We start from the raw sequence: 1,153,433 nt of genomic DNA on the forward strand, positions 1-1,153,433 counted from the left end.
TTGTATAAAAACTAGAGAGAATCATTCTCAGAAACCACTTTGTGATGTGTGTTTTCCACTCACAGAGTTTAACCTTTCTTTCAATAGAGCAGTTTGGAAACACTCTGTTTGTAAGGTCTGCAAGTGGATATTTGGACCTCTTTGAGGATTTCGATGGAAACGGGATTTTTTCATCTAATGCTAGACAGAAGAATTCTCAGTAACTTTTTGGGTTGCGTGTGTTCAACTCACAGAGTTGAACCTTCCTTTAGACAGAGCAGATTTGAAACCCTCTTTTTGTGGAATTTGCAAGTGGAGATTTCAAGCGCTTTGGGTTCCACGGTAGAAAAGGAAATATCTTCGTATAAAAACTAGAGTGAATCATTCTCAGAAACCACTTTGTAATGCGTGCGTTCCACTCACAGAGTTTAAGCTTTCTTTTCATAGAGCGGTTTGGAAACACTCTGTTTTTAAAGTCTGCAAGTGGATGTTTGGACCTCTTTGAGGATTTCGTTGGAAACGGAATTTCTTCATCTAATGCTAGAGAGAAGAATTCTCAGTAACTTCTTTGGGTTGCGTTTGTTCAACTCACAGAGTTGAACCTTCCTTTAGGCAGAGCAGATTTGAAACCCTCTTTTTGTTGAATTTGCAAGTGGAGATTTCAAGCACTTTGGGGCCCACGGTAGAAAAGGAAATATCTTCGTATAAAAACTAGAGAGAATCATTCTCAGAAACCACTTTGTAATGCGTGCGTTCCACTCACAGAGTTTAAGCTTTCTTTTCATAGAGCAGTTTGGAAACACACTGTTTGTAAAGTCTGCAAGTGGATATTTGGACCTCTTTGAGGTTTTCGTTGGAAACGGGATTTCTTCATCTAATGCTAGACAGAAGAATTCTCAGTAACTTCTTTGGGATGTGTGTGTTCAACTCACAGAATTGAACCTTCCTTTAGACAGAGCAGATTTGAAACCCTCTTTTTGTTGAATTTGCAAATTGAGATTTCAAGCGCTTTGGGGCCTACGGTAGAAAAGGAAATATCTTTGTATAAAAACTAGAGAGAATCATTCTCAGAAACCACTTTGTGTTGTGTGCGTTCCACTCACAGAGTTTAACCTTTCTTTTCATAGAACAGTTTGGAAACACTCTGTTTGTAAAGTCTGCAAGTGGATATTTGGACCTCTTTGAGGATTTCGTTGGAAACGGGATTTTTTCATCTAATGCTAGACAGAAGAATTCCCAGTAACTTCTTTGGGTTGCGTGTGTTCAAGTCACAGAGTTGAACCTTCCTTTAGGCAGAGCAGATTTGAAACCCTCTTTTTGTGGAATTTGCAAGTGGAGATTTCAAGCGCTTTGGGGCCCACGGTAGAAAAGGAAATATCTTCGTATAAAAACTAGAGAGAATCATTCTCAGAAACCACTTTGTAATGCGTGCGTTCCACTCACAGAGTTTAAGCTTTCTTTTCATAGAGCAGTTTGGAAACACACTGTTTGTAAAGTCTGCAAGTGGATATTTGGACCTCTTTGAGGTTTTTGTTGGAAACGGGATTTTTTCATCTAATGCTAGACAGAAGAATTCTCAGTAACTTCTTTGGGCTGCGTGTGTTCAACTCACAGAGTTGAACCTTCCTTTAGACAGAGCAGATTTGAAACCCTCTTTTTGTGGAATTTGCAAGTGGAGATTTCAAGCGATTTCGGTTCCACGGTAGAAAAGGAAATATCTTCGTATAAAAACTAGAGAGAATCATTCTCAGAAATCACTTTGTGTTGTGTGCATTCCCCTCACAGAGTTTAACCTTTCTTTTCATAGAGCAGTTTGGAAACACTCTGTTTGTAAGGTCTGCAAGTGGATATTTGGACCTCTTTGAGGATTTCGATGGAAACGGGATTTTTTCATCTAATGCTAGACAGAAGAATTCTCAGTAACTTCTTTGGGTTGCGTGTGTTCAACTCACAGAGTTGAACCTTCCTTTAGACAGAGCAGATTTGAAACCCTCTTTTTGTGGAATTTGCAAGTGGAGATTTCAAGCACTTTGGGGCCTACGGTAGAAAAGGAAATATCTTCGTATAAAAACTAGAGTGAATCATTCTCAGAAACCACTTTGTGATGTGTGCGTTCCACTCACAGAGTTTAACCTTTCTTTCAATAGAGCAGTTTGGAAACACTCTGTTTGTAAGGTCTCCAAGTGGATATTTGGACCTCTTTGAGGATTTCGATGGAAACGGGATTTTTTCATCTAATGCTAGACAGAAGAATTCTCAGTAACTTCTTTGGGTTGCGTGTGTTCAACTCACAGAGTTGAACCTTCCTTTAGACAGAGCAGATTTGAAACCCTCTTTTTGTGGAATTTGCAAGTGGAGATTTCAAGCGCTTTGGGTTCCACGGTCGAAAAGGAAATATCTTCGTATAAAAACTAGAGAGAATCATTCTCAGAAACCACTTTGTAATGCGTGCGTTCCACTCACAGAGTTTAAGCTTTCTTTTCATAGAGCGGTTTGGAAACACTCTGTTTTTAAAGTCTGCAAGTGGATGTTTGGACCTCTTTGAGGATTTCGTTGGAAACGGGATTTTTTCATCTAATGCTAGACAGAAGAATTCTCAGTAAGTTCTTTGGGTTGCATGTGTTCAAGTCACAGAGTTGAACCTTCCTTTAGGCAGAGCAGATTTGAAACCCTCTTTTTGTGGAATTTGCAAGTGGAGATTTCAAGCGCTTTGGGGCCCACGGTAGAAAAGGAAATATCTTTGTATAAAAACTAGAGAGAATCATTCTCAGAAACCACTTTGTAATGCGTGCGTTCCACTCACAGAGTTTAAGCTTTCTTTTCATAGAGCAGTTTGGAAACACACTGTTTGTAAAGTCTGCAAGTGGATATTTGGACCTCTTTGAGGTTTTCGTTGGAAACGGGATTTCTTCATCTAATGCTAGACAGAAGAATTCTCAGTAACTTCTTTGGGATGTGTGTGTTCAACTCACAGAATTGAACCTTCCTTTAGACAGAGCAGATTTGAAACCCTCTTTTTGTTGAATTTGCAAATTGAGATTTCAAGCGCTTTGGGGCCTACGGTAGAAAAGGAAATATCTTTGTATAAAAACTAGAGAGAATCATTCTCAGAAACCACTTTGTGTTGTGTGTGTTCCACTCACAGAGTTTAACCTTTCTTTCAATAGAACAGTTTGGAAACACTCTGTTTGTAAAGTCTGCAAGTGGATATTTGGACCTCTTTGAGGATTTCGTTGGAAACGGGATTTTTTCATCTAATGCTAGACAGAAGAATTCTCAGTAACTTCTTTGGGCTGCGTGTGTTCAACTCACAGAGTTGAACCTTTCTTTAGACAGAGCAGATTTGAAACCCTCTTTTTGTGGAATTTGCAAGTGGAGATTTCAAGCGCTTTCGGTTCCACGGTAGAAAAGGAAATATCTTCGTATAAAAACTAGAGAGAATCATTCTCAGAAATCACTTTGTGTTGTGTGCATTCCCCTCACAGAGTTTAACCTTTCTTTTCATAGAGCAGTTTGGAAACACTCTGTTTGTAAGGTCAGCAAGTGTATATTTAGACCTCTTTGAGGATTTCGTTGGAAACGGGATTTTTTCATCTAATGATAGACAGAAGAATTCTCAGTAACTTCTTTGGGTTGCGTGTGTTCAACTCACAGAGTTGATCCTTCCTTTAGACAGAAGAGATTTGAAACCCTCTTTCTGTGGAATTTGCAAGTGGAGATTTCAAGCGCTCTGTGGCCAACGGTAGAAAAGGAAATATCTTTGTATAAAAACCAGAGAGAATCATTCTCAGAAACCACTTTGTGATGTGTGCGTTCCACTCACAGAGTTTAACCTTTCTTTCAATAGAGCAGTTTGGAAACACTCTGTTTGTAAGGTCTGCAAGTGGATATTTGGACCTATTTGAGGATTTCGATGGAAACGGGATTTTTTCATCTAATGCTAGACAGAAGAATTCTCAGTAACTTCTTTGGGTTGTGTGTGTTCAACTCACAGAGTTGAACCTTCCTTTAGGCAGAGCAGATTTGAAACCCTCTTTTTGTGGAATTTGCAAGTGGAGATTTCAAGCGCTTTGGGGCCTACGGTAGAAAAGGAAATATCTTCGTATAAAAACTAGAGAGAATCATTCTCAGAAACCACTTTGTAATGCGTGCGTTCCACTCACAGAGTTTAAGCTTTCTTTTCATAGAGCAGTTTTGAAACACACTGTTTGTAAAGTCTGCAAGTGGATATTTGGACCTCTTTGAGGTTTCCGTTGGAAACGGGATTTCTTCATCTAATGCTAGACAGAAGAATTCTCAGTAACTTCTTTGGGATGTGTGTGTTCAACTCACAGAATTGAACCTTCCTTTAGACAGAGCAGATTTGAAACCCTCTTTTTGTTGAATTTGCAAATTGAGATTTCAAGCGCTTTGGGGCCTACGGTAGAAAAGGAAATATCTTCGTATAAAAACTAGAGTGAATCATTCTCAGAAACCAATTTGTAATGCGTGCGTTCCACTCACAGAGTTTAAGCTTTCTTTTCATAGAGCGGTTTGGAAACACTCTGTTTTTAAAGTCTGCAAGTGGATGTTTGGACCTCTTTGAGGATTTCGTTGGAAACGGGATTTTTTCATCTAATGCTAGACAGAAGAATTCTCAGTAACTTATTTGGGTTGCGTGTGTTCAAGACACAGAGTTGAACCTTCCTTTAGGCAGAGCAGATTTGAAACCCTCTTTTTGTGGAATTTGCAAGTGGAGATTTCAAGCGCTTTGGGGCCCACGGTAGAAAAGGAAATATCTTTGTATAAAAACTAGAGAGAATCATTCTCAGAAACCACTTTGTGATGTGTGCGTTCCACTCACAGAGTTTAACCTTTCTTTCAATAGAGCAGTTTGGAAACACTCTGTTTGTAAGGTCTGCAAGTGGATATTTGGACCTCTTTGAGGATTTCGATGGAAACGGGATTTTTTCATCTAATGCTAGACAGAAGAATTCTCAGTAACTTCTTTGGGTTGCGTGTGTTCAACTCACAGAGTTGAACCTTCCTTTAGACCGATCAGATTTGAAACCCTCTTTTTGTGGAATTTGCAAGTGGAGATTTCAAGCGCTTTGGGGCCCACGGTAGAAAAGGAAATATCTTCGTATAAAAACTAGAGAGAATCATTCTCAGAAACCACTTTGTAATGCGTGCGTTCCACTCACAGAGTTTAAGCTTTCTTTTCATAGAGCAGTTTGGAAACACACTGTTTGTAAAGTCTGCAAGTGGATATTTGGACCTCTTTGAGGTTTTCGTTGGAAACGGGATTTCTTCATCTAATGCTAGACAGAAGAATTCTCAGTAACTTCTTTGGGATGTGTGTGTTCAACTCACAGAATTGATCCTTCCTTTAGACAGAGCAGATTTGAAATCCTCTTTTTGTTGAATTTGCAAATTGAGATTTCAAGCGCTTTGGGGCCTACGGTAGAAAAGGAAATATCTTTGTATAAAAACTAGAGAGAATCATTCTCAGAAACCACTTTGTGTTGTGTGCGTTCCACTCACATAGTTTAACCTTTCTTTTCATAGAACAGTTTGGAAACACTCTGTTTGTAAAGTCTGCAAGCGGATATTTGGACCTCTTTGAGGATTTCGTTGGAAACGGGATTTTTTCATCTAATTCTAGACAGAAGAATTCTCAGTAACTTCTTTGCGTTGCGTGCATTCAACTCACAGAGTTGAACCTTCCTTTAGACAGTGCAGGTTTGAAACCCTCTTTTTGTGGAATTTGCAAGTGGAGATTTCAAGCGCTTTCGGTTCCACGGTAGAAAAGGAAATATCTTCGTATAAAAACTAGAGTGAATCATTCTCAGAAACCAATTTGTAATGCGTGCGTTCCACTCACAGAGTTTAAGCTTTCTTTTCATAGAGCGGTTTGGAAACACTCTGTTTTTAAAGTCTGCAAGTGGATGTTTGGACCTCTTTGAGGATTTCGTTGGAAACGGGATTTTTTCATCTAATGCTAGACAGAAGAATTCTCTGTAACTTCTTTGGGTTGCGTGTGTTCAAGTCACAGAGTTGAACCTTCCTTTAGGCAGAGCAGATTTGAAACCCTCTTTTTGTGGAATTTGCAAGTGGAGATTTCAAGCGCTTTGGGGCCCACGGTAGAAAAGGAAATATCTTCGTATAAAAACTAGAGAGAATCATTCTCAGAAACCACTTTGTAATGCGTGCGTTCCACTCACAGAGTTTAAGCTTTCTTTTCATAGAGCAGTTTGGAAACACACTGTTTGTAAAGTCTGCAAGTGGATATTTGGACCTCTTTGAGGTTTTCGTTGGAAACGTGATTTCTTCATCTAATGCTAGACAGAAGAATTCTCAGTAACTTCTTTGGGATGTGTGTGTTCAACTCACAGAATTGAACCTTCCTTTAGACAGAGCAGATTTGAAACCCTCTTTTTGTTGAATTTGCAAATTGAGATTTCAAGCGCTTTGGGGCCTACGGTAGAAAAGGAAATATCTTTGTATAAAAACTAGAGAGAATCATTCTCAGAAACCACTTTGTGATGTGTGCGTTCCACTCACAGAGTTTAACCTTTCTTTTCATAGAACAGTTTGGAAACACTCTGTTTGTAAAGTCTGCAAGTGGATATTTGGACCTCTTTGAGGATTTCGTTGGAAACGGGATTTCTTCATCTAATGCTAGACAGAAGAATTCTCAGTAACTTCTTTGGGTTGCGTGTGTTCAACTCACAGAGTTGAACCTTCCTTTAGACAGAGCAGATGTGAAACCCTCTTTTTGTGGAATTTGCAAATTGAGATTTCAAGCGCTTTGGGGCCTACGGTAGAAAATGAAATATCTTGGTATAAAAACTAGAGAGAATCATTCTCAGAAACCACTTTGTGTTGTGTGCGTTCCACTCACAGAGTTTAACCTTTCTTTTCATAGAGCGGTATGGAAACACTCTGTTTGTAAAGTCTGCAAGTGGATCTTTGGACCTCTTTGAGGATTTCATTGGAAACGCGATTTCTTGATCTAATGCTAGACAGAAGAATTCTCAGTAACTTTTTTGGGTTGCGTGCGTTCAACACACAGAGTTGAACCTTCCTTTAGACAGAGCAGATTTGAAACCCTCTTTTTGTGGAATTTGCAAGTGGAGATTTCAAGCGCTTGGGGCCAACGGTAGAAAAGGAAATATCTTCTTATTAAAACTAGAGAGAATCATTCTCAGAAACCACTTTGTCATGTGTGTGTTCCACTCACAGAGTTTAACCTTTATTTTCGTAGAGCAGTTTGGAAACACTCTGTTTGTAAATTCTGCAAGTGGACATTTGGACCTCTTTGAGGATTGCGTTGGAAACAGGATTACTTCATCTAATGCTAGACAGAAGAATACTCAGTAACTTCTTTGGGTTACGTGTGTTCAACTCACAGAGTTGAACCTTCCTTTAGACAGAGCGGATGTGAAACCCTCTTTTTGTGGAATTTGCAAATTGAGATTTCAAGCGCTTTGGGGCCTACGGTAGAAAAGGAAATATCTTGGTATAAAAACTAGAGAGAATCATTCTCAGAAACCACTTTGTGTTGTGTGCGTTCCACTCACAGAGTTTAACCTTTCTTTTCATAGAGCAGTTTGGAAACACTCTGTTTGTAAATTCTGCAAGTGGACATTTGGACCTCTTTCAGGATTTCGTTGGAAACGGGATTTCTTCATCTAATGCTAGACAGAAGAATTCTCAGCAACTTGTTTGGGTTGCGTGTGTTCAACTCACAGAGCTGAACCTTCCTTTAGACTGAGCAGATTTGAAACCCTCAATTTGTGGAATTTGCAAGTGGAGATTTCACGCGTTTGGGGCCAACGGTAGAAAAGGAAATATCTTCATATAAAAACTAGAGAGAATCATTCTCAGAAACCACTTTGTCATGTGTGCATTCCACCCACAGAGTTCAACCTTTCTTTCAATAGAGCAGTTTGGAAACACTCTGTTTGTAAAGTCTGCAAGTGGATATTTGGACCTCTTTGAGGATTTCGTTGGAAACGGGATTTCTTCATCTAATGCTAGACCGAAGAATTCTCAGTAACTTCTTTGTGTTGCGTGTGTTCAACTCACAGAGTTGAACCTTCCTTTAGACTGAGCAGATTTGAAACCGTCTTTTTGTGGAATTTGCAAGTGGAGATTTCAAGCGCTTGGGGCCAACGGTAGAAAAGGAAATATCTTCATATAAAAACTAGAGAGAATCATTCTCAGAAACCACTTTGTCATGTGTGCGTTCCACTCACAGAGTTTAACCTTTCTTTTCATAGAGATGTTTGGAAACACTCTCTATGTAAAGTCTGCAAGTGGATATTTGGACCTCTTTGAGGATTGCGTTGGAAACGGGATTTCTTCATCTAATGCTAGACAGAAGAATTCTCAGTAACTTCTTTGGGTTGCGTGTGTTCAACTCACAGAGTTGAACCTTCCTTTAGACAGAGCAGATGTGAAACCCTCTTTTTGTGGAATTTGCAAATTGAGATTTCAAGCGCTTTGGGGCCTACGGTAGAAAATGAAATATCTTGGTATAAAAACTAGAGAGAATCATTCTCAGAAACCACTTTGTGCTGTGTGCGTTCCACTCACAGAGTTTAACCTTTCTTTTCATAGAGCAGTTTGGAAACACTCTGTTTGTAAAGTCTGCAAGTGGATATTTGGACCTCTTTGAGGATTTCGTTGGAAACGTGATTTCTTCATCTAATGCTAGACAGAAGAATTCTCAGTAACTACTTTGGGTTGTGTGTGTTCAACTCACAGAGTTCAACCTTCCTTTAGACTGAGCGGATTTGAAACCCTCTTTTTGTGGAATTTGCAAGTGGAGATTTCAAGTGCTTTTGGGCCAATGGTAGAAAAGGAAATATCTTCGTATAAAAACTAGAGAGAATCATTCTCAGAAACCACTTTGTCATGTGTGCGTTCCACTCACAGAGTTTAACCTTTCTTTTCATAGAGCAGTTTGGAAACACTCTGTTTGTAAAGTCTGCAAGTGGATATGTGGACCTCTTTGAGGATTTCGTTGGAAACGGGATTTCTTCATCTAATACTAGACAGAAGAATTCTCAGTAACTTCTTTGGGTTGCGTGTGTTCAACTCACAGAGTTGAACCTTCCTTTAGACTGAGCAGATTTGAAACCCTCATTTTGTGGAATTTTCAAGTGGAGATTTCAAGCGCTTTTGTGCCAACGGTTGAAAAGGAAATATCTTCGTATAAAAACTAGAGAGAATCATTCTCAGAAACCACTTTGTCATGTGTGCGTTCTACTCACAGAGTTTAACCTTTCTTTCAATAGAGCAGTTTGGAAACACTCTGTTTGTATAGTCTGCAAGGGATATTCGGACCTCTTTGAGGATTTCCTTGGAAAAGAGATTTCTTCATCTAATGCTAGACAGAAGAATTGTCAGTAACTTCTTTGGGTTGCGTGTGTTCAACTCACAGAGTTGAACCTTCCTTTAGACAGAGCAGATTTAAAACCCTCTTTTTGTGGAATTTGCAAGTGGAGATTTCAAGCGCTTTGGGGCCAACGGTAGAAAAGGAAATATATTCGTATAAAAACTAGAGAGAATCATTCTCAGAAACCACTTTGTGATGTGTGCGTTCCACTCACGGAATTTAAACTTTCTTTCAATAGAGCAGTTTGGAAACACTCTGTTTGTAAAGTCTGCAAGTGGATATTTGGACCTCTTTGAAGATTTCGTTGGAATCGGGATTTCTTCATCTAATGCTAGACAGAAGAATTCTCAGTAACTTCTTTGGATTGCGTGTGTTCAACTCACGGAGTTGAACCTTCCTTTAGACTGAGCAGATTTGAAACCCTCTTTTTGTGGAATTTGCAAGTGGAGATTTCAAGCGCTTGGGGCCTACGGTAGAAAAGGAAATATCTTCATATAAAAACTAGAGAGAATCATTCTCAGAAACCACTTTGTCATGTGTGCGTTCCACTCACAGAGTTTAACCTTTCTTTTCATAGAGAAGTTTGGAAACACTCTCTATGGAAAGTCTGCAAGTGGATATTTGGACCTGTTTGAGGATTGCGTTGGAAACGGGGTTTCTTCATCTAATGCTAGACAGAAGAATTCTCAGTAACTTCTTTAGGTTGCGCGTGTTCAACTCACAGAGTTGAACCTTCCTTTAGACAGAGCAGATGTGAAACCCTCTTTTTGTGGAATTTGCAAATTGAGATTTCAAGCGCTTAGGGGCCTACGGTAGAAAAGGAAATATCTTGGTATAAAAACTAGAGAGAATCATTCTCAGAAACCACTTCGTCATGTGTGCGTTCCACTCACAGAATTTAACCTTTCTTTCAATAGAGCAGCTTGGAAACACTCTGTTTGTAAACTCTGCAAGTGGATCTTTGGACCTCTTTGAGGACTTCGTTGGAAACGTTATTTCTTCATCTAATGCTAGACAGAAGAATTCTCAGTAACTTCTTTTGGTTGCGTGTGTTCAACTCACAGAGTTGAACCTTCCTTTAGACAGAGCAGATATTAAACACTCTTTTTGTGAAACTTGCAAGTGGACATTTCAAGCGCTTTGGGGCCAACGGTAGAAAAGGAAATATCTTCGTATAAAAACTAGAGAGAATCATTCTCAGAAACCACTTTGTGATGTGTGCGTTCCACTCACAGAATTTAACCTTTCTTTCAATAGAGCAGTTTGGAAACACTCTGTTTGTAAAGTCTGCAAGTGGATATTTGGACCTCTTTGAGGATTTCGTTGGAAACGGGATTTCTTCATCTAATGCTAGACCGAAGAATTCTCAGTAACTTCTTTGGGTTGCGTGTGTTCAACTCACAGAGTTGAACCTTCCTTCACACTGAGCAGATTTGAAACCCTCTTTTTGTGGAATTTGCAAGTGGAGATTTCAAGCGCTTGGGGCCAACGGTAGAAAAGGAAATATCTTCGTATAAAAACAAGAGAGAATCATTCTCAGAAACCACTTTGTCATGTGTGCGTTCCACTCACTTAGTTTAACCTTTCTTTCAATAGAGCGGTTTGGAAACACTCTGTTTGTATAGTCTGCAAGTGGATATTCGGATCTCTTTGAGGATTTCGTTGGAAACGGTATTTCTTCATCTAATGCTAGACAGAAGAATTCTCAGTAACTTCTTTGGGTTGTGTGTGTTCAACTCACAGAGTTGAACCTTCCTTTAGACTGAGCAGATTTGAAACCCTCTTTTTGTGGAATTTGCAAGTGGAGATTTCAAGCGCTTTGGGGCCAACGGTTGAAAAGGAAATATCTTCGTATAAAAACTAGAGAGAATCATTCTCAGAAACCACTTTGTCATGTGTGCGTTCCACTCACAGAGTTTAACCTTTCTTTTCATAGAGCAGTTTGGAAACACTCTGTTTGTAAAGTCTGCAAGTGGATATGTGGACCTCTTTGAGGATTTCGTTGGAAACGGGATTTCTTCATCTAATACTAGACAGAAGAATTCTCAGTAACTTCTTTGGGTTGCGTGTGTTCAACTCACAGAGTTGAACCTTCCTTTAGACTGAGCAGATTTGAAACCCTCATTTTGTGGAATTTTCAAGTGGAGATTTCAAGCGCTTTGGTGCCAACGGTTGAAAAGGAAATATCTTCGTATAAAAACTAGAGAGAATCATTCTCAGAAACCACTTTGTCATGTGTGCGTTCTACTCACAGAGTTTAACCTTTCTTTCAATAGAGCAGTTTGGAAACACTCTCTTTGTATAGTCTGCAAGGGATATTCGGACCTCTTTGAGGATTTCCTTGGAAAAGAGATTTCTTCATCTAATGCTAGACAGAAGAATTGTCAGTAACTTCTTTGGGTTGCGTGTGTTCAACTCACAGAGTTGAACCTTCCTTTAGACAGAGCAGATTTAAAACCCTCTTTTTGTGGAATTTGCAAGTGGAGATTTCAAGCGCTTTGGGGCCAACTGTAGAAAAGGAAATATATTCGTATAAAAACTAGAGAGAATCATTCTCAGAAACCACTTTGTGATGTGTGCGTTCCACTCACGGAATTTAAACTTTCTTTCAATAGAGCAGTTTGGAAACACTCTGTTTGTAAAGTCTGCAAGTGGATATTTGGACCTCTTTGAAGATTTCGTTGGAATCGGAATTTCTTCATCTAATGCTAGACAGAAGAATTCTCAGTAACTTCTTTGGGTTGCGTGTGTTCAACTCACGGAGTTGAACCTTCCTTTAGACTGAGCAGATTTGAAACCCTCTTTTTGTGGAATTTGCAAGTGGAGATTTCAAGCGCTTGGGGCCTACGGTAGAAAAGGAAATATCTTCATATAAAAACTAGAGAGAATCATTCTCAGAAACCACTTTGTCATGTGTGCGTTCCACTCACAGAGTTTAACCTTTCTTTTCATAGAGACGTTTGGAAACACTCTCTATGGAAAGTCTGCAAGTGGATATTTGGACCTCTTTGAGGATTGCGTTGGAAACGGGGTTTCTTCATCTAATGCTAGACAGAAGAATTCTCAGTAACTTCTTTAGGTTGCGCGTGTTCAACTCACAGAGTTGAACCTTCCTTTAGACAGAGCAGATGTGAAACCCTCTTTTTGTGGAATTTGCAAATTGAGATTTCAAGCGCTTAGGGGCCTACGGTAGAAAAGGAAATATCTTGGTATAAAAACTAGAGAGAATCATTCTCAGAAACCACTTCGTCATGTGTGCGTTCCACTCACAGAATTTAACCTTTCTTTCAATAGAGCAGCTTGGAAACACTCTGTTTGTAAACTCTGCAAGTGGATCTTTGGACCTCTTTGAGGACTTCGTTGGAAACGTTATTTCTTCATCTAATGCTAGACAGAAGAATTCTCAGTAACTTCTTTTGGTTGCGTGTGTTCAACTCACAGAGTTGAACCTTCCTTTAGACAGAGCAGATATTAAACACTCTTTTTGTGAAACTTGCAAGTGGACATTTCAAGCGCTTTGGGGCCAACGGTAGAAAAGGAAATATCTTCGTATAAAAACTAGAGAGAATCATTCTCAGAAACCACTTTGTGATGTGTGCGTTCCACTCACAGAATTTAACCTTTCTTTCAATAGAGCAGTTTGGAAACACTCTGTTTGTAAAGTCTGCAAGTGGATATTTGGACCTCTTTGAGGATTTCGTTGGAAACGGAATTTCTTCATCTAATGCTAGACCGAAGAATTCTCAGTAACTTCTTTGGGTTGCGTGTGTTCAACTCACAGAGTTGAACCTTCCTTTACACTGAGCAGATTTGAAACCCTCTTTTTGTGGAATTTGCAAGTGGAGATTTCAAGCGCTTGGGGCCAACGGTAGAAAAGGAAATATCTTCGTATAAAAACAAGAGAGAATCATTCTCAGAAACCACTTTGTCATGTGTGCGTTCCACTCACTTAGTTTAACCTTTCTTTCAATAGAGCGGTTTGGAAACACTCTGTTTGTATAGTCTGCAAGTGGATATTCGGATCTCTTTGAGGATTTCGTTGGAAACGGTATTTCTTCATCTAATGCTAGACAGAAGAATTCTCAGTAACTTCTTTGGGTTGTGTGTATTCAACTCACAGAGTTGAACCTTCCTTTAGACTGAGCAGATTTGAAACCCTCTTTTTGTGGAATTTGCAAGTGGAGATTTCAAGCGCTTTGGGGCCAACGGTTGAAAAGGAAATATCTTCGTATAAAAACTAGAGAGAATCATTCTCAGAAACCACTTTGTCATGTGTGCGTTCCACTCACAGAGTTTAACCTTTCTTTTCATAGAGCAGTTTGGAAACACTCTGTTTGTAAAGTCTGCAAGTGGATATGTGGACCTCTTTGAGGATTTCGTTGGAAACGGGATTTCTTCATCTAATACTAGACAGAAGAATTCTCAGTAACTTCTTTGGGTTGCGTGTGTTCAACTCACAGAGTTGAACCTTCCTTTAGACTGAGCAGATTTGAAACCCTCATTTTGTGGAATTTTCAAGTGGAGATTTCAAGCGCTTTGGTGCCAACGGTTGAAAAGGAAATATCTTCGTATAAAAACTAGAGAGAATCATTCTCAGAAACCACTTTGTCATGTGTGCGTTCCACTCACAGAGTTTAACCTTTCTTTCAATAGAGCAGTTTGGAAACCCTCTGTTTGTATAGTCTGCAAGGGATATTCGGACCTCTTTGAGGATTTCCTTGGAAAAGAGATTTCTTCATCTAATGCTAGACAGAAGAATTGTCAGTAACTTCTTTGGGTTGCGTGTGTTCAACTCACAGAGTTGAACCTTCCTTTAGACTGAGCAGATTTGAAACCCTCTTTTTGTGGAATTTGCAAGTGGAGATTTCAAGCGCTTTGGGGCCAATGGTAGAAAAGGAAATATATTCGAATAAAAACTAGAGGGAATCATTCTCAGAAACCACTTTGTGATGTGTGCGTTCCACTCACGGAATTTAACCTTTCTTTCAATAGAGCAGTTTGGAAACACTCTGTTTGTAAAGTCTGCAAGTGGATATTTGGACCTCTTTGAGGATTTCGTTGGAAACGGGATTTCTTCATCTAATGCTAGACCGAAGACTTCTCAGTAACTTCTTTGGGTTGCGTGTGTTCAACTCACAGAGTTGAACCTTCCTTTAGACTGAGCAGATTTGAAACCCTCTTTTTGTGGAATTTGCAAGTGGAGATTTCAAGCGCTTGGGGCCTACGGTAGAAAAGCAAATATCTTCATATAAAAACTAGAGAGAATCATTCTCAGAAACCACTTTGTCATGTGTGCGTTCCACTCACAGAGTTTAACCTTTCTTTTCATAGAGAAGTTTGGAAACACTCTCTATGGAAAGTCTGCAAGTGGATATTTGGACCTCTTTGAGGATTGCGTTGGAAACGGGATTTCTTCATCTAATGCTAGACAGAAGAATTCTCAGTAACTTCTTTAGGTTGCGCGTGTTCAACTCACAGAGTTGAACCTTCCTTTAGACAGAGCAGATGTGAAACCCTCTTTTTGTGGAATTTGCAAATTGAGATTTCAAGCGCTTAGGGGCCTACGGTAGAAAAGGAAATATCTTGGTATAAAAACTAGAGAGAATCATTCTCAGCAACCACTTCGTCATGTGTGCGTTCCACTCACAGAATTTAATCTTTCTTTCAATAGAGCAGCTTGGAAACACTCTCTTTGTAAACTCTGCAAGTGGATCTTTGGACCTCTTTGAGGACTTCGTTGGAAACGTTATTTCTTCATCTAATGCTAGACAGAAGAATTCTCAGTAACTTCTTTTGGTTGCGTGTGTTCAACTCAGAGAGTTGAACCTTCCTTTAGACAGAGCAGATTTTAAACACTCTTTTTGTGAAACTTGCAAGTGGACATTTCAAGCGCTTTGGGGCCAACGGTAGAAAAGGAAATATCTTCGTATAAAAACTAGAGAGAATCATTCTCAGAAACCACTTTGTGATGTGTGCGTTCCACTCACAGAATTTAACCTTTCTTTCAATAGAGCAGTTTGGAAACACTCTGTTTGTAAAGTCTGCAAGTGGATATTTGGACCTCTTTGAGGATTTCGTTGGAAACGGGATTTCTTCATCTAATGCTAGACCGAAGAATTCTCAGTAACTTCTTTGGGTTGCGTGTGTTCAACTCACAGAGTTGAACCTTCCTTTACACTGAGCAGATTTGAAACCCTCTTTTTGTGGAATTTGCAAGTGGAGATTTCAAGCGCTTGGGGACTACGGTAGAAAAGGAAATATCTTCATATAAAAACTAGAGAGAATCATTCTCAGAAACCACTTTGTCATGTGTGCGTTCCACTCACAGAGTTTAACCTTTCTTTTCATAGAGAAGTATGGAAACACTCTCTATGGAAAGTCTGCAAGTGGATATTTGGACCTCTTTGAGGATTGCGTTGGAAACGGGATTTCTTCATCTAATGCTAGACAGAAGAATTCTCAGTAACTTCTTTAGGTTGCGCGTGTTCAACTCACAGAGTTGAACCTTCCTTTAGACAGAGCAGATTTGACACCCTCTTTTTGTGGAATTTGCAAATTGAGATTTCAAGCGCTTAGGGGCCTACGGTAGAAAAGGAAATATCTTGGTTTAAAAACTAGAGAGAATCATTCTCAGAAACCACTTCGTCATGTGTGCGTTCCACTCACAGAATTTAACCTTTCTTTCAATAGAGCAGCTTGGAAGCACTCTGTTTGTAAAGTCTGCAAGTGGATCTTTGGACCTCTTTGAGGATTTCGTTGGAAACGTAATTTCTTCATCTAATGCTAGACAGAAGAATTCTCAGTAACTTCTTTTGGTTGCGTGTGTTCAACTCACAGAGTTGAACCTTCCTTTAGACAGAGCAGATTTTAAACACTCTTTTTGTGAAACTTGCAAGTGGACATTTCAAGCGCTTTGGGGCCAAAGGTAGAAAAGGAAATATCTTCGTATAAAAACTAGAGAGAATCATTCTCAGAAACCACTTTGTGATGAGTGCGTTCCACTCACAGAATTTAACCTTTCTTTCAATTGAGCAGTTTGGAAACACTCTGTTTGTAAAGTCTGCAAGTGGATATTTGGACCTCTTTGAGGATTTCGTTGGAAACGGGATTTCTTCATCTAACGCTAGACCGAAGAATTCTCAGTAACTTCTTTGGGTTGCGTGTGTTCAACTCACAGAGTTGAACCTTCCTTTAGACTGAGCAGATTTGAAACCCTCTTTTTGTGGAATTTGCAAGTGGAGATTTCAAGCGCTTGGGGCCAACGGTAGAAAAGGAAATATCTTCATATAAAAACTAGAGAGAATCATTCTCAGAAACCACTTTGTCATGTGTGCGTTCCACTCACAGAGTTTAACCTTTCTTTTCATAGAGAAGTTTGGAAACACTCTCTATGTAAAGTCTGCAAGTGGATATTTGGACCTCTTTGAGGATTTCGTTGGAAAGGGGATTTCTTCATGTAATGCTAGACAGAAGAATTCTCAGTAACTTCTTTGGGTTGCGTGTGTTCAACTCACGGAGTTGAACCTTCCATTAGACAGAGCAGATTTGAAACCCTCTTTTTGTGGAATTTGCAACTGCAGATTTCAAGCGCTTTGGGGCCAACGGTAGAAAAGGAAATATCTTCATATAAAAACTAGAGAGAATCATTCTCAGAAACCACTTTGTGTTGTGTGCGTTCCACTCACAGAGTTTAACCTCTCTTTTCATAAAGCAGTTTGGACACACTGTTTGAAAAGTCCGCAAGTGGATTTCGGACCTCTTTGAGGATTGCGTAGGAAACGGGATTTCTTCATCTAATGGTAGACCGAAGAATTCTCAGTAACTTCTTTGGGTTGCGTGTGTTCAACTCACAGAGTTGAACCTTCCTTTAGACTGAGCAGATTTGAAACCCTCTTTTTGTGGAATTTGCAAGTGGAGATTTCAAGTGCTTTGGGGCCAACGGTAGAAAAGGAGATATCTTCATATAAAAACTAGAGAGAATCATTCTCAGAAACCACTTTGTCATGTGTGCGTTCCACTCACAGAGTTTAACCTTTCTTTCATAGAACAGTTTGGAAGCACTCTGTTTGTGAAGTCTGCAAGTGGATATTTGGACGTCTTTGACGATTTCGTTGGAAAAGGGATATCTTCATCTAATGCTAGACAGAAGAATTCTCAGTAACTTCTTTGGGTTGCGTGTGTTCAACTCACAGAGTTGAACCTTCCTTTAGACTGGGCAGATTTGAAACCCTCTTTTTGTGGTATTTGCAAGTGGAGATTTCAAGCGCTTTGGGGCCAACGGTTGAAAAGGAAATATCTTCGTATAAAAACTAGAGAGAATCATTCTCAGAAACCACTTTGTCATGTGTGCGTTCCACTCACAGAGTTTAACCTTCCTCTCAATAGAGCAGTTTGGAAACACCCTGTTTGTAAAGTCTGCAAGGGGATATATGGACCTCTTTGAGGATTTTGTTGGAAACGGGATTTCTTCATCTAATGCAAGACAGAAGAATTCTCAGTAACTACTTTGGGTTGCGTGTGTTCAACTCACAGAGTTGAACCTTCCTTTAGACTGAGCAGATTTGAAACCCTGTTTTTGTGGAATTTGCAAGTGGAGATTTCAAGCGCTTAGTGGCCAACGGTAGAAAAGGAAATTTCTTCGTATAAAATCTTGAGAGAATCATTCTCAGAAGCCACTTTGTCATGTGTCCGTTCCACTCACAGAGTTTAACCTTTCTTTTCATAGAGCAGTTTGGAAACACTCTGTCTGTAAGATCTGCAAGTGGATATTTGGACCTCTTTGGGGATTTCGTTGGAAACGGGATTTCTTCATCTAGTGCTAGACATGAGAACTCTCAGTAACTTCTTTGGGTTGCGTGTGTTCAACTCACAGAGTTGAACCTTCCTTTAGACAGAGCAGATTTGAAACCCACTTTTTGTGGAATTTGCAAGTGAAGATTTCAAGCGCTTTGCGGCCAACAGTAGAAAAGGAAATATCTTCGTATAAAAACTGGAGAGAATCATTCTCAGAAACCACTTTGTGTTGTGTGCATTCCACTCACAGAGTTTAACCTTTCTTTTCATAGAGCAGTTTGGAAACACTCTGTTGGTAAAGTCTGCAAGTGGATATTTGGACCTCTTTGAGGATTTCGTTGGAAACGGGATTTTTTCATCTAATGCTTGACAGAAGAATTCTCAGTAACTTCTTCGGGTTGCGTGAGTTCAACTCAGAGAGTTCAACCTTCCTTTAGACAGAGCAGATTTAAAACCCTCTTTTTGTGGAATTTGCAAGTGGAGATTTCAAGCGCTTTGGGGACAACGGTAGAAATGGAAATAATTTCGTATAAAAACTAGAGAGAATCATTCTCAGAAACCACTTTGTGTTGTGTGCATTCCACTCACAGAGTTTAACCTTTCTTTTCATAGAGCAGTTTGGAAACACTCTGTTTGTAAAGTCTGCAAGTGGATATTTGGAACTCTTTGAGGATTTCGTTGTAAACGGGATTTCTTCATCTAATGCTAGACAGAAGAATTCTCAGTAACTTCTTTGGGTTGCGTGTGTTCAACTCACAGAGTTGAGCCTTCCTTTAGACAGAGCAGATTTGAAACCCTGTTTTTGTGCAATTTGCAAGTGGAGATTTCAAGCCCTTTGGGGCCAACGGTAGACAAGGAAATATCATCGTATAAAAACTAGAGAGAATCACTCTCAGAAACCACTTAGTGTTGTGTGCGTTCCACTCACAGAGTTTAACATTTGTTTTCATAGAATAGTTTGGTATCACTCTGTATGTAAAGTCTGCAAGTGGATATTTGGACCTCTTTGAGGATTTCGTTGGAATCGTGATTTCTTCATCTAATGCTAGACAGAAGAATTCTCAGTAATTTCTTTGGGTTGCGTGTGTTCAACTCACAGAGTTGAACCTTCCTTTAGACTGAGTAGATTTGAGACCCTCTTTTTGTGGAATTTGCAAGTGGAGGTTTCAAGAGCTTTGGGGCCAACGGTAGAAAAGGAAATATCTTCTTATAAAACCTAGAGATTATCATTCTCAGAAACCACTTTGTCAAGTGTGCGTTCCACTCACAGAGTTTAACCTTTCTTTCAATAGAGCAGTTTGGAAACACTCTGTTTGTATAGTCTGCAAGTGGATATTCGGACCTCTCTGAGGATTTCGTTGGAAACGGGATTTCTTCATCTAATACTAGACAGAAGAATTCTCAGTAACTTCTTTGGGTTGCGTGTGTTCAACTCACAGAGTTGAACCTTCCTTTAGACTGAGCAGATTTGAAACTCTCTTTTTGTGGAATTTGCAAGTGGAGATTTCATGCGCTTGGGGTCAACGGTAGAAAAGGAAATATCTTCGTATAAAAACTAGAGAGAATCTTTCTCAGAAACCACTTTGCATTGTGTGCATTCCACTCTCAGAGTTTAACGTTTCCTAACATAGAGCAGTTTGGAAACTCTCTGTTTGTAAAGTCTGCAAGTGGATATTTGGACCTCTTTGAGGATTTCGTTGGAAACGGGATTTCTTCATCTAATGCTAGACAGAAGAATTCTCAGTAAGTTCTTTCGGTTGCGTGTGTTCAACTCACAGAGTTGAACCTTCCTTTAGACTGAACAGATTTAAAACCCTCATTTTGTGGAATTTGCAAGTGGAGATTTCAAGAGCTTTGGGGCCAACGGTAGACAAGGAAATATCTTCGTATAAAAACTAGAGTGAATCATTCTCAGAAACCACTTTGTGTTGTGTGCTTTCCACTCACAGAGTTTAACCTTTCTTTTCATAGAGCAGTTTGGAAACCCTCTGTTTGTAAAGTCTGCAAGTGGATCTTTGTACCTCTTTGAGGATTTCGTTGGAAACGGTATTTCTTCATCTAATGCTAGACAGAAGATTTCTCAGTAACTTCTTTGGGTTGCGTGTGTTCATCTCACAGAGTTGAACCTTCCTTTAGACTGAGCAGATTTGAAACCCTCTTTTTGTGGAATTTGCAAGTGGAGATTTCACGCCCTTTGGGGCCAACGGTAGACAAGGAAATATCTTCGTATAAAAACTAGAGAGAATCACTCTCAGAAACCACTTTGTGTTGTGTGCGTTCCACTCACAGAGTTTAAACTTTCTATTCATAGAGTAGTTTGGAAACACTCTGTATGTAAATTCTGCAAGTGGATATTTGGACCTCTTTGAGGATTTCGTTGGAAACGTGATTTCTTCATCTAATGCTAGACAGAAGAATTCTCAGTAACTTCTTTGGGTTGCGTGTGTTCAACTCACAGAGTTGAAACTTCCTTTAGACTGAGTAGATTTGAAACCCTCTTTTTGTGGAATTTGCAAGTGGAGGTTTCAAGCTCTTTGGGGCCAAAGGTAGAAAAGGAAATATCTTCGTATAAAAACTAGACAGAATCATTCTCAGAAACCACTTTGTCAAGTGTGCGTTCCACTCACAGAGTTTAACCCTTCTTTCAATAGAGCAGTTTGGAAACACTCTGTTTGTATAGTCTGCAAGTGGATATTCGGACCTCTTTGAGGATTTCGTTGGAAACGGGATTTCTTCATCTAATACTAGACAGAAGAATTCTCAGTAACTTCTTTGGGTTGCGTGTGTTCAACTCACAGAGTTGAACCTTCCGTTAGACAGAGCAGATTTGAAACCCTCTTTTTGTGGAATTTGCAAGTGGAGATTTCAAGCGCTTTGGGGACAACGGTAGAAAAGGAAATATCTTCGTATGAAAACTAGAGAGAATCATTCTCAGTAACCACTTTGTGTTGTGTGCGTTCCACTCACAGAGTTTAACCTTTCCTTTCATAGAGCGGTATGGAAACACTCTGTTTGTAAAGTCTGCAAGTGGATATTTGGACCTCCTTCAGGATTTCATTGGAAACGGGATTTCTTCATCTAATGCTAGACAGAAGAATTCTCAATAACTTCTTTCGGTTGCGTGTGTTCAACTCACAGAGTTGAACCTTCCTTTAGACTGAACAGATTTAAAACCCTCATTTTGTGGAATTTGCAAGTGGAGATTTCAAGCGCTTTGGGGCCAACAGTAGACAAGGAAATATCTTCGTATAAAAACTAGAGAGAATCATTCTCAGAAACCAGTTTGTGTTGTGTGCGTTCCACTCACAGGGTTTAACCTTTCTTTTCATAGAGCAGTTTGGAAACCCTCTGTTTGTAAAGTCTGCAAGTGGATATTTGGACCTCTTTGAGGATTTCATTGGAAACTGGATTTCTTCATCTAATGCTAGACAGAAGAATTCTCAATAACTTCTTTGGGTTGCGTGTGTTCAACTCACAGAGGTGAACCTTCCTTTAGACAGAGCAGATTTGAAACCCTCTTTTTGTGGGATTTGCAAGTGGAGATTTCAAGTGCTTTGGGGACAACTGTAGAAAAGGAAATATCTTCGTATAAAAACTAGAGAGAATCATTCTCAGAAACCACTTTTTGATGCGTTCGTTCCACTCACAGAGTTTAACCTTTCTTTTCATAGGGCAGTTTGGAAACACTCTTTTTGTAAAGTCTGCAAGTGGATATTGGGACCTCTTTGAGGATTTCGTTGGAAACGGGATTTCTTCATCTAATGCTAGACAGAAGAATTCTCAGTAACTTCTTTGGGTTGCATGTGTTCACCTCACAGAGTTGAACCTTCCTTTAGGCAGAGCAGATATGAAACCCTGTTTTTGTGGAATTTGCAAGTGGAGATTTCATGCGCTTTGGGGCCAACGGTGGAAAAGGAAATATCTTCGTATAAAAACTAGAGAGAATCATTCTCAGAAACCACTTTGTGTTGTGTGCATTCCACTCACAGAGTTTAAACTTTCTTTCAATAGAGCAGTTTCGAAAGACTCTGTTTGTATAGTCTGCAATTGGATATTTGGACCGCTTTGAGGATTTCGTTGGAAACGGGATTTCTTCATCTAATTCTAGGCAGAAGAACTCTAAGTAACTTCTTTGGGTTATGTGTGTTCAACTCACAGAGTTGAGCCTTCCTTTAGACAGAGCAGATTTGAAACCCTCTTTTGGGGAATTTGCAAATTGAGATTTCAAGCGCTTTGGGGACTATGGTAGAAAAGGAAATATCTTCGTATAAAAACTAGAGAGAATCATTCTCAGAAACCACTTTGTGTTGTGTGCATTCCACTCACACAGTTTAACCTTTCTTTCAATAGAGCAGTTTGGAAACACTCTGTTTGTGAAGTCTGCAAGTGGATATTTGGACCTCTTTGAGGATTTCGTTGGAAACGGGATTTCTTCATCTAATGCTAGACAGAAGAATTCTCAGTAACTTCTTGGGGTTGCGTGTGTTCAACTCAGAGAGTTGAACCTTCCTTAAACTGAGCAGATTTGAAACCCTCTTTTTGTGGAATTTGCAAGTGGAGATTTCAAGAGCTTTGGGGCCAACGGTAGAAAAGGAAATATCTTCGTATAAAAACTAGAGAGAATCTTTCTCAGAAACCACTTTGTGTTGCGTGCGTTCCACTCACAGAGTTTAACCTTTCTTTACATAGAGCAGTTTGGAAACACTCTATTTGTAAAGTTTGCAAGTGGATATTTGGACCACTTTGAGGGTTTCGTTGGAAACGGGATTTCTTCATCTAATGCTAGACAGAAGAATTCTCAGTAACTTCTTTGGGTTGCGTGTGTTCAACTCACGGAGTTGAACCTTCCTTTAGACTGAGTAGATTTGAAACCCTCTTTTTGTGGAATTTGCAATTGGAGGTTTCAAGCGCTTTGTGGCCAACGGTAGAAAAGGAAATATCTTGGTATAAAAACTAGAGAGAATCATTCTCAGAAACCACTTTGTCAAGTGTGCGTTCCACTCACAGAGTTTAACCTCTCTTTCAATAGAGCGGTATGGAAACACTCTGTTTGTAAAGTCTGCAAGTGGATATTTGGACCTCCTTCAGGATTTCGTTGGAAACGGGATTTCTTCATCTAATGCTAGACAGAAGAATTCTCAGTAACTTCTTTGGGTTGTGTGTGTTCAACTCACAGGGTTGAACCTTCCTTTAGGCAGAGCAGATTTGAAACCCTCTTTTTGTGGAATTTGCAAGTGGAGATTTCATGCGCTTGCTGCCAACGGTAGAAAAGGAGATATCTTCGTATAAAAACTAGAGAGAATCTTTCTCAGAAACCACTTTGTGTTGTGTGCGTTCCACTCACAGAGTTTAACCTTTCTTTACATAGAGAAGTTTGGAAACACTCTGTTTGTAAAGTCCGCAAGTGGATATTTGGACCTCTTTGAGGATTTCGTTGGAAACGGGATTTCTTCATCTAATGCTAGGCAGAAGAATTCTCAGTAACTTCTTTCGGTTGCGTGTGTTCAACTCACAGAGTTGAACCTTCCTGTAGCCTGAACAGATTTAAAACCGTCATTTTGTGGAATTTGCAAGTGGAGATTTCAAGCGCTTTGGGGCCAACCGTATACAAGGAAATATCTTCGTATAAAAACTAGAGAGAATCATTCTCAGAAACCACTTTGTGTTGTGTGCGTTCCACTCATAGAGTTTAACCTTTCTTTTCATAGAGCAGTTTGGAAACCCTCTGTTTGTAAATCTGCAAGTGGATCTTTGGACCTCTTAGAGGATTTCTTTGGAAACGGGATTTCTTCATCTAATGCTAGACAGAAGACTTGTCAGTAACTTCTTTGGGTTGCGTGTGTTCAACTCACAGAGTTGAACCTTCCTTTAGACTGAGTAGATTTGAAACCCTCTTTTTGTGGAATTTGCAAGTGGAGGTTTCAAGCGTTTTCTGGCCAACGGTGGAAAAGGAAATATCTTCGTATAAAAACTAGAGAGAATCATTCTCAGAAACCACTTTGCCAAGTGTGCGTTCCACTCACAGAGTTTAACCTTTCTTTCAATAGAGCAGTTTGGAAACACTCTGTTTGTATAGTCTGCAAGTGGATATTCGGACCTCTTTGAGGATTTCGTTGGAAACGGGATTTCTTCATCTAATACTAGACACAAGAATTCTCAGTAACTACTTTGGGTTGCGTGTGTTCAACTCACAGAGTTGAACCTTCCGTTAGACAGAGCAGATTTGAAACCCTCTTTTTGTGGAATTTGCAAGTGGAGATTTCAAGCGCTTTGGGGACAACGGTAGAAAAGGAAATATCTTTGTATGAAAACTAGAGAGAATCATTCTCAGAAACCACTTTGTGTTGTGTGCGTTCCACTCACAGAGTTTAACCTTTCTTTTCATAGAGCGGTATGGAAGCACACTGTTTGTAAAGTCTGCAAGTGGATATTTGGACCTCCTTCAGGATTTCGTTGGAAACGGGATTTCTTCATCTAATGCTAGACAGAAGAACTCTCAGTAACTACTTTGGGTTGCGTGTGTTCAACTCACAGAGTTGAACCTTCCTTTAGACTGAGCAGATTTGAAACCTTCTTTTTGTGGAATTTGCAAGTGGAGATTTCATGCGCTTGGGGCCAACGGTAGAAAAGAAAATATCTTCGTACAAAAACTAGAGAGAATCTTTCTCAGAAACCACTTTGTGTTGTGTGCGTTCCACTCACAGAGTTTAACCTTTCTTTACATAAAGCAGTTTGGAAACACTCTGTTTGTAAAGTCTGCAAGTGGATATTTGGACCTCTTTGAGGATTTCGTTGGAAACGGGATTTCTTCATCTAATACTAGACAGAAGAATTCTCAGTAACTTCTTTCGGTAGCGTGTGTTCAACTCACAGAGTTGAACCTTCCTTTAGACTGAACAGATTTGAAACCCTCTTTTTGTGGAATTTGCAAGTGGAGATTTCAAGCGACTTGGGGCCAATGGTAGAAAAGGAAATATCTTCGTATAAAAACTAGAGAGAATCATTCTCAGAAACCACTTTGGGTTGTGTGCATTCCACTCACAGAGTTTAACCTTTCTTTTCATAGAGCAGTTTGGAAACACTCCTTGTGAAGTCTGCAAGTGGATATTTGGACCTCTTTGAGGATTTCGTTGGAATCGGGATTTCTTCATCTAATGCTAGGCAGAAGAATTCTCAGTAACTTCTTTGGGTTGCGTGTGTTCAACTCACAGAGTTGAACCTTCCTTTAGACTGGGCAGATTTGAAACCCTCTTTTTGTGGAATTTGCAGGTGGAGATTTCAAGCGCTTTGTGGCCAATGGTAGAAAAGGAAATATATTCGTATAAAAACTAGAGAGAATCATTCTCAGAAACCACTTTTTGATGCGTTCATTCAACTCACAGAGTTTAACCTTTCTTTTCATAGAGCAGTTTGGAAACACTCTGTTTGTAAAGTCTGCAAGTGGATATTTGGACCTCTTTGAGGATTTCGTTGGAAACGGGATATTTTCATCTAATGCTAGACAGAAGAATTCTCAGTAACTTCTTTGGGTTGCGTGTGTTCAACTCACATATATGAACCTTCCTGTAGGCAGTGCTGATTTAAAACCCTCTTTTTGTGGAATTTGCAAGTGGAGATTTCAAGCGCTTTGGGGCCAACGGAAGAAAAGGAAATATCTTCGTATAAAAATTAGAGAGAATCATTCTCAGAAACCACTTTTTTATTCGTTCGTTCCACTCACAGAGTTTAACCTTCTTTTCATAGAGCAGTTTGGAAACACTCTGTTTTTAAAGTCTGCAAGAGGATATTTGGACCTCTTTGTAAATTTAGTTGGAAACGGGATTTCTTCATCTAATGCTAGACAGAAGAATTTTCAGTAACTTCTTTGGGTTGCGTGTGTTCAACTCACAGAGTTGAACCTTCCTTTAGACAGAGCAGATTTGAAACCCTCTTTTTGTGGAATTTGCAAGTGGAGATTTCAAGCGCTTTGGGGACAACGGCAGAAAAGGAAATATCTTCGTATAAAAACTAGAGAGAATCATTCTCAGAAACCACTTTATGTTGTGTGCATTCCACTCACAGAGTTTAACCTTTCTTTTCATAGAGCAGTTTGGAAACACTCTGTTTGTAAAGTCTGCAAGTGGATATTTGGACCTCTTTGAGGATTTCGTTGTAAACGGGATTTCTTCATCTAATGCTAGACAGAAGACTTCTCAGTAACTTCTTTGAGTTGCGTGTGTTCAACTCACAGGGTTGAACCTTCCTTTAGACAGAGCAGATTTGAAAACCTCTTTTTGTGCAATTTGCAAGTGGACATTTTAAGCCCTTTGGGGCCAACGGAAGACAAGGAAATATCTTCGTATAAAAACTAGAGAGAATCATTCTCAGAAACCACTTTGTGTTGTGTGCATTCCACTCACAGAGTTTAACCTTTCTTTTCATAGAGTAGTTTGGAAACACTCTGTATGTAAATTCTGCAAGTGGATATTTGGACCTCTTTGAGGATTTCGTTGGAAACGTGATTTCTTCATCTAATGCTAGACAGAAGAATTCTCAGTAACTAATTTGGGTTGCGTGTGTTCAACTCACATAGTTGAACTTTCCGTTAGACAGAGCAGATTTGAAACCCTGTTTTTGTGGAATTTGCAAGTGGAGATTTCAAGCGCTTTGGGGACAACGGTAGAAAAGGAAATATCTTCGTATAAAAAGTAGAGGGAATCATTCTCAGAAACCACTTTGTGTTGTGTGCGTTCCAATCACAGAGTTTAACCTTTCTTTTCATTGAGCGGTATGGAAACACTCTGTTTGTGAAGTCTGCAAGTGGATATTTGGACCTCCTTCAGGATTTCGTTGGAAACGGGATTTCTTCATCTAATGCTAGACAGAAGAATTCTCAGTAACTTCTTTGGGTTGCGTGTGTTCAACTCACAGAGTTGAACCTTCCGTTAGACAGAGCAGATTTGAAACCCTCTTTTTGTGGAATTTGCAAGTGGAGATTTCAAGCGCTTGAGGCCAGCGGTAGACAAGGAAATATCTTCGTATAAAAACTAGAGAGAATCATTCTCAGAAACCACTTTGTGTTGTGTGCGTTCCACTCACAGAGTTTAAACTTTCTTTTCATAGAGCAGTTTGGAAACCCTCTGTTTGTAAAGTCTGCAAGTGGATATTTGGACCTCTTTGAGGATTTCGTTGGAAACGTGATTTTTTCGGAAACGTGATTTCTTCATCTAATGCTAGACAGAAGAATTCTCAGTAACTTCTTTGGGTTGCGTGTGTTCAACTCACAGAGTTGAACCTTCCTTTAGACTGAGTAGATTTGAAACCCTCTTTTTGTGGAATTTGCAAGTGGAGGTTTCAAGCGCTTTGTGGCCAACGGTAGAAAAGGAAATATCTTCGTATAAAAACTAGAGAGAATCATTCTCAGAAACAACTTTGTCAAGTGTGCATTCCAATCACAGAGTTTAACCTTTCTTTCAATAGAGCAGTTTGGAAACACTCTGTTTGTATAGTCTGCAAGTGGATATTCGGACCTCTTTGAGGATTTTGTTGGAAACGGGTTTTCTTCATCTAATGCTAGACAGAAGAATTCTCAGTAACTTCTTTGGGTTGCGTGTGTTCAACTCACAGAGTTGAACCTTCCTTTAGACAGAGCAGATTTGAAACCCTCTTTTTCTGCAATTTGCAAGTGGAGTTTTCAAGCCGTTTGGGGCAAACGGTAGACAAGGAAATACCTTCGTATAAAAACTAGAGAGAATGACTCTCAGAAACCACTTTGTGTTGTGTGCGTTCCACTCACAGAGTTTAACCTTTCTTTTCATAGAGTAGTTTTGAAACACTCTGTATGTAAAGTCTGCAAGTGGATATTTGGACCTCTTTGAGGATTTCGTTGGAAACGTGATTTCTTCATCTAATGCTAGACAGAAGAATTCTCAGTAACTTCTTTCGGTTGTGTGTGTTCAACTCACAGAGTTGAACCTTCCTTTAGACAGAGCAGATGTGAAACCCTCTTTTTGTGGAATTTGCAAATTGAGATTTCAAGTGCTTTGGGGCCTACGGTAGAAAAGGAAATATCTTGGTATAAAAATTAGAGAGAATCATTCTCAGAAACAAGTATGTGTTGTGTGCGTTCCACTCACAGAGTTTAACCTTTCTTTTCATAGAGCAGTTTGGAAACACTCTGTTTGTAAAGTCTGCAAGTGGACATTTGGACCTCTTTGAGGATTTCGTTGGAAACGGTATTTCTTCATCTAATGCTAGACAGAAGAATTCTCAGTAACTTCTTTGGGTTGCGTGTGTTCAACTCACAGAGTTGAACCTTCCTTTAGACTGAGCAGATTTGAAACCCTCATTTTGTGGAATATGCAAGTGGAGATTTCAAGTGCTTTGGGGCCAACGGTAGACAAGGAAATATCTTCGTATAAAAACTAGAGAGAATCATTCTCAGAAACCACTTTGTGTTGTGTGCGTTCCACTCACAGAGTTTAACCTTTCTTTTCATAGAGCAGTTTGGAAACCCTCTGTTTGTAAAGTCTGCAAGTGGATATCTGGACCTGTTTGAAGATTTCGTTGGAAACGGGATTTCTTCATGTAATGCTAGACAGAAGAATTCTCAGTAGCTTCTTTGGGTTGCGTGTGTTCAACTCACAGAGTTGAACCTTCCTTTAGACAGAGCAGATTTGAAACCCTCTTTTGTGGAATTTGCAAGTGGAGATTTCAAGCGCTTTGGGGCCAGTGATAGAAAATGAAATATCTTCATATAAAAAGTAGAGAGAATCATTCTCAGAAAACACTTTGTGATATGTGAGTTCCTCTCACAGAGTTAAACCTTTCTTTCAATAGAGCAGTTTGGAAACTCTCTGTGTGTATAGTCTGCAAGTGGATATCTGGACCTCTTTGAGGATTTCGTTGGAAACGGGATTTCTTCATCTAATGCTAGACAGAAGAACTCTAAGTAACTTCTTTGGGTTACGTGTGTTCAACTCACAGAGTTGAACCTTCCTTTAGACAGAGCAGATTTGAAACCCTCTTTTTGTGGAATTTGCAAGTGCAGATTTCAAGTGCTTTGGGGCCAACGGTAGAAAAGGAAATATCTTCGTATAAAAACTAGAGAGAATCATTCTCAGAAACCACTTTTTGATGCGTTCGTTCCACTCACAGAATTTAACCTTTCTTCTCAGAGAGCAGTTTGGAAATACTCTGTTGGTAAAGTCTGCAAGTGGATATTTGGAACTCTTTGAGGATTTCGTTGGAAACGGGATTTTTTCATCTAATGCTAGACAGAAGAATTCTCAGTAACTTCTTTGGGTTGCGTGTGTTCAACCCACAGAGTTGAACCTTCCTTTAGGCAGCGCAGATTTGAAACCCTCCTTTTGTGGAATTTGCAAGTGGAGATTTCAAGATCTTTGGGGCCAACGGTAGAAAAGGAAATATCTTCGTATGAAAACTAGAGAGAATCATTCTCAGAAACCACTTTTTGATGCGTTCGTTCCACTCACAGAGTTTAACCTTTCTTTTCATAGAGCAGTTTGGAAACACTCTATTTGTAAAGTCTGCAAGTGGATATTTGGACCTCTTTTAGGATTTCGTTGGAAACGGGATTTCTTCATCTAATGCTAGACAGAAGAATTTTCAGTAACTTCTTTGGGTTGCGTGTGTTCAACTCACAGAGTTGAACCTTCCTTTAGACAGAGCAGATTGGAAACCCTCTTTTTGTGGAATATGGAAGTGGAGATTTCAAGCACTTTGGGGCCAATGATAGAAAAGGAAATATCTTCGTATAAAAACTAGAGAGAATCATTCTCAGAAAACACTTTGTAATGTGTGCGTTCCTCTCAGAGAGTTAAACCTTTCTTTCAATAGAGGAGTTTAGAAACACCCTGTTTGTACAGTCTGCAAGTGGATATTTGGACCTCTTTGAGGATTTCGTTGGAAACGGGATTGATTCATCTAATGCTAGAGAGAAGAACCCTAAGTAACTTCTTTGGGTTACTTGTGTACAACTAACAGAGGTGAACCTTCCTTTAGACAGAGCAGATTTGAAACCCTCTTTTTGTGGAATTTGCAAGTGGAGATTTCAAGCGTTTTGGGGCCAACGGTAGAAAAGGAAATATCTTCGTATAAAAACTAGAGAGAATCATTCTCAGAAACCACTTTGTGTTGTGTGCGTTCCACTCACAGAGTTTAACCTTTCTTTTCATAGAGCAGTTTGGAAACACTCTGTTGGTAAATTCTGCAAGTGGATATTATGAGCTCTTTGAGGATTTCGTTGGAAACGGGATTTTTTCATCTAATGCTAGACAGAAGAATTCTCAGTAACTTTTTGGGTTGTGTGTGTTCCACTCACAGAGTTGAACCTTCCTTTAGACTGAGCAGATGTGAAACCCTCTTTTTGTGGAATTTGCAAGTGGAGGTTTCAAGCGCTTTGTGCCAACGGTAGAAAAGGAAATATCTACGTATAAAAACTAGAGAGAATCATTCTCAGAAACCACTTTGTGTTGTGTGTGTTCCAATCACAGAGTTTAACCTATCTTTTCATAGAGTGGTATGGAAACACTCTGTTTGTAAAGTCCGCAAGTGGATCTTTGGACCTGTTTGAGGATTTCGTTGGAAACGCGATTTCTTGATCTAATGCTAGACAGAAGAATTCTCAGTAACTTCTTTGGGTTGCGTGTGTTCAACACACAGAGTTGAATCTTCCTTTAGACAGAGCAGATTTGAAACTCTCTTTTTGTGGAATTTGCAAGTGGAGATTTCAAGCGCTTGAGGCCAACGGTAGAAAAGGAAATATCTTCATATAAAAACTAGAGAGAATCATTCTCAGAAACCACTTTGTCATGTGTGCGTTCCACTCACAGAGTTTAACCTTTATTTTCATAGAGCAGTTTGGAAACACTCTGTTTGTAAAGTCTGCATGTGGATATTTGGACCTCTTGGAGGATTGCGTTGGAAACGGGATTACTTCATCTAATGCTAGACAGAAGAATACTCAGTAACTTCTTTGGGTTGCGTGTGTTCAACTCACAGAGTTGAACCTTCCTTTAGACAGAGCGGATGTGAAACCCTCTTTTTGTGGAATTTGCAAATGGAGATTTCAAGATCTTTGGGGCCTACGGTAGAAAAGGAAATATCTTGGTATAAAAACTAGACAGAATCATTCTCAGAAACCGCTTTGTGATCTGTGCGTTCCACTCACAGAATTTAACCTTTCTTTCAATAGAGCAGCTTGGAAACACTCTGTTTGTAAACTCTGCATGTGGATATTTGGACCTCTTTGAGGATTTTGTTGTAAACGGGATTTCTTCATTTAATGCTAGACAGAAGAATTCTCAGTAACTTCTTTGGGTTGCGTGTGTTCAACTCACAGGGTTGAACCTTCCTTTAGACAGAGCAGATTTGAAACCCTGATTTTGTGCAATTTGCAAGTGGAGATTTCAAGCCCTTTGGGGCCAACGGTAGACAAGGAAATACCTTCGTATAAAAACTAGAGAGAATGACTCTCAGAAACCACTTTGTGTTGTGTGCGTTCCACTCACAGAGTTTAACCTTTCTTTTCATAGAGTAGTTTGGAAACACTCTGTATGTAAAGTCTGCAAGTGGATATTTGGACCTCTTTGAGGATTTCGTTGGAAACGTGATTTCTTCATCTAATGTTAGACAGAAGAATTCTCAGTAACTTCTTTGGGTTGCATGTGTTCAAATCACAGAGTTGAACCTTCCTTTAGATTGAGTAGATTTGAAACCCTCTTTTTGTGGAATTTGCAAGTGGAGGTTTCAAGCGCTTTGGGGCCAACAGTAGAAAAGGAAATATCTTCGTATAAAAACTAGAGAGAATCATTCTCAGAAACCACTTTGTGAAGTGTGCATTCCACTCCCAGAGTTCAACCTTTCTTTCAATAGAGCAGATTGGAAACACCCTTTTTGTATAGTCTGCAAGTGGATATTTGGACCTCTTTGAGGATTTCGTTGGAAACGGGATTTCTTGATCTAATACCAGACAGAAGAATTCTCAGTAACTTCTTTGGGTTGTGTGTGTTCAACTCACAGAGTTGAACCTTCCTTTAGACAGAGCAGATTTGAAACCCTGTTTTTGTGGAATTTGCAAGTGGAGATTTCAAGCGCTTTGGCGACAAAGGTAGAAAAGGAAATATCTTCGTATAAAAACTAGAGAGAATCATTCTCAGAAACCACTTTGTGTTGTGTGCGTTCCACTCACAGAGTTTAACCTTTCTTTACATAGAGCAGTTTGGAAACACTCTGTTTGTAAGGTCAGCAAGTGTATATTTAGACCTCTTTGAGGATTTCGTTGGAAAAGGGATTTTTTCATCTAATGCTAGACAGAAGAATTTTCAGTAACTTCTTTGGCTTGCGTGTGTTCAACTCACAGAGTTGATCCTTCCTTTAGACAGAACAGATTTGAAACCCTCTTTCTGTGGAATTTGCAAGTGGAGATTTCAAGCGCTTTGTTGCCAACGGTAGAAAAGGAAATATCTTTGTATAAAAACTAGAGAGAATCATTCTCAGAAACCACTTTGTGATGTGTGCGTTCCACTCACAGAGTTTAACGTTTCTTTCAATAGAGCAGTTTGGAAATACTCTGTTTGTAAGGTCTGCAAGTGGATATTTGGACCTCTTTGAGGATTTCGATGGAAACGGGATTTTTTCATCTAATGCTAGACAGAAGAATACTCAGTAACTTCTTTGGTTTGCGTGTGTTCAACTCACAGAGTTGAATCTTCCTTTAGACAGAGCAGATTTGAAACCCTCTTTTTGTGGAATTTGCAAGTGGAGATTTCAAGCGCTTTGGGTTCCACGGTAGAAAAGGAAATATCTTCGTATAAAAACTAGAGTGAATCATTCTCAGAAACCACTTTGTAATGCGTGCGTTCCACTCACAGAGTTTAAGCTTTCTTTTCATAGAGCGGTTTGGAAACACTCTGTTTTTAAAGTCTGCAAGTGGATGTTTGGACCTCTTTGAGGATTTCGTTGGAAACGGAATTTCTTCATCTAATGCCAGACAGAAGAATTCTCAGTAACTTCTTTGGGTTGCGTTTGTTCAACTCACAGAGTTGAACCTTCCTTTAGGCAGAGCAGATTTGAAACCCTCTTTTTGTTGAATTTACAAGTGGAGATTTCATGCGCTTTGGGGCCCACGGTGGAAAAGGAAATATCTTCGTATAAAAACTAGAGAGAATCATTCTCAGAAACCACTTTGTAATGCGTGCGTTCCACTCACAGAGTTTAAGCTTTCTTTTCATAGAGCAGTTTGGAAACACACTGTTTGTAAAGTCTGCAAGTGGATATTTGGACCTCTTTGAGGTTTTCGTTGGAAACGGGATTTCTTCATCTAATGCTAGACAGAAGAATTCTCAGTAACTTCTTTGGGATGTGTGTGTTCAACTCACAGAATTGAACCTTCCTTTAGACAGAGCAGATTTGAAACCCTCTTTTTGTTGAATTTGCAAATTGAGATTTCAAGCGCTTTGGGGCCTACGGTAGAAAAGGAAATATCTTTGTATAAAAACTAGAGAGAATCATTCTCAGAAACCACTTTGTGTTGTGTGCGTTCCACTCACAGAGTTTAACCTTTCTTTTCATAGAACAGTTTGGAAACACTCTGTTTGTAAAGTCTGCAAGTGGATATTTGGACCTCTTTGAGGATTTCGTTGGAAACGGAATTTTTTCATCTAATGCTAGACAGAAGAATTCTCAGTAACTTCTTTGCGTTGCGTGCGTTCAACTCACAGAGTTGAACCTTCCTTTAGACAGTGCAGATTTGAAACCCTCTTTTTGTGGAATTTGCAAGTGGAGATTTGAAGCGCTTTGGGTTCCACAGTAGAAAAGGAAATATCTTCGTATAAAAACTAGAGTGAATCATTCTCAGAAACCAACTTGTAATGCGTGCGTTCCACTCACAGAGTTTAAGCTTTCTTTTCATAGAGCGGTTTGGAAACACTCTGTTTTTAAAGTCTGCAAGTGGATGTTTGGACCTCTTTGAGGATTTCGTTGGAAACGGGATTTTTTCATCTAATGCTAGACAGAAGAATTCTCAGTAACTTCTTTGGGTTGCGTGTGTTCAACTCACAGAGTTGAACCTTCCTTTAGGCAGAGCAGATTTGAAACCCTCTTTTTGTGGAATTTGCAAGTGGAGATTTCAAGCGATTTGGGGCCCACGGTAGAAAAGGAAATATCTTCGTATAAAAACTAGAGTGAATAATTCTCAGAAACCACTTTGTGATGTGTGCGTTCCACTCACAGAGTTTAACCTTTCTTTCAATAGAACAGTTTGGAAACACTCTGTTTGTAAAGTCTGCAAGTGGATATTTGGACCTCTTTGAGGTTTTCGTTGGAAACGGGATTTCTTCATCTAATGCTAGACAGAAGAATTCTCAGTAACTTCTTTGGGCTGCGTGTGTTCAACTCACAGAGCTGAACCTTCCTTTAGACAGAGCAGATTTGAAACCCTCTTTTTGTGGAATTTGCATGTGGAGATTTCAAGCGCTTTCGGTTCCACGGTAGAAAAGGAAATATCTTCGTATAAAAACTAGAGAGAATCATTCTCAGAAATCACTTTGTGTTGTGTGCATTCCCCTCACAGAGTTTAACCTTTCTTTTCATAGAGCAGTTTGGAAACACTCTGTTTGTAAGGTCAGCAAGTGTATATTTAGACCTCTTTGAGGATTTCGTAGGAAACGGGATTTTTTCATCTAATGCTAGACAGAAGAATTCTCAGTAACTTCTTTGGCTTGCGTGTGTTCAACTCACAGAGTTGATCCTTCCTTTAGACAGAACAGATTTGAAACCCTCTTTCTGTGGAATTTGCAAGTGGAGATTTGATGCGCTTTGTGGCCAACGGTAGAAAAGGAAATATCTTTGTATAAAAACTAGAGAGAATCATTCTCAGAAACCACTTTGTGTTGTGTGCGTTCCACTCACAGTGTTTAACCTTTCTTTCAATAGAGCAGTTTGGAAACACTCTGTTTGTAAGGTCTGCAAGTGGATATTTGGACCTCTTTGAGGATTTCGATGGAAACGGGATTTTTTCATCTAATGCTAGACAGAAGAATTCTCAGTAACTTCTTTGGGTTGTGTGTGTTCAACTCACAGAGTTGAACCTTCCTTTAGGCAGAGCAGATTTGAAACCCTCTTTTTGTGGAATTTGCATGTGGAGATTTCAAGCGCTTTCGGTTCCACGGTAGAAAAGGAAATATCTTCGTATAAAAACTAGAGAGAATCATTCTCAGAAATCACTTTGTGTTGTGTGCATTCCCCTCACAGAGTTTAACCTTTCTTTTCATAGAGCAGTTTGGAAACACTCTGTTTGTAAGGTCAGCAAGTGTATATTTAGACCTCTTTGAGGATTTCGTTGGAAACGGGATTTTTTCATCTAATGCTAGACAGAAGAATTCTCAGTAACTTCTTTGGCTTGCGTGTGTTCAACTCACAGAGTTGATCCTTCCTTTAGACAGAACAGATTTGAAACCCTCTTTCTGTGGAATTTGCAAGTGGAGATTTCAAGCGCTTTGTGGCCAACGGTAGAAAAGGAAATATCTTTGTATAAAAACTAGAGAGAATCATTCTCAGAAACCACTTTGTGATGTGTGCGTTCCACTCACAGAGTTTAACCTTTCTTTCAATAGAGCAGTTTGGAAACACTCTGTTTGTAAGGTCTGCAAGTGGATATTTGGACCTCTTTGAGGATTTCGATGGAAACGGGATTTTTCCATCTAATGCTAGACAGAAGAATTCTCAGTAACTTCTTTGGGTTGCGTGTGTTCAACTCACAGAGTTGAACCTTCCTTTAGGCAGAGCAGTTTTGAAACCCTCTTTTTGTGGAATTTGCAAGTGGAGATTTCAAGCACTTTGTGGCCAACGGTAGAAAAGGAAATATCTTCGTATAAAAACTAGAGAGAATCATTCTCAGAAATCACTTTGTGTTGTGTGCATTCCCCTCACAGAGTTTAACCTTTCTTTTCATAGAGCAGTTTGGAAACACTCTGTTTGTAAGGTCAGCAAGTGTATATTTAGATCTCTTTGAGGATTTCGTTGGAAACGGGATTTTTTCATCTAATGCTAGACAGAAGAATTCTCAGTAACTTCTTTGGGTTGCGTGTGTTCAACTCACAGAGTTGATCCTTCCTTTAGACAGAACAGATTTGAAACCCTCTTTTTGTGGAATTTGCAAGTGGAGATTTCAAGCGCTTTGTGGAAAACGGTAGAAAAGGAAATATCTTTGTATAAAAACTAGAGAGAATCATTCTCAGAAACCACTTTGTGTTGTGTGCGTTCCACTCACAGAGTTTAACCTTTCTTTCAATAGGACAGTTTGGAAACACTCTGTTTGTAAAGTCTGCAAGTGGATATTTGGACCTCTTTGAGGATTTCGTTGGAAACGGGATTTTTTCATCTAATGCTAGACAGAAGAATTCTGAGTAACTTCTTTGGGCTGCGTGTATTCAACTCACAGAGTTGAACCTTCCTTTAGACAGAGGAGATTTGAAACCCTCTTTTTGTGGAATTTGCATGTGGAGATTTCAAGCGCTTTCGGTTCCACGGTAGAAAAGGAAATATCTTCGTATAAAAACTAGAGAGAATCATTCTCAGAAATCACTTTGTGTTGTGTGCATTCCCCTCACAGAGTTTAACCTTTCTTTTCATAGAGCAGTTTGGAAACACTCTGTTTGTAAGGTCAGCAAGTGTATATTTAGACCTCTTTGAGGATTTCGTTGGAAACGGGATTTTTTCATCTAATGCTAGACAGAAGAATTCTCAGTAACTTCTTTGGCTTGCGTGTGTTCAACTCACAGAGTTGATCCTTCCTTTAGACAGAACAGATTTGAAACCCTCTTTCTGTGGAATTTGCAAGTGGAGATTTCAAGCGCTTTGTGGCCAACGGTAGAAAAGGAAATATCTTTGTATAAAAACTAGAGAGAATCATTCTCAGAAACCACTTTGTGATGTGTGCGTTCCACTCACAGAGTTTAACCTTTCTTTCAATAGAGCAGTTTGGAAACACTCTCTTTGTAAGGTCTGCAAGTGGATATTTGGACCTCTTTGAGGATTTCGATGGAAACGGGATTTTTTCATCTAATGTTAGACAGAAGAATTCTCAGTAACTTCTTTGGGTTGCGTGTGTTCAACTCACAGAGTTGAACCTTCCTTTAGACAGAGCAGATTTGAAACCCTCTTTTTGTGGAATTTGCAAGTGGAGATTTCAAGCGCTTTGGGTTCCACGGTAGAAAAGGAAATATCTTCGTATAAAAACTAGAGAGAATCATTCTCAGAAACCACTTTGTAATGCGTGCGTTCCACTCACAGAGTTTAAGCTTTCTTTTCATAGAGCAGTTTGGAAACACACTGTTTGTAAAGTCTGCAAGTGGATATTTGGACCTCTTTGAGGTTTTCGTTGGAAACGGGATTTCTTCATCTAATGCTAGACAGAAGAATTCTCAGTAACTTCTTTGGGATGTGTGTGTTCAACTCACAGAATTGAACCTTCCTTTAGACAGAGCAGATTTGAAACCCTCTTTTTGTTGAATTTGCAAATTGAGATTTCGAGCGCTTTGGGGCCTACAGTAGAAAAGGAAATATCTTTGTATAAAAACTAGAGAGAATCATTCTCAGAAACCACTTTGTGTTGTGTTCGTTCCGCTCACAGAGTTTAACCTTTCTTTTCATAGAACAGTTTGGAAACACTCTGTTTGTAAAGTCTGCAAGTGGATATTTGGACCTCTTTGAGGATTTCGTTGGAAACGGGATTTTTTCATCTAATGCTAGACAGAAGAATTCTCAGTAACTTCTTTGCGTTGCGTGCGTTCAACTCACAGAGTTGAACCTTCCTTTAGAGAGTGCAGATTTGAAACCCTCTTTTTGTGGAATTTGCAATTGGAGATTTCAAGCGCTTTGGGATCCACGGTAGAAAAGGAAATATCTTCGTATAAAAACTAGAGTGAATCATTCTCAGAAACCACTTTGTAATGCGTGCGTTCCACTCACAGAGTTTAAGCTTTCCTTTCATAGAGCGGTTTGGAAACACTCTGTTTTTAAAGTCTGCAAGTGGATGTTTGGACCTCTTTGAGGATTTCGTTGGAAACGGGATTTTTTCATCTAATGCTAGACAGAAGAATTCTCAGTAACTTCTTTGGGTTGCGTGTGTTCAAGTCACAGAGTTGAACCTTCCTTTAGGCAGAGCAGATTTGAAACCCTCTTTTTGTGGAATTTGCAAGTGGAGATTTCAAGCGCTTTGGGGCCCACGGTAGAAAAGGAAATATCTTCGTATAAAAACTAGAGAGAATCATTCTCAGAAACCACTTTGTAATGCGTGCGTTCCACTCACAGAGTTTAAGCTTTCTTTACATAGATCAGTTTGGAAACACACTGTTTGTAAAGTCTGCAAGTGGATATTTGGACCCCTTGAAGTTTTCGTTGGAAACGGGATTTCTTCATCTAATGCTAGACAGAAGAATTCTCAGTAACTTCTTTGGGATGTGTGTGTTCATCTCACAGAATTGAACCTTCCTTTAGACAGAGCAGATTTCAAACCCTCTTTTTGTGGAATTTGCAAGTGGAGATTTCAAGCGCTTTCGGTTCCACGGTAGAAAAGGAAATATCTTCGTATAAAAACTAGAGAGAATCATTCTCAGAAATCACTTTGTGTTGTGTGCATTCCCCTCACAGAGTTTAACCTTTCTTTTCATAGAGCCGTTTGGAAACACTCTGTTTGTAAGGTCAGCAAGTGTATATTTAGACCTCTTTGAGGATTTCGTTGGAAACGGGATTTTTTCATCTAATGCTAGACAGAAGAATCCTCAGTAACTTCTTTGGCTTGCGTGTGTTCAACTCACAGAGTTGATCCTTCCTTTAGACAGAACAGATTTGAAACCCTCTTTCTGTGGAATTTGCAAGTGGAGATTTCAAGCGCTTTGTGGCCAACGGTAGAAAAGGAAATATCTTTGTATAAAAACTAGAGAGAATCATTCTCAGAAACCACTTTGTGATGTGTGCGTTCCACTCACAGAGTTTAACCTTTCTTTCAATAGAGCAGTTTGGAAACACTCTGTTTGTAAGGTCTGCAAGTGGATATTTGGACCTCTTTGAGGATTTCGATGGAAACGGGATTTTTCCATCTAATGCTAGACAGAAGAATTCTCAGTAACTTCTTTGGGTTGCGTGTGTTCAACTCACAGAGTTGAACCTTCCTTTAGGCAGAGCAGATTTGAAACCCTCTTTTTGTGGAATTTGCAAGTGGAGATTTCAAGCACTTTGTGGCCAACGGTAGAAAAGGAAATATCTTCGTATAAAAACTAGAGAGAATCATTCTCAGAAATCACTTTGTGTTGTGTGCATTCCCCTCACAGAGTTTAACCTTTCTTTTCATAGAGCAGTTTGGAAACACTCTGTTTGTAAGGTCAGCAAATGTATATTTAGACCTCTTTGAGGATTTCGTTGGAAATGGGATTTTTTCATCTAATGCTAGACAGAAGAATTCTCAGTAACTTCTTTGGGTTGCGTGTGTTCAACTCACAGAGTTGATCCTTCCTTTAGACAGAACAGATTTGAAACCCTCTTTTTGTGGAATTTGCAAGTGGAGATTTCAAGCGCTTTGTGGCCAAAGTTAGAAAAGGAAATATCTTTGTATAAAAACTAGACAGAATCATTCTCAGAAACCACTTTGTGATGTGTGCGTTCCTCTCACAGAGTTTAACCTTTCTTTCAATAGAGCAGTTTGGAAACACTCTGTTTGTAAGGTCTGCAAGTGGATATTTGGACCTCTTTGAGGATTTCGATGGAAACGGGATTTTTTCATCTAATGTTAGACAGAAGAATTCTCAGTAACTTCTTTGGGTTGCGTGTGTTCAACTCACAGAGTTGAACCTTCCTTTAGACAGAGCAGATTTGAAACCCTCTTTTTGTGGAATTTGCAAGTGGAGATTTCAAGAGCTTTGGGTTCCACGGTAGAAAAGGAAATATCTTCGTATAAAAACTAGAGAGAATCATTCTCAGAAACCACTTTGTAATTCGTGCGTTCCACTCACAGAGTTTAAGCTTTCTTTTCATAGAGCAGTTTGGAAACACACTGTTTGTAAAGTCTGCAAGTGGATATTTAGACCTCTTTGAGGATTTCGTTGGAAACGGGATTTTTTCATCTAATGCTAGACAGAAGAATTCTCAGTAACTTCTTTGGCTTGCGTGTGTTCAACTCACAGAGTTGATCCTTCCTTTAGACAGAACAGATTTGAAACCCTCTTTCTGTGGAATTTGCAAGTGGAGATTTCAAGCGCTTTGTGGCCAACGGTAGAAAAGGAAATATCTTTGTATAAAAACTAGAGAGAATCATTCTCAGAAACCACTTTGTGATGTGTGCGTTCCACTCACAGAGTTTAACCTTTCTTTCAATAGAGCAGTTTGGAAACACTCTGTTTGTAAGGTCTGCAAGTGGATATTTGGACCTCTTTGAGGATTTCGATGGAAACGGGATTTTTCCATCTAATGCTAGACAGAAGAATTCTCAGTAACTTCTTTGGGTTGCGTGTGTTCAACTCACAGAGTTGAACCTTCCTTTAGGCAGAGCAGATTTGAAACCCTCTTTTGGTGGAATTTGCAAGTGGAGATTTCAAGCACTTTGTGGCCAACGGTAGAAAAGGAAATATCTTCGTATAAAAACTAGAGAGAATCATTCTCAGAAATCACTTTGTGTTGTGTGCATTCCCCTCACAGAGTTTAACCTTTCTTTTCATAGAGCAGTTTGGAAACACTCTGTTTGTAAGGTCAGCAAATGTATATTTAGACCTCTTTGAGGATTTCGTTGGAAATGGGATTTTTTCATCTAATGCTAGACAGAAGAATTCTCAGTAACTTCTTTGGGTTGCGTGTGTTCAACTCACAGAGTTGATCCTTCCTTTAGACAGAACAGATTTGAAACCCTCTTTTTGTGGAATTTGCAAGTGGAGATTTCAAGCGCTTTGTGGCCAAAGTTAGAAAAGGAAATATCTTTGTATAAAAACTAGACAGAATCATTCTCAGAAACCACTTTGTGATGTGTGCGTTCCTCTCACAGAGTTTAACCTTTCTTTCAACAGAGCAGTTTGGAAACACTCTGTTTGTAAGGTCTGCAAGTGGATATTTGGACCTCTTTGAGGATTTCGATGGAAACGGGATTTTTTCATCTAATGTTAGACAGAAGAATTCTCAGTAACTTCTTTGGGTTGCGTGTGTTCAACTCACAGAGTTGAACCTTCCTTTAGACAGAGCAGATTTGAAACCCTCTTTTTGTGGAATTTGCAAGTGGAGATTTCAAGAGCTTTGGGTTCCACGGTAGAAAAGGAAATATCTTCGTATAAAAACTAGAGAGAATCATTCTCAGAAACCACTTTGTAATGCGTGCGTTCCACTCACAGAGTTTAAGCTTTCTTTTCATAGAGCAGTTTGGAAACACACTGTTTGTAAAGTCTGCAAGTGGATATTTGGACCTCTTTGAGGTTTTCGTTGGAAACGGGATTTCTTCATCTAATGCTAGACAGAAGAATTCTCAGTAACTTCTTTGGGATGTGTGTGTTCAACTCACAGAATTGAACCTTCCTTTAGACAGAGCAGATTTGAAACCCTCATTTTGTTGAATTTGCAAATTGAGATTTCGAGCGCTTTGGGGCCTACGGTAGAAAAGGAAATATCTTTGTATAAAAACTAGAGAGAATCATTCTCAGAAACCACTTTGTGTTGTGTGCGTTCCACTCACAGAGTTTAACCTTTCTTTTCGTAGAGCAGTTTGGAAACACTCTGTTTGCAAAGTCTGCAAGTGGATATTTGGACCTCTTTGAGGATTTCGTTGGAAACGGGATTTTTTCTTCTAATGCTAGACAGAAGAATTCTCAGTAACTTCTTTGGCTTGCGTGTGTCCAAGTCACAGAGTTGAACCTTCCTTTAGAGAGTGCAGATTTGAAACCCTCTTTTTGTGGAATTTGCAAGTGGAGATTTCAAGCGCTTTGGGATCCACGGTAGAAAAGGAAATATCTTCGTATAAAAACTAGAGTGAATCATTCTCAGAAACCAATTTGTAATGCGTGCGTTCCACTCACAGAGTTTAAGCTTTCTTTTCATAGAGCGGTTTGGAAACACTCTGTTTTTAAAGTCTGCAAGTGGATGTTTGGACCTCTTTGAGGATTTCGTTGGAAACGGGATTTTTTCATCTAATGCTAGACAGAAGAATTCTCAGTAACTTCTTTGGGTTGCGTGTGTTCAACTCACAGAATTGAACCTTCCTTTAGACAGAACAGATTTGAAACCCTCTTTTTGTGGAATTTGCAAATTGAGATTTCAAGCGCTTTTGGGCCTACGGTAGAAATGGAAATATCTTTGTATAAAAACTAGAGAGAATCATTCTCAGAAACCACTTTGTGTTGTGTGAGTTCCACTCACAGAGTTTAACCTTTCTTTCAATAGAACAGTTTGGAAACACTCTGTTTGTAAAGTCTGCAAGTGGATATTTCGACCTCTTTGAGGATTTCGTTGGAAACGGGATTTTTTCATCTAATGCTAGACAGAAGAATTCTCAGTAACTTCTTTGGGCTGCGTGTGTTCAACTCACAGAGTTGAACCTTCCTTTAGACAGAGCAGATTTGAAACCCTCTTTTTGTGGAATTTGCAAGTGGAGATTTCAAGCGCTTTGGGTTCCACGGTAGAAAAGGAAATATCTTCGTATAAAAACTAGAGAGAATCATTCTCAGAAATCACTTTGTGTTGTGTGCATTCCCCTCACAGAGTTTAACCTTTCTTTTCATAGAGCAGTTTGGAAACACTCTGTTTGTAAGGTCAGTAAGCGTATATTTAGACCTCTTTGAGGATTTCGTTGGAAACGGGATTTTTTCATCTAATGCTAGACAGAAGAATTCTCTGTAACTTCTTTGGTATGTGTGTGTTCAACTCACAGAATTGAACTTTCCTTTAGACAGAGCAGATTTGAAACCCTCTTTTTGTTGAATTTGCAAATTGAGATTTCAAGTGCTTTGGGGCCAACGGTAGAAAAGGAAATATCTTTGCATAAAAACTAGAGAGAATCATTCTCAGAAACCACTTTGTGTTGTGTGCGTTCCACTCACAGAGTTTAACCTTTCTTTTCATAGAACAGTTTGGAAACACTCTGTTTGTAAAGTCTGCAAGTGGATATTTGGAACTCTTTGAGGATTTCGTTGGAAACGGGATTTTTTCATCTAATGCTAGACAGAAGAATTCTCAGTAACTTCTTTGCGTTGCGTGCGTTCAACTCACCGAGTTGAACCTTCCTTTAGACAGTGCAGATTTGAAACCCTCTTTTTGTGGAATTTGCAAGTGGAGATTTCAAGCGCTTTGGGTTCCACTGTAGAAAAGGAAATATCTTCGTATAAAAACTAGAGTGAATCATTCTCAGAAACCAATTTGTAATGCGTGCATTCCACTCACAGAGTTTAAGCTTTCTTTTCATAGAGCGGTTTGGAAACACTCTGTTTTTAAAGTCTGCAAGTGGATGTTTGGACCTCTTTTAGGTTTTCGTTGTAAACGGGATTTTTTCATCTAATGCTAGACAGAAGAATTCTAAGTAACTTCTTTGGCTTGCGTGTGTCCAACTCACAGAGTTGAACCTTCCTTTAGGGAGTGCAGATTTGAAACCCTCTTTTTGTGGAATTTGCAAGTGGAGATTTCAAGCGCTTTGGGATCCACGGTAGAAAAGGAAATATCTTCGTATAAAAACTAGAGTGAATCATTCTCAGAAACCAATTTGTAATGCGTGCGTTCCACTCACAGAGTTTAAGCTTTCTTTTCATAGAGCGGTTTGGAAACACTCTGTTTTAAAAGTCTGCAAGTGGATGTTTGGACCTCTTTGAGGATTTCGTTGGAAACGGGATTTTTTCATCTAATGCTAGACAGAAGAATTCTCAGTAACTTCTTTGGGTTGGGTGTGTTCAAGTCACAGAGTTGAACCTCCCTTAAGGCAGAGCAGATTTGAAACCCTCTTTTTGTGGAATTTGCAAGTGGAGATTTCAAGCGCTTTGGGGCCCACGGTAGAAAACGAAATATCTTCGTATAAAAACTAGAGTGAATCATTCTCAGAAACCAATTTGTAATGCGTGCGTTCCACTCACAGAGTTTAAGCTTTCTTTACATAGATCAGTTTGGAAACACTCTGTTTGTAAAGTCTGCAAGTGGATATTTCGACCTCTTTGAGGATTTCGTTGGAAACGGGATTTTTTCATCTAATGCTAGACAGAAGAATTCTCAGTAACTTCTTTGGGCTGCGTGTGTTCAACTCACAGAGTTGAACCTTCCTTTAGACAGAGCAGATTTGAAACCCTCTTTTTGTGGAATTTGCAAGTGGAGATTTCAAGCGCTTTGGGTTCCACGGTAGAAAAGGAAATATCTTCGTATAAAAACTAGAGAGAATCATTCTCAGAAATCACTTTGTGTTGTGTGCATTCCCCTCACAGAGTTTAACCTTTCTTTTCATAGAGCAGTTTGGAAACACTCTGTTTGTAAGGTCAGCAAGTGTATATTTAGACCTCTTTGAGGATTTCGTTAGAAACGGGATTTTTTCATCTAATGCTAGACAGAAGAATTCTCAGTAACTTCTTTGGGATGTGTGTGTTCAACTCACAGAATTGAACTTTCCTTTAGACAGAGCAGATTTGAAACCCTCTTTTTGTGGAATTTGCAAATTGAGATTTCAAGCGCTTTGGGGCCTACGGTAGAAACGGAAATATCTTCGTATAAAAACTAGAGAGAATCATTCTCAGAAACCACTTTGTAATGCGTGCATTCCACTCAGAGAGTTTAAGCTTTCTTTTCATAGAGCAGTTTGGAAACACACTGTTTGTAAAGTCTGCAAGTGGATATTTGGACCTCTTTGAGGTTTTCGTTGGAAACGGGATTTCTTCATCTAATGCTAGACAGAAGAATTCTCAGTAACTTCTTTGGGATGTGTGTGTTCAACTCACAGAATTGAACCTTCCTTTAGACAGAGCAGATTTGAAACCCTCTTTTTGTTGAATTTGCAAATTGAGATTTCAAGCGCTTTGGGGCCTACAGTAGAAAAGGAAATATCTTTGTATAAAAACTAGAGAGAATCATTCTCAGAAACCACTTTGTGTTGTGCGCGTTCCACTCACAGAGTTTAACCTTTCTTTTCATAGAACAGTTTGGAAACACTCTGTTTGTAAAGTCTGCAAGTGGATATTTGGACCTCTTTGAGGATTTCGTTGGAAACGGGATTTTTTCATCTAATGCTAGACAGAAGAATTCTCAGTAACTTCTTTGGGTTGCGTGTGTTCAACTCACAGAGTTGAACCTTCCTTTAGACAGTGCAGATTTGAAACCCTCTTTTTGTGGAATTTGCAAGTGGAGATTTCAAGCGCTTTGGGTTCCACGGTAGAAAAGGAAATATCTTCGTATAAAAACTAGAGTGAATCATTCTCAGAAACCAATTTGTAATGCGTGCGTTCCACTCACAGAGTTTAACCTTTCTTTTCATAGAGCGGTTTGGAAACACTCTGTTTGTAAAGTCTGCAAGTGGATATTTGGACCTCTTTGAGGATTTCGTTGGAAACGGGATTTTTTCATCTAATGCTAGACAGAAGAATTCTCAGTAACTTCTTTGGGTTGCGTGTGTTCAACTCACAGAATTGAACCTTCCTTTAGACAGTGCAGATTTGAAACCCTCTTTTTGTGGAATTTGCAAGTGGAGATTTCAAGCGCTTTTGGTTCCACGGTAGAAAAGGAAATATCTTCGTATAAAAACTAGAGAGAATCATTCTCAGAAATCACTTTGTGTTGTGTGCATTCCCCTCACAGAGTTTAACCTTTCTTTTCATAGAGCAGTTTGGAAACCCTCTGTTTGTAAGGTCAGCAAGTGTATATTTTGACCTCTTTGAGGATTTCGTTGGAAACGGGTTTTTTTCATCTAATGCTAGACAGAAGAATTCTCAGTAACTTCTTAGGGTTGCATGTGTTCAACTCACAGAGTTGATCCTTCCTTTAGACAGAACAGATTTGAAACCCTCTTTTTGTGGAATTTGCAAGTGGAGATTTCAAGCGCTTTGTGGCCAACGGTAGAAAAGGAAATATCTTTGTATAAAAACTAGAGAGAATCATTCTCAGAAACCACTTTGTGATGTGTGCGTTCCACTCACAGAGTTTAACGTTTCTTTCAATAGAGCAGTTTGGAAACACTCTGTTTGTAAGGTCTGCAAGTGGATATTTGGACCTCTTTGAGGATTTAGATGGAAACGGGATTTTTTCATCTAATGCTAGACAGAAGAATTCTCAGTAACTTCTTTGGGTTGGGTGTGTTCAACTCACAGAGTTGAACCTTCCTTTAGACAGAGCAGATATGAAACCCTCTTTTTGTGGAATTTGCAAGTGGAGATTTCAAGCGCTTTGGGTTCCACGGTTGAAAAGGAAATATCTTCGTATAAAAACTAGAGTGAATCATTCTCAGAAACCACTTTGTAATGCGTGCGTTCCACTCACAGAGTTTAAGCTTTCTTTTCATAGAGCGGTTTGGAAACACTCTGTTTTTAAAGTCTGCAAGTGGATGTTTGGACCTCTTTGAGGATTTCGTTGGAAACGGAATTTCTTCATCTAATGCTAGACAGAAGAATTCTCAGTAACTTCTTTGGCTTGCATGTGTCCAACTCACAGAGTTGATCCTTCCTTTAGAGAGAACAGATTTGAAACCCTCTTTCTGTGGAATTTGCAAGTGGAGATTTCAAGCGCTTTGGGGCCAACGGTAGAAAAGGAAATATCTTTGTATAAAAACTAGAGAGAATCATTCTCAGAAACCACTTTGTGATGCGTGCGTTCCACTCACAGAGTTTAAGCTTTCTTTTCATAGAGCAGTTTGGAAACACACTGTTTGTAAAGTCTGCAAGTGGATATTTGGACCTCTTTGAGGTTTTCGTTGGAAACGGGATTTCTTCATCTAATGCTAGACAGAAGAATTCTCAGTAACTTCTTTGGGATGTGTGTGTTCAACTCACAGAATTGAACCTTCCTTTAGACAGAGCAGATTTGAAACCCTCTTTTTGTTGAATTTGCAAATTGAGATTTCAAGCGCTTTGGGGCCTACAGTAGAAAAGGAAATATCTTTGTATAAAAACTAGAGAGAATCATTCTCAGAAACCACTTTGTGTTGTGCGCGTTCCACTCACAGAGTTTAACCTTTCTTTTCATAGAACAGTTTGGAAACACTCTGTTTGTAAAGTCTGCAAGTGGATATTTGGACCTCTTTGAGGATTTCGTTGGAAACGGGATTTTTTCATCTAATGCTAGACAGAAGAATTCTCAGTAACTTCTTTGGGTTGCGTGTGTTCAACTCACAGAGTTGAACCTTCCTTTAGACAGTGCAGATTTGAAACCCTCTTTTTGTGGAATTTGCAAGTGGAGATTTCAAGCGCTTTGGGTTCCACGGTAGAAAAGGAAATATCTTCGTATAAAAACTAGAGTGAATCATTCTCAGAAACCGATTTGTAATGCGTGCGTTCCACTCACAGAGTTTAACCTTTCTTTTCATAGAGCGGTTTGGAAACACTCTGTTTGTAAAGTCTGCAAGTGGATATTTGGACCTCTTTGAGGATTTCGTTGGAAACGGGATTTTTTCATCTAATGCTAGACAGAAGAATTCTCAGTAACTTCTTTGGGTTGCGTGTGTTCAACTCACAGAATTGAACCTTCCTTTAGACAGTGCAGATTTGAAACCCTCTTTTTGTGGAATTTGCAAGTGGAGATTTCAAGCGCTTTTGGTTCCACGGTAGAAAAGGAAATATCTTCGTATAAAAACTAGAGAGAATCATTCTCAGAAATCACTTTGTGTTGTGTGCATTCCCCTCACAGAGTTTAACCTTTCTTTTCATAGAGCAGTTTGGAAACCCTCTGTTTGTAAGGTCAGCAAGTGTATATTTTGACCTCTTTGAGGATTTCGTTGGAAACGGGTTTTTTTCATCTAATGCTAGACAGAAGAATTCTCAGTAACTTCTTAGGGTTGCATGTGTTCAACTCACAGAGTTGATCCTTCCTTTAGACAGAAGAGATTTGAAACCCTCTTTTTGTGGAATTTGCAAGTGGAGATTTCAAGCGCTTTGTGGCCAACGGTAGAAAAGGAAATATCTTTGTATAAAAACTAGAGAGAATCATTCTCAGAAACCACTTTGTGATGTGTGCGTTCCACTCACAGAGTTTAACGTTTCTTTCAATAGAGCAGTTTGGAAACACTCTGTTTGTAAGGTCTGCAAGTGGATATTTGGACCTCTTTGAGGATTTAGATGGAAACGGAATTTCTTCATCTAATGCTAGACAGAAGAATTCTCAGTAACTTCTTTGGCTTGCATGTGTCCAACTCACAGAGTTGATCCTTCCTTTAGAGAGAACAGATTTGAAACCCTCTTTCTGTGGAATTTGCAAGTGGAGATTTCAAGCGCTTTGGGGCCAACGGTAGAAAAGGAAATATCTTTGTATAAAAACTAGAGAGAATCATTCTCAGAAACCACTTTGTGATGCGTGCGTTCCACTCACAGAGTTTAAGCTTTCTTTTCATAGAGCAGTTTGGAAACACACTGTTTGTAAAGTCTGCAAGTGGATATTTGGACCTCTTTGAGGTTTTCGTTGGAAACGGGATTTCTTCATCTAATGCAAGACAGAAAAATTATCAGTAACTTCTTTGGGTTGCGTGTGTTCAACTCACAGAGTTGAACCTTCCTTTAGACAGATCAGATTTGAAACCCTCTTTTTGTTGAATTTGCAAATTGAGATTTCAAGCGCTTTGGGGCCTACTGTAGAAAAGGAAATATCTTTGTATAAAAACTAGAGAGAATCATTCTCAGAAACCACTTTGTGTTGTGTGCATTCCACTCACAGAGTTTAAGCTTTCTTTTCATAGAGCGGTTTGGAAACACTCTGTTTTTAAAGTCTGCAAGTGGATGTTTGGACCTCTTTGAGGATTTCGTTGGAAACGGAATTTCTTCATCTAATGCTAGACAGAAGAATTCTCAATAACTTCCTTGGGTTGCGTTTGTTCAACTCACAGAGTTGAACCTTCCTTTAGGCAGAGCAGATTTGAAAACCTCTTTTTGTGGAATTTGTAAGTGGAGATTTCAAGCGCTTTGGGGCCCACGGTAGAAAAGGAAATATCTTCGTATAAAAACTAGAGAGAATCATTCTCAGAAACCACTTTGTAATGCGTGCGTTCCACTCACAGAGTTTAAGCTTTCTTTTCATAGAGCAGTTTGGAAACACACTGTTTGTAAAGTCTGCAAGTGGATATTTGGACCTCTTTGCGGTTTTCGTTGGAAACGGGATTTCTTCATCTAATGCTAGATAGAAGAATTCTCAGTAACTTCTTTGGGATGTGTGTGTTCAACTCACAGAATTGAACCTTCCTTTAGGCCGAGCAGATTTGAAACCCTCTTTTTGTTGAATTTGCAAATTGAGATTTCAAGCGCTTTGGGGCCTACGGTAGAAAAGGAAATATCTTTGTATAAAAACTAGAGAGAATCATTCTCAGAAACCACTTTGTGTTGTGTGCGTTCCACTCACAGAGTTTAACCTTTCTTTTCATAGAACAGTTTTGAAACACTCTGTTTGTAAAGTCTGCAAGTGGATATTTGGACCTCTTTGAGGATTTCGTTGGAAACGGGATTTTTTCATCTAATGCTAGACAGAAGAATTCTCAGTAACTTCTTTGTGTTGCGTGCATTCAACTCACAGAGTTGAACCTTCCTTTAGACAGTGCAGATTTGAAACCCTCTTTTTGTGGAATTTGCAAGTGGAGATTTCAAGCGCTTTGGGTTCCACGGTAGAAAAGGAAATATCTTCGTATAAAAATTAGAGTGAATCATTCTCAGAAACCAATTTGTAATGCGTGCGTTCCACTCACAGAGTTTAAGCTTTCTTTTCATAGAGCGGTTTGGAAACACTCTGTTTTTAAAGTCTGCAAGTGGATGTTTGGACCTCTTTGAGGATTTCGTTGGAAACGGGATTTTTTCATCTAATGCTAGACAGAAGAATTCTCAGTAACTTCTTTGGGTTGCGTGTGTTCAAGTCACAGAGTTGAACCTTCCTTTAGGCAGAGCAGATTTGAAACCCTCTTTTTGTGGAATTTGCAAGTGGAGATTTCAAGCGCTTTGGGGCCCACGGTAGAAAAGGAAATATCTTCGTATAAAAACTAGAGTGAATCATTCTCAGAAACCACTTTGTAATGCGTGCGTTCCACTCACAGAGTTTAAGCTTTCTTTTCATAGAGCAGTTTGGAAACACTCTGTTTGTAAAGTCTGCAAGTGGATATTTGGACCTCTTTGAGGTTTTCATTGGAAACGGGATTTCTTCATCTAATGCTAGACAGAAGAATTCTCAGTAACTTCTAAGGGATGTGTGTGTTCAATTCACAGAATTGAACCTTCCTTTAGACAGAGCAGATTTGAAACCCTCTTTTTGTTGAATTTGCAAATTGAGATTTCAAGCGCTTTGGGGCCTACGGTAGAAAAGGAAATATCTTTGAATAAAAACTAGAGAGAATCATTCTCAGAAACCACTTTGTGTTGTGTGCGTTCCACTCACAGAGTTTAACCTTTCTTTTCATAGAACAGTTTGGAAACACTCTGTTTGTAACGTCTGCAAGTGGATATTTGGACCTCTTTGAGGATTTCGTTGGAAACGGGATTTTTTCATCTAATGCTAGACAGAAGAATTCTCAGTAACTTCTTTGAGTTGCGTGCGTTCAACTCACAGAGGTGAACCTTCCTTTTGGACAGTGCAGATTTGAAACCCTCTTTTTGTGGAATTTGCAAGTGGAGATTTCAAGCGCTTTGGGTTCCACGGTAGAAAAGGAAATATCTTCGTATAAAAACTAGAGAGAATCATTCTCAGAAACCACTTTGTGATGTGTGCGTTCCACTCACAGAGTTTAACCTTTCTTTCAATAGAGCAGTTTGGAAACACTCTGTTTGTAAGGTCTGCAAGTGGATATTTGGACCTCTTTGAGGATTTCGATGGAAACGGGATTTTTCCATCTAATGCTAGACAGAAGAATTCTCAGTAACTTCTTTGGGTTGCGTGTGTTCAACTCACAGAGTTGAACCTTCCTTTAGGCAGAGCAGATTTGAAACCCTCTTTTTGTGGAATTTGCAAGTGGAGATTTCAAGCACTTTGTGGCCAACGGTAGAAAAGGAAATATCTTCGTATAAAAACTAGAGAGAATCATTCTCAGAAATCACTTTGTGTTGTGTGCATTCCCCTCACAGAGTTTAACCTTTCTTTTCATAGAGCAGTTTGGAAACACTCTGTTTGTAAGGTCAGCAAGTGTATATTTAGACCTCTTTGAGGATTTCGTTGGAAACGGGATTTTTTCATCTAATGCTAGACAGAAGAATTCTCAGTAACTTGTTTGGGATGTGTGTGTTCAACTCACAGAATTGAACCTTCCTTTAGACAGAGCAGATTTGAAACCCTCTTTTTGCTGAATTTGCAAATTGAGATTTCAAGCGCTTTGGGGCCTACAGTAGAAAAGGAAATATCTTTGTATAAAAACTAGAGAGAATCATTCTCAGAAACCACTTTGTGATGTGTGCATTCCACTCACAGAGTTTAACCTTTCTTTCAATAGAACAGTTTGGAAACACTCTGTTTGTAAAGTCTGCAAGTGGATATTTGGACCTCTTTGAGGATTTCGTTGGAAAAGGGATTTTTTCATCTAATGCTAGACAGACGAATTCTGAGTAACTTCTTTGGGCTGCGTGTGTTCAACTCACAGAGTTGAACCTTCCTTTAGACAGAGCAGATTTGAAACCCTCTTTTTGTGGAATTTGCAAGTGGAGATTTCAAGCGCTTTCGGTTCCACGGTAGAAAAGGAAATATCTTCGTATAAAAACTAGAGAGAATCATTCTCAGAAATCACTTTGTGTTGTGTGCATTCCCCTCACAGAGTTTAACCTTTCTTTTCATAGAGCAGTTTGGAAACACTCTGTTTGTAAGGTCAGCAAGTGTATATTTAGACATCTTTGAGGATTTCGTTGGAAACGGGATTTTTTCATCTAATGCTAGACAGAAGAATTGTCAGTAACTTCTTTGGGTTGCGTGTGTTCAACTCACAGAGTTGATCCTTCCTTTAGACAGAACAGATTTGAAACCCTCTTTTTGTGGAATTTGCAAGTGGAGATTTCAAGCGCTTTGTGGCCAACGGTAGAAAAGGAAATATCTTTGTATAAAAACTAGAGAGAATCATTCTCAGAAACCACTTTGTGTTGTGTGCGTTCCACTCACAGAGTTTAACCTTTCTTTCAATAGGACAGTTTGGAAACACTCTGTTTGTAAAGTCTACAAGTGGATATTTGGACCTCTTTGAGGATTTCGTTGGAAACGGGATTTTTTCACCTAATGCTAGACAGAAGAATTCTCAGTAACTTCTTTGGGCTGCGTGTGTTCAACTCACAGAGTTGAACCTTCCTTTAGACAGAAGAGATTTGAAACCCTCTTTTTGTGGAATTTGCATGTGGAGATTTCAAGCGCTTTCGGTTTCACGGTAGAAAAGGAAATATCTTCGTATAAAAACTAGAGAGAATCATTCTCAGAAATCACTTTGTGTTGTGTGCATTCCCCTCACAGAGTTTAACCTTTCTTTTCATAGAGCAGTTTGGAAACACTCTGTTTGTTAGGTCAGCAAGTGTATATTTAGACATCTTTGAGGATTTCGTTGGAAACGGGATTTTTTCATCTAATGCTAGACAGAAGAATTCTCAGTAACTTCTTTGGCTTGCGTGTGTTCAACTCACAGAGTTGATCCTTCCTTTAGACAGAACAGATTTTAAACCCTCTTTCTGTGGAATTTGCAAGTGGAGATTTCAAGCGCTTTGTGGCCTACGGTAGAAAAGGAAATATCTTTGTATAAAAACTAGAGAGAATCATTCTCAGAAACCACTTTGTGTTGTGTGCGTTCCACTCACAGAGTTTAACCTTTCTTTTCATAGAACAGTTTGGAAACACTCTGTTTGTAAAGTCTGCAAGTGGATATTTGGACCTCTTTGAGGATTTCGTTGGAAACGGGATTTTTTCATCTAATGCTAGACAGAAGAATTCTCAGTAACTTCTTTGGGTTGCGTGTGTTCAAGTCACAGAGTTGAACCTTCCTTTAGGCAGAGCAGATTTGAAACCCTCTTTTTGTGGAATTTGCAAATTGAGATTTCAAGCGCTTTGGGGCCAACGGTAGAAAAGGAAATATCTTTGTATAAAAACTAGAGAGAATCATTCTCAGAAACCACTTTGTGTTGTGTGCGTTCCACTCACAGAGTTTAACCTTTCTTTTCGTAGAACAGTTTGGAAACACTCTGTTTGTAAAGTCTGCAAGTGGATATTTGGACCTCTTTGAGGATTTCGTTGGAAACGGGATTTTTTCATCTAATGCTAGACAGAAGAATTCTCAGTAACTTCTTTGGGTTGCGTGTGTTCAACTCACAGAGTTGAACCTTCCTTTAGACAGTGCAGATTTGAAACCCTCTTTTTGTGGAATTTGCAAGTGGAGATTTCAAGCGCTTTGTGGCCAACGGTAGAAAAGGAAATATCTTTGTATAAAAACTAGAGAGAATCATTCTCAGAAACCACTTTGTGTTGTGTGCGTTCCACTCACAGAGTTTAACCTTTCTTTCAATAGGACAGTTTGGAAACACTCTGTTTGTAAAGTCTACAAGTGGATATTTGGACCTCTTTGAGGATTTCGTTGGAAACGGGATTTTTTCATCTAATGCTAGACAGAAGAATTCTCAGTAACTTCTTTGGGCTGCGTGTGTTCAACTCACAGAGTTGAACCTTCCTTTAGACAGAAGAGATTTGAAACCCTCTTTTTGTGGAATTTGCATGTGGAGATTTCAAGCGCTTTCGGTTTCACGGTAGAAAAGGAAATATCTTCGTATAAAAACTAGAGAGAATCATTCTCAGAAATCACTTTGTGTTGTGTGCATTCCCCTCACAGAGTTTAACCTTTCTTTTCATAGAGCAGTTTGGAAACACTCTGTTTGTTAGGTCAGCAAGTGTATATTTAGACATCTTTGAGGATTTCGTTGGAAACGGGATTTTTTCATCTAATGCTAGACAGAAGAATTCTCAGTAACTTCTTTGGCTTGCTTGTGTTCAACTCACAGAGTTGATCCTTCCTTTAGACAGAACAGATTTGAAACCCTCTTTCTGTGGAATTTGCAAGTGGAGATTTCAAGCGCTTTGTGGCCAACGGTAGAAAAGGAAATATCTTTGTATAAAAACTAGAGAGAATCATTCTCAGAAACCACTTTGTGATGTGTGCGTTCCACTCACAGAGTTTAACCTTTCTTTCAATAGAGCAGTTTGGAAACACTCTGTTTGTAAGGTCTGCAAGTGGATATTTGGACCTCTTTGAGGATTTCGATGGAAACGGGATTTTTTCATCTAATGCTAGACAGAAGAATTCTCAGTAACTTCTTTGGGTTGCGTGTGTTCAACTCACAGAGTTGAACCTTCCTTTAGACAGAGCAGATTTGAAACCCTCTTTTTGTGGAATTTGCAAGTGGAGATTTCAAGCGCTTTGGGTTCCACGTTAGAAAAGGAAATATCTTCGTATAAAAACTAGAGAGAATCATTCTCAGAAACCACTTTGTACTGCATGCGTTCCACTCACAGAGTTTAAGCTTTCTTTTCATAGAGCAGTTTGGAAACACACTGTTTGTAAAGTCTGCAAGTGGATGTTTGGACCTCTTTGAGGTTTTCGTTGGAAAAGGGATTTCTTCATCTAATGCTAGACAGAAGAATTCTCAGTAACTTCTTTGGGATGTGTGTGTTCAACTCACAGAATTGAACCTTCCTTTAGACAGAGCAGATTTGAAACCCTCTTTTTGTTGAATTTGCAAATTGAGATTTCGAGCGCTTTGGGGCCTACGGTAGAAAAGGAAATATCTTTGTATAAAAACTAGAGAGAATCATTCTCAGAAACCACTTTGTGTTGTGTGCGTTCCACTCACAGAGTTTAACCTTTCTTTTCATAGAACAGTTTGGAAACACTCTGTTTGTAAAGTCTGCAAGTGGATATTTGGACCTCTTTGAGGATTTCGTTGGAAACGGGATTTTTTCATCTAATGCTAGACAGAAGAATTCTCAGTAACTTCTTTTGGTTGCGTGTGTTCAAGTCACAGAGTTGAACCTTCCTTTAGGCAGAGCAGATTTGAAACCCTCTTTTTGTGGAATTTGCAAGTGGAGATTTCAAGCGCTTTGGGGCCCACGGTAGAAAAGGAAATATCTTCGTATAAAAACTAGAGAGAATCATTCTCAGAAACCACTTTGTAATGCGTGCGTTCCACTCACAGAGTTTAAGCTTTCTTTCCATAGAGAAGTTTGGGAACACACTGTTTGTAAAGTCTGCAAGTGGATATTTGGACCTCTTTGAGGTTTTCGTTGGAAACGGGATTTCTTCATCTAATGCTAGACAGAAGAATTCTCAGTAACTTCTTTGGGATGTGTGTGTTCAACTCACAGAATTGAACCTTCCTTTAGTCAGAGCAGATTTCAAACCCTCTTTTTGTGGAATTTGCAAGTGGAGATTTCAAGCGCTTTCGGTTCCACGGTAGAAAAGGAAATATCTTCGTATAAAAACTAGAGAGAATCATTCTCAGAAATCACTTTGTGTTGTGTGCATTCCCCTCACAGAGTTTAACCTTTCTTTTCATAGAGCAGTTTGGAAACACTCTGTTTGTAAGGTCAGCAAGTGTATATTTAGACCTCTTTGAGGATTTCGTTGGAAACGGGATTTTTTCATCTAATGCTAGACAGAAGAATTCTCAGTAACTTCTTTGGGTTGCGTGTGTTCAACTCACAGAGTTGATCCTTCCTTTAGACAGAACAGATTTGAAACCCTCTTTTTGTGGAATTTGCAAGTGGAGATTTCAAGCGCTTTGTGGCCAACGGTAGAAAAGGAAATATCTTTGTATAAAAACTATAGAGAATCATTCTCAGAACCCACTTTGTGGTGTGTGCGTTCCACTCACAGAGTTTAACCTTTCTTTCAATAGAACAGTTTGGAAACACTGTGTTTGTAAAGTCTGCAAGTGGATATTTGGACCTCTTTGAGGATTTCGTTGGAAACGGGATTTTTTCATCTAATGCTGACAGAAGAATTCTCAGTAACTTCTTTGGGATGCGTGTGTTCAACTCACAGAGTTGAACCTTCCTTTAGACAGAGCAGATTTGAAACCCTCTTTTTGTGGAATTTGCAAGTGGAGATTTCAAGCGCTTTCGGTTCCACGGTAGAAAAGGAAATATCTTCGTATAAAAACAAGAGAGAATCATTCTCAGAAATCACTTTGTGTTGTGTGCATTCCCCTCACAGAGTTTAACCTTTCTTTTCATAGAGCAGTTTGGAAACACTCTGTTTGCAAAGTCTGCAAGTGGATATTTGGACCTCTTTGAGGATTTCGTTGGAAACGGGATTTTTTCATCTAATGCTAGACAGAAGAATTCTCAGTAACTTCTTTGGGATGTGTGTGTTCAACTCACAGAATTGAACTTTCCTTTAGACAGAGCAGATTTGAAACCCTCTTTTTGTTGAATTTGCAAATTGAGATTTCAAGCGCTTTGGGGCCAACCGTAGAAAAGGAAATATCTTTGTATAAAAACTAGAGAGAATCATTCTCAGAAACCACTTTGTGTTGTGTGCGTTCCACTCACAGAGTTTAACCTTTCTTTTCGTAGAACAGTTTGGAAACACTCTGTTTGTAAAGTCTGCAAGTGGATATTTGGACCTCTTTGAGGATTTCGTTGGAAACGGGATTTTTTCATCTAATGCTAGACAGAAGAATTCTCAGTAACTTCTTTGGGCTGCGTGCGTTCAACTCACAGGGTTGAACCTTCCTTTAGACAGTGCAGATTTGAAACCCTCTTTTTGTGGAATTTGCAAGTGGAGATTTCAAGCGCTTTGGGTTCCACTGTAGAAAAGGAAATATCTTCGTATAAAAACTAGAGTGAATCATTCTCAGAAACCAATTTGTAATGCGTGCGTTCCACTCACAGAGTTTAAGCTTTCTTTTCATAGAGCGGTTTGGAAACACTCTGTTTTTAAAGTCTGCAAGTGGATGTTTGGACCTCTCTGAGGATTTCGTTGGAAACGGGATTTTTTCATCTAATGCTAGACAGAAGAATTCTCAGTAACTTCTTTGGGTTGCGTGTGTTCAAGTCACAGAGTTGAACCTTCCTTTAGGCAGAGCAGATTTGAAACCCTCTTTTTGTGGAATTTGCAAGTGGAGATTTCAAGCGCTTTGGGGCCCACGGTAGAAAAGGAAATATCTTGGTATAAAAACTAGAGAGAATCATTCTCAGAAACCACTTTGTAATGCGTGCGTTCCACTCAGAGAGTTTAAGCTTTCTTTTCATAGAGCAGTTTGGAAACACACTGTTTGTAAAGTCTGCAAGTGGATATTTGGACCTCTTTGAGGTTTTCGTTGGAAACGGGATTTCTTCATCTAATGCTAGACAGAAGAATTCTCAGTAACTTCTTTGGGATGTGTGTGTTCAACTCACAGAATTGAACCTTCCTTTAGACAGAGCAGATTTGAAACCCTCTTTTTGTTGAATTTGCAAATTGAGATTTCAAGCGCTTTGGGGCCTACGGTAGAAAAGGAAATATCTTTGTATAAAAACTAGAGAGAATCATTCTCAGAAACCACTTTGTGTTGTGTGCGTTCCACTCACAGAGTTTAACCTTTCTTTTCATAGAACAGTTTGGAAACACTCTGTTTGTAAAGTCTGCAAGTGGATATTTAGACCTCTTTGAGGATTTCGTTCGAAACGGGATTTTTTCATCTAATGCTAGACAGAAGAATTCTCAGTAACTTCTTTGGGTTGCGTGTGTTCAACTCACAGAGTTGAACCTTCCTTTAGACAGTGCAGATTTGAAACCCTCTTTTTGTGGAATTTGCAAGTGGAGATTTCAAGCGCTTTGGGTTCCACGGTAGAAAAGGAAATATCTTCGTATAAAAACTATTGTGAATCATTCTCAGCAACCAATTTGTAATGCGTGCGTTCCACTCACAGAGTTTAAGCTTTCTTTTCATAGAGCGGTTTGGAAACACTCTGTTTGTAAAGTCTGCAAGTGGATATTTGGACCTCTTTGAGGATTTCGTTGGAAACGGGATTTTTTCATCTAATGCTAGACAGAAGAATTCTCAGTAACATCTTTGGGCTGCGTGTGTTCAACTCACAGAGTTGAACCCTCCTTTAGACAGAGCAGATTTGAAACCCTCTTTTTGTGGAATTTGCAAGTGGAGATTTCAAGCGCTTTCGGTTCCACGGTAGAAAAGGAAATATCTTCGTATAAAAACTAGAGAGAATCATTCTCAGAAATCACTTTGTGTTGTGTGCATTCCCCTCACAGAGCTTAACCTTTCTTTTCATAGAGCAGTTTGGAAAAACTCTGTTTGTAAGTTCAGCAAGTGTATATTTAGACCTCTTTGAGGATTTCTTTGGAAACGGGATTTTTTCATCTAATGCTAGACAGAAGAATTCTCAGTAACTTCTTTGGGTTGCGTGTGTTCAAATCACAGAGTTGATCCTTTAGACAGAAGAGATTTGAAACCCTCTTTTTGTGGAATTTGCAAGTGGAGATTTCAAGCGCTTTGTGGCCAACGGTAGAAAAGGAAATATCTTCGTATATAAACTAGAGAGAATCATTCTCAGAAACCACTTTGTGTTGTGTGCGTTCCACTCACAGAGTTTAACCTTTCTTTCAATAGAACAGTTTGGAAACACTCTGTTTGTAAAGTCTGCAAGTGGATATTTGGAACTCTTTGAGGATTTCGTTGGAAACGGGATTTTTTCATCTAATGCTAGACAGAAGAATTCTCAGTAACTTCTTTGAGCTGCGTGTGTTCAACTCACAGAGTTGAACCTTCCTTTAGACAGAGCAGATTTGAAACCCTCTTTTTGTGGAATTTGCAAGTGGAGATTTCAAGCGCTTTCGGTTCCACGGTAGAAAAGGAAATATCTTCGTATAAAAACTAGAGAGAATCATTCTCAGAAATCACTTTGTGTTGTGTGCATTCCCCTCACAGAGTTTAACCTTTCTTTTCATAGAGCAGTTTGGAAACACTCTGTTTGTAAGGTCAGCAAGTGTATATTTAGACCTCTTTGAGGATTTCGTTGGAAACGGGATTTTTTCATCTAATGCTAGACAGAAGAATTCTCAGTAACTTCTTCGGGTTGCATGTGTTCAACTCACAGAGTTGATCCTTCCTTTAGACAGAACAGATTTGAAACCCTCTTTTTGTGGAATTTGCAAGTGGAGATTTCAAGCGCTTTGTAGCCAACGGTAGAAAAGGAAATATCTTTGTATAAAAACTAGAGAGAATCATTCTCAGAAACCACTTTGTGATGTGTGCGTTCCACTCACAGAGTTTAACCTTTCTTTCAATAGAGCAGTTTGGAAACACTCTGTTTGTAAGGTCTGCAAGTGGATATTTGGACCTCTTTGAGGATTTCAATGGAAACGGGATTTTTTCATCTAATGCTAGACAGAAGAATTCTCAGTAACTTCTTTGGGTTGCGTGTGTTCAACTCACAGAGTTGAACCTTCCTTTAGACAGAGCAGATTTGAAACCCTCTTTTTGTGGAATTTGCAAGTGGAGATTTCAAGCGCTTTGTGGCCAACGGTAGAAAATGAAATATCTTCGTATATAAACTAGAGAGAATCATTCTCAGAAACCACTTTGTGTTGTGTGCGTTCCACTCACAGAGTTTAACCTTTCTTTCAATAGAACAGTTTGGAAACACTCTGTTTGTAAAGTCTGCAAGTGGATATTTGGAACTCTTTGAGGATTTCGTTGGAAACGGGATTTTTTCATCTAATGCTAGACAGAAGAATTCTCAGTAACTTCTTTGAGCTGCGTGTGTTCAACTCACAGAGTTGAACCTTCCTTTAGACAGAGCAGATTTGAAACCCTCTTTTTGTGGAATTTGCAAGTGGAGATTTCAAGCGCTTTCGGTTCCACGGTAGAAAAGGAAATATCTTCGTATAAAAACTAGAGAGAATCATTCTCAGAAATCACTTTGTGTTGTGTGCATTCCCCTCACAGAGTTTAACCTTTCTTTTCATAGAGCAGTTTGGAAACACTCTGTTTGTAAGGTCAGCAAGTGTATATTTAGACCTCTTTGAGGATTTCGTTGGAAACGGGATTTTTTCATCTAATGCTAGACAGAAGAATTCTCAGTAACTTCTTCGGGTTGCATGTGTTCAACTCACAGAGTTGATCCTTCCTTTAGACAGAACAGATTTGAAACCCTCTTTTTGTGGAATTTGCAAGTGGAGATTTCAAGCGCTTTGTAGCCAACGGTAGAAAAGGAAATATCTTTGTATAAAAACTAGAGAGAATCATTCTCAGAAACCACTTTGTGATGTGTGCGTTCCACTCACAGAGTTTAACCTTTCTTTCAATAGAGCAGTTTGGAAACACTCTGTTTGTAAGGTCTGCAAGTGGATATTTGGACCTCTTTGAGGATTTCAATGGAAACGGGATTTTTTCATCTAATGCTAGACAGAAGAATTCTCAGTAACTTCTTTGGGTTGCGTGTGTTCAACTCACAGAGTTGAACCTTCCTTTAGACAGAGCAGATTTGAAACCCTCTTTTTGTGGAATTTGCAAGTGGAGATTTCAAGCGCTTTGGGTTCCACGGTAGAAAAAGAAATATCTTCGTATAAAAACTAGAGTGAATCATTCTCAGAAACCACTTTGTAATGCGTGCGTTCCACTCACAGAGTTTAAGCTTTCTTTTCATAGAGCGGTTTGGAAACACTCTGTTTTTAAAGTCTGCAAGTGGATGTTTGGACCTCTTTGAGGATTTCGTTGGAAACGGAATTTCTTCATCTAATGCTAGACAGAAGAATTCTCAGTAACTTCTTTGGGTTGCGTTTGTTCAACTCACAGAGTTGAACCTTCCTTTAGGCAGAGCAGATTTGAAACCCTCTTTTTGTGGAATTTGCAAATTGAGATTTCAAGCGCTTTGGGGCCTACGGTAGAAAAGGAAATATCTTTGTATAAAAACTAGAGAGAATCATTCTCAGAAACCACTTTGTGATGCGTGCGTTCCACTCACAAAGTTTAAGCTTTCTTTTCATAGAGCAGTTTGGAAACACACTGTTTGTAAAGTCTGCAAGTGGATATTTGGACCTCTTTGAGGTTTTCGTTGGAAACGGGATTTCTTCATCTAATGCAAGACAGAAAAATTCTCAGTAACTTCTTTGGGTTGCGTGTGTTCAACTCACAGAGTTGAACCTTCCTTTAGACAGAGCAGATTTGAAACCCTCTTTTTGTTGAATTAGCAAATTGAGATTTCAAGCGCTTTGGGGCCTACGGTAGAAAAGGAAATATCTTTGTATAAAAACTAGAGAGAATCATTCTCAGAAACCAGTTTGTGTTGTGTGCGTTCCACTCACAGAGTTTAAGCTTTCTTTTCATAGAGCGGTTTGGAAACACTCTGTTTTTAAAGTCTGCAAGTGGATGTTTGGACCTCTTTGAGGATTTCGTTGGAAACGGAATTTCTTCATCTAATGCTAGACAGAAGAATTCTCAGTAACTTCTTTTGGTTGCGTTTGTTCAACTCACAGAGTTGAACCTTCCTTTAGGCAGAGCAGATTTGAAACCCTCTTTTTGTGGAATTTGCAAGTGGAGATTTCAAGCGCTTTGGGTTCCACGGTAGAAAAGGAAATATCTTCGTATAAAAACTAGAGTGAATCATTCTCAGAAACCAATTTGTAATGCGTGCGTTCCACTCACAGAGTTTAAGCTTTCTTTTCATAGAGCGGTTTGGAAACACTCTGTTTTTAAAGTTTGCAAGTGGATGTTTGGACCTCTTTGAGGATTTCGTTGGAAACGGGATTTTTTCATCTAATGCTAGACAGAAGAATTCTCAGTAACTTCTTTGGGTTGCGTGTGTTCAAGTCACAGAGTTGAACCTTCCTTCAGGCAGAGCAGATTTGAAACCCTCTTTTTGTGGAATTTGCAAGTGGAGATTTCAAGCTCTTTGGGGCCCACGGTAGAAAAGGAAATATCTTCGTATAAAAACTAGAGTGAATCATTCTCAGAAACCACTTTGTAATGCGTGCGTTCCACTCACAGAGTTTAAGCTTTCTTTTCATAGAGCAGTTTGGAAACACACTGTTTGTAAAGTCTGCAAGTGTATATTTGGACCTCTTTGAGGTTTTCGTTGGAAACGGGATTTCTTCATCTAATGCTGGACAGAAGAATTCTCAGTAACTTCTTTGGGATGTGTGTGTTCAATTCACAGAATTGAACCTTCCTTTAGACAGAGCAGATTTGAAACCCTCTTTTTGTTGAATTTGCAAATTGAGATTTCAAGCGCTTTGGGGCCTACGGTAGAAAAGGAAATATCTTTGAATAAAAACTAGAGAGAATCATTCTCAGAAACCACTTTGTGTTGTGTGCGTTCCACTCACAGAGTTTAACCTTTGTTTTCATAGAACAGTTTGGAAACACTCTGTTTGGAAAGTCTGCAAGTGGATATTTGGACCTCTTTGAGGATTTCGTTGGAAACGGGATTTTTTCATCTAATGCTAGACAGAAGAATTCTCAGTAACTTCTTTGAGTTGCGTGCGTTCAACTCACAGAGTTGAACCTTCCTTTAGACAGTGCAGATTTGAAACCCTCTTTTTGTGGAATTTGCAAGTGGAGATTTCAAGCGCTTTGGGTTCCACGGTAGAAAAGGAAATATCTTCGTATAAAAACTAGAGTGAATCATTCTCAGAAACCAATTTGTAATGCGTGCGTTCCACTCACAGAGTTTAAGCTTTCTTTTCATAGAGCGGTTTGAAAACACTCTGTTTGTAAAGTCTGCAAGTGGATATTTGGACCTCTTTGTGGATTTCGTTGGAAACGGGATTTTTCCATCTAATGCTAGACAGAAGAATTCTCAGTAACTTCTTTGGGCTGCGTGTGTTCAACTCACAGAGTTGAACCTTCCATTAGGCAGAGCAGATTTGAAACCCTCTTTTTGTGGAATTTGCAACTGGAGATTTCATGCGCTTTCGGTTCCACGGTAGAAAAGGAAATATCTTCGTATAAAAACTAGAGAGAATCATTCTCAGAAATCACTTTGTGTTGTGTGCATTCCCCTCACAGAGTTTAACCTTTCTTTTCATAGAGCAGTTTGGAAACACTCTGTTTGTAAGGTCAGCAAGTGTATATTTAGACCTCTTTGAGGATTTCGTTGGAAACGGGATTTTTTCATCTAATGCTAGACAGAAGAATTCTCAGTAACTTCTTTGGGTTGCGTGTGTTCAACTCACAGAGTTGATCCTTCCTTTAGACAGAACAGATTTGAAATCCTCTTTTTGTGGAATTTGCAAGTGGAGATTTCCAGCGCTTTGTGGCCAACGGTTGAAAAGGAATTATCTTTGTATAAAAACTAGAGAGAATCATTCTCAGAAACCACTTTGTGTTGTGTGCGTTCCACTCACAGAGTTTAACCTTTCTTTCAATAGAAAATTTCGGAAACACTCTGTTTGTAAAGTCTGCAAGTGGATATTTGGACCTCTTTGACGATTTCGTTGGACACGGGATTTTTTCATCTAATGCTAGACAGAAGAATTCTCAGTAACTTCTTTGGGCTGCGTGTGTTCAACTCACAGAGTTGAACCTTCCTTTAGACAGAGCAGATTTGAAACCCTCCTTTTGTGGAATTTGCAAGTGGAGATTTCAAGCGCTTTCGGTTCCACGGTAGAAAAGGAAATATCTTCGTATAAAAACTAGAGAGAACCATTCTCAGAAATCACTTTGTGTTTTGTGCATTCCCCTCACAGAGTTTAACCTTTCTTTTCATAGAGCAGTTTGGAAACACTCTGTTTGTAAGGTCAGCAAGTGTATATTTAGACCTCTTTGAGGATTTCGTTGGAAACGGGATTTTTTCATCTAATGCTAGACAGAAGAATTCTCAGTAACTTCTTTGGGTTGCGTGTGTTTAACTCACAGAGTTGATCCTTCCTTTAGACAGAACAGATTTGAAACCCTCTTTTTGTGGAATTTGCAAGTGGAGATTTCAAGCGCTTTGTGGCCAACGGTAGAAAAGGAAATATCTTTGTATAAAAACTAGAGAGAATCATTCTCAGAAACCACTTTGTGATGTGTGCGTTCCACTCACAGAGTTTAACCTTTCTTTCAATAGAGCAGTTTGGAAACACTCTGTTTGTAAGGTCTGCAAGTGGATATTTCAACCTCTTTGAGGATTTCGATGGAAACGGGATTTTTTCATCTAATGCTAGACAGAAGAATTCTCAGTAACTTCTTTGGGTTGCGTGTGTTCAACTCACAGAGTTGAACCTTCCTTTAGACAGAGCAGATTTGAAACCCTCTTTTTGTGGAATTTGCAAGTGGAGATTTCAAGCGCTTTGGGTTCCACGGTAGAAAAGGAAATATCTTCGTATAAAAACTAGAGTGAATCATTCTCAGAAACCACTTTGTAATGCGTGCGTTCCACTCACAGAGTTTAAGCTTTCTTTTCATAGAGCGGTTTGGAAACACTCTGTTTTTAAAGTCTGCAAGTGGATGTTTGGACCTCTTTGAGGATTTCGTTGGAAACGGAATTTCTTCATCTAATGCTAGACAGAAGAATTCTCAGTAACTTCTTTGGGTTGCGTTTGTTCAACTCACAGAGTTGAACCTTCCTTTAGGCAGAGCAGATTTGAAACCCTCTTTTTGTGGAATTTGCAAGTGGAGATTTCAAGCGCTTTGGGGCCCACGGTAGAAAAGGAAATATCTTCGTATAAAAACTAGAGAGAATCATTCTCAGAACCCACTTTGTGATGCGTGCGTTCCACTCACAGAGTTTAAGCTTTCTTTTCATAGAGCAGTTTGGAAACACACTGTTTGTAAAGTCTGCAAGTGGATATTTGGACCTCTTTGAGGTTTTCGTTGGAAACGGGATTTCTTCATCTAATGCAAGACAGAAAAATTCTCAGTAACTTCTTTGGGTTGCGTGTGTTCAACTCACAGAATTGAACCTTCCTTTAGACAGAGCAGATTTGAAACCCTCTTTTTGTTGAATTAGCAAATTGAGATTTCAAGCGCTTTGGGGCCTACGGTAGAAAAGGAAATATCTTTGTATAAAAACTAGAGAGAATCATTCTCAGAAACCACTTTGTGATGTGTGCGTTCCACTCACAGAGTTTAAGCTTTCTTTTCATAGAGCGGTTTGGAAACACTCTGTTTTTAAAGTCTGCAAGTGGATGTTTGGACCTCTTTGAGGATTTCGTTGGAAACGGAATTTCTTCATCTAATGCTAGACAGAAGAATTCTCAGTAACTTCTTTTGGTTGCGTTTGTTCAACTCACAGAGTTGAACCTTCCTTTAGGCAGAGCAGATTTGAAACCCTCTTTTTGTGGAATTTGCAAGTGGAGATTTCAAGCGCTTTGGGTTCCACGGTAGAAAAGGAAATATCTTCGTATAAAAACTAGAGTGAATCATTCTCAGAAACCAATTTGTAATGCGTGCGTTCCACTCACAGAGTTTAAGCTTTCTTTTCATAGAGCGGTTTGGAAACACTCTGTTTTTAAAGTCTGCAAGTGGATGTTTGGACCTCTTTGAGGATTTCGTTTGAAGCGGGATTTTTTCATCTAATGCTAGACAGAAGAATTCTCAGTAACTTCTTTGGGTTGCGTGTGTTCAAGTCACAGAGTTGAACCTTCCTTCAGGCAGAGCAGATTTGAAACCCTCTTTTTGTGGAATTTGCAAGTGGAGATTTCAAGCTCTTTGGGGCCCACGGTAGAAAAGGAAATATCTTCGTATAAAAACTAGAGTGAATCATTCTCAGAAACCACTTTGTAATGCGTGCGTTCCACTCACAGAGTTTAAGCTTTCTTTTCATAGAGCAGTTTGGAAACACACTGTTTGTAAAGTCTGCAAGTGGATATTTGGACCTCTTTGAGGTTTTCGTTGGAAACGGGATTTCTTCATCTAATGCTGGACAGAAGAATTCTCAGTAACTTCTTTGGGATGTGTGTGTTCAATTCACAGAATTGAACCTTCCTTTAGACAGAGCAGATTTGAAACCCTCTTTTTGTGGAATTTGCAAATGGAGATTTCAAGCGCTTTGGGGCATACAGTGGAAAAGTATATATATTCGTATAAAAATTAGAGAGAATCGTTCTCAGAAACCACTTTGTGTTGTGTGCGTTCCACTCACAGAGTTTAACCTTTCTTTTCATAGAGCAGTTTGGAAACACCGTTTGTAAAGTCTGCAAGTGGATGTTTGGACCTCTTTGAGGATTTCGTTGGAAACGGGATTTTTTCTTCTAATGCTAGACAGAAGAATTCTCTGTAACTTCTTTTGGTTGCGTTTGTTCAACTCACAGAGTTTAACCTTCCTTTAGGCAGAGCAGATTTGAAACCCTCTTTTTGTGGAATTTCCAAGTGGAGATTTCAAGCGCTTTGGGTTCCACGGTACAAAAGGAAATATCTTCGTATAAAAACTGGAGAGAATCATTCTCAGAAACCACTTTGTAATGCGTGCGTTCCACTCACAGAGTTTAAGCTTTCTTTTCATAGAGCAGTTTGGAAACACACTGTTTGTAAAGTCTGCAAGTGGATATTTGGACCTCTTTGAGGATTTCGCTGGAAACGGGATTTCTTCATCTAATGCTAGACAGAAGAATTCTCAGTAACTTCTTTGGGCTGCGTGTGTTCAACTCACAGAGTTGAACCTTCCATTAGGCAGAGCAGATTTGATACCCTCTTTTTGTGGAATTTGCAAGTGGAGATTTCAAGCGCTTTGTGGCCAACGGTAGAAAAGGAAATATCTTCGTATAAAAACTAGAGAGAATCATTCTCAGAAATCACTTTGTGTTGTGTGCATTCCCCTCACAGAGTTTAACCTTTCTTTTCATAGAGCAGTTTGGAAACACTCTGTTTGTAAAGTCTGGAAGTGGATATTTGGACCTCTTTGAGGATTTCGTTGGAAACGGGATTTTTTCATCTAATGCTAGACAGAAGAATTCTCAGTAACTTCTTTGGGTTGCGTGTGTTCAACTCACAGAGTTGATCCTTCCTTTAGACAGAACAGATTTGAAATCCTCTTTTTGTGGAATTTGCAAGTGGAGATTTCAAGCGCTTTGTGGCCAACGGTAGAAAAGGAAATATCTTTGTATAAAAACTAGAGAGAATCATTCTCAGAAACCACTTTGTGTTGTGTGCGTTCCACTCACAGAGTTTAACCTTTCTTTCAATAGAACAGTTTGGAAACACTCTGTTTGTAAAGTCTGCAAGTGGATATTTGGACCTCTTTGAGGATTTCGTTGGACACGGGATTTTTTCATCTAATGCTAGACAGAAGAATTCTCAGTAACTTCTTTGGGCTGCGTGTGTTCAACTCACAGAGTTGAACCTTCCTTTAGACAGAGCAGATTTGAAACCCTCCTTTTGTGGAATTTGCAAGTGGAGATTTCAAGCGCTTTCGGTTCCACGGTAGAAAAGGAAATATCTTCGTATAAAAACTAGAGAGAACCATTCTCAGAAATCACTTTGTGTTGTGTGCATTCCCATCACAGAGTTTAACCTTTCTTTTCATAGAGCAGTTTGGAAACACTCTGTTTGTAAGGTCAGCAAGTGTATATTTAGACCTCTTTGAGGATTTCGTTGGAAACGGGATTTTTTCATCTAATGCTAGACAGAAGAATTCTCAGTAACTTCTTTGGGTTGCGTGTGTTTAACTCACAGAGTTGATCCTTCCGTTAGACAGAACAGATTTGAAACCCTCTTTTTGTGGAATTTGCAAGTGGAGATTTCAAGCGCTTTCTGGCCAACGGTAGAAAAGGAAATATCTTTGTATAAAAACTAGAGAGAATCATTCTCAGAAACCACTTTGTGATGTGTGCGTTCCACTCACAGAGTTTAACCTTTCTTTCAATAGAGCAGTTTGGAAACACTCTGTTTGTAAGGTCTGCAAGTGGATATTTCAACCTCTTTGAGGATTTCGATGGAAACGGGATTTTTTCATCTAATGCTAGACAGAAGAATTCTCAGTAACTTCTTTGGGTTGCGTGTGTTCAACTCACAGAGTTGAACCTTCCTTTAGACAGTGCAGCTTTGAAACCCTCTTTTTGTGGAATTTGCAAGTGGAGATTTCAAGCGCTTTGGGTTCCACGGTAGAAAAGGAAATATCTTCGTATAAAAACTAGAGTGAATCATTCTCAGAAACCACTTTGTAATGCGTGCGTTCCACTCACAGAGTTTAAGCTTTCTTTTCATAGAGCGGTTTGGAAACACTCTCTTTTTAAAGTCTGCAAGTGGATGTTTGGACCTCTTTGAGGATTTCGTTGGAAACGGAATTTCTTCATCTAATGCTAGACAGAAGAATTCTCAGTAACTTCTTTGGGTTGCGTTTGTTCAACTCACAGAGTTGAACCTTCCTTTAGGCAGAGCAGATTTGAAACCCTCTTTTTGTGGAATTTGCAAGTGGAGATTTCAAGCGCTTTGGGGCCCACGGTAGAAAAGGAAATATCTTCGTATAAAAACTAGAGAGAATCATTCTCAGAACCCACTTCGTAATGCGAGCGTTCCACTCACAGAGTTTAAGCTTTCTTTTCATAGAGCAGTTTGGAAACACACTGTTTGTAAAGTCTGCAAGTGGATATTTGGACCTCTTTGAGGTTTTCGTTGGAAACGGGATTTCTTCATCTAATGCTAGACAGAAGAATTCTCAGTAACTTCTTTGGGATGTGTGTGTTCAACTCACAGAATTGAACCTTCCTTTAGACAGAGCAGATTTGAAACCCTCTTTTTGTTGAAATTGCAAATTGTGATTTCAAGCGCTTTGGGGCCTACGGTAGAAAAGGAAATATCTTTGTATAAAAACTAGAGAGAATCATTCTCAGAAACCACTTTGTGATGTGTGCGTTCCACTCACAGAGTTTAAGCTTTCTTTCAATAGAGCAGTTTGGAAACACTCTGTTTGTAAGGTCTGCAAGTGGATATTTGGACCTCTTTGAGGATTTCGATGGAAACGGGATTTTTTCATCTAATGCTAGACAGAAGAATTCTCTGTAACTTCTTTGGGTTGCGTGTGTTCAACTCACAGAGTTGAACCTTCCTTTAGACAGAGCAGATTTGAAACCCCCTTTTTGTGGAATTTGCAAGTGGAGATTTCAAGCGCTTTGGGTTCCACGGTAGAAAAGGAAGTATCTTCGTATAAAAACTAGAGTGAATCATTCTCAGAAACCACTTTGTAATGCGTGCGTTCCACTCACAGAGTTTAAGCTTTCTTTTCATAGAGCGGTTTGGAAACACTCTGTTTTTAAAGTCTGCAAGTGGATATTTGGACCTCTTTGAGGATTTCGTTGGAAACGGAATTTCTTCATCTAATGCTAGACAGAAGAATTCTCAGTAACTTGTTTGGGTTGCGTGTGTTCAACTCACAGAGTTGAACCTTCCTTTAGGCAGAGCAGATTTGAAACCCTCTTTTTGTGGAATTTGCAAGTGGAGATTTCAAGCGCTTTGGGGCCCACGGTAGAAAAGGAAATATCTTCGTATAAAAACTGGAGAGAATCATTCTGAGAAACCAATTTGTAATGCGTGCGTTCCACTCACAGAGTTTAAGCTTACTTTTCATAGAGCGGTTTGGAAACACTCTGTTTTTAAAGTCTGCAAGTGGATGTTTGGACCTCTTTGAGGATTTCGTTGGAAACGGGATTTCTTCATCTAATGCTAGACAGAAGAATTCTCAGTAACTTCTTTGGGTTGCGTGTGTTCAAGTCACAGAGTTGAACTTTCCTTTAGGCAGAGCAGATTTGAAACCCTCTTTTTGTGGAATTTGCAAATGGAGGTTTCAAGCGCTTTGGGGCATACAGTAGAAAAGTATATATATTCGTATAAAAACTAGAGAGAATCGTTCTCAGAAACCACTTTGTGTTGTGTGCGTTCCACTCACAGAGTTTAACCTTTCTTTTCATAGAGCAGTTTGGAAACACCGTTTGTAAAGTCTGCAAGTGGATGTTTGGACCTCTTTGAGGATTTCGTTGGAAACGGGATTTTTTCTTCTAATGCTAGACAGAAGAATTCTCTGTAACTTCTTTTGGTTGCGTTTGTTCAACTCACAGAGTTTAACCTTCCTTTAGGCAGAGCAGATTTGAAACCCTCTTTTTGTGGAATTTCCAAGTGGAGATTTCAAGCGCTTTGGGTTCCACGGTACAAAAGGAAATATCTTCGTATAAAAACTGGAGAGAATCATTCTCAGAAACCACTTTGTAATGCGTGCGTTCCACTCACAGAGTTTAAGCTTTCTTTTCATAGAGCAGTTTGGAAACACACTGTTTGTAAAGTCTGCAAGTGGATATTTGGACCTCTTTGAGGATTTCGCTGGAAACGGGATTTTTTCATCTAATGCTAGACAGAAGAATTCTCAGTAACTTCTTTGGGTTGTGTGTGTTCAACTCACAGAGTTGAACCTTCCTTTAGAAAGAGCAGATTTGATACCCTCTTTTTGTGGAATTTGCAAGTGGAGATTTCAAGCGCTTTGTGGCCAACGGTAGAAAAGGAAATATCTTCGTATAGAAACTAGAGAGAATCATTCCCAGAAACCACTTTGGGATGTGTGCTTTCCACTCACAGAGTTTAACCTTTCTTTTCATGGAGCAGTTTGGAAACACTCTGTTTGTAAAGTCTGGAAGTGGATATTTGGACCTCTTTGAGGATTTCGTTGGAAACGGGATTTTTTCATCTAATGCTAGACAGAAGAATTCTCAGTAACTTCTTTGGGTTGCGTGTGTTCAACTCACAGAGTTGATCCTTCCTTTAGACAGAACAGATTTGAAACCCTCTTTCTGTGGAATTTGCAAGTGGAGATTTCAAGCGCTTTGTGGCCAACGGTAGAAAAGGAAATATCTTTGTATAAAAACTAGAGAGAATCATTCTCAGAAACCACTTTGTGTTGTGTGCGTTCCACTCACAGAGTTTAACCTTTCTTTCAATAGAACAGTTTGGAAACACTCTGTTTGTAAAGTCTGAAAGTGGATATTTGGACCTCTTTGCTGATTTCGTTGGAAACGGGATTTTTTCATCTAATGCTAGACAGAAGAATTCTCAGTAACTTCTTTGGGCTGCGTGTGTTCAACTCACAGAGTTGAACCTTCCTTTAGACAGAGCAGATTTGAAACCCTCTTTTTGTGGAATTTGCATGTGGAGATTTCAAGCGCTTTCGGTTCCACTGTAGAAAAGGTAATATCTTCGTATAAAAACTAGAGAGAATCATTCTCAGAAATCACTTTGTGTTGTGTGCATTCCCCTCACAGAGTTTAACCTTTCTTTTCATAGAGCAGTTTGGAAACACTCTGTTTGTAAGGTCAGCAAGTGTATATTTAGACCTCTTTGAGGATTTCGTTGGAAACGGGATTTTTTCATCTAATGCTAGACAGAAGAATTCTCAGTAACTTCTTTGGCTTGCGTGTGTTCAACTCACAGAGTTGATCATTCCGTTAGACAGAACAGATTTGAAACCCTCTTTCTGTGGAATTTGCAAGTGGAGATTTCAAGCGCTTTGTGGCCAACGGTAGAAAAGGAAATATCTTTGTATAAAAACTAGAGAGAATCATTCTCAGAAACCACTTTGTGATGTGTGCGTTCCACTCACAGACTTTAACCTTTCTTTCAATAGAGCAGTTTGGAAACACTCTGTTTGTAAGGTCTGCAAGTGGATATTTGGACCTCTTTGAGGATTTCGATGGAAACGGGATTTTTTCATCTAATGCTAGACAGAATAATTCTCAGTAACTTCTTTGGGTTGCGTGTGCTCAACTCACAGAGTTGAACCTTCCTTTAGACAGAGCAGATTTGAAACCCTCTTTTTGTGGAATTTGCAAGTGGAGATTTCAAGCGCTTTGGGTTCCACGGTAGAAAAGGAAATATCTTCGTATAAAAACTAGAGTGAATCATTCTCAGAAACCACTTTGTAATGCGTGCGTTCCACTCACAGAGTTTAAGCTTTCTTTTCATAGAGCGGTTTGGAAACACTCTGTGTTTAAAGTCTGCAAGTGGATGTTTGGACCTCTTTGAGGATTTCGTTGGAAACGGAATTTCTTCATCTAATGCTAGACAGAAGAATTCTCAGTAACTTCTTTGGGTTGCGTGCGTTCAACTCACAGAGTTGAACCTTCCTTTAGAGAGTGCAGATTAGAAACCCTCTTTTTGTGGAATTTGCAATTTGAGATTTCAAGCGCTTTGGGGCCTACGGTAGAAAAGGAAATATCTTTGTATAAAAACTAGAGAGAATCATTCTCAGAAACCACTTTGTGTTGTGTGCGTTCCACTCACAGAGTTTAACCTTTCTTTCAATAGAACAGTTTGGAAACACTCTGTTTGTAAAGTCTGCAAGTGGATATTTGGACCCCTTTGAGGATTTCGTTGGAAACGGGATTTTTTCATCTAATGCTAGACAGAAGAATTCTCAGTAACTTCTTTGGGCTCCGTGTGTTCAACTCACAGAGTTGAACCTTCCTTTAGACAGAGCAGATTTGAAACACTCTTTTTGTGGAATTTGCAAGTGGAGATTTCAAGCGCTTTCGGTTCCACGGTAGAAAAGGAAATATCTTCGTATAAAAACTAGAGAGAATCTTTCTCAGAAATCACTTTGTGTTGTGTGCATTCCCCTCACAGAGTTTAACCTTTCTTTCCATAGAGCAGTTTGGAAACACTCTGTTTGTAAGGTCAGCAAGTGTATATTTAGACCTCTTTGAGGATTTCGTTGGAAACGGGATTTTTTCATCTAATGCTAGACAGAAGAATTCTCAGTAACTTCTTTGCCTTGCGTGTGTTCAACTCACAGAGTTGATCCTTCCTTTAGACTGAACAGATTTGAAACCCTCTTTCTGTGGAATTTGCAAGTGGAGATTTCAAGCGCTTTGTGGCCAACGGTAGAAAAGGAAATATCTTTGTATAAAAACTAGAGAGAATCATTCTCAGAAACCACTTTGTGATGTGTGCGTTCCACTCACAGAGTTTAACCTTTCTTTCAATAGAGCAGTTTGGAAACACTCTGTTTGTAAGGTCTGCAAGTGGATATTTGGACCTCTTTGAGGATATCGATGGAAACGGGATTTTTTCATCTAATGCTAGACAGAAGAATTCTCAGTAACTTCTTTGGGTTGCGTGCGTTCAACTCACAGAGTTGAACCTTCCTTTAGACAGAGCAGTTTTGAAACCCTCTTTTTGTGGAATTTGCAAGTGGAGATTTCAAGCGCTTTGGGTTCCACGGTAGAAAAGGAAATATCTTCGTATAAAAACTAGAGTGAATCATTCTCAGAAACCACTTTGTAATGCGTGCGTTCCACTCACAGAGTTTAAGCTTTCTTTTCATAGAGCGGTTTGGAAACACTCTGTTTTTAAAGTCTGCAAGTGGATGTTTGGACCTCTTTGAGGATTTCGTTGGAAACGGAATTTCTTCATCTAATGCTAGACAGAAGAATTCTCAGTAACTTCTTTGGGTTGCGTTTGTTCAACTCACAGAGTTGAACCTTCCTTTAGGCAGAGCAGATTTGAAACCCTCTTTTTGTGGAATTTGCAAGTGGAGATTTCAAGCGCTTTGGGGCCCACGGTAGAAAAGGAAATATCTTCGTATAAAAACTAGAGAGAATCATTCTCAGAAACCACTTTGTAATGCGTGCGTTCCACTCACAGAGTTTAAGCTTTCTTTTCATAGAGCAGTTTGGAAACACACTGTTTGTAAAGTCTGCAAGTGGATATTTGGACCTCTTTGAGGTTTTCGTTGGAAACGGGATTTCTTCATCTAATGCTAGACAGAAGAATTCTCAGTAACTTCTTTGGGATGTGTGTGTTCAACTCACAGAATTGAACCTTCCTTTAGACAGAGCAGATTTGAAACCCTTTTTTTGTGGAATTTGCAAGTGGAGATTTCAAGCGCTTTCGGTTCCACGGTAGAAAAGGAAATATCTTCGTATAAAAACTAGAGAGAATCATTCTCAGAAATCACTTTGTGTTGTGTGCATTCCCCTCACAGAGTTTAACCTTTCTTTTCATAGAGCAGTTTGGAAACACTCTGTTTGTAAGGTCAGCAAGTGTATATTTAGACCTCTTTGAGGATTTCGTTGGAAACGGGATTTTTTCATCTAATGCTAGACAGAAGAATTCTCAGTAACTTCTTTGGCTTGCGTGTGTTCAACTCACAGAGTTGATCCTTCCTTTAGACAGAACAGATTTGAAACCCTCTTTCTGTGGAATTTGCAAGTGGAGATTTCAAGCGCTTTGTGGCCCACGGTAGAAAAGGAAATATCTTTGTATAAAAACTAGAGAGAATCATTCTCAGAAACCACTTTGTGATGTGTGCGTTCCACTCACAGAGTTTAACCTTTCTTTCAATAGAGCAGTTTGGAAACACTCTGTTTGTAAGGTCTGCAAGTGGATATTTGGACCTCTTTGAGGATTTCGATGGAAACGGGATTTTTTCATCTAATGCTAGACAGAAGAATTCTCAGTAACTTCTTTGGGTTGCGTGTGTTCAACTCACAGAGTTGAACCTTCCTTTAGGCAGAGCAGATTTGAAACCCTCTTTTTGTGGAATTTGCAAGTGGAGATTTCAAGCGCTTTGGGGCCTACGGTAGAAAAGGAAATATCTTTGTATAAAAACTAGAGAGAATCATTCTCAGAAACCACTTTGTGTTGTGTGCGTTCCACTCACAGAGTTTAACCTTTCTTTTCATAGAACAGTTTGGAAACACTCTGTTTGTAAAGTCTGCAAGTGGATATTTGGACCTCTTTGAGGATTTCGTTGGAAACGGGATTTTTTCATCTAATGCTAGACAGAAGAATTCTCAGTAACTTCTTTGCGTTGCGTGCGTTCAACTCACAGAGTTGAACCTTCCTTTAGACAGTGCAGATTTGAAACCCTCTTTTTGTGTAATTTGCAAGTGGAGATTTCAAGCGCTTTGGGTTCCACGGTAGAAAAGGAAATATCTTCGTATAAAAACTAGAGTGAATCATTCTCAGAAACCAATTTGTAATGCGTGCGTTCCACTCACAGAATTTAAGCTTTCTTTTCATAGAGCGGTTTGGAAACACTCTGTTTTTAAAGTCTGCAAGTGGATGTTTGGACCTCTTTGAGGATTTCGTTGGAAACGGGATTTTTTCATCTAATGCTAGACAGAAGAATTCTCAGTAACTTCTTTGGGTTGCGTGTGTTCAAGTCACAGAGTTGAACCTTCCTTTAGGCAGAGCAGATTTGAAACCCTCTTTTTGTGGAATTTGCAAGTGGAGATTTCAAGCGCTTTGGGGCCCACGGTAGAAAAGGAAATATCTTCGTATAAAAACTAGAGAGAATCATTCTCAGAAACCACTTTGGGATGAGTGCGTTCCACTCACAGAGTTTAAGCTTTCTTTTCATAGAGCGGTTTGGAAACACTCTGTTTTTAAAGTCTGCAAGTGGATGTTTGGACCTCTTTGAGGATTTCGTTGGAAACGGAATTTCTTCATCTAATGCTAGACAGAAGAATTCTCAGTAACTTCTTTGGGTTGCGTATGTTCAACTCACAGAGTTGAACCTTCCTTTAGGCAGAGCAGATTTGAAACCCTCTTTTTGTGGAATTTGCAAGTGGAGATTTCAAGCGCTTTGGGGCCCACGGTAGAAAAGGAAATATCTTCGTATAAAAACTAGAGAGAATCGTTCTCAGAAACCACTTTGTGTTCTGTGCGTTCCACTCACAGAGTTTAACCTTTCTTTTCATAGAACAGTTTGGAAACACTCTGTTTGTAAAGTCTGCAAGTGGATATTTGGACCTCTTTGAGGATTTCGTTGGAAACGGGATTTTTTCATCTAATGCTAGACAGAAGAATTCTCAGTAACTTCTTTGGGATGTGTGTGTTCAACTCACAGAGTTGAACCTTCCTTTAGACAGTGCAGATTTGAAACCCTCTTTTTGTGTAATTTGCAAGTGGAGATTTCAAGCACTTTGGGGCCTACGGTAGAAAAGGAAATATCTTCGTATAAAAACTAGAGTGAATCATTCTCAGAAACCAATTTGTAATGCGTGCGTTCCACTCACAGAATTTAAGCTTTCTTTTCATAGAGCGGTTTGGAAACACTCTGTTTTTAAAGTCTGCAAGTGGATGTTTGGACCTCTTTGAGGGTTTCGTTGGAAACGGGATTTCTTCATCTAATGCTAGACAGAAGAATTCTCAGTAACTTCTTTGGGTTGCGTGTGTTCAAGTCACAGAGTTGAACCTTCCTTTAGGCAGAGCAGATTTGAAACCCTCTTTTTGTGGAATTTGCAAGTGGAGATTTCAAGCGCTCTGGGGCCCACGGTAGAAAAGGAAATATTTTCGTATAAAAACTAGAGAGAATCATTCTCAGAAACCACTTTGGGATGAGTGTGTTCCACTCACAGAGTTTAAGCTTTCTTTTCATAGAGCGGTTTGGAAACACTCTGTTTTTAAAGTCTGCAAGTGGATGTTTGGACCTCTTTGAGGATTTCGTTGGAAACGGGATTTTTTCATCTAATGCTAGACAGAAGAATTCTCAGTAACTTCTTTTGGATGTGTGTGTTCAACTCACAGAATTGAACCTTCCTTTAGACAGAGCAGATTTGAAACCCTCTTTTTGTGGAATTTGCAAATTTAGATTTCAAGCGCTTTGGGGCCTACGGTAGAAAAGGAAATATCTTCGTATAAAAACTAGAGAGAATCATTCCCAGAAACCACTTTGGGATGAGTGCGTTCCACTCACAGAGTTTAAGCTTTCTTTTCATAGAGCGGTTTGGAAACACTCTGTTTTTAAAATCTGCAAGTGGATGTTTGGACCTCTTTGAGGATTTCGTTGGAAACGGGATTTTTTCATCTAATTCTAGACAGAAGAATTCTCAGTAACTTCTTTGGTTTGCGTGTGTTCATCTCACAGAGTTGAACCTTCCTTTAGGCAGAGCAGATTTGAAACCCTCTTTTTGTGGAATTTGCAAGTGGAGATTTCAAGCGCTTTGGGGCCCACGGTATAAAAGGAAATATCTTCGTATAAAAACTAGAGAGAATCATTCTCAGAAACCACTTTGTAATGCGTGCGTTCCACTCACAGAGTTTAAGCTTTCTTTTCATAGAGCAGTTTGGAAACACACTGTTTGTAAAGTCTGCAAGTGGATATTTGGACCTCTTTGAGGTTTTCGTTGGAAACGGGATTTCTTCATCTAATGCTAGACAGAAGAATTCTCAGTAACTTCTTTGGGATGTGTGTGTTCAACTCACAGAATTGAACCTTCCTTTAGACAGAGCAGATTTGAAACCCTCTTTTTGTTGAATTTGCAAATTGAGATTTCAAGCGCTTTGGGGCCTACGGTAGAAAAGGAAATATCTTTGTATAAAAACTAGAGAGAATCATTCTCAGAAACCACTTTGTGTTGTGTGCGTTCCACTCACAGAGTTTAACCTTTCTTTTCATAGAACAGTTTGGAAACACTCTGTTTGTAAAGTCTGCAAGTGGATATTTGGACCTCTTTGAGGATTTCGTTGGAAACGGGATTTTTTCATCTAATGCTAGACAGAAGAATTCTCAGTAACTTCTTTGCGTTGCGTGTGTTCAACTCACAGAGTTGAACCTTCCTTTAGACAGTGCAGCTTTGAAACCCTCTTTTTGTGGAATTTGCAAGTGGAGATTTCAAGCGCTTTGGGTTCCACGGTAGAAAAGGAAATATCTTCGTGTAAAAACCAGAGTGAATCATTCTCAGAAACCAATTTGTAATGCGTGCGTTCCACTCACAGTGTTTAAGCTTTCTTTTCATAGAGCGGTTTAGAAACACTCTGGTTTTAAAGTCTGCAAGTGGATGTTTGGACCTCTTTGAGGATTTCGTTGGAAACGGGATTTTTTCATCTAATGCTAGACAGAAGAATTCTCAGTAACTTCTTTGGTCTGCGTGTGTTCAACTCACAGAGTTGAACCTTCCTTTAGACAGAGCAGATTTGAAACCCTCTTTTTGTGGAATTTGCAAGTGGAGATTTCATGCGCTTTCGGTTCCACGGTAGAAAAGGAAATATCTTCGTATAAAAACTGGAGAGAATCATTCTCAGAAATCACTTTGTGTTGTGTGCATTCCCCTCACAGAGTTTAACCTTTCTTTTCATAGAGCAGTTTGGAAACACTCTGTTTGTAAGGTAAGCAAGTGTATATTTAGACCTCTTTGAGGATTTCGTTGGAAACGGGATTTTTTCATCTAATGCTAGACAGAAGAATTCTCAGTAACTTCTTTGGCTTGCGTGTGTTCAACTCACAGAGTTGATCCTTCCTTTAGACAGAACAGATTTGAAACCCTCTTTCTGTGGAATTTGCAAGTGGAGATTTCAAGCGCTTTGTGGCCAATGGTGGAAAAGGAAATATCTTTGTATAAAAACTAGAGAGAATCATTCTCAGAAACCACTTTGTGATGTGTGCGTTCCACTCACAGAGTTTAACCTTTCTTTCAATAGAGCAGTTTGGAAACACTGTGTTTGTAAAGTCTGCAAGTGGATATTTGGACCTCTTTGAGGATTTCGATGGAAACGGGATTTTTTCATCTAATGCTAGACAGAAGAATTCTCAGTAACTTCTTTGGGTTGCGTGCGTTCAACTCACAGAGTTGAACCTTCCTTTAGGCAGAGCAGATTTGAAACCCTCTTTCTGTGGAATTTGCAAGTGGAGATTTCAAGCGCTTTGTGGCCAACGGTAGAAAAGGAAATATCTTTGTATAAAAACTAGAGAGAATCATTCTCAGAAACCACTTTGTGATGTGTGCGTTCCACTCACAGAGTTTAACCTTTCTTTCAATAGAACAGTTTGGAAACACTCTGTTTGTAAAGTCTGCAAGTGGATATTTGGACCTCTTTGAGGATTTCGTTGGAAACGGCATTTTTTCATCTAATGCTAGACAGAAGAATTCTCAGTAACTTCTTTGGCTTGCGTGTGTTCAACTCACAGAGTTGATCCTTCCTTTAGACAGAACAGATTTGAAACCCTCTTTCTGTGGAATTTGCAAGTGGAGATTTCAAGCGCTTTGTGGCCAACGGTAGAAAAGGAAATATCTTTGTATAAAAACTAGAGAGAATCATTCTCAGAAACCACTTTGTGTTGTGTGCGTTCCACTCACAGAGTTTAACCTTTCTTTCAATAGAACAGTTTGGAAACACTCTGTTTGTAAAGTCTGCAAGTGGATATTTGGACCTCTTTGAGGATTTCGTTGGAAACGGGATTTTTTCATCTAATGCTAGACAGAAGAATTCTCAGTAACTTCTTTGGGCTGCGTGTGTTCAACTCACAGAGTTGAACCTTCCTTTAGACAGAGCAGATTTGAAACCCTCTTTTTGTGGAATTTGCAAGTGGAGATTTCATGCGCTTTCGGTTCCACGGTAGAAAAGGAAATATCTTCGTATAAAAACTGGAGAGAATCATTCTCAGAAATCACTTTGTGTTGTGTGCATTCCCCTCACAGAGTTTAACCTTTCTTTTCATAGAGCAGTTTGGAAACACTCTGTTTGTAAGGTCAGCAAGTGTATATTTAGACCTCTTTGAGGATTTCGTTGGAAACGGGATTTTTTCATCTAATGCTAGACAGAAGAATTCTCAGTAACTTCTTTGGCTTGCGTGTGTTCAACTCACAGAGCTGATCCTTCCTTTAGACAGAACAGATTTGAAACCCTCTTTCTGTGGAATTTGCAAGTGGAGATTTCAAGCGCTTTGTGGCCAATGGTGGAAAAGGAAATATCTTTGTATAAAAACTAGAGAGAATCATTCTCAGAAACCACTTTGTGATGTGTGCGTTCCACTCACAGAGTTTAACCTTTCTTTCAATAGAGCAGTTTGGAAACACTGTGTTTGTAAAGTCTGCAAGTGGATATTTGGACCTCTTTGAGGATTTCGATGGAAACGGGATTTTTTCATCTAATGCTAGACAGAAGAATTCTCAGTAACTTCTTTGGGTTGCGTGCGTTCAACTCACAGAGTTGAACCTTCCTTTAGACAGAGCAGATTTGAAACCCTCTTTTTGTGGAATTTGCAAGTGGAGATTTCAAGCGCTTTGGGTTCCACGGTAGAAAAGGAAATATCTTCGTATAAAAACTAGAGTGAATCATTCTCAGAAACCACTTTGTAATGCGTGCATTCCACTCACAGAGTTTAAGCTTACTTTTCATAGAGCGGTTTGGAAACACTCTGTTTTTAAAGTCTGCAAGTGGATGTTTGGACCTCTTTGAGGATTTCGTTGGAAACGGAATTTCTTCATCTAATGCTAGACAGAAGAATTCTCAGTAACTTCTTTGGGTTGCGTTTGTTCAACTCACAGAGTTGAACCTTCCTTTAGGCAGAGCAGATTTGAAACCCTCTTTTTGTGGAATTTGCAAGTGGAGATTTCAAGCGCTTTGGGGCCCACGGTAGAAAAGGAAATATCTTCGTATAAAAACTAGAGAGAATCATTCTCAGAAACCACTTTGTAATGCGTGCGTTCCACTCACAGAGTTTAAGATTTCTTTTCATAGAGCAGTTTGGAAACACACTGTTTGTAAAGTCTGCAAGTGGATATTTGGACGTCTTTGAGGTTTTCGTTGGAAACGGGAAATCTTCATCTAGTGCTAGACAGAAGAATTCTCAGTAACTTCTTTGGGATGTGTGTGTTCAACTCACAGAATTGAACCTTCCTTTAGACAGAGCAGATTTGAAACCCTCTTTTTGTTGAATTTGCAAATTGAGATTTCAAGCGCTTTGGGGCCTACGGTAGAAAAGGAAATATCTTTGTATAAAAACTAGAGAGAATCATTCTCAGAAACCACTTTGTGTTGTGTGCGTTCCACTCATAGAGTTTAACCTTTCTTTTCATAGAGCAGTTTGGAAACACTCTGTTTGTAAGGTCAGCAAGTGTATATTTAGACCTCTTTGAGGATTTCGTTGGAAACGGGATTTTTTCATCTAATGCTAGGCAGAAGAATTCTCAGTAACTTCTTTGGCTTGCGTGTGTTCAACTCACAGAGTTGATCCTTCCTTTAGACAGAAGAGATTTGAAACCCTCTTTTTGTGGAATTTGCAAGTGGAGATTTCAAGCGCTTTGTGGCCAACGGTAGAAAAGGAAATATCTTTGTATAAAAACTAGAGAGAATCATTCTCAGAAACCACTTTGTGATGTGTGCGTTCCACTCACAGAGTTTAACCTTTCTTTCAATAGAACAGTTTGGAAACACTCTGTTTGTAAAGTCTGCAAGTGGATATTTGGACCTCTTTGAGGATTTCGTTGGAAACGGGATTTCTTCATCTAATGCTAGATAGAAGAATTCTCAGTAACTTCTTTGGCTTGCGTGTGTTCAACTCACAGAGTTGATCCTTCCTTTAGACAGAACAGATTTGAAACCCTCTTTCTGTGGAATTTGCAAGTGGAGATTTCAAGCGCTTTGTGGCCAACGGTAGAAAAGGAAATATCTTTGTATAAAAACTAGAGAGAATCATTCTCAGAAACCACTTTGTGTTGTGTGCGTTCCACTCACAGAGTTTAACCTTTCTTTCAATAGAACAGTTTGGAAACACTCTGTTTGTAAAGTCTGCAAGTGGATATTTGGACCTCTTTGAGGATTTTGTTGGAAACGGGATTTTTTCATCTAATGCTAGACAGAAGAATTCTCAGTAACTTCTTTGGGCTGCGTGTGTTCAACTCACAGAGTTGAACCTTCCTTTAGACAGAGCAGATTTGAAACCCTCTTTTTGTGGAATTTGCAAGTTGAGATTTCATGCGCTTTCGGTTCCACGGTAGAAAAGGAAATATCTTCGTATAAAAACTGGACAGAATCATTCTCAGAAATCACTTTGTGTTGTGTGCATTCCCCTCACAGAGTTTAACCTTTCTTTTCATAGAGCAGTTTGGAAACACTCTGTTTGTAAGGTCAGCAAGTGTATATTTATACCTCTTTGAGGATTTCTTTTTAAACGGGATTTTTACATCTAATGCTAGACAGAAGAATTCTCAGTAACTTCTTTGGCTTGCGTGTGTTCAACTCACAGAGTTGATCCTTCCTTTAGACAGAACAGATTTGAAACCCTCTTTCTGTGGAATTTGCAAGTGGAGATTTCAAGCGCTTTGTGGCCAATGGTGGAAAAGGAAATATCTTTGTATAAAAACTAGAGAGAATCATTCTCAGAAACCACTTTGTGATGTGTGCGTTCCACTCACAGAGTTTAACCTTTCTTTCAATAGAGCAGTTTGGAAACACTGTGTTTGTAAAGTCTGCAAGTGGATATTTGGACCTCTTTGAGGATTTCGATGGAAACGGGATTTTTTCATCTAATGCTAGACAGAAGAATTCTCAGTAACTTCTTTGGGTAGCGTGTGTTCAACTCACAGAGTTGAACCTTCCTTTAGACAGAGCAGATTTGAAACCCTCTTTTTGTGGAATTTGCAAGTGGAGATTTCAAGCGCTTTGGGTTCCACGGTAGAAAAGGAAATATCTTCGTATAAAAACTAGAGTGAATCATTCTCAGAAACCACTTTGTAATGCGTGCGTTCCACTCACAGAGTTTAAGCTTTCTTTTCATAGAGCGGTTTGGAAACACTCTGTTTTTAAAGTCTGCAAGTGGATGTTTGGACCTCTTTGAGGATTTCGTTGGAAACGGAATTTCTTCATCTAATGCTAGACAGAAGAATTCTCAGTAACTTCTTTGGGTTGCGTTTGTTCAACTCACAGAGTTGAACATTCCTTTAGGCAGAGCAGATTTGAAAGCCTCTTTTTGTGGAATTTGCAAGTGGAGATTTCAAGGGCTTTGGGGCCCACGGTAGAAAAGGAAATATCTTCGTATAAAAACTAGAGAGAATCATTCTCAGAAACCACTTTGTAATGCGTGCGTTCCACTCACAGAGTTTAAGATTTCTTTTCATAGAGCAGTTTGGAAACACACTGTTTGTAAAGTCTGCAAGTGGATATTTGGACCTCTTTGAGGTTTTCGTTGGAAACGGGATTTCTTCATCTAATGCTAGACAGAAGAATTCTCAGTAACTTCTTTGGGATGTGTGTGTTCAACTCACAGAATTGAACCTTCCTTTAGACAGAGCAGATTTGAAACCCTCTTTTTGTGGAATTTGCAAATTGAGATTTCAAGCGTTTTGGGGCCTACGGTAGAAAAGGAAATATCTTCGTATAAAAACTAGAGTGAATCATTCTCAGAAACCAATTTGTAATGCGGGCGTTCCACTCAGAGAGTTTAAGCTTTCTTTTCATAGAGCAGTTTGGAAACACACTGTTTGTAAAGTCTGCAAGTGGATATTTAGACCTCTTTGAGGATTTCGTTGGAAACGGGATTTTTTCATCTAATGCTAGACAGAAGAATTCTCAGTAACTTCTTTGGCTTGCGTGTGTCCAACTCACAGAGTTGATCCTTCCTTTAGACAGAACAGATTTGAAACCCTCTTTCTGTGGAATTTGCAAGTGGAGATTTCAAGCGCTTTGTGGCCAACGGTAGAAAAGGAAATATCTTTGTATAAAAACTAGAGAGAATCATTCTCAGAAACCACATTGTGATGTGTGCGTTCCACTCACAGAGTTTAACCTTTCTTTCAATAGAGCAGTTTGGAAACACTCTGTTTGTAAGGTCTGCAAGTGGATATTTGGACCTCTTTGAGGATTTCGATGGAAACGGGATTTTTTCATCTAATGCTAGACAGAAGAATTCTCAGTAACTTCTTTGGGTTGCGTGTGTTCAACTCACAGAGTTGAACCTTCCTTTAGACAGAGCAGATTTGAAACCCTCTTTTTGTGGAATTTGCAAGTGGAGATTTCAAGCGCTTTGGGGCCCACGGTAGAAAAGGAAATATCTTCGTATAAAAACTAGAGAGAATCATTCTCAGAAACCACTTTGTAATGCGTGCGTTCCACTCACAGAGTTTAAGCTTTCTTTTCATAGAGCAGTTTGGAAACACACTGTTTGTAAAGTCTGCAAGTGGATATTTGGACCTCTTTGAGGTTTTCGTTGGAAACGGGATTTCTTCATCTAATGCTAGACAGAAGAATTCTCAGTAACTTCTTTGGGATGTGTGTGTTCAACTCACAGAATTGAACCTTCCTTTAGACAGAGCAGATTTGAAACCCTCTTTTTGTTGAATTTGCAGTTTGAGATTTCAAGCGCTTTGGGGCCTACGGTAGAAAAGGAAATATCTTTGTATAAAAACTAGAGAGAATCATTCTCTGAAACCACTTTGTGTTGTGTGCGTTCCACTCACAGAGTTTAACCTTTCTTTTCATAGAACAGTTTGGAAACACTCTGTTTGTAAAGTCTGCAAGTGGATATTTGGACCTCTTTGAGGATTTCGTTGGAAACGGGATTTTTTCATCTAATGCTAGACAGAAGAATTCTCAGTAACTTCTTTGCACTGCGTGCGTTCAACTCACAGAGTTGAACCTTCCTTTAGACAGTGCAGATTTGAAACCCTCTTTTTGTGGAATTTGCAAGTGGAGATTTCAAGCGCTTTGTGTTCCACGGTAGAAAAGGAAATATCTTCGTATAAAAACTAGAGTGAATCATTCTCAGAAACCAATTTGTAATGCGTGCGTTCCACTCACAGAATTTAAGCTTTCTTTTCATAGAGCAGTTTGGAAACACACTGTTTGTAAAGTCTGCAAGTGGATATTTGGACCTCTTTGAGGTTTTCGTTGGAAACGGGATTTCTTCATCTAATGCTAGACAGAAGAATTCTCAGTAACTTCTTTGGGATGTGTGTGTTCAACTCACAGAATTGAACCTTCCTTTAGACAGAGCAGATTTGAAACCCTCTTTTTGTGGAATTTGCAAGTGGAGATTTCAAGCGCTTTCGGTTCCACGGTAGAAAAGGAAATATCTTTGTATAAAAACTAGAGAGAATCATTCTCAGAAATCACTTTGTGTTGTGTGCATTCCCCTCACAGAGTTTAACCTTTCTTTTCATAGAGCAGTTTGGAAACACTCTGTTTGTAAGGTCAGCAAGTGTATATTTAGACCTCTTTGAGGATTTCGTTGGAAACGGGATTTTTTCATCTAATGCTAGACAGAAGAATTCTCAGTAACTTCTTTGGGTTGCGTGTGTTCAACTCACAGAGTTGATCCTTCCTTTAGACAGAACAGATTTGAAACCCTCTTTTTGTGGAATTTGCAAGTGGAGATTTCAAGCCCTTTCGGTTCCACGGTAGAAAAGGAAATATCTTCGTATAAAAACTAGAGAGAATCATTCTCAGAAATCACTTTGAATTGTGTGCATTCCCCTCACAGATTTTAACCTTTCTTTTCATAGAGCAGTTTGGAAACACTCTGTTTGTAACGTCAGCAAGTGTATATTTAGACCTCTTTGAGGATTTCGTTGGAAACGGGATTTTTTCATGTAATGCTAGACAGAAGAATTTTCAGTAGCATCTTTGGCTTGCGTGTGTTCAACTCACAGAGTTGATCCTTCCTTTAGGCAGAACAGATTTGAAACCCTCTTTCTGTGGAATTTGCAAGTGGAGATTTCAAGCGCTTTGTGGCCAACGGTTGAAAAGGAAATATCTTTGTATAAAAACTAGAGAGAATCATTCTCAGAAACCACTTTGTGATGTGTGCGTTCCACTCACAGAGTTTAACCTTTCTTTCAATAGAGCAGTTTGGAAACACTCTGTTTCTAAGGTCTGCAAGTGGATATATGGACCTCTTTGAGGATTTCGATGGAAACGGGATTTTTTCATCTAATGCTAGACAGAAGAATTCTCAGTAACTTCTTTGGGTTGCGTGTGTTCAACTCACAGAGTTGAACCTTCCTTTAGACAGAGCAGATTTGAAACCCTCTTTTTGTGGAATTTGCAAGTGGAGATTTCAAGCGCTTTGGGTTCCATGGTAGAAAAGGAAATATCTTCGTATAAAAACTAGAGTGAATCATTCTCAGAAACCACTTTGTAATGCGTGCGTTCCACTCACAGAGTTTAAGCTTTCTTTTCATAGAGCGGTTTGGAAACACTCTGTTTTTAAAGTCTGCAAGTGGATGTTTGGACCTCTTTGAGGATTTCGTTGGAAACGGAATTTCTTCATCTAATGCTGGACAGAAGAATTCTCAGTAACTTCTTTGGGTTGCATTTGTTCAACTCACAGAGTTGAACCTTCCTTTAGGCAGAGCAGATTTGAAACCCTCTTTTTGTGGAATTTGCAAGTGGAGATTTCAAGCGCTTTGGGGCCTACGGTAGAAAAGGAAATATCTTTGTATAAAAACTAGAGAGAATCGTTCTCAGAAACCACTTTGTTTTGTGTGCGTTCCACTCACAGAGTTTAACCTTTCTTTTCATAGAACAGTTTGGAAACACTCTGTTTGTAAAGTCTGCAAGTGGATATTTGGACCTCTTTGAGGATTTCGTTGGAAACGGGATTTTTTCATCTAATGCTAGACAGAAGAATTCTCAGTAACTTCTTTGTGTTGCGTGCGTTCAACTCACAGAGTTGAACCTTCCTTTAGACAGTGCAGATTTGAAACCCTCTTTTTGTGGAATTTGCAAGTGGAGATTTCAAGCGCTTTGGGTTCCACGGTAGAAAAGCGAATATCTTCGTATAAAAACTAGAGTGAATCATTCTCAGAAACCAATTTGTAATGCGTGCGTTCCACTCACAGAGTTTAAGCTTTCTTTTCATAGAGCGGTTTGGAAACACTCTGTTTGTAAGGTCAGCAAGTGTATATTTAGACCTCTTTGAGGATTTCGTTGCAAACGGGATTTTTTCATCTAATGCTAGACAGAAGAATTCTCAGTAACTTTTTGGCTTGCGTGTGTTCAACTCACAGAGTTGATCCTTCCTTTAGACAGAACAGAGTTGAAACCCTCTTTCTGTGGAATTTGCAAGTGGAGATTTCAAGCGCTTTGTGGCCAACGGTAGAAAAGGAAATATCTTTGTATAAAAACTAGAGAGAATCATTCTCAGAAACCACTTGTGATGTGTGCGTTCCACTCACAGAGTTTAACCTTTCTTTCAATAGAGCATTTTGGAAACACTCTGTTTGTAAGGTCTGCAAGTGGATATTTGGAACTCTTTGAGGATTTCGATGGAAACGGGATTTTTTCATCTAATGCTAGACAGAAGAATTCTCAGTAACTTCTTTGCGTTGCGTGCGTTCAACTCACAGAGTTGAACCTTCCTTTAGACAGAGCAGATTTGAAACCCTCTTTTTGTGGAATTTGCAAGTGGAGATTTCAAGCGCTTTGGGTTCCACGGTAGAAAAGGAAATATCTTCGTATAAAAACTAGAGTGAATCATTCTCAGAAACCACTTTGAAATGCGTGCGTTCCACTCACAGAGTTTAAGCTTTCTTTTCGTAGAGCGGTTTGGAAACACTCTGTTTTTAAAGTCTGCAAGTGGATGTTTGGACCTCATTGAGGATTTCGTTGGAAACGGAATTTCTTCATCTAATGCTAAACAGAAGAATTCTCAGTAACTTCTTTGGGTTGCGTTTGTTCAACTCACAGAGTTGAACCTTCCTTTAGGCAGAGCAGATTTGAAACCCTCTTTTTGTGGAATTTGCAAGTGGAGATTTCAAGCGCTTTGGGGCCCACGGTAGAAAAGGAAATATCTTCGTATAAAAACTAGAGAGAATCATTCTCAGAAAACACTTTGTAATGCGTGCGTTCCACTCACAGAGTTTAAGATTTCTTTTCATAGAGCAGTTTGGAAACACACTGTTTGTAAAGTCTGCAAGTGGATATTTGGACCTCTTTGAGGTTTTCGTTGGAAACGGGATTTCTTCATCTAATGCTAGACAGAAGAATTCTCAGTAACTTCTTTGGGATGTGTGTGTTCTACTCACAGAATTGAACCTTCCTTTAGACAGAGCAGATTTGAAACCCTCTTTTTGTTGAATTTGCAAATTGAGATTTCAAGCGCTTTGCGGCCTACGGTAGAAAAGGAAATATCTTTGTATAAAAACTAGAGAGAATCATTCTCAGAAATCACTTAGTGTTGTGTGCATTCCCCTCACAGAGTTTAACCTTTCTTTTCATAGAGCAGTTTGGAAACACTCTGTTTGTAAGGTCAGCAAGTGTATATTTAGACCTCTTTGAGGATTTCGTTGGAAACGGGATTTTTTCATCTAATGCTGGACAGAAGAATTCTCAGTAACTTCTTTGGGTTGCGTGTGTTCAACTCACAGAGTTGATCCTTCCTTTAGACAGAACAGATTTGAAACCCTCTTTTTGTGGAATTTGCAAGTGGAGATTTCAAGCGCTTTCGGTTCCACGGTAGAAAAGGAAATATCTTCGTATAAAAACTAGAGAGAATCATTCTCAGAAATCACTTTGAATTGTGTGCATTCCCCTCACAGATTTTAACCTTTCTTTTCATAGAGCAGTTTGGAAACACTCTGTTTGTAACGTCGGCAAGTGTATATTTAGACCTCTTTGAGGATTTCGTTGGAAACGGGAATTTTTCATCTAATGCTAGACAGAAGAATTTTCAGTAACGTCTTTGGCTTGCGTGTGTTCAACTCACAGAGTTGATCCTTCCTTTAGACAGAACAGATTTGAAACCCTCTTTCTGTGGAATTTGCAAGTGGAGATTTCAAGCGCTTTGTGGCCAATGGTGGAAAAGGAAATATCTTTGTATAAAAACTAGAGAGAATCATTCTCAGAAACCACTTTGTGATGTGTGCGTTCCACTCACAGAGTTTAACCTTTCTTTCAATAGAGCAGTTTGGAAACACTGTGTTTGTAAAGTCTGCAAGTGGATATTTGGACCTCTTTGAGGATTTCGATGGAAACGGGATTTTTTCATCTAATGCTAGACAGAAGAATTCTCAGTAACTTCTTTGGGTTGCGTGCGTTCAACTCACAGAGTTGAACCTTCCTTTAGACAGAGCAGATTTGAAACCCTCTTTTTGTGGAATTTGCAAATTGAGATTTCAAGCGCTTTGGGGCCTACGGTAGAAAAGGAAATATCTTTGTATAAAAACTAGAGAGAATCATTCTCAGAAACCACTTTGTGTTGTGTGCGTTCCACTCACAGAGTTTAACCTTTCTTTCAATAGAACAGTTTGGAAACACTCTGTTTGTAAAGTCTGCAAGTGGATATTTGGACCTCTTTGAGGATTTCGTTGGAAACGGGATTTCTTCATCTAATGCTAGACAGAAGAATTCTCAGTAACTTCTTTGGCTTGCGTGTGTTCAACTCACAGAGTTGATCCTTCCTTTAGACAGAACAGATTTGAAACCCTCTTTCTGTGGAATTTGCAAGTGGAGATTTCAAGCGCTTTGTGGCCAACGGTAGAAAAGGAAATATCTTTGTATAAAAACTAGAGAGAATCATTCTCAGAAACCACTTTGTGTTGTGTGCGTTCCACTCACAGAGTTTAACCTTTCTTTCAATAGAACAGTTTGGAAACACTCTGTTTGTAAAGTCTGCAAGTGGATATTTGGACCTCTTTGAGGATTTCGTTGGAAACGGGATTTTTTCATCTAATGCTAGACAGAAGAATTCTCAGTAACTTCTTTGGGCTGCGTGTGTTCAACTCACAGAGTTGAACCTTCCTTTAGACAGAGCAGATTTGAAACCCTCTTTTTGTGGAATTTGCAAGTGGAGATTTCATGCGCTTTCGGTTCCACGGTAGAAAAGGAAATATCTTCGTATAAAAACTGGAGAGAATCATTCTCAGAAATCACTTTGTGTTGTGTGCATTCCCCTCACAGAGTTTAACCTTTCTTTTCATAGAGCAGTATGGAAACACTCTGTTTGTAAAGTCAGCAAGTGTATATTTAGACCTCTTTGAGGATTTCATTGGAAACGGGATTTTTTCATCTAATGCTAGACAGAAGAATTCTCAGTAACTTCTTTGGCTTGCGTGTGTTCAACTCACCGAGTTGATCCTTCCTTTAGACAGAACAGATTTGAAACCCTCTTTCTGTGGAATTTGCAAGTGGAGATTTCAAGCGCTTTGTGGCCAATGGTGGAAAAGGAAATATCCTTGTATAAAAACTAGAGAGAATCATTCTCAGAAACCACTTTGTGATGTGTGCGTTCCACTCACAGAGTTTAACCTTTCTTTCAATAGAGCAGTTTGGAAACACTGTGTTTGTAAAGTCTGCAAGTGGATATTTGGACCTCTTTGAGGATTTCGATGGAAACGGGATTTCTTCATCTAATGCTAGACAGAAGAATTCTCAGTAACTTCTTTGGGTTGCGTGTGTTCAACTCACAGAGTTGAACCTTCCTTTAGGCAGAGCAGATTTGAAACCCTCTTTTTGTGGAATTTGCAAGTGGAGATTTCAAGGGCTTTGGGGCCCACGGTAGAAAAGGAAATATCTTCGTATAAAAACTAGAGAGAATCATTCTCAGAAACCACTTTGTAATGCGTGCGTTCCACTCACAGAGTTTAAGATTTCTTTTCATAGAGCAGTTTGGAAACACACTGTTTGTAAAGTCTGCAAGCGGATATTTGGACCTCTTTGAGGTTTTCGTTGGAAACGGGATTTCTTCATCTAATGCTAGACAGAAGAATTCTCAGTAACTTCTTTGGGATGTGTGTGTTCAACTCACAGAATTGAACCTTCCTTTAGACAGAGCAGATTTGAAACCCTCTTTTTGTTGAATTTGCAAATTGAGATTTCAAGCGCATTGGGGCCTACGGTAGAAAAGGAAATATCTTCGTATAAAAACTAGAGTGAATCATTCTCAGAAACCAATTTGCAATGCGTGCGTTCCACTCACAGAGTTTAAGCTTTCTTTTCATAGAGCAGTTTGGAAACACACTGTTTGTAAAGTCTGCAAGTGGATATTTAGACCTCTTTGAGGATTTCGTTGGAAACGGGATTTTTTCATCTAATGCTAGACAGAAGAATTCTCAGTAACTTCTTTGGCTTGCGTGTGTCCAACTCACAGAGTTGATCCTTCCTTTAGACAGAACAGATTTGAAACCCTCTTTCTGTGGAATTTGCAAGTGGAGATTTCAAGCGCTTTGTGGCCAACGGTAGAAAAGGAAATATCTTTGTATAAAAACTAGAGAGAATCATTCTCAGAAACCACTTTGTGATGTGTGCGTTCCACTCACAGAGTTTAACCTTTCTTTCAATAGAGCAGTTTGGAAACACTCTCTTTGTAAGGTCTGCAAGTGGATATTTGGACCTCTTTGAGGATTTCGATGGAAACGGGATTTCTTCATCTAATGCTAGACAGAAGAATTCTCAGTAACTTCTTTGCGTTGCGTGTGTTCAACTCACAGAGTTGAACCTTCCTTTAGACAGAGCAGATTTGAAACCCTCTTTTTGTGGAATTTGCAAGTGGAGATTTCAAGCGCTTTGGGGCCCACGGTAGAAAAGGAAATATCTTCGTATAAAAACTAGAGAGAATCATTCTCAGAAACCACTTTGTAATGCGTGCGTTCCACTCACAGAGTTTAAGCTTTCTTTTCATAGAGCAGTTTGGAAACACACAGTTTGTAAAGTCTGCAAGTGGATATTTGGACCTCTTTGAGGTTTTCGTTGGAAACGGGATTTCTCCATCTAATGCTAGACAGAAGAATTCTCAGTAACTTCTTTGGGATGTGTGTGTTCAACTCACAGAATTGAACCTTCCTTTAGACAGAGCAGATTTGAAACCCTCTTTTTGTTGAATTTGCAATTTGAGATTTCAAGCGCTTTGGGGCCTACTGTAGAAAAGGAAATATCTTTGTATAAAAACTAGAGAGAATCATTCTCTGAAACCACTTTGTGTTGTGTGCGTTCCACTCACAGAGTTTAACCTTTCTTTTCATAGAACAGTTTGGAAACACTCTGTTTGTAAAGTCTGCAAGTGGATATTTGGACCTCTTTGAGGATTTCGTTGGAAACGGGATTTTTTCATCTAATGCTAGACAGAAGAATTCTCAGTAACTTCTTTGCACTGCGTGCGTTCAACTCACAGAGTTGAACCTTCCTTTAGACAGTGCACATTTGAAACCCTCTTTCTGTGGAATTTGCAAGTGGAGATTTCAAGCGCTTTGGGTTCCACGGTAGAAAAGGAAATATCTTCGTATAAAAACTAGAGTGAATCATTCTCAGAAACCAATTTGTAATGCGTGCGTTCCACTCACAGAATTTAAGCTTTCTTTTCATAGAGCAGTTTGGAAACACACTGTTTGTAAAGTCTGCAAGTGGATATTTGGACCTCTTTGAGGTTTTCGTTGGAAACGGGATTTCTTCATCTAATGCTAGACAGAAGAATTCTCAGTAACTTCTTTGGGATGTGTGTGTTCAACTCACAGAATTGAACCTTCCTTTAGACAGAGCAGATTTGAAACCCTCTTTTTGTGGAATTTGCAAGTGGAGATTTCAAGCGCTTTCGGTTCCACGGTAGAAAAGGAAATATCTTTGTATAAAAACTAGAGAGAATCATTCTCAGAAATCACTTTGTGTTGTCTGCATTCCCCTCACAGAGTTTAACCTTTCTTTTCATAGAGCAGTTTGGAAACACTCTGTTTGTAAGGTCAGCAAGTGTATATTTAGACCTCTTTGAGGATTTCGTTGGAAACGGGATTTTTTCATCTAATGCTAGACAGAAGAATTCTCAGTAACTTCTTTGGGTTGCGTGTGTTCAACTCACAGAGTTGATCCTTCCTTTAGACAGAACAGATTTGAAACCCTCTTTTTGTGGAATTTGCAAGTGGAGATTTCAAGCGCTTTCGGTTCCACGGTAGAAAAGGAAATATCTTCGTATAAAAACTAGAGAGAATCATTCTCAGAAATCACTTTGAATTGTGTGCATTCCCCTCACAGATTTTAACCTTTCTTTTCATAGAGCAGTTTGGAAACACTCTGTTTGTAAGGTCAGCAAGTGTATATTTAGACCTCTTTGAGGATTTCGTTGGAAACGGGATTTTTTCATCTAATGCTAGACAGAAGAATTTTCAGTAACTTCTTTGGCTTGCGTGTGTTCAACTCACAGAGTTGATCCTTCCTTTAGACAGAACAGATTTGAAACCCTCTTTCTGTGGAATTTGCAAGTGGAGATTTCAAGCGCTTTGTGGCCAACGGTTGAAAAGGAAATATCTTTGTATAAAAACTAGAGAGAATCATTCTCAGAAACCACTTTGTGATGTGTGCGTTCCACTCACAGAGTTTAACCTTTCTTTCAATAGAGCAGTTTGGAAACACTCTGTTTCTAAGGTCTGCAAGTGGATATTTGGACCTCTTTGAGGATTTCGATGGAAACGGGATTTTTTCATCTAATGCTAGACAGAGGAATTCTCAGTAACTTCTTTGGGTTGCGTGTGTTCAACTCACAGAGTTGAACCTTCCTTTAGACAGAGCAGATTTGAAACCCTCTTTTTGTGGAATTTGCAAGTGGAGATTTCAAGCGCTTTGGGTTCCATGGTAGAAAAGGAAATATCTTCGTATAAAAACTAGAGTGAATCATTCTCAGAAACCACATTGTAATGCGTGCGTTCCACTCACAGAGTTTAAGCTTTCTTTTCATAGAGCGGTTTGGAAACACTCTGTTTTCAAAGTCTGCAAGTGGATATTTGGACCTCTTTGAGGATTTCGTTGGAAACGGAATTTCTTCATCTAATGCTAGACAGAAGAATACTCAGTAACTTCTTTGGGTTGCATTTGTTCAACTCACAGAGTTGAACCTTCCTTTAGGCAGAGCAGATTTGAAACCCTCTTTTTGTGGAATTTGCAAGTGGAGATTTCAAGCGCTTTGGGGCCTACGGTAGAAAAGGAAATATCTTTGTATAAAAACTAGAGAGAATCGTTCTCAGAAACCACTTTGTTTTGTGTGCGTTCCACTCACAGAGTTTAACCTTTCTTTTCATAGAACAGTTTGGAAACACTCTGTTTGTAAAGTCTGCAAGTGGATATTTGGACCTCTTTGAGGATTTCATTGGAAACGGGATTTTTTCATCTAATGCTAGACAGAAGAATTCTCAGTAACTTCTTTGTGTTGCGTGCGTTCAACTCACAGAGTTGAACCTTCCTTTAGACAGTGCAGATTTGAAACCCTCTTTTTGTGGAATTTGCAAGTGGAGATTTCAAGCGCTTTGGGTTCCACGGTAGAAAAGCGAATATCTTCGTATAAAAACTAGAGTGAATCATTCTCAGAAACCAATTTGTAATGCGTGCGTTCCACTCACAGAGTTTAAGCTTTCTTTTCATAGAGCGGTTTGGAAACACTCTGTTTGTAAGGTCAGCAAGTGTATATTTAGACCTCTTTGAGGATTTCGTTGGAAACGGGATTTTTTCATCTAATGCTAGACAGAAGAATTCTCAGTAACTTCTTTGGCTTGCGTGTGTTCAACTCACAGAGTTGATCCTTCCTTTAGACAGAACAGATTTGAAACCCTCTTTCTGTGGAATTTGCAAGTGGAGATTTCAAGCGCTTTGTGGCCAACGGTAGAAAAGGAAATATCTTTGTATAAAAACTAGAGAGAATCATTCTCAGAAACCACTTGTGATGTGTGCGTTCCACTCACAGAGTTTAACCTTTCTTTCAATAGAGCATTTTGGAAACACTCTGTTTGTAAGGTCTGCAAGTGGATATTTGGACCTCTTTGAGGATTTCGATGGAAACGGGATTTTTTCATCTAATGCTAGACAGAAGAATTCTCAGTAACTTCTTTGCGTTGCGTGTGTTCAACTCACAGAGTTGAACCTTCCTTTAGACAGAGCAGATTTGAAACCCTCTTTTTGTGGAATTTGCAAGTGGAGATTTCAAGCGCTTTGGGTTCCACGGTAGAAAAGGAAATATCTTCGTATAAAAACTAGAGTGAATCATTCTCAGAAACCACTTTGTAATGCGTGCGTTCCACTCACAGAGTTTAAGCTTTCTTTTCATAGAGCGGTTTGGAAACACTCTGTTTTTAAAGTCTGCAAGTGGATGTTTGGACCTCTTTGAGGATTTCGTTGGAAACGGAATTTCTTCATCTAATGCTAGACAGAAGAATTCTCAGTAACTTCTTTGGGTTGCGTTTGTTCAACTCACAGAGTTGAACCTTCCTTTAGGCAGAGCAGATTTGAAACCCTCTTTTTGTGGAATTTGCAAGTGGAGATTTCAAGGGGTTTGGGGCCCACGGTAGAAAAGGAAATATCTTCGTATAAAAACTAGAGAGAATCATTCTCAGAAACCACTTTGTAATGCGTGCGTTCCACTCACAGAGTTTAAGATTTCTTTTCATAGAGCAGTTTGGAAACACACTGTTTGTAAAGTCTGCAAGCGGATATTTGGACCTCTTTGAGGTTTTCGTTGGAAACGGGATTTCTTCATCTAATGCTAGACAGAAGAATTCTCAGTAACTTCTTTGGGATGGGTGTGTTCAACTCACAGAATTGAACCTTCCTTTAGACAGAGCAGATTTGAAACCCTCTTTTTGTTGAATTTGCAAATTGAGATTTCAAGCGCTTTGGGGCCTACGGTAGAAAAGGAAATATCTTCGTATAAAAACTAGAGTGAATCATTCTCAGAAACCAATTTGTAATGCGTGCGTTCCACTCACAGAGTTTAAGCTTTCTTTTCATAGAGCAGTTTGGAAACACACTGTTTGTAAAGTCTGCAAGTGGATATTTAGACCTCTTTGAGGATTTCGTTGGAAACGGGATTTTTTCATCTAATGCTAGACAGAAGAATTCTCAGTAACTTCTTTGGCTTGCGTGTGTCCAACTCACAGAGTTGATCCTTCCTTTAGACAGAACAGATTTGAAACCCTCTTTCTGTGGAATTTGCAAGTGGAGATTTCAAGCGCTTTGTGGCCAACGGTAGAAAAGGAAATATCTTTGTATAAAAACTAGAGAGAATCATTCTCAGAAACCACTTTGTGATGTGTGCGTTCCACTCACAGAGTTTAACCTTTCTTTCAATAGAGCAGTTTGGAAACACTCTCTTTGTAAGGTCTGCAAGTGGATATTTGGACCTCTTTGAGGATTTCGATGGAAACGGGATTTTTTCATCTAATGCTAGACAGAAGAATTCTCAGTACCTTCTTTGGGTTGCGTGTGTTCAACTCACAGAGTTGAACCTTCCTTTAGACAGAGCAGATTTGAAACCCTCTTTTTGTGGAATTTGCAAGTGGAGATTTCAAGCGCTTTCGGTTCCACGGTAGAAAAGGAAATATCTTCGTATAAAAACTAGAGAGAATCATTCTCAGAAATCACTTTGAATTGTGTGCATTCCCCTCACAGATTTTAACCTTTCTTTTCATAGAGCAGTTTGGAAACACTCTGTTTGTAAGGTCAGCAAGTGTATATTTAGACCTCTTTGAGGATTTCGTTGGAAACGGGATTTTTTCATCTAATGCTAGACAGAAGAATTTTCAGTAACTTCTTTGGCTTGCGTGTGTTCAACTCACAGAGTTGATCCTTCCTTTAGACAGAACAGATTTGAAACCCTCTTTCTGTGGAATTTGCAAGTGGAGATTTCAAGCGCTTTGTGGCCAACGGTTGAAAAGGAAATATCTTTGTATAAAAACTAGAGAGAATCATTCTCAGAAACCACTTTGTGATGTGTGCGTTCCACTCACAGAGTTTAACCTTTCTTTCAATAGAGCAGTTTGGAAACACTCTGTTTCTAAGGTCTGCAAGTGGATATTTGGACCTCTTTGAGGATTTCGATGGAAACGGGATTTTTTCATCTAATGCTAGACAGAGGAATTCTCAGTAACTTCTTTGGGTTGCGTGTGTTCAACTCACAGAGTTGAACCTTCCTTTAGACAGAGCAGATTTGAAACCCTCTTTTTGTGGAATTTGCAAGTGGAGATTTCAAGCGCTTTGGGTTCCATGGTAGAAAAGGAAATATCTTCGTATAAAAACTAGAGTGAATCATTCTCAGAAACCACATTGTAATGCGTGCGTTCCACTCACAGAGTTTAAGCTTTCTTTTCATAGAGCGGTTTGGAAACACTCTGTTTTCAAAGTCTGCAAGTGGATATTTGGACCTCTTTGAGGATTTCGTTGGAAACGGAATTTCTTCATCTAATGCTAGACAGAAGAATACTCAGTAACTTCTTTGGGTTGCATTTGTTCAACTCACAGAGTTGAACCTTCCTTTAGGCAGAGCAGATTTGAAACCCTCTTTTTGTGGAATTTGCAAGTGGAGATTTCAAGCGCTTTGGGGCCTACGGTAGAAAAGGAAATATCTTTGTATAAAAACTAGAGAGAATCGTTCTCAGAAACCACTTTGTTTTGTGTGCGTTCCACTCACAGAGTTTAACCTTTCTTTTCATAGAACAGTTTGGAAACACTCTGTTTGTAAAGTCTGCAAGTGGATATTTGGACCTCTTTGAGGATTTCATTGGAAACGGGATTTTTTCATCTAATGCTAGACAGAAGAATTCTCAGTAACTTCTTTGTGTTGCGTGCGTTCAACTCACAGAGTTGAACCTTCCTTTAGACAGTGCAGATTTGAAACCCTCTTTTTGTGGAATTTGCAAGTGGAGATTTCAAGCGCTTTGGGTTCCACGGTAGAAAAGCGAATATCTTCGTATAAAAACTAGAGTGAATCATTCTCAGAAACCAATTTGTAATGCGTGCGTTCCACTCACAGAGTTTAAGCTTTCTTTTCATAGAGCGGTTTGGAAACACTCTGTTTGTAAGGTCAGCAAGTGTATATTTAGACCTCTTTGAGGATTTCGTTGGAAACGGGATTTTTTCATCTAATGCTAGACAGAAGAATTCTCAGTAACTTCTTTGGCTTGCGTGTGTTCAACTCACAGAGTTGATCCTTCCTTTAGACAGAACAGATTTGAAACCCTCTTTTTGTGGAATTTGCAAGTGGAGATTTCAAGCGCTTTCGGTTCCACGGTAGAAAAGGAAATATCATCGTATAAAAACTAGAGAGAATCATTCTCAGAAATCACTTTGAATTGTGTGCATTCCCCTCACAGATTTTAACCTTTCTTTTCATAGAGCAGTTTGGAAACACTCTGTTTGTAAGGTCAGCAAGTGTATACTTAGACCTCTTTGAGGATTTCGTTGGAAACGGGATTTTTTCATCTAATGCTAGACAGAAGAATTTTCAGTAACTTCTTTGGCTTGCGTGTGTTCAACTCACAGAGTTGATCCTTCCTTTAGACAGAACAGATTTGAAACCCTCTTTCTGTGGAATTTGCAAGTGGAGATTTCAAGCGCTTTGTGGCCAACGGTTGAAAAGGAAATATCTTTGTATAAAAACTAGAGAGAATCATTCTCAGAAACCACTTTGTGATGTGTGCGTTCCACTCACAGAGTTTAACCTTTCTTTCAATAGAGCAGTTTGGAAACACTCTGTTTCTAAGGTCTGCAAGTGGATATTTGGACCTCTTTGAGGATTTCGATGGAAACGGGATTTTTTCATCTAATGCTAGACAGAGGAATTCTCAGTAACTTCTTTGGGTTGCGTGTGTTCAACTCACAGAGTTGAACCTTCCTTTAGACAGAGCAGATTTGAAACCCTCTTTTTGTGGAATTTGCAAGTGGAGATTTCAAGCGCTTTGGGTTCCATGGTAGAAAAGGAAATATCTTCGTATAAAAACTAGAGTGAATCATTCTCAGAAACCACATTGTAATGCGTGCGTTCCACTCACAGAGTTTAAGCTTTCTTTTCATAGAGCGGTTTGGAAACACTCTGTTTTCAAAGTCTGCAAGTGGATATTTGGACCTCTTTGAGGATTTCGTTGGAAACGGAATTTCTTCATCTAATGCTAGACAGAAGAATACTCAGTAACTTCTTTGGGTTGCATTTGTTCAACTCACAGAGTTGAACCTTCCTTTAGGCAGAGCAGATTTGAAACCCTCTTTTTGTGGAATTTGCAAGTGGAGATTTCAAGCGCTTTGGGGCCTACGGTAGAAAAGGAAATATCTTTGTATAAAAACTAGAGAGAATCGTTCTCAGAAACCACTTTGTTTTGTGTGCGTTCCACTCACAGAGTTTAACCTTTCTTTTCATAGAACAGTTTGGAAACACTCTGTTTGTAAAGTCTGCAAGTGGATATTTGGACCTCTTTGAGGATTTCATTGGAAACGGGATTTTTTCATCTAATGCTAGACAGAAGAATTCTCAGTAACTTCTTTGTGTTGCGTGCGTTCAACTCACAGAGTTGAACCTTCCTTTAGACAGTGCAGATTTGAAACCCTCTTTTTGTGGAATTTGCAAGTGGAGATTTCAAGCGCTTTGGGTTCCACGGTAGAAAAGCGAATATCTTCGTATAAAAACTAGAGTGAATCATTCTCAGAAACCAATTTGTAATGCGTGCGTTCCACTCACAGAGTTTAAGCTTTCTTTTCATAGAGCGGTTTGGAAACACTCTGTTTGTAAGGTCAGCAAGTGTATATTTAGACCTCTTTGAGGATTTCGTTGGAAACGGGATTTTTTCATCTAATGCTAGACAGAAGAATTCTCAGTAACTTCTTTGGCTTGCGTGTGTTCAACTCACAGAGTTGATCCTTCCTTTAGACAGAACAGATTTGAAACCCTCTTTCTGTGGAATTTGCAAGTGGAGATTTCAAGCGCTTTGTGGCCAACGGTAGAAAAGGAAATATCTTTGTATAAAAACTAGAGAGAATCATTCTCAGAAACCACTTGTGATGTGTGCGTTCCACTCACAGAGTTTAACCTTTCTTTCAATAGAGCATTTTGGAAACACTCTGTTTGTAAGGTCTGCAAGTGGATATTTGGACCTCTTTGAGGATTTCGATGGAAACGGGATTTTTTCATCTAATGCTAGACAGAAGAATTCTCAGTAACTTCTTTGCGTTGCGTGTGTTCAACTCACAGAGTTGAACCTTCCTTTAGACAGAGCAGATTTGAAACCCTCTTTTTGTGGAATTTGCAAGTGGAGATTTCAAGCGCTTTGGGTTCCACGGTAGAAAAGGAAATATCTTCGTATAAAAACTAGAGTGAATCATTCTCAGAAACCACTTTGAAATGCGTGCGTTCCACTCACAGAGTTTAAGCTTTCTTTTCGTAGAGCGGTTTGGAAACACTCTGTTTTTAAAGTCTGCAAGTGGATGTTTGGACCTCTTTGAGGATTTCATTGGAAACGGAATTTCTTCATCTAATGCTAAACAGAAGAATTCTCAGTAACTTCTTTGGGTTGCGTTTGTTCAACTCACAGAGTTGAACCTTCCTTTAGGCAGAGCAGATTTGAAACCCTCTTTTTGTGGAATTTGCAAGTGGAGATTTCAAGCGCTTTGGGGCCCACGGTAGAAAAGGAAATATCTTCGTATAAAAACTAGAGAGAATCATTCTCAGAAAACACTTTGTAATGCGTGCGTTCCACTCACAGAGTTTAAGCTTTCTTTTCATAGAGCAGTTTGGAAACACACTGTTTGTAAAGTCTGCAAGTGGATATTTGGACCTCTTTGAGGTTTTCGTTGGAAACGGGATTTCTTCATCTAATGCTAGACAGAAGAATTCTCAGTAACTTCTTTGGGATGTGTGTGTTCTACTCACAGAATTGAACCTTCCTTTAGACAGAGCAGATTTGAAACCCTCTTTTTGTTGAATTTGCAAGTGGAGATTTCAACCGCTTTCGGTTCCACGGTAGAAAAGGAAATATCTTTGTATAAAAACTAGAGAGAATAATTCTCAGAAATCACTTTGTGTTGTGTGCATTCCCCTCACAGAGTTTAACCTTTCTTTTCATAGAGCAGTTTGGAAACACTCTGTTTGTAAGGTCAGCAAGTGTATATTTAGACCTCTTTGAGGATTTCGTTGGAAACGGGATTTTTTCATCTAATGCTAGACAGAAGAATTCTCAGTAACTTCTTTGGGTTGCGTGTGTTCAACTCACAGAGTTGATCCTTCCTTTAGACAGAACAGATTTGAAACCCTCTTTTTGTGAAATTTGCAAGTGGAGATTTCAAGCGCTTTCGGTTCCACGGTAGAAAAGGAAATATCTTCGTATAAAAACTAGAGAGAATCATTCTCAGAAATCACTTTGAATTGTGTGCATTCCCCTCACAGATTTTAACCTTTCTTTTCATAGAGCAGTTTGGAAACACTCTGTTTGTAACGTCAGCAAGTGTATATTTAGACCTCTTTGAGGATTTCGTTGGAAACGGGATTTTTTCATCTAATGCTAGACAGAAGAACTTTCGGTAACTTCTTTGGCTTGCGTGTGTTCAACTCACAGAGTTGATCCTTCCTTTAGACAGAGCAGATTTGAAACCCTCTTTCTGTGGAATTTGCAAGTGGAGATTTCAAGCGCTTTGTGGCCAACGGTTGAAAAGGAAATATCTTTGTATAAAAACTAGAGAGAATCATTCTCAGAAACCACTTTGTGATGTGTGCGTTCCACTCACAGAGTTTAACCTTTCTTTCAATAGAACAGTTTGGAAACACTCTGTTTGTAAATTCTGCAAGTGGATATTTGGACCTCTTTGAGGATTTCGTTGGAAACGGGATTTTTTCATCTAATGCTAGACAGAATAATTCTCAGTAACTTCTTTGGGCTGCGTGTGTTCAACTCACAGAGTTGAACCTTCCTTTAGACAGAGCAGATTTGAAACCCTCTTTTTGTGGAATTTGCAAGTGGAGATTTCAAGCGCTTTCGGTTCCACGGTAGAAAAGGAAATATCTTCGTATAAAAACTAGAGAGAATCATTCTCAGAAATCACTTTGTGTTGTGTGCATTCCCCTCACAGAGTTTAACCTTTCTTTTCATAGAGCAGTTTGGAAACACTCTGTTTGTAAGGTCAGCAAGTGTATATTTAGACCTCTTTGAGGATTTCGTTGGAAACGGGATTTTTTCATCTAATGCTAGACAGAAGAATTCTCAGTAACTTCTTTGGCTTGCGTGTGTTCAACTCACAGAGTTGATCCTTCCTTTAGACAGAAGAGATTTGAAACCCTCTTTTTGTGGAATTTGCAAGTAGAGATTTCTAGCGCTTTGTGGCCAACGGTAGAAAAGGAAATATCTTTGTATAAAAACTAGAGAGAATCATTCTCAGAAACCACTTTGTGATGTGTGCGTTCCACTCACAGAGTTTAACCTTTCTTTCAATAGAACAGTTTGGAAACACTCTGTTTGTAAAGTCTGCAAGTGGATATTTGGACCTCTTTGAGGATTTCGTTGGAAACGGGATTTTTTCATCTAATGCTAGACAGAAGAATTCTCAGTAACTTCTTTGGGTTGCGTGTGTTCAACTCACAGAGTTGAAACTTCCTTTAGACAGAGCAGATTTGATACCCTCTTTTTGTGGAATTTGCAAGTGGAGATTTCAAGCGCTTTGGGTTCCATGGTAGAAAAGGAAATATCTTCGTTTAAAAACTAGAGTGAATCATTCTCAGAAACCACTTTGTAATGCGTGCGTTCCACTCACAGAGTTTAAGCTTTCTTTTCATAGAGCGGTTTGGAAACACTCTGTTTTTAAAGTCTGCAAGTGGATATTTGGACCTCTTTGAGGATTTCGTTGGAAACGGAATTTCTTCATCTAATGCTAGACAGAAGAATTCTCAGTAACTTCTTTGTTTTGCATTTGTTCAACTCACAGAGTTGAACCTTCCTTTAGGCAGAGCAGATTTGAAACCCTCTTTTTGTGGAATTTGCAAGTGGAGATTTCAAGCGCTTTGGGGCCCACTGTAGAAAAGGAAATATCTTCGTATAAAAACTAGAGAGAATCATTCTCAGAAACCACTTTGTAATGCGTGCGTTCCACTCACAGAGTTTAAGCTTTCTTTTCATAGAGCAGTTTGGAAACACACTGTTTGTAAAGTCTGCAAGTGGATATTTGGACCTCTTTGAGGTTTTCGTTGGAAACGGGATTTCTTCATCTAATGCTAGACAGAAGAATTCTCAGTAACTTCTTTGGGATGTGTGTGTACAACTCACAGAATTGATCCTTCCTTTAGACAGAGCAGATTTGAAACCCTCTTTTTGTTGAATTTGCAAATTGAGATTGCAAGCGCTTTGGGGCCTACGGTAGAAAAGGAAATATCTTTGTATAAAAACTAGAGAGAACCATTCTCAGAAACCACTTTGTGTTGTGTGCGTTTTACTCATAGAGTTTAACCTTTCTTTCAATAGAACAGTTTGGAAACACTCTGTTTGTAAAGTCTGCAAGTGGATATTTGGACCTCTTTGAGGATTTCGTTGGAAACGGGATTTTTTCATCTAATGCTAGACAGAAGAATTCTCAGTAACTTCTTTGCATTGCGTGCGTTCAACTCACAGAGTTGAACCTTCCTTTAGACAGTGCAGATTTGAAACCCTCTTTTTGTGGAATTTGCAAGTGGAGATTTCAAGCGCTTTGGGTTCCACGGTAGAAAAGGAAATATCTTCGTATAAAAACTAGAGTGAATCATTCTCAGAAACCAATTTGTAATGCGGGCGTTCCACTCACAGAGTTTAAGCTTTCTTTTCATAGAGCAGTTTGGAAACACACTGTTTGTAAAGTCTGCAAGTGGATATTTAGACCTCTTTGAGGATTTCGATGGAAACGGGATTTTTTCATCTAATGCTAGACAGAAGAATTCTCAGTAACTTCTTTGGGTTGCGTGCGTTCAACTCACAGAGTTGAACCTTCCTTTAGACAGAGCAGATTTGAAACCCTCTTTTTGTGGAATTTGCAAATTGAGATTTCAAGCGCTTTGGGGCCTACGGTAGAAAAGGAAATATCTTTGTATAAAAACTAGAGAGAATCATTCTCAGAAACCACTTTGTGTTGTGTGCGTTCCACTCACAGAGTTTAACCTTTCTTTCAATAGAACAGTTTGGAAACACTCTGTTTGTAAAGTCTGCAAGTGGATATTTGGACCTCTTTGAGGATTTCGTTGGAAACGGGATTTCTTCATCTAATGCTAGACAGAAGAATTCTCAGTAACTTCTTTGGCTTGCGTGTTTTCAACTCACAGAGTTGATCCTTCCTTTAGACAGAACAGATTTGAAACCCTCTTTCTGTGGAATTTGCAAGTGGAGATTTCAAGCGCTTTGTGGCCAACGGTAGAAAAGGAAATATCTTTGTATAAAAACTAGAGAGAATCATTCTCAGAAACCACTTTGTGTTGTGTGCGTTCCACTCACAGAGTTTAACCTTTCTTTCAATAGAACAGTTTGGAAACACTCTGTTTGTAAAGTCTGCAAGTGGATATTTGGACCTCTTTGAGGATTTCGTTGGAAACGGGATTTTTTCATCTAATGCTAGACAGAAGAATTCTCAGTAACTTCTTTGGGCTGCGTGTGTTCAACTCACAGAGTTGAACCTTCCTTTAGACAGAGCAGATTTGAAACCCTCTTTTTGTGGAATTTGCAAGTGGAGATTTCATGCGCTTTCGGTTCCACGGTAGAAAAGGAAATATCTTCGTATAAAAACTGGAGAGAATCATTCTCAGAAATCACTTTGTGTTGTGTGCATTCCCCTCACAGAGTTTAACCTTTCTTTTCATAGAGCAGTATGGAAACACTCTGTTTGTAAGGTCAGCAAGTGTATATTTAGACCTCTTTGAGGATTTCGTTGGAAACGGGATTTTTTCATCTAATGCTAGACAGAAGAATTCTCAGTAACTTCTTTGGGTTGCGTGTGTTCAACTCACAGAGTTGATCCTTCCTTTAGACAGAAGAGATTTGAAACCCTCTTTTTGTGGAATTTGCAAGTAGAGATTTCAAGCGCTTTGTGGCCAACGGTAGAAAAGGAAATATCTTTGTATAAAAACTAGAGAGAATCATTCTCAGAAACCACTTTGTGATGTGTGCGTTCCACTCACAGAGTTTAACCTTTCTTTCAATAGAACAGTTTGGAAACACTCTGTTTGTAAAGTCTGCAAGTGGATATTTGGACCTCTTTGAGGATTTCGTTGGAAACGGGATTTTTTCATCTAATGCTAGACAGAAGAATTCTCAGTAACTTCTTTGGGTTGCGTGTGTTCAACTCACAGAGTTGAAACTTCCTTTAGACAGAGCAGATTTGATACCCTCTTTTTGTGGAATTTGCAAGTGGAGATTTCAAGCGCTTTGGGTTCCATGGTAGAAAAGGAAATATCTTCGTATAAAAACTAGAGTGAATCATTCTCAGAAACCACTTTGTAATGCGTGCGTTCCACTCACAGAGTTTAAGCTTTCTTTTCATAGAGCGGTTTGGAAACACTCTGTTTTTAAAGTCTGCAAGTGGATATTTGGACCTCTTTGAGGATTTCGTTGGAATCGGAATTTCTTCATCTAATGCTAGACAGAAGAATTCTCAGTAACTTCTTTGATTTGCATTTGTTCAACTCACAGAGTTGAACCTTCCTTTAGGCAGAGCAGATTTGAAACCCTCTTTTTGTGGAATTTGCAAGTGGAGATTTCAAGCGCTTTGGGGCCCACTGTAGAAAAGGAAATATCTTCGTATAAAAACTAGAGAGAATCATTCTCAGAAACCACTTTGTAATGCGTGCGTTCCACTCACAGAGTTTAAGCTTTCTTTTCATAGAGCAGTTTGGAAACACACTGTTTGTAAAGTCTGCAAGTGGATATTTGGACCTCTTTGAGGTTTTCGTTGGAAACGGGATTTCTTCATCTAATGCTAGACAGAAGAATTCTCAGTAACTTCTTTGGGATGTGTGTGTTCAACTCACAGAATTGATCCTTCCTTTAGACAGAGCAGATTTGAAACCCTCTTTTTGTTGAATTTGCAAATTGAGATTGCAAGCGCTTTGGGGCCTACGGTAGAAAAGGAAATATCTTTGTATAAAAACTAGAGAGAACCATTCTCAGAAACCACTTTGTGTTGTGTGCGTTTTACTCATAGAGTTTAACCTTTCTTTCAATAGAACAGTTTGGAAACACTCTGTTTGTAAAGTCTGCAAGTGGATATTTGGACCTCTTTGAGGATTTCGTTGGAAACGGGATTTCTTCATCTAATGCTAGACAGAAGAATTCTCAGTAACTTCTTTGGCTTGCGTGTTTTCAACTCACAGAGTTGATCCTTCCTTTAGACAGAACAGATTTGAAACCCTCTTTCTGTGGAATTTGCAAGTGGAGATTTCAAGCGCTTTGTGGCCAACGGTAGAAAAGGAAATATCTTTGTATAAAAACTAGAGAGAATCATTCTCAGAAACCACTTTGTGTTGTGTGCGTTCCACTCACAGAGTTTAACCTTTCTTTCAATAGAACAGTTTGGAAACACTCTGTTTGTAAAGTCTGCAAGTGGATATTTGGACCTCTTTGAGGATTTCGTTGGAAACGGGATTTTTTCATCTAATGCTAGACAGAAGAATTCTCAGTAACTTCTTTGGGATGTGTGTGTTCAACTCACAGAATTGATCCTTCCTTTAGACAGAGCAGATTTGAAACCCTCTTTTTGTTGAATTTGCAAATTGAGATTGCAAGCGCTTTGGGGCCTACGGTAGAAAAGGAAATATCTTTGTATAAAAACTAGAGAGAACCATTCTCAGAAACCACTTTGTGTTGTGTGCGTTTTACTCATAGAGTTTAACCTTTCTTTCAATAGAACAGTTTGGAAACACTCTGTTTGTAAAGTCTGCAAGTGGATATTTGGACCTCTTTGAGGATTTCGTTGGAAACGGGATTTTTTCATCTAATGCTAGACAGAAGAATTCTCAGTAACTTCTTTGCATTGCGTGCGTTCAACTCACAGAGTTGAACCTTCCTTTAGACAGTGCAGATTTGAAACCCTCTTTTTGTGGAATTTGCAAGTGGAGATTTCAAGCGCTTTGGGTTCCACGGTAGAAAAGGAAATATCTTCGTATAAAAACTAGAGTGAATCATTCTCAGAAACCAATTTGTAATGCGGGCGTTCCACTCACAGAGTTTAAGCTTTCTTTTCATAGAGCAGATTGGAAACACACTGTTTGTAAAGTCTGCAAGTGGATATTTAGACCTCTTTGAGGATTTCGATGGAAACGGGATTTTTTCATCTAATGCTAGACAGAAGAATTCTCAGTAACTTCTTTGGGTTGCGTGCGTTCAACTCACAGAGTTGAACCTTCCTTTAGACAGAGCAGATTTGAAACCCTCTTTTTGTGGAATTTGCAAATTGAGATTTCAAGCGCTTTGGGGCCTACAGTAGAAAAGGAAATATCTTTGTATAAAAACTAGAGAGAATCATTCTCAGAAACCACTTTGTGTTGTGTGCGTTCCACTCACAGAGTTTAACCTTTCTTTCAATAGAACAGTTTGGAAACACTCTGTTTGTAAAGTCTGCAAGTGGATATTTGGATCTCTTTGAGGATTTCGTTGGAAACGGGATTTCTTCATCTAATGCTAGACAGAAGAATTCTCAGTAACTTCTTTGGCTTGCGTGTTTTCAACTCACAGAGTTGATCCTTCCTTTAGACAGAACAGATTTGAAACCCTCTTTCTGTGGAATTTGCAAGTGGAGATTTCAAGCGCTTTGTGGCCAACGGTAGAAAAGGAAATATCTTTGTATAAAAACTAGAGAGAATCATTCTCAGAAACCACTTTGTGTTGTGTGCGTTCCACTCACAGAGTTTAACCTTTCTTTCAATAGAACAGTTTGGAAACACTCTGTTTGTAAAGTCTGCAAGTGGATATTTGGACCTCTTTGAGGATTTCGTTGGAAACGGGATTTTTTCATCTAATGCTAGACAGAAGAATTCTCAGTAACTTCTTTGGGCTGCGTGTGTTCAACTCACAGAGTTGAACCTTCCTTTAGACAGAGCAGATTTGAAACCCTCTTTTTGTGGAATTTGCAAGTGGAGATTTCATGCGCTTTCGGTTCCACGGTAGAAAAGGAAATATCTTCGTATAAAAACTGGAGAGAATCATTCTCAGAAATCACTTTGTGTTGTGTGCATTCCCCTCACAGAGTTTAACCTTTCTTTTCATAGAGCAGTATGGAAACACTCTGTTTGTAAGGTCAGCAAGTGTATATTTAGACCTCTTTGAGGATTTCATTGGAAACGGGATTTTTTCATCTAATGCTAGACAGAAGAATTCTCAGTAACTTCTTTGGCTTGCGTGTGTTCAACTCACCGAGTTGATCCTTCCTTTAGACAGAACAGATTTGAAACCCTCTTTCTGTGGAATTTGCAAGTGGAGAATTCAAGCGCTTTGTGGCCAATGGTGGAAAAGGAAATATCCTTGTATAAAAACTAGAGAGAATCATTCTCAGAAACCACTTTGTGATGTGTGCGTTCCACTCACAGAGTTTAACCTTTCTTTCAATAGAGCAGTTTGGAAACACTGTGTTTGTAAAGTCTGCAAGTGGATATTTGGACCTCTTTGAGGATTTCGATGGAAACGGGATTTTTTCATCTAATGCTAGACAGAAGAATTCTCAGTAACTTCTTTGGGTTGCGTGTGTTCAACTCACAGAGTTGAACCTTCCTTTAGACAGAGCAGATTTGAAACCCTCTTTTTGTGGAATTTGCAAGTGGAGATTTCAAGCGCTTTGGGTTCCACGGTAGAAAAGGAAATATCTTCGTATAAAAACTAGAGTGAATCATTCTCAGAAACCACTTTGTAATGCGTGCGTTCCACTCACAGAGTTTAAGCTTTCTTTTCATAGAGCGGTTTGGAAACACTCTGTTTTTAAAGTCTGCAAGTGGATGTTTGGACCTCTTTGAGGATTTCGTTGGAAACGGAATTTCTTCATCTAATGCTAGACAGAAGAATTCTCAGTAAATTCTTTGGGTTGCGTTTGTTCAACTCACAGAGTTGAACCTTCCTTTAGGCAGAGCAGATTTGAAACCCTCTTTTTGTGGAATTTGCAAGTGGAGATTTCAAGGGCTTTGGGGCCCACGGTAGAAAAGGAAATATCTTCGTATAAAAACTAGAGAGAATCATTCTCAGAAACCACTTTGTAATGCGTGCGTTCCACTCACAGAGTTTAAGATTTCTTTTCATAGAGCAGTTTGGAAACACACTGTTTGTAAAGTCTGCAAGCGGATATTTGGACCTCTTTGAGGTTTTCGTTGGAAACGGGATTTCTTCATCTAATGCTAGACAGAAGAATTCTCAGTAACTTCTTTGGGATGTGTGTGTTCAACTCACAGAATTGAACCTTCCTTTAGACAGAGCAGATTTGAAACCCTCTTTTTGTTGAATTTGCAAATTGAGATTTCAAGCGCTTTGGGGCCTACGGTAGAAAAGGAAATATCTTCGTATAAAAACTAGAGTGAATCATTCTCAGAAACCAATTTGTAATGCGTGCGTTCCACTCACAGAGTTTAAGCTTTCTTTTCATAGAGCAGTTTGGAAACACACTGTTTGTAAAGTCTGCAAGTGGATATTTAGACCTCTTTGAGGATTTCGTTGGAAACGGGATTTTTTCATCTAATGCTAGACAGAAGAATTCTCAGTAACTTCTTTGGCTTGCGTGTGTCCAACTCACAGAGTTGATCCTTCCTTTAGACAGAACAGATTTGAAACCCTCTTTCTGTGGAATTTGCAAGTGGAGATTTCAAGCGCTTTGTGGCCAACGGTAGAAAAGGAAATATCTTTGTATAAAAACTAGAGAGAATCATTCTCAGAAACCACTTTGTGATGTGTGCGTTCCACTCACAGAGTTTAACCTTTCTTTCAATAGAGCAGTTTGGAAACACTCTCTTTGTAAGGTCTGCAAGTGGATATTTGGACCTCTTTGAGGATTTCGATGGAAACGGGATTTTTTCATCTAATGCTAGACAGAAGAATTCTCAGTAACTTCTTTGGGTTGCGTGTGTTCAACTCACAGAGTTGAACCTTCCTTTAGACAGAGCAGATTTGAAACCCTCTTTTTGTGGAATTTGCAAGTGGAGATTTGAAGCGCTTTGGGGCCCACGGTAGAAAAGGAAATATCTTCGTATAAAAACTAGAGAGAATCATTCTCAGAAACCACTTTGTAATGCGTGCGTTCCACTCACAGAGTTTAAGCTTTCTTTTCATAGAGCAGTTTGGAAACACACAGTTTGTAAAGTCTGCAAGTGGATATTTGGACCTCTTTGAGGTTTTCGTTGGAAACGGGATTTCTTCATCTAATGCTAGACAGAAGAATTCTCAGTAACTTCTTTGGGATGTGTGTGTTCAACTCACAGAATTGAACCTTCCTTTAGACAGAGCAGATTTGAAACCCTCTTTTTGTTGAATTTGCAATTTGAGATTTCAAGCGCTTTGGGGCCTACTGTAGAAAAGGAAATATCTTTGTATAAAAACTAGAGAGAATCATTCTCTGAAACCACTTTGTGTTGTGTGCGTTCCACTCACAGAGTTTAACCTTTCTTTTCATAGAACAGTTTGGAAACACTCTGTTTGTAAAGTCTGCAAGTGGATATTTGGACCTCTTTGAGGATTTCGTTGGAAACGGGATTTTTTCATCTAATGCTAGACAGAAGAATTCTCAGTAACTTCTTTGCACTGCGTGCGTTCAACTCACAGAGTTGAACCTTCCTTTAGACAGTGCAGATTTGAAACCCTCTTTCTGTGGAATTTGCAAGTGGAGATTTCAAGCGCTTTGGGTTCCACGGTAGAAAAGGAAATATCTTCGTATAAAAACTAGAGTGAATCATTCTCAGAAACCAATTTGTAATGCGTGCGTTCCACTCACAGAATTTAAGCTTTCTTTTCATAGAGCAGTTTGGAAACACACTGTTTGTAAAGTCTGCAAGTGGATATTTGGACCTCTTTGAGGTTTTCGTTGGAAACGGGATTTCTTCATCTAATGCTAGACAGAAGAATTCTCAGTAACTTCTTTGGGATGTGTGTGTTCAACTCACAGAATTGAACCTTCCTTTAGACAGAGCAGATTTGAAACCCTCTTTTTGTGGAATTTGCAAGTGGAGATTTCAAGCGCTTTCGGTTCCACGGTAGAAAAGGAAATATCTTTGTATAAAAACTAGAGAGAATCATTCTCAGAAATCACTTTGTGTTGTCTGCATTCCCCTCACAGAGTTTAACCTTTCTTTTCATAGAGCAGTTTGGAAACACTCTGTTTGTAAGGTCAGCAAGTGTATATTTAGACCTCTTTGAGGATTTCGTTGGAAACGGGATTTTTTCATCTAATGCTAGACAGAAGAATTCTCAGTAACTTCTTTGGGTTGCGTGTGTTCAACTCACAGAGTTGATCCTTCCTTTAGACAGAACAGATTTGAAACCCTCTTTTTGTGGAATTTGCAAGTGGAGATTTCAAGCGCTTTCGGTTCCACGGTAGAAAAGGAAATATCTTCGTATAAAAACTAGAGAGAATCATTCTCAGAAATCACTTTGAATTGTGTGCATTCCCCTCACAGATTTTAACCTTTCTTTTCATAGAGCAGTTTGGAAACACTCTGTTTGTAAGGTCAGCAAGTGTATATTTAGACCTCTTTGAGGATTTCGTTGGAAACGGGATTTTTTCATCTAATGCTAGACAGAAGAATTTTCAGTAACTTCTTTGGCTTGCGTGTGTTCAACTCACAGAGTTGATCCTTCCTTTAGACAGAACAGATTTGAAACCCTCTTTCTGTGGAATTTGCAAGTGGAGATTTCAAGCGCTTTGTGGCCAACGGTTGAAAAGGAAATATCTTTGTATAAAAACTAGAGAGAATCATTCTCAGAAACCACTTTGTGATGTGTGCGTTCCACTCACAGAGTTTAACCTTTCTTTCAATAGAGCAGTTTGGAAACACTCTGTTTCTAAGGTCTGCAAGTGGATATTTGGACCTCTTTGAGGATTTCGATGGAAACGGGATTTTTTCATCTAATGCTAGACAGAGGAATTCTCAGTAACTTCTTTGGGTTGCGTGTGTTCAACTCACAGAGTTGAACCTTCCTTTAGACAGAGCAGATTTGAAACCCTCTTTTTGTGGAATTTGCAAGTGGAGATTTCAAGCGCTTTGGGTTCCATGGTAGAAAAGGAAATATCTTCGTATAAAAACTAGAGTGAATCATTCTCAGAAATCACATTGTAATGCGTGCGTTCCACTCACAGAGTTTAAGCTTTCTTTTCATAGAGCGGTTTGGAAACACTCTGTTTTCAAAGTCTGCAAGTGGATATTTGGACCTCTTTGAGGATTTCGTTGGAAACGGAATTTCTTCATCTAATGCTAGACAGAAGAATTCTCAGTAACTTCTTTGGCTTGCGTGTGTTCAACTCACAGAGTTGATCCTTCCTTTAGACAGAACAGATTTGAAACCCTCTTTCTGTGGAATTTGCAAGTGGAGATTTCAAGCGCTTTGTGGCCAACGGTAGAAAAGGAAATATCTTTGTATAAAAACTAGAGAGAATCATTCTCAGAAACCACTTGTGATGTGTGCGTTCCACTCACAGAGTTTAACCTTTCTTTCAATAGAGCATTTTGGAAACACTCTGTTTGTAAGGTCTGCAAGTGGATATTTGGACCTCTTTGAGGATTTCGATGGAAACGGGATTTTTTCATCTAATGCTAGACAGAAGAATTCTCAGTAACTTCTTTGCGTTGCGTGTGTTCAACTCACAGAGTTGAACCTTCCTTTAGACAGAGCAGATTTGAAACCCTCTTTTTGTGGAATTTGCAAGTGGAGATTTCAAGCGCTTTGGGTTCCACGGTAGAAAAGGAAATATCTTCGTATAAAAACTAGAGTGAATCATTCTCAGAAACCACTTTGTAATGCGTGCGTTCCACTGACAGAGTTTAAGCTTTCTTTTCATAGAGCGGTTTGGAAACACTCTGTTTTTAAAGTCTGCAAGTGGATGTTTGGACCTCTTTGAGGATTTCGTTGGAAACGGAATTTCTTCATCTAATGCTAGACAGAAGAATTCTCAGTAACTTCTTTGGGTTGCGGTTGTTCAACTCACAGAGTTGAACCTTCCTTTAGGCAGAGCAGATTTGAAACCCTCTTTTTGTGGAATTTGCAAGTGGAGATTTCAAGGGCTTTGGGGCCCACGGTAGAAAAGGAAATATCTTCGTATAAAAACTAGAGAGAATCATTCTCAGAAACCACTTTGTAACGCGTGCGTTCCACTCACAGAGTTTAAGATTTCTTTTCATAGAGCAGTTTGGAAACACACTGTTTGTAAAGTCTGCAAGCGGATATTTGGACCTCTTTGAGGTTTTCGTTGGAAACGGGATTTCTTCATCTAATGCTAGACAGAAGAATTCTCAGTAACTTCTTTGGGATGGGTGTGTTCAACTCACAGAATTGAACCTTCCTTTAGACAGAGCAGATTTGAAACCCTCTTTTTGTTGAATTTGCAAATTGAGATTTCAAGCGCTTTGGGGCCTACGGTAGAAAAGGAAATATCTTCGTATAAAAACTAGAGTGAATCATTCTCAGAAACCAATTTGTAATGCGTGCGTTCCACTCACAGAGTTTAAGCTTTCTTTTCATAGAGCAGTTTGGAAACACACTGTTTGTAAAGTCTGCAAGTGGATATTTAGACCTCTTTGAGGATTTCGTTGGAAACGGGATTTTTTCATCTAATGCTAGACAGAAGAATTCTCAGTAACTTCTTTGGCTTGCGTGTGTCCAACTCACAGAGTTGATCCTTCCTTTAGACAGAACAGATTTGAAACCCTCTTTCTGTGGAATTTGCAAGTGGAGATTTCAAGCGCTTTGTGGCCAACGGTAGAAAAGGAAATATCTTTGTATAAAAACTAGAGAGAATCATTCTCAGAAACCACTTTGTGATGTGTGCGTTCCACTCACAGAGTTTAACCTTTCTTTCAATAGAGCAGTTTGGAAACACTCTCTTTGTAAGGTCTGCAAGTGGATATTTGGACCTCTTTGAGGATTTCGATGGAAACGGGATTTTTTCATCTAATGCTAGACAGAAGAATTCTCAGTAACTTCTTTGGGTTGCGTGTGTTCAACTCACAGAGTTGAACCTTCCTTTAGACAGAGCAGATTTGAAACCCTCTTTTTGTGGAATTTGCAAGTGGAGATTTCAAGCGCTTTGGGGCCCACGGTAGAAAAGGAAATATCTTCGTATAAAAACTAGAGAGAATCATTCTCAGAAACCACTTTGTAATGCGTGCGTTCCACTCACAGAGTTTAAGCTTTCTTTTCATAGAGCAGTTTGGAAACACACAGTTTGTAAAGTCTGCAAGTGGATATTTGGACCTCTTTGAGGTTTTCGTTGGAAACGGGATTTCTTCATCTAATGCTAGACAGAAGAATTCTCAGTAACTTCTTTGGGATGTGTGTGTTCAACTCACAGAATTGAACCTTCCTTTAGACAGAGCAGATTTGAAACCCTCTTTTTGTTGAATTTGCAATTTGAGATTTCAAGCGCTTTGGGGCCTACTGTAGAAAAGGAAATATCTTTGTATAAAAACTAGAGAGAATCATTCTCTGAAACCACTTTGTGTTGTGTGCGTTCCACTCACAGAGTTTAACCTTTCTTTTCATAGAACAGTTTGGAAACACTCTGTTTGTAAAGTCTGCAAGTGGATATTTGGACCTCTTTGAGGATTTCGTTGGAAACGGGATTTTTTCATCTAATGCTAGACAGAAGAATTCTCAGTAACTTCTTTGCACTGCGTGCGTTCAACTCACAGAGTTGAACCTTCCTTTAGACAGTGCACATTTGAAACCCTCTTTCTGTGGAATTTGCAAGTGGAGATTTCAAGCGCTTTGGGTTCCACGGTAGAAAAGGAAATATCTTCGTATAAAAACTAGAGTGAATCATTCTCAGAAACCAATTTGTAATGCGTGCGTTCCACTCACAGAATTTAAGCTTTCTTTTCATAGAGCAGTTTGGAAACACACTGTTTGTAAAGTCTGCAAGTGGATATTTGGACCTCTTTGAGGTTTTCGTTGGAAACGGGATTTCTTCATCTAATGCTAGACAGAAGAATTCTCAGTAACTTCTTTGGGATGTGTGTGTTCAACTCACAGAATTGAACCTTCCTTTAGACAGAGCAGATTTGAAACCCTCTTTTTGTGGAATTTGCAAGTGGAGATTTCAAGCGCTTTCGGTTCCACGGTAGAAAAGGAAATATCTTTGTATAAAAACTAGAGAGAATCATTCTCAGAAATCACTTTGTGTTGTCTGCATTCCCCTCACAGAGTTTAACCTTTCTTTTCATAGAGCAGTTTGGAAACACTCTGTTTGTAAGGTCAGCAAGTGTATATTTAGACCTCTTCGAGGATTTCGTTGGAAACGGGATTTTTTCATCTAATGCTAGACAGAAGAATTCTCAGTAACTTCTTTGGGTTGCGTGTGTTCAACTCACAGAGTTGATCCTTCCTTTAGACAGAACAGATTTGAAACCCTCTTTTTGTGGAATTTGCAAGTGGAGATTTCAAGCGCTTTCGGTTCCACGGTAGAAAAGGAAATATCTTCGTATAAAAACTAGAGAGAATCATTCTCAGAAATCACTTTGAATTGTGTGCATTCCCCTCACAGATTTTAACCTTTCTTTTCATAGAGCAGTTTGGAAACACTCTGTTTGTAAGGTCAGCAAGTGTATACTTAGACCTCTTCGAGGATTTCGTTGGAAACGGGATTTTTTCATCTAATGCTAGACAGAAGAATTTTCAGTAACTTCTTTGGCTTGCGTGTGTTCAACTCACAGAGTTGATCCTTCCTTTAGACAGAACAGATTTGAAACCCTCTTTCTGTGGAATTTGCAAGTGGAGATTTCAAGCGCTTTGTGGCCAACGGTTGAAAAGGAAATATCTTTGTATAAAAACTAGAGAGAATCATTCTCAGAAACCACTTTGTGATGTGTGCGTTCCACTCACAGAGTTTAACCTTTCTTTCAATAGAGCAGTTTGGAAACACTCTGTTTCTAAGGTCTGCAAGTGGATATTTGGACCTCTTTGAGGATTTCGATGGAAACGGGATTTTTTCATCTAATGCTAGACAGAGGAATTCTCAGTAACTTCTTTGGGTTGCGTGTGTTCAACTCACAGAGTTGAACCTTCCTTTAGACAGAGCAGATTTGAAACCCTCTTTTTGTGGAATTTGCAAGTGGAGATTTCAAGCGCTTTGGGTTCCATGGTAGAAAAGGAAATATCTTCGTATAAAAACTAGAGTGAATCATTCTCAGAAACCACATTGTAATGCGTGCGTTCCACTCACAGAGTTTAAGCTTTCTTTTCATAGAGCGGTTTGGAAACACTCTGTTTTCAAAGTCTGCAAGTGGATATTTGGACCTCTTTGAGGATTTCGTTGGAAACGGAATTTCTTCATCTAATGCTAGACAGAAGAATACTCAGTAACTTCTTTGGGTTGCATTTGTTCAACTCACAGAGTTGAACCTTCCTTTAGGCAGAGCAGATTTGAAACCCTCTTTTTGTGGAATTTGCAAGTGGAGATTTCAAGCGCTTTGGGGCCTACGGTAGAAAAGGAAATATCTTTGTATAAAAACTAGAGAGAATCGTTCTCAGAAACCACTTGGTTTTGTGTGCGTTCCACTCACAGAGTTTAACCTTTCTTTTCATAGAACAGTTTGGAAACACTCTGTTTGTAAAGTCTGCAAGTGGATATTTGGACCTCTTTGAGGATTTCATTGGAAACGGGATTTTTTCATCTAATGCTAGACAGAAGAATTCTCAGTAACTTCTTTGGCTTGCGTGTGTTCAACTCACCGAGTTGATCCTTCCTTTAGACAGAACAGATTTGAAACCCTCTTTCTGTGGAATTTGCAAGTGGAGAATTCAAGCGCTTTGGGTTCCACGGTAGAAAAGGAAATATCTTCGTATAAAAACTAGAGTGAATCATTCTCAGAAACCACTTTGTAATGCGTGCGTTCCACTCACAGAGTTTAAGCTTTCTTTTCATAGAGCGGTTTGGAAACACTCTGTTTTTAAAGTCTGCAAGTGGATGTTTGGACCTCTTTGAGGATTTCGTTGGAAACGGAATTTCTTCATCTAATGCTAGACAGAAGAATTCTCAGTAACTTCTTTGGGTTGCGTTTGCTCAACTCACAGAGTTGAACCTTCCTTTAGGCAGAGCAGATTTGAAACCCTCTTTTTGTGGAATTTGCAAGTGGAGATTTCAAGGGCTTTGGGGCCCACGGTAGAAAAGGAAATATCTTCGTATAAAAACTAGAGAGAATCATTCTCAGAAACCACTTTGTAACGCGTGCGTTCCACTCACAGAGTTTAAGATTTCTTTTCATAGAGCAGTTTGGAAACACACTGTTTGTAAAGTCTGCAAGCGGATATTTGGACCTCTTTGAGGTTTTCGTTGGAAACGGGATTTCTTCATCTAATGCTAGACAGAAGAATTCTCAGTAACTTCTTTGGGATGTGTGTGTTCAACTCACAGAATTGAACCTTCCTTTAGACAGAGCAGATTTGAAACCCTCTTTTTGTTGAATTTGCAAATTGAGATTTCAAGCGCTTTGGGTTCCATGGTAGAAAAGGAAATATCTTCGTATAAAAACTAGAGTGAATCATTCTCAGAAACCACATTGTAATGCGTGCGTTCCACTCACAGAGTTTAAGCTTTCTTTTCATAGAGCGGTTTGGAAACACTCTGTTTTCAAAGTCTGCAAGTGGATATTTGGACCTCTTTGAGGATTTCGTTGGAAACGGAATTTCTTCATCTAATGATAGACAGAAGAATTCTCAGTAACTTCTTTGGCTTGCGTGTGTTCAACTCACAGAGTTGATCTTTCCTTTAGACAGAACAGATTTGAAACCCTCTTTCTGTGGAATTTGCAAGTGGAGATTTCAAGCGCTTTGTGGCCAACGGTAGAAAAGGAAATATCTTTGTATAAAAACTAGAGAGAATCATTCTCAGAAACCACTTGTGATGTGTGCGTTCCACTCACAGAGTTTAACCTTTCTTTCAATAGAGCATTTTGGAAACACTCTGTTTGTAAGGTCTGCAAGTGGATATTTGGACCTCTTTGAGGATTTCGATGGAAACGGGATTTTTTCATCTAATGCTAGACAGAAGAATTCTCAGTAACTTCTTTGCGTTGCGTGTGTTCAACTCACAGAGTTGAACCTTCCTTTAGACAGAGCAGATTTGAAACCCTCTTTTTGTGGAATTTGCAAGTGGAGATTTCAATCGCTTTGGGTTCCACGGTAGAAAAGGAAATATCTTCGTATAAAAACTAGAGTGAATCATTCTCAGAAGCCACTTTGTAATGCGTGCGTTCCACTGACAGAGTTTAAGCTTTCTTTTCATAGAGCGGTTTGGAAACACTCTGTTTTTAAAGTCTGCAAGTGGATGTTTGGACCTCTTTGAGGATTTCGTTGGAAACGGAATTTCTTCATCTAATGCTAGACAGAAGAATTCTCAGTAACTTCTTTGGGTTGCGTTTGTTCAACTCACAGAGTTGAACCTTCCTTTAGGCAGAGCAGATTTGAAACCCTCTTTTTGTGGAATTTGCAAGTGGAGATTTCAAGGGCTTTGGGGCCCACGGTAGAAAAGGAAATATCTTCGTATAAAAACTAGAGAGAATCATTCTCAGAAACCACTTTGTAACGCGTGCGTTCCACTCACAGAGTTTAAGATTTCTTTTCATAGAGCAGTTTGGAAACACACTGTTTGTAAAGTCTGCAAGCGGATATTTGGACCTCTTTGAGGTTTTCGTTGGAAACGGGATTTCTTCATCTAATGCTAGACAGAAGAATTCTCAGTAACTTCTTTGGGATGGGTGTGTTCAACTCACAGAATTGAACCTTCCTTTAGACAGAGCAGATTTGAAACCCTCTTTTTGTTGAATTTGCAAATTGAGATTTCAAGCGCTTTGGGGCCTACGGTAGAAAAGGAAATATCTTCGTATAAAAACTAGAGTGAATCATTCTCAGAAACCAATTTGTAATGCGTGCGTTCCACTCACAGAGTTTAAGCTTTCTTTTCATAGAGCAGTTTGGAAACACACTGTTTGTAAAGTCTGCAAGTGGATATTTAGACCTCTTTGAGGATTTCGTTGGAAACGGGATTTTTTCATCTAATGCTAGACAGAAGAATTCTCAGTAACTTCTTTGGCTTGCGTGTGTCCAACTCACAGAGTTGATCCTTCCTTTAGACAGAACAGATTTGAAACCCTCTTTCTGTGGAATTTGCAAGTGGAGATTTCAAGCGCTTTGTGGCCAACGGTAGAAAAGGAAATATCTTTGTATAAAAACTAGAGAGAATCATTCTCAGAAACCACTTTGTGATGTGTGCGTTCCACTCACAGAGTTTAACCTTTCTTTCAATAGAGCAGTTTGGAAACACTCTGTTTGTAAGGTCTCCAAGTGGATATTTGGACCTCTTTGAGGATTTCGATGGAAACGGGATTTTTTCATCTAATGCTAGACAGAAGAATTCTCAGTAACTTCTTTGGGTTGCGTGTGTTCAACTCACAGAGTTGAACCTTCCTTTAGACAGAGCAGATTTGAAACCCTCTTTTTGTGGAATTTGCAAGTGGAGATTTGAAGCGCTTTGGGGCCCACGGTAGAAAAGGAAATATCTTCGTATAAAAACTAGAGAGAATCATTCTCAGAAACCACTTTGTAATGCGTGCGTTCCACTCACAGAGTTTAAGCTTTCTTTTCATAGAGCAGTTTGGAAACACACAGTTTGTAAAGTCTGCAAGTGGATATTTGGACCTCTTTGAGGTTTTCGTTGGAAACGGGATTTCTTCATCTAATGCTAGACAGAAGAATTCTCAGTAACTTCTTTGGGATGTGTGTGTTCAACTCACAGAATTGAACCTTCCTTTAGACAGAGCAGATTTGAAACCCTCTTTTTGTTGAATTTGCAATTTGAGATTTCAAGCGCTTTGGGGCCTACTGTAGAAAAGGAAATATCTTTGTATAAAAACTAGAGAGAATCATTCTCTGAAACCACTTTGTGTTGTGTGCGTTCCACTCACAGAGTTTAACCTTTCTTTTCATAGAACAGTTTGGAAACACTCTGTTTGTAAAGTCTGCAAGTGGATATTTGGACCTCTTTGAGGATTTCGTTGGAAACGGGATTTTTTCATCTAATGCTAGACAGAAGAATTCTCAGTAACTTCTTTGCACTGCGTGCGTTCAACTCACAGAGTTGAACCTTCCTTTAGACAGTGCAGATTTGAAACCCTCTTTCTGTGGAATTTGCAAGTGGAGATTTCAAGCGCTTTGGGTTCCACGGTAGAAAAGGAAATATCTTCGTATAAAAACTAGAGTGAATCATTCTCAGAAACCAATTTGTAATGCGTGCGTTCCACTCACAGAATTTAAGCTTTCTTTTCATAGAGCAGTTTGGAAACACACTGTTTGTAAAGTCTGCAAGTGGATATTTGGACCTCTTTGAGGTTTTCGTTGGAAACGGGATTTCTTCATCTAATGCTAGACAGAAGAATTCTCAGTAACTTCTTTGGGATGTGTGTGTTCAACTCACAGAATTGAACCTTCCTTTAGACAGAGCAGATTTGAAACCCTCTTTTTGTGGAATTTGCAAGTGGAGATTTCAAGCGCTTTCGGTTCCACGGTAGAAAAGGAAATATCTTTGTATAAAAACTAGAGAGAATCATTCTCAGAAATCACTTTGTGTTGTCTGCATTCCCCTCACAGAGTTTAACCTTTCTTTTCATAGAGCAGTTTGGAAACACTCTGTTTGTAAGGTCAGCAAGTGTATATTTAGACCTCTTTGAGGATTTCGTTGGAAACGGGATTTTTTCATCTAATGCTAGACAGAAGAATTCTCAGTAACTTCTTTGGGTTGCGTGTGTTCAACTCACAGAGTTGATCCTTCCTTTAGACAGAACAGATTTGAAACCCTCTTTTTGTGGAATTTGCAAGTGGAGATTTCAAGCGCTTTCGGTTCCACGGTAGAAAAGGAAATATCTTCGTATAAAAACTAGAGAGAATCATTCTCAGAAATCACTTTGAATTGTGTGCATTCCCCTCACAGATTTTAACCTTTCTTTTCATAGAGCAGTTTGGAAACACTCTGTTTGTAAGGTCAGCAAGTGTATACTTAGACCTCTTTGAGGATTTCGTTGGAAACGGGATTTTTTCATCTAATGCTAGACAGAAGAATTTTCAGTAACTTCTTTGGCTTGCGTGTGTTCAACTCACAGAGTTGATCCTTCCTTTAGACAGAACAAATTTGAAACCCTCTTTCTGTGGAATTTGCAAGTGGAGATTTCAAGCGCTTTGTGGCCAACGGTTGAAAAGGAAATATCTTTGTATAAAAACTAGAGAGAATCATTCTCAGAAACCACTTTGTGATGTGTGCGTTCCACTCACAGAGTTTAACCTTTCTTTCAATAGAGCAGTTTGGAAACACTCTGTTTCTAAGGTCTGCAAGTGGATATTTGGACCTCTTTGAGGATTTCGATGGAAACGGGATTTTTTCATCTAATGCTAGACAGAGGAATTCTCAGTAACTTCTTTGGGTTGCGTGTGTTCAACTCACAGAGTTGAACCTTCCTTTAGACAGAGCAGATTTGAAACCCTCTTTTTGTGGAATTTGCAAGTGGAGATTTCAAGCGCTTTGGGTTCCATGGTAGAAAAGGAAATATCTTCGTATAAAAACTAGAGAGAATCATTCTCAGAAACCACTTTGTGATGTGTGCGTTCCACTCACAGAGTTTAACCTTTCTTTCAATAGAGCAGTTTGGAAACACTCTGTTTCTAAGGTCTGCAAGTGGATATTTGGACCTCTTTGAGGATTTCGATGGAAACGGGATTTTTTCATCTAATGCTAGACAGAGGAATTCTCAGTAACTTCTTTGGGTTGCATTTGTTCAACTCACAGAGTTGAACCTTCCTTTAGGCAGAGCAGATTTGAAACCCTCTTTTTGTGGAATTTGCAAGTGGAGATTTCAAGCGCTTTGGGGCCTACGGTAGAAAAGGAAATATCTTTGTATAAAAACTAGAGAGAATCGTTCTCAGAAACCACTTTGTTTTGTGTGCGTTCCACTCACAGAGTTTAACCTTTCTTTTCATAGAACAGTTTCGAAACACTCTGTTTGTAAATTCTGCAAGTGGATATTTGGACCTCTTTGAGGATTTCATTGGAAACGGGATTTTTTCATCTAATGCTAGACAGAAGAATTCTCAGTAACTTCTTTGGCTTGCGTGTGTTCAACTCACCGAGTTGATCCTTCCTTTAGACAGAACAGATTTGAAACCCTCTTTCTGTGGAATTTGCAAGTGGAGAATTCGAGCGCTTTGGGTTCCACGGTAGAAAAGGAAATATCTTCGTATAAAAACTAGAGTGAATCATTCTCAGAAACCACTTTGTAATGCGTGCGTTCCACTCACAGAGTTTAAGCTTTCTTTTCATAGAGCGGTTTGGAAACACTCTGTTTTTAAAGTCTGCAAGTGGATGTTTGGACCTCTTTGAGGATTTCGTTGGAAACGGAATTTCTTCATCTAATGCTAGACAGAAGAATTCTCAGTAACTTCTTTGGGTTGCGTTTGTTCAACTCACAGAGTTGAACCTTCCTTTAGGCAGAGCAGATTTGAAACCCTCTTTTTGTGGAATTTGCAAGTGGAGATTTCAAGGGCTTTGGGGCCCACGGTAGAAAAGGAAATATCTTCGTATAAAAACTAGAGAGAATCATTCTCAGAAACCACTTTGTAATGCGTGCGTTCCACTCACAGAGTTTAAGATTTCTTTTCATAGAGCAGTTTGGAAACACACTGTTTGTAAAGTCTGCAAGCGGATATTTGGACCTCTTTGAGGTTTTCGTTGGAAACGGGATTTCTTCATCTAATGCTAGACAGAAGAATTCTCAGTAACTTCTTTGGGATGTGTGTGTTCAACTCACAGAATTGAACCTTCCTTTAGACAGAGCAGATTTGAAACCCTCTTTTTGTTGAATTTGCAAATTGAGATTTCAAGCGCTTTGGGGCCTACGGTAGAAAAGGAAATATCTTCGTATAAAAACTAGAGTGAATCATTCTCAGAAACCAATTTGTAATGCGTGCGTTCCACTCACAGAGTTTAAGCTTTCTTTTCATAGAGCAGTTTGGAAACACACTGTTTGTAAAGTCTGCAAGTGGATATTTAGACCTCTTTGAGGATTTCGTTGGAAACGGGATTTTTTCATCTAATGCTAGACAGAAGAATTCTCAGTAACTTCTTTGGCTTGCGTGTGTCCAACTCACAGAGTTGATCCTTCCTTTAGACAGAACAGATTTGAAACCCTCTTTCTGTGGAATTTGCAAGTGGAGATTTCAAGCGCTTTGTGGCCAACGGTAGAAAAGGAAATATCTTTGTATAAAAACTAGAGAGAATCATTCTCAGAAACCACTTTGTGATGTGTGCGTTCCACTCACAGAGTTTAACCTTTCTTTCAATAGAGCAGTTTGGAAACACTCTCTTTGTAAGGTCTGCAAGTGGATATTTGGACCTCTTTGAGGATTTCGATGGAAACGGGATTTTTTCATCTAATGCTAGACAGAAGAATTCTCAGTAACTTCTTTGGGTTGCGTGTGTTCAACTCACAGAGTTGAACCTTCCTTTAGACAGAGCAGATTTGAAACCCTCTTTTTGTGGAATTTGCAAGTGGAGATTTGAAGCGCTTTGGGGCCCACGGTAGAAAAGGAAATATCTTCGTATAAAAACTAGAGAGAATCATTCTCAGAAACCACTTTGTAATGCGTGCGTTCCACTCACAGAGTTTAAGCTTTCTTTTCATAGAGCAGTTTGGAAACACACAGTTTGTAAAGTCTGCAAGTGGATATTTGGACCTCTTTGAGGTTTTCGTTGGAAACGGGATTTCTTCATCTAATGCTAGACAGAAGAATTCTCAGTAACTTCTTTGGGATGTGTGTGTTCAACTCACAGAATTGAACCTTCCTTTAGACAGAGCAGATTTGAAACCCTCTTTTTGTTGAATTTGCAATTTGAGATTTCAAGCGCTTTGGGGCCTACTGTAGAAAAGGAAATATCTTTGTATAAAAACTAGAGAGAATCATTCTCTGAAACCACTTTGTGTTGTGTGCGTTCCACTCACAGAGTTTAACCTTTCTTTTCATAGAACAGTTTGGAAACACTCTGTTTGTAAAGTCTGCAAGTGGATATTTGGACCTCTTTGAGGATTTCGTTGGAAACGGGATTTTTTCATCTAATGCTAGACAGAAGAATTCTCAGTAACTTCTTTGCACTGCGTGCGTTCAACTCACAGAGTTGAACCTTCCTTTAGACAGTGCAGATTTGAAACCCTCTTTCTGTGGAATTTGCAAGTGGAGATTTCAAGCGCTTTGGGTTCCACGGTAGAAAAGGAAATATCTTCGTATAAAAACTAGAGTGAATCATTCTCAGAAACCAATTTGTAATGCGTGCGTTCCACTCACAGAATTTAAGCTTTCTTTTCATAGAGCAGTTTGGAAACACACTGTTTGTAAAGTCTGCAAGTGGATATTTGGACCTCTTTGAGGTTTTCGTTGGAAACGGGATTTCTTCATCTAATGCTAGACAGAAGAATTCTCAGTAACTTCTTTGGGATGTGTGTGTTCAACTCACAGAATTGAACCTTCCTTTAGACAGAGCAGATTTGAAACCCTCTTTTTGTGGAATTTGCAAGTGGAGATTTCAAGCGCTTTCGGTTCCACGGTAGAAAAGGAAATATCTTTGTATAAAAACTAGAGAGAATCATTCTCAGAAATCACTTTGTGTTGTCTGCATTCCCCTCACAGAGTTTAACCTTTCTTTTCATAGAGCAGTTTGGAAACACTCTGTTTGTAAGGTCAGCAAGTGTATATTTAGACCTCTTTGAGGATTTCGTTGGAAACGGGATTTTTTCATCTAATGCTAGACAGAAGAATTCTCAGTAACTTCTTTGGGTTGCGTGTGTTCAACTCACAGAGTTGATCCTTCCTTTAGACAGAACAGATTTGAAACCCTCTTTTTGTGGAATTTGCAAGTGGAGATTTCAAGCGCTTTCGGTTCCACGGTAGAAAAGGAAATATCTTCGTATAAAAACTAGAGAGAATCATTCTCAGAAATCACTTTGAATTGTGTGCATTCCCCTCACAGATTTTAACCTTTCTTTTCATAGAGCAGTTTGGAAACACTCTGTTTGTAAGGTCAGCAAGTGTATATTTAGACCTCTTTGAGGATTTCGTTGGAAACGGGATTTTTTCATCTAATGCTAGACAGAAGAATTTTCAGTAACTTCTTTGGCTTGCGTGTGTTCAACTCACAGAGTTGATCCTTCCTTTAGACAGAACAGATTTGAAACCCTCTTTCTGTGGAATTTGCAAGTGGAGATTTCAAGCGCTTTGTGGCCAACGGTTGAAAAGGAAATATCTTTGTATAAAAACTAGAGAGAATCATTCTCAGAAACCACTTTGTGATGTGTGCGTTCCACTCACAGAGTTTAACCTTTCTTTCAATAGAGCAGTTTGGAAACACTCTGTTTCTAAGGTCTGCAAGTGGATATTTGGACCTCTTTGAGGATTTCGATGGAAACGGGATTTTTTCATCTAATGCTAGACAGAGGAATTCTCAGTAACTTCTTTGGGTTGCGTGTGTTCAACTCACAGAGTTGAACCTTCCTTTAGACAGAGCAGATTTGAAACCCTCTTTTTGTGGAATTTGCAAGTGGAGATTTCAAGCGCTTTGGGTTCCATGGTAGAAAAGGAAATATCTTCGTATAAAAACTAGAGTGAATCATTCTCAGAAACCACATTGTAATGCGTGCGTTCCACTCACAGAGTTTAAGCTTTCTTTTCATAGAGCGGTTTGGAAACACTCTGTTTTCAAAGTCTGCAAGTGGATATTTGGACCTCTTTGAGGATTTCGTTGGAAACGGAATTTCTTCATCTAATGCTAGACAGAAGAATTCTCAGTAACTTCTTTGGCTTGCGTGTGTTCAACTCACAGAGTTGATCCTTCCTTTAGACAGAACAGATTTGAAACCCTCTTTCTGTGGAATTTGCAAGTGGAGATTTCAAGCGCTTTGTGGCCAACGGTAGAAAAGGAAATATCTTTGTATAAAAACTAGAGAGAATCATTCTCAGAAACCACTTGTGATGTGTGCGTTCCACTCACAGAGTTTAACCTTTCTTTCAATAGAGCATTTTGGAAACACTCTGTTTGTAAGGTCTGCAAGTGGATATTTGGACCTCTTTGAGGATTTCGATGGAAACGGGATTTTTTCATCTAATGCTAGACAGAAGAATTCTCAGTAACTTCTTTGCGTTGCGTGTGTTCAACTCACAGAGTTGAACCTTCCTTTAGACAGAGCAGATTTGAAACCCTCTTTTTGTGGAATTTGCAAGTGGAGATTTCAAGCGCTTTGGGTTCCACGGTAGAAAAGGAAATATCTTCGTATAAAAACTAGAGTGAATCATTCTCAGAAACCACTTTGAAATGCGTGCGTTCCACTAACAGAGTTTAAGCTTTCTTTTCGTAGAGCGGTTTGGAAACACTCTGTTTTTAAAGTCTGCAAGTGGATGTTTGGACCTCTTTGAGGATTTCGTTGGAAACGGAATTTCTTCATCTAATGCTAAACAGAAGAATTCTCAGTAACTTCTTTGGGTTGCGTTTGTTCAACTCACAGAGTTGAACCTTCCTTTAGGCAGAGCAGATTTGAAACCCTCTTTTTGTGGAATTTGCAAGTGGAGATTTCAAGCGCTTTGGGGCCTACGGTAGAAAAGGAAATATCTTCGTATAAAAACTAGAGAGAATCATTCTCAGAAAACACTTTGTAATGCGTGCGTTCCACTCACAGAGTTTAAGCTTTCTTTTCATAGAGCAGTTTGGAAACACACTGTTTGTAAAGTCTGCAAGTGGATATTTGGACCTCTTTGAGGATTTCGTTGGAAACGGGATTTTTTCATCTAATGCTAGACAGAAGAATTCTCAGTAACTTCTTTGGCTTGCGTGTGTCCAACTCACAGAGTTGATCCTTCCTTTAGACAGAACAGATTTGAAACCCTCTTTCTGTGGAATTTGCAAGTGGAGATTTCAAGCGCTTTGTGCCCAACGGTAGAAAAGGAAATATCTTTGTATAAAAACTAGAGAGAATCATTCTCAGAAACCACTTTGTGATGTGTGCGTTCCACTCACAGAGTTTAACCTTTCTTTTCATAGAGCAGTTTGGAAACACTCTGTTTGTAAGGTCAGCAAGTGTATATTTAGACCTCTTTGAGGATTTCGTTGGAAACGGGATTTTTTCATCTAATGCTAGACAGAAGAATTCTCAGTAACTTCTTTGCACTGCGTGCGTTCAACTCACAGAGTTGAACCTTCCTTTAGACAGTGCAGATTTGAAACCCTCTTTTTGTGGAATTTGCAAGTGGAGATTTCAAGCGCTTTGGGTTCCACGGTAGAAAAGGAAATATCTTCGTATAAAAACTAGAGTGAATCATTCTCAGAAACCAATTTGTAATGCGTGCGTTCCACTCACACAATTTAAGCTTTCTTTTCATAGAGCAGTTTGGAAACACACTGTTTGTAAAGTCTGCAAGTGGATATTTGGACCTCTTTGAGGTTTTCGTTGGAAACGGGATTTCTTCATCTAATGCTAGACAGAAGAATTCTCAGTAACTTCTTTGGGATGTGTGTGTTCAACTCACAAAATTGAACCTTCCTTTAGACAGAGCAGATTTGAAACCCTCTTTTTGTGTAATTTGCAAGTGAAGATTTCAAGCGCTTTCGGTTCCACGGTAGAAAAGGAAATATCTTTGTATAAAAACTAGAGAGAATCATTCTCAGAAATCACTTTGTGTTGTGTGCATACCCCTCACAGAGTTTAACCTTTCTTTTCATAGAGCAGTTTGGAAACACTCTGTTTGTAAGTTCAGCAAGTGTATATTTAGACCTCTTTGAGGATTTCGTTGGAAACGGGATTTTTTCATCTAATGCTAGACAGAAGAATTCTCAGTAACTTCTTTGGGTTGCGTGTGTTCAACTCACAGAGTTGATCCTTCCTTTAGACAGAACAGATTTGAAACCCTCTTTTTGTGGAATTTGCAAGTGGAGATTTCAAGCGCTTTGGGTTCCACGGTAGAAAAGGAAATATCTTCGTATAAAAACTAGAGAGAATCATTCTCAGAAATCACTTTGAATTGTGTGCATTCCCCTCACAGATTTTAACCTTTCTTTTCATAGAGCAGTTTGGAAACACTCTGTTTGTAACGTCAGCAAGTGTATATTTAGACCTCTTTGAGGATTTCGTTGGAAACGGGATTTTTTCATCTAATGCTAGACAGAAGAATTTTCGGTAACTTCTTTGGCTTGCGTGTGTTCAACTCACAGAGTTGATCCTTCCTTTAGACAGAACAGATTTGAAACCCTCTTTCTGTGGAATTTGCAAGTGGAGATTTCAAGCGCTTTGTGGCCAATGGTTGAAAAGGAAATATCTTTGTATAAAAACTAGAGAGAATCATTCTCAGAAACCACTTTGTGATGTGTGCGTTCCACTCACAGAGTTTAACCTTTCCTTCAATAGAACAGTTTGGAAACACTCTGTTTGTAAATTCTGCAAGTGGATATTTGGACCTCTTTGAGGATTTCGTTGGAAACGGGATTTTTTCATCTAATGCTAGACAGAAGAATTCTCAGTAACTTCTTTGGGCTGCGTGTGTTCAACTCACAGAGTTGAACCTTCCTTTAGACAGAGCAGATTTGAAACCCTCTTTTTGTGGAATTTGCAAGTGGAGATTTCAAGCGCTTTCGGTTCCACGGTAGAAAAGGAAATATCTTCGTATAAAAACTAGAGAGAATCATTCTCAGAAATCACTTTGTGTTGTGTGCATTCCCCTCACAGAGTTTAACCTTTCTTTTCATAGAGCAGTTTGGAAACACTCTGTTTGTAAGGTCAGCAAGTGTATATTTAGACCTCTTTGGGGATTTCGTTGGAAACGGGATTTTTTCATCTAATGCTAGACAGAAGAATTCTCAGTAACTTCTTTGGCTTGCGTGTGTTCAACTCACAGAGTTGATCCTTCCTTTAGACAGAAGAGATTTGAAACCCTCTTTTTGTGGAATTTGCAAGTAGAGATTTCAAGCGCTTTGTGGCCAACGGTAGAAAAGGAAATATCTTTGTATAAAAACTAGAGAGAATCATTCTCAGAAACCACTTTGTGATGTGTGCGTTCCACTCACAGAGTTTAACCTTTCTTTCAATAGAACAGTTTGGAAACACTCTGTTTGTAAAGTCTGCAAGTGGATATTTGGACCTCTTTGAGGATTTCGTTGGAAACGGGATTTTTTCATCTAATGCTAGACAGAAGAATTCTCAGTAACTTCTTTGGGTTGCGTGTGTTCAACTCACAGAGTTGAAACTTCCTTTAGACAGAGCAGATTTGATACCCTCTTTTTGTGGAATTTGCAAGTGGAGATTTCAAGCGCTTTGGGTTGCATGGTAGAAAAGGAAATATCTTCGTATAAAAACTAGAGTGAATCATTCTCAGAAACCACTTTGTAATGCGTGCGTTCCACTCACAGAGTTTAAGCTTTCTTTTCATAGAGCGGTTTGGAAACACTCTGTTTTTAAAGTCTGCAAGTGGATATTTGGACCTCTTTGAGGATTTCGTTGGAAACGGAATTTCTTCATCTAATGCTAGACAGAAGAATTCTCAGTAACTTCTTTGTTTTGCGTTTGTTCAACTCACAGAGTTGAACCTTCCTTTAGGCAGAGCAGATTTGAAACCCTCTTTTTGTGGAATTTGCAAGTGGAGATTTCAAGCGCTTTGGGGCCCACTGTAGAAAAGGAAATATCTTCGTATAAAAACTAGAGAGAATCATTCTCAGAAACCACTTTGTAATGCGTGCGTTCCACTCACAGAGTTTAAGCTTTCTTTTCATAGAGCAGTTTGGAAACACACTGTTTGTAAAGTCTGCAAGTGGATATTTGGACCTCTTTGAGGTTTTCGTTGGAAACGGGATTTCTTCATCTAATGCTAGACAGAAGAATTCTCAGTAACTTCTTTGGGATGTGTGTGTTCAACTCACAGAATTGATCCTTCCTTTAGACAGAGCAGATCTGAAACCCTCTTTTTGTTGAATTTGCAAATTGAGATTTCAAGCGCTTTGGGGCCTACGGTACAAAAGGAAATATCTTTGTATAAAAACTAGAGAGAACCATTCTCAGAAACCACTTTGTGTTGTGTGCGTTTTACTCATAGAGTTTAACCTTTCTTTCAATAGAACAGTTTGGAAACACTCTGTTTGTAAAGTCTGCAAGTGGATATTTGGACCTCTTTGAGGATTTCGTTGGAAACGGGATTTTTTCATCTAATGCTAGACAGAAGAATTCTCAGTAACTTCTTTGCATTGCGTGCGTTCAACTCACAGAGTTGAACCTTCCTTTAGACAGTGCAGATTTGAAACCCTCTTTTTGTGGAATTTGCAAGTGGAGATTTCAAGCGCTTTGGGTTCCACGGTAGAAAAGGAAATATCTTCGTATAAAAACTACAGTGAATCATTCTCAGAAACCAATTTGTAATGCGGGCGTTCCACTCACAGAGTTTAAGCTTTCTTTTCATAGAGCAGTTTGGAAACACACTGTTTGTAAAGTCTGCAAGTGGATATTTAGACCTCTTTGAGGATTTCGTTGGAAACGGGATTTTTTCATCTAATGCTAGACAGAAGAATTCTCAGTAACTTCTTTGGGTTGCGTGTGTTAAACTCACAGAGTTGATCCTTCCTTTAGACAGAACAGATTTGAAACCCTCTTTCTGTGCAATTTGCAAGGGGAGATTTCAAGCTCTTTGTGGCCAACGGTAGAAAAGGAAATATCTTTGTATAAAAACTAGAGAGAATCATTCTCAGAAACCACTTTGTGATGTGTGCGTTCCACTCACAGAGTTTAACCTTTCTTTCAATAGAGCAGTTTGGAAACACTCTGTTTGTAAGGTCTGCAAGTGGATATTTGGACCTCTTTGAGGATTTCGATGGAAACGGGATTTTTTCATCTAATGCTAGACAGAAGAATTCTCAGTAACTTCTTTGGGTTGCGTGTGTTCAACTCACAGAGTTGAACCTTCCTTTAGACAGAGCAGATTTGAAACCCTCTTTTTGTGGAATTTGCAAGTGGAGATTTGAAGCGCTTTGGGTTCCACTGTAGAAAAGGAAATATCTTCGTATAAAAACTAGAGTGAATCATTCTCAGAAACCACTTTGTAATGCGTGCGTTCCACTCCCAGAGTTTAAGCTTTCTTTTCATAGAGCGGTTTGGAAACACTCTGTTTTTAAAGTCTGCAAGTGGATATTTGGACCTCTTTGAGGATTTCGTTGGAAACGGAATTTCTTCATCTAATGCTATACAGAAGAATTCTCAGTAACTTCTTTGGGTTGCGTTTGTTCAACTCACAGAGTTGAACCTTCCTTTAGGCAGAGCAGATTTGAAACCCTCTTTTTGTGGAATTTGCAAGTGGAGATTTCAAGCGCTTTGGGGCCCAAGGAAGAAAAGGAAATATCTTCGTATAAAAACTGGAGAGAATCATTCTCAGAAACCACTTTGTAATGCGTGCGTTCCACTCACAGAGTTTAAGCTTTCTTTTCGTAGAGCAGTTTGGAAACACACTGTTTGTAAAGTCTGCAAGTGGATATTTGGACCTCTTTGAGGTTTTCGTTGGAAACGGGATTTCTTCATCTAATGCTAGACAGAAGAATTCTCAGTAACTTCTTTGGGATGTGTGTGTTCAACTCACAGAATTGAACCTTCCTTTAGACAGAGCAGATTTGAAACCCTCTTTTTGTTGAATTTGCAATTTGAGATTTCAAGCGCTTTGGGGCCTACGGTAGAAAAGGAAATATCTTTGTATAAAAACTAGAGAGAATCATTCTCTGAAACCACTTTGTGTTCTGTGCGTTCCACTCACAGAGTTTAACCTTTCTTTTCATAGAACAGTTTGGAAACACTCTGTTTGTAAAGTCTGCAAGTGGATATTTGGACCTCTTTGAGGATTTCGTTGGAAACGGGATTTTTTCATCTAATGCTAGACAGAAGAATTCTCAGTAACTTCTTTGGGCTGCGTGTGTTCAACTCACAGAGTTGAACCTTCCTTTAGACAGAGCAGATTTGAAACCCTCTTTTTGTGGAATTTGCAAGTGGAGATTTCAACCGCTTTCGGTTCCACGGTAGAAAAGGAAATATCTTCGTATAAAAACTAGAGAGAATCATTCTCAGAAATCACTTTGTGTTGTGTACATTCCCCTCACAGAGTTTAACCTTTCTTTTCATAGAGCAGTTTGGAAACACTCTGTTTGTAAGGTCAGCAAGTGTATATTTAGACCTATTTGAGGATTTCGTTGGAAACGGGATTTTTTCATCTAATGTTAGACAGAAGAATTCTCAGTAACTTCTTTGGGTTGCGTGTGTTCAACTCACAGAGTTGATCCTTCCTTTAGACAGAACAGATTTGAAACCTTCTTTTTGTGGAATTTGCAAGTGGAGATTTCAAGCGCTTTGTGGCCAACGGTAGAAAAGGAAATATCTTTGTATAAAAACTAGAGAGAATCATTCTCAGAAACCACTTTGTGTTGTGTGGGTTTCACTCACAGAGTTTAACCTTTCTTTCAATAGAACAGTTTGGAAACACTCTGTTTGTAAAGTCTGCAAGTGGATATTTGGACCTCTTTGAGGATTTTGTTGGAAACGGGATTTTTTCATCTAATGCTAGACAGAAGAATTCTCAGTAACTTCTTTGGCTTGCGTGTGTTCAACTCACAGAGTTGATCCTTCCTTTAGACAGAACAGATTTGAAACCCTCTTTCTGTGGAATTTGCAAGTGGAGATTTCAAGCGCTTTGGGTTCCACGGTAGAAAAGGAAATATCTTCGTATAAAAACTAGAGTGAATCATTCTCAGAAACCACTTTGTAATGCGTGCGTTCCACTCACAGAGTTTAAGCTTTCTTTTCATAGAGCGGTTTGGAAACACTCTGTTTTTAAAGTCTGCAAGTGGATGTTTGGACCTCTTTGAGGATTTCGTTGGAAATGGAATTTCTTCATCTAATGCTAGACAGAAGAATTCTCAGTAACTTCTTTGGGTTGCGTTTGTTCAACTCACAGAGTTGAACCTTCCTTTAGGCAGAGCAGATTTGAAACCCTCTTTTTGTGGAATTTGCAAGTGGAGATTTCAAGCGCTTTGGGGCCCACGGTAGAAAAGGAAATATCTTCGTATAAAAACTAGAGAGAATCATTCTCAGAAACCACTTTGTAATGCGTGCGTTCCACTCCCAGAGTTTAAGCTTTCTTTTCATAGAGCAGTTTGGAAACACACTGTTTGTAAAGTCTGCAAGTGAATATTTGGACCTCTTTGAGGTTTTCGTTGGAAACTGGATTTCTTCATCTAATGCTAGACAGAAGAATTCTCAGTAACTTCTTTTGGATGTGTGTGTTCTACTCACAGAATTGAACCTTCCTTTAGACAGAGCAGATTTGAAACCCTCTTTTTGTGGAATTTGCAAGTGGAGATTTCAAGCGCTTTCGGTTGCACGGTAGAGAAGGAAATATCTTCGTATAAAAACTAGAGAGAATCATTCTCAGAAATCACTTTGTGTTGTGTGCATTCCCCCCACAGAGTTTATCCTTTCTTTTCATAGAGCAGTTTGGAAACACTCTGTTTGTAAGGTCAGCAAGTGTATATTTAGACCTCTTTGAGGATTTCTTTGGAAACGGGATTTTTTCATCTAATGCTAGACAGAAGAATTCTCAGTAACTTCTTTGGGTTGCGTGTGTTCAAATCACAGAGTTGATCCTTCCTTTAGACAGAACAGATTTCAAACCCTCTTTTTGTTGAATTTGCAAATTGAGATTTCAAGCGCTTTGGGGCCTACGGTAGAAAAGGAAATATCTTTGTATAAAAACTAGAGAGAATCATTCTCAGAAACCACTTTGTGTTGTGTGCATTCCACTCACAGAGTTTAACCTTTCTTTTCATAGAACAGTTTGGAAACACTCTGTTTGTAAAGTCTGCAAGTGGATATTTGGACCTCTTTGAGGATTTCGTTGGAAACGGGATTTTTTCATCTAATGCTAGACAGAAGAATTTTCAGTAACTTCTTTGCATTGCGTGCGTTCAACTCACCGAGTTGAACCTTCCTTTAGACAGTGCAGATTTGAAACCCTCTTTTTGTGGAATTTGCAAGTGGAGATTTCAAGCGCTTTGGGTTCCACGGTAGAAAAGGAAATATCTTCGTATAAAAACTAGAGTGAATCATTCTCAGAAACCAATTTGTAACGCATGCGTTCCACTCACAGAGTTTAAGCTTTCTTTTCATAGAGCGGTTTGGAAACACTCTGTTTTTAAAGTCTGCAAGTGGATGTTTGGACCTCTTTGAGGATTTCGTTGGAAACGGGATTTTTTCATCTAATGCTAGACAGAAGAATTCTCAGTAACTTCTTTGGGTTGCGTGTGTTCAAGTCACAGAGTTGAACCTTCCTTTAGGCAGAGCAGATTTGAAACCCTCTTTTTGTGGAATTTGCAAGTGGAGATTTCAAGCGCTTTGGGTTCCACGGTAGAAAAGGAAATATCTTCGTATAAAAACTAGAGAGAATCATTCTCAGAAACCACTTTGTAATGCGTGCGTTCCACTCACAGAGTTTAAGCTTTCTTTTCATAGAGCAGTTTGGAAACACACTGTTTGCAAAGTCTGCAAGTGGATATTTGGACCTCTTTGAGGTTTTCGTTGGAAACGGGATTTCTTCATCTAATGCTAGACAGAAGAATTCTCAGTAACTTCTTTGGGATGTGTGTGTTCAACTCACAGAATTGAACCTTCCTTTAGACAGAGCAGATTTGAAACCCTCTTTTTGTTGAATTTGCAAATTGAGATTTCAAGCGCTTTGGGGCCTACGGTAGAAAAGGAAATATCTTTGTATAAAAACTAGAGAGAATCATTCTCAGAAACCACTTTGTGTTGTGTGCGTTCCACTCACAGAGTTTAACCTTTCTTTCAATAGAACAGTTTGGAAACACTCTGTTTGTATAGTCTGCAAGTGGATATTTGGACCTCTTTGAGGATTTCGTTGGAAAAGGGATTTTTTCATCTAATGCTAGACAGAAGAATTCTCAGTAACTTCTTTGGGCTGCGTGTGTTCAACTCACAGAGTTGAACCTTCCTTTAGTCAGAGCAGATTTGAAACCCTCTTTTTGTGGAATTTGCAAGTGGAGATTTCAACCGCTTTCGGTTCCACGGTAGAAAAGGAAATATCTTCGTATAAAAACTAGAGAGAATCATTCTCAGAAATCACTTTGTGTTGTGTGCATTCCCCTCACAGAGTTTAACCTTTCTTTTCATAGAGCAGTTTGGAAACACTCTGTTTGTAAGGTCAGCAAGTGTATATTTAGACCTCTTTGAGGATTTCGTTGGAAACGGGATTTTTTCATCTAATGCTAGACAGAAGAATTCTCAGTAACTTCTTTGGGTTGCGTGTGTTCAACTCACAGAGTTGATCCTTCCTTTAGACAGAACAGATTTGAAACCTTCTTTTTGTGGAATTTGCAAGTGGAGATTTCAAGCGCTTTGTGGCCAACGGTAGAAAAGGAAATATCTTTGTATAAAAACTAGAGAGAATCATTCTCAGAAACCACTTTGTGTTGTGTGGGTTTCACTCACAGAGTTTAAACTTTCTTTCAATAGAACAGTTTGGAAACACTCTGTTTGTAAAGTCTGCAAGTGGATATTTGGACCTATTTGAGGATTTTGTTGGAAACGGGATTTTTTCATCTAATGCTAGACAGAAGAATTCTCAGTAACTTCTTTGGCTTGCGTGTGTTCAACTCACAGAGTTGATCCTTCCTTTAGACAGAACAGATTTGAAACCCTCTTTCTGTGGAATTTGCAAGTGGAGATTTCAAGCGCTTTGGGTTCCACGGTAGAAAAGGAAATATCTTCGTATAAAAACTAGAGTGAATCATTCTCAGAAACCACTTTGTAATGCGTGCGTTCCACTCACAGAGTTTAAGCTTTCTTTTCATAGAGCGGTTTGGAAACACTCTGTTTTTAAAGTCTGCAAGTGGATGTTTGGACCTCTTTGAGGATTTCGTTGGAAATGGAATTTCTTCATCTAATGCTAGACAGAAGAATTCTCAGTAACTTCTTTGGGTTGCGTTTGTTCAACTCACAGAGTTGAACCTTCCTTTAGGCAGAGCAGATTTGAAACCCTCTTTTTGTGGAATTTGCAAGTGGAGATTTCAAGCGCTTTGGGGCCCACGGTAGAAAAGGAAATATCTTCGTATAAAAACTAGAGAGAATCATTCTCAGAAACCACTTTGTAATGCGTGCGTTCCACTCACAGAGTTTAAGCTTTCTTTTCATAGAGCAGTTTGGAAACACACTGTTTGTAAAGTCTGCAAGTGAATATTTGGACCTCTTTGAGGTTTTCGTTGGAAACTGGATTTCTTCATCTAATGCTAGACAGAAGAATTCTCAGTAACTTCTTTTGGATGTGTGTGTTCTACTCACAGAATTGAACCTTCCTTTAGACAGAGCAGATTTGAAACCCTCTTTTTGTGGAATTTGCAAGTGGAGATTTCAAGCGCTTTGGGTTCCACGGTAGAAAAGGAAATATCTTCGTATAAAAACTAGAGAGAATCATTCTCAGAAATCACTTTGTGTTGTGTGCATTCCCCTCACAGAGTTTAACCTTTCCTTTCATAGAGCAGTTTGGAAACACTCTGTTTGTAAGGTCAGCAAGTGTATATTTAGACCTCTTTGAGGATTTCGTTGGAAACGGGATTTTTTCATCTAATGCTAGACAGAAGAATTCTCAGTAACTTCTTTGGCTTGCGTGTGTTCAACTCACAGAGTTGATCCTTCCTTTAGACAGAACAGATTTGAAACCCTCTTTTTGTGGAATTTGCAAGTGGATATTTCAAGCGCTTTGGGGCCCACGGTAGAAAAGGAAATAACTTCGTATAAAAACTAGAGAGAATCATTCTCAGAAACCACTTTGTAATGCGTGCGTTCCACTCACAGAGTTTAAGCTTTCTTTTCATAGAGCAGTTTGAAAACACACTGTTTGTAAAGTCTGCAAGTGGATATTTGGACCTCTTTGAGGATTTCGTTGGAAACGGGATTTCTTCATCTAATGCTAGACAGAAGAATTCTCAGTAACTTCTTTGGGTTGCGTGTGTTCAAGTCACAGAGTTGAACCTTCCTTTCGGCAGAGCAGATTTGAAACCCTCTTTTTGTGGAATTTGCAAGTGGAGATTTCAAGTGTTTTGGGGCCCACGGTAGAAAAGGAAATATCTTCATATAAAAACTAGAGAGAATCATTCTCAGAAACCACTTTGTAATGCGTGCGTTCCACTCACAGAGTTTAAGCTTTCTCTTCATAGAGCAGTTTGGAAACACACTGTTTGTAAAGTCTGCAAGTGGATATTTGGACCTCTTTGAGGATTTCGTTGGAAACGGGATTTTTTCATCTAATGCTAGACAGAAGAATTCTCAGTAACTTCTTTGCGTTGCGTGCGTTCAACTCACAGAGTTGAACCTTCCTTTAGACAGAACAGACTTGAAACCCTCTTTCTGTGGAATTTGCAAGTGGAGATTTCAAGCGCTTTGTGGCCAACGGTAGAAAAGGAAATATCTTTGTATAAAAACTAGAGAGAATCATTCTCAGAAACCACTTTGTGATGTGTGCGTTCCACTCACAGAGTTTAACCTTTCCTTCAATAGAGCAGTTTGGAAACACTCTGTTTGTAAGGTCTGCAAGTGGATATTTGGACCTCTTTGAGGATTTTGATGGAAACGGGATTTTTTCATCTAATGCTAGACAGAAGAATTCTCAGTAACTTCTTTGGGTTGTGTGTGTTCAACTCACAGAGTTGAACCTTCCTTTAGACAGAGCAGATTTGAAAACCTCTTTTTGTGGAATTTGCAAGTGGAGATTTCAAGCTCTTTGGGTTCCACGGTAGAAAAGGAAATATCTTCGTATAAAAACTAGAGTGAATCATTCTCAGAAACCACTTTGTAATGCGTGCGTTCCACTCACAGAGTTTAAGCTTTCTTTTCATAGAGCGGTTTGGAAACACTCTGTTTTTAAAGTCTGCAAGTGGATGTTTGGACCTCTTTGAGGATTTCGTTGGAAACGGAATTTCTTCATCTAATGCTAGACAGAAGAATTCTCAGTAACTTCTTTGGGTTGCGTTTGTTCAACTCACAGAGTTGAACCTTCCTTTAGGCAGAGCAGGTTTGAAACCCTCTTTTTGTGGAATTTGCAAGTGGAGATTTCAAGCGCTTTGGGGCCTACGGTAGAAAAGGAAATATCTTTGTATAAAAACTAGAGAGAATCTTTCTCAGAAATCACTTTGTGTTGTGTGCATTCCCCTCACAGAGTTTAACCTTTCTTTTCATAGAGCAGTTTGGAAACACTCTGTTTGTAAGGTCAGCAAGTGTATATTTAGACCTCTTTGAGGATTTCGTTGGAAACGGGATTTTTTCATCTAATGCTAGACAGAAGAATTCTCAGTAACTTCTTTGGCTTGCGTGTGTTCAACTCACAGATTTGATCCTTCCTTTAGACAGAACAGATTTGAAACCCTCTTTCTGTGGAATTTGCAAGTGGAGATTTCAAGCGCTCTGTGGCCAACTGTAGAAAAGGAAGTATCTTTGTATAAAAACTAGAGAGAATCATTCTCAGAAACCACTTTGTGATGTGTGCGTTCCACTCACAGAGTTTAACCTTTCTTTCAATAGAGCAGTTTGGAAACACTCTGTTTGTAAGGTCTGCAAGTGGATATTTGGACCTCTTTGAGGATTTCGATGGAAACGGGATTTTTTCATCTAATGCTAGACAGAAGAATTCTCAGTAACTTCTTTGGGTTGCGTGTGTTCAACTCACAGAGTTGAACCTTCCTTTAGACAGAGCAGATTTGAAACCCTCTTTTTGTGGAATTTGCAAGTGGAGATTTCAAGCGCTTTGGGTTCCACGGTAGAAAAGGAAATATCTTCGTATAAAAACTAGAGTGAGTCATTCTCAGAAACCACTTTGTAATGCGTGCATTCCACTCACAGAGTTTAAGCTTTCTTTTCATAGAGCGGTTTGGAAACACTCTGTTTTTAAAGTCTGCAAGTGGATGTTTGGACCTCTTTGAGGATTTCGTTGGAAAGGGAATTTCTTCATCTAATGCTAGACAGAAGAATTCTCAGTAACTTCTTTGGGTTGCGTTTGTTCAACTCACAGAGTTGAACCTTCCTTTAGGCAGAGCAGATTTGAAACCCTCTTTTTGTGGAATTTGCAAGTGGACATTTCAAGCGCTTTGGGGCCCACGGTAGAAAAGGAAATATCTTCGTATAAAAACTAGAGAGAATCATTCTCAGAAACCACTTTGTAATGCGTGCGTTCCACTCACAGAGTTTAAGCTTTCTTTTCATAAAGCAGTTTGGAAACACACTGTTTGTAAAGTCTGCAAGTGGATATTTGGACCTCTTTGAGGTTTTCGTTGGAAACGGGATTTCTTCATCTAATGCTAGACAGAAGAATTCTCAGTTACTTCTTTGGGATGTGTGTGTTCAACTCACAGAATTGAACCTTCCTTTAGACAGAGCAGATTTGAAACCCTCTTTTTGTGGAATTTGCAAATTGAGATTTCAAGCGCTTTGGGGCCTACGGTAGAAAAGGAAATATCTTTGTATAAAAACTACAGAGAATCATTCTCAGAAACCACTTTGTGTTGTGTGCATTCCACTCACAGAGTTTAACCTTTCTTTCAAAAGAACAGTTTGGAAACACTCTGTTTGTAAAGTCTGCAAGTGGATATTTGGACCTCTTTGAGGATTTCTTTGGAAACGGGATTTTTTCATCTAATGCTAGACAGAAGAATTCTCAGTAACTTCTTTGGGCTGCGTGTGTTCAACTCACAGAGTTGAACCTTCCTTTAGAAAGAGCAGATTTGAAACCCTCTTTTTGTGGAATTTGCAAGTGGAGATTTCAAGCGCTTTCGGTTCCATGGTAGAAAAGGAAATATCTTCGTATAAAAACAAGAGAGAATCATTCTCAGAAATCACTTTGTGTTGTGTGCATTCCCCTCACACAGTTTAACCTTTCTTTTCATAGAGCAGTTTGGAAACACTCTGTTTGTAAGGTCAGCAAGTGTATATTTAGACCTCTTTGAGGATTTCGTTGGAAACGGGATTTTTTCATCTAATGCTAGACAGAAGAATTCTCAGTAACTTCTTTGGCTTGCGTGTGTTCAACTCACAGAGTTGATCCTTCCTTCAGATAGAACAGATTTGAAACCCTCTTTCTGTGGAATTTGCAAGTGGAGATTTCAAGCGCTTTGCGGCCAACGGTACAAAAGGAAATATCTTTGTATAAAAACTAGAGAGAATCATTCTCAGAAACCACTTTGTGATGTGTGCGTTCCACTCACAGAGTTTAACCTTTCTTTCAATAGAGCAGTTTGGAAACACTCTGTTTGTAAGGTCTGCAAGTGGATATTTGGACCTCTTTGAGGATTTCGATGGAAACGGGATTTTTTCATCTAATGCTAGACAGAAGAATTCTCAGTAACTTCTTTGGGTTGCGTGTGTTCAACTCACAGAGTTGAACCTTCCTTTAGACAGAGCAGATTTGAAACCCTCTTTTTGTGGAATTTGCAAGTGGAGATTTCAAGCGCTTTGGGTTCCACGGTAGAAAAGGAAATATCTTCGTATAAAAACTAGAGTGAATCATTCTCAGAAACCACTTTGTAATGCGTGCGTTCCACTCACGGAGTTTAAGCTTTCTTTTCATAGAGCGGTTTGGAAACACTCTGTTTTTAAAGTCTGCAAGTGGATGTTTGGACCTCTTTGAGGATTTCGTTGGAAACGGAATTTCTTCATCTAATGCTAGACAGAAGAATTCTCAGTAACTTCTTTGGGTTGCGTTTGTTCAACTCACAGAGTTGAACCTTCCTTTAGACAGAGCAGATTTGAAACCCTCTTTTTGTGGAATTTGCAAGTGGAGATTTCAAGCGCTTTGGGTTCCACAGTAGAAAAGGAAATATCTTCGTATAAAAAATAGAGTGAATCATTCTCAGAAACCAATTTGTAATGCGTGCGTTCCACTCACAGAGTTTAAGCTTTCTTTTCATAGAGCGGTTTGGAAACACTCTGTTTTTAAAGTCTGCAAGTGGAAGTTTGGACCTCTTTGAGGATTTCGTTGGAAACGGGATTTTTTCATCTAATGCTAGACAGAAGAATTCTCAGTAACTTCTTTGGGTTGCGTGTGTTCAAGTCACAGAGATGAACCTTCCTTTAGGCAGAGCAGATTTGAAACCCTCTTTTTGTGGAATTTGCAAGTGGAGATTTCAAGCGCTTTGGGGCCCACGGTAGAAAAGGAAATATCTTCGTATAAAAACTAGAGAGAATCATTCTCAGAAACCACTTTGTAATGCGTGCGTTCCACTCACAGAGTTTGAGCTTTCTTTTCATAGAGCAGTTTGGAAACACACTGTTTGTAAAGTCTGCAAGTGGATACTTGGACCTCTTTGAGGTTTTCGTTGGAAACGGGATTTCTTCATCTAATGCTAGACAGAAGAATTCTCAGTAACTTCTTTGGGATGTGTGTGTTCAACTCACAGAATTGAACCTTCCTTTAGACAGAGCAGATTTGAAACCCTCTTTTTGTTGAATTTGCAAATTGAGATTTCAAGCGCTTTGGGGCCTACGGAAGAAAAGGAAATATCTTTGTATAAAAACTAGAGAGAATCATTCTCAGAAACCACTTTGTGTTGTGTGCGTTCCACTCACAGAGTTTAACCTTTCTTTCAATAGAACAGTTTGGAAACACTCTGTTTGTAAAGTCTGCAAGTGGATATTTGGACCTCTTTGAGGATTTCGTTGGAAACGGGATTTTTTCATCTAATGCTAGACAGAAGAATTCTCAGTAACTTCTTTGGGCTGCGTGTGTTCAACTCACAGGGTTGAACCTTCCTTTAGACAGAGCAGATTTGAAACCCTCTTTTTGTGGAATTTGCAAGTGGAGATTTCAAGCGCTTTCGATTCCACGGTAGAAAAGGAAATATCTTCGTATAAAAACTAGAGAGAATCATTCTCAGAAATCACTTTGTGTTGTGTGCATTCCCCTCACAGAGTTTAACCTTTCTTTTCATAGAGCAGTTTGGAAACACTCTGTTTGTAAGGTCAGCAAGTGTATATTTAGACCTCTTTTAGGATTTCGTTGGAAACGGGATTTTTTCATCTAATGCTAGACAGAAGAATTCTCAGTAACTTCTTCGGGTTGCCTGTGTTCAACTCACAGAGTTGATCCTTCCTTTAGACAGAACAGATTTGAAACCCTCTTTCTGTGGAATTTGCAAGTGGAGATTTCAAGCGCTCTGTGGCCAACGGTAGAAAAGGAAATATCTTTGTATAAAAACTAGAGAGAATCATTCTCAGAAACCACTTTGTGATGTGTGCGTTCCACTCACAGAGTTTAACCTTTCTTTCAATAGAGCAGTTTGGAAACACTCTGTTTGTAAGGTCTGCAAGTGGATATTTGGACCTCTTTGAGGATTTCGTTGGGAACGGAATTTCTTCATCTAATGCTAGAAAGAAGAATTCTCAGTAACTTCTTTGGGTTGCGTTTGTTCAACTCACAGAGTTGAACCTTCCTTTAGGCAGAGCAGATTTGAATCCCTCTTTTTGTGGAATTTGCAAGTGGAGATTTCAAGCGCTTTGGGGCCCACGGTAGAAAAGGAAATATCTTCGTATAAAAACTAGAGAGAATCATTCTCAGAAACCACTTTGTAATGCGTGCGTTCCACTCACAGAGTTTAAGCTTTCTTTTCATAGAGCAGTTTGGAAACACACTGTTTGTAAAGTCTGCAAGTGGATATTTGGACCTCTTTGAGGTTTTCGTTGGAAACGGGATTTCTTCATCTAATGCTAGACAGAAGAATTCTCAGTAACTTCTTTGGGATGTGTGTGTTCAACTCACAGAATTGAACCTTCCTTTAGACAGAGCAGATTTGAAACCCTCTTTTTGTGGAATTTGCAAGTGTAGATTTCAAGCGCTTTCGGTTCCACGGTAGAAAAGGAAATATCTTCGTATAAAAACTAGAGAGAATCATTCTCAGAAATCACTTTGTGTTGTGTGCATTCCCCTCACAGAGTTTAACCTTTCTTTTCATAGAGCAGTTTGGAAACACTCTGTTTGTAAGGTCAGCAAGTGTATATTTAGACCTCTTTGAGGATTTCGTTGGAAACGGGATTTTTTCACCTAATGCTAGACAGAAGAATTCTCAGTAACTTCTTTGGGTTGCGTGTGTTCAAATCACAGAGTTGATCCTTCCTTTAGACAGAACAGATTTGAAACCCTCTTTTTGTGGAATTTGCAAGTGGAGATTTCAAGCGCTTTGTGGCCAACGGTACAAAAGGAAATATCTTCGTATAAAAACTAGAGTGAATCATTCTCAGAAACCACTTTGTGTTGTGTGCGTTCCACTCACAGAGTTTAACCTTTCTTTCAATAGAACAGTTTGGAAACACTCTGTTTGTAAAGTCTGCAAGTGGATATTTGGACCTCTTTGAGGATTTCGTTGGAAACGGGATTTTTTCATCTAATGCTAGACAGAAGAATTCTCAGTAACTTCTCTGGGCTGCGTGTGTTCAACTCACAGAGTTGAACCTTCCTTTAGACAGAGCAGATTTGAAACCCTCTTTTTGTGGAATTTGCATGTGGAGATTTCAAGCGCTTTAGGTTCCACGGTAGAAAAGGAAATATCTTGGTATAAAAACTAGAGAGAATCATTATCAGAAATCACTTTGTGTTGTGTGCATTCCCCTCACAGAGTTTAACCTTTCTTTTCATAGAGCAGTTTGGAAACCCTCTGTTTGTAAGGTCAGCAAGTGTATATTTAGACCTCTTTGATGATTTCGTTTGAAACGGGATTTTTTCATCTAATGCTAGACAGAAGAATTCTCAGTAACTTCTTTGGCTTGCGTGTGTTCAACTCACAGAGTTGATCCTTCCTTTAGACAGAACAGATTTGAAACCCTCTTTTTGTGGAATTTGCAAGTGGAGATTTCAAGCGCTTTGTGGCCAGCGGTAGAAAAGGAAATATCTTTGTATAAAAACTAGAGAGAATCATTCTCAGAAACCACTTTGTGATGTGTGCGTTCCACTCACAGAGTTTAACCTTTCTTTCAATAGAGCAGTTTGGAAACACTCTGTTTGTAAGGTCTGCAAGTGGATATTTGGACCTCTTTGAGGATTTCGATGGAAACGGGATTTTTTCATCTAATGCTAGACAGAAGAATTCTCAGTAACTTCTTTGGGTTGCGTGTGTTCAACTCACAGAGTTGAACCTTCCTTTAGACAGAGCAGATTTGAAACCCTCTTTTTGTGGAATTTGCAAGTGGAGATTTCAAGCGCTTTGGGTTCCACGGTAGAAAAGGAAATATCTTCGTATAAAAACTAGAGTGAATCATTCTCAGAAACCACTTTGTAATGCGTGCGTTCCACTCACAGAGTTTAACCTTTCTTTTCATAGAGCGGTTTAGAAACACTCTGTTTGTAAGGTCAGCAAGTGGATGTTTGGACCTCTTTGAGGATTTCATTGGAAACAGAATTTCTTCATCTAATGCTAGACAGAAGAATTCTCAGTAACTTCTTTGGGTTGCGTTTGTTCAACTCACAGAGTTGAACCTTCCTTTAGGCAGAGCAGATTTGAAACCCTCTTTTTGTGGAATTTGCAAGTGGAGATTTCAAGCGCTTTGGGACCCACGGTAGAAAAGGAAATATCTTCGTATAAAAACTAGAGAGAATCATTCTCAGAAACCACTTTGTGTTGTGTGCGTTCCACTCACAGAGTTTAAGCTTTCTTTTCATAGAGCAGTTTGGAAACACACTGTTTGTAAAGTCTGTAAGTGGATATTTGGACCTCTTTGAGGTTTTCGTTGGAAACGGGATTTCTTCATCTAATGCTAGACAGAAGAATTCTCAGTAACTTCTTTGGGATGTGTGTGTTCAACTCACCGAATTGAACCTTCCTTTAGACAGAGCAGATTTGAAACCCTCTTTTTGTTGAATTTGCAAATTGAGATTTCAAGCGCTTTGGGGCCTACGGTAGAAAAGGAAATATCTTTGTATAAAAACTAGAGAGAATCATTCTCAGAAACCACTTTGTGATGTGTGCGTTCCACTCACAGAGTTTAACCTTTCTTTCAATAGAGCAGTTTGGAAACACTCTGTTTGTAAGGTCTGCAAGTGGATATTTGGACCTCTTTGAGGATTTCGATGGAAACGGAATTTTTTCATCTAATGCTAGACAGAAGAATTCTCAGTAACTTCTTTGGGTTGCGTGTGTTCAACTCACAGAGTTGAACCTTCCTTTAGACAGAGCGGATCTGAAACCCTCTTTTTGTGGAATTTGCAAGTGGAGATTTCAAGCGCTTTGGGTTCCACGGTAGAAAAGGAAATATCTTCGTATAAAAACTAGAGTGAATCATTCTCAGAAACCACTTTGTAATGCGTGCGTTCCACTCACAGAGTTTAAGCTTTCTTTTCATAGAGCGGTTTGGAAACACTCTGTTTTTAAAGTCTGCAAGTGGATGTTTGGACCTCTTTGAGGATTTCGTTCGAAACGGAATTTCTTCATCTAATGCTAGACAGAAGAATTCTCAGTAACTTCTTTGGGTTGCGTTTGTTCAACTCACAGAGTTGAACCTTCCTTTAGGCAGAGCAGATTTGAATCCCTCTTTTTGTGGAATTTGCAAGTGGAGATTTCAAGCGCTTTGGGGCCCACGGTAGAAAAGGAAATATCTTCGTATAAAAACTAGAGAGAATCATTCTCAGAAACCACTTTGTAATGCGTGCGTTCCACTCACAGAGTTTAAGCTTTCTTTTCATAGAGCAGTTTGGAAACACACTGTTTGTAAAGTCTGCAAGTGGATATTTGGACCTCTTTGAGGTTTTCGTTGGAAACGGGATTTCTTCATCTAATGCTAGACAGAAGAATTCTCAGTAACTTCTTTGGGATGTGTGTGTTCAACTCACAGAATTGAACCTTCCTTTAGACAGAGCAGATTTGAAACCCTCTTTTTGTAGAATTTGCAAATTGAGATTTCAAGCGCTTTGGGGCCTACGGTAGAAAAGGAAATATCTTTGTATAAAAGCTAGAGAGAATCATTCTCAGAAACCACTTTGTGTTGTGTGCGTTCCACTCACAGAGTTTAAACTTTCTTTTCATAGAACAGTTTGGAAACACTCTGTTTGTAAAGTCTGCAAGTGGATATTTGGACCTCTTTGAGGATTTCGTTGGAAACGGGATTTTTTCATCTAATGCTAGACAGGACAATTCTCAGTAACTTCTTTGCGTTGCGTGCGTTCAACTCACAGAGTTGAACCTTCCTTTAGACAGTGCAGATTTGAAACCCTCTTTTTGTGGAATTTGCAAATTGAGATTTCAAGCGCTTTGGGGCCTACGGTAGAAAAGGAAATATCTTTGTATAAAAACTAGAGAGAATCATTCTCAGAAACCACTTTGTGTTGTGTGCGTTCCACTCACAGAGTTTAACCTTTCTTTCAATAGAACAGTTTGGAAACACTCTGTTTGTAAAGTCTGCAAGTGGATATTTGGACCTCTTTGAGGATTTCGTTGGAAACGGGATTTTTTCATCTAATGCTAGACAGAAGAATTCTCAGTAACTTCTTTGGGCTGCGTGTGTTCAACTCACAGGGTTGAACCTTCCTTTAGACAGAGCAGATTTGAAACCCTCTTTTTGTGGAATTTGCAAGTGGAGATTTCAAGCGCTTTCGATTCCACGGTAGAAAAGGAAATATCTTCGTATAAAAACTAGAGAGAATCATTCTCAGAAATCACTTTGTGTTGTGTGCATTCCCCTCACAGAGTTTAACCTTTCTTTTCATAGAGCAGTTTGGAAACACTCTGTTTGTAAGGTCAGCAAGTGTATATTTAGACCTCTTTTAGGATTTCGTTGGAAACGGGATTTTTTCATCTAATGCTAGACAGAAGAATTCTCAGTAACTTCTTCGGGTTGCCTGTGTTCAACTCACAGAGTTGATCCTTCCTTTAGACAGAACAGATTTGAAACCCTCTTTCTGTGGAATTTGCAAGTGGAGATTTCAAGCGCTCTGTGGCCAACGGTAGAAAAGGAAATATCTTTGTATAAAAACTAGAGAGAATCATTCTCAGAAACCACTTTGTGATGTGTGCGTTCCACTCACAGAGTTTAACCTTTCTTTCAATAGAGCAGTTTGGAAACACTCTGTTTGTAAGGTCTGCAAGTGGATATTTGGACCTCTTTGAGGATTTCGTTGGGAACGGAATTTCTTCATCTAATGCTAGAAAGAAGAATTCTCAGTAACTTCTTTGGGTTGCGTTTGTTCAACTCACAGAGTTGAACCTTCCTTTAGGCAGAGCAGATTTGAATCCCTCTTTTTGTGGAATTTGCAAGTGGAGATTTCAAGCGCTTTGGGGCCCACGGTAGAAAAGGAAATATCTTCGTATAAAAACTAGAGAGAATCATTCTCAGAAACCACTTTGTAATGCGTGCGTTCCACTCACAGAGTTTAAGCTTTCTTTTCATAGAGCAGTTTGGAAACACACTGTTTGTAAAGTCTGCAAGTGGATATTTGGACCTCTTTGAGGTTTTCGTTGGAAACGGGATTTCTTCATCTAATGCTAGACAGAAGAATTCTCAGTAACTTCTTTGGGATGTGTGTGTTCAACTCACAGAATTGAACCTTCCTTTAGACAGAGCAGATTTGAAACCCTCTTTTTGTGGAATTTGCAAGTGTAGATTTCAAGCGCTTTCGGTTCCACGGTAGAAAAGGAAATATCTTCGTATAAAAACTAGAGAGAATCATTCTCAGAAATCACTTTGTGTTGTGTGCATTCCCCTCACAGAGTTTAACCTTTCTTTTCATAGAGCAGTTTGGAAACACTCTGTTTGTAAGGTCAGCAAGTGTATATTTAGACCTCTTTGAGGATTTCGTTGGAAACGGGATTTTTTCACCTAATGCTAGACAGAAGAATTCTCAGTAACTTCTTTGGGTTGCGTGTGTTCAAATCACAGAGTTGATCCTTCCTTTAGACAGAACAGATTTGAAACCCTCTTTTTGTGGAATTTGCAAGTGGAGATTTCAAGCGCTTTGTGGCCAACGGTAGAAAAGGAAATATCTTCGTATAAAAACTAGAGTGAATCATTCTCAGAAACCACTTTGTGTTGTGTGCGTTCCACTCACAGAGTTTAACCTTTCTTTCAATAGAACAGTTTGGAAACACTCTGTTTGTAAAGTCTGCAAGTGGATATTTGGACCTCTTTGAGGATTTCGTTGGAAACGGGATTTTTTCATCTAATGCTAGACAGAAGAATTCTCAGTAACTTCTCTGGGCTGCGTGTGTTCAACTCACAGAGTTGAACCTTCCTTTAGACAGAGCAGATTTGAAACCCTCTTTTTGTGGAATTTGCATGTGGAGATTTCAAGCGCTTTAGGTTCCACGGTAGAAAAGGAAATATCTTGGTATAAAAACTAGAGAGAATCATTATCAGAAATCACTTTGTGTTGTGTGCATTCCCCTCACAGAGTTTAACCTTTCTTTTCATAGAGCAGTTTGGAAACCCTCTGTTTGTAAGGTCAGCAAGTGTATATTTAGACCTCTTTGATGATTTCGTTTGAAACGGGATTTTTTCATCTAATGCTAGACAGAAGAATTCTCAGTAACTTCTTTGGCTTGCGTGTGTTCAACTCACAGAGTTGATCCTTCCTTTAGACAGAACAGATTTGAAACCCTCTTTTTGTGGAATTTGCAAGTGGAGATTTCAAGCGCTTTGTGGCCAACGGTAGAAAAGGAAATATCTTTGTATAAAAACTAGAGAGAATCATTCTCAGAAACCACTTTGTGATGTGTGCGTTCCACTCACAGAGTTTAACCTTTCTTTCAATAGAGCAGTTTGGAAACACTCTGTTTGTAAGGTCTGCAAGTGGATATTTGGACCTCTTTGAGGATTTCGATGGAAACGGGATTTTTTCATCTAATGCTAGACAGAAGAATTCTCAGTAACTTCTTTGGGTTGCGTGTGTTCAACTCACAGAGTTGAACCTTCCTTTAGACAGAGCAGATTTGAAACCCTCTTTTTGTGGAATTTGCAAGTGGAGATTTCAAGCGCTTTGGGTTCCACGGTAGAAAAGGAAATATCTTCGTATAAAAACTAGAGTGAATCATTCTCAGAAACCACTTTGTAATGCGTGCGTTCCACTCACAGAGTTTAACCTTTCTTTTCATAGAGCGGTTTAGAAACACTCTGTTTGTAAGGTCAGCAAGTGGATGTTTGGACCTCTTTGAGGATTTCGTTGGAAACAGAATTTCTTCATCTAATGCTAGACAGAAGAATTCTCAGTAACTTCTTTGGGTTGCGTTTGTTCAACTCACAGAGTTGAACCTTCCTTTAGGCAGAGCAGATTTGAAACCCTCTTTTTGTGGAATTTGCAAGTGGAGATTTCAAGCGCTTTGGGACCCACGGTAGAAAAGGAAATATCTTCGTATAAAAACTAGAGAGAATCATTCTCAGAAACCACTTTGTGTTGTGTGCGTTCCACTCACAGAGTTTAAGCTTTCTTTTCATAGAGCAGTTTGGAAACACACTGTTTGTAAAGTCTGTAAGTGGATATTTGGACCTCTTTGAGGTTTTCGTTGGAAACGGGATTTCTTCATCTAATGCTAGACAGAAGAATTCTCAGTAACTTCTTTGGGATGTGTGTGTTCAACTCACCGAATTGAACCTTCCTTTAGACAGAGCAGATTTGAAACCCTCTTTTTGTTGAATTTGCAAATTGAGATTTCAAGCGCTTTGGGGCCTACGGTAGAAAAGGAAATATCTTTGTATAAAAACTAGAGAGAATCATTCTCAGAAACCACTTTGTGATGTGTGCGTTCCACTCACAGAGTTTAACCTTTCTTTCAATAGAGCAGTTTGGAAACACTCTGTTTGTAAGGTCTGCAAGTGGATATTTGGACCTCTTTGAGGATTTCGATGGAAACGGAATTTTTTCATCTAATGCTAGACAGAAGAATTCTCAGTAACTTCTTTGGGTTGCGTGTGTTCAACTCACAGAGTTGAACCTTCCTTTAGACAGAGCGGATCTGAAACCCTCTTTTTGTGGAATTTGCAAGTGGAGATTTCAAGCGCTTTGGGTTCCACGGTAGAAAAGGAAATATCTTCGTATAAAAACTAGAGTGAATCATTCTCAGAAACCACTTTGTAATGCGTGCGTTCCACTCACAGAGTTTAAGCTTTCTTTTCATAGAGCGGTTTGGAAACACTCTGTTTTTAAAGTCTGCAAGTGGATGTTTGGACCTCTTTGAGGATTTCGTTCGAAACGGAATTTCTTCATCTAATGCTAGACAGAAGAATTCTCAGTAACTTCTTTGGGTTGCGTTTGTTCAACTCACAGAGTTGAACCTTCCTTTAGGCAGAGCAGATTTGAATCCCTCTTTTTGTGGAATTTGCAAGTGGAGATTTCAAGCGCTTTGGGGCCCACGGTAGAAAAGGAAATATCTTCGTATAAAAACTAGAGAGAATCATTCTCAGAAACCACTTTGTAATGCGTGCGTTCCACTCACAGAGTTTAAGCTTTCTTTTCATAGAGCAGTTTGGAAACACACTGTTTGTAAAGTCTGCAAGTGGATATTTGGACCTCTTTGAGGTTTTCGTTGGAAACGGGATTTCTTCATCTAATGCTAGACAGAAGAATTCTCAGTAACTTCTTTGGGATGTGTGTGTTCAACTCACAGAATTGAACCTTCCTTTAGACAGAGCAGATTTGAAACCCTCTTTTTGTAGAATTTGCAAATTGAGATTTCAAGCGCTTTGGGGCCTACGGTAGAAAAGGAAATATCTTTGTATAAAAGCTAGAGAGAATCATTCTCAGAAACCACTTTGTGTTGTGTGCGTTCCACTCACAGAGTTTAAACTTTCTTTTCATAGAACAGTTTGGAAACACTCTGTTTGTAAAGTCTGCAAGTGGATATTTGGACCTCTTTGAGGATTTCGTTGGAAACGGGATTTTTTCATCTAATGCTAGACAGGACAATTCTCAGTAACTTCTTTGCGTTGCGTGCGTTCAACTCACAGAGTTGAACCTTCCTTTAGACAGTGCAGATTTGAAACCCTCTTTTTGTGGAATTTGCAAATTGAGATTTCAAGCGCTTTGGGGCCTACGGTAGAAAAGGAAATATCTTTGTATAAAAACTAGAGAGAATCATTCTCAGAAACCACTTTGTGTTGTGTGCGTTCCACTCACAGAGTTTAACCTTTCTTTCAATAGAACAGTTTGGAAACACTCTGTTTGTAAAGTCTGCAAGTGGATATTTGGACCTCTTTGAGGATTTCGTTGGAAACGGGATTTTTTCATCTAATGCTAGACAGAAGAATTCTCAGTAACTTCTTTGGGCTGCGTGTGTTCAACTCACAGAGTTGAACCTTCCTTTAGAAAGAGCAGATTTGAAACCCTCTTTTTGTGGAATTTGCAAGTGGAGATTTCAAGCGCTTTCGATTCCACGGTAGAAAAGGAAATATCTTCGTATAAAAACTAGAGAGAATCATTCTCAGAAATCACTTTGTGTTGTGTGCATTCCCCTCACAGAGTTTAACCTTTCTTTTCATAGAGCAGTTTGGAAACACTCTGTTTGTAAGGTCAGCAAGTGTATATTTAGACCTCTTTTAGGATTTCGTTGGAAACGGGATTTTTTCATCTAATGCTAGACAGAAGAATTCTCAGTAACTTCTTCGGGTTGCCTGTGTTCAACTCACAGAGTTGATCCTTCCTTTAGACAGAACAGATTTGAAACCCTCTTTCTGTGGAATTTGCAAGTTGAGATTTCAAGCGCTCTGTGGCCATCGGTAGAAAAGGAAATATCTTTGTATAAAAACCAGAGAGAATCATTCTCAGAAACCACTTTGTGATGTGTGCGTTCCACTCACAGAGTTTAACCTTTCTTTCAATAGAGCAGTTTGGAAACACTCTGTTTGTAAGGTCTGCAAGTGGATATTTGGACCTCTTTGAGGATTTCGTTGGGAACGGAATTTCTTCATCTAATGCTAGAAAGAAGAATTCTCAGTAACTTCTTTGGGTTGCGTTTGTTCAACTCACAGAGTTGAACCTTCCTTTAGGCAGAGTAGATTTGAAACCCTCTTTTTGTGGAATTTGCAAGTGGAGATTTCAAGCGCTTTGGGGCCCACGGTAGAAAAGGAAATATCTTCGTATAAAAACTAGAGAGAATCATTCTCAGAAACCACTTTGTAATGCGTGCGTTCCACTCACAGAGTTTAAGCTTTCTTTTCGTAGAGCAGTTTGGAAACACACTGTTTGTAAAGTCTGCAAGTGGATATTTGGACCTCTTTGAGGTTTTCGTTGGAAACGGGATTTCTTCATCTAATGCTAGACAGAAGAATTCTCAGTAACTTCTTTGGGATGTGTGTGTTCAACTCACAGAATTGAACCTTCCTTTAGACAGAGCAGATTTGAAACCCTCTTTTTGTGGAATTTGCAAGTGGAGATTTCAAGCGCTTTCGGTTCCACGGTAGAAAAGGAAATATCTTCGTATAAAAACTAGAGAGAATCATTCTCAGAAATCACTTTGTGTTGTGTGCATTCCCCTCACAGAGTTTAACCTTTCTTTTCATAGAGCAGTTTGGAAACACTCTGTTTGTAAGGTCAGCAAGTGTATATTTAGACCTCTTTGAGGATTTCGTTGGAAACGGGATTTTTTCACCTAATGCTAGACAGAAGAATTCTCAGTAACTTCTTTGGGTTGCGTGTGTTCAAATCACAGAGTTGATCCTTCCTTTAGACAGAACAGATTTGAAACCCTCTTTTTGTGGAATTTGCAAGTGGAGATTTCAAGCGCTCTGTGGCCAACGGTAGAAAAGGAAATATCTTCGTATAAAAACTAGAGTGAATCATTCTCAGAAACCACTTTGTGTTGTGTGCGTTCCACTCACAGAGTTTAACCTTTCTTTCAATAGAACAGTTTGGAAACACTCTGTTTGTAAAGTCTGCAAGTGGATATTTGGACCTCTTTGAGGATTTCGTTGGAAACGGGATTTTTTCATCTAATGCTAGACAGAAGAATTCTCAGTAACTTCTCTGGGCTGCGTGTGTTCAACTCACAGAGTTGAACCTTCCTTTAGACAGAGCAGATTTGAAACCCTCTTTTTGTGGAATTTGCATGTGGAGATTTCAAGCGCTTTAGGTTCCACGGTAGAAAAGGAAATATCTTGGTATAAAAACTAGAGAGAATCATTATCAGAAATCACTTTGTGTTGTGTGCATTCCCCTCACAGAGTTTAACCTTTCTTTTCATAGAGCAGTTTGGAAACACTCTGTTTGTAAGGTCAGCAAGTGTATATTTAGACCTCTTTGAGGATTTCGTTGGAAACGGGATTTCTTCATCTAATGCTAGACAGAAGAATTCTCAGTAACTTCTTTGGGTTGCGTTTGTTCAACTAACAGAGTTGAACCTTCCTTTAGGCAGAGCAGATTTGAAACCCTCTTTTTGTGGAATTTGCAAGTGGAGATTTCAAGCGCTTTGGGGCCCACGGTAGAAAAGGAAATATCTTCGTATAAAAACTAGAGAGAATCATTCTCAGAAACCACTTTGTGTTGTGTGCGTTCCACTCACAGAGTTTAAACTTTCTTTTCATAGAACAGTTTGGAAACACTCTGTTTGTAAAGTCTGCAAGTGGATATTTGGACCTCTTTGAGGATTTCGTTGGAAACGGGATTTTTTCATCTAATGCTAGACAGGAGAATTCTCAGTAACTTCTTTGCGTTGCGTGCGTTCAACTCACAGAGTTGAACCTTCCTTTAGACAGTGCAGATTTGAAACCCTCTTTTTGTGGAATTTGCAAATTGAGATTTCAAGCGCTTTGGGATCCACGGTAGAAAAGGAAATATCTTTGTATAAAAACTAGAGAGAATCATTCTCAGAAACCACTTTGTGTTGTGTGCATTCCACTCACAGAGTTTAACCTTTCTTTCAATAGAACAGTTTGGAAACACTCTGTTTGTAAAGTCTGCAAGTGGATATTTGGACCTCTTTGAGGATTTCGTTGGAAACGGGATTTTTTCATCTAATGCTAGACAGAAGAATTCTCAGTAACTTCTTTGGGCTGCGTGTGTTCAACTCACAGAGTTGAACCTTCCTTTAGAAAGAGCAGATTTGAAACCCTCTTTTTGTGGAATTTGCAAGTGGAGATTTCAAGCGCTTTCGGTTCCACGGTAGAAAAGGAAATATCTTCGTATAAAAACTAGAGAGAATCATTCTCAGAAATCACTTTGTGTTGTGTGCATTCCCCTCACAGAGTTTAACCTTTCTTTTCATAGAGCAGTTTGGAAACACTCTGTTTGTAAGGTCAGCAAGTGTATATTTAGACCTCTTTGAGGATTTCGTTGGAAACGGCATTTTTTCATCTAATGCTAGACAGAAGAATTCTCAGTAACTTCTTTGGGTTGCGTGTGTTCAACTCACAGAGTTGAACCTTCCTTTAGACAGAGCAGATTTGAAACCCTCTTTTTGTGGAATTTGCAAGTGGAGATTTCAACCGCTTTGGGTTCCACGGTAGAAAAGGAAATATCTTCGTATAAAAACTAGAGTGAATCATTCTCAGAAACCACTTTGTAATGTGTGCGTTCCACTCACAGAGTTTAAGCTTTCTTTTCATAGAGCGGTTTGGAAACACTCTGTTTTTAAAGTCTGCAAGTGGATGTTTGGAACTCTTTGAGGATTTCGTTGGAAACGGAATTTCTTCATCTAATGCTAGACAGAAGAATTCTCAGTAACTTCTTTGGGTTGCGTTTGTTCAACTCACAGAGTTGAACCTTCCTTTAGGCAGAGCAGATTTGAAACCCACTTTTTGTGGAATTTGCAAGTGGAGATTTCAAGCGCTTTGTTTTCCACAGTTGAAAAGGAAATATCTTCGTATAAAAACTAGAGTGAATCATTCTCAGAAACCAATTTGTAATGCGTGCGTTCCACTCACAGAGTTTAAGCTTTCTTTTCATAGAGCGGTTTGGAAACACTCTGTTTTTAAAGTCTGCAAGTGGATGTTTGGACCTCTTTGAGGATTTCGTTGGAAACGGGATTTTTTCATCTAATGCTAGACAGAAGAATTCTCAGTAACTTCTTTGGGTTGCGTGTGTTCAAGTCACAGAGTTGAACCTTCCTTTAGGCAGAGCAGATTTGAAACCCTCTTTTTGTGGAATTTGCAAGTGGAGATTTCAAGCGCGTTGGGGACCACGGTAGAAAAGGAAATATCTTTGTATAAAAACTAGAGAGAATCATTCTCAGAAACCACTTTGTAATGCGTGCGTTCCACTCACAGAGTTTAAGCTTTCTTTTCATAGAGCAGTTTGGAAACACACTGTTTGTAAAGTCTGCAAGTGGATATTTGGACCTCTTTGAGGTTTTCGTTGGAAACGGGATTTCTTCATCTAATGCTAGACAGAAGAATTCTCAGTAACTTCTTTGAGATGTGTGTGTTCAACTCACAGAATTGATCCTTCCTTTAGACAGAGCAGATTTGAAACCCTCTTTTTGTTGAATTTGCAAATTGAGATTTCAAGCGCTTTGGGGCCTACGGTAGAAAAGGAATTATCTTTGTATAAAAACTAGAGAGAATCATTCTCAGAAACCACTTTGTGTTGTGTGTGTTCCACTCACAGAGTTTAACCTTTCTTTCAATAGAACAGTTTGGAAACACTCTGTTTGTAAAGTCTGCAAGTGGATATTTGGACCTCTTTGAGGATTTCGTTGGAAACGGGATTTTTTCATCTAATGCTAGACAGAAGAATTCTCAGTAACTTCTTTGGGCTGCGTGTGTTCAACTCACAGAGTTGAACCTTCCTTTAGACAGAGCAGATTTGAAACCCTCTTTTTGTGGAATTTGCAAGTGGAGATTTCAAGCGCTTTCGGTTCCACGGTAGAAAAGGAAATATCTTCGTATAAAAACTAGAGAGAATTATTCTCAGAAATCACTTTGTGTTGTGTGCATTCCCCTCACAGAGTTTAACCTTTCTTTTCATAGAGCAGTTTGGAAACACTCTGTTTGTAAGGTCAGCAAGTGTATATTTAGACCTCTTTGAGGATTTCGTTGGAAACGGGATTTTTTCATCTAATGCTAGACAGAAGAATTCTCAGTAACTTCTTTGGGTTGCGTGTGTTCAACTCACAGAGTTGATCATTCCTTTAGACAGAACAGATTTGAAACCCTCTTTCTGTGGAATTTGCAAGTGGAGATTTCAAGCGCTCTGTGGCCAACGGTAGAAAAGGAAATATCTTTGTATAAAAACCAGAGAGAATCATTCTCAGAAACCACTTTGTGATGTGTGCGTTCCACTCACAGAGTTTAACCTTTCTTTCAATAGAGCAGTTTGGAAACACTCTGTTTGTAAGATCTGCAAGTGGATATTTGGACCTCTTTGAGGATTTCGATGGAAACGGGATTTTTTCATCTAATGCTAGACAGAAGAATTCTCAGTAACTTCTTTGGGTTGCGTGTGTTCAACTCACAGAGTTGAACCTTCCTTTAGACAGAGCAGATTTGAAACCCTCTTTTTGTGGAATTTGCAAGTGGAGATTTCAAGCGCTTTGTGTTCCACGGTAGAAAAGGAAATATCTTCGTATAAAAACTAGAGTGAATCATTCTCAGAAACCACTTTGTAATGCGTGCGTTCCACTCACAGAGTTTAAGCTTTCTTTTCATAGAGCGGTTTGGAAACACTCTGTTTTTAAAGTCTGCAAGTGGATGTTTGGACCTCTTTGAGGATTTCGTTGGAAACGGAATTTCTTCATCTAATGCTAGACAGAAGAATTCTCAGTAACTTCTTTGGGTTGCGTTTGTTCAACTCACAGAGTTGAACCTTCCTTTAGGCAGAGCAGATTTGAAACCCTCTTTTTGTGGAATTTGCAAGTGGAGATTTCAAGCGCTTTGGGGCCCACGGTAGAAAAGGAAATATCTTCGTATAAAAACTAGAGAGAATCATTCTCAGAAACCACTTTGTAATGCGTGCGTTCCACTCACAGAGTTTAAGCTTTCTTTTCATAGAGCAGTTTGGAAACACACTGTTTGTAAAGTCTGCAAGTGGATATTTGGACCTCTTTGAGGTTTTCGTTGGAAACGGGATTTCTTCATCTAATGCTAGACAGAAGAATTCTCAGTAACTTCTTTGGGATGTGTGTGTTCAACTCACAGAATTGAACCTTCCTTTAGACAGAGCAGATTTGAAACCCTCTTTTTGTTGAATTTGCAAATTGAGATTTCAAGCGCTTTGGGGCCTACGGTAGAAAAGGAAATATCTTTGTATAAAAACTAGAGAGAATCATTCTCAGAAACCACTTTGTGTTGTGTGCGTTCCACTCACAGAGTTTAACCTTTCTTTTCATAGAACAGTTTGGAAACACTCTGTTTGTAAAGTCTGCAAGTGGATATTTGGACCTCTTTGAGGTTTTCGTTGGAAACGGGATTTCTTCATCTAATGCTAGACAGAAGAATTCTCAGTAACTTCTTTGCGTTGCGTGCGTTCAACTCACAGAGTTGATCCTTCCTTTAGACAGAACAGATTTGAAACCCTCTTTCTGTGGAATTTGCAAGTGGAGATTTCAAGCGCTCTGTGGCCAACGGTACAAAAGGAAATATCTTTGTATAAAAACTAGAGAGAATCATTCTCAGAAACCACTTTGTGATGTGTGCGTTCCACTCACAGAGTTTAACCTTTCTTTCAATAGAGCAGTTTGGAAACACTCTGTTTGTAAGGTCTTCAAGTGGATATTTGGACCTCTTTGAGGATTTCGATGGAAACGGGATTTTTTCATCTAATGCTAGACAGAAGAATTCTCAGTAACTTCTTTGGGTTGCGTGTGTTCAACTCACAGAGTTGAACCTTCCTTTAGACAGAGCAGATTTGAAACCCTCTTTTTGTGGAATTTGCAAGTGGAGATTTCAAGCGCTTTGGGTTCCACGGTAGAAAAGGAAATATCTTCGTATAAAAACTAGAGTGAATCATTCTCAGAAACCACTTTGTAATGCGTGCGTTCCACTCACAGAGTTTAAGCTTTCTTTTCATAGAGCGGTTTGGAAACACTCTGTTTTTAAAGTCTGCAAGTGGATGTTTGGACCTCTTTGAGGATTTCGTTGGAAACGGAATTTCTTCATCTAATGCTAGACAGAAGAATTCTCAGTAACTTCTTTGGGTTGCGTTTGTTCAACTCACAGAGTTGAACCTTCCTTTAGGCAGAGCAGATTTGAAACCCTCTTTTTGTGGAATTTGCAAGTGGAGATTTCAAGCGCTTTGTTTTCCACAGTAGAAAAGGAAATATCTTCGTATAAAAACTAGAGTGAATCATTCTCAGAAACCAATTTGTAATGCTTGCGTTCCACTCACAGAGTTTAAGCTTTCTTTTCATAGAGCGGTTTGGAAACACTCTTTTTTTAAAGTCTGCAAGTGGATGTTTGGACCTCTTTGAGGATTTCGTTGGAAACGGGATTTTTTCATCTAATGCTAGACAGAAGAATTCTCAGTAACTTCTTTGGGTTGCGTGTGTTCAACTCACAGAGTTGAACCTTCCTTTAGGCAGAGCAGATTTGAAACCCTCTTTTTGTGGAATTTGCAAGTGGAGATTTCAAGCGCTTTGGGGCCTACAGTAGAAAAGGAAATATCTTTGTATAAAAACTAGAGAGAATCATTCTCAGAAACCACTTTGTAATGCGTACGTTCCACTCACAGAGTTTAAGCTTTCTTTTCATAGAGCAGTTTGGAAACACACTGTTTGTAAAGTCTGCAAGTGGATATTTGGACCTCTTTGAGGTTTTCGTTGGAAACGGGATTTTTTCATCTAATGCTAGACAGAAGAATTCTCAGTAACTTCTTTGGGATGTGTGTGTTCAACTCACAGAATTGAACCTTCCTTTAGACAGAGCAGATTTGAAACCCTCTTTTTGTTGAATTTGCAAATTGAGATTTCAAGCACTTTGGGGCCTACGGTAGAAAAGGAAATATCTTTGTATAAAAACTAGAGAGAATCATTCTCAGAAACCACTTTGTGTTGTGTGTGTTCCACTCACAGAGTTTAACCTTTCTTTCAATAGAACAGTTTGGAAACACTCTGTTTGTAAAGTCTGCAAGTGGATATTTGGACCTCTTTGAGGATTTCGTTGGAAACGGGATTTTTCCATCTAATGCTAGACAGAAGAATTCTCAGTAACTTCTTTGGGCTGCGTGTGTTCAACTCACAGAGTTGAACCTTCCTTTAGACAGAGCAGATTTGAAACCCTCTTTTTGTGGAATTTGCAAGTGGAGATTTCAAGCGCTTTAGGTTCCACGGTAGAAAAGGAAATATCTTCGTATAAAAATTAGAGAGAATCATTCTCAGAAATCACTTTGTGTTGTGTGCATTCCCCTCACAGAGTTTAACCTTTCTTTTCATAGAGCAGTTTGGAAACACTCTGTTTGTAAGGTCAGTAAGTGTATATTTAGACCTCTTTGAGGATTTCGTTGGAAACGGGATTTTTTCATCTAATGCTAGACAGAAGAATTCTCAGTAACTTCTTTGGGTTGCGTGTGTTCAACTCACAGAGTTGATCCTTCCTTTAGACAGAACAGATTTGAAACCCTCTTTCTGTGGAATTTGCAAGTGGAGATTTCAAGCGCTCTGTGGCTAACGGTAGAAAAGGAAATATCTTTGTATAAAAACCAGAGAGAATCATTCTCAGAAACCACTTTGTGATGTGTGCGTTCCACTCACAGAGTTTAACCTTTCTTTCAATAGAGCAGTTTGGAAACACTCTGTTTGTAAGGTCTGCAAGTGGATATTTGGACCTCTTTGAGGTTTTCGTTGGAAACGGGATTTCTTCATCTAATGCTAGACAGAAGAATTCTCAGTAACTTCTTTGGGATGTGTGTGTTCAACTCACAGAGTTGAACCTTCCTTTAGACAGAGCAGATTTGAAACCCTCTTTTTGTGGAATTTGCAAGTGGAGATTTCAAGCGCTTTGGGGCCCACGGTAGAAAAGGAAATATCTTCGTATAAAAACTAGAGAGAATCATTCTCAGAAATCACTTTGTGTTGTGTGCATTCCCCTCACAGAGTTTAACCTTTCTTTTCATAGAGCAGTTTGGAAACACTCTGTTTGTAAGGTCAGCAAGTGGATATTTAGACCTCTTTGAGGATTTCGTTGGAAACGGGATTTTTTCATCTAATGCTAGACAGAAGAATTCTCAGTAACTCCTTTGGGTTGCGTGTGTTCAACTCACAGAGTTGATCCTTCCTTTAGACAGAACAGATTTGAAACCCTCTTTTTGTGGAATTTGCAAGTGGAGATTTCAAGCGTTTTGTGGCCAACGGTAGAAAAGGAAATATCTTTGTATAAAAACTAGAGAGAATCATTCTCAGAAACCACTTTGTGTTGTGTGCGTTCCACTCACAGTTTAACCTTTCTTTCAATAGAAGAGTTTGGAAACACTCTGTTTGTAAAGTCTGCAAGTGGATATTTGGATCTCTTTGAGGATTTCGTTGGAAACGGGATTTTTTCATCTAATGCTAGACAGAAGAATTCTCAGTAACTTCTTTGGGCTGCGTGTGTTCAACTCACAGAGTTGAACCTTCCTTTAGACAGAGCAGATTTGAAACCCTCTTTTTGTGGAATTTGCAAGTGGAGATTTCAAGAGCTTTGGGTTCCACGGTAGAAAAGGAAATATCTTCGTATAAAAACTAGAGAGAATCATTCTCAGAAACCACTTTGTCATGTGTGAGTTCCACTCACAGAGTTTAACCTTTCTTTTCATAGAGCGGTTTGGAAACACTCTGTTTTTAAAGTCTGCAAGTGGATGTTTGGACCTCTTTGAGGATTTCGTTGGAAACGGAATTTCTTCATCTAATGCTAGACAGAAGAATTCTCAGTAACTTCTTTGGGTTGCGTTTGTTCAACTCACAGAGTTGAACCTTCCTTTACGCAGAGCAGATTTGAAACCCTCTTTTTGTGGAATTTGCAAGTGGAGATTTCAAGCGCTTTGGGGCCCACGGTTGAAAAGGAAATATCTTCGTATAAAAACTAGAGAGAATCATTCTCAGAAACCACTTTGTAATGCGTGCGTTCCACTCACAGAGTTTAAGCTTTCTTTTCATAGAGCAGTTTGGAAACACACTGTTTGTAAAGTCTGCAAGTGGATATTTGGACCTCTTTGAGGTTTTCGTTGGAAACGGGATTTCTTCATCTAATGCTAGACAGAAGAATTCTCAGTAACTTCTTTGGGATGTGTGTGTTCAACTCACAGAATTGAACCTTCCTTTAGACAGAGCAGATTTGAACCCATCTTTTTGTTGAATTTGCAAATTGAGATTTCAAGCGCTTTGGGGCCTACGGTAGAAAAGGAAATATCTTTGTATAAAAACTAGAGAGAATCATTCTCAGAAACCACTTTGTGTTGTGTGCGTTCCACTCACAGAGTTTAACCTTTCTTTTCATAGAACAGTTTGGAAACACTCTGTTTGTAAAGTCTGCAAGTGGATATTTGGACCTCTTTGAGGATTTCGTTGGAAACGGGATTTTTTCATCTAATGCTAGACAGAAGAATTCTCAGTAACTTCTTTGCATTGCGTGCGTTCAACTCACAGAGTTGAACCTTCGTTTAGACAGTGCAGGTTTGAAACCCTCTTTTTGTGGAATTTGCAAGTGGAGATTTCAAGCGCTTTGGGTTCCACGGTAGAAAAGGAAATATCTTCGTATAAAAACTAGAGTGAATCATTCTCAGAAAGCAATTTGTAATGCGTGCGTTCCACTCACAGAGTTTAAGCTTTCTTTTCATAGAGCGGTTTGGAAACACTCTGTTTTTATAGTCTGCAAGAGAATGTTTGGACCTCTTTGAGGATTTCGTTGGAAACGGGATTTTTTCATCTAATGCTAGACAGAAGAATTCTCAGTAACTTATTTGGGTTGCGTGTGTTCAAGTCACAGAGTTGAACCTTCCTTTAGGCAGAGCAGATTTGAAACCCTCTTTTTGTGGAATTTGCAAGTGGAGATTTCAAGCGCTCTGTGGCCCACGGTAGAAAAGGAAATATCTTCGTATAAAAACTAGAGAGAATCATTCTCAGAAACCACTTTGTAATGCGTGCGTTCCACTCACAGAGTTTAAGCTTTCTTTTCATAGAGCAGTTTGGAAACACACTGTTTGTAAAGTCTACAAGTGGATATTTGGACCTCTTTGAGGTTTTCGTTGGAAACGGGATTTCTTCATCTAATGCTAGACAGAAGAATTCTCAGTAACTTCTTTGGGATGTGTGTGTTCAACTCACAGAATTGAACCTTCCTTTAGACAGAGCAGATTTGAAACCCTCTTTTTGTGGAATTTGCAAGTGGAGATTTCAAGCGCTTTCGGTTCCACGGTAGAAAAGGAAATATCTTCGTATAAAAACTAGAGAGAATCATTCTCAGAAATCACTTTGTGTTGTGTGCATTCCCCTCACAGAGTTTAACCTTTCTTTTCATAGAGCAGTTTGGAAACACTCTGTTTGTAAGGTCAGCAAGTGTATATTTAGACCTCTTTGAGGATTTCGTTGGAAACGGGATTTTTTCATCTAATGCTAGACAGAAGAATTCTCAGTAACTTCTTTGGGTTGCGTGTGTTCAACTCACAGAGTTGATCCTTCCTTTAGACAGAAAAGATTTGAAACCCTCTTTTTGTGGAATTTGCAAGTGGAGATTTCAAGCGCTTTGTGGCCAACGGTAGAAAAGGAAATATCTTTGTATAAAAACTAGAGAGAATCATTCTCAGAAACCACTTTGTGTTGTGTGCGTTCCACTCACAGTTTAACCTTTCTTTCAATAGAAGAGTTTGGAAACACTCTGTTTGTAAAGTCTGCAAGTGGATATTTGGACCTCTTTGAGGATTTCGTTGGAAACGGGATTTTTTCATCTAATGCTAGACAGAAGAATTCTCAGTAACTTCTTTGGGCTGCGTGTGTTCAACTCACAGAGTTGAACCTTCCTTTAGACAGAGCAGATTTGAAACCCTCTTTTTGTGGAATTTGCAAGTGGAGATTTCAAGCGCTTTGGGTTCCACGGTAGAAAAGGAAATATCTTCGCATAAAAACTAGAGTGAATCATTCTCAGAAACCACTTTGTAATGCGTGCGTTCCACTCACAGAGTTTAAGCTTTCTTTTCATAGAGCGGTTTGGAAACACTCTGTTTTTAAAGTCTGCAAGTGGATGTTTGGACCTCTTTGAGGATTTCGTTGGAAACGGAATTTCTTCATCTAATGCTAGACAGAAGAATTCTCAGTAACTTCTTTGGGTTGCGTTTGTTCAACTCACAGAGTTGTACCTTCCTTTAGGCAGAGCAGATTTGAAACCCTCTTTTTGTGGAATTTGCAAGTGGAGATTTCAAGCGCTTTGGGGCCCACGGTAGAAAAGGAAATATCTTCGTATAAAAACTAGAGAGAATCATTCTCAGAAACCACTTTGTAATGCGTGCGTTCCACTCACAGAGTTTAAGCTTTCTTTTCATAGAGCAGTTTGGAAACTCACTGTTTGTAAAGTCTGCAAGTGGATATTTGGACCTCTTTGAGGTTTTCGTTGGAAACGGGATTTCTTCATCTAATGCTAGACAGAAGAATTCTCAGTAACTTCTTTGGGATGTGTGTGTTCAACTCACAGAATTGAACCTTCCTTTAGACAGAGCAGATTTGAAACCATCTTTTTGTTGAATTTGCAAATTGAGATTTCAAGCGCTTTGGGGCCTACGGTAGAAAAGGAAATATCTTTGTATAAAAACTAGAGAGAATCATTCTCAGAAATCACTTTGTGTTGTGTGCATTCCCCTCACAGAGTTTAACCTTTCTTTTCATAGAGCAGTTTGGAAACACTCTGTTTGTAAGGTCAGCAAGTGTATATTTAGACCTCTTTGAGGATTTCGTTGGAAACGGGATTTTTTCATCTAATGCTAGACAGAAGAATTCTCAGTAACTTCTTTGGGTTGGGTGTGTTCAACTCACAGAGTTGATCCTTCCTTTAGACAGAACAGATTTGAAACCCTCTTTTTGTGGAATTTGCAAGTGGAGATTTCAAGCGCTTTGTGGCCAACGGTAGAAAAGGAAATATCTTTGTATAAAAACTAGAGAGAATAATTCTCAGAAACCACTTTGTGTTGTGTGCGTTCCACTCACAGTTTAACCTTTCTTTCAATAGAACAGTTTGGAAACACTCTGTTTGTAAAGTCTGCAAGTGGATATTTGGACCTCTTTGAAGATTTCGTTGGAAACGGGATTTTTTCATCTAATGCTAGACAGAAGAATTCTCAGTAACTTCTTTGGGCTGCGTGTGTTCAACTCACAGAGTTGAACCTTCCTTTAGACAGAGCAGATTTGAAACCCTCTTTTTGTTGAATTTGCAAGTGGAGATTTCAAGCGCTTTGGGTTCCACTGTAGAAAAGGAAATATCTTCGTATAAAAACTAGAGTGAATCATTCTCAGAAACCACTTTGTAATGCGTGCGTTCCACTCACAGAGTTTAAGCTTTCTTTTCATAGAGCGGTTTGGAAACACTCTGTTTTTAAAGTCTGCAAGTGGATGTTTGGACCTCTTTGAGGATTTCGTTGGAAACGGAATTTCTTCATCTAATGCTAGACAGAAGAATTCTCAGTAACTTCTTTGGGTTGCGTTTGTTCAACTCACAGAGTTGAACCTTCCTTTAGGCAGAGCAGATTTGAAACCCTCTTTTTGTGGAATTTGCAAGTGGAGATTTCAAGCGCTTTGGGGCCCACGGTAGAAAAGGAAATATCTTCGTATAAAAACTAGAGAGAATCATTCTCAGAAACCACTTTGTAATGCGTGCGTTCCACTCACAGAGTTTAAGCTTTCTTTTCATAGAGCAGTTTGGAAACACACTGTTTGTAAAGTCTGCAAGTGGATATTTGGACCTCTTTGAGGTTTTCGTTGGAAACGGGATTTCTTCATCTAATGCTAGACAGAAGAATTCTCAGTAACTTCTTTGGGATGTGTGTGTTCAACTCACAGAATTGAACCTTCCTTTAGACAGAGCAGATTTGAAACCATCTTTTTGTTGAATTTGCAAATTGAGATTTCATGCGCTTTGGGGCCTACTGTAGAAAAGGAAATATCTTTGTATAAAAACTAGAGAGAATCATTCTCAGAAACCACTTTGTGTTGTGTGCGTTCCACTCACAGAGTTTAACCTTTCTTTTCATAGAACAGTTTGGAAACACTCTGTTTGTAAAGTCTGCAAGTGGATATTTGGACCTCTTTGAGGATTTCGTTGGAAACGGGATTTTTTCATCTAATGCTAGACAGAAGAATTCTCAGTAACTTCTTTGGGCTGCGTGCGTTCAACTCACAGAGTTGAACCTTCGTTTAGACAGTGCAGGTTTGAAACCCTCTTTTTGTGGAATTTGCAAGTGGAGATTTCAAGCGCTTTGGGTTCCACGGTAGAAAAGGAAATATCTTCGTATAAAAACTAGAGTGAATCATTCTCAGAAACCAATTTGTAATGCGTGCGTTCCACTCACAGAGTTTAAGCTTTCTTTTCATAGAGCGGTTTGGAAACACTCTGTTTTTATAGTCTGCAAGAGAATGTTTGGACCTCTTTGAGGATTTCGTTGGAAACGGGATTTTTTCATCTAATGCTAGACAGAAGAATTCTCAGTAACTTATTTGGGTTGCGTGTGTTCAAGTCACAGAGTTGAACCTTCCTTTAGGCAGAGCAGATTTGAAACCCTCTTTTTGTGGAATTTGCAAGTGGAGATTTCAAGCGCTCTGTGGCCCACGGTAGAAAAGGAAATATCTTCGTATAAAAACTAGAGAGAATCATTCTCAGAAACCACTTTGTAATGCGTGCGTTCCACTCACAGAGTTTAAGCTTTCTTTTCATAGAGCAGTTTGGAAACACACTGTTTGTAAAGTCTACAAGTGGATATTTGGACCTCTTTGAGGTTTTCGTTGGAAACGGGATTTCTTCATCTAATGCTAGACAGAAGAATTCTCAGTAACTTCTTTGGGATGTGTGTGTTCAACTCACAGAATTGAACCTTCCTTTAGACAGAGCAGATTTGAAACCCTCTTTTTGTGGAATTTGCAAGTGGAGATTTCAAGCGCTTTCGGTTCCACGGTAGAAAAGGAAATATCTTCGTATAAAAACTAGAGAGAATCATTCTCAGAAATCACTTTGTGTTGTGTGCATTCCCCTCACAGAGTTTAACCTTTCTTTTCATAGAGCAGTTTGGAAACACTCTGTTTGTAAGGTCAGCAAGTGTATATTTAGACCTCTTTGAGGATTTCGTTGGAAACGGGATTTTTTCATCTAATGCTAGACAGAAGAATTCTCAGTAACTTCTTTGGGTTGCGTGTGTTCAACTCACAGAGTTGATCCTTCCTTTAGACAGAAAAGATTTGAAACCCTCTTTTTGTGGAATTTGCAAGTGGAGATTTCAAGCGCTTTGTGGCCAACGGTAGAAAAGGAAATATCTTTGTATAAAAACTAGAGAGAATCATTCTCAGAAACCACTTTGTGTTGTGTGCGTTCCACTCACAGTTTAACCTTTCTTTCAATAGAAGAGTTTGGAAACACTCTGTTTGTAAAGTCTGCAAGTGGATATTTGGACCTCTTTGAGGATTTCGTTGGAAACGGGATTTTTTCATCTAATGCTAGACAGAAGAATTCTCAGTAACTTCTTTGGGCTGCGTGTGTTCAACTCACAGAGTTGAACCTTCCTTTAGACAGAGCAGATTTGAAACCCTCTTTTTGTGGAATTTGCAAGTGGAGATTTCAAGCGCTTTGGGTTCCACGGTAGAAAAGGAAATATCTTCGCATAAAAACTAGAGTGAATCATTCTCAGAAACCACTTTGTAATGCGTGCGTTCCACTCACAGAGTTTAAGCTTTCTTTTCATAGAGCGGTTTGGAAACACTCTGTTTTTAAAGTCTGCAAGTGGATGTTTGGACCTCTTTGAGGATTTCGTTGGAAACGGAATTTCTTCATCTAATGCTAGACAGAAGAATTCTCAGTAACTTCTTTGGGTTGCGTTTGTTCAACTCACAGAGTTGAACCTTCCTTTAGGCAGAGCAGATTTGAAACCCTCTTTTTGTGGAATTTGCAAGTGGAGATTTCAAGCGCTTTGGGGCCCACGGTAGAAAAGGAAATATCTTCGTATAAAAACTAGAGAGAATCATTCTCAGAAACCACTTTGTAATGCGTGCGTTCCACTCACAGAGTTTAAGCTTTCTTTTCATAGAGCAGTTTGGAAACACACTGTTTGTAAAGTCTGCAAGTGGATATTTGGACCTCTTTGAGGTTTTCGTTGGAAACGTGATTTCTTCATCTAATGCTAGACAGAAGAATTCTCAGTAACTTCTTTGGGATGTGTGTGTTCAACTCACAGAATTGAACCTTCCTTTAGACAGAGCAGATTTGAAACCATCTTTTTGTTGAATTTGCAAATTGAGATTTCAAGCGCTTTGGGGCCTACGGTAGAAAAGGAAATATCTTTGTATAAAAACTAGAGAGAATCATTCTCAGAAATCACTTTGTGTTGTGTGCATTCCCCTCACAGAGTTTAACCTTTCTTTTCATAGAGCAGTTTGGAAACACTCTGTTTGTAAGGTCAGCAAGTGTATATTTAGACCTCTTTGAGGATTTCGTTGGAAACGGGATTTTTTCATCTAATGCTAGACAGAAGAATTCTCAGTAACTTCTTTGGGTTGGGTGTGTTCAACTCACAGAGTTGATCCTTCCTTTAGACAGAACAGATTTGAAACCCTCTTTTTGTGGAATTTGCAAGTGGAGATTTCAAGCGCTTTGTGGCCAACGGTAGAAAAGGAAATATCTTTGTATAAAAACTAGAGAGAATAATTCTCAGAAACCACTTTGTGTTGTGTGCGTTCCACTCACAGTTTAACCTTTCTTTCAATAGAACAGTTTGGAAACACTCTGTTTGTAAAGTCTGCAAGTGGATATTTGGACCTCTTTGAAGATTTCGTTGGAAACGGGATTTTTTCATCTAATGCTAGACAGAAGAATTCTCAGTAACTTCTTTGGGCTGCGTGTGTTCAACTCACAGAGTTGAACCTTCCTTTAGACAGAGCAGATTTGAAACCCTCTTTTTGTTGAATTTGCAAGTGGAGATTTCAAGCGCTTTGGGTTCCACTGTAGAAAAGGAAATATCTTCGTATAAAAACTAGAGTGAATCATTCTCAGAAACCACTTTGTAATGCGTGCGTTCCACTCACAGAGTTTAAGCTTTCTTTTCATAGAGCGGTTTGGAAACACTCTGTTTTTAAAGTCTGCAAGTGGATGTTTGGACCTCTTTGAGGATTTCGTTGGAAACGGAATTTCTTCATCTAATGCTAGACAGAAGAATTCTCAGTAACTTCTTTGGGTTGCGTTTGTTCAACTCACAGAGTTGAACCTTCCTTTAGGCAGAGCAGATTTGAAACCCTCTTTTTGTGGAATTTGCAAGTGGAGATTTCAAGCGCTTTGGGGCCCACGGTAGAAAAGGAAATATCTTCGTATAAAAACTAGAGAGAATCATTCTCAGAAACCACTTTGTAATGCGTGCGTTCCACTCACAGAGTTTAAGCTTTCTTTTCATAGAGCAGTTTGGAAACACACTGTTTGTAAAGTCTGCAAGTGGATATTTGGACCTCTTTGAGGTTTTCGTTGGAAACGGGATTTCTTCATCTAATGCTAGACAGAAGAATTCTCAGTAACTTCTTTGGGATGTGTGTGTTCAACTCACAGAATTGAACCTTCCTTTAGACAGAGCAGATTTGAAACCATCTTTTTGTTGAATTTGCAAATTGAGATTTCAAGCGCTTTGGGGCCTACTGTAGAAAAGGAAATATCTTTGTATAAAAACTAGAGAGAATCATTCTCAGAAACCACTTTGTGTTGTGTGCGTTCCACTCACAGAGTTTAACCTTTCTTTTCATAGAACAGTTTGGAAACACTCTGTTTGTAAAGTCTGCAAGTGGATATTTGGACCTCTTTGAGGATTTCGTTGGAAACGGGATTTTTTCATCTAATGCTAGACAGAAGAATTCTCAGTAACTTCTTTGGGCTGCGTGCGTTCAACTCACAGAGTTGAACCTTCGTTTAGACAGTGCAGGTTTGAAACCCTCTTTTTGTGGAATTTGCAAGTGGAGATTTCAAGCGCTTTGGGTTCCACGGTAGAAAAGGAAATATCTTCGTATAAAAACTAGAGTGAATCATTCTCAGAAACCAATTTGTAATGCGTGCGTTCCACTCACAGAGTTTAAGCTTTCTTTTCATAGAGCAGTTTGGAAACACACTGTTTGTAAAGTCTGCAAGTGGATATTTGGACCTCTTTGAGGTTTTCGTTGGAAACGGGATTTCTTCATCTAATGCTAGACAGAAGAATTCTCAGTAACTTCTTTGGGATGTGTGTGTTCAACTCACAGAATTGAACCTTCCTTTAGACAGAGCAGATTTGAAACCCTCTTTTTGTTGAATTTGCAAATTGAGATTTCAAGCGCTTTGGGGCCTACGGTAGAAAAGGAAATATCTTTGTATAAAAACTAGAGAGAATCATTCTCAGAAACCAATTTTTTGTTGTGTGCGCTCCACTCACAGAGTTTAACCTTTCTTTTCATAGAACAGTTTGGAAACACTCTGTTTGTAAAGTCTGCAAGAGGATATTTGGACCTCTTTGAGGATTTCGTTGGAAACGGGATTTTTTCATCTAATGCTAGACAGAAGAATTCTCAGTAACTTCTTTGGGCTGCGTGTGTTCAACTCACAGAGTTGAACCTTCCTTTAGACAGAGCAGATTTGAAACCCTCTTTTTGTGGAATTTGCAAGTGGAGATTTCAAGCGCTTTCGGTTCCACGGTAGAAAAGGAAATATCTTCGTATAAAAACTAGAGAGAATCATTCTCAGAAATCACTTTGTGTTGTGTGCATTCCCCTCACAGAGTTTAACCTTTCTTTTCATAGAGCAGTTTGGAAACACTCTGTTTGTAAGGTCAGCAAGTGTATATTTAGACCTCTTTGAGGATTTCGTTGGAAACGGGATTTTTTCATCTAATGCTAGACAAGAATTCTCAGTAACTTCTTTGGGTTGCGTGTGTTCAACTCACAGAGTTGATCCTTCCTTTAGACAGAACAGATTTGAAACCCTCTTTCTGTGGAATTTGCAAGTGGAGATTTCAAGCGCTCTGTGGCCAATGGTAGAAAAGGAAATATCTTTGTATAAAAACTAGAGAGAATCATTCTCAGAAACCACTTTGTGATGTGCGCGTTCCACTCACAGAGTTTAACCTTTCTTTCAATAGAGCAGTTTGGAAACACTCTGTTTGTAAGGTCTGCAAGTGGATATTTGGACCTCTTTGAGGATTTCGATGGAAACGGGATTTTTTCATCTAATGCTAGACAGAAGAATTCTCAGTAACTTCTTTGGGTTGCGTGTGTTCAACTCACAGAGTTGAACCTTCCTTTAGACAGAGCAGATTTGAAACCCTCTTTTTGTGGAATTTGCAAGTGGAGATTTCAAGCGCTTTGGGTTCCACGGTAGAAAAGGAAATATCTTCGTATAAAAACTAGAGTGAATCATTCTCAGAAACCACTTTGTAATGCGTGCGTTCCACTCACAGAGTTTAAGCATTCTTTTCATAGAGCGGTTTGGAAACACTCTGTTTTTAAAGTCTGCAAGTGGATGTTTGGACCTCTTTGAGGATTTCGTTGGAAACGGAATTTCTACAACTAATGCTAGACAGAAGAATTCTCAGTAACTTCTTTGGGTTGCGTTTGTTCAACTCACAGAGTTGAACCTTCCTTTAGGCAGAGCAGATTTGAAACCCTCTTTTTGTGGAATTTGCAAGTGGAGATTTCAAGCGCTTTGGGGCCCACGGTAGAAAAGGAAATATCTTCGTATAAAAACTAGAGAGAATCATTCTCAGAAACCACTTTGTAATGCGTGCGTTCCACTCACAGAGTTTAAGCTTTCTTTTCATAGAGCAGTTTGGAAACACACTGTTTGTAAAGTCTGCAAGTGGATATTTGGACCTCTTTGAGGTTTTCGTTGGAAACGGGATTTCTTCATCTAATGCTAGACAGAAGAATTCTCAGTAACTTCTTTGGGATGTGTGCGTTCAACTCACCGAATTGAACCTTCCTTTAGACAGAGCAGATTTGAAGCCCTCTTTTTGTTGAATTTGCAAATTGAGATTTCAAGCGCTTTGGGGCCTACGGTAGAAAAGGAAATATCTTTGTATAAAAACTAGAGAGAATCATTCTCAGAAACCACTTTGTGTTGTGTGCGTTCCACTCACAGAGTTTAACCTTTCTTTTCATAGAACAGTTTGGAAACACTCTGTTTGTAAAGTCTGCAAGTGGATATTTGGACCTCTTTGAGGATTTCGTTGGAAACGGGATTTTTTCATCTAATGCTAGACAGAAGAATTCTCAGTAACTTCTTTGCGTTGCGTGGGTTCAACTCACAGAGTTGAACCTTCCTTTAGACAGTGCAGGTTTGAAACCCTCTTTTTGTGGAATTTGCAAGTGGAGATTTCAAGCGCTTTGGGTTCCACGGTAGAAAAGGAAATATCTTCGTATAAAAACTAGAGTGAATCATTCTCAGAAACCACTTTGTAATGCGTGCGTTCCACTCACAGAGTTTAAGCTTTCTTTTCATAGAGCGGTTTGGAAACACTCTGTTTTTAAAGTCTGCAAGTGGATGTTTGGACCTCTTTGAGGTTTTCGTTGGAAACGGGATTTCTTCATCTAATGCTAGACAGAAGAATTCTCAGTAACTTCTTTGGGATTTGTGTGTTCAACTCACAGAATTGAACCTTCCTTTAGACAGAGCAGATTTGAAACCCTCTTTTTGTTGAATTTGCAAATTGATATTTCAAGCGCTTTGGGGCCTACGGTAGAAAAGGAAATATCTTTGTATAAAAACTAGAGAGAATCATTCTCAGAAAACACTTTGTGTTGTGTGCGTTCCACTCACAGAGTTTAACCTTTCTTTTCATAGAACAGTTTGGAAACACTCTGTTTGTAAAGTCTGCAAGTGGATATTTGGACCTCTTTGAGGATTTCGTTGGAAACGGGATTTTTTCATCTAATGCTAGACAGAAGAATTCTCAGTAACTTCTTTGGGTTGCGTGTGTTCAACTCACAGAGTTGATCCTTCCTTTAGACAGAACAGATATGAAACCCTCTTTCTGTGGAATTTGCAAGTGGAGATTTCAAGCGCTCTGTGGCCAACGGTAGAAAAGGAAATATCTTTGTATAAAAACTAGAGAGAATCATTCTCAGAAACCACTTTGTGATGTGTGCGTTCCACTCACAGAGTTTAACCTTTCTTTCAATAGAGCAGTTTGGAAACACTCTGTTTGTAAGGTCTGCAAGTGGATATTTGGACCTCTTTGAGGATTTCGATGGAAACGGGATTTTTTCATCTAATGCTAGACAGAAGAATTCTCAGTAACTTCTTTGGGTTGCGTGTGTTCAACTCACAGAGTTGAACCTTCCTTTAGACAGAGCAGATTTGAAACCCTCTTTTTGTGGAATTTGCAAGTGGAGATTTCAAGCGCTTTGGGTTCCACGGTAGAAAAGGAAATATCTTCGTATAAAAACTAGAGTGAATCATTCTCAGAAACCACTTTGTAATGCGTGCGTTCCACTCACAGAGTTTAAGCTTTCTTTTCATAGAGCGGTTTGTAAACACTCTGTTTGTAAAGTCTGCAAGTGGATATTTGGACCTCTTTGAGGTTTTCGTTGGAAACGGGATTTCTTCATCTAATGCTAGACAGAAGAATTCTCAGTAACTTCTTTGGTATGTGTGTGTTCAACTCACAGAATTGAACCTTCCTTTAGACAGAGCAGATTTGAAGCCCTCTTTTTGTTGAATTTGCAAATTGAGATTTCAAGCGCTTTGGGGCCTGCGGTAGAAAAGGAAATATCTTTGTACAAAAACTAGAGAGAATCATTCTCAGAAACCACTTTGTAATGCGTCCGTTCCACTCACAGAGTTTAAGCTTTGTTTTCATAGAGCAGTTTGGAAACACACTGTTTGTAAAGTCTGCAAGTGGATATTTGGACCTCTTTGAGGTTTTCGTTGGAAACGGGATTTCTTCATCTAATGCTAGACAGAAGAATTCTCAGTAACTTCTTTGGGATGTGTGTGTTCAACTCACAGAATTGAACCTTCCTTTAGACAGAGCAGATTTGAAGCCCTCTTTTTGTTGAATTTGCAAATTGAGATTTCAAGCGCTTTGGGGCCTGCGGTAGAAAAGGAAATATCTTTGTATAAAAACTAGAGAGAATCATTCTCAGAAACCACTTTGTGTTGTGTGCGTTCCACTCACAGAGTTTAACCTTTCTTTTCATAGAACAGTTTGGAAACACTCTGTTTGTAAAGTCTGCAAGTGGATATTTGGACCTCTTTGAGGATTTCGTTGGAAACGGGATTTTTCATCTAATGCTAGACAGAAGAATTCTCAGTAACTTCTTTGCGTTGCGTGCGTTCAACTCACAGAGTTGAACCTTCCTTTAGACAGTGCAGATTTGAAACCCTCTTTTTGTGGAATTTGCAAGTGGAGATTTCAAGCGCTTTGGGGCCCACGGTAGAAAAGGAAATATCTTCGTATAAAAACTAGAGAGAATCATTCTCAGAAACCACTTTGTAATGCGTGCGTTCCACTCACAGAGTTTAAGCTTTCTTTTCATAGAGCAGTTTGGAAACACACTGTTTGTAAAGTCTGTAAGTGGATATTTGGACCTCTTTGAGGTTTTCGTTGGAAACGGGATTTCTTCATCTAATGCTAGACAGAAGAATTCTCAGTAACTTCTTTGGGATGTGTGTGTTCAACTCACAGAATTGATCCTTCCTTTAGACAGAGCAGATTTGAAACCCTCTTTTTGTTGAATTTGCAAATTGAGATTTCAAGCGCTTTGGGGCCTACGGTAGAAAAGGAAATATCTTTGTATAAAAACTAGAGAGAATCATTCTGAGAAACCACTTTGTGTTGTGTGCATTCCACTCACAGAGTTTAACCTTTCTTTTCATAGAACAGTTTGGAAACACTCTGTTTGTAAAGTCTGCAAGTGGATATTTGGACCTCTTTGAGGATTTCGTTGGAAACGGGATTTTTTCATCTAATGCTAGACAGAAGAATTCTCAGTAACTTCTTTGCGTTGCGTGCATTCAACTCACAGAGTTGAACCTTCCTTTAGACAGTGCAGGTTTGAAACCCTCTTTTTGTGGAATTTGCAAGTGGATATTTCAAGCGCTTTGGGTTCCACGGTAGAAAAGGAAATATCTTCGTATAAAAACTAGAGAGAATCATTCTCAGAAATCACTTTGTGTTGTGTGCATTCCCCTCACAGAGTTTAACCTTTCTTTTCATAGAGCAGTTTGGAAACACTCTGTTTGTAAGGTCAGCAAGTGTATATTTAGACCTCTTTGAGGATTTCGTTGGAAACGGGATTTTATCATCTAATGCTAGACAGAAGAATTCTCAGTAACTTCTTTGGGTTGCGTGTGTTCAACTCACAGAGTTGATCCTTCCTTTAGACAGAACAGATATGAAACCCTCTTTCTGTGGAATTTGCAAGTGGAGATTTCAAGCGCTCTGTGGCCAACGGTAGAAAAGGAAATATCTTTGTATAAAAACTAGAGAAAATCATTCTCAGAAACCACTTTGTGATGTGTGCGTTCCACTCACAGAGTTTAACCTTTCTTTCAATAGAGCAGTTTGGAAACACTCTGTTTGTAAGGTCTGCAAGTGGATATTTGGACCTCTTTGAGGATTTCGATGGAAACGGGATTTTTTCATCTAATGCTAGACAGAAGAATTCTCAGTAACTTCTTTGGGATGTGTGTGTTCAACTCACAGAATTGATCCATCCTTTAGACAGAGCAGATTTGAAGCCCTCTTTTTGTTGAATTTGCAAATTGAGATTTCAAGCGCTTTGGGGCCTACGGTAGAAAAGGAAATATCTTTGTATAAAAACTAGAGAGAATCATTCTCAGAAACAACTTTGTGTTGTGTGCGTTCCACTCACAGAGTTTAACCTTTCTTTTCATAGAACAGTTTGGAAACACTCTGTTTGTAAAGTCTGCAAGTGGATATTTGGACCTCTTTGAGGATTTCGTTGGAAACGGGATTTTTTCATCTAATGCTAGACAGAAGAATTCTCAGTAACTTCTTTGGGCTGCGTGCGTTCAACTCACAGAGTTGAACCTTCCTTTAGACAGTGCAGGTTTGAAACACTCTTTTTGTGGAATTTGCAAGTGGAGATTTCAAGCGCTTTGGGTTCCACGGTAGAAAGGGAAATATCTTCGTATAAAAACTAGAGTGAATCATTCTCAGAAACCAATTTGTAATGCGTGCGTTCCACTCACAGAGTTTAAGCTTTCTTTTCATAGAGCGGTTTGGAAACACTCTGTTTTTAAAGTCTGCAAGTGGATGTTTGGACCTCTTTGAGGATTTCGTTGGAAACGGGATTTTTTCATCTAATGCTAGACAGAAGAATTCTCAGTAACTTCTTTGGGTTGCGTGTGTTCAACTCACAGAGTTGATCCTTCCTTTAGGCAGAGCAGATTTGAAACCCTCTTTTTGTGGAATTTGCAAGTGGAGATTTCAAGCGCTTTGGGGCCCACGGTAGAAAAGGAAATATCTTCGTATAAAAACTAGAGAGAATCATTCTCAGAAACCACTTTGTAATTCGTGCGTTCCACTCACAGAGTTTAAGCTTTCTTTTCATAGAGCAGTTTGGAAACACACTGTTTGTAAAGTCTGCAAGTGGATATTTGGACCTCTTTGAGGTTTTCGTTGGAAACGGGATTTCTTCATCTAATGCTAGACAGAAGAATTCTCAGTAACTTCTTTGGGATGTGTGTGTTCAACTCACAGAATTGAACCTTCCTTTAGACAGAGCAGATTTGAAACCCTCTTTTTGTTGAATTTGCAAATTGAGATTTCAAGCGCTTTGGGGCCTACGGTAGAAAAGGAAATATCTTTGTATAAAAACTAGAGAGAATCATTCTCAGAAACCACTTTGTGTTGTGTGCGTTCCACTCACAGAGTTTAACCTTTCTTTCAATAGAACAGTTTGGAAACACTCTGTTTGTAAACTCTGCAAGTGGATATTTGGACTTCTTTGAGGATTTCGTTGGAAACGGGATTTTTTCATCTAATGCTAGACAGAAGAATTCTCAGTAACTTCTTTGGGCTGCGTGTGTTCAACTCACAGAGTTGAACCTTCCTTTAGACAGAGCAGATTTGAAACCCCCTTTTTGTGTAATTTGCAAGTGGAGATTTCAAGCGCTTTTGGTTCCACGGTAGAAAAGGAAATATCTTCGTATAAAAACTAGAGAGAATCATTCTCAGAAATCACTTTGTGTTGTGTGCATTCCCCTCACAGAGTTTAACCTTTCTTTTCATAGAGCAGTTTGGAAACACTCTGTTTGTAAGGTCAGCAAGTGTATATTTAGACCTCTTTGAGGATTTCGTTGGAAACGGGATTTTTTCATCTAATGCTAGACAGAAGAATTCTCAGTAACCTCTTTGGGTTGCGTGTGTTCAACTCACAGAGTTGATCCTTCCTTTAGACAGAACAGATTTGAAACCCTCTTTCTGTGGAATTTGCAAGTGGAGATTTCAAGCGCTCTGTGACCAACGGTAGAAAAGGAAATATCTTTGTATAAAAACTAGAGAGAATCATTCTCAGAAACCACTTTGTGATGTGTGCGTTCCACTCACAGAGTTTAACCTTTCTTTCAATAGAGCAGTTTGGAAACACTCTCTTTGTAAGGTCTGCAAGTGGATATTTGGACCTCTTTGAGGATTTCGATGGAAACGGGATTTTTTCATCTAATGCTAGACAGAAGAATTCTCAGTAACTTCTTTGGGTTGCGTGTGTTCAACTCACAGAGTTGAACCTTCCTTTAGACAGAGCAGATTTGAACCCCTCTTTTTGTGGAATTTGCAAGTGGAGATTTCAAGCGCTTTGGGGCCCACGGTAGAAAAGGAAATATCTTCGTATAAAAACTAGAGAGAATCATTCTCAGAAACCAATTTGTAATGCGTGCGTTCCACTCACAGAGTTTAAGCTTTCTTTTCATAGAGCAGTTTGGAAACACACTGTTTGTAAAGTCTGTAAGTGGATATTTGGACCTCTTTGAGGTTTTCGTTGGAAACGGGATTTCTTCATCTAATGCTAGACAGAAGAATTCTCAGTAACTTCTTTGGGATGTGTGTGTTCAACTCACAGAATTGATCCTTCCTTTAGACAGAGCAGATTTGAAACCCTCTTTTTGTTGAATTTGCAAATTGAGATTTCAAGCGCTTTGGGGCCTACGGTAGAAAAGGAAATATCTTTGTATAAAAACTAGAGAGAATCATTCTGAGAAACCACTTTGTGTTGTGTGCGTTCCACTCACAGAGTTTAACCTTTCTTTTCATAGAACAGTTTGGAAACACTCTGTTTGTAAAGTCTGCAAGTGGATATTTGGACCTCTTTGAGGATTTCGTTGGAAACGGGATTTTTTCATCTAATGCTAGACAGAAGAATTCTCAGTAACTTCTTTGCGTTGCGTGCATTCAACTCACAGAGTTGAACCTTCCTTTAGACAGTGCAGGTTTGAAACCCTCTTTTTGTGGAATTTGCAAGTGGAGATTTCAAGCGCTTTGGGTTCCACGGTAGAAAAGGAAATATCTTCGTATAAAAACTAGAGAGAATCATTCTCAGAAATCACTTTGTGTTGTGTGCATTCCCCTCACAGAGTTTAACCTTTCTTTTCATAGAGCAGTTTGGAAACACTCTGTTTGTAAGGTCAGCAAGTGTATATTTAGACCTCTTTGAGGATTTCGTTGGAAACGGGATTTTATCATCTAATGCTAGACAGAAGAATTCTCAGTAACTTCTTTGGGTTGCGTGTGTTCAACTCACAGAGTTGATCCTTCCTTTAGACAGAACAGATATGAAACCCTCTTTCTGTGGAATTTGCAAGTGGAGATTTCAAGCGCTCTGTGGCCAACGGTAGAAAAGGAAATATCTTTGTATAAAAACTAGAGAGAATCATTCTCAGAAACCACTTTGTGATGTGTGCGTTCCACTCACAGAGTTTAACCTTTCTTTCAATAGAGCAGTTTGGAAACACTCTGTTTGTAAGGTCTGCAAGTGGATATTTGGACCTCTTTGAGGATTTCGATGGAAACGGGATTTTTTCATCTAATGCTAGACAGAAGAATTCTCAGTAACTTCTTTGGGATGTGTGTGTTCAACTCACAGAATTGATCCTTCCTTTAGACAGAGCAGATTTGAAGCCCTCTTTTTGTTGAATTTGCAAATTGAGATTTCAAGCGCTTTGGGGCCTACGGTAGAAAAGGAAATATCTTTGTATAAAAACTAGAGAGAATCATTCTCAGAAACAACTTTGTGTTGTGTGCGTTCCACTCACAGAGTTTAACCTTTCTTTTCATAGAACAGTTTGGAAACACTCTGTAAAGTCTGCAGGTGGATATTTGGACCTCTTTGAGGATTTCGTTGGAAACGGGATTTTTTCATCTAATGCTAGACAGAAGAATTCTCAGTAACTTCTTTGGGCTGCGTGTGTTCAACTCACAGAGTTGAACCTTCCTTTAGACAGTGCAGGTTTGAAACCCTCTTTTTGTGGAATTTGCAAGTGGAGATTTCAAGCGCTTTGGGTTCCACGGTAGAAAGGGAAATATCTTCGTATAAAAACTAGAGTGAATCATTCTCAGAAACCAATTTGTAATGCGTGCGTTCCACTCACAGAGTTTAAGCTTTCTTTTCATAGAGCGGTTTGGAAACACTCTGTTTTTAAAGTCTGCAAGTGGATGTTTGGACCTCTTTGAGGATTTCGTTGGAAACGGGATTTTTTCATCTAATGCTAGACAGAAGAATTCTCAGTAACTTATTTGGGTTGCGTGTGTTCAAGTCACAGAGTTGAACCTTCCTTTAGGCAGAGCAGATTTGAAACCCTCTTTTTGTGGAATTTGCAAGTGGAGATTTCAAGCGCTTTGGGGCCCACGGTAGAAAAGGAAATATCTTCGTATAAAAACTAGAGAGAATCATTCTCAGAAACCACTTTGTAATGCGTGCGTTCCACTCACAGAGTTTAAGCTTTCTTTTCATAGAGCAGTTTGGAAACACACTGTTTGTAAAGTCTGCAAGTGGATATTTGGACCTCTTTGAGGTTTTCGTTGGAAACGGGATTTCTTCATCTAATGCTAGACAGAAGAATTCTCAGTAACTTCTTTGGGATGTGTGTGTTCAACTCACAGAATTGAACCTTCCTTTAGACAGAGCAGATTTGAAACCCTCTTTTTGTTGAATTTGCAAGTTGAGATTTCAAGCGCTTTGGGGCCTACGGTAGAAAAGGAAATATCTTTGTATAAAAACTAGAGAGAATCATTCTCAGAAACCACTTTGTGTTGTGTGCGTTCCACTCACAGAGTTTAACCTTTCTTTCAATAGAACAGTTTGGAAACACTCTGTTTGTAAAGTCTGCAAGTGGATATTTGGACTTCTTTGAGGATTTCGTTGGAAACGGGATTTTTTCATCTAATGCTAGACAGAAGAATTCTCAGTAACTTCTTTGGGCTGCGTGTGTTCAACTCACAGAGTTGAACCTTCCTTTAGACAGAGCAGATTTGAAACCCTCTTTTTGTGGAATTTGCAAGTGGAGATTTCAAGCGCTTTTGGTTCCACGGTAGAAAAGGAAATATCTTCGTATAAAAACTAGAGAGAATCATTCTCAGAAATCACTTTGTGTTGTGTGCATTCCCCTCACAGAGTTTAACCTTTCTTTTCATAGAGCAGTTTGGAAACACTCTGTTTGTAAGGTCAGCAAGTGTATATTTAGACCTCTTTGAGGATTTCGTTGGAAACGGGATTTTTTCATCTAATGCTAGACAGAAGAATTCTCAGTAACTTCTTTGGGTTGCGTGTGTTCAACTCACAGAGTTGATCCTTCCTTTAGACAGAACAGATTTGAAACCCTCTTTCTGTGGAATTTGCAAGTGGAGATTTCAAGCGCTCTGTGGCCAACGGTAGAAAAGGAAATATCTTTGTATAAAAACTAGAGAGAATCATTCTCAGAAACCACTTTGTGATGTGTGCGTTCCACTCACAGAGTTTAACCTTTCTTTCAATAGAGCAGTTTGGAAACACTCTGTTTGTAAGGTCTGCAAGTGGATATTTGGACCTCTTTGAGGATTTCGATGGAAACGGGATTTTTTCATCTAATGCTAGACAGAAGAATTCTCAGTAACTTCTTTGGGTTGCGTGTGTTCAACTCACAGAGTTGAACTTTCCTTTAGACAGAGCAGATTTGAAACCCTCTTTTTGTGGAATTTGCAAGTGGAGATTTCAAGCGCTTTGGGGCCCACTTTAGAAAAGGAAATATCTTCGTATAAAAACTAGAGAGAATCATTCTCAGAAACCACTTTGTAATGCGTGCGTTCCACTCACAGAGTTTAAGCTTTCTTTTCATAGAGCAGTTTGGAAACACACTGTTTGTAAAGTCTGTAAGTGGATATTTGGACCTCTTTGAGGTTTTCGTTGGAAACGGGATTTCTTCATCTAATGCTAGACAGAAGAATTCTCAGTAACTTCTTTGGGATGTGTGTGTTCAACTCACAGAATTGATCCTTCCTTTAGACAGAGCAGATTTGAAACCCTCTTTTTGTTGAATTTGCAAATTGAGATTTCAAGCGCTTTGGTGCCTACTTTAGAAAAGGAAATATCTTTGTATAAAAACTAGAGAGAATCATTCTCAGAAACCACTTTGTGTTGTGTGCGTTCCACTCACAGAGTTTAACCTTTCTTTTCATAGAACAGTTTGGAAACACTCTGTTTGTAAAGTCTGCAAGTGGATATTTGGACCTCTTTGAGGATTTCGTTGGAAACGGGATTTTTTCATCTAATGCTAGACAGAAGAATTCTCAGTAACTTCTTTGCGTTGCGTGCATTCAACTCACAGAGTTGAACCTTCCTTTAGACAGTGCAGGTTTGAAACCCTCTTTTTGTGGAATTTGCAAGTGGAGATTTCAAGCGCTTTGGGTTCCACGGTAGAAAAGGAAATATCTTCGTATAAAAACTAGAGAGAATCATTCTCAGAAATCACTTTGTGTTGTGTGCATTCCCCTCACAGAGTTTAACCTTTCTTTTCATAGAGCAGTTTGGAAACACTCTGTTTGTAAGGTCAGCAAGTGTATATTTAGACCTCTTTGAGGATTTCGTTGGAAACGGGATTTTTTCATCTAATGCTAGACAGAAGAATTCTCAGTAACCTCTTTGGGTTGCGTGTGTTCAACTCACAGAGTTGATCCTTCCTTTAGACAGAACAGATTTGAACCCCTCTTTCTGTGGAATTTGCAAGTGGAGATTTCAAGCGCTCTGTGGCCAACGGTAGAAAAGGAAATATCTTTGTATAAAAACTAGAGAGAATCATTCTCAGAAACCACTTTGTGATGTGTGCGTTCCACTCACAGAGTTTAACCTTTCTTTCAATAGAGCAGTTTGGAAACACTCTGTTTGTAAGGTCTGCAAGTGGATATTTGGACCTCTTTGAGGATTTCGATGGAAACGGGATTTTTTCATCTAATGCTAGACAGAAGAATTCTCAGTAACTTCTTTGGGTTGCGTGTGTTCAACTCACAGAGTTGAACCTTCCTTTAGACAGAGGAGATTTGAAACCCTCTTTTTGTGGAATTTGCAAGTGGAGATTTCAAGCGCTTTGGGGCCCACGGTAGAAAAGGAAATATCTTCGTACAAAAACTAGAGAGAATCATTCTCAGAAACCACTTTGTAATGCGTGCGTTCCACTCACAGAGTTTAAGCTTTCTTTTCATAGAGCAGTTTGGAAACACACTGTTTGTAAAGTCTGTAAGTGGATATTTGGACCTCTTTGAGGTTTTCGTTGGAAACGGGATTTCTTCATCTAATGCTAGACAGAAGAATTCTCAGTAACTTCTTTGGGATGTGTGTGTTCAACTCACAGAATTGATCCTTCCTTTAGACAGAGCAGATTTGAAACCCTCTTTTTGTTGAATTTGCAAATTGAGATTTCAAGCGCTTTGGGGCCTACGGTAGAAAAGGAAATATCTTTGTATAAAAACTAGAGAGAATCATTCTGAGAAACCACTTTGCGTTGTGTGCGTTCCACTCACAGAGTTTAACCTTTCTTTTCATAGAACAGTTTGGAAACACTCTGTTTGTAAAGTCTGCAAGTGGATATTTGGACCTCTTTGAGGATTTCGTTGGAAACGGGATTTTTTCATCTAATGCTAGACAGAAGAATTCTCAGTAACTTCTTTGCGTTGCGTGCATTCAACTCACAGAGTTGAACCTTCCTTTAGACAGTGCAGGTTTGAAACCCTCTTTTTGTGGAATTTGCAAGTGGAGATTTCAAGCGCTTTGGGTTCCACGGTAGAAAAGGAAATATCTTCATATAAAAACTAGAGAGAATCATTCTCAGAAACCACTTTGTAATGCGTGCGTTCCACTCACAGAGTTTAAGCTTTCTTTTCATAGAGCAGTTTGGAAACGCACTGTTTGTAAAGTCTGCAAGTGGATATTTGGATCACTTTGAGGTTTTCGTTGGAAACGGGATTTCTTCATCTAATGCTAGACAGAAGAATTCTCAGTAACTTCTTTGGGATGTGTGTGTTCAACTCACAGAATTGAACCTTCCTTTAGACAGAGCAGATTTGAAACCCTCTTTTTGTTGAATTTGCAAATTGAGATTTCAAGCGCTTTGGGGCCTACGGTAGAAAAGGAAATATCTTTGTATAAAAACTAGAGAGAATCATTCTCAGAAACCACTTTGTGATGTGTGCGTTCCACTCACAGAGTTTAACCTTTCTTTCAATAGAGCAGTTTGGAAACACTCTGTTTGTAAGGTCTGCAAGTGGATATTTGGACCTCTTTGAGGATTTCGATGGAAACGGGATTTTTTCATCTAATGCTAGACAGAAGAATTCTCAGTAACTTCTTTGGGATGTGTGTGTTCAACTCACAGAATTGATCCTTCCTTTAGACAGAGCAGATTTGAAGCCCTCTTTTTGTTGAATTTGCAAATTGAGATTTCAAGCGCTTTGGGGCCAACGGTAGAAAAGGAAATATCTTTGTATAAAAACTAGAGAGAATCATTCTCAGAAACAACTTTGTGTTGTGTGCGTTCCACTCACAGAGTTTAACCTTTCTTTTCATAGAACAGTTTGGAAACACTCTGTTTGTAAAGTCTGCAAGTGGATATTTGGACCTCTTTGAGGATTTCGTTGGAAACGGGATTTTTTCATCTAATGCTAGACAGAAGAATTCTCAGTAACTTCTTTGGGCTGCGTGCGTTCAACTCACAGAGTTGAACCTTCCTTTAGACAGTGCAGGTTTGAAACCCTCTTTTTGTGGAATTTGCAAGTGGAGATTTCAAGCGCTTTGGGTTCCACGGTAGAAAGGGAAATATCTTCGTATAAAAACTAGAGTGAATCATTCTCAGAAACCAATTTGTAATGCGTGCGTTCCACTCACAGAGTTTAAGCTTTCTTTTCATAGAGCGGTTTGGAAACACTCTGTTTTTAAAGTCTGCAAGTGGATGTTTGGACCTCTTTGAGGATTTCGTTGGAAACGGGATTTTTTCATCTAATGCTAGACAGAAGAATTCTCTGTAACTTCTTTGGGTTGCATGTGTTCAACTCACAGAGTTGATCCTTCCTTTAGGCAGAGCAGATTTGAAACCCTCTTTTTGTGGAATTTGCAAGTGGAGATTTCAAGCGCTTTGGGGCCCACGGTAGAAAAGGAAATATCTTCGTATAAAAACTAGAGAGAATCATTCTCAGAAACCACTTTGTAATGCGTGCGTTCCACTCACAGAGTTTAAGCTTTCTTTTCATAGAGCAGTTTGGAAACACACTGTTTGTAAAGTCTGCATGTGGATATTTGGACCTCTTTGAGGTTTTCGTTGGAAACGGGATTTCTTCATCTAATGCTAGACAGAAGAATTCTCAGTAACTTCTTTGGGATGTGTGTGTTCAACTCACAGAATTGAACCTTCCTTAAGACAGAGCAGATTTGAAAACCTCTTTTTGTTGAATTTGCAAATTGAGATTTCAAGCGCTTTGGGGCCTATGGTAGAAAAGGAAATATCTTTGTATAAAAACTAGAGAGAATCATTCTCAGAAACCACTTTGTGTTGTGTGCGTTCCACTCACAGAGTTTAACCTTTCTTTCAATAGAACAGTTTGGAAACACTCTGTTTGTAAAGTCTGCAAGTGGATATTTGGACTTCTTTGAGGATTTCGTTGGAAACGGGATTTTTTCATCTAATGCTAGACAGAAGAATTCTCAGTAACTTCTTTGGGCTGCGTGCGTTCAACTCACAGAGTTGAACCTTCCTTTAGACAGTGCAGGTTTGAAACCCTCTTTTTGTGGAATTTGCAAGTGGAGATTTCAAGCGTTTGGGGCCCGCGGTAGAAAAGGAAATATCTTTGTATAAAAACTAGAGAGAATCATTCTCAGAAACCACTTTGTGTTGTGTGCGTTCCACTCACAGAGTTTAACCTTTCTTTTCATAGAACAGTTTGGAAACACTCTGTTTGTAAAGTCTGCAAGTGGATATTTGGACCTCTTTGAGGATTTCGTTGGAAACGGGATTTTTTCATCTAATGCTAGACAGAAGAATTCTCAGTAACTTCTTTGGGCTGCGTTTGTTCAACTCACAGAGTTGAACCTTCCTTTAGGCAGAGCAGATTTGAAACCCTCTTTTTGTGGAATTTGCAAGTGGAGATTTCAAGCGCTTTGGGGCCCACGGTAGAAAAGGAAATATCTTCATATAAAAACTAGAGAGAATCATTCTCAGAAACCACTTTGTAATGCGTGCGTTCCACTCACAGAGTTTAAGCTTTCTTTTCATAGAGCAGTTTGGAAACGCACTGTTTGTAAAGTCTGCAAGTGGATATTTGGATCACTTTGAGGTTTTCGTTGGAAACGGGATTTCTTCATCTAATGCTAGACAGAAGAATTCTCAGTAACTTCTTTGGGATGTGTGTGTTCAACTCACAGAATTGAACCTTCCTTTAGACAGAGCAGATTTGAAACCCTCTTTTTGTTGAATTTGCAAATTGAGATTTCAAGCGCTTTGGGGCCTACGGTAGAAAAGGAAATATCTTTGTATAAAAACTAGAGAGAATCATTCTCAGAAACCACTTTGTGATGTGTGCGTTCCACTCACAGAGTTTAACCTTTCTTTTCATAGAACAGTTTGGAAACACTCTGTTTGTAAAGTCTGCAAGTGGATATTTGGACCTCTTTGAGGATTTCGTTGGAAACGGGATTTTTTCATCTAATGCTAGACAGAAGAATTCTCAGTAACTTCTTTGCGTTGCGTGCGTTCAACTCACAGAGTTGAACCTTCCTTTAGGCAGAGCAGATTTGAAACCCTCTTTTTGTGGAATTTGCAAGTGGAGATTTCAAGCGCTTTGGGGCCCACGGTAGAAAAGGAAATATCTTCGTATAAAAACTAGAGAGAATCATTCTCAGAAACCACTTTGTAATGCGTGCGTTCCACTCACAGAGTTTAAGCTTTCTTTTCATAGAGCAGTTTGGAAACACACTGTTTGTAAAGTCTGCAAGTGGATATTTGGACCTCTTTGAGGTTTTCGTTGGAAACGGGATTTCTTCATCTAATGCTAGACAGAAGAATTCTCAGTAACTTCTTTGGGATGTGTGTGTTCAACTCACAGAATTGATCCTTCCTTTAGACAGAGCAGATTTGAAACCCTCTTTTTGTTGAATTTGCAAATTGAGATTTCAAGCGCTTTGGGGCCTACGGTAGAAAAGGAAATATCTTTGTATAAAAACTAGAGAGAATCATTCTCAGAAACCACTTTGTGTTGTGTGCGTTCCACTCACAGAGTTTAACCTTTCTTTTCATAGAACAGTTTGGAAACACTCTGTTTGTAAAGTCTGCAAGTGGATATTTGGACCTCTTTGAGGATTTCGTTGGAAACGGGATTTTTTCATCTAATGCAAGACAGAAGAATTCTCAGTAACTTCTTTGCGTTGCGTGCGTTCAACTCACAGAGTTGAACCTTCCTTTAGACAGTGCAGGTTTGAAACCCTCTTTTTGTGGAATTTGCAAGTGGAGATTTCAAGCGCTTTGGGTTCCACGGTAGAAAAGGAAATATCTTCGTATAAAAACTAGAGTGAATCATTCTCAGAAATCACTTTGTGTTGTGTGCATTCCCCTCACAGAGTTTAACCTTTCTTTTCATAGAGCAGTTTGGAAACACTCTGTTTGTAAGGTCAGCAAGTGTATATTTAGAACTCTTTGAGGATTTCGTTGGAAACGGGATTTTTTCATCTAATGCTAGACAGAAGAATTCTCAGTAACTTCTTTGGGTTGCGTGTGTTCAACTCACAGAGTTGATCCTTCCTTTAGACAGAACAGATTTGAAACCCTCTTTCTGTGGAATTTGCAAGTGGAGATTTCAAGCGCTCTGTGGCCAACGGTAGAAAAGGAAATATCTTTGTATAAAAACTAGAGAGAATCATTCTCAGAAACCACTTTGTGATGTGTGTGTTGCACTCACAGAGTTTAACCTTTCTTTCAATAGAGCAGTTTGGAAACACTCTGTTTGTAAGGTCTGCCAGTGGATATTTGGACCTCTTTGAGGATTTCGATGGAAACGGGATTTTTTCATCTAATGCTAGACAGAAGAATTCTCAGTAACTACTTTGGGTTGCGTGTGTTCAACTCACAGAGTTGAACCTTCCTTTAGACAGAGCAGATTTGAAACCCTCTTTTTGTTGAATTTGCAAATTGAGATTTCAAGCGCTTTGGGGCCTACGGTAGAAAAGGAAATATCTTTGTATAAAAACTAGAGAGAATCATTCTCAGAAACCACTTTGTGATGTGTGCGTTCCACTCACAGAGTTTAACCTTTCTTTTCATAGAACAGTTTGGAAACACTCTGTTTGTAAAGTCTGCAAGTGGATATTTGGACCTCTTTGAGGATTTTGTTGGAAACGGGATTTTTTCATCTAATGCTAGACAGAAGAATTCTCAGTAACTTCTTTGCGTTGCGTGCGTTCAACTCACAGAGTTGAACCTTCCTTAAGGCAGAGCAGATTTGAAACCCTCTTTTTGTGGAATTTGCAAGTGGAGATTTCAAGCGCTTTGGGGCCCACGGTAGAAAAGGAAATATCTTCGTATAAAAACTAGAGAGAATCATTCTCAGAAACCACTTTGTAATGCGTGCGTTCCACTCACAGAGTTTAAGCTTTCTTTTCATAGAGCAGTTTGGAAACACACTGTTTGTAAAGTCTGCAAGTGGATATTTGGACCTCTTTGAGGTTTTCGTTGGAAACGGGATTTCTTCATCTAATGCTAGACAGAAGAATTCTCAGTAACTTCTTTGGGATGTGTGTGTTCAACTCACAGAATTGATCCTTCCTTTAGACAGAGCAGATTTGAAACCCTCTTTTTGTTGAATTTGCAAATTGAGATTTCAAGCGCTTTGGGGCCTACGGTAGAAAAGGAAATATCTTTGTATAAAAACTAGACAGAATCATTCTCAGAAACCACTTTGTGTTGTGTGCGTTCCACTCACAGAGTTTAACCTTTCTTTTCATAGAACAGTTTGGAAACACTCTGTTTGTAAAGTCTGCAAGTGGATATTTGGACCTCTTTGAGGATTTCGTTGGAAACGGGATTTTTTCATCTAATGCAAGACAGAAGAATTCTCAGTAACTTCTTTGCGTTGCGTGCGTTCAACTCACAGAGTTGAACCTTCCTTTAGACAGTGCAGGTTTGAAACCCTCTTTTTGTGGAATTTGCAAGTGGAGATTTCAAGCGCTTTGGGTTCCACGGTAGAAAAGGAAATATCTTCGTATAAAAACTAGAGTGAATCATTCTCAGAAATCACTTTGTGTTGTGTGCATTCCCCTCACAGAGTTTAACCTTTCTTTTCATAGAGCAGTTTGGAAACACTCTGTTTGTAAGGTCAGCAAGTGTATATTTAGAACTCTTTGAGGATTTCGTTGGAAACGGGATTTTTTCATCTAATGCTAGACAGAACAATTCTCAGTAACTTCTTTGGGTTGCGTGTGTTCAACTCACAGAGTTGATCCTTCCTTTAGACAGAACAGATTTGAAACCCTCTTTCTGTGGAATTTGCAAGTGGAGATTTCAAGCGCTCTGTGGCCAACGGTAGAAAAGGAAATATCTTTGTATAAAAAGTAGAGAGAATCATTCTCAGAAACCACTTTGTGATGTGTGTGTTGCACTCACAGAGTTTAACCTTTCTTTCAATAGAGCAGTTTGGAAACACTCTGTTTGTAAGGTCTGCCAGTGGATATTTGGACCTCTTTGAGGATTTCGATGGAAACGGGATTTTTTCATCTAATGCTAGACAGAAGAATTCTCAGTAACTTCTTTGGGTTGCGTGTGTTCAACTCACAGAGTTGAACCTTCCTTTAGACAGAGCAGATTTGAAACCCTCTTTTTGTGGAATTTGCAAGTGGAGATTTCAAGCGCTTTGGGTTCCACGGTAGAAAAGGAAATATCTTCGTATAAAAACTAGAGTGAATCATTCTCAGAAACCACTTTGTAATGCGTGCGTTAAACTCACAGAGTTTAAGCTTTCTTTTCATAGAGCGGTTTGGAAACACTCTGTTTTGAAAGTCTGCAAGTGGATGTTTGGACCTCTTTGAGGATTTCGTTGGAAACGGAATTTCTTCATCTAATGCTAGACAGAAGAATTCTCAGTAACTTCTTTGGGATGTGTGTGTTCAACTCACAGAATTGATCCTTCCTTTAGACAGAGCAGATTTGAAACCCTCTTTTTGTTGAATTTGCAAATTGAGATTTCAAGCGCTTTGGGGCCTACGGTAGAAAAGGAAATATCTTTGTATAAAAACTAGAGAGAATCATTCTCAGAAACCACTTTGTGTTGTGTGCGTTCCACTCACAGAGTTTAACCTTTCTTTTCATAGAACAGTTTGGAAACACTCTGTTTGTAAAGTCTGCAAGTGGATATTTGGACCTCTTTGAGGATTTCGTTGGAAACGGGATTTTTTCATCTAATGCTAGACAGAAGAATTCTCAGTAACTTCTTTGGGCTGCGTGCGTTCAACTCACAGAGTTGAACCTTCCTTTAGACAGTGCAGGTTTGAAACCCTCTTTTTGTGGAATTTGCAAGTGGAGATTTCAAGCGCTTTGGGTTCCACGGTAGAAAAGGAAATATCTTCGTATAAAAACTAGAGAGAATCATTCTCAGAAATCACTTTGTGTTGTGTGCATTCCCCTCACAGAGTTTAACCTTTCTTTTCATAGAGCAGTTTGGAAACACTCTGTTTGTAAGGTCAGCAAGTGTATATTTAGACCTCTTTGAGGATTTCGTTGGAAACGGGATTTTTTCATCTAATGCTAGACAGAAGAATTCTCAGTAACTTCTTTGGGTTGCGTGTGTTCAACTCACAGAGTTGATCCTTCCTTTAGACAGAACAGATATGAAACCCTCTTTCTGTGGAATTTGCAAGTGGAGATTTCAAGCGCTCTGTGGCCAACGGTAGAAAAGGAAATATCTTTGTATAAAAACTAGAGAGAATCATTCTCAGAAACCACTTTGTGATGTGTGCGTTCCACTCACAGAGTTTAACCTTTCTTTCAATAGAGCAGTTTGGAAACACTCTGTTTGTAAGGTCTGCAAGTGGATATTTGGACCTCTTTGAGGATTTCGATGGAAACGGGATTTTTTCATCTAATGCTAGACAGAAGAATTCTCAGTAACTTCTTTGCGTTGCGTGCGTTCAACTCACAGAGTTGAACCTTCCTTTAGACAGTGCAGATTTGAAACCCTCTTTTTGTGGAATTTGCGAGTGGAGATTTCAAGCGCTTTGGGTTCCAAGGTAGAAAAGGAAATATCTTCGTATAAAAACTAGAGTGAATCATTCTCAGAAACCAATTTGTAATGCGTGCGTTCCACTCACAGAGTTTAAGCTTTCTTTTCATAGAGCGGTTTGGAAACACTCTGTTTTTAAAGTCTGGAAGTGGATGTTTGGACCTCTTTGAGGATTTCGTTGGAAATGGGATTTCTTCATCTAATGCTAGACAAAAGAATTCTCAGTAACTTCTTTGGGATGTGTTTGTTCAACTCACAGAATTGATCCTTCCTTTAGACAGAGCAGATTTGAAACCCTCTTTTTGTTGAATTTGCAAATTGAGATTTCAAGCGCTTTGGGGCCTACGGTAGAAAATGAAATATCTTTGTATAAAAACTAGAGAGAATCATTCTCAGAAACCACTTTGTGTTGTGTGCGTTCCACTCACAGAGTTTAACCTTTCTTTTCATAGAACAGTTTGGAAACACTCTGTTTGTAAAGTCTGCAAGTGGATATTTGGACCTCTTTGAGGATTTCGTTGGAAACGGGATTTTTTCATCTAATGCTAGACAGAAGAATTCTCAGTAACTTCTTTGCGTTGCGTGCGTTCAACTCACAGAGTTGAACCTTCCTTTAGACAGTGCAGGTTTGAAACCCTCTTTTTGTGGAATTTGCAAGTGGAGATTTCAAGCGCTTTGGGGCCCACGGTAGAAAAGAAAATATCTTCGTATAAAAACTAGAGAGAATCATTCTCAGAAACCACTTTGTAATGCGTGCGTTCCACTCACAGAGTTTAAGCTTTCTTTTCATAGAGCAGTTTGGAAACACACTGTTTGTAAAGTCTGCAAGTGGATATTTGGACCTCTTTGAGATTTTCGTTGGAAACGGGATTTCTTCATCTAATGCTAGACAGAAGAATTCTCAGTAACTTCTTTGGGATGTGTGTGTTCAACTCACAGAATTGAACCTTCCTTTAGACAGACCAGATTTGAAACCCTCTTTTTGTGGAATTTGCAAGTGGAGATTTCAAGCGCTTTCGGTTCCACGGTAGAAAAGGAAATATCTTCGTATAAAAACTAGAGAGAATCATTCTCAGAAATCACTTTGTGTTGTGTGCATTCCCCTCACAGAGTTTAACCTTTCTTTTCATAGAGCAGTTTGGAAACACTCTGTTTGTAAGGTCAGCAAGTGTATATTTAGACCTCTTTGAGGATTTCGTTGGAAACGGGATTTTTTCATCTAATGCTAGACAGAAGAATTCTCAGTAACCTCTTTGGGTTGCGTGTGTTCAACTCACAGAGTTGATCCTTCCTTTAGACAGAACAGATTTGAAACCCTCTTTCTGTGGAATTTGCAAGTGGAGATTTCAAGAGCTCTGTGGCCAACGGTAGAAAAGGAAATATCTTTGTATAAAAACTAGAGAGAATCATTCTCAGAAACCACTTTGTGATGTGTGTGTTCCACTCACAGAGTTTAACCTTTCTTTCAATAGAGCAGTTTGGAAACACTCTGTTTGTAATGTCTGCAAGTGGATATTTGGACCTCTTTGAGGATTTCGATGGAAACGGGATTTTTTCATCTAATGCTAGACAGAAGAATTCTCAGTAACTTCTTTGCATTGCGTGCGTTCAACTCACAGAGTTGAACCTTCCTTTAGACAGTGCAGATTTGAAACCCTCTTTTTGTGGAATTTGCGAGTGGAGATTTCAAGCGCTTTGGGTTCCAAGGTAGAAAAGGAAATATCTTCGTATAAAAACTAGAGTGAATCATTCTCAGAAACCAATTTGTAATGCGTGCGTTCCACTCACAGAGTTTAAGCTTTCTTTTCATAGAGCGGTTTGGAAACACTCTGTTTTTAAAGTCTGGAAGTGGATGTTTGGACCTCTTTGAGGATTTCGTTGGAAACGGGATTTCTTCATCTAATGCTAGACAGAAGAATTCTCAGTAACTTCTTTGGGATGTGTGTGTTCAACTCACAGAATTGATCCTTCCTTTAGACAGAGCAGATTTGAAACCCTCTTTTTGTTGAATTTGCAAATTGAGATTTGAAACGCTTTGGGGCCTACGGTAGAAAAGGAAATATCTTTGTATAAAAACTAGAGAGAATCATTCTCAGAAACCACTTTGTGTTGTGTGCGTTCCACTCACAGAGTTTAACCTTTCTTTTCATAGAACAGTTTGGAAACACTCTGTTTGTAAAGTCTGCAAGTGGATATTTGGACCTCTTTGAGGATTTCGTTGGAAACGGGATTTTTTCATCTAATGCTAGACAGAAGAATTCTCAGTAACTTCTTTGGGTTGCGTGTGTTCAAGTCACAGAGTTGAACCTTCCTTTAGGCAGAGCAGATTTGAAACCCTCTTTTTGTGGAATTTGCAAGTGGAGATTTCAAGCGCTTTGGGGCCCACGGTAGAAAAGAAAATATCTTCGTATAAAAACTAGAGAGAATCATTCTCAGAAACCACTTTGTAATGCGTGCGTTCCACTCACAGAGTTTAAGCTTTCTTTTCATAGAGCAGTTTGGAAACACACTGTTTGTAAAGTCTGCAAGTGGATATTTGGACCTCTTTGAGGTTTTCGTTGGAAACGGGATTTCTTCATCTAATGCTAGACAGAAGAATTCTCAGTAACTTCTTTGGGATGTGTGTGTTCAACTCACAGAATTGAACCTTCCTTTAGACAGACCAGATTTGAAACCCTCTTTTTGTTGAATTTGCAAATTGAGATTTCAAGCGCTTTGGGGCCTATGGCAGAAAAGGAAATATCTTTGTATAAAAACTAGAGAGAATCATTCTCAGAAACCACTTTTTGTTGTGTGCGTTCCACTCACAGAGTTTAACCTTTCTTTCAATAGAACAGTTTGGAAACACTCTGTTTGTAAAGTCTGCAAGTGGATATTTGGACTTCTTTGAGGATTTCGTTGGAAACGGGATTTTTTCATCTAATGCTAGACAGAAGAGTTCTCAGTAACTTCTTTGGGCTGCGTGCGTTCAACTCACAGAGTTGAACCTTCCTTTAGACAGAGCAGATTTGAAACCCTCTTTTTGTGGAATTTGCAATTGGAGATTTCAAGCGCTTTCGGTTCCACGGTAGAAAAGGAAATATCTTCGTATAAAAACTAGAGAGAATCATTCTCAGAAATCACTTTGTGTTGTGTGCATTCCCCTCACAGAGTTTAACCTTTCTTTTCATAGAGCAGTTTGGAAACACTCTGTTTGTAAGGTCAGCAAGTGTATATTTAGACCTCTTTGAGGATTTCGTTGGAAACGGGATTTTTTCATCTAATGCTAGACAGAAGAATTCTCAGTAACCTCTTTGGGTTGCGTGTGTTCAACTCACAGAGTTGATCCTTCCTTTAGACAGAACAGATTTGAAACCCTCTTTCTGTGGAATTTGCAAGTGGAGATTTCAAGCGCTCTGTGGCCAACGGTAGAAAAGGAAATATCTTTGTATAAAAACTAGAGAGAATCATTCTCAGAAACCACTTTGTGATGTGTGTGTTCCACTCACAGAGTTTAACCTTTCTTTCAATAGAGCAGTTTGGAAACACTCTGTTTGTAATGTCTGCAAGTGGATATTTGGACCTCTTTGAGGATTTCGATGGAAACGGGATTTTTTCATCTAATGCTAGACAGAAGAATTCTCAGTAACTTCTTTGGGCTGCGTGCGTTCAACTCACAGAGTTGAAACTTCCTTTAGGCAGAGCAGATTTGAAACCCTCTTTTTGTGGAATTTGCAAGTGGAGATTTCAAGCGCTTTGGGGCCCACGGTAGAAAAGGAAATCTCTTCGTATAAAAACTAGAGAGAATCATTCTCAGAAACCACTTTGTAATGCGTGCGTTCCACTCACAGAGTTTAAGCTTTCTTTTCATAGAACAGTTTGGAAACACACTGTTTGTAAAGTCTGCAAGTGGATATTTGGACCTCTTTGAGGTTTCGTTGGAAACGGGATTTCTTCATCTAATGCTAGACAGAAGAATTCTCAGTAACTTCTTTGGGATGTGTGTGTTCAACTCACAGAATTGATCCTTCCTTTAGACAGAGCAGATTTGAAACCCTCTTTTTGTTGAATTTGCAAATTGAGATTTGAAGCGCTTTGGGGCCTACGGTAGAAAAGGAAATATCTTTGTATAAAAACTAGAGAGAATCATTCTCAGAAACCACTTTGTGTTGTGTGCGTTCCACTCACAGAGTTTAACCTTTCTTTTCATAGAACAGTTTGGAAACACTCTGTTTGTAAAGTCTGCAAGTGGATATTTTGACCTCTTTGAGGATTTCGTTGGAAACGGGATTTTTTCATCTAATGCTAGACAGAAGAATTCTCAGTAACTTCTTTGCGTTGCGTGCGTTCAACTCACGGAGTTGAACCTTCCTTTAGACAGTGCAGGTTTGAAACCCTCTTTTTGTGTAATTTGCAAGTGGAGATTTCAAGCGCTTTGGGTTCCACGGTAGAAAAGGAAATATCTTCGTATAAAAACTAGAGTGAATCATTCTCAGAAACCAATTTGTAATGCGTGCGTTCCACTCACAGAGTTTAAGCTTTCTTTTCATAGAGCGGTTTGGAAATACTCTGTTTTTAAAGTCTGCAAGTGGATGTTTGGACCTCTTTGAGGATTTCGTTGGAAACGGGATTTTTTCATCTAATTCTAGACAGAAGAATTCTCAGTAACTTCTTTGGGTTGCGTGTGTTCAAGTCACAGAGTTGAACCTTCCTTTAGGCAGAGCAGATTTGAAACCCTCTTTTTGTGGAATTTGCAAGTGGAGATTTCAAGCGCTTTGGGGCCCACGGTAGAAAAGGAAATATCTTCGTATAAAAACTAGAGAGAATCATTCTCAGAAACCACTTTGTAATGCGTGCGTTCCACTCACAGTGTTTAAGCTTTCTTTTCATAGAGCAGTTTGGAAACACACTGTTTGTAAAGTCTGCAAGTGGATATTTGGACCTCTTTGAGGTTTTCGTTGGAAACGGGATTTCTTCATCTAATGCTAGACAGAAGAATTCTCAGTAACTTCTTTGGGTTGCGTGTGTTCAACTCACAGAGTTGATCCTTCCTTTAGACAGAACAGATTTGAAACCCTCTTTCTGTGGAATTTGCAAGTGGAGATTTCAAGCGCTCTCTGGCCAACTGTAGAAAAGGAAATATCTTTGTATAAAAACTAGAGAGAATCATTCTCAGAAACCACTTTGTGATGTGTGCGTTCCACTCACAGAGTTTAACCTTTCTTTCAATAGAGCAGTTTGGAAACACTCTGTTTGTAAGGTCTGCAAGTGGATATTTGGACCTCTTTGAGGATTTCGATGGAAACGGGATTTTTTCATCTAATGCTAGACAGAAGAATTCTCAGTAACTTCTTTGGGTTGCGTGTGTTCAACTCACAGAGTTGAACCTTCCTTTAGACAGAGCAGATTTGAAACCCTCTTTTTGTGGAATTTGCAAGTGGAGATTTCAAGCGCTTTGGGTTCCACGGTAGAAAAGGAAATATCTTCGTATAAAAACTAGAGTGAATCATTCTCAGAAACCACTTTGTAATGCGTGCGTTCCACTCACAGAGTTTAAGCTTTCTTTTCATAGAGCGGTTTGGAAACACTCTGTTTTTAAAGTCTGCAAGTGGATGTTTGGACCTCTTTGAGGATTTCGTTGGAAACGGAATTTCTTCATCTAATGCTAGACAGAAGAATTCTCAGTAACTTCTTTGGGATGTGTGTGTTCAACTCACAGAATTGATCCTTCCTTTAGACAGAGCAGATTTGAAACCCTCTTTTTGTTGAATTTGCAAATTGAGATTTCAAGCGCTTTGGGGCCTACGGTAGAAAAGGAAATATCTTTGTATAAAAACAAGAGAGAATCATTCTCAGAAACCACTTTGTGTTGTGTGCGTTCCACTCACAGAGTTTAACCTTTCTTTTCATAGAACAGTTTGGAAACACTCTGTTTGTAAAGTCTGCAAGTGGATATTTGGACCTCTTTGAGGATTTCGTTGGAAACGGGATTTTTTCATCTAATGCTAGACAGAAGAATTCTCAGTAACTTCTTTGGGTTGCGTTTGTTCAACTCACAGAGTTGAACCTTCCTTTAGGCAGAGCAGATTTGAAACCCTCTTTTTGTGGAATTTGCAAGTGGAGATTTCAAGCGCTTTGGGGCCCACGGTAGAAAAGGAAATATCTTCGTATAAAAACTAGAGAGAATCATTCTCAGAAACCACTTTGTAATGCGTGCGTTCCACTCACAGAGTTTAAGCTTTCTTTTCATAGATCAGTTTGGAAACACACTGTTTGTAAAGTCTGCAAGTGGATATTTGGACCTCTTTGAGGTTTTCGTTGGAAACGGGATTTCTTCATCTAATGCTAGACAGAAGAATTCTCAGTAACTTCTTTGGGATGTGTGTGTTCAACTCACAGAATTGAACCTTCCTTTAGACAGAGCACATTTGAAGCCCTCTTTTTGTTGAATTTGCATATTGAGATTTCAAGCGCTTTGGGTTCCAAGGTAGAAAAGGAAATATCTTCGTATAAAAACTAGAGTGAATCATTCTCAGAAACCAATTTGTAATGCGTGCGTTCCACTCACAGAGTTTAAGCTTTCTTTTCATAGAGCAGTTTGGAAACACTCTGTTTGTAAGGTCAGCAAGTGTATATTTAGACCTCTTTGAGGATTTCGTTGGAAACGGGATTTTTTCATCTAATGCTAGACAGAAGAATTCTCAGTAACTTCTTTGGGTTGCGTGTGTTCAACTCACAGAGTTGATCCTTCCTTTAGACAGAACAGATTTGAAACCCTCTTTCTGTGGAATTTGCAAGTGGAGATTTCAAGCGCTCTCTGGCCAACTGTAGAAAAGGAAATATCTTTGTATAAAAACTAGAGAGAATCATTCTCAGAAACCACTTTGTGATGTGTGCATTCCACTCACAGAGTTTAACCTTTCTTTCAATAGAGCAGTTTGGAAACACTCTGTTTGTAAGGTCTGCAAGTGGATATTTGGACCTCTTTGAGGATTTCGATTGAAACGGGATTTTTTCATCTAATGCTAGACAGAAGAATTCTCAGTAACTTCTTTGGGTTGCGTGTGTTCAACTCACAGAGTTGAACCTTCCTTTAGACAGAGCAGATTTGAAACCCTCTTTTTGTGGAATTTGCAAGTGGAGATTTCAAGCGCTTTGGGTTCCACGGTAGAAAAGGAAATATCTTCGTATAAAAACTAGAGTGAATCATTCTCAGAAACCACTTTGTAATGCGTGCGTTCCACTCACAGAGTTTAAGCTTTCTTTTCATAGAGCGGTTTGGAAACACTCTGTTTTTAAAGTCTGCAAGTGGATGTTTGGACCTCTTTGAGGATTTCGTTGGAAACGGAATTTCTTCATCTAATGCTAGACAGAAGAATTCTCAGTAACTTCTTTGGGTTGCGTGTGTTCAACTCACAGAGTTGAACCTTCCTTTAGGCAGAGCAGATTTGAAACCCTCTTTTTGTGGAATTTGCAAGTGGAGATTTCAAGCGCTTTGGGGCCCACGGTAGAAAAGGAAATATCTTCGTATAAAAACTAGAGAGAATCATTCTCAGAAACCACTTTGTAATGCGTGCGTTCCACTCACAGAGTTTAAGCTTTCTTTTCATAGAGCAGTTTGGAAACACACTGTTTGTAAAGTCTGCAAGTGGATATTTGTACCTCTTTGAGGTTTTCGTTGGAAACGGGATTTCTTCATCTAATGCTAGACAGAAGAATACTCAGTAACTTCTTTGGGATGTGTGTGTTCAACTCACAGAATTGAACCTTCCTTTAGACAGAGCAGATTTGAAACCCTCTTTTTGTTGAATTTGCAAATTGAGATTTCAAGCGCTTTTGGGCCTACGGTAGAAAAGGAAATTTCTTTGTATAAAAACTAGAGAGAATCATTCTCAGAAACCACTTTGTGTTGTGTGCGTTCCACTCACAGAGTTTAACCTTTCTTTTCATAGAACAGTTTGGAAACACTATATTTGTAAAGTCTGCAAGTGGATATTTGGACCTCTTTGAGGATTTCGTTGGAAACGGGATTTTTTCATCTAATGCTAGACAGAAGAATTCTCAGTAACTTCTTTGCGTTGCGTGCGTTCAACTCACAGAGTTGAACCTTCCTTTAGACAGTGCAGATTTGAAACCCTCTTTTTGTGGAATTTGCAAGTGGAGATTTCAAGCGCTTTGGGGCCCACCGTAGAAAAGGAAATATCTTCGTATAAAAACTAGAGAGAATCATTCTCAGAAACCACTTTGTAATGCGTGCCTTCCACTCACAGAGTTTAAGCTTTCTTTTCATAAAGCAGTTTGGAAACACACTGTTTGTAAAGTCTGCAAGTGGATATTGGGACCTCTTTGAGGATTTGGTTGGAAACGGGATTTTTTCATCTAATGCTAGACAGAAGAATTCTCAGTAACTTCTTTGATTTGCGTGTGTTCAACTCACAGAGTTGAACCTTCCTTTAGGCAGAGCAGATTTGAAACCCTCTTTTTGTGGAATTTGCAAGTGGAGATTTCAAGCGCTTTGGGGCCCACGGTAGAAAAGGAAATATCTTCGTATAAAAACTAGAGAGAATCATTCTCAGAAACCACTTTGTAATGCGTGCGTTCCACTCACAGAGTTTAAGCTTTCTTTTCATAGAGCAGTTTGGAAACACACTGTTTGTAAAGTCTGCAAGTGGATATTTGTACCTCTTTGAGGTTTTCGTTGGAAACGGGATTTCTTCATCTAATGCTAGACAGAAGAATACTCAGTAACTTCTTTGGGATGTGTGTGTTCAACTCACAGAATTGAACCTTCCTTTAGACAGAGCAGATTTGAAACCCTCTTTTTGTTGAATTTGCAAATTGAGATTTCAAGCGCTTTTTGGCCTACGGTAGAAAAGGAAATTTCTTTGTATAAAAACTAGAGAGAATCATTCTCAGAAACCACTTTGTGTTGTGTGCGTTCCACTCACAGAGTTTAACCTTTCTTTTCATAGAACAGTTTGGAAACACTATATTTGTAAAGTCTGCAAGTGGATATTTGGACCTCTTTGAGGATTTCGTTGGAAACGGGATTTTTTCATCTAATGCTAGACAGAAGAATTCTCAGTAACTTCTTTGCGTTGCGTGCGTTCAACTCACAGAGTTGAACCTTCCTTTAGACAGTGCAGATTTGAAACCCTCTTTTTGTGGAATTTGCAAGTGGAGATTTCAAGCGCTTTGGGGCCCACCGTAGAAAAGGAAATATCTTCGTATAAAAACTAGAGAGAATCATTCTCAGAAACCACTTTGTAATGCGTGCCTTCCACTCACAGAGTTTAAGCTTTCTTTTCATAAAGCAGTTTGGAAACACACTGTTTGTAAAGTCTGCAAGTGGATATTTGGACCTCTTTGAGGATTTCGTTGGAAACGGGATTTTTTCATCTAATGCTAGACAGAAGAATTCTCAGTAACTTCTTTGGGATGTGTGTGTTCAACTCACAGAATTGAACCTTCCTTTAGACAGAGCAGATTTGAAACCCTCTTTTTGTGGAATTTGCAAGTGGAGATTTCAAACGCTTTCGGTTCCACGGTAGAAAAGGAAATATCTTCGTATAAAAACTAGAGAGAATCATTCTCAGAAATCACTTTGTGTTGTGTGCATTCCCCTCACAGAGTTTAACCTTTTTTTTCATAGAGCAGTTTGGAAACACTCTGTTTGTAAGGTCAGCAAGTGTATATTTAGACCTCTTTGAGGATTTCGTTGGAAACGGGATTTTTTCATCTAATGCTAGACAGAAGAATTCTCAGTAACTTCTTTGGGTTGCGTGTGTTCAACTCACAGAGTTGATCCTTCCTTTAGACAGAACAGATTTGAAACCCTCTTTTTGTGGAATTTGCAAGTGGAGATTTCAAGCGCTTTGTGGCCAACGGTAGAAAAGGAAATATCGTTGTATAAAAACTAGAGAGAATCATTCTCAGAAACCACTTTGTGTTGTGTGCGTTCCACTCACAGTTTAACCTTTCTTTCAATAGAACAGTTTGGAAACACTCTGTTTGTAAAGTCTGCAAGTGGATATTTGGACGTCTTTGAGGATTTCGTTGGAAACGGGATTTTTTTAACTAATGCTAGACAGAAGAATTCTCAGTAACTTCTTTGGGCTGCGTGTGTTCAACTCACAGAGTTGAACCTTCCTTTAGACAGAGCAGATTTGAAACCCTCTTTTTGTGGAATTTGCAAGTGGAGATTTCAAGCGCTTTCGGTTCCACGGTAGAAAAGGAAATATCTTCGTATAAAAACTATAGTGAATCATTCTCAGAAACCACTTTGTAATGCGTGCGTTCCACTCACAGAGTTTAAGCTTTCTTTTCATAGAGCGGTTTGGAAACACTCTGTTTTTAAAGTCTGCAAGTGGATGTTTGGACCTCTTTGAGGATTTCGTTGGAAACGGAATTTCTTCGACTAATGCTAGACAGAAGAATTCTCAGTAACTTCTTTGGGTTGCGTTTGTTCAACTCACAGATTTGAACCTTCCTTTAGGCAGACCAGATTTGAAACCCTCTTTTTGTGGAATTTGCAAGTGGAGATTTCAAGCGCTCTGGGGCCCACGGTAGAAAAGGAAATATCTTCGTATAAAAACTAGAGAGAATCATTCTCAGAAACCACTTTGTAATGCGTGCGTTCCACTCACAGAGTTTAAGCTTTCTTTTCATAGAGCAGTTTGGAAACACACTGTTTGTAAATTCTGCAAGTGGATATTTGGACCTCTTTGAGGATTTCGTTGGAAACGGGATTTTTTCATCTAATGCTAGACAGAAGAATTCTCAGTAACTTCTTTGGGATGTGTGTGTTCAACTCACAGAATTGAACCTTCCTTTAGACAGAGCAGATTTGAAACCCTCTTTTTGTGGAATTTGCAAGTGGAGATTTCAAACGCTTTCGGTTCCACGGTAGAAAAGGAAATATCTTCGTATAAAAACTAGAGAGAATCATTCTCAGAAATCACTTTGTGTTGTGTGCATTCCCCTCACAGAGTTTAACCTTTCTTTTCATAGAGCAGTTTGGAAACACTCTGTTTGTAAGGTCAGCAAGTGTATATTTAGACCTCTTTGAGGATTCCGTTGGAAACGGGATTTTTTCATCTAAAGCTAGACAGAAGAATTCTCAGTAACTTCTTTGGGTTGCGTGTGTTCAACTCACAGAGTTGATCCTTCCTTTAGACAGAACAGATTTGAAACCCTCTTTTTATGGAATTTGCAAGTGGAGATTTCAAGCGCTTTGTGGCCAACGGTAGAAAAGGAAATATATTTGTATAAAGACTAGAGAGAATCATTCTCAGAAACCAATTTGTAATGCGTGCGTTCCACTCACAGAGTTTAAGCTTTCTTTTCATAGAGCGGTTTGGAAACACACTGTTTGTAAAGTCTGCAAGTGGATATTTGGACCTCTTTGAGGATTTCGATGGAAACGGGATTTCTTCATCTAATGCTAGACAGAAGAATTCTCAGTAACTTCTTTGGGATGTGTGTGTTCAACTCACAGAATTGATCCTTCCTTTAGACAGAGCAGATTTGAAACCCTCTTTTTGTTGAATTTGCAAATTGAGATTTCAAGCGCTTTGGGGCCTACAGTAGAAAAGGAAATATCTTTGTATAAAAACTAGAGAGAATCATTCTCAGAAACCACTTTGTGTTGTGTGCGTTCCACTCACAGAGTTTAACCTTTCTTTTCATAGAACAGTTTGGAAACACTCTGTTTGTAAAGTCTGCAAGTGGATATTTGGACCTCTTTGAGGATTTCGTTGGAAACGGGATTTTTTCATCTAATGCTAGACAGAAGAATTCTCAGTAACTTCTTTGCGTTGCGTGCGTTCAACTCACAGAGTTGAACCTTCCTTTAGACAGTGCAGGTTTGAAACCCTCTTTTTGTGGAATTTGCAAGTGGAGATTTCAAGCGCTTTGGGTTCCACGGTAGAAAAGGAAATATCTTTGTATAGAAACTAGAGAGAATCATTCTCAGAAATCACTTTGTGTTGTGTGCATTCCCCTCACAGAGTTTAACCTTTCTTTTCATAGAGCAGTTAGGAAACACTCTGTTTGTAAGGTCAGCAAGTGTATATTTAGACCTCTTTGAGGATTTCGTTGGAAAAGGGATTTTTTCATCTAATACTAGACAGAAGAATTCTCAGTAACTTCTTTGGGTTGCGTGTGTTCAAGTCACAGAGTTGAACCTTCCTTTAGGCAGAGCAGATTTGAAACCCTCTTTTTGTGGAATTTGCAAGTGGAGATTTCAAGCGCTTTGGGGCCCACGGTAGAAAAGGAAATATCTTCGTATAAAAACTAGAGAGAATCATTCTCAGAAACCACTTTGTGATGCGTGCGTTCCACTCACAGAGTTTAAGCTTTCTTTTCATAGAGCAGTTTGGAAACACACTGTTTGTAAAGTCTGCAAGTGGATATTTGGACCTCTTTGAGATTCTCGTTGGAAACGGGATTTCTTCATCTAATGCTAGACAGAAGAATTCTCAGTAACTTCTTTGGGATGTGTGTGTTCAACTCACAGAATTGAACCTTCCTTTAGACAGAGCAGATTTGAAACCCTCTTTTTGTGGAATTTGCAAGTGGAGATTTCAAGCGCTTTGGGTTCCACGGTAGAAAAGGAAATATCTTCGTATAAAAACTAGAGTGAATCATTCTCAGAAACCACTTTGTAATGTGTGCGTTCCACTCACAGAGTTTAAGCTTTCTTTTCATAGAGCGGTTTGGAAACACTCTGTTTTTAAAGTCTGCAAGTGGATGTTTGGACCTCTTTGAGGATTTCGTTGGAAACGGAATTTCTTCATCTAATGCTAGACAGAAGAATTCTCAGTAACTTCTTTGGGTTGCGTTTGTTCAACTCACAGAGTTGAACCTTCCTTTAGGCAGAGCAGATTTGAAACCCTCTTTTTGTGGAATTTTCAAGTGGAGATTTCAAGCGCTTTGGGGCCCACGGTAGAAAAGGAAATATCTTCGTATAAAAACTAGAGAGAATCATTCTCAGAAACCACTTTGTAATGCCTGCGTTCCACTCACAGAGTTTAAGCTTTCTTTTCATAGAGCAGTTTTGAAACACACTGTTTGTAAAGTCTGCAAGTGGATATCTGGACCTCTTTGAGGTTTTCGTTGGAAACGGGATTTCTTCATCTAATGCTAGACAGAAGAATTCTCAGTAACTTCTTTGGGATGTGTGTGTTCAACTCACAGAATTGAACCTTCCTTTAGACAGAGCAGATTTGAAACCCTCTTTTTGTTGAATTTGCAAATTGAGATTTCAAGCGCTTTGGGGCCTACGGTAGAAAAGGAAATATCTTTGTATAAAAACTAGAGAGAATCATTCTCAGAAACCACTTTGTGTTGTGTGTGTTCCACTCACAGAGTTTAACCTTTCTTTTCATAGAACAGTTTGGAAACACTCTGTTTGTAAATCTGCAAGTGGATATTTGGACCTCTTTGAGGATTTCGTTGGAAACGGGATTTTTTCATCTAATGCTAGACAGAAGAATTCTCAGTAACTTCTTTGCATTGCGTGCGTTCAACTCACAGAGTTGAACCTTCCTTTAGACAGTGCAGGTTTGAAACCCTCTTTTTGTGGAATTTGCAAGTGGAGATTTCAAGCGCTTTGGGTTCCACGGTAGAAAAGGAAATATCGTCGTATAAAAACTAGAGTGAATCAATCTCAGAAACCAATTTGTAATGCGTGCATTCCACTCACAGAGTTTAAGCTTTCTTTTCATAGAGCGGTTAGGAAACACACTGTTTGTAAAGTCTGCAAGTGGATATTTGGACCTCTTTGAGGTTTTCGTTGGAAACGGGATTTCTTCATCTAATGCTAGACAGAAGAATTCTCAGTAACTTCTTTGGGATGTGTGTGTTCAACTCACAGAATTGATCCTTCCTTTAGACAGAGCAGATTTGAAACCCTCTTTTTGTTGAATTTGCAAATTGAGATTTCAAGCGCTTTGGGGCCTACAGTAGAAAAGGAAATATCTTTGTATAAAAACTAGAGAGAGTCATTCTCAGAAACCACTTTGTGTTGTGTGCGTTCCACTCACAGAGTTTAACCTTTCTTTTCATAGAACAGTTTGGAAACACTCTGTTTGTAAAGTCTGCAAGTGGATATTTGGACCTCTTTGAGGATTTCGTTGGAAACGGGATTTTTTCATCTAATGCTAGACAGAACAATTCTCAGTAACTTCTTTGCGTTGCGTGCGTTCAACTCACAGAGTTGAACCTTCCTTTAGACAGTGCAGGTTTGAAACCCTCTTTTTGTGGAATTTGCAAGTGGAGATTTCAAGCGCTTTGGGTTCCACGGTAGAAAAGGAAATATCTTCGTATAAAAACTAGAGAGAATCATTCTCAGAAATCACTTTGTGTTGTGTGCATTCCCCTCACAGAGTTTAACCATTCTTTTCATAGAGCAGTTTGGAAACACTCTGTTTGTAAGGTCAGCAAGTGTATATTTAGACCTCTTTGAGGATTTCGTTGGAAACGGGATTTTTTCATCTAATGCTAGACAGAAGAATTCTCAGTAACTTCTTTGGGTTGCGTGTGTTCAACTCACAGAGTTGATCCTTCCTTTAGACAGAACAGATTTGAAACCTTCTTTCTGTGGAATTTGCAAGTGGAGATTTCAAGCGCTCTGTGGACAACGGTAGAAAAGGAAATATCTTTGTATAAAAACTAGAGAGAATCATTCTCAGAAACCACTTTGTGATGTGTGCATTCCACTCACAGAGTTTAACCTTTCTTTCAATAGAGCAGTTTGGAAACACTCTGTTTGTAAGGTCTGCAAGTGGATATTTGGACCTCTTTGAGGATTTCGATGGAAACGGGATTTTTTCATCTAATGCTAGACAGAAGAATTCTCAGTAACTTCTTTGGGTTGCGTGTGTTCAACTCACAGAGTTGAACCTTCCTTTAGAGAGCAGATTTGAAACCCTCTTTTTGTGGAATTTGCAAGTGGAGATTTCAAGCGCTTTGGGTTCCACGGTAGAAAAGGAAATATCTTCGTATAAAAACTAGAGTGAATCATTCTCAGAAACCACTTTGTAATGCGTGCGTTCCACTCACAGAGTTTAAGCTTTCTTTTCATAGAGCGGTTTGGAAACACTCTGTTTTTAAAGTCTGCAAGTGGATGTTTGGACCTCTTTGAGGATTTCGTTGGAAATGGAATTTCTTCATCTAATGCTAGACAGAAGAATTCTCAGTAACTTCTTTGGGTTGCGTTTGTTCAACTCACAGAGTTGAACCTTCCTTTAGGCAGAGCAGATTTGAAACCCTCTTTTTGTGGAATTTGCAAGTGGAGATTTCAAGCGATTTGGGGCCCACGGTAGAAAAGGAAATATCTTCGTATAAAAACTAGAGAGAATCACTCTCAGAAACCACTTTGTAATGCGTGCGTTCCACTCACAGAGTTTAAGCTTTCTTTTCATAGAGCAGTTTGGAAACACACTGTTTGTAAAGTCTGCAAGTGGATATTTGGACCTCTTTGAGGTTTTCGTTGGAAATGGGATTTCTTCATCTAATGCTAGACAGAAGAATTCTCAGTAACTTCTTTGGGATGTGTGTGTTCAACTCACAGAATTGAACCTTCCTTTAGACAGAGCAGATTTGAAACCCTCTTTTTGTTGAATTTGCAAATTGAGATTTCAAGCGCTTTGGGGCCTACGGCAGAAAAGGAAATATCTTTGTATAAAAACTAGAGAGAATCATTCTCAGAAACCACTTTGTGTTGTGTGCGTTCCACTCACAGAGTTTAACCCTTCTTTTCATAGAACAGTTTGGAAACACTCTGTTTGTAAAGGCTGCAAGTGGATATTTGGACCTCTTTGAGGATTTCGTTGGAAACGGGATTTTTTCATCTAATGCTAGACAGAAGAATTCTCAGTAACTTCTTTGCGTTGCGTGCGTTCAACTCACAGAGTTGAACCTTCCTTTAGACAGTGCAGGTTTGAAACCCTCTTTTTGTGGAATTTGCAAGTGGAGATTTCAAGCGCTTTGGGTTCCACGGTAGAAAAGGAAATATCTTCGTATAAAAACTAGAGTGAATCATTCTCAGAAACCAATTTGTAATGCGTGCGTTCCACTCACAGAGTTTAAGCTTTCTTTTCATAGAGCGGTTTGGAAACACACTGTTTGTAAAGTCTGCAAGTGGATATTTGGACCTCTTTGAGGTTTTCATTGGAAACGGGATTTCTTCATCTAATGCTAGACAGAAGAATTCTCAGTAACTTCTTTGGGATGTGTGTGTTCAACTCACAGAATTGATCCTTCCTTTAGACAGAGCAGATTTGAAACCCTCTTTTTGTTGAATTTGCAAATTGAGATTTCAAGCGCTTTGGGGCCTACAGTAGAAAAGGAAATATCTTTGTATAAAAACTAGAGAGAATCATTCTCAGAAACCACTTTGTGTTGTGTGCCTTCCACTCACAGAGTTTAACCTTTCGTTTCATAGAACAGTTTGGAAACACTCTGTTTGTAAAGTCTGCAAGTGGATATTTGGACCTCTTTGAGGATTTCGTTGGAAACGGGATTTTTTCATCTAATGCTAGACAGAAGAATTCTCAGTAACTTCTTTGCGTTGCGTGCATTCAACTCACAGAGTTGAACCTTCCTTTAGACAGTGCAGGTTTGAAACCCTCTTTTTGTGGAATTTGCAAGTGGAGATTTCAAGCGCTTTCGGTTCCACGGTAGAAAAGGAAATATCTTTGTATAGAAACTAGAGAGAATCATTCTCAGAAATCACTTTGTGTTGTGTGCATTCCCCTCACAGAGTTTAAGCTTTCTTTTCATAGAGCAGTTTGGAAACACTCTGTTTGTAAGGTCAGCAAGTGTATATTTAGACCTCTTTGAGGATTTCGTTGGAAATGGGATTTTTTCATCTAATGCTAGACAGAAGAATTCTCAGTAACTTCTTTGCGTTGCGTGCGTTCAACTCACAGAGTTGAACCTTCCTTTAGACAGTGCAGATTTGAAACCCTCTTTTTGTGGAATTTGCGAGTGGAGATTTCAAGTGCTTTGGGTTCCAAGGTAGAAAAGGAAATATCTTCGTATAAAAACTAGAGTGAATCATTCTCAGAAACCAATTTGTGATGCGTGCGTTCCACTCACAGAGTTTAAGCTTTCTTTTCATAGAGCGGTTTGGAAACACTCTGTTTTTAAAGTCTGGAAGTGGATGTTTGGACCTCTTTGAGGATTTCGTTGGAAACGGGATTTTTTCATCTAATGCTAGACAGAAGAATTCTCAGTAACTTCTTTGGGTTGCGTGTGTTCAAGTCACAGAGTTGAACCTTCCTTTAGGCAGAGCAGATTTGAAACCCTCTTTTTGTGGAATTTGCAAGTGGAGATTTCAAGCGCTTTGGGTTCCACGGTAGAAAAGGAATTATCTTCGTATAAAAACTAGAGTGAATCATTCTCAGAAACCACTTTGTAATGCGTGCGTTCCACTCACAGAGTTTAAGCTTTCTTTTCATAGAGCGGTTTGGAAACACTCTGTTTTTAAAGTCTGCAAGTGGATGTTTGGACCTCTTTGAGGATTTCGTTGGAAACGGAATTTCTTCATCTAATGCTAGACAGAAGAATTCTCAGTAACTTCTTTGGGTTGCGTTTGTTCAACTCACAGAGTTGAACCTTCCTTTAGGCAGAGCAGATTTGAAACCCTCTTTTTGTGGAATTTGCAAGTGGAGATTTCAAGGGCTTTGGGGCCCACGGTAGAAAAGGAAATATCTTCGTATAAAAACTAGAGAGAATCATTCTCAGAAACCACTTTGTAATGCGTGCGTTCCACTCACAGAGTTTAAGCTTTCTTTTCATAGAGCAGTTTGGAAACACACTGTTTGTAAAGTCTGCAAGTGGATATTTGGACCTCTTTGAGGTTTTCGTTGGAAACGGGATTTCTTCATCTAATGCTAGACAGAAGAATTCTCAGTAACTTCTTTGGGATGTGTGTGTTCAACTCACAGAATTGAACCTTCCTTTAGACAGAGCAGATATGAAACCCTCTTTTTGTTGAATTTGCAAATTGAGATTTCAAGCGCTTTTGGGCCTACGGTAGAAAAGGAAATATCTTTGTATAAAAACTAGAGAGAATCATTCTCAGAAACCACTTTGTGTTGTGTGCGTTCCACTCACAGAGTTTAACCTTTCTTTTCATAGAACAGTTTGGAAACACTCTGTTTGTAAAGTCTGCAAGTGGATATTTGGACCTCTTTGAGGATTTCGTTGGAAACGGGATTTTTTCATCTAATGCTAGACAGAAGAATTCTCAGTAACTTCTTTGCGTTGCGTGCGTTCAACTCACAGAGTTGAACCTTCCTTTAGACACTGCAGATTTGAAACCCTCTTTTTGTGGAATTTGCGAGTGGAGATTTCAAGTGCTTTGGGTTCCAAGGTAGAAAAGGAAATATCTTCGTATAAAAACTAGAGTGAATCATTCTCAGAAACCAATTTGTGATGCGTGCGTTCCACTCACAGAGTTTAAGCTTTCTTTTCATAGAGCGGTTTGGAAACACTCTGTTTTTAAAGTCTGGAAGTGGATGTTTGGACCTCTTTGAGGATTTCGTTGGAAACGGGATTTTTTCATCTAATGCTAGACAGAAGAATTCTCAGTAACTTCTTTGGGTTGCGTGTGTTCAAGTCACAGAGTTGAACCTTCCTTTAGGCAGAGCAGATTTGAAACCCTCTTTTTGTGGAATTTGCAAGTGGAGATTTCAAGCGCTTTGGGTTCCACGGTAGAAAAGGAATTATCTTCGTATAAAAACTAGAGTGAATCATTCTCAGAAACCACTTTGTAATGCGTGCGTTCCACTCACAGAGTTTAAGCTTTCTTTTCATAGGGCGGTTTGGAAACACTCTGTTTTTAAAGTCTGCAAGTGGATGTTTGGACCTCTTTGAGGATTTCGTTGGAAACGGAATTTCTTCATCTAATGCTAGACAGAAGAATTCTCAGTAACTTCTTTGGGTTGCGTGTGTTCAACTCACAGAGTTGAACCTTCCTTTAGGCAGAGCAGATTTGAAACCCTCTTTTTGTGGAATTTGCAAGTGGAGATTTCAAGCGCTTTGGGGCCCACGGTAGAAAAGGAAATATCTTCGTATAAAAACTAGAGAGAATCATTCTCAGAAACCACTTTGTAATGCGTGCGTTCCACTCACAGAGTTTAAGCTTTCTTTTCATAGAGCAGTTTGGAAACACACTGTTTGTAAAGTCTGCAAGTGGATATTTGGACCTCTTTGAGGTTTTCGTTGGAAACGGGATTTCTTCATCTAATGCTAGACAGAAGAATTCTCAGTAACTTCTTTGGGATGTGTGTGTTCAACTCACAGAATTGAACCTTCCTTTAGACAGAGCAGATATGAAACCCTCTTTTTGTTGAATTTGCAAATTGAGATTTCAAGCGCTTTGGGGCCTACGGTAGAAAAGGAAATATCTTTGTATAAAAACTAGAGAGAATCATTCTCAGAAACCACTTTGTGTTGTGTGCGTTCCACTCACAGAGTTTAACCTTTCTTTTCATAGAACAGTTTGGAAACACTCTGTTTGTAAAGTCTGCAAGTGGATATTTGGACCTCTTTGAGGATTTCGTTGGAAACGGGATTTTTTCATCTAATGCTAGACAGAAGAATTCTCAGTAACTTCTTTGCGTTGCGTGCGTTCAACTCACAGAGTTGAACCTTCCTTTAGACAGTGCAGATTTGAAACCCTCTTTTTGTGGAATTTGCGAGTGGAGATTTCAAGCGCTTTGGGTTCCAAGGTAGAAAAGGAAATATCTTCGTATAAAAACTAGAGTGAATCATTCTCAGAAACCAATTTGTGATGCGTGCGTTCCACTCACAGTGTTTAAGCTTTCTTTTCATAGAGCGGTTTGGAAACACTCTGTTTTTAAAGTCTGGAAGTGGATGTTTGGACCTCTTTGAGGATTTCGTTGGAAACGGGATTTTTTCATCTAATGCTAGACAGAAGAATTCTCAGTAACTTCTTTGGGTTGCGTGTGTTCAAGTCACAGAGTTGAACCTTCCTTTTGGCAGAGCAGATTTGAAACCCTCTTTTTGTGGAATTTGCAAGGGAGATTTCAAGCGCTTTGGGTTCCACGGTAGAAAAGGAAATATCTTCGTATAAAAACTAGAGTGAATCATTCTCAGAAACCACTTTGTAATGCGTGCGTTCCACTCACAGAGTTTAAGCTTTCTTCTCATAGAGCGGTTTGGAAACACTCTGTTTTTAAAGTCTGCAAGTGGATGTTTGGACCTCTTTGAGGATTTCGTTGGAAACGGAATTTCTTCATCTAATGCTAGACAGAAGAATTCTCAGTAACTTCTTTGGGTTGCGTGTGTTCAACTCACAGAGTTGAACCTTCCTTTAGGCAGAGCAGATTTGAAACCCTCTTTTTGTGGAATTTCAAGTGGAGATTTCAAGCGCTTTGGGGCCCACGGTAGAAAAGGAAATATCTTCGTATAAAAACTAGGGAGAATCATTCTCAGAAACCACTTTGTAATGCGTGCGTTCCACTCACAGAGTTTAAGCGTTTTTTTCATAGAGCAGTTTGGAAACACACTGTTTGTAAAGTCTGCAACTGGATATTTGGACCTCTTTGAGGTTTTCGTTGGAAACGGGATTTCTTCATCTAATGCTAGACAGAAGAATTCTCAGTAACTTCTTTGGGATGTGTGTGTTCAACTCACAGAATTGAACCTTCCTTTAGACAGAGCAGATTTGAAACCCTCTTTTTGTTGAATTTGCAAATTGAGATTTCAAGCGCTTTGGGGCCTACGGTAGAAAAGGAAATATCTTTGTATAAAAACTAGAGAGAATCATTCACAGAAACCACTTTGTGTTGTGTGCGTTCCACTCACAGAGTTTAACCTTTCTTTCAATAGAGCAGTTTGGAAACACTCTGTTTGTAAGGTCTGCAAGTGGATATTTGGACCTCTTTGAGGATTTTGATGGAAACGGGATTTTTTCATCTAATGTTAGACAGAAGAATTCTCAGTAACTTCTTTGGGTTGCGTGTGTTCAACTCACAGAGTTGAACCTTCCTTTAGACAGAGCAGATTTGAAACCCTCTTTTTGTGGAATTTGCAAGTGGAGATTTCAAGCGCTTTGGGTTCCACGGTAGAAAAGGAAATATCTTCGTATAAAAACTAGAGTGAATCATTCTCAGAAACCACTTTGTAATGCGTGCGTTCCACTCACAGAGTTTAAGCTTTCTTTTCATAGAGCAGTTTGGAAACACACTGTTTGTAAAGTCTGCAAGTGGATATTTGGACCTCTTTGAGGTTTTCGTTGGAAACGGGATTTCTTCATCTAATGCTAGACAGAAGAATTCTCAGTAACTTCTTTGGGATGTGTGTGTTCAACTCACAGAATTGAACCTTCCTTTAGACAGAGCAGATATGAAACCCTCTTTTTGTTGAATTTGCAAATTGAGATTTCAAGCGCTTTGGGGCCTACGGTAGAAAAGGAAATATCTTTGTATAAAAACTAGAGAGAATCATTCTCAGAAACCACTTTGTGTTGTGTGCGTTCCACTCACAGAGTTTAACCTTTCTTTTCATAGAACAGTTTGGAAACACTCTGTTTGTAAAGTCTGCAAGTGGATATTTGGACCTCTTTGAGGATTTCGTTGGAAACGGGATTTTTTCATCTAATGCTAGACAGAAGAATTCTCAGTAACTTCTTTGCGTTGCGTGCGTTCAACTCACAGAGTTGAACCTTCCTTTAGACAGTGCAGATTTGAAACCCTCTTTTTGTGGAATTTGCGAGTGGAGATTTCAAGCGCTTTGGGTTCCAAGGTAGAAAAGGAAATATCTTCGTATAAAAACTAGAGTGAATCATTCTCAGAAACCAATTTGTGATGCGTGCGTTCCACTCACAGTGTTTAAGCTTTCTTTTCATAGAGCGGTTTGGAAACACTCTGTTTTTAAAGTCTGGAAGTGGATGTTTGGACCTCTTTGAGGATTTCGTTGGAAACGGGATTTTTTCATCTAATGCTAGACAGAAGAATTCTCAGTAACTTCTTTGGGTTGCGTGTGTTCAAGTCACAGAGTTGAACCTTCCTTTAGGCAGAGCAGATTTGAAACCCTCTTTTTGTGGAATTTGCAAGGGAGATTTCAAGCGCTTTGGGTTCCACGGTAGAAAAGGAAATATCTTCGTATAAAAACTAGAGTGAATCATTCTCAGAAACCACTTTGTAATGCGTGCGTTCCACTCACAGAGTTTAAGCTTTCTTCTCATAGAGCGGTTTGGAAACACTCTGTTTTTAAAGTCTGCAAGTGGATGTTTGGACCTCTTTGAGGATTTCGTTGGAAACGGAATTTCTTCATCTAATGCTAGACAGAAGAATTCTCAGTAACTTCTTTGGGTTGCGTGTGTTCAACTCACAGAGTTGAACCTTCCTTTAGGCAGAGCAGATTTGAAACCCTCTTTTTGTGGAATTTCAAGTGGAGATTTCAAGCGCTTTGGGGCCCACGGTAGAAAAGGAAATATCTTCGTATAAAAACTAGGGAGAATCATTCTCAGAAACCACTTTGTAATGCGTGCGTTCCACTCACAGAGTTTAAGCGTTTTTTTCATAGAGCAGTTTGGAAACACACTGTTTGTAAAGTCTGCAACTGGATATTTGGACCTCTTTGAGGTTTTCGTTGGAAACGGGATTTCTTCATCTAATGCTAGACAGAAGAATTCTCAGTAACTTCTTTGGGATGTGTGTGTTCAACTCACAGAATTGAACCTTCCTTTAGACAGAGCAGATTTGAAACCCTCTTTTTGTTGAATTTGCAAATTGAGATTTCAAGCGCTTTGGGGCCTACGGTAGAAAAGGAAATATCTTTGTATAAAAACTAGAGAGAATCATTCACAGAAACCACTTTGTGTTGTGTGCGTTCCACTCACAGAGTTTAACCTTTCTTTCAATAGAGCAGTTTGGAAACACTCTGTTTGTAAGGTCTGCAAGTGGATATTTGGACCTCTTTGAGGATTTTGATGGAAACGGGATTTTTTCATCTAATGTTAGACAGAAGAATTCTCAGTAACTTCTTTGGGTTGCGTGTGTTCAACTCACAGAGTTGAACCTTCCTTTAGACAGAGCAGATTTGAAACCCTCTTTTTGTGGAATTTGCAAGTGGAGATTTCAAGCGCTTTGGGTTCCACGGTAGAAAAGGAAATATCTTCGTATAAAAACTAGAGTGAATCATTCTCAGAAACCACTTTGTAATGCGTGCGTTCCACTCACAGAGTTTAAGCTTTCTTTTCATAGAGCGGTTTGGATACACTCTGTTTTTAAAGTCTGCAAGTGGATGTTTGGACCTCTATGAGGATTTCGTTGGAAACGGAATTTCTTCATCTAATGCTAGACAGAAGAATTCTCAGTAACTTCTTTGGGTTGCGTGTGTTCAACTCACAGAGTTGAACCTTCCTTTAGGCAGAGCAGATTTGAAACCCTCTTTTTGTGGAATTTGCAAGTGGAGATTTCAAGCGCTTTGGGGCCCACGGTAGAAAGGGAAATATCTTCGTATAAAAACTAGAGAGAATCATTCTCAGAAACCACTATGTAATGCGTGCGTTCCACTCACAGAGTTTAAGCTTTCTTTTCATAGAGCAGTTTGGAAACACACTGTTTGTAAAGTCTGCAAGTGGATATTTGGACCTCTTTGAGGTTTTCGTTGGAAACGGGATTTCTTCATCTAGTGCTAGACAGAAGAATTCTCAGTAACTTCTTTGGGATGTGTGTGTTCAACTCACAGAATTGAACCTTCCTTTAGACAGAGCAGATTTGAAACCCTCTTTTTGTTGAATTTGCAAATTGAGATTTCAAGCGCTGTGGGGCCTACGGTAGAAAAGGAAATATCTTTGTATAAAAACTAGAGAGAATCATTCTCAGAAACCACTTTGTGTTGTGTGCGTTCCACTCACAGAGTTTAACCTTTCTTTTCATAGAACAGTTTGGAAACACTCTGTTTGTAAAGTCTGCAAGAGGATATTTGGACCTCTTTGAGGATTTCGTTGGAAACGGGATTTTTTCATCTAATGCTAGACAGAAGAATTCTCAGTAACTTCTTTGCGTTGCGTGCGTTCAACTCACAGAGTTGAACCTTCCTTTAGACAGTGCAGATTTGAAACCCTCTTTTTGTGGAATTTGCGAGTGGAGATTTCAAGCGCTTTGGGTTCCAAGGTAGAAAAGGAAATATCTTCGTATAAAAACTAGAGTGAATCATTCTCAGAAACCAATTTGTAATGCGTGCGTTCCACTCACAGAGTTTAAGCTTTCTTTTCATAGAGCAGTTTGGAAACACTCTGTTTGTAAGGTCATCAAGTGTATATTTAGACCTCTTTGAGGATTTCGTTGGAAACGGGATTTTTTCATCTAATGCTAGACAGAAGAATTCTCAGTAACTTCTTTGGGTTGCGTGTGTTCAACGCACAGAGTTGATCCTTCCTTTAGACAGAACAGATTTGAAACCCTCTTTCTGTGGAATTTGCAAGTGGAGATTTCAAGCGCTCTCTGGCCAACTGTAGAAAAGGAAATATCTTTGTATAAAAACTAGAGAGAATCATTCTCAGAAACCACTTTGTGATGTGTGCGTTCCACTCATAGAGTTTAACCTTTCTTTCAATAGAGCAGTTTGGAAACACTCTGTTTGTAAGGTCTGCAAGTGGATATTTGGACCTCTTTGAGGATTTCGATGGAAACGGCATTTTTTCATCTAATGCTAGACAGAAGAATTCTCAGTAACTTCTTTGGGTTGCGTGTGTTCAACTCACAGAGTTGAACCTTCCTTTAGACAGAGCAGATTTGAAACCCTCTTTTTGTGGAATTTGCAAGTGGAGATTTCAAGCGCTCTGGGTTCCACGGTAGAAAAGGAAATATCTTCGTATAAAAACTAGAGTGAATCATTCTCAGAAACCACTTTGTAATGCGTGTGTTCCACTCACAGAGTTTAAGCTTTCTTTTCATAGAGCGGTTTGGAAACACTCTGTTTTTAAAGTCTGCAAGTGGATGTTTGGACCTCTTTGAGGATTTCGTTGGAAACGGAATTTCTTCATCTAATGCTAGACAGAAGAATTCTCAGTAACTTCTTTGGGTTGCGTGTGTTCAACTCACAGAGTTGATCCTTCCTTTAGACAGAACAGATTTGAAACCCTCTTTTTGTGGAATTTGCAAGTGGAGATTTCAAGAGCTTTGTGGCCAACGGTAGAAAAGGAAATATCTTTGTATAAAAACTAGAGAGAATCATTCTCAGAAACCACTTTGTGTTGTGTGCATTCCACTCACAGTTTAACCTTTCTTTCAATAGAACAGTTTGGAAACACTCTGTTTGTAAAGTCTGCAAGTGGATATTTGGACCTCTTTGAGGATTTCGTTGGAAACGGGATTTTTTCATCTAATGCTAGACAGAAGAATTCTCAGTAACTTCTTTGGGCTGCGTGTGTTCAACTCACAGAGTTGAACCTTCCTTTAGACAGAGCAGATTTGAAACCCTCTTTTTGTGGAATTTGCAAGTGGAGATTTCAAGCGCTTTCGGTTCCACGGTAGAAAAGGAAATATCTTCGTATAAAAACTAGAGAGAATCATTCTCAGAAATCACTTTGTGTTCTGTGCATTCCCCTCACAGAGTTTAACCTTTCTTTTCATAGAGCAGTTTGGAAACACTCTGTTTGTAAGGTCAGCAAGTGTATATTTAGACCTCTTTGAGGATTTCGTTGGAAACGGGATTTTTTCATCTAATGCTAGACAGAAGAATTCTCAGTAACTTCTTTGGGTTGCGTGTGTTCAACTCACAGAGTTAATCCTTCCTTTAGACAGAACAGATTTGAAACCCTCTTTCTGTGGAATTTGCAAGTGGAGATTTCAAGCGCTCTGTGGCCAACGGTAGAAAAGGAAATATCTTTGTATAAAAACTAGAGAGAATCATTCTCAGAAACCACTTTGTGATGTGTGCATTCCACTCACAGAGTTTAACCTTTCTTTCAATAGAGCAGTTTGGAAACACTCTGTTTGTAAGGTCTGCAAGTGGATATTTGGACCTCTTTGAGAATTTCGATGGAAACGGGATTTTTTCATCTAATGCTAGACAGAAGAATTCTCAGTAACTTCTTTGGGTTGCGTGTGTTCAACTCACAGAGTTGAACCTTCCTTTAGACAGAGCAGATTTGAAACCCTCTTTTTGTGGAATTTGCAAGTGGAGATTTCAAGCGCTTTGGGTTCCACGGTAGAAAAGGAAATATCTTCGTATAAAAACTAGAGTGAATCATTCGCAGAAACCACTTTGTAGTGCGTGCGTTCCACTCACAGAGTTTAAGCTTTCTTTTCATAGAGCGGTTTGGAAACACTCTGTTTTTAAAGTCTGCAAGTGGATGTTTGGACCTCTTTGAGGATTTCGTTGGAAACGGAATTTCTTCATCTAATGCTAGACAGAAGAATTCTCAGTAACTTCTTTGGGTTGCATTTGTTCAACTCACAGAGTTGAACCTTCCTTTAGGCAGAGCAGATTTGAAACCCTCTTTTCGTGCAATTTGCAAGTGGAGATTTCAAGCGCTTTGGGGCCCACGGTAGAAAAGGAAATATCTTTGTATAAAAACTAGAGAGAATCATTCTCAGAAACCACTTTGTGTTGTGTGCGTTCCACTCACAGAGTTTAACGTTTCTTTTCATAGAACAGTTTGGAAACACTCTGTTTGTAAAGTCTGCAAGTGGATATTTGGACCTCCTTGAGGATTTCGTTGGAAACGGGATTTTTTCATCTAATGCTTGACAGAAGAATTCTCAGTAACTTCTTTGCGTTGCGTGCGTTCAACTCACAGAGTTGAACCTTCCTTTAGACAGTGCAGATTTGAAACCCTCTTTTTGTGGAATTTGCAAGTGGAGATTTCAAGCGCTTTGGGTTATACGGTAGAAAAGGAAATATCTTCGTATAAAAACTAGAGTGAATCATTCTCAGAAACCAATTTGTAATGCGTACGTTCCACTCACAGAGTTTAAGCTTTCTTTTCATAGAGCAGTTTGGAAACACTCTGTTTTTAAAGTCTGCAAGTGGATGTTTGGACCTCTTTGAGGATTTCGTTGGAAACGGAATTTCTTCATCTAGTGCTAGACAGAAGAATTCTCAGTAACTTCTTTGGGTTGCGTGTGTTCAAGTCACAGAGTTGAACCTTCCTTTAGGCAGAGCAGATTTGAAACCCTCTTTTTGTGGAATTTGCAAGTGGAGATTTCAAGCGCTTTGGGGCCCACGGTAGAAAAGGAAATATCTTCGTATAAAAACTAGAGAGAATCATTCTCAGAAACCACTTTGTAATGCGTGCGTTCCACTCACAGAGTTTAAGCTTTCTTTTCATAGAGCAGTTTGGAAACACACTGTTTGTAAAGTCTGCAAGTGGATATTTGGACCTCTTTGAGGTTTTCGTTGGAAACGGGATTTCTTCATCTAATGCTAGACAGAAGAATTCTCAGTAACTTCTTTGGGATGTGTGTGTTCAACTCACAGAATTGAACCTTGCTTTAGACAGAGCATATTTGAAACCCTCTTTTCGTGGAATTTGCAAGTGGAGATTTCAAGCGCATTCGGTTCCACGGTAGAAAAGGAAATATCTTCGTATAAAAACTAGAGAGAATTATTCTCAGAAATCACTTTCTGTTGTGTGCATTCCCCTCACAGAGTTTAAACTTTCTTTTCATAGAGCAGTTTGGAAACACTCTGTTTGTAAGGTCAGCAAGTGTATATTTAGACCTCTTTGAGGATTTCGTTGGAAACGGGATTTTTTCATCTAATGCTAGACAGAAGAATTCTCAGTAACTTCTTTGGGTTGCGTGTGTTCAACTCACAGAGTTGATCCTTCCTTTAGACAGAACAGATTTGAAACCCTCTTTTTGTGGAATTTGCAAGTGGAGATTTCAAGCGCTTTTTGGCCAACGGTAGAAAAGGAAATAACTTTGTATAAAAACTAGAGAGAATCATTCTCAGAAACCACTTTGTGTTGTGCGCGTTCCACTCACAGTTTAACCTTTCTTTCAATAGAACAGTTTGGAAACACTCTGTTTGTAAAGTCTGCAAGTGCATATTTGGATCTCTTTGAGGATTTCGTTGGAAACGGGATTTTTTCATCTAATGCTAGACAGAAGAATTCTCAGTAACTTCTTTGGGCTGCGTGTGTTCAACTCACAGAGTTGAACCTTCCTTTAGACAGAGCAGATTTGAAACCCTCTTTTCGTGGAATTTGCAAGTGGAGATTTCAAGCGCTTTCGGTTCCACGGTAGAAAAGGAAATATCTTCGTATAAAAACTAGACAGAATCATTCTCAGAAACCACTTTGTGTTGTGTGCATTCCCCTCACAGAGTTTAACCTTTCTTTTCATAGAGCAGTTTGGAAACACTCTGTTTGTAAATCAGCAAGTGTATATTTAGACCTCTTTGAGGATTTCGTTGGAAACGGGATTTTTTCATCTAATGCTAGACAGAAGAATTCTCAGTAACTTGTTTGGCTTGCGTGTGTTCAACTCACAGAGTTGATCCTTCCTTTAGACAGAACAGATTTGAAACCCTCTTTCTGTGGAATTTGCAAGTGGAGATTTCTAGCGCTCTGTGGCCAACGGTAGAAAAGGAAATATCTTTGTATAAAAACTAGAGAGAATCATTCTCAGAAACCACTTTGTGATGTGTGCGTTCCACTCACAGAGTTTAACCTTTCTTTCAATAGAGCAGTTTGGAAACACTCTGTTTGTAAGGTCTGCAAGTGGATATTTGGACCTCTTTGAGGATTTCGATGGAAACGGGATTTTTCATCTAATGCTAGACAGAAGAATTCTCAGTAACTTCTTTGGGTTGCGTGTGTTCAACTCACAGAGTTGAACCTTCCTTTAGACAGAGCAGATTTGAAACCCTCTTTTTGTGGAATTTGCAAGTGGAGATTTCAAGCGCTTTTGGTTCCACGGTAGAAAAGGAAATATCTTCGTATAAAAACTAGAGAGAATCATTCTCAGAAATCACTTTGTGTTGTGTGCATTCCCCTCACAGAGTTTAACCTTTCTTTTCATAGAGCAGTTTGGAAACACTCTGTTTGTAAGGTCAGCAAGTGTATATTTAGACCTCTTTGAGGATTTCGTTGGAAACGGGATTTTTTCATCTAATGCTAGACAGAAGAATTCTCAGTAACTTCTTTGGGTTGCGTGTGTTCAACTCACAGAGTTAATCCTTCCTTTAGACAGAACAGATTTGAAACCCTCTTTCTGTGGAATTTGCAATTGGAGATTTCAAGCGCTTTGTGGCCAACGGTAGAAAAGGAAATAACTTTGTATAAAAACTAGAGAGAATCATTCTCAGAAACCACTTTGTGTTGTGCGCCTTCCAATCACAGTTTAACCTTTCTTTCAATAGAACAGTTTGGAAACACTCTGTTTGTAAAGTCTGCAAGTGCATATTTGGATCTCTTTGAGGATTTCGTTGGAAACGGAATTTTTTCATCTAATGCTAGACAGAAGAATTCTCAGTAACTTCTTTGGGCTGCGTGTGTTCAACTCACAGAGTTGAACCTTCCTTTAGACAGAGCAGATTTGAAACCCTCTTTTTGTGGAATTTGCAAGTGGAGATTTCAAGCGCTTTCGGTTCCACGGTAGAAAAGGAAATATCTTCGTATAAAAACTAGAGAGAATCATTCTCAGAAACCACTTTGTGTTGTGTGCATTCCCCTCACAGAGTTTAACCTTTCTTTTCATAGAGCAGTTTGGAAACACTCTGTTTGTAAATCAGCAAGTGTATATTTAGACCTCTTTGAGGATTTCGTTGGAAACGGGATTTTTCATCTAATGCTAGACAGAAGAATTCTCAGTAACTTGTTTGGCTTGCGTGTGTTCAACTCACAGAGTTGATCCTTCCTTTAGACAGAACAGATTTGAAACCCTCTTTCTGTGGAATTTGTAAGTGGAGATTTCAAGCGCTCTGTGGCCAACGGTAGAAAAGGAAATATCTTTGTATAAAAACTAGAGAGAATCATTCTCAGAAACCACTTTGTGATGTGTGCGTTCCACTCACAGAGTTTAACCTTTCTTTCAATAGAGCAGTTTGGAAACACTCTGTTTGTAAGGTCTGCAAGTGGATATTTGGACCTCTTTGAGGATTTCGATGGAAACGGGATTTTCTCATCTAATGATAGACAGAAGAATTCTCAGTAACTTCTTTGGGTTGCGTGTGTTCAACTCACAGAGTTGAACCTTCCTTTAGACAGAGCAGATTTGAAACCCTCTTTTTGTGGAATTTGCAAGTGGAGATTTCAAGCGCTTTGGGTTCCACGGTAGAAAAGAAAATATCTTCGTATAAAAACTAGAGTGAATCATTCTCAGAAACCACTTTGTAATGCGTGCGTTCCACTCACAGAGTTTAAGCTTTCTTTTCACAGAGCGGTTTGGAAACACTCTGTTTTTAAAGTCTGCAAGTGGATGTTTGGACCTCTTTGAGGATTTCGTTGGAAACGGAATTTCTACAACTAATGCTAGACAGAAGAATTCTCAGTAACTTCTTTGGGTTGCGTTTGTTCAACTCACAGAGTTGAACCTCCCTTTAGACAGTGCAGGTTTGAAACCCTCTTTTTGTGGAATTTGCAAGTGGAGATTTCAAGCGATTTCGGTTCCACGGTAGAAAAGGAAATATCTTCGTATAAAAACTAGAGTGAATCATTCTCAGAAACCACTTTGTAATGTGTGCGTTCCACTCACAGAGTTTAAGCTTTCTTTTCATAGAGCGGTTTGGAAACACTCTGTTTTTAAAGTCTGCAAGTGGATGTTTGGACCTCTTTGAGGTTTTCGTTGGAAACGGGATTTCTTCATCTAATGCTAGACAGAAGAATTCTCAGTAACTTCTTTGGGCTGCGTGTGTTCAACTCACAGAGTTGAACCTTCCTTTAGACAGAGCAGATTTGAAACCCTCTTTTTGTGGAATTTGCAAGTGGAGATTTCAAGCGCTTTCGGTTCCACGGTAGAAAAGGAAATATCTTCGTATAAAAACTAGAGAGAATCATTCTCAGAAATCACTTTGTGTTGTGTGCATTCCCCTCACAGAGTTTAACCTTTCTTTTCATAGAGCAGTTTGGAAACACTCTGTTTGTAAGGTCAGCAAGTGTATACTTAGACCTCTTTGAGGATTTCGTTGGAAACGGGATTTTTTCATCTAATGCTAGACAGAAGAATTCTCAGTAACCTCTTTGGGTTGCGTGTGTTCAACTCACAGAGTTGATCCTTCCTTTAGACAGAACAGATTTGAAACCCTCTTTCTGTGGAATTTGCAAGTGGAGATTTCAAGCGCTCTGTGGCCAACAGTAGAAAAGGAAATATCTTTGTATAAAAACTAGAGAGAATCATTCTCAGAAACCACTTTGTGATGTGTGCGTTCCACTCACAGAGTTTAACCTTTCTTTCAATAGAGCAGTTTGCAAACACTCTGTTTGTAAGGTCTGCAAGTGGATATTTGGACCTCTTTGAGGATTTCGATGGAAACGGGATTTTTTCATCTAATGCTAGACAGAAGAATTCTCAGTAACTTCTTTGGGTTGCGTGTGTTCAACTCACAGAGTTGAACCTTCCTTTAGACAGAGCAGATTTGAAACCCTCTTTTTGTGGAATTTGCAAGTGGAGATTTCAAGCGCTTTGGGTTCCACGGTAGAAAAGGAAATATCTTCGTATAAAAACTAGAGTGAATCATTCTCAGAAACCACTTTGCAATGCGTGCGTTCCACTCACAGAGTTTAAGCTTTCTTTTCATAGAGCGGTTTGGAAACACTCTGTTTCTAAAGTCTGCAAGTGGATGTTTGGACCTCTTTGAGGATTTCGTTGGAAACGGGATTTCTTCATCTAATGCTAGACAGAAGAATTCTCAGTAACTTCTTTGGGTTGCGTGTGTTCAACTCACAGTGTTGAACCTTCCTTTAGGCAGAGCAGATTTGAAACCCTCTTTTTGTTGAATTTGCAAATTGAGATTTCAAGCGCTTTGGGGCCTACGGTAGAAAGGGAAATATCTTTGTATAAAAACTAGAGAGAATCATTCTCAGAAACCACTTTGTGATGTGTGCGTTCCACTCACAGAGTTTAACCTTTCTTTTCATAGAACAGTTTAGAAACACTCTGTTTGTAAAGTCTGCAAGTGGATATTTGGACCTCTTTGAGGATTTCGTTGGAAACGGGATTTTTTCATCTAATGCTAGACAGAAGAATTCTCACTAACTTCTTTGCGTTGCGTGCGTTCAACTCACAGAGTTGAACCTTCCTTTAGACAGTGCAGGTTTGAAACCCTCTTTTTGTGGAATTTGCAAGTGGAGATTTCAAGCGCTTTGGGTTCCACGGTAGAAAAGGAAATATCTTCGTATAAAAACTAGAGTGAATCATTCTCAGAAACCAATTTGTAATGCGTGCGTTCCACTCACAGAGTTTAAGCTTTCTTTTCATAGAGCGGTTTGGAAACACTCTGTTTTTAAAGTCTGCAAGTGGATGTTTGGACCTCTTTGAGGATTTCGTTGGAAACGGGATTTTTTCATCTAATTCTAGACAGAAGAATTCTCATTAACTTCTTTGGGTTGCGTGTGTTCAAGTCACAGAGTTGAACCTTCCTTTAGGCAGAGCAGATTTGAAACCCTCTTTTTGTGGAATTTGCAAGTGGAGATTTCAAGCGCTTTGAGGCCCACGGTAGAAAAGGAAATATCTTCGTATAAAAACTAGAGAGAATCATTCTCAGAAACCACTTTGTAATGCATGCGTTCCACTCACAGTGTTTAAGCTTTCTTTTCATAGAGCGGTTTGGAAACACTCTGTTTTTAAAGTCTGCAAGTGGATGTTTGGACCTCTTTGAGGATTTCGTTGGAAACGGAATTTCTTCTTCTAATGCTAGACAGAAGAATTCTCAGTAACTTCTTTGCGTTGCGTGTGTTCAACTCACAGAGTTGAACCTTCCTTTAGACAGTGCAGGTTTGAAACCCTCTTTTTGTGGAATTTGCAATGGAGATTTCAAGCGCTTTGGGTTCCACGGTAGAAAAGGAAATATCTTCGTATAAAAACTAGAGAGAATCATTCTCAGAAATCACTTTGTGTTGTGTGCATTCCCCTCACAGAGTTTAAGCTTTCTTTTCATAGAGCAGTTTGGAAACACTCTGTTTGTAAGGTCAGCAAGTGTATATTTAGACCTCTTTGAGGATTTCGTTGGAAACGGGATTTTTTCATCTAATGCTAGACAGAAGAATTCTCAGTAACTTCTTTGGGTTGCGTGTGTTCAACTCACAGAGTTGATCCTTCCTTTAGACAGAACAGATATGAAACCCTCTTTCTGTGGAATTTGCAAGTGGAGATTTCAAGCGCTCTGTGGCCAACGGTAGAAAAGGAAATATCTTTGTATAAAAACTAGAGAGAATCATTCTCAGAAACCACTTTCTGATGTGTGCGTTCCACTCACAGAGTTTAACCTTTCTTTCAATAGAGCAGTTTGGAAACACTCTGTTTGTAAGGCCTGCAAGTGGATATTTGGACCTCTTTAAGGATTTCGATGGAAACGGGATTTTTTCATCTAATGCTAGACAGAAGAATTCTCAGTAACTTCTTTGGGTTGCGTGTGTTCAACTCACAGAGTTGAACCTTCCTTTAGACAGAGCAGATTTGAAACCCTCTTTGTGTGGAATTTGCAAGTGGAGATTTCAAGCGCTTTGGGTTCCACGGTAGAAAAGGAAATATCTTCGTATAAAAACTAGAGTGAATCATTCTCAGAAACCACTTTGTAATGCGTGCGTTCCACTCACAGAGATTAAGCTTTCTTTTCATAGAGCGGTTTGGAAACACTCTGTTTTTACAGTCTGCAAGTGGATGTTTGGACCTCTTTGAGGATTTCGTTGGAAACGGAATTTCTACAACTAATGCTTGTCAGAAGAATTCTCATTAACTTCTTTGGGTTGCGTGTGTTCAAGTCACAGAGTTGAACCTTCCTTTAGGCAGAGCAGATTTGAAACCCTCTTTTTGTGGAATTTGCAAGTGGAGATTTCAAGCGCTTTGGGGCCCACGGTAGAAAAGGAAATGTCTTCGTATAAAAACTAGAGAGAATCATTCTCAGAAACCACTTTGTAATGCGTGCGTTCCACTCACAGTGTTTTAGCTTTCTTTTCATAGAGCAGTTTGGAAACACACTGTTTGTAAATTCTGCAAGTGGATATTTGGACCTCTTTGAGGTTTTCGTTGGAAACGGGATTTCTTCATCTAATGCTAGACAGAAGAATTCTCAGTAACTTCTTTGCGATGTGTGTGTTCAACTCACAGAATTGAACCTTCCTTTAGACAGAGCAGATTTGAAACCCTCTTTTTGTAGAATTTGCAAATTGAGATTTCAAGCGCTTCGGGGCCTACGGTAGAAAAGGAAATATCTTTGTATAAAAACTAGAGAGAATCATTCTCAGAAACCAATTTGTGTTGTGTGCGTTCCACTCACAGAGTTTAACCTTTCTTTCAATAGAACAGTTTGGAAACACTCTGTTTGTAAAGTCTGCAAGTGGATATTTGGACCTCTTTGAGGATTTCGTTGGAAACGGGATTTTTTCATCTAATGCTAGACAGAAGAATTCTCAGTAACTTCTTTGGGCTGCGTGTGTTCAACTCACAGAGTTGAACCTTCCTTTAGACAGAGCATATTTGAAACCCTCTTTTTGTGGAATTTGCAAGTGGAGATTTCAAGCGCTTTCGGTTCCACGGTAGAAAAGGAAATGTCTTCGTATAAAAACTAGAGAGAATCATTCTCAGAAATCACTTTGTGTTGTGTGCATTCCCCTCACAGAGTTTAACCTTTCTTTTCATAGAGCAGTTTGGAAACACTCTGTTTGTAAGGTCAGCAAGTACATATTTAGACCTCTTTGAGGATTTCGTTGGAAACGGGATTTTTTCATCTAATGCTAGACAGAAGAATTCTCAGTAACTTCTTTGGGTTGCGTGTGTTCAACTCACAGAGTTGATCCTTCCTTTAGACAGAACAGATTTGAAACCCTCTTTCTGTGGAATTTGCAAGTGGAGATTTCAAGCGCTCTGTGGCCAACGGTAGAAAAGCAAATATCTTCGTATAAAAACTAGAGAGAATCATTCTCAGAAACCACTTTGTGATGTGTGCGTTCCACTCACAGAGTTTAACCTTTCTTTCAATAGAGCAGTTTGGAAACACTCTGTTTGTAAGGTCTGCAAGTGGATATTTGGACCTCTTTGAGGATATCGATGGAAACGGGATTTTTTCATCTAATGCTAGACAGAAGAATTCTCAGTAACTTCTTTGGGTTGCGTGTGTTCAACTCACAGAGTTGAACCTTCCATTAGACAGAGCAGATTTGAAACCCTCTTTTTGTGGAATTTGCAAGTGGAGATTTCAAGCGCTTTGGGTTCCACGGTAGAAAAGGAAATATCTTCGTATAAAAACTAGAGTGAATCATTCTCAGAAACCACTTTGTAATGCGTGCGTTCCACTCACAGAGTTTAAGCTTTCTTTTCATAGAGCGGTTTGGAAACACTCTGTTTTTAAAGTCTGCAAGTGGATGTTTGGACCTCTTTGAGGATTTCGTTGGAAACGGAATTTCTACATCTAATGCTAGACAGAAGAATTCTCAGTAACTTCTTTGCGTTGCGTGCGTTCAACTCACAGAGTTGAACCTTCCTTTAGACAGTGCAGGTTTGAAACCCTCTTTTTGTGGAATTTGCAAGTGGAGATTTCAAGCGCTTTGGGTTCCACGGTAGAAAAGGAAATATCTTCGTATAAAAACTAGAGTGAATCATTCTCAGAAACCAATTTGTAATGCGTGCGTTCCACTCACAGAGTTTAAGCTTTCTTTTCATAGAGCGGTTTGGAAACACTCTGTTTTTAAAGTCTGCAAGTGGATGTTTGGACCTCTTTGAGGATTTCGTTGGAAACGGGATTTTTTCATCTAATTCTAGACAGAAGAATTCTCATTAACTTCTTTGGGTTGCGTGTGTTCAAGTCACACAGTTGAACCTTCCTTTAGGCAGAGCAGATTTGAAACCCTCTTTTTGTGGAATTTGCAAGTGGAGATTTCAAGCGCTTTGGGGCCCACGGTAGAAAAGGAAATGTCTTCGTATAAAAACTAGAGAGAATCATTCTCAGAAACCACTTTGTAATGCGTGCGTTCCACTCACAGTGTTTAAGCTTTCTTTTCATAGAGCAGTTTGGAAACACACTGTTTGTAAAGTCTGCAAGTGGATATTTGGACCTCTTTGAGGTTTTCGTTGGAAACGGGATTTCTTCATCTAATGCTAGACAGAAGAATTCTCAGTAACTTCTTTGCGATGTGTGTGTTCAACTCACAGAATTGAACCTTCCTTTAGACAGAGCAGATTTGAAACCCTCTTTTTGTTGAATTTGCAAATTGAGATTTCAAGCGCTTTGGGGCCTACGGTAGAAAAGGAAATATCTTTGTATAAAAACTAGAGAGAATTATTCTCAGAAACCACTTTGTGTTGTGTGCGTTCCACTCACAGAGTTTAACCTTTCTTTCAATAGAACAGTTTGGAAACACTCTGTTTGTAAAGTCTGCAAGTGGATATTTGGACCTCTTTGAGGATTTCGTTGGAAATGGGATTTTTTCATCTAATGCTAGACAGAAGAATTCTCAGTAACTTCTTTGGGCTGCGTGTGTTCAACTCACAGAGTTGAACCTTCCTTTATACAGAGCAGATTTGAAACCCTCTTTTTGTGGAATTTGCAAGTGGAGATTTCAAGCGCCTTCGGTTCCACGGTAGAAAAAGATATGTCTTCGTATAAAAACTAGAGAGAATCATTCTCAGAAATCACTTTGTGTTGTGTGCATTCCCCTCACAGAGTTTAACCTTTCTTTTCATAGAGCAGTTTGGAAACACTCTGTTTGTAAGGTCAGCAAGTGCATATTTAGACCTCTTTGAGGATTTCGTTGGAAACGGGATTTTTTCATCTAATGCTAGACAGAAGAATTCTCAGTAACTTCTTTGGGTTGCGTGTGTTCAACTCACAGAGTTTAACCTTCCTTTAGACAGAACAGATTTGAAACCCTCTTTCTGTGGAATTTGCAAGTGGAGATTTCAAGCGCTTTGTGGCCAACGGTAGAAAAGGAAATATCTTCGTATAAAAACTAGAAAGAATCATTCTCAGAAACCACTTTGTGATGTGTGCGTTCCACTCACAGAGTTTAACCTTTCTTTCAATAGAGCAGTTTGGAAACACTCTGTTTGTAAGGTCTGCAAGTGGATATTTGGACCTCTTTGAGGATTTCGATGGAAACGGGATTTTTTCATCTAATGCTAGACAGAAGAATTCTCAGTAACTTCTTTGGGTTGCGTGTGTTCAACTCACAGAGTTGAACCTTCCATTAGACAGAGCAGATTTGAAACCCTCTTTTTGTGGAATTTGCAAGTGGAGATTTCAAGCGCTTTGGGTTCCACGGTAGAAAAGGAAATATCTTCGTATAAAAACTAGAGTGAATCATTCTCAGAAACCACTTTGTAATGCGTGCGTTCCACTCACAGAGTTTAAGCTTTCTTTTCATAGAGCGGTTTGGAAACACTCTGTTTTTAAAGTCTGCAAGTGGATGTTTGGACCTCTTTGAGGATTTCGTTGGAAATGGAAATTCTTCATCTAATGCTAGACAGAAGAATTCTCAGTAACTTCTTTGGGTTGCGTGTGTTCAACTCACAGAGTTGAACCTTCCTTTAGGCAGAGCAGATTTGAAACCCTCTTTTTGTGGAATTTGCAAGTGGAGATTTCAAGCGCTTTGGGGCCCACGGTAGAAAAGGAAATGTCTTCGTATAAAAACTAGAGAGAATCATTCTCAGAAACCACTTTGTAATGCGTGCGTTCCACTCACAGTGTTTTAGCTTTCTTTTCATAGAGCAGTTTGGAAACACACTGTTTGTAAATTCTGCAAGTGGATATTTGGACCTCTTTGAGGTTTTCGTTGGAAACGGGATTTCTTCATCTAATGCTAGACAGAAGAATTCTCAGTAACTTCTTTGCGATGTGTGTGTTCAACTCACAGAATTGAACCTTCCTTTAGACAGAGCAGATTTGAAACCCTCTTTTTGTAGAATTTGCAAATTGAGATTTCAAGCGCTTCGGGGCCTACGGTAGAAAAGGAAATATCTTTGTATAAAAACTAGAGAGAATCATTCTCAGAAACCAATTTGTGTTGTGTGCGTTCCACTCACAGAGTTTAACCTTTCTTTCAATAGAACAGTTTGGAAACACTCTGTTTGTAAAGTCTGCAAGTGGATATTTGGACCTCTTTGAGGATTTCGTTGGAAACGGGATTTTTTCATCTAATGCTAGACAGAAGAATTCTCAGTAACTTCTTTGGGCTGCGTGTGTTCAACTCACAGAGTTGAACCTTCCTTTAGACAGAGCATATTTGAAACCCTCTTTTTGTGGAATTTGCAAGTGGAGATTTCAAGCGCTTTCGGTTCCACGGTAGAAAAGGAAATGTCTTCGTATAAAAACTAGACAGAATCATTCTCAGAAATCACTTTGTGTTGTGTGCATTCCCCTCACAGAGTTTAACCTTTCTTTTCATAGAGCAGTTTGGAAACACTCTGTTTGTAAGGTCAGCAAGTACATATTTAGACCTCTTTGAGGATTTCGTTGGAAACGGGATTTTTTCATCTAATGCTAGACAGAAGAATTCTCAGTAACTTCTTTGGGTTGCGTGTGTTCAACTCACAGAGTTGATCCTTCCTTTAGACAGAACAGATTTGAAACCCTCTTTCTGTGGAATTTGCAAGTGGAGATTTCAAGCGCTCTGTGGCCAACGGTAGAAAAGGAAATATCTTCGTATAAAAACTAGAGAGAATCATTCTCAGAAACCACTTTGTGATGTGTGCGTTCCACTCACAGAGTTTAACCTTTCTTTCAATAGAGCAGTTTGGAAACACTCTGTTTGTAAGGTCTGCAAGTGGATATTTGGACCTCTTTGAGGATATCGATGGAAACGGGATTTTTTCATCTAATGCTAGACAGAAGAATTCTCAGTAACTTCTTTGGGTTGCGTGTGTTCAACTCACAGAGTTGAACCTTCCATTAGACAGAGCAGATTTGAAACCCTCTTTTTGTGGAATTTGCAAGTGGAGATTTCAAGCGCTTTGGGTTCCACGGTAGAAAAGGAAATATCTTCGTATAAAAACTAGAGTGAATCATTCTCAGAAACCACTTTGTAATGCGTGCGTTCCACTCACAGAGTTTAAGCTTTCTTTTCATAGAGCGGTTTGGAAACACTCTGTTTTTAAAGTCTGCAAGTGGATGTTTGGACCTCTTTGAGGATTTCGTTGGAAACGGAATTTCTACATCTAATGCTAGACAGAAGAATTCTCAGTAACTTCTTTGCGTTGCGTGCGTTCAACTCACAGAGTTGAACCTTCCTTTAGACAGTGCAGGTTTGAAACCCTCTTTTTGTGGAATTTGCAAGTGGAGATTTCAAGCGCTTTGGGTTCCACGGTAGAAAAGGAAATATCTTCGTATAAAAACTAGAGTGAATCATTCTCAGAAACCAATTTGTAATGCGTGCGTTCCACTCACAGAGTTTAAGCTTTCTTTTCATAGAGCGGTTTGGAAACACTCTGTTTTTAAAGTCTGCAAGTGGATGTTTGGACCTCTTTGAGGATTTCGTTGGAAACGGGATTTTTTCATCTAATTCTAGACAGAAGAATTCTCATTAACTTCTTTGGGTTGCGTGTGTTCAAGTCACACAGTTGAACCTTCCTTTAGGCAGAGCAGATTTGAAACCCTCTTTTTGTGGAATTTGCAAGTGGAGATTTCAAGCGCTTTGGGGCCCACGGTAGAAAAGGAAATGTCTTCGTATAAAAACTAGAGAGAATCATTCTCAGAAACCACTTTGTAATGCGTGCGTTCCACTCACAGTGTTTAAGCTTTCTTTTCATAGAGCAGTTTGGAAACACACTGTTTGTAAAGTCTGCAAGTGGATATTTGGACCTCTTTGAGGTTTTCGTTGGAAACGGGATTTCTTCATCTAATGCTAGACAGAAGAATTCTCAGTAACTTCTTTGCGATGTGTGTGTTCAACTCACAGAATTGAACCTTCCTTTAGACAGAGCAGATTTGAAACCCTCTTTTTGTTGAATTTGCAAATTGAGATTTCAAGCGCTTTGGGGCCTACGGTAGAAAAGGAAATATCTTTGTATAAAAACTAGAGAGAATTATTCTCAGAAACCACTTTGTGTTGTGTGCGTTCCACTCACAGAGTTTAACCTTTCTTTCAATAGAACAGTTTGGAAACACTCTGTTTGTAAAGTCTGCAAGTGGATATTTGGACCTCTTTGAGGATTTCGTTGGAAACGGGATTTTTTCATCTAATGCTAGACAGAAGAATTCTCAGTAACTTCTTTGGGCTGCGTGAGTTCAACTCACAGAGTTGAACCTTCCTTTAGACAGAGCAGATTTGAAACCCTCTTTTTGTGGAATTTGCAAGTGGAGATTTCAAGCGCTTTCGGTTCCACGGTAGAAAAAGATATGTCTTCGTATAAAAACTAGAGAGAATCATTCTCAGAAATCACTTTGTGTTGTGTGCATTCCCCTCACAGAGTTTAACCTTTCCTTTCATAGAGCAGTTTGGAAACACTCTGTTTGTAAGGTCAGCAAGTGCATATTTAGACCTCTTTGAGGATTTCGTTGGAAACGGGATTTTTTCATCTAATGCTAGACAGAAGAATTCTCAGTAACTTCTTTGGGTTGCGTGTGTTCAACTCACAGAGTTTAACCTTCCTTTAGACAGAACAGATTTGAAACCCTCTTTCTGTGGAATTTGCAAGTGGAGATTTCAAGCGCTTTGTGGCCAACGGTAGAAAAGGAAATATCTTCGTATAAAAACTAGAAAGAATCATTCTCAGAAACCACTTTGTGATGTGTGCGTTCCACTCACAGAGTTTAACCATTCTTTCAATAGAGCAGTTTGGAAACACTCTGTTTGTAAGGTCTGCAAGTGGATATTTGGACCTCTTTGAGGATTTCGATGGAAACGGGATTTTTTCATCTAATGCTAGACAGAAGAATTCTCAGTAACTTCTTTGGGTTGCGTGTGTTCAACTCACAGAGTTGAACCTTCCATTAGACAGAGCAGATTTGAAACCCTCTTTTTGTGGAATTTGCAAGTGGAGATTTCAAGCGCTTTGGGTTCCACGGTAGAAAAGGAAATATCTTCGTATAAAAACTAGAGTGAATCATTCTCAGAAACCACTTTGTAATGCGTGCGTTCCACTCACAGAGTTTAAGCTTTCTTTTCATAGAGCGGTTTGGAAACACTCTGTTTTTAAAGTCTGCAAGTGGATGTTTGGACCTCTTTGAGGATTTCGTTGGAAATGGAAATTCTTCATCTAATGCTAGACAGAAGAATTCTCAGTAACTTCTTTGGGTTGCGTGTGTTCAACTCACAGAGTTGAACCTTCCTTTAGGCAGAGCAGATTTGAAACCCTCTTTTTGTGGAATTTGCAAGTGGAGATTTCAAGCGCTTTGGGGCCCACGGTAGAAAAGGAAATGTCTTCGTATAAAAACTAGAGAGAATCATTCTCAGAAACCACTTTGTAATGTGTGCGTTCCACTCACAGTGTTTAAGCTTTCTTTTCATAGAGCAGTTTGGAAACACACTGTTTGTAAAGTCTGCAAGTGGATATTTGGACCTCTTTGAAGTTTTCGTTGGAAACGGGATTTCTTCATCTAATGCTAGACAGAAGAATTCTCAGTAACTTCTTTGCGATGTGTGTGTTCAACTCACAGAATTGAACCTTCCTTTAGACAGAGCAGATTTGAAACCCTCTTTTTGTTGAATTTGCAAATTGAGATTTCAAGCGCTTTGGGGCCTACGGTAGAAAAGGAAATATCTTTGTATAAAAACTAGAGAGAATCATTCTCAGAAACCACTTTGTGTTGTGTGCGTTCCACTCACAGAGTTTAACCTTTCTTTCAATAGAACAGTTTGGAAACACTCTGTTTGTAAAGTCTGCAAGTGGATATTTGGACCTCTTTGAGGATTTCGTTGGAAACGGGATTTTTTCATCTAATGCTAGACAGAAGAATTCTCAGTAACTTCTTTGGGCTGCATGTGTTCAACTCACAGAGTTGAACCTTCCTTTAGACAGAGCAGATTTGAAACCCTCTTTTTGTGGAATTTGCAAGTGGAGATTTCAAGCGCTTTCGGTTCCACGGTAGAAAAGGAAATGTCTTCGTATAAAAACTAGAGTGAATCATTCTCAGAAACCACTTTGTAATGCGTGCGTTCCACTCACAGAGTTTAAGCTTTCTTTTCATAGAGCGGTTTGGAAACACTCTGTTTTTAAAGTCTGCAAGTGGATGTTTGGACCTCTTTGAGGATTTCGTTGGAAATGGAATTTCTTCATCTAATGCTAGACAGAAGAATTCTCAGTAAATTCTTTGGGTTGCGTGTGTTCAACTCACAGAGTTGAACCTTCCTTTAGGCAGAGCAGATTTGAAACCCTCTTTTTGTGGAATTTGCAAGTGGAGATTTCAAGCGCTTTGGGGCCCACGGTAGAAAAGGAAATATCTTCGTATAAAAACTAGAGAGAATCATTCTCAGAAACCACTTTGTAATGCGGGCGTTCCACTCACAGAGTTTAAGCTTTCTTTTCATAGAGCAGTTTGGAAACACACTGTTTGTAAAGTCTGCAAGTGGATATTTGGACCTCTTTGAGGTTTTCGTTGGAAGCGGGATTTCTTCATCTAATGCTAGACAGAAGAATTCTCAGTAACTTCTTTGGGATGTGTGTGTTCAACTCACAGAATTGAACCTTCCTTTAGACAGAGCAGATTTGAAACCCTCTTTTTGTTAAATTTGCAAATTGAGATTTCAAGCGCTTTGGGGCCTACGGTAGAAAAGGAAATATCTTTGTATAAAAACTAGAGAGAATCATTCTCAGAAACCACTTTGTGTTGTGTGCGTTCCACTCACAGAGTTTAACCTTTCTTTTCATAGAACAGTTTGGAAACACTCTGTTTGTAAAGTCTGCAAGTGGATATTTGGACCTCTTTGAGGATTTCGCTGGAAACGGGATTTTTTCATCTAATGCAAGACAGAAGAATTCTCAGTAACTTCTTTGCGTTGCGTGCGTTCAACTCACAGAGTTGAACCTTCCTTTAGACAGTGCAGGTTTGAAACCCTCTTTTTGTGGAATTTGCAAGTGGAGATTTCAAGCGCTTTGGGTTCCACGGTAGAAAAGGAAATATCTTCGTATAAAAACTAGAGAGAATCATTCTCAGAAATCACTTTGTGTTGTTTGCATTCCCCTCACGGAGTTTAACCTTTCTTTTCATAGAGCAGTTTGGAAACACTCTGTTTGTAAGGTCAGCAAGTGTATATTTAGACCTCTTTGAGGATTTCGTTGGAAACGGGATTTTTTCATCTAATGCTAGACAGAAGAATTCTCAGTAACTTCTTTGGGTTGCGTCTGTTCAACTCACAGAGTTGATCCTTCCTTTAGACAGAACAGATTTGAAAACCTCTTTCTGTGGAATTTGCAAGTGGAGATTTCAAGCGCTCTGTGGCCAACAGTTGAAAAGGAAATATCTTTGTATAAAAACTAGAGAGAATCATTCTCAGAAACCACTTTGTGATGTGTGCGTTCCACTCACAGAGTTTAACCTTTCTTTCAATAGAGCAGTTTGGAAACACTCTGTTTGTAAGGTCTGCAAGTGGATATTTGGACCTCTTTGAGGATTTCGATGGAAACGGGATTTTTTCATCTAATGCTAGACAGAAGAATTCTCAGTAACTTCTTTGGGTTGCGTGTGTTCAACTCACAGAGGTGAACCTTCCTTTAGACAGAGCAGATTTGAAACCATCTTTTTGTGGAATTTGCAAGTGGAGATTTCAAGCCCTTTGGGTTCCACGGTAGAAAAGGAAATATCTTCGTATAAAAACTAGAGTGAATCATTCTCAGAAACCACTTTGTAATGCGTGCGTTCCACTCACAGAGTTTAAGCTTTCTTTTCATAGAGCAGTTTGGAAACACTCTGTTTTTAAAGTCTGCAAGTGGATGTTTGTACCTCTTTGAGGATTTCGTTGGAAACGGAATTTCTTCATCTAATGCTAGACAGAAGAATTCTCAGTAACTTCTTTGGGTTGCGTTTGTTCAACTCACAGAGTTGAACCTTCCTTTAGGCAGAGCAGATTTGAAACCCTCTTTTTGTGGAATTTGCAAGTGGAGATTTCAAGCGATTTGGGGCCCACCGTAGAAAAGGAAATATCTTCGTATAAAAACTAGAGAGAATCATTCTCAGAAACCACTTTGTAATGCGTGCGTTCCACGCACAGAGTTTAAGCTTTCTTTTCATAGAGCAGTTTGGAAACACACTGTTTGTAAAGTCTGCAAGTGGATATTTGGACCTCTTTGAGGTTTTCGTTGGAAACGGGATTTCTTCATCTAATGCTAGACAGAAGAATTCTCAGTAACTTCTTTGGGATGTGTGTGTTCAACTCACAGAATTGAACCTTCCTTTAGACAGAGCAGATTTGAAACCCTCTTTTTGTTGAATTTGCAAATTGAGATTTCAAGCGCTTTGGGGCCTACGGTAGAAAAGGAAATATCTTTGTATAAAAATTAGAGAGAATCATTCTCAGAAACCACTTTGTATTGTGTGCGTTCCACTCACAGTTTAACCTTTCTTTCAATAGAACAGTTTGGAAACACACTGTTTGTAAAGTCTGCAAGTGGATATTTGGACCTCTTTGAGGATTTCGTTGGAAACGGGATTTTTTCATCTAATGCTAGACAGAAGAATACTCAGTAACTTCTTTGGGCTGCGTGTGTTCAACTCACAGAGTTGAACCTTCCTTTAGACAGAGCAGATTTGAAACCCTCTTTTTGTGGAATTTGCAAGTGGAGATTTCAAGCGCTTTCGGATCCACGGTAGAAAAGGAAATATCTTCGTATAAAAACTAGAGAGAATCATTCTCAGAAATCACTTTGTAATGCGTGCGTTCCACTCACAGAGTTTAAGCTTTCTTTTCATAGAGCAGTTTGGAAACACACAGTTTGTAAAGTCTGCAAGTGGATATTTGGACCTCTTTGAGGATTTCGATGGAAACGGGATTTCTTCATCTAATGCTAGACAGAAGAATTCTCAGTAACTTCTTTGGGATGTGTGTGTTCAACTCACAGAATTGAACCTTCCTTTAGACAGAGCAGATTTGAAACCCTCTTTTTGTTGAATTTGCAAATTGAGATTTCAAGTGCTTTGGGGCCTACGGTAGAAAAGGAAATATCTTTGTATAAAAACTAGAGAGAATCATTCTCAGAAACCACTTTGCGTTGTGTGCGTTCCACTCACAGAGTTTAACCTTTCTTTCAATAGAACAGTTTGGAAACACTCTGTTTGTAAAGTCTGCAAGTGGATATTTGGACCTCTTTGAGGATTTCGTTGGAAACGGGATTTTTTCATCTAATGCTAGACAGAAGAATTCTCAGTAACTTCTTTGGGCTGCGTGCGTTCAACTCACAGAGTTGAACCTTCCTTTAGACAGAGCAGATTTGAAACCCTCTTTTTGTGGAAATTGCAAGTGGAGATTTCAAGCGCTTTCGGTTCCACGGTAGAAAAGGAAATATCTTCGTATAAAAACTAGAGAGAATCATTCTCAGAAATCACTTTGTGTTGTGTGCATTCCCCTCACAGAGTTTAACCTTTTTTTTCATAGAGCAGTTTGGAAACACTCTGTTTGTAAGGTCAGCAAGTGTATATTTAGACCTCTTTGAGGATTTCGTTGGAAACGGGATTTTTTCATCTAATGCTAGACAGAAGAATTCTCAGTAACTTCTTTGGGTTGCGTGTGTTCAACTCACAGAGTTGATCCTTCCTTTAGACAGAACACATTTGAATCCCTCTTTTTGTGGAATTTGCAAGTGGAGATTTCAAGCGCTTTGTGGCCAACGGTAGAAAAGGAAATATCTTTGTATAAAAACTAGAGAGAATCATTCTCAGAAACCACTTTGTGTTGTGTGCGTTCCACTCACAGTTTAACCTTTCTTTCAATAGAACAGTTTGGAAACACTCTGTTTGTAAAGTCTGCAAGTGGATATTTGTACCTCTTTGAGGATTTCATTGGAAACGGGATTTTTTTAACTAATTCTAGACAGAAGAATTCTCAGTAACTTCTTTGGGCTGCGTGTGTTCAACTCACAGAGTTGAACCTTCCTTTAGACAGAGCAGATTTGAAACCCTCTTTTTGTGGAATTTGCAAGTGGAGATTTCAAGCGCTTTCGGTTCCACGGTAGAAAAGGAAATATCTTCGTATAAAAACTAGAGTGAATCATTCTCAGAAACCACTTGGTAATGCGTGCGTTCCTCTCACAGAGTTTCAGCTTTCTTTTCATAGAGCGGTTTGGAAACACTCTGTTTTTAAAGTCTGCAAGTGGATGTTTGGACCTCTTTGAGGATTTCATTGGAAACGGAATTTCTTCATCTAATGCTAGACAGAAGAATTCTCAGTAACTTCTTTGGGTTGCGTTTGTTAAACTCACAGAGTTGAACCTTCCTTTAGGCAGACCAGATTTGAAACCCTCTTTTTGTGGAATTTGCAAGTGGAGATTTCAAGCGCTTTGGGGCCCACGGTAGAAAAGGCAATATCTTCGTATAAAAACTAGAGAGAATCATTCTCAGAAACCACTTTGTAATGCGTGCCTTCCACTCACAGAGTTTAACCTTTCTTTTCATAGAACAGTTTGGAAACACTCTGTTTGTAAAGTCTGCAAGTGGATATTTGGACCTCTTTGAGGATTTCGTTGGAAACGGGATTTTTTCATCTAATGCTAGACAGAAGAATTCTCAGGAACTTCTTTGCATTGCGTGCGTTCAACTCACAGAGTTGAACCTTCCTTTAGACAGTGCAGATTTGAAACCCACTTTTTGTGGAATTTGCAAGTGGAGATTTCAAGCGCTTTGGGTTCCACGGTAGAAAAGGAAATATCTTCGTATAAAAACTAGAGTGAATCATTCTCAGAAACCAATTTGTAATGCGTGCGTTCCACTCACAGAGTTCAAGCTTTCTTTTCATAGAGCGGTTTGGAAACACTCTGTTTGTAAAGTCTGCAAGTGGATATTTGGACCTCTTTGAGGATTTCGTTGGAAACGGGATTTTTTCATCTAATGCTAGACAGAAGAATTCTCAGTAACTTCTTTGGGCTGCGTGTGTTCAACTCACAGAGTTGGACCTTCCTTTAGACAGAGCAGATTTGAAACCCTCTTTTTGTGGAATTTGCAAGTGGAGATTTCAAGCGCTTTGGGGCCAACGGTAGAAAAGGAAATATCTTCGTATAAAAACTAGAGAGAATCATTCTCAGAAACCACTTTGTAATGCGTGCGTTCCACTCACAGAGTTTAAGCTTTCTTTTCATAGAGCAGTTTGGAAACACACTGTTTGTAAAGTCTGCAAGTGGATATTTGGACCTCTTTGAGGTTTTCGTTGGAAACGGGATTTCTTCATCTAATGCTAGACAGAAGAATTCTCAGTAACTTCTTTGGGATGTGTGTGTTCAACTCACAGAATTGAACCATCCTTTAGACAGAGCATATTTGAAACCCTCTTTTTGTGGAATTTGCAAGTGGAGATTTCAAGCGCTTTCGGTTCCACGGTAGAAAAGGAAATATCTTCGTATAAAAACTAGACAGAATCATTCTCAGAAATCACTTTCTGTTGTGTGCATTCCCCTCACAGAGTTTAGCCTTTCTTTTCATAGAGCGGTTTGGAAACACTCTGTTTTTAAAGTCTGCAAGTGGATGTTTGGACCTCTTTGAGGATTTCGTTGGAAATGGAAATTCTTCATCTAATGCTAGACAGAAGAATTCTCAGTAACTTCTTTGGGTTGCGTGTGTTCAACTCACAGAGTTGAACCTTCCTTTAGGCAGAGCAGATTTGAAACCCTCTTTTTGTGGAATTTGCAAGTGGAGATTTCAAGCGCTTTGGGGCCCACGGTAGAAAAGGAAATGTCTTCGTATAAAAACTAGAGAGAATCATTCTCAGAAACCACTTTGTAATGCGTGCGTTCCACTCACAGTGTTTAAGCTTTCTTTTCATAGAGCAGTTTGGAAACACACTGTTTGTAAAGTCTGCAAGTGGATATTTGGACCTCTTTGAAGTTTTCGTTGGAAACGGGATTTCTTCATCTAATGCTAGACAGAAGAATTCTCAGTAACTTCTTTGCGATGTGTGTGTTCAACTCACAGAATTGAACCTTCCTTTAGACAGAGCAGATTTGAAACCCTCTTTTTGTTGAATTTACAAATTGAGATTTCAAGCGCTTTGGGGCCTACGGTAGAAAAGGAAATATCTTTGTATAAAAACTAGAGAGAATCATTCTCAGAAACCACTTTGTGTTGTGTGCGTTCCACTCACAGAGTTTAACCTTTCTTTCAATAGAACAGTTTGGAAACACTCTGTTTGTAAAGTCTGCAAGTGGATATTTGGACCTCTTTGAGGATTTCGTTGGAAACGGGATTTTTTCATCTAATGCTAGACAGAAGAATTCTCAGTAACTTCTTTGGGCTGCATGTGTTCAACTCACAGAGTTGAACCTTCCTTTAGACAGAGGAGATTTGAAACCCTCTTTTTGTGGAATTTGCAAGTGGAGATTTCAAGCGATTTCGGTTCCACGGTAGAAAAGAAAATGTCTTCGTATAAAAACTAGAGTGAATCATTCTCAGAAACAACTTTGTAATGCGTGCGTTCCACTCACAGAGTTTAAGCTTTCTTTTCATAGAGCGGTTTGAAACACTCTGTTTTTAAAGTCTGCAAGTGGATGTTTGGACCTCTTTGAGGATTTCGTTGGAAATGGAATTTCTTCATCTAATGCTAGACAGAAGAATTCTCAGTAACTTCTTTGGGTTGCGTGTGTTCAACTCACAGAGTTGAACCTTCCTTTAGGCAGAGCAGATTTGAAACCCTCTTTTTGTGGAATTTGCAAGTGGAGATTTCAAGCGCTTTGGGGCCCACGGTAGAAAAGGAAATATCTTCGTATAAAAACTAGAGAGAATCATTCTCAGAAACCACTTTGTAATGCGTGCGTTCCACTCACAGAGTTTAAGCTTTCTTTTCATAGAGCAGTTTGGAAACACACTGTTTGTAAAGTCTGCAAGTGGATATTTGGACCTCTTTGAGGTTTTCGTTGGAAGCGGGATTTCTTCATCTAATGCTAGACAGAAGAATTCTCAGTAACTTCTTTGGGATGTGTGTGTTCAACTCACAGAATTGAACCTTCCTTTAGACAGAGCAGATTTGAAACCCTCTTTTTGTTGAATTTGCAAATTGAGATTTCAAGCGCTTTGGGGCCTACGGAAGAAAAGGAAATATCTTTGTATAAAAACTAGAGAGAATCATTCTCAGAAACCACTTTGTGTTGTGTGCGTTCCACTCACAGAGTTTAAGCTTTCTTTTCATAGAACAGTTTGGAAACACTCTGTTTGTAAAGTCTGCAAGTGGATATTTGGACCTCTTTGAGGATTTCGCTGGAAACGGGATTTTTTCATCTAATGCTAGACAGAAGAATTCTCAGTAACTTCTTTGCGTTGCATGCGTTCAACTCACAGAGTTGAACCTTCCTTTAGACAGTGCAGGTTTGAAACCCTCTTTTTGTGGAATTTGCAAGTGGAGATTTCAAGCGCTTTGGGTTCCACGGTAGAAAAGGAAATATCTTCGTATAAAAACTAGAGAGAATCATTCTCAGAAATCACTTTGTGTTGTTTGCATTCCCCTCACGGAGTTTAACCTTTCTTTTCATAGAGCAGTTTGGAAACACTCTGTTTGTAAGTCAGCAAGTGTATATTTAGACCTCTTTGAGGATTTCGTTGGAAACGGGATTTTTTCATCTAATGCTAGACAGAAGAATTCTCAGTAACTTCTTTGGGGTGCGTGTGTTAAACTCACAGAGTTGATCCTTCCTTTAGACAGAACAGATTTGAAAACCTCTTTCTGTGGAATTTGCAAGTGGAGATTTCTAGCGCTCTGTGGCCAACAGTTGAAAAGGAAATATCTTTGTATAAAAACTAGAGAGAATCATTCTCAGAAACCACTTTGTGATGTGTGCGTTCCACTCACAGAGTTTAACCTTTCTTTCAATAGAGCAGTTTGGAAACACTCTGTTTGTAAGGTCTGCAAGTGGATATTTGGACCTCTTTGAGGATTTCGATGGAAACGGGATTTTTTCATCTAATGCTAGACAGAAGAATTCTCAGTAACTTCTTTGGGTTGCGTGTGTTCAACTCACAGAGTTGAACCTTCCTTTAGGCAGAGCAGATTTGAAACCATCTTTTTGTGGAATTTGCAAGTGGACATTTCAAGCGCTTTGGGTTCCACGGTAGAAAAGGAAATATCTTCGTATAAAAACTAGAGTGAATCATTCTCAGAAACCACTTTGCAATGCGTGCGTTCCACTCACAGAGTTTAAGCTTTCTTTTCATAGAGCAGTTTGGAAACACTCTGTTTTTAAAGTCTGCAAGTGGATGTTTGGACCTCTTTGAGGATTTCGTTGGAAACGGAATTTCTTCATCTAATGCTAGACAGAAGAATTCTCAGTAACTTCTTTGGGTTGCGTTTGTTCAACTCACAGAGTTGAACCTTCCTTTAGGCAGAGCAGATTTGAAACCCTCTTTTTGTGGAATTTGCAAGTGGAGATTTCAAGCGATTTGGGGCCCACCGAAGAAAAGGAAATATCTTCGTATAAAAACTAGAGAGAATCATTCTCAGAAACCACTTTGTAATGCGTGCATTCCACGCACAGAGTTTAAGCTTTCTTTTCATAGAGCAGTTTGGAAACACACTGTTTGTAAAGTCTGCAAGTGGATATTTGGACCTCTTTGAGGTTTTCGTTGGAAACGGGATTTCTTCATCTAATGCTAGACAGAAGAATTCTCAGTAACTTCTTTGGGATGTGTGTGTTCAACTCACAGAATTGAACCTTCCTTTAGACAGAGCAGATTTGAAACCCTCTTTTTGTTGAATTTGCAAATTGAGATTTCAAGCGCTTTGGGGCCTACGGTAGAAAAGGAAATATCTTTGTATAAAAATTAGAGAGAATCATTCTCAGAAACCACTTTGTGTTGTGTGCGTTCCACTCACAGTTTAACCTTTCTTTCAATAGAGCAGTTTGGAAACACTCTGTTTGTAAGGTCTGCAAGTGGATATTTGGACCTCTTTGAGGATTTCGATGGAAACGGGATTTTTTCATCTAATGCTAGACAGAAGAATTCTCAGTAACTTCTTTGGGTTGCGTGTGTTCAACTCACAGAGTTGAACCTTCCTTTAGGCAGAGCAGATTTGAAACCATCTTTTTGTGGAATTTGCAAGTGGACATTTCAAGCGCTTTGGGTTCCACGGTAGAAAAGGAAATATCTTCGTATAAAAACTAGAGTGAATCATTCTCAGAAACCACTTTGCAATGCGTGCGTTCCACTCACAGAGTTTAAGCTTTCTTTTCATAGAGCAGTTTGGAAACACTCTGTTTTTAAAGTCTGCAAGTGGATGTTTGGACCTCTTTGAGGATTTCGTTGGAAACGGAATTTCTTCATCTAATGCTAGACAGAAGAATTCTCAGTAACTTCTTTGGGTTGCGTTTGTTCAACTCACAGAGTTGAACCTTCCTTTAGGCAGAGCAGATTTGAAACCCTCTTTTTGTGGAATTTGCAAGTGGAGATTTCAAGCGATTTGGGGCCCACCGAAGAAAAGGAAATATCTTCGTATAAAAACTAGAGAGAATCATTCTCAGAAACCACTTTGTAATGCGTGCATTCCACGCACAGAGTTTAAGCTTTCTTTTCATAGAGCAGTTTGGAAACACACTGTTTGTAAAGTCTGCAAGTGGATATTTGGACCTCTTTGAGGTTTTCGTTGGAAACGGGATTTCTTCATCTAATGCTAGACAGAAGAATTCTCAGTAACTTCTTTGGGATGTGTGTGTTCAACTCACAGAATTGAACCTTCCTTTAGACAGAGCAGATTTGAAACCCTCTTTTTGTTGAATTTGCAAATTGAGATTTCAAGCGCTTTGGGGCCTACGGTAGAAAAGGAAATATCTTTGTATAAAAATTAGAGAGAATCATTCTCAGAAACCACTTTGTGTTGTGTGCGTTCCACTCACAGTTTAACCTTTCTTTCAATAGAACAGTTTGGAAACACTCTGTTTGTAAAGTCTGCAAGTGGATATTTGGACCTCTTTGAGGATTTCGTTGGAAACGGGATTTTTTCATCTAATGCTAGACACAAGATTTCTCAGTAACTTCTTTGGGCTGCGTGTGTTCAACTCACAGAGTTGAACCTTCCTTTAGACAGAGCAGATTTGAAACCCTCTTTTTGTGGAATTTGCAAGTGGAGATTTCAAGCGCTTTCGGTTCCACGGTAGAAAAGGAAATATCTTCGTATAAAAACTAGAGAGAATCATTCTCAGAAATCACTTTGTAATGCGTGCGTTCCACTCACAGAGTTTAAGCTTTCTTTTCATAGAGCAGTTTGGAAACACACTGTTTGTAAAGTCTGCAAGTGGATATTTGGACCTCTTTGAGGTTTTCGTTGGAAACGGGGTTTCTTCATCTAATGCTAGACAGAAGAATTCTCAGTAACTTCTTTGGGATGTGTGTGTTCAACTCACAGAATTGAACCTTCCTTTAGACAGAGCAGATTTGAAACCCTCTTTTTGTTGAATTTGCAAATTGAGATTTCAAGTGCTTTGGGGCCTACGGTAGAAAAGGAAATATCTTTGTATAAAAACTAGAGAGAATCATTCTCAGAAACCACTTTGCGTTGTGTGCGTTCCACTCACAGAGTTTAACCTTTCTTTCAATAGAACAGTTTGGAAACACTCTGTTTGTAAAGTCTGCAAGTGGATATTTGGACCTCTTTGAGGATTTCGTTGGAAACGGGATTTTTTCATCTAATGCTAGACAGAAGAATTCTCAGTAACTTCTTTGGGCTGCGTGCGTTCAACTCACAGAGTTGAACCTTCCTTTAGACAGAGCAGATTTGAAACCCTCTTTTTGTAGAATTTGCAAGTGGAGATTTCAAGCGCTTTCGGTTCCACGGTAGAAAAGGAAATATCTTCGTATAAAAACTAGAGAGAATCATTCTCAGAAATCACTTTGTGTTGTGTGCATTCCCCTCACAGAGTTTAACCTTTTTTTTCATAGAGCAGTTTGGAAACACTCTGTTTGTAAGGTCAGCAAGTGTATATTTAGACCTCTTTGAGGATTTCGTTGGAAACGGGATTTTTTCATCTAATGCTAGACAGAAGAATTCTCAGTAACTTCTTTGGGTTGCGTGTGTTCAACTCACAGAGTTGATCCTTCCTTTAGACAGAACACATTTGAAACCCTCTTTTTGTGGAATTTGCAAGTGGAGATTTCAAGCGCTTTGTGGCCAACGGTAGAAAAGGAAATATCTTTGTATAAAAACTAGAGAGAATCATTCTCAGAAACCACTTTGTGTTGTGTGCGTTCCACTCACAGTTTAACCTTTCTTTCAATAGAACAGTTTGGAAACACTCTGTTTGTAAAGTCTGCAAGTGGATATTTGGATCTCTTTGAGGATTTCATTGGAAACGGGATTTTTTTAACTAATTCTAGACAGAAGAATTCTCAGTAACTTCTTTGGGCTGCGTGTGTTCAACTCGCAGAGTTGAACCTTCCTTTAGGCAGAGCAGATTTGAAACCCTCTTTTTGTGGAATTTGCAAGTGGAGATTTCAAGCGCTTTCGGTTCCACGGTAGAAAAGGAAATATCTTCGTATAAAAACTAGAGTGAATCATTCTCAGAAACCACTTGGTAATGCGTGCGTTCCTCTCACAGAGTTTAAGCTTTCTTTTCATAGAGCGGTTTGGAAACACTCTGTTTTTAAAGTCTGCAAGTGGATGTTTGGACCTCTTTGAGGATTTCGTTGGAAACGGAATTTCTTCATCTAATGCTAGACAGAAGAATTCTCAGTAACTTCTTTGGGTTGCGTTTGTTAAACTCACAGAGTTGAACCTTCCTTTAGGCAGACCAGATTTGAAACCCTCTTTTTGTGGAATTTGCAAGTGGAGATTTCAAGCGCTTTGGGGCCCACGGTAGAAAAGGCAATATCTTCGTATAAAAACTAGAGAGAATCATTCTCAGAAACCACTTTGTAATGCGTGCGTTCCACTCACAGAGTTTAAGCTTTCTTTTCATAGAGCAGTTTGGAAACACACTGTTTGTAAAGTCTGCAAGTGGATATTTGGACCTCTTTGAGGATTTCGTTGGAAACGGGATTTTTTCATCTAATGCTAGACAGAAGAATTCTCAGTAACTTCTTTGGGATGTGTGTGTTCAACTCACAGAATTGAACCTTCCTTTAGACAGAGCAGATTTGAAACCCTCTTTTTGTGGAATTTGCAAGTGGAGATTTCAAACGCTTTCGGTTCCACGGTAGAAAAGGAAATATCTTCGTATAAAAACTAGAGAGAATCATTCTCAGAAATCACTTTGTGTTGTGTGCATTCCCCTCACAGAGTTTAACCTTTCTTTTCATAGAGCAGTTTGGAAACACTCTGTTTGTAAGGTCAACAAGTGTATATTTAGACCTCTTTGAGGATTTCGTTGGAAACGGGATTTTTTCATCTAATGCTAGACAGAAGAATTCTCAGTAACTTCTTTGGGTTGCGTGTGTTCAACTCACAGAGTTGATCCTTCCTTTAGACAGAACAGATTTGAAACCCTCTTTTTGTGGAATTTGCAAGTGGAGATTTCAAGCGCTTTGGGGCCCACGGTAGAAAAGGAAATATCTTCGTATAAAAACTAGAGTGAATCATTCTCAGAAACCAATTTGTAATGCGTGCGTTCCACTCACAGAGTTTAAGCTTTCTTTTCATAGAGCGGTTTGGAAACACTCTGTTTTTGAAGTCTGCAAGTGGATGTTTGGACCTCTTTGAGGATTTCGTTGGAAACGGGATTTTTTCATCTAATGCTAGACAGAAGAATTCTCAGTAACTTCTTTGGGTTGCGTGTGTTCAACTCACAGAGTTGATCCTTCATTTAGACAGAACAGATTTCAAACCCTCTTTCTGTGGAATTTGCAAGTGGAGATTTCAAGTGCTCTGTGACCAACGGTAGAAAAGGAAATATCTTTGTATAAAAACTAGAGAGAATCATTCTCAGAAACCACTTTGTGATGTGTGCGTTCCACTCACAGAGTTTAACCTTTCTTTCAATAGAGCAGTTTGGAAACACTCTGTTTGTAATGTCTGCAAGTGGATATTTGGACCTCTTTGAGGATTTCGATGGAAACGGGATTTTTTCATCTAATGCTAGACAGAAGAATTCTCAGTAACTTCTTTGGGTTGCGTGTGTTCAACTCACAGAGTTGAACCTTCCTTTAGACAGAGCAGATTTGAAACCCTCTTTTTGTGGAATTTGCAAGTGGAGATTTCAAGCGCTTTGGGTTCCACGGTAGAAAAGGAAATATCTTCGTATAAAAACTAGAGTGAATCATTCTCAGAAACCACTTTGTAATGCGTGCGTTCCACTCACAGAGTTTAAGCTTTCTTTTCATAGAGCGGTTTGGAAACACTCTGTTTTCAAACTCTGCAAGTGGATGTTTGGACCTCTTTGAGGATTTCGTTGGAAACGGGATTTTTTCATCTAATGCTAGACAGAAGAATTCTCAGTAACTTCTTTGGGCTGCGTGCGTTCAACTCACAGAGTTGAACCTTCCTTTAGGCAGAGCAGATTTGACACCCTCTTTTTGTGGAATTTGCAAGTGGAGATTTCAAGCGCTTTGGGGCCCACGGTTGAAAAGGAAATATCTTCGTATAAAAACTAGAGAGAATCATTCTCAGAAACCACTTTGTAATGCGTGCGTTCCACTCACAGAGTTTAAGCTTTCTTTTCATAGAGCAGTTTGGAAACACACTGTTTGTAAAGTCTGCAAGTGGATATTTGGACCTCTTTGAGGTTTTCGTTGGAAACGGGATTTCTTCATCTAATGCTAGACAGAAGAATTCTCAGTAACTTCTTTGGGATGTGTGTGTTCAACTCACAGAATTGAACCTTCCTTTAGACAGAGCAGATTTGAAACCCTCTTTTTGTTGAATTTGCAAATTGAGATTTCAAGCGCTTTGGGGCCTACGGTAGAAAAGGAAATATCTTTGTATAAAAACTAGAGAGAATCATTCTCAGAAACCACTTTGTGTTGTGTGCGTTCCACTCACGGAGTTTAACCTTTCTTTCAATAGAACAGTTTGGAAACACTCTGTTTGTAAAGTCTGCAAGTGGATATTTGGACCTCTTTGAGGATTTCGTTGGAAACGGGATTTTTTCATCTAATGCTAGACAGAAGAATTCTCAGTAACTTCTTTGGGCTGCGTGTGTTCAACTCACAGAGTTGAACCTTCCTTTAGACAGAGCAGATTTGAAACCCTCTTTTTGTGGAATTTGCAAGTGGAGATTTCAAGCGCTTTCGGTTCCACGGTAGAAAAGGAAATATCTTCGTATAAAAACTAGAGAGAATCATTCTCAGAAATCACTTTGTGTTGTGTGCATTCTCCTCACAGAGTTTAACCTTTCTTTTCATAGAGCAGTTTGGAAACACTCTGTTTGTAAGGTCAGCAAGTGTATATTTAGACCTCTTTGAGGATTTCGTTGGAAACGGGATTTTTTCATCTAATGCTAGACTGAAGAATTCTCAGTAACTTCTTTGGCTTGCGTGTGTTCAACTCACAGAGTTGATCCTTCCTTTAGAAAGAGCAGATTTGAAACCCTCTTTTTGTGGAATTTGCAAGTGGAGATTTCAAGCGCTTTGGGGCCCACGGTAGAAAAGGAAATATCTTTGTATAAAAACTAGAGAGAATCATTCTCAGAAACCACTTTGTAATGCGTGCGTTCCACTCACAGAGTTTAAGCTTTCTTTTCATAGAGCAGTTAGGAAACACACTGTTTGTAAAGTCTGCAAGTGGATATTTGGACCTCTTTGAGGTTTTCGTTGGAAACGGGATTTCTTCATCTAATGCTAGACAGAAGAATTCTCAGTAACTTCTTTGGGATGTGTGTGTTCAACTCACAGAATTGAACCATCCTTTAGACAGAGCATATTTGAAACCCTCTTTTTGTGGAATTTGCAAGTGGAGATTTCAAGCGCTTTCGGTTCCACGGTAGAAAAGGAAATATCTTCGTATAAAAACTAGACAGAATCATTCTCAGAAATCAGTTTCTGTTGTGTGCATTCCCCTCACAGAGTTTAGCCTTTCTTTTCATAGAGCAGTTTGGAAACACTCGGTTTGTAAGGTCAGCAAGTGTATATTTAGACCTCTTTGAGGATTTCGTTGGAAACGGGATTTTTTCATCTAATGCTAGACAGAAGAATTCTCAGTAACTTCTTTGGGTTGCGTGTGTTCAACTCACAGAGTTGATCCTTCCTTTAGACAGAACAGATTTGAAACCCTCTTTTTGTGGAATTTGCAAGTGGAGATTTCAAGCGCTTTGTGGCCAACGGTAGAAAAGGAAATATCTTTGTATAAAAACTAGAGAGAATCATTCTCAGAAACCACTTTGTGTTGTGTGCGTTCCACTCACAGTTTAACCTTTCTTTCAATAGAACAGTTTGGAAACACTCTGTTTGTAAAGTCTGCAAGTGGATATTTGGACCTCTTTGAGGATTTCGTTGGAAACGGGATTTTTTCATCTAATGCTAGACAGAAGAATTCTCAGTAACTTCTTTGGGCTGCGTGTGTTCAACTCACAGAGTTGAACCTTCCTTTAGACAGAGCAGATTTGAAACCCTCTTTTTGTGGAATTTGCAAGTGGAGATTTCAAGCGCTTTCGGTTCCACGGTAGAAAAGGAAATATCTTCGTATAAAAACTAGAGAGAATCATTCTCAGAAATCACTTTGTGTTGTGTGCATTCCCCTCACAGAGTTTAACCTTTCTTTTCATAGAGCAGTTTGGAAACACTCTGTTTGTAAGGTCAGCAAGTGTATATTTAGACCTCTTTGAGGATTTCGTTGGAAACGGGATTTCTTCATCTAATGCTAGACAGAAGAATTCTCAGTAACTACTTTGGGATGTGTGTGTTCAACTCACAGAATTGAACCTTCCTTTAGACAGAGCAGATTTGAAACCCTCTTTTTGTTGAATTTGCAAATTGAGATTTCAAGCGCTTTGGGGCCTACGGTAGAAAAGGAAATATCTTTGTATAAAAACTAGAGAGAATCATTCTCAGAAACCACTTTGTGTTGTGTGCGTTCCACTCACGGAGTTTAACCTTTCTTTCAATAGAACAGTTTGGAAACACTCTGTTTGTAAAGTCTGCAAGTGGATATTTGGACCTCTTTGAGGATTTCGTTGGAAACGGGATTTTTTCATCTAATACTAGACAGAAGAATTCTCAGTAACTTCTTTGGGCTGCGTGTGTTCAACTCACAGAGTTGAACCTTCCTTTAGACAGAGCAGATTTGAAACCCTCTTTTTGTGGAATTTGCAAGTGGAGATTTCAAGCGCTTTCGGTTCCACGTTAGAAAAGGAAATATCTTCGTATAAAAACTAGAGAGAATCATTCTCAGAAATCACTTTGTGTTGTGTGCATTCTCCTCACAGAGTTTAACCTTTCTTTTCATAGAGCAGTTTGGAAACACTCTGTTTGTAAGGTCAGCAAGTGTATATTTAGATCTCTTTGAGGATTTCGTTGGAAACGGGATTTTTTCATCTAATGCTAGACAGAAGAATTCTCAGTAACTTCTTTGGGTTGCGGGTGTTCAACTCACAGAGTTGATCCTTCCTTTATACAGAACAGATTTGAAACCCTCTTTCTGTGGAATTTTCAAGTGGAGATTTCAAGCGCTCTGTGGCCAACGGTAGAAAAGGAAATTTCTTTCTATAAAAACTAGAGAGAATCATTCTCAGAAACCACTTTGTGATGTGTGCGTTCCACTCACAGAGTTTAACCTTTCTTTCAATAGAGCAGTTTGGAAACAATCTGTCTGTAAGTCTGCAAGTGGATATTTGGACCTCTTTGAGGATTTCGATGGAAACGGGATTTTTTCATCTAATGCTAGACAGAAGAATTCTCAGTAACTTCTTTGGGTTGCGTGTGTTCAACTCACAGAGTTGAACCTTCCTTTAGACAGAGCAGATTTGAAACCCTCTTTTTGTGGAATTTGCAAGTGGAGATTTCAAGCGCTTTGGGTTCCACGGTAGAAAAGGAAATATCTTCGTGTAAAAACTAGAGTGAATCATTCTCAGAAACCACTTTGTAATGCGTGCATTCCCCTCACAGAGTTTAACCTTTCTTTTCATAGAGCAGTTTGGAAACACTCTGTTTGTAAGGTCAGCAAGTGTATATTTAGACCTCTTTGAGGATTTCGTTGGAAACGGAATTTCCTCATCTAATGCTAGACAGAAGAATTCTCAGTAACTTCTTTGGGTTGCGTTTGTTCAACTCACAGAGTTGAACCTTCCTTTAGGCAGAGCAGATTTGAAACCCTCTTTTTGTGGAATTTGCAAGTGGAGATTTCAAGCGCGTTGGGGCCCACGGTAGAAAAGGAAATATCTTCGTATAAAAACTAGAGAGAATCATTCTCAGAAACCACTTTGTAATGCGTGCGTTCCACTCACAGAGTTTAAGCTTTCTTTTCATAGAGCAGTTTGGGAACACACTGTTTGTAAAGTCTGCAAGTGGATATTTGGACCTCTTTGAGGTTTTCGTTGGAAATGGGATTTCTTCATCTAATGCTAGACAGAAGAATTCTCAGTAACTTCTTTGGGATGTGTGTGTTCAACTCACAGAATTGAACCTTCCTTTAGACAGAGCAGATTTGAAACCCTCTTTTTGTTGAATTTGCAAATTGAGATTTCAAGCGCTTTGGGGCCTACGGTAGAAAAGGAAATATCTTTGTATAAAAACTAGAGAGAATCATTCTCAGAAACCACTTTGTGTTGTGTGCATTCCACTCACAGAGTTTAACCTTTCTTTTCATAGAACAGTTTGGAAACACTCTGTTTGTAAAGTCTGCAAGTGGATATTTGGACCTCTTTGAGGATTTCTTTGGAAACGGGATTTTTTCATCTAATGCTAGACAGAAGAATTCTCAGTAACTTCTTTGCGTTGCGTGCGTTCAACTCACAGAGTTGAACCTTCCTTTAGACAGTGCAGTTTTGAAACCCTCTTTTTGTGGAATTTGCAAGTGGAGATTTCAAGCGGTTTGGGTTCCACGGTAGAAAAGGAAATATCTTCGTATAAAAACTAGAGTGAATCATTCTCAGAAACCACTTTTAATGCGTGCGTTCCACTCACAGAGTTTAAGCTTTCTTTTCATAGAGCGGTTTGGAAACACTCTGTTTTTAAAGTCTGCAAGTGGATGTTTGGACCTCTTTGAGGATTTCGTTGGAAACGGGATTTTTTCATCTAATTCTAGACAGAAGAATTCTCAGTAACTTCTTTGGGTTGCGTGTGTTCAAGTCACAGGGTTGAACCTTCCTTTAGGCAGAGCAGATTTGAAACCCTCTTTTTGTGGAATTTGCAAGTGGAGATTTCAAGCGTTTTGGGGCCCACGGTAGAAAAGGAAATATCTTCGTATAAAAACTAGAGAGAATCATTCTCAGAAACCACTTTGTAATGCGTGCGTTCCACTCACAGAGTTTAAGCTTTCTTTTCATAGAGCAGTTTGGAAACACACTGTTTGTAAAGTCTGCAAGTGGATATTTGGACCTCTTTGAGGTTTTCGTTGGAAACGGTATTTCTTCATCTAATGCTAGACAGAAGAATTCTCAGTAACTTCTTTGGGATGTGTGTGTTCAACTCACAGAATTGAACCTTCCTTTAGACAGAGCAGATTTGAAACCCTCTTTTTGTTGAATTTGCAAATTGAGATTTCAAGAGCTTTGGGGCCTACGGTAGAAAAGGAAATATCTTTGTATAAAAACTAGAGAGAATCATTCTCAGAAACCACTTTGTGTTGTGTGCGTTCCACTCACAGAGTTTAACCTTTCTTTTCATAGAACAGTTTGGAAACACTCTGTTTGTAAAGTCTGCAAGTGGATATTTGGACCTCTTTGAGGATTTCGTGGGAAACGGGATTTTTTCATCTTATGCTAGACAGAAGAATTCTCAGTAACTACTTTCCGTTGCGTGCGTTCAACTCACAGAGTTGAAACTTCCTTTAGACAGTGCAGGTTTGAAACCCTCTTTTTGTGGAATTTGCAAGTGGAGATTTCAAGCGCTTTGGGTTCCACGGTAGAAAAGGAAATATCTTCGTATAAAAACTAGAGTGAATCATTCTCAGAAACCAATTTGTAATGCGTGCGTTCCACTCACAGAGTTTAAGCTTTCTTTTCATAGAACGGTTTGGAAACACTCTGTTTGTAAAGTCTGCAAGTGGATGTTTGGACCTCTTTGAGGATTTCGTTGGAAACGGGATTTTTTCATCAAATGCTAGACAGAAGAATTCTCAGTAACTTCTTTGGGTTGCGTGTGTTCAAGTCACAGAGTTGAACCTTCCTTTAGGCAGAGCAGATTTGAAACCCTCTTTTTGTGGAATTTGCAAGTGGAGATTTCAAGCGCTTTGGGGCCCACGGTAGAAAAGGAAATATCTTCGTATAAAAACTAGAGAGAATCATTCTCAGAAACCACTTTGTAATGCGTGCGTTCCACTCACAGAGTTTAAGCTTTCTATTCATAGAGCAGTTTGGAAACACACTGTTTGTAAAGTCTGCAAGTGGATATTTGGACCTCTTTGAGGATTTCGTTGGAAACGGGATTTTTTCATCTAATTCTAGACAGAAGAATTCTCAGTAACTTCTTTGGGTTGCGTGTGTTCAAGTCACAGAGTTGAACCTTCCTTTAGGCAGAGCAGATTTGAAACCCTCTTTTTGTGGAATTTGCAAGTGGAGATGTCAAGCGTTTTGGGGCCCACGGTAGAAAAGGAAATATCTTCGTATAAAAACTAGAGAGAATCATTCTCAGAAACCACTTTGTAATGCGTGCGTTCCACTCACAGAGTTTAAGCTTTCTTTTCATAGAGCAGTTTGGAAACACACTGTTTGTAAAGTCTGCAAGTGGATATTTGGACCTCTTTGAGGTTTTCGTTGGAAACGGTATTTCTTCATCTAATGCTAGACAGAAGAATTCTCAGTAACTTCTTTGGGATGTGTGTGTTCAACTCACAGAATTGAACCTTCCTTTAGACAGAGCAGATTTGAAACCCTCTTTTTGTTGAATTTGCAAATTGAGATTTCAAGCGCTTTGGGGCCTACGGTAGAAAAGGAAATATCTTTGTATAAAAACTAGAGAGAATCATTCTCAGAAACCACTTTGTGTTGTGTGCGTTCCACTCACAGAGTTTAACCTTTCTTTTCATAGAACAGTTTGGAAACACTCTGTTTGTAAAGTCTGCAAGTGGATATTTGGACCTCTTTGAGGATTTCGTTGGAAACGGGATTTTTTCATCTAATGCTAGACAGAAGAATTCTCAGTAACTTCTTTGGGTTGCGTGCGTTCACCTCACAGAGTTGAACCTTCCTTTAGACAGTGCAGGTTTGAAACCCTCTTTTTGTGGAATTTGCAAGTGGAGATTTCAAGCGGTTTGGGTTCCACGGTAGAAAAGGAAATATCTTCGTATAAAAACTAGAGTGAATCATTCTCAGAAACCACTTTTAATGCGTGCGTTCCACTCACAGAGTTTAAGCTTTCTTTTCATAGAGCGGTTTGGAAACACTCTGTTTTTAAAGTCTGCAAGTGGATGTTTGGACCTCTTTGAGGATTTCGTTGGAAACGGGATTTTTTCATCTAATTCTAGACAGAAGAATTCTCAGTAACTTCTTTGGGTTGCGTGTGTTCAAGTCACAGAGTTGAACCTTCCTTTAGGCAGAGCAGATTTGAAACCCTCTTTTTGTGGAATTTGCAAGTGGAGATTTCAAGCGTTTTGTGGCCCACGGTAGAAAAGGAAATATCTTCGTATAAAAACTAGAGAGAATCATTCTCAGAAACCACTTTGTAATGCGTGCGTTCCACTCACAGAGTTTAAGCTTTCTTTTCATAGAGCAGTTTGGAAACACACTGTTTGTAAAGTCTGCAAGTGGATATTTGGACCTCTTTGAGGTTTTCGTTGGAAACGGTATTTCTTCATCTAATGCTAGACAGAAGAATTCTCAGTAACTTCTTTGGGATGTGTGTGTTCAACTCACTGAATTGAACCTTCCTTTAGACAGAGCAGATTTGAAACCCTCTTTTTGTTGAATTTGCAAATTGAGATTTCAAGCGCTTTGGGGCCTACGGTAGAAAAGGAAATATCTTTGTATAAAAACTAGAGAGAATCATTCTCAGAAACCACTTTGTGTTGTGTGCGTTCCACTCACAGAGTTTAACCTTTCTTTTCATAGAACAGTTTGGAAACACTCTGTTTGTAAAGTCTGCAAGTGGATATTTGGACCTCTTTGAGGATTTCGTTGGAAACGGGATTTTTTCATCTTATGCTAGACAGAAGAATTCTCAGTAACTACTTTGCGTTGCGTGCGTTCAACTCACAGAGTTGAACCTTCCTTTAGACTGTGCAGGTTTGAAACCCTCTTTTTGTGGAATTTGCAAGTGGAGATTTCAAGCGTTTTGGGGCCCACGGTAGAAAAGGAAATATCTTCGTATAAAAACTAGAGAGAATCATTCTCAGAAACCACTTTGTAATGCGTGCGTTCCACTCACAGAGTTTAAGCTTTCTTTTCATAGAGCAGTTTGGAAACACACTGTTTGTAAAGTCTGCAAGTGGATATTTGGACCTCTTTGAGGTTTTCGTTGGAAACGGGATTTCTTCATCTAATGCTAGACAGAAGAATTCTCAGTAACTTCTTTGGGATGTGTGTGTTCAACTCACAGAATTGAACCTTCCTTTAGACAGAGCAGATTTGAAACCCTCTTTTTGTTGAATTTGCAAATTGAGATTTCAAGCGCTTTGGGGCCTACGGTAGAAAAGGAAATATCTTTGTATAAAAACTAGAGAGAATCATTCTCAGAAACCACTTTGTGTTGTGTGCGTTCCACTCACAGAGTTTAACCTTTCTTTTCATAGAACAGTTTGGAAACACTCTGTTTGTAAAGTCTGCAAGTGGATATTTGGACCTCTTTGAGGATTTCGTTGGAAACGGGATTTTTTCATCTAATGCTAGACAGAAGAATTCTCAGTAACTTCTTTGGGTTGCGTGCGTTCAACTCACAGAGTTGAACCTTCCTTTAGACAGTGCAGGTTTGAAACCCTCTTTTTGTGGAATTTGCAAGTGGAGATTTCAAGCGCTTTGGGTTCCACGGTAGAAAAGGAAATATCTTCGTATAAAAACTAGAGTGAATCATTCTCAGAAACCAATTTGTAATGCGTGCGTTCCACTCGCAGAGTTTAAGCTTTCTTTTCATAGAACGGTTTGGAAACACTCTGGTTTTGAAGTCTGCAAGTGGATGTTTGGACCTCTTTGAGGATTTCGTTGGAAACGGGATTTTTTCATCTAATGCTAGACAGAAGAATTCTCAGTAACTTCTTTGGGTTGCGTGTGTTCAAGTCACAGAGTTGAACCTTCCTTTAGGCAGAGCAGATTTGAAACCCTCTTTTTGTGGAATTTGCAAGTGGAGATTTCAAGCGCTTTTGGGCCCACGGTAGAAAAGGAAATATCTTCGTATAAAAACTAGAGAGAATCATTCTCAGAAACCACTTTGTAATGCGTGCGTTCCACTCACAGAGTTTAAGCTTTCTATTCATAGAGCTGTTTGGAAACACACTGTTTGTAAAGTCTGCAAGTGGATATTTGGACCTCTTTGAGGTTTTCGTTGGAAACGGGATTTCTTCATCTAATGCTAGACAGAAGAATTCTCAGTAACTTCTTTGGGATGTGTGTGTTCAACTCACAGAATTGAACCTTCCTTTAGACAGAGCAGATTTGAAACCCTCTTTTTGTTGAATTTGCAAATTGAGATTTCAAGCGCTTTGGGGCCTACGGTAGAAAAGGAAATATCTTTGTATAAAAACTAGAGAGAATCATTCTCAGAAACCACTTTGTGTTGTGTGCGTTCCACTCACAGAGTTTTACCTTTCTTTCAATAGAACAGTTTGGAAACACTCTGTTTTTAAAGTCTGCAAGTGGATATTTGGACCTCTTTGAGGATTTCGTTGGAAACGGGATTTTTTCATCTAATGCTTGACAGAAGAATTCTCAGTAACTTCTTTGGGCTGCGTGTGTTCAACTCACAGAGTTGAACCTTCCTTTAGACAGAGCAGATTTGAAACCCTCTTTTTGTGGAATTTGCAAGTGGAGATTTCAAGCGCTTTCGGTTCCACGGTAGAAAAGGAAATATCTTCGTATAAAAACTAGAGAGAATCATTCTCAGAAATCACTTTGTGTTGTGTGCATTCCCCTCACAGAGTTTAACCTTTCTTTTCATAGAGCAGTTTGGGAACACTCTGTTTGTAACGTCAGCAAGTGTATATTTAGACCTCTTTGAGGATTTCGTTGGAAACGGGATTTTTTCATCTAATGCTAGACAGAAGAATTCTCAGTAACTTCTTCGGGTTGCGTGTGTTCAACTCACAGAGTTGGTCCTTCCTTTAGACAGAACAGATTTGAAACCCTCTTTCTGTGGAATTTGCAAGTGGAGATTTCAAGCGCTCTGTGGCCAACGGTAGAAAAGGAAATATCTTTGTATAAAAACTAGAGAGAATCATTCTCAGAAACCACTTTGTGATGTGTGCGTTCCACTCACAGAGTTTAACCTTTCTTTCAATAGAGCAGTTTGGAAACACTCTGTTTGTAAGGTCTGCAAGTGGATATTTGGACCTCTTTGAGGATTTCGATGAAAACGGGATTTTTTCATCTAATGCTAGACAGAAGAATTCTCAGTAACTTCTTTGGGGTGCGTGTGTTCAACTCACAGAGTTGAAGCTTCCTTTAGACAGAGCAGATTTGAAACCCTCTTTTTGTGGAATTTGCAAGTGGAGATTTCAAGCGCTTTGGGTTCCACGGTAGAAAAGGAAATATCTTCGTATAAAAACTAGAGTGAATCATTCTCAGAAACCACTTTGTAATGCGTGCGTTCCACTCACAGAGTTTAAGCTTTCTTTTCATAGAGCGGTTTGGAAACACTCTGTTTTAAAGTCTGCAAGTGGATGTTTGGACCACTTTGAGGATTTCGTTGGAAACGGAATTTCTTCATCTAATGCTAGACAGAAGAATTCTCAGTAACTTCTTTGGGTTGCGTTTGTTCAACTCACAGAGTTGAACCTTCCTTTAGGCAGAGCAGATTTGAAACCCTCTTTTTGTGGAATTTGCAAGTGCAGATTTCAAGCGCTTTGGGGCCCACGGTAGAAAAGGAAATATCTTCGTATAAAAACTAGAGAGAATCATTCTCAGAAACCACTTTGTAATGCGTGTGTTCCACTCACAGAGTTTAAGCTTTCTTTTCATAGAGCAGTTTGGGAACACACTGTTTGTAAAGTCTGCAAGTGGATATTTGGACCTCTTTGAGGTTTTCGTTGGAAATGGGATTTCTTCATCTAATGCTAGACAGAAGAATTCTCAGTAACTTCTTTGGGATGTGTGTGTTCAACTCACAGAATTGAACCTTCCTTTAGACAGAGCAGATTTGAAACCCTCTTTTTGTTGAATTTGCAAATTGAGATTTCAAGCGCTTTGGGGCCTACGGTAGAAAAGGAAATATCTTTGTATAAAAACTAGAGAGAATCATTCTCAGAAACCACTTTGTGTTGTGTGCATTCCACTCACGGAGTTTAACCTTTCTTTTCATAGAACAGTTTGGAAACACTCTGTTTGTAAAGTCTGCAAGTGGATATTTGGACCTCTTTGAGGATTTCGTTGGAAACGGGATTTTTTCATCTAATGCTAGACAGAAGAATTCTCAGTAACTTCTTTGCGTTGCGTGCGTTCAACTCACGGAGTTGAACCTTCCTTTAGACAGTGCAGGTTTGAAACCCTCTTTTTGTGGAATTTGCAAGTGGAGATTTCAAGCGCTTTGGGTTCCACGGTAGAAAAGGAAATATCTTCGTATAAAAACTAGAGTGAATCATTCTCAGAAACCACTTTGTAATGCGTGCGTTCCACTCACAGAGTTTAAGCTTTCTTTTCATAGAGCGGTTTGGAAACACTCTGTTTTTAAAGTCTGCAAGTGGATGTTTGGACCTCTTTGAGGATTTCGTTGGAAACGGGATTTTTTCATCTAATTCTAGACAGAAGAATTCTCAGTAACTTCTTTGGGTTGCGTGTGTTCAAGTCACAGAGTTGAACCTTCCTTTAGGCAGAGCAGATTTGAAACCCTCTTTTTGTGGAATTTGCAAGTGGAGATTTCAAGCGTTTTGGGGCCCACGGTAGAAAAGGAAATATCTTCGTATAAAAACTAGAGAGAATCATTCTCAGAAACCACTTTGTAATGCGTGCGTTCCACTCACAGAGTTTAAGCTTTCTTTTCATAGAGCAGTTTAGAAACACACTGTTTGTAAAGTCTGCAAGTGGATATTTGGACCTCTTTGAGGTTTTCGTTGGAAACGGGATTTCTTCATCTAATGCTAGACAGAAGAATTCTCAGTAACTTCTTTGTGATGTGTGTGTTCAACTCACAGAATTGAACCTTCCTTTAGACAGAGCAGATTTGAAACCCTCTTTTTGTTGAATTTGCAAATTGAGATTTCAAGCGCTTTGGGGCCTACGGTAGAAAAGGAAATATCTTTGTATAAAAACTAGAGAGAATCATTCTCAGAAACCACTTTGTGTTGTGTGCGTTCCACTCACAGAGTTTAACCTTTCTTTTCATAGAACAGTTTGGAAACACTCTGTTTGTAAAGTCTGCAAGTGGATATTTGGACCTCTTTGAGGATTTCGTTGGAAACGGGATTTTTTCATCTAATGCTAGACAGAAGAATTCTCAGTAACTTCTTTGCGTTGCGTGCGTTCAACTCACAGAGTTGAACCTTCCTTTAGACAGTGCAGGTTTGAAACCCACTTTTTGTGGAATTTGCAAGTGGAGATTTCAAGCGCTTTGGGTTCCACGGTAGAAAAGGAAATATCTTCGTATAAAAACTAGAGTGAATCATTCTCAGAAACCAATTTGTAATGCGTGCGTTCCACTCACAGAGTTTAAGCTTTCTTTTGGTAGAGCGGTTTGGAAACACCCTGGTTTTGAAGTCTGCAAGTGGATGTTTGGACCTCTTTGAGGATTTCGTTGGAAACGGGATTTTTTCATCTAATGCTAGACAGAAGAATTCTCAGTAACTTCTTTGGGTTGCGTGTGTTCAAGTCACAGAGTTGAACCTTCCTTTAGGCAGAGCAGATTTGAAACCCTCTTTTTGTGGAATTTGCAAGTGGAGATTTCAAGCGCTTTGGGGCCCACGGTAGAAAAGGAAATATCTTTGTATAAAAACTAGATAGAATCATTCTCAGAAACCACTTTGTAATGCGTGCGTTCCACTCACAGAGTTTAAGCTTTCTTTTCATAGAGCAGATTGGAAACACACTGTTTGTAAAGTCTGCAAGTGGATATTTGGACCTCTTTGAGGTTTTCGTTGGAAACGGGATTTTTTCATCTAATGCTAGACAGAAGAATTCTCAGTAACTTCTTTGGGTTGCGTGCGTTCAACTCACAGAGTTGAACCTTCCTTTACACAGAGCAGATTTGAAACCCTCTTTTTGTTGAATTTGCAAATTGAGATTTCAAGCGCTTTGGGGCCTACGGTAAAAAAGGAAATATCTTTGTATAAAAACTAGAGAGAATCATTCTCAGAAACCACTTTGTGTTGTGTGCGTTCCACTCACAGAGTTTAACCTTTCTTTTCATAGAACAGTTTGGAAACACTCTGTTTGTAAAGTCTGCAAGTGGATATTTGGACCTCTTTGAGGATTTCGTTGGAAACGGGATTTTTTCTTCTAATGCTAGACAGAAGAATTCTCAGTAACTTCTTTGCGTTGCGTGCGTTCAACTCACAGAGTTGAACCTTCCTTTAGACAGAACAGATTGGAAACCCTCTTTCTGTGGAATTTGCAAGTGGAGATTTCAAGCGCTCTGTGGCCAACGGTAGAAAAGGAAATATCTTTGTATAAAAACTAGAGAGAATCATTCTCAGAAACCACTTTGTGATGTGTGCGTTCCACTCACAGAGTTTAACCTTTCTTTCAATAGAGCAGTTTGGAAACACTCTGTTTGTAAGGTCTGCAAGTGGATATTTGGACCTCTTTGAGGATTTCGTTGGAAACGGGATTTTTTCTTCTAATGCTAGACAGAAGAATTCTCAGTAACTTCTTTGCGTTGCGTGCGTTCAACTCACAGAGTTGAACCTTCGTTTAGACAGTGCAGGTTTGAAACCCTCTTTTTGTGGAATTTGCAAGTGGAGATTTCAAGCGCTTTGGGTTCCACGGAAGAAAAGGAAATATCTTCGTATAAAAACTAGAGTGAATCATTCTCAGAAACCAATTTGTAATGCGTGCGTTCCACTCACAGAGTTTAAGCTTTCTTTTCATAGAGCGGTTTGGAAACACTCTGTTTTTAAAGTCTGCAAGTGGATGTTTGGACCTCTTTGAGGATTTCGTTGGAAACGGGATTTTTTCATCTAATGCTAGACAGAAGAATTCTCAGTAACTTCTTTGGGCTGCGTGTGTTCAAGTCACAGAGTTGAACCTTCCTTTAGACAGAGCAGATTAGAAACCCTCTTTTTGTGGAATTTGCAAGTGGAGATTTCAAGCGCTTTCGGTTCCACGGTAGAAAAGGAAATATCTTCGTATAAAAACTAGAGAGAATCATTCTCAGAAATCACTTTGTGTTGTGTGCATTCCCCTCACAGAGTTTAACCTTTCTTTTCATAGAGCAGTTTGGAAACACTCTGTTTGTAAGGTCAGCAAGTGTATATTTAGACCTCTTTGAGGATTTCGTTGGAAACGGGATTTTTTCATCTAATGCTAGACAGAAGAATTCTCAGTAACTTCTTTGGGTTGCGTGTGTTCAACTCACAGAGTTGATCCTTCCTTTAGACAGAACAGATTTGAAACCCTCTTTCTGTGGTATTTGCAAGTGGAGATTTCAAGCGCTCTGTGGCCAACGGTAGAAAAGGAAATATCTTTGTATAAAAACTAGAGAGAATCATTCTCAGAAACCACTTTGTGATGTGTGCGTTCCACTCACAGAGTTTAACCTTTCTTTCAATAGAGCAGTTTGGAAACACTCTGTTTGTAAGGTCTGCAAGTGGATATTTGGACCTCTTTGAGGATTTCGATGGAAACGGGATTTTTTCATCTAATGCTAGACAGAAGAATTCTCAGTAACTTCTTTGGGTTGCGTGTGTTCAACTCACAGAGTTGAACCTTCCTTTAGACAGAGCAGATTTGAAACCCTCTTTTTGTGGAATTTGCAAGTGGAGATTTCAAGCGCTTTTGGGCCCACGGTAGAAAAGGAAATATCTTCGTTTAAAAACTAGAGAGAATCATTCTCAGAAACCACTTTGTAATGCGTGCGTTCCACTCACAGAGTTTAAGCTTTCTTTTCATAGAGCAGTTTGGAAACACACTGTTTGTAAAGTCTGCAAGTGGATATTTGGACCTCTTTGAGGTTTTCGTTGGAAACGGGATTTCTTCATCTAATGCTAGACAGAAGAATTCTCAGTAACTTCTTTGGGATGTGTGTGTTCAACTCACAGAATTGAACCTTCCTTTAGACAGAGCAGATTTGAAACCCTCTTTTTGTTGAATTTGCAAATTGAGATTTCAAGCGCTTTGGGGCCTACGGTAGAAAAGGAAATATCTTTGTATAAAAACTAGAGAGAATCATTCTCAGAAACCACTTTGTGTTGTGTGCGTTCCACTCACAGAGTTTAACCTTTCTTTTCATAGAACAGTTTGGAAACACTCTGTTTGTAAAGTCTGCAAGTGGATATTTGGACCTCTTTGAGGATTTCGTTGGAAACGGGATTTTTTCATCTAATGCTAGACAGAAGAATTCTCAGTAACTTCTTTGCGTTGCGTGCATTCAACTCACAGAGTTGAACCTTCCTTTAGACAGTGCAGGTTTGAAACTCTCTTTTTGTGGAATTTGCAAGTGGAGATTTCAAGCGCTTTGGGTTCCACGGTAGAAAAGGAAATATCTTCGTATAAATCTAGAGTGAATCATTCTCAGAAACCAATTTGTAATGCGTGCGTTCCACTCACAGAGTTTAAGCTTTCTTTTCATAGAGCGGTTTGGAAACACTCTGTTTTTAAAGTCTGCAAGTAGATGTTTGGACCTCTTTGAGGATTTCGATGGAAACGGGATTTTTTCATCTAATGCTAGACAGAAGAATTCTCAGTAACTTCTTTGGGTTGCGTGTGTTCAAGTCACAGAGTTGAACCTTCCTTTAGGCAGAGCAGATTTGAAACCCTCTTTTTGTGGAATTTGCAAGTGGAGATTTCAAGCGCTTTGGGGCCCACGGTAGAAAAGGAAATATCTTCGTAGAAAAACTAGAGAGAATCATTCTCAGAAACCACTTTGTAATGCGTGCGTTCCACTCACAGAGTTTAAGCTTTCTTTTCATAGAGCAGTTTGGAAACACACTGTTTGTAAAGTCTGCAAGTGGATATTTGGACCTCTTTGAGGTTTTCGTTGGAAACGGCATTTCTTCATCTAATGCTAGACAGAAGAATTCTCAGTAACTTCTTTGGGATGTGTGTGTTCAACTCACAGTATTGAACCTTCCTTTAGACCGAGCAGATTTGAAACCCTCTTTTTGATGAATTTGCAAATTGAGATTTCAAGCGCTTTGGGGCCTACGGTAGAAAAGGAAATATCTTTGTATAAAAACTAGAGAGAATCATTCTCAGAAACCACTTTGTGTTGTGTGCGTTCCACTCACAGAGTTTAACCTTTCTTTCAATAGAATAGTTTGGAAACACTCTGTTTGTAAAGTCTGCAAGTGGATATTTGGACCTCTTTGAGGATTTCGTTGGAAACGGGATTTCTTCATCTAATGCTAGACAGAAGAATTCTCAGTAACTTCTTTGGGCTGCGTGTGTTCAACTCACAGAGTTGAACCTTCCTTTAGACAGAGCAGATTTGAAACCCTCTTTTTGTGGAATTTGCAAGTGGAGATTTCAAGCGCTTTCGGTTCCACGGTAGAAAAGGAAATATCTTCGTATAAAAACTAGAGAGAATCATTCTCAGAAATCACTTTGTGTTGTGTGCATTCCCCTCACAGAGTTTAACCTTTCCTTTCATAGAGCAGTTTGGAAACACTCTGTTTGTAAGGTCAGCAAGTGTATATTTAGACCTCTTTGAGCATTTCGTTGGAAACAGGATTTTTTTATCTAATGCTAGACAGAAGAATTCTCAGTAACTTCTTTGGGTTGCGTGTGTTCAACTCACAGAGTTGATCCTTCCTTTAGACAGAACAGATTTGAAACCCTCTTTCTGTGGAATTTGCAAGTGGAGATTTCAAGCGCTCTGTGGCCAACGGTAGAAAAGGAAATATCTTTGTATAAAAACTAGAGAGAATCATTCTCAGAAACCACTTTGTGATGTGTGCGTTCCACTCACAGAGTTTAACCTTTCTCTCAATAGAGCAGTTTGGAAACACTCTGTTTGTAAGGTCTGCAAGTGGATGTTTGGACCTCTTTGAGGATTTCGATGGAAACGGGATTTTTTCATCTAATGCTAGACAGAAGAATTCACAGTAACTTCTTTGCGTTGTGTGCGTTCAACTCACAGAGTTGAACCTTCGTTTAGACAGAGCAGATTTGAAACCCTCTTTTTGTGGAATTTGCAAGTGGAGATTTCAAGCGCTTTGGGTTCCACGGTAGAAAAGGAAATATCTTCGTATAAAAACTAGAGTGAATCATTCTCAGAAACCAATTTGTAATGCGTGCGTTCCACTCACAGAGTTTAAGCTTTCTTTTCATAGAGCGGTTTGGAAAAACTCTGTTTTTAAAGTCTGCAAGTGGATGTTTGGACCTCTTTGAGGATTTCGTTGGAAACGGGATTTTTTCATCTAATGCTAGACAGAAGAATACTCAGTAACTTCTTTGGGTTGCGTGTGTTCAAGTCACAGAGTTGAACCTTCCTTTAGGCAGAGCAGATTTGAAACCCTCTTTTTGTGGAATTTGCAAGTGGAGATTTCAAGCGCTTTGGGGCCCACGGTAGAAAAGGAAATATCTTCGTATAAAAACTAGAGAGAATCATTCTCAGAAACCACTTTGTAATGCGTGCGTTCCACTCACAGAGTTTAAGCTTTCTTTTCATAGAGCAGTTTGGAAACACACTGTTTGTAAAGTCTGCAAGTGGATATTTGGACCTCTTTGAGGTTTTCGTTGGAAACGGGATTTCTTCATCTAATGCTAGACAGAAGAATTCTCAGTAACTTCTTTGGGATGTGTGTGTTCAACTCACAGAATTGAACATTCCTTTAGACAGAGCAGATTTGAAACCCTCTTTTTGTTGAATTTGCAAATTGAGATTTCAAGCGCTTTGGGGCCTACGGTAGAAAAGGAAATATCTTTGTATAAAGACTAGAGAGAATCATTCTCAGAAACCACTTTGTGTTGTGTGCGTTCCACTCACAGAGTTTAACCTTTCTTTTCATAGAACAGTTTGGAAACACTCTGTTTGTAAAGTCTGCAAGTGGATATTTGGACCTCTTTGAGGATTTCGTTGGAAACGGGATTTTTTCATCTAATGCTAGACAGAAGAATTCTCAGTAACTTCTTTGCGTTGCGTGCATTCAACTCACAGAGTTGAACCTTCCTTTAGACAGTGCAGGTTTGAAACCCTCTTTTTGTGGAATTTGCAAGTGGAGATTTCAAGCGCTTTGGGTTCCACGGTAGAAAAGGAAATATCTTCGTATAAAAACTAGAGTGAATCATTCTCAGAAACCAATTTGTAATGCGTGCGTTCCACTCACAGAGTTTAAGCTTTCTTTTCATAGAGCGGTTTGGAGACACTCTGTTTTTAAAGTCTGCAAGTGGATGTTTGGACCTCTTTTAGGATTTCGTTGGAAACGGGATTTTTTCATCTAATGCTAGACAGAAGAATTCTCAGTAACTTCTTTGGGTTGTGTGTGTTCAAGTCACAGAGTTGAACCTTCCTTTAGGCAGAGCAGATTTGAAACCCTCTTTTTGTGGAATTTGCAAGTGGAGATTTCAAGCGCTTTGGGGCCCACGGTAGAAGAGGAAATATCTTCGTATAAAAACTAGAGAGAATCATTCTCAGAAACCACTTTGTAATGCGTGCGTTCCACTCACAGAGTTTAAGCTTTCTTTTCATAGAGCAGTTTGGAAACACACTGTTTGTAAAGTCTGCAAGTGGATATTTGGACCTCTTTGAGGTTTTCGTTGGAAACGGGATTTCTTCATCTAATGCTAGACAGAAGAATTCTCAGTAACTTCTTTGGGATGTGTGTGTTCAACTCACAGAATTGAACCTTCCTTTAGACCGAGCAGATTTGAAACCCTCTTTTTGTGGAATTTGCAAGTGGAGATTTCAAGAGCTTTCGGTTCCACGGTAGAAAAGGAAATATCTTCGTATAAAAACTAGAGAGAATCATTCTCAGAAATCACTTTGTGTTGTGTGCATTCCCCTCACAGAGTTTAACCTTTCATTTCATAGAGCAGTTTGGAAACACTCTGTTTGTAAGGTCAGCAAGTGTATATTTAGAACTCTTTGAGGATTTCGTTGGAAACGGGATTTTTTCATCTAATGCTAGACAGAAGAATTCTCAGTAACTTCTTTGGGTTGCGTGTGTTCAACTCACAGAGTTGATCCTTCCTTTAGACAGAACAGATTTGAAACCCTCTTTCTGTGGAATTTGCAAGTGGAGATTTCAAGCGCTCTGTGGCCAACGGTAGAAAAGGAAATATCTTTGTATAAAAACTAGAGAGAATCATTCTCAGAAACCACTTTGTGATGTGTGCGTTCCACTCACAGAGTTTAACCTTTCTTTCAATAGAGCAGTTTGGAAACACTCTGTTTGTAAGGTCTGCAAGTGGATATTTGGACCTCTTTGAGGATTTCGATGGAAACGGGATTTTTTCATCTAATGCTAGACAGAAGAATTCTCAGTAACTTCTTCGGGTTGCGTGTGTTCAACTCACAGAGTTGAACCTTCCTTTAGACAGAGCAGATTTGAAACCCTCTTTTTGTGGAATTTGCAAGTGGAGATTTCAAGCGCTTTCGATTCCACGGTAGAAAAGGAAATATCTTCGTATAAAAACTAGAGAGAATCATTCTCAGAAATCACTTTGTGTTGTGTGCATTCCCCTCACAGAGTTTAACCTTTCTTTTCATAGAGCAGTTTGGAAACCCTCTGTTTGTAAGGTCATCAAGTGTATATTTAGACCTCTTTGAGGATTTCGTTGGAAACGGGATTTTTTCATCTAATGCTAGACAGAAGAATTCTCAGTAACTTCTTTGTGTTGCGTGTGTTCAAGTCACAGAGTTGAACCTTCCTTTAGGCAGAGCAGATTTGAAACCCTCTTTTTGTGGAATTTGCAAGTGGAGATTTCAAGCGCTTTGGGGCCCACGGTAGAAAAGGAAATATCTTCGTATAAAAACTAGAGAGAATCATTCTCAGAAACCACTTTGTAATGCGTGCGTTCCACTCACAGAGTTTAAGCTTTCTTTTCATAGAGTAGTTTGGAAACACACTGTTTGTAAAGTCTGCAAGTGGATATTTGGACCTCTTTGAGGTTTTCTTTGGAAACGGGATTTCTTCATCTAATGCTAGACAGAAGAATTCTCAGTAACTTCTTTGGGATGTGTGTGTTCAACTCACAGAATTGAACCTTCCTTTAGACAGAGCAGATTTGAAACCCTCTTTTTGTAGAATTTGCAAATTGAGATTTCAAGCGCTTCGGGGCCTAAGGTAGAAAAGGAAATATCTTTGTATAAAAACTAGAGAGAATCATTCTCAGAAACCACTTTGTGTTGTGTGCGTTCCACTCACAGAGTTTAACCTTTCTTTCAATAGAACAGTTTGGAAACACTCTGTTTGTAAAGTCTGCAAGTGGATATTTGGACCACTTTGAGGATTTTGTTGGAAACGGGATTTTTTCATCTAATGCTAGACAGAAGAATTCTCAGTAACTTCTTTGGGCTGTGTGTGTTCAACTCACAGAGTTGAACCTTCCTTTAGACAGAGCAGATTTGAAACCCTCTTTTTGTGGAATTTGCAAGTGGAGCTTTCAAGCGCTTTCGGTTCCACGGTAGAAAAGGAAATATCTTTGTATAAAAACTAGAGAGAATCATTCTCAGAAATCACTTTGTGTTGTGTGCATTCCCCTCACATAGTTTAACCTTTCATTTCATAGAGCAGTTTGGAAACACTCTGTTTGTAAGGTCAGCAAGTGTATATTTAGACCTCTTTGAGGATTTCGTTGGAAACGGGATTTTTTCATCTAATGCTAGACAGAAGAATTCTCAGTAACTTCTTTGGGTTGCGTGTGTTCAACTCACAGAGTTGATCCTTCCTTTAGACAGAACAGATTTGAAACCCTCTTTCTGTGGAATTTGCAAGTGGAGATTTCAAGAGCTTTGGGGCCCACCGTAGAAAAGGAAATATCTTCGTATAAAAACTAGAGAGAATCATTCTCAGAAACCACTTTGTAATGCGTGCGTTCCACTCACAGAGTTTAAGCTTTCTTTTCATTGAGCAGTTTGGAAACACACTGTTTGTAAAGTCTGCAAGTGGATATTTGGACCTCTTTGAGGATTTCGTTGGAAACGGGATTTTTTCATCTAATGCTAGACAGAAGAATTCTCAGTAACTTCTTTGCGTTGCGTGCGTTCAACTCACGGAGTTGAACCTTCCTTTAGACAGTGCAGGTTTGAAACCCTCTTTTTGTGGAATTTGCAAGTGGAGATTTCAAGCGCTTTGGGTTCCACGGTAGAAAAGGAAATATCTTCGTATAAAAACTAGAGTGAATCATTCTCAGAAACCACTTTGTAATGCGTGCGTTCCACTCACAGAGTTTAAGCTTTCTTTTCATAGAGCGGTTTGGAAACACTCTGTTTTTAAAGTCTGCAAGTGGATGTTTGGACCTCTTTGAGGATTTCGTTGGAAACGGGATTTTTTCATCTAATTCTAGACAGAAGAATTCTCAGTAACTTCTTTGGGTTGCGTGTGTTCAAGTCACAGAGTTGAACCTTCCTTTAGGCAGAGCAGATTTGAAACCCTCTTTTTGTGGAATTTGCAAGTGGAGATTTCAAGCGTTTTGGGGCCCACGGTAGAAAAGGAAATATCTTCGTATAAAAACTAGAGAGAATCATTCTCAGAAACCACTTTGTAATGCGTGCGTTCCACTCACAGAGTTTAAGCTTTCTTTTCATAGAGCAGTTTAGAAACACACTGTTTGTAAAGTCTGCAAGTGGATATTTGGACCTCTTTGAGGTTTTCGTTGGAAACGGGATGTCTTCATCTAATGCTAGACAGAAGAATTCTCAGTAACTTCTTTGTGATGTGTGTGTTCAACTCACAGAATTGAACCTTCCTTTAGACAGAGCAGATTTGAAACCCTCCTTTTGTTGAATTTGCAAATTGAGATTTCAAGCGCTTTGGGGCCTACGGTAGAAAAGGAAATATCTTTGTATAAAAACTAGAGAGAATCATTCTCAGAAACCACTTTGTGTTGTGTGCGTTCCACTCACAGAGTTCAACCTTTCTTTTCATAGAACAGTTTGGAAACACTCTGTTTGTAAAGTCTGCAAGTGGATATTTGGACCTCTTTGAGGATTTCGTTGGAAACGGGATTTTTTCATCTAATGCTAGACAGAAGAATTCTCAGTAACTTCTTTGCGTTGCGTGCGTTCAACTCACAGAGTTGAACCTTCCTTTAGACAGTGCAGGTTTGAAACCCTCTTTTTGTGGAATTTGCAAGTGGAGATTTCAAGCGCTTTGGGTTCCACGGTAGAAAAGGAAATATCTTCGTATAAAAACTAGAGTGAATCATTCTCAGAAACCAATGTGTAATGCGTGCGTTCCACTCACAGAGTTTAAGCTTTCTTTTCGTAGAGCGGTTTGGAAACACTCTGGTTTTGAAGTCTGCAAGTGGATGTTTGGACCTCTTTGAGGATTTCGTTGGAAACGGGATTTTTTCATCTAATGCTAGACAGAAGAATTCTCAGTAACTTCTTTGGGCTGCGTGTGTTCAAGTCACAGAGTTGAACATTCCTTTAGACAGAGCAGATTAGAAACCCTCTTTTTGTGGAATTTGCAAGTGGAGATTTCAAGCGCTTTCGGTTCCACGGTAGAAAAGGAAATATCTTCGTATAAAAACTAGAGAGAATCATTCTCAGAAATCACTTTGTGTTGTGTGCATTCCCCTCACAGAGTTTAACCTTTCTTTTCATAGAGCAGTTTGGAAACACTCTGTTTGTAAGGTCAGCAAGTGTATATTTAGACCTCTTTGAGGATTTCGTTGGAAACGGGATTTTTTCATCTAATGCTAGACAGAAGAATTCTCAGTAACTTCTTTGGGTTGCGTGTGTTCAACTCACAGAGTTGATCCTTCCTTTAGACAGAACAGATTTGAAACCCTCTTTCTGTGGTATTTGCAAGTGGAGATTTCAAGCGCTCTGTGGCCAACGGTAGAAAAGGAAATATCTTTGTATAAAAACTAGAGAGAATCATTCTCAGAAACCACTTTGTGATGTGTGCGTTCCACTCACAGAGTTTAACCTTTCTTTCAATAGAGCAGTTTGGAAACACTCTGTTTGTAAGGTCTGCAAGTGGATATTTGGACCTCTTTGAGGATTTCGATGGAAACGGGATTTTTTCATCTAATGCTAGACAGAAGAATTCTCAGTAACTTCTTTGGGTTGCGTGTGTTCAACTCACAGAGTTGAACCTTCCTTTAGACAGAGCAGATTTGAAACCCTCTTTTTGTGGAATTTGCAAGTGGAGATTTCAAGCGCTTTGGGGCCCACGGTAGAAAAGGAAATATCTTCGTTTAAAAACTAGAGAGAATCATTCTCAGAAACCACTTTGTAATGCGTGCGTTCCACTCACAGAGTTTAAGCTTTCTTTTCATAGAGCAGTTTGGAAACACACTGTTTGTAAAGTCTGCAAGTGGATATTTGGACCTCTTTGAGGTTTTCGTTGGAAACGGGATTTCTTCATCTAATGCTAGACAGAAGAATTCTCAGTAACTTCTTTGGGATGTGTGTGTTCAACTCACAGAATTGAACCTTCCTTTAGACAGAGCAGATTTGAAACCCTCTTTTTGTTGAATTTGCAAATTGAGATTTCAAGCGCTTTGGGGCCTACGGTAGAAAAGGAAATATCTTTGTATAAAAACTAGAGAGAATCATTCTCAGAAACCACTTTGTGTTGTGTGCGTTCCACTCACAGAGTTTAACCTTTCTTTTCATAGAACAGTTTGGAAACACTCTGTTTGTAAAGTCTGCAAGTGGATATTTGGACCTCTTTGAGGATTTCGTTGGAAACGGGATTTTTTCATCTAATGCTAGACAGAAGAATTCTCAGTAACTTCTTTGCGTTGCGTGCATTCAACTCACAGAGTTGAACCTTCCTTTAGACAGTGCAGGTTTGAAACTCTCTTTTTGTGGAATTTGCAAGTGGAGATTTCAAGCGCTTTGGGTTCCACGGTAGAAAAGGAAATATCTTCGTATAAAAACTAGAGTGAATCATTCTCAGAAACCAATTTGTAATGCGTGCGTTCCACTCAAGGAGTTTAAGCTTTCTTTTCATAGAGCGGTTTGGAAACACTCTGTTTTTAAAGTCTGCAAGTGGATGTTTGGACCTCTTTGAGGATTTCGATGGAAACGGGATTTTTTCATCTAATGCTAGACAGAAGAATTCTCAGTAACTTCTTTGGGTTGCGTGTGTTCAAGTCACAGAGTTGAACCTTCCTTTAGGCAGAGCAGATTTGAAACCCTCTTTTTGTGGAATTTGCAAGTGGAGATTTCAAGCGCTTTGGGGCCCACGGTAGAAAAGGAAATATCTTCGTAGAAAAACTAGAGAGAATCATTCTCAGAAACCACTTTGTAATGCGTGCGTTCCACTCACAGAGTTTAAGCTTTCTTTTCATAGAGCAGTTTGGAAACACACTGTTTGTAAAGTCTGCAAGTGGATATTTGGACCTCTTTGAGGTTTTCGTTGGAAACGGCATTTCTTCATCTAATGCTAGACAGAAGAATTCTCAGTAACTTCTTTGGGATGTGTGTGTTCAACTCACAGTATTGAACCTTCCTTTAGACCGAGCAGATTTGAAACCCTCTTTTTGATGAATTTGCAAATTGAGATTTCAAGCGCTTTGGGGCCTACGGTAGAAAAGGAAATATCTTTGTATAAAAACTAGAGAGAATCATTCTCAGAAACCACTTTGTGTTGTGTGCGTTCCACTCACAGAGTTTAACCTTTCTTTCAATAGAATAGTTTGGAAACACTCTGTTTGTAAAGTCTGCAAGTGGATATTTGGACCTCTTTGAGGATTTCGTTGGAAACGGGATTTCTTCATCTAATGCTAGACAGAAGAATTCTCAGTAACTTCTTTGGGCTGCGTGTGTTCAACTCACAGAGTTGAACCTTCCTTTAGACAGAGCAGATTTGAAACCCTCTTTTTGTGGAATTTGCAAGTGGAGATTTCAAGCGCTTTCGGTTCCACGGTAGAAAAGGAAATATCTTCGTATAAAAACTAGAGAGAATCATTCTCAGAAATCACTTTGTGTTGTGTGCATTCCCCTCACAGAGTTTAACCTTTCCTTTCATAGAGCAGTTTGGAAACACTCTGTTTGTAAGGTCAGCAAGTGTATATTTAGACCTCTTTGAGGATTTCGTTGGAAACAGGATTTTTTTATCTAATGCTAGACAGAAGAATTCTCAGTAACTTCTTTGGCTTGCGTGTGTTCAACTCACAGAGTTGATCCTTCCTTTAGACAGAACAGATTTGAAACCCTCTTTCTGTGGAATTTGCAAGTGGAGATTTCAAGCGCTCTGTGGCCAACGGTAGAAAAGGAAATATCTTTGTATAAAAACTAGAGAGAATCATTCTCAGAAACCACTTTGTGATGTGTGCATTCCACTCACAGAGTTTAACCTTTCTTTCAATAGAGCAGTTTGGAAACACTCTGTTTGTAAGGTCTGCAAGTGGATGTTTGGACCTCTTTGAGGATTTCGATGGAAACGGGATTTTTTCATCTAATGCTAGACAGAAGAATTCACAGTAACTTCTTTGCGTTGTGTGCGTTCAACTCACTGAGTTGAACCTTCGTTTAGACAGAGCAGATTTGAAACCCTCTTTTTGTGGAATTTGCAAGTGGAGATTTCAAGCGCTTTCGGTTCCACGGTAGAAAAGGAAATATCTTCGTATAAAAACTAGAGTGAATCATTCTCAGAAACCAATTTGTAATGCGTGCGTTCCACTCACAGAGTTTAAGCTTTCTTTTCATAGAGCGGTTTGGAAAAACTCTGTTTTTAAAGTCTGCAAGTGGATGTTTGGACCTCTTTGAGGATTTCGTTGGAAACGGGATTTTTTCATCTAATGCTAGACAGAAGAATTCTCAGTAACTTCTTTGGGTTGCGTGTGTTCAAGTCACAGAGTTGAACCTTCCTTTAGGCAGAGCAGATTTGAAACCCTCTTTTTGTGGAATTTGCAAGTGGAGATTTCAAGCGCTTTGGGGCCCACGGTAGAAAAGGAAATATCTTCGTATAAAAACTAGAGAGAATCATTCTCAGAAACCACTTTGTAATGCGTGCGTTCCACTCACAGAGTTTAAGCTTTCTTTTCATAGAGCAGTTTGGAAACACACTGTTTGTAAAGTCTGCAAGTGGATATTTGGACCTCTTTGAGGTTTTCGTTGGAAACGGGATTTCTTCATCTAATGCTAGACAGAAGAATTCTCAGTAACTTCTTTGGGATGTGTGTGTTCAACTCACAGAATTGAACCTTCCTTTAGACAGAGCAGATTTGAAACCCTCTTTTTGTTGAATTTGCAAATTGAGATTTCAAGCGCTTTGGGGCCTACGGTAGAAAAGGAAATATCTTTGTATAAAAACTAGAGAGAATCATTCTCAGAAACCACTTTGTGTTGTGTGCGTTCCACTCACAGAGTTTAACCTTTCTTTTCATAGAACAGTTTGGAAACACTCTGTTTGTAAAGTCTGCAAGTGGATATTTGGACCTCTTTGAGGATTTCGTTGGAAACGGGATTTTTTCATCTAATGCTAGACAGAAGAATTCTCAGTAACTTGTTTGCGTTGCGTGCATTCAACTCACAGAGTTGAACCTTCCTTTAGACAGTGCAGGTTTGAAACCCTCTTTTTGTGGAATTTGCAAGTGGAGATTTCAAGCGCTTTGGGTTCCACGGTAGAAAAGGAAATATCTTCGTATAAAAACTAGAGTGAATCATTCTCAGAAACCAATTTGTAATGCGTGCGTTCCACTCACAGAGTTTAAGCTTTCTTTTCATAGAGCGGTTTGGAAACACTCTGTTTTTAAAGTCTGCAAGTGGATGTTTGGACCTCTTTTAGGATTTCGTTGGAAACGGGATTTTTTCATCTAATGCTAGACAGAAGAATTCTCAGTAACTTCTTTGGGTTGCGTGTGTTCAAGTCACAGAGTTGAACCTTCCTTTAGGCAGAGCAGATTTGAAACCCTCTTTTTGTGGAATTTGCAAGTGGAGATTTCAAGCGCTTTGGGGCCCACGGTAGAAAAGGAAATATCTTCGTATAAAAACTAGAGAGAATCATTCTCAGAAACCACTTTGTGATGTGTGCGTTCCACTCACAGAGTTTAACCTTTCTTTCAATAGAGCAGTTTGGAAACACTCTGTTTGTAAGGTCTGCAAGTGGATATTTGGACCTCTTTGAGGATTTCGATGGAAACGGGATTTTTTCATCTAATGCTAGACAGAAGAATTCTCAGTAACTTCTTTGGGTTGCGTGTGTTCAACTCACTGAGTTGAACCTTCCTTTAGACAGAGCAGATTTGAAACCCTCTTTTTGTGGAATTTGCAAGTGGAGATTTCAAGCGCTTTGGGTTCCACGGTAGAAAAGGAAATATCTTCGTATAAAAACTAGAGTGAATCATTCTCAGAAACCACTTTGTAATGCGCGCGTTCCACTCACAGAGTTTAAGCTTTCTTTTCATAGAGCGGTTTGGAAACACTCTGTTTTTAAAGTCTGCAAGTGGATGTTTGGACCTCTTTGAGGATTTCGTTGGAAACGGAATTTCTTCATCTAATGCTAGACAGAAGAATTCTCAGTAACTTCTTTCGGTTGCGTGTGTTCAACTCACAGAGTTGAACCTTCCTTTAGGCAGAGCAGATTTGAAACCCTCTTTTTGTGGAATTTGCAAGTGGAGATTTCAAGCGCTTTGGGGCCCACGGTAGAAAAGGAAATATCTTCGTATAAAAACTAGAGAGAATCATTCTCAGAAACCACTTTGTAATGCGTGCGTTCCACTCACAGAGTTTAAGCTTTCTTTTCATAGAGCAGTTTGGAAACACACTGTTTGTAAAGTCTGCAAGTGGATATTTGGACCTCTTTGAGGTTTTCGTTGGAAACGGGATTTCTTCATCTAATGCTAGACAGAAGAATTCTCAGTAACTTCTTTGGGATGTGTGTGTTCAACTCACAGAATTGAACCTTCCTTTAGACAGAGCAGATTTGAAACCCTCTTTTTGTTGAATTTGCAAATTGAGATTTCAAGCGCTTTGGGGCCTACGGTAGAAAAGGAAATATCTTCGTATAAAAACTAGAGAGAATCATTCTCAGAAACCACTTTGTGTTGTGTGCGTTCCAATCACAGAGTTTAACCTTTCTTTTCATAGAACAGTTTGGAAACACTCTGTTTGTAAAGTCTGCAAGTGGATATTTGGACCTCTTTGAGGATTTCGTTGGAAACGGGATTTTTTCATCTAATGTTAGACAGAAGAATTCTCAGTAACTTCTTTGCGTTGCGTGCGTTCAACTCACAGAGTTGAACCTTCCTTTAGACAGTGCAGGTTTGAAACCCTCTTTTTGTGGAATTTGCAAGTGGAGATTTCAAGCGCACTGTGTCCAACGGTAGAAAAGGAAATATCTTCGTATAAAAACTAGAGTGAATCATTCTCAGAAACCAATTTGTAATGAGTGCGTTCCACTCACAGAGTTTAAGCTTTCTTTTCATAGAGCGGTTTGGAAACACTCTGTTTTTAAAGTCTGCAAGTGGATGTTTGGACCTCTTTGAGGATTTCGTTGGAAACGGGATTTTTTCATCTAATGCTAGACAGAAGAATTCTCAGTAACTTCTTTGGGTTGCGTGTGTTCAAGTCACAGAGTTGAACCTTCCTTTAGGCAGAGCAGATTTGAAACCCTCTTTTTGTGGAATTTGCAAGTGGAGATTTCAAGCGCTTTGGGGCCCACGGTAGAAAAGGAAATATCTTCGTATAAAAACTAGAGAGAATCATTCTCAGAAACCACTTTGTAATGCGTGCGTTCCACTCACAGAGTTTCAGCTTTCTTTTCATAGAGCAGTTTGGAAACACACTGTTTGTAAAGTCTGCAAGTGGATATTTGGACCTCTTTGAGGTTTTCGTTGGAAACGGGATTTCTTCATATAATGCTAGACAGAAGAATTCTCAGTAACTTCTTTGGGTTGCGTGTGTTCAACTCACAGAGTTGATCCTTCCTTTAGACAGAACAGATTTGAAACCCTCTTTCTGTGGAATTTGCAAGTGGAGATTTCAAGCGCTTTGGGGCCCACGGTAGAAAAGGAAAAATCTTCATATAAAAACTAGAGAGAATCATTCTCAGAAACCACTTTGTCATGCGTGCGTTCCACTCACAGAGTTTAAGCTTTCTTTTCATAGAGCAGTTTGGAAACACACTGTTTGTAAAGTCTGCAAGTGGATATTAGGACCTCTTTGAGGTTTTCGTTGGAAACGGGATTTCTTCATCTAATGCTAGACAGAAGAATTCTCAGTAACTTCTTTGGGATGTGTGTGTTCAACTCACAGAATTGAACCTTCCTTTAGACAGAGCAGATTTGAAACCCTCTTTTTGTTGAATTTGCAAATTGAGATTTCAAGAGCTTTGGGGCCTACCGTAGAAAAGGAAATATCTTTGTATAAAAACTAGAGAGAATCATTCTCAGAAACCACTTTGTGTTGTGTGCGTTCCACTCACAGAGTTTAAGCTTTCTTTCAATAGAACAGTTTGGAAACACTCTGTTTGTAAAGTCTGCAAGTGGATATTTGGACCTCTTTGAGGATTTCGTTGGAAACGGGATTTCTTCATCTAATGCTAGACAGAAGAATTCTGAGTAACTTCTTTGGACTGCTTGTGTTCAACTCACAGAGTTGAACCTTCCTTTAGACAGAGCAGATTTGAAACCCTCTTTTTGTGGAATTTGCAAGTGGAGATTTCAAGCGCTTTGGGTTCCACGGTAGAAAAGGAAATATCTTCGTATAAAAACTAGAGATAATCATTCTCAGAAATCACTTTGTGTTGTGTGCATTCCCCTCACAGAGTTTAACCTTTCTTTTCATAGAGCAGTTTGGAAACACTCTGTTTGTAAGGTCAGCAAGTGTATATTTAGACCTCTTTGAGGATTTCGTTGGAAACGGGATTTTTTCATCTAATGCTAGACAGAAGAATTCTCAGTAACTTCTTTGGGTTGCGTGTGTTCAACTCACAGAGTTGATCCTTCCTTTAGACAGAACAGATTTGAAACCCTCTTTCTGTGGAATTTGCAAGTGGAGATTTCAAGCGCTCTGTGGCCAACGGTAGAAAAGGAAATATCTTTGTATAAAAACTAGAGAGAATCATTCTGAGAAACCACTTTGTGATGTGTGCGTTCCACTCACAGAGTTTAACCTTTCTTTCAATAGAGCAGTTTGGAAACACTCTGTTTGTAAGGTCTGCAAGTGGATATTTGGACCTCTTTGAGGATTTCGATGGAAACGGGATTTTTTCATCTAATGCTAGACAGAAGAATTCTCAGTAACTTCTTTGGGTTGCGTGTGTTCAACTCACAGAGTTGAACCTTCCTTTAGACAGAGCAGATTTGAAACCCTCTTTTTGTGGAATTTGCAAGTGGAGATTTCAAGCGCTTTGGGGCCCACGGTAGAAAAGGAAATATCTTCGTATAAAAACTAGAGAGAATCATTCTCAGAAACCACTTTGTAATGCGTGCGTTCCACTCACAGAGTTTAAGCTTTCTTTTCATAGAGCAGTTTGGAAACACACTGTTTGTAAAGTCTGCAAGTGGATATTTGGACCTCTTTGAGGTTTTCGTTGGAAACGGGATTTCTTCATCTAATGCTAGACAGAAGAATTCTCAGTAACTTCTTTGGGATGTGTGTGTTCAACTCACAGAATTGAACCTTCCTTTAGACAGAGCAGATTTGAAACCCTCTTTTTGTTGAATTTGCAAATTGAGATTTCAAGCGCTTTGGGGCCTACGGTAGAAAAGGAAATATCTTTGTATAAAAACTAGAGAGAATCATTCTCAGAAACCACTTTGTGTTGTGTGCGTTCCACTCACAGAGTTTAACCTTTCTTTTCATAGAACAGTTTGGAAACACTCTGTTTGTAAAGTCTGCAAGTGGATATTTGGACCTCTTTGAGGATTTCGTTGGAAACGGGATTTTTTCATCTAATGCTAGACAGAAGAATTCTCAGTAACTTCTTTGCGTTGCGTGCGTTCAACTCACAGAGTTGAACCTTCCTTTAGACAGTGCAGGTTTGAAACCCTCTTTTTGTGGAATTTGCAAGTGGAGATTTCAAGCGCTTTGGGTTCCACGGTAGAAAAGGAATTATCTTCGTATAAAAACTAGAGTGAATCATTCTCAGAAACCAATTTGTAATGCGTGCGTTCCACTCACAGAGTTTAAGCTTTCTTTTCATAGAGCGGTTTGGAAACACTCTGTTTTTAAAGTCTGCAAGTGGATGTTTGGACCTCTTTGAGGATTTCGTTGGAAACGGGATTTTTTCATCTAATGCTAGACAGAAGAATTCAGTAACTTCTTTGGGTTGCGTGTGTTCAAGTCACAGAGTTGAACCTTCCTTTAGGCAGAGCAGATTTGAAACCCTCTTTTTGTGGAATTTGCAAGTGGAGATTTCAAGCGCTTTGGGGCCCACGGTAGAAAAGGAAATATCTTCGTATAAAAACTAGAGAGAATCATTCTCAGAAACCACTTTGTAATGCGTGCGTTCCACTCACAGAGTTTAAGCTTTCTTTTCATAGAGCAGTTTGGAAACACACTGTTTGTAAAGTCTGCAAGTGGATATTTGGACCTCTTTGAGGTTTTCGTTGGAAACGGGATTTCTTCATCTAATGCTAGACAGAAGAATTCTCAGTAACTTCTTTGGGATGTGTGTGTTCAACTCACAGAATTGAACCTTCCTTTAGACAGAGCAGATTTGAAACCCTCTTTTTGTTGAATTTGCAAATTGAGATTTCAAGCGCTTTGGGGCCTACGGTAGAAAAGGAAATATCTTTGTATAAAAACTAGAGAGAATCATTCTCAGAAACCACTTCGTTTTGTGTGCTTTCCACTCACAGAGTTTAACCTTTCTTTTCATAGAACAGTTTGGAAACACTCTGTTTGTAAAGTCTGCAAGTGGATATTTGGACCTCTTTGAGGATTTCGTTGGAAACGGGATTTTTTCATCTAATGCTAGACAGAAGAATTCTCAGTAACTTCTTTGGGCTGCGTGCGTTCAACTCACAGAGTTGAACCTTCCTTTAGACAGAGCAGATTTGAAACCCTCTTTTTGTGGAATTTGCAAGTGGAGATTTCAAGCGCTTTGGGTTCCACGGTAGAAAAGGAAATATCTTCGTATAAAAACTAGAGTGAATCATTCTCAGAAACCAATTTGTAATGCGTGCGTTCCACTCACAGAGTTTAAGCTTTCTTTTCATAGAGCGGTTTGGAAACACTCTGTTTTTAAAGTCTGCAAGTGGATGTTTGGACCTCTTTGAGGATTTCGTTGGAAACGGGATTTTTTCATCTAATGCTAGACAGAAGAATTCTCAGTAACTTCTTTGGGTTGCGTGTGTTCAAGTCACAGAGTTGAACCTTCCTTTAGGCAGAGCAGATTTGAAACCCTCTTTTTGTGGAATTTGCAAGTGGAGATTTCAAGCGCTTTGGGGCCCACGGTAGAAAAGGAAATATCTTCGTATAAAAACTAGAGAGAATCATTCTCAGAAACCACTTTGTAATGCGGGCGTTCCACTCACAGAGTTTAAGCTTTCTTTTCATAGAGCAGTTTGGAAACACACTGTTTGTAAAGTCTGCAAGTGGATATTTGGACCTCTTTGAGGTTTTCGTTGGAAACGGGATTTCTTCATCTAATGCTAGACAGAAGAATTCTCAGTAACTTCTTTGGGATGTGTGTGTTCAACTCACAGAATTGAACCTTCATTTAGACAGAGCAGATTTGAAACCCTCTTTTTGTTGAATTTGCAAATTGAGATTTCAAGCGCTTTGGGGCCTACGGTAGAAAAGGAAATATCTTTGTATAAAAACTAGAGAGAATCATTCTCAGAAACCACTTTGTGTTGTGTGCGTTCCACTCACAGAGTTTAACCTTTCTTTTCATAGAACAGTTTGGAAACACTCTCTTTGTAAAGTCTGCAAGTGGATATTTGGACCTCTTTGAGGATTTCGTTGGAAACGGGATTTTTTCATCTAATGCTAGACAGAAGAATTCTCAGTAACTTCTTTGGGGTGCGTGCGTTCAACTCACTGAGTTGAACCTTCCTTTAGACAGTGCAGGTTTGAAACCCTCTTTTTGTGGAATTTGCAAGTGGAGATTTCAAGCGCTTTCGGTTCCACGGTAGAAAAGGAAATATCTTCGTATGAAAACTAGAGTGAATCATTCTCAGAAACCAATTTGTAATGCGTGCGTTCCACTCACAGAGTTTAAGCTTTCTTTTCATAGAGCGGTTTGGAAACACTCTGTTTTTAAAGTCTGCAAGTGGATGTTTGGACCTCTTTGAGGATTTCGTTGGAAACGGGATTTTTTCATCTAATGCTAGACAGAAGAATTCTCAGTAACTTCTTTGGGTTGCGTGTGTTCAACTCACAGAGTTGAACCTTCCTTTAGGCAGAGCAGATTTGAAACCCTCTTTTTGTGGAATTTGCAAGTGGAGATTTCAAGCGCTTTGGGGCCCACGGTAGAAAAGGAAATATCTTCGTATAAAAACTAGAGAGAATCATTCTCAGAAACCACTTTGTAATGCGTGCGTTCCACTCACAGAGTTTAAGCTTTCTTTTCATAGAGCAGTTTGGAAACACACTGTTTGTAAAGTGTGCAAGTGGATATTTGGACCTCTTTGAGGTTTTCGTTGGAAACGGGATTTCTTCATCTAATGCTAGACAGAAGAATTCTCAGTAACTTCTTTGGGATGTGTGTGTTCAACTCACAGAATTGAACCTTCCTTTAGACAGAGCAGATTTGTAACCCTCTTTTTGTTGAATTTGCAAATTGAGATTTCAAGCGCTTTGGGGCCTACGGTAGAAAAGGAAATATCTTTGTATAAAAACTAGAGAGAATCATTCTCAGAAACCACTTTGTGTTGTGTGCTTTCCACTCACAGAGTTTAACCTTTCTTTTCATAGAACAGTTTGGAAACACTCTGTTTGTAAAGTCTGCAAGTGGATATTTGGACCTCTTTGAGGATTTCGTTGGAAACGGGATTTTTTCATCTAATGCTAGACAGAAGAATTCTCAGTAACTTCTTTGGGCTGCGTGCGTTCAACTCACAGAGTTGAACCTTCCTTTAGACAGTGCAGGTTTGAAACCCTCTTTTTCTGGAATTTGCAAGTGGAGATTTCAAGCGCTTTATGTTCCACGGTAGAAAAGGAAATATCTTCGTATAAAAACTAGAGTGAATCATTCTCAGAAACCAATTTGTAATGCGTGCGTTCCACTCACAGGGTTTAAGCTTTCTTTTCATAGAGCAGTTTGGAAACACACTGTTTGTAAAGTCTGCAAGTGGATATTTGGACCTCTTTGAGGTTTTCGTTGGAAACGGGATTTCTTCATCTAATGCTAGACAGAAGAATTCTCAGTAACTTCTTTGGGATGTGTGTGTTCAACTCACAGAATTGAACCTTCCTTTAGACAGAGCAGATTTGAAACCCTCTTTTTGTTGAATTTGCAAATTGAGATTTCAAGCGCTTTGGGGCCTATGGTAGAAAAGGAAATATCTTTGTATAAAAACTAGAGAGAATCATTCTCAGAAACCACTTTGTGTTGTGTGCGTTCCACTCACAGAGTTTAACCTTTCTTTTCATAGAACAGTTTGGAAACACTCTGTTTGTAAAGTCTGCAAGTGGATATTTGGACCTCTTTGAGGATTTCGTTGGAAACGGGATTTTTTCATCTAATGCTAGACAGAAGAATTCTCAGTAACTTCTTTGGGCTGCGTGCGTTCAACTCACAGAGTTGAACCTTCCTTTAGACAGTGCAGGTTTGAAACCCTCTTTTTGTGGAATTTGCAAGTGGAGATTTCAAGCGCTTTTGGTTCCACGGTAGAAAAGGAAATATCTTCGTTTAAAAACTAGAGTGAATCATTCTCAGAAACCAATTTTAATGCGTGCGTTCCACTCACAGAGTTTAAGCTTTCTTTTCATAGAGCGGTTTGGAAACACTCTGTTTTTAAAGTCTGCAAGTGGATGTTTGGACCTCTTTGAGGATTTCGTTGGAAACGGGATTTTTTCATCTAATGCTAGACAGAAGAATTCTCAGTAACTTCTTTGGGTTGCGTGTGTTCAACTCACAGAGTTGAACCTTCCTTTAGGCAGAGCAGATTTGAAACCCTCTTTTTGTGGAATTTGCAAGTGGAGATTTCAAGCGCTTTGGGGCCCACGGTAGAAAAGGAAATATCTTCGTATAAAAACTAGAGAGAATCATTCTCAGAAACCACTTTGTAATGCGTGCGTTCCACTCACAGAGTTTAAGCTTTCTTTTCATAGAGCAGTTTGGAAACACACTGTTTGTAAATCTGCAAGTGGATATTTGGACCTCATTGAGGTTTTCGTTGGAAACGGGATTTCTTCATCTAATGCTAGACAGAAGAATTCTCAGTAACTTCTTTGGGATGTGTGTGTTCAACTCACAGAATTGAACCTTCCTTTAGACAGAGCAGATTTGAAACCCTCTTTTTGTTGAATTTGCAAATTGAGATTTCAAGCGCTTTGGGGCCTACGGTAGAAAAGGAAATATCTTTGTATAAAAACTAGAGAGAATCATTCTCAGAAACCACTTTCTGTTGTGTGCGTTCCACTCACAGAGTTTAACCTTTCTTTTCATAGAACAGTTTGGAAATACTCTGTTTGTAAAGTCTGCAAGTGGATATTTGGACCTCTTTGAGGATTTCGTTGGAAACGGGATTTTTTCATCTAATGCTAGACAGAAGAATTCTCAGTAACTTCTTTGGGCTGCGTGCGTTCAACTCACAGAGTTGAACCTTCCTTTAGACAGTGCAGGTTTGAAACCCTCTTTTTCTGGAATTTGCAAGTGGAGATTTCAAGCGCTTTGGGATCCACGGTAGAAAAGGAAATATCTTCGTATAAAAACTAGAGTGAATCATTCTCAGAAACCAATTTGTAATGCGTGCGTTCCACTCACAGAGTTTAAGCTTTCTTTTCATAGAGCGGTTTGGAAACACTCTGTTTTTAAAGTCTGCAAGTGGATGTTTGGACCTCTTTGAGGATTTCGTTGGAAACGGGATTTTTTCATCTAATGCTAGACAGAAGAATTCTCAGTAACTTCTTTGGGTTGCGTGTGTTCAAGTCACAGAGTTGAACCTTCCTTTAGGCAGAGCAGATTTGAAACCCTCTTTTTGTGGAATTTGCAAGTGGAGATTTCAAGCGCTTTGGGGCCCACGGTAGAAAAGGAAATATCTTCGTATAAAAACTAGAGAGAATCATTCTCAGAAACCACTTTGTAATGCGTGCGTTCCACTCACAGAGTTTAAGCTTTCTTTTCATAGAGCAGTTTGGAAACACACTGTTTGTAAAGTCTGCTAGTGGATATTTGGACCTCTTTGAGGTTTTCGTTGGAAACGGGATTTCTTCATCTAATGCTAGACAGAAGAATTCTCAGTAACTTCTTTGGGATGTGTGTGTTCAACTCACAGAATTGAACCTTCCTTTAGACAGAGCAGATTTGAAACCCTCTTTTTGATGAATTTGCAAATTGAGATTTCAAGCGCTTTGGGGCCTACGGTAGAAAAGGAAATATCTTTGTATAAAAACTAGAGAGAATCATTCTCAGAAACCACTTTGTGTTGTGTGCGTTCCACTCACAGAGTTTAACCTTTCTTTTCATAGAACAGTTTGGAAACACTCTGTTTGTAAAGTCTGCAAGTGGATATTTGGACCTCTTTGAGGATTTCGTTGGAAACGGGATTTCTTCATCTACTGCTAGACAGAAGAATTCTCAGTAACTTCTTTGGGCTGCGTGTGTTCAACTCACAGAGTTGAACCTTCCTTTAGACAGAGCAGATTTGAAACCCTCTTTTTGTGGAATTTGCAAGTGGAGATTTCAAGCGCTTTCGGTTCCACGGTAGAAAAGGAAATATCTTCGTATAAAAACTAGAGAGAATCATTCTCAGAAATCACTTTGTGTTGTGTGCATTCCCCTCACAGAGTTTAACCTTTCTTTTCATTGAGCAGTTTGGAAACACTCTGTTTGTAAGGTCAGCAAGTGTATATTTAGACCTCTTTGAGGATTTCGTTGGAAACGGGATTTTTTCATCTAATGCTAGACAGAAGAATTCTCAGTAACTTCTTTGGGTTGCGTGTGTTCAAGTCACAGAGTTGAACTTTCCTTTAGGCAGAGCAGATTTGAAACCCTCTTTTTGTGGAATTTGCAAGTGGAGATTTCAAGCGCTTTGGGGCCCACGGTAGAAAAGGAAATATCTTTGTATAAAAACTAGAGAGAATCATTCTCAGAAACCACTTTGTAATGCGTGTGTTCCACTCACAGAGTTTAAGCTTTCTTTTCATAGAGCCGTTTGGAAACACACTGTTTGTAAAGTCTGCAAGTGGATATTTGGACCTCTTTGAGGTTTTCGTTGGAAACGGGATTTCTTCATCTAATGCTAGACAGAAGAATTCTCAGTAACTTCTTTGGGATGTGTGTGTTCAACTCACAGAATTGAACCTTCCTTTAGACACAGCAGATTTGAAACCCTCTTTTTGTTGAATTTGCAAATTGAGATTTCAAGCGCTTTGGGGCCTACGGTAGAAAAGGAAATATCTTTGTATAAAAACTAGAGAGAATCATTCTCAGAAACCACTTTGTGTTGTGTGCGTTCCACTCACAGAGTTTAACCTTTCTTTCAATAGAACAGTTTGGAAACACTCTGTTTGTAAGGTCTGCAAGTGGATATTTGGACCTCTTTGAGGATTTCGATGGAAACGGGATTTTTTCATCTAATGCTAGACAGAAGAATTCTCAGTAACTTCTTTGGGTTGCGTGTGTTCAACTCACAGAGTTGAACCTTCCTTTAGACAAAGCAGATTTGAAACCCTCTTTTTGTGGAATTTGCAAGTGGAGATTTCAAGCGCTTTGGGTTCCACGGTAGAAAAGGAAATATCTTCGTATAAAAACTAGAGTGAATCATTCTCAGAAACCACTTTGTAATGCGTGCGTTCCACTCACAGAGTTTAAGCTTTCTTTTCATAGAGCGGTTTGGAAACACTCTGTTTTTAAAGTCTGCAACTGGATGTTTGGACCTCTTTGAGGATTTCGTTGGAAACGGAATTTCTTCATCTAATGCTAGACAGAAGAATTCTCAGTAACTTCTTTGGGTTGCGTGTGTTCAACTCACAGAGTTGAACCTTCCTTTAGGCAGAGCAGATTTGAAACCCTCTTTTTGTGGAATTTGCAAGTGGAGATTTCAAGCCCTTTGGGGCCCACGGTAGAAAAGGAAATACCTTCGTATAAAAACTAGAGAGAATCATTCTCAGAAACCACTTTGTAATGCGTGCGTTCCACTCACAGAGTTTAAGCTTTCTTTTCATAGAGCAGTTTGGAAACACACTGTTTGTAAAGTCTGCAAGTGGATATTTGGACCTCTTTGAGGTTTTCGTTGGAAACGGGATTTCTTCATCTAATGCTAGACAGAAGAATTCTCAGTAACTTCTTTGGGATGTGTGTGTTCAACTCACAGAATTGAACCTTCCTTTAGACAGAGCAGATTTGAAACCCTCTTTTTGTGGAATTTGCAAGTGGAGATTTCAAGCGCTTTTGGTTCCACGGTAGAAAAGGAAATATCTTCGTATAAAAACTAGAGTGAATCATTCTCAGAAACCACTTTGTAATGCGTGCGTTCCACTCACAGAGTTTAAGCTTTCTTTTCATAGAGCGGTTTGGAAACACTCTGTTTTTAAAGTCTGCAAGTGGATGTTTGGACCTCTTTGAGGATTTCGTTGGAAACGGAATTTCTTCATCTAATGCTAGACAGAAGAATTCTCAGTAACTTCTTTGGGCTGCGTGTGTTCAACTCAAAGAGTTGAACCTTCCTTTAGACAGAGCAGATTTGAAACCCTCTTTTTGTGGAATTTGCAAGTGGAGATTTCAAGCGATTTCGGTTCCAAGGTAGAAAAGGAAATATCTTCGTATAAAAACTAGAGAGAATCATTCTCAGAAATCACTTTGTGTTGTGTGCGTTCCCCTCACAGAGTTTAACCTTTCTTTTCATAGAGCAGTTTGGAAACACTCTGTTTGTAAGGTCAGCAAGTGTATATTTAGAACTCTATGAGGATTTCGTTGGAAAAGGGATTTTTTCATCTAATGCTAGACAGAAGAATTCTCGGTAACTTCTTTGGCTTGCGTGTGTTCAACTCACAGAGTTGATCCTTCCTTTAGACAGAACAGATTTGAAACCCTCTTTCTGTGGAATTTGCAAGTGGAGATTTCAAGCGCTTTGTGGCCAACGGTAGAAAAGGAAATATCTTTGTATAAAAACTAGAGAGAATCATTCTCAGAAACCACTTTGTGATGTGTGCGTTCCACTCACAGAGTTTAACCTTTCTTTCAATAGAGCAGTTTGGAAACACTCTGTTTGTAAGGTCTGCAAGTGGATATTTGGACCTCTTTGAGGATTTCGATGGAAACGGGATTTTTTCATCTAATGCTAGACAGAAGAATTCTCAGTAACTTCTTTGGTTTGCGTGTGTTCAACTCACAGAGTTGAACCTTCCTTTAGACAGAGCAGATTTGAAACCCTCTTTTTGTGGAATTTGCAAATGGAGATTTCAAGCGCTTTGGGTTCCACGGTAGAAAAGGAAATATCTTCGTATAAAAACTAGAGTGAATCATTCTCAGAAACCACTTTGTAATGCGTGCGTTCCACTGACAGAGTTTAAGCTTTCTTTTCATAGAGCGGTTTGGAAACACTCTGTTTTTAAAGTCTGCAAGTGGATGTTTGGACCTCTTTGAGGATTTCGTTGGAAACGGAATTTCTTCATCTAATGCTAGACAGAAGAATTCTCAGTAACTTCTTTGGGTTGCGTTTGTTCAACTCACAGAGTTGAACCTTCCTTTAGGCAGAGCAGATTTGAAACCCTCTTTTTGTGGAATTTACAAGTGGAGATTTCATGCGCTTTGGGGCCCACGGTAGAAAAGGAAATATCTTCGTATAAAAACTAGAGAGAATCATTCTCAGAAACCACTTTGTAATGCGTGCGTTCCACTCACAGAGTTTAAGCTTTCTTTTCATAGAGCCGTTTGGAAACACACTGTTTGTAAAGTCTGCAAGTGGATATTTGGACCTCTTTGAGGTTTTCGTTGGAAACGGGATTTCTTCATCTAATGCTAGACAGAAGAATTCTCAGTAACTTCTTTGGGATGTGTGTGTTCAACTCACAGAATTGAACCTTCCTTTAGACAGAGCAGATTTGAAACCCTCTTTTTGTTGAATTTGCAAATTGAGATTTCAAGCGCTTTGGGGCCTACGGTAGAAAAGGAAATATCTTTGTATAAAAACTAGAGAGAATCATTCTCAGAAACCACTTTGTGTTGTGTGCATTCCACTCACAGAGTTTAACCTTTCTTTCAATAGAACAGTTTGGAAACACTCTGTTTGTAAGGTCTGCAAGTGGATATTTGGACCTCTTAGAGGATTTCGATGGAAACGGGATTTTTTCATCTAATGCTAGACAGAAGAATTCTCAGTAACTTCTTTGGGTTGCGTGTGTTCAACTCACAGAGTTGAACCTTCCTTTAGACAGAGCAGATTTGAAACCCTCTTTTTGTGGAATTTGCAAGTGGAGATTTCAAGCGCTTTGGGTTCCATGGTAGAAAAGGAAATATCTTTGTATAAAAACTAGAGAGAATCATTCTCAGAAACCACTTTGTGTTGTGTGCGTTCCACTCACAGAGTTTAACCTTTCTTTTCATAGAACAGTTTGGAAACACTCTGTTTGTAAAGTCTGCAAGTGGATATTTGGACCTCTTTGAGGATTTCGTTGGAAACGGGATTTTTTCATCTAATGCTAGACAGAAGAATTCTCAGTAACTTCTTTGCGTTGCGTGCGTTCAACTCACAGAGTTGAAACTTCCTTTAGACAGTACAGGTTTGAAAGCCGCTTTTTGTGGAATTTGCAAGTGGAGATTTCAAGCGCTTTGGGTTCCACGGTAGAAAAGGAAATATCTTCGTATAAAAACTAGAGTGAATCATTCTCAGAAACCAATTTGTAATGCGTGCGTTCCACTCACAGAGTTTAAGCTTTCTTTTCATAGAGCAGTTTGGAAACACACTGTTTGTAAAGTCTGCAAGTGGATATTTGGACCTCTTTGTGGTTTTCGTTGGAAACGGGATTTCTTCATCTAATGCTAGACAGAAGAATTCTCAGTAACTTCTTTGGGATGTGTGTGTTCAACTCACAGAATTGAACCATCCTTTAGACAGAGCAGATTTGAAACCCTCTTTTTGTTGAATTTGCAAATTGAGATTTCAAGAGCTTTGGGGCCTACGGTAGAAAAGGAAATATCTTTGTATAAAAACTAGAGAGAATCATTCTCAGAAACCACTTTGTGTTGTGTGCGTTCCACTCACAGAGTTTAACCTTTCTTTTCATAGAACAGTTTGGAAACACTCTGTTTGTAAAGTCTGCAAGTGGATATTTGGACCTCTTTGAGGATTTCGTTGGAAACGGGATTTTTTCATCTAATGCTAGACAGAAGAATTCTCAGTAACTTCTTTGCGTTGCGTGCGTTCCACTCACAGAGTTGAACCTTCCTTTAGACAGTGCAGGTTTGAAACCCTCTTTTTGTGGAATTTGCAAGTGGAGATTTCAAGCGCTTTGGGTTCCACGGTATAAAAGGAAATATCTTCGTATAAAAACTAGAGTGAATCATTCTCAGAAACCAATTTGTAATGCGTGCGTTCCACTCACAGAGTTTAAGCTTTCTTTTCATAGAGCGGTTTGGAAACACTCTGTTTTTAAAGTCTGCAAGTGGATGTTTGGACCTCTTTGAGGATTTCGTTGGAAACGGGATTTTTTCATCTAATGCTAGACAGAAGAATTCTCAGTAACTTCTTTGGGTTGCGTGTGTTCAAGTCACAGAGTTGAACCTTCCTTTAGGCAGAGCAGATTTGAAACCCTCTTTTTGTGGAATTTTCAAGTGGAGATTTCAAGCGCTTTGGGGCCCATGGTAGAAAAGGAAATATCTTCATATAAAAACTAGAGAGAATCATTCTCAGAAACCACTTTGTAAAGCGTGCGTTCCACTCACAGAGTTTAAGCTTTCTTTTCATAGAGCAGTTTGGAAACACACTGTTTGTAAAGTCTGCAAGTGGATATTTGGACCTCTTTGAGGTTTTCGTTGGAAACGGGATTTCTTCATCTAATGCTAGACAGAAGAATTCTCAGTAACTTCTTTGGGATGTGTGTGTTCAACTCACAGAATTGAACCTTCCTTTAGACACAGCAGATTTGAAACCCTCTTTTTGTTGAATTTGCAAATTGAGATTTCAAGCGCTTTGGGGCCTACGGTAGAAAAGGAGATATCTTTGTATAAAAACTAGAGAGAATCATTCTCAGAAACCACTTTGTGTTGTGTGCGTTCCACTCACAGAGTTTAACCTTTCTTTTCATAGAACAGTTTGGAAACACTCTTTTTGTAAAGTCTGCAAGTGGATATTTGGACCTCTTTGAGGATTTCGTTGGAAACGGGATTTTTTCATCTAATGCTAGACAGAAGAATTCTCAGTAACTTCTTTGCGTTGCGTGCGTTCAACTCACAGAGTTGAACCTTCCTTTAGACAGTGCAGGTTTGAAACCCTCTTTTTGTGGAATTTGCAAGTGGAGATTTCAAGCGCTTTGGGGCCCACGGTAGAAAAGGAAATATCTTTGTATAAAAACTAGAGAGAATCATTCTCAGAAACCACTTTGTAATGCGTGCGTTCCACTCACAGAGTTTAAGCTTTCTTTTCATAGAGCAGTTTGGAAACACACTGTTTGTAAAGTCTGCAAGTGGATATTTGGACCTCTTTGAGGTTTTCGTTGGAAATGGGATTTCTTCATCTAATGCTAGACAGAAGAATTCTCAGTAACTTCTTTGGGATGTGTGTGTTCAACTCACAGAATTGAACCTTCCTTTAGACAGAGCAGATTTGAAACCCTCTTTTTGTTGAATTTGCAAATTGAGATTTCAAGCGCTTTGGGGCCTACGGTAGAAAAGGAAATATCTTTGTATAAAAACTAGAGAGAATCATTCTCAGAAACCACTTTGTGTTGTGTGCGTTCCACTCACAGAGTTTAACCTTTCTTTTCATAGAACAGTTTGGAAACACTCTGTTTGTAAAGTCTGCAAGTGGATATTTGGACCTCTTTGAGGATTTCATTGGAAACGGGATTTTTTCATCTAATGCTAGACAGAAGAATTCTCAGTAACTTCTTTGCGTTGCGTGCGTCCAACTCACAGAGTTGAACCTTCCTTTAGACAGTGCAGGTTTGAAACCCTCTTTTTGTGGAATTTGCAAGTGGAGATTTCAAGCGCTTTGGGTTCCACGTTAGAAAAGGAAATATCTTCGTATAAAAACTAGAGTGAAACATTCTCAGAAACCAATTTGTAATGCGTGTGTTCCACTCACAGAGTTTAAGCTTTCTTTTCATAGAGCGGTTTGGAAACACTCTGTTTTTAAAGTCTGCAAGTGGATGTTTAGACCTCTTTGAGGATTTCGTTGGAAACGGGATTTTTTCATCTAATGCTAGACAGAAGAATTCTCAGTAACTTCTTTGGGTTGCGTGTGTTCAACTCACAGAGTTGATCCTTCCTTTTGACAGAACAGATTTGAAACCCTCTTTCTGTGGAATTTACAAGTGGAGATTTCCAGCGCTCTGTGGCCAACGGTAGAAAAGGAAATATCTTTGTATAAAAACTAGAGAGAATCATTCTCAGAAACCACTTTGTGATGTGTGCGTTCCACTCACAGAATTTAACCTTTCTTTCAATAGAGCAGTTTGGAAACACTCTGTTTGTAAGGTCTGCAAGTGGATATTTGGACCTCTTTGAGGATTTCGATGGAAACGGGATTTTTTCATCTAATGCTAGACAGAAGAATTCTCAGTAACTTCTTTGGCTTGCGTGTGTTCAACTCACAGAGTTGAACCTTCCTTTAGACAGAGCAGATTTGAAACCCTCTTTTTGTGGAATTTGCAAGTGGAGATTTCAAGCGCTTTGGGTTCCACGGTAGAAAAGGAAATATCTTCGTATAAAAACTAGAGTGAATCATTCTCAGAAACCACTTTGTAATGCGTGCGTTCCACTCACAGAGTTTAAGCTTTCTTTTCATAGAGCGGTTTGGAAACACTCTGTTTTTAAAGTCTGCAAGTGGATGTTTGGACCTCTTTGAGGATTTCGTTGGAAACGGAATTTCTTCATCTAATGCTAGACAGAAGAATTCTCAGTAACTTCTTTGGGTTGCGTTTGTTCAACTCACAGAGTTGAACCTTCCTTTAGGCAGAGCAGATTTGAAACCCTCTTTTTGTGGAATTTGCAAGTGGAGATTTCAAGCGCTTTGGGGCCCATGGTAGAAAAGGAAATATCTTCATATAAAAACTAGAGAGAATCATTCTCAGAAACCACTTTGTAATGCGTGCGTTCCACTCACAGAGTTTAAGCTTTCTTTTCATAGAGCAGTTTGGAAACACACTGTTTGTAAAGTCTGCAAGTGGATATTTGGACCTCTTTGAGGTTTTCGTTGGAAACGGGATTTCTTCATCTAATGCTAGAGAGAAGAATTCTCAGTAACTTCTTTGGATGTGTGTGTTCAACTCACAGAATTGAACCTTCCTTTAGACAGAGGAGATTTGAAACCCTCTTTTTGTTGAATTTGCATATTGAGATTTCAAGCGCTTTGGGGCCTACGGTAGAAAAGGAAATATCTTTGTATAAAAACTAGAGAGAATCATTCTCAGAAACCACTTTGTGTTGTGTGCGTTCCACTAACAGAGTTTAACCTTTCTTTTCATAGAACAGTTTGGAAACACTCTGTTTGTAAAGTCTGCAAGTGGATATTTGGACCTCTTTGAGGATTTCTTTGGAAACGGGATTTTTTCATCTAATGCTAGACAGAAGAATTCTCAGTAACTTCTTTGCATTGCGTGCGTTCAACTCACAGAGTTGAACCTTCCTTTAGACAGTGCAGGTTTGAAACCCTCTTTTTGTGGAATTTGCAAGTGGAGATTTCAAGCGCTTTGGGGCCCACGGTAGAAAAGGAAATATCTTCGTATAAAAACTAGAGAGAATCATTCTCAGAAACCACTTTGTAATGCGTGCGTTCCACTCACAGAGTTTAAGCTTTCTTTTCATAGAGCAGTTTGGAAACACACTGTTTGTAAAGTCTGCAAGTGGATATTTGGACCTCTTTGAGGTTTTCGTTGGAAACGGGATTTCTTCATCTAATGCTAGACAGAAGAATTCTCAGTAAATTCTTTGGGATATGTGTGTTCAACTCACAGAATTGAACCTTCCTTTAGACAGAGCAGATTTGAAACCCTCTTTTTGTTGAATTTGCAAATTGAGATTTCAAGCGCTTTGGGGCCTACGGTAGAAAAGGAAATATCTTTGTATAAAAACTAGAGAGAATCATTCTCAGAAACCACTTTGTGTTGTGTGCGTTCCACTCACAGAGTTTAACCTTTCTTTCAATAGAACAGTTTGGAAACACTCTGTTTGTAAAGTCTGCAAGTGGATATTTGGACCTCTTTGAGGATTTCGTTGGAAACGGAATTTTTTCATCTAATGCTAGACAGAAGAATTCTCAGTAACTTCTTTGGGATGTGTGTGTTCAACTCACAGAGTTGAACCTTCCTTTAGACAGAGCAGATTTGAAACCCTCTTTTTGTGGAATTTGCAAGTGGAGATTTCAAGCGCTTTCGGGCCCACGGTAGAAAAGGAAATATCTTCCTATAAAAACTAGAGAGAATCATTCTCAGAAACCACTTTGTAATGCCTGCGTTCCACTCACAGAGTTTAAGCTTTCTTTTCATAGAGCAGTTTGGAAACACACTGTTTGTAAAGTCTGCAAGTGGATATTTGGACCTCTTTGAGGTTTTCGTTGGAAACGGGATTTCTTCATCTAATGCTAGACAGAAGAATTCTCAGTAACTTCTTTGGGATGTGTGTGTTCAACTCACAGAATTGAACCTTCCTTTAGACAGAGCAGATTTGAAACCCTCTTTTTGTTGAATTTGCAAATTGAGATTTCAAGCGCTTTGGGGCCTACGGTAGAAAAGGAAATATCTTTGTATAAAAACTAGAGAGAATCATTCTCAGAAACCACTTTGTGTTGTGTGCGTTCCACTCACAGAGTTTAACCTTTGTTTTCATAGAACAGTTTGGAAACACTCTGTTTGTAAAGTCTGCAAGTGGATATTTGGACCTCTTTGAGGATTTCGTTGGAAACGGGATTTTTTCATCTAATGCTAGACAGAAGAATTCTCAGTAACTTCTTTGCGTTGCGTGCGTTCAACTCACAGAGTTGAACCTTCCTTTAGACAGTGCAGGTTTGAAACCCTCTTTTTGTGGAATTTGCAAGTGGAGATTTCAAGCGCTTTGGGGCCCACGGTAGAAAAGGAAATATCTTCGTATAAAAACTAGAGAGAATCATTCTCAGAAACCACTTTGTAATGCGTGCGTTCCACTCACAGAGTTTAAGCTTTCTTTTCATAGAGCAGTTTGGAAACACACTGTTTGTAAAGTCTGCAAGTGGATATTTGGACCTCTTTGAGGTTTTCGTTGGAAATGGGATTTCTTCATCTAATGCTAGACAGAAGAATTCTCAGTAACTTCTTTGGGATGTGTGTGTTCAACTCACAGAATTGAACCTTCCTTTAGACAGAGCAGATTTGAAACCCTCTTTTTGTTGAATTTGCAAATTGAGATTTCAAGCGCTTTGGGGCCTACGGTAGAAAAGGAAATATCTTTGTATAAAAACTAGAGAGAATCATTCTCAGAAACCACTTTGTGTTGTGTGCGTTCCACTCACAGAGTTTAACCTTTCTTTTCATAGAACAGTTTGGAAACACTCTGTTTGTAAAGTCTGCAAGTGGATATTTGGACCTCTTTGAGGATTTCGTTGGAAACGGGATTTTTTCATCTAATGCTAGACAGAAGAATTCTCAGTAACTTCTTTGCGTTGCGTGCGTCCAACTCACAGAGTTGAACCTTCCTTTAGACAGTGCAGGTTTGAAACCCTCTTTTTGTGGAATTTGCAAGTGGAGATTTCAAGCGCTTTGGGTTCCACGTTAGAAAAGGAAATATCTTCGTATAAAAACTAGAGTGAAACATTCTCAGAAACCAATTTGTAATGCGTGTGTTCCACTCACAGAGATTAAGCTTTCTTTTCATAGAGCGGTTTGGAAACACTCTGTTTTTAAAGTCTGCAAGTGGATGTTTAGACCTCTTTGAGGATTTCGTTGGAAACGGGATTTTTTCATCTAATGCTAGACAGAAGAATTCTCAGTAACTTCTTTGGGTTGCGTGTGTTCAACTCACAGAGTTGATCCTTCCTTTTGACAGAACAGATTTGAAACCCTCTTTCTGTGGAATTTGCAAGTGGAGATTTCCAGCGCTCTGTGGCCAACGGTAGAAAAGGAAATATCTTTGTATAAAAACTAGAGAGAATCATTCTCAGAAACCACTTTGTGATGTGTGCGTTCCACTCACAGAGTTTAACCTTTCTTTCAATAGAGCAGTTTGGAAACACTCTGTTTGTAAGGTCTGCAAGTGGATATTTGGACCTCTTTGAGGATTTCGATGGAAACGGGATTTTTTCATCTAATGCTAGACAGAAGAATTCTCAGTAACTTCTTTGGCTTGCGTGTGTTCAACTCACAGAGTTGAACCTTCCTTTAGACAGAGCAGATTTGAAACCCTCTTTTTGTGGAATTTGCAAGTGGAGATTTCAAGCGCTTTGGGTTCCACGGTAGAAAAGGAAATATCTTCGTATAAAAACTAGAGTGAATCATTCTCAGAAACCACTTTGTAAAGCGTGCGTTCCACTCACAGAGTTTAAGCTTTCTTTTCATAGAGCGGTTTGGAAACACTCTGTTTTTAAAGTCTGCAAGTGGATGTTTGGACCTCTTTGAGGATTTCGTTGGAAACGGAATTTCTTCATCTAATGCTAGACAGAAGAATTCTCAGTAACTTCTTTGGGTTGCGTTTGTTCAACTCACAGAGTTGAACCTTCCTTTAGGCAGAGCAGATTTGAAACCCTCTTTTTGTGGAATTTGCAAGTGGAGATTTCAAGGGCTTTGGGGCCCATGGTAGAAAAGGAAATATCTTCCTATAAAAACTAGAGAGAATCATTCTCAGAAACCACTTTGTAATGCGTGCGTTCCACTCACAGAGTTTAAGCTTTCTTTTCATAGAGCAGTTTGGAAACACACTGTTTGTAAAGTCTGCAAGTGGATATTTGGACCTCTTTGAGGTTTTCGTTGGAAACGGGATTTCTTCATCTAATGCTAGACAGAAGAATTCTCAGTAACTTCTTTGGATGTGTGTGTTCAACTCACAGAATTGAACCTTCCTTTAGACAGAGGAGATTTGAAACCCTCTTTTTGTTGAATTTGCATATTGAGATTTCAAGCGCTTTGGGGCCTACGGTAGAAAAGGAAATATCTTTGTATAAAAACTAGAGAGAATCATTCTCAGAAACCACTTTGTGTTGTGTGCGTTCCACTCACAGAGTTTAACCTTTCTTTTCATAGAACAGTTTGGAAACACTCTGTTTGTAAAGTCTGCAAGTGGATATTTGGACCTCTTTGAGGATTTCGTTGGAAACGGGATTTTTTCATCTAATGCTAGACAGAAGAATTCTCAGTAACTTCTTTGCATTGCGTGCGTTCAACTCACAGAGTTGAACCTTCCTTTAGACAGTGCAGGTTTGAAACCCTCTTTTTGTGGAATTTGCAAGTGGAGATTTCAAGCGCTTTGGGGCCCACGGTAGAAAAGGAAATATCTTCGTATAAAAACTAGAGAGAATCATTCTCAGAAACCACTTTGTAATGCGTGCGTTCCACTCACAGAGTTTAAGCTTTCTTTTCATAGAGCAGTTTGGAAACACACTGTTTGTAAAGTCTGCAAGTGGATATTTGGACCTCTTTGAGGTTTTCGTTGGAAACGGGATTTCTTCATCTAATGCTAGACAGAAGAATTCTCAGTAACTTCTTTGGGATGTGTGTGTTCAACTCACAGAATTGAACCTTCCTTTAGACAGAGCAGATTTGAAACCCTCTTTTTGTTGAATTTGCAAATTGAGATTTCAAGCGCTTTGGGGCCTACGGTAGAAAAGGAAATATCTTTGTATATAAACTAGAGAGAATCATTCTCAGAAACCACTTTGTGTTGTGTGCGTTCCACTCACAGAGTTTAACCTTTCTTTCAATAGAGCAGTTTGGAAACACTCTGTTTGTAAGGTCTGCAAGTGGATATTTGGACCTCTTTGAGGATTTCGATGGAAACGGGATTTTTTCATCTAATGCTAGACAGAAGAATTCTCAGTAACTTCTTTGGGTTGCGTGTGTTCAACTCACAGAGTTGAACCTTCCTTTAGACAGAGCAGATTTGAAACCCTCTTTTTGTGGAATTTGCAAGTGGAGATTTCAAGCGCTTTGGGTTCCAAGGTAGAAAAGGAAATATCTTCGTATAAAAACTAGAGTGAATCATTCTCAGAAACCACTTTGTAATGCGTGCGTTCCACTCACAGAGTTTAAGCTTTCTTTTCATAGAGCGGTTTGGAAACACTCTGTTTTTAAAGTCTGCAAGTGGGTGTTTGGACCTCTTTGAGGATTTCGTTGGAAACGGGATTTTTTCATCTAATGCTAGACAGAAGAATTCTCAGTAACTTCTCTGGGTTGCGTGTGTTCAAGTAACAGAGTTGAACCTTCCTTTAGGCATAGCAGATTTGAAACCCTCTTTTTGTGGAATTTGCAAGTGGAGATTTCAATCGCTTTGGGGCCCACGGTAGAAAAGGAAATATCTTCGTATAAAAACTAGAGAGAATCATTCTCAGAAACCACTTTGTAATGCGTGCGTTCCACTCACAGAGTTTAAGCTTTCTCTTCATAGAGCAGTTTGGAAACACACTGTTTGTAAAGTCTGCAAGTGGATATTTGGTCCTCTTTCAGGTTTTCGTTGGAAACGGGATTTCTTCATCTAATGCTAGACAGAAGAATTCTCAGTAACTTCTTTGGGATGTGTGTGTTCAACTCACAGAATTGAACCTTCCTTTAGACAGAGCAGATTTGAAACCCTCTTTTTGTTGAATTTGCAAATTGAGATTTCAAGCGCCTTGGGGCCTACGGTAGAAAAGGAAATATCTTTGTATAAAAACTAGAGAGAATCATTCTCAGAAACCGCTTTGTGTTGTGTGCGTTCCACTCACAGAGTTTAACCTTTCTTTTCATAGAACAGTTTGGAAACACTCTGTTTGTAAAGTCTGCAAGTGGATATTTGGACCTCCTTGAGGATTTCGTTGGAAACGGGATTTTTTCATCTAATGCTAGACAGAAGAATTCTCAGTAACTTCTTTGGGTTGCGTGTGTTCAAGTCACAGAGTTGAACCTTCTTTTAGGCAGAGCAGATTTGAAACCCTCTTTTTGTGGAATTTGCAAGTGGAGATTTCAAGCGCTTTGGGGCCCACGGTAGAAAAGGAAATATCTTCGTATAAAAACTAGAGAGAATCATTCTCAGAAACCACTTTGTAATGCGTGCGTTCCACTCACAGAGTTTAAGCTTTCTTTTCATAGAGCAGTTTGGAAACACACTGTTTGTAAAGTCTGCAAGTGGATATTTGGACCTCTTTGAGGTTTTCGTTGGAAACGGGATTTCTTCATCTAATGCTAGACAGAAGAATTCTCAGTAACTTCTTTGGGATGTGTGTGTTCAACTCACAGAATTGAACCTTCCTTTAGACAGAGCAGATTTGAAACCCTCTTTTTGTTGAATTTGCCAATTGAGATTTCAAACGCTTTGGGGCCTACGGTAGAAAAGGAAATATCTTTGTATAAAAACTAGAGAGAATCATTCTCAGAAACCACTTCGTGTTGTGTGCGTTCCACTCACAGAGTTTAACCTTTCTTTCAATAGAACAGTTTGGAAACACTCTGTTTGTAAAGTCTGCAAGTGGATATTTGGACCTCTTTGAGGATTTCGTTGGAAACGGGATTTTTTCATCTAATGCTAGACAGAAGAATTCTCAGTAACTTCTTTGGGCTGCGTGTGCTCAACTCACAGAGTTGAACCTTCCTTTAGACAGAGCAGATTTGAAACCCTCTTTTTGTGGAATTTGCAAGTGGAGATTTCAAGCGCTTTCGGTTCCACGGAAGAAAAGGAAATATCTTCGTATAAAAACTAGAGAGAATCATTCTCAGAAATCACTTTGTGTTGTGTGCATTCCCCTCACAGAGTTTAACCTTTCTTTTCATAGAGCAGTTTGGAAACACTCTGTTTGTAAGGTCAGCAAGTGTATATTTAGACCTCTTTGAGGATTTCGTTGGAAACGGGATTTTTACATCTAATGCTAGACAGAAGAATTCTCAGTAACTTCTTTGGCTTGCGTGTGTTCAACTCACAGAGTTGATCCTTCCTTTAGACAGAACAGATTTGAAACCCTCTTTCTGTGGAATTTGCAAGTGGAGATTTCAAGCGCTCTGTGGCCAACGGTAGAAAAGGAAATATCTTTGTATAAAAACTAGAGAGAATCATTCTCAGAAACCACTTTGTGATGTGTGCGTTCCACTCACAGAGTTTAACCTTTCTTTCAATAGAGCAGTTTGGAAACACTCTGTTTGTATAGACTGCAAGTGGATATTTGGACCTCTTTGAGGATTTCGATGGAAACGGGATTTTTTCATCTAATGCTAGACAGAAGAATTCTCAGTAACTTCTTTGGGTTGCGTGTGTTCAACTCACAGAGTTGAACCTTCCTTTAGACAGAGCAGATTTGAAACCCTCTTTTTGTGGAATTTGCAAGTGGAGATTTCAAGCGCTTTGGCTTCCACGGTAGAAAAGGAAATATCTTCGTATAAAAACTAGAGTGAATCATTCTCAGAAACCACTTTGTAATGCGTGCGTTCCACTCACAGAGTTTAAGCTTTCTTTTCATAGAGCGGTTTGGAAACACTCTGTTTTTAAAGTCTGCAAGTGGATGTTTGGACCTCTTTGAGGATTTCGTTGGAAACGGAATTTCTTCATCTAATGCTAGACAGAAGAATTCTCAGTAACTTCTTTGGGTTGCGTGTGTTCAACTCACAGAGTTGAACCTTCCTTTAGGCAGAGCAGATTTGAAACCCTCTTTTTGTGGAATTTGCAAGTGGAGATTTGAAGCGCTTTGGGGCCCACGGTAGAAAAAGAAATATCTTCGTATAAAAACTAGAGAGAATCATTCTCAGAAACCACTTTGTAATGCGTGCGTTCCACTCACAGAGTTTAAGCTTTCTTTTCATAGAGCAGTTTGGAAACACACTGTTTGTAAAGTCTGCAAGTGGATATTTGGACCTCTTTGAGGTTTTCGTTGGAAACGGGATTTCTTCATCTAATGCTAGACAGAAGAATTCTCAGTAACTTCTTTGGGATGTGTGTGTTCAACTCACAGAATTGAACCTTCCTTTAGACAGAGCAGATTTGAAACCCTCTTTTTGTTGAATTTGCAAATTGAGATTTCAAGCGCTTTGGGGCCTACGGTAGAAAAGGAAATATCTTTGTATAAAAACTAGAGAGAATCATTCTCAGAAACCACTTTGTGTTGTGTGCGTTCCACTCACAGAGTTTAACCTTTCTTTTCATAGAACAGTTTGGAAACACTCTGTTTGTAAAGTCTGCAAGTGGATATTTGGACCTCTTTGAGGATTTCGTTGGAAACGGGATTTTTTCATCTAATGCTAGACAGAAGAATTCTCAGTAACTTCTTTGCGTTGTGTGCGTTCAACTCACAGAGTTGAACCTTCCTTTAGACAGTGCAGGTTTGAAACCCTCTTTTTGTGGTATTTGCAAGTGGAGATTTCAAGCGCTTTGGGTTCCACGGTAGAAAAGGAAATACCTTCGTATAAAAACTAGAGTGAATCATTCTCAGAAACCAATTTGTAATGCGTGCGTTCCACTCACAGAGTTTAAGCTTTCTTTTCATAGAGCGGTTTGGAAACACTCTGTTTTTAAAGTCTGCAAGTGGATGTTTGGACCTCTTTGAGGATTTCGTTGGAAACGGGATTTTTTCATCTAATGCTAGACAGAAGAATTCTCAGTAACTTCTTTGGGTTGCGTGTGTTCAAGTCACAGAGTTGAACCTTCCTTTAGGCAGAGCAGATGTGAAACCCTCTTTTTGTGGAATTTGCAAGTGGAGATTTCAAGCGCTTTGGGGCCCACGGTAGAAAAGGAAATATCTTCGTATAAAAACTAGAGAGAATCATTCTCAGAAAACACTTTGTAATGCGTGCGTTCCACTCACAGAGTTTAAGCTTTCTTTTCATAGAGCAGTTTGGAAACACACTGTTTGTAAAGTCTGCAAGTGGATATTTGGACCTCTTTGAGGTTTTCGTTGGAAACGGGATTTCTTCATCTAATGCTAGACAGAAGAATTCTCAGTAACTTCTTTGGGATGTGTGTGTTCAACTCACAGAATTGAACCTTCCTTCTGACAGAGCAGATTTGAAACCCTCTTTTTGTTGAATTTGCAAATTGAGATTTCAAGCGCTTTGGGGCCTACGGTAGAAAAGGAAATATCTTTGTATAAAAACTAGAGAGAATCATTCTCAGAAACCACTTTGTGTTGTGTGCGTTCCACTCACAGAGTTTAACCTTTCTTTTCATAGAACAGTTTGGAAACACTCTGTTTTTAAAGGCTGCAAGTGGATGTTTGGACCTCTTTGAGGATTTCGTTGGAAACGGGATTTTTTCATCTAATGCTAGACAGAAGAATTCTCAGTAACTTCTTTGGGTTGCGTGTGTTCAGGTCACAGAGTTGAACCTTCCTTTAGGCAGAGCAGATGTGAAACCCTCTTTTTGTGGAATTTGCAAGTGGAGATTTCAAGCGCTTCGGGGCCCACGGTAGAAAAGGAAATATCTTCGTATAAAAACTAGAGAGAATCATTCTCAGCAACCACTTTGTAATGCGTGCGTTCCACTGACAGAGTTTAAGCTTTCTTTCAATAGAACAGTTTGGAAACACTCTGTTTGTAAGGTCTGCAAGTGGATATTTGGACCTCTTTGAGGATTTCGATGGAAACGGGATTTTTTCATCTAATGCTAGACAGAAGAATTCTCAGTAACTTCTTTGGGTTGAGTGTGTTCAACTCACAGAGTTGAACCTTCCTTTAGACAGAGCAGATTTGAAACCCTCTTTTTGTGGAATTTGCAAGTGGAGATTTCAAGCGCTTTTGGTTCCACGGTAGAAAAGGAAATATCTTCGTATAAAAACTAGAGTGAATCATTCTCAGAAACCACTTTGTAATGCGTGCGTTCCACTCACAGAGTTTAAGCTTTCTTTTCATAGAGCGGTTTGGAAACACTCTGTTTTTAAAGTCTGCAAGTGGATGTTTGGACCTCTTTGAGGATTTTGTAGGAAACGGAATTTCTTCATCTAATGCTAGACAGAAGAATTCTCAGTAACTTCTTTGGGTTGCGTGTGTTCAACTCACAGAGTTGAACCTTCCTTTAGGCAGAGCAGATTTGAAACCCTCTTTTTGTGGAATTTGCAAGTGGAGATTTGAAGCGCTTTGGGGCCCACGGTAGAAAAGGAAATATCTTCGTATAAAAACTAGAGAGAATCATTCTCAGAAACCACTTTGTGTTGTGTGCGTTCCACTCACAGAGTTTAACCTTTCTTTTCATAGAACAGTTTGGAAACACTCTTTTTGTAAAGTCTGCAAGTGGATATTTGGACCTCTTTGAGGATTTCGTTGGAAACGGGATTTTTTCATCTAATGCTAGACAGAAGAATTCTCAGTAACTTCTTTGCGTTGTGTGCGTTCAACTCACAGAGTTGAACCTTCCTTTAGACAGTGCAGGTTTGAAACCCTCTTTTTGTGGAATTTGCAAGTGGAGATTTCAAGCGCTTTGGGTTCCACGGTAGAAAAGGAAATATCTTCGTATAAAAACTAGAGTGAATCATTCTCAGAAACCGCTTTGTAATGCGTGCGTTCCACTCACAGAGTTTAAGCTTTCTTTTCATAGAGCGGTTTGGAAACACTCTGTTTTGAAAGTCTGCAAGTGGATGTTTGGACCTCTTTGAGGATTTTGTTGGAAACGGAATTTCTTCATCTAATGCTAGACAGAAGAATTCTCAGTAACTTCTTTGGGTTGCGTTTGTTCAACTCACAGAGTTGAACCTTCCTTTACGCAGAGCAGATTTGAAACCCTCTTTTTGTGGAATTTGCAAGTGGAGATTTCAAGCTCTTTCGGTTCCACGGTAGAAAAGGAAATATCTTCGTATAAAAACTAGAGAGAATCATTCTCAGAAATCACTTTGTGTTGTGTGCATTCCCCTCACAGAGTTTAACCTTTCTTTTCATAGAGCAGTTTGGAAACACTCTGTTTGTAAGGTCAGCAAGTGTATATTTAGACCTCTTTGAGGATTTCGTTGGAAACGGGATTTTTTCATCTAATGCTAGACAGAAGAATTCTCAGTAACTTCTTTGGGTTGCGTGTGTTCAACTCACAGAGTTGATCCTTCCTTTAGACAGAACAGATTTGAAACCCTCTTTCTGTGGAATTTGCAAGTGGAGATTTCAAGCGCTCTGTGGCCAACGGTAGAAAAGGAAATATCTTTGTATAAAAACTAGAGAGAATCATTCTCAGAAACCACTTTGTGATGTGTGCATTCCACTCACAGAGTTTAACCTTTCTTTCAATAGAGCAGTTTGGAAACACTCTGTTTGTAAGGTCTGCAAGTGGATATTTGGACCTCTTTGAGGATTTCGATGGAAACGAGATTTTTTCATCTAATGCTAGACAGAAGAATTCTCAGTAACTTCTTTGGGTTGGGTGTGTTCAACTCACAGAGTTGAACCTTCCTTTAGACAGAGCAGATTTGAAACCCTCTTTTTGTGGAATTTGCAAGTGGAGATTTGAAGCGCTTTGGGGCCCACGGTAGAAAAGGAAATATCTTCATATAAAAACTAGAGAGAATCATTCTCAGAAACCACTTTGTAATGCGTGCGTTCCACTCACAGAGTTTAAGCTTTCTTTTCATAGAGCAGTTTGGAAACACACTGTTTGTAAAGTCTGCAAGTGGATATTTGGACCTCTTTGAGGTTTTCGTTGGAAACGGGATTTCTTCATCTAATGCTAGACAGAAGAATTCTCAGTAACTTCTTTGGGATGTGTGTGTTCAACTCACAGAATTGAACCTTCCTTTAGACAGAGCAGATTTGAAACCCTCTTTTTGTTGAATTTGCAAATTGAGATTTCAAGCGCTTTGGGGCCTACGGTAGAAAAGGAAATATCTTTGTATAAAAACTAGAGAGAATCATTCTCAGAAACCTCTTTGTGTTGTGTGCGTTCCACTCACAGGGTTTAACCTTTCTTTCAATAGAACAGTTTGGAAACACTCTGTTTGTAAAGTCTGCAAGTGGATATTTGGACCTCTTTGAGGATTTCGTTGGAAACGGGATTTTTTCATCTAATGCTAGACAGAAGAATTCTCAGTAACTTCTTTTGGCTGCGTGTGTTCAACTCACAGAGTTGAACCTTCCTTTTGACAGAGCAGATTTGAAACCCTCTTTTTGTGGAATTTGCAAGTGGAGATTTCAAGCGCTTTCGGTTCCACGGTAGAAAAGGAAATATCTTCGTATAAAAACTAGAGAGAATCATTCTCAGAAATCACTTTGTGTTGTGTGCATTCCCCTCACAGAGTTTAACCTTTCTTTTCATAGAGCAGTTTGGAAACACTCTGTTTGTAAGGTCAGCAAGTGTATATTTAGACCTCTTTGAGGATTTCGTTGGAAACGGGATTTTTTCATCTAATGCTAGACAGAAGAATTCTCAGTAACTTCTTTGGGTTGCGTCTGTTCAACTCACAGAGTTGATCCTTCCTTTAGACAGAACAGATTTGAAACCCTCTTTCTGTGGAATTTGCAAGTGGAGATTTCAAGAGCTCTGTGGCCAACGGTAGAAAAGGAAATATCTTTGTATAAAAACTAGAGAGAATCATTCTCAGAAACCACTTTGTGATGTGTGCGTTCCACTCACAGAGTTTAACCTTTCTTTCAATAGAGCAGTTTGGAAACACTCTGTTTGTAAGGTCTGCAAGTGGATATTTGGACCTCTTTGAGGATTTCGATGGAAACGGGATTTTTTCATCTAATGCTAGACAGAAGAATTCTCAGTAACTTCTTTGGGTTGCGTGTGTTCAACTCACAGAGTTGAACCTTCCTTTAGACAGAGCAGATTTGAAACCCTCTTTTTGTGGAATTTGCAAGTGGAGATTTCAAGCGCTTTGGGGCCCAAGGTAGAAAAGGAAATATCTTCGTATAAAAACTAGAGTGAATCATTCTCAGAAACCACTTTGTAATGCGTGCGTTCCACTCACAGAGTTTAAGCTTTCTTTTCATAGAGCGGTTTGGAAACACTCTGTTTTTAAAGTCTGCAAGTGGATGTTTGGACCTCTTTGAGGATTTTGTTGGAAACGGGATTTCTTCATCTAATGCTAGACAGAAGAATTCTCAGTAACTTCTTTGGGATGTGTGTGCTCAACTCACAGAATTGAACCTTCCTTTAGACAAAGCAGATTTGAAACCCTCTTTTTGTGGAATTTGCAAGTGGAGATTTCAAGCGCTTTGGGGCCCACGGTAGAAAAGGAAATATCTTCGTATAAAAACTAGAGAGAATCATTCTCAGAAATCACTTTGTGTTGTGTGCATTCCCCTCACAGAGTTTAACCTTTCTTTTCATAGAGCAGTTTGGAAACACTCTGTTTGTAAGGTCAGCAAGTGTATATTTAGACCTCTTTGAGGATTTCGTTGGAAACGGGATTTTTTCATCTAATGCTAGACAGAAGAATTCTCAGTAACTTCTTTGGGTTGCGTGTGTTCAACTCACAGAGTTGATCCTTCCTTTAGACAGAACAGATTTGAAACCCTCTTTCTGTGGAATTTGCAAGTGGAGATTTCAAGAGCTCTGTGGCCAACGGTAGAAAAGGAAATATCTTTGTATAAAAACTAGAGAGAATCATTCTCAGAAACCACTTTGTGATGTGTGCATTCCACTCACAGAGTTTAACCTTTCTTTCAATAGAGCAGTTTGGAAACACTCTGTTTGTAAGGTCTGCAAGTGGATATTTGGACCTCTTTGAGGATTTCGATGGAAACGGGATTTTTTCATCTAATGCTAGACAGAAGAATTCTCAGTAACTTCTTTGGGTTGCGTGTGTTCAACTCACAGAGTTGAACCTTCCTTTAGACAGAGCAGATTTGAAACCCTCTTTTTGTGGAATTTGCAAGTGGAGATTTCAAGCGCTTTGGGTTCCACGGTAGAAAAGGAAATATCTTCGTATAAAAACTAGAGTGAATGATTCTCAGAAACCACTTTGTAATGCGTGCGTTCCACTCACAGAGTTTAAGCTTTCTTTTCATAGAGCGGTTTGGAAACACACTGTTTTTAATGTCTGCAAGTGGATGTTTGGACCTCTTTGAGGATTTTGTTGGAAACGGGATTTCTTCATCTAATGCTAGACAGAAGAATTCTCAGTAACTTCTTTGGGATGTGTGTGTTCAACTCACAGAATTGAACCTTCCTTTAGACAGAGCAGATTTGAAACCCTCTTTTTGTGGAATTTGCAAGTGGAGATTTCAAGCGCTTTGGGGCCCACGGTAGAAAAGGAAATATCTTCGTATAAAAACTAGAGAGAATCATTCTCAGAAACCACTTTGTAATGCGTGCGTTCCACTCACAGAGTTTAAGCTTTCTTTTCATAGAGCAGTTTGGAGACACACTGTTTGTAAAGTCTGCAAGTGGATATTTGGACCTCTTTGAGGTTTTCTTTGGAAACGGGATTTCTTCATCTAATGCTAGACAGAAGAATTCTCAGTAACTTCTTTGGGATGTGTGTGTTCAACTCACAGAATTGAACCTTCCTTTAGACAGAGCAGATTTGAAACCCTCTTTTTGTTGAATTTGCAAATTGAGATTTCATGCGCTTTGGGGCCTACGGTAGAAAAGGAAATATCTTTGTATAAAAACTAGAGAGAATCATTCTCAGAAACCACTTTGTGTTGTGTGCGTTCCACTCACAGAGTTTAACCTTTCTTTTCATAGAACAGTTTGGAAACACTCTGTTTGTAAAGTCTGCAAGTGGATATTTGGACCTCTTTGAGGATTTCGTTGGAAACGGGATTTTTTCATCTAATGCTAGACAGAAGAATTCTCAGTAACTTCTTTGCGTTGCGTGCGTTCAACTCACAGAGTTGAACCTTCCTTTAGACAGTGCAGGTTTGAAACCCTCTTTTTGTGGAATTTGCAAGTGGAGATTTCAAGCGCTTTGGGTTCCACGGTAGAAAAGGAAATATCTTCGTATAAAAACTAGAGAGAATCATTCTCAGAAACCACTTTGTAATGCGTGCGTTCCACTCACAGAGTTTAAGCTTTCTTTTCATAGAGCAGTTTGGAAACACACTGTTTGTAAAGTCTGCAAGTGGATATTTGGACCTCTTTGAGGATTTTGTTGGAAACGGGATTTCTTCATCTAATGCTAGACAGAAGAATTCTCAGTAACTTCTTTGGGATGTGTGTGTTCAACTCACGGAATTGAACCTTCCTTTAGACAGAGCAGATTTGAAACCCTCTTTTTGTGGAATTTGCAAGTGGAGATTTCAAGCGCTTTCAGTTCCACGGTAGAAAAGGAAATATCTTCGTATAAAAACTAGAGAGAATCATTCTCAGAAATCACTTTGTGTTGTGTGCATTCCCCTCACAGAGTTTAACCTTTCTTTTCATAGAGCAGTTTGGAAACACTCTGTTTGTAAGGTCAGCAAGTGTATATTAAGACCTCTTTGAGGATTTCGTTGGAAACGGGATTTTTTCATCTAATGCTAGACAGAAGAATTCTCAGTAACTTCTTTGGGTTGCGTGTGTTCAACTCACAGAGTTGATCCTTCCTTTAGACAGAACAGATTTGAAACCCTCTTTCTGTGGAATTTGCAAGTGGAGATTTCAAGCGCTCTGTGGCCAACGGTAGAAAAGGAAATATCTTTGTATAAAAACTAGAGAGAATCATTCTCAGAAACCACTTTGTGATGTGTGCATTCCACTCACAGAGTTTAACCTTTCTTTCAATAGAGCAGTATGGAAACACTCTGTTTGTAAGGTCTGCAAGTGGATATTTGGACCTCTTTGAGGATTTCGATGGAAACGAGATTTTTTCATCTAATGCTAGACAGAAGAATTCTCAGTAACTTCTTTGGGTTGCGTGTGTTCAACTCACAGAGTTGAACCTTCCTTTAGACAGAGCAGATTTGAAACCCTCTTTTTGTGGAATTTGCAAGTGGAGATTTCAAGCGCTTTGGGGCCCACGGTAGAAAAGGAAATATCTTCGTATAAAAACTAGAGAGAATCATTCTCAGAAACCACTTTGTAATGCGAGCGTTCCACTCACAGAGTTTAAGCTTTCTTTTCATAGAGCAGTTTGGAAACACACTGTTTGTAAAGTCTGCAAGTGGATATTTGGACCTCTTTGAGGTTTTCGTTGGAAACGGGATTTCTTCATCTAATGCTAGACAGAAGAATTCTCAGTAACTTCTTTGGGATGTGTGTGTTCAACTCACAGAATTGAACCTTCCTTTAGACAGAGCAGATTTGAAACCCTCTTTTTGTTGAATTTGCAAATTGAGATTTCAAGCGCTTTGGGGCCTACGGTAGAAAAGGAAATATCTTTGTATAAAAACTAGAGAGAATCATTCTCAGAAACCACTTTGTGTTGTGTGCGTTCCACTCACAGAGTTTAACCTTTCTTTTCATAGAACAGTTTGGAAACACTCTGTTTGTAAAGTCTGCAAGTGGATATTTGGACCTCTTTGAGGATTTCGTTGGAAACGGGATTTTTTCATCTAATGCTAGAGAGAAGAATTCTCAGTAACTTCTTTGCGTTGCGTGCGTTCAACTCACACAGTTGAACCTTCCTTTAGACAGTGCAGGTTTGAAACCCTCTTTTTGTGGAATTTGCAAGTGGAGATTTCAAGCGCTTTCGGTTCCACGGTAGAAAAGGAAATATCTTCGTATAAAAACTAGAGTGAATCATTCTCAGAAACCACTTTGTAATGCGTGCGTTCCACTCACAGAGTTTAACCTTTCTTTTCATAGAACAGTTTGGAAACACTGTGTTTGTAAAGTCTGCAAGTGGATGTTTGGGCCTCTTTGAGGATTTCGTTGGAAACGGAATTTCTTCATCTAATGCTAGACAGAAGAATTCTCAGTAACTTCTTTGGGTTGCGTTTGTTCAACTCACAGAGTTGAACCTTCCTTTAGGCAGAGCAGATTTGAAACCCTCTTTTTGTGGAATTTGCAAGTGGATATTTCAAGCGCTTTGGGGCCCACGGTAGAAAAGGAAATATCTTCGTTTAAAAACTAGAGTGAATCATTCTCAGAAACCACTTTGTAATGCGTGCGTTCCACTCACAGAGTTTAACCTTTCTTTTCATAGAACAGTTTGGAAACACTCTGTTGGTAAAGTCTGCAAGTGGATATTTGGACCTCTTTGAGGATTTCGTTGGAAACGGGATTTTTTCATCTAATGCTATACAGAAGAACTCTGAGTAACTTCTTTGCGTTGCGTGCGTTCAACTCACAGAGTTGAACCTTACTTTAGACAGTGCAGAGTTGAAACCCTCTTTTTGTGGAATTTGCAAGTGGAGATTTCAAGCGCTTTGGGTTCCACGGTAGAAAAGGTAATATCTTCGTATAAAAGCTAGAGTGAATCATTCTCAGAAACAAATTTGTAATGCGTGCGTTCCACTCACAGAGTTTAAGCTTTCTTTTCATAGAGCGGTTTGGAAACACTCTGTTTTTAAAGTCTGCAAGTGGATATTTGGACCTCTTTGAGGTTTTTGTTGGAAACGGGATTTCTTCATCTAATGCTAGAGCGAAGAATTCTCAGTAACTTCTTTGGGATGTGTGTGTTCAACTCACAGAATTGAACCTTCCTTTGGACAGAGCAGATTTGAAACCCTCTTTTTGTTGAATTTGCAAATTGAAATTTCAAGCGCTTTGGGGCCTACGTTAGAAAAGGAAATATCATTGTATAAAAACTAGAGAGAATCATTCTCAGAAACCACTTTGTGTTGTGTGCGTTCCACTCACAGAGTTTAACCTTTCTTTCAATAGAACAGTTTGGAAACACTCTGTTTGTAAAGTCTGCAAGTGGATATTTGGACCTCTTTGAGCATTTCGTTGAAAACGGGATTTTTTCATCTAATGCTAGACAGAAGAATTCTCAGTAACTTCTTTGGGCTGCGTGTGTTCAAGTCACAGAGTTGAACCTTCCTTTAGGCAGAGCAGATTTGAAACCCTCTTTTTGTGGAATTTGCAAGTGGAGATTTCAAGCGCTTTGGGGCCCACGGTAGAAAAGGAAATATCTTCGTATAAAAACTAGAGAGAATCATTCTCAGAAATCACTTTGTGTTGTGTGCATTCCCTCACAGAGTTTAACCTTTCTTTTCATAGAGCAGTTTGGAAACACTCTGTTTGTAAGGTCAGCAAGTGTATATTTAGACCTCTTTGAGGATTTCGTTGGAAACGGGATTTTTTCATCTAATGCTAGACAGAAGAATTCTCAGTAACTTCTTTGGGTTGCGTGTGTTCAACTCACAGAGTTGATCCTTCCTTGAGGCAGAGCAGATTTGAAACCCTCTTTTTGTGGAATTTGCAAGTGGAGATTTCAAGCGCTTTGGGGCCCACGGTAGAAAAGGAAATATCTTCGTATAAAAACTAGAGAGAATCATTCTCAGAAACCACTTTGTAATGCGTGCGTTCCACTCACAGAGTTTAAGCTTTCTTTTCATAGAGCAGTTTGGAAACACACTGTTTGTAAAGTCTGCAAGTGGATATTTGGACCTCTTTGAGGTTTTCGTTGGAAACGGGATTTCTTCATCTAATGCTAGACAGAAGAATTCTCAGTAACTTCTTTGGGATGTGTGTGTGCAACTCACAGAATTGAACCTTCCTTTAGACAGAGCAGATTTGAAACCCTCTTTTTGTTGAATTTGCAAATTGAGATTTCAAGCGCTATGGGGCATACGGTAGAAAAGGAAATATCATTGTATAAAAACTAGAGAGAATCATTCTCAGAAACCACTTTGTGTTGTGTGCGTTCCACTCACAGAGTTTAACCTTTCTTTCAATAGAACAGTTTGGAAACACTCTATTTGTAAAGTCTGCAAGTGGATATTTGGACCTCTTTGAGCATTTCGTTGAAAACGGGATTTTTTCATCTAATGCTAGACAGAAGAATTCTCAGTAACTTCTTTGGGCTGCGTGTGTTCAAGTCACAGAGTTGAACCTTCCTTTAGGCAGAGCAGATTTGAAACCCTCTTTTTGTGGAATTTGCAAGTGGAGATTTCAAGCGCTTTGGGGCCCACGGTAGAAAAGGAAATATCTTCGTATAAAAACTAGAGAGAATCATTCTCAGAAATCACTTTGTGTTGTGTGCATTCCCTCACAGAGTTTAACCTTTCTTTTCATAGAGCAGTTTGGAAACACTCTGTTTGTAAGGTCAGCAAGTGTATATTTAGACCTCTTTGAGGATTTCGTTGGAAACGGGATTTTTTCATCTAATGCTAGACAGAAGAATTCTCAGTAACTTCTTTGGGTTGCGTGTGTTCAAGTCACAGAGTTGATCCTTCCTTGAGGCAGAGCAGATTTGAAACCCTCTTTTTGTGGAATTTGCAAGTGGAGATTTCAAGCGCTTTGGGGCCCACGGTAGAAAAGGAAATATCTTCGTATAAAAACTAGAGAGAATCATTCTCAGAAACCACTTTGTAATGCGTGCGTTCCACTCACAGAGTTTAAGCTTTCTTTTCATAGAGCAGTTTGGAAACACACTGTTTGTAAAGTCTGCAAGTGGATATTTGGACCTCTTTGAGGTTTTCGTTGGAAACGGGATTTCTTCATCTAATGCTAGACAGAAGAATTCTCAGTAACTTCTTTGGGATGTGTGTGTGCAACTCACAGAATTGAACCTTCCTTTAGACAGAGCAGATTTGAAACCCTCTTTTTGTTGAATTTGCAAATTGAGATTTCAAGCGCTATGGGGCATACGGTAGAAAAGGAAATATCTTTGTATAAAAACTAGAGAGAATCATTCTCAGAAACCACTTTGTGTTGTGTGAGTTCCACTCACAGAGTTTAACCTTTCTTTCAATAGAACAGTTTGGAAACACTCTGTTTGTAAAGTCTGCAAGTGGATATTTGGACCTCTTTGAGGATTTCGTTGGAAACGGGATTTTTTCATCTAATGCTAGACAGAAGAATTCTCAGTAACTTCTTTGGGCTGCGTGTGTTCAACTCACAGAGATGAACCTTCCTTTAGACAGAGCAGATTTGAAACCCTCTTTTTGTGGAATATGCAAGTGGAGATTTCAAGCGCTTTCGGTTCCACGGTAGAAAAGGAAATGTCTTCGTATAAAAACTAGAGAGAATCATTCTCAGAAATCACTTTGTGTTGTGTGCATTCCCCTCACAGAGTTTAACCTTTCTTTTCATAGAGCAGATTGGAAACACTCTGTGTGTAAGGTCAGCAAGTGTATATTTAGACCTCTTTGAGGATTTCGTTGGAAACGGGATTTTTTCATCTAATGCTAGACAGAAGAATTCTCAGTAACTTCTTTGGGTTGCGTGTGTTCAACTCACAGAGTTGATCCTTCCTTTAGACAGAACAGATTTGAAACCCTCTTTCTGTGGAATTTGCAAGTGGAGATTTCAAGCGCTTTGTGGCCAACGGTAGAAAAGGAAATATCTTTGTATAAAAACTAGAGAGAATCATTCTCAGAAACGACTTTGTGATGTGTGCATTCCACTCACAGAGTTTAACCTTTCTTTCAATAGAGCAGTTTGGAAACACTCTGTTTGTAAGGTCTGCAAGTGGATATTTGGACCTCTTTGAAGATTTCGATGGAAACGGGATTTTTTCATCTAATGCTAGACAGAAGAATTCTCAGTAACATCTTTGGGTTGCGTGTGTTCAACTCACAGAGTTGAACCTTCCTTTAGACAGAGCAGATTTGAAACCCTCTTTTTGTGGAATTTGCAAGTGGAGATTTCAAGCGCTTTGGATTCCACGGTAGAAAAGGAAATATCTTCGTATAAAAACTAGAGTGAATCATTCTCAGAAACCACTTTGTAATGCGTGCGTTCCACTCACAGAGTTTAAGCTTTCTTTTCATAGAGCGGTTTGGAAACACTCTGTTTTTAAAGTCTGCAAGTGGATGTTTGGACCTCTTTGAGGATTTCGTTGGAAACGGAATTTCTTCATCTAATGCTTGACAGAAGAATTCTCAGTAACTTCTTTGGGTTGCGTTTGTTCAACTCACAGAGTTGAACCTTCCTTTAGGCAGAGCAGATTTGAAACCCTCTTTTTGTGGAATTTGCAAGTGGATATTTCAAGCGCTTTGGGGCCCACCGTAGAAAAGGAAATATCTTCGTATGAAAACTAGAGTGAATCATTCTCAGAAACCACTTTGTAATGCGTGCGTTCCACTCACAGAGTTTAAGCTTTCTTTTCATAGAACAGTTTGGAAACACTCTGTTTTTAAAGTCTGCAAGTGGATATTTGGACCTCTTTGAGGTTTTCGTTGGAAACGGGATTTCTTCATCTAATGCTAGACAGAAGAATTCTCAGTAACTTCTTTGGGATGTGTGTGTTCAACTCACAGAATTGAACCTTCCTTTAGACAGAGCAGATTTGAAACCCTCTTTTTGTGGAATTTGCAAGTGGAGATTTCAAGCGCTTTCGGTTACACGGTAGAAAAGGAAATATCTTCGTATAAAAACTAGAGAGAATCATTCTCAGAAATCACTTTGTGTTGTGTGCATTCCCCTCACAGAGTTTAACCTTTCTTTTCATAGAGCAGTTTGGAAACACTCTGTTTGTAAGGTCAGCAATTGTATATTTAGACCTCTTTGAGGATTTCGTTGGAAATGGGATTTTTTCATCTAATGCTAGACAGAAGAATTCTCAGTAACTTCTTTGGGTTGCGTGTGTTCAACTCACAGAGTTGATCCTTCCTTTAGACAGAACAGATTTGAAACCCTCTTTTTGTGGAATTTGCAAGTGGAGATTTCAAGCGCTTTGTGGCCAACGGTAGAAAAGGAAATATCTTTGTATAAAAACTAGAGAGAATCATTCTCAGAAACCACTTTGTGTTGTGTGCGTTCCACTCACAGAGTTTAACCTTTCTTTCAATAGAACAGTTTGGAAACACTCTGTTTGTAAAGTCTGCAAGTGGATATTTGGACCTCTTTGAGGATTTCTTTTGCAGCGGGATTTCTGCATATAAGGCTAGACAGAAGAATTCTCTGTAATTCTTTGGTTTGCGTGTGTTCAACCCACAGAGTTGAACCTTCCTTTAGACAGAGCAGATTTGAAACCCTCTTTTTGTGGAATTTGCAAGTGGAGGTTTCAAGCGCTTTGGGTTCCACGGTAGAAAAGGAAATATCTTCGTATAAAAACTAGAGTGAATCATTCTCAGAAACCACTTTGTAATGCGTGCGTTCCACTCACAGAGTTTAACCTTTCTTTTCATAGAACAGTTTGGAAACACTGTGTTTGTAAAGTCTGCAAGTGGATGTTTGGGCCTCTTTGAGGATTTCGTTGGAAACGGAATTTCTTCATCTAATGCTAGAGAGAAGAATTCTCAGTAACTTCTTTGGGATGTGTGTGTTCAACTCACAGAATTGAACCTTCCTTTAGACAGAGCAGATTTGAAACCCTCTTTTTGTTGAATTTGCAAATTGAAATTTCAAGCGCTTTGGGGCCTACGGTAGAAAAGGAAATATCTTTGTATAAAAACTAGAGAGAATCATTCTCAGAAACCACTTTGTGTTGTGTGCGTTCCACTCACAGAGTTTAACCTTTCTTTCAATAGAACAGTTTGGAAACACTCTGTTTGTAAAGTCTGCAAGTGGATATTTGGACCTCTTTGAGGATTTCGTTGGAAACGGGATTTTTTCATCTAATGCTAGACAGAAGAATTCTCAGTAACTTCTTTGGGCTGCGTGTGTTCAAGTCACAGAGTTGAACCTTCCTTTAGGCAGAGCAGATTTGAAACCCTCTTTTTGTGGAATTTGCAAGTGGAGATTTCAAGCGCTTTGGGGCCCACGGTAGAAAAGGAAATATCTTCGTATAAAAACTAGAGAGAATCATTCTCAGAAATCACTTTGTGTTGTGTGCATTCCCTCACAGAGTTTAACCTTTCTTTTCATAGAGCAGTTTGGAAACACTCTGTTTGTAAGGTCAGCAAGTGTATATTTAGACCTCTTTGAGGATTTCGTTGGAAACGGGATTTTTTCATCTAATGCTAGACAGAAGAATTCTCAGTAACTTCTTTGGGTTGCGTGTGTTCAACTCACAGAGTTGATCCTTCCTTTAGACAGAACAGATTTGAAACACTCTTTTTGTGGAATTTGCAAGTGGAGATTTCAAGCGCTTTGTGGCCAACGGTAGAAAAGGAAATATCTTTGTATAAAAACTAGAGAGAATCATTCTCAGAAACCACTTTGTGTTGTGTGCGTTCCACTCACAGAGTTTAACCTTTCTTTAAATAGAACAGTTTGGAAACACTCTGTTTGTAAAGTCTGCAAGTGGATATTTGGACCTCTTTGAGGATTTCGTTGGAAACGGGATTTTTTCATCTAATGCTAGACAGAAGAATTCTCAGTAACTTCTTTGGGCTGCGTGCGTTCAACTCACAGAGTTGAACCTTCCTTTAGACAGTGCAGATTTGAAACCCTCTTTTTGTGGAATTTGCAAGTGGAGATTTCAAGCGCTTTGGGTTCCACGGTAGAAAAGGAAATATCTTCGTATAAAAACTAGAGTGAATCATTCTCAGAAACCAATTTGTAATTCGTGCGTTCCACTCACAGAGTTTAAGCTTTCTTTTCATAGAGCGGTTTGGAAACACTCTGTTTTTAAAGTCTGCAAGTGGATGTTTGGACCTCTTTGAGGATTTCGTTGGAAACGGGATTTTTTCATCTAATGCTAGACAGAAGAATTCTCAGTAACTTCTTTGGGTTGCGTGTGTTCAAGTCACAGAGTTGAACCTTCCTTTAGGCAGAGCAGATTTGAAACCCTCTTTTTGTGGAATTTGCAAGTGGAGATTTCAAGCGCTTTGGGGCCCACGGTAGAAAAGGAAATATCTTCGTATAAAAACTAGAGACAATCATTCTCAGAAACCACTTTGTAACGCGTGCGTTCCACTCACAGAGTTTAAGCTTTCTTTTCATAGAGCAGTTTGGAAACACACTGTTTGTAAAGTCTGCAAGTGGATATTTGGACCTCTTTGAGGTTTTCGTTGGAAACGGGATTTCTTCATCTAATGCTACACAGAAGAATTCTCAGTAACTTCTTTGGGATGTGTGTGTGCAACTCACAGAATTGAACCTTCCTTTAGACAGAGCAGATTTGAAACCCTCTTTTTGTTGAATTTGCAAATTGAGATTTCAAGCGCTTTGGGGCCTACGGTAGAAAAGGAAATATCTTTGTATAAAAACTAGAGAGAATCATTCTCAGAAACCACTTTGTGTTGTGTGCGTTCCACTCACAGAGTTTAACCTTTCTTTCAATAGAACAGTTTGGAAACACTCTGTTTGTAAAGTGTGCAAGTGGATATTTGGACCTCTTTGAGGATTTCGTTGGAAACGGGATTTTTTCATCTAATGCTAGACAGAAGAATTCTCAGTAACTTCTTTGGGTTGCGTTTGTTCAACTCACAGAGTTGAACCTTCCTTTAGGCAGAGCAGATTTGAAACCCTCTTTTTGTGGAATTTGCAAGTGGAGATTTCAAGCGCTTTGGGGCCCACGGTAGAAAAGGAAATATCTTCGTATAAAAACTAGAGACAATCATTCTCAGAAACCACTTTGTAATGCGTGCGTTCCACTCACAGAGTTTAAGCTTTCTTTTCATAGAGCAGTTTGGAAACACACTGTTTGTAAAGTCTGCAAGTGGATATTTGGACCTCTTTGAGGTTTTCGTTGGAAACGGGATTTCTTCATCTAATGCTACACAGAAGAATTCTCAGTAACTTCTTTGGGATGTGTGTGTGCAACTCACAGAATTGAACCTTCCTTTAGACAGAGCAGGTTTGAAACCCTCTTTTTGTTGAATTTGCAAATTGAGATTTCAAGCGCTTTGGGGCCTACGGTAGAAAAGGAAATATCTTTGTATAAAAACTAGAGAGAATCATTCTCAGAAACCACTTTGTGTTGTGTGCGTTCCACTCACAGAGTTTAACCTTTCTTTCAATAGAACAGTTTGGAAACACTCTGTTTGTAAAGTCTGCAAGTGGATATTTGGACCTCTTTGAGGATTTCGTTGGAAACGGGATTTTTTCATCTAATGCTAGACAGAAGAATTCTCAGTAACTTCTTTGGGCTGCGTGTGTTCAACTCACAGAGATGAACCTTCCTTTAGACAGAGCAGATTTGATCCCTCTTTTTGTGGAATTTGCAAGTGGAGATTTCAAGCGCTTTCGGTTCCACGGTAGAAAAGGAAATGTCTTCGTATAAAAACTAGAGAGAATCATTCTCAGAAATCACTTTGTGTTGTGTACATTCCCCTCACAGAGTTTAACCTTTCTTTTCATAGAGCAGATTGGAAACACTCTGTGTGTAAGGTCAGCAAGTGTATATTTAGACCTCTTTGAGGATTTCGTTGGAAACGGGATTTTTTCATCTAATGCTAGACAGAAGAATTCTCAGTAACTTCTTTGGGTTGCGTGTGTTCAACTCACAGAGTTGATCCTTCCTTTAGACAGAACAGATTTGAAACCCTCTTTCTGTGGAATTTGCAAGTGGAGATTTCAAGCGCTTTGTGGCCAACGGTAGAAAAGGAAATATCTTTGTATAAAAACTAGAGAGAATCATTCTCAGAAACCACTTTGTGATGTGTGCGTTCCACTCACAGAGTTTAACCTTTCTTTCAATAGATCAGTTTGGAAACACTCTGTTTGTAAGGTCTGCAAGTGGATATTTGGACCTCTTTGAGGATTTCGATGGAAACGGGATTTTTTCATCTAATGCTAGACAGAAGAATTCTCAGTAACTTCTTTGGGTTGCGTGTGTTCAACTCACAGAGTTGAACCTTCCTTTAGACAGAGCAGATTTGAAACCCTCTTTTTGTGGAATTTGCAAGTGGAGATTTCAAGCGCTTTGGGTTCCACGGTAGAAAAGGAAATATCTTCGTATAAAAACTAGAGTGAATCATTCTCAGAAACCACTTTGTAATGCGTGCGTTCCACTCACAGAGTTTAAGCTTTCTTTTCATAGAGCGGTTTGGAAACACTCTGTTTTTAAAGTCTGCAAGTGGATGTTTGGACCTCTTTGAGGATTTCGTTGGAAACGGGATTTTTTCATCTAATGCTAGACAGAAGAATTCTCAGTAACTTCTTTGGGTTGCGTGTGTTCAAGTCACAGAGTTGAACCTTCCTTGAGGCAGAGCAGATTTGAAACCCTCTTTTTGTGGAATTTGCAAGTGGAGATTTCAAGCGCTTTGGGGCCCACGGTAGAAAAGGAAATATCTTCGTATAAAAACTAGAGAGAATCATTCTCAGAAACCACTTTGTAACGCGTGCGTTCCACTCACAGAGTTTAAGCTTTCTTTTCATAGAGCAGTTTGGAAACACTCTGTTTGTAAAGTCTGCAAGTGGATATTTGGACCTCTTTGAGGTTTTCGTTGGAAACGGGATTTATTCATCTAATGCTAGACAGAAGAATTCTCAGTAACTTCTTTTGGATGTGTGTGTGCAACTCACAGAATTGAACCTTCCTTTAGACAGAGCAGATTTGAAACCCTCTTTTTGTTGAATTTGCAAATTGAGATTTCAAGCGCTTTGGGGCCTACGGTAGAAAAGGTAATATCTTTGTATAAAAACTAGAGAGAATCATTCTCAGAAACCACTTTGTGTTGTGTGCGTTCCACTCACAGAGTTTAACCTTTCTTTCAATAGAACAGTTTGGAAACACTCTGTTTCTAAAGTCTGCAAGTGGATATTTGGACCTCTTTGAGGATTTCGTTGGAAACGGGATTTTTTCATCTAATGCTAGACAGAAGAATTCTCAGTAACTTCTTTGGGCTGCGTGTGTTCAAGTCACAGAGTTGAACCTTCCTTTAGGCAGAGTAGATTTGAAACCCTCTTTTTGTGGAATTTGCAAGTGGAGATTTCAAGCGCTTTGGGGCCCACGGTAGAAAAGGAAATATCTTCGTATAAAAACTAGAGAGAATCATTCTCAGAAATCACTTTGTGTTGTGTGCATTCCCCTCACAGAGTTTAACCTTTCTTTTCATAGAGCAGTTTGGAAACACTCTGTGTGTAAGGTCAGCAAGTGTATATTTAGACCTCTTTGAGGATTTCGTTGGAAACGGGATTTTTTCATCTAATGCTAGACAGAAGAATTCTCAGTAACTTCTTTGGGTTGTGTGTGTTCAACTCACAGAGTTGATCCTTCCTTTAGACAGAACAGATTTGAAACCCTCTTTCTGTGGAATTTGAAAGTGGAGATTTCAAGCGCTTTGTGGCCAACGGTAGAAAAGGAAATATCTTTGTATAAAAACTAGAGAGAATCATTCTCAGAAACCACTTTGTGTTGTGTGCGTTCCACTCACAGAGTTTAACCTTTCTTTCAATAGAACAGTTTGGAAACACTCTGTTTGTAAAGTCTGCAAGTGGATATTTGGACCTCTTTGAGGATTTCGTTGGAAACGGGATTTTTTCATCTAATGCTAGACAGAAGAATTCTCAGTAACTTCTTTGGGCTGCGTGTGTTCAACTCACAGAGTTGAACCTTCCTTTAGACAGAGCAGATTTGAAACCCTCTTTTTGTGGAATTTGCAAGTGGAGATTTCAAGCGCTTTCGGTTCCAAGGTAGAAAAGGAAATATCTTCGTATAAAAACTAGAGTGAATCATTCTCAGAAACCACTTTGTAATGCGTGCGTTCCACTCACAGAGTTTAACCTTTCTTTTCATAGAACAGTTTGGAAACACTCTGTTTGTAAAGTCTGCAAGTGGATGTTTGGACCTCTTTGAGGATTTCGTTGGAAACGGAATTTCTTCATCTAATGCTAGACAGAAGAATTCTCAGTAACTTCTTTGGGTTGCGTTTGTTCAACTCACAGAGTTGAACCTTCCTTTAGGCAGAGCAGATTTGAAACCCTCTTTTTGTGGAATTTGCAAGTGGAGATTTCAAGCGCTTTGGGGCCCACGGTAGAAAAGGAAATATCTTCGTATAAAAACTAGAGAGAATCATTCTCAGAAACCACTTTGTAATGCGTGCGTTCCACTCACAGAGTTTAAGCTTTCTTTTCATAGAGCAGTTTGGAAACACACTGTTTGTAAAGTCTGCAAGTGGATATTTGGACCTCTTTGAGGTTTTCGTTGGAAACGGGATTTCTTCGTCTAATGCTAGACAGAAGAATTCTCAGTAACTTCTTTGGGTTGCGTGTGTTCAACTCACAGAGTTGATCCTTCCTTTAGACAGAACTGATTTGAAACCCTCTTTTTGTGGAATTTGCAAGTGGAGATTTCAAGCGCTTTGTGGCCAACGGTAGAAAAGGAAATATCTTTGTATAAAAACTAGAGAGAATCATTCTCAGAAACCACTTTGTGTTGTGTGCGTTCCACTCACAGAGTTTAACCTTTCCTTCAACAGAACAGTTTGGAAACACTCTGTTTGTAAAGTCTGCAAGTGGATATTTGGACCTCTTTGAGGATTTCGTTGGAAACGGGATTTTTTCATCTAATGCTAGACAGAAGAATTCTCAGTAACTTCTTTGGGCTGCGTGTATTCAACTCACAGAGATGAACCTTCCTTTAGACAGAGCAGATTTGAAACCCTCTTTTTGTGGAATTTGCAAGTGGAGATTTCAAGCGCTTTCGGTTCCACGGTAGAAAAGGAAATGTCTTCGTATAAAAACTAGAGAGAATCATTCTCAGAAATCACTTTGTGTTGTGTGCATTCCCCTCACAGAGTTTAACCTTTCTTTTAATAGAGCAGTTTGGAAACACTCTGTGTGTAAGGTCAGCAAGTGTATATTTAGACCTCTTTGAGGATTTCGTTGGAAACGAGATTTTTTCATCTAATGCTAGACAGAAGAATTCTCAGTAACTTCTTTGGGTTGCGTGTGTTCAACTCACAGAGTTGATCCTTCCTTTAGACAGAACAGATTTGAAACCCTCTTTCTGTGGAATTTGCAAGTGGAGATTTCAAGCGCTTTGTGGCCAACGGTAGAAAAGGAAATATCTTTGTATAAAAACTAGAGAGAATCATTCTCAGAAACCACTTTGTGATGTGTGCGTTCCACTCACAGAGTTTAACCTTTCTTTCAATAGAGCAGTTTGGAAACACTCTGTTTGTAAGGTCTGCAAGTGGATATTTGGACCTCTTTGAGGTTTTCGTTGGAAACGGGATTTCTTCATCTAATGCTAGACAGAAGAATTCTCAGTAACTTCTTTGGGATGTGTGTGTTCAACTCACAGAATTGAACCTTCCTTTAGACAGAGCAGATTTGAAACCCTCTTTTTGTGGAATTTGCAAGTGGAGATTTCAAGCGCTTTGGGGCCCACGGTAGAAAAGGAAATATCTTCGTATAAAAACTAGAGAGAATCATTCTCAGAAATCACTTTGTGTTGTGTGCATTCCCCTCACAGAGTTTAACCTTTCTTTTCATAGAGCAGTTTGGAAACACTCTGTTTGTAAGGTCAGCAATTGTATATTTAGACCTCTTTGAGGATTTCGTTGGAAATGGGATTTTTTCATCTAATGCTAGACAGAAGAATTCTCAGTAACTTCTTTGGGTTACGTGTGTTCAACTCACAGAGTTGATCCTTCCTTTAGACAGAACAGATTTGAAACCCTCTTTTTGTGGAATTTGCAAGTGGAGATTTCAAGCGCTTTGTGGCCAACGGTAGAAAAGGAAATATCTTTGTATAAAAACTAGAGAGAATCATTCTCAGAAACCACTTTGTGTTGTGTGCGTTCCACTCACAGAGTTTAACCTTTCTTTCAATAGAACAGTTTGGAAACACTCTGTTTGTAAAGTCTGCAAGTGGATATTTGGACCTCTTTGAGGATTTCTTTTGAAGCGGGCTTTCTGCATATAAGGCTAGACAGAAGAATTCTCTGTAATTCTTTGGTTTGCGTGTGTTCAACTCACAGAGTTGAACCTTCCTTTAGACAGAGCAGATTTGAAACCCTCTTTTTGTGGAATTTGCAAGTGGAGGTTTCAAGCGCTTTGGGTTCCACGGTAGAAAAGGAAATATCTTCGTATAAAAACTAGAGTGAATCATTCTCAGAAACCACTTTGTAATGCGTGCGTTCCACTCACAGAGTTTAACCTTTCTTTTCATAGAACAGTTTGGAAACACTCTGTTTGTAAAGTCTGCAAGTGGATGTTTGGACCTCTTTGAGGATTTCGTTGGAAACGGAATTTCTTCATCTAATGCTAGACAGAAGAATTCTCAGTAACTTCTTTGGGTTGCGTTTGTTCAACTCACAGAGTTGAACCTTCCTTTACGCAGAGCAGATTTGAAACCCTCTTTTTGTGGAATTTGCAAGTGGATATTTCAAGCGCTTTGGGGCCCACGGTAGAAAAGGAAATATCTTCGTATAAAAACTAGAGAGAATCATTCTCAGAAACCACTTTGTGTTGTGTGCGTTCCACTCACAGAGTTTAACCTTTCTTTCAATAGAACAGTTTGGAAACACTCTGTTTGTAAAGTCTGCAAGTGGATATTTGGACCTCTTTGAGGATTTCGTTGGAAACGGGATTTTTTCATCTAATGCTAGACAGAAGAATTCTCCGTAACTTCTTTGGGCTGCGTGTGTTCAACTCACAGAGATGAACCTTCCTTTAGACAGAGCAGATTTGAAACCCTCTTTTTGTGGAATTTGCAAGTGGAGATTTCAAGCGCTTTGGGTTCCACGGTAGAAAAGGTAATATCTTCGTATAAAAGCTAGAGTGAATCATTCTCAGAAACAAATTTGTAATGCGTGCGTTCCACTCACAGAGTTTAAGCTTTCTTTTCATAGAGCGGTTTGGAAACACTCTGTTTTTAAAGTCTGCAAGTGGATATTTGGACCTCTTTGAGGTTTTCGTTAGAAACGGGATTTCTTCATCTAATGCTAGAGAGAAGAATTCTCAGTAACTTCTTTGGGATGTGTGTGTTCAACTCACAGAATTGAACCTTCCTTTAGACAGAGCAGATTTGAAACCCTCTTTTTGTTGAATTTGCAAATTGAAATTTCAAGCGCTTTGGGGCCTACGGTAGAAAAGGAAATATCTTTGTATAAAAACTAGAGAGAATCATTCTCAGAAACCACTTTGTGTTGTGTGCGTTCCACTCACAGAGTTTAACCTTTCTTTCAATAGAACAGTTTGGAAACACTCTGTTTGTAAAGTCTGCAAGTGGATATTTGGACCTCTTTGAGGATTTCGTTGGAAACGGGATTTTTTCATCTAATGCTAGACAGAAGAATTCTCAGTAACTTCTTTGGGTTGCGTGTGTTCAACTCACAGAGTTGATCCTTCCTTTAGACAGAACAGATTTGAAACACTCTTTTTGTGGAATTTGCAAGTGGAGATTTCAAGCGCTTTGTGGCCAACGGTAGAAAAGGAAATATCTTTGTATAAAAACTAGAGAGAATCATTCTCAGAAACCACTTTGTGTTGTGTGCGTTCCACTCACAGAGTTTAACCTTTCTTTCAATAGAACAGTTTGGAAACACTCTGTTTATAAAGTCTGCAAGTGGATATTTGGACCTCTTTGAGGATTTCGTTGGAAACGGGATTTTTTCATCTAATGCTAGACAGAAGAATTCTCAGTAACTTCTTTGGGCTGCGTGTGTTCAACTCACAGAGTTGAACCTTCCTTTAGACAGTGCAGATTTGAAACCCTCTTTTTGTGGAATTTGCAAGTGGATATTTCAAGCGCTTTGGGTTCCACGGTAGAAAAGGAAATATCTTCGTATAAAAGCTAGAGTGAATCATTCTCAGAAACAAATTTGTAATGCGTGCGTTCCACTCACAGAGTTTATGCTTTCTTTTCATAGAACGGTTTGGAAACACTCTGTTTTTAAAGTCTGCAAGTGGATATTTGGACCTCTTTGAGGTTTTCGTTGGAAACGGGATTTCTTCATCTAATGCTAGAGAGAAGAATTCTCAGTAACTTCTTTGGGATGTGTGTGTTCAACTCACAGAATTGAACCTTCCTTTAGACAGAGCAGATTTGAAACCCTCTTTTTGTTGAATTTGCAAATTGAAATTTCAAGCGCTTTGGGGCCTACGGTAGAAAAGGAAATATCTTTGTATAAAAACTAGAGAGAATCATTCTCAGAAACCACTTTGTGTTGTGTGCGTTCCACTCACAGAGTTTAACCTTTCTTTCAATAGAACAGTTTGGAAACACTCTGTTTGTAAAGTCTGCAAGTGGATATTTGGACCTCTTTGAGGATTTCGTTGGAAACGGGATTTTTTCATCTAATGCTAGACAGAAGAATTCTCAGTAACTTCTTTGGGCTGCGTGTGTTCAAGTCACAGAGTTGAACCTTCCTTTAGGCAGAGCAGATTTGAATCCCTCTTTTTGTGGAATTTGCAAGTGGAGATTTCAAGCGCTTTCGGTTCCACGGTTGAAAAGGAAATATCTTTGTATAAAAACTAGAGAGAATCATTCTCAGAAACCACTTTGTGATGTGTGCGTTCCACTCACAGAGTTTAACCTTTCTTTCAATAGAGCAGTTTGGAAACACTCTGTTTGTAAGGTCTGCAAGTGTATATTTGGACCTCTTTGAGGATTTCGATGGAAACGGGATTTTTTCATCTAATGCTAGACAGAAGAATTCTCAGTAACTTCTTTGGGTTGCGTGTGTTCAAGTCACAGAGTTGAACCTTCCTTTAGGCAGAGCAGATTTGAAACCCTCTTTTTGTGGAATTTGCAAGTGGAGATTTCAAGCGCTTTGGGGCCCACGGTAGAAAAGGAAATATCTTCGTATAAAAACTAGAGAGAATCATTCTCAGAAACCACTTTGTAATGCGTGCGTTCCACTCACAGAGTTTAAGCTTTCTTTTCATAGAGCAGTTTGGAAACACTCTGTTTGTAAAGTCTGCAAGTGGATATTTGGACCTCTTTGAGGTTTTCGTTGGAAAAGGGATTTCTTCATCTAATGCTAGACAGAAGAATTCTCAGTAACTTCTTTTGGATGTGTGTGTGCAACTCACAGAATTGAACCTTCCTTTAGACAGAGCAGATTTGAAACCCTCTTTTTGTTGAATTTGCAAATTGAGATTTCAAGCGCTTTGGGGCCTACGGTAGAAAAGGAAATATCTTTGTATAAAAACTAGAGAGAATCATTCTCAGAAACCACTTTGTGATGTGTGCGTTCCACTCACAGAGTTTAACCTTTCTTTTCATAGAACAGTTTGGAAACACTCTGTTTGTAAAGTCTGCAAGTGGATATTTGGACCTCTTTTAGGATTTCGTTGGAAACGGGATTTTTTCATCTAATGCTAGACAGAAGAATTCTCAGTAACTTCTTTGGGCTGCGTGTGTTCAAGTCATGGAGTTGAACCTTCCTTTAGGCAGAGTAGATTTGAAACCCTCTTTTTGTGGAATTTGCAAGTGGAGATTTCAAGCGCTTTGGGGCCCACGGTAGAAAAGGAAATATCTTCGTATAAAAACTAGAGAGAATCATTCTCAGAAATCACTTTGTGTTGTGTGCATTCCCCTCACAGAGTTTAACCTTTCTTTTCATAGAGCAGTTTGGAAACACTCTGTGTGTAAGGTCAGCAAGTGTATATTTAGACCTCTTTGAGGATTTCGTTGGAAACGGGATTTTTTCATCTAATGCTAGACAGAAGAATTCTCAGTAACTTCTTTTGGTTGCGTGTGTTCAACTCACAGAGTTGATCCTTCCTTTAGACAGAACAGATTTGAAACCCTCTTTCTGCGGAATTTGCAAGTGGAGATTTCAAGCGCTTTGTGGCCAACGGTAGAAAAGGAAATATCTTTGTATAAAAACTAGAGAGAATCATTCTCAGAAACCACTTTGTGATGTGTGCGTTCCACTCACAGAGTTTAACCTTTCTTTCAATAGAGCAGTTTGGAAACACTCTGTTTGTAAGGTCTGCAAGTGGATATTTGGACCTCTTTGAGGTTTTCGTTGGAAACGGGATTTCTTCATCTAATGCTAGACAGAAGAATTCTCAGTAACTTCTTTGGGATGTGTGTGTTCAACTCACAGAATTGAACCTTCCTTTAGACAGAGCAGATTTGAAACCCTCTTTTTGTGGAATTTGCAAGTGGAGATTTCAAGCGCTTTGGGGCCCACGGTAGAAAAGGAAATATCTTCGTATAAAAACTAGAGAGAATCATTCTCAGAAATCACTTTGTGTTGTGTGCATTCCCCTCACAGAGTTTAACCTTTCTTTTCATAGAGCAGTTTGGAAACACTCTGTTTGTAAGGTCAGCAATTGTATATTTATACCTCTTTGAGGATTTCGTTGGAAATGGGATTTTTTCATCTAATGCTAGACAGAAGAATTCTCAGTAACTTCTTTGGGTTACGTGTGTTCAACTCACAGAGTTGATCCTTCCTTTAGACGGAACAGATTTGAAACCCTCTTTTTGTGGAATTTGCAAGTGGAGATTTCAAGCGCTTTGTGGCCAACGGTAGAAAAGGAAATATCTTTGTATAAAAACTAGAGAGAATCATTCTCAGAAACCACTTTGTGTTGTGTGCGTTCCACTCACAGAGTTTAACCTTTCTTTCAATAGAACAGTTTGGAAACACTCTGTTTGTAAAGTCTGCAAGTGGATATTTGGACCTCTTTGAGGATTTCTTTTGAAGCGGGCTTTCTGCATATAAGGCTAGACAGAAGAATTCTCTGTAATTCTTTGGTTTGCGTGTGTTCAACTCACAGAGTTGAACCTTCCTTTAGACAGAGCAGATTTGAAACCCTCTTTTTGTGGAATTTGCAAGTGGAGGTTTCAAGCGCTTTGGGTTCCACGGTAGAAAAGGAAATATCTTCGTATAAAAACTAGAGTGAATCATTCTCAGAAACCACTTTGTAATGCGTGCGTTCCACTCACAGAGTTTAACCTTTCTTTTCATAGAACAGTTTGGAAACACTCTGTTTGTAAAGTCTGCAAGTGGATGTTTGGACCTCTTTGAGGATTTCGTTGGAAACGGAATTTCTTCATCTAATGCTAGACAGAAGAATTCTCAGTAACTTCTTTGGGTTGCGTTTGTTCAACTCACAGAGTTGAACCTTCCTTTAGGCAGAGCAGATTTGAAACCCTCTTTTTGTGGAATTTGCAAGTGGATATTTCAAGCGCTTTGGGGCACACGGTAGAAAAGGAAATATCTTCGTATAAAAACTAGAGAGAATCATTCTCAGAAACCACTTTGTGTTGTGTGCGTTCCACTCACAGAGTTTAACCTTTCTTTCAATAGAACAGTTTGGAAACACTCTGTTTGTAAAGTCTGCAAGTGGATATTTGGACCTCTTTGAGGATTTCGTTGGAAACGGGATTTTTTCATCTAATGCTAGACAGAAGAATTCTCCGTAACTTCTTTGGGCTGCGTGTGTTCAACTCACAGAGATGAACCTTCCTTTAGACAGAGCAGATTTGAAACCCTCTTTTTGTGGAATTTGCAAGTGGAGATTTCAAGCGCTTTGGGTTCCACGGTAGAAAAGGTAATATCTTCGTATAAAAGCTAGAGTGAATCATTCTCAGAAACAAATTTGTAATGCGTGCGTTCCACTCACAGAGTTTAAGCTTTCTTTTCATAGAGCGGTTTGGAAACACTCTGTTTTTAAAGTCTGCAAGTGGATATTTGGACCTCTTTGAGGTTTTCGTTAGAAACGGGATTTCTTCATCTAATGCTAGAGAGAAGAATTCTCAGTAACTTCTTTGGGATGTGTGTGTTCAACTCACAGAATTGAACCTTCCTTTAGACAGAGCAGATTTGAAACCCTCTTTTTGTTGAATTTGCAAATTGAAATTTCAAGCGCTTTGGGGCCTACGGTAGAAAAGGAAATATCTTTGTATAAAAACTAGAGAGAATCATTCTCAGAAACCACTTTGTGTTGTGTGCGTTCCACTCACAGAGTTTAACCTTTCTTTCAATAGAACAGTTTGGAAACACTCTGTTTGTAAAGTCTGCAAGTGGATATTTGGACCTCTTTGAGGATTTCGTTGGAAACGGGATTTTTTCATCTAATGCTAGACAGAAGAATTCTCAGTAACTTCTTTGGGTTGCGTGTGTTCAACTCACAGAGTTGATCCTTCCTTTAGACAGAACAGATTTGAAACACTCTTTTTGTGGAATTTGCAAGTGGAGATTTCAAGCGCTTTGTGGCCAACGGTAAAAAAGGAAATATCTTTGTATAAAAACTAGAGAGAATCATTCTCAGAAACCACTTTGTGTTGTGTGCGTTCCACTCACAGAGTTTAACCTTTCTTTCAATAGAACAGTTTGGAAACACTCTGTTTATAAAGTCTGCAAGTGGATATTTGGACCTCTTTGAGGATTTCGTTGGAAACGGGATTTTTTCATCTAATGCTAGACAGAAGAATTCTCAGTAACTTCTTTGGGCTGCGTGTGTTCAACTCACAGAGTTGAACCTTCCTTTAGACAGTGCAGATTTGAAACCCTCTTTTTGTGGAATTTGCAAGTGGATATTTCAATCGCTTTGGGTTCCACGGTAGAAAAGGAAATATCTTCGTATAAAAGCTAGAGTGAATCATTCTCAGAAACAAATTTGTAATGCGTGCGTTCCACTCACAGAGTTTATGCATTCTTTTCATAGAACGGTTTGGAAACACTCTGTTTTTAAAGTCTGCAAGTGGATATTTGGACCTCTTTGAGGTTTTCGTTGGAAACGGGATTTCTTCATCTAATGCTAGAGAGAAGAATTCTCAGTAACTTCTTTGGGATGTGTGTGTTCAACTCACAGAATTGAACCTTCCTTTAGACAGAGCAGATTTGAAACCCTCTTTTTGTTGAATTTGCAAATTGAAATTTCAAGCGCTTTGGGGCCTACGGTAGAAAAGGAAATATCTTTGTATAAAAACTAGAGAGAATCATTCTCAGAAACCACTTTGTGTAGTGTGCGTTCCACTCACAGAGTTTAACCTTTCTTTCAATAGAACAGTTTGGAAACACTCTGTTTGTAAAGTCTGCAAGTGGATATTTGGACCTCTTTGAGGATTTCGTTGGAAACGGGATTTTTTCATCTAATGCTAGACAGAAGAATTCTCAGTAACTTCTTTGGGCTGCGTGTGTTCAAGTCACAGAGTTGAACCTTCCTTTAGGCAGAGCAGATTTGAATCCCTCTTTTTGTGGAATTTGCAAGTGGAGATTTCAAGCGCTTTCGGTTCCACGGTAGAAAAGGAAATATCTTTGTATAAAAACTAGAGAGAATCATTCTCAGAAACCACTTTGTGATGTGTGCGTTCCACTCACAGAGTTTAACCTTTCTTTCAATAGAGCAGTTTGGAAACACTCTGTTTGTAAGGTCTGCAAGTGTATATTTGGACCTCTTTGAGGATTTCGATGGAAACGGGATTTTTTCATCTAATGCTAGACAGAAGAATTCTCAGTAACTTCTTTGGGTTGCGTGTGTTCAACTCACAGAGTTGAACCTTCCTTTAGGCAGAGCAGATTTGAAACCCTCTTTTTGTGGAATTTGCAAGTGGAGATTTCAAGCGCTTTGGGGCCCACGGTAGAAAAGGAAATATCTTCGTATAAAAACTAGAGAGAATCATTCTCAGAAACCACTTTGTAATGCGTGCGTTCCACTCACAGAGTTTAAGCTTTCTTTTCATAGAGCAGTTTGGAAACACTCTGTTTGTAAAGTCTGCAAGTGGATATTTGGACCTCTTTGAGGTTTTCGTTGGAAACGGGATTTCTTCATCTAATGCTAGACAGAAGAATTCTCAGTAACTTCTTTTGGATGTGTGTGTGCAACTCACAGAATTGAACCTTCCTTTAGACAGAGCAGATTTGAAACCCTCTTTTTGTTGAATTTGCAAATTGAGATTTCAAGCGCTTTGGGGCCTACGGTAGAAAAGGAAATATCTTTGTATAAAAACTAGAGAGAATCATTCTCAGAAACCACTTTGTGATGTGTGCGTTCCACTCACAGAGTTTAACCTTTCTTTTCATAGAACAGTTTGGAAACACTCTGTTTGTAAAGTCTGCAAGTGGATATTTGGACCTCTTTTAGGATTTCGTTGGAAACGGGATTTTTTCATCTAATGCTAGACAGAAGAATTCTCAGTAACTTCTTTGGGCTGCGTGTGTTCAAGTCATGGAGTTGAACCTTCCTTTAGGCAGAGTAGATTTGAAACCCTCTTTTTGTGGAATTTGCAAGTGGAGATTTCAAGCGCTTTGGGGCCCACGGTAGAAAAGGAAATATCTTCGTATAAAAACTAGAGAGAATCATTCTCAGAAATCACTTTGTGTTGTGTGCATTCCCCTCACAGAGTTTAACCTTTCTTTTCATAGAGCAGTTTGGAAACACTCTGTGTGTAAGGTCAGCAAGTGTATATTTAGACCTCTTTGAGGATTTCGTTGGAAACGGGATTTTTTCATCTAATGCTAGACAGAAGAATTCTCAGTAACTTCTTTTGGTTGCGTGTGTTCAACTCACAGAGTTGATCCTTCCTTTAGACAGAACAGATTTGAAACCCTCTTTCTGTGGAATTTGCAAGTGGAGATTTCAAGCGCTTTGTGGCCAACGGTAGAAAAGGAAATATCTTTGTATAAAAACTAGAGAGAATCATTCTCAGAAACCACTTTGTGTTGTGTGCGTTCCACTCACAGAGTTTAACCTTTCTTTCAATAGAACAGTTTGGAAACACTCTGTTTGTAAAGTCTGCAAGTGGATATTTGGACCTCTTTGAGGATTTCTTTTGAAGCGGGATTTCTGCATATAAGGCTAGACAGAAGAATTCTCTGTAATTCTTTGGTTTGCGTGTGTTCAACTCACAGAGTTGAACCTTCCTTTAGACAGAGCAGATTTGAAACCCTCTTTTTGTGGAATTTGCAAGTGGAGGTTTCAAGCGCTTTGGGTTCCACGGTAGAAAAGGAAATATCTTCGTATAAAAACTAGAGTGAATCATTCTCAGAAACCACTTTGTAATGCGTGCGTTCCACTCACAGAGTTTAACCTTTCTTTTCATAGAACAGTTTGGAAACACTCTGTTTGTAAAGTCTGCAAGTGGATGTTTGGACCTCTTTGAGGATTTCGTTGGAAACGGAATTTCTTCATCTAATGCTAGACAGAAGAATTCTCAGTAACTTCTTTGGGTTGCGTTTGTTCAACTCACAGAGTTGAACCTTCCTTTAGGCAGAGCAGATTTGAAACCCTCTTTTTGTGGAATTTGCAAGTGGATATTTCAAGCGCTTTGGGGCCCACGGTAGAAAAGGAAATATCTTCGTATAAAAACTAGAGTGAATCATTCTCAGAAACCACTTTGTAATGCGTGCGTTCCACTCACAGAGTTTAACCTTTCTTTTCATAGAACAGTTTGGAAACACTCTGTTTGTAAAGTCTGCAAGTGGATATTTGGACCTCTTTGAGGATTTCGTTGGAAACGGGATTTTTTCATCTAATGCTAGACAGAAGAATTCTGAGTAACTTCTTTGGGTTGCGTTTGTTCAACTCACAGAGTTGAACCTTCCTTTAGACAGTGCAGATTTGAAACCCTCTTTTTGTGGAATTTGCAAGTGGAGATTTCAAGCGCTTTGGGTTCCACGGTAGAAAAGGAAATATCTTCGTATAAAAGCTAGAGTGAATCATTCTCAGAAACAATTTTGTAATGCGTGCGTTCCACTCACAGAGTTTAAGCTTTCTTTTCATAGAGCGGTTTGGAAACACTCTGTTTTTAAAGTCTGCAAGTGGATATTTGGACCTCTTTGAGGTTTTCGTTGGAAACGGGATTTCTTCATCTAATGCTAGACAGAAGAATTCTCAGTAACTTCTTTGGGATGTGTGTGTTCAACTCACAGAATTGAACCTTCCTTTAGACAGAGCAGATTTGAAACCCTCTTTTTGTTGAATTTGCAAATTGAGATTTCAAGCGCTTTGGGGCCTACGGTAGAAAAGGAAATATCTTTGTATAAAAACTAGAGAGAATCATTCTCAGAAACCACTTTGTGTTGTGTGCGTTCCACTCACAGAGTTTAACCTTTCTTTCAATAGAACAGTTTGGAAACAATCTGTTTGTAAAGTCTGCAAGTGGATATTTGGACCTCTTTGAGGATTTCGTTGGAAACGGGATTTTTTCATCTAATGCTAGACAGAAGAATTCTCAGTAACTTCTTTGGGCTGCGTGTGTTCAAGTCACAGAGTTGAACCTTCCTTTAGGCAGAGCAGATTTGAAACCCTCTTTTTGTGGAATTTGCAAGTGGAGATTTCAAGCGCTTTGGGGCCCACGGTAGAAAAGGAAATATCTTCGTATAAAAACTAGAGAGAATCATTCTCAGAAATCACTTTGTGTTGTGTGCATTCCCCTCACAGAGTTTAACCTTTCTTTTCATAGAGCAGTTTGGAAACACTCTGTTTCTAAGGTCAGCAATTGTATATTTAGACCTCTTTGAGGATTTCGTTGGAAATGGGATTTTTTCATCTAATGCTAGACAGAAGAATTCTCAGTAACTTCTTTGGGTTGCGTGTGTTCAACTCACAGAGTTGATCCTTCCTTTAGACAGAACAGATTTGAAACCCTCTTTTTGTGGAATTTGCAAGTGGAGATTTCAAGCGCTTTGTGGCCAACGGTAGAAAAGGAAATATCTTCGTATAAAAACTAGAGAGAATCATTCTCAGAAACCACTTTGTGTTGTGTGCGTTCCACTCACAGAGTTTAACCTTTCTTTCAATAGAACAGTTTGGAAACACTCTGTTTGTAAAGTCTGCAAGTGGATATTTGGACCTCTTTGAGGATTTCTTTTGAAGCGGGATTTCTGCATATAAGGCTAGACAGAAGAATTCTCTGTAATTCTTTGGTTTGCGTGTGTTCAACTCACAGAGTTGAACCTTCCTTTAGACAGAGCAGATTTGAAACCCTCTTTTTGTGGAATTTGCAAGTGGAGGTTTCAAGCGCTTTGGGTTCCACGGTAGAAAAGGAAATATCTTCGTATAAAAACTAGAGTGAATCATTCTCAGAAACCACTTTGTAATGCGTGCGTTCCACTCACAGAGTTTAACCTTTCTTTTCATAGAACAGTTTGGAAACACTCTGTTTGTAAAGTCTGCAAGTGGATGTTTGGACCTCTTTGAGGATTTCGTTGGAAACGGAATTTCTTCATCTAATGCTAGACAGAAGAATTCCCAGTAACTTCTTTGGGTTGCGTTTGTTCAACTCACAGAGTTGAACCTTCCTTTAGGCAGAGCAGATTTGAAACCCTCTTTTTGTGGAATTTGCAAGTGGATATTTCAAGCGCTTTGGGGCCCACGGTAGAAAAGGAAATATCTTCGTATAAAAACTAGAGAGAATCATTCTCAGAAACCACTTTGTGTTGTGTGCGTTCCACTCACAGAGTTTAACCTTTCTTTCAATAGAACAGTTTGGAAACACTCTGTTTGTAAAGTCTGCAAGTGGATATTTGGACCTCTTTGAGGATTTCGTTGGAAACGGGATTTTTTCATCTAATGCTAGACAGAAGAATTCTCAGTAACTTCTTTGGGCTGCGTGTGTTCAACTCACAGAGATGAACCTTCCTTTAGACAGAGCAGATTTGAAACCCTCTTTTTGTGGAATTTGCAAGTGGAGATTTCAAGCGCTTTCGGTTCCACGGTAGAAAAGGAAATGTCTTCGTATAAAAACTAGAGAGAATCATTCTCAGAAATCACTTTGTGTTGTGTGCATTCCCCTCACAGAGTTTAACCTTTCTTTTCATAGAGCAGTTTGGAAACGCTCTGTGTGTAAGGTCAGCAAGTGTATATTTAGACCTCTTTGAGGATTTCGTTGGAAACGAGATTTTTTTCATCTAATGCTAGACAGAAGAATTCTCAGTAACTTCTTTGGGTTGCGTGTGTTCAACTCACAGAGTTGATCCTTTCTTTAGACAGAACAGATTTGAAACCCTCTTTCTGTGGAATTTGCAAGTGGAGATTTCAAGCGCTTTGTGGCCAACGGTAGAAAAGGAAATATCTTTGTATAAAAACTAGAGAGAATCATTCTCAGAAACCACTTTGTGATGTGTGCGTTCCACTCACAGAGTTTAACCTTTCTTTCAATAGAGCAGTTTGGAAACACTCTGTTTGTAAGGTCTGCAAGTGGATATTTGGACCTCTTTGAGGTTTTCGTTGGAAACGGGATTTCTGCATATAAGGCTAGACAGAAGAATTCTCAGTAACTTCTTTGGGATGTGTGTGTTCAACTCACAGAATTGAACCTTCCTTTAGACAGAGCAGATTTGAAACCCTCTTTTTGTGGAATTTGCAAGTGGAGATTTCAAGCGCTTTGGGGCCCACGGTAGAAAAGGAGATATCTTCGTATAAAAACTAGAGAGAATCATTCTCAGAAATCACTTTGGGTTGTGTGCATTCCCCTCACAGAGTTTAACCTTTCTTTTCATAGAGCAGTTTGGAAACACTCTGTTTGTAAGGTCAGCAATTGTATATTTAGACCTCTTTGAGGATTTCGTTGGAAATGGGATTTTTTCATCTAATGCTAGACAGAAGAATTCTCAGTAACTTCTTTGGGTTACGTGTGTTCAACTCACAGAGTTGATCCTTCCTTTAGACAGAACAGATTTGAAACCCTCTTTTTGTGGAATTTGCAAGTGGAGATTTCAAGCGCTTTGTGGCCAACGGTAGAAAAGGAAATATCTTTGTATAAAAACTAGAGAGAAACATTCTCAGAAACCACTTTGTGTTGTGTGCGTTCCACTCACAGAGTTTAACCTTTCTTTCAATAGAACAGTTTGGAAACACTCTGTTTGTAAAGTCTGCAAGTGGATATTTGGACCTCTTTGAGGATTTCTTTTGAAGCGGGATTTCTGCACATAAGGCTAGACAGAAGAATTCTCTGTAATTCTTTGGTTTGCGTGTGTTCAACTCACAGAGTTGAACCTTCCTTTAGACAGAGCAGATTTGAAACCCTCTTTTTGTGGAATTTGCAAGTGGAGGTTTCAAGCGCTTTGGGTTCCACGGTAGAAAAGGAAATATCTTCGTATAAAAACTAGAGTGAATCATTCTCAGAAACCACTTTGTAATGCGTGCGTTCCACTCACAGAGTTTAACCTTTCTTTTCATAGAACAGTTTGGAAACACTCTGTTTGTAAAGTCTGCAAGTGGATGTTTGGACCTCTTTGAGGATTTCGTTGGAAACGGAATTTCTTCATCTAATGCTAGACAGAAGAATTCTCAGTAACTTCTTTGGGTTGCGTTTGTTCAACTCACAGAGTTGAACCTTCCTTTAGGCAGAGCAGATTTGAAACCCTCTTTTTGTGGAATTTCTAAGTGGATATTTCAAGCGCTTTGGGGCCCACGGTAGAAAAGGAAATATCTTCGTATAAAAACTAGAGTGAATCATTCTCAGAAACCACTTTGTAATGCGTGCGTTCCACTCACAGAGTTTAACCTTTCTTTTCATAGAACAGTTTGGAAACACTCTGTTTGTAAAGTCTGCAAGTGGATATTTGGACCTCTTTGAGGATTTCGTTGGAAACGGGATTTTTTCATCTAATGCTAGACAGAAGAATTCTCAGTAACTTCTTTGGGCTGCGTGTGTTCAACTCACAGAGATGAACCTTCCTTTAGACAGAGCAGATTTGAAACCCTCTTTTTGTGGAATTTGCAAGTGGAGATTTCAAGCGCTTTCGGTTCCACGGTAGAAAAGGAAATGTCTTCGTATAAAAACTAGAGAGAATCATTCTCAGAAATCACTTTGTGTTGTGTGCATTCCCCTCACAGAGTTTAACCTTTCTTTTCATAGAGCAGTTTGGAAACGCTCTGTGTGTAAGGTCAGCAAGTGTATTTTTAGACCTCTTTGAGGATTTCGTTGGAAACGAGATTTTTTCATCTAATGCTAGACAGAAGAATTCTCAGTAACTTCTTTGGGTTGCGTGTGTTCAACTCACAGAGTTGATCCTTCCTTTAGACAGAACAGATTTGAAACCCTCTTTCTGTGGAATTTGCAAGTGGAGATTTCAAGCGCTTTGTGGCCAACGGTAGAAAAGGAAATATCTTTGTATAAAAACTAGAGAGAATCATTCTTAGAAACCACTTTGTGATGTGTGCGTTCCACTCACAGAGTTTAACCTTTCTTTCAATAGAGCAGTTTGGAAACACTCTGTTTGTAAGGTCTGCAAGTGGATATTTGGACCTCTTTGAGGTTTTCGTTGAAAACGGGATTTCTGCATATAAGGCTAGACAGAAGAATTCTCAGTAACTTCTTTGGGATGTGTGTGTTCAACTCACAGAATTGAACCTTCCTTTAGACAGAGCAGATTTGAAACCCTCTTTTTGTGGAATTTGCAAGTGGAGATTTCAAGCGCTTTGGGGCCCACGGTAGAAAAGGAGATATCTTCGTATAAAAACTAGAGAGAATCATTCTCAGAAATCACTTTGGGTTGTGTGCATTCCCCTCACAGAGTTTAACCTTTCTTTTCATAGAGCAGTTTGGAAACACTCTGTTTCTAAGGTCAGCAATTGTATATTTAGACCTCTTTGAGGATTTCGTTGGAAATGGGATTTTTTCATCTAATGCTAGACAGAAGAATTCTCAGTAACTTCTTTGGGTTACGTGTGTTCAACTCACAGAGTTGATCCTTCCTTTAGACAGAACAGATTTGAAACCCTCTTTTTGTGGAATTTGCAAGTGGAGATTTCAAGTGCTTTGTGGCCAACGGTAGAAAAGGAAATATCTTTGTATAAAAACTAGAGAGAAACATTCTCAGAAACCACTTTGTGTTGTGTGCGTTCCACTCACAGAGTTTAACCTTTCTTTCAATAGAACAGTTTGGAAACACTCTGTTTGTAAAGTCTGCAAGTGGATATTTGGACCTCTTTGAGGATTTCTTTTGAAGCGGGATTTCTGCATATAAGGCTAGACAGAAGAATTCTCTGTAATTCTTTGGTTTGCGTGTGTTCAACTCACAGAGTTGAACCTTCCTTTAGACAGAGCAGATTTGAAACCCTCTTTTTGTGGAATTTGCAAGTGGAGGTTTCAAGCGCTTTGGGTTCCACGGTAGAAAAGGAAATATCTTCGTATAAAAACTAGAGTGAATCATTCTCAGAAACCACTTTGTAATGCGTGCGTTCCACTCACAGAGTTTAACCTTTCTTTTCATAGAACAGTTTGGAAACACTCTGTTTGTAAAGTCTGCAAGTGGATGTTTGGACCTCTTTGAGGATTTCGTTGGAAACGGAATTTCTTCATCTAATGCTAGACAGAAGAATTCTCAGTAACTTCTTTGGGTTGCGTTTGTTCAACTCACAGAGTTGAACCTTCCTTTAGGCAGAGCAGATTTGAAACCCTCTTTTTGTGGAATTTGCAAGTGGATATTTCAAGCGCTTTGGGGCCCACGGTAGAAAAGGAAATATCTTCGTATAAAAACTAGAGTGAATCATTCTCAGAAACCACTTTGTAATGCGTGCGTTCCACTCACAGAGTTTAACCTTTCTTTTCATAGAACAGTTTGGAAACACTCTGTTTGTAAAGTCTGCAAGTGGATATTTGGACCTCTTTGAGGATTTCGTTGGAAACGGGATTTTTTCATCTAATGCTAGACAGAAGAATTCTCAGTAACTTCTTTGGGCTGCGTGTGTTCAACTCACAGAGATGAACCTTCCTTTAGACAGAGCAGATTTGAAACCCTCTTTTTGTGGAATTTGCAAGTGGAGATTTCAAGCGCTTTCGGTTCCACGGTAGAAAAGGAAATGTCTTCGTATAAAAACTAGAGAGAATCATTCTCAGAAATCACTTTGTGTTGTGTGCATTCCCCTCACAGAGTTTAACCTTTCTTTTCATAGAGCAGTTTGGAAACGCTCTGTGTGTAAGGTCAGCAAGTGTATATTTAGACCTCTTTGAGGATTTCGTTGGAAACGAGATTTTTTCATCTAATGCTAGACAGAAGAATTCTCAGTAACTTCTTTGGGTTGTGTGTGTTCAACTCACAGAGTTGATCCTTCCTTTAGACAGAACAGATTTGAAACCCTCTTTCTGTGGAATTTGCAAGTGGAGATTTCAAGCGCTTTGTGGCCAACGGTAGAAAAGGAAATATCTTTGTATAAAAACTAGAGAGAATCATTCTCAGAAACCACTTTGTGATGTGTGCGTTCCACTCACAGAGTTTAACCTTTCTTTCAATAGAGCAGTTTGGAAACACTCTGTTTGTAAGGTCTGCAAGTGGATATTTGGACCTCTTTGAGGTTTTCGTTGGAAACGGGATTTCTTCATCTAATGCTAGACAGAAGAATTCTCAGTAACTTCTTTGGGATGTGTGTGTTCAACTCACAGAATTGAACCTTCCTTTAGACAGAGCAGATTTGAAACCCTCTTTTTGTGGAATTTGCAAGTGGAGATTTGAAGCGCTTTGGGGCCCACGGTAGAAAAGGAAATATCTTCGTATAAAAACTAGAGAGAATCATTCTCAGAAATCACTTTGTGTTGTGTGCATTCCCCTCACAGAGTTTAACCTTTCTTTTCATAGAGCAGTTTGGAAACACTCTGTTTGTAAGGTCAGCAATTGTATATTTAGACCTCTTTGAGGATTTCGTTGGAAATGGGATTTTTTCATCTAATGCTAGACAGAAGAATTCTCAGTAACTTCTTTGGGTTACGTGTGTTCAACTCACAGAGTTGATCCTTCCTTTAGACAGAACAGATTTGAAACCCTCTTTTTGTGGAATTTGCAAGTGGAGATTTCAAGCGCTTTGTGGCCAACGGTAGAAAAGGAAATATCTTTGTATAAAAACTAGAGAGAAACATTCTCAGAAACCACTTTGTGTTGTGTGCGTTCCACTCACAGATTTTAACCTTTCTTTCAATAGAACAGTTTGGAAACACTCTGTTTGTAAAGTCTGCAAGTGGATATTTGGACCTCTTTGAGGATTTCTTTTGAAGCGGGATTTCTGCATATAAGGCTAGACAGAAGAATTCTCTGTAATTCTTTGGTTTGCGTGTGTTCAACTCACAGAGTTGAACCTTCCTTTAGACAGAGCAGATTTGAAACCCTCTTTTTGTGGAATTTGCAAGTGGAGGTTTCAAGCGCTTTGGGTTCCACGGTAGAAAAGGAAATATCTTCGTATAAAAACTAGAGTGAATCATTCTCAGAAACCACTTTGTAATGCGTGCGTTCCACTCACAGAGTTTAACCTTTCTTTTCATAGAACAGTTTGGAAACACTCTGTTTGTAAAGTCTGCAAGTGGATGTTTGGACCTCTTTGAGGATTTCGTTGGAAACGGAATTTCTTCATCTAATGCTAGACAGAAGAATTCTCAGTAACTTCTTTGGGTTGCGTTTGTTCAACTCACAGAGTTGAACCTTCCTTTAGGCAGAGCAGATTTGAAACCCTCTTTTTGTGGAATTTGCAAGTGGATATTTCAAGCGCTTTGGGGCCCACGGTAGAAAAGGAAATATCTTCGTATAAAAACTAGAGTGAATCATTCTCAGAAACCACTTTGTAATGCGTGCGTTCCACTCACAGAGTTTAACCTTTCTTTTCATAGAACAGTTTGGAAACACTCTGTTTGTAAAGTCTGCAAGTGGATATTTGGACCTCTTTGAGGATTTCGTTGGAAACGGGATTTTTTCATCTAATGCTAGACAGAAGAATTCTGAGTAACTCCTTTGCGTTGCGTGCGTTCAACTCACAGAGTTGAACCTTCCTTTAGACAGTGCAGATTTGAAACCCTCTTTTTGTGGAATTTGCAAGTGGAGATTTCAAGCGCTTTGGGTTCCACGGTAGAAAAGGAAATATCTTCGTATAAAAGCTAGAGTGAATCATTCTCAGAAACAATTTTGTAATGCGTGCGTTCCACTCACAGAGTTTAAGCTTTCTTTTCATAGAGCGGTTTGGAAACACTCTGTTTTTAAAGTCTGCAAGTGGATATTTGGACCTCTTTGAGGTTTTCGTTGGAAACGGGATTTCTTCATCTAATGCTAGACCGAAGAATTCTCAGTAACTTCTTTGGGATGTGTGTGTTCAACTCACAGAATTGAACCTTCCTTTAGACAGAGCAGATTTGAAACCCTCTTTTTGTTGAATTTGCAAATTGAGATTTCAAGCGCTTTGGGGCCTACGGTAGAAAAGGAAATATCTTTGTATAAAAACTAGAGAGAATCATTCTCAGAAACCACTTTGTGTTGTGTGCGTTCCACTCACAGAGTTTAACCTTTCTTTCAATAGAACAGTTTGGAAACACTCTGTTTGTAAAGTCTGCAAGTGGATATTTGGACCTCTTTGAGGATTTCGTTGGAAACGGGATTTCTTCATCTAATGCTAGACAGAAGAATTCTCAGTAACTTCTTTGGGCTGCGTGTGTTCAAGTCACAGAGTTGAACCTTCCTTTAGGCAGGGCAGATTTGAAACCCTCTTTTTGTGGAATTTGCAAGTGGAGATTTGAAGCGCTTTGGGGCCCACGGTAGAAAAGGAAATATCTTCGTATAAAAACTATAGAGAATCATTCTCAGAAATCACTTTGTGTTGTGTGCATTCCCCTCACAGAGTTTAACCTTTCTTTTCATAGAGCAGTTTGGAAACACTCTGTTTGTAAGGTCAGCAATTGTATATTTAGACCTCTTTGAGGATTTCGTTGGAAATGGGATTTTTTCATCTAATGCTAGACAGAAGAATTCTCAGTAACTTCTTTGGGTTGCGTGTGTTCAACTCACAGAGTTGATCCTTCCTTTAGACAGAACAGATTTGAAACCCTCTTTTTGTGGAATTTGCAAGTGGAGATTTCAAGCGCTTTGTGGCCATCGGTAGAAAAGGAAATATCTTTGTATAAAAACTAGAGAGAATCATTCTCAGAAACCACTTTGTGTTGTGTGCGTTCCACTCACAGAGTTTAACCTTTCTTTCAATAGAACAGTTTGGAAACACTCTGTTTGTAAAGTCTGCAAGTGGATATTTGGACCTCTTTGAGGATTTCTTTTGAAGCGGGATTTCTGCATATAAGGCTAGACAGAAGAATTCTCTGTAATTCTTTGGTTTGCGTGTGTTCAACTCACAGAGTTGAACCTTCCTTTAGACAGAGCAGATTTGAAACCCTCTTTTTGTGGAATTTGCAAGTGGAGGTTTCAAGCGCTTTGGGTTCCACGGTAGAAAAGGAAATATCTTCGTATAAAAACTAGAGTGAATCATTCTCAGAAACCACTTTGTAATGCGTGCGTTCCACTCACAGAGTTTAACCTTTCTTTTCATAGAACAGTTTGGAAACACTCTGTTTGTAAAGTCTGCAAGTGCATATTTGGATCTCTTTGAGGATTTCGTTGGAAACGGGATTTTTTCATCTAATGCTAGACAGAAGAATTCTGAGTAACTTCTTTGCATTGCGTGCGTTCAACTCACAGAGTTGAACTTTCCTTTAGACAGTGCAGATTTGAAACCCTCTTTTTGTGGAATTTGCAAGTGGAGATTTCAAGCGCTTTGGGTTCCACGGTAGAAAAGGAAATATCTTCGTATAAAAGCAAGAGTTAATCATTCTCAGAAACAATTTTGTAATGCGTGCGTTCCACTCACAGAGTTTAAGCTTTCTTTTCATAGAGCGGTTTGGAAACACTCTGTTTTTAAAGTCTGCAAGTGGATATTTGGACCTCTTTGAGGTTTTCGTTGGAAACGGGATTTCTTCATCTAATGCTAGACAGAAGAATTCTCAGTAACTTCTTTGGGATGTGTGTGTTCAACTCACAGAATTGAACCTTCCTTTAGACAGAGCAGATTTGAAACCCTCTTTTTGTTGAATTTGCAAATTGAGATTTCAAGCGCTTTGGGGCCTACGGTAGAAAAGGAAATATCTTTGTATAAAAACTAGAGAGAATCATTCTCAGAAACCACTTTGTGTTGTGTGCGTTCCACTCACAGAGTTTAACCTTTCTTTCAATAGAACAGTTTGGAAACACTCTGTTTGTAAAGTCTGCAAGTGGATATTTGGACCTCTTTGAGGATTTCGTTGGAAACGGGATTTTTTCATCTAATGCTAGACAGAAGAATTCTCAGTAACTTCTTTGGGCTGCGTGTGTTCAAGTCACAGAGTTGAACCTTCCTTTAGGCAGAGCAGATTTGAAACCCTCTTTTTGTGGAATTTGCAAGTGGAGATTTCAAGCGCTTTGGGGCCCACGGTAGAAAAGGAAATATCTTCGTATAAAAACTAGAGAGAATCATTCTCAGAAATCACTTTGTGTTGTGTGCATTCCCCTCACAGAGTTTAACCTTTCTTTTCATAGAGCAGTTTGGAAACACTCTGTTTGTAAGGTCAGCAATTGTATATTTAGACCTCTTTGAGGATTTCGTTGGAAATGGGATTTTTTCATCTAATGCTAGACAGAAGAATTCTCAGTAACTTCTTTGGGTTGCGTGTGTTCAACTCACAGAGTTGATCCTTCCTTTAGACAGAACAGATTTGAAACCCTCTTTTTGTGGAATTTGCAAGTGGAGATTTCAAGCGCTTTGTGGCCAACGGTAGAAAAGGAAATATCTTTGTATAAAAACTAGAGAGAATCATTCTCAGAAACCACTTTGTGTTGTGTGCGTTCCACTCACAGAGTTTAACCTTTCTTTCAATAGAACAGTTTGGAAACACTCTGTTTGTAAAGTCTGCAAGTGGATATTTGGACCTCTTTGAGGATTTCTTTTGAAGCGGGATTTCTGCATATAAGGCTAGACAGAAGAATTCTCTGTAATTCTTTGGTTTGCGTGTGTTCAACTCACAGAGTTGAACCTTCCTTTAGACAGAGCAGATTTGAAACCCTCTTTTTGTGGAATTTGCAAGTGGAGGTTTCAAGCGCTTTGGGTTCCACGGTAGAAAAGGAAATATCTTCGTATAAAAACTAGAGTGAATCATTCTCAGAAACCACTTTGTAATGCGTGCGTTCCACTCACAGAGTTTAACCTTTCTTTTCATAGAACAGTTTGGAAACACTCTGTTTGTAAAGTCTGCAAGTGGATGTTTGGACCTCTTTGAGGATTTCGTTGGAAACGGAATTTCTTCATCTAATGCTAGACAGAAGAATTCTCAGTAACTTCTTTGGGTTGCGTTTGTTCAACTCACAGAGTTGAACCTTCCTTTAGGCAGAGCAGATTTGAAACCCTCTTTTTGTGGAATTTGCAAGTGGATATTTCAAGCGCTTTGGGGCCCACGGTAGAAAAGGAAATATCTTCGTATAAAAACTAGAGTGAATCATTCTCAGAAACCACTTTGTAATGCGTGCGTTCCACTCACAGAGTTTAACCTTTCTTTTCATAGAACAGTTTGGAAACACTCTGTTTGTAAAGTCTGCAACTGGATATTTGGACCTCTTTGAGGATTTCGTTGGAAACGGGATTTTTTCATCTAATGCTAGACAGAAGAATTCTGAGTAACTTCTTTGCGTTGCGTGCGTTCAACTCACAGAGTTGAACCTTCCTTTAGACAGTGCAGATTTGAAACCCTCTTTTTGTGGAATTTGCAAGTGGAGATTTCAAGCGCTTTGGGTTCCACGGTAGAAAAGGAAATATCTTCGTATAAAAGCTAGAGTGAATCATTCTCAGAAACAATTTTGTAATGCGTGCGTTCCACTCACAGAGTTTAAGCTTTCTTTTCATAGAGCGGTTTGGAAACACTCTGTTTTTAAAGTGTGCAAGTGGATATTTGGACCTCTTTGAGGTTTTCGTTGGAAACGGGATTTCTTCATCTAATGCTAGACAGAAGAATTCTCAGTAACTTCCTTGGGATGTGTGTGTTCAACTCACAGAATTGAACCTTCCTTTAGACAGAGCAGATTTGAAACCCTCTTTTTGTTGAATTTGCAAATTGAGATTTCAAGCGCTTTGGGGCCTACGGTAGAAAAGGAAATATCTTTGTATAAAAACTAGAGAGAATCATTCTCAGAAACCACTTTGTGTTGTGTGCGTTCCACTCACAGAGTTTAACCTTTCTTTTCATAGAGCAGTTTGGAAACACTCTGTTTGTAAGGTCAGCAAGTGTATATTTAGACCTCTTTGAGGATTTCGTTGGAAACGGGATTTTTTCATCTAATGCTAGACAGAAGAATTCTCAGTAACTTCTTTGGGTTGCGTGTGTTCAACTCACAGAGTTGATCCTTCCTTTAGACAGAACAGATTTGAAACCCTCTTTTTGTGGAATTTGCCAGTGGAGATTTCAAGCGCTTTGTGGCCAACGGTAGAAAAGGAAATATCTTTGTATAAAAACTAGAGAGAATCATTCTCAGAAACCACTTTGTGTTGTGTGCGTTCCACTCACAGAGTTTAACCTTTCTTTCAATAGAACAGTTTGGAAACACTCTGTTTGTAAAGTCTGCAAGTGGATATTTGGACCTCTTTGAGGATTTCGTTGGAAACGGGATTTTTTCATCTAATGCTAGACAGAAGAATTCTCAGTAACTTCTTTGGGCTGCGTGCGTTCAACTCACAGAGTTGAACCTTCCTTTAGACAGTGCAGATTTGAAACCCTCTTTTTGTGGAATTTGCAAGTGGAGATTTCAAGCGCTTTGGGTTCCACGGTAGAAAAGGAAATATCTTCGTATAAAAACTAGAGTGAATCATTCTCAGAAACCAATTTGTAATGCGTGCGTTCCACTCACAGAGTTTAAGCTTTCTTTTCATAGAGCGGTTTGGAAACACTCTGTTTTTAAGTCTGCAAGTGGATGTTTGGACCTCTTTGAGGATTTCGTTGGAAACGGGATTTTTTCATCTAATGCTAGACAGAAGAATTCTCAGTAACTTCTTTGGGTTGCGTGTGTTCAAGTCACAGAGCTGAACCTTCCTTTAGGCAGAGCAGATTTGAAACCCTCTTTTTGTGGAATTTGCAAGTGGAGATTTCAAGCGCTTTGGGGCCCACGGTAGAAAAGGAAATATCTTCGTATAAAAACTAGAGAGAATCATTCTCAGAAACCACTTTGTAATGCGTGCGTTCCACTCACAGAGTTTAAGCTTTCTTTTCATAGAGCAGTTTGGAAACACTCTGTTTGTAAAGTCTGCAAGTGGATATTTGGACCTCTTTGAGGTTTTCGTTGGAAACGGGATTTCTTCATCTAATGCTAGACAGAAGAATTCTCAGTAACTTCTTTTGGATGTGTGTGTGCAACTCACAGAATTGAACCTTCCTTTAGACAGAGCAGATTTGAAACCCTCTTTTTGTTGAATTTGCAAATTGAGATTTCAAGCGCTTTGGGGCCTACGGTAGAAAAGGAAATATCTTTGTATAAAAACTAGAGAGAATCATTCTCAGAAACCACTTTGTGTTGTGTGCGTTCCACTCACAGAGTTTAACCTTTCTTTCAATAGAACAGTTTGGAAACACTCTGTTTGTAAAGTCTGCAAGTGGATATTTGGACCTCTTTGAGGATTTCGTTGGAAACGGGATTTTTTCATCTAATGCTAGACAGAAGAATTCTCAGTAACTTCTTTGGGCTGCGTGTGTTCAAGTCACAGAGTTGAACCTTCCTTTAGGCAGAGCAGATTTGAAACCCTCTTTTTGTGGAATTTGCAATTGGAGATTTCAAGCGCTTTGGGGCCCACGGTAGAAAAGGAAATATCTTCGTATAAAAACTAGAGAGAATCATTCTCAGAAATCACTTTGTGTTGTGTGCATTCCCCTCACAGAGTTTAACCTTTCTTTTCATAGAGCAGTTTGGAAACACTCTGTGTGTAAGGTCAGCAAGTGTATATTTAGACCTCTTTGAGGATTTCGTTGGAAACGGGATTTTTTCATCTAATGCTAGACAGAAGAATTCTCAGTAACTTCTTTGGGTTGCGTGTGTTCAACTCACAGAGTTGATCCTTCCTTTAGACAGAACAGATTTGAAACCCTCTTTCTGTGGAATTTGCAAGTGGAGATTTCAAGCGCTTTGTGGCCAACGGTAGAAAAGGAAATATCTTTGTATAAAAACTAGAGAGAATCATTCTCAGAAACCACTTTGTGTTGTGTGCGTTCCACTCACAGAGTTTAACCTTTCTTTCAATAGAACAGTTTGGAAACACTCTGTTTGTAAAGTCTGCAAGTGGATATTTGGACCTCTTTGAGGATTTCTTTTGAAGCGGGATTTCTGCATATAAAGCTAGACAGAAGAATTCTCTGTAATTCTTTGGTTTGCGTGTGTTCAACTCACAGAGTTGAACCTTCCTTTAGACAGAGCAGATTTGAAACCCTATTTTTGTGGAATTTGCAAGTGGAGGTTTCAAGCGCTTTGGGTTCCACGGTAGAAAAGGAAATATCTTCGTATAAAAACTAGAGTGAATCATTCTCAGAAACCACTTTGTAATGCGTGCGTTCCACTCACAGAGTTTAACCTTTCTTTTCATAGAACAGTTTGGAAACACTCTGTTTGTAAAGTCTGCAAGTGGATGTTTGGACCTCTTTGAGGATTTCGTTGGAAACGGAATTTCTTCATCTAATGCTAGACAGAAGAATTCTCAGTAACTTCTTTGGGTTGCGTTTGTTCAACTCACGGAGTTGAACCTTCCTTTAGGCAGAGCAGATTTGAAACCCTCTTTTTGTGGAATTTGCAAGTGGATATTTCAAGCGCTTTGGGGCCCACGGTAGAAAAGGATATATCTTCGTATAAAAACTAGAGTGAATCATTCTCAGAAACCACTTTGTAATGCGTGTGTTCCACTCACAGAGTTTAACCTTTCTTTTCATAGAACAGTTTGGAAACACTCTGTTTGTAAAGTCTGCAAGTGGATATTTGGACCTCTTTGAGGATTTCGTTGGAAACGGGATTTTTTCATCTAATGCTAGACAGAAGAATTCTGAGTAACTTCTTTGCGTTGCGTGCGTTCAACTCACAGAGTTGAACCTTCCTTTAGACAGTGCAGATTTGAAACCCTCTTTTTGTGGAATTTGCAAGTGGAGATTTCAAGCGCTTTGGGTTCCACGGTAGAAAAGGAAATATCTTCGTATAAAAGCTAGAGTGAATCATTCTCAGAAACAAATTTGTAATGCGTGCGTTCCACTCACAGAGTTTAAGCTTTCTTTTCATAGAGCGGTTTGGAAACACTCTGTTTTTAAAGTCTGCAAGTGGATATTTGGACCTCTTTGAGGTTTTCGTTGGAAACGGGATTTCTTCATCTAATGCTAGACAGAAGAATTCTCAGTAACTTCTTTGGGATGTGTGTGTTCAACTCACAGAATTGAACCTTCCTTTAGACAGAGCAGATTTGAAACCCTCTTTTTGTTGAATTTGCAAATTGAGATTTCAAGCGCTTTGGGGCCTACGGTAGAAAAGGAAATATCTTTGTATAAAAACTAGAGAGAATCATCCTCAGAAACCACTTTGTGTTGTGTGCGTTCCACTCACAGAGTTTAACCTTTCTTTTCATAGAGCAGTTTGGAAACACTCTGTTTGTAAGGTCAGCAAGTGTATATTTAGACCTCTTTGAGGATTTCGTTGGAAACGGGATTTTTTCATCTAATGCTAGACAGAAGAATTCTCAGTAACTTCTTTGGGTTGCGTGTGTTCAACTCACAGAGTTGATCCTTCCTTTAGACAGAACAGATTTGAAACCCTCTTTTTGTGGAATTTGCAAGTGGAGATTTCAAGCGCTTTGTGGCCAACGGTAGAAAAGGAAATATCTTTGTATAAAAACTAGAGAGAATCATTCTCAGAAACCACTTTGTGTTGTGTGCGTTCCACTCACAGAGTTTAACCTTTCTTTCAATAGAACAGTTTGGAAACACTCTGTTTGTAAAGTCTGCAAGTGGATATTTGGACCTCTTTGAGGATTTCTTTTGAAGCGGGATTTCTGCATATAAGGCTAGACAGAAGAATTCTCTGTAATTCTTTGGTTTGCGTGTGTTCAACTCACAGAGTTGAACCTTCCTTTAGACAGAGCAGATTTGAAACCCTCTTTTTGTGGAATTTGCAAGTGGAGGTTTCAAGCGCTTTGGGTTCCACGGTAGAAAAGGAAATATCTTCGTATAAAAACTAGAGTGAATCATTCTCAGAAACCACTTTGTAATGCGTGCGTTCCACTCACAGAGTTTAACCTTTCTTTTCATAGAACAGTTTGGAAACACTCTGTTTGTAAAGTCTGCAAGTGGATGTTTGGACCTCTTTGAGGATTTCGTTGGAAACGGAATTTCTTCATCTAATGCTAGACAGAAGAATTCTCAGTAACTTCTTTGGGTTGCGTTTGTTCAACTCACAGAGTTGAACCTTCCTTTAGGCAGAGCAGATTTGAAACCCTCTTTTTTTGGAATTTGCAAGTGGATATTTCAAGCGCTTTGGGGCCCACGGTAGAAAAGGAAATATCTTCGTATAAAAACTAGAGTGAATCATTCTCAGAAACCACTTTGTAATGCGTGCGTTCCACTCACAGAGTTTAACCTTTCTTTTCATAGAACAGTTTGGAAACACTCTGTTTGTAAAGTCTGCAAGTGGATATTTGGACCTCTTTGAGGATTTCGTTGGAAACGGGATTTTTTCATCTAATGCTAGACAGAAGAATTCTGAGTAACTTCTTTGCGTTGCGTGCGTTCAACTCACAGAGTTGAACCTTCCTTTAGACAGTGCAGATTTGAAACCCTCTTTTTGTGGAATTTGCAAGTGGAGATTTCAAGCGCTTTGGGTTCCACGGTAGAAAAGGAAATATCTTCGTATAAAAGCTAGAGTGAATCATTCTCAGAAACAATTTTGTAATGCGTGCGTTCCACTCACAGAGTTTAAGCTTTCTTTTCATAGAGCGGTTTGGAAACACTCTGTTTTTAAAGTGTGCAAGTGGATATTTGGACCTCTTTGAGGTTTTCGTTGGAAACGGGATTTCTTCATCTAATGCTAGACAGAAGAATTCTCAGTAACTTCCTTGGGATGTGTGTGTTCAACTCACAGAATTGAACCTTCCTTTAGACAGAGCAGATTTGAAACCCTCTTTTTGTTGAATTTGCAAATTGAGATTTCAAGCGCTTTGGGGCCTACGGTAGAAAAGGAAATATCTTTGTATAAAAACTAGAGAGAATCATTCTCAGAAACCACTTTGTGTTGTGTGCGTTCCACTCACAGAGTTTAACCTTTCTTTTCATAGAGCAGTTTGGAAACACTCTGTTTGTAAGGTCAGCAAGTGTATATTTAGACCTCTTTGAGGATTTCGTTGGAAACGGGATTTTTTCATCTAATGCTAGACAGAAGAATTCTCAGTAACTTCTTTGGGTTGCGTGTGTTCAACTCACAGAGTTGATCCTTCCTTTAGACAGAACAGATTTGAAACCCTCTTTTTGTGGAATTTGCCAGTGGAGATTTCAAGCGCTTTGTGGCCAACGGTAGAAAAGGAAATATCTTTGTATAAAAACTAGAGAGAATCATTCTCAGAAACCACTTTGTGTTGTGTGCGTTCCACTCACAGAGTTTAACCTTTCTTTCAATAGAACAGTTTGGAAACACTCTGTTTGTAAAGTCTGCAAGTGGATATTTGGACCTCTTTGAGGATTTCGTTGGAAACGGGATTTTTTCATCTAATGCTAGACAGAAGAATTCTCAGTAACTTCTTTGGGCTGCGTGCGTTCAACTCACAGAGTTGAACCTTCCTTTAGACAGTGCAGATTTGAAACCCTCTTTTTGTGGAATTTGCAAGTGGAGATTTCAAGCGCTTTGGGTTCCACGGTAGAAAAGGAAATATCTTCGTATAAAAACTAGAGTGAATCATTCTCAGAAACCAATTTGTAATGCGTGCGTTCCACTCACAGAGTTTAAGCTTTCTTTTCATAGAGCGGTTTGGAAACACTCTGTTTTTAAGTCTGCAAGTGGATGTTTGGACCTCTTTGAGGATTTCGTTGGAAACGGGATTTTTTCATCTAATGCTAGACAGAAGAATTCTCAGTAACTTCTTTGGGTTGCGTGTGTTCAAGTCACAGAGCTGAACCTTCCTTTAGGCAGAGCAGATTTGAAACCCTCTTTTTGTGGAATTTGCAAGTGGAGATTTCAAGCGCTTTGGGGCCCACGGTAGAAAAGGAAATATCTTCGTATAAAAACTAGAGAGAATCATTCTCAGAAACCACTTTGTAATGCGTGCGTTCCACTCACAGAGTTTAAGCTTTCTTTTAATAGAGCAGTTTGGAAACACTCTGTTTGTAAAGTCTGCAAGTGGATATTTGGACCTCTTTGAGGTTTTCGTTGGAAACGGGATTTCTTCATCTAATGCTAGACAGAAGAATTCTCAGTAACTTCTTTTGGATGTGTGTGTGCAACTCACAGAATTGAACCTTCCTTTAGACAGAGCAGATTTGAAACCCTCTTTTTGTTGAATTTGCAAATTGAGATTTCAAGCGCTTTGGGGCCTACGGTAGAAAAGGAAATATCTTTGTATAAAAACTAGAGAGAATCATTCTCAGAAACCACTTTGTGTTGTGTGCGTTCCACTCACAGAGTTTAACCTTTCTTTCAATAGAACAGTTTGGAAACACTCTGTTTGTAAAGTCTGCAAGTGGATATTTGGACCTCTTTGAGGATTTCGTTGGAAACGGGATTTTTTCATCTAATGCTAGACAGAAGAATTCTCAGTAACTTCTTTGGGCTGCGTGTGTTCAAGTCACAGAGTTGAACCTTCCTTTAGGCAGAGCAGATTTGAAACCCTCTTTTTGTGGAATTTGCAATTGGAGATTTCAAGCGCTTTGGGGCCCACGGTAGAAAAGGAAATATCTTTGTATAAAAACTAGAGAGAATCATTCTCAGAAATCACTTTGTGTTGTGTGCGTTCCACTCACAGAGTTTAACCTTTCTTTCAATAGAGCAGTTAGGAAACACTCTGTTTGTAAGTCTGCAAGTGGATATTTGGACCTCTTTGAGGATTTCGATGGAAACAGGATTTTTTCATCTAATGCTAGACAGAAGAATTCTCAGTAACTTCTTTGGTTTGCGTGTGTTCAACTCACAGAGTTGAACCTTCCTTTAGACAGAGCAGATTTGAAACCCTCTTTTTGTGGAATTTGCAAGTGGAGATTTCAAGCGCTTTCGGTTCCACGGTAGAAAAGGAAATATCTTCGTATAAAAACTAGAGTGAATCATTCTCAGAAACCACTTTGTCATGCGGCGTTCCACTCACAGAGTTTAACCTTTCTTTTCATAGAACAGTTTGGAAACACTCTGTTTGTAAAGTCTGCAAGTGGATATTTGGGCCTCTTTGAGGATTTCGTTGGAAACGGGATTTTTTCATCTAATGCTAGACAGAAGAATTCTCAGTAACTTCTTTGGGTTGCGTGTGTTCAACTCACAGAGTTGATCCTTCCTTTAGACAGAACAGATTTGAAACCCTCTTTTTGTGGAATTTGCAAGTGGAGATTTCAAGCGCTTTGTGGCCAACGGTAGAAAAGGAAATATCTTTGTATAAAAACTAGAGAGAATCATTCTCAGAAACCACTTTGTGTTGTGTGCGTTCCACTCACAGAGTTTAACCTTTCTTTCAATAGAACAGTTTGGAAACACTCTGTTTGTAAAGTCTGCAAGTGGATATTTGGACCTCTTTGAGGTTTTCGTTGGAAAAGGATTTTTTCATCTAATGCTAGACAGAAGAATTCTCAGTAACTTCTTTGGGCTGCGTGTGTTCAACTCACAGAGATGAACCTTCCTTTAGACAGAGCAGATTTGAAACCCTCTTTTTGTGGAATTTGCAAGTGGAGATTTCAAGCGCTTTCGGTTCCACGGTAGAAAAGGAAATGTCTTCGTATAAAAACTAGAGAGAATCATTCTCAGAAATCACTTTGTGTTGTGTGCATTCCCCTCACAGGGTTTAACCTTCCTTTTCATAGAGCAGTTTGGAAACACTCTGTGTGTAAGGTCAGCAAGTGTATATTTAGAGCTCTTTGAGTATTTCGTTGGAAACGGGATTTTTTCATCTAATGCTAGACAGAAGAATTCTCAGTAACTTCTTTGGGTTGCGTGTGTTCAACTCACAGAGTTGATCCTTCCTTTAGACAGAACAGATTTGAAACCCTCTTTCTGTGGAATTTGCAAGTGGAGATTTCAAGCGCTTTGTGGCCAATGGTAGAAAAGGAAATATCTTTGTATAAAAACTAGAGAGAATCATTCTCAGAAACCACTTTGTGATGTGTGCGTTCCACTCACAGAGTTTAACCTTTCTTTCAATAGAGCAGTTTGGAAACACTCTGTTTGTAAGGTCTGCAAGTGGATATTTGGACCTCTTTGAGGATTTCGATGGAAACGGGATTTTTTCATCTAATGCTAGACAGAAGAATTCTCAGTAACTTCTTTGGTTTGCGTGTGTTCAACTCACAGAGTTGAACCTTCCTTTAGACAGAGCAGATTTGAAACCCTCTTTTTGTGGAATTTGCAAGTGGAGATTTCAAGCGCTTTGGGTTCCACGGTAGAAAAGGAAATATCTTCGTATAAAAACTAGAGTGAATCATTCTCAGAAACCACTTTGTAATGCGTGCGTTCCACTCACAGAGTTTAACCTTTCTTTTCATAGAACAGTTTGGAAACACTCTGTTTGTAAAGTCTGCAAGTGGATGTTTGGACCTCTTTGAGGATTTCATTGGAAACGGAATTTCTTCATCTAATGCTAGACAGAAGAATTCTCAGTAACTTCTTTGGGTTGCGTGTGTTCAACTCACAGAGTTGATCCTTCCTTTAGACAGAACGGATTGGAAACCCTCTTTTTGTGGAATTTGCCAGTGGAGATTTCAAGCGCTTTGTGGCCAACGGTAGAAAAGGAAATATCTTTGTATAAAAACTAGAGAGAATCATTCTCAGAAACCACTTTGTGTTGTGTGCGTTCCACTCACAGAGTTTAACCTTTCTTTCAATAGAACAGTTTGGAAACACTCTGTTTGTAAAGTCTGCAAGTGGATATTTGGACCTTTTTGAGGATTTCGTTGGAAACGGGATTTTTTCATCTAATGCTAGACAGAAGAATTCTCAGTAACTTCTTTGGGCTGCGTGTGTTCAACTCACACAGATGAACCTTCCTTTAGACAGAGCAGATTTGAAACCCTCTTTTTGTGGAATTTGCAAGTGGAGATTTCAAGCGCTTTCGGTTCCACGGTAGAAAAGGAAATGTCTTCGTATAAAAACTAGAGAGAATCATTCTCAGAAATCACTTTGTGTTGTGTGCATTCCCCTCACAGAGTTTAACCTTTCTTTTCATAGAGCAGTTTGGAAACACTCTGTGTGTAAGGTCAGCAAGTGTATATTTAGACCTCTTTGAGGATTTCGTTGGAAACGGGATTTTATCATCTAATGCTAGACAGAAGAATTCTCAGTAACTTCTTTGGGTTGCGTGTGTTCAACTCACAGAGTTGATCCTTCCTTTAGACAGAACAGATTTGAAACCCTCTTTCTGTGGAATTTGCAAGTGGAGATTTCAAGCGCTTTGTGGCCAACGGTAGAAAAGGAAATATCTTTGTATAAAAACTAGAGAGAATCATTCTCAGAAACCACTTTGTGATGTGTGCGTTCCACTCACAGAGTTTAACCTTTCTTTCAATAGAGCAGTTTGGAAACACTCTGTTTGTAAGGTCTGCAAGTGGATATTTGGACCTCTTTGAGGATTTCGATGGAAACGGGATTTTTTCATCTAATGCTAGACAGAAGAATTCTCAGTAACTTCTTTGGTTTGCGTGTGTTCAACTCACAGAGTTGAACCTTCCTTTAGACAGAGCAGATTTGAAACCCTCTTTTTGTGGAATTTGCAAGTGGAGATTTCAAGCGCTTTGGGTTCCACGGTAGAAAAGGAAATATCTTCGTATAAAAACTAGAGTGAATCATTCTCAGAAACCACTTTGTAATGCGTGCGTTCCACTCACAGAGTTTAACCTTTCTTTTCATAGAACAGTTTGGAAACACTCTGTTTGTAAAGTCTGCAAGTGGATGTTTGGACCTCTTTGAGGATTTCGTTGGAAACGGAATTTCTTCATCTAATGCTAGACAGAAGAATTCTCAGTAACTTCTTTGGGTTGCGTTTGTTCAACTCACAGAGTTGAACCTTCCTTTAGGCAGAGCAGATTTGAAACCCTCTTTTTGTGGAATTTGCAAGTGGAGATTTCAAGCGCTTTGGGGCCCACGGTAGAAAAGGAAATATCTTCGTATAAAAACTAGAGAGAATCATTCTCAGAAACCACTTTGTAATGCGTGCGTTCCACTCACAGAGTTTAAGCTTTCTTTTCATAGAGCAGTTTGGAAACACACTGTTTGTAAAGTCTGCAAGTGGATATTTGGACCTCTTTGAGGTTTTCGTTGGAAACGGGATTTCTTCATCTAATGCTAGACAGAAGAATTCTCAGTAACTTCTTTGGGTTGCGTGTGTTCAACTCACAGAGTTGATCCTTCCTTTAGACAGAACTGATTTGAAACCCTCTTTTTGTGGAATTTGCAAGTGGAGATTTCAAGCGCTTTGTGGCCAACGGTAGAAAAGGAAATATCTTTGTATAAAAACTAGAGAGAATCATTCTCAGAAACCACTTTGTGTTGTGTGCGTTCCACTCACAGAGTTTAACCTTTCTTTCAATAGAACAGTTTGGAAACACTCTGTTTGTAAAGTCTGCAAGTGGATATTTGGACCTCTTTGAGGATTTCGTTGGAAACGGGATTTTTTCATCTAATGCTAGACAGAAGAATTCTCAGTAACTTCTTTGGGCTGCGTGTGTTCAACTCACAGAGATGAACCTTCCTTTAGACAGAGCAGATTTGAAACCCTCTTTTTGTGGAATTTGCAAGTGGAGATTTCAAGCGCTTTCGGTTCCACGGTAGAAAAGGAAATGTCTTCGTATAAAAACTAGAGAGAATCATTCTCAGAAATCACTTTGTGTTGTGTGCATTCCCCTCACAGAGTTTAACCTTTCTTTTCATAGAGCGGTTTGGAAACACTCTGTGTGTAAGGTCAGCAAGTGTATATTTAGACCTCTTTGAGGATTTCGTTGGAAACGGGATTTTTTCATCTAATGCTAGACAGAAGAATTCTCAGTCACTTCTTTGGGTTGCGTGTGTTCAACTCACAGGGTTGATCCTTCCTTTAGACAGAACAGATTTGAAACCCTCTTTCTGTGGAATTTGCAAGTGGAGATTTCAAGCGCTTTGTGGCCAACGGTAGAAAAGGAAATATCTTTGTATAAAAACTAGAGAGAATCATTCTCAGAAACCACTTTGTGTTGTGTGCGTTCCACTCACAGAGTTTAACCTTTCTTTCAATAGAGCAGTTAGGAAACACTCTGTTTGTAAGGTCTGCAAGTGGATATTTGGACCTCTTTGAGGATTTCGATGGAAACGGGATTTTTTCATCTAATGCTAGACAGAAGAATTCTCAGTAACTTCTTTGGTTTGCGTGTGTTCAACTCACAGAGTTGAACCTTCCTTTAGACAGAGCAGATTTGAAACCCTCTTTTTGTGGAATTTGCAAGTGGAGATTTCAAGCGCTTTCGGTTCCACGGTAGAAAAGGAAATATCTTCGTAGAAAAACTAGAGAGAATCATTCTCAGAAATCACTTTGTGTTGTGTGCATTCCCCTCACAGAGTTTAACCTTTCTTTTCATAGAGCAGTTTGGAAACACTCTGTGTGTAAGGTCAGCAAGTGTATATTTAGACCTCTTTGAGGATTTCGTTGGAAACGGGATTTTTTCATCTAATGCTAGACAGAAGAATTCTCAGTAACTTCTTTGTGTTGCGTGTGTTCAAGTCACAGAGTTGAACCTTCCTTTAGGCAGAGCAGATTTGAAACCCTCTTTTTGTGGAATTTGCAAGTGGAGATTTCAAGCGCTTTGGGTTCCACGGTAGAAAAGGAAATATCTTCGTATAAAAACTAGAGTGAATCATTCTCAGAAACCACTTTGTCATAAGGCGTTCCACTCACAGAGTTTAACCTTTCTTTTCATAGAACAGTTTGGAAACACTCTGTTTGTAAAGTCTGCAAGTGGATATTTGGGCCTCTTTGAGGATTTCGTTGGAAACGGGATTTTTTCATCTAATGCTAGACAGAAGAATTCTCAGTAACTTCTTTGGGTTGCGTGTGTTCAACTCACAGAGTTGATCCTTCCTTTAGACAGAACAGATTTGAAACCCTCTTTTTGTGGAATTTGCAAGTGGAGATTTCAAGCGCTTTGTGGCCAACGGTAGAAAAGGAAATATCTTTGTATAAAAACTAGAGAGAATCATTCTCAGAAACCACTTTGTGTTGTGTGCGTTCCACTCACAGAGTTTAACCTTTCTTTCAATAGAACAGTTTGGAAACACTCTGTTTGTAAAGTCTGCAAGTGGATATTTGGACCTCTTTGAGGTTTTCGTTGGAAAAGGGATTTTTTCATCTAATGCTAGACAGAAGAATTCTCAGTAACTTCTTTGGGCTGCGTGTGTTCAACTCACAGAGATGAACCTTCCTTTAGACAGAGCAGATTTGAAACCCTCTTTTTGTGGAATTTGCAAGTGGAGATTTCAAGCGCTTTCGGTTCCACGGTAGAAAAGGAAATGTCTTCGTATAAAAACTAGAGAGAATCATTCTCAGAAATCACTTTGTGTTGTGTGCATTCCCCTCACAGAGTTTAACCTTTCTTTTCATAGAGCAGTTTGGAAACACTCTGTGTGTAAGGTCAGCAAGTGTATATTTAGACCTCTTTGAGTATTTCGTTGGAAACGGGATTTTTTCATCTAATGCTAGACAGAAGAATTCTCAGTAACTTCTTTGGGTTGCGTGTGTTCAACTCACAGAGTTGATCCTTCCTTTAGACAGAACAGATTTGAAACCCTCTTTCTGTGGAATTTGCAAGTGGAGATTTCAAGCGCTTTGTGGCCAACGGTAGAAAAGGAATTATCTTTGTATAAAAACTAGAGAGAATCATTCTCAGAAACCACTTTGTGATGTGTGCGTTCCACTCACAGAGTTTAACCTTTCTTTCAATAGAGCAGTTTGGAAACACTCTGTTTGTAAGGTCTGCAAGTGGATATTTGGACCTCTTTGAGGATTTCGATGGAAACGGGATTTTTTCATCTAATGCTAGACAGAAGAATTCTCAGTAACTTCTTTGGTTTGCATGTGTTCAACTCACAGAGTTGAACCTTCCTTTAGACAGAGCAGATTTGAAACCCTCTTTTTGTGGAATTTGCAAGTGGAGATTTCAAGCGCTTTGGGTTCCACGGTAGAAAAGGAAATATCTTCGTATAAAAACTAGAGTGAATCATTCTCAGAAACCACTTTGTAATGCGTGCGTTCCACTCACAGAGTTTAACCTTTCTTTTCATAGAACAGTTTGGAAACACTCTGTTTGTAAAGTCTGCAAGTGGATGTTTGGACCTCTTTGAGGATTTCGTTGGAAACGGAATTTCTTCATCTAATGCTAGACAGAAGAATTCTCAGTAACTTCTTTGGGTTGCGTGTGTTCAACCCACAGAGTTGATCCTTCCTTTAGACAGAACTGATTTGAAACCCTCTTTTTGTGGAATTTGCCAGTGGAGATTTCAAGCGCTTTGTGGCCAACGGTAGAAAAGGAAATATCTTTGTATAAAAACTAGAGAGAATCATTCTCAGAAACCACTTTGTGTTGTGTGCGTTCCACTCACAGAGTTTAACCTTTCTTTCAATAGAACAGTTTGGAAACACTCTGTTTGTAAAGTCTGCAAGTGGATATTTGGACCTCTTTGAGGATTTCGTTGGAAACGGGATTTTTTCATCTAATGCTAGACAGAAGAATTCTCAGTAACTTCTTTGGGCTGCGTGTGTTCAACTCACAGAGATGAACCTTCCTTTAGACAGAGCAGATTTGAAACCCTCTTTTTGTGGAATTTGCAAGTGGAGATTTCAAGCGCTTTCGGTTCCACGGTAGAAAAGGAAATGTCTTCGTATAAAAACTAGAGAGAATCATTCTCAGAAATCACTTTGTGTTGTGTGCATTCCCCTCACAGAGTTTAACCTTTCTTTTCATAGAGCAGTTTGGAAACACTCTGTGTGTAAGGTCAGCAAGTGTATATTTAGACCTCTTTGAGGATTTCGTTGGAAACGGGATTTTATCATCTAATGCTAGACAGAAGAATTCTCAGTAACTTCTTTGGGTTGCGTGTGTTCAACTCACAGAGTTGATCCTTCCTTTAGACAGAACAGATTTGAAACCCTCTTTCTGTGGAATTTGCAAGTGGAGATTTCAAGCGCTTTGTGGCCAACGGTAGAAAAGGAAATATCTTTGTATAAAAACTAGAGAGAATCATTCTCAGAAACCACTTTGTGATGTGTGCGTTCCACTCACAGAGTTTAACCTTTCTTTCAATAGAGCAGTTTGGAAACACTCTGTTTGTAAGGTCTGCAAGTGGATATTTGGACCTCTTTGAGGATTTCGATGGAAACGGGATTTTTTCATCTAATGCTAGACAGAAGAATTCTCAGTAACTTCTTTGGTTTGCGTGTGTTCAACTCACAGAGTTGAACCTTCCTTTAGACAGAGCAGATTTGAAACCCTCTTTTTGTGGAATTTGCAAGTGGAGATTTCAAGCGCTTTGGGTTCCACGGTAGAAAAGGAAATATCTTCGTATAAAAACTAGAGTGAATCATTCTCAGAAACCACTTTGTAATGCGTGCGTTCCACTCACAGAGTTTAACCTTTCTTTTCATAGAGCAGTTTGGAAACACACTGTTTGTAAAGTCTGCAAGTGGATATTTGGACCTCTTTGAGGTTTTCGTTGGAAACGGGATTTCTTCATCTAATGCTAGACAGAAGAATTCTCAGTAACTTCTTTGGGCTGCGTGTGTTCAACTCACAGAGTTTAACCTTCCTTTAGACAGAGCAGATTTGAAACCCTCTTTTTGTGGAATTTGCAAGTGGAGATTTCAAGCGCTTTGGGTTCCACGGTAGAAAAGGAAATATCTTCGTATAAAAACTAGAGTGAATCATTCTCAGAAACCACTTTGTCATGCGGCGTTCCACTCACAGAGTTTAACTTTTCTTTTCATAGAACAGTTTGGAAACACTCTGTTTGTAAAGTCTGCAAGTGGATATTTGGGCCTCTTTGAGGATTTCGTTGGAAACGGGATTTTTTCATCTAATGCTAGACAGAAGAATTCTCAGTAACTTCTTTGGGTTGCGTGTGTTCAACTCACAGAGTTGATCCTTCCTTTAGACAGAACTGATTTGAAACCCTCTTTTTGTGGAATTTGCAAGTGGAGATTTCAAGCGCTTTGTGGCCAACGGTAGAAAAGGAAATATCTTTGTATAAAAACTAGAGAGAATCATTCTCAGAAACCACTTTGTGTTGTGTGCGTTCCACTCACAGAGTTTAACCTTTCTTTCAATAGAACAGTTTGGAAACACTCTGTTTGTAAAGTCTGCAAGTGGATATTTGGACCTCTTTGAGGTTTTCGTTGAAAAAGCGATTTTTTCATCTAATGCTTGACAGAAGAATTCTCAGTAACTTCTTTGGGCTGCGTGTGTTCAACTCACAGAGATGAACCTTCCTTTAGACAGAGCAGATTTGAAACCCTCTTTTTGTGGAATTTGCAAGTGGAGATTTCAAGCGCTTTCGGTTCCACGGTAGAAAAGGAAATGTCTTCGTATAAAAACTAGAGAGAATCATTCTCAGAAATCACTTTGTGTTGTGTGCATTCCCCTCACAGAGTTTAACCTTTCTTTTCATAGAGCAGTTTGGAAACACTCTGTGTGTAAGGTCAGCAAGTGTATATTTATACCTCTTTGAGGATTTCGTTGGAAACGGGATTTTTTCATCTAATGCTAGACAGAAGAATTCTCAGTAACTTCTTTGGGTTGTGTGTGTTCAACTCACAGAGTTGATCCTTCCTTTAGACAGAACAGATTTGAAACCCTCTTTCTGTGGAATTTGCAAGTGGAGATTTCAAGCGCTTTGTGGCCAACGGTAGAAAAGGAAATATCTTTGTATAAAAACTAGAGAGAATCATTCTCAGAAACCACTTTGTGATGTGTGCGTTCCACTCACAGAGTTTAACCTTTCTTTCAATAGAGCAGTTTGGAAACACTCTGTTTGTAAGGTCTGCAAGTGGATATTTGGACCTCTTTGAGGATTTCGATGGAAACGGGATTTTTTCATCTAATGCTAGACAGAAGAATTCTCAGTAACTTCTTTGGTTTGCGTGTGTTCAACTCACAGAGTTGAACCTTCCTTTAGACAGAGCAGATTTGAAACCCTCTTTTTGTGGAATTTGCAAGTGGAGATTTCAAGCGCTTTGGGTTCCACGGTAGAAAAGGAAATATCTTCGTATAAAAACTAGAGTGAATCATTCTCAGAAACCACTTTGTAATGCGTGCGTTCCACTCACAGAGTTTAACCTTTCTTTTCATAGAACAGTTTGGAAACACTCTGTTTGTAAAGTCTGCAAGTGGATGTTTGGACCTCTTTGAGGATTTCGTTGGAAACGGAATTTCTTCATCTAATGCTAGACAGAAGAATTCTCAGTAACTTCTTTGGGTTGCGTGTGTTCAACTCACAGAGTTGATCCTTCCTTTAGACAGAACTGATTTGAAACCCTCCTTTTGTGGAATTTGCCAGTGGAGATTTCAAGCGCTTTGTGGCCAACGGTAGAAAAGGAAATATCTTTGTATAAAAACTAGAGAGAATCATTCTCAGAAACCACTTTGTGTTGTGTGCGTTCCACTCACAGAGTTTAACCTTTCTTTCAATAGAACAGTTTGGAAACACTCTGTTTGTAAAGTCTGCAAGTGGATATTTGGACCTCTTTGAGGATTTCGTTGGAAACGGGATTTTTTCATCTAATGCTAGACAGAAGAATTCTCAGTAACTTCTTTGGGCTGCGTGTGTTCAACTCACACAGATGAACCTTCCTTTAGACAGAGCAGATTTGAAACCCTCTTTTTGTGGAATTTGCAAGTGGAGATTTCAAGCGCTTTCGGTTCCACAGTAGAAAAGGAAATGTCTTCGTATAAAAACTAGAGAGAATCATTCTCAGAAATCACTTTGTGTTGTGTGCATTCCCCTCACAGAGTTTAACCTTTCTTTTCATAGAGCAGTTTGGAAACACTCTGTGTGTAAGGTCAGCAAGTGTATATTTAGACCTCTTTGAGGATTTCGTTGGAAACGGGATTTTATCATCTAATGCTAGACAGAAGAATTCTCAGTAACTTCTTTGGGTTGCGTGTGTTCAACTCACAGAGTTGATCCTTCCTTTAGACAGAACAGATTTGAAACCCTCTTTCTGTGGAATTTGCAAGTGGAGATTTCAAGCGCTTTGTGGCCAACGGTAGAAAAGGAAATATCTTTGTATAAAAACTAGAGAGAATCATTCTGAGAAACCACTTTGTGATGTGTGCGTTCCACTCACAGAGTTTAACCTTTCTTTCAATAGAGCAGTTTGGAAACACTCTGTTTGTAAGGTCTGCAAGTGGATATTTGGACCTCTTTGAGGATTTCGATGGAAACGGGATTTTTTCATCTAATGCTAGACAGAAGAATTCTCAGTAACTTCTTTGGTTTGCGTGTGTTCAACTCACAGAGTTGAACCTTCCTTTAGACAGAGCAGATTTGAAACCCTCTTTTTGTGGAATTTGCAAGTGGAGATTTCAAGCGCTTTGGGTTCCACGGTAGAAAAGGAAATATCTTCGTATAAAAACTAGAGTGAATCATTCTCAGAAACCACTTTGTAATGCGTGCGTTCCACTCACAGAGTTTAACCTTTCTTTTCATAGAACAGTTTGGAAACACTCTGTTTGTAAAGTCTGCAAGTGGATGTTTGGACCTCTTTGAGGATTTCGTTGGAAACGGAATTTCTTCATCTAATGCTAGACAGAAGAATTCTCAGTAACTTCTTTGGGTTGCGTTTGTTCAACTCACAGAGTTGAACCTTCCTTTAGGCAGAGCAGATTTGAAACCCTCTTTTTGTGGAATTTGCAAGTGGAGATTTCAAGCACTTTGGGGCCCACGGTAGAAAAGGAAATATCTTCGTATAAAAACTAGAGAGAATCATTCTCAGAAACCACTTTGTAATGCGTGCGTTCCACTCACAGAGTTTAAGCTTTCTTTTCATAGAGCAGTTTGGAAACACTCTGTTTGTAAAGTCTGCAAGTGGATATTTGGACCTCTTTGAGGTTTTCGTTGGAAACGGGATTTCTTCATCTAATGCTAGACAGAAGAATTCTCAGTAACTTCTTTGGGTTGCGTGTGTTCAACTCACAGAGTTGATCCTTCCTTTAGACAGAACTGATTTGAAACCCTCTTTTTGTGGAATTTGCAAGTGGAGATTTCAAGCGCTTTGTGGCCAACGGTAGAAAAGGAAATATCTTTGTATAAAAACTAGAGAGAATCATTCTCAGAAACCACTTTGTGTTGTGTGCGTTCCACTCACAGAGTTTAACCTTTCTTTCAATAGAACAGTTTGGAAACACTCTGTTTGTAAAGTCTGCAAGTGGATATTTGGACCTCTTTGAGGATTTCGTCAGAAACGGGATTTTTTCATCTAATGCTAGACAGAAGAATTCTCAGTAACTTCTTTGGGCTGCGTGTGTTCAACTCACAGAGATGAACCTTCCTTTAGACAGAGCAGATTTGAAACCCTCTTTTTGTGGAATTTGCAAGTGGAGATTTCAAGCGCTTTCGGTTCCACGGTAGAAAAGGAAATGTCTTCGTATAAAAACTAGAGAGAATCATTCTCAGAAATCACTTTGTGTTGTGTGCATTCCCCTCACAGAGTTTAACCTTTCTTTTCATAGAGCAGTTTGGAAACACTCTGTGTGTAAGGTCAGCAAGTGTATATTTAGACCTCTTTGAGGATTTCGTTGGAAACGGGATTTTATCATCTAATGCTAGACAGAAGAATTCTCAGTAACTTCTTTGGGTTGCGTGTGTTCAACTCACAGAGTTGATCCTTCCTTTAGACAGAACAGATTTGAAACCCTCTTTCTGTGGAATTTGCAAGTGGAGATTTCAAGCGCTTTGTGGCCAACGGTAGAAAAGGAAATATCTTTGTATAAAAACTAGAGAGAATCATTCTCAGAAACCACTTTGTGATGTGTGCGTTCCACTCACAGAGTTTAACCTTTCTTTCAATAGAGCAGTTTGGAAACACTCTGTTTGTAAGGTCTGCAAGTGGATATTTGGACCTCTTTGAGGATTTCGATGGAAACGGGATTTTTTCATCTAATGCTAGACAGAAGAATTCTCAGTAACTTCTTTGGTTTGCGTGTGTTCAACTCACAGAGTTGAACCTTCCTTTAGACAGAGCAGATTTGAAACCCTCTTTTTGTGGAATTTGCAAGTGGAGATTTCAAGCGCTTTGGGTTCCACGGTAGAAAAGGAAATATCTTCGTATAAAAACTAGAGAGAATCATTCTCAGAAACCACTTTGTAATGCGTGCATTCCACTCACAGAGTTTAAGCTTTCTTTTCATAGAGCAGTTTGGAAACACACTGTTTGTAAAGTCTGCAAGTGGATATTTGGACCTCTTTGAGGTTTTCGTTGGAAACGGGATTTCTTCATCTAATGCTAGACAGAAGAATTCTCAGTAACTTCTTTGGGTTGCGTGTGTTCAACTCACAGAGTTGATCCTTCCTTTAGACAGAACTGATTTGAAACCCTCTTTTTGTGGAATTTGCAAGTGGAGATTTCAAGCGCTTTGTGGCCAACGGTAGAAAAGGAAATATCTTTGTATAAAAACTAGAGAGAATCATTCTCAGAAACCACTTTGTGATGTGTGCGTTCCACTCACGGAGTTTAACCTTTCTTTCAATAGAGCAGTTTGGAAACACTCTGTTTGTAAGGTCTGCAAGTGGATATTTGGACCTCTTTGAGGATTTCGTTGGAAACGGGATTTTTTCATCTAATGCTAGACAGAAGAATTCTCAGTAACTTCTTTGGGCTGCGTGTGTTCAACTCACAGAGTTTAACCTTCCCTTAGACAGAGCAGATTTGAAACCCTCTTTTTGTGGAATTTGCAAGTGGAGATTTCAAGCGCTTTGGGTTCCACAGTAGAAAAGGAAATATCTTCGTATAAAAACTAGAGTGAATCATTCTCAGAAACCACTTTGTCATGCGGCGTTCCACTCACAGAGTTTAACCTTTCTTTTCATAGAACAGTTTGGAAACACTCTGTTTGTAAAGTCTGCAAGTGGATATTTGGGCCTCTTTGAGGATTTCGTTGGAAACGGGATTTTTTCATCTAATGCTAGACAGAAGAATTCTCAGTAACTTCTTTGGGTTGCGTGTGTTCAACTCACAGAGTTGATCCTTCCTTTAGACAGAACAGATTTGAAACCCTCTTTTTGTGGAATTTGCAAGTGGAGATTTCAAGCGCTTTGTGGCTAACGGTAGAAAAGGAAATATCTTTGTATAAAAACTAGAGAGAATCATTCTCAGAAACCACTTTGTGTTGTGTGCGTTCCACTCACAGAGTTTAACCTTTCTTTCAATAGAACAGTTTGGAAACACTCTGTTTGTAAAGTCTGCAAGTGGATATTTGGACCTCTTTGAGGTTTTCGTTGGAAAAGGGATTTTTTCATCTAATGCTTGACAGAAGAATTCTCAGTAACTTCTTTGGGCTGCGTGTGTTCAACTCACAGAGATGAACCTTCCTTTAGACAGAGCAGATTTGAAACCCTCTTTTTGTGGAATTTGCAAGTGGAGATTTCAAGCGCTTTCGGTTCCACGGTAGAAAAGGAAATGTCTTCGTATAAAAACTAGAGAGAATCATTCTCAGAAATCACTTTGTGTTGTGTGCATTCCCCTCACAGAGTTTAACCTTTCTTTTCATAGAGCAGTTTGGAAACACTCTGTGTGTAAGGTCAGCAAGTGTATATTTAGACCTCTTTGAGTATTTCGTTGGAAACGGGATTTTTTCATCTAATGCTAGACAGAAGAATTCTCAGTAACTTCTTTGGGTTGTGTGTGTTCAACTCACAGAGTTGATCCTTCCTTTAGACAGAACAGATTTGAAACCCTCTTTCTGTGGAATTTGCAAGTGGAGATTTCAAGCGCTTTGTGGCCAACGGTAGAAAAGGAAATATCTTTGTATAAAAACTAGAGAGAATCATTCTCAGAAACCACTTTGTGATGTGTGCGTTCCACTCACAGAGTTTAACCTTTCTTTCAATAGAGCAGTTTGGAAACACTCTGTTTGTAAGGTCTGCAAGTGGATATTTGGACCTCTTTGAGGATTTCGATGGAAACGGGATTTTTTCATCTAATGCTAGACAGAAGAATTCTCAGTAACATCTTTGGTTTGCGTGTGTTCAACTCACAGAGTTGAACCTTCCTTTAGACAGAGCAGATTTGAAACCCTCTTTTTGTGGAATTTGCAAGTGGAGATTTCAAGCGCTTTGGGTTCCACGGTAGAAAAGGAAATATCTTCGTATAAAAACTAGAGTGAATCATTCTCAGAAACCACTTTGTAATGCGTGCGTTCCACTCACAGAGTTTAACCTTTCTTTTCATGGAACAGTTTGGAAACACTCTGTTTGTAAAGTCTGCAAGTGGATGTTTGGACCTCTTTGAGGATTTCGTTGGAAACGGAATTTCTTCATCTAATGCTAGACAGAAGAATTCTCAGTAACTTCTTTGGGTTGCGTGTGTTCAACTCACAGAGTTGATCCTTCCTTTAGACAGAACTGATTTGAAACCCTCTTTTTGTGGAATTTGCCAGTGGAGATTTCAAGCGCTTTGTGGCCAACGGTAGAAAAGGAAATATCTTTGTATAAAAACTAGAGAGAATCATTCTCAGAAACCACTTTGTGTTGTGTGCGTTCCACTCACAGAGTTTAACCTTTCTTTCAATAGAACAGTTTGGAAACACTCTCTTTGTAAAGTCTGCAAGTGGATATTTGGACCTCTTTGAGGATTTCGTTGGAAACGGGATTTTTTCATCTAATGCTAGACAGAAGAATTCTCAGTAACTTCTTTGGGCTGCGTGTGTTCAACTCACAGAGATGAACCTTCCTTTAGACAGAGCAGATTTGAAACCCTCTTTTTGTGGAATTTGCAAGTGGAGATTTCAAGCGCTTTCGGTTCCACGGTAGAAAAGGAAATGTCTTCGTATAAAAACTAGAGAGAATCATTCTCAGAAATCACTTTGTGTTGTGTGCATTCCCCTCACAGAGTTTAACCTTTCTTTTCATAGAGCAGTTTGGAAACACTCTGTGTGTAAGGTCAGCAAGTGTATATTTAGACCTCTTTGAGGATTTCGTTGGAAACGGGATTTTATCATCTAATGCTAGACAGAAGAATTCTCAGTAACTTCTTTGGGTTGCGTGTGTTCAACTCACAGAGTTGATCCTTCCTTTAGACAGAACAGATTTGAAACCCTCTTTCTGTGGAATTTGCAAGTGGAGATTTCAAGCGCTTTGTGGCCAACGGTAGAAAAGGAAATATCTTTGTATAAAAACTAGAGAGAATCATTCTCAGAAACCACTTTGTGATGTGTGCGTTCCACTCACAGAGTTTAACCTTTCTTTCAATAGAGCAGTTTGGAAACACTCTGTTTGTAAGGTCTGCAAGTGGATATTTGGACCTCTTTGAGGATTTCGATGGAAACGGGATTTTTTCATCTAATGCTAGACAGAAGAATTCTCAGTAACTTCTTTGGTTTGCGTGTGTTCAACTCACAGAGTTGAACCTTCCTTTAGACAGAGCAGATTTGAAACCCTCTTTTTGTGGAATTTGCAAGTGGAGATTTCAAGCGCTTTGGGTTCCACGGTAGAAAAGGAAATATCTTCGTATAAAAACTAGAGTGAATCATTCTCAGAAACCACTTTGTAATGCGTGCGTTCCACTCACAGAGTTTAACCTTTCTTTTCATAGAACAGTTTGGAAACACTCTGTTTGTAAAGTCTGCAAGTGGATGTTTGGACCTCTTTGAGGATTTCGTTGGAAACGGAATTTCTTCATCTAATGCTAGACAGAAGAATTCTCAGTAACTTCTTTGGGTTGCGTTTGTTCAACTCACAGAGTTGAACCTTCCTTTAGGCAGAGCAGATTTGAAACCCTCTTTTTGTGGAATTTGCAAGTGGAGATTTCAAGCGCTTTGGGGCCCACGGTAGAAAAGGAAATATCTTCGTATAAAAACTAGAGAGAATCATTCTCAGAAACCACTTTGTAATGCGTGCGTTCCACTCACAGAGTTTAAGCTTTCTTTTCATAGAGCAGTTTGGAAACACACTGTTTGTAAAGTCTGCAAGTGGATATTTGGACCTCTTTGAGGTTTTCGTTGGAAACGGGATTTCTTCATCTAATGCTAGACAGAAGAATTCTCAGTAACTTCTTTGGGTTGCGTGTGTTCAACTCACAGAGTTGATCCTTCCTTTAGACAGAACTGATTTGAAACCCTCTTTTTGTGGAATTTGCAAGTGGAGATTTCAAGCGCTTTGTGGCCAACGGTAGAAAAGGAAATATCTTTGTATAAAAACTAGAGAGAATCATTCTCAGAAACCACTTTGTGTTGTGTGCGTTCCACTCACAGAGTTTAACCTTTCTTTCAATAGAACAGTTTGGAAACACTCTGTTTGTAAAGTCTGCAAGTGGATATTTGGACCTCTTTGAGGATTTCGTCGGAAACGGGATTTTTTCATCTAATGCTAGACAGAAGAATTCTCAGTAACTTCTTTGGGCTGCGTGTGTTCAACTCACAGAGTTGAACCTTCCTTTAGACAGAGCAGATTTGAAACCCTCTTTTTGTGGAATTTGCAAGTGGAGATTTCAAGCGCTTTCGGTTCCACGGTAGAAAAGCAAATATCTTCGTAGAAAAACTAGAGAGAATCATTCTCAGAAATCACTTTGTGTTGTGTGCATTCCCCTCACAGAGTTTAACCTTTCTTTTCATAGAGCAGTTAGGAAACACTCTGTGTGTAAGGTCAGCAAGTGTATATTTAGACCTCTTTGAGGATTTCGTTGGAAACGGGATTTTTTCATCTAATGCTAGACAGAAGAATTCTCAGTAACTTCTTTGGGTTGCGTGTGTTCAACTCACAGAGTTGATCCTTCCTTTAGACAGAACAGATTTGAAAACCTCTTTCTGTGGAATTTGCAAGTGGAGATTTCAAGCGCTTTGTGGCCAACGGTAGAAAAGGAAATATCTTTGTATAAAAACTAGAGAGAATCATTCTCAGAAACCACTTTGTGATGTGTGCGTTCCACTCACGGAGTTTAACCTTTCTTTCAATAGAGCAGTTTGGAAACACTCTGTTTGTAAGGTCTGCAAGTGGATATTTGGACCTCTTTGAGGATTTCGTTGGAAACGGGATTTTTTCATCTAATGCTAGACAGAAGAATTCTCAGTAACTTCTTTGGGCTGCGTGTGTTCAACTCACAGAGTTTAACCTTCCTTTAGACAGAGCAGATTTGAAACCCTCTTTTTGTGGAATTTGCAAGTGGAGATTTCAAGCGCTTTGGGTTCCACGGTAGAAAAGGAAATATCTTCGTATAAAAACTAGAGTGAATCATTCTCAGAAACCACTTTGTCATGCGGCGTTCCACTCACAGAGTTTAACCTTTCTTTTCATAGAACAGTTTGGAAACACTCTGTTTGTAAAGTCTGCAAGTGGATATTTGGGCCTCTTTGAGGATTTCGTTGGAAATGGGATTTTTTCATCTAATGCTAGACAGAAGAATTCTCAGTAACTTCTTTGGGTTGCGTGTGTTCAACTCACAGAGTTGATCCTTCCTTTAGACAGAACAGATTTGAAACCCTCTTTTTGTGGAATTTGCAAGTGGAGATTTCAAGCGCTTTGTGGCCAACGGTAGAAAAGGAAATATCTTTGTATAAAAACTAGAGAGAATCATTCTCAGAAACCACTTTGTGTTGTGTGCGTTCCACTCACAGAGTTTAACCTTTCTTTCAATAGAACAGTTTGGAAACACTCTGTTTGTAAAGTCTGCAAGTGGATATTTGGACCTCTTTGAGGTTTTCGTTGGAAAAGGGATTTTTTCATCTAATGCTAGACAGAAGAATTCTCAGTAACTTCTTAGGGCTGCGTGTGTTCAACTCACAGAGATGAACCTTCCTTTAGACAGAGCAGATTTGAAACCCTCTTTTTGTGGAATTTGCAAGTGGAGATTTCAAGCGCTTTGTGGCCAACGGCAGAAAAGGAAATATCTTCGTATAAAAACCAGAGTGAATCATTCTCAGAAACCACTTTGTAATGCGTGCGTTCCACTCACAGAGTTTAACCTTTCTTTTCATAGAACAGTTTGGAAACACTCTGTTTGTAAAGTCTGCAAGTGGATGTTTGGACCTCTTTGAGGATTTCGTTGGAAACGGAATTTCTTCATCTAATGCTAGACAGAAGAATTCTCAGTAACTTCTTTGGGTTGCGTTTGTTCAACTCACAGAGTTGAACCTTCCTTTAGGCAGAGCAGATTTGAAACCCTCTTTATGTGGAATTTGCAAGTGGAGATTTCAAGCGCTTTGGGGCCCACGGTAGAAAAGGAAATATCTTCGTATAAAAACTAGAGAGTATCATTCTCAGAAACCACTTTGTAATGCGTGCGTTCCACTCACAGAGTTTAAGCTTTCTTTTCATAGAGCAGTTTGGAAACACACTGTTTGTAAAGTCTGCAAGTGGATATTTGGACCTCTTTGAGGTTTTCGTTGGAAACGGGATTTCTTCATCTTATGCTAGACAGAAGAATTCTCAGTAACTTCTTTGGGTTGCGTGTGTTCAACTCACAGAGTTGATCCTTCCTTTAGACAGAACTGATTTGAAACCCTCTTTTTGTGGAATTTGCAAGTGGAGATTTCAAGCGCTTTGTGGCCAACGGTAGAAAAGGAAATATCTTTGTATAAAAACTAGAGAGAATCATTCTCAGAAACCACTTTGTGTTGTGTGCGTTCCACTCACAGAGTTTAACCTTTCTTTCAATAGAACAGTTTGGAAACACTCTGTTTGTAAAGTCTGCAAGTGGATATTTGGACCTCTTTGAGGTTTTCGTTGGAAAAGGGATTTTTTCATCTAATGCTAGACAGAAGAATTCTCAGTAACTTCTTTGGGCTGCGTGTGTTCAACTCACAGAGATGAACCTTCCTTTAGACAGAGCAGATTTGAAACCCTCTTTTTGTGGAATTTGCAAGTGGAGATTTCAAGCGCTTTGTGGCCAACGGCAGAAAAGGAAATATCTTCGTATAAAAACTAGAGTGAATCATTCTCAGAAACCACTTTGTAATGCGTGCGTTCCACTCACAGAGTTTAACCTTTCTTTTCATAGAACAGTTTGGAAACACTCTGTTTGTAAAGTCTGCAAGTGGATGTTTGGACCTCTTTGAGGATTTCGTTGGAAACGGAATTTTTTCATCTAATGCTAGACAGAAGAATTCTCAGTAACTTCTTTGGGTTGCGTTTGTTCAACTCACAGAGTTGAACCTTCCTTTAGGCAGAGCAGATTTGAAACCCTCTTTTTGTGGAATTTGCAAGTGGAGATTTCAAGCGCTTTGGGGCCCACGGTAGAAAAGGAAATATCTTCGTATAAAAACTAGAGAGTATCATTCTCAGAAACCACTTTGTAATGCGTGCGTTCCACTCACAGAGTTTAAGCTTTCTTTTCATAGAGCAGTTTGGAAACACACTGTTTGTAAAGTCTGCAAGTGGATATTTGGACCTCTTTGAGGTTTTCGTTGGAAACGGGATTTCTTCATCTTATGCTAGACAGAAGAATTCTCAGTAACTTCTTTGGGTTGCGTGTGTTCAACTCACAGCGTTGATCCTTCCTTTAGACAGAACTGATTTGAAACCCTCTTTTTGTGGAATTTGCAAGTGGAGATTTCAAGCGCTTTGTGGCCAACGGTAGAAAAGGAAATATCTTTGTATAAAAACTAGAGAGAATCATTCTCAGAAACCACTTTGTGTTGTGTGCGTTCCACTCACAGAGTTTAACCTTTTTTTCAATAGAACAGTTTGGAAACACTCTGTTTGTAAAGTCTGCAAGTGGATATTTGGACCTCTTTGAGGATTTCGTTGGAAACGGGATTTTTTCATCTAATGCTAGACAGAAGAATTCTCAGTAACTTCTTTGGGCTGCGTGTGTTCAACTCACAGAGTTGAACCTTCCTTTAGACAGAGCAGATTTGAAACCCTCTTTTTGTGGAATTTGCAAGTGGAGATTTCAAGCGCTTTCGGTTCCATGGTAGAAAAGGAAGTATCTTCGTATAAAAACTAGAGAGAATCATTCTCAGAAATCACTTTGTGTTGTGTGCATTCCCCTCACAGAGTTTAACCTTTCTTTTCATAGAGCAGTTTGGAAACACTCTGTGTGTAAGGTCAGCAAGTGTATATTTAGACCTCTTTGAGTATTTCGTTGGAAACGGGATTTTTTCATCTAATGCTAGACAGAAGAATTCTCAGTAACTTCTTTGGGTTGTGTGTGTTCAACTCACAGAGTTGATCCTTCCTTTAGACAGAACAGATTTGAAACCCTCTTTCTGTGGAATTTGCAAGTGGAGATTTCAAGCGCTTTGTGGCCAACGGTAGAAAAGGAAATATCTTTGTATAAAAACTAGAGAGAATCATTCTCAGAAACCACTTTGTGATGTGTGCGTTCCACTCACAGAGTTTAACCTTTCTTTCAATAGAGCAGTTTGGAAACACTCTGTTTGTGAGGTCTGCAAGTGGATATTTGGACCTCTTTGAGGATTTCGATGGAAACGGGATTTTTTCATCTAATGCTAGACAGAAGAATTCTCAGTAACTTCTTTGGTTTGCGTGTGTTCAACTCACAGAGTTGAACCTTCCTTTAGACAGAGCAGATTTGAAACCCTCTTTTTGTGGAATTTGCAAGTGGAGATTTCAAGCGCTTTGGGTTCCACGGTAGAAAAGGAAATATCTTCGTATAAAAACTAGAGTGAATCATTCTCAGAAACCACTTTGTAATGCGTGCGTTCCACTCACAGAGTTTAACCTTTCTTTTCATAGAACAGTTTGGAAACACTCTGTTTGTAAAGTCTGCAAGTGGATGTTTGGACCTCTTTGAGGATTTCGTTGGAAACGGAATTTCTTCATCTAATGCTAGACAGAAGAATTCTCAGTAACTTCTTTGGGTTGCGTGTGTTCAACTCACAGAGTTGATCCTTCCTTTAGACAGAACTGATTTGAAACCCTCTTTTTGTGGAATTTGCCAGTGGAGATTTCAAGCGCTTTGTGGCCAACGGTAGAAAAGGAAATATCTTTGTATAAAAACTAGAGAGAATCATTCTCAGAAACCACTTTGTGTTGTGTGCGTTCCACTCACAGAGTTTAACCTTTCTTTCAATAGAACAGTTTGGAAACACTCTGTTTGTAAAGTCTGCAAGTGGATATTTGGACCTCTTTGAGGATTTCGTTGGAAACGGGATTTTTTCATCTAATGCTAGACAGAAGAATTCTCAGTAACTTCTTTGGGCTGCGTGTGTTCAACTCACACAGATGAACCTTCCTTTAGACAGAGCAGATTTGAAACCCTCTTTTTGTGGAATTTGCAAGTGGAGATTTCAAGCGCTTTCGGTTCCACGGTAGAAAAGGAAATGTCTTCGTATAAAAACTAGAGAGAATCATTCTCAGAAATCACTTTGTGTTGTGTGCATTCCCCTCACAGAGTTTAACCTTTCTTTTCATAGAGCAGTTTGGAAACACTCTGTGTGTAAGGTCAGCAAGTGTATATTTAGACCTCTTTGAGGATTTCGTTGGAAACGGGATTTTATCATCTAATGCTAGACAGAAGAATTCTCAGTAACTTCTTTGGGTTGCGTGTGTTCAACTCACAGAGTTGATCCTTCCTTTAGACAGAACAGATTTGAAACCCTCTTTCTGTGGAATTTGCAAGTGGAGATTTCAAGCGCTTTGTGGCCAACGGTAGAAAAGGAAATATCTTTGTATAAAAACTAGAGAGAATCATTCTCAGAAACCACTTTGTGATGTGTGCGTTCCACTCACAGAGTTTAACCTTTCTTTCAATAGAGCAGTTTGGAAACACTCTGTTTGTAAGGTCTGCAAGTGGATATTTGGACCTCTTTGAGGATTTCGATGGAAACGGGATTTTTTCATCTAATGCTAGACAGAAGAATTCTCAGTAACTTCTTTGGTTTGCGTGTGTTCAACTCACAGAGTTGAACCTTCCTTTAGACAGAGCAGATTTGAAACCCTCTTTTTGTGGAATTTGCAAGTGGAGATTTCAAGCGCTTTGGGTTCCACGGTAGAAAAGGAAATATCTTCGTATAAAAACTAGAGTGAATCATTCTCAGAAACCACTTTGTAATGCGTGCGTTCCACTCACAGAGTTTAACCTTTCTTTTCATAGAACAGTTTGGAAACACTCTGTTTGTAAAGTCTGCAAGTGGATGTTTGGACCTCTTTGAGGATTTCGTTGGAAACGGAATTTCTTCATCTAATGCTAGACAGAAGAATTCTCAGTAACTTCTTTGGGTTGCGTTTGTTCAACTCACAGAGTTGAACCTTCCTTTAGGCAGAGCAGATTTGAAACCCTCTTTTTGTGGAATTTGCAAGTGGAGATTTCAAGCGCTTTGGGGCCCACGGTAGAAAAGGAAATATCTTCGTATAAAAACTAGAGAGAATCATTCTCAGAAACCACTTTGTAATGCGTGCGTTCCACTCACAGAGTTTAAGCTTTCTTTTCATAGAGCAGTTTGGAAACACACTGTTTGTAAAGTCTGCAAGTGGATATTTGGACCTCTTTGAGGTTTTCGTTGGAAACGGGATTTCTTCATCTAATGCTAGACAGAAGAATTCTCAGTAACTTCTTTGGGTTGCGTGTGTTCAACTCACAGAGTTGATCCTTCCTTTAGACAGAACTGATTTGAAACCCTCTTTTTGTGGAATTTGCAAGTGGAGATTTCAAGCGCTTTGTGGCCAACGGTAGAAAAGGAAATATCTTTGTATAAAAACTAGAGAGAATCATTCTCAGAAACCACTTTGTGTTGTGTGCGTTCCACTCACAGAGTTTAACCTTTCTTTCAATAGAACAGTTTGGAAACACTCTGTTTGTAAAGTCTGCAAGTGGATATTTGGACCTCTTTGAGGATTTCGTCGGAAACGGGATTTTTTCATCTAATGCTAGACAGAAGAATTCTCAGTAACTTCTTTGGGCTGCGTGTGTTCAACTCACAGAGATGAACCTTCCTTTAGACAGAGCAGATTTGAAACCCTCTTTTTGTGGAATTTGCAAGTGGAGATTTCAAGCGCTTTCGGTTCCACGGTAGAAAAGGAAATGTCTTCGTATAAAAACTAGAGAGAATCATTCTCAGAAATCACTTTGTGTTGTGTGCATTCCCCTCACAGAGTTTAACCTTTCTTTTCATAGAGCAGTTTGGAAACACTCTGTGTGTAAGGTCAGCAAGTGTATATTTAGACCTCTTTGAGGATTTCGTTGGAAACGGGATTTTTTCATCTAATGCTAGACAGAAGAATTCTCAGTCACTTCTTTGGGTTGCGTGTGTTCAACTCACAGGGTTGATCCTTCCTTTAGACAGAACAGATTTGAAACCCTCTTTCTGTGGAACTTGCAAGTGGAGATTTCAAGCGCTTTGTGGCCAACGGTAGAAAAGGAAATATCTTTGTATAAAAACTAGAGAGAATCATTCTCAGAAACCACTTTGTGTTGTGTGCGTTCCACTCACAGAGTTTAACCTTTCTTTCAATAGAGCAGTTAGGAAACACTCTGTTTGTAAGGTCTGCAAGTGGATATTTGGACCTCTTTGAGGATTTCGATGGAAACGGGATTTTTTCATCTAATGCTAGACAGAAGAATTCTCAGTAACTTCTTTGGTTTGCGTGTGTTCAACTCACAGAGTTGAACCTTCCTTTAGACAGAGCAGATTTGAAACCCTCTTTTTGTGGAATTTGCAAGTGGAGATTTCAAGCGCTTTCGGTTCCACGGTAGAAAAGGAAATATCTTCGTAGAAAAACTAGAGAGAATCATTCTCAGAAATCACTTTGTGTTGTGTGCATTCCCCTCACAGAGTTTAACCTTTCTTTTCATAGAGCAGTTAGGAAACACTCTGTGTGTAAGGTCAGCAAGTGTATATTTAGACCTCTTTGAGGATTTCGTTGGAAACGGGATTTTTTCATCTAATGCTAGACAGAAGAATTCTCAGTAACTTCTTTGGGTTGCGTGTGTTCAACTCACAGAGTTGATCCTTCCTTTAGACAGAACAGATTTGAAACCCTCTTTCTGTGGAATTTGCAAGTGGAGATTTCAAGCGCTTTGTGGCCAACGGTAGAAAAGGAAATATCTTTGTATAAAAACTAGAGAGAATCATTCTCAGAAACCACATTGTGATGTGTGCGTTCCACTCACGGAGTTTAACCTTTCTTTCAATAGAGCAGTTTGGAAACACTCTGTTTGTAAGGTCTGCAAGTGGATATTTGGACCTCTTTGAGGATTTCGTTGGAAACGGGATTTTTTCATCTAATGCTAGACAGAAGAATTCTCAGTAACTTCTTTGGGCTGCGTGTGTTCAACTCACAGAGTTTAACCTTCCTTTAGACAGAGCAGATTTGAAACCCTCTTTTTGTGGAATTTGCAAGTGGAGATTTCAAGCGCTTTGGGTTCCACGGTAGAAAAGGAAATATCTTCGTATAAAAACTAGAGTGAATCATTCTCAGAAACCACTTTGTCATGCGGCGTTCCACTCACAGAGTTTAACCTTTCTTTTCATAGAACAGTTTGGAAACACTCTGTTTGTAAAGTCTGCAAGTGGATATTTGGGCCTCTTTGAGGATTTCGTTGGAAACGGGATTTTTTCATCTAATGCTAGACAGAAGAATTCTCAGTAACTTCTTTGGGTTGCGTGTGTTCAACTCACAGAGTTGATCCTTCCTTTAGACAGAACAGATTTGAAACCCTCTTTTTGTGGAATTTGCAAGTGGAGATTTCAAGCGCTTTGTGGCCAACGGTAGAAAAGGAAATATCTTTGTATAAAAACTAGAGAGAATCATTCTCAGAAACCACTTTGTGTTGTGTGCGTTCCACTCACAGAGTTTAACCTTTCTTTCAATAGAACAGTTTGGAAACACTCTGTTTGTAAAGTCTGCAAGTGGATATTTGGACCTCTTTGAGGATTTCTTTTGAAGCGGGATTTCTGCATATAAGGCTAGACAGAAGAATTCTCAGTAATTTCTTAGGGCTGCGTGTGTTCAACTCACAGAGATGAACCTTCCTTTAGACAGAGCAGATTTGAAACCCTCTTTTTGTGGAATTTGCAAGTGGAGATTTCAAGCGCTTTGTGGCCAACGGCAGAAAAGGAAATATCTTCGTATAAAAACTAGAGTGAATCATTCTCAGAAACCACTTTGTAATGCGTGCGTTCCACTCACAGAGTTTAACCTTTCTTTTCATAGAACAGTTTGGAAACACTCTGTTTGTAAAGTCTGCAAGTGGATGTTTGGACCTCTTTGAGGATTTCGTTGGAAACGGAATTTTTTCATCTAATGCTAGACAGAAGAATTCTCAGTAACTTCTTTGGGTTGCGTTTGTTCAACTCACAGAGTTGAACCTTCCTTTAGGCAGAGCAGATTTGAAACCCTCTTTTTGTGGAATTTGCAAGTGGAGATTTCAAGCGCTTTGGGGCCCACGGTAGAAAAGGAAATATCTTCGTATAAAAACTAGAGAGTATCATTCTCAGAAACCACTTTGTAATGCGTGCGTTCCACTCACAGAGTTTAAGCTTTCTTTTCATAGAGCAGTTTGGAAACACACTGTTTGTAAAGTCTGCAAGTGGATATTTGGACCTCTTTGAGGTTTTCGTTGGAAACGGGATTTCTTCATCTTATGCTAGACAGAAGAATTCTCAGTAACTTCTTTGGGTTGCGTGTGTTCAACTCACAGAGTTGATCCTTCCTTTAGACAGAACTGATTTGAAACCCTCTTTTTGTGGAATTTGCAAGTGGAGATTTCAAGCGCTTTGTGGCCAACGGTAGAAAAGGAAATATCTTTGTATAAAAACTAGAGAGAATCATTCTCAGAAACCACTTTGTGTTGTGTGCGTTCCACTCACAGAGTTTAACCTTTCTTTCAATAGAACAGTTTGGAAACACTCTGTTTGTAAAGTCTGCAAGTGGATATTTGGACCTCTTTGAGGTTTTCGTTGGAAAAGGGATTTTTTCATCTAATGCTAGACAGAAGAATTCTCAGTAACTTCTTTGGGCTGCGTGTGTTCAACTCACAGAGATGAACCTTCCTTTAGACAGAGCAGATTTGAAACCCTCTTTTTGTGGAATTTGCAAGTGGAGATTTCAAGCGCTTTGTGGCCAACGGCAGAAAAGGAAATATCTTCGTATAAAAACTAGAGTGAATCATTCTCAGAAACCACTTTGTAATGCGTGCGTTCCACTCACAGAGTTTAACCTTTCTTTTCATAGAACAGTTTGGAAACACTCTGTTTGTAAAGTCTGCAAGTGGATGTTTGGACCTCTTTGAGGATTTCGTTGGAAACGGAATTTTTTCATCTAATGCTAGACAGAAGAATTCTCAGTAACTTCTTTGGGTTGCGTTTGTTCAACTCACAGAGTTGAACCTTCCTTTAGGCAGAGCAGATTTGAAACCCTCTTTTTGTGGAATTTGCAAGTGGAGATTTCAAGCGCTTTGGGGCCCACGGTAGAAAAGGAAATATCTTCGTATAAAAACTAGAGAGTATCATTCTCAGAAACCACTTTGTAATGCGTGCGTTCCACTCACAGAGTTTAAGCTTTCTTTTCATAGAGCAGTTTGGAAACACACTGTTTGTAAAGTCTGCAAGTGGATATTTGGACCTCTTTGAGGTTTTCGTTGGAAACGGGATTTCTTCATCTTATGCTAGACAGAAGAATTCTCAGTAACTTCTTTGGGTTGCGTGTGTTCAACTCACAGCGTTGATCCTTCCTTTAGACAGAACTGATTTGAAACCCTCTTTTTGTGGAATTTGCAAGTGGAGATTTCAAGCGCTTTGTGGCCAACGGTAGAAAAGGAAATATCTTTGTATAAAAACTAGAGAGAATCATTCTCAGAAACCACTTTGTGTTGTGTGCGTTCCACTCACAGAGTTTAACCTTTTTTTCAATAGAACAGTTTGGAAACACTCTGTTTGTAAAGTCTGCAAGTGGATATTTGGACCTCTTTGAGGATTTCGTTGGAAACGGGATTTTTTCATCTAATGCTAGACAGAAGAATTCTCAGTAACTTCTTTGGGCTGCGTGTGTTCAACTCACAGAGTTGAACCTTCCTTTAGACAGAGCAGATTTGAAACCCTCTTTTTGTGGAATTTGCAAGTGGAGATTTCAAGCGCTTTCGGTTCCATGGTAGAAAAGGAAGTATCTTCGTATAAAAACTAGAGAGAATCATTCTCAGAAATCACTTTGTGTTGTGTGCATTCCCCTCACAGAGTTTAACCTTTCTTTTCATAGAGCAGTTTGGAAACACTCTGTGTGTAAGGTCAGCAAGTGTATATTTAGACCTCTTTGAGGATTTCGTTGGAAACGGGATTTTATCATCTAATGCTAGACAGAAGAATTCTCAGTAACTTCTTTGGGTTGCGTGTGTTCAACTCACAGAGTTGATCCTTCCTTTAGACAGAACAGATTTGAAACCCTCTTTCTGTGGAATTTGCAAGTGGAGATTTCAAGCGCTTTGTGGCCAACGGTAGAAAAGGAAATATCTTTGTATAAAAACTAGAGAGAATCATTCTCAGAAACCACTTTCTGATGTGTGCGTTCCACTCACAGAGTTTAACCTTTCTTTCAATAGAGCAGTTTGGAAACACTCTGTTTGTAAGGTCTGCAGGTGGATATTTGGACCTCTTTGAGGATTTCGATGGAAACGGGATTTTTTCATCTAATGCTAGACAGAAGAATTCTCAGTAACTTCTTTGGTTTGCGTGTGTTCAACTCACAGAGTTGAACCTTCCTTTAGACAGAGCAGATTTGAAACCCTCTTTTTGTGGAATTTGCAAGTGGAGATTTCAAGCGCTTTGGGTTCCACGGTAGAAAAGGAAATATCTTCGTATAAAAACTAGAGAGAATCATTCTCAGAAATCACTTTGTGTTGTGTGCATTCCCCTCACAGAGTTTAACCTTTCTTTTCATAGAGCAGTTTGGAAACACTCTGTGTGTAAGGTCAGCAAGTGTATATTTAGACCTCTTTGAGGATTTCGTTGGAAACGGGATTTTTTCATCTAATGCTAGACAGAAGAATTCTCAGTAACTTCTTTGGGTTGCGTGTGTTCAACTCACAGAGTTGATCCTTCCTTTAGACAGAACAGATTTGAAACCCTCTTTCTGTGGAATTTGCAAGTGGAGATTTCAAGCGCTTTGTGGCCAACGGTAGAAAAGGAAATATCTTTGTATAAAAACTAGAGAGAATCATTCTCAGAAACCACTTTGTGATGTGTGCGTTCCACTCACGGAGTTTAACCTTTCTTTCAATAGAGCAGTTTGGAAACACTCTGTTTGTAAGGTCTGCAAGTGGATATTTGGACCTCTTTGAGGATTTCGTTGGAAATGGGATTTTTTCATCTAATGCTAGACAGAAGAATTCGCAGTAACTTCTTTGGGCTGCGTGTGTTCAACTCACAGAGTTGAACCTTCCTTTAGACAGAGCAGATTTGAAACCCTCTTTTTGTGGAATTTGCAAGTGGAGATTTCAAGCGCTTTGGGTTCCACGGTAGAAAAGGAAATATCTTCGTATAAAAACTAGGGTGAATCATTCTCAGAAACCAACTTGTAATGCGTGCGTTCCACTCACAGAGTTTAAGCTTTCTTTTCATAGAGCGGTTTGGAAACACTCTGTTGTTAAAGTCTGCAAGTGGAGGTTTGGACCTCTTTGAGGATTTCGTTGGAAACGGGATTTTTTCATCTAATGCTAGACAGAAGAATTCTCAGTAACTTCTTTGGGTTGCGTGCGTTCAACTCACAGAGTTGAACCTTCCTTTAGACAGTGCAGATTTGAAACCCTCTTTTTGTGGAATTTGCAAGTGGAGATTTCAAGCGCTTTGGGTTCCACGGTAGAAAAGGAAATATCTTCGTATAAAAGCTAGAGTGAATCATTCTCAGAAACAAATTTGTAATGCGTGCGTTCCACTCACAGAGTTTAAGCTTTCTTTTCATAGAGCGGTTTGGAAACACTCTGTTTTTAAAGTCTGCAAGTGGATATTTGGACCTCTTTGAGGTTTTCGTTGGAAACGGGATTTCTTCATCTAATGCTAGACAGAAGAATTCTCAGTAACTTCTTTGGGATGTGTGTGTTCAACTCACAGAATTGAACCTTCCTTTAGACAGAGCAGATTTGAAACCCTCTTTTTGTTGAATTTGCAAATTGAGATTTCAAGCGCTTTGGGGCCTACGGTAGAAAAGGAAATATCTTTGTATAAAAACTAGAGAGAATCATTCTCAGAAACCACTTTGTGTTGTGTGCGTTCCACTCACAGAGTTTAACCTTTCTTTCAATAGAACAGTTTGGAAACACTCTGTTTGTAAAGTCTGCAAGTGGATATTTGGACCTCTTTGAGGATTTCGTTGGAAACGGGATTTTTTCATCTAATGCTAGACAGAAGAATTCTCAGTAACTTCTTTGGGCTGCGTGTGTTCAAGTCACAGAGTTGAACCTTCCTTTAGGCAGAGCAGATTTGAAACCCTCTTTTTGTGGAATTTGCAATTGGAGATTTCAAGCGCTTTGGGGCCCACGGTAGAAAAGGAAATATCTTCGTATAAAAACTAGAGAGAATCATTCTCAGAAATCACTTTGTGTTGTGTGCATTCCCCTCACAGAGTTTAACCTTTCTTTTCATAGAGCAGTTTGGAAACACTCTGTTTGTAAGGTCAGCATGTGTATATTTAGACCTCTTTGAGGATTTCGTTGGAAACGGGATTTTTTCATCTAATGCTAGACAGAAGAATTCTCAGTAACTTCTTTGGGTTGCGTGTGTTCAACTCACAGAGTTGATCCTTCCTTTAGACAGAACAGATTTGAAACCCTCTTTTTGTGGAATTTGCAAGTGGAGATTTCAAGCGCTTTGTGGCCAACGGTAGAAAAGGAAATATCTTTGTATAAAAACTAGAGAGAATCATTCTCAGAAACCACTTTGTGTTGTGTGCGTTCCACTCACAGAGTTTAACCTTTCTTTCAATAGAACAGTTTGGAAACACTCTGTTTGTAAAGTCTGCAAGTGGATATTTGGACCTCTTTGAGGATTTCGTTGGAAACGGGATTTTTTCATCTAATGCTAGACAGAAGAATTCTCAGTAACTTCTTTGGGCTGCGTGCGTTCAACTCACAGAGTTGAACCTTCCTTTAGACAGTGCAGATTTGAAACCCTCTTTTTGTGGAATTTGCAAGTGGAGATTTCAAACGCTTTGGGTTCCACGGTAGAAAAGGAAATATCTTCGTATAAAAACTAGAGTGAATCATTCTCAGAAACCAATTTGTAATGCGTGCGTTCCACTCACAGAGTTTAAGCTTTCTTTTCATAGAGCGGTTTGGAAACACTCTGTTTTTAAAGTCTGCAAGTGGATGTTTGGACCTCTTTGAGGATTTCGTTGGAAACGGGATTTTTTCATCTAATGCTAGACAGAAGAATTCTCAGTAACTTCTTTGGGCTGCGTGTGTTCAACTCACAGAGTTGAACCTTCCTTTAGACAGAGCAGATTTGAAACCCTCTTTTTGTGGAATTTGCAAGTGGAGATTTCAAGCGCTTTCGGTTCCATGGTAGAAAAGGAAGTATCTTCGTATAAAAACTAGAGAGAATCATTCTCAGAAATCACTTTGTGTTGTGTGCATTCCCCTCACAGAGTTTAACCTTTCTTTTCATAGAGCAGTTTGGAAACACTCTGTGTGTAAGGTCAGCAAGTGTATATTTAGACCTCTTTGAGGATTTCGTTGGAAACGGGATTTTATCATCTAATGCTAGACAGAAGAATTCTCAGTAACTTCTTTGGGTTGCGTGTGTTCAACTCACAGAGTTGATCCTTCCTTTAGACAGAACAGATTTGAAACCCTCTTTCTGTGGAATTTGCAAGTGGAGATTTCAAGCGCTTTGTGGCCAACGGTAGAAAAGGAAATATCTTTGTATAAAAACTAGAGAGAATCATTCTCAGAAACCACTTTGTGATGTGTGCGTTCCACTCACGGAGTTTAACCTTTCTTTCAATAGAGCAGTTTGGAAACACTCTGTTTGTAAGGTCTGCAAGTGGATATTTGGACCTCTTTGAGGATTTCGTTGGAAATGGGATTTTTTCATCTAATGCTAGACAGAAGAATTCTCAGTAACTTCTTTGGGCTGCGTGTGTTCAACTCACAGAGTTGAACCTTCCTTTAGACAGAGCAGATTTGAAACCCTCTTTTTGTGGAATTTGCAAGTGGAGATTTCAAGCGCTTTGGGTTCCACGGTAGAAAAGGAAATATCTTCGTATAAAAACTAGAGTGAATCATTCTCAGAAACCACTTTGTCATGCGGCCTTCCACTCACAGAGTTTAACCTTTCTTTTCATAGAACAGTTTGGAAACACTCTGTTTGTAAAGTCTGCAAGTGGATATTTTGGCCTCTTTGTGGATTTCGTTGGAAACGGGATTTTTTCATCTAATGCTAGACAGAAGAATTCTCAGTAACTTCTTTCGGTTGCGTGTGTTCAACTCACAGAGTTGATCCTTCCTTTAGACAGAACAGATTTGAAACCCTCTTTTTGTGGAATTTGCAAGTGGAGATTTCAAGCGCTTTGTGGCCAACGGTAGAAAAGGAAATATCTTTGTATAAAAACTAGAGAGAATCATTCTCAGAAACCACTTTGTGTTGTGTGCGTTCCACTCACAGAGTTTAACCTTTCTTTTCATAGAACAGTTTGGAAACACTCTGTTTGTAAAGTCTGCAAGTGGATATTTGGACCTCTTTGAGGATTTCGTTGGAAACGGGTTTTTTTCATCTAATGCTAGACAGAAGAATTCTCAGTAACTTCTTTGCGTTGCGTGCGTTCAACTCACAGAGTTGAACCTTCCTTTAGACAGTGCAGATTTGAAACCCTCTTTTTGTGGAATTTGCAAGTGGAGATTTCAAGCGCTTTGGGTTCCACGGTAGAAAAGGAAATATCTTCGTATAAAAACTAGGGTGAATCATTCTCAGAAACCAACTTGTAATGCGTGCGTTCCACTCACAGAGTTTAAGCTTTCTTTTCATAGAGCGGTTTGGAAACACTCTGTTGTTAAAGTCTGCAAGTGGAGGTTTGGACCTCTTTGAGGATTTCGTTGGAAACGGGATTTTTTCATCTAATGCTAGACAGAAGAATTCTCAGTAACTTCTTTGGGTTGCGTGCGTTCAACTCACAGAGTTGAACCTTCCTTTAGACAGTGCAGATTTGAAACCCTCTTTTTGTGGAATTTGCAAGTGGAGATTTCAAGCGCTTTGGGTTCCACGGTAGAAAAGGAAATATCTTCGTATAAAAGCTAGAGTGAATCATTCTCAGAAACAAATTTGTAATGCGTGCGTTCCACTCACAGAGTTTAAGCTTTCTTTTCATAGAGCGGTTTGGAAACACTCTGTTTTTAAAGTCTGCAAGTGGATATTTGGACCTCTTTGAGGTTTTCGTTGGAAACGGGATTTCTTCATCTAATGCTAGACAGAAGAATTCTCAGTAACTTCTTTGGGATGTGTGTGTTCAACTCACAGAATTGAACCTTCCTTTAGACAGAGCAGATTTGAAACCCTCTTTTTGTTGAATTTGCAAATTGAGATTTCAAGCGCTTTGGGGCCTACGGTAGAAAAGGAAATATCTTTGTATAAAAACTAGAGAGAATCATTCTCAGAAACCACTTTGTGTTGTGTGCGTTCCACTCACAGAGTTTAACCTTTCTTTCAATAGAACAGTTTGGAAACACTCTGTTTGTAAAGTCTGCAAGTGGATATTTGGACCTCTTTGAGGATTTCGTTGGAAACGGGATTTTTTCATCTAATGCTAGACAGAAGAATTCTCAGTAACTTCTTTGGGCTGCGTGTGTTCAAGTCACAGAGTTGAACCTTCCTTTAGGCAGAGCAGATTTGAAACCCTCTTTTTGTGGAATTTGCAATTGGAGATTTCAAGCGCTTTGGGGCCCACGGTAGAAAAGGAAATATCTTCGTATAAAAACTAGAGAGAATCATTCTCAGAAATCACTTTGTGTTGTGTGCATTCCCCTCACAGAGTTTAACCTTTCTTTTCATAGAGCAGTTTGGAAACACTCTGTTTGTAAGGTCAGCATGTGTATATTTAGACCTCTTTGAGGATTTCGTTGGAAACGGGATTTTTTCATCTAATGCTAGACAGAAGAATTCTCAGTAACTTCTTTGGGTTGCGTGTGTTCAACTCACAGAGTTGATCCTTCCTTTAGACAGAACAGATTTGAAACCCTCTTTTTGTGGAATTTGCAAGTGGAGATTTCAAGCGCTTTGTGGCCAACGGTAGAAAAGGAAATATCTTTGTATAAAAACTAGAGAGAATCATTCTCAGAAACCACTTTGTGTTGTGTGCGTTCCACTCACAGAGTTTAACCTTTCTTTCAATAGAACAGTTTGGAAACACTCTGTTTGTAAAGTCTGCAAGTGGATATTTGGACCTCTTTGAGGATTTCGTTGGAAACGGGATTTTTTCATCTAATGCTAGACAGAAGAATTCTCAGTAACTTCTTTGGGCTGCGTGCGTTCAACTCACAGAGTTGAACCTTCCTTTAGACAGTGCAGATTTGAAACCCTCTTTTTGTGGAATTTGCAAGTGGAGATTTCAAACGCTTTGGGTTCCACGGTAGAAAAGGAAATATCTTCGTATAAAAACTAGAGTGAATCATTCTCAGAAACCAATTTGTAATGCGTGCGTTCCACTCACAGAGTTTAAGCTTTCTTTTCATAGAGCGGTTTGGAAACACTCTGTTTTTAAAGTCTGCAAGTGGATGTTTGGACCTCTTTGAGGATTTCGTTGGAAACGGGATTTTTTCATCTAATGCTAGACAGAAGAATTCTCAGTAACTTCTTTGGGCTGCGTGTGTTCAACTCACAGAGTTTAACCTTCCTTTAGACAGAGCAGATTTGAAACCCTCTTTTTGTGGAATTTGCAAGTGGAGATTTCAAGCGCTTTGGGTTCCACGGTAGAAAAGGAAATATCTTCGTATAAAAACTAGAGTGAATCATTCTCATAAACAACTTTGTCATGCGGCGTTCCACTCACAGAGTTTAACCTTTCTTTTCATAGAACAGTTTGGAAACACTCTGTTTGTAAAGTCTGCAAGTAGATATTTGGGCCTCTTTGAGGATTACGTTGGAAACGGGATTTTTTCATCTAATGCTAGACAGAAGAATTCTCAGTAACTTCTTTGGGTTGCGTGTGTTCAACTCACAGAGTTGATCCTTCCTTTAGACAGAACTGATTTGAAACCCTCTTTTTGTGGAATTTGCAAGTGGAGATTTCAAGCGCTTTGTGGCCAACGGTAGAAAAGGAAATATCTTTGTATAAAAACTAGAGAGAATCATTCTCAGAAACCACTTTGTGTTGTGTGCGTTCCACTCACAGAGTTTAACCTTTCTTTCAATAGAACAGGTTGGAAACACTCTGTTTGTAAAGTCTGCAAGTGGATATTTGGACCTCTTTGAGGTTTTCGTTGGAAACGGGATTTTTTCATCTAATGCTAGACAGAAGAATTCTCAGTAACTTCTTTGGGCTGCGTGTGTTCAACTCACAGAGATGAACCTTCCTTTAGACAGAGCAGATTTGAAACCCTCTTTTTGTGGAATTTGCAAGTGGAGATTTCAAGCGCTTTCGGTTCCACGGTAGAAAAGGAAATATCTTCGTATAAAAACTAGAGAGAATCATTCTCAGAAATCACTTTGTGTTGTGTGCATTCCCCTCACAGAGTTTAACCTTTCTTTTCATAGAGCAGTTTGCAAACACTCTGTGTGTAAGGTCAGCAAGTGTATATTTAGAACTCTTTGAGGATTTCGTTGGAAACGGGATTTTTTCATCTAATGCTAGACAGAAGAATTCTCAGTAACTTCTTTGGGTTGCGTGTGTTCAACTCACAGAGTTGATCCTTCCTTTAGACAGAACAGATTTGAAACCCTCTTTCTGTGGAATTTGCAAGTGGAGATTTCAAGCGCTTTGTGGCCAACGGTAGAAAAGGAAATATCTTTGTATAAAAACTAGAGAGAATCATTCTCAGAAACCACTTTGTGATGTGTGCGTTCCACTCACAGAGTTTAACCTTTCTTTCAATAGAGCTGTTTGGAAACACTCTGTTTGTAAGGTCTGCAAGTGGATATTTGGACCTCTTTGAGGATTTCGATGGAAACGGGATTTTTTCATCTAATGCTAGACAGAAGAATTCTCAGTAACTTCTTTGGGTTGCGTGTGTTCAACTCACAGAGTTGAACCTTCCTTTAGACAGAGCAGATTTGAAACCCTCTTTTTGTGGAATTTGCAAGTGGAGATTTCAAGCGCTTTGGGTTCCACGGTAGAAAAGGAAATATCTTCGTATAAAAACTAGAGTGAATCATTCTCAGAAACCACTTTGTAATGCGTGCGTTCCACTCACAGAGTTTAACCTTTCTTTTCATAGAACAGTTTGGAAACACTCTGTTTGTAAAGTCTGCAAGTGGATGTTTGGACCTCTTTGAGGATTTCGTTGGAAACGGAATTTCTTCATCTAATGCTAGACAGACGAATTCTCACTAACTTCTTTGGGTTGCGTTTGTTCAACTCACAGAGTTGAACCTTCCTTTAGGCAGAGCAGATTTGAAACCCTCTTTTTGTGGAATTTGCAAGTGGAGATTTCAAGCGCTTTGGGGCCCACGGTAGAAAAGGAAATATCTTCGTATAAAAACTAGAGAGAATCATTCTCAGAAACCACTTTGTAATGCGTGCGTTCCACTCACAGAGTTTAAGCTTTCTTTTCATAGAGCAGTTTGGAAACACACTGTTTGTAAAGTCTGCAAGTGGATATTTGGACCTCTTTGAGGTTTTCGTTGGAAACGGGATTTCTTCATCTAATGCTAGACAGAAGAATTCTCAGTAACTTCTTTGGGATGTGTGTGTTCAACTCACAGAATTGAACCTTCCTTTAGACAGAGCAGATTTGAAACCCTCTTTTTGTTGAATTTGCAAATTGAGATTTCAAGCGCTTTGGGGCCTACAGTAGAAAAGGAAATATCTTTGTATAAAAACTAGAGAGAATCATTCTCAGAAACCACTTTGTGTTGTGTGCGTTCCACTCACAGAGTTTAACCTTTCTTTTCATAGAACAGTTTGGAAACACTCTGTTTGTAAAGTCTGCAAGTGGATATTTGGACCTCTTTGAGGATTTCGATGGAAACGGGTTTTTTTCATCTAATGCTAGACAGAAGAATTCTCAGTAACTTCTTTGCGTTGCGTGCGTTCAACTCACAGAGTTGAACCTTCCTTTAGACAGTGCAGATTTGAAACCCTCTTTTTGTGGAATTTGCAAGTGGAGATTTCAAGCGCTTTGGGTTCCACGGTAGAAAAGGAAATATCTTCGTATAAAAACTAGGGTGAATCATTCTCAGAAACCAACTTGTAATGCGTGCGTTCCACTCACAGAGTTTAAGCTTTCTTTTCATAGAGCGGTTTGGAAACACTCTGTTGTTAAAGTCTGCAAGTGGAGGTTTGGACCTCTTTGAGGATTTCGTTGGAAACGGGATTTTTTCATCTAATGCTAGACAGAAGAATTCTCAGTAACTTCTTTGGGTTGCGTGTGTTCAAGTCACAGAGTTGAACCTTCCTTTAGGCAGAGCAGATTTGAAACCCTCTTTTTGAGGAATTTGCAAGTGGAGATTTCAAGCGCTTTGGGTTCCACGGTAGAAAAGGAAATATCTTCGTATAAAAACTAGAGTGAATCATTCTCATAAACAACTTTGTCATGCGGCGTTCCACTCACAGAGTTTAACCTTTCTTTTCATAGAACAGTTTGGAAACACTCTGTTTGTAAAGTCTGCAAGTGGATATTTGGGCCTCTTTGAGGATTACGTTGGAAACGGGATTTTTTCATCTAATGCTAGACAGAAGAATTCTCAGTAACTTCTTTGGGTTGCGTGTGTTCAACTCACAGAGTTGATCCTTCCTTTAGACAGAACTGATTTGAAACCCTCTTTTTGTGGAATTTGCAAGTGGAGATTTCAAGCGCTTTGTGGCCAACGGTAGAAAAGGAAATATCTTTGTATAAAAACTAGAGAGAATCATTCTCAGAAACCACTTTGTGTTGTGTGCGTTCCACTCACAGAGTTTAACCTTTCTTTCAATAGAACAGGTTGGAAACACTCTGTTTGTAAAGTCTGCAAGTGGATATTTGGACCTCTTTGAGGTTTTCGTTGGAAACGGGATTTTTTCATCTAATGCTAGACAGAAGAATTCTCAGTAACTTCTTTGGGCTGCGTGTGTTCAACTCACAGAGATGAACCTTCCTTTAGACAGAGCAGATTTGTAACCCTCTTTTTGTGGAATTTGCAAGTGGAGATTTCAAGCGCTTTCGGTTCCACGGTAGAAAAGGAAATATCTTCGTATAAAAACTAGAGAGAATCATTCTCAGAAATCACTTTGTGTTGTGTGCATTCCCCTCACAGAGTTTAACCTTTCTTTTCATAGAGCAGTTTGCAAACACTCTGTGTGTAAGGTCAGCAAGTGTATATTTAGACCTCTTTGAGGATTTCGTTGGAAACGGGATTTTTTCATCTAATGCTAGACAGAAGAATTCTCAGTAACTTCTTTGGGTTGCGTGTGTTCAACTCACAGAGTTGATCCTTCCTTTAGACAGAACAGATTTGAAACCCTCTTTCTATGGAATTTGCAAGTGGAGATTTCAAGCGCTTTGTGGCCAACGGTAGAAAAGGAAATATCTTTGTATAAAAACTAGAGAGAATCATTCTCAGAAACCACTTTGTGATGTGTGCATTCCACTCACAGAGTTTAACCTTTCTTTCAATAGAGCTGTTTGGAAACACTCTGTTTGTAAGGTCTGCAAGTGGATATTTGGACCTCTTTGAGGATTTCGATGGAAACGGGATTTTTTCATCTAATGCTAGACAGAAGAATTCTCAGTAACTTCTTTGGGTTGCGTGTGTTCAACTCACAGAGTTGAACCTTCCTTTAGACAGAGCAGATTTGAAACCCTCTTTTTGTGGAATTTGCAAGTGGAGATTTCAAGCGCTTTGGGTTCCACGGTAGAAAAGGAAATATCTTCGTATAAAAACTAGAGTGAATCATTCTCAGAAACCACTTTGTAATGCGTGCGTTCCACTCACAGAGTTTAAGCTTTCTTTTCATAGAGCAGTTTGGAAACACACTGTTTGTAAAGTCTGCAAGTGGATATTTGGACCTCTTTGAGGTTTTCGTTGGAAACGGGATTTCTTCATCTAATGCTAGACAGAAGAATTCTCAGTAACTTCTTTGGGATGTGTGTGTTCAACTCACAGAATTGAACCTTCCTTTAGACAGAGCAGATTTGAAACCCTCTTTTTGTTGAATTTGCAAATTGAGATTTCAAGCGCTTTGGGGCCTACGGTAGAAAAGGAAATATCTTTGTATAAAAACTAGAGAGAATCATTCTCAGAAACCACTTTGTGTTGTGTGCGTTCCACTCACAGAGTTTAACCTTTCTTTTCATAGAACAGTTTGGAAACACTCTGTTTGTAAAGTCTGCAAGTGGATATTTGGACCTCTTTGAGGATTTCGTTGGAAACGGGTTTTTTTCATCTAATGCTAGACAGAAGAATTCTCAGTAACTTCTTTGCGTTGCGTGCGTTCAACTCACAGAGTTGAACCTTCCTTTAGACAGTGCAGATTTGAAACCCTCTTTTTGTGGAATTTGCAAGTGGAGATTTCAAGCGCTTTGGGTTCCACGGTAGAAAAGGAAATATCTTCGTATAAAAACTAGGGTGAATCATTCTCAGAAACCAACTTGTAATGCGTGCGTTCCACTCACAGAGTTTAAGCTTTCTTTTCATAGAGCGGTTTGGAAACACTCTGTTGTTAAAGTCTGCAAGTGGAGGTTTGGACCTCTTTGAGGATTTCGTTGGAAACGGGATTTTTTCATCTAATGCTAGACAGAAGAATTCTCAGTAACTTCTTTGGGTTGCGTGCGTTCAACTCACAGAGTTGAACCTTCCTTTAGACAGTGCAGATTTGAAACCCTCTTTTTGTGGAATTTGCAAGTGGAGATTTCAAGCGCTTTGGGTTCCACGGTAGAAAAGGAAATATCTTCGTATAAAAGCTAGAGTGAATCATTCTCAGAAGCAAATTTGTAATGCGTGCGTTCCACTCACAGAGTTTAAGCTTTCTTTTCATAGAGCGGTTTGGAAACACTCTGTTTTTAAAGTCTGCAAGTGGATATTTGGACCTCTTTGAGGTTTACGTTGGAAACGGGATTTCTTCATCTAATGCTAGACAGAAGAATTCTCAGTAACTTCTTTGGGATGTGTGTGTTCAACTCACAGAATTGAACCTTCCTTTAGACAGAGCAGATTTGAAACCCTCTTTTTGTTGAATTTGCAAATTGAGATTTCAAGCGCTTTGGGGCCTACGGTAGAAAAGGAAATATCTTTGTATAAAAACTAGAGAGAATCATTCTCAGAAACCACTTTGTGTTGTGTGCGTTCCACTCACAGAGTTTAACCTTTCTTTCAATAGAACTGTTTGGAAACACTCTGTTTGTAAAGTCTGCAAGTGGATATTTGGACCTCTTTGAGGATTTCGTTGGAAACGGGATTTTTTCATCTAATGCTAGACAGAAGAATTCTCAGTAACTTCTTTGGGCTGCGTGGGTTCAAGTCACAGAGTTGAACCTTCCTTTAGGCAGAGCAGATTTGAAACCCTCTTTTTGTGGAATTTGCAAGTGGAGATTTCAAGCGCTTTGGGGCCCACGGTAGAAAAGGAAATATCTTCATATAAAAACTAGAGAGAATCATTCTCAGAAATCACTTTGTGTTGTGTGCATTCCCCTCACAGAGTTTAACCTTTCTTTTCATAGAGCAGTTTGGAAACACTCTGTTTGTAAGGTCAGCAAGTGTATATTTAGACCTCTTTGAGGATTTCGTTGGAAACGGGATTTTTTCATCTAATGCTAGACAGAAGAATTCTCAGTAACTTCTTTGGGTTGCGTGTGTTCAACTCACAGAGTTGATCCTTCCTTTAGACAGAACAGATTTGAAACCCTCTTTTTGTGGAATTTGCAAGTGGAGATTTCAAGCGCTTTGTGGCCAACGGTAGAAAAGGAAATATCTTTGTATAAAAACTAGAGAGAATCATTCTCAGAAACCACTTTGTGTTGTGTGCGTTCCACTCACAGAGTTTAACCTTTCTTTCAATAGAACTGTTTGGAAACACTCTGTTTGTAAAGTCTGCAAGTGGATATTTGGACATCTTTGAGGATTTCGTTGGAAACGGGATTTTTTCATCTAATGCTAGACAGAAGAATTCTCAGTAACTTCTTTGGGCTGCGTGCGTTCAACTCACAGAGTTGAACCTTCCTTTAGACAGTGCAGATTTGAAACCCTCTTTTTGTGGAATTTGCAAGTGGAGATTTCAAGCGCTTTTGGTTCCACGGTAGAAAAGGAAATATCTTCGTATATAAACTAGAGTGAATCATTCTCAGAAACCAATTTGTAATGCGTGCGTTCCACTCACAGAGTTTAAGCTTTCTTTTCATAGAGCGGTTTGGAAACACTCTGTTTTTAAAGTCTGCAAGTGGATGTTTGGACCTCTTTGAGGATTTCGTTGGAAACGGGATTTTTTCATCTAATGCTAGACAGAAGAATTCTCAGTAACTTCTTTGGGTTGCGTGTGTTCAAGTCACAGAGTTGAACCTTCCTTTAGGCAGAGCAGATTTGAAACCCTCTTTTTGTGGAATTTGCAAGTGGAGATTTCAAGCGCTTTGGGGCCCACGGTAGAAAAGGAAATATCTTCGTATAAAAACTAGAGAGAATCATTCTCAGAAACCACTTTGTAATGCGTGCATTCCACTCACAGAGTTTAAGCTTTCTTTTCATAGAGCAGTTTGGAAACACTCTGTTTGTAAAGTCTGCAGGTGGATATTTGGACCTCTTTGAGGTTTTCGTTGGAAACGGGATTTCTTCATCTAATGCTAGACAGAAGAATTCTCAGTAACTTCTTTGGGATGTGTGTGTGCAACTCACAGAATTGAACCTTCCTTTAGACAGAGCAGATTTGAAACCCTCTTTTTGTTGAATTTGCAAATTGAGATTTCATGCGCTTTCGGGCCTACGGTAGAAAATGAAATATCTTTGTATAAAAACTAGAGAGAATCATTCTCAGAAACCACTTTGTGTTGTGTGCGTTCCACTCACAGAGTTTAACCTTTCTTTCAATAGAACAGTTTGGAAACACTCTGTTTGTAAAGTCTGCAAGTGGATATTTGGACCTCTTTGAGGATTTCGTTGGAAACGGGATTTTTTCATCTAATGCTAGACAGAAGAATTCTCAGTAACTTCTTTGGGCTGCGTGTGTTCAAGTCACAGAGTTGAACCTTCCTTAGGCAGAGCAGATTTGAAACCCTCTTTTTGTGGAATTTGCAAGTGGAGATTTCAAGCGCTTTGGGGCCCACGGTAGAAAAGGAAATATCTTCGTATAAAAACTAGAGAGAATCATTCTCAGAAATCACTTTGTGTTGTGTGCATTCCCCTCACAGAGTTTAACCTTTCTTTTCATAGAGCAGTTTGGAAACACTCTGTGTGTAAGGTCAGCAAGTGTATATTTAGACCTCTTTGAGGATTTCGTTGGAAACGGGATTTTTTCATCTAATGCTAGACAGAAGAATTCTCAGTAACTTCTTTGGGTTGCGTGTGTTCAACTCACAGAGTTGATCCTTCCTTTAGACAGAACAGATTTGAAACCCTCTTTCTGTGGAATTTGCAAGTGGAGATTTCAAGCGCTCTGTGGCCAACGGTAGAAAAGGAAATATCTTTGTATAAAAACTAGAGAGAATCATTCTCAGAAACCACTTTGTGATGTGTGCGTTCCACTCACAGAGTTTAACCTTTCTTTCAATAGAGCAGTTTGGAAACACTCTGTTTGTAAGGTCTGCAAGTGGATATTTGGACCTCTTTGAGGATTTCGATGGAAACGGGATTTTTTCATCTAATGCTAGACAGAAGAATTCTCAGTAACTTCTTTGGTTTGCGTGTGTTCAACTCACAGAGTTGAACCTTCCTTTAGACAGAGCAGATTTGAAACCCTCTTTTTGTGGAATTTGCAAGTGGAGATTTCAAGCGCTTTGGGTTCCACGGTAGAAAAGGAAATATCTTCGTATAAAAACTAGAGTGAATCATTCTCAGAAACCACTTTGTAATGCGTGCGTTCCACTCACAGAGTTTAACCTTTCTTTTCATAGAACAGTTTGGAAACACTCTGTTTGTAAAGTCTGCAAGTGGATGTTTGGACCTCTTTGAGGATTTCGTTGGAAACGGAATTTCTTCATCTAATGCTAGACAGAAGAATTCTCAGTAACTTCTTTGGGTTGCGTTTGTTCAACTCACAGAGTTGAACCTTCCTTTAGGCAGAGCAGATTTGAAACCCTCTTTTTGTGGAATTTGCAAGTGGAGATTTCAAGCGCTTTGGGGCCCACGGTAGAAAAGGAAATATCTTCGTATAAAAACTAGAGAGAATCATTCTCAGAAACCACTTTGTAATGCGTGCGTTCCACTCACAGAGTTTAAGCTTTCTTTTCATAGAGCAGTTTGGAAACACACTGTTTGTAAAGTCTGCAAGTGGATATTTGGACCTCTTTGAGGTTTTCGTTGGAAACGGGATTTCTTCATCTAATGCTAGACAGAAGAATTCTCAGTAACTTCTTTGGGATGTGTGTGTTCAACTCACAGAATTGAACCTTCCTTTAGACAGAGCAGATTTGAAACCCTCTTTTTGTTGAATTTGCAAATTGAGATTTCAAGCGCTTTGGGGCCTACGGTAGAAAAGGAAATATCTTTGTATAAAAACTAGAGAGAATCATTCTCAGAAACCACTTTGTGTTGTGTGCATTCCCCTCACAGAGTTTAACCTTTCTTTTCATAGAGCAGTTTGGAAACACTCTGTTTGTAAGGTCAGCAATTGTATATTTAGACCTCTTTGAGGATTTCGTTGGAAACGGGATTTTTTCATCTAATGCTAGACAGAAGAATTCTCAGTAACTTCTTTGGGTTGCGTGTGTTCAACTCACAGAGTTGATCCTTCCTTTAGACAGAACAGATTTGAAACCCTCTTTTTGTGGAATTTGCAAGTGGAGATTTCAAGCGCTTTGTGGCCAATGGTAGAAAAGGAAATATCTTTGTATAAAAACTAGAGAGAATCATTCTCAGAAACCACTTTGTGTTGTGTGCGTTCCACTCACAGAGTTTAACCTTTCTTTCAATAGAACAGTTTGGAAACACTCTGTTTGTAAAGTCTGCAAGTGGATATTTGGACCTCTTTGAGGATTTCTTTTGAAGCGGGATTTCTGCATATAAGGCTAGACAGAAGAATTCTCTGTAATTCTTTGGTTTGCGTGTGTTCAACTCATAGAGTTGAACCTTCCTTTAGACAGAGCAGATTTGAAACCCTCTTTTTGTGGAATTTGCAAGTGGAGATTTCAAGCGCTTTGGGTTCCACGGTAGAAAAGGAAATATCTTCGTATAAAAACTAGAGTGAATCATTCTCAGAAACCACTTTGTAATGCGTGCGTTCCACTCACAGAGTTTAACCTTTCTTTTCATAGAACAGTTTGGAAACACTCTGTTTGTAAAGTCTGCAAGTGGATGTTTGGACCTCTTTGAGGATTTCGTTGGAAACGGAATTTCTTCATCTAATGCTAGACAGAAGAATTCTCAGTAACTTCTTTGTGTTGCTTTTGTTCAACTCACAGAGTTGAACCTTCCTTTAGGCAGAGCAGATTTGAAACCCTCTTTTTGTGGAATTTGCAAGTGGAGATTTCAAGCGCTTTGGGGCCCACGGTAGAAAAGGAAATATCTTCGTATAAAAACTAGAGTGAATCATTCTCAGAAACCACTTTGTAATGCGTGCGTTCCACTCACAGAGTTTAACCTTTCTTTTCATAGAACAGTTTGGAAACACTCTGTTTGTAAAGTCTGCAAGTGGATATTTGGACCTCTTTGAGGATTTCGTTGGAAACGGGATTTTTTCATCTAATGCTAGACAGAAGAATTCTCAGTAACTTCTTTGCATTGCGTGCGTTCAACTCACAGTGTTGAACCTTCCTTTAGACAGTGCAGATTTGAAACCCTCTTTTTGTGGAATTTGCAAGTGGAGATTTCAAGGGCTTTGGGTTCCACGGCAGAAAAGGAAATATCTTCGTATAAAAGCTACAGTGAATCATTCTCAGAAACCAATTTGTAATGCGTGCGTTCCACTCACAGAGTTTAAGCTTTCTTTTCATAGAGCGGTTTGGAAACACTCTGTTTTTAAAGTCTGCAAGTGGATATTTGGACCTCATTGAGGATTTCGTTGGAAACGGGATTTCTTCATCTAATGCTAGACAGAAGAATTGTCAGTAACTTCTTTGGGATGTGTGTGTTCAACTCACAGAATTGAACCTTCCTTTAGACAGAGCAGATTTGAAACCCTCTTTTTGTTGAATTTGCAAATTGAGATTTCAAGCGCTTTGGGGCCTACGGTAGAAAAGGAAATATCTTTGTATAAAAACTACAGAGAATCATTCTCAGAAACCACTTTGTGTTGTGTGCGTTCCACTCACAGAGTTTAACCTTTCTTTTCATAGAACAGTTTGGAAACACTCTGTTTGTAAAGTCTGCAAGTGGATATTTGGACCTCTTTGAGGATTTCGTTGGAAACGGGATTTTTTCATCTAATGCTAGACAGAAGAATTCTCAGTAACTTCTTTGGGCTGCGTGTGTTCAAGTCACAGAGTTGAACCTTCCTTTAGGCAGAGCAGATTTGAAACCCTCTTTTTGTGGAATTTGCAAGTGGAGATTTCAAGCGCTTTGGGGCCCACGGTAGAAAAGGAAATATCTTCGTATAAAAACTAGAGAGAATCATTCTCAGAAACCACTTTGTAATGCGTGCGTTCCACTCACAGAGTTTAAGCTTTCTTTTCATAGAGCAGTTTGGAAACACACTGTTTGTAAAGTCTGCAAGTGGATATTTGGACCTCTTTGAGGTTTTCGTTGGAAACGGGATTTCTTCATCTAATGCTAGACAGAAGAATTCTCAGTAACTTCTTTGGGATGTGTGTGTTCAACTCACAGAATTGAACCTTCCTTTAGACAGAGCAGATTTGAAACCCTCTTTTTGTTGAATTTGCAAATTGAGATTTCAAGCGCTTTGGGGCCTACGGTAGAAAAGGAAATATCTTTGTATAAAAACTAGAGAGAATCATTCTCAGAAACCACTTTGTGTTGTGCGCGTTCCACTCACAGAGTTTAACCTTTCTTTCAATAGAACAGTTTGGAAACACTCTGTTTGTAAAGTCTGCAAGTGGATATTTGGACCTCATTGAGGATTTCGTTGGAAACGGGATTTTTTCATCTAATGCTAGACAGAAGAATTCTCAGTAACTTCTTTGGGCAGCGTGTGTTCAACTCACAGAGTTGAACCTTCCTTTAGACAGAGCAGATTTGAAACCCTCTTTTTGTGGAATTTGCAAGTGGAGATTTCAAGCGCTTTTGGTTCCACGGTTGAAAAGGAAATACCTTCGTATAAAAACTAGAGAGAATCATTCTCAGAAATCACTTTGTGTTGTGTGCATTCCCCTCACAGAGTTTAACCTTTCTTTTCATAGAGCAGTGTGGAAACACTCTGTTTGTAAGGTCAGCAAGTGTATATTTAGACCTCTTTGAGGATTTCGTTGGAAACGGGATTTTTTCATCTAATGCTAGACAGAAGAATTGTCAGTAACTTCTTTGGCATGCTTGAGTTCAACTCACAGAGTTGATCCTTCCTTTAGACAGAACAGATTTGAAACCCTCTTTCTGTGGAATTTGCAAGTGGAGATTTCAAGCGCTTTGTGGCCAACGGTAGAAAAGGAAATATCTTTGTATAAAAACTAGAGAGAATAATTCTCAGAAACCACTTTGTGATGTCTGCGTTCCACTCACAGATTTTAACCTTTCTTTCAATAGAGCAGTTTGGAAACACTCTGTTTGTAAGGTCTGCAAGTGGATATTTGGACCTCTTTGAGGATTTCGATGGAAACGGGATTTTTTCATCTAATGCTAGACAGAAGAATTCTCAGTAACTTCTTTGGGTTGCGTGTGTTCAACTCACAGAGTTGAACCTTCCTTTAGACAGAGGAGATTTGAAACCCTCTTTTTGTGGAATTTGCAAGTGGAGATTTCAAGCGCTTTGGGTTCCACGGTATAAAAGGAAATATCTTCGTATAAAAACTAGAGTGAATCATTCTCAGAAACCACTTTGTAATGCGTGCGTTCCACTCACAGAGTTTAAGCCTTCTTTTCTTAGAGCGGTTTGGAAACACTCTGTTTTTTAAGTCTGCAAGTGGATGTTTGGACCTCTTTGAGGATTTCGTTGGAAACGGAATTTCTTCATCTAATGCTAGACAGAAGAATTCTCAGTAACTTCTTTGGGTTGCGTTTGTTCAACTCACAGAGTTGAACCTTCCTTTAGGCAGAGCAGATTTGAAACCCTCTTTTTGTGGAATTTGCAAGTGGAGATTTCAAGCGCTTTGGGGCCCACGGTAGAAAAGGAAATATCTTCGTATAAAAACTAGAGAGAATCATTCTCAGAAATCACTTTGTGTTGTGTGCATTCCCCTCACAGAGTTTAACCTTTCTTTTCATAGAGCAGTTTGGAAACACTCTGTTTGTAAGGTCAGCAAGTGTATATTTAGACCTCTTTGAGGATTTCGTTGGAAACGGGATTTTTTCATCTAATGCTAGACAGAAGAATTCTCAGTAACTTCTTTGGGTTGCGTGTGTTCAACTCACAGAGTTGATCCTTCCTTTAGACAGAACAGATTTGAAACCCTCTTTTTGTGGAATTTGCAAGTGGAGATTTCAAGCGCTTTGTGGCCAACGGTAGAAAAGGAAATATCTTTGTATAAAAACTAGAGAGAATCATTCTCAGAAACCACTTTGTGTTGTGTGCGTTCCACTCACAGAGTTTAACCTTTCTTTCAATAGAACAGTTTGGAAACACTCTGTTTGTAAAGTCTGCAAGTGGATATTTGGACCTCTTTGATGATTTCGTTGGAAACGGGATTTTTTCATCTAATGCTAGACAGAAGAATTCTCAGTAACTTCTTTGGGCTGCGTGCGTTCAACTCACGGAGTTGAACCTTCCTTTAGGCAGAGCAGATTTGAAACCCTCTTTTTGTGGAATTTGCAATTGGAGATTTCAAGCGCTTTGGGGCCCACGGTAGAAAAGGAAATATCTTCGTATAAAAACTAGAGAGAATCATTCTCAGAAACCACTTTGTGTTGTGTGCATTCCCCTCACAGAGTTTAACCTTTCTTTTCATAGAGCAGTTTGGAAACACTCTGTTTGTAAGGTCAGCAATTGTATATTTAGACCTCTTTGAGGATTTCGTTGGAAATGGGATTTTTTCATCTAATGCTAGACAGAAGAATTCTCAGTAACTTCTTTGGGTTGCGTGTGTTCAACTCACAGAGTTGATCCTTCCTTTAGACAGAACAGATTTGAAACCCTCTTTTTGTGGAATTTGCAAGTGGAGATTTCAAGCGCTTTGTGGCCAACGGTAGAAAAGGAAATATCTTTGTATAAAAACTAGAGAGAATCATTCTCAGAAACCACTTTGTGTTGTGTGCATTCCACTCACAGAGTTTAACCTTTCTTTCAATAGAACAGTTTGGAAACACTCTGTTTGTAAAGTCTGCAAGTGGATATTTGGACCTCTTTGAGGATTTCTTTTGAAGCGGGATTTCTGCATATAAGGCTAGACAGAAGAATTCTCTGTAATTCTTTGGTTTGCGTGTGTTCAACTCACAGAGTTGAACCTTCCTTTAGACAGAGCAGATTTGAAACCCTGTTTTTGTGGAATTTGCAAGTGGAGGTTTCAAGCGCTTTGGGTTCCACGGTAGAAAAGGAAATATCTTCGTATAAAAACTAGAGTGAATCATTCTCAGAAACCACTTTGTAATGCGTGCGTTCCACTCACAGAGTTTAACCTTTCTTTTCATAGAACAGATTGGAAACACTCTGTTTGTAAAGTCTGCAAGTGGATGTTTGGACCTCTTTGAGGATTTCGTTGGAAACGGGATTTCTTCATCTAATGCTAGACAGAAGAATTCTCAGTAACTTCTTTGGGATGTGTGTGTTCAACTCACAGAATTGAACCTTCCTTTAGACAGAGCAGATTTGAAACCCTCTTTTTGTTGAATTTGCAAATTGAGATTTCAAGCGCTTTGGGGCCTACGGTAGAAAAGGAAATATCTTTGTATAAAAACTAGAGAGAATGATTCTCAGAAACCACTTTGTGTTGTGTGCGTTCCACTCACAGAGTTTAACCTTTCTTTCAATAGAACAGTTTGGAAACACTCTGTTTGTAAAGTCTGCAAGTGGATATTTGGACCTCATTGAGGATTTCGTTGGAAACGGGATTTTTTCATCTAATGCTAGACAGAAGAATTCTCAGTAACTTCTTTGGGCAGCGTGTGTTCAACTCACAGAGTTGAACCTTCCTTTAGACAGAGCAGATTTGAAACCCTCTTTTTGTGGAATTTGCAAGTGGAGATTTCAAGCGCTTTTGGTTCCACGGTTGAAAAGGAAATATCTTCGTATAAAAACTAGAGAGAATCATTCTCAGAAACCACTTTGTGTTGTGTGCATTCCCCTCACAGAGTTTAACCTTTCTTTTCATAGAGCAGTTTGGAAACACTCTGTTTGTAAGGTCAGCAATTGTATATTTAGACCTCTTTGAGGATTTCGTTGGAAATGGGATTTTTTCATCTAATGCTAGACAGAAGAATTCTCAGTAACTTCTTTGGGTTGCGTGTGTTCAACTCACAGAGTTGATCCTTCCTTTAGACAGAACAGATTTGAAACCCTCTTTCTGTGGAATTTGCAAGTGGAGATTTCAAGCGCTTTGTGGCCAACGGTAGAAAAGGAAATATCTTTGTATAAAAACTAGAGAGAATCATTCTCAGAAACCACTTTGTGTTGTGTGCATTCCACTCACAGAGTTTAACCTTTCTTTCAATAGAACAGTTTGGAAACACTCTGTTTGTAAAGTCTGCAAGTGGATATTTGGACCTCTTTGAGGATTTCTTTTGAAGCGGGATTTCTGCATATAAGGCTAGACAGAAGAATTCTCTGTAATTCTTTGGTTTGCGTGTGTTCAACTCACAGAGTTGAACCTTCCTTTAGACAGAGCAGATTTGAAACCCTGTTTTTGTGGAATTTGCAAGTGGAGGTTTCAAGCGCTTTGGGTTCCACGGTAGAAAAGGAAATATCTTCGTATAAAAACTAGAGTGAATCATTCTCAGAAACCACTTTGTAATGCGTGCGTTCCACTCACAGAGTTTAACCTTTCTTTTCATAGAACAGATTGGAAACACTCTGTTTGTAAAGTCTGCAAGTGGATGTTTGGACCTCTTTGAGGATTTCGTTGGAAACGGGATTTCTTCATCTAATGCTAGACAGAAGAATTCTCAGTAACTTCTTTGGGATGTGTGTGTTCAACTCACAGAATTGAACCTTCCTTTAGACAGAGCAGATTTGAAACCCTCTTTTTGTTGAATTTGCAAATTGAGATTTCAAGCGCTTTGGGGCCTACGGTAGAAAAGGAAATATCTTTGTATAAAAACTAGAGAGAATGATTCTCAGAAACCACTTTGTGTTGTGTGCGTTCCACTCACAGAGTTTAACCTTTCTTTCAATAGAACAGTTTGGAAACACTCTGTTTGTAAAGTCTGCAAGTGGATATTTGGACCTCATTGAGGATTTCGTTGGAAACGGGATTTTTTCATCTAATGCTAGACAGAAGAATTCTCAGTAACTTCTTTGGGCAGCGTGTGTTCAACTCACAGAGTTGAACCTTCCTTTAGACAGAGCAGATTTGAAACCCTCTTTTTGTGGAATTTGCAAGTGGAGATTTCAAGCGCTTTTGGTTCCACGGTTGAAAAGGAAATACCTTCGTATAAAAACTAGAGAGAATCATTCTCAGAAATCACTTTGTGTTGTGTGCATTCCCCTCACAGAGTTTAACCTTTCTTTTCATAGAGCAGTGTGGAAACACTCTGTTTGTAAGGTCAGCAAGTGTATATTTAGACCTCTTTGAGGATTTCGTTGGAAACGGGATTTTTTCATCTAATGCTAGACAGAAGAATTGTCAGTAACTTCTTTGGGTTGCGTGTGTTCAACTCACAGAGTTGAACCTTCCTTTAGACAGAGGAGATTTGAAACCCTCTTTTTGTGGAATTTGCAAGTGGAGATTTCAAGCGCTTTGGGTTCCACGGTATAAAAGGAAATATCTTCGTATAAAAACTAGAGTGAATCATTCTCAGAAACCACTTTGTAATGCGTGCGTTCCACTCACAGAGTTTAAGCCTTCTTTTCTTAGAGCGGTTTGGAAACACTCTGTTTTTTAAGTCTGCAAGTGGATGTTTGGACCTCTTTGAGGATTTCGTTGGAAACGGAATTTCTTCATCTAATGCTAGACAGAAGAATTCTCAGTAACTTCTTTGGGTTGCGTTTGTTCAACTCACAGAGTTGAACCTTCCTTTAGGCAGAGCAGATTTGAAACCCTCTTTTTGTGGAATTTGCAAGTGGAGATTTCAAGCGCTTTGGGGCCCACGGTAGAAAAGGAAATATCTTCGTATAAAAACTAGAGAGAATCATTCTCAGAAATCACTTTGTGTTGTGTGCATTCCCCTCACAGAGTTTAACCTTTCTTTTCATAGAGCAGTTTGGAAACACTCTGTTTGTAAGGTCAGCAAGTGTATATTTAGACCTCTTTGAGGATTTCGTTGGAAACGGGATTTTTTCATCTAATGCTAGACAGAAGAATTCTCAGTAACTTCTTTGGGTTGCGTGTGTTCAACTCACAGAGTTGATCCTTCCTTTAGACAGAACAGATTTGAAACCCTCTTTTTGTGGAATTTGCAAGTGGAGATTTCAAGCGCTTTGTGGCCAACGGTAGAAAAGGAAATATCTTTGTATAAAAACTAGAGAGAATCATTCTCAGAAACCACTTTGTGTTGTGTGCGTTCCACTCACAGAGTTTAACCTTTCTTTCAATAGAACAGTTTGGAAACACTCTGTTTGTAAAGTCTGCAAGTGGATATTTGGACCTCTTTGATGATTTCGTTGGAAACGGGATTTTTTCATCTAATGCTAGACAGAAGAATTCTCAGTAACTTCTTTGGGCTGCGTGCGTTCAACTCACGGAGTTGAACCTTCCTTTAGGCAGAGCAGATTTGAAACCCTCTTTTTGTGGAATTTGCAATTGGAGATTTCAAGCGCTTTGGGGCCCACGGTAGAAAAGGAAATATCTTCGTATAAAAACTAGAGAGAATCATTCTCAGAAACCACTTTGTGTTGTGTGCATTCCCCTCACAGAGTTTAACCTTTCTTTTCATAGAGCAGTTTGGAAACACTCTGTTTGTAAGGTCAGCAATTGTATATTTAGACCTCTTTGAGGATTTCGTTGGAAATGGGATTTTTTCATCTAATGCTAGACAGAAGAATTCTCAGTAACTTCTTTGGGTTGCGTGTGTTCAACTCACAGAGTTGATCCTTCCTTTAGACAGAACAGATTTGAAACCCTCTTTTTGTGGAATTTGCAAGTGGAGATTTCAAGCGCTTTGTGGCCAACGGTAGAAAAGGAAATATCTTTGTATAAAAACTAGAGAGAATCATTCTCAGAAACCACTTTGTGTTGTGTGCATTCCACTCACAGAGTTTAACCTTTCTTTCAATAGAACAGTTTGGAAACACTCTGTTTGTAAAGTCTGCAAGTGGATATTTGGACCTCTTTGAGGATTTCTTTTGAAGCGGGATTTCTGCATATAAGGCTAGACAGAAGAATTCTCTGTAATTCTTTGGTTTGCGTGTGTTCAACTCACAGAGTTGAACCTTCCTTTAGACAGAGCAGATTTGAAACCCTGTTTTTGTGGAATTTGCAAGTGGAGGTTTCAAGCGCTTTGGGTTCCACGGTAGAAAAGGAAATATCTTCGTATAAAAACTAGAGTGAATCATTCTCAGAAACCACTTTGTAATGCGTGCGTTCCACTCACAGAGTTTAACCTTTCTTTTCATAGAACAGATTGGAAACACTCTGTTTGTAAAGTCTGCAAGTGGATGTTTGGACCTCTTTGAGGATTTCGTTGGAAACGGGATTTCTTCATCTAATGCTATACAGAAGAATTCTCAGTAACTTCTTTGGGATGTGTGTGTTCAACTCACAGAATTGAACCTTCCTTTAGACAGAGCAGATTTGAAACCCTCTTTTTGTTGAATTTGCAAATTGAGATTTCAAGCGCTTTGGGGCCTACGGTAGAAAAGGAAATATCTTTGTATAAAAACTAGAGAGAATGATTCTCAGAAACCACTTTGTGTTGTGTGCGTTCCACTCACAGAGTTTAACCTTTCTTTCAATAGAACAGTTTGGAAACACTCTGTTTGTAAAGTCTGCAAGTGGATATTTGGACCTCATTGAGGATTTCGTTGGAAACGGGATTTTTTCATCTAATGCTAGACAGAAGAATTCTCAGTAACTTCTTTGGGCAGCGTGTGTTCAACTCACAGAGTTGAACCTTCCTTTAGACAGAGCAGATTTGAAACCCTCTTTTTGTGGAATTTGCAAGTGGAGATTTCAAGCGCTTTTGGTTCCACGGTTGAAAAGGAAATACCTTCGTATAAAAACTAGAGAGAATCATTCTCAGAAATCACTTTGTGTTGTGTGCATTCCCCTCACAGAGTTTAACCTTTCTTTTCATAGAGCAGTGTGGAAACACTCTGTTTGTAAGGTCAGCAAGTGTATATTTAGACCTCTTTGAGGATTTCGTTGGAAACGGGATTTTTTCATCTAATGCTAGACAGAAGAATTGTCAGTAACTTCTTTGGCTTGCTTGAGTTCAACTCACAGAGTTGATCCTTCCTTTAGACAGAACAGATTTGAAACCCTCTTTCTGTGGAATTTGCAAGTGGAGATTTCAAGCGCTTTGTGGCCAACGGTAGAAAAGGAAATATCTTCGTATAAAAACTAGAGTGAATCATTCTCAGAAACCACTTTGTAATGCGTGCGTTCCACTCACAGAGTTTAACCTTTCTTTTCATAGAACAGTTTGGAAACACTCTGTTTGTAAAGTCTGCAAGTGGATATTTGGACCTCTTTGAGGATTTCGTTGGAAACGGGATTTTTTCATCTAATGCTAGACAGAAGAATTCTCAGTAACTTCTTTGCATTGCGTGCGTTCAACTCACAGTGTTGAACCTTCCTTTAGACAGTGCAGATTTGAAACCCTCTTTTTGTGGAATTTGCAAGTGGAGATTTCAAGGGCTTTGGGTTCCACGGCAGAAAAGGAAATATCTTCGTATAAAAGCTACAGTGAATCATTCTCAGAAACGAATTTGTAATGCGTGCGTTCCACTCACAGAGTTTAAGCTTTCTTTTCATAGAGCGGTTTGGAAACACTCTGTTTTTAAAGTCTGCAAGTGGATATTTGGACCTCATTGAGGATTTCGTTGGAAACGGGATTTCTTCATCTAATGCTAGACAGAAGAATTGTCAGTAACTTCTTTGGGATGTGTGTGTTCAACTCACAGAATTGAACCTTCCTTTAGACAGAGCAGATTTGAAACCCTCTTTTTGTTGAATTTGCAAATTGAGATTTCAAGCGCTTTGGGGCCTACGGTAGAAAAGGAAATATCTTTGTATAAAAACTACAGAGAATCATTCTCAGAAACCACTTTGTGTTGTGTGCGTTCCACTCACAGAGTTTAACCTTTCTTTTCATAGAACAGTTTGGAAACACTCTGTTTGTAAAGTCTGCAAGTGGATATTTGGACCTCTTTGAGGATTTCGTTGGAAACGGGATTTTTTCATCTAATGCTAGACAGAAGAATTCTCAGTAACTTCTTTGGGTTGCGTGTGTTCAAGTCACAGAGTTGAACCTTCCTTTAGGCAGAGCAGATTTGAAACCCTCTTTTTGTGGAATTTGCAAGTGGAGATTTCAAGCGCTTTGGGGCCCACGGTAGAAAAGGAAATATCTTCGTATAAAAACTAGAGAGAATCATTCTCAGAAACCACTTTGTAATGCGTGCGTTCCACTCACAGAGTTTAAGCTTTCTTTTCATAGAGCAGTTTGGAAACACACTGTTTGTAAAGTCTGCAAGTGGATATTTGGACCTCTTTGAGGTTTTCGTTGGAAACGGGATTTCTTCATCTAATGCTAGACAGAAGAATTCTCAGTAACTTCTTTGGGATGTGTGTGTTCAACTCACAGAATTGAACCTTCCTTTAGACAGAGCAGATTTGAAACCCTCTTTTTGTTGAATTTGCAAATTGAGATTTCAAGCGCTTTGGGGCCTACGGTAGAAAAGGAAATATCTTTGTATAAAAACTAGAGAGAATCATTCTCAGAAACCACTTTGTGTTGTGTGCGTTCCACTCACAGAGTTTAACCTTTCTTTCAATAGAACAGTTTGGAAACACTCTGTTTGTAAAGTCTGCAAGTGGATATTTGGACCTCATTGAGGATTTCGTTGGAAACGGGATTTTTTCATCTAATGCTAGACAGAAGAATTCTCAGTAACTTCTTTGGGCAGCGTGTGTTCAACTCACAGAGTTGAACCTTCCTTTAGACAGAGCAGATTTGAAACCCTCTTTTTGTGGAATTTGCAAGTGGAGATTTCAAGCGCTTTTGGTTCCACGGTTGAAAAGGAAATACCTTCGTATAAAAACTAGAGAGAATCATTCTCAGAAATCACTTTGTGTTGTGTGCATTCCCCTCACAGAGTTTAACCTTTCTTTTCATAGAGCAGTGTGGAAACACTCTGTTTGTAAGGTCAGCAAGTGTATATTTAGACCTCTTTGAGGATTTCGTTGGAAACGGGATTTTTTCATCTAATGCTAGACAGAAGAATTGTCAGTAACTTCTTTGGCATGCTTGAGTTCAACTCACAGAGTTGATCCTTCCTTTAGACAGAACAGATTTGAAACCCTCTTTCTGTGGAATTTGCAAGTGGAGATTTCAAGCGCTTTGTGGCCAACGGTAGAAAAGGAAATATCTTTGTATAAAAACTAGAGAGAATAATTCTCAGAAACCACTTTGTGATGTCTGCGTTCCACTCACAGAGTTTAACCTTTCTTTCAATAGAGCAGTTTGGAAACACTCTGTTTGTAAGGTCTGCAAGTGGATATTTGGACCTCTTTGAGGATTTCGATGGAAACGGGATTTTTTCATCTAATGCTAGACAGAAGAATTCTCAGTAACTTCTTTGGGTTGCGTGTGTTCAACTCACAGAGTTGAACCTTCCTTTAGACAGAGGAGATTTGAAACCCTCTTTTTGTGGAATTTGCAAGTGGAGATTTCAAGCGCTTTGGGTTCCACGGTAAAAAAGGAAATATCTTCGTATAAAAACTAGAGTGAATCATTCTCAGAAACCACTTTGTAATGCGTGCGTTCCACTCACAGAGTTTAAGCCTTCTTTTCTTAGAGCGGTTTGGAAACACTCTGTTTTTTAAGTCTGCAAGTGGATGTTTGGACCTCTTTGAGGATTTCGTTGGAAACGGAATTTCTTCATCTAATGCTAGACAGAAGAATTCTCAGTAACTTCTTTGGGTTGCGTTTGTTCAACTCACAGAGTTGAACCTTCCTTTAGGCAGAGCAGATTTGAAACCCTCTTTTTGTGGAATTTGCAAGTGGAGATTTCAAGCGCTTTGGGGCCCACGGTAGAAAAGGAAATATCTTCGTATAAAAACTAGAGAGAATCATTCTCAGAAATCACTTTGTGTTGTGTGCATTCCCCTCACAGAGTTTAACCTTTCTTTTCATAGAGCAGTTTGGAAACACTCTGTTTGTAAGGTCAGCAAGTGTATATTTAGACCTCTTTGAGGATTTCGTTGGAAACGGGATTTTTTCATCTAATGCTAGACAGAAGAATTCTCAGTAACTTCTTTGGGTTGCGTGTGTTCAACTCACAGAGTTGATCCTTCCTTTAGACAGAACAGATTTGAAACCCTCTTTTTGTGGAATTTGCAAGTGGAGATTTCAAGCGCTTTGTGGCCAACGGTAGAAAAGGAAATATCTTTGTATAAAAACTAGAGAGAATCATTCTCAGAAACCACTTTGTGTTGTGTGCGTTCCACTCACAGAGTTTAACCTTTCTTTCAATAGAACAGTTTGGAAACACTCTGTTTGTAAAGTCTGCAAGTGGATATTTGGACCTCTTTGATGATTTCGTTGGAAACGGGATTTTTTCATCTAATGCTAGACAGAAGAATTCTCAGTAACTTCTTTGGGCTGCGTGCGTTCAACTCACGGAGTTGAACCTTCCTTTAGGCAGAGCAGATTTGAAACCCTCTTTTTGTGGAATTTGCAATTGGAGATTTCAAGCGCTTTGGGGCCCACGGTAGAAAAGGAAATATCTTCGTATAAAAACTAGAGAGAATCATTCTCAGAAACCACTTTGTGTTGTGTGCATTCCCCTCACAGAGTTTAACCTTTCTTTTCATAGAGCAGTTTGGAAACACTCTGTTTGTAAGGTCAGCAATTGTATATTTAGACCTCTTTGAGGATTTCGTTGGAAATGGGATTTTTTCATCTAATGCTAGACAGAAGAATTCTCAGTAACTTCTTTGGGTTGCGTGTGTTCAACTCACAGAGTTGATCCTTCCTTTAGACAGAACAGATTTGAAACCCTCTTTTTGTGGAATTTGCAAGTGGAGATTTCAAGCGCTTTGTGGCCAACGGTAGAAAAGGAAATATCTTTGTATAAAAACTAGAGAGAATCATTCTCAGAAACCACTTTGTGTTGTGTGCGTTCCACTCACAGAGTTTAACCTTTCTTTCAATAGAACAGTTTGGAAACACTCTGTTTGTAAAGTCTGCAAGTGGATATTTGGACCTCTTTGAGGATTTCTTTTGAAGCGGGATTTCTGCATATAAGGCTAGACAGAAGAATTCTCTGTAATTCTTTGGTTTGCGTGTGTTCAACTCACAGAGTTGAACCTTCCTTTAGACAGAGCAGATTTGAAACCCTCTTTTTGTGGAATTTGCAAGTGGAGGTTTCAAGCGCTTTGGGTTCCACGGTAGAAAAGGAAATATCTTCGTATAAAAACTAGAGTGAATCATTCTCAGAAACCACTTTGTAATGCGTGCGTTCCACTCACAGAGTTTAACCTTTCTTTTCATAGAACAGATTGGAAACACTCTGTTTGTAAAGTCTGCAAGTGGATGTTTGGACCTCTTTGAGGATTTCGTTGGAAACGGGATTTCTTCATCTAATGCTAGACAGAAGAATTCTCAGTAACTTCTTTGGGATGTGTGTGTTCAACTCACAGAATTGAACCTTCCTTTAGACAGAGCAGATTTGAAACCCTCTTTTTGTTGAATTTGCAAATTGAGATTTCAAGCGCTTTGGGGCCTACGGTAGAAAAGGAAATATCTTTGTATAAAAACTAGAGAGAATGATTCTCAGAAACCACTTTGTGTTGTGTGCGTTCCACTCACAGAGTTTAACCTTTCTTTCAATAGAACAGTTTGGAAACACTCTGTTTGTAAAGTCTGCAAGTGGATATTTGGACCTCATTGAGGATTTCGTTGGAAACGGGATTTTTTCATCTAATGCTAGACAGAAGAATTCTCAGTAACTTCTTTGGGCAGCGTGTGTTCAACTCACAGAGTTGAACCTTCCTTTAGACAGAGCAGATTTGAAACCCTCTTTTTGTGGAATTTGCAAGTGGAGATTTCAAGCGCTTTTGGTTCCACGGTTGAAAAGGAAATACCTTCGTATAAAAACTAGAGAGAATCATTCTCAGAAATCACTTTGTGTTGTGTGCATTCCCCTCACAGAGTTTAACCTTTCTTTTCATAGAGCAGTGTGGAAACACTCTGTTTGTAAGGTCAGCAAGTGTATATTTAGACCTCTTTGAGGATTTCGTTGGAAACGGGATTTTTTCATCTAATGCTAGACAGAAGAATTGTCAGTAACTTCTTTGGCTTGCTTGAGTTCAACTCACAGAGTTGATCCTTCCTTTAGACAGAACAGATTTGAAACCCTCTTTCTGTGGAATTTGCAAGTGGAGATTTCAAGCGCTTTGTGGCCAACGGTAGAAAAGGAAATATCTTCGTATAAAAACTAGAGTGAATCATTCTCAGAAACCACTTTGTAATGCGTGCGTTCCACTCACAGAGTTTAACCTTTCTTTTCATAGAACAGTTTGGAAACACTCTGTTTGTAAAGTCTGCAAGTGGATATTTGGACCTCTTTGAGGATTTCGTTGGAAACGGGATTTTTTCATCTAATGCTAGACAGAAGAATTCTCAGTAACTTCTTTGCATTGCGTGCGTTCAACTCACAGTGTTGAACCTTCCTTTAGACAGTGCAGATTTGAAACCCTCTTTTTGTGGAATTTGCAAGTGGAGATTTCAAGGGCTTTGGGTTCCACGGCAGAAAAGGAAATATCTTCGTATAAAAGCTACAGTGAATCATTCTCAGAAACCAATTTGTAATGCGTGCGTTCCACTCACAGAGTTTAAGCTTTCTTTTCATAGAGCGGTTTGGAAACACTCTGTTTTTAAAGTCTGCAAGTGGATATTTGGACCTCATTGAGGATTTCGTTGGAAACGGGATTTCTTCATCTAATGCTAGACAGAAGAATTGTCAGTAACTTCTTTGGGATGTGTGTGTTCAACTCACAGAATTGAACCTTCCTTTAGACAGAGCAGATTTGAAACCCTCTTTTTGTTGAATTTGCAAATTGAGATTTCAAGCGCTTTGGGGCCTACGGTAGAAAAGGAAATATCTTTGTATAAAAACTACAGAGAATCATTCTCAGAAACCACTTTGTGTTGTGTGCGTTCCACTCACAGAGTTTAACCTTTCTTTTCATAGAACAGTTTGGAAACACTCTGTTTGTAAAGTCTGCAAGTGGATATTTGGACCTCTTTGAGGATTTCGTTGGAAACGGGATTTTTTCATCTAATGCTAGACAGAAGAATTCTCAGTAACTACTTTGGGTTGCGTGTGTTCAAGTCACAGAGTTGAACCTTCCTTTAGGCAGAGCAGATTTGAAACCCTCTTTTTGTGGAATTTGCAAGTGGAGATTTCAAGCGCTTTGGGGCCCACGGTAGAAAAGGAAATATCTTCGTATAAAAACTAGAGAGAATCATTCTCAGAAACCACTTTGTAATGCGTGCGTTCCACTCACAGAGTTTAAGCTTTCTTTTCATAGAGCAGTTTGGAAACACACTGTTTGTAAAGTCTGCAAGTGGATATTTGGACCTCTTTGAGGTTTTCGTTGGAAACGGGATTTCTTCATCTAATGCTAGACAGAAGAATTCTCAGTAACTTCTTTGGGATGTGTGTGTTCAACTCACAGAATTGAACCTTCCTTTAGACAGAGCAGATTTGAAACCCTCTTTTTGTTGAATTTGCAAATTGAGATTTCAAGCGCTTTGGGGCCTACGGTAGAAAAGGAAATATCTTTGTATAAAAACTAGAGAGAATCATTCTCAGAAACCACTTTGTGTTGTGTGCGTTCCACTCACAGAGTTTAACCTTTCTTTCAATAGAACAGTTTGGAAACACTCTGTTTGTAAAGTCTGCAAGTGGATATTTGGACCTCATTGAGGATTTCGTTGGAAACGGGATTTTTTCATCTAATGCTAGACAGAAGAATTCTCAGTAACTTCTTTGGGCAGCGTGTGTTCAACTCACAGAGTTGAACCTTCCTTTAGACAGAGCAGATTTGAAACCCTCTTTTTGTGGAATTTGCAAGTGGAGATTTCAAGCGCTTTTGGTTCCACGGTTGAAAAGGAAATACCTTCGTATAAAAACTAGAGAGAATCATTCTCAGAAATCACTTTGTGTTGTGTGCATTCCCCTCACAGAGTTTAACCTTTCTTTTCATAGAGCAGTGTGGAAACACTCTGTTTGTAAGGTCAGCAAGTGTATATTTAGACCTCTTTGAGGATTTCGTTGGAAACGGGATTTTTTCATCTAATGCTAGACAGAAGAATTGTCAGTAACTTCTTTGGCATGCTTGAGTTCAACTCACAGAGTTGATCCTTCCTTTAGACAGAACAGATTTGAAACCCTCTTTCTGTGGAATTTGCAAGTGGAGATTTCAAGCGCTTTGTGGCCAACGGTAGAAAAGGAAATATCTTTGTATAAAAACTAGAGAGAATAATTCTCAGAAACCACTTTGTGATGTCTGCGTTCCACTCACAGAGTTTAACCTTTCTTTCAATAGAGCAGTTTGGAAACACTCTGTTTGTAAGGTCTGCAAGTGGATATTTGGACCTCTTTGAGGATTTCGATGGAAACGGGATTTTTTCATCTAATGCTAGACAGAAGAATTCTCAGTAACTTCTTTGGGTTGCGTGTGTTCAACTCACAGAGTTGAACCTTCCTTTAGACAGAGGAGATTTGAAACCCTCTTTTTGTGGAATTTGCAAGTGGAGATTTCAAGCGCTTTGGGTTCCACGGTATAAAAGGAAATATCTTCGTATAAAAACTAGAGTGAATCATTCTCAGAAACCACTTTGTAATGCGTGCGTTCCACTCACAGAGTTTAAGCCTTCTTTTCATAGAGCGGTTTGGAAACACTCTGTTTTTTAAGTCTGCAAGTGGATGTTTGGACCTCTTTGAGGATTTCGTTGGAAACGGAATTTCTTCATCTAATGCTAGACAGAAGAATTCTCAGTAACTTCTTTGGGTTGCGTTTGTTCAACTCACAGAGTTGAACCTTCCTTTAGGCAGAGCAGATTTGAAACCCTCTTTTTGTGGAATTTGCAAGTGGAGATTTCAAGCGCTTTGGGGCCCACGGTAGAAAAGGAAATATCTTCGTATAAAAACTAGAGAGAATCATTCTCAGAAATCACTTTGTGTTGTGTGCATTCCCCTCACAGAGTTTAACCTTTCTTTTCATAGAGCAGTTTGGAAACACTCTGTTTGTAAGGTCAGCAAGTGTATATTTAGACCTCTTTGAGGATTTCGTTGGAAACGGGATTTTTTCATCTAATGCTAGACAGAAGAATTCTCAGTAACTTCTTTGGGTTGCGTGTGTTCAACTCACAGAGTTGATCCTTCCTTTAGACAGAACAGATTTGAAACCCTCTTTTTGTGGAATTTGCAAGTGGAGATTTCAAGCGCTTTGTGGCCAACGGTAGAAAAGGAAATATCTTTGTATAAAAACTAGAGAGAATCATTCTCAGAAACCACTTTGTGTTGTGTGCGTTCCACTCACAGAGTTTAACCTTTCTTTCAATAGAACAGTTTGGAAACACTCTGTTTGTAAAGTCTGCAAGTGGATATTTGGACCTCTTTGATGATTTCGTTGGAAACGGGATTTTTTCATCTAATGCTAGACAGAAGAATTCTCAGTAACTTCTTTGGGCTGCGTGCGTTCAACTCACAGAGTTGAACCTTCCTTTAGGCAGAGCAGATTTGAAACCCTCTTTTTGTGGAATTTGCAATTGGAGATTTCAAGCGCTTTGGGGCCCACGGTAGAAAAGGAAATATCTTCGTATAAAAACTAGAGAGAATCATTCTCAGAAACCACTTTGTGTTGTGTGCATTCCCCTCACAGAGTTTAACCTTTCTTTTCATAGAGCAGTTTGGAAACACTCTGTTTGTAAGGTCAGCAATTGTATATTTAGACCTCTTTGAGGATTTCGTTGGAAATGGGATTTTTTCATCTAATGCTAGACAGAAGAATTCTCAGTAACTTCTTTGGGTTGCGTGTGTTCAACTCACAGAGTTGATCCTTCCTTTAGACAGAACAGATTTGAAACCCTCTTTTTGTGGAATTTGCAAGTGGAGATTTCAAGCGCTTTGTGGCCAACGGTAGAAAAGGAAATATCTTTGTATAAAAACTAGAGAGAATCATTCTCAGAAACCACTTTGTGTTGTGTGCGTTCCACTCACAGAGTTTAACCTTTCTTTCAATAGAACAGTTTGGAAACACTCTGTTTGTAAAGTCTGCAAGTGGATATTTGGACCTCTTTGAGGATTTCTTTTGAAGCGGGATTTCTGCATATAAGGCTAGACAGAAGAATTCTCTGTAATTCTTTGGTTTGCGTGTGTTCAACTCACAGAGTTGAACCTTCCTTTAGACAGAGCAGATTTGAAACCCTCTTTTTGTGGAATTTGCAAGTGGAGGTTTCAAGCGCTTTGGGTTCCACGGTAGAAAAGGAAATATCTTCGTATAAAAACTAGAGTGAATCATTCTCAGAAACCACTTTGTAATGCGTGCGTTCCACTCACAGAGTTTAACCTTTCTTTTCATAGAACAGATTGGAAACACTCTGTTTGTAAAGTCTGCAAGTGGATGTTTGGACCTCTTTGAGGATTTCGTTGGAAACGGGATTTCTTCATCTAATGCTAGACAGAAGAATTCTCAGTAACTTCTTTGGGATGTGTGTGTTCAACTCACAGAATTGAACCTTCCTTTAGACAGAGCAGATTTGAAACCCTCTTTTTGTTGAATTTGCAAATTGAGATTTCAAGCGCTTTGGGGCATACGGTAGAAAAGGAAATATCTTTGTATAAAAACTAGAGAGAATGATTCTCAGAAACCACTTTGTGTTGTGTGCGTTCCACTCACAGAGTTTAACCTTTCTTTCAATAGAACAGTTTGGAAACACTCTGTTTGTAAAGTCTGCAAGTGGATATTTGGACCTCATTGAGGATTTCGTTGGAAACGGGATTTTTTCATCTAATGCTAGACAGAAGAATTCTCAGTAACTTCTTTGGGCAGCGTGTGTTCAACTCACAGAGTTGAACCTTCCTTTAGACAGAGCAGATTTGAAACCGTCTTTTTGTGGAATTTGCAAGTGGAGATTTCAAGCGCTTTTGGTTCCACGGTTGAAAAGGAAATACCTTCGTATAAAAACTAGAGAGAATCATTCTCAGAAATCACTTTGTGTTGTGTGCATTCCCCTCACAGAGTTTAACCTTTCTTTTCATAGAGCAGTGTGGAAACACTCTGTTTGTAAGGTCAGCAAGTGTATATTTAGACCTCTTTGAGGATTTCGTTGGAAACGGGATTTTTTCATCTAATGCTAGACAGAAGAATTGTCAGTAACTTCTTTGGCTTGCTTGAGTTCAACTCACAGAGTTGATCCTTCCTTTAGACAGAACAGATTTGAAACCCTCTTTCTGTGGAATTTGCAAGTGGAGATTTCAAGCGCTTTGTGGCCAACGGTAGAAAAGGAAATATCTTTGTATAAAAACTAGAGAGAATAATTCTCAGAAACCACTTTGTGATGTCTGCGTTCCACTCACAGAGTTTAACCTTTCTTTCAATAGAGCAGTTTGGAAACACTCTGTTTGTAAGGTCTGCAAGTGGATATTTGGACCTCTTTGAGGATTTCGATGGAAACGGGATTTTTTCATCTAATGCTAGAGAGAAGAATTCTCAGTAACTTCTTTGGGTTGCGTGTGTTCAACTCACAGAGTTGATCCTTCCTTTAGACAGAACAGATTTGAAACCCTCTTTTTGTGGAATTTGCAAGTGGAGATTTCAAGCGCTTTGTGGCCAACGGTAGAAAAGGAAATATCTTTGTATAAAAACTAGAGAGAATCATTCTCAGAAACCACTTTGTGTTGTGTGCGTTCCACTCACAGAGTTTAACCTTTCTTTCAATAGAACAGTTTGGAAACACTCTGTTTGTAAAGTCTGCAAGTGGATATTTGGACCTCTTTGAGGATTTCTTTTGAAGCGGGATTTCTGCATATAAGGCTAGACAGAAGAATTCTCTGTAATTCTTTGGTTTGCGTGTGTTCAACTCACAGAGTTGAACCTTCCTTTAGACAGAGCAGATTTGAAACCCTCTTTTTGTGGAATTTGCAAGTGGAGGTTTCAAGCGCTTTGGGTTCCACGGTAGAAAAGGAAATATCTTCGTATAAAAACTAGAGTGAATCATTCTCAGAAACCACTTTGTAATGCGTGCGTTCCACTCACAGAGTTTAACCTTTCTTTTCATAGAACAGATTGGAAACACTCTGTTTGTAAAGTCTGCAAGTGGATGTTTGGACCTCTTTGAGGATTTCGTTGGAAACGGAATTTCTTCATCTAATGCTAGACAGAAGAATTCTCAGTAACTTCTTTGGGTTGCGTTTGTTCAACTCACAGAGTTGAACCTTCCTTTAGGCAGAGCAGATTTGAAACCCTCTTTTTGTGGAATTTGCAAGTGGATATTTCAAGCGCTTTGGGGCCCACGGTAGAAAAGGAAATATCTTCGTATAATAACTAGAGTGAATCATTCTCAGAAACCACTTTGTAATGCGTGCGTTCCACTCACAGAGTTTAACCTTTCTTTTCATAGAACAGTTTGGAAACACTCTGTTTGTAAAGTCTGCAAGTGGATATTTGGACCTCTTTGAGGATTTCGTTGGAAACGGGATTTTTTCATCTAATGCTAGACAGAAGAATTCTGAGTAACTTCTTTGCATTGCGTGCGTTCAACTCACAGAGTTGAACCTTCCTTTAGACAGTGCAGATTTGAAACCCTCTTTTTGTGGAATTTGCAAGTGGAGATTTCAAGCGCTTTGGGTTCCACGGTAGAAAAGGAAATATCTTCGTATAAAAGCTAGAGTGAATCATTCTCAGAAACAAATTTGTAATGCGTGCGTTCCACTCACAGAGTTTAAGCTTTCTTTTCATAGAGCGGTTTGGAAACACTCTGTTTTTAAAGTCTGCAAGTGGATATTTGGACCTCTTTGAGGTTTTCGTTGGAAACGGGATTTCTTCATCTAATGCTAGACAGAAGAATTCTCAGTAACTTCTTTGGGATGTGTGTGTTCAACTCACAGAATTGAACCTTCCTTTAGACAGAGCAGATTTGAAACCCTCTTTTTGTTGAATTTGCAAATTGAGATTTCAAGCGCTTTGGGGCCTACGGTAGAAAAGGAAATATCTTTGTATAAAAACTAGAGAGAATCATTCTCAGAAACCACTTTGTGTTGTGTGCGTTCCACTCACAGAGTTTAACCTTTCTTTCAATAGAACAGTTTGGAAACACTCTGTTTGTAAAGTCTGCAAGTGGATATTTGGACCTCTTTGAGGATTTCGTTGGAAACGGGATTTTTTCATCTAATGCTAGACAGAAGAATTCTCAGTAACTTCTTTGGGCTGCGTGTGTTCAAGTCACAGAGTTGAACCTTCCTTTAGGCAGAGCAGATTTGAAACCCTCTTTTTGTGGAATTTGCAAGTGGAGATTTCAAGCGCTTTGGGGCCCACGGTAGAAAAGGAAATATCTTCGTATAAAAACTAGAGAGAATCATTCTCAGAAACCACTTTGTAATGCGTGCATTCCTCTCACAGAGTTTAAGCTTTCTTTTCATAGAGCAGTTTGGAAACACTCTGTTTGTAAAGTCTGCAAGTGGATATTTGGACCTCTTTGAGGTTTTCGTTGGAAACGGGATTTCTTCATCTAATGCTAGACAGAAGAATTCTCAGTAACTTCTTTGGGATGTGTGTGTGCAACTCACAGAATTGAACCTTCCTTTAGACAGAGCAGATTTGAAACCCTCTTTTGGTTGAATTTGCAAATTGAGATTTCAAGCGCTTTGGGGCCTACGGTAGAAAAGGAAATATCTTTGTATAAAAACTAGAGAGAATCATTCTCAGAAACCACTTTGTGTTGTGTGCGTTCCACTCACAGAGTTTAACCTTTCTTTCAATAGAACAGTTTGGAAACACTCTGTTTGTAAAGTCTGCAAGTGGATATTTGGAACTCTTTGAGGTTTTCGTTGGAAACGGGATTTCTTCATCTAATGCTAGACAGAAGAATTCTCAGTAACTTCTTTGGGCTGCGTGTGTTCAACTCACAGAATTGAACCTTCCTTTAGACAGAGCAGATTTGAAACCCTCTTTTTGTGGAATTTGCAAGTGGAGATTTCAAGCGCTTTGGGGCCCACGGTAGAAAAGGAAATATCTTCGTATAAAAACTAGAGAGAATCATTCTCAGAAATCACTTTGTGTTGTGTGCATTCCCCTCAGAGAGTTTAACCTTTCTTTTCATAGAGCAGTTTGGAAACACTCTGTTTGTAAGGTCAGCAATTGTATATTTAGACCTCTTTGAGGATTTCGTTGGAAATGGGATTTTTTCATCTAATGCTAGACAGAAGAATTCTCAGTAACTTCTTTGGGTTGCGTGTGTTCAACTCACAGAGTTGATCCTTCCTTTAGACAGAACAGATTTGAAACCCTCTTTTTGTGGAATTTGCAAGTGGAGATTTCAAGCGCTTTGTGGCCAACGGTAGAAAAGGAAATATCTTTGTATAAAAACTAGAGAGAATCATTCTCAGAAACCACTTTGTGTTGTGTGCATTCCACTCACAGAGTTTAACCTTTCTTTCAATAGAACAGTTTGGAAACACTCTGTTTGTAAAGTCTGCAAGTGGATATTTGGACCTCTTTGAGGATTTCGTTGGAAACGGGATTTTTTCATCTAATGCTAGACAGAAGAATTCTCAGTAACTTCTTTGGGCTGCGTGTGTTCAACTCACAGAGTTGAACCTTCCTTTAGGCAGAGCAGATTTGAAACCCTCTTTTTGTGGAATTTGCAAGTGGAGATTTCAAGCGCTTTGGGGCCCACGGTAGAAAAGGAAATATCTTCGTATAAAAACTAGAGAGAATCATTCTCAGAAATCACTTTGTGTTGTGTGCATTCCCCTCACAGAGTTTAACCTTTCTTTTCATAGAGCAGTTTGGAAACACTCTGTTTGTAAGGTCAGCAAGTGTATATTTAGACCTCTTTGAGGATTTCGTTGGAAACGGGATTTTTTCATCTAATGCTAGACAGAAGAATTCTCAGTAACTTTTTGGGTTGCGTGTGTTCAACTCACAGAGTTGATCCTTCCTTTAGACAGAACAGATTTGAAACACTCTTTTTGTGGAATTTGCAAGTGGAGACTTCAAGCGCTTTGTGGCCAACGGTAGAAAAGGAAATATCTTTGTATAAAAACTAGAGAGAATCATTATCAGAAACCACTTTGTGTTGTGTGCGTTCCACTCACAGAGTTTAACCTTTCTTTCAATAGAACAGTTTGGAAACACTCTGTTTGTAAAGTCTGCAAGTGGATATTTGGACCTCTTTGAGGATTTCGTTGGAAACGGGATTTTTTCATCTAATGCTAGACAGAAGAATTCTCAGTAACTTCTTTGGGCTGCGTGCGTTCAACTCACAGAGTTGAACCTTCCTTTAGACAGTGCAGATTTGAAACCCTCTTTTTGTGGAATTTGCAAGTGGAGGTTTCAAGCGCTTTGGGTTCCACGGTAGAAAAGGAAATATCTTCGTATAAAAACTAGAGTGAATCATTCTCAGAAACCAATTTGTAATGCGTACGTTCCACTCACAGAGTTTAAGCTTTCTTTTCATAGAGCGGTTTGGAAACACTCTGTTGTTAAAGTCTGCAAGTGGATGTTTGGACCTCTTTGAGGATTTCGTTGGAAACGGGATTTTTTCATCTAATGCTAGACAGAAGAATTCTCAGTAACTTCTTTGGGTTGCGTGTGTTCAAGTCACAGAGTTGAACCTTCCTTTAGGCAGAGCAGATTTGAAACCCTCCTTTTGTGGAATTTGTAAGTGGAGATTTCAAGCGCTTTGGGGCCCACGGTAGAAAAGGAAATATCTTCGTATAAAAACTAGAGAGAATCATTCTCAGAAACCACTTTGTAATGCATGTGTTCCACTCACAGAGTTTAAGCTTTCTTTTCATAGAGCAGTTTGGAAACACTCTGTTTGTAAAGTCTGCAAGTGGATATTTGGACCTCTTTGAGGTTTTCGTTGGAAACGGGATTTCTTCATCTAATGCTAGACAGAAGAATTCTCAGTAACTTCTTTGGGATGTGTGTGTGCAACTCACAGAATTGAACCTTCCTTTAGACAGAGCAGATTTGAAACCCTCTTTTTGTGGAATTTGCAAATTGAGATTTCAAGCGCTTTGGGGCCTACGGTAGAAAAGGAAATATCTTTGTATAAAAACTAGAGAGAATCATTCTCAGAAACCACTTTGTGTTGTGTGCGTTCCACTCACAGAGTTTAACCTTTCTTTCAATAGAACAGTTTGGAAACACTCTGTTTGTAAAGTCTGCAAGTGGATATTTGGAACTCTTTGAGGTTTTCGTTGGAAACGGGTTTTCTTCATCTAATGCTAGACAGAAGAATTCTCAGTAACTTCTTTGGGATGTGTGTGTTCAACTCACAGAATTGAACCTTCCTTTAGACAGAGCAGATTTGAAACCCTCTTTTTGTGGAATTTGCAAGTGGAGATTTCAAGCGCTTTGGGGCCCACGGTAGAAAAGGAAATATCTTCGTATAAAAACTAGAGAGAATCATTCTCAGAAATCACTTTGTGTTGTGTGCATTCCCCTCAGAGAGTTTAACCTTACTTTTCATAGAGCAGTTTGGAAACACTCTGTTTGTAAGGTCAGCAAGTGTATATTTAGACCTCTTTGAGGATTTGGTTGGAAATGGGATTTTTTCATCCAATGCTAGAGAGAAGAATTCTCAGTAACTTCTTTGGGTTGCGTGTGTTCAACTCACAGAGTTGATCCTTCCTTTAGACAGAACAGATTTGAAACCCTCTTTTTGTGGAATTTGCAAGTGGAGATTTCAAGCGCTTTGTGGCCAACGGTAGAAAAGGAAATATCTTTGTATAAAAACTAGAGAGAATCATTCTCAGAAACCACTTTGTGTTGTGTGCGTTCCACTCACAGAGTTTAACCTTTCTTTCAATAGAACAGTTTGGAAACACTCTGTTTGTAAAGTCTGCAAGTGGATATTTGGACCTCTTTGAGGATTTCTTTTGAAGCGGGATTTCTGCATATAAGGCTAGACAGAAGAATTCTCTGTAATTCTTTGGTTTGCGTGTGTTCAACTCACAGAGTTGAACCTTCCTTTAGACAGAGCAGATTTGAAACCCTCTTTTTGTGGAATTTGCAAGTGGAGGTTTCAAGCGCTTTGGGTTCCACGGTAGAAAAGGAAATATCTTCGTATAAAAACTAGAGTGAATCATTCTCAGAAACCACTTTGTAATGCGTGCGTTCCACTCACAGAGTTTAACCTTTCTTTTCATAGAACAGTTTGGAAACACTCTGTTTGTAAAGTCTGCAAGTGGATGTTTGGGCCTCTTTGAGGATTTCGTTGGAAACGGAATTTCTTCATCTAATGCTAGACAGAAGAATTCTCAGTAACTTCTTTGGGTTGCGTTTGTTCAACTCACAGAGTTGAACCTTCCTTTAGGCAGAGCAGATTTGAAACCCTCTTTTTGTGGAATTTGCAAGTGGATATTTCAAGCGCTTTGGGGCCCACGGTAGAAAAGGAAATATCTTCGTATAAAAACTAGAGTGAATCATTCTCAGAAACCACTTTGTAATGCGTGCGTTCCACTCACAGAGTTTAACCTTTCTTTTCATAGAACAGTTTGGAAACACTCTGTTTGTAAAGTCTGCAAGTGGATATTTGGACCTCTTTGAGGTTTTCGTTGGAAACGGGATTTCTTCATCTAATGCTAGACAGAAGAATTCTCAGTAACTTCTTTGGGATGTGTGTGTTCAACTCACAGAATTGAACCTTCCTTTAGACAGAGCAGATTTGAAACCCTCTTTTTGTTGAATTTGCAAATTGAGATTTCAAGCGCTTTGGGGCCTACGGTAGAAAAGGAAATATCTTTGTATAAAAACTAGAGAGAATCATTCTCAGAAACCACTTTGTGTTGTGTGCGTTCCACTCACAGAGTTTAACCTTTCTTTCAATAGAACAGTTTGGAAACACTCTGTTTGTAAAGTCTGCAAGTGGATATTTGGACCTCTTTGAGGATTTCGTTGGAAACGGGATTTTTTCATCTAATGCTAGACAGAAGAATTCTCAGTAACTTCTTTGGGCTGCGTGTGTTCAAGTCACAGAGTTGAACCTTCCTTTAGGCAGAGCAGATTTGAAACCCTCTTTTTGTGGAATTTGCAAGTGGAGATTTCAAGCGCTTTTGGTTCCACGGTAGAAAAGGAAATATCTTCGTATAAAAACTAGAGAGAATCATTCTCAGAAATCACTTTGTGTTGTGTGCATTCCCCTCACAGAGTTTAACCTTTCTTTTCATAGAGCAGTTTGGAAACACTCTGTTTGTAAGGTCAGCAAGTGTATATTTAGACCTCTTTGAGGATTTCGTTGGAAACGGGATTTTTTCATCTAATGCTAGACAGAAGAATTCTCAGTAACTTCTTTGGGTTGCGTGTGTTCAACTCACAGAGTTGATCCTTCCTTTAGACAGAACAGATTTGAAACCCTATTTTTGTGGAATTTGCAAGTGGAGATTTCAAGCGCTTTGTGGCCAACGGTAGAAAAGTAAATATCTTTGTATAAAAACTAGAGAGAATCATTCTCAGAAACCACTTTGTGTTGTGTGCGTTCCACTCACAGAGTTTAACCTTTCTTTCAATAGAACAGTTTGGAAACACTCTGTTTGTAAAGTCTGCAAGTGGATATTTGGACCTCTTTGAGGATTTCGTTGGAAACGGGATTTTTTCATCTAATGCTAGACAGAAGAATTCTCAGTAACTTCTTTGGGCTGCGTGCGTTCAACTCACAGAGTTGAACCTTCCTTTAGACAGTGCAGATTTGAAACCCTCTTTTTGTGGAATTTGCAAGTGGAGATTTCAAGCGCTTTGGGTTCCACGGTAGAAAAGGAAATATCTTCGTATAAAAACTAGAGTGAATGATTCTCAGAAACCAATTTGTAATGCGTGCGTTCCACTCATAGAGTTTAAGCTTTCTTTTCATAGAGCGGTTTGGAAACACTCTGTTTTTAAAGTCTGCAAGTGGATGTTTGGACCTCTTTGAGGATTTCGTTGGAAACGGGATTTTTTCATCTAATGCTAGACAGAAGAATTCTCAGTAACTTCTTTGGGTTGCGTGTGTTCAAGTCACAGAGTTGAATCTTCCTTTAGGCAAAGCAGATTTGAAACCCTCTTTTTGTGGAATTTGCAAGTGGAGATTTCAAGCGCTTTGGGGCCCACGGTAGAAAAGGAAATATCTTCGTATAAAAACTAGAGAGAATCATTCTCAGAAACCACTTTGTAATGCGTGCGTTCCTCTCACAGAGTTTAAGCTTTCTTTTCATAGAGCAGTTTGGAAACACTCTGTTTGTAAAGTCTGCAAGTGGATATTTGGACCTCTTTGAGGTTTTCGTTGGAAACGGGATTTCTTCATCTAATGCTAGACAGAAGAATTCTCAGTAACTTCTTTGGGATGTGTGTGTGCAACTCACAGAATTGAACCTTCCTTTAGACAGAGCAGATTTGAAACCCTCTTTTTGTGGAATTTGCAAATTGAGATTTCAAGCGCTTTGGGGCCTACGGTAGAAAAGGAAATATCTTTGTATAAAAACTAGAGAGAATCATTCTCAGAAACCACTTTGTGTTGTGTGCGTTCCACTCACAGAGTTTAACCTTTCTTTCAATAGAACAGTTTGGAAACACTCTGTTTGTAAAGTCTGCAAGTGGATATTTGGACCTCTTTGAGGATTTCTTTTGAAGCGGGATTTCTGCATATAAGGCTAGACAGAAGAATTCTCTGTAATTCTTTGGTTTGCGTGTGTTCAACTCACAGAGTTGAACCTTCCTTTAGACAGAGCAGATTTGAAACCCTCTTTTTGTGGAATTTGCAAGTGGAGGTTTCAAGCGCTTTGGGTTCCACGGTAGAAAAGGAAATATCTTCGTATAAAAACTAGAGTGAATCATTCTCAGAAACCACTTTGTAATGCGTGCGTTCCACTCACAGAGTTTAACCTTTCTTTTCATAGAACAGTTTGGAAACACTCTGTTTGTAAAGTCTGCAAGTGGATGTTTGGGCCTCTTTGAGGATTTCGTTGGAAACGGAATTTCTTCATCTAATGCTAGACAGAAGAATTCTCAGTAACTTCTTTGGGTTGCGTTTGTTCAACTCACAGAGTTGAACCTTCCTTTAGGCAGAGCAGATTTGAAACCCTCTTTTTGTGGAATTTGCAAGTGGATATTTCAAGCGCTTTGGGGCCCACGGTAGAAAAGGAAATATCTTCGTATAAAAACTAGAGTGAATCATTCTCAGAAACCACTTTGTAATGCGTGCGTTCCACTCACAGAGTTTAACCTTTCTTTTCATAGAACAGTTTGGAAACACTCTGTTTGTAAAGTCTGCAAGTGGATATTTGGACCTCTTTGAGGTTTTCGTTGGAAACGGGATTTCTTCATCTAATGCTAGACAGAAGAATTCTCAGTAACTTCTTTGGGATGTGTGTGTTCAACTCACAGAATTGAACCTTCCTTTAGACAGAGCAGATTTGAAACCCTCTTTTTGTTGAATTTGCAAATTGAGATTTCAAGCGCATTGGGGCCGACGGTAGAAAAGGAAATATCTTTGTATAAAAACTAGAGAGAATCATTCTCAGAAACCACTTTGTGTTGTGTGCGTTCCACTCACAGAGTTTAACCTTTCTTTCAATAGAACAGTTTGGAAACACTCTGTTTGTAAAGTCTGCAAGTGGATATTTGGACCTCTTTGAGGATTTCGTTGGAAACGGGATTTTTTCATCTAATGCTAGACAGAAGAATTCTCAGTAACTTCTTTGGGCTGCGTGTGTTCAAGTCACAGAGTTGAACCTTCCTTTAGGCAGAGCAGATTTGAAACCCTCTTTTTGTGGAATTTGCAAGTGGAGATTTCAAGCGCTTTTGGTTCCACGGTAGAAAAGGAAATATCTTCGTATAAAAACTAGAGAGAATCATTCTCAGAAATCACTTTGTGTTGTGTGCATTCCCCTCACAGAGTTTAACCTTTCTTTTCATAGAGCAGTTTGGAAACACTCTGTTTGTAAGGTCAGCAAGTGTATATTTAGACCTCTTTGAGGATTTCGTTGGAAACGGGATTTTTTCATCTAATGCTAGACAGAAGAATTCTCAGTAACTTCTTTGGGTTGCGTGTGTTCAACTCACAGAGTTGATCCTTCCTTTAGACAGAACAGATTTGAAACCCTCTTTTTGTGGAATTTGCAAGTGGAGATTTCAAGCGCTTTGTGGCCAACGGTAGAAAAGTAAATATCTTTGTATAAAAACTAGAGTGAATCATTCTCAGAAACCACTTTGTGTTGTGTGCGTTCCACTCACAGAGTTTAACCTTTCTTTCAATAGAACAGTTTGGAAACACTCTGTTTGTAAAGTCTGCAAGTGGATATTTGGACCTCTTTGAGGATTTCGTTGGAAACGGGATTTTTTCATCTAATGCTAGACAGAAGAATTCTCAGTAACTTCTTTGGGCTGCGTGCGTTCAACTCACAGAGTTGAACCTTCCTTTAGACAGTGCAGATTTGAAACCCTCTTTTTGTGGAATTTGCAAGTGGAGATTTCAAGCGCTTTGGGTTCCACGGTAGAAAAGGAAATATCTTCGTATAAAAACTAGAGTGAATGATTCTCAGAAACCAATTTGTAATGCGTGCGTTCCACTCATAGAGTTTAAGCTTTCTTTTCATAGAGCGGTTTGGAAACACTCTGTTTTTAAAGTCTGCAAGTGGATGTTTGGACCTCTTTGAGGATTTCGTTGGAAACGGGATTTCTTCATCTAATGCTAGACAGAAGAATTCTCAGTAACTTGTTTGGGTTGCGTGTGTTCAAGTCACAGAGTTGAATCTTCCTTTAGGCAAAGCAGATTTGAAACCCTCTTTTTGTTGAATTTGCAAATTGAGATTTCAAGCGCTTTGGGGCCCACGGTAGAAAAGGAAATATCTTCGTATAAAAACTAGAGAGAATCATTCTCAGAAACCACTTTGTGTTGTGTGCGTTCCTCTCACAGAGTTTAAGCTTTCTTTTCATAGAGCAGTTTGGAAACACTCTGTTTGTAAAGTCTGCAAGTGGATATTTGGACCTCTTTGAGGATTTCGTTGGAAACGGGATTTCTTCATCTAATGCTAGACAGAAGAATTCTCAGTAACTTCTTTGGGATGTGTGTGTGCAACTCACAGAATTGAACCTTCCTTTAGACAGAGCAGATTTGAAACCCTCTTTTTGTGGAATTTGCAAATTGAGATTTCAAGCGCTTTGGGGCCCACGGTAGAAAAGGAAATATCTTCGTATAAAAACTAGAGAGAATCATTCTCAGAAACCACTTTGTAATGCGTGCGTTCCTCTCACAGAGTTTAAGCTTTCTTTTCATAGAACAGTTTGGAAACACTCTGTTTGTAAAGTCTGCAAGTGGATATTTGGACCTCTTTGAGGTTTTCGTTGGAAACGGGATTTCTTCATCTAATGCTAGACAGAAGAATTCTCAGTAACTTCTTTGGGATGTGTGTGTGCAACTCACAGAATTGAACCTTCCTTTAGACAGAGCAGATTTGAAACCCTCTTTTTGTTGAATTTGCAAATTGAGATTTCAAGCGCATTGGGGCCTACGGTAGAAAAGGAAATATCTTTGTATAAAAACTAGAGAGAATCATTCTCAGAAACCACTTTGTGTTGTGTGCGTTCCACTCACAGAGTTTAACCTTTCTTTCAATAGAACAGTTTGGAAACACTCTGTTTGTAAAGTCTGCAAGTGGATGTTTGGACCTCTTTGAGGATTTCGTTGGAAAAGGAATTTCTTCATCTAATGCTAGACAGAAGAATTCTCAGTAACTTCTTTGGGTTGCGTTTGTTCAACTCACAGAGTTGAACCTTCCTTTAGGCAGAGCAGATTTGAAACCCTCTTTTTGTGGAATTTGCAAGTGGAGATTTCAAGCGCTTTGGGGCCCACGGTAGAAAAGGAAATATCTTCGTATAAAAACTAGAGAGAATCATTCTCAGAAACCACTTTGTAATGCGTGCGTTCCACTCACAGAGTTTAAGCTTTCTTTTCATAGAGCAGTTTGGAAACACACTGTTTGTAAAGTCTGCAAGTGGATATTTGGACCTCTTTGAGGTTTTCGTTGGAAACGGGATTTCTTCGTCTAATGCTACACAGAAGAATTCTCAGTAACTTCTTTGGGTTGCGTGTGTTCAACTCACAGAGTTGATCCTTCCTTTAGACAGAACTGATTTGAAACCCTCTTTTTGTGGAATTTGCAAGTGGAGATTTCAAGCGCTTTGTGGCCAACGGTAGAAAAGGAAATATCTTTGTATAAAAACTAGAGAGAATCATTCTCAGAAACCACTTTGTGTTGTGTGCGTTCCACTCACAGAGTTTAACCTTTCTTTCAATAGAACAGTTTGGAAACACTCTGTTTGTAAAGTCTGCAAGTGGATATTTGGACCTCTTTGAGGATTTCGTTGGAAACGGGATTTTTTCATCTAATGCTGGACAGAAGAATTCTCAGTAACTTCTTTGGGCTGCGTGTGTTCAACTCACAGAGATGAACCTTCCTTTAGACAGAGCAGAATTGAAACCCTCTTTTTGTGGAATTTGCAAGTGGAGATTTCAAGCGCTTTCGGTTCCACGGTAGAAAAGGAAATGTGTTCGTATAAAAACTAGAGAGAATCATTCTCAGAAATCACTTTGTGTTGTTTGCATTCCCCTCACAGAGTTTAACCTTTCTTTTCATAGAGCAGTTTGGAAACACTCTGTGTGTAAGGTCAGCAAGTGTATATTTATACCTCTTTGAGGATTTCGTTGGAAACGGGATTTTTTCATCTAATGCTAGACAGAAGAATTCTCAGCAACTTCTTTGGGTTGCGTGTGTTCAACTCACAGAGTTGATCCTTCCTTTAGACAGAACAGATTTGAAACTCTCTTTCTGTGGAATTTGCAAGTGGAGATTTCAAGCGCTTTGTGGCCAACGGTAGAAAAGGAAATATCTTTGTATAAAAACTAGAGAGAATCATTCTCAGAAACCACTTTGTGATGTGTGCGTTCCACTCACAGAGTTTAACCTTTCTTTCAATAGAGCAGTTTGGAAACACTCTGTTTGTAAGGTCTGCAAGTGGATATTTGGACCTCTTTGAGGTTTTCGTTGGAAACGGGATTTCTTCATCTAATGCTAGACTGAAGAATTCTCAGTAACTTCTTTGCGATGTGTGTGTTCAACTCACAGAATTGAACCTTCCTTTAGACAGAGCAGATTTGAAACCCTCTTTTTGTGGAATTTGCAAGTGGAGATTTCAAGCGCTTTCGGTTCCACGGTAGAAAAGGAAATATCTTCGTATAAAAACTAGAGAGAATCATTCTCAGAAATCACTTTGTGTTGTGTGCATTCCCCTCACAGAGTTTAACCTTTCTTTTCATAGAGCAGATTGGAAACACTCTGTTTGTAAGGTCAGCAATTGTATATTTAGACCTCTTTGAGGATTTCGTTGGAAATGGGATTTTTTCATCTAATGCTAGACAGAAGAATTCTCAGTAACTTCTTTGGGTTGCGTGTGTTCAACTCACAGAGTTGATCCTTCCTTTAGACAGAACAGATTTGAAACCCTCTTTTTGTGGAATTTGCAAGTGGAGATTTCAAGCGCTTTGTGGCCAACGGTAGAAAAGGAAATAAATTTGTATAAAAACTAGAGAGAATCATTCTCAGAAACCACTTTGTGTTGTGTGCGTTCCACTCACAGAGTTTAACCTTTCTTTCAATAGAACAGTTTGGAAACACTCTGTTTGTAAAGTCTGCAAGTGGATATTTGGACCTCTTTGAGGATTTCTTTTGAAGCGGGATTTCTGCATATAAGGCTAGACAGAAGAATTCTCTGTAATTCTTTGGTTTGCGTGTGTTCAACTCACAGAGTTGAACCTTCCTTTAGACAGAGCAGATTTGAAACCCTCTTTTTGTGGAATTTTCAAGTGGAGGTTTCAAGCTCTTTGGGTTCCACGGTAGAAAAGGAAATATCTTCGTATAAAAACTAGAGTGAATCATTCTCAGAAACCACTTTGTAATGCGTGCGTTCCACTCACAGAGTTTAACCTTTCTTTTCATAGAACAGTTTGGAAGCACTCTGTTTGTAAAGTCTGCAAGTGGATATTTGGACCTCTTTGAGGATTTCGTTGGAAACGGGATTTTTTCATCTAATGCTAGACAGAAGAATTCTGAGTAACTTCTTTGCGTTGCGTGCGTTCAACTCACAGAGTTGAACCTTCCTTTAGACAGTGCAGATTTGAAACCCTCTTTTTGTGGAATTTGCAAGTGGAGATTTCAAGCGCTTTGGGTTCCACGGTAGAAAAGGTAATATCTTCGTATAAAAGCTAGAGTGAATCATTCTCAGAAACAAATTTGTAATGCGTGCGTTCCACTCACAGAGTTTAAGCTTTCTTTTCATAGAGCGGTTTGGAAACACTCTGTTTTTAAAGTCTGCAAGTGGATATTTGGACCTCTTTGAGGTTTTCGTTGGAAACGGGATTTCTTCATCTAATGCTAGAGAGAAGAATTCTCAGTATCTTCTTTGGGATGTGTGTGTTCAACTCACAGAATTGAACCTTCCTTTAGACAGAGCAGATTTGAAACCCTCTTTTTGTTGAATTTGCAAATTGAAATTTCAAGCGCTTTGGGGCCTACGGTAGAAAAGGAAATATCTTTGTATAAAAACTAGAGAGAATCATTCTCAGAAACCACTTTGTGTTGTGTGCATTCCACTCACTGAGTTTAACCTTTCTTTCAATAGAACAGTTTGGAAACACTCTGTTTGTAAAGTCTGCAAGTGGATATTTGGACCTCTTTGAGGATTTCGTTGGAAACGGGATTTTTTCATCTAATGCTAGACAGAAGAATTCTCAGTAACTTCTTTGGGCTGCGTGTGTTCAAGTCACAGAGTTGAACCTTCCTTTAGGCAGAGCAGATTTGAAACCCTCTTTTTGTGGAATTTGCAAGTGGAGATTTCAAGCGCTTTGGGGCCCACGGTAGAAAAGGAAATATCTTCGTATAAAAACTAGAGAGAATCATTCTCAGAAATCACTTTGTGTTGTGTGCATTCCCTCACAGAGTTTAACCTTTCTTTTCATAGAGCAGTTTGGAAACACTCTGTTTGTAAGGTCAGCAATTGTATATTTAGACCTCTTTGAGGATTTCGTTGGAAACGGGATTTTTTCATCTAATGCTAGACAGAAGAATTCTCAGTAACTTCTTTGGGTTGCGTGTGTTCAACTCACAGAGTTGATCCTTCCTTTAGACAGAAGAGATTTGAAACACTCTTTTTGTGGAATTTGCAAGTGGAGATTTCAAGCGCTTTGTGGCCAACGGTAGAAAAGGAAATATCTTTGTATAAAAACTAGAGAGAATCATTCTCAGAAACCACTTTGTGTTGTGTGCGTTCCACTCACAGAGTTTAACCTTTCTTTCAATAGAACAGTTTGGAAACACTCTGTTTGTAAAGTCTGCAAGTGGATATTTGGACCTCTTTGAGGATTTCGTTGGAAATGGGATTTTTTCATCTAATGCTAGACAGAAGAATTCTCAGTAACTTCTTTGGGCTGCGTGCGTTCAACTCACAGAGTTGAACCTTCCTTTAGACAGTGCAGATTTGAAACCCTCTTTTTGTGGAATTTGCAAGTGGAGATTTCAAGCGCTTTGGGTTCCACGGTAGAAAAGGAAATATCTTCGTATAAAAACTAGAGTGAATCATTCTCAGAAACCAATTTGTAATTCGTGCGTTCCACTCACAGAGTTTAAGCTTTCTTTTCATAGAGCGGTTTGGAAACACTCTGTTTTTAAAGTCTGCAAGTGGATGTTTGGACCTCTTTGAGGACTTCGTTGGAAACGGGATTTTTTCATCTAATGCTAGACAGAAGAATTCTCAGTAACTTCTTTGGGTTGCGTGTGTTCAAGTCACAGAGTTGAACCTTCCTTTAGGCAGAGCAGATTTGAAACCCTCTTTTTGTGGAATTTGCAAGTGGAGATTTCAAGCGCTTTGGGGCCCACGGTAGAAAAGGAAATATCTTCGTATAAAAACTAGAGAGAATCATTCTCAGAAACCACTTTGTAATGCGTGCGTTCCACTCACAGAGTTTAAGCTTTCTTTTCATAGAGCAGTTTGGAAACACACTGTTTGTAAAGTCTGCAAGTGGATATTTGGACCTCTTTGAGGTTTTCGTTGGAAACGGGATTTCTTCATCTAATGCTAGACAGAAGAATTCTCAGTAACTTCTTTGGGATGTGTGTGTGCAACTCACAGAATTGAACCTTCCTTTAGACAGAGCAGATTTGAAACCCTCTTTTTGTGGAATTTGCAAATTGAGATTTCAAGCGCTTTGGGGCCTACGGTAGAAAAGGAAATATCTTTGTATAAAAACTAGAGAGAATCGTTCTCAGAAACCACTTTGTGTTGTGTGCGTTCCACTCACAGAGTTTAACTTTTCTTTCAATAGAACAGTTTGGAAACACTCTGTTTGTAAAGTCTGCAAGTGGATATTTGGACCTCTTTGAGGATTTCGTTGGAAACGGGATTTTTTCATCTAATGCTAGACAGAAGAATTCTCAGTAACTTCTTTGGGCTGCGTGTGTTCAACTCACAGAGATGAACCTTCCTTTAGACAGAGCAGATTTGAAACCCTCTTTTTGTGGAATTTGCAAGTGGAGATTTCAAGCGCTTTCGGTTCCACGGTAGAAAAGGAAATGTCTTCGTATAAAAACTAGAGAGAATCATTCTCAGAAATCACTTTGTGTTGTGTGCATTCCCCTCACAGAGTTTAACCTTTCTTTTCATAGAGCAGATTGGAAACACTCTGTGTGTAAGGTCAGCAAGTGTATATTTAGACCTCTTTGAGGATTTCGTTGGAAACGGGATTTTTTCATCTAATGCTAGACAGAAGAATTCTCAGTAACTTCTTTGGGATGTGTGTGTGCAACTCACAGAATTGAACCTTCCTTTAGACAGAGCAGATTTGAAACCCTCTTTTTGTTGAATTTGCAAATTGAGATTTCAAGCGCTTTGGGGCCTACGGTAGAAAAGGAAATATCTTTGTATAAAAACTAGAGAGAATCATTCTCAGAAACCACTTTGTGTTGTGTGCGTTCCACTCACAGAGTTTAACCTTTCTTTCAATAGAACAGTTTGGAAACACTCTGTTTGTAAAGTCTGCAAGTGGATGTTTGGACCTCTTTGAGGATTTCGTTGGAAACGGAATTTCTTCATCTAATGCTAGACAGAAGAATTCTCAGTAACTTCTTTGGGTTGCGTTTGTTCAACTCACAGAGTTGAACCTTCCTTTAGGCAGAGCAGATTTGAAACCCTCTTTTTGTGGAATTTGCAAGTGGAGATTTCAAGCGCTTTGGGGCCCACGGTAGAAAAGGAAATATCTTCGTATAAAAACTAGAGAGAATCATTCTCAGAAACCACTTTGTAATGCGTGCGTTCCACTCACAGAGTTTAAGCTTTCTTTTCATAGAGCAGTTTGGAAACACACTGTTTGTAAAGTCTGCAAGTGGATATTTGGACCTCTTTGAGGTTTTCGTTGGAAACGGGATTTCTTCGTCTAATGCTAGACAGAAGAATTCTCAGTAACTTCTTTGGGTTGCGTGTGTTCAACTCACAGAGTTGATCCTTCCTTTAGACAGAACTGATTTGAAACCCTCTTTTTGTGGAATTTGCAAGTGGAGATTTCAAGCGCTTTGTGGCCAACGGTAGAAAAGGAAATATCTTTGTATAAAAACTAGAGAGAATCATTCTCAGAAACCACTTTGTGTTGTGTGCGTTCCACTCACAGAGTTTAACCTTTCTTTCAATAGAACAGTTTGGAAACACTCTGTTTGTAAAGTCTGCAAGTGGATATTTGGACCTCTTTGAGGATTTCGTTGGAAACGGTATTTTTTCATCTAATGCTGGACAGAAGAATTCTCAGTAACTTCTTTGGGCTGCGTGTGTTCAACTCACAGAGATGAACCTTCCTTTAGACAGAGCAGAATTGAAACCCTCTTTTTGTGGAATTTGCAAGTGGAGATTTCAAGCGCTTTCGGTTCCACGGTAGAAAAGGAAATGTCTTCGTATAAAAACTAGAGAGAATCATTCTCAGAAATCACTTTGTGTTGTGTGCATTCCCCTCACAGAGTTTAACCTTTCTTTTCATAGAGCAGTTTGGAAACACTCTGTGTGTAAGGTCAGCAAGTGTATATTTATACCTCTTTGAGGATTTCGTTGGAAACGGGATTTTTTCATCTAATGCTAGACAGAAGAATTCTCAGCAACTTCTTTGGGTTGCGTGTGTTCAACTCACAGAGTTGATCCTTCCTTTAGACAGAACAGATTTGAAACTCTCTTTCTGTGGAATTTGCAAGTGGAGATTTCAAGCGCTTTGTGGCCAACGGTAGAAAAGGAAATATCTTTGTATAAAAACTAGAGAGAATCATTCTCAGAAACCACTTTGTGATGTGTGCGTTCCACTCACAGAGTTTAACCTTTCTTTCAATAGAGCAGTTTGGAAACACTCTGTTTGTAAGGTCTGCAAGTGGATATTTGGACCTCTTTGAGGTTTTCGTTGGAAACGGGATTTCTTCATCTAATGCTAGACAGAAGAATTCTCAGTAACTTCTTTGCGATGTGTGTGTTCAACTCACAGAATTGAACCTTCCTTTAGACAGAGCAGATTTGAAACCCTCTTTTTGTGGAATTTGCAAGTGGAGATTTCAAGCGCTTTCGGTTCCACGGTAGAAAAGGAAATATCTTCGTATAAAAACTAGAGAGAATCATTCTCAGAAATCACTTTGTGTTGTGTGCATTCCCCTCACAGAGTTTAACCTTTCTTTTCATAGAGCAGATTGGAAACACTCTGTTTGTAAGGTCAGCAATTGTATATTTAGACCTCTTTGAGGATTTCGTTGGAAACGGGATTTTTTCATCTAATGCTAGACAGAAGAATTCTCAGTAACTTCTTTGGGTTGCGTGTGTTCAACTCACAGAGTTGATCCTTCCTTTAGACAGAACAGATTTGAAACCCTCTTTTTGTGGAATTTGCAAGTGGAGATTTCAAGCGCTTTGTGGCCAACGGTAGAAAAGGAAATATCTTTGTATAAAAACTAGAGAGAATCATTCTCAGAAACCACTTTGTGTTGTGTGCGTTCCACTCACAGAGTTTAACCTTTCTTTCAATAGAACAGTTTGGAAACACTCTGTTTGTAAAGTCTGCAAGTGGATATTTGGACCTCTTTGAGGATTTCTTTTGAAGCGGGATTTCTGCATATAAGGCTAGACAGAAGAATTCTCTGTAATTCTTTGGTTTGCGTGTGTTCAACTCACAGAGTTGAACCTTCCTTCAGACAGAGCAGATTTGAAACCCTCTTTTTGTGAAATTTGCAAGTGGAGGTTTCAAGCGCTTTGGGTTCCACGGTAGAAAAGGAAATATCTTCGTATAAAAACTAGAGTGAATCATTCTCAGAAACCACTTTGTAATGCGTGCGTTCCACTCACAGAGTTTAACCTTTCTTTTCATAGAACAGTTTGGAAACACTGTGTTTGTAAAGTCTGCAAGTGGATGTTTGGGCCTCTTTGAGGATTTCGTTGGAAACGGAATTTCTTCATCTAATGCTAGACAGAAGAATTCTCAGTAACTTCTTTGGGTTGCGTTTGTTCAACTCACAGAGTTGAACCTTCCTTTAGGCAGAGCAGATTTGAAACCCTCTTTTTGTGGAATTTGCAAGTGGATATTTCAAGCGCTTTGGGGCCCACGGTAGAAAAGGAAATATCTTCGTATAAAAACTAGAGTGAATCATTCTCAGAAACCACTTTGTAATGCGTGCGTTCCACTCACAGAGTTTAACCTTTCTTTTCATAGAACAGTTTGGAAACACTCTGTTTGTAAAGTCTGCAAGTGGATATTTGGACCTCTTTGAGGATTTCGTTGGAAACGGGATTTTTTCATCTAATGCTAGACAGAAGAATTCTGAGTAACTTCTTTGCGTTGCGTGCGTTCAACTCACAGAGTTGAACCTTCCTTTAGACAGTGCAGATTTGAAACCCTCTTTTTGTGGAATTTGCAAGTGGAGATTTCAAGCGCTTTGGGTTCCACGGTAGAAAAGGTAATATCTTCGTATAAAAGCTAGAGTGAATCATTCTCAGAAACAAATTTGTAATGCGTGCGTTCCACTCACAGAGTTTAAGCTTTCTTTTCATAGAGCGGTTTGGAAACACTCTGTTTTTAAAGTCTGCAAGTGGATATTTGGACCTCTTTGAGGTTTTCGTTGGAAACGGGATTTCTTCATCTAATGCTAGAGAGAAGAATTCTCAGTAACTTCTTTGGGATGTGTGTGTTCAACTCACAGAATTGAACCTTCCTTTAGACAGAGCAGATTTGAAACCCTCTTTTTGTTGAATTTGCAAATTGAAATTTCAAGCGCTTTGGGGCCTACGGTAGAAAAGGAAATATCTTTGTATAAAAACTAGAGAGAATCATTCTCAGAAACCACTTTGTGTTGTGTGCGTTCCACTCACAGAGTTTAACCTTTCTTTCAATAGAACAGTTTGGAAACACTCTGTTTGTAAAGTCTGCAAGTGGATATTTGGACCTCTTTGAGGATTTCGTTGGAAACGGGATTTTTTCATCTAATGCTAGACAGAAGAATTCTCAGTAACTTCTTTGGGCTGCGTGTGTTCAAGTCACAGAGTTGAACCTTCCTTTAGGCAGAGCAGATTTGAAACCCTCTTTTTGTGGAATTTGCAAGTGGAGATTTCAAGCGCTTTGGGGCCCACGGTAGAAAAGGAAATATCTTCGTATAAAAACTAGAGAGAATCATTCTCAGAAATCACTTTGTGTTGTGTGCATTCCCTCACAGAGTTTAACCTTTCTTTTCATAGAGCAGTTTGGAAACACTCTGTTTGTAAGGTCAGCAAGTGTATATTTAGACCTCTTAGAGGATTTCGTTAGAAACGGGATTTTTTCATCTAATGCTAGACAGAAGAATTCTCAGTAACTTCTTTGGGTTGCGTGTGTTCAACTCACAGAGTTGATCCTTCCTTTAGACAGAACAGATTTGAAACACTCTTTTTGTGGAATTTGCAAGTGGAGATTTCAAGCGCTTTGTGGCCAACGGTAGAAAAGGAAATATCTTTGTATAAAAACTAGAGAGAATCATTCTCAGAAACCACTTTGTGTTGTGTGCGTTCCACTCACAGAGTTTAACCTTTCTTTCAATAGAACAGTTTGGAAACACTCTGTTTGTAAAGTCTGCAAGTGGATATTTGGACCTCTTTGAGGATTTCGTTGGAAACGGGATTTTTTCATCTAATGCTAGACAGAAGAATTCTCAGTAACTTCTTTGGGCTGCGTGCGTTCAACTCACAGAGTTGAACCTTCCTTTAGACAGTGCAGATTTGAAACCCTCTTTTTGTGGAATTTGCAAGTGGAGATTTCAAGCGCTTTGGGTTCCACGGTAGAAAAGGAAATATCTTCGTATAAAAACTAGAGTGAATCATTCTCAGAAACCAATTTGTAATTCGTGCGTTCCACTCACAGAGTTTAAGCTTTCTTTTCATAGAGCGGTTTGGAAACACTCTGTTTTTAAAGTCTGCAAGTGGATGTTTGAACCTCTTTGAGGATTTCGTTGGAAATGGGATTTTTTCATCTAATGCTAGACAGAAGAATTCTCAGTAACTTCTTTGGGTTGCGTGTGTTCAAGTCACAGAGTTGAACCTTCCTTTAGGCAGAGCAGATTTGAAAACCTCTTTTTGTGGAATTTGCAAGTGGAGATTTCAAGCGCTTTGGGGCCCACGGTAGAAAAGGAAATATCTTCGTATAAAAACTAGAGAGAATCATTCTCAGAAACCACTTTGTAATGCGTGCGTTCCACTCACAGAGTTTAAGCTTTCTTTTCATAGAGCAGTTTGGAAACACACTGTTTGTAAAGTCTGCAAGTGGATATTTGGACCTCTTTGAGGTTTTCGTTGGAAACGGGATTTCTTCATCTAATGCTATACAGAAGAATTCTCAGTAACTTCTTTGGGATGTGTGTGTGCAACTCACAGAATTGAACCTTCCTTTAGACAGAGCAGATTTGAAACCCTCTTTTGTTGAATTTGCAAATTGAGATTTCAAGCGCTTTGGGGCCTACGGTAGAAAAGGAAATATCTTTGTATAAAAACTAGAGAGAATCATTCTCAGAAACCACTTTGTGTTGTGTGCGTTCCACTCACAGAGTTTAACCTTTCTTTCAATAGAACAGTTTGGAAACACTCTGTTTGTAAAGTCTGCAAGTGGATATTTGGACCTCTTTGAGGATTTCGTTGGAAACGGGATTTTTTCATCTAATGCTAGACAGAAGAATTCTCAGTAACTTCTTTGGGCTGCGTGTGTTCAACTCACAGAGATGAACCTTCCTTTAGACAGAGCAGATTTGAAACCCTCTTTTTGTGGAATTTGCAAGTGGAGATTTCAAGCGCTTTCGGTTCCACGGTAGAAAAGGAAATGTCTTCGTATAAAAACTAGAGAGAATCATTCTCAGAAATCACTTTGTGTTGTGTGCATTCCCCTCACAGAGTTTAACCTTTCTTTTCATAGAGCAGATTGGAAACACTCTGTGTGTAAGGTCAGCAAGTGTATATTTAGACCTCTTTGAGGATTTCGTTGGAAACGGGATTTTTTCATCTAATGCTAGACAGAAGAATTCTCAGTAACTTCTTTGGGTTGCGTGTGTTCAACTCACAGAGTTGATCCTTCCTTTAGACAGAACAGATTTGAAACCCTCTTTCTGTGGAATTTGCAAGTGGAGATTTCAAGCGCTTTGTGGACAACGGTAGAAAAGGAAATATCTTTGTATAAAAACTAGAGAGAATCATTCTCAGAAACCACTTTGTGATGTGTGCGTTCCACTCACAGAGTTTAACCTATCTTTCAATAGAGCAGTTTTGAAACACTCTGTTTGTAAGGTCTGCAAGTGGATATTTGGACCTCTTTGAGGATTTCGATGGAAACGGGATTTTTTCATCTAATGCTAGACAGAAGAATTCTCAGTAACTTCTTTGGTTTGCGTGTGTTCAACTCACAGAGTTGAACCTTCCTTTAGACAGAGCAGATTTGAAACCCTCTTTTTGTGGAATTTGCAAGTGGAGATTTCAAGCGCTTTGGGTTCCACGGTAGAAAAGGAAATATCTTCGTATAAAAACTAGAGTGAATCATTCTCAGAAACCACTTTGTAATGCGTGCGTTCCACTCACAGAGTTTAAGCTTTCTTTTCATAGAGCGGTTTGGAAACACTCTGTTTGTAAAGTCTGCAAGTGGATGTTTGGACCTCTTTGAGGATTTCGTTGGAAACGGAATTTCTTCATCTAATGCTAGACAGAAGAATTCTCAGTAACTTCTTTGGGTTGCGTTTGTTCAACTCACAGAGTTGAACCTTCCTTTAGGCAGAGCAGATTTGAAACCCTCTTTTTGTGGAATTTGCAGGTGGATATTTCAAGCGCTTTGGGGCCCACGGTAGAAAAGGAAATATCTTCGTATAAAAACTAGAGTGAATCATTCTCAGAAACCACTTTGTAATGCGTGCGTTCCACTCACAGAGTTTAAGCTTTCTTTTCATAGAACAGTTTGGAAACACTCTGTTTTTAAAGTCTGCAAGTGGATATTTGGACCTCTTTGAGGTTTTCGTTGGAAACGGGATTTCTTCATCTAATGCTAGACAGAAGAATTCTCAGTAACTTCTTTGGGATGTGTGTGTTCAACTCACAGAATTGAACCTTCCTTTAGACAGAGCAGATTTGAAACCCTCTTTTTGTGGAATTTGCAAATTGAGATTTCAATCGCTTTGGGGCCTACGGTAGAAAAGGAAATATCTTTGTATAAAAACTAGAGAGAATCATTCTCAGAAATTACTTTGTGTTGTGTGCGTTCCACTCACAGAGTTTAACCTTTCTTTTCATAGAGCAGTTTGGAAACACTCTGTTTGTAAGGTCAGCAAGTGTATATTTAGATCTCTTTGACGATTTCGTTGGAAACGGGATTTTTTCATCTAATGCTAGACAGAAGAATTCTCAGTAACTTCTTTGGGTTGCGTGTGTTCAACTCACAGAGTTGATCCTTCCTTTAGACAGAACAGATTTGAAACCCTCTTTTTGTGGAATTTGCCAGTGGAGATTTCAAGCGCTTTGTGGCCAACGGTAGAAAAGGAAATATCTTTGTATAAAAACTAGAGAGAATCATTCTCAGAAACCACTTTGTGTTGTCTGCGTTCCACTCACAGAGTTTAACCTTTCTTTCAATAGAACAGTTTGGAAACACTCTGTTTGTAAAGTCTGCAAGTGGATATTTGGACCTCTTTGAGGATTTCGTTGGAAACGGGATTTTTTCATCTAATGCTAGACAGAAGAATTCTCAGTAACTTCTTTGGTTTGCGTGTGTTCAACTCACAGAGTTGAACCTTTCTTTAGACAGTGCAGATTTGAAACCCTCTTTTTGTGGAATTTGCAAGTGGAGATTTCAAGCGCTTTGGGTTCCACGGTAGAAAAGGAAATATCTTCTTATAAAAACTAGAGTGAATCATTCTCAGAAACCAATTTGTAATGCGTGCGTTCCACTCACAGAGTTTAAGCTTTCTTTTCATAGAGCGGTTTGGAAACACTCTGTTTTTAAAGTCTGCAAGTGGATGTTTGGACCTCTTTGAGGATTTCGTTGGAAACGGGATTTTTTCATCTAATGCTAGACAGAAGAATTCTCAGTAACTTCTTTGGGTTGCGTTTGTTCAACTCACAGAGTTGAACCTTCCTTTAGGCAGAGCAGATTTGAAACCCTCTTTTTGTGGAATTTGCAAGTGGAGATTTCAAGCGCTTTGGGGCCCACGGTAGAAAAGGAAATATCTTCGTATAAAAACTAGAGAGAATCATTCTCAGAAACCACTTTGTAATGCGTGCGTTCCACTCACAGAGTTTAAGCTTTCTTTTCATAGAGCAGTTTGGAAACACTCTGTTTGTAAAGTCTGCAAGTGGATATTTGGACCTCTTTGAGGTTTTCGTTGGAAACGGGATTTCTTCATCTAATGCTAGACAGAAGAATTCTCAGTAACTTCTTTGGGTTGCGTGTGTTCAACTCACAGAGTTGATCCTTCCTTTAGACAGAACTGATTTGAAACCCTCTTTTTGTGGAATTTGCAAGTGGAGATTTCAAGCGCTTTGTGGCCAACGGTAGAAAAGGAAATATCTTTGTATAAAAACTAGAGAGAATCATTCTCAGAAACCACTTTGTGTTGTGTGCGTTCCACTCACAGAGTTTAACCTTTCTTTCAATAGAACAGTTTGGAAACACTCTGTTTGTAAAGTCTGCAAGTGGATATTTGGACCTCTTTGAGGATTTCGTTGGAAACTGGATTTTTTCATCTAATGCTAGACAGAAGAATTCTCAGTAACTTCTTTGGGCTGCGTGTGTTCAACTCACAGAGATGAACCTTCCTTTAGACAGAGCAGATTTGAAACCCTCTTTTTGTGGAATTTGCAAGTGGAGATTTCAAGCGCTTTCGGTTCCACGGTAGAAAAGGAAATGTCTTCGTATAAAAACTAGAGAGAATCATTCTCAGAAATCACTTTGTGTTGTGTGCATTCCCCTCACAGAGTTTAACCTTTCTTTTCATAGAGCAGTTTGGAAACACTCTGTGTGTAAGGTCAGCAAGTGTATATTTAGACCTCTTTGAGGATTTCGTTGGAAACGAGATTTTTTCATCTAATGCTAGACAGAAGAATTCTCAGTAACTTCTTTGGGTTGCGTGTGTTCAACTCACAGAGTTGATCCTTCCTTTAGACAGAACAGATTTGAAACCCTCTTTCTGTGGAATTTGCAAGTGGAGATTTCAAGCGCTTTGTGGCCAACGGTAGAAAAGGAAATATCTTTGTATAAAAACTAGAGAGAATCATTCTCAGAAACCACTTTGTGATGTGTGCGTTCCACTCACAGAGTTTAACCTTTCTTTCAATAGAGCAGTTTGGAAACACTCTGTTTGTAAGGTCTGCAAGTGGATATTTGGACCTCTTTGAGGTTTTCGTTGGAAACGGGATTTTTTCATCTAATGCTAGACAGAAGAATTCTCAGTAACTTCTTTGGGATGTGTGTGTTCAACTCACAGAATTGAACCTTCCTTTAGACAGAGCAGATTTGAAACCCTCTTTTTGTGGAATTTGCAAGTGGAGATTTCAAGCGCTTTGGGGCCCACGGTAGAAAAGGAAATATCTTCGTATAAAAACTAGAGAGAATCATTCTCAGAAATCACTTTGTGTTGTGTGCATTCCCCTCACAGAGTTTAACCTTTCTTTTCATAGAGCAGTTTGGAAACACTCTGTTTGTAAGGTCAGCAGTTGTATATTTAGACCTCTTTGAGGATTTCGTTGGAAATGGGATTTTTTCATCTAATGCTAGACAGAAGAATTCTCAGTAACTTCTTTGGGTTACGTGTGTTCAACTCACAGAGTTGATCCTTCCTTTAGACAGAACAGATTTGAAACCCTCTTTTTGTGGAATTTGCAAGTGGAGATTTCAAGCGCTTTGTGGCCAACGGTAGAAAAGGAAATATCTTTGTATAAAAACTAGAGAGAATCATTCTCAGAAACCACTTTGTGTTGTGTGCGTTCCACTCACAGAGTTTAACCTTTCTTTCAATAGAACAGTTTGGAAACACTCTGTTTGTAAAGTCTGCAAGTGGATATTTGGACCTCTTTGAGGATTTCTTTTGAAGCGGGATTTCTGCATATAAGGCTAGACAGAAGAATTCTCTGTAATTCTTTGGTTTGCGTGTGTTCAACTCACAGAGTTGAACCTTCCTTTAGACAGAGCAGATTTGAAACCCTCTTTTTGTGGAATTTGCAAGTGGAGATTTCAAGCGCTTTGGGTTCCACGGTAGAAAAGGAAATATCTTCGTATAAAAACTAGAGTGAATCATTCTCAGAAACCACTTTGTAATGCGTGCGTTCCACTCACAGAGTTTAACCTTTCTTTCAATAGAACAGTTTGGAAACACTCTGTTTGTAAAGTCTGCAAGTGGATATTTGGACCTCCTTGAGGATTTCGTTGGAAACGGGATTTTTTCATCTAATGCTAGACAGAAGAATTCTCAGTAACTTCTTTGGGTTGCGTGTGTTCAACTCACAGAGTTGATCCTTCCTTTAGACAGAACAGATTTGAAACCCTCTTTCTGTGGAATTTGCAAGTGGAGATTTCAAGCGCTTTGTGGCCAACGGTAGAAAAGGAAATATCTTTGTATAAAAACTAGAGAGAATCATTCTCAGAAACCACTTTGTGTTGTGTGCGTTCCACTCACAGAGTTTAACCTTTCTTTCAATAGAACAGTTTGGAAACACTCTGTTTGTAAAGTCTGCAAGTGGATATTTGGACCTCTTTGAGGATTTCGTTGGAAACGGGATTTTTTCATCTAATGCTAGACAGAAGAATTCTCAGTAACTTCTTTGGTTTGCGTGTGTTCAACTCACAGAGTTGAACCTTCCTTTAGATAGAGCAGATTTGAAACCCTCTTTTTGTGGAATTTGCAAGTGGAGATTTCAAGCGCTTTCGGTTCCACGGTAGAAAAGGAAATATCTTCGTATAAAAACTAGAGAGAATCATTCTCAGAAATCACTCTGTGTTGTGTGCATTCCCCTCACAGAGTTTAACCTTTCTTTTCATAGAGCAGTTTGGAAACACTCTGTGTGTAAGGTCAGCAAGTGTATATTTAGACCTCTTTGAGGATTTCGTTGGAAACGGGATTTTTTCATCTAATGCTAGACAGAAGAATTCTCAGTAACTTCTTTGGGTTGCGTGTGTTCAACTCACAGAGTTGATCCTTCCTTTAGACAGAACAGATTTGAAACCCTCTTTCTGTGGAATTTGCAAGTGGAGATTTCAAGCGCTTTGTGGCCAACGGTAGAAAAGGAAATATCTTTGTATAAAAACTAGAGAGAATCATTCTCAGAAACCACTTTGTGATGTGTGCGTTCCACTCACAGAGTTTAACCTTTCTTTTCATAGAACAGTTTGGAAACACTCTGTTTGTAAAGTCTGCAAGTGGATGTTTGGACCTCTTTGAGGATTTCGTTGGAAACGGAATTTCTTCATCTAATGCTAGACAGAAGAATTCTCAGTAACTTCTTTGGGTTGCGTTTGTTCAACTCACAGAGTTGAACCTTCCTTTAGGCAGAGCACATTTGAAACCCTCTTTTTGTGCAATTTGCAAGTGGAGATTTCAAGCGCTTTGGGGCCCACGGTAGAAAAGGAAATATCTTCGTATAAAAACTAGAGAGAATCATTCTCAGAAACCACTTTGTAATGCGTGCGTTCCACTCACAGAGTTTAACCTTTCTTTCAATAGAACAGTTTGGAAACACTCTGTTTGTAAAGTCTGCAAGTGGATATTTGGACCTCTTTGAGGAATTCGTTGGAAACGGGATTTTTTCATCTAATGCTAGACAGAAGAAATCTCAGTAACTTCTTTGGGCTGCGTGTGTTCAACTCACAGAGATGAACCTTCGTTTAGACAGAGCAGATTTGAAACCCTCTTTTTGTGGAATTTGCAAGTGGAGATTTCAAGCGCTTTCGGTTCCACGGTAGAAAAGGAAATGTCTTCGTATAAAAACTAGAGAGAATCATTCTCAGAAATCACTTTGTGTTGTGTGCATTCCCCTCACACAGTTTAACCTTTCTTTTCATAGAGCAGTTTGGAAACACTCTGTGTGTAAGGTCAGCAAGTGTATATTTAGACCTCTTTGAGGATTTCGTTGGAAACGAGATTTTTTCATCTAATGCTAGACAGAAGAATTCTCAGTAACTTCTTTGGGTTGCGTGTGTTCAACTCACAGAGTTGATCCTTCCTTTAGACAGAACAGATTTGAAACCCTCTTTCTGTGGAATTTGCAAGTGGAGATTTCAAGCGCTTTGTGGCCAACGGTAGAAAAGGAAATATCTTTGTATAAAAACTAGAGAGAATCATTCTCAGAAACCACTTTGTGATGTGTGCGTTCCACTCACAGAGTTTAACCTTTCTTTCAATAGAGCAGTTTGGAAACACTCTGTTTGTAAGGTCTGCAAGTGGATATTTGGACCTCTTGGAGGTTTTCGTTGGAAACGGGATTTCTTCATCTAATGCTAGACAGAAGAATTCTCAGTAACTTCTTTGGGATGTGTGTGTTCAACTCACAGAATTGAACCTTCCTTTAGACAGAGCAGATTTGAAACCCTCTTTTTGTGGAATTTGCAAGTGGAGATTTCAAGCGCTTTGGGGCCCACGGTAGAAAAGGAAATATCTTCGTATAAAAACTAGAGAGAATCATTCTCAGAAATCACTTTGTGTTGTGTACATTCCCCTCACAGAGTTTAACCTTTCTTTTCATAGAGCAGTTTGGAAACACTCTGTTTGTAAGGTCAGCAATTGTATATTTAGACCTCTTTGAGGATTTCGTTGGAAATGGGATTTTTTCATCTAATGCTAGACAGAAGAATTCTCAGTAACTTCTTTGGGTTACGTGTGTTCAACTCACAGAGTTGATCCTTCCTTTAGACAGAACAGATTTGAAACCCTCTTTTTGTGGAATTTGCAAGTGGAGATTTCAAGCGCTTTGTGGCCAACGGTAGAAAAGGAAATATCTTTGTATAAAAACTAGAGAGAATCATTCTCAGAAACCACTTTGTGTTGTGTGCGTTCCACTCACAGAGTTTAACCTTTCTTTCAATAGAACAGTTTGGAAACACTCTGTTTGTAAAGTCTGCAAGTGGATATTTGGACCTCTTTGAGGATTTCTTTTGAAGCGGGATTTCTGCATATAAGGCTAGACAGAAGAATTCTCTGTAATTCTTTGGTTTGCGTGTGTTCAACTCACAGAGTTGAACCTTCCTTTAGACAGAGCAGATTTGAAACCCTCTTTTTGTGGAATTTGCAAGTGGATATTTCAAGCGCTTTGGGTTCCACGGTAGAAAAGGAAATATCTTCGTATAAAAACTAGAGTGAATCATTCTCAGAAACCACTTTGTAATGCGTGCGTTCCACTCACAGAGTTTAACCTTTCTTTTCATAGAACAGTTTGGAAACACTCTGTTTGTAAAGTCTGCAAGTGGATGTTTGGACCTCTTTGAGGATTTCGTTGGAAACGGGATTTCTTCATCTAATGCTAGACAGAAGAATTCTGAGTAACTTCTTTGCGTTGCGTGCGTTCAACTCACAGAGTTGAACCTTCCTTTAGACAGTGCAGATTTGAAACCCTCTTTTTGTGGAATTTGCAAGTGGAGATTTCAAGCGCTTTGGGTTCCACGGTAGAAAAGGAAATATCTTCGTATAAAATCTAGAGTGAATCATTCTCAGAAACAATTTTGTAATGCGTGCGTTCCACTCACAGAGTTTAAGCTTTCTTTTCATAGAGCGGTTTGGAAACACTCTGTTTTTAAAGTCTGCAAGTGGATATTTGGACCTCTTTGAGTTTTCGTTGGAAACGGGATTTCTTCATCTAATGCTAGACAGAAGAATTCTCAGTAACTTCTTTGGGATGTGTGTGTTCAACTCACAGAATTGAACCTTCCTTTAGACAGAGCAGATTTGAAACCCTCTTTTTGTTGAATTTGCAAATTGAGATTTCAAGCGCTTTGGGGCCTACGGTAGAAAAGGAAATATCTTTGTATAAAAACTAGAGAGAATCATTCTCAGAAACCACTTTGTGTTGTGTGCGTTCCACTCACAGAGTTTAACCTTTCTTTCAATAGAACAGTTTGGAAACACTCTGTTTGTAAGGTCAGCAAGTGTATATTTAGACCTCTTTGAGGATTTCGTTGGAAACGGGATTTTTTCATCTAATGCTAGACAGAAGAATTCTCAGTAACTTCTTTGGGTTGCGTGTGTTCAACTCACAGAGTTGATCCTTCCTTTAGACAGAACAGATTTGAAACCCTCTTTTTGTGGAATTTGCCAGTGGAGATTTCAAGCGCTTTGTAGCCAACGGTAGAAAAGGAAATATCTTTGTATAAAAACTAGAGAGAATCATTCTCAGAAACCACTTTGTGATGTGTGCGTTCCACTCACAGAGCTTAACCTTTCTTTTCATAGAGCAGTTTGGAAACACTCTGTTTGTAAGGTCTGCAAGTGGATATTTGGACCTCTTTGAGGTTTTCGTTGGAAACGGGATTTCTTCATCTAATGCTAGACAGAAGAATTCTCAGTAACTTCTTTGGGTTACGTGTGTTCAACTCACAGAGTTGATCCTTCCTTTAGACAGAACAGATTTGAAACCCTCTTTCTGTGGAATTTGCAAGTGGAGATTTCAAGCGCTTTGTGGCCAACGGTAGAAAAGGAAATATCTTTGTATAAAAACTAGAGAGAATCATTCTCAGAAACCACTTTGTGTTGTGTGCGTTCCACTCACAGAGTTTAACCTTTCTTTCAATAGAACAGTTTGGAAACACTCTGTTTGTAAAGTCTGCAAGTGGATATTTGGACCTCTTTGAGGATTTCTTTTGAAGCGGGATTTCTGCATATAAGGCTAGACAGAAGAATTCTCTGTAATTCTTTGGTTTGCGTGTGTTCAACTCACAGAGTTGAACCTTCCTTTAGGCAGAGCAGATTTGAAACCCTCTTTTTGTGGAATTTGCAAGTGGAGATTTCAAGCGCTTTGGGTTCCACGGTAGAAAAGGAAATATCTTCGTATAAAAACTAGAGTGAATCATTCTCAGAAACCACTTTGTAATGCGTGCGTTCCACTCACAGAGTTTAACCTTTCTTTTCATAGAGCGGTTTGGAAACACTCTGTTTGTAAAGTCTGCAAGTGGATGTTTGGACCTCTTTGAGGATTTCGTTGGAAACGGAATTTCTTCATCTAATGCTAGACAGAAGAATTCTCAGTAACTTCTTTGGGTTGCGTTTGTTCAACTCACAGAGTTGAACCTTCCTTTAGGCAGAGCAGATTTGAAACCCTCTTTCTGTGGAATTTGCAAGTGGATATTTCAAGCGCTTTGGGGCCCACGGTAGAAAAGGAAATATCTTCGTATAAAAACTAGAGTGAATCATTCTCAGAAACCACTTTGTAATGCGTGCGTTCCACTCACAGAGTTTAAGCTTTCTTTTCATAGAACAGTTTGGAAACACTCTGTTTTTAAAGTCTGCAAGTGGATGTTTGGACCTCTTTGAGGTTTTCGTTGGAAACGGGATTTCTTCATCTAATGCTAGACAGAAGAATTCTCAGTAACTTCTTTGGGATGTGTGTGTTCAACTCACAGAATTGAACCTTCCTTTAGACAGAGCATATTTGAAACCCTCTTTTTGTTGAATTTGCAAATTGAGATTTCAATCGCTTTCGGTTCCACGGTAGAAAAGGAAATATCTTCGTATAAAAACTAGAGAGAATCATTCTCAGAAATCACTCTGTGTTGTGTGCGTTCCCCTCACAGAGTTTAACCTTTCTTTTCATAGAGCAGCTTGGAAACACTCTGTTTGTAAGGTCAGCAAGTGTATATTTAGACCTCTTTGAGGATTTCGTTGGAAACGGGATTTTTTCATCTAATGCTAGACAGAAGAATTCTCAGTAACTTCTTTGGGATGCGTGTGTTCAACTCACAGAGTTGATCCTTCCTTTAGACAGAACAGATTTGAAACCCTCTTTCTGTGGAATTTGCAAGTGGAGATTTCAAGCGCTTTGTGGCCAACGGTAGAAAAGGAAATATCTTTGTATAAAAACTAGAGAGAATCATTCTCAGAAACCACTTTGTGATGTGTGCGTTCCACTCACAGAGCTTAACCTTTCTTTCAATAGAGCAGTTTGGAAACACTCTGTTTGTAAGGTCTGCAAGTGGATGTTTGGACCTCTTTGAGGTTTTCGTTGGAAACGGGATTTTTTCATCTAATGCTAGACAGAAGAATTCTCAGTAACTTCTTTGGGTTGCGTTTGTTCAACTCACAGAGTTGAACCTTCCTTTAGGCAGAGCAGATTTGAAACCCTCTTTCTGTGGAATTTGCAAGTGGAGATTTCAAGCGCTTTGGGGCCCACGGTAGAAAAGGAAATATCTTCGTATAAAAACTAGAGAGAATCATTCTCAGAAACCACTTTGTAATGCGTGCGTTCCACTCACAGAGTTTAAGCTTTCTTTCAATAGAACAGTTTGGAAACACTCTGTTTGTAAAGTCTGCAAGTGGATATTTGGACCTCCTTGAGGATTTCGTTGGAAACGGGATTTTTTCATCTAATGCTAGACAGAAGAATTCTCAGTAACTTCTTTGGGCTGCGTGTGTTCAAGTCACAGAGTTGAACCTTCCTTTAGGCAGAGTAGATTTGAAACCCTCTTTTTGTGGAATTTGCAAGTGGAGATTTCAAGCGCTTTGGGGCCCACGGTAGAAAAGGAAATATCTTCGTATAAAAACTAGAGAGAATCATTCTCAGAAACCACTTTGTGTTGTGTGCGTTCCCCTCACAGAGTTTAACCTTTCTTTTCATAGAGCAGTTTGGAAACACTCTGTGTGTAAGGTCAGCAAGTGGATATTTGGACCTCTTTGAGGATTTCGTTGGAAACGGGATTTTTTCATCTAATGCTAGACAGAAGAAATCTCAGTAACTTCTTTGGGCTGCGTGTGTTCAACTCACAGAGATGAACCTTCGTTTAGACAGAGCAGATTTGAAACCCTCTTTTTGTGGAATTTGCAAGTGGAGATTTCAAGCGCTTTCGGTTCCACGGTAGAAAAGGAAATGTCTTCGTATAAAAACTAGAGAGAATCATTCTCAGAAATCACTTTGTGTTGTGTGCGTTCCACTCACAGAGTTTAACCTTTCTTTTCATAGAGCAGTTTGGAAACACTCTGTGTGTAAGGTCAGCAAGTGTATATTTAGACCTCTTTGAGGATTTCGTTGGAAACGAGATTTTTTCATCTAATGCTAGACAGAAGAATTCTCAGTAACTTCTTTGGTTTGCGTGTGTTCAACTCACAGAGTTGAACCTTCCTTTAGATAGAGCAGATTTGAAACCCTCTTTCTGTGGAATTTGCAAGTGGAGATTTCAAGCGCTTTGTGGCCAACGGTAGAAAAGGAAATATCTTTGTATAAAAACTAGAGAGAATCATTCTCAGAAACCACTTTGTGATGTGTGCGTTCCACTCACAGAGTTTAACCTTTCTTTCAATAGAGCAGTTTGGAAACACTCTGTTTGTAAGGTCTGCAAGTGGATATTTGGACCTCTTGGAGGTTATCGTTGGAAACGGGATTTCTTCATCTAATGCTAGACAGAAGAATTCTCAGTAACTTCTTTGGGATGTGTGTGTTCAACTCACAGAATTGAACCTTCCTTTAGACAGAACAGATTTGAAACCCTCTTTTTGTGGAATTTGCAAGTGGAGATTTCAAGCGCTTTGTGGCCAACGGTAGAAAAGGAAATATCTTTGTATAAAAACTAGAGAGAATCATTCTCAGAAACCACTTTGTGTTGTGTGCGTTCCCCTCACAGAGTTTAACCTTTCTTTCAATAGAGCAGTTTGGAAACACTCTGTTTGTAAGGTCTGCAAGTGGATATTTGGACCTCTTTGAGGATTTCGATGGAAACGGGATTTTTTCATCTAATGCTAGACAGAAGAATTCTCAGTAACTTCTTTGGGTTACGTGTGTTCAACTCACAGAGTTGATCCTTCCTTTAGACAGAACAGATTTGAAACCCTCTTTTTGTGGAATTTGCAAGTGGAGATTTCAAGCGCTTTGTGGCCAACGGTAGAAAAGGAAATATCTTTGTATAAAAACTAGAGAGAATCATTCTCAGAAACCACTTTGTGTTGTGTGCGTTCCACTCACAGAGTTTAACCTTTCTTTCAATAGAACAGTTTGGAAACACTCTGTTTGTAAAGTCTGCAAGTGGATGTTTGGACCTCTTTGAGGATTTCGTTGGAAACGGAATTTCTTCATCTAATGCTAGACAGAAGAATTCTCAGTAACTTCTTTGGGTTGCGTTTGTTCAACTCACAGAGTTGAACCTTCCTTTAGGCAGAGCAGATTTGAAACCCTCTTTTTGTGGAATTTGCAAGTGGAGATTTCAAGCGCTTTGGGGCCCACGGTAGAAAAGGAAATATCTTCGTATAAAAACTAGAGAGAATCATTCTCAGAAACCACTTTGTAATGCGTGCGTTCCACTCACAGAGTTTAACCTTTCTTTCAATAGAACAGTTTGGAAACACTCTGTTTGTAAAGTCTGCAAGTGGATATTTGGACCTCTTTGAGGATTTCGTTGGAAACGGGATTTTTTCATCTAATGCTAGACAGAAGAAATCTCAGTAACTTATTTGGGCTGCGTGCGTTCAACTCACAGAGATGAACCTTCGTTTAGACAGAGCAGATTTGAAACCCTCTTTTTGTGGAATTTGCAAGTGGAGATTTCAAGCGCTTTCGGTTCCACGGTAGAAAAGGAAATGTCTTCGTATAAAATCTAGAGAGAATCATTCTCAGAAATCACTTTGTGTTGTGTGCATTCCCCTCACAGAGTTTAACCTTTCTTTTCATAGAGCGGTTTGGAAACACTCTGTGTGTAAGGTCAGCAAGTGTATATTTAGACCTCTTTGAGGATTTCGTTGGAAACGAGATTTTTTCATCTAATGCTAGACAGAAGAATTCTCAGTAACTTCTTTGGGATGTGTGTGTTCAACTCACAGAATTGAACCTTCCTTTAGACAGAGCAGATTTGAAACCCTCTTTTTGTGGAATTTGCAAGTGGAGATTTCAAGCGCTTTGGGGCCTACGGTAGAAAAGGAAATATCTTTGTATAAAAACTAGAGAGAATCATTCTCAGAAACCACTTTGTGTTGTGTGCGTTCCACTCACAGAGTTTAACCTTTCTTTCAATAGAACAGTTTGGAAACACTCTGTTTGTAAAGTCTGCAAGTGGATATTTGGACCTCTTTGAGGATTTCGTTGGAAACGGGATTTCTTCATCTAATGCTAGACAGAAGAATTCTCAGTAACTTCTTTGGGATGTGTGTGTTCAACTCACAGAATTGAACCTTCCTTTAGACAGAGCAGATTTGAAACCCTCTTTTTGTGGAATTTGCAAGTGGAGATTTCAAGCGCTTTGGGGCCCACGGTAGAAAAGGAAATATCTTCGTATAAAAACTAGAGAGAATCATTCTCAGAAATCACTTTGTGTTGTGTGCGTTCCCCTCACAGAGTTTAACCTTTCTTTTCATAGAGCAGTTTGGAAACACTCTGTTTGTAAGGTCAGCAATTGTATATTTAGACCTCTTTGAGGATTTCGTTGGAAATGGGATTTTTTCATCTAATGCTAGACAGAAGAATTCTCAGTAACTTCTTTGGGTTGCGTGTGTTCAACTCACAGAGTTGATCCTTCCTTTAGACAGAACAGATTTGAAACCCTCTTTTTGTGGAATTTGCAAGTGGAGATTTCAAGCGCTTTGTGGCCAACGGTAGAAAAGGAAATATCTTTGTATAAAAACTAGAGAGAATCATTCTCAGAAACCACTTTGTGTTGTGTGCGTTCCACTCACAGAGTTTAACCTTTCTTTCAATAGAACAGTTTGGAAACACTCTGTTTGTAAAGTCTGCAAGTGGATATTTGGACCTCTTTGAGGATTTCTTTTGAAGCGGGATTTCTGCATATAAGGCTAGACAGAAGAATTCTCTGTAATTCTTTGGTTTGCGTGTGTTCAACTCACAGAGTTGAACCTTCCTTTAGACAGAGCAGATTTGAAACCCTCTTTTTGTGGAATTTGAAAGTGGAGGTTTCAAGCGCTTTGGGTTCCACGGTAGAAAAGGAAATATCTTCGTATAAAAACTAGAGTGAATCATTCTCAGAAACCACTTTGTAATGCGTGCGTTCCACTCACAGAGTTTAACCTTTCTTTTCATAGAACAGTTTGGAAACACTCTGTTTGTAAAGTCTGCAAGTGGATGTTTGGACCTCTTTGAGGATTTCGTTGGAAACGGAATTTCTTCATCTAATGCTAGACAGAAGAATTCTCAGTAACTTCTTTGGGTTGCGTTTGTTCAACTCACAGAGTTGAACCTTCCTTTAGGCAGAGCAGATTTGAAACCCTCTTTTTGTGGAATTTGCAAGTGGATATTTCAATCGCTTTGGGGCCCACGGTAGAAAAGGAAATATCTTCGTATAAAAACTAGAGTGAATCATTCTCAGAAACCACTTTGTAATGCGTGCGTTCCACTCACAGAGTTTAACCTTTCTTTTCATAGAACAGTTTGGAAACACTCTGTTTGTAAAGTCTGCAAGTGGATATTTGGACCTCTTTGAGGATTTCGTTGGAAACGGGATTTTTTCATCTAATGCTAGACAGAAGAATTCTGAGTAACTTCTTTGCGTTGCGTGCGTTCAACTCACAGAGTTGAACCTTCCTTTAGACAGTGCAGATTTGAAACCCTCTTTTTGTGGAATTTGCAAGTGGAGATTTCAAGCGCTTTGGGTTCCACGGTAGAAAAGGAAATATCTTTGTATAAAAGCTAGAGTGAATCATTCTCAGAAACAAATTTGTAATGCGTGCGTTCCACTCACAGAATTTAAGCTTTCTTTTCATAGAGCGGTTTGGAAACACTCTGTCTTTAAAGTCTGCAAGTGGATATTTGGACCTCTTTGAGGTTTTCGTTGGAAACGGGATTTCTTCATCTAATGCCAGACAGAAGAATTCTCAGTAACTTCTTTGGGATGTGTGTGTTCAACTCACAGAATTGAACCTTCCTTTAGACAGAGCATATTTGAAACCCTCTTTTTGTTGAATTTACAAATTGAGATTTCAAGCGCTTTGGGGCCTACGGTAGAAAAGGAAATATCTTTGTATAAAAACTAGAGAGAATCATTCTCAGAAACCACTTTGTGTTGTGTGCGTTCCCCTCACAGAGTTTAACCTTTCTTTTCATAGAGCAGTTTGGAAACACTCTGTTTGTAAGGTCAGCAAGTGTATATTTAGACCTCTTTGAGGATTTCGTTGGAAACGGGATTTTTTCATCTAATGCTAGACAGAAGAATTTTCAGTAACTTCTTTGGGTTGCGTGTGTTCAACTCACAGAGTTGATCTTTCCTTTAGACAGAACAGATTTGAAACCCTCTTTTTGTGGAATTTGCCAGTGGAGATTTCAAGCGCTTTGTGGCCAACGGTAGAAAAGGAAATATCTTTGTATAAAAACTAGAAAGAATCATTCTCAGAAACCACTTTGTGTTGTGTGCGTTCCACTCACAGAGTTTAACCTTTCTTTCAATAGAACAGTTTGGAAACACTCTGTTTGTAAAGTCTGCAAGTGGATATTTGGACCTCTTTGAGGATTTCGTTGGAAACGGGATTTTTTCATCTAATGCTAGACAGAAGAATTCTCAGTAACTTCTTTGGGCTGCGTGCGTTCAACTCACAGAGTTGAACCTTCCTTTAGACAGTGCAGATTTGAAACCCTCTTTTTGTGGAATTTGCAAGTGGAGATTTCAAGCGCTTTGGGTTCCACGGTAGAAAAGGAAATATCTTCGTATAAAAACTAGGGTGAATCATTCTCAGAAACCAACTTGTAATGCGTGCGTTCCACTCACAGAGTTTAAGCTTTCTTTTCATAGAGCGGTTTGGAAACACTCTGTTGTTAAAGTCTGCAAGTGGAGGTTTGGACCTCTTTGAGGATTTCGTTGGAAACGGGATTTTTTCATCTAATGCTAGACAGAAGAATTCTCAGTAACTTCTTTGGGTTGCGTGTGTTCAAGTCACAGAGTTGAACCTTCCTTTAGGCAGAGCAGATTTGAAACCCTCTTTTTGAGGAATTTGCAAGTGGAGATTTCAAGCGCTTTGGGTTCCACGGTAGAAAAGGAAATATCTTCGTATAAAAACTAGAGTGAATCATTCTCATAAACAACTTTGTCATGCGGCGTTCCACTCACAGAGTTTAACCTTTCTTTTCATAGAACAGTTTGGAAACACTCTGTTTGTAAAGTCTGCAAGTGGATATTTGGGCCTCTTTGAGGATTACGTTGGAAACGGGATTTTTTCATCTAATGCTAGACAGAAGAATTCTCAGTAACTTCTTTGGGTTGCGTGTGTTCAACTCACAGAGTTGATCCTTCCTTTAGACAGAACTGATTTGAAACCCTCTTTTTGTGGAATTTGCAAGTGGAGATTTCAAGCGCTTTGTGGCCAACGGTAGAAAAGGAAATATCTTTGTATAAAAACTAGAGAGAATCATTCTCAGAAACCACTTTGTGTTGTGTGCGTTCCACTCACAGAGTTTAACCTTTCTTTCAATAGAACAGGTTGGAAACACTCTGTTTGTAAAGTCTGCAAGTGGATATTTGGACCTCTTTGAGGTTTTCGTTGGAAACGGGATTTTTTCATCTAATGCTAGACAGAAGAATTCTCAGTAACTTCTTTGGGCTGCGTGTGTTCAACTCACAGAGATGAACCTTCCTTTAGACAGAGCAGATTTGTAACCCTCTTTTTGTGGAATTTGCAAGTGGAGATTTCAAGCGCTTTCGGTTCCACGGTAGAAAAGGAAATATCTTCGTATAAAAACTAGAGAGAATCATTCTCAGAAATCACTTTGTGTTGTGTGCATTCCCCTCACAGAGTTTAACCTTTCTTTTCATAGAGCAGTTTGCAAACACTCTGTGTGTAAGGTCAGCAAGTGTATATTTAGACCTCTTTGAGGATTTCGTTGGAAACGGGATTTTTTCATCTAATGCTAGACAGAAGAATTCTCAGTAACTTCTTTGGGTTGCGTGTGTTCAACTCACAGAGTTGATCCTTCCTTTAGACAGAACAGATTTGAAACCCTCTTTCTATGGAATTTGCAAGTGGAGATTTCAAGCGCTTTGTGGCCAACGGTAGAAAAGGAAATATCTTTGTATAAAAACTAGAGAGAATCATTCTCAGAAACCACTTTGTGATGTGTGCATTCCACTCACAGAGTTTAACCTTTCTTTCAATAGAGCTGTTTGGAAACACTCTGTTTGTAAGGTCTGCAAGTGGATATTTGGACCTCTTTGAGGATTTCGATGGAAACGGGATTTTTTCATCTAATGCTAGACAGAAGAATTCTCAGTAACTTCTTTGGGTTGCGTGTGTTCAACTCACAGAGTTGAACCTTCCTTTAGACAGAGCAGATTTGAAACCCTCTTTTTGTGGAATTTGCAAGTGGAGATTTCAAGCGCTTTGGGTTCCACGGTAGAAAAGGAAATATCTTCGTATAAAAACTAGAGTGAATCATTCTCAGAAACCACTTTGTAATGCGTGCGTTCCACTCACAGAGTTTAAGCTTTCTTTTCATAGAGCAGTTTGGAAACACACTGTTTGTAAAGTCTGCAAGTGGATATTTGGACCTCTTTGAGGTTTTCGTTGGAAACGGGATTTCTTCATCTAATGCTAGACAGAAGAATTCTCAGTAACTTCTTTGGGATGTGTGTGTTCAACTCACAGAATTGAACCTTCCTTTAGACAGAGCAGATTTGAAACCCTCTTTTTGTTGAATTTGCAAATTGAGATTTCAAGCGCTTTGGGGCCTACGGTAGAAAAGGAAATATCTTTGTATAAAAACTAGAGAGAATCATTCTCAGAAACCACTTTGTGTTGTGTGCGTTCCACTCACAGAGTTTAACCTTTCTTTTCATAGAACAGTTTGGAAACACTCTGTTTGTAAAGTCTGCAAGTGGATATTTGGACCTCTTTGAGGATTTCGTTGGAAACGGGTTTTTTTCATCTAATGCTAGACAGAAGAATTCTCAGTAACTTCTTTGCGTTGCGTGCGTTCAACTCACAGAGTTGAACCTTCCTTTAGACAGTGCAGATTTGAAACCCTCTTTTTGTGGAATTTGCAAGTGGAGATTTCAAGCGCTTTGGGTTCCACGGTAGAAAAGGAAATATCTTCGTATAAAAACTAGGGTGAATCATTCTCAGAAACCAACTTGTAATGCGTGCGTTCCACTCACAGAGTTTAAGCTTTCTTTTCATAGAGCGGTTTGGAAACACTCTGTTGTTAAAGTCTGCAAGTGGAGGTTTGGACCTCTTTGAGGATTTCGTTGGAAACGGGATTTTTTCATCTAATGCTAGACAGAAGAATTCTCAGTAACTTCTTTGGGTTGCGTGCGTTCAACTCACAGAGTTGAACCTTCCTTTAGACAGTGCAGATTTGAAACCCTCTTTTTGTGGAATTTGCAAGTGGAGATTTCAAGCGCTTTGGGTTCCACGGTAGAAAAGGAAATATCTTCGTATAAAAGCTAGAGTGAATCATTCTCAGAAGCAAATTTGTAATGCGTGCGTTCCACTCACAGAGTTTAAGCTTTCTTTTCATAGAGCGGTTTGGAAACACTCTGTTTTTAAAGTCTGCAAGTGGATATTTGGACCTCTTTGAGGTTTACGTTGGAAACGGGATTTCTTCATCTAATGCTAGACAGAAGAATTCTCAGTAACTTCTTTGGGATGTGTGTGTTCAACTCACAGAATTGAACCTTCCTTTAGACAGAGCAGATTTGAAACCCTCTTTTTGTTGAATTTGCAAATTGAGATTTCAAGCGCTTTGGGGCCTACGGTAGAAAAGGAAATATCTTTGTATAAAAACTAGAGAGAATCATTCTCAGAAACCACTTTGTGTTGTGTGCGTTCCACTCACAGAGTTTAACCTTTCTTTCAATAGAACTGTTTGGAAACACTCTGTTTGTAAAGTCTGCAAGTGGATATTTGGACCTCTTTGAGGATTTCGTTGGAAACGGGATTTTTTCATCTAATGCTAGACAGAAGAATTCTCAGTAACTTCTTTGGGCTGCGTGGGTTCAAGTCACAGAGTTGAACCTTCCTTTAGGCAGAGCAGATTTGAAACCCTCTTTTTGTGGAATTTGCAAGTGGAGATTTCAAGCGCTTTGGGGCCCACGGTAGAAAAGGAAATATCTTCATATAAAAACTAGAGAGAATCATTCTCAGAAATCACTTTGTGTTGTGTGCATTCCCCTCACAGAGTTTAACCTTTCTTTTCATAGAGCAGTTTGGAAACACTCTGTTTGTAAGGTCAGCAAGTGTATATTTAGACCTCTTTGAGGATTTCGTTGGAAACGGGATTTTTTCATCTAATGCTAGACAGAAGAATTCTCAGTAACTTCTTTGGGTTGCGTGTGTTCAACTCACAGAGTTGATCCTTCCTTTAGACAGAACAGATTTGAAACCCTCTTTTTGTGGAATTTGCAAGTGGAGATTTCAAGCGCTTTGTGGCCAACGGTAGAAAAGGAAATATCTTTGTATAAAAACTAGAGAGAATCATTCTCAGAAACCACTTTGTGTTGTGTGCGTTCCACTCACAGAGTTTAACCTTTCTTTCAATAGAACAGTTTGGAAACACTCTGTTTGTAAAGTCTGCAAGTGGATATTTGGACATCTTTGAGGATTTCGTTGGAAACGGGATTTTTTCATCTAATGCTAGACAGAAGAATTCTCAGTAACTTCTTTGGGCTGCGTGCGTTCAACTCACAGAGTTGAACCTTCCTTTAGACAGTGCAGATTTGAAACCCTCTTTTTGTGGAATTTGCAAGTGGAGATTTCAAGCGCTTTTGGTTCCACGGTAGAAAAGGAAATATCTTCGTATATAAACTAGAGTGAATCATTCTCAGAAACCAATTTGTAATGCGTGCGTTCCACTCACAGAGTTTAAGCTTTCTTTTCATAGAGCGGTTTGGAAACACTCTGTTTTTAAAGTCTGCAAGTGGATGTTTGGACCTCTTTGAGGATTTCGTTGGAAACGGGATTTTTTCATCTAATGCTAGACAGAAGAATTCTCAGTAACTTCTTTGGGTTGCGTGTGTTCAAGTCACAGAGTTGAACCTTCCTTTAGGCAGAGCAGATTTGAAACCCTCTTTTTGTGGAATTTGCAAGTGGAGATTTCAAGCGCTTTGGGGCCCACGGTAGAAAAGGAAATATCTTCGTATAAAAACTAGAGAGAATCATTCTCAGAAACCACTTTGTAATGCGTGCATTCCACTCACAGAGTTTAAGCTTTCTTTTCATAGAGCAGTTTGGAAACACTCTGTTTGTAAAGTCTGCAGGTGGATATTTGGACCTCTTTGAGGTTTTCGTTGGAAACGGGATTTCTTCATCTAATGCTAGACAGAAGAATTCTCAGTAACTTCTTTGGGATGTGTGTGTGCAACTCACAGAATTGAACCTTCCTTTAGACAGAGCAGATTTGAAACCCTCTTTTTGTTGAATTTGCAAATTGAGATTTCATGCGCTTTCGGGCCTACGGTAGAAAATGAAATATCTTTGTATAAAAACTAGAGAGAATCATTCTCAGAAACCACTTTGTGTTGTGTGCGTTCCACTCACAGAGTTTAACCTTTCTTTCAATAGAACAGTTTGGAAACACTCTGTTTGTAAAGTCTGCAAGTGGATATTTGGACCTCTTTGAGGATTTCGTTGGAAACGGGATTTTTTCATCTAATGCTAGACAGAAGAATTCTCAGTAACTTCTTTGGGCTGCGTGTGTTCAAGTCACAGAGTTGAACCTTCCTTAGGCAGAGCAGATTTGAAACCCTCTTTTTGTGGAATTTGCAAGTGGAGATTTCAAGCGCTTTGGGGCCCACGGTAGAAAAGGAAATATCTTCGTATAAAAACTAGAGAGAATCATTCTCAGAAATCACTTTGTGTTGTGTGCATTCCCCTCACAGAGTTTAACCTTTCTTTTCATAGAGCAGTTTGGAAACACTCTGTGTGTAAGGTCAGCAAGTGTATATTTAGACCTCTTTGAGGATTTCGTTGGAAACGGGATTTTTTCATCTAATGCTAGACAGAAGAATTCTCAGTAACTTCTTTGGGTTGCGTGTGTTCAACTCACAGAGTTGATCCTTCCTTTAGACAGAACAGATTTGAAACCCTCTTTCTGTGGAATTTGCAAGTGGAGATTTCAAGCGCTCTGTGGCCAACGGTAGAAAAGGAAATATCTTTGTATAAAAACTAGAGAGAATCATTCTCAGAAACCACTTTGTGATGTGTGCGTTCCACTCACAGAGTTTAACCTTTCTTTCAATAGAGCAGTTTGGAAACACTCTGTTTGTAAGGTCTGCAAGTGGATATTTGGACCTCTTTGAGGATTTCGATGGAAACGGGATTTTTTCATCTAATGCTAGACAGAAGAATTCTCAGTAACTTCTTTGGTTTGCGTGTGTTCAACTCACAGAGTTGAACCTTCCTTTAGACAGAGCAGATTTGAAACCCTCTTTTTGTGGAATTTGCAAGTGGAGATTTCAAGCGCTTTGGGTTCCACGGTAGAAAAGGAAATATCTTCGTATAAAAACTAGAGTGAATCATTCTCAGAAACCACTTTGTAATGCGTGCGTTCCACTCACAGAGTTTAACCTTTCTTTTCATAGAACAGTTTGGAAACACTCTGTTTGTAAAGTCTGCAAGTGGATGTTTGGACCTCTTTGAGGATTTCGTTGGAAACGGAATTTCTTCATCTAATGCTAGACAGAAGAATTCTCAGTAACTTCTTTGGGTTGCGTTTGTTCAACTCACAGAGTTGAACCTTCCTTTAGGCAGAGCAGATTTGAAACCCTCTTTTTGTGGAATTTGCAAGTGGAGATTTCAAGCGCTTTGGGGCCCACGGTAGAAAAGGAAATATCTTCGTATAAAAACTAGAGAGAATCATTCTCAGAAACCACTTTGTAATGCGTGCGTTCCACTCACAGAGTTTAAGCTTTCTTTTCATAGAGCAGTTTGGAAACACACTGTTTGTAAAGTCTGCAAGTGGATATTTGGACCTCTTTGAGGTTTTCGTTGGAAACGGGATTTCTTCATCTAATGCTAGACAGAAGAATTCTCAGTAACTTCTTTGGGATGTGTGTGTTCAACTCACAGAATTGAACCTTCCTTTAGACAGAGCAGATTTGAAACCCTCTTTTTGTTGAATTTGCAAATTGAGATTTCAAGCGCTTTGGGGCCTACGGTAGAAAAGGAAATATCTTTGTATAAAAACTAGAGAGAATCATTCTCAGAAACCACTTTGTGTTGTGTGCATTCCCCTCACAGAGTTTAACCTTTCTTTTCATAGAGCAGTTTGGAAACACTCTGTTTGTAAGGTCAGCAATTGTATATTTAGACCTCTTTGAGGATTTCGTTGGAAACGGGATTTTTTCATCTAATGCTAGACAGAAGAATTCTCAGTAACTTCTTTGGGTTGCGTGTGTTCAACTCACAGAGTTGATCCTTCCTTTAGACAGAACAGATTTGAAACCCTCTTTTTGTGGAATTTGCAAGTGGAGATTTCAAGCGCTTTGTGGCCAATGGTAGAAAAGGAAATATCTTTGTATAAAAACTAGAGAGAATCATTCTCAGAAACCACTTTGTGTTGTGTGCGTTCCACTCACAGAGTTTAACCTTTCTTTCAATAGAACAGTTTGGAAACACTCTGTTTGTAAAGTCTGCAAGTGGATATTTGGACCTCTTTGAGGATTTCTTTTGAAGCGGGATTTCTGCATATAAGGCTAGACAGAAGAATTCTCTGTAATTCTTTGGTTTGCGTGTGTTCAACTCATAGAGTTGAACCTTCCTTTAGACAGAGCAGATTTGAAACCCTCTTTTTGTGGAATTTGCAAGTGGAGATTTCAAGCGCTTTGGGTTCCACGGTAGAAAAGGAAATATCTTCGTATAAAAACTAGAGTGAATCATTCTCAGAAACCACTTTGTAATGCGTGCGTTCCACTCACAGAGTTTAACCTTTCTTTTCATAGAACAGTTTGGAAACACTCTGTTTGTAAAGTCTGCAAGTGGATGTTTGGACCTCTTTGAGGATTTCGTTGGAAACGGAATTTCTTCATCTAATGCTAGACAGAAGAATTCTCAGTAACTTCTTTGTGTTGCTTTTGTTCAACTCACAGAGTTGAACCTTCCTTTAGGCAGAGCAGATTTGAAACCCTCTTTTTGTGGAATTTGCAAGTGGAGATTTCAAGCGCTTTGGGGCCCACGGTAGAAAAGGAAATATCTTCGTATAAAAACTAGAGTGAATCATTCTCAGAAACCACTTTGTAATGCGTGCGTTCCACTCACAGAGTTTAACCTTTCTTTTCATAGAACAGTTTGGAAACACTCTGTTTGTAAAGTCTGCAAGTGGATATTTGGACCTCTTTGAGGATTTCGTTGGAAACGGGATTTTTTCATCTAATGCTAGACAGAAGAATTCTCAGTAACTTCTTTGCATTGCGTGCGTTCAACTCACAGTGTTGAACCTTCCTTTAGACAGTGCAGATTTGAAACCCTCTTTTTGTGGAATTTGCAAGTGGAGATTTCAAGGGCTTTGGGTTCCACGGCAGAAAAGGAAATATCTTCGTATAAAAGCTACAGTGAATCATTCTCAGAAACCAATTTGTAATGCGTGCGTTCCACTCACAGAGTTTAAGCTTTCTTTTCATAGAGCGGTTTGGAAACACTCTGTTTTTAAAGTCTGCAAGTGGATATTTGGACCTCATTGAGGATTTCGTTGGAAACGGGATTTCTTCATCTAATGCTAGACAGAAGAATTGTCAGTAACTTCTTTGGGATGTGTGTGTTCAACTCACAGAATTGAACCTTCCTTTAGACAGAGCAGATTTGAAACCCTCTTTTTGTTGAATTTGCAAATTGAGATTTCAAGCGCTTTGGGGCCTACGGTAGAAAAGGAAATATCTTTGTATAAAAACTACAGAGAATCATTCTCAGAAACCACTTTGTGTTGTGTGCGTTCCACTCACAGAGTTTAACCTTTCTTTTCATAGAACAGTTTGGAAACACTCTGTTTGTAAAGTCTGCAAGTGGATATTTGGACCTCTTTGAGGATTTCGTTGGAAACGGGATTTTTTCATCTAATGCTAGACAGAAGAATTCTCAGTAACTTCTTTGGGCTGCGTGTGTTCAAGTCACAGAGTTGAACCTTCCTTTAGGCAGAGCAGATTTGAAACCCTCTTTTTGTGGAATTTGCAAGTGGAGATTTCAAGCGCTTTGGGGCCCACGGTAGAAAAGGAAATATCTTCGTATAAAAACTAGAGAGAATCATTCTCAGAAACCACTTTGTAATGCGTGCGTTCCACTCACAGAGTTTAAGCTTTCTTTTCATAGAGCAGTTTGGAAACACACTGTTTGTAAAGTCTGCAAGTGGATATTTGGACCTCTTTGAGGTTTTCGTTGGAAACGGGATTTCTTCATCTAATGCTAGACAGAAGAATTCTCAGTAACTTCTTTGGGATGTGTGTGTTCAACTCACAGAATTGAACCTTCCTTTAGACAGAGCAGATTTGAAACCCTCTTTTTGTTGAATTTGCAAATTGAGATTTCAAGCGCTTTGGGGCCTACGGTAGAAAAGGAAATATCTTTGTATAAAAACTAGAGAGAATCATTCTCAGAAACCACTTTGTGTTGTGCGCGTTCCACTCACAGAGTTTAACCTTTCTTTCAATAGAACAGTTTGGAAACACTCTGTTTGTAAAGTCTGCAAGTGGATATTTGGACCTCATTGAGGATTTCGTTGGAAACGGGATTTTTTCATCTAATGCTAGACAGAAGAATTCTCAGTAACTTCTTTGGGCAGCGTGTGTTCAACTCACAGAGTTGAACCTTCCTTTAGACAGAGCAGATTTGAAACCCTCTTTTTGTGGAATTTGCAAGTGGAGATTTCAAGCGCTTTTGGTTCCACGGTTGAAAAGGAAATACCTTCGTATAAAAACTAGAGAGAATCATTCTCAGAAATCACTTTGTGTTGTGTGCATTCCCCTCACAGAGTTTAACCTTTCTTTTCATAGAGCAGTGTGGAAACACTCTGTTTGTAAGGTCAGCAAGTGTATATTTAGACCTCTTTGAGGATTTCGTTGGAAACGGGATTTTTTCATCTAATGCTAGACAGAAGAATTGTCAGTAACTTCTTTGGCATGCTTGAGTTCAACTCACAGAGTTGATCCTTCCTTTAGACAGAACAGATTTGAAACCCTCTTTCTGTGGAATTTGCAAGTGGAGATTTCAAGCGCTTTGTGGCCAACGGTAGAAAAGGAAATATCTTTGTATAAAAACTAGAGAGAATAATTCTCAGAAACCACTTTGTGATGTCTGCGTTCCACTCACAGATTTTAACCTTTCTTTCAATAGAGCAGTTTGGAAACACTCTGTTTGTAAGGTCTGCAAGTGGATATTTGGACCTCTTTGAGGATTTCGATGGAAACGGGATTTTTTCATCTAATGCTAGACAGAAGAATTCTCAGTAACTTCTTTGGGTTGCGTGTGTTCAACTCACAGAGTTGAACCTTCCTTTAGACAGAGGAGATTTGAAACCCTCTTTTTGTGGAATTTGCAAGTGGAGATTTCAAGCGCTTTGGGTTCCACGGTATAAAAGGAAATATCTTCGTATAAAAACTAGAGTGAATCATTCTCAGAAACCACTTTGTAATGCGTGCGTTCCACTCACAGAGTTTAAGCCTTCTTTTCTTAGAGCGGTTTGGAAACACTCTGTTTTTTAAGTCTGCAAGTGGATGTTTGGACCTCTTTGAGGATTTCGTTGGAAACGGAATTTCTTCATCTAATGCTAGACAGAAGAATTCTCAGTAACTTCTTTGGGTTGCGTTTGTTCAACTCACAGAGTTGAACCTTCCTTTAGGCAGAGCAGATTTGAAACCCTCTTTTTGTGGAATTTGCAAGTGGAGATTTCAAGCGCTTTGGGGCCCACGGTAGAAAAGGAAATATCTTCGTATAAAAACTAGAGAGAATCATTCTCAGAAATCACTTTGTGTTGTGTGCATTCCCCTCACAGAGTTTAACCTTTCTTTTCATAGAGCAGTTTGGAAACACTCTGTTTGTAAGGTCAGCAAGTGTATATTTAGACCTCTTTGAGGATTTCGTTGGAAACGGGATTTTTTCATCTAATGCTAGACAGAAGAATTCTCAGTAACTTCTTTGGGTTGCGTGTGTTCAACTCACAGAGTTGATCCTTCCTTTAGACAGAACAGATTTGAAACCCTCTTTTTGTGGAATTTGCAAGTGGAGATTTCAAGCGCTTTGTGGCCAACGGTAGAAAAGGAAATATCTTTGTATAAAAACTAGAGAGAATCATTCTCAGAAACCACTTTGTGTTGTGTGCGTTCCACTCACAGAGTTTAACCTTTCTTTCAATAGAACAGTTTGGAAACACTCTGTTTGTAAAGTCTGCAAGTGGATATTTGGACCTCTTTGATGATTTCGTTGGAAACGGGATTTTTTCATCTAATGCTAGACAGAAGAATTCTCAGTAACTTCTTTGGGCTGCGTGCGTTCAACTCACGGAGTTGAACCTTCCTTTAGGCAGAGCAGATTTGAAACCCTCTTTTTGTGGAATTTGCAATTGGAGATTTCAAGCGCTTTGGGGCCCACGGTAGAAAAGGAAATATCTTCGTATAAAAACTAGAGAGAATCATTCTCAGAAACCACTTTGTGTTGTGTGCATTCCCCTCACAGAGTTTAACCTTTCTTTTCATAGAGCAGTTTGGAAACACTCTGTTTGTAAGGTCAGCAATTGTATATTTAGACCTCTTTGAGGATTTCGTTGGAAATGGGATTTTTTCATCTAATGCTAGACAGAAGAATTCTCAGTAACTTCTTTGGGTTGCGTGTGTTCAACTCACAGAGTTGATCCTTCCTTTAGACAGAACAGATTTGAAACCCTCTTTTTGTGGAATTTGCAAGTGGAGATTTCAAGCGCTTTGTGGCCAACGGTAGAAAAGGAAATATCTTTGTATAAAAACTAGAGAGAATCATTCTCAGAAACCACTTTGTGTTGTGTGCATTCCACTCACAGAGTTTAACCTTTCTTTCAATAGAACAGTTTGGAAACACTCTGTTTGTAAAGTCTGCAAGTGGATATTTGGACCTCTTTGAGGATTTCTTTTGAAGCGGGATTTCTGCATATAAGGCTAGACAGAAGAATTCTCTGTAATTCTTTGGTTTGCGTGTGTTCAACTCACAGAGTTGAACCTTCCTTTAGACAGAGCAGATTTGAAACCCTGTTTTTGTGGAATTTGCAAGTGGAGGTTTCAAGCGCTTTGGGTTCCACGGTAGAAAAGGAAATATCTTCGTATAAAAACTAGAGTGAATCATTCTCAGAAACCACTTTGTAATGCGTGCGTTCCACTCACAGAGTTTAACCTTTCTTTTCATAGAACAGATTGGAAACACTCTGTTTGTAAAGTCTGCAAGTGGATGTTTGGACCTCTTTGAGGATTTCGTTGGAAACGGGATTTCTTCATCTAATGCTAGACAGAAGAATTCTCAGTAACTTCTTTGGGATGTGTGTGTTCAACTCACAGAATTGAACCTTCCTTTAGACAGAGCAGATTTGAAACCCTCTTTTTGTTGAATTTGCAAATTGAGATTTCAAGCGCTTTGGGGCCTACGGTAGAAAAGGAAATATCTTTGTATAAAAACTAGAGAGAATGATTCTCAGAAACCACTTTGTGTTGTGTGCGTTCCACTCACAGAGTTTAACCTTTCTTTCAATAGAACAGTTTGGAAACACTCTGTTTGTAAAGTCTGCAAGTGGATATTTGGACCTCATTGAGGATTTCGTTGGAAACGGGATTTTTTCATCTAATGCTAGACAGAAGAATTCTCAGTAACTTCTTTGGGCAGCGTGTGTTCAACTCACAGAGTTGAACCTTCCTTTAGACAGAGCAGATTTGAAACCCTCTTTTTGTGGAATTTGCAAGTGGAGATTTCAAGCGCTTTTGGTTCCACGGTTGAAAAGGAAATATCTTCGTATAAAAACTAGAGAGAATCATTCTCAGAAACCACTTTGTGTTGTGTGCATTCCCCTCACAGAGTTTAACCTTTCTTTTCATAGAGCAGTTTGGAAACACTCTGTTTGTAAGGTCAGCAATTGTATATTTAGACCTCTTTGAGGATTTCGTTGGAAATGGGATTTTTTCATCTAATGCTAGACAGAAGAATTCTCAGTAACTTCTTTGGGTTGCGTGTGTTCAACTCACAGAGTTGATCCTTCCTTTAGACAGAACAGATTTGAAACCCTCTTTCTGTGGAATTTGCAAGTGGAGATTTCAAGCGCTTTGTGGCCAACGGTAGAAAAGGAAATATCTTTGTATAAAAACTAGAGAGAATCATTCTCAGAAACCACTTTGTGTTGTGTGCATTCCACTCACAGAGTTTAACCTTTCTTTCAATAGAACAGTTTGGAAACACTCTGTTTGTAAAGTCTGCAAGTGGATATTTGGACCTCTTTGAGGATTTCTTTTGAAGCGGGATTTCTGCATATAAGGCTAGACAGAAGAATTCTCTGTAATTCTTTGGTTTGCGTGTGTTCAACTCACAGAGTTGAACCTTCCTTTAGACAGAGCAGATTTGAAACCCTGTTTTTGTGGAATTTGCAAGTGGAGGTTTCAAGCGCTTTGGGTTCCACGGTAGAAAAGGAAATATCTTCGTATAAAAACTAGAGTGAATCATTCTCAGAAACCACTTTGTAATGCGTGCGTTCCACTCACAGAGTTTAACCTTTCTTTTCATAGAACAGATTGGAAACACTCTGTTTGTAAAGTCTGCAAGTGGATGTTTGGACCTCTTTGAGGATTTCGTTGGAAACGGGATTTCTTCATCTAATGCTAGACAGAAGAATTCTCAGTAACTTCTTTGGGATGTGTGTGTTCAACTCACAGAATTGAACCTTCCTTTAGACAGAGCAGATTTGAAACCCTCTTTTTGTTGAATTTGCAAATTGAGATTTCAAGCGCTTTGGGGCCTACGGTAGAAAAGGAAATATCTTTGTATAAAAACTAGAGAGAATGATTCTCAGAAACCACTTTGTGTTGTGTGCGTTCCACTCACAGAGTTTAACCTTTCTTTCAATAGAACAGTTTGGAAACACTCTGTTTGTAAAGTCTGCAAGTGGATATTTGGACCTCATTGAGGATTTCGTTGGAAACGGGATTTTTTCATCTAATGCTAGACAGAAGAATTCTCAGTAACTTCTTTGGGCAGCGTGTGTTCAACTCACAGAGTTGAACCTTCCTTTAGACAGAGCAGATTTGAAACCCTCTTTTTGTGGAATTTGCAAGTGGAGATTTCAAGCGCTTTTGGTTCCACGGTTGAAAAGGAAATACCTTCGTATAAAAACTAGAGAGAATCATTCTCAGAAATCACTTTGTGTTGTGTGCATTCCCCTCACAGAGTTTAACCTTTCTTTTCATAGAGCAGTGTGGAAACACTCTGTTTGTAAGGTCAGCAAGTGTATATTTAGACCTCTTTGAGGATTTCGTTGGAAACGGGATTTTTTCATCTAATGCTAGACAGAAGAATTGTCAGTAACTTCTTTGGGTTGCGTGTGTTCAACTCACAGAGTTGAACCTTCCTTTAGACAGAGGAGATTTGAAACCCTCTTTTTGTGGAATTTGCAAGTGGAGATTTCAAGCGCTTTGGGTTCCACGGTATAAAAGGAAATATCTTCGTATAAAAACTAGAGTGAATCATTCTCAGAAACCACTTTGTAATGCGTGCGTTCCACTCACAGAGTTTAAGCCTTCTTTTCTTAGAGCGGTTTGGAAACACTCTGTTTTTTAAGTCTGCAAGTGGATGTTTGGACCTCTTTGAGGATTTCGTTGGAAACGGAATTTCTTCATCTAATGCTAGACAGAAGAATTCTCAGTAACTTCTTTGGGTTGCGTTTGTTCAACTCACAGAGTTGAACCTTCCTTTAGGCAGAGCAGATTTGAAACCCTCTTTTTGTGGAATTTGCAAGTGGAGATTTCAAGCGCTTTGGGGCCCACGGTAGAAAAGGAAATATCTTCGTATAAAAACTAGAGAGAATCATTCTCAGAAATCACTTTGTGTTGTGTGCATTCCCCTCACAGAGTTTAACCTTTCTTTTCATAGAGCAGTTTGGAAACACTCTGTTTGTAAGGTCAGCAAGTGTATATTTAGACCTCTTTGAGGATTTCGTTGGAAACGGGATTTTTTCATCTAATGCTAGACAGAAGAATTCTCAGTAACTTCTTTGGGTTGCGTGTGTTCAACTCACAGAGTTGATCCTTCCTTTAGACAGAACAGATTTGAAACCCTCTTTTTGTGGAATTTGCAAGTGGAGATTTCAAGCGCTTTGTGGCCAACGGTAGAAAAGGAAATATCTTTGTATAAAAACTAGAGAGAATCATTCTCAGAAACCACTTTGTGTTGTGTGCGTTCCACTCACAGAGTTTAACCTTTCTTTCAATAGAACAGTTTGGAAACACTCTGTTTGTAAAGTCTGCAAGTGGATATTTGGACCTCTTTGATGATTTCGTTGGAAACGGGATTTTTTCATCTAATGCTAGACAGAAGAATTCTCAGTAACTTCTTTGGGCTGCGTGCGTTCAACTCACGGAGTTGAACCTTCCTTTAGGCAGAGCAGATTTGAAACCCTCTTTTTGTGGAATTTGCAATTGGAGATTTCAAGCGCTTTGGGGCCCACGGTAGAAAAGGAAATATCTTCGTATAAAAACTAGAGAGAATCATTCTCAGAAACCACTTTGTGTTGTGTGCATTCCCCTCACAGAGTTTAACCTTTCTTTTCATAGAGCAGTTTGGAAACACTCTGTTTGTAAGGTCAGCAATTGTATATTTAGACCTCTTTGAGGATTTCGTTGGAAATGGGATTTTTTCATCTAATGCTAGACAGAAGAATTCTCAGTAACTTCTTTGGGTTGCGTGTGTTCAACTCACAGAGTTGATCCTTCCTTTAGACAGAACAGATTTGAAACCCTCTTTTTGTGGAATTTGCAAGTGGAGATTTCAAGCGCTTTGTGGCCAACGGTAGAAAAGGAAATATCTTTGTATAAAAACTAGAGAGAATCATTCTCAGAAACCACTTTGTGTTGTGTGCATTCCACTCACAGAGTTTAACCTTTCTTTCAATAGAACAGTTTGGAAACACTCTGTTTGTAAAGTCTGCAAGTGGATATTTGGACCTCTTTGAGGATTTCTTTTGAAGCGGGATTTCTGCATATAAGGCTAGACAGAAGAATTCTCTGTAATTCTTTGGTTTGCGTGTGTTCAACTCACAGAGTTGAACCTTCCTTTAGACAGAGCAGATTTGAAACCCTGTTTTTGTGGAATTTGCAAGTGGAGGTTTCAAGCGCTTTGGGTTCCACGGTAGAAAAGGAAATATCTTCGTATAAAAACTAGAGTGAATCATTCTCAGAAACCACTTTGTAATGCGTGCGTTCCACTCACAGAGTTTAACCTTTCTTTTCATAGAACAGATTGGAAACACTCTGTTTGTAAAGTCTGCAAGTGGATGTTTGGACCTCTTTGAGGATTTCGTTGGAAACGGGATTTCTTCATCTAATGCTAGACAGAAGAATTCTCAGTAACTTCTTTGGGATGTGTGTGTTCAACTCACAGAATTGAACCTTCCTTTAGACAGAGCAGATTTGAAACCCTCTTTTTGTTGAATTTGCAAATTGAGATTTCAAGCGCTTTGGGGCCTACGGTAGAAAAGGAAATATCTTTGTATAAAAACTAGAGAGAATGATTCTCAGAAACCACTTTGTGTTGTGTGCGTTCCACTCACAGAGTTTAACCTTTCTTTCAATAGAACAGTTTGGAAACACTCTGTTTGTAAAGTCTGCAAGTGGATATTTGGACCTCATTGAGGATTTCGTTGGAAACGGGATTTTTTCATCTAATGCTAGACAGAAGAATTCTCAGTAACTTCTTTGGGCAGCGTGTGTTCAACTCACAGAGTTGAACCTTCCTTTAGACAGAGCAGATTTGAAACCCTCTTTTTGTGGAATTTGCAAGTGGAGATTTCAAGCGCTTTTGGTTCCACGGTTGAAAAGGAAATACCTTCGTATAAAAACTAGAGAGAATCATTCTCAGAAATCACTTTGTGTTGTGTGCATTCCCCTCACAGAGTTTAACCTTTCTTTTCATAGAGCAGTGTGGAAACACTCTGTTTGTAAGGTCAGCAAGTGTATATTTAGACCTCTTTGAGGATTTCGTTGGAAACGGGATTTTTTCATCTAATGCTAGACAGAAGAATTGTCAGTAACTTCTTTGGCTTGCTTGAGTTCAACTCACAGAGTTGATCCTTCCTTTAGACAGAACAGATTTGAAACCCTCTTTCTGTGGAATTTGCAAGTGGAGATTTCAAGCGCTTTGTGGCCAACGGTAGAAAAGGAAATATCTTCGTATAAAAACTAGAGTGAATCATTCTCAGAAACCACTTTGTAATGCGTGCGTTCCACTCACAGAGTTTAACCTTTCTTTTCATAGAACAGTTTGGAAACACTCTGTTTGTAAAGTCTGCAAGTGGATATTTGGACCTCTTTGAGGATTTCGTTGGAAACGGGATTTTTTCATCTAATGCTAGACAGAAGAATTCTCAGTAACTTCTTTGCATTGCGTGCGTTCAACTCACAGTGTTGAACCTTCCTTTAGACAGTGCAGATTTGAAACCCTCTTTTTGTGGAATTTGCAAGTGGAGATTTCAAGGGCTTTGGGTTCCACGGCAGAAAAGGAAATATCTTCGTATAAAAGCTACAGTGAATCATTCTCAGAAACGAATTTGTAATGCGTGCGTTCCACTCACAGAGTTTAAGCTTTCTTTTCATAGAGCGGTTTGGAAACACTCTGTTTTTAAAGTCTGCAAGTGGATATTTGGACCTCATTGAGGATTTCGTTGGAAACGGGATTTCTTCATCTAATGCTAGACAGAAGAATTGTCAGTAACTTCTTTGGGATGTGTGTGTTCAACTCACAGAATTGAACCTTCCTTTAGACAGAGCAGATTTGAAACCCTCTTTTTGTTGAATTTGCAAATTGAGATTTCAAGCGCTTTGGGGCCTACGGTAGAAAAGGAAATATCTTTGTATAAAAACTACAGAGAATCATTCTCAGAAACCACTTTGTGTTGTGTGCGTTCCACTCACAGAGTTTAACCTTTCTTTTCATAGAACAGTTTGGAAACACTCTGTTTGTAAAGTCTGCAAGTGGATATTTGGACCTCTTTGAGGATTTCGTTGGAAACGGGATTTTTTCATCTAATGCTAGACAGAAGAATTCTCAGTAACTTCTTTGGGTTGCGTGTGTTCAAGTCACAGAGTTGAACCTTCCTTTAGGCAGAGCAGATTTGAAACCCTCTTTTTGTGGAATTTGCAAGTGGAGATTTCAAGCGCTTTGGGGCCCACGGTAGAAAAGGAAATATCTTCGTATAAAAACTAGAGAGAATCATTCTCAGAAACCACTTTGTAATGCGTGCGTTCCACTCACAGAGTTTAAGCTTTCTTTTCATAGAGCAGTTTGGAAACACACTGTTTGTAAAGTCTGCAAGTGGATATTTGGACCTCTTTGAGGTTTTCGTTGGAAACGGGATTTCTTCATCTAATGCTAGACAGAAGAATTCTCAGTAACTTCTTTGGGATGTGTGTGTTCAACTCACAGAATTGAACCTTCCTTTAGACAGAGCAGATTTGAAACCCTCTTTTTGTTGAATTTGCAAATTGAGATTTCAAGCGCTTTGGGGCCTACGGTAGAAAAGGAAATATCTTTGTATAAAAACTAGAGAGAATCATTCTCAGAAACCACTTTGTGTTGTGTGCGTTCCACTCACAGAGTTTAACCTTTCTTTCAATAGAACAGTTTGGAAACACTCTGTTTGTAAAGTCTGCAAGTGGATATTTGGACCTCATTGAGGATTTCGTTGGAAACGGGATTTTTTCATCTAATGCTAGACAGAAGAATTCTCAGTAACTTCTTTGGGCAGCGTGTGTTCAACTCACAGAGTTGAACCTTCCTTTAGACAGAGCAGATTTGAAACCCTCTTTTTGTGGAATTTGCAAGTGGAGATTTCAAGCGCTTTTGGTTCCACGGTTGAAAAGGAAATACCTTCGTATAAAAACTAGAGAGAATCATTCTCAGAAATCACTTTGTGTTGTGTGCATTCCCCTCACAGAGTTTAACCTTTCTTTTCATAGAGCAGTGTGGAAACACTCTGTTTGTAAGGTCAGCAAGTGTATATTTAGACCTCTTTGAGGATTTCGTTGGAAACGGGATTTTTTCATCTAATGCTAGACAGAAGAATTGTCAGTAACTTCTTTGGCATGCTTGAGTTCAACTCACAGAGTTGATCCTTCCTTTAGACAGAACAGATTTGAAACCCTCTTTCTGTGGAATTTGCAAGTGGAGATTTCAAGCGCTTTGTGGCCAACGGTAGAAAAGGAAATATCTTTGTATAAAAACTAGAGAGAATAATTCTCAGAAACCACTTTGTGATGTCTGCGTTCCACTCACAGAGTTTAACCTTTCTTTCAATAGAGCAGTTTGGAAACACTCTGTTTGTAAGGTCTGCAAGTGGATATTTGGACCTCTTTGAGGATTTCGATGGAAACGGGATTTTTTCATCTAATGCTAGACAGAAGAATTCTCAGTAACTTCTTTGGGTTGCGTGTGTTCAACTCACAGAGTTGAACCTTCCTTTAGACAGAGGAGATTTGAAACCCTCTTTTTGTGGAATTTGCAAGTGGAGATTTCAAGCGCTTTGGGTTCCACGGTAAAAAAGGAAATATCTTCGTATAAAAACTAGAGTGAATCATTCTCAGAAACCACTTTGTAATGCGTGCGTTCCACTCACAGAGTTTAAGCCTTCTTTTCTTAGAGCGGTTTGGAAACACTCTGTTTTTTAAGTCTGCAAGTGGATGTTTGGACCTCTTTGAGGATTTCGTTGGAAACGGAATTTCTTCATCTAATGCTAGACAGAAGAATTCTCAGTAACTTCTTTGGGTTGCGTTTGTTCAACTCACAGAGTTGAACCTTCCTTTAGGCAGAGCAGATTTGAAACCCTCTTTTTGTGGAATTTGCAAGTGGAGATTTCAAGCGCTTTGGGGCCCACGGTAGAAAAGGAAATATCTTCGTATAAAAACTAGAGAGAATCATTCTCAGAAATCACTTTGTGTTGTGTGCATTCCCCTCACAGAGTTTAACCTTTCTTTTCATAGAGCAGTTTGGAAACACTCTGTTTGTAAGGTCAGCAAGTGTATATTTAGACCTCTTTGAGGATTTCGTTGGAAACGGGATTTTTTCATCTAATGCTAGACAGAAGAATTCTCAGTAACTTCTTTGGGTTGCGTGTGTTCAACTCACAGAGTTGATCCTTCCTTTAGACAGAACAGATTTGAAACCCTCTTTTTGTGGAATTTGCAAGTGGAGATTTCAAGCGCTTTGTGGCCAACGGTAGAAAAGGAAATATCTTTGTATAAAAACTAGAGAGAATCATTCTCAGAAACCACTTTGTGTTGTGTGCGTTCCACTCACAGAGTTTAACCTTTCTTTCAATAGAACAGTTTGGAAACACTCTGTTTGTAAAGTCTGCAAGTGGATATTTGGACCTCTTTGATGATTTCGTTGGAAACGGGATTTTTTCATCTAATGCTAGACAGAAGAATTCTCAGTAACTTCTTTGGGCTGCGTGCGTTCAACTCACGGAGTTGAACCTTCCTTTAGGCAGAGCAGATTTGAAACCCTCTTTTTGTGGAATTTGCAATTGGAGATTTCAAGCGCTTTGGGGCCCACGGTAGAAAAGGAAATATCTTCGTATAAAAACTAGAGAGAATCATTCTCAGAAACCACTTTGTGTTGTGTGCATTCCCCTCACAGAGTTTAACCTTTCTTTTCATAGAGCAGTTTGGAAACACTCTGTTTGTAAGGTCAGCAATTGTATATTTAGACCTCTTTGAGGATTTCGTTGGAAATGGGATTTTTTCATCTAATGCTAGACAGAAGAATTCTCAGTAACTTCTTTGGGTTGCGTGTGTTCAACTCACAGAGTTGATCCTTCCTTTAGACAGAACAGATTTGAAACCCTCTTTTTGTGGAATTTGCAAGTGGAGATTTCAAGCGCTTTGTGGCCAACGGTAGAAAAGGAAATATCTTTGTATAAAAACTAGAGAGAATCATTCTCAGAAACCACTTTGTGTTGTGTGCGTTCCACTCACAGAGTTTAACCTTTCTTTCAATAGAACAGTTTGGAAACACTCTGTTTGTAAAGTCTGCAAGTGGATATTTGGACCTCTTTGAGGATTTCTTTTGAAGCGGGATTTCTGCATATAAGGCTAGACAGAAGAATTCTCTGTAATTCTTTGGTTTGCGTGTGTTCAACTCACAGAGTTGAACCTTCCTTTAGACAGAGCAGATTTGAAACCCTCTTTTTGTGGAATTTGCAAGTGGAGGTTTCAAGCGCTTTGGGTTCCACGGTAGAAAAGGAAATATCTTCGTATAAAAACTAGAGTGAATCATTCTCAGAAACCACTTTGTAATGCGTGCGTTCCACTCACAGAGTTTAACCTTTCTTTTCATAGAACAGATTGGAAACACTCTGTTTGTAAAGTCTGCAAGTGGATGTTTGGACCTCTTTGAGGATTTCGTTGGAAACGGGATTTCTTCATCTAATGCTAGACAGAAGAATTCTCAGTAACTTCTTTGGGATGTGTGTGTTCAACTCACAGAATTGAACCTTCCTTTAGACAGAGCAGATTTGAAACCCTCTTTTTGTTGAATTTGCAAATTGAGATTTCAAGCGCTTTGGGGCCTACGGTAGAAAAGGAAATATCTTTGTATAAAAACTAGAGAGAATGATTCTCAGAAACCACTTTGTGTTGTGTGCGTTCCACTCACAGAGTTTAACCTTTCTTTCAATAGAACAGTTTGGAAACACTCTGTTTGTAAAGTCTGCAAGTGGATATTTGGACCTCATTGAGGATTTCGTTGGAAACGGGATTTTTTCATCTAATGCTAGACAGAAGAATTCTCAGTAACTTCTTTGGGCAGCGTGTGTTCAACTCACAGAGTTGAACCTTCCTTTAGACAGAGCAGATTTGAAACCCTCTTTTTGTGGAATTTGCAAGTGGAGATTTCAAGCGCTTTTGGTTCCACGGTTGAAAAGGAAATACCTTCGTATAAAAACTAGAGAGAATCATTCTCAGAAATCACTTTGTGTTGTGTGCATTCCCCTCACAGAGTTTAACCTTTCTTTTCATAGAGCAGTGTGGAAACACTCTGTTTGTAAGGTCAGCAAGTGTATATTTAGACCTCTTTGAGGATTTCGTTGGAAACGGGATTTTTTCATCTAATGCTAGACAGAAGAATTGTCAGTAACTTCTTTGGCTTGCTTGAGTTCAACTCACAGAGTTGATCCTTCCTTTAGACAGAACAGATTTGAAACCCTCTTTCTGTGGAATTTGCAAGTGGAGATTTCAAGCGCTTTGTGGCCAACGGTAGAAAAGGAAATATCTTCGTATAAAAACTAGAGTGAATCATTCTCAGAAACCACTTTGTAATGCGTGCGTTCCACTCACAGAGTTTAACCTTTCTTTTCATAGAACAGTTTGGAAACACTCTGTTTGTAAAGTCTGCAAGTGGATATTTGGACCTCTTTGAGGATTTCGTTGGAAACGGGATTTTTTCATCTAATGCTAGACAGAAGAATTCTCAGTAACTTCTTTGCATTGCGTGCGTTCAACTCACAGTGTTGAACCTTCCTTTAGACAGTGCAGATTTGAAACCCTCTTTTTGTGGAATTTGCAAGTGGAGATTTCAAGGGCTTTGGGTTCCACGGCAGAAAAGGAAATATCTTCGTATAAAAGCTACAGTGAATCATTCTCAGAAACCAATTTGTAATGCGTGCGTTCCACTCACAGAGTTTAAGCTTTCTTTTCATAGAGCGGTTTGGAAACACTCTGTTTTTAAAGTCTGCAAGTGGATATTTGGACCTCATTGAGGATTTCGTTGGAAACGGGATTTCTTCATCTAATGCTAGACAGAAGAATTGTCAGTAACTTCTTTGGGATGTGTGTGTTCAACTCACAGAATTGAACCTTCCTTTAGACAGAGCAGATTTGAAACCCTCTTTTTGTTGAATTTGCAAATTGAGATTTCAAGCGCTTTGGGGCCTACGGTAGAAAAGGAAATATCTTTGTATAAAAACTACAGAGAATCATTCTCAGAAACCACTTTGTGTTGTGTGCGTTCCACTCACAGAGTTTAACCTTTCTTTTCATAGAACAGTTTGGAAACACTCTGTTTGTAAAGTCTGCAAGTGGATATTTGGACCTCTTTGAGGATTTCGTTGGAAACGGGATTTTTTCATCTAATGCTAGACAGAAGAATTCTCAGTAACTACTTTGGGTTGCGTGTGTTCAAGTCACAGAGTTGAACCTTCCTTTAGGCAGAGCAGATTTGAAACCCTCTTTTTGTGGAATTTGCAAGTGGAGATTTCAAGCGCTTTGGGGCCCACGGTAGAAAAGGAAATATCTTCGTATAAAAACTAGAGAGAATCATTCTCAGAAACCACTTTGTAATGCGTGCGTTCCACTCACAGAGTTTAAGCTTTCTTTTCATAGAGCAGTTTGGAAACACACTGTTTGTAAAGTCTGCAAGTGGATATTTGGACCTCTTTGAGGTTTTCGTTGGAAACGGGATTTCTTCATCTAATGCTAGACAGAAGAATTCTCAGTAACTTCTTTGGGATGTGTGTGTTCAACTCACAGAATTGAACCTTCCTTTAGACAGAGCAGATTTGAAACCCTCTTTTTGTTGAATTTGCAAATTGAGATTTCAAGCGCTTTGGGGCCTACGGTAGAAAAGGAAATATCTTTGTATAAAAACTAGAGAGAATCATTCTCAGAAACCACTTTGTGTTGTGTGCGTTCCACTCACAGAGTTTAACCTTTCTTTCAATAGAACAGTTTGGAAACACTCTGTTTGTAAAGTCTGCAAGTGGATATTTGGACCTCATTGAGGATTTCGTTGGAAACGGGATTTTTTCATCTAATGCTAGACAGAAGAATTCTCAGTAACTTCTTTGGGCAGCGTGTGTTCAACTCACAGAGTTGAACCTTCCTTTAGACAGAGCAGATTTGAAACCCTCTTTTTGTGGAATTTGCAAGTGGAGATTTCAAGCGCTTTTGGTTCCACGGTTGAAAAGGAAATACCTTCGTATAAAAACTAGAGAGAATCATTCTCAGAAATCACTTTGTGTTGTGTGCATTCCCCTCACAGAGTTTAACCTTTCTTTTCATAGAGCAGTGTGGAAACACTCTGTTTGTAAGGTCAGCAAGTGTATATTTAGACCTCTTTGAGGATTTCGTTGGAAACGGGATTTTTTCATCTAATGCTAGACAGAAGAATTGTCAGTAACTTCTTTGGCATGCTTGAGTTCAACTCACAGAGTTGATCCTTCCTTTAGACAGAACAGATTTGAAACCCTCTTTCTGTGGAATTTGCAAGTGGAGATTTCAAGCGCTTTGTGGCCAACGGTAGAAAAGGAAATATCTTTGTATAAAAACTAGAGAGAATAATTCTCAGAAACCACTTTGTGATGTCTGCGTTCCACTCACAGAGTTTAACCTTTCTTTCAATAGAGCAGTTTGGAAACACTCTGTTTGTAAGGTCTGCAAGTGGATATTTGGACCTCTTTGAGGATTTCGATGGAAACGGGATTTTTTCATCTAATGCTAGACAGAAGAATTCTCAGTAACTTCTTTGGGTTGCGTGTGTTCAACTCACAGAGTTGAACCTTCCTTTAGACAGAGGAGATTTGAAACCCTCTTTTTGTGGAATTTGCAAGTGGAGATTTCAAGCGCTTTGGGTTCCACGGTATAAAAGGAAATATCTTCGTATAAAAACTAGAGTGAATCATTCTCAGAAACCACTTTGTAATGCGTGCGTTCCACTCACAGAGTTTAAGCCTTCTTTTCATAGAGCGGTTTGGAAACACTCTGTTTTTTAAGTCTGCAAGTGGATGTTTGGACCTCTTTGAGGATTTCGTTGGAAACGGAATTTCTTCATCTAATGCTAGACAGAAGAATTCTCAGTAACTTCTTTGGGTTGCGTTTGTTCAACTCACAGAGTTGAACCTTCCTTTAGGCAGAGCAGATTTGAAACCCTCTTTTTGTGGAATTTGCAAGTGGAGATTTCAAGCGCTTTGGGGCCCACGGTAGAAAAGGAAATATCTTCGTATAAAAACTAGAGAGAATCATTCTCAGAAATCACTTTGTGTTGTGTGCATTCCCCTCACAGAGTTTAACCTTTCTTTTCATAGAGCAGTTTGGAAACACTCTGTTTGTAAGGTCAGCAAGTGTATATTTAGACCTCTTTGAGGATTTCGTTGGAAACGGGATTTTTTCATCTAATGCTAGACAGAAGAATTCTCAGTAACTTCTTTGGGTTGCGTGTGTTCAACTCACAGAGTTGATCCTTCCTTTAGACAGAACAGATTTGAAACCCTCTTTTTGTGGAATTTGCAAGTGGAGATTTCAAGCGCTTTGTGGCCAACGGTAGAAAAGGAAATATCTTTGTATAAAAACTAGAGAGAATCATTCTCAGAAACCACTTTGTGTTGTGTGCGTTCCACTCACAGAGTTTAACCTTTCTTTCAATAGAACAGTTTGGAAACACTCTGTTTGTAAAGTCTGCAAGTGGATATTTGGACCTCTTTGATGATTTCGTTGGAAACGGGATTTTTTCATCTAATGCTAGACAGAAGAATTCTCAGTAACTTCTTTGGGCTGCGTGCGTTCAACTCACAGAGTTGAACCTTCCTTTAGGCAGAGCAGATTTGAAACCCTCTTTTTGTGGAATTTGCAATTGGAGATTTCAAGCGCTTTGGGGCCCACGGTAGAAAAGGAAATATCTTCGTATAAAAACTAGAGAGAATCATTCTCAGAAACCACTTTGTGTTGTGTGCATTCCCCTCACAGAGTTTAACCTTTCTTTTCATAGAGCAGTTTGGAAACACTCTGTTTGTAAGGTCAGCAATTGTATATTTAGACCTCTTTGAGGATTTCGTTGGAAATGGGATTTTTTCATCTAATGCTAGACAGAAGAATTCTCAGTAACTTCTTTGGGTTGCGTGTGTTCAACTCACAGAGTTGATCCTTCCTTTAGACAGAACAGATTTGAAACCCTCTTTTTGTGGAATTTGCAAGTGGAGATTTCAAGCGCTTTGTGGCCAACGGTAGAAAAGGAAATATCTTTGTATAAAAACTAGAGAGAATCATTCTCAGAAACCACTTTGTGTTGTGTGCGTTCCACTCACAGAGTTTAACCTTTCTTTCAATAGAACAGTTTGGAAACACTCTGTTTGTAAAGTCTGCAAGTGGATATTTGGACCTCTTTGAGGATTTCTTTTGAAGCGGGATTTCTGCATATAAGGCTAGACAGAAGAATTCTCTGTAATTCTTTGGTTTGCGTGTGTTCAACTCACAGAGTTGAACCTTCCTTTAGACAGAGCAGATTTGAAACCCTCTTTTTGTGGAATTTGCAAGTGGAGGTTTCAAGCGCTTTGGGTTCCACGGTAGAAAAGGAAATATCTTCGTATAAAAACTAGAGTGAATCATTCTCAGAAACCACTTTGTAATGCGTGCGTTCCACTCACAGAGTTTAACCTTTCTTTTCATAGAACAGATTGGAAACACTCTGTTTGTAAAGTCTGCAAGTGGATGTTTGGACCTCTTTGAGGATTTCGTTGGAAACGGGATTTCTTCATCTAATGCTAGACAGAAGAATTCTCAGTAACTTCTTTGGGATGTGTGTGTTCAACTCACAGAATTGAACCTTCCTTTAGACAGAGCAGATTTGAAACCCTCTTTTTGTTGAATTTGCAAATTGAGATTTCAAGCGCTTTGGGGCATACGGTAGAAAAGGAAATATCTTTGTATAAAAACTAGAGAGAATGATTCTCAGAAACCACTTTGTGTTGTGTGCGTTCCACTCACAGAGTTTAACCTTTCTTTCAATAGAACAGTTTGGAAACACTCTGTTTGTAAAGTCTGCAAGTGGATATTTGGACCTCATTGAGGATTTCGTTGGAAACGGGATTTTTTCATCTAATGCTAGACAGAAGAATTCTCAGTAACTTCTTTGGGCAGCGTGTGTTCAACTCACAGAGTTGAACCTTCCTTTAGACAGAGCAGATTTGAAACCGTCTTTTTGTGGAATTTGCAAGTGGAGATTTCAAGCGCTTTTGGTTCCACGGTTGAAAAGGAAATACCTTCGTATAAAAACTAGAGAGAATCATTCTCAGAAATCACTTTGTGTTGTGTGCATTCCCCTCACAGAGTTTAACCTTTCTTTTCATAGAGCAGTGTGGAAACACTCTGTTTGTAAGGTCAGCAAGTGTATATTTAGACCTCTTTGAGGATTTCGTTGGAAACGGGATTTTTTCATCTAATGCTAGACAGAAGAATTGTCAGTAACTTCTTTGGCTTGCTTGAGTTCAACTCACAGAGTTGATCCTTCCTTTAGACAGAACAGATTTGAAACCCTCTTTCTGTGGAATTTGCAAGTGGAGATTTCAAGCGCTTTGTGGCCAACGGTAGAAAAGGAAATATCTTTGTATAAAAACTAGAGAGAATAATTCTCAGAAACCACTTTGTGATGTCTGCGTTCCACTCACAGAGTTTAACCTTTCTTTCAATAGAGCAGTTTGGAAACACTCTGTTTGTAAGGTCTGCAAGTGGATATTTGGACCTCTTTGAGGATTTCGATGGAAACGGGATTTTTTCATCTAATGCTAGAGAGAAGAATTCTCAGTAACTTCTTTGGGTTGCGTGTGTTCAACTCACAGAGTTGATCCTTCCTTTAGACAGAACAGATTTGAAACCCTCTTTTTGTGGAATTTGCAAGTGGAGATTTCAAGCGCTTTGTGGCCAACGGTAGAAAAGGAAATATCTTTGTATAAAAACTAGAGAGAATCATTCTCAGAAACCACTTTGTGTTGTGTGCGTTCCACTCACAGAGTTTAACCTTTCTTTCAATAGAACAGTTTGGAAACACTCTGTTTGTAAAGTCTGCAAGTGGATATTTGGACCTCTTTGAGGATTTCTTTTGAAGCGGGATTTCTGCATATAAGGCTAGACAGAAGAATTCTCTGTAATTCTTTGGTTTGCGTGTGTTCAACTCACAGAGTTGAACCTTCCTTTAGACAGAGCAGATTTGAAACCCTCTTTTTGTGGAATTTGCAAGTGGAGGTTTCAAGCGCTTTGGGTTCCACGGTAGAAAAGGAAATATCTTCGTATAAAAACTAGAGTGAATCATTCTCAGAAACCACTTTGTAATGCGTGCGTTCCACTCACAGAGTTTAACCTTTCTTTTCATAGAACAGATTGGAAACACTCTGTTTGTAAAGTCTGCAAGTGGATGTTTGGACCTCTTTGAGGATTTCGTTGGAAACGGAATTTCTTCATCTAATGCTAGACAGAAGAATTCTCAGTAACTTCTTTGGGTTGCGTTTGTTCAACTCACAGAGTTGAACCTTCCTTTAGGCAGAGCAGATTTGAAACCCTCTTTTTGTGGAATTTGCAAGTGGATATTTCAAGCGCTTTGGGGCCCACGGTAGAAAAGGAAATATCTTCGTATAATAACTAGAGTGAATCATTCTCAGAAACCACTTTGTAATGCGTGCGTTCCACTCACAGAGTTTAACCTTTCTTTTCATAGAACAGTTTGGAAACACTCTGTTTGTAAAGTCTGCAAGTGGATATTTGGACCTCTTTGAGGATTTCGTTGGAAACGGGATTTTTTCATCTAATGCTAGACAGAAGAATTCTGAGTAACTTCTTTGCATTGCGTGCGTTCAACTCACAGAGTTGAACCTTCCTTTAGACAGTGCAGATTTGAAACCCTCTTTTTGTGGAATTTGCAAGTGGAGATTTCAAGCGCTTTGGGTTCCACGGTGGAAAAGGAAATATCTTCGTATAAAAGCTAGAGTGAATCATTCTCAGAAACAAATTTGTAATGCGTGCGTTCCACTCACAGAGTTTAAGCTTTCTTTTCATAGAGCGGTTTGGAAACACTCTGTTTTTAAAGTCTGCAAGTGGATATTTGGACCTCTTTGAGGTTTTCGTTGGAAACGGGATTTCTTCATCTAATGCTAGACAGAAGAATTCTCAGTAACTTCTTTGGGATGTGTGTGTTCAACTCACAGAATTGAACCTTCCTTTAGACAGAGCAGATTTGAAACCCTCTTTTTGTTGAATTTGCAAATTGAGATTTCAAGCGCTTTGGGGCCTACGGTAGAAAAGGAAATATCTTTGTATAAAAACTAGAGAGAATCATTCTCAGAAACCACTTTGTGTTGTGTGCGTTCCACTCACAGAGTTTAACCTTTCTTTCAATAGAACAGTTTGGAAACACTCTGTTTGTAAAGTCTGCAAGTGGATATTTGGACCTCTTTGAGGATTTCGTTGGAAACGGGATTTTTTCATCTAATGCTAGACAGAAGAATTCTCAGTAACTTCTTTGGGCTGCGTGTGTTCAAGTCACAGAGTTGAACCTTCCTTTAGGCAGAGCAGATTTGAAACCCTCTTTTTGTGGAATTTGCAAGTGGAGATTTCAAGCGCTTTGGGGCCCACGGTAGAAAAGGAAATATCTTCGTATAAAAACTAGAGAGAATCATTCTCAGAAACCACTTTGTAATGCGTGCATTCCTCTCACAGAGTTTAAGCTTTCTTTTCATAGAGCAGTTTGGAAACACTCTGTTTGTAAAGTCTGCAAGTGGATATTTGGACCTCTTTGAGGTTTTCGTTGGAAACGGGATTTCTTCATCTAATGCTAGACAGAAGAATTCTCAGTAACTTCTTTGGGATGTGTGTGTGCAACTCACAGAATTGAACCTTCCTTTAGACAGAGCAGATTTGAAACCCTCTTTTGGTTGAATTTGCAAATTGAGATTTCAAGCGCTTTGGGGCCTACGGTAGAAAAGGAAATATCTTTGTATAAAAACTAGAGAGAATCATTCTCAGAAACCACTTTGTGTTGTGTGCGTTCCACTCACAGAGTTTAACCTTTCTTTCAATAGAACAGTTTGGAAACACTCTGTTTGTAAAGTCTGCAAGTGGATATTTGGAACTCTTTGAGGTTTTCGTTGGAAACGGGATTTCTTCATCTAATGCTAGACAGAAGAATTCTCAGTAACTTCTTTGGGCTGCGTGTGTTCAACTCACAGAATTGAACCTTCCTTTAGACAGAGCAGATTTGAAACCCTCTTTTTGTGGAATTTGCAAGTGGAGATTTCAAGCGCTTTGGGGCCCACGGTAGAAAAGGAAATATCTTCGTATAAAAACTAGAGAGAATCATTCTCAGAAATCACTTTGTGTTGTGTGCATTCCCCTCAGAGAGTTTAACCTTTCTTTTCATAGAGCAGTTTGGAAACACTCTGTTTGTAAGGTCAGCAATTGTATATTTAGACCTCTTTGAGGATTTCGTTGGAAATGGGATTTTTTCATCTAATGCTAGACAGAAGAATTCTCAGTAACTTCTTTGGGTTGCGTGTGTTCAACTCACAGAGTTGATCCTTCCTTTAGACAGAACAGATTTGAAACCCTCTTTTTGTGGAATTTGCAAGTGGAGATTTCAAGCGCTTTGTGGCCAACGGTAGAAAAGGAAATATCTTTGTATAAAAACTAGAGAGAATCATTCTCAGAAACCACTTTGTGTTGTGTGCATTCCACTCACAGAGTTTAACCTTTCTTTCAATAGAACAGTTTGGAAACACTCTGTTTGTAAAGTCTGCAAGTGGATATTTGGACCTCTTTGAGGATTTCGTTGGAAACGGGATTTTTTCATCTAATGCTAGACAGAAGAATTCTCAGTAACTTCTTTGGGCTGCGTGTGTTCAACTCACAGAGTTGAACCTTCCTTTAGGCAGAGCAGATTTGAAACCCTCTTTTTGTGGAATTTGCAAGTGGAGATTTCAAGCGCTTTGGGGCCCACGGTAGAAAAGGAAATATCTTCGTATAAAAACTAGAGAGAATCATTCTCAGAAATCACTTTGTGTTGTGTGCATTCCCCTCACAGAGTTTAACCTTTCTTTTCATAGAGCAGTTTGGAAACACTCTGTTTGTAAGGTCAGCAAGTGTATATTTAGACCTCTTTGAGGATTTCGTTGGAAACGGGATTTTTTCATCTAATGCTAGACAGAAGAATTCTCAGTAACTTTTTGGGTTGCGTGTGTTCAACTCACAGAGTTGATCCTTCCTTTAGACAGAACAGATTTGAAACACTCTTTTTGTGGAATTTGCAAGTGGAGACTTCAAGCGCTTTGTGGCCAACGGTAGAAAAGGAAATATCTTTGTATAAAAACTAGAGAGAATCATTATCAGAAACCACTTTGTGTTGTGTGCGTTCCACTCACAGAGTTTAACCTTTCTTTCAATAGAACAGTCTGGAAACACTCTGTTTGTAAAGTCTGCAAGTGGATATTTGGACCTCTTTGAGGATTTCGTTGGAAACGGGATTTTTTCATCTAATGCTAGACAGAAGAATTCTCAGTAACTTCTTTGGGCTGCGTGCGTTCAACTCACAGAGTTGAACCTTCCTTTAGACAGTGCAGATTTGAAACCCTCTTTTTGTGGAATTTGCAAGTGGAGGTTTCAAGCGCTTTGGGTTCCACGGTAGAAAAGGAAATATCTTCGTATAAAAACTAGAGTGAATCATTCTCAGAAACCAATTTGTAATGCGTACGTTCCACTCACAGAGTTTAAGCTTTCTTTTCATAGAGCGGTTTGGAAACACTCTGTTGTTAAAGTCTGCAAGTGGATGTTTGGACCTCTTTGAGGATTTCGTTGGAAACGGGATTTTTTCATCTAATGCTAGACAGAAGAATTCTCAGTAACTTCTTTGGGTTGCGTGTGTTCAAGTCACAGAGTTGAACCTTCCTTTAGGCAGAGCAGATTTGAAACCCTCCTTTTGTGGAATTTGTAAGTGGAGATTTCAAGCGCTTTGGGGCCCACGGTAGAAAAGGAAATATCTTCGTATAAAAACTAGAGAGAATCATTCTCAGAAACCACTTTGTAATGCATGTGTTCCACTCACAGAGTTTAAGCTTTCTTTTCATAGAGCAGTTTGGAAACACTCTGTTTGTAAAGTCTGCAAGTGGATATTTGGACCTCTTTGAGGTTTTCGTTGGAAACGGGATTTCTTCATCTAATGCTAGACAGAAGAATTCTCAGTAACTTCTTTGGGATGTGTGTGTGCAACTCACAGAATTGAACCTTCCTTTAGACAGAGCAGATTTGAAACCCTCTTTTTGTGGAATTTGCAAATTGAGATTTCAAGCGCTTTGGGGCCTACGGTAGAAAAGGAAATATCTTTGTATAAAAACTAGAGAGAATCATTCTCAGAAACCACTTTGTGTTGTGTGCGTTCCACTCACAGAGTTTAACCTTTCTTTCAATAGAACAGTTTGGAAACACTCTGTTTGTAAAGTCTGCAAGTGGATATTTGGAACTCTTTGAGGTTTTCGTTGGAAACGGGTTTTCTTCATCTAATGCTAGACAGAAGAATTCTCAGTAACTTCTTTGGGATGTGTGTGTTCAACTCACAGAATTGAACCTTCCTTTAGACAGAGCAGATTTGAAACCCTCTTTTTGTGGAATTTGCAAGTGGAGATTTCAAGCGCTTTGGGGCCCACGGTAGAAAAGGAAATATCTTCGTATAAAAACTAGAGAGAATCATTCTCAGAAATCACTTTGTGTTGTGTGCATTCCCCTCAGAGAGTTTAACCTTACTTTTCATAGAGCAGTTTGGAAACACTCTGTTTGTAAGGTCAGCAAGTGTATATTTAGACCTCTTTGAGGATTTGGTTGGAAATGGGATTTTTTCATCCAATGCTAGAGAGAAGAATTCTCAGTAACTTCTTTGGGTTGCGTGTGTTCAACTCACAGAGTTGATCCTTCCTTTAGACAGAACAGATTTGAAACCCTCTTTTTGTGGAATTTGCAAGTGGAGATTTCAAGCGCTTTGTGGCCAACGGTAGAAAAGGAAATATCTTTGTATAAAAACTAGAGAGAATCATTCTCAGAAACCACTTTGTGTTGTGTGCGTTCCACTCACAGAGTTTAACCTTTCTTTCAATAGAACAGTTTGGAAACACTCTGTTTGTAAAGTCTGCAAGTGGATATTTGGACCTCTTTGAGGATTTCTTTTGAAGCGGGATTTCTGCATATAAGGCTAGACAGAAGAATTCTCTGTAATTCTTTGGTTTGCGTGTGTTCAACTCACAGAGTTGAACCTTCCTTTAGACAGAGCAGATTTGAAACCCTCTTTTTGTGGAATTTGCAAGTGGAGGTTTCAAGCGCTTTGGGTTCCACGGTAGAAAAGGAAATATCTTCGTATAAAAACTAGAGTGAATCATTCTCAGAAACCACTTTGTAATGCGTGCGTTCCACTCACAGAGTTTAACCTTTCTTTTCATAGAACAGTTTGGAAACACTCTGTTTGTAAAGTCTGCAAGTGGATGTTTGGGCCTCTTTGAGGATTTCGTTGGAAACGGAATTTCTTCATCTAATGCTAGACAGAAGAATTCTCAGTAACTTCTTTGGGTTGCGTTTGTTCAACTCACAGAGTTGAACCTTCCTTTAGGCAGAGCAGATTTGAAACCCTCTTTTTGTGGAATTTGCAAGTGGATATTTCAAGCGCTTTGGGGCCCACGGTAGAAAAGGAAATATCTTCGTATAAAAACTAGAGTGAATCATTCTCAGAAACCACTTTGTAATGCGTGCGTTCCACTCACAGAGTTTAACCTTTCTTTTCATAGAACAGTTTGGAAACACTCTGTTTGTAAAGTCTGCAAGTGGATATTTGGACCTCTTTGAGGTTTTCGTTGGAAACGGGATTTCTTCATCTAATGCTAGACAGAAGAATTCTCAGTAACTTCTTTGGGATGTGTGTGTTCAACTCACAGAATTGAACCTTCCTTTAGACAGAGCAGATTTGAAACCCTCTTTTTGTTGAATTTGCAAATTGAGATTTCAAGCGCTTTGGGGCCTACGGTAGAAAAGGAAATATCTTTGTATAAAAACTAGAGAGAATCATTCTCAGAAACCACTTTGTGTTGTGTGCGTTCCACTCACAGAGTTTAACCTTTCTTTCAATAGAACAGTTTGGAAACACTCTGTTTGTAAAGTCTGCAAGTGGATATTTGGACCTCTTTGAGGATTTCGTTGGAAACGGGATTTTTTCATCTAATGCTAGACAGAAGAATTCTCAGTAACTTCTTTGGGCTGCGTGTGTTCAAGTCACAGAGTTGAACCTTCCTTTAGGCAGAGCAGATTTGAAACCCTCTTTTTGTGGAATTTGCAAGTGGAGATTTCAAGCGCTTTTGGTTCCACGGTAGAAAAGGAAATATCTTCGTATAAAAACTAGAGAGAATCATTCTCAGAAATCACTTTGTGTTGTGTGCATTCCCCTCACAGAGTTTAACCTTTCTTTTCATAGAGCAGTTTGGAAACACTCTGTTTGTAAGGTCAGCAAGTGTATATTTAGACCTCTTTGAGGATTTCGTTGGAAACGGGATTTTTTCATCTAATGCTAGACAGAAGAATTCTCAGTAACTTCTTTGGGTTGCGTGTGTTCAACTCACAGAGTTGATCCTTCCTTTAGACAGAACAGATTTGAAACCCTATTTTTGTGGAATTTGCAAGTGGAGATTTCAAGCGCTTTGTGGCCAACGGTAGAAAAGTAAATATCTTTGTATAAAAACTAGAGAGAATCATTCTCAGAAACCACTTTGTGTTGTGTGCGTTCCACTCACAGAGTTTAACCTTTCTTTCAATAGAACAGTTTGGAAACACTCTGTTTGTAAAGTCTGCAAGTGGATATTTGGACCTCTTTGAGGATTTCGTTGGAAACGGGATTTTTTCATCTAATGCTAGACAGAAGAATTCTCAGTAACTTCTTTGGGCTGCGTGCGTTCAACTCACAGAGTTGAACCTTCCTTTAGACAGTGCAGATTTGAAACCCTCTTTTTGTGGAATTTGCAAGTGGAGATTTCAAGCGCTTTGGGTTCCACGGTAGAAAAGGAAATATCTTCGTATAAAAACTAGAGTGAATGATTCTCAGAAACCAATTTGTAATGCGTGCGTTCCACTCATAGAGTTTAAGCTTTCTTTTCATAGAGCGGTTTGGAAACACTCTGTTTTTAAAGTCTGCAAGTGGATGTTTGGACCTCTTTGAGGATTTCGTTGGAAACGGGATTTTTTCATCTAATGCTAGACAGAAGAATTCTCAGTAACTTCTTTGGGTTGCGTGTGTTCAAGTCACAGAGTTGAATCTTCCTTTAGGCAAAGCAGATTTGAAACCCTCTTTTTGTGGAATTTGCAAGTGGAGATTTCAAGCGCTTTGGGGCCCACGGTAGAAAAGGAAATATCTTCGTATAAAAACTAGAGAGAATCATTCTCAGAAACCACTTTGTAATGCGTGCGTTCCTCTCACAGAGTTTAAGCTTTCTTTTCATAGAGCAGTTTGGAAACACTCTGTTTGTAAAGTCTGCAAGTGGATATTTGGACCTCTTTGAGGTTTTCGTTGGAAACGGGATTTCTTCATCTAATGCTAGACAGAAGAATTCTCAGTAACTTCTTTGGGATGTGTGTGTGCAACTCACAGAATTGAACCTTCCTTTAGACAGAGCAGATTTGAAACCCTCTTTTTGTGGAATTTGCAAATTGAGATTTCAAGCGCTTTGGGGCCTACGGTAGAAAAGGAAATATCTTTGTATAAAAACTAGAGAGAATCATTCTCAGAAACCACTTTGTGTTGTGTGCGTTCCACTCACAGAGTTTAACCTTTCTTTCAATAGAACAGTTTGGAAACACTCTGTTTGTAAAGTCTGCAAGTGGATATTTGGACCTCTTTGAGGATTTCTTTTGAAGCGGGATTTCTGCATATAAGGCTAGACAGAAGAATTCTCTGTAATTCTTTGGTTTGCGTGTGTTCAACTCACAGAGTTGAACCTTCCTTTAGACAGAGCAGATTTGAAACCCTCTTTTTGTGGAATTTGCAAGTGGAGGTTTCAAGCGCTTTGGGTTCCACGGTAGAAAAGGAAATATCTTCGTATAAAAACTAGAGTGAATCATTCTCAGAAACCACTTTGTAATGCGTGCGTTCCACTCACAGAGTTTAACCTTTCTTTTCATAGAACAGTTTGGAAACACTCTGTTTGTAAAGTCTGCAAGTGGATGTTTGGGCCTCTTTGAGGATTTCGTTGGAAACGGAATTTCTTCATCTAATGCTAGACAGAAGAATTCTCAGTAACTTCTTTGGGTTGCGTTTGTTCAACTCACAGAGTTGAACCTTCCTTTAGGCAGAGCAGATTTGAAACCCTCTTTTTGTGGAATTTGCAAGTGGATATTTCAAGCGCTTTGGGGCCCACGGTAGAAAAGGAAATATCTTCGTATAAAAACTAGAGTGAATCATTCTCAGAAACCACTTTGTAATGCGTGCGTTCCACTCACAGAGTTTAACCTTTCTTTTCATAGAACAGTTTGGAAACACTCTGTTTGTAAAGTCTGCAAGTGGATATTTGGACCTCTTTGAGGTTTTCGTTGGAAACGGGATTTCTTCATCTAATGCTAGACAGAAGAATTCTCAGTAACTTCTTTGGGATGTGTGTGTTCAACTCACAGAATTGAACCTTCCTTTAGACAGAGCAGATTTGAAACCCTCTTTTTGTTGAATTTGCAAATTGAGATTTCAAGCGCATTGGGGCCGACGGTAGAAAAGGAAATATCTTTGTATAAAAACTAGAGAGAATCATTCTCAGAAACCACTTTGTGTTGTGTGCGTTCCACTCACAGAGTTTAACCTTTCTTTCAATAGAACAGTTTGGAAACACTCTGTTTGTAAAGTCTGCAAGTGGATATTTGGACCTCTTTGAGGATTTCGTTGGAAACGGGATTTTTTCATCTAATGCTAGACAGAAGAATTCTCAGTAACTTCTTTGGGCTGCGTGTGTTCAAGTCACAGAGTTGAACCTTCCTTTAGGCAGAGCAGATTTGAAACCCTCTTTTTGTGGAATTTGCAAGTGGAGATTTCAAGCGCTTTTGGTTCCACGGTAGAAAAGGAAATATCTTCGTATAAAAACTAGAGAGAATCATTCTCAGAAATCACTTTGTGTTGTGTGCATTCCCCTCACAGAGTTTAACCTTTCTTTTCATAGAGCAGTTTGGAAACACTCTGTTTGTAAGGTCAGCAAGTGTATATTTAGACCTCTTTGAGGATTTCGTTGGAAACGGGATTTTTTCATCTAATGCTAGACAGAAGAATTCTCAGTAACTTCTTTGGGTTGCGTGTGTTCAACTCACAGAGTTGATCCTTCCTTTAGACAGAACAGATTTGAAACCCTCTTTTTGTGGAATTTGCAAGTGGAGATTTCAAGCGCTTTGTGGCCAACGGTAGAAAAGTAAATATCTTTGTATAAAAACTAGAGTGAATCATTCTCAGAAACCACTTTGTGTTGTGTGCGTTCCACTCACAGAGTTTAACCTTTCTTTCAATAGAACAGTTTGGAAACACTCTGTTTGTAAAGTCTGCAAGTGGATATTTGGACCTCTTTGAGGATTTCGTTGGAAACGGGATTTTTTCATCTAATGCTAGACAGAAGAATTCTCAGTAACTTCTTTGGGCTGCGTGCGTTCAACTCACAGAGTTGAACCTTCCTTTAGACAGTGCAGATTTGAAACCCTCTTTTTGTGGAATTTGCAAGTGGAGATTTCAAGCGCTTTGGGTTCCACGGTAGAAAAGGAAATATCTTCGTATAAAAACTAGAGTGAATGATTCTCAGAAACCAATTTGTAATGCGTGCGTTCCACTCATAGAGTTTAAGCTTTCTTTTCATAGAGCGGTTTGGAAACACTCTGTTTTTAAAGTCTGCAAGTGGATGTTTGGACCTCTTTGAGGATTTCGTTGGAAACGGGATTTCTTCATCTAATGCTAGACAGAAGAATTCTCAGTAACTTGTTTGGGTTGCGTGTGTTCAAGTCACAGAGTTGAATCTTCCTTTAGGCAAAGCAGATTTGAAACCCTCTTTTTGTTGAATTTGCAAATTGAGATTTCAAGCGCTTTGGGGCCCACGGTAGAAAAGGAAATATCTTCGTATAAAAACTAGAGAGAATCATTCTCAGAAACCACTTTGTGTTGTGTGCGTTCCTCTCACAGAGTTTAAGCTTTCTTTTCATAGAGCAGTTTGGAAACACTCTGTTTGTAAAGTCTGCAAGTGGATATTTGGACCTCTTTGAGGATTTCGTTGGAAACGGGATTTCTTCATCTAATGCTAGACAGAAGAATTCTCAGTAACTTCTTTGGGATGTGTGTGTGCAACTCACAGAATTGAACCTTCCTTTAGACAGAGCAGATTTGAAACCCTCTTTTTGTGGAATTTGCAAATTGAGATTTCAAGCGCTTTGGGGCCCACGGTAGAAAAGGAAATATCTTCGTATAAAAACTAGAGAGAATCATTCTCAGAAACCACTTTGTAATGCGTGCGTTCCTCTCACAGAGTTTAAGCTTTCTTTTCATAGAACAGTTTGGAAACACTCTGTTTGTAAAGTCTGCAAGTGGATATTTGGACCTCTTTGAGGTTTTCGTTGGAAACGGGATTTCTTCATCTAATGCTAGACAGAAGAATTCTCAGTAACTTCTTTGGGATGTGTGTGTGCAACTCACAGAATTGAACCTTCCTTTAGACAGAGCAGATTTGAAACCCTCTTTTTGTTGAATTTGCAAATTGAGATTTCAAGCGCATTGGGGCCTACGGTAGAAAAGGAAATATCTTTGTATAAAAACTAGAGAGAATCATTCTCAGAAACCACTTTGTGTTGTGTGCGTTCCACTCACAGAGTTTAACCTTTCTTTCAATAGAACAGTTTGGAAACACTCTGTTTGTAAAGTCTGCAAGTGGATGTTTGGACCTCTTTGAGGATTTCGTTGGAAAAGGAATTTCTTCATCTAATGCTAGACAGAAGAATTCTCAGTAACTTCTTTGGGTTGCGTTTGTTCAACTCACAGAGTTGAACCTTCCTTTAGGCAGAGCAGATTTGAAACCCTCTTTTTGTGGAATTTGCAAGTGGAGATTTCAAGCGCTTTGGGGCCCACGGTAGAAAAGGAAATATCTTCGTATAAAAACTAGAGAGAATCATTCTCAGAAACCACTTTGTAATGCGTGCGTTCCACTCACAGAGTTTAAGCTTTCTTTTCATAGAGCAGTTTGGAAACACACTGTTTGTAAAGTCTGCAAGTGGATATTTGGACCTCTTTGAGGTTTTCGTTGGAAACGGGATTTCTTCGTCTAATGCTACACAGAAGAATTCTCAGTAACTTCTTTGGGTTGCGTGTGTTCAACTCACAGAGTTGATCCTTCCTTTAGACAGAACTGATTTGAAACCCTCTTTTTGTGGAATTTGCAAGTGGAGATTTCAAGCGCTTTGTGGCCAACGGTAGAAAAGGAAATATCTTTGTATAAAAACTAGAGAGAATCATTCTCAGAAACCACTTTGTGTTGTGTGCGTTCCACTCACAGAGTTTAACCTTTCTTTCAATAGAACAGTTTGGAAACACTCTGTTTGTAAAGTCTGCAAGTGGATATTTGGACCTCTTTGAGGATTTCGTTGGAAACGGGATTTTTTCATCTAATGCTGGACAGAAGAATTCTCAGTAACTTCTTTGGGCTGCGTGTGTTCAACTCACAGAGATGAACCTTCCTTTAGACAGAGCAGAATTGAAACCCTCTTTTTGTGGAATTTGCAAGTGGAGATTTCAAGCGCTTTCGGTTCCACGGTAGAAAAGGAAATGTGTTCGTATAAAAACTAGAGAGAATCATTCTCAGAAATCACTTTGTGTTGTTTGCATTCCCCTCACAGAGTTTAACCTTTCTTTTCATAGAGCAGTTTGGAAACACTCTGTGTGTAAGGTCAGCAAGTGTATATTTATACCTCTTTGAGGATTTCGTTGGAAACGGGATTTTTTCATCTAATGCTAGACAGAAGAATTCTCAGCAACTTCTTTGGGTTGCGTGTGTTCAACTCACAGAGTTGATCCTTCCTTTAGACAGAACAGATTTGAAACTCTCTTTCTGTGGAATTTGCAAGTGGAGATTTCAAGCGCTTTGTGGCCAACGGTAGAAAAGGAAATATCTTTGTATAAAAACTAGAGAGAATCATTCTCAGAAACCACTTTGTGATGTGTGCGTTCCACTCACAGAGTTTAACCTTTCTTTCAATAGAGCAGTTTGGAAACACTCTGTTTGTAAGGTCTGCAAGTGGATATTTGGACCTCTTTGAGGTTTTCGTTGGAAACGGGATTTCTTCATCTAATGCTAGACTGAAGAATTCTCAGTAACTTCTTTGCGATGTGTGTGTTCAACTCACAGAATTGAACCTTCCTTTAGACAGAGCAGATTTGAAACCCTCTTTTTGTGGAATTTGCAAGTGGAGATTTCAAGCGCTTTCGGTTCCACGGTAGAAAAGGAAATATCTTCGTATAAAAACTAGAGAGAATCATTCTCAGAAATCACTTTGTGTTGTGTGCATTCCCCTCACAGAGTTTAACCTTTCTTTTCATAGAGCAGATTGGAAACACTCTGTTTGTAAGGTCAGCAATTGTATATTTAGACCTCTTTGAGGATTTCGTTGGAAATGGGATTTTTTCATCTAATGCTAGACAGAAGAATTCTCAGTAACTTCTTTGGGTTGCGTGTGTTCAACTCACAGAGTTGATCCTTCCTTTAGACAGAACAGATTTGAAACCCTCTTTTTGTGGAATTTGCAAGTGGAGATTTCAAGCGCTTTGTGGCCAACGGTAGAAAAGGAAATAAATTTGTATAAAAACTAGAGAGAATCATTCTCAGAAACCACTTTGTGTTGTGTGCGTTCCACTCACAGAGTTTAACCTTTCTTTCAATAGAACAGTTTGGAAACACTCTGTTTGTAAAGTCTGCAAGTGGATATTTGGACCTCTTTGAGGATTTCTTTTGAAGCGGGATTTCTGCATATAAGGCTAGACAGAAGAATTCTCTGTAATTCTTTGGTTTGCGTGTGTTCAACTCACAGAGTTGAACCTTCCTTTAGACAGAGCAGATTTGAAACCCTCTTTTTGTGGAATTTTCAAGTGGAGGTTTCAAGCTCTTTGGGTTCCACGGTAGAAAAGGAAATATCTTCGTATAAAAACTAGAGTGAATCATTCTCAGAAACCACTTTGTAATGCGTGCGTTCCACTCACAGAGTTTAACCTTTCTTTTCATAGAACAGTTTGGAAGCACTCTGTTTGTAAAGTCTGCAAGTGGATATTTGGACCTCTTTGAGGATTTCGTTGGAAACGGGATTTTTTCATCTAATGCTAGACAGAAGAATTCTGAGTAACTTCTTTGCGTTGCGTGCGTTCAACTCACAGAGTTGAACCTTCCTTTAGACAGTGCAGATTTGAAACCCTCTTTTTGTGGAATTTGCAAGTGGAGATTTCAAGCGCTTTGGGTTCCACGGTAGAAAAGGTAATATCTTCGTATAAAAGCTAGAGTGAATCATTCTCAGAAACAAATTTGTAATGCGTGCGTTCCACTCACAGAGTTTAAGCTTTCTTTTCATAGAGCGGTTTGGAAACACTCTGTTTTTAAAGTCTGCAAGTGGATATTTGGACCTCTTTGAGGTTTTCGTTGGAAACGGGATTTCTTCATCTAATGCTAGAGAGAAGAATTCTCAGTATCTTCTTTGGGATGTGTGTGTTCAACTCACAGAATTGAACCTTCCTTTAGACAGAGCAGATTTGAAACCCTCTTTTTGTTGAATTTGCAAATTGAAATTTCAAGCGCTTTGGGGCCTACGGTAGAAAAGGAAATATCTTTGTATAAAAACTAGAGAGAATCATTCTCAGAAACCACTTTGTGTTGTGTGCATTCCACTCACTGAGTTTAACCTTTCTTTCAATAGAACAGTTTGGAAACACTCTGTTTGTAAAGTCTGCAAGTGGATATTTGGACCTCTTTGAGGATTTCGTTGGAAACGGGATTTTTTCATCTAATGCTAGACAGAAGAATTCTCAGTAACTTCTTTGGGCTGCGTGTGTTCAAGTCACAGAGTTGAACCTTCCTTTAGGCAGAGCAGATTTGAAACCCTCTTTTTGTGGAATTTGCAAGTGGAGATTTCAAGCGCTTTGGGGCCCACGGTAGAAAAGGAAATATCTTCGTATAAAAACTAGAGAGAATCATTCTCAGAAATCACTTTGTGTTGTGTGCATTCCCTCACAGAGTTTAACCTTTCTTTTCATAGAGCAGTTTGGAAACACTCTGTTTGTAAGGTCAGCAATTGTATATTTAGACCTCTTTGAGGATTTCGTTGGAAACGGGATTTTTTCATCTAATGCTAGACAGAAGAATTCTCAGTAACTTCTTTGGGTTGCGTGTGTTCAACTCACAGAGTTGATCCTTCCTTTAGACAGAAGAGATTTGAAACACTCTTTTTGTGGAATTTGCAAGTGGAGATTTCAAGCGCTTTGTGGCCAACGGTAGAAAAGGAAATATCTTTGTATAAAAACTAGAGAGAATCATTCTCAGAAACCACTTTGTGTTGTGTGCGTTCCACTCACAGAGTTTAACCTTTCTTTCAATAGAACAGTTTGGAAACACTCTGTTTGTAAAGTCTGCAAGTGGATATTTGGACCTCTTTGAGGATTTCGTTGGAAATGGGATTTTTTCATCTAATGCTAGACAGAAGAATTCTCAGTAACTTCTTTGGGCTGCGTGCGTTCAACTCACAGAGTTGAACCTTCCTTTAGACAGTGCAGATTTGAAACCCTCTTTTTGTGGAATTTGCAAGTGGAGATTTCAAGCGCTTTGGGTTCCACGGTAGAAAAGGAAATATCTTCGTATAAAAACTAGAGTGAATCATTCTCAGAAACCAATTTGTAATTCGTGCGTTCCACTCACAGAGTTTAAGCTTTCTTTTCATAGAGCGGTTTGGAAACACTCTGTTTTTAAAGTCTGCAAGTGGATGTTTGGACCTCTTTGAGGACTTCGTTGGAAACGGGATTTTTTCATCTAATGCTAGACAGAAGAATTCTCAGTAACTTCTTTGGGTTGCGTGTGTTCAAGTCACAGAGTTGAACCTTCCTTTAGGCAGAGCAGATTTGAAACCCTCTTTTTGTGGAATTTGCAAGTGGAGATTTCAAGCGCTTTGGGGCCCACGGTAGAAAAGGAAATATCTTCGTATAAAAACTAGAGAGAATCATTCTCAGAAACCACTTTGTAATGCGTGCGTTCCACTCACAGAGTTTAAGCTTTCTTTTCATAGAGCAGTTTGGAAACACACTGTTTGTAAAGTCTGCAAGTGGATATTTGGACCTCTTTGAGGTTTTCGTTGGAAACGGGATTTCTTCATCTAATGCTAGACAGAAGAATTCTCAGTAACTTCTTTGGGATGTGTGTGTGCAACTCACAGAATTGAACCTTCCTTTAGACAGAGCAGATTTGAAACCCTCTTTTTGTGGAATTTGCAAATTGAGATTTCAAGCGCTTTGGGGCCTACGGTAGAAAAGGAAATATCTTTGTATAAAAACTAGAGAGAATCGTTCTCAGAAACCACTTTGTGTTGTGTGCGTTCCACTCACAGAGTTTAACTTTTCTTTCAATAGAACAGTTTGGAAACACTCTGTTTGTAAAGTCTGCAAGTGGATATTTGGACCTCTTTGAGGATTTCGTTGGAAACGGGATTTTTTCATCTAATGCTAGACAGAAGAATTCTCAGTAACTTCTTTGGGCTGCGTGTGTTCAACTCACAGAGATGAACCTTCCTTTAGACAGAGCAGATTTGAAACCCTCTTTTTGTGGAATTTGCAAGTGGAGATTTCAAGCGCTTTCGGTTCCACGGTAGAAAAGGAAATGTCTTCGTATAAAAACTAGAGAGAATCATTCTCAGAAATCACTTTGTGTTGTGTGCATTCCCCTCACAGAGTTTAACCTTTCTTTTCATAGAGCAGATTGGAAACACTCTGTGTGTAAGGTCAGCAAGTGTATATTTAGACCTCTTTGAGGATTTCGTTGGAAACGGGATTTTTTCATCTAATGCTAGACAGAAGAATTCTCAGTAACTTCTTTGGGATGTGTGTGTGCAACTCACAGAATTGAACCTTCCTTTAGACAGAGCAGATTTGAAACCCTCTTTTTGTTGAATTTGCAAATTGAGATTTCAAGCGCTTTGGGGCCTACGGTAGAAAAGGAAATATCTTTGTATAAAAACTAGAGAGAATCATTCTCAGAAACCACTTTGTGTTGTGTGCGTTCCACTCACAGAGTTTAACCTTTCTTTCAATAGAACAGTTTGGAAACACTCTGTTTGTAAAGTCTGCAAGTGGATGTTTGGACCTCTTTGAGGATTTCGTTGGAAACGGAATTTCTTCATCTAATGCTAGACAGAAGAATTCTCAGTAACTTCTTTGGGTTGCGTTTGTTCAACTCACAGAGTTGAACCTTCCTTTAGGCAGAGCAGATTTGAAACCCTCTTTTTGTGGAATTTGCAAGTGGAGATTTCAAGCGCTTTGGGGCCCACGGTAGAAAAGGAAATATCTTCGTATAAAAACTAGAGAGAATCATTCTCAGAAACCACTTTGTAATGCGTGCGTTCCACTCACAGAGTTTAAGCTTTCTTTTCATAGAGCAGTTTGGAAACACACTGTTTGTAAAGTCTGCAAGTGGATATTTGGACCTCTTTGAGGTTTTCGTTGGAAACGGGATTTCTTCGTCTAATGCTAGACAGAAGAATTCTCAGTAACTTCTTTGGGTTGCGTGTGTTCAACTCACAGAGTTGATCCTTCCTTTAGACAGAACTGATTTGAAACCCTCTTTTTGTGGAATTTGCAAGTGGAGATTTCAAGCGCTTTGTGGCCAACGGTAGAAAAGGAAATATCTTTGTATAAAAACTAGAGAGAATCATTCTCAGAAACCACTTTGTGTTGTGTGCGTTCCACTCACAGAGTTTAACCTTTCTTTCAATAGAACAGTTTGGAAACACTCTGTTTGTAAAGTCTGCAAGTGGATATTTGGACCTCTTTGAGGATTTCGTTGGAAACGGTATTTTTTCATCTAATGCTGGACAGAAGAATTCTCAGTAACTTCTTTGGGCTGCGTGTGTTCAACTCACAGAGATGAACCTTCCTTTAGACAGAGCAGAATTGAAACCCTCTTTTTGTGGAATTTGCAAGTGGAGATTTCAAGCGCTTTCGGTTCCACGGTAGAAAAGGAAATGTCTTCGTATAAAAACTAGAGAGAATCATTCTCAGAAATCACTTTGTGTTGTGTGCATTCCCCTCACAGAGTTTAACCTTTCTTTTCATAGAGCAGTTTGGAAACACTCTGTGTGTAAGGTCAGCAAGTGTATATTTATACCTCTTTGAGGATTTCGTTGGAAACGGGATTTTTTCATCTAATGCTAGACAGAAGAATTCTCAGCAACTTCTTTGGGTTGCGTGTGTTCAACTCACAGAGTTGATCCTTCCTTTAGACAGAACAGATTTGAAACTCTCTTTCTGTGGAATTTGCAAGTGGAGATTTCAAGCGCTTTGTGGCCAACGGTAGAAAAGGAAATATCTTTGTATAAAAACTAGAGAGAATCATTCTCAGAAACCACTTTGTGATGTGTGCGTTCCACTCACAGAGTTTAACCTTTCTTTCAATAGAGCAGTTTGGAAACACTCTGTTTGTAAGGTCTGCAAGTGGATATTTGGACCTCTTTGAGGTTTTCGTTGGAAACGGGATTTCTTCATCTAATGCTAGACAGAAGAATTCTCAGTAACTTCTTTGCGATGTGTGTGTTCAACTCACAGAATTGAACCTTCCTTTAGACAGAGCAGATTTGAAACCCTCTTTTTGTGGAATTTGCAAGTGGAGATTTCAAGCGCTTTCGGTTCCACGGTAGAAAAGGAAATATCTTCGTATAAAAACTAGAGAGAATCATTCTCAGAAATCACTTTGTGTTGTGTGCATTCCCCTCACAGAGTTTAACCTTTCTTTTCATAGAGCAGATTGGAAACACTCTGTTTGTAAGGTCAGCAATTGTATATTTAGACCTCTTTGAGGATTTCGTTGGAAACGGGATTTTTTCATCTAATGCTAGACAGAAGAATTCTCAGTAACTTCTTTGGGTTGCGTGTGTTCAACTCACAGAGTTGATCCTTCCTTTAGACAGAACAGATTTGAAACCCTCTTTTTGTGGAATTTGCAAGTGGAGATTTCAAGCGCTTTGTGGCCAACGGTAGAAAAGGAAATATCTTTGTATAAAAACTAGAGAGAATCATTCTCAGAAACCACTTTGTGTTGTGTGCGTTCCACTCACAGAGTTTAACCTTTCTTTCAATAGAACAGTTTGGAAACACTCTGTTTGTAAAGTCTGCAAGTGGATATTTGGACCTCTTTGAGGATTTCTTTTGAAGCGGGATTTCTGCATATAAGGCTAGACAGAAGAATTCTCTGTAATTCTTTGGTTTGCGTGTGTTCAACTCACAGAGTTGAACCTTCCTTCAGACAGAGCAGATTTGAAACCCTCTTTTTGTGAAATTTGCAAGTGGAGGTTTCAAGCGCTTTGGGTTCCACGGTAGAAAAGGAAATATCTTCGTATAAAAACTAGAGTGAATCATTCTCAGAAACCACTTTGTAATGCGTGCGTTCCACTCACAGAGTTTAACCTTTCTTTTCATAGAACAGTTTGGAAACACTGTGTTTGTAAAGTCTGCAAGTGGATGTTTGGGCCTCTTTGAGGATTTCGTTGGAAACGGAATTTCTTCATCTAATGCTAGACAGAAGAATTCTCAGTAACTTCTTTGGGTTGCGTTTGTTCAACTCACAGAGTTGAACCTTCCTTTAGGCAGAGCAGATTTGAAACCCTCTTTTTGTGGAATTTGCAAGTGGATATTTCAAGCGCTTTGGGGCCCACGGTAGAAAAGGAAATATCTTCGTATAAAAACTAGAGTGAATCATTCTCAGAAACCACTTTGTAATGCGTGCGTTCCACTCACAGAGTTTAACCTTTCTTTTCATAGAACAGTTTGGAAACACTCTGTTTGTAAAGTCTGCAAGTGGATATTTGGACCTCTTTGAGGATTTCGTTGGAAACGGGATTTTTTCATCTAATGCTAGACAGAAGAATTCTGAGTAACTTCTTTGCGTTGCGTGCGTTCAACTCACAGAGTTGAACCTTCCTTTAGACAGTGCAGATTTGAAACCCTCTTTTTGTGGAATTTGCAAGTGGAGATTTCAAGCGCTTTGGGTTCCACGGTAGAAAAGGTAATATCTTCGTATAAAAGCTAGAGTGAATCATTCTCAGAAACAAATTTGTAATGCGTGCGTTCCACTCACAGAGTTTAAGCTTTCTTTTCATAGAGCGGTTTGGAAACACTCTGTTTTTAAAGTCTGCAAGTGGATATTTGGACCTCTTTGAGGTTTTCGTTGGAAACGGGATTTCTTCATCTAATGCTAGAGAGAAGAATTCTCAGTAACTTCTTTGGGATGTGTGTGTTCAACTCACAGAATTGAACCTTCCTTTAGACAGAGCAGATTTGAAACCCTCTTTTTGTTGAATTTGCAAATTGAAATTTCAAGCGCTTTGGGGCCTACGGTAGAAAAGGAAATATCTTTGTATAAAAACTAGAGAGAATCATTCTCAGAAACCACTTTGTGTTGTGTGCGTTCCACTCACAGAGTTTAACCTTTCTTTCAATAGAACAGTTTGGAAACACTCTGTTTGTAAAGTCTGCAAGTGGATATTTGGACCTCTTTGAGGATTTCGTTGGAAACGGGATTTTTTCATCTAATGCTAGACAGAAGAATTCTCAGTAACTTCTTTGGGCTGCGTGTGTTCAAGTCACAGAGTTGAACCTTCCTTTAGGCAGAGCAGATTTGAAACCCTCTTTTTGTGGAATTTGCAAGTGGAGATTTCAAGCGCTTTGGGGCCCACGGTAGAAAAGGAAATATCTTCGTATAAAAACTAGAGAGAATCATTCTCAGAAATCACTTTGTGTTGTGTGCATTCCCTCACAGAGTTTAACCTTTCTTTTCATAGAGCAGTTTGGAAACACTCTGTTTGTAAGGTCAGCAAGTGTATATTTAGACCTCTTAGAGGATTTCGTTAGAAACGGGATTTTTTCATCTAATGCTAGACAGAAGAATTCTCAGTAACTTCTTTGGGTTGCGTGTGTTCAACTCACAGAGTTGATCCTTCCTTTAGACAGAACAGATTTGAAACACTCTTTTTGTGGAATTTGCAAGTGGAGATTTCAAGCGCTTTGTGGCCAACGGTAGAAAAGGAAATATCTTTGTATAAAAACTAGAGAGAATCATTCTCAGAAACCACTTTGTGTTGTGTGCGTTCCACTCACAGAGTTTAACCTTTCTTTCAATAGAACAGTTTGGAAACACTCTGTTTGTAAAGTCTGCAAGTGGATATTTGGACCTCTTTGAGGATTTCGTTGGAAACGGGATTTTTTCATCTAATGCTAGACAGAAGAATTCTCAGTAACTTCTTTGGGCTGCGTGCGTTCAACTCACAGAGTTGAACCTTCCTTTAGACAGTGCAGATTTGAAACCCTCTTTTTGTGGAATTTGCAAGTGGAGATTTCAAGCGCTTTGGGTTCCACGGTAGAAAAGGAAATATCTTCGTATAAAAACTAGAGTGAATCATTCTCAGAAACCAATTTGTAATTCGTGCGTTCCACTCACAGAGTTTAAGCTTTCTTTTCATAGAGCGGTTTGGAAACACTCTGTTTTTAAAGTCTGCAAGTGGATGTTTGAACCTCTTTGAGGATTTCGTTGGAAATGGGATTTTTTCATCTAATGCTAGACAGAAGAATTCTCAGTAACTTCTTTGGGTTGCGTGTGTTCAAGTCACAGAGTTGAACCTTCCTTTAGGCAGAGCAGATTTGAAAACCTCTTTTTGTGGAATTTGCAAGTGGAGATTTCAAGCGCTTTGGGGCCCACGGTAGAAAAGGAAATATCTTCGTATAAAAACTAGAGAGAATCATTCTCAGAAACCACTTTGTAATGCGTGCGTTCCACTCACAGAGTTTAAGCTTTCTTTTCATAGAGCAGTTTGGAAACACACTGTTTGTAAAGTCTGCAAGTGGATATTTGGACCTCTTTGAGGTTTTCGTTGGAAACGGGATTTCTTCATCTAATGCTATACAGAAGAATTCTCAGTAACTTCTTTGGGATGTGTGTGTGCAACTCACAGAATTGAACCTTCCTTTAGACAGAGCAGATTTGAAACCCTCTTTTGTTGAATTTGCAAATTGAGATTTCAAGCGCTTTGGGGCCTACGGTAGAAAAGGAAATATCTTTGTATAAAAACTAGAGAGAATCATTCTCAGAAACCACTTTGTGTTGTGTGCGTTCCACTCACAGAGTTTAACCTTTCTTTCAATAGAACAGTTTGGAAACACTCTGTTTGTAAAGTCTGCAAGTGGATATTTGGACCTCTTTGAGGATTTCGTTGGAAACGGGATTTTTTCATCTAATGCTAGACAGAAGAATTCTCAGTAACTTCTTTGGGCTGCGTGTGTTCAACTCACAGAGATGAACCTTCCTTTAGACAGAGCAGATTTGAAACCCTCTTTTTGTGGAATTTGCAAGTGGAGATTTCAAGCGCTTTCGGTTCCACGGTAGAAAAGGAAATGTCTTCGTATAAAAACTAGAGAGAATCATTCTCAGAAATCACTTTGTGTTGTGTGCATTCCCCTCACAGAGTTTAACCTTTCTTTTCATAGAGCAGATTGGAAACACTCTGTGTGTAAGGTCAGCAAGTGTATATTTAGACCTCTTTGAGGATTTCGTTGGAAACGGGATTTTTTCATCTAATGCTAGACAGAAGAATTCTCAGTAACTTCTTTGGGTTGCGTGTGTTCAACTCACAGAGTTGATCCTTCCTTTAGACAGAACAGATTTGAAACCCTCTTTCTGTGGAATTTGCAAGTGGAGATTTCAAGCGCTTTGTGGACAACGGTAGAAAAGGAAATATCTTTGTATAAAAACTAGAGAGAATCATTCTCAGAAACCACTTTGTGATGTGTGCGTTCCACTCACAGAGTTTAACCTATCTTTCAATAGAGCAGTTTTGAAACACTCTGTTTGTAAGGTCTGCAAGTGGATATTTGGACCTCTTTGAGGATTTCGATGGAAACGGGATTTTTTCATCTAATGCTAGACAGAAGAATTCTCAGTAACTTCTTTGGTTTGCGTGTGTTCAACTCACAGAGTTGAACCTTCCTTTAGACAGAGCAGATTTGAAACCCTCTTTTTGTGGAATTTGCAAGTGGAGATTTCAAGCGCTTTGGGTTCCACGGTAGAAAAGGAAATATCTTCGTATAAAAACTAGAGTGAATCATTCTCAGAAACCACTTTGTAATGCGTGCGTTCCACTCACAGAGTTTAAGCTTTCTTTTCATAGAGCGGTTTGGAAACACTCTGTTTGTAAAGTCTGCAAGTGGATGTTTGGACCTCTTTGAGGATTTCGTTGGAAACGGAATTTCTTCATCTAATGCTAGACAGAAGAATTCTCAGTAACTTCTTTGGGTTGCGTTTGTTCAACTCACAGAGTTGAACCTTCCTTTAGGCAGAGCAGATTTGAAACCCTCTTTTTGTGGAATTTGCAGGTGGATATTTCAAGCGCTTTGGGGCCCACGGTAGAAAAGGAAATATCTTCGTATAAAAACTAGAGTGAATCATTCTCAGAAACCACTTTGTAATGCGTGCGTTCCACTCACAGAGTTTAAGCTTTCTTTTCATAGAACAGTTTGGAAACACTCTGTTTTTAAAGTCTGCAAGTGGATATTTGGACCTCTTTGAGGTTTTCGTTGGAAACGGGATTTCTTCATCTAATGCTAGACAGAAGAATTCTCAGTAACTTCTTTGGGATGTGTGTGTTCAACTCACAGAATTGAACCTTCCTTTAGACAGAGCAGATTTGAAACCCTCTTTTTGTGGAATTTGCAAATTGAGATTTCAATCGCTTTGGGGCCTACGGTAGAAAAGGAAATATCTTTGTATAAAAACTAGAGAGAATCATTCTCAGAAATTACTTTGTGTTGTGTGCGTTCCACTCACAGAGTTTAACCTTTCTTTTCATAGAGCAGTTTGGAAACACTCTGTTTGTAAGGTCAGCAAGTGTATATTTAGATCTCTTTGACGATTTCGTTGGAAACGGGATTTTTTCATCTAATGCTAGACAGAAGAATTCTCAGTAACTTCTTTGGGTTGCGTGTGTTCAACTCACAGAGTTGATCCTTCCTTTAGACAGAACAGATTTGAAACCCTCTTTTTGTGGAATTTGCCAGTGGAGATTTCAAGCGCTTTGTGGCCAACGGTAGAAAAGGAAATATCTTTGTATAAAAACTAGAGAGAATCATTCTCAGAAACCACTTTGTGTTGTCTGCGTTCCACTCACAGAGTTTAACCTTTCTTTCAATAGAACAGTTTGGAAACACTCTGTTTGTAAAGTCTGCAAGTGGATATTTGGACCTCTTTGAGGATTTCGTTGGAAACGGGATTTTTTCATCTAATGCTAGACAGAAGAATTCTCAGTAACTTCTTTGGTTTGCGTGTGTTCAACTCACAGAGTTGAACCTTTCTTTAGACAGTGCAGATTTGAAACCCTCTTTTTGTGGAATTTGCAAGTGGAGATTTCAAGCGCTTTGGGTTCCACGGTAGAAAAGGAAATATCTTCTTATAAAAACTAGAGTGAATCATTCTCAGAAACCAATTTGTAATGCGTGCGTTCCACTCACAGAGTTTAAGCTTTCTTTTCATAGAGCGGTTTGGAAACACTCTGTTTTTAAAGTCTGCAAGTGGATGTTTGGACCTCTTTGAGGATTTCGTTGGAAACGGGATTTTTTCATCTAATGCTAGACAGAAGAATTCTCAGTAACTTCTTTGGGTTGCGTTTGTTCAACTCACAGAGTTGAACCTTCCTTTAGGCAGAGCAGATTTGAAACCCTCTTTTTGTGGAATTTGCAAGTGGAGATTTCAAGCGCTTTGGGGCCCACGGTAGAAAAGGAAATATCTTCGTATAAAAACTAGAGAGAATCATTCTCAGAAACCACTTTGTAATGCGTGCGTTCCACTCACAGAGTTTAAGCTTTCTTTTCATAGAGCAGTTTGGAAACACTCTGTTTGTAAAGTCTGCAAGTGGATATTTGGACCTCTTTGAGGTTTTCGTTGGAAACGGGATTTCTTCATCTAATGCTAGACAGAAGAATTCTCAGTAACTTCTTTGGGTTGCGTGTGTTCAACTCACAGAGTTGATCCTTCCTTTAGACAGAACTGATTTGAAACCCTCTTTTTGTGGAATTTGCAAGTGGAGATTTCAAGCGCTTTGTGGCCAACGGTAGAAAAGGAAATATCTTTGTATAAAAACTAGAGAGAATCATTCTCAGAAACCACTTTGTGTTGTGTGCGTTCCACTCACAGAGTTTAACCTTTCTTTCAATAGAACAGTTTGGAAACACTCTGTTTGTAAAGTCTGCAAGTGGATATTTGGACCTCTTTGAGGATTTCGTTGGAAACTGGATTTTTTCATCTAATGCTAGACAGAAGAATTCTCAGTAACTTCTTTGGGCTGCGTGTGTTCAACTCACAGAGATGAACCTTCCTTTAGACAGAGCAGATTTGAAACCCTCTTTTTGTGGAATTTGCAAGTGGAGATTTCAAGCGCTTTCGGTTCCACGGTAGAAAAGGAAATGTCTTCGTATAAAAACTAGAGAGAATCATTCTCAGAAATCACTTTGTGTTGTGTGCATTCCCCTCACAGAGTTTAACCTTTCTTTTCATAGAGCAGTTTGGAAACACTCTGTGTGTAAGGTCAGCAAGTGTATATTTAGACCTCTTTGAGGATTTCGTTGGAAACGAGATTTTTTCATCTAATGCTAGACAGAAGAATTCTCAGTAACTTCTTTGGGTTGCGTGTGTTCAACTCACAGAGTTGATCCTTCCTTTAGACAGAACAGATTTGAAACCCTCTTTCTGTGGAATTTGCAAGTGGAGATTTCAAGCGCTTTGTGGCCAACGGTAGAAAAGGAAATATCTTTGTATAAAAACTAGAGAGAATCATTCTCAGAAACCACTTTGTGATGTGTGCGTTCCACTCACAGAGTTTAACCTTTCTTTCAATAGAGCAGTTTGGAAACACTCTGTTTGTAAGGTCTGCAAGTGGATATTTGGACCTCTTTGAGGTTTTCGTTGGAAACGGGATTTTTTCATCTAATGCTAGACAGAAGAATTCTCAGTAACTTCTTTGGGATGTGTGTGTTCAACTCACAGAATTGAACCTTCCTTTAGACAGAGCAGATTTGAAACCCTCTTTTTGTGGAATTTGCAAGTGGAGATTTCAAGCGCTTTGGGGCCCACGGTAGAAAAGGAAATATCTTCGTATAAAAACTAGAGAGAATCATTCTCAGAAATCACTTTGTGTTGTGTGCATTCCCCTCACAGAGTTTAACCTTTCTTTTCATAGAGCAGTTTGGAAACACTCTGTTTGTAAGGTCAGCAGTTGTATATTTAGACCTCTTTGAGGATTTCGTTGGAAATGGGATTTTTTCATCTAATGCTAGACAGAAGAATTCTCAGTAACTTCTTTGGGTTACGTGTGTTCAACTCACAGAGTTGATCCTTCCTTTAGACAGAACAGATTTGAAACCCTCTTTTTGTGGAATTTGCAAGTGGAGATTTCAAGCGCTTTGTGGCCAACGGTAGAAAAGGAAATATCTTTGTATAAAAACTAGAGAGAATCATTCTCAGAAACCACTTTGTGTTGTGTGCGTTCCACTCACAGAGTTTAACCTTTCTTTCAATAGAACAGTTTGGAAACACTCTGTTTGTAAAGTCTGCAAGTGGATATTTGGACCTCTTTGAGGATTTCTTTTGAAGCGGGATTTCTGCATATAAGGCTAGACAGAAGAATTCTCTGTAATTCTTTGGTTTGCGTGTGTTCAACTCACAGAGTTGAACCTTCCTTTAGACAGAGCAGATTTGAAACCCTCTTTTTGTGGAATTTGCAAGTGGAGATTTCAAGCGCTTTGGGTTCCACGGTAGAAAAGGAAATATCTTCGTATAAAAACTAGAGTGAATCATTCTCAGAAACCACTTTGTAATGCGTGCGTTCCACTCACAGAGTTTAACCTTTCTTTCAATAGAACAGTTTGGAAACACTCTGTTTGTAAAGTCTGCAAGTGGATATTTGGACCTCCTTGAGGATTTCGTTGGAAACGGGATTTTTTCATCTAATGCTAGACAGAAGAATTCTCAGTAACTTCTTTGGGTTGCGTGTGTTCAACTCACAGAGTTGATCCTTCCTTTAGACAGAACAGATTTGAAACCCTCTTTCTGTGGAATTTGCAAGTGGAGATTTCAAGCGCTTTGTGGCCAACGGTAGAAAAGGAAATATCTTTGTATAAAAACTAGAGAGAATCATTCTCAGAAACCACTTTGTGTTGTGTGCGTTCCACTCACAGAGTTTAACCTTTCTTTCAATAGAACAGTTTGGAAACACTCTGTTTGTAAAGTCTGCAAGTGGATATTTGGACCTCTTTGAGGATTTCGTTGGAAACGGGATTTTTTCATCTAATGCTAGACAGAAGAATTCTCAGTAACTTCTTTGGTTTGCGTGTGTTCAACTCACAGAGTTGAACCTTCCTTTAGATAGAGCAGATTTGAAACCCTCTTTTTGTGGAATTTGCAAGTGGAGATTTCAAGCGCTTTCGGTTCCACGGTAGAAAAGGAAATATCTTCGTATAAAAACTAGAGAGAATCATTCTCAGAAATCACTCTGTGTTGTGTGCATTCCCCTCACAGAGTTTAACCTTTCTTTTCATAGAGCAGTTTGGAAACACTCTGTGTGTAAGGTCAGCAAGTGTATATTTAGACCTCTTTGAGGATTTCGTTGGAAACGGGATTTTTTCATCTAATGCTAGACAGAAGAATTCTCAGTAACTTCTTTGGGTTGCGTGTGTTCAACTCACAGAGTTGATCCTTCCTTTAGACAGAACAGATTTGAAACCCTCTTTCTGTGGAATTTGCAAGTGGAGATTTCAAGCGCTTTGTGGCCAACGGTAGAAAAGGAAATATCTTTGTATAAAAACTAGAGAGAATCATTCTCAGAAACCACTTTGTGATGTGTGCGTTCCACTCACAGAGTTTAACCTTTCTTTTCATAGAACAGTTTGGAAACACTCTGTTTGTAAAGTCTGCAAGTGGATGTTTGGACCTCTTTGAGGATTTCGTTGGAAACGGAATTTCTTCATCTAATGCTAGACAGAAGAATTCTCAGTAACTTCTTTGGGTTGCGTTTGTTCAACTCACAGAGTTGAACCTTCCTTTAGGCAGAGCACATTTGAAACCCTCTTTTTGTGCAATTTGCAAGTGGAGATTTCAAGCGCTTTGGGGCCCACGGTAGAAAAGGAAATATCTTCGTATAAAAACTAGAGAGAATCATTCTCAGAAACCACTTTGTAATGCGTGCGTTCCACTCACAGAGTTTAACCTTTCTTTCAATAGAACAGTTTGGAAACACTCTGTTTGTAAAGTCTGCAAGTGGATATTTGGACCTCTTTGAGGAATTCGTTGGAAACGGGATTTTTTCATCTAATGCTAGACAGAAGAAATCTCAGTAACTTCTTTGGGCTGCGTGTGTTCAACTCACAGAGATGAACCTTCGTTTAGACAGAGCAGATTTGAAACCCTCTTTTTGTGGAATTTGCAAGTGGAGATTTCAAGCGCTTTCGGTTCCACGGTAGAAAAGGAAATGTCTTCGTATAAAAACTAGAGAGAATCATTCTCAGAAATCACTTTGTGTTGTGTGCATTCCCCTCACACAGTTTAACCTTTCTTTTCATAGAGCAGTTTGGAAACACTCTGTGTGTAAGGTCAGCAAGTGTATATTTAGACCTCTTTGAGGATTTCGTTGGAAACGAGATTTTTTCATCTAATGCTAGACAGAAGAATTCTCAGTAACTTCTTTGGGTTGCGTGTGTTCAACTCACAGAGTTGATCCTTCCTTTAGACAGAACAGATTTGAAACCCTCTTTCTGTGGAATTTGCAAGTGGAGATTTCAAGCGCTTTGTGGCCAACGGTAGAAAAGGAAATATCTTTGTATAAAAACTAGAGAGAATCATTCTCAGAAACCACTTTGTGATGTGTGCGTTCCACTCACAGAGTTTAACCTTTCTTTCAATAGAGCAGTTTGGAAACACTCTGTTTGTAAGGTCTGCAAGTGGATATTTGGACCTCTTGGAGGTTTTCGTTGGAAACGGGATTTCTTCATCTAATGCTAGACAGAAGAATTCTCAGTAACTTCTTTGGGATGTGTGTGTTCAACTCACAGAATTGAACCTTCCTTTAGACAGAGCAGATTTGAAACCCTCTTTTTGTGGAATTTGCAAGTGGAGATTTCAAGCGCTTTGGGGCCCACGGTAGAAAAGGAAATATCTTCGTATAAAAACTAGAGAGAATCATTCTCAGAAATCACTTTGTGTTGTGTACATTCCCCTCACAGAGTTTAACCTTTCTTTTCATAGAGCAGTTTGGAAACACTCTGTTTGTAAGGTCAGCAATTGTATATTTAGACCTCTTTGAGGATTTCGTTGGAAATGGGATTTTTTCATCTAATGCTAGACAGAAGAATTCTCAGTAACTTCTTTGGGTTACGTGTGTTCAACTCACAGAGTTGATCCTTCCTTTAGACAGAACAGATTTGAAACCCTCTTTTTGTGGAATTTGCAAGTGGAGATTTCAAGCGCTTTGTGGCCAACGGTAGAAAAGGAAATATCTTTGTATAAAAACTAGAGAGAATCATTCTCAGAAACCACTTTGTGTTGTGTGCGTTCCACTCACAGAGTTTAACCTTTCTTTCAATAGAACAGTTTGGAAACACTCTGTTTGTAAAGTCTGCAAGTGGATATTTGGACCTCTTTGAGGATTTCTTTTGAAGCGGGATTTCTGCATATAAGGCTAGACAGAAGAATTCTCTGTAATTCTTTGGTTTGCGTGTGTTCAACTCACAGAGTTGAACCTTCCTTTAGACAGAGCAGATTTGAAACCCTCTTTTTGTGGAATTTGCAAGTGGATATTTCAAGCGCTTTGGGTTCCACGGTAGAAAAGGAAATATCTTCGTATAAAAACTAGAGTGAATCATTCTCAGAAACCACTTTGTAATGCGTGCGTTCCACTCACAGAGTTTAACCTTTCTTTTCATAGAACAGTTTGGAAACACTCTGTTTGTAAAGTCTGCAAGTGGATGTTTGGACCTCTTTGAGGATTTCGTTGGAAACGGGATTTCTTCATCTAATGCTAGACAGAAGAATTCTGAGTAACTTCTTTGCGTTGCGTGCGTTCAACTCACAGAGTTGAACCTTCCTTTAGACAGTGCAGATTTGAAACCCTCTTTTTGTGGAATTTGCAAGTGGAGATTTCAAGCGCTTTGGGTTCCACGGTAGAAAAGGAAATATCTTCGTATAAAATCTAGAGTGAATCATTCTCAGAAACAATTTTGTAATGCGTGCGTTCCACTCACAGAGTTTAAGCTTTCTTTTCATAGAGCGGTTTGGAAACACTCTGTTTTTAAAGTCTGCAAGTGGATATTTGGACCTCTTTGAGTTTTCGTTGGAAACGGGATTTCTTCATCTAATGCTAGACAGAAGAATTCTCAGTAACTTCTTTGGGATGTGTGTGTTCAACTCACAGAATTGAACCTTCCTTTAGACAGAGCAGATTTGAAACCCTCTTTTTGTTGAATTTGCAAATTGAGATTTCAAGCGCTTTGGGGCCTACGGTAGAAAAGGAAATATCTTTGTATAAAAACTAGAGAGAATCATTCTCAGAAACCACTTTGTGTTGTGTGCGTTCCACTCACAGAGTTTAACCTTTCTTTCAATAGAACAGTTTGGAAACACTCTGTTTGTAAGGTCAGCAAGTGTATATTTAGACCTCTTTGAGGATTTCGTTGGAAACGGGATTTTTTCATCTAATGCTAGACAGAAGAATTCTCAGTAACTTCTTTGGGTTGCGTGTGTTCAACTCACAGAGTTGATCCTTCCTTTAGACAGAACAGATTTGAAACCCTCTTTTTGTGGAATTTGCCAGTGGAGATTTCAAGCGCTTTGTAGCCAACGGTAGAAAAGGAAATATCTTTGTATAAAAACTAGAGAGAATCATTCTCAGAAACCACTTTGTGATGTGTGCGTTCCACTCACAGAGCTTAACCTTTCTTTTCATAGAGCAGTTTGGAAACACTCTGTTTGTAAGGTCTGCAAGTGGATATTTGGACCTCTTTGAGGTTTTCGTTGGAAACGGGATTTCTTCATCTAATGCTAGACAGAAGAATTCTCAGTAACTTCTTTGGGTTACGTGTGTTCAACTCACAGAGTTGATCCTTCCTTTAGACAGAACAGATTTGAAACCCTCTTTCTGTGGAATTTGCAAGTGGAGATTTCAAGCGCTTTGTGGCCAACGGTAGAAAAGGAAATATCTTTGTATAAAAACTAGAGAGAATCATTCTCAGAAACCACTTTGTGTTGTGTGCGTTCCACTCACAGAGTTTAACCTTTCTTTCAATAGAACAGTTTGGAAACACTCTGTTTGTAAAGTCTGCAAGTGGATATTTGGACCTCTTTGAGGATTTCTTTTGAAGCGGGATTTCTGCATATAAGGCTAGACAGAAGAATTCTCTGTAATTCTTTGGTTTGCGTGTGTTCAACTCACAGAGTTGAACCTTCCTTTAGGCAGAGCAGATTTGAAACCCTCTTTTTGTGGAATTTGCAAGTGGAGATTTCAAGCGCTTTGGGTTCCACGGTAGAAAAGGAAATATCTTCGTATAAAAACTAGAGTGAATCATTCTCAGAAACCACTTTGTAATGCGTGCGTTCCACTCACAGAGTTTAACCTTTCTTTTCATAGAGCGGTTTGGAAACACTCTGTTTGTAAAGTCTGCAAGTGGATGTTTGGACCTCTTTGAGGATTTCGTTGGAAACGGAATTTCTTCATCTAATGCTAGACAGAAGAATTCTCAGTAACTTCTTTGGGTTGCGTTTGTTCAACTCACAGAGTTGAACCTTCCTTTAGGCAGAGCAGATTTGAAACCCTCTTTCTGTGGAATTTGCAAGTGGATATTTCAAGCGCTTTGGGGCCCACGGTAGAAAAGGAAATATCTTCGTATAAAAACTAGAGTGAATCATTCTCAGAAACCACTTTGTAATGCGTGCGTTCCACTCACAGAGTTTAAGCTTTCTTTTCATAGAACAGTTTGGAAACACTCTGTTTTTAAAGTCTGCAAGTGGATGTTTGGACCTCTTTGAGGTTTTCGTTGGAAACGGGATTTCTTCATCTAATGCTAGACAGAAGAATTCTCAGTAACTTCTTTGGGATGTGTGTGTTCAACTCACAGAATTGAACCTTCCTTTAGACAGAGCATATTTGAAACCCTCTTTTTGTTGAATTTGCAAATTGAGATTTCAATCGCTTTCGGTTCCACGGTAGAAAAGGAAATATCTTCGTATAAAAACTAGAGAGAATCATTCTCAGAAATCACTCTGTGTTGTGTGCGTTCCCCTCACAGAGTTTAACCTTTCTTTTCATAGAGCAGCTTGGAAACACTCTGTTTGTAAGGTCAGCAAGTGTATATTTAGACCTCTTTGAGGATTTCGTTGGAAACGGGATTTTTTCATCTAATGCTAGACAGAAGAATTCTCAGTAACTTCTTTGGGATGCGTGTGTTCAACTCACAGAGTTGATCCTTCCTTTAGACAGAACAGATTTGAAACCCTCTTTCTGTGGAATTTGCAAGTGGAGATTTCAAGCGCTTTGTGGCCAACGGTAGAAAAGGAAATATCTTTGTATAAAAACTAGAGAGAATCATTCTCAGAAACCACTTTGTGATGTGTGCGTTCCACTCACAGAGCTTAACCTTTCTTTCAATAGAGCAGTTTGGAAACACTCTGTTTGTAAGGTCTGCAAGTGGATGTTTGGACCTCTTTGAGGTTTTCGTTGGAAACGGGATTTTTTCATCTAATGCTAGACAGAAGAATTCTCAGTAACTTCTTTGGGTTGCGTTTGTTCAACTCACAGAGTTGAACCTTCCTTTAGGCAGAGCAGATTTGAAACCCTCTTTCTGTGGAATTTGCAAGTGGAGATTTCAAGCGCTTTGGGGCCCACGGTAGAAAAGGAAATATCTTCGTATAAAAACTAGAGAGAATCATTCTCAGAAACCACTTTGTAATGCGTGCGTTCCACTCACAGAGTTTAAGCTTTCTTTCAATAGAACAGTTTGGAAACACTCTGTTTGTAAAGTCTGCAAGTGGATATTTGGACCTCCTTGAGGATTTCGTTGGAAACGGGATTTTTTCATCTAATGCTAGACAGAAGAATTCTCAGTAACTTCTTTGGGCTGCGTGTGTTCAAGTCACAGAGTTGAACCTTCCTTTAGGCAGAGTAGATTTGAAACCCTCTTTTTGTGGAATTTGCAAGTGGAGATTTCAAGCGCTTTGGGGCCCACGGTAGAAAAGGAAATATCTTCGTATAAAAACTAGAGAGAATCATTCTCAGAAACCACTTTGTGTTGTGTGCGTTCCCCTCACAGAGTTTAACCTTTCTTTTCATAGAGCAGTTTGGAAACACTCTGTGTGTAAGGTCAGCAAGTGGATATTTGGACCTCTTTGAGGATTTCGTTGGAAACGGGATTTTTTCATCTAATGCTAGACAGAAGAAATCTCAGTAACTTCTTTGGGCTGCGTGTGTTCAACTCACAGAGATGAACCTTCGTTTAGACAGAGCAGATTTGAAACCCTCTTTTTGTGGAATTTGCAAGTGGAGATTTCAAGCGCTTTCGGTTCCACGGTAGAAAAGGAAATGTCTTCGTATAAAAACTAGAGAGAATCATTCTCAGAAATCACTTTGTGTTGTGTGCGTTCCACTCACAGAGTTTAACCTTTCTTTTCATAGAGCAGTTTGGAAACACTCTGTGTGTAAGGTCAGCAAGTGTATATTTAGACCTCTTTGAGGATTTCGTTGGAAACGAGATTTTTTCATCTAATGCTAGACAGAAGAATTCTCAGTAACTTCTTTGGTTTGCGTGTGTTCAACTCACAGAGTTGAACCTTCCTTTAGATAGAGCAGATTTGAAACCCTCTTTCTGTGGAATTTGCAAGTGGAGATTTCAAGCGCTTTGTGGCCAACGGTAGAAAAGGAAATATCTTTGTATAAAAACTAGAGAGAATCATTCTCAGAAACCACTTTGTGATGTGTGCGTTCCACTCACAGAGTTTAACCTTTCTTTCAATAGAGCAGTTTGGAAACACTCTGTTTGTAAGGTCTGCAAGTGGATATTTGGACCTCTTGGAGGTTATCGTTGGAAACGGGATTTCTTCATCTAATGCTAGACAGAAGAATTCTCAGTAACTTCTTTGGGATGTGTGTGTTCAACTCACAGAATTGAACCTTCCTTTAGACAGAACAGATTTGAAACCCTCTTTTTGTGGAATTTGCAAGTGGAGATTTCAAGCGCTTTGTGGCCAACGGTAGAAAAGGAAATATCTTTGTATAAAAACTAGAGAGAATCATTCTCAGAAACCACTTTGTGTTGTGTGCGTTCCCCTCACAGAGTTTAACCTTTCTTTCAATAGAGCAGTTTGGAAACACTCTGTTTGTAAGGTCTGCAAGTGGATATTTGGACCTCTTTGAGGATTTCGATGGAAACGGGATTTTTTCATCTAATGCTAGACAGAAGAATTCTCAGTAACTTCTTTGGGTTACGTGTGTTCAACTCACAGAGTTGATCCTTCCTTTAGACAGAACAGATTTGAAACCCTCTTTTTGTGGAATTTGCAAGTGGAGATTTCAAGCGCTTTGTGGCCAACGGTAGAAAAGGAAATATCTTTGTATAAAAACTAGAGAGAATCATTCTCAGAAACCACTTTGTGTTGTGTGCGTTCCACTCACAGAGTTTAACCTTTCTTTCAATAGAACAGTTTGGAAACACTCTGTTTGTAAAGTCTGCAAGTGGATGTTTGGACCTCTTTGAGGATTTCGTTGGAAACGGAATTTCTTCATCTAATGCTAGACAGAAGAATTCTCAGTAACTTCTTTGGGTTGCGTTTGTTCAACTCACAGAGTTGAACCTTCCTTTAGGCAGAGCAGATTTGAAACCCTCTTTTTGTGGAATTTGCAAGTGGAGATTTCAAGCGCTTTGGGGCCCACGGTAGAAAAGGAAATATCTTCGTATAAAAACTAGAGAGAATCATTCTCAGAAACCACTTTGTAATGCGTGCGTTCCACTCACAGAGTTTAACCTTTCTTTCAATAGAACAGTTTGGAAACACTCTGTTTGTAAAGTCTGCAAGTGGATATTTGGACCTCTTTGAGGATTTCGTTGGAAACGGGATTTTTTCATCTAATGCTAGACAGAAGAAATCTCAGTAACTTATTTGGGCTGCGTGCGTTCAACTCACAGAGATGAACCTTCGTTTAGACAGAGCAGATTTGAAACCCTCTTTTTGTGGAATTTGCAAGTGGAGATTTCAAGCGCTTTCGGTTCCACGGTAGAAAAGGAAATGTCTTCGTATAAAATCTAGAGAGAATCATTCTCAGAAATCACTTTGTGTTGTGTGCATTCCCCTCACAGAGTTTAACCTTTCTTTTCATAGAGCGGTTTGGAAACACTCTGTGTGTAAGGTCAGCAAGTGTATATTTAGACCTCTTTGAGGATTTCGTTGGAAACGAGATTTTTTCATCTAATGCTAGACAGAAGAATTCTCAGTAACTTCTTTGGGATGTGTGTGTTCAACTCACAGAATTGAACCTTCCTTTAGACAGAGCAGATTTGAAACCCTCTTTTTGTGGAATTTGCAAGTGGAGATTTCAAGCGCTTTGGGGCCTACGGTAGAAAAGGAAATATCTTTGTATAAAAACTAGAGAGAATCATTCTCAGAAACCACTTTGTGTTGTGTGCGTTCCACTCACAGAGTTTAACCTTTCTTTCAATAGAACAGTTTGGAAACACTCTGTTTGTAAAGTCTGCAAGTGGATATTTGGACCTCTTTGAGGATTTCGTTGGAAACGGGATTTCTTCATCTAATGCTAGACAGAAGAATTCTCAGTAACTTCTTTGGGATGTGTGTGTTCAACTCACAGAATTGAACCTTCCTTTAGACAGAGCAGATTTGAAACCCTCTTTTTGTGGAATTTGCAAGTGGAGATTTCAAGCGCTTTGGGGCCCACGGTAGAAAAGGAAATATCTTCGTATAAAAACTAGAGAGAATCATTCTCAGAAATCACTTTGTGTTGTGTGCGTTCCCCTCACAGAGTTTAACCTTTCTTTTCATAGAGCAGTTTGGAAACACTCTGTTTGTAAGGTCAGCAATTGTATATTTAGACCTCTTTGAGGATTTCGTTGGAAATGGGATTTTTTCATCTAATGCTAGACAGAAGAATTCTCAGTAACTTCTTTGGGTTGCGTGTGTTCAACTCACAGAGTTGATCCTTCCTTTAGACAGAACAGATTTGAAACCCTCTTTTTGTGGAATTTGCAAGTGGAGATTTCAAGCGCTTTGTGGCCAACGGTAGAAAAGGAAATATCTTTGTATAAAAACTAGAGAGAATCATTCTCAGAAACCACTTTGTGTTGTGTGCGTTCCACTCACAGAGTTTAACCTTTCTTTCAATAGAACAGTTTGGAAACACTCTGTTTGTAAAGTCTGCAAGTGGATATTTGGACCTCTTTGAGGATTTCTTTTGAAGCGGGATTTCTGCATATAAGGCTAGACAGAAGAATTCTCTGTAATTCTTTGGTTTGCGTGTGTTCAACTCACAGAGTTGAACCTTCCTTTAGACAGAGCAGATTTGAAACCCTCTTTTTGTGGAATTTGAAAGTGGAGGTTTCAAGCGCTTTGGGTTCCACGGTAGAAAAGGAAATATCTTCGTATAAAAACTAGAGTGAATCATTCTCAGAAACCACTTTGTAATGCGTGCGTTCCACTCACAGAGTTTAACCTTTCTTTTCATAGAACAGTTTGGAAACACTCTGTTTGTAAAGTCTGCAAGTGGATGTTTGGACCTCTTTGAGGATTTCGTTGGAAACGGAATTTCTTCATCTAATGCTAGACAGAAGAATTCTCAGTAACTTCTTTGGGTTGCGTTTGTTCAACTCACAGAGTTGAACCTTCCTTTAGGCAGAGCAGATTTGAAACCCTCTTTTTGTGGAATTTGCAAGTGGATATTTCAATCGCTTTGGGGCCCACGGTAGAAAAGGAAATATCTTCGTATAAAAACTAGAGTGAATCATTCTCAGAAACCACTTTGTAATGCGTGCGTTCCACTCACAGAGTTTAACCTTTCTTTTCATAGAACAGTTTGGAAACACTCTGTTTGTAAAGTCTGCAAGTGGATATTTGGACCTCTTTGAGGATTTCGTTGGAAACGGGATTTTTTCATCTAATGCTAGACAGAAGAATTCTGAGTAACTTCTTTGCGTTGCGTGCGTTCAACTCACAGAGTTGAACCTTCCTTTAGACAGTGCAGATTTGAAACCCTCTTTTTGTGGAATTTGCAAGTGGAGATTTCAAGCGCTTTGGGTTCCACGGTAGAAAAGGAAATATCTTTGTATAAAAGCTAGAGTGAATCATTCTCAGAAACAAATTTGTAATGCGTGCGTTCCACTCACAGAATTTAAGCTTTCTTTTCATAGAGCGGTTTGGAAACACTCTGTCTTTAAAGTCTGCAAGTGGATATTTGGACCTCTTTGAGGTTTTCGTTGGAAACGGGATTTCTTCATCTAATGCCAGACAGAAGAATTCTCAGTAACTTCTTTGGGATGTGTGTGTTCAACTCACAGAATTGAACCTTCCTTTAGACAGAGCATATTTGAAACCCTCTTTTTGTTGAATTTACAAATTGAGATTTCAAGCGCTTTGGGGCCTACGGTAGAAAAGGAAATATCTTTGTATAAAAACTAGAGAGAATCATTCTCAGAAACCACTTTGTGTTGTGTGCGTTCCCCTCACAGAGTTTAACCTTTCTTTTCATAGAGCAGTTTGGAAACACTCTGTTTGTAAGGTCAGCAAGTGTATATTTAGACCTCTTTGAGGATTTCGTTGGAAACGGGATTTTTTCATCTAATGCTAGACAGAAGAATTTTCAGTAACTTCTTTGGGTTGCGTGTGTTCAACTCACAGAGTTGATCTTTCCTTTAGACAGAACAGATTTGAAACCCTCTTTTTGTGGAATTTGCCAGTGGAGATTTCAAGCGCTTTGTGGCCAACGGTAGAAAAGGAAATATCTTTGTATAAAAACTAGAAAGAATCATTCTCAGAAACCACTTTGTGTTGTGTGCGTTCCACTCACAGAGTTTAACCTTTCTTTCAATAGAACAGTTTGGAAACACTCTGTTTGTAAAGTCTGCAAGTGGATATTTGGACCTCTTTGAGGATTTCGTTGGAAACGGGATTTTTTCATCTAATGCTAGACAGAAGAATTCTCAGTAACTTCTTTGGGCTGCGTGCGTTCAACTCACAGAGTTGAACCTTCCTTTAGACAGTGCAGATTTGAAACCCTCTTTTTGTGGAATTTGCAAGTGGAGATTTCAAGCGCTTTGGGTTCCACGGTAGAAAAGGAAATATCTTCGTATAAAAACTAGAGTGAATCATTCTCAGAAACCAATTTGTAATGCGTGCGGTCCACTCACAGAGTTTAAGCTTTCTTTTCATAGAGCGGTTTGGAAACACTCTGTTTTAAAAGTCTGCAAGTGGATGTTTGGACCTCTTTGAGGATTTCGTTGGAAACGGGATTTTTTCATCTAATGCTAGACAGAAGAATTCTCAGTAACTTCTTTGAGTTGCGTGTGTTCAAGTCACAGAGTTGAACCTTCCTTTAGGCAGAGCAGATTTGAAACCCTCTTTTTGTGGAATTTGCAAGTGGAGATTTCAAGCGCTTAGGGTTCCACGGTAGAAAAGGAAATATCTTCGTATAAAAACTAGAGTGAATCATTCTCAGAAACCACTTTGTAATGCGTGCGTTCCACTCACAGAGTTTAACCTTTCTTTTCATAGAACAGTTTGGAAACACTCTGTTTGTAAAGTCTGCAAGTGGATGTTTGGACCTCTTTGAGGATTTCGTTGGAAACGGAATTTCTTCATCTAATGCTAGACAGAAGAATTCTCAGTAACTTCTTTGGGTTGCGTTTGTTCAACTCACAGAGTTGAACCTTCCTTTAGGCATAGCAGATTTGAAACCCTCTTTTTGTGGAATTTGCAAGTGGAGATTTCAAGCGCTTTGGGGCCCACGGTAGAAAAGGAAATATCTTCGTATAAAAACTAGAGAGAATCATTCTCAGAAACCACTTTGTAATGCGTGCGTTCCACTCACAGAGTTTAAGCTTTCTTTTCATAGAGCAGTTTGGAAACACACTGTTTGTAAAGTCTGCAAGTGGATATTTGGACCTCTTTGAGGTTTTCGTTGGAAACGGGATTTCTTCGTCTAATGCTAGACAGAAGAATTCTCAGTAACTTCTTTGGGTTGCGTGTGTTCAACTCACAGAGTTGATCCTTCCTTTAGACAGAGCAGATTTGAAACCCTCTTTTTGTGGAATTTGCAAGTGGAGATTTCAAGCGCTTTCGGTTCCACGGTAGAAAAGGAAATATCTTCGTATAAAAACTAGAGAGAATCATTCTCAGAAATCACTTTGTGTTGTGTGCATTCCCCTCACAGAGTTTAACCTTTCTTTTCATAGAGCAGTTTGGAAACGCTCTGTGTGTAAGGTCAGCAAGTGTATATTTAGACCTCTTTGAGGATTTCGTTGGAAACGAGATTTTTTCATCTAGTGCTAGACAGAAGAATTCTCAGTAACTTCTTTGGGTTGCGTGTGTTCAACTCACGGAGTTGATCCTTCCTTTAGACAGAACAGATTTGAAACCCTCTTTCTGTGGAATTTGCAAGTGGAGATTTCAAGCGCTTTGTGGCCAACGGTAGAAAAGGAAATATCTTTGTATAAAAACGAGAGAGAATCATTCTCAGAAACCACTTTGTGATGTGTGCGTTCCACTCACAGAGTTTAACCTTTCTTTCAATAGAGCAGTTTGGAAACACTCTGTTTGTAAGGTCTGCAAGTGGATATTTGGACCTCTTTGAGGTTTTCGTTGGAAACGGGATTTCTTCATCTAATGCTAGACAGAAGAATTCTTAGTAACTTCTTTGGGATGTGTGTGTTCAACTCACAGAATTGAACCTTCCTTTAGACAGAGCAGATTTGAAACCCTCTTTTTGTGGAATTTGCAAGTGGAGATTTCAAGCGCTTTGGGGCCCACGGTAGAAAAGGAAATATCTTCGTATAAAAACTAGAGAGAATCATTCTCAGAAACCACTTTGTAATGCGTGCGTTCCACTCACAGAGTTTAAGCTTTCTTTTCATAGAGCAGTTTGGAAACACTCTGTTTGTAAAGTCTGCAAGTGGATATTTGGACCTCTTTGAGGTTTTCGTTGGAAACGGGATTTCTTCATCTAATGCTAGACAGAAGAATTCTCAGTAACTTCTTTGGGTTGCGTGTGTTCAACTCACAGAGTTGATCCTTCCTTTAGACAGAACTGATTTGAAACCCTCTTTTTGTGGAATTTGCAAGTGGAGATTTCAAGCGCTTTGTGGCCAACGGTAGAAAAGGAAATATCTTTGTATAAAAACTAGAGAGAATCATTCTCAGAAACCACTTTGTGTTGTGTGCGTTCCACTCACAGAGTTTAACCTTTCTTTCAATAGAACAGTTTGGAAACACTCTGTTTGTAAAGTCTGCAAGTGGATATTTGGACCTCTTTGAGGATTCCGTTGGAAACTGGATTTTTTCATCTAATGCTAGACAGAAGAATTCTCAGTAACTTCTTTGGGCTGCGTGTGTTCAACTCACAGAGATGAACCTTCCTTTAGACAGAGCAGATTTGAAACCCTCTTTTTGTGGAATTTGCAAGTGGAGATTTCAAGCGCTTTCGGTTCCACGGTAGAAAAGGAAATGTCTTCGTATAAAAACTAGAGAGAATCATTCTCAGAAATCACTTTGTGTTGTGTGCATTCCCCTCACAGAGTTTAACCTTTCTTTTCATAGAGCAGTTTGGAAACACTCTGTGTGTAAGGTCAGCAAGTGTATATTTAGACCTCTTTGAGGATTTCGTTGGAAACGAGATTTTTTCATCTAATGCTAGACAGAAGAATTCTCAGTAACTTCTTTGGGTTGCGTGTGTTCAACTCACAGAGTTGATCCTTCCTTTAGACAGAACAGATTTGAAACCCTCTTTCTGTGGAATTTGCAAGTGGAGATTTCAAGCGCTTTGTGGCCAACGGTAGAAAAGGAAATATCTTTGTATAAAAACTAGAGAGAATCATTCTCAGAAACCACTTTGTGATGTGTGCGTTCCACTCACAGAGTTTAACCTTTCTTTCAATAGAGCAGTTTGGAAACACTCTGTTTGTAAGGTCTGCAAGTGGATATTTGGACCTCTTTGAAGTTTTCGTTGGAAACGGGATTTTTTCATCTAATGCTAGACAGAAGAATTCTCAGTATCTTCTTTGGGATGTGTGTGTTCAACTCACAGAATTGAACCTTCCTTTAGACAGAGCAGATTTGAAACCCTCTTTTTGTGGAATTTGCAAGTGGAGATTTCAAGCGCTTTGGGGCCCTCGGTAGAAAAGGAAATATCTTCGTATAAAAACTAGAGAGAATCATTCTCAGAAATCACTTTGTGTTGTGTGCATTCCCCTCACAGAGTTTAACCTTTCTTTTCATAGAGCAGTTTGGAAACACTCTGTTTGTAAGGTCAGCAATTGTATATTTAGACCTCTTTGAGGATTTCGTTGGAAATGGGATTTTTTCATCTAATGCTAGACAGAAGAATTCTCAGTAACTTCTTTGGGTTACGTGTGTTCAACTCACAGAGTTGATCCTTCCTTTAGACAGAACAGATTTGAAACCCTCTTTTTGTGGAATTTGCAAGTGGAGATTTCAAGCGTTTTGTGGCCAACGGTAGAAAAGGAAATATCTTTGTATAAAAACTAGAGAGAATCATTCTCAGAAACCACTTTGTGTTGTGTGCGTTCCACTCACAGAGTTTAACCTTTCTTTCAATAGAACAGTTTGGAAACACTCTGTTTGTAAAGTCTGCAAGTGGATATTTGGACCTCTTTGAGGATTTCTTTTGAAGCGGGATTTCTGCATATAAGGCTAGACAGAAGAATTCTCTGTAATTCTTTGGTTTGCGTGTGTTCAACTCACAGAGTTGAACCTTCCTTTAGACAGAGCAGATTTGAAACCCTCTTTTTGTGGAATTTGCAAGTGGAGATTTCAAGCGCTTTGGGTTCCACGGTAGAAAAGGAAATATCTTCGTATAAAAACTAGAGTGAATCATTCTCAGAAACCACTTTGTAATGCGTGCGTTCCACTCACAGAGTTTAAGCTTTCTTTTCATAGAGCGGTTTGGAAACACTCTGTTTGTAAAGTCTGCAAGTGGATGTTTGGACCTCTTTGAGGATTTCGTTGGAAACGGAATTTCTTCATCTAATGCTAGACAGAAGAATTCTCAGTAACTTCTTTGGGTTGCGTTTGTTCAACTCACAGAGTTGAACCTTCCTTTAGGCAGAGCAGATTTGAAACCCTCTTTTTGTGGAATTTGCAAGTGGATATTTCAAGCGCTTTGGGGCCCACGGTAGAAAAGGAAATATCTTCGTATAAAAACTAGAGTGAATCATTCTCAGAAACCACTTTGTAATGCGTGCGTTCCACTCACAGAGTTTAAGCTTTCTTTTCATAGAACAGTTTGGAAACACTCTGTTTTTAAAGTCTGCAAGTGGATGTTTGGACCTCTTTGAGGTTTTCGTTGGAAACGGGATTTCTTCATCTAATGCTAGACAGAAGAATTCTCAGTAACTTCTTTGGGATGTGTGTGTTCAACTCACAGAATTGAACCTTCCTTTAGACAGAGCATATTTGAAACCCTCTTTTTGTTGAATTTGCAAATTGAGATTTCAATCGCTTTGGGGCCTACGGTAGAAAAGGAAATATCTTTGTATAAAAACTAGAGAGAATCATTCTCAGAAATTACTTTGTGTTGTGTGCGTTCCACTCACAGAGTTTAACCTTTCTTTTCATAGAGCAGTTTGGAAAAACTCTGTTTGTAAGGTCAGCAAGTGTATATTTAGACCTCTTTGAGGATTTCGTTGGAAACGGGATTTTTTCATCTAATGCTAGACAGAAGAATTCTCAGTAACTTCTTTGGGTTGCGTGTGTTCAACTCACAGAGTTGATCCTTCCTTTAGACAGAACAGATTTGATACCCTCTTTTTGTGGAATTTGCCAGTGGAGATTTCAAGCGCTTTGTAGCCAACGGTAGAAAAGGAAATATCTTTGTATAAAAACTAGAGAGAATCATTCTCAGAAACCACTTTGTGTTGTGTGCGTTCCACTCACAGAGTTTAACCTTTCTTTCAATAGAACAGTTTGGAAACACTCTGTTTGTAAAGTCTGCAAGTGGATATTTGGACCTCTTTGAGGATTTCGTTGGAAACGGGATTTTTTCATCTAATGCTAGACAGAAGAATTCTCAGTAACTTCTTTGGTTTGCGTGTGTTCAACTCACAGAGTTGAACTTTCCTTTAGACAGAACAGATTTGAAACCCTCTTTTTGTGGAATTTGCAAGTGGAGATTTCAAGCGCTTTGGGTTCCACGGTAGAAAAGGAAATATCTTCTTGTAAAAACTAGAGTGAATCATTCTCAGAAACCAATTTGTAATGCGTGCGTTCCACTCACAGAGTTTAAGCTTTCTTTTCATAGAGCGGTTTGGAAACACTCTGTTTTTAAAGTCTGCAAGTGGATGTTTGGACCTCTTTGAGGATTTCGTTGGAAACGGGATTTTTTCATCTAATGCTAGACAGAAGAATTCTCAGTAACTTCTTTGGGTTGCGTTTGTTCAACTCACAGAGTTGAACCTTCCTTTAGGCAGAGCAGATTTGAAACCCTCTTTTTGTGGAATTTGCAAGTGGAGATTTCAAGCGCTTTGGGGCCCAAGGTAGAAAAGGAAATATCTTCGTATAAAAACTAGAGAGAATCATTCTCAGAAACCACTTTGTAATGCGTGCGTTCCACTCACAGAGTTTAAGCTTTCTTTTCATAGAGCAGTTTGGAAACACTCTGTTTATAAAGTCTGCAAGTGGATATTTGGACCTCTTTGAGGTTTTCGTTGGAAACGGGATTTCTTCATCTAATGCTAGACAGAAGAATTCTCAGTAACTTCTTTGGGTTGCGTGTGTTCAACTCACAGAGTTGATCCTTCCTTTAGACAGAACAGATTTGAAACCCTCTTTCTGTGGAATTTGCAAGTGGAGATTTCAAGCGCTTTGTGGCCAACGGTAGAAAAGGAAATATCTTTGTATAAAAACTAGAGAGAATCATTCTCAGAAACCACTTTGTGTTGTGTGCGTTCCACTCACAGAGTTTAACCTTTCTTTCAATAGAACAGTTTGGAAACACTCTGTTTGTAAAGTCTGCAAGTGGATATTTGGACCTCCTTGAGGATTTCGTTGGAAACGGGATTTTTTCATCTAATGCTAGACAGAAGAATTCTCAGTAACTTCTTTGGGCTGCGTGTGTTCAACTCACAGAGTTGAACCTTCCTTTAGGCAGAGTAGATTTGAAACCCTCTTTTTGTGGAATTTGCAAGTGGAGATTTCAAGCGCTTTGGGGCCCACGGTAGAAAAGGAAATATCTTCGTATAAAAACTAGAGAGAATCATTCTCAGAAATCACTTTGTGTTGTGTGCATTCCCCTCACAGAGTTTAACCTTTCTTTTCATAGAGCAGTTTGGAAACACTCTGTGTGTAAGGTCAGCAAGTGTATATTTAGACCTCTTTGAGGATTTCGTTGGAAACGGGATTTTTTCATCTAATGCTAGACAGAAGAATTCTCAGTAACTTCTTTGGGTTGCGTGTGTTCAACTCACAGAGTTGATCCTTCCTTTAGACAGAACAGATTTGAAACCCTCTTTCTGTGGAATTTGCAAGTGGAGATTTCAAGCGCTTTGTGGCCAACGGTAGAAAAGGAAATATCTTTGTATAAAAACTAGAGAGAATCATTCTCAGAAACCACTTTGTGTTGTGTGCGTTCCACTCACAGAGTTTAACCTTTCTTTCAATAGAACAGTTTGGAAACACTCTGTTTGTAAAGTCTGCAAGTGGATATTTGGACCTCTTTGAGGATTTCGTTGGAAACGGGATTTTTTCATCTAATGCTAGACAGAAGAATTCTCAGTAACTTCTTTGGGCTGCGTGTGTTCAACTCACAGAGTTGAACCTTCCTTTAGATAGAGCAGATTTGAAACCCTCTTTTTGTGGAATTTGCAAGTGGAGATTTCAAGCGCTTTCGGTTCCACGGTAGAAAAGGAAATATCTTCGTATAAAAACTAGAGAGAATCATTCTCAGAAATCACTTTGTGTTGTGTGCATTCCCCTCACAGAGTTTAACCTTTCTTTTCATAGAGCAGTTTGGAAACACTCTGTGTGTAAGGTCAGCAAGTGTATATTTAGACCTCTTTGAGGATTTCGTTGGAAACGGGATTTTTTCATCTAATGCTAGACAGAAGAATTCTCAGTAACTTCTTTGGGTTGCGTGTGTTCAACTCACAGAGTTGATCCTTCCTTTAGACAGAACAGATTTGAAACCCTCTTTCTGTGGAATTTGCAAGTGGAGATTTCAAGCGCTTTGTGGCCAACGGTAGAAAAGGAAATATCTTTGTATAAAAACTAGAGAGAATCATTCTCAGAAACCACTTTGTGATGTGTGCGTTCCACTCACAGAGTTTAACCTTTCTTTCAATAGAGCAGTTTGGAAACACTCTGTTTGTAAGGTCTGCAAGTGGATATTTGGACCTCTTTGAGGATTTCGATGGAAACGGGATTTTTCCATCTAATGCTAGACAGAAGAATTCTCAGTAACTTCTTTGGTTTGCGTGTGTTCAACTCACAGAGTTGAACCTTCCTTTAGACAGAGCAGATTTGAAACCCTCTTTTTGTGGAATTTGCAAGTGGAGATTTCAAGCGCTTTGGGTTCCATGGTAGAAAAGGAAATATCTTCGTATAAAAACTAGAGAGAATCATTCTCAGAAACCACTTTGTAATGCGTGCGTTCCACTCACAGAGTTTAACCTTTCTTTTCATAGAACAGTTTGGAAACACTCTGTTTGTAAAGTCTGCAAGTGGATGTTTGGACCTCTTTGAGGATTTCGTTGGAAACGGAATTTCTTCATCTAATGCTAGACAGAAGAATTCTCAGTAACTTCTTTGGGTTGCGTTTGTTCAACTCACAGAGTTGAACCTTCCTTTAGGCAGAGCAGATTTGAAACCCTCTTTTTGTGGAATTTGCAAGTGGAGATTTCAAGCGCTTTGGGGCCCACGGTAGAAAAGGAAATATCTTCGTATAAAAACTAGAGAGAATCATTCTCAGAAACCACTTTGTAATGCGTGCGTTCCACTCACAGAGTTTAAGCTTTCTTTTCATAGAGCAGTTTGGAAACACACTGTTTGTAAAGTCTGCAAGTGGATATTTGGACCTCTTTGAGGTTTTCGTTGGAAACGGGATTTCTTCATCTAATGCTAGACAGAAGAATTCTCAGTAACTTCTTTGGGTTGCGTGTGTTCAACTCACAGAGTTGATCCTTCCTTTAGACAGAACTGATTTGAAACCCTCTTTTTGTGGAATTTGCAAGTGGAGATTTCAAGCGCTTTGTGGCCAACGGTAGAAAAGGAAATATCTTTGTATAAAAACTAGAGAGAATCATTCTCAGAAACCACTTTGTGTTGTGTGCGTTCCACTCACAGAGTTTAACCTTTCTTTCAATAGAACAGTTTGGAAACACTCTGTTTGTAAAGTCTGCAAGTGGATATTTGGACCTCTTTGAGGATTTCGTTGGAAACGGGATTTTTTCATCTAATGCTAGACAGAAGAAATCTCAGTAACTTCTTTGGGCTGCGTGTGTTCAACTCACAGAGATGAACCTTCCTTTAGACAGAGCAGATTTGAAACCCTCTTTTTGTGGAATTTGCAAGTGGAGATTTCAAGCGCTTTCGGTTCCACGGTAGAAAAGGAAATGTCTTCGTATAAAAACTAGAGAGAATCATTCTCAGAAATCACTTTGTGTTGTGTGCATTCCCCTCACAGAGTTTAACCTTTCTTTTCATAGAGCAGTTTGGAAACACTCTGTGTGTAAGGTCAGCAAGTGTATATTTAGACCTCTTTGAGGATTTCGTTGGAAACGAGATTTTTTCATCTAATGCTAGACAGAAGAATTCTCAGTAACTTCTTTGGGTTGCGTGTGTTCAACTCACAGAGTTGATCCTTCCTTTAGACAGAACAGATTTGAAACCCTCTTTCTGTGGAATTTGCAAGTGGAGATTTCAAGCGCTTTGTGGCCAACGGTAGAAAAGGAAATATCTTTGTATAAAAACTAGAGAGAATCATTCTCAGAAACCACTTTGTGATGTGTGCGTTCCACTCACAGAGTTTAACCTTTCTTTCAATAGAGCAGTTTGGAAACACTCTGTTTGTAAGGTCTGCAAGTGGATATTTGGACCTCTTGGAGGTTTTCGTTGGAAACGGGATTTCTTCATCTAATGCTAGACAGAAGAATTCTCAGTAACTTCTTTGGGATGTGTGTGTTCAACTCACAGAATTGAACCTTCCTTTAGACAGAGCAGATTTGAAACCCTCTTTTTGTGGAATTTGCAAGTGGAGATTTCAAGCGCTTTGGGGCCCACGGTAGAAAAGGAAATATCTTCGTATAAAAACTAGAGAGAATCATTCTCAGAAATCACTTTGTGTTGTGTGCATTCCCCTCACAGAGTTTAACCTTTCTTTTCATAGAGCAGTTTGGAAACACTCTGTTTGTAAGGTCAGCAATTGTATATTTAGACCTCTTTGAGGATTTCGTTGGAAATGGGATTTTTTCATCTAATGCTAGACAGAAGAATTCTCAGTAACTTCTTTGGGTTACGTGTGTTCAACTCACAGAGTTGATCCTTCCTTTAGACAGAACAGATTTGAAACCCTCTTTTTGTGGAATTTGCAAGTGGAGATTTCAAGCGCTTTGTGGCCAACGGTAGAAAAGGAAATATCTTTGTATAAAAACTAGAGAGAATCATTCTCAGAAACCACTTTGTGTTGTGTGCGTTCCACTCACAGAGTTTAACCTTTCTTTCAATAGAACAGTTTGGAAACACTCTGTTTGTAAAGTCTGCAAGTGGATATTTGGACCTCTTTGAGGATTTCTTTTGAAGCGGGATTTATGCATATAAGGCTAGACAGAAGAATTCTCTGTAATTCTTTGGTTTGCGTGTGTTCAACTCACAGTGTTGAACCTTCCTTTAGACAGAGCAGATTTGAAACCCTCTTTTTGTGGAATTTGCAAGTGGAGGTTTCAAGCGCTTTGGGTTCCACGGTAGAAAAGGAAATATCTTCGTATAAAAACTAGAGTGAATCATTCTCAGAAACCACTTTGTAATGCGTGCGTTCCACTCACAGAGTTTAACCTTTCTTTTCATAGAACAGTTTGGAAACACTCTGTTTGTAAAGTCTGCAAGTGGATGTTTGGACCTCTTTGAGGATTTCGTTGGAAACGGAATTTCTTCATCTAATGCTAGACAGAAGAATTCTCAGTAACTTCTTTGGGTTGCGTTTGTTCAACTCACAGAGTTGAACCTTCCTTTAGGCAGAGCAGATTTGAAACCCTCTTTTTGTGGAATTTGCAAGTGGATATTTCAAGCGCTTTGGGGCCCACGGTAGAAAAGGAAATATCTTCGTATAAAAACTAGAGTGAATCATTCTCAGAAACCACTTTGTAATGCGTGCGTTCCACTCACAGAGTTTAACCTTTCTTTTCATAGAACAGTTTGGAAACACTCTGTTTGTAAAGTCTGCAAGTGGATATTTGGACCTCTTTGAGGATTTCGTTGGAAACGGGATTTTTTCATCTAATGCTAGACAGAAGAATTCTGAGTAACTTCTTTGCATTGCGTGCGTTCAACTCACAGAGTTGAACCTTCCTTTAGACAGTGCAGATTTGAAACCCTCTTTTTGTGGAATTTGCAAGTGGAGATTTCAAGCGCTTTGGGTTCCACGGTAGAAAAGGAAATATCTTCGTATAAAATCTAGAGTGAATCATTCTCAGAAACAATTTTGTAATGCGTGCGTTCCACTCACAGAGTTTAAGCTTTCTTTTCATAGAGCGGTTTGGAAACACTCTGTTTTTAAAGTCTGCAAGTGGATATTTGGACCTCTTTGAGTTTTCGTTGGAAACGGGATTTCTTCATCTAATGCTAGACAGAAGAATTCTCAGTAACTTCTTTGGGATGTGTGTGTTCAACTCACAGAATTGAACCTTCCTTTAGACAGAGCATATTTGAAACCCTCTTTTTGTTGAATTTGCAAATTGAGATTTCAAGCGCTTTGGGGCCTACGGTAGAAAAGGAAATATCTTTGTATAAAAACTAGAGAGAATCATTCTCAGAAACCACTTTGTGTTGTGTGCGTTCCACTCACAGAGTTTAACCTTTCTTTCAATAGAACAGTTTGGAAACACTCTGTTTGTAAAGTCTGCAAGTGGATATTTGGACCTCTTTGAGGATTTCGTTGGAAACGGGATTTTTTTATCTAATGCTAGACAGAAGAATTCTCAGTAACTTCTTTGGGCTGCGTGTGTTCAAGTCACAGAGTTGAACCTTCCTTTAGGCAGAGCAGATTTGAAACCCTCTTTTTGTGGAATTTGCAAGTGGAGATTTCAAGCGCTTTGGGGCCCACGGTAGAAAAGGAAATATCTTCGTATAAAAACTAGAGAGAATCATTCTCAGAAATCACTTTGTGTTGTGTGCATTCCCCTCACAGAGTTTAACCTTTCTTTTCATAGAGCAGTTTGGAAACACTCTGTTTGTAAGGTCAGCAATTGTATATTTAGACCTCTTTGAGGATTTCGTTGGAAATGGGATTTTTTCATCTAATGCTAGACAGAAGAATTCTCAGTAACTTCTTCGGGTTGCGTGTGTTCAACTCACAGAGTTGATCCTTCCTTTAGACAGAACAGATTTGAAACCCTCTTTTTGTGGAATTTGCAAGTGGAGATTTCAAGCGCTTTGTGGCCAACGGTAGAAAAGGAAATATCTTTGTATAAAAACTAGAGAGAATCATTCTCAGAAACCACTTTGTGTTGTGTGAGTTCCACTCACAGAGTTTAACCTTTCTTTCAATAGAACAGTTTGGAAACACTCTGTTTGTAAAGTCTGCAAGTGGATATTTGGACCTCTTTGAGGATTTCTTTTGAAGCGGGATTTCTGCATATAAGGCTAGACAGAAGAATTCTCTGTAATTCTTTGGTTTGCGTGTGTTCAACTCACAGAGTTGAACCTTCCTTTACACAGAGCAGATTTGAAACCCTCTTTTTGTGGAATTTGAAAGTGGAGGTTTCAAGCGCTTTGGGTTCCACGGTAGAAAAGGAAATATCTTCGTATAAAAACTAGAGTGAATCATTCTCAGAAACCACTTTGTAATGCGTGCGTTCCACTCACAGAGTTTAACCTTTCTTTTCATAGAACAGTTTGGAAACACTCTGTTTGTAAAGTCTGCAAGTGGATGTTTGGACCTCTTTGAGGATTTCGTTGGAAACGGAATTTCTTCATCTAATGCTAGACAGAAGAATTCTCAGTAACTTCTTTGGGTTGCGTTTGTTCAACTCACAGAGTTGAACCTTCCTTTAGGCAGAGCAGATTTGAAACCCTCTTTTTGTGGAATTTGCAAGTGGATATTTCAATCGCTTTGGGGCCCACGGTAGAAAAGGAAATATCTTCTTATAAAAACTAGAGTGAATCATTCTCAGAAACCACTTTGTAATGCGTGCGTTCCACTCACAGAGTTTAACCTTTCTTTTCATAGAGCAGTTTGGAAACACTCTGTTTGTAAGGTCAGCAAGTGTATATTTAGACCTCTTTGAGGATTTCGTTGGAAACGGGATTTTTTCATCTAATGCTAGACAGAAGAATTTTCAGTAACTTCTTTGGGTTGCGTGTGTTCAACTCACAGAGTTGATCTTTCCTTTAGACAGAACAGATTTGAAACCCTCTTTTTGTGGAATTTGCCAGTGGAGATTTCAAGCGCTTTGTGGCCAACGGTAGAAAAGGAAATATCTTTGTATAAAAACTAGAAAGAATCATTCTCAGAAACCACTTTGTGTTGTGTGCGTTCCACTCACAGAGTTTAACCTTTCTTTCAATAGAACAGTTTGGAAACACTCTGTTTGTAAAGTCTGCAAGTGGATATTTGGACCTCTTTGAGGATTTCGTTGGAAACGGGATTTTTTCATCTAATGCTAGACAGAAGAATTCTCAGTAACTTCTTTGGGCTGCGTGCGTTCAACTCACAGAGTTGAACCTTCCTTTAGACAGTGCAGATTTGAAACCCTCTTTTTGTGGAATTTGCAAGTGGAGATTTCAAGCGCTTTGGGTTCCACGGTAGAAAAGGAAATATCTTCGTATAAAAACTAGAGTGAATCATTCTCAGAAACCAATTTGTAATGCGTGCGGTCCACTCACAGAGTTTAAGCTTTCTTTTCATAGAGCGGTTTGGAAACACTCTGTTTTTAAAGTCTGCAAGTGGATGTTTGGACCTCTTTGAGGATTTCGTTGGAAACGGGATTTTTTCATCTAATGCTAGACAGAAGAATTCTCAGTAACTTCTTTGAGTTGCGTGTGTTCAAGTCACAGAGTTGAACCTTCCTTTAGGCAGAGCAGATTTGAAACCCTCTTTTTGTGGAATTTGCAAGTGGAGATTTCAAGCGCTTAGGGTTCCACGGTAGAAAAGGAAATATCTTCGTATAAAAACTAGAGTGAATCATTCTCAGAAACCACTTTGTAATGCGTGCGTTCCACTCACAGAGTTTAACCTTTCTTTTCATAGAACAGTTTGGAAACACTCTGTTTGTAAAGTCTGCAAGTGGATGTTTGGACCTCTTTGAGGATTTCGTTGGAAACGGAATTTCTTCATCTAATGCTAGACAGAAGAATTCTCAGTAACTTCTTTGGGTTGCGTTTGTTCAACTCACAGAGTTGAACCTTCCTTTAGGCAGAGCAGATTTGAAACCCTCTTTTTGTGGAATTTGCAAGTGGAGATTTCAAGCGCTTTGGGGCCCACGGTAGAAAAGGAAATATCTTCGTATAAAAACTAGAGAGAATCATTCTCAGAAACCACTTTGTAATGCGTGCGTTCCACTCACAGAGTTTAAGCTTTCTTTTCATAGAGCAGTTTGGAAACACACTGTTTGTAAAGTCTGCAAGTGGATATTTGGACCTCTTTGAGGTTTTCGTTGGAAACGGGATTTCTTCGTCTAATGCTAGACAGAAGAATTCTCAGTAACTTCTTTGGGTTGCGTGTGTTCAACTCACAGAGTTGATCCTTCCTTTAGACAGAACTGATTTGAAACCCTCTTTTTGTGGAATTTGCAAGTGGAGATTTCAAGCGCTTTGTGGCCAACGGTAGAAAAGGAAATATCTTTGTATAAAAACTAGAGACAATCATTCTCAGAAACCACTTTGTGTTGTGTGCGTTCCACTCACAGAGTTTAACCTTTCTTTCAATAGAACAGTTTGGAAACACTCTGTTTGTAAAGTCTGCAAGTGGATATTTGGACCTCTTTGAGGATTTCGTTGGAAACGGGATTTTTTCATCTAATGCTAGACAGAAGAATTCTCAGTAACTTCTTTGGGCTGCGTGTGTTCAACTCACAGAGATGAACCTTCCTTTAGACAGAGCAGATTTGAAACCCTCTTTTTGTGGAATTTGCAAGTGGAGATTTCAAGCGCTTTCGGTTCCACGGTAGAAAAGGAAATATCTTCGTATAAAAACTAGAGAGAATCATTCTCAGAAATCACTTTGTGTTGTGTGCATTCCCCTCACAGAGTTTAACCTTTCTTTTCATAGAGCAGTTTGGAAACGCTCTGTGTGTAAGGTCAGCAAGTGTATATTTAGACCTCTTTGAGGATTTCGTTGGAAACGAGATTTTTTCATCTAGTGCTAGACAGAAGAATTCTCAGTAACTTCTTTGGGTTGCGTGTGTTCAACTCACGGAGTTGATCCTTCCTTTAGACAGAACAGATTTGAAACCCTCTTTCTGTGGAATTTGCAAGTGGAGATTTCAAGCGCTTTGTGGCCAACGGTAGAAAAGGAAATATCTTTGTATAAAAACGAGAGAGAATCATTCTCAGAAACCACTTTGTGATGTGTGCGTTCCACTCACAGAGTTTAACCTTTCTTTCAATAGAGCAGTTTGGAAACACTCTGTTTGTAAGGTCTGCAAGTGGATATTTGGACCTCTTTGAGGTTTTCGTTGGAAACGGGATTTCTTCATCTAATGCTAGACAGAAGAATTCTCAGTAACTTCTTTGGGATGTGTGTGTTCAACTCACAGAATTGAACCTTCCTTTAGACAGAGCAGATTTGAAACCCTCTTTTTGTGGAATTTGCAAGTGGAGATTTCAAGCGCTTTGGGGCCCACGGTAGAAAAGGAAATATCTTCGTATAAAAACTAGAGAGAATCATTCTCAGAAATCACTTTGTGTTGTGTGCATTCCCCTCACAGAGTTTAACCTTTCTTTTCATAGAGCAGTTTGGAAACACTCTGTTTGTAAGGTCAGCAATTGTATATTTAGACCTCTTTGAGGATTTCGTTGGAAATGGGATTTTTTCATCTAATGCTAGACAGAAGAATTCTCAGTAACTTCTTTGGGTTACGTGTGTTCAACTCACAGAGTTGATCCTTCCTTTAGACAGAACAGATTTGAAACCCTCTTTTTGTGGAATTTGCAAGTGGAGATTTCAAGCGCTTTGTGGCCAACGGTAGAAAAGGAAATATCTTTGTATAAAAACTAGAGAGAATCATTCTCAGAAACCACTTTGTGTTGTGTGCGTTCCACTCACAGAGTTTAACCTTTCTTTCAATAGAACAGTTTGGAAACACTCTGTTTGTAAAGTCTGCAAGTGGATATTTGGACCTCTTTGAGGATTTCTTTTGAAGCGGGATTTCTGCAAATAAGGCTACACAGAAGAATTCTCTGTAATTCTTTGGTTTGCGTGTGTTCAACTCACAGAGTTGAACCTTCCTTTAGACAGAGCAGATTTGAAACCCTCTTTTTGTGGAATTTGCAAGTGGAGGTTTCAAGCGCTTTGGGTTCCACGGTAGGAAAGGAAATATCTTCGTATAAAAGCTAGAGTGAATCATTCTCAGAAACAATTTTGTAATGCGTGCGTTCCACTCACAGAGTTTAAGCTTTCTTTTCATAGAGCGGTTTGGAAACACTCTGTTTTTAAAGTCTGCAAGTGGATATTTGGACCTCTTTGAGGATTTCGTTGGAAAAGGGATTTTTTCATCTAATGCTAGACAGAAGAATTCTCAGTAACTTCTTTGGGCTGCGTGTGTTCAACTCACAGAGTTGAACCTTCCTTTAGACAGAGCAGATTTGAAACCCTCTTTTTGTGGAATTTGCAAGTAGAGATTTCAAGCGCTTTCAGTTCCACGGTAGAAAAGGAAATATCTTCGTATAAAAACTAGAGAGAATCATTCTCAGAAATCACTTTGTGTTGTGTGCATTCCCCTCACAGAGTTTAACCTTTCTTTTCATAGAGCAGTTTGGAAACACTCTGTGTGCAAGGTCAGCAAGTGTATATTTAGACCTCTTTGAGGATTTCGTTGGAAACGGGATTTTTTCATCTAATGCTAGACAGAAGAATTCTCAGTAACTTCTTTGGGTTGCGTGTGTTCAACTCACAGAGTTGATCCTTCCTTTAGACAGAACAGATTTGAAACCCTCTTTCTGTGGAATTTGCAAGTGGAGATTTCAAGCCCTTTGTGGCCAACGGTAGAAAAGGAAATATCTTTGTATAAAAACTAGAGAGAATCATTCTCAGAAACCACTTTGTGATGTGTGCGTTCCACTCACAGAGTTTAACCTTTCTTTCAATAGAGCAGTTTGGAAACACTCTGTTTGTAAGGTCTGCAAGTGGATATTTGGACCTCTTTGAGGATTTCGATGGAAACGGGATTTTTTCATCTAATGCTAGACAGAAGAATTCTCAGTAACTTCTTTGGTTTGCGTGTGTTCAACTCACAGAGTTGAACCTTCCTTTAGACAGAGCAGATTTGAAACCCTCTTTTTGTGGAATTTGAAAGTGGAGATTTCAAGCGCTTTGGGTTCCACGGTAGAAAAGGAAATATCTTCGTATAAAAACTAGAGTGAATCATTCTCAGAAACCACTTTGTAATGCGTGCGTTCCACTCACAGAGTTTAACCTTTCTTTTCATAGAACAGTTTGGAAACACTCTGTTTGTAAAGTCTGCAAGTGGATGTTTGGACCTCTTTGAGGATTTCGTTGGAAACGGAATTTCTTCATCTAATGCTAGACAGAAGAATTCTCAGTAACTTCTTTGGGTTGCGTTTGTTCAACTCACAGAGTTGAACCTTCCTTTAGGCAGAGCAGATTTGAAACCCTCTTTTTGTGGAATTTGCAAGTGGAGATTTCAAGCGCTTTGGGGCCCACGGTAGAAAAGGAAATATCTTCGTATAAAAACTAGAGAGAATCATTCTCAGAAACCACTTTGTAATGCGTGCGTTCCACTCACAGAGTTTAAGCTTTCTTTTCATAGAGCAGTTTGGAAACACACTGTTTGTAAAGTCTGCAAGTGGATATTTGGACCTCTTTGAGGTTTTCATTGGAAACGGGATTTCTTCGTCTAATGCTAGACAGAAGAATTCTCAGTAACTTCTTTGGGTTGCGTGTGTTCAACTCACAGAGTTGATCCTTCCTTTAGACAGAACTGATTTGAAACCCTCTTTTTGTGGAATTTGCAAGTGGAGATTTCAAGCGCTTTGTGGCCAACGGTAGAAAAGGAAATATCTTTGTATAAAAACTAGAGAGAAGCATTCTCAGAAACCACTTTGTGTTGTGTGCGTTCCACTCACAGAGTTTAACCTTTCTTTCAATAGAACAGTTTGGAAACACTCTGTTTGTAAAGTCTGCAAGTGGATATTTGGACCTCTTGGAGGATTTCGTTGGAAACGGGATTTTTTCATCTAATGCTAGACAGAAGAATTCTCAGTAACTTCTTTGGGCTGCGTGTGTTCAACTCACAGAGATGAACCTTCCTTTAGACAGAGCAGATTTGAAACCCTCTTTTTGTGGAATTTGCAAGTGGAGATTTCAAGCGCTTTCGGTTCCACGGTAGAAAAGGAAATGTCTTCGTATAAAAACTAGAGAGAATCATTCTCAGAAATCACTTTGTGTTGTGTGCATTCCCCTCACAGAGTTTAACCTTTCTTTTCATACAGCAGTTTGGAAACACTCTGTGTGTAAGGTCAGCAAGTGTATATTTAGACCTCTTTGAGGATTTCGTTGGAAACGAGATTTTTTCATCTAATGCTAGACAGAAGAATTCTCAGTAACTTCTTTGGGTTGCGTGTGTTCAACTCACAGAGTTGATCCTTCCTTTAGACAGAACAGATTTGAAACCCTCTTTCTGTGGAATTTGCAAGTGGAGATTTCAAGCACTTTGTGGCCAACGGTAGAAAAGGAAATATCTTTGTATAAAAACTAGAGAGAATCATTCTCAGAAACCACTTTGTGATGTGTGCGTTCCACTCACAGAGTTTAACCTTTCTTTCAATAGAGCAGTTTGGAAACACTCTGTTTGTAAGGTCTGCAGGTGGATATTTGGACCTCTTTGAGGTTTTCGTTGGAAACGGGATTTCTTCATCTAATGCTAGACAGAAGAATTCTCAGTAACTTCTTTGGGATGTGTGTGTTCAACTCACAGAATTGAACCTTCCTTTAGACAGAGCAGATTTGAAACCCTCTTTTTGTGGAATTTGCAATTGGAGATTTCAAGCGCTTTGGGGCCCACGGTAGAAAAGGAAATATCTTCGTATAAAAACTAGAGAGAATCATTCTCAGAAATCACTTTGTGTTGTGTGCATTCCCCTCACAGAGTTTAATCTTTCTTTTCATAGAGCAGTTTGGAAACACTCTGTTTGTAAGGTCAGCAATTGTATATTTAGACCTCTTTGAGGATTTCGTTGGAAATGGGATTTTTTCATCTAATGCTAGACAGAAGAATTCTCAGTAACTTCTTTGGGTTGCGTGTGTTCAACTCACAGAGTTGATCCTTCCTTTAGACAGAACAGATTTGAAACCCTCTTTTTGTGGAATTTGCAAGTGGAGATTTCAAGCGCTTTGTGGCCAACGGTAGAAAAGGAAATATCTTTGTATAAAAACTAGAGAGAATCATTCTCAGAAACCACTTTGTGTTGTGTGCGTTCCACTCACAGATTTTAACCTTTCTTTCAATAGAACAGTTTGGAAACACTCTGTTTGTAAAGTCTGCAAGTGGATATTTGGACCTCTTTGAGGATTTCGTTGGAAACGGGATTTTTTCATCTAATGCTAGACAGAAGAATTCTCAGTAACTTCTTTGGGCTGCGTGTGTTCAACTCACAGAGTTGAACCTTCTTTAGACAGAGCAGATTTGAAACCCTCTTTTTGTGGAATTTGCAAGTGGAGATTTCAAGCGCTTTGGGGCCCACGGTAGAAAAGGAAATATCTTCGTATAAAAACTAGAGAGAATCATTCTCAGAAATCACTTTGTGTTGTGTGCATTCCCCTCACAGAGTTTAACCTTTCTTTTCATAGAGCAGTTTGGAAACACTCTGTGTGTAAGGTCAGCAAGTGTATATTTAGACCTCTTTGAGGATTTCGTTGGAAACGGGATTTTTTCATCTAATGCTAGACAGAAGAATTCTCAGTAACTTCTTTGGGTTGCGTGTGTTCAACTCACAGAGTTGATCCTTCCTTTAGATAGAACAGATTTGAAACCCTCTTTCTGTGGAATTTGCAAGTGGAGATTTCAAGCGCTTTGTGGCCAACGGTAGAAAAGGAAATATCTTTGTATAAAAACTAGAGAGAATCATTCTCAGAAACCACTTTGTGATGTGTGCGTTCCACTCACAGAGTTTAACCTTTCTTTCAATAGAGCAGTTTGGAAACACTCTGTTTGTAAGGTCTGCAAGTGGATATTTGGACCTCTTTGAGGATTTCGATGGAAACGGGATTTTTTCATCTAATGCTAGACAGAAGAATTCTCAGTAACTTCTTTGGTTTGCGTGTGTTCAACTCACAGAGTTGAACCTTCCTTTAGACAGAGCAGATTTGAAACCCTCTTTTTGTGGAATTTGCAAGTGGAGATTTCAAGCGCTTTGGGTTCCACGGTAAAAAAGGAAATATCTTCGTATAAAAACTAGAGTGAATCATTCTCAGAAACCACTTTGTAATGCGTGCGTTCCACTCACAGAGTTTAACCTTTCTTTTCATAGAACAGTTTGGAAACACTCTGTTTGTAAAGTCCTCAAGTGGATGTTTGGACCTCTTTGAGGATTTCGTTGGAAACGGAATTTCTTCATCTAATGCTAGACAGAAGAATTCTCAGTAACTTCTTTGGGTTGCGTTTGTTCAACTCACAGAGTTGAACCTTCCTTTAGGCAGAGCAGATTTGAAACCCTCTTTTTGTGGAATTTGCAAGTGGAGATTTCAAGCGCTTTTGGGCCCACGGTAGAAAAGGAAATATCTTCGTATAAAAACTAGAGAGAATCATTCTCAGAAACCACTTTGTAATGCGTGCGTTCCACTCACAGAGTTTAAGCTTTCTTTTCATAGAGCAGTTTGGAAACACACTGTTTGTAAAGTCTGCAAGTGGATATTTGGACCTCTTTGAGGTTTTCGTTGGAAACGGGATTTCTTCGTCTAATGCTAGACAGAAGAATTCTCAGTAACTTCTTTGGGTTGCGTGTGTTCAACTCACAGAGTTGATCCTTCCTTTAGACAGAACTGATTTGAAACCCTCTTTTTGTGGAAATTGCAAGTGGAGATTTCAAGCGCTTTGTGGCCAACGGTAGAAAAGGAAATATCTTTGTATAAAAACTAGAGAGAATCATTCTCAGAAACCACTTTGTGTTGTGTGCGTTCCACTCACAGAGTTTAACCTTTCTTTCAATAGAACAGTTTGGAAACACTCTGTTTGTAAAGTCTGCAAGTGGATATTTGGACCTCTTTGAGGATTTCGTTGGAAACGGGATTTTTTCATCTAATGCTAGACAGAAGAATTCTCAGTAACTTCTTTGGGCTGCGTGTGTTCAACTCACAGAGATGAACCTTCCTTTAGACAGAGCAGATTTGAAACCCTCTTTTTGTGGAATTTGCAAGTGGAGATTTCAAGCGCTTTCGGTTCCACGGTAGAAAAGGAAATATCTTCGTATAAAAACTAGAGAGAATCATTCTCAAAAATCACTTTGTGTTGTGTGCATTCCCCTCACAGAGTTTAACCTTTCTTTTCATAGAGCAGATTGGAAACGCTCTGTGTGTAAGGTCAGCAAGTGTATATTTAGACCTCTTTGAGGATTTCGTTGGAAACGAGATTTTTTCATCTAGTGCTAGACAGAAGAATTCTCAGTAACTTCTTTGGGTTGCGTGTGTTCAACTCACAGAGTTGATCCTTCCTTTAGACAGAACAGATTTGAAACCCTCTTTCTGTGGAATTTGCAAGTGGAGATTTCAAGCGCTTTGTGGCCAACGGTAGAAAAGGAAATATCTTTGTATAAAAACTAGAGAGAATCATTCTCAGAAACCACTTTGTGATGTGTGCGTTCCACTCACAGAGTTTAACCTTTCTTTCAATAGAGCAGTTTGGAAACACTCTGTTTGTAAGGTCTGCAGGTGGATATTTGGACCTCTTGGAGGTTTTCGTTGGAAACGGGATTTCTTCATCTAATGCTAGACAGAAGAATTCTCAGTAACTTCTTTGGGATGTGTGTGTTCAACTCACAGAATTGAACCTTCCTTTAGACAGAGCAGATTTGAAACCCTCTTTTTGTGGAATTTGCAAGTGGAGATTTCAAGCGCTTTGGGGCCCACGGTAGAAAAGGAAATATCTTCGTATAAAAACTAGAGAGAATCATTCTCAGAAATCACTTTGTGTTGTGTGCATTCCCCTCACAGAGTTTAACCTTTCTTTTCATAGAGCAGTTTGGAAACACTCTGTTTGTAAGGTCAGCAATTGTATAATTAGACCTCTTTGAGGATTTCGTTGGAAATGGGATTTTTTCATCTAATGCTAGACAGAAGAATTCTCAGTAACTTCTTTGGGTTACGTGTGTTCAACTCACAGAGTTGATCCTTCCTTTAGACAGAACAGATTTGAAACCCTCTTTTTGTGGAATTTGCAAGTGGAGATTTCAAGCGCTTTGTGGCCAACGGTAGAAAAGGAAATATCTTTGTATAAAAACTAGAGAGAATCATTCTCAGAAACCACTTTGTGTTGTGTGCGTTCCAATCACAGAGTTTAACCTTTCTTTCAATAGAACAGTTTGGAAACACTCTGTTTGTAAAGTCTGCAAGTGGATATTTGGACCTCTTTGAGGATTTCTTTTGAAGCGGGATTTCTGCATATAAGGCTACACAGAAGAATTCTCTGTAATTCTTTGGTTTGCATGTGTTCAACTCACAGAGTTGAACCTTCCTTTAGACAGAGCAGATTTGAAACCCTCTTTTTGTGGAATTTGCAAGTGGAGGTTTCAAGCGCTTTGGGTTCCACGGTAGAAAAGGAAATATCTTCGTATAAAAACTAGAGTGAATCATTCTCAGAAACCACTTTGTAATGCGTGCGTTCCACTCACAGAGTTTAACCTTTCTTTTCATAGAACAGTTTGGAAACACTCTGTTTGTAAAGTCTGCAAGTGGATGTTTGGACCTCTTTGAGGATTTCGTTGGAAACGGAATTTCTTCATCTAATGCTAGACAGAAGAATTCTCAGTAACTTCTTTGGGTTGCGTTTGTTCAACTCACAGAGTTGAACCTTCCTTCAGGCAGAGCAGATTTGAAACCCTCTTTTTGTGGAATTTGCAAGTGGATATTTCAAGCGCTTTGGGGCCCACGGTAGAAAAGGAAATATCTTCGTATAAAAACTAGAGAGAATCATTCTCAGAAACAATTTTGTAATGCGTGCGTTCCACTCACAGAGTTTAAGCTTTCTTTTCATAGAGCGGTTTGGAAACACTCTGTTTTTAAAGTCTGCAAGTGGATATTTGGACCTCTTTGAGGATTTCGTTGGAAACGGGATTTTTTCATCTAATGCTACACAGAAGAATTCTCAGTAACTTCTTTGGGCTGCGTGTGTTCAACTCACAGAGTTGAACCTTCCTTTAGACAGAGCAGATTTGAAACCCTCTTTTTGTGGAATTTGCAAGTGGAGATTTCAAGCGCTTTCGGTTCCACGGTAGAAAAGGAAATATCTTCGTATAAAAACTAGAGAGAATCATTCTCAGAAACCACTTTGTGTTATGTGCGTTCCACTCACAGAGTTTAAACTTTCTTTCAATAGAACAGTTTGGAAACACTCTGTTTGTAAAGTCTGCAAGTGGATATTTGGACCTCTTTGAGGATTTCGTTGGAAACGGGATTTTTTCATCTAATGCTAGACAGAAGAATTCTCAGTAACTTCTTTGGGCTGCGTGTGTTCAAGTCACAGAGTTGAACCTTCCTTTTGGCAGAGCAGATTTGAAACCCTCTTTTTGTGGAATTTGCAAGTGGAGATTTCAAGCGCTTTGGGGCCCACGGTAGAAAAGGAAATATCTTCGTATAAAAACTAGAGAGAATCATTCTCAGAAATCACTTTGTGTTGTGTGCATTCCCCTCACAGAGTTTAACCTTTCTTTTCATAGAGCAGTTTGGAAACACTCTGTTTGTAAGGTCAGCAATTGTATATTTAGACCTCTTTGAGGATTTCGTTGGAAATGGGATTTTTTCATCTAATGCTAGACAGAAGAATTCTCAGTAACTTCTTTGGGTTGCGTGTGTTCAACTCACAGAGTTGATCCTTCCTTTAGACAGAACAGATTTGAAACCCTCTTTTTGTGGAATTTGCAAGTGGAGATTTCAAGCGCTTTGTGGCCAACGGTAGAAAAGGAAATATCTTTGTATAAAAACTAGAGAGAATCATTCTCAGAAACCACTTTGTGTTGTGTGAGTTCCACTCACAGAGTTTAACCTTTCTTTCAATAGAACAGTTTGGAAACACTCTGTTTGTAAAGTCTGCAAGTGGATATTTGGACCTCTTTGAGGATTTCTTTTGAAGCGGGATTTCTGCATATAAGGCTAGACAGAAGAATTCTCTGTAATTCTTTGGTTTGCGTGTGTTCAACTCACAGAGTTGTACCTTCCTTTAGACAGAGCAGATTTGAAACCCTCTTTTTGTGGAATTTGCAAGTGGAGGTTTCAAGCGCTTTGGGTTCCACGGTAGAAAAGGAAATATCTTCGTATAAAAACTAGAGTGAATCATTCTCAGAAACCACTTTGTAATGCGTGCGTTCCACTCACAGAGTTTAACCTTTCTTTTCATAGAAGAGTTTGGAAACACTCTGTTTGTAAAGTCTGCAAGTGGATGTTTGGACCTCTTTGAGGATTTCGTTGGAAACGGAATTTCTTCATCTAATGCTAGACAGAAGAATTCTCAGTAACTTCTTCGGGTTGCGTTTGTTCAACTCACAGAGTTGAACCTTCCTTTAGGCAGAGCAGATTGGAAACCCTCTTTTTGTGGAATTTGCAAGTGGATATTTCAAGCGCTTTGGGGCCCACGGTAGAAAAGGAAATATCTTCGTATAAAAACTAGAGAGAATCATTCTCAGAAACCACTTTGTAATGCGTGCGTTCCACTCACAGAGTTTAACCTTTCTTTTCATAGAACAGTTTGGAAACACTCTGTTTGTAAAGTCTGCAAGTGGATATTTGGACCTCTTTGAGGATTTCGTTGGAAACGGGATTTTTTCATCTAATGCTAGACAGAAGAATTCTGAGTAACTTCTTTGCGTTGCGTGCGTTCAACTCACAGAGTTGAACCTTCCTTTAGACAGTGCAGATTTGAAACCCTCTTTTTGTGGAATTTGCAAGTGGAGATTTCAAGCGCTTTGGGTTCCACGGTAGAAAAGGAAATATCTTCGTATAAAAGCTAGAGTGAATCATTCTCAGAAACAAATTTGTAATGCGTGCGTTCCACTCACAGAGTTTAAGCTTTCTTTTCATAGAGCGGTTTGGAAACACTCTGTTTTTAAAGTCTGCAAGTGGATATTTGGACCTCTTTGAGGTTTTCGTTGGAAACGGGATTTCTTCATTTAATGCTAGACAGAAGAATTCTCAGTAACTTCTTTGGGATGTGTGTGTTCAACTCACAGAATTGAACCTTCCTTTAGACAGAGCATATTTGAAACCCTCTTTTTGTTGAATTTGCAAATTGAGATTTCAAGCGCTTTGGGGCCTACGGTAGAAAAGGAAATATTTTTGTATAAAAACTAGAGAGAATCATTCTCAGAAGCCACTTTGTGTTGTGTGCGTTCCACTCACAGAGTTTAACCTTTCTTTTCATAGAGCAGTTTGGAAACACTCTGTTTGTAAGGTCAGCAAGTGTATATTTAGACCTCTTTGAGGATTTCGTTGGAAACGGGATTTTTTCATCTAATGCTAGACAGAAGAATTCTCAGTAACTTCTTTGGGTTGCGTGTGTTCAACTCACAGAGTTGATCCTTCCTTTAGACAGAACAGATTTGAAACCCTCTTTTTGTGGAATTTGCCAGTGGAGATTTCAAGAGCTTTGTGGCCAACGGTAGAAAAGGAAATATCTTTGTATAAAAACTAGAGAGAATCATTCTCAGAAACCACTTTGTGTTGTGTGCGTTCCACTCACAGAGTTTAACCTTTCTTTCAATAGAACAGTTTGGAAACACTCTGTTTGTAAAGTCTGCAAGTGGATATTTGGACCTCTTTGAGGATTTCGTTGGAAACGGGATTTTTTCATCTAATGCTAGACAGAAGAATTCTCAGTAACTTCTTTGGGCTGCTTGCGTTCAACTCACAGAGTTGAACCTTCCTTTAGACAGTGCAGATTTGAAACCCTCTTTTTGTGGAATTTGCAAGTGGAGATTTCAAGCGCTTTGGGTTCCACGGTAGAAAAGGAAATATCTTCGTATAAAAACTAGAGTGAATCATTCTCAGAAACCAATTTGTAATGCGTGCGTTCCACTCACAGAGTTTAAGCTTTCTTTTCATAGAGCGGTTTGGAAACACTCTGTTTTTAAAGTCTGCAAGTGGATGTTTGGACCTCTTTGAGGATTTCGTTGGAAACGGGATTTTTTCATCTAATGCTAGACAGAAGAATTCTCAGTAACTTCTTTGGGTTGCGTGTGTTCAAGTCACAGAGTTGAACCTTCCTTTAGGCAGAGCAGATTTGAAACCCTCTTTTTGTGGAATTTGCAAGTGGAGATTTCAAGCGCTTTGGGGCCCACGGTAGAAAAGGAAATATCTTCGTATAAAAACTAGAGAGAATCATTCTCAGAAACCACTTTGTAATGCGTGCGTTCCACTCACAGAGTTTAAGCTTTCTTTTCATAGAGCAGTTTGGAAACACTCTGTTTGTAAAGTCTGCAAGTGGATATTTGGACCTCTTTGAGGTTTTCGTTGGAAACGGGATTTCTTCATCTAATGCTAGACAGAAGAATTCTCAGTAACTTCTTTGGGCTGCGTGTGTTCAACTCACAGAGTTGAACCTTCCTTTAGGCAGAGCAGATTTGAAACCCTCTTTTTGTGGAATTTGCAAGTGGAGATTTCAAGTGCTTTGGGGCCCACGGTAGAAAAGGAAATATCTTCGTATAAAACTAGAGAGAATCATTCTCAGAAATCACTTTGTGTTGTGTGCATTCCCCTCACAGAGTTTAACCTTTCTTTTCATAGAGCAGTTTGGAAACACTCTGTTTGTAAGGTCAGCAATTGTATATTTAGACCTCTTTGAGGATTTCGTTGGAAATGGGATTTTTTCATCTAATGCTAGACAGAAGAATTCTCAGTAACTTCTTTGGGTTGCGTGTGTTCAACTCACAGAGTTGATCCTTCCTTTAGACAGAACAGATTTGAAACCCTCTTTTTGTGGAATTTGCAAGTGGAGATTTCATGCGCTTTGTGGCCAACGGTAGAAAAGGAAATATCTTTGTATAAAAACTAGAGAGAATCATTCTCAGAAACCACTTTGTGTTGTGTGCGTTCCACTCACAGAGTTTAACCTTTCTTTCAATAGAACAGTTTGGAAACACTCTGTTTGTAAAGTCTGCAAGTGGATATTTGGACCTCTTTGAGGATTTCTTTTGAAGCGGGATTTCTGCATATAAGGCTAGACAGAAGAATTCTCTGTAATTCTTTGGTTTGCGTATGTTCAACTCACAGAGTTGTACCTTCCTTTAGACAGAGCAGATTTGAAACCCTCTTTTTGTGGAATTTGCAAGTGGAGGTTTCAAGCGCTTTGGGTTCCACGGTAGAAAAGGAAATATCTTCGTATAAAAACTAGAGTGAATCATTCTCAGAAACCACTTTGTAATGCGTGCGTTCCACTAACAGAGTTTAACCTTTCTTTTCATAGAACAGTTTGGAAACACTCTGTTTGTAAAGTCTGCAAGTGGATGTTTGGACCTCTTTGAGGATTTCGTTGGAAACGGAATTTCTTCATCTAATGCTAGACAGAAGAATTCTCAGTAACTTCTTTGGGTTGCGTTTGTTCAACTCACAGAGTTGAACCTTCCTTTAGGCAGAGCAGATTTGAAACCCTCTTTTTGTGGAATTTGCAAGTGGATATTTCAAGCGCTTTGGGGCCCACGGTAGAAAAGGAAATATCTTTGTATAAAAACTAGAGAGAATCATTCTCAGAAACCACTTTGTAATGCGTGCGTTCCACTCACAGAGTTTAACCTTTCTTTCAATAGAACAGTTTGGAAACACTCTGTTTGTAAAGTCTGCAAGTGGATATTTGGACCTCTTTGAGGATTTCGTTGGAAACGGGATTTTTTCATCTAATGCTAGACAGAAGAATTCTGAGTAACTTCTTTGCGTTGCGTGCATTCAACTCACAGAGTTGAACCTTCCTTTAGACAGTGCAGATTTGAAACCCTCTTTTTGTGGAATTTGCAAGTGGAGATTTCAAGCGCTTTGGGGCCCACGGTAGAAAAGGAAATATCTTCGTATAAAAACTAGAGAGAATCATTCTCAGAAATCACTTTGTGTTGTGTGCATTCCCCTCACAGTGTTTAACCTTTCTTTTCATAGAGCAGTTTGGAAACACTCTGTTTGTAAGGTCAGCAATTGTATATTTAGACCTCTTTGAGGATTTCGTTGGAAATGGGATTTTTTCATCTAATGCTAGACAGAAGAATTCTCAGTAACTTCTTTGGGTTGCGTGTGTTCAACTCACAGAGTTGATCCTTCCTTTAGACAGAGCAGATTTGAAACCCTCTTTTCGTTGAATTTGCAAATTGAGATTTCAAGCGCTTTGGGGCCTACGGTAGAAAAGGAAATATCTTTGTATAAAAACTAGAGAGAATCATTCTCAGAAACCACTTTGTGTTGTGTGCGTTCCACTCACAGAGTTTAACCTTTCTTTCAATAGAACAGTTTGGAAACACTCTGTTTGTAAAGTCTGCAAGTGGATATTTGGACCTCTTTGAGGATTTCGTTGGAAACGGGATTTTTTCATCTAATGCTAGACAGAAGAATTCTCAGTAACTTCTTTGGGCTGCGTGTGTTCAACTCACAGAGTTGAACCTTCTTTAGACAGAGCAGATTTGAAACCCTCTTTTTGTGGAAGTTGCAAGTGGAGATTTCAAGCGCTTTCGGTTCCACGGTAGAAAAGGAAATATCTTCGTATAAAAACTAGAGAGAATCATTCTCAGAAATCACTTTGTGTTGTGTGCATTCCCCTCACAGAGTTTAACCTTTCTTTTCATAGAGCAGTTTGGAAACACTCTGTGTGTAAGGTCAGCAAGTGTATATTTAGACCTCTTTGAGGATTTCGTTGGAAACGGGATTTTTTCATCTAATGCTAGACAGAAGAATTCTCAGTAACTTCTTTGGGTTGCGTGTGTTCAACTCACAGAGTTGATCCTTCCTTTAGATAGAACAGATTTGAAACCCTCTTTCTGTGGAATTTGCAAGTGGAGATTTCAAGCGCTTTGTGGCCAACGGTAGAAAAGGAAATATCTTTGTACAAAAACTAGAGAGAATCATTCTCAGAAACCACTTTGTGATGTGTGCGTTCCACTCACAGAGTTTAACCTTTCTTTCAATAGAGCAGTTTGGAAACACTCTGTTTGTAAGGTCTGCAAGTGGATATTTGGACCTCTTTGAGGATTTCGATGGAAACGGGATTTTTTCATCTAATGCTAGACAGAAGAATTCTCAGTAACTTCTTTGGTTTGCGTGTGTTCAACTCACAGAGTTGAACCTTCCTTTAGACAGAGCAGATTTGAAACCCTCTTTTTGTGGAATTTGCAAGTGGAGATTTCAAGCGCTTTGGGTTCCACGGTAAAAAAGGAAATATCTTCGTATAAAAACTAGAGTGAATCATTCTCAGAAACCACTTTGTAATGCGTGCGTTCCACTCACAGAGTTTAACCTTTCTTTTCATAGAACAGTTTGGAAACACTCTTTTTGTAAAGTCCTCAAGTGGATGTTTGGACCTCTTTGAGGATTTCGTTGGAAACGGAATTTCTTCATCTAATGCTAGACAGAAGAATTCTCAGTAACTTCTTTGGGTTGCGTTTGTTCAACTCACAGAGTTGAACCTTCCTTTAGGCAGAGCAGATTTGAAACCCTCTTTTTGTGGAATTTGCAAGTGGAGATTTCAAGCGCTTTGGGGCCCACGGTAGAAAAGGAAATATCTTCGTATAAAAACTAGAGAGAATCATTCTCAGAAACCACTTTGTAATGCGTGCGTTCCACTCACAGAGTTTAAGCTTTCTTTTCATAGAGCAGTTTGGAAACACACTGTTTGTAAAGTCTGCAAGTGGATATTTGGACCTCTTTGAGGTTTTCGTTGGAAACGGGATTTCTTCGTCTAATGCTAGACAGAAGAATTCTCAGTAACTTCTTTGGGTTGCGTGTGTTCAACTCACAGAGTTGATCCTTCCTTTAGACAGAACTGATTTGAAACCCTCTTTTTGTGGAATTTGCAAGTGGAGATTTCAAGCGCTTTGTGGCCAACGGTAGAAAAGGAAATATCTTTGTATAAAAACTAGAGAGAATCATTCTCAGAAACCACTTTGTGTTGTGTGCGTTCCACTCACAGAGTTTAACCTTTCTTTCAATAGAACAGTTTGGAAACACTCTGTTTGTAAAGTCTGCAAGTGGATATTTGGACCTCTTTGAGGATTTCGTTGGAAACGGGATTTTTTCATCTAATGCTAGACAGAAGAATTCTCAGTAACTTCTTTGGGCTGCGTGTGTTCAACTCACAGAGATGAACCTTCCTTTAGACAGAGCAGATTTGAAACCCTCTTTTTGTGGAATTTGCAAGTGGAGATTTCAAGCGCTTTCGGTTCCACGGTAGAAAAGGAAATATCTTCGTATAAAAACTAGAGAGAATCATTCTCAAAAATCACTTTGTGTTGTGTGCATTCCCCTCACAGAGTTTAACCTTTCTTTTCATAGAGCAGATTGGAAACGCTCTGTGTGTAAGGTCAGCAAGTGTATATTTAGACCTCTTTGAGGATTTCGTTGGAAACGAGATTTTTTCATCTAGTGCTAGACAGAAGAATTCTCAGTAACTTCTTTGGGTTGCGTGTGTTCAACTCACAGAGTTGATCCTTCCTTTAGACAGAACAGATTTGAAACCCTCTTTCTGTGGAATTTGCAAGTGGAGATTTCAAGCGCTTTGTGGCCAACGGTAGAAAAGGAAATATCTTTGTATAAAAACTAGAGAGAATCATTCTCAGAAACCACTTTGTGATGTGTGCGTTCCACTCACAGAGTTTAACCTTTCTTTCAATAGAGCAGTTTGGAAACACTCTGTTTGTAAGGTCTGCAAGTGGATATTTGGACCTCTTGGAGGTTTTCGTTGGAAACGGGATTTCTTCATCTAATGCTAGACAGAAGAATTCTCAGTAACTTCTTTGGGATGTGTGTGTTCAACTCACAGAATTGAACCTTCCTTTAGACAGAGCAGATTTGAAACCCTCTTTTTGTGGAATTTGCAAGTGGAGATTTCAAGCGCTTTGGGGCCCACGGTAGAAAAGGAAATATCTTCGTATAAAAACTAGAGAGAATCATTCTCAGAAATCACTTTGTGTTGTGTGCACTCCCCTCACAGAGTTTAACCTTTCTTTTCATAGAGCAGTTTGGAAACACTCTGTTTGTAAGGTCAGCAATTGTATATTTAGACCTCTTTGAGGATTTCGTTGGAAATGGGATTTTTTCATCTAATGCTAGACAGAAGAATTCTCAGTAACTTCTTTGGGTTACGTGTGTTCAACTCACAGAGTTGATCCTTCCTTTAGACAGAACAGATTTGAAACCCTCTTTTTGTGGAATTTGCAAGTGGAGATTTCAAGCGCTTTGTGGCCAACGGTAGAAAAGGAAATATCTTTGTATAAAAACTAGAGAGAATCATTCTCAGAAACCACTTTGTGTTGTGTGCGTTCCACTCACAGAGTTTAACCTTTCTTTCAATAGAACAGTTTGGAAACACTCTGTTTGTAAAGTCTGCAAGTGGATATTTGGACCTCTTTGAGGATTTCTTTTGAAGCGGGATTTCTGCATATAAGGCTACACAGAAGAATTCTCTGTAATTCTTTGGTTTGCATGTATTCAACTCACAGAGTTGAACCTTCCTTTAGACAGAGCAGATTTGAAACCCTCTTTTTGTGGAATTTGCAAGTGGAGGTTTCAAGCGCTTTGGGTTCCACGGTAGAAAAGGAAATATCTTCGTATAAAAACTAGAGTGAATCATTCTCAGAAACCACTTTGTAATGCGTGCGTTCCACTCACAGAGTTTAACCTTTCTTTTCATAGAACAGTTTGGAAACACTCTGTTTGTAAAGTCTGCAAGTGGATGTTTGGACCTCTTTGAGGATTTCGTTGGAAACGGAATTTCTTCATCTAATGCTAGACAGAAGAATTCTCAGTAACTTCTTTGGGTTGCGTTTGTTCAACTCACAGAGTTGAACCTTCCTTTAGGCAGAGCAGATTTGAAACCCTCTTTTTGTGGAATTTGCAAGTGGATATTTCAAGCGCTTTGGGGCCCACGGTAGAAAAGGAAATATCTTCGTATAAAAACTAGAGAGAATCATTCTCAGAAACAATTTTGTAATGCGTGCGTTCCACTCACAGAGTTTAAGCTTTCTTTTCATAGAGCGGTTTGGAAACACTCTGTTTTTAAAGTCTGCAAGTGGATATTTGGACCTCTTTGAGGATTTCGTTGGAAACGGGATTTTTTCATCTAATGCTAGACAGAAGAATTCTCAGTAACTTCTTTGGGCTGCGTGTGTTCAACTCACAGAGTTGAACCTTCCTTTAGACAGAGCAGATTTGAAACCCTCTTTTTGTGGAATTTGCAAGTGGAGATTTCAAGCGCTTTCGGTTCCACGGTAGAAAAGGAAATATCTTCGTATAAAAACTAGAGAGAATCATTCTCAGAAACCACTTTGTGTTGTGTGCGTTCCACTCACAGAGTTTAACCTTTCTTTCAATAGAACAGTTTGGAAACACTCTGTTTGTAAAGTCTGCAAGTGGATATTTGGACCTCTTTGAGGATTTCGTTGGAAACGGGATTTTTTCATCTAATGCTAGACAGAAGAATTCTCAGTAACTTCTTTGGGCTGCGTGTGTTCAAGTCACAGAGTTGAACCTTCCTTTAGGCAGAGCAGATTTGAAACCCTCTTTTTGTGGAATTTGCAAGTGGAGATTTCAAGCGCTTTGGGGCCCACGGTAGAAAAGGAAATATCTTCGTATAAAAACTAGAGAGAATCATTCTCAGAAATCACTTTGTGTTGTGTGCATTCCCCTCACAGAGTTTAACCTTTCTTTTCATAGAGCAGTTTGGAAACACTCTGTGTGTAAGGTCAGCAAGTGTATATTTAGACCTCTTTGAGGATTTCGTTGGAAACGGGATTTTTTCATCTAATGCTAGACAGAAGAATTCTCAGTAACTTCTTTGGGTTTCGTGTGTTCAACTCACAGAGTTGATCCTTCCTTTAGACAGAACAGATTTGAAACCCTCTTTTTGTGGAATTTGCAAGTGGAGATTTCAAGCGCTTTGTGGCCAACGGTAGAAAAGGAAATATCTTTGTATAAAAACTAGAGAGAATCATTCTCAGAAACCACTTTGTGTTGTGTGCGTTCCACTCACAGAGTTTAACCTTTCTTTCAATAGAACAGTTTGGAAACACTCTGTTTGTAAAGTCTGCAAGTGGATATTTGGACCTCTTTGAGGATTTCTTTTGAAGCGGGATTTCTGCATATAAGGCTAGACAGAAGAATTCTCTGTAATTCTTTGGTTTGCGTGTGTTCAACTCACAGAGTTGTACCTTCCTTTAGACAGAGCAGATTTGAAACCCTCTTTTTGTGGAATTTGCAAGTGGAGATTTCAAGCGCTTTGGGTTCCACGGTAGAAAAGGAAATATCTTCGTATAAAAACTAGAGTGAATCATTCTCAGAAACCACTTTGTAATGCGTGCGTTCCACTCACAGAGTTTAACCTTTCTTTTCATAGAACAGTTTGGAAACACTCTGTTTGTAAAGTCTGCAAGTGGATGTTTGGACCTCTTTGAGGATTTCGTTGGAAATGGAATTTCTTCATCTAATGCTAGACAGAAGAATTCTCAGTAACTTCTTCGGGTTGCGTTTGTTCAACTCACAGAGTTGAACCTTCCTTTAGATAGAACAGATTTGAAACCCTCTTTCTGTGGAATTTGCAAGTGGAGATTTCAAGCGCTTTGTGGCCAACGGTAGAAAAGGAAATATCTTTGTACAAAAACTAGAGAGAATCATTCTCAGAAACCACTTTGTGATGTGTGCGTTCCACTCACAGAGTTTAACCTTTCTTTCAATAGAGCAGTTTGGAAACACTCTGTTTGTAAGGTCTGCAAGTGGATATTTGGACCTCTTTGAGGATTTCGATGGAAACGGGATTTTTTCATCTAATGCTAGACAGAAGAATTCTCAGTAACTTCTTTGGTTTGCGTGTGTTCAACTCACAGAGTTGAACCTTCCTTTAGACAGAGCAGATTTGAAACCCTCTTTTTGTGGAATTTGCAAGTGGAGATTTCAAGCGCTTTGGGTTCCACGGTAAAAAAGGAAATATCTTCGTATAAAAACTAGAGTGAATCATTCTCAGAAACCACTTTGTAATGCGTGCGTTCCACTCACAGAGTTTAACCTTTCTTTTCATAGAACAGTTTGGAAACACTCTTTTTGTAAAGTCCTCAAGTGGATGTTTGGACCTCTTTGAGGATTTCGTTGGAAACGGAATTTCTTCATCTAATGCTAGACAGAAGAATTCTCAGTAACTTCTTTGGGTTGCGTTTGTTCAACTCACAGAGTTGAACCTTCCTTTAGGCAGAGCAGATTTGAAACCCTCTTTTTGTGGAATTTGCAAGTGGAGATTTCAAGCGCTTTGGGGCCCACGGTAGAAAAGGAAATATCTTCGTATAAAAACTAGAGAGAATCATTCTCAGAAACCACTTTGTAATGCGTGCGTTCCACTCACAGAGTTTAAGCTTTCTTTTCATAGAGCAGTTTGGAAACACACTGTTTGTAAAGTCTGCAAGTGGATATTTGGACCTCTTTGAGGTTTTCGTTGGAAACGGGATTTCTTCGTCTAATGCTAGACAGAAGAATTCTCAGTAACTTCTTTGGGTTGCGTGTGTTCAACTCACAGAGTTGATCCTTCCTTTAGACAGAACTGATTTGAAACCCTCTTTTTGTGGAATTTGCAAGTGGAGATTTCAAGCGCTTTGTGGCCAACGGTAGAAAAGGAAATATCTTTGTATAAAAACTAGAGAGAATCATTCTCAGAAACCACTTTGTGTTGTGTGCGTTCCACTCACAGAGTTTAACCTTTCTTTCAATAGAACAGTTTGGAAACACTCTGTTTGTAAAGTCTGCAAGTGGATATTTGGACCTCTTTGAGGATTTCGTTGGAAACGGGATTTTTTCATCTAATGCTAGACAGAAGAATTCTCAGTAACTTCTTTGGGCTGCGTGTGTTCAACTCACAGAGATGAACCTTCCTTTAGACAGAGCAGATTTGAAACCCTCTTTTTGTGGAATTTGCAAGTGGAGATTTCAAGCGCTTTCGGTTCCACGGTAGAAAAGGAAATATCTTCGTATAAAAACTAGAGAGAATCATTCTCAAAAATCACTTTGTGTTGTGTGCATTCCCCTCACAGAGTTTAACCTTTCTTTTCATAGAGCAGATTGGAAACGCTCTGTGTGTAAGGTCAGCAAGTGTATATTTAGACCTCTTTGAGGATTTCGTTGGAAACGAGATTTTTTCATCTAGTGCTAGACAGAAGAATTCTCAGTAACTTCTTTGGGTTGCGTGTGTTCAACTCACAGAGTTGATCCTTCCTTTAGACAGAACAGATTTGAAACCCTCTTTCTGTGGAATTTGCAAGTGGAGATTTCAAGCGCTTTGTGGCCAACGGTAGAAAAGGAAATATCTTTGTATAAAAACTAGAGAGAATCATTCTCAGAAACCACTTTGTGATGTGTGCGTTCCACTCACAGAGTTTAACCTTTCTTTCAATAGAGCAGTTTGGAAACACTCTGTTTGTAAGGTCTGCAAGTGGATATTTGGACCTCTTGGAGGTTTTCGTTGGAAACGGGATTTCTTCATCTAATGCTAGACAGAAGAATTCTCAGTAACTTCTTTGGGATGTGTGTGTTCAACTCACAGAATTGAACCTTCCTTTAGACAGAGCAGATTTGAAACCCTCTTTTTGTGGAATTTGCAAGTGGAGATTTCAAGCGCTTTGGGGCCCACGGTAGAAAAGGAAATATCTTCGTATAAAAACTAGAGAGAATCATTCTCAGAAATCACTTTGTGTTGTGTGCACTCCCCTCACAGAGTTTAACCTTTCTTTTCATAGAGCAGTTTGGAAACACTCTGTTTGTAAGGTCAGCAATTGTATATTTAGACCTCTTTGAGGATTTCGTTGGAAATGGGATTTTTTCATCTAATGCTAGACAGAAGAATTCTCAGTAACTTCTTTGGGTTACGTGTGTTCAACTCACAGAGTTGATCCTTCCTTTAGACAGAACAGATTTGAAACCCTCTTTTTGTGGAATTTGCAAGTGGAGATTTCAAGCGCTTTGTGGCCAACGGTAGAAAAGGAAATATCTTTGTATAAAAACTAGAGAGAATCATTCTCAGAAACCACTTTGTGTTGTGTGCGTTCCACTCACAGAGTTTAACCTTTCTTTCAATAGAACAGTTTGGAAACACTCTGTTTGTAAAGTCTGCAAGTGGATATTTGGACCTCTTTGAGGATTTCTTTTGAAGCGGGATTTCTGCATATAAGGCTACACAGAAGAATTCTCTGTAATTCTTTGGTTTGCATGTATTCAACTCACAGAGTTGAACCTTCCTTTAGACAGAGCAGATTTGAAACCCTCTTTTTGTGGAATTTGCAAGTGGAGGTTTCAAGCGCTTTGGGTTCCACGGTAGAAAAGGAAATATCTTCGTATAAAAACTAGAGTGAATCATTCTCAGAAACCACTTTGTAATGCGTGCGTTCCACTCACAGAGTTTAACCTTTCTTTTCATAGAACAGTTTGGAAACACTCTGTTTGTAAAGTCTGCAAGTGGATGTTTGGACCTCTTTGAGGATTTCGTTGGAAACGGAATTTCTTCATCTAATGCTAGACAGAAGAATTCTCAGTAACTTCTTTGGGTTGCGTTTGTTCAACTCACAGAGTTGAACCTTCCTTTAGGCAGAGCAGATTTGAAACCCTCTTTTTGTGGAATTTGCAAGTGGATATTTCAAGCGCTTTGGGGCCCACGGTAGAAAAGGAAATATCTTCGTATAAAAACTAGAGAGAATCATTCTCAGAAACAATTTTGTAATGCGTGCGTTCCACTCACAGAGTTTAAGCTTTCTTTTCATAGAGCGGTTTGGAAACACTCTGTTTTTAAAGTCTGCAAGTGGATATTTGGACCTCTTTGAGGATTTCGTTGGAAACGGGATTTTTTCATCTAATGCTAGACAGAAGAATTCTCAGTAACTTCTTTGGGCTGCGTGTGTTCAACTCACAGAGTTGAACCTTCCTTTAGACAGAGCAGATTTGAAACCCTCTTTTTGTGGAATTTGCAAGTGGAGATTTCAAGCGCTTTCGGTTCCACGGTAGAAAAGGAAATATCTTCGTATAAAAACTAGAGAGAATCATTCTCAGAAACCACTTTGTGTTGTGTGCGTTCCACTCACAGAGTTTAACCTTTCTTTCAATAGAACAGTTTGGAAACACTCTGTTTGTAAAGTCTGCAAGTGGATATTTGGACCTCTTTGAGGATTTCGTTGGAAACGGGATTTTTTCATCTAATGCTAGACAGAAGAATTCTCAGTAACTTCTTTGGGCTGCGTGTGTTCAAGTCACAGAGTTGAACCTTCCTTTAGGCAGAGCAGATTTGAAACCCTCTTTTTGTGGAATTTGCAAGTGGAGATTTCAAGCGCTTTGGGGCCCACGGTAGAAAAGGAAATATCTTCGTATAAAAACTAGAGAGAATCATTCTCAGAAATCACTTTGTGTTGTGTGCATTCCCCTCACAGAGTTTAACCTTTCTTTTCATAGAGCAGTTTGGAAACACTCTGTGTGTAAGGTCAGCAAGTGTATATTTAGACCTCTTTGAGGATTTCGTTGGAAACGGGATTTTTTCATCTAATGCTAGACAGAAGAATTCTCAGTAACTTCTTTGGGTTTCGTGTGTTCAACTCACAGAGTTGATCCTTCCTTTAGACAGAACAGATTTGAAACCCTCTTTTTGTGGAATTTGCAAGTGGAGATTTCAAGCGCTTTGTGGCCAACGGTAGAAAAGGAAATATCTTTGTATAAAAACTAGAGAGAATCATTCTCAGAAACCACTTTGTGTTGTGTGCGTTCCACTCACAGAGTTTAACCTTTCTTTCAATAGAACAGTTTGGAAACACTCTGTTTGTAAAGTCTGCAAGTGGATATTTGGACCTCTTTGAGGATTTCTTTTGAAGCGGGATTTCTGCATATAAGGCTAGACAGAAGAATTCTCTGTAATTCTTTGGTTTGCGTGTGTTCAACTCACAGAGTTGTACCTTCCTTTAGACAGAGCAGATTTGAAACCCTCTTTTTGTGGAATTTGCAAGTGGAGATTTCAAGCGCTTTGGGTTCCACGGTAGAAAAGGAAATATCTTCGTATAAAAACTAGAGTGAATCATTCTCAGAAACCACTTTGTAATGCGTGCGTTCCACTCACAGAGTTTAACCTTTCTTTTCATAGAACAGTTTGGAAACACTCTGTTTGTAAAGTCTGCAAGTGGATGTTTGGACCTCTTTGAGGATTTCGTTGGAAATGGAATTTCTTCATCTAATGCTAGACAGAAGAATTCTCAGTAACTTCTTCGGGTTGCGTTTGTTCAACTCACAGAGTTGAACCTTCCTTTAGGCAGAGCAGATTTGAAACCCTCTTTTTGTGGAATTTGCCAGTGGAGATTTCAAGTGCTTTGTGGCCAACGGTAGAAAAGGAAATATCTTTGTATAAAAACTAGAGAGAATCATTCTCAGAAACCACTTTGTGTTGTGTGCGTTCCACTCACAGAGTTTAACCTTTCTTTCAATAGAACAGTTTGGAAACACTCTGTTTGTAAAGTCTGCAAGTGGATATTTGGACCTCTTTGAGGATTTCGTTGGAAACGGGATTTTTTCATCTAATGCTAGACAGAAGAATTCTCAGTAACTTCTTTGGGCTGCGTGCGTTCAACTCACAGAGTTGAACCTTCCTTTAGACAGTGCAGATTTGAAACCCTCTTTTTGTGGAATTTGCAAGTGGAGATTTCAAGCGCTTTGGGTTCCACGGTAGAAAAGGAAATATCTTCGTATAAAAACTAGAGTGAATCATTCTCAGAAACCAATTTGTAATGCGTGCGTTCCACTCACAGAGTTTAAGCTTTCTTTTCATAGAGCGGTTTGGAAACACTCTGTTTTTAAAGTCTGCAAGTGGATGTTTGGACCTCTTTGAGGATTTCGTTGGAAACGGGATTTTTTAATCTAATGCTAGACAGAAGAATTCTCAGTAACTTCTTTGGGTTGCGTGTGTTCAAGTCACAGAGTTGAACCTTCCTTTAGGCAGAGCAGATTTGAAACCCTCTTTTTGTGGAATTTGCAAGTGGAGATTTCAAGCGCTTTGGGGCCCACGGTAGAAAAGGAAATATCTTCGTGTAAAAACTAGAGAGAATCATTCTCAGAAACCACTTTGTAATGCGTGCGTTCCACTCACAGAGTTTAAGCTTTCTTTTCATAGAGCAGTTTGGAAACACTCTGTTTGTAAAGTCTGCAAGTGGATATTTGGACCTCTTTGAGGTTTTCGTTGGAAACGGGATTTCTTCATCTAATGCTAGACAGAAGAATTCTCAGTAACTTCTTTGGGCTGCGTGTGTTCAACTCACAGAGTTGAACCTTCCTTTAGGCAGAGCAGATTTGAAACCCTCTTTTTGTGGAATTTGCAAGTGGAGATGTCAAGCGCTTTGGGGCCCACGGTAGAAAAGGAAATATCTTCGTATAAAAACTAGAGAGAATCATTCTCAGAAATCACTTTGTGTTGTGTGCATTCCCCTCACAGAGTTTAACCTTTCTTTTCATAGAGCAGTTTGGAAACACTCTGTTTGTAAGGTCAGCAATTGTATATTTAGACCTCTTTGAGGATTTCGTTGGAAATGGGATTTTTTCATCTAATGCTAGACAGAAGAATTCTCAGTAACTTCTTTGGGTTACGTGTGTTCAACTCACAGAGTTGATCCTTCCTTTAGACAGAACAGATTTGAAACCCTCTTTTTGTGGAATTTGCAAGTGGAGATTTCAAGCGCTTTGTGGCCAACGGTAGAAAAGGAAATATCTTTGTATAAAAATTAGAGAGAATCATTCTCAGAAACCACTTTGTGTTGTGTGCGTTCCACTCACAGCGTTTAACCTTTCTTTCAATAGAACAGTTTGGAAACACTCTGTTTGTAAAGTCTGCAAGTGGATATTTGGACCTCTTTGAGGATTTCTTTTGAAGCGGGATTTCTGCATATAAGGCTAGACAGAAGAATTCTCTGTAATTCTTTGGTTTGCGTATGTTCAACTCACAGAGTTGTACCTTCCTTTAGACAGAGCAGATTTGAAACCCTCTTTTTGTGGAATTTGCAAGTGGAGATTTCAAGCGCTTTCGGTTCCACGGTAGAAAAGGAAATATCTTCGTATAAAAACTAGAGAGAATCATTCTCAGAAATCACTTTGTGTTGTGTGCATTCCCCTCACAGAGTTTAACCTTTCTTTTCATAGAGCAGTTTGGAAACACTCTGTTTGTAAGGTCAGCAATTGTATATTTAGACCTCTTTGAGGATTTCGTTGGAAATGGGATTTTTTCATCTAATGCTAGACAGAAGAATTCTCAGTAACTTCTTTGGGTTGCGTGTGTTCAACTCACAGAGTTGATCCTTCCTTTAGACAGAACAGATTTGAAACCCTCTTTTTGTGGAATTTGCAAGTGGAGATTTCAAGCGCTTTGTGGCCAACGGTAGAAAAGGAAATATCTTTGTATAAAAACTAGAGAGAATCATTCTCAGAAACCACTTTGTGTTGTGTGCGTTCCACTCACAGAGTTTAACCTTTCTTTCAATAGAACAGTTTGGAAACACTCTGTTTGTAAAGTCTGCAAGTGGATATTTGGACCTCTTTGAGGATTTCTTTTGAACCGGGATTTCTGCATATAAGGCTAGACAGAAGAATTCTCTGTAATTCTTTGGTTTGCGTGTGTTCAACTCACAGAGTTGAACCTTCCTTTAGACAGAGCAGATTTGAAACCCTCTTTTTGTGGAATTTGCAAGTGGAGGTTTCAAGCGCTTTGGGTTCCACGGTAGAAAAGGAAATATCTTCGTATAAAAACTAGAGTGAATCATTCTCAGAAACCACTTTGTAATGCGTGCATTCCACTCACAGAGTTTAACCTTTCTTTTCATAGAACAGTTTGGAAACACTCTGTTTGTAAAGTCTGCAAGTGGATGTTTGGACCTCTTTGAGGATTTCGTTGGAAACGGAATTTCTTCATCTAATGCTAGACAGAAGAATTCTCAGTAACTTCTTTGGGTTGCGTTTGTTCAACTCACAGAGTTGATCCTTCCTTTAGGCAGAGCAGATTTGAAACCCTCTTTTTGTGGAATTTGCAAGTGGATATTTCAAGCGATTTGGGGCCCACGGTAGAAAAGGAAATATCTTCGTATAAAAACTAGAGTGAATCATTCTCAGAAACCACTTTGTAATGCGTGCGTTCCACTCACAGAGTTTAACCTTTCTTTTCATAGAACAGTTTGGAAACACTCTGTTTGTAAAGTCTGCAAGTGGATATTTGGACCTCTTTGAGGATTTCGTTGGAAACGGGATTTTTTCATCTAATGCTAGACAGAAGAATTCTGAGTAACTTCTTTGCGTTGCGTGCGTTCAACTCACAGAGTTGAACCTTCCTTTAGACAGTGCAGATTTGAAACCCTCTTTTTGTGGAATTTGCAAGTGGAGATTTCAAGCGCTTTGGGTTCCACGGTAGAAAAGGAAATATCTTCGTATAAAAGCTAGAGTGAATCATTCTCAGAAACAAATTTGTAATGCGTGCGTTCCACTCACAGAGTTTAAGCTTTCTTTTCATAGAGCGGTTTGGAAACACTCTGTTTTTAAAGTCTGCAAGTGGATATTTGGACCTCTTTGAGGTTTTCGTTGGAAACGGGATTTCTTCATCTAATGCTAGACAGAAGAATTCTCAGTAACTTCTTTGGGATGTGTGTGTTCAACTCACAGAATTGAACCTTCCTTTAGACAGAGCATATTTGAAACCCTCTTTTTGTTGAATTTGCAAATTGAGATTTCAAGCGCTTTGGGGACTACGGGAGAAAAGGAAATATCTTTGTATAAAAACTAGAGAGAATCATTCTCAGAAACCACTTTGTGTTGTGTGCGTTCCACTCACAGAGTTTAACCTTTCTTTTCATAGAGCAGCTTGGAAACACTCTGTTTGTAAGGTCAGCAAGTGTATATTTAGACCTCTTTGAGGATTTCGTTGGAAACGGGATTTTTTCATCTAATGCTAGACAGAAGAATTCTCAGTAACTTCTTTGGGTTGCGTGTGTTCAACTCACAGAGTTGATCTTTCCTTTAGACAGAACAGATTTGAAACCCTCTTTTTGTGGAATTTGCAAGTGGAGATTTCAAGCGCTTTGTGGCCAACGGTAGAAAAGGAAATATCTTTGTATAAAAACTAGAGAGAATCATTCTCAGAAACCACTTTGTGTTGTGTGCGTTCCACTCACAGAGTTTAACCTTTCTTTCAATAGAACAGTTTGGAAACACTCTGTTTGTAAAGTCTGCAAGTGGATATTTGGACCTCTTTGAGGATTTCGTTGGAAACGGGATTTTTTCATCTAATGCTAGACAGAAGAATTCTCAGTAACTTCTTTGGGCTGCGTGCGTTCAACTCACAGAGTTGAACCTTCCTTTAGACAGTGCAGATTTGAAACCCTCTTTTTGTGGAATTTGCAAGTGGAGATTTCAAGCGCTTTGGGTTCCACGGTAGAAAAGGAAATATCTTCGTATAAAAACTAGAGTGAATCATTCTCAGAAACCAATTTGTAATGCGTGCGTTCCACTCACAGAGTTTAAGCTTTCTTTTCATAGAGCGGTTTGGAAACACTCTGTTTTTAAAGTCTGCAAGTGGATGTTTGGACCTCTTTGAGGATTTCGTTGGAAACGGGATTTTTTCATCTAATGCTAGACAGAAGAATTCTCAGTAACTTCTTTGGGTTGCGTGTGTTCAACTCACAGAGTTGATCCTTCCTTTAGACAGAACAGATTTGAAACCCTCTTTCTGTGGAATTTGCAAGTGGAGATTTCAAGCGCTTTGTGGCCAACGGTAGAAAAGGAAATATCTTTGTATAAAAACTAGAGAGAATCATTCTCAGAAACCACTTTGTGATGTGTGCGTTCCACTCACAGAGTTTAACCTTTCTTTCAATAGAGCAGTTTGGGAACACTCTGTTTGTAAGGTCTGCAAGTGGATATTTGGACCTCTTTGAGGATTTCGATGGAAACGGGATTTTTTCATCTAATGCTAGACAGAAGAATTCTCAGTAACTTCTTTGGTTTGCGTGTGTTCAACTCACAGAGTTGAACCTTCCTTTAGACAGAGCAGATTTGAAACCCTCTTTTTGTGGAATTTGCAAGTGGAGATTTCAAGCGCTTTGGGTTCCACGGTAGAAAAGGAAATATCTTCGTATAAAAACTAGAGTGAATCATTCTCAGAAACCACTTTGTAATGCGTGCGTTCCACTCACAGACTTTAACCTTTCTTTTCATAGAACAGTTTGGAAACACTCTGTTTGTAAAGTCTGCAAGTGGATGTTTGGACCTCTTTGAGGATTTCGTTGGAAACGGAATTTCTTCATCTAATGCTAGACAGAAGAATTCTCAGTAACTTCTTTGGGTTGCGTTTGTTCAACTCACAGAGTTGAACCTTCCTTTAGGCAGAGCAGATTTGAAACCCTCTTTTTGTGGAATTTGCAAGTGGAGATTTCAAGCGCTATGGGGCCCACGGTAGAAAAGGAAATATCTTCGTATAAAAACTAGAGAGAATCATTCTCAGAAACCACTTTGTAATGCGTGCGTTCCACTCACAGAGTTTAAGCTTTCTTTTCATAGAGCAGTTTGGAAACACTCTGTTTGTAAAGTCTGCAAGTGGATATTTGGACCTCTTTGAGGTTTTCGTTGGAAACGGGATTTCTTCATCTAATGCTAGACAGAAGAATTCTCAGTAACTTCTTTGGGCTGCGTGTGTTCAACTCACAGAGTTGAACCTTCCTTTAGGCAGAGCAGATTTGAAACCCTCTTTTTGTGGTATTTGCAAGTGGAGATTTCAAGCGCTTTGGGGCCCACGGTAGAAAAGGAAATATCTTCGTATAAAAACTAGAGAGAATCATTCTCAGAAATCACTTTGTGTTGTGTGCATTCCCCTCACAGAGTTTAACCTTTCTTTTCATAGAGCAGTTTGGAAACACTCTGTTTGTAAGGTCAGCAATTGTATATTTAGAACTCTTTGAGGATTTCGTTGGAAATGGGATTTTTTCATCTAATGCTAGACAGAAGAATTCTCAGTAACTTCTTTGGGTTGCGTGTGTTCAACTCACAGAGTTGATCCTTCCTTTAGACAGAACAGATTTGAAACCCTCTTTTTGTGGAATTTGCAAGTGGAGATTTCAAGCGCTTTGTGGCCAACGGTAGAAAAGGAAATATCTTTGTATAAAAACTAGAGAGAATCATTCTCAGAAACCACTTTGTGTTGTGTGCGTTCCACTCACAGCGTTTAACCTTTCTTTCAATAGAACAGTTTGGAAACACTCTGTTTGTAAAGTCTGCAAGTGGATATTTGGACCTCTTTGAGGATTTCTTTTGAAGCGGGATTTCTGCATATAAGGCTAGACAGAAGAATTCTCTGTAATTCTTTGGTTTGCGTATGTTCAACTCACAGAGTTGTACCTTCCTTTAGACAGAGCAGATTTGAAACCCTCTTTTTGTGGAATTTGCAAGTGGAGATTTCAAGCGCTTTCGGTTCCACGGTAGAAAAGGAAATATCTTCGTATAAAAACTAGAGAGAATCATTCTCAGAAATCACTTTGTGTTGTGTGCATTCCCCTCACAGAGTTTAACCTTTCTTTTCATAGAGCAGTTTGGAAACACTCTGTTTGTAAGGTCAGCAATTGTATATTTAGACCTCTTTGAGGATTTCGTTGGAAATGGGATTTTTTCATCTAATGCTAGACAGAAGAATTCTCAGTAACTTCTTTGGGTTGCGTGTGTTCAACTCACAGAGTTGATCCTTCCTTTAGACACAACAGATTTGAAACCCTCTTTTTGTGGAATTTGCAAGTGGAGATTTCAAGCGCTTTGTGGCCAACGGTAGAAAAGGAAATATCTTTGTATAAAAACTAGAGAGAATCATTCTCAGAAACCACTTTGTGTTGTGTGCGTTCCACTCACAGAGTTTAACCTTTCTTTCAATAGAACAGTTTGGAAACACTCTGTTTGTAAAGTCTGCAAGTGGATATTTGGACCTCTTTGAGGATTTCTTTTGAACCGGGATTTCTGCATATAAGGCTAGACAGAAGAATTCTCTGTAATTCTTTGGTTTGCGTGTGTTCAACTCACAGAGTTGAACCTTCCTTTAGACAGAGCAGATTTGAAACCCTCTTTTTGTGGAATTTGCAAGTGGAGGTTTCAAGCGCTTTGGGTTCCACGGTAGAAAAGGAAATATCTTCGTATAAAAACTAGAGTGAATCATTCTCAGAAACCACTTTGTAATGCGTGCATTCCACTCACAGAGTTTAACCTTTCTTTTCATAGAACAGTTTGGAAACACTCTGTTTGTAAAGTCTGCAAGTGGATGTTTGGACCTCTTTGAGGATTTCGTTGGAAACGGAATTTCTTCATCTAATGCTAGACAGAAGAATTCTCAGTAACTTCTTTGGGTTGCGTTTGTTCAACTCACAGAGTTGAACCTTCCTTTAGGCAGAGCAGATTTGAAACCCTCTTTTTGTGGAATTTGCAAGTGGATATTTCAAGCGCTTTGGGGCCCACGGTAGAAAAGGAAATATCTTCGTATAAAAACTAGAGTGAATCATTCTCAGAAACCACTTTGTAATGCGTGCGTTCCACTCACAGAGTTTAACCTTTCTTTTCATAGAACAGTTTGGAAACACTCTGTTTGTAAAGTCTGCAAGTGGATATTTGGACCTCTTTGAGGATTTCGTTGGAAACGGGATTTTTTCATCTAATGCTAGACAGAAGAATTCTGAGTAACTTCTTTGCGTTGCGTGCGTTCAACTCACAGAGTTGAACCTTCCTTTAGACAGTGCAGATTTGAAACCCTCTTTTTGTGGAATTTGCAAGTGGAGATTTCAAGCGCTTTGGGTTCCACGGTAGAAAAGGAAATATCTTCGTATAAAAGCTAGAGTGAATCATTCTCAGAAACAAATTTGTAATGCGTGCGTTCCACTCACAGAGTTTAAGCTTTCTTTTCATAGAGCGGTTTGGAAACACTCTGTTTTTAAAGTCTGCAAGTGGATATTTGGACCTCTTTGAGGTTTTCGTTGGAAACGGGATTTCTTCATCTAATGCTAGACAGAAGAATTCTCAGTAACTTCTTTGGGATGTGTGTGTTCAACTCACAGAATTGAACCTTCCTTTAGACAGAGCATATTTGAAACCCTCTTTTTGTTGAATTTGCAAATTGAGATTTCAAGCGCTTTGGGGCCTACGGGAGAAAAGGAAATATCTTTGTATAAAAACTAGAGAGAATCATTCTCAGAAACCACTTTGTGTTGTGTGCGTTCCACTCACAGAGTTTAACCTTTCTTTTCATAGAGCAGCTTGGAAACACTCTGTTTGTAAGGTCAGCAAGTGTATATTTAGACCTCTTTGAGGATTTCGTTGGAAACGGGATTTTTTCATCTAATGCTAGACAGAAGAATTCTCAGTAACTTCTTTGGGTTGCGTGTGTTCAACTCACAGAGTTGATCTTTCCTTTAGACAGAACAGATTTGAAACCCTCTTTTTGTGGAATTTGCCAGTGGAGATTTCAAGCGCTTTGTGGCCAACGGTAGAAAAGGAAATATCTTTGTATAAAAACTAGAGAGAATCATTCTCAGAAACCACTTTGTGTTGTGTGCGTTCCACTCACAGAGTTTAACCTTTCTTTCAATAGAACAGTTTGGAAACACTCTGTTTGTAAAGTCTGCAAGTGGATATTTGGACCTCTTTGAGGATTTCGTTGGAAACGGGATTTTTTCATCTAATGCTAGACAGAAGAATTCTCAGTAACTTCTTTGGGCTGCGTGCGTTCAACTCACAGAGTTGAACCTTCCTTTAGACAGTGCAGATTTGAAACCCTCTTTTTGTGGAATTTGCAAGTGGAGATTTCAAGCGCTTTGGGTTCCACGGTAGAAAAGGAAATATCTTCGTATAAAAACTAGAGTGAATCATTCTCAGAAACCAATTTGTAATGCGTGCGTTCCACTCACAGAGTTTAAGCTTTCTTTTCATAGAGCGGTTTGGAAACACTCTGTTTTTAAAGTCTGCAAGTGGATGTTTGGACCTCTTTGAGGATTTCGTTGGAAACGGGATTTTTTCATCTAATGCTAGACAGAAGAATTCTCAGTAACTTCTTTGGGTTGCGTGTGTTCAAGTCACAGAGTTGAACCTTCCTTTAGGCAGAGCAGATTTGAAACCCTCTTTTTGTGGAATTTGCAAGTGGAGATTTCAAGCGCTTTGGGGCCCACGGTAGAAAAGGAAATATCTTCGTATAAAAACTAGAGAGAATCATTCTCAGAAATCACTTTGTGTTGTGTGCATTCCCCTCACAGAGTTTAACCTTTCTTTTCATAGAGCAGTTTGGAAACACTCTGTGTGTAAGGTCAGCAAGTGTATATTTAGACCTCTTTGAGGATTTCGTTGGAAACGGGATTTTTTCATCTAATGCTAGACAGAAGAATTCTCAGTAACTTCTTTGGGTTGCGTGTGTTCAACTCACAGAGTTGATCCTTCCTTTAGACAGAACAGATTTGAAACCCTCTTTCTGTGGAATTTGCAAGTGGAGATTTCAAGCGCTTTGGGGCCCACGGTAGAAAAGGAAATATCTTCGTATAAAAGCTGGAGTGAATCATTCTCAGAAACAATTTTGTAATGCGTGCGTTCCACTCACAGAGTTTAAGCTTTCTTTTCATAGAGCGGTTTGGAAACACTCTGTTTTTAAAGTCTGAAAGTGGATATTTGGACCTCTTTGAGGATTTCGTTGGAAACGGGATTTTTTCATCTAATGCTAGACAGAAGAATTCTCAGTAACTTCTTTGGGCTGCGTGTGTTCAACTCACAGAGTTGAACCTTCCTTTAGACAGAGCAGATTTGAAACCCTCTTTTTGTGGAATTTGCAAGTGGAGATTTCAAGCGCTTTCGGTTCCACGGTAGAAAAGGAAATATCTTCGTATAAAAACTAGAGAGAATCATTCTCAGAAATCACTTTGTGTTGTGTGCATTCCCCTCACAGAGTTTAACCTTTCTTTTCATAGAGCAGTTTGGAAACACTCTGTGTGTAAGGTCAGCAAGTGTATATTTAGACCTCTTTGATGATTTCGTTGGAAACGGGATTTTTTCATCTAATGCTAGACAGAAGAATTCTCAGTAACTTCTTTGGGTTGCGTGTGTTCAACTCACAGAGTTGATCCTTCCTTTAGACAGAACAGATTTGAAACCCTCTTTCTGTGGAATTTGCAAGTGGAGATTTCAAGCGCTTTGTGGCCAACGGTAGAAAAGGAAATATCTTTGTATAAAAACTAGAGAGAATCATTCTCAGAAACCACTTTGTGATGTGTGCGTTCCACTCACAGAGTTTAACCTTTCTTTCAATAGAGCAGTTTGGAAACACTCTGTTTGTAAGGTCTGCAAGTGGATATTTGGACCTCTTTGAGGATTTCGATGGAAACGGGATTTTTTCATCTAATGCTAGACAGAAGAATTCTCAGTAACTTCTTTGGTTTGCGTGTGTTCAACTCACAGAGTTGAACCTTCCTTTAGACAGAGCAGATTTGAAACCCTCTTTTTGTGGAATTTGCAAGTGGAGATTTCAAGCGCTTTGGGTTCCACGGTAGAAAAGGAAATATCTTCGTATAAAAACTAGAGTGAATCATTCTCAGAAACCACTTTGTAATGCGTGCGTTCCACTCACAGACTTTAACCTTTCTTTTCATAGAACAGTTTGGAAACACTCTGTTTGTAAAGTCTGCAAGTGGATGTTTGGACCTCTTTGAGGATTTCGTTGGAAACGGAATTTCTTCATCTAATGCTAGACAGAAGAATTCTCAGTAACTTCTTTGGGTTGCGTTTGTTCAACTCACAGAGTTGAACCTTCCTTTAGGCAGAGCAGATTTGAAACCCTCTTTTTGTGGAATTTGCAAGTGGAGATTTCAAGCGCTTTGGGGCCCACGGTAGAAAAGGAAATATCTTCGTATAAAAACTAGAGAGAATCATTCTCAGAAACCACTTTGTAATGCGTGCGTTCCACTCACAGAGTTTAAGCTTTCTTTTCATAGAGCAGTTTGGAAACACACTGTTTGTAAAGTCTGCAAGTGGATATTTGGACCTCTTTGAGGTTTTCGTTGGAAACGGGATTTCTTCGTCTAATGCTAGACAGAAGAATTCTCAGTAACTTCTTTGGGTTGCGTGTGTTCAACTCACAGAGTTGATCCTTCCTTTAGACAGAACTGATTTGAAACCCTCTTTTTGTGGAATTTGCAAGTGGAGATTTCAAGCGCTTTGTGGCCAACGGTAGAAAAGGAAATATCTTTGTATAAAAACTAGAGAGAATCATTCTCAGAAACCACTTTGTGTTGTGTGCGTTCCACTCACAGAGTTTAACCTTTCTTTCAATAGAACAGTTTGGAAACACTCTGTTTGTAAAGTCTGCAAGTGGATATTTGGACCTCTTTGAGGATTTCGTTGGAAACGGGATTTTTTCATCTAATGCTAGACAGAAGAATTCTCAGTAACTTCTTTGGGCTGCGTGTGTTCAACTCACAGAGGTGAACCTTCCTTTAGACAGAGCAGATTTGAAACCCTCTTTTTGTGGAATTTGCAAGTGGAGGTTTCAAGCGCTTTGGTTTCCACGGTAGAAAAGGAAATATCTTCGTATAAAAACTAGAGTGAATCATTCTCAGAAACCACTTTGTAATGCGTGCGTTCCACTCACAGAGTTTAACCTTTCTTTTCATAGAACAGTTTGGAAACACTCTGTTTGTAAAGTCTGCAAGTGGATGTTTGGACCTCTTTGAGGATTTCGTTTGAAACGGAATTTCTTCATCTAATGCTAGACAGAAGAATTCTCAGTAACTTCTTTGGGTTGCGTGTGTTCAACTCACAGAGTTGAACCTTCCTTTAGACAGAGCAGATTTGAAACCCTCTTTTTGTGGAATTTGCAAGTGGAGGTTTCAAGCGCTTTGGGTTCCACGGTAGAAAAGGAAATATCTTCGTATAAAAACTAGAGTGAATCATTCTCAGAAACCACTTTGTAATGCGTGCGTTCCACTCACAGAGTTTAACCTTTCTTTTCATAGAGCAGTTTGGAAACACACTGTTTGTAAAGTCTGCAAGTGGATATTTGGACCTCTTTGAGGTTTTCGTTGGAAACGGGATTTCTTCATCTAATGCTAGACAGAAGAATTCTCAGTAACTTCTTTGGGATGTGTGTGTGCAACTCACAGAATTGAACCTTCCTTTAGACAGAGCAGATTTGAAACCCTCTTTTCGTTGAATTTGCAAATTGAGATTTCAAGCGCTTTGGGGCCTACGGTAGAAAAGGAAATATCTTTGTATAAAAACTAGAGAGAATCATTCTCAGAAACCACTTTGTGTTGTGTGCGTTCCACTCACAGAGTTTAACCTTTCTTTCAATAGAACAGTTTGGAAACACTCTGTTTGTAAAGTCTGCAAGTGGATATTTGGACCTCTTTGAGGATTTCGTTGGAAACGGGATTTTTTCATCTAATGCTAGACAGAAGAATTCTCAGTAACTTCTTTGGGCTGCGTGTGTTCAACTCACAGAGTTGAACATTCCTTTAGACAGAGCAGATTTGAAACCCTCTTTTTGTGGAATTTGCAAGTGGAGATTTCAAGCGCTTTCGGTTCCACGGTAGAAAAGGAAATATCTTCGTATAAAAACTAGAGAGAATCATTCTCAGAAATCACTTTGTGTTGTGTGCATTCCCCTCACAGAGTTTAACCTTTCTTTTCATAGAGCAGTTTGGAAACGCTCTGTGTGTAAGGTCAGCAAGTGTATATTTAGACCTCTTTGAGGATTTCGTTGGAAACGAGATTTTTTCATCTAGTGCTAGACAGAAGAATTCTCAGTAACTTCTTTGGGTTGCGTGTGTTCAACTCACAGAGTTGATCCTTCCTTTAGACAGAACAGATTTGAAACCCTCTTTCTGTGGAATTTGCAAGTGGAGATTTCAAGCGCTTTGTGGCCAACGGTAGAAAAGGAAATATCTTTGTATAAAAACTAGAGAGAATCATTCTCAGAAACCACTTTGTGATGTGTGCGTTCCACTCACAGAGTTTAACCTTTCTTTCAATAGAGCAGTTTGGAAACACTCTGTTTGTAAGGTCTGCAAGTGGATATTTGGACCTCTTTGAGGTTTTCGTTGGAAACGGGATTTCTTCATCTAATGCTAGACAGAAGAATTCTCAGTAACTTCTTTGGGATGTGTGTGTTCAACTCACAGAATTGAACCTTCCTTTAGACAGAGCAGATTTGAAACCCTCTTTTTGTGGAATTTGCAAGTGGAGATTTCAAGCGCTTTGGGGCCCACGGTAGAAAAGGAAATATCTTCGTATAAAAACTAGAGAGAATCATTCTCAGAAATCACTTTGTGTTGTGTGCGTTCCCCTCACAGAGTTTAACCTTTCTTTTCATAGAGCAGTTTGGAAACACTCTGTTTGTAAGGTCAGCAATTGTATATTTAGACCTCTTTGAGGATTTCGTTGGAAATGGGATTTTTTCATCTAAAGCTAGACAGAAGAATTCTCAGTAACTTCTTTGGGTTACGTGTGTTCAACTCACAGAGTTGATCCTTCCTTTAGACAGAACAGATTTGAAACCCTCTTTTTGTGGAATTTGCAAGTGGAGATTTCAAGCGCTTTGTGGCCAACGGTAGAAAAGGAAATATCTTTGTATAAAAACTAGAGAGAATCATTCTCAGAAACCACTTTGTGTTGTGTGCGTTCCACTCACAGAGTTTAACCTTTCTTTCAATAGAACAGTTTGGAAACACTCTGTTTGTAAAGTCTGCAAGTGGATATTTGGACCTCTTTGAGGATTTCTTTTGAAGCGGGATTTCTGCATATAAGGCTACACAGAAGAATTCTCTGTAATTCTTTGGTTTGCGTGTGTTCAACTCACAGAGTTGAACCTTCCTTTAGACAGAGCAGATTTGAAACCATCTTTTTGTGGAATTTGCAAGTGGAGGTTTCAAGCGCTTTGGGTTCCACGGTAGAAAAGGAAATATCTTCGTATAAAAACTAGAGTGAATCATTCTCAGAAACCACTTTGTAATGCGTGCGTTCCACTCACAGAGTTTAACCTTTCTTTTCATAGAGCAGTTTGGAAACACACTGTTTGTAAAGTCTGCAAGTGGATATTTGGACCTCTTTGAGGTTTTCGTTGGAAACGGGATTTCTTCATCTAATGCTAGACAGAAGAATTCTCAGTAACTTCTTTGGGATGTGTGTGTGCAAATCACAGAATTGAACCTTCCTTTAGACAGAGCAGATTTGAAACCCTCTTTTCGTTGAATTTGCAAATTGAGATTTCAAGCGCTTTGGGGCCTACGGTAGAAAAGGAAATATCTTTGTATAAAAACTAGAGAGAATCATTCTCAGAAACCACTTTGTGTTGTGTGCGTTCCACTCACAGAGTTTAACCTTTCTTTCAATAGAACAGTTTGGAAACACTCTGTTTGTAAAGTCTGCAAGTGGATATTTGGACCTCTTTGAGGATTTCGTTGGAAACGGGATTTTTTCATCTAATGCTAGACAGAAGAATTCTCAGTAACTTCTTTGGGCTGCGTGTGTTCAACTCACAGAGTTGAACCTTCCTTTAGACAGAGCAGATTTGAAACCCTCTTTTTGTGGAATTTGCAAGTGGAGATTTCAAGCGCTTTCGGTTCCACGGTAGAAAAGGAAATATCTTCGTATAAAAACTAGAGAGAATCATTCTCAGAAATCACTTTGTGTTGTGTGCATTCCCCTCACAGAGTTTAACCTTTCTTTTCATAGAGCAGTTTGGAAACACTCTGTGTGTAAGGTCAGCAAGTGTATATTTAGACCTCTTTGAGGATTTCGTTGGAAACGGGATTTTTTCATCTAATGCTAGACAGAAGAATTCTCAGTAACTTCTTTGGGTTGCGTGTGTTCAACTCACAGAGTTGATCCTTCCTTTAGATAGAACAGATTTGAAACCCTCTTTCTGTGGAATTTGCAAGTGGAGATTTCAAGCGCTTTGTGGCCAACGGTAGAAAAGGAAATATCTTTGTATAAAAACTAGAGAGAATCATTCTCAGAAACCACTTTGTGATGTGTGCGTTCCACTCACAGAGTTTAACCTTTCTTTCAATAGAGCAGTTTGGAAACACTCTGTTTGTAAGGTCTGCAAGTGGATATTTGGACCTCTTTGAGGATTTCGATGGAAACGGGATTTTTTCATCTAATGCTAGACAGAAGAATTCTCAGTAACTTCTTTGGGTTGCGTGTGTTCAACTCACAGAGTTGATCCTTCCTTTAGATAGAACAGATTTGAAACCCTCTTTCTGTGGAATTTGCAAGTGGAGATTTCAAGCGCTTTGTGGCCAACGGTAGAAAAGGAAATATCTTTGTATAAAAACTAGAGAGAATCATTCTCAGAAACCACTTTGTGTTGTGTGCGTTCCACTCACAGAGTTTAACCTTTCTTTCAATAGAACAGTTTGGAAACACTCTGTTTGTAAAGTCTGCAAGTGGATATTTGGACCTCTTTGAGGATTTCTTTTGAAGCGGGATTTCTACATATAAGGCTACACAGAAGAATTCTCTGTAATTCTTTGGTTTGCATGTGTTCAACTCACAGAGTTGAACCTTCCTTTAGACAGAGCAGATTTGAAACCCTCTTTTTGTGGAATTTGCAAGTGGAGGTTTCAAGCGCTTTGGGTTCCACGGTAGAAAAGGAAATATCTTCGTATAAAAACTAGAGTGAATCATTCTCAGAAACCACTTTGTAATGCGTGCGTTCCACTCACAGAGTTTAACCTTTCTTTTCATAGAGCAGTTTGGAAACACACTGTTTGTAAAGTCTGCAAGTGGATATTTGGACCTCTTTGAGGTTTTCGTTGGAAACGGGATTTCTTCATCTAATGCTAGACAGAAGAATTCTCAGTAACTTCTTTGGGATGTGTGTGTGCAACTCACAGAATTGAACCTTCCTTTAGACAGAGCAGATTTGAAACCCTCTTTTCGTTGAATTTGCAAATTGAGATTTCAAGCGCTTTGGGGCCTACGGTAGAAAAGGAAATATCTTTGTATAAAAACTAGAGAGAATCATTCTCAGAAACCACTTTGTGTTGTGTGCGTTCCACTCACAGAGTTTAACCTTTCTTTCAATAGAACAGTTTGGAAACACTCTGTTTGTAAAGTCTGCAAGTGGATATTTGGACCTCTTTGAGGATTTCGTTGGAAACGGGATTTTTTCATCTAATGCCAGACAGAAGAATTCTCAGTAACTTCTTTGGGCTGCGTGTGTTCAACTCACAGAGTTGAACCTTCCTTTAGACAGAGCAGATTTGAAACCCTCTTTTTGTGGAATTTGCAAGTGGAGATTTCAAGCGCTTTCGGTTCCACGGTAGAAAAGGAAATATCTTCGTATAAAAACTAGAGAGAATCATTCTCAGAAATCACTTTGTGTTGTGTGCATTCCCCTCACAGAGTTTAACCTTTCTTTTCATAGAGCAGTTTGGAAACACTCTGTGTGTAAGGTCAGCAAGTGTATATTTAGACCTCTTTGAGGATTTCGTTGGAAACGGGATTTTTTCATCTAATGCTAGACAGAAGAATTCTCAGTAACTTCTTTGGGTTGCGTGTGTTCAACTCACAGAGTTGATCCTTCCTTTAGATAGAACAGATTTGAAACCCTCTTTCTGTGGAATTTGCAAGTGGAGATTTCAAGCGCTTTGTGGCCCACGGTAGAAAAGGAAATATCTTTGTATAAAAACTAGAGAGAATCATTCTCAGAAACCACTTTGTGATGTGTGCGTTCCACTCACAGAGTTTAACCTTTCTTTCAATAGAGCAGTTTGGAAACACTCTGTTTGTAAGGTCTGCAAGTGGATATTTGGACCTCTTTTAGGATTTCGTTGGAAACGGGTTTTTTTCATCTAATGCTAGACAGAAGAATTCTGAGTAACTTCTTTGCGTTGCGTGCGTTCAACTCACAGAGTTGAACCTTCCTTTAGACAGTGCAGATTTGAAACCCTCTTTTTGTGGAATTTGCAAGTGGAGATTTCAAGCGCTTTGGGTTCCACGGTAGAAAAGGAAATATCTTCGTATAAAAGCTAGAGTGAATCATTCTCAGAAACAAATTTGTAATGCGTGCGTTCCACTCACAGAGTTTAAGCTTGCTTTTCATAGAGCGGTTTGGAAACACTCTGTTTTTAAAGTCTGCAAGTGGATATTTGGACCTCTTTGAGGTTTTCGTTGGAAACGGGATTTCTTCATCTAATGCTAGACAGAAGAATTCTCAGTAACTTCTTTGGGATGTGTGTGTTCAACTCACAGAATTGAACCTTCCTTTAGACAGAGCATATTTGAAACCCTCTTTTTGTTGAATTTGCAAATTGAGATTTCAAGCGCTTTGGGGCCTACGGTAGAAAAGGAAATATCTTTGTATAAAAACTAGAGAGAATCATTCTCAGAAACCACTTTGTGTTGTGTGCGTTCCACTCACAGAGTTTGACCTTTCTTTTCATAGAGCAGTTTGGAAACACTCTGTTTGTAAGGTCAGCAAGTGTATATTTAGACCTCTTTGAGGATTTCGTTGGAAACGGGATTTTTTCATCTAATGCTAGACAGAAGAATTCTCAGTAACTTCTTTGGGTTGCGTGTGTTCAACTCACAGAGTTGATCCTTCCTTTAGACAGAACAGATTTGAAACCCTCTTTTTGTGGAATTTGCCAGTGGAGATTTCAAGCGCTTTGTGGCCAACGGTAGAAAAGGAAATATCTTTGTATAAAAACTAGAGAGAATCATTCTCAGAAACCACTTTGTGTTGTGTGCGTTCCACTCACAGAGTTTAACCTTTCTTTCAATAGAACAGTTTGGAAACACTCTGTTTGTAAAGTCTGCAAGTGGATATTTGGACCTCTTTGAGGATTTCGTTGGAAACGGGATTTTTTCATCTAATGCTAGAAAGAAGAATTCTCAGTAACTTCTTTGGGCTGCGTGCGTTCAACTCACAGAGTTGAACCTTCCTTTAGACAGTGCAGATTTGAAACCCTCTTTTTGTGGAATTTGCAAGTGGAGATTTCAAGCGCTTTGGGTTCCACGGTAGAAAAGGAAATATCTTCGTATAAAAACTAGAGTGAATCATTCTCAGAAACCAATTTGTAATGCGTGCGTTCCACTCACAGAGTTTAAGCTTTCTTTTCATAGAGCGGTTTGGAAACACTCTGTTTTTAAAGTCTGCAAGTGGATGTTTGGACCTCTTTGAGGATTTCGTTGGAAACGGGATTTTTTCATCTAATGCTAGACAGAAGAATTCTCAGTAACTTCTTTGGGTTGCGTGTGTTCAAGTCACAGAGTTGAACCTTCCTTTAGGCAGAGCAGATTTGAAACCCTCTTTTTGTGGAATTTGCAAGTGGAGATTTCAAGCGCTTTGGGGCCCACGGTAGAAAAGGAAATATCTTCGTATAAAAACTAGAGAGAATCATTCTCAGAAACCACTTTGTAATGCGTGCGTTCCACTCACAGAGTTTAAGCTTTCTTTTCATAGAGCAGTTTGGAAACACTCTGTTTGTAAAGTCTGCAAGTGGATATTTGGACCTCTTTGAGGTTTTCGTTGGAAACGGGATTTCTTCATCTAATGCTAGACAGAAGAATTCTCAGTAACTTCTTTGGGCTGCGTGTGTTCAACTCACAGAGTTGAACCTTCCTTTAGGCAGAGCAGATTTGAAACACTCTTTTTGTGGAATTTGCAAGTGGAGATTTCAAGCGCTTTGGGGCCCACGGTAGAAAAGGAAATATCTTCGTATAAAAACTAGAGAGAATCATTCTCAGAAATCACTTTGTGTTGTGTGCATTCCCCTCACAGAGTTTAACCTTTCTTTTCATAGAGCAGTTTGGAAACACTCTGTTTGTAAGGTCAGCAATTGTATATTTAGACCTCTTTGAGGATTTCGTTGGAAACGGGATTTTTTCATCTAATGCTAGACAGAAGAATTCTCAGTAACTTCTTTGGGTTGCGTGTGTTCAACTCACAGAGTTGATCCTTCCTTTAGACAGAACAGATTTGAAACCCTCTTTTTGTGGAATTTGCAAGTGGAGATTTCAAGCGCTTTGTGGCCAACGGTAGAAAAGGAAATATCTTTGTATAAAAACTAGAGAGAATCATTCTCAGAAACCACTTTGTGTTGTGTGCGTTCCACTCACAGAGTTTAACCTTTCTTTCAATAGAACAGTTTGGAAACACTCTGTTTGTAAAGTCTGCAAGTGGATATTTGGACCTCTTTGAGGATTTCTTTTGAAGCGGGATTTCTGCATATAAGTCTAGACAGAAGAATTCTCTGTAATTCTTTGGTTTGCGTGTGTTCAACTCACAGAGTTGTACCTTCCTTTAGACAGAGCAGATTTGAAACCCTCTTTTTGTGGAATTTGCAAGTGGAGGTTTCAAGCGCTTTGGGTTCCACGGTAGAAAAGGAAATATCTTCGTATAAAAACTAGAGTGAATCATTCTCAGAAACCACTTTGTAATGCGTGCGTTCCACTCACAGAGTTTAACCTTTCTTTTCATAGAACAGTTTGGAAACACTCTGTTTGTAAAGTCTGCAAGTGGATGTTTGGACCTCTTTGAGGATTTCGTTGGAAACGGAATTTCTTCATCTAATGCTAGACAGAAGAATTCTCAGTAACTTCTTTGGGTTGCGTTTGTTCAACTCACAGAGTTGAACCTTCCTTTAGGCAGAGCAGATTTGAAACCCTCTTTTTGTGGAATTTGCAAGTGGATATTTCAAGCGCTTTGGGGCCCACGGTAGAAAAGGAAATATCTTCGTATAAAAACTAGAGAGAATCATTCTCAGAAACCACTTTGTAATGCGTGCGTTCCACTCACAGAGTTTAACCTTTCTTTTCATAGAACAGTTTGGAAACACTCTGTTTGTAAAGTCTGCAAGTGGATATTTGGACCTCTTTGAGGATTTCGTTGGAAACGGGATTTTTTCATCTAATGCTAGACAGAAGAATTCTGAGTAACTTCTTTGCGTTGCGTGCGTTCAACTCACAGAGTTGAACCTTCCTTTAGACAGTGCAGATTTGAAACCCTCTTTTTGTGGAATTTGCAAGTGGAGATTTCAAGCGCTTTGGGTTCCACGGTAGAAAAGGAAATATCTTCGTATAAAAGCTAGAGTGAATCATTCTCAGAAACAAATTTGTAATGCGTGCGTTCCACTCACAGAGTTTAAGCTTTCTTTTCATAGAGCGGTTTGGAAACACTCTGTTTTTAAAGTCTGCAAGTGGATATTTGGACCTCTTTGAGGTTTTCGTTGGAAACGGGATTTCTTCATCTAATGCTAGACAGAAGAATTCTCAGTAACTTCTTTGGGATGTGTGTGTTCAACTCACAGAATTGAACCTTCCTTTAGACAGAGCATATTTGAAACCCTCTTTTTGTTGAATTTGCAAATTGAGATTTCAAGCGCTTTGGGGCCTACGGGAGAAAAGGAAATATCTTTGTATAAAAACTAGAGAGAATCATTCTCAGAAACCACTTTGTGTTGTGTGCGTTCCACTCACAGAGTTTAACCTTTCTTTTCATAGAGCAGCTTGGAAACACTCTGTTTGTAAGGTCAGCAAGTGTATATTTAGACCTCTTTGAGGATTTCGTTGGAAACGGGATTTTTTCATCTAATGCTAGACAGAAGAATTCTCAGTAACTTCTTTGGGTTGCGTGTGTTCAACTCACAGAGTTGATCCTTCCTTTAGGCAGAGCAGATTTGAAACCCTCTTTTTGTGGAATTTGCAAGTGGAGATTTCAAGCGCTTTGGGGCCCACGGTAGAAAAGGAAATATCTTCGTATAAAAACTAGAGAGAATCATTCTCAGAAACCACTTTGTAATGCGTGCGTTCCACTCACAGAGTTTAAGCTTTCTTTTCATAGAGCAGTTTGGAAACACTCTGTTTGTAAAGTCTGCAAGTGGATATTTGGACCTCTTTGAGGTTTTCGTTGGAAACGGGATTTCTTCATCTAATGCTAGACAGAAGAATTCTCAGTAACTTCTTTTGGATGTGTGTGTGCAACTCACAGAATTGAACCTTCCTTTAGACAGAGCAGATTTGAAACCCTCTTTTTGTTGAATTTGCAAATTGAGATTTCAAGCGCTTTGGGGCCTACGGTAGAAAAGGAAATATCTTTGTATAAAAACTAGAGAGAATCATTCTCAGAAACCACTTTGTGTTGTGTGCGTTCCACTCACAGAGTTTAACCTTTCTTTCAATAGAACAGTTTGGAAACACTCTGTTTGTAAAGTCTGCAAGTGGATATTTGGACCTCTTTGAGGATTTCGTTGGAAACGGGATTTTTTCATCTAATGCTAGACAGAAGAATTCTCAGTAACTTCTTTGGGCTGCATGTGTTCAAGTCACAGAGTTGAACCTTCCTTTAGGCAGAGCAGATTTGAAACCCTCTTTTTGTGGAATTTGCAAGTGGAGATTTCAAGCGCTTTGGGGCCCATGGTAGAAAAGGAAATATCTTCGTATAAAAACTAGAGAGAATCATTCTCAGAAATCACTTTGTGTTGTGTGCATTCCCCTCACAGAGTTTAACCTTTCTTTTCATAGAGCAGTTTGGAAACACTCTGTGTGTAAGGTCAGCAAGTGTATATTTAGACCTCTTTGAGGATTTCGTTGGAAACGGGATTTTTTCATCTAATGCTAGACAGAAGAATTCTCAGTAACTTCTTTGGGTTGCGTGTGTTCAACTCACAGAGTTGATCCTTCCTTTAGACAGAACAGATTTGAAACCCTCTTTCTGTGGAATTTGCAAGTGGAGATTTCAAGCGCTTTGTGGCCAACGGTAGAAAAGGAAATATCTTTGTATAAAAACTAGAGAGAATCATTCTCAGAAACCACTTTGTGTTGTGTGCGTTCCACTCACAGAGTTTAACCTTTCTTTCAATAGAACAGTTTGGAAACACTCTGTTTGTAAAGTCTGCAAGTGGATATTTGGACCTCTTTGAGGATTTCGTTGGAAACGGGATTTTTTCATCTAATGCTAGACAGAAGAATTCTCAGTAACTTCTTTGGGCTGCGTGTGTTCAACTCACAGAGTTGAACCTTCCTTTAGACAGAGCAGATTTGAAACCCTCTTTTTGTGGAATTTGCAAGTGGAGATTTCAAGCGCTTTCGGTTCCACGGTAGAAAAGGAAATATCTTCGTATAAAAACTAGAGAGAATCATTCTCAGAAATCACTTTGTGTTGTGTGCATTCCCCTCACAGAGTTTAACCTTTCTTTTCATAGAGCAGTTTGGAAACACTCTGTGTGTAAGGTCAGCAAGTGTATATTTAGACCTCTTTGAGGATTTCGTTGGAAACGGGATTTTTTCATCTAATGCTAGACAGAAGAATTCTCAGTAACTTCTTTGGGTTGCGTGTGTTCAACTCACAGAGTTGATCCTTCCTTTAGATAGAACAGATTTGAAACCCTCTTTCTGTGGAATTTGCAAGTGGAGATTTCAAGCGCTTTGTGGCCAACGGTAGAAAAGGAAATATCTTTGTATAAAAACTAGAGAGAATCATTCTCAGAAACCACTTTGTGATGTGTGCGTTCCACTCACAGAGTTTAACCTTTCTTTCAATAGAGCAGTTTGGAAACACTCTGTTTGTAAGGTCTGCAAGTGGATATTTGGACCTCTTTGAGGATTTCGATGGAAACGGGATTTTTTCATCGAATGGTAGACAGAAGAATTCTCAGTAACTTCTTTGGTTTGCGTGTGTTCAACTCACAGAGTTGAACCTTCCTTTAGACAGAGCAGATTTGAAACCCTCTTTTTGTGGAATTTGCAAGTGGAGATTTCAAGCGCTTTGGGTTCCACGGTAGAAAAGGAAATATCTTCGTATAAAAACTAGAGTGAATCATTCTCAGAAACCACTTTGTAATGCGTGCGTTCCACTCACAGAGTTTAACCTTTCTTTTCATAGAACAGTTTGGAAACACTCTGTTTGTAAAGTCTGCAAGTGGATGTTTGGACCTCTTTGAGGATTTCGTTGGAAACGGAATTTCTTCATCTAATGCTAGACAGAAGAATTCTCAGTAACTTCTTTGGGTTGCATTTGTTCAACTCACAGAGTTGAACCTTCCTTTAGGCAGAGCAGATTTGAAACCCTCTTTTTGTGGAATTTGCAAGTGGAGATTTCAAGCGCTTTGGGGCCCACGGTAGAAAAGGAAATATCTTCGTATAAAAACTAGAGAGAATCATTCTCAGAAACCACTTTGTAATGCGTGCGTTCCACTCACAGAGTTTAAGCTTTCTTTTCATAGAGCAGTTTGGAAACACACTGTTTGTAAAGTCTGCAAGTGGATATTTGGACCTCTTTGAGGTTTTCGTTGGAAACGGGATTTCTTCGTCTAATGCTAGACAGAAGAATTCTCAGTAACTTCTTTGGGTTGCGTGTGTTCAACTCACAGAGTTGATCCTTCCTTTAGACAGAACTGATTTGAAACCCTCTTTTTGTGGAATTTGCAAGTGGAGATTTCAAGCCCTTTGTGGCCAACGGTAGAAAAGGAAATATCTTTGTATAAAAACTAGAGAGAATCATTCTCAGAAACCACTTTGTGTTGTGTGCGTTCCACTCACAGAGTTTAACCTTTCTTTCAATAGAACAGTTTGGAAACACTCTGTTTGTAAAGTCTGCAAGTGGATATTTGGACCTCTTTGAGGATTTCGTTGGAAACGGGATTTTTTCATCTAATGCTAGACAGAAGAATTCTCAGTAACTTCTTTGGGCTGCGTGTTTTCAACTCACAGAGATGAACCTTCCTTTAGACAGAGCAGATTTGAAACCCTCTTTTTGTGGAATTTGCAAGTGGAGTTTTCAAGAGCTTTCGGTTCCACGGTAGAAAAGGAAATATCTTCGTATAAAAACTAGAGAGAATCATTCTCAGAAATCACTTTGTGTTGTGTGCATTCCCCTCACAGAGTTTAACCTTTCTTTTCATAGAGCAGTTTGGAAACGCTCTGTGTATAAGGTCAGCAAGTGTATATTTAGACCTCTTTGAGGATTTCGTTGGAAACGAGATTTTTTCATCTAGTGCTAGACAGAAGAATTCTCAGTAACTTCTTTGGGTTGCGTGTGTTCAACTCACAGAGTTGATCCTTCCTTTAGACAGAACAGATTTGAAACCCTCTTTCTGTGGAATTTGCAAGTGGAGATTTCAAGCGCTTTGTGGCCAACGGTAGAAAAGGAAATATCTTGGTATAAAAACTAGAGAGAATCATTCTCAGAAACCACTTTGGATGTGTGCGTTCCACTCACAGAGTTTAACCTTTCTTTCAATAGAGCAGTTTGGAAACACTCTGTTTGTAAGGTCTGCAAGTGGATATTTGGACCTCTTTGAGGTTTTCGTTGGAAACGGGATTTCTTCATCCAATGCTAGACAGAAGAATTCTCAGTAACTTCTTTGCGATGTGTGTGTTCAACTCACAGAATTGAACCTTCCTTTAGACAGAGCAGATTTGAAACCCTCTTTTTGTGGAATTTGCAAGTGGAGATTTCAAGCGCTTTGGGGCCCACGGTAGAAAAGGAAATATCTTCGTATAAAAACTAGAGAGAATCATTCTCAGAAATCACTTTGTGTTGTGTGCATTCCCCTCACAGAGTTTAACCTTTCTTTTCATAGAGCAGTTTGGAAACACTCTGTTTGTAAGGTCAGCAATTGTATATTTAGACCTCTTTGAGGATTTCGTTGGAAATGGGATTTTTTCATCTAATGCTAGACAGAAGAATTCTCAGTTACTTCTTTGGGTTGCGTGTGTTCAACTCACAGAGTTGATCCTTCCTTTAGACAGAACAGATTTGAAACCCTCTTTTTGTGGAATTTGCAAGTGGAGATTTCAAGCGCTTTGTGGCCAACGGTAGAAAAGGAAATATCTTTGTATAAAAACTAGAGAGAATCATTCTCAGAAACCACTTTGTGTTGTGTGCGTTCCACTCACAGAGTTTAACCTTTCTTTCAATAGAACAGTTTGGAAACACTCTGTTTGTAAAGTCTGCAAGTGGATATTTGGACCTCTTTGAGGATTTCTTTTGAAGCGGGATTTCTGCATATAAGGCTACACAGAAGAATTCTCTGTAATTCTTTGGTTTGCGTGTGTTCAACTCACAGAGTTGAACCTTCCTTTAGACAGAGCAGATTTGAAACCCTCTTTTTGTGGAATTTGCAAGTGGAGGTTTCAAGCGCTTTGGGTTCCACGGTAGAAAAGGAAATATCTTCGTATAAAAACTAGAGTGAATCATTCTCAGAAACCACTTTGTAATGCGTGCGTTCCACTCACAGAGTTTAACCTTTCTTTTCATAGAACAGTTTGGAAACACTCTGTTTGTAAAGTCTGCAAGTGGATGTTTGGACCTCTTTGAGGATTTCGTTGGAAACGGAATTTCTTCATCTAATGCTAGACAGAAGAATTCTCAGTAACTTCTTTGGGTTGCGTTTGTTCAACTCACAGAGTTGAACCTTCCTTTAGGCAGAGCAGATTTGAAACCCTCTTTTTGTGGAATTTGCAAGTGGATATTTCAAGCGCTTTGGGGCCCACGGTAGAAAAGGAAATATCTTCGTATAAAAGCTAGAGTGAATCATTCTCAGAAACAATTTTGTAATGCGTGCGTTCCACTCACAGAGTTTAAGCTTTCTTTTCATAGAGCGGTTTGGAAACACTCTGTTTTTAAAGTCTGCAAGTGGATATTTGGACCTCTTTGAGGTTTTCGTTGGAAACGGGATTTCTTCGTCTAATGCTAGACAGAAGAATTCTCAGTAACTTCTTTGGGTTGTGTGTGTTCAACTCACAGAGTTGATCCTTCCTTTAGACAGAACTGATTTGAAACCCTCTTTTTGTGGAATTTGCAAGTGGAGATTTCAAGCGCTTTGTGGCCAACGGTAGAAAAGGAAATATCTTTGTATAAAAACTAGAGAGAATCATTCTCAGAAACCACTTTGTGTTGTGTGCGTTCCACTCACAGAGTTTAACCTTTCTTTCAATAGAACAGTTTGGAAACACTCTGTTTGTAAAGTCTGCAAGTGGATATTTGGACCTCTTTGAGGATTTCGTTGGAAACGGGATTTTTTCATCTAATGCTAGACAGAAGAATTCTCAGTAACTTCTTTGGGCTGCGTTTGTTCAACTCACAGAGATGAACCTTCCTTTAGACAGAGCAGATTTGAAACCCTCTTTTTGTGGAATTTGCAAGTGGAGATTTCAAGCGCTTTCGGTTCCACGGTAGAAAAGGAAATGTCTTCGTATAAAAACTAGACAGAATCATTCTCAGAAATCACTTTGTGTTGTGTGCATTCCCCTCAGAGAGTTTAACCTTTCTTTTCATAGAGCAGTTTGGAAACACTCTGTGTGTAAGGTCAGCAAGTGTATATTTAGACCTCTTTGAGGATTTCGTTGGAAACGAGATTTTTTCCTCTAATGCTAGACAGAAGAATTCTCAGTAACTTCTTTGGGTTGCGTGTGTTCAACTCACAGAGTTGATCCTTCCTTTAGACAGAACAGATTTGAAACCCTCTTTCTGTGGAATTTGCAAGTGGAGATTTCAAGCGCTTTGGGGCCCACGGTAGAAAAGGAAATATCTTCGTATAAAAGCTAGAGTGAATCATTCTCAGAAACAATTTTGTAATGCGTGCGTTCCACTCACAGAGTTTAAGCTTTCTTTTCATAGAGCGGTTTGGAAACACTCTGTTTTTAAAGTCTGCAAGTGGATATTTGGACCTCTTTGAGGATTTCGTTGGAAACGGGATTTTTTCATCTAATGCTAGACAGAAGAATTCTCAGTAACTTCTTTGGGCTGCGTGTGTTCAACTCACAGAGTTGAACCTTCCTTTAGACAGAGCAGATTTGAAACCCTCTTTTTGTGGAATTTGCAAGTGGAGATTTCAAGCGCTTTCGGTTCCACGGTAGAAAAGGAAATATCTTCGTATAAAAACTAGAGTGAATCATTCTCAGAAACCACTTTGTAATGCGTGCGTTCCACTCACAGAGTTTAACCTTTCTTTTCATAGAACAGTTTGGAAACACTCTGTTTGTAAAGTCTGCAAGTGGATGTTTGGACCTCTTTGAGGATTTCGTTGGAAACGGAATTTCTTCATCTAATGCTAGACAGAAGAATTCTCAGTAACTTCTTTGGGTTGCGTTTGTTCAACTCACAGAGTTGAACCTTCCTTTAGGCAGAGCAGATTTGAAACCCTCTTTTTGTGGAATTTGCAAGTGGAGATTTCAAGCGCTTTGGGGCCCACGGTAGAAAAGGAAATATCTTCGTATAAAAACTAGAGAGAATCATTCTCAGAAACCACTTTGTAATGCGTGCGTTCCACTCACAGAGCTTAAGCTTTCTTTTCATAGAGCAGTTTGGAAACACACTGTTTGTAAAGTCTGCAAGTGGATATTTGGACCTCTTTGAGGTTTTCGTTGGAAACGGGATTTCTTCGTCTAATGCTAGACAGAAGAATTCTCAGTAACTTCTTTGGGTTGCGTGTGTTCAACTCACAGAGTTGATCCTTCCTTTAGACAGAACTGATTTGAAACCCTCTTTTTGTGGAATTTGCAAGTGGAGATTTCAAGCGCTTTGTGGCCAACGGTAGAAAAGGAAATATCTTTGTATAAAAACTAGAGAGAATCATTCTCAGAAACCACTTTGTGTTGTGTGCGTTCCACTCACAGAGTTTAACCTTTCTTTCAATAGAACAGTTTGGAAACACTCTGTTTGTAAAGTCTGCAAGTGGATATTTGGACCTCTTTGAGGATTTCGTTGGAAACGGGTTTTTTCATCTAATGCTAGACAGAAGAATTCTCAGTAACTTCTTTGGGCTGCGTGTGTTCAACTCACAGAGATGAACCTTCCTTTAGACAGAGCAGATTTGAAACCCTCTTTTTGTGGAATTTGCAAGTGGAGATTTCAAGCGCTTTCGGTTCCACGGTAGAAAAGGAAATGTCTTCGTATAAAAACTAGAGAGAATCATTCTCAGAAATCACTTTGTGTTGTGTGCATTCCCCTCACAGAGTTTAACCTTTCTTTTCATAGAGCAGTTTGGAAACACTCTGTGTGTAAGGTCAGCAAGTGTATATTTAGACCTCTTTGAGGATTTCGTTGGAAACGAGATTTTTTCATCTAATGCTAGACAGAAGAATTCTCAGTAACTTCTTTGGGTTGCGTGTGTTCAACTCACAGAGTTGATCCTTCCTTTAGACAGAACAGATTTGAAACCCTCTTTCTGTGGAATTTGCAAGTGGAGATTTCAAGCGCTTTGTGGCCAACGGTAGAAAAGGAAATATCTTTGTATAAAAACTAGAGAGAATCATTCTCAGAAACCACTTTGTGATGTGTGCGTTCCACTCACAGAGTTTAACCTTTCTTTCTATAGAGCAGTTTGGAAACACTCTGTTTGTAAGGTCTGCAAGTGGATATTTGGACCTCTTTGAGGTTTTCGTTGGAAACGGGATTTCTTCATCTAATGCTAGACAGAAGAATTCTCAGTAACTTCTTTGGGATGTGTGTGTTCAACTCACAGAATTGAACCTTCCTTTAGACAGAGCAGATTTGAAACCCTCTTTTTGTGGAATTTGCAATTGGAGATTTCAAGCGCTTTGGGGCCCACGGTAGAAAAGGAAATATCTTCGTATAAAAACTAGAGAGAATCATTCTCAGAAATCACTTTGTGTTGTGTGCATTCCCCTCACAGAGTTTAACCTTTCTTTTCATAGAGCAGTTTGGAAACACTCTGTTTGTAAGGTCAGCAATTGTATATTTAGACCTCTTTGAGGATTTCGTTGGAAACGGGATTTTATCATCTAATGCTTGACAGAAGAATTCTCAGTAACTTCTTTGGGTTGCGTGTGTTCAACTCACAGAGTTGAACCTTCCTTTAGACAGAGCAGATTTGAAACCCTCTTTTTGTGGAATTTGCAAGTGGAGATTTCAAGCGCTTTGGGTTCCACGGTAGAAAAGGAAATATCTTCGTATAAAAACTAGAGTGAATCATTCTCAGAAACCACTTTGTAATGCGTGCGTTCCACTCACAGAGTTTAACCTTTCTTTTCATAGAACAGTTTGGAAACACTCTGTTTGTAAAGTCTGCAAGTGGATGTTTGGACCTCTTTGAGGATTTCGTTGGAAACGAGATTTTTTCATCTAATGCTAGACAGAAGAATTCTCAGTAACTTCTTTGGGCTGCGTGTGTTCAAGTCACAGAGTTGAACCTTCCTTTAGGCAGAGCAGATTTGAAACCCTCTTTTTGTGGAATTTGCAAGTGGAGATTTCAAGCGCTTTGGGGCCCACGGTAGAAAAGGAAATATCTTCGTATAAAAACTAGAGAGAATCATTCTCAGAAACCACTTTGTAATGTGTGCGTTCCACTCACAGAGTTTAAGCTTTCTTTTCATAGAGCAGTTTGGAAACACACTGTTTGTAAAGTCTGCAAGTGGATATTTGGACCTCTTTGAGGTTTTCGTTGGAAACGGGATTTCTTCGTCTAATGCTAGACAGAAGAATTCTCAGTAACTTCTTTGGGTTGTGTGTGTTCAACTCACAGAGTTGATCCTTCCTTTAGACAGTACTGATTTGAAACCCTCTTTTTGTGGAATTTGCAAGTGGAGATTTCAAGCGCTTTGTGGCCAACGGTAGAAAAGGAAATATCTTTGTATAAAAACTAGAGAGAATCATTCTCAGAAACCACTTTGTGTTGTGTGCGTTCCACTCACAGAGTTTAACCTTTCTTTCAATAGAACAGTTTGGAAACACTCTGTTTGTAAAGTCTGCAAGTGGATATTTGGACCTCTTTGAGGATTTCGTTGGAAACGGGATTTTTTCATCTAATGCTAGACAGAAGAATTCTCAGTAACTTCTTTGGGCTGCGTGTGTTCAACTCACAGAGATGAACCTTCCTTTAGACAGAGCAGATTTGAAACCCTCTTTTTGTGGAATTTGCAAGTGGAGATTTCAAGCGCTTTCGGTTCCACGGTAGAAAAGGAAATGTCTTCGTATAAAAACTAGAGAGAATCATTCTCAGAAATCACTTTGTGTTGTGTGCATTCCCCTCACAGAGTTTAACCTTTCTTTTCATAGAGCAGTTTGGAAACACTCTGTGTGTAAGGTCAGCAAGTGTATATTTAGACCTCTTTGAGGATTTCGTTGGAAACGAGATTTTTTCCTCTAATGCTAGACAGAAGAATTCTCAGTAACTTCTTTGGGTTGCGTGTGTTCAACTCACAGAGTTGATCCTTCCTTTAGACAGAACAGATTTGAAACCCTCTTTCTGTGGAATTTGCAAGTGGAGATTTCAAGCGCTTTGGGGCCCACGGTAGAAAAGGAAATATCTTCGTATAAAAGCTAGAGTGAATCATTCTCAGAAACAATTTTGTAATGCGTGCGTTCCACTCACAGAGTTTAAGCTTTCTTTTCATAGAGCGGTTTGGAAACACTCTGTTTTTAAAGTCTGCAAGTGGATATTTGGACCTCTTTGAGGATTTCGTTGGAAACGGGATTTTTTCATCTAATGCTAGACAGAAGAATTCTCAGTAACTTCTTTGGGCTGCGTGTGTTCAACTCACAGAGTTGAACCTTCCTTTAGACAGAGCAGATTTGAAACCCTCTTTTTGTGGAATTTGCAAGTGGAGATTTCAAGCCCTTTCGGTTCCACGGTAGAAAAGGAAATATCTTCGTATAAAAACTAGAGAGAATCATTCTCAGAAATCACTTTGTGTTGTGTGCATTCCCCTCACAGAGTTTAACCTTTCTTTTCATAGAGCAGTTTGGAAACACTCTGTGTGTAAGGTCAGCAAGTGTATATTTAGACCTCTTTGAGGATTTCGTTGGAAACGGGATTTTTTCATCTAATGCTAGACAGAAGAATTCTCAGTAACTTCTTTGGGTTGCGTGTGTTCAACTCACAGAGTTGAACCTTCCTTTAGACAGAGCAGATTTGAAACCCTCTTTTTGTGGAATTTGCAAGTGGAGATTTCAAGCGCTTTGGGTTCCACGGTAGAAAAGGAAATATCTTCGTATAAAAACTAGAGTGAATCATTCTCAGAAACCACTTTGTAATGCGTGCGTTCCACTCACAGAGTTTAACCTTTCTTTTCATAGAACAGTTTGGAAACACTCTGTTTGTAAAGTCTGCAAGTGGATGTTTGGACCTCTTTGAGGATTTCGTTGGAAACGGAATTTCTTCATCTAATGCTAGACAGAAGAATTCTCAGTAACTTCTTTGGGTTGCGTTTGTTCAACTCACAGAGTTGAACCTTCCTTTAGGCAGAGCAGATTTGAAACCCTCTTTTTGTGGAATTTGCAAGTGGAGATTTCAAGCGCTTTGGGGCCCACGGTAGAAAAGGAAATATCTTCGTATAAAAACTAGAGAGAATCATTCTCAGAAACCACTTTGTAATGCGTGCGTTCCACTCACAGAGTTTAAGCTTTCTTTTCATAGAGCAGTTTGGAAACACACTGTTTGTAAAGTCTGCAAGTGGATATTTGGACCTCTTTGAGGTTTTCGTTGGAAACGGGATTTCTTCGTCTAATGCTAGACAGAAGAATTCTCAGTAACTTCTTTGGGTTGCGTGTGTTCAACTCACAGAGTTGATCCTTCCTTTAGACAGAACTGATTTGAAACCCTCTTTTTGTGGAATTTGCAAGTGGAGATTTCAAGCGCTTTGTGGCCAACGGTAGAAAAGGAAATATCTTTGTATAAAAACTAGAGAGAATCATTCTCAGAAACCACTTTGTGTTGTGTGCGTTCCACTCACAGAGTTTAACCTTTCTTTCAATAGAACAGTTTGGAAACACTCTGTTTGTAAAGTCTGCAAGTGGATATTTGGACCTCTTTGAGGATTTCGTTGGAAACGGGATTTTTTCATCTAATGCTAGACAGAAGAATTCTCAGTAACTTCTTTGGGCTGCGTGTGTTCAACTCACAGAGATGAACCTTCCTTTAGACAGAGCAGATTTGAAACCCTCTTTTTGTGGAATTTGCAATTGGAGATTTCAAGCGCTTTCGGTTCCACGGTAGAAAAGGAAATGTCTTCGTATAAAAACTAGAGAGAATCATTCTCAGAAATCACTTTGTGTTGTGTGCATTCCCCTCACAGAGTTTAACCTTTCTTTTCATAGAGCAGTTTGGAAACACTCTGTGTGTAAGGTCAGCAAGTGTATATTTAGACCTCTTTGAGGATTTCGTTGGAAACGAGATTTTTTCATCTAATGCTAGACAGAAGAATTCTCAGTAACTTCTTTGGGTTGCGTGTGTTCAACTCACAGAGTTGATCCTTCCTTTAGACAGAACAGATTTGAAACCCTCTTTCTGTGCAATTTGCAAGTGGAGATTTCAAGCGCTTTGTGGCCAACGGTAGAAAAGGAAATATCTTTGTATAAAAACTAGAGAGAATCATTCTCAGAAACCACTTTGTGATGTGTGCGTTCCACTCACAGAGTTTAACCTTTCTTTCTATAGAGCAGTTTGGAAACACTCTGTTTGTAAGGTCTGCAAGTGGATATTTGGACGTCTTTGAGGTTTTCGTTGGAAACGGGATTTCTTCATCTAATGCTAGACAGAAGAATTCTCAGTAACTTCTTTGAGATGTGTGTGTTCAACTCACAGAATTGAACCTTCCTTTAGACAGAGCAGATTTGAAACCCTCTTTTTGTGGAATTTGCAATTGGAGATTTCAAGCGCTTTGGGGCCCACGGTAGAAAAGGAAATATCTTCGTATAAAAACTAGAGAGAATCATTCTCAGAAATCACTTTGTGTTGTGTGCATTCCCCTCACAGAGTTTAACCTTTCTTTTCATAGAGCAGTTTGGAAACACTCTGTTTGTAAGGTCAGCAATTGTATATTTAGACCTCTTTGAGGATTTCGTTGGAAATGTGATTTTTTCATCTAATGCTAGACAGAAGAATTCTCAGTAACTTCTTTGGGTTGCGTGTGTTCAACTCACAGAGTTGATCCTTCCTTTAGACAGAACAGATTTGAAACCCTCTTTTTGTGGAATTTGCAAGTGGAGATTTCAAGCGCTTTGTGGCCAACGGTAGAAAAGGAAATATCTTTGTATAAAAACTAGAGAGAATCATTCTCAGAAACCACTTTGTGTTGTGTGCGTTCCACTCACAGAGTTTAACCTTTCTTTCAATAGAACAGTTTGGAAACACTCTGTTTGTAAAGTCTGCAAGTGGATATTTGGACCTCTTTGAGGATTTCGTTGGAAACGGGATTTTTTCATCTAATGCTAGACAGAAGAATTCTCAGTAACTTCTTTGGGCTGCGTGTGTTCAACTCACAGAGTTGAACCTTCCTTTAGACAGAGCAGATTTGAAACCCTCTTTTTGTGGAATTTGCAAGTGGAGGTTTCAAGCGCTTTCGGTTCCACGGTAGAAAAGGAAATATCTTCGTATAAAAACTAGAGAGAATCATTCTCAGAAACCACTTTGTGTTGTGTGCGTTCCACTCACAGAGTTTAACCTTTCTTTCAATAGAACAGTTTGGAAACACTCTGTTTGTAAAGTCTGCAAGTGGATATTTGGACCTCTTTGAGGATTTCGTTGGAAACGGGATTTTTTCATCTAATGCTAGACAGAAGAATTCTCAGTAACTTCTTTGGGCTGCGTGTGTTCAAGTCACAGAGTTGAACCTTCCTTTAGGCAGAGCAGATTTGAAACCCTCTTTTTGTGGAATTTGCAAGTGGAGATTTCTAGCGCTTTGGGGCCCACGGTAGAAAAGGAAATATCTTCGTATAAAAACTAGAGAGAATCATTCTCAGAAATCATTTTGTGTTGTGTGCATTCCCCTCACAGAGTTTAACCTTTCTTTTCATAGAGCAGTTTGGAAACACTCTGTTTGTAAGGTCAGCAATTGTATATTTAGACCTCTTTGAGGATTTCGTTGGAAATGGGATTTTTTCATCTAATGCTAGACAGAAGAATTCTCAGTAACTTCTTTGGGTTGCGTGTGTTCAGCTCACAGAGTTGATCCTTCCTTTAGACAGAACAGATTTGAAACCCTCTTTTTGTGGAATTTGCAAGTGGAGATTTCAAGCGCTTTGTGGCCAACGGTAGAAAAGGAAATATCTTTGTATAAAAACTAGAGAGAATCATTCTCAGAAACCACTTTGTGTTGTGTGCGTTCCACTCACAGAGTTTAACCTTTCTTTCAATAGAACAGTTTGGAAACACTCTGTTTGTAAAGTCTGCAAGTGGATATTTGGACCTCTTTGAGGATTTCTTTTGAAGCGGGATTTCTGCATATAAGGCTAGACAGAAGAATTCTCTGTAATTCTTTGGTTTGCGTGTGTTCAACTCACAGAGTTGAACCTTCCTTTAGACAGAGCAGATTTGAAACCCTCTTTTTGTGGAATTTGCAAGTGGAGGTTTCAAGCGCTTTGGGTTCCACGGTAGAAAAGGAAATATCTTCGTATAAAAACTAGAGTGAATCATTCTCAGAAACCACTTTGTAATGCGTGCGTTCCACTCACAGAGTTTAACCTTTCTTTTCATAGAACAGTTTGGAAACACTCTGTTTGTAAAGTCTGCAAGTGGATGTTTGGACCTCTTTGAGGATTTCGTTGGAAACGGAATTTCTTCATCTAATGCTAGACAGAAGAATTCTCAGTAACTTCTTTGGGTTGCGTTTGTTCAACTCACAGAGTTGAACCTTCCTTTAGGCAGAGCAGATTTGAAACCCTCTTTTTGTAGAATTTGCAAGTGGATATTTCAAGCGCTTTGGGGCCCACTGTAGAAAAGGAAATATCTTCGTATAAAAACTAGAGTGAATCATTCTCAGAAACCACTTTGTAATGCGTGCGTTCCACTCACAGAGTTTAACCTTTCTTTTCATAGAACAGTTTGGAAACACTCTGTTTGTAAAGTCTGCAAGTGGATATTTGGACCTCTTTGAGGATTTCGTTGGAAACGGGATTTTTTCATCTAATGCTAGACAGAAGAATTCTGAGTAACTTCTTTGCGTTGCGTGCGTTCAACTCACAGAGTTGAACCTTCCTTTAGACAGTGCAGATTTGAAACCCTCTTTTTGTGGAATTTGCAAGTGGAGATTTCAAGCGCTTTGGGTTCCACGGTAGAAAAGGAAATATCTTCGTATAAAAGCTAGAGTGAATCATTCTCAGAAACAAATTTGTAATGCGTGCGTTCCACTCACAGAGTTTAAGCTTTCTTTTCATAGAGCGGTTTGGAAACACTCTGTTTTTAAAGTCTGCAAGTGGATATTTGGACCTCTTTGCGGTTTTCGTTGGAAACGGGATTTCTTCATCTAATGCTAGACAGAAGAATTCTCAGTAACTTCTTTGGGATGTGTGTGTTCAACTCACAGAATTGAACCTTCCTTTAGACAGAGCATATTTGAAACCCTCTTTTTGTTGAATTTGCAAATTGAGATTTCAAGCGCTTTGGGGCCTACGGTAGAAAAGGAAATATCTTTGTATAAAAACTAGAGAGAATCATTCTCAGAAACCACTTTGTGTTGTGTGCGTTCCACTCACAGAGTTTAACCTTTCTTTTCATAGAGCAGTTTGGAAACACTCTGTTTGTAAGGTCAGCAGGTGTATATTTAGACCTCTTTGAGGATTTCGTTGGAAACGGGATTTTTTCATCTAATGCTAGACAGAAGAATTCTCAGTAACTTCTTTGGGTTGCGTGTGTTCAACTCACAGAGTTGATCCTTCCTTTAGACAGAACAGATTTGAAACCCTCTTTTTGTGGAATTTGCCAGTGGAGATTTCAAGCGCTTTGTGGCCAACGGTAGAAAAGGAAATATCTTTGTATAAAAACTAGAGAGAATCATTCTCAGAAACCACTTTGTGTTGTGTGCGTTCCACTCACAGAGTTTAACCTTTCTTTCAATAGAACAGTTTGGAAACACTCTGTTTGTAAAGTCTGCAAGTGGATATTTGGACCTCTTTGAGGATTTCGTTGGAAACGGGATTTTTTCATCTAATGCTAGACAGAAGAATTCTCAGTAACTTCTTTGGGCTGCGTGCGTTCAACTCACAGAGTTGAACCTTCCTTTAGACAGTGCAGATTTGAAACCCTCTTTTTGTGGAATTTGCAAGTGGAGATTTCAAGCGCTTTGGGTTCCACGGTAGAAAAGGAAATATCTTCGTATAAAAACTAGAGTGAATCATTCTCAGAAACCAATTTGTAATGCGTGCATTCCACTCACAGAGATTAAGCTTTCTTTTCATAGAGCGGTTTGGAAACACTCTGTTTTTAAAGTCTGCAAGTGGATGTTTGGACCTCTTTGAGGATTTCGTTGGAAACGGGATTTTTTCATCTAATGCTAGACAGAAGAATTCTCAGTAACTTCTTTCAGTTGCGTGTGTTCAAGTCACAGAGTTGAACCTTCCTTTAGGCAGAGCAGATTTGAAACCCTCTTTTTGTGGAATTTGCAAGTGGAGATTTCAAGCGCTTTGGGGCCCACGGTAGAAAAGGAAATATCTTCGTATAAAAACTAGAGAGAATCATTCTCAGAAACCACTCTGTAATGCGTGCGTTCCACTCACAGAGTTTAAGCTTTCTTTTCATAGAGCAGTTTGGAAACACTCTGTTTGTAAAGTCTGCAAGTGGATATTTGGACCTCTTTGAGGTTTTCGTTGGAAACGGGATTTCTTCATCTAATGCTAGACAGAAGAATTCTCAGTAACTTCTTTTGGATGTGTGTGTGCAACTCACAGAATTGAACCTTCCTTTAGACAGAGCAGATTTGAAACCCTCTTTTTGTTGAATTTGCAAATTGAGATTTCAAGCGCTTTGGGGCCTACGGTAGAAAAGGAAATATCTTTGTATAAAAACTAGAGAGAATCATTGTCAGAAACCACTTTGTGTTGTGTGCGTTCCACTCACAGAGTTTAACCTTTCTTTCAATAGAACAGTTTGGAAACACTCTGTTTGTAAAGTCTGCAAGTGGATATTTGGACCTCTTTGAGGATTTCGTTGGAAACGGGATTTTTTCATCTAATGCTAGACAGAAGAATTCTCAGTAACTTCTTTGGGCTGCGTGTGTTCAAGTCACAGAGTTGAACCTTCCTTTAGGCAGAGCAGATTTGAAACCCTCTTTTTGTGGAATTTGCAAGTGGAGATTTCAAGCGCTTTGGGGCCCACGGTAGAAAAGGAAATATCTTCGTATAAAAACTAGAGAGAATCATTCTCAGAAATCACTTTGTGTTGTGTGCATTCCCCTCACAGAGTTTAACCTTTCTTTTCATAGAGCAGTTTGGAAACACTCTGTGTGTAAGGTCAGCAAGTGTAAATTTAGACCTCTTTGAGGATTTCGTTGGAAACGGGATTTTTTCATCTAATGCTAGACAGAAGAATTCTCAGTAACTTCTTTGGGTTGCGTGTGTTCAACTCACAGAGTTGATCCTTCCTTTAGACAGAACAGATTTGAAACCCTCTTTCTGTGGAATTTGCAAGTGGAGATTTCAAGCGCTTTTTGGCCAACGGTAGAAAAGGAAATATCTTTGTATAAAAACTAGAGAGAATCATTCTCAGAAACCACTTTGTGTTGTGTGCGTTCCACTCACAGAGTTTAACCTTTCTTTCAATAGAACAGTTTGGAAACACTCTGTTTGTAAAGTCTGCAAGTGGATATTTGGACCTCTTTGAGGATTTCTTTTGAAGCGGGATTTCTGCATATAAGGCTACACAGAAGAATTCTCAGTAACTTCTTTGGGCTGCGTGTGTTCAACTCACAGAGTTGAACCTTTCTTTAGACAGAGCAGATTTGAAACCCTCCTTTTGTGGAATTTGCAAGTGGAGATTTCAAGCGCTTTCGGTTCCACGGTAGAAAAGGAAATATCTTCGTATAAAAACTAGAGAGAATCATTCTCAGAAATCACTTTGTGTTGTGTTCATTCCCCTCACAGAGTTTAACCTTTCTTTTCATAGAGCAGTTTGGAAACACTCTGTGTGTAAGGTCAGCAAGTGTATATTTAGACCTCTTTGAGGATTTCGTTGGAAACGGGATTCTTTCATCTAATGCTAGACAGAAGAATTATCAGTAACTTCTTTGGGTTGCGTGTGTTCAACTCACAGAGTTGATCCTTCCTTTAGATAGAACAGATTTGAAACCCTCTTTCTGTGGAATTTGCAAGTGGAGATTTCAAGCGCTTTGTGGCCAACGGTAGAAAAGGAAATATCTTTGTATAAAAACTAGAGAGAATCATTCTCAGAAACCACTTTGTGATGTGTGCGTTCCACTCACAGAGTTTAACCTTTCTTTCAATAGAGCAGTTTGGAAACACTCTGTTTGTGAGGTCTGCAAGTGGATATTTGGACCTCTTTGAGGATTTCGATGGAAACGGGATTTTTTCATCTAATGCTAGACAGAAGAATTCTCAGTAACTTCTTTGGTTTGCGTGTGTTCAACTCACAGAGTTGAACCTTCCTTTAGACAGAGCAGATTTGAAACCCTCTTTTTGTGGAATTTGCAAGTGGAGATTTCAAGCGCTTTGGGTTCCACGGTAGAAAAGGAAATATCTTCGAATAAAAACTAGAGTGAATCATTCTCAGAAACCACTTTGTAATGCGTGCGTTCCACTCACAGAGTTTAACCTTTCTTTTCATAGAACAGTTTGGAAACACTCTGTTTGTAAAGTCTGCAAGTGGATGTTTGGACCTCTTTGAGGATTTCGTTGGAAACGGAATTTCTTCATCTAATGCTAGACAGAAGAATTCTCAGTAACTTCTTTGGGTTGCGTTTGTTCAACTCACAGAGTTGAACCTTCCTTTAGGCAGAGCAGATTTGAAACCCTCTTTTTGTGGAATTTGCAAGTGGAGATTTCAAGCGCTTTGGGGCCCACGGTAGAAAAGGAAATATCTTCGTATAAAAACTAGAGAGAATCATTCTCAGAAACCACTTTGTAATGCGTGCGTTCCACTCACAGAGTTTAAGCTTTCTTTTCATAGAGCAGTTTGGAAACACACTGTTTGTAAAGTCTGCAAGTGGATATTTGGACCTCTTTGAGGTTTTCGTTGGAAACGGGATTTCTTCGTCTAATGCTAGACAGAAGAATTCTCAGTAACTTCTTTGGGTTGCGTGTGTTCAACTCACAGAGTTGATCCTTCCTTTAGACAGAACTGATTTGAAACCCTCTTTTTGTGGAATTTGCAAGTGGAGATTTCAAGCGCTTTGTGGCCAACGGTAGAAAAGGAAATATCTTTGTATAAAACCTAGAGAGAATCATTCTCAGAAACCACTTTGTGTTGTGTGCGTTCCACTCACAGAGTTTAACCTTTCTTTCAATAGAACAGTTTGGAAACACTCTGTTTGTAAAGTCTGCAAGTGGATATTTGGACCTCTTTGAGGATTTCGTTGGAAACGGGATTTTTTCATCTAATGCTAGACAGAAGAATTCTCAGTAACTTCTTTGGGCTGCGTGTGTTCAACTCACAGAGATGAACCTTCCTTTAGACAGAGCAGATTTGAAACCCTCTTTTTGTGGAATTTGCAAGTGGAGATTTCAAGCGCTTTCGGTTCCACGGTAGAAAAGGAAATATCTTCGTATAAAAACTAGAGAGAATCATTCTCAGAAATCACTTTGTGTTGTGTGCATTCCCCTCACAGAGTTTAACCTATCTTTTCATAGAGCAGTTTGGAAACACTCTGTGTGTAAGGTCAGCAAGTGTATATTTAGACCTCTTTGAGGATTTCGTTGGAAACGAGATTTTTTCATCTAGTGCTAGACAGAAGAATTCTCAGTAACTTCTTTGGGTTGCGTGTGTTCAACTCACAGAGTTGATCCTTCCTTTAGACAGAACAGATTTGAAACCCTCTTTCTGTGGAATTTGCAAGTGGAGATTTCAAGCGCTTTGTGGCCAACGGTAGAAAAGGAAATATCTTTGTATAAAAACTAGAGAGAATCATTCTCAGAAACCACTTTGTGATGTGTGCGTTCCACTCACAGAGTTTAACCTTTCTTTCTATAGAGCAGTTGGAAACACTCTGTTTGTAAGGTCTGCAAGTGGATATTTGGACCTCTTTGAGGTTTTCGTTGGAAACGGGATTTCTTCATCTAATGCTAGACAGAAGAATTCTCAGTAACTTCTTTGGGATGTGTGTGTTCAACTCACAGAATTGAACCTTCCTTTAGACAGAGCAGATTTGAAACCCTCTTTTTGTGGAATTTGCAATTGGAGATTTCAAGCGCTTAGGGGCCCACGGTAGAAAAGGAAATATCTTCGTATAAAAACTAGAGAGAATCATTCTCAGAAATCACTTTGTGTTGTGTGCATTCCCCTCACAGAGTTTAACCTTTCTTTTCATAGAGCAGTTTGGAAACACTCTGTTTGTAAGGTCAGCAATTGTATATTTAGACCTCTTTGAGGATTTCGTTGGAAATGGGATTTTTTCATCTAATGCTAGACAGAAGAATTCTCAGTAACTTCTTTGGGTTGCGTGTGTTCAACTCACAGAGTTGATCATTCCTTTAGACAGAACAGATTTGAAACCCTCTTTTTGTGGAATTTGCAAGTGGAGGTTTCAAGCGCTTTGGTTTCCACGGTAGAAAAGGAAATATCTTCGTATAAAAACTAGAGTGAATCATTCTCAGAAACCAGTTTGTAATGCGTGCGTTCCACTCACAGAGTTTAACCTTTCTTTTCATAGAACAGTTTGGAAACACTCTGTTTGTAAAGTCTGCAAGTGGATGTTTGGACCTCTTTGCGGATTTCGTTTGAAACGGAATTTCTTCATCTAATGCTAGACAGAAGAATTCTCAGTAACTTCTTTGGATTGCGTTTGTTCAACTCACAGAGTTGAACCTTCCTTTAGACAGAGCAGATTTGAAACCCTCTTATTGTGGAATTTGCAAGTGGAGATTTCAAGCGCTTTCGGTTCCACGGTAGAAAAGGAAATATCTTCGTATAAAAACTAGAGAGAATCATTCTCAGAAATCACTTTGTGTTGTGTTCATTCCCCTCACAGAGTTTAACCTTTCTTTTCATAGAGCAGTTTGGAAACACTCTGTGTGTAAGGTCAGCAAGTGTATATTTAGACCTCTTTGAGGATTTCGTTGGAAACGGGATTCTTTCATCTAATGCTAGACAGAAGAATTCTCAGTAACTTCTTTGGGTTGCGTGTGTTCAACTCACAGAGTTGATCCTTCCTTTAGATAGAACAGATTTGAAACCCTCTTTCTGTGGAATTTGCAAGTGGAGATTTCAAGCGCTTTGTGGCCAACGGTAGAAAAGGAAATATCTTTGTATAAAAACTAGAGAGAATCATTCTCAGAAACCACTTTGTGATGTGTGCGTTCCACTCACAGAGTTTAACCTTTCTTTCAATAGAGCAGTTTGGCAACACTCTGTTTGTAAGGTCTGCAAGTGGATATTTGGACCTCTTTGAGGATTTCGATGGAAACGGGATTTTTTCATCTAATGCTAGACAGAAGAATTCTCAGTAACTTCTTTGGTTTGCGTGTGTTCAACTCACAGAGTTGAACCTTCCTTTAGACAGAGCAGATTTGAAACCCTCTTTTTGTGGAATTTGCAAGTGGAGATTTCAAGCGCTTTGGGTTCCACGGTAGAAAAGGAAATATCTTCGTATAAAAACTAGAGTGAATCATTCTCAGAAACCACTTTGTAATGCGTGCGTTCCACTCACAGAGTTTAACCTTTCTTTTCATAGAACAGTTTGGAAACACTCTGTTTGTAAAGTCTGCAAGTGGATGTTTGGACCTCTTTGAGGATTTCGTTAGAAACGGAATTTCTTCATCTAATGCTAGACAGAAGAATTCTCAGTAACTTCTTTGGGTTGCGTTTGTTCAACTCACAGAGTTGAACCTTCCTTTAGGCAGAGCAGATTTGAAACCCTCTTTTTGTGGAATTTGCAAGTGGAGATTTCAAGCGCTTTGGGGCCCACGGTAGAAAAGGAAATATCTTCGTATAAAAACTAGAGAGAATCATTCTCAGAAACCACTTTGTAATGCGTGTGTTCCACTCACAGAGTTTAAGCTTTCTTTTCATAGAGCAGTTTGGAAACACACTGTTTGTAAAGTCTGCAAGTGGATATTTGGACCTCTTTGAGGTTTTCGTTGGAAACGGGATTTCTTCGTCTAATGCTAGACAGAAGAATTCTCAGTAACTTCTTTGGGTTGCGTGTGTTCAACTCACAGAGTTGATCCTTCCTTTAGACAGAACAGATTTGAAACCCTCTTTCTGTGGAATTTGCAAGTGGAGATTTCAAGCGCTTTGTGGCCAACGGTAGAAAAGGAAATATCTTTGTATAAAAACTAGAGAGAATCATTCTCAGAAACCACTTTGTGATGTGTGCGTTCCACTCACAGAGTTTAACCTTTCTTTCAATAGAGCAGTTTGGAAACACTCTGTTTGTAAGGTCTGCAAGTGGATATTTGGACCTCTTTGAGGTTTTCGTTGGAAACGGGATTTCTTCATCTAATGCTAGACAGAAGAATTCTCAGTAACTTCTTTGGGTTGCGTGTGTTCAACTCACAGAGTTGATCCTTCCTTTAGACAGAACAGATTTGAAACCCTCTTTCTGTGGAATTTGCAAGTGGAGATTTCAAGCGCTTTGTGGCCAACGGTAGAAAAGGAAATATCTTTGTATAAAAACTAGAGAGAATCATTCTCAGAAACCACTTTGTGATGTGTGCGTTCCACTCACAGAGTTTAACCTTTCTTTCAATAGAGCAGTTTGGAAACACTCTGTTTGTAAGGTCTGCAAGTGGATATTTGGACCTCTTTGAGGTTTTCGTTGGAAACGGGATTTCTTCATCTAATGCTAGACAGAAGAATTCTCAGTAACTTCTTTGGGATGTGTGTGTTCAACTCACAGAATTGAACCTTCCTTTAGACAGAGCAGATTTGAAACCCTCTTTTTGTGGAATTTGCAAGTGGAGATTTCAAGCGCTTTGGGGCCCACGGTAGAAAAGGAAATATCTTCGTATAAAAACTAGAGAGAATCATTCTCAGAAATCACTTTGTGTTGTGTGCATTCCCCTCACAGAGTTTAACCTTTCTTTTCATAGAGCAGTTTTTAAACACTCTGTTTGTAAGGTCAGCAATTGTATATTTAGACCTCTTTGAGGATTTCGTTGGAAATGGGATTTTTTCATCTAAAGCTAGACAGAAGAATTCTCAGTAACTTCTTTGGGTTACTTGTGTTCAACTCACAGAGTTGATCCTTCCTTTCGACAGAACAGATTTGAAACCCTCTTTTTGTGGAATTTGCAAGTGGAGATTTCAAGCGCTTTCGGTTCCACGGTAGAAAAGGAAATATCTTCGTATAAAAACTAGAGAGAATCATTCTCAGAAATCACTTTGTGTTGTGTGCATTCCCCTCACAGAGTTTAACCTTTCTTTTCATAGAGCAGTTTGGAAACACTCTGTTTGTAAGGTCAGCAATTGTATATTTAGACCTCTTTGAGGATTTCGTTGGAAATGGGATTTTTTCATCTAATGCTAGACAGAAGAATTCTCAGTAACTTCTTTGGGTTGCGTGTGTTCAACTCACAGAGTTGATCCTTCCTTTAGACAGAGCAGATTTGAAACCCTCTTTTTGTGGAATTTGCAAGTGGAGGTTTCAAGCGCTTTGGTTTCCATGGTAGAAAAGGAAATATCTTCGTATAAAAACTAGAGTGAATCATTCTCAGAAACCACTTTGTAATGCGTGCGTTCCACTCACAGAGTTTAACCTTTCTTTTCATAGAACAGTTTGGAAACACTCTGTTTGTAAAGTCTGCAAGTGGATGTTTGGACCTCTTTGAGGATTTCGTTTGAAACGGAATTTCTTCATCTAATGCTAGACAGAAGAATTCTCAGTAACTTCTTTGGATTGCGTTTGTTCAACTCACAGAGTTGAACCTTCCTTTAGGCAGAGCAGATTTGAAACCCTCTTTTTGTGGAATTTGCAAGTGGATATTTCAAGCGCTTTGGGGCCCACGGTAGAAAAGGAAATATCTTCGTATAAAAACTAGAGTGAATCATTCTCAGAAACCACTTTGTAATGCGTGCGTTCCACTCACAGAGTTTAACCTTTCTTTTCATAGAACAGTTTGGAAACACTCTGTTTGTAAAGTCTGCAAGTGGATATTTAGACCTCTTTGAGGATTTCGTTGGAAACGGGATTTTTTCATCTAATGCTAGACAGAAGAATTCTCAGTAACTTCTTTGGGTTGCGTGTGTTCAAGTCACAGAGTTGAACCTTCCTTTAGGCAGAGCAGATTTGAAACCCTCTTTTTGTGGAATTTGCAAGTGGAGATTTCAAGCGCTTTGGGGCCCACGGTAGAAAAGGAAATATCTTCGTATAAAAACTAGAGAGAATCATTCTCAGAAACCACTTTGTAATGCGTGCGTTCCACTCACAGAGTTTAAGCTTTCTTTTCATAGAGCAGTTTGGAAACACACTGTTTGTAAAGTCTGCAAGTGGATATTTGGACCTCTTTGAGGTTTTCGTTGGAAACGGGATTTCTTCATCTAATGCTAGACAGAAGAATTCTCAGTAACTTCTTTGGGATGTGTGTGTGCAACTCACAGAATTGAACCTTCCTTTAGACAGAGCAGATTTGAAACCCTCTTTTCGTTGAATTTGCAAATTGAGATTTCAAGCGCTTTGGGGCCTACGGTAGAAAAGGAAATATCTTTGTATAAAAACTAGAGAGAATCATTCTCAGAAACCACTTTGTGTTGTGTGCGTTCCACTCACAGAGTTTAACCTTTCTTTCAATAGAACAGTTTGGAAACACTCTGTTTGTAAAGTCTGCAAGTGGATATTTGGACCTCTTTGAGGATTTCGTTGGAAACGGGATTTTTTCATCTAATGCTAGACAGAAGAATTCTCAGTAACTTCTTTGGGCTGCGTGTGTTCAACTCATAGAGTTGAACCTTCCTTTAGACAGAGCAGATTTGAAACCCTCTTTTTGTGGAATTTGCAAGTGGAGATTTCAAGCGCTTTCGGTTCCACGGTAGAAAAGGAAATATCTTCGTATAAAAACTAGAGAGAATCATTCTCAGAAATCACTTTGTGTTGTGTGCATTCCCCTCACAGAGTTTAACCTTTCTTTTCATAGAGCAGTTTGGAAACACTCTGTGTGTAAGGTCAGCAAGTGTATATTTAGACCTCTTTGAGGATTTCGTTGGAAACGGGATTTTTTCATCTAATGCTAGACAGAAGAATTCTCAGTAACTTCTTTGGGTTGCGTGTGTTCAACTCACAGAGTTGATCCTTCCTTTAGATAGAACAGATTTGAAACCCTCTTTCTGTGGAATTTGCAAGTGGAGATTTCAAGCGCTTTGTGGCCAACGGTAGAAAAGGAAATATCTTTGTATAAAAACTAGAGAGAATCATTCTCAGAAACCACTTTGTGATGTGTGCGTTCCACTCACAGAGTTTAACCTTTCTTTCAATAGAGCAGTTTGGAAACACTCTGTTTGTAAGGTCTGTAAGTGGATATTTGGACCTCTTTGAGGATTTCGATGGAAACGGAATTTTTTCATCTAATGCTAGACAGAAGAATTCTCAGTAACTTCTTTGGTTTGCGTGTGTTCAACTCACAGAGTTGAACATTCCTTTAGACAGAGCAGATTTGAAACCCTCTTTTTGTGGAATTTGCAAGTGGAGATTTCAAGCGCTTTGGGTTCCACGGTAGAAAAGGAAATATCTTCGTATAAAAACTAGAGTGAATCATTCTCAGAAACCACTTTGTAATGCGTGCGTTCCACTCACGGAGTTTAACCTTTCTTTTCATAGAACAGTTTGGAAACACTCTGTTTGTAAAGTCTGCAAGTGGATGTTTGGACCTCTTTGAGGATTTCGTTGGAAACGGAATTTCTTCATCTAATGCTAGACAGAAGAATTCTCAGTAACTTCTTTGGGTTGCGTTTGTTCAACTCACAGAGTTGAACCTTCCTTTAGGCAGAGCAGATTTGAAACCCTCTTTTTGTGGAATTTGCAAGTGGAGATTTCAAGCGCTTTGGGGCCCACGGTAGAAAAGGAAATATCTTCATATAAAAACTAGAGAGAATCATTCTCAGAAACCACTTTGTAATGCGTGCGTTCCACTCACAGAGTTTAAGCTTTCTTTTCATAGAGCAGTTTGGAAACACACTGTTTGTAAAGTCTGCAAGTGGATATTTGGACCTCTTTGAGGTTTTCGTTGGAAACCGGATTTCTTCGTCTAATGCTAGACAGAAGAATTCTCAGTAACTTCTTTGGGTTGCGTGTGTTCAACTCACAGAGTTGATCCTTCCTTTAGACAGAACTGATTTGAAACCCTCTTTTTGTGGAATTTGCAAGTGGAGATTTCAAGCGCTTTGTGGCCAACGGTAGAAAAGGAAATATCTTTGTATAAAAACTAGAGAGAATCATTCTCAGAAAACACTTTGTGTTGTGTGCGTTCCACTCACAGAGTTTAACCTTTCTTTCAATAGAACAGTTTGGAAACACTCTGTTTGTAAAGTCTGCAAGTGGATATTTGGACCTCTTTGAGGATTTCGTTGGAAACGGGATTTTTTCATCTAATGCTAGACAGAAGAATTCTCAGTAACTTCTTTGGGCTGCGTGTGTTCAACTCACAGAGATGAACCTTCCTTTAGACAGAACAGATTTGAAACCCTCTTTTTGTGGAATTTGCAAGTGGAGATTTCAAGCGCTTTCGGTTCCACGGTAGAAAAGGAAATATCTTCGTATAAAAACTAGAGAGAATCATTCTCAGAAATCACTTTGTGTTGTGTGCATTCCCCTCACAGAGTTTAACCTTTCTTTTCATAGAGCAGTTTGGAAACGCTCTGTGTGTAAGGTCAGCAAGTGTATATTTAGACCTCTTTGAGGATTTCGTTGGAAACGAGATTTTTTCATCTAGTGCTAGACAGAAGAATTCTCAGTAACTTCTTTGGGTTGCGTGTGTTCAACTCACAGAGTTGATCCTTCCTTTAGACAGAACAGATTTGAAACCCTCTTTCTGTGGAATTTGCAAGTGGAGATTTCAAGCGCTTTGTGGCCAACGGTAGAAAAGGAAATATCTTTGTATAAAAACTAGAGAGAATCATTCTCAGAAACCACTTTGTGATGTGTGCGTTCCACTCACAGAGTTTAACCTTTCTTTCAATAGAGCAGTTTGGAAACACTCTGTTTGTAAGGTCTGCAAGTGGATATTTGGACCTCTTTGAGGTTTTCGTTGGAAACGGGATTTCTTCATCTAATGCTAGACAGAAGAATTCTCAGTAACTTCTTTGGGATGTGTGTGTTCAACTCACAGAATTGAACCTTCCTTTAGACAGAGCAGATTTGAAACCCTCTTTTTGTGGAATTTGCAAGTGGAGATTTCAAGCGCTTTGGGGCCCACGGTAGAAAAGGAAATATCTTCGTATAAAAACTAGAGAGAATCATTCTCAGAAATCACTTTGTGTTGTGTGCATTCCCCTCACAGAGTTTAACCTTTCTTTTCATAGAGCAGTTTTTAAACACTCTGTTTGTAAGGTCAGCAATTGTATATTTAGACCTCTTTGAGGATTTCGTTGGAAATGGGATTTTTTCATCTAAAGCTAGACAGAAGAATTCTCAGTAACTTCTTTGGGTTACTTGTGTTCAACTCACAGAGTTGATCCTTCCTTTCGACAGAACAGATTTGAAACCCTCTTTTTGTGGAATTTGCAAGTGGAGATTTCAAGCGCTTTGTGGCCAACGGTAGAAAAGGAAATATCTTTGTATAAAAACTAGAGAGAATCATTCTCAGAAACCACTTTGTGTTGTGTGCGTTCCACTCACAGAGTTTAACCTTTCTTTCAATAGAACAGTTTGGAAACACTCTGTTTGTAAAGTCTGCAAGTGGATATTTGGACCTCTTTGAGGATTTCTTTTGAAGCGGGATTTCTGCATATAAGGCTACACAGAAGAATTCTCTGTAATTCTTTGGTTTGCGTGTGTTCAACTCACAGAGTTGAACCTTCCTTTAGACAGAGCAGATTTGAAACCCTCTTTTTGTGGAATTTGCAAGTGGAGGTTTCAAGCGCTTTGGGTTCCACGGTAGAAAAGGAAATATCTTCGTATAAAAACTAGAGTGAATCATTCTCAGAAACCACTTTGTAATGCGTGCGTTCCACTCACAGAGTTTAACCTTTCTTTTCATAGAGCAGTTTGGAAACACACTGTTTGTAAAGTCTGCAAGTGGATATTTGGACCTCTTTGAGGTTTTCGTTGGAAACGGGATTTCTTCATCTAATGCTAGACAGAAGAATTCTCAGTAACTTCTTTGGGATGTGTGTGTGCAACTCACAGAATTGAACCTTCCTTTAGACAGAGCAGATTTGAAACCCTCTTTTCGTTGAATTTGCAAATTGAGATTTCAAGCGCTTTGGGGCCTACGGTAGAAAAGGAAATATCTTTGTATAAAAACTAGAGAGAATCATTCTCAGAAACCACTTTGTGTTGTGTGCGTTCCACTCACAGAGTTTAACCTTTCTTTCAATAGAACAGTTTGGAAACACTCTGTTTGTAAAGTCTGCAAGTGGATATTTGGACCTCTTTGAGGATTTCGTTGGAAACGGGATTTTTTCATCTAATGCTAGACAGAAGAATTCTCAGTAACTTCTTTGGGCTGCGTGTGTTCAACTCACAGAGTTGAACCTTCCTTTAGACAGAGCAGATTTGAAACCCTCTTTTTGTGGAATTTGCAAGTGGAGATTTCAAGCGCTTTCGGTTCCACGGTAGAAAAGGAAATATCTTCGTATAAAAACTAGAGAGAATCATTCTCAGAAATCACTTTGTGTTGTGTGCATTCCCCTCACAGAGTTTAACCTTTCTTTTCATAGAGCAGTTTGGAAACACTCTGTGTGTAAGGTCAGCAAGTGTATATTTAGACCTCTTTGAGGATTTCGTTGGAAACGGGATTTTTTCATCTAATGCTAGACAGAAGAATTCTCAGTAACTTCTTTGGGTTGCGTGTGTTCAACTCACAGAGTTGATCCTTCCTTTAGATAGAACAGATTGGAAACCCTCTTTCTGTGGAATTTGCAAGTGGAGATTTCAAGCGCTTTGTGGCCAACGGTAGAAAAGGAAATATCTTTGTATAAAAACTAGAGAGAATCATTCTCAGAAACCACTTTGTGTTGTGTGCGTTCCACTCACAGAGTTTAACCTTTCTTTCAATAGAACAGTTTGGAAACACTCTGTTTGTAAAGTCTGCAAGTGGATATTTGGACCTCTTTGAGGATTTCTTTTGAAGCGGGATTTCTGCATATAAGGCTACACAGAAGAATTCTCTGTAATTCTTTGGTTTGCGTGTGTTCAACTCACAGAGTTGAACCTTCCTTTAGACAGAGCAGATTTGAAACCCTCTTTTTGTGGAATTTGCAAGTGGAGGTTTCAAGCGCTTTGGGTTCCACGGTAGAAAAGGAAATATCTTCGTATAAAAACTAGAGTGAATCATTCTCAGAAACCACTTTGTCATGCGTGCGTTCCACTCACAGAGTTTAACCTTTCTTTTCATAGAGCAGTTTGGAAACACTCTGTGTGTAAGGTCAGCAAGTGTATATTTAGACCTCTTTGAGGATTTCGTTGGAAACGAGATTTTTTCATCTAGTGCTAGACAGAAGAATTCTCAGTAACTTCTTTGGGTTGCGTGTGTTCAACTCACAGAGTTGATCCTTCCTTTAGACAGAACAGATTTGAAACCCTCTTTCTGTGGAATTTGCAAGTGGAGATTTCAAGCGCTTTGTGGCCAACGGTAGAAAAGGAAATATCTTTGTATAAAAACTAGAGAGAATCATTCTCAGAAACCACTTTGTGATGTGTGCGTTCCACTCACAGAGTTTAACCTTTCTTTCTATAGAGCAGTTTGGAAACACTCTGTTTGTAAGGTCTGCAAGTGGATATTTGGACCTCTTTGAGGTTTTCGTTGGAAACGGGATTTTTTCATCTAATGCTAGACAGAAGAATTCTCAGTAACTTCTTTGGGATGTGTGTGTTCAACTCACAGAATTGAACCTTCCTTTAGACAGAGCAGATTTGAAACCCTCTTTTTGTGGAATTTGCAATTGGAGATTTCAAGCGCTTTGGGGCCCACGGTAGAAAAGGAAATATCTTCGTATAAAAACTAGAGAGAATCATTCTCAGAAATCACTTTGTGTTGTGTGCATTCCCCTCACAGAGTTTAACCTTTCTTTTCATAGAGCAGTTTGGAAACACTCTGTTTGTAAGGTCAGCAATTGTATATTTAGACCTCTTTGAGGATTTCATTGGAAACGGGATTTTTTCATCTAATGCTAGACAGAAGAATTCTCAGTAACTTCTTTGGGTTGCGTGTGTTCAACTCACAGAGTTGATCCTTCCTTTAGACAGAACAGATTTGAAACCCTCTTTTTGTGGAATTTGCAAGTGGAGATTTCAAGCGCTTTGTGGCCAACGGTAGAAAAGGAAATATCTTTGTATAAAAACTAGAGAGAATCATTCTCAGAAACCACTTTGTGTTGTGTGCGTTCCACTCACAGAGTTTAACCTTTCTTTCAATAGAACAGTTTGGAAACACTCTGTTTGTAAAGTCTGCAAGTGGATATTTGGACCTCTTTGAGGATTTCGTTGGAAACGGGATTTTTTCATCTAATGCTAGACAGAAGAATTCTCAGTAACTTCTTTGGTTTGCGTGTGTTCAACTCACAGAGTTGAACCTTCCTTTAGACAGAGCAGATTTGAAACCCTCTTTTTGTGGAATTTGCAAGTGGAGGTTTCAAGCGCTTTGGTTTCCACGGTAGAAAAGGAAATATCTTCGTATAAAAACTAGAGTGAATCATTCTCAGAAACCACTTTGTAATGCGTGCGTTCCACTCACAGAGTTTAACCTTTCTTTTCATAGAACAGTTTGGAAACACTCTGTTTGTAAAGTCTGCAAGTGGATGTTTGGACCTCTTTGAGGATTTCGTTTGAAACGGAATTTCTTCATCTAATGCTAGACAGAAGAATTCTCAGTAACTTCTTTGGATTGCGTTTGTTCAACTCACAGAGTTGAACCTTCCTTTAGGCAGAGCAGATTTGAAACCCTCTTTTTGTGGAATTTGCAAGTGGATATTTCAAGCGCTTTGGGGCCCACGGTAGAAAAGGAAATATCTTCGTATAAAAACTAGAGTGAATCATTCTCAGAAACCACTTTGTAATGCGTGCGTTCCACTCACAGAGATTAACCTTTCTTTTCATAGAACAGTTTGGAAACACTCTGTTTGTAAAGTCTGCAAGTGGATATTTAGACCTCTTTGAGGATTTCGTTGGAAACGGGATTTTTTCATCTAATGCTAGACAGAAGAATTCTCAGTAACTTCTTTGCGTTGCGTGTGTTCAAGTCACAGAGTTGAACCTTCCTTTAGGCAGAGCAGATTTGAAACCCTCTTTTTGTGGAATTTGCAAGTGGAGATTTCAAGCGCTTTGAGGCCCACGGTAGAAAAGGAAATATCTTCGTATAAAAACTAGAGAGAATCATTCTCAGAAACCACTTTGTAATGCGTGCGTTCCACTCACAGAGTTTAAGCTTTCTTTTCATAGAGCAGTTTGGAAACACACTGTTTGTAAAGTCTGCAAGTGGATATTTGGACCTCTTTGAGGTTTTCGTTGGAAACGGGATTTCTTCATCTAATGCTAGACAGAAGAATTCTCAGTAACTTCTTTGGGATGTGTGTGTGCAACTCACAGAATTGAACCTTCCTTTAGACAGAGCAGATTTGAAACCCTCTTTTCGTTGAATTTGCAAATTGAGATTTCAAGCGCTTTGGGGCCTACGGTAGAAAAGGAAATATCTTTGTATAAAAACTAGAGAGAATCATTCTCAGAAACCACTTTGTGTTGTGTGCGTTCCACTCACAGAGTTTAACCTTTCTTTCAATAGAACAGTTTGGAAACACTCTGTTTGTAAAGTCTGCAAGTGGATATTTGGACCTCTTTGAGGATTTCGTTGGAAACGGGATTTTTTCATCTAATGCTAGACAGAAGAATTCTCAGTAACTTCTTTGGGCTGCGTGTGTTCAACTCACAGAGTTGAACCTTCCTTTAGACAGAGCAGATTTGAAACCCTCTTTTTGTGGAATTTGCAAGTGGAGATTTCAAGCGCTTTCGGTTCCACGGTAGAAAAGGAAATATCTTCGTATAAAAACTAGAGAGAATCATTCTCAGAAATCACTTTGTGTTGTGTGCATTCCCCTCACAGAGTTTAACCTTTCTTTTCATAGAGCAGTTTGGAAACACTCTGTGTGTAAGGTCAGCAAGTGTATATTTAGACCTCTTTGAGGATTTCGTTGGAAACGGGATTTTTTCATCTAATGCTAGACAGAAGAATTCTCAGTAACTTCTTTGGGTTGCGTGTGTTCAACTCACAGAGTTGATCCTTCCTTTAGATAGAACAGATTTGAAACCCTCTTTCTGTGGAATTTGCAAGTGGAGATTTCAAGCGCTTTGTGGCCAACGGTAGAAAAGGAAATATCTTTGTATAAAAACTAGAGAGAATCATTCTCAGAAACCACTTTGTGATGTGTGCGTTCCACTCACAGAGTTTAACCTTTCTTTCAATAGAGCAGTTTGGAAACACTCTGTTTGTAAGGTCTGCAAGTGGATATTTGGACCTCTTTGAGGATTTCGATGGAAACGGGATTTTTTCATCTAATGCTAGACAGAAGAATTCTCAGTAACTTCTTTGGTTTGCGTGTGTTCAACTCACAGAGTTGAACATTCCTTTAGACAGAGCAGATTTGAAACCCTCTTTTTGTGGAATTTGCAAGTGGAGATTTCAAGCGCTTTGGGTTCCACGGTAGAAAAGGAAATATCTTCGTATAAAAACTAGAGTGAATCATTCTCAGAAACCACTTTGTAATGCGTGCGTTCCACTCACAGAGTTTAACCTTTCTTTTCATAGAACAGTTTGGAAACACTCTGTTTGTAAAGTCTGCAAGTGGATGTTTGGACCTCTTTGAGGATTTCGTTGGATACGGAATTTCTTCATCTAATGCTAGACAGAAGAATTCTCAGTAACTTCTTTGGGTTGCGTTTGTTCAACTCACAGAGTTGAACCTTCCTTTAGGCAGAGCAGATTTGAAACCCTCTTTTTGTGGAATTTGCAAGTGGAGATTTCAAGCGCTTTGGGGCCCACGGTAGAAAAGGAAATATCTTCATATAAAAACTAGAGAGAATCATTCTCAGAAACCACTTTGTAATGCGTGCGTTCCACTCACAGAGTTTAAGCTTTCTTTTCATAGAGCAGTTTGGAAACACACTGTTTGTAAAGTCTGCAAGTGGATATTTGGACCTCTTTGAGGTTTTCGTTGGAAACCGGATTTCTTCGTCTAATGCTAGACAGAAGAATTCTCAGTAACTTCTTTGGGTTGCGTGTGTTCAACTCACAGAGTTGATCCTTCCTTTAGACAGAACTGATTTGAAACCCTCTTTTTGTGGAATTTGCAAGTGGAGATTTCAAGCGCTTTGTGGCCAACGGTAGAAAAGGAAATATCTTTGTATAAAAACTAGAGAGAATCATTCTCAGAAACCACTTTGTGTTGTGTGCGTTCCACTCACAGAGTTTAACCTTTCTTTCAATAGAACAGTTTGGAAACACTCTGTTTGTAAAGTCTGCAAGTGGATATTTGGACCTCTTTGAGGATTTCGTTGGAAACGGGATTTTTTCATCTAATGCTAGACAGAAGAATTCTCAGTAACTTCTTTGGGCTGCGTGTGTTCAACTCACAGAGATGAACCTTCCTTTAGACAGAACAGATTTGAAACCCTCTTTTTGTGGAATTTGCAAGTGGAGATTTCAAGCGCTTTCGGTTCCACGGTAGAAAAGGAAATATCTTCGTATAAAAACTAGAGAGAATCATTCTCAGAAATCACTTTGTGTTGTGTGCATTCCCCTCACAGAGTTTAACCTTTCTTTTCATAGAGCAGTTTGGAAACGCTCTGTGTGTAAGGTCAGCAAGTGTATATTTAGACCTCTTTGAGGATTTCGTTGGAAACGAGATTTTTTCATCTAGTGCTAGACAGAAGAATTCTCAGTAACTTCTTTGGGTTGCGTGTGTTCAACTCACAGAGTTGATCCTTCCTTTAGACAGAACAGATTTGAAACCCTCTTTCTGTGGAATTTGCAAGTGGAGATTTCAAGCGCTTTGTGGCCAACGGTAGAAAAGGAAATATCTTTGTATAAAAACTAGAGAGAATCATTCTCAGAAACCACTTTGTGATGTGTGCGTTCCACTCACAGAGTTTAACCTTTCTTTCAATAGAGCAGTTTGGAAACACTCTGTTTGTAAGGTCTGCAAGTGGATATTTGGACCTCTTTGAGGTTTTCGTTGGAAACGGGATTTCTTCATCTAATGCTAGACAGAAGAATTCTCAGTAACTTCTTTGGGATGTGTGTGTTCAACTCACAGAATTGAACCTTCCTTTAGACAGAGCAGATTTGAAACCCTCTTTTTGTGGAATTTGCAAGTGGAGATTTCAAGCGCTTTGGGGCCCACGGTAGAAAAGGAAATATCTTCGTATAAAAACTAGAGAGAATCATTCTCAGAAATCACTTTGTGTTGTGTGCATTCCCCTCACAGAGTTTAACCTTTCTTTTCATAGAGCAGTTTGGAAACACTCTGTTTGTAAGGTCAGCAATTGTATATTTAGACCTCTTTGAGGATTTCGTTGGAAATGGGATTTTTTCATCTAAAGCTAGACAGAAGAATTCTCAGTAACTTCTTTGGGTTACTTGTGTTCAACTCACAGAGTTGATCCTTCCTTTAGACAGAACAGATTTCAAACCCTCTTTTTGTGGAATTTGCAAGTGGAGATTTCAAGCGCTTTGTGGCCAACGGTAGAAAAGGAAATATCTTTGTATAAAAACTAGAGAGAATCATTCTCAGAAACCACTTTGTGATGTGTGCGTTCCACTCACAGAGTTTAACCTTTCTTTCAATAGAACAGTTTGGAAACACTCTGTTTGTAAAGTCTGCAAGTGGATATTTGGACCTCTTTGAGGATTTCTTTTGAAGCGGGATTTCTGCATATAAGGCTACACAGAAGAATTCTCTGTAATTCTTTGGTTTGCGTGTGTTCAACTCACAGAGTTGAACCTTCCTTTAGACAGAGCAGATTTGAAACCCTCTTTTTGTGGAATTTGCAAGTGGAGGTTTCAAGCGCTTTGGGTTCCACGGTAGAAAAGGAAATATCTTCGTATAAAAACTAGAGTGAATCATTCTCAGAAACCACTTTGTAATGCGTGCGTTCCACTCACAGAGTTTAACCTTTCTTTTCATAGAGCAGTTTGGAAACACACTGTTTGTAAAGTCTGCAAGTGGATATTTGGACCTCTTTGAGGTTTTCGTTGGAAACGGGATTTCTTCATCTAATGCTAGACAGAAGAATTCTCAGTAACTTCTTTGGGATGTGTGTGTGCAACTCACAGAATTGAACCTTCCTTTAGACAGAGCAGATTTGAAACCCTCTTTTCGTTGAATTTGCAAATTGAGATTTCAAGCGCTTTGGGGCCTACGGTAGAAAAGGAAATATCTTTGTATAAAAACTAGAGAGAATCATTCTCAGAAACCACTTTGTGTTGTGTGCGTTCCACTCACAGAGTTTAACCTTTCTTTCAATAGAACAGTTTGGAAACACTCTGTTTGTAAAGTCTGCAAGTGGATATTTGGACCTCTTTGAGGATTTCGTTGGAAACGGGATTTTTTCATCTAATGCTAGACAGAAGAATTCTCAGTAACTTCTTTGGGCTGCGTGTGTTCAACTCACAGAGTTGAACCTTCCTTTAGACAGAGCAGATTTGAAACCCTCTTTTTGTGGAATTTGCAAGTGGAGATTTCAAGCGCTTTCGGTTCCACGGTAGAAAAGGAAATATCTTCGTATAAAAACTAGAGAGAATCATTCTCAGAAATCACTTTGTGTTGTGTGCATTCCCCTCACAGAGTTTAACCTTTCTTTTCATAGAGCAGTTTGGAAACACTCTGTGTGTAAGGTCAGCAAGTGTATATTTAGACCTCTTTGAGGATTTCGTTGGAAACGGGATTTTTTCATCTAATGCTAGACAGAAGAATTCTCAGTAACTTCTTTGGGTTGCGTGTGTTCAACTCACAGAGTTGATCCTTCCTTTAGATAGAACAGATTGGAAACCCTCTTTCTGTGGAATTTGCAAGTGGAGATTTCAAGCGCTTTGTGGCCAACGGTAGAAAAGGAAATATCTTTGTATAAAAACTAGAGAGAATCATTCTCAGAAACCACTTTGTGTTGTGTGCGTTCCACTCACAGAGTTTAACCTTTCTTTCAATAGAACAGTTTGGAAACACTCTGTTTGTAAAGTCTGCAAGTGGATATTTGGACCTCTTTGAGGATTTCTTTTGAAGCGGGATTTCTGCATATAAGGCTACACAGAAGAATTCTCTGTAATTCTTTGGTTTGCGTGTGTTCAACTCACAGAGTTGAACCTTCCTTTAGACAGAGCAGATTTGAAACCCTCTTTTTGTGGAATTTGCAAGTGGAGGTTTCAAGCGCTTTGGGTTCCACGGTAGAAAAGGAAATATCTTCGTATAAAAACTAGAGTGAATCATTCTCAGAAACCACTTTGTAATGCGTGCGTTCCACTCACAGAGTTTAACCTTTCTTTTCATAGAGAAGTTTGGAAACTCACTGTTTGTAAAGTCTGCAAGTGGATATTTGGACCTCTTTGAGGTTTTCGTTGGAAACGGGATTTCTTCATCTAATGCTAGACAGAAGAATTCTCAGTAACTTCTTTGGGATGTGTGTGTGCAACTCACAGAATTGAACATTCCTTTAGACAGAGCAGATTTGAAATCCTCTTTTCGTTGAATTTGCAAATTGAGATTTCAAGCGCTTTGGGGCCTACGGTAGAAAAGGAAATATCTTTGTATAAAAACTAGAGAGAATCATTCTCAGAAACCACTTTGTGTTGTGTGCGTTCCACTCACAGAGTTTAACCTTTCTTTCAATAGAACAGTTTGGAAACACTCTGTTTGTAAAGTCTGCAAGTGGATATTTGGACCTCTTTTAGGATTTCGTTGGAAACGGGATTTTTTCATCTAATGCTAGACAGAAGAATTCTCAGTAACTTCTTTGGGCTGCGTGTGTTCAACTCACAGAGTTGAACCTTCCTTTAGACAGAGCAGATTTGAAACCCTCTTTTTGTGGAATTTGCAAGTGGAGATTTCAAGCGCTTTTGGTTCCACGGAAGAAAAGGAAATATCTTCGTATAAAAGCTAGAGTGAATCATTCTCAGAAACAATTTTGTAATGCGTGCGTTCCACTCACAGAGTTTAAGCTTTCTTTTCATAGAGCGGTTTGGAAACACTCTGTTTTTAAAGTCTGCAAGTGGATATTTGGACCTCTTTGAGGATTTCGTTGGAAACGGGATTTTTTCATCTAATGCTAGACAGAAGAATTCTCAGTAACTTCTTTGGGCTGCGTGTGTTCAACTCACAGAGTTGAACCTTCCTTTAGACAGAGCAGATTTGCAACCATCTTTTTGTGGAATTTGCAAGTGGAGATTTCAAGCGCTTTCGGTTCCACGGTAGAAAAGGAAATATCTTCGTATAAAAACTAGAGAGAATCATTGTCAGAAATCACTTTGTGTTGTGTGCATTCCCCTCACAGAGTTTAACCTTTCTTTTCATAGAGCAGTTTGGAAACACTCTGTGTGTAAGGTCAGCAAGTGTATATTTAGACCTCTTTGAGGATTTCGTTGGAAACGGGATTTTTTCATCTAATGCTAGACAGAAGAATTCTCAGTAACTTCTTTGGGCTGCGTGTGTTCAAGTCACAGAGTTGAACCTTCCTTTAGGCAGAGCAGATTTGAAACCCTCTTTTTGTGGAATTTGCATGTGGAGATTTCAAGCGCTTTGGGGCCCACGGTAGAAAAGGAAATATCTTCGTATAAAAACTAGAGAGAATCATTCTCAGAAATCACTTTGTGTTGTGTGCATTCCCCTCACAGAGTTTAACCTTTCTTTTCATAGAGCAGTTTGGAAACACTCTGTTTGTAAAGTCTGCAAGTGGATATTTGGACCTCTTTGAGGATTTCTTTTGAAGCGGGGTTTCTGCATATAAGGCTACACAGAAGAATTCTCTGTAATTCTTTGGTTTGCGTGTGTTCAACTCACAGAGTTGAACCTTCCTTTAGACAGAGCAGATTTGAACCCCTCTTTTTGTGGAATTTGCAAGTGGAGGTTTCAAGCGCTTTGGGTTCCACGGTAGAAAAGGAAATATCTTCGTATAAAAACTAGAGTGAATCATTCTCAGAAACCACTTTGTAATGCGTGCGTTCCACTCACAGAGTTTAACCTTTCTTTTCATAGAACAGTTTGGAAACACTCTGTTTGTAAAGTCTGCAAGTGGATGTTTGGACCTCTTTGAGGATTTCGTTGGAAACGGAATTTCTTCATCTAATGCTAGACAGAAGAATTCTCAGTAACTTCTTTGGGTTACGTTTGTTCAACTCACAGAGTTGAACCTTCCTTTAGGCAGAGCAGATTTGAAACCCTCTTTTTGTAGAATTTGCAAGTGGATATTTCAAGCGCTTTGGGGACCACGGTAGAAAAGGAAATATCTTCGTATAAAAACTAGAGTGAATCATTCTCAGAAACCACTTTGTAATGCGTGCGTTCCACTCACAGAGTTTAACCTTTCTTTTCATAGAACAGTTTGGAAACACTCTGTTTGTAAAGTCTGCAAGTGGATATTTGGACCTCTTTGAGGATTTCGTTGGAAACGGGATTTTTTCATCTAATGCTAGACAGAAGATTTCTCAGTAACTTCTTTGGGCTGCGTGCGTTCAAGTCACAGAGTTGAACCTTCCTTTAGGCAGAGCAGATTTGAAACCCTCTTTTTGTGGAATTTGCAAGTGGAGGTTTCAAGCGCTTTGGGGCCCACGGTAGAAAAGGAAATATCTTCGTATAAAAACTAGAGAGAATCATTCTCAGAAATCACTTTGTGTTGTGTGCATTCCCCTCACAGAGTTTAACCTTTCTTTTCATAGAGCAGTTTGGAAACACTCTGTGTGTAAGGTCAGCAAGTGTATATTTAGACCTCTTTGAGGATTTCGTTGGAAATGGGATTTTTTCATCTAAAGCTAGACAGAAGAATTCTCAGTAACTTCTTTGGGTTACGTGTGTTCAACTCACAGAGTTGATCCTTCCTTTAGACAGAACAGATTTGAAACCCTCTTTTTGTGGAATTTGCAAGTGGAGATTTCAAGCGCTTTGTGGCCAACGGTAGAAAAGGAAATATCTTTGTATAAAAACTAGAGAGAATCATTCTCAGAAACCACTTTGTGTTGTGTGCGTTCCACTCACAGAGTTTAACCTTTCTTTCAATAGAACAGTTTGGAAACACTCTGTTTGTAAAGTCTGCAAGTGGATATTTGGACCTCTTTGAGGATTTCTTTTGAAGCGGGATTTCTGCATATAAGGCTACACAGAAGAATTCTCTGTAATTCTTTGGTTTGCGTGTGTTCAACTCACAGAGTTGAACCTTCCTTTAGACAGAGCAGATTTGAAACCCTCTTTTTGTGGTATTTGCAAGTGGAGGTTTCAAGCGCTTTGGGTTCCACAGTAGAAAAGGAAATATCTTCGTATAAAAACTAGAGTGAATCATTCTCAGAAACCACTTTGTAATGCGTGCGTTCCACTCACAGAGTTTAACCTTTCTTTTCACAGAGCAGTTTGGAAACACACTGTTTGTAAAGTCTGCAAGTGGATATTTGGACCTCTTTGAGGTTTTCGTTGGAAACGGGATTTCTTCATCTAATGCTAGACAGAAGAATTCTCAGTAACTTCTTTGGGATGTGTGTGTGCAACTCACAGAATTGAACCTTCCTTTAGACAGAGCAGATTTGAAACCCTCTTTTCGTTGAATTTGCAAATTGAGATTTCAAGCGCTTTGGGGCCTACGGTAGAAAAGGAAATATCTTTGTATAAAAACTAGAGAGAATCATTCTCAGAAACCACTTTGTGTTGTGTGCGTGACACTCACAGAGTTTAACCTTTCTTTCAATAGAACAGTTTGGAAACACTCTGTTTGTAAAGTCTGCAAGTGGATATTTGGACCTCTTTGAGGATTTCGTTGGAAACGGGATTTTTTCATCTAATGCTAGACAGAAGAATTCTCAGTAACTTCTTTGGGCTGCGTGTGTTCAACTCACAGAGTTGAACCTTCCTTTAGACAGAGCAGATTTGAAACCCTCTTTTTGTGGAATTTGCAAGTGGAGATTTCAAGCGCTTTCAGTTCCACGGTAGAAAAGGAAATATCTTCGTATAAAAACTAGAGAGAATCATTCACAGAAATCACTTTGTGTTGTGTGCATTCCCCTCACAGAGTTTAACCTTTCTTTTCATAGAGCAGTTTGGAAACACTCTGTGTGTAAGGTCAGCAAGTGTATATTTAGACCTCTTTGAGGATTTCGTTGGAAACGGGATTTTTTCATCTAATGCTAGACAGAAGAATTCTCAGTAACTTCTTTGGGTTGCGTGTGTTCAACTCACAGAGTTGATCCTTCCTTTAGATAGAACAGATTTGAAACCCTCTTTCTGTGGAATTTGCAAGTGGAGATTTCAAGCTCTTTGTGGCCAACGGTAGAAAAGGAAATATCTTTGTATAAAAACTAGAGAGAATCATTCTCAGAAACCACTTTGTGATGTGTGCGTTCCACTCACAGAGTTTAACCTTTCTTTCAATAGAGCAGTTTGGAAACACTCTGTTTGTAAGGTCTGCAAGTGGATATTTGGAACTCTTTGAGGATTTCGATGGAAACGGGATTTTTTCATCTAATGCTAGACAGAAGAATTCTCAGTAACTTCTTTGGTTTGCGTGTGTTCAACTCACAGAGTTGAGCATTCCTTTAGACAGAGCAGATTTGAAACCCTCTTTTTGTGGAATTTGCAAGTGGAGATTTCAAGCGCTTTGGGTTCCACGGTAGAAAAGGAAATATCTTCGTATAAAAACTAGAGTGAATCATTCTCAGAAACCACTTTGTAACGCGTGCGTTCCACTCACAGAGTTTAACCTTTCTTTTCATAGAACAGTTTGGAAACACTCTGTTTGTAAAGTCTGCAAGTGGATGTTTGGACCTCTTTGAGGATTTCGTTGGAAACGGAATTTCTTCATCTAATGCTAGACAGAAGAATTCTCAGTAACTTCTTTGGGTTGCGTTTGTTCAACTCACAGAGTTGAACCTTCCTTTAGGCAGAGCAGATTTGAAACCCTCTTTTTGTGGAATTTGCAAGTGGAGATTTCAAGCGCTTTGGGGCCCACGGTAGAAAAGGAAATATCTTCGTATAAAAACTAGAGAGAATCATTCTCAGAAACCACTTTGTAATGCGTGCGTTCCACTCACAGAGTTTAAGCTTTCTTTTCATAGAGCAGTTTGGAAACACACTGTTTGTAAAGTCTGCAAGTGGATATTTGGACCTCTTTGAGGTTTTCGTTGGAAACGGGATTTCTTCGTCTAATGCTAGACAGAAGAATTCTCAGTAACTTCTTTGGGTTGCGTGTGTTCAACTCACAGAGTTGATCCTTCCTTTAGACAGAACTGATTTGAAACCCTCTTTTTGTGGAATTTGCAAGTGGAGATTTCAAGCGCTTTGTGGCCAACGGTAGAAAAGGAAATATCTTTGTATAAAAACTAGAGAGAATCATTCTCAGAAAACACTTTGTGTTGTGTGCGTTCCACTCACAGAGTTTAACCTTTCTTTCAATAGAACAGTTTGGAAACACTCTGTTTGTAAAGTCTGCAAGTGGATATTTGGACCTCTTTGAGGATTTCGTTGGAAACGGGATTTTTTCATCTAATGCTAGACAGAAGAATTCTCAGTAACTTCTTTGGGCTGCGTGTGTTCAACTCACAGAGATGAACATTCCTTTAGACAGAACAGATTTGAAACCCTCTTTTTGTGGAATTTGCAAGTGGAGATTTCAAGCGCTTTCGGTTCCACGGTAGAAAAGGAAATATCTTCGTATAAAAACTAGAGAGAATCATTCTCAGAAATCACTTTGTGTTGTGTGCATTCCCCTCACAGAGTTTAACCTTTCTTTTCATAGAGCAGTTTGGAAACGCTCTGTGTGTAAGGTCAGCAAGTGTATATTTAGACCTCTTTGAGGATTTCGTTGGAAACGAGATTTTTTCATCTAGTGCTAGACAGAAGGATTCTCAGTAACTTCTTTGGGTTGCGTGTGTTCAACTCACAGAGTTGATCCTTCCTTTAGACAGAACAGATTTGAAACCCTCTTTCTGTGGAATTTGCAAGTGGAGATTTCAAGCGCTTTGTGGCCAACGGTAGAAAAGGAAATATCTTTGTATAAAAACTAGAGAGAATCATTCTCAGAAACCACTTTGTGATGTGTGCGTTCCACTCACAGAGTTTAACCTTTCTTTCAATAGAGCAGTTTGGAAACACTCTGTTTGTAAGGTCTGCAAGTGGATATTTGGACCTCTTTGAGGTTTTCGTTGGAAACGGGATTTCTTCATCTAATGCTAGACAGAAGAATTCTCAGTAACTTCTTTGGGATGTGTGTGTTCAACTCACAGAATTGAACCTTCCTTTAGACAGAGCAGATTTGAAACCCTCTTTTTGTGGAATTTGCAAGTGGAGATTTCAAGCGCTTTGGGGCCCACGGTAGAAAAGGAAATATCTTCGTATAAAAACTAGAGAGAATCATTCTCAGAAATCACTTTGTGTTGTGTGCATTCCCCTCACAGAGTTTAACCTTTCTTTTCATAGAGCAGTTTGGAAACACTCTGTTTGTAAGGTCAGCAATTGTATATTTAGACCTCTTTGAGGATTTCGTTGGAAATGGGATTTTTTCATCTGAAGCTAGACAGAAGAATTCTCAGTAACTTCTTTGGGTTACGTGTGTTCAACTCACAGAGTTGATCCTTCCTTTAGACAGAACAGATTTGAAACCCTCTTTTTGTGGAATTTGCAAGTGGAGATTTCAAGCGCTTTGTGGCCAACGGTAGAAAAGGAAATATCTTTGTATAAAAACTAGAGAGAATCATTCTCAGAAACCACTTTGTGTTGTGTGCGTTCCACTCACAGAGTTTAACCTTTCTTTCAATAGAACAGTTTGGAAACACTCTGTTTGTAAAGTCTGCAAGTGGATATTTGGACCTCTTTGAGGATTTCTTTTGAAGCGGGATTTCTGCATATAAGGCTACACAGAAGAATTCTCTGTAATTCTTTGGTTTGCGTGTGTTCAACTCACAGAGTTGAACCTTCCTTTAGACAGAGCAGATTTGAACCCCTCTTTTTGTGGAATTTGCAAGTGGAGGTTTCAAGCGCTTTGGGTTCCACGGTAGAAAAGGAAATATCTTCGTATAAAAACTAGAGTGAATCATTCTCAGAAACCACTTTGTAATGCGTGCGTTCCACTCACAGAGTTTAACCTTTCTTTTCATAGAACAGTTTGGAAACACTCTGTTTGTAAAGTCTGCAAGTGGATGTTTGGACCTCTTTGAGGATTTCGTTGGAAACGGAATTTCTTCATCTAATGCTAGACAGAAGAATTCTCAGTAACTTCTTTGGGTTACGTTTGTTCAACTCACAGAGTTGAACCTTCCTTTAGGCAGAGCAGATTTGAAACCCTCTTTTTGTAGAATTTGCAAGTGGATATTTCAAGCGCTTTGGGGACCACGGTAGAAAAGGAAATATCTTCGTATAAAAACTAGAGTGAATCATTCTCAGAAACCACTTTGTAATGCGTGCGTTCCACTCACAGAGTTTAACCTTTCTTTTCATAGAACAGTTTGGAAACACTCTGTTTGTAAAGTCTGCAAGTGGATATTTGGACCTCTTTGAGGATTTCGTTGGAAACGGGATTTTTTCATCTAATGCTAGACAGAAGATTTCTCAGTAACTTCTTTGGGCTGCGTGCGTTCAAGTCACAGAGTTGAACCTTCCTTTAGGCAGAGCAGATTTGAAACCCTCTTTTTGTGGAATTTGCAAGTGGAGATTTCAAGCGCTTTGGGGCCCACGGTAGAAAAGGAAATATCTTCGTATAAAAACTAGAGAGAATCATTCTCAGAAATCACTTTGTGTTGTGTGCATTCCCCTCACAGAGTTTAACCTTTCTTTTCATAGAGCAGTTTGGAAACACTCTGTGTGTAAGGTCAGCAAGTGTATATTTAGACCTCTTTGAGGATTTCGTTGGAAATGGGATTTTTTCATCTAAAGCTAGACAGAAGAATTCTCAGTAACTTCTTTGGGTTACGTGTGTTCAACTCACAGAGTTGATCCTTCCTTTAGACAGAACAGATTTGAAACCCTCTTTTTGTGGAATTTGCAAGTGGAGATTTCAAGCGCTTTGTGGCCAACGGTAGAAAAGGAAATATCTTTGTATAAAAACTAGAGAGAATCATTCTCAGAAACCACTTTGTGTTGTGTGCGTTCCACTCACAGAGTTTAACCTTTCTTTCAATAGAACAGTTTGGAAACACTCTGTTTGTAAAGTCTGCAAGTGGATATTTGGACCTCTTTGAGGATTTCTTTTGAAGCGGGATTTCTGCATATAAGGCTACACAGAAGAATTCTCTGTAATTCTTTGGTTTGCGTGTGTTCAACTCACAGAGTTGAACCTTCCTTTAGACAGAGCAGATTTGAAACCCTCTTTTTGTGGTATTTGCAAGTGGAGGTTTCAAGCGCTTTGGGTTCCACAGTAGAAAAGGAAATATCTTCGTATAAAAACTAGAGTGAATCATTCTCAGAAACCACTTTGTAATGCGTGCGTTCCACTCACAGAGTTTAACCTTTCTTTTCACAGAGCAGTTTGGAAACACACTGTTTGTAAAGTCTGCAAGTGGATATTTGGACCTCTTTGAGGTTTTCGTTGGAAACGGGATTTCTTCATCTAATGCTAGACAGAAGAATTCTCAGTAACTTCTTTGGGATGTGTGTGTGCAACTCACAGAATTGAACCTTCCTTTAGACAGAGCAGATTTGAAACCCTCTTTTCGTTGAATTTGCAAATTGAGATTTCAAGCGCTTTGGGGCCTACGGTAGAAAAGGAAATATCTTTGTATAAAAACTAGAGAGAATCATTCTCAGAAACCACTTTGTGTTGTGTGCGTGACACTCACAGAGTTTAACCTTTCTTTCAATAGAACAGTTTGGAAACACTCTGTTTGTAAAGTCTGCAAGTGGATATTTGGACCTCTTTGAGGATTTCGTTGGAAACGGGATTTTTTCATCTAATGCTAGACAGAAGAATTCTCAGTAACTTCTTTGGGCTGCGTGTGTTCAACTCACAGAGTTGAACCTTCCTTTAGACAGAGCAGATTTGAAACCCTCTTTTTGTGGAATTTGCAAGTGGAGATTTCAAGCGCTTTCAGTTCCACGGTAGAAAAGGAAATATCTTCGTATAAAAACTAGAGAGAATCATTCACAGAAATCACTTTGTGTTGTGTGCATTCCCCTCACAGAGTTTAACCTTTCTTTTCATAGAGCAGTTTGGAAACACTCTGTGTGTAAGGTCAGCAAGTGTATATTTAGACCTCTTTGAGGATTTCGTTGGAAACGGGATTTTTTCATCTAATGCTAGACAGAAGAATTCTCAGTAACTTCTTTGGGTTGCGTGTGTTCAACTCACAGAGTTGATCCTTCCTTTAGATAGAACAGATTTGAAACCCTCTTTCTGTGGAATTTGCAAGTGGAGATTTCAAGCTCTTTGTGGCCAACGGTAGAAAAGGAAATATCTTTGTATAAAAACTAGAGAGAATCATTCTCAGAAACCACTTTGTGATGTGTGCGTTCCACTCACAGAGTTTAACCTTTCTTTCAATAGAGCAGTTTGGAAACACTCTGTTTGTAAGGTCTGCAAGTGGATATTTGGAACTCTTTGAGGATTTCGATGGAAACGGGATTTTTTCATCTAATGCTAGACAGAAGAATTCTCAGTAACTTCTTTGGTTTGCGTGTGTTCAACTCACAGAGTTGAGCATTCCTTTAGACAGAGCAGATTTGAAACCCTCTTTTTGTGGAATTTGCAAGTGGAGATTTCAAGCGCTTTGGGTTCCACGGTAGAAAAGGAAATATCTTCGTATAAAAACTAGAGTGAATCATTCTCAGAAACCACTTTGTAACGCGTGCGTTCCACTCACAGAGTTTAACCTTTCTTTTCATAGAACAGTTTGGAAACACTCTGTTTGTAAAGTCTGCAAGTGGATGTTTGGACCTCTTTGAGGATTTCGTTGGAAACGGAATTTCTTCATCTAATGCTAGACAGAAGAATTCTCAGTAACTTCTTTGGGTTGCGTTTGTTCAACTCACAGAGTTGAACCTTCCTTTAGGCAGAGCAGATTTGAAACCCTCTTTTTGTGGAATTTGCAAGTGGAGATTTCAAGCGCTTTGGGGCCCACGGTAGAAAAGGAAATATCTTCGTATAAAAACTAGAGAGAATCATTCTCAGAAACCACTTTGTAATGCGTGCGTTCCACTCACAGAGTTTAAGCTTTCTTTTCATAGAGCAGTTTGGAAACACACTGTTTGTAAAGTCTGCAAGTGGATATTTGGACCTCTTTGAGGTTTTCGTTGGAAACGGGATTTCTTCGTCTAATGCTAGACAGAAGAATTCTCAGTAACTTCTTTGGGTTGCGTGTGTTCAACTCACAGAGTTGATCCTTCCTTTAGACAGAACTGATTTGAAACCCTCTTTTTGTGGAATTTGCAAGTGGAGATTTCAAGCGCTTTGTGGCCAACGGTAGAAAAGGAAATATCTTTGTATAAAAACTAGAGAGAATCATTCTCAGAAAACACTTTGTGTTGTGTGCGTTCCACTCACAGAGTTTAACCTTTCTTTCAATAGAACAGTTTGGAAACACTCTGTTTGTAAAGTCTGCAAGTGGATATTTGGACCTCTTTGAGGATTTCGTTGGAAACGGGATTTTTTCATCTAATGCTAGACAGAAGAATTCTCAGTAACTTCTTTGGGCTGCGTGTGTTCAACTCACAGAGATGAACATTCCTTTAGACAGAACAGATTTGAAACCCTCTTTTTGTGGAATTTGCAAGTGGAGATTTCAAGCGCTTTCGGTTCCACGGTAGAAAAGGAAATATCTTCGTATAAAAACTAGAGAGAATCATTCTCAGAAATCACTTTGTGTTGTGTGCATTCCCCTCACAGAGTTTAACCTTTCTTTTCATAGAGCAGTTTGGAAACGCTCTGTGTGTAAGGTCAGCAAGTGTATATTTAGACCTCTTTGAGGATTTCGTTGGAAACGAGATTTTTTCATCTAGTGCTAGACAGAAGGATTCTCAGTAACTTCTTTGGGTTGCGTGTGTTCAACTCACAGAGTTGATCCTTCCTTTAGACAGAACAGATTTGAAACCCTCTTTCTGTGGAATTTGCAAGTGGAGATTTCAAGCGCTTTGTGGCCAACGGTAGAAAAGGAAATATCTTTGTATAAAAACTAGAGAGAATCATTCTCAGAAACCACTTTGTGATGTGTGCGTTCCACTCACAGAGTTTAACCTTTCTTTCAATAGAGCAGTTTGGAAACACTCTGTTTGTAAGGTCTGCAAGTGGATATTTGGACCTCTTTGAGGTTTTCGTTGGAAACGGGATTTCTTCATCTAATGCTAGACAGAAGAATTCTCAGTAACTTCTTTGGGATGTGTGTGTTCAACTCACAGAATTGAACCTTCCTTTAGACAGAGCAGATTTGAAACCCTCTTTTTGTGGAATTTGCAAGTGGAGATTTCAAGCGCTTTGGGGCCCACGGTAGAAAAGGAAATATCTTCGTATAAAAACTAGAGAGAATCATTCTCAGAAATCACTTTGTGTTGTGTGCATTCCCCTCACAGAGTTTAACCTTTCTTTTCATAGAGCAGTTTGGAAACACTCTGTTTGTAAGGTCAGCAATTGTATATTTAGACCTCTTTGAGGATTTCGTTGGAAATGGGATTTTTTCATCTGAAGCTAGACAGAAGAATTCTCAGTAACTTCTTTGGGTTACGTGTGTTCAACTCACAGAGTTGATCCTTCCTTTAGACAGAACAGATTTGAAACCCTCTTTTTGTGGAATTTGCAAGTGGAGATTTCAAGCGCTTTGTGGCCAACGGTAGAAAAGGAAATATCTTTGTATAAAAACTAGAGAGAATCATTCTCAGAAACCACTTTGTGTTGTGTGCGTTCCACTCACAGAGTTTAACCTTTCTTTCAATAGAACAGTTTGGAAACACTCTGTTTGTAAAGTCTGCAAGTGGATATTTGGACCTCTTTGAGGATTTCTTTTGAAGCGGGATTTCTGCATATAAGGCTACACAGAAGAATTCTCTGTAATTCTTTGGTTTGCGTGTGTTCAACTCACAGAGTTGAACCTTCCTTTAGACAGAGCAGATTTGAAACCCTCTTTTTGTGGAATTTGCAAGTGGAGGTTTCAAGCGCTTTGGGTTTCACGGTAGAAAAGGAAATATCTTCGTATAAAAACTAGAGTGAATCATTCTCAGAAACCACTTTGTAATGCGTGCGTTCCACTCACAGAGTTTAACCTTTCTTTTCATAGAACAGTTTGGAAACACTCTGTTTGTAAAGTCTGCAAGTGGATGTTTGGACCTCTTTGAGGATTTCGTTGGAAACGGAATTTCTTCATCTAATGCTAGACAGAAGAATTCTCAGTAACTTCTTTGGGTTGCGTTTGTTCAACTCACAGAGTTGAACCTTCCTTTAGGCACAGCAGATTTGAAACCCTCTTTTTGTGGAATTGGCAAGTGGATATTTCAAGCGCTTTGGGGCCCACGGTAGAAAAGGAAATATCTTCGTATAAAAGCTAGAGTGAATCATTCTCAGAAACAATTTTGTAATGCGTGCGTTCCACTCACAGAGTTTAAGCTTTCTTTTCATAGAGCGGTTTGGAAACACTCTGTTTTTAAAGTCTGCAAGTGGATATTTGGACCTCTTTGAGGATTTCGTTGGAAACGGGATTTTTTCATCTAATGCTAGACAGAAGAATTCTCAGTAACTTCTTTGGGCTGCGTGTGTTCAACTCACAGAGTTGAACCTTCCTTTAGACAGAGCAGATTTGAAACCCTCTTTTTGTGGAATTTGCAAGTGGAGATTTCAAGCGCTTTCGGTTCCACGGTAGAAAAGGAAATATCTTCGTATAAAAACTAGAGAGAATCATTCTCAGAAACCACTTTGTGTTGTGTGTGTTCCACTCACAGAGTTTAACCTTTCTTTCAATAGAACAGTTTGGAAACACTCTGTTTGTAAAGTCTGCAAGTGGATATTTGGACCTCTTTGAGGATTTCGTTGGAAACGGGATTCTTTCATCTAATGCTAGACAGAAGAATTCTCAGTAACTTCTTTGGGTTGCGTGTGTTCAACTCACAGAGTTGATCCTTCCTTTAGATAGAACAGATTTGAAACCCTCTTTCTGTGGAATTTGCAAGTGGAGATTTCAAGCGCTTTGTGGCCAACGGTAGAAAAGGAAATATCTTTGTATAAAAACTAGAGAGAATCATTCTCAGAAACCACTTTGTGATGTGTGCGTTCCACTCACAGAGTTCAACCTTTCTTTCAATAGAGCAGTTTGGAAACACTCTGTTTTTAAGGTCTGCAAGTGGATATTTGGACCTCTTTGAGGATTTCGATGGAAACGGGATTTTTTCATCTAATGCTAGACAGAAGAATTCTCAGTAACTTCTTTGGTTTGCGTGTGTTCAACTCACAGAGTTGAACCTTCCTTTAGACAGAGCAGATTTGAAACCCTCTTTTTGTGGAATTTGCAAGTGGAGATTTCAAGCGCTTTGGGTTCCACGGTAGAAAAGGAAATATCTTCGTATAAAAACTAGAGTGAATCATTCTCAGAAACCACTTTGTAATGCGTGCGTTCCACTCACAGAGTTTAACCTTTCTTTTCATAGAACAGTTTGGAAACACTCTGTTTGTAAAGTCTGCAAGTGGATGTTTGGACCTCTTTGAGGATTTCGTTGGAAACGGAATTTCTTCATCTAATGCTAGACAGAAGAATTCTCAGTAACTTCTTTGGGTTACGTTTCTTCAACTCACAGAGTTGAACCTTCCTTTAGGCAGAGCAGATTTGAAACCCTCTTTTTGTGGAATTTGCAAGTGGAGATTTCAAGCGCTTTGGGGCCCACGGTAGAAAAGGAAATATCTTCGTATAAAAACTAGAGAGAATCATTCTCAGAAACCACTTTGTAATGCGTGCGTTCCACTCACAGAGTTTAAGCTTTCTTTTCATAGAGCAGTTTGGAAACACACTGTTTGTAAAGTCTGCAAGTGGATATTTGGACCTCTTTGAGGTTTTCGTTGGAAACGGGATTTCTTCGTCTAATGCTAGACAGAAGAATTCTCAGTAACTTCTTTGGGTTGCGTGTGTTCAACTCACAGAGTTGATCCTTCCTTTAGACAGAACTGATTTGAAACCCTCTTTTTGTGGAATTTGCAAGTGGAGATTTCAAGCGCTTTGTGGCCAACGGTAGAAAAGGAAATATCTTTGTATAAAAACTAGAGAGAATCATTCTAAGAAACCACTTTGTGTTGTGTGCGTTCCACTCACAGAGTTTAACCTTTCTTTCAATAGAACAGTTTGGAAACACTCTGTTTGTAAAGTCTGCAAGTGGATATTTGGACCTCTTTGAGGATTTCGTTGGAAACGGGATTTTTTCATCTAATGCTAGACAGAAGAATTCTCAGTAACTTCTTTGGGCTGCGTGTGTTCAACTCACAGAGATGAACCTTCCTTTAGACAGAGCAGATTTGAAACCCTCTTTTTGTGGAATTTGCAAGTGGAGATTTCAAGTGCTTTCGGTTCCACGGTAGAAAAGGAGATATCTTCGTATAAAAACTAGAGAGAATCATTCTCAGAAATCACTTTGTGTTGTGTGCATTCCCCTCACAGAGTTTAACCTTTCTTTTCATAGAGCAGTTTGGAAACGCTCTGTGTGTAAGGTCAGCAAGTGTATATTTAGACCTCTTTGAGGATTTCGTTGGAAACGGGATTTTTTCATCTAGTGCTAGACAGAAGAATTCTCAGTAACTTCTTTGGGTTGCGTGTGTTCAACTCACAGAGTTGATCCTTCCTTTAGACAGAGCAGATTTGAAACCCTCTTTTTGTGGAATTTGCAAGTGGAGGTTTCAAGCGCTTTGGGTTCCACGGTAGAAAAGGAAATATCTTCGTATAAAAACTAGAGTGAATCATTCTCAGAAACCACTTTGTAATGCGTGCGTTCCACTCACAGAGTTTAACCTTTCTTTTCATAGAACAGTTTGGAAACACTCTGTTTGTAAAGTCTGCAAGTGGATGTTTGGACCTCTTTGAGGATTTCGTTTGAAACGGGATTTCTTCATCTAATGCTAGACAGAAGAATTCTCAGTAACTTCTTTGGGTTGCGTTTGTTCAACTCACAGAGTTGAACCTTCCTTTAGACAGAGCAGATTTGAAACCCTCTTTTTGTGGAATTTGCAAGTGGAGATTTCAAGCGCTTTCGGTTCCACGGTAGAAAAGGAAATATCTTCGTATAAAAACTAGAGAGAATCATTCTCAGAAATCACTTTGTGTTGTGTGCATTCCCCTCACAGAGTTTAACCTTTCTTTTCATAGAGCAGTTTGGAAACACTCTGTGTGTAAGGTCAGCAAGTGTATATTTAGACCTCTTTGAGGATTTCGTTGGAAACGGGATTTTTTCATCTAATGCTAGACAGAAGAATTCTCAGTAACTTCTTTGGGTTGCGTGTGTTCAACTCACAGAGTTGATCCTTCCTTTAGACAGAACAGATTTGAAACCCTCTTTCTGTGGAATTTGCAAGTGGAGATTTCAAGCGCTTTGTGGCCAATGGTAGAAAAGGAAATATCTTTGTATAAAAACTAGAGAGAATCATTCTCAGAAACCACTTTGTGATGTGTGCGTTCCACTCACAGAGTTTAACCTTTCTTTCAATAGAGCAGTTTGGAAACACTCTGTTTGTAAGGTCTGCAAGTGGATATTTGGACCTCTTTGAGGATTTCGATGGAAACGGGATTTTTTCATCTAATGCTAGACAGAAGAATTCTCAGTAACTTCTTTGGTTTGCGTGTGTTCAACTCACAGAGTTGAACCTTCCTTTAGACAGAGCAGATTTGAAACCCTCTTTTTGTGGAATTTTCAAGTGGAGATTTCAAGCGCTTTGGGTTCCACGGTAGAAAAGGAAATATCTTCGTATAAAAACTAGAGTGAATCATTCTCAGAAACCACTTTGTAATGCGTGCGTTCCACTCACAGAGTTTAACCTTTCTTTTCATAGAACAGTTTGGAAACACTCTGTTTGTAAAGTCTGCAAGTGGATGTTTGGACCTCTTTGAGGATTTCGTTGGAAACGGAATTTCTTCATCTAATGCTAGACAGAAGAATTCTCAGTAACTTCTTTGCGTTGCATTTGTTCAACTCACAGAGTTGAACCTTCCTTTAGGCAGAGCAGATTTGAAACCCTCTTTTTGTGGAATTTGCAAGTGGAGATTTCAAGCGCTTTGTGGCCAACGGTAGAAAAGGAAATATCTTTGTATAAAAACTAGAGAGAATCATTCTCAGAAACCACTTTGTGTTGTGTGCGTTCCACTCAGAGTTTAACCTTTCTTTCAATAGAACAGTTTGGAAACACTCTGTTTGTAAAGTCTGCAAGTGGATATTTGGACCTCTTTGAGGATTTCTTTTGAAGCGGGATTTCTGCATATAAGGATACACAGAAGAATTCTCTGTAATTCTTTGGTTTGCGTGTGTTCAACTCACAGAGTTGAACCTTCCTTTAGACAGAGCAGATTTGAAACCCTCTTTTTGTGGAATTTGCAAGTGGAGGTTTCAAGCGCTTTGGGTTCCACGGTAGAAAAGGAAATATCTTCGTATAAAAACTAGAGTGAATCATTCTCAGAAACCACTTTGTAATGCGTGCGTTCCACTCACAGAGTTTAACCTTTCTTTTCATAGAACAGTTTGGAAACACTCTGTTTGTAAAGTCTGCAAGTGGATGTTTGGACCTCTTTGAGGATTTCGTTTGAAACGGAATTTCTTCATCTAATGCTAGACAGAAGAATTCTCAGTAACTTCTTTGGGTTGCGTTTGTTCAACTCACAGAGTTGAACCTTCCTTTAGACAGAGCAGATTTGAAACCCTCTTTTTGTGGAATTTGCAAGTGGAGATTTCAAGCGCTTTCGGTTCCACGGTAGAAAAGGAAATATCTTCGTATAAAAACTAGAGAGAATCATTCTCAGAAATCACTTTGTGTTGTGTGCATTCCCCTCACAGAGTTTAACCTTTCTTTTCATAGAGCAGTTTGGAAACACTCTGTGTGTAAGGTCAGCAAGTGTATATTTAGACCTCTTTGAGGATTTCGTTGGAAACGGGATTTTTTCATCTAGTGCTAGACAGAAGAATTCTCAGTAACTTCTTTGGGTTGCGTGTGTTCAACTCACAGAGTTGATCCTTCCTTTAGACAGAGCAGATTTGAAACCCTCTTTTTGTGGAATTTGCAAGTGGAGGTTTCAAGCGCTTTGGGTTCCACGGTAGAAAAGGAAATATCTTCGTATAAAAACTAGAGTGAATCATTCTCAGAAACCACTTTGTAATGCGTGCGTTCCACTCACAGAGTTTAACCTTTCTTTTCATAGAACAGTTTGGAAACACTCTGTTTGTAAAGTCTGCAAGTGGATGTTTGGACCTCTTTGAGGATTTCGTTTGAAACGGAATTTCTTCATCTAATGCTAGACAGAAGAATTCTCAGTAACTTCTTTGGGTTGCGTTTGTTCAACTCACAGAGTTGAACCTTCCTTTAGACAGAGCAGATTTGAAACCCTCTTTTTGTGGAATTTGCAAGTGGAGATTTCAAGCGCTTTCGGTTCCACGGTAGAAAAGGAAATATCTTCGTATAAAAACTAGAGAGAATCATTCTCAGAAATCACTTTGTGTTGTGTGCATTCCCCTCACAGAGTTTAACCTTTCTTTTCATAGAGCAGTTTGGAAACACTCTGTGTGTAAGGTCAGCAAGTGTATATTTAGACCTCTTTGAGGATTTCGTTGGAAACGGGATTTTTTCATCTAATGCTAGACAGAAGAATTCTCAGTAACTTCTTTGGGTTGCGTGTGTTCAACTCACAGAGTTGATCCTTCCTTTAGACAGAACAGATTTGAAACCCTCTTTCTGTGGAATTTGCAAGTGGAGATTTCAAGCGCTTTGTGGCCAATGGTAGAAAAGGAAATATCTTTGTATAAAAACTAGAGAGAATCATTCTCAGAAACCACTTTGTGATGTGTGCGTTCCACTCACAGAGTTTAACCTTTCTTTCAATAGAGCAGTTTGGAAACACTCTGTTTGTAAGGTCTGCAAGTGGATATTTGGACCTCTTTGAGGATTTCGATGGAAACGGGATTTTTTCATCTAATGCTAGACAGAAGAATTCTCAGTAACTTCTTTGGTTTGCGTGTGTTCAACTCACAGAGTTGAACCTTCCTTTAGACAGAGCAGATTTGAAACCCTCTTTTTGTGGAATTTTCAAGTGGAGATTTCAAGCGCTTTGGGTTCCACGGTAGAAAAGGAAATATCTTCGTATAAAAACTAGAGTGAATCATTCTCAGAAACCACTTTGTAATGCGTGCGTTCCACTCACAGAGTTTAACCTTTCTTTTCATAGAACAGTTTGGAAACACTCTGTTTGTAAAGTCTGCAAGTGGATGTTTGGACCTCTTTGAGGATTTCGTTGGAAACGGAATTTCTTCATCTAATGCTAGACAGAAGAATTCTCAGTAACTTCTTTGCGTTGCGTTTGTTCAACTCACAGAGTTGAACCTTCCTTTAGGCAGAGCAGATTTGAAACCCTCTTTTTGTGGAATTTGCAAGTGGAGATTTCAAGCGCTTTGTGGCCAACGGTAGAAAAGGAAATATCTTTGTATAAAAACTAGAGAGAATCATTCTCAGAAACCACTTTGTGTTGTGTGCGTTCCACTCAGAGTTTAACCTTTCTTTCAATAGAACAGTTTGGAAACACTCTGTTTGTAAAGTCTGCAAGTGGATATTTGGACCTCTTTGAGGATTTCTTTTGAAGCGGGATTTCTGCATATAAGGATACACAGAAGAATTCTCTGTAATTCTTTGGTTTGCGTGTGTTCAACTCACAGAGTTGAACCTTCCTTTAGACAGAGCAGATTTGAAACCCTCTTTTTGTGGAATTTGCAAGTGGAGGTTTCAAGCGCTTTGGGTTCCACGGTAGAAAAGGAAATATCTTCGTATAAAAACTAGAGTGAATCATTCTCAGAAACCACTTTGTAATGTGTGCGTTCCACTCACAGAGTTTAACCTTTCTTTTCATAGAACAGTTTGGAAACACTCTGTTTGTAAAGTCTGCAAGTGGATGTTTGGACCTCTTTGAGGATTTCGTTTGAAACGGAATTTCTTCATCTAATGCTAGACAGAAGAATTCTCAGTAACTTCTTTGGGTTGCGTTTGTTCAACTCACAGAGTTGAACCTTCCTTTAGACAGAGCAGATTTGAAACCCTCTTTTTGTGGAATTTGCAAGTGGAGATTTCAAGCGCTTTCGGTTCCACGGTAGAAAAGGAAATATCTTCGTATAAAAACTAGAGAGAATCATTCTCAGAAATCACTTTGTGTTGTGTGCATTCCCCTCACAGAGTCTAACCTTTCTTTTCATAGAGCAGTTTGGAAACACTCTGTGTGTAAGGTCAGCAAGTGTATATTTAGACCTCTTTGAGGATTTCGTTGGAAACGGGATTTTTTCATCTAATGCTAGACAGAAGAATTCTCAGTAACTTCTTTGGTTTGCGTGTGTTCAACTCACAGAGTTGAACCTTCCTTTAGACAGAGCAGATTTGAAACCCTCTTTTTGTGGAATTTGCAAGTGGAGATTTCAAGCGCTTTGGGTTCCACGGTAGAAAAGGAAATATCTTCGTATAAAAACTAGAGTGAATCATTCTCAGAAACCACTTTGTAATGCGTGCGTTCCACTCACAGAGTTTAACCTTTCTTTTCATAGAACAGTTTGGAAACACTCTGTTTGTAAAGTCTGCAAGTGGATGTTTGGACCTCTTTGAGGATTTCGCTGGAAACGGAATTTCTTCATCTAATGCTAGACAGAAGAATTCTCAGTAACTTCTTTGGGTTGCATTTGTTCAACTCACAGAGTTGAACCTTCCTTTAGGCAGAGCAGATTTGAAACCCTCTTTTTGTGGAATTTGCAAGTGGAGATTTCAAGCGCTTTGGGGCCCACGGTAGAAAAGGAAATATCTTCGTATAAAAACTAGAGAGAATCATTCTCAGAAACCACTTTGTAATGCGTGCGTTCCACTCACAGAGTTTAAGCTTTCTTTTCATAGAGCAGTTTGGAAACACACTGTTTGTAAAGTCTGCAAGTGGATATTTGGGCCTCTTTGAGGTTTTCGTTGGAAACGGGATTTCTTCCTCTAATGCTAGACAGAAGAATTCTCAGTAACTTCTTTGGGTTGTGTGTGTTCAACTCACAGAGTTGATCCTTCCTTTAGACAGAACTGATTTGAAACCCTCTTTTTGTGGAATTTGCAAGTGGAGATTTCAAGCGCTTTGTGGCCAACGGTAGAAAAGGAAATATCTTTGTATAAAAACTAGAGAGAATCATTCTCAGAAACCACTTTGTGTTGTGTGCGTTCCACTCACAGAGTTTAACCTTTCTTTCAATAGAACAGTTTGGAAACACTCTGTTTGTAAAGTCTGCAAGTGGATATTTGGACCTCTTTGAGGATTTCGTTGGAAACGGGATTTTTTCATCTAATGCTAGACAGAAGAATTCTCAGTAACTTCTTTGGGCTGCGTGTGTTCAACTCACAGAGATGAACCTTCCTTTAGACAGAGCAGATTTGAAACCCTCTTTTTGTGGAATTTGCAATTGGAGATTTCAAGCGCTTTGGGGCCCACGGTAGAAAAGGAAATATCTTCGTATAAAAACTAGAGAGAATCATTCTCAGAAATCACTTTGTGTTGTGTGCATTCCCCTCACAGAGTTTAACCTTTCTTTTCATAGAGCAGTTTGGAAACACTCTGTTTGTAAGGTCAGCAATTGTATATTTAGACCTCTTTGAGGATTTCGTTGGAAATGGGATTTTTTCATCTAATGCTAGACAGAAGAATTCTCAGTAACTTCTTTGGGTTGCGTGTGTTCAACTCACAGAGTTGATCCTTCCTTTAGACAGAACAGATTTGAAACCCTCTTTTTGTGGAATTTGCAAGTGGAGATTTCAAGCGCTTTGTGGCCAACGGTAGAAAAGGAAATATCTTTGTATAAAAACTAGAGAGAATCATTCTCAGAAACCACTTTGCGTTGTGTGCGTTCCACTCACAGAGTTTAACCTTTCTTTCAATAGAACAGTTTGGAAACACTCTGTTTGTAAAGTCTGCAAGTGGATATTTGGACCTCTTTGAGGATTTCGTTGGAAAAGGGATTTTTTCATCTAATGCTAGACAGAAGAATTCTCAGTAACTTCTTTGGTTTGCGTGTGTTCAACTCACAGAGTTGAACCTTCCTTTAGACAGAGCAGATTTGAAACCCTCTTTTTGTGGAATTTGCAAGTGGAGGTTTCAAGCGCTTTGGTTTCCACGGTAGAAAAGGAAATATCTTCGTATAAAAACTAGAGTGAATCATTCTCAGAAACCACTTTGTAATGCGTGCGTTCCACTCACAGAGTTTAACCTTTCTTTTCATAGAACAGTTTGGAAACACTCTGTTTGTAAAGTCTGCAAGTGGATGTTTGGACCTCTTTGAGGATTTCGTTTGAAACGGAATTTCTTCATCTAATGCTAGACAGAAGAATTCTCAGTAACTTCTTTGGGTTGCGTTTGTTCAACTCACAGAGTTGAACCTTCCTTTAGGCAGAGCAGATTTGAAACCCTCTTTTTGTGGAATTTGCAAGTGGAGGTTTCAAGCGCTTTGGATTCCACGGTACAAAAGGAAATATCTTCGTATAAAAACTAGAGTGAATCATTCTCAGAAACCACTTTGTAATGCGTGCGTTCCACTCACAGAGTTTAACCTTTCTTTTCATAGAACAGTTTGGAAACACTCTGTTTGTAAAGTCTGCAAGTGGATGTTTGGACCTCTTTGAGGATTTCGTTGGAAACGGAATTTCTTCATCTAATGCTAGACAGAAGAATTCTCAGTAACTTCTTTGGGTTGCGTTTGTTCAACTCACAGAGTTGAACCTTCCTTTAGGCAGAGCAGATTTGAAACCCTCTTTTTGTGGAATTTGCAAGTGGATATTTCAAGCGCTTTGGGGCCCATGGTAGAAAAGGAAATATCTTCGTATAAAAGCTAGAGTGAATCATTCTCAGAAACAATTTTGTAATGCGTGCGTTCCACTCACAAAGTTTAAGCTTTCTTTTCATAGAGCGGTATGGAAACACTCTGTTTTTAAAGTGTGCAAGTGGATATTTGGACCTCTTTGAGGATTTCGTTTGAAACGGGATTTTTTCATCTAATGCTAGACAGAAGAATTCTCAGTAACTTCTTTGGGCTGCGTGTGTTCAACTCACAGAGTTGAACCTTCCTTTAGACAGAGCAGATTTGAAACCCTCTTTTTGTGGAATTTGCAAGTGGAGATTTCAAGCGCTTTCGGTTCCACGGTAGAAAAGGAAATATCTTCGTATAAAAACTAGAGAGAATCATTCTCAGAAATCACTTTGTGTTGTGTGCATTCCCCTCACAGAGTTTAACCTTTCTTTTCATAGAGCAGTTTGGAAACACTCTGTGTGTAAGGTCAGCAAGTGTATATTTAGACCTCTTTGAGGATTTCGTTGGAAACGGGATTTTTTCATCTAATGCTAGACAGAAGAATTCTCAGTAACTTCCTTGGGTTGCGTGTGTTCAACTCACAGAGTTGATCCTTCCTTTAGACAGAACAGATTTGAAACCCTCTTTCTGTGTAATTTGCAAGTGGAGATTTCAAGCGCTTTGTGGCCAACGGTAGAAAAGGAAATATCTTTGTATAAAAACTAGAGAGAATCATTCTCAGAAACCACTTTGTGATGTGTGCGTTCCACTCACAGAGTTTAACCTTTCTTTCAATAGAGCAGTTTGGAAACACTCTGTTTGTAAGGTCTGCAAGTGGATATTTGGACCTCTTTGAGGATTTCGATGGAAACGGGATTTTTTCATCTAATGCTAGACAGAAGAATTCTCAGTAACTTCTTTGGTTTGCGTGTGTTCAACTCAGAGAGTTGAACCTTCCTTTGACAGAGCAGATTTGAAACCCTCTTTTTGTGGAATTTGCAAGTGGAGATTTCAAGCGCTTTGGGTTCCACGGTAGAAAAGGAAATATCTTCGTATAAAAACTAGAGTGAATCATTCTCAGAAACCACTTTGTAATGCGTGCGTTCCACTCACAGAGTTTAACCTTTCTTTTCATAGAACAGTTTGGAAACACTCTGTTTGTAAAGTCTGCAAGTGGATGTTTGGACCTCTCTGAGGATTTCGTTGGAAACGGAATTTCTTCATCTAATGCTAGACAGAAGAATTCTCAGTAACTTCTTTGGGTTGCGTTTGTTCAACTCACAGAGTTGAACCTTCCTTTAGGCAGAGCAGATTTGAAACCCTCTTTTTGTGGAATTTGCAAGTGGAGATTTCAAGCGCTTTAGGGCCCACGGTAGAAAAGGAAATATCTTCGTATAAAAACTAGAGAGAATCATTCTCAGAAACCACTTTGTAATGCGTGCGTTCCACTCACAGAGTTTAAGCTTTCTTTTCATAGAGCAGTTTGGAAACACACTGTTTGTAAAGTCTGCAAGTGGATATTTGGACCTCTTTGAGGTTTTCGTTGGAAACGGGATTTCTTCCTCTAATGCTAGACAGAAGAATTCTCAGTAACTTCTTTGGGTTGCGTGTGTTCAACTCACAGAGTTGATCCTTCCTTTAGACAGAACTGATTTGAAACCCTCTTTTTGTGGAATTTGCAAGTGGAGATTTCAAGCGCTTTGTGGCCAACGGTAGAAAAGGAAATATCTTTGTATAAAAACTAGAGAGAATCATTCTCAGAAACCACTTTGTGTTGTGTGCGTTCCACTCACAGAGTTTAACCTTTCTTTCAATAGAACAGTTTGGAAACACTCTGTTTGTAAAGTCTGCAAGTGGATATTTGGACCTCTTTGAGGATTTCGTTGGAAACGGGATTTTTTCATCTAATGCTAGACAGAAGAATTCTCAGTAACTTCTTTGGGCTGCGTGTGTTCAACTCACAGAGATGAACCTTCCTTTAGACAGAGCAGATTTGAAACCCTCTTTTTGTGGAATTTGCAAGTGGAGATTTCAAGCGCTTTCGGTTCCACGGTAGAAAAGGAAATGTCTTCGTATAAAAACTAGAGAGAATCATTCTCAGAAACCACTTTGTGTTGTGTGCATTCCCCTCACAGAGTTTAACCTTTCTTTTCATAGAGCAGTTTGGAAACACTCTGTGTGTAAGGTCAGCAAGTGTATATTTAGACCTCTTTGAGGATTTCTTTGGAAACGAGATTTTTTCATCTAATGCTAGACAGAAGAATTCTCAGTAACTTCTTTGGGTTGCGTGTGTTCAACTCACAGAGTTGATCCTTCCTTTAGACAGAACAGATTTGAAACCCTCTTTCTGTGGAATTTGCAAGTGGAGATTTCAAGCGCTTTGTGGCCAACGGTAGAAAAGGAAATATCTTTGTATAAAAACTAGAGAGAATCATTCTCAGAAACCACTTTGTGATGTGTGCGTTCCACTCACAGAGTTTAACCTTTCTTTCAATAGAGCAGTTTGGAAACACTCTGTTTGTAAGGTCTGCAAGTGGATATTTGGACCTCTTTGAGGTTTTCGTTGGAAACGGGATTTCTTCATCTAATGCTAGACAGAAGAATTCTCAGTAACTTCTTTGGGATGTGTGTGTTCAACTCACAGAATTGAACCTTCCTTTAGACAGAGCAGATTTGAAACCCTCTTTTTGTGGAATTTGCAATTGGAGATTTCAAGCGCTTTGGGGCCCACGGTAGAAAAGGAAATATCTTCGTATAAAAACTAGAGAGAATCATTCTCAGAAATCACTTTGTGTTGTGTGCATTCCCCTCACAGAGTTTAACCTTTCTTTTCATAGAGCAGTTTGGAAACACTCTGTTTGTAAGGTCAGCAATTGTATATTTAGACCTCTTTGAGGATTTCGTTGGAAATGGGATTTTTTCATCTAATGCTAGACACAAGAATTCTCAGTAACTTCTTTGGGTTGCGTGTGTTCAACTCACAGAGTTGATCCTTCCTTTAGACAGAACAGATTTGAAACCCTCTTTTTGTGGAATTTGCAAGTGGAGATTTCAAGCGCTTTGTGGCCAACGGTAGAAAAGGAAATATCTTTGTATAAAAACTAGAGAGAATCATTCTCAGAAACCACTTTGTGTTGTGTGCGTTCCACTCACAGAGTTTAACCTTTCTTTCAATAGAACAGTTTGGAAACACTCTGTTTGTAAAGTCTGCAAGTGGATATTTGGACCTCTTTGAGGATTTCGTTGGAAAAGGGTTTTTTTCATCTAATGCTAGACAGAAGAATTCTCAGTAACTTCTTTGGGCTGCGTGTGTTCAACTCACAGAGTTGAACCTTCCTTTAGACAGAGCAGATTTGAAACCCTCTTTTTGTGGAATTTGCAAGTGGAGATTTCAAGCGCTTTGGGTTCCACGGTAGAAAAGGAAATATCTTCGTATAAAAACTAGAGTGAATCATTCTCAGAAACCACTTTGTAATGCGTGCGTTCCACTCACAGAGTTTAACCTTTCTTTTCATAGAACAGTTTGGAAACACTCTGTTTGTAAAGTCTGCAAGTGGATGTTTGGACCTCTTTGAGGATTTCGTTGGAAACGGAATTTCTTCATCTAATGCTAGACAGAAGAATTCTCAGTAACTTCTTTGGGTTGCGTTTGTTCAACTCACAGAGTTGAACCTTCCTTTAGGCAGAGCAGATTTGAAACCCTCTTTTTGTGGAATTTGCAAGTGGAGATTTCAAGCGCTTTGGGGCCCACGGTAGAAAAGGAAATATCTTCGTATAAAAACTAGAGAGAATCATTCTCAGAAACCACTTTGTAATGCGTGCGTTCCACTCACAGAGTTTAAGCTTTCTTTTCATAGAGCACTTTGGAAACACACTGTTTGTAAAGTCTGCAAGTGGATATTTGGACCTCTTTGAGGTTTTCGTTGGAAACGGGATTTCTTCCTCTAATGCTAGACAGAAGAATTCTCAGTAACTTCTTTGGGTTGCGTGTGTTCAACTCACAGAGTTGATCCTTCCTTTAGACAGAACTGATTTGAAACCCTCTTTTTGTGGAATTTGCAAGTGGAGATTTCAAGCGCTTTGTGGCCAACGGTAGAAAAGGAAATATCTTTGTATAAAAACTAGAGAGAATCATTCTCAGAAACCACTTTGTGTTGTGTGCGTTCCACTCACAGAGTTTAACCTTTCTTTCAATAGAACAGTTTTTAAACACTCTGTTTGTAAAGTCTGCAAGTGGATATTTGGACCTCTTTGAGGATTTCGTTGGAAACGGGATTTTTTCCTCTAATGCTAGACAGAAGAATTCTCAGTAACTTCTTTGGGCTGCGTGTGTTCAACTCACAGAGATGAACCTTCCTTTAGACAGAGCAGATTTGAAACCCTCTTTTTGTGGAATTTGCAAGTGGAGATTTCAAGCGCTTTCGGTTCCACGGTAGAAAAGGAAATGTCTTCGTATAAAAACTAGAGAGAATCATTCTCAGAAATCACTTTGTGTTGTGTGCATTCCCCTCACAGAGTTTAACCTTTCTTTTCATAGAGCAGTTTGGAAACACTCTGTGTGTAAGGTCAGCAAGTGTATATTTAGACCTCTTTGAGGATTTCGTTGGAAACGAGATTTTTTCATCTAATGCTAGACAGAAGAATTCTCAGTAACTTCTTTGGGTTGCGTGTGTTCAACTCACAGAGTTGATCCTTCCTTTAGACAGAACAGATTTGAAACCCTCTTTCTGTGGAATTTGCAAGTGGAGATTTCAAGCGCTTTGTGGCCAACGGTAGAAAAGGAAATATCTTTGTATAAAAACTAGAGAGAATCATTCTCAGAAACCACTATGTGATGTGTGCGTTCCACTCACAGAGTTTAACCTTTCTTTCAATAGAGCAGTTTGGAAACACTCTGTTTGTAAGGTCTGCAAGTGGATATTTGGACCTCTTTGAGGTTTTCGTTGGAAACGGGATTTCTTCATCTAATGCTAGACAGAAGAATTCTCAGTAACTTCTTTGGGATGTGTGTGTTCAACTCACAGAATTGAACCTTCCTTTAGACAGAGCAGATTTGAAACCCTCTTTTTGTGGAATTTGCAATTGGAGATTTCAAGCGCTTTGGGGCCCACGGTAGAAAAGGAAATATCTTCGTATAAAAACTAGAGAGAATCATTCTCAGAAATCACTTTGTGTTGTGTGCATTCCCCTCACAGAGTTTAACCTTTCTTTTCATAGAGCAGTTTGGAAACACTCTGTTTGTAAGGTCAGCAATTGTATATTTAGACCTCTTTGAGGATTTCGTTGGAAAAGGGATTTTTTCATCTAATGCTAGACAGAAGAATTCTCAGTAACTTCTTTGGGTTGCGTGTGTTCAACTCACAGAGTTGATCCTTCCTTTAGACAGAACAGATTTGAAACCCTCTTTCTGTGGAATTTGCAAGTGGAGATTTCAAGCGCTTTGTGGCCAACGGTAGAAAAGGAAATATCTTTGTATAAAAACTAGAGAGAATCATTCTCAGAAACCACTTTGTGATGTGTGCGTTCCACTCACAGAGTTTAACCTTTCTTTCAATAGAGCAGTTTGGAAACACTCTGTTTGTAAGGTCTGCAAGTGGATATTTGGACCTCTTTGAGGATTTCGATGGAAACGGGATTTTTTCATCTAATGCTAGACAGAAGAATTCTCAGTAACTTCTTTGGTTTGCGTGTGTTCAACTCACAGAGTTGAACCTTCCTTTGACAGAGCAGATTTGAAACCCTCTTTTTGTGGAATTTGCAAGTGGAGATTTCAAGCGCTTTGGGTTCCACGGTAGAAAAGGAAATATCTTCGTATAAAAACTAGAGTGAATCATTCTCAGAAACCACTTTGTAATGCGTGCGTTCCACTCACAGAGTTTAACCTTTCTTTTCATAGAACAGTTTGGAAACACTCTGTTTGTAAAGTCTGCAAGTGGATGTTTGGACCTCTTTGAGGATTTCGTTGGAAACGGAATTTCTTCATCTAATGCTAGACAGAAGAATTCTCAGTAACTTCTTTGGGTTGCGTATGTTCAACTCACAGAGTTGAACCTTCCTTTAGGCAGAGCAGATTTGAAACCCTCTTTTTGTGGAATTTGCAAGTGGAGATTTCAAGCGCTTTGGGGCCCACGGTAGAAAAGGAAATATCTTCGTATAAAAAGTAGAGAGAATCATTCTCAGAAACCACTTTGTAATGCGTGCGTTCCACTCACAGAGTTTAAGCTTTCTTTTCATAGAGCAGTTTGGAAACACACTGTTTGTAAAGTCTGCAAGTGGATATTTGGACCTCTTTGAGGTTTTCGTTGGAAACGGGATTTCTTCCTCTAATGCTAGACAGAAGAATTCTCAGTAACTTCTTTGGGTTGCGTGTGTTCAACTCACAGAGTTGATCCTTCCTTTAGACAGAACTGATTTGAAACCCTCTTTTTGTGGAATTTGCAAGTGGAGATTTCAAGCGCTTTGTGGCCAACGGTAGAAAAGGAAATATCTTTGTATAAAAACTAGAGAGAATCATTCTCAGAAACCACTTTGTGTTGTGTGCGTTCCACTCACAGAGTTTAACCTTTCTTTCAATAGAACAGTTTGGAAACACTCTGTTTGTAAAGTCTGCAAGTGGATATTTGGACCTCTTTGAGGATTTCGTTGGAAACGGGATTTTTTCATCTAATGCTAGACAGAAGAATTCTCAGTAACTTCTTTGGGCTGCGTGTGTTCAACTCACAGAGATGAACCTTCCTTTAGACAGAGCAGATTTGAAACCCTCTTTTTGTGGAATTTGCAAGTGGAGATTTCAAGCGCTTTCGGTTCCACGGTAGAAAAGGAAATGTCTTCGTATAAAAACTAGAGAGAATCATTCTCAGAAATCACTTTGTGTTGTGTGCATTCCCCTCACAGAGTTTAACCTTTCTTTTCATAGAGCAGTTTGGAAACACTCTGTGTGTAAGGTCAGCAAGTGTATATTTAGACCTCTTTGAGGATTTCTTTGGAAACGAGATTTTTTCATCTAATGCTAGACAGAAGAATTCTCAGTAACTTCTTTGGGTTGCGTGTGTTCAACTCACAGAGTTGATCCTTCCTTTAGACAGAACAGATTTGAAACCCTCTTTCTGTGGAATTTGCAAGTGGAGATTTCAAGCGCTTTGTGGCCAACGGTAGAAAAGGAAATATCTTTGTATAAAAACTAGAGAGAATCATTCTCAGAAACCACTTTGTGATGTGTGCGTTCCACTCACAGAGTTTAACCTTTCTTTCAATAGAGCAGTTTGGAAACACTCTGTTTGTAAGGTCTGCAAGTGGATATTTGGACCTCTTTGAGGTTTTCGTTAGAAACGGGATTTCTTCATCTAATGCTAGACAGAAGAATTCTCAGTAACTTCTTTGGGATGTGTGTGTTCAACTCACAGAATTGAACCTTCCTTTAGACAGAGCAGATTTGAAACCCTCTTTTTGTGGAATTTGCAATTGGAGATTTCAAGCGCTTTGGGTTCCACGGTAGAAAAGGAAATATCTTCGTATAAAAACTAGAGAGAATCATTCTCAGAAATCACTTTGTGTTGTGTGCATTCCCCTCACAGAGTTTAACCTTTCTTTTCATAGAGCAGTTTGGAAACACTCTGTTTGTAAGGTCAGCAATTGTATATTTAGACCTCTTTGAGGATTTCGTTGGAAATGGGATTTTTTCATCTAATGCTAGACACAAGAATTCTCAGTAACTTCTTTGGGTTGCGTGTGTTCAACTCACAGAGTTGATCCTTCCTTTAGACAGAACAGATTTGAAACCCTCTTTTTGTGGAATTTGCAAGTGGAGATTTCAAGCGCTTTGTGGCCAACGGTAGAAAAGGAAATATCTTTGTATAAAAACTAGAGAGAATCATTCTCAGAAACCACTTTGTGTTGTGTGCGTTCCACTCACAGAGTTTAACCTTTCTTTCAATAGAACAGTTTGGAAACACTCTGTTTGTAAAGTCTGCAAGTGGATATTTGGACCTCTTTGAGGATTTCGTTGGAAAAGGGATTTTTTCATCTAATGCTAGACAGAAGAATTCTCAGTAACTTCTTTGGGCTGCGTGTGTTCAACTCACAGAGTTGAACCTTCCTTTAGACAGAGCAGATTTGAAACCCTCTTTTTGTGGAATTTGCAAGTGGAGGTTTCAAGCGCTTTGGTTTCCACGGTAGAAAAGGAAATATCTTCGTATAAAAACTAGAGTGAATCATTCTCAGAAACCACTTTGTAATGCGTGCGTTCCACTCACAGAGTTTAACCTTTCTTTTCATAGAACAGTTTGGAAACACTCTGTTTGTAAAGTCTGCAAGTGGATGTTTGGACCTCTTTGAGGATTTCGTTTGAAACGGAATTTCTTCATCTAATGCTAGACAGAAGAATTCTCAGTAACTTCTTTGGGTTGCGTTTGTTCAACTCACAGAGTTGAACCTTCCTTTAGGCAGAACAGATTTGAAACCCTCTTTTTGTGGAATTTGCAAGTGGAGATTTCAAGCGCTTTGGGGCCCACGGTAGAAAAGGAAATATCTTCGTATAAAAGCTAGAGTGAATCATTCTCAGAAACAATTTTGTAATGCGTGCGTTCCACTCACAGAGTTTAAGCTTTCTTTTCATAGAGCGGTATGGAAACACTCTGTTTTTAAAGTGTGCAAGTGGATATTTGGACCTCTTTGAGGATTTCGTTTGAAACGGGATTTTTTCATCTAATGCTAGACAGAAGAATTCTCAGTAACTTCTTTGGGCTGCGTGTGTTCAACTCACAGAGTTGAACCTTCCTTTAGACAGAGCAGATTTGAAACCCTCTTTTTGTGGAATTTGCAAGTGGAGATTTCAAGCGCTTTCGGTTCCACGGTAGAAAAGGAAATATCTTCGTATAAAAACTAGAGAGAATCATTCTCAGAAATCACTTTGTGTTGTGTGCATTCCCCTCACAGAGTTTAACCTTTCTTTTCATAGAGCAGTTTGGAAACACTCTGTGTGTAAGGTCAGCAAGTGTATATTTAGACCTCTTTGAGGATTTCGTTGGAAACGGGATTTTTTCATCTAATGCTAGACAGAAGAATTCTCAGTAACTTCTTTGGTTTGCGTGTGTTCAACTCACAGAGTTGAACCTTCCTTTAGACAGAGCAGATTTGAAACCCTCTTTTTGTGGAATTTGCAAGTGGAGATTTCAAGCGCTTTCGGTTCCACGGTAGAAAAGGAAATGTCTTCGTATAAAAACTAGAGAGAATCATTCTCAGAAATCACTTTGTGTTGTGTGCATTCCCCTCACAGAGTTTAACCTTTCTTTTCATAGAGCAGTTTGGAAACACTCTGTGTGTAAGGTCAGCAAGTGTATATTTAGACCTCTTTGAGGATTTCGTTGGAAACGAGATTTTTTCATCTAATGCTAGACAGAAGAATTCTCAGTAACTTCTTTGGGTTGCGTGTGTTCAACTCACAGAGTTGATCCTTCCTTTAGACAGAACAGATTTGAAACCCTCTTTCTGTGGAATTTGCAAGTGGAGATTTCAAGCGCTTTGTGGCCAACGGTAGAAAAGGAAATATCTTTGTATAAAAACTAGAGAGAATCATTCTCAGAAACCACTTTGTGATGTGTGCGTTCCACTCACAGAGTTTAACCTTTCTTTCAATAGAGCAGTTTGGAAACACTCTGTTTGTAAGGTCTGCAAGTGGATATTTGGACCTCTTTGAGGTTTTCGTTGGAAACGGGATTTCTTCATCTAATGCTAGACAGAAGAATTCTCAGTAACTTCTTTGGGATGTGTGTGTTCAACTCACAGAATTGAACCTGCCTTTAGACAGAGCAGATTTGAAACCCTCTTTTTGTGGAATTTGCAATTGGAGATTTCAAGCGCTTTGGGGCCCACGGTAGAAAAGGAAATATCTTCGTATAAAAACTAGAGAGAATCATTCTCAGAAATCACTTTGTGTTGTGTGCATTCCCCTCACAGAGTTTAACCTTTCTTTTCATAGAGCAGTTTGGAAACACTCTGTTTGTAAGGTCAGCAATTGTATATTTAGACCTCTTTGAGGATTTCGTTGGAAATGGGATTTTTTCATCTAATGCTAGACAGAAGAATTCTCAGTAACTTCTTTGGGTTGCGTGTGTTCAACTCACAGAGTTGATCCTTCCTTTAGACAGAACAGATTTGAAACCCTCTTTTTGTGGAATTTGCAAGTGGAGATTTCAAGCGCTTTGTGGCCAACGGTAGAAAAGGAAATATCTTTGTATAAAAACTAGAGAGAATCATTCTCAGAAACCACTTTGTGTTGTGTGCGTTCCACTCACAGAGTTTAACCTTTCTTTCAATAGAACAGTTTGGAAACACTCTGTTTGTAAAGTCTGCAAGTGGATATTTGGACCTCTTTGAGGATTTCGTTGGAAAAGGGATTTTTTCATCTAATGCTAGACAGAAGAATTCTCAGTAACTTCTTTGGGCTGCGTGTGTTCAACTCACAGAGTTGAACCTTCCTTTAGACAGAGCAGATTTGAAACCCTCTTTTTGTGGAATTTGCAAGTGGAGGTTTCAAGCGCTTTGGTTTCCACGGTAGAAAAGGAAATATCTTCGTATAAAAACTAGAGTGAATCATTCTCAGAAACCACTTTGTAATGCGTGCGTTCCACTCACAGAGTTTAACCTTTCTTTTCATAGAACAGTTTGGAAACACTCTGTTTGTAAAGTCTGCAAGTGGATGTTTGGACCTCTTTGAGGATTTCGTTTGAAACGGAATTTCTTCATCTAATGCTAGACAGAAGAATTCTCAGTAACTTCTTTGGGTTGCGTTTGTTCAACTCACAGAGTTGAACCTTCCTTTAGGCAGAGCAGATTTGAAACCCTCTTTTTGAGGAATTTGCAAGTGGATATTTCAAGCGCTTTGGGGCCCACGGTAGAAAAGGAAATATCTTCGTATAAAAACTAGAGTGAATCATTCTCAGAAACCACTTTGTAATGCGTGCGTTCCACTCACAGAGTTTAACCTTTCTTTTCATAGAACAGTTTGGAAACACTCTGTTTGTAAAGTCTGCAAGTGGATATTTAGACTTCTTTGAGGATTTCGTTGGAAACGGGATTTTTTCATCTAATGCTAGACAGAAGAATTCTCAGTAACTTCATTGGGTTGCGTGTGTTCAAGTCACAGAGTTGAACCTTCCTTTAGGCAGAGCAGATTTGAAACCCTCTTTTTGTGGAATTTGCAAGTGGAGATTTCAAGCGCTTTGGGGCCCACGGTAGAAAAGGAAATATCTTCGTATAAAAACTAGAGTGAATCATTCTCAGAAACCACTTTGTAATGCGTGCGTTCCACTCACAGAGTTTAAGCTTTCTTTTCATAGAGCAGTTTGGAAACACACTGTTTGTAAAGTCTGCAAGTGGATATTTGGACCTCTTTGAGGTTTTCGTTGGAAACGGGATTTCTTCATCTACTGCTAGACAGAAGAATTCTCAGTAAATTCTTTGGGATGTGTGTGTGCAACTCACAGAATTGAACCTTCCTTTAGACAGAGCAGATTTGAAACCCTCTTTTCGTTGAATTTGCAAATTGAGATTTCAAGCGCTTTGGGGCCTACGGTAGAAAAGGAAATATGTTTGTATAAAAACTAGAGAGAATCATTCTCAGAAACCACTTTGTGTTATGTGCGTTCCACTCACAGAGTTTAACCTTTCTTTCAATAGAACAGTTTGGAAACACTCTGTTTGTAAAGTCTGCAAGTGGATATTTGGACCTCTTTGAGGATTTCGTTGGAAACGGGGTTTTTTCATCTAATGCTAGACAGAAGAATTCTCAGTAACTTCTTTGGGTTGCGTGTGTTCAAGTCACAGAGTTGAACCTTCCTTTAGGCAGAGCAGATTTGAAACCCTCTTTTTGTGGAATTTGCAAGTGGAGATTTCAAGCGCTTTGGTTTCCACGGTAGAAAAGGAAATATCTTCGTATAAAAACTAGAGTGAATCATTCTCAGAAACCACTTTGTAATGCGTGCGTTCCACTCACAGAGTTTAACCTTTCTTTTCATAGAACAGTTTGGAAACACTCTGTTTGTAAAGTCTGCAAGTGGATGTTTGGACCTCTTTGAGGATTTCGTTTGAAACGGAATTTCTTCATCTAATGCTAGACAGAAGAATTCTCAGTAACTTCTTTGGGTTGCGTTTGTTCAACTCACAGAGTTGAACCTTCCTTTAGGCAGAGCAGATTTGAAACCCTCTTTTTGTGGAATTTGCAAGTGGAGATTTCAAGCGCTTTGGGGCCCACGATAGAAAAGGAAATATCTTCGTATAAAAGCTAGAGTGAATCATTCTCAGAAACAATTTTGTAATGCGTGCGTTCCACTCACAGAGTTTAAGCTTTCTTTTCATAGAGCGGTATGGAAACACTCTGTTTTTAAAGTGTGCAAGTGGATATTTGGACCTCTTTGAGGATTTCGTTTGAAACGGGATTTTTTCATCTAATGCTAGACAGAAGAATTCTCAGTAACTTCTTTGGGCTGCGTGTGTTCAACTCACAGAGTTGAACCTTCCTTTAGACAGAGCAGATTTGAAACCCTCTTTTTGTGGAATTTGCAAGTGGAGATTTCAAGCGCTTTCGGTTCCACGGTAGAAAAGGAAATATCTTCATATAAAAACTAGAGAGAATCATTCTCAGAAATCACTTTGTGTTGTGTGCATTCCCCTCACAGAGTTTAACCTTTCTTTTCATAGAGCAGTTTGGAAACACTCTGTGTGTAAGGTCAGCAAGTGTATATTTAGACCTCTTTGAGGATTTCGTTGGAAACGGGATTTTTTCATCTAATACTAGACAGAAGAATTCTCAGTAACTTCTTTGGGTTGCGTGTGTTCAACTCACAGAGTTGATCCTTCCTTTAGACAGAACAGATTTGAAACCCTCTTTCTGTGGAATTTGCAAGTGGAGATTTCAAGCGCTTTGTGGCCAACGGTAGAAAAGGAAATATCTTTGTATAAAAACTAGAGAGAATCATTCTCAGAAACCACTTTGTGATGTGTGCGTTCCACTCACAGAGTTTAACCTTTCTTTCAATAGATCAGTTTGGAAACACTCTGTTTGTAAGGTCTGCAAGTGGATATTTGGACCTCTTTGAGGATTTCGATGGAAACGGGATTTTTTCATCTAATGCTAGACAGAAGAATTCTCAGTAACTTCTTTGGTTTGCGTGTGTTCAACTCACAGAGTTGAACCTTCCTTTAGACAGAGCAGATTTGAAACCCTCTTTTTGTGGAATTTGCAAGTGGAGATTTCAAGCGCTTTGGGTTCCACGGTAGAAAAGGAAATATCTTCGTATAAAAACTAGAGTGAATCATTCTCAGAAACCACTTTGTAATGCGTGCGTTCCACTCACAGAGTTTAACCTTTCTTTTCATAGAACAGTTTGGAAACACTCTGTTTGTAAAGTCTGCAAGTGGATGTTTGGACCTCTTTGAGGATTTCGCTGGAAACGGAATTTCTTCATCTAATGCTAGACAGAAGAATTCTCAGTAACTTCTTTGGGTTGCGTGTGTTCAACTCACAGAGTTGATCCTTCCTTTAGACAGAACTGATTTGAAACCCTCTTTTTGTGGAATTTGCAAGTGGAGATTTCAAGCGCTTTGTGGCCAACGGTAGAAAAGGAAATATCTTTGTATAAAAACTAGAGAGAATCATTCTCAGAAACCACTTTGTGTTGTGTGCGTTCCACTCACAGAGTTTAACCTTTCTTTCAATAGAACAGTTTGGAAACACTCTGTTTGTAAAGTCTGCAAGTGGATATTTGGACCTCTTTGAGGATTTCGTTGGAAACGGGATTTTTTCATCTAATGCTAGACAGAAGAATTCTCAGTAACTTCTTTGGGCTGCGTGTGTTCAACTCACAGAGATGAACCTTCCTTTAGACAGAGCAGATTTGAAACCCTCTTTTTGTGGAATTTGCAAGTGGAGATTTCAAGCGCTTTCGGTTCCACGGTAGAAAAGGAAATGTCTTCGTATAAAAACTAGAGAGAATCATTCTCAGAAATCACTTTGTGTTGTGTGCATTCCCCTCACAGAGTTTAACCTTTCTTTTCATAGAGCAGTTTGGAAACACTCTGTGTGTAAGGTCAGCAAGTGTATATTTAGACCTCTTTGAGGATTTCGTTGGAAACGAGATTTTTTCATCTAATGCTAGACAGAAGAATTCTCAGTAACTTCTTTGGGTTGCGTGTGTTCAACTCACAGAGTTGATCCTTCCTTTAGACAGAACAGATTTGAAACCCTCTTTCTGTGGAATTTGCAAGTGGAGATTTCAAGCGCTTTGTGGCCAACGGTAGAAAAGGAAATATCTTTGTATAAAAACTAGAGAGAATCATTCTCAGAAACCACTTTGTGATGTGTGCGTTCCACTCACAGAGTTTAACCTTTCTTTCAATAGAGCAGTTTGGAAACACTCTGTTTGTAAGGTCTGCAAGTGGATATTTGGACCTCTTTGAGGTTTTCGTTGGAAACGGGATTTCTTCATCTAATGCTAGACAGAAGAATTCTCAGTAACCTCTTTGGGATGTGTGTGTTCAACTCACAGAATTGAACCTTCCTTTAGACAGAGCAGATTTGAAACCCTCTTTTTGTGGAATTTGCAATTGGAGATTTCAAGCGCTTTGGGGCCCACGGTAGAAAAGGAAATATCTTCGTATAAAAACTAGAGAGAATCATTCTCAGAAATCACTTTGTGTTGTGTGCATTCCCCTCACAGAGTTTAACCTTTCTTTTCATAGAGCAGTTTGGAAACACTCTGTTTGTAAGGTCAGCAATTGTATATTTAGACCTCTTTGAGGATTTCGTTGGAAATGGGATTTTTTCATCTAATGCTAGACAGAAGAATTCTCAGTAACTTCTTTGGGTTGCATGTGTTCAACTCACAGAGTTGATCCTTCCTTTAGACAGAACAGATTTGAAACCCTCTTTTTGTGGAATTTGCAAGTGGAGATTTCAAGCGCTTTGTGGCCAACGGTAGAAAAGGAAATATCTTTGTATAAAAACTAGAGAGAATCATTCTCAGAAACCACTTTGTGTTGTGTGCGTTCCACTCACAGAGTTTAACCTTTCTTTCAATAGAACAGTTTGGAAACACTCTGTTTGTAAAGTCTGCAAGTGGATATTTGGACCTCTTTGAGGATTTCGTTGGAAAAGGGATTTTTTCATCTAATGCTAGACAGAAGAATTCTCAGTAACTTCTTTGGGCTGCGTGTGTTCAACTCACAGAGTTGAACCTTCCTTTAGACAGAGCAGATTTGAAACCCTCTTTTTGTGGAATTTGCAAGTGGAGGTTTCAAGTGCTTTGGTTTCCACGGTAGAAAAGGAAATATCTTCGTATAAAAACTAGAGTGAATCATTCTCAGAAACCACTTTGTAATGCGTGCGTTCCACTCACAGAGTTTAACCTTTCTTTTCATAGAACAGTTTGGAAACACTCTGTTTGTAAAGTCTGCAAGTGGATGTTTGGACCTCTTTGAGGATTTCGTTTGAAACGGAATTTCTTCATCTAATGCTAGACAGAAGAATTCTCAGTAAGTTCTTTGGGTTGCGTTTGTTCAACTCACAGAGTTGAACCTTCCTTTAGGCAGAGCAGATTTGAAACCCTCTTTTTGAGGAATTTGCAAGTGGATATTTCAAGCGCTTTGGGGCCCACGGTAGAAAAGGAAATATCTTCGTATAAAAACTAGAGTGAATCATTCTCAGAAACCACTTTGTAATGCGTGCGTTCCACTCACAGAGTTTAACCTTTCTTTTCATAGAACAGTTTGGAAACACTCTGTTTGTAAAGTCTGCAAGTGGATATTTAGACCTCTTTGAGGATTTCGTTGGAAACGGGATTTTTTCATCTAATGCTAGACAGAAGAATTCTCAGTAACTTCTTTGGGTTGCGTGTGTTCAAGTCACAGAGTTGAACCTTCCTATAGGCAGAGCAGATTTGAAACCCTCTTTTTGTGGAATTTGCAAGTGGAGATTTCAAGCGCTTTGGGGCCCACGGTAGAAAAGGAAATATCTTCGTATAAAAACTAGAGTGAATCATTCTCAGAAACCACTTTGTAATGCGTGCGTTCCACTCACAGAGTTTAAGCTTTCTTTTCATAGAGCAGTTTGGAAACACACTGTTTGTAAAGTCTGCAAGTGGATATTTGGACCTCTTTGAGGTTTTCGTTGGAAACGGGATTTCTTCATCTAATGCTAGACAGAAGAATTCTCAGTAACTTCTTTGGGATGTGTGTGTGCAACTCACAGAATTGAACCTTCCTTTAGACAGAGCAGATTTGAAACCCTCTTTTCGTTGAATTTGCAAATTGAGATTTCAAGCGCTTTGGGGCCTACGGTAGAAAAGGAAATATGTTTGTATAAAAGCTAGAGAGAATCATTCTCAGAAATCACTTTGTGTTGTGTGCATTCCCCTCACAGAGTTTAACCTTTCTTTTCATAGAGCAGTTTGGAAACACTCTGTGTGTAATGTCAGCAAGTGTATATTTACACCTCTTTGAGGATTTCGTTGGAAACGGGATTTTTTCATCTAATGCTAGACAGAAGAATTCTCAGTAACTTCTTTGGGTTGCGTGTGTTCAACTCACAGAGTTCATCCTTCCTTTAGACAGAACAGATTTGAAACCCTCTTTCTGTGGAATTTGCAAGTGGAGATTTCAAGCGCTTTGTGGCCAACGGTAGAAAAGGAAATATCTTTGTATAAAAACTAGAGAGAATCATTCTCAGAAACCACTTTGTGATGTGTGCGTTCCACTCACAGAGTTTAACCTTTCTTTCAATAGAGCAGTTTGGAAACACTCTGTTTGTAAGGTCTGCAAGTGGATATTTGGACCTCTTTGAGGATTTCGATGGAAACGGGATTTTTTCATCTAATGCTAGACAGAAGAATTCTCAGTAACTTCTTTGGTTTGCGTGTGTTCAACTCACAGAGTTGAACCTTCCTTTAGACAGAGCAGATTTGAAACCCTCTTTTTGTGGAATTTGCAAGTGGAGATTTCAAGCGCTTTGGGTTCCACGGTAGAAAAGGAAATATCTTCGTATAAAAACTAGAGTGAATCATTCTCAGAAACCACTTTGTAATGCGTGCGTTCCACTCACAGAGTTTAACCTTTCTTTTCATAGAACAGTTTGGAAACACTCTGTTTGTAAAGTATGCAAGTGGATGTTTGGACCTCTTTGAGGATTTCGTTGGAAACGGATTTTCTTCATCTAATGCTAGACAGAAGAATTCTCAGTAACTTCTTTGGGTTGCGTTTGTTCAACTCACAGAGTTGAACCTTCCTTTAGGCAGAGTAGATTTGAAACCCTCTTTTTGTGGAATTTGCAAGTGGAGATTTCAAGCGCTTTGGGGCCCACGGTAGAAAAGGAAATATCTTCGTATAAAAAGTAGAGAGAATCATTCTCAGAAACCACTTTGTAATGCGTGCGTTCCACTCACAGAGTTTAAGCTTTCTTTTCATAGAGCAGTTTGGAAACACACTGTTTGTAAAGTCTGCAAGTGGATATTTGGACCTCTTTGAGGTTTTCGTTGGAAACGGGATTTCTTCGTCTAATGCTAGACAGAAGAATTCTCAGTAACTTCTTTGGGTTGCGTGTGTTCAACTCACAGAGTTGATCCTTCCTTTAGACAGAACTGATTTGAAACCCTCTTTTTGTGGAATTTGCAAGTGGAGATTTCAAGCGCTTTGTGGCCAATGGTAGAAAAGGAAATATCTTTGTATAAAAACTAGAGAGAATCATTCTCAGAAACCACTTTGTGTTGTGTGCGTTCCACTCACAGAGTTTAACCTTTCTTTCAATAGAACAGTTTGGAAACACTCTGTTTGTAAAGTCTGCAAGTGGATATTTGGACCTCTTTGAGGATTTCGTTGGAAACGTGATTTTTTCATCTAATGCTAGACAGAAGAATTCTCAGTAACTTCTTTGGGCTGCGTGTGTTCAACTCACAGAGATGAACCATCCTTTAGACAGAGCAGATTTGAAACCCTCTTTTTGTGGAATTTGCAAGTGGAGATTTCAAGCGCTTTCGGTTCCACGGTAGAAAAGGAAATGTCTTCGTATAAAAACTAGAAAGAATCATTCTCAGAAATCACTTTGTGTTGTGTGCATTCCCCTCACAGAGTTTAACCTTTCTTTTCATAGAGCAGTTTGGAAACACTCTGTGTGTAAGTTCAGCAAGTGTATATTTAGACCTCTTTGAGGATTTCGTTGGAAACGGGATTTTTTCATCTAATGCTAGACAGAAGAATTCTCAGTAACTTCTTTGGGTTGCGTGTGTTCAACTCACAGAGTTGATCCTTCCTTTAGACAGAACAGATTTGAAACCCTCTTTCTGTGGAATTTGCAAGTGGAGATTTCAAGCGCTTTGTGGCCAACGGTAGAAAAGGAAATATCTTTGTATAAAAACTAGAGAGAATCATTCTCAGAAAACACTTTGTGTTGTGTGCGTTCCACTCACAGAGTTTAACCTTTCTTTCAATAGAACAGTTTGGAAACACTCTGTTTGTAAAGTCTGCAAGTGGATATTTGGACCTCTTTGAGGATTTCTTTTGAAGCGGGATTTCTGCATATAAGGCTAGACAGAAGAATTCTCTGTAATTCTTTGGTTTGCGTGTGTTCAACTCACAGAGTTGAACCTTCCTTTAGACAGAGCAGATTTGAAACCCTCTTTTTGTGGAATTTGCAAGTGGAGGTTTCAAGCGCTTTGGGTTCCACGGTAGAAAAGGAAATATCTTCGTATAAAAACTAGAGTGAATCATTCTCAGAAACCACTTTGTAATGCGTGCGTTCCACTCACAGAGTTTAACCTTTCTTTTCATAGAACAGTTTGGAAACACTCTGTTTGTAAAGTCTGCAAGTGGATGTTTGGACCTCTTTGAGGATTTCATTGGAAACGGAATTTCTTCATCTAATGCTAGACAGAAGAATTCTCAGTAACTTCTTTGGGTTGCGTGTGTTCAACTCACAGAGTTGAACCTTCCTTTAGGCAGAGCAGATTTGAAACCCTCTTTTTGTGGAATTTGCAAGTGGAGATTTCAAGCGCTTTCGGTTCCACGGTAGAAAAGGAAATGTCTTCGTATAAAAACTAGAGAGAATCATTCTCAGAAATCACTTTGTGTTGTGTGCATTCCCCTCACAGAGTTTAACCTTTCTTTTCATAGAGCAGTTTGGAAACACTCTGTGTGTAAGGTCAGCAAGTGTATATTTAGACCTCTTTGAGGATTTCGTTGGAAACGAGATTTTTTCATCTAATGCTAGACAGAAGAATTCTCAGTAACTTCTTTGGGTTGCGTGTGTTCAACTCACAGAGTTGATCCTTCCTTTAGACAGAACAGATTTGAAACCCTCTTTCTGTGGAATTTGCAAGTGGAGATTTCAAGCGCTTTGTGGCCAACGGTAGAAAAGGAAATATCTTTGTATAAAAACTAGAGAGAATCATTCTCAGAAACCACTTTGTGATGTGTGCGTTCCACTCACAGAGTTTAACCTTTCTTTCAATAGAGCAGTTTGGAAACACTCTGTTTGTAAGGTCTGCAAGTGGATATTTGGACCTCTTTGAGGTTTTCGTTGGAAACAGGATTTCTTCATCTAATGCTAGACAGAAGAATTCTCAGTAACTTCTTTGGGATGTGTGTGTTCAACTCACAGAATTGAACCTTCCTTTAGACAGAGCAGATTTGAAACCCTCTTTTTGTGGAATTTGCAATTGGAGATTTCAAGCGCTTTGGGGCCCACGGTAGAAAAGGAAATATCTTCGTATAAAAACTAGAGAGAATCATTCTCAGAAATCACTTTGTGTTGTGTGCATTCCCCTCACAGAGTTTAACCTTTCTTTTCATAGAGCAGTTTGGAAACACTCTGTTTGTAAGGTCAGCAATTGTATATTTAGACCTCTTTGAGGATTTCGTTGGAAATGGGATTTTTTCATCTAATGCTAGACAGAAGAATTCTCAGTAACTTCTTTGGGTTGCGTGTGTTCAACTCACAGAGTTGATCCTTCCTTTAGACAGAACAGATTTGAAACCCTCTTTTTGTGGAATTTGCAAGTGGAGATTTCAAGCGCTTTGTGGCCAACGGTAGAAAAGGAAATATCTTTGTATAAAAACTAGAGAGAATCATTCTCAGAAACCACTTTGTGTTGTGTGCGTTCCACTCACAGAGTTTAACCTTTCTTTCAATAGAACAGTTTGGAAACACTCTGTTTGTAAAGTCTGCAAGTGGATATTTGGACCTCTTTGAGGATTTCGTTGGAAAAGGGATTTTTTCATCTAATGCTAGACAGAAGAATTCTCAGTAACTTCTTTGGGCTGCGTGTGTTCAACTCACAGAGTTGAACCTTCCTTTAGACAGAGCAGATTTGAAACCCTCTTTTTGTGGAATTTGCAAGTGGAGGTTTCAAGCGCTTTGGTTTCCACGGTAGAAAAGGAAATATCTTCGTATAAAAACTAGAGTGAATCATTCTCAGAAACCACTTTGTAATCCGTGCGTTCCACTCACAGAGTTTAACCTTTCTTTTCATAGAACAGTTTGGAAACACTCTGTTTGTAAAGTCTGCAAGTGGATGTTTGGACCTCTTTGAGGATTTCGTTTGAAACGGAATTTCTTCATCTAATGCTAGACAGAAGAATTCTCAGTAACTTCTTTGGGTTGCGTTTGTTCAACTCACAGAGTTGAACCTTCCTTTAGGCAGAGCAGATTTGAAACCCTCTTTTTGTGGAATTTGCAAGTGGAGATTTCAAGCGCTTTGGGGCCCACGGTAGAAAAGGAAATATCTTCGTATAAAAGCTAGAGTGAATCATTCTCAGAAACAATTTTGTAATGCGTGCGTTCCACTCACAGAGTTTAAGCTTTCTTTTCATAGAGCGGTATGGAAACACTCTGTTTTTAAAGTGTGCAAGTGGATATTTGGACCTCTTTGAGGATTTCGTTTGAAACGGGATTTTTTCATCTAATGCTAGACAGAAGAATTCTCAGTAACTTCTTTGGGCTGCGTGTGTTCAACTCACAGAGTTGAACCTTCCTTTAGACAGAGCAGATTTGAAACCCTCTTTTTGTGGAATTTGCAAGTGGAGATTTCAAGCGCTTTCGGTTCCTCGGTAGAAAAGGAAATATCTTCGTATAAAAACTAGAGAGAATCATTCTCAGAAATCACTTTGTGTTGTGTGCATTCCCCTCACAGAGTTTAACCTTTCTTTTCATAGAGCAGTTTGGAAGCACTCTGTGTGTAAGGTCAGCAAGTGTATATTTAGACCTCTTTGAGGATTTCGTTGGAAACGGGATTTTTTCATCTAATGCTAGACAGAAGAATTCTCAGTAACTTCTTTGGGTTGCGTGTGTTCAACTCACAGAGTTGATCCTTCCTTTAGACAGAACAGATTTGAAACCCTCATTCTGTGGAATTTGCAAGTGGAGATTTCAAGCGCTTTGTGGCCAACGGTAGAAAAGGAAATATCTTTGTATAAAAACTAGAGAGAATCATTCTCAGAAACCACTTTGTGATGTGTGCGTTCCACTCACAGAGTTTAACCTTTCTTTCAATAGAGCAGTTTGGAAACACTCTGTTTGTAAGGTCTGCAAGTGGATATTTGGACCTCTTAGAGGATTTCGATGGAAACGGGATTTTTTCATCTAATGCTAGACAGAAGAATTCTCAGTAACTTCTTTGGTTTGCGTGTGTTCAACTCACAGAGTTGAACCTTCCTTTAGACAGAGCAGATTTGAAACCCTCTTTTTGTGGAATTTGCAAGTGGAGATTTCAAGCGCTTTGGGTTCCACGGTAGAAAAGGAAATATCTTCGTATAAAAACTAGAGTGAATCATTCTCAGAAACCACTTTGTAATGCGTGCGTTCCACTCACAGAGTTTAACCTTTCTTTTCATAGAACAGTTTGGAAACACTCTGTTTGTAAAGTCTGCAAGTGGATGTTTGGACCTCTTTGAGGATTTCGTTGGAAACGGAATTTCTTCATCTAATGCTAGACAGAAGAATTCTCAGTAACTTCTTTGGGTTGCGTTTGTTCAACTCACAGAGTTGAACCTTCCTTTAGGCAGAGCAGATTTGAAACCCTCTTTTTGTGGAATTTGCAAGTGGAGATTTCAAGCGCTTTGGGGCCCACGGTAGAAAAGGAAATATCTTCGTATAAAAACTAGAGAGAATCATTCTCAGAAACCACTTTGTAATGCGTGCGTTCCACTCACAGAGTTTAAGCTTTCTTTTCATAGAGCAATTTGGAAACACACTGTTTGTAAAGTCTGCAAGTGGATATTTGGACCTCTTTGAGGTTTTCGTTGGAAACGGGATTTCTTCCTCTAATGCTAGACAGAAGAATTCTCAGTAACTTCTTTGGGTTGCGTGTGTTCAACTCACAGAGTTGATCCTTCCTTTAGACAGAACTGATTTGAAACCCTCTTTTTGTGGAATTTGCAAGTGGAGATTTCAAGCGCTTTGTGGCCAACGGTAGAAAAGGAAATATCTTTGTATAAAAACTAGAGAGAATCATTCTCAGAAACCACTTTGTGTTGTGTGCGTTCCACTCACAGAGTTTAACCTTTCTTTCAATAGAACAGTTTGGAAACACTCTGTTTGTAAAGTCTGCAAGTGGATATTTGGACCTCTTTGAGGATTTCGTTGGAAACGGGATTTTTTCATCTAATGCTAGACAGAAGAATTCTCAGTAACTTCTTTGGGCTGCGTGTGTTCAACTCACAGAGATGAACCTTCCTTTAGACAGAGCAGATTTGAAACCCTCTTTTTGTGGAATTTGCAAGTGGAGATTTCAAGCGCTTTCGGTTCCACGGTAGAAAAGGAAATGTCTTCATATAAAAACTAGAGAGAATCATTCTCAGAAATCACTTTGTGTTGTGTGCATTCCCCTCACAGAGTTTAACCTTTCTTTTCATAGAGCAGTTTGGAAACACTCTGTGTGTAAGGTCAGCAAGTGTATATTTAGACCTCTTTGAGGATTTCGTTGGAAACGAGATTTTTTCATCTAATGCTAGACAGAAGAATTCTCAGTAACTTCTTTGGGTTGCGTGTGTTCAACTCACAGAGTTGATCCTTCCTTTAGACAGAACAGATTTGAAACCCTCTTTCTGTGGAATTTGCAAGTGGAGATTTCAAGCGCTTTGTGGCCAACGGTAGAAAAGGAAATATCTTTGTATAAAAACTAGAGAGAATCATTCTCAGAAACCACTTTGTGATGTGTGCGTTCCACTCACAGAGTTTAACCTTTCTTTCAATAGAGCAGTTTGGAAACACTCTGTTTGTAAGGTCTGCAAGTGGATATTTGGACCTCTTTGAGGTTTTCGTTGGAAACGGGATTTCTTCATCTAATGCTAGACAGAAGAATTCTCAGTAACTTCTTTGGGATGTGTGTGTTCAACTCACAGAATTGAACCTTCCTTTAGACAGAGCAGATTTGAAACCCTCTTTTTGTGGAATTTGCAATTGGAGATTTCAAGCGCTTTGGGGCCCACGGTAGAAAAGGAAATATCTTCGTATAAAAACTAGAGAGAATCATTCTCAGAAATCACTTTGTGTTGTGTGCATTCCCCTCACAGAGTTTAACCTTTCTTTTCATAGAGCAGTTTGGAAACACTCTGTTTGTAAGGTCAGCAATTGTATATTTAGACCTCTTTGAGGATTTCGTTGGAAAAGGGATTTTTTCATCTAATGCTAGACAGAAGAATTCTCAGTAACTTCTTTGGGTTGCGTGTGTTCAACTCACAGAGTTGATCCTTCCTTTAGACAGAACAGATTTGAAACCCTCTTTCTGTGGAATTTGCAAGTGGAGATTTCAAGCGCTTTGTGGCCAACGGTAGAAAAGGAAATATCTTTGTATAAAAACTAGAGAGAATCATTCTCAGAAACCACTTTGTGATGTGTGCGTTCCACTCACAGAGTTTAACCTTTCTTTCAATAGAGCAGTTTGGAAACACTCTGTTTGTAAGGTCTGCAAGTGGATATTTGGACCTCTTTGAGGATTTCGATGGAAACGGGATTTTTTCATCTAATGCTAGACAGAAGAATTCTCAGTAACTTCTTTGGTTTGCGTGTGTTCAACTCACAGAGTTGAACCTTCCTTTGACAGAGCAGATTTGAAACCCTCTTTTTGTGGAATTTGCAAGTGGAGATTTCAAGCGCTTTGGGTTCCACGGTAGAAAAGGAAATATCTTCGTATAAAAACTAGAGTGAATCATTCTCAGAAACCACTTTGTAATGCGTGCGTTCCACTCACAGAGTTTAACCTTTCTTTTCATAGAACAGTTTGGAAACACTCTGTTTGTAAAGTCTGCAAGTGGATGTTTGGACCTCTTTGAGGATTTCGTTGGAAACGGAATTTCTTCATCTAATGCTAGACAGAAGAATTCTCAGTAACTTCTTTGGGTTGCGTTTGTTCAACTCACAGAGTTGAACCTTCCTTTAGGCAGAGCAGATTTGAAACCCTCTTTTTGTGGAATTTGCAAGTGGAGATTTCAAGCGCTTTGGGGCCCACGGTAGAAAAGGAAATATCTTCGTATAAAAACTAGAGAGAATCATTCTCAGAAACCACTTTGTAATGCGTGCGTTCCACTCACAGAGTTTAAGCTTTCTTTTCATAGAGCAGTTTGGAAACACTCTGTGTGTAAGGTCAGCAAGTGTATATTTAGACCTCTTTGAGGATTTCTTTGGAAACGAGATTTTTTCATCTAATGCTAGACAGAAGAATTCTCAGTAACTTCTTTGGGTTGCGTGTGTTCAACTCACAGAGTTGATCCTTCCTTTAGACAGAACAGATTTGAAACCCTCTTTCTGTGGAATTTGCAAGTGGAGATTTCAAGCGCTTTGTGGCCAACGGTAGAAAAGGAAATATCTTTGTATAAAAACTAGAGAGAATCATTCTCAGAAACCACTTTGTGATGTGTGCGTTCCACTCACAGAGTTTAACCTTTCTTTCAATAGAGCAGTTTGGAAACACTCTGTTTGTAAGGTCTGCAAGTGGATATTTGGACCTCTTTGAGGTTTTCGTTGGAAACGGGATTTCTTCATCTAATGCTAGACAGAAGAATTCTCAGTAACTTCTTTGGGATGTGTGTGTTCAACTCACAGAATTGAACCTTCCTTTAGACAGAGCAGATTTGAAACCCTCTTTTTGTGGAATTTGCAATTGGAGATTTCAAGCGCTTTGGGGCCCACGGTAGAAAAGGAAATATCTTCGTATAAAAACTAGAGAGAATCATTCTCAGAAATCACTTTGTGTTGTGTGCATTCCCCTCACAGAGTTTAACCTTTCTTTTCATAGAGCAGTTTGGAAACACTCTGTTTGTAAGGTCAGCAATTGTATATTTAGACCTCTTTGAGGATTTCGTTGGAAATGGGATTTTTTCATCTAATGCTAGACACAAGAATTCTCAGTAACTTCTTTGGGTTGCGTGTGTTCAACTCACAGAGTTGATCCTTCCTTTAGACAGAACAGATTTGAAACCCTCTTTTTGTGGAATTTGCAAGTGGAGATTTCAAGCGCTTTGTGGCCAACGGTAGAAAAGGAAATATCTTTGTATAAAAACTAGAGAGAATCATTCTCAGAAACCACTTTGTGTTGTGTGCGTTCCACTCACAGAGTTTAACCTTTCTTTCAATAGAACAGTTTGGAAACACTCTGTTTCTAAAGTCTGCAAGTGGATATTTGGACCTCTTTGAGGATTTCGTTGGAAAAGGGATTTTTTCATCTAATGCTAGACAGAAGAATTCTCAGTAACTTCTTTGGGCTGCGTGTGTTCAACTCACAGAGTTGAACCTTCCTTCAGACAGAGCAGATTTGAAACCCTCTTTTTGTGGAATTTGCAAGTGGAGGTTTCAAGCGCTTTGGTTTCCACGGTAGAAAAGGTAATATCTTCGTATAAAAACTAGAGTGAATCATTCTCAGAAACCACTTTGTAATGCGTGCGTTCCACTCACAGAGTTTAACCTTTCTTTTCATAGAACAGTTTGGAAACACTCTGTTTGTAAAGTCTGCAAGTGGATGTTTGGACCTCTTTGAGGATTTCGTTTGAAACGGAATTTCTTCATCTAATGCTAGACAGAAGAATTCTCAGTAACTTCTTTGGGTTGCGTTTGTTCAACTCACAGAGTTGAACCTTCCTTTAGGCAGAGCAGATTTGAAACCCTCTTTTTGTGGAATTTGCAAGTGGAGATTTGAAGCGCTTTGGGGCCCACGGTAGAAAAGGAAATATCTTCGTATAAAAGCTAGAGTGAATCATTCTCAGAAACAATTTTGTAATGCGTGCGTTCCACTCACAGAGTTTAAGCTTTCTTTTCATAGAGCGGTATGGAAACACTCTGTTTTTAAAGTGTGCAAGTGGATATTTGAACCTCTTTGAGGATTTCGTTTGAAACGGGATTTTTTCATCTAATGCTAGACAGAAGAATTCTCAGTAACTTCTTTGGGCTGCGTGTGTTCAACTCACAGAGTTGAACCTTCCTTTAGACAGAGCAGATTTGAAACCCTCTTTTTGTGGAATTTGCAAGTGGAAATTTCAAGCGCTTTCGGTTCCACGGTAGAAAAGGAAATATCTTCGTATAAAAATTAGAGAGAATCATTCTCAGAAATCACTTTGTGTTGTGTGCATTCCCCTCACAGAGTTTAACCTTTCTTTTCATAGAGCAGTTTGGAAACACTCTGTTTGTAAGGTCAGCAAGTGTATACTTAGACCTCTTTGAGGATTTCGTTGGAAACGGGATTTTTTCATCTAATGCTAGACAGAAGAATTCTCAGTAACCTCTTTGGGTTGCGTGTGTTCAACTCACAGAGTTGATCCTTCCTTTAGACAGAACAGATTTGAAACCCTCTTTCTGTGGAATTTGCAAGTGGAGATTTCAAGCGCTCTGTGGCCAACAGTAGAAAAGGAAATATCTTTGTATAAAAACTAGAGAGAATCATTCTCAGAAACCACTTTGTGATGTGTGCGTTCCACTCACAGAGTTTAACCTTTCTTTCAATAGAGCAGTTTGGAAACACTCTGTTTGTAAGGTCTGCAAGTGGATATTTGGACCTCTTTGAGGATTTCGATGGAAACGGGATTTTTTCATCTAATGCTAGACAGAAGAATTCTCAGTAACTTCTTTGGTTTGCGTGTGTTCAACTCACAGAGTTGAACCTTCCTTTAGACAGAGCAGATTTGAAACCCTCTTTTTGTGGAATTTGCAAGTGGAGATTTCAAGCGCTTTGTGTTCCACGGTAGAAAAGGAAATATCTTCGTATAAAAACTAGAGTGAATCATTCTCAGAAACCACTTTGTAATGCGTGCGTTCCACTCACAGAGTTTAACCTTTCTTTTCATAGAACAGTTTGGAAACACTCTGTTTGTAAAGTCTGCAAGTGGATGTTTGGACCTCTTTGAGGATTTCGTTGGAAACGGAATTTCTTCATCTAATGCTAGACAGAAGAATTCTCAGTAACTTCTTTGGGTTGCGTTTGTTCAACTCACAGAGTTGAACCTTCCTTTAGGCAGAGCAGATTTGAAACCCTCTTTTTGTGGAATTTGCAAGTGGAGATTTCAAGCGCTTTGGGGCCCACGGTAGAAAAGGAAATATCTTCGTATAAAAATTAGAGAGAACCATTCTCAGAAACCACTTTGTAATGCGTGCGTTCCACTCACAGAGTTTAAGCTTTCTTTTCATAGAGCAGTTTGGAAACACACTGTTTGTAAAGTCTGCAAGTGGATATTTGGACCTCTTTGAGGTTTTCGTTGGAAACGGGATTTCTTCGTCTAATGCTAGACAGAAGAATTCTCAGTAACTTCTTTGGGTTGCGTGTGTTCAACTCACAGAGTTGATCCTTCCTTTAGACAGAACTGATTTGAAACCCTCTTTTTGTGGAATTTGCAAGTGGAGATTTCAAGCGCTTTGTGGCCAACGGTAGAAAAGGAAATATCTTTGTATAAAAACTAGAGAGAATCATTCTCAGAAACCACTTTGTAATGCGTGCGTTCCACTCACAGAGTTTAACCTTTCTTTTCATAGAACAGTTTGGAAACACTCTGTTTGTAAAGTCTGCAAGTGGATGTTTGGACCTCTTTGAGGATTTCGTTGGAAACGGAATTTCTTCATCTAATGCTAGACAGAAGAATTCTCAGTAACTTCTTTGGGTTGCATTTGTTCAACTCACAGAGTTGAACCTTCCTTTAGGCAGAGCAGATTTGAAACCCTCTTTTTGTGGAATTTGCAAGTGGAGATTTCAAGCGCTTTGGGGCCCACGGTAGAAAAGGAAATATCTTCGTATAAAAACTAGAGTGAATCATTCTCAGAAACCACTTTGTAATGCGTGCGTTCCACTCACAGAGTTTAAGCTTTCTTTTCATAGAGCAGTGTGGAAACACACTGTTTGTAAAGTCTGCAAGTGGATATTTGGACCTCTTTGAGGTTTTCGTTGGAAACGGGATTTCTTCCTCTAATGCTAGACAGAAGAATTCTCAGTAACTTCTTTGGGTTGCGTGTGTTCAACTCACAGAGTTGATCCTTCCTTTACACAGAACTGATTTGAAACCCTCTTTTTGTGGAATTTGCAAGTGGAGATTTCAAGCACTTTGTGGCCAACGGTAGAAAAGGAAATATCTTTGTATAAAAACTAGAGAGAATCATTCTCAGAAACCACTTTGTGTTGTGTGCGTTCCACTCACAGAGTTTAACCTTTCTTTCAATAGAACAGTTTGGAAACACTCTGTTTGTAAAGTCTGCAAGTGGATATTTGGACCTCTTTGAGGATTTCGTTGGAAACGGGATTTTTTCATCTAATGCTAGACAGAAGAATTCTCAGTAACTTCTTTGGGCTGCGTGTGTTCAACTCACAGAGATGAACCTTCCTTTAGACAGAGCAGATTTGAAACCCTCTTTTTGTGGAATTTGCAAGTGGAGATTTCAAGCGCTTTCGGTTCCACGGTAGAAAAGGAAATGTCTTCGTATAAAAACTAGAGAGAATCATTCTCAGAAATCACTTTGTGTTGTGTGCATTCCCCTCACAGAGTTTAACCTTTCTTTTCATAGAGCAGTTTGGAAACACTCTGTGTGTAAGGTCAGCAAGTGTATATTTAGACCTCTTTGAGGATTTCGTTGGAAACGAGATTTTTTCATCTAATGCTAGACAGAAGAATTCTCAGTAACTTCTTTGGGTTGCGTGTGTTCAACTCACAGAGTTGATCCTTCCTTTAGACAGAACAGATTTGAAACCCTCTTTCTGTGGAATTTGCAAGTGGAGATTTCAAGCGCTTTGTGGCCAACGGTAGAAAAGGAAATATCTTTGTATAAAAACTAGAGAGAATCATTCTCAGAAACCACTTTGTGATGTGTGCGTTGCACTCACAGAGTTTAACCTTTCTTTCAATAGAGCAGTTTGGAAACACTCTGTTTGTAAGGTCTGCAAGTGGATATTTGGACCTCTTTGAGGTTTTCGTTGGAAACGGGATTTCTTCATCTAATGCTAGACAGAAGAATTCTCAGTAACTTCTTTGGGATGTGTGTGTTCAACTCACAGAATTGAACCTTACTTTAGACAGAGCAGATTTGAAACCCTCTTTTTGTGGAATTTGCAGTTGGAGATTTCAAGCGCTTTGGGGCCCACGGTAGAAAAGGAAATATCTTCGTATAAAAACTAGAGAGAATCATTCTCAGAAATCACTTTGTGTTGTGTGCATTCCCCTCACAGAGTTTAACCTTTCTTTTCATAGAGCAGTTTGGAAACACTCTGTTTGTAAGGTCAGCAATTGTATATTTAGACCTCTTTGAGGATTTCGTTGGAAATGGGATTTTTTCATCTAATGCTAGACAGAAGAATTCTCAGTAACTTCTTTGGGTTGCGTGTGTTCAACTCACAGAGTTGATCCTTCCTTTAGACAGAACAGATTTGAAACCCTCTTTTTGTGGAATTTGCAAGTGGAGATTTCAAGCGCTTTGTGGCCAACGGTAGAAAAGGAAATATCTTTGTATAAAAACTAGAGAGAATCATTCTCAGAAACCACTTTGTGTTGTGTGCGTTCCACTCACAGAGTTTAACCTTTCTTTCAATAGAACAGTTTGGAAACACTCTGTTTGTAAAGTCTGCAAGTGGATATTTGGACCTCTTTGAGGATTTCGTTGGAAAAGGGATTTTTTCATCTAATGCTAGACAGAAGAATTCTCAGTAACTTCTTTGGGCTGCGTGTGTTCAACTCACAGAGTTGAACCTTCCTTTAGACAGAGCAGATTTGAAACCCTCTTTTTGTGGAATTTGCAAGTGGAGGTTTCAAGCGCTTTGGTTTCCACGGTAGAAAAGGAAATATCTTCGTATAAAAACTAGAGTGAATCATTCTCAGAAACCACTTTGTAATGCGTGCGTTCCACTCACAGAGTTTAACCTTTCTTTTCATAGAACAGTTTGGAAACACTCTGTTTGTAAAGTCTGCAAGTGGATGTTTGGACCTCTTTGAGGATTTCGTTTGAAACGGAATTTCTTCATCTAATGCTAGACAGAAGAATTCTCAGTAACTTCTTTGGGTTGCGTTTGTTCAACTCACAGAGTTGAACCTTCCTTTAGGCAGAGCAGATTTGAAACCCTCTTTTTGAGGAATTTGCAAGTGGATATTTCAAGCGCTTTGGGGCCCACGGTAGAAAAGGAAATATCTTCGTATAAAAACTAGAGTGAATCATTCTCAGAAACCACTTTGTAATGCGTGCGTTCCACTCACAGAGTTTAACCTTTCTTTTCATAGAACAGTTTGGAAACACTCTGTTTGTAAAGTCTGCAAGTGGATATTTAGACCTCTTTGAGGATTTCGTTGGAAACGGGATTTTTTCATCTAATGCTAGACAGAAGAATTCTCAGTAACTTGTTTGGGTTGCGTGTGTTCAAGTCACAGAGTTGAACCTTCCTTTAGGCAGAGCAGATTTGAAACCCTCTTTTTGTGGAATTTGCAAGTGGAGATTTCAAGCGCTTTGGGGCCCACGGTAGAAAAGGAAATATCTTCGTATAAAAACTAGAGTGAATCATTCTCAGAAACCACTTTGTAATGCGTGCGTTCCACTCACAGAGTTTAAGCTTTCTTTTCATAGAGCAGTTTGGAAACACACTGTTTGTAAAGTCTGCAAGTGGATATTTGGACCTCTTTGAGGTTTTCGTTGGAAACGGGATTTCTTCATCTACTGCTAGACAGAAGAATTCTCAGTAACTTCTTTGGGATGTGTGTGTGCAACTCACAGAATTGAACCTTCCTTTAGACAGAGCAGATTTGAAACCCTCTTTTCGTTGAATTTGCAAATTGAGATTTCAAGCGCTTTGGGGCCTACGGTAGAAAAGGAAATATGTTTGTATAAAAACTAGAGAGAATCATTCTCAGAAACCACGTTGTGTTATGTGCGTTCCACTCACAGAGTTTAACCTTTCTTTCAATAGAACAGTTTGGAAACACTCTGTTTGTAAAGTCTGCAAGTGGATATTTGGACCTCTTTGAGGATTTCGTTGGAAACGGGATTTTTTCATCTAATGCTAGACAGAAGAATTCTCAGTAACTTCTTTGGGCTGCGTGTGTTCAAGTCACAGAGTTGAACCTTCCTTTAGGCAGAGCAGATTTGAAACCCTCTTTTTGTGGAATTTGCAAGTGGAGATTTCAAGCGCTTTGGGGCCCACGGTAGAAAAGGAAATATCTTCGTATAAAAACTAGAGAGAATCATTCTCAGAAATCACTTTGTGTTGTGTGCATTCCCCTCACAGAGTTTAACCTTTCTTTTCATAGAGCAGTTTGGAAACACTCTGTGTGTAAGGTCAGCAAGTGTATATTTAGACCTCTTTGAGGATTTCGTTGGAAACGGGATTTTTTCATCTAATGCTAGACAGAAGAATTCTCAGTAACTTCTTTGGGTTGCGTGTGTTCAACTCACAGAGTTGATCCTTCCTTTAGACAGAACAGATTTGAAACCCTCTTTCTGTGGAATTTGCAAGTGGAGATTTCAAGCGCTTTGTGGCCAACGGTAGAAAAGGAAATATCTTTGTATAAAAACTAGAGAGAATCATTCTCAGAAACCACTTTGTGTTGTGTGCGTTCCACTCACAGAGTTTAACCATTCTTTCAATAGAACAGTTTGGAAACACTCTGTTTGTAAAGTCTGCAAGTGGATATTTGGACCTCTTTGAGGATTTCGTTGGAAACGGGATTTTTTCAACTAATGCTAGACAGAAGAATTCTCAGTAACTTCTTTGGGCTGCGTGTGTTCAACTCACAGAGTTGAACCTTCCTTTAGACAGAGCAGATTTGAAACCCTCTTTTTGTGGAATTTGCAAGTGGAGATTTCAAGCGCTTTCGGTTCCACGGTAGAAAAGGAAATGTCTTCGTATAAAAACTAGAGAGAATCATTCTCAGAAATCACTTTGTGTTGTGTGCATTCCCCTCACAGAGTTTAACCTTTCTTTTCATAGAGCAGTTTGGAAACACTCTGTGTGTAATGTCAGCAAGTGTATATTTACACCTCTTTGAGGATTTCGTTGGAAACGGGATTTTTTCATCTAATGCTAGACAGAAGAATTCTCAGTAACTTCTTTGGTTTGCGTGTGTTCAACTCACAGAGTTGAACCTTCCTTTAGACAGAGCAGATTTGAAACCCTCTTTTTGTGGAATTTGCAAGTGGAGATTTCAAGCGCTTTGGGTTCCACGGTAGAAAAGGAAATATCTTCGTATAAAAACTAGAGTGAATCATTCTCAGAAACCACTTTGTAATGCGTGCGTTCCACTCACAGAGTTTAACCTTTCTTTTCATAGAACAGTTTGGAAACACTCTGTTTGTAAAGTCTGCAAGTGGATGTTTGGACCTCTTTGAGGATTTCGTTGGAAACGGAATTTCTTCATCTAATGCTAGACAGAAGAATTCTCAGTAACTTCTTTGGGTTGCGTTTGTTCAACTCACAGAGTTGAACCTTCCTTTAGGCAGAGCAGATTTGAAACCCTCTTTTTGTGGAATTTGCAAGTGGAGATTTCAAGCGCTTTGGGGCCCACGGTAGAAAAGGAAATATCTTCGTATAAAAAGTAGAGAGAATCATTCTCAGAAACCACTTTGTAATGCGTGCGTTCCACTCACAGAGTTTAAGCTTTCTTTTCATAGAGCAGTTTGGAAACACACTGTTTGTAAAGTCTGCAAGTGGATATTTGGACCTCTTTGAGGTTTTCGTTGGAAACGGGATTTCTTCGTCTAATGCTAGACAGAAGAATTCTCAGTAACTTCTTTGGGTTGCGTGTGTTCAACTCACAGAGTTGATCCTTCCTTTAGACAGAACTGATTTGAAACCCTCTTTTTGTGGAATTTGCAAGTGGAGATTTCAAGCGCTTTGTGGCCAACGGTAGAAAAGGAAATATCTTTGTATAAAAACTAGAGAGAATCATTCTCAGAAACCACTTTGTGTTGTGTGCGTTCCACTCACAGAGTTTAACCTTTCTTTCAATAGAACAGTTTGGAAACACTCTGTTTGTAAAGTCTGCAAGTGGATATTTGGACCTCTTTGAGGATTTCGTTGGAAACGGGATTTTTTCATCTAATGCTAGACAGAAGAATTCTCAGTAACTTCTTTGGGCTGCGTGTGTTCAACTCACAGAGATGAACCATCCTTTAGACAGAGCAGATTTGAAACCCTCTTTTTGTGGAATTTGCAAGTGGAGATTTCAAGCGCTTTCGGTTCCACGGTAGAAAAGGAAATGTCTTCGTATAAAAACTAGAAAGAATCATTCTCAGAAATCACTTTGTGTTGTGTGCATTCCCCTCATAGAGTTTAACCTTTCTTTTCATAGAGCAGTTTGGAAACACTCTGTGTGTAAGGTCAGCAAGTGTATATTTAGACCTCTTTGAGGATTTCGTTGGAAACGGGATTTTTTCATCTAATGCTAGACAGAAGAATTCTCAGTAACTTCTTTGGGTTGCGTGTGTTCAACTCACAGAGTTGATCCTTCCTTTAGACAGAACAGATTTGAAACCCTCTTTCTGTGGAATTTGTAAGTGGAGATTTCAAGCGCTTTGTGGCCAACGGTAGAAAAGGAAATATCTTTGTATAAAAACTAGAGAGAATCATTCTCAGAAAACACTTTGTGTTGTGTGCGTTCCACTCACAGAGTTTAACCTTTCTTTCAATAGAACAGTTTGGAAACACTCTGTTTGTAAAGTCTGCAAGTGGATATTTGGACCTCTTTGAGGATTTCTTTTGAAGCGGGATTTCTGCATATAAGGCTAGACAGAAGAATTCTCTGTAATTCTTTGGTTTGCGTGTGTTCAACTCACAGAGTTGAACCTTCCTTTAGACAGAGCAGATTTGAAACCCTCTTTTTGTGGAATTTGCAAGTGGAGGTTTCAAGCGCTTTGGGTTCCACGGTAGAAAAGGAAATATCTTCGTATAAAAACTAGAGTGAATCATTCTCAGAAACCACTTTGTAATGCGTGCGTTCCACTCACAGAGTTTAACCTTTCTTTTCATAGAACAGTTTGGAAACACTCTGTTTGTAAAGTCTGCAAGTGGATGTTTGGACCTCTTTGAGGATTTCGTTGGAAACGGAATTTCTTCATCTAATGCTAGACAGAAGAATTCTCAGTAACTTCTTTGGGTTGCGTGTGTTCAACTCACAGAGTTGAACCTTCCTTTAGGCAGAGCAGATTTGAAACCCTCTTTTTGTGGAATTTGCAAGTGGAGATTTCAAGCGCTTTGGGGTCCACGGTAGAAAAGGAAATATCTTCGTATAAAAACTAGAGAGAATCATTCTCAGAAACCACTTTGTAATGCGTGCGTTCCACTCACAGAGTTTAAGCTTTCTTTTCATAGAGCAGTTTGGAAACACACTGTTTGTAAAGTCTGCAAGTGGATATTTGGACCTCTTTGAGGTTTTCGTTGGAAACGGGATTTCTTCGTCTAATGCTAGACAGAAGAATTCTCAGTAACTTCTTTGGGTTGCGTGTGTTCAACTCACAGAGTTGATCCTTCCTTTAGACAGAACTGATTTGAAACCCTCTTTTTCTGGAATTTGCAAGTGGAGATTTCAAGCGCTTTGTGGCCAACGGTAGAAAAGGAAATATCTTTGTATAAAAACTAGAGAGAATCATTCTCAGAAACCACTTTGTGTTGTGTGCGTTCCACTCACAGAGTTTAACCTTTCTTTCAATAGAACAGTTTGGAAACACTCTGTTTGTAAAGTCTGCAAGTGGATATTTGGACCTCTTTGAGGATTTCGTGGGAAACGGGATTTTTTCATCTAATGCTAGACAGAAGAATTCTCAGTAACTTCTTTCGGCTGCGTGTGTTCAACTCACAGAGATGAACCTTCCTTTAGACAGAGCAGATTTGAAACCCTCTTTTTGTGGAATTTGCAAGTGGAGATTTCAAGCGCTTTCGGTTCCACGGTAGAAAAGGAAATGTCTTCGTATAAAAACTAGAGAGAATCATTCTCAGAAATCACTTTGTGTTGTGTGCATTCCCCTCACAGGGTTAAACCTTTCTTTTCATAGAGCAGTTTGGAAACACTCTGTGTGTAAGGTCAGCAAGTGTATATTTAGACCTCTTTGAGGATTTCGTTGGAAACGAGATTTTTTCATCTAATGCTCGACAGAAGAATTCTCAGTAACTTCTTTGGGTTGCGTGTGTTCAACTCACAGAGTTGATCCTTCCTTTAGACAGAACAGATTTGAAACCCTCTTTCTGTGGAATTTGCAAGTGGAGATTTCAAGCGCTTTGTGGCCAACGGTAGAAAAGGAAATATCTTTGTATAAAAACTAGAGAGAATCATTCTCAGAAACCACTTTGTGATGTGTGCGTTCCACTCACAGAGTTTAACCTTTCTTTCAATAGAGCAGTTTGGAAACACTCTGTTTGTAAGGTCTGCAAGTGGATATTTGGACCTCTTTGAGGTTTTCGTTGGAAACGGGATTTCTTCATCTAATGCTAGACAGAAGAATTCTCAGTAACTTCTTTGGGATGTGTGTGTTCAACTCACAGAATTGAACCTTACTTTAGACAGAGCAGATTTGAAACCCTCTTTTTGTGGAATTTGCAATTGGAGATTTCAAGCGCTTTGGGGCCCACGGTAGAAAAGGAAATATCTTCGTATAAAAACTAGAGAGAATCATTCTCAGAAATCACTTTGTGTTGTGTGCATTCCCCTCACAGAGTTTAACCTTTCTTTTCATAGAGCAGTTTGGAAACACTCTGTTTGTAAGGTCAGCAATTGTATATTTAGACCTCTTTGAGGATTTCGTTGGAAATGGGATTTTTTCATCTAATGCTAGACAGAAGAATTCTCAGTAACTTCTTTGGGTTGCGTGTGTTCAACTCACAGAGTTGATCCTTCCTTTAGACAGAACAGATTTGAAACCCTCTTTTTGTGGAATTTGCAAGTGGAGATTTCAAGCGCTTTGTGGCCAACGGTAGAAAAGGAAATATCTTTGTATAAAAACTAGAGAGAATCATTCTCAGAAACCACTTTGTGTTGTGTGCGTTCCACTCACAGAGTTTAACCTTTCTTTCAATAGAACAGTTTGGAAACACTCTGTTTGTAAAGTCTGCAAGTGGATATTTGGACCTCTTTGAGGATTTCGTTGGAAACAGGATTTTTTCATCTAATGCTAGACAGAAGAATTCTCAGTAACTTCTTTGGGCTGCGTGTGTTCAACTCACAGAGTTGAACCTTCCTTTAGACAGAGCAGATTTGAAACCCTCTTTTTGTGGAATTTGCAAGTGGAGGTTTCAAGCGCTTTGGTTTCCACGGTAGAAAAGGAAATATCTTCGTATAAAAACTAGAGTGAATCATTCTCAGAAACCACTTTGTAATGCGTGCGTTCCACTCACAGAGTTTAACCTTTCTTTTCATAGAACAGTTTGGAAACACTCTGTTTGTAAAGTCTGCAAGTGGATGTTTGGACCTCTTTGAGGATTTCGTTTGAAACGGAATTTCTTCATCTAATGCTAGACAGAAGAATTCTCAGTAAATTCTTTGGGTTGCGTTTGTTCAACTCACAGAGTTGAACCTTCCTTTAGGCAGAGCAGATTTGAAACCCTCTTTTTGTGGAATTTGCAAGTGGATATTTCAAGCGCTTTGGGGCCCACGGAAGAAAAGGAAATATCTTCGTATAAAAACTAGAGTGAATCATTCTCAGAAACCACTTTGTAATGCGTGCGTTCCACTCACAGAGTTTAACCTTTCTTTTCATAGAACAGTTTGGAAACACTCTGTTTGTAAAGTCTGCAAGTGGATATTTAGACCTCTTTGAGGATTTCGTTGGAAACGGGATTTTTTCATCTAATGCTAGACAGAAGAATTCTCAGTAACTACTTTGGGTTGCGTGTGTTCAAGTCACAGAGTTGAACCTTCCTTTAGGCAGAGCAGATTTGAAACCCTCTTTTTGTGGAATTTGCATGTGGAGATTTCAAGCGCTTTGGGGCACACGGTAGAAAAGGAAATATCTTCGTATAAAAACTAGAGAGAATCATTCTCAGAAACCACTTTGTAATGCGTGCGTTCCACTCACAGAGTTTAAGCTTTCTTTTCATAGAGCAGTTTGGAAACACACTGTTTGTAAAGTCTGCAAGTGGATATTTGGACCTCTTTGAGGTTTTCTTTGGAAACGGGATTTCTTCATCTAATGCTAGACAGAAGAATTCTCAGTAACTTCTTTGGGATGTGTGTGTGCAACTCACAGAATTGAACCTTCCTTTAGACAGAGCAGATTTGAAACCCTCTTTTCGTTGAATTTGCAAATTGAGATTTCAAGCTCTTTGGGGCCTACGGTAGAAAAGGAAATATCTTTGTATAAAAACTAGAGAGAATCATTCTCAGAAACCACTTTGTGTTATGTGCGTTCCACTCACAGAGTTTAACCTTTCTTTCAATAGAACAGTTTGGAAACACTCTGTTTGTAAAGTCTGCAAGTGGATATTTGGACCTCTTTGAGGATTTCGTTGGAAACGGGATTTTTTCATCTAATGCTAGACAGAAGAATTCTCAGTAACTTCTTTGGGCTGCGTGTGTTCAAGTCACAGAGTTGAACCTTCCTTTAGGCAGAGCAGATTTGAAACCCTCTTTTTGTGGAATTTGCAAGTGGAGATTTCAAGCGCTTTGGGGCCCACGGTAGAAAAGGAAATATCTTCGTATAAAAACTAGAGAGAATCATTCTCAGAAATCACTTTGTGTTGTGTGCATTCCCCTCACAGAGTTTAACCTTTCTTTTCATAGAGCAGTTTGGAAACACTCTGTGTGTAAGGTCAGCAAGTGTATATTTAGACCTCTTTGAGGATTTCGTTGGAAACGGGATTTTTTCATCTAATGCTAGACAGAAGAATTCTCAGTAACTTCTTTGGGTTGCGTGTGTTAAACTCACAGAGTTGATCCTTCCTTTAGACAGAACAGATTTGAAACCCTCTTTCTGTGGAATTTGCAAATGGAGATTTCAAGCGCTTTGTGGCCAACGGTAGAAAAGGAAATATCTTTGTATAAAAACTAGAGAGAATCATTCTCAGAAACCACTTTGTGTTGTGTGCGTTCCACTCACAGAGTTTAACCTTTCTTTTCATAGAACAGTTTGGAAACACTCTGTTTGTAAAGTCTGCAAGTGGATGTTTGGACCTCTTTGAGGATTTCGTTGGAAACGGAATTTCTTCATCTAATGCTAGACAGAAGAATTCTCAGTAACTTCTTTGGGTTGCGTTTGTTCAACTCACAGAGTTGAACCTTCCTTTAGGCAGAGCAGATTTGAAACCCTCTTTTTGTGGAATTTGCAAGTGGAGATTTCAAGCGCTTTGGGGCCCACGGTAGAAAAGGAAATATCTTCGTATAAAAAGTAGAGAGAATCATTCTCAGAAACCACTTTGTAATGCGTGCGTTCCACTCACAGGGTTTAAGCTTTCTTTTCATAGAGCAGTTTGGAAACACACTGTTTGTAAAGTCTGCAAGTGGAAATTTGGACCTCTTTGAGGTTTTCGTTGGAAACGGGATTTCTTCGTCTAATGCTAGACAGAAGAATTCTCAGTAACTTCTTTGGGTTGCGTGTGTTCAACTCACAGAGTTGATCCTTCCTTTAGACAGAACTGATTTGAAACCCTCTTTTTGTGGAATTTGCAAGTGGAGATTTCAAGCGCTTTGTGGCCAACGGTAGAAAAGGAAATATCTTTGTATAAAAACTAGAGAGAATCATTCTCAGAAACCACTTTGTGTTGTGTGCGTTCCACTCACAGAGTTTAACCTTTCTTTCAATAGAACAGTTTGGAAACACTCTGTTTGTAAAGCCTGCAAGTGGATATTTGGACCTCTTTGAAGATTTCGTTGGAAACGGGATTTTTTCATCTAATGCTAGACAGAAGAATTCTCAGTAACTTCTTTGGGCTGCGTGTGTTCAACTCACAGAGATGAACCTTCCTTTAGACAGAGCAGATTTGAAACCCTCTTTTTGTGGAATTTGCAAGTGGAGATTTCAAGCGCTTTCGGTTCCACGGTAGAAAAGGAAATGTCTTCGTATAAAAACTAGAAAGAATCATTCTCAGAAATCACTTTGTGTTGTGTGCATTCCCCTCACAGAGTTTAACCTTTCTTTTCATAGAGCAGTTTGGAAACACTCTGTGTGTAAGGTCAGCAAGTGTATATTTAGACCTCTTTGAGGATTTCGTTGGAAACGGGATTTCTTCATCTAATGCTAGACAGAAGAATTCTCAGTAACTTCTTTGGGTTGCATGTGTTCAACTCACAGAGTTGATCCTTCCTTTAGACAGAACAGATTTGAAACCCTCTTTCTGTGGAATTTGCAAGTGGAGATTTCAAGCGCTTTGTGGCCAACGGTAGAAAAGGAAATATCTTTGTATAAAAACTAGAGAGAATCATTCTCAGAAACCACTTTGTGATGTGTGCGTTCCACTCACAGAGTTTAACCTTTCTTTCAATAGAGCAGTTTGGAAACACTCTGTTTGTAAGGTCTGCAAGTGGATATTTGGACCTCTTTGAGGATTTCGATAGAAACGGGATTTTTTCATCTAATGCTGGACAGAAGAATTCTCAGTAACTTCTTTGGTTTGCGTGTGTTCAACTCACAGAGTTGAACCTTCCTTTAGACAGAGCAGATTTGAAACCCTCTTTTTGTGGAATTTGCAAGTGGAGATTTCAAGCGCTTTGGGTTCCACGGTAGAAAAGGAAATATCTTCGTATAAAAACTAGAGTGAATCATTCTCAGAAACCACTTTGTAATGCGTGCGTTCCACTCACAGAGTTTAACCTTTCTTTCAATAGAGCAGTTTGGAAACACTCTGTTTGTAAGGTCTGCAATTGGATATTTGGACCTCTTTGAGGATTTCGATGGAAACGGGATTTTTTCATCTAATGCTAGACAGAAGAATTCTCAGTAACTTCTTTGGTTTGCGTGTGTTCAACTCACAGAGTTGAACCTTCCTTTAGACAGAGCAGATTTGAAACCCTCTTTTTGTGGAATTTGCAAGTGGAGATGTCAAGCGCTTTGGGTTCCACGGTAGAAAAGGAAATATCTTCGTATAAAAACTAGAGTGAATCATTCTCAGAAACCACTTTGTAATGCGTGCGTTCCACTCACAGAGTTTAACCTTTCTTTTCATAGAACAGTTTGGAAACACTCTGTTTGTAAAGTCTGCAAGTGGATATTTGGACCTCTTTGAGGATTTCGTTGGAAACGGGATTTTTTCATCTAATGCTAGACAGAAGAATTCTCAGTAACTTCTTTGGGCTGCGTGTGTTCAAGTCACAGAGTTGAACCTTCCTTTAGGCAGAGCAGATTTGAAACCCTCTTTTTGTGGAATTTGCAAGTGGAGATTTCAAGCGCTTTGGGGCCCACGGTAGAAAAGGAAATATCTTCGTATAAAAAGTAGAGAGAATCATTCTCAGAAACCACTTTGTAATGCGTGCGTTCCACTCACAGAGTTTAAGCTTTCTTTTCATAGAGCAGTTTGGAAACACACTGTTTGTAAAGTCTGCAAGTGGATATTTGGACCTCTTTGAGGTTTTCGTTGGAAACGGGATTTCTTCGTCTAATGCTAGACAGAAGAATTCTCAGTAACTTCTTTGGGTTGCGTGTGTTCAACTCACAGAGTTGATCCTTCCTTTAGACAGAACTGATTTGAAACCCTCTTTTTGTGGAATTTGCAAGTGGAGATTTCAAGCGCTTTGTGGCCAACGGTAGAAAAGGAAATATCTTTGTATAAAAACTAGAGAGAATCATTCTCAGAAACCACTTTGTGTTGTGTGCGTTCCACTCACAGAGTTTAACCTTTCTTTCAATAGAACAGTTTGGAAACACTCTGTTTGTAAAGTCTGCAAGTGGATATTTGGACCTCTTTGAGGATTTCGTTGGAAACGGGATTTTTTCATCTAATGCTAGACAGAAGAATTCTCAGTAACTTCTTTGGGCTGCGTGTGTTCAACTCACAGAGATGAACCATCCTATAGACAGAGCAGATTTGAAACCCTCTTTTTGTGGAATTTGCAAGTGGAGATTTCAAGCGCTTTCGGTTCCACGGTAGAAAAGGAAATGTCTTCGTATAAAAACTAGAAAGAATCATTCTCAGAAATCACTTTGTGTTGTGTGCATTCCCCTCACAGAGTTTAACCTTTCTTTTCATAGAGCAGTTTGGAAACACTCTGTGTGTAAGGTCAGCAAGTGTGTATTTAGACCTCTTTGAGGATTTCGTTGGAAACGGGATTTTTTCATCTAATGCTAGACAGAAGAATTCTCAGTAACTTCTTTGGGTTGCGTGTGTTCAACTCACAGAGTTGATCCTTCCTTTAGACAGAACAGATTTGAAACCCTCTTTCTGTGGAATTTGCAAGTGGAGATTTCAAGCGCTTTGTGGCCAACGGTAGAAAAGGAAATATCTTTGTATAAAAACTAGAGAGAATCATTCTCAGAAACCACTTTGTGTTGTGTGCGTTCCACTCACAGAGTTTAACGTTTCTTTCAATAGAACAGTTTGGAAACACTCTGTTTGTAAAGTCTGCAAGTGGATATTTGGACCTCTTTGAGGATTTCTTTTGAAGCGGGATTTCTGCATATAAGGCTAGACAGAAGAATTCTCTGAAATTCTTTGGTTTGCGTGTGTTCAACTCACAGAGTTGAACCTTCCTTTAGACAGAGCAGATTTGAAACCCTCTTTTTGTGGAATTTGCAAGTGGAGGTTTCAAGCGCTTTGGGTTCCACGGTAGAAAAGGAAATATCTTCGTATAAAAACTAGAGTGAATCATTCTCAGAAACCACTTTGTAATGCGTGCATTCCACTCACAGAGTTTAACCTTTCTTTTCATAGAACAGTTTGGAAACACTCTGTTTGTAAAGTCTGCAAGTGGATGTTTGGACCTCTTTGAGGATTTCGTTGGAAACGGAATTTCTTCATCTAATGCTAGACAGAAGAATTCTCAGTAACTTCTTTGGGTTGCGTGTGTTCAACTCACAGAGTTGAACCTTCCTTTAGGCAGAGCAGATTTGAAACCCTCTTTTTGTGGAATTTGCAAGTGGAGATTTCAAGCGCTTTGGGGTCCACGGTAGAAAAGGAAATATCTTCGTATAAAAACTAGAGAGAATCATTCTCAGAAACCACTTTGTAATGCGTGCGTTCCACTCACAGAGTTTAAGCTTTCTTTTCATAGAGCAGTTTGGAAACACACTGTTTGTAAAGTCTGCAAGTGGATATTTGGACCTCTTTGAGGTTTTCGTTGGAAACGGGATTTCTTCGTCTAATGCTAGACAGAAGAATTCTCAGTAACTTCTTTGGGTTGCGTGTGTTCAACTCACAGAGTTGATCCTTCCTTTAGACAGAACTGATTTGAAACCCTCTTTTTGTGGAATTTGCAAGTGGAGATTTCAAGCGCTTTGTGGCCAACGGTAGAAAAGGAAATATCTTTGTATAAAAACTAGAGAGAATCATTCTCAGAAACCACTTTGTGTTGTGTGCGTTCCACTCACAGAGTTTAACCTTTCTTTCAATAGAGCAGTTTGGAAACACTCTGTTTGTAAGGTCTGCAAGTGGATATTTGGACCTCTTTGAGGTTTTCGTTGGAAACGGGATTTCTTCATCTAATGCTAGACAGAAGAATTCTCAGTAACTTCTTTGGGATGTGTGTGTTCAACTCACAGAATTGAACCTTCCTTTAGACAGAGCAGATTTGAAACCCTCTTTTTGTGGAATTTGCAATTGGAGATTTCAAGCGCTTTGGGGCCCACGGTAGAAAAGGAAATATCTTCGTATAAAAACTAGAGAGAATCATTCTCAGAAATCACTTTGTGTTGTGTGCATTCCCCTCACAGAGTTTAACCTTTCTTTTCATAGAGCAGTTTGGAAACACTCTGTTTGTAAGGTCAGCAATTGTATATTTAGACCTCTTTGAGGATTTCGTTGGAAATGGGATTTTTTCATCTAATGCTAGACAGAAGAATTCTCAGTAACTTCTTTGGGTTGCGTGTGTTCAACTCACAGAGTTGATCCTTCCTTTAGACAGAACAGATTTGAAACCCTCTTTTTGTGGAATTTGCAAGTGGAGATTTCAAGCGCTTTGTGGCCAACGGTAGAAAAGGAAATATCTTTGTATAAAAACTAGAGAGAATCATTCTCAGAAACCACTTTGTGTTGTGTGCGTTCCACTCACAGAGTTTAACCTTTCTTTCAATAGAACAGTTTGGAAACACTCTGTTTGTAAAGTCTGCAAGTGGATATTTGGACCTCTTTGAGGATTTCGTTGGAAACGGGATTTTTTCATCTAATGCTAGACAGAAGAATTCTCAGTAACTTCTTTGGGCTGCGTGTGTTCAACTCACAGAGTTGAACCTTCCTTTAGACAGAGCAGATTTGAAACCCTCTTTTTGTGGAATTTGCAAGTGGAGGTTTCATGCGCTTTGGTTTCCACGGTAGAAAAGGAAATATCTTCGTATAAAAACTAGAGTGAATCATTCTCAGAAACCACTTTGTAATGCGTGCGTTCCACTCACAGAGTTTAACCTTTCTTTTCATAGAACAGTTTGGAAACACTCTGTTTGTAAAGTCTGCAAGTGGATGTTAGGACCTCTTTGAGGTTTTCGTTTGAAACGGAATTTCTTCATCTAATGCTAGACAGAAGAATTCTCAGTAACTTCTTTGGGTTGCGTTTGTTCAACTCACAGAGTTGAACCTTCCTTTAGGCAGAGCAGATTTGAAACCCTCTTTTTGTGGAATTTGCAAGTGGATATTTCAAGCGCTTTGGGGCCCACGGTAGAAAAGGAAATATCTTCGTATAAAAACTAGAGTGAATCATTCTCAGAAACCACTTTGTAATGCGTGCGTTCCACTCACAGAGTTTAACCTTTCTTTTCATAGAACAGTTTGGAAACACTCTGTTTGTAAAGTCTGCAAGTGGATATTTAGACCTCTTTGAGGATTTCGTTGGAAACGGGATTTTTTCATCTAATGCTAGACAGAAGAATTCTCAGTAACTACTTTGGGTTGCGTGTGTTCAAGTCACAGAGTTGAACCTTCCTTTAGGCAGAGCAGATTTGAAACCCTCTTTTTGTGGAATTTGCATGTGGAGATTTCAAGCGCTTTGGGGCACACGGTAGAAAAGGAAATATCTTCGTATAAAAACTAGAGAGAATCATTCTCAGAAACCACTTTGTAATGCGTGCGTTCCACTCACAGAGTTTAAGCTTTCTTTTCATAGAGCAGTTTGGAAACACACTGTTTGTAAAGTCTGCAAGTGGATATTTGGACCTCTTTGAGGTTTTCTTTGGAAACGGGATTTCTTCATCTAATGCTAGACAGAAGAATTCTCAGTAACTTCTTTGGGATGTGTGTGTGCAACTCACAGAATTGAACCTTCCTTTAGACAGAGCAGATTTGAAACCCTCTTTTCGTTGAATTTGCAAATTGAGATTTCAAGCGCTTTGGGGCCTACGGTAGAAAAGGAAATATCTTTGTATAAAAACTAGAGAGAATCATTCTCAGAAACCACTTTGTGTTATGTGCGTTCCACTCACAGAGTTTAACCTTTCTTTCAATAGAACAGTTTGGAAACACTCTGTTTGTAAAGTCTGCAAGTGGATATTTGGACCTCTTTGAGGATTTCGTTGGAAACGGGATTTTTTCATCTAATGCTAGACAGAAGAATTCTCACTAACTTCTTTGGGCTGCGTGTGTTCAAGTCACAGAGTTGAACCTTCCTTTAGGCAGAGCAGATTTGAAACCCTCTTTTTGTGGAATTTGCAAGTGGAGATTTCAAGCGCTTTGGGGCCCACGGTAGAAAAGGAAATATCTTCGTATAAAAACTAGAGAGAATCATTCTCAGAAATCACTTTGTGTTGTGTGCATTCCCCTCACAGAGTTTAACCTTTCTTTTCATAGAGCAGTTTGGAAACACTCTGTGTGTAAGGTCAGCAAGTGTATATTTAGACCTCTTTGAGGATTTCGTTGGAAACGGGATTTTTTCATCTAATGCTAGACAGAAGAATTCTCAGTAACTTCTTTGGGTTGCGTGTGTTAAACTCACAGAGTTGATCCTTCCTTTAGACAGAACAGATTTGAAACCCTCTTTCTGTGGAATTTGCAAATGGAGATTTCAAGCGCTTTGTGGCCAACGGTAGAAAAGGAAATATCTTTGTATAAAAACTAGAGAGAATCATTCTCAGAAACCACTTTGTGTTGTGTGCGTTCCACTCACAGAGTTTAACCTTTCGTTTCATAGAACAGTTTGGAAACACTCTGTTTGTAAAGTCTGCAAGTGGATGTTTGGACCTCTTTGAGGATTTCGTTGGAAACGGAATTTCTTCATCTAATGCTAGACAGAAGAATTCTCAGTAACTTCTTTGGTTTGCGTGTGTTCAACTCACAGAGTTGAACCTTCCTTTAGGCAGAGCAGATTTGAAACCCTCTTTTTGTGGAATTTGCAAGTGGAGATTTCAAGCGCTTTGGGTCCCACGGTAGAAAAGGAAATATCTTCGTATAAAAACTAGAGAGAATCATTCTCAGAAACCACTTTGTAATGCGTGCGTTCCACTCACAGGGTTTAAGCTTTCTTTTCATAGAGCAGTTTGGAAACACACTGTTTGTAAAGTCTGCAAGTGGATATTTGGACCTCTTTGAGGTTTTCGTTGGAAACGGGATTTCTTCGTCTAATGCTAGACAGAAGAATTCTCAGTAACTTCTTTGGGTTGCGTGTGTTCAACTCACAGAGTTGATCCTTCCTTTAGACAGAACTGATTTGAAACCCTCTTTTTGTGGAATTTGCAAGTGGAGATTTCAAGCGCTTTGTGGCCAACGGTAGAAAAGGAAATATCTTTGTATAAAAACTAGAGAGAATCATTCTCAGAAACCACTTTGTGTTGTGTGCGTTCCACTCACAGAGTTTAACCTTTCTTTCAATAGAACAGTTTGGAAACACTCTGTTTGTAAAGCCTGCAAGTGGATATTTGGACCTCTTTGAGGATTTTGTTGGAAACGGGATTTTTTCATCTAATGCTAGACAGAAGAATTCTCAGTAACTTCTTTGGGCTGCGTGTGTTCAACTCACAGAGATGAACCTTCCTTTAGACAGAGCAGATTTGAAACCCTCTTTTTGTGGAATTTGCAAGTGGAGATTTCAAGCGCTTTCGGTTCCACGGTAGAAAAGGAAATGTCTTCGTATAAAAACTAGAAAGAATCATTCTCAGAAATCACTTTGTGTTGTGTGCATTCCCCTCACAGAGTTTAACCTTTCTTTTCATAGAGCAGTTTGGAAACACTCTGTGTGTAAGGTCAGCAAGTGTATATTTAGACCTCTTTGAGGATTTCGTTGGAAACGGGATTTCTTCATCTAATGCTAGACAGAAGAATTCTCAGTAACTTCTTTGGGTTGCATGTGTTCAACTCACAGAGTTGATCCTTCCTTTAGACAGAACAGATTTGAAACCCTCTTTCTGTGGAATTTGCAAGTGGAGATTTCAAGCGCTTTGTGGCCAACGGTAGAAAAGGAAATATCTTTGTATAAAAACTAGAGAGAATCATTCTCAGAAACCACTTTGTGATGTGTGCGTTCCACTCACAGAGTTTAACCTTTCTTTCAATAGAGCAGTTTGGAAACACTCTGTTTGTAAGGTCTGCAAGTGGATATTTGGACCTCTTTGAGGATTTCGATAGAAACGGGATTTTTTCATCTAATGCTAGACAGAAGAATTCTCAGTAACTTCTTTGGTTTGCGTGTGTTCAACTCACAGAGTTGAACCTTCCTTTAGACAGAGCAGATTTGAAACCCTCTTTTTGTGGAATTTGCAAGTGGAGATTTCAAGCGCTTTGGGTTCCACGGTAGAAAAGGAAATATCTTCGTATAAAAACTAGAGTGAATCATTCTCAGAAACCACTTTGTAATGCGTGCGTTCCACTCACAGAGTTTAACCTTTCTTTTCATAGAACAGTTTGGAAACACTCTGTTTGTAAAGTCTGCAAGTGGATGTTTGGACCTCTTTGAGGATTTCGTTGGAAACGGAATTTCTTCATCTAATTCTAGACAGAAGAATTCTCAGTAACTCCTTTGGGTTGCGTTTGTTCAACTCACAGAGTTGAACCTTCCTATAGGCAGAGCATATTTGAAACCCTCTTTTTGTGGAATTTGCAAGTGGAGATTTCAAGCGCTTTGGGGCCCACGGTAGAAAAGGAAATATCTTCGTATAAAAAATAGAGAGAATCATTCTCAGAAACCACTTTGTAATGCGTGCGTTCCACTCACAGAGTTTAAGCTTTCTTTTCATAGAGCAGTTTGGAAACACACTGTTTGTAAAGTCTGCAAGTGGATATTTGGACCTCTTTGAGGTTTTCGTTGGAAACGGGATTTCTTCGTCTAATGCTAGACAGAAGAATTCTCAGTAACTTCTTTGGGTTGCGTGTGTTCAACTCACAGAGTTGATCCTTCCTTTAGACAGAACTGATTTGAAACCCTCTTTTTGTGGAATTTGCAAGTGGAGATTTCAAGCGCTTTGTGGACAACGGTAGAAAAGGAAATATCTTTGTATGAAAACTAGAGAGAATCATTCTCAGAAACCACTTTGTGTTGTGTGCGTTCCACTCACAGAGTTTAACCTTTCTTTCAATAGAACAGTTTGGAAACACTCTGTTTGTAAAGTCTGCAAGTGGATATTGGGACCTCTTTGAGGATTTCGTTGGAAACGGGATTTTTTCATCTAATGCTAGACAGAAGAATTCTCAGTAACTTCTTTGGGCTGCGTGTGTTCAACTCACAGAGATGAACCTTCCTTTAGACAGAGCAGATTTGAAACCCTCTTTTTGTGGAATTTGCAAGTGGAGATTTCAAGCGCTTTCGGTTCCACGGTAGAAAAGGAAATGTCTTCGTATAAAAACTAGAGAGAATCATTCTCAGAAATCACTTTGTGTTGTGTGCATTCCCCTCACAGAGTTTAACCTTTCTTTTCATAGAGCAGTTTGGAAACACTCTGTGTGTAAGGTCAGCAAGTGTATATTTAGACCTCTTTGAGGATTTCGTTGGAAACGGGATTTTTTCATCTAATGCTAGACAGAAGAATTCTCAGTAACTTCTTTGGGTTGCGTGTGTTCAACTCACAGAGTTGATCCTTCCTTTAGACAGAACAGATTTGAAACCCTCTTTCTGTGGAATTTGCAAGTGGAGATTTCAAGCGCTTTGTGGCCAACGGTAGAAAAGGAAATATCTTTGTATAAAAACTAGAGAGAATCATTCTCAGAAACCACTTTGTGATGTGTGCGTTCCACTCACAGAATTTAACCTTTCTTTCAATAGAGCAGTTTGGAAACACTCTGTTTGTAAGGTCTGCAAGTGGATATTTGGACCTCTTTGAGGATTTCGATGGAAACGGGATTTTTTCATCTAATGCTAGACAGAAGAATTCTCAGTAACTTCTTTGGTTTGCGTGTGTTCAACTCACAGAGTTGAACCTTCCTTTAGACAGAGCAGATTTGAAACCCTCTTTTTGTGGAATTTGCAAGTGGAGATTTCAAGCGCTTTGGGTTCCACGGTAGAAAAGGAAATATCTTCGTATAAAAACTAGAGTGAATCATTCTCAGAAACCACTTTGTAATGCGTGCGTTCCACTCACAGAGTTTAACCTTTCTTTTCATAGAACAGTTTGGAAACACTCTGTTTCTAAAGTCTGCAAGTGGATGTTTGGACCTCTTTGAGGATTTCGTTGGAAACGGAATTTCTTCATCTAATGCTAGACAGAAGAATTCTCAGTAACTTCTTTGGGTTGCGTTTGTTCAACTCACAGAGTTGAACCTTCCTTTAGGCAGAGCAGATTTGAAACCCTCTTTTTGTGGAATTTGCAAGTGGAGATTTCAAGCGCTTTGGGGCCCACGGTAGAAAAGGAAATATCTTCGTATAAAAACTAGAGAGTATCATTCTCAGAAACCACTTTGTAATGCGTGCGTTCCACTCACAGAGTTTAAGCTTTCTTTTCATAGAGCAGTTTGGAAACACACTGTTTGTAAAGTCTGCAAGTGGATATTTGGACCTCTTTGAGGTTTTCGTTGGAAACGGGATTTCTTCATCTTATGCTAGACAGAAGAATTCTCAGTAACTTCTTTGGGTTGCGTGTGTTCAACTCACAGAGTTGATCCTTCCTTTAGACAGAACTGATTTGAAACCCTCTTTTTGTGGAATTTGCAAGTGGAGATTTCAAGCGCTTTGTGGCCAACGGTAGAAAAGGAAATATCTTCGTATAAAAACTAGAGAGAATCATTCTCAGAAACCACTTTGTGTTGTGTGCGTTCCACTCACAGAGTTTAACCTTTCTTTCAATAGAACAGTTTGGAAACACTCTGTTTGTAAAGTCTGCAAGAGGATATTTGGACCTCTTTGAGGATTTCGTTGGAAACGGGATTTTTTCATCTAATGCTAGACAGAAGAATTCTCAGTAACTTCTTTGGGCTGCGTGTGTTCAACTCACAGAGTTGAACCTTCCTTTAGACAGAGCAGATTTGAAACCCTCTTTTTGTGGAATTTGCAAGTGGAGATTTCAAGCGCTTTCGGTTCCACGGTAGAAAAGGAAATATCTTCGTATAAAAACTAGAGAGAATCATTCTCAGAAATCACTTTGTGTTGTGTGCATTCCCCTCACAGAGTTTAACCTTTCTTTTCATAGAGCAGTTTGGAAACACTCTGTGTGTAAGGTCAGCAAGTGTATATTTAGACCTCTTTGAGGATTTCGTTGGAAGCGGGATTTTTTCATCTAATGCTAGACAGAAGAATTCTCAGTAACTTCTTTGGGTTGCGTGTGTTCAACTCACAGAGTTAATCTTCCTTTAGACAGAACAGATTTGAAACCCTCTTTCTGTGGAATTTGCAAGTGGAGATTTCAAGCGCTTTGTGGCCAACGGTAGAAAAGGAAATATCTTTGTATAAAAACTAGAGAGAATCATTCTCAGAAACCACTTTGTGATGTGTGCGTTCCACTCACAGAGTTTAACCTTTCTTTCAATAGAGCAGTTTGGAAACACTCTGTTTGTAAGGTCTGCAAGTGGATATTTGGACCTCTTTGAGGATTTCGATGGAAACGGGATTTTTTCATCTAATGCTAGACAGAAGAATTCTCAGTAACTTCTTTGGTTTGCGTGTGTTCAACTCACAGAGTTGAACCTTCCTTTAGACAGAGCAGATTTGAAACCCTCTTTTTGTGGAATTTGCAAGTGGAGATTTCAAGCGCTTTGGGTTCCACGGTAGAAAAGGAAATATCTTCGTATAAAAACTAGAGAGAATCATTCTCAGAAACCACTTTGTGTTGTGTGCGTTCCACTCACAGAGTTTAACCTTTCTTTCAATAGAACAGTTTGGAAACACTCTGTTTGTAAAGTCTGCAAGTGGATATTTGGACCTCTTTGAGGATTTCGTTGGAAACGGGATTTTTTCATCTAATGCTAGACAGAAGAATTCTCAGTAACTTCTTTGGGCTGCGTGCGTTCAACTCACAGAGTTGAACCTTCCTTTAGACAGTGCAGAATTGAAACCCTCTTTTTGTGGAATTTGCAAGTGGAGATTTCAAGCGCTTTGGGTTCCACGGTAAAAAAGGAAATATCTTCGTATAAAAACTAGAGTGAATCATTCTCAGAAACCAATTTGTAATTCGTGCGTTCCACTCACAGAGTTTAAGCTTTCTTTTCATAGAGCGGTTTGGAAACACTCTGTTTTTAAAGTCTGCAAGTGGATGTTTGGACCTCTTTGAGGATTTCGTTGGAAACGGGATTTTTTCATCTAATGCTAGACAGAAGAATTCTCAGTAACTTCTTTGGGTTGCGTGTGTTCAAGTCACAGAGTTGAACCTTCCTTTAGGCAGAGCAGATTTGAAACCCTCTTTTTGTGGAATTTGCAAGTGGAGATTTCAAGCGCTTTGGGGCCCACGGTAGAAAAGGAAATATCTTCGTATAAAAACTAGAGAGAATCATTCTCAGAAACCACTTTGTAATGCGTGCGTTCCACTCACAGAGTTTAAGCTTTCTTTTCATAGAGCAGTTTGGAAACACTCTGTGTGTAAGGTCAGCAAGTGTATATTTAGACCTCTTTGAGGATTTCGTTGGAAACGGGATTTTTTCATCTAATGCTAGACAGAAGAATTCTCAGTAACTTCTTTGGGTTGCGTGTGTTCAACTCACAGAGTTGATCCTTCCTATAGACAGAACAGATTTGAAACCCTCTTTCTGTGGAATTTGCAAGTGGAGATTTCAAGCGCTTTGTGGCCAACGGTAGAAAAGGAAATATCTTTGTATAAAAACTAGAGAGAATCATTCTCAGAAACCACTTTGTGTTGTGTGCGTTCCACTCACAGAGTTTAACCTTTCTTTCAATAGAGCAGTTTGGAAACACTCTGTTTGTAAAGTCTGCAAGTGGATATTTGGACCTCTTTGAGGATTTCGATGGAAACGGGATTTTTTCATCTAATGCTAGACAGAAGAATTCTCAGTAACTTCTTTGGTTTGCGTGTGTTCAACTCACAGAGTTGAACCTTCCTTTAGACAGAGCAGATTTGAAACCCTCTTTTTGTGGAATTTGCAAGTGGAGATTTCAAGCGCTTTGGGTTCCACGGTAGAAAAGGAAATATGTTCGTATAAAAACTAGAGTGAATCATTCTCAGAAACCACTTTGTAATGCGTGCGTTCCACTCACAGAGTTTAACCTTTCTTTTCATAGAACAGTTTGGAAACACTCTGTTTGTAAAGTCTGCAAGTGGATGTTTGGACCTCTTTGAGGATTTCGTTGGAAACGGAATTTCTTCATCTAATGCTAGACAGAAGAATTCTCAGTAACTTCTTTGGGTTGCGTTTGTTCAACTCACAGAGTTGAACCTTCCTTTAGGCAGAGCAGATTTGAAACCCTCTTTTTGTGGAATTTACAAGTGGAGATTTCAAGCGCTTTGGGGCCCACGGTAGAAAAGGAAATATCTTCGTATAAAAACTAGAGAGAATCATTCTCAGAAACCACTTTGTAATGCGTGCGTTCCACTCACAGAGTTTAAGCTTTCTTTTCATAGAGCAGTTTGGAAACACACTGTTTGTAAAGTCTGCAAGTGGATATTTGGACCTCTTTGAGGTTTTCGTTGGAAACGGGATTTCTTCGTCTAATGCTAGACAGAAGAATTCTCAGTAACTTCTTTGGGTTGCGTGTGTTCAACTCACAGAGTTGATCCTTCCTTTAGACAGAACTGATTTGAAACCCTCTTTTTGTGGAATTTGCAAGTGGAGATTTCAAGCGCTTTGTGGCCAACGGTAGAAAAGGAAATATCTTTGTATAAAAACTAGAGAGAATCATTCTCAGAAACCACTTTGTGTTGTGTGCGTTCCACTCACAGAGTTTAACCTTTCTTTCAATAGAACAGTTTGGAAACACTCTGTTTGTAAAGTCTGCAAGTGGATATTTGGACCTCTTTGAGGATTTCGTTGGAAACGGGATTTTTTCATCTAATGCTAGACAGAAGAATTCTCAGTAACTTCTTTGGGCTGCGTGTGTTCAACTCACAGAGATGAACCTTCCTTTAGACAGAGCAGATTTGAAACCCTCTTTTTGTGGAATTTGCAAGTGGAGATTTCAAGCGCTTTCGGTTCCACGGTAGAAAAGGAAATGTCTTCGTATAAAAACTAGAGAGAATCATTCTCAGAAATCACTTTGTGTTGTGTGCATTCCCCTCACAGAGTTTAACCTTTCTTTTCATAGAGCAGTTTGGAAACACTCTGTGTGTAAGGTCAGCAAGTGTATATTTAGACCTCTTTGAGGATTTCGTTGGAAACGAGATTTTTTCATCTAATGCTAGACAGAAGAATTCTCAGTAACTTCTTTGGGTTGCGTGTGTTCAACTCACAGAGTTGATCCTTCCTTTAGACAGAACAGATTTGAAACCCTCTTTCTGTGGAATTTGCAAGTGGAGATTTCAAGCGCTTTGTGGCCAACGGTAGAAAAGGAAATATCTTTGTATAAAAACTAGAGAGAATCATTCTCAGAAACCACTTTGTGATGTGTGCGTTCCACTCACAGAGTTTAACCTTTCTTTCAATAGAGCAGTTTGGAAACACTCTGTTTGTAAGGTCTGCAAGTGGATATTTGGACCTCTTTGAGGTTTTCGTTGGAAACGGGTTTTCTTCATCTAATGCTAGACAGAAGAATTCTCAGTAACTTCTTTGGGATGTGTGTGTTCAACTCACAGAATTGAACCTTCCTTTAGACAGAGCAGATTTGAAACCCTCTTTTTGTGGAATTTGCAATTGGAGATTTCAAGCGCTTTGGGGCCCACGGTAGAAAAGGAAATATCTTCGTATAAAAACTAGAGAGAATCATTCTCAGAAATCACTTTGTGTTGTGTGCATTCCCCTCACAGAGTTTAACCTTTCTTTTCATAGAGCAGTTTGGAAACACTCTGTTTGTAAGGTCAGCAATTGTATATTTAGACCTCTTTGAGGATTTCGTTGGAAATGGGATTTTTTCATCTAATGCTAGACAGAAGAATTCTCAGTAACTTCTTTGGGTTGCGTGTGTTCAACTCACAGAGTTGATCCTTCCTTTAGACAGAACAGATTTGAAACCCTCTTTTTGTGGAATTTGCAAGTGGAGATTTCAAGCTCTTTGTGGCCAACGGTAGAAAAGGAAATATCTTTGTATAAAAACTAGAGAGAATCATTCTCAGAAACCACTTTGTGTTGTGTGCGTTCCACTCACAGAGTTTAACCTTTCTTTCAATAGAACAGTTTGGAAACACTCTGTTTGTAAAGTCTGCAAGTGGATATTTGGACCTCTTTGAGGATTTCGTTGGAAAAGGGATTTTTTCATCTAATGCTAGACAGAAGAATTCTCAGTAACTTCTTTGGGCTGCGTGTGTTCAACTCACAGAGTTGAACCTTCCTTTAGACAGAGCAGATTTGAAACCCTCTTTTTGTGGAATTTGCAAGTGGAGGTTTCAAGCGCTTTGGTTTCCACGGTAGAAAGGAAATATCTTCGTATAAAAACTAGAGTGAATCATTCTCAGAAACCACTTTGTAATGCGTGCGTTCCACTCACAGAGTTTAACCTTTCTTTTCATAGAACAGTTTGGAAACACTCTGTTTGTAAAGTCTGCAAGTGGATGTTTGGACCTCTTTGAGGATTTCGTTTGAAACGGAGTTTCTTCCTCTAATGCTAGACAGAAGAATTCTCAGTAACTTCTTTGGGTTGCGTTTGTTCAACTCACAGAGTTGAACCTTCCTTTAGGCAGAGCAGATTTGAAACCCTCTTTTTGTGGAATTTGCAAGTGGATATTTCAAGCGCTTTGGGGCCCACGGTAGAAAAGGAAATATCTTCGTATAAAAACTAGAGTGAATCATTCTCAGAAACCACTTTGTAATGCGTGCGTTCCACTCACAGAGTTTAACCTTTCTTTTCATAGAACAGTTTGGAAACACTCTGTTTGTAAAGTCTGCAAGTGGATATTTAGACCTCTTTGAGGATTTCGTTGGAAACGGGATTTTTTCATCTAATGCTAGACAGAAGAATTCTCAGTAACTTCTTTGGGTTGCGTGTGTTCAAGTCACAGAGATGAACCTTCCTTTAGGCAGAGCAGATTTGAAACCCTCTTTTTGTGGAATTTGCAAGTGGAGATTTCAAGCGCTTTGGGGCCCACGGTAGAAAAGGAAATATCTTCGTATAAAAACTAGACAGAATCATTCTCAGAAACCACTTTGTAATGCGTGCGTTCCACTCACAGAGTTTAAGCTTTCTTTTCATAGAGCAGTTTGGAAACACACTGTTTGTAAAGTCTGCAAGTGGATATTTGGACCTCTTTGAGGTTTTCGTTGGAAACGGGATTTCTTCATCTACTGCTAGACAGAAGAATTCTCAGTAACTTCTTTGGGATGTGTGTGTGCAACTCACAGAATTGAACCTTCCTTTAGACAGAGCAGATTTGAAACCCTCTTTTCGTTGAATTTGCAAATTGAGATTTCAAGCGCTTTGGGGCCTACGGTAGAAAAGGAAATATCTTTGTATAAAAACTAGAGAGAATCATTCTCAGAAACCACTTTGTGTTATGTGCGTTCCACTCACAGAGTTTAACCTTTCTTTCAATAGAACAGTTTGGAAACACTCTGTTTGTAAAGTCTGCAAGTGGATATTTGGACCTCTTTGAGGATTTCGTTGGAAACGGGTTTTTTTCATCTAATGCTAGACAGAAGAATTCTCAGTAACTTCTTTGGGCTGCGTGTGTTCAAGTCACAGAGTTGAACCTTCCTTTAGGCAGAGCAGATTTGAAACCCTCTTTTTGTGGAATTTGCAAGTGGAGATTTCAAGCGCTTTGGGGCCCACGGTAGAAAAGGAAATATCTTCGTATAAAAACTAGAGAGAATCATTCTCAGAAATCACTTTGTGTTGTGTGCATTCCCCTCACAGAGTTTAACCTTTCTTTTCATAGAGCAGTTTGGAAACACTCTGTGTGTAAGGTCAGCAAGTGTATATTTAGACCTCTTTGTGGATTTCGTTGGAAACGGGATTTTTTCATCTAATGCTAGACAGAAGAATTCTCAGTAACTTCTTTGGGTTGCGTGTGTTAAACTCACAGAGTTGATCCTTCCTTTAGACAGAACAGATTTGAAACCCTATTTCTGTGGAATTTGCAAGTGGAGATTTCAAGCGCTTTGTGGCCAACGGTAGAAAAGGAAATATCTTTGTATAAAAACTAGAGAGAATCATTCTCAGAAACCACTTTGTGTTGTGTGCGTTCCACTCACAGAGTTTAACCATTCTTTCAATAGAACAGTTTGGAAACACTCTGTTTGTAAAGTCTGCAAGTGGATATTTGGACCTCTTTGAGGATTTCGTTGGAAACGGGATTTTTTCAACTAATGCTAGACAGAAGAATTCTCAGTAACTTCTTTGGGCTGCGTGTGTTCAACTCACAGAGTTGAACCTTTCTTTAGACAGAGCAGATTTGAAACCCTCTTTTTGTGGAATTTGCAAGTGGAGATTTCAAGCGCTTTCGGTTCCACGGTAGAAAAGGAAATATCTTCGTATAAAAACTAGAGAGAATCATTCTCAGAAATCACTTTGTGTTGTGTGCATTCCCCTCACAGAGTTTAACCTTTCTTTTCATAGAGCAGTTTGGAAACACTCTGTGTGTAAGGTCAGCAAGTGTATATTTAGACCTCTTTGAGGATTTCGTTGGAAACGGGATTTTTTCATCTAATGCTAGACAGAAGAATTCTCAGTAACTTCTTTGGGTTGCGTGTGTTCAACTCAAAGAGTTGATCCTTCCTTTAGACAGAACAGATTTGAAACCCTCTTTCTGTGGAATTTGCAAGTGGAGATTTCAAGCGCTTTGTGGCCAACGGTAGAAAAGGAAATATCTTTGTATAAAAACTAGAGAGAATCATTCTCAGAAACCACTTTGTGATGTGTGCGTTCCACTCACAGAGTTTAACCTTTCTTTCAATAGAGCAGTTTGGAAACACTCTGTTTGTAAGGTCTGCAAGTGGATATTTGGACCTCTTTGAGGATTTCGATGGAAACGGGATTTTTTCATCTAATGCTAGACAGAAGAATTCTCAGTAACTTCTTTGGTTTGCGTGTGTTCAACTCACAGAGTTGAACCTTCCTTTAGACAGAGCAGATTTGAAACCCTCTTTTTGTGGAATTTGCAAGTGGAGATTTCAAGCGCTTTGGGTTCCACGGTAGAAAAGGAAATATCTTCGTATAAAAACTAGAGTGAATCATTCTCAGAAACCACTTTGTAATGCGTGCGTTCCACTCACAGAGTTTAACCTTTCTTTTCATAGAACAGTTTGGAAACACTCTGTTTGTAAAGTCTGCAAGTGGATGTTTGGACCTCTTTGAGGATTTCGTTGGAAACGGAATTTCTTCATCTAATGCTAGACAGAAGAATTCTCAGTAACTTCTTTGGGTTGCGTTTGTTCAACTCACAGAGTTGAACCTTCCTTTAGGCAGAGCAGATTTGAAACCCTCTTTTTGTGGAATTTGCAAGTGGAGATTTCAAGCGCTTTGGGGCCCACGGTAGAAAAGGAAATATCTTCGTATAAAAACTAGAGAGAATCATTCTCAGAAACCACTTTGTGTTGTGTGCGTTCCACTCACAGAGTTTAACCTTTCTTTCAATAGAACAGTTTGGAAACACTCTGTTTGTAAAGTCTGCAAGTGGATATTTGGACCTCTTTGAGGATTTCGTTGGAAACGGGATTTTTTCATCTAATGCTAGACAGAAGAATTCTCAGTAACTTCTTTGGGCTGCGTGTGTTCAACTCACAGAGATGAACCTTCCTTTAGACAGAGCAGATTTGAAACCCTCTTTTTGTGGAATTTGCAAGTGGAGATTTCAAGCGCTTTCGGTTCCACGGTAGAAAAGGAAATGTCTTCGTATAAAAACTAGAGAGAATCATTCTCAGAAATCACTTTGTGCTGTGTGCATTCCCCTCACAGAGTTTAACCTTTCTTTTCATAGAGCAGTTTGGAAACACTCTGTGTGTAAGGTCAGCAAGTGTATATTTAGACCTCTTTGAGGATTTCGTTGGAAACGGGATTTTTTCATCTAATGCTAGACAGAAGAATTCTCAGTAACTTCTTTGGGTTGCGTGTGTTCAACTCACAGAGTTCATCCTTCCTTTAGACAGAACAGATTTGAAACCCTCTTTCTGTGGAATTTGCAAGTGGAGATTTCAAGCGCTTTGTGGCCAACGGTAGAAAAGGAAATATCTTTGTATAAAAACTAGAGAGAATCATTCTCAGAAACCACTTTGTGATGTGTGCGTTCCACTCACAGAGTTTAACCTTTCTTTCAATAGAGCAGTTTGGAAACACTCTGTTTGTAAGGTCTGCAAGTGGATATTTGGACCTCTTTGAGGATTTCGATGGAAACGGGATTTTTTCATCTAATGCTAGACAGAAGAATTCTCAGTAACTTCTTTGGTTTGCGTGTGTTCAACTCACAGAGTTGAACCTTCCTTTAGACAGAGCAGATTTGAAACCCTCTTTTTGTGGAATTTGCAAGTGGAGATTTCAAGCGCTTTGGGTTCCACGGTAGAAAAGGAAATATCTTCGTATAAAAACTATAGTGAATCATTCTCAGAAACCACTTTGTAATGCGTGCGTTCCACTCACAGAGTTTAACCTTTCTTTTCATAGAACAGTTTGGAAACACTCTGTTTGTAAAGTCTGCAAGTGGATGTTTGGACCTCTTTGAGGATTTCGTTGGAAACGGAATTTCTTCATCTAATGCTAGACAGAAGAATTCTCAGTAACTTCTTTGGGTTGCGTTTGTTCAACTCACAGAGTTGAACCTTCCTTTAGGCAGAGCAGATTTGAAACCCTCTTTTTGTGGAATTTGCAAGTGGAGATTTCAAGCGCTTTGGGGCCCACGGTAGAAAAGGAAATATCTTCGTATAAAAAGTAGAGAGAATCATTCTCAGAAACCACTTTGTAATGCGTGCGTTCCACTCACAGAGTTTAAGCTTTCTTTTCATAGAGCAGTTTGGAAACACACTGTTTGTAAAGTCTGCAAGTGGATATTTAGACCTCTTTGAGGATTTCGTTGGAAACGAGATTTTTTCATCTAATGCTAGACAGAAGAATTCTCAGTAACTTCTTTGGGTTGCGTGTGTTCAACTCACAGAGTTGATCCTTCCTTTAGACAGAACTGATTTGAAACCCTCTTTCTGTGGAATTTGCAAGTGGAGATTTCAAGCGCTTTGTGGCCAACGGTAGAAAAGGAAATATCTTTGTATAAAAACTAGAGAGAATCATTCTCAGAAATCACTTTGTGTTATGTGCGTTCCACTCACAGAGTTTAACCTTTCTTTCAATAGAACAGTTTGGAAACACTCTGTTTGTAAAGTCTGCAAGTGGATATTTAGACCTCTTTGAGGATTTCGTTGGAAACGGGATTTTTTCATCTAATGCTAGACAGAAGAATTCTCAGTAACTTCTTTGGGTTGCATGTGTTCAACTCACAGAGTTGATCCTTCCTTTAGACAGAACAGATTTGAAACCCTCTTTCTGTGGAATTTGCAAGTGGAGATTTCAAGCGCTTTGTGGCCAACGGTAGAAAAGGAAATATCTTTGTATAAAAACTAGAGAGAATCATTCTCAGAAACCACTTTGTGATGTGTGCGTTCCACTCACAGAGTTTAACCTTTCTTTCAATAGAGCAGTTTGGAAACACTCTGTTTGTAAGGTCTGCAAGTGGATATTTGGACCTCTTTGAGGATTTCGATGGAAACGGGATTTTTTCATCTAATGCTAGACAGAAGAATTCTCAGTAACTTCTTTGGGATGTGTGTGTTCAACTCGCAGAATTGAACCTTCCTTTAGACAGAGCAGATTTGAAACCCTCTTTTTGTGGAATTTGCAATTGGAGATTTCAAGCGCTTTTTGGCCCACGGTAGAAAAGGAAATATCTTCGTATAAAAACTAGAGAGAATCATTCTCAGAAATCACTTTGTGTTGTGTGCATTCCCCTCACTGAGTTTAACCTTTCTTTTCATAGAGCAGTTTGGAAACACTCTGTTTGTAAGGTCAGCAATTGTATATTTAGACCTCTTTGAGGATTTCGTTGGAAATGGGATTTTTTCATCTAATGCTAGACAGAAGAATTCTCAGTAACTTCTTTGGGTTGCGTGTGTTCAACTCACAGAGTTGATCCTTCCTTTAGACAGAACAGATTTGAAACCCTCTTTTTGTGGAATTTGCAAGTGGAGATTTCAAGCGCTTTGTGGCCAACGGTAGAAAAGGAAATATCTTTGTATAAAAACTAGAGAGAATCATTCTCAGAAACCACTTTGTGTTGTGTGCGTTCCACTCACAGAGTTTAACCTTTCTTTCAATAGAGCAGTTTGGAAACACTCTGTTTGTAAGGTCTGCAAGTGGATATTTGGACCTCTTTGAGGATTTCGATGGAAACGGGATTTTTTCATCTAATGCTAGACAGAAGAATTCTCAGTAACTTCTTTGGTTTGCGTGTGTTCAACTCACAGAGTTGAACCTTCCTTTAGACAGAGCAGATTTGAAACCCTCTTTTTGTGGAATTTGCAAGTGGAGATTTCAAGCGCTTTGGGTTCCACGGTAGAAAAGGAAATATCTTCGTATAAAAACTAGAGAGAATCATTCTCAGAAACCACTTTGTGTTGTGTGCGTTCCACTCACAGAGTTTAACCTTTCTTTCAATAGAACAGTTTGGAAACACTCTGTTTGTAAAGTCTGCAAGTGGATATTTGGACCTCTTTGAGGATTTCGTTGGAAACGGGATTTTTTCATCTAATGCTAGACAGAAGAATTCTCAGTAACTTCTTTGGGCTGCGTGCGTTCAACTCACAGAGTTGAACCTTCCTTTAGACAGTGCAGAATTGAAACCCTCTTTTTGTGGAATTTGCAAGTGGAGATTTCAAGCGCTTTGGGTTCCACGGTAAAAAAGGAAATATCTTCGTATAAAAACTAGAGTGAATCATTCTCAGAAACCAATTTGTAATTCGTGCGTTCCACTCACAGAGTTTAAGCTTTCTTTTCATAGAGCGGTTTGGAAACACTCTGTTTTTAAAGTCTGCAAGTGGATGTTTGGACCTCTTTGAGGATTTCGTTGGAAACGGGATTTTTTCATCTAATGCTAGACAGAAGAATTCTCAGTAACTTCTTTGGGTTGCGTGTGTTCAAGTCACAGAGTTGAACCTTCCTTTAGGCAGAGCAGATTTGAAACCCTCTTTTTGTGGAATTTGCAAGTGGAGATTTCAAGCGCTTTGGGGCCCACGGTAGAAAAGGAAATATCTTCGTATAAAAACTAGAGAGAATCATTCTCAGAAACCACTTTGTAATGCGTGCGTTCCACTCACAGAGTTTAAGCTTTCTTTTCATAGAGCAGTTTGGAAACACTCTGTGTGTAAGGTCAGCAAGTGTATATTTAGACCTCTTTGAGGATTTCGTTGGAAACGGGATTTTTTCATCTAATGCTAGACAGAAGAATTCTCAGTAACTTCTTTGGGTTGCGTGTGTTCAACTCACAGAGTTGATCCTTCCTATAGACAGAACAGATTTGAAACCCTCTTTCTGTGGAATTTGCAAGTGGAGATTTCAAGCGCTTTGTGGCCAACGGTAGAAAAGGAAATATCTTTGTATAAAAACTAGAGAGAATCATTCTCAGAAACCACTTTGTGTTGTGTGCGTTCCACTCACAGAGTTTAACCTTTCTTTCAATAGAGCAGTTTGGAAACACTCTGTTTGTAAAGTCTGCAAGTGGATATTTGGACCTCTTTGAGGATTTCGATGGAAACGGGATTTTTTCATCTAATGCTAGACAGAAGAATTCTCAGTAACTTCTTTGGTTTGCGTGTGTTCAACTCACAGAGTTGAACCTTCCTTTAGACAGAGCAGATTTGAAACCCTCTTTTTGTGGAATTTGCAAGTGGAGATTTCAAGCGCTTTGGGTTCCACGGTAGAAAAGGAAATATGTTCGTATAAAAACTAGAGTGAATCATTCTCAGAAACCACTTTGTAATGCGTGCGTTCCACTCACAGAGTTTAACCTTTCTTTTCATAGAACAGTTTGGAAACACTCTGTTTGTAAAGTCTGCAAGTGGATGTTTGGACCTCTTTGAGGATTTCGTTGGAAACGGAATTTCTTCATCTAATGCTAGACAGAAGAATTCTCAGTAACTTCTTTGGGTTGCGTTTGTTCAACTCACAGAGTTGAACCTTCCTTTAGGCAGAGCAGATTTGAAACCCTCTTTTTGTGGAATTTACAAGTGGAGATTTCAAGCGCTTTGGGGCCCACGGTAGAAAAGGAAATATCTTCGTATAAAAACTAGAGAGAATCATTCTCAGAAACCACTTTGTAATGCGTGCGTTCCACTCACAGAGTTTAAGCTTTCTTTTCATAGAGCAGTTTGGAAACACACTGTTTGTAAAGTCTGCAAGTGGATATTTGGACCTCTTTGAGGTTTTCGTTGGAAACGGGATTTCTTCGTCTAATGCTAGACAGAAGAATTCTCAGTAACTTCTTTGGGTTGCGTGTGTTCAACTCACAGAGTTGATCCTTCCTTTAGACAGAACTGATTTGAAACCCTCTTTTTGTGGAATTTGCAAGTGGAGATTTCAAGCGCTTTGTGGCCAACGGTAGAAAAGGAAATATCTTTGTATAAAAACTAGAGAGAATCATTCTCAGAAACCACTTTGTGTTGTGTGCGTTCCACTCACAGAGTTTAACCTTTCTTTCAATAGAACAGTTTGGAAACACTCTGTTTGTAAAGTCTGCAAGTGGATATTTGGACCTCTTTGAGGATTTCGTTGGAAACGGGATTTTTTCATCTAATGCTAGACAGAAGAATTCTCAGTAACTTCTTTGGGCTGCGTGTGTTCAACTCACAGAGATGAACCTTCCTTTAGACAGAGCAGATTTGAAACCCTCTTTTTGTGGAATTTGCAAGTGGAGATTTCAAGCGCTTTCGGTTCCACGGTAGAAAAGGAAATGTCTTCGTATAAAAACTAGAGAGAATCATTCTCAGAAATCACTTTGTGTTGTGTGCATTCCCCTCACAGAGTTTAACCTTTCTTTTCATAGAGCAGTTTGGAAACACTCTGTGTGTAAGGTCAGCAAGTGTATATTTAGACCTCTTTGAGGATTTCGTTGGAAACGAGATTTTTTCATCTAATGCTAGACAGAAGAATTCTCAGTAACTTCTTTGGGTTGCGTGTGTTCAACTCACAGAGTTGATCCTTCCTTTAGACAGAACAGATTTGAAACCCTCTTTCTGTGGAATTTGCAAGTGGAGATTTCAAGCGCTTTGTGGCCAACGGTAGAAAAGGAAATATCTTTGTATAAAAACTAGAGAGAATCATTCTCAGAAACCACTTTGTGATGTGTGCGTTCCACTCACAGAGTTTAACCTTTCTTTCAATAGAGCAGTTTGGAAACACTCTGTTTGTAAGGTCTGCAAGTGGATATTTGGACCTCTTTGAGGTTTTCGTTGGAAACGGGTTTTCTTCATCTAATGCTAGACAGAAGAATTCTCAGTAACTTCTTTGGGATGTGTGTGTTCAACTCACAGAATTGAACCTTCCTTTAGACAGAGCAGATTTGAAACCCTCTTTTTGTGGAATTTGCAATTGGAGATTTCAAGCGCTTTGGGGCCCACGGTAGAAAAGGAAATATCTTCGTATAAAAACTAGAGAGAATCATTCTCAGAAATCACTTTGTGTTGTGTGCATTCCCCTCACAGAGTTTAACCTTTCTTTTCATAGAGCAGTTTGGAAACACTCTGTTTGTAAGGTCAGCAATTGTATATTTAGACCTCTTTGAGGATTTCGTTGGAAATGGGATTTTTTCATCTAATGCTAGACAGAAGAATTCTCAGTAACTTCTTTGGGTTGCGTGTGTTCAACTCACAGAGTTGATCCTTCCTTTAGACAGAACAGATTTGAAACCCTCTTTTTGTGGAATTTGCAAGTGGAGATTTCAAGCTCTTTGTGGCCAACGGTAGAAAAGGAAATATCTTTGTATAAAAACTAGAGAGAATCATTCTCAGAAACCACTTTGTGTTGTGTGCGTTCCACTCACAGAGTTTAACCTTTCTTTCAATAGAACAGTTTGGAAACACTCTGTTTGTAAAGTCTGCAAGTGGATATTTGGACCTCTTTGAGGATTTCGTTGGAAAAGGGATTTTTTCATCTAATGCTAGACAGAAGAATTCTCAGTAACTTCTTTGGGCTGCGTGTGTTCAACTCACAGAGTTGAACCTTCCTTTAGACAGAGCAGATTTGAAACCCTCTTTTTGTGGAATTTGCAAGTGGAGGTTTCAAGCGCTTTGGTTTCCACGGTAGAAAGGAAATATCTTCGTATAAAAACTAGAGTGAATCATTCTCAGAAACCACTTTGTAATGCGTGCGTTCCACTCACAGAGTTTAACCTTTCTTTTCATAGAACAGTTTGGAAACACTCTGTTTGTAAAGTCTGCAAGTGGATGTTTGGACCTCTTTGAGGATTTCGTTTGAAACGGAGTTTCTTCCTCTAATGCTAGACAGAAGAATTCTCAGTAACTTCTTTGGGTTGCGTTTGTTCAACTCACAGAGTTGAACCTTCCTTTAGGCAGAGCAGATTTGAAACCCTCTTTTTGTGGAATTTGCAAGTGGATATTTCAAGCGCTTTGGGGCCCACGGTAGAAAAGGAAATATCTTCGTATAAAAACTAGAGTGAATCATTCTCAGAAACCACTTTGTAATGCGTGCGTTCCACTCACAGAGTTTAACCTTTCTTTTCATAGAACAGTTTGGAAACACTCTGTTTGTAAAGTCTGCAAGTGGATATTTAGACCTCTTTGAGGATTTCGTTGGAAACGGGATTTTTTCATCTAATGCTAGACAGAAGAATTCTCAGTAACTTCTTTGGGTTGCGTGTGTTCAAGTCACAGAGATGAACCTTCCTTTAGGCAGAGCAGATTTGAAACCCTCTTTTTGTGGAATTTGCAAGTGGAGATTTCAAGCGCTTTGGGGCCCACGGTAGAAAAGGAAATATCTTCGTATAAAAACTAGACAGAATCATTCTCAGAAACCACTTTGTAATGCGTGCGTTCCACTCACAGAGTTTAAGCTTTCTTTTCATAGAGCAGTTTGGAAACACACTGTTTGTAAAGTCTGCAAGTGGATATTTGGACCTCTTTGAGGTTTTCGTTGGAAACGGGATTTCTTCATCTACTGCTAGACAGAAGAATTCTCAGTAACTTCTTTGGGATGTGTGTGTGCAACTCACAGAATTGAACCTTCCTTTAGACAGAGCAGATTTGAAACCCTCTTTTCGTTGAATTTGCAAATTGAGATTTCAAGCGCTTTGGGGCCTACGGTAGAAAAGGAAATATCTTTGTATAAAAACTAGAGAGAATCATTCTCAGAAACCACTTTGTGTTATGTGCGTTCCACTCACAGAGTTTAACCTTTCTTTCAATAGAACAGTTTGGAAACACTCTGTTTGTAAAGTCTGCAAGTGGATATTTGGACCTCTTTGAGGATTTCGTTGGAAACGGGTTTTTTTCATCTAATGCTAGACAGAAGAATTCTCAGTAACTTCTTTGGGCTGCGTGTGTTCAAGTCACAGAGTTGAACCTTCCTTTAGGCAGAGCAGATTTGAAACCCTCTTTTTGTGGAATTTGCAAGTGGAGATTTCAAGCGCTTTGGGGCCCACGGTAGAAAAGGAAATATCTTCGTATAAAAACTAGAGAGAATCATTCTCAGAAATCACTTTGTGTTGTGTGCATTCCCCTCACAGAGTTTAACCTTTCTTTTCATAGAGCAGTTTGGAAACACTCTGTGTGTAAGGTCAGCAAGTGTATATTTAGACCTCTTTGTGGATTTCGTTGGAAACGGGATTTTTTCATCTAATGCTAGACAGAAGAATTCTCAGTAACTTCTTTGGGTTGCGTGTGTTAAACTCACAGAGTTGATCCTTCCTTTAGACAGAACAGATTTGAAACCCTATTTCTGTGGAATTTGCAAGTGGAGATTTCAAGCGCTTTGTGGCCAACGGTAGAAAAGGAAATATCTTTGTATAAAAACTAGAGAGAATCATTCTCAGAAACCACTTTGTGTTGTGTGCGTTCCACTCACAGAGTTTAACCATTCTTTCAATAGAACAGTTTGGAAACACTCTGTTTGTAAAGTCTGCAAGTGGATATTTGGACCTCTTTGAGGATTTCGTTGGAAACGGGATTTTTTCAACTAATGCTAGACAGAAGAATTCTCAGTAACTTCTTTGGGCTGCGTGTGTTCAACTCACAGAGTTGAACCTTTCTTTAGACAGAGCAGATTTGAAACCCTCTTTTTGTGGAATTTGCAAGTGGAGATTTCAAGCGCTTTCGGTTCCACGGTAGAAAAGGAAATATCTTCGTATAAAAACTAGAGAGAATCATTCTCAGAAATCACTTTGTGTTGTGTGCATTCCCCTCACAGAGTTTAACCTTTCTTTTCATAGAGCAGTTTGGAAACACTCTGTGTGTAAGGTCAGCAAGTGTATATTTAGACCTCTTTGAGGATTTCGTTGGAAACGGGATTTTTTCATCTAATGCTAGACAGAAGAATTCTCAGTAACTTCTTTGGGTTGCGTGTGTTCAACTCAAAGAGTTGATCCTTCCTTTAGACAGAACAGATTTGAAACCCTCTTTCTGTGGAATTTGCAAGTGGAGATTTCAAGCGCTTTGTGGCCAACGGTAGAAAAGGAAATATCTTTGTATAAAAACTAGAGAGAATCATTCTCAGAAACCACTTTGTGATGTGTGCGTTCCACTCACAGAGTTTAACCTTTCTTTCAATAGAGCAGTTTGGAAACACTCTGTTTGTAAGGTCTGCAAGTGGATATTTGGACCTCTTTGAGGATTTCGATGGAAACGGGATTTTTTCATCTAATGCTAGACAGAAGAATTCTCAGTAACTTCTTTGGTTTGCGTGTGTTCAACTCACAGAGTTGAACCTTCCTTTAGACAGAGCAGATTTGAAACCCTCTTTTTGTGGAATTTGCAAGTGGAGATTTCAAGCGCTTTGGGTTCCACGGTAGAAAAGGAAATATCTTCGTATAAAAACTAGAGTGAATCATTCTCAGAAACCACTTTGTAATGCGTGCGTTCCACTCACAGAGTTTAACCTTTCTTTTCATAGAACAGTTTGGAAACACTCTGTTTGTAAAGTCTGCAAGTGGATGTTTGGACCTCTTTGAGGATTTCGTTGGAAACGGAATTTCTTCATCTAATGCTAGACAGAAGAATTCTCAGTAACTTCTTTGGGTTGCGTTTGTTCAACTCACAGAGTTGAACCTTCCTTTAGGCAGAGCAGATTTGAAACCCTCTTTTTGTGGAATTTGCAAGTGGAGATTTCAAGCGCTTTGGGGCCCACGGTAGAAAAGGAAATATCTTCGTATAAAAACTAGAGAGAATCATTCTCAGAAACCACTTTGTGTTGTGTGCGTTCCACTCACAGAGTTTAACCTTTCTTTCAATAGAACAGTTTGGAAACACTCTGTTTGTAAAGTCTGCAAGTGGATATTTGGACCTCTTTGAGGATTTCGTTGGAAACGGGATTTTTTCATCTAATGCTAGACAGAAGAATTCTCAGTAACTTCTTTGGGCTGCGTGTGTTCAACTCACAGAGATGAACCTTCCTTTAGACAGAGCAGATTTGAAACCCTCTTTTTGTGGAATTTGCAAGTGGAGATTTCAAGCGCTTTCGGTTCCACGGTAGAAAAGGAAATGTCTTCGTATAAAAACTAGAGAGAATCATTCTCAGAAATCACTTTGTGCTGTGTGCATTCCCCTCACAGAGTTTAACCTTTCTTTTCATAGAGCAGTTTGGAAACACTCTGTGTGTAAGGTCAGCAAGTGTATATTTAGACCTCTTTGAGGATTTCGTTGGAAACGGGATTTTTTCATCTAATGCTAGACAGAAGAATTCTCAGTAACTTCTTTGGGTTGCGTGTGTTCAACTCACAGAGTTCATCCTTCCTTTAGACAGAACAGATTTGAAACCCTCTTTCTGTGGAATTTGCAAGTGGAGATTTCAAGCGCTTTGTGGCCAACGGTAGAAAAGGAAATATCTTTGTATAAAAACTAGAGAGAATCATTCTCAGAAACCACTTTGTGATGTGTGCGTTCCACTCACAGAGTTTAACCTTTCTTTCAATAGAGCAGTTTGGAAACACTCTGTTTGTAAGGTCTGCAAGTGGATATTTGGACCTCTTTGAGGATTTCGATGGAAACGGGATTTTTTCATCTAATGCTAGACAGAAGAATTCTCAGTAACTTCTTTGGTTTGCGTGTGTTCAACTCACAGAGTTGAACCTTCCTTTAGACAGAGCAGATTTGAAACCCTCTTTTTGTGGAATTTGCAAGTGGAGATTTCAAGCGCTTTGGGTTCCACGGTAGAAAAGGAAATATCTTCGTATAAAAACTATAGTGAATCATTCTCAGAAACCACTTTGTAATGCGTGCGTTCCACTCACAGAGTTTAACCTTTCTTTTCATAGAACAGTTTGGAAACACTCTGTTTGTAAAGTCTGCAAGTGGATGTTTGGACCTCTTTGAGGATTTCGTTGGAAACGGAATTTCTTCATCTAATGCTAGACAGAAGAATTCTCAGTAACTTCTTTGGGTTGCGTTTGTTCAACTCACAGAGTTGAACCTTCCTTTAGGCAGAGCAGATTTGAAACCCTCTTTTTGTGGAATTTGCAAGTGGAGATTTCAAGCGCTTTGGGGCCCACGGTAGAAAAGGAAATATCTTCGTATAAAAAGTAGAGAGAATCATTCTCAGAAACCACTTTGTAATGCGTGCGTTCCACTCACAGAGTTTAAGCTTTCTTTTCATAGAGCAGTTTGGAAACACACTGTTTGTAAAGTCTGCAAGTGGATATTTAGACCTCTTTGAGGATTTCGTTGGAAACGAGATTTTTTCATCTAATGCTAGACAGAAGAATTCTCAGTAACTTCTTTGGGTTGCGTGTGTTCAACTCACAGAGTTGATCCTTCCTTTAGACAGAACTGATTTGAAACCCTCTTTCTGTGGAATTTGCAAGTGGAGATTTCAAGCGCTTTGTGGCCAACGGTAGAAAAGGAAATATCTTTGTATAAAAACTAGAGAGAATCATTCTCAGAAATCACTTTGTGTTATGTGCGTTCCACTCACAGAGTTTAACCTTTCTTTCAATAGAACAGTTTGGAAACACTCTGTTTGTAAAGTCTGCAAGTGGATATTTAGACCTCTTTGAGGATTTCGTTGGAAACGGGATTTTTTCATCTAATGCTAGACAGAAGAATTCTCAGTAACTTCTTTGGGTTGCATGTGTTCAACTCACAGAGTTGATCCTTCCTTTAGACAGAACAGATTTGAAACCCTCTTTCTGTGGAATTTGCAAGTGGAGATTTCAAGCGCTTTGTGGCCAACGGTAGAAAAGGAAATATCTTTGTATAAAAACTAGAGAGAATCATTCTCAGAAACCACTTTGTGATGTGTGCGTTCCACTCACAGAGTTTAACCTTTCTTTCAATAGAGCAGTTTGGAAACACTCTGTTTGTAAGGTCTGCAAGTGGATATTTGGACCTCTTTGAGGATTTCGATGGAAACGGGATTTTTTCATCTAATGCTAGACAGAAGAATTCTCAGTAACTTCTTTGGGATGTGTGTGTTCAACTCGCAGAATTGAACCTTCCTTTAGACAGAGCAGATTTGAAACCCTCTTTTTGTGGAATTTGCAATTGGAGATTTCAAGCGCTTTTTGGCCCACGGTAGAAAAGGAAATATCTTCGTATAAAAACTAGAGAGAATCATTCTCAGAAATCACTTTGTGTTGTGTGCATTCCCCTCACTGAGTTTAACCTTTCTTTTCATAGAGCAGTTTGGAAACACTCTGTTTGTAAGGTCAGCAATTGTATATTTAGACCTCTTTGAGGATTTCGTTGGAAATGGGATTTTTTCATCTAATGCTAGACAGAAGAATTCTCAGTAACTTCTTTGGGTTGCGTGTGTTCAACTCACAGAGTTGATCCTTCCTTTAGACAGAACAGATTTGAAACCCTCTTTTTGTGGAATTTGCAAGTGGAGATTTCAAGCGCTTTGTGGCCAACGGTAGAAAAGGAAATATCTTTGTATAAAAACTAGAGAGAATCATTCTCAGAAACCACTTTGTGTTGTGTGCGTTCCACTCACAGAGTTTAACCTTTCTTTCAATAGAGCAGTTTGGAAACACTCTGTTTGTAAGGTCTGCAAGTGGATATTTGGACCTCTTTGAGGATTTCGATGGAAACGGGATTTTTTCATCTAATGCTAGACAGAAGAATTCTCAGTAACTTCTTTGGTTTGCGTGTGTTCAACTCACAGAGTTGAACCTTCCTTTAGACAGAGCAGATTTGAAACCCTCTTTTTGTGGAATTTGCAAGTGGAGATTTCAAGCGCTTTGGGTTCCACGGTAGAAAAGGAAATATCTTCGTATAAAAACTAGAGTGAATCATTCTCAGAAACCACTTTGTAATGCGTGCGTTCCACTCACAGAGTTTAACCTTTCTTTTCATAGAACAGTTTGGAAACACTCTGTTTGTAAAGTCTGCAAGTGGATGTTTGGACCTCTTTGAGGATTTCGTTGGAAACGGAATTTCTTCATCTAATGCTAGACAGAAGAATTCTCAGTAACTTCTTTGGGTTGCGTTTGTTCAACTCACAGAGTTGAACCTTCCTTTAGGCAGAGCAGATTTGAAACCCTCTTTTTGTGGAATTTGCAAGTGGAGATTTCAAGCGCTTTGGGGCCCACGGTAGAAAAGGAAATATCTTCGTATAAAAACTAGAGAGAATCATTCTCAGAAACCACTTTGTGTTGTGTGCATTCCACTCACAGAGTTTAACCTTTCTTTCAATAGAACAGTTTGGAAACACTCTGTTTGTAAAGTCTGCAAGTGGATATTTGGACCTGTTTGAGGATTTCGTTGGAAACGGGATTTTTTCATCTAATGCTAGTCAGAAGAATTCTCAGTAACTTCTTTGGGCTGCGTGTGTTCAACTCACAGAGATGAACCTTCCTTTAGACAGAGCAGATTTGAAACCCTCTTTTTGTGGAATTTGCAAGTGGAGATTTCAAGCGCTTTCGGTTCCACGGTAGAAAAGGAAATGTCTTCGTATAACAACTAGAGAGAATCATTCTCAGAAATCACTTTGTGTTGTGTGCATTCCCCTCACAGAGTTTAACCTTTCTTTTCATAGAGCAGTTTGGAAACACTCTGTGTGTAAGGTCAGCAAGTGTATATTTAGACCTCTTTGAGGATTTCGTTGGAAACGGGATTTTTTCATCTAATGCTAGACAGAAGAATTCTCAGTAACTTCTTTGGGTTGCGTGTGTTCAACTCACAGAGTTCATCCTTCCTTTAGACAGAACAGATTTGAAACCCTCTTTCTGTGGAATTTGCAAGTGGAGATTTCAAGCGCTTTGTGGCCAACGGTAGAAAAGGAAATATCTTTGTATAAAAACTAGAGAGAATCATTCTCAGAAACCACTTTGTGATGTGTGCGTTCCACTCACAGAGTTTAACCTTTCTTTCAATAGAGCAGTTTGGAAACACTCTGTTTGTAAGGTCTGCAAGTGGATATTTGGACCTCTTTGAGGATTTCTTTTGAAGCGGGATTTCTGCATATAAGGCTAGACAGAAGAATTCTCTGTAATTCTTTGGTTTGCGTGTGTTCAACTCACAGAGTTGAACCTTCCTTTAGACAGAGCAGATTTGAAACCCTCTTTTTGTGGAATTTGCAGGTGGAGGTTTCAAGCGCTTTGGGTTCCACGGTAGAAAAGGAAATATCTTCGTATAAAAACTAGAGTGAATCATTCTCAGAAACCACATTGTAATGCGTGCGTTCCACTCACAGAGTTTAACCTTTCTTTTCATAGAACAGTTTGGAAACACTCTGTTTGTAAAGTCTGCAAGTGGATGTTTGGACCTCTTTGAGGATTTCGTTTGAAACGGAATTTCTTCATCTAATGCTAGACAGAAGAATTCTCAGTAACTTCTTTGGGTTGCGTTTGTTCAACTCACAGAGTTGAACCTTCCTTTAGGCAGAGCAGATTTGAAACCCTCTTTTTGTGGAATTTGCAAGTGGATATTTCAAGCGCTTTGGGGCCCACGGTAGAAAAGGAAATATCTTCGTATAAAAACTAGAGAGAATCATTCTCAGAAACCACTTTGTGTTGTGTGCGTTCCACTCACAGAGTTTAACCTTTCTTTTCATAGAACAGTTTGGAAACACTCTGTTTGTAAAGTCTGCAAGTGGATATTTAGACCTCTTTGAGGATTTCGTTGGAAACGGGATTTTTTCATCTAATGCTAGACAGAAGAATTCTCAGTAACTTCTTTGGGTTGCGTGTGTTCAAGTCACAGAGTTGAACCTTCCTTTAGGCAGAGCAGATTTGAAACCCTCTTTTTGTGGAATTTGCAAGTGGAGATTTCAAGCGCTTTGGGGCCCACGGTAGAAAAGGAAATATCTTCGTATTAGAACTAGAGAGAATCATTCTCAGAAACCACTTTGTAATGCGTGCGTTCCACTCACAGAGTTTAAGCTTTCTTTTCATAGAGCAGTTTGGAAACACACTGTTTGTAAAGTCTGCAAGTGGATATTTGGACCTCTTTGAGGTTTTCGTTGGAAACGGGATTTCTTCATCTACTGCTAGACAGAAGAATTCTCAGTAACTTCTTTGGGATGTGTGTCTGCAACTCACAGAATTGAACCTTCCTTTAGACAGAGCAGATTTGAAACCCTCTTTTCGTTGAATTTGCAAATTGAGATTTCAAGCGCTTTGGGGCCTACGGTAGAAAAGGAAATATCTTTGTATAAAAACTAGAGAGAATCATTCTCAGAAACCACTTTGTGTTATGTGCGTTCCACTCACAGAGTTTAACCTTTCTTTCAATAGAACAGTTTGGAAACACTCTGTTTGTAAAGTCTGCAAGTGGATATTTGGACCTCTTTGAGGATTTCGTTGGAAACGGGATTTTTTCATCTAATGCTAGACAGAAGAATTCTCAGTAACTTCTTTGGGCTGCGTGTGTTCAAGTCACAGAGTTGAACCTTCCTTTAGGCAGAGCAGATTTGAAACCCTCTTTTTGTGGAATTTGCAAGTGGAGATTTCAAGCGCTTTGGGGCCCACGGTAGAAAAGGAAATATCTTCGTATAAAAACTAGACAGAATCATTCTCAGAAATCACTTTGTGTTGTGTGCATTCCCCTCACAGAGTTTAACCTTTCTTTTCATAGAGCAGTTTGGAAACACTCTGTGTGTAAGGTCAGCAAGTGTATATTTTGACCTCCTTGAGGATTTCGTTGGAAACGGGATTTTTTCATCTAATGCTAGACAGAAGAATTCTCAGTAACTTCTTTGGGTTGCGTGTGTTAAACTCACAGAGTTGATCCTTCCTTTAGACAGAACTGATTTGAAACCCTCTTTTTGTGGAATTTGCAAGTGGAGATTTCAAGCGCTTTGTGGCCAACGGTAGAAAAGGAAATATCTTTGTATAAAAACTAGAGAGAATCATTCTCAGAAACCACTTTGTGTTGTGTGCGTTCCACTCACAGAGTTTAACCATTCTTTCAATAGAACAGTTTGGAAACACTCTGTTTGTAAAGTCTGCAAGTGGATATTTGGACCTCTTTGAGGATTTCGTTGGAAACGGGATTTTTTCAACTAATGCTAGACAGAAGAATTCTCAGTAACTTCTTTGGGCTGCGTGTGTTCAACTCACAGAGTTGAACCTTCCTTTAGACAGAGCAGATTTGAAACCCTCTTTTTGTGGAATTTGCAAGTGGAGATTTCAAGCGCTTTCGGTTCCACGGTAGAAAAGGAAATATCTTCGTATAAAAACTAGAGAGAATCATTCTCAGAAATCACTTTGTGTTGTGTGCATTCCCCTCACAGAGTTTAACCTTTCTTTTCATAGAGCAGTTTGGAAACACTCTGTGTGTAAGGTCAGCAAGTGTATATTTAGACCTCTTTGAGGATTTCGTTGGAAACGGGATTTTTTCATCTAATGCTAGACAGAAGAATTCTCAGTAACTTCTTTGGGTTGCATGTGTTCAACTCACATAGTTGATCCTTCCTTTAGACAGAACAGATTTGAAACCCTCTTTCTGTGGAATTTGCAAGTGGAGATTTCAAGCGCTTTGTGGCCAACGGTAGAAAAGGAAATATCTTTGTATAAAAACTAGAGAGAATCATTCTCAGAAACCACTTTGTGATGTGTGCGTTCCACTCACAGAGTTTAACCTTTCTTTCAATAGAGCAGTTTGGAAACACTCTGTTTGTAAGGTCTGCAAGTGGATATTTGGACCTCTTTGAGGATTTCGATGGAAACGGGATTTTTTCATCTAATGCTAGACAGAAGAAATCTCAGTAACTTCTTTGGTTTGCGTGTGTTCAACTCACAGAGTTGAACCTTCCTTTAGACAGAGCAGATTTGAAACCCTCTTTTTGTGGAATTTGCAAGTGGAGATTTCAAGCGCTTTGGGTTCCACGGTAGAAAAGGAAATATCTTCGTATAAAAACTAGAGTGAATCATTCTCAGAAACCACTTTGTAATGCGTGCGTTCCACTCACAGAGTTTAACCTTTCTTTTCATAGAACAGTTTGGAAACACTCTGTTTGTAAAGTCTGCAAGTGGATGTTTGGACCTCTTTGAGGATTTCGTTGGAAACGGAATTTCTTCATCTCATGCTAGACAGAAGAATTCTCAGTAACTTCTTTGGGTTGCGTTTGTTCAACTCACAGAGTTGAACCTTCCTTTAGGCAGAGCAGATTTGAAACCCTCTTTTTGTGGAATTTGCAAGTGGAGATTTCAAGCGCTTTGGGGCCCACGGTAGAAAAGGAAATATCTTCGTATAAAAAGTAGAGAGAATCATTCTCAGAAACCACTTTGTAATGCGTGCGTTCCACTCACAGAGTTTAAGCTTTCTTTTCATAGAGCAGTTTGGAAACACACTGTTTGTAAAGTCTGCAAGTGGATATTTGGACCTCTTTGAGGTTTTCGTTGGAAACGGGATTTCTTCGTCTAATGCTAGACAGAAGAATTCTCAGTAACTTCTTTGGGTTGCGTGTGTTCAACTCACAGAGTTGATCCTTCCTTTAGACAGAACTCATTTGAAACCCTCTTTTTGTGGAATTTGCAAGTGGAGATTTCAAGCGCTTTGTGGCCAACGGTAGAAAAGGAAATATCTTTGTATAAAAACTAGAGAGAATCATTCTCAGAAACCACTTTGTGTTGTGTGCGTTCCACTCACAGAGTTTAACCTTTCTTTCAATAGAACAGTTTGGAAACACTCTGTTTGTAAAGTCTGCAAGTGGATATTTGGACCTCTTTGAGGATTTCGTTGGAAACGGGATTTTTTCATCTAATGCTAGACAGAAGAATTCTCAGTAACTTCTTTGGGCTGCGTGTGTTCAACTCACAGAGATGAACCATCCTTTAGACAGAGCAGATTTGAAACCCTCTTTTTGTGGAATTTGCAAGTGGAGATTTCAAGCGCTTTCGGTTCCACGGTAGAAAAGGAAATGTCTTCGTATAAAAACTAGAAAGAATCATTCTCAGAAATCACTTTGTGTTGTGTGCATTCCCCTCACAGAGTTTAACCTTTCTTTTCATAGAGCAGTTTGGAAACACTCTGTGTGTAAGGTCAGCAAGTGTATATTTAGACCTCTTTGAGGATTTCGTTGGAAACGGGATTTTTTCATCTAATGATAGACAGAAGAATTCTCAGTAACTTCTTTGGGTTGCGTGTGTTCAACTCACAGAGTTGATCCTTCCTTTAGACAGAACAGATTTGAAACCCTCTTTCTGTGGAATTTGCAAGTGGTGATTTCAAGCGCTTTGTGGCCAACGGTAGAAAAGGAAATATCTTTGTATAAAAACTAGAGAGAATCATTCTCAGAAACCACTTTGTGTTGTGTGCGTTCCACTCACAGAGTTTAACCTTTCTTTCAATAGAACAGTTTGGAAACACTCTGTTTGTAAAGTCTGCAAGTGGATATTTGGACCTCTTTGAGGATTTCTTTTGAAGCGGGATTTCTGCATATAAGGCTAGACAGAAGAATTCTCTGTAATTCTTTGGTTTGCGTGTGTTCAACTCACAGAGTTGAACCTTCCTTTAGACAGAGCAGATTTGAAACCCTCTTTTTGTGGAATTTGCAAGTGGAGGTTTCAAGCGCTTTGGGTTCCACGGTAGAAAAGGAAATATCTTCGTATAAAAACTAGAGTGAATCATTCTCAGAAACCACTTTGTAATGCGTGCGTTCCACTCACAGAGTTTAACCTTTCTTTTCATAGAACAGTTTGGAAACACTCTGTTTGTAAAGTCTGCAAGTGGATGTTTGGACCTCTTTGAGGATTTCGTTGGAAACGGAATTTCTTCATCTAATGCTAGACAGAAGAATTCTCAGTAACTTCTTTGGGTTGCGTTTGTTCAACTCACAGAGTTGAACCATCCTTTAGGCAGAGCAGATTTGAAACCCTCTTTTTGTGGAATTTGCAAGTGGAGATTTCAAGCGCTTTGGGGCCCACGGTAGAAAAGGAAATATCTTCGTATAAAAACTAGAGAGAATCATTCTCAGAAACCACTTTGTAATGCGTGCGTTCCACTCACAGAGTTTAAGCTTTCTTTTCATAGAGCAGTTTGGAAACACACTGTTTGTAAAGTCTGCAAGTGGATATTTGGACCTCTTTGAGGTTTTCGTTGGAAACGGGATTTCTTCGTCTAATGCTAGACAGAAGAATTCTCAGTAACTTCTTTGGGTTGCGTGTGTTCAACTCACAGAGTTGATCCTTCCTTTAGACAGAACTGATTTGAAACCCTCTTTTTGTGGAATTTGCAAGTGGAGATTTCAATCGCTTTGGGGCCTACGGTAGAAAAGGAAATATCTTTGTATAAAAACTAGAGAGAATCATTCTCAGAAACCACTTTGTGTTGTGTGCGTTCCACTCACAGAGTTTAACCTTTCTTTCAATAGAACAGTTTGGAAACACTCTGTTTGTAAAGTCTGCAAGTGGATATTTGGACCTCTTTGAGGTTTTCGTTGGAAACGGGATTTCTTCATCTACTGCTAGACAGAAGAATTCTCAGTAACTTCTTTGGGATGTGTGTCTGCAACTCACAGAATTGAACCTTCCTTTAGACAGAGCAGATTTGAAACCCTCTTTTCGTTGAATTTGCAAATTGAGATTTCAAGCGCTTTTGGGCCTACGGTAGAAAAGGAAATATCTTTGTATAAAAACTAGAGAGAATCATTCTCAGAAACCACTTTGTGTTATGTGCGTTCCACTCACAGAGTTTAACCTTTCTTTCAATAGAACAGTTTGGAAACACTCTGTTTGTAAAGTCTGCAAGTGGATATTTGGACCTCTTTGAGGATTTCGTTGGAAACGGGATTTTTTCACCTAATGCTAGACAGAAGAATTCTCAGTAACTTCTTTGGGCTGCGTGTGTTCAAGTCACAGAGTTGAACCTTCCTTTAGGCAGAGCAGATTTGAAACCCTCTTTTTGTGGAATTTGCAAGTGGAGATTTCAAGCGCTTTGGGGCCCACGGTAGAAAAGGAAATATCTTCGTATAAAAACTAGAGAGAATCATTCTCAGAAATCACTTTGTGTTGTGTGCATTCCCCTCACAGAGTTTAACCTTTCTTTTCATAGAGCAGTTTGGAAACACTCTGTGTGTAAGGTCAGCAAGTGTATATTTAGACCTCTTAGAGGATTTCGTTGGAAAAGGGATTTTTTCATCTAATGCTAGACAGAAGAATTCTCAGTAACTTCTTTGGGTTGCGTGTGTTAAACTCACAGAGTTGATCCTTCCTTTAGACAGAACTGATTTGAAACCCTCTTTTTGTGGAATTTGCAAGTGGAGATTTCAAGCGCTTTGTGGCCAACGGTAGAAAAGGAAATATCTTTGTATAAAAACTAGAGAGAATCATTCTCAGAAACCACTTTGTGTTGTGTGCGTTCCACTCACAGAGTTTAACCATTCTTTCAATAGAACAGTTTGGAAACACTCTGTTTGTAAAGTCTGCAAGTGGATATTTGGACCTCTTTGAGGATTTCGTTGGAAACGGGATTTTTTCAACTAATGCTAGACAGAAGAATTCTCAGTAACTTCTTTGGGCTGCGTGTGTTCAACTCACAGAGTTGAACCTTCCTTTAGACAGAGCAGATTTGAAACCCTCTTTTTGTGGAATTTGCAAGTGGAGATTTCAAGCGCTTTCGGTTCCACGGTAGAAAAGGAAATATCTTCGTATAAAAACTAGAGAGAATTATTCTCAGAAATCACTTTGTGTTGTGTGCATTCCCCTCACAGAGTTTAACCTTTCTTTTCATAGAGCAGTTTGGAAACACTCTGTGTGTAAGGTCAGCAAGTGTATATTTAGACCTCTTTGAGGATTTCGTTGGAAACGGGATTTTTTCATCTAATGCTAGACAGAAGAATTCTCAGTAACTTCTTTGGGTTGCATGTGTTCAACTCACAGAGTTGATCCTTCCTTTAGACAGAACAGATTTGAAACCCTCTTTCTGTGGAATTTGCAAGTGGAGATTTCAAGCGCTTTGTGGCCAACGGAAGAAAAGGAAATATCTTTGTATAAAAACTAGAGAGAATCATTCTCAGAAACCACTTTGTGATGTGTGCGTTCCACTCACAGAGTTTAACCTTTCTTTCAATAGAGCAGTTTGGAAACACTCTGTTTGTAAGGTCTGCAAGTGGATATTTGGACCTCTTTGAGGATTTCGATGGAAACGGGATTTTTTCATCTAATGCTAGACAGAAGAATTCTCAGTAACTTCTTTGGTTTGCATGTGTTCAACTCACAGAGTTGAACCTTCCTTTAGACAGAGCAGATTTGAAACCCTCTTTTTGTGGAATTTGCAAGTGGAGATTTCAAGCGCTTTGGGTTCCACGGTAGAAAAGGAAATATCTTCGTATAAAAACTAGAGTGAATCATTCTCAGAAACCACTTTGTAATGCGTGCGTTCCACTCACAGAGTTTAACCTTTCTTTTCATAGAACAGTTTGGAAACACTCTGTTTGTAAAGTCTGCAAGTGGATGTTTGGACCTCTTTGAGGATTTCGTTGGAAACGGAATTTCTTCATCTAATGCTAGACAGAAGAATTCTCAGTAACTTCTTTGGGTTGCGTTTGTTCAACTCACAGAGTTGAACCTTCCTTTAGGCAGAGCAGATTTGAAACCCTCTTTTTGTGGAATTTGCAAGTGGAGATTTCAAGCGCTTTGGGGCCCACGGTAGAAAAGGAAATATCTTCGTATAAAAAGTAGAGAGAATCATTCTCAGAAACCACTTTGTAATGCGTGCGTTCCACTCACAGAGTTTAAGCTTTCTTTTCATAGAGCAGTTTGGAAACACACTGTTTGTAAAGTCTGCAAGTGGATATTTGGACCTCTTTGAGGTTTTCGTTGGAAACGGGATTTCTTCGTCTAATGCTAGACAGAAGAATTCTCAGTAACTTCTTTGGGTTGCGTGTGTTCAACTCACAGAGTTGATCCTTCCTTTAGACAGAACTCATTTGAAACCCTCTTTTTGTGGAATTTGCAAGTGGAGATTTCAAGCGCTTTGTGGCCAACGGTAGAAAAGGAAATATCTTTGTATAAAAACTAGAGAGAATCATTCTCAGAAACCACTTTGTGTTGTGTGCGTTCCACTCACAGAGTTTAACCTTTCTTTCAATAGAACAGTTTGGAAACACTCTGTTTGTAAAGTCTGCAAGTGGATATTTGGACCTCTTTGAGGATTTCGTTGGAAACGGGATTTTTTCATCTAATGCTAGACAGAAGAATTCTCAGTAACTTCTTTGGGCTGCGTGTGTTCAACTCACAGAGATGAACCATCCTTTAGACAGAGCAGATTTGAAACCCTCTTTTTGTGGAATTTGCAAGTGGAGATTTCAAGCGCTTTCGGTTCCACGGTAGAAAAGGAAATGTCTTCGTATAAAAACTAGAAAGAATCATTTTCAGAAATCACTTTGTGTTGTGTGCATTCCCCTCACAGAGTTTAACCTTTCTTTTCATAGAGCAGTTTGGAAACACTCTGTGTGTAAGGTCAGCAAGTGTATATTTAGACCTCTTTGAGGATTTCGTTGGAAACGGGATTTTTTCATCTAATGCTAGACAGAAGAATTCTCAGTAACTTCTTTGGGTTGCGTGTGTTCAACTCACAGAGTTGATCCTTCCTTTAGACAGAACAGATTTGAAACCCTCTTTCTGTGGAATTTGCAAGTGGTGATTTCAAGCGCTTTGTGGCCAACGGTAGAAAAGGAAATATCTTTGTATAAAAACTAGAGAGAATCATTCTCAGAAACCACTTTGTGTTGTGTGCGTTCCACTCACAGAGTTTAACCTTTCTTTCAATAGAACAGTTTGGAAACACTCTGTTTGTAAAGTCTGCAAGTGGATATTTGGACCTCTTTGAGGATTTCTTTTGAAGCGGGATTTCTGCATATAAGGCTAGACAGAAGAATTCTCTGTAATTCTTTGGTTTGCGTGTGTTCAACTCACAGAGTTGAACCTTCCTTTAGACAGAGCAGATTTGAAACCCTCTTTTTGTGGAATTTGCAAGTGGAGGTTTCAAGCGCTTTGGGTTCCACGGTAGAAAAGGAAATATCTTCGTATAAAAACTAGAGTGAATCATTCTCAGAAACCACTTTGTAATGCGTGCGTTCCACTCACAGAGTTTAACCTTTCTTTTCATAGAACAGTTTGGAAACACTCTGTTTGTAAAGTCTGCAAGTGGATGTTTGGACCTCTTTGAGGATTTCGTTGGAAACGGAATTTCTTCATCTAATGCTAGACAGAAGAATTCTCAGTAACTTCTTTGGGTTGCGTTTGTTCAACTCACAGAGTTGAACCATCCTTTAGGCAGAGCAGATTTGAAACCCTCTTTTTGTGGAATTTGCAAGTGGAGATTTCAAGCGCTTTGGGGCCCACGGTAGAAAAGGAAATATCTTCGTATAAAAACTAGAGAGAATCATTCTCAGAAACCACTTTGTAATGCGTGCGTTCCACTCACAGAGTTTAAGCTTTCTTTTCATAGAGCAGTTTGGAAACACACTGTTTGTAAAGTCTGCAAGTGGATATTTGGACCTCTTTGAGGTTTTCGTTGGAAACGGGATTTCTTCGTCTAATGCTAGACAGAAGAATTCTCAGTAACTTCTTTGGGTTGCATGTGTTCAACTCACAGAGTTGATCCTTCCTTTAGACAGAACTGATTTGAAACCCTCTTTTTGTGGAATTTGCAAGTGGAGATTTCAATCGCCTTGGGGCCTACGGTAGAAAAGGAAATATCTTTGTATAAAAACTAGAGAGAATCATTCTCAGAAACCGCTTTGTGTTGTGTGCGTTCCACTCACAGAGTTTAACCTTTCTTTCAATAGAACAGTTTGGAAACACTCTGTTTGTAAAGTCTGCAAGTGGATATTTAGACCTCTTTGAGGATTTCGTTGGAAACGGGATTTTTTCATCTAATGCTAGACAGAAGAATTCTCAGTAACTTCTTTGGGTTGCGTGTGTTCAAGTCACAGAGTTGAACCTTCCTTTAGGCAGAGCAGATTTGAAACCCTCTTTTTGTGGAATTTGCAAGTGGAGATTTCAAGCGCTTTGGGGCCCACGGTAGAAAAGGAAATATCTTCGTATAAAAACTAGAGAGAATCATTCTCAGAAACCACTTTGTAATGCGTGCGTTCCACTCACAGAGTTTAAGCTTCCTTTTCATAGAGCAGTTTGGAAACACACTGTTTGTAAAGTCTGCAAGTGGATATTTGGACCTCTTTGAGGTTTTCGTTGGAAACGGGATTTCTTCATCTACTGCTAGACAGAAGAATTCTCAGTAACTTCTTTGGGATGTGTGTCTGCAACTCACAGAATTGAACCTTCCTTTAGACAGAGCAGATTTGAAACCCTCTTTTCGTTGAATTTGCAAATTGAGATTTCAAGCGCTTTGGGGCCTACGGTAGAAAAGGAAATATCTTTGTATAAAAACTAGAGAGAATCATTCTCAGAAACCACTTTGTGTTATGTGCGTTCCACTCACAGAGTTTAACCTTTCTTTCAATAGAACAGTTTGGAAACACTCTGTTTGTAAAGTCTGCAAGTGGATATTTGGACCTCTTTGAGGATTTCGTTGGAAACGGGATTTTTTCAACTAATGCTAGACAGAAGAATTCTCAGTAACTTCTTTGGGCTGCGTGTGTTCAAGTCACAGAGTTGAACCTTCCTTTAGGCAGAGCAGATTTGAAACCCTCTTTTTGTGGAATTTGCAAGTGGAGATTTCAAGCGCTTTGGGGCCCACGGTAGAAAAGGAAATATCTTCGTATAAAAACTAGACAGAATCATTCTCAGAAATCACTTTGTGTTGTGTGCATTCCCCTCACAGAGTTTAACCTTTCTTTTCATAGAGCAGTTTGGAAACACTCTGTGTGTAAGGTCAGCAAGTGTATATTTAGACCTCTTTGAGGATTTCGTTGGAAACGGGATTTTTTCATCTAATGCTAGACAGAAGAATTCTCAGTAACTTCTTTGGGTTGCGTGTGTTAAACTCACAGAGTTGATCCTTCCTTTAGACAGAACTCATTTGAAACCCTCTTTTTGTGGAATTTGCAAGTGGAGATTTCAAGCGCTTTGTGGCCAACGGTAGAAAAGGAAATATCTTTGTATAAAAACTAGAGAGAATCATTCTCAGAAACCACTTTGTGTTGTGTGCGTTCCACTCACAGAGTTTAACCATTCTTTCAATAGAACAGTTTGGAAACACTCTGTTTGTAAAGTCTGCAAGTGGATATTTGGACCTCTTTGAGGATTTCGTTGGAAACGGGATTTTTTCAACTAATGCTAGACAGAAGAATTCTCAGTAACTTCTTTGGGCTGCGTGTGTTCAACTCACAGAGTTGAACCTTCCTTTAGACAGAGCAGATTTGAAACCCTCTTTTTGTGGAATTTGCAAGTGGAGATTTCAAGCGCTTTCGGTTCCACGGTAGAAAAGGAAATATCTTCGAATAAAAACTAGAGAGAATCATTCTCAGAAATCACTTTGTGTTGTGTGCATTCCCCTCACAGAGTTTAACCTTTCTTTTCATAGAGCAGTTTGGAAACACTCTGTGTGTAAGGTCAGCAAGTGTATATTTAGACCTCTTTGAGGATTTCGTTGGAAACGGGATTTTTTCATCTAATGCTAGACAGAAGAATTCTCAGTAACTTCTTTGGGTTGCATGTGTTCAACTCACAGAGTTGATCCTTCCTTTAGACAGAACAGATTTGAAACCCTCTTTCTGTGGAATTTGCAAGTGGAGATTTCAAGCGCTTTGTGGCCAACGGTAGAAAAGGAAATATCTTTGTATAAAAACTAGAGAGAATCATTCTCAGAAACCACTTTGTGATGTGTGCGTTCCACTCACAGAGTTTAACCTTTCTTTCAATAGAGCAGTTTGGAAACACTCTGTTTGTAAGGTCTGCAAGTGGATATTTGGACCTCTTTGAGGATTTCGATGGAAACGGGATTTTTTCATCTAATGCTAGACAGAAGAATTCTCAGTAACTTCTTTGGGTTGCGTGTGTTCAACTCACAGAGTTGAACCTTCCTTTAGGCAGAGCAGATTTGAAACCCTCTTTTTGTGGAATTTGCAAGTGGAGATTTCAAGCGCTTTGGGGCCCACGGTAGAAAAGGAAATATCTTCGTATAAAAAGTAGAGAGAATCATTCTCAGAAACCACTTTGTAATGCGTGCGTTCCACTCACAGAGTTTAAGCTTTCTTTTCATAGAGCAGTTTGGAAACACACTGTTTGTAAAGTCTGCAAGTGGATATTTGGACCTCTTTGAGGTTTTCGTTGGAAACGGGATTTCTTCGTCTAATGCTAGACAGAAGAATTCTCAGTAACTTCTTTGGGTTGCGTGTGTTCAACTCACAGAGTTGATCCTTCCTTTAGACAGAACTCATTTGAAACCCTCTTTTTGTGGAATTTGCAAGTGGAGATTTCAAGCGCTTTGTGGCCAACGGTAGAAAAGGAAATATCTTTGTATAAAAACTAGAGAGAATCATTCTCAGAAACCACTTTGTGTTGTGTGCGTTCCACTCACAGAGTTTAACCTTTCTTTCAATAGAACAGTTTGGAAACACTCTGTTTGTAAAGTCTGCAAGTGGATATTTGGACCTCTTTGAGGATTTCGTTGGAAACGGGATTTTTTCATCTAATGCTAGACAGAAGAATTCTCAGTAACTTCTTTGGGCTGCGTGTGTTCAACTCACAGAGATGAACCATCCTTTAGACAGAGCAGATTTGAAACCCTCTTTTTGTGGAATTTGCAAGTGGAGATTTCAAGCGCTTTCGGTTCCACGGTAGAAAAGGAAATGTCTTCGTATAAAAACTAGAAAGAATCATTCTCAGAAATCACTTTGTGTTGTGTGCATTCCCCTCACAGAGTTTAACCTTTCTTTTCATAGAGCAGTTTGGAAACACTCTGTGTGTAAGGTCAGCAAGTGTATATTTAGATCTCTTTGAGGATTTCGTTGGAAACGGGATTTTTTCATCTAATGCTAGACAGAAGAATTCTCAGTAACTTCTTTGGGTTGCGTGTGTTCAACTCACAGAGTTGATCCTTCCTTTAGACAGAACAGATTTGAAACCCTCTTTCTGTGGAATTTGCAAGTGGAGATTTCAAGCGCTTTGTGGCCAACGGTAGAAAAGGAAATATCTTTGTATAAAAACTAGAGAGAATCATTCTCAGAAACCACTTTGTGTTGTGTGCGTTCCACTCACAGAGTTTAACCTTTCTTTCAATAGAACAGTTTGGAAACACTCTGTTTGTAAAGTCTGCAAGTGGATATTTGGACCTCTTTGAGGATTTCTTTTGAAGCGGGATTTCTGCATATAAGGCTAGACAGAAGAATTCTCTGTAATTCTTTGGTTTGCGTGTGTTCAACTCACAGAGTTGAACCTTCCTTTAGACAGAGCAGATTTGAAACCCTCTTTTTGTGGAATTTGCAAGTGGAGGTTTCAAGCGCTTTGGGTTCCACGGTAGAAAAGGAAATATCTTCGTATAAAAACTAGAGTGAATCATTCTCAGAAACCACTTTGTAATGCGTGCGTTCCACTCACAGAGTTTAACCTTTCTTTTCATAGAACAGTTTGGAAACACTCTGTTTGTAGAAGTCTGCAAGTGGATGTTTGGACCTCTTTGAGGATTTCGTTGGAAACGGAATTTCTTCATCTAATGCTAGACAGAAGAATTCTCAGTAACTTCTTTGGGTTGCGTTTGTTCAACTCACAGAGTTGAACCATCCTTTAGGCAGAGCAGATTTGAAACCCTCTTTTTGTGGAATTTGCAAGTGGAGATTTCAAGCGCTTTGGGGCCCACGGTAGAAAAGGAAATATCTTCGTATAAAAACTAGAGAGAATCATTCTCAGAAACCACTTTGTAATGCGTGCGTTCCACTCACAGAGTTTAAGCTTTCTTTTCATAGAGCAGTTTGGAAACACACTGTTTGTAAAGTCTGCAAGTGGATATTTGGACCTCTTTGAGGTTTTCGTTGGAAACGGGATTTCTTCGTCTAATGCTAGACAGAAGAATTCTCAGTAACTTCTTTGGGTTGCGTGTGTTCAACTCACAGAGTTGATCCTTCCTTTAGACAGAACTGATTTGAAACCCTCTTTTTGTGGAATTTGCAAGTGGAGATTTCAATCGCTTTGGGGCCTACGGTAGAAAAGGAAATATCTTTGTATAAAAACTAGAGAGAATCATTCTCAGAAACCGCTTTGTGTTGTGTGCGTTCCACTCACAGAGTTTAACCTTTCTTTCAATAGAACAGTTTGGAAACACTCTGTTTGTAAAGTCTGCAAGTGGATATTTAGACCTCTTTGAGGATTTCGTTGGAAACGGGATTTTTTCATCTAATGCTAGACAGAAGAATTCTCAGTAACTTCTTTGGGTTGCGTGTGTTCAAGTCACAGAGTTGAACCTTCCTTTAGGCAGAGCAGATTTGAAACCCTCTTTTTGTGGAATTTGCAAGTGGAGATTTCAAGCGCTTTGGGGCCCACGGTAGAAAAGGAAATATCTTCGTATAAAAACTAGAGAGAATCATTCTCAGAAACCACTTTGTAATGCGTGCGTTCCACTCACAGAGTTTAAGCTTTCTTTTCATAGAGCAGTTTGGAAACACACTGTTTGTAAAGTCTGCAAGTGGATATTTGGACCTCTTTGAGGTTTTCGTTGGAAACGGGATTTCTTCATCTACTGCTAGACAGAAGAATTCTCAGTAACTTCTTTGGGATGTGTGTCTGCAACTCACAGAATTGAACCTTCCTTTAGACAGAGCAGATTTGAAACCCTCTTTTCGTTGAATTTGTAAATTGAGATTTCAAGCGCTTTGGGGCCTACGGTAGAAAAGGAAATATCTTTGTATAAAAACTAGAGAGAATCATTCTCAGAAACCACTTTGTGTTATGTGCGTTCCACTCACAGAGTTTAACCTTTCTTTCAATAGAACAGTTTGGAAACACTCTGTTTGTAAAGTCTGCAAGTGGATATTTGGACCTCTTTGAGGATTTCGTTGGAAACGGGATTTTTTCATCTAATGCTAGACAGAAGAATTCTCAGTAACTTCTTTGGGCTGCGTGTGTTCAAGTCACAGAGTTGAACCTTCCTTTAGGCAGAGCAGATTTGAAACCCTCTTTTTGTGGAATTTGCAAGTGGAGATTTCAAGCGCTTTGGGACCCACGGTAGAAAAGGAAATATCTTCGTATAAAAACTAGACAGAATCATTCTCAGAAATCACTTTGTGTTGTGTGCATTCCCCTCTCAGAGTTTAACCTTTCTTTTCATAGAGCAGTTTGGAAACACTCTGTGTGTAAGGTCAGCAAGTGTATATTTAGACCTCTTTGAGGATTTCGTTGGAAACGGGATTTTTTCATCTAATGCTAGACAGAAGAATTCTCAGTAACTTCTTTGGGTTGCGTGTGTTAAACTCACAGAGTTGATCCTTCCTTTAGACAGAACTGATTTGAAACCCTCTTTTTGTGGAATTTGCAAGTGGAGATTTCAAGCGCTTTGTGGCCAACGGTAGAAAAGGAAATATCTTTGTATAAAAACTAGAGAGAATCATTCTCAGAAACCACTTTGTGTTGTGTGCGTTCCACTCACAGAGTTTAACCATTCTTTCAATAGAACAGTTTGGAAACACTCTGTTTGTAAAGTCTGCAAGTGGATATTTGGACCTCTTTGAGGATTTCGTTGGAAACGGGATTTTTTCAACTAATGCTAGACAGAAGAATTCTCAGTAACTTCTTTGGGCTGCGTGTGTTCAACTCACAGAGTTGAACCTTCCTTTAGACAGAGCAGATTTGAAAACCTCTTTTTGTGGAATTTGCAAGTGGAGGTTTCAAGCGCTTTGGGTTCCACGGTAGAAAAGGAAATATCTTCGTATAAAAACTAGAGTGAATCATTCTCAGAAACCACTTTGTAATGCGTGCGTTCCACTCACAGAGTTTAACCTTTCTTTTCATAGAACAGTTTGGAAACACTCTGTTTGTAAAGTCTGCAAGTGGATGTTTGGACCTCTTTGAGGATTTCGTTGGAAACGGAATTTCTTCATCTAATGCTAGACAGAAGAATTCTCAGTAACTTCTTTGGGTTGCGTTTGTTCAACTCACAGAGTTGAACCATCCTTTAGGCAGAGCAGATTTGAAACCCTCTTTTTGTGGAATTTGCAAGTGGAGATTTCAAGCGCTTTGGGGCCCACGGTAGAAAAGGAAATATCTTCGTATAAAAACTAGAGAGAATCATTCTCAGAAACCACTTTGTAATGCGTGCGTTCCACTCACAGAGTTTAAGCTTTCTTTTCATAGAGCAGTTTGGAAACACACTGTTTGTAAAGTCTGCAAGTGGATATTTGGACCTCTTTGAGGTTTTCGTTGGAAACGGGATTTCTTCGTCTAATGCTAGACAGAAGAATTCTCAGTAACTTCTTTGGGTTGCGTGTGTTCAACTCACAGAGTTGATCCTTCCTTTAGACAGAACTGATTTGAAACCCTCTTTTTGTGGAATTTGCAAGTGGAGATTTCAATCGCTTTGGGGCCTACTGTAGAAAAGGAAATATCTTTGTATAAAAACTAGAGAGAATCATTCTCAGAAACCGCTTTGTGTTGTGTGCGTTCCACTCACAGAGTTTAACCTTTCTTTCAATAGAACAGTTTGGAAACACTCTGTTTGTAAAGTCTGCAAGTGGATATTTGGACCTCTTTGAGGATTTCGTTGGAAACGGGATTTTTTCATCTAATGCTAGACAGAAGAATTCTCAGTAACTTCTTTGGGCTGCGTGTGTTCAACTCACAGAGATGAACCTTCCTTTAGACAGAGCAGATTTGAAACCCTCTTTTTGTGGAATTTGCAAGTGGAGATTTCAAGCGCTTTCGGTTCCACGGTAGAAAAGGAAATGTCTTCGTATAAAAACTAGAGAGAATCATTCTCAGAAATCACTTTGTGTTGTGTGCATTCCCCTCACAGAGTTTAACCTTTCTTTTCATAGAGCAGTTTGGAAACACTCTGTGTGTAAGGTCAGCAAGTGTATATTTAGACCTCTTTGAGGATTTCGTTGGAAACGAGATTTTTTCATCTAATGCTAGACAGAAGAATTCTCAGTAACTTCTTTGGGTTGCGTGTGTTCAACTCACAGAGTTGATCCTTCCTTTAGACAGAACAGATTTGAAACCCTCTTTCTGTGGAATTTGCAAGTGTTGATTTCAAGCGCTTTGTGGCCAACGGTAGAAAAGGAAATATCTTTGTATAAAAACTAGAGAGAATCATTCTCAGAAACCACTTTGTGATGTGTGCGTTCCACTCACAGAGTTTAACCTTTCTTTCAATAGAGCAGTTTGGAAACACTCTGTTTGTAAGGTCTGCAAGTGGATATTTGGACCTCTTTGAGGTTTTCGTTGGAAACGGGATTTCTTCATCTAATGCTAGACAGAAGAATTCTCAGTAACTTCTTTGGGATGTGTGTGTTCAACTCACAGAATTGAACCTTCCTTTAGACAGAGCAGATTTGAAACCCTCTTTTTGTGGAATTTGCAATTGGAGATTTCAAGCGCTTTGGGGCCCACGGTAGAAAAGGTAATATCTTCGTATAAAAACTAGAGAGAATCATTCTCAGAAATCACTTTGTGTTGTGTGCATTCCCCTCACAGAGTTTAACCTTTCTTTTCATAGAGCAGTTTGGAAACACTCTGTTTGTAAGGTCAGCAATTGTATATTTAGACCTCTTTGAGGATTTCGTTGGAAATGGGATTTTTTCATCTAATGCTAGACAGAAGAATTCTCAGTAACTTCTTTGGGTTGCGTGTGTTCAACTCACAGAGTTGATCCTTCCTTTAGACAGAACAGATTTGAAACCCTCTTTTTGTGGAATTTGCAAGTGGAGATTTCAAGCGCTTTGTGGCCAACGGTAGAAAAGGAAATATCTTTGTATAAAAACTAGAGAGAATCATTCTCAGAAACCACTTTGTGTTGTGTGCGTTCCACTCACAGAGTTTAACCTTTCTTTCAATAGAACAGTTTGGAAACACTCTGTTTGTAAAGTCTGCAAGTGGATATTTGGACCTCTTTGAGGATTTCGTTGGAAACGGGATTTTTTCATCTAATGCTAGACAGAAGAATTCTCAGTAACTTCTTTGGGCTGCGTGTGTTCAACTCACAGAGTTGAACCTTCCTTTAGACAGAGCAGATTTGAAACCCTCTTTTTGTGGAATTTGCAAGTGGAGGTTTCAAGCGCTTTGGTTTCCACGGTAGAAAAGGAAATATCTTCGTATAAAAACTAGAGTGAATCATTCTCAGAAACCACTTTGTAATGCGTGCGTTCCACTCACAGAGTTTAACCTTTCTTTTCATAGAACAGTTTGGAAACACTCTGTTTGTAAAGTCTGCAAGTGGATGTTTGGACCTCTTTGAGGATTTCGTTTGAAACGGAATTTCTTCATCTAATGCTAGACAGAAGAATTCTCAGTAACTTCTTTGGGTTGCGTTTGTTCAACTCACAGAGTTGAACCTTCCTTTAGGCAGAGCAGATTTGAAACCCTCTTTTTGTGGAATTTGCAAGTGGATATTTCAAGCGCTTTGGGGCCCACGGTAGAAAAGGAAATATCTTCGTATAAAAACTAGAGTGAATCATTCTCAGAAACCACTTTGTAATGCGTGCGTTCCACTCACAGAGTTTAACCTTTCTTTTCATAGAACAGTTTGGAAACACTCTGTTTGTAAAGTCTGCAAGTGGATATTTAGACCTCTTTGAGGATTTCGTTGGAAACGGGATTTTTTCATCTAATGCTAGGCAGAAGAATTCTCAGTAACTTCTTTGGGTTGCGTGTGTTCAAGTCACAGAGTTGAACCTTCCTTTAGGCAGAGCAGATTTGAAACCCTCTTTTTGTGGAATTTGCAAGTGGAGATTTCAAGCGCTTTGGGGCACACGGTAGAAAAGGAAATATCTTCGTATAAAAACTAGAGAGAATCATTCTCAGAAACCACTTTGTAATGCGTGCGTTCCACTCACAGAGTTTAAGCTTTCTTTTCATAGAGCAGTTTGGAAACACACTGTTTGTAAAGTCTGCAAGTGGATATTTGGACCTCTTTGAGGTTTTCGTTGGAAACGGGATTTCTTCGTCTAATGCTAGACAGAAGAATTCTCAGTAACTTCTTTGGGTTGCGTGTGTTCAACTCACAGAGTTGATCCTTCCTTTAGACAGAACTGATTTGAAACCCTCTTTTTGTGGAATTTGCAAGTGGAGATTTCAAGCGCTTTGTGGCCAACGGTAGAAAAGGAAATATCTTTGTATAAAAACTAGAGAGAATCATTCTCAGAAACCACTTTGTGTTGTGTGCGTTCCACTCACAGAGTTTAACCTTTCTTTCAATAGAACAGTTTGGAAACACTCTGTTTGTAAAGTCTGCAAGTGGATATTTGGACCTCTTTGAGGATTTCGTTGGAAACGGGATTTTTTCGTCTAATGCTAGACAGAAGAATTCTCAGTAACTTCTTTGGGCTGCGTGTGTTCAACTCACAGAGATGAACCTTCCTTTAGACAGAGCAGATTTGAAACCCTCTTTTTGTGGAATTTGCAAGTGGAGATTTCAAGCGCTTTCGGTTCCACGGTAGAAAAGGAAATGTCTTCGTATAAAAACTAGAGAGAATCATTCTCAGAAATCACTTTGTGTTGTGTGCATTCCCCTCACAGAGTTTAACCTTTCTTTTCATAGAGCAGTTTGGAAACACTCTGTGTGTAAGGTCAGCAAGTGTATATTTAGACCTCTTTGAGGATTTCGTTGGAAACGGGATTTTTTCATCTAATGCTAGACAGAAGAATTCTCAGTAACTTCTTTGGGTTGCGTGTGTTCAACTCACAGAGTTGATCCTTCCTTTAGACAGAACAGATTTGAAACCCTCTTTCTGTGGAATTTGCAAGTGGAGATTTCAAGCGCTTTGTGGCCAACGGTAGAAAAGGAAATATCTTTGTATAAAAACTAGAGAGAATCATTCTCAGAAACCACTTTGTGATGTGTGCGTTCCACTCACAGAGTTTAACCTTTCTTTCAATAGAGCAGTTTGGAAACACTCTGTTTGTAAGGTCTGCAAGTGGATATTTGGACCTCTTTGAGGATTTCGATGGAAACGGGATTTTTTCATCTAATGCTAGACAGAAGAATTCTCAGTAACTTCTTTGGTTTGCGTGTGTTCAACTCACAGAGTTGAACCTTCCTTTAGACAGAGCAGATTTGAAACCCTCTTTTTGTGGAATTTGCAAGTGGAGATTTCAAGCGCTTTGGGTTCCACGGTAGAAAAGGAAATATCTTCGTATAAAAACTAGAGTGAATCATTCTCAGAAACCACTTTGTAATGCGTGCGTTCCACTCACAGAGTTTAACCTTTCTTTTCATAGAACAGTTTGGAAACACTCTGTTTGTAAAGTCTGCAAGTGGATGTTTGGACCTCTTTGAGGATTTCGTTGGAAACGGAATTTCTTCATCTAATTCTAGACAGAAGAATTCTCAGTAACTTCTTTGGGTTGCGTGTGTTCAACTCACAGAGTTGAACCTTCCTTTAGGCAGAGCAGATTTGAAACCCTCTTTTTGTGGAATTTGCAAGTGGATATTTCAAGCGCTTTGGGGCCCACGGTAGAAAAGGAAATATCTTCGTATAAAAAATAGAGAGAATCATTCTCAGAAACCACTTTGTAATGCGTGCGTTCCACTCACAGAGTTTAAGCTTTCTTTTCATAGAGCAGTTTGGAAACACACTGTTTGTAAAGTCTGCAAGTGGATATTTGGACCTCTTTGAGGTTTTCGTTGGAAACGGGATTTCTTCGTCCAATGCTAGACAGAAGAATTCTCAGTAACTTCTTTGGGTTGCGTGTGTTCAACTCACAGAGTTGATCCTTCCTTTAGACAGAACTGATTTGAAACCCTCTTTTTGTGGAATTTGCAAGTGGAGATTTCAAGCGCTTTGTGGCCAACGGTAGAAAAGGAAATATCTTTGTATAAAAACTAGAGAGAATCATTCTCAGAAACCACTTTGTGTTGTGTGCGTTCCACTCACAGAGTTTAACCTTTCTTTCAATAGAACAGTTTTGAAACACTCTGTTTGTAAAGTCTGCAAGTGGATATTTGGACCTCTTTGAGGATTTCGTTGGAAACGGGATTTTTTCATCTAATGCTAGACAGAAGAATTCTCAGTAACTTCTTTGGGTTGCGTGTGTTCAACTCACAGAGATGAACCTTCCTTTAGACAGAGCAGATTTGAAACCCTCTTTTTGTGGAATTTGCAAGTGGAGATTTCAAGCACTTTCGGTTCCACGGTAGAAAAGGAAATGTCTTCGTATAAAAACTAGAGAGAATCATTCTCAGAAATCACTTTGTGTTGTGTGCATTCCCCTCACAGAGTTTAAACTTTCTTTTCATAGAGCAGTTTGGAAACAATCTGTGTGTAAGGTCAGCAAGTGTATATTTAGACCTCTTTGAGGATTTCGTTGGAAACGGGATTTTTTCATCTAATGCTAGACAGAAGAATTCTCAGTAACTTCTTTGGGTTGCGTGTGTTCAACTCACAGGGTTGATCCTTCCTTTAGACAGAACAGATTTGAAACCCTCTTTCTGTGGAATTTGCAAGTGGAGATTTCAAGCGCTTTGTGGCCAACGGTAGAAAAGGAAATATCTTTGTATAAAAACTAGAGAGAATCATTCTCAGAAACCACTTTGTGATGTGTGCGTTCCACTCACAGAATTTAACCTTTCTTTCAATAGAGCAGTTTGGAAACACTCTGTTTGTAAGGTCTGCAAGTGGATATTTGGACCTCTTTGAGGATTTCGATGGAAACGGGATTTTTTCATCTAATGCTAGACAGAAGAATTCTCAGTAACTTCTTTGGTTTGCATGTGTTCAACTCACAGAGTTGAACCTTCCTTTAGACAGAGCAGATTTGAACCCCTCTTTTTGTGGAATTTGCAAGTGGAGATTTCAAGCGCTTTGGGTTCCACGGTAGAAAAGGAAATATCTTCGTATAAAAACTAGAGAGTATTATTCTCAGAAACCACTTTGTAATGCGTGCGTTCCACTCACAGAGTTTAAGCTTTCTTTTCATAGAGCAGTTTGGAAACACACTGTTTGTAAAGTCTGCAAGTGGATATTTGGACCTCTTTGAGGTTTTCGTTGGAAACGGGATTTCTTCATTTTATGCTAGACAGAAGAATTCTCAGTAACTTCTTTGGGTTGCGTGTGTTCAACTCACAGAGTTGATCCTTCCTTTAGACAGAACTGATTTGAAACCCTCTTTTTGTGGAATTTGCAAGTGGAGATTTCAAGTGCTTTGTGGCCAACGGTAGAAAAGGAAATATCTTTGTATAAAAACTAGAGAGAATCATTCTCAGAAACCACTTTGTGTTGTGTGCGTTCCACTCACAGAGTTTAACCTTTCTTTCAATAGAACAGTTTGGAAACACTCTGTTTGTAAAGTCTGCAAGTGGATATTTGGACCTCTTTGAGGATTTCGTTGGAAACGGGATTTTTTCATCTAATGCTAGACAGAAGAATTCTCAGTAACTTCTTTGGGCTGCGTGTGTTCAACTCACAGAGTTGAACCTTCCTTTAGACAGAGCAGATTTGAAACCCTCTTTTTGTGGAATTTGCAAGTGGAGATTTCAAGCGCTTTCGGTTCCACGGTAGAAAAGGAAATATCTTCGTATAAAAACTAGAGAGAATCATTCTCAGAAATCACTTTGTGTTGTGTGCATTCCCCTCACAGAGTTTAACCTTTCTTTTCATAGAGCAGTTTGGAAACACTCTGTGTGTAAGGTCAGCAAGTGTATATTTAGACCTCTTTGAGGATTTCGTTGGAAACGGGATTTTTTCATCTAATGCTAGACAGAAGAATTCTCAGTAACTTTTTTGGTTGCGTGTGTTCAACTCACAGAGTTGATCCTTCCTTTAGACAGAACAGATTTGAAACCCTCTTTCTGTGGAATTTGCAAGTGGAGATTTCAAGCGCTTTGTGGCCAACGGTAGAAAAGGAAATATCTTTGTATAAAAACTAGAGAGAATCATTCTCAGAAACCACTTTGTGATGTGTGCGTTCCACTCACAGAGTTTAACCTTTCTTTCAATAGAGCAGTTTGGAAACACTCTGTTTGTAAGGTCTGCAAGTGGATATTTGGACCTCTTTGAGGATTTCGATGGAAACGGGATTTTTTCATCTAATGCTAGACAGAAGAATTCTCAGTAACTTCTTTGGTTTGCGTTTGTTCAACTCACAGAGTTGAACCTTCCTTTAGACAGAGCAGATTTGAAACCCTCTTTTTGTGGAATTTGCAAGTGGAGATTTCAAGCGCTTTGGGTTCCACGGTAGAAAAGGAAATATCTTCGTATAAAAACTAGAGAGAATCATTCTCAGAAACCACTTTGTGTTGTGTGCGTTCCACTCACAGAGTTTAACCTTTCTTTCAATAGAACAGTTTGGAAACACTCTGTTTGTAAAGTCTGCAAGTGGATATTTGGACCTCTTTGAGGATTTCGTTGGAAACGGGATTTTTTCATCTAATGCTAGACAGAAGAATTCTCAGTAACTACTTTGGGCTGCGTGCGTTCAACACACAGAGTTGAACCTTCCTTTAGACAGTGCAGAATTGAAACCCTCTTTTTGTGGAATTTGCAAGTGGAGATTTCAAGTGCTTTGGGTTCCACGGTAGAAAAGGAAATATCTTCGTATAAAAACTAGAGTGAATCATTCTCAGAAACCAATTTGTAATTCGTGCGTTCCACTCACAGAGTTTAAGCTTTCTTTTCATAGAGCGGTTTGGAAACTCTCTGTTTTTAAATTCTGCAAGTGGATGTTTGGACCTCTTTGAGGATTTCGTTGGAAACGGGATTTTTTCATCTAATGCTAGACAGAAGAATTCTCAGTAACTTCTTTGGGTTGCGTGTGTTCAAGTCACAGAGTTGAACCTTCCCTTAGGCAGAGCAGATTTGAAACCCTCTTTTTGTGTAATTTGCAAGTGGAGATTTCAAGCGCTTTGGGGCCCACGGTAGAAAAGGAAATATCTTCGTATAAAAACTAGAGAGAATCATTCTCAGAAACCACTTTGTAATGCGTGCGTTCCACTCACAGAGTTTAAGCTTTCTTTTCATAGAGCAGTTTGGAAACACACTGTTTGTAAAGTCTGCAAGTGGATATTTGGACCTCTTTGAGGTTTTTGTTGGAAACGGGATTTCTTCATCTAATGCTAGACAGAAGAATTCTCAGTAACTTCTTTGGGATGTGTGTGTGCAACTCACAGAATTGAACCTTCCTTTAGACAGAGCAGATTTGAAACCCTCTTTTTGTTGAATTTGCAAATTGAGATTTCAAGCGCTTTGGGGCCTACGGTAGAAAAGGAAATATCTTTGTATAAAAACTAGAGAGAATCATTCTCAGAAACCACTTTGTGTTGTGTGCGTTCCACTCACAGAGTTTAACCTTTCTTTCAATAGAACAGTTTGGAAACACTCTGTTTGTAAAGTCTGCAAGTGGATATTTGGACCTCTTTGAGGATTTCGTTGGAAACGGGATTTTTTCATCTAATGCTAGACAGAAGAATTCTCAGTAACTTCTTTGGGCTGCGTGTGTTTAAGTCACAGAGTTGAACCTTCCTTTAGGCAGAGCAGATTTGAAACCCTCTTTTTGTGGAATTTGCAAGTGGAGATTTCAAGCGCTTTGGGGCCCACGGTAGAAAAGGAAATATCTTCGTATAAAAACTAGAGAGAATCATTCTCAGAAATCACTTTGTGTTGTGTGCATTCCCCTCACAGAGTTTAACCTTTCTTTTCATAGAGCAGTTCGGAAACACTCTGTGTGTAAGGTCAGCAAGTGTATATCTAGACCTCTTTGAGGATTTCGTTGGAAACGGGATTTTTTCATCTAATGCTAGACAGAAGAATTCTCAGTAACTTCTTTGGGTTGCGTGTGTTCAACTCACAGAGTTGATCCTTCCTTTAGACAGAACAGATTTGAAACCCTCTTTCTGTGGAATTTGCAAGTGGAGATTTCAAGCGCTTTGTGGCCAACGGTAGAAAAGGAAATATCTTTGTATAAAAACTAGAGAGAATCATTCTCAGAAACCACTTTGTGTTGTGTGCGTTCCACTCACAGAGTTTAACCTTTCTTTCAATAGAACAGTTTGGAAACACTCTGTTTGTAAAGTCTGCAAGTGGATATTTGGACCTCTTTGAGGATTTCGTTGGAAACGGGATTTTTTCATCTAATGCTAGACAGAAGAATTCTCAGTAACTTCTTTGGGCTGCGTGTGTTTAAGTCACAGAGTTGAACCTTCCTTTAGGCAGAGCAGATTTGAAACCCTCTTTTTGTGGAATTTGCAAGTGGAGATTTCAAGCGCTTTGGGGCCCACGGTAGAAAAGCAAATATCTTCGTATAAAAACTAGAGAGAATCATTCTCAGAAATCACTTTGTGTTGTGTGCATTCCCCTCACAGAGTTTAACCTTTCTTTTCATAGAGCAGTTCGGAAACACTCTGTGTGTAAGGTCAGCAAGTGTATATTTAGACCTCTTTGAGGATTTCGTTGGAAACGGGATTTTTTCATCTAATGCTAGACAGAAGAATTCTCAGTAACTTCTTTGGGTTGCGTGTGTTCAACTCACAGAGTTGATCCTTCCTTTAGACAGAACAGATTTGAAACCCTCTTTCTGTGGAATTTGCAAGTGGAGATTTCAAGCGCTTTGTGGACAACGGTAGAAAAGGAAATATCTTTGTATAAAAACTAGAGAGAATCATTCTCAGAAACCACTTTGTGTTGTGTGCGTTCCACTCACAGAGTTTAACCTTTCTTTCAATAGAACAGTTTGGAAACACTCTGTTTGTAAAGTCTGCAAGTGGATATTTGGACCTCTTTGAGGATTTCTTTTGAAGCGGGATTTCTGCATATAAGGCTAGACAGAAGAATTCTCTGTAATTCTTTGGTTTGCGTGTGTTCAACTCACAGAGTTGAACCTTCCTTTAGACAGAGCAGATTTGAAACCCTCTTTTTGTGGAATTTTCAAGTGGAGGTTTCAAGCGCTTTGGGTTCCACGGTAGAAAAGGAAATATCTTCGTATAAAAACTAGAGTGAATCATTCTCAGAAACCACTTTGTAATGCGTGCGTTCCACTCACAGAGTTTAACCTTTCTTTTCATAGAACAGTTTGGAAACACTCTGTTTGTAAAGTCTGCAAGTGGATGTTTGGACCTCTTTGAGGATTTCGTTGGAAACGGAATTTCTTCATCTAATGCTAGACAGAAGAATTCTCAGTAACTTCTTTGGGTTGCGTTTGTTCAACTCACAGAGTTGAACCATCCTTTAGGCAGAGCAGATTTGAAACCCTCTTTTTGTGGAATTTGCAAGTGGAGATTTCAAGCGCTTTGGGGCCCACGGTAGAAAAGGAAATATCTTCGTATAAAAACTAGAGAGAATCATTCTCAGAAACCACTTTGTAATGCGTGCGTTCCACTCACAGAGTTTAAGCTTTCTTTTCATAGAGCAGTTTGGAAACACACTGTTTGTAAAGTCTGCAAGTGGATATTTGGACCTCTTTGAGGTTTTCGTTGGAAACGGGATTTCTTCATCTAATGCTAGACAGAAGAATTCTCAGTAACTTCTTTGGGTTGCGTGTGTTCAACTCACAGAGTTGATCCTTCCTTTAGACAGAACTGATTTGAAACCCTCTTTTTGTGGAATTTGCAAGTGGAGATTTCAATCGCTTTGGGGCCTACGGTAGAAAAGGAAGTATCTTTGTATAAAAACTAGAGAGAATCATTCTCAGAAACCGCTTTGTGTTGTGTGCGTTCCACTCACAGAGTTTAACCTTTCTTTCAATAGAACAGTTTGGAAACACTCTGTTTGTAAAGTCTGCAAGTGGATATTTGGACCTCTTTGAGGATTTCGTTGGAAACGGGATTTTTTCATCTAATGCTAGACAGAAGAATTCTCAGTAACTTCTTTGGGCTGCGTGTGTTCAACTCACAGAGATGAACCTTCCTTTAGACAGAGCAGATTTGAAACCCTCTTTTTGTGGAATTTGCAAGTGGAGATTTCAAGCGCTTTCGGTTCCACGGTAGAAAAGGAAATGTCTTCGTATAAAAACTAGAGAGAATCATTCTCAGAAATCACTTTGTGTTGTGTGCATTCCCCTCACAGAGTTTAACCTTTCTTTTCATAGAGCAGTTTGGAAACACTCTGTGTGTAAGGTCAGCAAGTGTATATTTAGACCTCTTTGAGGATTTCGTTGGAAACGGGATTTTTTCATCTAATGCTAGACAGAAGAATTCTCAGTAACTTCTTTGGGTTGCGTGTGTTCAACTCACAGAGTTGATCCTTCCTTTAGACAGAACAGATTTGAAACCCTCTTTCTGTGGAATTTGCAAGTGTTGATTTCAAGCGCTTTGTGGCCAACGGTAGAAAAGGAAATATCTTTGTATAAAAACTAGAGAGAATCATTCTCAGAAACCACTTTGTGATGTGTGCGTTCCACTCACAGAGTTTAACCTTTCTTTCAATAGAGCAGTTTGGAAACACTCTGTTTGTAAGGTCTGCAAGTGGATATTTGGACCTCTTTGAAGATTTCGATGGAAACGGGATTTTTTCATCTAATGCTAGACAGAAGAATTCTCAGTAACTTCTTTGGTTTGCGTGTGTTCAACTCACAGAGTTGAACCTTCCTTTAGACAGAGCAGATTTGAAACCCTCTTTTTGTGGAATTTGCAAGTGGAGGTTTCAAGCGCTTTGGGTTCCACGGTAGAAAAGGAAATATCTTCGTATAAAAACTAGAGTGAATCATTCTCAGAAACCACTTTGTAATGCGTGCGTTCCACTCACAGAGTTTAACCTTTCTTTTCATAGAACAGTTTGGAAACACTCTGTTTGTAAAGTCTGCAAGTGGATGTTTGGACCTCTTTGAGGATTTCTTTGGAAACGGAATTTCTTCATCTAATGCTAGACAGAAGAATTCTCAGTAACTTCTTTGGGTTGCGTTTGTTCAACTCACAGAGTTGAACCTTCCTTTAGGCAGAGCAGATTTGAAACCCTCTTTTTGTGGAATTTGCAAGTGGAGATTTCAAGCGCTTTGGGGCCCACGGTAGAAAAGGAAATATCTTCGTATAAACACTAGAGAGAATCATTCTCAGAAACCACTTTGTAATGCGTGCGTTCCACTCACAGAGTTTAAGCTTTCTTTTCATAGAGCAGTTTGGAAACACACTGTTTGTAAAGTCTGCAAGTGGATATTTGGACCTCTTTGAGGTTTTCGTTGGAAACGGGATTTCTTCGTCTAATGCTAGACAGAAGAATTCTCAGTAACTTCTTTGGGTTGCGTGTGTTCAACTCACAGAGTTGATCCTTCCTTTAGACAGAACTGATTTGAAACCCTCTTTTTGTGGAATTTGCAAGTGGAGATTTCAAGCGCTTTGTGGCCAACGGTAGAAAAGGAAATATCTTTGTATAAAAACTAGAGAGAATCATTCTCAGAAACCACTTTGTGTTGTGTGCGTTCCACTCACAGAGTTTAACCTTTCTTTCAATAGAACAGTTTTGAAACACTCTGTTTGTAAAGTCTGCAAGTGGATATTTGGACCTCTTTGAGGATTTCGTTGGAAACGGGATTTTTTCATCTAATGCTAGACAGAAGAATTCTCAGTAACTTCTTTGGGCTGCGTGTGTTCAACTCACAGAGATGAACCTTCCTTTAGACAGAGCAGATTTGAAACCCTCTTTTTGTGGAATTTGCAAGTGGAGATTTCAAGCGCTTTCGGTTCCACGGTAGAAAAGGAAATGTCTTCGTATAAAAACTAGAGAGAATCATTCTCAGAAATCACTTTGTGTTGTGTGCATTCCCCTCACAGAGTTTAACCTTTCTTTTGATAGAGCAGTTTGGAAACACTCTGTGTGTAAGGTCAGCAAGTGTATATTTAGACCTCTTTGAGGATTTCGTTGGAAACGAGATTTTTTCATCTAATGCTAGACAGAAGAATTCTCAGTAACTTCTTTGGGTTGCGTGTGTTCAACTCACAGAGTTGATCCTTCCTTTAGACAGAACAGATTTGAAACCCTCTTTCTGTGGAATTTGCAAGTGGAGATTTCAAGCGCTTTGTGGCCAACGGTAGAAAAGGAAATATCTTTGTATAAAAACTAGAGAGAATCATTCTCAGAAACCACTTTGTGATGTGTGCGTTCCACTCACAGAGTTTAACCTTTCTTTCAATAGAGCAGTTTGGAAACACTCTGTTTGTAAGGTCTGCAAGTGGATATTTGGACCTCTTTGAGGTTTTCGTTGGAAACGGGATTTCTTCATCTAATGCTAGACAGAAGAATTCTCAGTAACTTCTTTGGGTTGCGTGTGTTCAACTCACAGAGTTGATCCTTCCTTTAGACAGAACAGATTTGAAAACCTCTTTTTGTGGAATTTGCAAGTGGAGATTTCAAGCGCTTTGTGGCCAACGGTAGAAAAGGAAATATCTTTGTATAAAAACTAGAGAGAATCATTCTCAGAAACCACTTTGTGTTGTGTGCGTTCCACTCACAGAGTTTAACCTTTCTTTCAATAGAACAGTTTGGAAACACTCTGTTTGTAAAGTCTGCAAGTGGATATTTGGACCTCTTTGAGGATTTCGTTGGAAACGGGATTTTTTCATCTAATGCTAGACAGAAGAATTCTCAGTAACTTCTTTGGGCTGCGTGTGTTCAACTCACAGAGTTGAACCTTCCTTTAGACAGAGCAGATTTGAAACCCTCTTTTTGTGGAATTTGCAAGTGGAGGTTTCAAGCGCTTTGGTTTCCACGGTAGAAAAGGAAATATCTTCGTATAAAAACTAGAGTGAATCATTCTCAGAAACCACTTTGTAATGCGTGCGTTCCACTCACAGAGTTTAACCTTTCTTTTCATAGAACAGTTTGGAAACACTCTGTTTGTAAAGTCTGCAAGTGGATGTTTGGACCTCTTTGAGGATTTCGTTTGAAACGGAATTTCTTCATCTAATGCTAGACAGAAGAATTCTCAGTAACTTCTTTGGGTTGCGTTTGTTCAACTCACAGAGTTGAACCTTCCTTTAGGCAGAGCAGATTTGAAACCCTCTTTTTGTGGAATTTGCAAGTGGATATTTCAAGCGCTTTGGGGCCCACGGTAGAAAAGGAAATATCTTCGTATAAAAACTAGAGTGAATCATTCTCAGAAACCACTTTGTAATGCGTGCGTTCCACTCACAGAGTTTAACCTTTCTTTTCATAGAACAGTTTGGAAACACTCTGTTTGTAAAGTCTGCAAGTGGATATTTAGACCTCTTTGAGGATTTCGTTGGAAACGGGATTTTTTCATCTAATGCTAGACAGAAGAATTCTCAGTAACTTCTTTGGGCTGCGTGTGTTCAACTCACAGAGTTGAACCTTCCTTTAGACAGAGCAGATTTGAAACCCTCTTTTTGTGGAATTTGCAAGTGGAGATTTCAAGAGCTTTCGGTTCCACGGTAGAAAAGGAAATATCTTCGTATAAAAACTAGAGAGAATCATTCTCAGAAATCACTTTGTGTTGTGTGCGTTCCCCTCACAGAGTTTAACCTTTCTTTCAATAGAGCAGTTTGGAAACACTCTGTTTGTAAGGTCTGCAAGTGGATATTTGGACCTCTTTGAGGATTTCGATGGAAACGGGATTTTTTCATCTAATGCTAGACAGAAGAATTCTCAGTAACTTCTTTGGTTTGCGTGTGTTCAACTCACAGAGTTGAACCTTCCTTTAGACAGAGCAGATTTGAAACCCTCTTTTTGTGGAATTTGCAAGTGGAGATTTCAAGCGCTTTGGGTTCCACGGTAGAAAAGGAAATATCTTCGTATAAAAACTAGAGTGAATCATTCTCAGAAACCACTTTGTAATGCGTGCGTTCCACTCACAGAGTTTAACCTTTCTTTTCATAGAACAGTTTGGAAACACTCTGTTTGTAAAGTCTGCAAGTGGATGTTTGGACCTCTTTGAGGATTTCTTTGGAAACGGAATTTCTTCATCTAATGCTAGACAGAAGAATTCTCAGTAACTTCTTTGGGTTGCGTTTGTTCAACTCACAGAGTTGAACCTTCCTTTAGGCAGAGCAGATTTGAAACCCTCTTTTTGTGGAATTTGCAAGTGGAGATTTCAAGCGCTTTGGGGCCCACGGTAGAAAAGGAAATATCTTCGTATAAACACTAGAGAGAATCATTCTCAGAAACCACTTTGTAATGCGTGCGTTCCACTCACAGAGTTTAAGCTTTCTTTTCATAGAGCAGTTTGGAAACACACTGTTTGTAAAGTCTGCAAGTGGATATTTGGACCTCTTTGAGGTTTTCGTTGGAAACGGGATTTCTTCGTCTAATGCTAGACAGAAGAATTCTCAGTAACTTCTTTGGGTTGCGTGTGTTCAACTCACAGAGTTGATCCTTCCTTTAGACAGAACTGATTTGAAACCCTCTTTTTGTGGAATTTGCAAGTGGAGATTTCAAGCGCTTTGTGGCCAACGGTAGAAAAGGAAATATCTTTGTATAAAAACTAGAGAGAATCATTCTCAGAAACCACTTTGTGTTGTGTGCGTTCCACTCACAGAGTTTAACCTTTCTTTCAATAGAACAGTTTTGAAACACTCTGTTTGTAAAGTCTGCAAGTGGATATTTGGACCTCTTTGAGGATTTCGTTGGAAACGGGATTTTTTCGTCTAATGCTAGACAGAAGAATTCTCAGTAACTTCTTTGGGCTGCGTGTGTTCAACTCACAGAGATGAACCTTCCTTTAGACAGAGGAGATTTGAAACCCTCTTTTTGTGGAATTTGCAAGTGGAGATTTCAAGCGCTTTCGGTTCCACGGTAGAAAAGGAAATGTCTTCGTATAAAAACTAGAGAGAATCATTCTCAGAAATCACTTTGTGTTGTGTGCATTCCCCTCACAGAGTTTAACCTTTCTTTTCATAGAGCAGTTTGGAAACACTCTGTGTGTAAGGTCAGCAAGTGTATATTTAGACCTCTTTGAGGATTTCGTTGGAAACTGGATTTTTTCATCTAATGCTAGACAGAAGAATTCTCAGTAACTTCTTTGGGTTGCGTGTGTTCAACTCACAGAGTTGATCCTTCCTTTAGACAGAACAGATTTGAAACCCTCTTTCTGTGGAATTTGCAAGTGGAGATTTCAAGCGCTTTGTGGCCAACGGTAGAAAAGGAAATATCTTTGTATAAAAACTAGAGAGAATCATTCTCAGAAACCACTTTGTGATGTGTGCGTTCCACTCACAGAGTTTAACCTTTCTTTCAATAGAGCAGTTTGGAAACACTCTGTTTGTAAGGTCTGCAAGTGGATATTTGGACCTCTTTGAGGATTTCGATGGAAACGGGATTTTTTCATCTAATGCTAGACAGAAGAATTCTCAGTAACTTCTTTGGTTTGCGTGTGTTCAACTCACAGAGTTGAACCTTCCTTTAGACAGAGCAGATTTGAAACCCTCTTTTTGTGGAATTTGCAAGTGGAGATTTCAAGCGCTTTGGGTTCCACGGTAGAAAAGGAAATATCTTCGTATAAAAACTAGAGTGAATCATTCTCAGAAACCACTTTGTAATGCGTGCGTTCCACTCACAGAGTTTAACCTTTCTTTTCATAGAACAGTTTGGAAACACTCTGTTTGTAAAGTCTGCAAGTGGATGTTTGGACCTCTATGAGGATTTCGTTGGAAACGGAATTTCTTCATCTAATTCTAGACAGAAGAATTCTCAGTAACTTCTTTGGTTTGCGTGTGTTCAACTCACAGAGTTGAACCTTCCTTTAGGCAGAGCAGATTTGAAACCCTCTTTTTGTGGAATTTGCAAGTGGAGATTTCAAGCGCTTTGGGGCCCACGGTAGAAAAGGAAATATCTTCGTATAGAAAATAGAGAGAATCATTCTCAGAAACCACTTTGTAATGCGTGCGTTCCACTCACAGAGTTTAAGCTTTCTTTTCATAGAGCAGTTTGGAAACACACTGTTTGTAAAGTCTGCAAGTGGATATTTGGACCTCTTTGAGGTTTTCGTTGGAAACGGGATTTCTTCGTCCAATGCTAGACAGAAGAATTCTCAGTAACTTCTTTGGATTGCGTGTGTTCAACTCACAGAGTTGATCATTCCTTTAGACAGAACTGATTTGAAACCCTCTTTTTGTGGAATTTGCAAGTGGAGATTTCAAGCGCTTTGTGGCCAACGGTAGAAAAGGAAATATCTTTGTATAAAAACTAGAGAGAAGCATTCTCAGAAACCACTTTGTGTTGTGTGCGTTCCACTCACAGAGTTTAACCTTTCTTTCAATAGAACAGTTTTGAAACACTCTGTTTGTAAAGTCTGCAAGTGGATATTTGGACCTCTTTGAGGATTTCGTTGGAAACGGGATTTTTTCATCTAATGCTAGACAGAAGAATTCTCAGTAACTTCTTTGGGCTGCGTGTGTTCAACTCACAGAGATGAACCTTCCTTTAGACAGAGCAGATTTGAAACCCTCTTTTTGTGGAATTTGCAAGTGGAGATTTCAAGCGCTTTCGGTTCCACGGTAGAAAAGGAAATGTCTTCGTATAAAAACTAGAGAGAATCATTCTCAGAAATCACTTTGTGTTGTGTGCATTCCCCTCACAGAGTTTAAACTTTCTTTTCATAGAGCAGTTTGGAAACAATCTGTGTGTAAGGTCAGCAAGTGTATATTTAGACCTCTTTGAGGATTTCGTTGGAAACGGGATTTTTTCATCTAATGCTAGACAGAAGAATTCTCAGTAACTTCTTTGGGTTGCGTGTGTTCAACTCACAGAGTTGATCCTTCCTTTAGACAGAACAGATTTGAAACCCTCTTTCTGTGGAATTTGCAAGTGGAGATTTCAAGCGCTTTGTGGCCAACGGTAGAAAAGGAAATATCTTTGTATAAAAACTAGAGAGAATCATTCTCAGAAACCACTTTGTGATGTGTGCGTTCCACTCACAGAATTTAACCTTTCTTTCAATAGAGCAGTTTGGAAACACTCTGTTTGTAAGGTCTGCAAGTGGATATTTGGACCTCTTTGAGGATTTCGATGGAAACGGGATTTTTTCATCTAATGCTAGACAGAAGAATTCTCAGTAACTTCTTTGGTTTGCATGTGTTCAACTCACAGAGTTGAACCTTCCTTTAGACAGAGCAGATTTGAACCCCTCTTTTTGTGGAATTTGCAAGTGGAGATTTCAAGCGCTTTGGGTTCCACGGTAGAAAAGGAAATATCTTCGTATAAAAACTAGAGAGTATCATTCTCAGAAACCACTTTGTAATGCGTGCGTTCCACTCACAGAGTTTAAGCTTTCTTTTCATAGAGCAGTTTGGAAACACACTGTTTGTAAAGTCTGCAAGTGGATATTTGGACCTCTTTGAGGTTTTCGTTGGAAACGGGATTTCTTCATTTTATGCTAGACAGAAGAATTCTCAGTAACTTCTTTGGGTTGCGTGTGTTCAACTCACAGAGTTGATCCTTCCTTTAGACAGAACTGATTTGAAACCCTCTTTTTGTGGAATTTGCAAGTGGAGATTTCAAGTGCTTTGTGGCCAACGGTAGAAAAGGAAATATCTTTGTATAAAAACTAGAGAGAATCATTCTCAGAAACCACTTTGTGTTGTGTGCGTTCCACTCACAGAGTTTAACCTTTCTTTCAATAGAACAGTTTGGAAACACTCTGTTTGTAAAGTCTGCAAGTGGATATTTGGACCTCTTTGAGGATTTCGTTGGAAACGGGATTTTTTCATCTAATGCTAGACAGAAGAATTCTCAGTAACTTCTTTGGGCTGCGTGTGTTCAACTCACAGAGTTGAACCTTCCTTTAGACAGAGCAGATTTGAAACCCTCTTTTTGTGGAATTTGCAAGTGGAGATTTCAAGCGCTTTCGGTTCCACGGTAGAAAAGGAAATATCTTCGTATAAAAACTAGAGAGAATCATTCTCAGAAATCACTTTGTGTTGTGTGCATTCCCCTCACAGAGTTTAACCTTTCTTTTCATAGAGCAGTTTGGAAACACTCTGTGTGTAAGGTCAGCAAGTGTATATTTAGACCTCTTTGAGGATTTCGTTGGAAACGGGATTTTTTCATCTAATGCTAGACAGAAGAATTCTCAGTAACTTCTTTGGGTTGCGTGTGTTCAACTCACAGAGTTGATCCTTCCTTTAGACAGAACAGATTTGAAACCCTCTTTCTGTGGAATTTGCAAGTGGAGATTTCAAGCGCTTTGTGGCCAACGGTAGAAAAGGAAATATCTTTGTATAAAAACTAGAGAGAATCATTCTCAGAAACCGCTTTGTGATGTGTGCGTTCCACTCACAGAGTTTAACCTTTCTTTCAATAGAGCAGTTTGGAAACACTCTGTTTGTAAGGTCTGCAAGTGGATATTTGGACCTCTTTGAGGATTTCGATGGAAACGGGATTTTTTCATCTAATGCTAGACAGAAGAATTCTCAGTAACTTCTTTGGTTTGCGTGTGTTCAACTCACAGAGTTGAACCTTCCTTTAGACAGAGCAGATTTGAAACCCTCTTTTTGTGGAATTTGCAAGTGGAGATTTCAAGCGCTTTGGGTTCCACGGTAGAAAAGGAAATATCTTCGTATAAAAACTAGAGAGAATCATTCTCAGAAACCACTTTGTGTTGTGTGCGTTCCACTCACAGAGTTTAACCTTTCTTTCAATAGAACAGTTTGGAAACACTCTGTTTGTAAAGTCTGCAAGTGGATATTTGGACCTCTTTGAGGATTTCGTTGGAAACGGGATTTTTTCATCTAATGCTAGACAGAAGAATTCTCAGTAACTACTTTGGGCTGCGTGCATTCAACACACAGAGTTGAACCTTCCTTTAGACAGTGCAGAATTGAAACCCTCTTTTTGTGGAATTTGCAAGTGGAGATTTCAAGCGCTTTGGGTTCCATGGTAGAAAAGGAAATATCTTCGTATAAAAACTAGAGTGAATCATTCTCAGAAACCAATTTGTAATTCGTGCGTTCCACTCACAGAGTTTAAGCTTTCTTTTCATAGAGCGGTTTGGAAACTCTCTGTTTTTTAATTCTGCAAGTGGATGTTTGGACCTCTTTGAGGATTTCGTTGGAAACGGGATTTTTTCATCTAATGCTAGACAGAAGAATTCTCAGTAACTTCTTTGGGTTGCGTGTGTTCAAGTCACAGAGTTGAACCTTCCTTTAGGCAGAGCAGATTTGAAACCCTCTTTTTGTGGAATTTGCAAGTGGAGATTTCAAGCGCTTTGGGGCCCACGGTAGAAAAGGAAATATCTTCGTATAAAAACTAGAGAGAATCATTCTCAGAAACCACTTTGTAATTCGTGCGTTCCACTCACAGAGTTTAAGCTTTCTTTTCATAGAGCAGTTTGGAAACAGACTGTTTGTAAAGTCTGCAAGTGGATATTTGGACATCTTTGAGGTTTTCGTTGGAAACGGGATTTCTTCATCTAATGCTAGACAGAAGAATTCTCAGTAACTTCTTTGGGATGTGTGTGTGCAACTCACAGAATTGAACCTTCCTTTAGACAGAGCAGATTTGAAACCCTCTTTTTGTTGAATTTGCAAATTGAGATTTCAAGCGCTTTGGGGCCTACGGTAGAAAAGGAAATATCTTTGTATAAAAACTAGAGAGAATGATTCTCAGAAACCACTTTGTGTTGTGTGCGTTCCACTCACAGAGTTTAACCTTTCTTTCAATAGAACAGTTTGGAAACACTCTGTTTGTAAAGTCTGCAAGTGGATATTTGGACCTCTTTGAGGATTTCGTTGGAAACGGGATTTTTTCATCTAATGCTAGACAGAAGAATTCTCAGTAACTTCTTTGGGCTGCGTGTGTTTAAGTCACAGAGTTGAACCTTCCTTTAGGCAGAGCAGATTTGAAACCCTCTTTTTGTGGAATTTGCAAGTGGAGATTTCAAGCGCTTTGGGGCCCACGGTAGAAAAGGAAATATCTTCGTATAAAAACTAGAGAGAATCATTCTCAGAAATCACTTTGTGTTGTGTGCATTCCCCTCACAGAGTTTAACCTTTCTTTTCATAGAGCAGTTCGGAAACACTCTGTGTGTAAGGTCAGCAAGTGTATATTTAGACCTCTTTGAGGATTTCGTTGGAAACGGGATTTTTTCATCTAATGCTAGACAGAAGAATTCTCAGTAACTTCTTTGGGTTGCGTGTGTTCAACTCACAGAGTTGATCCTTCCTTTAGACAGAACAGATTTGAAACCCTCTTTCTGTGGAATTTGCAAGTGGAGATTTCAAGCGCTTTGTGGCCAACGGTAGAAAAGGAAATATCTTTGTATAAAAACTAGAGAGAATCATTCTCAGAAACCACTTTGTGTTGTGTGCGTTCCACTCACAGAGTTTAACCTTTCTTTCAATAGAACAGTTTGGAAACACTCTGTTTGTAAAGTCTGCAAGTGGATATTTGGACCTCTTTGAGGATTTCGTTGGAAACGGGATTTTTTCATCTAATGCTAGACAGAAGAATTCTCAGTAACTTCTTTGGGCTGCGTGTGTTCAACTCACAGAGATGAACCATCCTTTAGACAGAGCAGATTTGAAACCCTCTTTTTGTGGAATTTGCAAGTGGAGATTTCAAGCGCTTTCGGTTCCACGGTAGAAAAGGAAATGTCTTCGTATAAAAACTAGAAAGAATCATTCTCAGAAATCACTTTGTGTTGTGTGCATTCCCCTCACAGAGTTTAACCTTTCTTTTCATAGAGCAGTTTGGAAACACTCTGTGTGTAAGGTCAGCAAGTGTATATTTAGACCGCTTTGAGGATTTCGTTGGAAACGGGATTTTTTCATCTAATGCTAGACAGAAGAATTCTCAGTAACTTCTTTGGGTTGCGTGTGTTCAACTCACAGAGTTGATCCTTCCTTTAGACAGAACAGATTTGAAACCCTCTTTCTGTGGAATTTGCAAGTGGAGATTTCAAGCGCTTTGTGGCCAACGGTAGAAAAGGAAATATCTTTGTATAAAAACTAGAGAGAATCATTCTCAGAAACCACTTTGTGTTGTGTGCGTTCCACTCACAGAGTTTAACCTTTCTTTCAATAGAACAGTTTGGAAACACTCTGTTTGTAAAGTCTGCAAGTGGATATTTGGACCTCTTTGAGGATTTCTTTTGAAGCGGGATTTCTGCATATAAGGCTAGACAGAAGAATTCTCTGTAATTCTTTGGTTTGCGTGTGTTCAACTCACAGAGTTGAACCTTCCTTTAGACAGAGCAGATTTGAAACCCTCTTTTTGTGGAATTTGCAAGTGGAGGTTTCAAGCGCTTTGGGTTCCACGGTAGAAAAGGAAATATCTTCGTATAAAAACTAGAGTGAATCATTCTCAGAAACCACTTTGTAATGCGTGCGTTCCACTCACAGAGTTTAACCTTTCTTTTCATAGAACAGTTTGGAAACACTCTGTTTGTAAAGTCTGCAAGTGGATGTTTGGACCTCTTTGAGGATTTCTTTGGAAACGGAATTTCTTCATCTAATGCTAGACAGAAGAATTCTCAGTAACTTCTTTGGGTTGCGTTTGTTCAACTCACAGAGTTGAACCATCCTTTAGGCAGAGCAGATTTGAAACCCTCTTTTTGTGGAATTTGCAAGTGGAGATTTCAAGCGCTTTGGGGCCCACGGTAGAAAAGGAAATATCTTCGTATAAAAACTAGAGAGAATCATTCTCAGAAACCACTTTGTAATGCGTGCGTTCCACTCACAGAGTTTAAGCTTTCTTTTCATAGAGCAGTTTGGAAACACACTGTTTGTAAAGTCTGCAAGTGGATATTTGGACCTCTTTGAGGTTTTCGTTGGAAACGGGATTTCTTCGTCTAATGCTAGACAGAAGAATTCTCAGTAACTTCTTTGGGTTGCGTGTGTTCAACTCACAGAGTTGATCCTTCCTTTAGACAGAACTGATTTGAAACCCTCTTTTTGTGGAATTTGAAAGTGGAGATTTCAAGCGCTTTGGGGCCTACGGTAGAAAAGGAAGTATCTTTGAATAAAAACTAGAGAGAATCATTCTCAGAAACCGCTTTGTGTTGTGTGCGTTCCACTCACAGAGTTTAACCTTTCTTTCAATAGAACAGTTTGGAAACACTCTGTTTGTAAAGTCTGCAAGTGGATATTTGGACCTCTTTGAGGATTTCGTTGGAAACGGGATTTTTTCATCTAATGCTAGACAGAAGAATTCTCAGTAACTTCTTTGGGCTGCGTGTGTTCAACTCACAGAGATGAACCTTCCTTTAGACAGAGCAGATTTGAAACCCTCTTTTTGTGGAATTTGCAAGTGGAGATTTCAAGCGCTTTCGGTTCCACGGTAGAAAAGGAAATGTCTTCGTATAAAAACTAGAGAGAATCATTCTCAGAAATCACTTTGTGTTGTGTGCATTCCCCTCACAGAGTTTAACCTTTCTTTTCATAGAGCAGTTTGGAAACACTCTGTGTGTAAGGTCAGCAAGTGTATATTTAGACCTCTTTGAGGATTTCGTTGGAAACGAGATTTTTTCATCTAATGCTAGACAGAAGAATTCTCAGTAACTTCTTTGGGTTGCGTGTGTTCAACTCACAGAGTTGATCCTTCCTTTAGACAGAACAGATTTGAAACCCTCTTTCTGTGGAATTTGCAAGTGGAGATTTCAAGCGCTTTGTGGCCAACGGTAGAAAAGGAAATATCTTTGTATAAAAACTAGAGAGAATCATTCTCAGAAACCACTTTGTGATGTGTGCGTTCCACTCACAGAGTTTAACCTTTCTTTCAATAGAGCAGTTTGGAAACACTCTGTTTGTAAGGTCTGCAAGTGGATATTTGGACCTCTTTGAGGTTTTCGTTGGAAACGGGATTTCTTCATCTAATGCTAGACAGAAGAATTCTCAGTAACTTCTTTGGGTTGCGTGTGTTCAAAAAACAGAGTTGATCCTTCCTTTAGACAGAACAGATTTGAAAACCTCTTTTTGTGGAATTTGCAAGTGGAGATTTCAAGCGCTTTGTGGCCAACGGTAGAAAAGGAAATATCTTTGTATAAAAACTAGAGAGAATCATTCTCAGAAACCACTTTGTGTTGTTTGCTTTCCACTCACAGAGTTTAACCTTTCTTTCAATAGAACAGTTTGGAAACACTCTGTTTGTAAAGTCTGCAAGTGGATATTTGGACCTCTTTGAGGATTTCGTTGGAAACGGGATTTTTTCATCTAATGCTAGACAGAAGAATTCTCAGTAACTTCTTTGGGCTGCGTGTGTTCAACTCACAGAGTTGAACCTTCCTTTAGACAGAGCAGATTTGAAACCCTCTTTTTGTGGAATTTGCAAGTGGAGGTTTCAAGCGCTTTGGTTTCCACGGTAGAAAAGGAAATATCTTCGTATAAAAACTAGAGTGAATCATTCTCAGAAACCACTTTGTAATGCGTGCGTTCCACTCACAGAGTTTAAACTTTCTTTTCATAGAACAGTTTGGAAACACTCTGTTTGTAAAGTCTGCAAGTGGATGTTTGGACCTCTTTGAGGATTTCGTTTGAAACGGAATTTCTTCATCTAATGCTAGACAGAAGAATTCTCAGTAACTTCTATGGGTTGCGTTTGTTCAACTCACAGAGTTGAACCTTCCTTTAGGCAGAGCAGATTTGAAACCCTCTTTTTGTGGAATTTGCAAGTGGATATTTCAAGAGCTTTGGGGCCCACGGTAGAAAAGGAAATATCTTCGTATAAAAACTAGAGTGAATCATTCTCAGAAACCACTTTGTAATGCGTGCGTTCCACTCACAGAGTTTAACCTTTCTTTTCATAGAACAGTTTGGAAACACTCTGTTTGTAAAGTCTGCAAGTGGATATTTAGACCTCTTTGAGGATTTCGTTGGAAACGGGATTTTTTCATCTAATGCTAGACAGAAGAATTCTCAGTAACTTCTTTGGGTTGCGTGTGTTCAACTCACAGAGTTGAACCTTCCTTTAGGCAGAGCAGATTTGAAACCCTCTTTTTGTGGAATTTGCAAGTGGAGATTTCAAGCGCTTTGGGGCACACGGTAGAAAAGGAAATATCTTCGTATAAAAACTAGAGAGAATCATTCTCAGAAACCACTTTGTAATGCGTGCGTTCCACTCACAGAGTTTAAGCTTTCTTTTCATAGAGCAGTTTTGAAACACACTGTTTGTAAAGTCTGCAAGTGGATATTTGGACCTCTTTGAGGATTTCGTTGGAAACGGGATTTTTTCATCTAATGCTAGACAGAAGAATTCTCAGTAACTTCTTTGGGCTGCGTGTGTTCAACTCACAGACTTGAACCTTAATTTAGGCAGAGCAGATTTGAAACCCTCTTTTTGTGGAATTTGCAAGTGGAGATTTCAAGCGCTTTGGGGCCCACGGTAGAAAAGGAAATATCTTCGTATAAAAACTAGAGAGAATCATTCTCAGAAATCACTTTGTGTTGTGTGCATTCCCCTCACAGAGTTTAACCTTTCTTTTCATAGAGCAGTTTGGAAACACTCTGTGTGTAAGGTCAGCAAGTGTATATTTAGACCTCTTTGAGGATTTCGTTGGAAACGGGATTTTTTCATCTAATGCTAGACAGAAGAATTCTCAGTAACTTCTTTGGGTTGCGTGTGTTAAACTCACAGAGTTGATCCTTCCTTTAGACAGAACAGATTTGAAACCCTCTTTCTGTGGAATTTGCAAGTGGAGATTTCAAGCGCTTTGTGGCCAACGGTAGAAAAGGAAATATCTTTGTATAAAAACTAGAGAGAATCATTCTCAGAAACCACTTTGTGTTGTGTGCGTTCCACTCACAGAGTTTAACCTTTCTTTCAATAGAACAGTTTGGAAACACTCTGTTTGTAAAGTCTGCAAGTGGATATTTGGACCTCTTTGAGGATTTCGTTGGAAACGGGATTTTTTCATCTAATGCTAGACAGAAGAATTCTCAGTAACTTCTTTGGGCTGCGTGTGTTCAACTCACAGAGTTGAACCTTCCTTTAGACAGAGCAGATTTGAAACCCTCTTTTTGTGGAATTTGCAAGTGGAGATTTCAAGCGCTTTCGGTTCCACGGTAGAAAAGGAAATATCTTCGTATAAAAACTAGAGAGAATCATTCTCAGAAATCACTTTGTGTTGTGTGCATTCCCCTCACAGAGTTTAACCTTTCTTTTCATAGAGCAGTTTGGAAACACTCTGTGTGTAAGGTCAGCAAGTGTATATTTAGACCTCTTTGAGGATTTCGTTGGAAACGGGATTTTTTCATCTAATGCTAGACAGAAGAATTCTCAGTAACTTCTTTGGGTTGCGTGTGTTCAACTCACAGAGTTGATCCTTCCTTTAGACAGAACAGATTTGAAACCCTCTTTCTGTGGAATTTGCAAGTGTTGATTTCAAGCGCTTTGTGGCCAACGGTAGAAAAGGAAATATCTTTGTATAAAAACTAGAGAGAATCATTCTCAGAAACCACTTTGTGATGTGTGCGTTCCACTCACAGAGTTTAACCTTTCTTTCAATAGAGCAGTTTGGAAACACTCTGTTTGTAAGGTCTGCAAGTGGATATTTGGACCTCTTTGAGGATTTCGATGGAAACGGGATTTTTTCATCTAATGCTAGACAGAAGAATTCTCAGTAACTTCTTTGGTTTGCGTGTGTTCAACTCACAGAGTTGAACCTTCCTTTAGACAGAGCAGATTTGAAACCCTCTTTTTGTGGAATTTGCCAGTGGAGATTTCAAGCGCTTTGGGTTCCACGGTAGAAAAGGAAATATCTTCGTATAAAAACTAGAGTGAATCATTCTCAGAAACCACTTTGTAATGCGTGCGTTCCACTCACAGAGTTTAACCTTTCTTTTCATAGAACAGTTTGGAAACACTCTGTTTGTAAAGTCTGCAAGTGGATGTTTGGACCTCTTTGAGGATTTCTTTGGAAACGGAATTTCTTCATCTAATGCTAGACAGAAGAATTCTCAGTAACTTCTTTGGGTTGCGTTTGTTCAACTCACAGAGTTGAACCTTCCTTTAGGCAGAGCAGATTTGAAACCCTCTTTTTGTGGAATTTGCAAGTGGAGATTTCAAGCGCTTTGGGGCCCACGGTAGAAAAGGAAATATCTTCGTATAAAAAGTAGAGAGAATCATTCTCAGAAACCACTTTTTAATGCGTGCGTTCCACTCACAGAGTTTAAGCTTTCTTTTCATAGAGCAGTTTGGAAACACACTGTTTGTAAAGTCTGCAAGTGTTTATTTGGACCTCTTTGAGGTTTTCGTTGGAAACGGGATTTCTTCGTCTAATGCTAGACAGAAGAATTCTCAGTAACTTCTTTGGGTTGCGTGTGTTCAACTCACAGAGTTGATCCTTCCTTTAGACAGAACTGATTTGAAACCCTCTTTTTGTGGAATTTGCAAGTGGAGATTTCAAGCGCTTTGTGGCCAACGGTAGAAAAGGAAATATCTTTGTATAAAAACTAGAGAGAATCATTCTCAGAAACCACTTTGTGTTGTGTGCGTTCCACTCACAGAGTTTAACCTTTCTTTCAATAGAACAGCTTGGAAACACTCTGTTTGTAAAGTCTGCAAGTGGATATTTGGACCTCTTTGAGGATTTCGTTGTAAACGGGATTTTTTCATCTAATGCTAGACAGAAGAATTCTCAGTAACTTCTTTGGGTTGCGTGTGTTCAACTCACAGAGTTGATCCTTCCTTTAGACAGAACAGATTTGAAACCCTCTTTCTGTGGAATTTGCAAGTGGAGATTTCAAGCGCTTTGTGGCCAACGGTAGAAAAGGAAATATCTTTGTATAAAAACTAGAGAGAATCATTCTCAGAAACCACTTTGTGATGTGTGCGTTCCACTCACAGAGTTTAACCTTTCTTTCAATAGAGCAGTTTGGAAACACTCTGTTTGTAAGGTCTGCAAGTGGATATTTGGACCTCTTTGAGGATTTCGATGGAAAAGGGATTTTTTCATCTAATGCTAGACAGAAGAATTCTCAGTAACTTCTTTGGTTTGCGTGTGTTCAACTCACAGAGTTGAACCTTCCTTTAGACAGAGCAGATTTGAAACCCTCTTTTTGTGGAATTTGCAAGTGGAGATTTCAAGCGCTTTGGGTTCCACGGTAGAAAAGGAAATATCTTCGTATAAAAACTAGAGTGAATCATTCTCAGAAACCACTTTGTAATGCGTGCGTTCCACTCACAGAGTTTAACCTTTCTTTTCATAGAACAGTTTGGAAACACTCTGTTTGTAAAGTCTGCAAGTGGATGTTTGGACCTCTTTGAGGATTTCGTTTGAAACGGAATTTCTTCATCTAATTCTAGACAGAAGAATTCTCAGTAACTTCTTTGGGTTGCGTTTGTTCAACTCACAGAGTTGAACCTTCCTTTAGGCAGAGCAGATTTGAAACCCTCTTTTTGTGGAATTTGCAAGTGGAGATTTCAAGCGCTTTGGGGCCCACGGTAGAAAAGGAAATATCTTCGTATAAAAACTAGAGTGAATCATTCTCAGAAACCACTTTGTAATGCGTGCGTTCCACTCACAGAGTTTAAGCTTTCTTTTCATAGAGCAGTTTGGAAACACACTGTTTGTAAAGTCTGCAAGTGGATATTTGGACCTCTTTGAGGTTTTCGTTGGAAACGGGATTTCTTCATCTAATGCTAGACAGAAGAATTCTCAGTAACTTCTTTGGGATGTGTGTGTGCAACTCACAGAATTGAACCTTCCTTTAGACAGAGCAGATTTGAAACCCTCTTTTTGTTGAATTTGCAAATTGAGATTTCAAGCGCTTTGGGGCCTACGGTAGAAAAGGAAATATCTTTGTATAAAAACTAGAGAGAATCATTCTCAGAAACCACTTTGTGTTGTGTGCGTTCCACTCACAGAGTTTAACATTTCTTTCAATAGAACAGTTTGGAAACACTCTGTTTGTAAAGTCTGCAAGTGGATATTTGGACCTCTTTGAGGATTTCGTTGGAAACGGGATTTTTTCATCTAATGCTAGACAGAAGAATTCTCAGTAACTTCTTTGGGCTGCGTGTGTTTAAGTCACAGAGTTGAACCTTCCTTTAGGCAGAGCAGATTTGAAACCCTCTTTTTGTGGAATTTGCAAGTGGAGATTTCAAGCGCTTTGGGGCCCACGGTAGAAAAGGAAATATCTTCGTATAAAAACTAGAGAGAATCATTCTCAGAAATCACTTTGTGTTGTGTGCATTCCCCTCACAGAGTTTAACCTTTCTTTTCATAGATCAGTTCGGAAACACTCTGTGTGTAAGGTCAGCAAGTGTATATTTAGACCTCTTTGAGGATTTCGTTGGAAACGGGATTTTTTCATCTAATGCTAGACAGAAGAATTCTCAGTAACTTCTTTGGGTTGCGTGTGTTCAACTCACAGAGTTGATCCTTCCTTTAGACAGAACAGATTTGAAACCCTCTTCCTGTGGAATTTGCAAGTGGAGATTTCAAGCGCTTTGTGGCCAACGGTAGAAAAGGAAATATCTTTGTATAAAAACTAGAGAGAATCATTCTCAGAAACCACTTTGTGTTGTGTGCGTTCCACTCACAGAGTTTAACCTTTCTTTCAATAGAACAGTTTGGAAACACTCTGTTTGTAAAGTCTGCAAGTGGATATTTGGACCTCTTTGAGGATTTCGTTGGAAACGGGATTTTTTCATCTAATGCTAGACAGAAGAATTCTCAGTAACTTCTTTGGGCTGCGTGTGTTCAACTCACAGAGTTGAACCTTCCTTTAGACAGAGCAGATTTGAAACCCTCTTTTTGTGGAATTTGCAAGTGGAGATTTCAAGCGCTTTCGGTTCCTCGGTAGAAAAGGAAATATCTTCGTATAAAAACTAGAGAGAATCATTCTCAGAAATCACTTTGTGTTGTGTGCATTCCCCTCACAGAGTTTAACCTTTCTTTTCATAGAGCAGTTTGGAAACACTCTGTGTGTAAGGTCAGCAAGTGTATATTTAGACCTCTTTGAGGATTTCGTTGGAAACGGGATTTTTTCATCTAATGCTAGACAGAAGAATTCTCAGTAACTTCTTTGGGTTGCGTGTGTTCAACTCACAGAGTTGATCCCTCCTTTAGACAGAACAGATTTGAAACCCTCTTTCTGTGGAATTTGCAAATGGAGATTTCAAGCGCTTTGTGGCCAACGGTAGAAAAGGAAATATCTTTGTATAAAAACTAGAGAGAATCATTCTCAGAAACCACTTTGTGATGTGTGCGTTCCACTCACAGAGTTTAACCTTTCTTTCAATAGAGCAGTTTGGAAACACTCTGTTTGTAAGGTCTGCAAGTGGATGTTTGGACCTCTTGGAGGATTTCGTTGGAAACGGAATTTCTTCATCTAATTCTAGACAGAAGAATTCTCAGTAACTTCTTTGGGTTGCGTTTGTTCAACTCACAGAGTTGAACCTTCCTTTAGGCAGAGCAGATTTGAAACCCTCTTTTTGTGGAATTTGCAAGTGGAGATTTCAAGCGCTTTGGGGCCCACGGTAGAAAAGGAAATATCTTCGTATAAAAAATAGAGAGAATCATTCTCAGAAACCACTTTGTAATGCGTGCGTTCCACTCACAGAGTTTAAGCTTTCTTTTCATAGAGCAGTTTGGAAACACACTGTTTGTAAAGTCTGCAAGTGGATATTTGGACCTCTTTGAGGTTTTCATTGGAAACGGGATTTCTTCGTCCAATGCTAGACAGAAGAATTCTCAGTAACTTCTTTGGGTTGCGTGTGTTCAACTCACAGAGTTGATCCTTCCTTTAGACAGAACTGATTTGAAACCCTCTTTTTGTGGAATTTGCAAGTGGAGATTTCAAGCGCTTTGTGGCCAACGGTAGAAAAGGAAATATCTTTGTATAAAAACTAGAGAGAATCATTCTCAGAAACCACTTTGTGTTGTGTGCGTTCCACTCACAGAGTTTAACCTTTCTTTCAATAGAACAGTTTGGAAACACTCTGTTTGTAAAGTCTGCAAGTGGATATTTGGACCTCTTTGAGGATTTCGTTGGAAACGGGATTTTTTCATCTAATGCTAGACAGAAGAATTCTCAGTAACTTCTTTGGGCTGCGTGTGTTCAACTCACAGAGATGAACCTTCCTTTAGACAGAGCAGATTTGAAACCCTCTTTTTGTGGAATTTGCAAGTGGAGATTTCAAGCGCTTTCGGTTCCACGGTAGAAAAGGAAATGTCTTCGTATAAAAACTAGAGAGAATCATTCTCAGAAATCACTTTGTGTTGTGTGCATTCCCCTCACAGAGTTTAAACTTTCTTTTCATAGAGCAGTTTGGAAACACTCTGTGTGTAAGGTCAGCAAGTGTATATTTAGACCTCTTTGAGGATTTCGTTGGAAACGGGATTTTTTCATCTAATGCTAGACAGAAGAATTCTCAGTAACTTCTTTGGGTTGCGTGTGTTCAACTCACAGAGTTGATCCTTCCTTTAGACAGAACAGATTTGAAACCCTCTTTCTGTGGAATTTGCAAGTGGAGATTTCAAGCGCTTTGTGGCCAACGGTAGAAAAGGAAATATCTTTGTATAAAAACTAGAGAGAATCATTCTCAGAAACCACTTTGTGATGTGTGCGTTCCACTCACAGAATTTAACCTTTCTTTCAATAGGGCAGTTTGGAAACACTCTGTTTGTAAGGTCTGCAAGTGGATATTTGGACCTCTTTGAGGATTTCGATGGAAACGGGATTTTTTCATCTAATGCTAGACAGAAGAATTCTCAGTAACTTCTTTGGTTTGCGTGTGTTCAACTCACAGAGTTGAACCTTCCTTTAGACAGAGCAGATTTGAAACCCTCTTTTTGTGGAATTTGCAAGTGGAGATTTCAAGCGCTTTGGGTTCCACGGTAGAAAAGGAAATATCTTCGTATAAAAACTAGAGAGTATCATTCTCAGAAACCACTTTGTAATGCGTGCGTTCCACTCACAGAGTTTAAGCTTTCTTTTCATAGAGCAGTTTGGAAACACACTGTTTGTAAAGCCTGCAAGTGGATATTTGGACCTCTTTGAGGTTTTCGTTGGAAACGGGATTTCTTCATCTTATGCTAGACAGAAGAATTCTCAGTAACTTCTTTGGGTTGCGTGTGTTCAACTCACAGAGTTGATCCTTCCTTTAGACAGAACTGATTTGAAACCCTCTTTTTGTGGAATTTGCAAGTGGAGATTTCAAGCGCTTTGTGGCCAACGGTAGAAAAGGAAATATCTTTGTATAAAAACTAGAGAGAATCATTCTCAGAAACCACTTTGTGTTGTGTGCGTTCCACTCACAGAGTTTAACCTTTCTTTCAATAGAACAGTTTGGAAACACTCTGTTTGTAAAGTCTGCAAGTGGATATTTGGACCTCTTTGAGGATTTCGTTGGAAACGGGATTTTTTCATCTAATGCTAGACAGAAGAATTCTCAGTAACTTCTTTGGGCTGCGTGTGTTCAACTCACAGAGTTGAACCTTCCTTTAGACAGAGCAGATTTGAAACCCTCTTTTTGTGGAATTTGCAAGTGGAGATTTCAAGCGCTTTCGGTTCCACGGTAGAAAAGGAAATATCTTCGTATAAAAACTAGAGAGAATCATTCTCAGAAATCACTTTGTGTTGTGTGCATTCCCCTCACAGAGTTTAACCTTTCTTTTCATAGAGCAGTTTGGAAACACTCTGTGTGTAAGGTCAGCAAGTGTATATTTAGACCTCTTTGAGGATTTCGTTGGAAACGGGATTTTTTCATCTAATGCTAGACAGAAGAATTCTCAGTAACTTCTTTGGGTTGCGTGTGTTCAACTCACAGAGTTGATCCTTCCTTTAGACAGAACAGATTTGAAACCCTCTTTCTGTGGAATTTGCAAGTGTTGATTTCAAGCGCTTTGTGGCCAACGGTAGAAAAGGAAATATCTTTGTATAAAAACTAGAGAGAATCATTCTCAGAAACCACTTTGTGATGTGTGCGTTCCACTCACAGAGTTTAACCTTTCTTTCAATAGAGCAGTTTGGAAACACTCTGTTTGTAAGGTCTGCAAGTGGATATTTGGACCTCTTTGAGGATTTCGATGGAAACGGGATTTTTTCATCTAATGCTAGACAGAAGAATTCTCAGTAACTTCTTTGGTTTGCGTGTGTTCAACTCACAGAGTTGAACCTTCCTTTAGACAGAGCAGATTTGAAACCCTCTTTTTGTGGAATTTGCAAGTGGAGATTTCAAGCGCTTTGGGTTCCACGGTAGAAAAGGAAATATCTTCGTATAAAAACTAGAGTGAATCATTCTCAGAAACCACTTTGTAATGCGTGCGTTCCACTCACAGAGTTTAACCTTTCTTTTCATAGAACAGTTTGGAAACACTCTGTTTGTAAAGTCTGCAAGTGGATGTTTGGACCTCTTTGAGGATTTCTTTGGAAACGGAATTTCTTCATCTAATGCTAGACAGAAGAATTCTCAGTAACTTCTTTGGGTTGCGTTTGTTCAACTCACAGAGTTGAACCTTCCTTTAGGCAGAGCAGATTTGAAACCCTCTTTTTGTGGAATTTGCAAGTGGAGATTTCAAGCGCTTTGGGGCCCACGGTAGAAAAGGAAATATCTTCGTATAAAAAGTAGAGAGAATCATTCTCAGAAACCACTTTGTAATGCGTGCGTTCCACTCACAGAGTTTAAGCTTTCTTTTCATAGAGCAGTTTGGAAACACACTGTTTGTAAAGTCTGCAAGTGGATATTTGGACCTCTTTGAGGTTTTCGTTGGAAACGGGATTTCTTCGTCTAATGCTAGACAGAAGAATTCTCAGTAACTTCTTTGGGTTGCGTGTGTTCAACTCACAGAGTTGATCCTTCCTTTAGACAGAACTGATTTGAAACCCTCTTTTTGTGGAATTTGCAAGTGGAGATTTCAAGCGCTTTGTGGCCAACGGTAGAAAAGGAAATATCTTTGTATAAAAACTAGAGAGAATCATTCTCAGAAACCACTTTGTGTTGTGTGCGTTCCACTCACAGAGTTTAACCTTTCTTTCAATAGAACAGTTTGGAAACACTCTGTTTGTAAAGTCTGCAAGTGGATATTTGGACCTCTTTGAGGATTTCGTTGTAAACGGGATTTTTTCATCTAATGCTAGACAGAAGAATTCTCAGAAACTTCTTGGGGCTGCGTGTGTTCAACTCACAGAGATGAACCTTCCTTTAGACAGAGCAGATTTGAAACCCTCTTTTTGTGGAATTTGCAAGTGGAGATTTCAAGCGCTTTCGGTTCCACGGTAGAAAAGGAAATGTCTTCGTATAAAAACTAGAAAGAATCATTCTCAGAAATCACTTTGTGTTGTGTGCATTCCCCTCACAGAGGTTAACCTTTCTTTTCATAGAGCAGTTTGGAAACACTCTGTGTGTAAGGTCAGCAAGTGTATATTTAGACCTCTTTGAGGATTTCGTTGGAAACGGGATTTTTTCATCTAATGCTAGACAGAAGAATTCTCAGTAACTTCTTTGGGTTGCGTGTGTTCAACTCACAGAGTTGATCCTTCCTTTAGACAGAACAGATTTGAAACCCTCTTTCTGTGGAATTTGCAAGTGGAGATTTCAAGCGCTTTGTGGCCAACGGTAGAAAAGGAAATATCTCTGTATAAAAACTAGAGAGAATCATTCTCAGAAACCACTTTGTGATGTGTGCGTTCCACTCACAGAGTTTAACCTTTCTTTCAATAGAGCAGTTTGGAAACACTCTGTTTGTAAGGTCTGCAAGTGGATATTTGGACCTCTTTGAGGATTTCGATGGAAAAGGGATTTTTTCATCTAATGCTAGACAGAAGAATTCTCAGTAACTTCTTTGGTTTGCGTGTGTTCAACTCACAGAGTTGAACCTTCCTTTAGACAGAGCAGATTTGAAACCCTCTTTTTGTGGAATTTGCAAGTGGAGATTTCAAGCGCTTTGGGTTCCACGGTAGAAAAGGAAATATCTTCGTATAAAAACTAGAGTGAATCATTCTCAGAAACCACTTTGTAATGCGTGCGTTCCACTCACAGAGTTTAACCTTTCTTTTCATAGAACAGTTTGGAAACACTCTGTTTGTAAAGTCTGCAAGTGGATGTTTGGACCTCTTTGAGGATTTCGTTGGAAACGGAATTTCTTCATCTAATTCTAGACAGAAGAATTCTCAGTAACTTCTTTGGGTTGCGTTTGTTCAACTCACAGAGTTGAACCTTCCTTTAGGCAGAGCAGATTTGAAACCCTCTTTTTGTGGAATTTGCAAGTGGAGATTTCAAGCGCTTTGGGGCCCACGGTAGAAAAGGAAATATCTTCGTATAAAAACTAGAGAGAATCATTCTCAGAAACCACTTTGTAATGCGTACGTTCCACTCACAGAGTTTAAGCTTTCTTTTCATAGAGCAGTTTGGAAACACACTGTTTGTAAAGTCTGCAAGTGGATATTTGGACCTCTTCGAGGTTTTCGTTGGAAACGGGATTTCTTCATCTAATGCTAGACAGAAGAATTCTCAGTAACTTCTTTGGGTTGCGTGTGTTCAACTCACAGAGTTGATCCTTCCTTTAGACAGAACAGATTTGAAACCCTCTTTCTGTGGAATTTGCAAGTGGAGATTTCAAGCGCTTTGTGGCCAACGGTAGAAAAGGAAATATCTTTGTATAAAAACTAGAGAGAATCATTCTCAGAAACCACTTTGTGTTGTGTGCGTTCCACTCACAGAGTTTAACCTTTCTTTCAATAGAACAGTTTGGAAACACTCTGTTTGTAAAGTCTGCAAGTGGATATTTGGACCTCTTTGAGGATTTCGTTGGAAACGGGATTTTTTCATCTAATGCTAGACAGAAGAATTCTCAGTAACTTCTTTGGGCTGCGTGTGTTCAACTCACAGAGTTGAACCTTCCTTTAGACAGAGCAGATTTGAAACCCTCTTTTTGTGGAATTTGCAAGTGGAGATTTCAAGCGCTTTCGGTTCCACGGTAGAAAAGGAAATATCTTCGTATAAAAACTAGAGAGAATCATTCTCAGAAATCACTTTGTGTTGTGTGCATTCCCCTCACAGAGTTTAACCTTTCTTTTCATAGAGCAGTTTGGAAACACTCTGTGTGTAAGGTCAGCAAGTGTATATTTAGACCTCTTTGAGGATTTCGTTGGAAACGGGATTTTTTCATCTAATGCTAGACAGAAGAATTCTCAGTAACTTCTTTGGGTTGCGTGTGTTCAACTCACAGAGTTGATCCCTCCTTTAGACAGAACAGATTTGAAACCCTCTTTCTGTGGAATTTGCAAGTGGAGATTTCAAGCGCTTTGTGGCCAACGGTAGAAAAGGAAATATCTTTGTATAAAAACTAGAGAGAATCATTCTCAGAAACCACTTTGTGATGTGTGCGTTCCACTCACAGAGTTTAACCTTTCTTTCAATAGAGCAGTTTGGAAACACTCTGTTTGTAAGGTCTGCAAGTGGATATTTGGACCTCTTTGAGGATTTCGATGGAAACGGGATTTTTTCATCTAATGCTAGACAGAAGAATTCTCAGTAACTTCTTTGGTTTGCGTGTGTTCAACTCACAGAGTTGAACCTTCCTTTAGACAGAGCAGATTTGAAACCCTCTTTTTGTGGAATTTGCAAGTGGAGATTTCAAGCGCTTTGGGTTCCACGGTAGAAAAGGAAATATCTTCGTATAAAAACTAGAGTGAATCATTCTCAGAAACCACTTTGTAATGCGTGCGTTCCACTCACAGAGTTTAACCTTTCTTTTCATAGAACAGTTTGGAAACACTCTGTTTGTAAAGTCTGCAAGTGGATGTTTGGACCTCTTTGAGGATTTCGTTGGAAACGGAATTTCTTCATCTAATTCTAGACAGAAGAATTCTCAGTAACTTCTTTGGGTTGCGTTTGTTCAACTCACAGAGTTGAACCTTCCTTTAGGCAGAGCAGATTTGAAACCCTCTTTTTGTGGAATTTGCAAGTGGAGATTTCAAGCGCTTTGGGGCCCACGGTAGAAAAGGAAATATCTTCGTATAAAAAATAGAGAGAATCATTCTCAGAAACCACTTTGTAATGCGTGCGTTCCACTCACAGAGTTTAAGCTTTCTTTTCATAGAGCAGTTTGGAAACACACTGTTTGTAAAGTCTGCAAGTGGATATTTGGACCTCTTTGAGGTTTTCGTTGGAAACGGGATTTCTTCGTCCAATGCTAGACAGAAGAATTCTCAGTAACTTCTTTGGGTTGCGTGTGTTCAACTCACAGAGTTGATCCTTCCTTTAGACAGAACTGATTTGAAACCCTCTTTTTGTGGAATTTGCAAGTGGAGATTTCAAGCGCTTTGTGGCCAACGGTAGAAAAGGAAATATCTTTGTATAAAAACTAGAGAGAATCATTCTCAGAAACCACTTTGTGTTGTGTGCGTTCCACTCACAGAGTTTAACCTTTCTTTCAATAGAACAGTTTGGAAACACTCTGTTTGTAAAGTCTGCAAGTGGATATTTGGACCTCTTTGAGGATTTCGTTGGAAACGGGATTTTTTCATCTAATGCTAGACAGAAGAATTCTCAGTAACTTCTTTGGGCTGCGTGTGTTCAACTCACAGAGATGAACCTTCCTTTAGACAGAGCAGATTTGAAACCCTCTTTTTGTGGAATTTGCAAGTGGAGATTTCAAGCGCTTTCGGTTCCACGGTAGAAAAGGAAATGTCTTCGTATAAAAACTAGAGAGAATCATTCTCAGAAACCACTTTGTAATGCGTGCGTTCCACTCACAGAGTTTAAGCTTTCTTTTCATAGAGCAGTTTGGAAACACACTGTTTGTAAAGTCTGCAAGTGGATATTTGGACCTCTTTTAGGTTTTCGTTGGAAACGGGATTTCTTCATCTAATGCTAGACAGAAGAATTCTCAGTAACTTCTTTGGGTTGCGTGTGTGCAACTCACAGAATTGAACCTTCCTTTAGACAGAGCAGATTTGAAACCCTCTTTTTGTTGAATTTGCAAATTGAGATTTCAAGCGCTTTGGGGCCTACGGTAGAAAAGGAAATATCTTTGTATAAAAACTAGAGGGAATCATTCTCAGAAACCACTTTGTGTTGTGTGCGTTCCACTCACAGAGTTTAACCTTTCTTTCAATAGAACAGTTTGGAAACACTCTGTTTGTAAAGTCTGCAAGTGGATATTTGGACCTCTTTGAGGATTTCGTTGGAAACGGGATTTTTTCATCTAATGCTAGACAGAAGAATTCTCAGTAACTTCTTTGGGCTGCGTGTGTTCAAGTCACAGAGTTGAACCTTCCTTTAGGCAGAGCAGATTTGAAACCCTCTTTTTGTGGAATTTGCAAGTGGAGATTTCAAGCGCTTTGGGGCCCACGGTAGAAAAGGAAATATCTTCGTATAAAAACTAGAGAGAATCATTCTCAGAAATCACTTTGTGTTGTGTGCATTCCCCTCACAGAGTTTAACCTTTCTTTTCATAGAGCAGTTTGGAAACACTCTGTGTGTAAGGTCAGCAAGTGTATATTTAGACCTCTTTGAGGATTTCGTTGGAAACGGGATTTTTTCATCTAATGCTAGACAGAAGAATTCTCAGTAACTTCTTTGGGTTGCGTGTGTTCAACTCACAGAGTTGATCCTTCCTTTAGACAGAACAGATTTGAAGCCCTCTTTCTGTGGAATTTGCAAGTGGAGATTTCAAGCGCTTTGTGGCCAACGGTAGAAAAGGAAATATCTTTGTATAAAAACTAGAGAGAATCATTCTCAGAAACCACTTTGTGATGTGTGCGTTCCACTCACAGAGTTTAACCTTTCTTTCAATAGAGCAGTTTGGAAACACTCTGTTTGTAAGGTCTGCAAGTGGATATTTGGACCTCTTTGAGGATTTCGATGGAAACGGGATTTTTTCATCTAATGCTAGACAGAAGAATTCTCAGTAACTTCTTTGGTTTGCGTGTGTTCAACTCACAGAGTTGAACCTTCCTTTAGACAGAGCAGATTTGAAACCCTCTTTTTGTGGAATTTGCAAGTGGAGATTTCAAGCGCTTTGGGTTCCACGGTAGAAAAGGAAATATCTTCGTATAAAAACTAGAGTGAATCATTCTCAGAAACCATTTTGTAATGCGTGCGTTCCACTCACAGAGTTTAACCTTTCTTTTCATAGAACAGTTTGGAAACACTCTGTTTGTAAAGTCTGCAAGTGGATGTTTGGACCTCTTTGAGGATTTCGTTGGAAACGGAATTTCTTCATCTAATTCTAGACAGAAGAATTCTCAGTAACTTCTTTGGGTTGCGTTTGTTCAACTCACAGAGTTGAACCTTCCTTTAGGCAGAGCAGATTTGAAACCCTCTTTTTGTGGAATTTGCAAGTGGAGATTTCAAGCGCTTTGGGGCCCACGGTAGAAAAGGAAATATCTTCGTATAAAAAATAGAGAGAATCATTCTCAGAAACCACTTTGTAATGCGTGCGTCCCACTCACAGAGTTTAAGCTTTCTTTTCATAGAGCAGTTTGGAAACACACTGTTTGTAAAGTCTGCAAGTGGATATTTGGACCTCTTTGAGATTTTCGTTGGAAACGGGATTTCTTCGTCCAATGCTAGACAGAAGAATTCTCAGTAACTTCTTTGGGTTGCGTGTGTTCAACTCACAGAGTTGATCCTTCCTTTAGACAGAACTGATTTGAAACCCTCTTTTTGTGGAATTTGCAAGTGGAGATTTCAAGCGCTTTGTGGCCAACGGTAGAAAAGGAAATATCTTTGTATAAAAACTAGAGAGAATCATTCTCAGAAACCACTTTGTGTTGTGTGCGTTCCACTCACAGAGTTTAACCTTTCTTTCAATAGAACAGTTTGGAAACACTCTGTTTGTAAAGTCTGCAAGTGGATATTTGGACCTCTTTGAGGATTTCGTTGGAAACGGGATTTTTTCATCTAATGCTAGACAGAAGAATTCTCAGTAACTTCTTTGGGCTGCGTGTGTTCAACTCACAGAGATGAACCTTCCTTTAGACAGAGCAGACTTGAAACCCTCTTTTTGTGGAATTTGCAAGTGGAGATTTCAAGCGCTTTCGGTTCCACGGTAGAAAAGGAAATGTCTTCGTATAAAAACTAGAGAGAATCATTCTCAGAAATCACTTTGTGTTGTGTGCATTCCCCTCACAGAGTTTAAACTTTCTTTTCATAGAGCAGTTTGGAAACACTCTGTGTGTAAGGTCAGCAAGTGTATATTTAGACCTCTTTGAGGATTTCGTTGGAAACGGGATTTTTTCATCTAATGCTAGACAGAAGAATTCTCAGTAACTTCTTTGGGTTGCGTGTGTTCAACTCACAGAGTTGATCCTTCCTTTAGACAGAACAGATTTGAAACCCTCTTTCTGTGGAATTTGCAAGTGGAGATTTCAAGCGCTTTGTGGCCAACGGTAGAAAAGGAAATATCTTTTTATAAAAACTAGAGAGAATCATTCTCAGAAACCACTTTGTGATGTGTGCGTTCCACTCACAGAATTTAACCTTTCTTTCAATAGAGCAGTTTGGAAACACTCTGTTTGTAAGGTCTGCAAGTGGATATTTGGACCTCTTTGAGGATTTCGATGGAAACTGGATTTTTTCATCTAATGCTAGACAGAAGAATTCTCAGTAACTTCTTTGGTTTGCGTGTGTTCAACTCACAGAGTTGAACCTTCCTTTAGACAGAGCAGATTTGAAACCCTCTTTTTGTGGAATTTGCAAGTGGAGATTTCAAGCGCTTTGGGTTCCACGGTAGAAAAGGAAATATCTTCGTATAAAAACTAGAGAGTATCATTCTCAGAAACCACTTTGTAATGCGTGCGTTCCACTCACAGAGTTTAAGCTTTCTTTTCATAGAGCAGTTTGGAAACACACTGTTTGTAAAGCCTGCAAGTGGATATTTGGACCTCTTTGAGGTTTTCGTTGGAAACGGGATTTCTTCATCTTATGCTAGACAGAAGAATTCTCAGTAACTTCTTTGGGTTGCGTGTGTTCAACTCACAGAGTTGATCCTTCCTTTAGACAGAACTGATTTGAAACCCTCTTTTTGTGGAATTTGCAAGTGGAGATTTCAAGCGCTTTGTGGCCAACGGTAGAAAAGGAAATATCTTTGTATAAAAACTAGAGAGAATCATTCTCAGAAACCACTTTGTGTTGTGTGCGTTCCACTCACAGAGTTTAACCTTTCTTTCAATAGAACAGTTTGGAAACACTCTGTTTGTAAAGTCTGCAAGTGGATATTTGGACCTCTTTGAGGATTTCGTTGGAAACGGGATTTTTTCATCTAATGCTAGACAGAAGAATTCTCAGTAACTTCTTTGGGCTGCGTGTGTTCAACTCACAGAGTTGAACCTTCCTTTAGACAGAGCAGATTTGAAACCCTCTTTTTGTGGAATTTGCAAGTGGAGATTTCAAGCGCTTTCGGTTCCACGGTAGAAAAGGAAATATCTTCGTATAAAAACTAGAGAGAATCATTCTCAGAAATCACTTTGTGTTGTGTGCATTCCCCTCACAGAGTTTAACCTTTCTTTTCATAGAGCAGTTCGGAAACACTCTGTGTGTAAGGTCAGCAAGTGTATATTTAGACCTCTTTGAGGATTTCGTTGGAAACGGGATTTTTTCATCTAATGCTAGACAGAAGAATTCTCAGTAACTTCTTTGGGTTGCGTGTGTTCAACTCACAGAGTTGATCCTTCCTTTAGACAGAACAGATTTGAAACCCTCTTTCTGTGGAATTTGCAAGTGGAGATTTCAAGCGCTTTGTGGCCAACGGTAGAAAAGGAAATATCTTTGTATAAAAACTAGAGAGAATCATTCTCAGAAACCACTTTGTGTTGTGTGCGTTCCACTCACAGAGTTTAACCTTTCTTTCAATAGAACAGTTTGGAAACACTCTGTTTGTAAAGTCTGCAAGTGGATATTTGGACCGCTTTGAGGATTTCGTTGGAAACGGGATTTTTTCATCTAATGCTAGACAGAAGAATTCTCAGTAACTTCTTTGGGCTGCGTGTGTTCAACTCACAGAGTTGAACCTTCCTTTAGACAGAGCAGATTTGAAACCCTCTTTTTGTGGAATTTGCAAGTGGAGATTTCAAGCGCTTTCGGTTCCACGGTAGAAAAGGAAATATCTTCGTATAAAAACTAGAGAGAATCATTCTCAGAAATCACTTTGTGTTGTGTGCATTCCCCTCACAGAGTTTAACCTTTCTTTTCATAGAGCAGTTTGGAAACACTCTGTGTGTAAGGTCAGCAAGTGTATATTTAGACCTCTTTGAGGATTTCGTTGGAAACGGGATTTTTTCATCTAATGCTAGACAGAAGAATTCTCAGTAACTTCTTTGGGTTGCGTGTGTTCAACTCACAGAGTTGATCCCTCCTTTAGACAGAACAGATTTGAAACCCTCTTTCTGTGGAATTTGCAAGTGGAGATTTCAAGCGCTTTGTGGCCAACGGTAGAAAAGGAAATATCTTTGTATAAAAACTAGAGAGAATCATTCTCAGAAACCACTTTGTGATGTGTGCGTTCCACTCACAGAGTTTAACCTTTCTTTCAATAGAGCAGTTTGGAAACACTCTGTTTGTAAGGTCTGCAAGTGGATATTTGGACCTCTTTGAGGATTTCGATGGAAACGGGATTTTTTCATCTAATGCTAGACAGAAGAATTCTCAGTAACTTCTTTGGTTTGCGTGTGTTCAACTCACAGAGTTGAACCTTCCTTTAGACAGAGCAGATTTGAAACCCTCTTTTTGTGGAATTTGCAAGTGGAGATTTCAAGCGCTTTGGGTTCCACGGTAGAAAAGGAAATATCTTCGTATAAAAACTAGAGTGAATCATTCTCAGAAACCACTTTGTAATGCGTGCGTTCCACTCACAGAGTTTAACCTTTCTTTTCATAGAACAGTTTGGAAACACTCTGTTTGTAAAGTCTGCAAGTGGATGTTTGGACCTCTTTGAGGATTTCGTTGGAAACGGAATTTCTTCATCTAATTCTAGACAGAAGAATTCTCAGTAACTTCTTTGGGTTGCGTTTGTTCAACTCACAGAGTTGAACCTTCCTTTAGGCAGAGCAGATTTGAAACCCTCTTTTTGTGGAATTTGCAAGTGGAGATTTCAAGCGCTTTGGGGCCCACGGTAGAAAAGGAAATATCTTCGTATAAAAAATAGAGAGAATCATTCTCAGAAACCACTTTGTAATGCGTGCGTTCCACTCACAGAGTTTAAGCTTTCTTTTCATAGAGCAGTTTGGAAACACACTGTTTGTAAAGTCTGCAAGTGGATATTTGGACCTCTTTGAGGTTTTCGTTGGAAACGGGATTTCTTCGTCCAATGCTAGACAGAAGAATTCTCAGTAACTTCTTTGGGTTGCGTGTGTTCAACTCACAGAGTTGATCCTTCCTTTAGACAGAACTGATTTGAAACCCTCTTTTTGTGGAATTTGCAAGTGGAGATTTCAAGCGCTTTGTGGCCAACGGTAGAAAAGGAAATATCTTTGTATAAAAACTAGAGAGAATCATTCTCAGAAACCACTTTGTGTTGTGTGCGTTCCACTCACAGAGTTTAACCTTTCTTTCAATAGAACAGTTTGGAAACACTCTGTTTGTAAAGTCTGCAAGTGGATATTTGGACCTCTTTGAGGATTTCGTTGGAAACGGGATTTTTTCATCTAATGCTAGACAGAAGAATTCTCAGTAACTTCTTTGGGCTGCGTGTGTTCAACTCACAGAGATGAACCTTCCTTTAGACAGAGCAGATTTGAAACCCTCTTTTTGTGGAATTTGCAAGTGGAGATTTCAAGCGCTTTCGGTTCCACGGTAGAAAAGGAAATGTCTTCGTATAAAAACTAGAGAGAATCATTCTCAGAAATCACTTTGTGTTGTGTGCATTCCCCTCACAGAGTTTAAACTTTCTTTTCATAGAGCAGTTTGGAAACACTCTGTGTGTAAGGTCAGCAAGTGTATATTTAGACCTCTTTGAGGATTTCGTTGGAAACGGGATTTTTTCATCTAATGCTAGACAGAAGAATTCTCAGTAACTTCTTTGGGTTGCGTGTGTTCAACTCACAGAGTTGATCCTTCCTTTAGACAGAACAGATTTGAAACCCTCTTTCTGTGGAATTTGCAAGTGGAGATTTCAAGCGCTTTGTGGCCAACGGTAGAAAAGGAAATATCTTTGTATAAAAACTAGAGAGAATCATTCTCAGAAACCACTTTGTGATGTGTGCGTTCCACTCACAGAATTTAACCTTTCTTTCAATAGAGCAGTTTGGAAACACTCTGTTTGTAAGGTCTGCAAGTGGATATTTGGACCTCTTTGAGGATTTCGATGGAAACGGGAATTTTTCATCTAATGCTAGACAGAAGAATTCTCAGTAACTTCTTTGGTTTGCGTGTGTTCAACTCACAGAGTTGAACCTTCCTTTAGACAGAGCAGATTTGAAACCCTCTTTTTGTGGAATTTGCAAGTGGAGATTTCAAGCGCTTTGGGTTCCACGGTAGAAAAGGAAATATCTTCGTATAAAAACTAGAGAGTATCATTCTCAGAATCCACTTTGTAATGCGTGCGTTCCACTCACAGAGTTTAAGCTTTCTTTTCATAGAGCAGTTTGGAAACACACTGTTTGTAAAGCCTGCAAGTGGATATTTGGACCTCTTTGAGGTTTTCGTTGGAAACGGGATTTCTTCATCTTATGCTAGACAGAAGAATTCTCAGTAACTTCTTTGGGTTGCGTGTGTTCAACTCACAGAGTTGATCCTTCCTTTAGACAGAACTGATTTGAAACCCTCTTTTTGTGGAATTTGCAAGTGGAGATTTCAAGCGCTTTGTGGCCAACGGTAGAAAAGGAAATATCTTTGTATAAAAACTAGAGAGAATCATTCTCAGAAACCACTTTGTGTTGTGTGCGTTCCACTCACAGAGTTTAACCTTTCTTTCAATAGAACAGTTTGGAAACACTCTGTTTGTAAAGTCTGCAAGTGGATATTTGGACCTCTTTGAGGATTTCGTTGGAAACGGGATTTTTTCATCTAATGCTAGACAGAAGAATTCTCAGTAACTTCTTTGGGCTGCGTGTGTTCAACTCACAGAGATGAACCTTCCTTTAGACAGAGCAGATTTGAAACCCTCTTTTTGTGGAATTTGTAAGTGGAGATTTCATGCGCTTTCGGTTCCACGGTAGAAAAGGAAATGTCTTCGTATAAAAACTAGAGAGAATCATTCTCAGAAACCACTTTGTAATGCGTGCGTTCCACTCACAGAGTTTAAGCTTTCTTTTCATAGAGCAGTTTGGAAACACACTGTTTGTAAAGTCTGCAAGTGGATATTTGGACCTCTTTGAGGTTTTCGTTGGAAACGGGATTTCTTCATCTAATGCTAGACAGAAGAATTCTCAGTAACTTCTTTGGGATGTGTGTGTGCAACTCACAGAATTGAACCTTCCTTTAGACAGAGCAGATTTGAAACCCTCTTTTTGTTGAATTTGCAAATTGAGATTTCAAGCGCTTTGGGGCCTACGGTAGAAAAGGAAATATCTTTGTATAAAAACTAGAGGGAATCATTCTCAGAAACCACTTTGTGTTGTGTGCGTTCCACTCACAGAGTTTAACCTTTCTTTCAATAGAACAGTTTGGAAACACTCTGTTTGTAAAGTCTGCAAGTGGATATTTGGACCTCTTTGAGGATTTCGTTGGAAACGGGATTTTTTCATCTAATGCTAGACAGAAGAATTCTCAGTAACTTCTTTGGGCTGCGTGTGTTCAAGTCACAGAGTTGAACCTTCCTTTAGGCAGAGCAGATTTGAAACCCTCTTTTTGTGGAATTTGCAAGTGGAGATTTCAAGCGCTTTGGGGCCCACGGTAGAAAAGGAAATATCTTCGTATAAAAACTAGAGAGAATCATTCTCAGAAATCACTTTGTGTTGTGTGCATTCCCCTCACAGAGTTTAACCTTTCTTTTCATAGAGCAGTTTGGAAACACTCTGTGTGTAAGGTCAGCAAGTGTATATTTAGACCTCTTTGAGGATTTCGTTGGAAACGGGATTTTTTCATCTAATGCTAGACAGAAGAATTCTCAGTAACTTCTTTGGGTTGCGTGTGTTCAACTCACAGAGTTGATCCTTCCTTTAGACAGAACAGATTTGAAACCCTCTTTCTGTGGAATTTGCAAGTGGAGATTTCAAGCGCTTTGTGGCCAACGGTAGAAAAGGAAATATCTTTGTATAAAAACTAGAGAGAATCATTCTCAGAAACCACTTTGTGATGTGTGCGTTCCACTCACAGAGTTTAACCTTTCTTTCAATAGAGCAGTTTGGAAACACTCTGTTTGTAAGGTCTGCAAGTGGATATTTGGACCTCTTTGAGGATTTCGATGGAAACGGGATTTTTTCATCTAATGCTAGACAGAAGAATTCTCAGTAACTTCTTTGGTTTGCGTGTGTTCAACTCACAGAGTTGAACCTTCCTTTAGACAGAGCAGATTTGAAACCCTCTTTTTGTGGAATTTGCAAGTGGAGATTTCAAGCGCTTTGGGTTCCACGGTAGAAAAGGAAATATCTTCGTATAAAAACTAGAGTGAATCATTCTCAGAAACCATTTTGTAATGCGTGCGTTCCACTCACAGAGTTTAACCTTTCTTTTCATAGAACAGTTTGGAAACACTCTGTTTGTAAAGTCTGCAAGTGGATGTTTGGACCTCTTTGAGGATTTCGTTGGAAACGGAATTTCTTCATCTAATTCTAGACAGAAGAATTCTCAGTAACTTCTTTGGGTTGCGTTTGTTCAACTCACAGAGTTGAACCTTCCTTTAGGCAGAGCAGATTTGAAACCCTCTTTTTGTGGAATTTGCAAGTGGAGATTTCAAGCGCTTTGGGGCCCACGGTAGAAAAGGAAATATCTTCGTATAAAAAATAGAGAGAATCATTCTCAGAAACCACTTTGTAATGCGTGCGTTCCACTCACAGAGTTTAAGCTTTCTTTTCATAGAGCAGTTTGGAAACACACTGTTTGTAAAGTCTGCAAGTGGATATTTGGACCTCTTTGAGATTTTCGTTGGAAACGGGATTTCTTCGTCCAATGCTAGACAGAAGAATTCTCAGTAACTTCTTTGGGTTGCGTGTGTTCAACTCACAGAGTTGATCCTTCCTTTAGACAGAACTGATTTGAAACCCTCTTTTTGTGGAATTTGCAAGTGGAGATTTCAAGCGCTTTGTGGCCAACGGTAGAAAAGGAAATATCTTTGTATAAAAACTAGAGAGAATCATTCTCAGAAACCACTTTGTGTTGTGTGCGTTCCACTCACAGAGTTTAACCTTTCTTTCAATAGAACAGTTTGGAAACACTCTGTTTGTAAAGTCTGCAAGTGGATATTTGGACCTCTTTGAGGATTTCGTTGGAAACGGGATTTTTTCATCTAATGCTAGACAGAAGAATTCTCAGTAACTTCTTTGGGCTGCGTGTGTTCAACTCACAGAGATGAACCTTCCTTTAGACAGAGCAGATTTGAAACCCTCTTTTTGTGGAATTTGCAAGTGGAGATTTCAAGCGCTTTCGGTTCCACGGTAGAAAAGGAAATGTCTTCGTATAAAAACTAGAGAGAATCATTCTCAGAAATCACTTTGTGTTGTGTGCATTCCCCTCACAGAGTTTAAACTTTCTTTTCATAGAGCAGTTTGGAAACACTCTGTGTGTAAGGTCAGCAAGTGTATATTTAGACCTCTTTGAGGATTTCGTTGGAAACGGGATTTTTTCATCTAATGCTAGACAGAAGAATTCTCAGTAACTTCTTTGGGTTGCGTGTGTTCAACTCACAGAGTTGATCCTTCCTTTAGACAGAACAGATTTGAAACCCTCTTTCTGTGGAATTTGCAAGTGGAGATTTCAAGCGCTTTGTGGCCAACGGTAGAAAAGGAAATATCTTTGTATAAAAACTAGAGAGAATCATTCTCAGAAACCACTTTGTGATGTGTGCGTTCCACTCACAGAATTTAACCTTTCTTTCAATAGAGCAGTTTGGAAACACTCTGTTTGTAAGGTCTGCAAGTGGATATTTGGACCTCTTTGAGGATTTCGATGGAAACGGGATTTTTTCATCTAATGCTAGACAGAAGAATTCTCAGTAACTTCTTTGGTTTGCGTGTGTTCAACTCACAGAGTTGAACCTTCCTTTAGACAGAGCAGATTTGAAACCCTCTTTTTGTGGAATTTGCAAGTGGAGATTTCAAGCGCTTTGGGTTCCACGGTAGAAAAGGAAATATCTTCGTATAAAAACTAGAGAGTATCATTCTCAGAAACCACTTTGTAATGCGTGCGTTCCACTCACAGAGTTTAAGCTTTCTTTTCATAGAGCAGTTTGGAAACACACTGTTTGTAAAGCCTGCAAGTGGATATTTGGACCTCTTTGAGGTTTTCGTTGGAAACGGGATTTCTTCATCTTATGCTAGACAGAAGAATTCTCAGTAACTTCTTTGGGTTGCGTGTGTTCAACTCACAGAGTTGATCCTTCCTTTAGACAGAACTGATTTGAAACCCTCTTTTTGTGGAATTTGCAAGTGGAGATTTCAAGCGCTTTGTGGCCAACGGTAGAAAAGGAAATATCTTTGTATAAAAACTAGAGAGAATCATTCTCAGAAACCACTTTGTGTTGTGTGCGTTCCACTCACAGAGTTTAACCTTTCTTTCAATAGAACAGTTTGGAAACACTCTGTTTGTAAAGTCTGCAAGTGGATATTTGGACCTCTTTGAGGATTTCGTTGGAAACGGGATTTTTTCATCTAATGCTAGACAGAAGAATTCTCAGTAACTTCTTTGGGCTGCGTGTGTTCAACTCACAGAGTTGAACCTTCCTTTAGACAGAGCAGATTTGAAACCCTCTTTTTGTGGAATTTGCAAGTGGAGATTTCAAGCGCTTTCGGTTCCACGGTAGAAAAGGAAATATCTTCGTATAAAAACTAGAGAGAATCATTCTCAGAAATCACTTTGTGTTGTGTGCATTCCCCTCACAGAGTTTAACCTTTCTTTTCATAGAGCAGTTCGGAAACACTCTGTGTGTAAGGTCAGCAAGTGTATATTTAGACCTCTTTGAGGATTTCGTTGGAAACGGGATTTTTTCATCTAATGCTAGACAGAAGAATTCTCAGTAACTTCTTTGGGTTGCGTGTGTTCAACTCACAGAGTTGATCCTTCCTTTAGACAGAACAGATTTGAAACCCTCTTTCTGTGGAATTTGCAAGTGGAGATTTCAAGCGCTTTGTGGCCAACGGTAGAAAAGGAAATATCTTTGTATAAAAACTAGAGAGAATCATTCTCAGAAACCACTTTGTGTTGTGTGCGTTCCACTCACAGAGTTTAACCTTTCTTTCAATAGAACAGTTTGGAAACACTCTGTTTGTAAAGTCTGCAAGTGGATATTTGGACCTCTTTGAGGATTTCGTTGGAAACGGGATTTTTTCATCTAATGCTAGACAGAAGAATTCTCAGTAACTTCTTTGGGCTGCGTGTGTTCAACTCACAGAGTTGAACCTTCCTTTAGACAGAGCAGATTTGAAACCCTCTTTTTGTGGAATTTGCAAGTGGAGATTTCAAGCGCTTTCGGTTCCACGGTAGAAAAGGAAATATCTTCGTATAAAAACTAGAGAGAATCATTCTCAGAAATCACTTTGTGTTGTGTGCATTCCCCTCACAGAGTTTAACCTTTCTTTTCATAGAGCAGTTTGGAAACACTCTGTGTGTAAGGTCAGCAAGTGAATATTTAGACCTCTTTGAGGATTTCGTTGGAAACGGGATTTTTTCATCTAATGCTAGACAGAAGAATTCTCAGTAACTTCTTTGGGTTGCGTGTGTTCAACTCACAGAGTTGATCCCTCCTTTAGACAGAACAGATTTGAAACCCTCTTTCTGTGGAATTTGCAAGTGGAGATTTCAAGCGCTTTGTGGCCAACGGTAGAAAAGGAAATATCTTTGTATAAAAACTAGAGAGAATCATTCTCAGAAACCACTTTGTGATGTGTGCGTTCCACTCACAGAGTTTAACCTTTCTTTCAATAGAGCAGTTTGGAAACACTCTGTTTGTAAGGTCTGCAAGTGGATATTTGGACCTCTTTGAGGATTTCGATGGAAACGGGATTTTTTCATCTAATGCTAGACAGAAGAATTCTCAGTAACTTCTTTGGTTTGCGTGTGTTCAACTCACAGAGTTGAACCTTCCTTTAGACAGAGCAGATTTGAAACCCTCTTTTTGTGGAATTTGCAAGTGGAGATTTCAAGCGCTTTGGGTTCCACGGTAGAAAAGGAAATATCTTCGTATAAAAACTAGAGTGAATCATTCTCAGAAACCACTTTGTAATGCGTGCGTTCCACTCACAGAGTTTAACCTTTCTTTTCATAGAACAGTTTGGAAACACTCTGTTTGTAAAGTCTGCAAGTGGATGTTTGGACCTCTTTGAGGATTTCGTTGGAAACGGAATTTCTTCATCTAATTCTAGACAGAAGAATTCTCAGTAACTTCTTTGGGTTGCGTTTGTTCAACTCACAGAGTTGAACCTTCCTTTAGGCAGAGCAGATTTGAAACCCTCTTTTTGTGGAATTTGCAAGTGGAGATTTCAAGCGCTTTGGGGCCCACGGTAGAAAAGGAAATATCTTCGTATAAAAAATAGAGAGAATCATTCTCAGAAACCACTTTGTAATGCGTGCGTTCCACTCACAGAGTTTAAGCTTTCTTTTCATAGAGCAGTTTGGAAACACACTGTTTGTAAAGTCTGCAAGTGGATATTTGGACCTCTTTGAGGTTTTCGTTGGAAACGGGATTTCTTCGTCCAATGCTAGACAGAAGAATTCTCAGTAACTTCTTTGGGTTGCGTGTGTTCAACTCACAGAGTTGATCCTTCCTTTAGACAGAACTGATTTGAAACCCTCTTTTTGTGGAATTTGCAAGTGGAGATTTCAAGCGCTTTGTGGCCAACGGTAGAAAAGGAAATATCTTTGTATAAAAACTAGAGAGAATCATTCTCAGAAACCACTTTGTGTTGTGTGCGTTCCACTCACAGAGTTTAACCTTTCTTTCAATAGAACAGTTTGGAAACACTCTGTTTGTAAAGTCTGCAAGTGGATATTTGGACCTCTTTGAGGATTTCGTTGGAAACGGGATTTTTTCATCTAATGCTAGACAGAAGAATTCTCAGTAACTTCTTTGGGCTGCGTGTGTTCAACTCACAGAGATGAACCTTCCTTTAGACAGAGCAGATTTGAAACCCTCTTTTTGTGGAATTTGCAAGTGGAGATTTCAAGCGCTTTCGGTTCCACGGTAGAAAAGGAAATGTCTTCGTATAAAAACTAGAGAGAATCATTCTCAGAAATCACTTTGTGTTGTGTGCATTCCCCTCACAGAGTTTAAACTTTCTTTTCATAGAGCAGTTTGGAAACACTCTGTGTGTAAGGTCAGCAAGTGTATATTTAGACCTCTTTGAGGATTTCGTTGGAAACGGGATTTTTTCACCTAATGCTAGACAGAAGAATTCTCAGTAACTTCTTTGGGTTGCGTGTGTTCAACTCACAGAGTTGATCCTTCCTTTAGACAGAACAGATTTGAAACCCTCTTTCTGTGGAATTTGCAAGTGGAGATTTCAAGCGCTTTGTGGCCAACGGTAGAAAAGGAAATATCTTTGTATAAAAACTAGAGAGAATCATTCTCAGAAACCACTTTGTGATGTGTGCGTTCCACTCACAGAATTTAACCTTTCTTTCAATAGAGCAGTTTGGAAACACTCTGTTTGTAAGGTCTGCAAGTGGATATTTGGACCTCTTTGAGGATTTCGATGGAAACGGGATTTTTTCATCTAATGCTAGACAGAAGAATTCTCAGTAACTTCTTTGGTTTGCGTGTGTTCAACTCACAGAGTTGAACCTTCCTTTAGACAGAGCAGATTTGAAACCCTCTTTTTGTGGAATTTGCAAGTGGAGATTTCAAGCGCTTTGGGTTCCACGGTAGAAAAGGAAATATCTTCGTATAAAAACTAGAGAGAATCATTCTCAGAAACCACTTTGTGTTGTGTGCGTTCCACTCACAGAGTTTAACCTTTCTTTCAATAGAACAGTTTGGAAACACTCTGTTTGTAAAGTCTGCAAGTGGATATTTGGACCTCTTTGAGGATTTCGTTGGAAACGGGATTTTTTCATCTAATGCTAGACAGAAGAATTCTCAGTAACTTCTTTGGGCTGCGTGCGTTCAACTCACAGAGTTGAACCTTCCTTTAGACAGTGCAGAATTGAAACCCTCTTTTTGTGGAATTTGCAAGTGGAGATTTCAAGCGCTTTGGGTTCCACGGTAGAAAAGGAAATATCTTCGTATAAAAACTAGAGTGAATCATTCTCAGAAACCAATTTGTAATTCGTGCGTTCCACTCACAGAGTTTAAGCTTTCTTTTCATAGAGCGGTTTGGAAACACTCTGTTTTTAAAGTCTGCAAGTGGATGTTTGGACCTCTTTGAGGATTTCGTTGGAAACGGGATTTTTTCATCTAATGCTAGACAGAAGAATTCTCAGTAACTTCTTTGGGTTGCGTGTGTTCAAGTCACAGAGTTGAACCTTCCTTTAGGCAGAGCAGATTTGAAACCCTCTTTTTGTGGAATTTGCAAGTGGAGATTTCAAGCGCTTTGGGGCCCACGGTAGAAAAGGAAATATCTTCGTATAAAAACTAGAGAGAATCATTCTCAGAAACCACTTTGTAATGCGTGCGTTCCACTCACAGAGTTTAAGCTTTCTTTTCATAGAGCAGTTTGGAAACACACTGTTTGTAAAGTCTGCAAGTGGATATTTGGACCTCTTTTAGGTTTTCGTTGGAAACGGGATTTCTTCATCTAATGCTAGACAGAAGAATTCTCAGTAACTTCTTTGGGATGTGTGTGTGCAACTCACAGAATTGAACCTTCCTTTAGACAGAGCAGATTTGAAACCCTCTTTTTGTTGAATTTGCAAATTGAGATTTCAAGCGCTTTGGGGCCTACGGTAGAAAAGGGAATATCTTTGTATAAAAACTAGAGGGAATCATTCTCAGAAACCACTTTGTGTTGTGTGCGTTCCACTCACAGAGTTTAACCTTTCTTTCAATAGAACAGTTTGGAAACACTCTGTTTGTAAAGTCTGCAAGTGGATATTTGGACCTCTTTGAGGATTTCGTTGGAAACGGGATTTTTTCATCTAATGCTAGACAGAAGAATTCTCAGTAACTTCTTTGGGCTGCGTGTGTTCAAGTCACAGAGTTGAACCTTCCTTTAGGCAGAGCAGATTTGAAACCCTCTTTTTGTGGAATTTGCAAGTGGAGATTTCAAGCGCTTTGGGGCCCACGGTAGAAAAGGAAATATCTTCGTATAAAAACTAGAGAGAATCATTCTCAGAAATCACTTTGTGTTGTGTGCATTCCCCTCACAGAGTTTAACCTTTCTTTTCATAGAGCAGTTTGGAAACACTCTGTGTGTAAGGTCAGCAAGTGTATATTTAGACCTCTTTGAGGATTTCGTTGGAAACGGGATTTTTTCATCTAATGCTAGACAGAAGAATTCTCAGTAACTTCTTTGGGTTGCGTGTGTTCAACTCACAGAGTTGATCCTTCCTTTAGACAGAACAGATTTGAAACCCTCTTTCTGTGGAATTTGCAAGTGGAGATTTCAAGCGCTTTGTGGCCAACGGTAGAAAAGGAAATATCTTTGTATAAAAACTAGAGAGAATCATTCTCAGAAACCACTTTGTGATGTGTGCGTTCCACTCACAGAGTTTAACCTTTCTTTCAATAGAGCAGTTTGGAAACACTCTGTTTGTAAGGTCTGCAAGTGGATATTTGGACCTCTTTGAGGATTTCGATGGAAACGGGATTTTTTCATCTAATGCTAGACAGAAGAATTCTCAGTAACTTCTTTGGTTTGCGTGTGTTCAACTCACAGAGTTGAACCTTCCTTTAGACAGAGCAGATTTGAAACCCTCTTTTTGTGGAATTTGCAAGTGGAGATTTCAAGCGCTTTGGGTTCCACGGTAGAAAAGGAAATATCTTCGTATAAAAACTAGAGTGAATCATTCTCAGAAACCATTTTGTAATGCGTGCGTTCCACTCACAGAGTTTAACCTTTCTTTTCATAGAACAGTTTGGAAACACTCTGTTTGTAAAGTCTGCAAGTGGATGTTTGGACCTCTTTGAGGATTTCGTTGGAAACGGAATTTCTTCATCTAATTCTAGACAGAAGAATTCTCAGTAACTTCTTTGGGTTGCGTTTGTTCAACTCACAGAGTTGAACCTTCCTTTAGGCAGAGCAGATTTGAAACCCTCTTTTTGTGGAATTTGCAAGTGGAGATTTCAAGCGCTTTGGGGCCCACGGTAGAAAAGGAAATATCTTCGTATAAAAAATAGAGAGAATCATTCTCAGAAACCACTTTGTAATGCGTGCGTTCCACTCACAGAGTTTAAGCTTTCTTTTCATAGAGCAGTTTGGAAACACACTGTTTGTAAAGTCTGCAAGTGGATATTTGGACCTCTTTGAGATTTTCGTTGGAAACGGGATTTCTTCGTCCAATGCTAGACAGAAGAATTCTCAGTAACTTCTTTGGGTTGCGTGTGTTCAACTCACAGAGTTGATCCTTCCTTTAGACAGAACTGATTTGAAACCCTCTTTTTGTGGAATTTGCAAGTGGAGATTTCAAGCGCTTTGTGGCCAACGGTAGAAAAGGAAATATCTTTGTATAAAAACTAGAGAGAATCATTCTCAGAAACCACTTTGTGTTGTGTGCGTTCCACTCACAGAGTTTAACCTTTCTTTCAATAGAACAGTTTGGAAACACTCTGTTTGTAAAGTCTGCAAGTGGATATTTGGACCTCTTTGAGGATTTCGTTGGAAACGGGATTTTTTCATCTAATGCTAGACAGAAGAATTCTCAGTAACTTCTTTGGGCTGCGTGTGTTCAACTCACAGAGATGAACCTTCCTTTAGACAGAGCAGATTTGAAACCCTCTTTTTGTGGAATTTGCAAGTGGAGATTTCAAGCGCTTTCGGTTCCACGGTAGAAAAGGAAATGTCTTCGTATAAAAACTAGAGAGAATCATTCTCAGAAATCACTTTGTGTTGTGTGCATTCCCCTCACAGAGTTTAAACTTTCTTTTCATAGAGCAGTTTGGAAACACTCTGTGTGTAAGGTCAGCAAGTGTATATTTAGACCTCTTTGAGGATTTCGTTGGAAACGGGATTTTTTCATCTAATGCTAGACAGAAGAATTCTCAGTAACTTCTTTGGGTTGCGTGTGTTCAACTCACAGAGTTGATCCTTCCTTTAGACAGAACAGATTTGAAACCCTCTTTCTGTGGAATTTGCAAGTGGAGATTTCAAGCGCTTTGTGGCCAACGGTAGAAAAGGAAATATCTTTGTATAAAAACTAGAGAGAATCATTCTCAGAAACCACTTTGTGATGTGTGCGTTCCACTCACAGAATTTAACCTTTCTTTCAATAGAGCAGTTTGGAAACACTCTGTTTGTAAGGTCTGCAAGTGGATATTTGGACCTCTTTGAGGATTTCGATGGAAACGGGATTTTTTCATCTAATGCTAGACAGAAGAATTCTCAGTAACTTCTTTGGTTTGCGTGTGTTCAACTCACAGAGTTGAACCTTCCTTTAGACAGAGCAGATTTGAAACCCTCTTTTTGTGGAATTTGCAAGTGGAGATTTCAAGCGCTTTGGGTTCCACGGTAGAAAAGGAAATATCTTCGTATAAAAACTAGAGAGTATCATTCTCAGAAACCACTTTGTAATGCGTGCGTTCCACTCACAGAGTTTAAGCTTTCTTTTCATAGAGCAGTTTGGAAACACACTGTTTGTAAAGCCTGCAAGTGGATATTTGGACCTCTTTGAGGTTTTCGTTGGAAACGGGATTTCTTCATCTTATGCTAGACAGAAGAATTCTCAGTAACTTCTTTTGGTTGCGTGTGTTCAACTCACAGAGTTGATAATTCCTTTAGACAGAACTGATTTGAAACCCTCTTTTTGTGGAATTTGCAAGTGGAGATTTCAAGCGCTTTGTGGCCAACGGTAGAAAAGGAAATATCTTTGTATAAAAACTAGAGAGAATCATTCTCAGAAACCACTTTGTGTTGTGTGCGTTCCACTCACAGAGTTTAACCTTTCTTTCAATAGAACAGTTTGGAAACACTCTGTTTGTAAAGTCTGCAAGTGGATATTTGGACCTCTTTGAGGATTTCGTTGGAAACGGGATTTTTTCATCTAATGCTAGACAGAAGAATTCTCAGTAACTTCTTTGGGCTGCGTGTGTTCAACTCACAGAGTTGAACCTTCCTTTAGACAGAGCAGATTTGAAACCCTCTTTTTGTGGAATTTGCAAGTGGAGATTTCAAGCGCTTTCGGTTCCACGGTAGAAAAGGAAATATCTTCGTATAAAAACTAGAGAGAATCATTCTCAGAAATCACTTTGTGTTGTGTGCATTCCCCTCACAGAGTTTAACCTTTCTTTTCATAGAGCAGTTTGGAAACACTCTGTGTGTAAGGTCAGCAAGTGTATATTTAGACCTCTTTGAGGATTTCGTTGGAAACGGGATTTTTTCATCTAATGCTAGACAGAAGAATTCTCAGTAACTTCTTTGGGTTGCGTGTGTTCAACTCACAGAGTTGATCCTTCCTTTAGACAGAACAGATTTGAAACCCTCTTTCTGTGGAATTTGCAAGTGGAGATTTCAAGCGCTTTGTGGCCAACGGTAGAAAAGGAAATATCTTTGTATAAAAACTAGAGAGAATCATTCTCAGAAACCACTTTGTGATGTGTGCGTTCCACTCACAGAGTTTAACCTTTCTTTCAATAGAGCAGTTTGGAAACACTCTGTTTGTAAGGTCTGCAAGTGGATATTTGGACCTCTTTGAGGATTTCGATGGAAACGGGATTTTTTCATCTAATGCTAGACAGAAGAATTCTCAGTAACTTCTTTGGTTTGCGTGTGTTCAACTCACAGAGTTGAACCTTCCTTTAGACACAGCAGATTTGAAACCCTCTTTTTGTGGAATTTGCAAGTGGAGATTTCAAGCGCTTTGGGTTCCACGGTAGAAAAGGAAATATCTTCGTATAAAAACTAGAGAGAATCATTCTCAGAAACCACTTTGTAATGCGTGCGTTCCACTCACAGAGTTTAACCTTTCTTTCAATAGAACAGTTTGGAAACACTCTGTTTGTAAAGTCTGCAAGTGGATATTTGGACCTCTTTGAGGATTTCGTTGGAAACGGGATTTTTTCATCTAATGCTAGACAGAAGAATTCTCAGTAACTTCTTTGGGCTGCGTGCGTTCAACTCACAGAGTTGAACCTTCCTTTAGACAGTGCAGAATTGAAACCCTCTTTTTGTGGAATTTGCAAGTGGAGATTTCAAGCGCTTTGGGTTCCACGGTAGAAAAGGAAATATCTTCGTATAAAAACTAGAGTGAATCATTCTCAGAAACCAATTTGTAATTCGTGCGTTCCAATCACAGAGTTTAAGCTTTCTTTTCATAGAGCGGTTTGGAAACACTCTGTTTTTAAAGTCTGCAAGTGGATGTTTGGACCTCTTTGAGGATTTCGTTGGAAACGGGATTTTTTCATCTAATGCTAGACAGAAGAATTCTCAGTAACTTCTTTGGGTTGCGTGTGTTCAAGTCACAGAGTTGAACCTTCCTTTAGGCAGAGCAGATTTGAAACCCTCTTTTTGTGGAATTTGCAAGTGGAGATTTCAAGCGCTTTGGGGCCCACGGTAGAAAAGGAAATATCTTCGTATAAAAACTAGAGAGAATCATTCTCAGAAACCACTTTGTAATGCGTGCGTTCCACTCACAGAGTTTAAGCTTTCTTTTCATAGAGCAGTTTGGAAACACACTGTTTGTAAAGTCTGCAAGTGGATATTTGGACCTCTTTGAGGTTTTCGTTGGAAACGGGATTTCTTCATCTAATGCTAGACAGAAGAATTCTCAGTAACTTCTTTGGGATGTGTGTGTGCAACTCACAGAATTGAACCTTCCTTTAGACAGAGCAGATTTGAAACCCTCTTTTTGTTGAATTTGCAAATTGAGATTTCAAGCGCTTTGGGGCCTACGGTAGAAAAGGAAATATCTTTGTATAAAAACTAGAGGGAATCATTCTCAGAAACCACTTTGTGTTGTGTGCGTTCCACTCACAGAGTTTAACCTTTCTTTCAATAGAACAGTTTGGAAACACTCTGTTTGTAAAGTCTGCAAGTGGATATTTGGACCTCTTTGAGGATTTCGTTGGAAACGGGATTTTTTCATCTAATGCTAGACAGAAGAATTCTCAGTAACTTCTTTGGGCTGCGTGTGTTCAAGTCACAGAGTTGAACCTTCCTTTAGGCAGAGCAGATTTGAAACCCTCTTTTTGTGGAATTTACAAGTGGAGATTTCAAGCGCTTTGGGGCCCACGGTAGAAAAGGAAATATCTTCGTATAAAAACTAGAGAGAATCATTCTCAGAAATCACTTTGTGTTGTGTGCATTCCCCTCACAGAGTTTAACCTTTCTTTTCATAGAGCAGTTTGGAAACACTCTGTGTGTAAGGTCAGCAAGTGTATATTTAGACCTCTTTGAGGATTTCGTTGGAAACGGGATTTTTTCATCTAATGCTAGACAGAAGAATTCTCAGTAACTTCTTTGGGTTGCGTGTGTTCAACTCACAGAGTTGATCCTTCCTTTAGACAGAACAGATTTGAAACCCTCTTTCTGTGGAATTTGCAAGTGGAGATTTCAAGCGCTTTGTGGCCAACGGTAGAAAAGGAAATATCTTTGTATAAAAACTAGAGAGAATCATTCTCAGAAACCACTTTGTGTTGTGTGCGTTCCACTCACAGAGTTTAACCTTTCTTTCAATAGAACAGTTTGGAAACACTCTGTTTGTAAAGTCTGCAAGTGGATATTTGGACCTCTTTGAGGATTTCGTTGGAAACGGGATTTTTTCATCTAATGCTAGACAGAAGAATTCTCAGTAACTTCTTTGGGCTGCGTGTGTTCAACTCACAGAGTTGAACCTTCCTTTAGACAGAGCAGATTTGAAACCCTCTTTTTGTGGAATTTGCAAGTGGAGATTTCAAGCGCTTTCGGTTCCACGGTAGAAAAGTAAATATCTTCGTATAAAAACTAGAGAGAATCATTCTCAGAAATCACTTTGTGTTGTGTGCATTCCCCTCACAGAGTTTAACCTTTCTTTTCATAGAGCAGTTTGGAAACACTCTGTGTGTAAGGTCAGCAAGTGTATATTTAGACCTCTTTGAGGATTTCGTTGGAAACGGGATTTTTTCATCTAATGCTAGACAGAAGAATTCTCAGTAACTTCTTTGGGTTGCGTGTGTTCAACTCACAGAGTTGATCCTTCCTTTAGACAGAACAGATTTGAAACCCTCTTTCTGTGGAATTTGCAAGTGGAGATTTCAAGCGCTTTGTGGCCAACGGTAGAAAAGGAAATATCTTTGTATAAAAACTAGAGAGAATCATTCTCAGAAACCACTTTGTGATGTGTGCGTTCCACTCACAGAGTTTAACCTTTCTTTCAATAGAGCAGTTTGGAAACACTCTGTTTGTAAAGTCTGCAAGTGGATGTTTGGACCTCTTTGAGGATTTCGTTGGAAACGGAATTTCTTCATCTAATGCTAGACAGAAGAATTCTCAGTAACTTCTTTGGGTTGTGTTTGTTCAACTCACAGAGTTGAACCTTCCTTTAGACAGAGCAGATTTGAAACCCTCTTTTTGTGGAATTTGCAAGTGGAGATTTCAAGCGCTTTCGGTTCCACGGTAGAAAAGGAAATGTCTTCGTATAAAAACTAGAGAGAATCATTCTCAGAAATCACTTTGTGTTGTGTGCATTCCCCTCACAGAGTTTAACCTTTCTTTTCATAGAGCAGTTTGGAAACACTCTGTGTGTAAGGTCAGCAAGTGTATATTTAGACCTCTTTGAGGATTTCGTTGGAAACGGGATTTTTTCATCTAATGCTAGACAGAAGAATTCTCAGTAACTTCTTTGGGTTGCGTGTGTTCAACTCACAGAGTTGATCCTTCCTTTAGACAGAACAGATTTGAAACCCTCTTTCTGTGGAATTTGCAAGTGGAGATTTCAAGCGCTTTGTGGCCAACGGTAGAAAAGGAAATATCTTTGTATAAAAACTAGAGAGAATCATTCTCAGAAACCACTTTGTGATGTGTGCGTTCCACTCACAGAGTTTAACCTTTCTTTCAATAGAGCAGTTTGGAAACACTCTGTTTGTAAGGTCTGCAAGTGGATATTTGGACCTCTTTGAGGATTTCGATGGAAACGGGATTTTTTCATCTAACGCTAGACAGAAGAATTCTCAGTAACTTCTTTGGTTTGCGTGAGTTCAACTCACAGAGTTGAACCTTCCTTTAGACAGAGCAGATTTGAAACCCTCTTTTTGTGGAATTTGCAAGTGGAGATTTCAAGCGCTTTGGGTTCCACGGTAGAAAAGGAAATATCTTCGTATAAAAACTAGAGTGAATCATTCTCAGAAACCACTTTGTAATGCGTGCGTTCCACTCACAGAGTTTAACCTTTCTTTTCATAGAACAGTTTGGAAACACTCTGTTTGTAAAGTCTGCAAGTGGATGTTTGGACCTCTTTGAGGATTTCGTTGGAAACGGAATTTCTTCATCTAATGCTAGACAGAAGAATTCTCAGTAACTTCTTTGGGTTGCGTTTGTTCAACTCACAGAGTTGAACCTTCCTTTAGGCAGAGCAGATTTGAAACCCTCTTTTTGTGGAATTTGCAAGTGGAGATTTCAAGCGCTTTGGGGCCCACGGTAGAAAAGGAAATATCTTCGTATAAAAACTAGAGAGAATCATTCTCAGAAACCACTTTGTAATGCGTGCGTTCCACTCACAGAGTTTAAGCTTTCTTTTCATAGAGCAGTTTGGAAACACACTGTTTGTAAAGTCTGCAAGTGGATATTTGGACCTCTTTGAGGTTTTCGTTGGAAACGGGATTTCTTCGTCTAATGCTAGACAGAAGAATTCTCAGTAACTTCTTTGGGTTGCGTGTGTTCAACTCACAGAGTTGATCCTTCCTTTAGACAGAACTGATTTGAAACCCTCTTTCTGTGGAATTTGCAAGTGGAGATTTCAAGCGCTTTGTGGCCAACGGTAGAAAAGGAAATATCTTTGTATAAAAACTAGAGAGAATCATTCTCAGAAACCACTTTGTGATGTGTGCGTTCCACTCACAGAGTTTAACCTTTCTTTCAATAGAGCAGTTTGGAAACACTCTGTTTGTAAAGTCTGCAAGTGGATGTTTGGACCTCTTTGAGGATTTCGTTGGAAACGGAATTTCTTCATCTAATGCTAGACAGAAGAATTCTCAGTAACTTCTTTGGGTTGTGTTTGTTCAACTCACAGAGTTGAACCTTCCTTTAGACAGAGCAGATTTGAAACCCTCTTTTTGTGGCATTTGCAAGTGGAGATTTCAAGCGCTTTCGGTTCCACGGTAGAAAAGGAAATGTCTTCGTATAAAAACTAGAGAGAATCATTCTCAGAAATCACTTTGTGTTGTGTGCATTCCCCTCACAGAGTTTAACCTTTCTTTTCATAGAGCAGTTTGGAAACACTCTGTGTGTAAGGTCAGCAAGTGTATATTTAGACCTCTTTGAGGATTTCGTTGGAAACGGGATTTTTTCATCTAATGCTAGACAGAAGAATTCTCAGTAACTTCTTTGGGTTGCGTGTGTTCAACTCACAGAGTTGATCCTTCCTTTAGACAGAACAGATTTGAAACCCTCTTTCTGTGGAATTTGCAAGTGGAGATTTCAAGCGCTTTGTGGCCAACGGTAGAAAAGGAAATATCTTTGTATAAAAACTAGAGAGAATCATTCTCAGAAACCACTTTGTGATGTGTGCGTTCCACTCACAGAGTTTAACCTTTCTTTCAATAGAGCAGTTTGGAAACACTCTGTTTGTAAGGTCTGCAAGTGGATATTTGGACCTCTTTGAGGATTTCGATGGAAACGGGATTTTTTCATCTAACGCTAGACAGAAGAATTCTCAGTAACTTCTTTGGTTTGCGTGAGTTCAACTCACAGAGTTGAACCTTCCTTTAGACAGAGCAGATTTGAAACCCTCTTTTTGTGGAATTTGCAAGTGGAGATTTCAAGCGCTTTGGGTTCCACGGTAGAAAAGGAAATATCTTCGTATAAAAACTAGAGTGAATCATTCTCAGAAACCACTTTGTAATGCGTGCGTTCCACTCACAGAGTTTAACCTTTCTTTTCATAGAACAGTTTGGAAACACTCTGTTTGTAAAGTCTGCAAGTGGATGTTTGGACCTCTTTGAGGATTTCGTTGGAAACGGAATTTCTTCATCTAATGCTAGACAGAAGAATTCTCAGTAACTTCTTTGGGTTGCGTTTGTTCAACTCACAGAGTTGAACCTTCCTTTAGGCAGAGCAGATTTGAAACCCTCTTTTTGTGGAATTTGCAAGTGGAGATTTCAAGCGCTTTGGGGCCCACGGTAGAAAAGGAAATATCTTCGTATAAAAACTAGAGAGAATCATTCTCAGAAACCACTTTGTAATGCGTGCGTTCCACTCACAGAGTTTAAGCTTTCTTTTCATAGAGCAGTTTGGAAACACACTGTTTGTAAAGTCTGCAAGTGGATATTTGGACCTCTTTGAGGTTTTCGTTGGAAACGGGATTTCTTCGTCTAATGCTAGACAGAAGAATTCTCAGTAACTTCTTTGGGTTGCGTGTGTTCAACTCACAGAGTTGATCCTTCCTTTAGACAGAACTGATTTGAAACCCTCTTTCTGTGGAATTTGCAAGTGGAGATTTCAAGCGCTTTGTGGCCAACGGTAGAAAAGGAAATATCTTTGTATAAAAACTAGAGAGAATCATTCTCAGAAACCACTTTGTGTTGTGTGCGTTCCACTCACAGAGTTTAACGTTTCTTTCAATAGAACAGTTTGGAAACACTCTGTTTGTAAAGTCTGCAAGTGGATATTTGGACCTCTTTGAGGATTTCGTTGGAAACGGGATTTTTTCATCTAATGCTAGACAGAAGAATTCTCAGTAACTTCTTTGGGCTGCGTGTGTTCAACTCACAGAGATGAACCTTCCTTTAGACAGAGCGGATTTGAAACCCTCTTTTTGTGGAATTTGCAAGTGGAGATTTCAAGCGCTTTCGGTTCCACGGTAGAAAAGGAAATGTCTTCGTATAAAAACTAGAGAGAATCATTCTCAGAAATCACTTTGTGTTGTGTGCATTCCCCTCACAGAGTTTAACCTTTCTTTTCATAGAGCAGTTTGGAAACACTCTGTGTGTAAGGTCAGCAAGTGTATATTTAGACCTCTTTGAGGATTTCGTTGGAAACGGGATTTTTTCATCTAATGCTAGACAGAAGAATTCTCAGTAACTTCTTTGGGTTGCGTGTGTTCAACTCACAGAGTTGATCCTTCCTTTAGACAGAACAGATTTGAAACCCTCTTTCTGTGGAATTTGCAAGTGGAGATTTCAAGCGCTTTGTGGCCAACGGTAGAAAAGGAAATATCTTTGTATAAAAACTAGAGAGAATCATTCTCAGAAACCACTTTGTGATGTGTGCGTTCCACTCACAGAGTTTAACCTTTCTTTCAATAGAGCAGTTTGGAAACACTCTGTTTGTAAGGTCTGCAAGTGGATATTTGGACCTCTTTGAGGATTTCGATGGAAACGGGATTTTTTCATCTAATGCTAGACAGAAGAATTCTCAGTAACTTCTTTGGTTTGCGTGTGTTCAACTCACAGAGTTGAACCTTCCTTTAGACAGAGCAGATTTGAAACCCTCTTTTTGTGGAATTTGCAAGTGGAGATTTCAAGCGCTTTGGGTTCCACGGTAGAAAAGGAAATATCTTCGTATAAAAACTAGAGTGAATCATTCTCAGAAACCACTTTGTAATGCGTGCGTTCCACTCACAGAGTTTAACCTTTCTTTTCATAGAACAGTTTGGAAACACTCTGTTTGTAAAGTCTGCAAGTGGATGTTTGGACCTCTTTGAGGATTTCGTTGGAAACGGAATTTCTTCATCTAATGCTAGACAGAAGAATTCTCAGTAACTTCTTTGGGTTGCGTTTGTTCAACTCACAGAGTTGAACCTTCCTTTAGGCAGAGCAGATTTGAAACCCTCTTTTTGTGGAATTTGCAAGTGGAGATTTCAAGCGCTTTGGGGCCCACGGTAGAAAAGGAAATATCTTCGTATAAAAAATAGAGAGAATCATTCTCAGAAACCACTTTGTAATGCGTGCGTTCCACTCACAGAGTTTAAGCTTTCTTTTCATAGAGCAGTTTGGAAACACACTGTTTGTAAAGTCTGCAAGTGGATATTTGGACCTCTTTGAGGTTTTCGTTGGAAACGGGATTTCTTCGTCCAATGCTAGACAGAAGAATTCTCAGTAACTTCTTTGGGTTGCGTGTGTTCAACTCACAGAGTTGATCCTTCCTTTAGACAGAACTGATTTGAAACCCTCTTTTTGTGGAATTTGCAAGAGGAGATTTCAAGCGCTTTGTGGCCAACGGTAGAAAAGGAAATATCTTTGTATAAAAACTAGAGAGAATCATTCTCAGAAACCACTTTGTGTTGTGTGCGTTCCACTCACAGAGTTTAACCTTTCTTTCAATAGAACAGTTTGGAAACACTCTGTTTGTAAAGTCTGCAAGTGGATATTTGGACCTCTTTGAGGATTTCGTTGGAAACGGGATTTTTTCATCTAATGCTAGACAGAAGAATTCTCAGTAACTTCTTTGGGCTGCGTGTGTTCAACTCACAGAGTTGAACCTTCCTTTAGACAGAGCAGATTTGAAACCCTCTTTTTGTGGAATTTGCAAGTGGAGATTTCAAGCGCTTTCGGTTCCACGGTAGAAAAGGAAGTATCTTCGTACAAAAACTAGAGAGAATCATTCTCAGAAATCACTTTGTGTTGTGTTCATTCCCCTCACAGAGTTTAACCTTTCTTTTCATAGAGCAGTTTGCAAACACTCTGTGTGTAAGGTCAGCAAGTGTATATTTAGACCTCTTTGAGGATTTCGTTGGAAACGGGATTTTTTCATCTAATGCTAGACAGAAGAATTCTCAGTAACTTCTTTGGGTTGCGTGTGTTCAACTCACAGAGTTGATCCTTCCTTTAGACAGAACAGATTTGAAACCCTCTTTCTGTGGAATTTGCAAGTGGAGATTTCAAGCGCTTTGTGGCCAACGGTAGAAAAGGAAATATCTTTGTATAAAAACTAGAGAGAATCATTCTCAGAAACCACTTTGTGATGTGTGCGTTCCACTCACAGAGTTTAACCTTTCTTTCAATAGAGCAGTTTGGAAACACTCTGTTTGTAAGGTCTGCAAGTGGATATTTGGACCTCTTTGAGGATTTCGATGGAAACGGGATTTTTTCATCTAATGCTAGACAGAAGAATTCTCAGTAACTTCTTTGCGTTGCGTGCGTTCAACTCACAGAGTTGAACCTTCCTTTAGACAGTGCAGATTTGAAACCCTCTTTTTGTGGAATTTGCAAGTGGAGATTTCAAGCGCTTTGGGTTCCACGGTAGAAAAGGAAATATCTTCGTATAAAAACTAGGGTGAATAATTCTCAGAAACCAACTTGTAATGCGTGCGTTCCACTCACAGAGTTTAAGCTTTCTTTTCATAGAGCGGTTTGGAAACACTCTGTTGTTAAAGTCTGCAAGTGGAGGTTTGGACCTCTTTGAGGATTTCGTTGGAAACGGGATTTTTTCATCTAATGCTAGACAGAAGAATTCTCAGTAACTTCTTTGGGTTGCGTGCGTTCAACTCACAGAGTTGAACCTTCCTTTAGACAGTGCAGATTTGAAACCCTCTTTTTGTGGAATTTGCAAGTGGAGATTTCAAGCGCTTTGGGTTCCACGGTAGAAAAGGAAATATCTTCGTATAAAAGCTAGAGTGAATCATTCTCAGAAACAAATTTGAAATGCGTGCGTTCCACTCACAGAGTTTAAGCTTTCTTTTCATAGAGCGGTTTGGAAACACTCTGTTTTTAAAGTCTGCAAGTGGATATTTGGACCTCTTTGAGGTTTTCGTTGGAAACGGGATTTCTTCATCTAATGCTAGACAGAAGAATTCTCAGTAACTTCTTTGGGATGTGTGTGTTCAACTCACAGAATTGAACCTTCCTTTAGACAGAGCAGATTTGAAACCCTCTTTTTGTTGAATTTGCAAGTGGAGATTTAAAGCGCTTTCGGTTCCACGGTAGAAAAGGAAGTATCTTCGTACAAAAACTAGAGAGAATCATTCTCAGAAATCACTTTGTGTTGTGTTCATTCCCCTCACAGAGTTTAACCTTTCTTTTCATAGAGCAGTTTGGAAACACTCTGTGTGTAAGGTCAGCAAGTGTATATTTAGACCTCTTTGAGGATTTCGTTGGAAACGGGATTTTTTCATCTAATGCTAGACAGAAGAATTCTCAGTAACTTCTTTGGGTTGCGTGTGTTCAACTCACAGAGTTGAACCTTCCTTTAGGCAGAGCAGATTTGAAACCCTCTTTTTGTGGAATTTGCAAGTGGAGATTTCAAGCGCTTTGGGGCCCACGGTAGAAAAGGAAATATCTTCGTATAAAAACTAGAGAGAATCATTCTCAGAAACCACTTTGTAATGCGTGCGTTCCACTCACAGAGTTTAAGCTTTCTTTTCATAGAGCCGTTTGGAAACACACTGTTTGTAAAGTCTGCAAGTGGATATTTGGACCTCTTTGAGGTTTTCGTTGGAAACGGGATTTTTTCATCTAATGCTAGACAGAAGAATTCTCAGTAACTTCTTTGGGTTGCGTGTGTTCAACTCACAGAGTTGATCCTTCCTTTAGACAGAACTGATTTGAAACCCTCTTTTTGTGGAATTTGCAAGTGGAGATTTCAAGCGCTTTGTGGCCAACGGTAGAAAAGGAAATATCTTTGTATAAAAACTAGAGAGAATCATTCTCAGAAACCACTTTGTGTTGTGAGCGTTCCACTCACAGAGTTTAACCTTTCTTTCAATAGAACAGTTTGGAAACACTCTGTTTGTAAAGTCTGCAAGTGGATATTTGGACCTCTTTGAGGATTTCGTCGGAAACGGGATTTTTTCATCTAATGCTAGACAGAAGAATTCTCAGTAACTTCTTTGGGCTGCGTGTGTTCAACTCACAGAGATGAACCTTCCTTTAGACAGAGCAGATTTGAAACCCTCTTTTTGTGGAATTTGCAAGTGGAGATTTCAAGCGCTTTCGGTTCCACGGTAGAAAAGGAAATGTCTTCGTATAAAAACTAGAGAGAATCATTCTCAGAAATCACTTTGTGTTGTGTGCATTCCCCTCACAGAGTTTAACCTTTCTTTTCATAGAGCAGTTTGGAAACACTCTGTGTGTAAGGTCAGCAAGTGTATATTTAGACCTCTTTGAGGATTTCGTTGGAAACGGGATTTTTTCATCTAATGCTAGACAGAAGAATTCTCAGTAACTTCTTTGGGTTGCGTGTGTTCAACTCACAGAGTTGATCCTTCCTTTAGACAGAACAGATTTGAAACCCTCTTTCTGTGGAATTTGCAAGTGGAGATTTCAAGCGCTTTGTGGCCAACGGTAGAAAAGGAAATATCTTTGTATAAAAACTAGAGAGAATCATTCTCAGAAACCACTTTGTGATGTGTGCATTCCACTCACAGAGTTTAACCTTTCTTTCAATAGAGCAGTTTGGAAACACTCTGTTTGTAAGGTCTGCAAGTGGATATTTGGACCTCTTTGAGGATTTCGATGGAAACGGGATTTTTTCATCTAATGCTAGACAGAAGAATTCTCAGTAACTTCTTTGGTTTGCGTGTGTTCAACTAACAGAGTTGAACCTTCCTTTAGACAGAGCAGATTTGAAACCCTCTTTTTGTGGAATTTGCAAGTGGAGATTTCAAGCGCTTTCGGTTCCACGGTAGAAAAGGAAATATCTTCGTAGAAAAACTAGAGAGAATCATTCTGAGAAATCACTTTGTGTTGTGTGCATTCCCCTCACAGAGTTTAACCTTTCTTTTCATAGAGCAGTTTGGAAACACTCTGTGTGTAAGGTCAGCAAGTGTATATTTAGACCTCTTTGAGGATTTCGTTGGAAACGGGATTTTTTCATCTAATGCTAGACAGAAGAATTCTCAGTAACTTCTTTGGGTTGCGTGTGTTCAACTCACAGAGTTGATCCTTCCTTTAGACAGAACAGATTTGAAACCCTCTTTCTGTGGAATTTGCAAGTGGAGATTTCAAGCGCTTTGTGGCCAACGGTAGAAAAGGAAATATCTTTGTATAAAAACTAGAGAGAATCATTCTCAGAAACCACTCTGTGATGTGTGCGTTCCACTCACGGAGTTTAACCTTTCTTTCAATAGAGCAGTTTGGAAACACTCTGTTTGTAAGGTCTGCAGGTGGATACTTGGACCTCTTTGAGGATTTCGTTGGAAACGGGATTTCTTCATCTAATGCTATACAGAAGAATTCTCAGTAACTTCTTTGGGCTGCGTGTGTTCAACTCACAGAGATGAACCTTCCTTTAGACAGAGCAGATTTGAAACCCTCTTTTTGTGGAATTTGCAAGTGGAGATTTCAAGCGCTTTGGGTTCCACGGTAGAAAAGGAAATATCTTTGTATAAAAACTAGAGTGAATCATTCTCAGAAACCACTTTGTCATGCGGCGTTCCACTCACAGAGTTTAACCTTTCTTTTCATAGAACAGTTTGGAAACACTCTGTTAGTAAAGTCTGCAAGTGGATATTTGGGCCTCTTTGAGGATTTCGTTGGAAACGGGATTTTTTCATCTAATGCTAGACAGAAGAATTCTCAGTAACTTCTTTGGGTTGCGTGTGTTCAACTCACAGAGTTGATCCTTCCTTTAGACAGAACAGATTTGAAACCCTCTTTTTGTGGAATTTGCAAGTGGAGATTTCAAGCGCTTTGTGGCCAACGGTAGAAAAGGAAATATCTTTGTATAAAAACTAGAGAGAATCATTCTCAGAAACCACTTTGTGTTGTGTGCGTTCCAATCACAGAGTTTAACCTTTCTTTCAATAGAACAGTTTGAAAACACTCTGTTTGTAAAGTCTGCAAGTGGATATTTGGACCTCTTTGAGGTTTTCGTTGGAAACGGGATTTTTTCATCTAATGCTAGACAGAAGAATTCTCAGTAACTTCTTTGGGCTGCGTGTGTTCAACTCACAGAGTTGAACCTTCCTTTAGACAGAGCAGATTTGAAACCCTCTTTTTGTGGAATTTGCAAGTGGAGATTTCAAGCGCTTTCGGTTCCACGGTAGAAAAGGAAATATCTTCGTATAAAAACTAGAGAGAATCATTCTCAGATATCACTTTGTGTTGTGTGCATTCCCCTCACAGAGTTTAACCTTTCTTTTCATAGAGCAGTTTGCAAACACTCTGTGTGTAAGGTCAGCAAGTGTATATTTAGACCTCTTTGAGGATTTCGTTGGAAACGGGATTTTTTCATCTAATGCTAGACAGAAGAATTCTCAGTAACTTCTTTGGGTTGCGTGTGTTCAACTCACAGAGTTGATCCTTCCTTTAGACAGAACAGATTTGAAACCCTCTTTCTGTGGAATTTGCAAGTGGAGATTTCAAGCGCTTTGTGGCCAACGGTAGAAAAGGAAATATCTTTGTATAAAAACTAGAGAGAATCATTCTCAGAAACCACTTTGTGATGTGTGCGTTCCACTCACAGAGTTTAACCTTTCTTTCAATAGAGCAGTTTGGAAACACTCTGTTTGTAAGGTCTGCAAGTGGATATTTGGACCTCTTTGAGGATTTCGATGGAAACGGGATTTTTTCATCTAATGCTAGACAGAAGAATTCTCAGTAACTTCTTTGCGTTGCGTGCGTTCAACTCACAGAGTTGAACCTTCCTTTAGACAGTGCAGATTTGAAACCCTCTTTTTGTGGAATTTGCAAGTGGAGATTTCAAGCGCTTTGGGTTCCACGGTAGAAAAGGAAATATCTTCGTATAAAAACTAGGGTGAATAATTCTCAGAAACCAACTTGTAATGCGTGCGTTCCACTCACAGAGTTTAAGCTTTCTTTTCATAGAGCGGTTTGGAAACACTCTGTTGTTAAAGTCTGCAAGTGGAGGTTTGGACCTCTTTGAGGATTTCGTTGGAAACGGGATTTTTTCATCTAATGCTAGACAGAAGAATTCTCAGTAACTTCTTTGGGTTGCGTGCGTTCAACCCACAGAGTTGAACCTTCCTTTAGACAGTGCAGATTTGAAACCCTCTTTTTGTGGAATTTGCAAGTGGAGATTTCAAGCGCTTTGGGTTCCACGGTAGAAAAGGAAATATCTTCGTATAAAAGCTAGAGTGAATCATTCTCAGAAACAAATTTGAAATGCGTGCGTTCCACTCACAGAGTTTAAGCTTTCTTTTCATAGAGCGGTTTGGAAACACTCTGTTTTTAAAGTCTGCAAGTGGATATTTGGACCTCTTTGAGGTTTTCGTTGGAAACGGGATTTCTTCATCTAATGCTAGACAGAAGAATTCTCAGTAACTTCTTTGGGATGTGTGTGTTCAACTCACAGAATTGAACCTTCCTTTAGACAGAGCAGATTTGAAACCCTCTTTTTGTTGAATTTGCAAGTGGAGATTTCAAGCGCTTTGTGGCCAACGGTAGAAAAGGAAATATCTTTGTATAAAAACTAGAGAGAATCATTCTCAGAAACCACTTTGTGTTGTGTGCGTTCCACTCACAGAGTTTAACCTTTCTTTCAATAGAACAGTTTGGAAACACTCTGTTTGTAAAGTCTGCAAGTGGATATTTGGACCTCTTTGAGGATTTCGTTGGAAACGGGATTTTTTCATCTAATGCTTGACAGAAGAATTCTCAGTAACTTCTTTGGGCTGCGTGCGTTCTACTCACAGAGTTGAACATTCCTTTAGACAGTGCAGATTTGAAACCCTCTTTTTGTGGAATTTGCAAGTGGAGATTTCAAGCGCTTTGGGTTCCACGGTAGAAAAGGAAATATCTTCGTATAAAAACTAGAGTGAATCATTCTCAGAAACCAATTTGTAATGCGTGCGTTCCACTCACAGAGTTTAAGCTTTCTTTTCATAGAGCGGTTTGGAAACACTCTGTTTTTAAAGTCTGCAAGTGGATGTTTGGACCTCTTTGAGGATTTCGTTGGAAACGGGATTTTTTCATCTAATGCTAGACAGAAGAATTCTCAGTAACTTCTTTGGGTTGCTTGTGTTCAAGTCACAGAGTTGAACCTTCCTTTAGGCAGAGCAGATTTGAAACCCTCTTTTTGTGGAATTTGCAAGTGGAGATTTCAAGCGCTTTGGGGCCCACGGTAGAAAAGGAAATATCTTCGTATAAAAACTAGAGAGAATCATTCTCAGAAACCACTTTGTAATGCGTGCGTTCCACTCACAGAGTTTAAGCTTTCTTTTCATAGAGCAGTTTGGAAACACTCTGTTTGTAAAGTCTGCAAGTGGATATTTGGACCTCTTTGAGGTTTTCGTTGGAAACGGGATTTCTTCATCTAATGCTAGACAGAAGAATTCTCAGTAACTTCTTTGGGATGTGTGTGTGCAACTCACAGAATTGAACCTTCCTTTAGACAGAGCAGATTTGAAACCCTCTTTTTGTTGAATTTGCAAATTGAGATTTCAAGCGCTTTGGGGCCTACGGTAGAAAAGGAAATATCTTTGTATAAAAACTAGAGAGAATCATTCTCAGAAACCACTTTGTGTTGTGTGCGTTCCACTCACAGAGTTTAACCTTTCCTTCAATAGAACAGTTTGGAAACACTCTGTTTGTAAAGTCTGCAAGTGGATATTTGGACCTCTTTGAGGATTTCGTTGCAAACGGGATTTTTTCATCTAATGCTAGACAGAAGAATTCTCAGTAACTTCTTTGGGCTGCGTGTGTTCAAGTCACAGAGTTGAACCTTCCTTTAGGCTGAGCAGATTTGAAACCCTCTTTTTGTGGAATTTGCAAGTGGAGATTTCAAGCGCTTTGGGGCCCACGGTAGAAAAGGAAATATCTTCGTATAAAAACTAGAGAGAATCATTCTCAGAAATCACTTTGTGTTGTGTGCATTCCCCTCACAGAGTTTAACCTTTCTTTTCATAGAGCAGTTTGGAAACACTCTGTGTGTAAGGTCAGCAAGTGTATATTTAGACCTCTTTGAGGATTTCGTTGGAAACGGGATTTTTTCATCTAATGCTAGACAGAAGAATTCTCAGTAACTTCTTTGGGTTGCGTGTGTTCAACTCACAGAGTTGATCCTTCCTTTAGACAGAACAGATTTGAAACCCTCTTTCTGTGGAATTTGCAAGTGGAGATTTCAAGCGCTTTGTGGCCAACGGTAGAAAAGGAAATATCTTTGTATAAAAACTAGAGAGAATCATTCTCAGAAACCACTTTGTGATGTGTGCGTTCCACTCACAGAGTTTAACCTTTCTTTCAATAGAGCAGTTTGGAAACACTCTGTTTGTAAGGTCTGCAAGTGGATATTTGGACCTCTTTGAGGATTTCGATGGAAACGGGATTTTTTCATCTAATGCTAGACAGAAGAATTCTCAGTAACTTCTTTGGTTTGCGTGTGTTCAACTCACAGAGTTGAACCTTCCTTTAGACAGAGCAGATTTGAAACCCTCTTTTTGTGGAATTTGCAAGTGGAGATTTCAAGCGCTTTGGGTTCCACGGTAGAAAAGGAAATATCTTCGTATAAAAACTAGAGTGAATCATTCTCAGAAACCACTTTGTAATGCGTGCGTTCCACTCACAGAGTTTAACCTTTCTTTTCATAGAACAGTTTGGAAACACTCTGTTTGTAAAGTCTGCAAGTGGATGTTTGGACCTCTTTGAGGATTTCGTTGGAAACGGAATTTCTTCATCTAATGCTAGACAGAAGAATTCTCAGTAACTTCTTTGGGTTGCGTGTGTTCAACTCACAGAGTTGAACCTTCCTTTAGGCAGAGCAGATTTGAAACCCTCTTTTTGTGGAATTTGCAAGTGGAGATTTCAAGCGCTTTGGGGCCCACGGTAGAAAAGGAAATATCTTCGTATAAAAACTAGAGAGAATCATTCTCAGAAACCACTTTGTAATGCGTGCGTTCAACTCACAGAGTTTAAGCTTTCTTTTCATAGCGCAGTTTGGAAACACACTGTTTGTAAAGTCTGCAAGTGGATATTTGTACCTCTTTGAGGTTTTCGTTGGAAACGGGATTTCTTCATCTAATGCTAGACAGAAGAATTCTCAGTAACTTCTTTGGGATGTGTGTGTTCAACTCACAGAATTGAACCTTCCTTTAGACAGAGCAGATTTGAAACCCTCTTTTTGTTGAATTTGCAAATTGAGATTTCAAGCGCTTTGGGGCCTACGGTAGAAAAGGAAATATCTTTGTATAAAAACTAGAGAGAATCATTCTCAGAAACCACTTTGTGTTGTGTGCGTTCCACTCACAGAGTTTAACCTTTCTTTTCATAGAACAGTTTGGAAACACTCTGATTGTAAAGTCTGCAAGTGGATATTTGGACCTCTTTGAGGATTTCGTTGGAAACGGGTTTTTTTCATCTAATGATAGACAGAAGAATTCTCAGTAACTTCTTTGCGTTGCGTGCGTTCAACTCACAGAGTTGAACCTTCCTTTAGACAGTGCAGATTTGAAACCCTCTTTTTGTGGAATTTGCAAGTGGAGATTTCAAGCGCTTTGGGTTCCAAGGTAGAAAAGGAAATATCTTCGTATAAAAACTAGGGTGAATCATTCTCAGAAACCAATTTGTAATGCGTGCGTTCCACTCACAGAGTTTAAGCTTTCTTTTCATAGAGCGGTTTGGAAACACTCTGTTGTTAAAGTCTGCAAGTGGATGTTTGGACCTCTTTGAGGATTTCGTTGGAAACGGGATTTTTTCATCTAATGCTAGACAGAAGAATTCTCAGTAACTTCTTTGCGTTGCGTGCGTTCAACTCACAGAGTTGAACCTTCCTTTAGACAGTGCAGATTTGAAACCCTCTTTTTGTTGAATTTGCAAGTGGAGATTTCAAGCGCTTTGTGGCCAACGGTAGAAAAGGAAATATCTTTGTATAAAAACTAGAGAGAATCATTCTCAGAAACCACTTTGTGTTGTGTGCGTTCCACTCACAGAGTTTAACCTTTCTTTCAATAGAACAGTTTGGAAACACTCTGTTTGTAAAGTCTGCAAGTGGATATTTGGACCTCTTTGAGGATTTCGTTGGAAACGGGATTTTTTCATCTAATGCTAGACAGAAGAATTCTCAGTAACTTCTTTGGGCTGCGTGCGTTCTACTCACAGAGTTGAACATTCCTTTAGACAGTGCAGATTTGAAACCCTCTTTTTGTGGAATTTGCAAGTGGAGATTTCAAGCGCTTTGGGTTCCACGGTAGAAAAGGAAATATCTTCGTATAAAAACTAGAGTGAATCATTCTCAGAAACCAATTTGTAATGCGTGCGTTCCACTCACAGAGTTTAAGCTTTCTTTTCATAGAGCGGTTTGGAAACACTCTGTTTTTAAAGTCTGCAAGTGGATGTTTGGACCTCTTTGAGGATTTCGTTGGAAACGGGATTTTTTCATCTAATGCTAGACAGAAGAATTCTCAGTAACTTCTTTGGGTTGCTTGTGTTCAAGTCACAGAGTTGAACCTTCCTTTAGGCAGAGCAGATTTGAAACCCTCTTTTTGTGGAATTTGCAAGTGGAGATTTCAAGCGCTTTGGGGCCCACGGTAGAAAAGGAAATATCTTCGTATAAAAACTAGAGAGAATCATTCTCAGAAACCACTTTGTAATGCGTGCGTTCCACTCACAGAGTTTAAGCTTTCTTTTCATAGAGCAGTTTGGAAACACTCTGTTTGTAAAGTCTGCAAGTGGATATTTGGACCTCTTTGAGGTTTTCGTTGGAAACGGGATTTCTTCATCTAATGCTAGACAGAAGAATTCTCAGTAACTTCTTTGGGATGTGTGTGTGCAACTCACAGAATTGAACCTTCCTTTAGACAGAGCAGATTTGAAACCCTCTTTTTGTTGAATTTGCAAATTGAGATTTCAAGCGCTTTGGGGCCTACGGTAGAAAAGGAAATATCTTTGTATAAAAACTAGAGAGAATCATTCTCAGAAACCACTTTGTGTTGTGTGCGTTCCACTCACAGAGTTTAACCTTTCCTTCAATAGAACAGTTTGGAAACACTCTGTTTGTAAAGTCTGCAAGTGGATATTTGGACCTCTTTGAGGATTTCGTTGCAAACGGGATTTTTTCATCTAATGCTAGACAGAAGAATTCTCAGTAACTTCTTTGGGCTGCGTGTGTTCAAGTCACAGAGTTGAACCTTCCTTTAGGCTGAGCAGATTTGAAACCCTCTTTTTGTGGAATTTGCAAGTGGAGATTTCAAGCGCTTTGGGGCCCACGGTAGAAAAGGAAATATCTTCGTATAAAAACTAGAGAGAATCATTCTCAGAAATCACTTTGTGTTGTGTGCATTCCCCTCACAGAGTTTAACCTTTCTTTTCATAGAGCAGTTTGGAAACACTCTGTGTGTAAGGTCAGCAAGTGTATATTTAGACCTCTTTGAGGATTTCGTTGGAAACGGGATTTTTTCATCTAATGCTAGACAGAAGAATTCTCAGTAACTTCTTTGGGTTGCGTGTGTTCAACTCACAGAGTTGATCCTTCCTTTAGACAGAACAGATTTGAAACCCTCTTTCTGTGGAATTTGCAAGTGGAGATTTCAAGCGCTTTGTGGCCAACGGTAGAAAAGGAAATATCTTTGTATAAAAACTAGAGAGAATCATTCTCAGAAACCACTTTGTGATGTGTGCGTTCCACTCACAGAGTTTAACCTTTCTTTCAATAGAGCAGTTTGGAAACACTCTGTTTGTAAGGTCTGCAAGTGGATATTTGGACCTCTTTGAGGATTTCGATGGAAACGGGATTTTTTCATCTAATGCTAGACAGAAGAATTCTCAGTAACTTCTTTGGTTTGCGTGTGTTCAACTCACAGAGTTGAACCTTCCTTTAGACAGAGCAGATTTGAAACCCTCTTTTTGTGGAATTTGCAAGTGGAGATTTCAAGCGCTTTGGGTTCCACGGTAGAAAAGGAAATATCTTCGTATAAAAACTAGAGTGAATCATTCTCAGAAACCACTTTGTAATGCGTGCGTTCCACTCACAGAGTTTAACCTTTCTTTTCATAGAACAGTTTGGAAACACTCTGTTTGTAAAGTCTGCAAGTGGATGTTTGGACCTCTTTGAGGATTTCGTTGGAAACGGAATTTCTTCATCTAATGCTAGACAGAAGAATTCTCAGTAACTTCTTTGGGTTGCGTGTGTTCAACTCACAGAGTTGAACCTTCCTTTAGGCAGAGCAGATTTGAAACCCTCTTTTTGTGGAATTTGCAAGTGGAGATTTCAAGCGCTTTGGGGCCCACGGTAGAAAAGGAAATATCTTCGTATAAAAACTAGAGAGAATCATTCTCAGAAACCACTTTGTAATGCGTGCGTTCAACTCACAGAGTTTAAGCTTTCTTTTCATAGCGCAGTTTGGAAACACACTGTTTGTAAAGTCTGCAAGTGGATATTTGTACCTCTTTGAGGTTTTCGTTGGAAACGGGATTTCTTCATCTAATGCTAGACAGAAGAATTCTCAGTAACTTCTTTGGGATGTGTGTGTTCAACTCACAGAATTGAACCTTCCTTTAGACAGAGCAGATTTGAAACCCTCTTTTTGTTGAATTTGCAAATTGAGATTTCAAGCGCTTTGGGGCCTACGGTAGAAAAGGAAATATCTTTGTATAAAAACTAGAGAGAATCATTCTCAGAAACCACTTTGTGTTGTGTGCGTTCCACTCACAGAGTTTAACCTTTCTTTTCATAGAACAGTTTGGAAACACTCTGATTGTAAAGTCTGCAAGTGGATATTTGGACCTCTTTGAGGATTTCGTTGGAAACGGGTTTTTTTCATCTAATGATAGACAGAAGAATTCTCAGTAACTTCTTTGCGTTGCGTGCGTTCAACTCACAGAGTTGAACCTTCCTTTAGACAGTGCAGATTTGAAACCCTCTTTTTGTGGAATTTGCAAGTGGAGATTTCAAGCGCTTTGGGTTCCAAGGTAGAAAAGGAAATATCTTCGTATAAAAACTAGGGTGAATCATTCTCAGAAACCAATTTGTAATGCGTGCGTTCCACTCACAGAGTTTAAGCTTTCTTTTCATAGAGCGGTTTGGAAACACTCTGTTGTTAAAGTCTGCAAGTGGATGTTTGGACCTCTTTGAGGATTTCGTTGGAAACGGGATTTTTTCATCTAATGCTAGACAGAAGAATTCTCAGTAACTTCTTTGGGTTGCGTGTGTTCAAGTCACAGAGTTGAACCTTCCTTTAGAGGCAGAGCAGATTTGAAACCCTCTTTTTGTGGAATTTGCAAGTGGAGATTTCAAGCGCTTTGGGGCCTACAGTAGAAAAGGAAATATCTTTGTATAAAAACTAGAGAGAATCATTCTCAGAAACCACTTTGTGTTGTGTGCGTTCCATTCACAGAGTTTAATCTTTCTTTCAATAGAACAGTTTGGAAACACTCTGTTTGTAAGGTCTGCAAGTGGATATTTGGACCTCTTTGAGGATTTCGTTGGAAACGGGATTTTTTCATCTAATGCTAGACAGAAGAATTCTCAGTAACTTCTTTGGGCTTCGTGTGTTCAACTCACAGAGTTGAACCTTCCTTTGGACAGAGCAGATTTGAAACCCTCTTTTTGTGGAATTTGCAAGTGGAGATTTCAAGCGCTTTTGGTTCCACGGTAGAAAAGAAAGTATCTTCGTATAAAAACTAGAGAGAATCATTCTCAGAAATCACTTTGTGTTGTGTGCATTCCCCTCACAGGGTTTAACCTTTCTTTTCATAGAGCAGTTTGGAAACACTCTGTTTGTAAGGTCAGCAAGTGTATATTTAGACCTCTTTGAGGATTTCGTTGGAAACGGGATTTTTTCATCTAATGCTAGACAGAAGAATTCTCAGTAACTTCTTTGGCTTGCGTGTGTTCAACTCACAGAGTTGATCCTTCCTTTAGACAGAACAGATTTGAAACCCTCTTTCTGTGGAATTTGCAAGTGGAGATTTCAAGCGCTTTGTGGCCAACGGTAGAAAAGGAAATATCTTTGTATAAAAACTAGAGAGAATCATTCTCAGAAACCACTTTGTGATGTGTGCGTTCCACTCACAGAGTTTAACCTTTCTTTCAATAGAGCAGTTTGGAAACACTCTGTTTGTAAGGTCTGCAAGTGGATATTTGGACCTCTTTGAGGATTTCGATGGAAACGGGATTTTTTCATCTAATGCTAGACAGATGAATTCTCAGTAACTTCTTTGGGTTCCGTGTGTTCAACTCACAGAGTTGAACCTTCCTTTAGACAGAGCAGATTTGAAACCCTCTTTTTGTGGAATTTGCAAGTGGAGATTTCAAGCGCTTTGGGTTCCACGGTAGAAAAGGAAATATCTTCGTATAAAAACTAGAGTGAATCATTCTCAGAAACCACTTTGTAATGCGTGCGTTCCACTCACAGAGTTTAAGCTTTCTTTTCATAGAGCGGTTTCGAAACACTCTGTTTTTAAAGTCTGCAAGTGGATGTTTGGACCTCTTTGAGGATTTCGTTGGAAACGGAATTTCTTCATCTAATGCTAGACAGAAGAATTCTCAGTAACTTCTTTGGGTTGCGTTTGTTCAACTCACAGAGTTGAACCTTCCTTTAGGCAGAGCAGATTTGAAACCCTCTTTTTGTGGAATTTGCAAGTGGAGATTTCAAGCGCTTTGGGGCCCACGTAGAAAAGGAAATATCTTCGTATAAAAACTAGAGAGAATCATTCTCAGAAACCACTTTGTAATGCGTGCGTTCCACTCACAGAGTTTAAGCTTTCTTTTCATAGAGCAGTTTGGAAACACACTGTTTGTAAAGTCTGCAAGTGGATATTTGGACCTCTTTGAGGTTTTCGTTGGAAACGGGATTTCTTCATCTAATGCTAGACAGAATAATTCTCAGTAACTTCTTTGGGATGTGTGTGTTCAACTCACAGAATTGAACCTTCCATTAGATAGAGCAGATTTGAAACCCTCTTTTTGTGGAATTTGCAAGTGGAGATTTCAAGCGCTTTGGGGCCCACGGTAGAAAAGGAAATATCTTCGTATAAAAACTAGAGAGAATCATTCTCAGAAATCACTTTGTGTTGTGTGCGTTCCACTCACAGAGTTTAATCTTTCTTTCAATAGAACAGTTTGGAAACACTCTGTTTGTAAGGTCTGCAAGTGGATATTTGGACCTCTTTGAGGATTTCGTTGGAAACGGGATTTTTTCATCTAATGCTAGACAGAAGAATTCTCAGTAACTTCTTTGTGCTGCGTGTGTTCAACTCACAGAGTTGAACCTTCCTTTAGACAGAGCAGATTTGAAACCCTCTTTTTGTGGAATTTGCAAGTGGAGATTTCAAGCGCTTTTGGTTCCACGGTAGAAAAGAAAGTATCTTCGTATAAAAACTAGAGAGAATCATTCTCAGAAATCACTTTGTGTTGTGTGCATTCCCCTCACAGAGTTTAACCTTTCTTTTCATAGAGCAGTTTGGAAACACTCTGTTTGTAAAGTCTGCAAGTGGATGTTTGGACCTCTTTGAGGATTTCGTTGGAAATGGAATTTCTTCATCTAATGCTAGACAGAAGAATTCTCAGTAACTTCTTTGGGTTGCGTTTGTTCAACTCACAGAGTTGAACCTTCCTTTAGGCAGAGCAGATTTGAAACCCTCTTTTTGTGGAATTTGCAAGTGGATATTTCAAGCGCTTTGGGGCCCACGGTAGAAAAGGAAATATCTTCGTATAAAAACTAGAGTGAATCATTCTCAGAAACCAATTTGTAATGCGTGCGTTCCACTCACAGAGTTTAAGCTTTCTTTTCATAGAGCGGTTTGGAAACACTCTGTTGTTAAAGTCTGCAAGTGGATGTTTGGACCTCTTTGAGGATTTCGTTGGAAACGGGATTTTTTCATCTAATGCTAGACAGAAGAATTCTCAGTAACTTCTTTGGGTTGCGTGTGTTCAAGTCACAGAGTTGAACCTTCCTTTAGAGGCAGAGCAGATTTGAAACCCTCTTTTTGTGGAATTTGCAAGTGGAGATTTCAAGCGCTTTGGGGCCTACAGTAGAAAAGGAAATATCTTTGTATAAAAACTAGAGAGAATCATTCTCAGAAACCACTTTGTGTTGTGTGCGTTCCATTCACAGAGTTTAATCTTTCTTTCAATAGAACAGTTTGGAAACACTCTGTTTGTAAGGTCTGCAAGTGGATATTAGGACCTCTTTGAGGATTTCGTTGGAAACGGGATTTTTTCATCTAATGCTAGACAGAAGAATTCTCAGTAACTTCTTTGGGCTTCGTGTGTTCAACTCACAGAGTTGAACCTTCCTTTAGACAGAGCAGATTTGAAACCCTCTTTTTGTGGAATTTGCAAGTGGAGATTTCAAGCGCTTTTGGTTCCACGGTAGAAAAGAAAGTATCTTCGTATAAAAACTAGAGAGAATCATTCTCAGAAATCACTTTGTGTTGTGTGCATTCCCCTCACAGGGTTTAACCTTTCTTTTCATAGAGCAGTTTGGAAACACTCTGTTTGTAAGGTCAGCAAGTGTATATTTAGACCTCTTTGAGGATTTCGTTGGAAACGGGATTTTTTCATCTAATGCTAGACAGAAGAATTCTCAGTAACTTCTTTGGCTTGCGTGTGTTCAACTCACAGAGTTGATCCTTCCTTTAGACAGAACAGATTTGAAACCCTCTTTCTGTGGAATTTGCAAGTGGAGATTTCAAGCGCTTTGTGGCCAACGGTAGAAAAGGAAATATCTTTGTATAAAAACTAGAGAGAATCATTCTCAGAAACCACTTTGTGATGTGTGCGTTCCACTCACAGAGTTTAACCTTTCTTTCAATAGAGCAGTTTGGAAACACTCTGTTTGTAAGGTCTGCAAGTGGATATTTGGACCTCTTTGAGGATTTCGATGGAAACGGGATTTTTTCATCTAATGCTAGACAGATGAATTCTCAGTAACTTCTTTGGGTTCCGTGTGTTCAACTCACAGAGTTGAACCTTCCTTTAGACAGAGCAGATTTGAAACCCTCTTTTTGTGGAATTTGCAAGTGGAGATTTCAAGCGCTTTGGGTTCCACGGTAGAAAAGGAAATATCTTCGTATAAAAACTAGAGTGAATCATTCTCAGAAACCACTTTGTAATGCGTGCGTTCCACTCACAGAGTTTAAGCTTTCTTTTCATAGAGCGGTTTCGAAACACTCTGTTTTTAAAGTCTGCAAGTGGATGTTTGGACCTCTTTGAGGATTTCGTTGGAAACGGAATTTCTTCATCTAATGCTAGACAGAAGAATTCTCAGTAACTTCTTTGGGTTGCGTTTGTTCAACTCACAGAGTTGAACCTTCCTTTAGGCAGAGCAGATTTGAAACCCTCTTTTTGTGGAATTTGCAAGTGGAGATTTCAAGCGCTTTGGGGCCCACGTAGAAAAGGAAATATCTTCGTATAAAAACTAGAGAGAATCATTCTCAGAAACCACTTTGTAATGCGTGCGTTCCACTCACAGAGTTTAAGCTTTCTTTTCATAGAGCAGTTTGGAAACACACTGTTTGTAAAGTCTGCAAGTGGATATTTGGACCTCTTTGAGGTTTTCGTTGGAAACGGGATTTCTTCATCTAATGCTAGACAGAATAATTCTCAGTAACTTCTTTGGGATGTGTGTGTTCAACTCACAGAATTGAACCTTCCATTAGATAGAGCAGATTTGAAACCCTCTTTTTGTGGAATTTGCAAGTGGAGATTTCAAGCGCTTTGGGGCCCACGGTAGAAAAGGAAATATCTTCGTATAAAAACTAGAGAGAATCATTCTCAGAAATCACTTTGTGTTGTGTGCGTTCCACTCACAGAGTTTAATCTTTCTTTCAATAGAACAGTTTGGAAACACTCTGTTTGTAAGGTCTGCAAGTGGATATTTGGACCTCTTTGAGGATTTCGTTGGAAACGGGATTTTTTCATCTAATGCTAGACAGAAGAATTCTCAGTAACTTCTTTGTGCTGCGTGTGTTCAACTCACAGAGTTGAACCTTCCTTTAGACAGAGCAGATTTGAAACCCTCTTTTTGTGGAATTTGCAAGTGGAGATTTCAAGCGCTTTTGGTTCCACGGTAGAAAAGAAAGTATCTTCGTATAAAAACTAGAGAGAATCATTCTCAGAAATCACTTTGTGTTGTGTGCATTCCCCTCACAGAGTTTAACCTTTCTTTTCATAGAGCAGTTTGGAAACACTCTGTTTGTAAAGTCTGCAAGTGGATGTTTGGACCTCTTTGAGGATTTCGTTGGAAATGGAATTTCTTCATCTAATGCTAGACAGAAGAATTCTCAGTAACTTCTTTGGGTTGCGTTTGTTCAACTCACAGAGTTGAACCTTCCTTTAGGCAGAGCAGATTTGAAACCCTCTTTTTGTGGAATTTGCAAGTGGATATTTCAAGCGCTTTGGGGCCCACGGTAGAAAAGGAAATATCTTCGTATAAAAACTAGAGTGAATCATTCTCAGAAACCAATTTGTAATGCGTGCGTTCCACTCACAGAGTTTAACCTTTCTTTTCATAGAACAGTTTGGAAACACTCTGTTTGTAAAGTCTGCAAGTGGATATTTGGACCTCTTTGAGGATTTCGTTGGAAACGGGATTTTTTCATCTAATGCTAGACAGAAGAATTCTCAGTAACTTCTTTGCGTTGCGTGCGTTCAACTCACAGAGTTGAACCTTCCTTTAGACAGTGCAGATTTGAAACCCTCTTTTTGTGGAATTTGCAAGTGGAGATTTCAAGCGCTTTGGGTTCCACGGTAGAAAAGGAAATATCTTCGTATAAAAGCTAGAGTGAATCATTCTCAGAAACAAATTTGTAATGCGTGCGTTCCACTCACAGAGTTTAAGCTTTCTTTTCATAGAGCGGTTTGGAAACACTCTGTTTTTAAAGTCTGCAAGTGGATATTTGGACCTCTTTGAGGTTTTCGTTGGAAACGGGATTTCTTCATCTAATGCTAGACAGAAGAATTCTCAGTAACTTCTTTGGGATGTGTGTGTTCAACTCACAGAATTGAACCTTCCTTTAGACAGAGCAGATTTGAAACCCTCTTTTTGTTGAATTTGCAAATTGAGATTTCAAGCGCTTTGGGGCCTACGGTAGAAAAGGAAATATCTTTGTATAAAAACTAGAGAGAATCATTCTCAGAAACCACTTTGTGTTGTGTGCGTTCCACTCACAGAGTTTAACCTTTCTTTCAATAGAACAGTTTGGAAACACTCTGTTTGTAAAGTCTGCAAGTGGATATTTGGACCTCTTTGAGGATTTCGTTGGAAACGGGATTTTTTCATCTAATGCTAGACAGAAGAATTCTCAGTAACTTCTTTGGGCTGCGTGTGTTCAAGTCACAGAGTTGATCCTTCCTTTAGACAGAACAGATTTGAAACCCTCTTTTTGTGGAATTTGCAAGTGGAGATTTCAAGCGCTTTGTGGCCAACGGTAGAAAAGGAAATATCTTTGTATAAAAACTAGAGAGAATCATTCTCAGAAACCACTTTGTGTTGTGTGCGTTCCACTCACAGAGTTTAACCTTTCTTTCAATAGAACAGTTTGGAAACACTCTGTTTGTAAAGTCTGCAAGTGGATATTTGGACCTCTTTGAGGATTTCGTTGGAAACGGGATTTTTTCATCTAATGCTAGACAGAAGAATTCTCAGTAACTTCTTTGGGCTGCGTGCGTTCAACTCACAGAGTTGAACCTTCCTTTAGACAGTGCAGATTTGAAACCCTCTTTTTGTGGAATTTGCAAGTGGAGATTTCAAGCGCTTTGGGTTCCACGGTAGAAAAGGAAATATCTTCGTATAAAAACTAGAGTGAATCATTCTCAGAAACCAATTTGTAATGCGTACGTTCCACTCACAGAGTTTAAGCTTTCTTTTCATAGAGTGGTTTGGAAACACTCTGTTTTTAAAGTCTGCAAGTGGATATTTGGACCTCTTTGAGGATTTCATTGGAAACGGGATTTTTTCATCTAATGCTAGACAGAAGAATTCTCAGTAACTTCTTTGGGTTGCGTGTGTTCAAGTCACAGAGTTGAACCTTCCTTTAGGCAGAGCAGATTTGAAACCCTCTTTTTGTGGAATTTGCAAGTGGAGATTTCAAGCGCTTTGGGGCCCACGGTAGAAAAGGAAATATCTTCGTATAAAAACTAGAGAGAATCATTCTCAGAAACCACTTTGTAATGCGTGCGTTCCACTCACAGAGTTTAAGCTTTCTTTTCATAGAGCAGTTTGGAAACACTCTGTTTGTAAAGTCTGCAAGTGGATATTTGGACCTCTTTGAGGTTTTCGTTGGAAACGGGATTTCTTCATCTAATGCTAGACAGAAGAATTCTCAGTAACTTCTTTGGGATGTGTGTGTGCAACTCACAGAATTGAACCTTCCTTTAGACAGAGCAGATTTGAAACCCTCTTTTTGTTGAATTTGCAAATTGAGATTTCAAGCGCTTTGGGGCCTACGGTAGAAAAGGAAATATCTTTGTATAAAAACTAGAGAGAATCATTCTCAGAAACCACTTTGTGTTGTGTGCGTTCCACTCACAGAGTTTAACCTTTCTTTCAATAGAACAGTTTGGAAACACTCTGTTTGTAAAGTCTGCAAGTGGATATTTGGAACTCTTTGAGGTTTTCGTTGGAAACGGGATTTCTTCATCTAATGCTAGACAGAAGAATTCTCAGTAACTTCTTTGGGATGTGTGTGTTCAACTCACAGAATTGAACCTTCCTTTAGACAGAGCAGATTTGAAACCCTCTTTTTGTGGAATTTGCAAGTGGAGATTTCAAGCGCTTTGGGGCCCACGGTAGAAAAGGAAATATCTTCGTATAAAAACTAGAGAGAATCATTCTCAGAAATCACTTTGTGTTGTGTGCATTCCCCTCAGAGAGTTTAACCTTTCTTTTCATAGAGCAGTTTGGAAACACTCTGTTTGTAAGGTCAGCAATTGTATATTTAGACCTCTTTGAGGATTTCGTTGGAAATGGGATTTTTTCATCTAATGCTAGACAGAAGAATTCTCAGTAACTTCTTTGGGTTGCGTGTGTTCAACTCACAGAGTTCATCCTTCCTTTAGACAGAACAGATTTGAAACCCTCTTTTTGTGGAATTTGCAAGTGGAGATTTCAAGCGCTTTGTGGCCAACGGTAGAAAAGGAAATATCTTTGTAAAAAAACTAGAGAGAACCATTCTCAGAAACCACTTTGTGTTGTGTGCGTTCCACTCACAGAGTTTAACCTTTCTTTCAATAGAACAGTTTGGAAACACTCTGTTTGTAATGTCTGCAAGTGGATATTTGGACCTCTTTGAGGATTTCTTTTGAAGCGGGATTTCTGCATATAAGGCTAGACAGAAGAATTCTCTGTAATTCTTTGGTTTGCGTGTGTTCAACTCACAGAGTTGAACCTTCCTTTAGACAGAGCAGATTTGAAACCCTCTTTTTGTGGAATTTGCAAGTGGAGATTTCAAGCGCTTTGGGTTCCACGGTAGAAAAGGAAATATCTTCGTATAAAAACTAGAGTGAATCATTCTCAGAAACCACTTTGTAATGCGTGCGTTCCACTCACAGAGTTTAACCTTTCTTTTCATAGAACAGTTTGGAAACACTCTGTTTGTAAAGTCTGCAAGTGGATGTTTGGACCTCTTTGAGGATTTCGTTGGAAACGGAATTTCTTCATCTAATGCTAGACAGAAGAATTCTCAGTAACTTCTTTGGGTTGCGTTTGTTCAACTCACAGAGTTGAACCTTCCTTTAGGCAGAGCAGATTTGAAACCCTCTTTTTGTGGAATTTGCAAGTGGATATTTCAAGCGCTTTGGGGCCCACAAGGAAATATCTTCGTATAAAAACTAGAGTGAATCATTCTCAGAAACCACTTTGTAATGCGTGCGTTCCACTCACAGAGTTTAACCTTTCTTTTCATAGAACAGTTTGGAAACACTCTGTTTGTAAAGTCTGCAAGTGGATATTTGGACCTCTTTGAGGATTTCGTTTGAAACGGGATTTTTTCATCTAATGCTAGACAGAAGAATTCTGAGTAACTTCTTTGCGTTGCGTGCGTTCAACTCACAGAGTTGAACCTTCCTTTAGACAGTGCAGATTTGAAACCCTCTTTTTGTGGAATTTGCAAGTGGAGATTTCAAGCGCTTTGGGTTCCACGGTAGAAAAGGAAATATCTTCGTATAAAAGCTAGAGTGAATCATTCTCAGAAACCACTTTGTAATGCGTGCGTTCCACTCACAGAGTTTAAGCTTTCTTTTCATAGAGCGGTTTGGAAACACTCTGTTTTTAAAGTCTGCAAGTGGATATTTGGACCTCTTTGAGGTTTTCGTTGGAAACGGGATTTCTTCATCTAATGCTAGACAGAAGAATTCTCAGTAACTTCTTTGGGATGTGTGTGTTCAACTCACAGAATTGAACCTTCCTTTAGACAGAGCAGATTTGAAACCCTCTTTTTGTTGAATTTGCAAATTGAGATTTCAAGCGCTTTGGGGCCTACGGTAGAAAAGGAAATATCTTTGTATAAAAACTAGAGAGAATCATTCTCAGAAACCACTTTGTGTTGTGTGCGTTCCACTCACAGAGTTTAACCTTTCTTTCAATAGAACAGTTTGGAAACACTCTGTTTGTAAAGTCTGCAAGTGGATATTTGGACCTCTTTGAGGATTTCTTTTGAAGCGGGATTTCTGCATATAAGGCTAGACAGAAGAATTCTCTGTAATTCTTTGGTTTGCGTGTGTTCAACTCACAGAGTTGAACCTTCCTTTAGACAGAGCAGATTTGAAACCCTCTTTTTGTGGAATTTGCAAGTGGAGGTTTCAAGCGCTTTGGGTTCCACGGTAGAAAAGCAAATATCTTCGTATAAAAACTAGAGTGAATCATTCTCAGAAACCACTTTGTAATGCGTGCGTTCCACTCACAGAGTTTAACCTTTTTTTTCATAGAACCGTTTGGAAACACTCTGTTTGTAAAGTCTGCAAGTGGATGTTTGGACCTCCTTGAGGATTTCGTTGGAAATGGAATTTCTTCATCTAATGCTAGACAGAAGAATTCTCAGTAACTTCTTTTGGTTGCGTTTGTTCAACTCACAGAGTTGAACCTTCCTTTAGGCAGAGCAGATTTGAAACCCTCTTTTTGTGGAATTTGCAAGTGGATATTTCAAGCGCTTTGGGGCCCACGGTAGAAAAGGAAATATCTTCGTATAAAAACTAGAGTGAATCATTCTCAGAAACCACTTTGTAATGCGTGCGTTCCACTCACAGAGTTTAACCTTTCTTTTCATAGAACAGTTTGGAAACACTCTGTTTGTAAAGTCTGCAAGTGGATATTTGGACCTCTTTGAGGATTTCGTTGGAAACGGGATTTTTTCATCTAATGCTAGACAGAAGAATTCTGAGTAACTTCTTTGCGTTGCGTGCGTTCAACTCACAGAGTTGAACCTTCCTTTAGACAGTGCAGATTTGAAACCCTCTTTTTGTGGAATTTGCAAGTGGAGATTTCAAGCGCTTTCTGTTCCACGGTAGAAAAGGAAATATCTTCGTATAAAAGCTAGAGTGAATCATTCTCAGAAACAAATTTGTAATGCGTGCGTTCCACTCACAGAGTTTAAGCTTTCTTTTCATAGAGCGGTTTGGAAACACTCTGTTTTTAAAGTCTGCAAGTGGATATTTGGACCTCTTTGAGGATTTCGTTGGAAACGGGATTTTTTCATCTAATGCTAGACAGAAGAATTCTCAGTAACTTCTTTGGGCTGCGTGTGTTCAAGTCACAGAGTTGAACCTTCCTTTAGGCAGAGCAGATTTGAAACCCTCTTTTTGTGGAATTTGCAAGTGGAGATTTCAAGCGCTTTGAGGCCCACGGTAGAAAAGGAAATATCTTCGTATAAAAACTAGAGAGAATCATTCTCAGAAATCACTTTGTGTTGTGTGCATTCCCCTCACAGAGTTTAACCTTTCTTTTCATAGAGCAGTTTGGAAACACTCTGTTTGTAAGGTCAGCAAGTGTATATTTAGACCTCTTTGAGGATTTCGTTGGAAACGGGATTTTTTCATCTAATGCTAGACAGAAGAATTCTCAGTAACTTCTTTGGGTTGCGTGTGTTCAACTCACAGAGTTGATCCTTCCTTTAGACAGAACAGATTTGAAACCCTCTTTTTGTGGAATTTGCAAGTGGAGATTTCAAGCGCTTTGTGGCCAACGGTAGAAAAGGAAATATCTTTGTATAAAAACTAGAGAGAATCATTCTCAGAAACCACTTTGTGTTGTGTGCGTTCCACTCACAGAGTTTAACCTTTCTTTCAATAGAACAGTTTGGAAACACTCTGTTTGTAAAGTCTGCAAGTGGATATTTGGACCTCTTTGAGGATTTCGTTGGAAACGGGATTTTTTCATCTAATGCTAGACAGAAGAATTCTCAGTAACTTCTTTGGGCTGCGTGCGTTCAACTCACAGAGTTGAACCTTCCTTTAGACAGTGCAGATTTGAAACCCTCTTTTTGTGGAATTTGCAAGTGGAGATTTCAAGCGCTTTGGGTTCCACGGTAGAAAAGGAAATATCTTCGTATAAAAACTAGAGTGAATCATTCTCAGAAACCAATTTGTAATGCGTACGTTCCACTCACAGAGTTTAAGCTTTCTTTTCATAGAGCGGTTTGGAAACACTCTGTTTTTAAAGTCTGCAAGTGGATGTTTGGACCTCTTTGAGGATTTCGTTGGAAACGGGATTTTTTCATCTAATGCTAGACAGAAGAATTCTCAGTAACTTCTTTGGGTTGCGTGTGTTCAAGTCACAGAGTTGAACCTTCCTTTAGGCAGAGCAGATTTGAAACCCTCTTTTTGTGGAATTTGCAAGTGGAGATTTCAAGCGCTTTGGGGCCCACGGTAGAAAAGGAAATATCTTCGTATAAAAACTAGAGAGAATCATTCTCAGAAACCACTTTGTAATGCGTGCGTTCCACTCACAGAGTTTAAGCTTTCTTTTCATAGAGCAGTTTGGAAACACTCTGTTTGTAAAGTCTGCAAGTGGATATTTGGACCTCTTTGAGGTTTTCGTTGGAAACGGGATTTCTTCATCTAATGCTAGACAGAAGAATTCTCAGTAACTTCTTTGGGATGTGTGTGTGCAACTCACAGAATTGAACCTTCCTTTAGACAGAGCAGATTTGAAACCCTCTTTTTGTTGAATTTGCAAATTGAGATTTCAAGCGCTTTGGGGCCTACGGTAGAAAAGGAAATATCTTTGTATAAAAACTAGAGAGAATCATTCTCAGAAACCACTTTGTGTTGTGTGCGTTCCACTCACAGAGTTTAACCTTTCTTTCAATAGAACAGTTTGGAAACACTCTGTTTGTAAAGTCTGCAAGTGGATATTTGGAACTCTTTGAGGTTTTCGTTGGAAACGGGATTTCTTCATCTAATGCTAGACAGAAGAATTCTCAGTAACTTCTTTGGGATGTGTGTGTTCAACTCACAGAATTGAACCTTCCTTTAGACAGAGCAGATTTGAAACCCTCTTTTTGTGGAATTTGCAAGTGGAGATTTCAAGCGCTTTGGGGCCCACGGTAGAAAAGGAAATATCTTCGTATAAAAACTAGAGAGAATCATTCTCAGAAATCACTTTGTGTTGTGTGCATTCCCCTCAGAGAGTTTAACCTTTCTTTTCATAGAGCAGTTTGGAAACACTCTGTTTGTAAGGTCAGCAATTGTATATTTAGACCTCTTTGAGGATTTCGTTGGAAATGGGATTTTTTCATCTAATGCTAGACAGAAGAATTCTCAGTAACTTCTTTGGGTTGCGTGTGTTCAACTCACAGAGTTGATCCTTCCTTTAGACAGAACAGATTTGAAACCCTCTTTTTGTGGAATTTGCAAGTGGAGATTTCAAGCGCTTTGGGGCCCACGGTAGAAAAGGAAATATCTTCGTATAAAAACTAGAGTGAATCATTCTCAGAAACCACTTTGTAATGCGTGCGTTCCACTCACAGAGTTTAACCTTTCTTTTCATAGAACAGTTTGGAAACACTCTGTTTGTAATGTCTGCAAGTGGATATTTGGACCTCTTTGAGGATTTCGTTGGAAACGGGATTTTTTCATCTAATGCTAGACAGAAGAATTCTCAGTAACTTCTTTGGGTTGCGTGCGTTCAACTCACAGAGTTGAACCTTCCTTTAGACAGTGCAGATTTGAAACCCTCTTTTTGTGTAATTTGCAAGTGGAGATTTCAAGCGCTTTGGGTTCCACGGTAGAAAAGGAAATATCTTCGTATAAAAGCTAGAGTGAATCATTCTCAGAAACAAATTTGTAATGCGTGCGTTCCACTCACAGAGTTTAAGCTTTCTTTTCATAGAGCGGTTTGGAAACACTCTGTTTTTAAAGTCTGCAAGTGGATATTTGGACCTCTTTGAGGTTTTCGTTGGAAACGGGATTTCTTCATCTAATGCTAGACAGAAGAATTCTCAGTAACTTCTTTGGGATGTGTGTGTTCAACTCACAGAATTGAACCTTCCTTTAGACAGAGCAGATTTGAAACCCTCTTTTTGTTGAATTTGCAAATTGAGATTTCAAGCGCTTTGGGGCCTACGGTAGAAAAGGAAATATCTTTGTATAAAAACTAGAGAGAATCATTCTCAGAAACCACTTTGTGTTGTGTGCGTTCCACTCACAGAGTTTAACCTTTCTTTCAATAGAACAGTTTGGAAACACTCTGTTTGTAAAGTCTGCAAGTGGATATTTGGACCTCTTTGAGGATTTCGTTGGAAACGGGATTTTTTCATCTAATGCTAGACAGAAGAATTCTCAGTAACTTCTTTGGGCTGCGTGTGTTCAAGTCACAGAGTTGATCCTTCCTTTAGACAGAACAGATTTGAAACCCTCTTTTTGTGGAATTTGCAAGTGGAGATTTCAAGCGCTTTGTGGCCAACGGTAGAAAAGGAAATATCTTTGTATAAAAACTAGAGAGAATCATTCTCAGAAACCACTTTGTGTTGTGTGCGTTCCACTCACAGAGTTTAACCTTTCTTTCAATAGAACAGTTTGGAAACACTCTGTTTGTAAAGTCTGCAAGTGGATATTTGGACCTCTTTGAGGATTTCGTTGGAAACGGGATTTTTTCATCTAATGCTAGACAGAAGAATTCTCAGTAACTTCTTTGGGCTGCGTGCGTTCAACTCACAGAGTTGAACCTTCCTTTAGACAGTGCAGATTTGAAACCCTCTTTTTGTGGAATTTGCAAGTGGAGATTTCAAGCGCTTTGGGTTCCACGGTAGAAAAGGAAATATCTTCGTATAAAAACTAGAGTGAATCATTCTCAGAAACCAATTTGTAATGCGTACGTTCCACTCACAGAGTTTAAGCTTTCTTTTCATAGAGCGGTTTGGAAACACTCTGTTTTTAAAGTCTGCAAGTGGATGTTTGGACCTCTTTGAGGATTTCGTTGGAAACGGGATTTTTTTAATCTAATGCTAGACAGAAGAATTCTCAGTAACTTCTTTGGGTTGCGTGTGTTCAAGTCACAGAGTTGAACCTTCCTTTAGGCAGAGCAGATTTGAAACCCTCTTTTTGTGGAATTTGCAAGTGGAGATTTCAAGCGCTTTGGGGACCACGGTAGAAAAGGAAATATCTTCGTATAAAAACTAGAGAGAATCATTCTCAGAAACCACTTTGTAATGCGTGCGTTCCACTCACAGAGTTTAAGCTTTCTTTTCATAGAGCAGTTTGGAAACACTCTGTTTGTAAAGTCTGCAAGTGGATATTTGGACCTCTTTGAGGTTTTCGTTGGAAACGGGATTTCTTCATCTAATGCTAGACAGAAGAATTCTCAGTAACTTCTTTGGGATGTGTGTGTGCAACTCACAGAATTGAACCTTCCTTTAGACAGAGCAGATTTGAAACCCTCTTTTTGTTGAATTTGCAAATTGAGATTTCAAGCGCTTTGGGGCCTACGGTAGAAAAGGAAATATCTTTGTATAAAAACTAGAGAGAATCATTCTCAGAAACCACTTTGTGTTGTGTGCGTTCCACTCACAGAGTTTAACCTTTCTTTCAATAGAACAGTTTGGAAACACTCTGTTTGTAAAGTCTGCAAGTGGATATTTGGAACTCTTTGAGGTTTTCGTTGGAAACGGGATTTCTTCATCTAATGCTAGACAGAAGAATTCTCAGTAACTTCTTAGGGATGTGTGTGTTCAACTCACAGAATTGAACCTTCCTTTAGACAGAGCAGATTTGAAACCCTCTTTTTGTTGAATTTGCAAATTGAGATTTCAAGCGCTTTGGGGCCTACGGTAGAAAAGGAAATATCTTCGTATAAAAACTAGAGAGAATCATTCTCAGAAATCACTTTGTGTTGTGTGCATTCCCCTCAGAGAGTTTAACCTTTCTTTTCATAGAGCAGTTTGGAAACACTCTGTTTGTAAGGTCAGCAATTGTATATTTAGACCTCTTTGAGGATTTCGTTGGAAATGGGATTTTTTCATCTAATGCTAGACAGAAGAATTCTCAGTAACTTCTTTGGGTTGCGTGTGTTCAACTCACAGAGTTGATCCTTCCTTTAGACAGAACAGATTTGAAACCCTCTTTTTGTGGAATTTGCAAGTGGAGATTTCAAGCGCTTTGTGGCCAACGGTAGAAAAGGAAATATCTTTGTATAAAAACTAGAGAGAACCATTCTCAGAAACCACTTTGTGTTGTGTGCGTTCCACTCACAGAGTTTAACCTTTCTTTCAATAGAACAGTTTGGAAACACTCTGTTTGTAAAGTCTGCAAGTGGATCTTTGGACCTCTTTGAGGATTTCTTTTGAAGCGGGATTTCTGCATATAAGGCTAGACAGAAGAATTCTCTGTAATTCTTTGGTTTGCGTGTGTTCAACTCACAGAGTTGAACCTTCCTTTAGACAGAGCAGATTTGAAACCCTCTTTTTGTGGAATTTGCAAGTGGAGGTTTCAAGCGCTTTGGGTTCCACGGTAGAAAAGGAAATATCTTCGTATAAAAACTAGAGTGAATCATTCTCAGAAACCACTTTGTAATGCGTGCGTTCCACTCACAGAGTTTAACCTTTCTTTTCATAGAACAGTTTGGAAACACTCTGTTTGTAAAGTCTGCAAGTGGATGTTTGGACCTCTTTGAGGATTTCGTTGGAAACGGAATTTCTTCATCTAATGCTAGACAGAAGAATTCTCAGTAACTTCTTTGGGTTGCGTGTGTTCAACTCACAGAGTTGAACCTTCCTTTAGGCAGAGCAGATTTGAAACCCTCTTTTTGTGGAATTTGCAAGTGGATATTTCAAGCGCTTTGGGGCCCACAAGGAAAAATCTTCGTATAAAAACTAGAGTGAATCATTCTCAGAAACCACTTTGTAATGCGTGCGTTCCACTCACAGAGTTTAACCTTTCTTTTCATAGAACAGTTTGGAAACACTCTGTTTGTAAGGTCTGCAAGTGGATATTTGGACCTCTTTGAGGATTTCGTTTGAAACGGGATTTTTTCATCTAATGCTAGACAGAAGAATTCTGAGTAACTTCTTTGCGTTGCGTGCGTTCAACTCACAGAGTTGAACCTTCCTTTAGACAGTACAGATTTGAAACCCTCTTTTTGTGGAATTTGCAAGTGGAGATTTCAAGCGCTTTGGGTTCCACGGTAGAAAAGGAAATATCTTCGTATAAAAGCTAGAGTGAATCATTCTCAGAAACCACTTTGTAATGCGTGCGTTCCACTCACAGAGTTTAAGCTTTCTTTTCATAGAGCGGTTTGGAAACACTCTGTTTTTAAAGTCTGCAAGTGGATATTTGGACCTCTTTGAGGTTTTCGTTGGAAACGGGATTTCTTCATCTAATGCTAGACAGAAGAATTCTCAGTAACTTCTTTGGGATGTGTGTGTTCAACTCACAGAATTGAACCTTCCTTTAGACAGAACAGATTTGAAACCCTCTTTTTGTTGAATTTGCAAATTGAGATTTCAAGCGCTTTGGGGCCTACGGTAGAAAAGGAAATATCTTTGTATAAAAACTAGAGAGAATCATTCTCAGAAACCAGTTTGTGTTGTGTGCGTTCCACTCACAGAGTTTAACCTTTCTTTCAATAGAACAGTTTGGAAACACTCTGTTTGTAAAGTCTGCAAGTGGATATTTGGACCTCTTTGAGGATTTCGTTGGAAACGGGATTTTTTCATCTAATGCTAGACAGAAGAATTCTCAGTAACTTCTTTGGGCTGCGTGTGTTCAAGTCACAGAGTTGAACCTTCCTTTAGGCAGAGCAGATTTGAAACCCTCTTTTTGTGGAATTTGCAAGTGTAGATTTCAAGCGCTTTTGGTTCCACGGTAGAAAAGGAAATATCTTCGTATAAAAACTAGAGAGAATCATTCTCAGAAATCACTTTGTGTTGTGTGCATTCCCCTCACAGAGTTTAACCTTTCTTTTCATAGAGCAGTTTGGAAACACTCTGTTTGTAAGGTCAGCAAGTGTATATTTAGACCTCTTTGAGGATTTCGTTGGAAACGGGATTTTTTCATCTAATGCTAGACAGAAGAATTCTCAGTAACTTCTTTGGGTTGCGTGTGTTCAACTCACAGAGTTGATCCTTCCTTTAGACAGAACAGATTTGAAACCCTCTTTTTGTGGAATTTGCAAGTGGAGATTTCAAGCGCTTTGTGGCCAACGGTAGAAAAGGAAATATCTTTGTATAAAAACTAGAGAGAATCATTCTCAGAAACCACTTTGTGTTGTGTGCGTTCCACTCACAGAGTTTAACCTTTCTTTCAATAGAACAGTTTGGAAACACTCTGTTTGTAAAGTCTGCAAGTGGATATTTGGACCTCTTTGAGGATTTCGTTGGAAACGGGATTTTTTCATCTAATGCTAGACAGAAGAATTCTCAGTAACTTCTTTGGGCTGCGTGCGTTCAACTCACAGAGTTGAACCTTCCTTTAGACAGTGCAGATTTGAAACCCTCTTTTTGTGGAATTTGCAAGTGGAGATTTCAAGCGCTTTGGGTTCCACGGTAGAAAAGGAAATATCTTCGTATAAAAACTAGAGTGAATCATTCTCAGAAACCAATTTGTAATGCGTGCTTTCCACTCATAGAGTTTAAGCTTTCTTTTCATAGAGCGGTTTGGAAACACTCTGTTTTTAAAGTCTGCAAGTGGATGTTTGGACCTCTTTGAGGATTTCGTTGGAAACGGGATTTTTTCATCTAATGCTAGACAGAAGAATTCTCAGTAACTTCTTTGGGTTGCGTGTGTTCAAGTCACAGAGTTGAATCTTCCTTTAGGCAGAGCAGATTTGAAACCCTCTTTTTGTGGAATTTGCAAGTGGAGATTTCAAGCGCTTTGGGGCCCACGGTAGAAAAGGAAATATCTTCGTATAAAAACTAGAGAGAATCATTCTCAGAAACCACTTTGTAATGCGTGCGTTCCTCTCACAGAGTTTAAGCTTTCTTTTCATAGAGCAGTTTGGAAACACTCTGTTTGTAAAGTCTGCAAGTGGATATTTGGACCTCTTTGAGGTTTTCGTTGGAAACGGGATTTCTTCATCTAATGCTAGACAGAAGAATTCTCAGTAACTTCTTTGGGATGTGTGTGTGCAACTCACAGAATTGAACCTTCCTTTAGACAGAGCAGATTTGAAACCCTCTTTTTGTTGAATTTGCAAATTGAGATTTCAAGCGCTTTGGGGCCTACGGTAGAAAAGGAAATATCTTTGTATAAAAACTAGAGAGAATCATTCTCAGAAACCACTTTGTGTTGTGTGCGTTCCACTCACAGAGTTTAACCTTTCTTTCAATAGAACAGTTTGGAAACACTCTGTTTGTAAAGTCTGCAAGTGGATATTTGGACCTCTTTGAGGATTTCGTTGGAAACGGGATTTTTTCATCTAATGCTAGACAGAAGAATTCTCAGTAACTTCTTTGGGCTGCGTGTGTTCAAGTCACAGAGTTGAACCTTCCTTTAGGCAGAGCAGATTTGAAACCCTCTTTTTGTGGAATTTGCAAGTGGAGATTTCAAGCGCTTTGGGGCCCACGGTAGAAAAGGAAATATCTTCGTATAAAAACTAGAGAGAATCATTCTCAGAAATCACTTTGTGTTGTGTGCATTCCCCTCACAGAGTTTAACCTTTCTTTTCATAGAGCAGTTTGGAAACACTCTGTGTGTAAGGTCAGCAAGTGTATATTTACACCTCTTTGAGGATTTCGTTGGAAACGGGATTTTTTCATCTAATGCTAGACAGAAGAATTCTCAGTAACTTCTTTGGGTTGCGTGTGTTCAACTCACAGAGTTGATCCTTCCTTTAGACAGAACAGATTTGAAACCCTCTTTTTGTGGAATTTGCAAGTGGAGATTTCAAGCGCTTTGTGGCCAACGGTAGAAAAGGAAATATCTTTGTATAAAAACTAGAGAGAATCATTCTCAGAAACCACTTTGTGTTGTGTGCGTTCCACTCACAGAGTTTAACCTTTCTTTCAATAGAACAGTTTGGAAACACTCTGTTTGTAAAGTCTGCAAGTGGATATTTGGACCTCTTTGAGGATTTCGTTGGAAACGGGATTTTTTCATCTAATGCTAGACAGAAGAATTCTCAGTAACTTCTTTGGGCTGCGTGCGTTCAACTCACAGAGTTGAACCTTCCTTTAGACAGTGCAGATTTGAAACCCTCTTTTTGTGGAATTTGCAAGTGGAGATTTCAAGCGCTTTGGGTTCCACGGTAGAAAAGGAAATATCTTCGTATAAAAACTAGAGTGAATCATTCTCAGAAACCAATTTGTAATGCGTGCTTTCCACTCATAGAGTTTAAGCTTTCTTTTCATAGAGCGGTTTGGAAACACTCTGTTTTTAAAGTCTGCAAGTGGATGTTTGGACCTCTTTGAGGATTTCGTTGGAAACGGGATTTTTTCATCTAATGCTAGACAGAAGAATTCTCAGTAACTTCTTTGGGTTGCGTGTGTTCAAGTCACAGAGTTGAATCTTCCTTTAGGCAGAGCAGATTTGAAACCCTCTTTTTGTGGAATTTGCAAGTGGAGATTTCAAGCGCTTTGGGGCCCACGGTAGAAAAGGAAATATCTTCGTATAAAAACTAGAGAGAATCATTCTCAGAAACCACTTTGTAATGCGTGCGTTCCTCTCACAGAGTTTTAGCTTTCTTTTCATAGAGCAGTTTGGAAACACTCTGTTTGTAAAGTCTGCAAGTGGATATTTGGACCTCTTTGAGGTTTTCGTTGGAAACGGGATTTCTTCATCTAATGCTAGACAGAAGAATTCTCAGTAACTTCTTTGGGATGTGTGTGTGCAACTCACAGAATTGAACCTTCCTTTAGACAGAGCAGATTTGAAACCCTCTTTTTGTTGAATTTGCAAATTGAGATTTCAAGCGCTTTGGGGCCTACGGTAGAAAAGGAAATATCTTTGTATAAAAACTAGAGAGAATCATTCTCAGAAACCACTTTGTGTTGTGTGCGTTCCACTCACAGAGTTTAACCTTTCTTTTCATAGAACAGTTTGGAAACACTCTGTTTGTAAAGTCTGCAAGTGGATATTTGGACCTCTTTGAGGATTTCGTTGGAAACGGGATTTTTTCATCTAATGCTAGACAGAAGAATTCTCAGTAACTTCTTTGGGCTGCGTGTGTTCAAGTCACAGAGTTGAACCTTCCTTTAGGCAGAGCAGATTTGAAACCCTCTTTTTGTGGAATTTGCAAGTGGAGATTTCAAGCGCTTTGGGGCCCACGGTAGAAAAGGAAATATCTTCGTATAAAAACTAGAGAGAATCATTCTCAGAAATCACTTTGTGTTGTGTGCATTCCCCTCACAGAGTTTAACCTTTCTTTTCATAGAGCAGTTTGGAAACACTCTGTGTGTAAGGTCAGCAAGTGTATATTTACACCTCTTTGAGGATTTCGTTGGAAACGGGATTTTTTCATCTAATGCTAGACAGAAGAATTCTCAGTAACTTCTTTGGGTTGCGTGTGTTCAACTCACAGAGTTGATCCTTCCTTTAGACAGAACAGATTTGAAACCCTCTTTCTGTGGAATTTGCAAGTGGAGATTTCAAGCGCTTTGTGGCCAACGGTAGAAAAGGAAATATCTTTGTATAAAAACTAGAGAGAATCATTCTCAGAAACCACTTTGTGATGTGTGCGTTCCACTCACAGAGTTTAACCTTTCTTTCAATAGAGCAGTTTGGAAACACTCTGTTTGTAAGGTCTGCAAGTGGATATTTGGACCTCTTTGAGGATTTCGATGGAAACGGGATTTTTTCATCTAATGCTAGACAGAAGAATTCTCAGTAACTTCTTTGGTTTGCGTGTGTTCAACTCACAGAGTTGAACCTTCCTTTAGACAGAGCAGATTTGAAACCCTCTTTTTGTGGAATTTGCAAGTGGAGATTTCAAGCGCTTTGGGTTCCACGGTAGAAAAGGAAATATCTTCGTATAAAAACTAGAGTGAATCATTCTCAGAAACCACTTTGTAATGCGTGCGTTCCACTCACAGAGTTTAACCTTTCTTTTCATAGAACAGTTTGGAAACACTCTGTTTGTAAAGTCTGCAAGTGGATGTTTGGACCTCTTTGAGGATTTCGTTGGAAACGGAATTTCTTCATCTAATGCTAGACAGAAGAATTCTCAGTAACTTCTTTGGGTTGCGTGTGTTCCACTCACAGAGTTGAACCTTCCTTTAGGCAGAGCAGATTTGAAACCCTCTTTTTGTGGAATTTGCAAGTGGAGATTTCAAGCGCTTTGGGGCCCACGGTAGAAAAGGAAATATCTTCGTATAAAAACTAGAGAGAATCATTCTCAGAAACCACTTTGTAATGAGTGCGTTCCACTCACAGAGTTTAAGCTTTCTTTTCATAGAGCAGTTTGGAAACACACTGTTTGTAAAGTCTGCAAGTGGATATTTGGACCTCTTTGAGGTTTTCGTTGGAAACGGGATTTCTTCGTCTAATGCTAGACAGAAGAATTCTCAGTAACTTCTTTGGGTTGCGTGTGTTCATCTCACAGAGTTGATCCTTCCTTTAGACAGAACTGATTTGAAACCCTCTTTTTGTGGAATTTGCAAGTGGAGATTTCAAGCGCTTTGTGGCCAACGGTAGAAAAGGAAATATCTTTGTATAAAAACTAGAGAGAATCATTCTCAGAAACCACTTTGTGTTGTGTGCGTTCCACTCACAGAGTTTAACCTTTCTTTCAATAGAACAGTTTGGAAACACTCTGTTTGTAAAGTCTGCAAGTGGATATTTGGACCTCTTTGAGGATTTCGTTGGAAACGGTATTTTTTCATCTAATGCTAGACAGAAGAATTCTCAGTAACTTCTTTGGGCTGCGTGTGTTCAACTCACAGAGATGAACCTTCCTTTAGACAGAGCAGAATTGAAACCCTCTTTTTGTGGAATTTGCAAGTGGAGATTTCAAGCGCTTTCGGTTCCACGGTAGAAAAGGAAATGTCTTCGTATAAAAACTAGAGAGAATCATTCTCAGAAATCACTTTGTGTTGTGTGCATTCCCCTCACAGAGTTTAACCTTTCTTTTCATAGAGCAGTTTGGAAACACTCTGTGTGTAAGGTCAGCAAGTGTATATTTAGACCTCTTTGAGGATTTCGTTGGAAACGGGATTTTTTCATCTAATGCTAGACAGAAGAATTCTCAGTAACTTCTTTGGGTTGCGTGTGTTCAACTCACAGAGTTGATCCTTCCTTTAGACAGAACAGATTTGAAACCCTCTTTCTGTGGAATTTGCAATTGGAGATTTCAAGCGCTTTGTGGCCAACGGTAGAAAAGGAAATATCTTTGTATAAAAACTAGAGAGAATCATTCTCAGAAACCACTTTGTGATGTGTGCGTTCCACTCACAGAGTTTAACCTTTCTTTCAATAGAGCAGTTTGGAAACACTCTGTTTGTAAGGTCTGCATGTGGATATTTGGACCTCTTTGAGGTTTTCGTTGGAAACGGGATTTCTTCATCTAATGCTAGACAGAAGAATTCTCAGTAACTTCTTTGGGATGTGTGTGTTCAACTCACAGAATTGAACCTTCCTTTAGACAGAGCAGATTTGAAACCCTCTTTTTGTGGAATTTGCAAGTGGAGATTTCAAGCGCTTTCGGTTCCACGGTAGAAAAGGAAATATCTTCGTATAAAAACTAGAGAGAATCATTCTCAGAAATCACTTTGTGTTGTGTGCATTCCCCTCACAGAGTTTAACCTTTCTTTTCAGAGAGCAGTTTGGAAACACTCTGTTTGTAAGGTCAGCAATTGTATATTTAGACCTCTTTGAGGATTTCGTTGGAAATGGGATTTTTTCATCTAATGCTAGACAGAAGAATTCTCAGTAACTTCTTTGGGTTGCGTGTGTTCAACTCACAGAGTTGATCCTTCCTTTAGACAGAACAGATTTGAAACCCTCTTTTTGTGGTATTTGCAAGTGGAGATTTCAAGCGCTTTGTGGCCAACGGTAGAAAAGGAAATATCTTTGTATAAAAACTAGAGAGAATCATTCTCAGAAACCACTTTGTGTTGTGTGCGTTCCACTCACAGAGTTTAACCTTTCTTTCAATAGAACAGTTTGGAAACACTCTGTTTGTAAAGTCTGCAAGTGGATCTTTGGACCTCTTTGAGGATTTCTTTTGAAGCGGGATTTCTGCATATAAGGCTAGACAGAAGAATTCTCTGTAATTCTTTGGTTTGCGTGTGTTCAACTCACAGAGTTGAACCTTCCTTTAGACAGAGCAGATTTGAAACCCTCTTTTTGTGGAATTTGCAAGTGGAGATTTCAAGCGCTTTGGGTTCCACGGTAGAAAAGGAAATATCTTCGTATAAAAACTAGAGTGAATCATTCTCAGAAACCACTTTGTAATGCGTGCGTTCCACTCACAGAGTTTAACCTTTCTTTTCATAGAACAGTTTGGAAACACTCTGTTTGTAAAGTCTGCAAGTGGATGTTTGGACCTCTTTGAGGATTTCGTTGGAAACGGAATTTCTTCATCTAATGCTAGACAGAAGAATTCTCAGTAACTTCTTTGGGTTGCGTGTGTTCCACTCACAGAGTTGAACCTTCCTTTAGGCAGAGCAGATTTGAAACCCTCTTTTTGTGGAATTTGCAAGTGGAGATTTCAAGCGCTTTGGGGCCCACGGTAGAAAAGGAAATATCTTCGTATAAAAACTAGAGAGAATCATTCTCAGAAACCACTTTGTAATGAGTGCGTTCCACTCACAGAGTTTAAGCTTCCTTTTCATAGAGCAGTTTGGAAACACACTGTTTGTAAAGTCTGCAAGTGGATATTTGGACCTCTTTGAGGTTTTCGTTGGAAACGGGATTTCTTCGTCTAATGCTAGACAGAAGAATTCTCAGTAACTTCTTTGGGTTGCGTGTGTTCATCTCACAGAGTTGATCCTTCCTTTAGACAGAACTGATTTGAAACCCTCTTTTTGTGGAATTTGCAAGTGGAGATTTCAAGCGCTTTGTGGCCAACGGTAGAAAAGGAAATATCTTTGTATAAAAACTAGAGAGAATCATTCTCAGAAACCACTTTGTGTTGTGTGCGTTCCACTCACAGAGTTTAACCTTTCTTTCAATAGAACAGTTTGGAAACACTCTGTTTGTAAAGTCTGCAAGTGGATATTTGGACCTCTTTGAGGATTTCGTTGGAAACGGTATTTTTTCATCTAATGCTAGACAGAAGAATTCTCAGTAACTTCTTTGGGCTGCGTGTGTTCAACTCACAGAGATGAACCTTCCTTTAGACAGAGCAGAATTGAAACCCTCTTTTTGTGGAATTTGCAAGTGGAGATTTCAAGCGCTTTCGGTTCCACGGTAGAAAAGGAAATGTCTTCGTATAAAAACTAGAGAGAATCATTCTCAGAAATCACTTTGTGTTGTGTGCATTCCCCTCACAGAGTTTAACCTTTCTTTTCATAGAGCAGTTTGGAAACACTCTGTGTGTAAGGTCAGCAAGTGTATATTTAGACCTCTTTGAGGATTTCGTTGGAAACGGGATTTTTTCATCTAATGCTAGACAGAAGAATTCTCAGTAACTTCTTTGGGTTGCGTGTGTTCAACTCACAGAGTTGATCCTTCCTTTAGACAGAACAGATTTGAAACCCTCTTTCTGTGGAATTTGCAATTGGAGATTTCAAGCGCTTTGTGGCCAACGGTAGAAAAGGAAATATCTTTGTATAAAAACTAGAGAGAATCATTCTCAGAAACCACTTTGTGATGTGTGCGTTCCACTCACAGAGTTTAACCTTTCTTTCAATAGAGCAGTTTGGAAACACTCTGTTTGTAAGGTCTGCAAGTGGATATTTGGACCTCTTTGAGGTTTTCGTTGGAAACGGGATTTCTTCATCTAATGCTAGACAGAAGAATTCTCAGTAACTTCTTTGGGATGTGTGTGTTCAACTCACAGAATTGAACCTTCCTTTAGACAGAGCAGATTTGAAACCCTCTTTTTGTGGAATTTGCAAGTGGAGATTTCAAGCGCTTTCGGTTCCACGGTAGAAAAGGAAATATCTTCGTATAAAAACTAGAGAGAATCATTCTCAGAAATCACTTTGTGTTGTGTGCATTCCCCTCACAGAGTTTAACCTTTCTTTTCAGAGAGCAGTTTGGAAACACTCTGTTTGTAAGGTCAGCAATTGTATATTTAGACCTCTTTGAGGATTTCGTTGGAAATGGGATTTTTTCATCTAATGCTAGACAGAAGAATTCTCAGTAACTTCTTTGGGTTGCGTGTGTTCAACTCACAGAGTTGATCCTTCCTTTAGACAGAACAGATTTGAAACCCTCTTTTTGTGGAATTTGCAAGTGGAGATTTCAAGCGCTTTGTGGCCAACGGTAGAAAAGGAAATATCTTTGTATAAAAACTAGAGAGAATCATTCTCAGAAACCACTTTGTGTTGTGTGCATTCCACTCACAGAGTTTAACCTTTCTTTCAATAGAACAGTTTGGAAACACTCTGTTTGTAAAGTCTGCAAGTGGATCTTTGGACCTCTTTGAGGATTTCTTTTGAAGCGGGATTTCTGCATATAAGGCTAGACAGAAGAATTCTCTGTAATTCTTTGGTTTGCGTGTGTTCAACTCACAGAGTTGAACCTTCCTTTAGACAGAGCAGATTTGAAACCCTCTTTTTGTGGAATTTGCAAGTGGAGATTTCAAGCGCTTTGGGTTCCACGGTATAAAAGGAAATATCTTCGTATAAAAACTAGAGTGAATCATTCTCAGAAACCACTTTGTAATGCGTGCGTTCCACTCACAGAGTTTAACCTTTCTTTTCATAGAACAGTTTGGAAACACTGTGTTTGTAAAGTCTGCAAGTGGATGTTTGGGCCTCTTTGAGGATTTCGTTGGAAACGGAATTTCTTCATCTAATGCTAGACAGAAGAATTCTCAGTAACTTCTTTGGGTTGCGTTTGTTCAACTCACAGAGTTGAACCTTCCTTTAGGCAGAGCAGATTTGAAACCCTCTTTTTGTGGAATTTGCAAGTGGAGATTTCAAGCGCTTTGTGGCCAACGGTAGAAAAGGAAATATCTTTGTATAAAAACTAGAGAGAATCATTCTCAGAAACCACTTTGTGATGTGTGCGTTCCACTCACAGAGTTTAACCTTTCTTTCAATAGAGCAGTTTGGAAACACTCTGTTTGTAAGGTCTGCAAGTGGATATTTGGACCTCTTTGAGGATTTCGATGGAAACGGTATTTTTTCATCTAATGCTAGACAGAAGAATTCTCAGTAACTTCTTTGGTTTGCGTGTGTTCAACTCACAGAGTTGAACCTTCCTTTAGACAGAGCAGATTTGAAACCCTCTTTTTGTGGAATTTGCAAGTGGAGATTTCAAGCGCTTTGGGTTCCACGGTAGAAAAGGAAATATCTTCGTATAAAAACTAGAGTGAATCATTCTCAGAAACCACTTTCTAATGCGTGCGTTCCACTCACAGAGTTTAACCTTTCTTTTCATAGAACAGTTTGGAAACACTCTGTTTGTAAAGTCTGCAAGTGGATGTTTGGACCTCTTTGAGGATTTCGTTGGAAACGGAATTTCTTCATCTAATGCTAGACAGAAGAATTCTCAGTAACTTCTTTGGGTTGCGTTTGTTCAACTCACAGAGTTGAACCTTCCTTTAGGCAGAGCAGATTTGAAACCCTCTTTTTGTGGAATTTGCAAGTGGAGATTTCAAGCGCTTTGGGGCCCACGGTAGAAAAGGAAATATCTTCGTATAAAAACTAGAGAGAATCATTCTCAGAAACCACTTTGCAATGCATGCGTTCCACTCACAGAGTTTAAGCTTTCTTTTCATAGAGCAGTTTGGAAACACACTGTTTGTAAAGTCTGCAAGTGGATATTTGGACCTCTTTGAGGTTTTCGTTGGAAACGGGATTTCTTCGTCTAATGCTAGACAGAAGAATTCTCAGTAACTTCTTTGGGTTGCGTGTGTTCAACTCACAGAGTTGATCCTTCCTTTAGACAGAACTGATTTGAAACCCTCTTTTTGTGGAATTTGCAAGTGGAGATTTCAAGCGCTTTGTGGCCAACGGTAGAAAAGGAAATATCTTTGTATAAAAACTAGAGAGAATCATTCTCAGAAACCACTTTGTGTTGTGTGCGTTCCACTCACAGAGTTTAACCTTTCTTTCAATAGAACAGTTTGGAAACACTCTGTTTGTAAAGTCTGCAAGTGGATATTTGGACCTCTTTGAGGATTTCGTTGGAAACGGTATTTTTTCATCTAATGCTAGACAGAAGAATTCTCAGTAACTTTTTTGGGCTGCGTGTGTTCAACTCACAGAGATGAACCTTCCTTTAGACAGAGCAGAATTGAAACCCTCTTTTTGTGGAATTTGCAAGTGGAGATTTCAAGCGCTTTAGGTTCCACGGTAGAAAAGGTAATGTCTTCGTATAAAAACAAGAGAGAATCATTCTCAGAAATCACTTTGTGTTGTGTGCATTCCCCTCACAGAGTATAACCTTTCTTTTCATAGAGCAGTTTGGAAACACTCTGTGTGTAAGGTCAGCAAGTGTATATTTAGACCTCTTTGAGGATTTCGTTGGAAACGGGATTTTTTCATCTAATGCTAGACAGAAGAATTCTCAGTAACTACTTTGGGTTGCGTGTGTTCAACTCACAGAGTTGATCCTTCCTTTAGACAGAACAGATTTGAAACCCTCTTTCTGTGGAATTTGCAAGTGGAGATTTCAAGCGCTTTGTGGCCAACGGTAGAAAAGGAAATATCTTTGTATAAAAACTAGAGAGAATCATTCTCAGAAACCACATTGTGATGTGTGCGTTCCACTCACAGAGTTTAACCTTTCTTTCAATAGAACAGTTTGGAAACACTCTGTTTGTAAAGTCTGCAAGTGGATATTTGGACCTCTTTGAGGATTTCGTTGGAAACGGGATTTTTTCATCTAATGCTAGACAGAAGAATTCTCAGTAACTTCTTTGGGCTGCGTGTGTTCAAGTCACAGAGTTGAACCTTCCTTTAGGCAGAGCAGATTTGAAACCCTCTTTTTGTGGAATTTGCAAGTGGAGATTTCAAGCGCTTTGGGGCCCACGGTAGAAAAGGAAATATCTTCGTATAAAAACTAGAGAGAATCATTCTCAGAAACCACTTTGTGATGTGTGCGTTCCACTCACAGAGTTTAACCTTTCTTTCAATAGAGCAGTTTGGAAACACTCTGTTTGTAAGGTCTGCAAGTGGATATTTGGACCTCTTTGAGGATTTCGATGGAAACGGGATTTTTTCATCTAATGCTAGACAGAAGAATTCTCAGTAACTTCTTTGGTTTGCGTGTGTTCAACTCACAGAGTTGAACCTTCCTTTAGACAGAGCAGATTTGAAACCCTCTTTTTGTGGAATTTGCAAGTGGAGATTTCAAGCGCTTTGGGTTCCACGGTAGAAAAGGAAATATCTTCGTATAAAAACTAGAGTGAATCATTCTCAGAAACCACTTTGTAATGCGTGCGTTCCACTCACAGAGTTTAACCTTTCTTTTCATAGAACAGTTTGGAAACACTCTGTTTGTAAAGTCTGCAAGTGGATGTTTGGACCTCTTTGAGGATTTCGTTGGAAACGGAATTTCTTCATCTAATGCTAGACAGAAGAATTCTCAGTAACTTCTTTGGGTTGCGTGTGTTCCACTCACAGAGTTGAACCTTCCTTTAGGCAGAGCAGATTTGAAACCCTCTTTTTGTGGAATTTGCAAGTGGAGATTTCAAGCGCTTTGGGGCCCACGGTAGAAAAGGAAATATCTTCGTATAAAAACTAGAGAGAATCATTCTCAGAAACCACTTTGTAATGCGTGCGTTCCACTCACAGAGTTTAAGCTTTCTTTTCATAGAGCAGTTTGGAAACACACTGTTTGTAAAGTCTGCAAGTGGATATTTGGACCTCTTTGAGGTTTTCGTTGGAAACGGGATTTCTTCGTCTAATGCTAGACAGAAGAATTCTCAGTAACTTCTTTGGGTTGCGTGTGTTCATCTCACAGAGTTGATCCTTCCTTTAGACAGAACTGATTTGAAACCCTCTTTTTGTGGAATTTGCAAGTGGAGATTTCAAGCGCTTTGTGGCCAACGGCAGAAAAGGAAATATCTTTGTATAAAAACTAGAGAGAATCATTCTCAGAAACCACTTTGTGTTGTGTGCGTTCCACTCACAGAGTTTAACCTTTCTTTCAATAGAACAGTTTGGAAACACTCTGTTTGTAAAGTCTGCAAGTGGATATTTGGACCTCTTTGAGGATTTCGTTGGAAACGGTATTTTTTCATCTAATGCTAGACAGAAGAATTCTCAGTAACTTCTTTGGGCTGCGTGTGTTCAACTCACAGAGATGAACCTTCCTTTAGACAGAGCAGAATTGAAACCCTCTTTTTGTGGAATTTGCAAGTGGAGATTTCAAGCGCTTTCGGTTCCACGGTAGAAAAGGAAATGTCTTCGTATAAAAACTAGAGAGAATCATTCTCAGAAATCACTTTGTGTTGTGTGCATTCCCCTCACAGAGTTTAACCTTTCTTTTCATAGAGCAGTTTGGAAACACTCTGTGTGAAAGGTCAGCAAGTGTATATTTAGACCTCTTTGAGGATTTCGTTGGAAACGGGATTTTTTCATCTAATGCTAGACAGAAGAATTCTCAGTAACTTCTTTGGGTTGCGTGTGTTCAACTCACAGAGTTGATCCTTCCTTTAGACAGAACAGATTTGAAACCCTCTTTCTGTGGAATTTGCAAGTGGAGATTTCAAGCGCTTTGTGGCCAACGGTAGAAAAGGAAATATCTTTGTATAAAAACTAGAGAGAATCATTCTCAGAAACCACTTTGTGATGTGTGCGTTCCACTCACAGAGTTTAACCTTTCTTTCAATAGAGCAGTTTGGAAACACTCTGTTTGTAAGGTCTGCAAGTGGATATTTGGACCTCTTTGAGGTTTTCGTTGGAAACGGGATTTCTTCATCTAATGCTAGACAGAAGAATTCTCAGTAACTTCTTTGGGATGTGTGTGTTCAACTCACAGAATTGAACCTTCCTTTAGACAGAGCAGATTTGAAACCCTCTTTTTGTGGAATTTGCAAGTGGAGATTTCAAGCGCTTTCGGTTCCACGGTAGAAAAGGAAATATCTTCGTATAAAAACTAGAGAGAATCATTCTCAGAAATCACTTTGTGTTGTGTGCATTCCCCTCACAGAGTTTAACCTTTCTTTTCAGAGAGCAGTTTGGAAACACTCTGTTTGTAAGGTCAGCAATTGTATATTTAGACCTCTTTGAGGATTTCGTTGGAAATGGGATTTTTTCATCTAATGCTAGACAGAAGAATTCTCAGTAACTTCTTTGGGTTGCGTGTGTTCAACTCACAGAGTTGATCCTTCCTTTAGACAGAACAGATTTGAAACCCTCTTTTTGTGGAATTTGCAAGTGGAGATTTCAAGCGCTTTGTGGCCAACGGTAGAAAAGGAAATATCTTTGTATAAAAACTAGAGAGAATCATTCTCAGAAACCACTTTGTGTTGTGTGCGTTCCACTCACAGAGTTTAACCTTTCTTTCAATAGAACAGTTTGGAAACACTCTGTTTGTAAAGTCTGCAAGTGGATCTTTGGACCTCTTTGAGGATTTCTTTTGAAGCGGGATTTCTGCATATAAGGCCAGACAGAAGAATTCTCTGTAATTCTTTGGTTTGCGTGTGTTCAACTCACAGAGTTGAACCTTCCTTTAGACAGAGCAGATTTGAAACCCTCTTTTTGTGGAATTTGCAAGTGGAGGTTTCAAGCGCTTTGGGTTCCACGGTATAAAAGGAAATATCTTCGTATAAAAACTAGAGTGAATCATTCTCAGAAACCACTTTGTAATGCGTGCGTTCCACTCACAGAGTTTAACCTTTCTTTTCATAGAACAGTTTGGAAACACTGTGTTTGTAAAGTCTGCAAGTGGATGTTTGGGCCTCTTTGAGGATTTCGTTGGAAACGGAATTTCTTCATCTAATGCTAGACAGAAGAATTCTCAGTAACTTCTTTGGGTTGCGTTTGTTCAACTCACAGAGTTGAACCTTCCTTTAGGCAGAGCAGATTTGAAACCCTCTTTTTGTGGAATTTGCAAGTGGAGATTTCAAGCGCTTTGTGGCCAACGGTAGAAAAGGAAATATGTTTGTATAAAAACTAGAGAGAATCATTCTCAGAAACCACTTTCTGTTGTGTGCGTTCCACTCACAGAGTTTAACCTTTCTTTCAATAGAACAGTTTGGAAACACTCTGTTTGTAAAGTCTGCAAGTGGTTATTTGGACCTCTTTGAGGATTTCGTTGGAAACGGTATTTTTTCATCTAATGCTAGACAGAAGAATTCACAGTAACTTTTTTGGGCTGCGTGTGTTCAACTCACAGAGATGAACCTTCCTTTAGACAGAGCAGAATTGAAACCCTCTTTTTGTGGAATTTGCAAGTGGAGATTTCAAGCGCTTTCGGTTCCACGGTAGAAAAGGAAATGTCTTCGTATAAAAACAAGAGAGATTCATTCTCAGAAATCACTTTGTGTTGTGTGCATTCCCCTCACAGAGTTTAACCTTTCTTTTCATAGAGCAGTTTGGAAACACTCTGTGTGTAAGGTCAGCAAGTGTATATTTAGACCTCTTTGAGGATTTCGTTGGAAACGGGATTTTTTCATCTAATGCTAGACAGAAGAATTCTCAGTAACTACTTTGGGTTGCGTGTGTTCAGCTCACAGAGTTGATCCTTCCTTTAGACAGAACAGATTTGAAACCCTCTTTCTGTGGAATTTGCAAGTGGAGATTTCAAGCGCTTTGTGGCCAACGGTAGAAAAGGAAATATCTTTGTATAAAAACTAGAGAGAATCATTCTCAGAAACCACTTTGTGATGTGTGCGTTCCACTCACAGAGTTTAACCTTTCTTTCAATAGAGCAGTTTGGAAACACTCTGTTTGTAAGGTCTGCAAGTGGATATTTGGACCTCTTTGAGGATTTCTTTTGAAGCGGGATTTCTGCATATAAGGCTAGACAGAAGAATTCTCTGTAATTCTTTGGTTTGCGTGTGTTCAACTCACAGAGTTGAACCTTCCTTTAGACAGAGCAGATTTGAAACCCTCTTTTTGTGGAATTTGCAAGTGGAGGTTTCAAGCGCTTTGGGTTCCACGGTAGAAAAGGAAATATCTTCGTATAAAAACGAGAGTGAATCATTCTCAGAAACCACTTTGTAATGCGTGCGTTCCACTCACAGAGTTTAACCTTTCTTTTCATAGAACAGTTTGGAAACACTCTGTTTGTAAAGTCTGCAAGTGGATGTTTGGACCTCTTTGAGGATTTCGTTGGAAACGGAATTTCTTCATCTAATGCTAGACAGAAGAATTCTCAGTAACTTCTTTGGGTTGCGTTTGTTCAACTCACAGAGTTGAACCTTCCTTTAGGCAGAGCAGATTTGAAACCCTCTTTTTGTGGAATTTGCAAGTGGATATTTCAAGCGCTTTGGGGCCCACAAGGAAAAATCTTCGTATAAAAACTAGAGTGAATCATTCTCAGAAACCACTTTGTAATGCGTGCGTTCCACTCACAGAGTTTAACCTTTCTTTTCATAGAACAGTTTGGAAACACTCTGTTTGTAAGGTCTGCAAGTGGATATTTGGACCTCTTTGAGGATTTCGTTTGAAACGGGATTTTTTCATCTAATGCTAGACAGAAGAATTCTGAGTAACTTCTTTGCGTTGCGTGCGTTCAACTCACAGAGTTGAACCTTCCTTTAGACAGTGCAGATTTGAAACCCTCTTTTTGTGGAATTTGCAAGTGGAGATTTCAAGCGCTTTGGGTTCCACGGTAGAAAAGGAAATATCTTCGTATAAAAGCTAGAGTGAATCATTCTCAGAAACCACTTTGTAATGCGTGCGTTCCACTCACAGAGTTTAAGCTTTCTTTTCATAGAGCGGTTTGGAAACACTCTGTTTTTAAAGTCTGCAAGTGGATATTTGGACCTCTTTGAGGTTTTCGTTGGAAACGGGATTTCTTCATCTAATGCTAGACAGAAGAATTCTCAGTAACTTCTTTGGGATGTGTGTGTTCAACTCACAGAGATGAACCTTCCTTTACACAGAGCAGATATGAAACCCTCTTTTTGTTGAATTTGCAAATTGAGATTTCAAGCGCTTTGGGGCCTACGGTAGAAAAGGAAATATCTTTGTATAAAAACTAGAGAGAATCATTCTCAGAAACCACTTTGTGTTGTGTGCGTTCCACTCACAGAGTTTAACCTTTCTTTCAATAGAACAGTTTGGAAACACTCTGTTTGTAAAGTCTGCAAGTGGATATTTGGACCTCTTTGAGGATTTCGTTGGAAACGGGATTTTTTCATCTAATGCTAGACAGAAGAATTCTCAGTAACTTCTTTGGGCTGCGTGTGTTCAAGTCACAGAGTTGAACCTTCCTTTAGGCAGAGCAGATTTGAAACCCTCTTTTTGTGGAATTTGCAAGTGTAGATTTCAAGCGCTTTTGGTTCCACGGTAGAAAAGGAAATATCTTCGTATAAAAACTAGAGAGAATCATTCTCAGAAATCACTTTGTGTTGTGTGCATTCCCCTCACAGAGTTTAACCTTTCTTTTCATAGAGCAGTTTGGAAACACTCTGTTTGTAAGGTCAGCAAGTGTATATTTAGACCTCTTTGAGGATTTCGTTGGAAACGGGATTTTTTCATCTAATGCTAGACAGAAGAATTCTCAGTAACTTCTTTGGGTTGCGTGTGTTCAACTCACAGAGTTGATCCTTCCTTTAGACAGAACAGATTTGAAACCCTCTTTTTGTGGAATTTGCAAGTGGAGATTTCAAGCGCTTTGTGGCCAACGTAGAAAAGGAAATATCTTTGTATAAAAACTAGAGAGAATCATTCTCAGAAACCACTTTGTGTTGTGTGCGTTCCACTCACAGAGTTTAACCTTTCTTTCAATAGAACAGTTTGGAAACACTCTGTTTGTAAAGTCTGCAAGTGGATATTTGGACCTCTTTGAGGATTTCGTTGGAAACGGGATTTTTTCATCTAATGCTAGACAGAAGAATTCTCAGTAACTTCTTTGGGCTGCGTGCGTTCAACTCACAGAGTTGAACCTTCCTTTAGACAGTGCAGATTTGAAACCCTCTTTTTGTGGAATTTGCAAGTGGAGATTTCAAGCGCTTTGGGTTCCACGGTAGAAAAGGAAATATCTTCGTATAAAAACTAGAGTGAATCATTCTCAGAAACCAATTTGTAATGCGTGCGTTCCACTCATAGAGTTTAAGCTTTCTTTTCATAGAGCGGTTTGGAAACACTCTGTTTTTAAAGTCTGCAAGTGGATGTTTGGACCTCTTTGAGGATTTCGTTGGAAACGGGATTTTTTCATCTAATGCTAGACAGAAGAATTCTCAGTAACTTCTTTGGGCTGCGTGTGTTCAAGTCACAGAGTTGAACCTTCCTTTAGGCAGAGCAGATTTGAAACCCTCTTTTTGTGGAATTTGCAAGTGGAGATTTCAAGCGCTTTGGGGCCCACGGTAGAAAAGGAAATATCTTCGTATAAAAACTAGAGAGAATCATTCTCAGAAATCACTTTGTGTTGTGTGCATTCCCCTCGCAGAGTTTAACCTTTCTTTTCATAGAGCAGTTTGGAAACACACTGTTTGTAAAGTCTGCAAGTGGATATTTGGACCTCTTTGAGGTTTTCGTTGGAAACGGGATTTCTTCGTCTAATGCTAGACAGAAGAATTCTCAGTAACTTCTTTGGGTTGCGTGTGTTCATCTCACAGAGTTGATCCTTCCTTTAGACAGAACTGATTTGAAACCCTCTTTTTGTGGAATTTGCAAGTGGAGATTTCAAGCGCTTTGTGGCCAACGGTAGAAAAGGAAATATCTTTGTATAAAAACTAGAGAGAATCATTCTCAGAAACCACTTTGTGTTGTGTGCGTTCCACTCACAGAGTTTAACCTTTCTTTCAATAGAACAGTTTGGAAACACTCTGTTTGTAAAGTCTGCAAGTGGATATTTGGACCTCTTTGAGGATTTCGTTGGAAACGGTATTTTTTCATCTAATGCTAGACAGAAGAATTCTCAGTAACTTCTTTGGGCTGCGTGTGTTCAACTCACAGAGATGAACCTTCCTTTAGACAGAGCAGAATTGAAACCCTCTTTTTGTGGAATTTGCAAGTGGAGATTTCAAGCGCTTTCGGTTCCACGGTAGAAAAGGAAATGTCTTCGTATAAAAACTAGAGAGAATCATTCTCAGAAATCACTTTGTGTTGTGTGCATTCCCCTCACAGAGTTTAACCTTTCTTTTCATAGAGCAGTTTGGAAACACTCTGTTTGTAAGGTCAGCAATTGTATATTTAGACCTCTTTGAGGATTTCGTTGGAAATGGGATTTTTTCATCTAATGCTAGACAGAAGAATTCTCAGTAACTTCTTTGGGTTGCGTGTGTTCAACTCACAGAGTTGATCCTTCCTTTAGACAGAACAGATTTGAAACCCTCTTTTTGTGGAATTTGCAAGTGGAGATTTCAAGCGCTTTGTGGCCAACAGTAGAAAAGGAAATATCTTTGTATAAAAACTAGAGAGAATCATTCTCAGAAACCACTTTGTGTTGTGTGCGTTCCACTCACAGAGTTTAACCTTTCTTTCAATAGAACAGTTTGGAAACACTCTGTATGTAAAGTATGCAAGTGGATCTTTGGACCTCTTTGAGGATTTCTTTTGAAGAGGGATTTCTGCATATAAGGCTAGACAGAAGAATTCTCTGTAATTCTTTGGTTTGCGTGTGTTCAACTCACAGAGTTGAACCTTCCTTTAGACAGAGCAGATTTGAACCCCTCTTTTTGTGGAATTTGCAAGTGGAGGTTTCAAGCGCTTTGGGTTCCACGGTAGAAAAGGAAATATCTTCGTATAAAAACTAGAGTGAATCATTCTCAGAAACCACTTTGTAATGCGTGCGTTCCACTCACAGAGTTTAACCTTTCTTTTCATAGAACAGTTTGGAAACACTGTGTTTGTAAAGTCTGCAAGTGGATGTTTGGGCCTCTTTGAGGATTTCGTTGGAAACGGAATTTCTTCATCTAATGCTAGACAGAAGAATTCTCAGTAACTTCTTTGGGTTGCGTTTGTTCAACTCACAGAGTTGAACCTTCCTTTAGGCAGAGCAGATTTGAAACCCTCTTTTTGTGGAATTTGCAAGTGGATATTTCAAGCGCTTTGGGGCCCACGGTAGAAAAGGAAATATCTTCGTATAAAAACTAGAGAGAATCATTCTCAGAAACCAGTTTGTAATGCGTGCGTTCCACTCACAGAGTTTAACCTTTCTTTTCATAGAACAGTTTGGAAACACTCTGTTTGTAAAGTCTGCAAGTGGATATTTGGACCTCTTTGAGGATTTCGTTGGAAACGGGATTTTTTCATCTAATGCTAGACAGAAGAATTCTGAGTAACTTCTTTGCGTTGCGTGCGTTCAACTCACAGAGTTGAACCTTCCTTTAGACAGTGCAGATTTGAAACCCTCTTTTTGTGGAATTTGCAAGTGGAGATTTCAAGCGCTTTGGGTTCCACGGTAGAAAAGGTAATATCTTCGTATAAAAGCTAGAGTGAATCATTCTCAGAAACAAATTTGTAATGCGTGCGTTCCACTCACAGAGTTTAAGCTTTCTTTTCATAGAGCGGTTTGGAAACACTCTGTTTTTAAAGTCTGCAAGTGGATATTTGGACCTCTTTGAGGTTTTCGTTGGAAACGGGATTTCTTCATCTAATGCTAGACAGAAGAATTCTCAGTAACTTCTTTGGGATGTGTGTGTTCAACTCACAGAATTGAACCTTCCTTTAGACAGAGCAGATTTGAAACCCTCTTTTTGTTGAATTTGCAAATTGAGATTTCAAGCGCTTTGGGGCCTACGGTAGAAAAGGAAATATCTTTGTATAAAAACTAGAGAGAATCATTCTCAGAAACCACTTTGTGTTGTGTGCGTTCCACTCACAGAGTTTAACCTTTCTTTCAATAGAACAGTTTGGAAACACTCTGTTTGTAAAGTCTGCAAGTGGATATTTGGACCTCTTTGAGGATTTCGTTGGAAACGGGATTTTTTCATCTAATGCTAGACAGAAGAATTCTCAGTAACTTCTTTGGGCTGCGTGTGTTCAAGTCACAGAGTTGAACCTTCCTTTAGGCAGAGCAGATTTGAAACCCTCTTTTTGTGGAATTTGCAAGTGGAGATTTCAAGCGCTTTGGGGCCCACGGTAGAAAAGGAAATATCTTCGTATAAAAACTAGAGAGAATCATTCTCAGAAATCACTTTGTGTTGTGTGCATTCCCCTCACAGAGTTTAACCTTTCTTTTCATAGAGCAGTTTGGAAACACTCTGTTTGTAAGGTCAGCAAGTGTATATTTCGACCTCTTTGAGGATTTCGTTGGAAACGGGATTTTTTCATCTAATGCTAGACAGAAGAATTCTCAGTAACTTCTTTGGGTTGCGTGTGTTCAACTCACAGAGTTGATCCTTCCTTTAGACAGAACAGATTTGAAACCCTCTTTTTGTGGAATTTGCAAGTGGAGATTTCAAGCGCTTTGTGGCCAACGGTAGAAAAGGAAATATCTTTGTATAAAAACTAGAGAGAATCATTCTCAGAAACCACTTTGTGTTGTGTGCGTTCCACTCACAGAGTTTAACCTTTCTTTCAATAGAACAGTTTGGAAACACTCTGTTTGTAAAGTCTGCAAGTGGATATTTGGACCTCTTTGAGGATTTCTTTTGAAGCGGGATTTCTGCATATAAGGCTAGACAGAAGAATTCTCTGTAATTCTTTGGTTTGCGTGTGTTCAACTCACAGAGTTGAACCTTCCTTTAGACAGAGCAGATTTGAAACCCTCTTTTTGTGGAATTTGCAAGTGGAGGTTTCAAGCGCTTTGGGTTCCACGGTAGAAAAGGAAATATCTTCGTATAAAAACTAGAGTGAATCATTCTCAGAAACCACTTTGTAATGCGTGCGTTCCACTCACAGAGTTTAACCTTTCTTTTCATAGAACAGTTTGGAAACACTCTGTTTGTAAAGTCTGCAAGTGGATGTTTGGACCTCTTTGAGGATTTCGTTGGAAACGGAATTTCTTCATCTAATGCTAGACAGAAGAATTCTCAGTAACTTCTTTGGGTTGCGTTTGTTCAACTCACAGAGTTGAACCTTCCTTTAGGCAGAGCAGATTTGAAACCCTCTTTTTGTGGAATTTGCAAGTGGATATTTCAAGCGCTTTGGGGCCCACGGTAGAAAAGGAAATATCTTCGTATAAAAACTAGAGTGAATCATTCTCAGAAACCAGTTTGTAATGCGTGCGTTCCACTCACAGAGTTTAACCTTTCTTTTCATAGAACAGTTTGGAAACACTCTGTTTGTAAAGTCTGCAAGTGGATATTTGGACCTCTTTGAGGATTTCGTTTGAAACGGGATTTTTTCATCTAATGCTAGACAGAAGAATTCTGAGTAACTTCTTTGGGTTGCGTTTGTTCAACTCACAGAGTTGAACCTTCCTTTAGACAGTGCAGATTTGAAACCCTCTTTTTGTGGAATTTGCAAGTGGAGATTTCAAGCGCTTTGGGTTCCACGGTAGAAAAGGAAATATCTTCGTATAAAAGCTAGAGTGAATCATTCTCAGAAACCACTTTGTAATGCGTGCGTTCCACTCACAGAGTTTAAGCTTTCTTTTCATAGAGCGGTTTGGAAACACTCTGTTTTTAAAGTCTGCAAGTGGATATTTGGACCTCTTTGAGGTTTTCGTTGGAAACGGGATTTCTTCATCTAATGCTAGACAGAAGAATTCTCAGTAACTTCTTTGGGATGTGTGTGTTCAACTCACAGAATTGAACCTTCCTTTAGACAGAGCAGATTTGAAACCCTCTTTTTGTTGAATTTGCAAATTGAGATTTCAAGCGCTTTGGGGCCTACGGTAGAAAAGGAAATATCTTTGTATAAAAATTAGAGAGAATCATTCTCAGAAACCACTTTGTGTTGTGTGCATTCCACTCACAGAGTTTAACCTTTCTTACAATAGAACAGTTTGGAAACACTCTGTTTGTAAATTCTGCAAGTGGATATTTGGACCTCTTTGAGGATTTCGTTGGAAACGGGATTTTTTCATCTAATGCTAGACAGAAGAATTCTCAGTAACTTCTTTGGGCTGCGTGTGTTCAAGTCACAGAGTTGAACCTTCCTTTAGGCAGAGCAGATTTGAAACCCTCTTTTTGTGGAATTTGCAAGTGGAGATTTCAAGCGCTTTTGGTTCCACGGTAGAAAAGGAAATATCTTCGTATAAAAACTAGAGAGAATCATTCTCAGAAATCACTTTGTGTTGTGTGCATTCCCCTCACAGAGTTTAACCTTTCTTTTCATAGAGCAGTTTGGAAACACTCTGTTTGTAAGGTCAGCAAGTGTATATTTAGACCTCTTTGAGGATTTCGTTGGAAACGGGATTTTTTCATCTAATGCTAGACAGAAGAATTCTCAGTAACTTCTTTGGGTTGCGTGTGTTCAACTCACAGAGTGGATCCTTCCTTTAGACAGAACAGATTTGAAACCCTCTTTTTGTGGAATTTGCAAGTGGAGATTTCAAGCGCTTTGTGGCCAACGGTAGAAAAGGAAATATCTTTGTATAAAAACTAGAGAGAATCATTCTCAGAAACCACTTTGTGTTGTGTACGTTCCACTCACAGAGTTTAACCTTTCTTTCAATAGAACAGTTTGGAAACACTCTGATTGTAAAGTCTGCAAGTGGATATTTGGACCTCTTTGAGGATTTCGTGGGAAACGGGATTTTTTCATCTAATGCTAGACAGAAGAATTCTCAGTAACTTCTTTGGGTTGCGTGTGTTCAAGTCACAGAGTTGAATCTTCCTTTAGGCAGAGCAGATTTGAAACCCTCTTTTTGTGGAATTTGCAAGTGGAGATTTCAAGAGCTTTGGGGCCCACGGTAGAAAAGGAAATATCTTCGTATAAAAACTAGAGAGAATCATTCTCAGAAACCACTTTGTAATGCGTGCGTTCCTCTCACAGAGTTTAAGCTTTCTTTTCATAGAGCAGTTTGGAAACACTCTGTTTGTAAAGTCTGCAAGTGGATATTTGGACCTCTTTGAGGATTTCGTTGGAAACGGGATTTCTTCATCTAATGCTAGACAGAAGAATTCTCAGTAACTTCTTTGGGATGTGTGTGTGCAACTCACAGAATTGAACCTTCCTTTAGACAGAGCAGATTTGAAACCCTCTTTTTGTTGAATTTGCAAATTGAGATTTCAAGCGCTTTGGGGCCTACGGTAGAAAAGGAAATATCTTTGTATAAAAACTAGAGAGAATCATTCTCAGAAACCACTTTGTGTTGTGTGCGTTCCACTCACAGAGTTTAACCTTTCTTTCAATAGAACAGTTTGGAAACACTCTGTTTGTAAAGTCTGCAAGTGGATATTTGGACCTCTTTGAGGATTTCGTTGGAAACGGGATTTTTTCATCTAATGCTAGACAGAAGAATTCTCAGTAACTTCTTTGGGCTGCGTGTGTTCAAGTCACAGAGTTGAACCTTCCTTTAGGCAGAGCAGATTTGAAACCCTCTTTTTGTGGAATTTGCAAGTGGAGATTTCAAGCGCTTTGGGGCCCACGGTAGAAAAGGAAATATCTTCGTATAAAAACTAGAGAGAATCATTCTCAGAAATCACTTTGTGTTGTGTGCATTCCCCTCACAGAGTTTAACCTTTCTTTTCATAGAGCAGTTTGGAAACACTCTGTTTGTAAGGTCAGCAAGTGTATATTTCGACCTCTTTGAGGATTTCGTTGGAAACGGGATTTTTTCATCTAATGCTAGACAGAAGAATTCTCAGTAACTTCTTTGGGTTGCGTGTGTTCAACTCACAGAGTTGATCCTTCCTTTAGACAGAACAGATTTGAAACCCTCTTTTTGTGGAATTTGCAAGTGGAGATTTCAAGCGCTTTGTGGCCAACGGTAGAAAAGGAAATATCTTTGTATAAAAACTAGAGAGAATCATTCTCAGAAACCACTTTGTGTTGTGTGCGTTCCACTCACAGAGTTTAACCTTTCTTTCAATAGAACAGTTTGGAAACACTCTGTTTGTAAAGTCTGCAAGTGGATATTTGGACCTCTTTGAGGATTTCGTTTGAAACGGGATTTTTTCATCTAATGCTAGACAGAAGAATTCTGAGTAACTTCTTTGCGTTGCGTGCGTTCAACTCACAGAGTTGAACCTTCCTTTAGACAGTGCAGATTTGAAACCCTCTTTTTGTGGAATTTGCAAGTGGAGATTTCAAGCGCTTTGGGTTCCACGGTAGAAAAGGAAATATCTTCGTATAAAAGCTAGAGTGAATCATTCTCAGAAACCACTTTGTAATGCGTGCGTTCCACTCACAGAGTTTAAGCTTTCTTTTCATAGAGCGGTTTGGAAACACTCTGTTTTTAAAGTCTGCAAGTGGATATTTGGACCTCTTTGAGGTTTTCGTTGGAAACGGGATTTCTTCATCTAATGCTAGACAGAAGAATTCTCAGTAACTTCTTTGGGATGTGTGTGTTCAACTCACAGAATTGAACCTTCCTTTAGACAGAGCAGATTTGAAACCCTCTTTTTGTTGAATTTGCAAATTGAGATTTCAAGCGCTTTGGGGCCTACGGTAGAAAAGGAAATATCTTTGTATAAAAACTAGAGAGAATCATTCTCAGAAACCACTTTGTGTTGTGTGCATTCCACTCACAGAGTTTAACCTTTCTTTCAATAGAACAGTTTGGAAACACTCTGTTTGTAAAGTCTGCAAGTGGATATTTGGACCTCTTTGAGGATTTCGTTGGAAACGGGATTTTTTCATCTAATGCTAGACAGAAGAATTCTCAGTAACTTCTTTGGGCTGCGTGTGTTCAAGTCACAGAGTTGAACCTTCCTTTAGGCAGAGCCGATTTGAAACCCTCTTTTTGTGGAATTTGCAAGTGGAGATTTCAAGCGCTTTTGGTTCCACGGTAGAAAAGGAAATATCTTCGTATAAAAACTAGAGAGAATCATTCTCAGAAATCACTTTGTGTTGTGTGCATTCCCCTCACAGAGTTTAACCTTTCTTTTCATAGAGCAGTTTGGAAACACTCTGTGTGTAAGGTCACCAAGTGTATATTTAGACCTCTTTGAGGATTTCGTTGGAAACGGGATTTTTTCATCTAATGCTAGACAGAAGAATTCTCAGTAACTTCTTTGGTTTGCGTGTGTTCAACTCACAGAGTTGAACCTTCCTTTAGACAGAGCAGATTTGAAACCCTCTTTTTGTGGAATTTGCAAGTGGAGATTTCAAGCGCTTTGGGTTCCACGGTAGAAAAGGAAATATCTTCGTATAAAAACTAGAGTGAATCATTCTCAGAAACCACTTTGTAATGCTTGCGTTCCAGTCACAGAGTTTAACCTTTCTTTTCATAGAACAGTTTGGAAACACTCTGTTTGTAAAGTCTGCAAGTGGATGTTTGGACCTCTTTGAGGTTTTCGTTGGAAACGGGATTTCTTCGTCTAATGCTAGACAGAAGAATTCTCAGTAACTTCTTTGGGTTGCGTGTGTTCAACTCACAGAGTTGATCCTTCCTTTAGACAGAACTGATTTGAAACCCTCTTTTTGTGGAATTTGCAAGTGGAGATTTCAAGCGCTTTGTGGCCAACGGTAGAAAAGGAAATATCTTTGTATAAAAACTAGAGAGAATCATTCTCAGAAACCCCTTTGTGTTGTGTGCGTTCCACTCACAGAGTTTAACCTTTCTTTCAATAGAACAGTTTGGAAACACTCTGTTTGTAAAGTCTGCAAGTGGATATTTGGACCTCTTTGAGGATTTCGTTGGAAACGGGATTTTTTCATCTAATGCTAGACAGAAGAATTCTCAGTAACTTCTTAGGGCTGCGTGTGTTCAACTCACAGAGATGAACCTTCCTTTAGACAGAGCAGAATTGAAACCCTCTTTTTCTGGAATTTGCAAGTGGAGATTTCAAGTGCTTTCGGTTCCACGGTAGAAAAGGAAATGTCTTCGTATAAAAACTAGAGAGAATCATTCTCAGAAATCACTTTGTGTTGTGTGCATTCCCCTCACAGAGTTTAACCTTTCTTTTCATAGAGCAGTTTGGAAACACTCTGTGTGTAAGGTCAGCAAGTGTATATTTAGACCTCTTTGAGGATTTCGTTGGAAACGGGATTTTTTCATCTAATGCTAGACAGAAGAATTCTCAGTAACTTCTTTGGGTTGCGTGTGTTCAACTCACAGAGTTGATCCTTCCTTTAGACAGAACAGATTTCAAACCCTCTTTCTGTGGAATTTGCAAGTGGAGATTTCAAGCGCTTTGTGGCCAACGGTAGAAAAGGAAATATCTTTGTATAAAAACTAGAGAGAATCATTCTCAGAAACCACTTTGTGATGTGTGCGTTCCACTCACAGAGTTTAACCTTTCTTTCAATAGAGCAGTTTGGAAACACTCTGTTTGTAAGGTCTGCAAGTGGATATTTGGACCTCTTTGAGGATTTCGATGGAAACGGGATTTTTTCATCTAATGCTAGACAGAAGAATTCTCAGTAACTTCTTTGGTTTGCGTGTGTTCAACTCACAGAGTTGAACCTTCCTTTAGACAGAGCAGATTTGAAACCCTCTTTTTGTGGAATTTGCAAGTGGAGATTTCAAGCGCTTTGGGTTCCACGGTAGAAAAGGAAATATCTTCGTATAAAAACTAGAGTGAATCATTCTCAGAAACCACTTTGTAATGCGTGCGTTCCACTCACAGAGTTTAACCTTTCTTTTCATAGAACAGTTTGGAAACACTCTGTTTGTAAAGTCTGCAAGTGGATGTTTGGACCTCTTTGAGGATTTCGTTGGAAACGGAATTTCTTCATCTAATTCTAGACAGAAGAATTCTCAGTAACTTCTTTGGGTTGCGTTTGTTCAACTCACAGAGTTGAACCTTCCTTTAGGCAGAGCAGATTTGAAACCCTCTTTTTGTGGAATTTGCAAGTGGAGATTTCAAGCGCTTTGGGGCCCACGGTAGAAAAGGAAATATCTTCGTATAAAAACTAGAGAGAATCATTCTCAGAAACCACTTTGTAATGCGTGCGTTCAACTGACAGAGTTTAAGCTTTCTTTTCATAGAGCAGTTTGGAAACACACTGTTTGTAAAGTCTGCAAGTGGATATTTGGACCTCTATGAGGTTTTCGTTGGAAACGGGATTTCTTCATCTAATGCTAGACAGAAGAATTCTCAGTAACTTCTTTGGGATCTGTGTGTTCAACTCACAGAATTGAACCTTCCTTTAGACAGAGCAGATTTGAAACCCTCTTTTTGTTGAATTTGCAAATTGAGATTTCAAGCGCTTTGGGGCCTACGGTAGAAAAGGAAATATCTTTGTATAAAAACTAGAGAGAATCATTCTCAGAAACCACTTTGTGATGTGTGCGTTCCACTCACAGAGTTTAACCTTTCTTTCAATAGAGCAGTTTGGAAACACTCTGTTTGTAAGGTCTGCAAGTGGATATTTGGACCTCTTTGAGGATTTTGATGGAAACGGGATTTTTTCATCTAATGCTAGACAGATGAATTCTCAGTAACTTCTTTGGGTTGCGTGTGTTCAACTAACAGAGTTGAACCTTCCTTTAGACAGAGCAGATTTGAAACCCTCTTTTTGTGGAATTTGCAAGTGGAGATTTCAAGCGCTTTGGGTTCCACGGTAGAAAAGGAAATATCTTCGTATAAAAACTAGAGTGAATCATTCTCAGAAACCACTTTGTAATGCGTGCGTTCCACTCACAGAGTTTAAGCTTTCTTTTAATAGAGCGGTTTGGAAACACTCTGTTTTTAAAGTCTGCAAGTGGATGTTTGGACCTCTTTGAGGATTTCGTTGGAAACGGAATTTCTTCATCTAATGCTAGACAGAAGAATTCTCAGTAACTTCTTTGGGTTGCGTTTGTTCAACTCACAGAGTTGAACCTTCCTTTAGGCAGAGCAGATTTGAAACCCTCTTTTTGTGGAATTTGCAAGTGGAGATTTCAAGCGCTTTGGGGCCCACGTAGAAAAGGAAATATCTTTGTATAAAAACTAGAGAGAATCATTCTCAGAAACCACTTTGTAATGCGTGCGATCCACACACAGAGTTTAAGCTTTCTTTTCATAGAGCAGTTTGGAAACACACTGTTTGTAAAGTCTGCAAGTGGATATTTGGACCTCTTTGAGGATTTCGTTGGAAACGGGATTTTTTCATCTAATGCTAGACAGAAGAATTCTGAGTAACTTCTTTGCGTTGCATGTGTTCAACTCACAGAGTTGAACCTTCCTTTAGACAGTGCAGATTTGAAACCCTCTTTTTGTGGAATTTGCAAGTGGAGATTTCAAGCGCTTTGGGTTCCACGGTAGAAAAGGAAATATCTTCGTATAAAAGCTAGAGTGAATCATTCTCAGAAACAAATTTGTAATGCGTGCGTTCCACTCACAGAGTTTAAGCTTTCTTTTCATAGAGCGGTTTGGAAACACTCTGTTTTTAAAGTCTGCAAGTGGATATATGGACCTCTTTGAGGTTTTCGTTGGAAACGGGATTTCTTCATCTAATGCTAGACAGAAGAATTCTCAGTAACTTCTTTGGGATGTGTGTGTTCAACTCACAGAATTGAACCTTCCTTTAGACAGAGCAGATTTGAAACCCTCTTTTTGTTGAATTTGCAAATTGAGATTTCAAGCGCTTTGGGGCCTACGGTAGAAAAGGAAATATCTTTGTATAAAAACTAGAGAGAATCATTCTCAGAAACCACTTTGTGTTGTGTGCGTTCCACTCACAGAGTTTAACCTTTCTTTCAATAGAACAGTTTGGAAACACTCTGTTTGTAAAGTCTGCAAGTGGATATTTGGAACTCTTTGAGGTTTTCGTTGGAAACGGGATTTCTTCATCTAATGCTAGACAGAAGAATTCTCAGTAACTTCTTTGGGATGTGTGTGTTCAACTCACAGAATTGAACCTTCCTTTAGACAGAGCAGATTTGAAACCCTCTTTTTGTGGAATTTGCAAGTGGAGATTTCAAGCGCTTTGGGGCCCACGGTAGAGAAGGAAATATCTTCGTATGAAAACTAGAGAGAATCATTCTCAGAAATCACTTTGTGTTGTGTGCATTCCCCTCAGAGAGTTTAACCTTTCTTTTCATAGAGCAGTTTGGAAACACTCTGTTTGTAAGGTCAGCAATTGTATATTTAGACCTCTTTGAGGATTTCGTTGGAAATGGGATTTTTTCATCTAATGCTAGACAGAAGAATTCTCAGTAACTTCTTTGGGTTGCGTGTGTTCAACTCACAGAGTTGATCCTTCCTTTAGACAGAACAGATTTGAAACCCTCTTTTTGTGGAATTTGCAAGTGGAGATTTCAAGCGCTTTGTGGCCAACGGTAGAAAAGGAAATATCTTTGTATAAAAACTAGAGAGAATCATTCTCAGAAACCACTTTGTGTTGTGTGCGTTCCACTCACAGAGTTTAACCTTTCTTTCAATAGAACAGTTTGGAAACACTCTGTTGGTAAAGTCTGCAAGTGGATATTTGGACCTCCTTGAGGATTTCTTTTGAAGCGGGATTTCTGCATATAAGGCTAGACAGAAGAATTCTCTGTAATTCTTTGGTTTGCGTGTGTTCAACTCACAGAGTTGAACCTTCCTTTAGACAGAGCAGATTTGAAACCCTCTTTTTGTGGAATTTGCAAGTGGAGGTTTCAAGCGCTTTGGGTTCCACGGTAGAAAAGGAAATATCTTCGTATAAAAACTAGAGTGAATCATTCTCAGAAACCACTTTGTAATGCGTGCGTTCCACTCACAGAGTTTAACCTTTCTTTTCATAGAACAGTTTGGAAACACTCTGTTTGTAAAGTCTGCAAGTGGATGTTTGGACCTCTTTGAGGATTTCGTTGGAAACGGAATTTCTTCATCTAATGCTAGACAGAAGAATTCTCAGTAACTTCTTTGGGTTGCGTTTGTTCAACTCACAGAGTTGAACCTTCCTTTAGGCAGAGCAGATTTGAAACCCTCTTTTTGTGGAATTTGCAAGTGGAGATTTCAAGCGCTTTGGGGCCCACGGTAGAAAAGGAAATATCTTCGTATAAAAACTAGAGTGAATCATTCTCAGAAACCACTTTGTAATGCGTGAGTTCCACTCACAGAGTTTAACCTTTCTTTTCATAGAACAGTTTGGAAACACTCTGTTTGTAATGTCTGCAAGTGGATATTTGGACCTCTTTGAGGATTTCGTTGAAAACGGGATTTTTTCATCTAATGCTAGACAGAAGAATTCTGAGTAACTTCTTTGCGTTGCGTGCGTTCAACTCACAGAGTTGAACCTTCCTTTAGACAGTGCAGATTTGAAACCCTCTTTTTGTGGAATTTGCAAGTGGAGATTTCAAGCGCTTTGGGTTCCACGGTAGAAAAGGAAATATCTTCGTATAAAAGCTAGAGTGAATCATTCTCAGAAACAAATTTGTAATGCGTGCGTTCCACTCACAGACTTTAAGCTTTCTTTTCATAGAGCGGTTTGGAAACACTCTGTTTTTAAAGTCTGCAAGTGGATATTTGGACCTCTTTGAGGTTTTCGTTGGAAACGGGATTTCTTCATTTAATGCTACACAGAAGAATTCTCAGTAACTTCTTTGGGATGTGTGTGTTCAACTCACAGAATTGAACCTTCCTTTAGACAGAGCAGATTTGAAACCCTCTTTTTGTTGAATTTGCAAATTGAGATTTCAAGCGCTTTGGGGCCTACGGTAGAAAAGGAAATATCTTTGTATAAAAACTAGAGAGAATCATTCTCAGAAACCACTTTGTGTTGTGTGCGTTCCACTCACAGAGTTTAACCTTTCTTTCAATAGAACAGTTTGGAAACACTCTGTTTGTAAAGTCTGCAAGTGGATATTTGGACCTCTTTGAGGATTTCGTTGGAAACGGGATTTTTTCATCTAATGCTAGACAGAAGAATTCTCAGTAACTTCTTTGGGCTGCGTGTGTTCAAGTCACAGAGTTGAACCTTCCTTTAGGCAGAGCAGATTTGAAACCCTCTTTTTGTGGAATTTGCAAGTGGAGATTTCAAGCGCTTTGCGGCCCACGGTAGAAAAGGAAATATCTTCGTATAAAAACTAGAGAGAATCATTCTCAGAAATCACTTTGTGTTGTGTGCATTCCACTCACAGAGTTTAACCTTTCTTTTCATAGAGCAGTTTGGAAACACTCTGTTTTTAAGGTCAGCAAGTGTATATTTAGACCTCTTTGAGGATTTCGTTGGAAACGGGATTTTTTCATCTAATGCTAGACAGAAGAGTTCTCAGTAACTTCTTTGGGTTGCGTGTGTTCAACTCAGAGAGTTGATCCTTCCTTTAGACAGAACAGATTTGAAACCCTCTTTTTGTGGAATTTGCAAGTGGAGATTTCAAGCGCTTTGTGGCCAACGGTAGAAAAGGAAATATCTTTGTATAAAAACTAGAGAGAATCATTCTCAGAAACCACTTTGTGTTGTGTGCGTTCCACTCACAGAGTTTAACCTTTCTTTCAATAGAACAGTTTGGAAACACTCTGTTTGTAAAGTCTGCAAGTGGATATTTGGACCTCTTTGAGGATTTCGTTGGAAACGGGATTTTTTCATCTAATGCTAGACAGAAGAATTCTCAGTAACTTCTTTGGGCTGCGTGTGTTCAACTCACAGAGTTGAACCTTCCTGTAGACAGTGCAGATTTGAAACCCTCTTTTTGTGGAATTTGCAAGTGGAGATTTCAAGCGCTTTGGGTTCCACGGTAGAAAAGGAAATATCTTCGTATAAAAACTAGAGTGAATCATTCTCAGAAACCAATTTGTAATGCGTACGTTCCACTCACAGAGTTTAAGCTTTCTTTTCATAGAGCGGTTTGGAAACACTCTGTTTTTAAAGTCTGCAAGTGGATGTTTGGACCTCTTTGAGGATTTCGTTGGAAACGGGATTTTTTCATCTAATGCTAGACAGAAGAATTCTCAGTAACTTCTTTGGGTTGCGTGTGTTCAAGTCACAGAGTTGAACCTTCCTTTAGGCAGAGCAGATTTGAAACCCTCTTTTTGTGCAATTTGCAAGAGGAGATTTCAAGCGCTTTGGGGCCCACGGTAGAAAAGGAAATATCTTCGTATAAAAACTAGAGAGAATCATTCTCAGAAACCACTTTGTAATGCGTGCGTTCCACTCACAGAGTTTAAGCTTTCTTTTCATAGAGCAGTTAGGAAACATTCTGTTTGTAAAGTCTGCAAGTGGATATTTGGACCTCTTTGAGGTTTTCGTTGGAAACGGGATTTCTTCATCTAATGCTAGACAGAAGAATTCTCAGTAACTTCTTTGGGATGTGTGTGTGCAACTCACAGAATTGAACCTTCCTTTAGACAGAGCAGATTTGAAACCCTCTTTTTGTTGAATTTGCAAATTGAGATTTCAAGCGCTTTGGGGCCCACGGTAGAAAAGGAAATATCTTTGTATAAAAACTAGAGAGAATCATTCTCAGAAACCACTTTGTGTTGTGTGCGTTCCACTCACAGAGTTTAACCTTTCTTTCAATAGAACAGTTTGGAAACACTCTGTTTGTAAAGTCTGCAAGTGGATATTTGGAACTCTTTGAGGTTTTCGTTGGAAACGGGATTTCTTCATCTAATGCTAGACAGAAGAATTCTCAGTAACTTCTTTGGGATGTGTGTGTTCAACTCACAGAATTGAACCTTCCTTTAGACAGAGCAGATTTGAAACCCTCTTTTTGTGGAATTTGCAAGTGGAGATTTCAAGCGCTTTGGGCCCACGGTAGAAAAGGAAATATCTTCGTATAAAAACTAGAGAGAATCATTCTCAGAAATCACTTTGTGTTGTGTGCATTCCCCTCAGAGAGTTTAACCTTTCTTTTCATAGAGCAGTTTGGAAACACTCTGTTTGTAAGGTCAGCAATTGTATATTTAGACCTCTTTGAGGATTTCGTTGGAAATGGGATTTTTTCATCTAATGCTAGACAGAAGAATTCTCAGTAACTTCTTTGGGTTGCGTGTGTTCAACTCAGAGAGTTCATCCTTCCTTTAGACAGAACAGATTTGAAACCCTCTTTTTGTGGAATTTGCAAGTGGAGATTTCAAGAGCTTTGTGGCCAACGGTAGAAAAGGAAATATCTTTGTATAAAAACTAGAGAGAATCATTCTCAGAAACCACTTTGTGTTGTGTGCGTTCCACTCACAGAGTTTAACCTTTCTTTCAATAGAACAGTTTGGAAACACTCTGTTTGTAAAGTCTGCAAGTGGATATTTGGACCTCTTTGAGGATTTCGTTGGAAACGGGATTTTTTCATCTAATGCTAGACAGAAGAATTCTCAGTAACTTCTTTGGGCTGCGTGCGTTCAACTCACAGAGTTGAACCTTCCTTTAGACAGTGCAGATTTGAAACCCTCTTTTTGTGGAATTTGCAAGTGGAGATTTCAAGCGCTTTGGGTTCCACGGTAGAAAAGGAAATATCTTCGTATAAAAACTAGAGTGAATCATTCTCAGAAACCAATTTGTAATGCGTGCGTTCCACTCACAGAGTTTAAGCTTTCTTTTCATAGAGCAGTTTGGAAACACTCTGTTTGTAAAGTCTGCAAGTGGATATTTGGACCTCTTTGAGGTTTTCGTTGGAAACGGGATTTCTTCATCTAATGCTAGACAGAAGAATTCTCAGTAACTTCTTTGGGATGTGTGTGTGCAACTCACAGAATTGAACCTTCCTTTAGACAGAGCAGATTTGAAACCCTCTTTTTGTTGAATTTGCAAATTGAGATTTCAAGCGCTTTGGGGCCTACGGTAGAAAAGGAAATATCTTTGTATAAAAACTAGAGAGAATCATTCTCAGAAACCACTTTGTGTTGTGTGCGTTCCACTCACAGAGTTTAACCTTTCTTTCAATAGAACAGTTTTGAAACACTCTGTTTGTAAAGTCTGCAAGTGGATATTTGGAACTCTTTGAGGTTTTCGTTGGAAACGGGATTTCTTCATCTAATGCTAGACAGAAGAATTCTCAGTAACTTCTTTGGGATGTGTGTGTTCAACTCACAGAATTGAACCTTCCTTTACACAGAGCAGATTTGAAACCCTCTTTTTGTGGAATTTGCAAGTGGAGATTTCAAGCGCTTTGGGGCCCACGGTAGAAAAGGAAATATCTTCGTATAAAAACTAGAGAGAATCATTCTCAGAAATCACTTTGTGTTGTGTGCATTCCCCTCAGAGAGTTTAACCTTTCTTTTCATAGAGCAGTTTGGAAACACTCTGTTTGTAAGGTCAGCAATTGTATATTTAGACCTCTTTGAGGATTTCGTTGGAAATGGGATTTTTTCATCTAATGCTAGACAGAAGAATTCTCAGTAACTTCTTTGGGTTGCGTGTGTTCAACTCACAGAGTTGATCCTTCCTTTAGACAGAACAGATTTGAAACCCTCTTTTTGTGGAATTTGCAAGTGGAGATTTCAAGCGCTTTGTGGCCAACGGTAGAAAAGGAAATATCTTTGTATAAAAACTAGAGAGAATCATTCTCAGAAACCACTTTGTGTTGTGTGCGTTCCACTCACAGAGTTTAACCTTTCTTTCAATAGAACAGTTTGGAAACACTCTGTTTGTAAAGTCTGCAAGTGGATATTTGGACCTCTTTGAGGATTTCTTCTGAAGCGGGATTTCTGCATATAAGGCTAGACAGAAGAATTCTCTGTAATTCTTTGGTTTGCGTGTGTTCAACTCACAGAGTTGAACCTTCCTTTAGACAGAGCAGATTTGAAACCCTCTTTTTGTGGAATTTGCAAGTGGAGGTTTCAAGCGCTTTGGGTTCCACGGTAGAAAAGGAAATATCTTCGTATAAAAACTAGAGTGAATCATTCTCAGAAACCACTTTGTAATGCGTGCGTTCCACTCACAGAGTTTAACCTTTCTTTTCATAGAACAGTTTGGAAACACTCTGTTTGTAAAGTCTGCAAGTGGATGTTTGGACCTCTTTGAGGATTTCGTTGGAAACGGAATTTCTTCATCTAATGCTAGACAGAAGAATTCTCAGTAACTTCTTTGGGTTGCGTTTGTTCAACTCACAGAGTTGAACCTTCCTTTAGGCAGAGCAGATTTGAAACCCTCTTTTTGTGGAATTTGCTAGTGGATATTTCAAGCGCTTTGGGGCCCACGGTAGAAAAGGAAATATCTTCGTATAAAAACTAGAGTGAATCATTCTCAGAAACCACTTTGTAATGCGTGCGTTCCACTCACAGAGTTTAACCTTTCTTTTCATAGAACAGTTTGGAAACACTCTGTTTGTAAAGTCTGCAAGTGGATATTTGGACCTCTTTGAGGATTTCGTTGGAAACGGGATTTTTTCATCTAATGCTAGACAGAAGAATTCTGAGTAACTTCTTTGCGTTGCGTGCGTTCAACTCACAGAGTTGAACCTTCCTTTAGACAGTGCAGATTTGAAACCCTCTTTTTGTGGAATTTGCAAGTGGAGATTTCAAGCGCTTTGGGTTCCACGGTAGAAAAGGAAATATCTTCGTATAAAAGCTAGAGTGAATCATTCTCAGAAACAAATTTGTAATGCGTGCGTTCCACTCACAGAGTTTAAGCTTTCCTTTCATAGAGCGGTTTGGAAACACTCTGTTTTTAAAGTCTGCAAGTGGATATTTGGACCTCTTTGAGGTTTTCGTTGGAAACGGGATTTCTTCATCTAATGCTAGACAGAAGAATTCTCAGTAACTTCTTTGGGATGTGTGTGTTCAACTCACAGAATTGAACCTTCCTTTAGACAGAGCAGATTTGAAACCCTCTTTTTCTTGAATTTGCAAATTGAGATTTCAAGCGCTTTGGGGCCTATGGTAGAAAAGGAAATATCTTTGTATAAAAACTAGAGAGAATCATTCTCAGAAACCACTTTGTGTTGTGTGCGTTCCACTCACAGAGTTTAACCTTTCTTTCAATAGAACAGTTTGGAAACACTCTGTTTGTAAAGTCTGCAAGTGGATATTTGGACCTCTTTGAGGATTTCGTTGGAAACGGGATTTTTTCATCTAATGCTAGACAGAAGAATTCTCAGTAACTTCTTTGGGCTGCGTGTGTTCAAGTCACAGAGTTGAACCTTCCTTTAGGCAGAGCAGATTTGAAACCCTCTTTTTGTGGAATTTGCAAGTGGAGATTTCAAGCGCTTTGGGGCCCACGGTAGAAAAGGAAATATCTTCGTATAAAAACTAGAGAGAATCATTCTCAGAAATCACTTTGTGTTGTGTGCATTCCCCTCACAGAGTTTAACCTTTCTTTTCATAGAGCAGTTTGGAAACACTCTGTTTGTAAGGTCAGCAAGTGTATATTTAGACCTCTTTGAGGATTTCGTTGGAAACGGGATTTTTTCATCTAATGCTAGACAGAAGAATTCTCAGTAACTTCTTTGGGTTGCGTGTGTTCAACTCAGAGAGTTGATCCTTCCTTTAGACAGAACAGATTTGAAACCCTCTTTTTGTGGAATTTGCAAGTGGAGATTTCAAGCGCTTTGTGGCCAACGGTAGAAAAGGAAATATCTTTGTATAAAAACTAGAGAGAATCATTCTCAGAAACCACTTTGTGTTGTGTGCGTTCCACTCACAGAGTTTAACCTTTCTTTCAATAGAACAGTTTGGAAACACTCTGTTTGTAAAGTCTGCAAGTGGATATTTGGACCTCTTTGAGGATTTCGTTGGAAACGGGATTTTTTCATCTAATGCTAGACAGAAGAATTCTCAGTAACTTCTTTGGGCTGCGTGCGTTCAACTCACAGAGTTGAACCTTCCTTTAGACAGTGCAGATTTGAAACCCTCTTTTTGTGGAATTTGCAAGTGGAGATTTCAAGCGCTTTGGGTTCCACGGTAGAAAAGGAAATATCTTCGTATAAAAACTAGAGTGAATCATTCTCAGAAACCAATTCGTAATGCGTACGTTCCACTCACAGAGTTTAAGCTTTCTTTTCATAGAGCGGTTTGGAAACACTCTGTTTTTAAAGTCTGCAAGTGGATGTTTGGACCTCTTTGAGGATTTCGTTGGAAACGGGATTTTTTCATCTAATGCTAGACAGAAGAATTCTCAGTAACTTCTTTGGGTTGCGTGTGTTCAAGTCACAGAGTTGAACCTTCCTTTAGGCAGAGCAGATTTGAAACCCTCTTTTTGTGGAATTTGCAAGTGGAGATTTCAAGCGCTTTGTGGCCAACGGTAGAAAAGGAAATATCTTTGTATAAAAACTAGAGAGAATCATTCTCAGAAACCACTTTGTGTTGTGTGCGTTCCACTCACAGAGTTTAACCTTTCTTTCAATAGAACAGTTTGGAAACACTCTGTTTGTAAAGTCTGCAAGTGGATATTTGGACCTCTTTGAGGATTTCTTTTGAAGCGGGATTTCTGCATATAAGGCTAGACAGAAGAATTCTCTGTAATTCTTTGGTTTGCGTGTGTTCAACTCACAGAGTTGAACCTTCCTTTAGACAGAGCAGATTTGAAACCCTCTTTTTGTGGAATTTGCAAGTGGAGGTTTCAAGCGCTTTGGGTTCCACGGTAGAAAAGGAAATATCTTCGAATAAAAACTAGAGTGAATCATTCTCAGAAACCAATTTGTAATGCGTGCGTTCCACTCACAGAGTTTAACCTTTCTTTTCATAGAACAGTTTGGAAACACTCTGTTTGTAAAGTCTGCAAGTGGATGTTTGGACCTCTTTGAGGATTTCGTTGGAAACGGAATTTCTTCATCTAATGCTAGACAGAAGAATTCTCAGTAACTTCTTTGGGTTGCGTTTGTTCAACTCACAGAGTTGAACCTTCCTTTAGGCAGAGCAGATTTGAAACCCTCTTTTTGTGGAATTTGCAAGTGGATATTTCAAGCGCTTTGGGGCCCACGGTAGAAAAGGAAATATCTTCGTATAAAAGCTAGAGTGAATCATTCTCAGAAATAAATTTGTAATGCGTGCGTTCCACTCACAGAGTTTAAGCTTTCTTTTCATAGAGCGGTTTGGAAAAACTCTGTTTTTAAAGTCTGCAAGTGGATATTTGGACCTCTTTGAGGTTTTCGTTGGAAACGGGATTTCTTCATCTAATGCTAGACAGAAGAATTCTCAGTAACTTCTTTGGGATGTGTGTGTTCAACTCACAGAATTGAAACTTCCTTTAGACAGAGCAGATTTGAAACCCTCTTTTTGTTGAATTTGCAAATTGAGATTTCAAGCGCTTTGGGGCCTACGGTAGAAAAGGAAATATCTTTGTATAAAAACTAGAGAGAATCATTCTCAGAAACCACTTTGTGTTGTGTGCGTTCCACTCACAGAGTTTAACCTTTCTTTCAATAGAACAGTTTGGAAACACTCTGTTTGTAAAGTCTGCAAGTGGATATCTGGACCTCTTTGAGGATTTCGTTGGAAACGGGATTTTTTCATCTAATGCTAGACAGAAGAATTCTCAGTAACTTCTTTGGGCTGCGTGTGTTCAAGTCACAGAGTTGAGCCTTCCTTTAGGCAGAGCAGATTTGAAACCCTCTTTTTGTGGAATTTGCAAGTGGAGATTTCAAGCGCTTTTGGTTCCACGGTAGAAAAGGAAATATCTTCGTATAAAAACTAGAGAGAATCATTCTCAGAAATCACTTTGTGTTGTGTGCATTCCCCTCACAGAGTTTAACCTTTCTTTTCATAGAGCAGTTTGGAAACACTCTGTTTGTAAGGTCAGCAAGTGTATATTTAGACCTCTTTGAGGATTTCGTTGGAAACGGGATTTTTTCATCTAATGCTAGACAGAAGAATTCTCAGTAACTTCTTTGGGTTGCGTGTGTTCAACTCACAGAGTTGATCCTTCCTTTAGACAGAACAGATTTGAAACCCTCTTTTTGTGGAATTTGCAAGTGGAGATTTCAAGCGCTTTGTGGCCAACGGTAGAAAAGGAAATATCTTTGTATAAAAACTAGAGAGAATCATTCTCAGAAACCACTTTGTGTTGTGTGCGTTCCACTCACAGAGTTTAACCTTTCTTTCAATAGAACAGTTTGGAAACACTCTGTTTGTAAAGTCTGCAAGTGGATACTTGGACCTCTTTGAGGATTTCGTTGGAAACGGGATTTTTTCATCTAATGCTAGACAGAAGAATTCTCAGTAACTTCTTTGGGCTGCGTTTGTTCAACTCACAGAGTTGAACCTTCCTTTAGACAGTGCAGATTTGAAACCCTCTTTTTGTGGAATTTGCAAGTGGAGATTTCAAGCGCTTTGGGTTCCACAGTAGAAAAGGAAATATCTTCGTATAAAAACTAGAGTGAATCATTCTCAGAAACCAATTTGTAATGCGTGAGTTGCACTCATAGAGTTTAAGCTTTCTTTTCATAGAGCGGTTTGGAAACACTCTGTTTTTAAAGTCTGCAAGTGGATGTTTGGACCTCTTTGAGGATTTCGTTGGAAACGGGATTTTTTCATCTAATGCTAGACAGAAGAATTCTCAGTAACTTCTTTGGGTTGCGTGTGTTCAAGTCACAGAGTTGAATCTTCCTTTAGGCAGAGCAGATTTGAAACCCTCTTTTTGTGGAATTTGCAAGTGGAGATTTCAAGCGCTTTGGGGCCCACGGTAGAAAAGGAAATATCTTCGTATAAAAACTAGAGAGAATCATTCTCAGAAACCACTTTGTAATGCGTGCGTTCCTCTCACAGAGTTTAAGCTTTCTTTTCATAGAGCAGTTTGGAAACACTCTGTTTGTAAAGTCTGCAAGTGGATATTTGGACCTCTTTGAGGTTTTCGTTGGAAACGGGATTTCTTCATCTAATGCTAGACAGAAGAATTCTCAGTAACTTCTTTGGGATGTGTGTGTGCAACTCACAGAATTGAACCTTCCTTTAGACAGAGCAGATTTGAAACCCTCTTTTTGTTGAATTTGCAAATTGAGATTTCAAGCGCTTTGGGGCCTACGGTAGAAAAGGAAATATCTTTGTATAAAAACTAGAGAGAATCATTCTCAGAAACCACTTTGTGTTTTGTGCGTTCCACTCACAGAGGTTAACCTTTCTTTCAATAGAACAGTTTGGAAACACTCTGTTTGTAAAGTCTGCAAGTGGATATTTGGACCTCTTTGAGGATTTCGTTGGAAACGGGATTTTTTCATCTAATGCTAGACAGAAGAATTCTCAGTAACTTCTTTGGGCTGCGTGTGTTCAAGTCACAGAGTTGAACCTTCCTTTAGGCAGAGCAGATTTGAAACCCTCTTTTTGTGGAATTTGCAAGTGGAGATTTCAAGCGCTTTGGGGCCCACGGTAGAAAAGGAAATATCTTCGTATAAAAACTAGAGAGAATCATTCTCAGAAATCACTTTGTGTTGTGTGCATTCCCCTCACAGAGTTTAACCTTTCTTTTCATAGAGCAGTTTGGAAACACTCTGTTTGTAAGGTCAGCAAGTGTATATTTAGACCTCTTTGAGGATTTCGTTGGAAACGGGAATTTTTCATCTAATGCTAGACAGAAGAATTCTCAGTAACTTCTTTGGGTTGCGTGTGTTCAACTCACAGAGTTGATCCTTCCTTTAGACAGAACAGATTTGAAACCCTCTTTCTGTGGAATTTGCAAGTGGAGATTTCAAGCGCTTTGTGGCCAACGGTAGAAAAGGAAATATCTTTGTATAAAAACTAGAGAGAATCATTCTCAGAAACCACTTTGTGATGTGTGCGTTCCACTCACAGAGTTTAACCTTTCTTTCAATAGAGCAGTTTGGAAACACTCTGTTTGTAAGGTCTGCAAGTGGATATTTGGACCTCTTTGAGGATTTCGATGGAAACGGGATTTTTTCATCTAATGCTAGACAGAAGAATTCTCAGTAACTTCTTTGGTTTGCGTGTGTTCAACTCACAGAGTTGAACCTTCCTTTAGACAGAGCAGATTTGAAACCCTCTTTTTGTGGAATTTGCAAGTGGATATTTCAAGCGCTTTGGGGCCCACGGTAGAAAAGGAAATATCTTCGTATAAAAACTAGAGAGAATCATTCTCAGAAACCACTTTGCAATGCGTGCGTTCCACTCACAGAGTTTAAGCTTTCTTTTCATAGAGCAGTTTGGAAACACACTGTTTGTAAAGTCTGCAAGTCGATATTTGGACCTCTTTGAGGTTTTCGTTGGAAACGGGATTTCTTCGTCTAATGCTAGACAGAAGAATTCTCAGTAACTTCTTTGGGTTGCGTGTGTTCAACTCACAGAGTTGAACCTTCCTTTAGACAGAACTGATTTGAAACCCTCTTTTTGTGGAATTTGCAAGTGGAGATTTCAAGCGCTTTGTGGCCAACGGTAGAAAAGGAAATATCTTTGTATAAAAACTAGAGAGAATCATTCTCAGAAACCACTTTGTGTTGCGTGCGTTCCACTCACAGAGTTTAACCTTTCTTTCAATAGAACAGTTTGGAAACACTCTGTTTGTAAAGTCTGCAAGTGGATATTTGGACCTCTTTGAGGATTTCGTTGGAAACGGTATTTTTTCATCTAATGCTAGACAGAAGAATTCTCAGTAACTTCTTTGGGCTGCGTGTGTTCAACTCACAGAGATGAACCTTCCTTTAGACAGAGCAGAATTGAAACCCTCTTTTTGTGGAATTTGCAAGTGGAGATTTCAAGCGCTTTCGGTTCCACGGTAGAAAAGGAAATGTCTTCGTATAAAAACTAGAGAGAATCATTCTCAGAAATCACTTTGTGTTGTGTGCATTCCCCTAACAGAGTTTAACCTTTCTTTTCATAGAGCAGTTTGGAAACACTCTGTGTGTAAGGTCAGCAAGTGTATATTTAGACCTCTTTGAGTATTTCGTTGGAAACGGGATTTTTTCATCTAATGCTAGACAGAAGAATTCTCAGTAACTTCTTTGGGTTGCGTGTGTTCAACTCACAGAGTTGAACCTTCCTTTAGACAGAACAGATTTGAAACCCTCTTTCTGTGGAATTTGCAAGTGGAGATTTCAAGCGCTTTGTGGCCAACGGTAGAAAAGGAAATATCTTTGTATAAAAACTAGAGAGAATCATTCTCAGAAACCACTTTGTGATGTGTGCATTCCACTCACAGAGTTTAACCTTTCCTTCAATAGAGCAGTTTGGAAACACTCTGTTTGTAAGGTCTGCAAGTGGATATTTGGACCTCTTTGAGGATTTCGATGGAAACGGGATTTTTTCATCTAATGCTAGACAGAAGAATTCTCAGTAACTTCTTTGGTTTGCGTGTGTTCAACTCACAGAGTTGAACCTTCCTTTAGACAGAGCAGATTTAAAACCCTCTTTTTGTGGAATTTGCAAGTGGAGATTTCAAGCGCTTTGGGTTCCACGGTAGAAAAGGAAATATCTTCGTATAAAAACTAGAGTGAATCATTCTCAGAAACCACTTTGTAATGCGTGCGTTCCACTCACAGAGTTTAACCTTTCTTTTCATAGAACAGTTTGGAAACACTCTGTTTGTAAAGTCTGCAAGTGGATGTTTGGACCTCTTTGAGGATTTCGTTGGAAACGGAATTTCTTCATCTAATGCTAGACAGAAGAATTCTCAGTAACTTCTTTGGTTTGCGTGTGTTCAACTCACAGAGTTGAACCTTCCTTTAGGCAGAGCAGATTTGAAACCCTCTTTTTGTGGAATTTGCAAGTGGAGATTTCAAGCGCTTTGGGGCCCACGGTAGAAAAGGAAATATCTTCGTATAAAAACTAGAGAGAATCATTCTCAGAAACCACTTTGTAATGCGTGCGTTCCACTCACAGAGTTTAAGCTTTCTTTTCATAGAGCAGTTTGGAAACACACTGTTTGTAAAGTCTGCAAGTGGATATTTGGACCTCTTTGAGGTTTTCGTTGGAAACGGGATTTCTTCGTCTAATGCTAGACAGAAGAATTCTCAGTAACTTCTTTGGGTTGCGTGTGTTCAACTCACAGAGTTGATCCTTCCTTTAGACAGAACTGATTTGAAACCCTCTTTTTGTGGAATTTGCAAGTGGAGATTTCAAGCGCTTTGTGGCCAACGGTAGAAAAGGAAATATCTTTGTATAAAAACTAGAGAGAATCATTCTCAGAAACCACTTTGTGTTGTGTGCGTTCCACTCACAGAGTTTAACCTTTCTTTCAATAGAACAGTTTGGAAACACTCTGTTTGTAAAGTCTGCAAGTGGATATTTGGACCTCTTTGAGGATTTCGTTGGAAACGGGATTTTTTCATCTAATGCTAGACAGAAGAATTCTCAGTAACTTCTTTGGGCTGCGTGTGTTCAACTCACAGAGATGAACCTTCCTTTAGACAGAGCAGAATTGAAACCCTCTTTTTGTGGAATTTGCAAGTGGAGATTTCAAGCGCTTTGTCTCCTACGGTAGAAAAGGAAATATCTTTGTATAAAAACTAGAGAGAATCATTCTCAGAAACCACTTTGTGTTGTGTGCGTTCCACTCACAGAGTTTAACCTTTCTTTCAATAGAACAGTTTGGAAACACTCTGTTTGTAAAGTCTGCAAGTGGATCTTTGGACCTCTTTGAGGATTTCTTTTGAAGCGGGATTTCTGCATATAAGGCAAGACAGAAGAATTCTCTGTAATTCTTTGGTTTGCGTGTGTTCAACTCACAGAGTTGAACCTTCCTTTAGACAGAGCAGATTTGAAACCCTCTCTTTGTGGAATTTGCAAGTGGAGGTTTCAAGCGCTTTGGGTTCCACGGTAGAAAAGGAAATATCTTCGTATAAAAACTAGAGTGAATCATTCTCAGAAACCACTTTGTAATGCGTGCGTTCCACTCACAGAGTTTAACCTTTCTTTTCATAGAACAGTTTGGAAACACTGTGTTTGTAAAGTCTGCAAGTGGATGTTTGGGCCTCTTTGAGGATTTCGTTGGAAACGGAATTTCTTCATCTAATGCTAGACAGAAGAATTCTCAGTAACTTCTTTGGGTTGCGTTTGTTCAACTCACAGAGTTGAACCTTCCTTTAGGCAGAGCAGATTTGAAACCCTCTTTTTGTGGAATTTGCAAGTGGAGATTTCAAGCGCTTTGGGGCCCACGGTAGAAAAGGAAATATCTTCGTATAAAAACTAGAGTGAATCATTCTCAGAAACCAGTTTGTAATGCGTGCGTTCCACTCACAGAGTTTAACCTTTCTTTTCATAGAGCGGTTTGGAAACACTCTGTTTTTAAAGTCTGCAAGTGGATATTTGGACCTCTTTGAGGATTTCGTTGGAAACGGGATTTTTTCATCTAATGCTAGACAGAAGAATTCTGAGTAACTTCTTTGGGTTGCGTGCGTTCAACTCACAGAGTTGAACCTTCCTTTAGACAGTGCAGATTTGAAACCCTCTTTTTGTGGAATTTGCAAGTGGAGATTTCAAGCGCTTTGGGTTCCACGGTAGAAAAGGTAATATCTTCGTATAAAAGCTAGAGTGAATCATTCTCAGAAACAAATTTGTAATGCGTGCGTTCCACTCACAGAGTTTAAGCTTTCTTTTCATAGAGCGGTTTGGAAACACTCTGTTTTTAAAGTCTGCAAGTGGATATTTGGACCTCTTTGAGGTTTTCGTTGGAAACGGGATTTCTTCATCTAATGCTAGACAGAAGAATTCTCAGTAACTTCTTTGGGATGTGTGTGTTCAACTCACAGAATTGAACCTTCCTTTAGACAGAGCAGATTTGAAACCCTCTTTTTGTTGAATTTGCAAATTGAGATTTCAAGCGCTTTGGGGCCTACGGTAGAAAAGGAAATATCTTTGTATAAAAACTAGAGAGAATCATTCTCAGAAACCACTTTGGGTTGTGTGCGTTCCACTCACAGAGTTTAACCTTTCTTTCAATAGAACAGTTTGGAAACACTCTGTTTGTAAAGTCTGCAAGTGGATATTTGGACCTCTTTGAGGATTTCGTTGGAAACGGGATTTTTTCATCTAATGCTAGACAGAAGAATTCTCAGTAACTTCTTTGGGCTGCGTGTGTTCAAGTCACAGAGTTGAACCTTCCTTTAGGCAGAGCAGATTTGAAACCCTCTTTTTGTGGAATTTGCAAGTGGAGATTTCAAGGGCTTTGGGGCCCACGGTAGAAAAGGAAATATCTTCGTATAAAAACTAGAGAGAATCATTCTCAGAAATCACTTTGTGTTGTGTGCATTCCCCTCACAGAGTTTAACCTTTCTTTTCATAGAGCAGTTTGGAAACACTCTGTGTGTAAGGTCAGCAAGTGTATATTTAAACCTCTTTGAGGATTTCGTTGGAAACGGGATTTTTTCATCTAATGCTAGACAGAAGAATTCTCAGTAACTTCTTTGGGTTGCGTGTGTTCAACTCACAGAGTTGATCCTTCCTTTAGACAGAACAGATTTGAAACCCTCTTTTTGTGGTATTTGCAAGTGGAGATTTCAAGCGCTTTGTGGCCAACGGTAGAAAAGGAAATATCTTTGTATAAAAACTAGAGAGAATCATTCTCAGAAACCACTTTGTGTTGTGTGCGTTCCACTCACAGAGTTTAACCTTTCTTTCAATAGAACAGTTTGGAAACACTCTGTTTGTAAAGTCTGCAAGTGGATATTTGGACCTCTTTGAGGATTTCGTTGGAAACGGGATTTTTTCATCTAATGCTAGACAGAAGAATTCTCAGTAACTTCTTTGGGCTGCGTGCGTTCAACTCACAGAGTTGAACCTTCCTTTAGACAGTGCAGATTTGAAACCCTCTTTTTGTGGAATTTGCAAGTGGAGATTTCAAGCGCTTTGGGTTCCACGGTAGAAAAGGAAATATCTTCGTATAAAAACTAGAGTGAATCATTCTCAGAAACCAATTTGTAATGCGTACGTTCCACTCACAGAGTTTAAGCTTTCTTTTCATAGAGCGGTTTGGAAACACTCTGTTTTTAAAGTCTGCAAGTGGATGTTTGGACCTCTTTGAGGATTTCGTTGGAAACGGGATTTTTTCATCTAATGCTAGACAGAAGAATTCTCAGTAACTTCTTTGGGTTGCGTGTGTTCAAGTCACAGAGTTGAACCTTCCTTTAGGCAGAGCAGATTTGAAACCCTCTTTTTGTGGAATTTGCAAGTGGAGATTTCAAGCGCTTTGGGGCCTACGGTAGAAAAGGAAATATCTTTGTATAAAAACTAGAGAGAATCATTCTCAGAAACCACTTTGTGTTGTGTGCGTTCCACTCACAGAGTTTAACCTTTCTTTCAATAGAACAGTTTGGAAACACTCTGTTTGTAAAGTCTGCAAGTGGATATTTGGAACTCTTCGAGGATTTCGTTGGAAACGGGATTTCTTCATCTAATGCTAGACAGAAGAATTCTCAGTAACTTCTTTGGGATGTGTGTGTTCAACTCACAGAATTGAACCTTCCTTTAGACAGAGCAGATTTGAAACCCTCTTTTTGTGGAATTTGCAAGTGGAGATTTCAAGCGCTTTGGGGCCCACGGTAGAAAAGGAAATATCTTCGTATAAGAACTAGAGAGAATCATTCTCAGAAATCACTTTGTGTTGTGTGCATTCCCCTCAGAGAGTTTAACCTTTCTTTTCATAGAGCAGTTTGGAAACACTCTGTTTGTAAGGTCAGCAATTGTATATTTAGACCTCTTTGAGGATTTCGTTGGAAATGGGATTTTTTCATTTAATGCTAGACAGAAGAATTCTCACTAACTTCTTTGGGTTGCGTGTGTTCAACTCACAGAGTTGATCCTTCCTTTGGACAGAACAGATTTGAAACCCTCTTTTTGTGGAATTTGCAAGTGGAGATTTCAAGCGCTTTGTGGCCAACGGTAGAAAAGGAAATATCTTTGTATAAAAACTAGAGAGAATCATTCTCAGAAACCACTTTGTGTTGTGTGCGTTCCACTCACAGAGTTTAACCTTTCTTTCAATAGAACAGTTTGGAAACACTCTGTTTGTAAAGTCTGCAAGTGGATATTTGGACCTCTTTGAGGATTTCGTTGGAAACGGGATTTTTTCATCTAATGCTAGACAGAAGAATTCTCAGTAACTTCTTTGGGCTGCGTGCGTTCAACTCACAGAGTTGAACCTTCCTTTAGACAGTGCAGATTTGAAACCCTCTTTTTGTGGAATTTGCAAGTGGAGATTTCAAGCGCTTTGGGTTCCACGGTAGAAAAGGAAATATCTTCGTATAAAAACTAGAGTGAATCATTCTCAGAAACCAATTTGTAATGCGTGCGTTCCACTCATAGAGTTTAAGCTTTCTTTTCATAGAGCGGTTAGGAAACACTCTGTTTTTAAAGTCTGCAATTGGATGTTTGGACCTCTTTGAGGATTTCGTTGGAAACGGGATTTTTTCATCTAATGCTAGACAGAAGAATTCTCAGTAACTTCTTTGGGTTGCGTGTGTTCAAGTCACAGAGTTGAACCTTCCTTTAGGCAGAGCAGATTTGAAACCCTCTTTTTGTGGAATTTGCAAGTGGAGATTTCAAGCGCTTTGGGGCCCACGGTAGAAAAGGAAATATCTTCGTATAAAAACTAGAGAGAATCATTCTCAGAAACCACTTTGTAATGCGTGCGTTCCTCTCACAGAGTTTAAGCTTTCTTTTCATAGAGCAGTTTGGAAACACTCTGTTTGTAAAGTCTGCAAGTGGATATTTGGACCTCTTTGAGGTTTTCGTTGGAAACGGGATTTCTTCATCTAATGCTAGACAGAAGAATTCTCAGTAACTTCTTTGGGATGTGTGTGTGCAACTCACAGAATTGAACCTTCCTTTAGACAGAGCAGATTTGAAACCCTCTTTTTGTTGAATTTGAAAATTGAGATTTCAAGCGCTTTCGGTTCCACGGTAGAAAAGGAAATGTCTTCGTATAAAAACTAGAGAGAATCATTCTCAGAAATCACTTTGTGTTGTGTGCATTCCCCTCACAGAGTTTAACCTTTCTTTTCATAGAGCAGTTTGGAAACACTCTGTGTGTAAGGTCAGCAAGTGTATATTTAGACCTCTTTGAGGATTTCGTTGGAAACGGGATTTTTTCATCTAATGCTAGACAGAAGAATTCTCAGTAACTTCTTTGGGTTGCGTGTGTTCAACTCACAGAGTTGAACCTTCCTTTAGACAGAACAGATTTGAAACCCTCTTTCTGTGGAATTTGCAAGTGGAGATTTCAAGCGCTTTGTGGCCAACGGTAGAAAAGGAAATATCTTTGTATAAAAACTAGAGAGAATCATTCTCAGAAACCACTTTGTGATGTGTGCGTTCCACTCACAGAGTTTAACCTTTCCTTCAATAGAGCAGTTTGGAAACACTCTGTTTGTAAGGTCTGCAAGTGGATATTTGGACCTCTTTGAGGATTTCGATGGAAACGGGATTTTTTCATCTAATGCTAGACAGAAGAATTCTCAGTAACTTCTTTGGTTTGCGTGTGTTCAACTCACAGAGTTGAACCTTCCTTTAGACAGAGCAGATTTGAAACCCTCTTTTTGTGGAATTTGCAAGTGGAGATTTCAAGCGCTTTGGGTTCCACGGTAGAAAAGGAAATATCTTCGTATAAAAACTAGAGTGAATCATTCTCAGAAACCACTTTGTAATGCGTGCGTTCCACTCACAGAGTTTAACCTTTCTTTTCATAGAACAGTTTGGAAACACTCTGTTTGTAAAGTCTGCAAGTGGATGTTTGGACCTCTTTGAGGATTTCGTTGGAAACGGAATTTCTTCATCTAATGCTAGACAGAAGAATTCTCAGTAACTTCTTTGGGTTGCATGTGTTCAACTCACAGAGTTGAACCTTCCTTTAGGCAGAGCAGATTTGAAACCCTCTTTTTGTGGAATTTGCAAGTGGAGATTTCAAGCGCTTTGGGGCCCATGGTAGAAAAGGAAATATCTTCGTATAAAAACTAGAGAGAATCATTCTCAGAAACAACTTTGTAATGCGTGCGTTCCACTCACAGAGTTTAAGCTTTCTTTTCATAGAGCAGTTTGGAAACACACTGTTTGTAAAGTCTGCAAGTGGATATTTGGACCTCTTTGAGGTTTTCGTTGGAAACGGGATTTCTTCGTCTAATGCTAGACAGAAGAATTCTCAGTAACTTCTTTGGGTTGCGTGTGTTCAACTCACAGAGTTGATCCTTCCTTTAGACAGAACTGATTTGAAACCCTCTTTTTGTGGAATTTGCAAGTGGAGATTTCAAGCCCTTTGTGGCCAACGGTAGAAAAGGAAATATCTTTCTATAAAAACTAGAGAGAATCATTCTCAGAAACCACTTTGTGTTGTGTGCGTTCCACTCACAGAGTTTAACCTTTCTTTCAATAGAACAGTTTGGAAACACTCTGTTTGTAAAGTCTGCAAGTGGATATTTGGACCTCTTTGAGGTTTTCGTTGGAAACGGGATTTCTTCATCTAATGCTAGACAGAAGAATTCTCAGTAACTTCTTTGGGATGTGTGTGTTCAACTCACAGAATTGAACCTTCCTTTAGACAGAGCAGATTTGAAACCCTCTTTTTGTGGAATTTGCAAGTTGAGATTTAAAGCGCTTTCAGTTCCACGGTAGAAAAGGAAATATCTTCGTATAAAAACTAGAGAGAATCATTCTCAGAAATCACTTTGTGTTGTGTGCATTCCCCTCACAGAGTTTAACCTTTCTTTTCATAGAGCAGTTTGGAAACACTCTGTTTGTAAGGTCAGCAATTGTATATTTAGACCTCTTTGAGGATTTCGTTGGAAATGGGATTTTTTCATCTAATGCTAGACAGAAGAATTCTCAGTAACTTCTTTGGGTTGCGTGTGTTCAACTCACAGAGTTGATCCTTCCTTTAGACAGAACAGATTTGAAACCCTCTTTTTGTGGAATTTGCAAGTGGAGATTTCAAGCGCTTTGTGGCCTACGGTAGAAAAGGAAATATCTTTGTATAAAAACTAGAGAGAATCATTCTCAGAAACCACTTTGTGTTGTGTGCGTTCCACTCACAGAGTTTAACCTTTCTTTCAATAGAACAGTTTGGAAACACTCTGTTTGTAAAGTCTGCAAGTGGATCTTTGGACCTCTTTGAGGATTTCTTTTGAAGCGGGATTTCTGCATATAAGGCTAGACAGAAGAATTCTCTGTAATTCTTTGGTTTGCGTGTGTTCAACTCACAGAGTTGAACCTTCCTTTAGACAGAGCAGATTTGAAACCCTCTTTTTGTGGAATTTGCAAGTGGAGGTTTCAAGCGCTTTGGGTTCCACGGTAGAAAAGGAAATATCTTCGTATAAAAACTAGAGTGAATCATTCTCAGAAACCACTTTGTAATGCGTGCGTTCCACTCACAGAGTTTAACCTTTCTTTTCATAGAACAGTTTGGAAACACTGTGTTTGTAAAGTCTGCAAGTGGATGTTTGGGCCTCTTTGAGGATTTCGTTGGAAACGGAATTTCTTCATCTAATGCTATACAGAAGAATTCTCAGTAACTTCTTTGGGTTGCGTTTGTTCAACTCACAGAGTTGAACCTTCCTTTAGGCAGAGCAGATTTGAAACCCTCTTTTTGTGGAATTTGCAAGTGGAGATTTCAAGCGCTTTGGGGCCCACGGTAGAAAAGGAAATATCTTCGTATAAAAACTAGAGTGAATCATTCTCAGAAACCAGTTTGTAATGCGTGCGTTCCACTCACAGAGTTTAACCTTTCTTTTCATAGAAGAGTTTGGAAACACTCTGTTTGTAAAGTCTGCAAGTGGATATTTGGACCTCTTTGAGGATTTCGTTGGAAACGGGATTTTTTCATCTAATGCTAGACAGAAGAATTCTGAGTAACTTCTTTGCGTTGCGTGCGTTCAACTCACAGAGTTGAACCTTCCTTTAGACAGTGCAGATTTGAAACCCTCTTTTTGTGGAATTTGCAAGTGGAGATTTCAAGCGCTTTGGGTTCCACGGTAGAAAAGGTAATATCTTCGTATAAAAGCTAGAGTGAATCATTCTCAGAAACAAATTTGTAATGCGTGCGTTCCACTCACAGAGTTTAAGCTTTCTTTTCATAGAGCGGTTTGGAAACACTCTGTTTTTAAAGTCTGCAAGTGGATATTTGGACCTCTTTGAGGTTTTCGTTGGAAACGGGATTTCTTCATCTAATGCTAGACAGAAGAATTCTCAGTAACTTCTTTGGGATGTGTGTGTTCAACTCACAGAATTGAACATTCCTTTAGACAGAGCAGATTTGAAACCCTCTTTTTGTTGAATTTGCAAATTGAGATTTCAAGCGCTTTGGGGCCTACGGTAGAAAAGGAAATATCTTTGTATAAAAACTAGAGAGAATCATTCTCAGAAACCACTTTGTGTTGTGTGCGTTCCACTCACAGAGTTTAACCTTTCTTTCAATAGAACAGTTTGGAAACACTCTGTTTGTAAAGTCTGCAAGTGGATATTTGGACCTCTTTGAGGATTTCGTTGGAAACGGGATTTTTTCATCTAATGCTAGACAGAAGAATTCTCAGTAACTTCTTTGGGCTGCGTGTGTTCAAGTCACAGAGTTGAACCTTCCTTTAGGCAGAGCAGATTTGAAACCCTCTTTTTGTGGAATTTGCAAGTGGAGATTTCAAGCGCTTTGGGGCCCACGGTAGAAAAGGAAATATCTTCGTATAAAAACTAGAGAGAATCATTCTCAGAAATCACTTTGTGTTGTGTGCATTCCCCTCACAGAGTTTAACCTTTCTTTTCATAGAGCAGTTTGGAAACACTCTGTTTGTAAGGTCAGCAAGTGTATACTTAGACCTCTTTGAGGATTTCGTTGGAAACGGGATTTTTTCATCTAATGCTAGACAGAAGAATTCTCAGTAACTTCTTTGGGTTGCGTGTGTTCAACTCACAGAGTTGATCCTTCCTTTAGACAGAACAGATTTGAAACCCTGTTTTTGTGGAATTTGCAAGTGGAGATTTCAAGCGCTTTGTGGCCAACGGTAGAAAAGGAAATATCTTTGTATAAAAACTAGAGAGAATCATTCTCAGAAACCACTTTGTGTTGTGTGCGTTCCACTCACAGAGTTTAACCTTTCTTTCAATAGAACAGTTTGGAAACACTCTGTTTGTAAAGTCTGCAAGTGGATATTTGGACCTCTTTGAGGATTTCGTTGGAAACGGGATTTTTTCATCTAATGCTAGACAGAAGAATTCTCAGTAACTTCTTTGGGCTGCGTGCGTTCAACTCACAGAGTTGAACCTTCCTTTAGACAGTGCAGATTTGAAACCCTCTTTTTGTGGAATTTGCAAGTGGAGATTTCAAGCGCTTTGGGTTCCACGGTAGAAAAGGAAATATCTTCGTATAAAAACTAGAGTGAATCATTCTCAGAAACCACTTTGTAATGCGTGCGTTCCACTCACAGAGTTTAAGCTTTCTTTTCATAGAACAGTTTGGAAACACTCTGTTTGTAAAGTCTGCAAGTGGATATTTGGACCTCTTTGAGGTTTTCGTTGGAAACGGGATTTCTTCATCTAATGCTAGACAGAAGAATTCTCAGTAACTTCTTTGGGATGTGTGTGTGCAACTCACAGAATTGAACCTTCCTTTAGACAGAGCAGATTTGAAACCCTCTTTTTGTTGAATTTGCAAATTGAGATTTCAAGCGCTTTGGGGCCTACGGTAGAAAAGGAAATATCTTTGTATAAAAACTAGAGAGAATCATTCTCAGAAACCACTTTGTGTTGTGTGCGTTCCACTCACAGAGTTTAACCTTTCTTTCAATAGAACAGTTTGGAAACACTCTGTTTGTAAAGTCTGCAAGTGGATATTTGGAACTCTTCGAGGATTTCGTTGGAAACGGGATTTCTTCATCTAATGCTAGACAGAAGAATTCTCAGTAACTTCTTTGGGATGTGTGTGTTCAACTCACAGAATTGAACCTTCCTTTAGACAGAGCAGATTTGAAACCCTCTTTTTGTGGAATTTGCAAGTGGAGATTTCAAGCGCTTTGGGGCCCACGGTAGAAAAGGAAATATCTTCGTATAAGAACTAGAGAGAATCATTCTCAGAAATCACTTTGTGTTGTGTGCATTCCCCTCAGAGAGTTTAACCTTTCTTTTCATAGAGCAGTTTGGAAACACTCTGTTTGTAAGGTCAGCAATTGTATATTTAGACCTCTTTGAGGATTTCGTTGGAAATGGGATTTTTTCATTTAATGCTAGACAGAAGAATTCTCAGTAACTTCTTTGGGTTGCGTGTGTTCAACTCACAGAGTTGATCCTTCCTTTAGACAGAACAGATTTGAAACCCTCTTTTTGTGGAATTTGCAAGTGGAGATTTCAAGCGCTTTGTGGCCAACGGTAGAAAAGGAAATATCTTTGTATAAAAACTAGAGAGAATCATTCTCAGAAACCACTTTGTGTTGTGTGCGTTCCACTCACAGAGTTTAACCTTTCTTTCAATAGAACAGTTTGGAAACACTCTGTTTGTAAAGTCTGCAAGTGGATATTTGGACCTCTTTGAGGATTTCGTTGGAAACGGGATTTTTTCATCTAATGCTAGACAGAAGAATTCTCAGTAACTTCTTTGGGCTGCGTGCGTTCAACTCACAGAGTTGAACCTTCCTTTAGACAGTGCAGATTTGAAACCCTCTTTTTGTGGAATTTGCAAGTGGAGATTTCAAGCGCTTTGGGTTCCACGGTAGAAAAGGAAATATCTTCGTATAAAAACTAGAGTGAATCATTCTCAGAAACCAATTTGTAATGCGTGCGTTCCACTCATAGAGTTTAAGCTTTCTTTTCATAGAGCGGTTTGGAAATACTCTGTTTTTAAAGTCTGCAAGTGGATGTTTGGACCTCTTTGAGGATTTCGTTGGAAACGGGATTTTTTCATCTAATGCTAGACAGAAGAATTCTCAGTAACTTCTTTGGGTTGCGTGTGTTCAAGTCACAGAGTTGAATCTTCCTTTAGGCAGAGCAGATTTGAAACCCTCTTTTTGTGGAATTTGCAAGTGGAGATTTCAAGCGCTTTGGGGCCCACGGTAGAAAAGGAAATATCTTCGTATAAAAACTAGAGAGAATCATTCTCAGAAACCACTTTGTAATGCGTGCGTTCCTCTCACAGAGTTTAAGCTTTCTTTTCATAGAGCAGTTTGGAAACACTCTGTTTGTAAAGTCTGCAAGTGGATATTTGGACCTCTTTGAGGTTTTCGTTGGAAACGGGATTTCTTCATCTAATGCTAGACAGAAGAATTCTCAGTAACTTCTTTGGGATGTGTGTGTGCAACTCACAGAATTGAACCTTCCTTTAGACAGAGCAGATTTGAAACCCTCTTTTTGTTGAATTTGCAAATTGAGATTTCAAGCGCTTTGGGGCCTACGGTAGAAAAGGAAATATCTTTGTATAAAAACTAGAGAGAATCATTCTCAGAAACCACTTTGTGTTGTGTGCGTTCCACTCACAGAGTTTAACCTTTCTTTCAATAGAACAGTTTGGAAACACTCTGTTTGTAAAGTCTGCAAGTGGATATTTGGACCTCTTTGAGGATTTCGTTGGAAACGGGATTTTTTCATCTAATGCTAGACAGAAGAATTCTCAGTAACTTCTTTGGGCTGCGTGTGTTCAAGTCACAGAGTTGAACCTTCCTTTAGGCAGAGCAGATTTGAAACCCTCTTTTTGTGGAATTTGCAAGTGGAGATTTCAAGCGCTTTGGGGCCCACGGTAGAAAAGGAAATATCTTCGTATAAAAACTAGAGAGAATCATTCTCAGAAATCACTTTGTGTTGTGTGCATTCCCCTCAGAGAGTTTAACCTTTCTTTTCATAGAGCAGTTTGGAAACACTCTGTTTGTAAGGTCAGCAATTGTATATTTAGACCTCTTTGAGGATTTCGTTGGAAATGGGATTTTTTCATCTAATGCTAGACAGAAGAATTCTCAGTAACTTCTTTGGGTTGCGTGTGTTCAACTCACAGAGTTGATCCTTCCTTTAGACAGAACAGATTTGAAACCCTCTTTTTGTGGAATTTGCAAGTGGAGATTTCAAGCGCTTTGTGGCCAACGGTAGAAAAGGAAATATCTTTGTATAAAAACTAGAGAGAATCATTCTCAGAAACCACTTTGTGTTGTGTGCGTTCCACTCACAGAGCTTAACCTTTCTTTCAATAGAACAGTTTGGAAACACTCTGTTTGTAAAGTCTGCAAGTGGATCTTTGGACCTCTTTGAGGATTTCTTTTGAAGCGGGATTTCTGCATATAAGGCTAGACAGAAGAATTCTCTGTAATTCTTTGGTTTGCGTGTGTTCAACTCACAGAGTTGAACCTTCCTTTAGACAGAGCAGATTTGAAACCCTCTTTTTGTGGAATTTGCAAGTGGAGGTTTCAAGCGCTTTGGGTTCCACGGTAGAAAAGGAAATATCTTCGTATAAAAACTAGAGTGAATCATTCTCAGAAACCACTTTGTAATGCGTGCGTTCCACTCACAGAGTTTAACCTTTCTTTTCATAGAACAGTTTGGAAACACTGTGTTTGTAAAGTCTGCAAGTGGATGTTTGGGCCTCTTTGAGGATTTCGTTGGAAACGGAATTTCTTCATCTAATGCTAGACAGAAGAATTCTCAGTAACTTCTTTGGGTTGCGTTTGTTCAACTCACAGAGTTGAACCTTCCTTTAGGCAGAGCAGATTTGAAACCCTCTTTTTGTGGAATTTGCAAGTGGAGATTTCAAGCGCTTTGGGGCCCACGGTAGAAAAGGAAATATCTTCGTATAAAAACTAGAGTGAATCATTCTCAGAAACCAGTTTGTAATGCGTGCGTTCCACTCACAGAGTTTAACCTTTCTTTTCATAGAACAGTTTGGAAACACTCTGTTTGTAAAGTCTGCAAGTGGATATTTGGACCTCTTTGAGGATTTCGTTGGAAACGGGATTTTTTCATCTAATGCTAGACAGAAGAATTCTCAGTAACTTCTTTGGGTTGCGTGCGTTCAACTCACAGAGTTGAACCTTCCTTTAGACAGTGCAGATTTGAAACCCTCTTTTTGTGGAATTTGCAAGTGGAGATTTCAAGCGCTTTGGGTTCCACGGTAGAAAAGGTAATATCTTCGTATAAAAGCTAGAGTGAATCATTCTCAGAAACAAATTTGTAATGCGTGCGTTCCACTCACAGAGTTTAAGCTTTCTTTTCATAGAGCGGTTTGGAAACACTCTGTTTTTAAAGTCTGCAAGTGGATATTTGGACCTCTTTGAGGTTTTCGTTGGAAACGGGATTTCTTCATCTAATGCTAGACAGAAGAATTCTCAGTAACTTCTTTGGGATGTGTGTGTTCAACTCACAGAATTGAACCTTCCTTTAGACAGAGCAGATTTGAAACCCTCTTTTTGTTGAATTTGCAAATTGAAATTTCAAGTGCTTTGGGGCCTACGGTAGAAAAGGAAATATCTTTGTATAAAAACTAGAGAGAATCATTCTCAGAAACCACTTTGTGTTGTGTGCGTTCCACTCACAGAGTTTAACCTTTCTTTCAATAGAACAGTTTGGAAACACTCTGTTTGTAAAGTCTGCAAGTGGATATTTGGACCTCTTTGAGGATTTCGTTGGAAACGGGATTTTTTCATCTAATGCTAGACAGAAGAATTCTCAGTAACTTCTTTGGGCTGCGTGTGTTCAAGTCACAGAGTTGAACCTTCCTTTAGGCAGAGCAGATTTGAAACCCTCTTTTTGTGGAATTTGCAAGTGGAGATTTCAAGCGCTTTGGGGCCCACGGTAGAAAAGGAAATATCTTCGTATAAAAACTAGAGAGAATCATTCTCAGAAATCACTTTGTGTTGTGTGCATTCCCCTCACAGAGTTTAACCTTTCTTTTCATAGAGCAGTTTGGAAACACTCTGTGTGTAAGGTCAGCAAGTGTATATTTAAACCTCTTTGAGGATTTCGTTGGAAACGGGATTTTTTCATCTAATGCTAGACAGAAGAATTCTCAGTAACTTCTTTGGGTTGCGTGTGTTCAACTCACAGAGTTGATCCTTCCTTTAGACAGAACAGATTTGAAACCCTCTTTTTGTGGTATTTGCAAGTGGAGATTTCAAGCGCTTTGTGGCCAACGGTAGAAAAGGAAATATCTTTGTATAAAAACTAGAGAGAATCATTCTCAGAAACCACTTTGTGTTGTGTGCGTTCCACTCACAGAGTTTAACCTTTCTTTCAATAGAACAGTTTGGAAACACTCTGTTTGTAAAGTCTGCAAGTGGATATTTGGACCTCTTTGAGGATTTCGTTGGAAACGGGATTTTTTCATCTAATGCTAGACAGAAGAATTCTCAGTAACTTCTTTGGGCTGCGTGCGTTCAACTCACAGAGTTGAACCTTCCTTTAGACAGTGCAGATTTGAAACCCTCTTTTTGTGGAATTTGCAAGTAGAGATTTCAAGCGCTTTGGGTTCCACGGTAGAAAAGGAAATATCTTCGTATAAAAACTAGAGTGAATCATTCTCAGAAACCAATTTGTAATGCGTACGTTCCACTCACAGAGTTTAAGCTTTCTTTTCATAGAGCGGTTTGGAAACACTCTGTTTTTAAAGTCTGCAAGTGGATATTTGGACCTCTTTGAGGATTTCGTTGGAAACGGGATTTTTTCATCTAATGCTAGACAGAAGAATTCTGAGTAACTTCTTTGGGTTGCGTGCGTTCAACTCACAGAGTTGAACCTTCCTTTAGACAGTGCAGATTTGAAACCCTCTTTTTGTGGAATTTGCAAGTGGAGATTTCAAGCGCTTTGGGTTCCACGGTAGAAAAGGTAATATCTTCGTATAAAAGCTAGAGTGAATCATTCTCAGAAACAAATTTGTAATGCGTGCGTTCCACTCACAGAGTTAAACTTTCTTTTCATAGAGCGGTTTGGAAACACTCTGTTTGTAAAGTCTGCAAGTGGATATTTGGACCTCTTTGAGGTTTTCGTTGGAAACGGGATTTCTTCATCTAATGCTAGACAGAAGAATTCTCAGTAACTTCTTTGGGATGTGTGTGTTCAACTCACAGAATTGAACCTTCCTTTAGACAGAGCAGATTTGAAACCCTCTTTTTGTTGAATTTGCAAATTGAAATTTCAAGCGCTTTGGGGCCTACGGTAGAAAAGGAAATATCTTTGTATAAAAACTAGAGAGAATCATTCTCAGAAACCACTTTGTGTTGTGTGCGTTCCACTCACAGAGTTTAACCTTTCTTTCAATAGAACAGTTTGGAAACACTCTGTTTGTAAAGTCTGCAAGTGGATATTTGGACCTCTTTGAGGATTTCGTTGGAAACGGGATTTTTTCATCTAATGCTAGACAGAAGAATTCTCAGTAACTTCTTTGGGCTGCGTGTGTTCAAGTCACAGAGTTGAACCTTCCTTTAGGCAGAGCAGAATTGAAACCCTCTTTTTGTGGAATTTGCAAGTGGAGATTTCAAGCGCTTTGGGGCCCACGGTAGAAAAGGAAATATCTTCGTATAAAAACTAGAGAGAATCATTCTCAGAAATCACTTTGTGTTGTGTGCATTCCCTCACAGAGTTTAACCTTTCTTTTCATAGAGCAGTTTGGAAACACTCTGTTTGTAAGGTCAGCAAGTGTATAATTAGACATCTTTGAGGATTTCGTTGGAAACGGGATTTTTTCATCTAATGCTAGACAGAAGAATTCTCAGTAACTTCTTTGGGTTGCGTGTGTTCAACTCACAGAGTTGATCCTTCCTTTAGACAGAACAGATTTGAAACCCTCTTTTTGTGGAATTTGCAAGTGGAGATTTCAAGCGCTTTGTGGCCAACGGTAGAAAAGGAAATATCTTTGTATAAAAACTAGAGAGAATCATTCTCAGAAACCACTTTGTGTTGTGTGCGTTCCACTCACAGAGTTTAACCTTTCTTTCAATAGAACAGTTTGGAAACACTCTGTTTGTAAAGTCTGCAAGTGGATATTTGGACCTCTTTGAGGATTTCGTTGGAAACGGGATTTTTTCATCTAATGCTAGACAGAAGAATTCTCAGTAACTTCTTTGGGCTGCGTGCGTTCAACTCACAGAGTTGAACCTTCCTTTAGACAGTGCAGATTTGAAACCCTCTTTTTGTGGAATTTGCAAGTGGAGATTTCAAGCGCTTTGGGTTCCACGGTAGAAAAGGAAATATCTTCGTATAAAAACTAGAGTGAATCATTCTCAGAAACCAATTTGTAATTCGTGCGTTCCACTCACAGAGTTTAAGCTTTCTTTTCATAGAGCGGTTTGGAAACACTCTGTTTTTAAAGTCTGCAAGTGGATGTTTGGACCTCTTTTAGGATTTCGTTGGAAACGGGATTTTTTCATCTAATGCTAGACAGAAGAATTCTCAGTAACTTCTTTGGGTTGCGTGTGTTCAAGTCACAGAGTTGAATCTTCCTTTAGGCAGAGCAGATTTGAAACCCTCTTTTTGTGGAATTTGCAAGTGGAGATTTCAAGCGCTTTGGGGCCCACGGTAGAAAAGGAAATATCTTCGTATAAAAACTAGAGAGAATCATTCTCAGAAACCACTTTGTAATGCGTGCATTCCTCTCACAGAGTTTAAGCTTTCTTTTCATAGAGCGGTTTGGAAACACTCTGTTTGTAAAGTCTGCAAGTGGATATTTGGACCTCTTTGAGGTTTTCGTTGGAAACGGGATTTCTTCATCTAATGCTAGACAGAAGAATTCTCAGTAACTTCTTTGGGATGTGTGTGTGCAACTCACAGAATTGAACCTTCCTTTAGACAGAGCAGATTTGAAACCCTCTTTTTGTTGAATTTGCAAATTGAGATTTCAAGCGCTTTGGGGCCTACGGTAGAAAAGGAAATATCTTTGTATACAAACTAGAGAGAATCATTCTCAGAAACCACTTTGTGTTGTGTGCGTTCCACTCACAGAGTTTAACCTTTCTTTCAATAGAACAGTTTGGAAACACTCTGTTTGTAAAGTCTGCAAGTGGATATTTGGACCTCTTTGAGGATTTCGTTGGAAACGGGATTTTTTCATCTAATGCTAGACAGAAGAATTCTCAGTAACTTCTTTGGGCTGCGTGTGTTCAACTCACAGAGATGAACCTTCCTTTAGACAGAGCAGAATTGAAACCCTCTTTTTGTGGAATTTGCAAGTGGAGATTTCAAGCGCTTTCGGTTCCACGGTAGAAAAGGAAATGTCTTCGTATAAAAACTAGAGAGAATCATTCTCAGAAATCACTTTGTGTTGTGTGCATTCCCCTCACAGAGTTTAACCTTTCTTTTCATAGAGCAGTTTGGAAACACTCTGTGTGTAAGGTCAGCAAGTGTATATTTAGACCTCTTTGAGGATTTCGTTGGAAAAGGGATTTTTTCATCTAATGCTAGACAGAAGAATTCTCAGTAACTTCTTTGGGTTGCGTGTGTTCAACTCACAGAGTTGATCCTTCCTTTAGACAGAACAGATTTGAAACCCTCTTTCTGTGGAATTTGCAAGTGGAGATTTCAAGCGCTTTGTGGCCAACGGTAGAAAAGGAAATATCTTTGTATAAAAACTAGAGAGAATCATTCTCAGAAACCACTTTGTGATGTGTGCGTTCCACTCACAGAGTTTAACCTTTCTTTCAATAGAGCAGTTTGGAAACACTCTGTTTGTAAGGTCTGCAAGTGGATATTTGGACCTCTTTGAGGTTTTCGTTGGAAACGGGATTTCTTCATCTAATGCTAGACAGAAGAATTCTCAGTAACTTCTTTGGGATGTGTGTGTTCAACTCACAGAATTGAACCTTCCTTTAGACAGAGCAGATTTGAAACCCTCTTTTTGTGGAATTTGCAAGTTGAGATTTCAAGCGCTTTCGGTTCCACGGTAGAAAAGGAAATATCTTCGTATAAAAACTAGAGAGAATCATTCTCAGAAATCACTTTGTGTTGTGTGCATTCCCCTCACAGAGTTTAACCTTTCTTTTCATAGAGCAGTTTGGAAACACACTGTTTGTAAGGTCAGCAATTGTATATTTAGACCTCTTTGAGGATTTCGTTGGAAATGGGATTTTTTCATCTAATGCTAGACAGAAGAATTCTCAGTAACTTCTTTGGGTTGCGTGTGTTCAACTCACAGAGTTGATCCTTCCTTTAGACAGAACAGATTTGAAACCCTCTTTTTGTGGAATTTGCAAGTGGAGATTTCAAGCGCTTTGTGGCCAACGGTAGAAAAGGAAATATCTTTGTATAAAAACTAGAGAGAATCATTCTCAGAAACCACTTTGTGTTGTGTGCGTTCCACTCACAGAGTTTAACCTTTCTTTCAATAGAACAGTTTGGAAACACTCTGTTTGTAAAGTCTGCAAGTGGATCTTTGGACCTCTTTGAGGATTTCTTTTGAAGCGGGATTTCTGCATATAAGGCTAGACAGAAGAATTCTCTGTAATTCTTTGGTTTGCGTGTGTTCAACTCACAGAGTTGAACCTTCCTTTAGACAGAGCAGATTTGAAACCCTCTTTTTGTGGAATTTGCAAGTGGAGGTTTCAAGCGCTTTGGGTTCCACGGTAGAAAAGGAAATATCTTCGTATAAAAACTAGACTGAATCATTCTCAGAAACCACTTTGTAATGCGTGCGTTCCACTCACAGAGTTTAACCTTTCTTTTCATAGAACAGTTTGGAAACACTGTGTTTGTAAACTCTGCAAGTGGATGTTTGGGCCTCTTTGAGGATTTCGTTGGAAACGGAATTTCTTCATCTAATGCTAGACAGAAGAATTCTCAGTAACTTCTTTGGGTTGCGTTTGTTCAACTCACAGAGTTGAACCTTCCTTTAGGCAGAGCAGATTTGAAACCCTCTTTTTGTGGAATTTGCAAGTGGATATTTCAAGCGCTTTGGGGCCCACGGTAGAAAAGGAAATATCTTCGTATAAAAACTAGAGTGAATCATTCTCAGAAACCAGTTTGTAATGCGTGCGTTCCACTCACAGAGTTTAACCTTTCTTTTCATAGAACAGTTTGGAAACACTCTGTTTGTAAAGTCTGCAAGTGGATATTTGGACCTCTTTGAGGATTTCGTTGGAAACGGGATTTTTTCATCTAATGCTAGACAGAAGAATTCTGAGTAACTTCTTTGCGTTGCGTGCGTTCAACTCACAGAGTTGAACCTTCCTTTAGACAGTGCAGATTTGAAACCCTCTTTTTGTGGAATTTGCAAGTGGAGATTTCAAGCGCTTTGGGTTCCACGGTAGAAAAGGTAATATCTTCGTATAAAAGCTAGAGTGAATCATTCTCAGAAACAAATTTGTAATGCGTGCGTTCCACTCACAGAGTTAAACTTTCTTTTCATAGAGCGGTTTGGAAACACTCTGTTTGTAAAGTCTGCAAGTGGATATTTGGACCTCTTTGAGGTTTTCGTTGTAAACGGGATTTCTTCATCTAATGCTAGACAGAAGAATTCTCAGTAACTTCTTTGGGATGTGTGTGTTCAACTCACAGAATTGAACCTTCCTTTAGACAGAGCAGATTTGAAACCCTCTTTTTGTTGAATTTGCAAATTGAAATTTCAAGCGCTTTGGGGCCTACGGTAGAAAAGGAAATATCTTTGTATAAAAACTAGAGAGAATCATTCTCAGAAACCACTTTGTGTTGTGTGCGTTCCACTCACAGAGTTTAACCTTTCTTTCAATAGAACAGTTTGGAAACACTCTGTTTGTAAAGTCTGCAAGTGGATATTTGGACCTCTTTGAGGATTTCGTTGGAAACGGGATTTTTTCATCTAATGCTAGACAGAAGAATTCTCAGTAACTTCTTTGGGCTGCGTGTGTTCAAGTCACAGAGTTGAACCTTCCTTTAGGCAGAGCAGAATTGAAACCCTCTTTTTGTGGAATTTGCAAGTGGAGATTTCAAGCGCTTTGGGGCCCACGGTAGAAAAGGAAATATCTTCGTATAAAAACTAGAGAGAATCATTCTCAGAAATCACTTTGTGTTGTGTGCATTCCCTCACAGAGTTTAACCTTTCTTTTCATAGAGCAGTTTGGAAACACTCTGTTTGTAAGGTCAGCAAGTGTATAATTAGACATCTTTGAGGATTTCGTTGGAAACGGGATTTTTTCATCTAATGCTAGACAGAAGAATTCTCAGTAACTTCTTTGGGTTGCGTGTGTTCAACTCACAGAGTTGATCCTTCCTTTAGACAGAACAGATTTGAAACACTCTTTTTGTGGAATTTGCAAGTGGAGATTTCAAGCGCTTTGTGGCCAACGGTAGAAAAGGAAATATCTTTGTATAAAAACTAGAGAGAATCATTCTCAGAAACCACTTTGTGTTGTGTGCGTTCCACTCACAGAGTTTAACCTTTCTTTCAATAGAACAGTTTGGAAACACTCTGTTTGTAAAGTCTGCAAGTGGATATTTGGACCTCTTTGAGGATTTCGTTGGAAACGGGATTTTTTCATCTAATGCTAGACAGAAGATTTCTCAGTAACTTCTTTGGGCTGCGTGCGTTCAACTCACAGAGTTGAACCTTCCTTTAGACAGTGCAGATTTGAAACCCTCTTTTTGTGGAATTTGCAAGTGGAGATTTCAAGCGCTTTGGGTTCCACGGTAGAAAAGGAAATATCTTCGTATAAAAACTAGAGTGAATCATTCTCAGAAACCAATTTGTAATTCGTGCGTTCCACTCACAGAGTTTAAGCTTTCTTTTCATAGAGCGGTTTGGAAACACTCTGTTTTTAAAGTCTGCAAGTGGATGTTTGGACCTCTTTTAGGATTTCGTTGGAAACGGGATTTTTTCATCTAATGCTAGACAGAAGAATTCTCAGTAACTTCTTTGGGTTGCGTGTGTTCAAGTCACAGAGTTGAATCTTCCTTTAGGCAGAGCAGATTTGAAACCCTCTTTTTGTGGAATTTGCAAGTGGAGATTTCAAGCGCTTTGGGGCCCACGGTAGAAAAGGAAATATCTTCGTATAAAAACTAGAGAGAATCATTCTCAGAAACCACTTTGTAATGCGTGCGTTCCTCTCACAGAGTTTAAGCTTTCTTTTCATAGAGCGGTTTGGAAACACTCTGTTTGTAAAGTCTGCAAGTGGATATTTGGACCTCTTTGAGGTTTTCGTTGGAAACGGGATTTCTTCATCTAATGCTAGACAGAAGAATTCTCAGTAACTTCTTTGGGATGTGTGTGTGCAACTCACAGAATTGAACCTTCCTTTAGACAGAGCAGATTTGAAACCCTCTTTTTGTTGAATTTGCAAATTGAGATTTCAAGCGCTTTGGGGCCTACGGTAGAAAAGGAAATATCTTTGTATAAAAACTAGAGAGAATCATTCTCAGAAACCACTTTGTGTTGTGTGCGTTCCACTCACAGAGTTTAACCTTTCTTTCAATAGAACAGTTTGGAAACACTCTGTTTGTAAAGTCTGCAAGTGGATATTTGGACCTCTTTGAGGATTTCGTTGGAAACGGGATTTTTTCATCTAATGCTAGACAGAAGAATTCTCAGTAACTTCTTTGGGCTGCGTGTGTTCAACTCACAGAGATGAACCTTCCTTTAGACAGAGCAGAATTGAAACCCTCTTTTTGTGGAATTTGCAAGTGGAGATTTCAAGCGCTTTCGGTTCCACGGTAGAAAAGGAAATGTCTTCGTATAAAAACTAGAGAGAATCATTCTCAGAAATCACTTTGTGTTGTGTGCATTCCCCTCACAGAGTTTAACCTTTCTTTTCATAGAGCAGTTTGGAAACACTCTGTGTGTAAGGTCAGCAAGTGTATATTTAGACCTCTTTGAGGATTTCGTTGGAAAAGGGATTTTTTCATCTAATGCTAGACAGAAGAATTCTCAGTAACTTCTTTGGGTTGCGTGTGTTCAACTCACAGAGTTGATCCTTCCTTTAGACAGAACAGATTTGAAACCCTCTTTCTGTGGAATTTGCAAGTGGAGATTTCAAGCGCTTTGTGGCCAACGGTAGAAAAGGAAATATCTTTGTATAAAAACTAGAGAGAATCATTCTCAGAAACCACTTTGTGATGTGTGCGTTCCACTCACAGAGTTTAACCTTTCTTTCAATAGAGCAGTTTGGAAACACTCTGTTTGTAAGGTCTGCAAGTGGATATTTGGACCTCTTTGAGGTTTTCGTTGGAAACGGGATTTCTTCATCTAATGCTAGACAGAAGAATTCTCAGTAACTTCTTTGGGATGTGTGTGTTCAACTCACAGAATTGAACCTTCCTTTAGACAGAGCAGATTTGAAACCCTCTTTTTGTGGAATTTGCAAGTTGAGATTTCAAGCGCTTTCGGTTCCACGGTAGAAAAGGAAATATCTTCGTATAAAAACTAGAGAGAATCATTCTCAGAAATCACTTTGTGTTGTGTGCATTCCCCTCACAGAGTTTAACCTTTCTTTTCATAGAGCAGTTTGGAAACACACTGTTTGTAAGGTCAGCAATTGTATATTTAGACCTCTTTGAGGATTTCGTTGGAAATGGGATTTTTTCATCTAATGCTAGACAGAAGAATTCTCAGTAACTTCTTTGGGTTGCGTGTGTTCAACTCACAGAGTTGATCCTTCCTTTAGACAGAACAGATTTGAAACCCTCTTTTTGTGGAATTTGCAAGTGGAGATTTCAAGCGCTTTGTGGCCAACGGTAGAAAAGGAAATATCTTTGTATAAAAACTAGAGAGAATCATTCTCAGAAACCACTTTGTGTTGTGTGCGTTCCACTCACAGAGTTTAACCTTTCTTTCAATAGAACAGTTTGGAAACACTCTGTTTGTAAAGTCTGCAAGTGGATCTTTGGACCTCTTTGAGGATTTCTTTTGAAGCGGGATTTCTGCATATAAGGCTAGACAGAAGAATTCTCTGTAATTCTTTGGTTTGCGTGTGTTCAACTCACAGAGTTGAACCTTCCTTTAGACAGAGCAGATTTGAAACCCTCTTTTTGTGGAATTTGCAAGTGGAGGTTTCAAGCGCTTTGGGTTCCACGGTAGAAAAGGAAATATCTTCGTATAAAAACTAGAGTGAATCATTCTCAGAAACCACTTTGTAATGCGTGCGTTCCACTCACAGAGTTTAACCTTTCTTTTCATAGAACAGTTTGGAAACACTGTGTTTGTAAAGTCTGCAAGTGGATGTTTGGGCCTCTTTGAGGATTTCGTTGGAAACGGAATTTCTTCATCTAATGCTAGACAGAAGAATTCTCAGTAACTTCTTTGGGTTGCGTTTGTTCAACTCACAGAGTTGAACCTTCCTTTAGGCAGAGCAGATTTGAAACCCTCTTTTTGTGGAATTTGCAAGTGGATATTTCAAGCGCTTTGGGGCCCACGGTAGAAAAGGAAATATCTTCGTATAAAAACTAGAGTGAATCATTCTCAGAAACCAGTTTGTAATGCGTGCGTTCCACTCACAGAGTTTAACCTTTCTTTTCATAGAACAGTTTGGAAACACTCTGTTTGTAAAGTCTGCAAGTGGATATTTGGACCTCTTTGAGGATTTCGTTGGAAACGGGATTTTTTCATCTAATGCTAGACAGAAGAATTCTGAGTAACTTCTTTGCGTTGCGTGCGTTCAACTCACAGAGTTGAACCTTCCTTTAGACAGTGAAGATTTGAAACCCTCTTTTTGTGGAATTTGCAAGTGGAGATTTCAAGCGCTTTGGGTTCCACGGTAGAAAAGGTAATATCTTCGTATAAAAGCTAGAGTGAATCATTCTCAGAAACAAATTTGTAATGCGTGCGTTCCACTCACAGAGTTAAACTTTCTTTTCATAGAGCGGTTTGGAAACACTCTGTTTGTAAAGTCTGCAAGTGGATATTTGGACCTCTTTGAGGTTTTCGTTGGAAACGGGATTTCTTCATCTAATGCTAGACAGAAGAATTCTCAGTAACTTCTTTGGGATGTGTGTGTTCAACTCACAGAATTGAACCTTCCTTTAGACAGAGCAGATTTGAAACCCTCTTTTTGTTGAATTTGCAAATTGAAATTTCAAGCGCTTTGGGGCCTACGGTAGAAAAGGAAATATCTTTGTATAAAAACTAGAGAGAATCATTCTCAGAAACCACTTTGTGTTGTGTGCGTTCCACTCACAGAGTTTAACCTTTCTTTCAATAGAACAGTTTGGAAACACTCTGTTTGTAAAGTCTGCAAGTGGATATTTGGACCTCTTTGAGGATTTCGTTGGAAACGGGATTTTTTCATCTAATGCTAGACAGAAGAATTCTCAGTAACTTCTTTGGGCTGCGTGTGTTCAAGTCACAGAGTTGAACCTTCCTTTAGGCAGAGCAGAATTGAAACCCTCTTTTTGTGGAATTTGCAAGTGGAGATTTCAAGCGCTTTGGGGCCCACGGTAGAAAAGGAAATATCTTCGTATAAAAACTAGAGAGAATCATTCTCAGAAATCACTTTGTGTTGTGTGCATTCCCTCACAGAGTTTAACCTTTCTTTTCATAGAGCAGTTTGGAAACACTCTGTTTGTAAGGTCAGCAAGTGTATAATTAGACATCTTTGAGGATTTCGTTGGAAACGGGATTTTTTCATCTAATGCTAGACAGAAGATTTCTCAGTAACTTCTTTGGGCTGCGTGCGTTCAACTCACAGAGTTGAACCTTCCTTTAGACAGTGCAGATTTGAAACCCTCTTTTTGTGGAATTTGCAAGTGGAGATTTCAAGCGCTTTGGGTTCCACGGTAGAAAAGGAAAAATCTTCGTATAAAAACTAGAGTGAATCATTCTCAGAAACCAATTTGCAATTCGTGCGTTCCACTCACAGAGTTTAAGCTTTCTTTTCATAGAGCGGTTTGGAAACACTCTGTTTTTAAAGTCTGCAAGTGGATGTTTGGACCTCTTTGAGGATTTCGTTGGAAACGGGATTTTTTCATCTAATGCTAGACAGAAGAATTCTCAGTAACTTCTTTGGGTTGCGTGTGTTCAAGTCACAGAGTTGAATCTTCCTTTAGGCAGAGCAGATTTGAAACCCTCTTTTTGTGGAATTTGCAAGTGGAGATTTCAAGCGCTTTGGGGCCCACGGTAGAAAAGGAAATATCTTCGTATAAAAACTAGAGAGAATCATTCTCAGAAACCACTTTGTAATGCGTGCGTTCCTCTCACAGAGTTTAAGCTTTCTTTTCATAGAGCGGTTTGGAAACACTCTGTTTGTAAAGTCTGCAAGTGGATATTTGGACCTCTTTGAGGTTTTCGTTGGAAACGGGATTTCTTCATCTAATGCTAGACAGAAGAATTCTCAGTAACTTCTTTGGGATGTGTGTGTGCAACTCACAGAATTGAACCTTCCTTTAGACAGAGCAGATTTGAAACCCTCTTTTTGTTGAATTTGCAAATTGAGATTTCAAGCGCTTTGGGGCCTACGGTAGAAAAGGAAATATCTTTGTATAAAAACTAGAGAGAATCATTCTCAGAAACCACTTTGTGTTGTGTGCGTTCCACTCACAGAGTTTAACCTTTCTTTCAATAGAACAGTTTGGAAACACTCTGTTTGTAAAGTCTGCAAGTGGATATTTGGACCTCTTTGAGGATTTCGTTGGAAACGGGATTTTTTCTTCTAATGCTAGACACAAGAATTCTCAGTAACTTCTTTGGGCTGCGTGTGTTCAAGTCACAGAGTTGAACCTTCCTTTAGGCAGAGCAGATTTGAAACCCTCTTTTTGTGGAATTTGCAAGTGGAGATTTCAAGCGCTTTGGGGCCCACGGTAGAAAAGGAAATATCTTCGTATAAAAACTAGAGAGAATCATTCTCAGAAATCACTTTGTGTTGTGTGCATTCCCCTCACAGAGTTTAACCTTTCTTTTCATAGAGCAGTTTGGAAACACTCTGTGTGTAAGGTCAGCAAGTGTATATTTAGACCTCTTAGAGGATTTCGTTGGAAACGGGATTTTTTCATCTAATGCTAGACAGAAGAATTCTCAGTAACTTCTTTGGGTTGCGTGTGTTCAACTCACAGAGTTGATCCTTCCTTTAGACAGAACAGATTTGAAACCCTCTTTCTGTGGAATTTGCAAGTGGAGATTTCAAGCGCTTTGTGGCCAACGGTAGAAAAGGAAATATCTTTGTATAAAAACTAGAGAGAATCATTCTCAGAAACCACTTTGTGATGTGTGCGTTCCACTCACAGAGTTTAACCTTTTTTTCAATAGAGCAGTTTGGAAACACTCTGTTTGTAAGGTCTGCAAGTGGATATTTGGACCTCTTTGAGGATTTCGATGGAAACGGGATTTTTTCATCTAATGCTAGACAGAAGAATTCTCAGTAACTTCTTTGGTTTGCGTGTGTTCAACTCACAGAGTTGAACCTTCCTTTAGGCAGAGCAGATTTGAAACCCTCTTTTTGTGGAATTTGCAAGTGGAGATTTCAAGCGCTTTGGGGCCCACGGTAGAAAAGGAAATATCTTCGTATAAAAACTAGAGAGAATCATTCTCAGAAACCACTTTGTAATGCGTGCGTTCCACTCACAGAGTTTAAGCTTTCTTTTCATAGAGCTGTTTGGAAACACTCTGTTTGTAAAGTCTGCAAGTGGATATTTGGACCTCTTTGAGGTTTTCGTTGGAAACGGGATTTCTTCATCTAATGCTAGACAGAAGAATTCTCAGTAACTTCTTTGGGATGTGTGTGTGCAACTCACAGAATTGAACCTTCCTTTAGACAGAGCAGATTTGAAACCCTCTTTTTGTTGAATTTGCAAATTGAGATTTCAAGCGCTTTGGGGCCTACGGTAGAAAAGGAAATATCTTTGTATAAAAACTAGAGAGAATCATTCTCAGAAACCACTTTGTGTTGTGTGCGTTCCACTCACAGAGTTTAACCTTTCTTTCAATAGAACAGTTTGGAAACACTCTGTTTGTAAAGTCTGCAAGTGGATATTTGGAACTCTTTGAGGTTTTCGTTGGAAACGGGATTTCTTCATCTAATGCTAGACAGAAGAATTCTCAGTAACTTCTTTGGGATGTGTGTGTTCAACTCACAGAATTGAACCTTCCTTTAGACAGAGCAGATTTGAAACCCTCTTTTTGTGGAATTTGCAAGTGGAGATTTCAAGCGCTTTGGGGCCCACGGTAGAGAAGGAAATATCTTCGTATAAAAACTAGAGAGAATCATTCTCAGAAATCACTTTGTGTTGTGTGCATTCCCCTCAGAGAGTTTAACCTTTCTTTTCATAGAGCAGTTTGGAAACACTCTGTTTGTAAGGTCAGCAATTGTATATTTAGACCTCTTTGAGGATTTCGTTGGAAATGGGATTTTTTCATCTAATGCTAGACAGAAGAATTCTCAGTAACTTCTTTGGGTTGCGTGTGTTCAACTCACAGAGTTGATCCTTCCTTTAGACAGAACAGATTTGAAACCCACTTTTTGTGGAATTTGCAAGTGGAGATTTCAAGCGCTTTGGGGCCAACGGTAGAAAAGGAAATATCTTTGTATAAAAACTAGAGAGAATCATTCTCAGAAACCACTTTGTGTTGTGTGCGTTCCACTCACAGAGTTTAACCTTTCTTTCAATAGAACAGTTTGGAAACACTCTGTTTGTAAAGTCTGCAAGTGGATATTTGGACCTCTTTGAGGATTTCTTTTGAAGCGGGATTTCTGCATATAAGGATAGACAGAAGAATTCTCTGTAATTCTTTGGTTTGCGTGTGTTCAACTCACAGAGTTGAACCTTCCTTTAGACAGAGCAGATTTGAAACCCTCTTTTTGTGGAATTTGCAAGTGGAGGTTTCAAGCGCTTTGGGTTCCACGGTAGAAAAGGAAATATCTTCGTATAAAAACTAGAGTGAATCATTCTCAGAAACCACTTTGTAATGCGTGCGTTCCACTCACAGAGTTTAACCTTTCTTTCAATAGAACAGTTTGGAAACACTCTGTTTGTAAAGTCTGCAAGTGGATATTTGGACATCTTTGAGGATTTCGTTGGAAACGGGATTTTTTCATCTAATGCTAGACAGAAGAATTCTCAGTAACTCCTTTGGGCTGCGTGTGTTCAAGTCACAGAGTTGAACCTTCCTTTAGGCAGAGCAGATTTGAAACCCTCTTTTTGTGGAATTTGCAAGTGGAGATTTCAAGCGCTTTGGGGCCCACGGTAGAAAAGGAAATATCTTCGTATAAAAACTAGAGAGAATCATTCTCAGAAATCACTTTGTGTTGTGTGCATTCCCCTCACAGAGTTTAACCTTTCTTTTCATAGAGCAGTTTGGAAACACTCTGTTTGTAAGGTCAGCAAGTGTATATTTAGACCTCTTTAGGATTTGGTTGGAAACGGGATTTTTTCATCTAATGCTAGACAGAAGAATTCTCAGTAACTTCTTTGGGTTGCGTGTTTTCAACTCAGAGAGTTGATCCTTCCTTTAGACAGAACAGATTTGAAACCCTCTTTTTGTGGAATTTGCAAGTGGAGATTTCAAGCGCTTTGTGGCCAACGGTAGAAAAGGAAATATCTTTGTATAAAAACTAGAGAGAATCATTCTCAGAAACCACTTTGTGTTGTGTGCGTTCCACTCACAGAGTTTAACCTTTCTTTCAATAGAACAGTTTGGAAACACTCTGTTTGTAAAGTCTGCAAGTGGATATTTGGACCTCTTTGAGGATTTCGTTGGAAACGGGATTTTTTCATCTAATGCTAGACAGAAGAATTCTCAGTAACTTCTTTGGGCTGCGTGCGTTCAACTCACAGAGTTGAACCTTCCTTTAGACATTGCAGATTTGAAACCCTCTTTTTGTGGAATTTGCAAGTGGAGATTTCAAGCGCTTTCGGTTCCACGGTAGAAAAGGAAATATCTTCGTATAAAAACTAGAGTGAATCATTCTCAGAAACCAATTTGTAATGCGTACGTTCCACTCACAGAGTTTAAGCTTTCTTTTCATAGAGCGGTTTGGAAACACTCTGTTTTTAAAGTCTGCAAGTGGATGTTTGGACCTCTTTGAGGATTTCGTTGGAAACGGGATTTCTTCATCTAATGCTAGACAGAAGAATTCTCAGTAACTTCTTTGGGTTGCGTGTGTTCAAGTCACAGAGTTGAACCTTCCTTTAGGCAGAGCAGATTTGAAACCCTCTTTTTGTGGAATTTGCAAGTGGAGATGTCAAGCGCTTTGGGGCCCACGGTAGAAAAGGAAATATCTTCGTATAAAAACTAGAGAGAATCATTCTCAGAAACCACTTTGTAATGCGTGCGTTCCACTCACAGAGTTTAAGCTTTCTTTTCATAGAGCAGTTTGGAAACACTCTGTTTGTAAAGTCTGCAAGTGGATATTTGGACCTCTTTGAGGTTTTCGTTGGAAACGGGATTTCTTCATCTAATGCTAGACAGAAGAATTCTCAGTAACTTCTTTGGGATGTGTGTGTGCAACTCACAGAATTGAACCTTCCTTTAGACAGAGCAGATTTGAAACCCTCTTTTTGTTGAATTTGCAAATTGAGATTTCAAGCGCTTTGTGGCCAACGGTAGAAAAGGAAATATCTTTGTATAAAAACTAGAGAGAATCATTCTCAGAAACCACTTTGTGTTGTGTGCGTTCCACTCACAGAGTTTAACCTTTCTTTCAATAGAACAGTTTGGAAACACTCTGTTTGTAAAGTCTGCAAGTGGATATTTGGAACTCTTTGAGGTTTTCGTTGGAAACGGGATTTCTTCATCTAATGCTAGACAGAAGAATTCTCAGTAACTTCTTTGGGATGTGTGTGTTCAACTCACAGAATTGAACCTTCCTTTAGACAGAGCAGATTTGAAACCCTCTTTTTGTGGAATTTGCAAGTGGAGATTTCAAGCGCTTTGGGGCCCACGGTAGAAAAGGAAATATCTTCGTATAAAAACTAGAGAGAATCATTCTCAGAAATCACTTTGTGTTGTGTGCATTCCCCTCACAGAGTTTAACCTTTCTTTTCATAGAGCAGTTTGGAAACACTCTGTTTGTAAGGTCAGCAAGTGTATATTTAGACCTCTTTGAGGATTTCGTTGGAAACGGGATTTTTTCATCTAATGCTAGACAGAAGAATTCTCAGTAACTTCTTTGGGTTGCGTGTGTTCAACTCACAGAGTTGATCCTTCCTTTAGACAGAACAGATTTGAAACCCTCTTTTTGTGGAATTTGCAAGTGGAGATTTCAAGCGCTTTGTGGCCAACGGTAGAAAAGGAAATATCTTTGTATAAAAACTAGAGAGAATCATTCTCAGAAACCACTTTGTGTTGTGTGCGTTCCACTCACAGAGTTTAACCTTTCTTTCAATAGAACAGTTTGGAAACACTCTGTTTGTAAAGTCTGCAAGTGGATATTTGGACCTCTTTGAGGATTTCGTTGGAAACGGGATTTTTTCATCTAATGCTAGACAGAAGAATTCTCAGTAACTTCTTTGGGCTGCGTGCGTTCAACTCACAGAGTTGAACCTTCCTTTAGACAGTGCAGATTTGAAACCCTCTTTTTGTGGAATTTGCAAGTGGAGATTTCAAGCGCTTTGGGTTCCACGGTAGAAAAGGAAATATCTTCGTATAAAAACTAGAGTGAATCATTCTCAGAAACCAATTTGTAATGCGTACGTTCCACTCACAGAGTTTAAGCTTTCTTTTCATAGAGCGGTTTGGAAACACTCTGTTTGTAAAGTCTGCAAGTGGATGTTTGGACCTCTTTGAGGATTTCGTTGGAAACGGGATTTTTTCATCTAATGCTAGACAGAAGAATTCTCAGTAACTTCTTTGGGCTGCGTGTGTTCAAGTCACAGAGTTGAACCTTCCTTTAGGCAGAGCAGATTTGAAACCCTCTTTTTGTGGAATTTGCAAGTGGAGATTTCAAGCGCTTTGGGGCCCACGGTAGAAAAGGAAATATCTTCGTATAAAAACTAGAGAGAATCATTCTCAGAAACCACTTTGTAATGCGTGCGTTCCACTCACAGAGTTTAAGCTTTCTTTTCATAGAGCAGTTTGGAAACACTCTGTTTGTAAAGTCTGCAAGTGGATATTTGGACCTCTTTGAGGTTTTCGTTGGAAACGGGATTTCTTCATCTAATGCTAGACAGAAGAATTCTCAGTAACTTCTTTGGGATGTGTGTGTGCAACTCACAGAATTGAACCTTCCTTTAGACAGAGCAGATTTGAAACCCTCTTTTTGTTGAATTTGCAAATTGAGATTTCAAGCGCTTTGGGGCCTACGGTAGAAAAGGAAATATCTTTGTATAAAAACTAGAGAGAATCATTCTCAGAAACCACTTTGTGTTGTGTGCGTTCCACTCACAGAGTTTAACCTTTCTTTCAATAGAACAGTTTGGAAACACTCTGTTTGTAAAGTCTGCAAGTGGATATTTGGAACTCTTTGAGGTTTTCGTTGGAAACGGGATTTCTTCATCTAATGCTAGACAGAAGAATTCTCAGTAACTTCTTTGGGATGTGTGTGTTCAACTCACAGAATTGAACCTTCCTTTAGACAGAGCAGATTTGAAACCCTCTTTTTGTGGAATTTGCAAGTGGAGATTTCAAGCGCTTTGTGGCCAACGGTAGAAAAGGAAATATCTTTGTATAAAAACTAGAGAGAATCATTCTCAGAAACCACTTTGTGTTGTGTGCGTTCCACTCACAGAGTTTAACCTTTCTTTCAATAGAACAGTTTGGAAACGCTCTGTTTGTAAAGTCTGCAAGTGGATATTTGGACCTCTTTGAGGATTTCTTCTGAAGCGGGATTTCTGCATATAAGGCTAGACAGAAGAATTCTCTGTAATTCTTTGGTTTGAGTGTGTTCAACTCACAGAGTTGAACCTTCCTTTAGACAGAGCAGACTTGAAACCCTCTTTTTGTGGAATTTGCTACTGGATATTTCAAGCGCTTTGGGGCCCACGGTAGAAAAGGAAATATCTTCGTATAAAAACTAGAGTGAATCATTCTCAGAAACCACTTTGTAATGCGTGCGTTCCACTCACAGAGTTTAACCTTTCTTTTCATAGAACAGTTTGGAAACACTCTGTTTGTAAAGTCTGCAAGTGGATATTTGGACCTCTTTGAGGATTTCGTTGGAAACGGGATTTTTTCATCTAATGCTAGACAGAAGAATTCTGAGTAACTTCTTTGCGTTGCGTGCGTTCAACTCACAGAGTTGAAACTTCCTTTAGACAGTGCAGATTTGAAACCCTCTTTTTGTGGAATTTGCAAGTGGAGATTTCAAGCGCTTTGTGTTCCACGGTAGAAAAGGAAATATCTTCGTATAAAAGCTAGAGTGAATCATTCTCAGAAACAAATTTGTAATGCGTGCGTTCCACTCACAGAGTTTAAGCTTTCTTTTCATAGAGCGGTTTGGAAACACTCTGTTTTTAAAGTCTGCAAGTGGATATTTGGACCTCTTTGAGGTTTTCGTTGGAAACGGGATTTCTTCATCTAATGCTAGACAGAAGAATTCTCAGTAACTTCTTTGGAATGTGTGTGTTCAACTCACAGAATTGAACCTTCCTTTAGACGGAGCAGATTTGAAACCCTCTTTTTGTTGAATTTGCAAATTGGGATTTCAAGCGCTTTGGGGCCTACGGTAGAAAAGGAAATATCTTTGTATAAAAACTAGAGAGAATCATTCTCAGAAACCACTTTGTGTTGTGTGCGTTCCACTCACAGAGTTTAACCTTTCTTTCAATAGAACAGTTTGGAAACACTCTGTTTGTAAAGTCTGCAAGTGGATATTTGGACCTCTTTGAGGATTTCGTTGGAAACGGGATTTTTTCATCTAATGCTAGACAGAAGAATTCTCAGTAACTTCTTCGGGCTGCGTGTGTTCAAGTCACAGAGTTGAACCTTCCTTTAGGCAGAGCAGATTTGAAACCCTCTTTTTGTGGAATTTGCAAGTGGAGATTTCAAGCGCTTTGGGGCCCACGGTAGAAAAGGAAATATCTTCGTATAAAAACTAGAGAGAATCATTCTCAGAAATCACTTTGTGTTGTGTGCATTCCCCTCACAGAGTTAAACCTTTCTTTTCATAGAGCAGTTTGGAAACACTCTGTTTGTAAGGTCAGCAAGTGTATATTTAGACCTCTTTGAGGATTTCGTTGGAAACGGGATTTTTTCATCTAATGCTAGACAGAAGAATTCTCAGTAACTTCTTTGGGTTGCGTGTGTTCAACTCACAGAGTTGATCCTTCCTTTAGACAGAACTGATTTGAAACCCTCTTTTTGTGGAATTTGCAAGTGGAGATTTCAAGCGCTTTGTGGCCAACGGTAGAAAAGGAAATATCTTTGTATAAAAACTAGAGAGAATCATTCTCAGAAACCACTTTGTGTTGTGTGCGTTCCACTAACGGAGTTTAACCTTTCTTTCAATAGAACAGTTTGGAAACACTCTGTTTGTAAAGTCTGCAAGTGGATATTTGGACCTCTTTGAGGATTTCGTTGGAAACGGGATTTTTTCATCTAATGCTAGACAGAAGAATTCTGAGTAACTTCTTTGCGTTGCGTGCGTTCAACTCACAGAGTTGAACCTTCCTTTAGACAGTGCAGATTTGAAACCCTCTTTTTGTGGAATTTGCAAGTGGAGATTTCAAGCGCTTTGGGTTCCACGGTAGAAAAGGAAATATCTTCGTATAAAAGCTAGAGTGAATCATTCTCAGAAACAAATTTGTAATGCGTGCGTTCCACTCACAGAGTTTAAGCTTTCTTTTCATAGAGCGGTTTGGAAACACTCTGTTTTTAAAGTCTGCAAGTGGATATTTGGACCTCTTTGAGGTTTTCGTTGGAAACGGGATTTCTTCATCTAATGCTAGACAGAAGAATTCTCAGTAACTTCTTTGGGATGTGTGTGTTCAACTCACAGAATTGAACCTTCCTTTAGACAGAGCAGATTTGAAACCCTCTTTTTGTTGAATTTGCAAATTGGGATTTCAAGCGCTTTGGGGCCTACGGTAGAAAAGGAAATATCTTCGTATAAAAACTAGAGAGAATCATTCTCAGAAACCACTTTGTGTTGTGTGCGTTCCACTCACAGAGTTTAACCTTTCTTTCAATAGAACAGTTTGGAAACACTCTGTTTGTAAAGTCTGCAAGTGGATATTTGGACCTCTTTGAGGATTTCGTTGGAAACGGGATTTTTTCATCTAATGCTAGACAGAAGAATTCTCAGTAACTTCTTTGGGCTGCGTGTGTTCAACTCACAGAGTTGATCCTTCCTTTAGACAGAACAGATTTGAAACCCTCTTTCTGTGGAATTTGCAAGTGGAGATTTCAAGCGCTTTGTGGCCAACGGTAGAAAAGGAAATATCTTTGTATAAAAACTAGAGAGAATCATTCTCAGAAACCACTTTGTGTTGTGTGCGTTCCACTCACAGAGTTTAACCTTTCTTTCAATAGAACAGTTTGGAAACACTCTGTTTGTAAAGTCTGCAAGTGGATATTTGGACCTCTTTGAGGATTTCTTTTGAAGCGGGATTTCTGCATATAAGGCTAGACAGAAGAATTCTCTGTAATTCTTTGGTTTGCGTGTGTTCAACTCACAGAGTTGAACCTTCCTTTAGACAGAGCAGATTTGAAACCCTCTTTTTGTGGAATTTGCAAGTGGAGGTTTCAAGCGCTTTGGGTTCCACGGTAGAAAAGGAAATATCTTCGTATAAAAACTAGAGTGAATCATTCTCAGAAACCACTTTGTAATGCGTGCGTTCCACTCACAGAGTTTAACCTTTCTTTCAATAGAACAGTTTGGAAACACTCTGTTTGTAAAGTCTGCAAGTGGATATTTGGACCTCTTTGAGGATTTCGTTGGAAACGGGATTTTTTCATCTAATGCTAGACAGAAGAATTCTCAGTAACTTCTTTGGGCTGCGTGTGTTCAAGTCACAGAGTTGAACCTTCCTTTAGGCAGAGCAGATTTGAAACCCTCTTTTTGTGGAATTTGCAAGTGGAGATTTCAAGCGCTTTGGGGCCCACTGTAGAAAAGGAAATATCTTCGTATAAAAACTAGAGAGAATCATTCTCAGAAATCACTTTGTGTTGTGTGCATTCCCCTCACAGAGTTTAACCTTTCTTTTCATAGAGCAGTTTGGAAACACTCTGTTTGTAAGGTCAGCAAGTGTATATTTAGACCTCTTTAGGATTTCGTTGGAAACGGGATTTTTTCATCTAATGCTAGACAGAAGAATTCTCAGTAACTTCTTTGGGTTGCGTGTGTTCAACTCAGAGAGTTGATCCTTCCTTTAGACAGAACAGATTTGAAACCCTCTTTTTGTGGAATTTGCAAGTGGAGATTTCAAGCGCTTTGTGGCCAACGGTAGAAAAGGAAATATCTTTGTATAAAAACTAGAGAGAATCATTCTCAGAAACCACTTTGTGTTGTGTGCGTTCCACTCACAGAGTTTAACCTTTCTTTCAATAGAACAGTTTGGAAACACTCTGTTTGTAAAGTCTGCAAGTGGATATTTGGACCTCTTTGAGGATTTCGTTGGAAACGGGATTTTTTCATCTAATGCTAGACAGAAGAATTCTCAGTAACTTCTTTGGGCTGCGTGCGTTCAACTCACAGAGTTGAACCTTCCTTTAGACAGTGCAGATTTGAAACCCTCTTTTTGTGGAATTTGCAAGTGGAGATTTCAAGCGCTTTGGGTTCCACGGTAGAAAAGGAAATATCTTCGTATAAAAACTAGAGTGAATCATTCTCAGAAACCAATTTGTAATGCGTACGTTCCACTCACAGAGTTTAAGCTTTCTTTTCATAGAGCGGTTTGGAAACACTCTGTTTTTAAAGTCTGCAAGTGGATGTTTGGACCTCTTTGAGGATTTCGTTGGAAACGGGATTTCTTCATCTAATGCTAGACAGAAGAATTCTCAGTAACTTCTTTGGGTTGCGTGTGTTCAAGTCACAGAGTTGAACCTTCCTTTAGGCAGAGCAGATTTGAAACCCTCTTTTTGTGGAATTTGCAAGTGGAGATGTCAAGTGCTTTGGGGCCCACGGTAGAAAAGGAAATATCTTCGTATAAAAACTAGAGAGAATCATTCTCAGAAACCACTTTGTAATGCGTGCGTTCCACTCACAGAGTTTAAGCTTTCTTTTCATAGAGCAGTTTGGAAACACTCTGTTTGTAAAGTCTGCAAGTGGATATTTGGACCTCTTTGAGGTTTTCGTTGGAAACGGGATTTCTTCATCTAATGCTAGACAGAAGAATTCTCAGTAACTTCTTTGGGATGTGTGTGTGCAACTCACAGAATTGAACCTTCCTTTAGACAGAGCAGATTTGAAACCCTCTTTTTGTTGAATTTGCAATTTGAGATTTCAAGCGCTTTGTGGCCAACGGTAGAAAAGGAAATATCCTTGTATAAAAACTAGAGAGAATCATTCTCAGAAACCACTTTGTGTTGTGTGCGTTCCACTCACAGAGTTTAACCTTTCTTTCAATAGAACAGTTTGGAAACACTCTGTTTGTAAAGTCTGCAAGTGGATATTTGGAACTCTTTGAGGTTTTCGTTGGAAACGGGATTTCTTCATCTAATGCTAGACAGAAGAATTCTCAGTAACTTCTTTGGGATGTGTGTGTTCAACTCACAGAATTGAACCTTCCTTTAGACAGAGCAGATTTGAAACCCTCTTTTTGTGGAATTTGCAAGTGGAGATTTCAAGCGCTTTGGGGCCCACAGTAGAAAAGGAAATATCTTCGTATAAAAACTAGAGAGAATCATTCTCAGAAATCACTTTGTGTTGTGTGCATTCCCCTCACAGAGTTTAACCTTTCTTTTCATAGAGCAGTTTGGAAACGCTCTGTTTGTAAGGTCAGCAAGTGTATATTTAGACCTCTTTGAGGATTTCGTTGGAAACGGGATTTTTTCATCTAATGCTAGACAGAAGAATTCTCAGTAACTTCTTTGGGTTGCGTGTGTTCAACTCACAGAGTTGATCCTTCCTTTAGACAGAACAGATTTGAAACCCTCTTTTTGTGGAATTTGCAAGTGGAGATTTCAAGCGCTTTGTGGCCAACGGTAGAAAAGGAAATATCTTTGTATAAAAACTAGAGAGAATCATTCTCAGAAACCACTTTGTGTTGTGTGCGTTCCACTCACAGAGTTTAACCTTTCTTTCAATAGAACAGTTTGGAAACACTCTGTTTGTAAAGTCTGCAAGTGGATATTAGGACCTCTTTGAGGATTTCGTTGGAAACGGGATTTTTTCATCTAATGCTAGACAGAAGAATTCTCAGTAACTTCTTTGGGCTGCGTGCGTTCAACTCACAGAGTTGAACCTTCCTTTAGACAGTGCAGATTTGAAACCCTCTTTTTGTGGAATTTGCAAGTGGAGATTTCAAGCGCTTTGGGTTCCACGGTAGAAAAGGAAATATCTTCGTATAAAAACTAGAGTGAATCATTCTCAGAAACCAATTTGTAATGCGTACGTTCCACTCACAGAGTTTAAGCTTTCTTTTCATAGAGCGGTTTGGAAACACTCTGTTTTTAAAGTCTGCAAGTGGATGTTTGGACCTCTTTGAGGATTTCGTTGGAAACGGGATTTTTTCATCTAATGCTAGACAGAAGAATTCTCAGTAACTTCTTTGGGCTGCGTGTGTTCAAGTCACAGAGTTGAACCTTCCTTTAGGCAGAGCAGATTTGAAACCCTCTTTTTGTGGAATTTGCAAGTGGAGATTTCAAGCGCTTTGGGGCCCACGGTAGAAAAGGAAATATCTTCGTAGAAAAACTAGAGAGAATCATTCTCAGAAACCACTTTGTAATGCGTGCGTTCCACTCACAGAGTTTAAGCTTTCTTTTCATAGAGCAGTTTGGAAACACTCTGTTTGTAAAGTCTGCAAGTGGATATTTGGACCTCTTTGAGGTTTTCGTTGGAAACGGGATTTCTTCATCTAATGCTAGACAGAAGAATTCTCAGTAACTTCTTTGGGATGTGTGTGTTCAACTCACAGAATTGAACCTTCCTTTAGACAGAGCAGATTTGAAACCCTCTTTTTGTTGAATTTGCAAATTGAGATTTCAAGCGCTTTGGGGCCTACGGTAGAAAAGGAAATATCTTTGTATAAAAACTAGAGAGAATCATTCTCAGAAACCACTTTGTGTTGTGTGCGTTCCACTCACAGAGTTTAACCTTTCTTTCAATAGAACAGTTTGGAAACACACTGTTTGTAAAGTCTGCAAGTGGATATTTGGAACTCTTTGAGGTTTTCGTTGGAAACGGGATTTCTTCATCTAATGCTAGACAGAAGAATTCTCAGTAACTTCTTTGGGATGTGTGTGTTCAACTCACAGAATTGAACCTTCCTTTAGACAGAGCAGATTTGAAACCCTCTTTTTGTGGAATTTGCAAGTGGAGATTTCAAGCGCTTTGTGGCCAACGGTAGAAAAGGAAATATCTTTGTATAAAAACTAGAGAGAATCATTCTCAGAAACCACTTTGTGTTGTGTGCGTTCCACTCACAGAGTTTAACCTTTCTTTCAATAGAACAGTTTGGAAACACTCTGTTTGTAAAGTCTGCAAGTGGATATTTGGACCTCTTTGAGGATTTCTTCTGAAGCGGGATTTCTGCATATAAGGCTAGACAGAAGAATTCTCTGTAATTCTTTGGTTTGAGTGTGTTCAACTCACAGAGTTGAACCTTCCTTTAGACAGAGCAGACTTGAAACCCTCTTTTTGTGGAATTTGCTAGTGGATATTTCAAGCGCTTTGGGGCCCATGGTAGAAAAGGAAATATCTTCGTATAAAAACTAGAGTGAGTCATTCTCAGAAACCACTTTGTAATGCGTGCGTTCCACTCACAGAGTTTAACCTTTCTTTTCATAGAACAGTTTGGAAACACTCTGTTTGTAAAGTCTGCAAGTGGATATTTGGACCTCTTTGAGGATTTCGTTGGAAACGGGATTTTTTCATCTAATGCTAGACAGAAGAATTCTGAGTAACTTCTTTGCGTTGCGTGCGTTCAACTCACAGAGTTGAAACTTCCTTTAGACAGTGCAGATTTGAAACCCTCTTTTTGTGGAATTTGCAAGTGGAGATTTCAAGCGCTTTGTGTTCCACGGTAGAAAAGGAAATATCTCCGTATAAAAGCTAGAGTGAATCATTCTCAGAAACAAATTTGTAATGCGTGCGTTCCACTCACAGAGTTTAAGCTTTCTTTTCATAGAGCGGTTTGGAAACACTCTGTTTTTAAAGTCTGCAAGTGGATATTTGGACCTCTTTGAGGTTTTCGTTGGAAACGGGATTTCTTCATCTAATGCTAGACAGAAGAATTCTCAGTAACTTCTTTGGGATGTGTGTGTTCAACTCACAGAATTGAACCTTCCTTTAGACAGAGCAGATTTGAAACCCTCTTTTTGTTGAATTTGCAAATTGGGATTTCAAGCGCTTTGGGGCCTACGGTAGAAAAGGAAATATCTTTGTATAAAAACTAGAGAGAATCATTCTCAGAAACCACTTTGTGTTGTGTGCGTTCCACTCACAGAGTTTAACCTTTCTTTCAATAGAACAGTTTGGAAACACTCTGTTTGTAAAGTCTGCAAGTGGATATTTGGACCTCTTTGAGGATTTCGTTGGAAACGGGATTTTTTCATCTAATGCTAGACAGAAGAATTCTCAGTAACTTCTTTGGGCTGCGTGTGTTCAAGTCACAGAGTTGAACCTTCCTTTAGGCAGAGCAGATTTGAAACCCTCTTTTTGTGGAATTTGCAAGTGGAGATTTCAAGCGCTTTGGGGCCCACGGTAGAAAAGGAAATATCTTCGTATAAAAACTAGAGAGAATCATTCTCAGAAATCACTTTGTGTTGTGTGCATTCCCCTCACAGAGTTTAACCTTTCTTTTCATAGAGCAGTTTGGAAACACTCTGTTTGTAAGGTCAGCAAGTGTATATTTAGACCTCTTTGAGGATTTCGTTGGAAACGGGATTTTTTCATCTAATGCTAGACAGAAGAATTCTCAGTAACTTCTTTGGGTTGCGTGTGTTCAACTCACAGAGTTGATCCTTCCTTTAGACAGAACTGATTTGAAACCCTCTTTTTGTGGAATTTGCAAGTGGAGATTTCAAGCGCTTTGTGGCCAACGGTAGAAAAGGAAATATCTTTGTATAAAAACTAGAGAGAATCATTCTCAGAAACCACTTTGTGTTGTGTGCGTTCCACTAACGGAGTTTAACCTTTCTTTCAATAGAACAGTTTGGAAACACTCTGTTTGTAAAGTCTGCAAGTGGATATTTGGACCTCTTTGAGGATTTCGTTGGAAACGGGATTTTTTCATCTAATGCTAGACAGAAGAATTCTCAGTAACTTCTTTGGGCTGCGTGCGTTCAACTCACAGAGTTGAACCTTCCTTTAGACAGTGCAGATTTGAAACCCTCTTTTTGTGGAATTTGCAAGTGGAGATTTCAAGCGCTTTGGGTTCCACGGTAGAAAAGGAAATATCTTCGTATAAAAACTAGAGTGAATCATTCTCAAAAACCAATTTGTAATGCGTGAGTTCCACTCATAGAGTTTAAGCTTTCTTTTCATAGAGCGGTTTGGAAACACTCTGTTTTTAAAGTCTGCAAGTGGATGTTTGGACCTCTTTGAGGATTTCGTTGGAAACGGGATTTTTTCATCTAATGCTAGACAGAAGAATTCTCAGTAACTTCTTTGGGTTGCGTGTGTTCAAGTCACAGAGTTGTATCTTCCTTTAGGCAGAGCAGATTTGAAACCCTCTTTTTGTGGAATTTGCAAGTGGAGATTTCAAGCGCTTTGGGGCCCACGGTAGAAAAGGAAATATCTTCGTATAAAAACTAGAGTGAATCATTCTCAGAAACCACTTTGTAATGCGTGCGTTCCACTCACAGAGTTTAACCTTTCTTTTCATAGAACAGTTTGGAAACACTCTGTTTGTAAAGTCTGCAAGTGGATATTTGGACCTCTTTGAGGATTTCGTTGGAAACGGGATTTTTTCATCTAATGCTAGACAGAAGAATTCTGAGTAACTTCTTTGCGTTGCGTGCGTTCAACTCACAGAGTTGAACCTTCCTTTAGACAGTGCAGATTTGAAACCCTCTTTTTGTGGAATTTGCAAGTGGAGATTTCAAGCGCTTTGGGTTCCACGGTAGAAAAGGAAATATCTTCGTATAAAAGCTAGAGTGAATCATTCTCAGAAACAAATTTGTAATGCGTGCGTTCCACTCACAGAGTTTAAGCTTTCTTTTCATAGAGCGGTTTGGAAACACTCTGTTTTTAAAGTCTGCAAGTGGATATTTGGACCTCTTTGAGGTTTTCGTTGGAAACGGGATTTCTTCATCTAATGCTAGACAGAAGAATTCTCAGTAACTTCTTTGGGATGTGTGTGTTCAACTCACAGAATTGAACCTTCCTTTAGACAGAGCAGATTTGAAACCCTCTTTTTGTTGAATTTGCAAATTGGGATTTCAAGCGCTTTGGGGCCTACGGTAGAAAAGGAAATATCTTCGTATAAAAACTAGAGAGAATCATTCTCAGAAACCACTTTGTGTTGTGTGCGTTCCACTCACAGAGTTTAACCTTTCTTTCAATAGAACAGTTTGGAAACACTCTGTTTGTAAAGTCTGCAAGTGGATATTTGGACCTCTTTGAGGATTTCGTTGGAAACGGGATTTTTTCATCTAATGCTAGACAGAAGAATTCTCAGTAACTTCTTTGGGCTGCGTGTGTTCAAGTCACAGAGTTGAACCTTCCTTTAGGCAGAGCAGATTTGAAACCCTCTTTTTGTGGAATTTGCAAGTGGAGATTTCAAGCGCTTTGGGGCCCACGGTAGAAAAGGAAATATCTTCGTATAAAAACTAGAGAGAATCATTCTCAGAAATCACTTTGTGTTGTGTGCATTCCCCTCACAGAGTTTAACCTTTCTTTTCATAGAGCAGTTTGGAAACACTCTGTTTGTAAGGTCATCAAGTGTATATTTAGACCTCTTTGAGGATTTCGTTGGAAAAGGGATTTTTTCATCTAATGCTAGACAGAAGAATTCTCAGTAACTTCTTTGGGTTGCGTGTGTTCAACTCAGAGAGTTGATCCTTCCTTTAGACAGAACAGATTTGAAACCCTCTTTTTGTGGAATTTGCAAGTGGAGATTTCAAGCGCTTTGTGGCCAACGGTAGAAAAGGAAATATCTTTGTATAAAAACTAGAGAGAATCATTCTCAGAAACCACTTTGTGTTGTGTGCGTTCCACTCACAGAGTTTAACCTTTCTTTCAATAGAACAGTTTGGAAACACTCTGTTTGTAAAGTCTGCAAGTGGATATTTGGACCTCTTTGAGGATTTCGTTGGAAACGGGATTTTTTCATCTAATGCTAGACAGAAGAATTCTCAGTAACTTCTTTGGGCTGCGTGCGTTCAACTCACAGAGTTGAACCTTCCTTTAGACAGTGCAGATTTGAAACCCTCTTTTTGTGGAATTTGCAAGTGGAGATTTCAAGCACTTTGGGTTCCACGGTAGAAAAGGAAATATCTTCGTATAAAAACTAGAGTGAATCATTCTCAGAAACCAATTTGTAATGCGTACGTTCCACTCACAGAGTTTAAGCTTTCTTTTCATAGAGCGGTTTGGAAACACTCTGTTTTTAAAGTCTGCAAGTGGATGTTTGGACCTCTTTGAGGATTTCATTGGAAACGGGATTTTTTCATCTAATGCTAGACAGAAGAATTCTCAGTAACTTCTTTGGGTTGCGTGTGTTCAAGTCACAGAGTAGAACCTTCCTTTAGGCAGAGCACATTTGAAACCCTCTTTTTGTGGAATTTGCAAGTGGAGATTTCAAGTGCTTTGTGGCCAACGGTAGAAAAGGAAATATCTTTGTATAAAAACTAGAGAGAATCATTCTCAGAAACCACTTTGTGTTGTGTGCGTTCCACTCACAGAGTTTAACCTTTCTTTCAATAGAACAGTTTGGAAACACTCTGTTTGTAAAGTCTGCAAGTGGATATTTGGACCTCTTTGAGGATTTCTTTTGAAGCGGGATTTCTGCATATAAGGCTAGACAGAAGAATTCTCTGTAATTCTTTGGTTTGCGTGTGTTCAACTCACAGAGTTGAACCTTCCTTTAGACAGAGCAGATTTGAAACCCTCTTTTTGTGGAATTTGCAAGTGGAGGTTTCAAGCGCTTTGGGTTCCACGGTAGAAAAGGAAATATCTTCGAATAAAAACTAGAGTGAATCATTCTCAGAAACCAATTTGTAATGCGTGCGTTCCACTCACAGAGTTTAACCTTTCTTTTCATAGAACAGTTTGGAAACACTCTGTTTGTAAAGTCTGCAAGTGGATGTTTGGACCTCTTTGAGGATTTCGATGGAAACGGAATTTCTTCATCTAATGCTAGACAGAAGAATTCTCAGTAACTTCTTTGGGTTGCGTTTGTTCAACTCACAGAGTTGAACCTTCCTTTAGGCAGAGCAGATTTGAAAACCTCTTTTTGTGGAATTTGCAAGTGGATATTTCAAGCGCTTTGGGGCCCACGGTAGAAAAGGAAATATCTTCGTATAAAAACTAGAGTGAATCATTCTCAGAAACCACTTTGTAATGCGTGCGTTCCACTCACAGAGTTTAACCTTTCTTTTCATAGAACAGTTTGGAAACACTCTGTTTGTAAAGTCTGCAAGTGGATATTTGGACCTCTTTGAGGATTTCGTTGGAAACGGGATTTTTTCATCTAATGCTAGACAGAAGAATTCTCAGTAACTTCTTTGGGCTGCGTGCGTTCAACTCACAGAGTTGAACCTTCCTTTAGACAGTGCAGATTTGAAACCCTCTTTTTGTGGAATTTGCAAGTGGAGATTTCAAGCGCTTTGGGTTCCACGGTAGAAAAGGAAATATCTTCGTATAAAAACTAGAGTGAATCATTCTCAGAAACCAATTTGTAATGCGTACGTTCCACTCACAGAGTTTAAGCTTTCTTTTCATAGAGCGGTTTGGAAACACTCTGTTTTTAAAGTCTGCAAGTGGATGTTTGGACCTCTTTGAGGATTTCATTGGAAACGGGATTTTTTCATCTAATGCTAGACAGAAGAATTCTCAGTAACTTCTTTGGGCTGTGTGTGTTCAAGTCACAGAGTTGAACCTTCCTTTAGGCAGAGCAGATTTGAAACCCTCTTTTTGTGGAATTTGCAAGTGGAGATTTCAAGCGCTTTGGGGCCCACGGTAGAAAAGGAAATATCTTCGTATAAAAACTAGAGAGAATCATTCTCAGAAACCACTTTGTAATGCGTGCGTTCCACTCACAGAGTTTAAGCTTTCTTTTCATAGAGCAGTTTGGAAACACTCTGTTTGTAAAGTCTGCAAGTGGATATTTGGACCTCTTTGAGGTTTTCGTTGGAAACGGGATTTCTTCATCTAATGCTAGACAGAAGAATTCTCAGTAACTTCTTTGGGATGTGTGTGTGCAACTCACAGAATTGAACCTTCCTTTAGACAGAGCAGATTTGAAACCCTCTTTTTGTTGAATTTGCAAATTGAGATTTCAAGCGCTTTGGGGCCTACGGTAGAAAAGGAAATATCTTTGTATAAAAACTAGAGAGAATCATTCTCAGAAACCACTTTGTGTTGTGTGCGTTCCACTCACAGAGTTTAACCTTTCTTTCAATAGAACAGTTTGGAAACACTCTGTTTGTAAAGTCTGCAAGTGGATATTTGGAACTCTTTGAGGTTTTCGTTGGAAACGGGATTTCTTCATCTAATGCTAGACAGAAGAATTCTCAGTAACTTCTTTGGGATGTGTGTGTTCAACTCACAGAATTGAACCTTCCTTTAGACAGAGCAGATTTGAAACCCTCTTTTTGTGGAATTTGCAAGTGGAGATTTCAAGCGCTTTGTGGCCAACGGTAGAAAAGGAAATATCTTTGTATAAAAACTAGAGAGAATCATTCTCAGAAACCACTTTGTGTTGTGTGCGTTCCACTCACAGAGTTTAACCTTTCTTTCAATAGAACAGTTTGGAAACACTCTGTTTGTAAAGTCTGCAAGTGGATATTTGGACCTCTTTGAGGATTTCTTCTGAAGCGGGATTTCTGCATATAAGGCTAGACAGAAGAATTCTCTGTAATTCTTTGGTTTGAGTGTGTTCAACTCACAGAGTTGAACCTTCCTGTAGACAGAGCAGACTTGAAACCCTCTTTTTGTGGAATTTGCTAGTGGATATTTCAAGCGCTTTGGGGCCCACGGTAGAAAAGGAAATATCTTCGTATAAAAACTAGAGTGAATCATTCTCAGAAACCACTTTGTAATGCGTGCGTTCCACTCACAGAGTTTAACCTTTCTTTTCATAGAACAGTTTGGAAACACTCTGTTTGTAATGTCTGCAAGTGGATATTTGGACCTCTTTGAGGATTTCGTTGGAAACGGGATTTTTTCATCTAATGCTAGACAGAAGAATTCTGAGTAACTTCTTTGCGTTGTGTGCGTTCAACTCACAGAGTTGAAACTTCCTTTAGACAGTGCAGATTTGAAACCCTCTTTTTGTGGAATTTGCAAGTGGAGATTTCAAGCGCTTTGTGTTCCACGGTAGAAAAGGAAATATCTTCGTATAAAAGCTAGAGTGAATCATTCTCAGAAACAAATTTGTAATGCGTGCGTTCCACTCACAGAGTTTAAGCTTTCTTTTCATAGAGCGGTTTGGAAACACTCTGTTTTTAAAGTCTGCAAGTGGATATTTGGACCTCTTTGAGGTTTTCGTTGGAAACGGGATTTCTTCATCTAATGCTAGACAGAAGAATTCTCAGTAACTTCTTTGGGATGTGTGTGTTCAACTCACAGAATTGAACCTTCCTTTAGACAGAGCAGATTTGAAACCCTCTTTTTGTTGAATTTGCAAATTGGGATTTCAAGCGCTTTGGGGCCTACGGTAGAAAAGGAAATATCTTTGTATAAAAACTAGAGAGAATCATTCTCAGAAACCACTTTGTGTTGTGTGCGCTCCACTCACAGAGTTTAACCTTTCTTTCAATAGAACAGTTTGGAAACACTCTGTTTGTAAAGTCTGCAAGTGGATATTTGGACCTCTTTGAGGATTTCGTTGGAAACGGGATTTTTTCATCTAATGCTAGACAGAAGAATTCTCAGTAACTTCTTTGGGCTGCGTGTGTTCAAGTCACAGAGTTGAACCTTCCTTTAGGCAGAGCAGATTTGAAACCCTCTTTTTGTGGAATTTGCAAGTGGAGATTTCAAGCGCTTTGGGGCCCACGGTAGAAAAGGAAATATCTTCGTATAAAAACTAGAGAGAATCATTCTCAGAAATCACTTTGTGTTGTGTGCATTCCCCTCACAGAGTTTAACCTTTCTTTTCATAGAGCAGTTTGGAAACACTCTGTTTGTAAGGTCAGCAAGTGTATATTTAGACCTCTTTGAGGATTTCGTTGGAAACGGGATTTTTTCATCAAATGCTAGACAGAAGAATTCTCAGTAACTTCTTTGGGTTGCGTGTGTTCAACTCACAGAGTTGATCCTTCCTTTAGACAGAACTGATTTGAAACCCTCTTTTTGTGGAATTTGCAAGTGGAGATTTCAAGCGCTTTGTGGCCAACGGTAGAAAAGGAAATATCTTTGTATAAAAACTAGAGAGAATCATTCTCAGAAACCACTTTGTGTTGTGTGCGTTCCACTCACAGAGTTTAACCTTTCTTTCAATAGAACAGTTTGGAAACACTCTGTTTGTAAAGTCTGCAAGTGGATATTTGGACCTCTTTGAGGATTTCGTTGGAAACGGGATTTTTTCATCTAATGCTAGACAGAAGAATTCTCAGTAACTTCTTTGGGCTGCGTGCGTTCAACTCACAGAGTTGAACCTTCCTTTAGACAGTGCAGATTTGAAACCCTCTTTTTGTGGAATTTGCAAGTGGAGATTTCAAGCGCTTTGGGTTCCACGGTAGAAAAGGAAATATCTTCGTATAAAAACTAGAGTGAATCATTCTCAGAAACCAATTTGTAATGCGTGAGTTCCACTCATAGAGTTTAAGCTTTCTTTTCATAGAGCGGTTTGGAAACACTCTGTTTTTAAAGTCTGCAAGTGGATGTTTGGACCTCTTTGAGGATTTCGTTGGAAACGGGATTTTTTCATCTAATGCTAGACAGAAGAATTCTCAGTAACTTCTTTGGGTTGCGTGTGTTCAAGTCACAGAGTTGTATCTTCCTTTAGGCAGAGCAGATTTGAAACCCTCTTTTTGTGGAATTTGCAAGTGGAGATTTCAAGCGCTTTGTGGCCAACGGTAGAAAAGGAAATATCTTTGTATAAAAACTAGAGAGAATCATTCTCAGAAACCACTTTGTGTTGTGTGCGTTCCACTCACAGAGTTTAACCTTTCTTTCAATAGAACAGTTTGGAAACACTCTGTTTGTAAAGTCTGCAAGTGGATATTTGGACCTCTTTGAGGATTTCGTTGGAAACGGGATTTTTTCATCTAATGCTAGACAGAAGAATTCTCAGTAACTTCTTTGGGCTGCGTGCGTTCAACTCACAGAGTTGAACCTTCCTTTAGACAGTGCAGATTTGAAACCCTCTTTTTGTGGAATTTGCAAGTGGAGGTTTCAAGCGCTTTGGGTTCCACGGTAGAAAAGGAAATATCTTCGAATAAAAACTAGAGTGAATCATTCTCAGAAACCAATTTGTAATGCGTACGTTCCACTCACAGAGTTTAAGCTTTCTTTTCATAGAGCGGTTTGGAAACACTCTGTTTTTAAAGTCTGCAAGTGGATGTTTGGACCTCTTTGAGGATTTCATTGGAAACGGGATTTTTTCATCTAATGCTAGACAGAAGAATTCTCAGTAACTTCTTTGGGTTGCGTGTGTTCAAGTCACAGAGTTGAACCTTCCTTTAGGCAGAGCAGATTTGAAACCCTCTTTTTGTGGAATTTGCAAGTGGAGATTTCAAGTGCTTTGTGGCCAACGGTAGAAAAGGAAATATCTTTGTATAAAAACTAGAGAGAATCATTCTCAGAAACCACTTTGTGTTGTGTGCGTTCCACTCACAGAGTTTAACCTTTCTTTCAATAGAACAGTTTGGAAACACTCTGTTTGTAAAGTCTGCAAGTGGATATTTGGACCTCTTTGAGGATTTCTTTTGAAGCGGGATTTCTGCATATAAGGCTAGACAGAAGAATTCTCTGTAATTCTTTGGTTTGCGTGTGTTCAACTCACAGAGTTGAACCTTCCTTTAGACAGAGCAGATTTGAAACCCTCTTTTTGTGGAATTTGCAAGTGGAGGTTTCAAGCGCTTTGGGTTCCACGGTAGAAAAGGAAATATCTTCGAATAAAAACTAGAGTGAATCATTCTCAGAAACCAATTTGTAATGCGTGCGTTCCACTCACAGAGTTTAACCTTTCTTTTCATAGAACAGTTTGGAAACACTCTGTTTGTAAAGTCTGCAAGTGGATGTTTGGACCTCTTTGAGGATTTCGTTGGAAACGGAATTTCTTCATCTAATGCTTGACAGAAGAATTCTCAGTAACTTCTTTGGGTTGCGTTTGTTCAACTCACAGAGTTGAACCTTCCTTTAGGCAGAGCAGATTTGAAACCCTCTTTTTGTGGAATTTGCAAGTGGATATTTCAAGCGCTTTGGGGCCCACGGTAGAAAAGGAAATATCTTCGTATAAAAACTAGAGTGAATCATTCTCAGAAACCACTTTGTAATGCGTGCGTTCCACTCACAGAGTTTAACCTTTCTTTTCATAGAACAGTTTGGAAACACTCTGTTTGTAAAGTCTGCAAGTGGATATTTGGACCTCTTTGAGGATTTCGTTGGAAACGGGATTTTTTCATCTAATGCTAGACAGAAGAATTCTGAGTAACTTCTTTGCGTTGCGTGCGTTCAACTAACAGAGTTGAACCTTCCTTTAGACAGTGCAGATTTGAAACCCTCTTTTTGTGTAATTTGCAAGTGGAGATTTCAAGCGCTTTGGGTTCCACGGTAGAAAAGGAAATATCTTCGTATAAAAGCTAGAGTGAATCATTCTCAGAAACAAATTTGTAATGCGTGCGTTCCACTCACAGAGTTTAAGCTTTCTTTTCATAGAGCGGTTTGGAAACAGTCTGTTTTTAAAGTCTGCAAGTGGATATTTGGACCTCTTTGAGGTTTTCGTTGGAAACGGGATTTCTTCATCTAATGCTAGACAGAAGAATTCCCAGTAACTTCTTTGGGATGTGTGTGTTCAACTCACAGAATTGAACCTTCCTTTAGACAGAGCAGATTTGAAACCCTCTTTTTGTTGAATTTGCAAATTGAGATTTCAAGCGCTTTGGGGCCTACGGTAGAAAAGGAAATATCTTTGTATAAAAACTAGAGAGAATCATTCTCAGAAACCACTTTGTGTTGTGTGCGTTCCACTCACAGAGTTTAACCTTTCTTTCAATAGAACAGTTTGGAAACACTCTGTTTGTAAAGTCTGCAAGTGGATATTTGGACCTCTTTGAGGATTTCGTTGGAAACGGGATTTTTTCATCTAATGCTAGACAGAAGAATTCTCAGTAACTTCTTTGGGCTGCGTGTGTTCAAGTCACAGAGTTGAGCCTTCCTTTAGGCAGAGCAGATTTGAAACCCTCTTTTTGTTGAATTTGCAAGTGGAGATTTCAAGCGCTTTGGGGCCCACGGTAGAAAAGGAAATATTTTCGTATAAAAACTAGAGAGAATCATTCTCAGAAACCACTTTGTAATGCGTGCGTTCCTCTCACAGAGTTTAAGCTTTCTTTTCATAGAGCAGTTTGGAAACACTCTGTTTGTAAAGTCTGCAAGTGGATATTTGGACCTCTTTGAGGTTTTCGTTGGAAACGGGATTTCTTCATCTAATGCTAGACAGAAGAATTCTCAGTAACTTCTTTGGGATGTGTGTGTGCAACTCACCGAATTGAACCTTCCTTTAGACAGAGCAGATTTGAAACCCTCTTTTTGTTGAATTTGCAAATTGAGATTTCAAGCGCTTTGGGGCCTACGGTAGAAAAGGAAATATCTTTGTATAAAAACTAGAGAGAATCATTCTCAGAAACCACTTTGTGTTGTGTGCGTTCCACTCACAGAGTTTAACCTTTCTTTCAATAGAACAGTTTGGAAACACTCTGTTTGTAAAGTCTGCAAGTGGATATTTGGACCTCTTTGAAGATTTCGTTGGAAACGGGATTTTTTCATCTAATGCTAGACAGAAGAATTCTCAGTAACTTCTTTGGGCTGCGTGTGTTCAAGTCACAGAGTTGAACCTTCCTTTAGGCAGAGCAGATTTGAAACCCTCTTTTTGTGCAATTTGCAAGTGGAGATTTAAAGCGCTTTGGGGCCCACGGTAGAAAAGGAAATATCTTCGTATAAAAACTAGAGAGAATCATTCTCAGAAATCACTTTGTGTTGTGTGCATTCCCCTCACAGAGTTTAACCTTTCTTTTCATAGAGCAGTTTGGAAACACTCTGTTTGTAAGGTCTGCAAGTGGATATTTGGGCCTCTTTGAGGATTTCGATGGAAACGGGATTTTTTCATCTAATGCTAGACAGAAGAATTCTCAGTAACTTCTTTGGTTTGCGTGTGTTCAACTCACAGAGTTGAACCTTCCTTTAGACAGAGCAGATTTGAAACCCTCTTTTTGTGGAATTTGCAAGTGGAGATTTCAAGCGCTTTGGGTTCCACGGTAGAAAAGGAAATATCTTCGTATAAAAACTAGAGTGAATCATTCTCAGAAACCACTTTGTAATGCGTGCGTTCCACTCACAGAGTTTAACCTTTCTTTTCATAGAACAGTTTGGAAACACTCTGTTTTTAAAGTCTGCAAGTGGATGTTTGGACCTCTTTGAGGATTTCATTGGAAACGGGATTTTTTCATCTAATGCTAGACAGAAGAATTCTCAGTAACTTCTTTGGGTTGCGTGTGTTCAAGTCACAGAGTTGAACCTTCCTTTAGGCAGAGCAGATTTGAAACCCTCTTTTTGTGGAATTTGCAAGTGGAGATTTCAAGTGCTTTGTGGCCAACGGTAGAAAAGGAAATATCTTTGTATAAAAACCAGAGAGAATCATTCTCAGAAACCACTTTGTGTTGTGTGCGTTCCACTCACAGAGTTTAACCTTTCTTTCAATAGAACAGTTTGGAAACACTCTGTTTGTAAAGTCTGCAAGTGGATATTTGGACCTCTTTGAGGATTTCTTTTGAAGCGGGATTTCTGCATATAAGGCTAGACAGAAGAATTCTCTGTAATTCTTTGGTTTGCGTGTGTTCAACTCACAGAGTTGAACCTTCCTTTAGACAGAGCAGATTTGAAACCCTCTTTTTGTGGAATTTGCAAGTGGAGGTTTCAAGCGCTTTGGGTTCCACGGTAGAAAAGGAAATATCTTCGAATAAAAACTAGAGTGAATCATTCTCAGAAACCAATTTGTAATGCGTGCGTTCCACTCACAGAGTTTAACCTTTCTTTTCATAGAACAGTTTGGAAACACTCTGTTTGTAAAGTCTGCAAGTGGATGTTTGGACCTCTTTGAGGATTTCGTTGGAAACGGAATTTCTTCATCTAATGCTAGACAGAAGAATTCTCAGTAACTTCTTTGGGTTGCGTTTGTTCAACTCACAGAGTTGAACCTTCCTTTAGGCAGAGCAGATTTGAAACCCTCTTTTTGTGGAATTTGCAAGTGGATATTTCAAGCGCTTTGGGGCCCACGGTAGAAAAGGAAATATCTTTGTATAAAAACTAGAGAGAATCATTCTCAGAAACCACTTTGTGTTGTGTGCGTTCCACTCACAGAGTTTAACCTTTCTTTCAATAGAACAGTTTGGAAACACTCTGTTTGTAAAGTCTGCAAGTGGATATTTGGACCTCTTTGAGGATTTCGTTGGAAACGGGATTTTTTCATCTAATGCTAGACAGAAGAATTCTCAGTAACTTCTTTGGGCTGCGTGCGTTCAACTCACAGAGTTGAACCTTCCTTTAGACAGTGCAGATTTGAAACCCTCTTTTTGTGGAATTTGCAAGTGGAGATTTCAAGCGCTTTGGGTTCCACGGTAGAAAAGGAAATATCTTCGTATAAAAACTAGAGTGAATCATTCTCAGAAACCAATTTGTAATGCGTGAGTTCCACTCATAGAGTTTAAGCTTTCTTTTCATAGAGCGGTTTGGAAACACTCTGTTTTTAAAGTCTGCAAGTGGATGTTTGGACCTCTTTGAGGATTTCGTTGGAAACGGGATTTTTTCATCTAATGCTAGACAGAAGAATTCTCAGTAACTTCTTTGGGTTGCGTGTGTTCAAGTCACAGAGTTGTATCTTCCTTTAGGCAGAGCAGATTTGAAACCCTCTTTTTGTGGAATTTGCAAGTGGAGATTTCAAGCGCTTTGTGGCCAACGGTAGAAAAGGAAATATCTTTGTATAAAAACTAGAGAGAATCATTCTCAGAAACCACTTTGTGTTGTGTGCGTTCCACTCACAGAGTTTAACCTTTCTTTCAATAGAACAGTTTGGAAACACTCTGTTTGTAAAGTCTGCAAGTGGATATTTGGACCTCTTTGAGGATTTCGTTGGAAACGGGATTTTTTCATCTAATGCTAGACAGAAGAATTCTCAGTAACTTCTTTGGGCTGCGTGCGTTCAACTCACAGAGTTGAACCTTCCTTTAGACAGTGCAGATTTGAAACCCTCTTTTTGTGGAATTTGCAAGTGGAGGTTTCAAGCGCTTTGGGTTCCACGGTAGAAAAGGAAATATCTTCGAATAAAAACTAGAGTGAATCATTCTCAGAAACCAATTTGTAATGCGTACGTTCCACTCACAGAGTTTAAGCTTTCTTTTCATAGAGCGGTTTGGAAACACTCTGTTTTTAAAGTCTGCAAGTGGATGTTTGGACCTCTTTGAGGATTTCATTGGAAACGGGATTTTTTCATCTAATGCTAGACAGAAGAATTCTCAGTAACTTCTTTGGGTTGCGTGTGTTCAAGTCACAGAGTTGAACCTTCCTTTAGGCAGAGCAGATTTGAAACCCTCTTTTTGTGGAATTTGCAAGTGGAGATTTCAAGTGCTTTGTGGCCAACGGTAGAAAAGGAAATATCTTTGTATAAAAACTAGAGAGAATCATTCTCAGAAACCACTTTGTGTTGTGTGCGTTCCACTCACAGAGTTTAACCTTTCTTTCAATAGAACAGTTTGGAAACACTCTGTTTGTAAAGTCTGCAAGTGGATATTTGGACCTCTTTGAGGATTTCTTTTGAAGCGGGATTTCTGCATATAAGGCTAGACAGAAGAATTCTCTGTAATTCTTTGGTTTGCGTGTGTTCAACTCACAGAGTTGAACCTTCCTTTAGACAGAGCAGATTTGAAACCCTCTTTTTGTGGAATTTGCAAGTGGAGGTTTCAAGCGCTTTGGGTTCCACGGTAGAAAAGGAAATATCTTCGAATAAAAACTAGAGTGAATCATTCTCAGAAACCAATTTGTAATGCGTGCGTTCCACTCACAGAGTTTAACCTTTCTTTTCATAGAACAGTTTGGAAACACTCTGTTTGTAAAGTCTGCAAGTGGATGTTTGGACCTCTTTGAGGATTTCGTTGGAAACGGAATTTCTTCATCTAATGCTTGACAGAAGAATTCTCAGTAACTTCTTTGGGTTGCGTTTGTTCAACTCACAGAGTTGAACCTTCCTTTAGGCAGAGCAGATTTGAAACCCTCTTTTTGTGGAATTTGCAAGTGGATATTTCAAGCGCTTTGGGGCCCACGGTAGAAAAGGAAATATCTTCGTATAAAAACTAGAGTGAATCATTCTCAGAAACCACTTTGTAATGCGTGCGTTCCACTCACAGAGTTTAACCTTTCTTTTCATAGAACAGTTTGGAAACACTCTGTTTGTAAAGTCTGCAAGTGGATATTTGGACCTCTTTGAGGATTTCGTTGGAAACGGGATTTTTTCATCTAATGCTAGACAGAAGAATTCTGAGTAACTTCTTTGCGTTGCGTGCGTTCAACTAACAGAGTTGAACCTTCCTTTAGACAGTGCAGATTTGAAACCCTCTTTTTGTGTAATTTGCAAGTGGAGATTTCAAGCGCTTTGGGTTCCACGGTAGAAAAGGAAATATCTTCGTATAAAAGCTAGAGTGAATCATTCTCAGAAACAAATTTGTAATGCGTGCGTTCCACTCACAGAGTTTAAGCTTTCTTTTCATAGAGCGGTTTGGAAACAGTCTGTTTTTAAAGTCTGCAAGTGGATATTTGGACCTCTTTGAGGTTTTCGTTGGAAACGGGATTTCTTCATCTAATGCTAGACAGAAGAATTCCCAGTAACTTCTTTGGGATGTGTGTGTTCAACTCACAGAATTGAACCTTCCTTTAGACAGAGCAGATTTGAAACCCTCTTTTTGTTGAATTTGCAAATTGAGATTTCAAGCGCTTTGGGGCCTACGGTAGAAAAGGAAATATCTTTGTATAAAAACTAGAGAGAATCATTCTCAGAAACCACTTTGTGTTGTGTGCGTTCCACTCACAGAGTTTAACCTTTCTTTCAATAGAACAGTTTGGAAACACTCTGTTTGTAAAGTCTGCAAGTGGATATTTGGACCTCTTTGAGGATTTCGTTGGAAACGGGATTTTTTCATCTAATGCTAGACAGAAGAATTCTCAGTAACTTCTTTGGGCTGCGTGTGTTCAAGTCACAGAGTTGAGCCTTCCTTTAGGCAGAGCAGATTTGAAACCCTCTTTTTGTTGAATTTGCAAGTGGAGATTTCAAGCGCTTTGGGGCCCACGGTAGAAAAGGAAATATTTTCGTATAAAAACTAGAGAGAATCATTCTCAGAAACCACTTTGTAATGCGTGCGTTCCTCTCACAGAGTTTAAGCTTTCTTTTCATAGAGCAGTTTGGAAACACTCTGTTTGTAAAGTCTGCAAGTGGATATTTGGACCTCTTTGAGGTTTTCGTTGGAAACGGGATTTCTTCATCTAATGCTAGACAGAAGAATTCTCAGTAACTTCTTTGGGATGTGTGTGTGCAACTCACCGAATTGAACCTTCCTTTAGACAGAGCAGATTTGAAACCCTCTTTTTGTTGAATTTGCAAATTGAGATTTCAAGCGCTTTGGGGCCTACGGTAGAAAAGGAAATATCTTTGTATAAAAACTAGAGAGAATCATTCTCAGAAACCACTTTGTGTTGTGTGCGTTCCACTCACAGAGTTTAACCTTTCTTTCAATAGAACAGTTTGGAAACACTCTGTTTGTAAAGTCTGCAAGTGGATATTTGGACCTCTTTGAAGATTTCGTTGGAAACGGGATTTTTTCATCTAATGCTAGACAGAAGAATTCTCAGTAACTTCTTTGGGCTGCGTGTGTTCAAGTCACAGAGTTGAACCTTCCTTTAGGCAGAGCAGATTTGAAACCCTCTTTTTGTGCAATTTGCAAGTGGAGATTTAAAGCGCTTTGGGGCCCACGGTAGAAAAGGAAATATCTTCGTATAAAAACTAGAGAGAATCATTCTCAGAAATCACTTTGTGTTGTGTGCATTCCCCTCACAGAGTTTAACCTTTCTTTTCATAGAGCAGTTTGGAAACACTCTGTTTGTAAGGTCTGCAAGTGGATATTTGGGCCTCTTTGAGGATTTCGATGGAAACGGGATTTTTTCATCTAATGCTAGACAGAAGAATTCTCAGTAACTTCTTTGGTTTGCGTGTGTTCAACTCACAGAGTTGAACCTTCCTTTAGACAGAGCAGATTTGAAACCCTCTTTTTGTGGAATTTGCAAGTGGAGATTTCAAGCGCTTTGGGTTCCACGGTAGAAAAGGAAATATCTTCGTATAAAAACTAGAGTGAATCATTCTCAGAAACCACTTTGTAATGCGTGCGTTCCACTCACAGAGTTTAACCTTTCTTTTCATAGAACAGTTTGGAAACACTCTGTTTTTAAAGTCTGCAAGTGGATGTTTGGACCTCTTTGAGGATTTCATTGGAAACGGGATTTTTTCATCTAATGCTAGACAGAAGAATTCTCAGTAACTTCTTTGGGTTGCGTGTGTTCAAGTCACAGAGTTGAACCTTCCTTTAGGCAGAGCAGATTTGAAACCCTCTTTTTGTGGAATTTGCAAGTGGAGATTTCAAGTGCTTTGTGGCCAACGGTAGAAAAGGAAATATCTTTGTATAAAAACCAGAGAGAATCATTCTCAGAAACCACTTTGTGTTGTGTGCGTTCCACTCACAGAGTTTAACCTTTCTTTCAATAGAACAGTTTGGAAACACTCTGTTTGTAAAGTCTGCAAGTGGATATTTGGACCTCTTTGAGGATTTCTTTTGAAGCGGGATTTCTGCATATAAGGCTAGACAGAAGAATTCTCTGTAATTCTTTGGTTTGCGTGTGTTCAACTCACAGAGTTGAACCTTCCTTTAGACAGAGCAGATTTGAAACCCTCTTTTTGTGGAATTTGCAAGTGGAGGTTTCAAGCGCTTTGGGTTCCACGGTAGAAAAGGAAATATCTTCGAATAAAAACTAGAGTGAATCATTCTCAGAAACCAATTTGTAATGCGTGCGTTCCACTCACAGAGTTTAACCTTTCTTTTCATAGAACAGTTTGGAAACACTCTGTTTGTAAAGTCTGCAAGTGGATGTTTGGACCTCTTTGAGGATTTCGTTGGAAACGGAATTTCTTCATCTAATGCTAGACAGAAGAATTCTCAGTAACTTCTTTGGGTTGCGTTTGTTCAACTCACAGAGTTGAACCTTCCTTTAGGCAGAGCAGATTTGAAACCCTCTTTTTGTGGAATTTGCAAGTGGATATTTCAAGCGCTTTGGGGCCCACGGTAGAAAAGGAAATATCTTCGTATAAAAACTAGAGTGAATCATTCTCAGAAACCACTTTGTAATGCGTGCGTTCCACTCACAGAGTTTAACCTTTCTTTTCATAGAACAGTTTGGAAACACTCTGTTTGTAAAGTCTGCAAGTGGATATTTGGACCTCTTTGAGGATTTCGTTGGAAACGGGATTTTTTCATCTAATGCTAGACAGAAGAATTCTGAGTAACTTCTTTGCGTTGCGTGCGTTCAACTCACAGAGTTGAACATTCCTTTAGACAGTGCAGATTTGAAACCCTCTTTTTGTGTAATTTGCAAGTGGAGATTTCAAGCGCTTTGGGTTCCACGGTAGAAAAGGAAATATCTTCGTATAAAAGCTAGAGTGAATCATTCTCAGAAACAAATTTGTAATGCGTGCGTTCCACTCACAGAGTTTAAGCTTTCTTTTCATAGAGCGGTTTGGAAACACTCTGTTTTTAAAGTCTGCAAGTGGATATTTGGACCTCTTTGAGGTTTTCGTTGGAAACGGGATTTCTTCATCTAATGCTAGACAGAAGAATTCTCAGTAACTTCTTTGGGATGTGTGTGTTCAACTCACAGAATTGAACCTTCCTTTAGACAGAGCAGATTTGAAACCCTCTTTTTGTTGAATTTGCAAATTGAGATTTCAAGCGCTTTGTGGCCTACGGTAGAAAAGGAAATATCTTTGTATAAAAACTAGAGAGAATCATTCTCAGAAACCACTTTGTGTTGTGTGCGTTCCACTCACAGAGTTTAACATTTCTTTCAATAGAACAGTTTGGAAACACTCTGTTTGTAAAGTCTGCAAGTGGATATTTGGACCTCTTTGAGGATTTCGTTGGAAACGGGATTTTTTCATCTAATGCTAGACAGAAGAATTCTCAGTAACTTCTTTGGGCTGCGTGTGTTCAAGTCACAGAGTTGAGCCTTCCTTTAGGCAGAGCAGATTTGAAACCCTCTTTTTGTGGAATTTGCAAGTGGAGATTTCAAGCGCTTTTGGTTCCACGGTAGAAAAGGAAATATCTTCGTATAAAAACTAGAGAGAATCATTCTCAGAAATCACTTTGTGTTGTGTGCATTCCCCTCACAGAGTTTAACCTTTCTTTTCATAGAGCAGTTTGGAAACACTCTGTTTGTAAGGTCAGCAAGTGTATATTTAGACCTCTTTGAGGATTTCGTTGGAAACGGGATTTTTTCATCTAATGCTAGACAGAAGAATTCTCAGTAACTTCTTTGGGTTGCGTGTGTTCAACTCACAGAGTTGATCCTTCCTTTAGACAGAACTGATTTGAAACCCTCTTTTTGTGGAATTTGCAAGTGGAGATTTCAAGCGCTTTGTGGCCAACGGTAGAAAAGGAAATATCTTTGTATAAAAACTAGAGAGAATCATTCTCAGAAACCACTTTGTGTTGTGTGCGTTCCACTCACAGAGTTTAACCTTTCTTTCAATAGAACAGTTTGGAAACACTCTGTTTGTAAAGTCTGCAAGTGGATATTTGGACCTCTTTGAGGATTTCGTTGGAAACGGGATTTTTTCATCTAATGCTAGACAGAAGAATTCTCAGTAACTGCTTTGGGCTGCGTGCGTTCAACTCACAGAGTTGAACCTTCCTTTAGACAGTGCAGATTTGAAACCCTCTTTTTGTGGAATTTGCAAGTGGAGATTTCAAGCGCTTTGGGTTCCACGGTAGAAAAGGAAATATCTTCGTATAAAAACTAGAGTGAATCATTCTCAGAAACCAATTTGTAATGCGTGAGTTCCACTCATAGAGTTTAAGCTTTCTTTTCATAGAGCGGTTTGGAAACACTCTGTTTTTAAAGTCTGCAAGTGGATGTTTGGACCTCTTTGAGGATTTCGTTGGAAACGGGATTTGTTCATCTAATGCTAGACAGAAGAATTCTCAGTAACTTCTTTGGGTTGCGTGTGTTCAAGTCACAGAGTTGAATCTTCCTTTAGGCAGAGCAGATTTGAAACCCTCTTTTTGTGGAATTTGCAAGTGGAGATTTCAAGCGCTTTGGGGCCCACGGTAGAAAAGGAAATATTTTCATATAAAAACTAGAGAGAATCATTCTCAGAAACCACTTTGTAATGCGTGCGTTCCTCTCACAGAGTTTAAGCTTTCTTTTCATAGAGCAGTTTGGAAACACTCTGTTTGTAAAGTCTGCAAGTGGATATTTGGACCTCTTTGAGGTTTTCGTTGGAAACGGGATTTCTTCATCTAATGCTAGACAGAAGAATTCTCAGTAACTTCTTTGGGATGTGTGTGTGCAACTCACAGAATTGAACCTTCCTTTAGACAGAGCAGATTTGAAACCCTCTTTTTGTTGAATTTGCAAATTGAGATTTCAAGCGCTTTGGGGCCTACGGTAGAAAAGGAAATATCTTTGTATAAAAACTAGAGAGAATCATTCTCAAAACCACTTTGTGTTGTGTGCGTTCCACTCACAGAGTTTAACCTTTCTTTCAATAGAACAGTTTGGAAACACTCTGTTTGTAAAGTCTGCAAGTGGATATTTGGACCTCTTTGAGGATTTCGTTGGAAACGGGATTTTTTCATCTAATGCTAGACAGAAGAATTCTCAGTAACTTCTTTGGGCTGCGTGTGTTCAAGTCACAGAGTTGAACCTTCCTTTAGGCAGAGCAGATTTGAAACCCTCTTTTTGTGCAATTTGCAAGTGGAGATTTAAAGCGCTTTGGGGCCCACGGTAGAAAAGGAAATATCTTCGTATAAAAACTAGAGAGAATCATTCTCAGAAATCACTTTGTGTTGTGTGCATTCCCCTCACAGAGTTTAACCTTTCTTTTCATAGAGCAGTTTGGAAACACTCTGTTTGTAAGGTCAGCAAGTGTATATTTAGACCTCTTTGAGGATTTCGTTGGAAACGGGATTTTTTCATCTAATGCTAGACAGAAGAATTCTCAGTAACTTCTTTGGGTTGCGTGTGTTCAACTCACAGAGTTGATCCTTCCTTTAGACAGAACAGATTTGAAACCCTCTTTCTGTGGAATTTGCAAGTGGAGATTTCAAGCGCTTTGTGGCCAACGGTAGAAAAGGAAATATCTTTGTATAAAAACTAGAGAGAATCATTCTCAGAAACCACTTTGTGATGTGTGCGTTCCACTCACAGAGTTTAACGTTTCTTTCAATAGAGCAGTTTGGAAACACTCTGTTTGTAAGGTCTGCAAGTGGATATTTGGGCCTCTTTGAGGATTTCGATGGAAACGGGATTTTTTCATCTAATGCTAGACAGAAGAATTCTCAGTAACTTCTTTGGTTTGCGTGTGTTCAACTCACAGAGTTGAACCTTCCTTTAGACAGAGCAGACTTGAAACCCTCTTTTTGTGGAATTTGCAAGTGGAGATTTCAAGCGCTTTGGGTTCCACGGTAGAAAAGGAAATATCTTTGTATAAAAATTAGAGAGAATCATTCTCAGAAACCACTTTGCAATGCGTGCGTTCCACTCACAGAGTTTAAGCTTTCTTTTCATAGAGCAGTTTGGAAACACACTGTTTGTAAAGTCGGCAAGTCGATATTTGGACCTCTTTGAGGTTTTCGTTGGAAACGGGATTTCTTCGTCTAATGCTAGACAGAAGAATTCTCAGTAACTTCTTTGGGTTGCGTGTGTTCAACTCACAGAGTTGAACCTTCCTTTAGACAGAACTCATTTGAAACCCTCTTTTTGTGGAATTTGCAAGTGGAGATTTCAAGCGCTTTGTGGCCAACGGTAGAAAAGGAAATATCTTTGTATAAAAACTACAGAGAATCATTCTCAGAAACCACTTTGTGTTGTGTGCGTTCCACTCACAGAGTTTAACCTTTCTTTCAATAGAACAGTTTGGAAACACTCTGTTTGTAAAGTCTGCAAGTGGATATTTGGACCTCTTTGAGGATTTCGTTGGAAACGGTATTTTTTCATCTAATGCTAGACAGAAGAATTCTCAGTAACTTCTTTGGGCTGCGTGTGTTCAACTCACAGAGATGAACCTTCCTTTAGACAGAGCAGAATTGAAACCCTCTTTTTGTGGAATTTGCAAGTGGAGATTTCAAGCGCTTTCGGTTCCACGGTAGAAAAAGAAATGTCTTCGTATAAAAACTAGAGAGAATCATTCTCAGAAATCACTTTGTGTTGTGTGCATTCCCCTCACAGAGTTTAACCTTTCTTTTCATAGAGCAGTTTGGAAACACTCTGTGTGTAAGGTCAGCAAGTGTATATTTAGACCTCTTTGAGGATTTCGTTGGAAACGGGATTTTTTCATCTAATGCTAGACAGAAGAATTCTCAGTAACTTCTTTGGGTTGCGTGTGTTCAACTCACAGAGTTGAACCTTCCTTTAGACAGAACAGATTTGAAACCCTCTTTTTGTGGAATTTGCAAGTGGAGATTTCAAGCGCTTTGTGGCCAACGGTAGAAAAGGAAATATCTTTGTATAAAAACTAGAGAGAATCATTCTCAGAAACCACTTTGTGTTGTGTGCGTTCCACTCACAGAGTTTAACCTTTCTTTCAATAGAACAGTTTGGAAACACTCTGTTTGTAAAGTCTGCAAGTGGATCTTTGGACCTCTTTGAGGATTTCTTTTGAAGCGGGATTTCTGCATATAAGGCTAGACAGAAGAATTCTCTGTAATTCTTTGGTTTGCGTGTGTTCAACTCACAGAGTTGAACCTTCCTTTAGACAGAGCAGATTTGAAACCCTCTTTTTGTGGAATTTGCAAGTGGAGGTTTCAAGCGCTTTGGGTTCCACGGTAGAAAAGGAAATATCTTCGTATAAAAACTAGAGTGAATCATTCTCAGAAACCACTTTGTAATGCGTGCATTGCACTCACAGAGTTTAACCTTTCTTTTCATAGAACAGTTTGGAAACACTGTGTTTGTAAAGTCTGCAAGTGGATGTTTGGGCCTCTTTGAGGATTTCGTTGGAAACGGAATTTCTTCATCTAATGCTAGACAGAAGAATTCTCAGTAACTTCTTTGGGTTGCGTTTGTTCAACTCACAGAGTTGAACCTTCCTTTAGGCAGAGCAGATTTGAAACCCTCTTATTGTGGAATTTGCAAGTGGATATTTCAAGCGCTTTGGGGCCCACGGTAGAAAAGGAAATATCTTCGTATAAAAACTAGAGTGAATCATTCTCAGAAACCACTTTGTAATGCGTGCGTTCCACTCACAGAGTTTAACCTTTCTTTTCATAGAACAGTTTGGAAACACTCTGTTTGTAAAGTCTGCAAGTGGATATTTGGACCTCTTTGAGGATTTCGTTGGAAACGGGATTTTTTCATCTAATGCTAGACAGAAGAATTCTGAGTAACTTCTTTGCGTTGCGTGCGTTCAACTCACAGAGTTGAACCTTCCTTTAGACAGTGCAGATTTGAAACCCTCTTTTTGTGGAATTTGCAAGTGGAGATTTCAAGCGCTTTGGTTTCCACGGTAGAAAAGGTAATATCTTCGTATAAAAGCTAGAGTGAATCATTCTCAGAAACAAATTTGTAATGCGTGCGTTCCACTCACAGAGTTTAAGCTTTCTTTTCATAGAGCGGTTTGGAAACACTCTGTTTTTAAAGTCTGCAAGTGGATATTTGGACCTCTTTGAGGTTTTCGTTGGAAACGGGATTTCTTCATCTAATGCTAGACAGAAGAATTCTCAGTAACTTCTTTGGGATGTGTGTGTTCAACTCACAGAATTGAACCATCCTTTAGACAGAGCAGATTTGAAACCCTCTTTTTGTTGAATTTGCAAATTGAAATTTCAAGCGCTTTGGGGCCTACGGTAGAAAAGGAAATATCTTTGTATAAAAACTAGAGAGAATCATTCTCAGAAACCACTTTGTGTTGTGTGCGTTCCACTCACAGAGTTTAACCTTTCTTTCAATAGAACAGTTTGGAAACACTCTGTTTGTAAAGTCTGCAAGTGGATATTTGGACCTCTTTGAGGATTTCGTTGGAAACGGGATTTTTTCATCTAATGCTAGACAGAAGAATTCTCAGTAACTTCTTTGGGCTGCGTGTGTTCAAGACACAGAGTTGAACCTTCCTTTAGGCAGAGCAGATTTGAAACCCTCTTTCTGTGGAATTTGCAAGTGGAGATTTCAAGCGCTTTGGGGCCCACGGTAGAAAAGGAAATATCTTCGTATAAAAACTAGAGAGAATCATTCTCAGAAATCACTTTGTGTTGTGTGCATTCCCTCACAGAGTTTAACCTTTCTTTTCATAGAGCAGTTTGGAAACACTCTGTTTGTAAGGTCAGCAAGTGTATATTTAGACCTCTTTGAGGATTTCGTTGGAAACGGGATTTTTTCATCTAATGCTTGACAGAAGAATTCTCAGTAACTTCTTTGGGTTGCGTGTGTTCAACTCACAGAGTTGATCCTTCCTTTAGACAGAACAGATTTGAAACACTCTTTTTGTGGAATTGGCAAGTGGAGATTTCAAGCGCTTTGTGGCCAACGGTAGAAAAGGAAATATCTTTGTATAAAAATTAGAGAGAATCATTCTCAGAAACCACTTTGTGTTGTGTGCGTTCCACTCACAGAGTTTAACCTTTCTTTCAATAGAACATTTTGGAAACACTCTGTTTGTAAAGTCTGCAAGTGGATATTTGGACCTCTTTGAGGATTTCGTTGGAAACGGGATTTTTTCATCTAATGCTACACAGAAGAATTCTCAGTAACTTCTTTGGGCTGCGTGCGTTCAACTCACAGAGTTGAACCTTCCTTTAGACAGTGCAGATTTGAAACCCTCCTTTTGTGGAATTTGCAAGTGGAGATTTCAAGCGCTTTGGGTTCCACGGTAGAAAAGGAAATATCTTCGTATAAAAACTAGAGTGAATCATTCTCAGAAACCAATTTGTAATTCGTGCGTTCCACTCACAGAGTTTAAGCTTTCTTTTCATAGAGCGGTTTGGAAACACTCTGTTTTTAAAGTCTGCAAGCGGATGTTTGGACCTCTTTGAGGATTTCGTTGGAAACGGGATTTTTTCATCTAATGCTAGACAGAAGAATTCTCAGTAACTTTTTTGGGTAGCGTGTGTTCAAGTCACAGAGTTGAATCTTCCTTTAGGCAGAGCAGATTTGAAACCCTCTTTTTGTGGAATTTGCAAGTGGAGATTTCAAGCGCTTTGGGGCGCACGGTAGAAAAGGAAATATCTTCGTATAAAAACTAGAGAGAATCATTCTCAGAAACCACTTTGTAATGCGTGCGTTCCTCTCACAGAGTTTAAGCTTTCTTTTCATAGAGCAGTTTGGAAACACTCTGTTTGTAAAGTCTGCAAGTGGATATTTGGACCTCTTTGAGGTTTTCGTTGGAAACGGGATTTCTTCATCTAATGCTAGACAGAAGAATTCTCAGTAACTTCTTTGGGATGTGTGTGTGCAACTCACAGAGTTGATCCTTCCTTTAGACAGAACAGATTTGAAACCCTCTTTCTGTGGAATTTGCAAGTGGAGATTTCAAGCGCTTTGTGGCCAACGGTAGAAAAGGAAATATCTTTGTATAAAAACTAGAGAGAATCATTCTCAGAAACCACTTTGTGATGTGTGCGTTCCACTCACAGAGTTTAACCTTTCTTTCAATAGAGCAGTTTGGAAACACTCTGTTTGTAAGGTCTGCAAGTGGATATTTGGACCTCTTTGAGGATTTCGATGGAAACGGGATTTTTTCATCTAATGCTAGACAGAAGAATTCTCAGTAACTTCTTTGGTTTGCGTGTGTTCAACTCACAGAGTTGAACCTTCCTTTAGACAGAGCAGATTTGAAACCCTCTTTTTGTGGAATTTGCAAGTGGAGATTTCAAGCGCTTTGGGTTCCACGGTAGAAAAGGAAATATCTTCGTATAAAAACTAGAGTGAATCATTCTCAGAAACCACTTTGTAATGCGTGCGTTCCACTCACAGAGTTTAACCTTTCTTTTCATAGAACAGTTTGGAAACACTCTGTTTGTAAAGTCTGCAAGTGGATGTTTGGACCTCTTTGAGGATTTCGTTGGAAACGGAATTTCTTCATCTAATGCTAGACAGAAGAATTCTCAGTAACTTCTTTGGGTTGCGTTTGTTCAACTCACAGAGTTGAACCTTCCTTTAGGCAGAGCAGATTTGAAACCCTCTTTTTGTGGAATTTGCAAGTGGAGATTTCAAGCGCTTTGGGGCCCACGGTAGAAAAGGAAATATCTTCGTATAAAAAATAGAGAGAATCATTCTCAGAAACCACTTTGTAATGCGTGCGTTCCACTCACAGAGTTTAAGCTTTCTTTTCATAGAGCAGTTTGGAAACACACTGTTTGTAAAGTCTGCAAGTGGATATTTGGATCTCTTTGAGGTTTTCGTTGGAAACGGGATTTCTTCGTCTAATGCTAGACAGAAGAATTCTCAGTAACTTCTTTGGGTTGCGTGTGTTCAACTCACAGAGTTGATCCTTCCTTTAGACAGAACTGATTTGAAACCCTCTTTTTGTGGAATTTGCAAGTGGAGATTTCAAGCGCTTTGTGGCCAACGGTAGAAAAGGAAATATCTTTGTATAAAAACTAGAGAGAATCATTCTCAGAAACCACTTTGTGTTGTGTGCGTTCCACTCACAGAGTTTAACCTTTCTTTCAATAGAACAGTTTGGAAACACTCTGTTTGTAAAGTCTGCAAGTGGATATTTGGACCTCTTTGAGGATGTCGTTGGAAACGGTATTTTTTCATGTAATGCTAGACAGAAGAATTCTCAGTAACTTCTTTGGGCTGCGTGTGTTCAACTCACAGAGATGAACCTTCCTTTAGACAGAGCAGAATTGAAACCCTCTTTTTGTGGAATTTGCAAGTGGAGATTTCAAGCGCTTTCGGTTCCACGGTAGAAAAGGAAATGTCTTCGTATAAAAACTAGAGAGAATCATTCTCAGAAATCACTTTGTGTTGTGTGCATTCCCCTCACAGAGTTTAACCTTTCTTTTCATAGAGCAGTTTGGAAACACTCTGTGTGTAAGGTCAGCAAGTGTATATTTAGACCTCTTTGAGGATTTCGTTGGAAACGGGATTTTTTCATCTAATGCTAGACAGAAGAATTCTCAGTAACTTCTTTGGGTTGCGTGTGTTCAACTCACAGAGTTGATCCTTCCTTTAGACAGAACAGATTTGAAACCCTCTTTCTGTGGAATTTGCAAGTGGAGATTTCAAGCGCTTTGTGGCCAACGGTAGAAAAGGAAATATCTTTGTATGAAAACTAGAGAGAATCATTCTCAGAAACCACTTTGTGATGTGTGCGTTCCACTCACAGAGTTTAACCTTTCTTTCAATAGAGCAGTTTGGAAACACTCTGTTTGTAAGGTCTGCAAGTGGATATTGGACCTCTTTGAGGTTTTCGTTGGAAACGGGATTTCTTCATCTAATGCTAGACAGAAGAATTCTCAGTAACTTCTTTGGGATGTGTGTGTTCAACTCACAGAATTGAACCTTCCTTTAGACAGAGCAGATTTGAAACCCTCTTTTTGTGGAATTTGCAAGTGGAGATTTCAAGCGCTTTCGGTTCCACGGTAGAAAAGGAAATATCTTCGTATAAAAACTAGAGAGAATCATTCTCAGAGATCACTTTGTGTTGTGTGCATTCCCCTCACAGAGTTTAACCTTTCTTTTCATAGAGCAGTTTGGAAACACTCTGTTTGTAAGGTCAGCAATTGCATATTTAGACCTCTTTGAGGATTTCGTTGGAAATGGGATTTTTTCATCTAATGCTAGACAGAAGAATTCTCAGTAACTTCTTTGGGTTGCGTGTGTTCAACTCACAGAGTTGATCCTTCCTTTAGACAGAACAGATTTGAAACCCTCTTTCTGTGGAATTTGCAAGTGGAGATTTCAAGCGCTTTGTGGCCAACGGTAGAAAAGGAAATATCTTTGTATAAAAACTAGAGAGAATCATTCTCAGAAACCACTTTGTGTTGTGTGCGTTCCACTCACAGAGTTTAACCTTTCTTTTCATAGAACAGTTTGGAAACACTCTGTTTGTAAAGTCTGCAAGTGGATGTTTGGGCCTCTTTGAGGATTTCGTTGGAAACGGAATTTCTTCATCTAATGCTAGACAGAAGAATTCTCAGTAACTTCTTTGGGTTGCGTTTGTTCAACTCACAGAGTTGAACCTTCCTTTAGGCAGAGCAGATTTGAAACCCTCTTTTTGTGGAATTTGCAAGTGGATATTTCAAGCGCTTTGGGGCCCACGGTAGAAAAGGAAATATCTTCGTATAAAAACTAGAGTGAATCATTCTCAGAAACCACTTTGTAATGCGTGCGTTCCACTCACAGAGTTTAACCTTTCTTTTCATAGAACAGTTTGGAAACACTCTGTTTGTAAAGTCTGCAAGTGGATATTTGGACCTCTTTGAGGATTTCGTTGGAAACGGGATTTTTTCATCTAATGCTAGACAGAAGAATTCTGAGTAACTTCTTTGCGTTGCGTGCGTTCAACTCACAGAGTTGAACCTTCCTTTAGACAGAGCAGATTTGAAACCCTCTTTTTGTTGAATTTGCAAATTGAAATTTCAAGCGCTTTGGGGCCTACGGTAGAAAAGGAAATATCTTTGTATAAAAACTAGAGAGAATCATTCTCAGAAACCACTTGGTGTTGTGTGCGTTCCACTCACAGAGTTTAACCTTTCTTTCAATAGAACAGTTTGGAAACACTCTGTTTGTAAAGTCTGCAAGTGGATATTTGGACCTCTTTGAGGATTTCGTTGGAAACGGGATTTTTTCATCTAATGCTAGACAGAAGAATTCTCAGTAACTTCTTTGGGCTGCGTGTGTTCAAGTCACAGAGTTGAACCTTCCTTTAGGCAGAGCAGATTTGAAACCCTCTTTTTGTGGAATTTGCAAGTGGAGATTTCAAGCGCTTTGGGGCCCACGGTAGAAAAGGAAATATCTTCGTATAAAAACTAGAGAGAATCATTCTCAGAAATCACTTTGTGTTGTGTGCATTCCCTCACAGAGTTTAACCTTTCTTTTCATAGAGCAGTTTGGAAACACTCTGTTTGTAAGGTCAGCAAGTGTATATTTAGACCTCTTTGAGGATTTCGTTGGAAACGGGATTTTTTCATCTAATGCTAGACAGAAGAATTCTCAGTAACTTCTTTGGGTTGCGTGTGTTCAACTCACAGAGTTGATCCTTCCTTTAGACAGAACAGATTTGAAACACTCTTTTTGTGGAATTGGCAAGTGGAGATTTCAAGCGCTTTGTGGCCAACGGTAGAAAAGGAAATATCTTTGTATAAAAACTAGAGAGAATCATTCTCAGAAACCACTTTGTGTTGTGTGCGTTCCACTCACAGAGTTTAACCTTTCTTTCAATAGAACAGTTTGGAAACACTCTGTTTGTAAAGTCTGCAAGTGGATATTTGGACCTCTTTGAGGATTTCGTTGGAAACGGGATTTTTTCATCTAATGCTACACAGAAGAATTCTCAGTAACTTCTTTGGGCTGCGTGCGTTCAACTCACAGAGTTGAACCTTCCTTTAGACAGTGCAGATTTGAAACCCTCCTTTTGTGGAATTTGCAAGTGGAGATTTCAAGCGCTTTGGGTTCCACGGTAGAAAAGGAAATATCTTCGTATAAAAACTAGAGTGAATCATTCTCAGAAACCAATTTGTAATTCGTGCGTTCCACTCACAGAGTTTAAGCTTTCTTTTCATAGAGCGGTTTGGAAACACTCTGTTTTTAAAGTCTGCAAGTGGATGTTTGGACCTCTTTGAGGATTTCGTTGGAAACGGGATTTTTTCATCTAATGCTAGACAGAAGAATTCTCAGTAACTTTTTTGGGTTGCGTGTGTTCAAGTCACAGAGTTGAATCTTCCTTTAGGCAGAGCAGATTTGAAACCCTCTTTTTGTGGAATTTGCAAGTGGAGATTTCAAGCGCTTTGGTTCCCACGGTAGAAAAGGAAATATCTTCGTATAAAAACTAGAGAGAATCATTCTCAGAAACCACTTTGTAATGCGTGCGTTCCTCTCACAGAGTTTAAGCTTTCTTTTCATAGAGCAGTTTGGAAACACTCTGTTTGTAAAGTCTGCAAGTGGATATTTGGACCTCTTTGAGGATGTCGTTGGAAACGGTATTTTTTCATGTAATGCTAGACAGAAGAATTCTCAGTAACTTCTTTGGGCTGCGTGTGTTCAACTCACAGAGATGAACCTTCCTTTAGACAGAGCAGAATTGAAACCCTCTTTTTGTGGAATTTGCAAGTGGAGATTTCAAGCGCTTTCGGTTCCACGGTAGAAAAGGAAATGTCTTCGTATAAAAACTAGAGAGAATCATTCTCAGAAATCACTTTGTGTTGTGTGCATTCCCCTCACAGAGTTTAACCTTTCTTTTCATAGAGCAGTTTGGAAACACTCTGTGTGTAAGGTCAGCAAGTGTATATTTAGACCTCTTTGAGGATTTCGTTGGAAACGGGATTTTTTCATCTAATGCTAGACAGAAGAATTCTCAGTAACTTCTTTGGGTTGCGTGTGTTCAACTCACAGAGTTGATCCTTCCTTTAGACAGAACAGATTTGAAACCCTCTTTCTGTGGAATTTGCAAGTGGAGATTTCAAGCGCTTTGTGGCCAACGGTAGAAAAGGAAATATCTTTGTATAAAAACTAGAGAGAATCATTCTCAGAAACCACTTTGTGATGTGTGCGTTCCACTCACAGAGTTTAACCTTTCTTTCAATAGAGCAGTTTGGAAACACTCTGTTTGTAAGGTCTGCAAGTGGATATTTGGACCTCTTTGAGGATTTCGATGGAAACGGGATTTTTTCATCTAATGCTAGACAGAAGAATTCTCAGTAACTTCTTTGGTTTGCGTGTGTTCAACTCACAGAGTTGAACCTTCCTTTAGACAGAGCAGATTTGAAACCCTCCTTTTGTGGAATTTGCAAGTGGAGATTTCAAGCGCTTTGGGTTCCACGGTAGAAAAGGAAATATCTTCGTATAAAAACTAGAGTGAATCATTCTCAGAAACCACTTTGTAATGCGTGCGTTCCACTCACAGAGTTTAACCTTTCTTTTCATAGAACAGTTTGGAAACACTCTGTTTGTAAAGTCTGCAAGTGGATGTTTGGACCTCTTTGAGGATTTCGTTGGAAACGGAATTTCTTCATCTAATGCTAGACAGAAGAATTCTCAGTAACTTCTTTGGGTTGCGTTTGTTCAACTCACAGAGTTGAACCTTCCTTTAGGCAGAGCAGATTTGAAACCCTCTTTTTGTGGAATTTGCAAGTGGAGATTTCAAGCGCTTTGGGGCCCACGGTAGAAAAGGAAATATCTTCGTATAAAAACTAGAGAGAATCATTCTCAGAAACCACTTTTTAATGCGTGCGTTCCACTCACAGAGTTTAAGCTTTCTTTTCATAGAGCAGTTTGGAAACACACTGTTTGTAAAGTCTGCAAGTGGATATTTGGACCTCTTTGAGGATTTCGTTGGAAACGGGATTTTTTCTTCTAATGCTAGACAGAAGAATTCTCAGTAACTTCTTTGGGCTGCGTGTGTTCAACTCACAGAGATGAACCTTCCTTTAGACAGAGCAGATTTGAAACCCTCTTTTTGTGGAATTTGCAAGTGGAGATTTCAAGCGCTTTCGGTTCCACGGTAGAAAAGGAAATGTCTTCGTATAAAAACTAGAGAGAATCATTCTCAGAAATCACTTTGTGTTGTGTGCATTCCCCTCACAGAGTTTAACCTTTCTTTTCATAGAGCAGTTTGGAAACACTCTGTGTGTAAGGTCAGCAAGTGTATATTTAGACCTCTTTGAGGATTTCGTTGGAAACGGGATTTTTTCATCTAATGCTAGACAGAAGAATTCTCAGTAACTTCTTTGGGTTGCGTGTGTTCAACTCACAGAGTTGATCCTTCCTTTAGACAGAACAGATTTGAAACCCTCTTTCTGTGGAATTTGCAAGTGGAGATTTCAAGCGCTTTGTGGCCAACGGTAGAAAAGGAAATATCTTTGTATAAAAACTAGAGAGAATCATTCTCAGAAACCACTTTGTGATGTGTGCGTTCCACTCACAGAGTTTAACCTTTCTTTCAATAGAGCAGTTTGGAAACACTCTGTTTGTAAGGTCTGCAAGTGGATATTTGGACCTCTTTGAGGATTTCGATGGAAACGGGATTTTTTCATCTAATGCTAGACAGAAGAATTCTCAGTAACTTCTTTGGTTTGCGTGTGTTCAACTCACAGAGTTGAACCTTCCTTTAGACAGAGCAGATTTGAAACCCTCTTTTTGTGGAATTTGCAAGTGGAGATTTCAAGCGCTTTGGGTTCCACGGTAGAAAAGGAAATATCTTCGTATAAAAACTAGAGTGAATCATTCTCAGAAACCACTTTGTAATGCGTGCGTTCCACTCACAGAGTTTAACCTTTCTTTTCATAGAACAGTTTGGAAACACTCTGTTTGTAAAGTCTGCAAGTGGATGTTTGGACCTCTTTGAGGATTTCGTTGGAAACGGAATTTCTTCATCTAATGCTAGACAGAAGAATTCTCAGTAACTTCTTTGGGTTGCGTTTGTTCAACTCACAGAGTTGAACCTTCCTTTAGGCAGAGCAGATTTGAAACCCTCTTTTTGTGGAATTTGCAAGTGGAGATTTCAAGCGCTTTGGGTTCCACGGTAGAAAAGGTAATATCTTCGAATAAAAGCTAGAGTGAAACATTCTCAGAAACAAATTTGTAATGCGTGCGTTCCACTCACAGAGTTTATGCTTTCTTTTCATAGAGCGGTTTGGAAACACTCTGTTTTCAAAGTCTGCAAGTGGATATTTGGACCTCTTTGAGGTTTTCGTTGGAAACGGGATTTCTTCATCTAATGCTAGACAGAAGAATTCTCAGTAACTTCTTTGGGATGTGTGTGTGCAACTCACAGAATTGAACCTTCCTTTAGACAGAGCAGATTTGAAACCCTCTTTTTGTTGAATTTGCAAATTGAGATTTCAAGCGCTTTGAGGCCTACGGTAGAAAAGGAAATATCTTTGTATAAAAACTAGAGACAATCATTCTCAGAAACCACTTTGTGTTGTGTGCGTTCCACTCACAGAGTTTAACCTTTCTTTCAATAGAACAGTTTGGAAACACTCTGTTTGTAAAGTCTGCAAGTGGATATTTGGACCTCTTTGAGGATTTCGTTGGAAACGGGATTTTTTCATCTAATGCTAGACAGAAGAATTCTCAGTAACTTCTTTGGGTTGCGTGTGTTCAACTCACAGAGTTGATCCTTCCTTTAGACAGAACAGATTTGAAAACCTCTTTTTGTGGAATTTGCAAGTGGAGATTTCAAGCGCTTTGTGGCCAACGGTAGAAAAGGAAATATCTTTGTATAAAAACTAGAGAGAATCATTCTCAGAAACCACTTTGTGTTGTGTGCGTTCCACTCACAGAGTTTAACCTTTCTTTCAATAGAACAGTTTGGAAACACTCTGTTTGTAAAGTCTGCAAGTGGATATTTGGACCTCTTTGAGGATTTCGTTGGAAACGGGATTTTTTCATCTAATGCTAGACAGAAGAATTCTCAGTAACTTCTTTGGGCTGCGTGCGTTCAACTCACAGAGTTGAACCTTCCTTTAGACAGTGCAGATTTGAAACCCTCTTTTTGTGGAATTTGCAAGTGGAGATTTCAAGCGCTTTGGGGCCCACGGTAGAAAAGGAAATATCTTCGTATAAAAACTAGAGAGAATCATTCTCAGAAATCACTTTGTGTTGTGTGCATTCCCCTCACAGAGTTTAACCTTTCTTTTCATAGAGCAGTTTGGAAACACTCTGTGTGTAAGGTCAGCAAGTGTATATTTAGACCTCTTTGAGGATTTCGTTGGAAACGGGATTTTTTCATCTAATGCTAGACAGAAGAATTCTCAGTAAATTCTTTGGGTTGCGTGTGTTCAACTCACAGAGTTGATCCTTCCTTTAGACAGAACAGATTTGAAACCCTCTTTCTGTGGAATTTGCAAGTGGAGATTTCAAGCGCTTTGTGGCCAACGGTAGAAAAAGAAATATCTTTGTATAAAAACTAGAGAGAATCATTCTCAGAAACCACTTTGTGTTGTGTGCGTTCCACTCACAGAGTTTAACCTTTCTTTCAATAGAACAGTTTGGAAACACTCTGTTTGTAAAGTCTGCAAGTGGATATTTGGACCTCTTTGAGGATTTCGTTGGAAACGGGATTTTTTCATCTAATGCTAGACAGAAGAATTCTCAGTAACTTCTTTGGTTTGCGTGTGTTCAACTCACAGAGTTGAACCATCCTTTAGACAGAGCAGATTTGAAACCCTCTTTTTGTGGAATTTGCAAGTGGAGATTTCAAGCGCTTTCGGTTCCACGGTAGGAAAGGAAATATCTTCGTATAAAAACTAGAGAGAATCATTCTCAGAAATCACTTTGTGTTGTGTGCATTCCCCTCACAGAGTTTAACCTTTCTTTTCATAGAGCAGTTTGGAAACACTCTGTGTGTAAGGTCAGCAAGTGTATATTTAGACCTCTTTGAGGATTTCGTTGGAAACGGGATTTTTTCATCTAATGCTAGACAGAAGAATTCTCAGTAACTTCTTTGGGTTGCGTGTGTTCAACTCACAGAGTTGATCCTTCCTTTAGACAGAACAGATTTGAAACCCTCTTTCTGTGGAATTTTCAAGTGGAGATTTCAAGCGCTTTGTGGCCAACGGTAGAAAAGGAAATATCTTTGTATAAAAACTAGAGAGAATCATTCTCAGAAACCACTTTGTGATGTGTGCGTTCCACTCACAGAGTTTAAGCTTTCTTTTCATAGAGCAGTTTGGAAACACTCTGTTTGTAAGGTCTGCAAGTGGATATTTGGACCTCTTTGAGGATTTCGATGGAAACGGGATTTTTTCATCTAATGCTAGACAGAAGAATTCTCAGTAACTTCTTTGGTTTGCGTGTGTTCAACTCACAGAGTTGAACCTTCCTTTAGACAGAGCAGATTTGAAACCCTCTTTTTGTGGAATTTGCAAGTGGAGATTTCAAGCGCTTTGGGTTCCACGGTAGAAAAGGAAATATCTTCGTATAAAAACTAGAGTGAATCATTCTCAGAAACCACTTTGTAATGCGTGCGTTCCACTCACAGAGTTTAACCTTTCTTTTCATAGAACAGTTTGGAAACACTCTGTTTGTAAAGTCTGCAAGTGGATGTTTGGACCTCTTTGAGGATTTCGTTGGAAACGGAATTTCTTCATCTAATGCTAGACAGAAGAATTCTCAGTAACTTCTTTGGGTTGCGTTTGTTCAACTCACAGAGTTGAACCTTCCTTTAGGCAGAGCAGATTTGAAACCCTCTTTTTGTGGAATTTGCAAGTGGAGATTTCAAGCGCTTTGGGGCCCACGGTAGAAAAGGAAATATCTTCGTATAAAAACTAGAGAGAATCATTCTCAGAAACCACTTTTTAATGCGTGCGTTCCACTCACAGAGTTTAAGCTTTCTTTTCATAGAGCAGTTTGGAAACACACTGTTTGTAAAGTCTGCAAGTGGATATTTGGACCTCTTTGAGGATTTCGTTGGAAACGGGATTTTTTCTTCTAATGCTAGACAGAAGAATTCTCAGTAACTTCTTTGGGCTGCGTGTGTTCAACTCACAGAGATGAACCTTCCTTTAGACAGAGCAGATTTGAAACCCTCTTTTTGTGGAATTTGCAAGTGGAGATTTCAAGCGCTTTCGGTTCCACGGTAGAAAAGGAAATGTCTTCGTATAAAAACTAGAGAGAATCATTCTCAGAAATCACTTTGTGTTGTGTGCATTCCCCTCACAGAGTTTAACCTTTCTTTTCATAGAGCAGTTTGGAAACACTCTGTGTGTAAGGTCAGCAAGTGTATATTTAGACCTCTTTGAGGATTTCGTTGGAAACGGGATTTTTTCATCTAATGCTAGACAGAAGAATTCTCAGTAACTTCTTTGGGTTGCGTGTGTTCAACTCACAGAGTTGATCCTTCCTTTAGACAGAACAGATTTGAAACCCTCTTTCTGTGGAATTTGCAAGTGGAGATTTCAAGCGCTTTGTGGCCAACGGTAGAAAAGGAAATATCTTTGTATAAAAACTAGAGAGAATCATTCTCAGAAACCACTTTGTGATGTGTGCGTTCCACTCACAGAGTTTAACCTTTCTTTCAATAGAGCAGTTTGGAAACACTCTGTTTGTAAGGTCTGCAAGTGGATATTTGGACCTCTTTGAGGATTTCGATGGAAACGGGATTTTTTCATCTAATGCTAGACAGAAGAATTCTCAGTAACTTCTTTGGGCTGCGTGTGTTCAACTCACAGAGTTGAACCTTCCTTTAGACAGAGCAGATTTGAAACCCTCTTTTTGTGGAATTTGCAAGTGGAGATTTCAAGCGCTTTGGGTTCCACGGTAGAAAAGGAAATATCTTCGTATAAAAACTAGAGTGAATCATTCTCAGAAACCACTTTGTAATGCGTGCGTTCCACTCACAGAGTTTAACCTTTCTTTTCATAGAACAGTTTGGAAACACTCTGTTTGTAAAGTCTGCAAGTGGATGTTTGGACCTCTTTGAGGATTTCGTTGGAAACGGAATTTCTTCATCTAATGCTAGACAGAAGAATTCTCAGTAACTTCTTTGGGTTGCGTTTGTTCAACTCACAGAGTTGAACCTTCCTTTAGGCAGAGCAGATTTGAAACCCTCTTTTTGTGGAATTTGCAAGTGGAGATTTCAAGCGCTTTGGGTTCCACGGTAGAAAAGGTAATATCTTCGAATAAAAGCTAGAGTGAAACATTCTCAGAAACAAATTTGTAATGCGTGCGTTCCACTCACAGAGTTTATGCTTTCTTTTCATAGAGCGGTTTGGAAACACTCTGTTTTCAAAGTCTGCAAGTGGATATTTGGACCTCTTTGAGGTTTTCGTTGGAAACGGGATTTCTTCATCTAATGCTAGACAGAAGAATTCTCAGTAACTTCTTTGGGATGTGTGTGTGCAACTCACAGAATTGAACCTTCCTTTAGACAGAGCAGATTTGAAACCCTCTTTTTGTTGAATTTGCAAATTGAGATTTCAAGCGCTTTGAGGCCTACGGTAGAAAAGGAAATATCTTTGTATAAAAACTAGAGACAATCATTCTCAGAAACCACTTTGTGTTGTGTGCGTTCCACTCACAGAGTTTAACCTTTCTTTCAATAGAACAGTTTGGAAACACTCTGTTTGTAAAGTCTGCAAGTGGATATTTGGACCTCTTTGAGGATTTCGTTGGAAACGGGATTTTTTCATCTAATGCTAGACAGAAGAATTCTCAGTAACTTCTTTGGGTTGCGTGTGTTCAACTCACAGAGTTGATCCTTCCTTTAGACAGAACAGATTTGAAAACCTCTTTTTGTGGAATTTGCAAGTGGAGATTTCAAGCGCTTTGTGGCCAACGGTAGAAAAGGAAATATCTTTGTATAAAAACTAGAGAGAATCATTCTCAGAAACCACTTTGTGTTGTGTGCGTTCCACTCACAGAGTTTAACCTTTCTTTCAATAGAACAGTTTGGAAACACTCTGTTTGTAAAGTCTGCAAGTGGATATTTGGACCTCTTTGAGGATTTCGTTGGAAACGGGATTTTTTCATCTAATGCTAGACAGAAGAATTCTCAGTAACTTCTTTGGGCTGCGTGCGTTCAACTCACAGAGTTGAACCTTCCTTTAGACAGTGCAGATTTGAAACCCTCTTTTTGTGGAATTTGCAAGTGGAGATTTCAAGCGCTTTGGGGCCCACGGTAGAAAAGGAAATATCTTCGTATAAAAACTAGAGAGAATCATTCTCAGAAATCACTTTGTGTTGTGTGCATTCCCCTCACAGAGTTTAACCTTTCTTTTCATAGAGCAGTTTGGAAACACTCTGTGTGTAAGGTCAGCAAGTGTATATTTAGACCTCTTTGAGGATTTCGTTGGAAACGGGATTTTTTCATCTAATGCTAGACAGAAGAATTCTCAGTAAATTCTTTGGGTTGCGTGTGTTCAACTCACAGAGTTGATCCTTCCTTTAGACAGAACAGATTTGAAACCCTCTTTCTGTGGAATTTGCAAGTGGAGATTTCAAGCGCTTTGTGGCCAACGGTAGAAAAAGAAATATCTTTGTATAAAAACTAGAGAGAATCATTCTCAGAAACCACTTTGTGTTGTGTGCGTTCCACTCACAGAGTTTAACCTTTCTTTCAATAGAACAGTTTGGAAACACTCTGTTTGTAAAGTCTGCAAGTGGATATTTGGACCTCTTTGAGGATTTCGTTGGAAACGGGATTTTTTCATCTAATGCTAGACAGAAGAATTCTCAGTAACTTCTTTGGTTTGCGTGTGTTCAACTCACAGAGTTGAACCATCCTTTAGACAGAGCAGATTTGAAACCCTCTTTTTGTGGAATTTGCAAGTGGAGATTTCAAGCGCTTTCGGTTCCACGGTAGGAAAGGAAATATCTTCGTATAAAAACTAGAGAGAATCATTCTCAGAAATCACTTTGTGTTGTGTGCATTCCCCTCACAGAGTTTAACCTTTCTTTTCATAGAGCAGTTTGGAAACACTCTGTGTGTAAGGTCAGCAAGTGTATATTTAGACCTCTTTGAGGATTTCGTTGGAAACGGGATTTTTTCATCTAATGCTAGACAGAAGAATTCTCAGTAACTTCTTTGGGTTGCGTGTGTTCAACTCACAGAGTTGATCCTTCCTTTAGACAGAACAGATTTGAAACCCTCTTTCTGTGGAATTTTCAAGTGGAGATTTCAAGCGCTTTGTGGCCAACGGTAGAAAAGGAAATATCTTTGTATAAAAACTAGAGAGAATCATTCTCAGAAACCACTTTGTGATGTGTGCGTTCCACTCACAGAGTTTAAGCTTTCTTTTCATAGAGCAGTTTGGAAACACTCTGTTTGTAAGGTCTGCAAGTGGATATTTGGACCTCTTTGAGGATTTCGATGGAAACGGGATTTTTTCATCTAATGCTAGACAGAAGAATTCTCAGTAACTTCTTTGGTTTGCGTGTGTTCAACTCACAGAGTTGAACCTTCCTTTAGACAGAGCAGATTTGAAACCCTCTTTTTGTGGAATTTGCAAGTGGAGATTTCAAGCGCTTTGGGTTCCACGGTAGAAAAGGAAATATCTTCGTATAAAAACTAGAGTGAATCATTCTCAGAAACCACTTTGTAATGCGTGCGTTCCACTCACAGAGTTTAACCTTTCTTTTCATAGAACAGTTTGGAAACACTCTGTTTGTAAAGTCTGCAAGTGGATGTTTGGACCTCTTTGAGGATTTCGTTGGATACGGAATTTCTTCATCTAATGCTAGACAGAAGAATTCTCAGTAACTTCTTTGGGTTGGGTTTGTTCAACTCACAGAGTTGAACCTTCCTTTAGGCAGAGCAGATTTGAAACCCTCTTTTTGTGGAATTTGCAAGTGGAGATTTCAAGCGCGTTGGGGACCACGGTAGAAAAGGAAATATCTTCGTATAAAAACTAGACAGAATCATTCTCAGAAACCACTTTGTAATGCGTGCGTTCCACTCACAGAGTTTAAGCTTTCTTTTCATAGAGCAGTTTGGTAACACACTGTTTGTAAAGTCTGCAAGTGGATATTTGGACCTCTTTGAGGTTTTCGTTGGAAACGGGATTTCTTCGTCTAATGCTAGACAGAAGAATTCTCAGTAACTTCTTTGGGTTGCGTGTGTTCAACTCACAGAGTTGATCCTTCCTTTAGACAGAACTGATTTGAAACCCTCTTTTTGTGGAATTTGCAATTGGAGATTTCAAGCGCTTTGTGTCCAACAGTAGAAAAGGAAATATCTTTGTATAAAAACTAGAGAGAATCATTCTCAGAAACCACTTTTTGTTGTGTGCGTTCCACTCACAGAGTTTAACCTTTCTTTCAAAAGAGCAGTTTGGAAACACTCTGTGTGTAAAGTCAGCAATTGTATATTTAGACCTCTTTGAGGATTTCGTTGGAAACGGGATTTTTTCATCTAATGCTAGACAGAAGAATTCTCAGTAACTTCTTTGGGTTGCGTGTGTTCAACTCACAGAGTTGATCCTTCCTTTAGACAGAGCAGATTTGAAACCCTCTTTTTGTGGAATTTGCAAGTGGAGATTTCAAGCGCTTTCGGTTCCACGGTAGAAAAGGAAATATCTTCGTATAAAAACTAGAGAGAATCGTTCTCAGAAACCACTTTGTGATGTGTGCGTTCCACTCACAGAGTTTAACCTTTCTTTCAATAGAGCAGTTTGGAAACACTCTGTTTGTAAGGTCTGCAAGTGGATATTTGGACCTCTTTGAGGATTTCGATGGAAACGGGATTTTTTCATCTAATGCTAGACAGAAGAATTCTCAGTAACTTCTTTGGTTTGCGTGTGTTCAACTCACAGAGTTGAACCTTCCTTTAGACAGAGCAGATTTGAAACCCTCTTTTTGTGGAATTTGCAAGTTTAGATTTCAAGCGCTTTGGGTTCCACGGTAGAAAAGGAAATATCTTCGTATAAAAACTAGAGTGAATCATTCTCAGAAACCACTTTGTAATGCGTGCGTTCCACTCACAGAGTTTAACCTTTCTTTTCATAGAACAGTTTGGAAACACTCTGTTTGTAAAGTCTGCAAGTGGATGTTTGGAACTCTTTGAGGATTTCGTTGGAAACGGAATTTCTTCATCTAATGCTAGACAGAAGAATTCTCAGTAACTTCTTTGGGTTGCGTGTGTTCAACTCACAGAGTTGAACCTTCCTTTAGGCAGAGCAGACTTGAAACCCTCTTTTTGTGGAATTTGCAAGTGGAGATTTCAAGCGCTTTGGGGCCCACGGTAGAAAAGGAAATATCTTCGTATAAAAACTAGAGAGAATCATTCTCAGAAACCACTTTGTAATGCGTGCGTTCCACTCACAGAGTTTAAGCTTTCTTTTCATAGAGCAGTTTGGAAACACACTGTTTGTAAAGTCTGCAAGTGGATATTTGGACCTCTTTGAGGTTTTCGTTGGAAACGGGATTTCTTCGTCTAATGCTAGACAGAAGAATTCTCAGTAACTTCTTTGGGTTGCGTTTGTTCAACTCACAGAGTTGAACCTTCCTTTAGGCAGAGCAGATTTGAAACCCTCTTTTTGTGGAATTTGCAAGTGGATATTTCAAGCGCTTTGGGGCCCACGGTAGAAAAGGAAATATCTTTGTATAAAAACTAGAGTGAATCATTCTCAGAAACCACTTTGTAATGCGTGCGTTCCACTCACAGAGTTTAACCTTTCTTTTCATAGAACAGTTTGGAAACACTCTGTTTGTAAAGTCTGCAAGTGGATATTTAGACCTCTTTGAGGATTTCGTTGGAAACGGGATTTTTTCATCTAATGCTAGACAGAAGAATTCTGAGTAACTTCTTTGCGTTGCGTGCGTTCAACTCACAGAGTTGAACCTTCCTTTAGACAGTGCAGATTTGAAACCCTCTTTTTGTGGAATTTGCAAGTGGAGATTTCAAGCGCTTTGGGTTCCACGGTAGAAAAGGTAATATCTTCGTATAAAAGCTAGAGTGAATCATTCTCAGAAACAAATTTGTAATGCGTGCGTTCCACTCACAGAGTTTAATCTTTCTTTTCATAGAGCGGTTTGGAAACACTCTGTTTTCAAAGTCTGCAAGTGGATATTTGGACCTCTTTGAGGTTTTCGTTGGAAACGGGATTTCTTCATCTAATGCTAGACAGAAGAATTCTCAGTAACTTCTTTGGGATGTGTGTGTGCAACTCACAGAATTGAACCTTCCTTTAGACAGAGCAGATTTGAAACCCTCTTTTTGTTGAATTTGCAAATTGAGATTTCAAGCGCTTTGAGGCCTACGGTAGAAAAGGAAATATCTTTGTATAAAAACTAGAGAGAATCATTCTCAGAAACCACTTTGTGTTGTGTGCGTTCCACTCACAGAGTTTAACCTTTCTTTCAATAGAACAGTTTGGAAACACTCTGTTTGTAAAGTCTGCAAGTGGATATTTGGACCTCTTTGAGGATTTCGTTGGAAACGGGATTTTTTCATCTAATGCTAGACAGAAGAATTCTCAGTAACTTCTTTGGGTTGCGTGTGTTCAACTCACAGAGTTGATCCTTCCTTTAGACAGAACAGATTTGAAAACCTCTTTTTGTGGAATTTGCAAGTGCAGATTTCAAGCGCTTTGTGGCCAACGGTAGAAAAGGAAATATCTTTGTATAAAAACTAGAGTGAATCATTCTCAGAAACCACTTTGTGTTGTGTGCATTCCACTCACAGAGTTTAACCTTTCTTTCAATAGAACAGTTTGGAAACACTCTGTTTGTAAAGTCTGCAAGTGGATATTTGGACCTCTTTGAGGATTTCGTTGGAAACGGGATTTTTTCATCTAATGCTAGACAGAAGAATTCTCAGTAACTTCTTTGGGCTGCGTGCGTTCAACTCACAGAGTTGAACCTTCCTTTAGACAGTGCAGATTTGAAACCCTCTTTTTGTGGAATTTGCAAGTGGAGATTTCAAGCGCTTTGGGTTCCACGGTAGAAAAGGAAATATCTTCGTATAAAAACTAGAGTGAATCATTCTCAGAAACCAGTTTGTAATTCGTGCGTTCCACTCACAGAGTTTAAACTTTCTTTTCATAGAGCGATTTGGAAACACTCTGTTTTTAAAGTCTGCAAGTGGATGTTTGGACCTCTTTGAGGATTTCGTTGGAAACGGGATTTTTTCATCTAATGCTAGACAGAAGAATTCTCAGTAACTTCTTTGGGTTGCGTGTGTTCAAGTCACAGAGTTGAACCTTCCTTTAGACAGAGCAGATTTGAAACCCTCTTTTTGTGGAATTTGCAAGTGGAGATTTCAAGCGCTTTGGGGCCCACGGTAGAAAAGGAAATATCTTCGTATAAAAACTAGAGAGAATCATTCTCAGAAACCACTTTGTAATGCGTGCGTTCCACTCACAGAGTTTAAGCTTTCTTTTCATAGAGCAGTTTGGAAACACACTGTTTGTAAAGTCTGCAAGTGGATATTTGGACCTCTTTGAGGTTTTCGTTGGAAACGGGATTTCTTCATCTAATGCTAGACAGAAGAATTCTCAGTAACTTCTTTGGGATGTGTGTGTGCAACTCACAGAATTGAACCTTCCTTTAGACAGAGCAGATTTGAAACCCTCTTTTTGTTGAATTTGCAAATTGAGATTTCAAGCGCTTTGGGGCCTACGGTAGAAAAGGAAATATCTTTGTATAAAAACTAGAGAGAATCATTCTCAGAAACCACTTTGTGTTGTGTGCGTTCCACTCACAGAGTTTCACCTTTCTTTCAATAGAACAGTTTGGAAACACTCTGTTTGTAAAGTCTGCAAGTGGATATTTGGACCTCTTTGAGGATTTCGTTGGAAACGGGATTTTTTCATCTAATGCTAGACAGAAGAATTCTCAGTAACTTCCTTGGGCTGCGTGTGTTCAAGTCACAGAGTTGAACCTTCCTTTAGGCAGAGCAGATTTGAAACCCTCTTTTTGTGGAATTTGCAAGTGGAGATTTCAAGCGCTTTGGGGCCCACGGTAGAAAAGGAAATATCTTCGTATAAAAACTAGAGAGAATCATTCTCAGAAATCACTTTGTGTTGTGTGCATTCCCCTCACAGAGTTTAACCTTTCTTTTCATAGAGCAGTTTGGAAACACTCTGTGTGTAAGGTCAGCAAGTGTATATTTAGACCTCTTTGAGGATTTCGTTGGAAACGGGATTTTTTCATCTAATGCTATACAGAAGAATTCTCAGTAACTTCTTTGGGTTGCGTGTGTTCAACTCACAGAGTTGATCCTTCCTTTAGACAGAACAGATTTGAAACCCTCTTTCTGTGGAATTTGCAAGTGGAGATTTCAAGCGCTTTGTGGCCAACGGTAGAAAAGGAAATATCTTTGTATAAAAACTAGAGAGAATCATTCTCAGAAACCACTTTGTGTTGTGTGCGTTCCACTCACAGAGTTTAACCTTTCTTTCAATAGAACAGTTTGGAAACACTCTGTTTGTAAAGTCTGCAAGTGGATATTTGGACCTCTTTGAGGATTTCGTTGGAAACGGGATTTTTTCATCTAATGCTAGACAGAAGAATTCTCAGTAACTTCTTTGGGCTGCGTGTGTTCAACTCACAGAGTTGAACCTTCCTTTAGACAGAGCAGATTTGAAACCCTCTTTTTGTGGAATTTGCAAGTGGAGATTTCAAGCGCTTTCGGTTCCACGGTAGAAAAGGAAATATCTTCGTATAAAAACTAGAGAGAATCATTCTCAGAAATCACTTTGTGTTGTGTGCATTCCCCTCACAGAGTTTAACCTTTCTTTTCATAGAGCAGTTTGGAAACACTCTGTGTGTAAGGTCAGCAAGTGTATATTTAGACCTCTTTGAGGATTTCGTTGGAAACGGGATTTTTTCATCTAATGCTAGACAGAAGAATTCTCAGTAACTTCTTTGGGTTGCGTGTGTTCAACTCACAGAGTTGATCCTTCCTTTAGACAGAACAGATTTGAAACCCTCTTTCTGTGGAATTTGCATGTGGAGATTTCAAGCGCTTTGTGGCCAACGGTAGAAAAGGAAATATCTTTGTATAAAAACTAGAGAGAATCATTCTCAGAAACCACTTTGTGATGTGTGCGTTCCACTCACAGAGTTTAAGCTTTCTTTTCATAGAGCAGTTTGGAAACACTCTGTTTGTAAGGTCTGCAAGTGGATATTTGGACCTCTTTGAGGATTTCGATGGAAACGGGATTTTTTCATCTAATGCTAGACAGAAGAATTCTCAGTAACTTCTTTGGTTTGCATGTGTTCAACTCACAGAGTTGAACCTTCCTTTTGACAGAGCAGATTTGAAACCCTCTTTTTGTGGAATTTGCAAGTGGAGATTTCAAGCGCTTTGGGTTCCACGGTAGAAAAGGAAATATCTTCGTATAAAAACTAGAGTGAATCATTCTCAGAAACCACTTTGTAATGCGTGCGTTCCACTCACAGAGTTTAACCTTTCTTTTCATAGAACAGTTTGGAAACACTCTGTTTGTAAAGTCTGCAAGTGGATATTTGGACCTCTTTGAGGATTTCGTTGGATACGGAATTTCTTCATCTAATGCTAGACAGAAGAATTCTCAGTAACTTCTTTGGGTTGCGTGTGTTCAACTCACAGAGTTGAACCTTCCTTTAGGCAGAGCAGATTTGAAACCCTCTTTTTGTGGAATTTGCAAGTGGAGATTTCAAGCGCGTTGGGGCCCACGGTAGAAAAGGAAATATCTTCGTATAAAAACTAGAGAGAATCATTCTCAGAAACCACTTTGTAATGCGTGCGTTCCACTCACAGAGTTTAAGCTTTCTTTTCATAGAGCAGTTTGGAAACACACTGTTTGTAAAGTCTGCAAGTGGATATTTGGACCTCTTTGAGGTTTTCGTTGGAAACGGGATTTCTCCGTCTAATGCTAGACAGAAGAATTCTCAGTAACTTCTTTGGGTTGCGTGTGTTCAACTCACAGAGTTGATCCTTCCTTTAGACAGAACTGATTTGAAACCCTCTTTCTGTGGAATTTGCAAGTGGAGATTTCAAGCGCTTTGTGGCCAACGGTAGAAAAGGAAATATCTTTGTATAAAAACTAGAGAGAATCATTCTCAGAAACCACTTTGTGTTGTGTGCGTTCCACTCACAGAGTTTAACCTTTCTTTCAATAGAAGTTTGGAAACACTCTGTTTGTAAAGTCTGCAAGTGGATATTTGGACCTCTTTGAGGATTTCGTCGGAAACGGGATTTTTTCATCTAATGCTAGACAGAAGAATTCTCAGTAACTTCTTTGGGCTGCGTGTGTTCAACTCACAGAGATGAACCTTCCTTTAGACAGAGCAGATTTGAAACCCTCTTTTTGTGGAATTTGCAAGTGGAGATTTCAAGCGCTTTCGGTTCCACGGTAGAAAAGGAAATGTCTTCGTATAAAAACTAGAGAGAATCATTCTCAGAAATCACTTTGTGTTGTGTGCATTCCCCTCACAGAGTTTAACCTTTCTTTTTCATAGAGCAGTTTGGAAACACTCTGTGTGTAAGGTCAGCAAGTGTATATTTAGACCTCTTTGAGGATTTCGTTGGAAACGGGATTTTTTCATCTAATGCTAGACAGAAGAATTCTCAGTAACTTCTTTGGGTTGCGTGTGTTCAACTCACAGAGTTGATCCTTCCTTTAGACAGAACAGATTTGAAACCCTCTTTCTGTGGAATTTGCAAGTGGAGATTTCAAGCGCTTTGTGGCCAACGGTAGAAAAGGAAATATCTTTGTATAAAAACTAGAGAGAATCATTCTCAGAAACCACTTTGTGATGTGTGCGTTCCACTCACAGAGTTTAACCTTTCTTTCAATAGAGCAGTTTGGAAACACTCTGTTTGTAAGGTCTGCAAGTGGATATTTGGACCTCTTTGAGGATTTCGATGGAAACGGGATTTTTTCATCTAATGCTAGACAGAAGAATTCTCAGTAACTTCTTTGGTTTGCCTGTGTTCAACTCACAGAGTTGAACCTTCCTTTAGACAGAGCAGATTTGAAACCCTCTTTTTGTGGAATTTGCAAGTGGAGATTTCAAGCGCTTTGGGTTCCACGGTAGAAAAGGAAATATCTTCGTATAAAAACTAGAGTGAATCATTCTCAGAAACCACTTTGTAATGCGTGCGTTCCACTCACAGAGTTTAACCTTTCTTTTCATAGAACAGTTTGGAAACACTCTGTTTGTAAAGTCTGCAAGTGGATGTTTGGACCTCTTTGAGGATTTCGTTGGATACGGAATTTCTTCATCTAATGCTAGACAGAAGAATTCTCAGTAACTTCTTTGGGTTGCGTTTGTTCAACTCACAGAGTTGAACCTTCCTTTAGGCAGAGCAGATTTGAAACCCTCTTTTTGTGGAATTTGCAAGTGGAGATTTCAAGCGCTTTGGGGCCCACGGTAGAAAAGGAAATATCTTCGTATAAAAACTAGAGAGAATCATTCTCAGAAACCACTTTGTAATGCGTGCGTTCCACTCACAGAGTTTAAGCTTTCTTTTCATAGAGCAGTTTGGAAACACACTGTTTGTAAAGTCTGCAAGTGGATATTTGGACCTCTTTGAGGTTTTCGTTGGAAACGGGATTTCTTCATCTAATGCTAGACAGAAGAATTCTCAGTAACTTCTTTGGGTTGCGTGTGTTCAACTCACAGAGTTGATCCTTCCTTTAGGCAGAGCAGATTTGAAACCCTCTTTTTGTGGAATTTGCAAGTGGAGATTTCAAGCGCTTTGGGGCCCACGGTAGAAAAGGAAATATCTTCGTATAAAAACTAGAGAGAATCATTCTCAGAAACCACTTTGTAATGCGTGCGTTCCACTCACAGAGTTTAAGCTTTCTTTTCATAGAGCAGTTTGGAAACACACTGTTTGTAAAGTCTGCAAGTGGATATTTGGACCTCTTTGAGGTTTTCGTAGGAAACGGGATTTCTTCGTCTAATGCTAGACAGAAGAATTCTCAGTAACTTCTTTGGGTTGCGTGTGTTCAACTCACAGAGTTGATCCTTCCTTTAGACAGAACTGATTTGAAACCCTCTTTTTGTGGAATTTGCAAGTGGAGATTTCAAGCGCTTTGTGGCCAACGGTAGAAAAGGAAATATCTTTGTATAAAAACTGGAGAGAATCATTCTCAGAAACCACTTTGTGTTGTGTGCGTTCCACTCACAGAGTTTAACCTTTCTTTCAATAGAACAGTTTGGAAACACTCTGTTTGTAAAGTCTGCAAGTGGATATTTGGACCTCTTTGAGGATTTCGTTGGAAACGGGATTTTTTCATCTAATGCTAGACAGAAGAATTCTCAGTAACTTCTTTGGGCTGCGTGTGTTCAACTCACAGAGATGAACCTTCCTTTAGACAGAGCAGATTTGAAACCCTCTTTTTGTGGAATTTGCAAGTGGAGATTTCAAGCGCTTTCGGTTCCACGGTAGAAAAGGAAATGTCTTCGTATAAAAACTAGAGAGAATCATTCTCAGAAATCACTTTGTGTTGTGTGCATTCCCCTCACAGAGTTTAACCTTTCTTTTCTAGAGCAGTTTGGAAACACTCTGTGTGTAAGGTCAGCAAGTGTATATTTAGACCTCTTTGAGGATTTCGTTGGAAACGGGATTTTTTCATCTAATGCTAGACAGAAGAATTCTCAGTAACTTCTTTGGGTTGCGTGTGTTCAACTCACAGAGTTGATCCTTCCTTTAGACAGAACAGATTTGAAACCCTCTTTCTGTGGAATTTGCAAGTGGAGATTTCAAGCGCTTTGTGGCCAACGGTAGAAAAGGAAATATCTTTGTATAAAAACTAGAGAGAATCATTCTCAGAAACCACTTTGTGATGTGTGCGTTCCACTCACAGAGTTTAACCTTTCTTTCAATAGAGCAGTTTGGAAACACTCTGTTTGTAAGGTCTGCAAGTGGATATTTGGACCTCTTTGAGGATTTCGATGGAAACGGGATTTTTTCATCTAATGCTAGACAGAAGAATTCTCAGTAACTTCTTTGGTTTGCGTGTGTTCAACTCACAGAGTTGAACCTTCCTTTAGACAGAGCAGATTTGAAACCCTCTTTTTGTGGAATTTGCAAGTGGAGATTTCAAGCGCTTTGGGTTCCACGGTAGAAAAGGAAATATCTTCGTATAAAAACTAGAGTGAATCATTCTCAGAAACCACTTTGTAATGCGTGCGTTCCACTCACAGAGTTTAACCTTTCTTTTCATAGAACAGTTTGGAAACACTCTGTTTGTAAAGTCTGCAAGTGGATGTTTGGACCTCTTTGAGGATTTCGTTGGATACGGAATTTCTTCATCTAATGCTAGACAGAAGAATTCTCAGTAACTTCTTTGGGTTGCGTTTGTTCAACTCACAGAGTTGAACCTTCCTTTAGGCAGAGCAGATTTGAAACCCTCTTTTTGTGGAATTTGCAAGTGGAGATTTCAAGCACTTTGGGGCCCACGGTAGAAAAGGAAATATCTTCGTATAAAAACTAGAGAGAATCATTCTCAGAAACCACTTTGTAATGCGTGCGTTCCACTCACAGAGTTTAAGCTTTCTTTTCATAGAGCAGTTTGGAAACACACTCTTTGTAAAGTCTGCAAGTGGATATTTGGACCTCTTTGAGGTTTTCGTTGGAAACGGGATTTCTTCGTCTAATGCTAGACAGAAGAATTCTCAGTAACTTCTTTGGGTTGCGTGTGTTCAACTCACAGAGTTGTTCCTTCCTTTAGACAGAACTGATTTGAAACCCTCTTTTTGTGGAATTTGCAAGTGGAGATTTCAAGCGCTTTGTGGCCAACGGTAGAAAAGGAAATATCTTTGTATAAAAACTAGAGAGAATCATTCTCAGAAACCACTTTGTGTTGTGTGCGTTCCACTCACAGAGTTTAACCTTTCTTTCAATAGAACAGTTTGGAAACACTCTGTTTGTAAAGTCTGCAAGTGGATATTTGGACCTCTTTGAGGATTTCGTTGGAAACGGGATTTTTTCATCTAATGCTAGACAGAAGAATTCTCAGTAACTTCTTTGGGCTGCGTGTGTTCAACTCACAGAGATGAACCTTCCTTTAGACAGAGCAGATTTGAAACCCTCTTTTTGTGGAATTTGCAAGTGGAGATTTCAAGCGCTTTGGGGCCCACGGTAGAAAAGGAAATATCTTCGTATAAAAACTAGAGAGAATCATTCTCAGAAACCACTTTGTAATGCGTGCGTTCCACTCACAGAGTTTAAGCTTTCTTTTCATAGAGCAGTTTGGAAACACACTGTTTGTAAAGTCTGCAAGTGGATATTTGGACCTCTTTGAGGTTTTCGTTGGAAACGGGATTTCTTCGTCTAATGCTAGACAGAAGAATTCTCAGTAACTTCTTTGGGTTGCGTGTGTTCAACTCACAGAGTTGATCCTTCCTTTAGACAGAACTGATTTGAAACCCTCTTTTTGTGGAATTTGCAAGTGGAGATTTCAAGCGCTTTGTGGCCAACGGTAGAAAAGGAAATATCTTTGTATAAAAACTAGAGAGAATCATTCTCAGAAACCACTTTGTGTTGTGTGCGTTCCACTCACAGAGTTTAACCTTTCTTTCAATAGAACAGTTTGGAAACACTCTGTTTGTAAAGTCTGCAAGTGGATATTTGGACCTCTTTGAGGATTTCGTTGGAAACGGGATTTTTTCATCTAATGCTAGACAGAAGAATTCTCAGTAACTTCTTTGGGCTGCGTGTGTTCAACTCACAGAGATGAACCTTCCTTTAGACAGAGCAGATTTGAAACCCTCTTTTTGTGGAATTTGCAAGTGGAGATTTCAAGCGCTTTCGGTTCCACGGTAGAAAAGGAAATGTCTTCGTATAAAAACTAGAGAGAATCATTCTCAGAAATCACTTTGTGTTGTGTGCATTCCCCTCACAGAGTTTAACCTTTCTTTTCATAGAGCAGTTTGGAAACACTCTGTGTGTAAGGTCAGCAAGTGTATATTTAGACCTCTTTGAGGATTTCGTTGGAAACGGGATTTTTTCATCTAATGCTAGACAGAAGAATTCTCAGTAACTTCTTTGGGTTGCGTGTGTTCAACTCACAGAGTTGATCCTTCCTTTAGACAGAACAGATTTGAAACCCTCTTTCTGTGGAATTTGCAAGTGGAGATTTCAAGCGCTTTGTGGCCAACGGTAGAAAAGGAAATATCTTTGTATAAAAACTAGAGAGAATCATTCTCAGAAACCACTTTGTGATGTGTGCGTTCCACTCACAGAGTTTAACCTTTCTTTCAATAGAGCAGTTTGGAAACACTCTGTTTGTAAGGTCTGCAAGTGGATATTTGGACCTCTTTGAGGATTTCGATGGAAACGGGATTTTTTCATCTAATGCTAGACAGAAGAATTCTCAGTAACTTCTTTGGTTTGCGTGTGTTCAACTCACAGAGTTGAACCTTCCTTTAGACAGAGCAGATTTGAAACCCTCTTTTTGTGGAATTTGCAAGTGGAGATTTCAAGCGCTTTCGGTTCCACGGTAGGAAAGGAAATATCTTCGTATAAAAACTAGAGAGAATCATTCTCAGAAATCACTTTGTGTTGTGTGCATTCCCCTCACAGAGTTTAACCTTTCTTTTCATAGAGCAGTTTGGAAACACTCTGTGTGTAAGGTCAGCAAGTGTATATTTAGACCTCTTTGAGGATTTCGTTGGAAACGGGATTTTTTCATCTAATGCTAGACAGAAGAATTCTCAGTAACTTCTTTGGGTTGCGTGTGTTCAACTCACAGAGTTGATCCTTCCTTTAGACAGAACAGATTTGAAACCCTCTTTCTGTGGAATTTTCAAGTGGAGATTTCAAGCGCTTTGTGGCCAACGGTAGAAAAGGAAATATCTTTGTATAAAAACTAGAGAGAATCATTCTCAGAAACCACTTTGTGATGTGTGCGTTCCACTCACAGAGTTTAAGCTTTCTTTTCATAGAGCAGTTTGGAAACACTCTGTTTGTAAGGTCTGCAAGTGGATATTTGGACCTCTTTGAGGATTTCGATGGAAACGGGATTTTTTCATCTAATGCTAGACAGAAGAATTCTCAGTAACTTCTTTGGTTTGCGTGTGTTCAACTCACAGAGTTGAACCTTCCTTTAGACAGAGCAGATTTGAAACCCTCTTTTTGTGGAATTTGCAAGTGGAGATTTCAAGCGCTTTGGGTTCCACGGTAGAAAAGGAAATATCTTCGTATAAAAACTAGAGTGAATCATTCTCAGAAACCACTTTGTAATGCGTGCGTTCCACTCACAGAGTTTAACCTTTCTTTTCATAGAACAGTTTGGAAACACTCTGTTTGTAAAGTCTGCAAGTGGATGTTTGGACCTCTTTGAGGATTTCGTTGGATACGGAATTTCTTCATCTAATGCTAGACAGAAGAATTCTCAGTAACTTCTTTGGGTTGGGTTTGTTCAACTCACAGAGTTGAACCTTCCTTTAGGCAGAGCAGATTTGAAACCCTCTTTTTGTGGAATTTGCAAGTGGAGATTTCAAGCGCGTTGGGGACCACGGTAGAAAAGGAAATATCTTCGTATAAAAACTAGACAGAATCATTCTCAGAAACCACTTTGTAATGCGTGCGTTCCACTCACAGAGTTTAAGCTTTCTTTTCATAGAGCAGTTTGGAAACACACTGTTTGTAAAGTCTGCAAGTGGATATTTGGACCTCTTTGAGGTTTTCGTTGGAAACGGGATTTCTTCGTCTAATGCTAGACAGAAGAATTCTCAGTAACTTCTTTGGGTTGCGTGTGTTCAACTCACAGAGTTGATCCTTCCTTTAGACAGAACTGATTTGAAACCCTCTTTTTGTGGAATTTGCAATTGGAGATTTCAAGCGCTTTGTGTCCAACGGTAGAAAAGGAAATATCTTTGTATAAAAACTAGAGAGAATCATTCTCAGAAACCACTTTTTGTTGTGTGCGTTCCACTCACAGAGTTTAACCTTTCTTTCAAAAGAGCAGTTTGGAAACACTCTGTGTGTAAAGTCAGCAATTGTATATTTAGACCTCTTTGAGGATTTCGTTGGAAACGGGATTTTTTCATCTAATGCTAGACAGAAGAATTCTCAGTAACTTCTTTGGGTTGCGTGTGTTCAACTCACAGAGTTGATCCTTCCTTTAGACAGAGCAGATTTGAAACCCTCTTTTTGTGGAATTTGCAAGTGGAGATTTCAAGCGCTTTCGGTTCCACGGTAGAAAAGGAAATATCTTCGTATAAAAACTAGAGAGAATCATTCTCAGAAACCACTTTGTGATGTGTGCGTTCCACTCACAGAGTTTAACCTTTCTTTCAATAGAGCAGTTTGGAAACACTCTGTTTGTAAGGTCTGCAAGTGGATATTTGGACCTCTTTGAGGATTTCGATGGAAACGGGATTTTTTCATCTAATGCTAGACAGAAGAATTCTCAGTAACTTCTTTGGTTTGCGTGTGTTCAACTCACAGAGTTGAACCTTCCTTTAGACAGAGCAGATTTGAAACCCTCTTTTTGTGGAATTTGCAAGTTTAGATTTCAAGCGCTTTGGGTTCCACGGTAGAAAAGGAAATATCTTCGTATAAAAACTAGAGTGAATCATTCTCAGAAACCACTTTGTAATGCGTGCGTTCCACTCACAGAGTTTAACCTTTCTTTTCATAGAACAGTTTGGAAACACTCTGTTTGTAAAGTCTGCAAGTGGATGTTTGGAACTCTTTGAGGATTTCGTTGGAAACGGAATTTCTTCATCTAATGCTAGACAGAAGAATTCTCAGTAACTTCTTTGGGTTGCGTGTGTTCAACTCACAGAGTTGAACCTTCCTTTAGGCAGAGCAGACTTGAAACCCTCTTTTTGTGGAATTTGCAAGTGGAGATTTCAAGCGCTTTGGGGCCCACGGTAGAAAAGGAAATATCTTCGTATAAAAACTAGAGAGAATCATTCTCAGAAACCACTTTGTAATGCGTGCGTTCCACTCACAGAGTTTAAGCTTTCTTTTCATAGAGCAGTTTGGAAACACACTGTTTGTAAAGTCTGCAAGTGGATATTTGGACCTCTTTGAGGTTTTCGTTGGAAACGGGATTTCTTCGTCTAATGCTAGACAGAAGAATTCTCAGTAACTTCTTTGGGTTGCGTTTGTTCAACTCACAGAGTTGAACCTTCCTTTAGGCAGAGCAGATTTGAAACCCTCTTTTTGTGGAATTTGCAAGTGGATATTTCAAGCGCTTTGGGGCCCACGGTAGAAAAGGAAATATCTTTGTATAAAAACTAGAGTGAATCATTCTCAGAAACCACTTTGTAATGCGTGCGTTCCACTCACAGAGTTTAACCTTTCTTTTCATAGAACAGTTTGGAAACACTCTGTTTGTAAAGTCTGCAAGTGGATATTTAGACCTCTTTGAGGATTTCGTTGGAAACGGGATTTTTTCATCTAATGCTAGACAGAAGAATTCTGAGTAACTTCTTTGCGTTGCGTGCGTTCAACTCACAGAGTTGAACCTTCCTTTAGACAGTGCAGATTTGAAACCCTCTTTTTGTGGAATTTGCAAGTGGAGATTTCAAGCGCTTTGGGTTCCACGGTAGAAAAGGTAATATCTTCGTATAAAAGCTAGAGTGAATCATTCTCAGAAACAAATTTGTAATGCGTGCGTTCCACTCACAGAGTTTAATCTTTCTTTTCATAGAGCGGTTTGGAAACACTCTGTTTTCAAAGTCTGCAAGTGGATATTTGGACCTCTTTGAGGTTTTCGTTGGAAACGGGATTTCTTCATCTAATGCTAGACAGAAGAATTCTCAGTAACTTCTTTGGGATGTGTGTGTGCAACTCACAGAATTGAACCTTCCTTTAGACAGAGCAGATTTGAAACCCTCTTTTTGTTGAATTTGCAAATTGAGATTTCAAGCGCTTTGAGGCCTACGGTAGAAAAGGAAATATCTTTGTATAAAAACTAGAGAGAATCATTCTCAGAAACCACTTTGTGTTGTGTGCGTTCCACTCACAGAGTTTAACCTTTCTTTCAATAGAACAGTTTGGAAACACTCTGTTTGTAAAGTCTGCAAGTGGATATTTGGACCTCTTTGAGGATTTCGTTGGAAACGGGATTTTTTCATCTAATGCTAGACAGAAGAATTCTCAGTAACTTCTTTGGGTTGCGTGTGTTCAACTCACAGAGTTGATCCTTCCTTTAGACAGAACAGATTTGAAAACCTCTTTTTGTGGAATTTGCAAGTGCAGATTTCAAGCGCTTTGTGGCCAACGGTAGAAAAGGAAATATCTTTGTATAAAAACTAGAGTGAATCATTCTCAGAAACCACTTTGTGTTGTGTGCATTCCACTCACAGAGTTTAACCTTTCTTTCAATAGAACAGTTTGGAAACACTCTGTTTGTAAAGTCTGCAAGTGGATATTTGGACCTCTTTGAGGATTTCGTTGGAAACGGGATTTTTTCATCTAATGCTAGACAGAAGAATTCTCAGTAACTTCTTTGGGCTGCGTGCGTTCAACTCACAGAGTTGAACCTTCCTTTAGACAGTGCAGATTTGAAACCCTCTTTTTGTGGAATTTGCAAGTGGAGATTTCAAGCGCTTTGGGTTCCACGGTAGAAAAGGAAATATCTTCGTATAAAAACTAGAGTGAATCATTCTCAGAAACCAGTTTGTAATTCGTGCGTTCCACTCACAGAGTTTAAACTTTCTTTTCATAGAGCGATTTGGAAACACTCTGTTTTTAAAGTCTGCAAGTGGATGTTTGGACCTCTTTGAGGATTTCGTTGGAAACGGGATTTTTTCATCTAATGCTAGACAGAAGAATTCTCAGTAACTTCTTTGGGTTGCGTGTGTTCAAGTCACAGAGTTGAACCTTCCTTTAGACAGAGCAGATTTGAAACCCTCTTTTTGTGGAATTTGCAAGTGGAGATTTCAAGCGCTTTGGGGCCCACGGTAGAAAAGGAAATATCTTCGTATAAAAACTAGAGAGAATCATTCTCAGAAACCACTTTGTAATGCGTGCGTTCCACTCACAGAGTTTAAGCTTTCTTTTCATAGAGCAGTTTGGAAACACACTGTTTGTAAAGTCTGCAAGTGGATATTTGGACCTCTTTGAGGTTTTCGTTGGAAACGGGATTTCTTCATCTAATGCTAGACAGAAGAATTCTCAGTAACTTCTTTGGGATGTGTGTGTGCAACTCACAGAATTGAACCTTCCTTTAGACAGAGCAGATTTGAAACCCTCTTTTTGTTGAATTTGCAAATTGAGATTTCAAGCGCTTTGGGGCCTACGGTAGAAAAGGAAATATCTTTGTATAAAAACTAGAGAGAATCATTCTCAGAAACCACTTTGTGTTGTGTGCGTTCCACTCACAGAGTTTCACCTTTCTTTCAATAGAACAGTTTGGAAACACTCTGTTTGTAAAGTCTGCAAGTGGATATTTGGACCTCTTTGAGGATTTCGTTGGAAACGGGATTTTTTCATCTAATGCTAGACAGAAGAATTCTCAGTAACTTCCTTGGGCTGCGTGTGTTCAAGTCACAGAGTTGAACCTTCCTTTAGGCAGAGCAGATTTGAAACCCTCTTTTTGTGGAATTTGCAAGTGGAGATTTCAAGCGCTTTGGGGCCCACGGTAGAAAAGGAAATATCTTCGTATAAAAACTAGAGAGAATCATTCTCAGAAATCACTTTGTGTTGTGTGCATTCCCCTCACAGAGTTTAACCTTTCTTTTCATAGAGCAGTTTGGAAACACTCTGTGTGTAAGGTCAGCAAGTGTATATTTGGACCTCTTTGAGGATTTCGTTGGAAACGGGATTTTTTCATCTAATGCTATACAGAAGAATTCTCAGTAACTTCTTTGGGTTGCGTGTGTTCAACTCACAGAGTTGATCCTTCCTTTAGACAGAACAGATTTGAAACCCTCTTTCTGTGGAATTTGCAAGTGGAGATTTCAAGCGCTTTGTGGCCAACGGTAGAAAAGGAAATATCTTTGTATAAAAACTAGAGAGAATCATTCTCAGAAACCACTTTGTGTTGTGTGCGTTCCACTCACAGAGTTTAACCTTTCTTTCAATAGAACAGTTTGGAAACACTCTGTTTGTAAAGTCTGCAAGTGGATATTTGGACCTCTTTGAGGATTTCGTTGGAAACGGGATTTTTTCATCTAATGCTAGACAGAAGAATTCTCAGTAACTTCTTTGGGCTGCGTGTGTTCAACTCACAGAGTTGAACCTTCCTTTAGACAGAGCAGATTTGAAACCCTCTTTTTGTGGAATTTGCAAGTGGAGATTTCAAGCGCTTTCGGTTCCACGGTAGAAAAGGAAATATCTTCGTATAAAAACTAGAGAGAATCATTCTCAGAAATCACTTTGTGTTGTGTGCATTCCCCTCACAGAGTTTAACCTTTCTTTTCATAGAGCAGTTTGGAAACACTCTGTGTGTAAGGTCAGCAAGTGTATATTTAGACCTCTTTGAGGATTTCGTTGGAAACGGGATTTTTTCATCTAATGCTAGACAGAAGAATTCTCAGTAACTTCTTTGGGTTGCGTGTGTTCAACTCACAGAGTTCATCCTTCCTTTAGACAGAACAGATTTGAAACCCTCTTTCTGTGGAATTTGCATGTGGAGATTTCAAGCGCTTTGTGGCCAACGGTAGAAAAGGAAATATCTTTGTATAAAAACTAGAGAGAATCATTCTCAGAAACCACTTTGTGATGTGTGCGTTCCACTCACAGAGTTTAAGCTTTCTTTTCATAGAGCAGTTTGGAAACACTCTGTTTGTAAGGTCTGCAAGTGGATATTTGGACCTCTTTGAGGATTTCGATGGAAACGGGATTTTTTCATCTAATGCTAGACAGAAGAATTCTCAGTAACTTCTTTGGTTTGCATGTGTTCAACTCACAGAGTTGAACCTTCCTTTTGACAGAGCAGATTTGAAACCCTCTTTTTGTGGAATTTGCAAGTGGAGATTTCAAGCGCTTTGGGTTCCACGGTAGAAAAGGAAATATCTTCGTATAAAAACTAGAGTGAATCATTCTCAGAAACCACTTTGTAATGCGTGCGTTCCACTCACAGAGTTTAACCTTTCTTTTCATAGAACAGTTTGGAAACACTCTGTTTGTAAAGTCTGCAAGTGGATATTTGGACCTCTTTGAGGATTTCGTTGGATACGGAATTTCTTCATCTAATGCTAGACAGAAGAATTCTCAGTAACTTCTTTGGGTTGCGTGTGTTCAACTCACAGAGTTGAACCTTCCTTTAGGCAGAGCAGATTTGAAACCCTCTTTTTGTGGAATTTGCAAGTGGAGATTTCAAGCGCGTTGGGGCCCACGGTAGAAAAGGAAATATCTTCGTATAAAAACTAGAGAGAATCATTCTCAGAAACCACTTTGTAATGCGTGCGTTCCACTCACAGAGTTTAAGCTTTCTTTTCATAGAGCAGTTTGGAAACACACTGTTTGTAAAGTCTGCAAGTGGATATTTGGACCTCTTTGAGGTTTTCGTTGGAAACGGGATTTCTCCGTCTAATGCTAGACAGAAGAATTCTCAGTAACTTCTTTGGGTTGCGTGTGTTCAACTCACAGAGTTGATCCTTCCTTTAGACAGAACTGATTTGAAACCCTCTTTCTGTGGAATTTGCAAGTGGAGATTTCAAGCGCTTTGTGGCCAACGGTAGAAAAGGAAATATCTTTGTATAAAAACTAGAGAGAATCATTCTCAGAAACCACTTTGTGTTGTGTGCGTTCCACTCACAGAGTTTAACCTTTCTTTCAATAGAAGTTTGGAAACACTCTGTTTGTAAAGTCTGCAAGTGGATATTTGGACCTCTTTGAGGATTTCGTCGGAAACGGGATTTTTTCATCTAATGCTAGACAGAAGAATTCTCAGTAACTTCTTTGGGCTGCGTGTGTTCAACTCACAGAGATGAACCTTCCTTTAGACAGAGCAGATTTGAAACCCTCTTTTTGTGGAATTTGCAAGTGGAGATTTCAAGCGCTTTCGGTTCCACGGTAGAAAAGGAAATGTCTTCGTATAAAAACTAGAGAGAATCATTCTCAGAAATCACTTTGTGTTGTGTGCATTCCCCTCACAGAGTTTAACCTTTCTTTTTCATAGAGCAGTTTGGAAACACTCTGTGTGTAAGGTCAGCAAGTGTATATTTAGACCTCTTTGAGGATTTCGTTGGAAACGGGATTTTTTCATCTAATGCTAGACAGAAGAATTCTCAGTAACTTCTTTGGGTTGCGTGTGTTCAACTCACAGAGTTGATCCTTCCTTTAGACAGAACAGATTTGAAACCCTCTTTCTGTGGAATTTGCAAGTGGAGATTTCAAGCGCTTTGTGGCCAACGGTAGAAAAGGAAATATCTTTGTATAAAAACTAGAGAGAATCATTCTCAGAAACCACTTTGTGATGTGTGCGTTCCACTCACAGAGTTTAACCTTTCTTTCAATAGAGCAGTTTGGAAACACTCTGTTTGTAAGGTCTGCAAGTGGATATTTGGACCTCTTTGAGGATTTCGATGGAAACGGGATTTTTTCATCTAATGCTAGACAGAAGAATTCTCAGTAACTTCTTTGGTTTGCCTGTGTTCAACTCACAGAGTTGAACCTTCCTTTAGACAGAGCAGATTTGAAACCCTCTTTTTGTGGAATTTGCAAGTGGAGATTTCAAGCGCTTTGGGTTCCACGGTAGAAAAGGAAATATCTTCGTATAAAAACTAGAGTGAATCATTCTCAGAAACCACTTTGTAATGCGTGCGTTCCACTCACAGAGTTTAACCTTTCTTTTCATAGAACAGTTTGGAAACACTCTGTTTGTAAAGTCTGCAAGTGGATGTTTGGACCTCTTTGAGGATTTCGTTGGATACGGAATTTCTTCATCTAATGCTAGACAGAAGAATTCTCAGTAACTTCTTTGGGTTGCGTTTGTTCAACTCACAGAGTTGAACCTTCCTTTAGGCAGAGCAGATTTGAAACCCTCTTTTTGTGGAATTTGCAAGTGGAGATTTCAAGCGCTTTGGGGCCCACGGTAGAAAAGGAAATATCTTCGTATAAAAACTAGAGAGAATCATTCTCAGAAACCACTTTGTAATGCGTGCGTTCCACTCACAGAGTTTAAGCTTTCTTTTCATAGAGCAGTTTGGAAACACACTGTTTGTAAAGTCTGCAAGTGGATATTTGGACCTCTTTGAGGTTTTCGTTGGAAACGGGATTTCTTCATCTAATGCTAGACAGAAGAATTCTCAGTAACTTCTTTGGGTTGCGTGTGTTCAACTCACAGAGTTGATCCTTCCTTTAGGCAGAGCAGATTTGAAACCCTCTTTTTGTGGAATTTGCAAGTGGAGATTTCAAGCGCTTTGGGGCCCACGGTAGAAAAGGAAATATCTTCGTATAAAAACTAGAGAGAATCATTCTCAGAAACCACTTTGTAATGCGTGCGTTCCACTCACAGAGTTTAAGCTTTCTTTTCATAGAGCAGTTTGGAAACACACTGTTTGTAAAGTCTGCAAGTGGATATTTGGACCTCTTTGAGGTTTTCGTAGGAAACGGGATTTCTTCGTCTAATGCTAGACAGAAGAATTCTCAGTAACTTCTTTGGGTTGCGTGTGTTCAACTCACAGAGTTGATCCTTCCTTTAGACAGAACTGATTTGAAACCCTCTTTTTGTGGAATTTGCAAGTGGAGATTTCAAGCGCTTTGTGGCCAACGGTAGAAAAGGAAATATCTTTGTATAAAAACTGGAGAGAATCATTCTCAGAAACCACTTTGTGTTGTGTGCGTTCCACTCACAGAGTTTAACCTTTCTTTCAATAGAACAGTTTGGAAACACTCTGTTTGTAAAGTCTGCAAGTGGATATTTGGACCTCTTTGAGGATTTCGTTGGAAACGGGATTTTTTCATCTAATGCTAGACAGAAGAATTCTCAGTAACTTCTTTGGGCTGCGTGTGTTCAACTCACAGAGATGAACCTTCCTTTAGACAGAGCAGATTTGAAACCCTCTTTTTGTGGAATTTGCAAGTGGAGATTTCAAGCGCTTTCGGTTCCACGGTAGAAAAGGAAATGTCTTCGTATAAAAACTAGAGAGAATCATTCTCAGAAATCACTTTGTGTTGTGTGCATTCCCCTCACAGAGTTTAACCTTTCTTTTCTAGAGCAGTTTGGAAACACTCTGTGTGTAAGGTCAGCAAGTGTATATTTAGACCTCTTTGAGGATTTCGTTGGAAACGGGATTTTTTCATCTAATGCTAGACAGAAGAATTCTCAGTAACTTCTTTGGGTTGCGTGTGTTCAACTCACAGAGTTGATCCTTCCTTTAGACAGAACAGATTTGAAACCCTCTTTCTGTGGAATTTGCAAGTGGAGATTTCAAGCGCTTTGTGGCCAACGGTAGAAAAGGAAATATCTTTGTATAAAAACTAGAGAGAATCATTCTCAGAAACCACTTTGTGATGTGTGCGTTCCACTCACAGAGTTTAACCTTTCTTTCAATAGAGCAGTTTGGAAACACTCTGTTTGTAAGGTCTGCAAGTGGATATTTGGACCTCTTTGAGGATTTCGATGGAAACGGGATTTTTTCATCTAATGCTAGACAGAAGAATTCTCAGTAACTTCTTTGGTTTGCGTGTGTTCAACTCACAGAGTTGAACCTTCCTTTAGACAGAGCAGATTTGAAACCCTCTTTTTGTGGAATTTGCAAGTGGAGATTTCAAGCGCTTTGGGTTCCACGGTAGAAAAGGAAATATCTTCGTATAAAAACTAGAGTGAATCATTCTCAGAAACCACTTTGTAATGCGTGCGTTCCACTCACAGAGTTTAACCTTTCTTTTCATAGAACAGTTTGGAAACACTCTGTTTGTAAAGTCTGCAAGTGGATGTTTGGACCTCTTTGAGGATTTCGTTGGATACGGAATTTCTTCATCTAATGCTAGACAGAAGAATTCTCAGTAACTTCTTTGGGTTGCGTTTGTTCAACTCACAGAGTTGAACCTTCCTTTAGGCAGAGCAGATTTGAAACCCTCTTTTTGTGGAATTTGCAAGTGGAGATTTCAAGCACTTTGGGGCCCACGGTAGAAAAGGAAATATCTTCGTATAAAAACTAGAGAGAATCATTCTCAGAAACCACTTTGTAATGCGTGCGTTCCACTCACAGAGTTTAAGCTTTCTTTTCATAGAGCAGTTTGGAAACACACTCTTTGTAAAGTCTGCAAGTGGATATTTGGACCTCTTTGAGGTTTTCGTTGGAAACGGGATTTCTTCGTCTAATGCTAGACAGAAGAATTCTCAGTAACTTCTTTGGGTTGCGTGTGTTCAACTCACAGAGTTGTTCCTTCCTTTAGACAGAACTGATTTGAAACCCTCTTTTTGTGGAATTTGCAAGTGGAGATTTCAAGCGCTTTGTGGCCAACGGTAGAAAAGGAAATATCTTTGTATAAAAACTAGAGAGAATCATTCTCAGAAACCACTTTGTGTTGTGTGCGTTCCACTCACAGAGTTTAACCTTTCTTTCAATAGAACAGTTTGGAAACACTCTGTTTGTAAAGTCTGCAAGTGGATATTTGGACCTCTTTGAGGATTTCGTTGGAAACGGGATTTTTTCATCTAATGCTAGACAGAAGAATTCTCAGTAACTTCTTTGGGCTGCGTGTGTTCAACTCACAGAGATGAACCTTCCTTTAGACAGAGCAGATTTGAAACCCTCTTTTTGTGGAATTTGCAAGTGGAGATTTCAAGCGCTTTGGGGCCCACAGTAGAAAAGGAAATATCTTCGTATAAAAACTAGAGAGAATCATTCTCAGAAACCACTTTGTAATGCGTGCGTTCCACTCACAGAGTTTAAGCTTTCTTTTCATAGAGCAGTTTGGAAACACACTGTTTGTAAAGTCTGCAAGTGGATATTTGGACCTCTTTGAGGTTTTCGTTGGAAACGGGATTTCTTCGTCTAATGCTAGACAGAAGAATTCTCAGTAACTTCTTTGGGTTGCGTGTGTTCAACTCACAGAGTTGATCCTTCCTTTAGACAGAACTGATTTGAAACCCTCTTTTTGTGGAATTTGCAAGTGGAGATTTCAAGCGCTTTGTGGCCAACGGTAGAAAAGGAAATATCTTTGTATAAAAACTAGAGAGAATCATTCTCAGAAACCACTTTGTGTTGTGTGCGTTCCACTCACAGAGTTTAACCTTTCTTTCAATAGAACAGTTTGGAAACACTCTGTTTGTAAAGTCTGCAAGTGGATATTTGGACCTCTTTGAGGATTTCGTTGGAAACGGGATTTTTTCATCTAATGCTAGACAGAAGAATTCTCAGTAACTTCTTTGGGCTGCGTGTGTTCAACTCACAGAGATGAACCTTCCTTTAGACAGAGCAGATTTGAAACCCTCTTTTTGTGGAATTTGCAAGTGGAGATTTCAAGCGCTTTCGGTTCCACGGTAGAAAAGGAAATGTCTTCGTATAAAAACTAGAGAGAATCATTCTCAGAAATCACTTTGTGTTGTGTGCATTCCCCTCACAGAGTTTAACCTTTCTTTTCATAGAGCAGTTTGGAAACACTCTGTGTGTAAGGTCAGCAAGTGTATATTTAGACCTCTTTGAGGATTTCGTTGGAAACGGGATTTTTTCATCTAATGCTAGACAGAAGAATTCTCAGTAACTTCTTTGGGTTGCGTGTGTTCAACTCACAGAGTTGATCCTTCCTTTAGACAGAACAGATTTGAAACCCTCTTTCTGTGGAATTTGCAAGTGGAGATTTCAAGCGCTTTGTGGCCAACGGTAGAAAAGGAAATATCTTTGTATAAAAACTAGAGAGAATCATTCTCAGAAACCACTTTGTGATGTGTGCGTTCCACTCACAGAGTTTAACCTTTCTTTCAATAGAGCAGTTTGGAAACACTCTGTTTGTAAGGTCTGCAAGTGGATATTTGGACCTCTTTGAGGATTTCGATGGAAACGGGATTTTTTCATCTAATGCTAGACAGAAGAATTCTCAGTAACTTCTTTGGTTTGCGTGTGTTCAACTCACAGAGTTGAACCTTCCTTTAGACAGAGCAGATTTGAAACCCTCTTTTTGTGGAATTTGCAAGTGGAGATTTCAAGCGCTTTGGGTTCCACGGTAGAAAAGGAAATATCTTCGTATAAAAACTAGAGTGAATCATTCTCAGAAACCACTTTGTAATGCGTGCGTTCCACTCACAGAGTTTAACCTTTCTTTTCATAGAACAGTTTGGAAACACTCTGTTTGTAAAGTCTGCAAGTGGATGTTTGGACCTCTTTGAGGATTTCGTTGGATACGGAATTTCTTCATCTAATGCTAGACAGAAGAATTCTCAGTAACTTCTTTGGGTTGCGTTTGTTCAACTCACAGAGTTGAACCTTCCTTTAGGCAGAGCAGATTTGAAACCCTCTTTTTGTGGAATTTGCAAGTGGAGATTTCAAGCGCTTTGGGGCCCACGGTAGAAAAGGAAATATCTTCGTATAAAAACTAGAGAGAATCATTCTCAGAAACCACTTTGTAATGCGTGCGTTCCACTCACAGAGTTTAAGCTTTCTTTTCATAGAGCAGTTTGGAAACACACTGTTTGTAAAGTCTGCAAGTGGATATTTGGACCTCTTTGAGGTTTTCGTTGGAAACGGGATTTCTTCATCTAATGCTAGACAGAAGAATTCTCAGTAACTTCTTTGGGTTGCGTGTGTTCAACTCACAGAGTTGATCCTTCCTTTAGGCAGAGCAGATTTGAAACCCTCTTTTTGTGGAATTTGCAAGTGGAGATTTCAAGCGCTTTGGGGCCCACGGTAGAAAAGGAAATATCTTCGTATAAAAACTAGAGAGAATCATTCTCAGAAACCACTTTGTAATGCGTGCGTTCCACTCACAGAGTTTAAGCTTTCTTTTCATAGAGCAGTTTGGAAACACACTGTTTGTAAAGTCTGCAAGTGGATATTTGGACCTCTTTGAGGTTTTCGTAGGAAACGGGATTTCTTCGTCTAATGCTAGACAGAAGAATTCTCAGTAACTTCTTTGGGTTGCGTGTGTTCAACTCACAGAGTTGATCCTTCCTTTAGACAGAACTGATTTGAAACCCTCTTTTTGTGGAATTTGCAAGTGGAGATTTCAAGCGCTTTGTGGCCAACGGTAGAAAAGGAAATATCTTTGTATAAAAACTGGAGAGAATCATTCTCAGAAACCACTTTGTGTTGTGTGCGTTCCACTCACAGAGTTTAACCTTTCTTTCAATAGAACAGTTTGGAAACACTCTGTTTGTAAAGTCTGCAAGTGGATATTTGGACCTCTTTGAGGATTTCGTTGGAAACGGGATTTTTTCATCTAATGCTAGACAGAAGAATTCTCAGTAACTTCTTTGGGCTGCGTGTGTTCAACTCACAGAGATGAACCTTCCTTTAGACAGAGCAGATTTGAAACCCTCTTTTTGTGGAATTTGCAAGTGGAGATTTCAAGCGCTTTCGGTTCCACGGTAGAAAAGGAAATGTCTTCGTATAAAAACTAGAGAGAATCATTCTCAGAAATCACTTTGTGTTGTGTGCATTCCCCTCACAGAGTTTAACCTTTCTTTTCTAGAGCAGTTTGGAAACACTCTGTGTGTAAGGTCAGCAAGTGTATATTTAGACCTCTTTGAGGATTTCGATGGAAACGGGATTTTTTCATCTAATGCTAGACAGAAGAATTCTCAGTAACTTCTTTGGTTTGCGTGTGTTCAACTCACAGAGTTGAACCTTCCTTTAGACAGAGCAGATTTGAAACCCTCTTTTTGTGGAATTTGCAAGTGGAGATTTCAAGCGCTTTGGGTTCCACGGTAGAAAAGGAAATATCTTCGTATAAAAACTAGAGTGAATCATTCTCAGAAACCACTTTCTAATGCGTGCGTTCCACTCACAGAGTTTAACCTTTCTTTTCATAGAACAGTTGGGAAACACTCTGTTTGTAAAGTCTGCAAGTGGATGTTTGGACCTCTTTGAGGATTTCGTTGGATACGGAATTTCTTCATCTAATGCTAGACAGAAGAATTCTCAGTAACTTCTTTGGGTTGCGTTTGTTCAACTCACAGAGTTGAACCTTCCTTTAGGCAGAGCAGATTTGAAACCCTCTTTTTGTGGAATTTGCAAGTGGAGATTTCAAGCACTTTGGGGCCCACGGTAGAAAAGGAAATATCTTCGTATAAAAACTAGAGAGAATCATTCTCAGAAACCACTTTGTAATGCGTGCGTTCCACTCACAGAGTTTAAGCTTTCTTTTCATAGAGCAGTTTGGAAACACACTCTTTGTAAAGTCTGCAAGTGGATATTTGGACCTCTTTGAGGTTTTCGTTGGAAACGGGATTTCTTCGTCTAATGCTAGACAGAAGAATTCTCAGTAACTTCTTTGGGTTGCGTGTGTTCAACTCACAGAGTTGATCCTTCCTTTAGACAGAACTGATTTGAAACCCTCTTTTTGTGGAATTTGAAAGTGGAGATTTCAAGCGCTTTGTGGCCAACGGTAGAAAAGGAAATATCTTTGTATAAAAACTAGAGAGAATCATTCTCAGAAACCACTTTGTGTTGTGTGCGTTCCACTCACAGAGTTTAACCTTTCTTTCAATAGAACAGTTTGGAAACACTCTGTTTGTAAAGTCTGCAAGTGGATATTTGGACCTCTTTGAGGATTTCGTTGGAAACGGGATTTTTTCATCTAATGCTAGACAGAAGAATTCTCAGTAACTTCTTTGGGCTGCGTGTGTTCAACTCACAGAGATGAACCTTCCTTTAGACAGAGCAGATTTGAAACCCTCTTTTTGTGGAATTTGCAAGTGGAGATTTCAAGCGCTTTGGGGCCCACGGTAGAAAAGGAAAAATCTTCGTATAAAAACTAGAGAGAATCATTCTCAGAAACCTCTTTGTAATGCGTGCGTTCCACTCACAGAGTTTAAGCTTTCTTTTCATAGAGCAGTTTGGAAACACACTGTTTGTAAAGTCTGCAAGTGGATATTTGGACCTCTTTGAGGTTTTCGTTGGAAACGGGATTTCTTCGTCTAATGCTAGACAGAAGAATTCTCAGTAACTTCTTTGGGTTGCGTGTGTTCAACTCACAGAGTTGATCCTTCCTTTAGACAGAACTGATTTGAAACCCTCTTTTTGTGGAATTTGCAAGTGGAGATTTCAAGCGCTTTGTGGCCAACGGTAGAAAAGGAAATATCTTTGTATAAAAACTAGAGAGAATCATTCTCAGAAACCACTTTGTGTTGTGTGCGTTCCACTCACAGAGTTTAACCTTTCTTTCAATAGAACAGTTTGGAAACACTCTGTTTGTAAAGTCTGCAAGTGGATATTTGGACCTCTTTGAGGATTTCGTTGGAAACGGGATTTTTTCATCTAATGCTAGACAGAAGAATTCTCAGTAACTTCTTTGGGCTGCGTGTGTTCAACTCACAGAGATGAACCTTCCTTTAGACAGAGCAGATTTGAAACCCTCTTTTTGTGGAATTTGCAAGTGGAGATTTCAAGCGCTTTCGGTTCCACGGTAGAAAAGGAAATGTCTTCGTATAAAAACTAGAGAGAATCATTCTCAGAAACCACTTTGTGTTGTGTGCATTCCCCTCACAGAGTTTAACCTTTCTTTTCATAGAGCAGTTTGGAAACACTCTGTGTGTAAGGTCAGCAAGTGTATATTTAGACCTCTTTGAGGATTTCGTTGGAAACGGGATTTTTTCATCTAATGCTAGACAGAAGAATTCTCAGTAACTTCTTTGGGTTGCGTGTGTTCAACTCACAGAGTTGATCCTTCCTTTAGACAGAACTGATTTGAAACCCTCTTTTTGTGGAATTTGCAAGTGGAGATTTCAAGCGCTTTGTGGCCAACGGTAGAAAAGGAAATATCTTTGTATAAAAACTAGAGTGAATCATTCTCAGAAACCACTTTGTAATGCGTGCGTTCCACACACAGAGTTTAACCTTTCTTTTCATAGAACAGTTTGGAAACACTCTGTTTGTAAAGTCTGCAAGTGGATGTTTGGACCTCTTTGAGGATTTCTTTGGAAACGGAATTTCTTCATCTAATGCTAGACAGAAGAATTCTCAGTAACTTCTTTGGGTTGCGTTTGTACAACTCACAGAGTTGAACCTTCCTTTAGGCAGAGCAGATTTGAAACCCTCTTTTTGTGGAATTTGCAAGTGGAGATTTCAAGCGCTTTGGGGCCCACGGTAGAAAAGGAAATATCTTCGTATAAAAGCTAGAGAGAATCATTCTCAGAAACCACTTTGTGTTGTGTGCGTTCCACTCACAGAGTTTAACCTTTCTTTCAATAGAACAGTTTGGAAACACTCTGTTTGTAAAGTCTGCAAGTGGATATTTGGACCTCTTTGAGGATTTCGTTGGAAACGGGATTTTTTCATCTAATGCTAGACAGAAGAATTCTCAGTAACTTCTTTGGGTTGCGTGTGTTCAACTCACAGAGTTGATCCTTCCTTTAGACAGAACTGATTTGAAACCCTCTTTTTGTGGAATTTGCAAGTGGAGATTTCAAGCGCTTTGTGGCCAACGGTAGAAAAGGAAATATCTTTGTATAAAAACTAGAGTGAATCATTCTCAGAAACCACTTTGTAATGCGTGCGTTCCACTCACAGAGTTTAACCTTTCTTTTCATAGAACAGTTTGGAAACACTCTGTTTGTAACGTCTGCAAGTGGATGTTTGGACCTCTTTGAGGATTTCGTTGGAAACGGAATTTCTTCATCTAATGCTAGACAGAAGAATTCTCATTAACTTCTTTGGGTTGCGTTTGTTCAACTCACAGAGTTGAACCTTCCTTTAGGCAGAGCAGATTTGAAACCCTCTTTTTGTGGAATTTGCAAGTGGAGATTTCAAGCGCGTTGGGGCCCACGGTAGAAAAGGAAATATCTTCGTATAAAAACTAGAGAGAATCATTCTCAGAAACCACTTTGTAATGCGTGCGTTCCACTCACAGAGTTTAAGCTTTCTTTTCATAGAGCAGTTTGGAAACACACTGTTTGTAAAGTCTGCAAGTGGATATTTGGACCTCTTTGAGGTTTTCGTTGGAAACGGGATTTCTTCATCTAATGCTAGACAGAAGAATTCTCAGTAACTTCTTTGGGTTGCGTGTGTTCAACTCACAGAGTTGATCCTTCCTTTAGACAGAACTGATTTGAAACCCTCTTTTTGTGGAATTTGCAAGTGGAGATTTCAAGCGCTTTGTGGCCAACGGTAGAAAAGGAAATATCTTTGTATAAAAACTAGAGAGAATCATTCTCAGAAACCACTTTGTGTTGTGTGCGTTCCACTCACAGAGTTTAACCTTTCTTTCAATAGAACAGTTTGGAAACACTCTGTTTGTAAAGTCTGCAAGTGGATATTTGGACCTCTTTGAGGATTTCGTCGGAAACGGGATTTTTTCATCTAATGCTAGACAGAAGAATTCTCAGTAACTTCTTTGGGCTGCGTGTGTTCAACTCACAGAGATGAACCTTCCTTTAGACAGAGCAGATTTGAAACCCTCTTTTTGTGGAATTTGCAAGTGGAGATTTCAAGCGCTTTCGGTTCCACGGTAGAAAAGGAAATGTCTTCGTATAAAAACTAGAGAGAATCATTCTCAGAAATCACTTTGTGTTGTGTGCATTCCCCTCACAGAGTTTAACCTTTCTTTTCATAGAGCAGTTTGGAAACACTCTGTGTGTAAGGTCAGCAAGTGTATATTTAGACCTCTTTGAGGATTTCGTTGGAAACGGGATTTTTTCATCTAATGCTAGACAGAAGAATTCTCAGTAACTTCTTTGGGTTGCGTGTGTTCAACTCACAGAGTTGATCCTTCCTTTAGACAGAACTGATTTGAAACCCTCTTTTTGTGGAATTTGCAAGTGGAGATTTCAAGCGCTTTGTGGCCAACGGTAGAAAAGGAAATATCTTTGTATAAAAACTAGAGTGAATCATTCTCAGAAACCACTTTGTAATGCGTGCGTTCCACTCACAGAGTTTAACCTTTCTTTTCATAGAACAGTTTGGAAACACTCTGTTTGTAAAGTCTGCAAGTGGATGTTTGGACCTCTTTGAGGATTTCTTTGGAAACGGAATTTCTTCATCTAATGCTAGACAGAAGAATTCTCAGTAACTTCTTTGGGTTGCGTTTGTACAACTCACAGAGTTGAACCTTCCTTTAGGCAGAGCAGGTTTGAAACCCTCTTTTTGTGGAATTTGCAAGTGGAGATTTCAAGCGCTTTGGGGCCCACGGTAGAAAAGGAAATATCTTCGTATAAAAACTAGAGAGAATCATTCTCAGAAACCACTTTGTGTTGTGTGCGTTCCACTCACAGAGTTTAACCTTTCTTTCAATAGAACAGTTTGGAAACACTCTGTTTGTAAAGTCTGCAAGTGGATATTTGGACCTCTTTGAGGATTTCGTTGGAAACGGGATTTTTTCATCTAATGCTAGACAGAAGAATTCTCAGTAACTTCTTTGGGTTGCGTGTGTTCAACTCACAGAGTTGATCCTTCCTTTAGACAGAACTGATTTGAAACCCTCTTTTTGTGGAATTTGCAAGTGGAGATTTCAAGCGCTTTGTGGCCAACGGTAGAAAAGGAAATATCTTTGTATAAAAACTAGAGTGAATCATTCTCAGAAACCACTTTGTAATGCGTGCGTTCCACTCACAGAGTTTAACCTTTCTTTTCATAGAACAGTTTGGAAACACTCTGTTTGTAAAGTCTGCAAGTGGATGTTTGGACCTCTTTGAGGATTTCGTTGGAAACGGAATTTCTTCATCTAATGCTAGACAGAAGAATTCTCAGTAACTTCTTTGGGTTGCGTTTGTTCAACTCACAGAGTTGAACCTTCCTTTAGGCAGAGCAGATTTGAAACCCTCTTTTTGTGGAATTTGCAAGTGGAGATTTCAAGCGCTTTGGGGCCCACGGTAGAAAAGGAAATATCTTCGTATAAAAACTAGAGAGAATCATTCTCAGAAACCACTTTGTAATGCTTGCGTTCCACTCACAGAGTTTAAGCTTTCTTTTCATAGAGCAGTCTGGAAACACACTGTTTGTAAAGTCTGCAAGTGGATATTTGGACCTCTTTGAGGTTTTCGTTGGAAACGGGATTTCTTCATCTAATGCTAGACAGAAGAATTCTCAGTAACTTCTTTGGGTTGCGTGTGTTCAACTCACAGAGTTGATCCTTCCTTTAGAAAGAACTGATTTGAAACCCTCTTTTTGTGGAATTTGCAAGTGGAGATTTCAAGCGCTTTGTGGCCAACGGTAGAAAAGGAAATATCTTTGTATAAAAACTAGAGAGAATCATTCTCAGAAACCTCTTTGTGTTGTGTGGGTTCCACTAACGGAGTTTAACCTTTCTTTCAATAGAACAGTTTGGAAACACTCTGTTTGTAAAGTCTGCAAGTGGATATTTGGACCTCTTTGAGGATTTCGTTGGAAACGGGATTTTTTCATCTAATGCTAGACAGAAGAATTCTCAGTAACTTCTTTGGGTTGCGTGTGTTCAACTCACAGAGTTGATCCTTCCTTTAGACAGAACAGATTTGAAACCCTCTTTCTGTGGAATTTGCAAGTGGAGATTTCAAGCGCTTTGTGGCCAACGGTAGAAAAGGAAATATCTTTGTATAAAAACTAGAGAGAATCATTCTCAGAAACCACTTTGTGTTGTGTGCGTTCCACTCACAGAGTTTAACCTTTCTTTCAATAGAACAGTTTGGAAACACTCTGTTTGTAAAGTCTGCAAGTGGATATTTGGACCTCTTTGAGGATTTCGTTGGAAACGGGATTTTTTCATCTAATGCTAGACAGAAGAATTCTCAGTAACTTCTTTGGTTTGCGTGTGTTCAACTCACAGAGATGAACCTTCCTTTAGACAGAGCAGATTTGAAACCCTCTTTTTGTGGAATTTGCAAGTGGAGATTTCAAGCGCTTTCGGTTCCACGGTAGAAAAGGAAATGTCTTCGTATAAAAACTAGAGAGAATCATTCTCAGAAATCACTTTGTGTTGTGTGCATTCCCCTCACAGAGTTTAACCTTTCTTTTCATAGAACAGTTTGGAAACACTCTGTGTGTAAGGTCAGCAAGTGGATGTTTGGACCTCTTTGAGGATTTTGTTGGAAACGGGATTTTTTCATCTAATGCTAGACAGAAGAATTCTCAGTAACTTCTTTGGGTTGCGTGTGTTCAACTCACAGAGTTGATCCTTCCTTTAGACAGAACTGATTTGAAACCCTCTTTTTGTGGAATTTGCAAGTGGAGATTTCAAGCGCTTTGTGGCCAACGGTAGAAAAGGAAATATCTTTGTATAAAAACTAGAGTGAATCATTCTCAGAAACCACTTTGTAATGCGTGCGTTCCACTCACAGAGTTTAACCTTTCTTTTCATAGAACAGTTTGGAAACACTCTGTTTGTAAAGTCTGCAAGTGGATGTTTGGACCTCTTTGAGGATTTCTTTGGAAACGGAATTTCTTCATCTAATGCTAGACAGAAGAATTCTCAGTAACTTCTTTGGGTTGCGTTTGTACAACTCACAGAGTTGAACCTTCCTTTAGGCAGAGCAGGTTTGAAACCCTCTTTTTGTGGAATTTGCAGGTGGAGATTTCAAGCGCTTTGGGGCCCACGGTAGAAAAGGAAATATCTTCGTATAAAAACTAGAGAGAATCATTCTCAGAAACCACTTTGTGTTGTGTGCGTTCCACTCACAGAGTTTAACCTTTCTTTCAATAGAACAGTTTGGAAACACTCTGTTTGTAAAGTCTGCAAGTGGATATTTGGACCTCTTTGAGGATTTCGTTGGAAACGGGATTTTTTCATCTAATGCTAGACAGAAGAATTCTCAGTAACTTCTTTGGGTTGCGTGTGTTCAACTCACAGAGTTGATCCTTCCTTTAGACAGAACTGATTTGAAACCCTCTTTTTGTGGAATTTGCAAGTGGAGATTTCAAGCGCTTTGTGGCCAACGGTAGAAAAGGAAATATCTTTGTATAAAAACTAGAGTGAATCATTCTCAGAAACCACTTTGTAATGCGTGCGTTCCACTCACAGAGTTTAACCTTTCTTTTCATAGAACAGTTTGGAAACACTCTGTTTGTAAAGTCTGCAAGTGGATGTTTGGACCTCTTTGAGGATTTCGTTGGAAACGGAATTTCTTCATCTAATGCTAGACAGAAGAATTCTCAGTAACTTCTTTGGGTTGCGTTTGTTCAACTCACAGAGTTGAACCTTCCTTTAGGCAGAGCAGATTTGAAACCCTCTTTTTGTGGAATTTGCAAGTGGAGATTTCAAGCGCTTTGGGGCCCACGGTAGAAAAGGAAATATCTTCGTATAAAAACTAGAGAGAATCATTCTCAGAAACCACTTTGTAATGCTTGCGTTCCACTCACAGAGTTTAAGCTTTCTTTTCATAGAGCAGTCTGGAAACACACTGTTTGTAAAGTCTGCAAGTGGATATTTGGACCTCTTTGAGGTTTTCGTTGGAAACGGGATTTCTTCATCTAATGCTAGACAGAAGAATTCTCAGTAACTTCTTTGGGTTGCGTGTGTTCAACTCACAGAGTTGATCCTTCCTTTAGAAAGAACTGATTTGAAACCCTCTTTTTGTGGAATTTGCAAGTGGAGATTTCAAGCGCTTTGTGGCCAACGGTAGAAAAGGAAATATCTTTGTATAAAAACTAGAGAGAATCATTCTCAGAAACCTCTTTGTGTTGTGTGGGTTCCACTAACGGAGTTTAACCTTTCTTTCAATAGAACAGTTTGGAAACACTCTGTTTGTAAAGTCTGCAAGTGGATATTTGGACCTCTTTGAGGATTTCGTTGGAAACGGGATTTTTTCATCTAATGCTAGACAGAAGAATTCTCAGTAACTTCTTTGGGTTGCGTGTGTTCAACTCACAGAGTTGATCCTTCCTTTAGACAGAACAGATTTGAAACCCTCTTTCTGTGGAATTTGCAAGTGGAGATTTCAAGCGCTTTGTGGCCAACGGTAGAAAAGGAAATATCTTTGTATAAAAACTAGAGAGAATCATTCTCAGAAACCACTTTGTGTTGTGTGCGTTCCACTCACAGAGTTTAACCTTTCTTTCAATAGAACAGTTTGGAAACACTCTGTTTGTAAAGTCTGCAAGTGGATATTTGGACCTCTTTGAGGATTTCGTTGGAAACGGGATTTTTTCATCTAATGCTAGACAGAAGAATTCTCAGTAACTTCTTTGGTTTGCGTGTGTTCAACTCACAGAGATGAACCTTCCTTTAGACAGAGCAGATTTGAAACCCTCTTTTTGTGGAATTTGCAAGTGGAGATTTCAAGCGCTTTCGGTTCCACGGTAGAAAAGGAAATGTCTTCGTATAAAAACTAGAGAGAATCATTCTCAGAAATCACTTTGTGTTGTGTGCATTCCCCTCACAGAGTTTAACCTTTCTTTTCATAGAACAGTTTGGAAACACTCTGTGTGTAAGGTCAGCAAGTGGATGTTTGGACCTCTTTGAGGATTTTGTTGGAAACGGAATTTCTTCATCTAATGCTAGACAGAAGAATTCTCAGTAACTTCTTTGGGTTGCGTTTGTTCAACTCACAGAGTTGAACCTTCCTTTAGGCAGAGCAGATTTGAAACCCTCTTTCTGTGGAATTTGCAAGTGGAGATTTCAAGCGCTTTGTGGCCAACGGTAGAAAAGGAAATATCTTTGTATAAAAACTAGAGAGAATCATTCTCAGAAACCACTTTGTGATGTGTGCGTTCCACTCACAGAGTTTAAGCTTTCTTTTCATAGAGCAGTTTGGAAACACTCTGTTTGTAAGGTCTGCAAGTGGATATTTGGACCTCTTTGAGGATTTCGATGGAAACGGGATTTTTTCATCTAATGCTAGACAGAAGAATTCTCAGTAACTTCTTTGGTTTGCCTGTGTTCAACTCACAGAGTTGAACCTTCCTTTAGACAGAACTGATTTGAAACCCTCTTTTTGTGGAATTTGCAAGTGGAGATTTCAAGCGCTTTGTGGCCAACGGTAGAAAAGGAAATATCTTTGTATAAAAACTAGAGAGAATCATTCTCAGAAACCACTTTGTGTTGTGTGCGTTCCACTCACAGAGTTTAACCTTTCTTTCAATAGAACAGTTTGGAAACACTCTGTTTGTAAAGTCTGCAAGTGGATATTTGGACCTCTTTGAGGATTTCGTCGGAAACGGGATTTTTTCATCTAATGCTAGACAGAAGAATTCTCAGTAACTTCTTTGGGCTGCGTGTGTTCAACTCACAGAGATGAACCTTCCTTTAGACAGAGCAGATTTGAAACCCTCTTTTTGTGGAATTTGCAAGTGGAGATTTCAAGCGCTTTCGGTTCCACGGTAGAAAAGGAAATGTCTTCGTATAAAAACTAGAGAGAATCATTCTCAGAAATCACTTTGTGTTGTGTGCATTCCCCTCACAGAGTTTAACCTTTCTTTTCATAGAGCAGTTTGGAAACACTCTGTGTGTAAGGTCAGCAAGTGTATATTTAGACCTCTTTGAGGATTTCGTTGGAAACGGGATTTTTTCATCTAATGCTAGACAGAAGAATTCTCAGTAACTTCTTTGGGTTGCGTGTGTTCAACTCACAGAGTTGATCCTTCCTTTAGGCAGAGCAGATTTGAAACCCTCTTTTTGTGGAATTTGCAAGTGGAGATTTCAAGCGCTTTGGGGCCCACGGTAGAAAAGGAAATATCTTCGTATAAAAACTAGAGAGAATCATTCTCAGAAACCACTTTGTAATGCGTGCGTTCCACTCACAGAGTTTAACCTTTCTTTTCATAGAGCAGTTTGGAAACACACTGTTTGTAAAGTCTGCAAGTGGATATTTGGACCTCTTTGAGGTTTTCGTTGGAAACGGGATTTCTTCGTCTAATGCTAGACAGAAGAATTCTCAGTAACTTCTTTGGGTTGCGTGTGTTCAACTCACAGAGTTGATCCTTCCTTTAGACAGAACTGATTTGAAACCCTCTTTTTGTGGAATTTGCAAGTGGAGATTTCAAGCGCTTTGTGGCCAACGGTAGAAAAGGAAATATCTTTGTATAAAAACTAGAGAGAATCATTCTCAGAAACCACTTTGTGTTGTGTGCGTTCCACTAACGGAGTTTAACCTTTCTTTCAATAGAACAGTTTGGAAACACTCTGTTTGTAAAGTCTGCAAGTGGATATTTGGACCTCTTTGAGGATTTCGTTGGAAACGGGATTTTTTCATCTAATGCTAGACAGAAGAATTCTCAGTAACTTCTTTGGGTTGCGTGTGTTCAACTCACAGAGTTGATCCTTCCTTTAGACAGAACAGATTTGAAACCCTCTTTCTGGGGAATTTGCAAGTGGAGATTTCAAGCGCTTTGTGGCCAACGGTAGAAAAGGAAATATCTTTGTATAAAAACTAGAGAGAATCATTCTCAGAAACCACTTTGTGTTGTGTGCGTTCCACTCACAGAGTTTAACCTTTCTTTTCATAGAACAGTTTGGAAACACTCTGTTTGTAAAGTCTGCAAGTGGATGTTTGGACCTCTTTGAGGATTTCGTTGGATACGGAATTTCTTCATCTAATGCTAGACAGAAGAATTCTCAGTAACTTCTTTGGGTTGCGTTTGTTCAACTCACAGAGTTGAACCTTCCTTTAGGCAGAGCAGATTTGAAACCCTCTTTTTGTGGAATTTGCAAGTGGAGATTTCAAGCGCGTTGGGGCCCACGGTAGAAAAGGAAATATCTTCGTATAAAAACTAGAGAGAATCATTGTCAGAAACCACTTTGTAATGCGTGCGTTCCACTCACAGAGTTTAAGCTTTCTTTTCATAGAGCAGTTTGGAAACACACTGTTTGTAAAGTCTGCAAGTGGATATTTGGACCTCTTTGAGGTTTTCGTTGGAAACGGGATTTCTTCATCTAATGCTAGACAGAAGAATTCTCAGTAACTTCTTTGGGTTGAGTGTGTTCAACTCACAGAGTTGATCCTTCCTTTAGACAGAACTGATTTGAAACCCTCTTTTTGTGGAATTTGCAAGTGGAGATTTCAAGCGCTTTGTGGCCAACGGTAGAAAAGGAAATATCTTTGTATAAAAACTAGAGAGAATCATTCTCAGAAACCACTTTGTGTTGTGTGCGTTCCACTCACAGAGTTTAACCTTTCTTTCAATAGAACAGTTTGGAAACACTCTGTTTGTAAAGTCTGCAAGTGGATATTTGGACCTCTTTGAGGATTTCGTCGGAAACGGGATTTTTTCATCTAATGCTAGACAGAAGAATTCTCAGTAACTTCTTTGGGCTGCGTGTGTTCAACTCACAGAGATGAACCTTCCTTTAGACAGAGCAGATTTGAAACCCTCTTTTTGTGGAATTTGCAAGTGGAGATTTCAAGCGCTTTCGGTTCCACGGTAGAAAAGGAAATGTCTTCGTATAAAAACTAGAGAGAATCATTCTCAGAAATCACTTTGTGTTGTGTGCATTCCCCTCACAGAGTTTAACCTTTCTTTTCATAGAGCAGTTTGGAAACACTCTCTGTGTAAGGTCAGCAAGTGTATATTTAGACCTCTTTCAGGATTTCGTTGGAAACGGGATTTTTTCATCTAATGCTAGACAGAAGAATTCTCAGTAACTTCTTTGGGTTGCGTGTGTTCAACTCACAGAGTTGATCCTACCTTTAGACAGAACAGATTTGAAACCCTCTTTCTGTGGAATTTGCAAGTGGAGATTTCAAGCGCTTTGTGGCCAACGGTAGAAAAGGAAATATCTTTGTATAAAAACTAGAGAGAATCATTCTCAGAAACCACTTTGTGATGTGTGTGTTCCACTCACAGAGTTTAACCTTTCTTTCAATAGAGCAGTTTGGAAACACTCTGTTTGTAAGGTCTGCAAGTGGATATTTGGACCTCTTTGAGGATTTCGATGGAAACGGGATTTTTTCATCTAATGCTAGACAGAAGAATTCTCAGTAACTTCTTTGGTTTGCGTGTGTTCAACTCACAGAGTTGAACCTTCCTTTAGACAGAGCAGATTTGAAACCCTCTTTTTGTGGAATTTGCAAGTGGAGATTTCAAGCGCTTTGGGTTCCACGGTAGAAAAGGAAATATCTTCGTATAAAAACTAGAGTGAATCATTCTCAGAAACCACTTTGTAATGCGTGCGTTCCACTCACAGAGTTTAACCTTTCTTTTCATAGAACAGTTTGGAAACACTCTGTGTGTAAGGTCAGCAAGTGTATATTTAGACCTCTTTGAGGATTTCGTTGGAAACGGGATTTTTTCATCTAATGCTAGACAGAAGAATTCTCAGTAACTTCTTTGGGTTGCGTGTGTTCAACTCACAGAGTTGATTCTTCCTTTAGACAGAACAGATTTGAAACCCTCTTTCTGTGGAATTTGCAAGTGGAGATTTCAAGCGCTTTGTGGCCAACGGTAGAAAAGGAAATATCTTTGTATAAAAACTAGAGAGAATCATTCTCAGAAACCACTTTGTGATGTGTGCGTTCCACTCACAGAGTTTAACCTTTCTTTCAATAGAGCAGTTTGGAAACACTCTGTTTGTAAGGTCTGCAAGTGGATATTTGGACCTCTTTGAGGATTTCGATGGAAACGGGATTTTTTCATCTAATGCTAGACAGAAGAATTCTCAGTAACTTCTTTGGTTTGCGTGTGTTCAACTCACAGAGTTGAACCTTCCTTTAGACAGAGCAGATTTGAAACCCTCTTTTTGTGGAATTTGCAAGTGGAGATTTCAAGCGCTTTGGGTTCCACGGTAGAAAAGGAAATATCTTCGTATAAAAACTAGAGTGAATCATTCTCAGAAACCACTTTGTAATGCGTGCGTTCCACTCACAGAGTTTAACCTTTCTTTTCATAGAACAGTTTGGAAACACTCTGTTTGTAAAGTCTGCAAGTGGATGTTTGGACCTCTTTGAGGATTTCGTTGGATACGGAATTTCTTCATCTAATGCTAGACAGAAGAATTCTCAGTAACTTCTTTGGGTTGCGTTTGTTCAACTCACAGAGTTGAACCTTCCTTTAGGCAGAGCAGATTTGAAACCCTCTTTTTGTGGAATTTGCAAGTGGAGATTTCAAGCGCTTTGGGGCCCACGGTAGAAAAGGAAATATCTTCGTATAAAAACTAGAGAGAATCATTCTCAGAAACCACTTTGTAATGCGTGCGTTCCACTCACAGAGTTTAAGCTTTCTTTTCATAGAGCAGTTTGGAAACACACTGTTTGTAAAGTCTGCAAGTGGATATTTGGACCTCTTTGAGGTTTTCGTTGGAAACGGGATTTCTTCGTCTAATGCTAGACAGAAGAATTCTCAGTAACTTCTTTGGGTTGCGTGTGTTCAACTCACAGAGTTGATCCTTCCTTTAGACAGAACTGATTTGAAACCCTCTTTTTGTGGAATTTGCAAGTGGAGATTTCAAGCGCTTTGTGGCCAACGGTAGAAAAGGAAATATCTTTGTATAAAAACTAGAGAGAATCATTCTCAGAAACCACTTTGTGTTGTGTGCGTTCCACTCACAGAGTTTAACCTTTCTTTCAATAGAACAGTTTGGAAACACTCTGTTTGTAAAGTCTGCAAGTGGATATTTGGACCTCTTTGAGGATTTCGTTGGTAACGGGATTTTTTCATCTAATGCTAGACAGAAGAATTCTCAGTAACTTCTTTGGGCTGCGTGTGTTCAACTCACAGAGATGAACCTTCCTTTAGACAGAGCAGATTTGAAACCCTCTTTTTGTGGAATTTGCAAGTGGAGATTTCAAGCGCTTTCGGTTCCACGGTAGAAAAGGAAATGTCTTCGTATAAAAACTAGAGAGAATCATTCTCAGAAATCACTTTGTGTTGTGTGCATTCCCCTCACAGAGTTTAACCTTTCTTTTCATAGAGCAGTTTGGAAACACTCTGTGTGTAAGGTCAGCAAGTGTATATTTAGACCTCTTTGAGGATTTCGTTGGAAACGGGATTTTTTCATCTAATGCTAGACAGAAGAATTCTCAGTAACTTCTTTGGGTTGCGTGTGTTCAACTCACAGAGTTGATCCTTCCTTTAGACAGAACTGATTTGAAACCCTCTTTTTGTGGAATTTGCAAGTGGAGATTTCAAGCGCTTTGTGGCCAACGGTAGAAAAGGAAATATCTTTGTATAAAAACTAGAGTGAATCATTCTCAGAAACCACTTTGTAATGCGTGCGTTCCACTCACAGAGTTTAACCTTTCTTTTCATAGAACAGTTTGGAAACACTCTGTTTGTAAAGTCTGCAAGTGGATGTTTGGACCTCTTTGAGGATTTCGTTGGAAACGGAATTTCTTCATCTAATGCTAGACAGAAGAATTCTCAGTAACTTCTTTGGGTTGCGTTTGTTCAACTCACAGAGTTGAACCTTCCTTTAGGCAGAGCAGATTTGAAACCCTCTTTTTGTGGAATTTGCAAGTGGAGATTTCAAGCGCTTTGGGGCCCACGGTAGAAAAGGAAATATCTTCGTATAAAAACTAGAGAGAATCATTCTCAGAAACCACTTTGTAATGCTTGCGTTCCACTCACAGAGTTTAAGCTTTCTTTTCATAGAGCAGTCTGGAAACACACTGTTTGTAAAGTCTGCAAGTGGATATTTGGACCTCTTTGAGGTTTTCGTTGGAAACGGGATTTCTTCATCTAATGCTAGACAGAAGAATTCTCAGTAACTTCTTTGGGTTGCGTGTGTTCAACTCACAGAGTTGATCCTTCCTTTAGGCAGAGCAGATTTGAAACCCTCTTTTTGTGGAATTTGCAAGTGGAGATTTCAAGCGCTTTGGGGCCCACGGTAGAAAAGGAAATATCTTCGTATAAAAACTAGAGAGAATCATTCTCAGAAACCACTTTGTAATGCGTGCGTTCCACTCACAGAGTTTAAGCTTTCTTTTCATAGAGCAGTTTGGAAACACACTCTTTGTAAAGTCTGCAAGTGGATATTTGGACCTCTTTGAGGTTTTCGTTGGAAACGGGATTTCTTCGTCTAATGCTATACAGAAGAATTCTCAGTAACTTCTTTGGGTTGCGTGTGTTCAACTCACAGAGTTGATCCTTCCTTTAGACAGAACTGATTTGAAACCCTCTTTTTGTGGAATTTGCAAGTGGAGATTTCAAGCGCTTTGTGGCCAACGGTAGAAAAGGAAATATCTTTGTATAAAAACTAGAGAGAATCATTCTCAGAAACCACTTTGTAATGCTTGCGTTCCACTCACAGAGTTTAACCTTTCTTTCAATAGAACAGTTTGGAAACACTCTGTTTGTAAAGTCTGCAAGTGGATATTTGGACCTCTTTGAGGATTTCGTTGGAAACGGGATTTTTTCATCTAATGCTAGACAGAAGAATTCTCAGTAACTTCTTTGGGCTGCGTGTGTTCAACTCACAGAGATGAACCTTCCTTTAGACAGAGCAGATTTGAAACCCTCTTTTTGTGGAATTTGCAAGTGGAGATTTCAAGCGCTTTCGGTTCCACGGTAGAAAGGGAAATGTCTTCGTATAAAAACAAGGGAGAATCATTCTCAGAAACCACTTTGTGATGTGTGCGTTCCACTCACAGAGTTTAACCTTTCTTTCAATAGAGCAGTTTGGAAACACTCTGTTTGTAAGGTCTGCAAGTGGATATTTTGACCTCTTTGAGGATTTCGATGGAAACGGGATTTTTTCATCTAATGCTAGACAGAAGAATTCTCCGTAACTGCTTTGGTTTGCGTGTGTTCAACTCACAGAGTTGAACCTTCCTTTAGACAGAGCAGATTTGAAACCCTCTTTTTGTGGAATTTGCAAGTGGAGATTTCAAGCGCTTTGGGTTCCACGGTAGAAAAGGAAATATCTTCGTATAAAAACTAGAGTGAATCATTCTCAGAAACCACTTTGTAATGCGTGCGTTCCACTCACAGAGTTTAACCTTTCTTTTCATAGAACAGTTTGGAAACACTATGTTTGTAAAGTCTGCAAGTGGATGTTTGGACCTCTTTGAGGATTTCGTTGGAAACGGAATTTCTTCATCTAATGCTAGACAGAAGAATTCTCAGTAACTTCTTTGGGTTGCGTTTGTACAACTCACAGAGTTGAACCTTCCTTTAGGCAGAGCAGATTTGAAACCCTCTTTTTGTGGAATTTGCAAGTGGAGATTTCAAGCGCTTTGGGGCCCACGGTAGAAAAGGAAATATCTTCGTATAAAAACTAGAGAGAATCATTCTCAGAAACCACTTTGTGTTGTGTGCGTTCCACTCACAGAGTTTAACCTTTCTTTCAATAGAACAGTTTGGAAACACTCTGTTTGTAAAGTCTGCAAGTGGATATTTGGACCTCTTTGAGGATTTCGTTGGAAACGGGATTTTTTCATCTAATGCTAGACAGAAGAATTCTCAGTAACTTCTTTGGGCTGCGTGTGTTCAACTCACAGAGATGAACCTTCCTTTAGACAGAGCAGATTTGAAACCCTCTTTTTGTGGAATTTGCAAGTGGAGATTTCAAGCGCTTTCGGTTCCACGGTAGAAAAGGAAATGTCTTCTTATAAAAACTAGAGAGAATCATTCTCAGAAATCACTTTGTGTTGTGTGCATTCCCCTCACAGAGTTTAACCTTTCTTTTCATAGAGCAGTTTGGAAACACTCTGTGTGTAAGGTCAGCAAGTGTATATTTAGACCTCTTTGAGGATTTCGTTGGAAACGGGATTTTTTCATCTAATGCTAGACAGAAGAATTCTCAGTAACTTCTTTGGGTTGCGTGTGTTCAACTCACAGAGTTGATCCTTCCTTTAGACAGAACTGATTTGAAACCATCTTTTTGTGGAATTTGCAAGTGGAGATTTCAAGCGCTTTGTGGCCAACGGTAGAAAAGGAAATATCTTTGTATAAAAACTAGAGTGATTCATTCTCAGAAACCACTTTGTAATGCGTGCGTTCCACTCACAGAGTTTAACCTTTCTTTTCATAGAACAGTTTGGAAACACTCTGTTTGTAAAGTCTGCAAGTGGATGTTTGGACCTCTTTGAGGTTTTCGTTGGAAACGGGATTTCTTCGTCTAATGCTAGACAGAAGAATTCTCAGTAACTTCTTTGGGTTGCGTGTGTTCAACTCACAGAGTTGATCCTTCCTTTAGACAGAACTGATTTGAAACCCTCTTTTTTTGTGGAATTTGCAAGTGGAGATTTCAAGCGCTTTGTGGCCAACGGTAGAAAAGGAAATATCTTTGTATAAAAACTAGAGAGAATCATTCTCAGAAACCACTTTGTGTTGTGTGCGTTCCACTCACAGAGTTTAACCTTTCTTTCAATAGAACAGTTTGGAAACACTCTGTTTGTAAAGTCTGCAAGTGGATATTTGGACCTCTTTGAGGATTTCGTTGGAAACGGGATTTTTTCGTCTAATGCTAGACAGAAGAATTCTCAGTAACTTCTTTGGGCTGCGTGTGTTCAACTCACAGAGATGAACCTTCCTTTAGACAGAGCAGATTTGAAACCCTCTTTTTGTGGAATTTGCAAGTGGAGATTTCAAGCGCTTTCGGTTCCACGGTAGAAAAGGAAATGTCTTCGTATAAAAACTAGAGAGAATCATTCTCAGAAATCACTTTGTGTTGTGTGCATTCCCCTCACAGAGTTTAACCTTTCTTTTCTAGAGCAGTTTGGAAACACTCTGTGTGTAAGGTCAGCAAGTGTATATTTAGACCTCTTTGAGGATTTCGTTGGAAACGGGATTTTTTCATCTAATGCTAGACAGAAGAATTCTCAGTAACTTCTTTGGGTTGCGTGTGTTCAACTCACAGAGTTGATCCTTCCTTTAGACAGAACAGATTTGAAACCCTCTTTTTGTGGAATTTGCAAGTGGAGATTTCAAGCGCTTTGTGGCCAACGGTAGAAAAGGAAATATCTTTGTATAAAAACTAGAGAGAATCATTCTCAGAAACCACTTTGTGTTGTGTGCGTTCCACTCACAGAGTTTAACCTTTCTTTCAATAGAACAGTTTGGAAACACTCTGTTTGTAAAGTCTGCAAGTGGATATTTGGACCTCTTTGAGGATTTCGTCGGAAACGGGATTTTTTCATCTAATGCTAGACAGAAGAATTCTCAGTAACTTCTTTGGGCTGCGTGTGTTCAACTCACAGAGATGAACCTTCCTTTAGACAGAGCAGATTTGAAACCCTCTTTTTGTGGAATTTGCAAGTGGAGATTTCAAGCGCTTTCGGTTCCACGGTAGAAAAGGAAATGTCTTCGTATAAAAACTAGAGAGAATCATTCTCAGAAATCACTTTGTGTTGTGTGCATTCCCCTCACAGAGTTTAACCTTTCTTTTCATAGAGCAGTTTGGAAACACTCTGTGTGTAAGGTCAGCAAGTGTATATTTAGACCTCTTTGAGGATTTCGTTGGAAACGGGATTTTTTCATCTAATGCTAGACAGAAGAATTCTCAGTAACTTCTTTGGGTTGCGTGTGTTCAACTCACAGAGTTGATCCTTCCTTTAGGCAGAGCAGATTTGAAACCCTCTTTTTGTGGAATTTGCAAGTGGAGATTTCAAGCGCTTTGGGGCCCACGGTAGAAAAGGAAATATCTTCGTATAAAAACTAGAGAGAATCATTCTCAGAAACCACTTTGTAATGCGTGCGTTCCACTCACAGAGTTTAACCTTTCTTTTCATAGAGCAGTTTGGAAACACACTGTTTGTAAAGTCTGCAAGTGGATATTTGGACCTCTTTGAGGTTTTCGTTGGAAACGGGATTTCTTCGTCTAATGCTAGACAGAAGAATTCTCAGTAACTTCTTTGGGTTGCGTGTGTTCAACTCACAGAGTTGATCCTTCCTTTAGACAGAACTGATTTGAAACCCTCTTTTTGTGGAATTTGCAAGTGGAGATTTCAAGCGCTTTGTGGCCAACGGTAGAAAAGGAAATATCTTTGTATAAAAACTAGAGAGAATCATTCTCAGAAACCACTTTGTGTTGTGTGCGTTCCACTAACGGAGTTTAACCTTTCTTTCAATAGAACAGTTTGGAAACACTCTGTTTGTAAAGTCTGCAAGTGGATATTTGGACCTCTTTGAGGATTTCGTTGGAAACGGGATTTTTTCATCTAATGCTAGACAGAAGAATTCTCAGTAACTTCTTTGGGTTGCGTGTGTTCAACTCACAGAGTTGATCCTTCCTTTAGACAGAACAGATTTGAAACCCTCTTTCTGGGGAATTTGCAAGTGGAGATTTCAAGCGCTTTGTGGCCAACGGTAGAAAAGGAAATATCTTTGTATAAAAACTAGAGAGAATCATTCTCAGAAACCACTTTGTGTTGTGTGCGTTCCACTCACAGAGTTTAACCTTTCTTTCAATAGAACAGTTTGGAAACACTCTGTTTGTAAAGTCTGCAAGTGGATGTTTGGACCTCTTTGAGGATTTCGTTGGATACGGAATTTCTTCATCTAATGCTAGACAGAAGAATTCTCAGTAACTTCTTTGGGTTGCGTTTGTTCAACTCACAGAGTTGAACCTTCCTTTAGGCAGAGCAGATTTGAAACCCTCTTTTTGTGGAATTTGCAAGTGGAGATTTCAAGCGCGTTGGGGCCCACGGTAGAAAAGGAAATATCTTCGTATAAAAATTAGAGAGAATCATTGTCAGAAACCACTTTGTAATGCGTGCGTTCCACTCACAGAGTTTAAGCTTTCTTTTCATAGAGCAGTTTGGAAACACACTGTTTGTAAAGTCTGCAAGTGGATATTTGGACCTCTTTGAGGTTTTCGTTGGAAACGGGATTTCTTCATCTAATGCTAGACAGAAGAATTCTCAGTAACTTCTTTGGGTTGAGTGTGTTCAACTCACAGAGTTGATCCTTCCTTTAGACAGAACTGATTTGAAACCCTCTTTTTGTGGAATTTGCAAGTGGAGATTTCAAGCGCTTTGTGGCCAACGGTAGAAAAGGAAATATCTTTGTATAAAAACTAGAGAGAATCATTCTCAGAAACCACTTTGTGTTGTGTGCGTTCCACTCACAGAGTTTAACCTTTCTTTCAATAGAACAGTTTGGAAACACTCTGTTTGTAAAGTCTGCAAGTGGATATTTGGACCTCTTTGAGGATTTCGTCGGAAACGGGATTTTTTCATCTAATGCTAGACAGAAGAATTCTCAGTAACTTCTTTGGGCTGCGTGTGTTCAACTCACAGAGATGAACCTTCCTTTAGACAGAGCAGATTTGAAACCCTCTTTTTGTGGAATTTGCAAGTGGAGATTTCAAGCGCTTTCGGTTCCACGGTAGAAAAGGAAATGTCTTCGTATAAAAACTAGAGAGAATCATTCTCAGAAATCACTTTGTGTTGTGTGCATTCCCCTCACAGAGTTTAACCTTTCTTTTCATAGAGCAGTTTGGAAACACTCTCTGTGTAAGGTCAGCAAGTGTATATTTAGACCTCTTTCAGGATTTCGTTGGAAACGGGATTTTTTCATCTAATGCTAGACAGAAGAATTCTCAGTAACTTCTTTGGGTTGCGTGTGTTCAACTCACAGAGTTGATCCTACCTTTAGACAGAACAGATTTGAAACCCTCTTTCTGTGGAATTTGCAAGTGGAGATTTCAAGCGCTTTGTGGCCAACGGTAGAAAAGGAAATATCTTTGTATAAAAACTAGAGAGAATCATTCTCAGAAACCACTTTGTGATGTGTGTGTTCCACTCACAGAGTTTAACCTTTCTTTCAATAGAGCAGTTTGGAAACACTCTGTTTGTAAGGTCTGCAAGTGGATATTTGGACCTCTTTGAGGATTTCGATGGAAACGGGATTTTTTCATCTAATGCTAGACAGAAGAATTCTCAGTAACTTCTTTGGTTTGCGTGTGTTCAACTCACAGAGTTGAACCTTCCTTTAGACAGAGCAGATTTGAAACCCTCTTTTTGTGGAATTTGCAAGTGGAGATTTCAAGCGCTTTGGGTTCCACGGTAGAAAAGGAAATATCTTCGTATAAAAACTAGAGTGAATCATTCTCAGAAACCACTTTGTAATGCGTGCGTTCCACTCACAGAGTTTAACCTTTCTTTTCATAGAACAGTTTGGAAACACTCTGTGTGTAAGGTCAGCAAGTGTATATTTAGACCTCTTTGAGGATTTCGTTGGAAACGGGATTTTTTCATCTAATGCTAGACAGAAGAATTCTCAGTAACTTCTTTGGGTTGCGTGTGTTCAACTCACAGAGTTGATTCTTCCTTTAGACAGAACAGATTTGAAACCCTCTTTCTGTGGAATTTGCAAGTGGAGATTTCAAGCGCTTTGTGGCCAACGGTAGAAAAGGAAATATCTTTGTATAAAAACTAGAGAGAATCATTCTCAGAAACCACTTTGTGATGTGTGCGTTCCACTCACAGAGTTTAACCTTTCTTTCAATAGAGCAGTTTGGAAACACTCTGTTTGTAAGGTCTGCAAGTGGATATTTGGACCTCTTTGAGGATTTCGATGGAAACGGGATTTTTTCATCTAATGCTAGACAGAAGAATTCTCAGTAACTTCTTTGGTTTGCGTGTGTTCAACTCACAGAGTTGAACCTTCCTTTAGACAGAGCAGATTTGAAACCCTCTTTTTGTGGAATTTGCAAGTGGAGATTTCAAGCGCTTTGGGTTCCACGGTAGAAAAGGAAATATCTTCGTATAAAAACTAGAGTGAATCATTCTCAGAAACCACTTTGTAATGCGTGCGTTCCACTCACAGAGTTTAACCTTTCTTTTCATAGAACAGTTTGGAAACACTCTGTTTGTAAAGTCTGCAAGTGGATGTTTGGACCTCTTTGAGGATTTCGTTGGATACGGAATTTCTTCATCTAATGCTAGACAGAAGAATTCTCAGTAACTTCTTTGGGTTGCGTTTGTTCAACTCACAGAGTTGAACCTTCCTTTAGGCAGAGCAGATTTGAAACCCTCTTTTTGTGGAATTTGCAAGTGGAGATTTCAAGCGCTTTGGGGCCCACGGTAGAAAAGGAAATATCTTCGTATAAAAACTAGAGAGAATCATTCTCAGAAACCACTTTGTAATGCGTGCGTTCCACTCACAGAGTTTAAGCTTTCTTTTCATAGAGCAGTTTGGAAACACACTGTTTGTAAAGTCTGCAAGTGGATATTTGGACCTCTTTGAGGTTTTCGTTGGAAACGGGATTTCTTCGTCTAATGCTAGACAGAAGAATTCTCAGTAACTTCTTTGGGTTGCGTGTGTTCAACTCACAGAGTTGATCCTTCCTTTAGACAGAACTGATTTGAAACCCTCTTTTTGTGGAATTTGCAAGTGGAGATTTCAAGCGCTTTGTGGCCAACGGTAGAAAAGGAAATATCTTTGTATAAAAACTAGAGAGAATCATTCTCAGAAACCACTTTGTGTTGTGTGCGTTCCACTCACAGAGTTTAACCTTTCTTTCAATAGAACAGTTTGGAAACACTCTGTTTGTAAAGTCTGCAAGTGGATATTTGGACCTCTTTGAGGATTTCGTTGGTAACGGGATTTTTTCATCTAATGCTAGACAGAAGAATTCTCAGTAACTTCTTTGGGCTGCGTGTGTTCAACTCACAGAGATGAACCTTCCTTTAGACAGAGCAGATTTGAAACCCTCTTTTTGTGGAATTTGCAAGTGGAGATTTCAAGCGCTTTCGGTTCCACGGTAGAAAAGGAAATGTCTTCGTATAAAAACTAGAGAGAATCATTCTCAGAAATCACTTTGTGTTGTGTGCATTCCCCTCACAGAGTTTAACCTTTCTTTTCATAGAGCAGTTTGGAAACACTCTGTGTGTAAGGTCAGCAAGTGTATATTTAGACCTCTTTGAGGATTTCGTTGGAAACGGGATTTTTTCATCTAATGCTAGACAGAAGAATTCTCAGTAACTTCTTTGGGTTGCGTGTGTTCAACTCACAGAGTTGATCCTTCCTTTAGACAGAACTGATTTGAAACCCTCTTTTTGTGGAATTTGCAAGTGGAGATTTCAAGCGCTTTGTGGCCAACGGTAGAAAAGGAAATATCTTTGTATAAAAACTAGAGTGAATCATTCTCAGAAACCACTTTGTAATGCGTGCGTTCCACTCACAGAGTTTAACCTTTCTTTTCATAGAACAGTTTGGAAACACTCTGTTTGTAAAGTCTGCAAGTGGATGTTTGGACCTCTTTGAGGATTTCGTTGGAAACGGAATTTCTTCATCTAATGCTAGACAGAAGAATTCTCAGTAACTTCTTTGGGTTGCGTTTGTTCAACTCACAGAGTTGAACCTTCCTTTAGGCAGAGCAGATTTGAAACCCTCTTTTTGTGGAATTTGCAAGTGGAGATTTCAAGCGCTTTGGGGCCCACGGTAGAAAAGGAAATATCTTCGTATAAAAACTAGAGAGAATCATTCTCAGAAACCACTTTGTAATGCTTGCGTTCCACTCACAGAGTTTAAGCTTTCTTTTCATAGAGCAGTCTGGAAACACACTGTTTGTAAAGTCTGCAAGTGGATATTTGGACCTCTTTGAGGTTTTCGTTGGAAACGGGATTTCTTCATCTAATGCTAGACAGAAGAATTCTCAGTAACTTCTTTGGGTTGCGTGTGTTCAACTCACAGAGTTGATCCTTCCTTTAGGCAGAGCAGATTTGAAACCCTCTTTTTGTGGAATTTGCAAGTGGAGATTTCAAGCGCTTTGGGGCCCACGGTAGAAAAGGAAATATCTTCGTATAAAAACTAGAGAGAATCATTCTCAGAAACCACTTTGTAATGCGTGCGTTCCACTCACAGAGTTTAAGCTTTCTTTTCATAGAGCAGTTTGGAAACACACTCTTTGTAAAGTCTGCAAGTGGATATTTGGACCTCTTTGAGGTTTTCGTTGGAAACGGGATTTCTTCGTCTAATGCTATACAGAAGAATTCTCAGTAACTTCTTTGGGTTGCGTGTGTTCAACTCACAGAGTTGATCCTTCCTTTAGACAGAACTGATTTGAAACCCTCTTTTTGTGGAATTTGCAAGTGGAGATTTCAAGCGCTTTGTGGCCAACGGTAGAAAAGGAAATATCTTTGTATAAAAACTAGAGAGAATCATTCTCAGAAACCACTTTGTAATGCTTGCGTTCCACTCACAGAGTTTAACCTTTCTTTCAATAGAACAGTTTGGAAACACTCTGTTTGTAAAGTCTGCAAGTGGATATTTGGACCTCTTTGAGGATTTCGTTGGAAACGGGATTTTTTCATCTAATGCTAGACAGAAGAATTCTCAGTAACTTCTTTGGGCTGCGTGTGTTCAACTCACAGAGATGAACCTTCCTTTAGACAGAGCAGATTTGAAACCCTCTTTTTGTGGAATTTGCAAGTGGAGATTTCAAGCGCTTTCGGTTCCACGGTAGAAAGGGAAATGTCTTCGTATAAAAACAAGGGAGAATCATTCTCAGAAACCACTTTGTGATGTGTGCGTTCCACTCACAGAGTTTAACCTTTCTTTCAATAGAGCAGTTTGGAAACACTCTGTTTGTAAGGTCTGCAAGTGGATATTTTGACCTCTTTGAGGATTTCGATGGAAACGGGATTTTTTCATCTAATGCTAGACAGAAGAATTCTCCGTAACTGCTTTGGTTTGCGTGTGTTCAACTCACAGAGTTGAACCTTCCTTTAGACAGAGCAGATTTGAAACCCTCTTTTTGTGGAATTTGCAAGTGGAGATTTCAAGCGCTTTGGGTTCCACGGTAGAAAAGGAAATATCTTCGTATAAAAACTAGAGTGAATCATTCTCAGAAACCACTTTGTAATGCGTGCGTTCCACTCACAGAGTTTAACCTTTCTTTTCATAGAACAGTTTGGAAACACTATGTTTGTAAAGTCTGCAAGTGGATGTTTGGACCTCTTTGAGGATTTCGTTGGAAACGGAATTTCTTCATCTAATGCTAGACAGAAGAATTCTCAGTAACTTCTTTGGGTTGCGTTTGTACAACTCACAGAGTTGAACCTTCCTTTAGGCAGAGCAGATTTGAAACCCTCTTTTTGTGGAATTTGCAAGTGGAGATTTCAAGCGCTTTGGGGCCCACGGTAGAAAAGGAAATATCTTCGTATAAAAACTAGAGAGAATCATTCTCAGAAACCACTTTGTGTTGTGTGCGTTCCACTCACAGAGTTTAACCTTTCTTTCAATAGAACAGTTTGGAAACACTCTGTTTGTAAAGTCTGCAAGTGGATATTTGGACCTCTTTGAGGATTTCGTTGGAAACGGGATTTTTTCATCTAATGCTAGACAGAAGAATTCTCAGTAACTTCTTTGGGCTGCGTGTGTTCAACTCACAGAGATGAACCTTCCTTTAGACAGAGCAGATTTGAAACCCTCTTTTTGTGGAATTTGCAAGTGGAGATTTCAAGCGCTTTCGGTTCCACGGTAGAAAAGGAAATGTCTTCTTATAAAAACTAGAGAGAATCATTCTCAGAAATCACTTTGTGTTGTGTGCATTCCCCTCACAGAGTTTAACCTTTCTTTTCATAGAGCAGTTTGGAAACACTCTGTGTGTAAGGTCAGCAAGTGTATATTTAGACCTCTTTGAGGATTTCGTTGGAAACGGGATTTTTTCATCTAATGCTAGACAGAAGAATTCTCAGTAACTTCTTTGGGTTGCGTGTGTTCAACTCACAGAGTTGATCCTTCCTTTAGACAGAACTGATTTGAAACCATCTTTTTGTGGAATTTGCAAGTGGAGATTTCAAGCGCTTTGTGGCCAACGGTAGAAAAGGAAATATCTTTGTATAAAAACTAGAGTGATTCATTCTCAGAAACCACTTTGTAATGCGTGCGTTCCACTCACAGAGTTTAACCTTTCTTTTCATAGAACAGTTTGGAAACACTCTGTTTGTAAAGTCTGCAAGTGGATGTTTGGACCTCTTTGAGGTTTTCGTTGGAAACGGGATTTCTTCGTCTAATGCTAGACAGAAGAATTCTCAGTAACTTCTTTGGGTTGCGTGTGTTCAACTCACAGAGTTGATCCTTCCTTTAGACAGAACTGATTTGAAACCCTCTTTTTTTGTGGAATTTGCAAGTGGAGATTTCAAGCGCTTTGTGGCCAACGGTAGAAAAGGAAATATCTTTGTATAAAAACTAGAGAGAATCATTCTCAGAAACCACTTTGTGTTGTGTGCGTTCCACTCACAGAGTTTAACCTTTCTTTCAATAGAACAGTTTGGAAACACTCTGTTTGTAAAGTCTGCAAGTGGATATTTGGACCTCTTTGAGGATTTCGTTGGAAACGGGATTTTTTCGTCTAATGCTAGACAGAAGAATTCTCAGTAACTTCTTTGGGCTGCGTGTGTTCAACTCACAGAGATGAACCTTCCTTTAGACAGAGCAGATTTGAAACCCTCTTTTTGTGGAATTTGCAAGTGGAGATTTCAAGCGCTTTCGGTTCCACGGTAGAAAAGGAAATGTCTTCGTATAAAAACTAGAGAGAATCATTCTCAGAAATCACTTTGTGTTGTGTGCATTCCCCTCACAGAGTTTAACCTTTCTTTTCTAGAGCAGTTTGGAAACACTCTGTGTGTAAGGTCAGCAAGTGTATATTTAGACCTCTTTGAGGATTTCGTTGGAAACGGGATTTTTTCATCTAATGCTAGACAGAAGAATTCTCAGTAACTTCTTTGGGTTGCGTGTGTTCAACTCACAGAGTTGATCCTTCCTTTAGACAGAACAGATTTGAAACCCTCTTTTTGTGGAATTTGCAAGTGGAGATTTCAAGCGCTTTGTGGCCAACGGTAGAAAAGGAAATATCTTTGTATAAAAACTAGAGAGAATCATTCTCAGAAACCACTTTGTGTTGTGTGCGTTCCACTCACAGAGTTTAACCTTTCTTTCAATAGAACAGTTTGGAAACACTCTGTTTGTAAAGTCTGCAAGTGGATATTTGGACCTCTTTGAGGATTTCGTCGGAAACGGGATTTTTTCATCTAATGCTAGACAGAAGAATTCTCAGTAACTTCTTTGGGCTGCGTGTGTTCAACTCACAGAGATGAACCTTCCTTTAGACAGAGCAGATTTGAAACCCTCTTTTTGTGGAATTTGCAAGTGGAGATTTCAAGCGCTTTCGGTTCCACGGTAGAAAAGGAAATGTCTTCGTATAAAAACTAGAGAGAATCATTCTCAGAAATCACTTTGTGTTGTGTGCATTCCCCTCACAGAGTTTAACCTTTCTTTTCATAGAGCAGTTTGGAAACACTCTGTGTGTAAGGTCAGCAAGTGTATATTTAGACCTCTTTGAGGATTTCGTTGGAAACGGGATTTTTTCATCTAATGCTAGACAGAAGAATTCTCAGTAACTTCTTTGGGTTGCGTGTGTTCAACTCACAGAGTTGATCCTTCCTTTAGACAGAACAGATTTGAAACCCTCTTTCTGTGGAATTTGCAAGTGGAGATTTCAAGCGCTTTGTGGCCAACGGTAGAAAAGGAAATATCTTTGTATAAAAACTAGAGAGAATCATTCTCAGAAACCACTTTGTGATGTGTGCGTTCCACTCACAGAGTTTAACCTTTCTTTCAATAGAGCAGTTTGGAAACACTCTGTTTGTAAGGTCTGCAAGTGGATATTTGGACCTCTTTGAGGATTTCGATGGAAACGGGATTTTTTCATCTAATGCTAGACAGAAGAATTCTCAGTAACTTCTTTGGTTTGCGTGTGTTCAACTCACAGAGTTGAACCTTCCTTTAGACAGAGCAGATTTGAAACCCTCTTTTTGTGGAATTTGCAAGTGGAGATTTCAAGCGCTTTGGGTTCCACGGTAGAAAAGGAAATATCTTCGTATAAAAACTAGAGTGAATCATTCTCAGAAACCACTTTGTAATGCGTGCGTTCCACTCACAGAGTTTAACCTTTCTTTTCATAGAACAGTTTGGAAACACTCTGTTTGTAAAGTCTGCAAGTGGATGTTTGGACCTCTTTGAGGATTTCGTTGGATACGGAATTTCTTCATCTAATGCTAGACAGAAGAATTCTCAGTAACTTCTTTGGGTTGCGTTTGTTCAACTCACAGAGTTGAACCTTCCTTTAGGCAGAGCAGATTTGAAACCCTCTTTTTGTGGAATTTGCAAGTGGAGATTTCAAGCGCTTTGGGGCCCACGGTAGAAAAGGAAATATCTTCGTATAAAAACTAGAGAGAATCATTCTCAGAAACCACTTTGTAATGCGTGCGTTCCACTCACAGAGTTTAAGCTTTCTTTTCATAGAGCAGTTTGGAAACACACTGTTTGTAAAGTCTGCAAGTGGATATTTGGACCTCTTTGAGGTTTTCGTTGGAAACGGGATTTCTTCGTCTAATGCTAGACAGAAGAATTCTCAGTAACTTCTTTGGGTTGCGTGTGTTCAACTCACAGAGTTGATCCTTCCTTTAGACAGAACTGATTTGAAACCCTCTTTTTGTGGAATTTGCAAGTGGAGATTTCAAGCGCTTTGTGGCCAACGGTAGAAAAGGAAATATCTTTGTATAAAAACTAGAGAGAATCATTCTCAGAAACCACTTTGTGTTGTGTGCGTTCCACTCACAGAGTTTAACCTTTCTTTCAATAGAACAGTTTGGAAACACTCTGTTTGTAAAGTCTGCAAGTGGATATTTGGACCTCTTTGAGGATTTCGTTGGAAACGGGATTTTTTCATCTAATGCTAGACAGAAGAATTCTCAGTAACTTCTTTGGGCTGCGTGTGTTCAACTCACAGAGATGAACCTTCCTTTAGACAGAGCAGATTTGAAACCCTCTTTTTGTGGAATTTGCAAGTGGAGATTTCAAGCGCTTTCGGTTCCACGGTAGAAAAGGAAATGTCTTCGTATAAAAACTAGAGAGAATCATTCTCAGAAATCACTTTGTGTTGTGTGCATTCCCCTCACAGAGTTTAACCTTTCTTTTCATAGAGCAGTTTGGAAACACTCTGTGTGTAAGGTCAGCAATTGTATATTTAGACCTCTTTGAGGATTTCGTTGGAAACGGGATTTTTTCATCTAATGCTAGACAGAAGAATTCTCAGTAACTTCTTTGGGTTGCGTGTGTTCAACTCACAGAGTTGATCCTTCCTTTAGACAGAACTGATTTGAAACCCTCTTTTTGTGGAATTTGCAAGTGGAGATTTCAAGCGCTTTGTGGCCAACGGTAGAAAAGGAAATATCTTTGTATAAAAACTAGAGTGAATCATTCTCAGAAACCACTTTGTAATGCGTGCGTTCCACTCACAGAGTTTAACCTTTCTTTTCATAGAACAGTTTGGAAACACTCTGTTTGTAAAGTCTGCAAGTGGATGTTTGGACCTCTTTGAGGATTTCGTTGGAAACGGAATTTCTTCATCTAATGCTAGACAGAAGAATTCTCAGTAACTTCTTTGGGTTGCGTTTGTTCAACTCACAGAGTTGAACCTTCCTTTAGGCAGAGCAGATTTGAAACCCTCTTTTTGTGGAATTTGCAAGTGGAGATTTCAAGCGCTTTGGGGCCCACGGTAGAAAAGGAAATATCTTCGTATAAAAACTAGAGAGAATCATTCTCAGAAACCACTTTGTAATGCTTGCGTTCCACTCACAGAGTTTCAGCTTTCTTTTCATAGAGCAGTCTGGAAACACACTGTTTGTAAAGTCTGCAAGTGGATATTTGGACCTCTTTGAGGTTTTCGTTGGAAACGGGATTTCTTCATCTAATGCTAGACAGAAGAATTCTCAGTAACTTCTTTGGGTTGCGTGTGTTCAACTCACAGAGTTGATCCTTCCTTTAGGCAGAGCAGATTTGAAACCCTCTTTTTGTGGAATTTGCAAGTGGAGATTTCAAGCGCTTTGGGGCCCACGGTAGAAAAGGAAATATCTTCGTATAAAAACTAGAGAGAATCATTCTCAGAAACCACTTTGTAATGCGTGCGTTCCACTCACAGAGTTTAAGCTTTCTTTTCATAGAGCAGTTTGGAAACACACTGTTTGTAAAGTCTGCAAGTGGATATTTGGACCTCTTTGAGGTTTTCGTTGGAAACGGGATTTCTTCGTCTAATGCTAGACAGAAGAATTCTCAGTAACTTCTTTGGGTTGCGTGTGTTCAACTCACAGAGTTGATCCTTCCTTTAGACAGAACTGATTTGAAACCCTCTTTTTGTGGAATTTGCAAGTGGAGATTTCAAGCGCTTTGTGGCCAACGGTAGAAAAGGAAATATCTTTGTATAAAAACTAGAGAGAATCATTCTCAGAAACCACTTTGTGTTGTGTGCGTTCCACTCACAGAGTTTAACCTTTCTTTCAATAGAACAGTTTGGAAACACTCTGTTTGTAAAGTCTGCAAGTGGATATTTGGACCTCTTTGAGGATTTCTTTGGAAACGGGATTTTTTCATCTAATGCTAGACAGAAGAATTCTCAGTAACTTCTTTGGGCTGCGTGTGTTCAACTCACAGAGATGAACCTTCCTTTAGACAGAGCAGATTTGAAACCCTCTTTTTGTGGAATTTGCAAGTGGAGATTTCAAGCGCTTTCGGTTCCACGGTAGAAAAGGAAATGTCTTCGTATAAAAACTAGAGAGAATCATTCTCAGAAATCACTTTGTGTTGTGTGCATTCCCCTCACAGAGTTTAACCTTTCTTTTCATAGAGCAGTTTGGAAACACTCTGTGTGTAAGGTCAGCAAGTGTATATTTAGACCTCTTTGAGGATTTCGTTGGAAACGGGATTTTTTCATCTAATGCTAGACAGAAGAATTCTCAGTAACTTCTTTGGGTTGCGTGTGTTCAACTCACAGAGTTGATCCTTCCTTTAGACAGAACTGATTTGAAACCCTCTTTTTGTGGAATTTGCAAGTGGAGATTTCAAGTGCTTTGTGGCCAACGGTAGAAAAGGAAATATCTTTGTATAAAAACTAGAGAGAATCATTCTCAGAAACCACTTTGTGATGTGTGCGTTCCACTCACAGAGTTTAACCTTTCTTTCAATAGAGCAGTTTGGAAACACTCTGTTTGTAAGGTCTGCAAGTGGATATTTGGACCTCTTTGAGGATTTCGATGGAAACGGGATTTTTTCATCTAATGCTAGACAGAAGAATTCTCCGTAACTTCTTTGGTTTGCGTGTGTTCAACTCACAGAGTTGAACCTTCCTTTAGACAGAGCAGATTTGAAACCCTCTTTTTGTGGAATTTGCAAGTGGAGATTTCAAGCGCTTTGGGTTCCATGGTAGAAAAGGAAATATCTTCGTATAAAAACTAGAGTGAATCATTCTCAGAAACCACTTTGTAATGCGTGCGTTCCACTCACAGAGTTTAACCTTTCTTTTCATAGAACAGTTTGGAAACACTCTGTTTGTAAAGTCTGCAAGTGGATGTTTGGACCTCTTTGAGGATTTCGTTGGAAACGGAATTTCTTCATCTAATGCTAGACAGAAGAATTCTCAGTAACTTCTTTGGGTTGCGTTTGTACAACTCACAGAGTTGAACCTTCCTTTAGGCAGAGCAGATTTGAAACCCTCTTTTTGTGGAATTTGCAAGTGGAGATTTCAAGCGCTTTGGGGCCAACGGTAGAAAAGGAAATATCTTCGTATAAAAACTAGAGAGAATCATTCTCAGAAACCACTTTGTGTTGTGTGCGTTCCACTCACAGAGTTTAACCTTTCTTTCAATAGAACAGTTTGGAAACACTCTGTTTGTAAAGTCTGCAAGTGGATATTTGGACCTCTTTGAGGATTTCGTTGGAAACGGGATTTTTTCATCTAATGCTAGACAGAAGAATTCTCAGTAACTTCTTTGGGCTGCGTGTGTTCAACTCACAGAGATGAACCTTCCTTTAGACAGAGCAGATTTGAAACCCTCTTTTTGTGGAATTTGCAAGTGGAGATTTCAAGCGCTTTCGGTTCCACGGTAGAAAAGGAAATGTCTTCTTATAAAAACTAGAGAGAATCATTCTCAGAAATCACTTTGTGTTGTGTGCATTCCCCTCACAGAGTTTAACCTTTCTTTTCATAGAGCAGTTTGGAAACACTCTGTGTGTAAGGTCAGCAAGTGTATATTTAGACCTCTTTGAGGATTTCGTTGGAAACGGGATTTTTTCATCTAATGCTAGACAGAAGAATTCTCAGTAACTTCTTTGGGTTGCGTGTGTTCAACTCACAGAGTTGATCCTTCCTTTAGACAGAACTGATTTGAAACCCTCTTTTTGTGGAATTTGCAAGTGGAGATTTCAAGCGCTTTGTGGCCAACGGTAGAAAAGGAAATATCTTTGTATAAAAACTAGAGTGATTCATTCTCAGAAACCACTTTGTGTTGTGTGCGTTCCACTCACAGAGTTTAACCTTTCTTTTCATAGAACAGTTTGGAAACACTCTGTTTGTAAAGTCTGCAAGTGGATGTTTGGACCTCTTTGAGGTTTTCGTTGGAAACGGGATTTCTTCGTCTAATGCTAGACAGAAGAATTCTCAGTAACTTCTTTGGGTTGCGTGTGTTCAACTCACAGAGTTGATCCTTCCTTTAGACAGAACTGATTTGAAACCCTCTTTTTGTGGAATTTGCAAGTGGAGATTTCAAGCGCTTTGTGGCCAACGGTAGAAAAGGAAATATCTTTGTATAAAAACTAGAGAGAATCATTCTCAGAAACCACTTTGTGTTGTGTGCGTTCCACTCACAGAGTTTAACCTTTCTTTCAATAGAACAGTTTGGAAACACTCTGTTTGTAAAGTCTGCAAGTGGATATTTGGACCTCTTTGAGGATTTCGTTGGAAACGGGATTTTTTCATCTAATGCTAGACAGAAGAATTCTCAGTAACTTCTTTGGGCTGCGTGTGTTCAACTCACAGAGATGAACCTTCCTTTAGACAGAGCAGATTTGAAACCCTCTTTTTGTGGAATTTGCAAGTGGAGATTTCAAGCGCTTTCGGTTCCACGGTAGAAAAGGAAATGTCTTCGTATAAAAACTAGAGAGAATCATTCTCAGAAATCACTTTGTGTTGTGTGCATTCCCCTCACAGAGTTTAACCTTTCTTTTCTAGAGCAGTTTGGAAACACTCTGTGTGTAAGGTCAGCAAGTGTATATTTAGACCTCTTTGAGGATTTCGTTGGAAACGGGATTTTTTCATCTAATGCTAGACAGAAGAATTCTCAGTAACTTCTTTGGGTTGCGTGTGTTCAACTCACAGAGTTGATCCTTCCTTTAGACAGAACAGATTTGAAACCCTCTTTCTGTGGAATTTGCAAGTGGAGATTTCAAGCGCTTTGTGGCCAACGGTAGAAAAGGAAATATCTTTGTATAAAAACTAGAGAGAATCATTCTCAGAAACCACTTTGTGATGTGTGCGTTCCACTCACAGAGTTTAACCTTTCTTTCAATAGAGCAGTTTGGAAACACTCTGTTTGTAAGGTCTGCAAGTGGATATTTGGACCTCTTTGAGGATTTTGATGGAAACGGGATTTTTTCATCTAATGCTAGACAGAAGAATTCTCAGTAACTTCTTTGGTTTGCGTGTGTTCAACTCACAGAGTTGAACCTTCCTTTAGACAGAGCAGATTTGAAACCCTCTTTTTGTGGAATTTGCAAGTGGAGATTTCAAGCGCTTTGGGTTCCACGGTAGAAAAGGAAATATCTTCGTATAAAAACTAGAGTGAATCATTCTCAGAAACCACTTTGTAATGCGTGCGTTCCACTCACAGAGTTTAACCTTTCTTTTCATAGAACAGTTTGGAAACACTCTGTTTGTAAAGTCTGCAAGTGGATGTTTGGACCTCTTTGAGGATTTCGTTGGATACGGAATTTCTTCATCTAATGCTAGACAGAAGAATTCTCAGTAACTTCTTTGGGTTGCGTTTGTTCAACTCACATAGTTGAACCTTCCTTTAGGCAGAGCAGATTTGAAACCCTCTTTTTGTGGAATTTGCAAGTGGAGATTTCAAGCACTTTGGGGCCCACGGTAGAAAAGGAAATATCTTCGTATAAAAACTAGAGAGAATCATTCTCAGAAACCACTTTGTAATGCGTGCGTTCCACTCACAGAGTTTAAGCTTTCTTTTCATAGAGCAGTTTGGAAACACACTGTTTGTAAAGTCTGCAAGTGGATATTTGGACCTCTTTGAGGTTTTCGTTGGAAACGGGATTTCTTCGTCTAATGCTAGACAGAAGAATTCTCAGTAACTTCTTTGGGTTGCGTGTGTTCAACTCACAGAGTTGATCCTTCCTTTAGACAGAACTGATTTGAAACCCTCTTTTTGTGGAATTTGCAAGTGGAGATTTCAAGCGCTTTGTGGCCAACGGTAGAAAAGGAAATATCTTTGTATAAAAACTAGAGAGAATCATTCTCAGAAACCACTTTGTGTTGTGTGCGTTCCACTCACAGAGTTTAACCTTTCTTTCAATAGAACAGTTTGGAAACACTCTGTTTGTAAAGTCTGCAAGTGGATATTTGGACCTCTTTGAGGATTTCGTTGGAAACGGGATTTTTTCATCTAATGCTAGACAGAAGAATTCTCAGTAACTTCTTTGGGCTGCGTGTGTTCAACTCACAGAGATGAACCTTCCTTTAGACAGAGCAGATTTGAAACCCTCTTTTTGTGGAATTTGCAAGTGGAGATTTCAAGCGCTTTCGGTTCCACGGTAGAAAAGGAAATGTCTTCGTATAAAAACTAGAGAGAATCATTCTCAGAAATCACTTTGTGTTGTGTGCATTCCCCTCACAGAGTTTAACCTTTCTTTTCATAGAGCAGTTTGGAAACACTCTGTGTGTAAGGTCAGCAAGTGTATATTTAGACCTCTTTGAGGATTTCGTTGGAAACGGGATTTTTTCATCTAATGCTAGACAGAAGAATTCTCAGTAACTTCTTTGGGTTGCGTGTGTTCAACTCACAGAGTTGATCCTTTCTTTAGACAGAACTGATTTGAAACCCTCTTTTTGTGGAATTTGCAAGTGGAGATTTCAAGCGCTTTGTGGCCAACGGTAGAAAAGGAAATATCTTTGTATAAAAACTAGAGTGAATCATTCTCAGAAACCACTTTGTAATGCGTGCGTTCCACTCACAGAGTTTAACCTTTCTTTTCATAGAACAGTTTGGAAACACTCTGTTTGTAAAGTCTGCAAGTGGATGTTTGGACCTCTTTGAGGATTTCGTTGGAAACGGAATTTCTTCATCTAATGCTAGACAGAAGAATTCTCAGTAACTTCTTTGGGTTGCGTTTGTTCAACTCACAGAGTTGAACCTTCCTTTAGGCAGAGCAGATTTGAAACCCTCTTTTTGTGGAATTTGCAAGTGGAGATTTCAAGCGCTTTGGGGCCCACGGTAGAAAAGGAAATATCTTCGTATAAAAACTAAAGAGAATCATTCTCAGAAACCACTTTGTAATGATTGCGTTCCACTCACAGAGTTTAAGCTTTCTTTTCATAGAGCAGTCTGGAAACACACTGTTTGTAAAGTCTGCAAGTGGATATTTGGACCTCTTTGAGGTTTTCGTTGGAAACGGGATTTCTTCATCTAATGCTAGACAGAAGAATTCTCAGTAACTTCTTTGGGTTGCGTGTGTTCAACTCACAGAGTTGATCCTTCCTTTAGGCAGAGCAGATTTGAAACCCTCTTTTTGTGGAATTTGCAAGTGGAGATTTCAAGCGCGTTGGGGCCCACGGTAGAAAAGGAAATATCTTCGTATAAAAACTAGAGAGAATCATTCTCAGAAACCACTTTGTAATGCGTGCGTTCCACTCACAGAGTTTAAGCTTTCTTTTCATAGAGCAGTTTGGAAACACACTGTTTGTAAAGTCTGCAAGTGGATATTTGGACCTCTTTGAGGTTTTCGTAGGAAACGGGATTTCTTCGTCTAATGCTAGACAGAAGAATTCTCAGTAACTTCTTTGGGTTGCGTGTGTTCAACTCACAGAGTTGATCCTTCCTTTAGACAGAACTGATTTGAAACCCTCTTTTTGTGGAATTTGCAAGTGGAGATTTCAAGCGCTTTGTGGCCAACGGTAGAAAAGGAAATATCTTTGTATAAAAACTAGAGAGAATCATTCTCAGAAACCACTTTGTGTTGTGTGCGTTCCACTCACAGAGTTTAACCTTTCTTTCAATAGAACAGTTTGGAAACACTCTGTGTGTAAGGTCAGCAAGTGTATATTTAGACCTCTTTGAGGTTTTCGTTGGAAACGGGATTTCTTCATCTAATGCTAGACAGAAGAATTCTCAGTAACTTCTTTGGGATGTGTGTGTGCAACTCACAGAATTGAACCTTCCTTTAGACAGAGCAGATTTGAAACCCTCTTTTTGTTGAATTTGCAAATTGAGATTTCAAGCGCTTTGGGGCCTACGGTAGAAAAGGAAATATCTTTGTATAAAAACTAGAGAGAATCATTCTCAGAAACCACTTTGTGTTGTGTGCGTTCCACTCACAGAGTTTAACCTTTCTTTCAATAGAACAGTTTGGAAACACTCTGTTTGTAAAGTCTGCAAGTGGATATTTGGACCTCTTTGAGGATTTCGTTGGAAACGGGATTTTTTCATCTAATGCTAGACAGAAGAATTCTCAGTAACTTCTTTGGGCTGCGTGTGTTCAAGTCACAGAGTTGAACCTTCCTTTAGGCAGAGCAGATTTGAAACCCTCTTTTTGTGGAATTTGCAAGTGGAGATTTCAAGCGCTTTGGGGCCCACGGTAGAAAAGGAAATATCTTCGTATAAAAACTAGAGAGAATCATTCTCAGAAATCACTTTGTGTTGTGTGCATTCCCCTCACAGAGTTTAACCTTTCTTTTCATAGAGCAGTTTGGAAACACTCTGTGTGTAAGGTCAGCAAGTGTATATTTAGACCTCTTTGAGGATTTCGTTGGAAACGGGATTTTTTCATCTAATGCTAGACAGAAGAATTCTCAGTAACTTCTTTGGGTTGCGTGTGTTCAACTCACAGAGTTGATCCTTCCTTTAGACAGAACAGATTTGAAACCCTCTTTCTGTGGAATTTGCAAGTGGAGATTTCAAGCGCTTTGTGGCCAACGGTAGAAAAGGAAATATCTTTGTATAAAAACTAGAGAGAATCATTCTCAGAAACCACTTTGTGTTGTGTGCGTTCCACTCACAGAGTTTAACCTTTCTTTCAATAGAACAGTTTGGAAACACTCTGTTTGTAAAGTCTGCAAGTGGATATTTGGACCTCTTTGAGGATTTCGTTGGAAACGGGATTTTTTCATCTAATGCTAGACAGAAGAATTCTCAGTAACTTCTTTGGTTTGCGTGTGTTCAACTCACAGAGTTGAACCTTCCTTTAGACAGAGCAGATTTGAAACCCTCTTTTTGTGGAATTTGCAAGTGGAGATTTCAAGCGCTTTCGGTTCCACGGTAGAAAAGGAAATATCTTCGTATAAAAACTAGAGAGAATCATTCTCAGAAATCACTTTGTGTTGTGTGCATTCCCCTCACAGAGTTTAACCTTTCTTTTCATAGAGCAGTTTGGAAACACTCTGTGTGTAAGGTCAGCAAGTGTATATTTAGACCTCTTTGAGGATTTCGTTGGAAACGGGATTTTTTCATCTAATGCTAGACAGAAGAATTCTCAGTAACTTCTTTGGGTTGCGTGTGTTCAACTCACAGAGTTCATCCTTCCTTTAGACAGAACAGATTTGAAACCCTCTTTCTGTGGAATTTGCATGTGGAGATTTCAAGCGCTTTGTGGCCAACGGTAGAAAAGGAAATATCTTTGTATAAAAACTAGAGAGAATCATTCTCAGAAACCACTTTGTGATGTGTGCGTTCCACTCACAGAGTTTAAGCTTTCTTTTCATAGAGCAGTTTGGAAACACTCTGTTTGTAAGGTCTGCAAGTGGATATTTGGACCTCTTTGAGGATTTCGATGGAAACGGGATTTTTTCATCTAATGCTAGACAGAAGAATTCTCAGTAACTTCAATGGTTTGCGTGTGTTCAACTCACAGATTTGAACCTTCCTTTTGACAGAGCAGATTTGAAACCCTCTTTTTGTGGAATTTGCAAGTGGAGATTTCAAGCGCTTTGGGTTCCACGGTAGAAAAGGAAATATCTTCGTATAAAAACTAGAGTGAATCATTCTCAGAAACCACTTTGTAATGCGTGCGTTCCACTCACAGAGTTTAACCTTTCTTTTCATAGAACAGTTTGGAAACACTCTGTTTGTAAAGTCTGCAAGTGGATGTTTGGACCTCTTTGAGGATTTCGTTGGATACGGAATTTCTTCATCTAATGCTAGACAGAAGAATTCTCAGTAACTTCTTTGGGTTGCGTGTGTTCAACTCACAGAGTTGAACCTTCCTTTAGGCAGAGCAGATTTGAAACCCTCTTTTTGTGGAATTTGCAAGTGGAGATTTCAAGCGCGTTGGGGCCCACGGTAGAAAAGGAAATATCTTCGTATAAAAACTAGAGAGAATCATTCTCAGAAACCACTTTGTAATGCGTGCGTTCCACTCACAGAGTTTAAGCTTTCTTTTCATAGAGCAGTTTGGAAACACACTGTTTGTAAAGTCTGCAAGTGGATATTTGGACCTCTTTGAGGTTTTCGTTGGAAAAGGGATTTCTTCGTCTAATGCTAGACAGAAGAATTCTCAGTAACTTCTTTGGGTTGCGTGTGTTCAACTCACAGAGTTGATCCTTCCTTTAGACAGAACTGATTTGAAACCCTCTTTTTGTGGAATTTGCAAGTGGAGATTTCAAGCGCTTTGTGGCCAACGGTAGAAAAGGAAATATCTTTGTATAAAAACTAGAGAGAATCATTCTCAGAAACCACTTTGTGTTGTGTGCGTTCCACTCACAGAGTTTAACCTTTCTTTCAATAGAACAGTTTGGAAACACTCTGTTTGTAAAGTCTGCAAGTGGATATTTGGACCTCTTTGAGGATTTCGTCGGAAACGGGATTTTTTCATCTAATGCTAGACAGAAGAATTCTCAGTAACTTCTTTGGGCTGCGTGTGTTCAACTCACAGAGATGAACCTTCCTTTAGACAGAGCAGATTTGAAACCCTCTTTTTGTGGAATTTGCTTGTGGAGATTTCAAGCGCTTTCGGTTCCACGGTAGAAAAGGAAATGTCTTCGTATAAAAACTAGAGAGAATCATTCTCAGAAATCACTTTGTGTTGTGTGCATTCCCCTCACAGAGTTTAACCTTTCTTTTTCATAGAGCAGTTTGGAAACACTCTGTGTGTAAGGTCAGCAAGTGTATATTTAGACCTCTTTGAGGATTTCGTTGGAAACGGGATTTTTTCATCTAATGCTAGACAGAAGAATTCTCAGTAACTTCTTTGGGTTGCGTGTGTTCAACTCACAGAGTTGATCCTTCCTTTAGACAGAACAGATTTGAAACCCTCTTTCTGTGGAATTTGCAAGTGGAGATTTCAAGCGCTTTGTGGCCAACGGTAGAAAAGGAAATATCTTTGTATAAAAACTAGAGAGAATCATTCTCAGAAACCACTTTGTGATGTGTGCGTTCCACTCACAGAGTTTAACCTTTCTTTCAATAGAGCAGTTTGGAAACACTCTGTTTGTAAGGTCTGCAAGTGGATATTTGGACCTCTTTGAGGATTTCGATGGAAACGGGATTTTTTCATCTAATGCTAGACAGAAGAATTCTCAGTAACTTCTTTGGTTTGCGTGTGTTCAACTCACAGAGTTGAACCTTCCTTTAGACAGAGCAGATTTGAAACCCTCTTTTTGTGGAATTTGCAAGTGGAGATTTCAAGCGCTTTGGTTTCCACGGTAGAAAAGGAAATATCTTCGTATAAAAACTAGAGTGAATCATTCTCAGAAACCACTTTGTAATGCGTGCGTTCCACTCACAGAGTTTAACCTTTCTTTTCATAGAACAGTTTGGAAACACTCTGTTTGTAAAGTCTGCAAGTGGATGTTTGGACCTCTTTGAGGATTTCGTTGGATACGGAATTTCTTCATCTAATGCTAGACAGAAGAATTCTCAGTAACTTCTTTGGGTTGCGTTTGTTCAACTCACAGAGTTGAACCTTCCTTTAGGCAGAGCAGATTTGAAACCCTCTTTTTGTGGAATTTGCAAGTGGAGATTTCTAGCGCTTTGGGGCCCACGGTAGAAAAGGAAATATCTTCGTATAAAAACTAGAGAGAATCATTCTCAGAAACCACTTTGTAATGCGTGCGTTCCACTCACAGAGTTTAAGCTTTCTTTTCATAGAGCAGTTTGGAAACACACTGTTTGTAAAGTCTGCAAGTGGATATTTGGACCTCTTTGAGGTTTTCGTTGGAAACGGGATTTCTTCATCTAATGCTAGACAGAAGAATTCTCAGTAACTTCTTTGGGTTGCGTGTGTTCAACTCACAGAGTTGATCCTTCCTTTAGGCAGAGCAGATTTGAAACCCTCTTTTTGTGGAATTTGCAAGTGGAGATTTCAAGCGCTTTGGGGCCCACGGTAGAAAAGGAAATATCTTCGTATAAAAACTAGAGAGAATCATTCTCAGAAACCACTTTGTAATGCGTGCGTTCCACTCACAGAGTTTAAGCTTTCTTTTCATAGAGCAGTTTGGAAACACACTGTTTGTAAAGTCTGCAAGTGGATATTTGGACCTCTTTGAGGTTTTCATAGGAAACGGGATTTCTTCGTCTAATGCTAGACAGAAGAATTCTCAGTAACTTCTTTGGGTTGCGTGTGTTCAACTCACAGAGTTGATCCTTCCTTTAGACAGAACTGATTTGAAACCCTCTTTTTGTGGAATTTGCAAGTGGAGATTTCAAGCGCTTTGTGGCCAACGGTAGAAAAGGAAATATCTTTGTATAAAAACTGGAGAGAATCATTCTCAGAAACCACTTTGTGTTGTGTGCGTTCCACTCACAGAGTTTAACCTTTCTTTCAATAGAACAGTTTGGAAACACTCTGTTTGTAAAGTCTGCAAGTGGATATTTGGACCTCTTTGAGGATTTCGTTGGAAACGGGATTTTTTCATCTAATGCTAGACAGAAGAATTCTCAGTAACTTCTTTGGGCTGCGTGTGTTCAACTCACAGAGATGAACCTTCCTTTAGACAGAGCAGATTTGAAACCCTCTTTTTGTGGAATTTGCAAGTGGAGATTTCAAGCGCTTTCGGTTCCACGGTAGAAAAGGAAATGTCTTCGTATAAAAACTAGAGAGAATCATTCTCAGAAATCACTTTGTGTTGTGTGCATTCCCCTCACAGAGTTTAACCTTTCTTTTCTAGAGCAGTTTGGAAACACTCTGTGTGTAAGGTCAGCAAGTGTATATTTAGACCTCTTTGAGGATTTCGTTGGAAACGGGATTTTTTCATCTAATGCTAGACAGAAGAATTCTCAGTAACTTCTTTGGGTTGCGTGTGTTCAACTCACAGAGTTGATCCTTCCTTTAGACAGAACAGATTTGAAACCCTCTTTCTGTGGAATTTGCAAGTGGAGATTTCAAGCGCTTTGTGGCCAACGGTAGAAAAGGAAATATCTTTGTATAAAAACTAGAGAGAATCATTCTCAGAAACCACTTTGTGATGTGTGCGTTCCACTCACAGAGTTTAACCTTTCTTTCAATAGAGCAGTTTGGAAACACTCTGTTTGTAAGGTCTGCAAGTGGATATTTGGACCTCTTTGAGGATTTCGATGGAAACGGGATTTTTTCATCTAATGCTAGACAGAAGAATTCTCAGTAACTTCTTTGGTTTGCGTGTGTTCAACTCACAGAGTTGAACCTTCCTTTAGACAGAGCAGATTTGAAACCCTCTTTTTGTGGAATTTGCAAGTGGAGATTTCAAGTGCTTTGGGTTCCACGGTAGAAAAGGAAATATCTTCGTATAAAAACTAGAGTGAATCATTCTCAGAAACCACTTTGTAATGCGTGCGTTCCACTCACAGAGTTTAACCTTTCTTTTCATAGAACAGTTTGGAAACACTCTGTTTGTAAAGTCTGCAAGTGGATGTTTGGACCTCTTTGAGGATTTCGTTGGATACGGAATTTCTTCATCTAATGCTAGACAGAAGAATTCTCAGTAACTTCTTTGGGTTGCGTTTGTTCAACTCACAGAGTTGAACCTTCCTTTAGGCAGAGCAGATTTGAAACCCTCTTTTTGTGGAATTTGCAAGTGGAGATTTCAAGCACTTTCGGGCCCACGGTAGAAAAGGAAATATCTTCGTATAAAAACTAGAGAGAATCATTCTCAGAAACCACTTTGTAATGCGTGCGTTCCACTCACAGAGTTTAAGCTTTCTTTTCATAGAGCAGTTTGGAAACACACTCTTTGTAAAGTCTGCAAGTGGATATTTGGACCTCTTTGAGGTTTTCGTTGGAAACGGGATTTCTTCGTCTAATGCTATACAGAAGAATTCTCAGTAACTTCTTTGGGTTGCGTGTGTTCAACTCACAGAGTTGATCCTTCCTTTAGACAGAACTGATTTGAAACCCTCTTTTTGTGGAATTTGCAAGTGGAGATTTCAAGCGCTTTGTGGCCAACGGTAGAAAAGGAAATATCTTTGTATAAAAACTAGAGAGAATCATTCTCAGAAACCACTTTGTGTTGTGTGCGTTCCACTCACAGAGTTTAACCTTTCTTTCAATAGAACAGTTTGGAAACACTCTGTTTGTAAAGTCTGCAAGTGGATATTTGGACCTCTTTGAGGATTTCGTTGGAAACGGGATTTTTTCATCTAATGCTAGACAGAAGAATTCTCAGTAACTTCTTTGGGCTGCGTGTGTTCAACTCACAGAGATGAACCTTCCTTTAGACAGAGCAGATTTGAAACCCTCTTTTTGTGGAATTTGCAAGTGGAGATTTCAAGCGCTTTGGGGCCCACGGTAGAAAAGGAAATATCTTCGTATAAAAACTAGAGAGAATCATTCTCAGAAACCACTTTGTAATGCGTGCGTTCCACTCACAGAGTTTAAGCTTTCTTTTCATAGAGCAGTTTGGAAACACACTGTTTGTAAAGTCTGCAAGTGGATATTTGGACCTCTTTGAGGTTTTCGTTGGAAACGGGATTTCTTCGTCTAATGCTAGACAGAAGAATTCTCAGTAACTTCTTTGGGTTGCGTGTGTTCAACTCACAGAGTTGATCCTTCCTTCAGACAGAACTGATTTGAAACCCTCTTTTTGTGGAATTTGCAAGTGGAGATTTCAAGCGCTTTGTGGCCAACGGTAGAAAAGGAAATATCTTTGTATAAAAACTAGAGAGAATCATTCTCAGAAACCACTTTGTGTTGTGTGCGTTCCACTCACAGAGTTTAACCTTTCTTTCAATAGAACAGTTTGGAAACACTCTGTTTGTAAAGTCTGCAAGTGGATATTTGGACCTCTTTGAGGATTTCGTTGGAAACGGGATTTTTTCATCTAATGCTAGACAGAAGAATTCTCAGTAACTTCTTTGGGCTGCGTGTGTTCAACTCACAGAGATGAACCTTCCTTTAGACAGAGCAGATTTGAAACCCTCTTTTTGTGGAATTTGCAAGTGGAGATTTCAAGCGCTTTCGGTTCCACGGTAGAAAAGGAAATGTCTTCGTATAAAAACTAGAGAGAATCATTCTCAGAAATCACTTTGTGTTGTGTGCATTCCCCTCACAGAGTTTAACCTTTCTTTTCATAGAGCAGTTTGGAAACACTCTGTGTGTAAGGTCAGCAAGTGTATATTTAGACCTCTTTGAGGATTTCGTTGGAAAAGGGATTTTTTCATCTAATGCTAGACAGAAGAATTCTCAGTAACTTCTTTGGGTTGCGTGTGTTCAACTCACAGAGTTGATCCTTCCTTTAGACAGAACAGATTTGAAACCCTCTTTCTGTGGAATTTGCAAGTGGAGATTTCAAGCGCTTTGTGGCCAACGGTAGAAAAGGAAATATCTTCGTATAAAAACTAGAGAGAATCATTCTCAGAAACCACTTTGTGATGTGTGCGTTCCACTCACAGAGTTTAACCTTTCTTTCAATAGAGCAGTTTGGAAACACTCTGTTTGTAAGGTCTGCAAGTGGATATTTGGACCTCTTTGAGGATTTCGATGGAAACGGGATTTTTTCATCTAATGCTAGACAGAAGAATTCTCAGTAACTTCTTTGGTTTGCGTGTGTTCAACTCACAGAGTTGAACCTTCCTTTAGACAGAGCAGATTTGAAACCCTCTTTTTGTGGAATTTGCAAGTGGAGATTTCAAGCGCTTTGGGTTCCACGGTAGAAAAGGAAATATCTTCGTATAAAAACTAGAGTGAATCATTCTCAGAAACCACTTTGTAATGCGTGCGTTCCACTCACAGAGTTTAACCTTTCTTTTCATAGAACAGTTTGGAAACACTCTGTTTGTAAAGTCTGCAAGTGGATGTTTGGACCTCTTTGAGGATTTCGTTGGATACGGAATTTCTTCATCTAATGCTAGACAGAAGAATTCTCAGTAACTTCTTTGGGTTGCGTTTGTTCAACTCACAGAGTTGAACCTTCCTTTAGGCAGAGCAGATTTGAAACCCTCTTTTTGTGGAATTTGCAAGTGGAGATTTCAAGCGCTTTGGGGCCCACGGTAGAAAAGGAAATATCTTCGTATAAAAACTAGAGAGAATCATTCTCAGAAACCACTTTGTAATGCGTGCGTTCCACTCACAGAGTTTAAGCTTTCTTTTCATAGAGCAGTTTGGAAACACACTGTTTGTAAAGTCTGCAAGTGGATATTTGGACCTCTTTGAGGTTTTCGTTGGAAACGGGATTTCTTCATCTAATGCTAGACAGAAGAATTCTCAGTAACTTCTTTGGGTTGCGTGTGTTCAACTCACAGAGTTGATCCTTCCTTTAGGCAGAGCAGATTTGAAACCCTCTTTTTGTGGAATTTGCAAGTGGAGATTTCAAGCGCTTTGGGGCCCACGGTAGAAAAGGAAATATCTTCGTATAAAAACTAGAGAGAATCATTCTCAGAAACCACTTTGTAATGCGTGCGTTCCACTCACAGAGTTTAAGCTTTCTTTTCATAGAGCAGTTTGGAAACACACTGTTTGTAAAGTCTGCAAGTGGATATTTGGACCTCTTTGAGGTTTTCGTAGGAAACGGGATTTCTTCGTCTAATGCTAGACAGAAGAATTCTCAGTAACTTCTTTGGGTTGCGTGTGTTCAACTCACAGAGTTGATCCTTCCTTTAGACAGAACTGATTTGAAACCCTCTTTTTGTGGAATTTGCAAGTGGAGATTTCAAGCGCTTTGTGGCCAACGGTAGAAAAGGAAATATCTTTGTATAAAAACTGGAGAGAATCATTCTCAGAAACCACTTTGTGTTGTGTGCGTTCCACTCACAGAGTTTAACCTTTCTTTCAAAAGAACAGTTTGGAAACACTCTGTTTGTAAAGTCTGCAAGTGGATATTTGGACCTCTTTGAGGATTTCGTTGGAAACGGGATTTTTTCATCTAATGCTAGACAGAAGAATTCTCAGTAACTTCTTTGGGCTGCGTGTGTTCAACTCACAGAGATGAACCTTCCTTTAGACAGAGCAGATTTGAAACCCTCTTTTTGTGGAATTTGCAAGTGGAGATTTCAAGCGCTTTCGGTTCCACGGTAGAAAAGGAAATGTCTTCGTATAAAAACTAGAGAGAATCATTCTCAGAAATCACTTTGTGTTGTGTGCATTCCCCTCACAGAGTTTAACCTTTCTTTTCTAGAGCAGTTTGGAAACACTCTGTGTGTAAGGTCAGCAAGTGTATATTTAGACCTCTTTGAGGATTTCGTTGGAAACGGGATTTTTTCATCTAATGCTAGACAGAAGAATTCTCAGTAACTTCTTTGGGTTGCGTGTGTTCAACTCACAGAGTTGATCCTTCCTTTAGACAGAACAGATTTGAAACCCTCTTTCTGTGGAATTTGCAAGTGGAGATTTCAAGCGCTTTGTGGCCAACGGTAGAAAAGGAAATATCTTCATATAAAAACTAGAGAGAATCATTCTCAGAAACCACTTTGTGATGTGTGCGTTCCACTCACAGAGTTTAACCTTTCTTTCAATAGAGCAGTTTGGAAACACTCTGTTTGTAAGGTCTGCAAGTGGATATTTGGACCTCTTTGAGGATTTCGATGGAAACGGGATTTTTTCATCTAATGCTAGACAGAAGAATTCTCAGTAACTTCTTTGGTTTGCGTGTGTTCAACTCACAGAGTTGAACCTTCCTTTAGACAGAGCAGATTTGAAACCTTCTTTTTGTGGAATTTGCAAGTGGAGATTTCAAGCGCTTTGGGTTCCACGGTAGAAAAGGAAATATCTTCGTATAAAAACTAGAGTGAATCATTCTCAGAAACCACTTTGTAATGCGTGCGTTCCACTCACAGAGTTTAACCTTTCTTTTCATAGAACAGTTGGGAAACACTCTGTTTGTAAAGTCTGCAAGTGGATGTTTGGACCTCTTTGAGGATTTCGTTGGATACGGAATTTCTTCATCTAATGCTAGACAGAAGAATTCTCAGTAACTTCTTTGGGTTGCGTTTGTTCAACTCACAGAGTTGAACCTTCCTTTAGGCAGAGCAGATTTGAAACCCTCTTTTTGTGGAATTTGCAAGTGGAGATTTCAAGCACTTTGGGGCCCACGGTAGAAAAGGAAATATCTTCGTATAAAAACTAGAGAGAATCATTCTCAGAAACCACTTTGTAATGCGTGCGTTCCACTCACAGAGTTTAAGCTTTCTTTTCATAGAGCAGTTTGGAAACACACTCTTTGTAAAGTCTGCAAGTGGATATTTGGACCTCTTTGAGGATTTCGTTGGAAACGGGATTTTTTCATCTAATGCTAGACAGAAGAATTCTCAGTAACTTCTTTGGGCTGCGTGTGTTCAACTCACAGAGATGAACCTTCCTTTAGACAGAGCAGATTTGAAACCCTCTTTTTGTGGAATTTGCAAGTGGAGATTTCAAGCGCTTTGGGGCCCACGGTAGAAAAGGAAATATCTTCGTATAAAAACTAGAGAGAATCATTCTCAGAAACCACTTTGTAATGCGTGCGTTCCACTCACAGAGTTTAAGCTTTCTTTTCATAGAGCAGTTTGGAAACACACTGTTTGTAAAGTCTGCAAGTGGATATTTGGACCTCTTTGAGGTTTTCGTTGGAAACGGGATTTCTTCGTCTAATGCTAGACAGAAGAATTCTCAGTAACTTCTTTGGGTTGCGTGTGTTCAACTCACAGAGTTGATCCTTCCTTTAGACAGAACTGATTTGAAACCCTCTTTTTGTGGAATTTGCAAGTGGAGATTTCAAGCGCTTTGTGGCCAACGGTAGAAAAGGAAATATCTTTGTATAAAAACTAGAGAGAATCATTCTCAGAAACCACTTTGTGTTGTGTGCGTTCCACTCACAGAGTTTAACCTTTCTTTCAATAGAACAGTTTGGAAACACTCTGTTTGTAAAGTCTGCAAGTGGATATTTGGACCTCTTTGAGGATTTCGTTGGAAACGGGATTTTTTCATCTAATGCTAGACAGAAGAATTCTCAGTAACTTCTTTGGGCTGCGTGTGTTCAACTCACAGAGATCAACCTTCCTTTAGACAGAGCAGATTTGAAACCCTCTTTTTGTGGAATTTGCAAGTGGAGATTTCAAGCGCTTTCGGTTCCACGGTAGAAAAGGAAATGTCTTCGTATAAAAACTAGAGAGAATCATTCTCAGAAATCACTTTGTGTTGTGTGCATTCCCCTCACAGAGTTTAACCTTTCTTTTCATAGAGCAGTTTGGAAACACTCTGTGTGTAAGGTCAGCAAGTGTATATTTAGACCTCTTTGAGGATTTCGTTGGAAACGGGATTTTTTCATCTAATGCTAGACAGAAGAATTCTCAGTAACTTCTTTGGGTTGCGTGTGTTCAACTCACAGAGTTGATCCTTCCTTTAGACAGAACTGATTTGAAACCCTCTTGTTGTGGAATTTGCAAGTGGAGATTTCAAGCGCTTTGTGGCCAACGGTAGAAAAGGAAATATCTTTGTATAAAAACTAGAGTGAATCATTCTCAGAAACCACTTTGTAATGCGTGCGTTCCACTCACAGAGTTTAACCTTTCTTTTCATAGAACAGTTTGGAAACACTCTGTTTGTAAAGTCTGCAAGTGGATGTTTGGACCTCTTTGAGGATTTCTTTGGAAACGGAATTTCTTCATCTAATGCTAGACAGAAGAATTCTCAGTAACTTCTTTGGGTTGCGTTTGTACAACTCACAGAGTTGAACCTTCCTTTAGGCAGAGCAGATTTGAAACCCTCTTTTTGTGGAATTTGCAAGTGGAGATTTCAAGCGCTTTGGGGCCCACGGTAGAAAAGGAAATATCTTCGTATAAAAACTAGAGAGAATCATTCTCAGAAACCACTTTGTGTTGTGTGCGTTCCACTCACAGAGTTTAACCTTTCTTTCAATAGAACAGTTTGGAAACACTCTGTTTGTAAAGTCTGCAAGTGGATATTTGGACCTCTTTGAGGATTTCGTTGGAAACGGGATTTTTTCATCTAATGCTAGACAGAAGAATTCTCAGTAACTTCTTTGGGTTGCGTGTGTTCAACTCACAGAGTTGATCCTTCCTTTAGACAGAACTGATTTGAAACCCTCTTTTTGTGGAATTTGCAAGTGGAGATTTCAAGCGCTTTGTGGCCAACGGTAGAAAAGGAAATATCTTTGTATAAAAACTAGAGTGAATCATTCTCAGAAACCACTTTGTAATGCGTGCGTTCCACTCACAGAGTTTAACCTTTCTTTTCATAGAACAGTTTGGAAACACTCTGTTTGTAAAGTCTGCAAGTGGATGTTTGGACCTCTTTGAGGATTTCGTTGGAAACGGAATTTCTTCATCTAATGCTAGACAGAAGAATTCTCAGTAACTTCTTTGGGTTGCGTTTGTTCAACTCACAGAGTTGAACCTTCCTTTAGGCAGAGCAGATTTGAAACCCTCTTTTTGTGGAATTTGCAAGTGGAGATTTCAAGCGCTTTGGGGCCCACGGTAGAAAAGGAAATATCTTCGTATAAAAACTAGAGAGAATCATTCTCAGAAACCACTTTGTAATGCTTGCGTTCCACTCACAGAGTTTAAGCTTTCTTTTCATAGAGCAGTCTGGAAACACACTGTTTGTAAAGTCTGCAAGTGGATATTTGGACCTCTTTGAGGTTTTCGTTGGAAACGGGATTTCTTCATCTAATGCTAGACAGAAGAATTCTCAGTAACTTCTTTGGGTTGCGTGTGTTCAACTCACAGAGTTGATCCTTCCTTTAGACAGAACTGATTTGAAACCCTCTTTTTGTGGAATTTGCAAGTGGAGATTTCAAGCGCTTTGTGGCCAACGGTAGAAAAGGAAATATCTTTGTATAAAAACTAGAGAGAATCATTCTCAGAAACCACTTTGTGTTGTGTGGGTTCCACTAACGGAGTTTAACCTTTCTTTCAATAGAACAGTTTGGAAACACTCTGTTTGTAAAGTCTGCAAGTGGATATTTGGACCTCTTTGAGGATTTCGTTGGAAACGGGATTTTTTCATCTAATGCTAGACAGAAGAATTCTCAGTAACTTCTTTGGGTTGCGTGTGTTCAACTCACAGAGTTGATCCTTCCTTTAGACAGAACAGATTTGAAACCCTCTTTCTGTGGAATTTGCAAGTGGAGATTTCAAGCTCTTTGTGGCCAACGGTAGAAAAGGAAATATCTTTGTATAAAAACTAGAGAGAATCATTCTCAGAAACCACTTTGTGTTGTGTGCGTTCCACTCACAGAGTTTAACCTTTCTTTCAATAGAACAGTTTGGAAACACTCTGTTTGTAAAGTCTGCAAGTGGATATTTGGACCTCTTTGAGGATTTCGTTGGAAACGGGATTTTTTCATCTAATGCTAGACAGAAGAATTCTCAGTAACTTCTTTGGTTTGCGTGTGTTCAACTCACAGAGATGAACCTTCCTTTAGACAGAGCAGATTTGAAACCCTCTTTTTGTGGAATTTGCAAGTGGAGATTTCAAGCGCTTTCGGTTCCACGGTAGAAAAGGAAATGTCTTCGTATAAAAACTAGAGAGAATCATTCTCAGAAATCACTTTGTGTTGTGTGCATTCCCCTCACAGAGTTTAACCTTTCTTTTCATAGAACAGTTTGGAAACACTCTGTGTGTAAGGTCAGCAAGTGGATGTTTGGACCTCTTTGAGGATTTCGTTGGAAACGGAATTTCTTCATCTAATGCTAGACAGAAGAATTCTCAGTAACTTCTTTGGGTTGCGTTTGTTCAACTCACAGAGTTGAACCTTCCTTTAGGCAGAGCAGATTTGAAACCCTCTTTCTGTGGAATTTGCAAGTGGAGATTTCAAGCGCTTTGTGGCCAACGGTAGAAAAGGAAATATCTTTGTATAAAAACTAGAGAGAATCATTCTCAGAAACCACTTTGTGATGTGTGCGTTCCACTCACAGAGTTTAAGCTTTCTTTCAATAGAGCAGTTTGGAAACACTCTGTTTGTAAGGTTTGCAAGTGGATATTTGGACCTCTTTGAGGATTTCGATGGAAACGGGATTTTTTCATCTAATGCTAGACAGAAGAATTCTCAGTAACTTCTTTGGTTTGCCTGTGTTCAACTCACAGAGTTGAACCTTCCTTTAGACAGAGCAGATTTGAAACCCTCTTTTTGTGGAATTTGCAAGTGGAGATTTCAAGCGCTTTGGGTTCCACGGTAGAAAAGGAAATATCTTCGTATAAAAACTAGAGTGAATCATTCTCAGAAACCACTTTGTAATGCGTGCGTTCCACTCACAGAGTTTAACCTTTCTTTTCATAGAACAGTTTGGAAACACTCTGTTTGTAAAGTCTGCAAGTGGATGTTTGGACCTCTTTGAGGATTTCGTTGGATACGGAATTTCTTCATCTAATGCTAGACAGAAGAATTCTCAGTAACTTCTTTGGGTTGCGTTTGTTCAACTCACAGAGTTGAACCTTCCTTTAGGCAGAGCAGATTTGAAACCCTCTTTTTGTGGAATTTGCAAGTGGAGATTTCAAGCGCGTTGGGGCCCACGGTAGAAAAGGAAATATCTTCGTATAAAAACTAGAGAGAATCATTCTCAGAAACCACTTTGTAATGCGTGCGTTCCACTCACAGAGTTTAAGCTTTCTTTTCATAGAGCAGTTTGGAAACACACTGTTTGTAAAGTCTGCAAGTGGATATTTGGACCTCTTTGAGGTTTTCGTTGGAAACGGGATTTCTTCATCTAATGCTAGACAGAAGAATTCTCAGTAACTTCTTTGGGTTGCGTGTGTTCAACTCACAGAGTTGATCCTTCCTTTAGACAGAACTGATTTGAAACCCTCTTTTTGTGGAATTTGCAAGTGGAGATTTCAAGCGCTTTGTGGCCCACGGTAGAAAAGGAAATATCTTCGTATAAAAACTAGAGAGAATCATTCTCAGAAACCACTTTGTGTTGTGTGCGTTCCACTCACAGAGTTTAACCTTTCTTTCAATAGAACAGTTTGGAAACACTCTGTTTGTAAAGTCTGCAAGTGGATATTTGGACCTCTTTGAGGATTTCGTCGGAAACGGGATTTTTTCATCTAATGCTAGACAGAAGAATTCTCAGTAACTTCTTTGGGCTGCGTGTGTTCAACTCACAGAGATGAACCTTCCTTTAGACAGAGCAGATTTGAAACCCTCTTTTTGTGGAATTTGCAAGTGGAGATTTCAAGCGCTTTCGGTTCCACGGTAGAAAAGGAAATGTCTTCGTATAAAAACTAGAGAGAATCATTCTCAGAAATCACTTTGTGTTGTGTGCATTCCCCTCACAGAGTTTAACCTTTCTTTTCATAGAGCAGTTTGGAAACACTCTGTGTGTAAGGTCAGCAAGTGTATATTTAGACCTCTTTGAGGATTTCGTTGGAAACGGGATTTTTTCATCTAATGCTAGACAGAAGAATTCTCAGTAACTTCTTTGGGTTGCGTGTGTTCAACTCACAGAGTTGATCCTTCCTTTAGGCAGAGCAGATTTGAAACCCTCTTTTTGTGGAATTTGCAAGTGGAGATTTCAAGCGCTTTGGGGCCCACGGTAGAAAAGGAAATATCTTCGTATAAAAACTAGAGAGAATCATTCTCAGAAACCACTTTGTAATGCGTGCGTTCCACTCACAGAGTTTAAGCTTTCTTTTCATAGAGCAGTTTGGAAACACACTGTTTGTAAAGTCTGCAAGTGGATATTTGGACCTCTTTGAGGTTTTCGTTGGAAACGGGATTTCTTCGTCTAATGCTAGACAGAAGAATTCTCAGTAACTTCTTTGGGTTGCGTGTGTTCAACTCACAGAGTTGATCCTTCCTTTAGACAGAACTGATTTGAAACCCTCTTTTTGTGGAATTTGCAAGTGGAGATTTCAAGCGCTTTGTGGCCAACGGTAGAAAAGGAAATATCTTTGTATAAAAACTACAGAGAATCATTCTCAGAAACCACTTTGTGTTGTGTGCGTTCCACTAACGGAGTTTAACCTTTCCTTCAATAGAAGAGTTTGGAAACACTCTGTTTGTAAAGTCTGCAAGTGGATATTTGGACCTCTTTGAGGATTTCGTTGGAAACGGGATTTTTTCATCTAATGCTAGACAGAAGAATTCTCAGTAACTTCTTTGGGTTGCGTGTGTTCAACTCACAGAGTTGATCCTTCCTTTAGACAGAACAGATTTGAAACCCTCTTTCTGTGGAATTTGCAAGTGGAGATTTCAAGCGCTTTGTGGCCAACGGTAGAAAAGGAAATATCTTTGTATAAAAACTAGAGAGAATCATTCTCAGAAACCACTTTGTGTTGTGTGCGTTCCACTCACAGAGTTTAACCTTTCTTTTCATAGAACAGTTTGGAAACACTCTGTTTGTAAAGTCTGCAAGTGGATGTTTGGACCTCTTTGAGGATTTCGTTGGATACGGAATTTCTTCATCTAATGCTAGACAGAAGAATTCTCAGTAACTTCTTTGGGTTGCGTTTGTTCAACTCACAGAGTTGAACCTTCCTTTAGGCAGAGCAGATTTGAAACCCTCTTTTTGTGGAATTTGCAAGTGGAGATTTCAAGCGCGTTGGGGCCCACGGTAGAAAAGGAAATATCTTCGTATAAAAACTAGAGAGAATCATTCTCAGAAACCACTTTGTAATGCGTGCGTTCCACTCACAGAGTTTAAGCTTTCTTTTCATAGAGCAGTTTGGAAACACACTGTTTGTAAAGTCTGCAAGTGGATATTTGGACCTCTTTGAGGTTTTCGTTGGAAACGGGATTTCTTCATCTAATGCTAGACAGAAGAATTCTCAGTAACTTCTTTGGGTTGCGTGTGTTCAACTCACAGAGTTGATCCTTCCTTTAGACAGAACTGATTTGAAACCCTCTTTTTGTGGAATTTGCAAGTGGAGATTTCAAGCGCTTTGTGGCCAACGGTAGAAAAGGAAATATCTTTGTATAAAAACTAGAGAGAATCATTCTCAGAAACCACTTTGTGTTGTGTGCGTTCCACTCACAGAGTTTAACCTTTCTTTCAATAGAACAGTTTGGAAACACTCTGTTTGTAAAGTCTGCAAGTGGATATTTGGACCTCTTTGAGGATTTCGTCGGAAACGGGATTTTTTCATCTAATGCTAGACAGAAGAATTCTCAGTAACTTCTTTGGGTTGCGTGTGTTCAACTCACAGAGATGAACCTTCCTTTAGACAGAGCAGATTTGAAACCCTCTTTTTGTGGAATTTGCAAGTGGAGATTTCAAGCGCTTTCGGTTCCACGGTAGAAAAGGAAATGTCTTCGTATAAAAACTAGAGAGAATCATTCTCAGAAATCACTTTGTGTTGTGTGCATTCCCCTCACAGAGTTTAACCTTTCTTTTCATAGAGCAGTTTGGAAACACTCTGTGTGTAAGGTCAGCAAGTGTATATTTAGACCTCTTTGAGGATTTCGTTGGAAACGGGATTTTTTCATCTAATGCTAGACAGAAGAATTCTCAGTAACTTCTTTGGGTTGCGTGTGTTCAACTCACAGAGTTGATCCTTCCTTTAGACAGAACAGATTTGAAACCCTCTTTCTGTGGAATTTGCAAGTGGAGATTTCAATCGCTTTGTGGCCAACGGTAGAAAAGGAAATATCTTTGTATAAAAACTAGAGAGAATCATTCTCAGAAACCACTTTGTGATGTGTGTGTTCCACTCACAGAGTTTAACCTTTCTTTCAATAGAGCAGTTTGGAAACACTCTGTTTGTAAGGTCTGCAAGTGGATATTTGGACCTCTTTGAGGATTTCGATGGAAACGGGATTTTTTCATCTAATGCTAGACAGAAGAATTCTCAGTAACTTCTTTGGTTTGCGTGTGTTCAACTCACAGAGTTGAACCTTCCTTTAGACAGAGCAGATTTGAAACCCTCTTTTTGTGGAATTTGCAAGTGGAGATTTCAAGCGCTTTGGGTTCCACGGTAGAAAAGGAAATATCTTCGTATAAAAACTAGAGTGAATCATTCTCAGAAACCACTTTGTAATGCGTGCGTTCCACTCACAGAGTTTAACCTTTCTTTTCATAGAACAGTTTGGAAACACTCTGTTTGTAAAGTCTGCAAGTGGATGTTTGGACCTCTTTGAGGATTTCGTTGGATACGGAATTTCTTCATCTAATGCTAGACAGAAGAATTCTCAGTAACTTCTTTGGGTTGCGTTTGTTCAACTCACAGAGTTGAACCTTCCTTTAGGCAGAGCAGATTTGAAACCCTCTTTTTGTGGAATTTGCAAGTGGAGATTTCAAGCGCTTTGGGGCCCACGGTAGAAAAGGAAATATCTTCGTATAAAAACTAGAGAGAATCATTCTCAGAAACCACTTTGTAATGCTTGCGTTCCACTCACAGAGTTTAAGCTTTCTTTTCATAGAGCAGTCTGGAAACACACTGTTTGTAAAGTCTGCAAGTGGATATTTGGACCTCTTTGAGGTTTTCGTTGGAAACGGGATTTCTTCATCTAATGCTAGACAGAAGAATTCTCAGTAACTTCTTTGGGTTGCGTGTGTTCAACTCACAGAGTTGATCCTTCCTTTAGGCAGAGCAGATTTGAAACCCTCTTTTTGTGGAATTTGCAAGTGGAGATTTCAAGCGCTTTGGGGCCCACGGTAGAAAAGGAAATATCTTCGTATAAAAACTAGAGAGAATCATTCTCAGAAACCACTTTGTAATGCGTGCGTTCCACTCACAGAGTTTAAGCTTTCTTTTCATAGAGCAGTCTGGAAACACACTGTTTGTAAAGTCTGCAAGTGGATATTTGGACCTCTTTGAGGTTTTCGTTGGAAACGGGATTTCTTCGTCTAATGCTAGACAGAAGAATTCTCAGTAACTTCTTTGGGTTGCGTGTGTTCAACTCACAGAGTTGATCCTTCCTTTAGACAGAACTGATTTGAAACCCTCTTTTTGTGGAATTTGCAAGTGGAGATTTCAAGCGCTTTGTGGCCAACGGTAGAAAAGGAAATATCTTTGTATAAAAACTAGAGAGAATCATTCTCAGAAACCACTTTGTGTTGTGTGCGTTCCACTCGCAGCGTTTAACCTTTCTTTCAATAGAACAGTTTGGAAACACTCTGTTTGTAAAGTCTGCAAGTGGATATTTGGACCTCTTTGAGGATTTCGTTGGAAACGGGATTTTTTCATCTAATGCTAGACAGAAGAATTCTCAGTAACTTCTTTGGGCTGCGTGTGTTCAACTCACAGAGATGAACCTTCCTTTAGACAGAGCAGATTTGAAACCCTCTTTTTGTGGAATTTGCAAGTGGAGATTTCAAGCGCTTTCGGTTCCACGGTAGAAAAGGAAATGTCTTCGTATAAAAACTAGAGAGAATCATTCTCAGAAATCACTTTGTGTTGTGTGCATTCCCCTCACAGAGTTTAACCTTTCTTTTCATAGAGCAGTTTGGAAACACTCTGTGTGTAAGGTCAGCAAGTGTATATTTAGACCTCTTTGATGATTTCGTTGGAAACGGGATTTTTTCATCTAATGCTAGACAGAAGAATTCTCAGTAACTTCTTTGGGTTGCGTGTGTTCAACTCACAGAGTTGATCCTTCCTTCAGACAGAACTGATTTGAAACCCTCTTTTTGTGGAATTTGCAAGTGGAGATTTCAAGCGCTTTGTGGCCAACGGTAGAAAAGGAAATATCTTTGTATAAAAACTAGAGAGAATCATTCTCAGAAACCACTTTGTGATGTGTGCGTTCCACTCACAGAGTTTAACCTTTCTTTCAATAGAGCAGTTTGGAAACACTCTGTTTGTAAGGTCTGCAAGTGGATATTTGGACCTCTTTGAGGATTTCGATGGAAACGGGATTTTTTCATCTAATGCTAGACAGAAGAATTCTCCGTAACTTCTTTGGTTTGCGTGTGTTCAACTCACAGAGTTGAACCTTCCTTTAGACAGAGCAGATTTGAAACCCTCTTTTTGTGGAATTTGCAAGTGGAGATTTCAAGCGCTTTGGGTTCCACGGTAGAAAAGGAAATATCTTAGTATAAAAACTAGAGTGAATCATTCTCAGAAACCACTTTGTAATGCGTGCGTTCCACTCACAGAGTTTAACCTTTCTTTTCATGGAACAGTTTGGAAACACTCTGTTTGTAAAGTCTGCAAGTGGATGTTTGGACCTCTTTGAGGATTTCGTTGGAAACGGAATTTCTTCATCTAATGCTAGACAGAAGAATTCTCAGTAACTTCTTTGGGTTGCGTTTGTACAACTCACAGAGTTGAACCTTCCTTTAGGCAGAGCAGATTTGAAACCCTCTTTTTGTGGAATTTGCAAGTGGAGATTTCAAGCGCTTTGGGGCCCACGGTAGAAATGGAAATATCTTCGTATAAAAACTAGAGAATCATTCTCAGAAACCACTTTGTGTTGTGTGCGTTCCACTCACAGAGTTTAACCTTTCTTTCAATAGAACAGTTTGGAAACACTCTGTTTGTAAAGTCTGCAAGTGGATATTTGGACCTCTTTGAGGATTTCGTTGGAAACGGGATTTTTTCATCTAATGCTAGACAGAAGAATTCTCAGTAACTTCTTTGGGCTGCGTGTGTTCAACTCACAGAGATGAACCTTCCTTTAGACAGAGCAGATTTGAAACCCTCTTTTTGTGGAATTTGCAAGTGGAGATTTCAAGCGCTTTAGGTTCCACGGTAGAAAAGGAAATGTCTTCTTATAAAAACTAGAGAGAATCATTCTCAGAAATCACTTTGTGTTGTGTGCATTCCCCTCACAGAGTTTAACCTTTCTTTTCATAGAGCAGTTTGGAAACACTCTGTGTGTAAGGTCAGCAAGTGTATATTTAGACCTCTTTGAGGATTTCGTTGGAAAAGGGATTTTTTCATCTAATGCTAGACAGAAGAATTCTCAGTAACTTCTTTGGGTTGCGTGTGTTCAACTCACAGAGTTGATCCTTCCTTTAGACAGAACAGATTTGAAACCCTCTTTCTGTGGAATTTGCAAGTGGAGATTTCAAGCGCTTTGTGGCCAACGGTAGAAAAGGAAATATCTTTGTATAAAAACTAGAGAGAATCATTCTCAGAAACCACTTTGTGATGTGTGCGTTCCACTCACAGAGTTTAACCTTTCTTTCAATAGAGCAGTTTGGAAACACTCTGTTTGTAAGGTCTGCAAGTGGATATTTGGACCTCTTTGAGGATTTCGATGGAAACGGGATTTTTTCATCTAATGCTAGACAGAAGAATTCTCAGTAACTTCTTTGGTTTGCGTGTGTTCAACTCACAGAGTTGAACCTTCCTTTAGACAGAGCAGATTTGAAACCCTCTTTTTGTGGAATTTGCAAGTGGAGATTTCAAGCGCTTTGGGTTCCACGGTAGAAAAGGAAATATCTTCGTATAAAAACTAGAGTGAATCATTCTCAGAAACCACTTTGTAATGCGTGCGTTCCACTCACAGAGTTTAACCTTTCTTTTCATAGAACAGTTTGGAAACACTCTGTTTGTAAAGTCTGCAAGTGGATGTTTGGACCTCTTTGAGGATTTCGTTGGAAACGGAATTTCTTCATCTAATGCTAGACAGAAGAATTCTCAGTAACTTCTTTGGGTTGCGTTTGTACAACTCACAGAGTTGAACCTTCCTTTAGGCAGAGCAGATTTGAAACCCTCTTTTTGTGGAATTTGCAAGTGGAGATTTCAAGCGCTTTGGGGCCCACGGTAGAAAAGGAAATATCTTCGTATAAAAACTAGAGAGAATCATTCTCAGAAACCACTTTGTGTTGTGTGCGTTCCACTCACAGAGTTTAACCTTTCTTTCAATAGAACAGTTTGGAAACACTCTGTTTGTAAAGTCTGCAAGTGGATATTTGGACCTCTTTGAGGATTTCGTTGGAAACGGGATTTTTTCATCTAATGCTAGACAGAAGAATTCTCAGTAACTTCTTTGGGTTGCGTGTGTTCAACTCACAGAGTTGATCCTTCCTTTAGACAGAACTGATTTGAAACCCTCTTTTTGTGGAATTTGCAAGTGGAGATTTCAAGCGCTTTGTGGCCAACGGTAGAAAAGGAAATATCTTTGTATAAAAACTAGAGTGAATCATTCTCAGAAACCACTTTGTAATGCGTGCGTTCCACTCACAGAGTTTAACCTTTCTTTTCATAGAACAGTTTGGAAACACTCTGTTTGTAAAGTCTGCAAGTGGATGTTTGGACCTCTTTGAGGATTTCGTTGGAAACGGAATTTCTTCATCTAATGCTAGACAGAAGAATTCTCAGTAACTTCTTTGGGTTGCGTTTGTTCAACTCACAGAGTTGAACCTTCCTTTAGGCAGAGCAGATTTGAAACCCTCTTTTTGTGGAATTTGCAAGTGGAGATTTCAAGCGCTTTGGGGCCCACGGTAGAAAAGGAAATATCTTCGTATAAAAACTAGAGAGAATCATTCTCAGAAACCACTTTGTAATGCTTGCGTTCCACTCACAGAGTTTAAGCTTTCTTTTCATAGAGCAGTCTGGAAACACACTGTTTGTAAAGTCTGCAAGTGGATATTTGGACCTCTTTGAGGTTTTCGTTGGAAACGGGATTTCTTCATCTAATGCTAGACAGAAGAATTCTCAGTAACTTCTTTGGGTTGCGTGTGTTCAACTCACAGAGTTGATCCTTCCTTTAGACAGAACTGATTTGAAACCCTCTTTTTGTGGAATTTGCAAGTGGAGATTTCAAGCGCTTTGTGGCCAACGGTAGAAAAGGAAATATCTTTGTATAAAAACTAGAGAGAATCATTCTCAGAAACCACTTTGTGTTGTGTGGGTTCCACTAACGGAGTTTAACCTTTCTTTCAATAGAACAGTTTGGAAACACTCTGTTTGTAAAGTCTGCAAGTGGATATTTGGACCTCTTTGAGGATTTCGTTGGAAACGGGATTTTTTCATCTAATGCTAGACAGAAGAATTCTCAGTAACTTCTTTGGGTTGCGTGTGTTCAACTCACAGAGTTGATCCTTCCTTTAGACAGAACAGATTTGAAACCCTCTTTCTGTGGAATTTGCAAGTGGAGATTTCAAGCTCTTTGTGGCCAACGGTAGAAAAGGAAATATCTTTGTATAAAAACTAGAGAGAATCATTCTCAGAAACCACTTTGTGTTGTGTGCGTTCCACTCACAGAGTTTAACCTTTCTTTCAATAGAACAGTTTGGAAACACTCTGTTTGTAAAGTCTGCAAGTGGATATTTGGACCTCTTTGAGGATTTCGTTGGAAACGGGATTTTTTCATCTAATGCTAGACAGAAGAATTCTCAGTAACTTCTTTGGTTTGCGTGTGTTCAACTCACAGAGATGAACCTTCCTTTAGACAGAGCAGATTTGAAACCCTCTTTTTGTGGAATTTGCAAGTGGAGATTTCAAGCGCTTTCGGTTCCACGGTAGAAAAGGAAATGTCTTCGTATAAAAACTAGAGAGAATCATTCTCAGAAATCACTTTGTGTTGTGTGCATTCCCCTCACAGAGTTTAACCTTTCTTTTCATAGAACAGTTTGGAAACACTCTGTGTGTAAGGTCAGCAAGTGGATGTTTGGACCTCTTTGAGGATTTCGTTGGAAACGGAATTTCTTCATCTAATGCTAGACAGAAGAATTCTCAGTAACTTCTTTGGGTTGCGTTTGTTCAACTCACAGAGTTGAACCTTCCTTTAGGCAGAGCAGATTTGAAACCCTCTTTCTGTGGAATTTGCAAGTGGAGATTTCAAGCGCTTTGTGGCCAACGGTAGAAAAGGAAATATCTTTGTATAAAAACTAGAGAGAATCATTCTCAGAAACCACTTTGTGATGTGTGCGTTCCACTCACAGAGTTTAAGCTTTCTTTCAATAGAGCAGTTTGGAAACACTCTGTTTGTAAGGTTTGCAAGTGGATATTTGGACCTCTTTGAGGATTTCGATGGAAACGGGATTTTTTCATCTAATGCTAGACAGAAGAATTCTCAGTAACTTCTTTGGTTTGCCTGTGTTCAACTCACAGAGTTGAACCTTCCTTTAGACAGAGCAGATTTGAAACCCTCTTTTTGTGGAATTTGCAAGTGGAGATTTCAAGCGCTTTGGGTTCCACGGTAGAAAAGGAAATATCTTCGTATAAAAACTAGAGTGAATCATTCTCAGAAACCACTTTGTAATGCGTGCGTTCCACTCACAGAGTTTAACCTTTCTTTTCATAGAACAGTTTGGAAACACTCTGTTTGTAAAGTCTGCAAGTGGATGTTTGGACCTCTTTGAGGATTTCGTTGGATACGGAATTTCTTCATCTAATGCTAGACAGAAGAATTCTCAGTAACTTCTTTGGGTTGCGTTTGTTCAACTCACAGAGTTGAACCTTCCTTTAGGCAGAGCAGATTTGAAACCCTCTTTTTGTGGAATTTGCAAGTGGAGATTTCAAGCGCGTTGGGGCCCACGGTAGAAAAGGAAATATCTTCGTATAAAAACTAGAGAGAATCATTCTCAGAAACCACTTTGTAATGCGTGCGTTCCACTCACAGAGTTTAAGCTTTCTTTTCATAGAGCAGTTTGGAAACACACTGTTTGTAAAGTCTGCAAGTGGATATTTGGACCTCTTTGAGGTTTTCGTTGGAAACGGGATTTCTTCATCTAATGCTAGACAGAAGAATTCTCAGTAACTTCTTTGGGTTGCGTGTGTTCAACTCACAGAGTTGATCCTTCCTTTAGACAGAACTGATTTGAAACCCTCTTTTTGTGGAATTTGCAAGTGGAGATTTCAAGCGCTTTGTGGCCCACGGTAGAAAAGGAAATATCTTCGTATAAAAACTAGAGAGAATCATTCTCAGAAACCACTTTGTGTTGTGTGCGTTCCACTCACAGAGTTTAACCTTTCTTTCAATAGAACAGTTTGGAAACACTCTGTTTGTAAAGTCTGCAAGTGGATATTTGGACCTCTTTGAGGATTTCGTCGGAAACGGGATTTTTTCATCTAATGCTAGACAGAAGAATTCTCAGTAACTTCTTTGGGCTGCGTGTGTTCAACTCACAGAGATGAACCTTCCTTTAGACAGAGCAGATTTGAAACCCTCTTTTTGTGGAATTTGCAAGTGGAGATTTCAAGCGCTTTCGGTTCCACGGTAGAAAAGGAAATGTCTTCGTATAAAAACTAGAGAGAATCATTCTCAGAAATCACTTTGTGTTGTGTGCATTCCCCTCACAGAGTTTAACCTTTCTTTTCATAGAGCAGTTTGGAAACACTCTGTGTGTAAGGTCAGCAAGTGTATATTTAGACCTCTTTGAGGATTTCGTTGGAAACGGGATTTTTTCATCTAATGCTAGACAGAAGAATTCTCAGTAACTTCTTTGGGTTGCGTGTGTTCAACTCACAGAGTTGATCCTTCCTTTAGGCAGAGCAGATTTGAAACCCTCTTTTTGTGGAATTTGCAAGTGGAGATTTCAAGCGCTTTGGGGCCCACGGTAGAAAAGGAAATATCTTCGTATAAAAACTAGAGAGAATCATTCTCAGAAACCACTTTGTAATGCGTGCGTTCCACTCACAGAGTTTAACCTTTCTTTTCATAGAGCAGTTTGGAAACACACTGTTTGTAAAGTCTGCAAGTGGATATTTGGACCTCTTTGAGGTTTTCGTTGGAAACGGGATTTCTTCGTCTAATGCTAGACAGAAGAATTCTCAGTAACTTCTTTGGGTTGCGTGTGTTCAACTCACAGAGTTGATCCTTCCTTTAGACAGAACTGATTTGAAACCCTCTTTTTGTGGAATTTGCAAGTGGAGATTTCAAGCGCTTTGTGGCCAACGGTAGAAAAGGAAATATCTTTGTATAAAAACTACAGAGAATCATTCTCAGAAACCACTTTGTGTTGTGTGCGTTCCACTAACGGAGTTTAACCTTTCCTTCAATAGAAGAGTTTGGAAACACTCTGTTTGTAAAGTCTGCAAGTGGATATTTGGACCTCTTTGAGGATTTCGTTGGAAACGGGATTTTTTCATCTAATGCTAGACAGAAGAATTCTCAGTAACTTCTTTGGGTTGCGTGTGTTCAACTCACAGAGTTGATCCTTCCTTTAGACAGAACAGATTTGAAACCCTCTTTCTGTGGAATTTGCAAGTGGAGATTTCAAGCGCTTTGTGGCCAACGGTAGAAAAGGAAATATCTTTGTATAAAAACTAGAGAGAATCATTCTCAGAAACCACTTTGTGTTGTGTGCGTTCCACTCACAGAGTTTAACCTTTCTTTTCATAGAACAGTTTGGAAACACTCTGTTTGTAAAGTCTGCAAGTGGATGTTTGGACCTCTTTGAGGATTTCGTTGGATACGGAATTTCTTCATCTAATGCTAGACAGAAGAATTCTCAGTAACTTCTTTGGGTTGCGTTTGTTCAACTCACAGAGTTGAACCTTCCTTTAGGCAGAGCAGATTTGAAACCCTCTTTTTGTGGAATTTGCAAGTGGAGATTTCAAGCGCGTTGGGGCCCACGGTAGAAAAGGAAATATCTTCGTATAAAAACTAGAGAGAATCATTCTCAGAAACCACTTTGTAATGCGTGCGTTCCACTCACAGAGTTTAAGCTTTCTTTTCATAGAGCAGTTTGGAAACACACTGTTTGTAAAGTCTGCAAGTGGATATTTGGACCTCTTTGAGGTTTTCGTTGGAAACGGGATTTCTTCATCTAATGCTAGACAGAAGAATTCTCAGTAACTTCTTTGGGTTGCGTGTGTTCAACTCACAGAGTTGATCCTTCCTTTAGACAGAACTGATTTGAAACCCTCTTTTTGTGGAATTTGCAAGTGGAGATTTCAAGCGCTTTGTGGCCAACGGTAGAAAAGGAAATATCTTTGTATAAAAACTAGAGAGAATCATTCTCAGAAACCACTTTGTGTTGTGTGCGTTCCACTCACAGAGTTTAACCTTTCTTTCAATAGAACAGTTTGGAAACACTCTGTTTGTAAAGTCTGCAAGTGGATATTTGGACCTCTTTGAGGATTTCGTCGGAAACGGGATTTTTTCATCTAATGCTAGACAGAAGAATTCTCAGTAACTTCTTTGGGTTGCGTGTGTTCAACTCACAGAGATGAACCTTCCTTTAGACAGAGCAGATTTGAAACCCTCTTTTTGTGGAATTTGCAAGTGGAGATTTCAAGCGCTTTCGGTTCCACGGTAGAAAAGGAAATGTCTTCGTATAAAAACTAGAGAGAATCATTCTCAGAAATCACTTTGTGTTGTGTGCATTCCCCTCACAGAGTTTAACCTTTCTTTTCATAGAGCAGTTTGGAAACACTCTGTGTGTAAGGTCAGCAAGTGTATATTTAGACCTCTTTGAGGATTTCGTTGGAAACGGGATTTTTTCATCTAATGCTAGACAGAAGAATTCTCAGTAACTTCTTTGGGTTGCGTGTGTTCAACTCACAGAGTTGATCCTTCCTTTAGACAGAACAGATTTGAAACCCTCTTTCTGTGGAATTTGCAAGTGGAGATTTCAATCGCTTTGTGGCCAACGGTAGAAAAGGAAATATCTTTGTATAAAAACTAGAGAGAATCATTCTCAGAAACCACTTTGTGATGTGTGTGTTCCACTCACAGAGTTTAACCTTTCTTTCAATAGAGCAGTTTGGAAACACTCTGTTTGTAAGGTCTGCAAGTGGATATTTGGACCTCTTTGAGGATTTCGATGGAAACGGGATTTTTTCATCTAATGCTAGACAGAAGAATTCTCAGTAACTTCTTTGGTTTGCGTGTGTTCAACTCACAGAGTTGAACCTTCCTTTAGACAGAGCAGATTTGAAACCCTCTTTTTGTGGAATTTGCAAGTGGAGATTTCAAGCGCTTTGGGTTCCACGGTAGAAAAGGAAATATCTTCGTATAAAAACTAGAGTGAATCATTCTCAGAAACCACTTTGTAATGCGTGCGTTCCACTCACAGAGTTTAACCTTTCTTTTCATAGAACAGTTTGGAAACACTCTGTTTGTAAAGTCTGCAAGTGGATGTTTGGACCTCTTTGAGGATTTCGTTGGATACGGAATTTCTTCATCTAATGCTAGACAGAAGAATTCTCAGTAACTTCTTTGGGTTGCGTTTGTTCAACTCACAGAGTTGAACCTTCCTTTAGGCAGAGCAGATTTGAAACCCTCTTTTTGTGGAATTTGCAAGTGGAGATTTCAAGCGCTTTGGGGCCCACGGTAGAAAAGGAAATATCTTCGTATAAAAACTAGAGAGAATCATTCTCAGAAACCACTTTGTAATGCTTGCGTTCCACTCACAGAGTTTAAGCTTTCTTTTCATAGAGCAGTCTGGAAACACACTGTTTGTAAAGTCTGCAAGTGGATATTTGGACCTCTTTGAGGTTTTCGTTGGAAACGGGATTTCTTCATCTAATGCTAGACAGAAGAATTCTCAGTAACTTCTTTGGGTTGCGTGTGTTCAACTCACAGAGTTGATCCTTCCTTTAGGCAGAGCAGATTTGAAACCCTCTTTTTGTGGAATTTGCAAGTGGAGATTTCAAGCGCTTTGGGGCCCACGGTAGAAAAGGAAATATCTTCGTATAAAAACTAGAGAGAATCATTCTCAGAAACCACTTTGTAATGCGTGCGTTCCACTCACAGAGTTTAAGCTTTCTTTTCATAGAGCAGTCTGGAAACACACTGTTTGTAAAGTCTGCAAGTGGATATTTGGACCTCTTTGAGGTTTTCGTTGGAAACGGGATTTCTTCGTCTAATGCTAGACAGAAGAATTCTCAGTAACTTCTTTGGGTTGCGTGTGTTCAACTCACAGAGTTGATCCTTCCTTTAGACAGAACTGATTTGAAACCCTCTTTTTGTGGAATTTGCAAGTGGAGATTTCAAGCGCTTTGTGGCCAACGGTAGAAAAGGAAATATCTTTGTATAAAAACTAGAGAGAATCATTCTCAGAAACCACTTTGTGTTGTGTGCGTTCCACTCGCAGCGTTTAACCTTTCTTTCAATAGAACAGTTTGGAAACACTCTGTTTGTAAAGTCTGCAAGTGGATATTTGGACCTCTTTGAGGATTTCGTTGGAAACGGGATTTTTTCATCTAATGCTAGACAGAAGAATTCTCAGTAACTTCTTTGGGCTGCGTGTGTTCAACTCACAGAGATGAACCTTCCTTTAGACAGAGCAGATTTGAAACCCTCTTTTTGTGGAATTTGCAAGTGGAGATTTCAAGCGCTTTCGGTTCCACGGTAGAAAAGGAAATGTCTTCGTATAAAAACTAGAGAGAATCATTCTCAGAAATCACTTTGTGTTGTGTGCATTCCCCTCACAGAGTTTAACCTTTCTTTTCATAGAGCAGTTTGGAAACACTCTGTGTGTAAGGTCAGCAAGTGTATATTTAGACCTCTTTGATGATTTCGTTGGAAACGGGATTTTTTCATCTAATGCTAGACAGAAGAATTCTCAGTAACTTCTTTGGGTTGCGTGTGTTCAACTCACAGAGTTGATCCTTCCTTCAGACAGAACTGATTTGAAACCCTCTTTTTGTGGAATTTGCAAGTGGAGATTTCAAGCGCTTTGTGGCCAACGGTAGAAAAGGAAATATCTTTGTATAAAAACTAGAGAGAATCATTCTCAGAAACCACTTTGTGATGTGTGCGTTCCACTCACAGAGTTTAACCTTTCTTTCAATAGAGCAGTTTGGAAACACTCTGTTTGTAAGGTCTGCAAGTGGATATTTGGACCTCTTTGAGGATTTCGATGGAAACGGGATTTTTTCATCTAATGCTAGACAGAAGAATTCTCCGTAACTTCTTTGGTTTGCGTGTGTTCAACTCACAGAGTTGAACCTTCCTTTAGACAGAGCAGATTTGAAACCCTCTTTTTGTGGAATTTGCAAGTGGAGATTTCAAGCGCTTTGGGTTCCACGGTAGAAAAGGAAATATCTTAGTATAAAAACTAGAGTGAATCATTCTCAGAAACCACTTTGTAATGCGTGCGTTCCACTCACAGAGTTTAACCTTTCTTTTCATGGAACAGTTTGGAAACACTCTGTTTGTAAAGTCTGCAAGTGGATGTTTGGACCTCTTTGAGGATTTCGTTGGAAACGGAATTTCTTCATCTAATGCTAGACAGAAGAATTCTCAGTAACTTCTTTGGGTTGCGTTTGTACAACTCACAGAGTTGAACCTTCCTTTAGGCAGAGCAGATTTGAAACCCTCTTTTTGTGGAATTTGCAAGTGGAGATTTCAAGCGCTTTGGGGCCCACGGTAGAAATGGAAATATCTTCGTATAAAAACTAGAGAATCATTCTCAGAAACCACTTTGTGTTGTGTGCGTTCCACTCACAGAGTTTAACCTTTCTTTCAATAGAACAGTTTGGAAACACTCTGTTTGTAAAGTCTGCAAGTGGATATTTGGACCTCTTTGAGGATTTCGTTGGAAACGGGATTTTTTCATCTAATGCTAGACAGAAGAATTCTCAGTAACTTCTTTGGGCTGCGTGTGTTCAACTCACAGAGATGAACCTTCCTTTAGACAGAGCAGATTTGAAACCCTCTTTTTGTGGAATTTGCAAGTGGAGATTTCAAGCGCTTTAGGTTCCACGGTAGAAAAGGAAATGTCTTCTTATAAAAACTAGAGAGAATCATTCTCAGAAATCACTTTGTGTTGTGTGCATTCCCCTCACAGAGTTTAACCTTTCTTTTCATAGAGCAGTTTGGAAACACTCTGTGTGTAAGGTCAGCAAGTGTATATTTAGACCTCTTTGAGGATTTCGTTGGAAAAGGGATTTTTTCATCTAATGCTAGACAGAAGAATTCTCAGTAACTTCTTTGGGTTGCGTGTGTTCAACTCACAGAGTTGATCCTTCCTTTAGACAGAACAGATTTGAAACCCTCTTTCTGTGGAATTTGCAAGTGGAGATTTCAAGCGCTTTGTGGCCAACGGTAGAAAAGGAAATATCTTTGTATAAAAACTAGAGAGAATCATTCTCAGAAACCACTTTGTGATGTGTGCGTTCCACTCACAGAGTTTAACCTTTCTTTCAATAGAGCAGTTTGGAAACACTCTGTTTGTAAGGTCTGCAAGTGGATATTTGGACCTCTTTGAGGATTTCGATGGAAACGGGATTTTTTCATCTAATGCTAGACAGAAGAATTCTCAGTAACTTCTTTGGTTTGCGTGTGTTCAACTCACAGAGTTGAACCTTCCTTTAGACAGAGCAGATTTGAAACCCTCTTTTTGTGGAATTTGCAAGTGGAGATTTCAAGCGCTTTGGGTTCCACGGTAGAAAAGGAAATATCTTCGTATAAAAACTAGAGTGAATCATTCTCAGAAACCACTTTGTAATGCGTGCGTTCCACTCACAGAGTTTAACCTTTCTTTTCATAGAACAGTTTGGAAACACTCTGTTTGTAAAGTCTGCAAGTGGATGTTTGGACCTCTTTGAGGATTTCGTTGGATACGGAATTTCTTCATCTAATGCTAGACAGAAGAATTCTCAGTAACTTCTTTGGGTTGCGTTTGTTCAACTCACAGAGTTGAACCTTCCTTTAGGCAGAGCAGATTTGAAACCCTCTTTTTGTGGAATTTGCAAGTGGAGATTTCAAGCGCTTTGGGGCCCACGGTAGAAAAGGAAATATCTTCGTATAAAAACTAGAGAGAATCATTCTCAGAAACCACTTTGTAATGCGTGCGTTCCACTCACAGAGTTTAAGCTTTCTTTTCATAGAGCAGTTTGGAAACACACTGTTTGTAAAGTCTGCAAGTGGATATTTGGACCTCTTTGAGGTTTTCGTTGGAAACGGGATTTCTTCATCTAATGCTAGACAGAAGAATTCTCAGTAACTTCTTTGGGTTGCGTGTGTTCAACTCACAGAGTTGATCCTTCCTTTAGGCAGAGCAGATTTGAAACCCTCTTTTTGTGGAATTTGCAAGTGGAGATTTCAAGCGCTTTGGGGCCCACGGTAGAAAAGGAAATATCTTCGTATAAAAACTAGAGAGAATCATTCTCAGAAACCACTTTGTAATGCGTGCGTTCCACTCACAGAGTTTAAGCTTTCTTTTCATAGAGCAGTTTGGAAACACACTGTTTGTAAAGTCTGCAAGTGGATATTTGGACCTCTTTGAGGTTTTCGTAGGAAACGGGATTTCTTCGTCTAATGCTAGACAGAAGAATTCTCAGTAACTTCTTTGGGTTGCGTGTGTTCAACTCACAGAGTTGATCCTTCCTTTAGACAGAACTGATTTGAAACCCTCTTTTTGTGGAATTTGCAAGTGGAGATTTCAAGCGCTTTGTGGCCAACGGTAGAAAAGGAAATATCTTTGTATAAAAACTGGAGAGAATCATTCTCAGAAACCACTTTGTGTTGTGTGCGTTCCACTCACAGAGTTTAACCTTTCTTTCAATAGAACAGTTTGGAAACACTCTGTTTGTAAAGTCTGCAAGTGGATATTTGGACCTCTTTGAGGATTTCGTTGGAAACGGGATTTTTTCATCTAATGCTAGACAGAAGAATTCTCAGTAACTTCTTTGGGCTGCGTGTGTTCAACTCACAGAGATGAACCTTCCTTTAGACAGAGCAGATTTGAAACCCTCTTTTTGTGGAATTTGCAAGTGGAGATTTCAAGCGCTTTCGGTTCCACGGTAGAAAAGGAAATGTCTTCGTATAAAAACTAGAGAGAATCATTCTCAGAAATCACTTTGTGTTGTGTGCATTCCCCTCACAGAGTTTAACCTTTCTTTTCTAGAGCAGTTTGGAAACACTCTGTGTGTAAGGTCAGCAAGTGTATATTTAGACCTCTTTGAGGATTTCGTTGGAAACGGGATTTTTTCATCTAATGCTAGACAGAAGAATTCTCAGTAACTTCTTTGGGTTGCGTGTGTTCAACTCACAGAGTTGATCCTTCCTTTAGACAGAACAGATTTGAAACCCTCTTTCTGTGGAATTTGCAAGTGGAGATTTCAAGCGCTTTGTGGCCAACGGTAGAAAAGGAAATATCTTCATATAAAAACTAGAGAGAATCATTCTCAGAAACCACTTTGTGATGTGTGCGTTCCACTCACAGAGTTTAACCTTTCTTTCAATAGAGCAGTTTGGAAACACTCTGTTTGTAAGGTCTGCAAGTGGATATTTGGACCTCTTTGAGGATTTCGATGGAAACGGGATTTTTTCATCTAATGCTAGACAGAAGAATTCTCAGTAACTTCTTTGGTTTGCGTGTGTTCAACTCACAGAGTTGAACCTTCCTTTAGACAGAGCAGATTTGAAACCTTCTTTTTGTGGAATTTGCAAGTGGAGATTTCAAGCGCTTTGGGTTCCACGGTAGAAAAGGAAATATCTTCGTATAAAAACTAGAGTGAATCATTCTCAGAAACCACTTTGTAATGCGTGCGTTCCACTCACAGAGTTTAACCTTTCTTTTCATAGAACAGTTGGGAAACACTCTGTTTGTAAAGTCTGCAAGTGGATGTTTGGACCTCTTTGAGGATTTCGTTGGATACGGAATTTCTTCATCTAATGCTAGACAGAAGAATTCTCAGTAACTTCTTTGGGTTGCGTTTGTTCAACTCACAGAGTTGAACCTTCCTTTAGGCAGAGCAGATTTGAAACCCTCTTTTTGTGGAATTTGCAAGTGGAGATTTCAAGCACTTTGGGGCCCACGGTAGAAAAGGAAATATCTTCGTATAAAAACTAGAGAGAATCATTCTCAGAAACCACTTTGTAATGCGTGCGTTCCACTCACAGAGTTTAAGCTTTCTTTTCATAGAGCAGTTTGGAAACACACTCTTTGTAAAGTCTGCAAGTGGATATTTGGACCTCTTTGAGGATTTCGTTGGAAACGGGATTTTTTCATCTAATGCTAGACAGAAGAATTCTCAGTAACTTCTTTGGGCTGCGTGTGTTCAACTCACAGAGATGAACCTTCCTTTAGACAGAGCAGATTTGAAACCCTCTTTTTGTGGAATTTGCAAGTGGAGATTTCAAGCGCTTTGGGGCCCACGGTAGAAAAGGAAATATCTTCGTATAAAAACTAGAGAGAATCATTCTCAGAAACCACTTTGTAATGCGTGCGTTCCACTCACAGAGTTTAAGCTTTCTTTTCATAGAGCAGTTTGGAAACACACTGTTTGTAAAGTCTGCAAGTGGATATTTGGACCTCTTTGAGGTTTTCGTTGGAAACGGGATTTCTTCGTCTAATGCTAGACAGAAGAATTCTCAGTAACTTCTTTGGGTTGCGTGTGTTCAACTCACAGAGTTGATCCTTCCTTTAGACAGAACTGATTTGAAACCCTCTTTTTGTGGAATTTGCAAGTGGAGATTTCAAGCGCTTTGTGGCCAACGGTAGAAAAGGAAATATCTTTGTATAAAAACTAGAGAGAATCATTCTCAGAAACCACTTTGTGTTGTGTGCGTTCCACTCACAGAGTTTAACCTTTCTTTCAATAGAACAGTTTGGAAACACTCTGTTTGTAAAGTCTGCAAGTGGATATTTGGACCTCTTTGAGGATTTCGTTGGAAACGGGATTTTTTCATCTAATGCTAGACAGAAGAATTCTCAGTAACTTCTTTGGGCTGCGTGTGTTCAACTCACAGAGATGAACCTTCCTTTAGACAGAGCAGATTTGAAACCCTCTTTTTGTGGAATTTGCAAGTGGAGATTTCAAGCGCTTTCGGTTCCACGGTAGAAAAGGAAATGTCTTCGTATAAAAACTAGAGAGAATCATTCTCAGAAATCACTTTGTGTTGTGTGCATTCCCCTCACAGAGTTTAACCTTTCTTTTCATAGAGCAGTTTGGAAACACTCTGTGTGTAAGGTCAGCAAGTGTATATTTAGACCTCTTTGAGGATTTCGTTGGAAACGGGATTTTTTCATCTAATGCTAGACAGAAGAATTCTCAGTAACTTCTTTGGGTTGCGTGTGTTCAACTCACAGAGTTGATCCTTCCTTTAGACAGAACTGATTTGAAACCCTCTTGTTGTGGAATTTGCAAGTGGAGATTTCAAGCGCTTTGTGGCCAACGGTAGAAAAGGAAATATCTTTGTATAAAAACTAGAGTGAATCATTCTCAGAAACCACTTTGTAATGCGTGCGTTCCACTCACAGAGTTTAACCTTTCTTTTCATAGAACAGTTTGGAAACACTCTGTTTGTAAAGTCTGCAAGTGGATGTTTGGACCTCTTTGAGGATTTCTTTGGAAACGGAATTTCTTCATCTAATGCTAGACAGAAGAATTCTCAGTAACTTCTTTGGGTTGCGTTTGTACAACTCACAGAGTTGAACCTTCCTTTAGGCAGAGCAGATTTGAAACCCTCTTTTTGTGGAATTTGCAAGTGGAGATTTCAAGCGCTTTGGGGCCCACGGTAGAAAAGGAAATATCTTCGTATAAAAACTAGAGAGAATCATTCTCAGAAACCACTTTGTGTTGTGTGCGTTCCACTCACAGAGTTTAACCTTTCTTTCAATAGAACAGTTTGGAAACACTCTGTTTGTAAAGTCTGCAAGTGGATATTTGGACCTCTTTGAGGATTTCGTTGGAAACGGGATTTTTTCATCTAATGCTAGACAGAAGAATTCTCAGTAACTTCTTTGGGTTGCGTGTGTTCAACTCACAGAGTTGATCCTTCCTTTAGACAGAACTGATTTGAAACCCTCTTTTTGTGGAATTTGCAAGTGGAGATTTCAAGCGCTTTGTGGCCAACGGTAGAAAAGGAAATATCTTTGTATAAAAACTAGAGTGAATCATTCTCAGAAACCACTTTGTAATGCGTGCGTTCCACTCACAGAGTTTAACCTTTCTTTTCATAGAACAGTTTGGAAACACTCTGTTTGTAAAGTCTGCAAGTGGATGTTTGGACCTCTTTGAGGATTTCGTTGGAAACGGAATTTCTTCATCTAATGCTAGACAGAAGAATTCTCAGTAACTTCTTTGGGTTGCGTTTGTTCAACTCACAGAGTTGAACCTTCCTTTAGGCAGAGCAGATTTGAAACCCTCTTTTTGTGGAATTTGCAAGTGGAGATTTCAAGCGCTTTGGGGCCCACGGTAGAAAAGGAAATATCTTCGTATAAAAACTAGAGAGAATCATTCTCAGAAACCACTTTGTAATGCTTGCGTTCCACTCACAGAGTTTAAGCTTTCTTTTCATAGAGCAGTTTGGAAACACACTGTTTGTAAAGTCTGCAAGTGGATATTTGGACCTCTTTGAGGTTTTCGTTGGAAACGGGATTTCTTCATCTAATGCTAGACAGAAGAATTCTCAGTAACTTCTTTGGGTTGCGTGTGTTCAACTCACAGAGTTGATCCTTCCTTTAGACAGAACTGATTTGAAACCCTCTTTTTGTGGAATTTGCAAGTGGAGATTTCAAGCGCTTTGTGGCCCACGGTAGAAAAGGAAATATCTTCGTATAAAAACTAGAGAGAATCATTCTCAGAAACCACTTTGTGTTGTGTGCGTTCCACTCACAGAGTTTAACCTTTCTTTCAATAGAACAGTTTGGAAACACTCTGTTTGTAAAGTCTGCAAGTGGATATTTGGACCTCTTTGAGGATTTCGTCGGAAACGGGATTTTTTCATCTAATGCTAGACAGAAGAATTCTCAGTAACTTCTTTGGGCTGCGTGTGTTCAACTCACAGAGATGAACCTTCCTTTAGACAGAGCAGATTTGAAACCCTCTTTTTGTGGAATTTGCAAGTGGAGATTTCAAGCGCTTTCGGTTCCACGGTAGAAAAGGAAATGTCTTCGTATAAAAACTAGAGAGAATCATTCTCAGAAATCACTTTGTGTTGTGTGCATTCCCCTCACAGAGTTTAACCTTTCTTTTCATAGAGCAGTTTGGAAACACTCTGTGTGTAAGGTCAGCAAGTGTATATTTAGACCTCTTTGAGGATTTCGTTGGAAACGGGATTTTTTCATCTAATGCTAGACAGAAGAATTCTCAGTAACTTCTTTGGGTTGCGTGTGTTCAACTCACAGAGTTGATCCTTCCTTTAGGCAGAGCAGATTTGAAACCCTCTTTTTGTGGAATTTGCAAGTGGAGATTTCAAGCGCTTTGGGGCCCACGGTAGAAAAGGAAATATCTTCGTATAAAAACTAGAGAGAATCATTCTCAGAAACCACTTTGTAATGCGTGCGTTCCACTCACAGAGTTTAACCTTTCTTTTCATAGAGCAGTTTGGAAACACACTGTTTGTAAAGTCTGCAAGTGGATATTTGGACCTCTTTGAGGTTTTCGTTGGAAACGGGATTTCTTCGTCTAATGCTAGACAGAAGAATTCTCAGTAACTTCTTTGGGTTGCGTGTGTTCAACTCACAGAGTTGATCCTTCCTTTAGACAGAACTGATTTGAAACCCTCTTTTTGTGGAATTTGCAAGTGGAGATTTCAAGCGCTTTGTGGCCAACGGTAGAAAAGGAAATATCTTTGTATAAAAACTAGAGAGAATCATTCTCAGAAACCACTTTGTGTTGTGTGCGTTCCACTAACGGAGTTTAACCTTTCCTTCAATAGAAGAGTTTGGAAACACTCTGTTTCTAAAGTCTGCAAGTGGATATTTGGACCTCTTTGAGGATTTCGTTGGAAACGGGATTTTTTCATCTAATGCTAGACAGAAGAATTCTCAGTAACTTCTTTGGGTTGCGTGTGTTCAACTCACAGAGTTGATCCTTCCTTTAGACAGAACAGATTTGAAACCCTCTTTCTGTGGAATTTGCAAGTGGAGATTTCAAGCGCTTTGTGGCCAACGGTAGAAAAGGAAATATCTTTGTATAAAAACTAGAGAGAATCATTCTCAGAAACCACTTTGTGTTGTGTGCGTTCCACTCACAGAGTTTAACCTTTCTTTTCATAGAACAGTTTGGAAACACTCTGTTTGTAAAGTCTGCAAGTGGATGTTTGGACCTCTTTGAGGATTTCGTTGGATACGGAATTTCTTCATCTAATGCTAGACAGAAGAATTCTCAGTAACTTCTTTGGGTTGCGTTTGTTCAACTCACAGAGTTGAACCTTCCTTTAGGCAGAGCAGATTTGAAACCCTCTTTTTGTGTAATTTGCAAGTGGAGATTTCAAGCGCGTTGGGGCCCACGGTAGAAAAGGAAATATCTTCGTATAAAAACTAGAGAGAATCATTCTCAGAAACCACTTTGTAATGCGTGCGTTCCACTCACAGAGTTTAAGCTTTCTTTTCATAGAGCAGTTTGGAAACACACTGTTTGTAAAGTCTGCAAGTGGATATTTGGACCTCTTTGAGGATTTCGTTGGAAACGGGATTTCTTCATCTAATGCTAGACAGAAGAATTCTCAGTAACTTCTTTGGGTTGCGTGTGTTCAACTCACAGAGTTGATCCTTCCTTTAGACAGAACTGATTTGAAACCCTCTTTTTGTGGAATTTGCAAGTGGAGATTTCAAGCGCTTTGTGGCCAACGGTAGAAAAGGAAATATCTTTGTATAAAAACTAGAGAGAATCATTCTCAGAAACCACTTTGTGTTGTGTGCGTTCCACTCACAGAGTTTAACCTTTCTTTCAATAGAACAGTTTGGAAACACTCTGTTTGTAAAGTCTGCAAGTGGATATTTGGACCTCTTTGAGGATTTCGTCGGAAACGGGATTTTTTCATCTAATGCTAGACAGAAGAATTCTCAGTAACTTCTTTGGGCTGCGTGTGTTCAACTCACAGAGATGAACCTTCCTTTAGACAGAGCAGATTTGAAACCCTCTTTTTGTGGAATTTGCAAGTGGAGATTTCAAGCGCTTTCGGTTCCACGGTAGAAAAGGAAATGTCTTCGTATAAAAACTAGAGAGAATCATTCTCAGAAATCACTTTGTGTTGTGTGCATTCCCCTCACAGAGTTTAACCTTTCTTTTCATAGAGCAGTTTGGAAACACTCTGTGTGTAAGGTCAGCAAGTGTATATTTAGACCTCTTTGAGGATTTCGTTGGAAACGGGATTTTTTCATCTAATGCTAGACAGAAGAATTCTCAGTAACTTCTTTGGGTTGCGTGTGTTCAACTCACAGAGTTGATCCTTCCTTTAGACAGAACAGATTTGAAACCCTCTTTCTGTGGAATTTGCAAGTGGAGATTTCAAGCGCTTTGGGTTCCACGGTAGAAAAGGAAATATCTTCGTATAAAAACTAGAGTGAATCATTCTCAGAAACCACTTTGTAATGCGTGCGTTCCACTCACAGAGTTTAACCTTTCTTTTCATAGAACAGTTTGGAAACACTCTGTTTGTAAAGTCTGCAAGTGGATGTTTGGACCTCTTTGAGGATTTCGTTGGATACGGAATTTCTTCATCTAATGCTAGACAGAAGAATTCTCAGTAACTTCTTTGGGTTGCGTTTGTTCAACTCACAGAGTTGAACCTTCCTTTAGGCAGAGCAGATTTGAAACCCTCTTTTTGTGGAATTTGCAAGTGGAGATTTCAAGCGCTTTGGGGCCCACGGTAGAAAAGGAAATATCTTCGTATAAAAACTAGAGAGAATCATTCTCAGAAACCACTTTGTAATGCTTGCGTTCCACTCACAGAGTTTAAGCTTTCTTTTCATAGAGCAGTCTGGAAACACACTGTTTGTAAAGTCTGCAAGTGGATATTTGGACCTCTTTGAGGTTTTCGTTGGAAACGGGATTTCTTCATCTAATGCTAGACAGAAGAATTCTCAGTAACTTCTTTGGGTTGCGTGTGTTCAACTCACAGAGTTGATCCTTCCTTTAGGCAGAGCAGATTTGAAACCCTCTTTTTGTGGAATTTGCAAGTGGAGATTTCAAGCGCTTTGGGGCCCACGGTAGAAAAGGAAATATCTTCGTATAAAAACTAGAGAGAATCATTCTCAGAAACCACTTTGTAATGCGTGCGTTCCACTCACAGAGTTTAAGCTTTCTTTTCATAGAGCAGTCTGGAAACACACTGTTTGTAAAGTCTGCAAGTGGATATTTGGACCTCTTTGAGGTTTTCGTTGGAAACGGGATTTCTTCGTCTAATGCTAGACAGAAGAATTCTCAGTAACTTCTTTGGGTTGCGTGTGTTCAACTCACAGAGTTGATCCTTCCTTTAGACAGAACTGATTTGAAACCCTCTTTTTGTGGAATTTGCAAGTGGAGATTTCAAGCGCTTTGTGGCCAACGGTAGAAAAGGAAATATCTTTGTATAAAAACTAGAGAGAATCATTCTCAGAAACCACTTTGTGTTGTGTGCGTTCCACTCACAGAGTTTAACCTTTCTTTCAATAGAACAGTTTGGAAACACTCTGTTTGTAAAGTCTGCAAGTGGATATTTGGACCTCTTTGAGGATTTCGTTGGAAACGGGATTTTTTCATCTAATGCTAGACAGAAGAATTCTCAGTAACTTCTTTGGGCTGCGTGTGTTCAACTCACAGAGATGAACCTTCCTTTAGACAGAGCAGATTTGAAACCCTCTTTTTGTGGAATTTGCAAGTGGAGATTTCAAGCGCTTTCGGTTCCACGGTAGAAAAGGAAATGTCTTCGTATAAAAACTAGAGAGAATCATTCTCAGAAATCACTTTGTGTTGTGTGCATTCCCCTCACAGAGTTTAACCTTTCTTTTCATAGAGCAGTTTGGAAACACTCTGTGTGTAAGGTCAGCAAGTGTATATTTAGACCTCTTTGATGATTTCGTTGGAAACGGGATTTTTTCATCTAATGCTAGACAGAAGAATTCTCAGTAACTTCTTTGGGTTGCGTGTGTTCAACTCACAGAGTTGATCCTTCCTTTAGGCAGAGCAGATTTGAAACCCTCTTTTTGTGGAATTTGCAAGTGGAGATTTCAAGCGCTTTGGGGCCTACGGTAGAAATGGAAATATCTTCGTATAAAAACTAGAGAATCATTCTCAGAAACCACTTTGTGTTGTGTGCGTTCCACTCACAGAGTTTAACCTTTCTTTCAATAGAACAGTTTCGAAACACTCTGTTTGTAAAGTCTGCAAGTGGATATTTGGACCTCTTTGAGGATTTCGTTGGAAACGGGATTTTTTCATCTAATGCTAGACAGAAGAATTCTCAGTAACTTCTTTGGGCTGCGTGTGTTCAACTCACAGAGATGAACCTTCCTTTAGACAGAGCAGATTTGAAACCCTCTTTTTGTGGAATTTGCAAGTGGAGATTTCAAGCGCTTTCGGTTCCACGGTAGAAAAGGAAATGTCTTCTTATAAAAACTAGAGAGAATCATTCTCAGAAATCACTTTGTGTTGTGTGCATTCCCCTCACAGAGTTTAACCTTTCTTTTCATAGAGCAGTTTGGAAACACTCTGTGTGTAAGGTCAGCAAGTGTATATTTAGACCTCTTTGAGGATATCGTTGGAAACGGGATTTTTTCATCTAATGCTAGACAGAAGAATTCTCAGTAACTTCTTTGGGTTGCGTGTGTTCAACTCACAGAGTTGATCCTTCCTTTAGACAGAACTGATTTGAAACCCTCCTTTTGTGGAATTTGCAAGTGGAGATTTCAAGCGCTTTGTGGCCAACGGTAGAAAAGGAAATATCTTTGTATAAAAACTAGAGTGATTCATTCTCAGAAACCACTTTGTAATGCGTGCGTTCCACTCACAGAGTTTAACCTTTCTTTTCATAGAACAGTTTGGAAACACTCTGTTTGTAAAGTCTGCAAGTGGATGTTTGGACCTCTTTGAGGTTTTCGTTGGAAACGGGATTTCTTCGTCTAATGCTAGACAGAAGAATTCTCAGTAACTTCTTTGGGTTGCGTGTGTTCAACTCACTGAGTTGATCCTTCCTTTAGACAGAACTGATTTGAAACCCTCTTTTTGTGGAATTTGCAAGTGGAGATTTCAAGCGCTTTGTGGCCAACGGTAGAAAAGGAAATATCTTTGTATAAAAACTAGAGAGAATCATTCTCAGAAACCACTTTGTGTTGTGTGCGTTCCACTCACAGAGTTTAACCTTTCTTTCAATAGAACAGTTTGGAAACACTCTGTTTGTAAAGTCTGCAAGTGGATATTTGGACCTCTTTGAGGATTTCGTTGGTAACGGGATTTTTTCATCTAATGCTAGACAGAAGAATTCTCAGTAACTTCTTTGGGCTGCGTGTGTTCAACTCACAGAGATGAACCTTCCTTTAGACAGAGCAGATTTGAAACCCTCTTTTTGTGGAATTTGCAAGTGGAGATTTCAAGCGCTTTCGGTTCCACGGTAGAAAAGGAAATGTCTTCGTATAAAAACTAGAGAGAATCATTCTCAGAAATCACTTTGTGTTGTGTGCATTCCCCTCACAGAGTTTAACCTTTCTTTTCTAGAGCAGTTTGGAAACACTCTGTGTGTAAGGTCAGCAAGTGTATATTTAGACCTCTTTGAGGATTTCGTTGGAAACGGGATTTTTTCATCTAATGCTAGACAGAAGAATTCTCAGTAACTTCTTTGGGTTGCGTGTGTTCAACTCACAGAGTTGATCCTTCCTTTAGACAGAACAGATTTGAAACCCTCTTTTTGTGGAAATTGCAAGTGGAGATTTCAAGCGCTTTGTGGCCAACGGTAGAAAAGGAAATATCTTTGTATAAAAACTAGAGAGAATCATTCTCAGAAACCACTTTGTGTTGTGTGCGTTCCACTCACAGAGTTTAACCTTTCTTTCAATAGAACAGTTTGGAAACACTCTGTTTGTAAAGTCTGCAAGTGGATATTTGGACCTCTTTGAGGATTTCGTCGGAAACGGGATTTTTTCATCTAATGCTAGACAGAAGAATTCTCAGTAACTTCTTTGGGCTGCGTGTGTTCAACTCACAGAGATGAACCTTCCTTTAGACAGAGCAGATTTGAAACCCTCTTTTTGTGGAATTTGCAAGTGGAGATTTCAAGCGCTTTCGGTTCCACGGTAGAAAAGGAAATGTCTTCGTATAAAAACTAGAGAGAATCATTCTCAGAAATCACTTTGTGTTGTGTGCATTCCCCTCACAGAGTTTAACCTTTCTTTTCATAGAGCAGTTTGGAAACACTCTGTGTGTAAGGTCAGCAAGTGTATATTTAGACCTCTTTGAGGATTTCGTTGGAAACGGGATTTTTTCATCTAATGCTAGACAGAAGAATTCTCAGTAACTTCTTTGGGTTGCGTGTGTTCAACTCACAGAGTTGATTCTTCCTTTAGACAGAACAGATTTGAAACCCTCTTTCTGTGGAATTTGCAAGTGGAGATTTCAAGCGCTTTGTGGCCAACGGTAGAAAAGGAAATATCTTTGTATAAAAACTAGAGAGAATCATTCTCAGAAACCACTTTGTGATGTGTGCGTTCCACTCACAGAGTTTAACCTTTCTTTCAATAGAGCAGTTTGGAAACACTCTGTTTGTAAGGTCTGCAAGTGGATATTTGGACCTCTTTGAGGATTTCGATGGAAACGGGATTTTTTCATCTAATGCTAGACAGAAGAATTCTCAGTAACTTCTTTGGTTTGCGTGTGTTCAACTCACAGAGTTGAACCTTCCTTTAGACAGAGCAGATTTGAAACCCTCTTTTTGTGGAATTTGCAAGTGGAGATTTCAAGCGCTTTGGGTTCCACGGTAGAAAAGGAAATATCTTCGTATAAAAACTAGAGTGAATCATTCTCAGAAACCACTTTGTAATGCGTGCGTTCCACTCACAGAGTTTAACCTTTCTTTTCATAGAACAGTTTGGAAACACTCTGTTTGTAAAGTCTGCAAGTGGATGTTTGGACCTCTTTGAGGATTTCGTTGGAAACGGAATTTCTTCATCTAATGCTAGACAGAAGAATTCTCAGTAACTTCTTTGGGTTGCGTTTGTTCAACTCACAGAGTTGAACCTTCCTTTAGGCAGAGCAGATTTGAAACCCTCTTTTTGTGGAATTTGCAAGTGGAGATTTCAAGCGCTTTGGGGCCCACGGTAGAAAAGGAAATATCTTCGTATAAAAACTAGAGAGAATCATTCTCATAAACCACTTTGTAATGCGTGCGTTCCACTCACAGAGTTTAAGCTTTCTTTTCATAGAGCAGTTTGGAAACACACTGTTTGTAAAGTCTGCAAGTGGATATTTGGACCTCTTTGAGGTTTTCGTTGGAAACGGGATTTCTTCGTCTAATGCTAGACAGAAGAATTCTCAGTAACTTCTTTGGGTTGCGTGTGTTCAACTCACAGAGTTGATCCTTCCTTTAGACAGAACTGATTTGAAACCCTCTTTTTGTGGAATTTGCAAGTGGAGATTTCAAGCGCTTTGTGGCCAACGGTAGAAAAGGAAATATCTTTGTATAAAAACTAGAGAGAATCATTCTCAGAAACCACTTTGTGTTGTGTGCGTTCCACTCACAGAGTTTAACCTTTCTTTCAATAGAACAGTTTGGAAACACTCTGTTTGTAAAGTCTGCAAGTGGATATTTGGACCTCTTTGAGGATTTCGTTGGAAACGGGATTTTTTCATCTAATGCTAGACAGAAGAATTCTCAGTAACTTCTTTGGGCTGCGTGTGTTCAACTCACAGAGATGAACCTTCCTTTAGACAGAGCAGATTTGAAACCCTCTTTTTGTGGAATTTGCAAGTGGAGATTTCAAGCGCTTTCGGTTCCACAGTAGAAAAGGAAATGTCTTCGTATAAAAACTAGAGAGAATCATTCTCAGAAATCACTTTGTGTTGTGTGCATTCCCCTCACAGAGTTTAACCTTTCTTTTCATAGAGCAGTTTGGAAACACTCTGTGTGTAAGGTCAGCAAGTGTATATTTAGACCTCTTTGAGGATTTCGTTGGAAACGGGATTTTTTCATCTTATGCTAGACAGAAGAATTCTCAGTAACTTCTTTGGGTTGCGTGTGTTCAACTCACAGAGTTGATCCTTCCTTTAGACAGAACTGATTTGAAACCCTCTTTTTGTGGAATTTGCAAGTGGAGATTTCAAGCGCTTTGTGGCCAACGGTAGAAAAGGAAATATCTTTGTATAAAAACTAGAGAGAATCATTCTCAGAAACCACTTTGTGATGTGTGCATTCCACTCACAGAGTTTAACCTTTCTTTCAATAGAGCAGTTTGGAAACACTCTGTTTGTAAGGTCTGCAAGTGGATATTTGGACCTCTTTGAGGATTTCGATGGAAACGGGATTTTTTCATCTAATGCTAGACAGAAGAATTCTCCGTAACTTCTTTGGTTTGCGTGTGTTCAACTCACAGAGTTGAACCTTCCTTTAGACAGAGCAGATTTGAAACCCTCTTTTTGTGGAATTTGCAAGTGGAGATTTCAAGCGCTTTGGGTTCCACGGTAGAAAAGGAAATATCTTCGTATAAAAACTAGAGTGAATCATTCTCAGAAACCACTTTGTAATGCGTGCGTTCCACTCACAGAGTTTAACCTTTCTTTTCATAGAACAGTTTGGAAACACTCTGTTTGTAAAGTCTGCAAGTGGATGTTTGGACCTCTTTGAGGATTTCGTTGGAAACGGAATTTCTTCATCTAATGCTAGACAGAAGAATTCTCAGTAACTTCTTTGGGTTGCGTTTGTACAACTCACAGAGTTGAACCTTCCTTTAGGCAGAGCAGATTTGAAACCCTCTTTTTGTGGAATTTGCAAGTGGAGATTTCAAGCGCTTTGGGGCCCACGGTAGAAAAGGAAATATCTTCGTATAAAAACTAGAGAGAATCATTCTCAGAAACCACTTTGTGTTGTGTGCGTTCCACTCACAGAGTTTAACCTTTCTTTCAATAGAACAGTTTGGAAACACTCTGTTTGTAAAGTCTGCAAGTGGATATTTGGACCTCTTTGAGGATTTCGTTGGAAACGGGATTTTTTCATCTAATGCTAGACAGAAGAATTCTCAGTAACTTCTTTGGGCTGCGTGTGTTCAACTCACAGAGATGAACCTTCCTTTAGACAGAGCAGATTTGAAACCCTCTTTTTGTGGAATTTGCAAGTGGAGATTTCAAGCGCTTTCGGTTCCACGGTAGAAAAGGAAATGTCTTCTTATAAAAACTAGAGAGAATCATTCTCAGAAATCACTTTGTGTTGTGTGCATTCCCCTCACAGAGTTTAACCTTTCTTTTCATAGAGCAGTTTGGAAACACTCTGTGTGTAAGGTCAGCAAGTGTATATTTAGACCTCTTTGAGGATTTCGTTGGAAACGGGATTTTTTCATCAAATGCTAGACAGAAGAATTCTCAGTAACTTCTTTGGGTTGCGTGTGTTCAACTCACAGAGTTGATCCTTCCTTTAGACAGAACTGATTTGAAACCCTCTTTTTGTGGAATTTGCAAGTGGAGATTTCAAGCGCTTTGTGGCCAACGGTAGAAAAGGAAATATCTTTGTATAAAAACTAGAGTGATTCATTCTCAGAAACCACTTTGTGTTGTGTGCGTTCCACTCACAGAGTTTAACCTTTCTTTTCATAGAACAGTTTGGAAACACTCTGTTTGTAAAGTCTGCAAGTGGATGTTTGGACCTCTTTGAGGTTTTCGTTGGAAACGGGATTTCTTCGTCTAATGCTAGACAGAAGAATTCTCAGTAACTTCTTTGGGTTGCGTGTGTTCAACTCACAGAGTTGATCCTTCCTTTAGACAGAACTGATTTGAAACCCTCTTTTTGTGGAATTTGCAAGTGGAGATTTCAAGCGCTTTGTGGCCAACGGTAGAAAAGGAAATATCTTCGTATAAAAACTAGAGAGAATCATTCTCAGAAACCACTTTGTGTTGTGTGCGTTCCACTCACAGAGTTTAACCTTTCTTTCAATAGAACAGTTTGGAAACACTCTGTTTGTAAAGTCTGCAAGTGGATATTTGGACCTCTTTGAGGATTTCGTTGGAAACGGGATTTTTTCATCTAATGCTAGACAGAAGAATTCTCAGTAACTTCTTTGGGCTGCGTGTGTTCAACTCACAGAGATGAACCTTCCTTTAGACAGAGCAGATTTGAAACCCTCTTTTTGTGAAATTTGCAAGTGGAGATTTCAAGCGCTTTCGGTTCCACGGTAGAAAAGGAAATGTCTTCGTATAAAAACTAGAGAGAATCATTCTCAGAAATCACTTTGTGTTGTGTGCATTCCCCTCACAGAGTTTAACCTTTCTTTTCTAGAGCAGTTTGGAAACACTCTGTTTGTAAGGTCTGCAAGTGGATATTTGGACCTCTTTGAGGATTTCGATGGAAACGGGATTTTTTCATCTAATGCTAGACAGAAGAATTCTCAGTAACTTCTTTGGTTTGCGTGTGTTCAACTCACAGAGTTGAACCTTCCTTTAGACAGAGCAGATTTGAAACCCTCTTTTTGTGGAATTTGCAAGTGGAGATTTCAAGCGCTTTGGGTTCCACGGTAGAAAAGGAAATATCTTCGTATAAAAACTAGAGTGAATCATTCTCAGAAACCACTTTGTAATGCGTGCGTTCCACTCACAGAGTTTAACCTTTCTTTTCATAGAACAGTTTGGAAACACTCTGTTTGTAAAGTCTGCAAGTGGATGTTTGGACCTCTTTGAGGATTTCGTTGGATACGGAATTTCTTCATCTAATGCTAGACAGAAGAATTCTCAGTAACTTCTTTGGGTTGCGTTTGTTCAACTCACATAGTTGAACCTTCCTTTAGGCAGAGCAGATTTGAAACCCTCTTTTTGTGGAATTTGCAAGTGGAGATTTCAAGCACTTTGGGGCCCACCGTAGAAAAGGAAATATCTTCGTATAAAAACTAGAGAGAATCATTCTCAGAAACCACTTTGTAATGCGTGCGTTCCACTCACAGAGTTTAAGCTTTCTTTTCATAGAGCAGTTTGGAAACACACTGTTTGTAAAGTCTGCAAGTGGATATTTGGACCTCTTTGAGGTTTTCGTTGGAAACGGGATTTCTTCGTCTAATGCTAGACAGAAGAATTCTCAGTAACTTCTTTGGGTTGCGTGTGTTCAACTCACAGAGTTGATCCTTCCTTTAGACAGAACTGATTTGAAACCCTCTTTTTGTGGAATTTGCAAGTGGAGATTTCAAGCGCTTTGTGGCCAACGGTAGAAAAGGAAATATCTTTGTATAAAAACTAGAGAGAATCATTCTCAGAAACCACTTTGTGTTGTGTGCGTTCCACTCACAGAGTTTAACCTTTCTTTCAATAGAACAGTTTGGAAACACTCTGTTTGTAAAGTCTGCAAGTGGATATTTGGACCTCTTTGAGGATTTCGTTGGAAACGGGATTTTTTCATCTAATGCTAGACAGAAGAATTCTCAGTAACTTCTTTGGGCTGCGTGTGTTCAACTCACAGAGATGAACCTTCCTTTAGACAGAGCAGATTTGAAACCCTCTTTTTGTGGAATTTGCAAGTGGAGATTTCAAGCGCTTTCGGTTCCACGGTAGAAAAGGAAATGTCTTCGTATAAAAACTAGAGAGAATCATTCTCAGAAATCACTTTGTGTTGTGTGCATTCCCCTCACAGAGTTTAACCTTTCTTTTCATAGAGCAGTTTGGAAACACTCTGTGTGTAAGGTCAGCAAGTGTATATTTAGACCTCTTTGAGGATTTCGTTGGAAACGGAATTTTTTCATCTAATGCTAGACAGAAGAATTCTCAGTAACTTCTTTGGGTTGCGTGTGTTCAACTCACAGAGTTGATCCTTTCTTTAGACAGAACTGATTTGAAACCCTCTTTTTGTGGAATTTGCAAGTGGAGATTTCAAGCGCTTTGTGGCCAACGGTAGAAAAGGAAATATCTTTGTATAAAAACTAGAGTGAATCATTCTCAGAAACCACTTTGTAATGCGTGCGTTCCACTCACAGAATTTAACCTTTCTTTTCATAGAACAGTTTGGAAACACTCTGTTTGTAAAGTCTGCAAGTGGATGTTTGGACCTCTTTGAGGATTTCGTTGGAAACGGAATTTCTTCATCTAATGCTAGACAGAAGAATTCTCAGTAACTTCTTTGGGTTGCGTTTGTTCAACTCACAGAGTTGAACCTTCCTTTAGGCAGAGCAGATTTGAAACCCTCTTTTTGTGGAATTTGCAAGTGGAGATTTCAAGCGCTTTGGGGCCCACGGTAGAAAAGGAAATATCTTCGTATAAAAACTAGAGAGAATCATTCTCAGAAACCACTTTGTAATGCTTGCATTCCACTCACAGAGTTTAAGCTTTCTTTTCATAGAGCAGTCTGGAAACACACTGTTTGTAAAGTCTGCAAGTGGATATTTGGACCTCTTTGAGGTTTTCGTTGGAAACGGGATTTCTTCATCTAATGCTAGACAGAAGAATTCTCAGTAACTTCTTTGGGTTGCGTGTGTTCAACTCACAGAGTTGATCCTTCCTTTAGGCAGAGCAGATTTGAAACCCTCTTTTTGTGGAATTTGCAAGTGGAGATTTCAAGCGCTTTGTGGCCAACGGTAGAAAAGGAAATATCTTTGTATAAAAACTAGAGTGATTCATTCTCAGAAACCACTTTGTGTTGTGTGCGTTCCACTCACAGAGTTTAACCTTTCTTTTCATAGAACAGTTTGGAAACACTCTGTTTGTAAAGTCTGCAAGTGGATGTTTGGACCTCTTTGAGGTTTTCGTTGGAAACGGGATTTCTTCGTCTAATGCTAGACAGAAGAATTCTCAGTAACTTCTTTGGGTTGCGTGTGTTCAACTCACAGAGTTGATCCTTCCTTTAGACAGAACTGATTTGAAACCCTCTTTTTGTGGAATTTGCAAGTGGAGATTTCAAGCGCTTTGTGGCCAACGGTAGAAAAGGAAATATCTTCGTATAAAAACTAGAGAGAATCATTCTCAGAAACCACTTTGTGTTGTGTGCGTTCCACTCACAGAGTTTAACCTTTCTTTCAATAGAACAGTTTGGAAACACTCTGTTTGTAAAGTCTGCAAGTGGATATTTGGACCTCTTTGAGGATTTCGTTGGAAACGGGATTTTTTCATCTAATGCTAGACAGAAGAATTCTCAGTAACTTCTTTGGGCTGCGTGTGTTCAACTCACAGAGATGAACCTTCCTTTAGACAGAGCAGATTTGAAACCCTCTTTTTGTGAAATTTGCAAGTGGAGATTTCAAGCGCTTTCGGTTCCACGGTAGAAAAGGAAATGTCTTCGTATAAAAACTAGAGAGAATCATTCTCAGAAATCACTTTGTGTTGTGTGCATTCCCCTCACAGAGTTTAACCTTTCTTTTCTAGAGCAGTTTGGAAACACTCTGTTTGTAAGGTCTGCAAGTGGATATTTGGACCTCTTTGAGGATTTCGATGGAAACGGGATTTTTTCATCTAATGCTAGACAGAAGAATTCTCAGTAACTTCTTTGGTTTGCGTGTGTTCAACTCACAGAGTTGAACCTTCCTTTAGACAGAGCAGATTTGAAACCCTCTTTTTGTGGAATTTGCAAGTGGAGATTTCAAGCGCTTTGGGTTCCACGGTAGAAAAGGAAATATCTTCGTATAAAAACTAGAGTGAATCATTCTCAGAAACCACTTTGTAATGCGTGCGTTCCACTCACAGAGTTTAACCTTTCTTTTCATAGAACAGTTTGGAAACACTCTGTTTGTAAAGTCTGCAAGTGGATGTTTGGACCTCTTTGAGGATTTCGTTGGATACGGAATTTCTTCATCTAATGCTAGACAGAAGAATTCTCAGTAACTTCTTTGGGTTGCGTTTGTTCAACTCACATAGTTGAACCTTCCTTTAGGCAGAGCAGATTTGAAACCCTCTTTTTGTGGAATTTGCAAGTGGAGATTTCAAGCACTTTGGGGCCCACCGTAGAAAAGGAAATATCTTCGTATAAAAACTAGAGAGAATCATTCTCAGAAACCACTTTGTAATGCGTGCGTTCCACTCACAGAGTTTAAGCTTTCTTTTCATAGAGCAGTTTGGAAACACACTGTTTGTAAAGTCTGCAAGTGGATATTTGGACCTCTTTGAGGTTTTCGTTGGAAACGGGATTTCTTCGTCTAATGCTAGACAGAAGAATTCTCAGTAACTTCTTTGGGTTGCGTGTGTTCAACTCACAGAGTTGATCCTTCCTTTAGACAGAACTGATTTGAAACCCTCTTTTTGTGGAATTTGCAAGTGGAGATTTCAAGCGCTTTGTGGCCAACGGTAGAAAAGGAAATATCTTTGTATAAAAACTAGAGAGAATCATTCTCAGAAACCACTTTGTGTTGTGTGCGTTCCACTCACAGAGTTTAACCTTTCTTTCAATAGAACAGTTTGGAAACACTCTGTTTGTAAAGTCTGCAAGTGGATATTTGGACCTCTTTGAGGATTTCGTTGGAAACGGGATTTTTTCATCTAATGCTAGACAGAAGAATTCTCAGTAACTTCTTTGGGCTGCGTGTGTTCAACTCACAGAGATGAACCTTCCTTTAGACAGAGCAGATTTGAAACCCTCTTTTTGTGGAATTTGCAAGTGGAGATTTCAAGCGCTTTCGGTTCCACGGTAGAAAAGGAAATGTCTTCGTATAAAAACTAGAGAGAATCATTCTCAGAAATCACTTTGTGTTGTGTGCATTCCCCTCACAGAGTTTAACCTTTCTTTTCATAGAGCAGTTTGGAAACACTCTGTGTGTAAGGTCAGCAAGTGTATATTTAGACCTCTTTGAGGATTTCGTTGGAAACGGAATTTTTTCATCTAATGCTAGACAGAAGAATTCTCAGTAACTTCTTTGGGTTGCGTGTGTTCAACTCACAGAGTTGATCCTTTCTTTAGACAGAACTGATTTGAAACCCTCTTTTTGTGGAATTTGCAAGTGGAGATTTCAAGCGCTTTGTGGCCAACGGTAGAAAAGGAAATATCTTTGTATAAAAACTAGAGTGAATCATTCTCAGAAACCACTTTGTAATGCGTGCGTTCCACTCACAGAGTTTAACCTTTCTTTTCATAGAACAGTTTGGAAACACTCTGTTTGTAAAGTCTGCAAGTGGATGTTTGGACCTCTTTGAGGATTTCGTTGGAAACGGAATTTCTTCATCTAATGCTAGACAGAAGAATTCTCAGTAACTTCTTTGGGTTGCGTTTGTTCAACTCACAGAGTTGAACCTTCCTTTAGGCAGAGCAGATTTGAAACCCTCTTTTTGTGGAATTTGCAAGTGGAGATTTCAAGCGCTTTGGGGCCCACGGTAGAAAAGGAAATATCTTCGTATAAAAACTAGAGAGAATCATTCTCAGAAACCACTTTGTAATGCTTGCATTCCACTCACAGAGTTTAAGCTTTCTTTTCATAGAGCAGTCTGGAAACACACTGTTTGTAAAGTCTGCAAGTGGATATTTGGACCTCTTTGAGGTTTTCGTTGGAAACGGGATTTCTTCATCTAATGCTAGACAGAAGAATTCTCAGTAACTTCTTTGGGTTGCGTGTGTTCAACTCACAGAGTTGATCCTTCCTTTAGGCAGAGCAGATTTGAAACCCTCTTTTTGTGGAATTTGCAAGTGGAGATTTCAAGCGCTTTGGGGCCCACGGTAGAAAAGGAAATATCTTCGTATAAAAACTAGAGAGAATCATTCTCAGAAACCACTTTGTAATGCGTGCGTTCCACTCACAGAGTTTAAGCTTTCTTTTCATAGAGCAGTTTGGAAACAAACTGTTTGTAAAGTCTGCAAGTGGATATTTGGACCTCTTTGAGGTTTTCGTAGGAAACGGGATTTCTTCGTCTAATGCTAGACAGAAGAATTCTCAGTAACTTCTTTGGGTTGCGTGTGTTCAACTCACAGAGTTGATCCTTCCTTTAGACAGAACTGATTTGAAACCCTCTTTTTGTGGAATTTGCAAGTGGAGATTTCAAGCGCTTTGTGGCCAACGGTTGAAAAGGAAATATCTTTGTATAAAAACTAGAGAGAATCATTCTCAGAAATCACTTTGTGTTGTGTGCATTCCCCTCACAGAGTTTAACCTTTCTTTTCATAGAGCAGTTTGGAAACACTCTGTGTGTAAGGTCAGCAAGTGTATATTTAGACCTCTTTGAGGATTTCGTTGGAAACGGGATTTTTTCATCTAATGCTAGACAGAAGAATTCTCAGTAACTTCTTTGGGTTGCGTGTGTTCAACTCACAGAGTTGATCCTTCCTTTAGGCAGAGCAGATTTGAAACCCTCTTTTTGTGGAATTTGCAAGTGGAGATTTCAAGCGCTTTGGGGCCAACGGTAGAAAAGGAAATATCTTCGTATAAAAACTAGAGAGAATCATTCTCAGAAACCACTTTGTAATGCGTGCGTTCCACTCACAGAGTTTAACCTTTCTTTTCATAGAGCAGTTCGGAAACACACTGTTTGTAAAGTCTGCAAGTGGATATTTGGACCTCTTTGAGGTTTTCGTTGGAAACGGGATTTCTTCGTCTAATGCTAGACAGAAGAATTCTCAGTAACTTCTTTGGGTTGCGTGTGTTCAACTCACAGAGTTGATCTTTCCTTTAGACAGAACTGATTTGAAACCCTCTTTTTGTGGAATTTGCAAGTGGAGATTTCAAGCGCTTTGTGGCCAACGGTAGAAAAGGAAATATCTTTGTATAAAAACTAGAGAGAATCATTCTCAGAAACCACTTTGTGTTGTGTGCGTTCCACTAACGGAGTTTAACCTTTCTTTCAATAGAACAGTTTGGAAACACTCTGTTTGTAAAGTCTGCAAGTGGATATTTGGACCTCTTTGAGGATTTCGTTGGAAACGGGATTTTTTCATCTAATGCTAGACAGAAGAATTCTCAGTAACTTCTTTGGGTTGCGTGTGTTCAACTCACAGAGTTGATCCTTCCTTTAGACAGAACAGATTTGAAACCCTCTTTCTGTGGAATTTGCAAGTGGAGATTTCAAGCGCTTTGTGGCCAACGGTAGAAAAGGAAATATCTTTGTATAAAAACTAGAGAGAATCATTCTCAGAAACCACTTTGTGTTGTGTGCGTTCCACTCACAGAGTTTAACCTTTCTTTCAATAGAACAGTTTGGAAACACTCTGTTTGTAAAGTCTGCAAGTGGATATTTGGACCTCTTTGAGGATTTCGTTGGAAACGATATTTTTTCATCTAATGCTAGACAGAAGAATTCTCAGTAACTTCTTTGGTTTGCGTGTGTTCAACTCACAGAGATGAACCTTCCTTTAGACAGAGCAGATTTGAAACCCTCTTTTTGTGGAATTTGCAAGTGGAGATTTCAAGCGCTTTCGGTTCCACGGTAGAAAAGGAAATGTCTTCGTATAAAAACTAGAGAGAATCATTCTCAGAAATCACTTTGTGTTGTGTGCATTCCCCTCACAGAGTTTAACCTTTCTTTTCATAGAACAGTTTGGAAACACTCTGTGTGTGAGGTCAGCAAGTGGATGTTTGGACCTCTTTGAGGATTTCGTTGGAAACGGAATTTCTTCATCTAATGCTAGACAGAAGAATTCTCAGTAACTTCTTTGGGTTGCGTTTGTTCAACTCACAGAGTTGAACCTTCCTTTAGGCAGAGCAGATTTGAAACCCTCTTTCTGTGGAATTTGCAAGTGGAGATTTCAAGCGCTTTGTGGCCAACGGTAGAAAAGGAAATATCTTTGTATAAAAACTAGAGAGAATCATTCTCAGAAACCACTTTGTGATGTGTGCGTTCCACTCACAGAGTTTAAGCTTTCTTTTCATAGAGCAGTTTGGAAACACTCTGTTTGTAAGGTTTGCAAGTGGATATTTGGACCTCTTTGAGGATTTCGATGGAAACGGGATTTTTTCATCTAATGCTAGACAGAAGAATTCTCAGCAACTTCTTTGGTTTGCCTGTGTTCAACTCACAGAGTTGAACCTTCCTTTAGACAGAGCAGATTTGAAACCCTCTTTTTGTGGAATTTGCAAGTGGAGATTTCAAGCGCTTTGGGTTCCACGGTAGAAAAGGAAATATCTTCGTATAAAAACTAGAGTGAATCATTCTCAGAAACCACTTTGTAATGCGTGCGTTCCACTCACAGAGTTTAACCTTTCTTTTCATAGAACAGTTTGGAAACACTCTGTTTGTAAAGTCTGCAAGTGGATGTTTGGACCTCTTTGAGGATTTCGTTGGATACGGAATTTCTTCATCTAATGCTAGACAGAAGAATTCTCAGTAACTTCTTTGGGTTGCGTTTGTTCAACTCACAGAGTTGAACCTTCCTTTAGGCAGAGCAGATTTGAAACCCTCTTTTTGTGGAATTTGCAAGTGGAGATTTCAAGCGCTTTGTGGCCAACGGTAGAAAAGGAAATATCTTCGTATAAAAACTAGAGAGAATCATTCTCAGAAACCACTTTGTAATGCGTGCGTTCCACTCACAGAGTTTAAGCTTTCTTTTCATAGAGCAGTTTGGAAACACACTGTTTGTAAAGTCTGCAAGTGGATATTTGGACCTCTTTGAGGTTTTCTTTGGAAACGGGATTTCTTCATCTAATGCTAGACAGAAGAATTCTCAGTAACTTCTTTGGGTTGCGTGTGTTCAACTCACAGAGTTGTTCCTTCCTTTAGACAGAACTAATTTGAAACCCTCTTTTTGTGGAATTTGCAAGTGGAGATTTCAAGCGCTTTGTGGCCAACGGTAGAAAAGGAAATATCTTTGTATAAAAACTAGAGAAAATCATTCTCAGAAACCACTTTGTGTTGTGTGCGTTCCACTCACAGAGTTTAACCTTTCTTTCAATAGAACAGTTTGGAAACACTCTGTTTGTAAAGTCTGCAAGTGGATATTTGGACCTCTTTGAGGATTTCGTCGGAAACGGGATTTTTTCATCTAATGCTAGACAGAAGAATTCTCAGTAACTTCTTTGGGCTGCGTGTGTTCAACTCACAGAGATGAACCTTCCTTTAGACAGAGCAGATTTGAAACCCTCTTTTTGTGGAATTTGCAAGTGGAGATTTCAAGCGCTTTCGGTTCCACGGTAGAAAAGGAAATGTCTTCGTATAAAAACTAGAGAGAATCATTCTCAGAAATCACTTTGTGTTGTGTGCATTCCCCTCACAGAGTTTAACCTTTCTTTTCATAGAGCAGTTTGGAAACACTCTGTGTGTAAGGTCAGCAAGTGTATATTTAGACCTCTTTGAGGATTTCGTTGGAAACGGGATTTTTTCATCTAATGCTAGACAGAAGAATTCTCAGTAACTTCTTTGGGTTGCGTGTGTTCAACTCACAGAGTTGATCCTTCCTTTAGACAGAACTGATTTGAAACCCTCTTTCTGTGGAATTTGCAAGTGGAGATTTCAAGCGCTTTGTGGCCAACGGTAGAAAAGGAAATATCTTTGTATAAAAACTAGAGAGAATCATTCTCAGAAACCACTTTGTGATGTGTGCGTTCCACTCACAGAGTTTACCCTTTCTTTTCATAGAACAGTTTGGAAACACTCTGTTTGTAAAGTCTGCAAGTGGATGTTTGGACCTCTTTGAGGATTTCGTTGGATACGGAATTTCTTCATCTAATGCTAGACAGAAGAATTCTCAGTAACTTCTTTGGGTTGCGTTTGTTCAACTCACAGAGTTGAACCTTCCTTTAGGCAGAGCAGATTTGAAACCCTCTTTTTGTGGAATTTGCAAGTGGAGATTTCAAGCACTTTGGGGCCCACGGTAGAAAAGGAAATATCTTCGTATAAAAACTAGAGAGAATCATTCTCAGAAACCACTTTGTAATGCGTGCGTTCCACTCACAGAGTTTAAGCTTTCTTTTCATAGAGCAGTTTGGAAACACACTCTTTGTAAAGTCTGCAAGTGGATATTTGGACCTCTTTGAGGTTTTCGTTGGAAACGGGATTTCTTCGTCTAATGCTATACAGAAGAATTCTCAGTAACTTCTTTGGGTTGCGTGTGTTCAACTCACAGAGTTGATCCTTCCTTTAGACAGAACTGATTTGAAACCCTCTTTTTGTGGAATTTGCAAGTGGAGATTTCAAGCGCTTTGTGGCCAACGGTAGAAAAGGAAATATCTTTGTATAAAAACTAGAGAGAATCATTCTCAGAAACCACTTTGTGTTGTGTGCGTTCCACTCACAGAGTTTAACCTTTCTTTCAATAGAACAGTTTGGAAACACTCTGTTTGTAAAGTCTGCAAGTGGATATTTGGACCTCTTTGAGGATTTCGTTGGAAACGGGATTTTTTCATCTAATGCTAGACAGAAGAATTCTCAGTAACTTCTTTGGGCTGCGTGTGTTCAACTCACAGAGATGAACCTTCCTTTAGACAGAGCAGATTTGAAACCCTCTTTTTGTGGAATTTGCAAGTGGAGATTTCAAGCGCTTTGGGGCCCACGGTAGAAAAGGAAATATCTTCGTATAAAAACTAGAGAGAATCATTCTCAGAAACCACTTTGTAATGCGTGCGTTCCACTCACAGAGTTTAAGCTTTCTTTTCATAGAGCAGTTTGGAAACACACTGTTTGTAAAGTCTGCAAGTGGATATTTGGACCTCTTTGAGGTTTTCGTTGGAAACGGGATTTCTTCGTCTAATGCTAGACAGAAGAATTCTCAGTAACTTCTTTGGGTTGCGTGTGTTCAACTCACAGAGTTGATCCTTCCTTTAGACAGAACTGATTTGAAACCCTCTTTTTGTGGAATTTGCAAGTGGAGATTTCAAGCGCTTTGTGGCCAACGGTAGAAAAGGAAATATCTTTGTATAAAAACTAGAGAGAATCATTCTCAGAAACCACTTTGTGTTGTGTGCGTTCCACTCACAGAGTTTAACCTTTCTTTCAATAGAACAGTTTGGAAACACTCTGTTTGTAAAGTCTGCAAGTGGATATTTGGACCTCTTTGAGGATTTCGTTGGAAACGGGATTTTTTCATCTAATGCTAGACAGAAGAATTCTCACTAACTTCTTTGGGCTGCGTGTGTTCAACTCACAGAGATGAACCTTCCTTTAGACAGAGCAGATTTGAAACCCTCTTTTTGTGGAATTTGCAAGTGGAGATTTCAAGCGCTTTGGGGCCCACGGTAGAAAAGGAAATATCTTCGTATAAAAACTAGAGAGAATCATTCTCAGAAACCACTTTGTAATGCGTGCGTTCCACTCACAGAGTTTAAGCTTTCTTTTCATAGAGCAGTTTGGAAACACACTGTTTGTAAAGTCTGCAAGTGGATATTTGGACCTCTTTGAGGTTTTCGTTGGAAACGGGATTTCTTCGTCTAATGCTAGACAGAAGAATTCTCAGTAACTTCTTTGGGTTGCGTGTGTTCAACTCACAGAGTTGATCCTTCCTTTAGACAGAACTGATTTGAAACCCTCTTTTTGTGGAATTTGCAAGTGGAGATTTCAAGCGCTTTGTGGCCAACGGTAGAAAAGGAAATATCTTTGTATAAAAACTAGAGAGAATCATTCTCAGAAACCACTTTGTGTTGTGTGCGTTCCACTCACAGAGTTTAACCTTTCTTTCAATAGAACAGTTTGGAAACACTCTGTTTGTAAAGTCTGCAAGTGGATATTTGGACCTCTTTGAGGATTTCGTTGGAAACGGGATTTTTTCATCTAATGCTAGACAGAAGAATTCTCAGTAACTTCTTTGGGCTGCGTGTGTTCAACTCACAGAGATGAACCTTCCTTTAGACAGAGCAGATTTGAAACCCTCTTTTTGTGGAATTTGCAAGTGGAGATTTCAAGCGCTTTGGGGCCCACGGTAGAAAAGGAAATATCTTCGTATAAAAACTAGAGAGAATCATTCTCAGAAACCACTTTGTAATGCGTGCGTTCCACTCACAGAGTTTAAGCTTTCTTTTCATAGAGCAGTTTGGAAACACACTGTTTGTAAAGTCTGCAAGTGGATATTTGGACCTCTTTGAGGTTTTCGTTGGAAACGGGATTTCTTCGTCTAATGCTAGACAGAAGAATTCTCAGTAACTTCTTTGGGTTGCGTGTGTTCAACTCACAGAGTTGATCCTTCCTTTAGACAGAACTGATTTGAAACCCTCTTTTTGTGGAATTTGCAAGTGGAGATTTCAAGCGCTTTGTGGCCAACGGTAGAAAAGGAAATATCTTTGTATAAAAACTAGAGAGAATCATTCTCAGAAACCACTTTGTGTTGTGTGCGTTCCACTCACAGAGTTTAACCTTTCTTTCAATAGAACAGTTTGGAAACACTCTGTTTGTAAAGTCTGCAAGTGGATATTTGGACCTCTTTGAGGATTTCGTTGGAAACGGGATTTTTTCATCTAATGCTAGACAGAAGAATTCTCAGTAACTTCTTTGGGCTGCGTGTGTTCAACTCACAGAGATGAACCTTCCTTTAGACAGAGCAGATTTGAAACCCTCTTTTTGTGGAATTTGCAAGTGGAGATTTCAAGCGCTTTCGGTTCCACGGTAGAAAAGGAAATGTCTTCGTATAAAAACTAGAGAGAATCATTCTCAGAAATCACTTTGTTTTGTGTGCATTCCCCTCACAGAGTTTAACCTTTCTTTTCATAGAGCAGTTTGGAAACACTCTGTGTGTAAGGTCAGCAAGTGTATATTTAGACCTCTTTGAGGATTTCGTTGGAAACGGGATTTTTTCATCTAATGCTAGACAGAAGAATTCCCAGTAACTTCTTTGGGTTGCGTGTGTTCAACTCACAGAGTTGATCCTTCCTTTAGACAGAACAGATTTGAAACCCTCTTTCTGTGGAATTTGCAAGTGGAGATTTCAAGCGCTTTGTGGCCAACGGTAGAAAAGGAAATATCTTTGTATAAAAACTAGAGAGAATCATTCTCAGAAACCACTTTGTGATGTGTGCGTTCCACTCACAGAGTTTAACCTTTCTTTCAATAGAGCAGTTTGGAAACACTCTGTTTGTAAGGTCTGCAAGTGGATATTTGGACCTCTTTGAGGATTTCGATGGAAACGGGATTTTTTCATCTAATGCTAGACAGAAGAATTCTCAGTAACTTCTTTGGTTTGCGTGTGTTCAACTCACAGAGTTGAACCTTCCTTTAGACAGAGCAGATTTGAAACCCTCTTTTTGTGGAATTTGCAAGTGGAGATTTCAAGCGCTTTGGGTTCCACGGTAGAAAAGGAAATATCTTCGTATAAAAACTAGAGTGAATCATTCTCAGAAACCACTTTGTAATGCGTGCGTTCCACTCACCGAGTTTAACCTTTCTTTTCATAGAACAGTTTGGAAACACACTGTTTGTAAAGTCTGCAAGTGGATGTTTGGACCTCTTTGAGGATTTCGTTGGATACGGAATTTCTTCATCTAATGCTAGACAGAAGAATTCTCAGTAACTTCTTTGGGTTGCGTTTGTTCAACTCACAGAGTTGAACCTTCCTTTAGGCAGAGCAGATTTGAAACCCTCTTTTTGTGGAATTTGCAAGTGGAGATTTCAAGCGCTTTGGGGCCCACGGTAGAAAAGGAAATATCTTCGTATAAAAACTAGAGAGAATCATTCTCAGAAACCACTTTGTAATGCGTGCGTTCCACTCACAGAGTTTAAGCTTTCTTTTCATAGAGCAGTTTGGAAACACACTGTTTGTAAAGTCTGCAAGTGGATATTTGGACCTCTTTGAGGTTTTCGTTGGAAACGGGATTTCTTCATCTAATGCTAGACAGAAGAATTCTCAGTAACTTCTTTGGGTTGCGTGTGTTCAACTCACAGAGTTGATCCTTCCTTTAGGCAGAGCAGATTTGAAACCCTCTTTTTGTGGAATTTGCAAGTGGAGATTTCAAGCGCTTTGGGGCCCACGGTAGAAAAGGAAATATCTTCGTATAAAAACTAGAGAGAATCATACTCAGAAACCACTTTGTAATGCGTGCGTTCCACTCACAGAGTTTAAGCTTTCTTTTCATAGAGCAGTTTGGAAACACACTCTTTGTAAAGTCTGCAAGTGGATATTTGGACCTCTTTGAGGTTTTCGTAGGAAACGGGATTTCTTCGTCTAATGCTAGACAGAAGAATTCTCAGTAACTTCTTTGGGTTGCGTGTGTTCAACTCACAGAGTTGATCCTTCCTTTAGACAGAACAGATTTGAAACCCTCTTTCTGTGGAATTTGCAAGTGGAGATTTCAAGCGCTTTGTGGCCAACGGTAGAAAAGGAAATATCTTTGTATAAAAACTGGAGAGAATCATTCTCAGAAACCACTTTGTGTTGTGTGCGTTCCACTCACAGAGTTTAACCTTTCTTTCAATAGAACAGTTTGGAAACACTCTGTTTGTAAAGTCTGCAAGTGGATATTTGGACCTCTTTGAGGATTTCGTTGGAAACGGGATTTTTTCATCTAATGCTAGACAGAAGAATTCTCAGTAACTTCTTTGGGCTGCGTGTGTTCAACTCACAGAGATGAACCTTCATTTAGACAGAGCAGATTTGAAACCCTCTTTTTGTGGAATTTGCAAGTGGAGATTTCAAGCGCTTTCGGTTCCACGGTAGAAAAGGAAATGTCTTCGTATAAAAACTAGAGAGAATCATTCTCAGAAATCACTTTGTGTTGTGTGCATTCCCCTCACAGAGTTTAACCTTTCTTTTCTAGAGCAGTTTGGAAACACTCTGTGTGTAAGGTCAGCAAGTGTATATTTAGACCTCTTTGAGGATTTCGTTGGAAATGGGATTTTTTCATCTAATGCTAGACAGAAGAATTCTCAGTAACTTCTTTGGGTTGCGTGTGTTCAACTCACAGAGTTGATCCTTCCTTTAGACAGAACAGATTTGAAACCCTCTTTCTGTGGAATTTGCAAGTGGAGATTTCAAGCGCTTTGTGGCCAACGGTAGAAAAGGAAATATCTTTGTATAAAAACTAGAGAGAATCATTCTCAGAAACCACTTTGTGATGTGTGCGTTCCACTCACAGAGTTTAACCTTTCTTTCAATAGAGCAGTTTGGAAACACTCTGTTTGTAAGGTCTGCAAGTGGATATTTGGACCTCTTTGAGGATTTCGATGGAAACGGGATTTTTTCATCTAATGCTAGACAGAAGAATTCTCAGTAACTTCTTTGGTTTGCGTGTGTTCAACTCACAGAGTTGAACCTTCCTTTAGACAGAGCAGATTTGAAACCCTCTTTTTGTGGAATTTGCAAGTGGAGATTTCAAGCGCTTTGGGTTCCACGGTAGAAAAGGAAATATCTTCGTATAAAAACTAGAGTGAATCATTCTCAGAAACCACTTTGTAATGCGTGCGTTCCACTCACCGAGTTTAACCTTTCTTTTCATAGAACAGTTTGGAAACACACTGTTTGTAAAGTCTGCAAGTGGATGTTTGGACCTCTTTGAGGATTTCGTTGGATACGGAATTTCTTCATCTAATGCTAGACAGAAGAATTCTCAGTAACTTCTTTGGGTTGCGTTTGTTCAACTCACAGAGTTGAACCTTCCTTTAGGCAGAGCAGATTTGAAACCCTCTTTTTGTGGAATTTGCAAGTGGAGATTTCAAGCGCTTTGGGGCCCACGGTAGAAAAGGAAATATCTTCGTATAAAAACTAGAGAGAATCATTCTCAGAAACCACTTTGTAATGCGTGCGTTCCACTCACAGAGTTTAAGCTTTCTTTTCATAGAGCAGTTTGGAAACACACTGTTTGTAAAGTCTGCAAGTGGATATTTGGACCTCTTTGAGGTTTTCGTTGGAAACGGGATTTCTTCATCTAATGCTAGACAGAAGAATTCTCAGTAACTTCTTTGGGTTGCGTGTGTTCAACTCACAGAGTTGATCCTTCCTTTAGGCAGAGCAGATTTGAAACCCTCTTTTTGTGGAATTTGCAAGTGGAGATTTCAAGCGCTTTGGGGCCCACGGTAGAAAAGGAAATATCTTCGTATAAAAACTAGAGAGAATCATACTCAGAAACCACTTTGTAATGCGTGCGTTCCACTCACAGAGTTTAAGCTTTCTTTTCATAGAGCAGTTTGGAAACACACTGTTTGTAAAGTCTGCAAGTGGATATTTGGACCTCTTTGAGGTTTTCGTAGGAAACGGGATTTCTTCGTCTAATGCTAGACAGAAGAATTCTCAGTAACTTCTTTGGGTTGCGTGTGTTCAACTCACAGAGTTGATCCTTCCTTTAGACAGAACAGATTTGAAACCCTCTTTCTGTGGAATTTGCAAGTGGAGATTTCAAGCGCTTTGTGGCCAACGGTAGAAAAGGAAATATCTTTGTATAAAAACTGGAGAGAATCATTCTCAGAAACCACTTTGTGTTGTGTGCGTTCCACTCACAGAGTTTAACCTTTCTTTCAATAGAACAGTTTGGAAACACTCTGTTTGTAAAGTCTGCAAGTGGATATTTGGACCTCTTTGAGGATTTCGTTGGAAACGGGATTTTTTCATCTAATGCTAGACAGAAGAATTCTCAGTAACTTCTTTGGGCTGCGTGTGTTCAACTCACAGAGATGAACCTTCATTTAGACAGAGCAGATTTGAAACCCTCTTTTTGTGGAATTTGCAAGTGGAGATTTCAAGCGCTTTCGGTTCCACGGTAGAAAAGGAAATGTCTTCGTATAAAAACTAGAGAGAATCATTCTCAGAAATCACTTTGTGTTGTGTGCATTCCCCTCACAGAGTTTAACCTTTCTTTTCTAGAGCAGTTTGGAAACACTCTGTGTGTAAGGTCAGCAAGTGTATATTTAGACCTCTTTGAGGATTTCGTTGGAAATGGGATTTTTTCATCTAATGCTAGACAGAAGAATTCTCAGTAACTTCTTTGGGTTGCGTGTGTTCAACTCACAGAGTTGATCCTTCCTTTAGACAGAACAGAATTGAAACCCTCTTTCTGTGGAATTTGCAAGTGGAGATTTCAAGCGCTTTGTGGCCAACGGTAGAAAAGGAAATATCTTTGTATAAAAACTAGAGAGAATCATTCTCAGAAACCACGTTGTGATGTGTGCGTTCCACTCACAGAGTTTAACCTTTCTTTCAATAGAGCAGTTTGGAAACACTCTGTTTGTAAGGTCTGCAAGTGGATATTTGGACCTCTTTGAGGATTTCGATGGAAACGGGATTTTTTCATCTAATGCTAGACAGAAGAATTCTCAGTAACTTCTTTGGTTTGCGTGTGTTCAACTCACAGAGTTGAACCTTCCTTTAGACAGAGTAGATTTGAAACCCTCTTTTTGTGGAATTTGCAAGTGGAGATTTCAAGCGCTTTGGGTTCCACGGTAGAAAAGGAAATATCTTCGTATAAAAACTAGAGTGAATCATTCTCAGAAACCACTTTGTAATGCGTGCGTTCAACTCACCGAGTTTAACCTTTCTTTTCATAGAACAGTTTGGAAACACTCTGTTTGTAAAGTCTGCAAGTGGATGTTTGGACCTCTTTGAGGATTTCGTTGGATACGGAATTTCTTCATCTAATGCTAGACAGAAGAATTCTCAGTAACTTCTTTGGGTTGCGTTTGTTCAACTCACAGAGTTGAACCTTCCTTTAGGCAGAGCAGATTTGAAACCCTCTTTTTGTGGAATTTGCAAGTGGAGATTTCAAGCACTTTGGGGCCCACGGTAGAAAAGGAAATATCTTCGTATAAAAACTAGAGAGAATCATTCTCAGAAACCACTTTGTAATGCGTGCGTTCCACTCACAGAGTTTAAGCTTTCTTTTCATAGAGCAGTTTGGAAACACACTCTTTGTAAAGTCTGCAAGTGGATATTTGGACCTCTTTGAGGTTTTCGTTGGAAACGGGATTTCTTCGTCTAATGCTAGACAGAAGAATTCTCAGTAACTTCTTTGGGTTGCGTGTGTTCAACTCACAGAGTTGATCCTTCCTTTAGACAGAACTGATTTGAAACCCTCTTTTTGTGGAATTTGCAAGTGGAGATTTCAAGCGCTTTGTGGCCAACGGTAGAAAAGGAAATATCTTTGTATAAAAACTAGAGAGAATCATTCTCAGAAACCACTTTGTGTTGTGTGCGTTCCACTCACAGAGTTTAACCTTACTTTCAATAGAACAGTTTGGAAACACTCTGTTTGTAAAGTCTGCAAGTGGATATTTGGACCTCTTTGAGGATTTCGTTGGAAACGGGATTTTTTCATCTAATGCTAGACAGAAGAATTCTCAGTAACTTCTTTGGGCTGCGTGTGTTCAACTCACAGAGATGAACCTTCCTTTAGACAGAGCAGATTTGAAACCCTCTTTTTGTGGAATTTGCAAGTGGAGATTTCAAGCGCTTTGGGGCCCACGGTAGAAAAGGAAATATCTTCGTATAAAAACTAGAGAGAATCATTCTCAGAAACCACTTTGTAATGCGAGCGCTCCACTCACAGAGTTTAAGCTTTCTTTTCATAGAGCAGTTTGGAAACACACTGTTTGTAAAGTCTGCAAGTGGATATTTGGACCTCTTTGAGGTTTTCGTTGGAAACGGGATTTCTTCGTCTAATGCTAGACAGAAGAATTCTCAGTAACTTCTTTGGGTTGCGTGTGTTCAACTCACAGAGTTGATCCTTCCTTTAGACAGAACTGATTTGAAACCCTCTTTTTGTGGAATTTGCAAGTGGAGATTTCAAGCGCTTTGTGGCCAACGGTAGAAAAGGAAATATCTTTGTATAAAAACTAGAGAGAATCATTCTCAGAAACCACTTTGTGTTGTGTGCGTTCCACTCACAGAGTTTAACCTTTCTTTCAATAGAACAGTTTGGAAACACTCTGTTTGTAAAGTCTGCAAGTGGATATTTGGACCTCTTTGAGGATTTCGTTGGAAACGGGATTTTTTCATCTAATGCTAGACAGAAGAATTCTCAGTAACTTCTTTGGGCTGCGTGTGTTCAACTCACAGAGATGAACCTTCCTTTAGACAGAGCAGATTTGAAACCCTCTTTTTGTGGAATTTGCAAGTGGAGATTTCAAGCGCTTTCGGTTCCACGGTAGAAAAGGAAATGTCTTCGTATAAAAACTAGAGAGAATCATTCTCAGAAATCACTTTGTGTTGTGTGCATTCCCCTCACAGAGTTTAACCTTTCTTTTCATAGAGCAGTTTGGAAACACTCTGTGTGTAAGGTCAGCAAGTGTATATTTAGACCTCTTTGAGGATTTCGTTGGAAACGGGATTTTTTCATCTAATGCTAGACAGAAGAATTCTCAGTAACTTCTTTGGGTTGCGTGTGTTCAACTCACAGAGTTGATCCTTCCTTTAGACAGAACTGATTTGAAACCCTCTTTTTGTGGAATTTGCAAGTGGAGATTTCAAGCGCTTTGTGGCCAACGGTAGAAAAGGAAATATCTTTGTATAAAAACTAGAGTGAATCATTCTCAGAAACCACTTTGTAATGCGTGCGTTCCACTCACAGAGTTTAACCTTTCTTTTCATAGAACAGTTTGGAAACACTCTGTTTGTGAAGTCTGCAAGTGGATGTTTGGACCTCTTTGAGGATTTCTTTGGAAACGGAATTTCTTCATCTAATGCTAGACAGAAGAATTCTCAGTAACTTCTTTGGGTTGCGTTTGTACAACTCACAGAGTTGAACCTTCCTTTAGGCAGAGCAGATTTGAAACCCTCTTTTTGTGGAATTTGCAAGTGGAGATTTCAAGCGCTTTGGGGCCCACGGCAGAAAAGGAAATATCTTCGTATAAAAACTAGAGAGAATCATTCTCAGAAACCACTTTGTGTTGTGTGCGTTCCACTCACAGAGTTTAACCTTTCTTTCAATAGAACAGTTTGGAAACACTCTGTTTGTAAAGTCTGCAAGTGGATATTTGGACCTCTTTGAGGATTTCGTTGGAAACGGGATTTTTTCATCTAATGCTAGACAGAAGAATTCTCAGTAACTTCTTTGGGTTGCGTGTGTTCAACTCACAGAGTTGATCCTTCCTTTAGACAGAACTGATTTGAAACCCTCTTTTTGTGGAATTTGCAAGTGGAGATTTCAAGCGCTTTGTGGCCAACGGTAGAAAAGGAAATATCTTTGTATAAAAACTAGAGTGAATCATTCTCAGAAACCACTTTGTAATGCGTGCGTTCCACTCACAGAGTTTAACCTTTCTTTTCATAGAACAGTTTGGAAACACTCTGTTTGTAAAGTCTGCAAGTGGATGTTTGGACCTCTTTGAGGATTTCGTTGGAAACGGAATTTCTTCATCTAATGCTAGACAGAAGAATTCTCAGTAACTTCTTTGGGTTGCGTTTGTTCAACTCACAGAGTTGAACCTTCCTTTAGGCAGAGCAGATTTGAAACCCTCTTTTTGTGGAATTTGCAAGTGGAGATTTCAAGCGCTTTGGGGCCCACGGTAGAAAAGGAAATATCTTCGTATAAAAACTAGAGAGAATCATTCTCAGAAACCACTTTGTAATGCTTGCGTTCCACTCACAGAGTTTAAGCTTTCTTTTCATAGAGCAGTCTGGAAACACACTGTTTGTAAAGTCTGCAAGTGGATATTTGGACCTCTTTGAGGTTTTCGTTGGAAACGGGATTTCTTCATCTAATGCTAGACAGAAGAATTCTCAGTAACTTCTTTGGGTTGCGTGTGTTCAACTCACAGAGTTGATCCTTCCTTTAGACAGAACTGATTTGAAACCCTCTTTTTGTGGAATTTGCAAGTGGAGATTTCAAGCGCTTTGTGGCCAATGGTAGAAAAGGAAATATCTTTGTATAAAAACTAGAGAGAATCATTCTCAGAAACCACTTTGTGTTGTGTGGGTTCCACTAACGGAGTTTAACCTTTCTTTCAATAGAACAGTTTTGAAACACTCTGTTTGTAAAGTCTGCAAGTGGATATTTGGACCTCTTTGAGGATTTCGTTGGAAACGGGATTTTTTCATCTAATGCTAGACAGAAGAATTCTCAGTAACTTCTTTGGGTTGCGTGTGTTCAACTCACAGAGTTGATCCTTCCTTTAGACAGAACAGATTTGAAACCCTCTTTCTGTGGAATTTGCAAGTGGAGATTTCAAGCGCTTTGTGGCCAACGGTAGAAAAGGAAATATCTTTGTATAAAAACTAGAGAGAATCATTCTCAGAAACCACTTTGTGTTGTGTGCGTTCCACTCACAGAGTTTAACCTTTCTTTCAATAGAACAGTTTGGAAACACTCTGTTTGTAAAGTCTGCAAGTGGATATTTGGACCTCTCTGAGGATTTCGTTGGAAACGGGATTTTTTCATCTAATGCTAGACAGAAGAATTCTCAGTAACTTCTTTGGTTTGCGTGTGTTCAACTCACAGAGATGAACCTTCCTTTAGACAGAGCAGATTTGAAACCCTCTTTTTGTGGAATTTGCAAGTGGAGATTTCAAGCGCTTTCGGTTCCACGGTAGAAAAGGAAATGTCTTCGTATAAAAACTAGAGAGAATCATTCTCAGAAATCACTTTGTGTTGTGTGCATTCCCCTCACAGAGTTTAACCTTTCTTTTCATAGAACAGTTTGGAAACACTCTGTGTGTAAGGTCAGCAAGTGGATATTTGGACCTCTTTGAGGATTTCGTTGGAAACGGAATTTCTTCATCTAATGCTAGACAGAAGAATTCTCAGTAACTTCTTTGGGTTGCGTTTGTTCAACTCACAGAGTTGAACCTTCCTTTAGGCAGAGCAGATTTGAAACCCTCTTTCTGTGGAATTTGCAAGTGGAGATTTCAAGCGCTTTGTCGCCAACGGTAGAAAAGGAAATATCTTTGTATAAAAACTAGAGAGAATCATTCTCAGAAACCACTTTGTGATGTGTGCGTTCCACTCACGGAGTTTAAGCTTTCTTTTCATAGAGCAGTTTGGAAACACTCTGTTTGTAAGGTCTGCAAGTGGATATTTGGACCTCTTTGAGGATTTCGATGGAAACGGGATTTTTTCATCTAATGCTAGACAGAAGAATTCTCAGTAACTTCTTTGGTTTGCCTGTGTTCAACTCACAGAGTTGAACCTTCCTTTAGACAGAGCAGATTTGAAACCCTCTTTTTGTGGAATTTGCAAGTGGAGATTTCAAGCGCTTTGGGTTCCACGGTAGAAAAGGAAATATCTTCGTATAAAAACTAGAGTGAATCATTCTCAGAAACCACTTTGTAATGCTTGCGTTCCACTCACAGAGTTTAACCTTTCTTTTCATAGAACAGTTTGGAAACACTCTGTTTGTAAAGTCTGCAAGTGGATGTTTGGACCTCTTTGAGGATTTCGTTGGATACGGAATTTCTTCATCTAATGCTAGACAGAAGAATTCTCAGTAACTTCTTTGGGTTGCGTTTGTTCAACTCACAGAGTTGAACCTTCCTTTAGGCAGAGCAGATTTGAAACCCTCTTTTTGTGGAATTTGCAAGTGGAGATTTCAAGCGCGTTGGGGCCCACGGTAGAAAAGGAAATATCTTCGTATAAAAACTAGAGAGAATCATTCTCAGAAACCACTTTGTAATGCGTGCGTTCCACTCACAGAGTTTAAGCTTTCTTTTCATAGAGCAGTTTGGAAACACACTGTTTGTAAAGTCTGCAAGTGGATATTTGGACCTCTTTGAGGTTTTCGTTGGAAACGGGATTTCTTCATCTAATGCTAGACAGAAGAATTCTCAGTAACTTCTTTGGGTTGTGTGTGTTCAACTCACAGAGTTGATCCTTCCTTTAGACAGAACTGATTTGAAAACCTCTTTTTGTGGAATTTGCAAGTGGAGATTTCAAGCGCTTTGTGGCCAACGGTAGAAAAGGAAATATCTTTGTATAAAAACTAGAGAGAATCATTCTCAGAAACCACTTTGTGTTGTGTGCGTTCCACTCACAGAGTTTAACCTTTCTTTCAATAGAACAGTTTGGAAACACTCTGTTTGTAAAGTCTGCAAGTGGATATTTGGACCTCTTTGAGGATTTCGTTGGAAACGGGATTTTTTCATCTAATGCTAGACAGAAGAATTCTCAGTAACTTCTTTGGGCTGCGTGTGTTCAACTCACAGAGATGAACCTTCCTTTAGACAGAGCAGATTTGAAACCCTCTTTTTGTGGAATTTGCAAGTGGAGATTTCAAGCGCTTTCGGTTCCACGGTAGAAAAGGAAATGTCTTCGTATAAAAACTAGAGAGAATCATTCTCAGAAATCACTTTGTGTTGTGTGCATTCCCCTCACAGAGTTTAACCTTTCTTTTCATAGAGCAGTTTGGAAACACTCTGTGTGTAAGGTCAGCAAGTGTATATTTAGACCTCTTTGAGGATTTCGTTGGAAACGGGATTTTTTCATCTAATGCTAGACAGAAGAATTCTCAGTAACTTCTTTGGGTTGCGTGTGTTCAACTCACAGAGTTGATCCTTCCTTTAGGCAGAGCAGATTTGAAACCCTCTTTTTGTGGAATTTGCAAGTGGAGATTTCAAGCGCTTTGGGGCCCACGGTAGAAAAGGAAATATCTTCGTATAAAAACTAGAGAGAATCATTCTCAGAAACCACTTTGTAATGCGTGCGTTCCACTCACAGAGTTTAACCTTTCTTTTCATAGAGCAGTTTGGAAACACACTGTTTGTAAAGTCTGCAAGTGGATATTTGGACCTCTTTGAGGTTTTCGTTGGAAACGGGATTTCTTCGTCTAATGCTAGACAGAAGAATTCTCAGTAACTTCTTTGGGTTGCGTGTGTTCAACTCACAGAGTTGATCCTTCCTTTAGACAGAACTGATTTGAAACCCTCTTTTTGTGGAATTTGCAAGTGGAGATTTCAAGCGCTTTGTGGCCAACGGTAGAAAAGGAAATATCTTTGTATAAAAACTAGAGAGAATCATTCTCAGAAACCACTTTGTGTTGTGTGCGTTCCACTAACGGAGTTTAACCTTTCTTTCAATAGAACAGTTTGGAAACACCCTGTTTGTAAAGTCTGCAAGTGGATATTTGGACCTCTTTGAGGATTTCGTTGGAAACGGGATTTTTTCATCTAATGCTAGACAGAAGAATTCTCAGTAACTTCTTTGGGTTGCGTGTGTTCAACTCACAGAGTTGATCCTTCCTTTAGACAGAACAGATTTGAAACCCTCTTTCTGTGGAATTTGCAAGTGGAGATTTCAAGCGCTTTGTGGCCAACGGTAGAAAAGGAAATATCTTTGTATAAAAACTAGAGAGAATCATTCTCAGAAACCACTTTGTGTTGTGTGCGTTCCACTCACAGAGTTTAACCTTTCTTTTCATAGAACAGTTTGGAAACACTCTGTTTGTAAAGTCTGCAAGTGGATGTTTGGACCTCTTTGAGGATTTCGTTGGATACGGAATTTCTTCATCTAATGCTAGACAGAAGAATTCTCAGTAACTTCTTTGGGTTGCGTTTGTTCAACTCACAGAGTTGAACCTTCCTTTAGGCAGAGCAGATTTGAAACCCTCTTTTTGTGGAATTTGCAAGTGGAGATTTCAAGCGCGTTGGGGCCCACGGTAGAAAAGGAAATATCTTCGTATAAAAACTAGAGAGAATCATTCTCAGAAACCACTTTGTAATGCGTGCGTTCCACTCACAGAGTTTAAGCTTTCTTTTCATAGAGCAGTTTGGAAACACACTGTTTGTAAAGTCTGCAAGTGGATATTTGGACCTCTTTGAGGTTTTCGTTGGAAACGGGATTTCTTCATCTAATGCAAGACAGAAGAATTCTCAGTAACTTCTTTGGGTTGCGTGTGTTCAACTCACAGAGTTGATCCTTCCTTTAGACAGAACTGATTTGAAACCCTCTTTTTGTGGAATTTGCAAGTGGAGATTTCAAGCGCTTTGTGGCCAACGGTAGAAAAGGAAATATCTTTGTATAAAAACTAGAGAGAATCATTCTCAGAAACCACTTTGTGTTGTGTGCGTTCCACTCACAGAGTTTAACCTTTCTTTCAATAGAACAGTTTGGAAACACTCTGTTTGTAAAGTCTGCAAGTGGATATTTGGACCTCTTTGAGGATTTCGTCGGAAACGGGATTTTTTCATCTAATGCTAGACAGAAGAATTCTCAGTAACTTCTTTGGGCTGCGTGTGTTCAACTCACAGAGATGAACCTTCCTTTAGACAGAGCAGATTTGAAACCCTCTTTTTGTGGAATTTGCAAGTGGAGATTTCAAGCGCTTTGGCTTCCACGGTAGAAAAGGAAATGTCTTCGTATAAAAACTAGAGAGAATCATTCTCAGAAATCACTTTGTGTTGTGTGCATTCCCCTCACAGAGTTTAACCTTTCTTTTCATAGAGCAGTTTTGAAACACTCTGTGTGTAAGGTCAGCAAGTGTTTATTTAGACCTCTTTGAGGATTTCGTTGGAAACGGGATTTTTTCATCTAATGCTAGACAGAAGAATTCTCAGTAACTTCTTTGGGTTGCGTGTGTTCAACTCACAGAGTTGATCCTTCCTTTAGACAGAACAGATTTGAAACCCTCTTTCTGTGGAATTTGCAAGTGGAGATTTCAAGCGCTTTGTGGCCAACGGTAGAAAAGGAAATATCTTTGTATAAAAACTAGAGAGAATCATTCTCAGAAACCACTTTGTGATGTGTGTGTTCCACTCACAGAGTTTAACCTTTATTTCAATAGAGCAGTTTGGAAACACTCTGTTTGTAAGGTCTGCAAGTGGATATTTGGACCTCTTTGAGGATTTCAATGGAAACGGGATTTTTTCATCTAATGCTAGACAGAAGAATTCTCAGTAACTTCTTTGGTTTGCGTGTGTTCAACTCACAGAGTTGAACCTTCCTTTAGACAGAGCAGATTTGAAACCCTCTTTTTGTGGAATTTGCAAGTGGAGATTTCAAGCGCTTTGGGTTCCACGGTAGAAAAGGAAATATCTTCGTATAAAAACTAGAGTGAATCATTCTCAGAAACCACTTTGTAATGCGTGCGTTCCACTCACAGAGTTTAACCTTTCTTTTCATAGAACAGTTTGGAAACACTCTGTTTGTAAAGTCTGCAAGTGGATGTTTGGGCCTCTTTGAGGATTTCGTTGGATACGGAATTTCTTCATCTAATGCTAGACAGAAGAATTCTCAGTAACTTCTTTGGGTTGCGTTTGTTCAACTCACAGAGTTGAACCTTCCTTTAGGCAGAGCAGATTTGAAACCCTCTTTTTGTGGAATTTGCAAGTGGAGATTTCAAGCGCTTTGGGGCCCACGGTAGAAAAGGAAATATCTTCGTATAAAAACTAGAGAGAATCATTCTCAGAAACCACTTTGTAATGCTTGCGTTCCACTCACAGAGTTTAAGCTTTCTTTTCATAGAGCAGTCTGGAAACACACTGTTTGTAAAGTCTGCAAGTGGATATTTGGACCTCTTTGAGGTTTTCGTTGGAAACGGGATTTCTTCATCTAATGCTAGACAGAAGAATTCTCAGTAACTTCTTTGGGTTGCGTGTGTTCAACTCACAGAGTTGATCCTTCCTTTAGGCAGAGCAGATTTGAAACCCTCTTTTTGTGGAATTTGCAAGTGGAGATTTCAAGCGCTTTGGGGCCCACGGTAGAAAAGGAAATATCTTCGTATAAAAACTAGAGAGAATCATTCTCAGAAACCACTTTGTAATGCGTGCGTTCCACTCACAGAGTTTAAGCTTTCTTTTCATAGAGCAGTTTGGAAACACACTGTTTGTAAAGTCTGCAAGTGGATATTTGGACCTCTTTGAGGTTTTCGTTGGAAACGGGATTTCTTCGTCTAATGCTAGACAGAAGAATTCTCAGTAACTTCTTTGGGTTGCGTGTGTTCAACTCACAGAGTTGATCCTTCCTTTAGACAGAACTGATTTGAAACCCTCTTTTTGTGGAATTTGCAAGTGGAGATTTCAAGCGCTTTGTGGCCAACGGTAGAAAAGGAAATATCTTTGTATAAAAACTAGAGAGAATCATTCTCAGAAACCACTTTGTGTTGTGTGCGTTCCACTCACAGAGTTTAACCTTTCTTTCAATAGAACAGTTTGGAAACACTCTGTTTGTAAAGTCTGCAAGTGGATATTTGGACCTCTTTGAGGATTTCGTTGGAAACGGGATTTTTTCATCTAATGCTAGACAGAAGAATTCTCAGTAACTTCTTTGGGCTGCGTGTGTTCAACTCACAGAGATGAACCTTCCTTTAGACAGAGCAGATTTGAAACCCTCTTTTTGTGGAATTTGCAAGTGGAGATTTCAAGCGCTTTCGGTTCCACGGTAGAAAAGGAAATGTCTTCGTATAAAAACTAGAGAGAATCATTCTCAGAAATCACTTTGTGTTGTGTGCTTTCCCCTCACAGAGTTTAACCTTTCTTTTCATAGAGCAGTTTGGAAACACTCTGTGTGTAAGGTCAGCAAGTGTATATTTAGACCTCTTTGATGATTTCGTTGGAAACGGGATTTTTTCATCTAATGCTAGACAGAAGAATTCTCAGTAACTTCTTTAGGTTGCGTGTGTTCAACTCACAGAGTTGATCCTTCCTTTAGACAGAACTGATTTGAAACCCTCTTTTTGTGGAATTTGCAAGTGGAGATTTCAAGCGCTTTGTGGCCAACGGTAGAAAAGGAAATATCTTTGTATAAAAACTAGAGAGAATCATTCTCAGAAACCACTTTGTGATGTGTGCGTTCCACTCACAGAGTTTAACCTTTCTTTCAATAGAGCAGTTTGGAAACACTCTGTTTGTAAGGTCTGCAAGTGGATATTTGGACCTCTTTGAGGATTTCGATGGAAACGGGATTTTTTCATCTAATGCTAGACAGAAGAATTCTCCGTAACTTCTTTGGTTTGCGTGTGTTCAACTCACAGAGTTGAACCTTCCTTTAGACAGAGCAGATTTGAAACCCTCTTTTTGTGGAATTTGCAAGTGGAGATTTCAAGCGCTTTGGGTTCCACGGTAGAAAAGGAAATATCTTAGTATAAAAACTAGAGTGAATCATTCTCAGAAACCACTTTGTAATGCGTGCGTTCCACTCACAGAGTTTAACCTTTGTTTTCATAGAACAGTTTGGAAACACTCTGTTTGTAAAGTCTGCAAGTGGATGTTTGGACCTCTTTGAGGATTTCGTTGGAAACGGAATTTCTTCATCTAATGCTAGACAGAAGAATTCTCAGTAACTTCTTTGGGTTGCGTTTGTACAACTCACAGAGTTGAACCTTCCTTTAGGCAGAGCAGATTTGAAACCCTCTTTTTGTGGAATTTGCAAGTGGAGATTTCAAGCGCTTTGGGGCCCACGGTAGAAATGGAAATATCTTCGTATAAAAGCTAGAGAGAATCATTCTCAGAAACCACTTTGTGTTGTGTACGTTCCACTCACAGAGTTTAACCTTTCTTTCAATAGAACAGTTTGGAAACACTCTGTTTGTAAAGTCTGCAAGTGGATATTTGGACCTCTTTGAGGATTTCGTTGGAAACGGGATTTTTTCATCTAATGCTAGACAGAAGAATTCTCAGTAACTTCTTTGGGCTGCGTGTGTTCAACTCACAGAGATGAACCTTCCTTTAGACAGAGCAGATTTGAAACCCTCTTTTTGTGGAATTTGCAAGTGGAGATTTCAAGCGCTTTCGGTTCCACGGTAGAAAAGGAAATGTCTTCTTATAAAAACTAGAGAGAATCATTCTCAGAAATCACTTTGTGTTGTGTGCATTCCCCTCACAGAGTTTAACCTTTCTTTTCATAGAGCAGTTTGGAAACACTCTGTGTGTAAGGTCAGCAAGTGTATATTTAGACCTCTTTGAGGATTTCGTTGGAAACGGGATTTTTTCATCTAATGCTAGACAGAAGAATTCTCAGTAACTTCTTTGGGTTGCGTGTGTTCAACTCACAGAGTTGATCCTTCCTTTAGACAGAACTGATTTGAAACCCTCCTTTTGTGGAATTTGCAAGTGGAGATTTCAAGCGCTTTGTGGCCAACGGTAGAAAAGGAAATATCTTTGTATAAAAACTAGAGTGATTCATTCTCAGAAACCACTTTGTAATGCGTGCGTTCCACTCACAGAGTTTAACCTTTCTTTTCATAGAACAGTTTGGAAACACTCTGTTTGTAAAGTCTGCAAGTGGATGTTTGGACCTCTTTGAGGTTTTCGTTGGAAACGGGATTTCTTCGTCTAATGCTAGACAGAAGAATTCTCAGTAACTTCTTTGGGTTGCGTGTGTTCAACTCACTGAGTTGATCCTTCCTTTAGACAGAACTGATTTGAAACCCTCTTTTTGTGGAATTTGCAAGTGGAGATTTCAAGCGCTTTGTGGCCAACGGTAGAAAAGGAAATATCTTTGTATAAAAACTAGAGAGAATCATTCTCAGAAACCACTTTGTGTTGTGTGCGTTCCACTCACAGAGTTTAACCTTTCTTTCAATAGAACAGTTTGGAAACACTCTGTTTGTAAAGTCTGCAAGTGGATATTTGGACCTCTTTGAGGATTTCGTTGGAAACGGGATTTTTTCATCTAATGCTAGACAGAAGAATTCTCAGTAACTTCTTTGGGCTGCGTGTGTTCAACTCACAGAGATGAACCTTCCTTTAGACAGAGCAGATTTGAAACCCTCTTTTTGTGGAATTTGCAAGTGGAGATTTCAAGCGCTTTCGGTTCCACGGTAGAAAAGGAAATGTCTTCGTATAAAAACTAGAGAGAATCATTCTCAGAAATCACTTTGTGTTGTGTGCATTCCCCTCACAGAGTTTAACCTTTCTTTTCTAGAGCAGTTTGGAAACACTCTGTGTGTAAGGTCAGCAAGTGTATATTTAGACCTCTTTGAGGATTTCGTTGGAAACGGGATTTTTTCATCTAATGCTAGACAGAAGAATTCTCAGTAACTTCTTTGGGTTGCGTGTGTTCAACTCACAGAGTTGATCCTTCCTTTAGACAGAACAGATTTGAAACCCTCTTTTTGTGGAATTTGCAAGTGGAGATTTCAAGCGCTTTGTGGCCAACGGTAGAAAAGGAAATATCTTTGTATAAAAACTAGAGAGAATCATTCTCAGAAACCACTTTGTGTTGTGTGCGTTCCACTCACAGAGTTTAACCTTTCTTTCAATAGAACAGTTTGGAAACACTCTGTTTGTAAAGTCTGCAAGAGGATATTTGGACCTCTTTGAGGATTTCGTCGGAAACGGGATTTTTTCATCTAATGCTAGACAGAAGAATTCTCAGTAACTTCTTTGGGCTGCGTGTGTTCAACTCACAGAGATGAACCTTCCTTTAGACAGAGCAGATTTGAAACCCTCTTTTTGTGGAATTTGCAAGTGGAGATTTCAAGCGCTTTCGGTTCCACGGTAGAAAAGGAAATGTCTTCGTATAAAAACTAGAGAGAATCATTCTCAGAAATCACTTTGTGTTGTGTGCATTCCCCTCACAGAGTTTAACCTTTCTTTTCATAGAGCAGTTTGGAAACACTCTGTGTGTAAGGTCAGCAAGTGTATATTTAGACCTCTTTGAGGATTTCGTTGGAAACGGGATTTTTTCATCTAATGCTAGACAGAAGAATTCTCAGTAACTTCTTTGGGTTGCGTGTGTTCAACTCACAGAGTTGATCCTTCCTTTAGACAGAACAGATTTGAAACCCTCTTTCTGTGGAATTTGCAAGTGGAGATTTCAAGCGCTTTGTGGCCAACGGTAGAAAAGGAAATATCTTTGTATAAAAACTAGAGAGAATCATTCTCAGAAACCACTTTGTGATGTGTGCGTTCCACTCACAGAGTTTAACCTTTCTTTCAATAGAGCAGTTTGGAAACACTCTGTTTGTAAGGTCTGCAAGTGGATATTTGGACCTCTTTGAGGATTTCGATGGAAACGGGATTTTTTCATCTAATGCTAGACAGAAGAATTCTCAGTAACTTCTTTGGTTTGCGTGTGTTCAACTCACAGAGTTGAACCTTCCTTTAGACAGAGCAGATTTGAAACCCTCTTTTTGTGGAATTTGCAAGTGGAGATTTCAAGCGCTTTGGGTTCCACGGTAGAAAAGGAAATATCTTCGTATAAAAACTAGAGTGAATCATTCTCAGAAACCACTTTGTAATGCGTGCGTTCCACTCACAGAGTTTAACCTTTCTTTTCATAGAACAGTTTGGAAACACTCTGTTTGTAAAGTCTGCAAGTGGATGTTTGGACCTCTTTGAGGATTTCGTTGGATACGGAATTTCTTCATCTAATGCTAGACAGAAGAATTCTCAGTAACTTCTTTGGGTTGCGTGTGTTCAACTCACAGAGTTGATCCTTCCTTTAGACAGAACTGATTTGAAACCCTCTTTTTGTGGAATTTGCAAGTGGAGATTTCAAGCGCTTTGTGGCCAACGGTAGAAAAGGAAATATCTTTGTATAAAAACTAGAGAGAATCATTCTCAGAAACCACTTTGTGTTGTGTGCGTTCCACTCACAGAGTTTAACCTTTCTTTCAATAGAACAGTTTGGAAACACTCTGTTTGTAAAGTCTGCAAGTGGATATTTGGACCTCTTTGAGGATTTCGTTGGAAACGGGATTTTTTCATCTAATGCTAGACAGAAGAATTCTCAGTAACTTCTTTGGGCTGCATGTGTTCAACTCACAGAGATGAACCTTCCTTTAGACAGAGCAGATTTGAAACCCTCTTTTTGTGGAATTTGCAAGTGGAGATTTCAAGCGCTTTCGGTTCCACGGTAGAAAAGGAAATGTCTTCGTATAAAAACTAGAGAGAATCATTCTCAGAAATCACTTTGTGTTGTGTGCATTCCCCTCACAGAGTTTAACCTTTCTTTTCATAGAGCAGTTTGGAAACACTCTGTGTGTAAGGTCAGCAAGTGTATATTTAGACCTCTTTGAGGATTTCGTTGGAAACGGGATTTTTTCATCTAATGCTAGACAGAAGAATTCTCAGTAACTTCTTTGGGTTGCGTGTGTTCAACTCACAGAGTTGATCCTTCCTTTAGACAGAACTGATTTGAAACCCTCTTTTTGTGGAATTTGCAAGTGGAGATTTCAAGCGCTTTGTGGCCAACGGTAGAAAAGGAAATATCTTTGTATAAAAACTAGAGTGAATCATTCTCAGAAACCACTTTGTAATGCGTGCGTTCCACTCACAGAGTTTAACCTTTCTTTTCATAGAACAGTTTGGAAACACTCTGTTTGTAAAGTCTGCAAGTGGATGTTTGGACCTCTTTGAGGATTTCGTTGGAAACGGAATTTCTTCATCTAATGCTAGACAGAAGAATTCTCAGTAACTTCTTTGGGTTGCGTTTGTTCAACTCACAGAGTTGAACCTTCCTTTAGGCAGAGCAGATTTGAAACCCTCTTTTTGTGGAATTTGCAAGTGGAGATTTCAAGCGCTTTGGGGCCCACGGTAGAAAAGGAAATATCTTCGTATAAAAACTAGAGAGAATCATTCTCAGAAACCACTTTGTAATGCTTGCGTTCCACTCACAGAGTTTAAGCTTTCTTTTCATAGAGCAGTCTGGAAACACACTGTTTGTAAAGTCTGCAAGTGGATATTTGGACCTCTTTGAGGTTTTCGTTGGAAACGGGATTTCTTCATCTAATGCTAGACAGAAGAATTCTCAGTAACTTCTTTGCTTTGCGTGTGTTCAACTCACAGAGTTGAACCTTCCTTTAGACAGAGCAGATTTGAAACCCTCTTTTTGTGGAATTTGCAAGTGGAGATTTCAAGCGCTTTGGGTTCCACGGTAGAAAAGGAAATATCTTCGTATAAAAACTAGAGTGAATCATTCTCAGAAACCACTTTGTAATGCGTGCGTTCCACTCACAGAGTTTAACCTTTCTTTTCATAGAACAGTTTGGAAACACTCTGTTTGTAAAGTCTGCAAGTGGATGTTTGGACCTCTTTGAGGATTTCGTTGGATACGGAATTTCTTCATCTAATGCTAGACAGAAGAATTCTCAGTAACTTCTTTGGGTTGCGTTTGTTCAACTCACAGAGTTGAACCTTCCTTTAGGCAGAGCAGATTTGAAACCCTCTTTTTGTGGAATTTGCAAGTGGAGATTTCAAGCGCTTTGGGGCCCACGGTAGAAAAGGAAATATCTTCGTATAAAAACTAGAGAGAATCATTCTCAGAAACCACTTTGTAATGCGTGCGTTCCACTCACAGAGTTTAAGCTTTCTTTTCATAGAGCAGTTTGGAAACACACTGTTTGTAAAGTCTGCAAGTGGATATTTGGACCACTTTGAGGTTTTCGTTGGAAGCGGGATTTCTTCGTCTAATGCTAGACAGAAGAATTCTCAGTAACTTCTTTGGGTTGCGTGTGTTCAACTCACAGAGTTGATCCTTCCTTTAGACAGAACTGATTTGAAACCCTCTTTTTGTGGAATTTGCAAGTGGAGATTTCAAGCGCTTTGTGGCCAACGGTAGAAAAGGAAATATCTTTGTATAAAAACTAGAGAGAATCATTCTCAGAAACCACTTTGTGTTGTGTGCGTTCCACTCACAGAGTTTAACCTTTCTTTTCATAGAGCAGTTTGGAAACACTCTGTGTGTAAGGTCAGCAAGTGTATATTTAGACCTCTTTGAGGATTTCGTTGGAAACGGGATTTTTTCATCTAATGCTAGACAGAAGAATTCTCAGTAACTTCTTTGGGTTGCGTGTGTTCAACTCACAGAGTTGATCCTTCCTTTAGACAGAACTGATTTGAAACCCTCTTTTTGTGGAATTTGCAAGTGGAGATTTCAAGCGCTTTGTGGCCAACGGTAGAAAAGGAAATATCTTTGTATAAAAACTAGAGTGAATCATTCTCAGAAACCACTTTGTAATGCGTGCGTTCCACTCACAGAGTTTAACCTTTCTTTTCATAGAACAGTTTGGAAACACTCTGTTTGTAAAGTCTGCAAGTGGATGTTTGGACCTCTTTGAGGATTTCGTTGGAAACGGAATTTCTTCATCTAATGCTAGACAGAAGAATTCTCAGTAACTTCTTTGGGTTGCGTTTGTTCAACTCACAGAGTTGAACCTTCCTTTAGGCAGAGCAGATTTGAAACCCTCTTTTTGTGGAATTTGCAAGTGGAGATTTCAAGCGCTTTGGGGCCCACGGTAGAAAAGGAAATATCTTCGTATAAAAACTAGAGAGAATCATTCTCAGAAACCACTTTGTAATGCTTGCGTTCCACTCACAGAGTTTAAGCTTTCTTTTCATAGAGCAGTCTGGAAACACACTGTTTGTAAAGTCTGCAAGTGGATATTTGGACCTCTTTGAGGTTTTCGTTGGAAACGGGATTTCTTCATCTAATGCTAGACAGAAGAATTCTCAGTAACTTCTTTGGTTTGCGTGTGTTCAACTCACAGAGTTGAACCTTCCTTTAGACAGAGCAGATTTGAAACCCTCTTTTTGTGGAATTTGCAAGTGGAGATTTCAAGCGCTTTGGGTTCCACGGTAGAAAAGGAAATATCTTCGTATAAAAACTAGAGTGAATCATTCTCAGAAACCACTTTGTAATGCGTGCGTTCCACTCACAGAGTTTAACCTTTCTTTTCATAGAACAGTTTGGAAACACTCTGTTTGTAAAGTCTGCAAGTGGATGTTTGGACCTCTTTGAGGATTTCGTTGGATACGGAATTTCTTCATCTAATGCTAGACAGAAGAATTCTCAGTAACTTCTTTGGGTTGCGTTTGTTCAACTCACAGAGTTGAACCTTCCTTTAGGCAGAGCAGATTTGAAACCCTCTTTTTGTGGAATTTGCAAGTGGAGATTTCAAGCGCTTTGGGGCCCACGGTAGAAAAGGAAATATCTTCGTATAAAAACTAGAGAGAATCATTCTCAGAAACCACTTTGTAATGCGTGCGTTCCACTCACAGAGTTTAAGCTTTCTTTTCATAGAGCAGTTTGGAAACACACTGTTTGTAAAGTCTGCAAGTGGATATTTGGACCACTTTGAGGTTTTCGTTGGAAGCGGGATTTCTTCGTCTAATGCTAGACAGAAGAATTCTCAGTAACTTCTTTGGGTTGCGTGTGTTCAACTCACAGAGTTGATCCTTCCTTTAGACAGAACTGATTTGAAACCCTCTTTTTGTGGAATTTGCAAGTGGAGATTTCAAGCGCTTTGTGGCCAACGGTAGAAAAGGAAATATCTTTGTATAAAAACTAGAGAGAATCATTCTCAGAAACCACTTTGTGTTGTGTGCGTTCCACTCACAGAGTTTAACCTTTCTTTCAATAGAACAGTTTGGAAACACTCTGTTTGTAAAGTCTGCAAGTGGATATTTGGACCTCTTTGAGGATTTCGTTGGAAACGGGATTTTTTCATCTAATGCTAGACAGAAGAATTCTCAGTAACTTCTTTGGGCTGCGTGTGTTCAACTCACAGAGATGAACCTTCCTTTAGACAGAGCAGATTTGAAACCCTCTTTTTGTGGAATTTGCAAGTGGAGATTTCAAGCGCTTTCGGTTCCACGGTAGAAAAGGAAATGTCTTCGTATAAAAACTAGAGAGAATCATTCTCAGAAATCACTTTGTGTTGTGTGCATTCCCCTCACAGAGTTTAACCTTTCTTTTCATAGAGCAGTTTGGAAACACTCTGTGTGTAAGGTCAGCAATTGTATATTTAGACCTCTTTGAGGATTTCGTTGGAAACGGGATTTTTTCATCTAATGCTAGACAGAAGAATTCTCAGTAACTTCTTTGGGTTGCGTGTGTTCAACTCACAGAGTTGATCCTTCCTTTAGACAGAACTGATTTGAAACCCTCTTTTTGTGGAATTTGCAAGTGGAGATTTCAAGCGCTTTGTGGCCAACGGTAGAAAAGGAAATATCTTTGTATAAAAACTAGAGTGAATCATTCTCAGAAACCACTTTGTAATGCGTGCGTTCCACTCACAGAGTTTAACCTTTCTTTTCATAGAACAGTTTGGAAACACTCTGTTTGTAAAGTCTGCAAGTGGATGTTTGGACCTCTTTGAGGATTTCGTTGGAAACGGAATTTCTTCATCTAATGCTAGACAGAAGAATTCTCAGTAACTTCTTTGGGTTGCGTTTGTTCAACTCACAGAGTTGAACCTTCCTTTAGGCAGAGCAGATTTGAAACCCTCTTTTTGTGGAATTTGCAAGTGGAGATTTCAAGCGCTTTGGGGCCCACGGTAGAAAAGGAAATATCTTCGTATAAAAACTAGAGAGAATCATTCTCAGAAACCACTTTGTAATGCTTGCGTTCCACTCACAGAGTTTAAGCTTTCTTTTCATAGAGCAGTCTGGAAACACACTGTTTGTAAAGTCTGCAAGTGGATATTTGGACCTCTTTGAGGTTTTCGTTGGAAACGGGATTTCTTCATCTAATGCTAGACAGAAGAATTCTCAGTAACTTCTTTGGGTTGCGTGTGTTCAACTCACAGAGTTGATCCTTCCTTTAGGCAGAGCAGATTTGAAACCCTCTTTTTGTGGAATTTGCAAGTGGAGATTTCAAGCGCTTTGTGGCCAACGGTAGAAAAGGAAATATCTTCGTATAAAAACTAGAGAGAATCATTCTCTGAAACCACTTTGTAATGCGTGCGTTCCACTCACAGAGTTTAAGCTTTCTTTTCATAGAGCAGTTTGGAAACACACTGTTTGTAAAGTCTGCAAGTGGATATTTGGACCTCTTTGAGGTTTTCGTTGGAAACGGGATTTCTTCGTCTAATGCTAGACAGAAGAATTCTCAGTAACTTCTTTGGGTTGCGTGTGTTCAACTCACAGAGTTGATCCTTCCTTTAGACAGAACTGATTTGAAACCCTCTTTTTGTGGAATTTGCAAGTGGAGATTTCAAGCGCTTTGTGGCCAACGGTAGAAAAGGAAATATCTTTGTATAAAAACTAGAGAGAATCATTCTCAGAAACCACTTTGTGATGTGTGCATTCCACTCACAGAGTTTAACCTTTCTTTCAATAGAGCAGTTTGGAAACACTCTGTTTGTAAGGTCTGCAAGTGGATATTTGGACCTCTTTGAGGATTTCGATGGAAACGGGATTTTTTCATCTAATGCTAGACAGAAGAATTCTCCGTAACTTCTTTGGTTTGCGTGTGTTCAACTCACAGAGTTGAACCTTCCTTTAGACAGAGCAGATTTGAAACCCTCTTTTTGTGGAATTTGCAAGTGGAGATTTCAAGCGCTTTGGGTTCCACGGTAGAAAAGGAAATATCTTCGTATAAAAACTAGAGTGAATCATTCTCAGAAACCACTTTGTAATGCGTGCGTTCCACTCACAGAGTTTAACCTTTCTTTTCATAGAACAGTTTGGAAACACTCTGTTTGTAAAGTCTGCAAGTGGATGTTTGGACCTCTTTGAGGATTTCGTTGGAAACGGAATTTCTTCATCTAATGCTAGACAGAAGAATTCTCAGTAACTTCTTTGGGTTGCGTTTGTACAACTCACAGAGTTGAACCTTCCTTTAGGCAGAGCAGATTTGAAACCCTCTTTTTGTGGAATTTGCAAGTGGAGATTTCAAGCGCTTTGGGGCCCACGGTAGAAAAGGAAATATCTTCGTATAAAAACTAGAGAGAATCATTCTCAGAAACCACTTTGTGTTGTGTGCGTTCCACTCACAGAGTTTAACCTTTCTTTCAATAGAACAGTTTGGAAACACTCTGTTTGTAAAGTCTGCAAGTGGATATTTGGACCTCTTTGAGGATTTCGTTGGAAACGGGATTTTTTCATCTAATGCTAGACAGAAGAATTCTCAGTAACTTCTTTGGGCTGCGTGTGTTCAACTCACAGAGATGAACCTTCCTTTAGACAGAGCAGATTTGAAACCCTCTTTTTGTGGAATTTGCAAGTGGAGATTTCAAGCGCTTTCGGTTCCACGGTAGAAAAGGAAATGTCTTCTTATAAAAACTAGAGAGAATCATTCTCAGAAATCACTTTGTGTTGTGTGCATTCCCCTCACAGAGTTTAACCTTTCTTTTCATAGAGCAGTTTGGAAACACTCTGTGTGTAAGGTCAGCAAGTGTATATTTAGACCTCTTTGAGGATTTCGTTGGAAACGGGATTTTTTCATCTAATGCTAGACAGAAGAATTCTCAGTAACTTCTTTGGGTTGCGTGTGTTCAACTCACAGAGTTGATCCTTCCTTTAGACAGAACTGATTTGAAACCCTCTTTTTGTGGAATTTGCAAGTGGAGATTTCAAGCGCTTTGTGGCCAACGGTAGAAAAGGAAATATCTTTGTATAAAAACTAGAGTGATTCATTCTCAGAAACCACTTTGTGTTGTGTGCGTTCCACTCACAGAGTTTAACCTTTCTTTTCATAGAACAGTTTGGAAACACTCTGTTTGTAAAGTCTGCAAGTGGATGTTTGGACCTCTTTGAGGTTTTCGTTGGAAACGGGATTTCTTCGTCTAATGCTAGACAGAAGAATTCTCAGTAACTTCTTTGGGTTGCGTGTGTTCAACTCACAGAGTTGATCCTTCCTTTAGACAGAACTGATTTGAAACCCTCTTTTTGTGGAATTTGCAAGTGGAGATTTCAAGCGCTTTGTGGCCAACGGTAGAAAAGGAAATATCTTCGTATAAAAACTAGAGAGAATCATTCTCAGAAACCACTTTGTGTTGTGTGCGTTCCACTCACAGAGTTTAACCTTTCTTTCAATAGAACAGTTTGGAAACACTCTGTTTGTAAAGTCTGCAAGTGGATATTTGGACCTCTTTGAGGATTTCGTTGGAAACGGGATTTTTTCATCTAATGCTAGACAGAAGAATTCTCAGTAACTTCTTTGGGCTGCGTGTGTTCAACTCACAGAGATGAACCTTCCTTTAGACAGAGCAGATTTGAAACCCTCTTTTTGTGGAATTTGCAAGTGGAGATTTCAAGCGCTTTGGGTTCCACGGTAGAAAAGGAAATATCTTCGTATAAAAACTAGAGTGAATCATTCTCAGAAACCACTTTGTAATGCGTGCGTTCCACTCACAGAGTTTAACCTTTCTTTTCATAGAACAGTTTGGAAACACTCTGTTTGTAAAGTCTGCAAGTGGATGTTTGGACCTCTTTGAGGATTTCGTTGGATACGGAATTTCTTCATCTAATGCTAGACAGAAGAATTCTCAGTAACTTCTTTGGGTTGCGTTTGTTCAACTCACATAGTTGAACCTTCCTTTAGGCAGAGCAGATTTGAAACCCTCTTTTTGTGGAATTTGCAAGTGGAGATTTCAAGCACTTTGGGGCCCACCGTAGAAAAGGAAATATCTTCGTATAAAAACTAGAGAGAATCATTCTCAGAAACCACTTTGTAATGCGTGCGTTCCACTCACAGAGTTTAAGCTTTCTTTTCATAGAGCAGTTTGGAAACACACTGTTTGTAAAGTCTGCAAGTGGATATTTGGACCTCTTTGAGGTTTTCGTTGGAAACGGGATTTCTTCGTCTAATGCTAGACAGAAGAATTCTCAGTAACTTCTTTGGGTTGCGTGTGTTCAACTCACAGAGTTGATCCTTCCTTTAGACAGAACTGATTTGAAACCCTCTTTTTGTGGAATTTGCAAGTGGAGATTTCAAGCGCTTTGTGGCCAACGGTAGAAAAGGAAATATCTTTGTATAAAAACTAGAGAGAATCATTCTCAGAAACCACTTTGTGTTGTGTGCGTTCCACTCACAGAGTTTAACCTTTCTTTCAATAGAACAGTTTGGAAACACTCTGTTTGTAAAGTCTGCAAGTGGATATTTGGACCTCTTTGAGGATTTCGTTGGAAACGGGATTTTTTCATCTAATGCTAGACAGAAGAATTCTCAGTAACTTCTTTGGGCTGCGTGTGTTCAACTCACAGAGATGAACCTTCCTTTAGACAGAGCAGATTTGAAACCCTCTTTTTGTGGAATTTGCAAGTGGAGATTTCAAGCGCTTTCGGTTCCACGGTAGAAAAGGAAATGTCTTCGTATAAAAACTAGAGAGAATCATTCTCAGAAATCACTTTGTGTTGTGTGCATTCCCCTCACAGAGTTTAACCTTTCTTTTCATAGAGCAGTTTGGAAACACTCTGTGTGTAAGGTCAGCAAGTGTATATTTAGACCTCTATGAGGATTTCGTTGGAAACGGAATTTTTTCATCTAATGCTAGACAGAAGAATTCTCAGTAACTTCTTTGGGTTGCGTGTGTTCAACTCACAGAGTTGATCCTTTCTTTAGACAGAACTGATTTGAAACCCTCTTTTTGTGGAATTTGCAAGTGGAGATTTCAAGCGCTTTGTGGCCAACGGTAGAAAAGGAAATATCTTTGTATAAAAACTAGAGTGAATCATTCTCAGAAACCACTTTGTAATGCGTGCGTTCCACTCACAGAGTTTAACCTTTCTTTTCATAGAACAGTTTGGAAACACTCTGTTTGTAAAGTCTGCAAGTGGATGTTTGGACCTCTTTGAGGATTTCGTTGGAAACGGAATTTCTTCATCTAATGCTAGACAGAAGAATTCTCAGTAACTTCTTTGGGTTGCGTTTGTTCAACTCACAGAGTTGAACCTTCCTTTAGGCAGAGCAGATTTGAAACCCTCTTTTTGTGGAATTTGCAAGTGGAGATTTCAAGCGCTTTGGGGCCCACGGTAGAAAAGGAAATATCTTCGTATAAAAACTAGAGAGAATCATTCTCAGAAACCACTTTGTAATGCTTGCATTCCACTCACAGAGTTTAAGCTTTCTTTTCATAGAGCAGTCTGGAAACACACTGTTTGTAAAGTCTGCAAGTGGATATTTGGACCTCTTTGAGGTTTTCGTTGGAAACGGGATTTCTTCATCTAATGCTAGACAGAAGAATTCTCAGTAACTTCTTTGGGTTGCGTGTGTTCAACTCACAGAGTTGATCCTTCCTTTAGGCAGAGCAGATTTGAAACCCTCTTTTTGTGGAATTTGCAAGTGGAGATTTCAAGCGCTTTGGGGCCCACGGTAGAAAAGGAAATATCTTCGTATAAAAACTAGAGAGAATCATTCTCAGAAACCACTTTGTAATGCGTGCGTTCCACTCACAGAGTTTAAGCTTTCTTTTCATAGAGCAGTTTGGAAACAAACTGTTTGTAAAGTCTGCAAGTGGATATTTGGACCTCTTTGAGGTTTTCGTAGGAAACGGGATTTCTTCGTCTAATGCTAGACAGAAGAATTCTCAGTAACTTCTTTGGGTTGCGTGTGTTCAACTCACAGAGTTGATCCTTCCTTTAGACAGAACTGATTTGAAACCCTCTTTTTGTGGAATTTGCAAGTGGAGATTTCAAGCGCTTTGTGGCCAACGGTTGAAAAGGAAATATCTTTGTATAAAAACTAGAGAGAATCATTCTCAGAAATCACTTTGTGTTGTGTGCATTCCCCTCACAGAGTTTAACCTTTCTTTTCATAGAGCAGTTTGGAAACACTCTGTGTGTAAGGTCAGCAAGTGTATATTTAGACCTCTTTGAGGATTTCGTTGGAAACGGGATTTTTTCATCTAATGCTAGACAGAAGAATTCTCAGTAACTTCTTTGGGTTGCGTGTGTTCAACTCACAGAGTTGATCCTTCCTTTAGGCAGAGCAGATTTGAAACCCTCTTTTTGTGGAATTTGCAAGTGGAGATTTCAAGCGCTTTGGGGCCCACGGTAGAAAAGGAAATATCTTCGTATAAAAACTAGAGAGAATCATTCTCAGAAACCACTTTGTAATGCGTGCATTCCACTCACAGAGTTTAACCTTTCTTTTCATAGAGCAGTTTGGAAACACACTGTTTGTAAAGTCTGCAAGTGGATATTTGGACCTCTTTGAGGTTTTCGTTGGAAACGGGATTTCTTCGTCTAATGCTAGACAGAAGAATTCTCAGTAACTTCTTTGGGTTGCGTGTGTTCAACTCACAGAGTTGATCCTTCCTTTAGACAGAACTGATTTGAAACCCTCTTTTTGTGGAATTTGCAAGTGGAGATTTCAAGCGCTTTGTGGCCAACGGTAGAAAAGGAAATATCTTTGTATAAAAACTAGAGAGAATCATTCTCAGAAACCACTTTGTGTTGTGTGCGTTCCACTAACGGAGTTTAACCTTTCTTTCAATAGAACAGTTTGGAAACACTCTGTTTGTAAAGTCTGCAAGTGGATATTTGGACCTCTTTGAGGATTTCGTTGGAAACGGGATTTTTTCATCTAATGCTAGACAGAAGAATTCTCAGTAACTTCTTTGGGTTGCGTGTGTTCAACTCACAGAGTTGATCCTTCCTTTAGACAGAACAGATTTGAAACCCTCTTTCTGTGGAATTTGCAAGTGGAGATTTCAAGCGCTTTGTGGCCAACGGTAGAAAAGGAAATATCTTTGTATAAAAACTAGAGAGAATCATTCTCAGAAACCACTTTGTGTTGTGTGCGTTCCACTCACAGAGTTTAACCTTTCTTTCAATAGAACAGTTTGGAAACACTCTGTTTGTAAAGTCTGCAAGTGGATATTTGGACCTCTTTGAGGATTTCGTTGGAAACGATATTTTTTCATCTAATGCTAGACAGAAGAATTCTCAGTAACTTCTTTGGTTTGCGTGTGTTCAACTCACAGAGATGAACCTTCCTTTAGACAGAGCAGATTTGAAACCCTCTTTTTGTGGAATTTGCAAGTGGAGATTTCAAGCGCTTTCGGTTCCACGGTAGAAAAGGAAATGTCTTCGTATAAAAACTAGAGAGAATCATTCTCAGAAATCACTTTGTGTTGTGTGCATTCCCCTCACAGAGTTTAACCTTTCTTTTCATAGAACAGTTTGGAAACACTCTGTGTGTGAGGTCAGCAAGTGGATGTTTGGACCTCTTTGAGGATTTCGTTGGAAACGGAATTTCTTCATCTAATGCTAGACAGAAGAATTCTCAGTAACTTCTTTGGGTTGCGTTTGTTCAACTCACAGAGTTGAACCTTCCTTTAGGCAGAGCAGATTTGAAACCCTCTTTCTGTGGAATTTGCAAGTGGAGATTTCAAGCGCTTTGTGGCCAACGGTAGAAAAGGAAATATCTTTGTATAAAAACTAGAGAGAATCATTCTCAGAAACCACTTTGTGATGTGTGCGTTCCACTCACAGAGTTTAAGCTTTCTTTTCATAGAGCAGTTTGGAAACACTCTGTTTGTAAGGTTTGCAAGTGGATATTTGGACCTCTTTGAGGATTTCGATGGAAACGGGATTTTTTCATCTAATGCTAGACAGAAGAATTCTCAGTAACTTCTTTGGTTTGCCTGTGTTCAACTCACAGAGTTGAACCTTCCTTTAGACAGAGCAGATTTGAAACCCTCTTTTTGTGGAATTTGCAAGTGGAGATTTCAAGCGCTTTGGGTTCCACGGTAGAAAAGGAAATATCTTCGTATAAAAACTAGAGTGAATCATTCTCAGAAACCACTTTGTAATGCGTGCGTTCCACTCACAGAGTTTAACCTTTCTTTTCATAGAACAGTTTGGAAACACTCTGTTTGTAAAGTCTGCAAGTGGATGTTTGGACCTCTTTGAGGATTTCGTTGGATACGGAATTTCTTCATCTAATGCTAGACAGAAGAATTCTCAGTAACTTCTTTGGGTTGCGTTTGTTCAACTCACAGAGTTGAACCTTCCTTTAGGCAGAGCAGATTTGAAACCCTCTTTTTGTGGAATTTGCAAGTGGAGATTTCAAGCGCTTTGTGGCCAACGGTAGAAAAGGAAATATCTTCGTATAAAAACTAGAGAGAATCATTCTCAGAAACCACTTTGTAATGCGTGCGTTCCACTCACAGAGTTTAAGCTTTCTTTTCATAGAGCAGTTTGGAAACACACTGTTTGTAAAGTCTGCAAGTGGATATTTGGACCTCTTTGAGGTTTTCTTTGGAAACGGGATTTCTTCATCTAATGCTAGACAGAAGAATTCTCAGTAACTTCTTTGGGTTGCGTGTGTTCAACTCACAGAGTTGTTCCTTCCTTTAGACAGAACTGATTTGAAACCCTCTTTTTGTGGAATTTGCAAGTGGAGATTTCAAGCGCTTTGTGGCCAACGGTAGAAAAGGAAATATCTTTGTATAAAAACTAGAGAAAATCATTCTCAGAAACCACTTTGTGTTGTGTGCGTTCCACTCACAGAGTTTAACCTTTCTTTCAATAGAACAGTTTGGAAACACTCTGTTTGTAAAGTCTGCAAGTGGATATTTGGACCTCTTTGAGGATTTCGTCGGAAACGGGATTTTTTCATCTAATGCTAGACAGAAGAATTCTCAGTAACTTCTTTGGGCTGCGTGTGTTCAACTCACAGAGATGAACCTTCCTTTAGACAGAGCAGATTTGAAACCCTCTTTTTGTGGAATTTGCAAGTGGAGATTTCAAGCGCTTTCGGTTCCACGGTAGAAAAGGAAATGTCTTCGTATAAAAACTAGAGAGAATCATTCTCAGAAATCACTTTGTGTTGTGTGCATTCCCCTCACTGAGTTTAACCTTTCTTTTCATAGAGCAGTTTGGAAACACTCTGTGTGTAAGGTCAGCAAGTGTATATTTAGACCTCTTTGAGGATTTCGTTGGAAACGGGATTTTTTCATCTAATGCTAGACAGAAGAATTCTCAGTAACTTCTTTGGGTTGCGTGTGTTCAACTCACAGAGTTGATCCTTCCTTTAGACAGAACAGATTTGAAACCCTCTTTCTGTGGAATTTGCAAGTGGAGATTTCAAGCGCTTTGTGGCCAACGGTAGAAAAGGAAATATCTTTGTATAAAAACTAGAGAGAATCATTCTCAGAAACCACTTTGTGATGTGTGCGTTCCACTCACAGAGTTTAACCTTTCTTTTCATAGAACAGTTTGGAAACACTCTGTTTGTAAAGTCTGCAAGTGGATGTTTGGACCTCTTTGAGGATTTCGTTGGATACGGAATTTCTTCATCTAATGCTAGACAGAAGAATTCTCAGTAACTTCTTTGGGTTGCGTTTGTTCAACTCACAGAGTTGAACCTTCCTTTAGGCAGAGCAGATTTGAAACCCTCTTTTTGTGGAATTTGCAAGTGGAGATTTCAAGCACTTTGGGGCCCACGGTAGAAAAGGAAATATCTTCGTATAAAAACTAGAGAGAATCATTCTCAGAAACCACTTTGTAATGCGTGCGTTCCACTCACAGAGTTTAAGCTTTCTTTTCATAGAGCAGTTTGGAAACACACTCTTTGTAAAGTCTGCAAGTGGATATTTGGACCTCTTTGAGGTTTTCGTTGGAAACGGGATTTCTTCGTCTAATGCTATACAGAAGAATTCTCAGTAACTTCTTTGGGTTGCGTGTGTTCAACTCACAGAGTTGATCCTTCCTTTAGACAGAACTGATTTGAAACCCTCTTTTTGTGGAATTTGCAAGTGGAGATTTCAAGCGCTTTGTGGCCAACGGTAGAAAAGGAAATATCTTTGTATAAAAACTAGAGAGAATCATTCTCAGAAACCACTTTGTGTTGTGTGCGTTCCACTCACAGAGTTTAACCTTTCTTTCAATAGAACAGTTTGGAAACACTCTGTTTGTAAAGTCTGCAAGTGGATATTTGGACCTCTTTGAGGATTTCGTTGGAAACGGGATTTTTTCATCTAATGCTAGACAGAAGAATTCTCAGTAACTTCTTTGGGCTGCGTGTGTTCAACTCACAGAGATGAACCTTCCTTTAGACAGAGCAGATTTGAAACCCTCTTTTTGTGGAATTTGCAAGTGGAGATTTCAAGCGCTTTGGGGCCCACGGTAGAAAAGGAAATATCTTCGTATAAAAACTAGAGAGAATCATTCTCAGAAACCACTTTGTAATGCGTGCGTTCCACTCACAGAGTTTAAGCTTTCTTTTCATAGAGCAGTTTGGAAACACACTGTTTGTAAAGTCTGCAAGTGGATATTTGGACCTCTTTGAGGTTTTCGTTGGAAACGGGATTTCTTCGTCTAATGCTAGACAGAAGAATTCTCAGTAACTTCTTTGGGTTGCGTGTGTTCAACTCACAGAGTTGATCCTTCCTTTAGACAGAACTGATTTGAAACCCTCTTTTTGTGGAATTTGCAAGTGGAGATTTCAAGCGCTTTGTGGCCAACGGTAGAAAAGGAAATATCTTTGTATAAAAACTAGAGAGAATCATTCTCAGAAACCACTTTGTGTTGTGTGCGTTCCACTCACAGAGTTTAACCTTTCTTTCAATAGAACAGTTTGGAAACACTCTGTTTGTAAAGTCTGCAAGTGGATATTTGGACCTCTTTGAGGATTTCGTTGGAAACGGGATTTTTTCATCTAATGCTAGACAGAAGAATTCTCACTAACTTCTTTGGGCTGCGTGTGTTCAACTCACAGAGATGAACCTTCCTTTAGACAGAGCAGATTTGAAACCCTCTTTTTGTGGAATTTGCAAGTGGAGATTTCAAGCGCTTTGGGGCCCACGGTAGAAAAGGAAATATCTTCGTATAAAAACTAGAGAGAATCATTCTCAGAAACCACTTTGTAATGCGTGCGTTCCACTCACAGAGTTTAAGCTTTCTTTTCATAGAGCAGTTTGGAAACACACTGTTTGTAAAGTCTGCAAGTGGATATTTGGACCTCTTTGAGGTTTTCGTTGGAAACGGGATTTCTTCGTCTAATGCTAGACAGAAGAATTCTCAGTAACTTCTTTGGGTTGCGTGTGTTCAACTCACAGAGTTGATCCTTCCTTTAGACAGAACTGATTTGAAACCCTCTTTTTCTGGAATTTGCAAGTGGAGATTTCAAGCGCTTTGTGGCCAACGGTAGAAAAGGAAATATCTTTGTATAAAAACTAGAGAGAATCATTCTCAGAAACCACTTTGTGTTGTGTGCGTTCCACTCACAGAGTTTAACCTTTCTTTCAATAGAACAGTTTGGAAACACTCTGTTTGTAAAGTCTGCAAGTGGATATTTGGACCTCTTTGAGGATTTCTTTGGAAACGGGATTTTTTCATCTAATGCTAGACAGAAGAATTCTCAGTAACTTCTTTGGGCTGCGTGTGTTCAACTCACAGAGATGAACCTTCCTTTAGACAGAGCAGATTTGAAACCCTCTTTTTGTGGAATTTGCAAGTGGAGATTTCAAGCGCTTTGGGGCCCACGGTAGAAAAGGAAATATCTTCGTATAAAAACTAGAGAGAATCATTCTCAGAAACCACTTTGTAATGCGTGCGTTCCACTCACAGAGTTTAAGCTTTCTTTTCATAGAGCAGTTTGGAAACACACTGTTTGTAAAGTCTGCAAGTGGATATTTGGACCTCTTTGAGGTTTTCGTTGGAAACGGGATTTCTTCGTCTAATGCTAGACAGAAGAATTCTCAGTAACTTCTTTGGGTTGCGTGTGTTCAACTCACAGAGTTGATCCTTCCTTTAGACAGAACTGATTTGAAACCCTCTTTTTGTGGAATTTGCAAGTGGAGATTTCAAGCGCTTTGTGGCCAACGGTAGAAAAGGAAATATCTTTGTATAAAAACTAGAGAGAATCATTCTCAGAAACCACTTTGTGTTGTGTGCGTTCCACTCACAGAGTTTAACCTTTCTTTCAATAGAACAGTTTGGAAACACTCTGTTTGTAAAGTCTGCAAGTGGATATTTGGACCTCTTTGAGGATTTCGTTGGAAACGGGATTTTTTCATCTAATGCTAGACAGAAGAATTCTCAGTAACTTCTTTGGGCTGCGTGTGTTCAACTCACAGAGATGAACCTTCCTTTAGACAGAGCAGATTTGAAACCCTCTTTTTGTGGAATTTGCAAGTGGAGATTTCAAGCGCTTTCGGTTCCACGGTAGAAAAGGAAATGTCTTCGTATAAAAACTAGAGAGAATCATTCTCAGAAATCACTTTGTTTTGTGTGCATTCCCCTCACAGAGTTTAACCTTTCTTTTCATAGAGCAGTTTGGAAACACTCTGTGTGTAAGGTCAGCAAGTGTATATTTAGACCTCTTTGAGGATTTCGTTGGAAACGGGGTTTTTTCATCTAATGCTAGACAGAAGAATTCCCAGTAACTTCTTTGGGTTGCGTGTGTTCAACTCACAGAGTTGATCCTTCCTTTAGACAGAACAGATTTGAAACCCTCTTTCTGTGGAATTTGCAAGTGGAGATTTCAAGCGCTTTGTGGCCAACGGTAGAAAAGGAAATATCTTTGTATAAAAACTAGAGAGAATCATTCTCAGAAACCACTTTGTGATGTGTGCGTTCCACTCACAGAGTTTAACCTTTCTTTCAATAGAGCAGTTTGGAAACACTCTGTTTGTAAGGTCTGCAAGTGGATATTTGGACCTCTTTGAGGATTTCGATGGAAACGGGATTTTTTCATCTAATGCTAGACAGAAGAATTCTCAGTAACTTCTTTGGTTTGCGTGTGTTCAACTCACAGAGTTGAACCTTCCTTTAGACAGAGCAGATTTGAAACCCTCTTTTTGTGGAATTTGCAAGTGGAGATTTCAAGCGCTTTGGGGCCCACGGTAGAAAAGGAAATATCTTCGTATAAAAACTAGAGAGAATCATTCTCAGAAACCACTTTGTAATGCGTGCGTTCCACTCACAGAGTTTAAGCTTTCTTTTCATAGAGCAGTTTGGAAACACACTGTTTGTAAAGTCTGCAAGTGGATATTTGGACCTCTTTGAGGTTTTCGTTGGAAACGGGATTTCTTCGTCTAATGCTAGACAGAAGAATTCTCAGTAACTTCTTTGGGTTGCGTGTGTTCAACTCACAGAGTTGATCCTTCCTTTAGACAGAACTGATTTGAAACCCTCTTTTTGTGGAATTTGCAAGTGGAGATTTCAAGCGCTTTGTGGCCAACGGTAGAAAAGGAAATATCTTTGTATAAAAACTAGAGAGAATCATTCTCAGAAACCACTTTGTGTTGTGTGCGTTCCACTCACAGAGTTTAACCTTTCTTTCAATAGAACAGTTTGGAAACACTCTGTTTGTAAAGTCTGCAAGTGGATATTTGGACCTCTTTGAGGATTTCGTTGGAAACGGGATTTTTTCATCTAATGCTAGACAGAAGAATTCTCAGTAACTTCTTTGGGCTGCGTGTGTTCAACTCACAGAGATGAACCTTCCTTTAGACAGAGCAGATTTGAAACCCTCTTTTTGTGGAATTTGCAAGTGGAGATTTCAAGCGCTTTCGGTTCCACGGTAGAAAAGGAAATGTCTTCGTATAAAAACTAGAGAGAATCATTCTCAGAAATCACTTTGTTTTGTGTGCATTCCCCTCACAGAGTTTAACCTTTCTTTTCATAGAGCAGTTTGGAAACACTCTGTGTGTAAGGTCAGCAAGTGTATATTTAGACCTCTTTGAGGATTTCGTTGGAAACGGGATTTTTTCATCTAATGCTAGACAGAAGAATTCCCAGTAACTTCTTTGGGTTGCGTGTGTTCAACTCACAGAGTTGATCCTTCCTTTAGACAGAACAGATTTGAAACCCTCTTTCTGTGGAATTTGCAAGTGGAGATTTCAAGCGCTTTGTGGCCAACGGTAGAAAAGGAAATATCTTTGTATAAAAACTAGAGAGAATCATTCTCAGAAACCACTTTGTGATGTGTGCGTTCCACTCACAGAGTTTAACCTTTCTTTCAATAGAGCAGTTTGGAAACACTCTGTTTGTAAGGTCTGCAAGTGGATATTTGGACCTCTTTGAGGATTTCGATGGAAACGGGATTTTTTCATCTAATGCTAGACAGAAGAATTCTCAGTAACTTCTTTGGTTTGCGTGTGTTCAACTCACAGAGTTGAACCTTCCTTTAGACAGAGCAGATTTGAAACCCTCTTTTTGTGGAATTTGCAAGTGGAGATTTCAAGCGCTTTGGGTTCCACGGTAGAAAAGGAAATATCTTCGTATAAAAACTAGAGTGAATCATTCTCAGAAACCACTTTGTAATGCGTGCGTTCCACTCACCGAGTTTAACCTTTCTTTTCATAGAACAGTTTGGAAACACTCTGTTTGTAAAGTCTGCAAGTGGATGTTTGGACCTCTTTGAGGATTTCGTTGGATACGGAATTTCTTCATCTAATGCTAGACAGAAGAATTCTCAGTAACTTCTTTGGGTTGCGTTTGTTCAACTCACAGAGTTGAACCTTCCTTTAGGCAGAGCAGATTTGAAACCCTCTTTTTGTGGAATTTGCAAGTGGAGATTTCAAGCGCTTTGGGGCCCACGGTAGAAAAGGAAATATCTTCGTATAAAAACTAGAGAGAATCATTCTCAGAAACCACTTTGTAATGCGTGCGTTCCACTCACAGAGTTTAAGCTTTCTTTTCATAGAGCAGTTTGGAAACACACTGTTTGTAAAGTCTGCAAGTGGATATTTGGACCTCTTTGAGGTTTTCGTTGGAAACGGGATTTCTTCATCTAATGCTAGACAGAAGAATTCTCAGTAACTTCTTTGGGTTGCGTGTGTTCAACTCACAGAGTTGATCCTTCCTTTAGGCAGAGCAGATTTGAAACCCTCTTTTTGTGGAATTTGCAAGTGGAGATTTCAAGCGCTTTGGGGCCCACGGTAGAAAAGGAAATATCTTCGTATAAAAACTAGAGAGAATCATACTCAGAAACCACTTTGTAATGCGTGCGTTCCACTCACAGAGTTTAAGCTTTCTTTTCATAGAGCAGTTTGGAAACACACTGTTTGTAAAGTCTGCAAGTGGATATTTGGACCTCTTTGAGGTTTTCGTAGGAAACGGGATTTCTTCGTCTAATGCTAGACAGAAGAATTCTCAGTAACTTCTTTGGGTTGCGTGTGTTCAACTCACAGAGTTGATCCTTCCTTTAGACAGAACTGATTTGAAACCCTCTTTTTGTGGAATTTGCAAGTGGAGATTTCAAGCGCTTTGTGGCCAACGGTAGAAAAGGAAATATCTTTGTATAAAAACTGGAGAGAATCATTCTCAGAAACCACTTTGTGTTGTGTGCGTTCCACTCACAGAGTTTAACCTTTCTTTCAATAGAACAGTTTGGAAACACTCTGTTTGTAAAGTCTGCAAGTGGATATTTGGACCTCTTTGAGGATTTCGTTGGAAACGGGATTTTTTCATCTAATGCTAGACAGAAGAATTCTCAGTAACTTCTTTGGGCTGCGTGTGTTCAACTCACAGAGATGAACCTTCCTTTAGACAGAGCAGATTTGAAACCCTCTTTTTGTGGAATTTGCAAGTGGAGATTTCAAGCGCTTTCGGTTCCACGGTAGAAAAGGAAATGTCTTCGTATAAAAACTAGAGAGAATCATTCTCAGAAATCACTTTGTGTTGTGTGCATTCCCCTCACAGAGTTTAACCTTTCTTTTCTAGAGCAGTTTGGAAACACTCTGTGTGTAAGGTCAGCAAGTGTATATTTAGACCTCTTTGAGGATTTCGTTGGAAATGGGATTTTTTCATCTAATGCTAGACAGAAGAATTCTCAGTAACTTCTTTGGGTTGCGTGTGTTCAACTCACGGAGTTGATCCTTCCTTTAGACAGAACAGAATTGAAACCCTCTTTCTGTGGAATTTGCAAGTGGAGATTTCAAGCGCTTTGTGGCCAACGGTAGAAAAGGAAATATCTTTGTATAAAAACTAGAGAGAATCATTCTCAGAAACCACGTTGTGATGTGTGCGTTCCACTCACAGAGTTTAACCTTTCTTTCAATAGAGCAGTTTGGAAACACTCTGTTTGTAAGGTCTGCAAGTGGATATTTGGACCTCTTTGAGGATTTCGATGGAAACGGGATTTTTTCATCTAATGCTAGACAGAAGAATTCTCAGTAACTTCTTTGGTTTGCGTGTGTTCAACTCACAGAGTTGAACCTTCCTTTAGACAGAGCAGATTTGAAACCCTCTTTTTGTGGAATTTGCAAGTGGAGATTTCAAGCGCTTTGGGTTCCACGGTAGAAAAGGAAATATCTTCGTATAAAAACTAGAGTGAATCATTCTCAGAAACCACTTTGTAATGCGTGCGTTCAACTCACCGAGTTTAACCTTTCTTTTCATAGAACAGTTTGGAAACACTCTGTTTGTAAAGTCTGCAAGTGGATGTTTGGACCTCTTTGAGGATTTCGTTGGATACGGAATTTCTTCATCTAATGCTAGACAGAAGAATTCTCAGTAAGTTCTTTGGGTTGCGTTTGTTCAACTCACAGAGTTGAACCTTCCTTTAGGCAGAGCAGATTTGAAACCCTCTTTTTGTGGAATTTGCAAGTGGAGATTTCAAGCACTTTGGGGCCCACGGTAGAAAAGGAAATATCTTCGTATAAAAACTAGAGAGAATCATTCTCAGAAACCACTTTGTAATGCGTGCGTTCCACTCACAGAGTTTAAGCTTTCTTTTCATAGAGCAGTTTGGAAACACACTCTTTGTAAAGTCTGCAAGTGGATATTTGGACCTCTTTGAGGTTTTCGTTGGAAACGGGATTTCTTCGTCTAATGCTAGACAGAAGAATTCTCAGTAACTTCTTTGGGTTGCGTGTGTTCAACTCACAGAGTTGATCCTTCCTTTAGACAGAACTGATTTGAAACCCTCTTTTTGTGGAATTTGCAAGTGGAGATTTCAAGCGCTTTGTGGCCAACGGTAGAAAAGGAAATATCTTTGTATAAAAACTAGAGAGAATCATTCTCAGAAACCACTTTGTGTTGTGTGCGTTCCACTCACAGAGTTTAACCTTACTTTCAATAGAACAGTTTGGAAACACTCTGTTTGTAAAGTCTGCAAGTGGATATTTGGACCTCTTTGAGGATTTCGTTGGAAACGGGATTTTTTCATCTAATGCTAGACAGAAGAATTCTCAGTAACTTCTTTGGGCTGCGTGTGTTCAACTCACAGAGATGAACCTTCCTTTAGACAGAGCAGATTTGAAACCCTCTTTTTGTGGAATTTGCAAGTGGAGATTTCAAGCGCTTTGGGGCCCACGGTAGAAAAGGAAATATCTTCGTATAAAAACTAGAGAGAATCATTCTCAGAAACCACTTTGTAATGCGAGCGTTCCACTCACAGAGTTTAAGCTTTCTTTTCATAGAGCAGTTTGGAAACACACTGTTTGTAAAGTCTGCAAGTGGATATTTGGACCTCTTTGAGGTTTTCGTTGGAAACGGGATTTCTTCGTCTAATGCTAGACAGAAGAATTCTCAGTAACTTCTTTGGGTTGCGTGTGTTCAACTCACAGAGTTGATCCTTCCTTTAGACAGAACTGATTTGAAACCCTCTTTTTGTGGAATTTGCAAGTGGAGATTTCAAGCGCTTTGTGGCCAACGGTAGAAAAGGAAATATCTTTGTATAAAAACTAGAGAGAATCATTATCAGAAACCACTTTGTGTTGTGTGCGTTCCACTCACAGAGTTTAACCTTTCTTTCAATAGAACAGTTTGGAAACACTCTGTTTGTAAAGTCTGCAAGTGGATATTTGGACCTCTTTGAGGATTTCGTTGGAAACGGGATTTTTTCATCTAATGCTAGACAGAAGAATTCTCAGTAACTTCTTTGGGCTGCGTGTGTTCAACTCACAGAGATGAACCTTCCTTTAGACAGAGCAGATTTGAAACCCTCTTTTTGTGGAATTTGCAAGTGGAGATTTCAAGCGCTTTCGGTTCCACGGTAGAAAAGGAAATGTCTTCGTATAAAAACTAGAGAGAATCATTCTCAGAAATCACTTTGTGTTGTGTGCATTCCCCTCACAGAGTTTAACCTTTCTTTTCATAGAGCAGTTTGGAAACACTCTGTGTGTAAGGTCAGCAAGTGTATATTTAGACCTCTTTGAGGATTTCGTTGGAAACGGGATTTTTTCATCTAATGCTAGACAGAAGAATTCTCAGTAACTTCTTTGGGTTGCGTGTGTTCAACTCACAGAGTTGATCCTTCCTTTAGACAGAACTGATTTGAAACCCTCTTTTTGTGGAATTTGCAAGTGGAGATTTCAAGCGCTTTGTGGCCAACGGTAGAAAAGGAAATATCTTTGTATAAAAACTAGAGTGAATCATTCTCAGAAACCACTTTGTAATGCGTGCGTTCCACTCACAGAGTTTAACCTTTCTTTTCATAGAACAGTTTGGAAACACTCTGTTTGTGAAGTCTGCAAGTGGATGTTTGGACCTCTTTGAGGATTTCTTTGGAAACGGAATTTCTTCATCTAATGCTAGACAGAAGAATTCTCAGTAACTTCTTTGGGTTGCGTTTGTACAACTCACAGAGTTGAACCTTCCTTTAGGCAGAGCAGATTTGAAACCCTCTTTTTGTGGAATTTGCAAGTGGAGATTTCAAGCGCTTTGTGGCCCACGGTAGAAAAGGAAATATCTTCGTATAAAAACTAGAGAGAATCATTCTCAGAAACCACTTTGTGTTGTGTGCGTTCCACTCACAGAGTTTAACCTTTCTTTCAATAGAACAGTTTGGAAACACTCTGTTTGTAAAGTCTGCAAGTGGATATTTGGACCTCTTTGAGGATTTCGTTGGAAACGGGATTTTTTCATCTAATGCTAGACAGAAGAATTCTCAGTAACTTCTTTGGGTTGCGTGTGTTCAACTCACAGAGTTGATCCTTCCTTTAGACAGAACTGATTTGAAACCCTCTTTTTGTGGAATTTGCAAGTGGAGATTTCAAGCGCTTTGTGGCCAACGGTAGAAAAGGAAATATCTTTGTATAAAAACTAGAGTGAATCATTCTCAGAAACCACTTTGTAATGCGTGCGTTCCACTCACAGAGTTTAACCTTTCTTTTCATAGAACAGTTTGGAAACACTCTGTTTGTAAAGTCTGCAAGTGGATGTTTGGACCTCTTTGAGGATTTCGTTGGAAACGGAATTTCTTCATCTAATGCTAGACAGAAGAATTCTCAGTAACTTCTTTGGGTTGCGTTTGTTCAACTCACAGAGTTGAACCTTCCTTTAGGCAGAGCAGATTTGAAACCCTCTTTTTGTGGAATTTGCAAGTGGAGATTTCAAGCACTTTGGGGCCCACGGTAGAAAAGGAAATATCTTCGTATAAAAACTAGAGAGAATCATTCTCAGAAACCACTTTGTAATGCTTGCGTTCCACTCACAGAGTTTAAGCTTTCTTTTCATAGAGCAGTCTGGAAACACACTGTTTGTAAAGTCTGCAAGTGGATATTTGGACCTCTTTGAGGTTTTCGTTGGAAACGGGATTTCTTCATCTAATGCTAGACAGAAGAATTCTCAGTAACTTCTTTGGGTTGCGTGTGTTCAACTCACAGAGTTGATCCTTCCTTTAGACAGAACTGATTTGAAACCCTCTTTTTGTGGAATTTGCAAGTGGAGATTTCAAGCGCTTTGTGGCCAACGGTAGAAAAGGAAATATCTTTGTATAAAAACTAGAGAGAATCATTCTCAGAAACCACTTTGTGTTGTGTGGGTTCCACTAACGGAGTTTAACCTTTCTTTCAATAGAACAGTTTTGAAACACTCTGTTTGTAAAGTCTGCAAGTGGATATTTGGACCTCTTTGAGGATTTCGTTGGAAACGGGATTTTTTCATCTAATGCTAGACAGAAGAATTCTCAGTAACTTCTTTGGGTTGCGTGTGTTCAACTCACAGAGTTGATCCTTCCTTTAGACAGAACAGATTTGAAACCCTCTTTCTGTGGAATTTGCAAGTGGAGATTTCAAGCGCTTTGTGGCCAACGGTAGAAAAGGAAATATCTTTGTATAAAAACTAGAGAGAATCATTCTCAGAAACCACTTTGTGTTGTGTGCGTTCCACTCACAGAGTTTAACCTTTCTTTCAATAGAACAGTTTGGAAACACTCTGTTTGTAAAGTCTGCAAGTGGATATTTGGACCTCTCTGAGGATTTCGTTGGAAACGGGATTTTTTCATCTAATGCTAGACAGAAGAATTCTCAGTAACTTCTTTGGTTTGCGTGTGTTCAACTCACAGAGATGAACCTTCCTTTAGACAGAGCAGATTTGAAACCCTCTTTTTGTGGAATTTGCAAGTGGAGATTTCAAGCGCTTTCGGTTCCACGGTAGAAAAGGAAATGTCTTCGTATAAAAACTAGAGAGAATCATTCTCAGAAATCACTTTGTGTTGTGTGCATTCCCCTCACAGAGTTTAACCTTTCTTTTCATAGAACAGTTTGGAAACACTCTGTGTGTAAGGTCAGCAAGTGGATATTTGGACCTCTTTGAGGATTTCGTTGGAAACGGAATTTCTTCATCTAATGCTAGACAGAAGAATTCTCAGTAACTTCTTTGGGTTGCGTTTGTTCAACTCACAGAGTTGAACCTTCCTTTAGGCAGAGCAGATTTGAAACCCTCTTTCTGTGGAATTTGCAAGTGGAGATTTCAAGCGCTTTGTCGCCAACGGTAGAAAAGGAAATATCTTTGTATAAAAACTAGAGAGAATCATTCTCAGAAACCACTTTGTGATGTGTGCGTTCCACTCACAGAGTTTAAGCTTTCTTTTCATAGAGCAGTTTGGAAACACTCTGTTTGTAAGGTCTGCAAGTGGATATTTGGACCTCTTTGAGGATTTCGATGGAAACGGGATTTTTTCATCTAATGCTAGACAGAAGAATTCTCAGTAACTTCTTTGGTTTGCCTGTGTTCAACTCACAGAGTTGAACCTTCCTTTAGACAGAGCAGATTTGAAACCCTCTTTTTGTGGAATTTGCAAGTGGAGATTTCAAGCGCTTTGGGTTCCACGGTAGAAAAGGAAATATCTTCGTATAAAAACTAGAGTGAATCATTCTCAGAAACCACTTTGTAATGCTTGCGTTCCACTCACAGAGTTTAACCTTTCTTTTCATAGAACAGTTTGGAAACACTCTGTTTGTAAAGTCTGCAAGTGGATGTTTGGACCTCTTTGAGGATTTCGTTGGATACGGAATTTCTTCATCTAATGCTAGACAGAAGAATTCTCAGTAACTTCTTTGGGTTGCGTTTGTTCAACTCACAGAGTTGAACCTTCCTTTAGGCAGAGCAGATTTGAAACCCTCTTTTTGTGGAATTTGCAAGTGGAGATTTCAAGCGCGTTGGGGCCCACGGTAGAAAAGGAAATATCTTCGTATAAAAACTAGAGAGAATCATTCTCAGAAACCACTTTGTAATGCGTGCGTTCCACTCACAGAGTTTAAGCTTTCTTTTCATAGAGCAGTTTGGAAACACACTGTTTGTAAAGTCTGCAAGTGGATATTTGGACCTCTTTGAGGTTTTCGTTGGAAACGGGATTTCTTCATCTAATGCTAGACAGAAGAATTCTCAGTAACTTCTTTGGGTTGTGTGTGTTCAACTCACAGAGTTGATCCTTCCTTTCGACAGAACTGATTTGAAAACCTCTTTTTGTGGAATTTGCAAGTGGAGATTTCAAGCGCTTTGTGGCCAACGGTAGAAAAGGAAATATCTTTGTATAAAAACTAGAGAGAATCATTCTCAGAAACCACTTTGTGTTGTGTGCGTTCCACTCACAGAGTTTAACCTTTCTTTCAATAGAACAGTTTGGAAACACTCTGTTTGTAAAGTCTGCAAGTGGATATTTGGACCTCTTTGAGGATTTCGTCAGAAACGGGATTTTTTCATCTAATGCTAGACAGAAGAATTCTCAGTAACTTCTTTGGGCTGCGTGTGTTCAACTCACAGAGATGAACCTTCCTTTAGACAGAGCAGATTTGAAACCCTCTTTTTGTGGAATTTGCAAGTGGAGATTTCAAGCGCTTTCGGTTCCACGGTAGAAAAGGAAATGTCTTCGTATAAAAACTAGAGAGAATCATTCTCAGAAATCACTTTGTGTTGTGTGCATTCCCCTCACAGAGTTTAACCTTTCTTTTCATAGAGCAGTTTGGAAACACTCTGTGTGTAAGGTAAGCAAGTGTATATTTAGACCTCTTTGAGGATTTCGTTGGAAACGGGATTTTTTCATCTAATGCTAGACAGAAGAATTCTCAGTAACTTCTTTGGGTTGCGTGTGTTCAACTCACAGAGTTGATCCTTCCTTTAGGCAGAGCAGATTTGAAACCCTCTTTTTGTGGAATTTGCAAGTGGAGATTTCAAGCGCTTTGGGGCCCACGGTAGAAAAGGAAATATCTTCGTATAAAAACTAGAGAGAATCATTCTCAGAAACCACTTTGTAATGCGTGCGTTCCACTCACAGAGTTTAACCTTTCTTTTCATAGAGCAGTTTGGAAACACACTGTTTGTAAAGTCTGCAAGTGGATATTTGGACCTCTTTGAGGTTTTCGTTGGAAACGGGATTTCTTCGTCTAATGCTAGACAGAAGAATTCTCAGTAACTTCTTTGGGTTGCGTGTGTTCAACTCACAGAGTTGATCCTTCCTTTAGACAGAACTGATTTGAAACCCTCTTTTTGTGGAATTTGCAAGTGGAGATTTCAAGCGCTTTGTGGCCAACGGTAGAAAAGGAAATATCTTTGTATAAAAACTAGAGAGAATCATTCTCAGAAACCACTTTGTGTTGTGTGCGTTCCACTAACGGAGTTTAACCTTTCTTTCAATAGAACAGTTTGGAAACACTCTGTTTGTAAAGTCTGCAAGTGGATATTTGGACCTCTTTGAGGATTTCGTTGGAAACGGGATTTTTTCATCTAATGCTAGACAGAAGAATTCTCAGTAACTTCTTTGGGTTGCGTGTGTTCAACTCACAGAGTTGATCCTTCCTTTAGACAGAACAGATTTGAAACCCTCTTTCTGTGGAATTTGCAAGTGGAGATTTCAAGCGCTTTGTGGCCAACGGTAGAAAAGGAAATATCTTTGTATAAAAACTAGAGAGAATCATTCTCAGAAACCACTTTGTGTTGTGTGCGTTCCACTCACAGAGTTTAACCTTTCTTTTCATAGAACAGTTTGGAAACACTCTGTTTGTAAAGTCTGCAAGTGGATGTTTGGACCTCTTTGAGGATTTCGTTGGATACGGAATTTCTTCATCTAATGCTAGACAGAAGAATTCTCAGTAACTTCTTTGGGTTGCGTTTGTTCAACTCACAGAGTTGAACCTTCCTTTAGGCAGAGCAGATTTGAAACCCTCTTTTTGTGGAATTTGCAAGTGGAGATTTCAAGCGCGTTGGGGCCCACGGTAGAAAAGGAAATATCTTCGTATAAAAACTAGAGAGAATCATTCTCAGAAACCACTTTGTAATGCGTGCGTTCCACTCACAGAGTTTAAGCTTTCTTTTCATAGAGCAGTTTGGAAACACACTGTTTGTAAAGTCTGCAAGTGGATATTTGGACCTCTTTGAGGTTTTCGTTGGAAACGGGATTTCTTCATCTAATGCTAGACAGAAGAATTCTCAGTAACTTCTTTGGGTTGCGTGTGTTCAACTCACAGAGTTGATCCTTCCTTTAGACAGAACTGATTTGAAACCCTCTTTTTGTGGAATTTGCAAGTGGAGATTTCAAGCGCTTTGTGGCCAACGGTAGAAAAGGAAATATCTTCGTATAAAAACTAGAGAGAATCATTCTCAGAAATCACTTTGTGTTGTGTGCATTCCCCTCACAGAGTTTAACCTTTCTTTTCATAGAGCAGTTTGGAAACACTCTGTGTGTAAGGTCAGCAAGTGTTTATTTAGACCTCTTTGAGGATTTCGTTGGAAACGGGATTTTTTCATCTAATGCTAGACAGAAGAATTCTCAGTAACTTCTTTGGGTTGCGTGTGTTCAACTCACAGAGTTGATCCTTCCTTTAGACAGAACAGATTTGAAACCCTCTTTCTGTGGAATTTGCAAGTGGAGATTTCAAGCGCTTTGTGGCCAACGGTAGAAAAGGAAATATCTTTGTATAAAAACTAGAGAGAATCATTCTCAGAAACCACTTTGTGATGTGTGTGTTCCACTCACAGAGTTTAACCTTTATTTCAATAGAGCAGTTTGGAAACACTCTGTTTGTAAGGTCTGCAAGTGGATATTTGGACCTCTTTGAGGATTTCAATGGAAACGGGATTTTTTCATCTAATGCTAGACAGAAGAATTCTCAGTAACTTCTTTGGTTTGCGTGTGTTCAACTCACAGAGTTGAACCTTCCTTTAGACAGAGCAGATTTGAAACCCTCTTTTTGTGGAATTTGCAAGTGGAGATTTCAAGCGCTTTGGGTTCCACGGTAGAAAAGGAAATATCTTCGTATAAAAACTAGAGTGAATCATTCTCAGAAACCACTTTGTAATGCGTGCGTTCCACTCACAGAGTTTAACCTTTCTTTTCATAGAACAGTTTGGAAACACTCTGTTTGTAAAGTCTGCAAGTGGATGTTTGGGCCTCTTTGAGGATTTCGTTGGATACGGAATTTCTTCATCTAATGCTAGACAGAAGAATTCTCAGTAACTTCTTTGGGTTGCGTTTGTTCAACTCACAGAGTTGAACCTTCCTTTAGGCAGAGCAGATTTGAAACCCTCTTTTTGTGGAATTTGCAAGTGGAGATTTCAAGCGCTTTGGGGCCCACGGTAGAAAAGGAAATATCTTCGTATAAAAACTAGAGAGAATCATTCTCAGAAACCACTTTGTAATGCTTGCGTTCCACTCACAGAGTTTAAGCTTTCTTTTCATAGAGCAGTCTGGAAACACACTGTTTGTAAAGTCTGCAAGTGGATATTTGGACCTCTTTGAGGTTTTCGTTGGAAACGGAATTTCTTCATCTAATGCTAGACAGAAGAATTCTCAGTAACTTCTTTGGGTTGCGTGTGTTCAACTCACAGAGTTGATCCTTCCTTTAGGCAGAGCAGATTTGAAACCCTCTTTTTGTGGAATTTGCAAGTGGAGATTTCAAGCGCTTTGGGGCCCACGGTAGAAAAGGAAATATCTTCGTATAAAAACTAGAGAGAATCATTCTCAGAAACCACTTTGTAATGCGTGCGTTCCACTCACAGAGTTTAAGCTTTCTTTTCATAGAGCAGTTTGGAAACACACTGTTTGTAAAGTCTGCAAGTGGATATTTGGACCTCTTTGAGGTTTTCGTTGGAAACGGGATTTCTTCGTCTAATGCTAGACAGAAGAATTCTCAGTAACTTCTTTGGGTTGCGTGTGTTCAACTCACAGAGTTGATCCTTCCTTTAGACAGAACTGATTTGAAACCCTCTTTTTGTGGAATTTGCAAGTGGAGATTTCAAGCGCTTTGTGGCCAACGGTAGAAAAGGAAATATCTTTGTATAAAAACTAGAGAGAATCATTCTCAGAAACCACTTTGTGTTGTGTGCGTTCCACTCACAGAGTTTAACCTTTCTTTCAATAGAACAGTTTGGAAACACTCTGTTTGTAAAGTCTGCAAGTGGATATTTGGACCTCTTTGAGGATTTCGTTGGAAACGGGATTTTTTCATCTAATGCTAGACAGAAGAATTCTCAGTAACTTCTTTGGGCTGCGTGTGTTCAACTCACAGAGATGAACCTTCCTTTAGACAGAGCAGATTTGAAACCCTCTTTTTGTGGAATTTGCAAGTGGAGATTTCAAGCGCTTTCGGTTCCACGGTAGAAAAGGAAATGTCTTCGTATAAAAACTAGAGAGAATCATTCTCAGAAATCACTTTGTGTTGTGTGCTTTCCCCTCACAGAGTTTAACCTTTCTTTTCATAGAGCAGTTTGGAAACACTCTGTGTGTAAGGTCAGCAAGTGTATATTTAGACCTCTTTGATGATTTCGTTGGAAACGGGATTTTTTCATCTAATGCTAGACAGAAGAATTCTCAGTAACTTCTTTGGGTTGCGTGTGTTCAACTCACAGAGTTGATCCTTCCTTTAGACAGAACTGATTTGAAACCCTCTTTTTGTGGAATTTGCAAGTGGAGATTTCAAGCGCTTTGTGGCCAACGGTAGAAAAGGAAATATCTTTGTATAAAAACTAGAGAGAATCATTCTCAGAAACCACTTTGTGATGTGTGCGTTCCACTCACAGAGTTTAACCTTTCTTTCAATAGAGCAGTTTGGAAACACTCTGTTTGTAAGGTCTGCAAGTGGATATTTGGACCTCTTTGAGGATTTCGATGGAAACGGGATTTTTTCATCTAATGCTAGACAGAAGAATTCTCCGTAACTTCTTTGGTTTGCGTGTGTTCAACTCACAGAGTTGAACCTTCCTTTAGACAGAGCAGATTTGAAACCCTCTTTTTGTGGAATTTGCAAGTGGAGATTTCAAGCGCTTTGGGTTCCACGGTAGAAAAGGAAATATCTTAGTATAAAAACTAGAGTGAATCATTCTCAGAAACCACTTTGTAATGCGTGCGTTCCACTCACAGAGTTTAACCTTTCTTTTCATAGAACAGTTTGGAAACACTCTGTTTGTAAAGTCTGCAAGTGGATGTTTGGACCTCTTTGAGGATTTCGTTGGAAACGGAATTTCTTCATCTAATGCTAGACAGAAGAATTCTCAGTAACTTCTTTGGGTTGCGTTTGTACAACTCACAGAGTTGAACCTTCCTTTAGGCAGAGCAGATTTGAAACCCTCTTTTTGTGGAATTTGCAAGTGGAGATTTCAAGCGCTTTGGGGCCCACGGTAGAAATGGAAATATCTTCGTATAAAAACTAGAGAGAATCATTCTCAGAAACCACTTTGTGTTGTGTACGTTCCACTCACAGAGTTTAACCTTTCTTTCAATAGAACAGTTTGGAAACACTCTGTTTGTAAAGTCTGCAAGTGGATATTTGGACCTCTTTGAGGATTTCGTTGGAAACGGGATTTTTTCATCTAATGCTAGACAGAAGAATTCTCAGTAACTTCTTTGGGCTGCGTGTGTTCAACTCACAGAGATGAACCTTCCTTTAGACAGAGCAGATTTGAAACCCTCTTTTTGTGGAATTTGCAAGTGGAGATTTCAAGCGCTTTCGGTTCCACGGTAGAAAAGGAAATGTCTTCTTATAAAAACTAGAGAGAATCATTCTCAGAAATCACTTTGTGTTGTGTGCATTCCCCTCACAGAGTTGAACCTTTCTTTTCATAGAGCAGTTTGGAAACACTCTGTGTGTAAGGTCAGCAAGTGTATATTTAGACCTCTTTGAGGATTTCGTTGGAAACGGGATTTTTTCATCTAATGCTAGACAGAAGAATTCTCAGTAACTTCTTTGGGTTGCGTGTGTTCAACTCACAGAGTTGATCCTTCCTTTAGACAGAACTGATTTGAAACCCTCCTTTTGTGGAATTTGCAAGTGGAGATTTCAAGCGCTTTGTGGCCAACGGTAGAAAAGGAAATATCTTTGTATAAAAACTAGAGTGATTCATTCTCAGAAACCACTTTGTAATGCGTGCGTTCCACTCACAGAGTTTAACCTTTCTTTTCATAGAACAGTTTGGAAACACTCTGTTTGTAAAGTCTGCAAGTGGATGTTTGGACCTCTTTGAGGTTTTCGTTGGAAACGGGATTTCTTCGTCTAATGCTAGACAGAAGAATTCTCAGTAACTTCTTTGGGTTGCGTGTGTTCAACTCACTGAGTTGATCCTTCCTTTAGACAGAACTGATTTGAAACCCTCTTTTTGTGGAATTTGCAAGTGGAGATTTCAAGCGCTTTGTGGCCAACGGTAGAAAAGGAAATATCTTTGTATAAAAACTAGAGAGAATCATTCTCAGAAACCACTTTGTGTTGTGTGCGTTCCACTCACAGAGTTTAACCTTTCTTTCAATAGAACAGTTTGGAAACACTCTGTTTGTAAAGTCTGCAAGTGGATATTTGGACCTCTTTGAGGATTTCGTTGGAAACGGGATTTTTTCATCTAATGCTAGACAGAAGAATTCTCAGTAACTTCTTTGGGCTGCGTGTGTTCAACTCACAGAGATGAACCTTCCTTTAGACAGAGCAGATTTGAAACCCTCTTTTTGTGGAATTTGCAAGTGGAGATTTCAAGCGCTTTCGGTTCCACGGTAGAAAAGGAAATGTCTTCGTATAAAAACTAGAGAGAATCATTCTCAGAAATCACTTTGTGTTGTGTGCATTCCCCTCACAGAGTTTAACCTTTCTTTTCTAGAGCAGTTTGGAAACACTCTGTGTGTAAGGTCAGCAAGTGTATATTTAGACCTCTTTGAGGATTTCGTTGGAAACGGGATTTTTTCATCTAATGCTAGACAGAAGAATTCTCAGTAACTTCTTTGGGTTGCGTGTGTTCAACTCACAGAGTTGATCCTTCCTTTAGACAGAACAGATTTGAAACCCTCTTTTTGTGGAATTTGCAAGTGGAGATTTCAAGCGCTTTGTGGCCAACGGTAGAAAAGGAAATATCTTTGTATAAAAACTAGAGAGAATCATTCTCAGAAACCACTTTGTGTTGTGTGCGTTCCACTCACAGAGTTTAACCTTTCTTTCAATAGAACAGTTTGGAAACACTCTGTTTGTAAAGTCTGCAAGAGGATATTTGGACCTCTTTGAGGATTTCGTCGGAAACGGGATTTTTTCATCTAATGCTAGACAGAAGAATTCTCAGTAACTTCTTTGGGCTGCGTGTGTTCAACTCACAGAGATGAACCTTCCTTTAGACAGAGCAGATTTGAAACCCTCTTTTTGTGGAATTTGCAAGTGGAGATTTCAAGCGCTTTCGGTTCCACGGTAGAAAAGGATATGTCTTCGTATAAAAACTAGAGAGAATCATTCTCAGAAATCACTTTGTGTTGTGTGCATTCCCCTCACAGAGTTTAACCTTTCTTTTCATAGAGCAGTTTGGAAACACTCTGTGTGTAAGGTCAGCAAGTGTATATTTAGACCTCTTTGAGGATTTCGTTGGAAACGGGATTTTTTCATCTAATGCTAGACAGAAGAATTCTCAGTAACTTCTTTGGGTTGCGTGTGTTCAACTCACAGAGTTGATCCTTCCTTTAGACAGAACAGATTTGAAACCCTCTTTCTGTGGAATTTGCAAGTGGAGATTTCAAGCGCTTTGTGGCCAACGGTAGAAAAGGAAATATCTTTGTATAAAAACTAGAGAGAATCATTCTCAGAAACCACTTTGTGATGTGTGCGTTCCACTCACAGAGTTTAACCTTTCTTTCAATAGAGCAGTTTGGAAACACTCTGTTTGTAAGGTCTGCAAGTGGATATTTGGACCTCTTTGAGGATTTCGATGGAAACGGGATTTTTTCATCTAATGCTAGACAGAAGAATTCTCAGTAACTTCTTTGGTTTGCGTGTGTTCAACTCACAGAGTTGAACCTTCCTTTAGACAGAGCAGATTTGAAACCCTCTTTTTGTGGAATTTGCAAGTGGAGATTTCAAGCGCTTTGGGTTCCACGGTAGAAAAGGAAATATCTTCGTATAAAAACTAGAGTGAATCATTCTCAGAAACCACTTTGTAATGCGTGCGTTCCACTCACAGAGTTTAACCTTTCTTTTCATAGAACAGTTTGGAAACACTCTGTTTGTAAAGTCTGCAAGTGGATGTTTGGACCTCTTTGAGGATTTCGTTGGATACGGAATTTCTTCATCTAATGCTAGACAGAAGAATTCTCAGTAACTTCTTTGGGTTGCGTTTGTTCAACTCACAGAGTTGAACCTTCCTTTAGGCAGAGCAGATTTGAAACCCTCTTTTTGTGGAATTTGCAAGTGGAGATTTCAAGCGCTTTGGGGCCCACGGTAGAAAAGGAAATATCTTCGTATAAAAACTAGAGAGAATCATTCTCAGAAACCACTTTGTAATGCGTGCGTTCCACTCACAGAGTTTAAGCTTTCTTTTCATAGAGCAGTTTGGAAACACACTGTTTGTAATGTCTGCAAGTGGATATTTGGACCTCTTTGAGGTTTTCGTTGGAAACGGGATTTCTTCGTCTAATGCTAGACAGAAGAATTCTCAGTAACTTCTTTGGGTTGCGTGTGTTCAACTCACAGAGTTGATCCTTCCTTTAGACAGAACTGATTTGAAACCCTCTTTTTGTGGAATTTGCAAGTGGAGATTTCAAGCGCTTTGTGGCCAACGGTAGAAAAGGAAATATCTTTGTATAAAAACTAGAGAGAATCATTCTCAGAAACCACTTTGTGTTGTGTGCGTTCCACTCACAGAGTTTAACCTTTCTTTCAATAGAACAGTTTGGAAACACTCTGTTTGTAAAGTCTGCAAGTGGGTATTTGGACCTCTTTGAGGATTTCGTTGGAAACGGGATTTTTTCATCTAATGCTAGACAGAAGAATTCTCAGTAACTTCTTTGGGCTGCATGTGTTCAACTCACAGAGATGAACCTTCCTTTAGACAGAGCAGATTTGAAACCCTCTTTTTGTGGAATTTGCAAGTGGAGATTTCAAGCGCTTTCGGTTCCACGGTAGAAAAGGAAATGTCTTCGTATAAAAACTAGAGAGAATCATTCTCAGAAATCACTTTGTGTTGTGTGCATTCCCCTCACAGAGTTTAACCTTTCTTTTCATAGAGCAGTTTGGAAACACTCTGTGTGTAAGGTCAGCAAGTGTATATTTAGACCTCTTTGAGGATTTCGTTGGAAACGGGATTTTTTCATCTAATGCTAGACAGAAGAATTCTCAGTAACTTCTTTGGGTTGCGTGTGTTCAACTCACAGAGTTGATCCTTCCTTTAGACAGAACTGATTTGAAACCCTCTTTTTGTGGAATTTGCAAGTGGAGATTTCAAGCGCTTTGTGGCCAACGGTAGAAAAGGAAATATCTTTGTATAAAAACTAGAGTGAATCATTCTCAGAAACCACTTTGTAATGCGTGCGTTCCACTCACAGAGTTTAACCTTTCTTTTCATAGAACAGTTTGGAAACACTCTGTTTGTAAAGTCTGCAAGTGGATGTTTGGACCTCTTTGAGGATTTCGTTGGAAACGGAATTTCTTCATCTAATGCTAGACAGAAGAATTCTCAGTAACTTCTTTGGGTTGCGTTTGTTCAACTCACAGAGTTGAACCTTCCTTTAGGCAGAGCAGATTTGAAACCCTCTTTTTGTGGAATTTGCAAGTGGAGATTTCAAGCGCTTTGGGGCCCACGGAAGAAAAGGAAATATCTTCGTATAAAAACTAGAGAGAATCATTCTCAGAAACCACTTTGTAATGCTTGCGTTCCACTCACAGAGTTTAAGCTTTCTTTTCATAGAGCAGTCTGGAAACACACTGTTTGTAAAGTCTGCAAGTGGATATTTGGACCTCTTTGAGGTTTTCGTTGGAAACGGGATTTCTTCATCTAATGCTAGACAGAAGAATTCTCAGTAACTTCTTTGGTTTGCGTGTGTTCAACTCACAGAGTTGAACCTTCCTTTAGACAGAGCAGATTTGAAACCCTCTTTTTGTGGAATTTGCAAGTGGAGATTTCAAGCGCTTTGGGTTCCACGGTAGAAAAGGAAATATCTTCGTATAAAAACTAGAGTGAATCATTCTCAGAAACCACTTTGTAATGCGTGCGTTCCACTCACAGAGTTTAACCTTTCTTTTCATAGAACAGTTTGGAAACACTCTGTTTGTAAAGTCTGCAAGTGGATGTTTGGACCTCTTTGAGGATTTCGTTGGATACGGAATTTCTTCATCTAATGCTAGACAGAAGAATTCTCAGTAACTTCTTTGGGTTGCGTTTGTTCAACTCACAGAGTTGAACCTTCCTTTAGGCAGAGCAGATTTGAAACCCTCTTTTTGTGGAATTTGCAAGTGGAGATTTCAAGCGCTTTGGGGCCCACGGTAGAAAAGGAAATATCTTCGTATAAAAACTAGAGAGAATCATTCTCAGAAACCACTTTGTAATGCGTGCGTTCCACTCACAGAGTTTAAGCTTTCTTTTCATAGAGCAGTTTGGAAACACACTGTTTGTAAAGTCTGCAAGTGGATATTTGGACCTCTTTGAGGTTTTCGTTGGAAACGGGATTTCTTCGTCTAATGCTAGACAGAAGAATTCTCAGTAACTTCTGTGGGTTGCGTGTGTTCAACTCACAGAGTTGATCCTTCCTTTAGACAGAACTGATTTGAAACCCTCTTTTTGTGGAATTTGCAAGTGGAGATTTCAAGCGCTTTGTGGCCAACGGTAGAAAAGGAAATATCTTTGTATAAAAACTAGAGAGAATCATTCTCAGAAACCACTTTGTGTTGTGTGCGTTCCACTCACAGAGTTTAACCTTTCTTTCAATAGAACAGTTTGGAAACACTCTGTTTGTAAAGTCTGCAAGTGGATATTTGGACCTCTTTGAGGATTTCGTTGGAAACGGGATTTTTTCATCTAATGCTAGACAGAAGAATTCTCAGTAACTTCTTTGGGCTGCGTGTGTTCAACTCACAGAGATGAACCTTCCTTTAGACAGAGCAGATTTGAAACCCTCTTTTTGTGGAATTTGCAAGTGGAGATTTCAAGCGCTTTCGGTTCCACGGTAGAAAAGGAAATGTCTTCGTATAAAAACTAGAGAGAATCATTCTCAGAAATCACTTTGTGTTGTGTGCATTCCCCTCACAGAGTTTAACCTTTCTTTTCATAGAGCAGTTTGGAAACACTCTGTGTGTAAGGTCAGCAAGTGTATATTTAGACCTCTTTGAGGATTTCGTTGGAAACGGGATTTTTTCATCTAATGCTAGACAGAAGAATTCTCAGTAACTTCTTTGGGTTGCGTGTGTTCAACTCACAGAGTTGATCCTTCCTTTAGACAGAACTGATTTGAAACCCTCTTTTTGTGGAATTTGCAAGTGGAGATTTCAAGCGCTTTGTGGCCAACGGTAGAAAAGGAAATATCTTTGTATAAAAACTAGAGAGAATCATTCTCAGAAAGCACTTTGTGATGTGTGCGTTCCACTCACAGAGTTTAACCTTTCTTTCAATAGAGCAGTTTGGAAACACTCTGTTTGTAAGGTCTGCAAGTGGATATTTGGACCTCTTTGAGGATTTCGATGGAAACGGGATTTTTTCATCTAATGCTAGACAGAAGAATTCTCCGTAACTTCTTTGGTTTGCGTGTGTTCAACTCACAGAGTTGAACCTTCCTTTAGACAGAGCAGATTTGAAACCCTCTTTTTGTGGAATTTGCAAGTGGAGATTTCAAGCGCTTTGGGTTCCACGGTAGAAAAGGAAATATCTTCGTATAAAAACTAGAGTGAATCATTCTCAGAAACCACTTTGTAATGCTTGCGTTCCACTCACAGAGTTTAACCTTTCTTTTCATAGAACAGTTTGGAAACACTCTGTTTGTAAAGTCTGCAAGTGGATGTTTGGACCTCTTTGAGGATTTCGTTGGAAACGGAATTTCTTCATCTAATGCTAGACAGAAGAATTCTCAGTAACTTCTTTGGGTTGCGTTTGTACAACTCACAGAGTTGAACCTTCCTTTAGGCAGAGCAGATTTGAAACCCTCTTTTTGTGGAATTTGCAAGTGGAGATTTCAAGCGCTTTGGGGCCCACGGTAGAAAAGGAAATATCTTCGTATAAAAACTAGAGAGAATCATTCTCAGAAACCACTTTGTGTTGTGTGCGTTCCACTCACAGAGTTTAACCTTTCTTTCAATAGAACAGTTTGGAAACACTCTGTTTGTAAAGTCTGCAAGTGGATATTTGGACCTCTTTGAGGATTTCGTTGGAAACGGGATTTTTTCATCTAATGCTAGACAGAAGAATTCTCAGTAACTTCTTTGGGCTGCGTGTGTTCAACTCACAGAGACGAACCTTCCTTTAGACAGAGCAGATTTGAAACCCTCTTTTTGTGGAATTTGCAAGTGGAGATTTCAAGCGCTTTCGGTTCCACGGTAGAAAAGGAAATGTCTTCTTATAAAAACTAGAGAGAATCATTCTCAGAAATCACTTTGTGTTGTGTGCATTCCCCTCACAGAGTTTAACCTTTCTTTTCATAGAGCAGTTTGGAAACACTCTGTGTGTAAGGTCAGCAAGTGTATATTTAGACCTCTTTGAGGATTTCGTTGGAAACGGGATTTTTTCATCTAATGCTAGACAGAAGAATTCTCAGTAACTTCTTTGGGTTGCGTGTGTTCAACTCACAGAGTTGATCCTTCCTTTAGACAGAACTGATTTGAAACCCTCTTTTTGTGGAATTTGCAAGTGGAGATTTCAAGCGCTTTGTGGCCAACGGTAGAAAAGGAAATATCTTTGTATAAAAACTAGAGTGAATCATTCTCAGAAACCACTTTGTAATGCGTGCGTTCCACTCACAGAGTTTAACCTTTCTTTTCATAGAACAGTTTGGAAACACTCTGTTTGTAAAGTCTGCAAGTGGATGTTTGGACCTCTTTGAGGATTTCGTTGGAAACGGAATTTCTTCATCTAATGCTAGACAGAAGAATTCTCAGTAACTTCTTTGGGTTGCGTTTGTTCAACTCACAGAGTTGAACCTTCCTTTAGGCAGAGCAGATTTGAAACCCTCTTTTTGTGGAATTTGCAAGTGGAGATTTCAAGCGCTTTGGGGCCCACGGTAGAAAAGGAAATATCTTCGTATAAAAACTAGAGAGAATCATTCTCAGAAACCACTTTGTAATGCTTGCGTTCCACTCACAGAGTTTAAGCTTTCTTTTCATAGAGCAGTCTGGAAACACACTGTTTGTAAAGTCTGCAAGTGGATATTTGGACCTCTTTGAGGTTTTCGTTGGAAACGGGATTTCTTCATCTAATGCTAGACAGAAGAATTCTCAGTAACTTCTTTGGGTTGCGTGTGTTCAACTCACAGAGTTGATCCTTCCTTTAGGCAGAGCAGATTTGAAACCCTCTTTTTGTGGAATTTGCAAGTGGAGATTTCAAGCGCTTTGTGGCCAACGGTAGAAAAGGAAATATCTTCGTATAAAAACTAGAGAGAATCATTCTCTGAAACCACTTTGTAATGCGTGCGTTCCACTCACAGAGTTTAAGCTTTCTTTTCATAGAGCAGTTTGGAAACACACTGTTTGTAAAGTCTGCAAGTGGATATTTGGACCTCTTTGAGGTTTTCGTTGGAAACGGGATTTCTTCGTCTAATGCTAGACAGAAGAATTCTCAGTAACTTCTTTGGGTTGCGTGTGTTCAACTCACAGAGTTGATCCTTCCTTTAGACAGAACTGATTTGAAACCCTCTTTTTGTGGAATTTGCAAGTGGAGATTTCAAGCGCTTTGTGGCCAACGGTAGAAAAGGAAATATCTTTGTATAAAAACTAGAGAGAATCATTCTCAGAAACCACTTTGTGTTGTGTGCGTTCCACTCACAGAGTTTAACCTTTCTTTCAATAGAACAGTTTGGAAACACTCTGTTTGTAAAGTCTGCAAGTGGATATTTGGACCTCTTTGAAGATTTCGTTGGAAACGGGATTTTTTCATCTAATGCTAGACAGAAGAATTCTCAGTAACTTCTTTGGGCTGCGTGTGTTCAACTCACAGAGATGAACCTTCCTTTAGACAGAGCAGATTTGAAACCCTCTTTTTGTGGAATTTGCAAGTGGAGATTTCAAGCGCTTTCGGTTCCACGGTAGAAAAGGAAATGTCTTCGTATAAAAACTAGAGAGAATCATTCTCAGAAATCACTTTGTGTTGTGTGCATTCCCCTCACAGAGTTTAACCTTTCTTTTCATAGAGCAGTTTGGAAACACTCTGTGTGTAAGGTCAGCAAGTGTATATTTAGACCTCTTTGAGGATTTCGTTGGAAACGGGATTTTTTCATCTAATGCTAGACAGAAGAATTCTCAGTAACTTCTTTGGGTTGCGTGTGTTCAACTCACAGAGTTGATCCTTCCTTTAGACAGAACTGATTTGAAACCCTCTTTTTGTGGAATTTGCAAGTGGAGATTTCAAGCGCTTTGTGGCCAACGGTAGAAAAGGAAATATCTTTGTATAAAAACTAGAGAGAATCATTCTCAGAAACCACTTTGTGATGTGTGCGTTCCACTCACAGAGTTTAACCTTTCTTTCAATAGAGCAGTTTGGAAACACTCTGTTTGTAAGGTCTGCAAGTGGATATTTGGACCTCTTTGAGGATTTCGATGGAAACGGGATTTTTTCATCTAATGCTAGACAGAAGAATTCTCCGTAACTTCTTTGGTTTGCGTGTGTTCAACTCACAGAGTTGAACCTTCCTTTAGACAGAGCAGATTTGAAACCCTCTTTTTGTGGAATTTGCAAGTGGAGATTTCAAGCGCTTTGGGTTCCACGGTAGAAAAGGAAATATCTTCGTATAAAAACTAGAGTGAATCATTCTCAGAAACCACTTTGTAATGCTTGCGTTCCACTCACAGAGTTTAACCTTTCTTTTCATAGAACAGTTTGGAAACACTCTGTTTGTAAAGTCTGCAAGTGGATGTTTGGACCTCTTTGAGGATTTCGTTGGAAACGGAATTTCTTCATCTAATGCTAGACAGAAGAATTCTCAGTAACTTCTTTGGGTTGCGTTTGTACAACTCACAGAGTTGAACCTTCCTTTAGGCAGAGCAGATTTGAAACCCTCTTTTTGTGGAATTTGCAAGTGGAGATTTCAAGCGCTTTGGGGCCCACGGTAGAAAAGGAAATATCTTCGTATAAAAACTAGAGAGAATCATTCTCAGAAACCACTTTGTGTTGTGTGCGTTCCACTCACAGAGTTTAACCTTTCTTTCAATAGAACAGTTTGGAAACACTCTGTTTGTAAAGTCTGCAAGTGGATATTTGGACCTCTTTGAGGATTTCGTTGGAAACGGGATTTTTTCATCTAATGCTAGACAGAAGAATTCTCAGTAACTTCTTTGGGCTGCGTGTGTTCAACTCACAGAGACGAACCTTCCTTTAGACAGAGCAGATTTGAAACCCTCTTTTTGTGGAATTTGCAAGTGGAGATTTCAAGCGCTTTCGGTTCCACGGTAGAAAAGGAAATGTCTTCTTATAAAAACTAGAGAGAATCATTCTCAGAAATCACTTTGTGTTGTGTGCATTCCCCTCACAGAGTTTAACCTTTCTTTTCATAGAGCAGTTTGGAAACACTCTGTGTGTAAGGTCAGCAAGTGTATATTTAGACCTCTTTGAGGATTTCGTTGGAAACGGGATTTTTTCATCTAATGCTAGACAGAAGAATTCTCAGTAACTTCTTTGGGTTGCGTGTGTTCAACTCACAGAGTTGATCCTTCCTTTAGACAGAACTGATTTGAAACCCTCTTTTTGTGGAATTTGCAAGTGGAGATTTCAAGCGCTTTGTGGCCAACGGTAGAAAAGGAAATATCTTTGTATAAAAACTAGAGTGATTCATTCTCAGAAACCACTTTGTGTTGTGTGCGTTCCACTCACAGAGTTTAACCTTTCTTTTCATAGAACAGTTTGGAAACACTCTGTTTGTAAAGTCTGCAAGTGGATGTTTGGACCTCTTTGAGGTTTTCGTTGGAAACGGGATTTCTTCGTCTAATTCTAGACAGAAGAATTCTCAGTAACTTCTTTGGGTTGCGTGTGTTCAACTCACAGAGTTGATCCTTCCTTTAGACAGAACTGATTTGAAACCCTCTTTTTGTGGAATTTGCAAGTGGAGATTTCAAGCGCTTTGTGGCCAACGGTAGAAAAGGAAATATCTTCGTATAAAAACTAGAGAGAATCATTCTCAGAAACCACTTTGTGTTGTGTGCGTTCCACTCACAGAGTTTAACCTTTCTTTCAATAGAACAGTTTGGAAACACTCTGTTTGTAAAGTCTGCAAGTGGATATTTGGACCTCTTTGAGGATTTCGTTGGAAACGGGATTTTTTCATCTAATGCTAGACAGAAGAATTCTCAGTAACTTCTTTGGGCTGCGTGTGTTCAACTCACAGAGATGAACCTTCCTTTAGACAGAGCAGATTTGAAACCCTCTTTTTGTGGAATTTGCAAGTGGAGATTTCAAGCGCTTTCGGTTCCACGGTAGAAAAGGAAATGTCTTCGTATAAAAACTAGAGAGAATCATTCTCAGAAATCACTTTGTGTTGTGTGCATTCCCCTCACAGAGTTTAACCTTTCTTTTCTAGAGCAGTTTGGAAACACTCTGTGTGTAAGGTCAGCAAGTGTATATTTAGACCTCTTTGAGGATTTCGTTGGAAACGGGATTTTTTCATCTAATGCTAGACAGAAGAATTCTCAGTAACTTCTTTGGGTTGCGTTTGTTCAACTCACAGAGTTGATCCTTCCTTTAGACAGAACAGATTTGAAACCCTCTTTCTGTGGAATTTGCAAGTGGAGATTTCAAGCGCTTTGTGGCCAACGGTAGAAAAGGAAATATCTTTGTATAAAAACTAGAGAGAATCATTCTCAGAAACCACTTTGTGATGTGTGCGTTCCACTCACAGAGTTTAACCTTTCTTTCAATAGAGCAGTTTGGAAACACTCTGTTTGTAAGGTCTGCAAGTGGATATTTGGACTTCTTTGAGGATTTCGATGGAAACGAGATTTTTTCATCTAATGCTAGACAGAAGAATTCTCAGTAACTTCTTTGGTTTGCGTGTGTTCAACTCACAGAGTTGAACCTTCCTTTAGACAGAGCAGATTTGAAACCCTCTTTTTGTGGAATTTGCAAGTGGAGATTTCAAGCGCTTTGGGTTCCACGGTAGAAAAGGAAATATCTTCGTATAAAAACTAGAGTGAATCATTCTCAGAAACCACTTTGTAATGCGTGCGTTCCACTCACAGAGTTTAACCTTTCTTTTCATAGAACAGTTTGGAAACACTCTGTTTGTAAAGTCTGCAAGTGGATGTTTGGACCTCTTTGAGGATTTCGTTGGATACGGAATTTCTTCATCTAATGCTAGACAGAAGAATTCTCAGTAACTTCTTTGGGTTGCGTTTGTTCAACTCACATAGTTGAACCTTCCTTTAGGCAGAGCAGATTTGAAACCCTCTTTTTGTGGAATTTGCAAGTGGAGATTTCAAGCACTTTGGGGCCCACGGTAGAAAAGGAAATATCTTCGTATAAAAACTAGAGAGAATCATTCTCAGAAACCACTTTGTAATGCGTGCATTCCACTCACAGAGTTTAAGCTTTCTGTTCATAGAGCAGTTTGGAAACACACTGTTTGTAAAGTCTGCAAGTGGATATTTGGACCTCTTTGAGGTTTTCGTTGGAAACGGGATTTCTTCGTCTAATGCTAGACAGAAGAATTCTCAGTAACTTCTTTGGGTTGCGTGTGTTCAACTCACAGAGTTGATCCTTCCTTTAGACAGAACTCATTTGAAACCCTCTTTTTGTGGAATTTGCAAGTGGAGATTTCAAGCGCTTTGTGGCCAACGGTAGAAAAGGAAATATCTTTGTATAAAAACTAGAGAGAATCATTCTCAGAAACCACTTTGTGTTGTGTGCGTTCCACTCACAGAGTTTAACCTTTCTTTCAATAGAACAGTTTGGAAACACTCTGTTTGTAAAGTCTGCAAGTGGATATTTGGACCTCTTTGAGGATTTCGTTGGAAACGGGATTTTTTCATCTAATGCTAGACAGAAGAATTCTCAGTAACTTCTTTGGGCTGCGTGTGTTCAACTCACAGAGATGAACCTTCCTTTAGACAGAGCTGATTTGAAACCCTCTTTTTGTGGAATTTGCAAGTGGAGATTTCAAGCGCTTTCGGTTCCACGGTAGAAAAGGAAATGTCTTCGTATAAAAACTAGAGAGAATCATTCTCAGAAATCACTTTGTGTTGTGTGCATTCCCCTCACAGAGTTTAACCTTTCTTTTCATAGAGCAGTTTGGAAACACTCTGTGTGTAAGGTCAGCAAGTGTATATTTAGACCTCTTTGAGGATTTCGTTGGAAACGGGATTTTTTCATCTAATGCTAGACAGAAGAATTCTCAGTAACTTCTTTGGGTTGCGTGTGTTCAACTCACAGAGTTGATCCTTCCTTTAGACAGAACTGATTTGAAACCCTCTTTTTGTGGAATTTGCAAGTGGAGATTTCAAGCGCTTTGTGGCCAACGGTAGAAAAGGAAATATCTTTGTATAAAAACTAGAGTGAATCATTCTCAGAAACCACTTTGTAATGCGTGCATTCCACTCACAGAGTTTAACCTTTCTTTTCATAGAACAGTTTGGAAACACTCTGTTTGTAAAGTCTGCAAGTGGATGTTTGGACCTCTTTGAGGATTTCGTTGGAAACGGAATTTCTTCATCTAATGCTAGACAGAAGAATTCTCAGTAACTTCTTTGGGTTGCGTTTGTTCAACTCACGGAGTTGAACCTTCCTTTAGGCAGAGCAGATTTGAAACCCTCTTTTTGTGGAATTTGCAAGTGGAGATTTCAAGCGCTTTGGGGCCCACGGTAGAAAAGGAAATATCTTCGTATAAAAACTAGAGAGAATCATTCTCAGAAACCACTTTGTAATGCTTGCGTTCCACTCACAGAGTTTAAGCTTTCTTTTCATAGAGCAGTCTGGAAACACACTGTTTGTAAAGTCTGCAAGTGGATATTTGGACCTCTTTGAGGTTTTCGTTGGAAACGGGATTTCTTCATCTAATGCTAGACAGAAGAATTCTCAGTAACTTCTTTGGGTTGCGTGTGTTCAACTCACAGAGTTGATCCTTCCTTTAGGCAGAGCAGATTTGAAACCCTCTTTTTGTGGAATTTGCAAGTGGAGATTTCAAGCGCGTTGGGGCCCACGGTAGAAAAGGAAATATCTTCGTATAAAAACTAGAGAGAATCATTCTCAGAAACCACTTTGTAATGCGTGCGTTCCACTCACAGAGTTTAAGCTTTCTTTTCATAGAGCAGTTTGGAAACACACTGTTTGTAAAGTCTGCAAGTGGATATTTGGACCTCTTTGAGGTTTTCGTAGGAAACGGGATTTCTTCGTCTAATGCTAGACAGAAGAATTCTCAGTAACTTCTTTGGGTTGCGTGTGTTCAACTCACAGAGTTGATCCTTCCTTTAGACAGAACTGATTTGAAACCCTCTTTTTGTGGAATTTGCAAGTGGAGATTTCAAGCGCTTTGTGGCCAACGGTAGAAAAGGAAATATCTTTGTATAAAAACTAGAGAGAATCATTCTCAGAAACCACTTTGTGTTGTGTGCGTTCCACTCACAGAGTTTAACCTTTCTTTCAATAGAACAGTTTGGAAACACTCTGTTTGTAAAGTCTGCAAGTGGATATTTGGACCTCTTTGAGGATTTCGTTGGAAACGGGATTTTTTCATCTAATGCTAGACAGAAGAATTCTCAGTAACTTCTTTGGGCTGCGTGTGTTCAACTCACAGAGATGAACCTTCCTTTAGACAGAGCAGATTTGAAACCCTCTTTTTGTGGAATTTGCAAGTGGAGATTTCAAGCGCTTTCGGTTCCACGGTAGAAAAGGAAATGTCTTCGTATAAAAACTAGAGAGAATCATTCTCAGAAATCACTTTGTGTTGTGTGCATTCCACTCACAGAGTTTAACCTTTCTTTTCATAGAACAGTTTGGAAACACTCTGTGTGTAAGGTCAGCAAGTGGATGTTTGGACCTCTTTGAGGATTTCGTTGGAAACGGAATTTCTTCATCTAATGCTAGACAGAAGAATTCTCAGTAACTTCTTTGGGTTGCGTTTGTTCAACTCACAGAGTTGAACCTTCCTTTAGGCAGAGCAGATTTGAAACCCTCTTTCTGTGGAATTTGCAAGTGGAGATTTCAAGCGCTTTGTGGCCTACGGTACAAAAGGAAATATCTTTGTATAAAAACTAGAGAGAATCATTCTCAGAAACCACTTTGTGATGTGTGCGTTCCACTCACAGAGTTTAAGCTTTCTTTTCATAGAGCAGTTTGGAAACACTCTGTTTGTAAGGTCTGCAAGTGGATATTTGGACCTCTTTGAGGATTTCGATGGAAACGGGATTTTTTCATCTAATGCTAGACAGAAGAATTCTCAGTAACTTCTTTGGTTTGCCTGTGTTCAACTCACAGAGTTGAACCTTCCTTTAGACAGAGCAGATTTGAAACCCTCTTTTTGTGGAATTTGCAAGTGGAGATTTCAAGCGCTTTGGGGCCCACGGTAGAAAAGGAAATATCTTCGTATAAAAACTAGAGTGAATCATTCTCAGAAACCACTTTGTAATGCGTGCGTTCCACTCACAGAGTTTAACCTTTCTTTTCATAGAACAGTTTGGAAACACTCTGTTTGTAAAGTCTGCAAGTGGATGTTTGGACCTCTTTGAGGATTTCGTTGGATACGGAATTTCTTCATCTAATGCTAGACAGAAGAATTCTCAGTAACTTCTTTGGGTTGCGTTTGTTCAACTCACAGAGTTGAACCTTCCTTTAGGCAGAGCAGATTTGAAACCCTCTTTTTGTGGAATTTGCAAGTTGAGATTTCAAGCGCGTTGGGGCCCACGGTAGAAAAGGAAATATCTTCGTATAAAAACTAGAGAGAATCATTCTCAGAAACAACTTTGTAATGCGTGCGTTCCACTCACAGAGTTTAAGCTTTCTTTTCATAGAGCAGTTTGGAAACACACTGTTTGTAAAGTCTGCAAGTGGATATTTGGACCTCTTTGAGGTTTTCGTTGGAAACACGATTTCTTCATCTAATGCTAGACAGAAGAATTCTCAGTAACTTCTTTGGGTTGCGTGTGTTCAACTCACAGAGTTGATCCTTCCTTTAGACAGAACTGATTTGAAACCCTCTTTTTGTGGAATTTGCAAGTGGAGATTTCAAGCGCTTTGTGGCCAACGGTAGAAAAGGAAATATCTTTGTATAAAAACTAGAGAGAATCATTCTCAGAAACCACTTTGTGTTGTGTGCGTTCCACTCACAGAGTTTAACCTTTCTTTCAATAGAACAGTTTGGAAACACTCTGTTTGTAAAGTCTGCAAGTGGATATTTGGACCTCTTTGAGGATTTCGTCGGAAACGGGATTTTTTCATCTAATGCTAGACAGAAGAATTCTCAGTAACTTCTTTGGGCTGCGTGTGTTCAACTCACAGAGATGAACCTTCCTTTAGACAGAGCAGATTTGAAACCCTCTTTTTGTGGAATTTGCAAGTGGAGATTTCAAGCGCTTTCGGTTCCACGGTAGAAAAGGAAATGTCTTCGTATAAAAACTAGAGAGAATCATTCTCAGAAATCACTTTGTGTTGTGTGCATTCCCCTCACAGAGTTTAACCTTTCTTTTCATAGAGCAGTTTGGAAACACTCTGTGTGTAAGGTCAGCAAGTGTATATTTAGACCTCTTTGAGGATTTCGTTGGAAACGGGATTTTTTCATCTAATGCTAGACAGAAGAATTCTCAGTAACTTCTTTGGGTTGCGTGTGTTCAACTCACAGAGTTGATCCTTCCTTTAGGCAGAGCAGATTTGAAACCCTCTTTTTGTGGAATTTGCAAGTGGAGATTTCAAGCGCTTTGGGGCCCACGGTAGAAAAGGAAATATCTTCGTATAAAAACTAGAGAGAATCATTCTCAGAAACCACTTTGTAATGCGTGCGTTCCACTCACAGAGTTTAACCTTTCTTTTCATAGAGCAGTTTGGAAACACACTGTTTGTAAAGTCTGCAAGTGGATATTTGGACCTCTTTGAGGTTTTCGTTGGAAACGGGATTTCTTCGTCTAATGCTAGACAGAAGAATTCTCAGTAACTTCTTTGGGTTGCGTGTGTTCAACTCACAGAGTTGATCCTTCCTTTAGACAGAACTGATTTGAAACCCTCTTTTTGTGGAATTTGCAAGTGGAGATTTCAAGCGCTTTGTGGCCAACGGTAGAAAAGGAAATATCTTTGTATAAAAACTAGAGAGAATCATTCTCAGAAACCACTTTGTGTTGTGTGCGTTCCACTAACGGAGTTTAACCTTTCTTTCAATAGAACAGTTTGGAAACACTCTGTTTGTAAAGTCTGCAAGTGGATATTTGGACCTCTTTGAGGATTTCGTTGGAAACGGGATTTTTTCATCTAATGCTAGACAGAAGAATTCTCAGTAACTTCTTTGGGTTGCGTGTGTTCAACTCACAGAGTTGATCCTTCCTTTAGACAGAACAGATTTGAAACCCTCTTTCTGTGGAATTTGCAAGTGGAGATTTCAAGCGCTTTGTGGCCAACGGTAGAAAAGGAAATATCTTTGTATAAAAACTAGAGAGAATCATTCTCAGAAACCACTTTGTGTTGTGTGCGTTCCACTCACAGAGTTTAACCTTTCTTTCAATAGAACAGTTTGGAAACACTCTGTTTGTAAAGTCTGCAAGTGGATATTTGGACCTCTTTGAGGATTTCGTTGGAAACGGGATTTTTTCATCTAATGCTAGACAGAAGAATTCTCAGTAACTTCTTTGGTTTGCGTGTGTTCAACTCACAGAGATGAACCTTCCTTTAGACAGAGCAGATTTGAAACCCTCTTTTTGTGGAATTTGCAAGTGGAGATTTCAAGCGCTTTCGGTTCCACGGTAGAAAAGGAAATGTCTTCGTATAAAAACTAGAGAGAATCATTCTCAGAAATCACTTTGTGTTGTGTGCATTCCCCTCACAGAGTTTAACCTTTCTTTTCATAGAACAGTTTGGAAACACTCTGTGTGTAAGGTCAGCAAGTGGATGTTTGGACCTCTTTGAGGATTTCGTTGGAAACGGAATTTCTTCATCTAATGCTAGACAGAAGAATTCTCAGTAACTTCTTTGGGTTGCGTTTGTTCAACTCACAGAGTTGAACCTTCCTTTAGGCAGAGCAGATTTGAAACCCTCTTTCTGTGGAATTTGCAAGTGGAGATTTCAAGCGCTTTGTGGCCAACGGTAGAAAAGGAAATATCTTTGTACAAAAACTAGAGAGAATCATTCTCAGAAACCACTTTGTGATGTGTGCGTTCCACTCACAGAGTTTAAGCTTTCTTTTCATAGAGCAGTTTGGAAACACTCTGTTTGTAAGGTTTGCAAGTGGATATTTGGACCTCTTTGAGGATTTCGATGGAAACGGGATTTTTTCATCTAATGCTAGACAGAAGAATTCTCAGTAACTTCTTTGGTTTGCCTGTGTTCAACTCACAGAGTTGAACCTTCCTTTAGACAGAGCAGATTTGAAACCCTCTTTTTGTGGAATTTGCAAGTGGAGATTTCAAGCGCTTTGGGTTCCACGGTAGAAAAGGAAATATCTTCGTATAAAAACTAGAGTGAATCATTCTCAGAAACCACTTTGTAATGCGTGCGTTCCACTCACAGAGTTTAACCTTTCTTTTCATAGAACAGTTTGGAAACACTCTGTTTGTAAAGTCTGCAAGTGGATGTTTGGACCTCTTTGAGGATTTCGTTGGATACGGAATTTCTTCATCTAATGCTAGACAGAAGAATTCTCAGTAACTTCTTTGGGTTGCGTTTGTTCAACTCACAGAGTTGAACCTTCCTTTAGGCAGAGCAGATTTGAAACCCTCTTTTTGTGGAATTTGCAAGTGGAGATTTCAAGCGCTTTGGGGCCCACGGTAGAAAAGGAAATATCTTCGTATAAAAACTAGAGAGAATCATTCTCAGAAACCACTTTGTAATGCGTGCGTTCCACTCACAGAGTTTAAGCTTTCTTTTCATAGAGCAGTTTGGAAACACACTGTTTGTAAAGTCTGCAAGTGGATATTTGGACCTCTTTGAGGTTTTCGTTGGAAACGGGATTTCTTCGTCTAATGCTAGACAGAAGAATTCTCAGTAACTTCTTTGGGTTGCGTGTGTTCAACTCACAGAGTTGATCCTTCCTTTAGACAGAACTGATTTGAAACCCTCTTTTTGTGGAATTTGCAAGTGGAGATTTCAAGCGCTTTGGGGCCAACGGTAGAAAAGGAAATATCTTTGTATAAAAACTAGAGAGAATCATTCTCAGAAACCACTTTGTGTTGTGTGCGTTCCACTCACAGAGTTTAACCTTTCTTTCAATAGAACAGTTTGGAAACACTCTGTTTGTAAAGTCTGCAAGTGGATATTTGGACCTCTTTGAGGATTTCGTTGGAAACGGGATTTATTCATCTAATGCTAGACAGAAGAATTCTCAGTAACTTCTTTGGGCTGCGTGTGTTCAACTCACAGAGATGAACCTTCCTTTAGACAGAGCAGATTTGAAACCCTCTTTTTGTGGAATTTGCAAGTGGAGATTTCAAGCGCTTTCGGTTCCACGGTAGAAAAGGAAATGTCTTCGTATAAAAACTAGAGAGAATCATTCTCAGAAATCACTTTGTGTTGTGTGCATTCCCCTCACAGAGTTTAACCTTTCTTTTCATAGAGCAGTTTGGAAACACTCTGTGTGTAAGGTCAGCAAGTGTATATTTAGACCTCTTTGAGGATTTCGTTGGAAACGGGATTTTTTCATCTAATGCTAGACAGAAGAATTCTCAGTAACTTCTTTGGGTTGCGTGTGTTCAACTCACAGAGTTGATCCTTCCTTTAGACAGAACTGATTTGAAACCCTCTTTTTGTGGAATTTGCAAGTGGAGATTTCAAGCGCTTTGTGGCCAACGGTAGAAAAGGAAATATCTTTGTATAAAAACTAGAGTGAATCATTCTCAGAAACCACTTTGTAATGCGTGCGTTCCACTCACAGAATTTAACCTTTCTTTTCATAGAACAGTTTGGAAACACTCTGTTTGTAAAGTCTGCAAGTGGATGTTTGGACCTCTTTGAGGATTTCGTTGGAAACGGAATTTCTTCATCTAATGCTAGACAGAAGAATTCTCAGTAACTTCTTTGGGTTGCGTTTGTTCAACTCACAGAGTTGAACCTTCCTTTAGGCAGAGCAGATTTGAAACCCTCTTTTTGTGGAATTTGCAAGTGGAGATTTCAAGCGCTTTGGGGCCCACGGTAGAAAAGGAAATATCTTCGTATAAAAACTAGAGAGAATCATTCTCAGAAACCACTTTGTAATGCTTGCGTTCCACTCACAGAGTTTAAGCTTTCTTTTCATAGAGCAGTCTGGAAACACACTGTTTGTAAAGTCTGCAAGTGGATATTTGGACCTCTTTGAGGTTTTCGTTGGAAAAGGGATTTCTTCATCTAATGCTAGACAGAAGAATTCTCAGTAACTTCTTTGGGTTGCGTGTGTTCAACTCACAGAGTTGATCCTTCCTTTAGGCAGAGCAGATTTGAAACCCTCTTTTTGTGGAATTTGCAAGTGGAGATTTCAAGCGCTTTGGGGCCCACGGTAGAAAAGGAAATATCTTCGTATAAAAACTAGAGAGAATCATTCTCAGAAACCACTTTGTAATGCGTGCGTTCCACTCACAGAGTTTAAGCTTTCTTTTCATAGAGCAGTTTGGAAACACACTGTTTGTAAAGTCTGCAAGTGGATATTTGGACCTCTTTGAGGTTTTCGTTGGAAACGGGATTTCTTCGTCTAATGCTAGACAGAAGAATTCTCAGTAACTTCTTTGGGTTGCGTGTGTTAAACTCACAGAGTTGATCCTTCCTTTAGACAGAACTGATTTGAAACCCCCTTTTTGTGGAATTTGCAAGTGGAGATTTCAAGCGCTTTGTGGCCAACGGTAGAAAAGGAAATATCTTTGTATAAAAACTAGAGAGAATCATTCTCAGAAACCACTTTGTGTTGTGTGCGTTCCACTCACAGAGTTTAACCTTTCTTTCAATAGAACAGTTTGGAAACACTCTGTTTGTAAAGTCTGCAAGTGGATATTTGGACCTCTTTGAGGATTTCGTTGGAAACGGGATTTTTTCATCTAATGCTAGACAGAAGAATTCTCAGTAACTTCTTTGGGCTGCGTGTGTTCAACTCACAGAGATGAACCTTCCTTTAGACAGAGCAGATTTGAAACCCTCTTTTTGTGGAATTTGCAAGTGGAGATTTCAAGCGCTTTCGGTTCCACGGTAGAAAAGGAAATGTCTTCGTATAAAAACTAGAGAGAATCATTCTCAGAAATCACTTTGTGTTGTGTGCATTCCCCTCACAGAGTTTAACGTTTCTTTTCATAGAGCAGTTTGGAAACACTCTGTGTGTAAGGTCAGCAAGTGTATATTTAGACCTCTTTGAGGATTTCGTTGGAAACGGGATTTTTTCATCTAATGCTAGACAGAAGAATTCTCAGTAACTTCTTTGGGTTGCGAGTGTTCAACTCACAGAGTTGATCCTTCCTTTAGACAGAACAGATTTGAAACCCTCTTTCTGTGGAATTTGCAAGTGGAGATTTCAAGCGCTTTGGGGCCAACGGTAGAAAAGGAAATATCTTTGTATAAAAACTAGAGAGAATCATTCTCAGAAACCACTTTGTGATGTGTGCGTTCCACTCACAGAGTTTAAGCTTTCTTTTCATAGAGCAGTTTGGAAACACTCTGTTTGTAAGGTCTGCAAGTGGATATTTGGACCTCTTTGAGGATTTCGATGGAAACGGGATTTTTTCATCTAATGCTAGACAGAAGAATTCTCAGTAACTTCTTTGGTTTGCGTGTGTTCAACTCACAGAGTTGAACCTTCCTTTAGACAGAGCAGATTTGAAACCCTCTTTTTGTGGAATTTGCAAGTGGAGATTTCAAGTGCTTTGTGGCCAACGGTAGAAAAGGAAATATCTTTGTATAAAAACTAGAGAGAATCATTCTCAGAAACCACTTTGTAATGCGTGCGTTCCACTCACAGAGTTTAAGCTTTCTTTTCATAGAGCAGTTTGGAAACACACTGTTTGTAAAGTCTGCAAGTGGATATTTGGACCTCTTTGAGGTTTTCGTTGGAAACGGGATTTCTTCATCTAATGCTAGACAGAAGAATTCTCAGTAACTTCTTTGGGTTGCGTGTGTTCAACTCACAGAGTTGATCCTTCCTTTAGACAGAACTGATTTGAAACCCTCTTTTTGTGGAATTTGCAAGTGGAGATTTCAAGCGCTTTGTGGCCAACGGTAGAAAAGGAAATATCTTTGTATAAAAACTAGAGAGAATCATTCTCAGAAACCACTTTGTGTTGTGTGCGTTCCACTCACAGAGTTTAACCTTTCTTTCAATAGAACAGTTTGGAAACACTCTGTTTGTAAAGTCTGCAAGTGGATATTTGGACCTCTTTGAGGATTTCGTCGGAAACGGAATTTTTTCATCTAATGCTAGACAGAAGAATTCTCAGTAACTTCTTTGGGCTGCGTGTGTTCAACTCACAGAGATGAACCTTCCTTTAGACAGAGCAGATTTGAAACCCTCTTTTTGTGGAATTTGCAAGTGGAGATTTGAAGCGCTTTCGGTTCCACGGTAGAAAAGGAAATGTCTTCGTATAAAAACTAGAGAGAATCATTCTCAGAAATCACTTTGTGTTGTGTGCATTCCCCTCACAGAGTTTAACCTTTCTTTTCATAGAGCAGTTTGGAAACACTCTGTGTGTAAGGTCAGCAAGTGTATATTTAGACCTCTTTGAGGATTTCGTTGGAAACGGGATTTTTTCATCTAATGCTAGACAGAAGAATTCTCAGTAACTTCTTTGGGTTGCGTGTGTTCAACTCACAGAGTTGATCCTTCCTTTAGACAGAACTGATTTGAAACCCTCTTTTTGTGGAATTTGCAAGTGGAGATTTCAAGCGCTTTGTGGCCAACGGTAGAAAAGGAAATATCTTTGTATAAAAACTAGAGTGATTCATTCTCAGAAACCACTTTGTGTTGTGTGCGTTCCACTCACAGAGTTTAACCTTTCTTTTCATAGAACAGTTTGGAAACACTCTGTTTGTAAAGTCTGCAAGTGGATGTTTGGACCTCTTTGAGGTTTTCGTTGGAAACGGGATTTCTTCGTCTAATGCTAGACAGAAGAATTCTCAGTAACTTCTTTGGGTTGCGTGTGTTCAACTCACAGAGTTGATCCTTCCTTTAGACAGAACTGATTTGAAACCCTCTTTTTGTGGAATTTGCAAGTGGAGATTTCAAGCGCTTTGTGGCCAACGGTAGAAAAGGAAATATCTTCGTATAAAAACTAGAGAGAATCATTCTCAGAAACCACTTTGTGTTGTGTGCGTTCCACTCACAGAGTTTAACCTTTCTTTCAATAGAACAGTTTGGAAACACTCTGTTTGTAAAGTCTGCAAGTGGATATTTGGACCTCTTTGAGGATTTCGTTGGAAACGGGATTTTTTCATCTAATGCTAGACAGAAGAATTCTCAGTAACTTCTTTGGGCTGCGTGTGTTCAACTCACAGAGATGAACCTTCCTTTAGACAGAGCAGATTTGAAACCCTCTTTTTGTGGAATTTGCAAGTGGAGATTTCAAGCGCTTTCGGTTCCACGGTAGAAAAGGAAATGTCTTCGTATAAAAACTAGAGAGAATCATTCTCAGAAATCACTTTGTGTTGTGTGCATTCCCCTCACAGAGTTTAACCTTTCTTTTCTAGAGCAGTTTGGAAACACTCTGTGTGTAAGGTCAGCAAGTGTATATTTAGACCTCTTTGAGGATTTCGTTGGAAACGGGATTTTTTCATCTAATGCTAGACAGAAGAATTCTCAGTAACTTCTTTGGGTTGCGTGTGTTCAACTCACAGAGTTGATCCTTCCTTTAGACAGAACAGATTTGAAACCCTCTTTCTGTGGAATTTGCAAGTGGAGATTTCAAGCGCTTTGTGGCCAACGGTAGAAAAGGAAATATCTTTGTATAAAAACTAGAGAGAATCATTCTCAGAAACCACTTTGTGATGTGTGCGTTCCACTCACAGAGTTTAACCTTTCTTTCAATAGAGCAGTTTGGAAACACTCTGTTTGTAAGGTCTGCAAGTGGATATTTGGACCTCTTTGAGGATTTCGTTGGATACGGAATTTCTTCATCTAATGCTAGACAGAAGAATTCTCAGTAACTTCTTTGGGTTGCGTTTGTTCAACTCACATAGTTGAACCTTCCTTTAGGCAGAGCAGATTTGAAACCCTCTTTTTGTGGAATTTGCAAGTGGAGATTTCAAGCACTTTGGGGCCCACGGTAGAAAAGGAAATATCTTCGTTTAAAAACTAGAGAGAATCATTCTCAGAAACCACTTTGTAATGCGTGCGTTCCACTCACAGAGTTTAAGCTTTCTTTTCATAGAGCAGTTTGGAAACACACTGTTTGTAAAGTCTGCAAGTGGATATTTGGACCTCTTTGAGGTTTTCGTTGGAAACAGGATTTCTTCGTCTAATGCTAGACAGAAGAATTCTCAGTAACTTCTTTGGGTTGCGTGTGTTCAACTCACAGAGTTGATCCTTCCTTTAGACAGAACTCATTTGAAACCCTCTTTTTGTGGAATTTGCAAGTGGAGATTTCAAGCGCTTTGTGGCCAACGGTAGAAAAGGAAATATCTTTGTATAAAAACTAGAGAGAATCATTCTCAGAAACCACTTTGTGTTGTGTGCGTTCCACTCACAGAGTTTAACCTTTCTTTCAATAGAACAGTTTGGAAACACTCTGTTTGTAAAGTCTGCAAGTGGATATTTGGACCTCTTTGAGGATTTCGTTGGAAACGGGATTTTTTCATCTAATGCTAGACAGAAGAATTCTCAGTAACTTCTTTGGGCTGCGTGTGTTCAACTCACAGAGATGAACCTTCCTTTAGACAGAGCAGATTTGAAACCCTCTTTTTGTGGAATTTGCAAGTGGAGATTTCAAGCGCTTTCGGTTCCACGGTAGAAAAGGAAATGTCTTCGTATGAAAACTAGAGAGAATCATTCTCAGAAATCACTTTGTGTTGTGTGCATTCCCCTCACAGAGTTTAACCTTTCTTTTCATAGAGCAGTTTGGAAACACTCTGTGTGTAAGGTCAGCAAGTGTATATTTAGACCTCTTTGAGGATTTCGTTGGAAACGGGATTTTTTCATCTAATGCTAGACAGAAGAATTCTCAGTAACTTCTTTGGGTTGCGTGTGTTCAACTCACAGAGTTGATCCTTCCTTTAGACAGAACTGATTTGAAACCCTCTTTTTGTGGAATTTGCAAGTGGAGATTTCAAGCGCTTTGTGGCCAACGGTAGAAAAGGAAATATCTTTGTATAAAAACTAGAGTGAATCATTCTCAGAAACCACTTTGTAATGCGTGCGTTCCACTCACAGAGTTTAACCTTTCTTTTCATAGAACAGTTTGGAAACACTCTGTTTGTAAAGTCTGCAAGTGGATGTTTGGACCTCTTTGAGGATTTCGTTGGAAACGGAATTTCTTCATCTAATGCTAGACAGAAGAATTCTCAGTAACTTCTTTGGGTTGCGTTTGTTCAACTCACAGAGTTGAACCTTCCTTTAGGCAGAGCAGATTTGAAACCCTCTTTTTGTGGAATTTGCAAGTGGAGATTTCAAGCGCTTTGGGGCCCACGGTAGAAAAGGAAATATCTTCGTATAAAAACTAGAGAGAATCATTCTCAGAAACCACTTTGTAATGCTTGCGTTCCACTCACAGAGTTTAAGCTTTCTTTTCATAGAGCAGTCTGGAAACACACTGTTTGTAAAGTCTGCAAGTGGATATTTGGACCTCTTTGAGGTTTTCGTTGGAAACGGGATTTCTTCATCTAATGCTAGACAGAAGAATTCTCAGTAACTTCTTTGGGTTGCGTGTGTTCAACTCACAGAGTTGATCCTTCCTTTAGGCAGAGCAGATTTGAAACCCTCTTTTTGTGGAATTTGCAAGTGGAGATTTCAAGCGCGTTGGGGCCCACGGTAGAAAAGGAAATATCTTCGTATAAAAACTAGAGAGAATCATTCTCAGAAACCACTTTGTAATGCGTGCGTTCCACTCACAGAGTTTAAGCTTTCTTTTCATAGAGCAGTTTGGAAACACACTGTTTGTAAAGTCTGCAAGTGGATATTTGGACCTCTTTGAGGTTTTCGTAGGAAACGGGATTTCTTCGTCTAATGCTAGACAGAAGAATTCTCAGTAACTTCTTTGGGTTGCGTGTGTTCAACTCACAGAGTTGATCCTTCCTTTAGACAGAACTGATTTGAAACCCTCTTTTTGTGGAATTTGCAAGTGGAGATTTCAAGCGCTTTGTGGCCAACGGTAGAAAAGGAAATATCTTTGTATAAAAACTAGAGAGAATCATTCTCAGAAACCACTTTGTGTTGTGTGCGTTCCACTCACAGAGTTTAACCTTTCTTTCAATAGAACAGTTTGGAAACACTCTGTTTGTAAAGTCTGCAAGTGGATATTTGGACCTCTTTGAGGATTTCGTTGGAAACGGGATTTTTTCATCTAATGCTAGACAGAAGAATTCTCAGTAACTTCTTTGGGCTGCGTGTGTTCAACTCACAGAGATGAACCTTCCTTTAGACAGAGCAGATTTGAAACCCTCTTTTTGTGGAATTTGCAAGTGGAGATTTCAAGCGCTTTCGGTTCCACGGTAGAAAAGGAAATGTCTTCGTATAAAAACTAGAGAGAATCATTCTCAGAAATCACTTTGTGTTGTGTGCATTCCCCTCACAGAGTTTAACCTTTCTTTTCATAGAACAGTTTGGAAACACTCTGTGTGTAAGGTCAGCAAGTGGATGTTTGGACCTCTTTGAGGATTTCGTTGGAAACGGAATTTCTTCATCTAATGCTAGACAGAAGAATTCTCAGTAACTTCTTTGGGTTGCGTTTGTTCAACTCACAGAGTTGAACCTTCCTTTAGGCAGAGCAGATTTGAAACCCTCTTTCTGTGGAATTTGCAAGTGGAGATTTCAAGCGCTTTGTGGCCTACGGTAGAAAAGGAAATATCTTTGTATAAAAACTAGAGAGAATCATTCTCAGAAACCACTTTGTGATGTGTGCGTTCCACTCACAGAGTTTAAGCTTTCTTTTCATAGAGCAGTTTGGAAACACTCTGTTTGTAAGGTCTGCAAGTGGATATTTGGACCTCTTTGAGGATTTCGATGGAAACGGGATTTTTTCATCTAATGCTAGACAGAAGAATTCTCAGTAACTTCTTTGGTTTGCCTGTGTTCAACTCACAGAGTTGAACCTTCCTTTAGACAGAGCAGATTTGAAACCCTCTTTTTGTGGAATTTGCAAGTGGAGATTTCAAGCGCTTTGGGTTCCACGGTAGAAAAGGAAATATCTTCGTATAAAAACTAGAGTGAATCATTCTCAGAAACCACTTTGTAATGCGTGCGTTCCACTCACAGAGTTTAACCTTTCTTTTCATAGAACAGTTTGGAAACACTCTGTTTGTAAAGTCTGCAAGTGGATGTTTGGACCTCTTTGAGGATTTCGTTGGATACGGAATTTCTTCATCTAATGCTAGACAGAAGAATTCTCAGTAACTTCTTTGGGTTGCGTTTGTTCAACTCACAGAGTTGAACCTTCCTTTAGGCAGAGCAGATTTGAAACCCTCTTTTTGTGGAATTTGCAAGTTGAGATTTCTAGCGCGTTGGGGCCCACGGTAGAAAAGGAAATATCTTCGTATAAAAACTAGAGAGAATCATTCTCAGAAACCACTTTGTAATGCGTGCGTTCCACTCACAGAGTTTAAGCTTTCTTTTCATAGAGCAGTTTGGAAACACACTGTTTGTAAAGTCTGCAAGTGGATATTTGGACCTCTTTGAGGTTTTCGTTGGAAACGGGATTTCTTCATCTAATGCTAGACAGAAGAATTCTCAGTAACTTCTTTGGGTTGCGTGTGTTCAACTCACAGAGTTGATCCTTCCTTTAGACAGAACTGATTTGAAACCCTCTTTTTGTGGAATTTGCAAGTGGAGATTTCAAGCGCTTTGTGGCCAACGGTAGAAAAGGAAATATCTTTGTATAAAAACTAGAGAGAATCATTCTCAGAAACCACTTTGTGTTGTGTGCGTTCCACTCACAGAGTTTAACCTTTCTTTCAATAGAACAGTTTGGAAACACTCTGTTTGTAAAGTCTGCAAGTGGATATTTGGACCTCTTTGAGGATTTCGTCGGAAACGGGATTTTTTCATCTAATGCTAGACAGAAGAATTCTCAGTAACTTCTTTGGGCTGCGTGTGTTCAACTCACAGAGATGAACCTTCCTTTAGACAGAGCAGATTTGAAACCCTCTTTTTGTGGAATTTGCAAGTGGAGATTTCAAGCGCTTTCGGTTCCACGGTAGAAAAGGAAATGTCTTCGTATAAAAACTAGAGAGAATCATTCTCAGAAATCACTTTGTGTTGTGTGCATTCCCCTCACAGAGTTTAACCTTTCTTCTCATAGAGCAGTTTGGAAACACTCTGTGTGTAAGGTCAGCAAGTGTATATTTAGACCTCTTTGAGGATTTCGTTGGAAACGGGATTTTTTCATCTAATGCTAGACAGAAGAATTCTCAGTAACTTCTTTGGGTTGCGTGTGTTCAACTCACAGAGTTGATCCTTCCTTTAGGCAGAGCAGATTTGAAACCCTCTTTTTGTGGAATTTGCAAGTGGAGATTTCAAGCGCTTTGGGGCCCACGGTAGAAAAGGAAATATCTTCGTATAAAAACTAGAGAGAATCATTCTCAGAAACCACTTTGTAATGCGTGCGTTCCACTCACAGAGTTTAACCTTTCTTTTCATAGAGCAGTTTGGAAACACACTGTTTGTAAAGTCTGCAAGTGGATATTTGGACCTCTTTGAGGTTTTCGTTGGAAACGGGATTTCTTCGTCTAATGCTAGACAGAAGAATTCTCAGTAACTTCTTTGGGTTGCGTGTGTTCAACTCACAGAGTTGATCCTTCCTTTAGACAGAACTGATTTGAAACCCTCTTTTTGTGGAATTTGCAAGTGGAGATTTCAAGCGCTTTGTGGCCAACGGTAGAAAAGGAAATATCTTTGTATAAAAACTAGAGAGAATCATTCTCAGAAACCACTTTGTGTTGTGTGCGTTCCACTAACGGAGTTTAACCTTTCTTTCAATAGAACAGTTTGGAAACACTCTGTTTGTAAAGTCTGCAAGTGGATATTTGGACCTCTTTGAGGATTTCGTTGGAAACGGGATTTTTTCATCTAATGCTAGACAGAAGAATTCTCAGTAACTTCTTTGAGTTGCGTGTGTTCAACTCACAGAGTTGATCCTTCCTTTAGACAGAACAGATTTGAAACCCTCTTTCTGTGGAATTTGCAAGTGGAGATTTCAAGCGCTTTGTGGCCAACGGTAGAAAAGGAAATATCTTTGTATAAAAACTAGAGAGAATCATTCTCAGAAACCACTTTGTGTTGTGTGCGTTCCACTCACAGAGTTTAACCTTTCTTTCAATAGAACAGTTTGGAAACACTCTGTTTGTAAAGTCTGCAAGTGGATATTTGGACCTCTTTGAGGATTTCGTTGGAAACGGGATTTTTTCATCTAATGCTAGACAGAAGAATTCTCAGTAACTTCTTTGGTTTGCGTGTGTTCAACTCACAGAGATGAACCTTCCTTTAGACAGAGCAGATTTGAAACCCTCTTTTTGTGGAATTTGCAAGTGGAGATTTGAAGCGCTTTCGGTTCCACGGTAGAAAAGGAAATGTCTTCGTATAAAAACTAGAGAGAATCATTCTCAGAAATCACTTTGTGTTGTGTGCATTCCCCTCACAGAGTTTAACCTTTCTTTTCATAGAACAGTTTGGAAACACTCTGTGTGTAAGGTCAGCAAGTGGATGTTTGGACCTCTTTGAGGATTTCGTTGGAAACGGAATTTCTTCATCTAATGCTAGACAGAAGAATTCTCAGTAACTTCTTTGGGTTGCGTTTGTTCAACTCACAGAGTTGAACCTTCTTTAGGCAGAGCAGATTTGAAACCCTCTTTCTGTGGAATTTGCAAGTGGAGATTTCAAGCGCTTTGTGGCCAACGGTAGAAAAGGAAATATCTTTGTATAAAAACTAGAGAGAATCATTCTCAGAAACCACTTTGTGATGTGTGCGTTCCACTCACAGAGTTTAAGCTTTCTTTTCATAGAGCAGTTTGGAAACACTCTGTTTGTAAGGTTTGCAAGTGGATATTTGGACCTCTTTGAGGATTTCGATGGAAACGGGATTTTTTCATCTAATGCTAGACAGAAGAATTCTCAGTAACTTCTTTGGTTTGCCTGTGTTCAACTCACAGAGTTGAACCTTCCTTTAGACAGAGCAGATTTGAAACCCTCTTTTTGTGGAATTTGCAAGTGGAGATTTCAAGCGCTTTGGGTTCCACGGTAGAAAAGGAAATATCTTCGTATAAAAACTAGAGTGAATCATTCTCAGAAACCACTTTGTAATGCGTGCGTTCCACTCACAGAGTTTAACCTTTCTTTTCATAGAACAGTTTGGAAACACTCTGTTTGTAAAGTCTGCAAGTGGATGTTTGGACCTCTTTGAGGATTTCGTTGGATACGGAATTTCTTCATCTAATGCTAGACAGAAGAATTCTCAGTAACTTCTTTGGGTTGCGTTTGTTCAACTCACAGAGTTGAACCTTCCTTTAGGCAGAGCAGATTTGAAACCCTCTTTTTGTGGAATTTGCAAGTGGAGATTTCAAGCGCTTTGTGGCCAACGGTAGAAAAGGAAATATCTTCGTATAAAAACTAGAGAGAATCATTCTCAGAAACCACTTTGTAATGCGTGCGTTCCACTCACAGAGTTTAAGCTTTCTTTTCATAGAGCAGTTTGGAAACACACTGTTTGTAAAGTCTGCAAGTGGATATTTGGACCTCTTTGAGGTTTTCGTTGGAAACGGGATTTCTTCATCTAATGCTAGACAGAAGAATTCTCAGTAACTTCTTTGGGTTGCGTGTGTTCAACTCACAGAGTTGATCCTTCCTTTAGACAGAACTGATTTGAAACCCTCTTTTTTTGGAATTTGCAAGTGGAGATTTCAAGCGCTTTGTGGCCAACGGTAGAAAAGGAAATATCTTTGTATAAAAACTAGAGAGAATCATTCTCAGAAACCACTTTGTGTTGTGTGCGTTCCACTCACAGAGTTTAACCTTTCTTTCAATAGAACAGTTTGGAAACACTCTGTTTGTAAAGTCTGCAAGTGGATATTTGGACCTCTTTGAGGATTTCGTCGGAAACGGGATTTTTTCATCTAATGCTAGACAGAAGAATTCTCAGTAACTTCTTTGGGCTGCGTGTGTTCAACTCACAGAGATGAACCTTCCTTTAGACAGAGCAGATTTGAAACCCTCTTTTTGTGGAATTTGCAAGTGGAGATTTCAAGCGCTTTCGGTTCCACGGTAGAAAAGGAAATGTCTTCGTATAAAAACTAGAGAGAATCATTCTCAGAAATCACTTTGTGTTGTGTGCATTCCCCTCACAGAGTTTAACCTTTCTTTTCATAGAGCAGTTTGGAAACACTCTGTGTGTAAGGTCAGCAAGTGTATATTTAGACCTCTTTGAGGATTTCGTTGGAAACGGGATTTTTTCATCTAATGCTAGACAGAAGAATTCTCAGTAACTTCTTTGGGTTGCGTGTGTTCAACTCACAGAGTTGATCCTTCCTTTAGACAGAACAGATTTGAAACCCTCTTTCTGTGGAATTTGCAAGTGGAGATTTCAAGCGCTTTGTGGCCAACGGTAGAAAAGGAAATATCTTTGTATAAAAACTAGAGAGAATCATTCTCAGAAACCACTTTGTGATGTGTGCGTTCCACTCACAGAGTTTAACCTTTCTTTCAATAGAGCAGTTTGGAAACACTCTGTTTGTAAGGTCTGCAAGTGGATATTTGGACCTCTTTGAGGATTTCGATGGAAACGGGATTTTTTCATCTAATGCTAGACAGAAGAATTCTCAGTAACTTCTTTGGTTTGCGTGTGTTCAACTCACAGAGTTGAACCTTCCTTTAGACAGAGCAGATTTGAAACCCTCTTTTTGTGGAATTTGCAAGTGGAGATTTCAAGCGCTTTGGGTTCCACGGTAGAAAAGGAAATATCTTCGTATAAAAACTAGAGTGAATCATTCTCAGAAACCACTTTGTAATGCGTGCGTTCCACTCACAGAGTTTAACCTTTCTTTTCATAGAACAGTTTGGAAACACTCTGTTTGTAAAGTCTGCAAGTGGATGTTTGGACCTCTTTGAGGATTTCGTTGGATACGGAATTTCTTCATCTAATGCTAGACAGAAGAATTCTCAGTAACTTCTTTGGGTTGCGTTTGTTCAACTCACAGAGTTGAACCTTCCTTTAGGCAGAGCAGATTTCAAACCCTCTTTTTGTGGAATTTGCAAGTGGAGATTTCAAGCGCTTTGGGGCCCACGGTAGAAAAGGAAATATCTTCGTATAAAAACTAGAGAGAATCATTCTCAGAAACCACTTTGTAATGCGTGCGTTCCACTCACAGAGTTTAAGCTTTCTTTTCATAGAGCAGTTTGGAAACACACTGTTTGTAAAGTCTGCAAGTGGATATTTGGACCTCTTTGAGGTTTTCGTTGGAAACGGGATTTCTTCGTCTAATGCTAGACAGAAGAATTCTCAGTAACTTCTTTGGGTTGCGTGTGTTCAACTCACAGAGTTGATCCTTCCTTTAGACAGAACTGATTTGAAACCCTCTTTTTGTGGAATTTGCAAGTGGAGATTTCAAGCGCTTTGTGGCCAACGGTAGAAAAGGAAATATCTTTGTATAAAAACTAGAGAGAATCATTCTCAGAAACCACTTTGTGTTGTGTGCGTTCCACTCACAGAGTTTAACCTTTCTTTCAATAGAACAGTTTGGAAACACTCTGTTTGTAAAGTCTGCAAGTGGATATTTGGACCTCTTTGAGGATTTCGTTGGAAACGGGATTTTTTCATCTAATGCTAGACAGAAGAATTCTCAGTAACTTCTTTGGGCTGCGTGTGTTCAACTCACAGAGATGAACCTTCCTTTAGACAGAGCAGATTTGAAACCCTCTTTTTGTGGAATTTGCAAGTGGAGATTTCAAGCGCTTTCGGTTCCACGGTAGAAAAGGAAATGTCTTCGTATAAAAACTAGAGTGAATCATTCTCAGAAACCACTTTGTAATGCGTGCGTTCCACTCACAGAATTTAACCTTTCTTTTCATAGAACAGTTTGGAAACACTCTGTTTGTAAAGTCTGCAAGTGGATGTTTGGACCTCTTTGAGGATTTCGTTGGAAACGGAATTTCTTCATCTAATGCTAGACAGAAGAATTCTCAGTAACTTCTTTGGGTTGCGTTTGTTCAACTCACAGAGTTGAACCTTCCTTTAGGCAGAGCAGATTTGAAACCCTCTTTTTGTGGAATTTGCAAGTGGAGATTTCAAGCGCTTTGGGGCCCACGGTAGAAAAGGAAATATCTTCGTATAAAAACTAGAGAGAATCATTCTCAGAAACCACTTTGTAATGCTTGCGTTCCACTCACAGAGTTTAAGCTTTCTTTTCATAGAGCAGTCTGGAAACACACTGTTTGTAAAGTCTGCAAGTGGATATTTGGACCTCTTTGAGGTTTTCGTTGGAAAAGGGATTTCTTCATCTAATGCTAGACAGAAGAATTCTCAGTAACTTCTTTGGGTTGCGTGTGTTCAACTCACAGAGTTGATCCTTCCTTTAGGCAGAGCAGATTTGAAACCCTCTTTTTGTGGAATTTGCAAGTGGAGATTTCAAGCGCTTTGGGGCCCACGGTAGAAAAGGAAATATCTTCGTATAAAAACTAGAGAGAATCATTCTCAGAAACCACTTTGTAATGCGTGCGTTCCACTCACAGAGTTTAAGCTTTCTTTTCATAGAGCAGTTTGGAAACACACTGTTTGTAAAGTCTGCAAGTGGATATTTGGACCTCTTTGAGGTTTTCGTTGGAAACGGGATTTCTTCGTCTAATGCTAGACAGAAGAATTCTCAGTAACTTCTTTGGGTTGCGTGTGTTAAACTCACAGAGTTGATCCTTCCTTTAGACAGAACTGATTTGAAACCCTCTTTTTGTGGAATTTGCAAGTGGAGATTTCAAGCGCTTTGTGGCCAACGGTAGAAAAGGAAATATCTTTGTATAAAAACTAGAGAGAATCATTCTCAGAAACCACTTTGTGTTGTGTGCGTTCCACTCACAGAGTTTAACCTTTCTTTCAATAGAACAGTTTGGAAACACTCTGTTTGTAAAGTCTGCAAGTGGATATTTGGACCTCTTTGAGGATTTCGTTGGAAACGGGATTTTTTCATCTAATGCTAGACAGAAGAATTCTCAGTAACTTCTTTGGGCTGCGTGTGTTCAACTCACAGAGATGAACCTTCCTTTAGACAGAGCAGATTTGAAACCCTCTTTTTGTGGAATTTGCAAGTGGAGATTTCAAGCGCTTTCGGTTCCACGGTAGAAAAGGAAATGTCTTCGTATAAAAACTAGAGAGAATCATTCTCAGAAATCACTTTGTGTTGTGTGCATTCCCCTCACAGAGTTTAACCTTTCTTTTCATAGAGCAGTTTGGAAACACTCTGTGTGTAAGGTCAGCAAGTGTATATTTAGACCTCTTTGAGGATTTCGTTGGAAACGGGATTTTTTCATCTAATGCTAGACAGAAGAATTCTCAGTAACTTCTTTGGGTTGCGAGTGTTCAACTCACAGAGTTGATCCTTCCTTTAGACAGAACAGATTTGAAACCCTCTTTCTGTGGAATTTGCAAGTGGAGATTTCAAGCGCTTTGTGGCCAACGGTAGAAAAGGAAATATCTTTGTATAAAAACTAGAGAGAATCATTCTCAGAAACCACTTTGTGATGTGTGCGTTCCACTCACAGAGTTTAAGCTTTCTTTTCATAGAGCAGTTTGGAAACACTCTGTTTGTAAGGTCTGCAAGTGGATATTTGGACCTCTTTGAGGATTTCGATGGAAACGGGATTTTTTCATCTAATGCTAGACAGAAGAATTCTCAGTAACTTCTTTGGTTTGCCTGTGTTCAACTCACAGAGTTGAACCTTCCTTTAGACAGAGCAGATTTGAAACCCTCTTTTTGTGGAATTTGCAAGTGGAGATTTCAAGCGCTTTGGGTTCCACGGTAGAAAAGGAAATATCTTCGTATAAAAACTAGAGTGAATCATTCTCAGAAACCACTTTGTAATGCGTGCGTTCCACTCACAGAGTTTAACCTTTCTTTTCATAGAACAGTTTGGAAACACTCTGTTTGTAAAGTCTGCAAGTGGATGTTTGGACCTCTTTGAGGATTTCGTTGGATACGGAATTTCTTCATCTAATGCTAGACAGAAGAATTCTCAGTAACTTCTTTGGGTTGCGTTTGTTCAACTCACAGAGTTGAACCTTCCTTTAGGCAGAGCAGATTTGAAACCCTCTTTTTGTGGAATTTGCAAGTGGAGATTTCAAGCGCGTTGGGGCCCACGGTAGAAAAGGAAATATCTTCGTATAAAAACTAGAGAGAATCATTCTCAGAAACCACTTTGTAATGCGTGCGTTCCACTCACAGAGTTTAAGCTTTCTTTTCATAGAGCAGTTTGGAAACACACTGTTTGTAAAGTCTGCAAGTGGATATTTGGACCTCTTTGAGGTTTTCGTTGGAAACGGGATTTCTTCGTCTAATGCTAGACAGAAGAATTCTCAGTAACTTCTTTGGGTTGCGTGTGTTCAACTCACAGAGTTGATCCTTCCTTTAGACAGAACTGATTTGAAACCCTCTTTTTGTGGAATTTGCAAGTGGAGATTTCAAGCGCTTTGTGGCCAACGGTAGAAAAGGAAATATCTTTGTATAAAAACTAGAGAGAATCATTCTCAGAAACCACTTTGTGTTGTGTGCGTTCCACTCACAGAGTTTAACCTTTCTTTCAATAGAACAGTTTGGAAACACTCTGTTTGTAAAGTCTGCAAGTGGATATTTGGACCTCTTTGAGGATTTCGTTGGAAACGGGATTTTTTCATCTAATGCTAGACAGAAGAATTCTCAGTAACTTCTTTGGGCTGCGTGTGTTCAACTCACAGAGATGAACCTTCCTTTAGACAGAGCAGATTTGAAACCCTCTTTTTGTGGAATTTGCAAGTGGAGATTTCAAGCGCTTTCGGTTCCACGGTAGAAAAGGAAATGTCTTCGTATAAAAACTAGAGTGAATCATTCTCAGAAACCACTTTGTAATGCGTGCGTTCCACTCACAGAATTTAACCTTTCTTTTCATAGAACAGTTTGGAAACACTCTGTTTGTAAAGTCTGCAAGTGGATGTTTGGACCTCTTTGAGGATTTCGTTGGAAACGGAATTTCTTCATCTAATGCTAGACAGAAGAATTCTCAGTAACTTCTTTGGGTTGCGTTTGTTCAACTCACAGAGTTGAACCTTCCTTTAGGCAGAGCAGATTTGAAACCCTCTTTTTGTGGAATTTGCAAGTGGAGATTTCAAGCGCTTTGGGGCCCACGGTAGAAAAGGAAATATCTTCGTATAAAAACTAGAGAGAATCATTCTCAGAAACCACTTTGTAATGCTTGCGTTCCACTCACAGAGTTTAAGCTTTCTTTTCATAGAGCAGTCTGGAAACACACTGTTTGTAAAGTCTGCAAGTGGATATTTGGACCTCTTTGAGGTTTTCGTTGGAAAAGGGATTTCTTCATCTAATGCTAGACAGAAGAATTCTCAGTAACTTCTTTGGGTTGCGTGTGTTCAACTCACAGAGTTGATCCTTCCTTTAGGCAGAGCAGATTTGAAACCCTCTTTTTGTGGAATTTGCAAGTGGAGATTTCAAGCGCTTTGGGGCCCACGGTAGAAAAGGAAATATCTTCGTATAAAAACTAGAGAGAATCATTCTCAGAAACCACTTTGTAATGCGTGCGTTCCACTCACAGAGTTTAAGCTTTCTTTTCATAGAGCAGTTTGGAAACACACTGTTTGTAAAGTCTGCAAGTGGATATTTGGACCTCTTTGAGGTTTTCGTTGGAAACGGGATTTCTTCGTCTAATGCTAGACAGAAGAATTCTCAGTAACTTCTTTGGGTTGCGTGTGTTAAACTCACAGAGTTGATCCTTCCTTTAGACAGAACTGATTTGAAACCCTCTTTTTGTGGAATTTGCAAGTGGAGATTTCAAGCGCTTTGTGGCCAACGGTAGAAAAGGAAATATCTTTGTATAAAAACTAGAGAGAATCATTCTCAGAAACCACTTTGTGTTGTGTGCGTTCCACTCACAGAGTTTAACCTTTCTTTCAATAGAACAGTTTGGAAACACTCTGTTTGTAAAGTCTGCAAGTGGATATTTGGACCTCTTTGAGGATTTCGTTGGAAACGGGATTTTTTCATCTAATGCTAGACAGAAGAATTCTCAGTAACTTCTTTGGGCTGCGTGTGTTCAACTCACAGAGATGAACCTTCCTTTAGACAGAGCAGATTTGAAACCCTCTTTTTGTGGAATTTGCAAGTGGAGATTTCAAGCGCTTTTGGTTCCACGGTAGAAAAGGAAATGTCTTCGTATAAAAACTAGAGAGAATCATTCTCAGAAATCACTTTGTGTTGTGTGCATTCCCCTCACAGAGTTTAACCTTTCTTTTCATAGAGCAGTTTGGAAACACTCTGTGTGTAAGGTCAGCAAGTGTATATTTAGACCTCTTTGAGGATTTCGTTGGAAACGGGATTTTTTCATCTAATGCTAGACAGAAGAATTCTCAGTAACTTCTTTGGGTTGCGAGTGTTCAACTCACAGAGTTGATCCTTCCTTTAGACAGAACAGATTTGAAACCCTCTTTCTGTGGAATTTGCAAGTGGAGATTTCAAGCGCTTTGTGGCCAACGGTAGAAAAGGAAATATCTTTGTATAAAAACTAGAGAGAATCATTCTCAGAAACCACTTTGTGATGTGTGCGTTCCACTCACAGAGTTTAAGCTTTCTTTTCATAGAGCAGTTTGGAAACACTCTGTTTGTAAGGTCTGCAAGTGGATATTTGGACCTCTTTGAGGATTTCGATGGAAACGGGATTTTTTCATCTAATGCTAGACAGAAGAATTCTCAGTAACTTCTTTGGTTTGCCTGTGTTCAACTCACAGAGTTGAACCTTCCTTTAGACAGAGCAGATTTGAAACCCTCTTTTTGTGGAATTTGCAAGTGGAGATTTCAAGCGCTTTGGGTTCCACGGTAGAAAAGGAAATATCTTCGTATAAAAACTAGAGTGAATCATTCTCAGAAACCACTTTGTAATGCGTGCGTTCCACTCACAGAGTTTAACCTTTCTTTTCATAGAACAGTTTGGAAACACTCTGTTTGTAAAGTCTGCAAGTGGATGTTTGGACCTCTTTGAGGATTTCGTTGGATACGGAATTTCTTCATCTAATGCTAGACAGAAGAATTCTCAGTAACTTCTTTGGGTTGCGTTTGTTCAACTCACAGAGTTGAACCTTCCTTTAGGCAGAGCAGATTTGAAACCCTCTTTTTGTGGAATTTGCAAGTGGAGATTTCAAGCGCGTTGGGGCCCACGGTAGAAAAGGAAATATCTTCGTATAAAAACTAGAGAGAATCATTCTCAGAAACCACTTTGTAATGCGTGCGTTCCACTCACAGAGTTTAAGCTTTCTTTTCATAGAGCAGTTTGGAAACACACTGTTTGTAAAGTCTGCAAGTGGATATTTGGACCTCTTTGAGGTTTTCGTTGGAAACGGGATTTCTTCATCTAATGCTAGACAGAAGAATTCTCAGTAACTTCTTTGGGTTGCGTGTGTTCAACTCACAGAGTTGATCCTTCCTTTAGACAGAACTGATTTGAAACCCTCTTTTTGTGGAATTTGCAAGTGGAGATTTCAAGCGCTTTGTGGCCAACGGTAGAAAAGGAAATATCTTTGTATAAAAACTAGAGAGAATCATTCTCAGAAACCACTTTGTGTTGTGTGCGTTCCACTCACAGAGTTTAACCTTTCTTTCAATAGAACAGTTTGGAAACACTCTGTTTGTAAAGTCTGCAAGTGGATATTTGGACCTCTTTGAGGATTTCGTCGGAAACGGAATTTTTTCATCTAATGCTAGACAGAAGAATTCTCAGTAACTTCTTTGGGCTGTGTGTGTTCAACTCACAGAGATGAACCTTCCTTTAGACAGAGCAGATTTGAAACCCTCTTTTTGTGGAATTTGCAAGTGGAGATTTCAAGCGCTTTCGGTTCCACGGTAGAAAAGGAAATATCTTCGTATAAAAACTAGAGTGAATCATTCTCAGAAACCACTTTGTAATGCGTGCGTTCCACTCACAGAGTTTAACCTTTCTTTTCATAGAACAGTTTGGAAACACTCTGTTTGTAAAGTCTGCAAGTGGATGTTTGGACCTCTTTGAGGATTTCGTTGGAAACGGAATTTCTTCATCTAATGCTAGACAGAAGAATTCTCAGTAACTTCTTTGGGCTGCGTGTGTTCAACTCACAGAGTTGAACCTTCCTTTAGGCAGAGCAGATTTGAAACCCTCTTTTTGTGGAATTTGCAAGTGGAGATTTCAAGCGCTTTGGGGCCCACGGTAGAAAAGGAAATATCTTCGTATAAAAACTAGAGAGAATCATTCTCAGAAACCACTTTGTAATGCGTGCGTTCCACTCACAGAGTTTAAGCTTTCTTTTCATAGAGCAGTTTGGAAACACACTGTTTGTAAAGTCTGCAAGTGGATATTTGGACCTCTTTGAGGTTTTCGTTGGAAACGGGATTTCTTCATCTAATGCTAGACAGAAGAATTCTCAGTAACTTCTTTGGGTTGCGTGTGTTCAACTCACAGAGTTGATCCTTCCTTTAGACAGAACTGATTTGAAACCCTCTTTTTGTGGAATTTGCAATTGGAGATTTCAAGCGCTTTGTGGCCAACAGTAGAAAAGGAAATATCTTTGTATAAAAACTAGAGAGAATCATTCTCAGAAACCACTTTGTGTTGTGTGCGTTCCACTCACAGAGTTTAACCTTTCTTTCAATAGAACAGTTTGGAAACACTCTGTTTGTAAAGTCTGCAAGTGGATATTTGGACCTCTTTGAGGATTTCGTCGGAAACGGAATTTTTTCATCTAATGCTAGACAGAAGAATTCTCAGTAACTTCTTTGGGCTGCGTGTGTTCAACTCACAGAGATGAACCTTCCTTTAGACAGAGCAGATTTGAAACCCTCTTTTTGTGGAATTTGCAAGTGGAGATTTCAAGCGCTTTCGGTTCCACGGTAGAAAAGGAAATGTCTTCGTATAAAAACTAGAGAGAATCATTCTCAGAAATCACTTTGTGTTGTGTGCATTCCCCTCACAGAGTTTAACCTTTCTTTTCATAGAGCAGTTTGGAAACACTCTGTGTGTAAGGTCAGCAAGTGTATATTTAGACCTCTTTGAGGATTTCGTTGGAAACGGGATTTTTTCATCTAATGCTAGACAGAAGAATTCTCAGTAACTTCTTTGGGTTGCGTGTGTTCAACTCACAGAGTTGATCCTTCCTTTAGACAGAACAGATTTGAAACCCTCTTTCTGTGGAATTTGCAAGTGGAGATTTCAAGCGCTTTGTGGCCAACGGTAGAAAAGGAAATATCTTTGTATAAAAACTAGAGAGAATCATTCTCAGAAACCACTTTGTGATGTGTGCGTTCCACTCACAGAGTTTAACCTTTCTTTCAATAGAGCAGTTTGGAAACACTCTGTTTGTAAGGTCTGCAAGTGGATATTTGGACCTCTTTGAGGATTTCGATGGAAACGGGATTTTTTCATCTAATGCTAGACAGAAGAATTCTCAGTAACTTCTTTGGTTTGCGTGTGTTCAACTCACAGAGTTGAACCTTCCTTTAGACAGAGCAGATTTGAATCCCTCTTTTTGTGGAATTTGCAAGTGGAGATTTCAAGCGCTTTGGGTTCCACGGTAGAAAAGGAAATATCTTCGTATAAAAACTAGAGTGAATCATTCTCAGAAACCACTTTGTAATGCGTGCGTTCCACTCACAGAGTTTAACCTTTCTTTTCATAGAACAGTTTGGAAACACTCTGTTTGTAAAGTCTGCAAGTGGATGTTTGGACCTCTTTGAGGATTTCGTTGGAAACGGAATTTCTTCATCTAATGCTAGACAGAAGAATTCTCAGTAACTTCTTTGGGCTGCGTGTGTTCAACTCACAGAGTTGAACCTTCCTTTAGGCAGAGCAGATTTGAAACCCTCTTTTTGTGGAATTTGCAAGTGGAGATTTCAAGCGCTTTGGGGCCCACGGTAGAAAAGGAAATATCTTCGTATAAAAACTAGAGAGAATCATTCTCAGAAACCACTTTGTAATGCGTGCGTTCCACTCACAGAGTTTAAGCTTTCTTTTCATAGAGCAGTTTGGAAACACACTCTTTGTAAAGTCTGCAAGTGGATATTTGGACCTCTTTGAGGTTTTCGTTGGAAACGGGATTTCTTCATCTTATGCTAGACAGAAGAATTCTCAGTAACTTCTTTGGGTTGCGTGTGTTCAACTCACAGAGTTGATCCTTCCTTTAGACAGAACTGATTTGAAACCCTCTTTTTGTGGAATTTGCAAGTGGAGATTTCAAGTGCTTTGTGGCCAACGGTAGAAAAGGAAATATCTTTGTATAAAAACTAGAGAGAATCATTCTCAGAAACCACTTTGTGTTGTGTGCGTTCCACTCACAGAGTTTAACCTTTCTTTCAATAGAACAGTTTGGAAACACTCTGTTTGTAAAGTCTGCAAGTGGATATTTGGACCTCTTTGAGGATTTCGTTGGAAACGGGATTTTTTCATCTAATGCTAGACAGAAGAATTCTCAGTAACTTCTTTGGGCTGCGTGTGTTCAACTCACAGAGTTGAACCTTCCTTTAGACAGAGCAGATTTGAAACCCTCTTTTTGTGGAATTTGCAAGTGGAGATTTCAAGCGCTTTCGGTTCCACGGTAGAAAAGGAAATATCTTCGTATAAAAACTAGAGAGAATCATTCTCAGAAATCACTTTGTGTTGTGTGCATTCCCCTCACAGAGTTTAACCTTTCTTTTCATAGAGCAGTTTGGAAACACTCTGTGTGTAAGGTCAGCAAGTGTATATTTAGACCTCTTTGAGGATTTCGTTGGAAACGGGATTTTTTCATCTAATGCTAGACAGAAGAATTCTCAGTAACTTCTTTGGGTTGCGTGTGTTCAACTCACAGAGTTGATCCTTCCTTTAGACAGAACAGATTTGAAACCCTCTTTCTGTGGAATTTGCAAGTGGAGATTTCAAGCGCTTTGTGGCCAACGGTAGAAAAGGAAATATCTTTGTATAAAAACTAGAGAGAATCATTCTCAGAAACCACTTTGTGATGTGTGCGTTCCACTCACAGAGTTTAACCTTTCTTTTCATAGAGCAGTTTGGAAACACTCTGTTTGTAAGGTCTGCAAGTGGATATTTGGACCTCTTTGAGGATTTCGATGGAAACGGGATTTTTTCATCTAATGCTAGACAGAAGAATTCTCAGTAACTTCTTTGGTTTGCGTGTGTTCAACTCACAGAGTTGAACGTTCCTTTAGACAGAGAAGATTTGAAACCCTCTTTTTGTGGAATTTGCATGTGGACATTTCAAGCGCTTTGGGTTCCACGGTAGAAAAGGAAATATCTTCGTATAAAAAGTAGAGTGAATCATTCTCAGAAACCACTTTGTAATGCGTGCGTTCCACTCACAGAGTTTAACCTTTCTTTTCATAGAACAGTTTGGAAACACTCTGTTTGTAAAGTCTGCAAGTGGATGTTTGGACCTCTTTGAGGATTTCGTTGGATACGGAATTTCTTCATCTAATGCTAGACAGAAGAATTCTCAGTAACTTCTTTGGGTTGCGTGTGTTCAACTCACAGAGTTGAACCTTCCTTTAGGCAGAGCAGATTTGAAACCCTCTTTTTGTGGAATTTGCAAGTGGAGATTTCAAGCGCTTTGGGGCCCACGGTAGAAAAGGAAATATCTTCGTATAAAAACTAGAGAGAATCATTCTCAGAAACCACTTTGTAATGCGTGCGTTCCACTCACAGAGTTTAAGCTTTCTTTTCATAGAGCAGTTTGGAAACACACTGTTTGTAAAGTCTGCAAGTGGATATTTGGACCTCTTTGAGGTTTTCGTTGGAAACGGGATTTCTTCGTCTAATGCTAGACAGAAGAATTCTCAGTAACTTCTTTGGGTTGCGTGTGTTCAACTCACAGAGTTGATCCTTCCTTTAGACAGAACTGATTTGAAACCCTCTTTTTGTGGAATTTGCAAGTGGAGATTTCAAGCGCTTTCGGTTCCACGGTAGAAAAGGAAATGTCTTCGTATAAAAACTAGAGAGAATCATTCTCAGAAATCACTTTGTGTTGTGTGCATTCCCCTCACAGAGTTTAACCTTTCTTTTCATAGAGCAGTTTGGAAACACTCTGTGTGTAAGGTCAGCAAGTGTATATTTAGACCTCTTTGAGGATTTCGTTGGAAACGGGATTTTTTCATCTAATGCTAGACAGAAGAATTCTCAGTAACTTCTTTGGGTTGCGTGTGTTCAACTCACAGAGTTGATCCTTCCTTTAGACAGAACAGATTTGAAACCCTCTTTCTGTGGAATTTGCAAGTGGAGATTTCAAGCGCTTTGTGGCCAACGGTAGAAAAGGAAATATCTTTGTATAAAAACTAGAGAGAATCATTCTCAGAAACCACTTTGTGATGTGTGCGTTCCACTCACAGAGTTTAACCTTTCTTTCAATAGAGCAGTTTGGAAACACTCTGTTTGTAAGGTCTGCAAGTGGATATTTGGACCTCTTTGAGGATTTCGATGGAAACGGGATTTTTTCATCTAATGCTAGACAGAAGAATTCTCAGTAACTTCTTTGGTTTGCGTGTGTTCAACTCACAGAGTTGAACCTTCCTTTAGACAGAGCAGATTTGAAACCCTCTTTTTGTGGAATTTGCAAGTGGAGATTTCAAGCGCTTTGGGTTCCACGGTAGAAAAGGAAATATCTTCGTATAAAAACTAGAGTGAATCATTCTCAGAAACCACTTTGTGTTGTGTGCGTTCCACTCACAGAGTTTAACCTTTCTTTCAATAGAACAGTTTGGAAACACTCTGTTTGTAAAGTCTGCAAGTGGATATTTGGACCTCTTTGAGGATTTCGTTGGAAACGGGATTTTTTCATCTAATGCTAGACAGAAGAATTCTCAGTAACTTCTTTGGGCTGCGTGCGTTCAACTCACAGAGTTGAACCTTCCTTTAGACAGAGCAGATTTGAAACCCTCTTTTTGTGGAATTTGCAAGTGGAGATTTCAAGCGCTTTCGGTTCCACGGTAGAAAAGGAAATATCATCGTATAAAAACTAGAGAGAATCATTCTCAGAAATCACTTTGTGTTGTGTGCATTCCCCTCACAGAGTTTAACCTTTCTTTTCATAGAGCAGTTTGGAAACACTCTGTGTGTAAGGTCAGCAAGTGTATATTTAGACCTCTTTGAGGATTTCGTTGGAAACGGGATTTTTTCATCTAATGCTAGACAGAAGAATTCTCAGTAACTTCTTTGGGTTGCGTGTGTTCAACTCACAGAGTTGATCCTTCCTTTAGACAGAACAGATTTGAAACCCTCTTTTTGTGGAATTTGCAAGTGGAGATTTCAAGCGCTTTGGGTTCCACGGTAGAAAAGGTAATATCTTCGTATAAAAGCTAGAGTGAATCATTCTCAGAAACAAATTTGTAATGCGTGCGTTCTACTCACAGAGTTTAAGCTTTCTTTTCATAGAGCGGTTTGGAAACACTCTGTTTTCAAAGTCTGCAAGTGGATATTTGGACCTCTTTGAGGTTTTCGTTGGAAACGGGATTTCTTCATCTAATGCTAGACAGAAGAATTCTCAGTAACTTCTTTGGGATGTGTGTGTGCAACTCACAGAATTGAACCTTCCTTTAGACAGAGCAGATTTGAAACCCTCTTTTTGTTGAATTTGCAAATTGAGATTTCAAGCGCTTTGAGGCCTACGGTAGAAAAGGAAATATCTTTGTATAAAAACTAGAGAGAATCATTCTCAGAAACCACTTTGTGTTGTGTGCGTTCCACTCACAGAGTTTAACCTTTCTTTCAATAGAACAGTTTGGAAACACTCTGTTTGTAAAGTCTGCAAGTGGATATTTGGACCTCTTTGAGGATTTCGTTGGAAACGGGATTTTTTCATCTAATGCTAGACAGAAGAATTCTCAGTAACTTCTTTGGGTTGCGTGTGTTCAACTCACAGAGTTGATCCTTCCTTTAGACAGAACAGATTTGAAAACCTCTTTTTGTGGAATTTGCAAGTGGAGATTTCAAGTGCTTTGTGGCCAACGGTAGAAAAGGAAATATCTTTGTATAAAAACTAGAGAGAATCATTCTCAGAAACCTCTTTGTGTTGTGTGCGTTCCACTCACAGAGTTTAACCTTTCTTTCAATAGAACAGTTTGGAAACACTCTGTTTGTAAATTCTGCAAGTGGATATTTGGACCTCTTTGAGGATTTCGTTGGAAACGGGATTTTTTCATCTAATGCTAGACAGAAGAATTCTCAGTAACTTCTTTGGGCTGCGTGCGTTCAACTCACAGAGTTGAACCTTCCTTTAGACAGTGCAGATTTGAAACCCTCTTTTTGTGGAATTTGCAAGTGGAGATTTCAAGCGCTTTGGGTTCCACGGTAGAAAAGGAAATATCTTCGTATAAAAACTAGAGTGAATCATTCTCAGAAACCAGTTTGTAATTCGTGCGTTCCACTCACAGAGTTTAAGCTTTCTTTTCATAGAGCGATTTGGAAACACTCTGTTTTTAAATTCTGCAAGTGGATGTTTGGACCTCTTTGAGGATTTCGTTGGAAACGGGATTTTTTCATCTAATGCTAGACAGAAGAATTCTCAGTAACTTCTTTGGGTTGCGTGTGTTCAAGTCACAGAGTTGAACCTTCCTTTAGGCAGAGCAGATTTGAAACCCTCTTTTTGTGGAATTTGCAAGTGGAGATTTCAAGCGCTTTGGGGCCCACGGTAGAAAAGGAAATATCTTCGTATAAAAACTAGAGAGAATCATTCTCAGAAACCACTTTGTAATGCGTGCGTTCCACTCACAGAGTTTAAGCTTTCTTTTCATAGAGCAGTTTGGAAACACACTGTTTGTAAAGTCTGCAAGTGGATATTTGGACCTCTTTGAGGTTTTCGTTGGAAACGGGATTTCTTAATCTAATGCTAGACAGAAGAATTCTCAGTAACTTCATTGGGATGTGTGTGTGCAACTCACAGAATTGAACCTTCCTTTAGACAGAGCAGATTTGAAACCCTCTTTTTGTTGAATTTGCAAATTGAGATTTCAAGCGCTTTGGGGCCTACGGTAGAAAAGGAAATATCTTTGTATAAAAACTAGAGAGAATCATTCTCAGAAACCACTTTGTGTTGTGTGCGTTCCACTCACAGAGTTTAACCTTTCTTTCAATAGAACAGTTTGGAAACACTCTGTTTGTAAAGTCTGCAAGTGGATATTTGGACCTCTTTGAGGATTTCGTTGGAAACGGGATTTTTTCATCTAATGCTAGACAGAAGAATTCTCAGTAACTTCTTTGGGCTGCGTGTGTTCAAGTCACAGAGTTGAACCTTCCTTTAGGCAGAGCAGATTTGAAACCCTCTTTTTGTGGAATTTGCAAGTGGAGATTTCAAGCGCTTTGGGGCCCACGGTAGAAAAGGAAATATCTTCGTATAAAAACTAGAGAGAATCATTCTCAGAAATCACTTTGTGTTGTGTGCATTCCCCTCACAGAGTTTAACCTTTCTTTTCATAGAGCAGTTTGGAAACACTCTGTGTGTAAGGTCAGCAAGTGTATATTTAGACCTCTTTGAAGATTTCGTTGGAAACGGGATTTTTTCATCTAATGCTAGACAGAAGAATTCTCAGTAACTTCTTTGGGTTGCGTGTGTTCAACTCACAGAGTTGATCCTTCCTTTAGACAGAACAGATTTGAAACCCTCTTTCTGTGGAATTTGCAAGTGGAGATTTCAAGCGCTTTGTGGCCAACGGTAGAAAAGGAAATATCTTTGTATAAAAACTAGAGAGAATCATTCTCAGAAACCACTTTGTGTTGTGTGCGTTCCACTCACAGAGTTTAACCTTTCTTTCAATAGAACAGTTTGGAAACACTCTGTTTGTAAAGTCTGCAAGTGGATATTTGGACCTCTTTGAGGATTTCGTTGGAAACGGGATTTTTTCATCTAATGCTAGACAGAAGAATTCTCAGTAACTTCTTTGGGCTGCGTGTGTTCAACTCACAGAGTTGAACCTTCCTTTAGACAGAGCAGATTTGAAACCCTCTTTTTGTGGAATTTGCAAGTGGAGATTTCAAGCGCTTTCGGTTCCACGGTAGAAAAGGAAATATCTTCGTATAAAAACTAGAGAGAATCATTCTCAGAAATCACTTTGTGTTGTGTGCATTCCCCTCACAGAGTTTAACCTTTCTTTTCATAGAGCAGTTTGGAAACACTCTGTGTGTAAGGTCAGCAAGTGTATATTTAGACCTCTTTGAGGATTTCGTTGGAAACGGGATTTTTTCATCTAATGCTAGACAGAAGAATTCTCAGTAACTTCTTTGGGTTGCGTGTGTTCAACTCACAGAGTTGATCCTTCCTTTAGACAGAACAGATTTGAAACCCTCTTTCTGTGGAATTTGCAAGTGGAGATTTCAAGCGCTTTGTGGCCAACGGTAGAAAAGGAAATATCTTTGTATAAAAACTAGAGAGAATCATTCTCAGAAACCACTTTGTGATGTGTGCGTTCCACTCACAGAGTTTAAGCTTTCTTTTCATAGAGCAGTTTGGAAACACTCTGTTTGTAAGGTCTGCAAGTGGATATTTGGACCTCTTTGAGGATTTCGATGGAAACGGGATTTTTTCATCTAATGCTAGACAGAAGAATTCTCAGTAACTTCTTTGGTTTGCGTGTGTTCAACTCACAGAGTTGAACCTTCCTTTAGACAGAGCAGATTTGAAACCCTCTTTTTGTGGAATTTGCAAGTGGAGATTTCAAGCGCTTTGGGTTCCACGGTAGAAAAGGAAATATCTTCGTATAAAACCTAGAGTGAATCATTCTCAGAAACCACTTTGTAATGCGTGCGTTCCACTCACAGAGTTTAACCTTTCTTTTCATAGAACAGTTTGGAAACACTCTGTTTGTAAAGTCTGCAAGTGGATGTTTGGACCTCTTTGAGGATTTCGTTGGATACGGAATTTCTTCATCTAATGCTAGACAGAAGAATTCTCAGTAACTTCTTTGGGTTGCGTTTGTTCAACTCACAGAGTTGAACCTTCCTTTAGGCAGAGCAGATTTGAAACCCTCTTTTTGTGGAATTTGCAAGTGGAGATTTCAAGCGCGTTGGGGCCCACGGTAGAAAAGGAAATATCTTCGTATAAAAACTAGAGAGAATCATTCTCAGAAACCACTTTGTAATGCGTGCGTTCCACTCACAGAGTTTAAGCTTTCTTTTCATAGAGCAGTTTGGAAACACACTGTTTGTAAAGTCTGCAAGTGGATATTTGGACCTCTTTGAGGTTTTCGTTGGAAACGGGATTTCTTCGTCTAATGCTAGACAGAAGAATTCTCAGTAACTTCTTTGGGTTGCGTGTGTTCAACTCACAGAGTTGATCCTTCCTTTAGACAGAACTGATTTGAAACCCTCTTTTTGTGGAATTTGCAAGTGGAGATTTCAAGCGCTTTGTGGCCAACGTTAGAAAAGGAAATATCTTTGTATAAAAACTAGAGAGAATCATTCTCAGAAACCACTTTTTGTTGTGTGCGTTCCACTCACAGAGTTTAACCTTTCTTTCAATAGAGCAGTTTGGAAACACTCTGTGTGTAAGGTCAGCAATTGTATATTTAGACCTCTTTGAGGATTTCGTTGGAAACGGGATTTTTTCATCTAATGCTAGACAGAAGAATTCTCAGTAACTTCTTTGGGTTGCGTGTGTTCAACTCACAGAGTTGATCCTTCCTTTAGACAGAACAGATTTGAAACCCTCTTTCTGTGGAATTTGCAAGTGGAGATTTCAAGCGCTTTGTGGCCAACGGTAGAAAAGGAAATATCTTTGTATAAAAACTAGAGAGAATCATTCTCAGAAACCACTTTGTGATGTGTGCGTTCCACTCACAGAGTTTAACCTTTCTTTCAATAGAGCAGTTTGGAAACACTCTGTTTGTAAGGTCTG

The sequence above is a fragment of the Gorilla gorilla genome, chromosome 18 (genome assembly GCF_029281585.2).
Source record: "Gorilla gorilla gorilla isolate KB3781 chromosome 18, NHGRI_mGorGor1-v2.1_pri, whole genome shotgun sequence".
Classification (NCBI taxonomy): domain Eukaryota; kingdom Metazoa; phylum Chordata; class Mammalia; order Primates; family Hominidae; genus Gorilla; species Gorilla gorilla.